General features: G+C 35.9%; 6 protein-coding genes, 4 long non-coding RNA genes, 1 other non-coding gene and 5 pseudogenes across 24 annotated transcripts; 7 read left to right on the top strand and 9 right to left on the bottom strand.

The window, feature by feature from the left end:
* Positions 1-3,589: 3,589 nt before the first annotated feature.
* On the top strand, positions 3,590-4,560 carry LOC138857430 (uncharacterized). The gene is made up of 3 exons (XM_070110113.1): positions 3,590-3,920; positions 4,053-4,376; positions 4,430-4,560. The coding sequence occupies exons 1-3, from the start codon at positions 3,590-3,592 to the stop codon at positions 4,558-4,560; spliced, it is 786 nt and encodes a 261-aa protein (XP_069966214.1).
* A 6,261-nt stretch (positions 4,561-10,821) lies between these two features.
* LOC118683455 (uncharacterized) lies at positions 10,822-11,581 on the bottom strand (annotated as a pseudogene).
* Positions 11,582-26,748: 15,167 nt separating this feature from the next.
* nAChRalpha4 (nicotinic acetylcholine receptor alpha4) lies at positions 26,749-972,992 on the bottom strand. 13 transcript variants are annotated; one of them, XR_011397945.1, is made up of 14 exons: positions 972,816-972,962; positions 858,561-858,778; positions 724,881-724,925; positions 545,179-545,288; positions 436,572-436,752; positions 341,108-341,223; positions 208,366-208,534; positions 154,162-154,298; positions 153,944-154,087; positions 64,980-65,220; positions 63,583-64,930; positions 63,383-63,520; positions 29,111-29,283; positions 26,749-29,029 (listed from the first exon to the last, which is right to left on the bottom strand). XR_011397945.1 is itself a non-coding variant. In XM_070112964.1 (11 exons), exons 2-11 carry the CDS (start codon positions 858,762-858,764, stop codon positions 64,733-64,735), a joined length of 1,545 nt encoding a protein of 514 aa, XP_069969065.1. In that variant the 5' UTR covers positions 858,765-858,778; positions 972,931-972,992; the 3' UTR covers positions 64,344-64,732. The 13 variants fall into 13 exon arrangements, 11 of the variants coding, with proteins under 11 accessions (XP_069969065.1, XP_069969067.1, XP_069969066.1 ...); XR_011397944.1 differs by having other exon boundaries at positions 26,749-29,283; XM_070112964.1 differs by lacking the exons at positions 26,749-29,029; positions 29,111-29,283; positions 63,383-63,520 and having other exon boundaries at positions 64,344-64,930; positions 972,931-972,992.
* Positions 168,933-178,184, bottom strand: LOC138858915 (uncharacterized). 2 transcript variants are annotated; one of them, XM_070112960.1, is made up of 2 exons: positions 177,630-178,184; positions 168,933-170,105 (listed from the first exon to the last, which is right to left on the bottom strand). In XM_070112960.1, the coding sequence occupies exon 2, from the start codon at positions 170,101-170,103 to the stop codon at positions 169,495-169,497; it is 609 nt and encodes a 202-aa protein (XP_069969061.1). In that variant the 5' UTR covers positions 170,104-170,105; positions 177,630-178,184; the 3' UTR covers positions 168,933-169,494. The 2 variants fall into 2 exon arrangements, with proteins under 2 accessions (XP_069969061.1, XP_069969062.1); XM_070112961.1 differs by lacking the exon at positions 177,630-178,184 and having other exon boundaries at positions 168,933-170,159.
* LOC138858924 (uncharacterized) lies at positions 204,856-213,898 on the top strand. Its single transcript, XR_011397948.1, has 2 exons — positions 204,856-205,117; positions 213,572-213,898. It is a non-coding gene; the product is annotated as an uncharacterized lncRNA (long non-coding RNA).
* LOC106623612 (uncharacterized) lies at positions 237,996-241,660 on the top strand. The gene has a single exon (XR_011397946.1). It is a non-coding gene; the product is annotated as an uncharacterized protein (transcript).
* LOC138855837 (uncharacterized) lies at positions 244,535-258,136 on the top strand (annotated as a pseudogene).
* LOC118680820 (uncharacterized) lies at positions 269,984-270,888 on the top strand. Its single transcript, XR_004976413.2, has 4 exons — positions 269,984-270,161; positions 270,308-270,431; positions 270,495-270,756; positions 270,813-270,888. It is a non-coding gene; the product is annotated as an uncharacterized lncRNA (long non-coding RNA).
* On the bottom strand, positions 400,305-402,037 carry LOC138858918 (uncharacterized; annotated as a pseudogene).
* LOC138858917 (uncharacterized) lies at positions 405,054-406,786 on the bottom strand (annotated as a pseudogene).
* LOC138858916 (uncharacterized) lies at positions 409,807-411,539 on the bottom strand (annotated as a pseudogene).
* On the bottom strand, positions 452,492-453,307 carry LOC138858922 (uncharacterized). Its single transcript, XR_011397947.1, has 3 exons — positions 453,233-453,307; positions 452,786-453,147; positions 452,492-452,721 (listed from the first exon to the last, which is right to left on the bottom strand). It is a non-coding gene; the product is annotated as an uncharacterized lncRNA (long non-coding RNA).
* On the bottom strand, positions 460,578-461,411 carry LOC106623709 (uncharacterized). Its single transcript, XR_001330995.3, has 3 exons — positions 461,183-461,411; positions 460,736-461,097; positions 460,578-460,671 (listed from the first exon to the last, which is right to left on the bottom strand). It is a non-coding gene; the product is annotated as an uncharacterized lncRNA (long non-coding RNA).
* LOC138858920 (uncharacterized) lies at positions 622,504-623,440 on the top strand. The gene has a single exon (XM_070112974.1). It carries the CDS (start codon positions 622,504-622,506, stop codon positions 623,104-623,106), a length of 603 nt encoding a protein of 200 aa, XP_069969075.1. The 3' UTR covers positions 623,107-623,440.
* LOC138858919 (uncharacterized) lies at positions 630,734-660,624 on the top strand. Its single transcript, XM_070112973.1, has 2 exons — positions 630,734-631,675; positions 660,030-660,624. Exon 1 carries the CDS (start codon positions 630,734-630,736, stop codon positions 631,334-631,336), a length of 603 nt encoding a protein of 200 aa, XP_069969074.1. The 3' UTR covers positions 631,337-631,675; positions 660,030-660,624.
* LOC138858921 (uncharacterized) lies at positions 825,850-826,758 on the bottom strand. The gene has a single exon (XM_070112975.1). It carries the CDS (start codon positions 826,712-826,714, stop codon positions 826,199-826,201), a length of 516 nt encoding a protein of 171 aa, XP_069969076.1. The 5' UTR covers positions 826,715-826,758; the 3' UTR covers positions 825,850-826,198.
* Positions 972,993-1,053,823: the final 80,831 nt, after the last annotated feature.

The following is a 1,053,823-nucleotide window of genomic DNA, read 5'->3' on the forward strand; positions in this document are numbered from 1 at the left end:
TGCTTCCTGCAATCTTTCTGCATCTTCTTAAGTATGGGAGACCACCAAGGGGGCCTAATTCTTCCCCTACTGTTGATTAATGGACAAGCCACCTCTAGTACTTGACGACAAGAATCTGTGAACTGTTTAACGAGGATGTCTTTTGTTCTCTGGTTGAAATGGTGGAATCATAGGAATACGCTTTTTTAGCTCCTTCATGTGCAGCTGCCAGTTCGTTTTCCTATTATACCTAAATTTCTCTTCCCTAACTACATTATTTTCAATTATACATTCAATGTAGCGGTGATCTGAGAAGGAATTTTCTTCCAGTACCCTCCAATGTGTTATTTTATCCACCAGTTCTTCCGATACAAGTGTTATATCTAATACTGCCTGTTGGTTTCTGGTTATAAATGTTGGCGTACTACCTTTGTTGCATAACAAAAGCTTTCTGGTGCCAGTCTTGGCCTCTGCACCTTTAGTGTTTGCCTTTGCTCCAGGACCAAGCTTCGCTCCTGTCCTCGCCTTGGCTTTTGTCGAGCTCGTGCCAAACGCTGCTCTCCTCTGGGAACAACTCGCTCCCTCCGGCTTTTATAAGGAGGGCCGGACTCCTTTATGTTTAAATTTTTATTATAATTATTGTACTTTGACTCGATCACGAGTGTAGGGGAAAGTATGTCCGCTTGCGCATAGCCCCCGCTACGCAAATTAGGATATCTTATTACGGAGGGCGCCAGGTATCCGTAAGCTCGGTGCGAGACTGGGCTATTTAGGGGCCCCAGCCAGGTTGATCTTCGGGTCGCATGACACCTCCTACCATAGTAACACCTCCTATATGGATGCTGCACTATTGCAGAGTACCGAACACTTAGATAGGAAGCCTGACCTTAGCTAGATACCTCACTACTGCAACAAGCGACCTATTATAATAATATCCTTGAAAATGTCTTCGGTAATTTCTTTCCGAAAATTTTTAAAGGAAGTCTTATTTAAGAAGTTTTCTGTGAAGCTTTTAGCCTTGAAAATGTCTTCGGTAATTTCTTTCCGAAAATTTTTAAAGGAAGTCTTATTTAAGAAGTTTTCTGTGAAGCTTTTAGCCAAAATGGCCCCCTGGCCATCCTTTGTGGGTGGAAGTCGGTTTGTTTCCGACAGTGCCAGTATTGAAAGAAGAAATCTAGCATTAACATTCATCGGAAAGATTTCTCGCACTTAAAAATCTTCCGGGTATTTGTACCATGAAGGTCAAATACCACGGGAATCTAAACCACAAAAAAAGGACAATATATGCACCTTTCCTGAATAATGTGTCAAATGAGGAAATCATTTGCGAAGTGAACTCTCAAGGGGTAGTTGGCGTTTACAAATTTCAGAGAAAAATTGATAATGATACCCTGTTATCGACTGGAGTAGTGTTGCTGACTTTCGATTTATACCACCTCCCCGAAAATATTAAAAATGTATATAAATAAATATTTTTAAACAAAATTGTATTAGTATACAAAAATTATAAAGTCTTGCGTATAATATACATGAACCCTTCAGCTTATTTTAAGACCTATTCATAAATCAAAATTGACATTATTTTGTAATGGAACCTTAATGGATATAGGAATAATTTCCATGAGTTACAACTACTTTTAAAAGACCATAATCCTAGAATTGTATCTTTGCCAGAAACTAATTTGCCTTTCAACAGCACTCCCACACCGCCCTACGCGAAATAAAATGGAATACGTGCTCTTAACGTCAAATTTCGTTGTCCTCAATGATGGCTCAGCTACCCATTTCTCGACTCACCAAAATGTTCATGGAAGATCCTAAAATATCTCCACGGAAGTGATCATTTTCCGATCTTAACCAATATTGGAGCTATCTTAAATAAAGAAAAACAAGTAAGGAAGGCCTAAGTTCGGATGTAACCGAACATTTTATACTCTCGCAAAGTCAAATGGTACACTCGTTTGAGATTTCTTTGTGGATTGACAGATATTTTCGGTAGAAGGTCAACTATAGGCACTGGGGTCCACATATTTAGTACTTAGGGGCTTGAACAGTTTCGGTTCGGTTAAGACAATTTTAGGTCACAAGGTGGCATACTTTAAACGTATTATTCACGCAAAGTTTTACCCCGATATAATCATTGTTGCTTGATATACATAGTGGGAAGTGAAACAAGCAGATGGAATTGAAAATGGTGTTATATGGGAAATAGGCGTGGTTGTAGTCCGATTTCGCCCATTTTCGCACTATAATATAAGAATATGAAAATAACGTTATGTACCGAATTTTGTTGAAATTGGTTAAGCAGATCTCAAGATATGGGTTTTCACCTAAAAGTGGGCTGAGCCACGCCCACTGTCTAATTTTGAACGCGGTTCCTATAAAGTCATCCCATACCATCCCAGAGATAAAATTTAATGTCTCCGGCGTGTTTAGTGCTTGATTTATCGCGCTTTTAGTAGTTTTTAACAGTACCGTTATATGGGGAGTGGGCGGAATTGCCACCCGATCTCAACTATTTTCACACCGTCAATAAAGTGCTAAAAACATTTGCTTCCAGTGAAGTTTGTTATTATAGCATTAGCGGTTTAGGAGATATGCACATTAAACCTATTAGACGCGGGACCACGCCCACTTTAAAAAAAAAATTTAACTGCAGATGCCCCTCCCTAAAGTGATCCTGTGTACCAAATAACAAACTTGCAACTTATTGCTTAGTTATGGAAATTTATTTGTTTTTGATTAATGGCGTTTTGTGGGCGTGGCAGTGGTCCGATTACGCCCATCTGCAATACCAACTGTCTCACGGTACCAAGAAACATGTCTATCAAGTTTCATAAAGATATCTCAATTTTTACTCAAGTTACAGCTTGCACGGACGGACGGACAGACAGTCACCCGGATTTCAACTCCTCTCTTCATCCTGATCATTTATATATATATAACCCTATATCTAACTCGATTAGTTTTATATGATACAAACAACCGATAGGTGAACAAAACTATTATACTCTGTAGCAACAGGTTGCGAGAGTATAAAAATGTGGGACGAGACACAATATAATATAATATACGATAATATAACATGGCAACACCATGTCAGCTGATCCTGGCTTATAAGGAACGCTGAAACGAATACGACACAAAACGGAACTGCGAATACATAGTCAACAGTTAGGCTCGAGGACGCCTGCTGTTATTATAAAAGTCTATACAATACGGTTAATGGCGCTTCTCCTGCTGGCAGCCACCGCGTGCGCATCGTTCCACCATTATAGCACTTTAACAACCACAACTGGTGACCCTGACGTGATTTAACAGTTTTTCCGTGATATAATAGTATTTTTCCGCGATTTTGTTTATATAATTTTAAAAATCGCTAACTAATTCGTCTACAGTGCATTTCGTTTACACGTTTCAACATTTGCGCATACATTTTCGGTTACAGAGCACTTTGTGTATTGGTTTTTGTGCATAATCGCACACGTGGCTGCCTACGCATACGACCGATTGGAGGACAGCTTGAGTTTTCGCGCATTCCTAATCATCATAGCTTGGAGCGCAACGCATAAAATTTTCTAAACGTCACCTTATCTTCTGAAAAACCGCTATGCCAGATATTGTGGACGTGCAAGTGCCCGACAGTATAACGTCGCTCCAACGTGTTTCTATACGGTGTCCGTTATTCAATTCCGAACGACCAGCCTTGTGGTTCGCCCAACTTGAGGGACAATTTCATCTCGCCGGAATTTCGGATGAAATTACGCAATACCACTATGCTTCTTTACATCTTGACGCCATGGCCGCCGCAGAAGTGGAAGATCTTCTTTTGAATGTTCCCACAGAAACGTCCTACACTCGCTTAAAAGGCACACTGGTCGAACGCCTTACACTCTTTCGAGAAGCACGACTGCAGCAGCTTCTCGAACGAGGGACCTTGGGTGAGGTAAAACCAGCGCAATTTTGCCGACGTATCAGAAGCCTTGACAACACTGTTCCTGACAATATTCTACACAATAAGTGGCTCAGCAGACTTCCGATGACAACGTAATCTATACTTGCGTCCCAAGCAGACATGGATATCGATAAGCTCGCATCTCTTGCAGACAAAATACACGATATCGCATTACCAGCAACACAAATCAATTCGGTCCAAGAACCAGCAGCAACATCAGCAGTCGAACCACGCATTTCTCGTCTCGAAGCTTCAATTAATGAGCTAGCTTCCAGTTTTAAGAGACAAGTCATATCTCGTTCCCGTTCTCGTCATCGCTTTCGTTTGCGCACATCTTCCCCAGCACCGAACAACAACACGTGCTGGTATCGTCAAAATTTCGGCAATAAAGCGAAACGTTGTCGGTCACCTTGCACATTTCAGGGAAACCTACCGTTGGACCGTTAGTGGCGGTTAACGGCTCCTCACTCTAATCAAACCGCCTCTTCGTAACAGATCGTGCCACCAAAATCCAATTTCTGGTGGATATTGGCGCTTATCTCTGCAAAGAGTCTCTCGCACCTTGGTCGCCGGAACAAGTCAACTTAATCTCACAGCAGCAAATGGGTCTACCATACGTTGCATAACTCTATCACTAAACCCTGGCCTCAGGCGAAATTTTACTTGGCGCTTCGTAGGGGCGAACATAACGAAACCTATTATTGGCGCAGATTTTGTGGCACATTTCGGCATCTTACCCGACCTCAAGAACCACTGCCTTATCGACTAACTGGACTAAAAGTCGCATGTAAGTTATCAGCATCCAACATCATTTCGGAAATTAAAATACTGCCCGTCGACCCCATATGGGCAGATACTCCAGCGGAGTTCCCTAATCTGACACAGCCGGAAGGAATCTGTCAACCAACAAAACATACGACGCAACACCACATATCTAGAACATCAGGACCTCCTGTTTCCTGTACGGCCCGAAGACTTGTTCCCGACAACCTCAAAAATGCTAAGACAGAGGCCGACAAAATGTTACAATTAGGAATCGCTCAACGTTCGAAGAGCTCCTGGTTATCTCCGCTCCACCTGGTTATAAAGAAGTCTGGTGAATGGCGACCTTGTGGAGATTATAAGATTATATAAGACTTTACTGTCAATCCAACCGCCGAAACAATATTTTCAACCACTGATCTCGTGCGCACTAATAATCAAATACCTGTCACCAAAGAAGATGAAAACTGCAATTATAACACCGGTCGGTCTTTTCGAATTTCCGTTCATGACGTTCGGACTTCGAAATGCTGCGCAAACATTCCAAAGATTTATCGACGAAGTAACACGGGGACTAGACGACTACATAGATTACATTCTAATCGCTTCCAAGGATGTTACGGAACACCGCAGTCACCTTCGCTCGCTTTTCCAACGGCTCACTAAGTATGGTGTCGTAACCGCTAAGTGCCGTTTTGGTCTGTCCGAAGGAGATTTTTTGGGACACCACATTTCAGCAACAGGAATCTTACCTCTTCCAGGTAACGTAGACGCGATCGTTGACTTTCCTCGTTCAACAACGATCCGAAAACTGCGTGAGTTCCTCGACATGATAAATTTCTATCGTAAATTTCTTAAAAACGCTGCCAAGTTTCAGGCACCCCTGCACGAGCACACTCAAGATGCTTCAATAAAAGGTTCTCATCCGGTCCCCTGGACACCGAAAGAAGAAGCAGCGTTCGTCCAATGCAAAGAAAAGCAACGCAAAGCAACGATATTAGCATATTCAGACACAACGCTTCCTTGGGCAATATTTACCGATGCCTCCGAGTATGCTATCGACGCAGTTCTCCAACATAGACGGGGACAACACTGGGAACCATTGGCTTTCTACATCCAGAAGTTTCAAACCGCTCTGAGGAAACACAGTTCATACGACCATGAGCTTCACGCTATCTACGCAGCTTTACGAAAATTTTACTATATTTTTGAAGCATGACATGTCACGACATTCACGGATCCAAACCTTTGCTACATGCTTTTGCTCAGGCCCCTGATCGAGCGACACCTTGGCAATTCCACCGCTTGTATTTCATCAGCCAGTTTACAACCGATGTCCAATATGTAGCCGGCGAAGACAACACCGTCTAAGATGCTCTTGCCTGCATCGAAGAAATATAAACAGCAGTATTCTCAAACGAAGTTTCTCCAGCACAAGCTGAAGACGAGAAACTTCAGCAACGTATATGAAGGGAACAGCACGATTCACTGAACTTACTACCAGTCAACGATCCAGGCTGCAATAAACCAATTTATTGCGACGTTTCTAGCGACCTTATTCGTCCCTACATTCCCGCAGCGCTTAGGAAGAGAATATTCGACGCTCTCCATAGCATTAGTCACCCAGGAGCACGAGCCTCCGCCAAATAGTTAAAGCAACGATACGTTTGGCCCAGCATTAACCGCGATTGCCGTTTGTGGGCCCGAACAAGCCTAGCTTGCCAACGAAATAAGGTATCTCGCAACGTTTTATCACTAATCCAATACTTTCCATGCCGCACAAGACGTTTCGAACATATTCACGTGGACATCATTGGACCATACGTACCATCAAGAGGATATCGTAACTGTTTGACAATCATCGACCGTTTCACCAGGTTTCCAGAGGCATTTCCTATTGATAATATCGGGGGCTGAAAGTGTTGCTCGCACGCTTTTCGCCGGATGGATGGTACTATCCATACCTTTACGAATCACGACCGCCAGGGTACACAGTTTGAGAGTCAACTTTTTAACGCTATCGCTCGTTTCCTCAACAGTAAACACATACACACCACCACTTTCCATCCGCAGTCGAATGGAATGGTGGAACGTCTTCACCGTCATTTGAAGGATGCGATTCGTTGTCACGAAAACAACTAATGGGTCGAGATTCTACCAATCGTCCTTCTTGGAATTCGCGCTACCTGGAAGAAAGATCTTGGCGCAACTCCTGCCGATCTCGTTAATGGTGAGCCATTTTGTTTACCAAGTGAATTCCTCGCTCTTTCGCCGAGATCTGGTTTACCACCATCCAATATGACAGAACGCTTGAGAAACTACTTCGCAAACCTCGCACCCCAACCCACCGTCCGACATGGCCACAGGAAAACTTTCATTTTTAAAGAACTGGCGACATGTTAACACGTTTTTGTTCGTTTTCATCGTAAACGTCAGAGGTGAAAACAGTACTGTTTCGATCGATCGACTAAAGCCTGTCTACCTCCTTCCCGACGATAAGCTCAACGATAGTGAGCAGAACAACGACGATGACAACAACACAACGCTTATCACATTAACTTCACCGGAGTCATCCGAATCTGGGACATCTCTATTTTCGTCGTCATCATACCGCCCATCAGAATCCGATTTCAGCTTACCTACACCGTTACCCAAGAGATGCGTCAGATTCCGCTAAAATTCTGATGACGTTCTTAAATTATCAATGATTTCGATAACGTTCTCCGAGAAAGGGAGTACTTATGTTAGTATACACTATATAATATACGACAATATAGCATGGCAACACCATGTCAGCAAGTCAGCTGATCCTGGCTTTCAAGGAACGCTGAAACGAATACGTAACAAAACGGAACAACGAATACATAGTCAACAGTTAGGCTCGAGGACGCCTGCTATTATTGTTAAAGACTATACAACACGGTTAACGGCCCTTCTCCTGCTGGCAGCGTGCGCATCGTTCCACCATTATAGCACTTTAACAACCACAAAAAAATATCTAAAGTTGAACTCAGACAAAGCGGATTGAACTCAGACAATTTCGAGCTTGCTTCGTCTTGTCTTGGCATACCCTCGTCTCTGAAAATATAACCAAAGAAGCAGCAAGTATAAAAAAGATTTTTCGTGCAAATGAAGTAGCAAAGTATTTTTCCTCCACTTGGTCAGACAATTCCAAATATGATAATTTTGGCATTCATCTCTGAAAGGAACACAATAAACAGAAAAGTATATAGCCCATATAATATCTAATCTGCTGCATCGGAGATTGAAAAGCCTATCACCTTCGTAGAGTTTAAAAAAGCCTTGTATAGCAATATAGGAAAAACACCTGGTTTTGACAGAACTTCCTACCAAATTATAAAAAATTGTGAGTGTTATTACACTTGAACTACTATTCGAAAGGGCTTCTGATCGTTCTTCACCAGCTAATAAAATAGAACGTCGGAAAATAAGATATTTAGAATTGTAAGAAGTTTTCAGTCAAATCAAACATTTACATTTAAAATTAATATTAACAAGAAAAAACGTTAACTTCGGTTACCGAAGCTATAATACCCTTCACAGTGATCCGTTCTGAACAATTTTTTCGGAGATTGCATTATTGCCTTAAGCAATAACCACGCCAAATTTTGTGAAGATATCACGTCAAATAAAAAAGTTTCAAATACAAGCATTTGATTCCGATCATTCAGTTTGTATGACAGCTACCTATATGCTATAGTGATCTGATTGTTGTCTTGGATAATAACTTATGCGTAATTTCATGAAGATACATCATCAATTGAAAGTTTTTAAGTTTTCCATGCAAACACTTTACTCCGATCGTTCAGTTAATATGAGCAGCTTTTTTTTGAGAGAAGGACGGGTGCAAAATTTCAGACCTATATCTAAAAAACATAGAGACTAGTTCGCGTATATACAAACGAACGGACAGGCATGGCTAAATATCGTGGCAAACTTAATACACCCTGTTCAGGGTATAAATATTCTGATTAAGTTCCTTTATTAAATGGTATTCCTCAAGGTTCCCCTATATCGGTAGTGTTTTATAGCTTTTTACGAAGTAATTATAGAGTAGAACATGCTATTCATATTCGATGGTCTACCCTTATACGGGAACGGGGCAAAAAAGTATCCTCGGAAACGGTTCCACAATTTACCACGCAGAGGTGCGGAAAAATCTTCGGAAAAGTCAAAAATCTTTTAGCTGAATCTTGACTCCTAGCACTTAAAGATCGCACCACCCATGGTACTGTCCGACTTCTTCCAAAGCTTTTTGTGTCTAATAACCCGATATTGAACAACGATATAAAAAGGGCACTGAACAGGAAATGAATCCTATGGCGGCCAATATGTAAAGTCGCTCAGTTATCCAAAGACGTCGAAATTCCGTTAAAACCAACTCTGGTCGGAGTAGCTCGATTTTCTCATTGAAACCTTCCAACATCATCATTTATAAATTCCTTACTATCTCATCCAAATCAGAGCACTTCACCTTTGATATACCAAAAAAAAACTTTTTACTAATCAGAGGTAACTTGACAGCACTCGGATGGAAATTTATTTTTACTGATGGTTCCAAATACAGTGACACTGTTTCATTTGCCATAGTATGCGAAGATGGTAACACAATTAGGGCTGAATTACTCTTTCCACACTGTGCTACATTCTACTGCCGAAGTCCTAGCTATAAGCCTCGCAACAGAATATGCTGCCACATCCAGAGGCAAATATGTTATTTGCTCGAATAGTAAATCGGCAGTAGACGTAAACTTAACAGAAAAACAGAACAATGCAAAATAATGTGGACCATTGGCCACTGTGGAATTTCTGACGCCAAACAGACGCCAAACAAACTTGCCATTCCCAAAGTGAAACTGTCGAAATCTATGCTAGATCAGACATTCGAAAAACTGTAGAAAGCTACATAAAAAGAATGTCAGCGGAAATTTGATCAACATATAAGCGCGCCTACACAGTTATTAACAAAACCGCATCGCAGCTTTCACTGTGTTACGTCTATGACACACATCAACACCTCCTAAGTGGCTACGCTGCTCCATCTTGCCAAGCATGCAATTGTCCTCTGACAATTAATCACATCCTTGATCAATGCGGAAATACTCAAATGCGAGGAACAGCATATTTGAGAACAAAACACCATCAGATCTGCTAACACAATTTGCTTTAGATAATTTAAGAGATTTGCATAAGTTTATATACCAAATTGGATTACTGTATCATATTTAGGTATTGACAGACAACTTGTGTCTCAAGGATTTTCCATTTAGATGTTTATTCTTTTTTTGCTTAGTTAATAACCGAATATACAATATATTGTAACGGATTTCTCGATAACTCGTCTACCTTGTAACTCACTCTTGATTTCGATCAATGGATTGATAAATAAAAGTCCCAATTTAATGGCTATACAGTTATCTTTAGTTCAGGTTCTAATTTCAAAAACTTAACACTTATTGCTCGTTATTCGTTGCTTATGTCTCAAGTGCTCTTAACACAACACTCTAAATAGAACTGTCTGTGTTGCACAATCTGGTAGCTCTAATATAGAAGATATTTAACAAAACTTCGTCTCTAGAACATTCTGGCAACTACGAACAAGTAGTCTCGTTGCTTTTGGCAATTTATCGTTAATTCGAATTTGGTCTATCATCCGTGTTCGTCACAATATTATGGTCAGGCCGATAGCTTTCGTTGCTAGTGCCCTTAAACTGTAATCTAATTTTTATACGCATAAGGTGATAAAAGTTTACACGGTACTGTATGTACATTGAGAAAATTTGATGGACGTTACAAAAGGTACATTTTTGATAGCATAAAAGGATATAAAAAGGTACCTACAACTATTGCACTTGACAAATTCAACATCGTGCTGATGTATCAAGATAGACCATCTTAGCAAGATCATTGATCAATCATCATTAATCAAAAATAATAAGCTATTTTCTTGATAAGTTGTCCAGATGTCAAATGCTGTTGACAGTACTCTTTTCAAGTTAAACATATGATTGTGCATAGTTGTGAAAATACTTGTATTACTTGTTTTTTTTTATTTAAATTTATTAATTCTGTAAAAGTCAAAACCAAGCAAAAAAAAACCCATGTAATAAATTTGTGAAATTCAAAGTTTTAAATTAAAAAGTAACCAAAATTATTTTTTTTTTTCATTTTATTCTGGGCAATTTTTTTCAGTTGAAATATTTATAAACTCCATCATGGTATTAGATAGGCCCTGGAAGGCCTGCATCATCTTCTGAGGTTCCTATCGCCTCTTTTCCTAAGCAGCATTCTTTTAGCTATATCCCCTATCAAGTTGCTGATAAGCTTGTTGCGATCACCTCGTGATAGCGATGTTGATCCATCCTCAAAAGATAAAACGTAATTACAAATTGCACAAAACTTATACATTTTGTAATAATAGAAAACTTACATGATTTGGAAGCTAAACGATGGGTGTGGTGGTGATGCCGATGGTTCCGACACACACGGGCTTGCCGGTGGCTCATAATTTGATTTAGAAGCTAAACGATGGGTGTGGTGGTGATGCCAATGGTTCCGACACACACGGGCTTGCCGGTGGCTCGTAATTTGATGGTAGCGGGCTACGAAATGGCTGGGGACTAACCGTGGATAATGCAGTTTGTGATATTGGGCACTCAACGGTCAAAGGTTCTATTGGCGTTAAACAAGGCTTTGAATTCCTTTCACCCCATCCACAGTAGCCGAACCAAATGTGGATTAAGCCTTTTTCTCTAAATCGGTCATGGGCTTCAAACTTGGTCCACCACCAGTGAGTCTTTGGCTAATTTTTAAGCACCTTGCCTGCGTACGCAAGTGGCTTTTCCATACACCGAACGTCTGAGTTTGTTAGCTGTTACCATAATTCCTTCATTTCTAGAAGCGACTTCGGAGAATTTTTCTCCGTTCACATTTTTGGGAGTGTCTGGCAAAATGCAACGTATGCCTCCAGCTGCTCGTGAGTAGCTCGATCGTGCTTTGACTTACTGTGAAATTAAAGTTAGATTTATGTGAATATTTACGTTGTGGAAGAATGAATTGTGTTATTATAGCATTAGCGGTTTAGGAGATATGCACATTAAACATATTAGAGGCGGGACCACGCCCACTTTTAAAAAGAAATTTTAACTGCAGATGCCGCTCCCTAATGTGATCCTGTGTACAAAATAACAGTCTTGTATCTTATTGCGGAGCTTAGTTATGGCAATTTATTTGTTTTTGATTAATGGCGATTTGTAGGCGTGTCAGTGGTCCGATTACGCCCATCTGCAATACAACCATCTCACGGTATCAAGAAATATGTCTACCAAGTTTTATAAAGATATTTCAATTTTCACTCAAGTTAGAGCTTGCAGGGACGGACGGACGGACAGACAGTCACCCGGATGTCAACTCGTCTCTTCATCCTGATCATTTATATAACCCTATATATAACTCGATTAGTTTTATGTTATACAAACAACTGTTAGGTGAACAAAACTATTATACTCTGTAGCAACAGGTTGCGAGAGTATAACAGCAATTCTCTCAAATAGCATGAGCAGCGTCAAAAATCAATATGGCAGCCAAATTGGCAAATCCTAAATTTGTAGTAAATCACACAACAATAACATTTTCATTCATGAACGCTGGCGCACATGCAATAAGCTAAGTCGTTTTATTCATAAAAGCAAACGCCTTACAAATCTCCCCGAGCTGCGCTTGCCCACAAGCTTCTTTTCGCGACGATGGCAAAAGCTAGAGATTATAAATTGAACAACTTTTTTAAGTTCAATCTAGAAGAGAAAAGTGACAACAATGCAAGCCCACAAAACACAGAAGAAGGTGAAAAAAGTGGCAACAAAGCTTTTGTCGATTTAAAATATTTTACAATTCTAAAATATTTTTCCGTGACTCGCAAAAATCTGGGTCAATATGTATGCATGCTCATATATAAACATACATATTTACAATGATTTGTGGGCAAAGCTGTTAGGGCGGCAAGGGAAGCGGTGACAATCGGCGAGCGTTCATTTATTTTAACATGTATCATGTTTTAGCGCTGGGTATGCGGTCAGATTTAATTGGCGCAGGAGACGTTATTTTTGAACATAATAGCATATATAATTTTGCGCTACGCGTGAAACTATGTTATTTTACATACTGTAGTATATATGAAAATTATGCACTGTGCGAGACGCATTAAATGTAATAATGAAAACAAAGTACGTTTTAACCGTTTATATCGTTTAAGAAAAAATAAAGATTTAAAAAAGAGGAAAAATCCCAATGGTATAAAACAAACGCAATGAATTGACCGATTGTATCGTTTGCGTACAATCAAAAAAGGGGCTGAAAGAGAGCAATTAGAAGCTTTTACTTCGACAGATAACGAATTTGTCGTTTTAGCTTCAATTGAACATGTTAATAGCAAATTCACAAATTTAGACATAGAATTTAAAAAACGTTTCTACGACAATCCGTTTGGTTTCGTATGTTCGGTTTGCGACCGTCTGTGGTTTCAAAATGACATTACAAAAAACCACCTTGAATGTTTTCGCACAGTTACGCATTTTAAGAGCAAGTTTTTTACTATGTTGATTTGGGAGTTAATATGGACCCTAAGCTTAAATGGTCTTGAAAGCAAAAGCTGTCCTCAGATTTATTAAACGTTGGTCTAAAGAATTTAGAGATCCGTATATTACTAAAACACTTTATACAACTTTGGTTAGACCTATATTGGAATATGGCTCTGTTGTATGGAACCCTAGCTACCAAATCCATTCTGACAAGTTAGAGTCTGTTCAAAAACATTTTTTACTTTTCGACTTAGCGCATTTCCGATGGGATTCTAGGGTAAGTCTACCCCATACACTAGTCGGTTAAAACATATTAATCTACCTACACTTTCTAGTCGTAGGGAAATGCTTGGCATAATATTCTAAGTGAAAATTTTGAATGGAACAGTTTGCAGTTCTTTTCTCCTGTCTGAAATTAAATTTAATATCCCGGTTCGCCTTTCGAGGCAGTTTAGACCTTTATTGCTAAAATCCTGTAGATCAAATTTTGAACTAAACGAGCCATTCCGCTGTATATGTCATGCTTTTAATTCTCATTCCAGCACATTTAACTTATCTGACTCACTTTTCAAAATTAAAAAGACTTTATTATTTTCTCTTAATAAATGAAAATGTAACAATTTATTATATTGTAACTTTAAATCTTGGCTGTTGAAATTTTTGTTTCTGTAGCTGAGCAGTTTTAGATCTCAACACTTAAAAAACTCTCGTGCCTTTTCTGACTCGGCTAATTACGCCCGTATGCGGATTGCGCCCCTCGCGTCGGTTGGGCGGGAGGAGGGTAATCGTTGGGTTATAAAAGATGCAAAGAGTTCGAGCTGGTGGTGTGGAAATTTACGAAAATATAGCTCAAGACGAATAGCTACGAGCAACGGAACACGAGTTGTATAAATATTGCAAAGACGGTAGCGTAAGGAAAATTGCTACTGCCGACAATGGCATCGGGGGTATTTGAGCGGCAAACATCATTTTAACGAACAAAACGCATTGCTAATTTCGGCCTATATAACTCCCGGTACAACGATCAAAGAATTAAAAGACTTTTTTGAATTTCATTTCATGGGTTACAGCGCCAAACGCCACGATCTTCAAAATGGTAAAAGATCGAAAATTATACGACGTACCCGTAATTTTAGCCGGTGATTTCAATATCGACTTAAATTCCCCAGTTGGTTCGGAATTTCAAGATTTTTTCTTTTTAAACTGGGGTTTAGTTTTAAGCAACAAGTTGACGGAATTTACGACGAGGAATCAAACTTTCATCGACGGCGTGCTCACGTGTCGATTGGATAAATTGACGACGCGAAGACTCGTCTCGTACTTCTCGCATCACAGGCCGCTGATAAGGGCTGAGATTGCTGGTCGCGATGCAAGCAACGACACCGTCAACGTTGAAGAAATTCTAGAGATTATAAATTGAACAACTTTTTTAAGTTCAATCTAGAAGAGAAAAGTGACAACAATGCAAGCCCACAAAACACAGAAGAAGGTGAAAAAAGTGGCAACAAAGCTTTTGTCGATTTAAAATATTTTACAATTCTAAAATATTTTTCCGTGACTCGCAAAAATCTGGGTCAATATGTATGCATGCTCATATATAAACATACATATTTACAATGATTTGTGGGCAAAGCTGTTAGGGCGGCAAGGGAAGCGGTGACAATCGGCGAGCGTTCATTTATTTTAACATGTATCATGTTTTAGCGCTGGGTATGCGGTCAGATTTAATTGGCGCAGGAGACGTTATTTTTGAACATAATAGCATATATAATTTTGCGCTACGCGTGAAACTATGTTATTTTACATACTGTAGTATATATGAAAATTATGCACTGTGCGAGACGCATTAAATGTAATAATGAAAACAAAGTACGTTTTAACCGTTTATATCGTTTAAGAAAAAATAAAGATTTAAAAAAGAGGAAAAATCCCAATGGTATAAAACAAACGCAATGAATTGACCGATTGTATCGTTTGCGTACAATCAAAAAAGGGGCTGAAAGAGAGCAATTAGAAGCTTTTACTTCGACAGATAACGAATTTGTCGTTTTAGCTTCAATTGAACATGTTAATAGCAAATTCACAAATTTAGACATAGAATTTAAAAAACGTTTCTACGACAATCCGTTTGGTTTCGTATGTTCGGTTTGCGACCGTCTGTGGTTTCAAAATGACATTACAAAAAACCACCTTGAATGTTTTCGCACAGTTACGCATTTTAAGAGCAAGTTTTTTACTATGTTGATTTGGGAGTTAATATGGACCCTAAGCTTAAATGGTCTTGAAAGCAAAAGCTGTCCTCAGATTTATTAAACGTTGGTCTAAAGAATTTAGAGATCCGTATATTACTAAAACACTTTATACAACTTTGGTTAGACCTATATTGGAATATGGCTCTGTTGTATGGAACCCTAGCTACCAAATCCATTCTGACAAGTTAGAGTCTGTTCAAAAACATTTTTTACTTTTCGACTTAGCGCATTTCCGATGGGATTCTAGGGTAAGTCTACCCCATACACTAGTCGGTTAAAACATATTAATCTACCTACACTTTCTAGTCGTAGGGAAATGCTTGGCATAATATTCTAAGTGAAAATTTTGAATGGAACAGTTTGCAGTTCTTTTCTCCTGTCTGAAATTAAATTTAATATCCCGGTTCGCCTTTCGAGGCAGTTTAGACCTTTATTGCTAAAATCCTGTAGATCAAATTTTGAACTAAACGAGCCATTCCGCTGTATATGTCATGCTTTTAATTCTCATTCCAGCACATTTAACTTATCTGACTCACTTTTCAAAATTAAAAAGACTTTATTATTTTCTCTTAATAAATGAAAATGTAACAATTTATTATATTGTAACTTTAAATCTTGGCTGTTGAAATTTTTGTTTCTGTAGCTGAGCAGTTTTAGATCTCAACACTTAAAAAACTCTCGTGCCTTTTCTGACTCGGCTAATTACGCCCGTATGCGGATTGCGCCCCTCGCGTCGGTTGGGCGGGAGGAGGGTAATCGTTGGGTTATAAAAGATGCAAAGAGTTCGAGCTGGTGGTGTGGAAATTTACGAAAATATAGCTCAAGACGAATAGCTACGAGCAACGGAACACGAGTTGTATAAATATTGCAAAGACGGTAGCGTAAGGAAAATTGCTACTGCCGACAATGGCATCGGGGGTATTTGAGCGGCAAACATCATTTTAACGAACAAAACGCATTGCTAATTTCGGCCTATATAACTCCCGGTACAACGATCAAAGAATTAAAAGACTTTTTTGAATTTCATTTCATGGGTTACAGCGCCAAACGCCACGATCTTCAAAATGGTAAAAGATCGAAAATTATACGACGTACCCGTAATTTTAGCCGGTGATTTCAATATCGACTTAAATTCCCCAGTTGGTTCGGAATTTCAAGATTTTTTCTTTTTAAACTGGGGTTTAGTTTTAAGCAACAAGTTGACGGAATTTACGACGAGGAATCAAACTTTCATCGACGGCGTGCTCACGTGTCGATTGGATAAATTGACGACGCGAAGACTCGTCTCGTACTTCTCGCATCACAGGCCGCTGATAAGGGCTGAGATTGCTGGTCGCGATGCAAGCAACGACACCGTCAACGTTGAAGAAATTGATAATTTACCATAATAAGTTCAGATAATTTTATTTTGTTGTATACTTTGTCAATGTTAGATGGCAATACGGCAGAGAATGAACGGTGTGGCAAAGCAGACAACGAGTAGTCAGTCGAAACGAGGCAACGAGATAGGACAGGTAACGTAGCGCGAGTTGCGAGTATTATTCAGTTAAATAAAATGTATACTTTGAATAAACAAACTTTGAATAAACAGACTTAAATAAACAAAAGCAATATTTATTTTGGTCATTTACATCTCAGAAATGGGATTAGTGTATCCAATAGTCTACAAAGGAGACAAATAAAACGTAGCAGTGGTGTAACGGCGTAAAAGAGAGGAACAAGTGTTTTTCAGCGATCCAAGGGTTGAGCAGTGCAAAACGGCCCGAATTGCAAAACGGCGCAACGGTAAAGTTCCTTGTTTTGCAGAATTTCAACGGCGCAGCAAATTCTGCGAAAGACACCACAGAGAAATATCAACGTCTTACGAAATAAGACAAACGAAGTATTTGCAACGCGTGCAAATCAACAAACAGTACATTGGTTGTCATACGTACAGCGTGCAAGTTCAGACACGCAACAATAAAGGACCGGCATTTTTACACAAAACGATTAAGCAGCAGAAAATTAGCAAGCTCGAACGTGCAACGGGCGTCATGAACTTCTCTGCTTAGAAAATATCAACTGCGCTGCTACGAAGTTGTGAACCGAAGCGGCGAAACGACGCCAATTCAACGTCACTACATCAGCGAGTTAACGGATAAAATTTTAAGAGAAATACACACACAACGTAATAGCGGGTGCAAGCATCTGGTAAGAAGAGAGAGCAAGGTACTGAAGAGTACAAACACAAGAAAGTGAAACGAAACATCAATATCGAGCACGAGTAAGGCGACGTTAGAAGAGCAACGAGTTAGAAGCTCAAAACAAAAGACGCAAGATGATCAAAATAAATACGCTAAAGGTCAGTCAGCTTAATACACTTCTACGAGCAAACGATTTACCACTGACGGGTACTAAGGCAATCAAGTTATCAAAACTGCAAGAGGTTCTAGGTGCCGACGAAGTAGAAGCAATCGACATTGAAGATGAAAGTTCCAGTCCTACAAGTGCAACTCAACAGTTTAAAAGAAGCAATCGCAGGTTTAACGTCAGCTATGGCAGCGATCACCCAAAATTCAACAGCGGTACCGAATAGGGAGGAAATTCAACAAGCGGCAATCAACAACGACTTAGAGTCACCAGGGTCAAGTGTATCAACTTGGGAATCAGCTCATGATTTAAGAGACCAATACAGCGAGAGATGTCGATTCAGGACATGATAGGGATTATGCCTGAATTCGACCCAATAAACGGTTCAACGTCAGCAACACAATTTATAACGCGAACTGAACAATTGCAACAATGCTACGGCTGGAAGGAAAACAGAGTTTTGATCGCAGTGCAACACAAAATGAAAGGCATGGCCAAACGTTGGCTGGATGCACAATCAGTTTTTCAGACCTAGTCAGAATTTGTGTACGCATTTTAAGCGGATTTTCCAACAACGCACAATGCAGCGGAGATTCATAAATTGCTTATGAAACGCAAACGTAAAAACGGCGAAGACTATGTAGAGTATTTTTACTCTATGCTAACCATAGGTAGGCAAGGAAGGGTGGATGACGTATCTATCAACATGCACATCATCAGCGGTCTCAATGATAGCGCAGTAACTAAGCCATTAGCAACGATGAATTTTACAACGTGTAGTGAATTATTGGTTGCATTAAAGAATTTATCAGTAATCAGTAGTGCATCGGTAACATCAATACCACCAAACCAGCCAACGAAGACCGAAATTAAATACAATGGGAAGTACACACAAATAAAGTGCTTCAATTACAACAAGTTGGGACAAATAGCAGCCAAGTGCCCGCAACCACAACGGAAACTACGATGCTCGATATATTCAAAAATGGGTCATGTAGCTAAAACATGCAGTAAAAAGGCATCAGTTGCAAACATTACCAATCACCAGGAAGACGACGGGGCTCCTCCAGTTATGAAAATAGTGGAGCTTAATGGGAATAAATTTGAAGCGTTCATCGATACAGGCAGCGTATGCTCGTTGATACGGGAAACGGCAGCCAACGGGATGCAGACTCAGGAAGCTAACAGATGCTTCATGGGTTTCGGCGGGTCCAAAGTAAAGGTGACACGTCAGGTCAACGTAGTTGCAACAATCGACAACGTCAAACATGAAGTGACACTATACCTAGTTCAGGACGAGTTATTACCCTACGATATTTTAGTGGGTCGAGACGTTCTACAAAGTAACGGTTATCAAATGGTAAATGAAAAGGGGGTGCTACATCTGCAAGAAGCTAAACTGCTAAAAGGGTAGACCTTAACGTATCTAGCGATTTATCGGAGCAGGAACGAGGCAAGGCAATGAATATTTTGTTGACTTATAAAAATTGTTTTGCAGAAAGTATCAACCAAATCGGTAGATGTAACAACGCGCATATGACGATAGAAGTTACTGTACCAGGGCCTATTCTGGGCAAACGTTATCAAGTTCCGTTCTCACAGCGACCAATGTTATCAAAGGTTTTAAAGGAACTGCTAGACAACGACATCTTCCGTCCGAGTAATTCACCACACGCAGCAACAGTTCTCTTAGTGAAGAAGTCCAACGGCGAAAGTCGAATGTGTATTGACTACCGAGCACTCAATGAAGTCACTGTTAAGAAAAACTATGTAATGCCGATAGTCGAAGAGCTATTTTCACGGTTATCGGGAAATAAGTTCTTTTCAACACTGGACATGACATCCGGTTACTATCAAGTACCAATGAACGAAGAATCAAAGAAATTCACAGCATTTTAAACACCTGAGGGATTGTTCGAGCATAACGTTATGCCTTTTGGGTTGGTAAACGCTCCCATGGTTTTCCAGAAAATTATTGTCAATTTAATCAAGACACTTAAGCATCGGGACAAAGTAGTCAACTATGTAGATGAGGTCATCATAGCCACAAAAACACTCGACGAAGGTATCGAGGTACTTAAAGAATTTCTTGAAGCCGTAAAAGCGTCAGGTCTTACGCTTAGACCATCCAAATGTACATTTTTAGCGCAGCATGTACGTTTCCTGGGGCATGATATAGACAGTAAAGGCATACGACCAGGGGAAATCAAAACCAAAGTAATTGAAGAGTTTCCGAAACCAACAACAACAAAAGCCGAACGACAATTTCTGGGTATAACTGGTTACTTCCGGAAGTTTGTTAAAGGGTACAGCATTTTGGCACAACCATTGACATTGTCACTAAAGAAGAACGCAGAGTTTGTTTGGAATGAAGAACAAAACCACGCATTTGAAAAGCTTAAAAGTCTAATAACAACCAAGCCAGTCTTAACTATATACGACGCAACAAAAGCCCACGAGGTGCACACGGATGCCAGTTTCGCAGGGTTATCCGGAGTGCTAATGCAGAACGACGAGGAGTCCGAGTGGAAACCGGTATTCTATTTCAGCAGACAGTGTAATGACGCAGAACGCAACTATGCTAGCCACGAATTAGAAGTTCTGATGATAGTTGAAACACTGCAACGTTACCGAATGTATTTGATTGGACATAGGTTTAAGGTAATCACAGACTGCAACGCCGTGGCGGTCACTAAAGCGACAACACCACTGCTACCGCGAGTGGCGAGGTGGTGGCTCAAAATACAGGAGTTTGACTTTCAATGCGTTCACCGCGCAGGTACAAAGAATACGTTAGCTGATGGGTTAAGCAGATGTCCAACGCTTCCACCAGTAGAACCAACAGCGATCGCCGAATCAATTTATCCCGTGGTGAAAATTGACAACGATTGGGTATCGGCGATGCAAAGACAAGACGAGACATTAAAAGAAATCATCGAAGTTTTAAACGGCAAAAAAACATTTAACGCACAGCAACTGAAAGATGACTATATATGGCAAGGTCAGCGGTTATATCGCAAAGTACAGGAAAACAAGAGGCTAGTGGTCCCGAGAGGCGTAAAATGGCGTTTAGTGAGAGCATGTCACGATGAGGCGGGACATTCTGGACTGGATAAGACATGCGAACGATTATCCAAAGACTTTTGGTTTGCTCGTATGCGACCGTATGTGAAATCCTATATTGCATCGTGTCCAGAATGTTGCATTAACAAAGCATCGGGTGGCAAGAAGGAAGCAAAGCTCCATGTTAGCAAAGTGGTGCCAATACCATTTAGATGCATACATATTGACCATCGAGGGCCTTTTATACGAAGTAAACATGGCAATGTATACATTTTGGTCATTGTGTGTGCTTTCACGAATTATGTTATACTAAAAGCATTACGTAATACGAAAACAACTCCCGTTGTCAGCACACTACGAGATTACATTACAATCTACGGGTGTCCGAGGCAAATAGTTTCCGACAGGGGCACAGCTTTCACATCAAAGGAGTTTCAGAGCTTCACCGACAGGTATGACATCAAGCATGTCAAAGTAGCAGTGCGCACGCCCCATGCCAACGGTCAAGCCGAGCGTGTCAATAAGCCAGTTTTGGCATCACTCAAATGCAGCATTAAAGCCGATAAAGAATGGGACGAAGCACTACCACAACTTCAATGGAACATAAACTCCCAAAGCAACGCAACTACGAAACAAAGCCCCAATAGCTTAGTTTTCAATTATAAGCCACGCGACGTCACAACGAATCGATTGATCCAAGCTATCACAGATGACGACGACGACGGAAAAACTCAACATGAAGACTTCCGACTGAAATCAGCGGCCGAACGAATTAACATAGAAAGGGCTAAATTAAAAAAACGTTTCGACATCAAACATCATAAGCCGAGACAGTATAACGAAGGAGATCTGGTAGTAATCGATTACGTACCTCCTCCAACTGGTACGTCTCATAAGCTTGATCCGTTATACAAAGCTCCGTATTTGGTAACAAAGATTTTACCCAACGATCGTTATGTGGTAGAAGATCTACCAGAAATAACGAACCAGCGAAAGCGCTATGCAGGAATATTTACGAATGACAACATGAAGCCCTGGTGCGCTTTGAGTATGACTGATGACGATTATGAAACAAAATGGAAAATCGTCCAGGAGAGACGATCCATCAGCAGTGGCCGAGCTGTCAACGTTAGATGGCAATACGGCAGAGGATGAACGGTGTGGCAAAGCAGACAACGAGTAGTCAGTCGAAACGAGGCAACGAGACAAGACAGGCAACGTAGCGCGAGTTGCGAGGATTATTCAGTTAAATAAAATGTATACTTTGAATATACAAACTTTGAATAAACAGACTTAAATAAACAAAAGCAATATTTATTTTGGTCATTTACAAATTTATTGATTATTTAGAATAAAAAAGTGTAAAAAAAGATTACAATTGTAAATTACAATCACTTCTGTTTTATATAATTTCGTAATAATAAATAAAATAACATTATATATTAAATATCTTTTAATTGTTTATTATTTTTTAATTCATTTTAACAATCTTAACCGTACAACGACAAAAAAAAAAATTAAGCATATTTTTATACTCTCGCAACCTGTTGCTACAGAGTATAATAGTTTTGTTCACCTAACGGTTGTTTGTATCACCTAAAATTAATCGAGTTAGATATAGGGTTATATATATATAAATGATCAGGATGAAGAGACGAGTTGAAATCCGGGTGACTGTCTGTCCGTCCGTCCGTCCGTCTGTCCGTCCGTCCGTGCAAGCTCTAACTTGAGTAAAAATTGAGATATTTTTATGAAACTTGGTAGACATGTTTCATGGTACCGTGAGACGGTTGGTATTGCAGATGGGCGTAATCGGACCACTGCCACGCCCACAAAACGCCATTAATCAAAAACAAATAACTTGCCATAACTAAGCTCCGCAATAAGATACAAGACTGTTTTTTGGTACACAGGATCACATTAGGGAGGGACATCTGCAGTTAAAATTTTTTTTTTAAAAGTGGGCGTGGTTGCCTCTAATAGGTTTAATATGCATATCTCCTAAACTGCTAATGCTATAATAACAAAATTCACTGGAAGGAAATGTTTTTAGCACTTCTATTGACGGTGTGAAAATAGTTGAAATCGGGTGGCAACTCCGCCCACTCCCCATATAACGGTACTGTTAAAAACTACTAAAATCGCGATAAATCACTAAACACGCCAGAGACATTAAATTTTATCTCTGAGATGGTATAAGATGACTTTATAGGAACCGCGTTCAAAATTAGACAGTGGGCGTGGCACAGCCCACTTTTAGGTGAAAACCCATATCTTGAGATCTGCTCAACCGATTTCAACCAAATTCGGTGCATAACGTTCTTTTCATGTTTCTATGTCATAGTGCGAAAATGGGCGAAATCGGACTACAACCACGCTTACTTCCCATGTAACACCATTTTCAATTCCATCTGATTCTTTCACTTTCCACTATGCAAATCAGGTAACAATGATTATATCGGGGTAAAACTTTGCGTGAATAATGCAATTAAAGTATGCCACCTTGTGGCCAAAAATTGTCTAAATCGAACCAAAACTGTTCAAACCCCTAAGTACTAAATATGTGGACCCCAGTGCCTATAGTTGACCTTCTACCGAAAATATCAGTCAATCCACAAAGAAATCTCAAACGAGTATACCATTTGACTTTGCGAGAGTATAAAATGTTCGGTTACATCCGAACTTAGCCCTTCCTTACTTGTTATAAATTATTATACTTAAACTTGCTACTACAAGTTCTGAATTTACCCGCGTACAACGCAAAACATGATATATGATTTTAATTTTTGGCTGTTAAACAGAAATAATTTTAAACGCAAAGGATTGAATTCGAATCTCATTTTATTTTCGGCACTTCTCGGATTTTCTACCAACCACGCAATGATGTGACGCTTTGTGGTCGATTCAGTCCTTCGACAGATTGACTCTTTAACCAGAGAACTTAGAACAACGAGAAGGTGCAGGTTTGGCAGCGAACTTTTGTAACATTTTATCAAGGAGTTCACCTCACACGCTGGAGAAACAAATAACATTTCTCGCTTTTATAACAGCGGTGAATCTATACACATGCGCTCTTTTAAAATAACCTATCGGCGAATATTGAAGAGAATATAATATGTATGCCAAACTGGGAATATTGGTATGCCATTTGAAATATATTCCCTTTTATTGAACTATTATTTATTATTTTTAAATTATTTTATGGTAATTCATTTTTACTTTATTATGAGAAATATATCAAAATACTTTTAAATTATTCCTAATAAAGTATTTTGATAAATTTCTTAAAATAATTCACGTATTGTACTTGACACTATTATGGAGTCATAAAAGTAGAGAGTTGTGTTTTGCCGTCGGCATTTTCATATCATGTGTGAAAATATTTGTAAATTTGTCTAAAAACAACATATGTATGTAGATATGAACACTTATTACTTCATGTGAAATCTCCGTTGACACGGTCAACCAATGATCGAAGCTCACGTTTTTTGCTTTTATGTCAAAGAGTCAAGACTGACGCGACGACAAAGCGTCACAACATTGTGTTGTTGGTAGAAAATCCGAGATGTGCCGAAAAATAAACGAACGCTCGCCGATTGTCAACGCTTCCCTTGCCGCTCTATGAGCATGCATACATATTGACACAGATTTTTGTGAGTCACGGAAAAATATTTCAGAATTGTAAAACATTTTAAATCGACAAAAGCTTTGTTGCCACTTTTTTCACTTTCTTCTGTGTTTTGTGAGCTTGCATTGTTGTCACTTTTCCCTTCTAGAGGGAACATAAAAAAGTTGTTCAATTTATGATTTCTAGCTTTTGTCATCGTCGCGAAAAGAAGCTTGTGGGCAAGCGCAGCTCGGGGAGATGTGTAAGGCGTTTGCTTTTATGAATGAAACGACTTAGCTTATTGCATGTGCGCCAGCGTTCATGAATGAAAATGTTATTGTTGTGAGATTTACTACAAATTTAGGATTTGCCAATTTGGCTGCCATATTGATTTTTGATGCTGCTCATGCTATTTGAGAGAATTGTTGTTTTTGTATAACTACGTTTGTATTTTTTCTATTGGCTCCCATACTAACATTTGTACGCATATATATGTATATATGAAGATTTGCGTATGCATTACTTATTTTGCAATGTCATACGCATATTTGTACATACATACTTACATATAAAGAAGTGCGCGCACATGTTTTTATTGATAAGTGATAATATATTATTATATTATATAATATAACATATTGATGTACATAAGTGCATACATAAATTATTAATTCTGCAACAATTGATATTAGAAAATTATTAAAAAAGTAAAATATATATTTTTTTTGCATAATCTTTCGCATTTTATTATGCCTCATTTGTGCAAAAAAAATCATATTTTATCAATTTTTATCATAAAAATCGTTTATATGACAAAAAATAATCATGCATATGTGAAGTGGCATTTGTATTTTTTATTTAAAGTATTTAATTTATCTCTTTATGTTGGGAGATACGTTTTTGTCAGAGAACGTTGTTATAATAATAACCTAACGATTACCCTCCTCCCGCCCAACCGATGCGGGGGGCGCAAGAGAGTTTTTCAAGTGTTGAGATCTAAAACTGCTCAGCAACAGAAACAAAAATTTCAACAGCCAAGATTTAAAGTTACAATATAATTAATTGTTACATTTTCATTTATTAAGAGAAAACAATAAAGTCTTTTTAATTTTGAAAAGTGAGTCAGATAAGTCAAATGTGCTGGAATGAGAATTAAAATCATGACATATACGGCGGAATGGCTCGTTTAGTTCAAAATTTGATCTACAGGATTTTAGCAGTAAAGGTCTAAACTGCCTCGAAAGGCGAACCGGGATATTAAATTTCATTTCAGACTGGAGAAAGAATTGCAAACTGTTCCATTCAAAATTTTCACTAAGAATATTATGCCAAGCATTTCCCTACGACTAGAAAGTGTAGGTAGATTAATAAGTTTTAACCGACTAGTGTATGGGGTAGACTTACCCTAGAATCCCATCGGAAATGCGCTAAGTCGAAAAGTAAAAAATGTTTTTGACCAGACTCTAACTTGTCAGAATGGATTTGGTAGCTAGAGTTCCATACGTAAGAGCCATATTCCAATATACTTAGGTCTAACCAAAGTTGTATAAAGTGTTTTAGTAATATACGGATCTCTAAATTCTTTAGACCAACGTTTTACAAAACTGAAAACAGTTTTTGCTTTCAAGACCATGTTAGACTAAAATTAAGCTTAGGGTCCATATTAACTCCCAAATCAACATCAAACTTGCTCTAGAATTAATACTCATTTCTGTTAAATAACAGCAAATACTATAGAAAATGGTGAGCTCCTTAATCGCAATTTTTCAGCTCTGTTAGCCGTCCAATCGAGCATCATACAAAATTCAATTTGCACCTTCTCGTTCTTCTAAGTTCTCTGATTATACAAATGTTCGCTGTCGAACCTGCACCTTCTCGTTCTTCTAAGTTTTTGGTCGAGTTTAAACAATTTCATTGGAGCTTTTAACGATGTCTTACATAAAAATATCTACCAAATTTTCTGAAGACACCTCGTCAAATAAAAAAATTTCCATACAAGCACTTGATTCCGATCGTTCAGTTTGTATGGCAGCTATGTGCTACAGTGGCCCGATAACGGCGGTTCCGACAGCTTTTTGATGAGGAAGGGACGTGTGCAAAATTTCAGATCAATATCTTAAAAATTGAAAGACTAGTTCGCGTATATAAGTTGTTATATTTTATGTTACGTTTTGTAAAAAAATATAATTTTTAGGCCGAAGCCGTCTTTATTGAATCATAGTGAAACTTAGACTAATTTTTACAATATTAACTTCTTAACATTAAACTTCTGCATCACCTTGCGAGCACAGGTGTCTTCTTGCTGACTTGGCGGAATCGATTCGCATGTAGCGGCTATTGTTACGTTGATCCGGCGAGGCAGACATGGCATCAGCATTTTATAAGTATTGTTGTTGTTGATGCCCTTCCGTATCGTGGGAAACGTATAGTTCAAGCTTTTGAGCGTTAACAGCGTTAACTTATACAGACGGACGGGCATGGCTAAATCGACTAAGCTCATCATTTATATACACATACCCAATAAAGTCTGTGTTCACCCGACACATTTTTTTAAGTGAAGTAAAAACACAATGTAAATAGGTAATTCAGTTCAAATTTTCTGCATGTGATTCTTCTTTATATTCTTAAGTTCACCCGACACATTTTTTTAAGTGAAGTAAAAACACAATGTAAATAGGTAATTCAGTTCAAATTTTCTGCATGTGATTCTTCTTTATATTCTTAAGTTCAAAATGCAAAAACAAAAATGTATATCCCTATTTTCATTTTTGTGATAACTGGATTTTAGTGTAAGCACAAGTAAACATAGGCACCATTAAGTCTGCGTTCAGTTAGCTTGAATTGGAAATACCGTTACTTCTCATGAATTTGTTTGTTCTTTTTGCGTAGATTCTATTGTGTTTTAAATAATTAGTCGTTTAAAGAGTTTGTGACGCGTTTTAATAATATTTAAAAAAATGGAAATCAAAGGAAAAGAAATTAGTCAGTCGGAAAGAAAAATTATCATTAAGTTGTGGATAAATTATTGAAAGAACGTATTCTTCTGTCCAGCGCGTCGTAAACAATTTAAAAAACCCGGAATTTTAACGTCAAAACCGCGATGTGGCCGTCCGAAAATATTATCAGCCCGGGAAGAACGGAAAATAATAAATATGGGGAAAGTTAAAACTCGAATTACGCCCACAAAGATTATTGAAAACGTAAATATAAACATTAAAATAACAATTTGTGCCGAAACTGCTAGAAAAATTTTACGAAAAGCTGAATATCATGGTAAAGTCGTTCGAAAGAAACCATATATTTCACTTGTAAACAGGCGAGAAAGCGCATTGAATTTGCTCATAGTAATATTTTCGAATGAAAGTAAATTTTGCATTTTTGGCATCAAAGGTCAACAAATTGTGTGGCGCAAGTCAGGAACTGCCCTTGAAAAGCAAAATCTTGTGGGTACAGTTAAACACGGAGGTGGCGGAATTATGGTGTGGGGTTCCATGGCGGCTGGTTGTGTGGGTCAGCTTGAATTTATTAAATCCACAATGGATAAATGGGATTATTTGAACATTTTTAAAAACAATTTGAAACAAAGTGTAGAGAATCTTGGATTATCTTCGACGTTTTGGTTCCAACAAAACAATGACCCGAAGCATACTGCGGAAATAGTTAAACTTTGGCTCTTGTAAAATACTCCTAGACAACTTAAAACGCCCCTTCAATCACCTGACCACAATCCTATTGAGCATCTATGGGATCTGTTGGAAAAACAGCATACAATTACAAGTAAAGAGGCCTTGCGAAGTGTTAAGAAAGCAGAATGGTCCCAGATTACAGCTGAGAAAACTGATAAGTTGGTAAGATCAATGCCAGATCGATTGAGCGAGGCTTTAAAACAACCCGGCTATCCAAAAAAATATTGAATTTAATTTTTCTTTATCATTTTTAATACTTTTGTAACTAATTTTAAAGCTGAACGCAGACTTAATGGTGCCTATGTTTACTTCCCCCTATACTAAAATCCCGTTATCACAAAAATGAAAATAGGAATATACATTTTTGTTTTTTGCATTTTGAACTTAAAAATATAAAAAAGAAATACATGTAGAGAATTTTAACTGAATTACCTATATACATTGTGTTTTTACTTCACTTACAAAATAGTGTCGGGTGAACGCAGACTTTATTGGCTTGTGCATATACTTAATAAGGTTTAATAAATCCAAACGTGGAGAAATCAAAACCTACAGTCTACTAAATGTCCAGTTTTACCCAATGAAAATGGGATGCTGAAAAATTTATGCCAAAGTCACTTTTTCAAAATGAACTCAGGGATTTTATACGTGATCAATTTAGAAATTATATAGCAATTTGCCAAAAATGTACTTGAAAGGGTATTGTTTTATTTACATATATTTGCGGAACATTTCCGAAGATTGGTATAGAAAAGTCAAAAGTGGACTATTTGCTGGTCCTGCAATACGGCGAATCATGAAAGATACAGATTTTATCAAGGTTACGACTGTTCCAGAAATTAAAGCTTGGAAAAGCTTACTTGTCTAAATTTTTCTAGGTAGTCATAAAGTACCAACTTATGAACAACTTGTGCTAAATATGCTGACAAATTTTACTAATCGAAGAAATATGAGTATCAAGTTAGACTATATCCACAATCACAATCGTCCCATTATGGCAGATTATTGCTGATCCTTACGACGACATTGTTAACTGGAAAATTATATAAGAAAACATAAAAGGCATTTAGTTGAGATATAACATATACTTCTGACATTTGTCGCTCTGTTTACTTCGATGTATCCTTATTTTTTCAAAATAAAACTGATATTATAAATATTATATCTGTTATCATGTGGTCTGGTTTTTGTAATGTAAAATGATAAATAAATAAATAATCATTTAACAATATACGAGAGCAAATCTTAATAAATTATTGATAGTGGCATAAATTGGGAGCACAAATATATCCAAGATCGATCTAGGCAACAAAGCCACCGCAGCGTATGAAGAAATGCTAAAAGAGCTTCTTCTCAGCAAGTTTAGTTAAGCTTCAGTGATTTGGAAGAAATGTATGTACATTATCAACTTCTTTAAAATTTTTAGACCAATGTCAATCGCTACAACGACCATCTGTACCAAATTACAGTTTTGTATCTCAATTTAGTGATTTATAGGTTTTCGGTCCATAATTGTTTGTGGGCGTATCACTAGTCCAATTGCGCTCATCTGCAATACCTTCAACCTTCCTTTGGTACCAAAGAACATATGTGCGCCTTATTTTCATCAAGATATCTCAATTTTTTCTCAAGCTATCGCTTACACGGACAGACAGTCATCGGGATTTCAACTTGTCTCGTCATCTTGGTCATTTATATATACATAACTCTATATCTATATCGATTAGTTTTAGATGATACAAGCAACCGTTTGGTGAATAAAACTATTTTACTCTGTAGCAACATGCTGCGAGAGTATAAAAAGCTTGGAAATGGTCAATAAGCCGTCGTGAATTTAAGACTTTTTTTGTAAGAAATAAATAAAGTTTTCAAATTTTATTGTATTTGTATTAATATACATGTTGGGTCACCCTAATGACGTTTACCTGTGCTCTGGATAAAATACTGCCATAGCTCTCATTTGATAGCGTTCGTAAATTCACTGCTTATATTTTATTAATACACACACACACACGTGCATGCATTGTACTCGTAAATCTCTTTTTATTATTTTCTCAAACTTTTTGAAGCGAACAATACAAGTATGTATATGAGAGTACATATGCTCAACTATTAAAATAAATCGTTCGCTAATGAATTGCTAACAGGAGCATATCGGAGTTCGTTATTCGGTCGGTCGGTTCCAGGACTTTTTAAACAACGTGGCTTCTAGTGGCGCCATCCTTTTGAAATTGTTATCCCTCAATTGTGTATTCGTCAGTGTTGTCGTATAAAATTTATATAACAGCTGACTTGTATAACAGCTGAGATATCGCGCTACATTTGACATTACATTTGTAGTGTCGGTCGGAAAATGAAAAATATACCTTGTATAGTACGATTTTTACACTTTGGTTCTTTTGGATGTCGTCGTTGATCCAATTATTATAATACAATACAATATTTAAAAAAGGAAAGAAAAACGCTTCTTGCTCCAACATGTGTGTAAAAGAACATACTAAATTTTTGTGCAAAAGAAAAATGTGGAAAACTTTGAAAAACTTAATTAAAACAAAACAGAGTGTTGTTTTAACCATTGTAGAACTAATTGCGAGTCAGTCCAAAAGAAAATAATTACGGCAACAGAGGTGAATATATCCTTTATCTTAGCATACAGGCGAGCGAGAAGGTGGGCACCGCAAAGTTCGAACTTTGGAAAAGACTGTCTTTATACTTGTGCGACCCTTGATTTCGACGTGAGTAAATGTACTGCAACTTGTCCTTTGGAATCTTCTGTGTGGTGTGTAAATCGCTGATCGGTATGCCCGAATTGATGTGTCGCAAAACCCATGTAACTGTATGTCGCGAGCATTTGGTAGTAGACAATAGCGGGGCAAATTGGGTGATGGAAACAAGTTAAGAGATGCTAAGCAACTATTCCAGGCTTGATGTAATTGTTAAGGCACCGACTCATCCCATCCTAGCAGCCATAACTCTTGCATAATTATTTTTCGGGTTATTACGAGTGGTGAGAGCACTCCGTGTGGATCGAACAGTGATGAAGCGATGAACAGTATTGTGTACTTTGTAACAGAATTGTGTACGTGTCGCTGCGTTGATTCCATGTCACGCCAAGTGCACTTGTTATAGAATCATCGGTAATATTTAGCTCTTTCATAGTATGACTTTCCATGAAATCTGGATGTTTGGAATGCCATTTGGATAGAGGAAATTGACCGCGTCGAAGTATCTCAATAACTTCAGCCTTTAATCTGAGTAAGGCATTGGTCCAACCAAAAGTAAGTCATATAGTTCGACAAGAGGCGTCGAACACTACGCGTAACTTTGTTGATGCGCTTGTAAGTTCGGCGTCTTTACTACAGACACCAAGCCGTTCGATTGCAAGGAATCGGCGACGGTCGATGTCGAATGAGGCTCCAAGTGCAGCGGGATTGTGCTTAAATGGCAGCCTCATAATTATGCGTCCACTAGTATCTTAATGTGTTGTGGCTATAAAATGACGTTCACAAACGTGATGATCAGGTTGAATAGGCTTGGGCGGCCAGTCCACAGTTTTGAGCTCCCAAAGGTGTTGCATATTTAGGTCGATAGAGTCGTCGCTAAACAGCAACCATGAATTTGAAGGTATAAAGTGCTTCGACTGATATTTTCCAGAAACCACCCAGCCAAATAATGTCTTTTGGAATGGAAAATGAGGTTTAAAAAGGTTCCGTAGACCAAAGTTGTGTTGGCTGTTAAACTCCAGTTTACTGTGACAATTTTAGCGTCAGGTTGGTATGCAATATGGGGTGTAATACCAAACTGGAGCGAAAGTTGAAATGCTGATGTGCGGGACTTAATTGTTGTGGTGGTTCGAGCTTTAATATTGGTAACTTAATCACCTATACTGCGAATGCCTATGTGATACTTTCCTCGACGAAGGTGAAACCTTTGTTCGAATTCATCATTCATGAAGTTCACTTGAGAACATGCGTCGAGAAGAGCTCTTCCAAGCTTGTACGAACCCATGGAATCTTTAACCAGAACTAAAGCTGTTGCTTAAATGACCTGCCCTTGGTCCGTTGTCTTTACGAAGTTTTTTTGAATATTAGGTTTTCAAACAATCTTCACCACTTTCTCCGTACATGTACGTATTCGTGTGAGCAGGCATCCTAGTCAGTATCATGGTAAAGCATATATAGCTGAACTGCTTTAATTTCCCTAATCGTCAGATTTTTAGTTTCCTATTCTTCAAAATTTTAAAAATTTTAAACAAATATATTTTAAGTTAAAAATAATTTTTTATTAAATTAATTAATAAATCTTGGCGGAAAGCAAGCAGGCCGATCATCAGTCAGTCAGCACAGGACTGTTACAGCGATCACAGGCGTGACAGTAGACTTAGCAGTGAGTCGATCCTCTGGAGAGTCGTAGTGTCCTGAGTTGTGAACGCCGTTCGTTAAGGGTGAGCTCGGTAGTGAGTTGATCTACTGACCGACTCAACCCTTAACTTTCGGTGTAATAGAAGAGTCATTACACAATGTATTCTCCGCAGAAATTATTTAGATTAGATCACTATATCATGTAACTGCAATACAAATTCAAAGATCGGAATCAAGTTCTGTGAAGGGTATTATAGCTTCGGTGCAACCGAAGTTAACGTTTTTTCTTGTTTTTATGCATTTTTGTATACACTTTAAATTATGTGTTTTCTTTGATAGGCAATAATTTTCGCATTTTTATTAGTAAAATGTCATATTACAATTATTTTGCTTATCATTGCAATTTACATTTAGGGGACTGAATTTAATTTATTGTTTACATATGTATATTTGTGTAATAATGTGCATGTCTCAGAAATATACATTTCTATATATAATTTTAACTTATGGCTACAATATTTTCATGTTAATATTTTTATGAACATTCTGCCAAGTGCAGTTGTTGTTTTAACATAACTATCCTATTATGTTTTTGTATATTATTAAGTATTATTTATTATTATTTTTTAATTATTTCTGATTGGAAGTTCAAATGGAACTGTCACAGTTCTTGTTATACATTTCGATCTTATACATAAAATAGGAATGAGTTCTATTATGAAAACTAAAGTAAGCGAAACGTGACCACTTACGTGATGAAAATTGATACCTTTCAATTTTATATTTCCTTTTTTGAGAAGTTGTATTTCTTGTATACTATATTACTATATTTTTGGTATTATTTATTTATGTTGAATCAAAAGGCTTTATTTTCAGTTCTGAAATATCTTCAATGTCTTTTAGCCAAGAAGGAGATACTAATTCTCCGATTGGAGATGATGAGATGCTGTTAGAGTTACTCCTTCATGTCGCGCTGCACATCCTTCGCTTATTGTAATAATGCCACGACTAGGGATTTTCATTCGCATTCGTTGATTGTTTTCACATTCGAGATGTTTCATTGATTTGCCAAATTAATTTGTAAACCCACCAATTTCGAGATGATAATTGTATCCAAATATTTTTATTGGTAGTAGGTTTGAATTCACATGCTTCATTTCCCAACTGTTTTAAAGCTGCTACTTCACATGAATTATCCATAGCTGATTTCCAAGCCCAATTTCCTGGACATTGATAATGATTCTTTGAGTTAGTTGAACATTTATCTAAATCTACTTGGCTTATTATAATAATAAATATTGATTCAAATAAATGGAACTTGTATACTTAGTGTTCTGCTTTTAGTTTTGGAATAATTATGTATATTCCCCTTGGGATATTTTGGAATTGGATTTACTTTGTATACGTTTGATGCTTTATACGATATTAAAGGAATTTCTATGTTTATGACCAGTCGTGAATCAATAATTAAGTCTTTAGCAGTCATCGATTTATAAATTTCTGCTAATTCATTATCCAATTGTTTCCAGGTAGTATTAATTTGTGTGGTAACTTGTTCCTAATAAATTTAATTTCTGTATTAAGTTGTGAAGTCTTTAATAGTTTTAGATTTATACGACCACGATTTATGTTAATTAGAAGATTGATTATCGAAGTTTTAATCTCTTCACATTCGTCTATAACTCTTTCTATGCTTAATATTTGAAATATCAAAGCCATCCGCTCAACATTTTGATCTTTTATAAGCTCGAGATAAATTGTTTTTAATTGTTCATTCATATTTTCGAAATTCTTGTTGACTTTTTTTGTTGTCTTTTTTAATATATTTATTGTAGAATCAACTATTGATGTTTGTTACTTAAAAATTTTTGCTTTATTGTTTTGGTTGTCAAACATATTGTTAATATTTGCTTCCATATTTACAACATCATCAGCATCCATAATTCCAAATAATATATGGTAAATTGTACTAACAAATTCGAATGGTGCTCGCCTTTTTCTATTATTTTCTTTCATGAACAATTCGATTAAAATCAATTAAATTCCATATTGAAGTTATTATATCTATTTTGCCAATCGGCTCCAAATATATTGCTGGATTATTTCTCAACTCAGCCACTGAAGCTCCTAGTTTAGCCGTCATAAATATATAACTTGGATTGTTAACCATTTTGTAGTTTTAGAGTTACAACTCTAGTATTTCCATCACTTCCGGGATGAATTTTTGTAATTTTAGCTAATGGCCACTTCGCTGGATTAGTCTCTTCATCTTTAATAATTACTATTTGAGCCTCTGCTACTATTTGGCCTCTTTGGTTTTCCATTTCATTCGTTGTTGTAACACTACAATAGATTCGCTTTTGAAATGTTTCCAAAAGTCTCTATTAATTTTCATCTATCTAACGAGCCTATTTGTATATCAGAAATTCCTTCAGGACAATCTATCATTGGACATTTCATTAAAAAAAGACCAAGTGTTATAACATTTATATTCCTTTCACTATCAATCGCACATAGAGGTCGTGAATTCAGCTCTGCTTCAATTTGTGATACTAAAGTAATCAACTCTTCAAATGTCAATTAACTTTCGCCTATTGTTCTTTTTTAAAGATATTTAGCTGACTTGACTTGACTCTTGCTTCTCGACGGCCCAAAATGCAATTAAATTTGGTCTGTTACAACTCCTGTTGAATTTTTCTCGATTCCTTTTTTGAAATCTTGGTCTAATTTTCAACAAGCACCTACAAAATTGATCCATTGTCTGAGTATATAGGTATGCTGACTTTTACCGCTTCTTGCGAGAAATCTTTTCAAAGCAGTTAGGAACGTTAAAATTGTTGTTAAATCACTTACTGTCTCTAAATGAATAGCTTTTGATACCGTACATACAAATACAGCTATATAGCCTTTAAATATTTTTTGTCCTCTTCTTGTTGAACATTTCATATGGATCGGTCCTGCATAGTCTATAACAACGTGTGTAAATGGAATTGACACAGATACTCGGAATTCTAGAAGATTTCACATTATTAGCTACTTTTTTTTGCGCTAACGTATGCATCGACTACAAGCTTGAATTGTCTATTTTATAAAGTTTTTCTATCCAATAATTCCTTTTAATTATTTCTTTCATTACTTTTTTCCTCCATGCAAGGTTCTTTTATCAACATTTTTAAATAATAATGATAACAAATGTGACTTATTTAATATTATTGGGTACTTTTGATCAAATTGAAGATTTGCATTTCTCAACCAATTCTCATCCTACACATAGGATTCCATTACTATCCTAAATTGGATTTAAGCTAGCAAGGTTACTTTTATTACCATATTATGTTTTTAATTTTAAATTCTGAATTCCCTCTCTAAATTGTAATCTTACTATCATCTCTTTAGCTTCTATAATTCCTGACTTTACTAAGTATGCAGGACATTTTTATACTCTCGCAACATGTTGCTACAGAGTATAATAGTTTAGTTCATCTAACGGTTTTTGTATCACGTAATACTAATCGAGTTAGATATAGGGTTATATACAATATATATAAATGATCAGGATAAAGAGACGAGCTGAAATCCGGTTGACTGTGTGTCCGTCCGTACGTCCGTCTGTGCAAGCTGTAAATTGAGTAAAAATTGAGATATCTCTATGAAATTTGATTTCTCCAGTAATCAAAAACGAATAAATTGCCATAACTAAGCTCCACAATAAGATACAAGACTGTTATTTGGTACACAGGATCACATTAGGGAGGGGCATCTGTAGGTTTAATGTGCATATCTCCTAATCCACTAAAGCTATAATAACAAAATTCACTGAGAACAAATTTTTTGGCACCTCTATTGATAGTGTGAAAATGGGTGAAATCGGGTGGCAACTTCGCCCACTCCCCATGTAACGGTACTGTTAAAAACTATTAAAAGCGCGATAGGTCAAGCACTAAACACGCCAGAGACATTAAATTGTGTCTGGGATGGTATGAGACGACATTATGGGAACCGCGCTCAAAATTAGGCAGTGAGCGTGGCACCGCCCATATCTTGGGATCTGCTCTACCGATTTCAACCGAATTCGGTACATAACATTTTTCTTATATTTCTATATTATAGTGCGAAAATGGGCGAAATCGAATGACAACTACGCCTATTTCCCAAATAACACAATTTTAAATTTCATCTGATTCTTTTACTGTCCGCTAGGCAAATCAAGCAAAATATATAAAATCTCAAACGAGTTGACCGTTTGACTTTGGGAGAGTATAAAATGTTCGGTTACATCTGAACTTAGCTCTTTCTTACTTGTCGTCATCTTATTTTGTTTACAAATCGCGAAATATAAGCTTCTTCTTTTATTAATTTAGTTAAATTAGAATATTTTAATATTATCTTATCCAAGAATTGTGATAATTTTGATGATGTGACATACAATGCATCTCCTCTCCACCATAGATCGTGATCTACCTGTTTGTGCGCGAATATCCTTCTGAGTGTTACATCGGCTTGATTGTCCTTTGTTCCATCCGGTATCTTCTATTTCCCAAAATTTGTCCAATGTTGTAGTAACCGCCGCTAAAATTTTATTGTTTTTTCTTGGTTGTTGTCAAATTCCCGTTAATACCCAGGAAATTTTGTAGCTTGACCAGTAGTCTATTTTTCTTAAATATGCCTTCTTCTAGTTAGTAAATTTGATGCTCAGCGGTAAAACTTGTAGGTGTTCGTTGTGTCTGCTTTTGGTTGTTTCATCTAGCTGTTTGACTGTCTCTTATGGCTTCTAGAGCTTGATACTGCTGTTCCAGAAAATCGAAAGCGTCATCTAAAGTTGGTATGTTCCTTTTTTTTACGTATACAAGGCATAATTCAAAAGTTCCAGGACTTTTTAAACAACGCGGCTTCTAGTGGCGCCATCTGTCTGAAATTGTTATCCCTCAATTGTGTATTCTTCAGTGTTGTCGTATAAAATTTATATAACAGCTGACTTGTATAACAGGTGAGATATCGCGCTACATGTGACATTACATTTGTTTCGGTCGGAAAATGAGCATCGAACAAAGAGCCAACATTAAGTTTTGTTTTAAACTTGGTAAAACTTTTACCAAAACTCATCAAATGATGAAACAAGTTTATGGCGATGATTGTCTATCCCGTAGCCGTATTCACGAGTGGTTTAAACGTTTTCAAGAGGGCCGGGAGGACTTGGAAGACGACGAACGTTCGGGCCGGCCAAAAGATATTGTGAACGAAAAAAACACGGAAATTGTGCGTGAATTCATTAAAAAAGAGCCGAACTCATCGCTTAAATATATGGAATCGGAATTATCAATATCCGCAGCATCGATTTATCGTATTTTGACAGAAAATTTGGGCCTCAGAAAGGTTTGTGCTCGATTTGTCCCGCACACTTTGAAACAACACGAAAAAGACCTGAGAATTCAACATTCAATTTGACCAAAAATCTCATTCATATCATCAACCATTCACCCTATTCGCCTGATATGGCACCCTGCGATTTTTATTTGTTCGGAAAACTACATTTGGCCATGAAAGGAAACTGCTATGCTGACGTTGATGCCATCCTCGACGCTATACCGACAAATGACCTAAAAAAGTCATTCGATAACCTTCTTGAAGGTGCAAAACGTTGTAGAGGAGGCTATTTTGAGGGCGACCTATAAATTTTTCAAAAAAAAAAACAAATAATATTCGTTTTTTAATAAAAGTCCTGAAACTTTTGAATTGCACCTTGTATGTGTAAATATTATTCTATTGTCATTGCATACTCCAGATGCCAATGTATGGGTCTACTTCTGTGCATGTTGGCTTGGAGAACTTTCATTTGTCTAAGAAGTCTTTAAATACCCTGCATTCACCTACTGGGCTCAAATAAATGTACGGTATTTAAAGACTTCGTGGACAAATAAAAGTTCTCCAAGCCAACATGCACAGAAGTAAAACTGCGGACGCACTCAAAAGACAAAGGGGGCGCCTTTATGACGTTGTCATTATAAGCGAGCAGTACAAAAGGAAACAGAGTGGAATATGGATAGAAGACAGCAGAGGCACTGTAGCAAAATAGCAACTACAGGTAGAGGAATCGGAAACGGTTTCGTCTGGACCAAATACGACCTCTGCACCATAATAAGTTGCTTCTTAACCCCTAGCGATAATATTCATGACTTCCAAGCCAAATTAGACAGCATAGAAGACACAGCCTGAGATATTGGAGGAGACTTTATAATAGTAGGAGATTTTAACTCAAAAGCTATTGAATGGGAAATGCAAAATACTGACTCCAGAGGTAAATGTATACTCGACATGGCCGCCAGGCTCGGCGTTATGGTACTCAACACGGGAGCAGCAACGACATTTAGGAAACCAGACTGCGAAGAAACTACACCAGGTAGCAAGCATAGTAAAGCGCTGGGAGGTTATGGAGGATTACACTGGCAGTGACCACCAGTACATAAGCTTCGAATTAGACCCCCTAAAGCAAGTCACCCAGAACAGATTACATGGTAACACGAGAAACTGGAACGTATCTAAACTTAATAGCGAGGCACTAAGAAATTGTTTGAAATTGAATAGGCACGGGAAATTGATAAAAATGAAACGACATAGAGGACGTAAGAGATAACGTAGAGAAGACAATGAGGCTAATCACCCAAGCATGTAGTAAAGGAAAGCCTCGAATCCAAAGCAGGAGACAAAAACGGTCTGCATACTGGTGGACAGAGAACATTGGTTAGTTAAGAAGAGCGTGCCTTCACTTAAGACGGGTCTACCCAAGAAACAGACGCAGAGGGAACGCAACAACATAAATGTATAATCATCATACCGCGAAGAAAGAACTACTTGTAAAGTGGGCTATCGAAATTAGCAAAAAAGCAAAATGATAAGAGCTTTTGTAAGCATACCTAAACCTGTAAGGTCTAGGGTAAAATAATCGCCGAAAGCCCCCCAAACGTGCTACTCGGTGGTCGGAAAAGGTGATCCAGATAGTCCATCAGCATACCGGCCTCTTTGCATGCTTGACACAGCCGGTGATGAAACCGCGGATAGAAGAAACAATCACGTCGGCAGCTTATCACCGAAATAATACGGTTTCAGACCGGGTAAATCAACACTAGGGGCTATTGAGAATGTCGTGGGGAGCGTAGATGAAGCGCACAGAGGATGCAATAAACTCTGATGAGTTGTTTTACTCGCCACCCTTGACGTTCGGAACGCTAATAATGATGAGGAGCTATTTGGAAGACAGAGTCTTGCTGTATAAAACCTCTGAAGGACCACAATACTTGAAGGTCACGTCAGGAGCTGCGCAGGGATCAATCCTCGGCCCAGACCTCTCGAATGTCAGTTACGACGGCATATTAAGCCTCGGTATGCTCGACGATACTTATCTAGTTGGCTACGCATACGACATCGCTGCGATAAGGAGGTGATGATCAGAGTACGAATGTGGCTTGATGCGAAAGGTCTCAAACTTACCACTGAAAAAACCCTATGCCCGACGATACTTATGTAGTTAGCTACGCGGACGACATCGCTGCGATAGTCACTGCGAGAGACACCGAAGATGCGCGCAGGAAGTGATGATCAGAGCACAAATGTGGCTTGATGCGAAAGATCTCAAACTTGCCACTGAAAAAACCGAGCTGGTGTAAAGAAGCATATTCCGACTATAAGAGACATGAGGGCAACAACAGAAACATTAAGTACACAGAAGGTTGTCAACTACCTGGGGGTAAGAATAGACTCCAGGCTTACCTACTGGGCACAAATTCAACACACTGCGGAAAAAGCGTCCATAATAACTAGCCAACTGATCAGGCTAATGTCTAATACCGGAGGACCGAGACAGGAAACACGGAAACTTTTGATGTCGACAACACTAAATGTCTTGCTCTACGGAGCAGAGTTATGGGCAGACACATTGGTTAGCATCAGCATATCGTACAGTCTCGGGCGAAGCTGTATATGTAATAAGCGGAAACACACCCATCGACTTATTAGCATTTGAACGAAAGAAAATGTGAACGTTGGAGAAACAAGGATCAGATGCTGCCGCTACAAAATAGGAAATAAAGAACGACACCTTGGAACAATGGCAAGCTCGCTGGGAGCAAGAGAGCCACGTCAGATGGATGGCCAGGCTAATCCGAAACATAAAAGAATGGTGTTTAAATGAGCTAAGCCTCAGTACCACCACTCTCTCCGGTAACAACTGGCGCACCCTAATGCAACACACCACACCAGAGAACAATCACAGGTTCTCACCACTCGATGAAAACACACCATAACACGGCACCTGTACATCTAACAAAAGGGACGGGATCATCGCTCTCACATCATTTTTCGCTTATCGTCTACGGGCCTGAGCGCCACACCACACATACCTTCGCTAAAATATTTCGTGCGGACACCAGTTCCTGCGCGCTACCGCATCAATTCAAGACGACCTCCACGACGTTCGATTCCATCAATTATTATATTATATATATTTAATTTCGTTTGTGTAAAATATATTGTCAGTAAATGCGGAATAAACTAAAATTATTGATTTACCAAGTCACTTGCGTTTGTTTTATATTGAATCAAGTGTTAGTGTTGAATTGTGTATAGATTTATTCATGATCCTTCGAGCCTTACCGAAAGGCACCTTCGGATTTTTACAAAACTGTGTTAAGAAACACAATTAATAATTATTACAAACAAGTAACAAAATTTGCAAACTAAGTCAAAAAATGTTAAAAATGGTGCAGTGGCAAAATAACAATTATTAAATTTTAAAATGTAGACACAAAACTCACCAAATATACAGTGCTAATAAATATAAGGTTGTTATATATATCCCTTCCGATTTTTTGCTCTTCATTCAATGCTTTATAAAAAGTGTTACAGTGATCGGATTTAGTTAAAATATACGCCGTTTTGTTCGATGATCTGTTTCCATCTAGACGGTAACTTCATAATACCTTCCTCGTAGAAGCCCCCCTCCTTATTTGCGAAGAATTCGGACAGCCACTTTTCACAAGCCTCTTTTGAGTTCAACTTCACACCACCAAGGGCATTCGCCATGGACAGGAACAGGTGGTAATCACTTGGCGCTACGTCCGGGCTATATGGTGGATGCGATAAAACCTCCCATCCGTGCTCCCGTAGCTTCTGACGAGTCATCAACGAAGTGTGTGGTCTGGCGTTGTCCTGGTGGAACACTACACTCTTCCTGTTGGCCAATTCTGGACGCTTCTGGTCGATCGCCTGCTTCAAGCGGTCCAGTTGTTCGCAGTAGATGGTAGAATTAAGGGTCTGGCCATATGGGAGCAGCTCATAGTGGATGATTCCCTTCCAATCCCACCAAACACACAGCAAAACCTTCCTGGCCGTCAATCCCGGCTTGGCCACTGTTTGGGACGATTCACCGGCCTTCGACCACGACCGTTTTCGCTTGATATTGTCGTATGTGATCCATTTTTCGTCGCCAGTCACCATCCGCTTCAAGAATGGGACGAGTTCGTTCCGTTTCAGCAGCATATCGCAGGCGTTGATTCGGTCCAGAAGGTTTTTTTGCGTCAAATTATGCGGCACCCAAACATCAAACTTTTTTTTGTATCCAGCCTTCTGCAGATGGTTCAAAATGGTTTGGTGACTAACTCCCATCTCCTGGGCGATGTCACGAGATGCCATATGCCGGTCTAACTCGATGTATTCCATGATTTGATCGGTATTTGTCGTCACAGGTCTTCCGCCGGCTGGCTTATCCATGGTGTCGTTTTCACCGGCTCCGAATCGTCGAAACCATTCCTCCGCGGTTCGAAGTGATAGAGTACCATCCCCCAAAACACCATTAATCTCACGGAACGTTTCTCTAGCGGATTTGCCTTTAACGAAGGAAAACTTTAAAATAGCGCGAATTTCGGCGTTAGTGAACTCCATGTTTACACGTCTATAACTGTTGAACGCAATATCCAAACTAATCATGCATAGCGTTGTTTTGTAGGTTTTGTCAAGACCTTTCAAATTATGTATAGTGTTGCCAGATACGAGCTCTGTAGCGCTTTGTACATAGCCGCGAAATTCAAAAGACAAAAAAGCGGAAGGGAGATATATGACAACCTTATATATATATGTATTTCAACAAACATATAAACATCTTAAACAAACAAAAATTCACACAACCGGCCGCGAAACCTTAGCACAAAACATAAATAGAACAAACGGGCGCGAATTTTTAAACAAAAAACAACAACAAAGCATACCTGTAAGCAGCTGGAGAATAAACACACGAATTGGCACAAAAGGAATATATATATGTAAAAACCTTATACCCTACAAAATGAGCGTATTTATTTCATTTACATATCTTATTTTATGCGTATATGTATGTACAAATTTCAGTTTTATATATTTTAATATAAAACCTGTAACAGAAAATCCGTTTTAACAGCATAAAAAAACGGTTACCAAACTGACACAGTTCCGAGTGTATTTCAAAATACATGCTTATATATTAAAAAAAAAATTTAAAAAAATGGATCTTAACTTATTGCCCAATTAATACCTTACCTTCGTGTGTTCAAACCCACCATCAAGAACCAAAAAAAAAAAAAAACCAATTCAAGTATACACTTGCACATTAATCCAGCAATACCCCTTATGCTTAATATAGCAATAAGCAGGATTGCATTCAATAAGTAAGCAAAGGCTAAATATCAAACATAAAACAAACAGAGAAAGAAATAAAAATACAACAGACAAACATACATATATGCATATTGAATTAACGTTTACATATTATATCTATATATGTCGTTATATATATTTACTAAACAAATATATATAGACAAAAATATATTAACAAAGTGCATAAGGGAAAATACCTGCACATTATTCACTTCGCTTTCGCGCTCTCTTCGCAGTGCGAACATAAATATTTATACACACATATACAATAAACACTACTAGATATTAAAAAATTAAAAATAATAAATAACATATTAAAACATATACAATTGTAGTTGTACATATTTTCAAAGTCCACATTGGCATACACCCCGCAATACCCCTTGTAACAAACAAGCAGGATTGCGTACATAAAAAACTAAAAGCACATTGATCTCTTCAACGAGCTCTCAATTTTACGAGCACATAAATATATACTAACAAGTCCGTTTATTAGGGTGTACCTAAATACATCAATATAAGGACATAAAAAGTATTATTGAATTAAAAGTGCGATTTTTAATAATTAAATAAATTAAAGCAATACATTCAAAATAAAACCACAACAAAATCATATTGCTAGCAAATACAGTTTACACTGAGAAAATTTTAATAAATTTTGACAAATATTTTAACATACAAAAAAAAAATGATGAATGTGGATAAAATTCAAATTACACCTGCAGAAGCTACACGCGCAAGACAGGTTACCACAAAGCAAACAAAAGGCAAAAATATTTGTGCCACCAAATTCATTTCTGAGAGTGACAGATTAACACGATACTGCACTCGATTTTCATCTTCACCGATTCAAGACATCTCTGAATCGTTATTGGAAATAAAAAAACAAAATATTGACAATTTTTGGACTCGTCTCCAAACGGCTCATGACGCCATAGTAGATTATGACAATTCAGATCTACCACATGATTTTAAATCATCGGCTTACGCACTATACGAAAACTGCTTAGACCAGTACGAAGAAACAAAAGCTATGATTTCTGATCAATTAAAGCTAATAAAAGCGATTGCACCTCCTCCACATCCGAGAGTAGAGCTGCCACAAATTCAAAGTCAAGAGGCAAGTTCGGGCATCCATCTCGAGGTGCCCGCATGTGACACAGAAATAATTTATGGAGGTTATGAAGAATGGCCGTCCTTCCGGGACATGTTCACTGCCGTATACATCAACCATCCAAAATTATCAAAAGCGCAAAAATTGTATCACCTCCGATACAAAACTAAAGGTCAAGCAGGCGCAATAGTAAAACAGTTCGCACTAAATGACGACAATTTTAATTTGGCTTGGGAAGCTCTAAAAGCAAGATATGAAAATGAAAGAATATTGGTCATAACCAAGTAACGACACTATTAAACTTTCCTAAGATTCAAAAAGAAACTAGTGAAGAGTTTATAAGACTACAATCAGCTGTTTCAAACTGTTTGTCGGTTTTATCGACACAAAATATTCCCACAGACAGCTTTTATGGGAGCAATCGCTCTCATTACGAAAGAAATGCCCCACGTGGCAACAAATGAAAGACTTTCTAACTACCCAGTACGAAATCGCTGAAAGGGTAGACAAAAAGCTAATTAAAACAAAAATTGTACAACACGACAATAGAAGCTTCAATAGACTCCAAGCTAGTAGCAAAAATAAATTAATCAGAAGCTTTTACAAATCTCAATCGTTCACATCCGAACTAAATAAATATACGTCATGCGAAATATGCACAAGAGGGCATAAACTACAATCTTGCGAGAAATTCAAAAAATTAAAAATTAAAGAAAGAAACTATTTCGTGAGATCAAAAAAATAATGTACAAATTGCTTGTCACATGCGCATACATGTAAAAATTGCAAAAGCAAATTCAATTGCTTATATTGTTACAAAAGACACCACTCAATGCTTCATTACAGCAAATTTCCCATATCACCCCAAAGAAACGCTTTTACAAAAAGAACCACAGGTTTAGTTTCAACTGCAAATCCCGAAGACCAAAATACCGAAAATTGCCAAATGACACCATGTTGCGCAAAGGCACAAAACACTCAAACGCTACACAGCGAAATACAAAATAGGGTATTACTACCCACAGCAGTCATCTCCATCGAACATCGAGGAGAACTCTACAAACTTAGAGGCCTAATAGACCAAGGATCGCAACGATCCTTCATAGCGTCTAGGGTACAAAATAGGCTACAACTGCCAGCAAAACTAGCCAATTTTGAAATCACGGGAATGGGCAGAAGAGTAGTCCAAAACTCAAACAAAATCTGTCCCATTACCCTAACTTCCCCCAAAGCGGATAAGCGCATTAAAGCAGAAGCTATTGTCTTACCGCAACTTACAAATATGCTTCCAAGCTATCATATAAATAGCAAGTATTGGCAAAAGGTTTCACACCTAAAGCTAGCAGATCCCAACTGCAACACCCCCGCTCAAATAGACATTCTATTAGGCAGCGACCTTATACCGCAAATAATGCTTGAAGGTGTTGAAAAAATTTCAACGACCCTTCTAGCCCAAGATACCATTTTCGGTTGGATCCTAAGTGGACTAGTTACGGAACCAGTTACCACTATGACAACTCAAGTTGAGGAAATCTAAAATGAATACCTCAATTCACAATTGAAAAAATTTCGGGAGTTGGAAAAACGCCCCCTCATATCAATTACAACCCCAGAAGATCAGTATTGTAAAGACTTCTACAAAGCCACAACTACTCGATCAAATAATGGCCGGTACGTCGTACGACTACCACCAAAGCCACAATCTTCCAACACTCTACAAATTGGCACAAAAAACCATGTCAGAGTTTCTTCTGACAACCCCAGTGTTAAAAACACAAATATCTATAATTCAACCAAATCATCGAGATATATTACTAAGTATTCGAAAAGAAAATTTGTTGTACACTAATTTCCTTAAATTTGAAAAGGGCAGTACAACATAAAAATACAGGGGATCCAATGGAATGCGATATCTGATCTGCTTTCATATCCTACTGAATCAATATCCGCATTATCCGCAATAACATTTTTGACCCCGCAGGATGGCTTTCGCCAATTATGATACAAGCGAAAATCCTAATTCTTCTTCACTTAGAAAAATAGTCACAATCCTCAAACAATCTTAACGATATCCGAATCTACCGATTCTTGGCCACAATCGCCCACTTCCATACATAGTATCGTCCGCAACATACCAGTAATTGTCATAGAAAGTCCAAAATCGACTTTTCTCTTACTATAGTGCCTCAATTCAAAATTAAAGTTAAGGAATCACCATACTTGCAATGTGATACAGGGACGCACCCAGACTTACAAAAGCAAAGGACGCACTTATCGCATCTATCTAAGCGCTCATCATACGGGTAGTTTATGGGAAACACTTGTAAAAGTTGTAAGTCTCAGTTCAAAAACGTGAGCCAAAATCACAAATCTCACTCTCGCAAGACCCCTCTTCAAAAGTTTGAAAGGAGCACCCATTCTGGCCATATCTGAGCCCGGCGGGGAGTCGCCTCATAAGCCGATAATAAAGAGATTGCAAATATTTGCTGATAATACAGAAAAGGCATATCATAAACAATCCGCATAAAAAATCGATACAAGAAAAAAATCGTAAATGGTCCTTATTGTATTGCCAACTATAAAACCAAAAAAATTGTCAGAATATAGTTGCGTATCATAAGTCTATACCACAATACAAATCGAAAGCAAAAACAACTTGTTCTTGATAAGTTGATTAAAACCAAAATTGCTTCTTACAGCTAATATTCGCGCCTCGGCTACTCCATCAACAGTACGCCGAAATACATTCAACAGCACATATGTGTAATACTAGGCAAAATATTCGCCTAGGGGGCCCAGGATGTTTGAATGAGCTAAGCCTCAGTACCACCACTCTCTCCGGTAACAACTGGCGCACCCTAATGCAACACACCACACCAGAGAACAATCACAGGTTCTCACCACTCGATGAAAACACACCATAACACGGCACCTGTACATCTAACAAAAGGGACGGGATCATCGCTCTCACATCATCTTTCGCTTATCGCACACATACCTTCGCTAAAATAATTCGTGCGGACACCACGATTATACTATATATATTTAATTTCGTTTGTGTAAAATATATTGTCAGTAAATGCGGAATAAACTAAAATTATTAATTTACCAAGTTACTTGCGTTTGTTTTATAATGAATCGAGTGTTAGTGTTGAATTGTGTATAGATTTATTCAAATGGTCTGACAGGAAAAAATGGATATTTTCGGAAGTATCTATATAAAATGGGAAAATTCGAAGTGCCGTCCTATATATATTATACAACGACGCGATCGAAGACGCCGCTGAACACACATTTTTCAAATGCACGCGCTGGCAAATAAAGCGAAATAGGCTCCACACTTTGGTCGGCCCCCTGAATGCGGATAACATCATACCTGTCATGCTTCAAAACGAGGAAAACTGGAAGAACGTAAAAAATTATAAAGAAAGCGTACTAAGGATTCAACGGGACCTGGACGCGGGTAATGACATGTAAGTCTTAAGACGAGAAATATGGAACGCCACCTTGAAGTAATGCGAAAGCGGTACCAGGGTGGGTGACGGTTCCCTAGAGGAGAGTTTTTAGTGACCTGCAAGTGACACATACCATTGCTGTGACGGCACAATGACGATGCGGAAGGCATTTTTCTCAACCTCCCCAAAAAAATAACAAGTAAGGAAGGGCTAAGTTCGGAAGTAACCGAACATTTTATACTCTCGCAAAGTCAAATGCCATACTGTTTTTAGATTTCTTTGTGGATCTTGCTTGCCTTGTTCTATGTTGACCGATATTTTCGGTAAAACGTCAATTATATGCACTGTAGCCCACATTTCCCAAGATATGGGATTTCACCTAAAAGTGGGCGCTGCCACGCTCACTGTCAAATTTTGAACGTGGTTGCTATAAAAATCATCCTATACTATCCCAGATATTAAATTAAATGTGTTAAATGCTTTTAGTAGTTTTTAACAGTACCGTTATGTGGGGAGTGAGCGGGGTTGTCACCTGATTTCACCCATTTTCACACCATCGATAGAGATGCTAAAAACATTTGTTCCCAGTGAATTTTTTTTATTATTATTTAGTGGTATAGGAGATATGCACATTAAACCTATTAGGGGGACCACGCCCACTTTAAAAGAAAAATTAAACTGCAGATGCCCCTCCCTAATGTGATCCTGTATATCAAATAAGAGTCGTGTATCTTGTTGTGGAGCTTAGCTATGGCAATTTACTTGTTTTTGATTAATGGAGTTTTGTGGGCGTGGCAGTGGTCTGATTGCGCCCATCTGCAACATCAGCCGTCTTACGGTACCAAGAAACATGTGTACCAAGTTTCATAAAGATATCTCACTTTTTACTCAAGTTACAGCTTGCACAGGCGGACGGACGGACGGACAGACAGACACCCGGATTCCAACTCGTCTCTTCCCCCTGATCATTTATATATACATAACCCTATATCTAACTCGATTAGTTTTAGGTGATACAAACAACCGTTAGGTGAACAAAACTATTATACCCTGTAGCAACAAGTTGCGAGAGTATAAAAATAATAATAAGTATAATAATTAAAGGAAAGTTAGTAAAAGACAAGGTAAGGAAGGGCTAAGTTCGGATTTAACCGAATATTTTATACTCTTGCAAAGTCAAATGCTATACTCGTTTTAGATTTCTTTGTGGATCTTGCCGCCTTGTTTTATGTTGACCGATATCTTCGGTAAAAAGTCAGCTATAGGCACTGAGGTCCACAATTTGGCATACTTTAAACGTATTATTCATGCAAAGTTTTACGCCGATATAATCATTTTTGCTTGATTTGCATAATAATAATAACCCAACGATTACCCTCCTCCCGCCCAACCGACGCGAGGGGCGCAATCCGCATACGTGCGGAATTAGCCGAGTCAGAAAAGGCAAGAGTACAGAAACAAAAATTTCAACAGCCAAGATTTAAAGTTACAATATAATAAATTGTTACATTTTCATTTATTAAGAGAAAACAATAAAGTCTTTTTAATTTTGAAAAGTGAGTCAGATAAGTCAAATGTGCTGGAATGAGAATTAAAATCATGACATATACGGCTAAATGGCTCGTTTAGTTCAAAATTTGATCTACAGGATTTTAGCAGTAAAGGTCTAAACTGCCTCGAAAGGCGAACCGGGATATTAAATTTAATTTCAGACAGGAGAAAAGAACTGCAAACTGTTCCATTCAAAATTTTCACAAAGAATATTATGCCAAGCATTTCCTTACGACTAGAAAGTGTAAGTAGATTAATAAGTTTTAAACGACTAGTGTATGGAGGTAGACTTACCCTAGAATCCCATCGGAAATGCGCTAAGGCGAATAGTAAAAATTGTTTTTGAACAGACTCTAACTTTCCGTTATAACAGAGCCATTTTCCAATATAGGTCTAACCAAAGTTGTATAAAGTGTTTTAGTAATATACGGATCTCTAAATTCTTTAGACCAACGTTTAACAAAACTGAGGACAGCTTTTGCTTTGAAGTCCATGGTATCAATATGAAAACTAAAATTAAGCTTAGGGTACATATTAACTCCCAAATCAACATAGTTAAAAACTTGCTCTAGAATATGTTGTTTTATTACATAAGAAGAGCGGTGCACAGATCTATGGCAAAAGCACATCATCTTACATTTATTGAGATTCAATGGCAAATGTTTGCAACAGACACCTTTCTTCAGTTGAAGTGTATGGTTTAAAAAGCTTTACGTCGTCAGCGTATAATAAAATTTTTGAGAATTCTATTACTGAAGAGATATCGTTAATAAACAACAAGAACAGAATCGGGCCAAGATGACTACCTTGCGGCACACCTCAAGAAACATTAATTGTATCTGAAGGTGTATCCTCAAATATCACTCGTTGTGTTCTATTATACAGATAGGAAGATACCCATTGAAGGAATCTTGGCTGAAAGCCCAGCAGATCAAGTTTATGTATGAGAATCGAGAGATTTACTTTATCGAGAGCTTTGCTAAAGTCTGTGTATATAACATCCGTATGCTTATGTTCCCTAAAACCCAATGATACATGGTTTACAAATTCAAGTAAGTTTGTTATAGTCGAATTCCCTTTACGAAATCCATGCTGATATGAGGAAAATAACGGAGAAATCGAAAAGGTTATATATGGTCAGTGATGATAGCTTCAAAAATTTTAGGTATAACTGATAGTTTTGCGATACCTCTATAGTTTTCAATGTTGGATCTAAATCCACTTTTATGCAAAGGAATTATAAATGACTGTTTCCATATTGAAGGAAATATACCGTGTTTAAGAGAGGAATTAAATATCCTTGTCAAAGGCAAGTAAATATATTTGGCACTATTTTTTAGGAAGCATGAGGGTATCATGTCTGGGCCATAACTAAAAGATGGTTTTAACTTATTTAAATTAAGTGGGACGTCTTCTTCAGGAATAATTGGAGCGTTAATTAAAGTATTCGAACACAGCACGTGCTGATAAGAAAAAGTTTTGGAAGAATTATTACAGTAGTTTGACTTGAAAAATTCAGCAAACATATTGGATATAATATCATTGTCACTTGAAATGATAGATTTGCATTTCATCGCGGATGGAAATTTGGAAATCCTGCGTTTGGAGTTGACGAAATCATAAAACGATTTCGGATTACTTACAATATTCTTTTTTACTTTATTTAAGTAATTATTATAACATTTTTTGTTTAGGTCAAAATATTGCCTAATACAATTATTGAATCTGCATTATTTGCCATCGAGGTAGCACTATTTATTAAAGAAGCATGCTGCATGTATACAGACAAGTCCGAATGGGGTGATATATAAGATAGGGTTAAATAAATAAAGCAACTATTAACGTAGACTCTAATACATTTAAATTCAAATGAGTCGGTCCCTGAAACAAGAACATTTTCAGATGGGATAGAGGAATGCACGGCAAATACAACACCTCCACCGACTCTGTTCAGTCGATCACATCTAAAAATTTGAAATTCGCTGTTTAAAATCTCATTATTAAAAATGCGAGGATCTAACCAAGTTTCTGTAAATCCAATTATATGGAAATTAAAATTGGAACTGTTCAAATACAAGTCGGTAAATTTTGTATTAAGACCTCTAACATTTTTATAATAAATGCTTAGCGAATTTCTACCAATCAGTTTTTTATATCGGTGGTTGCTTTTGGTAATTTAACAATGTTTTCGTCAGTTTGACTTCTAAGTTTAGGTTTAAATTCACGTACAAAAGTTCCAGGTGGCCAGATTGAACTATCTAAGATCTTTTTGCAGGTTTCTGGAGATACGTCTATTTAACGATGATATACTTCTATCATAATTGAAGTTAAATTTACGGATATTGATATCATCGATTTTTAAACGTGACGAAATGTAAGATTTAATGTCCTCCACCAAGGTATATTTGGCAAGTCTTGAAATAAATATAGACTTCTTAGGTGGAATAACTATTAAATTATTAACTTATGCTACTAAGTTATTAGGGGGGCCTCTGGAATTGTGAGACACTCATTACTATTAGATAGAGCTTTTGGGGAATTGAGCTCTATAGAAGTTGACGGCTTATCAAATTGAGGGCAAGGAGAAGAGAGATTTATTAGATCATTGGGAGGAGAAGATCTATTCTGTACAGAAGAACTAAGTGTTACTTCATCGCAAGGACGTTTACGCTTAGGAGCAGGTTTAAAGGATTCGTGAGAATCATTCAGGCACTTAAAAGATTTGAACAATTTGGGAAGTGAAAACATTAGATGGAATTTAAAATGCTGTTATATGGGAAATAGGAGTGGTTGTAGTCCGATTTTTGCAAATTTTCGTACCATAATATAGAAATATGATTATGTACCGAATTTGGTTGAAATCGGTTAAGCAGATCCCAAGATATGAGTTTTCCCTTATAAGTGAAGTCATCTCATACCATCTCAGAGATACAAATTAAAGTCTCTGGCTTGTTTAGTGCTTGATTTATCGCGCTTTTAGTAGTTTTTAACAGTACCGTTATATGGGGAGTGGGCAAGGTTATCACCCAATTTCACCCATTTTCACACCGTCAATAGAGATGCTAAAAGCATTTGTTCCCTCGCCCACTTTAAAAAACAATTAAACTGCAGATGCCCCTCACTAATGTGATCCTGTATACCAAATAAGAGTCGTGTATTTTGTTGTGAAGCTTAGTTATGGCAATTTACTTGTTTTTGATTAATGGCGTTTTGTGGGTGTGGCAGTGGTCCGATTACGCCCATCTGCAACATCAACCGTCTTACGGTATCAGGAAACATGTGTACCAAGTTTCATAAAGACATCTCAATTTTTACTCAAGTTACAGCTTGCACAGACGGACAGCGGACGGACAGACAGTCACCCGGATTTCAACTAGTCTCTTTATCCTGATCATTTATATATACCTATTTATATAACCCGATAGTCACCCGGATTTCAACTAGTCTCTTTATCCTGATCATTTATATATATATATATATAACCCTATATCCAACTTGATTAGTTTTAGGTGATACAAACAACCGTTAGGTGAACAAAACTATTATACTCTGTAGCAACAGGTTGCGAGAGTATAAAAAGTAAGGAAAGGCTAAGCTCGGATGCAACCGAACATTTTATACTCTCGCATAGTCAAATGGTATACTCGTTTGAGATTTTCTTATATATTTTAATAATTATAGCAATCGTTCTTGTGTTTTGTTGTATACGCTCATAATTTATTTTATATAGAATGAATTACAACTGTATTGAGGAGTATAAAAATAAATCGTTTTTTGACAATAAATAACAGTTTTTATTTATATTATTATTAACTTTGCGGCCATCTTTGCTATAATGTCACGTTTATTTCTGTTGCTTGTTTCCGTGCTATCTATCCTCAGCTCGTTAATTGGAGTAAATCCTGGTATATCAAATTTTCGCACGGATAACTCCAAGTTTCTACAAAACATAAAATATCTGAAGATAGCATCAAACAGTCGCTTTTTATATCATTAATGTGAGCATGAAGACTCTGAACATTATGGAATAAAATTTGATGTCCTGATGTTCGGAAATTCATTGTTGTCAGAGCTTTATTTGCGTTCAATTCCCTCAGTTCCTTAAATACAGGATCCAATTCAGAAAATTTGTTGTAAGGAATACAATTTCCTATGATGAATTAACCTTCTGCAGAAATAGCTCGACTACAAGCGACATATATTGAAGCTCTAGGCATTCTGGGTCGAGTATGAACTACAATTTTATTATATGTGACACCCTGGCATTTATGAATAGTTATTCCCTCAGCCAGAACAACTGGAAACTTATTTCTTTCAATTGAAGTTTGTTCATTTCTTTTATATTGAAAAGATTTTAGAACTTTTTCAATTGGTGTCCAAGAACTTTCTAGAGGATGAGGCTTTTTTGATCGTGCTATCAAACCAACAGAAGGTTCCAAAAATTTAATCCACAGAATTGTTGGAAAAGAACAATTGAAATCAATTTGCATAAGTTGTCCAGCTGCCCCATTAACCAAGCCATCACACGTGTTTATGTTCACTGTAATCATATATTTGGCGGAGGTTTTTAGTGTCAATTCATAGGGCAGTCCCTGCGTTTCAGAAGTTTTGAAAAGTTTAACTCTTTCCAAAATATTATCATTTTCATTTATACCAATTCCTTTAACTGAGTCTTTTGCAGTTGAAAGGAAAGCTTCTGTTGGGATTCGACTGAGCTTAAGGGCATTGCAATTATTTGTCTCTTCATTGGACCAAAATAAATGTATGGCATCATCGGGAACTTCTTCGAAATTAACTACTCGAGTTTCAATGAGTGATATGTCCTCATTTGTCATAGTACCAGATTCCATATGATTTAATGCAATTGCAAAGGCCTAATGCTCCCGTTGTCTCATTATTTCTGTTAATTCAAAGTATTTAAATAACCCCCACAAAGGGGAACCAACTAAAGTGCTGTAGGCATCATTGGGATTAGGAGAGAATATCCACCTATCTCAAACAGGTGAGAGTTGCTTCAAATCACCAAACACTATGATCGGTATACCACCGAAGAGGCTGTCTCTTTTGAAAATTTGTTTTAATCTCGCATCAACAGAGCTAAACATACGAGCACCTACCATCGATATTTCATCAATTACAATATGATTAATTTTAAATCGATAAGTCTAGAATACAATGAATTCACTGTGTCATTGCTAACTGACCCCAACTCTCTATTCAACTGATTAACAGGTAAAGAGAATATTGAATGAAGGGTCATTCCACCTATTCCGAATGCTGCTTTACCCGTAGGTGCGCAAAGAAGAACTTTTAAGGAACTTGGTTTGGATCCAGGTGTAGAATTGTAACGATGGTTAAGAGCTTGATATATTGCAGATATCAAATGACTCTTTCCTACACCTGCACCGCCGCCAATGAACTCATAAAATGGGAGATTTGTTTTTAGGTGGTGCATCAAATGTGTCAAATAGGTTCTTTGCTTAGTATTTAGACTTTGAACTAAAGAAAATAATTCCTCAACTGGAATTAAGGGGGGTAGTTTAATAAGTCTAATATTGCAATCAGATTCAGTGCCATTATCTGTTGAATCTTCGCCATGTAAGTCCAGCAAATTTATATTTGGGTTTATTTCTTTAAGTGCCAACACTCTGAACTAATTTTCCACGATAGGTAGTTCATTTTGAGCACCTTCGTCCAAATCTATTTCATTGTAAAGACTTTCTAGTACAGTTCTCTTTGCTCAAAAACATCATATTTTCTTTGATTTTCCTCAATTATAATACGATGTGTTATGCCAGTCTGCTCATTATCGTTTTCAATGAGATCTTGCTGTTCATTCCGCCAAGGATAGTAAAGCATTAACATTTCGTGGACTCAACTCTGGACAAATCTGGGTTAAACCTTCTATACCGAATAATACAAGGTTTGGTATGTTTTTTCACAAAACCGCTACCGTCTTTAAGAGGCATGACAACCCCGCTTTCTGGTAAATTATCGTCTTCCCTCTCTTCTTCTTCATGATCACTATCTTGTGCTCTTCTACTAGATTTAAAATATTTATACCTAGATGCAAAATCAGCTAAACAAAGAGTTTCTAACTGATCGGATCTTTGAACATAACGGTCTAAAATATCGGCTACGAATATTACAGTCGAACCTGAAGGATGGTTCTGAAGTTCCGCTCTAGGTTTTACCATTCGAACACGTTCCTCAGGTCGAGAGGTATTTATAAATATTTCTGCATTACTTGCTTCCGAAAGATGGAGCCCAATGCAGCAATACACTGCTTCTTGTGCAGATATTTATGTGCCTGATATAAATTTGTGACCTATATGTTTAAGTTTTTGCTTAATAGTATAATTTCCAGCATTTACCTCTGATATAGCTTCATTTAAGAGCCTAGAAATTCCCCTGTTAGACTTGTTAATATAATTAATTATATATGAACAGCAAGCATATGCATCCAGTATATATTGGATATCCATATTTGCTCTATGGAGTTCCAAAATCAGAGGATTATAAGCGTTAATAAAACGATCCTGGAATTTTCTTTTTCAAAAAATTTTGGGTTGTGTTAAACTTGATCGAAGGGCGAACAAATAGTCATCAAAAAATATATATATTTTACTATCAGAGAAAAATGTTCAAAATCTTTTAAATTAGAAATGTCTTCTTTAATCATATTTGAATTTAACAGGTTTTGAATTTTGAAAAAGTTTTGCTTGTGTCTTTCTGAATTTTGACTTGTTTCTGTAAGAGGTAACAGTATTTGCGTTTAAAACATTGGTGGATATGGTATACCAAAACGACAAAATTTTTGTTTTCTTATTTCTCTAGTACAAGACCGACTGTGGTTATGCTTTTGATAACCCAAATAATTTTCTAAGTGTAAGTAGAAATTTGTGACAAAATGCTTTACAAAAATGCCGGCGTTATCTTTAAAAAGCTTAAGAATTTGTCGATAGCGGTAGTCAAAATATCTAGCACAAGTAACCGCGTCCGACCGAATTAAGCGATATCTATCTTGGGTTGTTAAACTGTTGGCTACCTATTCCGAAATATCTTTAGAATCAACAGTTTTAGGGAGTATGACCAAAAGCTCAACCCACTGAGATTCTGCAGCCGATAAAGTGATAAAGAAGGTTGGAAGCCCAAATTGGCGAATCATAGCGATTGCCTTTTTCTTCTCAGCTTCCCAGTGCGCAGGTGAGGATCTAACGCCTTTCAAAACCTTGTAAACATCATCGTGTTGAATCAAGTTTTGAACAAAGTGTTCGTTTAATAGATTTTGGGCTGTAACTCGGTTGCTACCTGAAAACTAGCAGTTCTAATTTTTTGTAATCATACTTGTAGAACAACTTTGGAATGGTACACGCTCTTCTGTCAAAACGGCGAATTTCAGAACGTATTATCTTGCTATACGTTTCAGAGCATGTACGCTTTTGCCCAACGTATATTGTTCCAAATGACAACTCTTCTGAATTATTATCTTGAATTATGTCAATTGGTCTTTGTCCTTCACCTGGCGCTATAACTAAACGGTTATAGTCTAAGTTTTCTACAGGAATATTGTCCAAAAGAGTTTCTTGACCGCCTGGATTTAGCTCTGAAGGTAAAAGACCCGTGGGAATATTATTACCTGAGGGATTATCATGAGAAGTTTGTGCCGCATGAAAAGATTGAACCAATCGGGAATCCTCTGCAGATGCAACAAACGGAACTTCTTCTTGGTCATTAAATTCTGAAATCCAGTTTTCATTAATATGTATATTGTGCTCACGATACAGAGGGGTATTCACTAAGAACTGCAAAGCTTCCATAATGTTTGCGGGGCGTATGATATCGATCATGTAATCATGATTGTATTCCAAACGCCTTCTTAAGTGAATTTGTATCACATGAGGCTCATCAAAGGACCTTGGTAGAGATGTCACAATATTGTTAACAGAAATTGGTATATTAACAACAGCACCTTTGAGAGAACTCTGACCTTGATATCCTAACGGACGGATTGTCATAAAAGGCAATCAAGGCATCATGAGATGTTCTTCAATTGGGGTTAAATCTTTCAAACAATCCGGTATTTCAGGAAAGTCTAGACCGTTGGCTAACCATATTTTTGGAACGTTCTTTTTAACAATCGCATTTTTGCAAGTAGCACAAAAATTGTAATTTCCATCTTCTGAAGGAAATTTTTGCATTAAAAAGAAGGCGGATGATCTGTTAAATTTCCACTATTATCATTTTCTATAACATTATTTTCTCTCGTTAATCGGATTCGTTGGGACTGCCTTTGGTTTTCAATTTGTCTATTGAGTGGGTTGTCTTTACACAGGCGAACTTGACTTTGTCTAAGACGTCCCTGATTCAAAATTTCTTCCCTCATACCTCTCCTACTAAACTGTCGACGTTGTATACTCAGGATTTCTTGCGCGCAATTCTCTATGATGCCTAGTGTTCCTACTTTGCTCATCATAACGTACCTCTGGATTTTCTCGATGAGACCTACGACCTCGAGTATTTCTTATTTGCTCTTCAGAGCGAATTTGTGGATCTTGCCGTCTTGTCCTATGTTGAACAGTATTTAAATTTTGTTCAAAAAACTGTACCTCGATATTTTCCCGCCTGGTTCTATGTTGATTTGTATTGATAATTTGTTCGGACAGACGTACTTCGGAATCTAGAATCGATTAACGTGACTTACAGTATCTTGTGACTGCTCACTATCTTTATATAATATAAAGAGTTTGCACGAAGAACTCTCATACGTCTTCTATTCTGAAAACGTCTTAGTAATACGGATTTTCTAATTAATCTAGGCATAGTTAATAAATAATAAATGGCTTTATATATAAAATACTTATATATAATACGTATATAATTCCCTCCGTCCGGGTTTGAAAAGTTGGATCCTAGGTGCTGCTCTCTTTCACTGTAATTGAATCCTTGCTATGACTCCTTTCCTGTTCGGTGTATAGGTACTATGGTACACTGGTGCACATATGTATATGTGTTTGCTCGCCACTGTATATAATACGGTTTTGCTTGCCACTGTATATAACAATAGTTAAAACACTATAGGTATAACTAATCACTGAAATTAGTTTGAATACAGCACTTTGCTGGTCAAGAAATCTAGTGTAACTGAAACTACAAACACAGTGTACTGATATTTATTATACTCTTGCAACATGTTGCTACAGTGTATAATAGTTTTATTATGGTATATTGTTGTACACACAGCTTACGTCCTTTTGTATACCTATATAAAATAGAGATTATTTAGTTATATCTATATATTTCAGAAATTAGTAGTTTATTTCATTGTATTGAAATTAAGTGCTCGGAAAAGCCCTACGTAATTTGCTTTTGTCTAACGCTTTTTAAAACAGTGATCTATGGTACCTATTTTGAAGGGTCTGCTCATGAAGGCTAAATTAACAATAACTTACATATAATTAAGTATGGTACACACATATGTAGAGCAGGTATGTAGATTTTGTTCTTTCTGTCTTAATATCTAAACCTTTCATAAGCTGCCAACGGTGCTGGGTAAATCCCAAAAAGTACTTAAATGTAATTTTCTTGAGTTTACAATTCACCTCATGACCTCCATATTAAAATGTGTCGCAAAACTGAAATAATAGATAATAGAATTTTAACCGATTGGGTCGCAGCTTATCTATTACAACATAAAAAGGGTCTTTCGCCCTTTTGATACTACACTACTAATATTTATCTCACGCGATTTTTTCTAGAAAGATATTTTTGCTCTATGCAAAGTCCAGCACTCTAAGAAACTTTTTTACATTGTTGTCTGGTATATTTGGTTATAAGTACAAAATGATGGCTGAGAAAATATACTTATCCACTGAATATCACCAAATATTAGAAGAAATACTTGTATATAGAAATCTATATTTATCTCGATTAGTTTTAGGTGATGCAAACAACCGTTTGGTGAACAAAACTATACTCTGTTGCAACATGTTTGCAAAAGAATTCAACATTTATTATTCGATTATTATTTGGTATCTTATTAACTTATGTTATTGATCATAGATTTACTATTTTAGACCGATCCTATTTTTTCTCCGAAATGTTAACTTTAACAAAAAGAAGCTATTTAACTCAAACATGGTATATGTGATATAAACTGAACCAAAGGGGTGAGATTTAATATGTGGGGTATATAGGTTGCTGTTGTACGAAAGGAGCGGAAATCAGTATATTAGGGTTATAAGGTTTAAACAAAGGTCTAGACCAATTTCATTTATATGCAGCGATAAACCACATTATTTTTAAGAAAAACTGTCCATTTAATTTCATTAAATTATAAAATTAACGAAATAAATTTTACCATAAGTAGTACATGTATGCTGGGGAAATTCGTGGATTGATTTCACACATTTTCGGCATTAAACTGTTGTATATCTAATATTTTACGTTTATATAAAGCCAAACGGAAGTTTGAATTTTTTACATAAAGTATGTTGGATCTAGGGTCAATATATACCCGATAATGGGTACTAGGGCGGAACCAAGAATTTTATACTCTTGTAATTCGCAAGAATCAAAGGCCAGGAAATTCCTCAGGTGTGGCAAAGTTGAGAAAGAATTAAACATCCATTATTAAATGAAATCGTGAATCAATTGCAATCAAATTTGGTATCTTCTTGACTTATATTAAAGGCCATAAACTTAGTCTCAGTTTTATCGCTATATTTTAGTTTGCGTCAGCGAAAATTATATTAAAAAAAAAAACAAAAAACATCTTGAAGTAAGATATACATAAGTACGAATGTGATATTAACACGATCAAAGTGGCTAAATTTTATATTATAAGCTTGTGTGGAAAACGTCAACCAGAGAATCGGAATTCATTATATGAAGGTGTGAGGTTTAGATCAAGGTATATACTATTATCATTCTAATTCAGCGTGAAACCACATAATTTTTAAGAAAAATTCTCCACTTAATTACATTAAAATATCACATTTTGATCAACCGGAACGGTTTAAAGTCAAGAGGAAAGACGGAAATCATATATATATTGGGGATAGAGAAATATATTAATTTTTACATTGCTCAGCTATACTCGAGCATAGAGAACATATTTTGAAGCAATTTTATATATAAAAAATGTATTGATTCGATTGAACCCATTTTTTGACACAAACATACTATATAAGAGTTTTATTTATTTATTTTATTATATGAATTTCAATTAAATGTCTTACACATTGACCGATGTTTTCGGTAAAAGGGCAAACAAATTCAGTACCAAGGGACTTGAATAGTTTTGGTTCGATTTAGACAATTTTTGGTCACAAGGTAACATACTTCAAACGCATTATTCACGCAAAGGTTTACTCCGATACAATCCGATTTCACTCATTTTTGCACTATAGCATAGAAATATGAGAACAATATTATGTTCCGAATTTGGTTGAAATCGGTTAAGCATATCCTAAGATATGGGTTTTCACCTAAATGTAGACGGTGCCACGTCCATTGTCTAATTTTGAACGCGGATCCTATAGAGTCAGCTCATACGATCCCTGTGTTAAAATTTAATGACTCTGGCGTATTTAGTGCTTGATTTATCGCGCTTTTAGTAGTTTTTAACAGTACCGCTATATATGGAGTGGGCGGGGTATCACCCGATTTCACCTTTTTTCACACCGTAGATAGAGGTGGTCAAAACATTTGTTCTCAGTGAATTTTGTTATTATAGCTTTAGTGGCTTAGGAGAAATGCACATTAAACCTATTAGGGGCAGAACCACGCCCACAAAAAATTTAAACCGCAGATGCCCCTCCGTAATGCGATCCTGTGTGTCAAATACTAGCCTTGTATCTTATTGTGGAGTTTAGTTATGGCAATTTATTTGTTTTTGATTAATGGCGTTTTGTGGGCTTGGCAGTGATCCGATTACGCCTATCTGCAATACCAACCGTCTTACGGTATCAGCAAATATGTGTACCAAGTTTCATAAAGATATCTAAATTTTTACTCAAGTTACAGCTTGCACAGACAGACGGACAGACAGACAGTCACCCGGATTTCAACTCGTCTCTTGATCATTTATATATACATAACCCTATATTTTTGTATACACTGTAAATTATGTGTTTTCTTTGATGGGCAATGGTTTTCACATTTTTTATTTAATGGTTTTCACCTCTTATTACAGGCGACTAATTGGGAGGATTCTTTCAGTCTGATAGCTGACTTCGCTGCCACTTGCTTACAGAACAAGTCTGTTAGCAGTAAATTTAAAATGACGTTTAGTGCCTGACTTAGCGTTTTTATTTTTAATTATTGGCCACCATACCAATGAACCGTATGTCATCGGTCTGACAACTACTGTGTTGACGACCATTTAGGACCCAAAATCCTTTAGCAGGTTCAAAATGCTGTAGCTGCTTTCTTCACCCTATCGTCTAAGTATGGTTTCCATCTTCAAAGCTTCCTACCTAAAATTAGCCCAAATTAGCTTGCCTTATCGCCAATAGTTAACCTGGTACCTTATTATAATGGTTCCATTTTTCTAGCATTCAAGTTTAGATTTATATCATTTGCATAAGGTTAACGAGAGTGTTCGAGAATTTAACTCTAACCGAAACCGCCTCATCGTCATTATTTTTTAGATCTAGATCTAGCAGCAATTTATTCATTGTTAGGATCCAATGAAATGAGGATAACATGCCTCCTTGAGTTGTACCTCTTTGGACAGATTGGCACAACGTTTAAGCTCCCAGAGTTGAAATTATTGAACTCCTCAGGGGCATTTGTTCAATTAATTTTCTAATAGGTTCAGATATGTCCAAGTATGGTCCTAGGTCCTCCAGAATTTTTTCAATCTCTACCACCACTGAACTTAGTGCTATTTCTGTTGATTTTCCTTTAGAATACGCATGCTGAGAAACAGCCAGATTTTCTGGGATTAGTTAGTTTCTTATGTATATTTCTATAAGTATTTTCCACACTTTTAGGAGGAATAAGGAGAGACTAATTGGTCTAAGATTTTTTATGTGAGCTTTTGGCCGCCTTAGGTCTGTACGATGCGGTCGTACATTATGACTTTTCTCCATAACGAAGTAAGATAGTTTAGTTGCAGCGCCACTTAAGAATGGCGACTATTCAATATATTATGTAGTTCTGCGACTGCTGTAATTGAGCCGGAAATAAACAATCTGGTACCGGCGATTTGAAGGGCTTTAGGAATCTTATCGCCCAATATACATTGCTTTCTTACACTATATCTATAGAAGTGGAATCTATCCCGTCTTGTGTATGCTCCACTGTATGGCTTTCAGAGCTACCTGGGTAAATGGGTATCTACCAGTAGCCCTAAAGATTCTTCACTGGATATCGTCCAGTTATGGTCGGGCTTCTGAAGAGACGCTTCCGCCATATTCTCGATATCATTGCAAAAAGATTTCAAAGAATTTCTTTTCCTTTCCTAATCTCTTTTCTGTACGACCTTAAGAGGTTGTAATAACTATCCAAATCTTCCTCACCTTGGGATAGTGTTTCTAAACTAAACTGCCTCCTGCAGTCCTTCTGTAATTTTTTAATTTCGGGAGAGACCCCCATGGAGGGCCTTATTCTGCCCTAAAACGTGTTATTGGGCAAGCCACCTCAAATGCTTGCCGACAAGATTCCGTGAATCGTTTAACAAGGATGTCGAGGTCCCCTTGCTCTTAGGTTGAAATGGTAGAATCATAAGTATATGTTTTTTTCAGCTCTTGTATATTTACCTGCCAGTTTGTTTTCGTATGATTCATGAAATTGTTGACTCTGTCTGACCTTTTTTTAATTATGTGTATCGGTGCCCCGAAAAGGTGTGTTCTTCAAGAACCTTCCACTGGGTCACCCTATTTAACAGTTCTTAAGACACAAGTGTGTTATCTAATACTTTATAGATTTCTTGTGATAAACGTTGGCAATTAAAGAGACACTCACCTCATTGACGACTGTACTGCCCCAGATTGTGTGGTTGAGTCATATCCAAGTATAATCATGGAATTTTACTTGTAGCCTAACACCGACTGGTAACAACTTGCGTCCGTCTCCTAGCTTACTGCTGCTGTGTCATGGTTGCTATAACGGTGTAACATAAAAGTTAAGGCTTTTCTTTGCCATTATACATGCCCTGACCTTACCTTCGCAACTAGCCATATATAGCTTGTAGTTAGGAGTCCTCGGTCCGTAAATACGCCCACATCTATTAACCCATGGCTCCTGAATGAGGAAAAACTCAATATGTTCCATTACCACGCGGTTACTTAAGGCTTCTGAGGTTAAGGTGGAGATTAATTTGTAGAAAACGCATTAACAATTGTTTTTTCTGTGTCTTCCTGAGAGTGACTCAATATATCTCTCTCAGTATAAAGGTTAGAGAGTCTGTTTGCAAGCTCAAACCCCGAAGACCACTAACCCTGGTCTTAACTTTCAATATCACACGAGGACTCCATAGAATCTTCCTCGACTTCGCACATCTCGTTTTCCGATTGTAAGTCGTGGTTCTCACCTAGCACCTCCAGCGACACGTTTGTTAGTGCAGCTTGCACTTATTTCCATTGGGCTCTTTCGATTTTTCCTTCAGGGTCTCTCTCATTCAGCACACCAATGATAATGCTGTTCCGGGCCACATCAGCAAACGGGCGTTACACCTTTTGTCTTGGGGCCTTTGGCTAATGGATTGACCTCTTTAGATGACCTCTGTCGCTTAAAATTTGACAGGACGGCTCTCCCCCGCTACGCAAGTAAGGCTATCTTATTACGGAGGGCGCCAGGTATACGTAAGCTCCGTTCGAGACTGGGCTATTTAACGGCCCCCAGCCAGGTTGATTCTCGACCTCGTTGTATGACACCTTGATCCAGTACTTTTTGTACCCCTAAGCATAGTGAGACTCGCTATCTGTATGTTATGCTATTGAGGATCAACGATCAACCGCGTTAAATTGCCCTTTATTTTCGTACGAAACTATTGTCACTTTCATACCTGCTGTTAACATTATTGTGACGATATTTCTTACAGTTTTAGTATTGTCACTTTTATACCTGCTGTTACTATTATTGTGACGATAATTTTTACAGTTTTAGTATAGAAAATATTACTTATCAAATAATTCCATTTGTTTAGACTTGAAACATTTTAATGTATGCAACAATTATAGTTAATTATTAAGAGAACTTTTAACTTAATATTTTTTAAAATAATGGAAAATGATAATGGTTTTATGTACACAAATATGATTATACGAGTATGCTATGCTTTTTTTTTATTGCACTAATGGCTTATTTTGCAGCCTATTGAGAAGGACGACATCGTCCCGCTGAAATGCCGGAAAAATCAATTTTTTTGTTCTCAATTATTGGGATCCGATCATCATATAAAGTAGGCGCTTGAAGTATTATACCAGCAGTCCCTGCTAAAACGGCTAGTGTAAAAATCCATAAAAACAATCGATCTAATACCATAGCCACATACTTCCAGTCTTCTTTGACCTAAAACAAAAAACTTTATTTAGTTGTAATACTTAGAGCTCATTCCCACCTTGGTAGAGTCTTCTAGCAGCTTTGTATGTTCTGCTATAAATCGCACACAAAAACAGCTACGATGGACTTTCATTTGAGAGTTTGTATTGAGAAGACACTCATTTCTTAATGTTTGACCTTTAGCCTCAGTAGGACTTTCCATATAAAGAGTTGCGGACACTAAGTTTTCGGTAACTTGTTGCGAAAGAGGAGGAATACATCCATGAATTTGGCAGTTTCCACTAAATGCTCCGGTTCCACTTTACATAAAAAGATATAAAATATATATAAGTATAAATAAGATGCTTCATTCCTGTAAGTTAAAATTTTTCAAGAGATTAAAAGCTCGATCTGGAACTTATTTTTTCCAGTTCTAGGTGTCCAGGTAAAACTTGTGTAATCTTTAAGTAAATGGGAAAGTTTTGAAGTCCTACATTGAGCAAAACATTACTGCTTAATTGTAAATCAGTGTAAGGACGAAAATCTGAGAAAAAGGGCTTAGTTTACCGATAACAAAACGACAATTACTCTAGCAATAAATAAGAATTTTAATAATAACAAGAAAGGAAGGGGATTCGTAATAAAAATGTTGCTAAAGAATTTAACATTCATTATTCGACGAAAGATTACAGTCATGTCTGATATCTAATTAACTTAAATTATAGGTCGCATACTCACTTAAACTCATTAATATATTTTTATTTTCGAGATATAGGAATTAAAATTATCCAAAGAGTGTAATTTTAAGATATTGGGTAAATGAAAAAAATCAATCAGTGCAACGGAAAACTTTATAATGGGAATAAGTGGCTTTGACCACGGTTTTTGGTTTAATTAACCGATACTCGTTTATTTGAACAATTCGTTCTATTACAGGAATCCCGCTTAACTATTTATCTATAATACAATAAATAAAAATTGTTGTGCACTTTAAGTATGGTATTTACTTATTTTTAATTTTTAACGTAAAAAAATTATGAACAAAAACGAGACATTGCACTTACATATATAATTAGAGATCATGTTTATAAAAAAAAAATTTAAAGAACAAACACAATTCATATTATTGTCTATATGTTTGCCACATTTGCTATACAATTTTTTTTATACATTGTTCAATCTGCGATACATGCGATTCCATATTCCCTAATTCCCATAAAAACTTGTTTTCTGAATAAAAATATCTATGAAGTTCTTGTATATATTTTATAACTTCGAGAACAGCACTCGTATTGGCAGCTGCGGAATCGTTAATGCACAATTTTACCCATTTTCTGCCACCCATTTATACCCACTACAAGTATATACGTTGACTTAATTTTGCTAAGATATTTTACAAATTGACCGATATATACGATATAAAGGGAAACGGAAGTTTAAAGTCCTTATAATGGAAACTTGGAGATAGAGGTAGCATTGACCCGATTTTATTAATTTTAGGCTGACCGTATGCCCCTCACTGGGGGCTTGAAAAATTATGGGCCGATTTTGACAATACACTATTTGTTTAATCCCGATATATTAATTGGTGATTGATTTGTATACTGTAAGGTAAAACAACATATGGAGTTTAAATATGGGAAATATTCGTGGTTGCGGTTCTATTTCGCCAATTTTCATACCGTAATATAGGAATATCAGGATAACATGACCTATCGAATTCGGTTGAAATATCTTGATATAATATATGGGATTTTACCTAAAGTTGGTCTACAAAAATGCTCAGCAGCCCATAACAAATATTCAAAACCTTTTATTAAAGTTCTTTGAAAACAATTATAAAACTAATTTGCCACTTGACATCAAGAAAACTTTTATTGTTAAGACTCTAATACAATACTATGAAAAGTGCACATCGAAGTATCTTACTAAATAACTTCCTGATAATTTGAAGATTCTAACATGTAATAAAAAATGTCTTAACAAAAATCTAAAATCCTGGATAAATAACTTATCGATATAGTGAATTTTAGCTATCTATTAGAGTAAAAACACGTCAAGTGGACCCCCTATTTTCCACTTGATCATCGAATTTGAATGTGAGTATTTTTTCATAAAGTAGTCATCATAAGCAAGTAATCCCCTGCTCAGTTTTTTTAAATTTTAATTTTAACAACAATTTTTTTTTAATTGAAAATTTTTTCTACTTTTAGTTAAAAAATTAATAACTAGAAAACTATTGGTGATTTTTTAATGAAATTTTCAGGAGTTATAGTTCAAAACTTTTACTTTGAAAAAATATGTATGAATTTATATAATTTTTTTTTTCAAATTGTTAATTAACTTTTAAGCTAAGAAACGAAAATTTTAATTGTATGTTGGGATGATGGTCTCACATTTTGCTTGCAGTGAATTAGCATGAATGTGGTAGAACAATATGCATAATACCTACCCGCTTAATAGGTTCAAAGAAATACTTAAGACGGGAATTCCCTAATCCACCAGAATGTATTAAATACCCGCTATTAATATTTCAAGGCCAAATTTTTAACTGGAATTTCCTATTCTTTAAGTATTAAAAATCCATACTTTTTTTACCCCATATTTTTTTTTATTCATTATAAAACATCCAATTAACATTACAATACCTGTTTTGAATAAAATGATATTCGAACTAAATCCTTTGCGGCTAAAAGAAATAAATATGAAAGCATCTTAATATTTATGTCCCAGTATCTACAAGTATGTGAACAACAAAGGAATATCTCGAGCCATTCATAATTTCGTTGATAATTAATCATGAGCCTCGTTAAGAAATGCTGCAATCCATTTAACAAAAAAAGTCATAAAAAAGTCATTAAAAACTTACTTTTAATAAAACGCGCTCATGATTTTAAAGATTTTATTGGGAATTATATGTACAATTCACGGGAACGGACTATTTATTCAGGCCGAAAACCTGAAATTCTTGGTGAATTATCGGTGAATAAATGTCCTGAAGTCAACAAGCCTGAGAAGTCAAATGATGTTATCGAAGATGACGAAGAAAAAGACCCTACTTTTCATTGCAAACCGGAAGATAACAAATTAAAAATTGATAAGGTTAATAAGTTTTTAACGGAAATTGGTGAACCTTCAATCAAAATCAAGAGAGTCTCAAGTAATAAAGAATTTCAAAACATTTTAACAAATGTTGTGAGTAAATTTACAATGTAAATAGTGAAATTGATCCAAAAGAGCTTTTACTTAATAACTTTAAATCTGCTTTCAATGGTAAAACTAGTAGAGCTGATAAAATTCAGGTTTTGACTACGCTTCCTACAGATTGGTCGATTAAAATGATAAGGAAAGAGTTTAAAGTTTCCAAACGAATGGTGAGAACTGCAAAAAAAATACGACAAGAACGAGGATTCGCATCGCAACCTATGATTAAGAGAGTAAGATCTCTAAACATTGAAACCCTCGATCGTATTGAAGCTTTCTATCTATCCGATGATGTCAGCCGCGTAATGCCTGGTATGAAAGATTATGTTTCGGTGATTGAAAATGGGAAGAAAATCCAAAAACAAAAACGACTATTATTATATAATGTTCACGAAATACACAAAAAATTTAAAGAAGCTTATCCTGACGAAAAGATTGGACTATCCAAATTTCAAAAATTCCGACCTCGGGAATGTATATCTGCTGGCAAAAGTGGAACTCATAATGTGTGTGTGTGTAAAATCCATCAAAATTTCAAATTGCAATTAGCTGGATTTAAAAATGAATTAAAAAAAGAGGGGACAATTATTTCAGAAAGCTCAAATGATTTAATTAAAAGCTCTGTTTGCCAAGAGTCTGCATCATTGTGTTACTTTTCAAAGTGTACTAAGTGTCCAGAAAGTGATAGTATTATAAACAAATTGGAACTATTGCTTAATAACCATAAAATAAATGAAATTACATACAGCCAATGGAAAAGTACTGATAGGTAAAGAAATTTTCACTCAAATCTTCTCCTTTTCTTTTAAAATTTTTGTAATTATTGTCATCAAATAATTTTTATATTCACGCCACTGAGTAATTCTTTATATTTTGTTACGCAATCTACATATTAATAATGAAATTATTAGATTTTATATGTTTAAATTGTTAATTCTTTTGATTATCCATTTTTTTATTATTATTTTATTCAGTTAATTTATTTTGAATTTTTTAGAACTGAAATCATTGAAGAAACGAAGACAAAAGAAGATTTTCTTTATGATTTAAGACAAAAATGGCCTGAATTGTTGAGACATGATTTCCTTGCACGATCTCAAGCGTCATATTTTACTGACAAGAAAAAATCTGTTGAGGATGGAGAATTTATCGTTTGCCTTGATTTTTCTGAAAATTATACTTTTACTGTTCAAAATGCCATCCAATCTCATCATTGGAATACCAGTCAGGCTACAATTCATTCTTACGTTGTGTACTATAGAGAAAATGAAGAAATGAAACATATAAACTACGTGGTAATTTCGGAAAAAGTTTGTCACGACGCGAGCTCAGTTCACCTTTTTAATTTTAAATTGATAAAATTTCTAAAAAATAAGTTTGGAGCGGATAAAATAAAAAGGATTTATTATTTTTCGGACGGAGCTGCTTCTCAGTACAAAAATAAGTATAATTTTGTGAATTTAATAAATCATAAAAAAGATTTCAACGTGGACGCGGAATGGAATTTTTTTGCTACTTCTCATGGGAAAGGAGCATGTGATGGTTTGGCAGGAAGTTTTAAGAGGCAAGCTTTTCGTGCAAGTCTTCAAAGGGAAAGCGATAAGCACATAACCAATGCAACTTCATTATTTGAATGGGGTAAGAATGCATTTAAAAAAATTAACTTTGGTTTTTGCTCTCAATAAGATCATGACTCCCATGAGAAGATGTTTAAATTCGAGTGCAAAGATTACGCCAAAGACATTAAAATCGTTACCAATAAAGTTAAAAAAAAGAAATAAAGCAATACGTATAAGTTATAAGAATTAATTTAAGAATTATTTAACTTCTTTTTTTTATTTATGAAAAACTATTTAATTTATTATCTTTCATTTGTTGAAATAAAATTAATCATAAAATAACGATATTTTTAATTAATAAATGAAGTATTATATTATTGGATTAGGGAATTCCCGTCTTAAGTATTTCTTTGAAACTATTAAGCGGGTAGGTATTATGCATATTGTTCTACCATATTCATGCTAATTCACTGCAAGCAAAATGTGAGACCATCATCCCAACATACAAATGAAATATGCAACACACTCTAAGTGTTGCGTTGCCGAACCGCTATACCTGCAGCGCTATACCGGCAGCGCTACCGCCCGTCATAAAAATTTTTTTTTGCTTAATCTAATCGCGATCGGTCAAATTTTTTTGCGGATTTCGTTACTTTAATGTTTATTGCAAAATACTAAAAAAAATTTTTTTTAATTTTTGAGGGAGAAGTCATTAAAATTTTCATTTCTTAACTTAAAAGTGAATTAACAATTTGAACAAAAAAAAATTATTTAAATTCATACATATTTTTTTTAAAGTAAAAGTTTTGAACTATAACTCCTGAAAATTTCATTAAAAAATCACCAATAGTTTTCTAGTTATTAATTTTTTAACTAAAAGTAGAAAAAATTTTCAATTAAAAAAAAATTGTTGTTAAAATTTAAATTTAAAAAAACTGAGCAGGGGATTACTTGCTTATGATGACTACTTTATGAAAAAATACTCACATTCAAATTCGATGATCAAGTGGAAAATAGGGGGTCCACTTGACGTGTTTTTACTCGTTAAATGTTTCATTTTTGCTCTTACTTGGTATAATTTATAATTTTTATGTGTATAACTTTGTTACGCAATATTTAGTGTAATATACTATTATCTATACTAGGATATTAATAATATTATTTTAGAAAATAAGCTGTTAAATATATTGTTTTTGTAATGCTCTGGTTCTATGCACAGATGTTAAACATCTTTATAGACTTGTACCAGATGAAATAAATAAAAAAAAAACAAAAATAAAAATAAGGAGTGTTGCAATTTAAAAAAAATTTATTATGTAATAAATGAGTTATCACACTTTTATTAGTTTTCTACATAACCGATTCATTTCATCAATTCTCACACTGTCGGAGGGGTGTCGAAAAGATTTCCTTTGAACAACTTGGTTCGTTGATTCAGCTCAGGTGGTTTGCGATATACATACTTATGTACATTAAACCTATTAAGGGGCGGGACCAACCTTTTTTAAAACCACTGAAACCCCAATGGGAATCGTTGTACCAAATAAAAGTTTTGTATTTTATTGGGGAGTTTAGTTATGGCACGCTTTCGGTTAGAGGCGCCAGTATTAAATGGTAGCAGACTAACAATAGCGCGAACTACTTATGACTAATCTTGGACAGGAGGCTTTCATGGAAACCAAACGGCTACGGCACTCTACAGCTGCAAAAGGATGGTGGGCTCCTAATGGGGACTAACGCTTCGGATAGCTTATTGGCTCTACACAGTAGTTGTTAGACCGATCGTGTCATACGATATATTGGTACGGTGGCCAATAAAAAACGCGGTGAGGCGTATGGAAAGCATACAAAGAGCAGCCAGTATATGCATCAGTGGAGCTCTTAGAACAACGCCAAGTCAGGCACTAAACGTCATTTTACTTTCTGCCAACAGACTTGTTCTGTAAGCAAGTGGCAGCGAAGTCAGCTCTCAGACTGAGGGAATCCTCCCAATTAGTCGCCTGCAACAAGTGGAATTCTAAGATTCTTAGTAAGTTTCTGTTTCCACCCACTACAACGGGTTTTCGTAATCCAAATTCGTATATATAATCCAATAGAATTGAAACTAAATTCGGTCCCCAATATTGCGTTCCCTACCAGAGAAGAGTGGGAAAGTGACGAGGTTGACAGGAATGCAGGTATTAACATCTATACTGATCGGTCCAAACTAGATAATCGAGTGGGTCCTTTCAGAAGAATTAGATACCAAAATCGCCTTCCGGCTACCAGACCACTGCAGTGTCTTCCACGCGGAGATCGTAACAATCAAAGAAAGCTTTGTGGTTCTGACAAAACTTGTGCTAACAAACAAGAGCATATTTATATTTACGGATAAAAGCGGCTTTGAAATCACTGAAGTCTCCTAGGGTTTCATCAAAGATAGTGAAATAATGTTCTGATCTATTAGAAGATCTAACATCTTACTTCACAATAAACCTTCAATGGATTCAGAGAAGGCACCATCCAACAATTAGACTCTGAAAAATAAGGAATTTTTATGCTTCTGGCAACTTCTAAACATTTAACCAGCGAACATGTTATAAATCTAGCTGAGTCTCGGTGGAGTCAATGACTGCCTTGCTCAACTAGCAGGCAAACGTGGCAGGAATGGAACATGAGCCGCACAAACCGACTATTAAAAGTAATGACATAAGAGCTCTGGTAGAAGAACTAATAGGTCACTGTCTAATTAGTAAACATGCCAGCAGGCTAGGAGCACCTTACAATGCCTATTATGGAAGCTGTCGAGAGGTAGAAGAAGAGGAAACTGTAAAACATCTTCAATGCAAATGTAAGGCTCTATACAGGAAAATAATCGGAAGTATCGCTAGAGAGTTCCTAGATGACGTATCGGAATTTGCTCACATAAAACTATTTATTTTTATGTACTTCATCAGGAGCACAGGGTGGTTGACAGAGGAGACAATAGAGTGAGGGAACATTAGTCCCAGTGGTATCACAATGAGTCTCCTAAATAAAATATATAAATTCGTTTAAATAAAAATATATAAATTCGGGTGACTGTGTGTCCGTCCTTCCATCTGTCTATGCAAGCTGTAACTTGAGTAGAAACTGAGATATCGTAATGAAACTTGATAAACGAGGTCCTTGGCAAAGATAGGAGGAATGTATTGCAGATGTGCGTAATTGAGCGACGTCCACAAAACTCCATTAAACGGAAACCTATAAAGAGCCATAACTAAACGCCAAACAAATTGTAAACCTGTATTTTGGCACAGAATACCGCAGTGACAAGAAACCATCTAAAAGGTTTAATGTACAATTCTCCCAAACCACTAATGCTACAATAACCAAATCTGCTTAGGACAAATCCTTTAAGCACCCCTACCGACAGTGCAAAAATATATGAAATAGGATAATAACCCCGCCCCATATAACAGTTTTCTTAAAAACTACTAAAAGTGCTATAAACAATAAATACCATGAATGCGTCAGATAAATATAATTTTACACATGAGATTGTACGGAAGGGATTAGGAGCCACTATCAAAATAGTTCGGCGGGTGTGGCACCGCCCACCTTTAGTGAAATCACATATTTTACCCGACCGATTTCAACCAAACTCGGTGAATAATACTTCCCAAACATTTCTATTATACAGTTTTAAACTCCATCTGATTATTTCACTTTCCAGTATACAAATCATTGAATATGCATTTAAAGTATGCCATTTCGTGCCTTAAAATTGTCAAAAGCGCACCAAAACTGATTAAGCCCCCAGAAACCGAATGTTCCGACTTCAGTGCCTGGGTCTGACATTTTACCATATATACACATACATTGGTGATGTGCACCTCACGCTAAAGAAACTCAAATCTTGTGGTATTGCCAAACAAAAGCTTAAATCAGGTCAATACTTAAATACAGTCACTATAGTTTAGTGCCGAAAATGTGTGAATTTAGTGTACGAATTATTCTCCAATATACTACATACAACGTTTTTCGTTATTCTAACAAACCTTATGCCAAATATGTCGGTCAGTGTGTGAGATAGATATTTTTAAAATTGATATGTTCTCAAATATACCAGAGTATTGTCAAAAATTAATGCATTCAGCCATTTCAGCCATAGGAATACTCTTTGTAGGTACCTGTTGCTTGTATCACCTAAAACTATTCAAGATAGATATAGGGTTATACATATATAAATAAATGATCAGGATGACGAGACGAGTTGAAATCGAGGTGACTGTCTGTCCGTCCGTCTGTGCAAGCCGTAACTCGAGTAAATATTGAGATATCGTAATGAAATTTGCAACCTATGGGCACCTATGGGATACAAATTTTGAAACCATTTTGGACCACCTAAACGGTTTAAAGACAGATGGGAAGTGGGAAATCATTATATAGGGTATATTGGGGGCAGTAAAGATCTGAGCTGATTTCACTAACTTTTGACATTGCTCAGGTATACGAGTATTCAAGAACATATTTTCAAGCAATTTTATAAATGTATGACCGACATATTCAGTATAGGGTTTGTTAGAATAATAACAATTATTATATATAGTACATGGAAGTTTCAGGAATGTCACATATTTTCGGCATTAAGCTATAATAAGCCCAATATTATACATTCAGTTAATTTTGTTAAGATATCTTACATATTGTCCGATACCGGATGTTTGAAAATCTGATATTAAATATATGAGAGATAGGGGGAGTACTGAACCGCTTTTATCTATTTCCATTACCACAAGTTATTAACAGAAAAAAATGATATGTGAGTTTCATTAAGGTACCTCACATACCATCCCCAATATTAGAGGGATAAAGTCAACCGAATATTTCAAAATCCTGATATTAAGTATATGGCAGCTAGGGCAAGTTTTCATAATTTCGTTGATAATTAATCATGAGCCTCGTTAAGAAATGCTGCAATCCATTTAACAAAAAAAGTCATAAAAAAGTCATTAAAAACTTACTTTTAATAAAACGCGCTCATGATTTTAAAGATTTTATTGGGAATTATATGTACAATTCATGTGAACGGACTATTTATTCAGGCCGAAAACCTGAAATTCTTGGTGAATTATCGGTGAATAAATGTCCTGAAGTCAACAAGCCTGAGAAGTCAAATGATGTTATCGAAGATGACGAAGAAAAAGACCCTACTTTTCATTGCAAACCGGAAGATAACAAATTAAAAATTGATAAGGTTAATAAGTTTTTAACGGAAATTGGTGAACCTTCAATCAAAATCAAGAGAGTCTCAAGTAATAAAGAATTTCAAAACATTTTAACAAATGTTGTGAGTAAATTTACAATGTAAATAGTGAAATTGATCCAAAAGAGCTTTTACTTAATAACTTTAAATCTGCTTTCAATGGTAAAACTAGTAGAGCTGATAAAATTCAGGTTTTGACTACGCTTCCTACAGATTGGTCGATTAAAATGATAAGGAAAGAGTTTAAAGTTTCCAAACGAATGGTGAGAACTGCAAAAAAAATACGACAAGAACGAGGATTCGCATCGCAACCTATGATTAAGAGAGTAAGATCTCTAAACATTGAAACCCTCGATCGTATTGAAGCTTTCTATCTATCCGATGATGTCAGCCGCGTAATGCCTGGTATGAAAGATTATGTTTCGGTGATTGAAAATGGGAAGAAAATCCAAAAACAAAAACGACTATTATTATATAATGTTCACGAAATACACAAAAAATTTAAAGAAGCTTATCCTGACGAAAAGATTGGACTATCCAAATTTCAAAAATTCCGACCTCGGGAATGTATATCTGCTGGCAAAAGTGGAACTCATAATGTGTGTGTGTGTAAAATCCATCAAAATTTCAAATTGCAATTAGCTGGATTTAAAAATGAATTAAAAAAAGAGGGGACAATTATTTCAGAAAGCTCAAATGATTTAATTAAAAGCTCTGTTTGCCAAGAGTCTGCATCATTGTGTTACTTTTCAAAGTGTACTAAGTGTCCAGAAAGTGATAGTATTATAAACAAATTGGAACTATTGCTTAATAACCATAAAATAAATGAAATTACATACAGCCAATGGAAAAGTACTGATAGGTAAAGAAATTTTCACTCAAATCTTCTCCTTTTCTTTTAAAATTTTTGTAATTATTGTCATCAAATAATTTTTATATTCACGCCACTGATTAATTCTTTATATTTTGTTACGCAATCTACATATTAATAATGAAATTATTAGATTTTATATGTTTAAATTGTTAATTCTTTTGATTATCCATTTTTTTATTATTATTTTATTCAGTTAATTTATTTTGAATTTTTTAGAACTGAAATCATTGAAGAAACGAAGACAAAAGAAGATTTTCTTTATGATTTAAGACAAAAATGGCCTGAATTGTTGAGACATGATTTCCTTGCACGATCTCAAGCGTCATATTTTACTGACAAGAAAAAATCTGTTGAGGATGGAGAATTTATCGTTTGCCTTGATTTTTCTGAAAATTATACTTTTACTGTTCAAAATGCCATCCAATCTCATCATTGGAATACCAGTCAGGCTACAATTCATTCTTACGTTGTGTACTATAGAGAAAATGAAGAAATGAAACATATAAACTACGTGGTAATTTCGGAAAAAGTTTGTCACGACGCGAGCTCAGTTCACCTTTTTAATTTTAAATTGATAAAATTTCTAAAAAATAAGTTTGGAGCGGATAAAATAAAAAAGATTTCCTATTTTTCGGACGGAGCTGCTTCTCAGTACAAAAATAAGTATAATTTTGTGAATTTAATAAATCATAAAAAAGATTTCAACGTGGACGCGGAATGGAATTTTTTTGCTACTTCTCATGGGAAAGGAGCATGTGATGGTTTGGCAGGAAGTTTTAAGAGGCAAGCTTTTCGTGCAAGTCTTCAAAGGGAAAGCGATAGGCACATAACCAATGCAACTTCATTATTTGAATGGGGTAAGAATGCATTTAAAAAAATTAACTTTGGTTTTTGCTCTCAAGAAGATCATGACTCCCATGAGAAGATGTTTAAATTCGAGTGCAAAGTTTTCGCCAAAGACATTAAAATCGTTACCAATAAAGTTAAAAAAAAGAAATAAAGCAATACGTATAAGTTATAAGAATTAATTTAAGAATTATTTAACTTTTTTTTTTTATTTATGAAAAGCTATTTAATTTATTATCTTTCATTTGTTGAAATAAAATTAATCATAAAATAACGATATTTTTAATTAAAAAATGAAGTATTATATTATTGGATTAGGGAATTCCCGTCTTAAGTATTTCTTTGAAACTATTAAGCGGGTAGGTATTATGCATATTGTTCTACCATATTCATGCTAATTCACTGCAAGCAAAATGTGAGACCATCATCCCAACATACAAATGAAATATGCAACACACTCTAAGTGTTGCGTTGCCGAACCGCTATACCTGCAGCGCTATACCGGCAGCGCTACCGCCCGTCATAAAAATTTTTTTTTGCTTAATCTAATCGCGATCGGTCAAATTTTTTTGCGGATTTCGTTACTTTAATGTTTATTGCAAAATACTAAAAAAAATTTTTTTTAATTTTTGAGGGAGAAGTCATTAAAATTTTCATTTCTTAACTTAAAAGTTAATTAACAATTTGAACAAAAAAAAATTATTTAAATTCATACATATTTTTTTTAAAGTAAAAGTTTTGAACTATAACTCCTGAAAATTTCATTAAAAAATCACCAATAGTTTTCTAGTTATTAATTTTTTAACTAAAAGTAGAAAAAATTTTCAATTAAAAAAAAATTGTTGTTAAAATTTAAATTTAAAAAAACTGAGCAGGGGATTACTTGCTTATGATGACTACTTTATGAAAAAATACTCACATTCAAATTCGATGATCAAGTGGAAAATAGGGGGTCCACTTGACGTGTTTTTACTCGTTAAATGTTTCATTTTTGCTCTTACTTGGTATAATTTATAATTTTTATGTGTATAACTTTGTTACGCAATATTTAGTGTAATATACTATTATCTATACTAGGATATTAATAATATTATTTTAGAAAATAAGCTGTTAAATATATTGTTTTTGTAATGCTCTGGTTCTATGCACAGATGTTAAACATCTTTATAGACTTGTACCAGATGAAATAAATAAAAAAAAAAACAAAAATAAAAATAAGGAGTGTTGCAATTTAAAAAAAATTTATTATGTAATAAATGAGTTATCACACTTTTATTAGTTTTCTACATAACCGATTCATTTCATCAATTCTCACACTGTCGGAGGGGTGTCGAAAAGATTTCCTTTGAACAACTTGGTTCGTTGATTCAGCTCAGGTGGTTTGCGATATACATACTTATGTACATTAAACCTATTAAGGGGCGGGACCAACCTTTTTTAAAACCACTGAAACCCCAATGGGAATCGTTGTACCAAATAAAAGTTTTGTATTTTATAGGGGAGTTTAGTTATGGCACGCTTTCGGTTAGAGGCGCCAGTATTAAATGGTAGCAGACTAACAATAGCGCGAACTACTTATGACTAATCTTGGACAGGAGGCTTTCATGGAAACCAAACGGCTACGGCACTCTACAGCTGCAAAAGGATGGTGGGCTCCTAATGGGGACTAACGCTTCGGATAGCTTATTGGCTCTACACAGTAGTTGTTAGACCGATCGTGTCATACGATATATTGGTACGGTGGCCAATAAAAAACGCGGTGAGGCGTATGGAAAGCATACAAAGAGCAGCCAGTATATGCATCAGTGGAGCTCTTAGAACAACGCCAAGTCAGGCACTAAACGTCATTTTACTTTCTGCCAACAGACTTGTTCTGTAAGCAAGTGGCAGCGAAGTCAGCTCTCAGACTGAGGGAATCCTCCCAATTAGTCGCCTGCAACAAGTGGAATTCTAAGATTCTTAGTAAGTTTCTGTTTCCACCCACTACAACGGGTTTTCGTAATCCAAATTCGTATATATAATCCAATAGAATTGAAACTAAATTCGGTCCCCAATATTGCGTTCCCTACCAGAGAAGAGTGGGAAAGTGACGAGGTTGACAGGAATGCAGGTATTAACATCTATACTGATCGGTCCAAACTAGATAATCGAGTGGGTCCTTTCAGAAGAATTAGATACCAAAATCGCCTTCCGGCTACCAGACCACTGCAGTGTCTTCCACGCGGAGATCGTAACAATCAAAGAAAGCTTTGTGGTTCTGACAAAACTTGTGCTAACAAACAAGAGCATATTTATATTTACGGATAAAAGCGGCTTTGAAATCACTGAAGTCTCCTAGGGTTTCATCAAAGATAGTGAAATAATGTTCTGATCTATTAGAAGATCTAACATCTTACTTCACAATAAACCTTCAATGGATTCAGAGAAGGCACCATCCAACAATTAGACTCTGAAAAATAAGGAATTTTTATGCTTCTGGCAACTTCTAAACATTTAACCAGCGAACATGTTATAAATCTAGCTGAGTCTCGGTGGAGTCAATGACTGCCTTGCTCAACTAGCAGGCAAACGTGGCAGGAATGGAACATGAGCCGCACAAACCGACTATTAAAAGTAATGACATAAGAGCTCTGGTAGAAGAACTAATAGGTCACTGTCTAATTAGTAAACATGCCAGCAGGCTAGGAGCACCTTACAATGCCTATTATGGAAGCTGTCGAGAGGTAGAAGAAGAGGAAACTGTAAAACATCTTCAATGCAAATGTAAGGCTCTATACAGGAAAATAATCGGAAGTATCGCTAGAGAGTTCCTAGATGACGTATCGGAATTTGCTCACATAAAACTATTTATTTTTATGTACTTCATCAGGAGCACAGGGTGGTTGACAGAGGAGACAATAGAGTGAGGGAACATTAGTCCCAGTGGTATCACAATGAGTCTCCTAAATAAAATATATAAATTCGTTTAAATAAAAATATATAAATTCGGGTGACTGTGTGTCCGTCCTTCCATCTGTCTATGCAAGCTGTAACTTGAGTAGAAACTGAGATATCGTAATGAAACTTGATAAACGAGGTCCTTGGCAAAGATAGGAGGAATGTATTGCAGATGTGCGTAATTGAGCGACGCCCACAAAACTCCATTAAACGGAAACCTATAAAGAGCCATAACTAAACGCCAAACAAATTGTAAACCTGTATTTTGGCACAGAATACCGCAGTGACAAGAAACCATCTAAAAGGTTTAATGTACAATTCTCCCAAACCACTAATGCTACAATAACCAAATCTGCTTAGGACAAATCCTTTAAGCACCCCTACCGACAGTGCAAAAATATATGAAATAGGATAATAACCCCGCCCCATATAACAGTTTTCTTAAAAACTACTAAAAGTGCTATAAACAATAAATACCATGAATGCGTCAGATAAATATAATTTTACACATGAGATTGTACGGAAGGGATTAGGAGCCACTATCAAAATAGTTCGGCGGGTGTGGCACCGCCCACCTTTAGTGAAATCACATATTTTACCCGACCGATTTCAACCAAACTCGGTGAATAATACTTCCCAAACATTTCTATTATACAGTTTTAAACTCCATCTGATTATTTCACTTTCCAGTATACAAATCATTGAATATGCATTTAAAGTATGCCATTTCGTGCCTTAAAATTGTCAAAAGCGCACCAAAACTGATTAAGCCCCCAGAAACCGAATGTTCCGACTTCAGTGCCTGGGTCTGACATTTTACCATATATACACATACATTGGTGATGTGCACCTCACGCTAAAGAAACTCAAATCTTGTGGTATTGCCAAACAAAAGCTTAAATCAGGTCAATACTTAAATACAGTCACTATAGTTTAGTGCCGAAAATGTGTGAATTTAGTGTACGAATTATTCTCCAATATACTACATACAACGTTTTTCGTTATTCTAACAAACCTTATGCCAAATATGTCGGTCAGTGTGTGAGATAGATATTTTTAAAATTGATATGTTCTCAAATATACCAGAGTATTGTCAAAAATTAATGCATTCAGCCATTTCAGCCATAGGAATACTCCTTGTAGGTACCTGTTGCTTGTATCACCTAAAACTATTCAAGATAGATATAGGGTTATACATATATAAATAAATGATCAGGATGACGAGACGAGTTGAAATCGAGGTGACTGTCTGTCCGTCCGTCTGTGCAAGCCGTAACTCGAGTAAATATTGAGATATCGTAATGAAATTTGCAACCTATGGGCACCTATGGGATACAAATTTTGAAACCATTTTGGACCACCTAAACGGTTTAAAGACAGATGGGAAGTGGGAAATCATTATATAGGGTATATTGGGGGCAGTAAAGATCTGAGCTGATTTCACTAACTTTTGACATTGCTCAGGTATACGAGTATTCAAGAACATATTTTCAAGCAATTTTATAAATGTATGACCGACATATTCAGTATAGGGTTTGTTAGAATAATAACAATTATTATATATAGTACATGGAAGTTTCAGGAATGTCACATATTTTCGGCATTAAGCTATAATAAGCCCAATATTATACATTCAGTTAATTTTGTTAAGATATCTTACATATTGTCCGATACCGGATGTTTGAATATCTGATATTAAATATATGAGAGATAGGGGGAGTACTGAACCGCTTTTATCTATTTCCATTACCACAAGTTATTAACAGAAAAAAATGATATGTGAGTTTCATTAAGGTACCTCACATACCATCCCCAATATTAGAGGGATAAAGTCAACCGAATATTTCAAAATCCTGATATTAAGTATATGGCAGCTAGGGCAAGTTTTCACCCGAAAATACATTATTATTAGACCATATAGGCCAATATATGGGGTAGAAAGTCAGCCGGAAAGTCGAAAATCCTTCTATTAGGTGTATTGAACCCATGTTTGGCATACCATCATCAGAAAAGGATTCTCTCCCAATTTCTACAATATATTTCACAGCTTGACCGATATTTTCAACAAAATGTTTACGATAGGAACCGGGGTCCGTTTAGTTGGATTTGGGCAATTTTTGGTCATAAAATGGCACACTTCAAAAGCACTATTCGTGTAAAGTTTTGTCCTGGTACTGTTTATTCATTGGCACTTGATTTGTATACTCGAAATTGAAAGAATCAGACGGAATTAAAAATTATGTTATATGGGAAGTAGGCGTGGGTTTTGTCTAATTTCGCACCGTGACATAATAATTTTAGAATAGCACTACCTAGCGATTTTGTTGAAATCGGTCAAGCAGGAGCCGAGATATGGGGTTTTGCCTAAATGTGGGCGGTACCACGCCCATCGTCAAATTCGACAGCGGCTCCTATAAATCCCTCAGCTTTGATCTCGAGTGTAAGCATTTATGTTTCTGAAGCATTTATTTATTGATTCATCGCGTTTTTAGTTGTTGTTGTAGCGGCAGAATTCTACCGAGTTGACAGTCCTTGGCCGGAATAAATCCGGGTCCGTTCCGATTACGTAGACCCGACTGTCGTGGGAACGGATCGCGTTTTTAGTAGTTTTTAACACAACCATCATATGGAGTGTGGGCGAAAATTCATCTGATTTCATCCATTTTTACAGTGTCGATAGTGCTTAAGGGATTTTTTCTGAACGCTTTTGGTTCTAATAGCTTGAATGGTTTAGGAGATATGTACAGTAAACCTCTAAGAGGGCGGGACAACGCCTATTCTTTCTAAGTTTTTAGCCCACAGGGGCCCCTTGCTACTGCGATCTTCTGTTCCAAAATAGAGTTTTACACCTTTATTTAGTGTTTAGTTAGTTTAGGTACTAAATAGGTACATTCAAAATGCAACAAATTCAGCAAACCACAAAATTTCAGTAAAAGTATCAATCGACACGTGTTACATTTAATGCTAACAAGTAAGGAAGCACTAAGTTCGGGTGTAACCGGACACTTTAAACTTTTGCATCTTGCAAGGATTAATGCAGGCTAAATACCTTCAGATGTTATCAAACCTTTGTTTTAAAAAGTAAGGATTTTATACTCTTCCACCGTGCAAGGAAAACTCAAAAGCACTAATTGTGAAAAGTTTTATCTGATTATATTCATTCGTGTTTGATTTGTGTACTGAAAGTGAAAGAATTAAATGGAATTTTAAATAGTGCTATATGAGAAGTAGGCGTGGTTGTGGCCCGATTCCGTTCATTTTCACAATGTGACATAGGATCGTAAAGATTATGTTGTATACTATTTGATTTAAATTGGTCGAGTTGGTCCGGATATATGTGATTTCACCTAAATGTGGGCGGTGCCACGTCCATCGTCCAATTTTGACCCCGGCTCTTATAGAGCCCTCTTGTATCATCCTGGGTGGCGGGACCGTGCCCTTTTTTCCAAAAGTTTTAGCTCACAGGTGCCCCTTGCTACTGCAATTCTCTGTGCTAAATTACAGATACATATCTTAATTATTTGCATAAAACTGGCATTTTAAAAGTTTTCCATTAATGGCGTGTTTTGCAGACATTTGCGGAAGGTAAAGAGATAGATTTTGGGAATATTAATCAAAAGAATTTACGGAGGGGTTTTTCAGGTAAATTCTTTCAATAGTATTGAACAAATTACTAATTTCTTACAAATATTATATTGTGCTACTATATACGTAAGTATGAGTATACAGTGTTTATGGTGATCCATTTCGAGGTTCGCTACATTTTTAAAGAAAACAAGAAAAACGTTAACTTCGGTTGCGCCGAAGCTATAATACCCTTCACAAATACAAAGACCCCTTACAAGAACTTGATTCCGAACGTTCAATTTGTATGGCAGCTATATGATATAGTGATCTGATCTGACCAATTTCTGTGGAGAATAATTTGTTGCCTTAAGCAATAACTCGTGCCTAATTTCGTGAAGATACCTCGTCAAAAAAAAAATTTTTCCATGCAAGCACTTTACTCCGATCGTTCAGTTAATATGGCAGCTATATGCTATAGTCATCCGATCTATACAATTTCTTCGGAGATTAGATTAATGCTTTAAATAATAATACACGCCAAATTTTATGAAGATACCTCGTCAAATGAAAGAGTTTTCCATACAAACACTTTATTCCGATTGTTCAGTTTGTATGGCAGCTATATGCTATAGTGATCCGATATCGGCCGTTCCGACAAATAAGCAGCTTCTTAGTAAGAAAAATACTTGATCAAAATTTCAGATCGATGTCTCAAAAACTGAGGGACTAGTTCGCGTATACACAGACGGACGGACGGACGGACGGACATGGCTAAATCAACTCAGCTCGTCACGGTGATCATTTATATATATACTTTATATGGTCGCCGGCAAACTTAATATACCCTATTCAGGGTATAAAAATACAGAAAATTCAAATCTAATGGGAAATGTTTATTGTCATTCCAAAGAACATTCTTTGGCATTTATTTTTTGAAGATTATCTATTTCAAATGTTGGCCGCGGCTACGTCTCAGATGGTCTATCCGTTGACTCCAATTTTCGATAACCCGTTGGAGCATTTTCACTGGAAACTGGCGAATGACACGCGTGATGTTTTGCTCCAAGGCCTGAATTGAAGCGGGATTGCCTGCATAGACTTCAGATTTTACATATACCCACAGGAAAAAGTCTAACGGTATGTGTGTGATATAACACAATCTTGGTGGCCAGTCGACCGGCCCAAAATGTGAAATTATCTGCTCAACGAAGTGTTCTCTCAATAAATCCATTGATTGATGCGATGTATGGGAAGTGGCGCCGTCTTGTTGAAACCAAATCATGGAGCGATAACGGTCGCCATTGACTATTTTTTGCTCACTGTCATAATTTTTGAAGAAATATGTACCGATAATTTCAACGGCCCATAAAGAAGACGAAACTGCTGTTTTTTGTGGGTAAAATAACAGCTCTTGAATCTCCTCTGGTTCCTCTTCATCCCAAATGCGACAATTTTGCTTGTTTACATACCCATTTTGCCAGAAAAGTTTCTTATCGCTGAAAATGCGCCAAGTCCTTCCATACGTCAGTCCAAGTTGTTGCGAACGGAGCTGAATCGACTCTCCACGGTCTTCCGGTACACTCTTAGCTACGGTGCTGGGTCTCAAGATGGGTGATGGTGTTGTGAATAGTACGCTCAGTAGGCCGATTATGTTGACAATAAGTTGAGCGGAACGCGCAAAGCACATTCTTACAGAAGGTGAATTTTCGTAATGAAGTTGAACGATTTATAAACGTTTTTCATGCTGAACAAAAATAACCTGCCGACTCTCGCGTGATCTATCAAAAAAAGGCTAGTGAAAGAAGTACCTCTCATTGGATCACCCGTTACTTCCAGTTACGGTTCATTACTTCAGGAGTGAAGGGCTAATTTTATAGAAGGAAGTTTATTTTTTTATCTTAATATTTTATATACACAGTTAAGTACTACTATATTCTGTTTAAGATATCATTATATAATACATACAGACATACAACAGTATACATTATCAAGGAAGCTGAACACCGAAAAGATGAAAAGAACAGAATTTGGGATCACTATTATTAAACTTGGGCGGACGGACGCACAAAATTATAAATCGTATGAATAATTAATTAACCTGATTTGGTAAGCTCTTTATTAGTAACTAATTATGCCTAGACTGTGTAAAAGATCTATTGTACTAAGTCGTCTAGAAAATAGAAGACGTATGATGCAAAAACTTCAAGGAAATAATTTTTATCTAAATAATGAGCAAATACAAAAAAGTCACGCTAACTACAAATTAGATCCCGAAATATGTCCGAGCAAATGATCAGTACTCTTCAACGCTCAGAACAGCAAGGTAGAGATACTCATCTCTAGATCTCAGTTCCGCATTGGACAAGGCATAAGAACCCAAAAATTCGCTCAGAAAAGAAAAATAGGAATACTCATTTACATAGGTCTCGTCGAGAACACATCGACGTACGGTCTGCTGAACAAAGCATAAATATTGTTTAGCATAGGTCTAGACGCCAAATACCCAAAACACAGAAATTCACGCATAAGAGCTAGGTAGGAACACTCATTTAAGTAGGTCTTCGAGGGAAAACATCGACGTACGGTCTGTTGAACAAAGTGCTAATACTGTTTAGCATAGGACTAGGCGCGCGGAAATTTGTTCAGAAAAGCAAAGTAGAGAGTTAGAAGTAGAACTCGAAGATATGTAGAACTTTGCACAACAAATTCTGAACATAGGAATATAGAGCGCATGCGTGATCAAATATAATGGAAACATTCGAGAAGAAATCCTCAAAAAAGGAGAGAGGAACGTTACAGAGAAACACAACGTCGACAGCTTAGCAGAAGGGGTGCAAGGGAAGAAATTTTAAATCAGAGACTTCGTCGGCAGACTCAAATCCGAATCCGAATGCTGCATCAGCCTCATTTTTGATGTAAGGTTTTCCATCTGAAAATGGGCATTACAATTTTTGTGCAAAACGCAATTGCAAGAATATGTTTAACAAATAGTCTAGATTTTTTGAAATAGAATACCAAGATTGTTTGAAAGGTGGAACCCCAATTGTAGAACGGCTTATAATGACTAGATTGAATCTATTTACAATTCGTCCTTTGGGATATCTAGGGCAGAGATTATTATAGATGCTGTTGTTAATATTCCCATTCCTGTTAACAATATTGTGGGGTCCTTTGAGGTCCTTTGATGATGCTTATTTGATATAAATTCACTTAAAAAGGCGTTTGGGATAAGAAGGCGTTTGGGATATAATCATAATTAAATGACTGATACAATACGTCCCGCAAAGACCATAGAAGTTTTGCAATTCTTAGTGAATACCTCTCTGTATCGTGAGCACAATATACGCTTAAGATATAACTGGATTTCAGGATTAAATGACCAAGAACAAGTTCCTGTTGTTCCATCTGCCGAAGATACCCAATTGGTACAATCTCTTCATTCGGAACAAATTTCCCATGTTAATCTCTCAGATAATAATATTCCCTGTACATGCAGCGTTAAATCCAGGCGGTATTTTGAGATAGTACGTTCAGAAATTCGCTGCTTTGAGAGTAGACCGCGTAGCATTTCAAAGTTGTTCTACGATCACAAAAAATTAGAACTGCTACATTTTAAAAATAGCACATCCATTTACAACTCGGTTGAAAATATATTAAATGCAAACTTTATTCAAGACTTGATTCAACATGATGATGGTTACAAGGCCTTAAAAGGTGTTAGATCCTCTCCCGCCTACTGGGAAGCAGAGAAAAAAAAAACTAATATACATAGGTATCGTCTAATTCGAGCAGATTTTAAAGATAATGGCGGCATTTTTGGGGAGAATTTTGTAAAAACTTTTACTAGGTAGTAGAGGTTTAACAGAGAGATGCTCCGCATGTACGTGGCAGACATTCCGTGATGTCATTAATTTAATTGGCAATTATACTTCTACAGAGGGTACGAGGGAAATAAGAAGAAAATAGTTCTGTCGTTTTGGTATACCATATCCACCAATGCCTTCAACCCAAATATTACTACCACTTTCAGAAGCAATTCAAAATATGGAAAGGCATAAGGAAAACGATTCCAAAATTCAAAATGTTTTAAATTCAATTCTTACTACAAAAAGCATTTCGAATTTAAATGATTTTGAACATTTCCTGTCTGATAGTAGAGTAAATACTATGTATTTTGATGACTATTTTTTGAGTGGTCTGAGGTCAAGCTTATCAAAACCCAAATTTTTTCTAAAAAGAAAATTATAGGAGCGTTTCATAAATGCTTATTTTGGATTTTCATAGAGCAAATATGGATATCTAATACATCATAGATGCATATGCTTGCTCTTAATGTATAATTAATTATATTAACAAATCTAACAGAGGAATTTCTAGGCTCATCAATGAAGCTATATCAGTAGTAAATGCCGCAAATTATACAGTAAAGCACAAACTGATACACATAGGTCACAAATTTATATCTAACACAAAAATATCTGCGTAAGAAGCTGTCTATTGTGCATTGGGCTCCATCTTTCGGAAGCAAGCAATGCAGAAATACTTATTAATACCTCTCGAGATGAGGAATGTGTTCGAATGGTAAAAGTTAGAGCGAAACTTCAGAGCCTTTCTGCAGGTTCGACAGAAATAATCGTAACTGGTATTTAAGACCGGAATATTCAGCGACCCGATTAGTTAAGAACTCTTTGCTTAGCTGATTTTGTTCAGTGATCATGAGGAAGAAGAAGGGCAGATGATAATTTAATAGAAATTGGGGGTGTCATGTCCAGTGGAGATGGTAGAGGTTTTGCTAAAAAACGTACCAAACCATATGCTAGAGAGTTTTTCGCAAAATGCTTTAGTATCCATGTCGGAATGAATAGCTAGATGTAATTGAAAATAATACGGGCAGATATAAAAAATATGATGTTTTTAAGCAAAGAGAACTGGAAAATGTCCTAGAAATCCTAGAAGTAAGTGCACAAAATTAGCTACCTCTTGTGAAATATGAATTCAGTATGTTGGTACTTCCATCAAATAAACGCAATTATGAATGTGATTGCAATATTAAACTAATTAAACTACCCTCTATAATGTTGAGAAATTATTTTCTTTATGAGTTCATTGGCCGCGGAACAGTCATTTGATATCTGCAGTATATCAGGCTTTTATCCATCGTTTCAATTCTATACCTCCAATCTGCATCAATCAGTTACTTGAAAGTTCTTTTTTAAACACCTACTGGTAAAACATCATTAGGCATAAGTGGATTGATCATAATTGATGAAACATTGATGGTAGGTGGTCGTATGTTTACCTCTGTTAATGCGAGATTAAAACAAATTTGCAAAACAGATAGGCCTTTCGGTGCCATTTCGATTATAGTGTTTGATGATTTGAAACAACTCTCACCTGTAGGAGATAGATGGATATTCTCTTTAATTTCAATGATGCTGACAGATATTTAGTTGGTTTCCCTTTGTGTAAGTTATTAAAATACTTTGAATCAACAGAAATAATAAGGCAAAGCGAGGATCAAGCGTTTGCTTTAGCATTAAACCGTATGGTAAAATTTAATTCAAATTATATTTAACACATATTTTTAAAGAAGATAATATTTATTACTTTTAAGGTACACATGTATAATATAATAATATTAATAAAATAAATACAATTTGTTAAGTTGCAATAACTAATATTAGGTCAGTTCGTTCGGTTTTTTATTGATTTTTCAAAAGATGATAACTTCGTGTACATTTGTGCGATTTAAGTTAAATATGCGCCGTTTTGTTCGTAAACTTGTTGCCAACGAAATGCCGACTTCATTATACCCCTCTCGTAGAAGGCTGCGTCGCTATTGGCAAAAAAACTCGGAGAGCCAATTTTCACAGGCCTCTCTTGAGGCCAACTACTCACCATTAAGCGCATTCGCCATGGACAGGAAAATATGGTAATCACTTGGTGCCAGGTCCAGACTATAGGGTGGATGCATTAGGACCTCCCATCCGAGTTCCCGGAGCTTTTGGCGCGTCACCAAAAACGTGTGTGGCCTGACGTTGTCCTGATGGAACCCAATTCGACCTCTGTTGATCAAAGATGGCCTCTTCTGGATGAGTGCTGCCTTCAAACGGTCCAGTTGTTGGCAGTAGAGGGCCGAATTGAGCGTTTGGCCATAGGGTAGCAGCTCGCAGTAGATGATTCCTTGCCAATCCCACCAAACACATAACAAAACCTTCCTGGCCGTCAATCCGGTCTTGGCCACCGTCTGTGCACCGTCTTACCCGAGCTTTGACCACGACCGTTTGCGCTTGATGTTGTCTTAAGTGGCCCATTTTTCACCGCTAGTCACAATCCGCTCCAGAAACGGATCGATTTTGTTGCGATTCAGTAGCGATATGCAGATAAAAATTCGGTCCATCATGTTTTTTGCGTTTGTTCGTGTGGCACCCAAACATCGAGCTCCTTTTTGAATGCAAGGTTATGCAAATGGTTCCAAACGGTTTTCTGGCTTATCTTTAGTTCCTTAAAAATTAAATAAGTGCTCACGTGACGGTCTGTTTCCACTATTTCCATGATTTTATCGCAATTTTCGACGACAGGCCTCCCGACGCGTGGTGCATCTTTGACATCGAAATTACCGGAACGGAACCTAGCAAACCACTTTTGTGCACACGTTCGTTTACAGTATCGGGCCCATAAACTTAATTAATTTTTTCAGCCGCTTTGGCTGCTTTTTCGCTTTGATCGAAGAACAGTTGTAAAATATAGTAAATTTTCTCTTTGCTGGTGTCCATCTTTGACGAGCGCCCAACTGAGTCAGTCTGACGTACTGAGTCAATCAATGGAAAAACTGTCAAAGGCAAACTTTTAGCGAGAATAAACACGTTTTCAGCGCCGTATAGTATGACATGATGCGACATGTAACACTAGTACTATGGACAATAACGCCATCTCTTAGATAAAAACCGAACGAACTTTTTACTTGACCTAATATAAGGTTTTCAAACTGTCGGTTGACTTTATACTCTATAAATATATATATCTAAAATATCATAATGAAATTCACAGATAATATCTTTATAAAAAGCAGTGTACCATTGTATATGAGTGAGGTTCCCATATACCTATTATAAGAATTTTAAACTTCCAGTTGGCTTTATACCTTATGTAGATATCGGAAAACTAAACACAATTAACACTGGATATACTATACATAGTTTAATGCCGAAAGTGTGTGAAATTGGTCCAGGAATTACCCCAGCCTCTATATACACCTACAATGATTTCTGCTATTCCACCAGACTTTGTGCCGAACATATGCGTCAGAGCGTGAATGTTCAAGGTATTGTGATTATCTTTACAAAATTTAAACATGCTCTTTTGTGTACTTTTCTATAGTAATGGTAAAGGACAATGTAATCAGTCCAGATCTTACTTGACTTTCCATCTGACTTTAAACTGTTTATGTCGGTCAAAATGTGTGATATAATAAATTTATGACCACAATTTCCATTAGAAATATTATGTCTCCTAGCGCAGAATATGAATCAAATAAGTTCGGACACTGGCGCAAACCTGATATACCTAATAAGTTATCGGGTTGCGGTCCCGCGTTGTTAATGGATGCTTATCAACGCGTGATAGCTTTGATGTGGTCCAACGCAGTTGGTCGCTGTGCAAGTATCTCGCAGTCAATGCACGAGATGATTATACTTAACTTCTTTGGTCTATTACGTTGGGAGCTTTACTTCGCTCTCTTATCGCTGGCCTTGTGGCTCAGTGATCACAACAATAACAACAAGTTATATTATAACGGAAAAGCCGGAGCAAGTATATTTATTGAAAGTAAAATACTAACTAATTGATATTACAAAATTGGACGTAAAGCTAAACCTAAAAGTTGGACCCATAAGCTACAAAGCTACAGCCGGCAAACCGACACAGCATAAGCGATAACGTAGACATTTGCAGTATAGTCAAATATTAGGTTACCGCAGCTGACCTAGTTAGTCAGGCCACTGAACTCATGCGTCAACGGAATATGTCTCAGCATAAGCGATAACGTAGACATTTGCAGCATAGTCAAATATCAGGCCACTGAACTCATGCGTCAGCGGAATATGTCTCAGCATAAGAGATAACATAGATATTTGCAGCATAATCAAATATCAGGTTACCGCAGCTAACCTAGTAAACAGGCCACTGAACTCATGCGTCAGCGGAGCAAATGGGTAAAGGTAACTACAAGTTTCTTAATTCTTATGTGTTAACTACTCCCCCCTCAAGTCGATGACCGTCCTGGGTTATTTCATAGTAGTTGATGAACTTCTGTACTTCCCGCCAAGCTTGTCTTCTCTTTGAGATTTGCCATATGATAATAAAGCCACTTAAGATGACGCTGAAAGCAACACCGGCGATAATCCTTGTATTGAATGAGTCGGTGGACGCCAGCTCGTCTTTGACATCTTGGATGACACAAAGACTGATATTGTTCATTCTATGGAGTTGCGGCATACTTAAAATTGGGTCGTGACTAACATGTCAAGCAGCAGTGACCTCGCTATGACTGACTTCCTATTTAGTATCTCACGCTGGCTCACATATTTCGTTTTACTAATGATTGCGGAGAAACGGATTCGTTAACCGCTAGTACGTTATCGTTGCATTCGGCTACGGTGTCATATTGTAGCTGTAGTGTTACATGTTCATGTGATACCGGGAAAATGGTGACTCTGGTACAGATAAACTTAATTCTAGGGTAGGCTATGAGTATAAGTTTATATTCTCGGACTATAGGACTTTAATCTTGGATCAATTAACCTTTTCAAAATCGGCCGCATCTCGCGTGCCGGCTATTACCTTGAGTGCTGAGCCTAGGAAATCCAGACTTCTTGCCATTATATAATAATAAGTTCTATCCAAGTCTAATAACTTTCGTATATGCGATTAAGGGAATAACATGCTAGCAATTTCTGTCAGGTTACTCGACTGCCTTAAATAGTCCCTTTGTTCCTATACCAATACTTTCCCGTCTATCTCCAGAATATATATCGAATGAGAGTAGTCGATAATCCAACAATATACGACCCCTTCAATAAAAGGACTGCACATTTAATCCTGCAAAGATAGAAAAAGAGGGAATAAAGATCGTTGTGTGCTTAACTATTAACCTTAGCCAGTGCGATTTTCTCGTGACCACCCTCCCTTTAAAATGAACAGACGTTCCCAGGCCTGCTTGAATCGTTTCCTCTGTGCAAAGCGGTGTTAAGTTATTTCCTAACCTTTTGTTGTTTTTTTCGAACACTTTTACGCCAACTTCAAAAACTCTAATTTGCCTGACCGCCTGAGTTCGCTAGATGCTGCGTGAATCACATTGTCGGGGTTTGGCTTGTGACCGAGTGTATGGATCAATTGTAGGCTATTGTTGCCCTCAAAACTAACTCGGCTGTGTCATCAGACATTTTTTCTAATTTAAAAGATCTAGCTATGTCCGCAAGAGTGCCATGGAAGCGTTCCACTTGTCCATTTGAACAACTGTGAGGAGGTGGTGCATTCACAATGTCTATGTCATACGTTTTTTAACAGTGATATAATTGTCTCTGAATTGAAAACGGCTTCATTGTCGCAATAAATTGTTTTTGTTTGAGGAAACAAATTTAGAACTTGGGTAATGGACATTTTTACATTCATTATCGTGCGAGACGCCATCGGTTGTACAACGGCAAACTTCGAGAACTTGTCAACGCAAGTAAAGAACGATTTTTCGCATTCTCCAGCATATGATGGAATTGGCATTTGTTTCTTGGGGTGCCTGTCGTGTTTCGCTTTGGTACATGTTTTGCAACGAGTGGTTAATTATTTCGAATAGAGCGTTTTTATCTGAAAAATATAATATATTAGGTGGCGTATTTTCCTGCCGAAGAGTGTGATGTATCTTTTTAACGGAAATTTGGCTTCTTCGAGAACGAACTGGTTCTAGAAGCAATTTAAAGGCTTTTCTGTCGAATCGATCGTGTAGGATAATGATATTTCACTGTGAATTGTCGCAGCATCTGACTGCACTTCATTTTCCAGATTGTACACATTCTGTCGCGACAGAGCATCCGCCACAAAATTTTCTTTGCCGGGTTTGTACAACACTTTTGCATTGTGTTCATCAATGTATGATTTCCATCTTTTGATTTGTGTTGCTATCAGATACAGCGAAGGTGAGTGGTTGGTGGTTTGTAAAAATGTTGATTTCTTTTGACCCATATAGGTAATTTTGCAATTTACCCAAAGCCCAGACAATGGCTAACAACTCCCTTTTGTTTGTGGCATAGTGCGCTTCGCTTTGTTTTAGCGTTCGCGAAATCACGGTAATTGGTTTGCTTCCTTGAGGCAGAACCGCCCCGATGCCGTCCTTGGAGGCGTCAGTGGTTACGCAAAAGGCTGTTTGAAATCTGGGTACATGACAATAACATCCACGGATGCCAGGATATTTATCAAACTTTCAAATGCGCTTCGTTGAATTTCATTATACTCAATTTTTACCTTTTTGGACATACTTGTATGTTTGCTCACCGTGCCATTTTCTCATTTGAGAATGTTGGTCAAAAGCCTCGCTATTGACGCGAAGTCCTTACTGAATTCCCTGTAATAACTAGCTAGGCAAAGGTATGATCGTAAACTGAATACGTTTTTAGGCTCAACATATTCCCATATGGCTCTAACTTTTTCGGGGTCAATTTTTGCCACGTTTTTGGTTACTACTGGTGATTTCACTTATTTTTTCACCTTGGGTGCGGTGTTATACTCACTTGCACTATTGCACTACTTTTAGTTAAAAACTCTTTAATTAATTTCACGTTAATACAATATATATTTTGAAAACACTTTATAGTATAATTTTATAACAAGTTCACTTTCTTATATTTTTTTTTGTAAATATTGTAATTTAAAATATAATAAGTTCACTTTCACTTTTATTAAAATGCGACGAAAACCACACTTCGGGAACGTTTTAATGTAGAACCTTATAGGTCATGGATGAAATCGAAAAGAGAGCCCATCCCACCGTGCAACGTTTTTGGTTACTACTGGTGATTTCACTTATTTTTTCACCTTGGGTGCGGTGTTATACTCACTTGCACTGTTGCACTACTTTTAGTTAAAAACTCTTTAATTAATTTCACGTTAATACAATATATATTTTGAAAACACTTTATAGTATAATATTATAACAAGTTCACTTTCTTATATTTTTTTTTGTAAATATTGTAATTTAAAATATAATAAGTTCACTTTCACTTTTATTAAAATGCGACGAAAACCACACTGCGGGAACCTTTTAATGTAGAACCTTATAGGTCACAGATGAAATCGAAAAGAGAGCCCATCCCAATCTGACTGGTCCCTTTTGATCATTCGGGTGGTCTAAAAGACGGTGGTTCAAGTGTAGGTGTACACCTATAATAGTATAGTGTGGATGGTTAATTGTATATAGTAAGTGATATGGTGTGTTGTAGGTGGTGTACGATGTTGCATTGTATTCTGTCGTGTTGTATAATGTTGTACGGTGGGTTGTGCTTAGTCGCAAAATGCGGGATCAGAAGTCGCATGAACAACTACAAAGCCCAATAATTCAATGATCTCGTTAAAAAAATTCGTTTTCTCTTGTGATACCCTCATATTGGCATCGCATAAGCATTTTAAAATTGTGTCGATATGCTTCACGGGGTCGAACTCATTTTCAGGAAAAATTATGACGTCATCCACGTAAACGTCGCATATCTTTCCTATGCGTTCCCTCAAAATGTCGTCAATGGTTCTTTGAAAAATTCTCCCTGCATTTTTCAATCCAAAAGGTACACGGCAAAACTCGTATTTTCCACCGTTTACCGAGAACGACGTTTTTTCGCGGTCCTGTTCTGCTAAGTAAATTTGGTAGTACCCCGACTTTAATTCTAGGGCTGTGAAAAACCTTGCCTTTTCTAGATTCGCAAGAATCATGGAATGCTCGGCACCGGGTATCGATTGGCTATGGTTCGCTCATTTATCTTCCTAAAGTCGATTACAAACCGTTTACTTTTATTGCCATTGTTATCAGACCCTTCTTTGTCAACAACCCAAGCGGGGCTGTTATATGATGATTTGGAGGGTCTAATGATACCATCTTTGAGCAGTTGCTTGATTTCGCTGTTTACGAAATTAGAGACTCCGTTTGGATCCGGTATAGTTTGGCATAGATTGGTTCATTATCTATAGTGCGGATCGTGGCAATGACCGAAGTGTTAAAGGGTAATGCCTCTTTAGAGGTCCTTTGACCTTCTCAATATCATGCTTCTGAGCTCCTTTTTGACGGACATGGGCACTACGATATCAATAACATCTGTGAAGTTTACACTGTCACAGTAATGGAAGCTCAATCGCTCTGATTTGTTTTGGTATTTGATATTGCTTTTTTTTAAGTCCATGCCGCTCCTGATTGTGTTAACAAGTCAAAGCCTATAAAGGCATCAAAAGAACTTAGCGTGCCAAGTACAAAAAATGGTGAAATTTGGACTTTGAAATAAGGCATTTGTTTGTTATTCTGCTCGAACCGTGTACCGAACTCACAGTGAAGGGTTTTTCGACATTAATTACTTTTTTTAGCTCCTTTACGGGCTTAATGTAATTCTTTACCGCCCCTTTATCGATTAATATTTTTAAAATTATTTCACCCAACTGTCGTTTGATGTACGGCAGTCGGGATTGCTCCCTAAAAAATGCAGTGAGTCATTGTCAAACAGTGACTCAGCGTCCTCTTCAATTTCAATTATAGCAGCCTCTGCTGCGTTTTCATATCATAGTTTCTCGTCATTAGGGTCACTCTGAACAACATTGTTCAGCTTTCGGTTCTCTTTCCCCTGCTCTTTTTCTGCTATAGCTCTAGCGTATGAGACCGAAAACATGCTACGCTCGATGCTAGCTTCTGCTTCTTTAGCTAATGCTAAAGCAGATGCTGGATTCTTCGGCTGAGCCGGAAAAATAATAGCTTTGAGTGATTTTTTAAGACCTGAAATAAAAGCGTGGAGCGCGTCAGTCCTAAGCTCATTATTCAGAAGCGTTGCCTGTACCGCTTCATGTGTTATTACGATCTTGTTCGTAACCAGAGTTAGTTTTCTCTCAACTTATTCATAATATTCTATTAAGGTCAAGTCACCTTGTCTAACCATCTCGAGGCCTTGCCTCAGAAGTCGTAGGAAGGTTTCGTCAGCGTAAGTGCAATCTAGTCTGGCTATGATTGCATCAAAGTTCAGGACAGTTTTGTGTGATACTAATACCGCTCTGGTCAGCAGAAATCCTCCACTGAACCCTCCCCGAGGGTGCTGACTGGTAATAGATACCACAGTTTCACGACGTAAGCGAGGACGAGCTGGTAACAGTCCGCCCCTGCCGGAGACGTGAGGAATCTAGCTAAGGTCAGACTTCTTATCTGTGTGTTCGATGTTCCTCAATAGCACAGCATAGAGATAAGGGGCCTTACCATGGTCGGGGGTACTATAAAGGGCTGGATCAAGGTGTCATGCGACCCCTGCCCAGGATCAACCTGGCTGGGGCCTTTAAATAGCCCAGTCTCAAACGGAGCTTATGGATACCTGGCGCTACGCGCAAGCGGACACATTTTCCCCCACACTCGTGGAACCATTTATGAACAAAAATATAAGAAAAACATGAGTGTTCTACCGGGTGTGAGCTTGCTGCCAGACTCTCAAACTTGTCTACTGAGAGAGAGCTTTTAAGCCATTCTCAGGAAGACGCAGATACAACACTAGTTAATGCGTCTTCTACAAATTAACTTTCATCACAGCAAACTAGCTTCAGCAGCCCTAATTAACCGCGTGGCAATAGAACAGCCTGAGTTTGACCTCATTCAGGAGCCATGGGTTAATGGAGGGCGTATTTGCGGACTGAAGACACCGAGCTATAGGTTATTTATGGCTAATTGTCAAGGTAAAATCAGAGCCTGCATAATGGCAAATAAAAACCTTAACGTTTTTATATTACATCATTACAGCAACAGTAAGCTGGCAAACGAGCACATGCAGTTACCGGCTGGTGTCGTGTTACCTGCCATACGAGGATGAGCTGGTGCCACCTCTGATGGTAAAAGGGGTAATACGGGATAGCGAGGCATCCAAGTGCATGATTATACTTGGATGCGACTTAAACGCGCATCACACAGTCTGGGGCAGCACAGACGTCAACGACAGAGGTGAGTGTCTCTTCAATTACCTACAGGGCACTAAGCTACTGCTGTGTAATAAGGAAAGTACACCAACGTTTATCACAAGAAACCGACCAGAAGTACTGGATATCACTCCTGTGTCGGAAGTACGTTTTGACAGGGTAACCCAATGGAGAGTCCTCGAAGAACATTCCTTTTGGGATCACCGATATATTGAATGTATATTAGAAGAAAGGGCCGATAAAGTCACTGTCTTCAGGAATAATAGGAAAACGAACTGGCAAGTGCATATGCAAGATCTGGAAAAACGTCTTCCTATGATCCCGCCGTTTCAGTCTAATAGCAAGGAGGATCTTGACATCCTCGTTGTTTGATTCACTGAATCTTGTCGGCAAGCATTAGAAATGGCTTGTCCAATAACACGAAGTAGGGATAAAATTTGGCTCCCCTGGTAGTCTCCCAAACTTAAAAGGTTACAGAAAGAATGCAGAAAGTCGTTCAATCCAAGCAATCCCAAGGCGAGTCAGACTGAGATTATTATTACGACCTCCTTAGGTCATACAAAAAGGAAGTTAGGAGAGCAAAAAGAAATTCTTGGAAATCTTTTTGTAATAATATCGAGAACACAGCGGAAGCGTCTTGACTTAGGAAAATAATGGCACAATCGGTGCATAGTATCGGTTATCTCCAGAAGCCAGATGGCAGTTGAACGGTGTCCAGTGAAGAGTCGCTGGGATTACTAATGGATACCCACTTCCTAGGTAGTTCTGAGAGCCATACGATTGAATATACTCAAAACAGTGGAGCAGAAATATACTCCACTCTTATAAACACAGTGTCAGAAAGCAACGTTCACTCGGCAATAAATATCTTGAAGCCCTTCAAATCGCCGGGACCAGACGGTCTATTCCCGGCTCAATTACAGCAGTCGTAGAATTACATAATGGACTGGCTAGTTACCATTCTTAAAAGAACGCTGCAACTAAACTATATCCCTTCGCTGTGGAGGGAAGTCAAGGTAATATACATACCTAAGGCAGGTAAAAGCTCGCATACAAATCCAAACGACTTCAGACCAATTAGTCGTTCCTCATTCCTTCTAAAAACGATGGAAGGGTTAATAGAACTACATATAAGAAACAAACTAAAACAAGATAAGTTGGCTGGTTCACAGCATGCATGCATGGAAAACAGAAATAGCGCTGAGCTCTGTGATGGCGGAGATTGAAAAATCTCTGGAAATTAAAGAATACACTCTAATTGCCTTCTTAGATATAGAAGGAGCCTTCAATAATATCCAGCCTAGGGCCATACTGAGTTCGCTCAAGGATCTGGACATCTCTGAACCTCTCAGAAAATTAATTGAACAGATGCTCACGAGCAGGTCAATAATTTCAAAGCCGGGAGCGTCAACGATGTGCAAATCCGTCCAAAGAGGTACACCTCAAGGAGGCGTGTTATCTCCACTTCTCTGGATCCGGACAATGAGTAAGTTGCTGTGGGATCTAGAAAATAAGGGGGTACATGTTGTGGCCTACGCTGACAGTGTCGGTTAGAGGTAAATTCCCGAATACTCTCGCAAACCTTATGCAAACGATCTTGGACGATATAAACCGTTGGGCTGTATCGTGCGGATTAAACTTAAATGCTGGTAAGACAGAGCTAGTATTATTCACCAGAAAGCATAACACCCCAGTTGTTACGGCGCCATTATTAAATGGTTGCAGGCTAACAATTGGAGTTAAGGCAAGCTACCTATGACTAATCTTTGACAGGAAGCTTTCATGGAAACAAAACTTGACGGATAGCCAAATTATTTTTGGATTTGAATCAGTCCATAGGCGGAAATTTTGCTCATTTGCATTTCCATTTAGACCAAAATTGACCTCATCAGACATAAACAGGCAAATCTAGAGGATTTAACCGGCTTGCTATTTGAATTTTGTACGGAAACAGGCTTGAGTTTTTATGAATTACCCGTTGTAATGATCGTCTACTAACTCCAAGTTACGCTAATAAGTGGGGCGTCCGAACTCTTGGATTTTCCAGAATTGACGATGCAACAGCAGCTATTGTTTCTTGAACACGAGCATGCGCATCTCGCTGGTATAGTTTTCATGCAATACTTCCAGATTCGGCAAACATGTTTACCAACCTCAAAATGGTCCATCTACTTGGGAGAGTGCCGCCAAAATCCCGTCTGAAATACCTTTGGAGGAAATGACGGACTGCAAAACATGGTATCGCTGCACTATCCTAACCCTATTTTTGGTATCCCAAGCATTCAAGTTTAAAAAACTTAAATAATAACCTGCCTAATAAAAAAAAGTAAGTCCATTACTCACACTGAAAAAAAATTATTACGGTTTGTTTTTGTACAATAATACGATTCGTGAGCCACCCTGTACAACTATTTTGGACAAGCAAAATGTAGGGTTGAAACTGAGTGAGTGTACGGACTGTAATATAAGTACATACGATACCAAACATTGTTGTAATCCTTTCACTCTTCTTGTTGAATTCTTTCGTATCATTTTTATAATCTCGCAACATGTTGCTATAGAGTGTAAAATTTTGTTGACCTAACGGTTGTTTGTATAACGTAAAACTAATCGGATCAAGTTGACGAAACTGTCTGTCTTTGCGACTGCAAACGATTACTTGAGTGTACTTGAGTAGATACTTTGATGACTTACTCCGTGGCACCTAAGCAGGGTTGGTATTACAGACGAGCGGAATCGGACCATTATCACACGTCACTAATCGAAAACCTGAAAAAAGCCATTACTAAGCTCCACTCTAACATGCAAGGCTGTTAGTTAGCCTAACGAATTGTATCAGCGAGGGGCATCATATGTACATATCTATGTCCCTCGACGTTCATGGGAGTTCACAAAACGCCATTAAATGAATATCTATAAAGTGCCATAACTAAGCACATAATTAAAATAAACAAGTAAGGAAGGGCTAAGTTCGGATGTAACCGAACATTTTATACTCTCGCAAAGTCAAATAGTATACTCGTTTGAGATTTCTTTGTGGATTGGCTGATATTTTCGGTAGAAGGTCAACTATAGGCACTGGGGTCCACATATTTAGTACTTAGGGGCTTAAACAGTTCTGGTTCGATTTAGACAATTTTTGGCCACAAGGTGGCATACTTTAATCGCATTATTCACGCAAAGTTTTATCCCGATACAGTCATTGTTGCCTGATTTGCATAGTGGAAAGTGAAATAATCAGATGGAATTTAAAATGGTGTTATATGGAAAGTAGGCGTGGTTGTAGTCCGATTTCGCCCATTTTTGCACTGTGACATAGAAACATGAAAAGAACATTATGCACCGAATTTGGTTGAAATCGGTTAAGCAGATCTCAAGATATGGGTTTTCACCTAAAAGTGGGCTGTGCCACGCCCACTGTCTAATTTTGAAAGCGGTTCCTATAAAGTCATCTCATACCATCCCAGAGATAAAATTTAATGACTCTGGCGTGTTTAGTGCTTGATTTATCGCGCTTTTAGTAGTTTTTAACAGTACCGTTATATGGGGAGTGGGCGGAGTTGCCACCCGATTTCAACTATTTTCACACCGTCAATAGAAGTGCTAAAACCATTTGCTTCCAGTGAAGTTTGTTATTATAGCATTAGCGGTTTAGGAGATATGCACATTAAACCTATTAGAGGCGGGACCACGCCCACTTTTTTAAAAAAAATTTTAACTGCAGATGCCCCTCCCTAATGTGATCCTGTGTACCAAATAACAGTCTTGTATCTTATTGCGGAGCTTAGTTATGGCAAGTTATTTGTTTTTGAGTAATGGCGTTTTGTGGGCGTGGCAGTGGTCCGATTACGCCCATCTGCAATACCAACCGTCTCACGGTACCATGAAACATGTCTACCAAGTTTCATAAAGATATCTCAATTTTTACTCAAGTTAGAGCTTGCACGGACGGACGGACAGACGGACGGACAGACGGACGGACAGACAGTCACCCGGATTTCAACTCGTCTCTTCATCCTGATCATTTATATATATATAACCCTATATCTAACTCGATTAGTTTTAGGTGATACAAACAACCGTTAGGTGAACAAAACTATTATACTCTGTAGCAACAGGTTGCGAGAGTATACAAATAAAAAAAGGTAGAGGGGATTGCAGTACCGAGGGACAAAAGTGCGCTAACATTTTTTCAAATCTTTTAAGCCGCATACTCTGATTAATCAGAAAATTGGTAAAATCAGTTAATAATAATGATTTGGGAAAAGCATTGAATTTCACAACCGAGATTGTGGGGTAGGGCTTTACTGGTTCGGGTGTATAAATTAGACAAGTAGGGATACTTTGGGTGGAATCATACCTATATGTATGTGATTGCATTAATTTTTGACATTGTTCAGATATGATAGGAACATGATAACTTATTTTGAAGAGATTTTATAAATATATAAATGGAAACATATATGTGGAGCAAAGTTGGCCGAATGTTCCAAATCCTAAATATAAGTGACATGGGGGATAAGGCAAGTTTTCATCTAACTTTATGCATTATGGACAAAAAGATACATTGTTATAGGGAAAATACGCTCTTTCAATTTCATTAAGTTAACTCACATATTGACCGATAATTGCGGTATAAAGTTAACTGGAAGTTCAAAAGTTTTTATATTAGGTACATGGGGCAAGGGAACTATTGATCCGATTGAACCCATTTTTGACGCGGGGTATATTATTTATCATAGAAACGTTTTCCCTGAATTTTACGAATATTTCTCAAAGATTGACCGATATTTTTGGCAAAAATTCAACCATACGCACTGGGGTCCACGTATTCGGTATATGGGGCCTTGAACAGTTGTCTTCCGGTTTTTAAAAATTTAAACTCAAAGGCACTATTTGTACAAAGTTTGGTATCAATATACTTGATTTGTGTACTGGAAAGTGAAAGAATCATATGGAATTTATAATTGTGCTATATGGAAAGTAGACGTGGCTGTAGTTTGATTTCGCCCATTTTAACAATGTAAAATATAATTATCAGGGTAATATTGTGTACTGAATTTTGTTGAAATGGGTCTAGTAGGCCCGGAGATATGTGATTTCCCCAAAAAGTGGTTGGAGCCATGCCGATCGTCCAGTTTTGACCCCGGCTTCTATAAAACTCTCATGTATCACCCTGGGTGAAAAATTTATTATCTCTGGCGTATTTGGTTATTAATTTATCACGCTTTAAGTAGTTTTTAATAGTATTGTTATATAGGGAGTGGGCGGGCCTATTATCAGATATTATCCGTTTTACAGTGTCGGACTGCTTAAGGGGTTTGTTCTGAGCGAATTTACCTTGGATGGTTTGCTAGATATGTACATTAAACCCTTTAAAGGCGGGACCATGCTCTTTTTTTTAAAAGCTTACAGGTGCCCCTTGGTACTAAGACTTGGTTCCATGTTGTTTATTTGGTTTTATTTGTGTCTCGATCGTATCAGTAACTGTTATACGTATCACGTGCGTGCAGCTCTCAATTTAATTTTTTTTTTTATAGGGAATTTCAAAACCATTAATTGTTATTGCTAAAAATATCAATACTTGTACTTACATATACTAATATTGAGTTCTGGAGCTCAATGAAGAGCATCTAATATATTTAAAAGTATGTGAATAAAGGAAGTGAGTTTGGAATTGAAAATACTATTGCAGGTGCTCTGCAAATAAATGAAAATGATAAAATAACGTATGACCAAATTGGCTGGTTTATAACTTCCAATAAAGCTGCCTGGCGTATCTTCGGTTTCCAAATTCATAAACAAGATCCAGCAGTTATCACGACCGAAATCGTGCTATGATAATTGGGTCGTGTATATACAGTCAGTCCAAGGCAGACTGCTTTTATCCGCGACGGTTGTTGGTTAATGTCACCGGACCATTGTAATTTCAAGATATACCGAATGAAATGGACAGCAGTGCCCAACGTATAAAGAGACACGTCTTTCAGGCAGTATGCTTTCTGCAGCTGCTTTAAGTCGCAAAGGAACACAAATTTATCTGCTATTTAGTACTAATGGCATGTTTCCATTTCGGTATGAGTTCACCAAATCAGAGTGCATCTGATTTAATCAACACAGATATAAATCGTGCAACGCAGTATGATACTTTTGAATTGGCAGCGACTGTTACTCGGAATATTAAACTACTAAATGATGAACAAAGATTAACTTACAACGCCAAACATTTGGCATTTGGTTACTCCGTTCAGGTTTTTTCGAACACGTTCAATGTAATCTGATGATATCAACGCTTGCTTAAAGTCATCGTTGAAAAAGTGCAACAGACAGTCAACATGCGCATTCAAATATTATTGAATCCGTCAGTCGAAACTTTCTCAAAACGACTGTTAAATATTGGCAGTAAAAAAGTTGATGTACATGGAAATACTGCATGCAAATTACCGATTTATTTTTGCACCTTCATTAACTCTCAAAATACTCTCATCGACAGTGTATTTCCCAGTGTACATACAAAATATAAAAATCTTGAAAGAGAGCGATTCTGCCAGCAATAAGTGTGGACGTCAATGAATTAAATTCAATGATACAACAGTTGTTGCCAAGGGACTTGGTGTCATACAAATCTATCGACGCCAAGGAAACTGTGAATTATCCAATTGTCTTTATGAACTCATCGGATGTGGTGGGCATGGTTTGGATCTCCGGTTATTTAATATTATCCACATTTCCTAAAAATAACTTATGACTGTGAGGAATCATTGGAAGACCTAGTCAGTGTGCACTTTCCTAGCTGTAAGGATGCGGTAAGTCCTACCTATGAAGGAAAAGATGCTGTAAACTTCCCTGAAAGCATCATTACGGAGAATAAAAGGTAGGGTAGTTTTCATCCCATAAGCAGGTAGAAACAACCCAACCTATTTGAAAGAGTTTAGGCATATAATCTTAACTTCCTTCCTTCTGAAAACGTTGGAGAAAATCTTGGACGTGCACATCAGGGCCGCAGCGTCACCTGGAAGCTTGTCCAAAGAGCAACACGCATACACAAAAGGCAGATTGGTAGAGACTGCACTCCGCACGCTGGTATGTAATATCAAAAGAGCTCCTGAATATAACGCTTTTGAAGCATTCCTGGACATTTCTGGAGCATTCAACAACGTTTCTAGGAAATCTATTCTGAATAGTACACAGTAAAAAGGTTGAACATGCTACACGACAATGGATCTGAAGCCTCGTAATCTCTAGACCAAAGGAAGTATTTAGAGGTACTCCGTAAGGTGAGGTAGGCCTACACACCATTAGCAGTATTATGACCTCTACTTACCATTCAGTCCAGAATTGGGCATCGCAATCGGGTCTAGGGTTAAATGTGGAGAAAAGGAATATGCTTGTATTCACAAGAAAATACAAAGTCCCTCCATAGAGCTCCCTTCGGTAAATGGGACACAACTTTCTCTCAAGGACCGCACCAAGTACCTTGGGGTAGTCGTGGACAGCAAATTGTTGTGGAAGCCCAATGTGGAAGAAAGAGTGAGAAAGGCTAGCAATGCCTTACATGCGTGCAAGAAAATGCTCGGGGCTTACTCCCTCATCAGGTGCTGGTGCTACACAACTATTGTAACACCAATCCTGCTCTATGGTGCAGTAGTATGGTGGACAGGTACGATAATCAACCTACCTAAAGCCAATGGAAAGGGTTCAGAGGCTCGCTGCGCTTTTCATAACGGAAGCTTTAAGTACCACTCCAACGGCGGCTCTTGAACTAGTGCTAATCCTGCCACTTACAGACCTCTTCGCTGAAAATTGCGCAGTAAAATCAGCAGCGCGACTATTGTTTTGGGCTTAGCTCAGTAGGTTGCGGTTTGGCACACCGGCTATATGATCCCACTTTTCAACTGGGAAAGAAGAATTGCCGGACCAGTGCAGTATATTTTAAGCAGAGACCTTTGCTATTGAAACAGCCGTGGAGCTAGCCTCTAATGCACCAAAGTTTCGCCAGAAGTAAGCGACTCAACTTCTACTCGGTGCTAGGTCAGAAAGGCATCGAGGGCAATGAGATAGTGGACGAGATTGCCAAGAGTGGTTAACGGCTGGTAATCGAAGAAGTGATTTACATTGAAAAACCCATGCATTGTCTATACGACCATCTGTGCAAATACATGGAAAAGAAAATTAAAACGCGATGGAACGATCTACCTGGATGAAAACTGCAAAAGTCAGGTGTAATACGTTAGATAAAAAATATGGTTTGCATGCCTGTAGAATGGGGCTGACAGATCGACAAGACTGTAGAAAATGTTAAGAGAAAGGCACCAGGGAAAAAATGGAGTCCCTCTTGTGCACTTGTCCCGCATTGACAAGGCTACGCTTTAAGCATTCGGGGGTCCCACGATATTAGACAGGTAGAGGTATCGATTGTGATGCAACAGAGTCTCCTAAAGGATTACTACTACGCATGGACTTCCTAACCTTTGCTGGGGTCAGCTTGTTTATTTATAAAATTTCTTGAAAATGGGTTCTCGAGCATAACTGAGCAGTGTCAAAGGTTAATGCAGTAAGCCTAGATCTTTCGCTGTCCAAAATATACACTGCATAGTGAAATCCATTTTTCCAGCAGACTTTAAACCAGTTTGGTTTGTCAAAATGTCTAATATTTTAATGAAATTAAGTTGAAAAGCTTTCTTCTTTATAAAATTATAGTAATGGCTAAGCGCTGAGTATGAGTAAAGTTGTTCCAGACCTTGATCTAAACCTTATCCCTAATATAATGAATTCCGATCCTATGGTTGATGTTTTCACCACCCACTCAATATATTAAATTTAGTCTCTTCGGTTGAGCTTATGTCACATATATGCATTTTAACATAATTTTAGCTGACGCGTAGTATAATATGGCAATAAAACTAATTGAGTATATGACCTAAAATACTATAAGTTAATAAAATAACAAACTTTATTGTTTCCTTGGCTTTGATCCTTGCAAGTTGGAGGAATATCAAATTTTTGGTTACACCCGAACTTAGTCCTTCATTGCTTGGGCTTAATACAAGCCGGTGTAAAATTTTACGAAGGCCGTGGCACCGTCCACCTTTAAGCAAGTGATGAAATATCACCCGCGACGAATACACGTTTAATAATAAGCTCGGTGTAATCTAATTTAGTTTTCTGTGTTTTAGTGCGTAACACGTGCGTTTCATTTCATTAGCTTTGTTTCTCTAAAGCCGCGCGCATCGCTTTTAACGAATCTAATTCGTATCTATTCTTTGTGAAAAAATGGCACCAGGGCCTCCTAATCTGGACCAAAATATGTTGGCAATATTAGATATACCCCAAAAATGAAAAAAAGAAAAACATACGAAAAATTCGAATTCCCTGAATTGCCAGTGGTAAAAGTGCAAACCCCAAAATTCATAGTAGTGTCCGCAGCTGATCGAAACACGTCATTGTCTGATTACTTTTGCTTCATTGTGAATAGAGCACTGTACGCAATAAGCAAAGAGATTATAAAAATACAACCAATAAGAGACGGAAACCTCCTGCTGCTAGTAAAGTCAAAAGCAATATCCGACTGTTTTGTGCGTACAAAAGAATTGCCGGGAATATGCTCAATCTCATGCAAATTGCACACTAATCTAAATACAGTCCAGAGAACAATCCTTGCCTCCTGCTTAAACAATATCTCAGATGAAGAAATAATTAAAGAGTTAAGCGCCCAAAACGTAATAGATGTCTACAAATTAAAAAAAAATCATAAATGCTACTCTTTAACCTAGCGGAGTAATGCTGCTATCATTTGACCTTCACAAACTACCAAGTAAAATCGAAGCTTTATAGCACTCTCATAAGATAAGAGAATATATTCCGAATCCAATGAGATGCAAATCATTTCAGATTCTTGGCCATACATTTGGCATTTTACAGATAACACATACGCAACTAATAGCGACGCATCAAGCCCACCTAATTTATACAAAGATTTTTAACAACATATGTATTATATATAACAAAAAAAATAAAATTAAATAAAACAAAAAAGCATCATATATATCTTAATTTTCTCTTAAAAATTACATTGAAAATAATTCAGTGGAACATAAACTATTATATGAACAACTACGACGAACTAATACTCATAATAAAAAACAAAAACCCTGACATTATCTGCATTCAAGAAACACATTTACCTCTAAACACAAGTGATACAATAACTTCAAAACAATACATTGGCTTCTTCTTCAATTTAGATAACATTTCATCTGCAAAACAAGGCATTGAAAGTCTTCTGAAAAACCATATCCCTCACCAACGTATAATAATCAACGTACATTACGCAAAAAAAAGAAACAGCTGGCATAACTACAAAAAATGCCAAACAATTGAAAATCTTATATGCTATAAAAGAGACAGTGTTATTTTCAAGCGCAGTTAAGGAAGCAAAAAAAGCAAGCTTTGAAAAATTAACAGCCCCCATATCACCGGCATCAACACCAAAGAAAACATGGGCTTACATAACATTGTTAACAGGAGTCCCCTATAAACCAATTAGGTCAATCAACTACAATCAAAGCCTATCATACATTTTTCAGCCAACATCAAAAACTGCAATCGATCTAACATTTACAAAAACAACCTCTTATTAAACAACATCAGAAATTTTCTTCTCAGATACAGCAAAAAAACCAAACTGATTTGGACACCAAGTCATATATGTAGGTATTAGCGGAAATGAATTCGCCGACTCTGCCGCAGATTCGGCAGGCAAAGCAGCGTACTTAAAATTTTACACAACTGAACCAAAAGATTTGTCAAATTATATTGCTCACAGTTTAGCTGAAAATAGGAAATAGAGTGGCAACAAGACCCCCATTGATACGTCACATGAAATCGGGGCACAGGGGCAACATACCCAAAAACAACCCCAAAACAGCAGTATACAATAATGGTTCACCTACGAATAGGCCACTGTAAATTGACACACGAACACCTCTTGACAGGGACTCCCAAAAACCCATGTCACTTCTGCCAAGGATTATTATCCACAGACCACCTAATCCACGACTGCAAAAAACTAAAATCCACGCGAGAAAGAATCTTCGTTCAAGTTGCTCCAAGAGATTTACTAACAATCATCACAAAAACAAGCATAGAATTAATAAGCAAATTTTTCAAAAAACTAGACTTAAGCAAGAAAATCTAATAAAAAACTATACATAAATCAAAATAAATAAATTGTGCACGTGACAAACACCGTAATATAACAAAATAATAATAACAATACCATTTCGCAAAACTGAGCCGTAGGCCATGTAGCAACATGTTGCTACAGAGTATAATAGTTTTGTTCACCTAACGGTTGTTTGTATCACCTAAAACTAATTGAGTTAGATATAGGGTTATGTATATATAAATGATCAGGATGAAGAGACGAGTTGAAATCCGGGTGACTGTCTGTCCGTCCATCCGTCCGTCCGTCCGTCTGTACAAGCTGTAACTTGAGTAAAATTGAGATATATTTATAAAACTTGGTACACATTTTCTTGATATCGTAATGGACGGTTGGTATTGCAGATGGGCGTAATCGGATCACTGCCACGCCCACAAAACGCCATTAATCAAAAACAAATAAATTGTCATAACTGAGCTCCACAACAAGATACAAGGCTGGTATTTGGCACACAGGATTGCATTAGGAAGGGGCATCTGCGGTTTAAATTTTTTTTAAAGAGTGAGCGGGGTTCCGCCCCTAATAGGTTTAATGTGCATATCTCCTAAAGCTATGATAACAAAATTCACTGAGAACAAATGTTTTGACCACCTCTATGGACAGTGTGAAAATGGGTGAAATCAGGTGGCAACTTCGCCCACTCCCCATATAACGGTACTGTTAAAAACTACTAAAAGCGCGATAAATCAAGCACTAAATAAGGCAGAGTCACTCAAATTTAACAGAGAGATCGTCTGAGCCGACTTTATTGGAGCCAAGTTCGAAATTAGACAATGGGCGTGGTACCGCCCACATTTAGGTGAAAACCCATATCTTAGGATATGCTTAACCGATTGCAACCAATTTCGGTACATAATATTCTTCTCATATTTTTATGCTACAGTGCGAAAATGAGCGAAATCGGATTACAACCACGCCTATTTCCCATATAACACCATTTTAAATTCCATCTGATTTTTTCACTTTCCACTATGCAAACAACAATGATTATATCGGGGTACGACTTTGCGTGAATAATGCGTTTGAAGTATGCCACCTTGCGACCAAAAATTGTCTAAATTGAACCAAAACTGTTAAAGTCCCTAGGTACTGAATTTGTTGACCCCAGTGTCTATAGTTGCCTTTTTACCGATAATATCGGTCAATGTGTAAGACATTTAATTGAAATTCATATAATGAAATAAATAAATAAAACTCTCGATAATAGTATGTTTGTGTCAAAAAATCGGTTGAATCGAATCAATACTTCCTATAGCCCTCATATGCCAAATATAAAGATTTTTGAACTTCCGGATGACTTTATACCGCATATATCGGCCATTATGTGAGATGAGAGAGCGTGAAAATGAGAGAGCGTGTTTTATTCATAACAAGGTATTTTTGTGCCTAAAATGGATGAAATCGAGTGAAAATTTTACCTGGCCCCATGTAAACAGTGGGAGCATTTTATTAGTCTGTGGCATGTTAGTAGTATGTAGTATTGACAAAAATTGATCAAATTGGGTTAATGCTACCCTCTACTTCCATATACTACTTATAATACTTCTCGTATGTCGCTCAGTGAGTACTAAAATTTTTTTTATATATAAAATTGCTTCAAAATATGTTCTCTATTCTCGAGTATAGCTGAGCAATGTAAAAATTAATTTCTCTATCCCCAATATATATATGATTTCCGTCTTTCCTCTTGACTTTAAACCGTTCCGGTTGATCAAAATGTGATATTTTAATGTAATTAAGTGGAGAATTTTTCTTAAAACTTATGTGGTTTCACGCTGAATTAGAATGATAATAGTATATACCTTGATCTAAACCTCACACCTTCATATAATGAATTCCGATTCTCTGGTTGACGTTTTCCACACAAGCTTATAATATAAAATTTAGCCACTTTGATCGTGTTAATATCACATTCGTTCTTATGTATATCTTACTTCAAGATGTTTTTTGTTTTTTTTTTTAATATAATTTTCGCTGACGCAAACTAAAATATAGCAATAAAACTGAGACTAAGTTTATGGCCTTTAATATAAGTCAAGAAGATACAAAATTTGATTGTAATTGATTCACGATTTCATTTAATAATGGATGTTTAATTCTTTCTCAAATTTGCCGCACCTGAGGAATTTCCTGGCCTTTGATTCTTGCGAATTACAAGAGTATAAAATTCTTGGTTCCGACCTAGTACCCATTATCGGGTATATATTGACCCTAGCTCCAACATACTTTATGTAAAAAATTCAAACTTCAGTTTGGCTTTATAAAAACTTAAAATATTAGATATACAACAGTTTAATGCCGAAAATGTGTGAAATCGATCCACGAATTTCCCCAGCATACATGTCCTACTTATGGTATAATTTATTTCGTTAATTTTATAATTTAATGAAATTAAATGGACAGTTTTTCTTAAAAATAATGTGGTTTATCGCTGCATATAAATGAAATTGGTCTAGACCTTTGTTTAAACCTTATGACCCTAACCTATATACCCCACATATTAAATCTAACCCCTTTGGTTCAGTTTATATCACATATACTATGTTTGAGTTAAATAGCTTCTTTTTATTAAAGTTAACATTTCGGAGAAAAAATAGGATCTGTCTAAAATAGTAAATCTATGATCAATAACATAAGTTAATAAGATACCAAATAATAATCGAATAATAAATGTTGAATTCTTTTGCAAACATGTTGCAGAGTATAGTTTCGTTCACCAAACGGTTGTTTGCATCACCTAAACCTAATCGAGATAAATATAGATTTTTATATACAAGTATTTCTTCTAATATTTTGTGATATTCAGTGGATAAGTACATTTTCTCAGCCATCATGTTGTACTTATAACTAACTATACCAGACAACAATGTAAAAAAGTTTCTTAGAGTGCTGGACTTTGCATAGAGCAAAAATATCTTTCTAGAAAAAATCGCGTGAGATAAATATTAGTAGTGTAGTATCAAAAGGGCTAAAGACCCTTTTTATGTTGTAATAGATAAGCTGCGACCCCATCGGTTAAAATTATATTATCTATTATTTCAGTTTTGCGACACATTTTAATATGGAGGTCATGAGGTGAATTGTAAACTCAAGAAAATTACATTTAAGTACTTTTTGGGATTTACCCAGCACCGATGGCAGCTTATGAAAGGTTTAGATATTAAGACAGAAAGAAGAAAATCTACATACCTGCTCTACATATGTGTGTACCATACTTAATTATATGTAAGTTATTGTTAATTTAGCCTTCATGAGCAATAGGTACCATAGATCCCTGTTTTAAAAAGCGTTAGACAAAAGCAATTTACGTAGGGCTTTTCCGAGCACTTAATTTCAATACAATGAAATAAACTACGAATTTCTGAAATATATAGATATAACTAAATAATCTGTATTTTATATAGGTATACAAAAGGACGTAAGCTGTGTGTACAACAATATACCATAATAAAACTATTATACACTGTAGCAACATGTTGCAAGAGTATAATAAATATCAGTACACTGTGTTTGTAGTTTCAGTTACACTAGATTTCTTGACCAGCAAAGTGCTGTATTCAAACTAATTTCAGTGATTAGTTATACCTATAGTGTTTTAACTATTGTTATATACAGTGGCAAGCAAAACCGTATTATATACAGTGGCGAGCAAACACATATACATATGTGCACCAGTGTACCATAGTACCTATACACCGAACAGGAAAGGAGTCATAGCAAGGATTCAATTACAGTGAAAGAGAGCAGCACCTAGGATCCAACTTTTCAAACCCGGACGGAGGGAATTATATACGTATTATATATAAGTATTTTATATATAAAGCCATTTATTATTTATTAACTATGCCTAGATTAATTAGAAAATCCGTATTACTAAGACGTTTTCAGAATAGAAGACGTATGAGAGTTCTTCGTGCAAACTCTTTATATTATATAAAGATAGTGAGCAGTCACAAGATACTGTAAGTCACGCTAATCGATTCTAGATTCCGATGTACGTCTGTCCGAACAAATTATCAATACAAATCAACATAGAACCAGGCGGGAAAATATCGAGGTACAGTTTTTTGAACAAAATTTAAATACTGTTCAACATAGGACAAGACGGCAAGATCCACAAATTCGCTCTGAAGAGCAAATAAGAAATACTCGAGGTCGTAGGTCTCATCGAGAAAATCCAGAGGTACGTTATGATGAGCAAAGTAGGAACACTAGGCATCATAGAGAATTGCGCACAAGAAATCCTGAGTATAGGAATTTAGAGCGCATTCGTGATCAAATGCAAACCGAACATGCAAGAAGAAATCCTGAAATAAGGAGAGAGGAGCGTGATAGAGAAACACAACGTCGACAGCTTAGTAGGAGAGGTATGAAGGAAGAAATTTGCCAGGTGAAGGACAAAAACCAATTGACATAATTCAAGACAATTATTCAGAAGAGTTGTCATTTGGAACAATATACGCTGGGCAGAAACGTACATGCTCTAAAACATATAGCAAAATAATACGTTCTGAAATTTGCCGTTTTGACAAAAGAGCGTGTACCATTCCAAAGTTGTTCTATGATTACAAAAAATTTGAACTGCTACAAATTAAGAATAGTACATCCATTTGCCTTAGAAAGTTTTCAGGCCGCAAAAAAGTTACGGCTCAAAATCTATTAAACGAAAACTTTGTTCAAAACTTGATTCAACACGATGATGTTTACAAGGTTTTGAAAGGCGTTAGATCCTCACCTGCGCACTGGGAATCTGAGAAAAAAGAGGCAATCGCTATGATTCGCCAGTTTGGGCTTCCAACCTTCTTTATCACTTTATCGGCTGCAGAATCTCAGTGGGTTGAGCTTTTGGTCATCTGTTGATTCTTAAGATATTTCGGAAGAGGAAACCAACAGTTTAACAACCCAAGATAGATATCGCTTAATTCGGTCAGACGCGGTTACTAGTGCTAGATATTTTGACTACCACTATCGACAAATTCTTACGCTTTTTAAAGATAATACCGGGATTTTTGGAGAGCAATTTGTCACAAATTTCTACTGGAGAGTGGAGTTTCAACAGAGAGGTTCCCCCCATGTACATGGCATGTATTGGTTTAATAATGCTCCCAGGATCAACCTTCAAGATCCTCAGATATTCCCTGATGCCATTAGTTTTATTGACAATTATATTTCTACAGATGGTTCGGTTAGCCACTTAGAAAATTATTTAGGTTATCAAAAGCATAACCACAGTCGGTCTTGTACTAGGAAAATAAGAGGACAACAGTTTTGTCGTTTTGTTATACCATATACACCAATGCCTTCAACGCAAATACTGTTACCTCTTACAGAAACAAGTCAAAACTCAGAAAGACACAAGGAAAACTTTTTCAAAATTTAAAACTTTTAAAATTCAAATATGACTACAAACGACATTTCTAATTTAAGAGATTTTAAACATTTCCTGTCTGATCTATACTAATATTATAAAGCTGAAGAGTTTGTTTGTTTGAACGCGCTAATCTCCGAAACTACTGGTTGGAATTGAATAATTCTTTTTGTGTTGGATAGTCCAGTTATCGAGGAAGGCTATAGGCTATATAACATCACGCTACGAATAGGAGCAAAGATATAGTGGTAAATGTGTAAAAAACGGGAGAAATTATTTCATCTTTGAAGCCTTCCGTTGCGTGCGCCGTGAAAACGGTTCAAGATACACAAAAAATATGTATTAAAGAATAATAGCTCTTTTAATGATCTAAAAAACAGTCCCCGATAGTATATGTCTATCTTTTAAGATTAACTCACAAAAACCGTTTTTATGGTACCTAATTTGGTCGAAATAATTTGTTTAAGTTGTATCAACATAATAATATTAATCTTTATTCAAATAAATATGTTGTTGGTTAAGAGTACTTCATTGTGAATAAAATTGTCTTTGACATAACTTAATTTCAACAAAAAACTTTAAAGATTACAATGATAAATAACTTCGAATCGAAATCAACTCGCTCTCTGCGCTGGCCGGCGCGGCGGGAGAGAAGCGGTACTTGCGGGCAAGCCGGGAGGGGGGTGTAGCTCAACGAGATACCATGCCGCGCGACTCACTCGCGCGGTCGGCTCCCTACTGAACGGTTGAATGCAGCGCTAATTTGATTATCATCGTAATATTACTTTTTAAACACAGTTTCATTTTGTAGTTGTTTTCTATATAGTAGGTACTTTATTTGTTTTAGGATAGTATTTAGTTACACAATAATAACACTTTTTTGTTTTCATGTAGATTATTAATTTATAAGTATGTGTTTTTTATAAGTATAGTATTGTTTGTTTTAAAAATAGTATTTAGTTTCTAATATTTTTTTTTTTTTGTGGTACATAATACCTGTAGGTACCTAAATAGGTGTCGCCTACTTAATTATTCTTATTAGATTAGGGTTTAGTTTAACGTATTTAGTTTCTAATTTTTTTTTGCTTTAGATAAGACCTGTAAATAGGTGTGGTCTACCTATTTATTCTCATTAGATTAGGGTTAAGTTTAAGCATAAAGTTAGTTTACCTTATTTTCATTTTACGGTTGTTCCTAATTATTAATCTTCTTAATCTTACGTTTCTTTTTTTTTATTACGAGATATGCTTTAGTTAAGTTTTCATTTTCTACGTTTTTTCTTCATCACTATAATGCCGAGAAAAAGAACTCAGCTTTCTCGGCAGACTGCTACTGCAAAGCGGCTGCGAGTTTTGCGCAGCAATGAAACTGAGGATGAAAATATGCACAGGTTGGCTACACAACGAGCAATTACTGAACAAAACCGTGCAAGCGAATCAAGCGTTGAACGTTCGCTGCGTTTAGCCTCACAAAATTTCCGAACTTTGGCGAACCGGCAACGGGAATCGAGTGCTGATCGTTCTCAACGTTTGGCTTCACAGAATGCCCGAACATTGGCTAACCGCGATCGGAAATCGAGTGCTGAACATTCTCAACGTTTGGCCTCACAGAATGCCCGAACATTGGCTAACCGCGATCGAGAATCAAGCGCTGAACGATCCCATCGATTAGCACAGCAAAATGCCCGATCAACTAGGAATAGAACTCGCAGACAACATAATTTATTAAATGCTGCTTTTGCTTATGATTGTATCGTTGACTATTCTGAGCTAAATGATATTGATATTGGTAGAATGGATAAAATATGCAACTTATGCCAAGCAAAAAAATGGGCAGCTGAAACTCATAGACTGTGTTGTAGAGGTGACAAAGTAAATATACCTATAATTCCGGAACCAACATCCGTTTTAAAGGAACTGATATCAGGCTCACATCCATCATCTAAGCATTTCTTAAATCACTCAAAACAATATATTACATTATTGCAGATGACTTCATTTGGTGCCAAAGAAATTCGTGAGGGAAACTTTATGCCCACTTTTAAAGTCCAAGGGCAAGTTTATCATTTAATCGGTGACTTACTTCCAGCTGTAGGGGCACAACCCGAATTCCTGCAAATATATTTTGTTTCCCATGCAGATCAGGTATCCTTGCGCTCAAATTTAAACCCAAGCTTGCAAATCGATCTTATCGACGTTCTCTAAACATATTTTCATGATCATAATACGTATATTCAAAGTTTTAAGTACAATCTAGAAAATAGACCACCGAATGATTTAAAACTTATCATTCATGCTGATGTAAAACCTCCTAATGTGCATAGAGGTCGGTATAATGCGCCGGTAGTAGATGAAGTAGCTGTTCTTATGATAGATGAAGACAAAGGTCTCCGTGAATTGTATTGACTGCGAGAGATGGTCGACTTCAACGAGTTTCTGAAATTCATACATCTCATGACACGCTTCAATATCCCTTACTGTTTCCCTTTGGAAACGATGGATACTGTATTAATATTCCACAGCAGAATACTACGGCTACATCTAAAACTGTTTCATGTATGCAGTTTTATGCATTTAGATTCGTGGTGAGAATAAATGACTTTAACAGTATACATTATTTCAAAGGATTATTCAACCAATATTGTGTTGATATGGCGGCAAAAATGATCTCTGAGAGGCTAGACTTCATCAAAAGAAATCAAAAAAAATTGAGAGCAGAAGAGTACATTCATTTAAGAGATGCCGTCGTAAATGATGGACATATAAACGCTTCTAATATTGGCCAGCACGTTATATTGCCGTCGTCATTTACAGGATCCCCCAGATTCATGAATGAAAAAAGTCAAGATGCCATGACATATGTCAGGAAATTTGGAAGACCTGATCTCTTCATTACATTTACATGTTACCCCGAATGGCCAGAAATAAAAAGTGAGTTATTGCCCAATCAACATTCATATGATAGGCATGATTTAATTTCTAGGATATTTCATTTAAAACTCAAGAAAATGATAGACATATTAACGAAGAAAAATATTTTTGGCTCATCGAAAGCCTTTTTTACAGTGTAGAATGGCAAAAAAGAGGTTTGCCTCACGCCCACATTTTATTGTGGCTGGCTAACAAAGTTCAACCAGATTCTATAGATGCAATAATATCGGCTGAAATACCTGACATACAACAAGATCCGATTCTTCATAATATTGTCATAAAAAATATACCTTGCGAATTTCATAATCCTACATCACCATGTATGAAAGAAAACGTTTGTTCTAAAAAGTTTCCTAGGCATTTTATTTCGGAAACACAAACGGAGGATGACGGTTATCCAACCTACAGACGCAGGTCTCCAGATAATGATGGAAACACAGCTATAATTCGTGTAAAAGGTACAGAAATGAGCGTGGATAATCGTTGGGTGGTTCTGCTCCACTGCTATCACGAATTTTCAATGCACACAGAAAATTCGTGATAGCATTGGATTATAGGGAACCACCCAACGATTATCCACGCTCATTTCTGTACCTTTTAAACGAATTATAGCTGTGTTTCCACCATTAACGTAGAGTTTTGTCAATCGGTCAAAGCTATTAAAAACATCTGTAAGTATATTCATAAAGGTTCTGATCAAGCCACATTTTCGTTACAAAGTAATAACGATGAAGTAGAAAAATATCTAAATGGTCGCTATATAAGTTCCTCGGAGGTGTTTTGGAGAATTTTCCAATTTTCTATTCATGAACGTTTTCCGGCAGTAGTTCATTTAGCCGTTCATTTGGAAAATGGACAAAGAGTATATTTTTATAATAATGAAAATCTCCAAGATCGTGTGAACAATCCTTCATCAACGACACTTACAGTGTTCTTTGATCTCTGCAAAAGCGACGATTTTGCAAAAACCCTTTTATATCACGAAGTTCCCCAGTATTACGTTTGGCAAGGAATTTCATTTTCTAGAAGAAGACGTGGGCAAGATGTTGAGGGATATCCCGGTGTAAAAAAATACACAACTTTAGGCCGTGTTTATAACATTCATCCAACTCAAACTAAATGTTTTTATTTAAGAATGTTATTGCAATATGTTCGCGGTCCAATGTCATTTCAACATCTAAGAACCGTGAATGGTGTTATTTTCCAAACGTACCAAGGCGCTTGCAAGGAATTAGGTTTACTATAGGGAGATGAACATTGGCAAAATACCATGTCCGATTTTGCCAACCATCTGACCCCTTAGAGTTATGGAATAAATTTCGTAATGCTTTATGTGAAGATATATTAAACAGAATGCGTAATGAGAATCAGGATATGACATTAGCATATAATGATGATATATACAATGATGGACTAATCATAATTGAAGATAAAATTTATGAGATTTCAGATAAATCCCTAACCGACTTTGGGCTTCCTGCAGCAAAAAGAAATAATTCGCTTCTGGACCCGTTAGAAGTAGCGTTGCGAAAACCATATAACATAAATGAATTAAATGAGTATATCACACAAAATGAACCAAGATTAGTTAATGACCAGGTGACAACGTATAATTGTGTCTTAAAAAGTGTTCGTTTAAATGAAGGAAGAATTTTCTTTTTGGATGCTCCCGGTGGGACCGGCAAGACGTTTATCACTAATCTTATATTAGCAAAAGTAAGGTCTCTAGGAAAGCTAGCCTTGGCAGTAGCGTCGTCAGGTATTGCTGCAACCTTATTAGCAGGTGGACGCACAGCTCATTCCACTTTTAAACTGCCCCTAACTGTGTCTTTAGAGAAAGATAGCGTGTGCTCTACGCAAAAATGGCCCTTTGGGGAAAATTTGGCAAGACGTCAGTCTAATAATCTGGGACGAATGTACCATGATACATAGAGCTCACGTAGAAGCTCTAGACAGAACTCTTAGAGATCTTAGAAGCTGTGATAAAATCATGGGTGGGATTACTTTTATGTTTGCTGGGGACTTTGGCCAAACTTTACCGGTAATAGTAAGGGAAACTAGAGCAGACATTGTGAAGGCTTGCCTTAAAAGTTCTCCATTATGGAAATTTGTAAATATTTTAAAATTATCGACAAATATGAGAGCACATTTGGGGGAAGGTGGTATAACTTTCCCTTCAAAATTACTTTCTGTAGGAGACGGGAGAATACCTCATTCTAATAATAAAATTGAAATTGATTGCGATTTAGGAGTAAAAGTGGGTAACATCGAGGAATTAGTAACTAAGGTATACCCTGACATCAGCCAAATAGAAAACAAGGACCATCAATGGATGTGTCAAAGAGCAATATTGGCGGCAAGAAATAGTAGCGTTGACGAAATAAATGATATCATATTGAGTAAACTCCCAGGAGATATTGTAACCTACACATCCATTGATACCGTGATGGATCAAGAAGATGTAGTTCATTACCCACAGGAGTTCCTCAATTCCTTGAACCCAAGCGGCCTTCCCCCACATTCTCTTAAGTTAAAAATAGGAGCCCCAATAATTTAACTAAGAAATCTCAAACCACCAAATTTATGCAACGGGACCCTACTTCAAGTAAAATTTCTGCGCAATAACGTCATCGTTGCAATAGTTTTGACTGGTCCAGCAGTTGGTCAAACAGTCCTCATACCCCGCATCCCAATGATACCCAACGACTTACCTTTCAATTTTAAAAGAATACAATTTCCGCTTAAATTATCTTTCGCAGTCACAATAAATAAATCACAGGGGCAAACATTCAAACACGTGGGGATCGATTTACGCCAAGACTGTTTTTCGCACGGCCAGTTATATGTCGCGTTATCAAGATCGGGTTGTGGCGAAAATCAATATGTTCTTCTGCCACAAGATAATAAAACAAAAAATGTAGTATACGCAGAAGTTCTTTAAAATAATTAAATTTACTTTAAAATTGTACAGATATAGTTTGGAACTGAGTTTTCTGCGGGAACTCGACCATTCCGAAAATCCCGCAAGAACGGGAACTATGTGGGAAGAACCAAAAATCTGCCGGAAGTCACTATTCCACGCGGACGAAGTCGTGGGCAAAAGCTAGTTGTAGAATAAATATGTCTTTTGATGACTATTTGTTAGCCCTTAGATCAAGTTTACCAAAACCCAAAATTTTTCTAAAAAGAAAATTACAGGATCGTTTTATAAACATTTATAATCCTCTGATTTTGGAATTCCATAGAGCACATATGGATATCCAATATATACTGCATGCATATGCTTGCTGTTCATACAGAGAACTTAAAAGTTGTGTATTTAAGAGCCTAGGAACTCCCCTGTTAGACTTGTTAATATAATTAATTATATATGAACCAGAGAACTTAAAAGTCTAACAGGGGAGTTGCTAGGCTCTTAAATGGAGCTATATCAGAGGTAAATGCTGGATATACTGTTAAGCAAAAGCTTAAACATATAGGTCACAAATTTATATCAGGCACAGTAATATCGGCACAAGAAGCAGTATATTGCTGCATTAGGCTCCATCTTTCAGAAATATTTATAAATACCTCTCGACCTGAGGAACGTGTTCGAATGGTGAAACCTAGAGCAGAACATCAGAACCTTCCTTCAGGTTCGACTGAAAGATTCGTAGCCGGTCTGTTAGACCGTTATGTCCAAAGATCCGATCAGTTAAAAACTCTTTGCTTAGCTGATTTTGCATCTAGACGGTGATCATGAAGAAGAAGAGAAGGAAAACGATAATTTGCCAGAAAGCGTGGTTGTCATGCCTCTTAAAGACGGTAGCGGTTTTGTTAAGAAACGTACCAAACGTTGTATTATTCAGTATAGAAGGTTTAACCCAGATTTGGCCAGAGTTGAGTATTTCCGCGAAATGGTAATACTTTACTATTCATGGCGGAATCAACAGTAAGATCTCATTGTAAACGATAATGAGCAGACTTGCAAAACACATCGTATTCTAATTGAGAAAAATCAAAGAAAATATGATGTTTTTGAGCAAAGAGAACTTGAAAATGTTCTAAAAAGTCTTTATAATGAAATAGACTTAGAGGAAGGTGCTCAAAATGAACTACCTATAGTGGAAAATGAGTTCAGAGTGTTGGCACTTCCAAAAATAAACCCAAGTATAAATTTGCTGGACTGGCATGGTAAAGATTCTATAGATAATGGCACTGAATCTGATTGCAATATTAGACTTATTAAATTGCCCCCTTAAATTCCAGAGGTGGTATTTTCTTTAGTTCAAAGTATACTAAGCAAAGAACCTATTTGACACATTTGACGCACCAGCTAAAAACAAATCGCCCATTTTATGAGTTCATTGGCGGCGGTGCACGTGTAGGAAAGAGTCGTTTGATCTCTTAGCACTTAACCATCGTTACAATTCTACACTTAAACCGATCATCGTGTTTGGTGATTTGAAGCAACTCTCACCTGTTGCAGATAGGTGGATATTCTCTCCTAATCCCAATGATGTATACAGCACTTTAGTTGGTTCCCCTTTGTGGGAGTTATTTAAATACTTTGAATTAACAGAAATAATGAAACAACGGGAGGATTAGGCATTTGCAATTGCATTTAACCATATGGCATCTGGTACTATGACAAATGAGGACATATCACTCATTGAAACTCGAGTAGTTAATTTCGAAGAAGTTCCCGATGATGCCATACATTTATTTTGGTCCAATGAAGAGACAAATAATTTCAATGCCCTTAAGCTCAGTCGAATCTCAACTGAAGCTATCCTTTCAACTGCAAAAGACTCAGTTAAAGGAATTGGTATAAATGAAAATGATAATATTTTGGAAAGAGTTAAACTTTTCAAAACTTCTGAAACGCAGGGACTGCCCTATGATGACACTAAAAACCTCCGCCAAATATATGATTACAGTGAATATAAACACGTGTGATGGCTTGGTTAATGGGGCAGCTGGACAACTTATGCATATTGATTTCCAATGTTCCTTTCCAACAATTCTGTGGATTAAATTTTTGGAACCTTCTGTTGGTTTGATCAAAAAAGCCTCATCTTCTAGAAAGGTCTTGGACACCAATTGAAAAAGTTTTAAAATCTTTTCAATATAAAAGAAATGAACAAATTTCAATTGAATGAAATCAGTTTCCAGTTGTTTCGGCTGAGGGAATAACTATTCATAAAAGTCAGGGTGCCACATATAATAAAGTTGTAGTTCATACTCGACCCAGAATGCCAAGAGCTTCAACATGTGTCGCTTGCAGTCGAGCTACTACTGCAGAAGGTCTATTCATCATAGGAAATTTATTCCTCCTAACAAATTTTCTGAATCGGATCCTGTATTTAAGGAACTGAGGGAATTGAACGTAAATAAAGCTCTGACAACAAGTTTCAGTTTTATGAATTCCCGAACATCAGGACATCAAATTTTATTCCATAATGTTCAGAGTCTTCATGCTCACATTAGTGATATAAAAAGCGACTGTTTGATGCTATCTTCAGATATTTTATGTTTTGTAGAAACTTGGAGTTATCCGTGCGAAAATTTGATATACCAGGATTTACTCCAATTAACGAGCTGAGGATAGATAGCACGGAAACAAGCAACAGATATAAACGGGGCATTATAATATAATATATGCAAAGCATAGTATTGCTAGCTCTATAGAACTAAAGGCTGTAAAGAAAATTTATTCAGGCCGCAAAGTTTTAGAATCGGTTTTGTTTAAATGTTTCAGTATTAATATTCTGGTTCTATACAGAAATTCAGCTTTCTCTGTCAGACATTTTATTAATTTCAATTTATGTTTAATATTGTAAATATTATATACAAAATAATATAATGTTAAAGTTGTTAATATTTATTATTTTTAAGCTAAACATGTATAATAATATCGATAAAATAAATAAAAAATGTTATTCATTGTCAAAAAACGATTTATTAATAAAAAAAAAAGCAAGAAACAAGACTCTTATTTAGTATACAGGATCACATTAGGGAGGAGCATCTGCAGTTCATTTAAAGTGGGTGTGGTCCCGCCCCCTAATAGGTTTAATGTGCATATCTCCTATACCACTGAAGCCATAATAAATAAAATTCACTAGGAACAAATGTTTTTAGCATCTCTATCGACGGTGTGAAAATGGGTGAAATCGGGTTATCCATATAACGGTACTGTTAAAAACTACTAAAAGCTCGATAAATCAAGCACTAAACAAGCCAGAGACATTAAATGTTTATTTCTAGGATGGTATGAGATGACTTTATAGGAACCACGTTCAAAATTAGATAGTGGGCGTGGCACCGCCCACTGTAAGGTGAATACCCATACTCTGGGATCTGCCCAACCCATTTCAACCAAATTCGGTACATAATATTCTTCTTATATTTCTATGTTATAGTACGAAAATGGGCGAAATCGGTTTACAACCACGCCTAATCGAATCAAACCTGTTCAAGCCCCTAGGTACTGAATATGTGGACTCCAGTTCCTATAGATGACTTTTTACCAAAAATATCGGTCAACATAGAACAAGGCGGCAACATCCACAAAGAAATCTAAAACTAGTATACCATTTGACTTTCCGAGAGTATAAAATGTTCGGTTACATCCGAACTTAGCCCTTCCTTACATGTTAGTTCAGTGTTTTTTCCTGAAGATCCACAGTTACCATTCACAAATATAATATATAATTGGCGCAGTCGACGTCCCGAGTCCCAGTTCGGAAACAAAAAAATTAATTAATAAAAATAGTTGAAATAAAAGCAAAATCAAGTGGTGTGATTTCAAACTACAAAAAAATTTGATTTTTTAATTATTTTATATATCGGCATTGGAAGCTAAACACAAATTCTCCTAGGCAGCAGCAAATAATTAAACCAGAGAACTTAGAAGAACGAGAAGGTGCAAATTGAATTATGTATGATGCTCGATTGGTCGGCTAACAGAGCTGAAAAATTAAGATCAAGGAGCTCACCATTTTCTGTAGTATTTTCTGTTATTCAACAGAAATGAGAATTTATAACAACGTTCTCTGACAAAATACGTATCTTCTAACATAAAGAGACAAATTAAATACTTTGGACAAAATATACAAATGCCATTTCACATATGCATGACTACTTTTTACCATATAAACGATTTTTATGATGAAAAATTGATAAAATATGATTTTTTTGCACAAATGCTATATTGATAAAATGTGAAAGATTATGCAAAAAATTATATTTTACTATTTTCATACTTTTCTAATTTCAATTGTTACAGAATTAATAATTTATATATGTACATATGTACAACAATATAACATATAACATATTGTTGTACATATGTATAAATATTCTATCTATACATAAAAATCTGTGAAGACCCAATTGTTGCAACAAAACGCCCAACAATAAAATATTACATTTAGGCAAAGAGTCGAAAAGGACTTAAAATATCTAGTTCCTTTCGAAGGGAATGTAAAAAAGTTGCCATCCTTCATTGAGGCTATTGACAGAGTATGAAGGGACTATGTTGGACAGGAAGAAATAGTTTTTAGGGTGATTTATGTCTTAAAAATTGGTGGTTCAGCAAGCAAACCCACCTCAAGATTGGGCAACTTGTAAAGCTAAATTGAACAACACTTCAGGCCAACAAAAGACCAGATGACTTTGGGGAACGATATCAGCAATCTTAGCGTGGGAAGTATCAATGAACTTAGTAGAAAAGCTAAGGAAATAATTGCTAATGTTACGGAATATTGTGTTTAAAGTGAGTCAGGAAACATAATGAAAGAAATATTTACAGGAATACAAAAGATAAAGCAACTAGCAGCAGTTTTTAACAAAAAATAGAAATTCGGACTCATTTTCTCAAAATACTAGAAAGTTTAATAGTAAAAGAAACCAGAATAATCAAATAACAAACAACTATAGGAGACAAAAAAGTAGTGAGGAAAATATTGATCGTTTCCAAAGTAATTCCGGACAACATCCCTGTAATAATAATTATTATTATTCACAAAATAATTTGGACGATACTCTTAAGGAAATACCAAATTTTCAGGGCAAAATATAAATCATCCAAATAATCCCCACAGACAAACTAATTCAGGTCAAAATAATCAATATCGTAATATTAACGGTTACGGTAATTCTGCAAGGCAAGCAATGGTGTGCATTAGTAGACCCAGGCTCTACCATTAATATAATGAAAAGAGCCAGTTTCGAAAAGTATAATTTACCAGTTTTAGAAATTAATAAAACAATAATTAGTACACTGAATGGAGAAATAAGGGATATGAACGAAAAAGTTAAGACACCATGCCCACTAGAATTTAGATACTCTCAATTTGCAAAAATGCGATGGTTAAAAATGGATTTTAACAAGCCATACGATCTTATACTGGGGAATGATTGTATAATTAAAGATGTGAAAACTATAAACATTGAAAACAAAGAAATTGCATTGAGAAATGGTGTCAAGCTTCCATTCCATACGAAAATTATGCAGGAGCAAGTTTATTCAACACGACCATTTAAACCTAGAAGAGAAGATAAAAATAAGCAAATTATTAAAAAGTACGAAAAGCTAATTTATATAGAAGGAGATAATCTGACAAACACGAATACCCTTGTTCATGAAATTAGAACAACAACGGATCAGCAAATTAATTCCCGAATTTACAGATTGCTTTCAAACATGCGGACGAGGCTCACCAATAATAATTGTGCCAAAGAAATCAGATAGTTCCGGTATAAACAAATTTCGATTAGCGGTTGATTTCAGGAGGTTAAACCAAATTACTGCTGACGATATATGTATATCCCTTGTCAAATGTTAATGGAATTTTAGATAAATTGGACAAAGCACAGTACTTTAGCACCATAGATCTAGCTAAAGGTTACCATCGGATCCTAATGGCAGAAAAAGATATAGAGAATACAGCTTTTGTGACTCCAGCAGGCCTTTATGAATACATCAGGATAATTGAATCAGCCACTTTTCAGAGAACGACATCCTAAAGGAACATATAATAATATATGTGTAGTCTATCTAGATGACATATTAATATTTTCTACGTCACTAGAAGAACACATACATTCACTTGGAAACGGTTTTTCAAAGCTTCAGGAAAATAACCTAAAAATCCAGACAAATAAGTATAGTTTTTTAAAAACAGAAACTGAATTTTTGGGCCACGATTTGACAAAAGACGGCATAAAGCCCAACCCGGAAAAAATTTTAGCCATACAAAAATTACCAATTCCAAGAACAGAAACGCAATTAAAGGGGTTTTTAGGGACCATAGGCCCAGTGACTTATTTAAGACAATACATATACGAAGCAAAATTTAAGATATTAAATTATCACTGCCCGATTAAGTATCTAAATAACAAGTATAAAGGAAAAGAATTTGCACCACGCCATCAAAGGTGGCTTCAAAAACTCTAGGAGTACAATTATGAAATGGAATATGTAAAGGGTAAAGATAACATGGACTTCCTAAATCGAATTGAAAATTCGCCTAAAATAACAGATGGGAACGACGATGAATCAAATTTTGAAATGTCGGATACATTACATTCTGCAGAAGAAGAACTGCTAAAATACTTTGTAATCAAGGAAGAAATAGTGAATAAACATAAAGTTCAAATCATATTAACGTACAACCTAAAATTTGAAATGCAGACACTCCATGGGAGAAGGATGATAGAGATCAACCCAATGGAGGAACAATACATAATCAAAGAATAAACGAAACTTACAATACACTTAAGGACAAAATATACTATCCCAAATTCAAAGAGCACATACAGTTAATAATAAATAACTGTGAAAAGTGCCAATCAGTTAAGTATGATAGGAAACCGCTAAGACCAAAGTTTAAACTAACAGAAACACCAACAGATAAAAACGAAATAATACATGCAGACATTTTTCATTTCCAAAAGCAGTCTTTTGTCACAGTTATTGACAAACTGACAAAATTCGCGGCAGCATTCAACATAGCTGATATAAATTGGAGGGCAAAGAAGGCTATTATAACTGAACATTTCGCGAAATTTATAAAATCAAAACAAATCATAATGGACAATGAATTCAAGGCCGAACAAAACCAAATTTACACATAGGTAATGAAGACATTGAGAGGCTGCACTCAACCCTCTTAGAGAAACTAACAGGAATTGATGATCCAAGTCTCTCAACAGAAATGAGGATACAAATCGTTATAGGTAACTATAATGACAAACCCTTAGTGGTACATCCAATAACGCAAAAAATAGTATAGATCCAACCATTTTAACAAAAACAATAGACCAGCTAAAACAACAATAATACAAGAAAGAAATAGGTACAGAGAGGACTACGAAGAACTGAGATCGTCAGAGCTAATAAAAAACTTCTAACGAGTACGACACAAGGACGAACCGTATTTCCGAAATACCCCCCTGCAAAACATTCATATATCAAACATAAAGAGGCCACTTAAATTAGCTAAAGCAGAGAAGCTAGGCACCGAAGAGGAGGATGATAGGTAGAGCATAATAGTATATAATAGCGACATAAAAAAATTTGCTAATTCACGGGCCAATGTATTTTCAGACCATGTGGATAATAATAGCATTTCTGATGACCGTCATGACAGCGTTCCTACAAGTAGCACCGATAATTTAAGATGCGGGATACACCATGATTCAACTCAACGAAGTAGAAATCGTCAATGAAGTAAATACAATACTGCATATTATACATTCGAAGGAGCTAACAATTTTAATAGAAGAAATGGAGGAAAATATAAGACAGGGAGAAATAAGTAATGAGGCACTTCTTTTGAATGAAATTAAAACAAGAAAAAACGTTAACTTCGGTTGCACCGAAGCTATAATACCCTTCACAAATACAAAGGCCCCTTAGAAGAACTTGATTCCGAACGTTCAATTTGTATGGCAGCTATATGATATAGTGATCTGATCTGACCAATTTCTGTGGAGAATAATTTGTTGCCTTAAGCCATAACTCGTGCCTAATTTCTTGAAGATACCTCGTCAAATAAAAAAATTTTCCATGCAAGCACTTTACTTCGATCGTTCAGTTAATATGGCAACTATATGCTATAGTCATCCGATCTATACAATTTCTTCGCAGATTAGATTAATGCTTTAGATAATAATACATGCCAAATTTCGTGAAGATAACTCGTCAAATGAAAGAGTTTTTCATACAAGCACTTCATTCCGATTGTTCAGTTTGTATGGCAGCTATATGCTATAGTGGTCCCATATCGGCCGTTCCGAGAAATGAGCAGCTTCTTTGTTAGAAAAGGACAGGTGCAAAATTTCAGATCGATAGCATAAAAACTGAGGGACTAGTTTGTATATATACAGACAGACGGACAGACAGACAGACGTATATATAATATTTGAAATATGTATATATTTTATAGGGTCTCCGACGTTTCCTTCTGGGTGTTACAAACTTCGTGGCAAACTTAATATACCCTGTTCAGGGTATAATAATCAAAGCAAAAATTAGATCAATTACTCGTACACCCAAGGAGGAGGAAAGAAAGAAGAGGGGTTTAAGTAATCTAGGAGGCACAATGTACAAATGGTTGTTCTTGTCAATGGACGACGAAGACCGACAGGATATAATTAGTCATTTAGAAGTAATAGAGGCGAATACTCACAACGCAATAACAAATGTCAATAAAAAGATCATCATAAATGAGCATTTTATGGATTCAATTAACCTAATGAAAATAATAATAGAAAATGACAGGATTAAAATTTTAAAAGAATTAAATCGGATACAAAAGGCAAATTGAGAACTAACGAAATTGGTTCTGTACAACGATCAAATGAGCAAACTAAGGTATATTGAAAGGAAAATTTACGAAATTAAGGATAATATAGCTGCCGCTAAAAACCATTTGAATTATCCCGGAATGTGAACAAAAGAAGAAATAGATGGGTTCGATATTGATTTATATAAACTAAAATTAGCCAAAATAGGAGTTGTGGCAAAAAAACAGAAGCAATAATATTCGCTATACAAATCCCAAGAAGTTTTTTAAAGAAAATGAAAAATTAATTACGCCATTACCAAATAAACAAAACTTACAAATAAATAAAGAAGATGAATTAATTTTAATAATAAATAAAGAACACTATGTTTATAAGGAAAATACTGTATTTAAAAAACTAAAACTGAGCAAGAATTGTATCTTTTCTGATGATTGTGAATTTATGTATAATAATAGAACACTAATTCAAGAAATAATTGATAACACCTGAATAATAAAGAATGCACATAATGAAAGTCTCATTCAGACTTGTGAAGAAAGGGACTTCATACGCTGCACTGCACTACATCGCATGATCCGTCAATACGTGACTCAAACAGCAGAACATAGCAGCAAGCTCCAGTTGTCGATCTGATGCGAGAGGCAGTCTGATTTGCTAAAGAGAAGAACCCAGTTGTGTTTTTAGTTCAGTGTTTGTTCCTGAAGATCCACAGTTACCATTCACAAATATATAATTCGCGCGTAGTTGTCATCTGATTTTACCCCTTTTTACAGTGTATGAAGAGATTCTGACAAGACATTTTATCAGCAAGTTTGGTTGAGATAGCTTCAGTAGTTTGGAAAATATGTATATTTAACCATTTAGAGGGCGGGGTCAAGCATAGACCCAATAAATTTTAAATCTATATATTACTTACAGCGAAAATTATATTAAAACCATCCTCAAAATATATATATTGCAAAACGTCAACCAGAAGACCAAGGCCTAGACCAACTCTGCTCATATTCATCTTAAATCATCTGTATTATAATATAATTTCACTTTCGGCATTAAACTAAAGTAAGCCCAATATTATACCTTCAGTTAATTTTGTAATTTGTTAATGTACAATAAGATATCTTTTTACACATTAACCGAAAATCTTTTATTAGGTATATGGGAGATTGGTGTAGTATTCACCCAATTTTGCCTTTACTATATATAATATTATTAACAGTTTTGTTTCATTAAGGTACCTCACATAGCATCAAAAATATAACTATAAAGAGTAAAGTCAACAGGATGTTTGAAACTCCTTATATTAGTTACTTGGGGGCTAGGGCAAGTTTTCACCCGAATTTATCCATTAGGTTGGTTGAAAATTTTCTGCGCGAGAAATGAAAAAAATAGTATTTTTAGTACGAAATATAGTATTCAATACCATACACCCTTAACGTCAAGACACTTATTGCAATGATCCTCCAATAATTGTATGAAATATATGACTATAATGACTTTCCGGAAGCTCTACAATATACCCGTCTACGGATATAATAGCTTCTTTATCTGACGAAAAACGCTTTCCACGAGGGAATTGGGTCAGGTTTCTGAAGAAGTAGTAGTCGCTGGGAGCCAAATCTGGTGAATACGTAGGATGCTCAAGCAATTCGTACTTTAATTCGTTGAATTTTGTCAATGCTAAAACACCTTTGTGAGCAGGTGCATTGTCTTCTTTGTTAGAAAAGGACAGGTGCAAAATTTCAGATCGATAGCATAAAAACTGAGGGACTAGTTTGTATATATACAGACAGACGGACAGACAGACAGACGTATATATAATATTTGAAATATGTATATATTTTATAGGGTCTCCGACGTTTCCTTCTGGGTGTTACAAACTTCGTGGCAAACTTAATATACCCTGTTCGGGTATAATAATCAAAGCAAAAATTAGATCAATTACTCGTACACCCAAGGAGGAGGAAAGAAAGAAGAGGGGTTTAAGTAATCTAGGAGGCACAATGTACAAATGGTTGTTCTTGTCAATGGACGACGAAGACCGACAGGATATAATTAGTCATTTAGAAGTAATAGAGGCGAATACTCACAACGCAATAACAAATGTCAATAAAAAGATCATCATAAATGAGCATTTTATGGATTCAATTAACCTAATGAAAATAATAATAGAAAATGACAGGATTAAAATTTTAAAAGAATTAAATCGGATACAAAAGGCAAATTGAGAACTAACGAAATTGGTTCTGTACAACGATCAAATGAGCAAACTAAGGTATATTGAAAGGAAAATTTACGAAATTAAGGATAATATAGCTGCCGCTAAAAACCATTTGAATTATCCCGGAATGTTAACAAAAGAAGAAATAGATGGGTTCGATATTGATTTATATAAACTAAAATTAGCCAAAATAGGAGTTGTGGCAAAAAAACAGAAGCAATAATATTCGCTATACAAATCCCAAGAAGTTTTTTAAAGAAAATGAAAAATTAATTACGCCATTACCAAATAAACAAAACTTACAAATAAATAAAGAAGATGAATTAATTTTAATAATAAATAAAGAACACTATGTTTATAAGGAAAATACTGTATTTAAAAAACTAAAACTGAGCAAGAATTGTATCTTTTCTGATGATTGTGAATTTATGTATAATAATAGAACACTAATTCAAGAAATAATTGATAACACCTGAATAATAAAGAATGCACATAATGAAAGTCTCATTCAGACTTGTGAAGAAAGGGACTTCATACGCTGCACTGCACTACATCGCATGATCCGTCAATACGTGACTCAAACAGCAGAACATAGCAGCAAGCTCCAGTTGTCGATCTGATGCGAGAGGCAGTCTGATTTGCTAAAGAGAAGAACCCAGTTGTGTTTTTAGTTCAGTGTTTGTTCCTGAAGATCCACAGTTACCATTCACAAATATATAATTCGCGCGTAGTTGTCATCTGATTTTACCCCTTTTTACAGTGTATGAAGAGATTCTGACAAGACATTTTATCAGCAAGTTTGGTTGAGATAGCTTCAGTAGTTTGGAAAATATGTATATTTAACCATTTAGAGGGCGGGGTCAAGCATAGACCCAATAAATTTTAAACCTATATATTACTTACAGCGAAAATTATATTAAAACCATCCTCAAAATATATATATTGCAAAACGTCAACCAGAAGACCAAGGCCTAGACCAACTCTGCTCATATTCATCTTAAATCATCTGTATTATAATATAATTTCACTTTCGGCATTAAACTAAAGTAAGCCCAATATTATACCTTCAGTTAATTTTGTAATTTGTTAATGTACAATAAGATATCTTTTTACACATTAACCGAAAATCTTTTATTAGGTATATGGGAGATTGGTGTAGTATTCACCCAATTTTGCCTTTACTATATATAATATTATTAACAGTTTTGTTTCATTAAGGTACCTCACATAGCATCAAAAATATAACTATAAAGAGTAAAGTCAACAGGATGTTTGAAACTCCTTATATTAGTTACTTGGGGGCTAGGGCAAGTTTTCACCCGAATTTATCCATTAGGTTGGTTGAAAATTTTCTGCGCGAGAAATGAAAAAAATAGTATTTTTAGTACGAAATATAGTATTCAATACTATACACCCTTAACGTCAAGACACTTATTGCAATGATCCTCCAATAATTGTATGAAATATATGACTATAATGACTTTCCGGAAGCTCTGCAATATACCCGTCTACGGATATAATAGCTTCTTTATCTGACGAAAAACGCTTTCCACGAGGGAATTGGGTCAGGTTTCTGAAGAAGTAGTAGTCGCTGGGAGCCAAATCTGGTGAATACGTAGGATGCTCAAGCAATTCGTACTTTAATTCGTTGAATTTTGTCAATGCTAAAACACCTTTGTGAGCAGGTGCATTGTCTTAATGAAAAATTTTTTTTATGCTGCAGACCAAGTCTTTTCTCACCAATTTTTGCATCCAGGTGATCCAAATGCTGCAATAATATTTAAAATTGATTGGTTTACCTTTCAATCAACAAAATTCTATTTGCATCTCAAAAAACTGTTGTTATAACTTTCTTTGCTGATCCCCATATAAAATGTGAAGTACTCGTTCGTCTGAGATGCTTATGGCATTAGTAATTTCACACTTAGACAAACGTGGATCTTCACTAACAATATTATGAATCGGCTCAATAATTTCTGTCGCGTCGATCGTCTTCAAGCCTAGTATGATCACGTTTAAATTCACCAGCGTAAAATTCAACGGTGCGTTTTGAAGGGGAGGACTCCTTATAAACCTCTAACAATTGTTCATAAATTTCCGTTGCTTTTAGGCCTTTCAAAACAAAGAATCTAATCACTGCGGATATATTTCTATATTAAAAAAATACTCTGACACGTCAACTTCGAATAGCATGTAAACAAAGAATTAATTGGTAAAATGAGCTGTAACTTTGCATGTGTTCTCACGAAAGATGACCAAATTAAGAAAAAAATTGGATCTAGTAATGCTATTTCTTGGCGAGAGGAGAAACTTTTCAATCAACCTGTACGCTCACTCAATTTAATCAATATAACTTATATGTTATCCGATATATGAGGTATAAAGTCAACCGGAAGTTAGAAAATTTTTCCATTAGGTACATGGAGCCCAAGGGATAAATAATCCGATTCTATCCAATTTTAATACACAGGCATACTATTATCAGAAACTGATTCTCTCCAAATTTTTTTATCAATATATCTCACAGATTAAACGATATTTTCTATAAAACTTTCGCCATATGGACTGGGGTCCACATATTCAGTACCTAGGGGCTTGAATAGATCTAGTTCGATTTGGAGCATTTTCGAACTATAACATAAAAATATCAGAATAATTCTATCTAATCAATTTGGTTTAAATCAGTCCAGTAAGTCCCGAGATATGGGGTTTTACCTAAAAGTGTACCATCTAGGGTATAAGACTTTATGTCTCGTTTTCACACTGTAGAAAGGAGTACTAAACTAATGTTATTTGGCCTTTGCAGCTAATGAGGTGAGCGGTCTCAAAAAATTGCCACGTGACCATACCCATCATGGGTATCCAACCTATTTGAAAAAAATAAAAAAAATTATTAGTCTAGTATGATGTTGCAATGCCTGGTTCTACGGAAAAGTTGAAAAAAAAAAATGTTCACGAAATGACTACTGTCTTTTTCGTGTAAATTTTCGATGTCAGGGTATACTGCATCTATTAAAAATTCTAAACTGTGGACTATTTCGCCTAGAGACTAATCCAATGTCATCTTGTTACAATTTCTGCTTAAATTTGGAGTAGGGAAAATAACTTCCCCTATTTATTTAGATATTTTAATGTTGAAAATCTGGCAACCACGCATAGCACGTATCATATGATTATTCCCCTTTACAACAACAACATTTTTCAGTTACGTACATCTTTGAACTTTGTAACAAAAATCTGTAATTCATGTTTTTAGTTTATTAAAAACTGTTGAAGTGATCGAACTCGGGACTTTTATTTATTTCGGCTAACTGTGCAAAGTAAGCATATTCAACAGGTTATGGGCCCAGGGCCTATGTTGGAATAAATATAAACTGTACGAATTCGATTAAAATACAATATGAGTTCGCTGTACCAAATAGAAAAGTTGGATGATACCAACTATGATACGTGGTGCATACACATGCAATGTGTTCTAGTACACGCAGACATTTGGGCAGTGGTTAGTGGTGATCTTGCTAAGCCAGAGGATGCGTTGTTGTTGGCCAAGTGGAAAGTCGAAAACGAGAAGGCTTTGGCAACAATTATGTTAAGTGTAAAACCATCACAATTGGGGTACGTAAAGAACTGTACCAGTGCTTTAGAAGCATGGGAAAAACTAAAAAATGTGTATAAGCCCAGTGGTCCAATACGAAAAGTAAGCTTATACAAACGGCTGCTCAGCCTCAGTATGGCTGAAGGTGTGTCAATGGTTCAACATATACAGGAGTTTGTTAACGTTTCAGATAAGTTGGCAGAGCTAGATATCAAGTTAAGTGATGAAATGCTGGTCATCATTTTGTTATCCAGTTTGTCGAGAAATTTCGAGAATTTCGTGATTTCGATGGAGACGCGTGATTCATTTCCAACGTTAGAAATAATAAAGGTGAAGCTGTTGGAAGAGTTCGACAGGCAATCTCAAAAGGAGAAGGAAGGCGTCGGAGTGGTCAGTCAGCAAGCTTTTCTCGCAAATTCCAAAGGGGAAAAAAATACTTCGAAGAAACAGTTCAGTGGAAAGTGTTTTAACTGTGGCAAGCGTGGGCATATGGCATCTAAATGTAAAGCGCCGAAAAAGGACAAAAACATTGGTTCTAATGACCATTGTTCATTTGCAGTGTTAGCAGCAACAGACGTATCATGTTTCCGAAGATCTTCGTGGTGCATTGATAGTGGTGCGTCTACTCACATATGCAGTGAACGAAGTATGTTTGTTTCTCTCAGAGAAAATAAAGAGAGAGTGATGATAGCATCAGAAAAATACGTAAACGTTGTAGGTGTTGGAACGGTCCTAATTAATGCAAACTGTAAAATATATTTAAAAGATGTGTTATTTGTACCGACAATGGCGGGAAACTTTATATCTGTTGGAAAAGCAATAACTAATGGTAAGTTTTGAAAATGACTGTGCGATCATAAGAAATCAAAATTGTGATGTTGTGTTAAAAGCCTCAAAGAGAAATAATCTTTATATTTTTGACTGCAAGAGTAGTGTGCATTCGTGTTTTAGTGCAGCAGAAGAGAAGGTTATGATTTGGAATAAACGCTATGGACACTTAAATTTTTCAAGCCTAAGAGAACTATCCAATAAGAATATGGTGAATGGGTTAGATTTAAAAAGCGTACCACAAAACATTAACTGTGACGTTTGTATGAAAACAAAAATAAGTGCAAAGCCATTTCCAAAAAGTAGTGAGCATAGTTCTTTGAGTTTGTTAGACATAATTCACTCTGATGTATGTGGGCCTATGCCAAAAGTGTCTCTGGGTGATGCACGTTATTTTGCAACTTTCATAGATGACAAATCTAAACGCATGTTTGTTTATTTTACTTAAAAAATTCAAAATATTTAAAAGTCTAATGTCAAACAGAGAAACGAATTAAGGTACTGAGAAGTGATAATGTCACTGAGTATGTCAACCATGAATTCGATGGTTTTCTTAACCCAAGCGGTATACGAAGGCAATTGACAGTTCCCTATAAACCTCAACAGAACGGAGTAGCAGAACGTGCAAATCGTACGATCGTAGAGATGGCTCGCAGTATGCTTGTGCAAGCTGGACTTTGTGAGTCGTTATGGGCTAAAGCTGTTGCAACTGCGGTCTACATTCGTAATCGTTCAGTTACTAGACAACTTGGTGATAAAACACCATACGAGGTTTGGACGGGTTATAAGCCAAATGTACGTCATTTGAGAATATTTGGTTCAAAAGCAGTTGGTCTAGATAAAAGTCAGCACCATAAATTTCGTGAGAAGGGTAAAGAGTATACGTTTGTTGGTTACTCTTTGACAGCAAAAGCTTATCGTTTGTACGATAGCAGTGAGAAACGAATAGTTGAGAAGCGAGATGTCATCTTTGATGAATCTTCAACAGGCAGCATACGAGAAAAAGAAACAGAACGAGTATCTGTCGAAATAGATACATTATCAAACAAGTCGCGAAGTGAGCAAGAAAGTTCAAATGTCGAACAGGGAGCAGAAGTGCATCTTGAGGAGGAGAAATATGAAACAGCTTCAGAAGAAGCAGAAAGTGAAACAGCCGAAGAAACTGAAGTACCAAACGATAGCGAGAACACACATGATAGCACAAGTGAAAAAAATGTAAACGGAAAACGAGGAAGGGGTAGGCCGAAAATTTTTCGTACTGGCAAACCTGGCCGTCCTAAAAAACAGTTCCATATGGTAAACATAGCAAATAGCGATGACAAGATACCAAGCACTGTAAAGGCGAGAGGCGATGAACAAGGAGTACGATTCTCTTATTAGAAATCAAACATGGGTATTAGCTGATTTGCCAATTGGAAAACGAAAAATTGGTTGTAAATGGGTTTTTAATGAGAAAAGAGATCAAAATGGAAACATTGAGCGATACAAAGCGAGGTTAGTTGCTAAGGGATGTAACCAGCAGTATGGCGTTGACTACAAAGAAACATTTTCACCTGTTGTGCGTTATGCTACTATACGAATGCTGTTCGCATTGGCAGCTGAAAAGGAGCTACATATGCATCAACTGGATGTATCAACGGCGTATCTCAACAGCGAGCTAGACGATGAAGTGTATATGGAACAACCAGAAGGGTTCATCAACTCAAAATATCCCAATCGCGTACTACAATTGAAGAAAGCAATATATGGTTTAAAGCAGTCTGGCAGAGAGTGGAACCGTAGGTTGGATACCACTCTGAAATCCATTGGTTTTAAGCAGTGTCAGAATGAACCATGCCTTTATAAGAAGAATGTTGATAAAAAATACAACTTCATTGCTGTTTACGTTGACGATATTATCGTAGCATGTTCAAGCGAGACAGACCTTTTGGCGATAAAGAAGAAAATTGCTGAGAGCTTCAATATTGTAGATAAAGGAAGAGTTCAACATTTTCTTGTAATGGAAATTGAGCGTGTTGGCAGCATAGGTCCTATATCGGTTGGTCACTATCAATACGTTCAAAATTTGTTAAAGCAGTATGGCATGGAAAGAGTTTTTCATACAAGCACTTCATTCCGATTGTTCAGTTTGTATGGCAGCTATATGCTATAGTGGTCCCATATCGGCCGTTCCGACAAACGAGCAGCTTCTTTGTTAGAAAAGGACAGGTGCAAAATTTCAGATCGATAGCATAAAAACTGAGGGACTAGTTTGTATATATACAGACAGACGGACAGACAGACAGACGTATATATAATATTTGAAATATGTATATATTTTATAGGGTCTCCGACGTTTCCTTCTGGGTGTTACAAACTTCGTGGCAAACTTAATATACCCTGTTCGGGTATAATAATCAAAGCAAAAATTAGATCAATTACTCGTACACCCAAGGAGGAGGAAAGAAAGAAGAGGGGTTTAAGTAATCTAGGAGGCACAATGTACAAATGGTTGTTCTTGTCAATGGACGACGAAGACCGACAGGATATAATTAGTCATTTAGAAGTAATAGAGGCGAATACTCACAACGCAATAACAAATGTCAATAAAAAGATCATCATAAATGAGCATTTTATGGATTCAATTAACCTAATGAAAATAATAATAGAAAATGACAGGATTAAAATTTTAAAAGAATTAAATCGGATACAAAAGGCAAATTGAGAACTAACGAAATTGGTTCTGTACAACGATCAAATGAGCAAACTAAGGTATATTGAAAGGAAAATTTACGAAATTAAGGATAATATAGCTGCCGCTAAAAACCATTTGAATTATCCCGGAATGTTAACAAAAGAAGAAATAGATGGGTTCGATATTGATTTATATAAACTAAAATTAGCCAAAATAGGAGTTGTGGCAAAAAAACAGAAGCAATAATATTCGCTATACAAATCCCAAGAAGTTTTTTAAAGAAAATGAAAAATTAATTACGCCATTACCAAATAAACAAAACTTACAAATAAATAAAGAAGATGAATTAATTTTAATAATAAATAAAGAACACTATGTTTATAAGGAAAATACTGTATTTAAAAAACTAAAACTGAGCAAGAATTGTATCTTTTCTGATGATTGTGAATTTATGTATAATAATAGAACACTAATTCAAGAAATAATTGATAACACCTGAATAATAAAGAATGCACATAATGAAAGTCTCATTCAGACTTGTGAAGAAAGGGACTTCATACGCTGCACTGCACTACATCGCATGATCCGTCAATACGTGACTCAAACAGCAGAACATAGCAGCAAGCTCCAGTTGTCGATCTGATGCGAGAGGCAGTCTGATTTGCTAAAGAGAAGAACCCAGTTGTGTTTTTAGTTCAGTGTTTGTTCCTGAAGATCCACAGTTACCATTCACAAATATATAATTCGCGCGTAGTTGTCATCTGATTTTACCCCTTTTTACAGTGTATGAAGAGATTCTGACAAGACATTTTATCAGCAAGTTTGGTTGAGATAGCTTCAGTAGTTTGGAAAATATGTATATTTAACCATTTAGAGGGCGGGGTCAAGCATAGACCCAATAAATTTTAAACCTATATATTACTTACAGCGAAAATTATATTAAAACCATCCTCAAAATATATATATTGCAAAACGTCAACCAGAAGACCAAGGCCTAGACCAACTCTGCTCATATTCATCTTAAATCATCTGTATTATAATATAATTTCACTTTCGGCATTAAACTAAAGTAAGCCCAATATTATACCTTCAGTTAATTTTGTAATTTGTTAATGTACAATAAGATATCTTTTTACACATTAACCGAAAATCTTTTATTAGGTATATGGGAGATTGGTGTAGTATTCACCCAATTTTGCCTTTACTATATATAATATTATTAACAGTTTTGTTTCATTAAGGTACCTCACATAGCATCAAAAATATAACTATAAAGAGTAAAGTCAACAGGATGTTTGAAACTCCTTATATTAGTTACTTGGGGGCTAGGGCAAGTTTTCACCCGAATTTATCCATTAGGTTGGTTGAAAATTTTCTGCGCGAGAAATGAAAAAAATAGTATTTTTAGTACGAAATATAGTATTCAATACCATACACCCTTAACGTCAAGACACTTATTGCAATGATCCTCCAATAATTGTATGAAATATATGACTATAATGACTTTCCGGAAGCTCTGCAATATACCCGTCTACGGATATAATAGCTTCTTTATCTGACGAAAAACGCTTTCCACGAGGGAATTGGGTCAGGTTTCTGAAGAAGTAGTAGTCGCTGGGAGCCAAATCTGGTGAATACGTAGGATGCTCAAGCAATTCGTACTTTAATTCGTTGAATTTTGTCAATGCTAAAACACCTTTGTGAGCAGGTGCATTGTCTTAATGAAAAATTTTTTTTATGCTGCAGACCAAGTCTTTTCTCACCAATTTTTGCATCCAGGTGATCCAAATGCTGCAATAATATTTAAAATTGATTGGTTTACCTTTCAATCAACAAAATTCTATTTGCATCTCAAAAAACTGTTGTTATAACTTTCTTTGCTGATCCCCATATAAAATGTGAAGTACTCGTTCGTCTGAGATGCTTATGGCATTAGTAATTTCACACTTAGACAAACGTGGATCTTCACTAACAATATTATGAATCGGCTCAATAATTTCTGTCGCGTCGATCGTCTTCAAGCCTAGTATGATCACGTTTAAATTCACCAGCGTAAAATTCAACGGTGCGTTTTGAAGGGGAGGACTCCTTATAAACCTCTAACAATTGTTCATAAATTTCCGTTGCTTTTAGGCCTTTCAAAACAAAGAATCTAATCACTGCGGATATATTTCTATATTAAAAAAATACTCTGACACGTCAACTTCGAATAGCATGTAAACAAAGAATTAATTGGTAAAATGAGCTGTAACTTTGCATGTGTTCTCACGAAAGATGACCAAATTAAGAAAAAAATTGGATCTAGTAATGCTATTTCTTGGCGAGAGGAGAAACTTTTCAATCAACCTGTACGCTCACTCAATTTAATCAATATAACTTATATGTTATCCGATATATGAGGTATAAAGTCAACCGGAAGTTAGAAAATTTTTCCATTAGGTACATGGAGCCCAAGGGATAAATAATCCGATTCTATCCAATTTTAATACACAGGCATACTATTATCAGAAACTGATTCTCTCCAAATTTTTTTATCAATATATCTCACAGATTAAACGATATTTTCTATAAAACTTTCGCCATATGGACTGGGGTCCACATATTCAGTACCTAGGGGCTTGAATAGATCTAGTTCGATTTGGAGCATTTTCGAACTATAACATAAAAATATCAGAATAATTCTATCTAATCAATTTGGTTTAAATCAGTCCAGTAAGTCCCGAGATATGGGGTTTTACCTAAAAGTGTACCATCTAGGGTATAAGACTTTATGTCTCGTTTTCACACTGTAGAAAGGAGTACTAAACTAATGTTATTTGGCCTTTGCAGCTAATGAGGTGAGCGGTCTCAAAAAATTGCCACGTGACCATACCCATCATGGGTATCCAACCTATTTGAAAAAAATAAAAAAAATTATTAGTCTAGTATGATGTTGCAATGCCTGGTTCTACGGAAAAGTTGAAAAAAAAAAATGTTCACGAAATGACTACTGTCTTTTTCGTGTAAATTTTCGATGTCAGGGTATACTGCATCTATTAAAAATTCTAAACTGTGGACTATTTCGCCTAGAGACTAATCCAATGTCATCTTGTTACAATTTCTGCTTAAATTTGGAGTAGGGAAAATAACTTCCCCTATTTATTTAGATATTTTAATGTTGAAAATCTGGCAACCACGCATAGCACGTATCATATGATTATTCCCCTTTACAACAACAACATTTTTCAGTTACGTACATCTTTGAACTTTGTAACAAAAATCTGTAATTCATGTTTTTAGTTTATTAAAAACTGTTGAAGTGATCGAACTCGGGACTTTTATTTATTTCGGCTAACTGTGCAAAGTAAGCATATTCAACAGGTTATGGGCCCAGGGCCTATGTTGGAATAAATATAAACTGTACGAATTCGATTAAAATACAATATGAGTTCGCTGTACCAAATAGAAAAGTTGGATGATACCAACTATGATACGTGGTGCATACACATGCAATGTGTTCTAGTACACGCAGACATTTGGGCAGTGGTTAGTGGTGATCTTGCTAAGCCAGAGGATGCGTTGTTGTTGGCCAAGTGGAAAGTCGAAAACGAGAAGGCTTTGGCAACAATTATGTTAAGTGTAAAACCATCACAATTGGGGTACGTAAAGAACTGTACCAGTGCTTTAGAAGCATGGGAAAAACTAAAAAATGTGTATAAGCCCAGTGGTCCAATACGAAAAGTAAGCTTATACAAACGGCTGCTCAGCCTCAGTATGGCTGAAGGTGTGTCAATGGTTCAACATATACAGGAGTTTGTTAACGTTTCAGATAAGTTGGCAGAGCTAGATATCAAGTTAAGTGATGAAATGCTGGTCATCATTTTGTTATCCAGTTTGTCGAGAAATTTCGAGAATTTCGTGATTTCGATGGAGACGCGTGATTCATTTCCAACGTTAGAAATAATAAAGGTGAAGCTGTTGGAAGAGTTCGACAGGCAATCTCAAAAGGAGAAGGAAGGCGTCGGAGTGGTCAGTCAGCAAGCTTTTCTCGCAAATTCCAAAGGGGAAAAAAATACTTCGAAGAAACAGTTCAGTGGAAAGTGTTTTAACTGTGGCAAGCGTGGGCATATGGCATCTAAATGTAAAGCGCCGAAAAAGGACAAAAACATTGGTTCTAATGACCATTGTTCATTTGCAGTGTTAGCAGCAACAGACGTATCATGTTTCCGAAGATCTTCGTGGTGCATTGATAGTGGTGCGTCTACTCACATATGCAGTGAACGAAGTATGTTTGTTTCTCTCAGAGAAAATAAAGAGAGAGTGATGATAGCATCAGAAAAATACGTAAACGTTGTAGGTGTTGGAACGGTCCTAATTAATGCAAACTGTAAAATATATTTAAAAGATGTGTTATTTGTACCGACAATGGCGGGAAACTTTATATCTGTTGGAAAAGCAATAACTAATGGTAAGTTTTGAAAATGACTGTGCGATCATAAGAAATCAAAATTGTGATGTTGTGTTAAAAGCCTCAAAGAGAAATAATCTTTATATTTTTGACTGCAAGAGTAGTGTGCATTCGTGTTTTAGTGCAGCAGAAGAGAAGGTTATGATTTGGAATAAACGCTATGGACACTTAAATTTTTCAAGCCTAAGAGAACTATCCAATAAGAATATGGTGAATGGGTTAGATTTAAAAAGCGTACCACAAAACATTAACTGTGACGTTTGTATGAAAACAAAAATAAGTGCAAAGCCATTTCCAAAAAGTAGTGAGCATAGTTCTTTGAGTTTGTTAGACATAATTCACTCTGATGTATGTGGGCCTATGCCAAAAGTGTCTCTGGGTGATGCACGTTATTTTGCAACTTTCATAGATGACAAATCTAAACGCATGTTTGTTTATTTTACTTAAAAAATTCAAAATATTTAAAAGTCTAATGTCAAACAGAGAAACGAATTAAGGTACTGAGAAGTGATAATGTCACTGAGTATGTCAACCATGAATTCGATGGTTTTCTTAACCCAAGCGGTATACGAAGGCAATTGACAGTTCCCTATAAACCTCAACAGAACGGAGTAGCAGAACGTGCAAATCGTACGATCGTAGAGATGGCTCGCAGTATGCTTGTGCAAGCTGGACTTTGTGAGTCGTTATGGGCTAAAGCTGTTGCAACTGCGGTCTACATTCGTAATCGTTCAGTTACTAGACAACTTGGTGATAAAACACCATACGAGGTTTGGACGGGTTATAAGCCAAATGTACGTCATTTGAGAATATTTGGTTCAAAAGCAGTTGGTCTAGATAAAAGTCAGCACCATAAATTTCGTGAGAAGGGTAAAGAGTATACGTTTGTTGGTTACTCTTTGACAGCAAAAGCTTATCGTTTGTACGATAGCAGTGAGAAACGAATAGTTGAGAAGCGAGATGTCATCTTTGATGAATCTTCAACAGGCAGCATACGAGAAAAAGAAACAGAACGAGTATCTGTCGAAATAGATACATTATCAAACAAGTCGCGAAGTGAGCAAGAAAGTTCAAATGTCGAACAGGGAGCAGAAGTGCATCTTGAGGAGGAGAAATATGAAACAGCTTCAGAAGAAGCAGAAAGTGAAACAGCCGAAGAAACTGAAGTACCAAACGATAGCGAGAACACACATGATAGCACAAGTGAAAAAAATGTAAACGGAAAACGAGGAAGGGGTAGGCCGAAAATTTTTCGTACTGGCAAACCTGGCCGTCCTAAAAAACAGTTCCATATGGTAAACATAGCAAATAGCGATGACAAGATACCAAGCACTGTAAAGGCGAGAGGCGATGAACAAGGAGTACGATTCTCTTATTAGAAATCAAACATGGGTATTAGCTGATTTGCCAATTGGAAAACGAAAAATTGGTTGTAAATGGGTTTTTAATGAGAAAAGAGATCAAAATGGAAACATTGAGCGATACAAAGCGAGGTTAGTTGCTAAGGGATGTAACCAGCAGTATGGCGTTGACTACAAAGAAACATTTTCACCTGTTGTGCGTTATGCTACTATACGAATGCTGTTCGCATTGGCAGCTGAAAAGGAGCTACATATGCATCAACTGGATGTATCAACGGCGTATCTCAACAGCGAGCTAGACGATGAAGTGTATATGGAACAACCAGAAGGGTTCATCAACTCAAAATATCCCAATCGCGTACTACAATTGAAGAAAGCAATATATGGTTTAAAGCAGTCTGGCAGAGAGTGGAACCGTAGGTTGGATACCACTCTGAAATCCATTGGTTTTAAGCAGTGTCAGAATGAACCATGCCTTTATAAGAAGAATGTTGATAAAAAATACAACTTCATTGCTGTTTACGTTGACGATATTATCGTAGCATGTTCAAGCGAGACAGACCTTTTGGCGATAAAGAAGAAAATTGCTGAGAGCTTCAATATTGTAGATAAAGGAAGAGTTCAACATTTTCTTGTAATGGAAATTGAGCGTGTTGGCAGCATAGGTCCTATATCGGTTGGTCACTATCAATACGTTCAAAATTTGTTAAAGCAGTATGGCATGGAAAGAGTTTTTCATACAAGCACTTCATTCCGATTGTTCAGTTTGTATGGCAGCTATATGCTATAGTGGTCCCATATCGGCCGTTCCGACAAACGAGCAGCTTCTTTGTTAGAAAAGGACAGGTGCAAAATTTCAGATCGATAGCATAAAAACTGAGGGACTAGTTTGTATATATACAGACAGACGGACAGACAGACAGACGTATATATAATATTTGAAATATGTATATATTTTATAGGGTCTCCGACGTTTCCTTCTGGGTGTTACAAACTTCGTGGCAAACTTAATATACCCTGTTCGGGTATAATAATCAAAGCAAAAATTAGATCAATTACTCGTACACCCAAGGAGGAGGAAAGAAAGAAGAGGGGTTTAAGTAATCTAGGAGGCACAATGTACAAATGGTTGTTCTTGTCAATGGACGACGAAGACCGACAGGATATAATTAGTCATTTAGAAGTAATAGAGGCGAATACTCACAACGCAATAACAAATGTCAATAAAAAGATCATCATAAATGAGCATTTTATGGATTCAATTAACCTAATGAAAATAATAATAGAAAATGACAGGATTAAAATTTTAAAAGAATTAAATCGGATACAAAAGGCAAATTGAGAACTAACGAAATTGGTTCTGTACAACGATCAAATGAGCAAACTAAGGTATATTGAAAGGAAAATTTACGAAATTAAGGATAATATAGCTGCCGCTAAAAACCATTTGAATTATCCCGGAATGTTAACAAAAGAAGAAATAGATGGGTTCGATATTGATTTATATAAACTAAAATTAGCCAAAATAGGAGTTGTGGCAAAAAAACAGAAGCAATAATATTCGCTATACAAATCCCAAGAAGTTTTTTAAAGAAAATGAAAAATTAATTACGCCATTACCAAATAAACAAAACTTACAAATAAATAAAGAAGATGAATTAATTTTAATAATAAATAAAGAACACTATGTTTATAAGGAAAATACTGTATTTAAAAAACTAAAACTGAGCAAGAATTGTATCTTTTCTGATGATTGTGAATTTATGTATAATAATAGAACACTAATTCAAGAAATAATTGATAACACCTGAATAATAAAGAATGCACATAATGAAAGTCTCATTCAGACTTGTGAAGAAAGGGACTTCATACGCTGCACTGCACTACATCGCATGATCCGTCAATACGTGACTCAAACAGCAGAACATAGCAGCAAGCTCCAGTTGTCGATCTGATGCGAGAGGCAGTCTGATTTGCTAAAGAGAAGAACCCAGTTGTGTTTTTAGTTCAGTGTTTGTTCCTGAAGATCCACAGTTACCATTCACAAATATATAATTCGCGCGTAGTTGTCATCTGATTTTACCCCTTTTTACAGTGTATGAAGAGATTCTGACAAGACATTTTATCAGCAAGTTTGGTTGAGATAGCTTCAGTAGTTTGGAAAATATGTATATTTAACCATTTAGAGGGCGGGGTCAAGCATAGACCCAATAAATTTTAAACCTATATATTACTTACAGCGAAAATTATATTAAAACCATCCTCAAAATATATATATTGCAAAACGTCAACCAGAAGACCAAGGCCTAGACCAACTCTGCTCATATTCATCTTAAATCATCTGTATTATAATATAATTTCACTTTCGGCATTAAACTAAAGTAAGCCCAATATTATACCTTCAGTTAATTTTGTAATTTGTTAATGTACAATAAGATATCTTTTTACACATTAACCGAAAATCTTTTATTAGGTATATGGGAGATTGGTGTAGTATTCACCCAATTTTGCCTTTACTATATATAATATTATTAACAGTTTTGTTTCATTAAGGTACCTCACATAGCATCAAAAATATAACTATAAAGAGTAAAGTCAACAGGATGTTTGAAACTCCTTATATTAGTTACTTGGGGGCTAGGGCAAGTTTTCACCCGAATTTATCCATTAGGTTGGTTGAAAATTTTCTGCGCGAGAAATGAAAAAAATAGTATTTTTAGTACGAAATATAGTATTCAATACCATACACCCTTAACGTCAAGACACTTATTGCAATGATCCTCCAATAATTGTATGAAATATATGACTATAATGACTTTCCGGAAGCTCTGCAATATACCCGTCTACGGATATAATAGCTTCTTTATCTGACGAAAAACGCTTTCCACGAGGGAATTGGGTCAGGTTTCTGAAGAAGTAGTAGTCGCTGGGAGCCAAATCTGGTGAATACGTAGGATGCTCAAGCAATTCGTACTTTAATTCGTTGAATTTTGTCAATGCTAAAACACCTTTGTGAGCAGGTGCATTGTCTTAATGAAAAATTTTTTTTATGCTGCAGACCAAGTCTTTTCTCACCAATTTTTGCATCCAGGTGATCCAAATGCTGCAATAATATTTAAAATTGATTGGTTTACCTTTCAATCAACAAAATTCTATTTGCATCTCAAAAAACTGTTGTTATAACTTTCTTTGCTGATCCCCATATAAAATGTGAAGTACTCGTTCGTCTGAGATGCTTATGGCATTAGTAATTTCACACTTAGACAAACGTGGATCTTCACTAACAATATTATGAATCGGCTCAATAATTTCTGTCGCGTCGATCGTCTTCAAGCCTAGTATGATCACGTTTAAATTCACCAGCGTAAAATTCAACGGTGCGTTTTGAAGGGGAGGACTCCTTATAAACCTCTAACAATTGTTCATAAATTTCCGTTGCTTTTAGGCCTTTCAAAACAAAGAATCTAATCACTGCGGATATATTTCTATATTAAAAAAATACTCTGACACGTCAACTTCGAATAGCATGTAAACAAAGAATTAATTGGTAAAATGAGCTGTAACTTTGCATGTGTTCTCACGAAAGATGACCAAATTAAGAAAAAAATTGGATCTAGTAATGCTATTTCTTGGCGAGAGGAGAAACTTTTCAATCATCCTGTACGCTCACTCAATTTAATCAATATAACTTATATGTTATCCGATATATGAGGTATAAAGTCAACCGGAAGTTAGAAAATTTTTCCATTAGGTACATGGAGCCCAAGGGATAAATAATCCGATTCTATCCAATTTTAATACACAGGCATACTATTATCAGAAACTGATTCTCTCCAAATTTTTTTATCAATATATCTCACAGATTAAACGATATTTTCTATAAAACTTTCGCCATATGGACTGGGGTCCACATATTCAGTACCTAGGGGCTTGAATAGATCTAGTTCGATTTGGAGCATTTTCGAACTATAACATAAAAATATCAGAATAATTCTATCTAATCAATTTGGTTTAAATCAGTCCAGTAAGTCCCGAGATATGGGGTTTTACCTAAAAGTGGGCGTGTCACAACCATTGCCCCATTTTAACAGCGGCTCTCATAAAACCTCCCTGTACCATCTAGGGTATAAGACTTTATGTCTCGTTTTCACACTGTCGAAAGGAGTACTAAACTAATGTTATTTGGCCTTTGCAGCTAATGAGGTGAGCGGTCTCAAAAAATTGCCACGTGACCATACCCATCATGGGTATCCAACCTATTTGAAAAAAATAAAAAAAATTATTAGTCTAGTATGATGTTGCAATGCCTGGTTCTACGGAAAAGTTGAAAAAAAAAATGTTCACGAAATGGCTACTGTCTTTTTCGTGTAAATTTTCGATGTCAGGGTATACTGCATCTATTAAAAATTCTAAACTGTGGACTATTTCGCCTAGAGACTAATCCAATGTCATCTTGTTACAATTTCTGCTTAAATTTGGAGTAGGGAAAATAACTTCCCCTATTTATTTAGATATTTTAATGTTGAAAATCTGGCAACCACGCATAGCACGTATCATATGATTATTCCCCTTTACAACAACAACATTTTTCAGTTACGTACATCTTTGAACTTTGTAACAAAAATCTGTAATTCATGTTTTTAGTTTATTAAAAACTGTTGAAGTGATCGAACTCGGGACTTTTATTAATTCCGGCTAACTGTGCAAAGTAAGCATATTCAACATTTAAGATTCTGTCCGTGGCCTCTATATGTGCTTTTTGGCTCGTGGTGCATTCGTTTCATTTAATCTGTGAAGCTTAAGATTTTCGAATAGTGGAAGTTTAAAAGTTAAATGAGCAGGTTTTTAATCCAATAGAAAAGTTGCAGCAATTCCTGATGAAGCAACTGCTATCGCTCTTTTTCCTGATTGTCTTACCTTAGCAAGTATTAAATTTGAAAGGCGTTTCTTTCCAAAAAAAAAATTTTTTTGTTATTATTCCCGCTGACCATACCGTCAAAAACATATATTTGATTAGGGACTAAGTTTTGGCAAGTTATCATTAACATTTGCCTTCAAATTATTTGTGTTACAGTGCTGTGTCATTTGTAACATTGTTTTCTGTCCAAAATCACTTAGGCTTTTATCATTTAGTTGTAAAAGTTTTTTTGAAGTGAATACTTCTTTACCTGCATAAGAGTGATTTGTCAAGATAGATATCGCTTAATTCGGTCAGACGCGGTTACTTGTGCTTAATATTTTCACTACCGCTATCAACAAATTCTTAAGCTTTGGAGAGCATTTTGTCACAAATCTCTACTGAGGAGTGGAGTTTCACCAGAGACGTCCCCCGCATGTATTGTCTTATTCATGCTCCCAGGATCAGCCTTTAAGACCCTCAGACATTCCCTGATGTCATTAGTTTTATTGACAATTATATAATATTTCTACAGATGGATTATTCATTTACCTTCTCTGGTAGAAGCAGAGAACTTAAAACAACGAGAACGTGCAAATTGAATTTTGTATGATGCTCAATTGGTTGGCTGAAAAATTGAGATCAAGGAGTTCACCATTTTCTGTAGTATTTGCTGTTATTTAACAGAAATGAGAATTTATAACAACGTTCTCTGACAAATTACGTATCTCCCAACATAAAGAGAAAAATTAAATGAAATGAATGAGAAAACAAAAACTAAAAATGCCACTTCACATATGCATGATTATTTTTTGCTATATAAACGACTTTTATGATGAAAAATTGATAAAATATGATTTTTTTGCACAAATGCTACATTGATAAAATGTGAAAGATTATGCAAAAAATGATATTTTACTATTTTCATAATTTTCTAATATCAGTTGTAACAGAATTAATAATTTATGTATGTACATATGTACATCAATATGTTATATAAGGTTGTCAAATATCCGCTTTTTTGCTCTTCATTCAATGCAAATTCAAAGTGTTACAGTGATCGGATTTAGTTAAAATATGCGCCGTTGTGTTCGATGATCTGTTTCCATCTAGACGGCAACTTCAATATACCTTCCTCGTAGAAGCCCCCCTCCTTATTTGCGAAGAATTCGGACAGCCACTTTTCACAAGCCTCTTTTGAGTTCAACTTCACACCACCAAGGGCATTCGCCATGAACAGGAACAGGTGGTAATCACTTGGCGCTACGTCCGGGCTATATGGTGGATGCGATAAAACCTCCCATCCGATCTCCCGTAGCTTCTGACGAGTCGTCAACGAAGTGTGTGGTCTGGCGTTGTCCTGGTGGAACACTACACCCTTCCGGTTGGCCAATTCTGGACGCTTCTGGTCGATCGCCTGCTTCAAGCGGTCCAGTTGTTCGCAGTAGATGGTAGAATTAAGCGTCTGGCCATATGGGACACAGCAAAACCTTCCTGGCCGTCAATCCCGGCTTGACCACTGTTTGGGACGATTCACCGGCCTTCGACCACAACCGTTTTCGCTTGATATGGTCGTATGTGATCCATTTTTCGTCGCCAGTCACCATCCGCTTCAAGAATGGGGCGAGTTCTTTCCGTTTCAGCAGCATATCGCAGGCGTTGATTCGGTCCAGAAGGTTTTTTTGCATCAAATTATGCGGCACCCAAACATCAAACTTTTTTTTGTATCCAGCCTTCTGCAGATGGTTCAAAATGGTTTGGTGACTCCCATCTCCTGGGCGATGCCACGAGATGCCATATGCCGGTCTAACTCCATGTATTCCATGATTTGATCGGTATTTGTCGTCACAGGGCTTCCGCCGGCTGGCTTATCCATGGTGTCGTTTTCACCGGCTCCGAATCGTCGAAACCATTCCTCCGCGGTTCGAAGTGATAGAATACCATCCCCCAAAACACCATTAATCTCACGGAATGTTTCTCTAGCGGATTTGCCTTTAACGAAGGAAAACCTTAAAATAGCGCGAATTTCGGCGTTAGTGAACTCCATTTTTACACGTCTATAACTGTTGAACGCAATATCCAAACTAATTCAAAAAGACAAAAAAGCGGATATATAATAATATATTATCACTTATCAATAAATACATGTGCGCGCACTGCTCTATATGTAAGTATGTATGTACAAATATGCGTATGACATTGCAAAATAAGTAATGCATACGCAAATCTGCATACATTTAAGCGTACAAATGTAAGTACGTTAGCCAATAGGCAAAATACCAACGTTGTTGTACAAAAACAACAATTGTCTAAAATAGCATCAGCCCCAGAAATCAATTTTGCAGCCAAATTGACAAATCCTAAATTCGTAGTAAATCACACACCAACAACATTTTCATTCATGAACGCTGGTGCATAAGCAATAAGCTAAGTAGTTTCATGCATAAAAACATACGCCTTACACATCTCCCCGAGCATGCGTTTGCCTACAAGCGTCTTTTCGCGACGATGGCAAAAGCTAGAAATCATAAATTGAACATCTTTCTGATGTTCCTTCTAGAAGGAAAAAGTGACAACCCTGCAAACAGACAAAACAAGTAAGGAAGGGCTAAGTTCGGATGTAACCGAACATTTTATACTCTCGCAAAGTCAAATGGTATACTCGTTTGAGATTTCTTTGTGGATTGACTGATATTTTCGGTAGAATGTCAACTATAGGCACTAGGGTCCACATATTTAGTACTTAGGCGGTTCCTATAAAGTCATCTCATACCATCCCAGAGATAAAATTTAATGTCTCTGGCGTGTTTAGGGCTTGATTTATCGCGCTTTTAGTAGTTTTTAACAGTACCGTTATATTGGGAGTGGGCGGAGCTGCCACCCGATTTCAATTATTTTCAGTTTCGGTTTAGTGGATATGCACATTAAACCTATTAGGGGCGGGCCACGCCCACTTTAACAACAAATTTTAACTGCAGATGCCCCTCTCTATTGTGATCCTGTATACTAAATAAGAGTCTTGTATCTCGTTGTGGAGCTTAGTTATGGCAATTTATTTGTTTTTGAATAATGGCGTTTTGTGGGCGTGACAGTGGTCCGATTACGCCCATCTGCAATACCAACCGTCTCACGGTACCAAGAAACATGTCTACCAAGTTTCATATAGATATCTCAATTTTTACTCAAGTTAGAGCATGCACGGACGGACGGACAGACACTCACCCGGATTTCAACTCGTCTCTTCATCCTGATCATTTATATATATAATATATAACCCTATATCTAACTCGATTAGTTTAAGGTGATACAAACAACCGTTAGGTGAACAAAACTATTTTACTCTGTAGCAACAGGTTGCGAGAGTATAAAAATGACAAATGTGGCAACAAAGCTTGCGTCGATTTAAAATATTTCACAATTCTAAAATATTTTTCCGTGGCTCCCAAAAATCTTCGTCAATATGTATGCATGTTCATATAAAAGCATACATACCTACAATGATTTGTAGGCAAAGCTGTTAGAGCGGCAAGGGAAGCGATGACAATCGGCGAGCGTTCGTTTATTTTTCGGCACATCTCGGATTTTCTACCAACAACACAATGTTGTGACGCTTTGTCGTCGCGTCAGTCCTTCGACAGATTGACTCTTTGACATAAAAGCAAAGAACGTAAGCTTCGATCATTGGTTGACCGTGTCAACGGAGATTTCACATGAAGTAATGAGTGTTCATATCTACATACATATGATATTTGTAGATAAATTTACAAATATTTTTACACATGATATGAAAATGCCGACGGCAAAACACAATTCTGTACTTTTGTGACTCCATAATGGTGTCAAGTAAATGAATTATTTTAAGAAATATATCAAATTATGTTTAAATTACTATTAATAACTCACAATAAAGTGAAAATGAATTATAAAATAATTTAAAAATAATAGTTCAATGAAAGGAATATATTTCAAATGGCATATCAATATTCCCAGCTTTGCTTAAATATAATATTATATTCTCTTCAATATTCGTCGGTTGGTTATGTTAAGAGAGCGTATGTTTACAGATTCACCGCTGTGTTAAAAGCGAGAAATGTTATTTGTTTCTCGTGCATGTGAGGTGAACTCCTTGATAAAATCCTACAAATTGTTCGCTGTCGAACCTGCACCTTCTCTTCCATTTACTTTTTCTGGTAGAAGAGCACAAGACAGTGATCATGAAGAAAAAGAGAGGGAAAACGATAATTTACCACAAAGCGCGGTTGTCATGCCTCTTAAGGACGGTAGCGGTTTTGTTAAGAAACGTACCAAACCTTGTATTATTCGGTATAGAAGGTTTAACCCAGATTTGGCCAGAGTTGAGTATTTCCCCGAAATGGTAATACTTTACTATTCATGGCGGAATGAACAGCAAGATCTCATTGTAAACGATAATGAGCAGACTTGCATAACACATCGTATTCTAATTGAGGAAAATCAAAAAAAATATGCTGTTTTTGAGGAAAGAAAACTTGAAAATGTTCTAGAAAGACTTCATAAGTGAGTTAAGACCCTTCCAGAAATAAACCTAAATATAAATTTGCTGGACTTGCATTCTGAAGATTCAACAGATAATGGCACCGAATCTGATAATAATATTAGACGTATTAAACCAGAGAACTTAGAAGAACGATAAGGTGCAAATTGAATGGCGTAGTCAGTTTTATAAGCTTTCTTATTAATAATTTTATTAATTTATAAACAATTTTCATTAAATTCAGAGATTTTGGCAAAAACTGTAAATATGATGGAAAAAATATGTTATATTTTCCTTTATAATGGAATGAGGTTTGTGCTTCTATTTTCGTAGAAACTGAAGAAATTATCTATAATTAAGCTATTTAGTTTTAATTGTATCCTTATTTATCTTTATACGATCGCAAAAACAATGTATAAATACTGCACTCAAACTATATTCATACCATACTTTTGATTATTACGTTTTCGAAGTCAGCCTTTGTCAGATTTCTTTAATATTTAATTTATAACAATAGTGTTCTTTAGAGATATGAAAATGTTTGTATTGCCCAAGGGAAATAAGAGTTCCTATCTCTGAATGTCACAATCTCTTTCATAAGTCAAAACAGCTGACCTACGACTTTGGAGGATCTCTATAGTGATAAAGAATAGTTTGTAAGGTCTAAGTGACCTGATGCTTATGTTGTATGCAAGTTTCTTTTGCTCAATAGACTTGTTTAAATTTTCTAGGTCAATGCAGTAACATTTAAATTGTCGAGATTTTTATTCGTAATACATAATCACCTTGTTTCAATGTTGTATTTTGGTCTTTTTATAAATAAGAACTGTGGAAGTAAATTGACGAAAACCCTTTTCACCCATGGAGCCATTCGGTGAGTTTGTGGAGAACGAAAATGTACATTCAGAACGACGACAGTTACACAAATGCTGTAGATGAAAAATTAAAGTATATATAATTTTAGATATTTTATCGCTAAATTATAGCACTATATAGTACTTACCTAATTGATACTAATATCATTGCAAATATCAGATACTTTCCCAAAAGTGGTACAACAAGCGAAGTGGGAGGTATAATTTCGACTACTAAGAGGAAAAACACATGCAAGCTGATGAGTATAGAGATAGATAAGGTGACCTATAAGAAATAAAATATAACTTTGTATTAATATTTTCACTATAAACAAAACAATTATTCTTTCTTATATTGATATTTTTTAACAAATTATACTTACTAATGAGAAATATTACTTATATAATATGTTAACATTCGTGTTTCAAATGAACCTTACAATCTTATCTTATCTCGCATATTTACCATGATATTTCAAAGAAGCCAAACTAATTTATTTAATAATTTACTAAGTGACTCACACGTCTAACCGAATGCGTGCATTGCCAATTGAATAATTGGGTGCCCACTTTAATGGGAAGCACACAGCACCTATATAAGTTTTTTTGAGTCACTTACACTCGCGGTTAATGTTATAAGTGAAAATACATGATGTTTGTAATAGAAGATATGCGATTTATCTTTTACACAAAATATTGTTACACTTAATATAATATATTTATATATTGAAATAGTGAATCGGAACGGTGTGGAAGGGGTGGTCGAATGAAGTCCGAAGCGATGTCGATCAATGTTTTTAAGCCAAAGGGAATTATAATACAAGAAAAAGAAGAAAGACTTGTAGAATTAAATTGCGCTGTCGAATTGTATATAGCGAATGAGTGTAGAAGCGATGATCCAATCCTTTTTGTTGGTTGGTGGTGTGAGGCGTCCTCGTGTGTGGTGATATTCAGCGTGTGGTGACATCCTGTATGGGGTTCTCAGGAGTGGTGTGTATTATTAGGGTGTGCCAGTAATGTGCTCATTTAACCATCCTGGGCCTCTAGGCGAATATTTTGCCTAGTATTACACATATGGACTGTATTATGCATTTCAGCGTGCTGTTGATGGAGTAGCCGAGGGTGCGAAGCTGTAAGAAACACTTTTGGTTTTAATCGATTTATATTTTGGTATAGACTTGAGATACGCAACTATATTCTGACAATTTTTTGGTTTTATAGTTGGCAATACAATAGGTAGTGATTGTATTTACGATTTTTCCTTTTATCGATTTTTATGCGGATTGTTTCTGTATTGTCAGCAATTATTTGCAATCTCTTTATTATCGGCTTATGAGGATGGCGACTCCGCCTGGCTCAGATATGGCCAGAATGAATGCTCCTTTGAAAACATTTGAAGAGGGATCTTGCGAGTGTGAGATTTATGATTTTCACCCATTTTTTTGAAGTGAGATTTACAACTTTTACAAGTGTTTCCCATAAAATACCCGTTTGATGAGCGCTTAGATAGTTGCGATAAGTGCGACCTGTGCTTTTTGTAAGTCTGGGTGCGTCACTGTATCACATTGTAAGTATGGTGATCCCTTAACTTTATTTTTGAAGTTTTATACGTTATGAAAATGTTGACAACTATGAGGTACTCTGGTAAGAGAGGTGTTGATTTTTCGACTTTATTATCACAATTTTGTTATATGTTATGTTAAGTGCGATTTTGGCAAGTAGTAGCGCGCCACATAACTCAAGATTTTTGAAGCAGGATTTTGGTATCATTATTGGCAAGAGCCATCCTGCGGGGTCGAAAAGTAATATGTATTTATGTTTTTAAACCTGATTTTGTCAGAAGGGACTCTGACTTGGTTTTTTCTGCCAATTCGTGGAGTGTTGGAACATTGGGAATTTAGTGGTAGTCGTATGACGTACCGGCCATTATTTGATCGAGTAGTTGTGGCTTTGTGGAAGTCTTCACAATACTGATCTTTTGGGGTTGTAATTGATATGAGGGGGAGTTCTTCTAACTCCAAAAATTTTTTCAATTGTGAATTGAGGTATTCGTTTGAGATTTCCTCAACTTGAGTTGTCATTGTGGTAACTGGTTCCGTAACTAGTACACTTAGGATCCAACCGAAAATAGTATTTTGTGCCAATAGTGTGTTTGAAATTTTCCCAACATCCTCTAGTATTATCTGAGGTATGAGATCGCTGCCTAATAGAATGTCTATTTGAGCGGGAGTGTTGCAGTTGGGATCTGCTAGCTTCAGGTGTGAAACCTTTTGCCAATGCTTTCTATTTGTATGATAGCTTGGAAGCATATTTGTTAGCTGCGGTAAGACTATAGCTTCGTTTTAATTCTTTTATCCGCTTGGGGAGAAATTAGGGTAAAGGGGCAGATTTGATTAGAATTTTGAACTTTATTTTCAGTTCTCCTTAAACAGTTCTCCTCGGTATTCGATGGAGACGACTGCTGTGGGTTGTAGTACTCTACTTTGGTTTTCGCTGTGTAGCGTTTGAGTTTTTAATGCTTTTGAGCAGCATGGTGCTTCTTGGCAATTTTCGGGATTTCGGGAGTTGTTGTTACCACTAAACCTTTGGTTCTTTTTGTATAAACGCTTCTTTGGGGTGATAAGAGAAATTTGCTGTAATGAAGCATTGAGTGGTGTCTTTTGTGACAATATAAGCAATCGAATTTGCAGTTGCAATTTTTATATGTATGCGCATGTGACAAACAATTTGTTCGCATGACGTATGATTGTTCTGTTCGGATGTGAACGATTGCGTACAAAGCTTCTGTTTAATTTGTTTTTGCTACTAGCTTGGGGTCTATTGAAGCATCTTTTTAGGTCGTGTTGAACAATTTTTGTTTTAATTAGTTTTTTATCTACCCTTTCAGCGATTTCATACTGGATAGTTAGAAAATCTTTTATTTGTTGCCACGTTGGACATTTATTTCGTGATAAGAGCGATTGCTCCCACAAAAGTAACGATTTTTCTGGTAATGCTGCGGTGCATATATTTACCAGAATAGGGTCCCAGCTGTCTGTGGGAATGTTTTGTGTCGTTAGAACCGACAAACAATTGGAAACAGTGGATTGTAGTCTAACAAATTCTTGTTTCTTTTTGAATTTTAGGCAAGTTTTCTAGTGTCATTACTTGTTTATCGACCAATATTCTTTCATTTTCATATCGTGCTTTTAGAGCTTCCCAAGCCTAGTTGAAATTGTCGTCATTAAGTGCGAACTATTGCGCCTGCTTGACCTTTAGTTTTGTATCGGAGGTGATAAAATTTTTGCGCTTTTGATAATTTTGGATGTTTGATGTAAAAGGCTGTAAACATGTTCCGGAAGGACGGTCATTGTTCATAACCTCCATGAAATGTTTCTGTGTCACATGCGGGCACCTCGAGGTGGATGCCTGAACTTGCCTCTTGATTTTGTACTTGTGGCAGCTCTACTCTCGGATGTGGAGTAGGTGCAATAGATTTTATTATCTTTAACTGATCGGAGATCATAGCTTTTGTAGCTTCGTACTAAGCAGTTTTCATAATTGGCGAGAGCCGAGGTTTTAAAATTTTGTGGTAGATCTGATTACTCAGTTCCTACTATGGCATCATGAGCCGCTTGGAGACGAGTCCAAAAATTGTTAAGATTTTGCATTTTTATTTTTAATAACGATTCGGAGTTGTCTTGAATCGGTGAAGATGAAAACCTAGTGCAGTATCTAATTAACCTGTCACTTTCTGAAATAAACATAGCAACCTGTTTTGAGCGTGAAGCTCCAGGTGTATGTTGTTTATTATCAACATTTATCATTTTATTTATATGTTTAAATAAGTGTCAAAAGGAATTAAAATTTTCTCAGTGTATACTGATTTGAATAAAGCAATAAAGTTTATTACTTTTATCGGTAAATAAGTATTTGTTATTAATATTATATTGGTAAAACGTTTATTAATATGGACTTATTTGTACGTAGTTAGGTTCTTTTGCAATTGAGAGCTCGTTGAAGAGATCAATGCGCTTTGTACATAAGTATGCACGAATTGTTGTGCGTATGTATGTGCTTATTTTTTTTTTATGCAATTGAGAGCTCGTTGAAGAGATCAATGCGCTTTTTTTGTATGCAATCCTGCTTGTTTTGGTTGCCAAAGAACAAGGGGTATTGCCGGATAATTGCCTATGAGGACTTTGAATATATGCAAAATTGTGTATATTATGTAACATATGTATGTAAGTATGTTGTTGGAAAAAATGTTTTCATTTTAATTTTTAATAAATTCGTTTACCATATATATATTTGTTTTATCGCCGTTTGATAATATTCGAAATTTATGATAATTGTTTTTTTTTTGAAATGGATATTAAATAACTTTATTAGGTCCCAAAGTAGGGTATAAAGTTACAGAAATATTAATTATAGCGTTATTTCGATATGCATATATGTATGTTTGTTTGTTGTGTTTTTATTTGTTTTTCTGTCTTGTTTAAGGTTTGCTATTTTGCCTTTGCTTACTTATTATATGCTATCCTGCTTATTGCTTTATTAAACACAAGGGGTATTGCTAGAGAAATTTGCAAGTATATACTTGAATTTGATTTTGCCTTTTGTTTCTTGATGGTGTATTTGAATACACGAAGCTAAGCATAAATAGGCATTGAATTATTGTTGTTGTTAATAATACATCTATATGTTGGTATATATATATTTCGTTCGTATATATACAAATTTTAAAAAAAATTATACAAAATTCGCTCCACACAATTAACCGGAATTTTTAAAAAGCTAACGATGACTCATATTTCATAGCATATCCTTTTGGAAATGAAACCGCTTCTAGTCGCCTTGTTACAGAAGCGACAAACTTTTGACTAAATTCTTGTGGTATTGCGTTCCAAGCCTCCAAAATAGCCGTTTTGAGCTCAGCAGTATTGGAATAATGTCTTTGGTACACCAGGTGTACAGGTGTATCCAGTACAAGAGGGCAATTGTATATTGATCAAGTACGAGCAATTTCCGATTTTTGCTTCGGACCGTTGTCTTGGTAAAATATAAAACTGTCTTTAATTCCTAATGTGGCACATGAATGTTGTACATTTTCCTTTAATATGTCAACATATTGCAAACGATCCATAATACCTTGCATTAAATGGAGGTTGCCCGTCCTTTAGCCGATATACATCTCCAAACCATTAAAGATCCACCTTTGTGCTTAAGAGTTGCCCTAGTGCATTTAAGCGTTTCTATTTTTTTCGGATATGTACGGCTTTTTTACAAGTGCTCTACCATGCAAATCGAAGCTTTTAAGGATCCTCATAAGCAGGAGAAGCAAATAACATTTCTCGCTTTTATAACAGCGGTGAATCTGTACACATACGCTTTCTTAATACACCCAAACGGGTGTACAAACAACTTATGTATGTAGTGTAACGAAGCAGAGGATCGACTCACTGCGAGACAATCACTCCTTACCGCCGGAAACGTTGTCCGCCTTTCCGCGCTCCCGTTGAATAGCTTGTATACTACTCTGTAGCGCTCTGGGTGTGCTAAGCGTCCCAGGATGACTTACGTTCCGTGTCCTGCTGCGATGATGGCCTCGACAGCGACTCCACCGCTGCGTGAGTTGACGCTCGTGGGTGCTACGATGACGACGCCCAGATGTTTCTGCAAGCGCTCGTGTAGGCTTATCCCGATTCCACCGCCGCTCGCGTCTAGCCGTGAAAAAAGATACTCCCGGATCACAAGAGACTGTGCTGGCGACCGAAGGTTAAGGGTTGAGTCGGTCAGAGGATCGACTCACTACCGAGCTCACCCTTAACGTACGGCGGTCACAACTCAGGACACTACAACTAGCCAGAGGATCGACTCATTGCTAAAGGTAGCGTCAAGCGTTGTGCTCGCTGCTACAGTCCTGTGCTGACTGCCTGAGGATCGGTCTGCTTGCTTTTCACCAAGCCCTGTGTTGCTTGCTCGCCCGTTCGCAACATGTTGCTTTAGGATGGCGTGTGTTGTTAGAAGTGGCGTGATTTTCCCGTTGCAGCCCAATACTCGTTGTGTTGCTTGCGTGGCGTAATTTAACTGTTGTGTCGCAACATGTTGCTTTAGGATAGCGTGTGTTGCTAGAAGTGGCGTGATTTTCCCATTGCAGCCCAATACTTGTTGCGTTGATTTTATTTAACAGGGTGCGTCTTCATGTGTTGTGTGGGCTAAATTCCATCTGGACATTTAGTTCTCCCACTCCACCCCCACTTCGGTGAGTTTTGCATCAGATTAGATGCAAAATTTAATCTAAGTTACAATATTTCTTAAATTAAAGTCTTAAATTATATTACACATTTTCTTGGTTATATATACTTATTTTTTTTTTTTTGGCTTTAACCTTCTTTTAATTCTTGTATAATTTTCACTTTTCTAATACAATTATCTTTCTCCAATTTCATAGACTTATGAACTAGTTTTTTTTCTTTTTACTTTAAGTATAGACTCTAAAATTTTTTTTTTTTAATTCAATTAATTTAAGCTATAAATTTGTAATTTTCCTGGTCTTTAGTCGGGTTTTGCAGCTGTTTCCATAGTTGTTGGCTTCCTCCGAATGTGTACTCCCCACCGATACATGACCACTTGATATCTGGTGGTACTCCGCGGGTGGTTGTGATAAAGTTGGTGATTTTGTTGTGTGGTGCCAGAACTACACGCTGTCCGAAGATGTCGATGTTTCGGATCCAGCGGTGAATGCGGCGGAAATTTTCTTCTCGTCCCCCTGGTCGGTTCAACTGCCAGACAACAAAGGGCTGAGTATGGTGCCTTTCGCTCCAAATTCGGTCTCCAGGCGCTTCGCCCAGGCGGCGATCACGGTGTCTGTTAGCCAGGATCGATCTTCCAGGGAGAGTAAGTCCGCTCGGTACAGGGAGACTCAACCTTGTCCCGGTGGGAAGGTCAGTTCCACCCTATCTCTCTCTGGTTCGGTATTCTCTTGGTCTGAGGAGAGTTCGATCACCAGTGATTGTCGTGGTACCGTGGCATCGTCTGAGCTAGACGTATCGTTACTAGTCTTGCTGCTGTCGTTTGATGTCCTTCTACTCGTCGGACTCCTGTGGGTTTCTTCGTGATTTGGTTCACTTATTTCCTGAACAACCACTCGAACGACGATGCATGGCGTCGTGGCTACGTGGGCCGCGGTAGTGCGTCTCATGGCGGCTTGTGTTGTTCGTGCTTCAATTTCACTTGTAGTGGGTTTGTGGTCGGTTAGTTATGTAGTGGTGTTGACGGCCTTGGATACGTTGGTGGTGCTAGCGTTGGCTTCGAATGTCGCTATCGCGACATGTATCAGTTTTAGGTGTCGCGACGCCGCGTAAATAGCGTCTGCACGCGCTGAGCAAGCACTTCTAGTGCCTGTGGTGCTGGCTGCTTCCAGTGCCTGTGTCCTGGGGAGCTTTACCTTCTCCTCCTCCATCCGTTCACGGAACCGCTTCAAACTATTTTCCCACTTCTCGTCGTTATTCATATATTTTATTTTATTTTCACTTTCTTTTAAAACGTCCGGTACGTCTTGCCTTGCTGACAGCTCGCGGTTGAATGAATGTGACTGTCTCGGTTGGTCACCAAATTTGCTCATTTAAATAATTTTCTATTGCTAAATTTTTTTTTTTGTTTTTTAAACTGTTACGGCCGTGTGGTACGGTTTCAATTCGCTGATGTTCACCGTTTTCTCCTTTCCGCCGTCAATTTTTCGAAGTTCTACGATCACTGGTGAGGAATACCTGAGAATTTGATAAGGGCCATCGTACTTCGGGGCTAACTTTGCGGCAAAGCCCTCAGTGGCTTTAGAGAGGTGATGTTCTTTCGCGAGAACTAGTTCTCCGATCGCGGGGGTCCATTTTCTGCGCCTCAGGTAATAATGAGGGGCTTGCTCCGTTATCGCCCTCTCCATATTTTGCCGAACAATTTTGAAGGCCTCCTGCATCCTATTGGACTTTTCCTCAGCCGTCGTGGATGTCATGCCTGTGCCGATATTATCTTCGTCGAAAAGTGCCTTTGGCAGTCGCGGCTCTCGTCCTTGTACGAGGAATGCCGGGCTATATCCCGTGGATGCCGAAATGCTGGTATTCACTGCGAGCTCGATCTCTGGGAGAAAATCATCCCATCGCTGGTGTCGGATTGGCTCGTTCCGTGGGATTCTCTTGAGGGGTGTAAGGTGGGGTGAATTGCTGGCGTACCCCTAGTTCCTTAAGGTAGTGTTGCCACAGCGTACTAGTAAATTGCACGCCGTTGTCCGAAATAAGAATTTTCGGGACGCCAAATCTTGCGAGGATTCGTTCTCTAAATGCGCGACGAAGTCCTTCTGCTGTAGCGCGCCTCATGGGGACTAATTCTACCCACTTGCTGAAGCGGTCGAAGAATACTAGTAACATAGTATTACCATGCGTGGATCGCGGTAAGGGTCCAATGAAGTCTGGCGGAACATCCCTGGCCAGTAATATCGGTTAGCCACTCAGGCTACTGTCCGGCGTCTATCCATATGTCCGGCGCTAGGTATATCATGGATCTCTTGCAGGACTCTTAGGCGGAGGGGTTTAGGCACACATAGCTTCTAGGGTACAGCCTCGTCATCCTGTGATCGACAAGGAATAGGGCGATAGAGTTGGCCATCCTCTGCTCGTTTTAGCCACCAGTTGCATTATGGCGCCACCGTCGTCGCTTGTCGTATGGTCTCTAGCGGCTGACGGGACAGTGCGTCCGCTACTAGATTGAGTTTTCCTTTGCGATATTCCATGTCGAAAGTATGTTGTTGTAATTCTAAAGCCCATCGTGCTATACGAAGGAAGGGCTTTCTATGGAATTCAGCCACTTCAGCGACATGTGATCCGTTATCACCTTGAATTTATATTCCTCTAGGTAGAGTCTCATTTTACGGATTCCCCAAACTATGGCGAGGCACTCCTTTTCGGTTGCCGAATAGTTGGTCTCCGCCTTATTCAATTTGCGGCTAGCGTAAGCTATTACGCGTTCACCTCCTTTCAGCTTCTGTGTCAGCACTGCACCAAGGCCGATGTTACAAGCGTCCGTCTGCAAGGTAAATGTCTGGCGGAAATCCGGACATGCGAGGACAGGAGCCTCTGTTAGCTTACACTTGATGCTTTCAAACGCTTCTTGTTGTTCAGCTCCCCATTTCCAGTATCTCCCTTTCTTTAATAAAGCGGTGAGCGACTTGCTCATCGTCGCGAAGTCGGGTATAAAGCGGCGATACCAGGAGGCTATCCCAAGATATTGGGGTACTTCTTTTACGTTAATTGGCGGCTTCAGCTCCTGGATTGCTGCTACTTTCTCGGGGTCGGTGTGGATGCCTTTGTCACTGATCACGTGACCTAAATACCGAAGTTCCTTCTTAAAAAACTCGCATTTCTCAGGATTGATTCGAAGGTTGGCCTGCTGTAGTCTCTGCAGTACCTTTCGTAGATTCTGTATATCGAGGAACATATAGAAGCAGAACATGTAGAGCCTATCACGATTATGTAGGCGAAGGCGTGTGGTTCCATCTCAGGGCCTATGACCTTGTCGAGTACCCTCTGGATCGTCGCAGGTGCCGAATGTAAGCCGAATGGCATGACGCGCCATTGGAATAGGCCACGCCCAGGTAAGGTGAAGGCTGTGTATGTGCAGCTGCCTTGCTCTGCCAGTAGCCGTTCTTGAGGTTTAGACTACTAATATACCTTGCTCGTCGGAACTATTGGACAAGTTGTGTTGTATCCTAGGTAAGGGTACTGATCGGCCGTTGAGTTGCCGATAATCCACGCATAAACGCCACTTACCATTTTTCTTCCGGGCCAATACAATCGCCGCGCTGTGTGGGCTGTGAGACGGTTCGATGCATCCCTTCGATAGCAGCTCATCGATTTCATTGTTGATAATCGCTTGCATCGCTGGATGTCGTGGGAAATATCGTTGCTCGATGACGGCCTCCGCCGATTCTCCGCCAAGCTTGATTAAGGCGTATAACCGGCCGCGTTCCTGACGCATAATTACTGGCGGGCCGGTGCTGAGTTCTGTGGGTCCGCCGCGCCTTTCCCCTGGCGGAACCCTCGGCCGTTTCCCTGTCGTTGGCCGCAACATTCTGTGGTTAGCACACCCGCTCGACCACACTCCCAGCAAAATATCTTTCTGGAATTACGGCACCTCCCAGCGTAGTGTCCTTCCTGGCCACATCTCCTGCATGTGTTTCCAGGCATAAAAGTTTGGTTCGTGGGTGGTTGTTGGTGATGCGCGTTTACCGTCGTATCGTGTTGGGAAACCGTGTGACGCTGTTGTGAACGTGCTGATGCGGACTGGACGGGTGGATGGTCTGGCCGCGATGTACTTCTTACCTCGTGGTCACCTATGATGTGTCTCGTCATCTCGCGGCGCGTCGTCTCTACAGTTCTCCGATGTCCTTCATGGATGCCCTCGTACTCTTCTGCAAGCGTGATAAGTTGGGCTAGTGTCTCGAAGTCTCGACGCCGAATGTAGAGTAGATAATCGGTGTGGCTGTTTCGGAAGATCCTTGTCCTGCTGCGATGTTGGCCTCGACAGCAACTCCACCGCTGGGTGAGTTGACGCTCGTGGGTGCTACGATGACGACGCCCAGATGTTTCTGCAAGCGCTCGTGTAGGCTTATCCCGATTCCACCGCCGCTCGCGTCTAGCCGAGAAAAAAGATACTCCCGGATCACAGGAGACTGTGGCGACCGAAGGTTAAGGGTTGAGTCGGTCAGAGGATCGACTCACTACCGAGCTCACCCTTAACGTACGGAGGTCATAACTCAGGCCACTACAACTAGCTAGAGGATCGACTCACTGCTAAAGGTAGTGTCAAGCGTTGTGCTCGCTGCTACAGTCCTATGCTGACCGCCTCATGATCGGCCTGCTTGCTCGCCCGTTCGCAACATGTTGCTATAGGATGGCGTGTGTTGCTAGAAGTGGCGTGATTTTCCCGTTGCAGCCCAATACTTGTTGCGTTGATTTTATTTAACAGGGTGCGTCTTCATGTGTTGTGTAGGCTAAATTCCATCTGGACATTTAGTTCTCACAGTAGATATGAACACTCATTACTTCATGTGAAATCTCCGTTGACATGGTCAATCAATGATCGAATCTCACGTTTTTTGCTTTTATTTCAAAGAGTCTATCTGTCGAAGGACTGACGCGACGAGAAAGCGTCACAACATTGTGTTGTTGGTAGAAAATCCGAGATGTGCCGAAAAATAAACGAACGCTCGCCGATTGTCACCGCTTCCCTTGCCGCTCTAACAGTTTTGCCCACAAATCATTGTAAATATGTATTTTTATATATGAGCATGCATACATATTGACGCAGGTTTTTCGAGTCATGGAAAAGTATTATAGAATTGTAAAATATTTTAAATCGACAAAAACTTTGTTGCCACTTTTGTCACTTTTTTCTGTGTTTGCAGGGTTGTCACTTTTCCTTTCTAGAGGGAACATCAGAAAGATGTTCAATTTATGATTTCTAGCTTTTGCCATCGTCGCGAAAAGACGCTTGTGGGCAAACACATGCTCGGGGAGATGTGTAAGGCGTTCGCTTTTATGAATGAAACGACTTAGCTTATTACATGTGTGCCAGCGTTCGTAAATGAAAATGTTGTTGTTGTGTGATTTACTACAAATTTTAGATTTGTCAATTTAGCTGCCATATTGATTTCTGACGCTGCTCATGCTTTTTGAGAGAATTGTTGTTTTTGTATAACAACGTTTGTATTTTTGCTATTGGCTCACATACTTACATTTGTACGCATATATATGTATATATGTAGATTTGCGTATGCATTACTTATTTTGGAATGTCATACGCATATTTGTACACACAAGTTAACGGCAGGCTCCACACAGTAGCTTTACGCTCATTATAAACAAAACTGTATCTTTGCACTTAGCAATAATACAGCTTCTTAATAAGCATCTTTGCTTATTTAAGCAATCAATATTCTTTTCATTAAAGCTAAGACCACAGCTTCTTAATAAGCAAAGATGCTTATTTAAGCAACCAATATTCTTTTCATTAAGCTAAGGCCACCCATACAATGTAAACAATAAAACTAATTACTGAATAAGCGAATATTGTAACTGACACTTATTGTAAGAATTAAGCAAATAAGAAAATGGTATAAATAAGAGTAAATTGAAGTAAAGAGATTCAGTTATCCATCAGGATCACTCAAACCATCATATTTGATTTCTTCCGCACGTTTGCGGAACTATATATTTGTTTAATACTTCCATGAAGAAGGAAGTTAATTTACATACTTACATATAGAGCAGTGCGCGCACATGTATTTATTGATAAGTGATAATATAATATTACACATTTTCTTGGTTATATATACTTATTTTTTTTTTTTTTGGCTTTAACCTTCTTTTAATTCTTGTATAATTTTCACTTTTCTAATACAATTATCTTTCTCCAATTTCATAGACTTATGAACTAGTTTTTTTTCTTTTTACTTTAAGTATAGACTCTAAAATTTTTTTTTTTTAATTCAATTAATTTAAGCTATAAATTTGTAATTTTCCTGGTCTTTAGTCGGGTTTTGCAGCTGTTTCCATAGTTGTTGGCTTCCTCCGAATGTGTACTCCCCACCGATACATGACCACTTGATATCTGGTGGTACTCCGTGGGTGGTTGTGATAAAGTTGGTGATTTTGTTGTGTGGTGCCAGAACTACACGCTGTCCGAAGATGTCGATGTTTCGGATCCAGCGGTGAATGCGGCGGAAATTTTCATCTCGTCCCCCTGGTCGGTTCAACTGCCAGACAACAAAGGGCTGAGTATGGTGCCTTTCGCTCCAAATTCGGTCTCCAGGCGCTTCGCCCAGGCGGCGATCACGGTGTCTGTTAGCCAGGATCGATCTTCCAGGGAGAGTAAGTCCGCTCGGTACAGGGAGACTCAACCTTGTCCCGGTGGGAAGGTCAGTTCCACCCTATCTCTCTCTGGTTCGGTATTCTCTTGGTCTGAGGAGAGTTCGATCACCAGTGATTGTCGTGGTACCGTGGCATCGTCTGAGCTAGACGTATCGTTACTAGTCTTGCTGCTGTCGTTTGATGTCCTTCTACTCGTCGGACTCCTGTGGGTTTCTTCGTGATTTGGTTCACTTATTTCCTGAACAACCACTCGAACGACGATGCATGGCGTCGTGGCTACGTGGGCCGCGGTAGTGCGTCTCATGGCGGCTTGTGTTGTTCGTGCTTCAATTTCACTTGTAGTGGGTTTGTGGTCGGTTAGTTATGTAGTGGTGTTGACGGCCTTGGATACGTTGGTGGTGCTAGCGTTGGCTTCGAATGTCGCTATCGCGACATGTATCAGTTTTAGGTGTCGCGACGCCGCGTAAATAGCGTCTGCACGCGCTGAGCAAGCACTTCTAGTGCCTGTGGTGCTGGCTGCTTCCAGTGCCTGTGTCCTGGCGAGCTTTACCTTCTCCTCCTCCATCCGTTCACGGAACCGCTTCAAACTATTTTCCCACTTCTCGTCGTTATTCATATCTTTTATTGTATTTTCACTTTCTTTTAAAACGTCCGGTACGTCTTGCCTTGCTGACAGCTCGCGGTTGAATGAATGTGACTGTCTCGGTTGGTCACCAAATTTGCTCATTTAAATAATTTTCTATTGCTAAATTTTTTTTTTTGTTTTTTAAACTGTTACGGCCGTGTGGTACGGTTTCAATTCGCTGATGTTCACCGTTTTCTCCTTTCCGCCGTCAATTTTTCGAAGTTCTACGATCACTGGTGAGGAATACCTGAGAATTTGATAAGGGCCATCGTACTTCGGGGCTAACTTTGCGGCAAAGCCCTCAGTGGCTTTAGAGAGGTGATGTTCTTTCGCGAGAACTAGTTCTCCGATCGCGGGGGTCCATTTTCTGCGTCTCAGGTAATAATGAGGGGCTTGCTCCGTTATCGCCCTCTCCATATTTTGCCGAACAATTTTGAAGGCCTCCTGCATCCTATTGGACTTTTCCTCAGCCGTCGTGGATGTCATGCCTGTGCCGATATTATCTTCGTCGAAAAGTGCCTTTGGCAGTCGCGGCTCTCGTCCTTGTACGAGGAATGCCGGGCTATATCCCGTGGATGCCGAAATGCTGGTATTCACTGCGAGCTCGATCTCTGGGAGAAAATCATCCCATCGCTGGTGTCGGATTGGCTCGTTCCGTGGGATTCTCTTGAGGGGTGTAAGGTGGGGTGAATTGCTGGCGTACCCCTAGTTCCTTAAGGTAGTGTTGCCACAGCGTACTAGTAAATTGCACGCCGTTGTCCGAAATAAGAATTTTCGGGACGCCAAATCTTGCGAGGATTCGTTCTCTAAATGCGCGACGAAGTCCTTCTGCTGTAGCGCGCCTCATGGGGACTAATTCTACCCACTTGCTGAAGCGGTCGAAGAATACTAGTAACATAGTATTACCATGCGTGGATCGCGGTAAGGGTCCAATGAAGTCTGGCGGAACATCCCTGGCCAGTAATATCGGTTAGCCACTCAGGCTACTGTCCGGCGTCTATCCATATGTCCGGCGCTAGGTATATCATGGATCTCTTGCAGGACTCTTAGGCGGAGGGGTTTAGGCACACATAGCTTCTAGGGTACAGCCTCGTCATCCTGTGATCGACAAGGAATAGGGCGATAGAGTTGGCCATCCTCTGCTCGTTTTAGCCACCAGTTGCATTATGGCGCCACCGTCGTCGCTTGTCGTATGGTCTCTAGCGGCTGACGGGACAGTGCGTCCGCTACTAGATTGAGTTTTCCTTTGCGATATTCCATGTCGAAAGTATGTTGTTGTAATTCTAAAGCCCATCGTGCTATACGAAGGAAGGGCTTTCTATGGAATTCAGCCACTTCAGCGACATGTGATCCGTTATCACCTTGAATTTATATTCCTCTATGTTGACTTCACTTATTCTTTCACCTTGGGTGCGGTGTTATACTCACTTTTTGTCACAATTGTACTACTTTTAGTAAAAACCTCTTTATTTAATTTTTTTTAAACTTTATTATTGTAAAAATATATTTTTTTTCTTTTGACACTTTATAATATTAAAAAGTTCACGTTCTTAGCTTTAAGGTTTTAAATAACCTGTCATACACTTTCAGTTTTTGTTTAATTCACTTCTACTTTACTTCGATGATAATCACTCGGCCGGGAACGTTTTGATATAGAACCTTATAGGTCATGGACGAAAGCGAAAAGAGAGCGCATCCCGGTCTGACTGGCCCTTTTGTTCATTCGGGTGGTGGAAAAGACGGTGGTTGCAGTGTGGGTGTATAGTGTGGATGTATAGTGTGGTTGGTTAATTGTATATGGTTGTGTTGGTGAGTGATATGGTGTGTTGTAGGTGGTGTATGATGTTGCATTGTGTTATGTTGTATGGTATGATGTTGTACAGTGGTTGTGCGCTTAGTTGTACAAATGCCGCGGGATTAGAAGTCGCATGAACATCCCGGCCCCCCTAGGCGAATTAATTGCCTAGAAGTCTCTGCAACTGTTGCAGAGTGCTCACTACGGCGTTCAATCCGGTTGCCCGTTGCCGCTGGTTGCGATGACCATAGGGTGGTGGAGGTGGCCGCGAGCGTGCCCCTCTGGATGGCTTCGGGCGATGTATTCTTTGGCGCTGGACGGGATTCCCTTGTTGTCTGTGCCGGTGACTGGTCTGCGTGGTGGACGGATTTGCACGTCGAGGGAATCGATGGAACAGAGTATGATGCGGTCGTTGGCAATATTGGCACGATCCGTCGGTTATACACTCAAAGGTGGAGTGACTATCTGCCAAGCAAGTCATACAGTGTCCGTGGGCTCTGGCGATCTGTTGGCGTTGAGCGGGCTTCATGCTTTTGAAGATGGTGCACCTCTTCAGGACGTGAGGTCGATGGCATAGACTGCATCGTGGAGGCAGATGCTCATCAAACTGCTCCTCGTTTGCATCCCTGACTGCTGCTGCAGATGATTGGCTGTGTGGTGCCGTGGCGCTTTGCATCCTTGGTGCTGCGATGGGTGGACCAGATGCTCTAGGCGCAGCAATTACGGACCTCACAGTCTTGGGAGCGCTGTGTATATCTTCTACGTCCATTTCTATTGGAATAGGAATATATTAAAATATGGTTTGGCTCATAATTTTGAATTATGATATTTGTTACTTGGCTTAAATATATATATATATATATATATATATATATGTATATGTGACTGCATATGTTGTCGTTAATTTTTTAATCGCGCTTGTTAGTGTTAGATTTGCATGTACGGATTATAAAACGGTAGTATTTCGAGTTAAACGAATTAATTGTCGGTTTTGATTTTATTTATGCGCTTGTCTTGGCGGGGTTTGTGTAATCGCTTCTTCGGTGTTCGGAAGAAAACACAATTTTACTAATGGTCGAGTTAGTATACCAGTTTGCGTTCGTACGTCTACTATTCTTATGTGACCATCTCGTCCCCGATGGACCTTTTCAATGCGGCCTAGTCGCCATTCTGTTGGAGGAAGGCATTCATCATGTATGATGACGCATTCGCCCGTATTTGGTTCCTTCTGGATCGTTTTCCACCGATGTCTCTTATGGAGATCTTTAAGGTAATCTTCCTTCCATCTAAGGCTGAATTCATGATGAAGTATCTTAATTTTTTCCCATCGGTCTATTAAATTGAGTGAGTCTCCTTCTGCCTCAGGTATGGCGAGAAGTGGAGCTCCTCTGAGGAAATGTCCAGGTGTAAGAGCTGTGAAATCGGCTTCTATACGAGCGAGTAGTGTGGTAAATTCCTCATAATTGAATTTATGATTACCTGCCGTTTTCTTTAAATGGGACTTAAAGCTTTTTACAGCTGATTCCCAGAGTCCGCCCATGTGGGGAGAACAGGGGGGTATAAACTGCCAATCAATTCCTTGTGGTGCATATTTTTTAACAATTTCTGGGGAGACTTCTTTAGTAAATTTTACAAACTCTTTCTCTGTGGCTCTTTGAGCTCCGATAAAGTTTTTCCCATTGTCGCTCATCATTTTCGATGGAAATCCGCGTCGTCCGACAAAGCGTGCAAATGCTGCGAGAAAAGCCGCAGTAGACAGATCTGAACATAGCTCGAGGTGTACTGCCTTTGTCGTGAAACATACAAAGACAGCCACATACCCTTTTCTGAATGAGGAAGACCTTAACATAGAGGCCTTTATCTGGAAAGGTCCAGCAAAATCGACCCCAGTAATGGTAAAGGGAAGAGCAAAATTGCAGCGTTCAGGTGGCAAAGCTGCCATGATCTGCGTGCGTATTTTGTGCTTGTACAATGTGCATTGTTTACACATAAAAATCGTTCTTTTAATTTGTGGCTTTAGGCGCGGTATATAAAATTCTAGTCGGACCATTTGTTGCATCAAGCGATGCTCACCATGTAATGTAAGTTGGTGAAGATATATTAAAAATAAATAAGTAAAACGGGATTTCTCGGGAATTATAATGGGATGTCGTTCGTTATAACTAAGGCTGGAATTCACTAGTCTTCCATGTGCCCGGATTAATCCTTTAGTGTCCAAAAAAGGATTTAAAACGAGAAGTGAGCTTCCCTTATCGAGGGGTCGTCTTTCGACTAACTTTGATTTCTCCCGAATGAAATAGCGAGTTTGTGTATAGGTAATTAGGATGACCTTTGCATGTTGCATGTCGGAATGCGTTAGTTGTACGGAAGGATCATTGGTTATTCCTTTAACCTTTTGTTTGAGTCTTTGGATAAATTTAAACATGTAAGCGACTACTCTTAGTGCTTTTGGGAATGATGAAAATCGATGTAATATATCATCTTCATCAGGAGTGATATGAAAGTTTTCAATTCTCCGAGTTTCAGGAGCTATTATATTGCGAGCGGGAGACTTTGGCCAGACTTCTTGTGATTCTGTTAACCACGTAGGACCGTTCCACCAGAGTGTAGTGCTGGTGAGATGAAGTGGTTTGCAGCCTCTTGTCCCAAGATCCGCTGGATTATCTGCACTTGCAACATGTTGCCATTGTGCTGGGCCAACTAAGTCTAATATTTGGGATATACGGTTAGATACATAAGTCTTCCAGGTATATGGTGGTTTTTCTAACCATGCTAAAACTATTTCTGAATCTGACCAAAGGTACATTTTATGATTGGTTAATTTCAGATGGGTTTGGACAATTGAGACTAATTTTGCTAACAGAAGTGCACCATTCAGTTCGAGCCGTGGCAGGCTGAGTGTCTTCAGCGGAGCAACTTTGGCTTTGGCTACTAAAAGACGTGAAGATATTTTGTTATCATATTCAGTGCGTACGTAAACTGTTGCACAATAGGCCTTCTCAGAGGCATCACAGAAGCCATGTAATTCTACATTATAGTCAGGTGCGAAATTTACCCATCGAGGAATTCGAATTTCCGAGATGGTATGTAGATTGTTTGCAAATTGAACCCACTTTGTTAAACGTATGGGTTTTACTTGCTCATCCCATTCAGTGCCGTCTTGCCACAGTTCTTGAATGAGGATTTTTGCTTGAATCATTATTGGCGAAAGCCATCCTGCGGGGTCGAAAAGTTTTGCCACCGAGGAAAGTATTTGACGTTTGGTTATGGCGGATATTGCAGATATTGACTCAATTGTATATGAGAATTGATCTGTTATCGCATTCCATTGAATCCCGAGAGTTTTTGTAGTACTGGCCTTTTCAAATTTAAGGAAGTTAGTATCTAATAAGTCTTTCCCTTTTATGTTTTTTATTATCTCAGGATGATTTGATGTAATTTTCTTTAGGGGGAACCCGGCTGAATTTAGTGCTTTGATCACTTGAGATAGTGATTCGCAAGCTAATGAGAGGCTGTGACTACCTGATAGAATATCATCAACGTATGTTTGTTTTTGTAGCACAGAAGTTGCTAAAGGCAAATTTGTTTGACAGGTTTTTGCCACTTCATGTAATGTCCTAATCGCTAAATAGGGTGCACAATTGATGCCAAAGGTAACTGTTTTAAGTTTGTAGTCGCTGATTGGACTATTACTTGATTTTCGGAAGACTATCCGCTGGAAATCTTGGTCATCTTTATGTACTAAAATTTGTCTATACATTTTCTCTACATCTCCATTGAAAACATATTTAAACATGCGCCAATTTAGTATTAGCAGCATGAGATCAGGTTGTAATGTTGGCCCTGTGTATAGTACATCATTGAGTGATTTGCCTGAGCTCGTACACTTTGAGGCATTAAAAACAACTCGTACTTTTGTTGTGATTTTATCTGGTCTTATTACCCCGTGATGTGGAAGATAAAAAGATAGATATCTACCTTTAGATATTTTTTCATATGGTACAGCTTCTTCCATATGATTGAGGTCAAGATATTCATCCATCACGTCATCATATGCTGATTTAAGCTCGCTTTTCTTTATCAAGCTTTTTTCCAAGCTTAGGAATTGCTGGACTGCTGATATTCTCGAGTGGCCTAGAGCTATCGTTTCTGGAAAGGTGGGCTTGAATGGGAGTCGCACAACATAACGACCATGTTCGTTTCTTCTTGTTGTGGACTGGTAATAGGCTTCGCATGCCAGGTCTTCTTCTGAAGGTTTTGTGATTTGGGGTAGTTCTTCTACTTCCCAGAATTTTTTGAGTTGATTATTTAAATATTCGTTTGAAATATTTTCAACTTGAGTTGTGAAGGAGTTAATTTTTTCTGTGACTTGGCCACTTAATATCCATCCAAAGATTGTGTTTTGGGCTAACAATTTATTAGAGATTTTCTCTATACCTTCAAGAATTATTTGAGGTATTAAGTCGCTGCCCAATAATATGTCGATTTGTGATGGGGTATGGCAGTTGGGATCTGCTAATTTGAGATATGAGCATTTTTCCCACTGTTTTTTATTTACTTCATAGCTTGGAAGCAAATTAGTGAGCTGCGGTAGAACAATGGCTTGTGCATCTATTCGTATATCCGCGTTTGGAGAGACTATGGTGATTGGGCAAACTTTATTTGAATTTTGTATTATTCTTCCGCCCATTCCCGAAATTTGAAAACTAGAATTTTGGACTGGCAATTTTAGCCGATTCTGAGCTTTTGATGATATAAAGGATCTTTGAGAGCCTTGATCTATTAATGCTCTTAATTTGAATAAATCTCCTTTATGTTCTATAGAAATGACCGCTGTGGGTAAAAGAATTTTGCTTTCATTCTCAGAATGAAGCGCTTGAACTTTTGCTGCTTTTGAGCAACATGGGTGTTCCTCTTTATTTTCGGGATTCGGGATTTCGGGATTACCTGATTTGGTTGTCGCGACTAGGCCCGTGGTTTTATGTATATGATTTTGCTTCATATTTGTAAAATTGGTTATGTGAAGCAATGAGTGATGTCGTCGTTGACAGTACACACAACTGAATTTGCTTTCACAGTCTTTTGTCCCGTGAGAGTTGGACAGACAGTTGATGCAAAGTTTATGTTGTCGGACAAGATTGTTTCTATCTGAAACGGACATTTTTTTAAATTTCTCGCAAGATCTTATATTATGTCCTCCTTTACAGATTTCACATAATGATTGCAAATGGTTTGTTTGGTTTGACACGAATGTTTGGCTTCTATTAACGTGTCTATTATATTGTGTGTTATTACTGACTTGGGGTTTAAAAAAGTTTTTATTTGAGTCATTTTGATGACCTTTTGGCTTAACTACCTTTTTATCTACTCGCTCAGCTATTTCGTACTGAGTTGTTAAAAATTCTTTCATTTGATGCCATTTTGGCGATTTCTTTCTTGCCACTAGTGATTGCTCCCATCGTAGCAAAGCAGCATCAGGTAGTGTCGCTGCGCAAATATTTACTAGGATAGGGTCCCACGATTCTGTGGATACATTTTGTGTTTCTAACACAGATAAGCAATTAGTCACTGTCGAGTATAGTTTTTGAAATTCTTGGCTGGTTTCTTGTTGAATTTTTGGTAAATTCATTAAAATAGTTATTTGGTTATCTACCAATACTCTTTCGTTTTCGTATCTTTCGACCAGTGCATCCCAAGCCAGATTAAAATTTTCGTCATTCAAAGCGAAACGCTTGACAATACTGCCTGCTTCCCCTTTTGTTTTGTACCTGAGATGGTACAGCTTTTGTGCTCGTGAAAGTTTAGGATGGTTGATATACACGGCAGTGAACATGTCCCGGAAGGACGGCCATTGATCATAACCTCCATGAAAAACTTCAGTATCACAAGCTGGTACTTTTAAAAATATACCTGTATCTAGGTTTTCTTTTGAATTTGTAACTTCTCTCGGAGGAGGAGTAGTGGCTCTACATGGCCTTAATAAATTTATTTGGTCTAATATCATTGCCTTCGTAGTTTCGTATTGATCGAGGCAGTTTTCATATTTGGCTGACGCCGAAGCTTTAATGTTTTCTGGAAGTTCAGCGTCGTCAGTATCTAATATTGTATCGTACGCTGTCAGAACGCGTGCCCATATATTATCTATGCTTTGAATTTTTAAATTTAGGACTGATTCTGTATTGTCGTTAATAGGCGAAGCCGAAAACCGTGTGCAGTATCTAATAAAACTGTCACTTTCAGTTATGAACCTTGACAGTGAATTGTCTTTGGTTCTTTTTTGTTTTGCACCCTGCTTTGAGCGTGTAGCTTCTGCGGGTGTGCCTTGTGCTTTATCATCATCAGCCATTTTTGGAATTTCTAATGATAGAGGTGTTCGTTGTTTAACCTCTTTTGCTTTATCAGATTGCATTTATAAATCTTTGAATTAAATTAAAAGCTATTAGCTAGCTATTAAAATAGTTTTGTATTAAATATTTGCTATAATACGGTTGTAGCAAAAAATTTTAGTTTGCTACCCAAAGCTGTAGTTAAAAAAAAAATTTTTTTTTTTTTTGTTGAAAATAATTGTAAAATTAGTCTGTTGTAATTTTTTTTTTTTTTTATCGGACAAGTCAATTTATTTTATTAAAATTTATGTCCGTATTATTATTATCTTAAAAATTGCCGAAATTGCTTACTGGGTATTCGTTTCACTCGCGAATAATTTGTATATTTTGTATGTATGTATATTCGTTTTTATTATATGTATCTATATACATTTGTTTAAAAGGAACGCGAAAATAAAATTGTTCTTAACAACAAATGTATATATATCTGCATACCTATGTATGTTAATTTTAATTTTCATATGTTTGCATATGCTAATCCGTTTTGACCGTATACCTTTTAGTTATATTGACATGTGTACATATACATATATGTACATGCATACATGTAACGCGTTTTTGTAAAGTTTTGCTGAGAGCGCCTATATATATTTATATATATATAATTGTAAATATATTACTTTTTATGTATATTTTTTAAGAGAATATATAAGAGAAATGAAGAGCAAAAGGGTTGGGTTGCGGTATATATTTAGCGCGGGAAATGTGCCAATGCTTAAGAAAATATGTGTACATACATAAATGCCGATAATTGTATTGTTTTTTTTTTTTTTCTTTCTGCCTTTGCTTATATGTTCTGAGCGATCCTGCTTGTTGCTTTATGGGCCCAAGGGGTATCGCTGGAAAGTTTGCAAGTCGATGAACTTGACTTATAAAATTGTTTTTGTATTTTGTCTTGTGATGTGTTTGGAGACACGAATTAAGCAGGCAGGTATTTGAACAGTAATTTTTTTTTTTGAAACTTTTAGAATTAGCTAATTTATGTATGTACCATATGATTATGTAGGCAAATTAGAAAAGATGTTACTTGCGGTTAATATATAATATTTCGCGGCAAAGTTTTAAAGCCCAAAATTTTGTATTTAATTATAGGAATTTGCACATATGTATGTATGTATTTCTGTAATATATGTGAGTTTTTGTTAGCCTTTGCTTATGCGTTTTAAGCGATCCTGCTTGTTGCTTTATTAGCCCAAGGGGTACCGCTGAAAATATCGCAAGTAGGAATACTTGACTTTGAAAATTTTTTTTTTATTTTTTATTTTTATTTTTATTTTTTTTTAAAGAATATAACGGTGTGTTTGGAGGCACGAAATAAGCTGAGGCAGGTACCGTATAATATATATATATATATATATTTTTTTGTTCTTTTTCAGTTATATCGTTCGGTTATTTATTTCCACCGAAAACCGATAAAACTGTATCTAACATACATACATATGTACATATGCGCATAAAATCAAATCGGAATGGACTCACTTTTTTTTCCGCCAAGGGTTTATGGGTGGCAATACTTCCTTTCTCTTCTTTTTTTTATTTTTATTATGGGTTTTTTGTTGTTGTCTCCGGCGTTTTTCCTGTGCGTTACTGTCCTCCTCTCTGCTTGCTTGGTGGATTTAGTTCCCGTGCTTTATGTTGATTTTGTTTCTTAGTTTGTGTTAAATCGCGCCCGTTTTTAATTTTTTGGTCTTTTTTTTTTTTTTATATATATTTTAGTTGGTTTCGCGCCCGTTTGTTGTAATTTAATTTAACCACTTAGTATAGTATGTATATTAGTACTTATGTTTTGAAAAGATTTCACTTTTTTATTTTATTTTTTTTTTTTTTGATAGGTGCCTTTCAAGGAGGCTCGAAGGACCATTTGTTGACTTCACTTATTCTTTCACCTTGGGTGCGGTGTTATACTCACTTTTTGTCACAATTGTACTACTTTTAGTAAAAACCTCTTTATTTAATTTTTTTTAAACTTTATTATTGTAAAAATATATTTTTTTTCTTTTGCCATTTTATAATATTAAAAAGTTCACGTTCTTAGCTTTAAGGTTTTAAATAACCTGTCATACACTTTCAGTTTTTGTTTAATTCACTTCTACTTTACTTCGATGATAATCACTCGGCCGGGAACGTTTTGATATAGAACCTTATAGGTCATGGACGAAAGCGAAAAGAGAGCGCATCCCGGTCTGACTGGCCCTTTTGTTCATTCGGGTGGTGGAAAAGACGGTGGTTGCAGTGTGGGTGTATAGTGTGGATGTATAGTGTGGTTGGTTAATTGTATATGGTTGTGTTGGTGAGTGATATGGTGTGTTGTAGGTGGTGTATGATGTTGCATTGTGTTATGTTGTATGGTATGATGTTGTACAGTGGTTGTGCGCTTAGTTGTACAAATGCCGCGGGATTAGAAGTCGCATGAACACTCTAGGTAGAGTCTCATTTTACGGATTCCCCAAACTATGGCGAGGCACTCCTTTTCGGTTGCCGAATAGTTGGTCTCCGCCTTATTCAATTTGCGGCTAGCGTAAGCTATTACGCGTTCACCTCCTTTCAGCTTCTGTGTCAGCACTGCACCAAGGCCGATGTTACAAGCGTCCGTCTGCAAGGTAAATGTCTGGCGGAAATCAGGACATGCGAGGACAGGAGCCTCTGTTAGCTTACACTTGATGCTTTCAAACGCTTCTTGTTGTTCAGCTCCCCATTTCCAGTATCTCCCTTTCTTTAATAAAGCGGTGAGCGACTTGCTCATCGTCGCGAAGTCGGGTACAAAGCGGCGATACCAGGAGGCTATTCCAAGATATTGGGGTACTTCTTTTACGTTAATTGGCGGCTTCAGCTCCTGGATTGCTGCTACTTTCTCGGGGTCGGTGTGGATGCCTTTGTCACTGATCACGTGACCTAAATACCAAAGTTCCTTCTTAAAAAACTCGCATTTCTCAGGATTGATTCGAAGGTTGGCCTGCTGTAGTCTCTGCAGTACCTTTCGTAGATTCTGTATATCGAGGAACATATAGAAGCAGAACATGTAGAGCCTATCACGATTATGTAGGCGAAGGCGTGTGGTTCCATCTCAGGGCCTATGACCTTGTCGAGTACCCTCTGGATCGTCGCAGGTGCCGAATGTAAGCCGAATGGCATGACGCGCCATTGGAATAGGCCACGCCCAGGTAAGGTGAAGGCTGTGTATGTGCGGCTGCCTTGCTCTGCCAGTAGCCGTTCTTGAGGTTTAGACTACTAATATACCTTGCTCGTCGGAACTATTGGACAAGTTGTGTTGTATCCTAGGTAAGGGTACTGATCGGCCGTTGAGTTGCCGATAATCCACGCATAAACGCCACTTACCATTTTTCTTCCGGGCCAATACAATCGCCGCGCTGTGTGGGCTGTGAGACGGTTCGATGCATCCCTTCGATAGCAGCTCATCGATTTCATTGTTGATAATCGCTTGCATCGCTGGATGTCGTGGGAAATATCGTTGCTCGATGACGGCCTCCGCCGATTCTCCGCCAAGCTTGATTAAGGCGTATAACCGGCCGCGTTCCTGACGCATAATTACTGGCGGGCCGGTGCTGAGTTCTGTGGGTCCGCCGCGCCTTTCCCCTGGCGGAACCCTCGGCCGTTTCCCTGTCGTTGGCCGCAACATTCTGTGGTTAGCACACCCGCTCGACCACACTCCCAGCAAAATATCTTTCTGGAATTACGGCACCTCCCAGCGTAGTGTCCTTCCTGGCCACATCTCCTGCATGTGTTTCCAGGCATAAAAGTTTGGTTCGTGGGTGGTTGTTGGTGATGCGCGTTTACCGTCGTATCGTGTTGGGAAACCGTGTGACGCTGTTGTGAACGTGCTGATGCGGACTGGACGGGTGGATGGTCTGGCCGCGATGTACTTCTTACCTCGTGGTCACCTATGATGTGTCTCGTCATCTCGCGGCGCGTCGTCTCTACAGTTCTCCGATGTCCTTCATGGATGCCCTCGTACTCTTCTGCAAGCGTGATAAGTTGGGCTAGTGTCTCGAAGTCTCGACGCCGAATGTAGAGTAGATAATCGGTGTGGCTGTTTCGGAAGATCCTTGTCCTGCTGCGATGTTGGCCTCGACAGCAACTCCACCGCTGGGTGAGTTGACGCTCGTGGGTGCTACGATGACGACGCCCAGATGTTTCTGCAAGCGCTCGTGTAGGCTTATCCCGATTCCACCGCCGCTCGCGTCTAGCCGAGAAAAAAGATACTCCCGGATCACAGGAGACTGTGGCGACCGAAGGTTAAGGGTTGAGTCGGTCAGAGGATCGACTCACTACCGAGCTCACCCTTAACGTACGGAGGTCATAACTCAGGCCACTACAACTAGCTAGAGGATCGACTCACTGCTAAAGGTAGTGTCAAGCATTGTGCTCGCTGCTACAGTCCTATGCTGACCGCCTCATGATCGGCCTGCTTGCTCGCCCGTTCGCAACATGTTGCTATAGGATGGCGTGTGTTGCTAGAAGTGGCGTGATTTTCCCGTTGCAGCCCAATACTTGTTGCGTTGATTTTATTTAACAGGGTGCGTCTTCATGTGTTGTGTAGGCTAAATTCCATCTGGACATTTAGTTCTCACAGTAGATATGAACACTCATTACTTCATGTGAAATCTCCGTTGACATGGTCAATCAATGATCGAATCTCACGTTTTTTGCTTTTATTTCAAAGAGTCTATCTGTCGAAGGACTGACGCGACGAGAAAGCGTCACAACATTGTGTTGTTGGTAGAAAATCCGAGATGTGCCGAAAAATAAACGAACGCTCGCCGATTGTCACCGCTTCCCTTGCCGCTCTAACAGTTTTGCCCACAAATCATTGTAAATATGTATTTTTATATATGAGCATGCATACATATTGACGCAGGTTTTTCGAGTCATGGAAAAGTATTATAGAATTGTAAAATATTTTAAATCGACAAAAACTTTGTTGCCACTTTTGTCACTTTTTTCTGTGTTTGCAGGGTTGTCACTTTTCCTTTCTAGAGGGAACATCAGAAAGATGTTCAATTTATGATTTCTAGCTTTTGCCATCGTCGCGAAAAGACGCTTGTGGGCAAACACATGCTCGGGGAGATGTGTAAGGCGTTCGCTTTTATGAATGAAACGACTTAGCTTATTACATGTGTGCCAGCGTTCGTAAATGAAAATGTTGTTGTTGTGTGATTTACTACAAATTTTAGATTTGTCAATTTAGCTGCCATATTGATTTCTGACGCTGCTCATGCTTTTTGAGAGAATTGTTGTTTTTGTATAACAACGTTTGTATTTTTGCTATTGGCTCACATACTTACATTTGTACGCATATATATGTATATATGTAGATTTGCGTATGCATTACTTATTTTGGAATGTCATACGCATATTTGTACACACAAGTTAACGGCAGGCTCCACACAGTAGCTTTACGCTCATTATAAACAAAACTGTATCTTTGCACTTAGCAATAATACAGCTTCTTAATAAGCATCTTTGCTTATTTAAGCAATCAATATTCTTTTCATTAAAGCTAAGACCACAGCTTCTTAATAAGCAAAGATGCTTATTTAAGCAACCAATATTCTTTTCATTAAGCTAAGGCCACCCATACAATGTAAACAATAAAACTAATTACTGAATAAGCGAATATTGTAACTGACACTTATTGTAAGAATTAAGCAAATAAGAAAATGGTATAAATAAGAGTAAATTGAAGTAAAGAGATTCAGTTATCCATCAGGATCACTCAAACCATCATATTTGATTTCTTCCGCACGTTTGCGGAACTATATATTTGTTTAATACTTCCATGAAGAAGGAAGTTAATTTACATACTTACATATAGAGCAGTGCGCGCACATGTATTTATTGATAAGTGATAATATAATATTATATTATATAATATAACATATTGATGCACATATGTACATACATAAATTTTTAATTCTGTAACAATTGAAATTAGAAAATTATTAAAAAAGACACATATATTGTTTTTTGTATAATCTTTCGCATTTTATCATGTCTCATTTGTGCAAAAAAAAATCATATTTTATCAATTTTTATCATAAAAATCGTTTATATGCCAAAAAATCATGCATATGCGAAGTGGCATTTGTATTTTTTGTTTAAGATATTTAATTTTTCTCTTTACGTCGGGAGATACGTATTTTGTCAGAGAACGTTGTTATAAATTCTCATTTCTGTTAAATAGCAGCAAATATTACAGAAAATGGTGAACTCCTTGATTTCAATTATGCAGCTGTGTTAGCCGTCCAATCGAGCATCATACAAAATTCAATTTGCACCTTCTCGTTCTTCTAAGTACTCTGGTTGAAGCAGAGAACGTAAATGAACGAGAAGGTGCAAAGTGAATTTTGTATGATGCTCGATTGGTTGGCTGAAAATTTGAGTTCAAGGAGTTCACCATTTTCTGTAATATATTTGCTGTTATTTAACAGAAATGAGAATTTATAACAGCGTTCTCTGACAAATTACGTATCTCCCAACATAAAGAGAAAAATGAAATGAAATGAATGAGAAAACAAAAAATACAAATGCCACTTCACATATGCACGATTATGTTTTGCCATATAAACGATTTTTATGATGAAAAATTGATAAAATATGATTTTTTTGCACAAATGCTACATTGATAAATGTGAAAGATTATGCAAGAAATGATATTTTACTATTTTCATAATTTTCTTATTTTAATTGTTACAGAATTAATAATTTATATATGTACATATGTACATCAATATGTTATATTATATAATATACTTGTAATAATATATTATCAATTATCAATAAAAACATGTGAGCGCACTGCTCTATATGTAAGTATATTTATACAAATATGCGTATGACCGCGCAAAATAAGTAATGCATACACAAATCTACATACATTTAAGCGTACAAATGTAAGTACGTCAGCCAATAGGCAAAATACAAACATTGTTGTACAAAACAAAAAATAAACTCAAATAGCATCAGCACCAGAAATCAATATGGCAGCCAAATTGACAAATCCTAAATTTGTAGTAAATCACACACCAACAACATTTTCATTCCTGAACGCTGGCGCACAATCAATAAGCTAAGTCATTTCATTCATAAAAGCAAACGCCTTACACATCTCCCCGAGCATGCCTTTGCCTACAAGCGTCTTTTTGCGATGATGGCAAAAGCTAGAAATCATAAATTGAACATCTTTCTGATGTTCCCTCTAGAAGGGAAAAGTGACAACCCTGCAAACAAACAATTCTAAAATATTGTTCCGTGGCTCGCAAAAATCTTTGTCAATATGTATGCATGTTCATATAAAAACATACATACCTACAATGATTTGAGGGCAAAGCTGTTAGAGCGGCAAGGGAAGCGATGACAATCGGTGAGCGTTCGTTTGTTTTTCGGCACATCTCGGATTTTCTACCAACAACACAATGTTGTTACGCTTTGTCGTCGCGTCAGTCCTTCGACAGATTGACTCTTTGACATAAAAGCGAAGAACGTAAGCTTCGATCATTGGTTGACCGTGTCAACGGAGATTTCACATGAAGTAATGAGTGTTCATATCTACATACATATGATGTTTGTAGACAAATTTACAAATATTTTTACACATGATATGAAAATGCCGACGGCAAAACACAATTCTGTACTTTTATGACCCCATAATGGTGTCAAGCACTTGAATTATTTTAAGAAATATATCAAAATATGTATAAATTATTATTAATAACTCACAAGAAAGTAAAAATGAATTAACATAAAATAATATAAAAATAATAATAAATAATAGTTCAATAAAAGGGAATATGTTTCAAATAGCATATCAATATTCCCAGTTTGGCATACATATTATATTCTCTTCAATATTATCCGTTTGGTTATGTTAAGAGAGCGTATGTTTACAGATTCACCGCTGTTATAAAAGCGAGAAATGTTATTTGTTTCTCGTGCATGTGAGGTGAACTCCTTGATAAAATCCTACAAATTGTTCGCTGCCGAACCTGCACCTTCTCGTTGTTTTAAGTTCTCTGATTCAATGTCTGTTCAAGTGAAATTCCACAACGATCAGAAGAACCGCTACTTGTAGAAGCTTACTTCATGGAATTTACCGGATAGTTCCGTGGAACGGTTTTGTATGTTGCGTATTATTTTGCTACGTTTTGGGCGGTGAATTATTCCAAAAATTAAATAGATGATTTTTATTTTCATTAGATATATCATATGTAACATTTTTAAGATTTTGACTTTATGAATGGATGGATTGCCAATGATGGCGGCAATGCACGCATCCGGTTCGACGTGTAAGCCACTGTATATATGTATGTATAATTTGTACGCCGATGTAAGGGAAGTAGTTTTACGGCTTTATGAAAACTGTTTGATCCTGCTTTAAAAACATTAAGAAAACATAATCTCGACTATAACTAGACTGCACAAGTACTATTTGATCGCGTCCACCGCGCCATCTGCCGACAATGAGGATGGCTCGTATTAGCACTGTTGGAAGGTACTTATCGGTATTAAAAATGACAAACGTTAATATACCAGAGAACTTAAAACAATGAGAAGGAGCAAATTGAATTTTGTATGATGCTCGATTGGTTGGCTGAAAATTTGAGATCAAGGAGTTCACCACTTTCTGTATAGTTTTGCTGTTATTTAACAGAAATGAGAATTTTTAACAACGTTCTCTGACAAAATACGTATCTACCAATATAAAGAGAAAAATGAAATGAAATGAATGAGAAAACAAGAAATACAAATGCCACTTCACATATGCAGGATTATTTTTTGCCATATAAACGATTTTTATGATGAAAAATTGATAAATTATTATTATTTTGCACAAATGCTACATGGATAAAATGTGAAAGATTATGCAAAAAATGTTATTTTACTGTTTTCATAATTTTCTAATTTCAATATTTACAGAATTAATAATTTATGTATGTACATCAATATGTTATATTATATAATATAATAATATATTATCAATTATCAATAAATACATGTGAGCGCACTGCTTTATATGTAAGTATGTATGTACAAATATGCATATGACCGCGCAAAATAAGTAATGCATACACAAATCTACATACATTTAAGCGTACAAATGTAAGTACCTCAGCCAATAAGAAAAATACAAACATTGTTGTACAAAAACAACAATTGTCTCAAATAGCATCAGCACCAGAAATCAATATGGCAGCCAAATTGACAAATCCTAGAAGGGAAAAGTGACAACCCCTCAAATATGAGTACTAAAATATTTTAGAATAAAAGTGACAACATAGTAAATTTGTCGATTTACAATTTAAGAAACTTTTTAAAGAAAATATTCAATATTCCTCTGATTTATGTATACAGTAAACCCCGGTTAAGTATCACTCCTCCAATCCCTCTTATCTGCCGGTGTCTTGCTGCATCTCACTTTTTTTTTCTTAATTTTTTAAAGAAAACGGTAATTTTTTTTTAAATACATAGAAATAATTTTTTTTGGTACCTCTCGCTTAAGTACCACAATCGCTTATGTACTACAAAGCGCAAAAAATCTGCATCTTTGGTTTTGGCACTTAACCGGGATTGACTGTATTTGTCACACAGTAAGTACGTTCGAATTTTTTGTACACACATTGACTTTGCACTTGCCCATATGCGATGTATGTTTGTAAGAGTGTGTATGGCACATCTCGGATTTTCTACCAACAAAACAATGTTGTGACGCTTTGTCGTCGCGTCAGTTCTTCGACAGATTGACTCTTTGACATAAAAGCAAAAAATGTGTCAACGGAGATTTCACATGAAGTAATGAGTGTACATATCTACATAAAAATACATACAAATGTGTAAACGACATAATATTATATATGTATGTCCTGTTACATATGTTTACACATGCATTTGAAAAGAAAAATTGAAGCATGAATGTGAAATACCGACGGCAAAACACAATTCTGTACTTTTATGACTCCATAATGGTGTCAAGTACAATTAATGAATTATTTTAAGAAATATATCAAAATACTTTAATAGTAATAATTTAAAAGTATTTTGATATATTTCTCATAATAAAGTAAAAATGAATTAACATAAAATAATTTGAAAAATAATAAATAATAGTTCAATAAAAGGGAATATATTTCAAATGGCATATCAATATGCCCAGTTTTGCTCACATATTATATTCTCTTCAATATTCGTCGGTTGGTTATGTTAAGAGAGCGTATGTGTACAGATTCACCGCTGTTATAAAAGCGAAAAATGTTATTTGTTTCTCGTGCATCTGTGGTGAACTCCTTGGTAAATTCCTACAAATTGTTCGCTGTCGAACCTGCACCTTCTCATTGTTTTAAGTTCTCTGAATATACTAGGTATACTTTTTCATATACCGGCAAAATCACAAAATGGTCAAGAAAAAATTGTGTAAGCGGAAAACATTCAATTTAACAGGTTTCATACAATATACTTGTAATAGTATAGATCATCAATGTTGATTGGCGGATTTCATTGAACTATGTAATAACATATTTAATTAATTATGTATTTAATATTATACATGCATAATATATCCATCTTTGCTTTGAACAAAAAGAAAACCTTTTTTAGCGCCTCCGTTATTTTCGCGGGTTGTCGCAAGGTCATATCTTTTATTAATACCGTCGCTTATGTTCAATGAAATCAATACAATTTTACCTTTATGATTGCCAAATCCTTCTTTTTTTTAGTAAATTACGTATCATATGTAACGAGAATTATCTTCATCTGTTTCTTTTAAAAATTTATTGAAGGAAACGAAAATTAAGATTTTCGCGTTTTAGCGTAATGCAGATTAATTGATTCATAAGGTCGAGGGTTGGTACGAGCACATCTTATTTTGGCAGTTCACTCATTAAGACCCCTGACTGTTAGACCTCAAATAAATCATTCGATGGTGCTGTACACAAAATCATATACGCCCTGGCAACAAGTAAGTATGTTATATTTGGAGATTCAGTAATGTAGCTGATTTTATAAGGAGGGACATCATTTGTACTTTTTCTTTAGTCCACAATCTAGGTTTACATCTGTTCAGAAAATATTTCGGTAAAATGCAACTGGACAATGAACTAACCATATATTCATCTACAATGGACGTTCAACAAAATCATACTCATAACTTTTTCCGATTTTTATACTCTTGCAAATTGTTTTCAGAATAACAAGACGAGTTGAATTCCGAGTGACAGTACTTGTAACGAATCTCATATCCTTCGATACCGAATAATTAGACCTCAGTGCCTATGGCTGACTTTTTATCGGCAATATTGGTTAATTTGTGAGGTACCCTAATGAAAGCCAGACATTATCTTTTTCTAGAAATAATATGTCTTGATGCCATAAATGGATAACATTGGTTCAATACTTCCCCTAGCCCCCACATAAATACTTAATAGAAACGTTTTTGAACATTACTCGTATCTTGACTTTATACCCTATATGTCGGTAGACAAATAGACAAATTGAGGACCACACTCTAACAGTGTGTCCTTGTGCCTAAAATGGATAAAATGGTGGAGATAAAAACTCTAGCCTTCATATACTTCAAATACGAACTTCAAACTTCTGTTTCAACTTATCAAATATATAAAATTCTCGCGCCATGGTGTTTGTTGCCAATCTCCTCTGAAACGGCTGCACCGATTTTGACGAAATTTGGTGTGCTTATCTGGTCGGTTTGAGAATCGGTCTATATATATTTTTTATACCTTTAAATGTTTAAGGTGGTCCAACCCTAATTATTATTATTTTTTTATTTTTTGGACAAAACTTTTTTTTATGTATAGTTCTATCAATTAATCAGTTAACCCCGCCAGGTGTCTCCCGTGATCACTTCTGAACTTGCAAACTTTACGGAGTAGGGATGAAAACATAGTGTTGTTTATTTTGTCCCATTTGTGTCTCGATCGTAGCAGAGATTGCTGTACGTTTTGTTATGAGTTCTGGAGTTCGATAAAGAGCATTAAATATATTTACAATATATGCAAAAATATATGGGAATAAACCAAGTGAATTTAGAATTGAAAATACTATTATAAATGTTACTTCAATAAATGAAAATAATAAAATATATCGAATTACAAAAGTGGCTGATTTATAAGCTCTATGAAGCTGCCTGGCGTATCTTCGGTTTCAAAATTCATAAACAGGATCCAGCAGTTATCCATTCAGTTCTGCATCTCGAAAACGACCGTATTTTTCACGAACCAAATCGTGCTATAATAATTGGGTCGTGTATATACAGTAAATCCCAGGCAGACTAAGTGGTTTTATCTGCGACTGTTGTTGGTCAAAATGACTTAAAGATGCATGTCTTTCCCTGGGATTGCTATAAGATGCTTGCTGCAACTGCATTAAATTGCTCAGGAATACAAATAAATATTATATCGACATCGTACAAATATATCATCTAATGATATCACTCAGTGACGCAATACCATTGCGAATTTACCAATCAATCATTTTGGTATGAGGTCAACAATATAAATCGTGAAGCGCAGTGTGATAGTGTCGAATTGGCAGCGACTGTTACTCACATCTTTCACAACTAAATTATGAATAAAAATTAACTTACGACGGCATACTATTTTTCGGCACTCTGTAACTCCTTTCAGGTTATTTCAAACATGTTCAACGCAATTTAATGATATCAACGCTTGCTTAAAATCATCGCGACTGTAGCGTAATATTGAAAAAGTGCAACTGACAGCAAACATGCGCATTGGTATGATCTTGTATCCATCTCTCGAAACTTTCTCAAAACGACTGTTAAATAATGTCAATAGAAAAATTGCTTTACAATATTTCAATAAATTTCATGTATGGCAAAACAACGTTCGCCGTGTCAGCGTATTATACCATATATAAGTTAAAAAACTCTTATTTTGTATTTATGAAAGAAATAAACATATGTTGGGACCTTTGCTCTTTTATTGAATTTCGAATAAGAACTCAAAGTTACTATAAATTATATTTAACTCTAAACCTACGTTGGACGCTGTAACAGGGATGTAATTCGCTGACCTTGCCTTCCCGTAGTTTCGTACTGCACTTGTCGCAATTTCAGCGATCAGGCTGGTGTCAAATTGCACTACTTTGTATCATATGATACTTTTTGAATGTGTGGCGTTTTATCTAGTCCCTAAATAATTTGTATATTCAATTTAGAACTGTAGCCAAATTTATTTTATTAATTCTTCCATTAATTTTTATAGGATTAATGTTTATTGTTTTTCAGATTCGGATATCCAAGGTTGGAAGGCTTACAATATAAATTATAATTTTGCCATTAGTTGCAATTTTTATTTCAGAAAATTTCGAGAGCTTCACCTAAATTTTTATATGAAACATATTTGTTTAAGATAAACGAATTTCTTATATTGGTTTTTCCCAATGTATTGCGTATACGATATTTAAAACACCTTCCTTAATTCCAACTTATATTTTAACTGTACGAATGAATCTATTTCTATATACTTCTCGTTTTGTATAGTTTTAATTATATTATTTGTAATATTAGTTATTTTCCAAATTTTATCTATTGTGAGTTTATTAATTAGTACATGGTCTGGACTTCCAGTAATTAATTTCCATGCGCTACTTAGAAAATTCATTCAACTTTTTATTTTCTTTTCTCTTTTAAATTATTCAGTTGAGTTTTAAGCTGTGTTATTAGGTGAAATAAGGATAGAAGTTTTTGCGGGTTAGTTCGGTTTCAATAGTTGATTTTATATGGTCAAGGGGTTTCGTGTATCTTCCTATGTAAATTTCGTGTATTATTTTAAATTTTCCTGTTTGTAGTCTAGCTGTTCCTTTTTCTACTGCTATGAGTTGTGCGTTCGAATAATCGAGTATTTGTACTTCCGCCAGACATAGCGGTAGCAATAGTCTGGAAAAGAATGTCGGTATTTATTTAGTTACGTATCCTACTTTTGTGAATTATTTGTCCTCTCTCAGTGAACACGGTACTATTTCTGCTTTCTTTAACTATCTCCTTACTATTAGGTTTACTTAACTTAGTTCCTAATAGATATGACTATATTTCCTGTTCATTTTTGTTATGGTATTTGATATCCTTGTTTTGTTTGTGGGCTAGTTCCTGTAAGTTACTTTGTCTTGCTATTTCTACAGGGTGGCTCACGAATCGCGCTACAAAAACAAAGCGTAATAACTTTTTTTCTGGGTGAGTAATCGACAAACTTTTTTTATTCGGCAGGTTGTTATTTAAGTTTGTAAAAATTAATGTTTGGGTACCGAAAATAGGGTTAGGATAGTGCATGCTTTGTACTATGCTTTGCAGTTCGTCACTTTCGTTCAAAGGAAGTTCAGACGAAAATTTGGCAGCAATTGTCGTTGTAGATGGATCATTATGAATTTGGTAAACATGTTTGCCGAATCTGAGAATATCGCAAGAAGACCATACCATAGAGATCCGTATGTTCGTGTTCAAGAAACAATCGCGACTGTTGAATCGTCAATTTAGGCAAATCCAAAAGTTTCGACTCGCAACTTATCGGCTTATAACTTGGATCATACTGACTTAAACCTGTTTCCGTACAAAGTTCAAATAACAAGCCGGTTAAACCCTCTAGATTTGCCTATTCGCCTAGAATCGCCTGCTTATGTCTGATAAGGCCCATTTTGATTTAAACGGAAAGGTAAACAAGCAAAATTGCCATCTATAGAGTGGATCAAGTCCAGAAATAATCCAAGAGACGGAACTTCACCCAGAAAGAGTCACTGTGTGTTGGACAGTTTCGTCAAGGTGTATTTTCGGGCCATACTTCTTTGAAGAAAACGGTCCAACAATAACTGTTAATAGGTACCGTCATTTAAAGATCTTGAATTCGTTTTTTTACCCAGAACTGTGCCTAAGACGTATCCGTTATAATAGCGTTTGGTTCCAGCGAGAAGGAACTACTGAACACATAGCCACACTGGTTATTGCGGAGCTCCAACGAAAATTTGACAACAAGTTATCAAGAAACTCCATTTTCCACTGGCCCCCAAGGTCACCTGACCTGACTGCACCAGACTTTAGTAGTGTGAACTTCTATTCCTAATTCCTCTGCCATCATAAATTTTAGTGAGGCGGAATTTAAAGATGGCATTGTATACTAACTTTTTATTTTTGTACTCCGAAGAAATATATGGCTGATGGCATTATACTGCCGGAACTGCAGCGTACGGTCAAGGTGTCATGCAGCTGGCTAGCCGCCATCTACGCGAACTGTGTTAGATTGGGCCATGTGCCGAAGGCCTGGAGACAGGTTAAGATTACATTTATTGAAAACGTTGGAGAGACTGGATCTGCACATTAGGAGCAAAATACCGAGGGGTAAACTGTGACGGGCGCAGAATTCCTATATAAAAGGTAGGTCGGTCTACACTGCTTTTCACAAGGAATTTGCTGTGGCACCTCTCTAGATATAGATGGTTCTTAAACAACGTGCAGCCAGAGGCAGTGATTAAAGTCCTCGAAATGTTTGATGTTTGATGTTTGGAATCAAACCACAAGCACCTCATATTTAGTATTTTTGCGACAGAACTGTCTTAACGGATTGGGGTAGTGCGAAGACCACCAGCAAGGTTAATAGGGGAAGTGAGGTACTCTCCCCACTGCTCTGGATCTTGGTGAAAAACGACCTACTTATAGAACTCGATTAACTGAGCTGTAGGGCGATAACCTATGCTGATGATGTGGTTCTTATAGTTAAGGGAAAATTCCTAAATACAGTCTACGAGTTTACCGAAGGGTACCTAAACGTGGTATTCAACTGCGCGAATAGAGTCGGCCTAGCCGTTTTTTTACTAGGAGGTATAAGATCCAAAACGTGCCTCTCAACCTGTTTATAAGGTTAAAAAGCTAGTGCTTATCCTTGATAGAAAGCTTTCCTGGAGGCCAAATAGTGAGGAGAGAGTTAAAAAGCCATCGGTCGCCTTATAATGCTGCAGGGGAGCTATAGGGAAAAGGATGGGACTCTCACCAAAGGTGGTGTTCTGGCCCTACGAAACTGAAATCAAGTTAATATTGTTCTATGGTGTGTTCGTCTGGTGAAGGGCGCCCGAAAGGACACAAAAACTCGAGCGGAATCTCCGGTGCACTACGGACCACACAACGATAGCTATTAATGTTAATTTAGACATAGCACCTGAGGACATTGTCGCTCGGTGCATTCCTGCGAAGTGTGCTCTAAGGTTTAGAGAAGATGGGGTTATGAAAAGATCCAAACAAGGACACGCAGTAATTCTCTCCTCTTCTATGGGCACTACGGCTTAAAATACTACCCGATGCTAGTTGTCATATGGAGGAGGGTGAGGTGGAAACATTAAGGCACTTTCTCCTTCACTGTACGGCTTTTGTCAGGCTGGGACTGAAATATCTCAGTAATCACACATTCGGCGGATCAGAAGACTTAACCGAAATGGATATTGGCCATCTCAACAAATTTTTTATAGGCCCAAAGCACCTTGTCGACATGTTGGGGGGTAAGTTTTTAGGTGCCACAACGGACTGGCGTTTAAGCTGTTTAAGTGTTATCCTTCTTAAGATCGACCTCCTTACCTAACCTAGGGATCTTCTAGCGTCTTCTACTGCTCTGCTATTTAGGCTCTTTGTTAAATTAAGTTTGTCAAAAATATGTGCATATGAATGTCTCTCGTACTTATTTTCTTTACAAACGGTGCAGTTGGCTAAAATTCGTTTTATTTTTTTTTAACATACCGGGAAACTATTTTCCTTCTAGAATTTGTGTTTTATTTTTAGTCACATTCCTATGTTCTCTTAGGTGTTCCTTCAATTTTACGTTATCCTGTTCTGTTCCTTCGTTGCTAATATCTTCAACTAATTAGTGGGTGTATCGGCTGTTAATATTACTGAAGTGGTCGGTAGGTAGGATCATCAGAGTATTGACGATAACGATTTGGTTGGCAACCAAATGCCTTTTGGTCGAAGTTTTGTCTAGGCGAATAGGACTGCGTTAGTTGGGGGTAAAATACTCTGTTATTAATGTATTGAGGACTTTGTTCCTATATGAATTAGTCATAGTCCTTGTGAACTAGTCACTTAACATAGGTCAACCAAAGCAATTTTGTATAGGAAAGGTGTTGGTATACCTTTTGGTAAAATGTCGGAATATCTTCCTGGTGTTAGGCCAAAGTGGTTATATGGTATTCGAGGGTACCCATGTCCCTTTATCCAAATAGTGCAACATGAGGCATTTCCGAATTTGCGTCCATTCGAGTGGAGTATTTTCGGATACATTTTGTGAGTTGATTCGTTCAAGCACCTCTCTGACTATTTCGATTACTAACGTTAGATAAGGGGAAAGATTATTTTAGAGTTGCGGGGTTTGACTATAATCTATTCTCATCTGATTCAGTAACTTCAGCAGTGTCTGGCATATGGCTCATTTACTTATTTTTGTATTCTATAATATTATATATTATATATAAAGTATCTTTTTTTGTAATATTTTCCAAATAGTAGGGATTTTGAATTTATTCTTATAACATCTGTTTTTTTTTCTTATTTTTTATAGTAATTATCTTTTATTGCTTGCAATTATTTTTTCTTTAATATCTTTTAATTTCCTTTGTATTATAACAGTTAAATTTTTTTGTAATTTTTTGTAAATGTTAAACGCTTAAAATATTTCTTGCATTAATTGTGCCCAGCTTCCCATTAGATGGTGTTCCACGTTTCGGGTTCGTCCATTTTGGTTCTGGTACTGGGGTTAACATATAGATCCCTTGGTCCGTCTGTAACCGCTCGTGTCGTACAAATTTTGTCTTTTCGCCCCAGTAGCCTTGCTTTTATATTTTCAGGCTTTTAGCGTTTGTGTTTTTTGTGGTGGTTATTGTGGAACGTTATCGAAATCATTTATAACTTAAAAAGGTGATTAGTAGTTCAGCGGAACTGACACGTCTATGATGACGACGAAAATCATGATAAGTTGATAATTGTTAAATTAGAATTCCGTACCACTTCAACTTAAAATCTCTGTATCTCAAAGGGTACTAATATTATTGATTTGGTGCCAAAGACTTTTTTGTAGGAAATTAAATTTTACAATTTTTCTGTAGCTAGTGTTGTTTACGAGATAACTCCAAAAAAACGCGAATTTCATGGAAAAATTAGGGGCCCGTACTACCCCGCAGGTGCAAGTTATAACTTTACAATGGAGACTTTTGTAGAACGTTCAATTCTGAGGATTACCTAATGACGGGTGATATAATTCCATCAAAGGCCGCTGAGTTATAAAATTAATAAGAAAAAACATCAAGTTTTACGTGTATTTTAGAAGGAAATTTTTTGTAGGAAATTAAATTTTACAATTTTTCTGTATTTAGTGTTGTTTACGAGATAACTCCAAAAAAACGCGAATTTCATGGAAAAATTAGGGGCCCGTACTACCCCGCAGGTGCAAGTTATAACTTTACAATGGAGACTTTTGTAGAACGTTCAATTCTGAGGATCACCTAATGACGGGTGATATATTATAATTCCATCAAAGGCCGCTGAGTTATAAAATTAATAAGAAAAAACATCAAGTTTTACGTGTATTTTAGATGGAAAATTTTTACAGGCCTTGGTCTAGTACTTAATATTAATATTAATAGCTCAAATCAGGGCATTTTTTTTTTTTGGTATTTCCAACAAAATTCACCATGGGATTGAAAAAAAAGAAAAGGTAAAAAAAAGCGCCCTAATATATATATGTATGTATTTAGAAAATACAGCCAGCATAGCTCGGAAATGTTCAAATGAAGGAATAGAACTATATGATAGTGACGGTAATTTTTTAGATAGACAAATTGATCCACAAGGCAGTTATGAAAACTGTACCATTATCGAGTGTAGTGATAAGGAAATTCTTGATGGAGACAATATAGATCAGTCAAACAACACTGATTGCTTTAAATATTCCAAACAAACGTACAAGATGATGCATGCGATTCCCTTCCAGTAATAAAGAAGAAGGTGCACAAGAATATATTTGCACAAGAATTGAAGAGATGTGTATAGAAAACATTATGAACGGGAATCTAAGCAGTGCGTTCCTATTATTGATTGACAACCATATTTTGGAAAATATACGAATTTGTTCAGAGTTAGAAGCCTTGAAGGCAAAATTTCAGCCATTTCATGCAATATTACACGCACGTGGTGCTTATGGAGGAAATACTTTGAGGCTTCAACATTTAGGGAACAAAATGTGGGTACCATCATTTTTCTACAGCACTATGAGTAGACGCAATTTAACTGAGATTCCGCGATACATTCGTTCCGACAAAAGAAATCAGAGGAGTCAAAGCTACAGATAAATTCGCCTTAGTATCGGCAGTATGGAACCAATTTATTAAAAACAGTCAAAATTTATTCAAACCGGGAGCTTATATTACCGTGAATGAGATTCACCCAGTATATGCCAAACAAACCCATAAATTCGGCATGCAGTTTTGGCAGGCATCTGATGTAGAGACGAAATATTTGTTTATTTTTTTACAAGTGTTCTTTTGACGTTAAAATTAAGATCTAAAATTACTTCGTTGCTTGGAACAATACGCGAAACTAGAGGGAACTGCCGAAAACTTGCAAACTGAAAAAACCGCATGGTTTGCTTAACAATGTTGTTAATCCAGGGATGAACACTTACCGTTTATAAGTATGAGACTAAGTACAAAACATAAGCACATTAAAACTGATAAAACTGCAAAAAAAATTACCTGAAACTGTATTGTTTTATAATAGAACTAAGCTTTGGTACGGTCAATCATGTTCTAGAAGGTGGTCACTTTAAATGTTTTTCAAAAAGCACACGAAGCTAATAAACCTAATACAATTGACGGTTTACAAACCCTTATCACGCGCAGAACAGTACACCACGACAAACGAAAGCCCGTCTATTGGTGGAATGCAGCTAGATGCCGTCTACAGCGTAATCAAGGCGGGGGAAATTCAAACGGTCTCAGGGAAATTTTTAAAAGACAAAAGAAGCTTCTAAAGTCGGCCATTGCCCGCAGCAAAAGGAGCAGTTTTGAAAAGATCTGTGAGGAAGCAAACGTAGACCCCTGGGGTACGGCGTACAAAATATGCATGTCAAAATTCAAGAATAAGACACAACAACCCAAAAGCGCATCTTTTATGAAGAATATCGTGGAAACATTATTTCCGAAACATCATCCGATTACCTATGGTTAACCACGAACCGAAGTTGTAGCCATAGCGGGAAAAATTAAAATCAGCAAAGCGCCTGGTATAGATGGCATACCAAACAGAGCCTTAAAGGAAGCCATGAGTTTAAAACCAAATGTGTTCGCAAAAATGTACAATGCACGCTTAAAAGAAGAAATATTCCCCGACCCATGGAAAGTTCAGTGATTGGTTCTACTACCTAAACCAAATCAGCCTCCGGAGGAAGCCTCATCATATCGACCTCTGTGCATGCTTGACACGATTGGCAAAGTGTACGAAACCATAGTAAGAAATCGCTTGGAGTTAGCAATCCAGAAAGCCGGCGGATTATCAGAAAGACAATACGGCTTTACGAATATGAAAGAGGTCCACTATTGACGCACTAAACAATGTCATTGACACTGCGAAATGCGCAGTAAGTGGAAAAAGATGGAAAGGCGGGATTAAAAAATACTGCGCCCTGATCACCCTGGATGTGAAGAATGCCTTCAACTCAGCAAAATGGGCAAACATAATCAAGGCTCTGTATGAAATACGCGCTCCTCAATATCTTGTAAAGTCTTGTAGTCACATTCCTATGTTCTCTTAGGTGTTCCTTCAATTTTACGTTATCCTGTTCTGTTCCTTCGTTGCTAATATCTTCAACTAATTAGTGGGTGTATCGGCTGTTAATATTACTGAAGTGGACAGGATATATATTTTGGATCAACCATTATTCTTTCCTCTGTATGAATTCCATTTATAACAGATGCATTAAGGTACTAAGTGTATATGAACAGTTGGAAAAATTACCTTAAATTGATTTGAAGATATTTCATCATATTTCAAAAATATTTGATTCTTGAAAACGTTAATTAAAACTAATGTACAAGGCATTAAATTCGCTATGAATTGTAGGTGTGAGTGAATTGACTTGTATTGGTATTTTTATAAGTGCGTCTGCGACCACTTTTGCTATAGCAGGTTTGTAAATTAATTCATAATTACACTCTTCTAAAATGGATTTTAATTGCTTCATTTTACTGTTCGTGTTTGTATGGCTTAGGGCATAGGTAATAGGTTGATGGTCAGTAATAATTGTGATTTTTTTTGGAACCGTAGAGGTAACTCCTAAGTGAATTATTGTTAATAAAGGTAGTATTGGATTGTTTTCTAAATCCTAGCGGAGTATGGTGAATATTTACATGGAACCTTTATGTGAATCCCTGATTAATTTGAGTGTAATTATAGTTATTGCGTGGGACGGTAGGTAGGATCATCAGAGTATTGACGATAACGATTTGGTTGGCAACCAAATGCCTTTTGGTCGAAGTTTTGTCTAGGCGAATAGGACTACGTTAGTTGGGGGTAAAATACTCTGTTATTAATGTATTGAGGACTTTGTTCCTATATGAATTAGTCATAGTCCTTGTGAACTAGTCACTTAACATAGGTCAACCAAAGCAATTTTGTATAGGGAAGGTGTTGGTATACCTTTTGGTAAAATGTCGGAATATCTTCCTGGTGTTAGGCCAAAGGGGTTATATGGTATTCGAGGGTACCCATGTCCCTTTATCCAAATAGTGCAACATGAGGCATTTCCGAATTTGCGTCCATTCGAGTGGAGTATTTTCGGATACATTTTGTGAGTTGATTCGTTCAAGCACCTCTCTGACTATTTCGATTACTAACGTTAGATAAGGGGAAAGATTATTTTAGAGTTGCGGGGTTTGACTATAATCTATTCTCATCTGATTCAGTAACTTCAGCAGTGTCTGGCATATGGCTCATTTACTTATTTTTGTATTCTATAATATTATATATTATATATAAAGTATCTTTTTTTGTAATATTTTCCAAATAGTAGGGATTTTGAATTTATTCTTATAACATCTGTTTTTTTTCTTATTTTTTATAGTAATTATCTTTTATTGCTTGCAATTATTTTTTCTTTAATATCTTTCAATTTCCTTTGTATTATAACAGTTAAATTTTTTTGTAATTTATTGTAAATGTTAAACGCTTAAAATATTTCTTGCATTAATTGTGCCCAGCTTCCCATTAGATGGTGTTCCACGTTTCGGGTTCGTCCATTTTGGTTCTGGTACTGGGGTTAACATATAGATCCCTTGGTCCGTCTGTAACCGCTCGTGTCGTACAAATTTTGTCTTTTCGCCCCAGTAGCCTTGCTTTTATATTTTCAGGCTTTTAGCGTTTGTGTTTTTTGTGGTGGTTATTGTGGAACGTTATCGAAATCATTTATAACTTAAAAAGGTGATTAGTAGTTCAGCGGAACTGACACGTCTATGATGACGACGAAAATCGAGATAAGTTGATAATTGTTAAATTAGAATTCCGTACCACTTCAACTTAAAATCTCTGTATCTCAAAGGGTACTAATATTATTGATTTGGTGCCAAAGACTTTTTTGTAGGAAATTAAATTTTACAATTTTTCTGTATTTAGTGTTGTTTACGAGATAACTCCAAAAAAACGCGAATTTCATGGAAAAATTAGGGGCCCGTACTACCCCGCAGGTGCAAGTTATAACTTTACAATGGAGACTTTTGTAGAACGTTCAATTCTGAGGATTACCTAATGACGGGTGATATAATTCCATCAAAGGCCGCTGAGTTATAAAATTAATAAGAAAAAACATCAAGTTTTACGTGTATTTTAGATGGAAAATTTTTACAGGCCTTGGTCTAGTACTTAATATTAATATTAATAGCTCAAATCAGGGAATTTTTTTTTGGGTATTTCCAACAAAATTTCACCATGGGATTGAAAAAAAATAAAAGGTAAAAAAAAGCGCCCTAATATATGTATGTATGTATTTAGAAAATACAGCCAGCATAGCTCGGAAATGTTCAAATGAAGGAATAGAACTATATGATAGTGACGGTAATTTTTTAGATAGACAAATTGATCCACAAGGCAGTTATGAAAACTGTACCATTATCGAGTGTAGTATAAGGAAATTCTTGATGGAGACAATATAGATCAGTCAAACAACACTGATTGCTTTAAATATTCCAAACAAACGTACAAGATGATGCATGCGATTCCCTTCCAGTAATAAAGAGGAAGGTGCACAAGAATATATTTGCACAAGTATTGAAGAGATGTGTATAGAAAACATTATGAACGGGAATCTAAGCAGTGCGTTCCTATTATTGATTGACAACCATATTTTGGAAAATATACGAATTTGTTCAGAGTTAGAAGCCTTGAAAGCAAAATTTCAGCCATTTCATGCAATATTACACGCACGTGGTGCTTATGGAGGAAATACTTTGAGGCTTCAACATTTAGGGAACAAAATGTGGGTACCATCATTTTTCTACAGCACTATGAGTAGACGTAATTTAACTGAGATTCCGCGATACATTCGTTCCGACAAAAGAAATCAGAGGAGTCAAAGCTACAGATAAATTCGCTTTAGTATCGGCAGTATGGAACCAATTTATTGAAAACAGTCAAAATTTATTCAAACCGGGAGCTTATATTACCGTGAATGAGATTCACCCAGTATATGCCAAACAAACCCATAAATTCGGCATGCAGTTTTGGCAGGCATCTGATGTAGATACGAAATATTTGTTTATTTTTTTACAAGTGTTCTTTTGACGTTAAAATTAAGATCTAAAATTACTTCGTTGCTTGGAACAATACGCGAAACTAGAGGGAACTGCCGAAAACTTGCAAACTGAAAAAACCGCATGGCTTGCTTAACAATGTTGTTAATCCAGGGATGAACACTTACCGTTTATAAGTATGAGACTAAGTACAAAACATAAGCACATTAAAACTGATAAAACTGCAAAAAAAATTACCTGAAACTGTATTGTTTTACAATAGAACTAAGCTTTGGTACGGTCAATCATGTTCTAGAAGGTGGTCACTTTAAATGTTTTTCAAAAAGCACACGAAGCTAATAAACCTAATAAAATTGACGGTTTATAAACCCTTATCACGCGCAGAACAGTACACCACGACAAACGAAAGCTCGTCTATTGGTGGAATGCAGCTAGATGCCGTCTACAGCGTAATCAAGGCGGGGGAAATTCAAAAGGTTTCAGGGAAATTTTTAAAAGACAAAAGAAGCTTCTAAGGTCGGCCATTGCCCGCAGCAAAAGGAGCAGTTTTGAAAAGATCTGTGAGGAAGCAAACGTAGACCCCTGGGGTACGGCGTACAAAATATGCATGTCAAAATTCAAGAATAAGACACAACAACCCAAAAGCGCATCTTTTATGAAGAATATCGTGGAAACATTATTTCCGAAATATCATCCGATTACCTATGGTTAACCACGAACCGAAGTTGTAGAGCCACCGCTAGTAAAGAAGAAGTATTGGCCATAGCGGGAAAAATTAAAATCAGCAAAGCGCCTGGTATAGATGGCATACCAAACAGAGCCTTAAAGGAAGCCATGAGTTTAAAACCAAATGTGTTCGCAAAAATGTACAATGCACGCTTAAAAGAAGAAATATTCCCCGACCCATGGAAAGTTCAGTGATTGGTTCTACTACCTAAACCAAATCAGCCTCCGGAGGAAGCCTCATCATATCGACCTCTGTGCATGCTTGACACGATTGGCAAAGTGTACGAAACCATAGTAAAAAATCGCTTGGAGTTAGCAATCCAGAAAGCCGGCGGATTATCAGAAAGACAATACGGCTTTATGAAAAAGAGGTCCACTATTGACGCACTAAACAATGTCATTGACACTGCGAAATGCGCAGTAAGTGGAAAAAGATGGAAAGGCGGGACTAAAAAATACTGCGCCCTGATCACCCTGGATGTGAAGAATGCCTTCAACTCAGCAAAATGGGCAAACATAATCAAGGCTCTGTATGAAATACGCGCTCCTCAATATCTTGTAAACATTATTATAAGTTATTTTGTAAGCAGGCAACTAATATTTGACACTGATGAAAGCACCAAGAGCTACGCTATTGTACGAGTGTAGTACCGCAAGGCTCGGATTTAGGCCCCTTCAATGGAACGTGATGTATGATGGGGTGCTAAGGATAAACCAACCAGAAGCCGTAAAATTAATCGCATACGCGGATGATCTTATAGTGGCTAGCAGTGGCTAAACATCTTGATGGCTTCCGGAGCAAATGCAATGAATGCGTCAATAGTCTGCGGCAATGGTTCTCCTCAAAGCACCTAGCACCTAGAATACACCTCGAGTAAAGCATATAAAATCCTCAACGCCTTATCAAGAATGATGGCAAATAAGGGCTGCGTGCGTTCCAGCCGGCGAATTTTACTCGCAAAGGTAATGAGATCGGTTGTATTATATGCGACCCCAATATGGATCCAGGAGTTAAACGTTAAAGCATATGCCAAACAAATAAACACAGTGCACCGGATGTCGGCACTAAGAGTAATCAGTGCTTTCCGAACGATATCCAGCGAGGCTGCGGAAGTAATAGCCAGTATGATGCCCATTGACATCCAGGGTGACGAATTCGCGCAAGTATACAAGTTACCAGAGTCGTCTATAGGAGCCAAAAGAGCAGAGAGAGTCAAAAGCTTATCAATATGGCAGCAGTGGTGGCAAACCTCACTCAAAGGACGGTGGACCCACAGACTTATACCGGACATCCATCCGTGGATAGACAGACGACATGGGGACCTGGATTTCGTCTTTACCCAAATACTAAGTGGACATGCGTGCTTTAGAAGCTACCTGTATAGATTCTATCATGATTTTAGTCCGAACTGTCCGATGTGTACAGAGTGCATAGAAAACTCTGAGCATGTATTCTTTTATTGCCCTCGCTTTTCAAGTACAAGGGAAAAACTTAAAACTTTACTCGGTGGTAGTTTTATGGTGGAAAACTTGACGACACTTATGTGTCAGTCCAGTGAGAATTGGAAAGCTGTCAGCGAAGCGGCAGCCTCAATCATGACAAAACTAAGCCATATGGAACAGATCAGGCATCCGTCAGTCCGTACTATAGAGGAGACTTAAATGTCTTATCGCTCCCACGAAGTAATACTTAATCAGGTGGTTCCGTGGGAGAGTCTTGAGTTGGGAGTAGGTTATGTTTAGCGGATTAAAGTTCCGCACTTCGGCTTTCGATGCTTCCCCCTACTTAAAAAAAACAAAAAAAAAAAACTAGTAAGGAAGGCCTAAGTTCGGATGTAACCGAACATTTTATACTCTCGCAAAGTCAAAGGGTATACTCGTTTGAGATTTCTTTGTGGATTGACTAATATTTTCGGTAGAAGGTCAACTATAGGTACTGGGGTCCACATAGTTAGTACTTAGGGGTTTGAACAGTTTTGGTTCGATTTAGACAATTTTTGGCCGCAAGGTGGCATACTTTCATTGCATTATTCACGCAAAGTTTTACCCCGATAAAATCATTGTTACCTGATTTGCATAGTGGAAAGTGAAAGAATCAGATGGAATTGAAAATGGTGTTACATGGGAAGTAAGCGTGGTTGTAATCCGATTTCGCCCATTTTCGCACTATAGCATAGAAACATGAAAAGAACGTTACGCACCGAATTTGGTTGAAATCGGTTGAGCAGATCTCAAGATATGGGTTTTCACCTAAAAGTGGGCTGTGCCACGCCCACTGACTAATTTTGAACGCGGTTTCTATAAAGCCAATTTATACCATCTCAGAGATAAAACTTAATGTCTCTGGCGTGTTTAGTGCTTGATTTATCGCGCTTTTAGTAGTTTTTAACAGTACCGTTATATGGGGAGTGGGCGGAGTTGCCACCCGATTTCAACTATTTTCACACCGTCAATAGAAATGCTAAAAACATTTGCTTCTAGTGAATTTTGTTATTATAGCATAAGCGGTTTAGGAGATATGCACATTAAACCTATTAGAGGCGGGACCACGCCCACTTTTTAAAAAAAAATTTAACTGCAGATGCCCCTCCCTAATGTGATCCTGTGTACCAAATAACAGTCTTGTATCTTATTGCGGAGCTTAGTTATGGCAAGTTATTTGTTTTTGATTAATGGCGTTTTGTGGGCGTGGCAGTGGTCCAATTACGCCCATCTGCAATACCAACCGTCTCACGGTACCAAGAAACATGTCTACCAAGTTTCATAAAGATATCTCAATTTTTACTCAAGTTAGAGCTTGCACGGACGGACGGACGGACGGACGGACGGACAGACAGTCACCCGGATTTCAACTCGTCTCTTCATCCTGATCATTTATATATATATAACCCTATATCTAACTCGATTAGTTTTAGGTGATACAAACAACCGTTAGGTGAACAAAACTATTATACTCTGTAGCAACAGGTTGCGAGAGTATAAAAAAAACCCTTATCACGTAACATACATATTCACATATACACATACACATATATTTAGTTAGTTAAGATAGTTTTAAAAATTGTATATAAAGCCTTCAAAAATTAAATCAAAATCAGAATGCATTATTTCTCAATGAATGTAAGTCTATTATTTCCCCCCACCAGTGGTTAGTAATTTTAGAAATTATATGTAGCTATTAACACGTTCTGTTTTCCTCATAAAGCTGCAGCAGACCTTAATAAAAGTAAATCGTTTTCCGATGATGACATGGCAACCGAACGCTGTGAGTGCAAATATAAAATAATGTTTTACTTGTTTATTTGAACGCTTGCGCACTAGACTTCACTCACACATAAACAATGCTAAACGTAATTATTTGACCGTCTCCAGGATAATTAAGTAGTACAGACTACTCAGAAGAAGATCATTTTATATTATAAAGAACTACCATACTAGAGTTCAGTATTAGGATTTGATGACTTTTGAAGATAATTTTATATTATACTTATAAAGAACTACCATACTAGAGTTCAGTATTAGGATTTGATGACTTTTGTCTCAAAGATTTTAGGCATATATTGCTAGCACCTGCTTATGTAAACAATGAGAGAAAATTTTCGAGAACCTCCAGCAATTATACTTCACTTACTTTCACTTTTATCACGAAGTACAAACCTAATACACCGCCAGTAATAACGAAAGAGAAAAGAGTGTGTTAAGGGGTTAGGTACGTTAAAGAGGTTCAAAAAAGGGTATTTTTTCTATTTTTTGAATATATACAATCACATATTGCATTTAAACAATTCAGCATATCAAAGATACATATACGTATTTTGTTAAATTTTTAATTAAAAATTCCGAAAACTTAGCAGTTGGTATCTCAATCCCTTTGAAGTCTCTTTATTGGTTTATCTAAAATCAAAAACTCTAAAATATTTCGTTAGTTCATGGATAAGTCTCGTTATTGGACGAAGAAAAAAAATAAAATTTGTATTTTTGACAGACCTTGAACAAAAAAACAGAGCGGTATAGATCGATGATAATCAACTTTTTATGGCCGCAATTGAAAGAAGTTGATCTTGACAACATCTGATTCCAAGAAGACGGTGCTACATGCCACACGAATGCATGCATGTATGAATGGCCTCCAAGAAGTTGTGATTTAACACCATTAGACTATTTCTTGTGGGGTTATTTGAAGTCAATGGTCTTTAGCAATAAACAAGACTCTCTTCAAGCCTTAGAAGTCAATATTGGACGTGCTATACATGACATACGATTTGATTTAGTGGAAAAAGTACTCGAAAATTGGGTTCATCCAATTCGTTCCTGCAAAAGAAGTCGTGGAGGCCATTTGAAAGATGTTATATTCCGAACTTAATTGTATCGATTGTACTTCATATTAATAATATTTCTTTTCGCAAATAGTATCAAATAGGATATTGCAATAACAATAAGGTTACAAATATATGCAATACACGCCAAAAAAGTATGTGGAAAGTGTACACACAGCCTAATTTATCTACATTTATTGTATGTAGAAATTGTGACTGTAAACAATTCAGTGTTTTGTTATTTCGCAATGTCTATAAATTTATTTATATAATATATTACAATTATTATTTTAGAAACATGTAGGTATACGAGTATATAAATAGATGGTAAATCTAGTGTTAAGTGAAAAAACTATTATACTCACTAGCAACATATTGCAAGAGTATAAAAATACTCTACGTGGAAAGTGTACACACAGCCTAATTTATCTACATTTATTGTATGTAGAAATTGTGACTGTAAACAATTCAGTGTTTTGTTATTTCGCAATGTCTATAAATTTATTTATATAATATATTACAATTATTATTTTAGAAACATGTAGGTATACGAGTATATAAATAGATGGTAAATCTAGTGTTAAGTGAAAAAACTATTATACTCACTAGCAACATATTGCAAGAGTATAAAAATACTCTGTAGCAATATATTGCAAGAGTATAAAAATGGACGAAAATTGTATTTAGAGTGAGAAAACGGAAGCTGTTTTTTTTCCCCTACTCCGTGATGTTTGCTGGTAGAGAAGTAACAACGGGAAAAACCAGGACAACTGATTGATTGATAGAACTATACATAAAAATTATGTTACTACAACTACAATTATTATATACGAATTCAATCTTGTGGATGGAACAGAAATATAAAAATATCAATTAAAAATCAGGAGTTGGTCGTTTAAAGTTGAAAAACTATAATTGTATTATTTTTCAATGCTGAATCATGAAAAATTAAAAACAAAAAATTTGTCCAAAACACAAAAAAAAATTGGGTTGGCCACACTTAACATTCAGGGGTATGAAAAATAGAAGTTGGCCGATTCTCAGTTCTACACGATAAGCGCATTAAATTTTATAAAAATTTGTCCAGCCGTTTCAGAGAAGTTTGGCAACAAACATCGTGACACGAGAGTTTTATATATTGTAATATATTAGATAGACTTAAGGACTTTAATAACGAAAGGCTTGAAGTTGAGACAATAATTTTTACAAAATTTGAATTTACAAAATGTGAAAAATTATATTATATTTGCAGACAAAGTTTGGATCAACTATTTTGTTTAGTAAACATGCAGTAATACCGATAAATTCTAAACCAACCAAAAAAAAAAACGAAAATTTGAAAAAAATTGCTATTTTCTTTTGAACTTAGGCTATTCCGTAGACCGATGCTCTTCTAATTCGTCGCAAATTTCCACTCGGCAAGTAACTGTTTCATGTGTGGAAATTATTCCATATTTGACGAAATTATTGAATAATCATTTTAGAACATTATATTTATATTTATAAAAATAACTTCTTTCGTCGTCTCGGGCGTCCATGCGTATGGGTATGTGATTTAAAGCATTCACTTGTTTAAAACTTCTCGAAAACACACTGACTTTCTTAACATAATATGTGTTATTAGTTTTGACTTTGGCAATTTGATGTGGACCCAAATACTTTAGCTTCATTTGAGAGCACCACCAAACTGTGTCACGCCGACTAAATGGTTGACTAAATATTGGTTACTTTCTTTGCGTCTAAGGTTGTATGTCCTTTGATTTTCAGTTTGTGTCTTTAATATTTGTTCTTTTGCATGTTGTCGTATTTCGATTCTTCCTTCTTGGACTCGTAATCTTATTTCCTCGGAGATAAGTTTCTTGATATTATATTCTTTAGCTGTTCGCATTTTAACGCTCATTAGTAATTCAGAAGGTGCCATGTCAATACTTCTGTTGTATGTGGAATTTTTTACTTGCTTGACTGTGTCTCTGAGTTTGTACCACTTCATCGATTCATCCCTGTTCAGTTTCGTTTATAATAATAATAATAACCCAACGATTACCCTCCTCCCGCCCAACCGACGCGAGGGGCGCAATCCGCATACATGCGGAATTAGCCGAGTCAGAAAAGGCAAGAGAGCTTTTTAATTGTTGAGATCTAAAACTGCTCAGCTACAGAAACAAAAATTTCAACAGCTAATGTTTATAGTTACGATATAATACAATAAATTGTTACATTTTCATTTATTAAGAGAAAACAATAAAGTCTTTTTAATTTTGAAAAGGGAGTCAGATAAGTCAAATGTGTTGGAATGAGAATTAAAATCATGACATATATGGCGGAATGGTTCGTTTAGTTCAAAATTTGATCTACAAGATTTTAACAGTAAAGGTATAAACTGCCTCGAAAAGCGAACCGGGATATTAAATTTAACAGGAGAAAACAACTGCAAACTGTTCCATTCAAGATTTTCACTAAAAATATTTTAATAGGTAGATTAATAAGTTTGAAACGACTAGTGTACGGAGGTAGACTTACCCTAGAATCCCATCGGAAATGCGCTAAGGCGAAAAGACGCTTATAATAACCGTATTAAGTCGCTCTATTTCCCAATATTGAACTTTGTATCTCCAAACGCTACCAGCAGAGTAGCCATGCAAATTTCGAACGAATCACTACGAATATATATTTATAAAATTTGTTAGTTCACTCTAACACTTCGTTGCGTTCTTGTGCACGTCATAAGCAAACAAGAAAATGATCTTCGCTTACCATCATGACTGGGTAACGGCTGTCAATGAACCTCAAAAGATCATCAAAGAACATCGCGCCTCCCGTTTTTATCGCAAGCGTTTAATTTAAGAATTGCAATCAGCTATTAGTTTAATGTGTGAGCCCAGTTAATACAATCAAAACTTTTTCAGAGCTGCTATTTCAGCTAATGGGCCCTATGCCCGTTGTCCTTTCCAAGTTGTTGTCGTTGTTATCGTCGCTTCGTTCCTCAATTCGAAAATGGGGAATACGAATTTATTTTCAATAAATGTTGATAACGCTAAGAGGAATGCCACATAGCCATTCTTTTTTCGTTTTAAAACGACAAAAAAACGGGAATCGAACCGAATATTTCCATTACGTAACTAGATTACTTACGTTCAGCAACAGACGCATTTTAGCTCATGTAATATATGGGATGTAATTGGTTGTCGTGTGGAATATTTTGCAGTAACACGGCAACATAGCCCTCAACGGAAGCGTCGGTATGAACTCCAGTTTCATTCTTTTGACTGAATATACCTAACACCGGTTTTTCGCTCAGAATCTTCTTAAGTAGTTACAAGTAAATGCAGTTATTTCGTCGAGATTTATTTCGTTCTTTAGTCTTCGACTTTTGCTTTTTTTCTTTTGCTTGCCTCTAGCCCCAATCCCAAACAACGTACATACAAACCTTTTGAAAATTTTCCAGAACTACCTCAAATTAAAAAAGAATGCCCTCAGTTTGTTCTAATCTCTGCAGCAGATTTGAGCAAAACACTTTCCAAATACTCTTGTTTCGCTGTGCATAAAAGCTTATAAACAATAATCAAGAACATTTTATTCATCAGTGAATTACGTGCTTTTAATTGTTTTAAATCGAAAAATTGCTGACATTGTTCTAACAACAAAGAAATTATATGGAATTTGTTATACGAGTAATTATATACCCCGCAAATATAGTGAAAACTGTTTTTAAAACTATTTCTTAAAAATAACGTATGTGGTAAAATAATGTTTAGTATACGTATATACTTATTGTAAAAAAATATTTACCTTTTCGCCGCTGTCCGAGGGTAAGTAGAAAGTCAAGACTGTTAGAAATGAAATTCCCATACATGGGATGATTATGTTAACGGTATAAAACAATGTTTTTCTCCTCATGGTTATGTTAAACGTAATATCCAAGTATGGTTCGTCACAGCATGTATAGAATTTTTCATTTCTGTGAATAATATGAAATTATTTATTAAAACAAATAATATGGAGATGTTTAGTTAAGCACTGCTTTATTTTCCCCGCATATGTACCATATAACACCTTCGAAACAATTTTTAATTTCTTATTATACTTTTAATTTTTGGCTTCTTTATTTTAAAGCTCACACATATGTGTAATATTTTTATACTCTCGCAACATGTTGCTACGGAGTACGTATGTATAATAAATTTTGTTTACCTATCGGTTGTTTCTTAGACCTAAAACTAATCAAGATAGATATAGAGTTATATATATATGCATAAATTATCATGATGACTGTCTGTCTGTCCGTCGTGGTGAAACTTGGTACACATGTCCCTTGGCACCCAAGAGGGGGTTGGTATTGCAAATGGGTGGAATCGGCAATTGCTACGCCCACAATATGCGCAAACATATAAAAGGCTATAACTAGGCTTTAAAATATGATATAGAACTGTTATTTGGTATAGCGAAACGCATTAGTAAGGGAAATCTGAGAATTTAACAATAGGTTTAATATACATACATATTTCCCAAACCGTTAAAGCCAAATTAGCTCAGGAACAATATTTTTAGTATACCTTCCGACATTGTGATACAAAACAAAAAAAAAAATGTAAAATCAGATAAAAACCATGCACTTCCCCATATATTATATTAGTTATGTATAGAATTACTAAATGTGAGATAACTTACAAAATAAATGCGCCAGAAGCATTAAATTTGACACCGCGGACGGCATGAAGGGTTTCATGGGAGCTGGTATAAAAATTGCACAATGGGTGTGGTATAGGACCTGCTCGAATAATTTCAAATTTGGTGTTTAACACTATCGTGCTATTCCTATGTAACGGTGTGAAAATGGACAAAAGCGGACGACAACCAGGTCTCTTTCCCATATTACACAATTATTTATTTCGTATGATTCACTACCACTTTCCAGTTTACCGTACACAACTCAAACAACATGAAATATATTGGACTAAACTTTGCACGAACAGTGCCTTTATGAAATGCTATCTCAAGTTTAAAATTGGTCATAATCGGATCCTAATTGGCCAAGCCCCTAGATAACGAATATGTGGACCTCAGTGCCTACAAACACATGAAATTAATAATAATTTGTGTCAAAGTTGTTATGAAGTAAATTAAGTTTTTTCTCTGATAGAAATACGTATCTACCAACATAAAGAGAAAAATGAAATACTTTAAACAAAAAATACGAAAGCCATTTCATATATGCGTGATTATTATACTCTCGCAACTTGTTGCTACAGAGTATAATAGTTTTGTTCACCTAACGGTTAATTGTATCACCTAAAACTAATCGAGTTAGATATAGGGTTATGTATATATAAATGATCAGGATGAAGAGACGAGTTGAAATCAGGGTGACTGTCTGTCCGTCCGTCTGTACAAGCTGTTACTTGTGGTCCCGCCCCCTAATAAGTTTAATGTGCATATCTTCTATACCACTGAAGCTATAATAACAAAATTCATTAGGAACAAATTTTTTTAGCATCTCTATCGGCAGTGAGAAAATGGGTGAAATCGGGATGTCAACCCCGCCCACTCCACATATAACGGTACTGTTAAAAACTACTAAAAGTGCGATAAATCAAGCACTAAACAAGCCAGAAACATTTAATTTCATCTCTGGGATGGTATTAGATGATTTTATAGGAACCACGTTCAAAATTAGTCAGTGGGCGTGACACCGCCCACTTTGAGGTGAAAACCCATATCTTGGGATTTCTTTAACCGATTTCAACCAAATTAGGTACATAATATTCTTCTCATATTTCTATGTGATGATACGAAAGTGGGCGAAATTACAACTACGCCTATTTCCCATATAACATCACTTTAAATTGATCTAAATTGAACCAAAACTGTCCAAGCCCCTAGGTACTGAATATGTGGACCCCAGTGCCTAAAGTTGACTTTTTACCGAAAATATCGGTCAACAAAGAAGACGTGAATCACATACAATATCGCTATCCATTCGACAACTAAATATACTCCATATAAAACTTTTATGGAAGATGAAATTTATTTAACAAAGAGACGACTTTGAACAATGAACATGACTATGTTCAAATATTTAATGATTTTCAGAGTGTACTATATCCCAAAGCTAAAGATGAAATAGAAACAAGTAAGGAAGAGCTAAGTACGGATGTAACAATGAACATTTTATACTTTCGCAGAGTTAAATGGTATAGTCGTTTTAGATTTCTTTGTGGATCTTGCCGCCTTGTTCTATGTTGACCGCTATTTACGGTAAAAAGTCAATTATAGGCACTGGGGTCCACATATTCAGTATCTTGGGGCTCGAACAGTTTTGGTTCAATTTAGATAATTTTTGGTCACAATATGGTGGCATACATTAAACGTATTATTCACGCAAAGTTTTGCGCCGATATAATCATTGTTGCTTGACTTGCCTACTGGCAAGTGAAAAAATCAGATGGAATTTAAAATGATTCGCCCATTTTCGTACTATAACATAGAAATATAAGAAGAATATTATGTACCGAATTTGGTTGAAATCGGTTAAAAAGATCCCAAGATATGAGTTTTCACCTAAAAGTGGGCGGTGTCACGCCCACTGACTAATTTTGAACGTGGTTCCTATAAAATCATCTAATACCATCCCAGAGATGAAATTAAATGTTTCTGGCTTGTTTAGTGCTTGATTTATCGCACTTTTAGTAGTTTTTAACAGTACCGTTATATGGGGAATGGGGGGTTTTCACCCGATTTCACCCATTTTCACACTGCCGATAGAGATGCTAAAAACATTTGTTCCCAGTGAATTTTGTTATTATAGCTTCAGTGGTATAGAAGATATGCATATTAAACTTATTAGTTAAGAGTCTTGTATCTTGTTGTGGAGCTTAGTTATGGCAATTTATTTGTTTTTAGTTACAAGTTACAGCTTGCACGGACGGACAGACGGACGGACGGACAGACAGTCACCCTGATTTCAACTCGTCTCTTCATGCTGATCAGTTATATATATATAACCCTATATCTAACTCGATTAGTTTTAGGTGATACAAACAACCGTTAGGTGAACAAAACTATTATACTCTGTAGCAACAAGTTGCGAGAGTATCAATAAGATGAAGATTAGAATCGGTGAGTTGAATAAAATAGGTGGAATCGGATAGACAAGATCCGAAAAGGCTAGAAATAAATAATGTGATATTCAGAAAATCATAAAAAGGAGAGACAATCCTACACCAAGATTTACAAACATGAAGCCCAGCCAACCAAAACTCAGAAGATTCACAAATCGAAAATAAAAAGAGGAATAAAACCAGAAAAAACGTAGCTTCGGTGAAACCGATTTTTAATTTGTAAGGCAGCTATGATAAAGTGATCTGATCTGAACAATTTCGGAGATAATAGTATTGCTTTATACAATAACCCATGCCAAATTTCGTGAAGATACCTCGTCAAATGAAAAAGTTTTCCATATAAGCAGTTGATTCCGATTGTTCAGTTTGTACAGCAGCTATATATTCTAGTGAGGTGATCTGCAAAATTTATTCGGTGATTACATTTTTGCCTTAGACAATAAGTTATGCCTAATTTCGTGAAGATACCTCGTCAAATGAATAAGCTTTCATGCAAGCACTTTACTCCGATCATTTAGTTAAATGTAGCGATTTGCTATAGTCATCCGATCTATACAATTTCTTCGGAGATGGCATTGTTGTCTTTAATAATAATCCATGCCAAATTTCGTGAAGATACCTCGTTAAATGAAAGAGTTTTCAATACAAGCACATGATATCGATCGGTCAGTTTGTATGGCAGCTATATGCTATAGTGATCTGATTTAAACAATTTTTTCCGAGATTGGATCACTGCCTTAAATAATTATCCATGCTAAATTTCGTTATATATCTCGTCAAATGAAAAAGTTTTCGATGCAACCACTTTACCCAGAACGTTTATGGAAAACTCTCTCATTTGACGAGGTACCTTCACGAAATTTGGCACGTATCATTATTTAAGGCATTAATCCAATCTCCGAAGAAATTGTATAGATGGGATCACTATACCATACAGCTGCCATACAAACTGAACAATCGGAATCAAGTGCTTGTATGGAAAGCTCTTTCATTTGACGAGGAATCTGCACGAAATTTGGCATGTATTATTATTTAAAGCATTAATCTAATCGCCGAAGAAATTGTATAGATCGGAAGACTATGACATGTAGCTGCCATATTAACTGAACGATCGGAGTAAAGTGCTTGCATGGCACATTTTTTTATTTGACGAGGTATCTTCACGAAATTAGACACGAGTTCTTGCTTAAGGCAAAAAATTATTCTCCACAGGAATTGGTCAGATCAGATCACTATATCACATAGCTGCCATACAAATTGAAAGTTCGGAATCAAGTTCATGTAAGGGGCCTTTGTATTTGTGAAGGGTATTATAGCTTCGGTGTAACCGAAGTTAACGTTTTTTCTTGTTTTTGTATATATTTTACAGGGTCTCCGACGTTTCCTTCTGGGTGTTGCAAACTTCGTGGCAAACTTAATAAACCCTGTTCAGGGTACAAAAAATTAAGAAGCTCAGGCCACTTAATTTAGTGAGAATATGAAATTTAATAGTAAACAATAAAAAACACTTATGTTTTGAAGAATGAAAGTTAAGAAAGCTTCATATTTCAATTTTCTACAATCAACCTCTGACGAAAAATAATAATAAAAACAGTTATATCTATAAAATTCTGGTGTCACGGTATTTGTTGCGCAATTTCTCCGAATCGGCTGTACCGATTACCGGGTAGGTCTGAGAATCGGCCAACATCTAGTTTTGTACACCTAAATGTCAACACCACCAATATTATTATTTTTTCCTTTTGGACCACAATGTTTTGTTTTTATTTTTACATGATTAAGCATTAAAACATATAAGCTATTCTAAATTTTCACAGATATACGATCCACTCCTGATTTTTAATCGTAATTTATATATTATTCTATTTCATCCACAGATCCACAAGATGGCAATCGAATATAATATAATATTTGAAGTATACTATAATTTTAATGTATAGTTCTATCAATCAATCAGTTATCTCCGCCAGATGTCTCCCATTGTCACTTCTGAACCAGCAAACATTACGGAGTAGGGATGAAAACGAAGCCGGCTTCCTTTTTCTTACTCTCCATACAGTTTTCGTCCATGTTGTATATTTGGTCTTTTTTGTGCATTAAATATATTTGCAAGTATGTGAATAGAGGAAGTGAATTTAGAATAGAAAATCCTATTGTAAATGCTCCTCCAATAAATTAAAATGATGAAATAACGATTTACCAAATTGGCCTGTTTATCAGCTCCAATGAAGTAGCCTGGCATATCTCCGGTTTCCAATTTAGAGAGCATTTTGTGAGTTGATGATTGTGCAAAAATCAGTCACTAATTTTACACAAAACATAATAATCTTGAATGGCTGACAGAAAGAGCAATTTGGGCAGCAAACAATGAATTATCCAATTGACTTTTAGAATTCAACCATTCAATCTCCAATTATTTTCCCTCATATTTTAACCTACTGCGGCTTTCTAATGGCACAACATTGGTCATTAAAAATTTAAGAAATGGGCCAAGTTCGGTGAGACCGAACATTTTATATTCTTGTAACTTGCAAGAATCAAAGGCCTTCAGATGCTGGCATAACTTTATATTAAGCTAGAATAGGAAAAGTTAAGTTCGGGTGTAACTTGCAAAAATCAAAGACCCGGAAATTCCTTCAGGTGCTAACAAAACTTAGAATGTTGCGAAGGAATTAAACATATATTAGTCGATGAAATCGTGAAAAAATTACAAACAAATTTTGAATCTTATTCACTTATATTGAAGGCCATTGAATAGTTCGGTGCCCAATTTAGTGGAAAACATCCAACACTGGATTTAAATTGTTCATACTTTACTTAAACACGCGTTAAATATTATACATATGTATGTAGGTAAGTGAAAATGCGATTGATCTCGGATACGAATGAAAGGGAGACTTTATTTTTATAATAGTGTATTAATGTTAAAATAAAAAGTATTGTATGGTGAGTGAAGCAATGTGTAACTTTGAATTCCGGCAATGTCCGGATTCTCATTCAACTACGTGAACGCGTGAGGAGCAGTGTCGATTAGAGCTAGCTCGGAAGGTGGTTGCAACCCCAAAATTTCTTTAATTGTGAGTTGAGGTATTCATTTGAGATTTCCCCAACTTGAGCTGTCATGGTGGTAACTGGTTCCGCAACTAGGCCACTTAGGAGCCAACGGGGGTGTTGCAGTTGGGATCTGCTAGCTTTAGGTGTAAAACCTTTTACCAATGCTTGGTACTTATGTGATAGCTTGCAAGCATATTTGTTAGTTGCGGTAAGACAATAGCTGCTGCTTGAATGCGCTTATCCGCTTTGAGAAAAGTAAGGGTATTGGGGAAGATTTTGTTACTCTTCCGCCTATTCCCTTGATTTCGTAATTGGCTAGTTTTGTTGGCAGATGTAGCTTATTTTGTGCCCTAGCTGCTATGAAAGATCGTTGAGATCCTTGTACTATTAAGGCCCTAAGTTTAAACAGTAAACAGTTCTCCTCGGTGCTTAATGGAGACGACTGCTGTGGATTGTAATACCATACTTTGAAATTCGCTGCTTTTGCAATTAAACCCGTGCTTCTTTTCTTATAAGCGTTGCTTTGGGGAGAACTGGGATATGTGCTGCAATGAAGCATTGAGTGGGTCTTTTATGACAATAAAAGCAATTGAATTTGCTTTTACAATTTTTATAAGTATGCGCATGTGACAAGCAATTTGTACAAAGTATTTTTGAGTTGACAAAATTATTTCATTCGTTAACTTTTAAGTTTTTAAACTTCTCGCAAGATTGTAATATATGCCCTCTTGTGCATAGTTCGATGGGAATAATGTTTATTCTGTTCGGATGTGAACGATAGCGATTTGTAAAAGCTTCTGTTTAATGTGTTTTTGCTACTAGCTGGGGTCTATTGTAGCTTCTTTTTAGGCCGCGCTGAACAATTTTGATTTTTCTTAGTCTTTTAGACTTAGACTTTTCGGAAGAAAAAACGACTCCGCAAAGTTTGGTGTTTTCTATGGGTATATGTATGTTATCTCCTCCCGCCCAACCGACGCGAGGGGCGCAATCCGCATACGTGCGGAATTAGCCGAGTCAGAAAAGGCAAGAGAGTTTTAAGTGTTGAGATCTAAAACTGCTCAGCTACAGAAACAAAAATTTCAACAGCTAAGATCTAAAGTTACAATATAATAAATTGTTACATTTTCGTTTATTAAGAGAAAACAATAAAGTCTTTTTAATTTTGAAAAGGGAGTCAGATAAAACAAATGTGCTGGAATGAGAATTAAAATCATGACATATACGGCGGAATGGCTCGTTTAGTTCAAAATTTGATCTACAGGATTTTAGCAGTAAAGGTCTAAACTGTCTCGAAAGGCGAACCGGGATATTAAATTTAATTTCAGACAGGAGAAAAGAACTGCAAACAGTTCCATTCAAAAGTTTCACTAAGAATATTATGCCAAGCATTTCCCTACGACTAGAAAGTGTAGGTAGATTAATAAGTTTCAAACGACTAGTGTATGGAGGGAGACTTACCCTAGAATCCCATCGGAAATGCGCTAAGGCGAATAGTAAAAATTGTTTTTGAACAGACTCTAACTTGTCAGAATGGATTTGGTAGCTAGGGTTCCATACCACAGAGCCATATTCCAATATAGGTCTAACCAAAGTTTTATAAAGTGTTTTATTAATATACGGATCTCTAAATTCTTTAGACCAACGTTTAACAAAACTGAGGACAGCTTTTGCTTTCAAGACCATGGTATCAATATGAAGACTGAAATTAAGCTTAGGGTCAATATTAACTCCCAAATCAACATAGTTAAAAACTTGCTCTATAATATGGTGTTTTATTACATAAGAAGAGGGGTGCACAGATCTACGGGAAAAGCACATCGTCTTCCATTTATTGAGATTCAATGGCAAATCATTTCTATCACACCATGCAACCAAATTGTTTAAGTCTGTTTGCAACAGACACCTTCCCTCAGTTGAAGTGTATGATTTAAAAAGCTTTGCGTCGTCAGCGTATAATAAAATTTTTGAGAATTCTATTACTGAAGAGATATCGTTAATAAACAACAAGAACAGAATCGGGCCAAGATGACTACCTTGCGGAACACCTGAAGAAACATTAATTGTATCTGAAGGTGTATCCTCAAATATCACTCGTTGTGTTCTATTATAAAGATAGGAAGATACCCATTGAAGGAATCTTGGCTGAAAGCCCAGCAGATCAAGTTTATGTATGAGAATCGAGATATTCACTTTATCGAAAGCTTTGCTAAAGTCTGTGTATATAACATCCGTATGCTTATGTTCCCTAAAACCCAATGATACATGGTTTACAAATTCAAGTAAGTTTGTTATAGTCGAATTCCCTTTACGAAATCCATGCTGAGATGAGGAAATTAACGGAGAAATCGAAAAGGTTAAATGGTCAGTGATGATAGCTTCAAAAATTTTAGGTATAACTGATAGGTTTGCGATACCTCTATAGTTTTCAATGTTGGATCTAAATCCACTTTTATGCAAAGGGATCATAAATGACTGTTTCCATATTGCAGGAAATATACCGTGTTTAAGAGAGGAATTAAATATCCTTGTCAAAGGCAGGTAAATATATTTGGCACTATTTTTTAGGAAGCATGTGGGTATCATGTCTGGGCCATAACTAAAAGATGGTTTTAACTTATTTAAATTAAATAGGACGTCTTCTTTAGAAATAATTGGAGCGTTAATTAAAGTATTCGAACACAGCACTTTCTGATAAGAAAAAGTTTTGGAAGAATTATTACAGTAGTTTGACTTGAAAAATTCTGCAAATATATTGGATATAATATCATTGTCACTTGAAATGATAGATTTGTATTTCATTGCGGACGGAAATTTGGAAATCCTGCGTTTGGAGTTGACGAAATCATAAAACGATTTTGATTACTTTCAAATTTTTTTTTTTTTCTTTATTTAAATAATTATTATAACATTTTTTGTTTAGGTCAAAATATTGTCGACGCAATAGAGAATATTTAGAATAGTAGACAAGTGAACCGGTTTTTTTTAAATGTTTAAAGGCTCGAGTAAAGTGTAAAGTTGTATATATATACAGTGCCACATATACGTATAAACGCACTCTAAACTAACGGAAATTCGTATGGAGTGCAAACCCCCACTTTTGTTGTTGTTGTTATATTTAAATAGTTGCATTTTAAATCCGATAGCAAAAAAAGGCATATATTCGTTTAAACACATCAACTTAATTTTTAATAAGGCTACATTTATTTAATTTTTAACAATTTATTGGTCCTCCATTTTTATTTACAACCTCAAAAATACGGTTTGGCATCGAGTCCACTAAATTTTGCAGCAGCGTCCGGTCCAAATCTTCCCAAGCCTCCTTAATAGCCAATTTGAGCTCAAGTGTTGTTTTAAAGAGGTGTCTTAGAGCTTTTTGCGCGTAGATTTTTGCGACATGTGCCCCCAAAGGTTCTCCACTGGATTCAAATCAGGACTGCATGCAGGCCATTTCATAAGAGAGATGTTGTGCTCTTCATTTCAGAGACTCTTTAGAGACGTGGATGGCAGCGTTATCTTGTTGAAAAATGCAATCTTCATCCATTTTATCTTCCAAAAATGAAATGAGAGCGTCGTCCAACAATTCTGTGTATATTTTTGAGTTCATTTTGGGCGGCACAAAGCAAATTTTTGCTTTTCCTCTCGATGAGAAAGCAGCCCACACCATAACGCTGCCACCACCAAAGTTTCTCTTTGACATACGGATGTCATTGTTACGCAAGTCATGCCAGTAACAACTGTACGAGTCTGGACCATCCAGATTAAACTTTTTTTCATCGGAAAACACAACATTGTCCCACTCTATTGACCACTGCATGTGCTCTTTGGCGAAGTCTAACCGAGCTTGTTTGTGGTGCGGCTTCAATACAGGCTTGTACACCGGTTTTTTCCATTTTACGTTAGGTGACATGCGTAAAATGTTTGCAATGTGCCTTGTTGTCACCGGTAAATCCAACTTCTCCTTTATTTGAGTGGAGTTCAAAAAATGTTTTGTGGCTTCCGTTTTTATTTGGTTTATTTGGCGTGAATTTAGTTTATTATTGCCTTTCGTGGGCTTTTTTACGCCATAATTCTCACCTTTTTTTTAAAAAGGAGCGCACAACTGCCTCTGATCTTCCGATGCTTCGCCCAATCTCTCGATTTGAGTAACCTTCTTTGTGGTACAGGTTGATTTGGACCTTTTCACTGTCGTTTAAGTAACTGCCTTTTGGCATTTTAATAAAACCTTAAAAAAAAATATTATAACAACTTTTTTGAACTTTAATAAACGAAAACTTACCAATCTTCAATTTAATTGAAAAAATTTATTTTTTATTTTTAATCACAAACACGTTGTCGGCTTCTCTAATCAGATGCGTTTGAACGAATATGTGCCTGTTTTTGCTATTTGATTTAAAATGCAACGATTTAAATATAACAACAACAACAAAAGTGGGGGTTTGCACTCATACGAATTTCCGTTAATTTAACAAACAATATGAGAGAGAATTTGTTGTAATTAGTGCAATGCAAAGAAAGAGAGAAGTTAGCAAAATTAAAACTAAGAGTGCGTTTATACGTATATGTGGCACTGTATATGTTGTTTTTTTAACTTCCCGCTAAGAAAATGGAAAATTTTCTAAAAATCGGGAAGATATTGGTTTCACCCCATTTTGCAAAAATCGAGTTCTCAACAGATCTCGACGTTCTGAGGGTCGAGGAAGCTTCCCCGAACATTTCTACGATGATGTCCGTATGTCTGTATGTATGTGTGGATGTATGTGTGTGTGTGTGGATGTATGTGACCCTCTTATAACTATTAAACTGCTCAACCGATTTGAATAAACTAAACGGCATTCCAAAGGGTTTCATTGCACTTGAATTTCGTGTAAGTTTGGACCCAATCGGACTAGTAGATTTCGAGAAATCTCAAAAATAAAAATTTTGAAAAATCGTTTTTTTCGAATTTTTTCCAAACGACTTGACCGATCGACACCAAAAACTAATCAGTTCTAAACCTTGAAGAAACACATCGTTTGCCGCAAACCGGGTTGAAATCGGTTGATTTACTTGCTAGATATCGAAAACGAAAAATTTCGAAGAGCTCAAAAGCAGTGAAAAAAGCGAAATTTGAACGTTAGCGTATGAAATTAGAGGGAAGTTGCAGGGATGGCCCTTGAGGCCAACCGTTTTCCACATTTTTTTTTATGTGTAAATATGAACGCTAAGCCACTTCACAGCACTTTTATTCACTTAAGTTATATATACAATATATAATATATACAATATATATATTGTCTCCGTCTGGATGGATGGAGCTTCTGGCCTTCGGAGTTTATCCGGATGGCTGGTCTGCTGTGATCTGCTCGCGACATGGCGGCTTGGGGCTAGTTGTTACCCAGGCCGTCACCCGGACTTTGGGGTAATTGGCATAGGGTAACTGACGTAGACTCCGGAGTTATGTGCACCGTAGCCAAACATTAAGGCAGTGCCCATAAGCTTGGACAACCTGCTGACGTTGCATGGGCTGCATGCCTCAGAAAATGCTGTGTGTTGCAGCCAGTGTGTGCGTCGGCACGGTGGGCATCGGCCTCGCCGAGGTCCCCTAGTGAGTGTTGAAGAGGGTGATAGTGGTCGCGTGCCACTACGGGGAAACATAATTTCACGAGCGGTCTTGTTAGTGTTCCGCTTTGAGTACTGAGATAAACTACTCGTATATGATCGTCGGAACGGCCAAGCCGCCATTCTCTGGGATAGAAAATCATCGTGTATGATGACACAGTCGCCAAGGTTTGGCGCTTGTTTAGTGGTCTTCCGACGGTATCTTTTCATCAGCGATTTATTAAGGATAGCGACTCAACGCCTTGCTTAGGTATGGCCAGAATGGATGCTTCTTTGAGAAAATGCCCTAGGGTTAGGGCTGTGAAGTCAGAGGGATCTTGCGAGAGTGTTGTGAGTGGCCGTGAACTGAGAACGGCTTCAATTCGAATTAATAAGGTAGTGAATTCTTCATAATTGAATTTGCTATATCCAGCTACGTTTTTGAAGTGGTATTTGAAGCTTTTTACAGCTGATTCCCATAAACTACCCATATGAGGAGCGTTTGAGGCGCGCACTGCCACATAATTATTTCAGATATATTTTTATTAATCGAGTTTATTTTAAAAACATTGAAATAAGTATGAATTCATGTGTATTTATATTTTTACATATATTATTATTATATTACAAAAATAAGACATTAATACATCAGTATTTTTTAATACAAATTAAGACCACGCCATGGAAGTAAGCAAAAAATTGAGTTCTGACAAAACGTTGAAAAAAACCACATGACAACTTTGCCGATAAACATACATACAAACATACGAGCTCGCATACATATTGACGCCGAATTTTGCGTATCGTCGCGGAGTTGACAAAATTTGTTTGTTTTTGAAGTGCTTTGCTATTGAAAATTGACTTATGCTCTTTTGAAATACTACGACTACCGATTGGGCTGCATTTTCATGCCGTTGAATTTAGATAAAATGGGCTAAAACGAAAAACCATAAAATAATGATAATAAGTAAACATATAAAAGTACTATATATGCAGTGTGCCTAGAAAATATAGAAGTAGATAAAGATCTCATATGAATGGCAATTGTATATAAATTGTATAATCTAATGTCATATATAATGCATAACATGAAATAAATTAAAATAATATTTCAAATCGCTAAGAGGTCATGTTGCCAATTCCCCTTTTTGAAGGGAACATCAGACATATTCTTCAATTTCTGATTTTTAGCAAATGTTTTGAGGAAGCAGCTTGTAGGTCACATACAAATGCGAGGGGGATGGTAGGATTGTCAGTGATACAAATTGTAAAATTGAAGTTTTGGTGATTCTTCAATTTTACTGAAGACATTCAAACTAAATTTCATTCATTTTTATTTAAACTTTATTTTCGCGCATTTGCTGTAGGAACTCCATATGAAAACCAAACTTGGTTGACCAGGCGCACAGGAAAAAGAGCGCAGTGCAGAGTTATAAACGATCACACTTCGTTTTATAGCATACGCGGGTTTCTTATGAATGAATTTGTTGGCGTTGTAAAATGAAATATGTAGAAAATATAGCGCATGCTTGCTCGAATCTTATTGGTCGATGATGGTGCGTCTGCGATTTTTTTTGTCGCTTGCTCGAATGTTTAATTTTTTTACAAAAGGCATATTAAGGGACATACGTACATATGTACATACAAGTACATATATGTACATTATATATTTGCACATGCGATTGGAGGAAAGGCAATTTCAAGAATATTCACATACAAATTGATCATTTGAAACTAGTAAATAGCTGTTTGAGTTCACAGATTAGACATTACTTCTTAACTGTTGTCCGTGGTGCTGCTTGTAAAGCACAGCTCGGTTTTGCTTTGTTTGTTTAACATCAAATATTTGCCTGAGTTCACATCTTAGCACAGATGTAGTTTTACTTCTGTGTTAATTTTTATAAACCTTTTTTATTACATTTATTTTAATTTAATTGTCATTTTTTCCTTATTATATAAATGTTTTTTAAAATCTATTATTTCTTTATATTATTTTAATTTTCCTTAACACGCATGCCAAAGAATATCTGCGCATACATATATTAGTCGTTCCTTTATAAGGTGGTGAAAATTTGCTTGGTTCCTTGTTAAAGTGGTGTAGTTTGTTGAGTTCGATTATCATGAGGGGAAGGTACCTTTTTGACGTGGTGTAATTGAACTTTCGAATTTGTGCATTTTCGATGTTCCCTTAATAGTTTAGATTTTAGCACAGCTAATATTTGCGCCTTCTATATTCATTAACATTCTCTGCTAATATATTATGCTTCAATATGTTTTGTGCAATCCTGCTTGTTTTTGTTGGGCAAAGAACAAGGGTTGTTGAGGATATGTGCCAATGTGGACTTATAATATTATATGGTATATTATATATAGGCAATCCTACTTGTTTTTGCTTGACAAAGAACAAGGGATATTCGGGATATTTGCCAATGTGAACTTTGTAGCGATGTACTTATGTATGTGTTTAAATGAGTTTAAACTCCCTCCTCCAAGTGCACCACTCTACTCGGGAAAAACTGACACACCCTAATGAAAGACACCACACCTGTGAACACTCAAGGAATTTCACAACGACACCACCACACTCTGCCTCTGAGAACAAACTCTTGAGCTCGATCACTGGATTGTTAAATTAAAGTCCCAATTTAATGCTATGCACTTATCTTTATTTCCAGTTCTAACAACTTAACACTTATTTCTCGCTATTCAAACTTATAACTTATTGCTTATAGCTTAATTGCTCTTTACACGGCAACACTCTAATTAGAACTGTGTCTGCTGCACAATCCGGCAGCCCTTATATAGTAAATTTTTAACAAAAGTTCGCTACTAGAACATTCTGGCAACTACGAATTCGTTGTCTAGTTGCTTCTGGCAGTTTATCGTTAATTCTGATTTGTTCTGGTACTCGTGTTCGCCACACTGCCCTCTACCTAAGTCTGATCGTCCCGATTAGACATATTTGCGGTACCAAACGCTGCAAGGCGTTCCAGATGAACTACCTTCATTTTATTCCTTGGTCTTCCAATGGTCTGTATGCGATACACTACATCACTGAGTCGTTTAATAACCTGGTATGGTCCTTCCCAATTACACTGTAATTTGGGAGGCAGCCCTTTCTTTCGTTGTGGGTTATATAACAATACCCAGTCGCCTTCAATAAAACGCTCAGAGTTTATTGCCTTGTCGTATTTTGCTTTCATCTTATCGCTCATTATTTTGGTGCGCTGTCTCACCATAGCACGTATATCCCTCATCTCGTCTTCTAGGATGCTATTGAAATCCTTAGTATTCCTTCCTCCGGTGGCGTTAATTCCAAATTTTAAATCAATCGGTAGTCAAAGATCATTACCAAAAATTATCCTTGCTGGAGTCTGCCCCGTTGTTTCATGTACAGCAGACCGATAAGCCATCAGGAACAAGGATATATGGGTATCCCAATCTTTTTGATACTTGTCAACAACTTTCCTCAAATGTTCTTCCAAAGTTCGATTGAATCGTCCTACCATGCCTTAGGACTGCGGATGTAGTGCAGTTGTACGGGTTTTCCGGATACCCAGCTCCTGCATATCTCCTGTATTAGAGCTGATTCAAAATTTCTTCCTTGGTCAGAATATAATTCTATTGGAACACCATATCTCGATACCCAATTGTTGATGAATACATCCGCTACTGTTCCTGCCTCTTGGTTAGGAATTGCGTATACCTCTGGCCATTTGCTGAAATTGTCCATGACTACCAAAACATATCTGTTTCCTAATTTACTGATAGGAAATGGACCAGCTACATCCATGGCTACTCGCTCAAAAGGCGCACCTGAATTGTACTGCTTCATCTGACCATGACTCCTGCACCTCGGCCCTTTAGAAGCAATGCACTCGACACAATTGGCGATCCACTCTGTAACTGATTGACGACAACCAACCCAATAAAATCTTTGTTTTACTTTCTCCAAGGTTTTAGTGATACCCATGTGTCCTCCACTTGGACCGTTGTGCAGCACGTTGAGAACTTCAGGAATTCTTACTTTTGGTACAATCATTAGAGCTCGTGAACTTTGCCCATCTTCGCTTTCCCATACGCGATGCAAGCAGCCAGACACTAACTTCAAACTATTCCATTGTGCCCAATAAGCCTTTGCGACTGGGCTTTCTGCAGCTATTTCTTCTCTCGTTGGACGTTTATTCATCTTCAATCCGTGTATTACACTTTTCAAATCTGGATCCTTTTGCTGACATTTCCGTAGCTCCTCCGGATCCCAGTCTGATGTTATAGTCATTAATAGGACATCTATAATGTCTTCTTTGCCTTCAGCTTTTGAGCAATGTCTGCATTCCAGATTAAAGGGACGGCGGGACATGGCGTCAGCATTTCCATGACTACTACCTTTGCGATGTTCAATAGAGAAGTCGTAACTTTGGAGTCTCTCAATCCACCGTGCCAACTGTCCTTCAGGGTTCCTGAATTGTAGAAGCTATTTTAATGCTGCATGATCTGTCCTCACCCGAAATCGCTGGCCATAAAGGTACTTATGAAAATGTTTGATGCACTTCATCAACGCCAGTAATTCCCTCCGAGTAACACAATAATTTCTCTCTGGCTTGCTTATGGTCTGGCTGCAATACGCAACCACTTTCTCTGCCCATCAATGACTTGTGATAGAACGCCTCCTACTGCAAATCCACTAGCATCCGTATCCAAAATAAACGTTGATCCTGGGACCAGGTATGCCAACATTGGCGCAGTACTTAACCGTTTCTTCAGAGTTTGGAAAGCCACTTCCTGTTCTTTAGTCCATTCAAAAACTCTGTTCTTTTTCGTGAGTTCATGGAGGCTACTAGCTACGCTGGCAAAATTTGGAACGAATCGTCTATAATAAGCACATAGTCCAAGGAAACTCCGCAATTCATGTAAATTTTTAGGAGTGGGCCAATCTCTTACTGCCTCGATCTTTTCATTAACTGTGCAAATGCCCTCTGTTGTCACTTTGTGTCCTAAGTAGCTTACTTCCTTTTTGAAAAGGGAACACTTCTTTGGACTCAGCTTCAGACCAGCGCTAGCTATCCGTTGGAAAACCTCTTCCAAGTTCTTAAGGTGTTCATCGAAGCTTTTACCCAACAGGTAAAAGGTCCAGGTCTTCCAGTGTAATCCTTTTAATACCTGTTCCATCAGTCTCTCAAAAGTAGTAGGGGCGTTACATAATCCAAAGGGCATTACGGTAAATTGCCACAGACCATCACCAACGCTGAAAGCCGTCTTTTCTTTGTCTTCTTCGTTTACCTCCACTTGCCAATAACCACTTTTTAAATCAAGTGTTGAGAACCATTTTGTGCCTGACAACGAGTCAAGTGTGTCATCGATTCTAGGTAGTGAAGGTAGGTCATTCAACCTTCTATAGTCCACACAAAATCTCATGTTGCCATCTTTCTTCTTCACAAGTACTACAGGTGAGCTCCACGGACTCTCTGATGGTTCGAGTACGCCGCTTTCGCTCATTTCAACTGGCTTACAACTTCACGTTTTGCTAAGGGAATGCTCCGAGGAGCCTGGCGGATTGGTTCACATCTTAGCACAGATGCAGTTTTACTTCTGTGTTAATTTTTATAAACCTTTTTTATTACATTTATTTTAAATTAATTGTCATTTTTTCCTTATTATATAAATGTTTTTTAAAATCTATTATTTCTTTATATTATTTTAATTTTCCTTAACACGCATGCCAAAGAACATCTGCGCATACATATATTAGTCGTTCCTTTATAAGGTGGTGAAAATTTGCTTGGTTCCTTGTTAAAGTGGTGTAGTTTGTTGAGTTCGATTATCATGAGGGGAAGGTACCTTTTTGACGTGGTGTAATTGAACTTTCGAATTTGTGCATTTTCGATGTTCCCTTAATAGTTTAGATTTTAGCACAGCTAATATTTGCGCCTTCTATATTCATTAACATTCTCTGCTAATATATTATGCTTCAATATGTTTTGTGCAATCCTGCTTGTTTTTGTTGGGCAAAGAACAAGGGTTATTGAGGATATGTGCCAATGTGGACTTATAATATTATATGGTATATTATATATAGGCAATCCTACTTGTTTTTGCTTGACAAAGAACAAGGGATATTCGGGATATTTGCCAATGTGAACTTTGTAGCGATGTACTTATGTATGTGTTTAAATGAGTTTAAACTCCCTCCTCCAAGTGCACCATTCTACTCGGGAAAAACTGACACACCCTAATGAAAGACACCACACCTGTGAACACTCAAGGAATTTCACAACGACACCACCACACTCTGCCTCTGAGTACAAACTCTTGAGCTCGATCACTGGATTGTTAAATTAAAGTCCCAATTTAATGCTATGCACTTATCTTTATTTCCAGTTCTAACAACTTAACACTTATTTCTCGCTATTCAAACTTATAACTTATTGCTTATAGCTTAATTGCTCTTTACACGGCAACACTCTAATTAGAACTGTGTCTGCTGCACAATCCGGCAGCCCTTATATAGTAAATTTTTAACAAAAGTTCGCTACTAGAACATTCTGGCAACTACGAATTCGTTGTCTAGTTGCTTCTGGCAGTTTATCGTTAATTCTGATTTGTTCTGGTACTCGTGTTCGCCACACTGCCCTCTACCTAAGTCTGATCGTCCCGATTAGACATATTTGCGGTACCAAACGCTGCAAGGCGTTCCAGATGAACTACCTTCATTTTATTCCTTGGTCTTCCAATGGTCTGTATGCGATACACTACATCACTGAGTCGTTTAATAACCTGGTATGGTCCTTCCCAATTACACTGTAATTTGGGAGGCAGCCCTTTCTTTCGTTGTGGGTTATATAACAATACCCAGTCGCCTTCAATAAAACGCTCAGAGTTTATTGCCTTGTCGTATTTTGCTTTCATCTTATCGCTCATTATTTTGGTGCGCTGTCTCACCATAGCACGTATATCCCTCATCTCGTCTTCTAGGATGCTATTGAATTCCTTAGTATTCCTTCCTCCGGTGGCGTTAATTCCAAATTTTAAATCAATCGGTAGTCAAAGATCATTACCAAAAATTATCCTTGCTGGAGTCTGCCCCGTTGTTTCATGTACAGCAGACCGATAAGCCATCAGGAACAAGGATATATGGGTATCCCAATCTTTTTGATACTTGTCAACAACTTTCCTCAAATGTTCTTCCAAAGTTCGATTGAATCGTCCTACCATGCCATCGGACTGCGGATGTAGTGCAGTTGTACGGGTTTTCCGGATACCCAGCTCCTGCATATCTCCTGTATTAGAGCTGATTCAAAATTTCTTCCTTGGTCAGAATATAATTCTATTGGAACACCATATCTCGATACCCAATTGTTGATGAATACATCCGCTACTGTTCCTGCCTCTTGGTTAGGAATTGCGTATACCTCTGGCCATTTGCTGAAATTGTCCATGACTACCAAAACATATCTGTTTCCTAATTTACTGATAGGAAATGGACCAGCTACATCCATGGCTACTCGCTCAAAAGGCGCACCTGAATTGTACTGCTTCATCTGACCATGACTCCTGCACCTCGGCCCTTTAGAAGCAATGCACTCGACACAATTGGCGATCCACTCTGTAACTGATTGACGACAACCAACCCAATAAAATCTTTGTTTTACTTTCTCCAAGGTTTTAGTGATACCCATGTGTCCTCCACTTGGACCGTTGTGCAGCACGTTGAGAACTTCAGGAATTCTTACTTTTGGTACAATCATTAGAGCTCGTGAACTTTGCCCATCTTCGCTTTCCCATACGCGATGCAAGCAGCCAGACACTAACTTCAAACTATTTGGACGTTTATTCATCTTCAATCCGTGTATTACACTTTTCAAATCTGGATCCTTTTGCTGACATTTCCGTAGCTCCTCCGGATCCCAGTCTGATGTTATAGTCATTAATAGGACATCTATAATGTCTTCTTTGCCTTCAGCTTTTGAGCAATGTCTGCATTCCAGATTAAAGGGACGGCGGGACATGGCGTCAGCATTTCCATGACTACTACCTTTGCGATGTTCAATAGAGAAGTCGTAACTTTGGAGTCTCTCAATCCACCGTGCCAACTGTCCTTCAGGGTTCCTGAATTGTAGAAGCTATTTTAATGCTGCATGATCTGTCCTCACCCGAAATCGCTGGCCATAAAGGTACTTATGAAAATGTTTGATGCACTTCACCAACGCCAGTAATTCCCTCCGAGTAACACAATAATTTCTCTCTGGCTTGCTTATGGTCTGGCTGCAATACGCAACCACTTTCTCTGCCCATCAATGACTTGTGATAGAACGCCTCCTACTGCAAATCCACTAGCATCCGTATCCAAAATAAACGTTGATCCTGGGACCAGGTATGCCAACATTGGCGCAGTACTTAACCGTTTCTTCAGAGTTTGGAAAGCCACTTCCTGTTCTTTAGTCCATTCAAAAACTCTGTTCTTTTTCGTGAGTTCATGGAGGCTACTAGCTACGCTGGCAAAATTTGGAACGAATCGTCTATAATAAGCACATAGTCCAAGGAAACTCCGCAATTCATGTAAATTTTTAGGAGTGGGCCAATCTCTTACTGCCTCGATCTTTTCATTAGCTGTGCAAATGCCCTCCGTTGTCACTTTGTGTCCTAAGTAGCTTACTTCCTTTTTGAAAAGGGAACACTTCTTTGGACTCAGCTTCAGACCAGCGCTAGCTATCCGTTGGAAAACCTCTTCCAAGTTCTTAAGGTGTTCATCGAAGCTTTTACCCAACAGGTAAAAGGTCCAGGTCTTCCAGTGTAATCCTTTTAATACCTGGTCCATCAGTCAAAAGTAGCAGGGGCGTTACATAATCCAAAGGGCATTACGGTAAATTGCCATAGACCATCACCAACGCTGAAAGCCGTCTTTTCTTTGTCTTCTTCGTTTACCTCCACTTGCCAATAACCACTTTTTAAATCAAGTGTTGAGAACCATTTTGTGCCTGATAACGAGTCAAGTGTGTCATCGATTCTAGGTAGTGAAAGGTAGGTCATTCAACCTTCTATAGTCCACACAAAATCTCATGTTGCCATCTTTCTTCTTCACAAGTACTACAGGTGAGCTCCACGGACTCTCTGATGGTTCGATTACGCCGCTTTCGCTCATTTTAGCTGGCTTACAACTTCACGTTTTGCTAAAGGAATGCTCCGAGGAGCCTGGCGGATTGGTCTTGCATCCCCTGTGTTAATAAAATGTTTCACAACTTTGGTTCTTCCTGGCTTGGCATCGTCTTTATCAAATATGGATGAGTATCTGAGAAGAAGTTGTTTAGCCGAAGTTTGATAGTTTGCCTCTAGTTCCTCGGTCCATGCGCTAATTTCGCTCGATATATCGTTTTCGTCCATGGAATCTTCCTCAAGACCTATTTCGCAATTTATCACGGCCTCAATCTCTTGGCACTGCCCTAATACAGCTTCTTTGGAGAGTTTGATTGGTAACTTGCACTCATTAAGTACTCTTACTGGAACGCGTTTATCTTGTCTTGTCATAACCAGAGTTTTGCCTATGAGTAAGTTTGGTGTAGATTCTTTTGTGGCTTCAACAATCCACCACTTGTTTGACCCATAATCTCCATCTATTTCTGCCCAAATAACTGCTTCTGATGTTGGTGGAATCTGCTGGCTCTCTGTTGTTATCACTCGTCTAACGTTGTACTTATTATCGTAACCGAACATAAGTGGCACTTCCATATTTCTATAGAACATAATCCTGCCATGTCAATTTTGATTCCTTGATTCGCTAGAAAGTCTACTCCAATTATGACTTCGTCAACGATATCTGCCACTATAAAATTGTGTAACACGGCTGCCTTTCCAATTACGATCTCGCACGTTACCTTTCCGAGAGCTAGGGTATCTTCTCCAGTTGCAGTACGCAACTTTGCCCCAGCTAACGGTCTCACTTCTTTCACAACTAGATCAGATCGAATTATGGAATGTGATGCGCCTGTATCCATAGTCAGTATGCGCTTTTTATTGTCTACACATCCACTTACGGTAACGTTTCGTATTCCTGCTCATTTGTGAAATGGAGATTACAGGGCATTTGCTTGCGGGAGCCAGCCCGTGCCCTTTTCGGCTGGCTCGCTTTAGTTTAACGATTGGTTTGATTTGACATTTGCTTGATCTTCCTCAGCTTTGCGTTTTCGTCCAACTGGATTATTGGGCTGGCTGCCCACTTTTTCCGCAGTTGAAGCATTTAAACACACCATCATTTTTCTTATGCGCTTCCGTAAATTTTTCCAGTGCTTTCTGCATGTTGTTCATTTTTTCAAGTAATTGGTTCCCCCAAGTGTGTTCCTCTATTTCTACTTTGTGAGCTTTAAATGTTTGATTGCAAAGCAGAGATGCAGTTTCCTGTGTCAGAGCATACGAAACGGTTTCTGCAAACGTCAATTTTTGGACATGCTAATGCAGCGAATCGTGTAGTATTATCTCGTATTCCATTGACGAAAGTCTGAATTTTCGTGTCCTCGATGTACTCCATCGATTTATGTGCATAAGCTAAGTGAGCTAACCTCCCAATCTCTGTAGAAACACCTGCAGAGTTTCATTGGCTTTCTGGCGGCGATTTCGCAACTCGATTTGAAAGATCTGCTTCCTGTGCTCACTACCATACCGTCTTTCTAATGCACCCATCAACGTTTGATAACTACTCGCCTCGCAGTTTGGAATGGTCTGTAATATCTCCGCTGCAGATCCTTTTAATGCAACGAACAATGCAGCTACTTTTTCTTCAGCGTTCCAGTTATTTGAAGATGCCGTCTTTTCGAATTGAAGCTTAAAAACGTGGAACGGAACAGTGCCATCATAGGATGGAGGTTTTACCTTGGCAGAAGCTGACGACATAATTGGCCGATTTAATTGTAGCTCACGGAGACGATCTCTCAATTCATTCACTTCAGTTTTAATTTTATCCCGCTCTTCCGAAATCTGTGAGGACACTTCTGCTATTTGGGAGGTCACCTGCGATATCCGTGCATCCTGCTCTTTCAACTGTGAGGACACCTGTGCTGATATACGTGCATCTTGCGCTGCGAACTGCTCTTCCAAATGCGTTGACAATCGCGTTTCCATTTAAGACATCCTGCTCTTTGTGTCGATATTTGCGATATTGCGGCAAAAACCATGTTTATGTCCACAATCTTTGACGAGCATTGATCCTCTTCCTTTTCTTCTTCCTTTGTTGTGTCTTCTTCTAATTCCATGTGAAAGACATATTCCTCCACATTAATGTTTTCCGCCTCCATTGCCTCTCTCAACCGTGATTGTAATTCAATTTTTAATCCATTTGTCGCCAAACCACGTTGCTCCAGCTTATTTTTCAGTTGTGGAATCTTCAGATCGTTAAACTTGGCCATTTTCAAATAATTATCTCCTTGGGAATTTATTTGACAATCCCACTTCTGACACCAATTGTAACGGATTTCTGGATAAATCGTCTAACTATAACTCACTCTTGAGCTCGATCACTGGATTGTTAAATTAAAGTCCCAATTTAATGCTATACACTTATCTTTATTTCCAATTCTAACAACTTAACACTTATTGCTCGCTATTCAAACTTATAACTTATTGCTTATAGCTTAATTGCTCTTTACACGGCAACACTCTAATTAGAACTGTGTCTGCTGCACAATCCGGCAGCCCTTATATAGTAAATTTTTAACAAAAGTTCGCTAATAGAACATTCTGGCAAGTTGCTTCTGGCAGTTTATCGTTAATTCTGATTTGTTCTGGTACTCGTGTTCGCCCCAGTATGTATAATTTTTTTCTGTTTTAATAGATCAAAAATTGCCACTGCTTAATTTTTTTCTGAAGGTATAAGAACCGTAAAAGGTATTTTGTACCCAATGTCAATAAGGTATATATAATACATATTTATTTTCGATGCTATTACGCGCGTGTGTTTGTATAAACAAAAAAGGAAAATAAGTTACCGCAGGTAATTTTCGTAAAATTTATGTATATATGTATGTCACATTGTATAGTTGGGCGGAATATATGTATGTTTGAATGTTTTTATACATATTTACTTTAATGTGGCAAACGGAGGTTTTCTCCTAATATAATAAGTATATTTTTATATACATATGTTAAATATTCTATATAGGTATGTAATAAATTGGAGTTGCCTTTATGTATGTATGTTTAAATTTATCTTGCCAGTTTTCTCTCCCTTATTTTTTCTTTTTTGTTGTTTGAATTGCCTTAGCTCATTTTACGCAATCCTCCTTATACCTGATCAAGTATACGGGGTATTGCCGGAAATAGGTACAAGTAAGTACATGAATTGTTTTGTTGAGATATATTGTGTGTTTAAACACAACGGTAAGCAGTTAGACAATCAAGAGTTCGTTATATATTTGGATATATATTTTGTACCAAACTTTTTGATCTGTTAGCGGTATTTCGGTTTTATCGGAAAATAAACCGATTAAATTAATTCACGCCCGTTCTTTTTGGTTATGTATGTATTTTTGTTGAGATTCGCGCTATTATGTTATTTTGTGATTGTTTGCGCCCGTTGTTTTTTTTTTTGATAGTTGTTGTTCTATTCTGCTTCTGCTATGATATATGTTTGTGTAACTCCACATTACTCACTTTCGTGTTTGTTTTTGTTGAAATTAACTTTTTTAACCCTTTTTTTTTGTGTTTTCTATGTGTATATGTATGTTACTCCACTGCGTAGTACTCTTTAGTCACTTGTTATATATTTATATGTTCTTTTTTATGTGTATATAATATATGAACGCTAAGTCACTTCACAGCACTTTTATTCACTTAAGTTATATATATATATAATATTATATATATATATAATATTATATCTATATACAATATTATATATTTTTGTTTTCGTTTTTGTTTTTTTTCCACTCCGCGGTGATACTATGACGAACGTTGTGTTAAGGGTGATGCTACGACGAACGCTGCGGTCGGTTTGATGTCCAAAAGAAAAAAGGGGTCGAGCTCGCTCTTAGGCAGAGTTGATAGTTGGGTAGTGTAGAGTTGTGGTGTGATGTGATGTGTATGTGTGGGTGGTCTGCGTGGTGTGATGTCTGCAGTGGTAGTGTATGTTTGTATGTGTTAGTGGTTGGAGTCTTTTTGTGGATTGTGTTAATGTGGTGTGTTGGCGCTCAGTGGCGTGCGTGGAGAGGGAGACGTGACTCATCTAGCCACAGTGGATTGAAGTTTGATAATTTCTTTTTGAATTTTAGGCAAGTTTTTTAGCCTCATTACTTGTTGATCAACCAATATTTTTTTGTTTTCATTTCTAGATTTTACAGCTTGTCAAATTAAAATTATCGTCATTTAGTGCGAACTGTTTTACTAACGCGGCAGCTTGACCTTTAGTTTTGTATCGGAGGTGATACAATTTTTGCGCTTTTGAAAATGTTGGAAGTTTGATATATACGGCTGTAAGCATGTCCCGAAATGACGGCCAATCTTCATAACTTCCATTTAATATTCCTGTGTCACATGTGGACACCTCGAGATGGATGCCTGAACAGATGTGGAGTAGGTGTAATTGCTTAAATTGGTCGGAGATCAAATCCTTTGTTGCTTCATACTGGTCTAAGGCGAACTATTGGTGAATGCCCACGTTTTAAAATGTTGTAGTAGATCTGATGACTCAGTTTTTACTATGGCATAATGAGCCGCTTGGAGACGTGTACAAAAATTGTCGAGATTTTTAATTTTGATATCTAGTACCGATTCGGAGTAGTCTTGAACCGGGGAAGATGAAAATCAAGTGCAGTATATTATTGACCTGTCACTTTCTGAAATAAATTTAGCAACCTGTTTTGAGCGTGTAGCTCCTATTTTGATTTTTATTATCAGTCATTAATTGTTTTTTATATGATTTTTCAAATTTTCTTTTATGTAAACTGTTTTTACTTGCGATATGATTTTGTTATGGTTTTATTTTTTTTTTTGTATAATCATGCTTGTTGTACGCTGAACAGGTTATATCAAGTTTGCCACGAAGTTTGTAACCCAAAAGGAAACATCGGAGACCCTATAACATATATACGCAAATGATCAGCATGATGAGCTGAGTTGATTAAGCCATGTCCGTCCATCTGTCTGTATATATACGAACTACTCCGTCAATTTTTAAGCTATCGATCTGAAATTTTGCACCTGTCCATTTCTCTGTCCTGACTGAACAATCGGAATCAAGTTTTTGTATGGAAAACTCTTTTATGTGACGAGGTATCTCCACTAAGATTGGCATGGATTATTACTTTAGGCAATAATGCAACTTCCGGAGAAATTGTTTAGATCGGATCATTATAGCATATAGCTACCATATTAACTGAGCGGTTGGAATCAAGTGCTTGTATGGAAAACTCTTTCAGTTGTAGAGGAGAAATTTTTTTAGCACCCCTATCGACGGCCCCCGCCCATTCCGCATATAAAGGTACTGTTAAAATATTAAAAGCGCGATAAACCAAACTCTAAACACGCCAGAGACATTACATTTTATCTCTGGGATGGTTTAAGATGACTTTATAGGAACCGCGCTCAAAATTAGACCGTGAGCGTGGCACCGCCCATATCTTGGAATCTGCTAAACAGATTTCAATAAAATTCGGTACATAATATTGCTTTTATATTTGTATGTTATAGAGCGAAAATAGGTGAAATCAGATTACAACCACGCCTATTTTCCATATAACACCATTTTAAGTTCCACCTGATTCTTTCACTTTCCACTATGCAAATCCTTTGCGTGAATAGCCTTTGCATATTCCATCATTTGATGGCGCGTTGCATAATTATTGTAGTTGGCATTTAAGGACGCGTTCGAGATTTTAGTGCACAACCGAGAATTGCTCACCGCATATAAACTCGGTAAGTTGCGAGAAGTTGTTCCCTGCTCATCAGTGCCGTTAGTTGGTGATGTTTATCCTGTAGGTTAACTGGAACTATGCGCAGCTGTGAAAAAATGGCATTATACCCCCAGACAGTCGGCGGAAATTCATGCTGTGCGTTTCCTAAACTTTTGGCATCAGAGGAGTCAGCGCATTAACTGCTGAATATTGTGGATGTAGTAAGCAGCTCTCTGCATTCGTCAGCTCTTATGAATTTAACAGTTCAAAAGTGGGATGCATTAACTGTACCTATCATCGTATCGAAGCTCCCTCTTACAATAAAGTACGAACGGTACATGCACTGCTCTCTAACGGAATTGTCAAGCTTATCGAATTTATTGAAATTATTGGAGAAAAGGGCTCAAAGTCTGTCAACAACCTTGTTCGGGTCGCAAATAGCCCCAACACAGTATCCCGCCCTTCACATAAGCGCGTTTTAACCGCGCGTATCGTCAAATACAACCATTCATTGGAAATTGCAAAGTGTCAGTATTGTGAATACCTTCATAAGGTTAAGCGTTGTCCAACTTAAGTTGACTTACCACCTTACTTTAACTGCTTGAGGTCAGGGCATATGTTTAAACAGTGTCCCTCTAGAGGATGTCGCCAATGTGGCCGCAGGCACATCATCATTTTTTGTCGAAAACCACAGCACTCAGTTTCGCTTCCCGCCACGAGGAGAGTGGGAATTATGACAATTACTAAACCGCAGCCCGATCTACCGTTAGTACCGACTCAAGCAACGTTATAACACCACGATTCTGTAATTGAATGCCATGATTGGGGCAACCAGATCATACTTCTTGCTACAACGTGTGTATATGTTTCTAGGGACAATTCGGAGGAAATATACACTCAAGTTAACTGACTCGCAATATTCAGTGGTTTTCATGCTTTCGTCATAAAATCTATTACCTCAGTGCTTCCAACAGCTCAAACCTTTGGAAATCAGTATAAACACTTGGCTGGACTGTTCTCTAAAAGCTGACATCTAGGGTCTCATTTTGAAAGGAGACACTATCAAGAGTGATCTTAACGAACCACATGCACAACTTTCGAGTGAATGAGAGCGAATATTCTCAATTACTCACTCACGAACATATGGAGGGCGTTACATGGTGCGCTTACTAATGCAAGCTAACGCATCACCCCTAGGCGACTCTTATGGCAGTGCCTAAAGACAATTCGACCGTTTGGAGCATCGACTGGCCGACTCGGCCGATACACTATTACGTAAAAAATATATTGCTTTAATGAAAGAGTGTATCGACCTAAGGCAATGTTCGGGCATTCTGTGAAGCCAAATGTTGAGAACGATCAGCACTCGATTCCCGTTGCCGGTTCGCCAAAGTTCGGAAATTTTGTGAGGCTAAACGCTGCGAACGTTCAACGCTTGATTCCCTTACACGGTTTTGTTCAGTAATTGCTCGTCGTGTAGCCAACCTGTGCATATTTTCATCCTCAGTTTCATTGCTGCGCAAAACTCGCAGCCGCTTTGCAGTAGCAGTCTGCCGAGAAAGCTGAGTTCTTTTTCTCGGCATTATAGTGATGAAGAAAAAACGTAGAAAATGAAAACTTAACTAAAGCGTATCTCGTAATAAAAAAAAAGAAACGTAAGATTAAGAAGATTAATAATTAGGAACCTAATTACTTTTATTTTTAACGATTATGTCAAAAGAACAACCGTAAAATGAAAATAAGGTAAACTAACTTTATGCTTAAACTTAACCCTAATCTAATGAGAATAAATAGGTAGACCACTCCTATTTACAGGTTTTATCTAAAGCAAAAAAAAATTAGAAACTAAATACGTTAAACTAAACCCTAATCTAATAAGAATAATTAAGTAGGCGACACCTATTTAGGTACCTACAGGTATTATGTACCACAAAAAAAAAAAAATATTAGAAACTAAATACTATTTTTAAAACAAACAATACTATACTTATAAAAAAACACATACTTATAAATTAATAATCTACATGAAAACAAAAAAGTGTTATTATTGTGTAACTAAATACTATCCTAAAACAAATAAAGTACCTACTATATAGAAAACAACTACAAAATGAAACTGTGTTTAAAAAGTAATATTACGATGATAATTATATCGCATAAACAAATTAGCGCTGCATTCAACCGTTCAGTAGGGAGCCGACTCACTCGCGCGGCATGGTATCTCGTTGAGCTACACCCCCCTCCCGGCTTGCCCGCAAGTACCGCTTCTCTCCCGCCGCGCCGGCCAGCGCAGAGAGCGAGTTGGTTTCGATTCGAAGTTATTTATCATTGTAATCTTTAAAGTTTTTTGTTGAAATTAAGTTATGTCAAAGACAATTTTATTCACAATGAAGTACTCTTAACCAACAACATATTTATTTGAATAAAGATTAGTATTATTATGTTGATACAACTTAAACAAATTATTTCGACCAAATTAGGTACCATAAAAACGGTTTTTGTGAGTTAATCTTAAAAGATAGACATATACTATCGCGGACTGTTTTTTAGATCATTAAAAGAGCTATTATTCTTTAATACATATTTTTTGTGTATCTTGAACCGTTTTCACGGCGCACGCAACGGAAGGCTTCAAAGATGAAATAATTTCTCCAGTTTTTTACACATTTACCACTATATCTTTGCTCCTATTCGTAGCGTGATGTTATATAGCCTATAGCCTTCCTCGATAACTGGACTATCCAACACAAAAAGAATTATTCAATTCCAACCAGTAGTTTCGGAGATTAGCGCGTTCAAACAAACAAACTCTTTAGCTTTATAATATTAGTATAGATGAGTGTGCGCTTGGTCTCAGTAGATCAGAAACACTGCCATATACAACTCAGTCGTCTATCAGAAACCTTGAAACACAACTCTCAGTACAACTATATTTGCTGTAACCTCATCCTAACTATATCGGAAAATATTTGTAAAGTTTTAGAAGTATATCATTACGCAAACTGAAATTTCACGAAGCAGTAAATTATTGAAAGAAATAAATAATTTCGAAGAAAATTGTTCCGATACAGAGTATGATGAAAGTGATCTAGTTGAAAATGAAAATGAATACCTTCCATTAAACAACGAAAGTCCAAGCGAGTCATTCGATACCGACAGTGAAGAGGAAATACTTCGACGTTTGCGTAGAAAAGTAAAAGAGTCCAAGTTTTTTCTAATTCTGAAAGTGAAAGTGATCAGGATGTTGAAATGTCTGAAATCGATCAAGATACTGAAATATCTGTTGACGGCACTATGTGGAAAAAACTGAAAGAGGGCTCAACACCAGGAAGATTATCAGACATTTTCAAAGAAATGTCAGGACCGACGGCATACGCGAAAAGACATATTATGAAAGGTAGTGTAAGAACAGCATTTTCTTTGATACTCTGCAATAGTGTTGTTATGAGACTTATAAAAATTTGCACTGAAGCAGATGCTCATCGAATTCTGAATAACCATGACTGGACTGTATCGTTAGCAGAGTTGAATGCGTTTATATTAATTTTATATACTCGTGGTGCATACGAAGCAAAAAAAAAGTTTGATATAAAATTCTGGTTGGCGTCGGATGTAAAAAGTAAATATGTTGTAAATGCATTTTCCTACTTAGGAAAGGACGAAAAGAGATTATCCGTACCTTTAGGTGAATTTGTCGTCCTAAAATTTATAGATCCATATATTAGTTGCGGAAGAACAGTTACAAAAAAGGATAACATGTCTCGTTTCTCGACAGTACTTTATAAAACAGAAAAATATACTCTGATCATATATAAGAGTAACCCCAATAAAAAAGTATAAGTGCTCAGTTCAAAACATAAGTCAGCGAAAATTCAAAAAGATGATAAACGTTTACCTGGAACGATTACATCTTAGAACAGTAATAAATTTGGCGTAGATGTTACGAATCAAATGGCTCGGAAATATACTCGGAAATAGCTGGATCCCAAAGATGGCCATTACAAGTGTTTTACAATATTTTAGATTTTGCCGGAATAATTTCAAGAATAGACTTTTTATTCCATTTATCCGAAGAACTTGCAATTTACTACAAAGAATTGACCGGTTGATCCACAGATCAAGTAAAAGGCATATCATCATCTATATCGTCACAAAACTAGACACATATTTCGATGAAACGTAAAAGGTGTCAAAAAGCACAGTGCACTAATAATAAAACGAACAACATTCGTGGTATATGCCATAAACGAGCCTGTGGTAAATGTTCTGCTAAAATATCTGTAACTTGCAAAAAATGTTTTTGACTCTTATGCATAATTATTTAAAAAATTACTGCTATTATATTACTATTATTATTCAGATTATATTCAAGTTTTGTTCATAAAATTACAAAGTATATAATATAAAAACTTAAAAATTGCTGTATTTTCTTATATGTCTTTTAGTAATTTAAGAAACAAGTCATTTTGACCCCTCCTGTAGAAGTACGTATACGTCAATCGTCGCTAGTTCTAGTGTTAAGACTTATTTTCTATTTTTATTTCATATTATTTTCTACTTCAGTTATTTGCTTTAACTATTGTACTATTCCAATAGGAGCTCTCTTATTCTTTGATTCGCCGCAATAAACAGACGTGTTTTTAAGCTTAGTGCTGCCTTTTATTAAACAGTATGCATGCATGTATTTATTACATCTGCGAATAAAAAGATATTTATGCTTCAATAACTCAGTTATTTTATTATAACAGGTGATCCAAGTAGAGGTACTTTTTTCAATAGCCTTTTTTGGACAGATCACGTATGAGTCGTGTCAAGTTGTCATAATAATTTTCTTCGGTGTTCTTCGGCATCTCATTATAGAAAGACTTGCGCCTGAACGTTTACGTTACGTTCAACTTTATTACGAAAATTCACCTTCTGTAAAGAATGTGTTTCGCGCACTTCGCTAAACTAATGGGCAACATAATCGGCCTACGGAGCATACTATTCGCAGCACCACCACCCATCTTGAGACCCAGCTTTCATTATTGGATAATATTCGACCGAATAGACCACTTCATTCAGTAAGCAGTGAAGAAAATATAGCTGCCGTAGCTGAGAGTGTCCATGGAGACCGTGGAGAGTCGATACAAAATACAGCTTGTGAAGGAACTGAAACCGCTCAACCTTCCCAAGCGACATACTTTCGCTCTATGGGCTAAAAGTTCCAAGAAGATCCCACGTTTTCTAGCCAAATGTTGTTCAGCGATGAGGCCCATTTCTGGCTCAATGGGTACGTAAACAAGCAAAATTGCCACATTTTGGACGAAGAGCAACCTGAGGAGATTCAAGAGCTGCCAATTCATCCAGAAAAAACAACGGTTTGGTATGGTTTGTGGGCCGGTGAAATTATCGGTCCATATTTCTTCAAAACTGACGCCGATAAGAACGTGACCGTCATTGGCCACCTTTATTGCGCCATGATAACCGACTATTTGATGTCCGAAATGGAAGCTCGTGATCTCGGCGAAATTTGGTCTCAACAAGACGACTCCACTTCCCACACATAGCATCAATCAATGGATTTATTGAGAGAACACTTCGGTTAGGAGGTAGTTTCACATTTTTAGCCGGTCGATTGGTCGCCAAGATCGTGTGATATCACATCGTTAGACGTTTTCCTGTGGAGATATATAAAGTCAAAAGTCGATGCAGTCAATCCCGCTTCGATTAAGGCCTTGGAGCAAAACATCGCGTGTGTCATTCGCCAGTTACCAGTCTCAATGCTCGAACGAGTAATCGAAAATTGGACTCAACGGATGGACAATCTGAGACGTAGCCGCGGCCAACATTTGAAAGCGATAATCTTCAAAAAACAACTGCCAAAGAATGTTCTTTCGAATGATAGTAAGCATTCCCAATTAAATTTGAATTTGCTGTGTTTTTTTCTTAAAAAAAAGGAGGGAAGCTAGAAATGGATGAATGTATATATATAAATATACATATGTACAATATATGTAATATGTAATAATAGCATTCTTAAAGATTTACTAAATTCTTCACTCGAAAATATGTAATCCTGGCTATTACAATACCACATACAATGCGAGACAATATAAGACAAACACAAATGAAACGTATGCATGCAATACCCATGCATTCAACATTTAACAATACAAACATATTTAGCTAGTTTAAGACCTTTTTTATAGTATTAAGAAACATGCACATTCATTGAGTGATACATTTAAAACAATCGATATCATATAACACACACACATTTATGTAGATACGATAGATTTTTAAAATAGTGAAGAAGCGATGAATATAGTGAAATAAAACAACATTTTGTAAGCCTAAAAGTAAATAAAATTATTATACAGCTGTATTCCGAAATAACGAACACATTAATTGTCGGGCTGGTTCGCTTTATCGAATTTTTCATTAATTTGAGTACTTACTCAGCGAGGTATATTTTTCAATAAAAATGAGTAAAAAATCCGAGAATTTTTGTTTAATACATTATTTATTGAATTATGTGTAAAAGAATAAAAAACCAAAAAGGAACAATTCAAAGCGCTTATGCATGTTACCCTAAAGAACGTAATGTGCTTAAAAAGAAAATGAGATTAAAAAATGTTTATATCAGTAATATAAGTTTCTATACCTAATTAAAAATTGATTAATCGTCGTTTGTTTCGTTGGAATACTAAGATTACATTTGATGGCTTCTTCAGTCAATACAATCGACATTTTTCTGCTTTGACCATTGTGTACATTGTTCAACATTTTTCTGCACCTTTATGTTTAAGTTTTGGGTATTTATTATCAATTTCGCCATTCCTTTCAACTTTATAATTAACCCCATCGGAATCTTCTATGTAATTTTGTTCAACCCTGACTTAGAATTGAGTCCTCAAATGTTAAAAAAAAATATTTATTTAAAAAGGTCTAAGCATATAATTTATCGTTATTTACATTTGGAAAAGCCAAGTTGAACAATTTTACTCCATTCCTTATTGCCAATGTATTGTAGTGTGTATGTAGATTAACGATGAAATAGGAATATCATCCTCTTCAACGAAATTGCCCTGCTATAACACTTAATTGAAAAGGAAAAATACAAAACATTAATGTACAATAGTTAATATTTCTTTGAAAATTGTTGATGTCTTTTTCTTGTTGGTCGCTAAACCGAGTACCGACAAATCGACATTAAAATTATTAAATTTGCGAAATTACTTACTATTATTGACTATTCATTTCTTTATTTTGCATGGTTTATTTTTATGAAATAGCTGTTTGACAGCACAATGCTTTTCACATCATGTGATGACTTTTCCTTATGAGGTTCAAGCAAGAATAACCTCACAAAATAAACCTAACAAATAGTTGTGAGGTTTTCTTAGAATAGGGCTGATATTCGGGAACTGGAAGAAGAGAACGACAAAATTACGTTTCAGAACGCCGAAGCGGTGGATCGCGTACTCACTCGTGTTTCAGCATTTTTCTTATAAAAAACGCAGCAATAGAGAGAAGCTGTGACAAGTGAAATTCAATATATTAGTTTTAGGAAAAGCCGCTAAATAAAATACTGTGCAAGCATAAAAAGTGTCAATTTCAATTTATACAGTCTTAACAAAGCAAGCTTGAGAATAACTCATTCGGGACTTTTTCGATATTTCGCTCTACAGTAGCAATAGCGAATTCAGCAGAGACAGAGAAATGTCCAACTCATCTGTCAAGCCTTAGCAATTGCTAAACGTCAAAAACTCATGAAAATTTAGCAAAATTAATTCTCAATTGCAAATGAAAAAACAGCATTTATGAGCTTAGAGCTAAAACATTTATTCACTTTATTTAATATTAAAAGTTTAAAAATCAGTTGTGTTAATATATCGCAAAATCACAAAAAAAATTTAAATAGTTTCTCCATATGTTTAACGGATATACATGTGTATAATATTATATATCATAATAAATTTTGGATATTTTAATTTAAATGCCAAATTATTATTATTTTGTTTGATCCGGCTACAATGGAAAATCTTATAAAAAAATTAAATTTTGAGGCGCTTTCACACTGGAACAAGTTGGTTATCCCTTAATCCCTGGTATTCGGTGCGTATTGTACGGTATCTCTGAGGATCCGCATTATCCATGAGAGTAAACATGTTGCTAAACCGATCCAGGGTTGCTCGAATCACTAACTCTGCTAGGCGAATATGATGACCGAATATTGGAACGAGAGAGCGTTGCACGAACCGAACCGGTAAGAAATGTGTGCGATTTACAAACGTTGTTCCGGACTAAGTCTATACATTATGAAATGGCAAAGCAAACTGAGTATAAATCAAGTAACAGATGTCAAATATACAAACTCCGAAAAAGTTATTACTTCCTTTAAATACACACATATTTCTAAAATAACATTTGTTATAAAAGCTATCACTATGTTTATAGTAACATTTTACATACCATACGATTTTTCCACTTTTCAGTATATTACCGAAGCGCCAATAAATGTATTGGAATAAAACCTTACACGCATAGTGCCTCTAAGGCATAGGGTGGGGCCGAATCGTGCTACAGAAATAAACCTTAATTACTTTTTTTCTGTGCGAGTAATCGACTTACTTTTTTTCGTGGAAAGCGTTTTTCGTCGAATGAATAAGCTATTACAGCCGTAGACGGGTATTTTGCAGAGCAAGCGACATCTCTTTGCTCTATAGGGTCTTAAAAGTTCCAAGAATATCCGACGTTTTCGAGCCAAATTTTGTTCAGCGTTGAGGCCACTTTATGGCTCAATGGGTACGTAAACCAGCAAAACTGTGCCGGTGAGAACGTAATCGTCAATGGCGACCTTTATCGCGCCAGGATAACAGACTACTTGATGCCTGAAATGGAAGCTCGTGATCTCGGCGAAATTTGGTTTTAACAAGACAGTTCCACTTACCCCACATCGCATCAATCAATGGATTTATTGAGAGAACACTTCGTTCTAGGTGTGGTTGTAATCTGTTATGATATTTCCGTTTTCAAGTACTTGGAGTGGTGCGTTGTTTTCGTGTATCACTTCACATTTGGCAGGCTTATTTTTTAATATGTTAATAGGGAAATTGTCTGAGTTCTTAATTTATTGTAACATATATAGTTCCCAGCATAGTTTTATATTTTTCAATAGGTGCAAAGACATTGTTACATATTGCTATCTTAGAATCTAGTAATATCTCTCCATGTTTGTATGCAAGTGGGCATATATTGAACAAGTTACATTTTATTTTTAATATTGGATATTTCTATACAGTTACAATTGCGTGGTTAAAGTAGCAGACATGTATGTCAGAGTATTCTAATATGTTTATTAAAGGTGAGTATAAAGCTTCATTGGATACTATTTGTTGAATATCCTTTAAGTTTAGAGTTCCTGCGTAGAAGTTTCCATTTTTTACAAAATTAATTGTATTAGCGACAGAGGATAGTTTGTTGTATACTCGGTCATCACTAAATCATTTTTTATAGTTTTAGGATCGAGTGTTTCTAAATTTCTTTTAAACTGTAATTTATTTTCTATTGTTGGTTTCTGTTTTCTATCAGCATATTTAATCATGTCTTAATTTCGATTAAGTCGTCGTGATTAGGTGTACCTGTAATCATTTTAAGAGCTGGCCGTAGAAGGTTAAGTGAACGTCTAGCACTAAAGATATTAGAAAGTAAGTGTGATTTAAGTGTCTCTTTTTTGTTGACTATTATTTGATCTACCGAGTTCTGTTCGAGATTGTAAGTAGATCGTACTATTTTCTCATAGGGTGCTAATATATATTTTCGAAATTTTTGCTACATGATACACTTGGATTTCAAAAGGAAGTGCAATGGTACACGTATACTGGGTCGGTTTCTATCATTACGTATTTTTTGTCCTTTAAACCAACTATACTGTCGCAGACGGTGGTGGAGGTTAAAAATATTATTTTCCTTTGTCTATGTCTTCTTTTATTGTATATTTCGCGTATTTTTGTACGTTTTTGTTTCGACAGTGTGTTTTGGAGTATATAACGTCCCCTTTTTTGTAAGTGGTACTCTTACGATTTTTATTATGGTATGAAAACACTTTGTTTTGATTAGTTTCGAGTTTTTTTTTTAATGTCAGGATACCCAGGATCAGGATTCGCTTTCAATAGTTTTGAACAGAGGTTATCCACCGATTTCATTAATTTTTACAGTGTCGGCAGAATTGCTTAATAAATTTGTCGTGAGTTTATTTGTTATAATAGCTTAAATGGTTTAGGAGATATGTACGTACATTAAACCCCTTAGAGGGCGAGGCCACTCCCATTTTTTATAACTTTTGGGCCTCAGGTGCCCTTTACTACTGTGATTCCCTGTGTCAAATTACAGTTTTATATCTTTACTTATAGCTTAGTTATGACACTTTATTGCGCAGTGGTCCGATTTCACATCATTGCATCGCTCTCTCATTCTAAACTGATTCTTACTAACTAAATAAAGCGCTTGTCTACATTAAAAATCACTTGTTTAAATAATAATAATAAATAATAGTGCTGTTTGTGGTAACTATATGTGTAGAGAATGCCGTTTAATTGTATCTGATTCTATAAATCGATTCGGACTACCTTGGGAATAAAATACATAGAACATAACTGGCTGATATGCGTCGATCTTAAAATGGTAAATTTTCTTTTGGATGAACAAGAAGTACCAAATATTCTTGTTTCATGTGCTTATGGGATAGCCGAGCTAAGACAGAGCACTGGATTAAAAAAGTTTGGCATTTGAGAGTGAATTTGGTACCGGGTAGTATGAATGTGATGAACGCCCCTCTAGTAGCCCCCTCTTCATATAAAGTTAGGTCTGATAAAACAGGTTTTTAAAGCTCTAAACAAGGATAAGGAATGCTTTAAATATATCAGCAAAATATATCCGAATTTGAGCACAAAAAAATTAAAGAATCAGGGAACTAATAAAGGATCAACATTTTAATGATTATATGACAGATAAGCAGAAATCTGTAACATTTAGACCGCTTCCCAGAAAATTTAGGCGACTTAAGTGAATAACAAGGAGAAAGCTTTCATCATGATATTCGCATTTTGGAAGAGCGATACCAAGGTCATTGGATTGCAAATATTATGGCTGATTACTGTTGGAGCATTCAAAACAAATATTCTACTCATACAAGAAAAGCACATAAAAGGAAGTTTTTTTCATGTTAAGTAAGAGCTATACCCAGGATTAGGATTCGATTGAAGAACATGTCCTCAGGGTTTTCTCCTGTGACTGACTGAATTCTTTTGTTTTATTGTCGTACGGCGTTAAAAATTTCGTCTTGCGTGAGTGGTTATGTTCCTGTGCTAGGACTTTAGCGAGTTCGATTAGGGTACTATGAGTACGCTCAACTTGACCTTTGGTTGTCGAATGAAATGTTGGTGTATCTGTATGTACAATTTGTAGTTTTTCGTATACTTGTTTCGCACATATGCTCGTGAATGTTGATTTGTTCTCTGTCATTACATACTTGGCGTTTGGGTAAATCTGTGATAATATTTCGTCAATGTATTTGTATGTATTCTTGTTACGTGGAGTTTCCCGTATGTATAAGTACTTTGAGTATTTATCAGTTGTGCTGATGTATGTGTTCCCGTTTATGTGAAATAAGTCTAAATGTATGTGTTCACCTACGTGGTTTGGTATTGGTGCGGCTCCAATTGGTTGTTTGTTTGGGCTGCGTTCGTATTTGTTTGTTAAGCAGATTTTACAACCTTGTGTTTCTTTTTTACACATTTGGCGTAAAGTTGGCCAAAAATATGTAGTGAGTATTTCTTGTGCATTATTTTTATAATTTCTATGTGCACGTCTGTGTATTTGCATTATGATTTCTTTCTGTCTGTTTATGTCTTCTGTCATTTTATGGAATAGAGTTTGTTCATGTATTTTTATAGCGTTTGTTACCTTTGGGTTTATTAACCTTTTCAGTCTATCAATTTATTCTTCTTAAGTCGAATAAAAAAGTTTGTGTCGTGAATACGAAAAAATATTTTGCGAAGAGATTTCTAAATTAGTTGAACTGTAGTTTATGACTATTTGATTTCTATATGTACTTACTTTGAGCTGAATGTTGTGAGCAACTTGAAATGTTCTTAATTTGTTGGCGAGACAATAGGTACATCAGCGACAACGTTTTGATGCCTTGGTTTATACTTGTATACTAATTTAGCGCCGTAATCTTCTATGGAGTTTTTCCATCGTTTAAGTTTAGTGTTCGGATTTTTATCCGAAATCGAAAAGATGAGTGTCTGATGGTCTGTATAAATCGTTACTCTGAGTTGTCGAATCTGAGTCTGATTGGAATAATTCAACTTGTGCTTGTAGTGCGTCTTTTATTTTTATCAAAGCCTCAAGTACTGTTTCGTCTAGATTAATTGAGACGCTTGCGCTTTGATTTTTACTTACACCACAATTGTCTCCGCGTAGAAATGTTGTTAGATTTCTTTATTGCAGCGAATTTCTGTATAAATTTCCTGTAATAACTCACTAGGCCAATAAATGATAGTGATGAGAGATAATTCTTTAGAGTTTGGATTTTATTTGGATCTACAGTTATTTTATTATATTATTATATGAAAAAAATGCGATTTCTCGTTTCAAATCTTAATATTGGCATTGTGAAGTGCGTTTACTATTGTACGAATACGTTCCATGTGTGCTTGCGAACTTGCCAATATGTTTATCGTCTACGTATCGCTGAAATATAGAAGGCCCGTTCTTTAAACCAAACGGCACCCTAAGAAACTCATACTTTGCGCCATTCAAATTAAATGAAGTTTTTTCTCTGTCCGATTTTTTTATCAAGATTTTGTGAAAACCTCACTCTAAGTCTATCGTTGTGAAAACCTTTGCTTTACCTGTGAAAACCTTTGCTTTATCTGTGATAGGATATTTATCAGTGATAGCCTGAGCGTTAAGCTTCTGAAAATGTACTACTATTCGTCTCTTAGGTTTCCCTTCGTTATCGGTACCTTTTTTTGCGACGGTCCACATTGGAGAATTGTAAGGACTTTTACTAGGTTGAATAATTTTGTTATCTAACATTTTGTCTATTTCTTATATTAGTACCCAATATAATGGGGAGATAACAATATGTTATTTGAATCCCAATACGATTTTATCGAATTTTGATTTTATTGTTGATGGATACATAGCTCATAGCTGCCACATAGCTCAAGATTTTTGAAGCAGGATTTTTGTATCATTGGCAAGAGCCATCCTGCGGGGTCGAAAAGTTACATATTTGTGTTTTTAAAACTGATCTTGACAGAAGGGACTCTGACTTTATTTTTTCTGCCAATGGAAGTGGAATGTTGGAACATTGTGAAGTTAGTGGTAGTCTTAAGACTTACCGGCCATTATTTGGTCGAGTAGTTGCGGCTTTGTAGAAGTCTTCACAATACTAATCTTCGGGGCTGTAATTGATATGAGGGGCGTTTTTCTAACTCCCTAAATTTCTTTAATTGTGAATTTAGGTATTCTTTAGAGTTTTCGCCAACTTGAGTTTTTGATTTGAAAACTGGTTCTGTAACTAGACCACTTAGAATCCAACCAAGTATAGTGTTTTGGGCTAGAAGGGTGGTTGAAATTTTTCAACACCTTCAATTATTATTCGCTGTCTAATAGAATATCTATTTGAGCGGTGATGTTGCAGTTGGGACCTGCTAGCTTTAGGTGTGAAATCTTTTGCCAATGCTTGCTATTTATGTGATAGCTTGGAAGCATGTTAGTAAGTTGCGGTTGTGTTGCGCTTTTAATAATTTTTGACGGTTGATGTATACATACCTAAACTTGCCTCTTGAGTTTGTATTTGTAACAGCTCTATTCTCGGATGTGGAGTAGGTATAATTGCTTTTATGAGCTTTAATTGATCGGAGATAATAGCTTTTGTAGCTCCATACTGGTCTAAGCAGTTTACATACTTGGCGAAAGCCAAGGTTTTAAAATTTTCTGGTAGATCTGAGGCACCAGTTTTTATTATGGCGTCATCAGCAGCTTGGAGATGACTCCAAAAATTGTAAAGATTTTTATTTTTAATCTCTAAGAGCGATTCAGAATTTTCTTGAATTCGCGATGATAAAAATCTACAGCAGTATCTTAATAAACTGTCACTTTCTGAAATAAATTTGGAAACCTGTTTTGAGCGTGTACCTCCTGCGGGTGAAGTTTGATTTTTTTCGTCATTAACCATTTTTGTTATATTATGTATTATTAATTAATATATGTGTCAAAGTCGATTAAAATTTTGTCAGTGTAAATTGATTTAAATGTAGCGATAAATAATAATTTATACCGTTTTTTAATGTTTCTTTTGTTTTGCAATACTTAATTAATTAATTTCTCTGTAAGACATTTTATTAATTTTAATTTATGTTTAATATTGTAAATATTATTTACAAAATAATATAACAATATAATTTTAAAGTTGTTAATATTTATTATTTTTAAGCTAAACATGTATAATAATATCGATAAAATAAATAAAAAATGTTATTAATTGTCAAAAAACGATTTATTTTCATACTCCTCAATACAGTTGTAGCTTATTCTATATAAAATAAATTATAAGCGTATACAACAAAACACATGATTGGTTGCTCTAATTATTAAAATATATAAAGAAATCTCAAACGAGTATACCATTTGACTATGCGAGAGTATAAAATGTTCGGTTGCATCCGAACTTAGCCCTTCCTTCCTTTTTATACTCTCGCAACCTGTTGCTACAGAGTATAATAGTTTTGTTCACCTAACGGCTGTTTGTATCACCTAAAACTAATCGAGGTAGATATAGGGTTATATACATATAAATGATCAGGATGAAGAGACGAGTTGAAATCCGGGTGACTGCCTGTCCGTCTGTCCATCTGTGCAAGCTGTAACTTGAGTAAAAATTGAGATATATTTATGAAACTTGGTACACATGTTTCTTGATACCGTAAGTTGCAGATGGGCGTAATCAGACCACTGCCAGGCCCACAAAACGCCATTAATCAAAAACAAATAAATTGCCATAACTAAGCTCCACAACAAGAAACAAGATGTAACAGCAAATACTACAGAAAATGGTGAGCTCCTTGATCTTAATTTTTCAGCTCAGCCGACCAATCGAGCATCATACATAATTCAATTTGCACCTTCTCGTTCTTCTAAGTTCCCTGGTGGAATTGTTTGCTGCTGCCTAGGAGAATTTGTGTTTAGCTTCCAATGCCGATATATAAAATAATTAATAGATTAAATTTTTTTGTAGTTTGAAATCACAGCACTTGATTTTGCTTTTATTTTAGCTATTTTTATTTATTTATTTATTTTTTTGTTTCCGAACTGGGACGCGGGACGTCGACTGCGCCAATTGTATATGGTAACTGTGGATCTTCAGGAAAAAACACTGAACTAACATGTAAGGAAGGGCTAAGTTCGGATGTAACCGAACATTTTATACTCTCGGAAAGTCAAATGGCATACTAGTTTTTGATTTCTTTGTGGATCTTGCCGCCTTGTTCTATGTTCACCGATATTTTCGGTAAAAAGCCAGCTATAGGAGCTGGGGTCTACATATTCAGTACCTAGGGGCTTGAACAGTTTTGATTCGATTTAAACAGTTTTTGGTCACAAAGTGGCATATTTTAAACGTATTATTCACGCAAAGTTTTACGCCGATATAATCATTGTTGTTTGATTTGCATTCTAGGGAAATAGGCGTGGTTGTAAACCGCTTTCGCCCGTTTTCGGGGCATTACAGAAATGAGAGTTTATAACAACGTTCTCTGACAAAATACGTATCTCCCAAGATAAATAGAAAAATTAAATACTTTGAACAAAATATACAAATGCCATTTCACATATGCATGATTACTTTTTGCCATATAAACGATTTTTATGATGAAAATTTGATAAAATATGATTTTTTTGCACAAATTCTATATTGATAAAATGTGAAAGATTATGCAAAAAATGATATTTTAATATTTTCATAATTTTCTAATTTCAATTGTTACAGAATTAATAATTTATTTATGTACGCTCTATATGTAAGTATGTAAGTACAAATACGCGTATGATATTGCAAAATAAGTAATGCATACGCAAATCTACATACATATATACAAGGTTCGTTCCAAAGTAAACAGGACTTTAAAAACAAAAAAAACAGAACGTATGGTCTTATCGGCAAAATCAATTAATTTAAAAAATAGTCTTCTTCTGCTTTAATACAGCTTTTTGCACGGTCCAAAAGAATGTCGAATGAGTGTTTTAGCTCGTTGCCCTGTATGGTCGCCAGTATGCCGGTGCAAGCCTTTTGAATGACCTCCACGTCTGCATAACGCTTTCTTCGCACAGTGCCATATCATGTGAATACGGGGAGTGGTTGATTGTTAAAATGTGATTTTTGGTCAAATAAACGGCCACAAGCGTCGATCGATGAGACGGATTATCGCATTATCGTGCAACAAACGCCAACTTCCATCTTCGCGATATTCGGGCCGAACACGTCGAATACGGCGCAACAAACGCTTCAAAACTTCAAGGTAGAATACCGCATTAACGTCTTAGCTGGGTGGAACAAATTCTTTGTGGACAATACCCCTGGAATCATAAAAACAAATCAGCATTGTCTTCACTTTTACTTCTCTAGGCGCGATTTTTTGGGTTTCATGTATGTCCTCACGACCACTTTGAAAACATTGAAACCACTCATGCACTCTGCTACGGGATAGGCAATCATCGAAATAAACTTGTCTCATCAATTGAAACGTTTCGGTAAAAGTTTTACCAATTTTAAAACAAAATTTAATGTTGGCTCTTTGTTCGAAGCTCATTTTCGCACCGATGACAAAAACATACTGACACTTAAAATGCAATAACTTCACTTCCAATATGAAATGTCATGAAATTTTTACTATAAGTCTATAAAGGATAGCAGATTCTAAAGCACTAGTCGACATATAGATGGCGAAACTAGAGTATACTTTGTCACTTTTGTACTGTTTACTGTGGAACGCACCTTGTATGCGTACAAATGTAAGTATGTGAGCCAATAGAAAAAATACAAACATTGTTATACAAAAACAACAATTCTCTCAAATAGCATAATCAGCGTCAGAAATCAATATGGCAGCCAAATTGACAAATCCTAAAGTTTTAGTAAATCACACAACAACAACATTTTCATTCATGAACGCTGGCACACATGCGATAAGCTAAGTCGTTTCATTCATAAAAGCAAACGCCTTACACATCTCCCCGAGCATGCCTTTGCCTACAAGCGTCTTTTCGCGACGATGTCAAAAGCTAGAAATCATAAATTGAACAACTTTTTTATGTTCCCTCTAGAAGGGAAAAGTGACAACCCTGCAACAGCACAACACACAGAAAAAAGTGGCAACAAAGCTTTTGTCGATTTAAAATATTTTACAGTTCTAAAATATTTTTCCGTGACTCGCAGTCCTTCGACAGACTGACTCTTTGACCAGAGAACTTAAAACAACGAGAAGGTGCAGGTTCGACAGCGAACAATTTGTAGGATTTTATCAAGGAGTTCACCTCACATGCACGAGAAACAAATAACATTTCTCGCTTTTATAACAGCGGTGAATCTGTAAACATACGCTCTCTTAACATAACTAAACGGCGAATATTGAAGAGAATATAATATGTATGCCAAACTGGGAATATTGATATGCTATTTGAAACATATTCCCTTTTATTGAACTATTATTTTTAAATTATTTTATGTTAATTCATTTTTACTTTCTTGTGAGTTATTAATAATAATTTATACATATTTTGATATATTTCTTAAAATAATTCAAGTGCTTGACACCATTATGGGGTCATAAAAGTACAGAATTGTGTTTTGCCGTCGGCATTTTCATATCATGTGTAAAAATATTTGTAAATTTGTCTACAAACATCATATGTATGTAGATATGAACACTCATTACTTCATGTGAAATCTCCGTTGACACGGTCAACCAATGATCGAAGCTTACGTTCTTCGCTTTTATGTCAAAGAGTCAATCTGTCGAAGGACTGACGCGACGACAAAGCGTCACAACATTGTGTTGTTGGTAGAAAATCCGAGATGTGCCGAAAAACAAACGAACGCTCACCGATTGTCATCGCTTCCCTTGCCGCTCTAACAGCTTTGCCTTCAAATCATTGTAGGTATGTATGTTTTTATATGAACATGCATACATATTGACAAAGATTTTTGCGAGCCACGGAACAATATTTTAGAATTGTTTGTTTGCAGGGTTGTCACTTTTCCCTTCTAGAGGGAACATCAGAAAGATGTTCAATTTATGATTTCTAGCTTTTGCCATCATCGCAAAAAGACGCTTGTAGGCAAAGGCATGCTCGGGGAGATGTGTAAGGCGTTTGCTTTTATGAATGAAATGACTTAGCTTATTGATTGTGCGCTAGCGTTCAGGAATGAAAATGTTGTTGGTGTGTGATTTACTACAAATTTAGGATTTGTCAATTTGGCTGCCATATTGATTTCTGGTGCTGATGCTATTTGAGACAATTGTTGTTTTTGTACAACAATGTTTGTATTTTGCCTATTGGCTGACGTACTTACATTTGTACGCTTAAATGTATGTAGATTTGTGTATGCATTACTTATTTTCCGCGGTCATACGCATATTTGTATATATATACTTACATATAGAGCAGTGCGCTCACATGTTTTTATTGATAATTGATAATATATTATTACAAGTATATTATATAATATAACATATTGATGTACATATGTACATACATAAATTATTAATTCTGTAACAATTAAAATAAGAAAATTATGAAAATAGTAAAATATCATTTCTTACATAATCTTTCACATTTTATCAATGTAGCATTTGTGCAAAAAAATCATATTTTATCAATTTTTCATCATAAAAATCGTTTATATGGCAAAACATAATCATGCATATGTGAAGTGGCATTTGTATTTTTTGTTTTCTCATTCATTTCATTTCATTTTTCTCTTTATGTTGGGAGATACGTAATTTGTCAGAGAACGCTGTTATAAATTCTCATTTCTGTTAAATAACAGCAAATATTACAGAAAATTTTGAACTCCTTGATCTCAAATTTTCAGCTGTGTTAGCCGTCCAATCGAGCATCATACAAAATTCAATTTGCACCTTCTCGTTCTTCTAAGTTCTTTGGTTGAAGCAGAGAACGTAAATGAACGAGAAGGTGCAAAGTGAATTTCGTATGACGCTCGATAAGATTTATCTGACCTACATTTGTCTGAGTCAGTTGGTAAGGCGTCTGTCATTTTTGTCAAAGTTTTGGAAATACATTTTTATACTCTCGCAACCTGTTGCTACAGAGTATAATAGTTTTGTTCACCTAACGGTTGTTTGTATCACCTAAAACTAATCGAGGTAGATATAGGGTTATATATATATAAATGATCAGGATGAAGAGACGAGTTGAAATCCGGGTAACTGTCTGTCCGTCCGTGCAAGCTGTAACTTGAGTAAAAATTGAGATATCTTTATGAAACTTGGTAAACATGTTTCTTGGTACCGTAAGATGGTTGGTATTGCAGATGGGCGTAATCGGACCACTGCCACGCCCACAAAACGCCATTAATCAAAAACAAATAACTTGCCATAACTAAGCTCCGCAATAAGATACAAGACTTTTATTTGGTACACAGGATCACATTAGGGAGGGGCATCTGCAGTTAAAATTTTTTTTTTAAAAGTGGGCGTGGTCCCGCCTCTAATAGGTTTAATGTGCATATCTCCTAAATCGCTAATGCTATAATAACAAAATTCACTGGAAGCAAATGCTTTTAGCACTGCTATTGACGGTGTGAAAATAGTTGAAATCGGGTGGCAACTCCGCCCACTCCCCGTATAACGGTACTGTTAAAAACTACTAAAAGCGCGATAAATCAAGCACTAAACACGCCAGAGACATTAAATTTTATCTTTGGGATGGTATGAGATGACTTTATAGGAACTGCGTTCAAATTAGACAGTGGGCGTGGCACCGCCCACTTTTAGGTGAAAACCCATATCTTGAGATCTGGTTAACCGGTTTCAACCAAATTCGGTACATAACGTTCTTTTCATATTTGTATGTTATAGTGCGAAATCGGATTACAACCACGCCTATTTCCCATATCAAATCAAGCAACAATAATTGTATCTGGAAAAAACTTTGCGTGAATGATGCGTTTAAAGTATGCCACCTTTTGGCTTAAAATTATCTAAATCGAACCAAAACTGTTCAAGCTCTTAGGTATTGAATATGTGGACCCCAGTGCCTATAGTTGACTTTTTACCGAAAATATCGGTGAATGTGTAAGATATATAATTGAAATTCGTATAATAAAATAAATAAATGAAACTCTCGATAATAGTATGTCCTTGTGGCAAAAATGGGTTGAATCGGACCGGATAGTTCCTTTAATATAAAATTTTGCCATCACCTGAAGTAATTTCCCGAGCTTTGATCCTTGCGAGGGTATAAAATGTTCGAACTTTCTTACTTGTTTCAATGTATATATAAGCTATGCCAGGTAATCTCTAGTTCGAAAGATAGAGTGGTACGAGTGTGATAAGTACACACATCGTGACCAGGAATCGCAGATAAATCTGTAGAGGGTATTAGGTGGATACATGACAGCAAAAAATACTGCACCATGATAATTTTTGATGTTAAAAATACATTTAATTCAGCGTACTAGTTTCACATAATCTAGACGTTTAGAGAGATTAAAAACCCCGGCATATTTATTACGGTCCCACAGACTGCTGTTATATGAAAGTAATGAAGGAGTCTAAAGTTACATTACAACTGGTAGAGTGCCACAAGGACCCGTGTTGGGACCGCTGTTCTGGAATAGATTCTATGACATCCTTCTGTTGAAAATAACAGGAGATGTGGGTTGCGGGTCAAAAAATCGAAGCAGGTCGGACTGCGAGCTTAAAAGATGTTAAAACAATATATGATTTGAATAAAATTCGGCAGGATCATTGAAATGCAACAGCCAACGGACGATGAATATACCGGACCATTAAAAATTATCCATATACCTAGACCCATGTATTGTATATGACACAGTTTCCGACTGGACTTGGCTGCTTTAGAATATTGCTCTAAAAGTATGCCATGACATTGGAGTAACGTGTTCCTTACTTGTATGTGGTAATGGTAAAAGCATGCTCGGCATTGTTTCTTTTTTTGTCTAAGGTATAACGCGAAAAGAACGTATTAGATAACTTAATTGCACATTGTATATTATACCCTGTGTATCGCCTGATGATACAGTTGTAGCTCAACAAAAAAGAGTTGACCGGGAAATTTCTGATTGAAATGCGAAGATTAGAACGGACCGGGGGTGGTCTCGGGTGAGGGATACTGAGCGTGCGGTATGAATCGTACATACTGTTATTAAAGGTATCCTTTAGAATATTGCAGCTTGGATAACGAAACTAAAAACAACAAAAAAACTTTTGTTTAATGCTGAAAATGTGTGAAATCGGCCTGCTTGTATTTATTAGTTATATATGGACATATGTGCTCACATTTAGTTGAAATCTCATATCTGAGGAACTATTCAAATAATTTTAACCAAATTTTAAGCACGACTTTATCTCGACATTGGTACTTATATTACATTGAGACACCGCGTCCAGCGTAGACATTACAAATGCATTGCGGGCGGTGCGGTGCGTTCAATGCGGGCAGATCACAAATTCAAACATATGTTTGCAAATTTAAATGTCCAATGTAAGCACGTTTTGCAATAATTCGTGTATTTCGAGGCCGTACGCATTGTTTGGAAATCAAAATCGTTTTGTTTTGCTCGCAATTTTGTTTGAGAAAAATATCATAGTAAAATATCAATTGAAGTTCTAATTTCAAAAAATCAAAGGAGAAGTGTTTTGTGAAATAAAAGCCATTACCGTTACAAAGATAGGGGAAGTGCTGAAAAGAATGGAACGAAGTTGCTAAACATTTTGGAATTTCAAGTAAGTAAACAGTTGAATTGTTTTATGTTATTTGTTGTAAACAATGTTTATATGATTATAATTAAAAGATGTTGCATATTTATATTTTATTAACTGAAAAGTAGTTGCAAAAATATTACGTTAAATTTTCTGCTTCACGTGGTGGGTGGTTGTTATTTCCTGAAATTACTAAGTTGCTGATTGTATTTCTCAGTTTTATATTTTGTAAAAATTACTATGCAAAGCGTTTTCCATTTCCATATCAATTATAACTATTATCTATAGAAGCAGCAGAGAATAGGATGCTAAAAGAAGTGGCGATATTTACGAGACCAGTTGAATAAGGAATTGCAAAAAATACAAAAAGGTAAATCGGGGTCTTCACAAGAGCAACCAGAAATATGTTCTGGGAAGTTAAAGTATTTCAAAAGCTTGCTTTTTCTTAAGGGAATCCTGATCCCAAAAGAAATAGATGGAAATTTGTTGACGCTGTTTGAAGATTTAACTACTGCAACTGAAGCAGATAATGAAGTGTCAAAAGCCGAAGTAAACGATACTGGATTAACTTCCGTTGAAACACGATCTTTCACCAATGCTTCGCCTGTTCGTCCAAAGAGCGAGATGTAAATGACGTGGAGGGTAAGCTTTTAGATAATTAAACCAAAAAGCTGGCTTTGCTCGAAGCATCAGAAGATGAAAATTCACTTTTTTCGAGATCACTTGATCTATGCATGAAAAAAATAGATCCGATGCGACAGCTTCGTGTAAGGGCTAAATTTCAAGATATATAATATTATTACAGAAAATGAGATCAGATCAAAATCAACAAATTAACGCATCTTCCACAATTATCCCATTCACCTGTCTTCAGCGTTTATTAACAACCGGTTCCAAATTTATGTGTTATAAATAAATAAATAATAAAAATAATGTATTGCACTGGTCTACAGTGGGTTTGTTTTCTAAGGTATAAGAATGATTTTGGATATATCGGGTTTCCCAATAGAAATAATATAATTTCTGAGTGTCCTTTCGGCAATTTTTAATATGTCTAGATCTGTAAGTTTTTTTCATTTCAGTAATGTTTACAATTTCATCATGAAAAGATATACGCAAAAACGACGTTTACAAACTATTCAATTTTATTATCAAAATAACACGGATCAACACGAAATTTGACCTCGACTTGAAAGTGTAAAATTTCTTTAGTTTAGGTCACAAATACACGGAAAAAAATATATGACCTTCCAAAGTTTGCTTTTGTGGTCAGGAAACTAATTAAACGAATTTTCTCAAAATCTGTGGTTTTAATGTTTAATTTAAGATAGAACTACATAGATAAATGTATTTATCATTTTTATTAAGTTTCACTATTCAAATAACTCATCGGCGAAAATTTTTCTAATTTGTTGACCAACAAAAATCCCAGCTTTAACCTTTGATTCTGATAATTTCGGAAAAAATTTTCTTAAGTATTCAAAAGCTTCTGAAGTTTGATCGAGTTTTTTCACGAATTGTTTCATCAATCCCAACTTAATATGGAGAGGTGGCATTAACACTTTTTCTGCTTTCACAATAGAACTGAATTTTAAGTTTTGTTTCCCGATACAAAATTCGGTTCTTTCAGGCCAAGACCGTTGAATGTAGTGCTTAGCATCCGCTCTGCTGTCCCTTAGCACAGATAGCACGGAAACTTGGTATATCCACTCTGTAATCCTATTAAAAATCCGACCATTTTAAAATCACCAATCAACTGCCAATTGTCATACTTTACTGCGTCAAGCAAGATTTTTACACTATCATAATTTGCTTTCATATGTACCGAGTGAGCAATTGGAAGGGATGGAAATTTATTTCCGTAGTGTAATAAAACGGATTTCAAGCTTTTGGTAGAGCTGTAGATGAATAAGCGCCATTCGCTAGGAATACAAGATATGCCAATTTCTTCAAACATACCTTTGATGTCATTGCAAAAACAAAGTCCATCTTCTTTTGGAAAAACGTTGAAAATGTAATAAAATATCATCAAGCAAATTTCACTGTTTCAACAGAGAGCCTAAAAGTTCTGCTTTATTTTTGGGTAAATTTCTCTTATTAGGTCATCATAATCTTCTGTAGTAATGAGATGGTATTTTGGTTGCTCTGGGGTAGGTAAAAACTCTTTATCGGAATTACTTTTATATGAACTCCGAGATGAGTTACTTTTTTGAGATAGATTCTTTGGTGGCTCAGGCACTGGTCGAGTCAGGTCATGTGGAATTAGAGCAGAAGAAGATGGAAGGTCAGGATATTCGACAGGTTTTCCATTTTTACCTATACGTCGTTTACTCGGGTTAAAAATACAAAAGTAGGCTTCATGGACATGGTTTCTTTGTTCACGCCAAATTCTTGGTGTCGTAAACTTCATAGACCTTTTTTCACCTCGATACCAGTCTAAACTATAGAATTTAAATCAATTTCTATTACAGTAGATTCGCCGCTCAATTCAAAATCGCTCACCGTCCAAACATATTTTACAATAACCACAAGCAACATGTGGAGTCCATGATTTATCTTGATTTCGAACAGTACAGTCAAAATATGCTTCATAGGCATCGCAGAGAACTTGACATGACTTTAACTCATATTTAGTGTCTCTAACTGTCATAAATTCACCACATATAATGTATAACAAAATGTATCAGCATCGTATTTACACTTTCTCGTATTTACACTTTTAACGTTTTCTGGATATGTACGAAACACCTGATCGTTATTTATCACTTGAGTGCCATCTGGAGGAACTCTCTGAATATAAAAAATTAACTTTAATCTCGCGGTATTTTTGAATGCATTAAAACTAATTAAAATTTTTAAAAAATTGAATAAAGTGTATTATTATTATAACTATGGCAAAAGCAAACTTTATACCAAAAAAAAGTATTTTCTTTTCGTTTTTGTGTCTAAATACTCGAAAAATCATAGTATAAAGTTTAGGACAAACAACAATTATTTTTTTGTTGACCCGTTATAATTGTTCTCCAATTGCAAGTTTTCGTGCGCTTTTGCCCTTTTATGGTCGTAATAATCGTTTACCTGTGCTCGCTATTCGTCCAATAAATAAGCAACACCGTCGATTCTGGTGCGAAGAAAATTCACAAATTATTCATGAACAATCATTGCATTCACCTAAATTGACAGTTTGGTGTGGTTTTTGGTCTGGTGGAATCATCGGTCGTACTTCTTTTGAAATGAAACTGGTGACACCGCCTCATATGGTCGAAATTGGAAAAAGTTGATCTTGACAACATCTGGTGCCATACAGCACGTGCAACAACCCAATTATTGCGAGAAAAGTTTGGAGATTCGATAATTTCAAGAAATTGTGGCATTTAATGGCCTCCAAAAAGTTGTGATTTAACACCATTATACCACTTCTTGTGGGGTTATAAACAATAAACAAGACTCTTTTCAAGCTTTAGAAGTCAATATTGAACATGCTATACATGACATACGATTTGATTTAGTGGAAAAAGTACTCTAAAATTGGGTTCATCCAATTCGTTCCTGCAAAAGATGTCGTGGAGGCCATTTGAATGATGTTATATTAACTTAACTGTATCGATTGTACTTCATATTAAATATTCAACACTTCAATTTCCTTAACAATTACTGTGTTTTGTTTTGGAAAAAATTCATAACACTCTTATTGGAAAATCCTTTATTTGTGCCCACAGTTCATGAAACATGTCATGACATGACACATCATGTTTAGTTCTAAATCTTTATTTTTATTTTACCTTACAAGATGAAACAAAATAACTGAAATCTTTGTAATGTCAGTTTTGTTTTGAATAATATGGAATCGAGCTAGGCAAATGTCGATAACGTGTATATGTTATATTTCAACAAAGCTGAGCTGTCGACAAGCTTTCCAGTCGACAATCCTGTTTTAAGAACTAGCAGTAGTCTTTTAGATTCTAGTTGAACACCTCTCCCTGTTCCTTACTTTAAATTCGTAAATTATTTAAAATTTATCGAGATTATTACAGAGATAGTGCAACTTGATGCTTTAATTTGCTTCTATGGTAGAGATAGCTCCAGTTTGTCAGCATATTTTGCAAAATTTCTTCATAAATTAGTACTTAGTGGTTGCTTAGGAAATTTTTGACTATCAACAGAAAACTTTTCCTAGCTCCGATTTCCGGAACAGTCATAACCTTGATATAATCTATATCTTACCATTCAACTATGTTATACTAAATTCACATTTTTTTTTATAAATTCCTAACTTGATGACGTATTAAATCTCTGAGTTCTTTTTGAGAAAATAATTTGGATATAGATGTTTCACGTTCTTATTTATTTCCATTGGTAGACTATACCGATATCTGGGTATTTGGGGGCACCACTGTTTCTGAGTAGTCGATGCGAATTATTTTGATGCAAAAGCGAGATTTTCATTGAGCAAAACAGGACATTTTGTAGTCTGCTATTCTAGATATATCCACTTTTGATTTGAAGTAAGACCTTAAAACCGTTTACATGATTTTTCGCACATTTTCGGTAAGGAATCTGAAAATGGAGACCACGTGTTGTTTGTGCGCGCGGAAAAAGTGCGTAGAACCCAAATCATGTCAGGAAAACTAAATTTTTATTACTAACAAGCCGATAATTATCAAAATATTAGATATGCAATTATCATAACAAAAAGATAACATTCAATATTTTCTTGAATAAAGTCATAATCTAAACACTAGAAAGCATCAAAATAGCTAAGATATCCAGGCCAACAAAAAAAGGTGTTTTGTAGACCTGTGTTATTACTTAAAACAGTTTCATGTAACTGACTGTATGAAATCTGTATAAAGCACAGCAAAAATTAAATAAATGTTTCAAAAATTAAAATATTTCTTTATTTATTGGGTCGTTCACTTAGTAATTTCGTTCAATGACAACAGCTGATCATATTGAATTTTTTCACAGCCACTTAGCTACTTTAGCGCTGATATAGTAAGGCTTGTTTGTAAAAAAATATCTTTAATTTTTTGGAATAGTTTTTGTTTGGTGTCCTCTCAAATATGGGAGATCAAAAACATAATTTTCGGCATATTTTACGGTTTATTATCAAAAGGTTAAAAATGTAGTTCAAGCAAGGCAAAAAGTATGTGATGTGAACGAGAAGATGTGTTGGCCGAACGCCAATCCTAAAATTGGTTCGCAAAATTTTGGTCCGAAAATTTCGATTTTGAGGATGTGGCAGGATTTCGTCTAGGTTTAATTGCGAAGTTTGACATATGGACTCCTCATGTGCTTACAGAAATTTGCTTTGTCGTACTAACAACTGGGATTTGATTTGAGCGAAAGAATAAACCAGCTCAACCACTTTGAATGCCGATAGTCACCAAAAAAGGAGAATACCAGGATTAATTCTGAAGTGTAATGTGATCAGCTTGACAAATTGAGTGATTCACTCAAACGGAAGAAGCCAGAATTGGTAAATAGAAAAGGTGTTGTGTTCCACCAGGATAATGCGAGATCTCATACAAGTTTGATGACTCGCCAAGAGCTTTTGCAGCTTGAATGGAATGTGCTATCACACCCACCATTTTCTTCAGGCTTGGCACCTTCAGACTATTACTTGTTCCGGTCTCTGCAAAATTTTTGGGATTAGAAAACCTTCACCTCAAATCAGGACGTCAAAAACCACTTGGACCAGTTTTTGTCTGCAAGGTTTAAACATTTTAGGAGCGTGGAATCAATATCTTGTATTGGATCAAAATGAAGAATATATAATTTCATCAAACGTTTTACACAATAAAAAAATCAGGTTTAAATTGCACTAAAAAAATCGAATTTCTAAAATGTGAAAAAATAAATATTTTGATAAGGGTGTTTAAGACATAATAAGTTAAGCTTCCTCCAAATTTAGTGAAGGATAAAAATTATTGTTCAAGATAAAAATATAAAACCCAAAACGTTGGTTATTGAAATTTTTACATACATTTTAGGGCTAAGTGAAAAAAGTCTATACACAAAAGTTATGTACCTTTCCATTGACTTCAACATTGTCATACAACTTTTCTCGATAAGACTCGTAATTTTGCGAAATCGAGGTAAACCATTATTGACCGTTAAAAATGCAGCCCCACCCTTCCTTTTCACGACCTCAGATCGCCCGTAAATTATTTTTCTCTTAATGTTTGTCATTTTATCTATCGTTTCCGATGGGTTTCAATCTACTGTATTTTTTTTTTTTTTTTAATTTTCTAACGCTTCTGTACTAGTCTACATATTATTATGTTTATGCTTAATTTCTACGCGGTTATATTCTACACGGGTGAAGCCTTTAAGCATAAACGGCAAGTATTCTACTCGAGTTGAATTCTAGATGGAGTTAAAATGACGACTGCCAAGCGAAACTTTTTTCATTTCGAAATGTTTTTAATATTAACAAACAGTAGCTACATATAATAGAACACTTATTTAATATTTTTTCCATTCACTTTCATCACATCGACTTTCAATTAGCGAAAAAATTAAAGTATGGAGGAAAATTTTAAACATTTGGAGTAGATAATTATATTTTTGGCAAAAAAATTGCAATAATTTAATCAGCTTAAATGCGAAAAGTGGAAACTTGGTACACTACTTAGCCAAATCGGACCCCTGCCAGTCCCAAAACACGCCATTAATTGAAAACCAATAAATTGTCATAACTAAGCCCCACAGTAAAATACAAGACTATATTTGGTATAACAAATCACATTAGAGAGAGGCATATGCAGCTTAAAGTGTTTGAAGAGGTGGGAGTGGTCCTGGCTTCTAAAAGATTTAATGTGCACATGTTCTAATAACCAAATTCACTCAGAACAAATATTTTTAGCATCTCTATCGGCAGTGTGAAAATGGGAAAAATCTTGTTAAATACCAGTCAGAGTAGTTGAATTTTACACATAGGATAGTAAAATTAAGCTTTATAGGACTTTACAAAAATTGGACAACTAGCGTGGCACCTCCCACCTTTAGAGGAAAATCTATCTAGGTACTTGCTTGACCGATTTCAACCAAATTTGGTACGTAACGTTTCTGAAATTCCTATGTTACAGTACAAAAATGAGCGAAATCGGACTAAAAACACGCCTACTTTCAACATAACACAATTATATATTCCATCTGATTCTCTCACTTTCTCTCACCAACTCCCATATACTCCTTATAATGATTTTCGTAATTCTAACAAGTTTTATACCGAATTTGCCAGGCAGTGAGTGTTATTTATATATAAATTTGCTTCAAAATATATTCTCCAGTATTCCTAAGCAATGCCAAATTAATGCAATCCTTTTCTTTATCTCCAATACACCCGCCGCCAAGAACAGCACTCCAAACGAAAACCGGCATATTGAATTATGAAATCCAACACTTGCGAAGAGATTGTAATAAAGCTAGGCGATAGTACCACAGAGGTGTAGACACGGTAGGTCATGAGGGTCTTCGTGAAAACTTCAAGATTAAATGCAAGGAATTGAAGAAAGCTATAAAAAACATAAGAGCTACATGCTTCAAAGAGCTTTGTAACAAACTCGATGGAAATCCTTGGGGTGGGGCGTATAAGTTGGTCATATCCAAGGATCGAGGTCCTAAAATAAAAGCGCAGACATGCCCAGCACTTCTGAAAAATGTCGTGGAAACACGTTTTTCAACAGAGCACATGCGGTTCTTCCCGCAGAGTCAGAGCCTGTAGCTATACAAATATTAGGGCAAGTAAAAAGTTCGTTCGGTTTTTATCTAAGAGATGGCGTTATTGTCCATAGTACTAGTGTTACGTGTCGCATCATGTCATCATTTTTTCGATTGATTTACTCAGTTCGTTGTGAGCGCTCGTCAAAGATGGACACCAACAAAGAGAAAATTCGCTATATTTTATAATTTTTCTTCGATCAAAGCAAAAAAGCAGCCAAAGCGGCTGAAAACATTAATTTAGTTTATGGGTCTGATACTGTAAACGGACGTGTAGCACAAAAGTGGTTTGCTAGGTTCCGTTCCGGTAATTTCGATGTCAAAGATGCACCACGCGTCGGGAGGCCTGTCGTCGAAAATTCCAATAAAATCATGGAAATAGTGGAAACAGACCGTCACGTGAGCACTTATTTAATTGCTGAGGAACTAAAGATAAGCCAGAAAACCGTTTGGAACCATTTGCATAACCTTGGATTCAAAAAGGAGCTCGATGTTTGGGTGTCACACGAACTAACGCAAAAAACATAATGGACCGAATTTCCATCTGCAAATCGCTGCAGAATCGCAACAAAATCGACCGTTTTCTGAAGTGGACTGTGACTGGCGATGAAAAATGGGTCACTTATGACAACATCGAGTGCAAACGGTCATGGTCAAAGCTCAGGGAAGCGGCCCAGATGGTGGCCAAAACCTGATTGACGGCCAAGAAGGTTTTGCTGTGTGTTTGGTGGGATGGGCAAGGAATCATCTACTGCGAGCTGCTCCCCTATGGCCAAAGGCTTAATTCGGCCCTCTACTGCCAACAACTGGACCGCTTGAAGGCAGCACTCATCCAGAAGAGGCCATCCTTGATCAACAGAGGCCGAATTATGTTCCATCAGGACAACGCCAGGTCCCACAAGTTTTTGGGGACGCGCCAGAAGCTCCTGGAGCTCGGATGGGAGGTTCTAATGCACCAACCTTATAGTCCGGACCTGGCACCAAGTGATTACCATCTTTTCCTGCCCTCCGAGCTTTTTGGCAATAGGGACGCAGTCTTCTACGAGAGGGGTATAATGAAGTTGGCATCTCGTTGGCAACAAGTTTAGGAACAAAACGGCGCTTATTGGACTTAAATTGGACAAATGTACACAAAGTTATCATCTTTTAAAAAACCAATAAAAAACCAAACGAACTTTTTACTTTACCTAATATTTAGTTACCGATATGGAGGTTTTAAATGCTGCTACATGTTTCGACAATGCTAAAGCACCGTGGCTGGGTGGCATCCCAAATCGTGCTCTGAAGATTGCACGAAAGCAAAACCCAAAATACTTTACAAAGTTGTATACAAAGTGCTTAATCGATGGCATTTTCCTAAAAATATGGAAAAAGCAAGCTGGGTCCTATTACAAAAACCAAACAAAACAGTTGGGGCGCCTAGTGCGTATCGACCACTATGCATGATAGACACAATTGGAAAAATCCTGGAGCGACTGGTTTGTAAACGCTTGAAGCAATTTCTTTTGGGATTGTCTTATTGCCTCAAAAAATTACCCATGCCAAATTTCGTGAAGATACCTCGTCAAATGAAAGAGTTTTCCATACAAATACTTGATTCCGATCGTTCAGTTTTCATGGCAGCATTTGCTATAGTGGTCCTATATCGGCGTTTTGACAAATCTGCAGCTTCTTAGTGAGAAAAGGACAGGAGCAAATTTCAGTTCGATAGCTTAAAAACTGAGAGGCTTTGTATATATAATATAATATAGGTATACAGACAGACAGACATGGCTAAATCAACTAAGCTCATGCTGATATTTATTGTATATCTATATTTTATACGGTCTCCGACGCTTCCTTCTGGGTATTACAAACTTCGTGGCAAGCTGGCGAGCGAGTAATTAGTCATTGAATCTTTGTTATTATCACACAACATATTTGATCGAGCCGGGAAACATGTCGTCAGCACTATAGCATATAGTAGATGAATTTCTGTTTCTGTGCATTTTAATGCATCAACTGTTGTGTCTTGCTTGGTGAGCATTCATTTTTCGATTGAACACTCTCTCTCTGAATAGAGCAGTACTTGTGCAAAGGCGCCAAAAGCATCCACTCGATTACAAAATTCAAAAAGTAAAGTATACTACTTGTAGTACCTATATATAATAGTATAAGACTGAAAGTGTAAAATTTCATGTAATTTCAATGAATAATCATAAAAAAAAAAATTTTTTAAATGTGACCCGGTAAACATTGTTTTAACATATATTTTTAGGAATAGTGGTTTAAATAAATATATTTTTTGGAAAGATTTTTAAAAATAACTAAGTGTTTTGGAAGAAAGATGTCAGATGTAATTGTATTAAAACTGTGCATAAAGAGTTGTAGACAATTTAAGTATAATTTATCTAAGTTAATAAATTATTCTTTATTAAAGTAACAAATATATATTAAATTTCAATTATTGATACATAGTTATCTATACACCGAAAATAGGTTATTTTTCTACAACTAATTATCGCAATTAAAAATAAACAATGATTAATCTCTCAACGGAATGGAAAACACAATTTTTTTGGTCAGTAAGTATTTAGCGAGTACAAATAAACTGGATGTTTTGCTGAGCGAATTACGTCAAATTACACTCCTCCCACACAAGAATTTAGAGTAAGAAATAAAGCAAGCATATTCTTAAAATTCCAAATAATATATGCTTGCTTAGTAATAATAACATAGTAACATATATATTCACAAATATGCAATTGCATAAAAGAACAACAAGAAACAAGAAGAATGCTGAGACAAGTATAAATACAAAAGTAGTACAGGGTGGCTCACGCATCATTCTACAAAAACAAACCGTAATAACTTTTTTTTTAATCAATGCAATATATATATTAATTAATTATTTTTAAAAATTATGGATCGTAAATGACCTCCACTGAGCTCAACCACGCATATGCGACACCTAATTAGAAGATTATTTATTGCGGCCTGAAAGGTTGAAATCGGGAGAATTGATCATGAAAATTGATTAATTATAAAATTTAATAGACTTTTCCAATTCAGATGCAGATTTCTGGGTTTTGTTTTGTACACCTCTTGCTTGATATAACCCCATGAAAAAGTCTGGTGCAGTTAGGTCAGGTGACCGGAATTTCTTGATATTAATATGTTTTCAAATTTTCGTTGGAGCTCCGCAATGGCTGGCTATGTGTGCGGTTGGTTCATCTTACTGAAACCAAACGATATTGAAAGGGATACGTCTTCGGCGCAGTTTTGGGTAAAAAAATTCATTCAACATCTTTAATTAACCATTCCCATTGACAGTTACTATTACACCGTTTTCTTCAAACTATACACTTTGATGAAACTGCGCACCACACAGTGACTCGTTCTGGTTGAAGTTCCGTCTAGTGGATTATTTCTAGATTTAATTCACTCCATATACGTCAATTTTGCTTCTTTCTATTTCCGTTTAGATCAAACTAGGCCTCATCAGACATAAACAGGCAATTTATTAAGTTATTGTCGAAATTATGGTCGAGTCGTTGTGTTAGTTAGTTGCGAGTCAAAACTTTTGGATTTGCCTGAATTTGCGATGCAACCCCCGCTATTGTTTCTTGAACACGAACATACGAATCTCGATAGTAGGATCTTCTTGCGATACTTTCGGCAAACTTATTTACCAACCGGACGGAAATGACGGACTACAAAGCATGGTACCGCTGCACTATCCAAAACCCTCTTTTCGGTATTCCAAGTATTCAGTTTTAAAAAACTTAAATACAACTTGCTTGAAAAGTTTTTGAGCTCGAAAGGAAAAAATACTGTTTTTGGCACGAAATACATTTTTTTATTCAATATAATCTCCATTAACTTCAATACACTTACTCTAATAATCATCCCAGAAATGACTTTCAGGAAGCTCGGCAAGATACCCGTCTACGGCTGTAATAGCTTCTTCATTCGACGAAAAACGCTTTCCACGAAAAAAAGTAAGTCGATTACTCACACAGGAAAAAAGTAATTATGGTTTGTTTTTGTAGCACGATTCGTGCCCCACCCTATGCCTTAGAGGCACTATGCGTGTAAGGTTTTATTCCAATACCTTTATTGGCGCTTGGGTAATATAATGAAAAGTGGAAAAATCGTATGAAATGTAAAATGTTAATATAAACATAGTGTTAGTTTTTATAACAAATGTTATTTTAGACCTGTGTGTGTGTTTAAAGGAAGTAATATTGTAATTTTTTCGGAGTTGGTATACTTGACATCTGTTACTTGATTTATACTCAGTTTGCTTCGCCATTTCATAATGAATAGACTTAATCCGGAACAACGTTTGCAAATCGCACACGTTTCTTACCAGAATAATGGTTCGGTTCGTGCTACGCATCGCTCTCTCGTTCCAATATTCGGTCATCATATTCGCCTAGCAGAGTCGGTGATTCGGGCAACCATGGATCGGCTTAGCAACATGTTTACTTCAGTGGATAACGCGCATCCTCAGCGATACCGTGCAGGACGCACCGAATACCATTGATAAAGGGATAAATGTATTAGCTCTTAATTAATATATGTTTTTTCTTTTTTCAATTGAAAATTAATACTACGAAGCATTGCATTACAAAAGATTTCATAATTTTCTTTAATTTTTATTGTTTTCCAATTTTCTTTAGTGATATTCAACAGCGGTAACAAATCTGTTCACATATTTTTCAGGAGGTTTGCTCTCTCATTTCCAGTGACAGATGAGTTGGGCATTTCTTTGTCTCTGCTGAATTCCCTATTGCTACTGTAGAGCGAAATATCGAAAAAATCTCGAAAGTGTTATTCTCAAGCTTGTTTTTAAGACTGTATAAATTGAAATTGACACTTTTTATGTTTGCATAGTATTTTATATAGCGGTTTTTCCTAAAATTAATATATTGTATTTCACTTGTTACAGCTGCTGCGTTTTTTATAAGAAAAATGCTGAAACACGAGTGAGTACGCGATCCACCGCTTCGGCATTCAAAAACGTAATTTTGTCGTTCTCTTCTTCCAGTTCCCGAATATCAGCCCTATTGTAAGAAAACCTCACAACTATTAGTTAGGTTTATTTTGTGAAGTTATTCTTGCTTGAACCTCATAAGAAAAAGTCATCACATGAGGTGAAAAACATTCTGCTGTCAAACAGCTATTTCATAAAAATAAACCATGCAAAATAAAGAAATGAATAGTCAATAAAAGTAAGTAATTTCGCAAATTTAATAATTTTAATGTCGATTGTTCGGTACTCGGTTTAGCGAACAACAAGAAAAAGACATCAACAATTTTCAAAGAAACATTAACTTTTGTATATTAATGTTTTGTATTTCTTTCCTTTTCAATTAAGTGTAATAGCAGGGCAATTTCGTTGAAGAGGATGATATTCCTATTTCATCGTTAATCTACATACACACTACAATACATTGGCAATAAGCAATGGAGTAAAATTGTTCAACTTGGCTTTTCCAAATGTAAATAACGATAAATTATATGCTTAGACCTTTTTAAATAAATATTTTTTTTTAACATTTGAGGACTCAATTCTAAGTCAGGGTTGAACAAAATTACATAGAAGATTCCGATGGGGTTAATGATAAAGTTGAAAGGAATGGTGAAATTGATAATAAATACCCAAAACTTAAACATAAAGGTGCAGAAAAATGTTGAACAATGTATACAATGGTCAAAGCAGAAAAATGTCGATTTCATACAACGTATTGTATTGACTGAAGAAGCCATCAAATGTAATCTTAGTATTCCAACGAAACAAACGACGATTAATCAATTTTTAATTAGGTATAGAAACTTATATTACTGATATAAACATTTTTTAATCTCATTTTCTTTTTAAGCACATTACGTTCTTTAGGGTAACATGCATAAGCGCTTTGAATTGTTCCTTTTTGGTTTTTTATTCTTTTACACATAATTCAATAAATAATGTATTAAACAAAAATTCTCGGATTTTTTACTCATTTTTATTGAAAAATATACCTCGCTGAGTGAGTACTCAAATTAATGAAAAATTCGATAAAGCGAACCAGCCTGACAATTAATGTGTTCGTTATTTCGAAATACAGCTGTATAATAATTTTATTTACTTTTAGGCTTACAAAATGTTGTTTTATTTCACTATTTTCATCGCTTCTTTACTATTTTAAAAATCTATCGTATCTACATAAATGTGTGTGTTATATGATATCGGTTGTTTTAAATGTATCACTCAATGAATGTGCATGTTTCTTAATACTATAAAAAAGGTCTTAAACTAGCTAAATATGTTTGTATTGTTAAATGTTGAATGCATGGGTATTGCATGCATACGTTTCATTTGTGTTTGTCTTATATTGTCTCGCATTGTATGTGGTATTGTAATAGCCAGGATTACATATTTTCGAGTGAAGAATTTAGTAAATCTTTAAGAATGCTATTATTACATATTACATATATTGTACATATGTATATTTATATATATACATTCATCCATTTCTAGCTTCCCTCCTTTTTTTTAAGAAAAAAACACAGCAAATTCAAATTTAATTGGGAATGCTTACTATCATTCGAAAGAACATTCTTTGGCAGTTGTTTTTTGAAGATTATCGCTTTCAAATGTTGGCCGCGGCTACGTCTCAGATTGTCCATCCGTTGAGTCCAATTTTCGATTACTCGTTCGAGCATTGAGACTGGTAACTGGCGAATGACACACGCGATGTTTTGCTCCAAGGCCTTAATCGAAGCGGGATTGACTGCATCGATTTTTGACTTTATATATCTCCACAGGAAAACGTCTAACGATGTGATATCACACGATCTTGGCGACCAATCGACCGGCTAAAAATGTGAAACTACCTCCTAACCGAAGTGTTCTCTCAATAAATCCATTGATTGATGCTATGTGTGGGAAGTGGAGTCGTCTTGTTGAGACCAAATTTCGCCGAGATCACGAGCTTCCATTTCGGACATCAAATAGTCGGTTATCATGGCGCAATAAAGGTGGCCAATGACGGTCACGTTCTTATCGGCGTCAGTTTTGAAGAAATATGGACCGATAATTTCACCGGCCCACAAACCATACCAAACCGTTGTTTTTTCTGGATGAATTGGCAGCTCTTGAATCTCCTCAGGTTGCTCTTCGTCCAAAATGTGGCAATTTTGCTTGTTTACGTACCCATTGAGCCAGAAATGGGCCTCATCGCTGAACAACATTTGGCTAGAAAACGTGGGATCTTCTTGGAACTTTTAGCCCATAGAGCGAAAGTATGTCGCTTGGGAAGGTTGAGCGGTTTCAGTTCCTTCACAAGCTGTATTTTGTATCGACTCTCCACGGTCTCCATGGACACTCTCAGCTACGGCAGCTATATTTTCTTCACTGCTTACTGAATGAAGTGGTCTATTCGGTCGAATATTATCCAATAATGAAAGCTGGGTCTCAAGATGGGTGGTGGTGCTGCGAATAGTATGCTCTGTAGGCCGATTATGTTGCCCATTAGTTTAGCGAAGTGCGCGAAACACATTCTTTACAGAAGGTGAATTTTCGTAATAAAGTTGAACGTAACGTAAACGTTCAGGCGCAAGTCTTTCTATAATGAGATGCCGAAGAACACCGAAGAAAATTATTATGACAACTTGACACGACTCATACGTGATCTGTCCAAAAAAGGCTATTGAAAAAAGTACCTCTACTTGGATCACCTGTTATAATAAAATAACTGAGTTATTGAAGCATAAATATCTTTTTATTCGCAGATGTAATAAATACATGCATGCATACTGTTTAATAAAAGGCAGCACTAAGCTTAAAAACACGTCTGTTTATTGCGGCGAATCAAAGAATAAGAGAGCTCCTATTGGAATAGTACAATAGTTAAAGCAAATAACTGAAGTAGAAAATAATATGAAATAAAAATAGAAAATAAGTCTTAACACTAGAACTAGCGACGATTGACGTATACGTACTTCTACAGGAGGGGTCAAAATGACTTGTTTCTTAAATTACTAAAAGACATATAAGAAAATACAGCAATTTTTAAGTTTTTATATTATATACTTTGTAATTTTATGAACAAAACTTGAATATAATCTGAATAATAATAGTAATATAATAGCAGTAATTTTTTAAATAATTATGCATAAGAGTCAAAAACATTTTTTGCAAGTTACAGATATTATAGCAGAACATTTACCACAGGCTCGTTTATGGCATATACCACAAATGTTGTTCGTTTTATTATTAGTGCACTGTGCTTTTTGACACCTTTTACGTTTCATCGAAATATGTGTCTAGTTTTGTGACGATATAGATGATGATATGCCTTTTACTTGATCTGTGGATCAACCGGTCAATTCTTTGTAGTAAATTGCAAGTTCTTCGGATAAATGGAATAAAAAGTCTATTCTTGAAATTATTCCGGCAAAATCTAAAATATTGTAAAACACTTGTAATGGCCATCTTTGGGATCCAGCTATTTCCGAGTATATTTCCGAGCCATTTGATTCGTAACATCTACGCCAAATTTATTACTGTTCTAAGATGTAATCGTTCCAGGTAAACGTTTATCATCTTTTTGAATTTTCACTGACTTATGTTTTGAACTGAGCACTTATACTTTTTTATTGGGGTTACTCTTATATATGATCAGAGTATATTTTTCTGTTTTATAAAGTACTGTCGAGAAACGAGACATGTTATCCTTTTTTGTAACTGTTCTTCCGCAACTAATATATGGATCTATAAATTTTAGGACGACAAATTCACCTAAAGGTACGGATAATCTCTTTTCGTCCTTTCCTAAGTAGGAAAATGCATTTACAACATATTTACTTTTTACATCCGACGCCAACCAGAATTTTATATCAAACTTTTTTTTTGCTTCGTATGCACCACGAGTATATAAAATTAATATAAACGCATTCAACTCTGCTAACGATACAGTCCAGTCATGGTTATTCAGAATTCGATGAGCATCTGCTTCAGTGCAAATTTTTATAAGTCTCATAACAACACTATTGCAGAGTATCAAAGAAAATGCTGTTCTTACACTACCTTTCATAATATGTCTTTTCGCGTATGCCGTCGGTCCTGACATTTCTTTGAAAATGTTGAGTACTGATAATCTTCCTGGTGTTGAGCCCTCTTTCAGTTTTTTCCACATAGTGCCGTCAACAGATATTTCAGTATCTTGATCGATTTCAGACATTTCAACATCCTGATCACTTTTACTTTCAAAATTAGAAAAAACTTGGACTCTTTTACTTTTTCTACGCAAACGTCGAAGTATTTCCTCTTCACTGTCTGTATCGGATGACTCGCTTGGACTTTCGTTGTTTAATGGAAAGGTAAATATGTATTAAAGAATAATAGCTCTTTTAATGATCTAAAAAACAGTCCGCGATAGTATATGTCTATCTTTTAAGATTAACTCACAAAAACCGTTTTTATGGTACCTAATTTGGTCGAAATAATTTGTTTAAGTTGTATCAACATAATAATATTAATCTTTATTCAAATAAATATGTTGTTGGTTAAGAGTACTTCATTGTGAATAAAATTGTCTTTGACATAACTTAATTTCAACAAAAAACTTTAAAGATTACAATGATAAATAACTTCGAATCAAAACCAACTCGCTCTCTGCGCTGGCCGGCGCGGCGGGAGAGGAGCGGTACTTGCGGGCAAGCCGGGAGGGGGGTGTAGCTCAACGAGATACCATGCCGCGCGAGTGAGTCGGCTCCCTACTGAACGGTTGAATGCAGCGCTAATTTGTTTATGCGATATAATTATCATCGTAATATTACTTTTTAAACACAGTTTCATTTTGTAGTTGTTTTCTATATAGTAGGTACTTTATTTGTTTTAGGATAGTATTTAGTTACACAATAATAACACTTTTTTGTTTTCATGTAGATTATTAATTTATAAGTATGTGTTTTTTTAAAAGTATAGTATTGTTTGTTTTAAAAATAGTATTTAGTTTCTAATATTTTTTTTTTTTGTGGTACATAATACCTGTAGGTACCTAAATAGGTGTCGCCTACTTAATTATTCTTATTAGATTAGGGTTTAGTTTAACGTATTTAGTTTCTAATTTTTTTTTTGCTTTAGATAAAACCTGTAAATTGGAGTGGTCTACCTATTTATTCTCATTAGATTAGGGTTAAGTTTAAGCATAAAGTTAGTTTACCTTATTTTCATTTTACGGTTGTTCTTTTGACATAATCGTTAAAAATAAAAGTAATTAGGTTCCTAATTATTAATCTTCTTAATCTTACGTTTCTTTTTTTTTATTACGAGATACGCTTTAGTTAAGTTTTCATTTTCTACGTTTTTTCTTCATCACTATAATGCCGAGAAAAAGAACTCAGCTTTCTCGGCAGACTGCTACTGCAAAGCGGCTGCGAGTTTTGCGCAGCTATGAAACTGAGGATGAAAATATGCACAGGTTGGCTACACAACGAGCAATTACTGAACAAAACCGTGCAAGGGAAGCAAGCGTTGAACGTTCGCAGCGTTTAGCCTCACAAAATTTCCGAACTTTGGCGAACCGGCAACGGGAATCGAGTGCTGATCATTCTCAACATTTGGCTTCACAGAATGCCCGAACATTGGCTAACCGCGATCGAGAATCAAGCGCTGAACGATCCCATCGATTAGCACAGCAAAATGCCCGATCAACTAGGAATAGAACTCGCAGACAACATAATTTATTAAATGCTGCTTTTGCTTATGATTGTACCGTTGACTATTCTGAGCTAAATGATATTGATATTGGTAGAATGGATAAAATATGCAAGTTATGCCAAGCAAAAAAATGGGCAGCTGAAACTCATGGACTGTGTTGTAGTGGAACTGATATCAGGCTCACATCCATCATCTAAGCATTTCTTAAATCACTCAAGACAATATAATACATTATTTCAGATGACTTCATTTGGTGCCAAAGAAATTCGTGAGGGAAATTTTATGCCCACTTTTAAAGTCCAAGGGCAAGTTTATCATTTAATCGGTGACTTACTTCCAGCTGTAGGGGCACAACCCGAATTCCTGCAAATATATTTTGTTTCCCATGCAGATCAGGTATCCTTGCGCTCAAATTTAAACCCAAGCTTGCAAATCGATCTTATCGACGTTCTCTAAACATATCTTCATAATCATAATACGTATATTCAAAGTTTTAAGTACAATCTAGAAAATAGACCACCGAATGATTTAAAACTTATCATTCATGCTGATGTAAAACCTCCTAATGAGCATAGAGGTCGGTATAATGCGCCGGTAGTAGATGAAGTAGCTGTTCTTGACTGCGAGAGATGGTCGACTTCAACGAGTTTCTGAAATTCATAGATCTTATGACCCGCTTCAATATCCCTTACTGTTTCCCTTTGGAAACGACGGATACTGTATTAATATTCCACGGCTACATCTAAAACTATTTCATGTATGCAGTTTTATGCATTTAGATTCATGGTGAGAATAAATGACTTTAACAGTATACATTATTTCAAAGGATTATTCAACCAATATTGTGTTGATATGACGGCAAAAATGATCTCTGAGAGGCTAGACTTCATCAAAAGAAATCAAAAAAAAATTGAGAGCAAAAAAGTACATTCATTTAAGAGATGCCGTCGTAAATGATGGACATATAAACGCTTCTAATATTGGCCAGCACGTTATATTGCCGTCGTCATTTACAGGATCCCCCAGATTCATGAATGAAAAAAGTCAAGATGCCATGACATATGTCAGGAAATTTGGAAGACCTGATCTCTTCATTACATTTACATGTTACCCCGAATGGCCAGAAATAAAAAGTGAGCTATTGCCCAATCAACATTCTTATGATAGACATGATTTAATTTCTAGGGTATTTCATTTAAAACTCACGAAAATGATAGACCTATTAACGAAGAAAAATATTTTTGGCCCATCGAAAGCCTTTGTTTACAGTGTAGAATGGCAAAAAAGAGGTTTGTCTCACGCCCACATTTTATTGTGGCTGGCTAACAAAGTTCAACCAGATTCTTGCGGATTTCATAATCCTACATCACCATGTATGAAAGAAAACGTTTGTTCTAAAAAGTTTCCTAGGCATTTTATTTCGGAAACACAAACGGGGGATGACGGTTATCCAACCTACAGACGCAGGTCTCCAGATAATGGTGGAAACACAGCTATAATTCGTGTAAAAGGTACAGAAATGAGCGTGGATAATCGTTGGGTGGTTCCCTATAATCCACTGCTATCACGAATTTTCAATGCACACATTAACGTAGAGTTTTGTCAATCGGTCAAAGCTATTAAATACATCTGTAAGTATATTCATAAAGGTTCTGATCAAGCCACATTTTCGTTACAAAGTAATAACGATGAAGTAGAACAATATCTAAATGGTCGCTATATAAGTTCCTCGGAGGCGTTTTGGAGAATTTTCCAATTTTCTATTCATGAACGTTTTCCGGCAGTAGTTCATTTAGCCGTTCATTTGGAAAATGGACAAAGAGTATATTTTTATAATAATGAAAATCTCCAAGATCGTGTGAACAATCCTTCATCAACGACACTTACAGCGTTCTTTGATCTCTGCAAAAGCGACGATTTTGCAAAAACCCTTTTATATCACGAAGTTCCCCAGTATTACGTTTGGCAAAGAATTTCATTTTCTAGAAGAAGACACGGGCAAGATGTTGAGGGATATCCCGGTGTAAAAAAAGACACAACTTTAGGCCGTGTTTATACGATTCATCCAACTCAAACTGAATGTTTTTATTTAAGAATGTTATTGCAATATGTTCGCGGTCCAATGTCATTTCAACATCTAGGAACCGTGAATGGTGTTATTTTCCAAACGTACGCAAGGAATTAGGTTTACTGGAGGGAGATGAACATTGGCAAAATACCATGTCCGATTTTGCCAACCATCTGACCCCTTAGAGTTATGGAATAAATTTCGTGATGCTTTATGTGAAGATATATTAAACAGAATGCGTAATGAGAATCAGGATATGACATTAGCATATAATGATGATATATACAATGATGGACTAATCATAATTGAAGATAAAATTCATGAGATTTCAGATAAGTCCCTAACCGACTTTGGGCTTCCTGCAGCAAAAAGAAATAATTCACGTAGAAGCTCTAGACAGAACTCTTAGAGACCTTAGAAGCTGTGATAAAATCATGGGTGGGATTGCTTTTATGTTTGCTGGGGACTTTGGCCAAACTTTACCGGTAATAGTAAGGGAAACTAGAGCAGACATTGTGAAGGCTTGCCTTAAAAGTTCTCCATTATGGAAATTTGTAAATATTTTAAAATTATCGAAAAATATGAGAGCACATTTGGGGGAAGGTGGTATAACTTTCCCTTCAAAATTACTTTCTGTAGGAGACGGGAAAATACCTCATTCTAATAATAAAACTGAAATTGATTGCGATTTAGGAGTAAAAGTGGGTAACATCGAGGAATTAGTAACTAAGGTATACCCTGACATCAGCCAAATAGAAAACAAGGACCATCAATGGATGTGTCAAAGAGCAATATTGGCGGCAAGAAATAGTAGCGTTGACGAAATAAATGATATCATATTGAGTAAACTCCCAGGAGATATTGTAACCTACACATCCATTGATACCGTGATGGATCAAGAAGATGTAGTTCATTACCCACAGGAGTTCCTCAATTCCTTGAACCCAAGCGGCCTTCCCCCACATTCTCTTAAGTTAAAAATAGGTGCCCCAATAATTTTACTAAGAAATCTCAAACCACCAAATTTATGCAACAGGACCCGACTTCAAGTAAAATTTCTGCGCAATAACGTCATCGTTGCAATAGTTTTGACTGGTCCAGCAGTTGGTCAAACAGTCCTCATACCCCGCATCCCAATGATACCCAACGACTTACCTTTCAATTTTAAAATAATACAATTTCCGCTTAAATTATCTTTCGCGGTCACAATAAATAAATCACAGGGGCAAACATTCAAACACGTGGGGATCGATTTACGCCAAGACTGTTTTTCGCACGGCCAGTTATATGTCGCGTTATCAATATCGGGTTGTGGCGAAAATCAATATGTTCTTCTGCCACAAGATAATAAAACAAAAAATGTAGTATATGCAGAAGTTCTTTAAAATAATTAAATTTACTTTAAAAATTGTACATATATAGTTTGGAACTCGAAAAAAAACATAGGTTTTATCCTGAAAATTCTGCGGGAACTCGACCATTCCGAAAATCCCGCAAGAACGGGAACTATGTGGGAAGAACCAAGAATCTGCCGGTAGTCACTATTCCACGCGGACGAAGTCGCGGGCAAAAGCTAGTCGATAATAAAATTATAAACTTTTGATTTTGTATAGGTATTTTGAGAAAATAACGGTTTCACTGTGTATCTTTCAGGCTACGTTCCACAAATAGTTTCCATATACATACGACAGAACGGCACCGCAAACCTTGTTCCGTGGGGGGTCAAAATGACTCATCTCGGTATATGTAGGTATACCGCATACAATTTTATGTACTGTTTTACAGAATTAATTATTTGTATCTTTAAGAAAAAGTCGTACAAAATTTTCAGAAACAAAATGTACCTGAAATGAGTTATAATTATAAGAAATGTCAAACAAGTCATTTTGATCCCCTTTGACAGTTGCAGTGTTAAACACCAAGCTCGGTAAAAGCAACTGCTCCGAAGTCGTCGGGTTGTAAGAGTAATCACAGTTTCTGCACTGCGCGTGTGCACACTCCATAAGAGGTAATCAATGTTGTGTTTCGTACCAGGACGTCACTGCCAGGATATACCTCTGTTATGCGACCCATTTGCCAAAGAGTTGGAGGGAGGTTTTCATGTCTGACTAGAACAATGTCAGAATTGGTGATGTATTTGTCGTAACCACGCGTACAACTTGCCTTGCATGAAGAATCCAGTAGCGGTAGCGTAGAGTATGTAGAGTAAATTGGTTACCTTCGGAAGTACAGTTGGCTCACGATGTTCTTCTACCAATGCTGTTCCATTAATAGTTTTCCATTAATGGCGTGTTTGGGTTGTGGTAATGGCCCTTCGTCCTGACTTTTTTGCCTAGAAATTCGTGTACAAAGTGTTATTACGATATCTCCATTTTTACTCAAGTTACAGCTTGCACGGACAGACAGGCAGACATACATTTATATATACATATCTATATATAACCCTATATCTAATCCACTTTGGACATTCAGACATACCAGGAGTCAGGAAAACATTTTTGCCGAACTGCGATAATATATTATATGTATATGTATATCTCACAGGTTGACCGACATTTGCCATAAAAAGGTCGCAGTAGAAACTGGTGTCCACATATTCGATATCTGGGGGCTTGAACAGTTTTAGTCTGATTTTGACAAATTTTAGTCAAAAGATGGCACACCTTAATCAAAGTATTATCTGTATACATTCATTGGTGCTTATTTTTTTTTTGAAAAGTGAAATACTTAGATGGAATTTAAAATTGTGTTGTGGAAGTAGGCGAGTTTGTCGTCAAATTTCGCTTTGGAACATGGTTTTTGATAAGGTTAGTTAATGAAATAACGCAATTTTAGTAGTTTTATTGAAAACAGTTATATAAAGAGTGGGCGGGGTTATCATCCGATTTCACTTATTTTCACATTCTCAAAAGGAGTGTTCAAATGGTCTATCCGTTGCGTCCAATTATCGATGACCCGTTCGAGTATTTTCACTGGAAATTGGCGAATGACACGAGTTATGTATAACGACGGCATGCACTGCACCACATTGCATGATCCGTCAATACGTGACTCAAACAACAGACTCAGCATATTTTGAGCTGGAATGTGTGGTACAGCCGGACATAGCAGCAAGCTCGAGTTGCCGATCTGGTGTGAAGCCAGTCTGATTTGAGAAAGAAACGACTTGTGTTTTTTAGTTGTTGAGTGGTGATTACTAAATATATAAATAATAATGGGAAATAAATAAATAAAAATAATAAATGAAAAGCAGAATCAAGTGCTGTGATTTCAAACTACTAAAAAAAAGAAAATGTTTTAATTTAATAACTATTTTAAATATCGGCATTGAAAGCTAAAAACATATTTTCCAATGCAGCAGCAAGCAATTCAACAACTTAACAGTCAACGCAAATTCAGCGAATTGTAAGAAAGCGTAGGTGCAAGTAAAACAACTTTAGAAGAACTTTACAACTTTAGAAAGTACAACTTTTTCAAAAAGTCAATATATTTTTGGAAAAATTAAAGAACTGAAAACAATCGTTTAAAAAGTAATATACATATACATGTGTATATATATAACAAAAAAAAAAACAACCCAGTGTGATTTGCTACTAAAAATGTGACTTTCCTACTAAAAATCGTACGCCAATCGAAATAACTAAAAGAGAAGAGTTTTATAATAAACAGCAGTAGTAGCAAGCAACAGTAACAGTAAGGGCGACAACAATAACAACAGTAGCAGTAAGAGCAATACAAAAAACTAATTAAAATGATTTGAAGCATACTTTTACGAGAGGTAAAATACGAATTGTTAAATATACAAGATATTGTACATTTATTTATGGTATTCTATTCTATCTGTACATAAAAATCTGTGAAGATGGCTCAAAATATACAAGATTGTTTAGTCGCCATTACCCAATTGCTGCAACAAAACACCCAACAGCAAAATATAACGTTTAGGCAAAAAGTCGAAAGGGACTTAAAATATCTAGCTCCTTTCGAAGGAAATGTAAAAAAATTGCCATCCTTCATTGAGGCTATTGACAGAGTACGAAGGGACTATGTAGGACAGGAAGAAATAGTTTTTAGAGTGAACTATGAATTAAGAATTGGTGGTTCAGCAAAAAAAATTTTGCAAGCAAACCCACCTCAAGATTGGGCAACTTGTAAAGCTAAATTAAGACAGCACTTCAGGCCAACAAAAGACCAGATGACTTTGACCAACGGCCTCACCAATCTTAGGGTGGGTAGTATCATTGAACTTCGTAGAAAAGCTAAGGAAATAATTGATAATGTTACGGGATATTGTGCTTTAAGTGAGTCAGGAAATATAATGAAAGAAATATTTACAGGAATACTTATACAAAAGATAAAGCAATTAGCAGCAGGAACATTCGCCTATACGGTACGAAATATAACGGCATGGACAGACATGACAAATACAATCCACAATTTTATAGGGCTGGACGATGGAAATTTAAACCCTATGTGTTTCACAAAAAATAAAAATTCGGATTCATTTTCTCAATATAGTAGAAAGTTTAATAGTAACAGAAACCAGAAGAATCAAATAGCAAACAATTATAAGGTACAAAATGGTAGTGAGCAAAATATTGATCGTTTCCAAAGTAATTCAGGACAACATCCCCGTAATAGTAATAACTATTATTCACAAAATAAATCGAGACGATACTCCCAAAGAAATACCAACTTTTCAGGGCAAAATAATTATCACCCATATAATCCCCACAGACAAACTAGTTCAGAAAATTCAGGTCAAAATAGTCAATATCGTAGTAATAACGGTTACGGCAATTCTGCAAGGCAAGCTGTACAGAATGGCACTCGGCAATCAAGACGCTCAAATGGCCCAACACCCATGGAGGTTGACGTTATGAGCAGAACAGAGGAATCAAATAACAACGAGGATTTTTTTACCAATTAGCCTCGGAAAATCAAAATAAAATTTTAATATCACTCACTCTATTTAATAAGAAATGGTGTGCATTATTAGACCCAGGCTCTACCATAAGCATAATGAAAAAAGCGAGTTTCGAAAAGTATAATTTAATAGTTTTAGAAAATAATAAAGCAATAATTAGTACACTGAATGGAGACATAAGGGCGATGAACGAAAGAGTTAAGACATCATGCCCACTAGAATTTAGATACCCGCAAAATGCAAGAATGCGATGGTTAAAAATGGATTATAACAAGCCATACGACCTTATAATGGGGAATGATTTTATATTTAAAAATGTGAAAATGATAAACAATGAAAATAAAGAAATGGCATTGAGAAATGGTGTCAAGCTTTCATTCCATACGAAAATTATGCAGGAGCAAGTTTACTCGTTGGAAGAAAGTGAAGTTAGTAACATTCAACTCGACCATTTAAACCCAGAAGAAAAGATAAAAATAAGTAAACTTTTAAAAAAGTACGAAAAACTAATTTATAAAGCAGGAGATGATCTGAAATTAGAACAACAACGGATCAGCAAATTAATTCTCGTATTTAAAGATTGCCCACCAAACATGCGGACGAGGCGGAAAGACAAATTGAAGAAATAAAAAAGCAAGGAATAATAAGAAAAAGTCGAAGCAAATACAGCTCACCAATAATAATTGTGCCAAATAAATCAGATAGTTCCGGTATAAAAAAAATTTCGATTAGTGGTTGATTACAGGAGGTTAAACCAAATTACTGTTGACGATAAATATTCCCTGCCAAATCTTGATGGAATTTTAGATAAATTGGGCAAAGCACAGTACTTAAGCACCATAGATCTAGCTAAAGGTTACCATCAGATCCTAATGGCAGAGAAGGATATAGAGAAAACAGGTTTTGTGACTCCAGCAGGCCTGTATGAATACGTCAGGATGACGTTTGGGCTTAAAAATGCTCTAGCCACTTTTCAGATTATTGAACGACATCCTAAAGGAACATATTAATAATATATGTGTAGTCTATCTAGATGACATATTAATATTTTCTACGTCACTAGAAGAACACATAAATTTACTAGGAAACATTTTTTCAAAGCTTCAGGAAAATAACCTAAAAATCCAAGCATATAAGTGTAGTTTTTTAAAAAGAGAAACCGAAATTTTGGGCCACGTTTTGATAAAAGACGGCGTTAAGCCCAACCCAGAAAAAATTTTTGCCATTCAAAATTTACCAATTCCGAATCAGCAAAGCGAGTTTCGAAAAGTATAATTTAATAGTTTTAGAAAATATGGGTGTATGCATTAATTCGTGCGGTTTTTTTACGAAAATTAAGACTTTATTGTGAAAAAATTGTTATACATTTAATGTTCAAAGTATTGCCCATCGGAAGCTATGATGTTTGCCCATCTTACTGGCAGTTTGTGGATCCCATCCCAAAAGAACTTCTCCGGCTTGGAGGTCAAGAAAGAATCAATCCAATTTCTGATACCCTGTTCTGAAGAGAAGCGTACTCCGGTGAGGGCATTCTGCATTGATCTGAACAAGTGGTAATCGGAAGGTGCTATGTCTGGGCTATAAGGCGGGTGAGGTAGAACTTCCCACCCACAGTTTTCCAAATAGTTTTTAACTGGCCTTGCAACATGTGGCCGAGCGTTGTCATGGTGAAAAATTATTGATTCGTGTCTGGTCGCATATTCTGGTCGTTTTTCCGCGATGGCCTTTTTCAAACGAATCAATTGTTTTCGGTAGAGGTCCCCATTGATCGTTTGACCCGATTTCAATAGCTCATAATAGAGCACACCCTTGTGGTCCCACCAAATACATAGCATAACCTTAGCAGCATGGATATTCGGCTTTGCCGTGGATTTTGCTGGTTGGCCGGGCTTCACATACGATTTCTTGCGCTTTGGGATATCATAATGAATCCATTTTTCATCGCCAGTGACAATCCGATGCAAAAACGACTTCTTTTGGTGGCGTTGAAGCAACATTTCCGACATGCAGAATCGACGTTCGACGTCTCTTGGCTTTAATTCATAAGGCACCCAATTTCCAAGCTTCTGGATGAATCCTAATGATTTTAATCGTCTGGAAACGGTTGCTTGATCAACTCCTAATACTTTTGCAAGTTCTTTTTGCGTCTGGCATGCATCTGCGTCGAGCAATGTCTCCAATTCTTCGTTTTGAAGTTTGTTTGGCTGTCCGGGTCGTTCTCCGTCGTCTAAGTCGAAATTGCCACTTTTAAACCGTGCAAACCACTTTTGGCACGATCGTTCGGCTAAAGCATGGTCACCATAAACGTCCAGTAAAATACGATGGCTTTCGGCAGCACTTTTCTTCATGTTTAAATAATTAAGAAGAACTCCCCGCAAAAACACTTTATCTGGTACAAATTTCGACATTTTCAAATGAATGAAACAAATTGTTGTTCACGCTCAAACAATTTATATCTACTGAAAACGACGCGAAATGGCAGTACCTTTGAAATGAATATAGCCACAGATGAATACGACGCGAAATAATACTAGTAGAGCCCTCTCTTAGAAAACCGCACGAATTAATGCATACACCATGATAAAGCAATAATTAGTACACTGAATGGAGAAATAAGGGCGATGAACGAAAGAGTTAAGACATCATGCCCACTAGAATTTAGATACCCTCAAAATGCAAGAATGCGATGGTTAAAAATGGATTATAACAAGCCATACGACCTTATACTGGGGAATGATTTTATATTTAAAAATGTGAAACGATAAACATTGAAAATAAAGAAATGACATTGAGAAATGGTGTCAAGCTTTCATTCCATACGAAAATTATGCAGGAGCAAGTTTATTCGTTGGAAGAAAGTGAAGTTAGTAACATTCAACTCGACCATTTAAACCCAGAAGAAAAGATAAAAATAAGTAAACTTTTAAAAAAGTACGAAAAACTAATTTATAAAGCAGGAGATGATCTGAAATTAGAACAACAACGGATCAGCAAATTATCTCGTATTTAAAGATTGCCCACCAAACATGCGGACGAGGCGGAAAGGCAAATTGAAGAAATGGAAAAGCAAGGAATAATAAGAAAAAGTCGAAGCAAATACAGCTCACCAATAATAATTGTGCCAAAGAAATCAGATAGTTCCGGTATAAAAAAAATTTTGATTAGTGGTTGATTACAGGAGGTTAAACCAAATTACTGTTGACGATAAATATTCCCTGCCAAATATTGATGGAATTTTAGATAAATTGGGCAAAGCACAGTACTTTAGCACCATTGATCTACCTAAAGGTTACCATCAGATCCTAATGGCAGAGAAGAATATAGAGAAAACAGGTTTTGTGACTCCAGCAGGCCTGTATGAATACGTCAGGATGACGTTTGGGCTTAAAAATGCTCTAAACACTTTTCAGAAATTAATGAACGACATCCTAAAGGAACATATTAATAATATATGTGTAGTCTATCTAGATGACATATTAATATTTTCTACGTCACTAGAAGACCACATAAATTTACTAGGAAACATTTTTTCAAAGCTTCAGGAAAATAACCTAAAAATCCAAGCATATAAGTGTAGTTTTTTAAAAAGAGAAACCGAAAATTTGGACCACGTTTTGACAAAAGACGGCGTTAAGCCCAACCCAGAAAAAATTTTAGCCATTCAAAATTTACCAATTCCAAAAACAGAAAGGCAATTAAAAGGGTTTTTAAGGACCACAGGCTATTATAGAAAGTTTGTTAAAGATTACTCTAGAATAGCTTACTCAATGATAAAATATTTAAAGAAAGATACTACAATAAATCCGAGAGATCCTCAATATATAGCCAGCTTTGAAAATTTAAAAACCCTTATCTCATCACAGCCAATTTTAAAATTTCCTGAATCTGACAAAAAATTTACAATTACTACGGATGCAAGCGATTACGCTATTGGAGCTGTTCTTTCACAGCAAGGCCAACCAATAAGTTTCATCTCAAGAACACTAAACAATCATGAGGAGAAATATGCGACGACAGACAAAGAATTCCTTGCAATCATGTATGCATTGACTTATTTTAGACCATACATATACGGAGCAAAATGTAAGATAGTAACTGATCACTGTAGATTAAGTATCTAAATAACAAGTATAAAGGGAAAGAATTTGCACCACGACAACAAAGGTGGCTTCTAAAACTCAGGAGTACAATTACGAAATGGAGTATGTAAAGGGTAAAGATAACGTAGTAGCGGAATTCCTAAGTCGAATTGAAAATTCGCCTAAAATGACAGATAGGAACGACGATGAATCAAATTTAGAAATGTCGGATACAGTACATTCTGCGGAAGAAGAACTGCTAAAACACTTTGTAGTCAAGGAAGAAATAGTGAATAAACATAAAGTTCAAATCATATTATATTAAAGTACAGTCCAAAATTTGAAATGCAGAGACTCCATGGGAGAAAGATGATAGAGATCAACCCAATGGAGGAAGAGTACATAATAAAAGAGGTGTTAAGTCGGCATATTAAAGGAAAAGGATGTGTCGGCATATTCTCAGAAGTTACTGAATCTGATTATCATAAAATTCAGATATTAATTATTTCGATGTTTTCACATGATAATAATATTAAATTTGTCAAATGTACAAAAAGGGCAACAGAAATAGAAAAAGAAGAAGATTTACATAAGCAAATCTTACTTTACCATAGTAATGAGTCAATGCATAGCGGAATAAACGAAACTTACAATACACGTAAGGACAAAATATACTATCCCAAATTCAAAGAACACATACAGTTAATAATAAATAACTGTGAAAAGTGATAAAGAGTTAAGTAAGGGAGGAAACCGATAAGACCAAAGTTTAAACTACCCGACAGATAAAAACGAAATAATACATGCAGACATTTTTCATTTCCAAAAGCAGTCTTTTGTCACAGTTATTGACAAACTGACAAAATTCGCGGCAGCATTCAACATAGCTGATATAAATTGGAGGGCAAAGAAGGCTATTATAACTGAACATTTCGCGAAATTTATAAAATCAAAACAAATCATAATGGACAATGAATTCAAGGCCGAACAAAACCAAATTCCCACACAGGTAATACAGACATTGAGAGGCTGCACTCAACCCTGTTAGAGAAACTAACAGGAATTCATGTTCCAAGTCTCTCAACAGAAATGAGGATACAGATCGTTATAGGTAACTATAATGACCGATATCACTCAACCATTAAATGTACACCCAAAACCGCAAAAAATAGTATAGATCCAACCATTTAAAAAAAACAATAGACCAGGTGAAACAACACATAATACAAGAAGGAAATAGGTACAGAGAAGACTACGAAGAACTGAGATCGACAGGGCCAATAAAAAACTAAAAGTTGGTGGCCAGTCGACCGGCCCAAAATATGAAATTATCTGCTCATCGGAGTGTTCTCTCAATAAATCCATTGATTGATGCGATGTATAGGAAGTGGCGCCGTCTTTTTGAAATCAAATCATGGAGCGATAACGGTCGCAATTGACTATTTTTTGCTCACTGGTATAGTTTTTGAAGAAATATGTACCGATGATTTCAACGGCCCACAAACCACACCAAACTGCTGTTTTTTGTGGGTAAAATAACAGCTCTTGAATCTCTTCAGGTTCCTCTTCATCCCATGCTTGTTTATATACCCATTTTGCCAGAAATCTTCCTTGTCGCTGAAAATGCGCCAAGTCCTTCCATACGTCACTCCAAGTTGTTGCGAACGGCACCGAATCGACTCTCCACGGTCTTTGTGTACACTCTCAGCTACGGCAGCTATATTTTCTCCACTGTTTGTTGGGAAGTGGTCTATTCGGACGAATATTATCCACTAAAAGAGCTGGTTCTTAAGACGGGTGATGGTGTTGCGAATAGTAAGCTCAGGAGGTCGATTGGGCTGCCCATAAGTTGAGCGAAGCGCGCAAAACACATTCTTTACAGAACGTGAACTTTCGTTATGAAGTTGAACGTTTTGTAAAGGTTGTTCAGGCGTAATTCTTCCCACAATGAAATGCCAAACAATACTACACAAAAACAAGTAGGGAAGTTCTAAGTTCGGGTGTAACCGAACATTTTATACTCTCGCAACTTGCATGGATCAAAGCCCGGGAAATTATTTCAGGTGTTGGCAAATCTTTATATTAAAGAAGTATTGATCCGATTCAACCAAGTTTTGACACAACAACACACTATTATCGGGAGTTTCATTTATTTATTTTATTATATGAATTTCAATTATATTTCTTACACATTGACCGATATTTTCGGTAAAAAGTCAACTGTATTCACTGGGGTCCACATATTCAGTATCCTAGGGGCTTGATCAGTTTTGGTTCGATTTAGACAATTTTTAGTCACAAGGTGGCATACTTTAAACGAATTTTTCACGCAAAGTTTTACCCTGATAAAATCATTGTTGCTTGATTTGCATAGTGAAAAGTGAAAAAAATAAGATGGAAATTAAAAATGGTGTTATATATATGTGTTTTCACCTAAAGGAGGGCGCTGCCACGCCTACTGTTTAATTTTGAACGCGGCTCCTATAATGTCGCCTCATACCATGCCAGAGATGAAATTTAATGTCTTTGGCGTGATTAGGGTTTGGTTTATCGCGCTTTTAGTAGTTTTTAACAGTACCGTTATATGGGGAGTAGACGGGGTTGTCACCCGATTTGACCCATTTTCACACTGTGCGGCTAAAACCATTTGTTCGGAGTGAACAATTTTTACTTAAATTGCAGCTTGCACAGACGGACGGACAGTCACCCGGATTTCAGCTCGTCTGTTCATCCTGATCATTTATATATACATAACCCCATATTTAACTCGATTAGTTGTAGCTGATACAAACAACCGTTAGGTGAACACAACTATTATACTCTGTAGCAACAGGTTGCGAGGGTGTAATAACATGACAGCTTGACACGACTCATGCGTTATCTGTCTAAAGAAGGCTATTAAAATAAGTACCTCTATTTATATCACCCGTTATGTCTTTCTTGTTCTTATTATTTTTATCCCTATTCAAGAGGTCCATTCAAAATTTTTCCAACAGCAGAGGAAATTTTCATTTTGCAGCGTAAGCCTTGTTGTGAAATGTTTTTCTGCAGACAATTTGGTGGTCTGACTAGTTTTGGACGTTGAAGACCGTTCCGCTATCTGTCTAAGCTAGCCATAAGAAACTATAGTACAAGGTGCAATTCAAAAGTTTCAGGACTTTTATTAAAAAACGAATATTATTTGTTTTTTTTTTTTGAAAAATTTATTGGTCGCATTCAAAATAGTCTCCTTCCGCCTGAATACAACGTTTTGCACGTTCAAGAAGGTTATCGAATGACTTATTTAGGTTGGAAGGCATCAACGTCAGCATAGCGGTTTCCTTTCATGGCCAAATGTAGTTTCCCGAACAAATAAAAATCGCAGGGTGCCATATCAGGCGAATAGGGTGAATGGTTGATGATATGAATGCGATTTTTGGTCAAATTGAATGTTGAATTCTCTGGTCTTTTTCGTGTTGTTTCAAAGTGTGCGGGACAAATCGAGCACAAACCTTTCTGAAACCCAAATTTTCTGTCAAATTACGATAAATCGACGCTGCGGATATTGATAATTCCGATTCCATATATTTAGGCGATGATTTCGGCTTTTTTTTTAATGAATTCACGCACGGCCGGCCCGAACGTTCGTCGTCTTCCAAGTCCTCCCGTTCCTCTTGAAAACGTTTAAACCACTCGTGAATACGGCTACGGCGTAGACCATCATCGCCATAAACTTGTTTCATCATTTGATGAGTTTTGGTAAAAGTTTTACCAAGTTTAAAAGAAAACTTAATGTTGGCTCTTTGTTCGATGCTCATTTTCCGGCCGACACTACAAATGTAATGTCACATGTAGCGCGATATCTCAGCTGTTATACAAGTCAGCTGTTATATAAATTTTATACGAAAACACTGCAGAATACACAATTGAGGGATAACTTTAGACAGATGGCACCACTAGAAGCCGCGTTGTTTAAAAAGTCCTGGAACTTTTGAATTGTACCTTGTATATCCAATATTATACGTTCATTTAGTGTAATGATTTCTTGAATATTGATCGATATATTATATATAGTACAAAGCTAAGCGGAAATTCGTATTTCTTATATGTATGTATATGTAGTTTGAACCCAATTGTATCCACCTTAGGCACAAGGACACACTATTACTAGTGTTTATGGTAATTGTGTACAAAATTTATCAGGGAACGAACGAACTCATAGCACGCAAACTCCCACGAATGTTTAAAATACTATATCAAGTGAGGAAGACTATGTTCGGGTGTAACTGAACATATCATACTCTTGCAACTTGCAATGATCAAAGCAGGGGAAATACCTTCAGATCTTGGCGAAACTTCATTTTAAAAAAATTTTACGAAAGAATCCAACATTCATTGTTCGACGAAATCGTAAATGAATTATGATCAAATGTGGTATTGTTTTAAGTTATATTATATATACTCCATAAGTTTTAAAACTATATTTTACTTCCCGTCAGCGATATTATATTAATTATATTAAAAATCATCCTCATATTTGATGTGCAAAACGTCAACCAGGAGATCGGAATGGACGAAATTAGGGATATAAGATTAAAACCAAGGTCTAGACCAACTCCATTTATGTTCATCGCTAAACCATTAACATAATAAAGTTTGTTTGAATAAGGGAAATAAATTAGTTAATTTTGCCAAGATATCTTACATATTGAGCGATAAATACGGTATAATTCCAACCAGAATCTGTTATAAGTTATAGGAGATAGGTGTAGTATTGACCCGATTTTATCTGTTTTTGACAATCCTATATATAATATTATTAACATAAACAGATCATCTTTGAGTTTCATTAAGGTGCCTCACATACCATCAAAAATATATACGGAAAGAAGTCAAACCGATATTTTCTCCCGATTTTGTCCATTTTAGTCACCAGATGCACTGTTAGGAGAAAACACCTTCCCTCAAGTTAATTATGATAACCTACACGTTGGCCGATATATGGGGTATAAAGTCAGCTGGAAGTTCGAAAAATTTTCTATTACTCATATGGGGACTAAGGAAATTATTGATCCGATTCAATCCAATATTGATACACAAGCATACTATTATCAGATAAATAAATGATTCTCTATCTATTTCTATAATATCTTTCACAGATTGAGCGATATTTTCGATAAAACGTTCGCAATATGAACTGGGCTCCACATTTTCGGTACCTAGACGATTGAATAGTTTTGCTTCGACTTGAACAATTTTTGGTCATAAGGTGGCATACTTCAAGGGCATTATTAGAGCAAAGTTTTATCCCATTATATACATTGATGCTTGATTTGTATACTGTAAAGAAAAATAATGAAAAGAAATTTTTAATTGTGTTATATGGTAAGTAGGCGTGGTTTTTACCAGATTTCGTAAATTTTCCCACTATGAGATGGAAATGTCAAAATAATCCTATGCACCAAACTTGGTTGGTATAGTAGGTGAGAGGATATGTAATTTCGATAGGTTCTACCAAAATACAATTATATCATTATTTACGGCAAAGTTATGGCAATTTATAAGTTTTCTATTAATGGCGCTTTGTGGATGTGGTAGTGGTCAGATTACGCCCATCTACGAACTCCTCTTTCAAATTCGACCTAGGAACACGTTCACAAAGTTTCATGACTTTATCTCAATTTCTACTCAAGCTTCAGCTAGCATGGACTAATGAACAGACACCAGATTTCAACTCGTCTCTTCATCCTGATCATTTATAACCCACTAACTCGATTAGTTTTAGGTGATACAAACAATCGTTAGATGAGCAAAACTATTATACTCTGTAGCAACATGTTGAGTGGGTGTGTTTTCTAAAAACAGTACATCCTTCTTCCTTAAATAAAATCGGTTGAAAACGTGCCGTAGCCCCGTACACTTAGCTAATATTAGGATGTTCAAACATCCGGTTGACTTTACTCCTTATATGTTGGTGATGGTATGTGAGGTACCTTAATGAACCTCAGAGAACATCTTATTCTTATTATAATATGTAGTAAGGCCTAAAATAGGTAACATTTTATTTTAATGAAATTAAAGTATATGAACAGGGTTGGTCTAAACCTTGATTTAAACTTCATACTCCTAATATAATTAAATTCGATCTTCTGGTTGACGTTTTTCACATCCAATCAATGTGTTAAATTTAGCCTCTTTGGCTGAGTTTATATCATGTGTGTCTCATTTGAAGATGATTTTAATATAAGTTGTGATAAAAAGTAAAGTAAAATATGAGTACGTACGTATTCGTACGAGTGTACGTATAGTATTAAAACCTTAGTGAGTCTATTACCTATAATACAACTTAATAAAATACCTAATTTGATTGTATTCCATTCACGAGTTCCCGGTTTTGATCTTTGCACGTTGCGAGAGTATAAAATGTTCGGTTACACCCGAACTTAGCCCTTCTCTACTTGTTATTACTTTGTTTATGTAAGTAAAAATTATTAATATTAAATATAAATAGGCTGATGTCAATAGAATTGGATGCGAAAAAACTTGCCAGGATTGCTGAGTCGTGCGGAACGCTGTTACGAGAGTTGCTTTTTATATTTCGGGATTAGAGAACAAAAACAAATATTAATCATTGAAAATCGCTTTATTGTTTTTCCAAATATTTTCCATTAAGACCTAAACACTTTGGCATGAGTTCGAACCAATTTTCGTTGTACTTTTGCCACTCTGACTGAGGTATCTCCAAAACATGCGTTCTGAACGCTTCAACCGCCTATTCAGGTGGTCGAAAAACGTAGACCTCCTAGTTTATTTTTTACGTTCGGGAATAATAAGGAGTCACTCGGTGCCAGTCAGGACTTTATGGTGTCGATGTTTTGAGTGCTTAAAAATGCAGTTGTTTCTGTCGGTGGGTAAAAGATCGCACTGGTTTTCCTGATTTCTTGAAAGACAACTGGCAAACAAAAGTTAGTGCACCAATCAGAATTTACTGTTCTGCGTTGTTATAGTGGTAACCAACCATTTGCTTGGAAGTGCTTCGTGCGGAACAACATTTGTTGGATTTGGCTCATCTGCAAACACCCATGCAGTCGACTGCTGTTTACTTTTGGGTTCATATGCCTAAATCCACAATTCATCACCTGTCAAGATGTCATAGACGTGTTTCGAAGCACCGCTATCGTATGTTTTTTTAACATTTCTCTCGACCAATCGACATGAGGCTTTTTTGATTGACAAATTTTGTGGGATCCAATGTGAACACATTTTTTTTACAGGCAAATCTCAATGCAATACATAATTTTCGCAGGTCCCATCAATGCCTATAGTTGTTCCAATGTCACGATTGGTCACTTGGCGATCGGGCAATATCAGTTTACGCACAGCATCAATAGTTTCGGGAACAACAACTGATTTTGGACAACCTTCGCGAAATCCGTCTTGGAGTTATCTGCGACCTCGATTGAATTCACCATACCATCCATAAACACTGGTCTTTGATGGAACTTTATCGCCAAAAATTTAATAAAGTTCATTGATGAGTTAATCCACGACGAAAATTGTTATATATAATCGCTCGAAAATGTTTCGTTTTAATTCTATTTTTTTACCGAGTGGAATATTATAAGTTACTGTAAACAACACAAATAGCGCTCGTATGTCAAAACATTCTAAGTATGTATGTATAACATCAAAAATATCAAACTTTACGAGAAATTTCTGAGTTACCAGATTGCAAAACTAGGGTTGCCAAATCCCGAAATATAAAAGAAAATCAACATATGTATATCGAAGTAGATAAACGATTAAAGTAACGCGCAGGATCGCTTTCGTATCGAATGAGGTGTAGGAAAATATTCTACCTCAAAGATGTTCCGATATTTTCAGTGAATATGAACATTAGGCACTAAGGTCTATTCGCTATTTGGGGACTTGAAAAGCTATGGTTTGATTTCGACTAGTTTTTGTACGTGCCTCATATGTACTGGGTTGTGCACGAATCGTGGTACAAAAATAAACCGTAATAATTACTTTTTTTATTTTTTTAATGTAATGCATTGAACATTTTTTTTTTTTTGTATTATAATTTTATTTTTTTTTTATATAATTTATTATTTTTAAAAATTATGGACCGTAAATGAAAAAGTTTGAAGGTCCACTGAGCTCAGCCACGCATATGCGACACCTAATTAGAAGATTATTCATTACGGCCTAAAAGGTTGAAATCGGGATTGCTACAATTATCGATTTTATAGACTTTTTAAATTCAGTCATATTTCTGGGTTTTGTATTGTATATTTCTTGCTCGGCATAACCCCATAAAAAAGTCTGGTGCAGTTCAGGTCAGGTGACCTTGAGGGTCAGCGGAAAGTGGAGTTTCTTGATATTAATTTGTTTTCAAATTTTCGTTGGAGCTCCGCAATAACCGGTCTGGCTATGTGTGCAGTTGCTCCATCTTGCTGGAACCAAACGATATTGAAAGGGATACGTCTTCGGCGCAGTTTTGGGTAAAAATTCATTCAACATCTTTAACTAACGGTGCCCATTGACAGTTACTGTTACACCTTTTTCTTCAAAGAAGTATGCACTTTGATGAAACTGCGTACCACACAGTGACCCGCTCTTGGTGAAGTTCCATCTCGCTTGTTTACTTTTCCGTTTAGATCAAAATGGGCCTCCTCAGACATAAATAGCCGCGATTGTTTCTTGAACACGAACATTCAGATCGCGATGGTACGGTCTTCTTGCGATGCTTTCAGATTCGGCAAACATGTTAACCAACCTTCAAGTTTTCATTTTAAAAAAACTGAAATAATAATCTGCCAAATACAAAAAAAGGTCAATTTTTCACGCAGAAAAAAAGGAATTACGGTTTGTTTTTGTAGCACGATTCGTGAGCCACCCAGTATATCACATAATATAAAGAATGCTTGTACCTTAGACTTAAAAAGATAATGTAAAAAATCAGTTGTTGCCTGACCATTTTAGAGATTGGACTTCTTTATAAGTTCCGTTCATTAATAAATTTTTAATTAAGTTTTTTTATTTGTGAAAGTCGGGTCAAATGAACGTGACCTGCCCTGTTCTCTGTTAAGTCAGAGAAACACGGTGTTAATAACCTAATCGGTCGGTGTTAATAACCTAAAATACCTGAAAATACAGTAGTTGTTAATAACCTAAATACTTGAAAATACACTAAAATTTAATTTTTTTTTGTCAATACAAAGGAAAAAAAACATTAATACTCAATTGTTCAAGCGAAATTATTTTAAAGAACAGCCACCAATTCACGACGACAGCAACAACTGGAGAACAAGATACGGAATAACGTAAGAGTTTAAATAAAAGTTATTAAATTAAATATATTCACATATTCATGCATATGTATATGTTGGTATAAAATAAGTTTGTGTAAATTACCAGTGATCAGAACCTAGTTTATAAGTGAAAATAAATAAAGAGTGTTTAAAAAATACAATGTTTAAAAAAAGAAAAAAAAATTTGGGTGTAAGTGAGTTTTTGAAATTTAACACATCTTATTTTGTTTGTTGTGTCGTTATAAGGTTATTGATTGAAAATTTGTACATGTTATTGGCTCATGTTCTTAAAAAGTTTATTAAATTTGGTGAAAATAGTGGCTTAAGTGATAATGGAGAAGTTATGAAGGAAATATTCATAGGAATGCTTATTCAAAGAGTTAAGCAGTTAGCGGCAGGTACTCTTGTATTTTCAATACAAAAATGAGTTCAAATATTGACAATTTCATTGGATTAGATGACGGTATATTAAATCCAATGTATGTAATAAAAAGTCAAAATTTGGTGACAAATTTTAGACAGTTAAGACAGAACAATTATCGTCCACAAAACCAAAATGGTTATCGTAGTCTAAACAATTCTAATAATTTTTAACGTATTACAAATAACTTTGGGAAAAATAGACATTCGAACAATTTTGGGCAAAACAGCTACTCAAATAATACCGGTCAGAATAGATTCTCAAATAACTCATGGCAAAATCAATAATTCAAGGCAATACTCGTATAAACCATCGTATTCATCGCAAGAACAAATTGGGAATAGATTTAGGCAAAACGAGTTGAAAAGAATTCAACAGACAAAGAGGTCAAACAGTCCTGAGCCAATGGAAGTAGATACTATTAGTCGTACTCGTCAAAATGAAGAAACTAATGAAACCCTTTTTTTTTACAAACTAGCCTTGGAAAATTACGACAATAAAATAATATTAATATTTATACTTTTTGAAAAAAATGGTTTACTCTAGTAGACCCTGGCTCTACAATTAATATCATGAAAAAAGCAAGTTTTGAAAAATTCAATCTACCAGTTGTGGATCATGAAAGTGCTGTTATTAGTACATTGAATAGTAACATTTCCGTCCAAATGTTAAAGTAAAAAGTGACTTCCCTCAAAATTTAACTCTTCAGCAAACGCTAAAATAAAATGGTTTTTATTGGATTTTAATAAGCCATATTTATTTTTGAAAAATGAAAATACAGGAAGTAAGTGAAACAAAAGAAAAGGCAATTACATAGTTACAGTTCATGTTTGTTAATATAAGTTAGTTGCCAGATTTCATTTCAGAAAAGTGATTATATTGTCACTCCCTCTCATTTTCTGCAATTTAACCTACTAATGTACATAGATTTTAACCAAATACAGAATTACCAATGTAATCACTCTTTGATTATCCGAAAATATAGCAGTGGGTAGATGCTGCCCATGTCCATATTCAAACATAAGTCGCCTTATCCATTTGGCTGCTTTTGTCGCAGCAGAAAGGAAACAAATGCAGCACTGGGTTGTTAAAGTTGCAGTTACTGTTTGTTTTCGTGAGCTCCAAGCTATTGGACCACCATTTAAAAATGCGGTCCACCCGGTTAAAACGTTCTAAGATCTTTTCGGCATAAGCTTCAATCAAGGCAATATTACTCTCAATTAGGAAAAAGAATTTAACGTTGCTTTGAGTTATCTCAAATTCGATGATTTTTGTAGTAGGTTGCCGAATACGCTGGAACTGCTGCCGCATATAAGGCCGTCGTCTACGATACACATAATCGGCCCAAGACTGCTTAAAACCAAAATTGACAAGGAATTGTACAATGCGCTTATTCCATTGCCGCGCAGCTTGTTTCAGGTCATACATGCTTTTCTTGAGTAAGCATACCCGATCGCCCCTATCAAGCCCGTTTAGCTGCTCAATGTAGATTATTTCCTCCAAATCTCCATTGACCTGCGGCTATACCTAGTATCGTTCTTATTTATTCATATCTAACGATAGATGCGTATATATTATATAATATATTCGTAGTCAATGCCTTGAGTTTAGCAGCATCCTCTTACGACCAAACGTATCCGTACTTTGAATTTGTCAACTTCACCACTTGACTTTAATTTCTTTTTAAAAATCCAACGATTTGTAATTACATGCATACTGCTCGTTCGTGAAACCATAATTCAAGTATTGTTCCTTAAAATGGATTGCATTTCGTCATTTATCGCCTCTGTCCATTTGTCACGATCTCTACTGGACATTGCCTCTTCTAGAGTCGACGATTCAACACATGTTACACACAAATTTGCAACAATTTCATCAGCACATACTTGTAATTTTGAAGCGCATCTTAATGCATAAGGACAGCCAGATGACTGCGCACTAAACTGTTTCTGCGAATTTGAGGTTTTGTCGATAATTGATGATTGTGTAATATCTTCTGTTTCTTTACCGATGCGTTGATTGGTTTCGTAAACTTCGTTGACGGCAGTGTGATTTTCGTTAAATATAACGTCTCGTCAAATAAGTACTCTTTTATCAATTGAATCAAACACCTTGCACGCCTTACTTTCCTCATTTTACCCGACTAAAATACCTTTGATTAAATTTTTATCCCACTGCGCTCTTTGCTCCTTCGGAATATGTCCCACATATGGCTTTTTCCCGTTCTATGTTGATATACACTGCCACAATGTAATAACAGCTGCTTGTGATGAAGCATAGCTTTTGCACTTTCCTCAATACTTTTATTTTGCCGCTCTATGATTCCATTTTGCTCAGGTGCCCTAGGTGTCGTCACCTCATGCTTTACATTGTTTTTTAAAAATAGTTTATTTACCTACTCGTTACAGAATTCAGGGCCGCCATCTGTTCGTAGACGCTTTATTGTATGTCCATCAGCTTGAACGTCTGCCAAAAACTGCATCAATTTACTTAAAATATCAGTTTTATTCTTCAAAAAATACACGAAACAATATCGTGAGAAGTCGTCTTTCAGTAATAGAACGTAATTGGAGTCGCCGATGGATGAACTCCTAAGGTCCATGTCAGAAATTTCACCCGGGTTATTAGCACGCTTGACACCAGATTTTGGAAATGGTTTCCTATGTTGCTTGCCGTACGCACAATCCACACAGAATAGTTGCACCTCTTTCATGATCGAAATATGTAAATCTTTCACAACTTTGTTATCACTCATTGCACGAAGCGCTTTAAAATTACCGGTCCAAGTCGCTCGTGCCATAATTTTAAAGATTCTGTTGTCAAAACGTAAGTTGATAATGTTGGCACGGGCTTCAAATTTTTGCGGTATAGTCGATTTTCGTTTTTACTTTCAGCCATAATGTCGTAGTCTTTTATAAAACACACATGCAAATCATCTGATTAAAAAATGACCCTTGTGCCTAAGACAGGCTCTTGAAATGGAGATAAGATTTTTATCGAGTTGTGGTACTAGCAATACATTTTTCATAATAAAAACCACATTTAGCTTGCCTCAGACAATTTATCTTGAAAGTTTGTGAACAGCTCCCTCTGGAACGACATGTGATCAGAGGCGCCTGAATCTGCGAAAGTATTTTCTTTCGCGTTGCAATTCTTTGATTTGTTTACGTTGAATAAATATGAATTTTCAGTTGTGTTATCAGTTTGACGTTTATTGACAATTGCTTCATTCTGAAGTGTATGCGAATGATATTGACTTGTTCTTTCTTCTCTGCTTAGTTGATCTCTCTGACGTTTTCTGCATTATCTTGCCCAATGGCCTGATTTAAAGCAGTAATTACACTTGCCATTTCTTTTCTGATTCGGCACATTATTGCTACTTTTGACTTTGCTGCCACTTACTGTATAAACTGTATTCGGGGAATTGTTGTTGTTGTCCTTACCATTTATCCGTGAACTCTTTGTTGGTCACGAGGTACTGTGTACCATGCTGTACGTACGTAATCGAATTTAATTGGTAAACTGCTCAGTACTTTAGCAATCACCATTTAAAATCATTGATATTGAAGGATGCAAACTATTTTGAAAAACGGTAAAATCCTTCCATTCCATAGAAAACTGTACCGGAACAAGTTTATTCATTGGATACAAGTGGAGTGAAAAATATCGCGTTGAATTATTTGAAATCAGAAGAAAAGATTAAAATCGAAACACTTTTAAAAAAAGTCAAAATTTTTTTTTTTTACAAAGAGGGAGATAGGCTAACATATACTAAGTCAGATGGTACTAAAACCACTACATACCAACAAATACGTTCTAGAGTTTACAGATTACCTACAAAACCTGAGGATTAAGTGAGAAAACTAATTTTTTAACTGGAAAGGCAGGGAATAATACGAAAAAGTACAGCTCACCAATTTTAATAGTTTCCAAGAAGGTAGATGAATTAGGTATTCAAAAATAGATAAGCATGGCAAAGCAGAATACTTCAGCACCACTGACTTAGCCAAAGGATATCACCAAATATTAATGGTAGAAAAAGATATCAAAAAAACAGCATTTGTTACTCCGGCAGGACTTTATGAGTATGTCTGTATGCCTTTTGGGCTAAAAATGCTCCAACTACTTTCAAAAAAACGTTGAATGAGATTCTTAGAGAATTCATTAACAAAATTGTGTTCAGATCACTGAAAATTTTCAACACTATCAAAACACAATATAAAAACTCAAGCAGATATATGTAGTTTTCTGAGAAAGGAAACATAGGTTCTAGAGCATATATTAACGAAGGAAGGTATTAAATCCAACCCGGACAAAACAACAGTTTCGAAAAACTGAAAGACAGCTTTAAGGATTTTTAAAAGTTACAGGATGATACAGTCAATTTATTTAAGATTTCTGCAAAATAGCATATCCGATGATAAAATATTAAAAAACGGATATAAATCAAATCCAAAAGATCTGCAGTAAACAGTTAGTTTCGAAAACTTAAAGACAATAATCTCATCCAAATTTGAAATTCCCAGAATACGATAAAGTAGTCACGACTACCACAGATGCAAGTGACTATGCAATATGGGCTTTTTTATCGCAACAAGGCCAGCCAGTGTGTTACAATTCTAGAACGTTAAATAATAATGAAAAACAAGAAAAAACGCTAACTTCGGATGCACCAAAACTATAATACCCTTCATAAATACCAAGGCTCCTTACGAGATTTCCGATCGTTCAATATGTATGGCAGCTTTATGATATATTGATCTGATCTGAACAATTCCTGAGGAGAATACATTGTTGCCTTAAGCAATAACTTTAATTCCGTGAAGATACCTCGTCAAATAAAAAAATTTTCCATGCAAGCACTTCCTACCGATCCTTCAGTTAATATGGTAGCTATATGCTATAGTCATCCGATATATACAATTTCTTTGGAGATTGCATTATATAATAAAACATGCCTAGTTTCGTGAAGTAACTTGCCAAATAAAAGTGTTTCCATACAAACATTTGATTCCGATCGTTCAGTTGTTATGGCAGCTATACAGTTTCTTCGGAAATTGCATTATTGCCTCAGCTCATTATGCTGATTATTTATGTATATATTTTATAGACTTGTTGATTGTTATTGGGAATTCGAATCTAATTGGATATTGAGAGGATTTGAATTCAATTGGCATTTAAATTTTGCCATTCAATATTTTTCTTCGAAAATGTTTTTCAATAACTTTTTTAATTACTAATCAAGTGCGATTGCAAAACTGTAGTGGATTCAAATTATGAAGCAAAATAACCGGAGATCTAACCCATGACCATCATATACAATCCAATGAATATCCAATAAATTCAAAAAGTCAATTGGATAATTCACAGTTTCCATGGCAACATTTGTTGTATCATTGAATTTAATCCACTGATGTCCACATTTTTTTCTGCCAAAACGATCTTTTTGCCAGCTATTCGCGATTTATGTTTTTTATGTGTACATTGAGAAATATTTTGTCGATGATAGTATTTTGTGAGTTGATGATTGTGCAAAAAACAGTCTGCATCCAGTATTTCTATGTACAGCAACTTTTCTACTGCCAATATTTAACAGTTGTTTTGAGAAAGCTTCGACGGAGAGGTCTTGAAGCATATGAATGCGCATATTCACTGTTAGTTGTACTTTTTGAACACTACGCCACAATCGCGATGATTTTGAGCAAGCGTTGATATCATCAGACTACGTTGAACGTGGAGTGTCGCCAAATAACAAACAAATATGTTTATGTCAATGTCATTGTATGTTACCAGTAGATCGTTGCACCTTGTACGATGTCGATACAATGTATCATCAGCCTTCGAATCTTTATTATTATCCCCCAATATTTGTGATCGGATCGGGAAACAAAACATCAGTACTAAATAGTAGATAAATTTTTGTTCCTGTGCAATTTAAAGCAGGAGCACCTTCAACTAACACCAATACTTGATGGTGGTGGATACACAATGATAGATATATAATGGAACATTCAGAAATAATAAACGAAACCAACACAATCCACCAAATAATCCAACCATTAGAGATTTTATAATATTAAGTCATAATAGAGAAGACATAGAAAACAGTAACATGAAAAAGAAAGAATTTTTTCTAAACGAAATAGAAAATTTAGAGGCAAAAATTAGAACGATTCGACCAGAAAATTCACAAGGTGGCATAATTTGAACGCCTTATTTACGCAAAGTTTTACTCCGATACAATCATTGTTGCTTGATTTGCATATGGATGGAAAGTGAAAGAATTAGATGGAATTTAAAATGGTGTTATATGGGAAATAGGCGTGGTTGTAATCCGATCGCCCATTTTCGCGCTATAACATACAAATATAAAAGGAATATTATGTACCGAATTTGGTTGAAATCGGTTAAGCAGATCGCAAGATATGTGCTTTCACCCAAAAGTAGGCTGTCACGCGCCCACTGTCTAATTTTGAACGCGGTTCCTATAAAGTCATCTCATACCATCCCAGAGATAAAATTTAATGTCTCTGGCGTGTTTAGTGCTTGATTTATCGCGCTTTTAGTAGTTTTTAGCAGTGCTGTTGTATGGGGAGTGGGCGGGGTAGTCACCCGATTTGATCCCTCTTCACACTGTCGATACAGATGCTAAAAACATTTGTTCTCATGTGAATTTAGTTATTATAGCTTTAAACCTTTTAGAGGGGGAGACCACGCCCACTTTAAAAAAAAAGTTTAACTGCAGATGCCCTTCCCTAATGTGATCCTGTATAACAAATAACAGTCTTATGTCTTATTGTGAAGCTTAATTATGACAATTTATTTGTTTTTGATTAATGGCGTATTATCAATTTTTACTCAAGTTACAGCTTGCACAGACGGACGGACGTACTCGTCTCTTCATCCTGATCATTTATCTATATATGTAAGGATTGAGGAGGATGATGGATGTTAAAATATGTAACAAAGGTTCATATTTAAAATTACTTATAAACTGATTACTTAAGACTGCGAACACAACGCGCGGCACAGTTCACCAAAGTACCCCCTTCCTAGAGAGTCGTATAAGGCGCGATGAAGGCGGTCTTTAGACGATCGATGAAGACTTTAATTCTATTAGCGTTGGCCTCGATGACAAAATATTTCTTCGTACGATTGATAACCTTGAATGGTCCTTTGTAGGGTGCTGATAACGATGGTCGAACGGAATCGTCTTGAATGAAGACTTGATCGCATGACTTGAGACTGTTGTGAACGAATGTACTTTGGGAAGTGTGCCAAACGTTGCAAGAGCGATCGTTGCTAGTGAAAAAATCGGCCGGTAGACGAAGCACAGTTCTGTAAACTAGTTCTGCGGGTGAACAAGCAGGATAACTGGTATATAGGATGTCCATTTGTGTACATGACTATGCGTGCGATGCCACGTTTCAATCAGCCCATTATACTATGGATGATATGGTATAGTTTACAGGTGTGAAACACCAAGGCGTTGCAGGAGCTCGTGGAATAACGCGCTCTCAGACTGGCGACCGAGGTCGGACGTGATGTCGATGGGTACACCAAAACGGCATGGAAAGGGGCCAACTATGTGCAAGTGGCCAAAGCGTTGACTGGAGTTCTCCCTGCGTTGTAACAAACATCTATTGTGGCGAATTATTTTGCTGCGTTGGCACTGAGCTCAATTTTTAACAAACATTTTACTGTCGCGTTGAATCCCGGCCACACAAAACGTTCAACCACTACTTTAGCCGTCGCGCTCGATAGATTATGTGTGGCTTGAAAAAAAACTTGACGAAACCTCGCTGTTACAAAAGGGCGAATACGGCCTGTCGAAATGTCGCAAACAACTTTCTTCGAACTTGAAAGTAAAACAAAACTTCTTAATTTAAGAGAATGGGTAATCATTAACTTGGTCATCTCCAAGCCCATCATAGTTGATCGAAACAGCGGTGAGCGATTGTATTCACGAGAGCAGGTCAGCTGCAACATGGTCTTCGCCTTTAACATGCCGAATGTCAGTTGTAATCTGTGATATGAAGTCCACTTGTCTAACTTGTCTGTCTGAAGCTTTATGCAAGTGTTAGTGAATGTACACATGGCAAACATGATTTAAGCTGGTTTGCGACGGTTGGAAATTCAAAATTCGTCAAACGTTGAAAGCGACTGGGCAATGGACGGATGCCATCTTTCCTGATCGAATGGCCTAAAAATTCTAGTTCTGCTACTCCAAACTGCGATTTGACAACATTGATTGTTAGGTTGTTGATCGGAACGTTTGGGCCGTGTTCCTCAGGCCAAATGTCATATGGGTGAACTCAAACAACCCATAGGGAGTGTTTATGCTGGAAAGCTTTTTGCAGATCAATTTTTGAAAATACAATTTTACCTGCTAAAATTGTAGAAAAATCTTGCAGGAATGGCAGCAGATATCCGCCCAGGACGGTTACGGCGTTCAAAGCCCTGTAATCTCCACATGGCCTCCATAATCGGTCCGCCTTGTGTACTAAATGCAGCTGGCTGGCCCAATTGCTGTCGGAAAAACGACAAATTCCGAGTTTCATTAAGAGCTCAAATTCCGAACGAGCAGCTGCTAGCTTCTCTGGCGATAGACGTCGTGGTCGTGCGCAGGTAAGCTGGCCGGTCGTGGTTATGTGGTGGATAACGGATGCATTTGTTTGAGCGCCCAATGGTGTGGTACGGGTGATTTCGGCAAATGCTCTTAGGATGTCTGAAAATTTATGAGTTGTGTTGATTGTAGAAATTCCCGAAGATGCAAGTTTCGTCAATGAGCACGGTGCGTTGAGCAAAGTTGTGCTATCTCCGAGTCGCTTACCTTGTAAGTCGTTGATTAAGCTGTGAAGGCCAGGAAAGTCGGCACCCAAAATGGCTTGCGAAACGTCGGCTATGATAAAGCGCCATTGAAATTCGTGACGCAAATTAAGGTTGAGTTTGAGAATAACCTCTCCATAGCTGTAAACGGGTGAACCGTTCACAGCAAACAGATTTGGAACTTTCCCGACTTTGGAATGATGGACACATCTGCACCAGACTCGATCAAAAACTTCATGTTGGCCGACGAGTCAGAAATGCAAAGTCGGTAAGTGCTTTTTGTATCAGACAGTTTTGGTTCGATTTAGACAATTTTTTGTCACAAGGTGGCATTTTTTAAACGCATTATTCATGCAAAGATTTACCCCGATACAAGCATTGTTGTTTGATTTGCATAGTGAAAGTTAAAGAATCAGGTGGGGGTATGGGTCATCTCATACCATCCCAGAGATAAAATTTAATGTCTCTGGCGTGTTTAGTGCTTGATTAATCGCGCTTTTAGTTGTTTTTAACAGTACTGTTTTATGGGAAGGGGCGGGGTTGACACCCGATTTCACCCATCTTCACACTCTCGATAGAGGTGGTAAAAACATTTGTTCTCAGTGAATTTACTTTAAACATTTTAGAATGCGGGAATACGTTCACTTTTCACTTTTAAAAAATATTTAAACTGCGGATGTCGCTCCCTAGTGTGATCCTGTATACCAAATAACAATATTGTATCTTATTGTGGAGCTTAGTTATTGCAATTCATTTGTTTTTGTATAATGTCGTTTTTCGGCGTGGCAGTGGTCCGATTACACCCATCTGCAATACCAACCGTCTTACTTTATCAAGAAACATATGTACCAAGTTGCATAATGATATCTCAATTTTTATTTAAATTACAGCTTGCACAGATATTACACATATAATTTAAATTTTCTTAATTAGATTAGTTACATATATTTCTTAAAATTGTCTTAAAAACTACTGTCAAAATTGCTATACCATTTCTTAATATATATTTAAAAAAAAAAAATGAAAAACTATTGCCATAAGTCTGAAAACTTTAGTTGGAAATAGAGACACAAATACTGTCATGATAGCTGTGTACTGTCTCAAAAGTAATTGCATTAACATGGGAAGGATCTATGTTTGAAAATGCCCAATCAATTTGTGTACCGATAGGTGTAGTTGAATATTCTGCACCAAGCAGGGAACTAAAGTTGTTTTCTTGGAGCAGATTTCCTATTGAATTCCCTGTAGACATTAAACAAATGTTGAAATCTACAACAATTAGCACATTTTGATTGCATAACTCTGAAGTAAGGACTTTCTGAAGTTTTACAATTAAATGTCTGACAGAGAAAGCTGAATTTCTGTATAGAACTAGAATATTATTAATACTGAAACATTTAAACAAAACCGCTTCTAAAACTTTGCGGCCAGAATAAATTTTCTTAACAGCCTTTGTTTCTATAGAGCTAGCAATCTATGCTTTGCATATATTATAATGCCCCGTTTATTTCTGTTACTTGTTTCCGTGCTATCTATCCTCAGCTCATAGTTTGGAGTAGTTCCTGGTATATAAAAATTTTCGCACGGATAACTCCAAGTTTCTACAAAACATAAAATATTTGAAAATAGCATCAAACAGTCGCTTTTTATATCATTATTGTGAGCGTGAAGACTCTAAACATTATGGAATAAAATTTGATGTCCTAATGTTCGGGAATTCATAAAACTGAAACTTGTTGTCAGAGCTTTATTTGTGTTCAATTCCCTCAGTTCCTTAAATACAGGATCCGATTCAGAAAATTTGTTAGGAGGAATAAAATTTCCTATGATGAATAGACCTTCTGCTGTAGTAGCTCGACTGCAAGCGACATATGTATATTGAAGCTCTAGGCATTCTGGATCGAGTATGAACTACTACTTTATAATATGTGGCCACCTGACTTTAATGAATAGTTACTACCTCAGCCGGAACAACTGGAAACTGATTTCTTTCAATTGAAATTTGTTCATTTCTTTTATATTGAAAAGATTTTAAAACTTTTTTAATTGGTGTTCACAAACTTTCGGGAGGATGAGGCTTTTTTGATCGTGCTATCAAAAAAACAGAAGGTTCTAAAAATTTAATCCACAGAATTGTTGTAAAAGAGCAATGGAAATCAATTTTCATAAGATATCCAGCTGGCCCATTAACCATGCCATCACTCATGTTTATATTCACTGTAATCATATATTTGGCGGTGGTTTTTAGTGCCAATTCATAAGGCAGTCCCTGCGTTTCAGAAGTGTTGAAAAGTTTAACTCTTTCCAAAATATTCTCATTTTCACTTATACCAATCCCTTTAACGGAGTTTTTGGCAGTTGAAAGGATAGCTTCAGTCGCGATTCGACTGAGCTTAAGGGCATTGAAATTATTTGTCTCTACATTGAACAAAAATAAATGTATGGCATCATCGGGAACTTCTTCTAAATTAACTACAAGAGTTTGAATGAGTGATATGTCTTCATTTGTCATAGTACCAGATGACATATGGTTTAATGCAATTGCAAAGGCCTGATCCCCCCGTTGTTTCATTATTTCTGTCAATTCAAAGTATTTAAATAACTCCCACAAAGGGGAACTAACTAAAGTGCTCTATGCAGCATTGGGATTAGGAGAGTATATCCACCTATCTCCAACAGGTGAGAGTTGCTTCAAATCACCAAACACTATAATCGTTATAAACATATCAGCACCTACCATCGATATTTCATCAATTATGATTAATTTTAAATCGATAAGTCTGGAATACAATGAATTAACTGTGTCATTGCTTAGTGGCCTCAACTCTGTATTCAACTGATTAACAGGTAAAGAGAATATTGAATGAAGGGTCATTCCACCTATTGCGAATGCTGCTTTACCCGTAGGTGCGCATAGAAGACCTTTTAAGGAACTTGGATTAGATACAGGTTTAGAATTGTAACAATGGTTAAGAGCTTGATATGTATATTGCAGATATCAAACGACTCTTTCGATTTGTTTTTAGCTGGTGCATCAAATGTGTCAAATAGGTTCTTTGCTTAGTATTTAGACTTTGAACTAAAGAAAATAATTCCTAAACTGGATTTAAAGGGGGTAGTTCAATAAGTCTAATATTGCAATCAGATTCAGTGCTTTATCTGTTGAATCTTCACCATGAAAGTTCAGCAAATTTATATTTGGATTTCTTTCTGGAAGTGCCAACATTTTGAACTCATTTTCCACGATAGGTAGTTCACTTTAAGCACCTTCCTCTAAGTCTATTTCAATATAAACACTTTTTAGAACATTTTCAAGTTCTCTTTGCTCAAAAACATAATATTTTCTTTGATTTTCCTCAATTAGAATACGATGTGTTATGCAAGTTTGCTCATTATCGTTTTCAGTGAAATCTTGCTGTTCATTCCGCCAAGGATAGTAAAGCATTACCATTTCGCGGAAATATTCAACTCTGGCCAAATCTGGGTTAAACCTTCTATACCGAATTATACAAAGTTTTGTACGTTTTTTCACAAAACCGCTACCGTCTTTAAGAGGAATGACAACCCCGCTTTCTGGTAAATTATCGTCTTCCCTCTCGTTTTCTTCATGATCACTGACTTGTGCTCTTCTACTAGATTTAAAATATTTATATCTAGATGCGAAATCAGCTTACCAAAGAGTTTCTAACTGTTCGGATCTTTGAACATAACGGTCTAAATTACCGGCTACGATTATTGTAGTCGAACCAGAAGGAAGGTTTTTCCGCTCTAGGTTTTACCATTCGAACACGTTCCTCAGGTCGAGAGGTATTTATAAATATTTCTGCATTACTTGCTTCCGAAAGATGGAGCCCAATGCAGCAATACACTGCTTCTTGTGCAGATATTTATGTGCCTGATATAAATTTGTGACCTATATGTTTAAGTTTTTGCTTAATAGTATAATTTCCAGCATTTACCTCTGATATAGCTTCATTTAAGAGCCTAGAAATTCCCCTGTTAGACTTGTTAATATAATTAATTATATATGAACAGCAAGCATATGCATCCAGTATATATTGGATATCCATATTTGCTCTATGGAGTTCCCAAATCAGAGGATTATAAGCGTTTATAAAACGATCCTGGAATTTTCTTTTTCAAAAAATTTTGGGTTGTGTTAAACTTGATCGAAGGGCGAACAAATAGTCATCAAAAAATATATTTATTTTACTATCAGAGAAAAATGTTCAAAATCTTTTAAATTAGAAATGTCTTCTTTAATCATATTTGAATTTAACAGGTTTTGAATTTTGAAAAAGTTTTCCTTGTGTCTTTCTGAATTTTGACTTGTTTCTGTAAGAGGTAACAGTATTTGCGTTTAAAACATTGGTGGATATGGTATACCAAAACGACAAAATTTTTGTTTTCTTATTTCTCTAGTACAAGACCGACTGTGGTTATGCTTTTGATAACCCAAATAATTTTCTAAGTGTAAGTAGAAATTTGTGACAAAATGCTTTACAAAAATGCCGGCGTTATCTTTAAAAAGCTTAAGAATTTGTCGATAGCGGTAGTCAAAATATCTAGCACAAGTAACCGCGTCTGACCGTATTAAGCGATGTCTATCTTGGGTTGTTAAACTAGGGGCTTTCTCTTCCGAAATATCTTTAGAATCAACAGTTTTAGAGAGGATGACCAAAAGCTCAACCCACTGAGATTCTGCAGCCGATAAAAAGATAAAAAAGGTTGGAACCCCAAATCATAGCGATTGCCTTTTTCTTCTCAGCTTCCCAATGCGCAGGTGAGGATCTAACGCCTTCCAAAACCTTGTTACCATCATCGTGTTTAATCAAGTTTTCGTTTAATAGATTTTGGGCCGTAACTCGGTTGCGACCTAAAAACTTTTTTAGGCAAATGGATGTACTATTCTTAATTTGTAGTTCTAATTTTTTGTAATCATAGTACAACTTTGGACGCTCTTCTCTCAAAACGGATTTCAGAACGTATTATCTTGCTATATGTTTAAGAGCATGCACGGTTCTGCCCAACGTATATTGTTCCAAATGACAACTCTTCTGAATTATTGTCTTGAATTATGTCAATTGATATTTTTCGTTCACCTGTTGCTATAACTTAACGGTTATAGTCTAAGTTTTCTACAGGAATATTGTTTAAAAAAATTTCTTGACCGCCAAGACTTAGCTCTGAAGGTAAAAGACCCGTGGAAATATTATTACCTGAGGGATTACCAGGAGAAGTTTGTGCCGCATGAAAAGATTGAACCGATCGGTCTCTCCTTATTTCAGGATTTCTCCTTGCATGTTCCCTTTGAATTTGATCACGAATGCGTCCTAATTACCTACACTCAGTTCCTACTAGTGTTTCTACTTTGTTCATCATAACGTACCTCGGGATTTTCTCGACGAGATCTATGACCTCGAGTATTTCTTATTTGCTCTTCAGGGCGAATTCGGGGATCTTACCGCCTTGTTGTATGTTTAACAGTATTTAAAACTTTCGCAACATATCGTACCTCGGGATTTTCTCGATGAGATCTATGACCTCGAGTAGTTATTATTTGCTCTTCAGAGCGAATTTGTAGATCTTGCCTTGTTCTATGTTGAACAGTATTTGTAGCTTGCTCAACAGATCGAACCTCGGGAACTTCACGCCGAGACCTATGACCTTGAGTATCTCTTATTTGCTCTTCAGAGCGAATTTGGGGATCTTGCCGCCTTGTTTTATGTTGAACAATATTAAAATTTTGTTCAAAAGACCGTACCTCGAGATTTTCCCGCCTGGTTCTATGTTGATTTGTATTGATAATTTGTTCGGACAGACGTACATCGGAATCTTATCTACGATAAGCGTGACTTACAGTATATTGTGACTGCTCACTTTCTCTATATAAAGAGTTTGCACGAAGAACTCTCATACGTCTTCTATTCTGAAGACGACTTAGTAATACAGATTTTCTTCTTAATCTAGGCATAATTAATTAAAAATAAATGGATTAATATATATTATACTACTAGATAATACTTATATAATTCAGTCCGTCCGGGTGTTAAAAGTTGGATCCTTGGTGCTGCTCTCTTTCACTGTAATTAAATCCTTGCTATGACTCCTTTCCTGTTCGGTGTATAGGTACTATGGTATACTGGTGCACATATGTATATGTGCTTGCTCGCCCCTGTATATAATACGGTTTTGCTTGCCACTGTATATAACAATAGTTTAAACACTATATAACTAATACACTGAAATTAGTTTGAATACAGCACTTTGCTGGTCAAGAAATCTAGTGTAACTGAAACTACAAACACAGTGTACTGATATTTATTATACTCTTGCAACATGTTGCTACAGAGTATAATAGTTTTGTGATGGTATATTTTTGTACACACAGCTTACGTACTTTTGTATACCTATATATTACTTAGCTATTCACTAACATAATAATACATAATATTTAGTTATATTTATATTTAATAAATTAGTACTATATTTCATTGTATTGAAATTAAGTGCTCGGAAAACCCTCCGTAAATTGCTTTTGTTTACCGCTTTTTAAAACAGGGGGATCTATGGTACCTATTTTGAAGGGTCTGCCTATGAAGGCTAAATTAACAATAGCTTACATATAATTAAATATGGTACACACATATCTAGAGCAGGTATGTATATTTTCTTCTTTCTGTCTTAATATCTAAACCTTTCATAAGCTGCCAACGACGCTAGGTAAAAATGTAATTTTCTTGAGTTCATGACCTCCATATTAAAATGTATCGCAAAACTGAAATAATAGACAGTAGCATGTAAACCGATTGCGTCGCAGTTTATCTATAAACACATAGAAAGGGTATTTAGCCCTTTTGATACTCCATTACTAATATTATTTCATGCGAAAGATTTTTTTGGTCTATACAAAGTCCAGCACTCTAAGAAACTTTTTTACATTGTTGTCTGGTATAATTTGTTATAAGTTCAACATGATGGCTGAGAAAATATATCTAACCACTGATTATCACCTAATATTAGAAGAAATATATGTATATAGAAATCTATATCTATCTCTATTAGTTTTAGGTGATGCAAACCACCGTTTGGTGAACAAAACTATACTCTGTTGCAACATGTTGCGAAAGTATTAAAATGTCGCGAAAGAAATCAACATTCATTATTCGATTATTATATGGTATTTTTTTAACTTATGTTATTGATTATAGATTTATTTAGTGTCAATACTATTTTTTTCTCCGAAATGTTAACTTTTATAAAAAGAAGCTATTTAACTCAAACATGGTATATGTGATAGAAACTGAACCAAAGGGGTTAGATTTAATATGTGGGGTATATTGCTTGGGGTTGCTGTTGTACCAGAGTATCGGAAATCAGTATATTAGGGTTATAAGGTTTAAACAAAGTCTATACGAATTTCATTCGTATGCAGCGATACACATTATTTTTAAGAAAAACTGTCCATTTAATTTCATTAAATTATCAAATTGACGCAAAATATTATACCATAAGTAGTACATGTGAGCTGGGAAAATCAAAGACCAGAAAATTCCTCCAAACCGTATATTAAAAAATGTTGAATTAAACATCCATTATTAAATGATATCGTGATTAAATTACCATCAAATTTGGTATCTTCTTGACTTATATTAAATAAGTATGAATGTGATATTAACTCCACCAAAGTGCTTAAATTTTATATTATAAGCTTAGTGGCAAACGTCAACCAGAGAATCGGAATTCATTATATGAAGGTGTGAGGTTTAGACTTAGTATATACTAATTTCATTCTAATTCAGTGTCAAACCACATAATTTTTAAGAAATCTTTTCCACTTAATTTCGTTAAAATATCACGTTGATCAAACGGAACGGTGTAAAGTCAGGTGGAAAGACGGAAATCATATATATATTGGGGATATAGAAATATATTAATTTTGACATTGCTCAGCTATACTCGGCAACATATTTTGAAGCAATTTTATGTATAAAAAATATATTAATACTCACTGACCGACATATTCGGCATAAAACTTGTTAGAATAACGAAAAGCATTATAAGTAGTATATGGAATTTGAAAGTAGTATTAACCCGATTTTATCAATTTTTGTCAATACCACATACTACTACACTACTACACAGACTAATAAAATGATCCCACTGTTTCATTAAGGTACCTCACATATCATCACCAATCAAATGGTATAAAAACACGCGGAAGTTCAAAAATATTTATATTAGGTATATGAGGGCTCTAAGAACTATTGATCCGATTCCACCCATTTTTAACACAAAGACATTCTAATATCGATAGTTTCATTTTTTTTTTATTATATAAATTTCCTTTATATATCTTACACATTGACCGATATTTATGGTGGAAAGTCAACTATAGGTACTGGGGTCCCCATATTCAGTACCTAGGGACTTAAAGAGTTTTGGTTCGATTTAGACAATTTTTTGTCACAAGGTGGCATACTTAAAACGCATTATTCATGCAAAGATTTACCCCGATACAAGCATTGTTGTTTGATTTGCATAGTGGAAAGTGAAAGAATCAGGTGGAATTCAAAATAGGCGTGGTTGTAATGCAATTTTGCCTATTTTCGCACTATAACATACAAATATAAAAGGAATATTATGTACCGAATTTGGTTTAAATCGGTTAAGCAGACCACAAGATATGTATACAAAATTCCTATAAAGGCATTTCATACCATTTCAGAGAATAAATTTAATGTCTCTGGAAGTTCATTGCTCTCTTTGCCACTTTATAAAAAATATTTAACCTGTAGATGCCCCTCCCTAATCTGATACTTGGTATATTACAGTCTTGTATCTTATTGTGAAGCTTAGTTATGGCAAACTATTCGTTTTGGATTAAAGCGCTTTGTGGGCGTGGCAGTGATCCGATTACGTCCATCTGCAACACCAACTGTCTTACGGTACCAAAAACATGTGTACCAAGTTTCATAAAGATATCTTAATTTTTACCCAAGTTACAGCTTGCACAGAGGAACAGACAGTCACCCGGATTTCAGCTCGTCTGTTCATCCTGAACATTTATTTATATATAACCCTATATCTAACTCGATTAGTTTTAGGTGATACAAACAACTGTTAGGAGAACAAAACTATTATACTCTCTAGCAACATGTTGCGAGAGTATACAAATTGCGATTAAAAATCAGGTGTTGGTCGTATAAAAGTTTAGAACTGAATGTATTTTTCAACGAATATTGTATAAACGAATATTGTATGAATATTGTAAAATTAAAATAAAAAAATGTTGTCCAAAAAAAACGAAAGAGGATTTTGTGGTTTTATCAAACAAAATGAAACTGTTTTTCACATTATAGTCATTAAGTAATAATATTACATTAAGGGTATAAAAATCGGGAGAACTTTAGAATACTGTCGTTTTACAACCTTTTTGTTATTGTGTGAATTAAAAGGTTACATCTACTTACAAGACCGAAAAAATTCGTTTATGTGGGAATTTTTTCGAAGCGGCATTTTATTTCAGGACTTTAAAAATAAATGAACATAAAGAGAATTTAGTGTACTTTTAGAATCAGCGGTTAATGTTTCAAAATGTTGGATCCCCTTGTTCCTATAGCCAATCTCCAGAAGGACCTCCGGAAAAAGGTGTCTGGCGGTGAGAAAGATATTTCGGCGTCGAATTATTTAAATCTAAAAACCAATGAAATTTAGTATTATGATAGAGGAATGCAGCTAATGATCCGAGGACTAGTAAAAATTTTGATTTTTGAGAAAATGGTGCCTCCCCAAACAAAAAAATTTATTTTTTGTGAGATAATTTACAATTCAAAGTGGCTTTAAAAATATAAATAATTCTCAACAAGTAAGGAAGGGCTAAGTTCGGATGTAGCTGAACATTTTATACTCTCGCAACGTCAAATGATATACTCGTTTGAGATTTCTTTGTGGATTGGCTGATATTTTCGGTAGAAGGTCAACTATAGGCACTGGGGTCCACATATTTAGTACTTAGGGGTTTGAACAGTTTTGGTTCGATTTAGACAATTTTTGGTCACAAGGTGGCATACTTTAAACGTATTATTCACGCAAAGTTTTACTCCGATATAATTATTATTGATTGATATGCATAGTGGAAAGTGAAAGAATCAGCAGGAATTGAAAATGGTATTATATGGGAAATAGGCGTGGTTATAGTCCGATTTGGCCCATTTTCGTACTATAACAAAGAAATATGAAAAGAACGTTATACACCGAATTTAGTTGAAATCGGTTAAGCAGATCCCAAGATATGGTTTTTCACCTAAAAGTGGGCGGTGTCACGCCCACTGTTTAATTTTGAACGCGGTTCCCATAAAGCCATCTCATACCATCCCAGAGATAAAATTTAATGTCTCTGGCGTATTTAGTGCTTGGTTTATCGCGCTTTTAGTATTTTTTAACAGTACCGTTATATGGGGAGTGGGTGGGCTTGTCTCCGATTTCAATAATTTTCACGCCGTCAATAGAGGTGCTATAAACATTTGCTCCCAGTGAATTTGGTTATTATACCTTTAGCGGTTTGGGAGATATGCATATTAAACTTATTAGGGGCGGGACCACGCCCACTTTTTAAAAAGAAGTTTTAACTGCAGATGCCCCTCCCTAATGTGATCCTTTATACCAAATAACAGTCTTGTATCTTATTGCGGCGCTTAGTTATGGCAATTTATTTGTGTTTGATTAATGGCATTTTGTGGGCGTGGCAGTGGTCCGATTACGCCCATCTGCAATAGCAACCGTCTCACGGTACCAAAAAACATGTCTACCAAGTTTCATAAAGATATCTCAATTTTTACTCAAGTTAGAGCTTGCACGGACGGACGGACGGACAGACAGTCACCCGGATTTCAACTCGTCTCTTCACCGCTTTTTTGCTCTTCATTCAATGCTTTATAAAAAGTTTTACAGTGATCGGATTTAGTTAAAATATGCGCCGTTTTGTTCGATGATTTGTTTCCATCTAGACGGCAACTTCATAATACCATCCTCGTAGAAGCCCCCCTCCTTATTTGTGAAGAATTCGGACAGCCACTTTTCACAAGCCTCTTTTGAGTTCAACTTCACACCAACAAGGGCATTCGCCATGGACAGGAACAGGTGGTAATCACTTGGCGCTACGTCCGGGCTATATGGTGGATGCGATAAAACCTCCCATCCGAGCTCCCGTAGCTTCTGACGAGTCATCAACGAAGTGTGTGGTCTGGCGTTGTCCTGGTGGAACACTACATCCTTCCTGTTGGCCAATTCTGGACGCTTCTGGTCGATCGCCTGCTTCAAGCGGTCCAATAGTTCGCAGTAGATGGTAGAATTAAGCGTCTGGCCATATGGGAGCAGCTCATAGTGGATGATTCCCTTCCAATCCCACCAAACACACAGCAAAACCTTCCTGGCCGTCAATCCCGGCTTGGCCACTGTTTGGGACGATTCACCGGCCTTCGACCACGACCGTTTTCGCTTGATATGGTCGTATGTGATCCATTTTTCGTCGCCAGTCACCATCCGCTTCAAGAATGGGACGAGTTCGTTCCGTTTCAGCAGCATATCGCAGGCGTTGATTCGGTCCAGAAGGTTTTTTTGCGTCAAATTATGCGGCACCCAAACATCAAACTTTTTTTTGTATCCAGCCTTCTGCAGATGGTTCGAAATGGTTTGGTGACTAACTCCCATCTCCTGGGCGATGTCACGAGATGCCATATGCCGGTCTAACTCGATGTATTCCATGATTCGATCGGTATTTGTCGTCACAGGTTTTCCGCCGGCTGGCTTATCCATGGTGTCGTTTTCACCGGCTCTGAATTGTCGAAACCATTCCTCCGCGGTTCGAAGTGATAGAGTACCATCCCCTAAAACACCATTAATCTCACGGAACGTTTCTCTAGCGGATTTGCCTTTAACGAAGGAAAACTTTAAAATAGCGCGAATTTCGGCGTTAGTGAACTCCATGTTTACACGTCTATAACTGTTGAACGCAATATCCAAACTAATCATGCATAGCGTTGTTTTGTAGGTTATGTCAAGACCTTTCAAATTATGTATAGTGTTGCCAGATACGAGTTTTGTAGGGAGATATTTGACAACCTTATATATACCCCATATATCTAACTCGATTAGTTTTAGGTAATACAAACAACCGTTAGGTGAACAAAACTATTATATTCTGTAGCAACAAGTTGCGAGAGTATAAAAATCGTATTGCTTCATGCTTTACCTATATGTAAGAATGTCGTATGGAAATTTCAAGCCGATCGGTTCAGCCGTTTCTGAGAAATTTATCTCAACGTCTTTGAACACAGCGTTTCGAGAAAAACGCGTTTAAAGTTTTGGCAGCCGGTTACACTAAGCTGAAAAATTCCCACAAATACGCTTATATCTCCATATCTCCGAAACTATTTGTCGGATCAACTTTAAATTTCGCAAATACATGTGAAAAATTCAAGAAAATGTAAAAACAAGTAAGGAAGAGCTAAGTTCGGATGTAACCGAACATTTTATACTCTCGCAAAGTCAAATGGTATACTCAAGAAGGTCAACTATAGGTACTGGACTGAATGACATAGAAACATGAAAAGAACGTCACGCACCGAATTTGGTTGAAATCGGTTAAGCAGATCTCAAGATATGGGGTTTCACCTAAAAGTGGGCTGTGCCACGCCCACTGTTTAATTTTGAACGCGGTTCCTATAAAGTCATCTTATACCATCTCAGAGATAAAATTTAATGTCTCTGGCGTGTTTAGTGCTTGATTTATCGCGCTTTTAGTAGTTTTTAACAGTACCGTTATATGGGGAGTGGGCGGAGTTGCCACCCGATTTCAACTATTTTCACACCGTCAATAGAAGTGCTAAAAACATTTGCTTCCAGTGAATTTTGTTATTATAGCATTAGCGGTTTAGGAGATATGCACATTAAACCTATTAGAGGCGGGACCACGCCCACTTTTTAAAAAAAAATTTTAACTGCAGATGCCCCTCCCTAATGTGATCCTTTATACCAAATAACAGTTATGTATCTTATTGCGGAGCTTAGTTATGGCAAGTTATTTGTTTTTGATTAATGGCGTTTTGTGGGCGTGACAGTGGTCCGATTACGCCCATCTGCAATACCAACCGTATCACGGTACCATGAAACATGTCTACCAAGTTTCATAAAGATATCTCAATTTTTACTCAAGTTAGAGCTTGCACGGACGGACGGACGGACAGACAGTCACCCGGATTTCAACTCGTCTCTTCATCCTGATCATTTATATATATATAACCCTATATCTAACTCGATTAGTTTTAGGTGATACAAACAACCGTTAGGTGAACAAAACTATTACACTCTGTAGCAACAGGTTGCGAGAGTATAATTACAAGTGGATATAACCCCTTAATAGAATTGAAGAATAAGCTAAAAAACTATTGTGTGGTTTTATGAAACCACGGTAAAAGTGAAACTTATTTTCATATCGTAGACATTAAATTAATAATTTTTGGAATAATATTATATTAAGGGTATTGAAATGGCATGATCATTAAAAGCTTTGATAACATCTGAAAAGACCAAGCGGTCGCACATATGCTCATATATATATAAATATATGTATATAATTATGTGTGCATCTAAACAAATATGAAAGAACGCATACTTTATGTATATCTGTCTACCTACAACATATGTACATATGTATGTAAATATGTATACTAATTGCTTCATGCGAAATCTCACGTTTTTTTGGTTTCATTTCAAAGAATCAATGTGTCGAAGCCAAAGTTATAGTAAATCACACAACAACAACATTTTCATTCATGAACGCAGGCTTACTCTTAACAAGCGAAGTTGACTGATTCATAAAAGTAAACGTTATACACATCTTTCCGAGCATGTGTTTGCCCACAAGCGTTTTTTCGCGACGATGGCAAAAGCTAAAAATCATAAATTGAACAACTTTCTGATGTTCCTTCTTGAAAGGAAAAGTGTCAACCCGGCAAACGCAGGAAAAAGTGACAAAAATGGCAACATAGCTCTTGTCGATTTAAAATATTTTACAATTTTAATATGGCTCGCAAAAATCTGCGTCGATATACATATATGCATGCTCATACATAAACATACATATTTACGATGGTTTATTGGCAAAGCTGTTAGAGCGGCAAGGGAAGCGGTGACAATCGGCAATCGTTCGTTGGTTGTTTCCGACACAGCTCGGATTTTCTACCAACAACACAATGTTGTGACGCTTTGTCGTCGCGTGAGTCGCTATAGCAATTTGGCTGACATATTGACATGTGTGTGTGCTGCTTATGCTACTTGAGGCGATTGTTGTTTTTGTAGAACAATGTTTGTAATTTTTGCCGGTGACGTATTTACATGTGTACGCATATGTGTACGTAGGTTTGTGTATGCATTATTTGTTCGGCACATATGTATGTACATATACACATATGTATAGAGCATTACAAAAACGACATGCAAACGCAGCCCAAAAAATTTGAGACGATGTAATAAAAGTTTCACTTTAATAATAAAATAATGTTAGTGGATATAAAGGTAAAAAATATAAGTGTAAAACTAATTTTTAATCGAAAAAATACGTACTTTAAATAGTTGAAATTTTCAACCTTAAGCGCAAATATCTCGAAAACTATAAGTTTTCCGCGGCTATATTCTTGATCTGGAGGACCTCCTCTATCCGCCCATACCCATTTTGTGCCCAAAATCCTGAAACGGTATTCTAAAGCCGACCCTAAAAATCGCTTTATCAGTCTTAATTTTACACTTGGAAAATGGGAATGGTAATGAGAAATGATAAAAGTAGACTAGGTCTCCAAATAATATTTTTATTGAACTCTATGTCTTAGAGGACGACATAAGTACATAATACTTCACAATGATTCAGATGATAAACGCATATTAAAAAACTGAAAACCATATTTTGTAGTCGTCATTTTGATTATTAAATATATGGAATAGACCGAAAAACTTAATTAATTATTTATACGAAATAAGTAAAATAATAAATCCAAGCACTCAAAATAAAAATAATTCCATAAACAACAACATGCACCAGCACAAATTTTGAAAATTCTATATAAAAACTATGTTTATTCACGAAGATCAGACAAAAAAGTTTGAGACGATGTAATTAAAGTTTCAGTTTAATAATAATATTAGGGTTGGACCACTATTAACATTTAGGAGTATAAAAAATAAATGTTAAGCAATTTTCAGATCTACCCGATAAGAACACCAAATTTCATCAAAATCAATACAGCCGTTTCGAAGAAGTTTGGTAACAAACACCGCGACATGAGACTTTTATATATTTATTAGATATGCTACATGTATACATAATGCTTCTCGTTATTCTAGCACTACTTTGCTAGTGTAGTAGTACTTTACGCTGAATTTCTCGTTCAATGTGTGCATGAAGCATGTTGTTTATTTATAGACTCCATTTATTGGGGAACACACTATGTTTCTCACAATGGATAATTCAAATAAAATATTTGTTTGATTTTGTGGACGATTCTACTATTTTCAATTTATTTTCACAATTTAATTTGAACTGTCTAATCTATATTTAAATTATTATAAAAGAGAAATGGATGTCGACGAGCCGGGCGGCGAGCATCCGATTAAGAAACGGAATGAGATTGACGTGGCGCTCGGGATCGAGTTGGAAAAAGTGATTTACGGCGTAAGGATGTCGATCGGAATATTTTTGCGAATGTCGTGGAGCGATGATCCCGTCCTGTTTGTTAGCTGGTGATGTACAAGCGCGAAGTTGTGTTGTCCCGTGTGGTGATATAGTATGAGTGTGCTGTCTTCGGGTGTGGTGCATTATATTAGGACGGATAGAGTAGTGTGTATGTTTTAATGAAATTACATAAGTTTCTGTCTTTAATCTCCTATTTTATTCATGCAACTAAGTGAGTCTACGTCCTAGTATAATAAAATACCAAATTTGAATCGGCTTTTAGGGATAATGCATGTTGAATTCTTACACAATATTTCGATACACTTGCTACATGTTGCTACAGAGTATTCAACCAAATGGTACAAGGCATTAGTTCATCATTCGTTTGGACGAAATTGGACAATAAGCATGCCTACTTCCCTTAATAACCTAACGCGAGTACCGCGTGTACCAAGGTATCTCAATTTTTTCTCAAGTTATCGCTTGCAAGGAGTGACGGCAGTCTCATCCCTGATTTCAACCGGAATTCAACTCGAATGGTCATCTTGTTCGTTTTGATACACATATGTAACTATGTTTATACATATATGTACATCTAAATTGATTAGTTTTGGGTATTCAAACAAGCGTTAGGTGAACAAAAATATTAAATAAATAAATAAATTTATACATGCAAGTTAACGGCAGCCTCCACACAGTAGCTTTACGGCTTATTATAAACAAAACTGTATCTGTGCACTTAGCTTCTTAATAATCTTTGCTTATTTAAGTAATCAATATTCTTTTTCATTAAGCTAAGACCATAAAATGTAAACAATAAAACCAATTACTGAATAGGCGAATATTGTAATTGACACTTATTGTATGAATTAAACAAATAAGAAAATTGTATAAATAAGAGTAAATTGAAATAAAGAGATCAGTTATCCATCAGGATCACTCAAACTATCATATTTGATTTCTTCCGCGCGTTTGCGGAAAACTATATTTATTTAACACTTCCCAAACGAAGGAAGTTAATTTTCGCCCAGCAACGTGAGGCATGTGTTACATTTGTTAAGTAATATCCTAAGCAAAAAAAGAGAGAGAAAATAACAAGTATCCCTAGCCGAAGGACAATTATAGTGACGCGTGTCGGAACCGAAAATCTAACAATCAAGTGTCCTCTCGGGAGGAGATAAGTAAAAAAAAAAAAACAAGGACGAATTCTCCAACAACATTAAAATTACTAAATTCAACAAGTGAATAAATGCTTTACAAGAACATTAAAATTACTAAATTCCACAAGTGAATAAATGATTTACAATAACAAAAAAAACTAGAACAAATATAACAACACAAAAAAGGAGAATTAAGGCTATGCACGCTAATCCGAAGCGTTGCCAACGAGGGACACAATTAATTAAAAACAAAACGACCAAGGAAGCTAAACAGCTATCAACACTGGTAAAGAAATTCAAACAGCAATCAACAAACTCCTTAAAAAAGGACGAAACGTAGTAAGTTAATACTTTAATATATTTAATTTATAACAATAAAATTGTATACAAATTTTGTGAAATAATCCCAGTAAAATAAAATATTTTAACCCTAAGTACTGTGAGCATTGTAAATCTGAAACTTACAAGTACTCAAATTTATAAAAAAAAACATGTTATAAATGAAGGCTCGACCAGCCATATAACAAATATTATATTTTGAAACCGCGATTCATCATCCTCCGGTTTATACCATAAACTCAATTCTGCGATTCTGAACTCCAGACCCCCCAGAATAAAATAGTTTCCTTTCCTAGAAAGGATCAAAAAATTATCATAAAAAAAAACTAAATATATCTACATATTAAAAAAACTGTATGACCAAAACTTTGATAGTTTTAATAAATAAAATAAAAAAAACTATATGTCCAAAACCTTGACAAATGACAGATGCCTCAAGCAACCAAAAAGAAATAAAATTTTAAAAATCTTAACAGATGAAAACATAGAAGAAAATATTTTTTTTTAAATGCGAAATAATTCAAGTACACTAAAATACGAAAGGCTGTACTATTGTAATCATTGCAACGGCAACCATAGGACTGAGACTTGCCCATATTTAAAACACACAAAAACTAAAATAATAGAAAATGGCTCTAAATAGTGAGAACGAGAATCTTGTTGCTAGACTAATAACTGCAACAAATGCTTCTCTTAGATTGGAGGTAGAGGAGTTGCAAAGGCAACTACAGGATTTAACACATGCAACTACAGTCGTTGATTATAAAATAGAAGTGATCAATCCACATATCAATTGTGATGAGTCACTTGAGGTGGTCAAGTCACTACCAGAATTTAATGGAAAACAAACTAAATACGTTAGCTGGAGAGAATCAGCTAATAACGCAATGAGCTTATATGTAAGGGGAAGCCGTAGATATTTTGCTGCATTAACTATACTAAGAAATAAAATTACAACCGATGCTAACGACATTTTATCCAATCACGGAACGGTTCTTAATTTCAATGCCATTTTGGCACTACTCGATTTTGTTTACGCGGACAAGCGACCAGCTCATATTATCGAACAGGAGATGAGCATTTTGCGACAGGGCACTTATTCAATTATTGAATACTATAATAAAGTTAATGAAAAATTAACTTTACTAATTAATAAAACGATAATGACTTACGGATCGGATAGTGCCGTAACTAAAGAATTAAACGCAGAAAATAGACGGGATCCGTTGCGTACATTTATAACAGGTCTAAATGGAAATTTAGCCAATTTATTATTTTCACTATCGCCAAGTGATTTACCAAATGCGTTGGCAAAAGCACAAGAATTATAATCAAATAATATGCGAGCAACTTTTGCATCACAATTCGGGAAAAATCCGAATTATTGCAGACAACGTACTAACATCAATAACGGAAATTTCCACAAACCCAATTTCAAAGAGACTACAACCAAAGGCCTTTACAACAAAACATTCAGGCAAGATCTATCCCAATGGATGTCGATCCAAGTATTCGAATCCAAAATCGACCGCATTATAACTTAAATAATAATGTATATAATACAAGAATAAATACTACAGATAAACGACCATATGCCAGCGCACAACTGAGTAATCAACCACCAAATAAAACACAAAGGATAATAATATTAAAAAGGATAATTTTTTAGATCAAAACTAGGTTAGGTTAGAGGGTCGATCACCAAAAGTGTGAGATGTTTCATTCTCAGCCTAACAAAAGCCGGAGAGAAAAACCGCCTCGAGTGGCCGCTGTGACGCAGTGATCCAAATTTTCAGGAATGCAGCTGAAGGAGGAGAGAATTCTGGCGTGTCCTTGTTCGGACCTCTTCAAGAGCCCAACTCCCCTGAGTGGGGACCCAACAAAATGAATACGAACGAAATTACTAAGGACGAGGGGAGAAGCAGGTCGAAACCGACCCCTGCTATAGTGGACGGTTCCCTGGGATGGACACTTTCACCGAGGGGGACGAAATCGTCCCCGGTTAAGGGTGAGAAGGGAAATCCAGGTGGTGCCTGGCTTACCGTCACTGAGGGCGGCAAGGCAGGGGGGGTCGGCAGGAGTCGGCCGACGGTAGCCTTGGGTAGGGCGGAAGTGCGAGGCGGAATCGCCAGCACTAGCACAGGAGCCTCTGCTAAGTTCATGGGGGTCACGGGGTAATCGGCTAACGCTAAGGGTCCGGTGGGGAAGCGCGTGATTGCAGCTAAAAAGCTGAAGTCTGATCGTCGATTGGCTGCCAAGATTTTGGAGCCATTTCCCATAACGAGTGGAAGCAGGTATCGGCTGCTATCTCCGCTGTTTTCATGAAGGTGGTCAGGGGAAGCCCTGGACCACCCCCTAAATGTGAAAGTGCTGGGTGCAACCTCGGCATTCACAAATGAATTAGGTGTGCCGACGAACGGTCGGCTCTCCATTATAAGGAGGCGGTAGCCAGGGTAAGGGAGGTGTGGAAAGGAGCAAGGCTCGAGGCGGTGGCCAAATCGGATCTCCCGATGCGGCCTCGGGCTCTGGTCTGGCTTCCGGCCGAACCTTCTGCCCCGGCCGAAATTGAAGAGATGTTGCGGTACTGCAATCCATCTCTTCCCACCCAAGACTGGAGGGTGATTAGGCTGGAGAGGACCGAGGCACCATATCGGCAAGCGCTGATACTTCTAAACAAGGAGTTCCTCGCTCCTCTCAGTGTCACAAAGGGGGCCATAAGCAACAGAAGCCAGGGCCATAAGCAAGAGGATGGCCCGGTGCCTCCTGCTGGGGCGGAAGAGAGTGGGAAAGTTTCCCTCTCGAAAATGGATGTCGACCCTGTCCTCTCGGACGCGGTGAGCACGGGGGCGGATCGTCAGGTGATGATGGATTAGTCTTCAGTCTCGAGCGTCTTTTAGAGGAGGCTGGCGTCGACGATATGGACGATGGTGCGGAACTCGCACTGCTGGAGAGGAGTTTGGAGGATGAGGATCCTGACGTCTCGCGTCCGAAGCATAGAACCTACAGAAATTTCAGGAATACCAATTGGGTCCTCTATTGCAGGAAGCTTCGATCAGCTCTTCCAACCGCGCCTGACAGGGATTCGATCCTATCTGCGGACGCGATTGAGGAGCTCGTCGAGGTTTTCAGCTCTGTTAGTAGAACTACTCTTGAAGCTCCTGTCCTCTGAAAACTCAGAATACTAAAGGGAAACCCCCTAGGTGGACTTCGGAGCTAAAGGAGATTAGATCTTCGAGTATAAGACTCTTCAATAAAGCCCGTAAAAGTGGCTCTAGTGACGACTGGGCGTTTTACAAGGCCGGACTGGCCATTTACAAGTCCGAGTTGAAGAAAGCCAAGAGGGCTTCGTGGAGAACCTTCTGCAGCAGTGTAGAGGGTTGTCACGAGTTATCAAGGTTTAGACGCATTCTTGCGAAAAATCCTACTCCAGTGGAGTATCTAAGAAATGTAGATAACGGGTGGACTACGAGTAGTGAGGAGTCGCTGAAGCTAGTCCTAGATGCTCATTTTCCGCTGAATCGCTGTACTGAAGAAGTTTTCAGTCTTCTTTGCGACAGAGCTGTCGTAGTGGAGTGGGGTAGTGCCAAGTCAACCAGAAAGGTTAATAGGGGAACTGCGCAGCGAGGAGTACTCTCCCCACTACTCTGGATCTTGTTGGTAAACGACCTACTTAAAGAACTCGAGGAACAAGGCTGTCGAGTGATAGCCTATGCTGATGATGTGGTTCTTATGGTTAAAGGTAAATTCCTGAATACCGTCTATGAGCTCACCGAAGGATACCTAAACGTGGTATCCAACTGGGCAAATAGAAACGGCCTAGCCGTCAACCCAAGTAAAACCGAAATGGTTTTATTTACTAGGAGGTAAAAGGTCCCAAATGTGCCTCTCCCCTCTTTTGGGGGTTCACGTCTCCAATCTGTTGATAAGGTGAAATACCTAGGGTTCATCCTTGATATAAAGCTTTCTTGGAGGCCGAAAATCGAGGAGAGAGTCAAGAAGGCATCAGTCGCCTTATATTGCTGCAGGGGAGCTATAGGGAAAAGGTGGGGATTTTCACCAAAGGTGGTGTTCTGGCTCTACGAAACCGTAGTCAAGCCAATATTGTTCTATGGTGTGTTCGTCTGGTGGAGGGCGCTCGAAAAGACTAGATCAAAACTAACTCTGCCATATATTTTCTTACATGACAGGGTTAATGGCCAAAACTTTAAAATACTAGTAGATACGGGAGCAACAAGTTGCTATATGAAATCAAGAATTTTGGAGAATAAAAACGAATTAAATATATATAAAAGAGTAAAAACAATTAATGGATTTTCGATAATACGTTATTATCATTTTATTACTCTATTTGGTAAAAGACAAATTTTTTACGAAATCGAAAATTTAGAAACAGACTTTTTAATTGGATACAAATTTCTGAAAGAAATTAATGCCGTGATCAACTTGAAGGAAAGTTGACAACGCCAGTCGACATATTTAGCTTAGGAAATGACATTAAGGGAAATATAATTACTTTGTGAGCAGAGACTCCTAAAGCGCCAGCTAAAGATTTATACCAGCACAATGAATCTATTAAAAATAAAAAATGTAATGTGGAACAAAAAAGTTCTACAACGCCAGTCGATGCCCTTACCGATAATATAGAAAATTATCTAAACAAATTTACTTTGGAGAAAAAATTCTCTGAAGCAGCAGCCGAAGAAAATACCGGCATAAATAAAGAAAAAATCTAATATTTGAGGAAAAAAATAAGAAATATAATAAATGAAATACATTCTTCAATAAACATGAATTTACCGTTTCGAACGGATATTCGTGCGGAAATAAGAACCTCGGTAAATACTCCAATTTGGAATAAACAGTATTAGTATGCTTTAGCATCAAATGCTTTTGTGAATAAAGAAATCGATAATCTTTTAAAAAACGAAGTTTTACGAAAAGTAAAAGTCCTTATAATTCTCCAATCTGGTTGGTACCAAAAAAGGGTATCAACGATGACGGCACAGCAAAATTAAGAATGGTAGTAGATTTCAAAAAACTAAATAAAATTACTATTTCGGATACATATCCGATACCAGATACAAATGTTATACTTTCAAATCTAGAAGGATCACAGTATTTCTCCACAATCGATTTAGAATCAGGATTTCACCAAATTTTAATGAAGCCTGAGGACATCGAGAAAACTGAATTTTCAGTAAATAATGGAAAATACGAATTTTTAAGAATGCCATTTGGTTTAAAGAATGCACCAAGTATTTTCCAACGAGCTATGGATAATGTATTAAGAGAATTTATTGGAAAATTCTGTCACGTACATATTGATGATATAATTGTTTTTTCACGCAATTTAGTCGATCATATAAAACATTTGAATGAAGTAATCAACCTACTTAAAAAATCGAATATAAAAATATCATTAGAAAAGTCAAAATTTTTTTAAAATGAAGTTGAATTTTTGGGATATATAGTTGCAAAAGATGTAATCAAAAATGATCCACATAAAGTTGAAGCGATTTGTAATTTTCCATTACCAAAAACAGTACGACAACTTCGAAGTTTCATGGGGATGATTGGATATTATAGGAAATTTATCAAGGATTTCGCAGCAATAGATAAACCACTAAACAAATAAATATTTATCAGGAGAAAATGGACATGTATCTCAGCATATGTCAATGAAAATTGAAGTTCGATTAGAACAAGACGCAATTTTAGCATTTGAAAAATTAAAACAATTACTACCCAATCAAGTAGAATTAACGCAACCAGACTTTAATAAAAAAATTATATTAGCAACCGATGCTTCAAATGATGGATTAGGTGGTGTATTAAGCCAAGATGGAAAACCTATTACATTTATCTCTAAAGCATTGAATTCCACAGAAAAGAATTATGCAACGAATGAGAAAGAACGTTATGCCATAGTTTGGGCATTAAAAACTTTAAGAAACTACCTTTATGGAGTATCAGATTTAGAAATACATACAGATCACCAACCTTTGACTTTCGCGGCCACCGGGAAAAATTAATATAGTCGCGGATGCATTATCCCGACAAAACTTAAATAATATTAATGATGATTCATCAGAAATGGACACTCAGCAGAGAGCTCTGATAATACACAAATTCAAGAAACTAAAAAACCAATAAATCAATTCAAGCAACAAATACTTCTTAGTAAAGATCGCTTTACCATTCACGAATCTATTATTAATTTTAATAAAACTAGGCATTTTATTGAATATGATACACTTGAAAATTTAATGACTATTCTAAAAGAACTCTTACAACCAAATCTTGTAACTGTAATATATTGTACACCTGAAGACTTATATGAAATAAAGGTTAAATTAAAAGAAAAATTTGCTAATAAGTTTTTATTTACAAAAAAATTTCCCATGGATATACCAAACAAGGAAGACCAGGGAACAATAATAGAGCAAACTCAAAACAGAGCGCACAGCGGCTTTGACGAAAATATTAAACAAATCTCAAGTTTTTACTATTGGCCAGAAATGCATAAACAACTTCAAGAATACATTAGAAATTGTGAAATTTGTAATAAAAATAAATATGATAGACATCCCATAAAAATACCTATTTGAGAGGTTCCTATACCTAAAGAGGAGGAAATACAAAAACACATACATATATTTTATGCACAATCATTAAAACTCATTACATGTATCGATAGTTATTCAAAGTTTTTGAGATGTTATACATATATGAAAAAATAATAGGGGAGAGAAGTAAGCTAAAGCCTAGATACAAGAAACAAGTAATAAAAGAAGGTTTAAGGAATAAAGTAACAATTAACTACAGAAATAGAATAGTACATAAAGATAATATTAAATCTTGAATATATATTTTCAGAAAATTATACCATTAATATTTCAAATATAATTATAATATATTAATTGTTCAAACAATGACGGACATTGTGGACTATACAAGAGAGGATTACTTGTATCAGAGAACTTAAAACTTTTAAGTTCTCTGCTTATATGTCTTATTAGAGGACGGAGACGTAGCTTTATATAATATAATGACTATGGCGACATTTTTCACATTACTAATTTAACTTATTTTAGACAACTTATAAACTCAGTCAAAAGTTATAGTAATAAAAAATACAGATATAATAATTTACAAGGGAATAATGAAAATGAGGTAGCATATATTATATTAATGTTTTAGATGAAACTATCGAAACTTTATTAGATAAAATGCAAAATAAAGATACAAGATATAAAAGAGGGATAAATGAATTAGGGACACTATGGAAGTGGATAGCAGGAACACCAGATCATGACGATTTAGTGTTAATAAATAATAAGTTAAACGAACTATTTGAAAATAACAATAAACAATACACAACAAACTCTGAAATTTTTAAAATGATCAGTCAATTAACAGAAGCAATTAAAAATGTTAACGAAAATTCACATGTAAACTTTTAATGAAAAGGAAATATCAATTTTAATAACTGGAGTACAAAATATGGTTCATACGATAGCTATGGCAAAAATAGGAATTTTAAACCCTGCAATTTTACATTTAGATGAGATAAAAAATATAATACAAAATGAACACCACCCATAAAATGTAAACAATAAAACCAATTACTGGATAAGCGATCATGTAACTGACACTTATTGTAAGAATTAAGCAAATAAGAAAATTGTATAAATAAGAGTAAACTGAAATAAAGAGATCAGTTATCCACCAGGATCCCTCAAACTATCATATTTGATTTCTTCCGCGCGTTTGCGGAAAACTATATTTTTTTAACACTTCCCAAACGAAGAAAGTTAATTTTCATACATATGCATTTATGTATGAACATTAAGCTGGGTCAAAAAGTGGATTATATCTTTTCATTTTATAATATAGTAAATAAACTTGGAACCTCAAAAAAATTCTCCAAGCTGTTAATATTAATGGGAAGGACCCCCGCATATTTTTATCTTCCCGCAACATGTTACAACAGAGAGTATAATAGTGTAGTTCATCTAACGGTTGTTTGTATCACTTTCACCTAATTGAGATAGATATGGAGTTATATGTGTATATAAGATCAGGTTGACGAGACGAGTTGAATTCCTAGTGACTGTCTGTTCGTCCGTCTGTTCGTGCAAGCCATAACTTGTTAATGATTTAAGATACCGCGATGAAACTTGGTACATATGTATGTTCCTTGGCACCCAAAAGAGGTTCGTGTTGCAGATGGGCGTAATCGGAAGATTGCCGCGCAAACAAAATTCCATTAAGCGAACACTATAAAACTGTTGTTTGGAAAAAAAAAATAGAATTATAATTAGGTATATGGGGTTTCTGACATTTTTAGAAAGTGGCCGTGGCCCCGTTTCAAATCTCCCAGACTGTTAAAACTAAATCAACCCAAATCGTTCAGGGCAAATACTTTCGGTATACCCTCCGGCAGTGTATAAATGGGTCAAATCGGATCAAAAAGAAGCCACTTCCCATGTAGCAATTATGTTGAAAACTACTAAAAGCTCGATAACTCACTAAGTAAATGCGTCAGAAACAATTAAGTCAAATCCATTAATTTCATTCATATTCGATATTTACTAATATCCTCCCAGTCTTATCAAACGGTATGAAAATTGGCGGAATCGAACCACCTCCACACCTCCTTCCCACATAACACAATTTTCAATTCCATTGATTCTTCCACCTTACCGTACACAAATCAAGCACCAAAGAATATATTCGAATAAAACTATGCTTAAATAGTACTTTTATGACATGCTATCGCAAGTATAAAATTAATCATACTTGTTCAAGCCCCCAGATATCGAATATGTGAACCTCAGTGCCTATGGCTGATATTTTACCGAAAATATCTGTCAATCTGTGAAATTTCGATTAAAGTTCAGATACTATTGAAAACGTGTAAAATCGGGTTAACCTTCCTATATCCCCATATACCAGATACAAAGATTTTCGAATTTCCAGTTTACTTCCTATCGTATATATCGGTTAAGTTTTGAGGTATTTCAATGAAAATCAAGAAATATGATTTTATGGTAATAATGAATCGCAATGCCAAAAAAAGATGAAATCAGATCAATACTACCCATAGCCTCCATAAAACCCATGTAAGAATATCAAACTTCCGGTTGCTTTTATCCCGTATATATCGATCAACATGTGAGATAACATTAGGTGTGGTAAAGAGAAATACATGAAATTTAATGTTTTAATTATTACTTTTCGAATCCAGCCTTATTCAAATGGTTCCAATCGGTTTTTTGTACAATGTTTAGGTCCTGGACAATCGTTATCGATGTTTGGATGCGGCGATTTCCATTATTTGATCGATTTTTTTCGTAAATTGGTCTTCCAGAGCGTGGTGCATCTTTGACATCGAAATTACCGGAGCGTAATACACGAAACAAAAATTGCGCACGACTGGCTGTTACAGTATCAGGACCATAAACGCTATTTACATTTTCAGCCGCTTGGCTTGCATTTTCCCCCTTATCGAAGAAAAAATGTAAAATATTTTTTTTTTTTTTATTTATTTATTTCATCTGGTACAGGTCTATAGAGATGTTTAACATCTGTGCCTAGAACCAGGGCATTACAAAAACAATATATTTAACATCTTATTTTCTAATATTATAAATATTCTAGCATGGATAATAGTACATTACACTAAATATTGCGTGACAAAGTTATACATATAAATTATATATTATACCAAGTAAGAGCAAAAATTAATCACTTAATAGATAGCTAAAATTTACTATATTGATAAGTTATTTATCCAGGATTTTAGATTTTTGTTAAGAGATTTTTTATTACATGTTAGAATCTTCAAATTATTAGGAAGCATGTTAAAATACTTAATTGCTATATAATATGCATTTTTAATGCTAATTGACTTTTTAATTTTTGGTAATGTTAGAGTATTAGCTCTAGTTTGTACTTGTTTGGTAAAATATTTTGATTTACACTTTTCATAGTATTGTATTATAGCCTTAACAATAAAAGTTTTCTTGATGTCAAGTGGCAAATTAGTTTCATAATTGTTTTCAAAGAACTTTAATAAACGGTTTTGCATATTTGTTATAGGCTGCAGAGCATTTTTGTAGGCTCCACCCCAGGCAATTATTCCGTAATTGATTATACTTTCGAAAAGTCCATAGTATATAGTTTTTAAGATTTTTATGTCAACCCATTTACTCAATTTGAAAAAGAGGAAAGCAAAGTATCTGACTTTTTTGGCCAGCTCGTTCACATGAAAATTCCATTTCATATGTGTATCAAAGTACAGACCCAGATATTTGCTGTGATCTACTCTTGTGAGTTCTCTGTTGTTTATATTTAGTATATAATTGACGGGTATACTATCACAATAACTGCCAAAAGTGATGTATGTTGACTTGTCTATGTTAAGAGATAATTGATTACTTCGTAACCATTTATTTAGTATCTCCAACCATCTATTCAGTCGTGTTTTAACTTCATTCCAATTTTTACCAGAGCAAAGCACTGCAGTATCATCAGCATAGGCTACGAGAGCCATTTCCGGTAGAGTATTGAAGATGTCATTTATATACATGATAAACAGCCAAAGGACCCAATATTGTGCCTTGTGGCACACCAACTTTTACATTAGTTGTTGTACTAATACAATTGTTAATTTTTACACATTGTTCCCTTTCGTAAAGGTAGTTTTTAAGTAATTGGTGAGGTATTCCTCTAATCCCAAGCCTCCAGATCTTATCTAGTAGTATTTCGTGATTTACAGTATCGAACGCTTTTGCTAGGTCTAGAAAGACTAGGACAGATGGTAAATTTTTATCAATATTTTTATAAATAAAATCTGATGTAAGAGTTAAAGCATCACTGGTACCTCTACTTTTCATAAATCCAAATTGGTTCGGAGAAATTAAACTATTTTTCCTACAGAAATCATAAAATCGAATATATATTATTTTCTCGAATATTTTAGCAAGGTTTGAGATTAGAGAAATAGGCCGATAGTTATTTGCTAAGTGTTTGTCCCCGGATTTATGTATAGGTATAATATCAGCTTTTTTAAGTACAGAGGGCCAAATAGCTTTATATATACAAATATTGAAAATATGCTCTAAAGGTATACTAATATCTGTGGCTATAATTTTTAAAATCTTACTGCTAATGCCGTCTACACCTCCCGATTTATCTTTCATTTCTTTTATGATTTTTTCAATTTCAGTATAACTAGTTGGAGTAAGAAACATGCTATTAGGGTTATGCTTAACATTTTTATTTATGTCAATCGATATTTTATCAATTTTATTAGCTAATTCAACTCCAATATTACTAAAGAAAGTTATAAACTCATCAGCAATAACCTGGTTATCGGATATGATTTCATCATTACATACTAGATAATCCAGTACAGGCGTTGCTTTAGTTTTTTTTACCTATTTTCGTGTTAACGTATTGCCACATTTTTTTACTATCTTTGGATATTTTTTTAACATATTTACTTTCGTAGTTATTTTTGGCAAGTGTTATAACTCTCTTTAGTATTTTACAGTACGCGTTATATTCAGATTTTAATTTTACATTATTTCTATCCAAGTTCCATAGTCTGTATAAAGTTTCTTTTGTTTTACATGATTTTATAATACCTTTAGTTATCCATTTACTCCTCGGTTTGTTATTGTTCTTAGTTTTATTTACTTTGGATCTTGAAACATCAATAATATTCCTTATATTTTCAATCAGAAGCTTAAAAAAAACTTCTGGATCTTTTATATCAAGCATATGGGACCAATCATGTAAACTACTATTTACTTTTATAAGATTGTGGTTAATGAAATAGGTTTCTTTAAGCATAGACTTTATAGGGAACAAATCCAGAGCAACAAAAATAGGATAATGATCTGTAAAAACATTGGCATAAGTAAAGGATCTGATTTTCTCAATATTTGATTTAACAAAAATGTTATCGATACAAGTACCCCCTAAGTCATTAGGTCTGGTTACACCATTGAAATATGGTATATAGCCACGATCTAATAGATTATTTAAATATTCATTTGTAGCAATATCAGAATTTAATAAATTGATGTTAAAATCCCCAACTAGAAAATGATTGTTCCCATGCTTGTTTACGTCTAAAAATTTAGTTATTGCATCTATAAAGTTTTCTTTAGGAATGTCTTGACATCTATATATACCCGATATTTTAAGATTTTTATTACCCTTCAATTTTATTATCGTTGAGATAATTTTCACGTTATCAATTACATCTATCTCAACATCATGTTTTAAAGATTTTTTAATATATAATACAACGCCATCAGCTCTATTATTTTTGCTACTATTATAGAAAATATTATAGTCATTCATTTCAAAAAAAGTAAAACAAGAAAGGAGCCAAGTCTCCGTACAGACAATAATATCTGGTTTTATTACAAGATGTTCAATAAATAACTCTAATTTGTTGAAATTTGTATTTAGGCTTCTAACATTTAGGTGAACCATAAAGAAATTGTTATTAGGTAACGTATTATTTAAATTATATAAATCAGTAAAAATTTCTTCAATCTGCATTTCTTCTTTATCAATCATCGGTTGTTTGTAAAGACCAATTTCCAATTTTACCTAGTGACTTTGGTATCGATGGTTTCACCGGATAATCAGTATTGTTTATTATTTTATTTATACTATTAGAGATATATTCACAACATGTATCCATAGCACAATGATTAGTTGGGCGGTTTTTCCGATATTTTTCATTATAGTACACGCAATTGAGACAGTTTATGTTAGTACTTTTACAGGTGTTAGTTAAATGATCACCCGCACACCTAAGACATTTAACCTCATTCTTACAATTTTTGGGTTTGTGATTTTAAATTAAAATTAAAAAAATCATATACTTGGCAGCATTGATAACCAATGTACAATTTAAATCCGCAATTTTTTAGATGTAGGTATGACTCAGAGGTTAGCTCGAGTATCAATGACCGGATTCCAGCTTTGTTCCTGTAGTCCGCGATGATGTTGAAAGCGCCATCAATATCTTGGAAATTCCTATTACATATATCCTCGCATAATTCTTCTTTGTTTAATTCATTATCCACATTAGTAACTTTTATTTTAGGAAAATTAAGATGCTCCAAGTCAACACAATAATCACCACCCAGTTTTTCACTTAAGCCCAATTTAACTCTTTGTATATCATTTGTGTTTTTACATTTAACAGAAACAAGCCCATCATCTCTATCTTCTCTTTGCTAGTTTCCATCTTTGACGCGCGCTCAAACCAAACTGAATCAACCAATCGCAAAACTGTTAGAAAAACTTTAGTCATCTTTCTAACGCAATCTATCCAAACGCGATCGTACTTATACAACGCGAGATACAGATAAATAACGCCATTTATTGGAAAAATAATGGAATAAGTATCCACATATTATTACTTATAATTAACTACCTAAAAATTTAATGCCTACTTATTCTTAGTTTGGTGAATACAAACACACTCTACCCTTCTTCTCATGTTCGGGTGGTACGCTTTGTGTTCTTGTTCATAACAGCTCGCTGCTACCCATTTGAGCATTCCTTTTCACTTTTAACATCTTTGAATGGTTGCAAGAGAGCTCGGTTTCAAATGAATCTATACCATTCGTTCAGAAATTTGAATTCTGTTATCTATTTTTTGTACTTGTATAGTGATATGCAAATATGTATGCATAGAATAATAGAAATATTTTGAAAAATTGTAAATAAGGAGAAAATTAAGATACTCAAAAATATTCAATTTACATTTTTAATAACAATAAGCAGTATTAAATGTAATAATGTACCAGTATACATAAAAGAATTCTAATAAAAATGGTAACTTTACTTTTCTATATTAACGTAAAGTATTAAGATGCTTTCATATTTATTTCTTTTAACCGCAAAGGAGTTAGTTCGAATATTATTTTATTTAAAATGAGAATTGTAATTAATTCAAGGATATTTTATAATTAATAGGCAAAAATATGGAGTAAAGAAATTATGAATTTTTAATACCTAAAAATAAGGAAATTCCTGTTACAAATTTGTCCTTGAAAATATTAGTAGCGGGTATTCAATACATTCTGGTGGATTAGGGAATTCCCGTCTTAAGTATTTCTTTGAAACTATTAAGCGGGTAGGTGTTATGCATAATGTTTTACCGTATTCATGGTAATTCATTGCAAGCAAAATGTGAGACCATTATCCCAACATACAAATGAAATATGCAACACGCTCTAAGTGTAACGCAGTCGAACCGCACAAATATTTTCGAAAATTTTGTGAAAAGTAATGACAGAAAAACTCGATTTAAGTGCTGGACTCTTTTTACTCGTGTGAATGCACAGAGCGACACCAAAAGAGAATTTGCCAATGTAAAAGCACACTTATATGCAACGCGCATCGACCTCTCCAACGAGCTCTCTATTGCATTAGAACATAAATACATACATACAAGTTTAAGTGTTAGGGTGTACCTATATACATCAACATAAGGATCTAAAAAATGTAACTAAATATAAAGTGTGCTTTTTTAATAATTAAATTAACTCAAGTACTGAAAAACAAACAAAACATTGAAAAAACGGTATAAATTATCATTTAGCGCTACATATAAATCAGTTTACACTGAGAAAATTTTAATCGTATGACACGTATATTAATATATAATATAACACAAATGTTTAATGACGGCAAAAATCAAACTGCACCTGCAGGAGGTACACGCTCAAAACAGGTTGCTAAATTTATTTCAGAAAGTGACAGTTTATTTTATAACAGTTTTTATATATAATATAACTCTAGATTTTTATCATATCCAATTAAAAAAAATTTTTAATCGCTCTTAAAGATTAAAAAACAAAATCGTTAAAACTTTTGGACTCGTCACCAAGTGGCTCACCACGCCATAATAGAAACTGGTGACTCAGATCTACCGGAAAATTTCAAATCCTTGGCTTACGCCAAATACGAAAACTACTAAGATCAGTTTGAAGAAATTAAAACAATGATTTCTGATCAACTAAAAGCAATTTCACCTACTCCACATCCGAGAGTAGAGCTGTCACAACTACAAAGTCAAGAGGCATTCGAAATAGGCATCCATCTCAAAGTGCCCACATGTGACACAAAAATATTTCATGGCGGTTATGAACAATGGCCGTCCTTCTGGGACATGTTTACAGCCGTGTACATAAACCACCCAAAATTATTAAATGCACAAAAATTGTATCACCTCCGATACAAAACAAATGGCAAAGCAGGCGTAATAGTAAAACAGTTTGCACTAAATGATGATAATTTCAATTTGGCTTGAGAAGCTCTTAAATCAAGATATGAAATCAAAAGAATATTGGTCGATAAACTAGTAACGACACTAATAAACTTGCATAAAATTCAAAAAGAAACAAGTGAAGCATTTATCAAACTTCAATCCACTGCTTCAAATTGTTTGTCGGTTTTATCGACACAGAATTTTCCCACAGACAGCTATACTGGTAAACATACGCACCGCCGCATTACCAGAAAATCGTTACTTATATGAGAGCAATCGCTCTGCTCCACGTGGCAACAAATGAAAGACTTTCTAACTACCCAGTATGAAATCGCTGAAAGGGTAGATAAAATACTAATTAAAACAAAAATTTTTCAACACGATCTAAAAAGAAGCTTCAATAGACCCCAAGCTAGTAGCAAAAAAATAAACCGAACAAAATAAACATACGTTATGCGAACTATGCACAAGAGGGCATAAATTACATTCTTGTGAGAAGTTTAAAAACTTAAACTTTAAAATTGCCAAGAGGCACCATGCTGCTCAAAAATTATAAAAAACACAAACGCTACACAGCGAAATTCAAAGTAGGGTATTACTACCCACAGCAGTCGTCTTCATCTAACACCGAGGAGAACTGTTTAAACTTAGGGCCTTAATAGACCAAGGATCTCAACGATCTCTCATAGCATCTAGGGCACAAAATAGGCTACAACTGCCAACAAAACTAGCCAATACTTATAGTTGCAGAATTGCAACATAAGATCAATAGTACTACTTGTATTTGAATACAGCTGTACTTAAAAAGAATGAAAATTTCATTTTATACAATTATCTTGTTTATTATAGTAAAAACTCACTCCATATTTTTCACTAATTGTTTGTCTATAACCGTTGCAGCTCGAAAATTTGCACTTCATTCGTTTATCCTTCAAACCCTCCCAGTGTCCGTATTGGTACAACCGCACATCTTCATGGGGAACGTGCGAAGCCGGCTAGGCCTTCTTCCTTTTTTTCAATAAGACATTCAACATCACTTTTTCGCCTTAAAAATCTGACTGAATTCTGCAGAGTTTGGAACTTTAATAGTACTATCATTTTCAGCAAATATTCTCCGGTACAAAAGCAAGAGTTAGACATAACAACGTCCATGAAATGGCAAAAACTCGTATAGCTACTTATTATTGCTTACTACGTAGTTTAATTTTGTAGCGACCCATAACAGAGTCTAAAAGGTCGACATACCCGATATCTCTATTATAATGTGCTACGACATAGAAACGTTCAATAGATATGTTCTGATCTCTGATTATACCTAAAATATGTTTAGTAAACAGATACGAAAATATCTCAAATGGAGGTCAATCAAAGTATCTCAAGCGGTAGCTTATCAAAACTACGAAAATGTAGCTGGTCCTTGGCACTCGACTAGATGTCCTTTGGGGTAATTCAGATGTACAGGGTGGGTCACAAATCATGCAAAAACTTTCTTCGTAAGTAATCGATTTACTTTTTTTTTATTTGGCAGGTTATTTTTATAATAATTTTTTAAAAATAAATGCTTGGGGTACCGAAAAGAGGGTTTCGATAGCGCAACGGTACCATGCTTTGCAGTCCATCATTTCGGTCCAAAGGGAATTCAGAGGGCATTTTGGCGACACTCCCCCGAGTAGATCAAGTGTATACTTTGAAGAAAACGGTGTAGTAGTGACTGTCAATGGGCATGGTTAATTAAAGATGTTGAATGAATTTTTTTACTCAAAACTGCGCCGAAGACGTATCCCTTTCGATAGCGTGTGGCTCTAACGAACATTTGAAAACAAATTAATATCAAGAAACTCCACTTTTCGCTGACCCTCAAGGTCATCTGACCTAACTGCACCAGACTTTTTTATGGGGTTATGCCAAACAAGAGGTGTACAAAACAAAACCTAGAAATCTGACTGAATTGAAAAAGTCTATTAAATCGATAATTGAAGCAATCCCGATTTCAACCTTTCAGGCCGCAATGAATAATCTTCTAATTAGGTGTCGCATATGCGTGGCTGAGCTCAGTGGAGGTCATTTACGGTCCATAATTTTAAAAACAATTAATTATATAAAATAAAATTAAGTTGTGATTACGGTTTGTTTTTGTAGCACGATTCGTGAGCCGCCCTATATTACTAGGCACAATGGAGGTCGGATTTGGATCCTTTGCCATAGTAATTGTTTCGGCATAGGCGGACGTTAATGCTAGAGTGGTAGTATAGGGTCCTTAATTTTCCAAATCTTGTGGTAAGTTAGTTCCACGTCAGAACTGTCATCATCACTTGGTTCGATGTTATACGTCAGATCGGCAATAACGTCGTTATTAGAAAAATTACTCGGCTCATAGTGATGCAGAACAAAAAAACTTCGCAATTGAAAATAACATTAAAAAACTTAACTAAAACACGTGGGGTTGCATATATGGAATAAGTAAAAAAGAATATAAAAAATACTTATTCTCGAAAGGGGACTAATTTTAGTTTTTTTTGAATTTTTTGAAGAAAACTGAAAAAAATAAATTTCAATTACATTATGAAAACTAATACAAAGGACTTTTTCTCACTTTTGAAGGCAACTCGAAAGCTTGAATGGTTTAGGAGATAAGTCACTTTAACGTCAGACCATTTCCCTGTAAACGTTTTTTTTTGGTTCACAGTATACCTTTTACTCACACTATTTTAATAAATCACTTATCATAAACAACTTCTAAGAACTCGAAACTAGTATGTACATGTGCTTCACTTTAATACAATTTAAATAAAAACATAGCCAGTCGTTAAAATGCTATCTTGATGTACAACACCGAGTAAAGGCAGTCTATCGACAAGTGCTATATTTTTACTTGAACGGTATGTTGCAAAAGTGCAACAAGGCACCGAAAATGTTAATTTGGAAGCTTCAAATTATAGCTATTGATATGATTGCGTTTAATGGTATTTTGTGACCGTGGCAATTTGTCGTTTTAGACTAATTCCTACCTCCCCATTTTGCCAAGGAACACTTGTGCAAAGTTTCATCACCGTTCCCACAGCGTCGATAAATATATATATATATATAGTACATGTTAATATAATATCAGTTATCAGTTTAATACAATGGCGGTAACCTGACCTCTGTATATTATTTATTAGTATTTCAATTGGTACTTGTATAATGTCGCTTTCATCTGGATGTATATATGTGTATGTTCATAAAATGTTAAAGTATCAGTTAGTACCGCTTAATAGCTCTTCAAATGCAGTTAATTTATTTAGTAGTTTGGAACATGTTAATTACGTTAGCTTACCTGACTGCAGGAACTTCGAGAATATCCCACTCCACAGACATATAGAACTCAGATAGATCTACTCCGACATCTACAATGTTATTGCCCTGCTGTTCATCCATATGTCTTAGGTCAACCTTCACAAAAACGAAATCGTATTTAATTCATAATATATAATGAATATATATACATATATTCAATATATGTTTATAAATTATTTTTATTATATTTATTTCGAGAATAAGTATCTTCTTTTACATCATTATGAAAATAATTTAATAAGAACCATGATATCATTCGGTATTAGTTAATTTAATATTCTTTGATTTCCATATAAGGTAGCGATTTTAACAAATCATCCACCTCATATCTGCTAAATATAATATTATGATCATATTGCTACTATAGTACCAATAAAATCGTTAATCGAAAGCCTATAAAATGTAATAACAAAGGTCCAAATTATGTTACAAAGCTGTAATTTTCCAAAGGTTATTGCAATAATAAGGGACATCTACATATATACATACATGGCATAAGTCTGCTATGATAACGATAATCAATAAAATCAGTATATGGGAGCTGGGTTAATCATTGGAGCCGGTGTCAAAATTGGGCAATCAACTAATCCCATCCAAAATTGTTACTTGACATTCTTATGCCTTATTGTAAATACTCACACATTCATCTATGTACATAAAGTACATATTTGGCATAAAATCTGGTAGAATAAGGATAATCAATCCTACTTAAAGAACTCGAGGAGCAAGGCTGTCGGGTGATAGCCTATGCTGATGATGTGGTTCTTATGGTTAAAGGTAAATTCCTGAATACCGTCTATGAGCTCACCGAAGGGTACCTAAACGTGGTATCCAACTGGGCAAATAGAAGCGGCCTAGCCGTCAACCCAAGTAAAACCGAAATGGTTTTATTTACTAGGAGGTATAAGATCCCAAATGTGCCTCTCCCCTCTTTTGGAGGTTCACGTCTCCAATCTGTTGATAAGGTGAAATACCTAGACTTTCACCAAAGGTGATGTTCTGGCTCTACGAAACCGTAGTCAAGCCAATATTGTTCTGTGGTGTGTTTGTCTGGTGGAAGGTGCTCGAAAAGACTACCTTGGCTAAAAAGCTTGAGCGAGTCCAAAGAGCGGCGCTCATCGGAATCTCCGGTGCATTGCGAACCACACCAACGATAGCTCTCAACGCTATATTAAATATAGCACCTGGGGACATTGCCGGTAAGTGCATTGCTGCGAGGTGTGCTATTAGGGTCAGGGAAGCTGGGCTCTTGAAGAGATCCGAACAAGGACACGCCACAATTCTCTCCTCCTTCAGCTGCATTCCTGAAAATTTGGATCACTGCGTCACAGCGGCCACTCGAGGCGACTTTTTCTCTGCTCATATCCCGACTAGGGAGATGATCAAGGTGGCGGTAGAAGTACTGCTGCGTAGTACAGCCTCGTTTGTAGAAGTGAGCATTCACTCTGATAGTAGGGCAGCAATACTAGCTTTGAGCGCGCGTACCGTGCAATCAAAGCTAGTCAGGGAGTGTCTGTCCTCTTTAGAGGTAGCGTCTGGCTATTTCAACATCAGGCTCGTTTGGGTGCCTGGTACCACAGCGGAATCGCTGGGAATTGCAAGACCGATGAGCTGGCCAGGGAGGGCACCCTTGCCCCGCTCACATCGGAATGGGATCGAGTTGGTTCTCCGCTAACGTCTTGCATTCTGGCTCTGAACCAATGGACCTCGCATGCGCTCAGCAGACGCTGATCGACGACCAACTCCTGAGCGACTGCGCGATCCTTCTGGCCGAGAGTGGATCGCAGGAAGTCGGGGGATCTTCTCGCTTTGAACAAAGTTCACCTCGCCGCCATGGTAGGAGTTCTCACTGTAGTTGTCAAAGCTGTATGGAGGAGGGTGAAATGGAAACATCCCGACACTTTCTCCTCCACTGTCCGGCTTTTACTAGGCTGAGAATGAAACATCTCGGCAATCACACTTTTGGCGGACCAGAAGATTTGGCCGAGACGGATATTGGCCGTCTTAACAAGTTTGTCATAGGCACAAAGCGCTTTGTCGTCATGTAAGGGTCTATTGATCCGGCTCATAGGAGTTTTGGGTACCACAACGGACCGGCGTTTAAGCTGTCCAAGTGTGATCCTTCTTAGGATCGACCCTCTAACATAACCTAACCTAAGGATAATCAATATAATCAGTATATGGAAGCTGAGGTCATTCTTGAATTTATTTCGCCCATTTTCGCCATCAAGCTGTAGCATATCCACTATTAGATGTCAATTTATATTGCTAAAATATATTGACCGATAGTTATGGTACGTGTATTAAGGGCTAGGGAAAAAATTTAACCGATTTTAACCAGTTTTGCCACCAGGGCACACTAGGACAACAAAGCAGGCAGTGACAAACTTATATTTCGTTCCGCTTAAATGTTATGGTATGTTGCTATGCTACAACTTTGACAATTGCTGAAATTTACATGAAACTTTAACACTATATTCCTGATATATTATATTATGAATTCAATTAAAACAAGGGCTAAGTTCGGATGTAACCAAACGTTTTATACTCTCACAACTTGCAAGGATCAAACCCGGGTTAATTTACGCCTCTGGCGCATTATGTTATAGATCTATAGTACTTTTAGTAATTTTTAACAAAACCGTTATATGTGGAGTGGACGTGGTTGCAATCGAAATTCATCCTTTTTCATAGGCAGGAGTGCAAAAAAGATTTGTCCTGAGCAGGTTTAGTTATTATATTTGTTATTAGAGGGCGGGGCACGACCATTTTTAAAAGAGTTTTAGCCAAGGCGTGCCCTTTGCTACTATGGTCCCCATTAATTTACAATTTTTTATCTCTATTAAGTTTTTGGTTATGGCACTTTATATGTTTTCGATTAATTTCCTTTTGGGGGCGTGGTAATGGTCCGATTTCACCCATCTACAATACTAGTCCTCCTGGATGCCAGGGAGCATATGTTCAAAGTTTGATTAAGATATCTTAGTTTTTATTCAAGTTATCGCTTTCACAAACGGATAATCGTGAATGAATAACAATCCAATTTTGTATCTGATTAACTTGTATTGGAGGTCCATATCCTCATTTCGTTTTATGTATATCTTTTAATCCAGTCAACGAAAATTATATTAAACTTATCCTTAAATACGAAATATATGATATAAACTTAACCGAAGAGGGTAAATTTAATATTTTGAATAGGAAAACGTTAACCAGAGGATCGAAATACTTTATATTAGGGATATGAGGCTTAGACCACGTGATAAAATACATTATTTTCCGGCAAACATGTCCATATACAATAATTTCATTAAAATATGACACATTTTGATAAACTAGAGAGGATTCTTTGTTTTGAAAAGTTTAAAAGCAAAAGAAATTTATGAATAATTGTTAGAGTCCTCACCTTCAAAACGCTTTGTTGAATTTGGGCTGATGAATATTAACGTGATCGCACTAAGCTTGAAGGCGATCCACGCGAGGGACAACAAAAAATCGCAGCCACACCAGAAATCATTGAGTAAGTTCATAATATTGTTAGTGAAGACCCAAGTTAGCATATTTGGAGCGTTTTAAGCAGAATTAAGACGATTTCTTGCGTCGTTTTATAACTATGGATGAGACTTGGATCTACCACCATGATCCTATATTGAAACAAGAACGTTTACAGTGGACTGAAGCTGGTTGTTCAGCTCCAAACCAGGTGTAGTCACAATGATCAGTAAAGAAGGTTATGGCATCAGTTTTTTTGGATGCAAAAGGAATTTTCTTGATCGATTATCTGCAGAAAGGTAAAACAATCAACTTTGACAGTTTGACTTTGCAGTCTTTTGGAACAGCTGGATGAAAAAACTCGTGAGAAAAAACCTGGTTTGTAGCTCTAAGGATTCATTTTTCATCAAGACAATGCACATGCTCACAAAGGTGTTTTAACAATGACAAAATTAAACGAATTAAAGTTCGAATTGCTGGAGCACCCACCGTATTCACCAGATTTAGCTCCCAGCGGCTATTTACTCTTCAGAAACCTGAAACAATTTCTTCGTGGAAACCGTTTTTCGTCGAAGCAAGAAGCTAATACGGCCGTAGAGGGGTATTTTGCAGAGCTTCCGGAAAGTCATTACAGGGATGGCATAAAATTATTGGAGGTTCATTGGAATAAATGTATTGACGTTAAGAGAGATTATACTGATAAAACATATATATTTTGTACCAAAAGCAGTATTTTTTTCATTTGGAACGCAGAAACTTTTCAACCAACCTGTAATTGGAAATTGAGTGCTTTTAAATTTAATTGACACATCTGTAAGAATCATGGGTATTCGTGGCAGCAATTCAATTTCGACTCGAAACTTACCATTCGAAATGGTGGCTTCGATAATGATTGTCATTGATTTTAGCTAGACTATTATTGTGCCAATACCAAGCCGTATTATGTTCAAAGTACAAAGCTAAATAACCGTAAATTCCACTTTTAGTTGTAAATAGTGCAGGGTATGCCCAGCATATCCACAAAATTCATGAACTCTATTGGATAATTCACAGGCATCGCAAACAGAATCGATAGGTTTGTGTAACATCAAGTCTATTGGAAACAACTGTTGTGTCTTTGAATTTAATTCATTGACGTCCACATTTTTTGCTGCCAAAATCGCTCTTTCCGTCAGCCACTCCAGATTTTTATACTTTGTATGTACATCTAGAAATATGTATGTCGATGGGGGTATTTTGTTAGTTGATGATTGTGGCTATGGGCGATTGTTCTTTATGTTGCACACTGCATCTGGGTTATTTTTTAATGGCAGGCTTTATAATGACGTGTTCTGCCTCCATCTAATAAAGTTGCTGCAATGCCAGATAATGTAACGGTCAATGTGATGCCATTTTTTTGATCGTATTTCAGCAAGAAGTTGCGAAATAAGGAAAGTTTCACCTGTTGCTTCCACAAAAAAGATAATACCCTTTGCCATGCCGAAACTGCCAGCATAACGCGGTCGTAAATAAATTGTTGCTTGTTCATCATTTAGTAGTGAAACATTGCAAAAAATAGTCGCTGCCAATTCTACAGTATCTTACTGCAGTTTAAGATTTATATCTGTGTTGATTAAATCAGATGTACTTCGATTTGGAGAACTTATACCGAAGTGATGATTCTTAAATTCGCAATGACAATGCAATGATCCTCAATAGCAATCAATGCATCATTGTACATTACGTCATTTAATGATATCGTTGCACATTGTACGATGTTATCCTACAGCATTTGTGATCGGATCGGGAATTATATACAACGAATTTGTGTTCCTGTGCCGTTTAATTCTGCTTTAGCTGTTGTCCATTTACTTTACATGCATATACCTTGAAATGACAATAGTCCGGTGGTATTAACAACAAATAAAAGCACTTAGTCTGCCTTGGATTGATTGTATAGAGTGGCTCACAGCCAAAATTATCACGAAATTAAAAAGCGCTTAGTAAAAATCAGGTTTATATCGCAAAATAAAAAAAAATTTACTAATGCATTGATTTGGTCTATAAATCTTGCAAAAATAACAAAAAGGCCAAAAGTATTTCTTTTTAACAAACGTGAAGTAACAACATGTTCGTATACCGAATTGTAAGCTCACAGCTAAAATGATGCACAACGGTTTACCGTTAGCGGCGACAGCTTGGCGGCGATTTTCGAATGCAAAGTAAACACTGTTTAAAATGTGAGCAATCGTGAAAAAAATGGGATAGTTTTGACATTTTACTTTTGTCATTCGTAAAGTGTAGCTCAAAATGGGTCGTCCAACCAGTATTGAACTGCGCTAATTAATCTTAAAGGATTATAAACACGGCAAAAGTCTTCGCAAAGTCGCGGAAAACTGAGTCAACAAATTATTCAGCAAATTATTGAACGTTATGTTAGTGAAAACAGTGTCGCAAATAAAAATTAAAAATATATAAAAACCATACGTCAATGCTAAAAATCGAAGTGCAAGGTTCAAGTTTGCAAACGAACATTTATAAATGTAAGAGTAAAAGCTTCTGGAATACCGTAATTTTTGCAGATGAGAGTAAAATCAACCTGTTTAGGATCGGATGGAAAAGCTATGTATGGAGAAAAGCTAATGCTGAGCTACAACCTCAAACTCTACATAGCACTGTAAAATTAAATATTTGCGATAACTTCCGGTACTATTAAGATAATGATCCGATACACAAATCCGTAGTTGTGTAAAGTTAGCGTATGTCGAACTGTCCGCCCATAGTATGAACACCAGCGCAGTCTCCAGATTTAAATGCAATTGAAAATCTGTATTCAGTTTTGTAATGAGAGATTCAAAATAAAGCTGACTTGAAAAATGCCCCGCAAGCAAAATTCAGTAAAATTGCTCCTAGCTACACAAAAAAATTGTTGGAATCAATGTCGAAACGTATGAAAGCAGTTATAGATAGTAAGGGCATCACACAAAGTAACAAAAATTTTAATTGTGTCCTTCAAAAAATTACAAAGTAATTTGGTTTTGTTTCTGCATTTTCGATGTCAGGTGCAATTTCATACTAAAGTTGTTTTTTGTTGTTATTTAAATAAAATAACAAAAAAATCTGAACTTTTAAAGCACAAATTGAATATGTATGTCTGCCATCTGTTATCTCTATTACGTGGTATTTATATTTTTGGAAGATGTATTTAGTTTTTCGGTAATTTTTGTCTTTCTTAAGTAATTGCATCACTTTGACTGTGAACTACTTTATACACGACCCAAATTATTTTATTTGAATAAACCGGGCAATGCATCAACTGGTGTGATTGGCTTGCGGGGCATCCATTTTGAGCCCATGAAAAATAGCGTGGTACTTTTGAATAGAGCAGTGTTTGTGCAAAGGCACCAAAAGCATCCACACGTTTACACGATTGAAAAAATTCGGTAAACGTAGATTTTAGTGGATTTATGGCACGTTCAATTGCTTTTTCTTTCATAAAAAACTTCGGATTCAGTGAAGCTATAATACCCTGCACGGGTGCATTTGTTACAGCACATAAGGGTATAAAAAGATAATTATTTTGTTTTTGATAGGTCAATTTGGATTGTAGCTATAAGCTATAGTGGTCCGATCTGCGCAATATGTTCGGAAATGGTAACAATGTCTTGGATAATAATCTGTGCAAAACTACATGAAGATACCTTTAAAAATAAAAGAGTTTTCAGGCACGTACTTAATTCCGATCGTCCAGTTTGTATGACAGCTATTTGCTATAGTCATCCGATCTACACAATTTTTTCGGAGATTGCATTGCCTCAAATGATAGTCCATGCCAAATTTCGTGAAGATATCACGTCAAATAAAAAAGTTTTCCATATAAGTACTTGATTCCAATTGTTCAGTTTGCTTGGCAGCTATATGCTATAGTTGACTGATTTCGGCGGTTCCGACACATGCGCAGCTTTTTTTGAAAGAAGAACGGGTGCGAAATTTCAGACCTATATCTAAAAATCATAGGGACGAGTTCGCGTATATACAGACGGACTGACAGATGGAGAGACATAGCTAAATCGACTCCGCTCATCACGCTGATCATCTATATATATATACTTTATATTGTCTCCGATGTTTCCTCAAGGGTGTTACAAATATCTCGGTAAACTTAATATACCCTGTTTAAGGTATAAAATGCATCAATGCTGGGGAAATACCTTCAGGCGTTTGCTTAACTTTATTTTAACTAGTGAGAAAGGGCTATGTGCAGGTGTAACCGAACATTTCATACTGTTGGAACTTGCAATCGTCAAAGCCGGGGAAATACCTTGAGCTGTTGGCAATTTTATTTTAAAAATCTTGCGAAATAATTCAACATACATTGTTCCATGAAATCGTAAATGAATTACAATCAAATTTGTATCTTGTTAACTTATATTATAGATCATAGACTAAATCAATTTTATAACTATACTTTACTTCCGGTGAGCGAAAATTATATTTAAAATATTCATTACATTATCTATATGAGGTTTGGACCAGGATCTAAACCAATTCCATTCATATTAAGAGCCAAACCACATATACGTAATTTTGAAGAAAACTTGTCCATTTAAGTTCACTCAAATATCACACAATCTGACCAACCTAAACGGTTTAAAGACAGGTGGCGGACAAATCGGAAATACTTTTTACGAAAAAGGTTCTCAGTGCTACTCACTCCAGTGCGTTCAAAAAATAACGTTTTCGTCTTCTAAAGTATAGGCAGCCTACGTTTATTCAATACTTGTTCCAAACAGGCGCGTTGTCTATTGTAACCTGACGTCATTTATGGCAACTTAAACCGAATTTTATAAATGAAATATTTTGTTGACTTTAAATGTTTTAATGATATTTTGGCTTTTATTAAAGCCCAAATATTCTTTATTGGATTTTTGTCTTGTGACAGTAACAATGTGGTTTTCTAGTTTCCATTAAGTACAGAGTGTTCTCCTATGTTTCGGATCATTGTCTTCTTGCAGTATCCAATCATGGTTATTTCTGCAGTTCAGCTGACTTCAGTAAACTCTTTTTAACCCATAGGATCATTCTATCGGCGTTTAGGTGTGAAGCACCTCAAAAAACCAAATTCATGAGCGGAGAAGCATCCATAAACATACACCTTTGAATAAATATTTGTACTTTTCTTAGCCAAACACGTCTGAAGGGATTGGACAATACAAAAGTTGACTCATCTGTTCCAGTGCTCAATCCAGGACCTATTTACAGTTTTTTTTTTTGCATTTTCTGAGAAACATAAAAGCCTATAGACTTTTTTAAAAATCGGATATTTTGACGTGAGATTTTTGATTGAAAACTGGGGTTCTTTTTCGCTATTAGGACAACATATAAAAGAGAAAACATATATAATATATTAAACAAAAAAAAGTACAGTGGGTTTGGGACACAGAAGGTAAGTTTACACCAACTTGCGTGAAAGAAAAATATTTTTTGTACAAAATAAAAATAAAAGGCCCTAAGATCGCCCGAAAATTATTTTTCTCTTAATGGGGTTCTTTTTAGAAATTAGGAAATATAAGGAGAAAACAAATACATTGAACAAAAGAAAGTACAGTGAGGTTGGGACACAGAATGTATTGGCATTATTGTGATTTTATCGGTCACTTCCGATGGGTTTCATCCTGCTATGTTATTTTTTGTTTGCAAAAAGTGTCTACTCTGTTTTACAGTGGCATACTGTTATAAGCAATTTTTCCGGCAATTGCTTGCACTTCGTTAAATAAATCCGCTGCATCTATATCCGTCAATCCACCATAAGTTATTAACATTTCTAACTTTTTACAATGTTCAAAAATGGCTGTGTATGTAAAAGTTTGCAGCCGATCAATATTAAATAAAAATCCAAAATTTTTAGCAACTTGATTTAACTGACCGTATCCTTCATCAATTGAAGACAATGTCAATAACGTCAAATTATAAATTATTTTTAAAATTTTGCTTAGCATTAAAATTTGGCTTATCTACCCTCTCATACTTGAACTGTCTTTTTTATTTTCTCAAGCAAACTGGTGCTGTTTCTGATTCGAATCATCAACGCATAGCAACGTACACCATATAACAACAACTACTGATTGCTACTATTTATAATTAATACTGCGGCTGTTGTCTATAATTTGTATTACAATGCGGAAATGTGAAACTATGATTTTTTTTATATTTGACAATACAATTACAATATTTTATGGTAACTAAAACCAAAAAATAGCATAACTAAGCACTTTCACTGTTAAATGAGAAAAATAATGCTAATTCCATTTTTAAGAAATGTAAATTATTTTACCGGCGTTGACCGGAAAGTTTTGAAAAAAGACCAAAGCATGACGCTTTGAGTTCTGATAAGTAACTGAACTGATATCTCTTTATTCAACTTCCTGGTACACATTAACATTAACGTTAAGCGTTCTTCTTTGCTTATGATTGTTAATAAATTTTGTTTGCTTAATAGCTAAGTGGTTTGTGATATTGGTTTTGTCCCGTCTTCGTATATATATTTTCAAAATTATTAATTTGAATTGACATTAATTTTTAACATTTCATCTCTTTCCATTTCATTTTTTATTTCAATTTTAGTTTTAATATCATAGTAAGTGACCACCAAACAGGATTTTTCATTTCATTTTCTGTTTTATTGGGGTTAGTGTATCCAAATTTCCCAATCTTAAATCAATATGTGATGACTTAATATATTATACAATATATATACCTTTAAAAGTTATCAAATATACCCCTTCCATTGTATGATTAGTAATATTCTGAGTCTTTCAAAATATTTATTGATTTATTCGCTTCTTTAATTTTTGTGCAATTAGCGTGCTTATTATTTAACATATCTGTCAAGCATGATTGATTCCTTTTAATCATACAAAATTATTTTATTTTATTTTACAAAATTGAACTGAATAGAATTTGCTTTCGCATATTATTATTTCGTCTTCAATTATCAATTTTCCGTCAGTTTGTGGTGCTGCTATTGTTTTCAATAGCTTACAGGTTTTTTGTCCTTTTAAATATTTTGGATATTGAACGTCAATAAGATCTGATATTGTTACATTAATTTTTTCTTCGCTAATTATTTGTTTTATTTCTTCTATATCTAAAATAAGTGAATTTAAAATTCTAAGTTTTGATAGTGTATTAGTTTGTATTGTAGTTTCAAGTTCAGTGATTATTAGTTTGTTTCTTTGTTTTAAAATAGTCATTTTATTAGAGCTGCTTTGTAGTTGTTTTATAATTTGTGTTAATTCCGCAATTGTTTTAAATATTTGTGATCTAGTTTTTGAATTGCTTGTTATTGTCATCTATTAAGTCATTCACTCTGTTTGTTATTTCCATAAAGTCGTTATGGTCAGATGTGTCTGAAATCCATTTCCAAACCGTTCCTATTATATTAACCCTTTTTTATTCTATTATTGTTAATCATGAATTGTTTAAACAGTGTTTCTACTCATTCGTATTTCTTTCTAAATCCATACTTGAGTCATCAAATAGTACTATTTCGGTAACAATTTCAAATGATGATAAATTCGTCAAATGATATATTGCACTATATTCTTCAAACATTACTGCATCTTTTTTCCCAATAAGTATGTAATTATCCTGTGTATAGTCTATTATGTCCGGTGTAATAGAAGTGATATATAAAAATATCAATGAAGTTTTAATATATATCTTCATAGTGCCTATAAAATAGTAGATCTCAATTTTTATACTATCTTTATGGATTATTCTATTTCTATTTTGTATTTTAATTTTATTTCCTAAATCTTCTGTTACTATTTGTATTTTTTTATATTGAGAATTTTATTTATTCCTTTCTCCTTATATTTTTTCATATATGATTTCTCCTTTATGATAATTTTTTTGAAGTATTTTCGTGTTATGAGACTGTAACATCTTTTCCTAAGCATTATTTAATGAGTCTTTTGAATTTTCGTAGATAAAATATTATAAGGGAGTTTGCCCCTACTGAGTATATAGCTTTATTTTATTGTTGAAGCGCTCTAATGAGTGATTCAAAGTTACTTATTAAATTATATTCTTGCTTTAAGCATCTTGAAATTTCATACATGTTGAATGAACTCTTTGTTTTTGTTCATTACTAGTACTGAGAGGTTATGTACAATAATAAATTTGTATATTTAGCCGTTCTATTAAAGACTTGAACTGTATTGAACTTAAGCCTGGCTCATTATCTATAACTATACTTTTCACATTTGGAAATGTTTGTAAAAGTTCCAAAACTTTATCTTATAGATTTAATTTGTCTTCAATATGTCTCACAACTAGATATTTAGAGTAAGAATTTATACATGTAAGAAATTTTAGTTTTTGTGCGAAAAAAATATCGAATATGCAAGTATTATGATTTTGCTCAATTATGGCACCTTGAACTTCTCTAACAGTTATATCGTTTATAAATAGTTGTGTAGGTTAAATATTTATTGTAGGACATGCGTCTTTTAAAACGTCTTTTGTTTCATAAAGCACTTCAGCTGTTCAGTATATTCCCGTAACTACTTTTGGATTTATACAAGTTTATACAACTTGTATATTCTTTCAGAACACCTGTTATATTTTTTGGCGTGTCATATTCAGTTAGAAAGCGTTTATTCTTTCCGCAGAATGTTACGAGCTTATTAGTGAATCCTTTAAGTCGCTTGACTCTTCAGAGCAAGTTAAATTGTTTAACATTTTCCTATACAACGCGTCAGCAACTACATTTGTAGCCCCTGATTTGTAAATTATTTTTGAAGAAAATTCTTCAATAAATGCTCTCCATCTTTTGATTTTTATGTTTGGGTTTTTTTCAGAAATAGCAAGAGGGAAAGGTTGATGGTCGGTGTGTATTTCCGAACCACTAACACCGTATAATTAATTACTTAATGCTTTTGAAGCCCACAGTATGGCAAACAATTCTTTCTCATTAGTTGCATAGTTTAATTCAGTAGAATTTAATGTTTTGAAATACATTTTTTAATCATTTTTCTTTTTGAGAGATATTGTGAAATTTTTCCGTTTTCGCCCTGCAAATGTTTTGTTAATGATTTTGAAATAGCAGCATAGTTTTCAATAAATATCCTATAATAACCTGTTAATCATAAAAATCCTCCCAATTGACGCAATGTCTTGGGTATAGGATAATTTTGTATGGCTTCGATCTTTTTTGAATCCGTTAATAATATATTTGGCTATGACTGACTTGACTTTTCCGAAGAAATTCAACATAAACATGACAGAACTTTCCTATATAGTCCCTTATATATATGTTATCCATGGCTCGTTGAAAAATGCTTTAGCCCAAATGGCATTCGTAAAAATTCATATTTTCCGTTGTTTACCGAAAATGCCGTTTTTTTCCATTAATATTTGGTAAAACCCAGATTCGAAATCGATTGTGGAAAAATATTTTGATTTTCCTAAATTTGTAAGTTTTACCTCAGGGTTTGGCGTTGGATATCTATTCGATATGATTTTTTCGGTAATTTTTTTTAAATCGAATACTAATCTTAACTTCGGACTGCCGTCATCATTCATTCTTTTTTGGAAGAACCCATACTCGATAATTGTATGGACTTTTACTTTCCCTAATTATTTGTTATTATAATAAGTTCTGAATTCCGATATTAACAAAATTATTTACTGAAATTTGATAAGGATATTTTTTGACCAAATTGGCTTTCCCTCAGTTATTCTTATTTCCGCTTTAACATCGGTACGTAAAGGTAAATCTAAATGCACTTCACTTATTTCATCCCGTAAATTTTGTATTTATTCTTCCTTTTTACTTTCTCCGAAGGATATTTGTGAAGATTCTGACCTTAAGTTATTCAAAAAGTTTCCATTTTCAGAAACATCTTTATCTCTGTTTTGCTTTAATTTTTTTTGTTTTTTCGACATTTATATCAATTAACGCCTTAAAACTTTCTTGCCCCAAGGGGTTTAAATTTTGATGCTTAATAATATTTTTTGCTTTTTACTCTTTTTACTCTTTTTCTTTTTTTCTTTTGTTATGCCGGCAAAAACTTCGGTAGGCGCCTTATGACTTTCTTGTCCCAAGGGGTTTGTTATAGTAGAGCATTGACAAAATGTATTTACTCTTTTTTATTATTTTTGTAAATAAATTTTCTACCAATTAAGAAATGGCTCTCTAAATTATCAATTTCATAAAATTGTTCCTGAAGATCAAACAGATTAAGGTTAGGAAAATAATGAATGATGGTCGAACCATTAATGGTTCTTACCCTCTTCTAATTGCTAAAATATTTTTGTTTTTATAGTTTCCCGCGCGCATATATGAAGTACTTGCTCCAGTATCTATTAGTATTCTTAAGATTTGCCCAGTTTGTTTATATTTTTTTACAAGATAGGGCAAATCAGCATTTATCCTAAAAAATGGTTTTCATTTATATGGTTTATTTTTTGCAACTTTGGCTAGGTTGCATGCTTTTTAGTATGTTTTCGTGTAACCCCTGTGGTGAGTAATAAAACTAAGTGAGTCTATGACCTTCAAAATAACGCAAAACGCCATTAATCAAAAACAAATAGATTGTCATAACTAAACTCCACAATAAGATAAAGGACTGATAGTTGGTATGCAGGATCACATTAGGGAGGGACATCTTCAGTGTGAAATTTTTTTCAAAAGTGGGCGTGGGTCTGCGCTCTAATATGTTAGATATGCATGTCTCCTAAACCTAAATCCAGCAACCTATATCTTGGGATCTGCTAAGCCGATTTCATCCAAATAAATATCATTATTCTCATGTTTTTATGTTATAGTGCGAAAATGGGCGAAATCGGATTGCCACCACGACTACATCATTTTAAATTCCATTTGATTTTTTCACTTTTCACTATGTAAATCAAGCAACAATCATTGCATCAGGGTAAAACTTTGCGTGAATAATGCGCTTAAAGTATGCCACCTTGTGAGTTGACTTTTTACCGAAAATATCGGTCAATGATATACAATTGAAATTAATTAAATTAAATAAATAAATGGAACTCTCCATAGTAGTATATTTTTGTGTATATATAGCCAATATGTGAGTTATCTCAACGAAAATGAGAGAGCATGCTTTACTCATAACAAGGTATCTTTGTGCCGATAGCTAAACATGTATAACAATATCGATATACTAAATAAAAATTGTATTCATTGTCGAAAAACGATTTCTCTTCATACTCCTCAATACAGTTGTTTTGCATTCTATATAAAATCAATTATAAGCGTATACAACAAAACGCAAGAACGATTTCTCATAATTTGAGTAAACTTAGTTTACAAATTGCTCTTATTAATTTCACTGTGAATGTAAATAACTGAGGCAACAGTTCAATCTCAAACGAGTATACTTTGCGAGAGCATAAAATGTTCGGATACATCCGAACTTAGCTCTTTTTTACTTGTTTAATATGAAGCTTTTCCAATACCTGTCAGTATTTCGCCGGCTTTGATCCTTGCAAGTTGCGAGAGTATAAAATGTTCGGTTACACCCGAACTGAGCCCTTCCCTACTTGGTTAGATTGAATTGATGTCTCTTCAGGTGTTCCGTAGGATATCCACCTTCGTTCACTTCTGTTTGTTATTTATTAATAATAAATCTTCTGTAAGAATGTACTCAAAAATTTAATTATATGACGGTGATGTAAAAATGTTTAAATTATATACTACAATTGATGAAGGGTGTCAAACTGTAAATAATTTAATTGATGGGTACATTCAAAATTATACAAGTATGCAATGGTATCTTAAAAAGTCAAGAACGATGAGTTTTTCCCATGGAACTGTGTATTTATTTATTATGTATATAATGTAGAACAAGTATTGTTGCGTTGGGGAGTTATTGTAGACCAATTAATTAATTTTATTCTTCTTAGTTGGTTTGCCATAGAGAATTGATAGCTGCATATCAGAACTTGATTTCTTAGCTAATTTGATACTCACATCTCTATGCCTATGTTTTACCTGTATATGTATCAATAGTAATATCGAAATTACTGCCAATCATTGAGTGGAATTTGCAAACATGATGATACATCGGGAATCAGCCTTCAATCACTAAAAAATGTAAAACAAGTCTATTAAATAGCTAATTGTATTTATGTGCCCTAATCATTTGTTCGCGGAAATCGGTTTATATATGTTAATTTTTACATACTAGTCCAAATTTAACATATCTAGCTCGGATGCAGTTCTGTTTCTATCCTGGCTAATGTGGAATTGTCCACAAACACAAAATTTCCAACTATAATGAGTTGACGAAGGCGCAGCTGAGGCAACTGAAACTACAAGAACGATGCTTACTCTAATGCCAAAAGACTGCAATACTTTGTTAAACCGAATGGTTATCCTTTAAAGTATTTTTATATATTTCGTACTTTTTAATGAATATCAGTTTTAATTTTATCACAGATACTCGAAAGTTCTAAGAATTAAAAACAGATTTAACAAATTTTGGCAATAAATCACATTACTTCTAAGATAACAAGTTAACTTAATGCTCTAACATATCCCACATATTAAGCGATACTTAATGAATTGAGATAGATAAATAGCGCAGAATATAATAATCTACCGGTTGTTTGTAATACCTAAAACTAATGGAGGTAGATATAGAGTTATATATTTAAAAATTATTAGGATGAGTTATATAGTAAAAACGATAATTTGAATAACTTTGCACACGTGCTTTTTGCTGCTATGAGAAGGTTATTATTGAAGAGGAACTTTTGCTGCGCCCACAAAGTACCGCTAAGCAAAAACTATAAAGTAAACAAACTGAGCACAAGATTTTTCTAAATAATTTTCAGGTGAGTTAGGAGTAGTATACCCCTGCCACAATTAGAACATATTGCTTCGTATGGAACGACTCCGCGAATTTTACGTTGATATCTTAAATTGAAAGCGTATAAAATACAACTTGTGCAAGAACTGAAGCCGCTCGTCTTTCCCAAGCGACATCGCTTCGCTCTATGGGCTCTGGAAAAGTTCCAAGAATATCCGAGGTTTTCGAGCCTAATTTTGTTCAGCGATGAGACCCATTTCTATCTCAATGGGTATGTAAACATTCAAAATGGCTTTATTTGGGACGAAGAGCAACCTGAACAGATTCAAGAGCTGCCATTTCATCCATAAAAACAAACTGGTTTACCTTTCATTTACTGTGTCTGATTTCATTTATATTTAATTTATCAGCAGTATCCATAACTGAAACAGCAGTCTCTAGATTCGTGGAATTTCTTATGGCTTGTACATCCTCTGATCTTGATATATCAGATTCTTTATTTTCCCATCACTTTATACAGCCCGTAACTCAGGCATATTTACTTCATCCACCACAACAGCCCTAGCTGTCATAAACTATCTCAACACCGTATTCCACAAATTATAACCATTTTTCATCTTTTCTCCTGTCTGAAATTGTTCGCTTTTCGAGGCAGTTTAGACCTTTACTGCTAAAATCCTGTACATCAAATTTTGAACTAAACGAGCCATTCCGCCGTATATGTCATGATTTTAATTCTCATTCCAGCACATTTGACTAATCTGACTCACTTTTCAAAATTGAATAGACTTTATTGTTTTCTCTTAATGAATGAAAATGTAACAATTCATTATATTGTAACTATAAATCTTAGCTGTTGAAATTTTTGTTTCTGTAGTTGAGCAGTTTTAGATCTCAACACTTAAAAAACTCTCTTGCTTTTTCTGACTCGGCTAATTGCCGTATGCGGATTGCGCCCCTCGCGTCGTTTGATCGGGAGGAGGGTAATCGCTGGGTTATTATTATTGGCTCATATCCGACAAGTATTGTTTTGATTGATTTCTCATCAAATTTACGTTTTCGAACTTTATTGAGTGCATACACTATCGAACCAAGTATTTTTAAATATTTTAAAATTGGCTTTTTATAACTAAATACGTTGCTGTTAAAGCTTCACCTTCTCGGAGATAGTTCTAAACATCCGTTCTGATACACCATTTAATTGAGGAGTGTGAGGCACTATTAAATGATAACTGATGACTTTCTGAATACAAAAATCACGCAACTCATTTGAAAAGTACTCCCTGCCATTATTAATATATAGATATACAATATTTGAATTTAAGTGAGCTTCGCTTTTCGGAAACAAATCTTTGTTATTAAATATGTCACACAGTAATACGTGTATTAGTCAAAAAAGACAACATAGTAATTTTTGTTATCAAATAGTTGCTGGAGTGATTGGACCATACACATCGGAATTAACTATAAACCAATAAGGCCCAACCTTTCATGCTAAAAGCGATAATTTGCACAACTTGAATATTCTATCAATTAATTTATATTTTGATAATGGTACATTATACTCACACATTCCTTCAAAAACCAAGTTACCATTCATTGTAACCTTTATGCCATTTGCATCCTGCATCTTTTTGACAGACATCGGATTGTGGGAAATGTTCTTTCAAAACAGAACATTTTGCAGCGTTATTTCCCGTGGAGGTTTACCACTCCTTTAGCGTTAGCTTTTTTATATTTGCCACGCTTTCCAACTCTACCTCACTTGAGTTCATATACTCATCAGTTTGCCTCATCATGAAAGCGAAATCACATACTGACTGAGCTGTTATTGCTATCTGAGCCTGTTTTTCATTTTCATTATTTTCAGTAGTTTTCTCCTTTTCTACCTGCCTCTTTAAATTGAAACAATCCTTCAAATTTGGCCTTGTCTTAAGATTGGACTTAAATTGATTATTTCCTTGCTTGTTAACATATTTATTTTTATTGCTATTTAATTATTTATTTCCGATTGCCTGTAAAACTTTGGCCTTGTATCTTTGTTCGCACTTTTCAATTAGACCTCCTGGTCAAGTTGTCGTGTTTTTACAAAAGCTAAGGTTAAATTATTTTAAAAAAGGTTCGTTATTTTGCCGTTATAACCCCGTCAGAGGGTTTTTTATATTAACCACAAAACTTATGCATAATTTGTCTCTGAATATGAATTTGCTAACGGCGCCACTTTGAAATTCAAGCTGCGTCTATGTATTATGAAATTTAATTATCTATCAGCTACAGCCGTGTCTGGGCCCATAACCTATACAATCCATTTAAGTACTTTACCAGACAAGCTAAATCTACAATAAAACTCTTTTGATATTTAAGCTTTCATAGATTTCACTTTATGTATTGGTGTCGTCGGCTTTTGTCGGCACATGCACTTGATATTTCTATTTGACGGCCGCTAATTCATCGTCTCCACTCAGTTTTGACAAACAAAAGCTGCTTTGCATAGTGACAGTTGAAAGATGAACAAGTCGCTGACGAAAAACATATTATTATATTATATATTAGCCAAAAAGCTAAAATGTAAATAAAAGGCGAGAAGACCCAATAAATCTGTATGTTTTATATTATTTATTTATACTCTCGTTTGTGCCTTTGCTTACTTATTAAAGGCAATCCTGCTTACTGTTTTTGTTAAAAATAAGGGGTATTGCCGGAAAATATTTGCAAGTAAATACTTGAATTCTGTTTTTGTTTTTTGTGTTTGTGAAATATGTGTGTTTGAAAACACAAAGGTAAGCTTATAGGCATACAATAATTATTTACATAATATATATTTGGATATATATATTGTACCAAACTGGTTTTAATGTCAGCGGTATTTCGATTTGTACCGTGATCTATATCAGTTTGGTAATCTTATTTTATATTAGTGTATAAAATAATAAGTGAAATAAATACGCTCACTTTGGTTTTCCTCAAGGAGCTTTTGGAGGGCGTATATCTGTATATACAAGTTACGTGCTTGTGCGTTTGTCCCAGTGTCTGTCTTCTTCGGCATCCAGCTGGCTAGCTCCTTATGCGTGTTTGTTGTTTGTATTTTTGTGGATAAATTTGCTCGCGCCCGAATATGTGTTTTTGTTTAGATTTTGTTGTATGGTGCTTTAGTTTCGCGCTTAATTTATGTATGCTTTTAGTTTATTTTAGTTTTCGCGCTCGATTTGTGTTGTATTAGTTAGTTGAACCCTTTTTTGTTTGTGTTTTGACATTCACTTTATATAAATACGTTTGTTAATATTTTTTTTTTTTTGTATTCTACTGCACTTGTTAGACCTATATGTCAGGCTATTGGTGATTTTTTTTTTTTTTTTGAAGTTGGCTTTGTATATTTTAAAATATTTGTATATGTAGCCAAGCATGTACATATGTATGTACATATATTTTTGTTTTGCGTGTCACTGCACTTTTTGGCTTTTTAGCTCACTGCTCTCTTCCGATTTATATATTTCATATAATTTTTCTATATGTTTCTTAATAGTTTTTATTATTATTTTTTTTATAACAATCCGAAGGTGCCTTTCAGTAAGGCTCGAAGGACCATGAATAAATTGATACTAATTTGCACAAAGCCTTTAACACTTATTTCCGAATAAAGCAAGGAAAATGTGATGAAAAAAGTTTACAAATTTAAAATTTATTAAAATCTTTTAATACAAGTAAATTGAACTTTAACAAATTAAATTAAATATTCCGCAGAGAAAGAGTCGAAAAAAACGATGTTCACTTCGCAGGTTAACGATGACGGCGGACGATCGAAAAGTTGCACACAGGAGCTTTCGTATCAAAAATGTTGACTTGGCGCTCAGGCCTGTGGACGAAACGAATGATATATAGCGAATGAGAATGGGTTACATATTTGTGTTTTTAAACCTGATCTTGTCAGAAAGGACTCTAACTTGATTTTTCCTGCCAATTCGTGAAGTGTTGGAACATTGGGAATTTAGTGCTAGTCATATCACGTACCGGCCATCATTTGATCGAGTAGTTGTGGCTTTGTAGAAAACTTTACAATACTGATCTTCTGGGGTTGTAATTGATATCAGGTTCGTTTTTCTAACTCCCGAAGTTTCCTTAATTGTGAATGAAGTTATTCTTTAGAGTATTCGTCAACTTGAGTTGCTGTTGTGGAAACTGGTTCTGTAACTAGTCCACTTAGGAGCCAGCCGAAAATAGTATTTTGTGCCAATAGTTTGTTTGAAATTTTCTCAACACCCTCGAGTATTATCTGAGGTATGAGGTCGCTGCCTAATAGAATGTCTATTTGAGCGGGGGTGTTGCAGTTGGGATCTGCTAGCTTTAGGTGTGAAACCTTTTGCCAATGCTTGCTATTTATGTGATAGCTTGGAAGCATATTTGTAAGTTGCGGTAAGACTATAGCTTCTGCTTGTATGTGCTTATCCGCTTGGGGGGAAATTAAGGTAATGGGGCAGATTTTATTTGAATTTTGGACTACTCTTCCGCCCATTCCCGTGATTTCAAAATTGGCTAGTTTTGTTGGCAGTTGTAGCCTATTTTGAGCCCTAGACGCTATGAAAGATCGTTGTGATCCTTGGTCTATTAAGGCCCTAAGTTTAAACAGTTCTCCTCCGTGTTCGATGGAGATGACTGCTGTGGGTAGTAATACCCTATTTTGTATTTCGCTGTGTAGCGTTTGAGTTTTTTGTGCCTTTGAGTAACATGGTGTCTTTTGGCAATTTTTGGGATTTCGGTTTTTGGGGGTTGTTGTTACCACTAAACCTGTGGTTCTTTTTGTATAAGCGCTTCTTTGGGGTGGTATGGGAAATTTACTGTAATGAAGCATTGAGTGGTGTCTTTTGTGACAATATACGCAATCGAACTTGCTTTTGCAATTTTTATACTTATGCGCATGTGACAAGCAATTTGTACAAAGTCTTTTTGATCTGACCAAATTATTTCGTTCGTTAACTTTTAAGTTTTTAAACTTCTCGCAAGATTGTAGTTTATGCCCTCTCGTGCATAGTTCGCATGACGTATGATTATTTTGTTCGGATGTGAACGATTGAGATTTGTAAAAGCTTATGTTTAATTTATTTTTGCTACTAGCTTGGGGTCTATGAAGCTTCTTTTTTGGTCGTGTTGTACATTTTTTGTTTTAATTAGCTTTTTGTCTACCCTTTCAGCGATTTCGTACTGGGTAGTTAGAAAGTCTTTCATTTGTTGCCAAGTGGGGCATTTCTTTCGTGATGAGAGCGATTGCTCTCATAAAAGTAACGATTTTTCTGGTAAAGCGGCGGTGCATATATCTACCAGTATTGGGTCCCAGCTGTCTGTGGGAATATTTTGTGTCGATAGAACCGACAAGCAATTGGAAACAGTGGATTGCAGTTTTATAAACTCTTCACTGGTTTCTTTTTGAATCTTAGGCAAGGTTATTAGTGTCGTTACTTGGTTATCGACCAATATTCTTTCATTTTCACACTTGCTTTTAGAGCTTCCCAAGCCAAATTGAAATTGTCGTCATAAAGTGCGAACTGTTTGACTATTACGCCTGCTTGATCTTTTGTTTTGTATCGGAGGTGATACAATTTTTGCGCTTTTGATAATTTTGGATGGTTGATGTAAACGGCAGTGAACATGTCTCGAAAGGACGGCCATTCTTTATAACCTCCATAAAATATTTCTGTGTCTCATGCGGGCACCTCGAGATGGATGCCTGAACTTGCCTCTTGATTTTGTACTTGTGGCAGCTATACTCTCTGATGTGGAGTAGGTGCAATAGCTTTTATTAGCTTTAATTGATCAGAAATCATAGCTTTTGTTTCTTCGTACTGGTCTAAGCAGTTTTCGTATAGTGCGTAAGCCGATGATTTAAAATCGTGTGGTAAATCTGAATTGTCATAATCCAGACGAGTCCAAAAATTGTCAATATTTTGTTTTTTTATTTCCAATAACGATTCAGAGATGTCTTGAATCGGTGAAGATGAAAATTGAGTGCAGTATCGTGTTAATCTGTCACTCTCAGAAATGAATTTGGCAACCTGTTTTGGGCGTGTAGCTCTTACAGGTGTAGTTTGACTTTTGTCGCCATTAACCATTTTTGTTATGTTATTTATATAATGTTTCAATGAATTATTAATATATAACCTTTTATTTATTTTTTCAGTGTAAACTGAATTTACTTTTTGAATATATTGCTTTATTTAATTTAATTGATAAAAATCGCACTTTTAATTCAATAATATTTTTTATGTCCTTATGTTGATGTATTTAGGTACACCCTAATACACGGACTTGTTAGTATATATTTATGTGCTCGTTGAAGAGATCAATACACTTTGTACATAAGTATGCACGGATTGTTTGTGCGTATGTATGTATATTTTCTATTATATATTTTAAAATATACAAAGCCAACTTCAAAAAAAAAAAAATCACCAATAGCCTGACATATAGGTCTAACAAGTGCAGTAAAATACAAAAAAAAAAACACATATTAACAAACGAATTTATATAAAGTGAATGTCAAAACACAAACAAAAAAGGGTTCAACTAACTAATACAACACAAATCGAGCGCGAAAACTAAAATAAACTAAAAGCATACATAAATTGAGCGCGAAACTAAAGCACCATACAACAAAATCTAAACAAAAACACATATTCGGGCGCGAGCAAATTTATCCACAAAAATACAAACAACAAACACGCATAAGGAGCTAGCCAGCTGGATGCCGAAGAAGACAGACACTGGGCAAACGCACAAGCACGTAACTTGTATATACAGATATACGCCCTCCAAAAGCTCCTTGAGGAAAACCAAAGTGAGCGTATTTATTTCACTTATTATTTTATACACTAATATAAAATAAGATTACCAAACTGATATAGATCACGGTACAAATCGAAATACCGCTGACATTAAAACCAGTTTGGTACAATATATATATCCAAATATATATTATGTAAATAATTATTGTATGCCTATAAGCTTACCTTTGTGTTTTCAAACACACATATTTCACAAACACAAAAAACAAAAACAGAATTCAAGTATTTACTTGCAAATATTTTCCGGCAATACCACTTATTTTTAACAAAAACAGTAAGCAGGATTGCCTTAAATAAGTAAGAAAAGGCACAAACATATAACAAAAATTTAAAGACAAAGAAAGAGAAACAAAATAAATACAAACGACATATTTATATATTTTCAAAAACCAAGTACATATTTACAGCCATATATGTGCATACGGAGAATACCTGCACATTATCAATTCCTTTTTCGCGCTCTCTTTCTATTGCAAAATATAGAAGCCCAGTTTATACATACATACGGCATAAAATCTACCTATATTTTTATACCATACTCAACATTGGGTAATATTAAATTATTAAAATTTTAAACATTCACTAAAAAGTGATTTTCAAATTGCGAATGAATAAACAAAGTTAAATAAAATTTCCTTAATTTTATTTTTTATTAAAAAGCAAACAAAAAACAAACAAACTCTTAAAAAAAAAAAAATATATATATATATATATATAAATACATAAAATATTCTTTTAACAAGAACTAAAGTACATACGCATATGTACATCTATTCAAGCAAAACCTCTTGTTCTTGTTAACACACAAGCAAGCAGGATTGCGAATCAAACAAAAACGCATGGATCTCTCTAACGAGCTCTCAATTGCACACAAACAAAAATAATATTTAAATATATATACATATTAAAACATATACAATTATAATTGTACATATTTTCAAAGTCCACAATTGGCATACATCCCGCAATACCCCTTGTAACAAACAAGCAGGATTGCGTACACAAAAGTAAAAGCAAATTGATCTCTACAACGAGCTCTCAATTGCATTAGAAAAGTTGCACACAGGAGCTTTCGTATCAAAAATGTTGACTTGGCGCTCAGGCCTGTGGACGAAACGAATGATATATAGCGAATGAGAATGGTATGTTGTGTTGTCCTGTGTGGTGTCATCTGGTGTGGGGTGAAATTCCTTGAGTGTTCACAGGTGTGGTGAGTTTCATTAAGGTGTGTCAGTTTTTCCCGAGTAGAGCGGTGCACTTGGAGGAGGGAGTTAAAACTCATTTCAACAAATTAAATTAAATAAATAAACGAAACTCTCTATAGTAGTATGTTTTTGTGTATATATAGCCAATATGTGAGTTATCTCAACGAAAATGAGAGAGCATATTTTACTCATAACAAGGTATCTTTGTGCCGATAGCTAAACATGTATAACAATATCGATATACTAAATAAAAATTGTATTCATTGTCAAAAAACGATTTCTCTTCATACTCCTCAATACAGTTGTTTTGCATTCTATATAAAATCAATTATAAGCGTATACAACAAAACGCAAGAACGATTTCTCATAATTTGAGTAAACTTAGTTTACAAATTGCTCTTATTAATTTCACTGTGAATGTAAATAACTGAGGCAACAGTTCAATCTCAAACGAGTATACCATTTAACTTTGCGAGAGCATAAAATGTTCGGATACATCCGAACTTAGCTCTTCTTTACTTGTTTAATATGAAGCTTTTCCAATACCTGTCAGTATTTCGCCGGCTTTGATCCTTGCAAGTTGCGAGAGTATAAAATGTTCGGTTACACCCGAACTGAGCCCTTCCCTACTTGGTTAGATTGAATTGATGTCTCTTCAGGTGTTCCGTAGGATATCCACCTTCGTTCACTTCTGTTTGTTATTTATTAATAATAAATCTTCTGTAAGAATGTACTCAAAAATTTAATTATATGACGGTGATGTAAAAATGTTTAAATTATATACTACAATTGATGAAGGGTGTCAAACTGTAAATAATTTAATTGATGGGTACATTCAAAATTATACAAGTATGCAATGGTATCTTAAAAAGTCAAGAACGATGAGTTTTTCCCATGGAACTGTGTATTTATTTATTATGTATATAATGTAGAACAAGTATTGTTGCTTTGGGGAGTTATTATAGACCAATTAATTAATTTTATTCTTCACATTAATTCAAAGGTTTTGAAAGCTAAATCAAAAAATATTTGTGCTATCTATTATTAAATTTGGGAGCAACATGATTTTAAAAAATGTTTTAATAAGTGTTTTTTTATATAAACTGTTTTTAGGCAATTATTTGAATTCAATAAGTATTTTATATTAGCCAATAAAGTAAATAAAACAGAAAGGACTGTCTTATATATACGAGAAAAAGTTTATTGCAAATTCAAATTGTCTCCATTGTGTCTCATTATATTTATTTTCTAGTATAACAATCACTGATATACAAAGTACTGTTACCAAGTCCAAATATATCTATTTTCAACTTTAATAGTTATTGATATACGAAATACTGGTTCAATTTTAGTTTAAATCGGTGAGTAAGTTTATGAGATATGAAAATTAACGATGGTTAAGATCTCTCACATATTGCCATGTAAACAAGTATTGGACTGATTAGTTCCATATTTTGTACCACACAATTTGATTAAAAAGGCCAGGCTTGTTAAGGAAATATTACGAAGAATATGAGAATTTTCTTTAAACTATCTTAGTTGGTTCGCCATAGAGAATTGATAGCTGCATATCAGAACTTGATTTCTTAGCTAATTTGATACTCACATCTTTATGCCTATGTTTTACCTGTATATGTATCAATAGTAATATCGAAATTACTGCCAATCATTGAGTGGAATTTGCAAACATGATGATACATCGGGAATCAGCCTTCAATCACTAAAAAATGTAAAACAAGTCTATTAAATAGCTAATTGTATTTATGTGCCCTAATCATTTGTTCGCGGAAATCGGTTTATATATGTTAATTTTTACATACTAGTCCAAATTTAACATATCTAGCTCGGATGCAGTTCTGTTTCTATCCTGGCTAATGTGGAATTGTCCACAAACACAAAATTTCCAACTATAATGAGTTGACGAAGGCGCAGCTGAGGCAACTGAAACTACAAGAACGATGCTTACTCTAATGCCAAAAGACTGCAATACTTTGTTAAACCGAATGGTTATCCTTTAAAGTATTTTTATATATTTCGTACTTTTTAATGAATATCAGTTTTAATTTTATCACAGATACTCGAAAGTTCTAAGAATTAAAAACAGATTTAACAAATTTTGGCAATAAATCACATTACTTCTAAGATAACAAGTTAACTTAATGCTCTAACATATCCCACATATTAAGCGATACTTAATGAATTGAGATAGATAAATAGCGCAGAATATAATAATCTACCGGTTGTTTGTAATACCTAAAACTAATGGAGGTAGATATAGAGTTGTATATTTAAAAATTATTAGGATGAGTTATATAGTAAAAACGATAATTTGAATAACTTTGCACACGTGCTTTTTGCTGCTATGAGAAGGTTATTATTGAAGAGGAACTTTTGCTGCGCCCACAAAGTACCGCTAAGCAAAAACTATAAAGTAAACAAACTGAGCACAAGATTTTTCTAAATAATTTTCAGGTGAGTTAGGAGTAGTATACCCCTGCCACAATTAGAACATATTGCTTCGTATGGAACGACTCCGCGAATTTTACGTTGATATCTTAAATTGAAAGCGTATAAAATACAACTTGTGCAAGAACTGAAGCCGCTCGTCTTTCCCAAGCGACATCGCTTCGCTCTATGGGCTCTGAAAAAGTTCCAAGAATATCCGAGGTTTTCGAGCCTAATTTTGTTCAGCGATGAGACCCATTTCTATCTCAATGGGTATGTAAACATTCAAAATGGCTTTATTTGGGACGAAGAGCAACCTGAACAGATTCAAGAGCTGCCATTTCATCCATAAAAACAAACTGGTTTACCTTTCATTTACTGTGTCTGATTTCATTTATATTTAATTTATCAGCAGTATCCATAACTGAAACAGCAGTCTCTAGATTCGTGGAATTTCTTATGGCTTGTACATCCTCTGATCTTGATATATCAGATTCTTTATTTTCCCATCACTTTATACAGCCCGTAACTCAGGCATATTTACTTCATCCACCACAACAGCCCTAGCTGTCATAAACTATCTCAACACCGTATTCCACAAATTATAACCATTTTTCATCTTTTCTCCTGTCTGAAATTGTTCGCTTTTCGAGGCAGTTTAGACCTTTACTGCTAAAATCCTGTAGATCAAATTTTGAACTAAACGAGCCATTCCGCCGTATATGTCATGATTTTAATTCTCATTCCAGCACATTTGACTAATCTGACTCACTTTTCAAAATTGAATAGACTTTATTGTTTTCTCTTAATGAATGAAAATGTAACAATTCATTATATTGTAACTATAAATCTTAGCTGTTGAAATTTTTGTTTCTGTAGTTGAGCAGTTTTAGATCTCAACACTTAAAAAACTCTCTTGCTTTTTCTGACTCGGCTAATTGCCGTATGCGGATTGCGCCCCTCGCGTCGTTTGATCGGGAGGAGGGTAATCGCTGGGTTATTATTATTGGCTCATATCCGACAAGTATTATTTTGATTGATTTCTCATCAAATTTACGTTTTCGAACTTTATTGAGTGCATACACTATCGAACCAAGTATTTTTAAATATTTTAAAATTGGCTTTTTATAACTAAATACGTTGCTGTTAAAGCTTCACCTTCTCGGAGATAGTTCTAAACATCCGTACTGATACACCATTTAATTGATTAGTGTGAGGCACTATTAAATGATAACTGATGACTTTCTGAATACAAAAATCACGCAACTCATTTGAAAGGTACTCCCTGCCATTATTAATATATAGATTTACAATATTTGAATTAAAGTGAGCTTCGCTTTTCGGAAACAAATCTTTGTTATTAAATATGTCACACAGTAATACGTGTATTAGTCAAAAAAGACAACATAGTAATTTTTGTTATCAAATAGTTGCTAGAGCGATTGGACCATACACATCGGAATTAACTACAAACTAATAAGGCCCAACCTTTCATGCTAAAAGCGACAATTTGCACAACTTGAATATTCTATCAATTAATTTATATTTTGATAATGGTACATTATACTCACACATTCCTTCAAAAACCAAGTTACCATTCTTTGTAACCTTTATGCCATTTGCATCCTGCATCTTTTTGACAGACATCGGATTGTGGGAAATGTTCTTTCAAAACAGAACATTTTGCAGCGTTATATCCCGTGGAGGTTTACCACTCCTTTAGCGTTAGCTTTTTTATATTTGCCACGCTTTCCAACTCTACCTCACTTGAGTTCATATACTCATCAGTTTGCCTCATCATGAAAGCGAAATCACATACTGACTGAGCTGTTATTGCTATCTGAGCCTGTTTTTCATTTTCAGTTTTCTCCTTTTCTACGTGCCTCTTTAAATTGAAACAATCCTTCAAATTTGGCCTTGTCTTAAGATTAGACTTAAATTGATTATTTCCTTGCTTGTTAACATATTTATTTTTATTGCTATTTAATTATTTATTTCCGATTGCCTGTAAAACTTTGGCCTTGTATCTTTGTTCGCACTTTTCAATTAGACCTCCTGGTCAAGTTGTCGAGTTTTTACAAAAGCTAAGGTTAAATTATTTTCAAAAAGGTTCGTTATTTTGCCGTTATAACCCCGTCAGAGCTTGACGGAAGAGTTATTAGCAAATGGGAAACTTGATCCATTTCGTCTAACTTGGCTGAAGCAATGAGTTGTGTTACAACATTATCAAAGAAACGAAAGTGATTTACTAAAGAAGTGTCACCTTTCAATTTTAGATTCAGTAGTGGCTTTCGAAACGAAAGTTGAGATACTAGGCTTTTTCTTTCATAAATAGCATCTAGCTTTGCGAAAATTTGCTTTGAACTATCTTCTTTACTCACAAAGATAAGAAACTTTTTAGTACTTCTTTCAGCCTTTTTTATATCGTCTGTCAATTCCATATTGAATATTTTTCTCCATCAAATGGTTTAATATAATATTTCGATTTTATAAATCCATTTTTTTAATTTTTTTATATTAACCACAAAACTTATGCATAATTTGTCTCTGAATATGAATTTGCTAACGGCGTCACTTTGAAATTCAAGCGGCGTCTATGTATTATGAAATTTAATTATCTATAGCTACAGCCGTGTCTGGGCCCATAACCTATACAATCCATTTAAGTACTTGACCAGACAAGCTAAATCTAGAATAAAACTCTTTTGATATTTAAGCTTTCATAGATTTCACTTTATGTATTGGTGTCGTCGGCTTTTGTCGGCACATGCACTTGATATTTCTATTTGACGGCCGCTAATTCATCGTCTCCACTCATGTTTGACAAACAAAAGCTGCTTTGCATAGTGACAGTTGAAAGATGAACAAGTCGCTGACGAAAAACATATTATTATATATGAGCCAAAAAGCTAAAATGTGAATAAAAGGCGAGAAGACCCAATAAATCTGTATATTTTATATTATTTATTTATACTCTTGCAACATGTTGCCACAGAGTATAATACATAGTTCTGTTCAACTAACGATTGTATGTATCACCTAAAACTAATCAAGATAGATGTAGTGTTATATATGTATATATAGATGATCAGGATAAAGAGACGAGTTGAAATCTGGATGATTGTCTGTCCGTCCGTCTGTCTGTGAAAGCTGTAACTTAAGTAAAAATTGAGATATCTCTATGAAACTTGGTACACATGTTTCTTGATACCGTAAGACGGTTGGTGTTGTAGATGGCCGTAATCGGATCACTGCCACGCCTACAAAACGCCATTAATCAAAAACGTACAAATTGCCACAACTTAGCAGCAAATAAAAATATAAAACTGGAATTTTGAACAACAATTTATGGTTTAAAAATTTTTAAGAAGTGGTAGTGGTCTCTCCCCCTAGTAGGTTTAATGTATTATATATATATATCTCACAAACTATACGAGCTACATATATGACACAAATTTGAACAGAGCAAATCTATTTGAAAAAATAAGTAAAATCAGATGATAACCCCTCCCCATGTAACGGTTTTGTTAAAAACAACTAAAAGTGCAATAAATCAATACCTAAATTCGTCAGAGACATTAAATTTTATATCCACGATGGTAGAAGGGAACTTCATAGGATACGATGTATAAATTGGGCGATGGGCGTTGCACTGCCCACATTTAGAGAAAATCACATATGTATCTCTGGAACTGCTTGACCAATTTCAACCAAATTCGGTACATAATATTACTGTTACATTTCAATGGTTAAAATTCAATGATTTTTTAATGTTTCCAGTATACAAATCAAGAACCGAGTAATATATCGGTATAAAACCTTGCTCATATAGTGCCTTTGAAAAACACCACCTCAAGTCTAAAAAATGTCCAAATCGGATCATAACTGCCCAAGCCTCCAGCTACCGAATATGGGGACCTCGGTACCTGGTGCTAACTTTTTACCGGAAATAACGGCCACTCTGTAAGTTATATTATTGCAATTCGTATGTCAAAAATGGAGTCAATAGGGTGGAAGTATTAGCCCCCTTTTACTTAATCGAAATATTTTCGAACTTCCGGTAAATTTATACCGCATATATGGTTGTTTTTCTTGATTTTTTTAAAGTTAACTCCGCTACTTTTGTTAGATTCGGCTCATCTGCAAACAGCCGTACAGTCGACTGCTGTTTACTTTCGGGCTAATACGCGTAAATCCACGATTCATTACCCATCACGATGTCATATCGTGTTTCGAACACCGCTATCGGATTTTTTAAATATTTCTCTAGAGCAATCGACACCGCCATTTTTTGGAGCGACTGACAAATTGTGTGGAATCCAATGTGAACAAATTTTATTTACAGTCAAATGTTCATGCAATATTGAATGTATGCTGGTCCCATCAATTCCTATAGTTGTTTCAATGTCACTTGACGGTCTTGCAATATCAGTTTGCGCACAATAGCTTCCAGAATAACAACTACTTTTAGACGACCTTCACGAAATTCCTCTTGGAGTGATCTACGAGCCAAATTGTATTCACCATACCACTGATAAACACGTGCATCATCACCTAAAATTTAATTAAGTTCATCGATGCACTGTTGCTTAGTTAAATCACGTCGAAAGTTGTAAAAAATAATCGCGCGACAATGTTCATTCGTAGTCTATTTCATGAGCAAAGTCCAGTCATTTGGTGTTACCTATGATGAACCACTCGGAGTCGACATTTTATCGATTTTTAACACTGCACATCATTGTAAAAAGGTATGTCCATGTGGTTATGTGGTTAATTTTATTAAACTGTGGCATATATGAGTAGTGTATTTGTACGCTATAATAACAAGGAGTTAAAAGTCGATAATCAAAATATTTCATTGAGGGCGGCTAGGTAAAGTCTGAAATTACTAACTTGAGAAACGACAACTAGTAAATTAAGAGTCCTGGACTGGATTTTAACCGAAATAATAAAAATAAAAAAGTTAACTCATAGTCAGACACAAACTAAAGCTTGCCACGATAACTGACAAAAATCTTGAACTAGATGAAATTTAATCCAAAAAGCTTAAACCCTGGCTAGAATATACTAAAAGTAGAAGTTTAGTATATTTTTCTAGAAAAATCAATCTCAAGAGTTCACTGGAAAGAAGTGAAATGATATCCACATTTATAGCCGAATGCCCTTGTATGAATATAAAAGCAATGCGCTTTTGGGCCACAACTAGTAAAACTTGAATAACTTATATAAAAATATATATATTTTTCGAAATACATGCTAATATCTAAGCATAATTTTGCCTATTTTTTATTATTCGATTACTCACACAGAAAAAAATTTATTGCGGTTTGTTTTTGTAGCACGATTCGTGAGCCACCCTGTATTAGAAACAAATAAGACAATTAGGGTGCCATACAGCCAATTATTGCGAGAAAAGTTTGGAGATTCGATAATTTGAAGAAATTGTGGCATTAAATGGCCTTCAAGAAGTTGTGATTTAACACTATTAGACTACTTCTTGTGGGATTATTTGAAGTTAATGGTCTTTAACAATAAGCCCGACTCTCTTCAAGCTGTTAAAGGCAATATTGAACGTGCTATTCATGAAATACGACTTGATTTAGTGGAAAAAGTACTCTCAAATTGGGTTCATAAAATTCGTTGCTGCAAAAGAAGTGGAGGTCATTTGAATGATGTTATATTCAGAACTTCATTGTATCGATTGTACTTCATACTAAATAAAAAACATTTGAATTTTCTTAACAATTAGTGTGTGTGTTTTTTTTTTTAAGAATCATATCACTCTTATTGGAGTTTAAAAATTGTATGAAAAATTAATGATTATGAACTCAATTGCAAGGGCTAACTTCCTTTTTCAAAGTCCCACAAATCTCGTGGATCGTAGACAATCGAACAAACATGCCATCACTAAACGATGACTCACTACAACATAATGAGTATAATTTGGACCTAGCAGTTATAACAAACAACCCAGCTTAGGCATCTAGTTCATATGAATCATTAGCTTCCACAATTGTTCTATGAAATGCTGACCACTACTTTAAGCGCGCATTTTAATAAGGCAGCCAACTGAATTTTTCGACGACAGAGACAAACATCTTTAAGAGTCAACGAGGAAGTAACAGTCAAGCAGTTCAGAATGTACACTGCTGTTTGTATCACCTAAAACTATTGTATATGAGATAGATATTGAGTTATACAAGTATATACTATGTAGTAGGTAATGCATTTTATATAAAAACAAGTAAGGAAGGGCTAAGTTCGGATGTAACCGAACATTTTATACTCTCGCAAAGTCAAATGGTATACTCGTTTGAAGGTCAACTATAGGCACTGGGGTCCACATATTTAGTACTTAGGGGTTTGAACAGTTTTGGTTCGATTTAGATAATTTTTGGCCGCAGGGTGGCATACTTTAATTGCATTATTCACGCAAAGTTTTACCCCGATATAGTCATTGTTACCTGATTTGCATAGTGGAAAGTGAAAGAATCAGATGGCATTGAAAATGGTGTTACATGGGAAGTAAGCGGACTACAATCCGATTTCGCACTATGACATAGAAACATGAAAATAACGATATGCACCGAGTTTGGTTGAAATCGGTTGAGCAGATCTCAAGATATGGGTTTTCACCTAAAAGTGGGCTGTGCCACGCCCACTGACTAATTTTGAACGCGGTTCCTATAAAGCCAATTTATACCATCTCAGAGATAAGAATTAATGTCTCTGGCGTGTTTAGTGCTTGATTTATCGCGCTTTTAGTAGTTTTTAACAGTACCGTTATATGGGGAGTGGGCGGAGTTGCCACCCGATTTCAACTATTTTCACACCGTCAATAGAAGTGCTAAAAACATTTGCCTCTAGTGAATTTTGTTATTATAGCATTAGCGGTTTAGGAGATATGCACATTAAACCTATTAGAGGCGGGACCACGCCCACTTTTTAAAAAAAAGTTGATCCTGTGTACCAAATAACAGTCTTGTATCTTATTGCGGAGCTTAGTTATGGCAAGTTATTTGTTTTTGATTAATGGCGTTTTGTGGGCGTGGCAGTGGTCCGATTACGCCCATCTGCAATACCAACCGTCTCACGGTACCAAGAAACATGTCTACCAAGTTTCATAAAGATATCTCAATTTTTACTCAAGTTAGAGCTTGCACGGACGGACGGACGGACGGACGGACGGACAGACAGTCACCCGGATTTCAACTCGTCTCTTCATCCTGATCATTTATATATATATAACCCTATATCTAACTCGATTAGTTTTAGGTGATACAAACAACCGTTAGGTGAACAAAACTATTATACTCTGTAGCAACAGGTTGCGAGAGTATAAATATTATATTATAAGCATATACAAGAAAATTCAAGCACGATTTCTCATAATTCGATTCAACTTAGTATAAAATTGTTCTAATTAATTTCACTGTGAATGTAAATAACAGAGGCACCACTTCCTATTTCTAATTAATATATATGTATACGAATATCTCATGTACCACCTTACCTTGCGAAAGTATAAAATGTTTGGTTACACCTGAACTTAGCCCTTTCTTATTTGTTACTAATTTTGTTAGTTGGCCGTAGGCTACCAACAACTCAAAATCGTTATATACGAGAGGATGCAAAAAATGTCTTGCCGCCTTAACCATTTTACGCAATATAATAACTCAAGATACAAGAGATATCCTGACAAACAATGGCACTAAAGATAGATGCAATTTAAGTCGTTTAGATTTTGCATTCATAGATAACAGACCGTGTTACATAATTGAAGTGTTTTGGGGCAAGCCATTAATAGAATTTTGTAACGATACTAATGAGAAACTATCATTATTATCTAATAAAAAAATTACGACACGTGTTGTACAAATTCAATACAAAATAACTAAATACTCAGTCTAGAGCACCCGTTAGATCAGATACTCTTTACCTATGAAATGCTCTTGCCAAGGGACAACAGCTTTATTTAAACCTAATCCGAGCACAATTTTGATTGCATTTTTCTAAAAATAAGCAGGCAGCTAGTTCGCGAAATCATTCTCAATTTAATTGTAGAACTCCCAACTTTCAAAATATGGTGTGTGTGTATTTTAAAACATCCTCAAAGAATTAACTTATTAAGAATTAAATTCAAATCAAATGTATACACATCGACCAAAACCAAAAGTAAAGTTTAGAGTGCGATATTTTTAATTGGAAAAAAGTAAGTCAAACGAATATTACGAAAAATAACTACTGAAAACTCAAGCAAAATACAGGAAAAACAAAAAATGTAATACCAAAGACACATAATGATGTTTTTTGAAAATAGAAACTTTTTAAATTTTATGTATAAGATGGTACGGCTTCTTAGGCGCTGAAAACTAAATGAGTCAGTAACCCATAATATAACTTAATATAATACAAAATTTGATTGTAATCCATTCAGGATTTCGTCAAATAATGAATGTTGGATTATTTGGTACCATTTTTTCATATAACGTTCCGCCAACAACTGAAGATATTTCCCTGCCTTTGATGCTTACAAGTTGCAAGAGTATAATATTTTCGGTGTTTAAATGAGGAAATCCTCTGTAAATAAACACATGACTGGACCCGGTAAAAACTGGCGCACCCTAATGCAACCCCCTACTCCTGATAACTGTCATAGGACCTCAGCACACAGTGATGTCGTCACCACCCTCAACATTTGAGAGCACCACATATGATGGCACATTTTCACGTAGCAAAAGAAACGGGACATCGATTCGATTATAAACTTCGTCATAACACGGTTCCTGCCCTCTGCTTTTATTCGTTTTACATCCGACAAGTCAACGAACCCTATCGTCAAAACAACTCATTCAATAATCAAATTCGCTAAAGCACATCCCTTAAGCACCCCTACCGACACTGTAAAAATGGATGAAAGCTGATGATAAGACCGAATACTCCTCATATAACGGTATTGTTAAAAACTACTTAAAGCTATAAATCAATAACTAAGTACGCCAAAGCAAAGACAAAAGAACTTTATCATCTTTTAGCATTTTATCATCTTTTTATACCCTGAACAGGGTATATTAAGTTTGTAACGAAGTTTGTAACACCCAGAAGGAAACGTGGGAGAGCCTATAAGATTTATATATAAATGATCAGCATGATGAGCTGAGTTGATTTAGCCATGTCCGTCCATCTGTATATATGCAAACTAGTCCCTCAGTTTTTAAGCTATCGATCGGAAATTTTGTACCTGCCCTTTTCTCACTAAGAAGCTGCAACGAAATTTGGCATGAGTTATTTTCTAAGGTAAAAATGTAATTCCCGAAGAAATTGTTTTGATCGGATGACTATAGCATATAGCTGCCATACAAATTGAAACGATGGGAATCAAGTGCTTGTATGGAAAACTCTTTCATTTGACGAGGTATCTTAACGAAATTAGGCATAAGTTATTGTTCAAAGCAACAACGTAATCTCCAAAAACCTTTAACAGATCGGATGACTATAACATATAGCTGCCATACAAACTGAACGATCGGAATCAAGTGCTTGTATGGAAAACTCTTTCATTTGACGAGGTATCTTCACGAAATTTGGCGTAGAATATTATTTAAATCAATAGTGCAAGCTCCGGAGAAATTTTATTTATAATTTGGCATGAGTTATTTTCTAAGGCAAGAATACAATATCTGAAGAAATTGTTTAGATCGGATCACTATGTCATATAGCTACCATATAAACTGATCGATCGGATCGGATTTTTATTTTTTATTGCCGATTCACGAAATTAGATCTGAATCAAGTTATTGTAAGCAACATTTGTATCTGTGAAAGGTATTATAGCTTCGGTGCAACAAAAGTGAACGTTTTTTCTTGTTCTGGTAACAATATGCCCTCATTGTCAGTTCTATACTTCCTTTAGCCCATCTGACCTTAAAATATTGTGTTGGTCATAATGTGTAATATTTTATGAAATTATGTGGACAATAATTTTTTAATAATGTGGTTTAGCGCTGAATATGACTCAAATGGGTTTAAACCTTACACGCTGATTTCCCATCCTGTGGTTGATATTTTCCTCATATACTTTACATTAAGATAGATATGGAGTTATATATACTAGGGTCACCAGTAGACGAAATTCAACCAATAGAAAACACAATTTATTAACAATGTTAATAGTATTTAAATTTTATGGAATAATTTGAACAAAACGTGAACCAACTTCGAGAGACGATATCCCATTACTTTAACCTAAACGGGGTATATTAAGTTTGCCACGAAGTTTGTAAAACCAGGAAACGTCTGAGACCCTATAAAATATATACAACAAGTAAGGAAGTTGTAAGTTTGGGTGTAACCGACTCGCAACTTGCAAGAATCAAAGTCCGGGAACTTACTTCAGGTGTTGGCAAACTTCTATATTAAAGGAAGTATTAATCCGATTCAACCCATTTTTAACACAACACATACTATTATCGAGAGTTTCATTTATTTATTTTATTACAATATATGAATTTTAATTATTATTGGCACTGTAGTCCACATATTCAGTACCTAGAGGGTAAGGTGGCATAGTTTAAACGTATTATATGGGAAATAGGCGTGGTTGTAATCCGATTTCGCCCATTTTCGCACAATAACATAGAAATATGAGAAGAATGTTATGTACCGAAGTTCGTTGAAATCGGTTAAGCAGATCCCAAAATATGGGTTTTCACCTAAAAGTGGGCGGTGCCACGCGCACTGTCTAATTTTGAACGCGGTTGCTCTAAGTCATCCTATGCTATCCCAAAGATACAATTTAATATCTCTGACGTGTTTAGTGCTTGATTTATCGCGCTTTAAGTAGTTTTTATCAGTATCGTTATATTGGAAGAGGGCGGGGTTGTCACCTGGTTTGACCCATTTTCACACTGTCGATAGAGGTGCTAAAAGCATTTGTTCTCAGTGAATTTTGTTGTAATAACGGACGGGCAGAGAGACAGTCACCCGGATTTCAACTCATCTCTTCATCCTGATCATTTATATTGTGGTGAACACGAATACCAGAACAAATCAGAATCGACGATAAACTGCCAGAAGCAACTAGACAGCGAATTCGTATTTGTCAGAATTTTCTAGTAGCCAATTTTTGTTAAAAATTTACTATATAAGGGCTGCCGGATTGTGCAGTAGACACAGTTATAATTAGAGTGTTGCCGTGTAAAAAGCAATTAAGCTATAAGCAATAAGTTGTAAACTCGAATATCGAGCAATTAGTGTTAACTTGTTGGAATAAAGATAAGTGTATAGCCATTAAATTGGGACTTTAATTTAACAATCCAGTGATCGAACTCAACAGTGAGTTACAGTTAGACGATTTATTGAGAAATCCGTTACCTTTGGTGTCAGAAGTGGGATTGTCAAATAAATCCCCAAGGAGATAATTATTTGAAAATGGCCAAGTTCAACGATCTGAAGATTCCACAACTGGAGGCGGAAAACATTAATGTTGAGGAATATGTCTTTCACATGGAATTAGAGGAAGAGACAATAAAGATAGAAGAAAAGGGAGATGCTCGTCAAAGATGGTGGACATAAACATGATTTTTGCTGCAATATCACAGATGTCAACGCAATATCGACACAATTTAAAGAGCAGGATGCACATATAAACCAACAAATAGCAGAGGTGTCATCACAAATGTTGACACAACAATCCCAATTGTCCTGTTTAGAAGAGGAAGAGCTGTTAAAAGAGCAATTCGCAGCGCAAGATGTACGTATATCAGCACAGGTGACCTCACAAATAGCAGAAGCGTCCTCACAAATTTCGGAAGAGCGGGATAAAATTAAAACTGAAATGAATTAATTAAAAAATCGTCTCCGCGAGCTACAATTAAATCGGCTAATTGTGTCAACAGCTTCTGCCAAGGTAAAACCTCCATCCTTTGATGGCACTGTTCCGTTCCACGTTTTTAAGCTTCAATTCGAAAAGACGGCATCTTCAAATAATTGGAACGTTGAAGATAAAGTAGCTGCATTGTTCGTTGCATTAAAAGGATCTGCAGCGGAGATATTACAGACCATTCCAAACTGCGAGGCGAGTAGTTATGAAACGTTGATGGGTGCATTAGAAAGACGGTATGGTAGTGAGCACAGGAAGCAGATCTTTCAAATCGAGTTGCGAAATCGCTGCTAGAAAGCCAATGAGTCACTGCAGGAGTTTTCTACAGAGATTGAGAAGTTAGCTCACTTAGCTTATGCACATAAATCGATGGAGTACATCGAGGACACGAAAATTCAGACTTTCGTCAATGGAATACGAGATAACACTACACGCTTCGCTGCATTAGCATGTCCAAAATTGACGTTTGCAGAAACCGTTTCGTATGCTCTGACACAGGAAACTGCATCTCTGCTTTACAATCAAACATTTAAAGCTCACAAAGTAGAAATAGAGGAACACACTTGGGTGAAGCAATTACTTGAAAAAATTTACAACATGCAGAGGGCACTGGGAAAATCTACGGAAGCGCATAAGAAAAATTATGGTGTGCTTAAATGCTTCAACTGCGGAAAAAGTGGCCATATTGCACGCAACTGTAACCAGCCCAATGATCTAGTTAGACGTAAACGCAAAGCTGAGAAAAATCAAGCAAATGTCAAATCAAACCAATCGTTAAACTAAAGCGAGCCAGCCGAAAAGGGCACTGGCTAGCTTCCGCAAGCAAATGCCCAGTAATCTCCATTTCACAAATAAGCAGAAATACGGGTAACGTTACCGTTAGTGGATGTGTAGACGGTAAAAAGATCTGGTTGAGAAAGAAGTGAGACCGTTAGCTGGGGCAAAGTTGCGTACTGCAACTGGAGAAGATACCCTAGTTCTCAAAAAGGTAACGTGCGAGATCGTAATTGGAAAGGCAGCCGTGTTACACAATTTTATAGTAGCAGATATCGTTGACGAAGTCATAATTGGAGTAGAATTTCTAGCGAATCAAGCAATCAAAATTGACATGAAAAACAGGATTATGTCCTATAGAAATATGGAAGTACCACTTATGTTCCGTTACGATAATAAGTACAACGTTAGACGAGTGATAACAACAGAGAGCCAGCAGATTAAACCAACATCAGAAGCAGTTATTTGGGCAGAAATAGATGGAAACTATGAGCCAAACAAGTGATGGATTGTTGAGGATTGTTCCACTTGTACTTATAGGTAAAACCCTGGCTATGACAAGACAAGATAAACGTGTTCCAGTAAGAGTACTGAGGGCAAGTTACCAATCAAACTCTCCAAAGGAGCTGTATTAGCGCAGTGTCAAGAGATTGAGGCCGTGATAAATTGCGAAATAGGTCTTGAGGAAGATTCCATGGGCGAAAACGATATATCGAGCGAAATTAACGCATGAACCGAGAAACTAGAGGTAAACTATCAAACTTCGGCTAAACGACTTCTTCTCAGATACTCATCCATATTTGATAAAGACGATGCCAAGCCAGGAAGAACCAAAGTTGTGAAACATTTTATTAACACAGGGGATGCAAGACCAATCCGCCAGGCTCCTCGGAGCATTCCCTTAGCAAAACGTGAAGTTGTAAGCCAGTTAAAATGAGCGAAAGCGGCGTAATCGAACCATCAGAGATTTATTTAATAAGTGGTTATTGGCAAGTGGAGGTAAACGAAGAAGACAAAGAAAAGACGGATTTCAGCGTTGGATATGGTCTATGACAATTTACCGTAATTCCCTTAGGATTATGAAACGCTGCTGCTACTTTTGAGAGACTTATGGACCAGGTATTAAAAGGAATACACTGTAAGACCTGTTTGGTTTACCTCGACGATATCATCGTGTTGGGTAAAAACTTCGATGAACACCTTAAGAACTTGGAAGAGGTTTTCCAACGGATAGCTAGCGCTGGTCTGAAGCTGATCCCAAGGAGGTGTTCCCTCTTCAAACAGGAAGTGTGCTACTTAGGACACAAAGTGACAACGGAGGGCATTTGTAAATCTAATGAAAAGATCGAGGCAATAAGAGATTGGCCCGCTCCTAAAAATTTACATGAATTGCGAAGTTTCCTTGGACTGTGTACTTATTATAGACGATTCGTTCCAAATTTTGCCAGCGTAGCTAGTAGCCTCCATGAACTCACGAAAAATAACAGAGTTTTCGAATGGAATAAAGAACAGGAAGTGGCTTTCCAAACTCTGAAGAAACAGTTAAGTACTGCGCCAATGTTAGCATACCCGGTCCCAGGATCAACATTTATTTTGGATACGGATGCTAGTGGATTTGCAGTAGGAGGCGTTCTATCACAAGTCATTGATGGGCATGAGAAAGTGGTTGCGTATTACAGCCAGACCATAAGCAAGCCAGAGAGAAATTATTGTGTTACTCGGAGGGAATTACTGGCGTTGGTGAAGTGCATCAAACATTTTCATAAGTATGGACATTGCTCATAAGCTGAGGCCAAAGAAGACATTATAGATGTCGGATTAATGACTATAACATCATACTGGGACCCGGAGAAGCTATGGAAAAGTCAGCAAGAGGATCCAGATTTAAAAAGTGTAATTCACGGATTGGAGATGAATAAACGTCCAACGAGAGAAGAAATAGCTGCAGAAAGCCCAGTCGCAAAGGCTTATCGGGCACAATGGAATAGTTTGAAGTTAGTGTCTGGCTGCTTGTATCACGTATGGGAAAGCGAAGATGGACAAAGTTTACGAACTCTGATGACTGTTCCAAAAGTAAGAATTCCTGAATTTCTCAACGAGCTGCACAACGGTCCAAGTGAAGGACACATGGGTATCACTAAAACCTTGAAGAAATTAAAACAAAGATTTTATTGGATTGGTTGTCGTCAATCAGTTATGGAGGGGATCGCCAGTTCTGTCGAGTGCATTGCTGCTAAAGGGCCGAGGTCCAGGAGTCATGGTGTATCATGGTGGTCATGGCCATGGATGTAGCTGGTCCATTTCTCATCAGTAAATTAGGAAACAGATATGTTGTGGTAGTCTTGGACTATTTCAGCAAATGGCCAGAGGTATACGCAATTCCTAACCAAGAGGCAGGAACAGGAGCGGATGTATTCAGCAACAATTGGGTATCGAGATATGGTGTTCCAATAGAATTACATTCTTACCAAGAGAGAAATTTTGATTCAGCTCTAATACAGGAGATATGCCAGAAGCTGTGTATCCGGAAAACCCGTGCAACTGCACTACATCCGCAGTCCGATGGTATGGTAGAACGATTCAATCGAACTTTGGAAGAACATTTGAGGAAAGTTGTGGACAAGTATCAAAAGGATTGGGATACCCATATATCCTTGTTTCTGATTTCTTATCGGTCTGCTGTACATGAAACAACGGGGCAGACTCCAGCAAGGGTAATTTTTGGTAATGATCTTCGACTACCGGGATATACATGCTATGGTGAGACAGTGCACCAAAATTATGAGCGATAAGATGAAAGCAAAATACGACAAGGCAATAAACTTGGAGGGTTTATTGAAGGCGCTTGGGTCTATCTGTATAAGCTAGTACCTCAGTTTTTAAACTATCGATCTGAACTTTTGTACCTGTCATTTTCTGACTAACAAGCTGCTCATTTGTCGGAACTGCTAATATCGGACTATATTATTGTATATGCCATACAAACTGAACAATCGGGCCAAGTGCTTGTATGGAAAACTCTTTCATTTGACGAGGTACCTTCACAAAATTTGGCATTGATTATTATTTAAGGCAATAATGCTATCTCCGAAGAAATTGTATAGATCGGATGACTATAGCATATAGCTGCCATATTAACTTAACGAGTAGAATAAAGTGCTTGCATGCAAAACTTTTTTAATTGACGAGAAATAAATAAACATTACTTGAAATTTATGACAATGTGCGTTAAAAGTGTAATTGTAGCAAAATTCAGTGTTGCAACACGCAAAGTCCAAACACAGTTAAGAGTGGAAAAAACTCCACAACCACAAATCCGCCTTAAACGATACACAATTATCTGATGTATTTGCAACTTATACAGAACAGAATTAAATCCTTAATTATTCAAGCTATCATAACCAAATTCGCTCAGAAAAATATCTTTGGCATCCCTACCCACTCTGTCAAAATGGGTGCATTCGGGTTATAACCGCGCGCACACCCCATACAATGGTTTTGTTAAAAATTACTAATAGAGCGATAAATATTTAAAGAAATGCGCCAGAGACATACAATTTTACACCCGAGATGCTACTAGACGGCTTTAAAGGAGCCAATGTCAAGTGTAGACGATTGGCGCGGCACCGCTATCAATCTGTGAGTTATATGATAGAAATTCGGAAAGAGTCCTTTCCTCATAATAAATTTTCTGTAAGTCACAAATTAGTTGAATCGGAAGAATACTTCCTTGGCCAACTTCTCTTTCCAACTTTCGGTTGACTTTATACCGCATATATCGATCAATATGTGATTAATCTTAATAATTAAGTTAGGGTGTTTTTCACATGCATGTGCATGTTTCTGCCTAGAAAGTATAAAATCGTCTCTAACCACCATATAACTTATGTCGGGAATTTTAAACACTCTGTTGACTTTGCTCCTTATATATTGCTGATGGTCTGTGAGGTACCTTAATTAAGCTCAAAAAGCATATTTTTCTGTAAAAAATATGTAGAAATGCCAAACATGCTATTCCTAGCTCCCGTATACCTAATATAAGATTCTCAAACTTCCGGTTGACTTTATACCGAATATCTCGGTCATTATGTCAATTTAAAATTGTTATCCAACAATCCCAGACCTTTATCTGCCCTCAATATACGGTGCATAGATTTCCAGCTGACTTTAATTTTTCTAGGTTGGTCAACATAAGTGATATTTTAATGAAATTAAGTGGACAAGTTTCCTTAAATATTATAAAATTATATTAATCATTTAGAGCTAAATCTGAATGGAGTTGGTCTAGACCTTGATCTTAACCTCAATCCTAAATATAATGAATTCCGATCTCTTGGTTGTCAATATATATATTTAATTTTGCCTCTTCGTTTGAGTTTATGTAAGATATGTTCCATTTGAAGATGATTTAAATATGTATACGTTCAGCTAACGTGAAGTAAAATATAGCAATAAAGCTGAGTTTCTGACCTATAATATAACTTATTAAAATACCAAAATTCGATTGAAACCATTCACGATTTCGTCGATAGAGTAAAAAATGTTCGGTTACACCAGAACTTAGCCCTTACCTTCGATTTTATTTTAAAACTTTGTAACACCCGAAAGTATTTTTCCGTCTTTGTTTTTTACAAATTGTGTGAAATGTTTGGTTACGCCAGAACTTATCACTTTCGTAGATATTTTATGATTGGTTCTAATATGTTTAGTCAGATTTGAAGTTTTATTAAAAAAAAAATTATGGTAACACTTTACCCTTAAAATGGGTAAAGTGTTACCATATAACTGCTCATCCAATTTAATATATAATAGATAAATATACCCTGGAATAGGTGTGCAATTTTTTTGACATTGGGGGACATTATAAAAAACAAACTTAATTCTGCTTTCATATTACGGCTAACAATGCTAAACCAGTTCTGTTAATTTATAAATTTGGGTTGAAGCAATTTTTATTCTAATTTTTGTTATAATTTTCCTCCTTACAATTGCCAAAATGTTTACAAATTTTTTCTCATTATATTTAAGATATGATTTTTAAATATAGTAAACATTGATTTAGTATATTTTTATAGAAATATATTTTTGCAGAAATGTCGTAATGTTTAGTAAATTTTATATGTATTCTTCCACATGTAAGTTTATTGAGCTTAGCCCATTATTATGTTCTTATCAGGAATATCTATTAATATATGTACGTCTTAAAATTATACGAGCACCTTAAAACCATCATAAGTCCAACTTCCTATTTTTAGTATGCATGTTTGAACATCATATGGAAAATGTGCAACATCGATTAAACAAGATGATTTATAGACCACAGGCGGTTGCCACATAACAAGCCCACTACTATAGACAGTTGCTTTTGTCAAAAGGGTGATTTCATAATGACCATCAGCACTGAAAAATATACATATGCATATATATATAGATATGTAATTTTACCCTTTTATAAAGTTTATTTTCCTTCTATATCTAATCTTATATATAAGTATTTAATACGAGTGTCAGAATATTAAAAAAAATTACAGTCCACAAAAATGATAAGAACAGCGATCAATTCATTCATATAAAAAATTCATTGTACTAACAGAAAATTTCATCACATAAAAAATAATACGGTATATCTCTTATACGCTAATTTAAAACTAGTTTGCGGCAATGTTGAATTAAAAGCAAAGTTATCAACACTAGTTTTAATAAGAAGTCTGCTGAATCATTTTGTACAGTAAAGAGCTCTTAAAAATATGTTCGGATCTAAAGTTCAGCAAATTGGTATTTAATAAGTAAGGAACGGCTAAGTTCGGGTGTAACCGAACATTTTATACTCTCGCAATTTTCAAAGGTAAAAGGCAGGGAAATACACTCTGGTGTTGCAAAACTTTATATTAAACCTGTAAAAACGTTAACTTCGGTTGCACTGAATCTATAATACCCTTCACAAGTACAAAAGATTTCATACAAAATTTTGATCGGTCAGTCTGTATGTCAGCTATATTCTATAATAGTCTAGACAGACGGACATGGCTTAATCGACTCAGCTCGTCACGCTGATCATTTATATACCGTACATACATATGTATATACTTTATAGGGTCTCTGACATTTCCTGGTGGGTGTTACAAACATTATGGCATATATAATACTAGCTTTTGCCCGCGACTTCGTTCGCGTGGAATAGTGACTTCCGGCAGATTTTTGGTTCTTCCCATATAGTTCCCGTTCTTGCGGGATTTTTGGAATGGTCGAGTTCCCGCAGAATTTTCAGGATAAAATCTATGTTTTTTTTTTCGCGTTCCAAACTATATCTGTACAATTTTTAAAGTAAATTTAATTATTTTAAAGAACTTCTGCATATACTACACTTTTTGTTTTATTATCTTGTGGCAGAAGAACATATTGATTTTCGCCACAACCCGATCTTGAGAACGCGACATACCTATAACTGGCCGTGCGAAAAACAATCTTGGCGTAAATCGATCCCCACGTGTTTGAATGTTTGCCCCTGTGATTTATTTATTGTGACTGCGAAAGATAATTTAAGCGGAAATTGTATTCTTTTAAAATTGAAAGGTAAGTCGTTGGGTATCATTTGAATGCCGGGTATGAGGACTGTTTGACCAACTGCTGGACCAGTCAAAACTATTGCAACGATGACGTTATTGCGCAGAAATTTTACTTGAAGTCGGGTCCCGTTGCATAAATTTGGTGGTTTGAGATTTCTTAGTAAAATTATTGGGGCACCTATTTTTAACTTAAGAGAATGTGGGGGAAGGCCGCTTGGGTTCAAGGAATTAAGGAACTCCTGTGGGTAATGAACTACATCTTCTTGATCCATCACGGTATCAATGGATGTGTAGGTTACAATATCTCCTGGGAGTTTAATAAAAATTATATCATTTATTTCGTCAATGCTACTATTTCTTGTCGCCAATATTGCTCTTTGACACATCCATTGATGGTCCTTGTTTTCTATTTGGCTGATGTCAGGGTATACCTTAGTTACTAATTCCTCGATGTTACCCACTTTTACTCCTAAATCTCAATCAATTTCAATTTTATTATTAGAATGAGGTGTTTTCCCGTCTCCTACAGAAAGTAATTTTGAAGGGAAAGTTATTATATTTGTCGATAATTTAAAGCAAGGCCATTTTTGCGTATACAGCACACGCTATCTCTCTCTAAAGACACAGTTAGGGGCAGTTTAAAAGTGGAATGAGCTGTGCGTCCACCTGCTAATAAGGTTGCAGCAATATCTGACGACGCTACTGCCAAGGCTAGCTTTCCTAGAGACCTTACTTTTGCTAATATAAGATTAGTGATAAACGTCTTGGCGGTCCCACCGGGAGCATCCAAAAAGAAAATTCTTCCTTCATTAAAACGAACACTTTTCATGACACAATTATACGTTGTCACCTGGTCATTAACTAATCTTGGTTCATTTTGTGTGATATACTCATTTAATTCATTTATGTTATATGGTTTTCGCAACGCTACTTCTAACGGGTCCAGAAGCGAATTATTTCTTTTTGCTGCAGGAAGCCCAAAGTCGGTTAGGGATTTATAAGTTTGTCAAATATCCGCTTTTTTGTCTTTTGAATTTCGCGGCTATGTACAAAGCGCTACAGAGCTCGTATCTGGCAACACTATACATAATTTGAAAGGTCTTGACATAATCTACAAAACAACGCTATGCGTCGCTTTTGCAGAGATCAAAGAACGCTGTTAGTGTCGATTATGAAGGATTGTTCACACGATCTTGGAGATTTTCATTATTATAAAAATATACTCTTTGTCCATTTTCCAAAATAACGGCTAAATGAACTACTGCCGGAAAACGTTCATGAATAGAAAATTGGAAAATTCTCCAAAACGCCTCCGAGGAACTTATATACCGACCATTTAGATATTTTTCTACTTCATCGTTATTACTTTGTAACGAAAATGTGGCTTGATCAGAACCTTTATGAATATACTTACAGATGTATTTAATAGCTTTGACTGATTGACAAAATTCTACGTTAATGTGTGCATTGAAAATTCGTGATAGCAGTGGATTATAGGGAACCACCCAACGATTATCCACGCTCATTTCTGTACCTTTTACACGAATTATCGCTGTGTTTCCACCATTATCTGGAGATCTGCGTCTGTAGGTTGGATAACCGTCATCCCCCGTGTTTCCGAAATAAAATGCCTAGGGAACTTTTTAGAACAAACGTTTTCTTTCATACATGGTGATGTAGGATAATGAAATCCGCAAGGACCATGTATCATATTTTTTATGACAATATTATGAAGAATCGGATCATGTTGTATGTCAGGTATTTCAGCCGATATTATTGCATCTATAGAATCTGGTTGAACTTTGTTAGCCAGCCACAATGAAATGTGGGCGTGAGGTAAACCTCTTTTTTGCCATTCTACACTGTAAACAAAGGCTTTCGATGGGCCAAAAATATTTTTCTTCGTTAATAGGTCCATCATTTTCTTGAGTTTTAAATGAAATACCCTAGAAATTAAATCATGTCTATCATAAGAATGTTGATTGGGCAATAACTCACTTTTTATTTCTGGCCATTCGGGGTTACATGTAAATGTAATGAAGAGGTCAGGTCTTCCAAATTTCCTGACATATGTCATGGCATCTTGACTTTTTTATTCATGAATCTGGGGGATCCTGTAAATGACGACGGCAATATAACGTGCTGGCCAATATTAGAAGCGTTTACATGTCCATCATTTACGACGGCATCTCTTAAATGAATGTACTCTTCTGCTCTCAATTTTTTTTGATTTCTTTTGATGAAGTCTAGCCTCTCAGAGATCATTTTTGCCGTCATATCAACACAATATTGGTTGAATAATCCTTTGAAATAATGTATACTGTTAAAGTCATTTATTCTCACCATGAATCTAAATGCATAAAACTGCATACATGAAACAGTTTTAGATGTAGCCGTAGTATTCTACTGTGGAATATTAATACAGTATCCGTCGTTTCCAAAGGGAAACAGTAAGGCATATTGAAGCGGGTCATAAGATCTATGAATTTCAGAAACTCGTTGAAGTCGACCATCTCTCGCAGTCAATACAATATCACGGGGACCTTTGTCTTCATCTATCATAAGAACAGCTACTTCATCTACTACCGGCGCATTATACCGACCTCTATGCTCATTAGGAGGTTTTACATCAGCATGAATGATAAGTTTTAAATCATTCGGTGGTCTATTTTCTAGATTATACTTAAAACTTTGAATATACGTACTATGATCATGAAGATATGTTTGGAGAACGTCGATAAGATCGATTTGCAAGCTTGGGTTTAAATTTGAGCGCAAGGATACCTGATCTGCATGGGAAACAAAATATATTTGCAGGAATTCGGGTTGTGCCCCTACAGCTGGAAGTAAGTCACCGATTAAATGATAAACTTGCCCTTGGACTTTAAAAGTGGGCATAAAGTTTCCCTCACGAATTTCTTTGGCACCAAATGAAGTCATCTGAAATAATGTATTATATTGTCTTGAGTAATTTAAGATATGCTTAGATGATGGATGTGAGCCTGATATCAGTTCCTTTAAAACGGATGTTGGTTCCGGAATTATAGGTATATTTACTTTGCCACCACTACAACACAGTCCAGGAGTTTCAGCTGCCCATTTTTTTGCTTGGCATAAGTTGCATATTTTATCCATTCTACCAATATCAATATCATTTAGCTCAGAATAGTCAACGGTACAATCATAAGTAAAAGCAGCATTTAATAAATTATGTTGTCTGCGAGTTCTATTCCTAGTTGATCGGGCATTTTGCTGTGCTAATCGATGGGAGCGTTCAGCGCTTGATTCCCGATCACGGTTAGCCAATGTTCGGGCATTCTGTGAGGCCAAACGTTGAGAACGTTCAGCACTCGATTCCCGATCGCGGTTAGCCAATGTTTGGGCATTCTGTGAAGCCAAACGTTGAGAACGATCAGCACTCGATTCCTGTTGCCGGTTCGCCAAAGTTCGGAAATTTTGTGAGTCTAAACGCTGCGAACGTTCAACGCTTGATTCCCTTGCACGGTTTTGTTCAGTAATTGCTCGTTGTGTAGCCGACCTGTGCATATTTTCATCCTCAGTTTCATTGCTGCGCAAACCTCGCAGCCGCTTTGCAGTAGCAGTCCGCCGAGAAAGCTGAGTTCTTTTTCTCGGCATTATAGTGATGAAGAAAAAATATAGAAAATGAAAACTTAACTAAAGCGTATCTCGTAATAAAAAAAAGAAACGTAAGATTAAGAAAATTAATAATTAGGAACGTTATTACTTTTATTTTTAACGATTATGTCAAAAGAACAACCGTAAAATAAAAATAAGGTAAACTAACTTTATGCTTAACCTTAACCCTAATCTAATGAGAATAAATAGGTAGACCACTCCTATTTACAGGTTTTATCTAAAGCAAAAAAAAATTAGAAACTAAATACGTTAAACTAAACCCTAATCTAATAAGAATAATTAAGTAGGCGACACCTATTTAGGTACCTACAGGTATTATGTACCACAAAAAAAAAAATATTAGAAACTAAATACTATTTTGAAAACAAACAATACTATACTTATAGAAAACACATACTTATAAATTAATAATCTACATGAAAACAAAAGAGTGTTATTATTGTGTAACTAAATACTATCCTAAAACAAATAAAGTACCTACTATATAGAAAACAACTACAAAATGAAACTGTGTTTAAAAAGTAATATTACGATGATAATTATATCGCATAAACAAATTAGCGCTGCATTCAACCGTTCAGTAGGGAGCCGACTCACTCGCGCGGCATGGTATCTCGTTGAGCTACACCCCCCTCCCGGCTTGCCCGCAAGCACCGCTTCTCTCCCGCCGCGCCGGCCAGCGCAGAGAGCGAGTTGGTTTTGTTTCGGAGTTATTTATCATTGTAATCTTTAAAGTTTTTTGTTGAAATTAAGTTATGTCAAAGACAATTTTATTCACAATGAAGTACTCTTAACCAACAACATATTTATTTGAATAAAGATTAATATTATTATGTTGATACAACTTAAACAAATTATTTCGACCAAATTAGGTACCATAAAAACGGTTTTTGTGAGTTAATCTTAAAAGATAGACATATACTATCGCGGACTGTTTTTTAGATCATTAAAAGAGCTATTATTCTTTAATACATATTTTTTGAGTATCTTGAACCGTTTTCACGGCGCACGCAACGGAAGGCTTCAAAGATGAAATAATTTCTCCCGTTTTTTACACATTTACCACTATATCTTTGTTTCTATTGGATCCGTAGCGTGATGTTATATAGCCTATAGCCTTCCTCGATAACTGGACTATCCAACACAAAAAGAATTAATTAATTCGAACCAGTAGTTTCGGAGATTAGCGCGTTCAAACAAACAAACAAACAAACTTTTCAGCTTTATAATATTAGTATAGATTCATAATAATTCAAGATGCATTATTCGAAGAAGCCGAATGGATTACAATCAAATTTGATATCTTATTAACTTATGCATATTATGAGTCATAAACTCACTTAGTTTCATTACTACAGTTTGTATGTCCGAAATCTTAATATTAAGATTAACTAACTCAAATGATATAAAAAACACAGAACACAGAAAACACAGAAAAAGTGACAAAAGTGGCAACAAAGCTTTTGTCGATTTAAAATATTTCACAATTCTAAAATATTTTTCCTTGGCTCGCAAAAATCTTCGTCAATATGTATGCATGTTCATATAAAAACATACATACCTACAATGATTTGTTGGCAAAGCTGTTAGAGCGGCAAGGGAAGCGATGACAATCGGCGAGCGTTCGTTTATTTTTCGGCACATCTCGGATTTTCTACCAACAACACAATGTTGTGACGCTTTGTCGTCGCGTCAGTCCTTCAACATATTATGTTCTCTTCAATATTCGCCGGTTGGTTATGTTAAGACAGCGTATGTGTACAGATTCACCGCTGTTATAAAAGCGAGAAATGTTATTTGTTTCTCCTGCGTGTGAGGTGAACTCCTTGATAAAATTTTACAAATGTTCGCTATCGAACCTGCACCTTCTCGTTCTTCTAAGTTCTCTGGTTAAAGTACATACATCTCATATCATAAAGTATGTCACATATTATAAAGTACAAAAAAAAAAAAAATAAATTAATTTAACTTATATAAGATAAATAGAGTTGGTCAAGTGCATTGCATTAAAAAATACTCCAATGCTTTATACAATTACAAATTTAATATTGTTAAATGGTTTGTCATACCATAGGAATATCTGTTCTATCACGTGAAATATTGTACCATTGGCATTTTCATATCATGTGTACATGTAAACAAATATGAAAGAAAAATATTTTTAAATTTGTCTACAAACAACATATGTATGTAGATATGAACACTCATTACTTCATGTGAAATCACCGTTGACACGGTCAACCAACGATCGAAGCTCACATTTTTTGCTTTTATGTCAAAGAGTCAATCTGTCGAAGGACTGACGCGACGAAAATCGGAGATGTGCCGAAAAATTAACGAACGCTCGCCGATTGTCTCCGCTTCCTTGCCGCTCTAACAGCTTTGAACACAAATCATTGTAAATATGTATGTTTATATATGAGCATGCATACATATTGACGCAGATTTTTGCGAGTCACGGAAAAATATTTTAGAATTGTGAAATATTTTAAATCGACAAAAGCTTTGTTGCCACTTTTGTCACCTTTTTCTGTGTTTTGTGGGCTTGCAGGGTTGTAACTTTTCCCTCCCAGAGGGAACATAAAAAAGATGTGGGCAAGCGCATACTCGGGGAGATGTGTAAGGCATTTGCTTTTATGAATGAAACGACTTAGCTTATTGCTTGTGCGCCAGCGTTCATGAATGAAAATGTTGTTGTTGTGTGATTTACTACAAATTTAGGATTTGTCAATTTGGCAGCCATATTGATTTCTGACGCTGCTTATGCTATTGGAGAGAATTGTTGTTTTTGCATAACAACGTTTGTATTTTTTCTATTGGCTCATATACTTACATTTGTACGCGTATATATGTATATATTATATGTAGATTTGCGTATGCATTACTTATTTTGCAATGTCATACGCATATTTGTACATACATACTTACATATAAAGCTGTGCGCGCATGTACATATTTATTGATAAGTGATAATATATTTGGTTAAATGAGCAATTCACATCCACATCACCACACCTACATCCCACACACACATTCCACACCAACCCTATCATCACGATCACACCACACATGAAGACACACTACACACCACACCGAAGGAGGTAAAAAGGGGACGACGAGCGACCACCAACCTCTTTTGCGCACCGTCATCAGGAAAATCGCTATCTCCGCTACCAACCGTCAAGACTGTCTAATATTAAAATCGTTGTGTTAATTTTTATAAAAAAAGTTATACGCTATATTTGAATTTAGGTGTTAAGCCAATAAAAAGGTTGTGAACAATATCATTTAACAAAAAAAAATATAAAAAAAATAAAAAATGAAATCTTTTGAATTTAAACCTCAAACAAGAGGCGTTTTGTGAAGGAAAAAAAAAGGGAAGTAATAATGTCCTTGGTGAGTGCTAATCTGGTAATAAAGTAAACATTGGTCCTTCGAGCCTTAAGGAAAGGCACTATTGGAAAAAAAAAAAATATATATATATAGAATAATAATAATAAATAATTAAATTAAATAAAGTGCGGAGATCTTACTTACATATAAAATACATATACCTAAAACAAAACAGTGTACAGTGAAAAAAGCAAGCGCGGTACAAGTGAATACATATTATATACAAAAAAAATCAAAAGTGTTCAGTGAAACAAACAAGTGCGGTACAAGTGAATATACATCTTATATATATATCAAAAAAAAAAAAAAAAAAAAAAGTACCGAAGACAAAAATATACATATATATACATTCAGTGCCGTAAAAATAAATACATATATACAAATTGTGCGGAAAAATAGATAAAAAGATAAGATATAAATGCACAAAAAAAATATATATATAATAAAATACATAAAAAAGTGCAACAAACCTTTCACATACCGTCTGTGAACAAACATAAAAGGTTGTGAACAATATCATTTAACAAAAAAAAAAAAAAAATTTTTAATTTTACTTTAATATTTTTAAATGAACGCAGATTCTAAGGAATCTAAAGCAATTCAACATCTAAAAGTACCAAAACTGATTTCGGACGAAAAGAGTCCATGTACACCTGCAGAAGCTACACGCCCAAAGCAAGGTGCTACAAAACAAAAAAAGATAAAAGATATTTCATACACCAAATTTATCTCAGAGAGTGACAGTCTAATACGATACTGCACTCGATTTTCATCTTCGCCGATTCAGGACAATTCTGAATCGGTATTAGAAATTAAAAAAGACAATCTTGACAATTTTTGGACACGTCTCCAAGCTGCATATGACGCAATCGTAGAATCTGACGACTCAGATCTACCGGAAAATTTCAAATCTTCTGCTTACGCCAAATACGAATTCAATCCACTGTTTCAAATTGTTTGTCGGTTTTATCGACACAAAATATTCCCACAGACAGCTGGGACCCTATACTGGTAAACATATGCACTGCCGCATTACCAGAAAAATCATTACTTCTATGGGAGCAATCGCTCTCATCACGAAGAAAATGCCCCACGTGGCAACAAATGAAAGATTTCCTAACTACCCAGTACGAAATCGCAGAAAGGGTAGATAAAAAAATGGTCAGAACGAAAACTGTTCAACACGACCTAAATAGAAGCTTCCACAGGCCACAAGCCAGTAGCAACAACAATTTAAATAGAAGCTTCTTCAGAAATCAAACGTTCACATCCGAACAGTACAAACAAACGTCGTGCGAACTGTGTACAGGGGGGCATAAGCTCAAATCTTGCGAGAAATTCAAGAAAATGAATATTACCGATCGAAACAATTATGTACGAACAAAAAGGCTTTGTACAAATTGCCTATCACATGTACATACACTTAAAGAGTGCGAAAGCAAATTTAATTGCGTTTATTGTCATAAACGACATCATTCAATGCTGCATTACAGCACATTTTCCAGCTCACCTCCAAACAGCGCAAATACAAAAAGAGCCACGGGTTTAGTTGCAACAGCAAATCCCGAAGTGCGAAATCCCGATAATTGCCAAGAAGCACCATGCTGCTCAAAGGCATTAAAAACTCAAACGCTACACAGCGAAAACCAAAGTAGGGTACTACTACCCACAGCAGTCGTCTCCATCGAACACCGAGGAGAGCTGTTTAAACTTAGGGCCTTAATAGACCAAGGATCACAACGATCTTTCATAGCGTCTAGGCCACAAAATAGGCTACAACTGCCAACAAAACAAGCCAACTTTGAAATTACAGGAATGGGCGGAAGAGTAGTTCAAAACTCTAATAAAATCTGCCCCATTACCTTAATTTCCCCCCAAGCGGATAAGCACATACAAGCAGAAGCTATAGTCTTACCGCAACTTACAAATATGCTTCCAAGCTATCACATAAATAGCAAGCATTGGCAAAAGGTTTCACACCTAAAGCTAGCAGATCCCAACTGCAACACTCCCGCTCAAATAGACCTTCTATTAGGAAGCGATCTCATACCACAGATTATACTCGAAGGTATTGAGAAAATTTCAAATACACTTCTGGCACAAAATACTATTTTTGGGTGGATCCTAAGTGGACTAGTTTCGGAACCAGTTACCACCATGACCACTCAGGTTGAGGAAATCTCAAACGAATACCTCAATTCACAATTGAAAAAATTTTGGGAGTTAGAAGAACTCCCCCCCATATCAATCACAACCCCTGAAGATCAGTATTGTGAAGACTTTTACAAAGCCACAACTACTAGATCAGATAATGGTCGGTATGTCGTACGACTACCAGTAAAATAACAATTTCCCAACACAATCGCCTTAGGTCACTCTCGCACCTCTGCTATACAGCAGTTTTTAAGTATGGAAAAAAACTTACTTAAAAAAGATGAGCTTAAGCCAGAATACGATGGCGTGTTGGAAGAATACCTCCATTTAGACCACATGGAGGAAGTAAGCCCATGCGAAAAAATCATAAATGGCAAATATTACTCATTTCACTTGCCTCATCACGCAGTAGTAAAGCCAGACAAAAAAACAACTAAAGTAAGAGTTGTTTTTAATGCATCAAGATCTACTAGCTCGGGGAATTCCCTAAATGGTATTCTATTTACGGGACCCACGCTCCAACCAGATTTAATGCTACTAATTTTAAATTGGCGTATATTCAAATACGTATTTAACGGAGACGTCGAAAAAATGTATAGACAAATAGTCGTACATAAAGACGATCAAGATTTTCAGCGAATTATTTTCCGAAAATCTCCCAATAGTCCACTCCGCGACTACAAATTGAAAACAGTTACCTTTGGCATCAACTGTGCTCCATATTAAGCCATTCGAACACTGCACGAATTGGCAGAAAACACCAAGTCAGAATTTCCTCTGGCAACCCAGGTGTTAAAAACACAAACGTATGTAGACGATATCCTGTCCGGAAGTCACAGTCTTCCACAAGCATACGAGTCACTAGCACAAGTGACACAAGCCCTCAAAACCGCAGGGTTTCCGTTAAAAAAGATAACGGCGAACCACCCTAATATCTTAAAGGACATACCTAATGAAAATTTGTTAGATACTAATTTCCTAAAATTCGAAAAGGAAAGTACAACAAAAACTCTGGGGATCCAATGGAATGCGTTATCTGACCAGTTTTCATACACTACAGAGTCAATATCAGCATTATCCGCCATAACAAAACGCCAAATTTTATCCTCTGTGGCAAAACTTTTCGACCCCGCAGGATGGCTTTCGCCAATTATGATACAAGCCAAAATCCTAATACAAGAATTATGGTTAGATGGAACCGACTGGGACGAACAAGTAAAACCCCTTCGTTTAGAAAAGTGGTCCCAGTTTGCGAGCAATCTACATGATATCTCACAGATACAAATCCCACGTTGGGTAAATTATGCCCCAGAGCACAAAGTCGAACTACACGGCTTCTGTGACGCTTCTGAAAAGGCATATTGCGCAACTATATATGTTCGCACACAAAGCGACATTGTGACCACAAGCCACTTACTAGTAGCAAAAGCAAAAGTAGCTCCGTTAAAAACAATAAGTCTGCCACGACTTGAACTGTGTGGAGCGCTACTACTAGCCAAAACCACCACATGCATGGAAGACGTATATTTCCAATCGAACGTCTCAAATCCTTGACCTAGTAGGATCAGCCACGTGGCGACATGTAGCCAGTGCTGACAATCCTGCTGATCTAGGTACAAGAGGATGCAAACCCCTGCATCTTGCCACCACCACCCTCTGGTGGAATAGCCCCCGATGGTTAACAGAATCTCCCGATTCTTGGCCACAATCGCCCATGCGCAATATAATTGCCCCAGAAAGTCGAAAAATCGACTCCTTTTACACAACAGTGGATGATACTGACATTCTCGAACGATTTTCATCGTTCCCACGAGCACTCAGGGTAATCGCTTACATGCTCAAGTTCATAGAGCGACTCAAAATTAAACTTAAGGGAGTAACTTCATTACACTCCCAATGCGATACAGTGACGCACCTAGACTTACAAAAAGCAAAGGTCGCTCTTATCGCATCCACGCAAGCGCGCTACTTCAGCCGCGATATATCACTTTTGAGAGAATCAAAACCTATTGACAAGAGAAGTCCCCTCTTAGTTCTAAACCCATTCCTCGACACGAAAGGTCTTCTTCGTGTGAATGGTCGGCTTGCCAATTCAAGCCTAACGTATAACGAACGCCATCCCATAATTGTTCCAGAGAAGTCTCGACTTGCCACACTACTCATCAATTATATCCACATATTAATGCTTCATGCCGAACATCGTCTCATGCAGCAACATGTTGCAAGAGTATAAAGATTGCCTTCGAATTTCACAGATATATGGGAAGCAGTCGTTTACCGATACCGCCATTTTCACATTGTAGAATAAGAGTGTCGGGATAACGTTACACCTAAAGGTGAACAGTGTCACGCCCATTGTCAAATTTAATACTTATGACGTATTCATCTGTTTATATTATTTATTTATCGCAACTTAAGTAGCTTTCAACATTACCGTTACATGGGGGTGGGCCGCCTTGTTATCCAATTCACCCATGACATTATCTGAAGAGGTGCCGAAAAGATTTGTCCTGAGTAAATTTGGTTGATATAGTTTTAGTGATTTTTGAGATATATACTCGTACATTAAACCTAAAACGGTAACTTGCTTTGCATACCACCTAGAAAAGGTGTCCAAAGCATAACTCTAAGCTCGATGATTCCTAATAAAATTTGAGTTTTGAGCTTAACCTTCAATCAGGCGTGCGGTCGTTTGTAACGACAGCGGTCGCGCGTAACCTAAAAGACCTATTGGATATGTCAGAGATATAAAACATTACTCATTGTCTATGACATTAATTTGTCGAAAAAACCTAACTATAGGTAAAACCTAAGTTACAGAATCAAAAATACAGAACTGAATTTCTCTTCGGATTAAAATCCCAGTTTTAAGAACAAAAAACCATCATAGGTGCTAGACACTAGAAATAAATATCAAGTAACTAATAACAAAAATAATATTATAAAATCAGGTGCCTTCATGATCAAATAATTAAAATACAATAACAACCATCGCGGGCAGTACCCTTACTGTTTATTCGGTAAGTAGTGATACTAAGACAAACTACTTAGAATTATTATTATCAGCGAAAATGTATAGAATCAATCGGTCAATCGACGTCGCACGACCGCTTGAAGGCTAAGAGCTTAGAGCTCAAGAGCTTAGTAAAATAATTTAATTTAAAGAAGCACATTACTCCAAAAATGATATTTGCCCTACCAAATGTTTTTATGTTACTTTGTCCTTTAATGCAGGTATCAGTTTCGAAAATTATAAAAATTCATTGTAAAAGTCGCAGATTATTATGATGGCTAGAGATGTTAAATACTTAACGCTGTCGTGGATATATAGACCGAAATCCGAAAATTATGGAAGCATAGAGAGTATTGTACAATCAGAGAACTTAAAAGAACGAGAGGTGCAAATTGAATTTTGTATGATGCCCGATTGGATGGCTAACAGAGCTGAAAAATTAAGACTAAGGAGTTCACCATTTTCTGTAATATTTGCTGTTATTTAACAGAAATGAGAATTTATAACAACGTTCTCTGACAAAATACGTATCTCCCAACGTAAAGAGAAAAATTAAATAGCTTAAACAAAAAATACAAATGCCATTTCACATATGCATGATTACTTTTTGCCATATAAACGATTTTTATGATAAAAATTGATAAAATATGATTTTTTTTTGCACAAATGAGGCATGATAAAATGCGAAAGATTATGCAAAAAAAAGTATATTTTACTTTTTTAATAATTTTCTAATTTCAATTGTTACAGAATTAATAATTTATGTAAGTACATATGTACATCAATATGTTATATTATATAACATAATAATATTGTTTACTTTATTACCAGATTAGCACTCACCAAGGACATTATTACTTCCCTTTTTTTTCCTTCACAAAACGCCTCTTGTTTAAGGTTTAAATTCAAAAGATTTTATTTTTTATTTTTTTTTGTTAAATGATATTGTTCACAACCTTTTTATTGGCTTAACACCTAAATTCAAATATAGCGTATAACTTTTTTTATAAAAATTAACACAACGATTTTAATATTAGACAGTCTTGACGGTTGGTAGCGGAGATAGCGATTTTCCTGATGACGGTGCGCAAAAGAGGTTGGTCGCTCGTCGTCCCCTTTTTACCTCCTTCGGTGTGGTGTGTCTTCATGTGTGGTGTGATCGTGATGATAGGGTTGGTGTGGAATGTGTGTGTGGGATGTAGGTGTGGTGATGTGGATGTGAATTGCTCATTTAACCATCCCGGCCCACCTAGGCAAATATTTAGCCTAGCAAATTCTGCAGTTGTTGCAACGTTGCTACAACACTGCTGAGGCCAGTGGGGCGGCGGGATGATGGTCTGGGCCGACGGTGCCGTGCAGGTGTTTCGTTCCTTACATTCCTTGGACGATACTGTGGAGCGGCAGCTGGGCGTTGATGTTGTATCGGGTGGCTGGGCGGCGGTCGCCTGACAGCGCCGCGACTGCGTGGTGCGGGTGGTCGCCGAACGTCGCGCCTGGAGGTGCGGTGAAGGGACGTATGGTGTAGCCTTCCGCACAATTGACATGAACACTCCGAGTCGCACTCTTGCGTCGTATGGTGAGACTCAGGCAATTGAGGCAGTGTCCATGCGCCTGGGCTACCCGCTGACGTTGACTGGGTTGCATGGATTTGAAGATGCTACAGTGCTGTAGCCGGTGTGAGCGGCGACACAGCGGACATCGGGTGCGGTGCGGCTCCGGTTGCACCAATGGCGACGCTGGCGGTGGTTGTGCTGTGTTCCGCGCGACAGCTGCTACAGTTGTTGCAGCGGTGGCTCGAGGCGCTGGAATCGGCCCAGTGCGCGGCACGTTGATAGCCGATCGAATGGTTGGCGTTGGATTTGTCGGCATTTCCACGTCCATATTAATCTGTATGAAAAGATTAGATTTAGTATATGTTTGTGGCATATAATTGAATATGGGCAATTGTGCCACGTGATGTGGCACGCGTGGGTCGGCATATTGATCGACCATTTCTGTTTGGAATTGTTGTTAACGTTTTTTATTTTTATTTATTTGCGGGTTTATTGATTCGATTTATTTGAATTTAATACCATTTTAGTTTCGGTAGTACGGTCGGTGGGCAGGAAGCATAGTTTTACGAGCGGTCTGGTTAGCGTTCCCGATTGCGTGCGGAGATCTACAATTCGGATATGACCGTCGGACCCGGAATGAAGCTTTTCTATGCGGCCAAGCCGCCATTCGGTCGGGGGGAGACAATCATCATGGATTAGGACGCAATCTCCAAGCTTTGGCGCTTTTTCTGGAGTTTTCCAGCGGTACCTCTTGTGGAGGTCCTTTAAATATTCTTCTTTCCATCGACGGCTAAAGTCATGATGGAGAATTTTGACTCTTTCCCATCGATTTAATAAGGATAGCGACTCCACGCCTGGCTCAGGTATGGCCAGAATGGGTGTTCCTTTGAGAAAATGCCCTGGAGTTAGGGCTGTCAAATTTGAGGGATCTTGCGAGAGTGTCGTTAGTGGCCGTGAATTGAGAACGGCTTCGTTACGGATTAGTAATGTTGTAAATTCTTCGTAACTGTTTCTTGTGCAAAATCTGTACCACGCACAAGCAAAAGAAAATTTGTTAGATACTAATTTCCTAAAATTCGAAAAGGAAAGTACAACAAAAACTCTGGGGATCCAATGGAATGCGATATCTGACCAGTTTTCATACACTACAGAGTCAATATCAGCATTATCCGCCATAACAAAACGCCAAATTTTATCCTCTGTGGCAAAACTTTTCGACCCCGCAGGATGGCTTTCGCCAATTATGATACAAGCCAAAATCCTAATACAAGAATTATGGTTAGATGGAACCGACTGGGACGAACAAGTAAAACCCCTTCGTTTAGAAAAGTGGTCCCAGTTTGCGAGCAATCTACATGATATCTCACAGATACAAATCCTACGTTGGGTAAATTATGCCCCAGAGCACAAAGTCGAACTACACGGCTTCTGTGACGCTTCTGAAAAGGCATATTGCGCAACTATATATGTTCGCACACAAAGCGACATTGTGACCACAAGCCACTTACTAGTAGCAAAAGCAAAAGTAGCTCCGTTAAAAACAATAAGTCTGCCACGACTTGAACTGTGTGGAGCGCTACTACTAGCCAAACTAGTATCCATGGTGCGAATGCATTTAAATATGGCAAAATACAAACTATATCTGTGGTCCGATTCTGAAATCGTACTCGCCTGGTTAGAAAAACCACCACATGCATGGAAGACGTATATTTCCAATCGAACGTCTCAAATCCTTGACCTAGTAGGATCAGCCACGTGGCGACATGTAGCCAGTGCTGACAATCCTGCTGATCTAGGTACAAGAGGATGCAAACCCCTGCATCTTGCCACCACCACCCTCTGGTGGAATAGCCCCCGATGGTTAACAGAATCTCCCGATTCTTGGCCACAATCGCCCATGCGCAATATAATTGCCCCAGAAAGTCGAAAAATCGACTCCTTTTACACAACAGTGGATGATACTGACATTCTCGAACGATTTTCATCGTTCCCACGAGCACTCAGGGTAATCGCTTACATGCTCAAGTTCATAGAGCGACTCAAAATTAAACTTAAGGGAGTAACTTCATTACACTCCCAATGCGATACAGTGACGCACCTAGACTTACAAAAAGCAAAGGTCGCTCTTATCGCATCCACGCAAGCGCGCTACTTCAGCCGCGATATATCACTTTTGAGAGAATCAAAACCTATTGACAAGAGAAGTCCCCTCTTAGTTCTAAACCCATTCCTCGACACGAAAGGTCTTCTTCGTGTGAATGGTCGGCTTGCCAATTCAAGCCTAACGTATAACGAACGCCATCCCATAATTGTTCCAGAGAAGTCTCGACTTGCCACACTACTCATCAATTATATCCACATATTAATGCTTCATGCCGAACATCGTCTCATGCAGCAACATGTTGCAAGAGTATAAAGATTGCCTTCGAATTTCACAGATATATGGGAAGCAGTCGTTTACCGATACCGCCATTTTCACATTGTAGAATAAGAGTGTCGGGATAACGTTACACCTAAAGGTGAACAGTGTCACGCCCATTGTCAAATTTAATACTTATGACGTATTCATCTGTTTATATTATTTATTTATCGCAACTTAAGTAGCTTTCAACATTACCGTTACATGGGGGTGGGCCGCCTTGTTATCCAATTCACCCATGACATTATCTGAAGAGGTGCCGAAAAGATTTGTCCTGAGTAAATTTGGTTGATATAGTTTTAGTGATTTTTGAGATATATACTCGTACATTAAACCTAAAACGGTAACTTGCTTTGCATACCACCTAGAAAAGGTGTCCAAAGCATAACTCTAAGCTCGATGATTCCTAATAAAATTTGAGTTTTGAGCTTAACCTTCAATCAGGCGTGCGGTCGTTTGTAACGACAGCGGTCGCGCGTAACCTAAAAGACCTATTGGATATGTCAGAGATATAAAACATTACTCATTGTCTATGACATTAATTTGTCGAAAAAACCTAACTATAGGTAAAACCTAAGTTACAGAATCAAAAATACAGAACTGAATTTCTCTTCGGATTAAAATCCCAGTTTTAAGAACAAAAAACCATCATAGGTGCTAGACACTAGAAATAAATATCAAGTAACTAATAACAAAAATAATATTATAAAATCAGGTGCCTTCATGATCAAATAATTAAAATACAATAACAACCATCGCGGGCAGTACCCTTACTGTTTATTCGGTAAGTAGTGATACTAAGACAAACTACTTAGAATTATTATTATCAGCGAAAATGTATAGAATCAATCGGTCAATCGACGTCGCACGACCGCTTGAAGGCTAAGAGCTTAGAGCTCAAGAGCTTAGTAAAATAATTTAATTTAAAGAAGCACATTACTCCAAAAATGATATTTGCCCTACCAAATGTTTTTATGTTACTTTGTCCTTTAATGCAGGTATCAGTTTCGAAAATTATAAAAATTCATTGTAAAAGTCGCAGATTATTATGATGGCTAGAGATGTTAAATACTTAACGCTGTCGTGGATATATAGACCGAAATCCGAAAATTATGGAAGCATAGAGAGTATTGTACAATCAGAGAACTTAAAAGAACGAGAGGTGCAAATTGAATTTTGTATGATGCCCGATTGGATGGCTAACAGAGCTGAAAAATTAAGACTAAGGAGTTCACCATTTTCTGTAATATTTGCTGTTATTTAACAGAAATGAGAATTTATAACAACGTTCTCTGACAAAATACGTATCTCCCAACGTAAAGAGAAAAATTAAATAGCTTAAACAAAAAATACAAATGCCATTTCACATATGCATGATTACTTTTTGCCATATAAACGATTTTTATGATAAAAATTGATAAAATATGATTTTTTTTTGCACAAATGAGGCATGATAAAATGCGAAAGATTATGCAAAAAAAAGTATATTTTACTTTTTTAATAATTTTCTAATTTCAATTGTTACAGAATTAATAATTTATGTAAGTACATATGTACATCAATATGTTATATTATATAACATAATAATATTGTTTACTTTATTACCAGATTAGCACTCACCAAGGACATTATTACTTCCCTTTTTTTTCCTTCACAAAACGCCTCTTGTTTAAGGTTTAAATTCAAAAGATTTTATTTTTTATTTTTTTTTGTTAAATGATATTGTTCACAACCTTTTTATTGGCTTAACACCTAAATTCAAATATAGCGTATAACTTTTTTTATAAAAATTAACACAACGATTTTAATATTAGACAGTCTTGACGGTTGGTAGCGGAGATAGCGATTTTCCTGATGACGGTGCGCAAAAGAGGTTGGTCGCTCGTCGTCCCCTTTTTACCTCCTTCGGTGTGGTGTGTCTTCATGTGTGGTGTGATCGTGATGATAGGGTTGGTGTGGAATGTGTGTGTGGGATGTAGGTGTGGTGATGTGGATGTGAATTGCTCATTTAACCATCCCGGCCCACCTAGGCAAATATTTAGCCTAGCAAATTCTGCAGTTGTTGCAACGTTGCTACAACACTGCTGAGGCCAGTGGGGCGGCGGGATGATGGTCTGGGCCGACGGTGCCGTGCAGGTGTTTCGTTCCTTACATTCCTTGGACGATACTGTGGAGCGGCAGCTGGGCGTTGATGTTGTATCGGGTGGCTGGGCGGCGGTCGCCTGACAGCGCCGCGACTGCGTGGTGCGGGTGGTCGCCGAACGTCGCGCCTGGAGGTGCGGTGAAGGGACGTATGGTGTAGCCTTCCGCACAATTGACATGAACACTCCGAGTCGCACTCTTGCGTCGTATGGTGAGACTCAGGCAATTGAGGCAGTGTCCATGCGCCTGGGCTACCCGCTGACGTTGACTGGGTTGCATGGATTTGAAGATGCTACAGTGCTGTAGCCGGTGTGAGCGGCGACACAGCGGACATCGGGTGCGGTGCGGCTCCGGTTGCACCAATGGCGACGCTGGCGGTGGTTGTGCTGTGTTCCGCGCGACAGCTGCTACAGTTGTTGCAGCGGTGGCTCGAGGCGCTGGAATCGGCCCAGTGCGCGGCACGTTGATAGCCGATCGAATGGTTGGCGTTGGATTTGTCGGCATTTCCACGTCCATATTAATCTGTATGAAAAGATTAGATTTAGTATATGTTTGTGGCATATAATTGAATATGGGCAATTGTGCCACGTGATGTGGCACGCGTGGGTCGGCATATTGATCGACCATTTCTGTTTGGAATTGTTGTTAACGTTTTTTATTTTTATTTATTTGCGGGTTTATTGATTCGATTTATTTGAATTTAATACCATTTTAGTTTCGGTAGTACGGTCGGTGGGCAGGAAGCATAGTTTTACGAGCGGTCTGGTTAGCGTTCCCGATTGCGTGCGGAGATCTACAATTCGGATATGACCGTCGGACCCGGAATGAAGCTTTTCTATGCGGCCAAGCCGCCATTCGGTCGGGGGGAGACAATCATCATGGATTAGGACGCAATCTCCAAGCTTTGGCGCTTTTTCTGGAGTTTTCCAGCGGTACCTCTTGTGGAGGTCCTTTAAATATTCTTCTTTCCATCGACGGCTAAAGTCATGATGGAGAATTTTGACTCTTTCCCATCGATTTAATAAGGATAGCGACTCCACGCCTGGCTCAGGTATGGCCAGAATGGGTGTTCCTTTGAGAAAATGCCCTGGAGTTAGGGCTGTCAAATTTGAGGGATCTTGCGAGAGTGTCGTTAGTGGCCGTGAATTGAGAACGGCTTCGTTACGGATTAGTAATGTTGTAAATTCTTCGTAACTGTTTCTTGTGCAAAATCTGTACCACGCACAAGCAAAAGAAAATTTGTTAGATACTAATTTCCTAAAATTCGAAAAGGAAAGTACAACAAAAACTCTGGGGATCCAATGGAATGCGATATCTGACCAGTTTTCATACACTACAGAGTCAATATCAGCATTATCCGCCATAACAAAACGCCAAATTTTATCCTCTGTGGCAAAACTTTTCGACCCCGCAGGATGGCTTTCGCCAATTATGATACAAGCCAAAATCCTAATACAAGAATTATGGTTAGATGGAACCGACTGGGACGAACAAGTAAAACCCCTTCGTTTAGAAAAGTGGTCCCAGTTTGCGAGCAATCTACATGATATCTCACAGATACAAATCCTACGTTGGGTAAATTATGCCCCAGAGCACAAAGTCGAACTACACGGCTTCTGTGACGCTTCTGAAAAGGCATATTGCGCAACTATATATGTTCGCACACAAAGCGACATTGTGACCACAAGCCACTTACTAGTAGCAAAAGCAAAAGTAGCTCCGTTAAAAACAATAAGTCTGCCACGACTTGAACTGTGTGGAGCGCTACTACTAGCCAAACTAGTATCCATGGTGCGAATGCATTTAAATATGGCAAAATACAAACTATATCTGTGGTCCGATTCTGAAATCGTACTCGCCTGGTTAGAAAAACCACCACATGCATGGAAGACGTATATTTCCAATCGAACGTCTCAAATCCTTGACCTAGTAGGATCAGCCACGTGGCGACATGTAGCCAGTGCTGACAATCCTGCTGATCTAGGTACAAGAGGATGCAAACCCCTGCATCTTGCCACCACCACCCTCTGGTGGAATAGCCCCCGATGGTTAACAGAATCTCCCGATTCTTGGCCACAATCGCCCATGCGCAATATAATTGCCCCAGAAAGTCGAAAAATCGACTCCTTTCACACAACAGTGGATGATACTGACATTCTCGAACGATTTTCATCGTTCCCACGAGCACTCAGGGTAATCGCTTACATGCTCAAGTTCATAGAGCGACTCAAAATTAAACTTAAGGGAGTAACTTCATTACACTCCCAATGCGATACAGTGACGCACCTAGACTTACAAAAAGCAAAGGTCGCTCTTATCGCATCCACGCAAGCGCGCTACTTCAGCCGCGATATATCACTTTTGAGAGAATCAAAACCTATTGACAAGAGAAGTCTCCTCTTAGTTCTAAACCCATTCCTCGACACGAAAGGTCTTCTTCGTGTGAATGGTCGGCTTGCCAATTCAAGCCTAACGTATAACGAACGCCATCCCATAATTGTTCCAGAGAAGTCTCGACTTGCCACACTACTCATCAATTATATCCACATATTAATGCTTCATGCCGAACATAGTCTCATGCAGCAACATGTTGCAAGAGTATAAAGATTGCCTTCGAATTTCACAGATATATGGGAAGCAGTCGTTTACCGATACCGCCATTTTCACATTGTAGCATAAGAGTGTAGGGATAACGTTACACCTAAAGGTGAACAGTGTCACGCCCATTGTCAAATTTAATACTTATGACGTATTCATCTGTTTATATTATTTATTTATCGCAACTTAAGTAGCTTTCAACATTACCGTTACATGGGGGTGGGCCGCCTTGTTATCCAATTCACCCATGACATTATCTGAAGAGGTGCCGAAAAGATTTGTCCTGAGTAAATTTGGTTGATATAGTTTTAGTGATTTTTGAGATATATACTCGTACATTAAACCTAAAACGGTAACTTGCTTTGCATACCACCTAGAAAAGGTGTCCAAAGCATAACTCTAAGCTCGATGATTCCTAATAAAATTTGAGTTTTGAGCTTAACCTTCAATCAGGCGTGCGGTCGTTTGTAACGACAGCGGTCGCGCGTAACCTAAAAGACCTATTGGATATGTCAGAGATATAAAACATTACTCATTGTCTATGACATTAATTTGTCGAAAAAACCTAACTATAGGTAAAACCTAAGTTACAGAATCAAAAATACAGAACTGAATTTCTCTTCGGATTAAAATCCCAGTTTTAAGAACAAAAAACCATCATAGGTGCTAGACACTAGAAATAAATATCAAGTAACTAATAACAAAAATAATATTATAAAATCAGGTGCCTTCATGATCAAATAATTAAAATACAATAACAACCATCGCGGGCAGTACCCTTACTGTTTATTCGGTAAGTAGTGATACTAAGACAAACTACTTAGAATTATTATTATCAGCGAAAATGTATAGAATCAATCGGTCAATCGACGTCGCACGACCGCTTGAAGGCTAAGAGCTTAGAGCTCAAGAGCTTAGTAAAATAATTTAATTTAAAGAAGCACATTACTCCAAAAATGATATTTGCCCTACCAAATGTTTTTATGTTACTCCCTTTGTCCTTTAATGCAGGTATCAGTTTCGAAAATTATAAAAATTCATTGTAAAAGTCGCAGATTATTATGATGGCTAGAGATGTTAAATACTTAACGCTGTCGTGGATATATAGACCGAAATCCGAAAATTATGGAAGCATAGAGAGTATTGTACAATCAGAGAACTTAAAAGAACGAGAGGTGCAAATTGAATTTTGTATGATGCCCGATTGGATGGCTAACAGAGCTGAAAAATTAAGACTAAGGAGTTCACCATTTTCTGTAATATTTGCTGTTATTTAACAGAAATGAGAATTTATAACAACGTTCTCTGACAAAATACGTATCTCCCAACGTAAAGAGAAAAATTAAATAGCTTAAACAAAAAATACAAATGCCATTTCACATATGCATGATTACTTTTTGCCATATAAACGATTTTTATGATAAAAATTAATAAAATATGATTTTTTTTTGCACAAATGAGGCATGATAAAATGCGAAAGATTATGCAAAAAAAAGTATATTTTACTTTTTTAATAATTTTCTAATTTCAATTGTTACAGAATTAATAATTTATGTAAGTACACATGTACATCAATATGTTATATTATATAACATAATAATATTGTTTACTTTATTACCAGATTAGCACTCACCAAGGACATTATTACTTCCCTTTTTTTTCCTTCACAAAACGCCTCTTGTTTAAGGTTTAAATTCAAAAGATTTTATTTTTTATTTTTTTTTGTTAAATGATATTGTTCACAACCTTTTTATTGGCTTAACACCTAAATTCAAATATAGCGTATAACTTTTTTTATAAAAATTAACACAACGATTTTAATATTAGACAGTCTTGACGGTTGGTAGCGGAGATAGCGATTTTCCTGATGACGGTGCGCAAAAGAGGTTGGTCGCTCGTCGTCCCCTTTTTACCTCCTTCGGTGTGGTGTGTCTTCATGTGTGGTGTGATCGTGATGATAGGGTTGGTGTGGAATGTGTGTGTGGGATGTAGGTGTGGTGATGTGGATGTGAATTGCTCATTTAACCATCCCGGCCCACCTAGGCAAATATTTAGCCTAGCAAATTCTGCAGTTGTTGCAACGTTGCTACAACACTGCTGAGGCCAGTGGGGCGGCGGGATGATGGTCTGGGCCGTCGGTGCCGTGCAGGTGTTTCGTTCCTTACATTCCTTGGACGATACTGTGGAGCGGCAGCTGGGCGTTGATGTTGTATCGGGTGGCTGGGCGGCGGTCGCCTGACAGCGCCGCGACTGCGTGGTGCGGGTGGTCGCCGAACGTCGCGCCTGGAGGTGCGGTGAAGGGACGTATGGTGTAGCCTTCCGCACAATTGACATGAACACTCCGAGTCGCACTCTTGCGTCGTATGGTGAGACTCAGGCAATTGAGGCAGTGTCCATGCGCCTGGGCTACCCGCTGACGTTGACTGGGTTGCATGGATTTGAAGATGCTACAGTGCTGTAGCCGGTGTGAGCGGCGACACAGCGGACATCGGGTGCGGTGCGGCTCCGGTTGCACCAATGGCGACGCTGGCGGTGGTTGTGCTGTGTTCCGCGCGACAGCTGCTACAGTTGTTGCAGCGGTGGCTCGAGGCGCTGGAATCGGCCCAGTGCGCGGCACGTTGATAGCCGATCGAATGGTTGGCGTTGGATTTGTCGGCATTTCCACGTCCATATTAATCTGTATGAAAAGATTAGATTTAGTATATGTTTGTGGCATATAATTGAATATGGGCAATTGTGCCACGTGATGTGGCACGCGTGGGTCGGCATATTGATCGACCATTTCTGTTTGGAATTGTTGTTAACGTTTTTTATTTTTATTTATTTGCGGGTTTATTGATTCGATTTATTTGAATTTAATACCATTTTAGTTTCGGTAGTACGGTCGGTGGGCAGGAAGCATAGTTTTACGAGCGGTCTGGTTAGCGTTCCCGATTGCGTGCGGAGATCTACAATTCGGATATGACCGTCGGACCCGGAATGAAGCTTTTCTATGCGGCCAAGCCGCCATTCGGTCGGGGAGAGACAATCATCATGGATTAGGACGCAATCTCCAAGCTTTGGCGCTTTTTCTGGAGTTTTCCAGCGGTACCTCTTGTGGAGGTCCTTTAAATATTCTTCTTTCCATCGACGGCTAAAGTCATGATGGAGAATTTTGACTCTTTCCCATCGATTTAATAAGGATAGCGACTCCACGCCTGGCTCAGGTATGGCCAGAATGGGTGTTCCTTTGAGAAAATGCCCTGGAGTTAGGGCTGTCAAATTTGAGGGATCTTGCGAGAGTGTCGTTAGTGGCCGTGAATTGAGAACGGCTTCGTTACGGATTAGTAATGTTGTAAATTCTTCGTAACTGTTTCTTGTGCAAAATCTGTACCACGCACAAGCAAAAGAAAATTTGTTAGATACTAATTTCCTAAAATTCGAAAAGGAAAGTACAACAAAAACTCTGGGGATCCAATGGAATGCGATATCTGACCAGTTTTCATACACTACAGAGTCAATATCAGCATTATCCGCCATAACAAAACGCCAAATTTTATCCTCTGTGGCAAAACTTTTCGACCCCGCAGGATGGCTTTCGCCAATTATGATACAAGCCAAAATCCTAATACAAGAATTATGGTTAGATGGAACCGACTGGGACGAACAAGTAAAACCCCTTCGTTTAGAAAAGTGGTCCCAGTTTGCGAGCAATCTACATGATATCTCACAGATACAAATCCTACGTTGGGTAAATTATGCCCCAGAGCACAAAGTCGAACTACACGGCTTCTGTGACGCTTCTGAAAAGGCATATTGCGCAACTATATATGTTCGCACACAAAGCGACATTGTGACCACAAGCCACTTACTAGTAGCAAAAGCAAAAGTAGCTCCGTTAAAAACAATAAGTCTGCCACGACTTGAACTGTGTGGAGCGCTACTACTAGCCAAACTAGTATCCATGGTGCGAATGCATTTAAATATGGCAAAATACAAACTATATCTGTGGTCCGATTCTGAAATCGTACTCGCCTGGTTAGAAAAACCACCACATGCATGGAAGACGTATATTTCCAATCGAACGTCTCAAATCCTTGACCTAGTAGGATCAGCCACGTGGCGACATGTAGCCAGTGCTGACAATCCTGCTGATCTAGGTACAAGAGGATGCAAACCCCTGCATCTTGCCACCACCACCCTCTGGTGGAATAGCCCCCGATGGTTAACAGAATCTCCCGATTCTTGGCCACAATCGCCCATGCGCAATATAATTGCCCCAGAAAGTCGAAAAATCGACTCCTTTCACACAACAGTGGATGATACTGACATTCTCGAACGATTTTCATCGTTCCCACGAGCACTCAGGGTAATCGCTTACATGCTCAAGTTCATAGAGCGACTCAAAATTAAACTTAAGGGAGTAACTTCATTACACTCCCAATGCGATACAGTGACGCACCTAGACTTACAAAAAGCAAAGGTCGCTCTTATCGCATCCACGCAAGCGCGCTACTTCAGCCGCGATATATCACTTTTGAGAGAATCAAAACCTATTGACAAGAGAAGTCTCCTCTTAGTTCTAAACCCATTCCTCGACACGAAAGGTCTTCTTCGTGTGAATGGTCGGCTTGCCAATTCAAGCCTAACGTATAACGAACGCCATCCCATAATTGTTCCAGAGAAGTCTCGACTTGCCACACTACTCATCAATTATATCCACATATTAATGGTTCATGCCGAACATAGTCTCATGCAGCAACATGTTGCAAGAGTATAAAGATTGCCTTCGAATTTCACAGATATATGGGAAGCAGTCGTTTACCGATACCGCCATTTTCACATTGTAGCATAAGAGTGTCGGGATAACGTTACACCTAAAGGTGAACAGTGTCACGCCCATTGTCAAATTTAATACTTATGACGTATTCATCTGTTTATATTATTTATTTATCGCAACTTAAGTAGCTTTCAACATTACCGTTACATGGGGGTGGGCCGCCTTGTTATCCAATTCACCCATGACATTATCTGAAGAGGTGCCGAAAAGATTTGTCCTGAGTAAATTTGGTTGATATAGTTTTAGTGATTTTTGAGATATATACTCGTACATTAAACCTAAAACGGTAACTTGCTTTGCATACCACCTAGAAAAGGTGTCCAAAGCATAACTCTAAGCTCGATGATTCCTAATAAAATTTGAGTTTTGAGCTTAACCTTCAATCAGGCGTGCGGTCGTTTGTAACGACAGCGGTCGCGCGTAACCTAAAAGACCTATTGGATATGTCAGAGATATAAAACATTACTCATTGTCTATGACATTAATTTGTCGAAAAAACCTAACTATAGGTAAAACCTAAGTTACAGAATCAAAAATACAGAACTGAATTTCTCTTCGGATTAAAATCCCAGTTTTAAGAACAAAAAACCATCATAGGTGCTAGACACTAGAAATAAATATCAAGTAACTAATAACAAAAATAATATTATAAAATCAGGTGCCTTCATGATCAAATAATTAAAATACAATAACAACCATCGCGGGCAGTACCCTTACTGTTTATTCGGTAAGTAGTGATACTAAGACAAACTACTTAGAATTATTATTATCAGCGAAAATGTATAGAATCAATCGGTCAATCGACGTCGCACGACCGCTTGAAGGCTAAGAGCTTAGAGCTCAAGAGCTTAGTAAAATAATTTAATTTAAAGAAGCACATTACTCCAAAAATGATATTTGCCCTACCAAATGTTTTTATGTTACTCCCTTTGTCCTTTAATGCAGGTATCAGTTTCGAAAATTATAAAAATTCATTGTAAAAGTCGCAGATTATTATGATGGCTAGAGATGTTAAATACTTAACGCTGTCGTGGATATATAGACCGAAATCCGAAAATTATGGAAGCATAGAGAGTATTGTACAATCAGAGAACTTAAAAGAACGAGAGGTGCAAATTGAATTTTGTATGATGCCCGATTGGATGGCTAACAGAGCTGAAAAATTAAGACTAAGGAGTTCACCATTTTCTGTAATATTTGCTGTTATTTAACAGAAATGAGAATTTATAACAACGTTCTCTGACAAAATACGTATCTCCCAACGTAAAGAGAAAAATTAAATAGCTTAAACAAAAAATACAAATGCCATTTCACATATGCATGATTACTTTTTGCCATATAAACGATTTTTATGATAAAAATTGATAAAATATGATTTTTTTTTTGCACAAATGAGGCATGATAAAATGCGAAAGATTATGCAAAAAAAAGTATATTTTACTTTTTTAATAATTTTCTAATTTCAATTGTTACAGAATTAATAATTTATGTAAGTACATATGTACATCAATATGTTATATTATATAACATAATAATATTGTTTACTTTATTACCAGATTAGCACTCACCAAGGACATTATTACTTCCCTTTTTTTTCCTTCACAAAACGCCTCTTGTTTAAGGTTTAAATTCAAAAGATTTTATTTTTTATTTTTTTTTGTTAAATGATATTGTTCACAACCTTTTTATTGGCTTAACACCTAAATTCAAATATAGCGTGTAACTTTTTTTATAAAAATTAACACAACGATTTTAATATTAGACAGTCTTGACGGTTGGTAGCGGAGATAGCGATTTTCCTGATGACGGTGCGCAAAAGAGGTTGGTGGTCGCTCGTCGTCCCCTTTTTACCTCCTTCGGTGTGGTGTGTCTTCATGTGTGGTGTGATCGTGATGATAGGGTTGGTGTGGAATGTGTGTGTGGGATGTAGGTGTGGTGATGTGGATGTGAATTGCTCATTTAACCATCCCGGCCCACCTAGGCAAATATTTAGCCTAGCAAATTCTGCAGTTGTTGCAACGTTGCTACAACACTGCTGAGGCCAGTGGGGCGGCGGGATGATGGTCTGGGCCGTCGGTGCCGTGCAGGTGTTTCGTTCCTTACATTCCTTGGACGATACTGTGGAGCGGCAGCTGGGCGTTGATGTTGTATCGGGTGGCTGGGCGGCGGTCGCCTGACAGCGCCGCGACTGCGTGGTGCGGGTGGTCGCCGAACGTCGCGCCTGGAGGTGCGGTGAAGGGACGTATGGTGTAGCCTTCCGCACAATTGACATGAACACTCCGAGTCGCACTCTTGCGTCGTATGGTGAGACTCAGGCAATTGAGGCAGTGTCCATGCGCCTGGGCTACCCGCTGACGTTGACTGGGTTGCATGGATTTGAAGATGCTACAGTGCTGTAGCCGGTGTGAGCGGCGACACAGCGGACATCGGGTGCGGTGCGGCTCCGGTTGCACCAATGGCGACGCTGGCGGTGGTTGTGCTGTGTTCCGCGCGACAGCTGCTACAGTTGTTGCAGCGGTGGCTCGAGGCGCTGGAATCGGCCCAGTGCGCGGCACGTTGATAGCCGATCGAATGGTTGGCGTTGGATTTGTCGGCATTTCCACGTCCATATTAATCTGTATGAAAAGATTAGATTTAGTATATGTTTGTGGCATATAATTGAATATGGGCAATTGTGCCACGTGATGTGGCACGCGTGGGTCGGCATATTGATCGACCATTTCTGTTTGGAATTGTTGTTAACGTTTTTTATTTTTATTTATTTGCGGGTTTATTGATTCGATTTATTTGAATTTAATACCATTTTAGTTTCGGTAGTACGGTCGGTGGGCAGGAAGCATAGTTTTACGAGCGGTCTGGTTAGCGTTCCCGATTGCGTGCGGAGATCTACAATTCGGATATGACCGTCGGACCCGGAATGAAGCTTTTCTATGCGGCCAAGCCGCCATTCGGTCGGGGGGAGACAATCATCATGGATTAGGACGCAATCTCCAAGCTTTGGCGCTTTTTCTGGAGTTTTCCAGCGGTACCTCTTGTGGAGGTCCTTTAAATATTCTTCTTTCCATCGACGGCTAAAGTCATGATGGAGAATTTTGACTCTTTCCCATCGATTTAATAAGGATAGCGACTCCACGCCTGGCTCAGGTATGGCCAGAATGGGTGTTCCTTTGAGAAAATGCCCTGGAGTTAGGGCTGTCAAATCTGAGGGATCTTGCGAGAGTGTCGTTAGTGGCCGTGAATTGAGAACGGCTTCGATACGGATTAGTAATGTTAAGCCAATAAAAAGGTTGTGAACAATATCATTTAACAAAAAAAAATAAAAAATAAAATCTTTTGAATTTAAACCTTAAACAAGAGGCGTTTTGTGAAGGAAAAAAAAAGAGAAGTAATAATGTCCTTGGTGAGTGCTAATCTGGTAATAAAGTAAACAATATTATTATATTATATAATATAACATATTGATGTACATGTGTACTTACATAAATTATTAATTCTGTAACAATTGAAATTAGAAAATTATTAAAAAAGTAAAATATACTTTTTTTTTGCATAATCTTTCGCATTTTATCATGCCTCATTTGTACAAAAAAAAATCATATTTTATCAATTTTTATCATAAAAATCGTTTATATGGCAAAAAGTAATCATGCATATGTGAAATGGCATTTTTATTTTTTGTTTAAGCTATTTAATTTTTCTCTTTACGTTGGGAGATACGTATTTTGTCAGAGAACGTTGTTATAAATTCTCATTTCTGTTAAATGACAGCAAATATTACAGAAAATGGTGAACTCCTTAGTCTTAATTTTTCAGCTCTGTTAGCCATCCAATCGGGCATCATACAAAATTTAATTTGCACCTCTCGTTCTTTTAAGTTCTCTGATTGTACAATACTCTCTATGCTTCCATAATTTTCGGATTTCGGTCTATATATCCACGACAGCGTTTTAACATCTCTATCCATCATAATAATCTGCGACTTTTACAATGAATTTTTATAATTTTCGAAACTGATACCTGCATTAAAGGACAAAGGGAGTAACATAAAAACATTTGGTATGGCAAATATCATTTTTGGAGTAATGTGCTTCTTTAAATTAAATTATTTTACTAAGCTCTTGAGCTCTAAGCTCTTAGCCTTCAAGCGGTCGTGCGACGTCGATTGACCGATTGATTCTATACATTTTCGCTGATAATAATAATTCTAAGTAGTTTGTCTTAGTATCACTACTTACCGAATAAACAGTAAGGGTACTGCCCGCGATGGTTGTTATTGTATTTTAATTATTTTATCATGAAGGCACCTGATTTTATAATATTATTTTTTGTTATTAGTTACTTGATATTTATTTCTAGTGTCTAGCACCTATGATGGTTTTTTGTTCTTAAAACTGGGATTTTAATCCGAAGAGAAATTCAGTTCTGTATTTTTGATTCTGTAACTTAGGTTTTACCTATAGTTAAGTTTTTTCGACAAATTAATGTCATAGACAATGAGTAATGTTTTATATCTCTGACATATCCAATAGGTCTTTTAGGTTACGCGCGACCGCTGTCGTTACAAACGACCGCACGCCTGATTGAAGGTTAAGCTCAAAACTCAAATTTTATTAGGAATCATCGAGCTTAGAGTTATGCTTTGGACACCTTTTCTAGGTGGTATGCAAAGTAAGTTACCGTTTTAGGTTTAATGTACGAGTATATATCTCACAAATCACTAAAGCTATATCAACCAAATTTACTCAGGACAAATCTTTTCGGCACCTCTTCAGATAATGTCATGGGTGAATTGGATAACAAGGCGGCCCACCCCCATGTAACGGTAATGTTGAAAGCTACTTAAGTTGCGATAAATAAATAATATAAACAGATGAATACGTCATAAGTATTAAATTTGACAATGGGCGTGACACTGTTCACCTTTAGGTGTAACGTTATCCCGACACTCTTATGCTACATTGTGAAAATGGCGGAATCGGTAAACGACTGCTTCCCATATATCTGTGAAATTCGAAGGCAATCTTTATACTCTTGCAACATGTTGCTACAAAGCATAATCGTTTTATTCACCTAACCGTTGTTTGTATAACAAAAATCTAATCGAGATAGATCTAGATCTATGTATATAAAAAGTGTTTTTTTTTCGAGTTATAGAATATTAAGTTGGCTTTACTGTTCAAGATGGCGACCGATTTAACAGTTGTCAAGTTATTTATTCCCAGTTTGGTTTGGCAATTCATCATGAATGTACTCACGCCTGAACAACGCTTGAAAAACGTGCAGTTTTATTTCGAAAATAATGGTTCTGTGCGGAATACGTATCGCCCACTTCATTTTATCGCATGATGTGATGAAGCGCACTTTTGGTTGAATGCCTACGTCAGCAAACAAAACTGCCGCATTTGGAATGGAGCTTATCCTCAAGTGTATGTTGGTACAACGTTACATCCAGAAAAACTGACTGTTTGGTGCGCTTTTTGGGCTGGTGGAATCATTGGTCCGTACTTCTTCAAAAACGATGATGGCCAGAACGTTACAGTCAATGGTGATCGGTATAGAGCCATGATTACTAACTTTTTCATTCCTGAATTGAACAACCATGATGTCCATTAGCTATGGTTCCAACAAGACAGGAGATCCTTGGTAACCATGGAAGACTGGTATTGCAGATGGGCGGAATCGGACCACTGAACGCCTACCAAACGCTATTAATCGAAACCCTATTGAGTGCTATAACTTATCTCTAAATTAAGATGCAAATCTGTAATTTGGGGCAGAGGACTACAGTGGTGAGGGGAATCTCTGGTTTGAAAATTCAAATGGCGGGGAATCGCCCTCTAATAGGTTTAATGTACGCATCTCTCAAACCACTTAAGCTAAATCAACAAAACTTTCTCAGACCAAATTTTTTTGGCATCCCCTCCGATGGAGTAAAACTGGTTAACGGTTTTGATGAAAACTACTATACTAAAACCGCGATAACTCAATAAATATAACTGTCAGAGATATTAAATATTGAACTCTTGATAATACTAAAAAGCTTTTTAAGAGCTGATATCAAAATTGCATAATGGGCGTGGCACTGCCCATATTTAGGTGAAAACCCTTATCCCGGGACCTGCTCGAGTAATTTCAACCAAATATGGTAGGTGACATTGTCTTTACACTCGTATGTCCCACTGTCACAGGGCGAAGTCTCACTACGACCACGCCTACTTACCATATAACACATTTTTTAATTCTATCTGAACGAGGTAAAATTTTGCACGAATAGTGCAAAGAGATGCGCAAGCTAATGACCAAAAGTTGTCAAAATCGGATTACAACTATTCAAGACCCCAGATATCGAATATGTGGACCCGAGTTCCGAACTTATTATCGGAAATATCGTTCAATCTGTTAAACTGAAATTCGGAAAAAATCCTTTCCTGGAGCCCTACTCTCTCTTGCAATTCAAAAACTATGTTATTAGCAAGCAAAATGCCATACTACAAGTAAAATGAAACGAACCTCTGTATCGTATTCGCATTGTTGTTCGAATATTTTTGGTAAAAAAGAGCAACACTGACAACAAACGTCAAAAAAATATAAGCACCTGTCCGAAAATGAGAAATGAACACCGGCAAAAAATACAACAAATATACATATAACAAGTAAGGAAAGGCTAAGTTCGGATGTAACCGAACATTTTATACTCTCGCAAAGTCAAATGGTATACTCGTTTGAGATTTGTTTGTGGATTGACTGATATTTTCGGTAGAAGGTCAACTATAGGCACTGGGGTCCACATATTTAGTAGTTGAACATTTTTGGTACGATTTAGACAATTTTTGGTCACAAGGTGGCATACTTTAAACGTATTATTCACGCAAAGTTTTACCCTTAAATAATCATTGTTGCTTGATATGCATAGTGGAAAGTAAAAGAATCAGATGGAATTGAAAATGGTGTTATATGGGAAATAGGCGTGGTTGTACTCCGATTGCGCCCATTTTTGCACTATGACATAGAAATATAAAAAGAACGTTATACAGCGAGCTTGGTTGAAATCGGTTAAGCAGATCACAAGATATGGGGTTTCACCTAAAAGTGGGCGGTGCCACGCCCATTGTCTAATTTTGAAAGCGGTTCCTATAAAGTTATCTCAGAGATAAAATTTAATGTCTCTGGCGTGTTTCGTGCTTGATTTATCGCGCTTTTAGTAGTTTTTAACTGTACCGTTATATGGGGTGTGGGCGTAGTTGCCACCCGATTTCAACTGTTTTCACACTGTAGGTAGAGGTTCTAAAACCATTTGCTTCCAGTGAATTTGGTTATTATAGCTTTAGCGGTTTGGGAGATATGCATATTAAACTTATTAGGGGCGGGACCACGCCCACTTTAAAAAAAAAAAAATTTAGATTAAATTAGCTGCATATGCCCCTCCTTTATGTTATCCTGTGTACCAAATAACAGTCTTGTATCTTATTGCGGAGCTTAGTTATGGCCATTTATTTGTTTTTGATTAATGGCGTTTTGTGGGCGTGGCAGTGGTCCGATTACGCCCATCTGCAATACCAACCGTCTCCCGGTACTAAAAAAACTTGTCTACCAAGTTTCATAAAGATATCTCAAGTTAGAGCTTGCACGGACGGACGGACGGACGGGAAGACAGTCACCCGGATTTCAACTCATCTCTTCATCCTGATCATTTATATATGCATAACCCTATATCTACCTCGATTAGTTTTAGGTGATACAAACAACAGTTAGGTGAACAAAACTATTATACTCTGTAGCAACAGGTTGCGAGAGTATAAAAATAATAAAAAAGGAACCTAATAGGTATGAAATGATTGAGCGAAAAATTCTTCGAGATTATGTAATTAGAATATATTACTGTTAATTTGTAAAATTATAGCTTTGTTCAAAATTCCCGGCTCGCCAAACATGCCTTCATATTCACAACATACGTGTTAAACGAGATCTCGTCCGAACTTATGGAGAACAGACGGTGCGTTGAAATCTCGGCTATGTGTAAACCCTCAGCTACACTGAAATGTTTAGCTTAAGGGCGTTATCAGCACCAAATTCGCAGCGATCTTCATATAGGTTTGTCTCAACAATCTTTGTCGAGTTGTCTAAATAACACATAACAATTCAAATGGTTGTACAAGAAGAAAGGAATGCGAAAGGATACTTTTTTCAAAAGTTTGACATTCCTGCAACAATTGGAGCGATCGAGCGTATTCAATTAGTGCGTCAACAGTAAATGAGCATTTGTACTTCAATAGAAAATTGAACCACAGTGTAAATGACATGGTTGTAAGTAATTTAATAAAGCACTAACGCAATTGAGTGAGTTAACATACGACCAAATGATAATACTATTCCAGATATGTGACCATAAAATAGTTGTAAGAGCCTTGAATACTAGTTTTGGATGTGCATCCCACGATTCACACATGTGGAATGTGTCACTTAAGAGATGCAAACTTAAGCATCGCTTTAAAAATGGCGACAGAGCATCACGCTTCTTAGGTTTGTTTATTATTTATTTATACCAATTTCTTGATTGTTTATTTTATATGGATAATAAAGGAGGATCCGGATATCCTTTGAAGCCTATCTGCTAACACCGTATAGAAGCGTAAATGTGGACTTTGGGGAAGCAAAATTTAACAAAAAACAGTCTCAAGCAAGATCAATTGTTGAACGCATATTCAGTTTACTCAAGGGAAGGTTTTGGTGCCTGTTGGCTGCAAGAACTTTACATTATACACCGGAATACGTCACAAGAAATATGAACGTATGTTGCACCCTGCACAACATTTGCATTCTTTTTCATTAAACAACCCCATATGACGCAATATAAATATGAAGAACCATCTCCTTCAACTCCATCTACGTCCGCTGCCATCACTGCAAACCTCGCTTTATTTGCAGGGAGTATGAGAGAAGAATTATTTTACATTTAATTAAATTACATTTTATTTCAAAAATCCAATAAACACAAATGAAACTATTCACGGCATTTGGAATAATGAAAGGCACTTAAAATATAGTATTTTAAAATTTATGAATTAATACTAAATGTCGGAAAATTGTTATCAAAATTGCATTTATTAGGACATGGAGCGATGAAGTTGAAGCAATTCCTCTTTTATCTCTAACTTTGTTTTCTGCACTTTGAGATTTCCAATACTAAGTTTTTCATCGTGTTAAAATTTCCTCGTAAGTGTCGTTTAATATTTTATGAATTTCATTGAGTTCGCGCAATTAATTCTCTTGATGTATAATTTGATTTTCCAGCTGCTTTTTGAAGAGTTTGTCACGTCTGGCCAGATTGGTTGCAGATCGTGTAGGTGTTGCGGACTGGCGACGTGGTATCCTTGTGCTGAGATTTTCTTCGCATACCGGATCACCTTGATCTACTGCAGCAGTCTCAGCCACAGACATGCTGTTATCCGGAACACTATCGATGCAGCCAAACCTCTCGGAATTACTGCTTCCATTCACTGCCTAATCAATGGACAACAGTTGCACTAATCTTTCTTCCAATGAGGAAAAATGTTGGACGATGGATGGTCCGCCGCCCGTACTGGAGATGCTCTCCTTATATCTACACTTTTTTGGCTTTTGGGTGATCATTAGTCGACCATTATCTCAAACTGTTTGTAAAAATTTACTTCTTTATTATTTTTTCTTCAAAATAAGTAAATGAATTTTTGTTACTTACGGTTTTGTTTGCTTTCCGTTATGATTGAACAATGCCAAATGTTAGTGCAATCAGTTCAGACATTTATCTAGCCCCAATAACCTTAATTTCCGACTTTCCAGCATTTTTAAACCAATTATGTTGGTCAATATGTGTGATATTTTAATAAAATTAACAAGACGAGTTGTCTAGTGCAATCAGTCCAAACATTTATCTAGCAGTAATAACCCCTGATTTCCGACTTTCCAGCAGATTTAAACCAGTTGTCTTTAAAATGATATGGCTTAGCGGACCTTGGTCTGAACCTCATATCACACATATAATGATTTTCGATCCTGTGGTGGAAGTTATCCACATATATCCAATATAATAAATTTGTTTTAATTTATATAACTTATAAGTATATAATTTGAGTTAATTAGGTTGAATTTGATATATATAAATATCTCGGACACGAATTACTATCGAGTAATTAAACGAAATGAGTATATTATTAATAACATGCCAAATAAGATTGTAATCGATTTCACAGAATACTTATTTGGAATTCTTACGTAAAATTAAAAAAAAAAGTATTCCTTCGATTTGATCTTTGCAAATTACATCCATATTATATATTAAAGTAGCTTGTAATTTAGTTCTAGTATAATATTTTTACGGCTGGTGGTTTAGTTGATTTCTAAACAACACATGCTGTTCCACCATCTTCGAACCTTTAAAGTAACTATACACAACACTTGTGATTTCGATCGGTATGAAGCCTTTTCACCATACAAGACATACAGATCCATTTTACGTTCGTCCTTCTTACTCATTTCAAAAATTCAATATATTTTAATTTTGGTAATTTGCAAAAATTTTTTTTAAAACAATTTTTTTCCCATACTCCTAATTGTCCTATGAAAACGCTTCAGCGTTCTTTCTTAAAATAGAGTAGTTTCTGAAATATTAATAAAATAAACTCATAAAATCGAAAAACAGTGAAATTTTAAATTTTGCATAGCTGTTAAGAAAATTTTTTTACAATTTTTTTCCTTTGACAGATCTTTGTTTTATGATAAGACAACACTTTCCACCAAAATTCACTCGAATCGATGGAGGTCGCCTCCAACTATTTGTCGATTTGACATGGAATGACCCATATTAAATTTAGCCTCTTCGGTTGAGTTTATATCACATATATTTAATTCGTGGATGATTTAAGTATAATTTTCGCTGACGGAAAATAATATATAGTAATAAAACTAAGTGAGTCTAAGACCCAAAAATATACAAAAACAAGTAAGGAAGCGCTAAGTTCGGATGTAACCGAACATTTTATACTCTCGCAAAGTCAAATGGTATACTCGTTTGAGATTTCATTGTGGATTGACTGATATTTTCGGTAGAAGGTCAACTATAGGCACTGGGGTCCACATATTTAGTACTTAGGGGCTTGAACAGTTTTGGTTCGATTTAGACAATTTTTGGTCACAAGGTGGCATACTTTAAACGTATTATTCACGCAAAGTTTTACCCCGATATAATCATTGTTGCTTGATATGCATAGTGGAAAGTGAAAGAATCAGATGGAATTGAAAATGGTGTTTCATAGGAAGTAGGCGTGGTTGTAGTCTGATTTCGCCCATTTTCGCACTATGACATAGAAACATAAAAAGAACGTTATGCACCGAATTTGGTTGAAATCGGTTTGAGCAGATCTCAAGATATGGGGTTTCACCTAAAAGTGTGCTGTGCCACGCCCACTGACTAATTTTGAACGCGGTTCCTATAAAGTCATCTTATACCATCTCAGAGATAAAATTTAATGTCTCTGGCGTGTTTAGTGCTTGATTTATCGCGCTTTTAGTAGTTTTTAACAGTACCGTTATATGGGGAGTGGGCGGAGTTGCCACCCGATTTCAACTATTTTCACACCGTCAATAGAAGTGCTAAAAACATTTGCTTCCAGTGAATTTTGTTATTATAGCATTAGCGGTTTAGGAGATATGCACATTAAACCTATTAGAGGCGGGACCACGCCCACTTTTTAAAAAAAAATTTTAACTGCAGATGCCCCTCCCTAATGTGATCCTGTGTACCAAATAACAGTCTTGTATCTTATTGCGGAGCTTAGTTATGGCAAGTTATTTGTTTTTGATTAATGGCGTTTTGTGGGCGTGGCAGTGGTCCGATTACGTCCATCTGCAATACCAACCGTCTCACGGTACCATGAAACATGTCTACCAAGTTTCATAAAGATATCTCAATTTTTACTCAAGTTAGAGCTTGCACGGACGGACGGACAGACGGACGGACGGACAGACAGTCACCCGGATTTCAACTCGTCTCTTCATCCTGATCATTTATATATATATAACCCTATATCTAACTCGATTAATTTTAGGTGATACAAACAACCGTTAGGTGAACAAAACTATTATACTCTGTAGCAACAGGTTGCGAGAGTATAAAAAGAAAAAACAATAATAATCAAAGACGGGCACGGGATTAACAACCAAATATATATATAATATATAGAGCCAAAAACACAGGGAGAGAGCTACACAACAGGCAACAGCTGGCGTTAAGGAAAAAAGGGCAAACACAAAAAAAACTCAAACAAACAGAAAAAACACAAAAGCCCCCTTGAGGCGAGACAAAGTAAGTGTATCGTTTTCATTTATTTATTTATTAACACGCTTATATTAGTTTCACTTGTATGTCTGTTTGTAACTAAAAAACTAAACTCAACACGATTACAAAGTATGCGCAAAATGTTTGCATACTTTTTAACACTCTTTTATTAGCTTCATTTCTATGTGTGTCTGTCTGTTCGTAATCAAACTAAACCCAACACGACTACAAAGTATGCGCAAAATATTTGCATACTTTTAGGCATTTATAATAAAATATAAATAAATATAGTTTAAAAAAACTAAAAAAAAACGCTTTTAAAGAATATCGAACTAAAAAGTTGAAAATAAATATAGTTTAAAAAAACTAAAGACACACGCTTTTAAAGAATATCGAACGAAAAAGTTCAAAATAATTTTAAAAATTAACTTAAAAAAATAGTATATAAACAAGTAAGGAAGGGCTAAGTTCGGATGTAACCGAACATTTTATACTCTCGCAAAGTCAAATAGTATACTCGTTTGAGATTTCTTTGTGGATTGGCTGATATTTTCGGTAAAAGGTCAACTATAGGCACTGGGGTCCACATATTTAGTACTTAGGGGCTTAAACAGTTTTGGTTCGATTTAGACAATTTTTGGCCACAAGGTGGCATACTTTAATCGCATTATTCACGCAAAGTTTTATCCCGATACAGTCATTGTTGCCTGATTTGCATAGTGGAAAGTGAAATAATCAGATGGAATTTAAAATGGTGTTATATGGAAAGTAGGCGTGGTTGTAGTCCGATTTCGCCCATTTTTGCACTGTGACATAGAAACATGAAAAGAACGTTATGCACCGAATTTGGTTGAAATCGGTTAAGCAGATCTCAAGATATGGGTTTTCACCTAAAAGTGGGCTGTGCCACGCCCACTGTCTAATTTTGAACGCGGTTCCTATAAAGTCATCTCATACCATCCCAGAGATAAAATTTAATGACTCTGGCGTGTTTAGTGCTTGATTTATCGCGCTTTTAGTAGTTTTTAACAGTACCGTTATATGGGGAGTGGGCGGAGTTGCCACCCGATTTCAACTATTTTCACACCGTCAATAGAAGTGCTAAAAACATTTGCTTCCAGTGAATTTTGTTATTATAGCATAAGCGGTTTACGAGATATGCACATTAAACCTATTAGAGGCGGGACCACGCCCACTTTTTTAAAAAAAAATTTTACTGCAGATGCCCCTCCCTAATGTGATCCTGTGTACCAAATAACAGTCTTGTATCTTATTGCGGAGCTTAGTTATGGCAAGTTATTTGTTTTTGATTAATGGCGTTATGTGGGCGTGGCAGTGGTCCGATTACGCCCATCTGCAATACCAACCGTCTCACGGTACCATGAAACATGTCTACCAAGTTTCATAAAGATATCTCAATTTTTACTCAAGTTAGAGCTTGCACGGACGGACGGACAGACGGACAGACGGACAGACGGACGGACAGACGGACGGACGGACAGACAGTCACCCGGATTTCAACTCGTCTCTTCATCCTGATCATTTATATATATATAACCCTATATCTAACTCGATTAGTTTTAGGTGATACAAACAACCGTTAGGTGAACAAAACTATTATACTCTGTAGCAACAGGTTGCGAGAGTATAAAAATACTAGTATAATTGAGGAAAAAGCGTGGGGCGTTCGATATACGAAAATTATGGCAAAAAGCGCCCTAAGCCTTTTCCTCAATTATACTAGAATTTTTTTTTTTTATATTATTTTTTTAAGTTAATTTTTATACTCTCGCAACCTGTTGCTACAGAGTATAATAGTTTTGTTCACCTAACGGTTGTTTGTATCACCTAAAATTAATCGAGTTAGATATAGGGTTATATATATATAAATGATCAGGATGAAGAGACGAGTTGAAATCCGTGTGACTGTCTGTCCGTCCGTCCGTGCAAGCTCTAACTTGATTAAAAATTGAGATATCTTTATGAAACTTGGTAGACATGTTTCATGGTACCGTGAGACGGTTGGTATTGCAGATGGACGTAATCGGACCACTGCCACGCCCACAAAACGCCATTAATCAAAAACAAATAACTTGCCATAACTAAGCTCCGCAATAAGATACAAGACTGTTATTTGGTACACAGGATCACATTAGGGAGGGGCATCTGCAGTTAAAAAATTTTTTTAAAAAGTGGGCGTGGTCCCGCCTCTAATAGGTTTAATGTGCATATCTCCTAAACCGCTAATGCTATAATAACAAAATTCACTGGAAGCAAATGTTTTTAGCACTTCTATTGACGGTGTGAAAATAGTTGAAATCGGGTGGCAACTCCGCCCACTCCCCATATAACGGTACTGTTAAAAACTACTAAAAGCGCGATAAATCAAGCACTAAACACGCCAGAGACATTAAATTTTATCTCTGAGATGGTATAAGATGACTTTATAGGAACCGCGTTCAAAATTAGACAGTGGGCGTGGCACAGCCCACTTTTAGGTGAAAACCCATATCTTGAGATATGCTTAACCGATTTCAACCAAATTCGGTGCGTAACGTTCTTTTCATGTTTCTATGTCATAGTGCGAAAATGGGCGAAATCGGATTACAACCACGCCTATTTTCCATATGACACCATTTTGAATACCACTTGTTTCTTTCACTTTCCACTATGCAAATCAAGCAACAATGATTATATCGGCGTAAAACTTTGCGTGAATAATACGTTTAAAGTATGCCACCTTGCGGCCAAAAATTGTCTAAATCGAACCAAAACTGTTCAAACCCCTAAGTACTAAATATGTGGACCCCAGTGCCTATAGTTGACCTTCTACCGAAAATATCAGTCAATCCACAAAGAAATCTCAAACGAGTATACCATTTGACTTTGCGAGAGTATAAAATGTTCGGTTACATCCGAACTTAGCCCTTCCTTACTTGTTAAAATTATTTTCAACTTTTTCATTCGATATTCTTTAAAAGCGTGTGTCTTTAGTTTTTTAAACTATATTTATTATATATGTATGTTTGTAAATCCTGTATACTATTTAAACTAGAAAAATCCGTTTAAACATTTTGAAACCACGGGTACAGGAAACGTTAACGGATAATATATAAAAAAAATAAATAAACGGAACTAAAAATTTGAGTACTATATACTTATAATTTTTCCTAACGTTAAAAAAACGTTGAAAAAAAGGGTGAATATATTTATATACATGAATACTTATATTAACATATATATGTATATATTCTATATATATATTATATATGATTATATATATATGTATATATATATATCACACAACAACCACAAAGTAAACAATAAAAATTCAAGTATTTAATACAAACATACATATATAAACATTCAATCGGCAAACAATATGCAAATTGCATTTACCGATAAATCTTATATCAGAATATATTAATATAAGCGGAGTCGGTAAAATACCTGCGCATTACAATTTTTATTTTTTTTCTCCACACTCTTCTTTCACGCCGATAAATAATACGCATGCACAGTCATACATATACACACTTGTAAATACGGTATACGATCTGCCTATGCTCACATACCCCATATACAGTGGGTACAAATACATATTTTTATTTAATTTAATCATTTAAAAATCGGTTATTTTAAAACTAATTAAACGGTGCGGTTAAATTCCAAATTTATCTCTGAGAGTGACAGTCTAATACGATACTGTACTCGATTTTCATCTTCGCCGATTCATGACAATTTTGAATCGGTATTAGAAATCAAAAAGGAAAATCTTGATAATTTCTTGACACGTCTCCAAGCTGCATATGACGCAAGCCACACCTTTGGTCAGAAGGGACCATATTGAGGAAGATATATTAGTGTTCTGCCAACTTGGCGCGCAAATTGGAAACCTGGTAGCTATACTTGAGGATAGAAAAGACGATCTATCCACCAAGCCATGCGAGACACCATTGAACGGGTAACCACGCTATACGAACTAGCTGCCTATGAAAGAGCCAAACCAGAGGCCACCCAATGTTATCAAAAACCCAACAATAGAGCAACCAGAAGTTCAGGAACTTGAATGGGTACTGGTTAGTATCAAAAGTAAGTTAGAACTTAAAAACACAGAACCAAAAATCTTTGGTGATTTCAAAAACAAGCGACGAATGTTATGCAGATATGTTAAAAAAAAAAATAAATCGGACCGCAGATCTCCGCGACAGCTTGAGTAAGGCAAGGAGAACAGTGAAGAGTGAACTTTTGCTTAAACTGATAGCTAACCCGAGGTGGTCATCTAATAATCTTAAAGAGCACACTTTGGAGATCCTTAAAGATATGGAAGTAGTCAGAATCTTAAGGCACTCGGTCACACTAGAGATCAGAGATCTAGACGCGACAATGTCAGCCAAAGAAGTTTGTAAATCAATAAACGAAAAACTGCCTGATGAAGACAATATGGAAAGCAGTGCCATTAAATCTATGCGTCGCTTGAAAGACGAAACTCAAGTATCACCCATTAGTCTCCCCGTAACAGCTTCCAATAAACTCCTTAGTGCAAATAAAATAAGGATATGCTGTGTCGATTGTAAGATCCGTTGTAATGCCTCGAGTTTTGACATACATTACGCAACTGTAAAAACACCAAAGATCTTACTGGCTTTTGATTCCGATGCGGAGAGAAAGGTCACACCGCTAAAAGTTATAGTAATGTAATGTAGTGCTATGATCACAAGGTGGAAATAAGCATGCGACTAGTAGAAACATGCGGGGACAAGAATAAAGATAGGACAAGCACTTGGCCTGGACAGAATTCCCAATTAGGTTATTAAGCACGCCATAAAAAGGGAACCGGAATTGTTTCGTCAAGCGCATACAAGTTGTTTGAGGGAAGGGTTTTTTCCGCAATACTGGAAATGGCAATGGCGCGTTCTTCTCCCTAAGGGTGACAAACCTCCAAAAGAACCCTTATCGCATCGCCCTCTCTGTATGATCGATACAGCTGGAAAGGTTCTGGAAACTATCATAGGTAGGCGGCTTGAAAGATACACTGAAGGAGACTGGAAATTGGACCCAATAAAGTTTGGTTTCCGGATAGGGCGAAGCATCGTGGATGCTACAGATACCGTCACAAATATAGCCAAAATAGCATTGGACGGTAGTAGATGGGAATGGGGTAGTAAGCAATACTTCGTTGTCATAACCCTCGACATAAAGAACGCCTTTAACTCCGCAAAATGGAAGCTAATTATAAAGGCCTTGAAAGAGTTAAATGTCCCGAATTACCTTTTTTGATTGTGACAAGCTATTTCGAAAACAGAGTTCTAGCTTACGATACCGAACATGGTCCCGTAACATAGAAAGTTATTGGTGGTGTTCCACAGAGGTCAGTTCTCAGTCCTTTCCTATGGAATATAATGTACGACGGGGTTCTAAGAGTTGCGGTGCCGGACACGGTAAAAATAGTATGATACGCGGACAACATCGCGGTCGTAGTCGTTGCAAAAACCCTAAAGTAAGCGAAGAACAATTGCAATTGCTTTAACCCACGTCAAAAATTGGTTCGAGACTGCCGGCTTAGAACTAGCAACACACAAAACTGAAGTGGTGCTAATGAGTAGTCGAAAGAAATATCCATGCGGCGCGGTCTGTGTCGACAATCGCTAGGATAATTCTTAATACACGGGAACCTAGACAACAGGTGAGAAAGCTACTGACATGTGTCATGCGGCGCCAATTTGGCTACCAGCAACCAAATATAATTCTTATATAAGAGGATTGGTTTCAACACTCAGACTAGCTTCACTAAAAGCTAGCTGTGCTTTAAGAATTGTATCAGATGATGCAACAAGTGCATCGGGTAGACTACCACGACATTCGACACGTCAAAACATCCAACTATCATGCTCAAGAACTTGGAAAAATCGGCGAAAAGTGCATCGATCAATGGTAGAAAAGGTGGAATGTGTCCAGTAAGGAAAGGTGGACCCACACCTTGATACCCAATATTCAAGAGTGGATTCTGCGTAAACATGGCGAGGTGAATTATTACCTCACATTACTATGAAAATTATAGTGAAATGGCATATCACCTCGTGGTAAAATGTGTCCGTTTCCCGAGATACTGCAAGACAAAACTACGACGTTCATATAAGGGAATACAAATAGGGGAGGAGGATTATTAAATATAATATAATACCTGCGCTGGTCTGAGAGCAAGGGCGTGAATAGAACGTTTGCGCTGAACACTTTATATTGTACACTGAAAGATTTATACCCACTTTGACCCACTATTTGGTATCAATAAAAAAAATTACCAACATTCTTTCAAGTAAAGATGAAGTATTAGTACTTTGAGAGAACTTCACCTGAACCGCACATCTTTGATAAAAGATTTTTTAACGACTCTCAGTCAGATAAGCATAGTTGCGATAATTATTGCACTAAGAAATTTATTTGAAAGCAAGCCTGCTAAATCTTTGTAAGGTTGTAACAAATATGAAATAATTAATATAAAATAGTTATTTTCGGAAAAGTTCTTTAGAGTGATAAGTTATTATAGGACTAAGATTTGCTGTTAAAGAATTGTAAAAAGAAACTACACGAGCATTTATAACACACTTTTAACAAAATCAACCTATTAATTAATTTACAACAAACGAAGAAATATCTTAGTCTTTAAAGTACGTATATTTTATAAAGATAAACCATACGCATTTTAAATCTGCGAAAGGTATTTTTATTTATAAATGGTAGAAATAATGTAAACTAAAAAAATCCTTTATATTTATCGCTCGGTATTATATAAATAGCATTAAGTAGGGATTGTGAGCATATGCAATCGTTTTTTGACTAACGAAATATAAACCATTAGCTATCTGGTCATCATTTAATTTATCTGCTTTATCATAATAATCAAAAACCTTTAGATAGCTTGGACAGAACATGAAATACAGGCTATAGTCCCCAAAATCCCTTGACGGATATTCAAGTGAGTTGTATCGATTCCGTTTTGTACCTCATTACTGCAGGGTATATGTAAGTATATTTATTACGGTTTTCAAAAACGGTTGCCAAACTGTTGTATTTGCGGTATTTCGGGTTTTACCGCAAAAATTAGTACATATAATATACATATCTATATACTATATAATACGTAGCATAACCTTGGCACCATGGATATTCGGCTTTGCCGTGGATCTCGATGGTTGGCCGGGCTTCACATACGATCTCTTGCGCTTTGGGTTATCATAATGAATTCATTTTTCATCGCCAGTGACAATCCGATGCAAAAATTACTTCTTTTGGTGGCGTTGAAGCAACATTTAAGACATGCAGAATCGACGTTCGACGTCTCTTGGCTTTAATTCATAAGGCACCCAATTTTCAAGCTTCTGGATGAATCCTAATGATTTTAATCTCCTGGAAACGGTTGCTTGATCAACACCTAATACTTTTGCAAGTTCTTCTTGCGTCTGGCGTGCATATGCGTCGAGCAATGTCTCCAATTCTATGTCTTGAAATTTTGTTGGCTGTCCGGGTCATTCTCCGTCATCTAAGTCGAAATTGTCACTTTTAAACCGTGCAAACCACTTTTGGCACATTCGTTCGGCTAAAGCAGGGTCACCATAAACGTTCAGTAAAATACGATGGCTTTCGGTAGCACTTTTCTTCATGTTAAAGTAATGAAGACGAACTCCCCGCAAAAACACTTTATCTGGTACAAATTTCGAAATTTTCAAATGAATGAAACAAATTGTTGTTCACGATAAAACAAATGATTTCTACTGAAACGACGCGAAATGACAGTACCTTTGAAATGAATATAGCCACAGATGAACACGAAGCGAAATAATACTAGTAGAGCCCACTCTTAGAAAACCGCACGAATTAATGCATATACCCACATAGCAACATATAACGAATAAAAAGAGATAGAAAGGACAATATTGTCAAAAAACCAAAAAAAAAATTAAAGAATTTCTTACCTATACAAATCTCTCATTACATACATATTTACATATTTTGCACATAACACATACCAAAATTTTTAGCAACTCATAATTTTGAGCGCTAGCAAATATATATTCTTAATATTATTAACATATTCTATCTACAAAAAAAAAGAAAAAAGAGAAAGGTAAAGAAAATCAGAAATTTTAAACATATACAATATACGTACATTAACTTACTCTCATACATACGTACATATTTACATTCATATACCGAGAGTGCAAATTTACGAATCGTAGTGCACATACGATTACTTTGTTTCTAATTACGTTTATGCGCTCTTTCTTAACTGAGAAACAACGTCCGCTCGTTTACATACGTACTTCTACAAGTACGGCACATATTATTATACCCTAGTAGGGTACCACTAAAAGTTAAAGAACTTCAAAAAGCGCATTCGAAACAAAAAAAAAACATTTTAAACGGTTCGGTAAAGAAAAAACGAATTCTTAACAAAAAACGAAAAGAAAAATAATTATTTATATTTCTATAAATAAATAAATAACAATAACAAAATATTGTGAACAATATTATATACATTGCTTCTATACAATTTAATTTAATAAATTCTAAAGTCCAATTTGGCACATACTCGGCAATACCCTTGTTGTTTGGCAAACAAAAAACAAGTAGGATTGCATACATATGTATAAAGTACATTGATCTCTTATACGAGCTCTCATTGACACATACTAATTCGCTTATGGGTATATCCTATAACGCATACGAACACAAAAAGAAAATAACAAAATAGATATTGCAATTTTTGAATAATTATTGTAATAAACAATACAATCGAGAAATATAATAAATAAATACCGTAACAACGAAACACGCTATCTTATTTAATCCGATTTAAAAATAAAAATAAAAAAATGAAAATAATTTACTAATTCTCTTATTTATATAAAAGAGATTACGCATTACAATTACGAATTTCGCTTAAATTTAATTAGTTTACACTGAGGGAAACCATTTCATTAATTGAACTTTTTTAAATGAACGCAGATTCTGAAGATTCTAAATCTACACAACTATTAAAAGTACCAAAAATGATTTCGGACGAAAAAAGTCCATGTACACCTGCAGAAGCTACACGCTCAAAGCAAGGTGCTACAAAACAAAAAAGGGGGAAAGACATTACATTCAGTAAATTCATTGCTGAGAGTGACAGTCTAATAAGATACTGCACTCGATTTTCATCTGCTCCGATTCAAGATAATTCTGAATCGGCATTAGAAATCAAAAAAGAAAATCTCGACAATTTTTGGATACGTCTCCAAGCTTCATATGACGCCATAGTAGAATCTGACGAATCAGATCTACCAGAAAATTTTAAGTCCTCGGCTTACGCCAAATATGAAAACTGCTTCGACCAGTTCGAAAAAACTAAAGCAATGATTTCCGATCAACTAAAGTTAATAAAAGCAATTGCACCTACTCTACATCCGAGAGTAGAGCTGCCACAAGTACAATGTCAAGAGGCAAGTTCAGGCATCCATCTCAAGGTGCCCGCATGTGACACAGAAATATTTCATGGCTTGGGAAGCTCTTAAATCTAGATTTGAAAATGAGAGAATATTGGTCGATAAGCAAGTAACGATACTAATGAACTTACCTAAGATTCAAAAGGAAACAAGTGAAGAGTTTATAAAACTGCAATCCACTGTTTCCAATTGCTTGTCGGTTTTATCGACACAAAATATTCCCACAGACAGCTGGGACCCAATACTGGTAGATATATGCACCGCCGCTTTACCAGAAAAATCGTTACTTTTGTGGGAGCAATCAGCGTGGCAACAGATGAAAGATTTTTTAATGACCCAATACGAAATCGCAGAAATAGTAAAATAAATGGAAGCTTCCACAGACCCCAAGCCAGTAGCAACAACAATCTAAATAGAAGCTTCTTCAGAAATCGACCGTTCACATCTGAACAGTACAAACAAACGTCATGCGAACTGTGTACAGGAGTACATAAGCTAAAATCTTACGAGAAATTCAAAAAATTGAATATTATCAATCGAAGCAATTTTGTAAAAAAAAGGACTTTGTACAAATTGCCTGTCATATGTGCATCCACGTAAAGAGTGCGAACGCAAATTTAATTGCGTTTATTGTTATAACGACATCATTCAATGCTTCATTATAACAATTTTTCCAGCTCACCCCCAAACAGCGCAATATGAAAAGAGCCACGGGTTTAGTTGCAACAGCAAATCCCGAAGTGCGAAAGCACCATGCTGCTCAAAGGCAATAAAAGCCCCAACGCTACATAGCGAAAATCAAAGTAGAGTACCACTACATAGCAGATCCCAACTGCAACACTCCCGCTCAAAGAGACCTTCTATTAGGCAGCGATCTCATACCACAGATAATACTCGAAGGTATTGAGAAAATTTCACACACAACTCATCATACGGCCGCACACACACACCGACTAGGATCTCTACACAACACACAGTACAAAAATATTTGTCCTCGAAGCGGACAGACTCGTCTCTCAGCGTCTGTCGACTAAAAAACACCGAACTTTCCTTTGGTGCGCGAGTAACCTCATTTTCTTGGCTCGTGTTTATCATCGATAATTTTTATATTCTTTTATTACCTCTCCACTGGTATGCGACCAGGGAGTGATTGCGGGAAGATAATCTTTTTATAATTATTCATAAATAAACAAATTTTGTGAACATTTTCGAAACGGAAAAACATACAATTCTAATTTAATTTGCATACGCGGTATTTAAAGTGGCACGTAAGTAGTGGTTTTAACAATAGTGAATTCACATTTTGTTAAACAATGTCATTTAAGCAATATAAGTAACATTAACTATTTTTAATCATTGACATGTGATGCATCCATAGTCATAAGCAAGAATAAATAATTTCGTCGGTTTTCCGTCAGACAAAAGATCAACAAAGGTAGGATAGTTAAAATACTTCTAACCAGCAGATATGGGCTAAAATAATAAGAGCAAATAATAAAATATAAGAAACATTGACTTTAGAAACTACATATTTTTATCCAAAACGATACTACGTATGATGTTTTGAACACTCAACACGCGCATTGCACATGTTTCTATAACTTAATACTATTTATTCGCTTCATTTTATTATCGTATCTTTGTTCAGTTTTATTATTTTTCTAGCAAGCTTGTGATTACTATTACTGATTAAAATATTTAAATTAAATTTGTATTTACCTGTAACTAACGTACACTATATATCTTTTAATTTAATACAAATTAAATTTAAAAAAACTGCACATTCTAAATATTTGTAAGTATAGGAATGTGATTAATGCATTCAAAACTGTGTTACATTTATTCAAGACTTATAATATATAATACATTTGATTAACATACCTTGAACCCGTCATATGTCCAACTGCCAAATTTGAGAACACATGTTTGTTCGTCAAAAGGAAAATATTCTACATCTATTTCACAGGACGATTTGTAAATTGCTGGAGGTTTCCACTCGACTAATCCTTCTGAGTAAATTGTTGCTTTTGTTGCAAGCGTCACTTCGAAATTACCATCAGCACTGTGTTTATGATCACCAAATATATTTCGTTTATTGTACAAAAAATTCATTTATCTGTAGTGTCATTATATACTGTCTGCCGAAGCTCATATAAGGACAAATTTATTATATATTTAAGGTTACTATTTTATATGGTCATGAGGTCTGATCACGTATTTTCTTCGAGACTCACATATTATATTATAATGGCATGGTTATACAAAAGATTCATAGGAAATATACCATTAAATCAAGATTGATGGAGAAAAGGTTACGCAAATTTGGAAATCATATGTTTGATGCCGCAATTGATTCAAATTAGTTGGTTGCCATAGCCTTTTAAACCTTTTTTTTTATTATTTTATACTTAAAACAGCTAATTTTAAAAAGCCATAAACTGGTCATGTCTAATAACTTATTTTGGCCTTGAAAAATATTACTAATAAAATTTAAATCTCTAACAGAAAATGTATATACTCGTACATAACAAATCTAATGCCTGATGTCATTTCGGACAAATGAACATCAAATTTTGATGTTTTCAAGGGTCCAGATTACGAATTTGTTCATTTGTTAGTATAAAATTTATTTTTCAGTCATTATTGAGGTTCTGCGCACCTTTTTCGCGGAATTTTTCAAATTGGTGGAAGTGGAAGAATAGTGTTTTATTTAAATTTAGTGAATATTTCCTAAGCTTTCTATGGAATAATTGAAAGGTGGAATATTTGATGATGGTTCTCAAATTTAAAACAAAAAAATTTGTGAAAGTGATATGAATAAGTATTTGTAAAAAAAAATCAAATCTAAATATTTCGCACAACTTTGCCAAATGTAAAGAAAGCGAGTGGAATTGCAACAATGTAGCTAAAAGATATTGCTAATAACTCTCGAAATCATATCTAGTGATTATTAAACGAAGTAAGTTATTTGGTTTTATCAGGTTACATTTTGGGCATATGAATTTTTATTGATCGTAAAAAATGTATAAACTATAATAATACGAATTCGACATTGTTTTTATATTCTTGTATTCTTGTAGTTTCAAATTTAATCATCTAAACAGATAAAATACATAATGAATTGAATAAAAAACGCAAATAGAAAAACGGTACACATCAGCTAATGCATTTTTTTCTTCTCTCAAATTCGCCCCACTGTAAGTATGACGATCTTGATTCTATGACGTGACAGTTTTCGTAACCTGTAGTCTATAAACCTTGGCATTCAACAGAATTTCAGCCTCGTTATTTTCAGATAATCAATTTCGTTTAAAAATTTATCATACAAAATATTAATTATCTCATTTCAAACTATTACAAAACTACTTAAGATATAAGGATTGTAAAATAATTTGCAATGCTCGAAAACGGATTTAGCGATTTTTGATTAAAGATTTCTGATGGGGGCTTCTTACTTTATTGGAAAAAATTCTTAAACATTGAATAAGAAATGTTTGAAAGACCTATAACAGTTCCGTTGCTTCATAGAATGCGATGAAAAGCATTGTTGTTGTTTCCACATAACGATAACATCTCAAATTATGTAAAACTAGAAAGAAAACTTTGTTTGGACCGTTATATTAATTTAAGACACTATCATTGCAATTACCATCTTGATTTTTCTATATTGACGATCAAAACAGGCCTGATTAGACACTAGATATATGTTGTAAGAAGTCTCATTCTTTATTTTATACTTTTTAAATTAAATCTTTATAATTTTTAAAATAAATCTATTAACTATTCATACTGTTATTTGAACAACAAATATACTCAAACTTGTCTTCAAAAAAAGTGAAAACACCATGGGTGGCTAAATAATATATATGGTTTAAAAACTCGAAAATATGATTTTAAAGCATATTAAACTAAAAAGTGAAAAAAAATTTATTTTAAAAACTAAACTGACTATTGATCGAAAATTCTTGTATTATTGTGAGAAAAGCGTCGGATGCTTTGTGCCATATTTTTCGTATATCGACCATATCACACTTTTCTGACAATAATAAAAGTATTTTTTGGTCAATATTACAGTCAACTTACATTAAAAATTATTTTTCAGTTTGAAGGGCTTTAGAAGCATGTGTTTTCGTTTTTTTACATTACATTTATTATAAACATAAACTGTAAAAACTGAAATTGCCAAAAGGGCCACACGTGAGCATGTTAGAATACACTATATGTCTGGAATGATTTCATTTCCTTTCGTATTAAACTAACGTATAGTTGCGAAAATATTTCCATTTAGGATTAATTTTTTGGGTGCGACGTTGGCACAAGTGTACTATATCCGAGCGGGATTACTCTGAAGGGGACAAAATGAATATTGCTGAATAAATAAGAACTTTTCAAAAAATTTTCATATATCACTTTTTCCTTTGAACACATCTCGTATTGTCGATAATAGTATTTTGCGAGTTGATGATTGTACCATATATTGTCGATAATGGTATATTGTGAATATATGTAGTACAGTATTAATAGTCACAGCTTTTTCTATTGCCAATAACTAACAGTTGTTTGTAATAATGCAATATCCGAAGAAATTGTTCAGATCGGAACACTATAGTATATAGCTGCCATACAAATTGAACGAACGTAATCAAGTGCTTGCGTAGAAAATTTTTTCATTTGACGAGATATGTTTACAATGGGCATGGGTTATTGTCTAAGGTAATAATGCAATTTCCGAAAAAATTGTTCAAATCGGACACTATAGTGTATAGTTTGCCATACCAACTGACCGATCTAAATCAATTTTTGTATGGAGGTAAGTAGAAAATTATGTTAAGAATATATACATAAGAGTATGGAAAAAAAATTATTTAATTACCCATAAAATAAATAAATCCCTAATTTTCAAGATATATTCTTATTTATTAAGAATAATAGAGAACCCACTATGTAAACATAATTATCCATAATTAAAACCTTAATTAACTGCTAGGTAGGTACAAAACAAAACCTAGGTAGAAGAGTAGGCAGAAAATAAACATAGTTCAAACAGGTAGAAAGTAATCTAGGTTAAAAAAACCCTACAATACACCTTTTGTAATTAACGCCTTAATATTCCTTCGAAAATTGCTCAATCATACAAAAAAGGGCAAAAGAGTTTACAGATGTGAAGTCGGGCTCTAAAACATTCAATAAATAGTGCGCAACAAATCAGATCACTTCAGTTTACGCGAGTCGCTTAAACTTTCAACAAGGCAACCAACTTTCAAACAACGAAAATAATTATTTTTAAATAATAAGCATTATTATAATTATATTATTTTTTTTTCACTGTTTATTTTTAGTATATTTCTTATTTGTATAAATATTTTATTAATTTATAAAAATGCCAAGAATATCTAGGAAATCGCAGGAGCAAAGACGTCGCAATGACTCGAAGCCGACGACAATACAGTCAAAATTTGGAAATAAATCGACAAAGGAACGCTGACTATATTGCAGAATTACGCAGCTCAAATTTGGAGTACCGCAATGAGGAGAGAACCGTGACTATTCTGCACGTTCTACTAGACGACAGAACATACTTCACAGCCACAGACGTTTGATTTCGGAGCAGAAACGCAACACCGGTGCGAAAATATGGAACATTGTGTACGATGAACGAATTTTACTTTTCAAAGAAGAGTAACCCGCCAGCAAACCAGGCTGCAACTTGCAAATGAGCAGGAATCAACGTTGAAAAGAGTACAATTGCATAGATCGGATCACGCGAATCGTTAGAAAGCGAAAGGCAAATCAGAAGGAAAGTAAAAACACGTCGTGAGCTTTCTCCTGATGCACAGCTAGAAGATCTTTATCTATCTTTGATATGTACGCATTGGCTATAAAGAAAGGACCCACTGAAATATGCGTGTGTTGTCAGTCAGACTTCAATAAATTTTTTCAACAAAATTTGCGCGCTCAGAAGATGCTAGAACAGTGTTTTACCTGTCATCAAAATTTCCGTCTTCGAACCAAAAGTACAACTTTTGTAACACATACTATCGGGTTGGAAAGGCAAGCTAGCAAATATCTGTCTCTCGGAAAGATTGGAGTTTCCTGATATTCCGGAATGCCTTCAGGACTTAACGTGTCTGGAAGAAAGAGTGAGATCACCGAGGATCCCCTTTATGCACATCTTCTTCCTACATCATCTGCCCCGAAGATTTGACAACACTTGAAACGTCGATTGGAATATGACCCAAATTTCATGACGGAGACAGTGCAACCAGCAAAAATATTGGAGGCACTGAACTATCTGGGGTACAGAGCTCTACGTCAAACATAATATACAAATGTCAACTGCTTGGCTGGCAAGGTGATCAGGAGACTTTAATAGACAATTAACCCGTTGAAAATATATTCATTGAACGTATTGCAATGACACAAGGCCAAGGTAGATGCCCAAGGGACGTTACAACCGACGACGATACTCAGGAGTTGTCGTATCCTACGATTTACTGTGGAAAGAAGAGGACATCCACAACAATTTACAATAAAATTGCTTCTAAGATACGACGCTATGATCGGCGTTGTGTGTGTGGACTGTATATTTATAAGTTCTACGAGTTAGAGCGCAATTTCAATTTGCCTGCGTAAAAAATCTGGATCAATGAATATAACTGCTGCAAATGAGAGGGATGAAAATTTTGTCAGCAACCTTATCCAGCATGATGGCGGCTATCATGTACTCAAAGGACTTCCAACCTCTCCTTCACATTGGGAGGCTGAAGAGAAGAAAGTTTTAGCCATGATCCGCCAGTTTGGTTTGCCAACATTTTTTATCCCAATGTCTGCTACAGAAACAAAATGACCTGAGTTGTTAGTCATATTGAAGAAAGTGGTGGATAAAGTACACATTTCGGAAGGGGAAGCTACAGCTCTATCAAGCTCTAAAAAGGCGAGGCTGATAAGAACAGATCCGGTTACATATTCCATATTTCACACTCGATTTCGAACTGTTTGGAGAGCATTTGGTAGTCCATTACTATTACAGAATTGAATTCCAACATAGAGGATCACCACATTGTCATAGTATGTACTGGCTTAGTGACGCACCACAACTGGAAAGTTGTGGAATCATCAACACTAATGAAGTTGAAACATTCATCGACCGACACATCACAACCGATGGGGATGATGTGGACTTACTGGAAATCATTCAGTATCAAAAACACAGAAATGATCGGGCTTGCCTAAGAAATCTACATGGAATCCAAGTGTGCCGATTCAACACGGACAGAAATACCTTACCCCTTGGAGAATGAGGAAGCTATTGAGCAATACAAAGTTCAATTCTAAAAATACAGGAACTGTTAATGCTCTAGGAGGATGAAATAATACGGTTAAACTGCTAAAAACTGCTAAAACTGCTTTTGGTGGATGAGCGAATCGACACTGATTATGAAGGATACAAGCTTGCTTTTCGCTTATTTGTAAAAAAGCCACACATTTTCCTAAAAAGAAAATTTTCAGACAGACTTTTAAATGCTTTTAATAAAAATATCCTTAAATTGCATAGAGCAAATACGTATATTCAATTCATTCTGGACGCATACGCTAGCTGCAGCTATATCATTGATTATATAAATAAATCCAATAGAGAAATATCAACACTACTGAGACCACCGGAGGAAATAAATGCAGGGAATTTCTCCATTAAAAGAAAACTGCAGCACATCGGAAACAAATTTGTAAATGGATCGGAATTGTCGGCTCAAGAAGCAGCTTATAATATTTATATACACATAGCCAATAAAGTCTGCGTTCACCCGACACATTTTTTTAAGTGAAGTAAAAACACAATGTGAATAGGTAATTCAGTTCACATTTTAAACATGTACTTCTTCTTTATATGCTTAAGTTCGAAATGCAAAAACAAAAATGCACCATGTCTGCGTTCAGTTAGATTGAATTGGAAATACCGTTACTTCTCATGAATTTGTTCGTTCTTTTGCGTAAATTCTATTGTGTTTTAATATAATTAGTCATTTAAAGAGCTCGAGATGCGTTTTAATAATATTTAAAAAAATGGAAACCAAAGGAAAAGAAATAAGTCCGTCGGAAAGAAAAATTATCATTAAGTTGTGTAAAGATGGCGAAAGTTTCAGAAAAATTGGGCAAACTATTGGAAGAACGTATTCTTCTGTCCCACGTGTCGTAAACAATTTAAAAAAAAACGGAATTTCAACGTCAAAACCGCGGTCTGGCCGTCCGAAAATATTATCAGCCCGGGAAGAACGGAAAATAATAAATATGGGGAAAGTTAAACCTCGAATTACGCCCACAAAGATTATTGAAAACGTAAATATAAACATTACAATAACAATTTGTGCCGAAACTGCTAGAAAAATTTTACGAAAAGCTGAATATCATGGTAGAGTCGTTCGAAAGAAACCATATATTTCACTTGTAAACAGGCGAGAAAGCGCATTGAATTTGCTCATAGTAATATTTTCGAATGAAAGTAAATTTTGCATTTTTGGCATCAAAGGTCAACAAATTGTGTGGCGCAAGTCAGGAACTGCCCTTGAAAAGCAAAATCTTGTTGGTACAGTTAAACACGGAGGTGGCGGAATTATGGTGTGGGGTTCCATGGCGGCTGGTGGTGTGGGTCAGCTTGAATTTATTGAATCCACAATCGATAAATGGGGCTATTTGAACATTTTTAAAAACAATTTGAAACAAAGTGTAGAGAATCTTGGATTGTCTTCGACGTTTTGGTTCCAACAAAACAATGACCCGAAGCATACTGCGGAAATAGTTAGACTTTGGCTCTTGTAAAATACTCCTAGACAACTTAAAACGCCCCTTCAATCACCTGACCACAATCCTATTGAGCATCTATGGGATCTGTTGGAAAAATAGCATACAATTACAAGTAAAGAGGCTTTGCGAAGTGTTATGAAAGCAGAATGGTCCCAGATTACAGCTGAGGAAACAGATAAGTTGGTAAGATCAATGCAAAATCGATTGAGCGAGGTTTTAAAACAACGCGGCTATCCAACAAAATATTGAATTTAATTTTTCTTAATAATTTTTAAAACATTTGTAACTAATTTTAAAGCTTAACGCAGATGTAATGGTGCCTATGTTTACTTGTTTTTCACTTAAATCCCGTTATCACAAAAATGAAAATAGGAATATACATTTTTGCAGCATTTGGAGTTGGAGGCCTAACCCTTCATTCGGTGTTTTCACTCCCCGTCAACCAGTCTTCCGGCGATCTTCGGCCACTGAATAGTGACACATTAAACCCTATTCATACCGATCTCACAGATATCAGGCTAATTATAATTGACGAAATTTTAATGGTTGGAGCAAAGATGTTTGCATATTTAGATTCTAGGCTAAAGCAAATTTTCAGGAGGAATACCAATAATCGTGTTTGGTAACTTAAAACTGCTGCCGCCAGTAGGAGATCGATGGATATTTGCACCGAATAAGAATGATCAATTACAGGAACACCGCTAAATAATATATCGGAGGGAATTAATCAAAAGCAGGGAAAAGACCTCTAATGAGATACCAAATGAAGCCATCCATCTATTTTATTCAAATGCTGGAGCAAATGATTTCAATGTAACTAAACTGGCGAACACGATAACCGAGGAGTTCATTTCGACTGCGAAGGATACAAGTAATTCAAGCTCCCTAACAGAACGCAGCAGCATTTTGAAAGCTGTGAAGTATTTTAAGTAATCGGAAATACAAGGAATGTTTTATGAATTGCAGCTGAAGACTTCGATTAAATATATGGTGACAGTCAACAGGTTGATTCCGAATCACGTAGATCTGAAAGTTCAGTGATGCGACTATGGATAAAGTTCACAGAATCAAGAGTTGGAAGCATCCTCCCAGTCGCAATGCAGATTTGACGACATGCTACAGATTTTTAGCTTAAAAATCGGAACAACGTCTGGAAATTTATTATCAAAATGTAAGAAGCCTAACAAGCATATTGAAGATATCAGATCAGACAAGCTGATTTGTTCTGCTGATATTCTGTGCTTTGCCGAGACCTGGGCCTTACCTCAAGAAGGATTTCCAATAGAAGGCTACAATTTTATTGCACGCACTGATAAAGCAACAAGGTCATCCCGACGACGCCCTGCCAACGGCCTTATAATATACTACAAGCAAAACAAGTGCCCAGGTCTATCATAAGGATCATTTTCAAGGAACGACACCGGTTCAACAAACAGTTACCAACAGTTAGGCGTAAACAATTCAACAGTTTCCATATCACTTGTGTACAGCAACCCCCGCTATAGACTTCCGGAATTTAGAAACCAAGTGGACTGTCAGTGGTAGTTGGTGACATTAACATATGTCGACTAACAGCAACTGAAGATTTGGAGGCTCGATTACAACAGTTAAGATTTCAATCTTCATTGGCTAACGTCACCACAACAAAACAGGCAACAGCAATAGATTGGGTATGGACAAACATGGATCCTGCATGGACCTCATGCATCACATATGAAACACCATATAGTGATCATGACGGAATATTTTTAAGCTTTAGAAAATAGATATATTACATATATATATGTTAGATTCAATATTATTAAAAATATGTTTGTATTATAATATAAAGTGTAAGTCATGGATGCCATTATTGTAACTAAGTAAAAAAGTATTATAGAATAATAAATATTATTATATGTTATATATTTTCTATTTTCTTTAAATATAATATTCTAAATTCTATAAATATAATAAGAACTCAGCAGAGGTGAATATGGTACCTCCCGGCGATTGTCTGCAATATCGATATTTTTAGCACTAAGAAATAATGTTTAATTCACTATGAGACTAAAAAAACTTGAGGGTTGCACTGAAAAATTAAAATGATAAGTATAACAGCCACTGCTACGATCGAGACACAAATAAGACCAAAAAACAAAAGAGCCGAAACTGAATAGAGAGTGAGAAACAGGAAGTAGGCTTCGTTTTCATCTCTACTTTGTAATCACTGCTGGTTTAAAACTGACAACGGGAGACACCTGGCGGGGATAACTGATTGATTGATAGAACTATACAGTAAAATTATAGTACACCAAAATTATTATAATCGATTGCCAACTTGTGGACCTGTGGACCCTTCTGGGGTTGATTGTATAAGGGTGAGAATTTAGAATTGTATTAATAAAAACAAAACTGTGGACAAAAAATTAAAAAATAATAATATATGTATGTGGTGGATCACCATAAACATTTAGGGTTACCCGATATCACACCAAATTTCATCAAAATCGGTTCAGCCGTTTCAGAGGAGTTTGGCAACAAACACCGTGGCAAGAGAATTTTGTATATATATTAGATGTTGTAGGTGTGCATGATTGCAGTCCGATTTCGATTATTTTCAGACTATACATACAACATACCATTATGCTGTGTACAAGATGACGCAAAATTGTTCATTATTCGACGAAACTGTGAATGGATTACATTAATTTTTAATTTATATTATATACTTGTGCCTTTAATGTCCGAGATATAATATAATATTAGGAGGTATATAGAGATATGACTAACTTTTATTGCCAAATCACTAATACAGTCCAGAAGAATAGGCATTTTACTGGTTATAAGTAAGTGAGTTAAAGTATCGTATGGACTAATTGCTTCGGGGTTTACTTCAAAATCATATTTTGTCGATAAAAATCACGTTCACTTAATAATATTATATCTTATATATCCATGAAAGGGGTGAGTTGCTCTTTAATTTTTTACTTGGAACTAATAAGAGATAACACTCTTGTCGGAAGAACTGATAGATAAAATGACTCATTGAAGAGTTCTTGAGGAATCCTTATTTTCAAATCTCCGCCACATTTGAGTGCATAATTGAATAGAATGTAGACAGGGTAGAATATTTCAGAAATCATAGGAAAACGAACTGGCAGCTGCAACTGCAGGAGCTAAAAAAGCGTATTCTTATGATTTCGCCATTTAAATTAAGAAACAAAGAGGTCTTAGACATCCTTGTTAATTAGTCCACAGGCTCCTGTCGACAAGCACTAGAGATAGATTGTCCAATAACATGTAGTAGGGAAAGAATTAGGCCCCCCTAGTGGTCTTCCGTACTTAAACTCTTAGAAAGATTGCTGGAGGCAAAAGACAAACTATTCCAAGGAGAAGAGGAGTGGCATAACATTATAACTTCTTAAGATCATAAAAAAAAGAAGTAAGAAAAGCAAAAATAAATTCGTGGAAATCTTTTTGTAATGATATCGCCAATACGGCAGAAGCGTCTCGACCTAGAAAAATAATGGCACAAGTGGTACATAACATCGGATACATTCAGGAGTCATACAACAGCTGGAAGGTATCCATTAAAGAGTCTCCAGGCTTCCCAATGGATACTCACTTCACAGACAGTTCCGAGAACCACATAATGGGGCATATAATGGGCAGTAAACTGATAGCAAAGCCCCCTCCTGTAGACATAGGGTCAGATAGTAATGTTTATTGGGCGATAGGCAGCTTCAAACCCTATAAATTGAGTTACAGCAGCCCCAGTGCTACATAATACTGGTTAATAACCATGCTTAAAGCAGCACTGCAATTAAACTATATTCCGTCGTTATGGAGGAAAGTCAAGGTACCAAAGGCGGGCAGAAGCTCACACTCTAATCCAAAGGATTTCAGACCAATTAGTTTAAAACGTTGGAGAGGCTAGAAGAAATACACATAAGGAGCAAGCTACTGTAAGGTAAAAACCACATAAACGGAAGGAAGTTCCCGTTTTTTCCCTTAACCACCGATTTTTGAACTCCAATAGATATTGAGAATAAATTGAGTCAAAAATTCTGATTCTGTATGAATAAGTGGTGCTATGTGCAGCCGCCATATCTAAATATTAGAAATTACCTTATTGTAAATATTTCCGTAACATACCATCTACTAACTCCCCTAACAGCTAGTTAAAATGAAAAAAAAAAGTTCAATTTAATAACTTGTATACAACTTCAAAAACTAGAAACCATATGGGCGCAACCAAGCCAAGAATAAAAAAATGATTAAAGTGCTACTATTAACCCAAAATTAGACTTCACATTTGGTGTTACTAGACTACTTAGGAAGCTCCCGTTTTTCCCCTAACAAATTAAAAATTAGTAAAAAAATTCGGAGAAGAGGGTATATAATGCCTCTGGCTAATTCTAGATATTTGATCGACAAACATATTCAAACATATGTCAGTATACTTGGAACGCCATATAACGACTATTGCTGTCATGAGATAGAAGAGGAGGACTATTAAATATCTTCTATGCAATTGTGTCGAAGGTTTCTTGACGTTGTCTTGGAGGCACATATAAAGCATGTCCTACTGATGAAGTTCATCAAAAGTACAGGGAAGGTCAGAGAAGAGCCAATAGAGTGAGGGGACTTTGGTCCCGGTGGTATCACAATGGGCCTCCTAAAGGCCTAAGTGTGTCGTAATACAGCCACTCTACCTACCCACCTACCTATATCCCCATGGTATTATATTAGGTATATGGGACTAACCAAGGTGTATACCGATTTCATTATTTTTTATGCAAAGCCACATTGTGGTCAAGAAAACGTCTCTCTCACTTTCAGCAGTAAACGATCGATAAACAGTATATCCATTATAATATGTTCACTTAATATTGTTAACAAGAGTAACTTAATGATCGAAATATATAGGGAAAAGTTTGTCTGGTATCTGATGAAATATGATACAATATTTGACCTAAAAGTGGGTCGTGTCCATTGTCCAATTATTAGGCCGCTTATGATATATACATTCTAAACAGATAGATATGGCCGGATGGACAGACATACATCTGAAAATAAATTACTCATTATGTGAGTATATGTCTTGATTAGTTTTACGAACAACCGTCAATTGAGCTGACCTCTGAGCAACTTTTTTTGGGACTAAAAAATAAAAATATTTTTGTTTTTCGGCTTAAATTGAAAAACGATAGGATTGGATAATCCCAAATTAAATAAATAAGAATACATTTAGCTAATAATAGTTCTTTCTCGTAAAACATTCTGGCTAAATGAGCCTAAGCATCCCCTCTTAATGCTAAGCACCACATCAACACCCCACTCAGTCCGTACAGCACTTGCACATTCTAGTAAAATATACCACACAAGATAACACGACACACTCCACATTGACAACCATTAAGAGGGATTGGGTCACCGATCACCAGTTCAAGGCCAATCAAACAGTGGTCGACAACACATATTTCTTCATTCGAACGATTCATCATAATAATAATTTCATATCAAATAAATTGTATACACTTAAGTACACATACACTTGTGCGGGTTTGAGTATGTAGTATACTGAAATATAAGTACAGTAGTACCTAGGTACATATTATAGTTCAAATAATATGGTGAGCGAACCCATATAAATTACTTTAGTTTCAAATTTTTCATGGCCCTTCGAGCCTTACCGGTTTGTAAGAAAAAAAAATTTTAATCAGCAAGTCAGGAAGGGCTAAGTTCGGGTGTAACTGAACATTTTATACTCTTGCAACATGGAACGATCAAAGCCGGCTAAATACCTTCAGGTTCAAAACTTTAAGTTCGGGTGTAACCGATCATTTCATACTCTTGTAACTTGCCAGGATTAAAGCCGGGGAAATGCCTTCAGATGTATGTAAGGAGTAAAAACTCTAGATATTTGAAAATTCTGATATCACTTATGTTTATGGAGTTTTATCCATTTTAGGCACAAAGATGCACCGTTATGAGAAAAATACGTTCTTTCAATTTTATTAAGATAACTCACATAATCTACAATGATTGGTTCTTGATTTGTATACTGGAACGTGAAAGAAATAGATAGAATTTAAAATTGTTTCGGCGTGGTTTTTGTTTGATTTCGCCCATTTTCGCACTGATGTAAGAATGGCACGATAATATTACTTATTGAATTTCCTGAAATCGGTCGAGTAGGTCCAGAGATATGGGTTTTCACCTGAATATGGGCGCCACGTCCATCATCCAAATTTAACAGCCGCTCCTATAAAGTACTTTCGTACCATCTCGTTTGTAAAATTTAATGTCTCTGGCGCATTGAGTTACTGATTTATTGCGTGTTAGTAGTTTCTAACAAAGTCATTATATGGGGAGAAGACGGGGTTATAATCCGATTTCATTCATTTTCACACTATCGGTAGGGGTTCTTATAGGATTTTTCCTTAGCGAATTTGGTTATTGTAACTTATGTGGTTTAGGAGAAGTTAAACGTATTAGAGGGCGCGGCCACGCCCATTCTTATTTAATTTTTATACCACAGGTACCCCTTGCTCCTGCAATCTCCTGTATCAAATTACAGGTTTACATCTTAATGAAGTGCTTAATTATGGCATTTTATAAGTTTTCGATTAATGTGGTTTTGTGTACGTGGCATACGTCCGATTACGCCCATCTACGAACTCCTTCTCGCTTTTTTGACAAAGAACACGTGTACCAAGTTTTATAAAGATATCTCAAATTATCGCCTGCACAGGCGGATATTTAAGATAAGGATCAAGCTTAGACCGTGGTCATTTCTTTCGTATTCGTGCCTTCTAATCTTTAAATAATTAAATTTATTAGTTCTAAACATATCCGACACACTGGGAATGAGCGTGGTTATCATACGATTTCTCCGCTTAACGGTTTTCTATTATTTTTTTATTATCAGATAGAAAATTTCACATCTCTCTTCCACCTTCTTGAAAAAATATCCGGTTTCATACATTTTGTAGAAAATTGAATGCTCTACAAAATTTCTCGTAAAAATAACAGTTGCAAAGATATTAGGGATTGAAGTTTGATTTTTTTAAGGCAAATTTGTTTTTCTTTTGAATTTTATAACTCAAAACGACAATTAAACGTAATTTTAAATTCTATATAAAAAATTAGATATCTTAATGAAAATTAAATCATGTGTTCCTTGGCTAAAAAGAGTAGATGGGCGTAATCGGACCACTGCCACGCCAACAAACGCCAATAATCAAAAACCTATAAATTGCCATAACTAAGCTACAAAATCGTCATTTGGTACAATAAATCGCAAAATGAGAAGCACTTGTGGTTTGAAGATTTTTAAAAAGTAGGCGTGGCCTTTCACCTTAATAGGTTTATTGTATATAGCTCCCAATCTGTTCAAGCTATATTACCCAAATTTGAACAGGACAACCGCATGAAAATAAGTGAAATCGGATGATAACCACGCCCACTCTCCATACAATGGGTTTGTTAAAGTCTACTAAAACTACGATAAATCATTAACGAAACGCGCTAGAGACTTTCGAGGTGACACAAGAAAGGAGGTGTCAAAATTGGAAATCGGCGTGGCACCGAACATATTCAGGGGAAATCGCATATCTCCGAACCTACTACACCAATTTCAACCAAATTATGTTTTCACGATTAATTTGGCATGCCCATGTAATGGTGCGAAAATCGGCGAAATCGGAAATTTCAAAGTGACCACGTTTACTTGCCATATAACACAACCAGAAATTCCATCTGATTTTTTCACTTTCCAGCATACAGATCAAGCACTAAATAATATATCAAGATAAAAATTTGCTCGACCATTTCCTTTAAGGCATGCTATTCAAGCCCCCAGAGACTGGAAATGTAGACCCCAGAGGCTATGGCTGACTTTTTGCCGAAAATATTGGTCAATCTGTGAGATATATAATTTGAATTCAGGGAAAATGTATTTTTGATAACAATATATCCTTGTGTCAAAAATGAGTTGAATCAAATCCACAAATTATACATGAACAACCATTACATTGACCTAAATTAACAGTTTGGTGTGGTTTTTGGTTTGGTGGAATCATAGGTCCGTACTTTTTTCGAAATGAAGCTGGTTATATCCTTACTGTCAATGAAGAATGATAGATCGATGATAACCAACTTTTTAAGGTCGCTGTTGGTAGAAGTTGATCTTGACAACATTTTGTTCCTATAAGACGGGACCACGTGCCACACAGCACGTGCAACAACGAAATTATTGCGAGAAAAGTTTGGAGAATCGATAATTTCAAGAAAGTGCGACGTTGAATGGCCTCCAAGAAGTTGTGATTTATCACCATTTAACTACTTTTTCATTGACGTGAAAGGTTTTAATACGGCAACAACGAAATTGTGTACATCAGCGGTTTGTTATGTCGCAACCGTCTTCAAGATGTTCAAGAAGCTGGCTTCAAGACGACATTTGCCGACCAAGAAAATATCGCTGTGGTATCGGGCCGTCGTCTTTGTGTGCTGTCTAAATAACTGTGCCCGTAAAAACTTGTATGTTAATATTTGAAAGATGCTGCTTGTCGCTTGTCGTCGTTAAATATAATTAAAATGAGTGAAAAGGAAGCTACAGGGGGCGCAGTGGAGTCGAGGTTATGTGAAGGTACGTTACTGTTGAATCGGGGATTGTTTGTTACGCGTTTGAATTTAAAATTTCGCGAAAGACATATTTTCATGCTCCACAATGATAACAATAATTTGAAACCAATTTCATAGGGAGAGATGAGGTAGCGATCCCAATACTTCCACTGGTTTCAGAGGATCAAGAGGGAAACAGCTCAATATTATCGTGATTACAGAGCACGAAAACGAGCAGAGATGAAAAAAGAGTTATCAAATATGGAAACTAGTAACCTGTCTACAAGTTCTGAGCCTTCTACACATGTTGATTCCTGTAGAAGTAACGTTTCAATAGCAAAGCCCTTTGCGAAATGAGAGGATCAAATTTTAAGAAATCCAATTTGGGCATTAGTATTCGACTTTATAAACTCGAAAAAACACATTTCGATAATATTATATAACTTTCAAAGTTTTCGTCCACACGCCAATGATTTTACCGATCTAGTCTTCCAAAATACGAATATTTTCATGTTATCAGAAACGTTTACGAGCGATGAAGAACCTTCTGTTTAGTACCAAATTTTTAGTTTGTTGTGGGATTTCAACGTAATAAAATTCGAAAATCAGGTGTTGCCATCTATCGTAATGAAAAGGACAGATATTACGTTGTTATTCGTCATCTACGAATTCAAGCTCCTTACTCAAGTGAGACTGATGTCACGGTATCAACATCCGCAAGAATTGGGGATTTATGTGCAGTAGATAACAATAGTAAGAAATGAATTCTAATAGCTCTTTATTTATCTCCAAATGCTTCAATGAGGGATATCAAAATATTCATCGGAAAATCTTTATTGAAATTATCGAATTTAAGTTCATAAGCTCTGGACGATGTTATTGGAGAACGCGTAGAGTATTGAGAACAGCCGGTAATTTTTCCGAGTGATTTTGATGGAAATTTTTCAGTGCCAGAAGCTGCGCCATTACTCCAATTCATCAAAGATAAATCTTCTTTAGAAATAGAAGAATAGTAGGAATAATCCAACGACATAAGGGGGGACCACTATTGACGTAGTTTTCGCCAGAAAAATTAATAAAATAGAAATTAAACATTTCATATCTTATTTTAGCTATCATGATCCACTTACTTGTATATATATTATTAATATGAATACAGCGCCCGCTGAAAGTGAGAATTAAATTGAAAAAATTGTTGTCGAAAAATAAAAATTGTATTTCCCAAAAATGTTGCGTTATAATAACATTAATTTCAACACTTTCATGTCTAAAATTTTCCATCATGAAGTTTCACTTCTTACGTGCGAAGGACTGCATGCAACCTCTTTTTTTGTTTCCCGTTGATCAGCATTGATATTTGACAATGAATATCTCGAAAACGCTTAAATTAATCAAAAAATAATATAAATCAAAAGATTGCCAAATTCAAAATTAAAAAAATTGCTTTAAAATGTAAAATTTCAACCGTTAAAATCTTTTAGATGTTTAGGTTTATGAAAAACCCGTAAGATACCATTTTATAAAGCAATCAATTTCCTAAAAAACATATTTAAGGAGATATTTTTCGAAGCATTTGGAAGGGAAATATGAATTTTTATAATTTTACAACATGTTACTACAGAGTATGGTAGTTTTGTTCAACTACCGGTTGTTTGTATGACCTAAAAATATTCGGGTTAGCTATAGGGTTATGTATATAAAAATGAACAGGATGTAGGTCCGTCGGTCTCTGCAAACGATAACTTGAGTAAAAATTGAGATATCTTAATGAAAATCGGTACATGTATTACTTGGCAAAAAAGTGAGAACAAGTTTGTAGGTAGGCACAATCGGACCACTGCCATGCTCCCAAACGCCATAAGTCGAAAACATATACAAATAAATTGCCATAACTAAGCCCCACAAAAAGCTACTATTTGACATAACGAATCCCATTAGAAAGGGACATCTGCGGTTTAAAAGTTCGCCCTCTAACAGGTTTAACGTGTATATCTCCCAAGCCGCTAAAGCTATATAAACAAAATTCACTCAGACAAATATTTTTAGCACCCCTACCGGCAGTGTGAAAATGGGTAAAATCGGGTGATGACCTTGCCCACTCCCCATTAAACGCTTTTGATTAAAACTATTAAAAGTGCTACAATTGATTAAATAAAGAAGTTAAGTCAGAGACGTTGAATTTTACATATAGGATGGTACAATTGAGTTTTATATGAGACAAATCAAAAATTGGACCGCCAACCCTTAGGGGAAACCCACCCACCCCGGGACCTGCTCCGCCGATTTCAACAATCAATCGAACATATTCCATCTGATTCTTTCACTTTCCAGTACGCAAATCAAGCCTTAACTATTACAATATATCATAATAAGACTTTGCACGAATAATGCGCTTATAATAGGCAAGCTTATGACCAAATTTTTAAAAATCGGACTACAACTGTTCAATCCCCCAAATTCCAAATATGGGGACCCCAGTACCTATAATTGACTTTTTTTTAAAAATATCGGTCAATATGTGAGATATATAATTGGAACACATCGATTATACAATATTTTCCTGATGATAGTATATCTGAAAGTCAAAAAGGTGTTGAATCGGGTCAAAACTTCCTTAGCCCTTACATAACTAATATACAGTTTTTCGAGAGCGTATTTTACAGTGTATGTTTGTGCCTATAATGGATAAAGATGAAAAAAAAACAAAACTTGTCATAGATATATAACTAATATCAGGATTTTTAAATGATGGGGTTTGGTATGTGAGGTACCTTAATGATACCCTGGGACTAGAGCTGCAAAACTATCGATAGTCGGACCACTTGATAGTTTAGAAAATTTAAAAAATATTATCGATAGTTTTTTTTTCCTTGACATCCATTTAATTTTCGCTGGTTTGATTTAAGACTTTGACTTTTTTCACTTCAGTTTTATGAAATAAACTTTGGATTTATTTATAAAACAAAAACAATATATGAACAATAAGGAAAGACAAACAAATAATAAGGTATATACTACATATACAATCTTTCATGTTACTATTGTATATAAATTGCTCTGAGAGCTATATGGTAAGTCGTCAGCTCAAAAAGTACATTTTGTGATACACTTACTCCATGTAATATGCGATCAAGAAATTTATACTTTTAATACGTTTAGATTGAGTCAAAAACTCTGATTCTGTACGAATAAGTGGTGCTATGTGCAGCCGCCATTTCTAAACATTAAAAATTACCTTATTGTAAATATTTTCGTAACATTCCATCTACTAACTGATCTAACAGCTAGTTAAAGCGTAAAAATAAGTTAAATTTAATAATTTGTATATAACTTCAAAAATTAGAAACCATATGCGCGCAACCAAGCCAAGAATAAAATAATTATTTAAAGTGCTACCATTTTATCCAACATTAGACTTCACTTTTGGTGTTACTAGACTACTTAGGAAGTTCCCGTTTTTTCCCTTAACCACGGATTTCCGAACTTCTACAGAGCAGAATTTAAGTCCGGTGTCTTCTCAGCTAAACTAGATATCAAAATCGCCTTTCGTCTTCCAGACCACTGCAGTGTCTTCCAAGCGGAGGTCACAGCAATTAAAGAAATGCTTCTTCTACTGACAAGGAGTGCGATCACAATTAAAAATATATTTGTATATACAAACAGCCAGGCGGCTTTGAGATCACTAAAGTCTCCTAGGATTTCGTCTAAGTTAGTAAAAAAATTCCATGATCTCTTAGTGGATCTAACAACCTTTTTCACAATAAACCTCTAATGGATCCCAGGACATAGTGATATCCCCGGGATCTGTATAGCACCACTCTACAACTATATTTCGGGAAAGAGGGTATATCTATGCCTCTGGCTAATTGTAGATATTTGATCGACAAACATATTATAAATATAGCTGAATCTCAGTGGAATTAATCCCTGATTTGCTCAAACATGACATGAATGGAATATAGGAAGCACATGCCGACTGTTAAAATTCAAACGGAATGATATAAGAATCCTAGGACTACTAACAGACACATATGTCAGTAGACTTGGAACGCCATATAACGCCATATAAAGATAGAAGAGGAGGACTCTTAAATATCTTCTATGCGATTGTAAGGATCTCTATAAGAAATGAATCGCAGCCATCGGTCGAGATTTTCTTGACGACGTCTTGGAGGTTGCACAGATAAAGCATGTCGTACTGATGAAGTTCGTCAGAATTACGGGGAAGGTCAAAGAGGAGCCAAAAGAGTCAGGGGACTTCGGTCCTGGTGGTATCACAAAGAGCCTCCTAAAGGCCTAAGTTTGTCGAAAGATAGCCACTCTACCTACCTACCTACAAGTATATCCCCCTTGTTATACTCGGTAAAAGAATAATAATTAAATTAGGAAAATGGGGGTAAACCAAGGTGTATACCGATTTGATTATTTTTTATGTAAACCCACATTGTGGTCAAGAAAACGTCTTTCTCATTTTCAGCAGTAAACCATCGATAAACAGTATATCCATTATAATATGTTCACTTAATATTGTTAACAAGAGTAACTTAATGATCGAAATATATAGGGAAAAGTTTGTCTGGTATTTGATGAAATATGATACAATATTTGACCTAAAAGTGGGTCGTGTCCATTGTCCAATTATTAGGCCGCTTATGATATATACATTCTAAACAGATAGATATGGCCGGATGGACAGACATACATCTGAAAATAAATTACTAATTATGCGAGTATGTGTCTTGATTAGTTTTACGAACAACTGTCAATTGAGCTGACCTCTGAGCAACATTTTTTGGGACTAAAAAATAAAAATATTTTTGTTTTTCAGCTTAAATTGAAAGACGATAGGATTGGATAATCCCAAATTAAATAAATAAGTACACATTCTGCTAATAATAGTTCTTTCTCGTAAAACATTCTGGCTAAATGAGCCTAAGCATCCCCTCTTAGTGCTTAGCACCACATCAACACCCCACTCGGCCCGTACAACTTTTGCACATTCTAGTAAAATATACCACACAAGATAACACGATACACTCCACATTGACAACCATCAAAACGGATTGGGTCACCGGTCACCAGGTCAAAGCCAATCCAAAAGTTATGGTCGACAAAAACACATCTTTCTCCATTCGAACGATTCGTAAGCACATTTTTTGGCGACATAGGTACATGTATTTAACCTTATATTGTTTAGGCATCATAATAATTATTTCATATCAAATAAATTGTATACACTTACATACACATACACTTGTGCGGGTTTGAGTATGTAGTATACTGAAATATAAGTACAGTAATACCTACACTACTGAAATATGTGGTGAGCGAATTCACATAAATTACTTAAGATTCAAATTTTTCGTGGCCCTTTGAGCCTTACCGGTTTGAAAAAAAATATATATTTAAAATCAGCAAGTCAAGAAGGGCTAAGTTCGGGTGTAACTGAACATTTTATACTCTTGCAACATGGAAGGATCAAAGCTAAATACCTTCAGGTTCAAAACTTCATATTAAACAAGTAAGGAAGGGTTAAGTTCGGGTGTAACCGATCATTTCATACTCTTGTAACTTGCCAGGATTAAAGACGGGGAAACTCCTTCCGATGTATGAAAGGAGTAAAATCACTAGATGTTTGAAAAACCTGATATTAGTTATGTATATGGGGCTTTATCGATTTTAGGCACAAAGATGCACCGTTATTAGAAAAACATGTTTTCTCAATATTATTAAAATAACTCACAAAGTCGTTATATGGGGAGAAAACGGGGTTATAATTCAATTTCATTCATTTTCACACTGTCGGTAAGGGTTCTTATAGGATTTTTCCTTAGCGAATTTGGTTATTGTAGCTGATGTGGTTTAGGAGAAGTTAAACGTATTAGAGGGCGGGGCCACGCCCATTTTTCTATAATTTTTATACCAAAAATGCCCCTTTCTCCTGCAATCTACTGTATTAAATTACAGATTTACATCTTAATGAAGTGCTTAATTATGGCATTTTATAAGTTTTCGATTAATGTGGTTTTGTGTACGTGGCATACGTCCGATTACGCCCATCTACGAACTCCTTCTCGCTTTTTTGACAAAGAACACGTGTACCAAGTTTTATAAAGATATCTCAAATTATCGCCTGCACAGGCGGATATTTAAGATAAGGATCAAGCTTAGACCGTGGTCATTTCTTTCGTATTCGTGCCTTCTAATCTGTAAATAATTAAATTTATTAGTTCTAAACATATCCGACACACTGGGAATGGGCGTGGTTATCATACGATTTCTCTGCTTAACGGTTTTCTATTATTTTTTTATTATCAGATAGAAAATTTCACATCTCTCTTCCACCTTCTTGAAAAAATATCCGGTTTCATACATTTTGTAGAAAATTGAATGCTCTACAAAATTTCTCGCAAAAATAACAGTTGCAAAGATATTAGCGATTGAAGTTTGATTTTTTTAAGGCAAATTTGTTTTTTCTTTTGAATTTTATAACTCAAAACGTCAATTAAACGTAATTTTAAATTCTATATAAAAAATTAGATATCTTAATGAAAATTAAAACATGTGTTCCTTGGCTAAAAAGAGTAGATGGGCGTAATCGGACCACTGCCACGCCAACAAACGCCAATAATCAAAAACCTATAAATTGCCATAACTAAGCTACAAAATCGTCATTTGGTACAATAAATCGCAAAATGAGAAGCACTTGTGGTTTGAAGATTTTTAAAAAGTAGGCGTGGCCTTGCACCTTAATAGGTTTATTGTATATAGCTCCCAATCGGTTCAAGCTATATTACCCAAATTTGAACAGGACAACCGCATGAAAATAAGTGAAATCGGATGATAACCACGCCCACTCTCCATACAATGGGTTTGTTAAAATCTACTAAAACTACGATAAATCATTAACGAAACGCGCTAGAGACTTTCGAGGTGACACAATAAAGGAGGTGTCAAAATTGGAAATCGGCGTGGCACCGAACATATTCAGGGGAAATCGCATATCTCCGAACCTACTACACCAATTTCAACCAAATTATGTTCTCACGATTAATTTGGCATGCCCATGTAATGGTGCGAAAATCGGTGAAATCGGAAATTTCAAAGTGACCACGTTTACTTGCCATATAACACAACCAGAAATTCCATCTGATTTTTTCACTTTCCAGCATACAGATCAAGCACTAAATAATATATCAAGATAAAAATTTGCTCGACCATTTCCTTTAAGGCATGCTATTCAAGCCCCCAGAGACTGGAAATGTAGACCCCAGAGGCTATGGCTGACTTTTTGCCGAAAATATTGGTCAATCTGTGAGATATATAATTTGAATTCAGGGAAAATGTATTTTTGATAACAATATATCCTTGTGTCAAAAATGAGTTGAATCAAATCCACAAATTATACATGAACAACCATTACATTGACCTAAATTAACAGTTTGGTGTGGTTTTTGGTTTGGTGGAATCATAGGTCCGTACTTTTTTCGAAATGAAGCTGGTTATATCCTTACTGTCAATGAAGAATGATAGATCGATGATAACCAACTTTTTAAGGTCGCTGTTGGTAGAAGTTGATCTTGACAACATTTGGTTCCTATAAGACGGGACCACGTGCCACACAGCACGTGCAACAACGAAATTATTGCGAGAAAAGTTTGGAGAATCGATAATTTCAAGAAAGTGCGACGTTGAATGGCCTCCAAGAAGTTGTGATTTATCACCATTTAACTACTTTTTCATTGACGTGAAAGGTTTTAATACGGCAACAACGAAATTGTGTACATCAGCGGTTTGTTATGTCGCAACCGTCTTCAAGATGTTCAAGAAGCTGGCTTCAAGACGACATTTGCCGACCAAGAAAATATCGCTGTGGTATCGGGCCGTCGTCTTTGTGTGCTGTCTAAATAACTGTGCCCGTAAAAACTTGTATGTTAATATTTGAAAGATGCTGCTTGTCGCTTGTCGTCGTTAAATATAATTAAAATGAGTGAAAAGGAAGCTACAGGGGGCGCAGTGGAGTCGAGGTTATGTGAAGGTACGTTACTGTTGAATCGGGGATTGTTTGTTACGCGTTTGAATTTAAAATTTCGCGAAAGACATATTTTCATGCTCCACAATGATAACAATAATTTGAAACCAATTTCATAGGGAGAGATGAGGTAGCGATCCCAATACTTCCACTGGTTTCAGAGGATCAAGAGGGAAACAGCTCAATATTATCGTGATTACAGAGCACGAAAACGAGCAGAGATGAAAAAAGAGTTATCAAATATGGAAACTAGTAACCTGTCTACAAGTTCTGAGCCTTCTACACATGTTGATTCCTGTAGAAGTAACGTTTCAATAGCAAAGCCCTTTGCGAAATGAGAGGATCAAATTTTAAGAAATCCAATTTGGGCATTAGTATTCGACTTTATAAACTCGAAAAAACACATTTCGATAATATTATATAACTTTCAAAGTTCAGAAACGTTTACGAGCGATGAAGAACCTTCTGTTTAGTACCAAATTTTTAGTTTGTTGTGGGATTTCAACGTAATAAAATTCGAAAATCAGGTGTTGCCATCTATCGTAATGAAAAGGACAGATATTACGTTGTTATTCGTCATCTACGAATTCAAGCTCCTTACTCAAGTGAGACTGATGTCACGGTATCAACATCCGCAAGAATTGGGGATTTATGTGCAGTAGATAACAATAGTAAGAAATGAATTCTAATAGCTCTTTATTTATCTCCAAATGCTTCAATGAGGGATATCAAAATATTCATCGGAAAATCTTTATTGAAATTATCGAATTTAAGTTCATAAGCTCTGGACGATGTTATTGGAGAACGCGTAGAGTATTGAGAACAGCCGGTAATTTTTCCGAGTGATTTTGATGAAAATTTTTCAGTGCCAGAAGCTGCGCCATTACTCCAATTCATCAAAGATAAATCTTCTTTAGAAATAGAAGAATAGTAGGAATAATCCAACGACATAAGGGGGGACCACTATTGACGTAGTTTTCGCCAGAACAATTAATAAAATAGAAATTAAACATTTCATATCTTATTTTAGCTATCATGATCCACTTACTTGTATATATATTATTAATATGAATACAGCGCCCGCTGAAAATGAGAATTAAATTGAAACAATTGTTGTCGAAAACAATATAAAAATTGTATTTCCCAAAAATGTTGCGTTATAATAACATTAATTTCAACACTTTCATGTCTAAAATTTTCCATCATGAAGTTTCACTTCTTACGTGCGAAGGACTGCATGCAACCTCTTTTTTTGTTTCCCGTTGATCAGCATTGATATTTGACAATGAATATCTCGAAAACGCTTAAATTAATCAAAAAATAATATAAATCAAAAGATTGCCAAATTCAAAATTAAAAAAATTGCTTTAAAATGTAAAATTTCAACCGTTAAAATCTTTTAGATGTTTAGGTTTATGAAAAACCCGTAAGATACCATTTTATAAAGCAATCAATTTCCTAAAAAACATATTTAAGGAGATATTTTTCGAAGCATTTGGAAGGGAAATATGAATTTTTATAATTTTGCAACATGTTACTACAGAGTATGGTAGTTTTGTTCAACTACCGGTTGTTTGTATGACCTAAAAATATTCGGGTTAGCTATAGGGTTATGTATATAAAAATGAACAGGATGTAGGTCCGTCGGTCTCTGCAAACGATAACTTGAGTAAAAATTGAGATATCTTAATGAAAATCGGTACATGTATTACTTGGCAAAAAAGTGAGAACAAGTTTGTAGGTAGGCACAATCGGACCACTGCCATGCTCCCAAACGCCATAAGTCGAAAACATATACAAATAAATTGCCATAACTAAGCCCCACAAAAAGCTACTATTTGACATAACGAATCCCATTAGAAAGGGACATCTGCGGTTTAAAAGTTCGCCCTCTAACAGGTTTAACGTGTATATCTCCCAAGCCGCTAAAGCTATATAAACAAAATTCACTCAGACAAATATTTTTAGCACCCCTACCGGCAGTGTGAAAATGGGTAAAATCGGGTGATGACCTTGCCCACTCCCCATTAAACGCTTTTGATTAAAACTATTAAAAGTGCTACAATTGATTAAATAAAGAAGTTAAGTCAGAGACGTTGAATTTTACATATAGGATGGTACAATTGAGTTTTATATGAGACAAATCAAAAATTGGACCGCCAACCCTTAGGGGAAACCCACCCACCCCGGGACCTGCTCCGCCGATTTCAACAATCAATCGAACATATTCCATCTGATTCTTTCACTTTCCAGTACGCAAATCAAGCCTTAACTATTACAATATATCATAATAAGACTTTGCACGAATAATGCGCTTATAATAGGCAAGCTTATGACCAAATTTTTAAAAATCGGACTACAACTGTTCAATCCCCCAAATTCCAAATATGGGGACCCCAGTACCTATAATTGACTTTTTTTTAAAAATATCGGTCAATATGTGAGATATATAATTGGAACACATCGATTATACAATATTTTCCTGATGATAGTATATCTGAAAGTCAAAAAGGTGTTGAATCGGGTCAAAACTTCCTTAGCCCTTACATAACTAATATACAGTTTTTCGAGAGCGTATTTTACAGTGTATGTTTGTGCCTATAATGGATAAAGATGAAAAAAAAACAAAACTTGTCATAGATATATAACTAATATCAGGATTTTTAAATGATGGGGTTTGGTATGTGAGGTACCTTAATGATACCCTGGGACTAGAGCTGCAAAACTATCGATAGTCGGACCACTTGATAGTTTAGAAAATTTAAAAAATATTATCGATAGTTTTTTTTTCCTTGACATCCATTTAATTTTCGCTGGTTTGATTTAAGACTTTGACTTTTTTCACTTCAGTTTTATGAAATAAACTTTGGATTTATTTATAAAACAAAAACAATATATGAACAATAAGGAAAGACAAACAAATAATAAGGTATATACTACATATACAATCTTTCATGTTACTATTGTATATAAATTGCTCTGAGAGCTATATGGTAAGTCGTCAGCTCAAAAAGTACATTTTGTGATACACTTACTCCATGTAATATGCGATCAAGAAATTTATACTTTTAATACGTTTAGATTGAGTCAAAAACTCTGATTCTGTACGAATAAGTGGTGCTATGTGCAGCCGCCATTTCTAAACATTAAAAATTACCTTATTGTAAATATTTTCGTAACATTCCATCTACTAACTGATCTAACAGCTAGTTAAAGCGTAAAAATAAGTTAAATTTAATAATTTGTATATAACTTCAAAAATTAGAAACCATATGCGCGCAACCAAGCCAAGAATAAAATAATTATTTAAAGTGCTACCATTTTATCCAACATTAGACTTCACTTTTGGTGTTACTAGACTACTTAGGAAGTTCCCGTTTTTTCCCTTAACCACGGATTTCCGAACTTCTACAGAGCAGAATTTAAGTCCGGTGTCTTCTCAGCTAAACTAGATATCAAAATCGCCTTTCGTCTTCCAGACCACTGCAGTGTCTTCCAAGCGGAGGTCACAGCAATTAAAGAAATGCTTCTTCTACTGACAAGGAGTGCGATCACAATTAAAAATATATTTGTATATACAAACAGCCAGGCGGCTTTGAGATCACTAAAGTCTCCTAGGATTTCGTCTAAGTTAGTAAAAAAATTCCATGATCTCTTAGTGGATCTAACAACCTTTTTCACAATAAACCTCTAATGGATCCCAGGACATAGTGATATCCCCGGGATCTGTATAGCACCACTCTACAACTATATTTCGGGAAAGAGGGTATATCTATGCCTCTGGCTAATTGTAGATATTTGATCGACAAACATATTATAAATATAGCTGAATCTCAGTGGAATTAATCCCTGATTTGCTCAAACATGACATGAATGGAATATAGGAAGCACATGCCGACTGTTAAAATTCAAACGGAATGATATAAGAATCCTAGGACTACTAACAGACACATATGTCAGTAGACTTGGAACGCCATATAACGCCATATAAAGATAGAAGAGGAGGACTCTTAAATATCTTCTATGCGATTGTAAGGATCTCTATAAGAAATGAATCGCAGCCATCGGTCGAGATTTTCTTGACGACGTCTTGGAGGTTGCACAGATAAAGCATGTCGTACTGATGAAGTTCGTCAGAATTACGGGGAAGGTCAAAGAGGAGCCAAAAGAGTCAGGGGACTTCGGTCCTGGTGGTATCACAAAGAGCCTCCTAAAGGCCTAAGTTTGTCGAAAGATAGCCACTCTACCTACCTACCTACAAGTATATCCCCCTTGTTATACTCGGTAAAAGAATAATAATTAAATTAGGAAAATGGGGGTAAACCAAGGTGTATACCGATTTGATTATTTTTTATGTAAACCCACATTGTGGTCAAGAAAACGTCTTTCTCATTTTCAGCAGTAAACCATCGATAAACAGTATATCCATTATAATATGTTCACTTAATATTGTTAACAAGAGTAACTTAATGATCGAAATATATAGGGAAAAGTTTGTCTGGTATTTGATGAAATATGATACAATATTTGACCTAAAAGTGGGTCGTGTCCATTGTCCAATTATTAGGCCGCTTATGATATATACATTCTAAACAGATAGATATGGCCGGATGGACAGACATACATCTGAAAATAAATTACTAATTATGCGAGTATGTGTCTTGATTAGTTTTACGAACAACTGTCAATTGAGCTGACCTCTGAGCAACATTTTTTGGGACTAAAAAATAAAAATATTTTTGTTTTTCAGCTTAAATTGAAAGACGATAGGATTGGATAATCCCAAATTAAATAAATAAGTACACATTCTGCTAATAATAGTTCTTTCTCGTAAAACATTCTGGCTAAATGAGCCTAAGCATCCCCTCTTAGTGCTTAGCACCACATCAACACCCCACTCGGCCCGTACAACTTTTGCACATTCTAGTAAAATATACCACACAAGATAACACGATACACTCCACATTGACAACCATCAAAACGGATTGGGTCACCGGTCACCAGGTCAAAGCCAATCCAAAAGTTATGGTCGACAAAAACACATCTTTCTCCATTCGAACGATTCGTAAGCACATTTTTTGGCGACATAGGTACATGTATTTAACCTTATATTGTTTAGGCATCATAATAATTATTTCATATCAAATAAATTGTATACACTTACATACACATACACTTGTGCGGGTTTGAGTATGTAGTATACTGAAATATAAGTACAGTAATACCTACACTACTGAAATATGTGGTGAGCGAATTCACATAAATTACTTAAGATTCAAATTTTTCGTGGCCCTTTGAGCCTTACCGGTTTGAAAAAAAATATATATTTAAAATCAGCAAGTCAAGAAGGGCTAAGTTCGGGTGTAACTGAACATTTTATACTCTTGCAACATGGAAGGATCAAAGCTAAATACCTTCAGGTTCAAAACTTCATATTAAACAAGTAAGGAAGGGTTAAGTTCGGGTGTAACCGATCATTTCATACTCTTGTAACTTGCCAGGATTAAAGACGGGGAAACTCCTTCCGATGTATGAAAGGAGTAAAATCACTAGATGTTTGAAAAACCTGATATTAGTTATGTATATGGGGCTTTATCGATTTTAGGCACAAAGATGCACCGTTATTAGAAAAACATGTTTTCTCAATATTATTAAAATAACTCACAAAGTCGTTATATGGGGAGAAAACGGGGTTATAATTCAATTTCATTCATTTTCACACTGTCGGTAAGGGTTCTTATAGGATTTTTCCTTAGCGAATTTGGTTATTGTAGCTGATGTGGTTTAGGAGAAGTTAAACGTATTAGAGGGCGGGGCCACGCCCATTTTTCTATAATTTTTATACCAAAAATGCCCCTTTCTCCTGCAATCTACTGTATTAAATTACAGATTTACATCTTAATGAAGTGCTTAATTATGGCATTTTATAAGTTTTCGATTAATGTGGTTTTGTGTACGTGGCATACGTCCGATTACGCCCATCTACGAACTCCTTCTCGCTTTTTTGACAAAGAACACGTGTACCAAGTTTTATAAAGATATCTCAAATTATCGCCTGCACAGGCGGATATTTAAGATAAGGATCAAGCTTAGACCGTGGTCATTTCTTTCGTATTCGTGCCTTCTAATCTGTAAATAATTAAATTTATTAGTTCTAAACATATCCGACACACTGGGAATGGGCGTGGTTATCATACGATTTCTCTGCTTAACGGTTTTCTATTATTTTTTTATTATCAGATAGAAAATTTCACATCTCTCTTCCACCTTCTTGAAAAAATATCCGGTTTCATACATTTTGTAGAAAATTGAATGCTCTACAAAATTTCTCGCAAAAATAACAGTTGCAAAGATATTAGCGATTGAAGTTTGATTTTTTTAAGGCAAATTTGTTTTTTCTTTTGAATTTTATAACTCAAAACGTCAATTAAACGTAATTTTAAATTCTATATAAAAAATTAGATATCTTAATGAAAATTAAAACATGTGTTCCTTGGCTAAAAAGAGTAGATGGGCGTAATCGGACCACTGCCACGCCAACAAACGCCAATAATCAAAAACCTATAAATTGCCATAACTAAGCTACAAAATCGTCATTTGGTACAATAAATCGCAAAATGAGAAGCACTTGTGGTTTGAAGATTTTTAAAAAGTAGGCGTGGCCTTGCACCTTAATAGGTTTATTGTATATAGCTCCCAATCGGTTCAAGCTATATTACCCAAATTTGAACAGGACAACCGCATGAAAATAAGTGAAATCGGATGATAACCACGCCCACTCTCCATACAATGGGTTTGTTAAAATCTACTAAAACTACGATAAATCATTAACGAAACGCGCTAGAGACTTTCGAGGTGACACAATAAAGGAGGTGTCAAAATTGGAAATCGGCGTGGCACCGAACATATTCAGGGGAAATCGCATATCTCCGAACCTACTACACCAATTTCAACCAAATTATGTTCTCACGATTAATTTGGCATGCCCATGTAATGGTGCGAAAATCGGTGAAATCGGAAATTTCAAAGTGACCACGTTTACTTGCCATATAACACAACCAGAAATTCCATCTGATTTTTTCACTTTCCAGCATACAGATCAAGCACTAAATAATATATCAAGATAAAAATTTGCTCGACCATTTCCTTTAAGGCATGCTATTCAAGCCCCCAGAGACTGGAAATGTAGACCCCAGAGGCTATGGCTGACTTTTTGCCGAAAATATTGGTCAATCTGTGAGATATATAATTTGAATTCAGGGAAAATGTATTTTTGATAACAATATATCCTTGTGTCAAAAATGAGTTGAATCAAATCCACAAATTATACATGAACAACCATTACATTGACCTAAATTAACAGTTTGGTGTGGTTTTTGGTTTGGTGGAATCATAGGTCCGTACTTTTTTCGAAATGAAGCTGGTTATATCCTTACTGTCAATGAAGAATGATAGATCGATGATAACCAACTTTTTAAGGTCGCTGTTGGTAGAAGTTGATCTTGACAACATTTGGTTCCTATAAGACGGGACCACGTGCCACACAGCACGTGCAACAACGAAATTATTGCGAGAAAAGTTTGGAGAATCGATAATTTCAAGAAAGTGCGACGTTGAATGGCCTCCAAGAAGTTGTGATTTATCACCATTTAACTACTTTTTCATTGACGTGAAAGGTTTTAATACGGCAACAACGAAATTGTGTACATCAGCGGTTTGTTATGTCGCAACCGTCTTCAAGATGTTCAAGAAGCTGGCTTCAAGACGACATTTGCCGACCAAGAAAATATCGCTGTGGTATCGGGCCGTCGTCTTTGTGTGCTGTCTAAATAACTGTGCCCGTAAAAACTTGTATGTTAATATTTGAAAGATGCTGCTTGTCGCTTGTCGTCGTTAAATATAATTAAAATGAGTGAAAAGGAAGCTACAGGGGGCGCAGTGGAGTCGAGGTTATGTGAAGGTACGTTACTGTTGAATCGGGGATTGTTTGTTACGCGTTTGAATTTAAAATTTCGCGAAAGACATATTTTCATGCTCCACAATGATAACAATAATTTGAAACCAATTTCATAGGGAGAGATGAGGTAGCGATCCCAATACTTCCACTGGTTTCAGAGGATCAAGAGGGAAACAGCTCAATATTATCGTGATTACAGAGCACGAAAACGAGCAGAGATGAAAAAAGAGTTATCAAATATGGAAACTAGTAACCTGTCTACAAGTTCTGAGCCTTCTACACATGTTGATTCCTGTAGAAGTAACGTTTCAATAGCAAAGCCCTTTGCGAAATGAGAGGATCAAATTTTAAGAAATCCAATTTGGGCATTAGTATTCGACTTTATAAACTCGAAAAAACACATTTCGATAATATTATATAACTTTCAAAGTTCAGAAACGTTTACGAGCGATGAAGAACCTTCTGTTTAGTACCAAATTTTTAGTTTGTTGTGGGATTTCAACGTAATAAAATTCGAAAATCAGGTGTTGCCATCTATCGTAATGAAAAGGACAGATATTACGTTGTTATTCGTCATCTACGAATTCAAGCTCCTTACTCAAGTGAGACTGATGTCACGGTATCAACATCCGCAAGAATTGGGGATTTATGTGCAGTAGATAACAATAGTAAGAAATGAATTCTAATAGCTCTTTATTTATCTCCAAATGCTTCAATGAGGGATATCAAAATATTCATCGGAAAATCTTTATTGAAATTATCGAATTTAAGTTCATAAGCTCTGGACGATGTTATTGGAGAACGCGTAGAGTATTGAGAACAGCCGGTAATTTTTCCGAGTGATTTTGATGAAAATTTTTCAGTGCCAGAAGCTGCGCCATTACTCCAATTCATCAAAGATAAATCTTCTTTAGAAATAGAAGAATAGTAGGAATAATCCAACGACATAAGGGGGGACCACTATTGACGTAGTTTTCGCCAGAACAATTAATAAAATAGAAATTAAACATTTCATATCTTATTTTAGCTATCATGATCCACTTACTTGTATATATATTATTAATATGAATACAGCGCCCGCTGAAAATGAGAATTAAATTGAAACAATTGTTGTCGAAAACAATATAAAAATTGTATTTCCCAAAAATGTTGCGTTATAATAACATTAATTTCAACACTTTCATGTCTAAAATTTTCCATCATGAAGTTTCACTTCTTACGTGCGAAGGACTGCATGCAACCTCTTTTTTTGTTTCCCGTTGATCAGCATTGATATTTGACAATGAATATCTCGAAAACGCTTAAATTAATCAAAAAATAATATAAATCAAAAGATTGCCAAATTCAAAATTAAAAAAATTGCTTTAAAATGTAAAATTTCAACCGTTAAAATCTTTTAGATGTTTAGGTTTATGAAAAACCCGTAAGATACCATTTTATAAAGCAATCAATTTCCTAAAAAACATATTTAAGGAGATATTTTTCGAAGCATTTGGAAGGGAAATATGAATTTTTATAATTTTGCAACATGTTACTACAGAGTATGGTAGTTTTGTTCAACTACCGGTTGTTTGTATGACCTAAAAATATTCGGGTTAGCTATAGGGTTATGTATATAAAAATGAACAGGATGTAGGTCCGTCGGTCTCTGCAAACGATAACTTGAGTAAAAATTGAGATATCTTAATGAAAATCGGTACATGTATTACTTGGCAAAAAAGTGAGAACAAGTTTGTAGGTAGGCACAATCGGACCACTGCCACGCTCCCAAACGCCATAAGTCGAAAACATATACAAATAAATTGCCATAACTAAGCCCCACAAAAAGCTACTATTTGACATAACGAATCCCATTAGAAAGGGACATCTGCGGTTTAAAAGTTCGCCCTCTAACAGGTTTAACGTGTATATCTCCTAAGCCGCTAAAGCTATATAAACAAAATTCACTCAGACAAATATTTTTAGCACCCCTACCGACAGTGTGAAAATGGGTAAAATCGGGTGATGACCTTGCCCACTCCCCATTAAACGCTTTTGATTAAAACTATTAAAAGTGCTACAATTGATTAAATAAAGAAGTTAAGTCAGAGACGTTGAATTTTACATATAGGATGGTACAATTGAGTTTTATATGAGACAAATCAAAAATTGGACCGCCAACCTTTAGGGGAAACCCACCCACCCCGGGACCTGCTCCGCCGATTTCAACAATCAATCGAACATATTCCATCTGATTCTTTCACTTTCCAGTACGCAAATCAAGCCTTAACTATTACAAGCTTATGACCAAATTTTTAAAAATCGGACTACAACTGTTCAATCCCCCAAATTCCAAATATGGGGACCCCAGTACCTATAATTGACTTTTTTTTTAAAATATCGGTCAATATGTGAGATATATAATTGGAACACATCGATTATACAATATTTTCCTGATGATAGTATATCTGAAAGTCAAAAAGGTGTTGAATCGGGTCAAAACTTCCTTAGCCCTTACATAACTAATATACAGTTTTTCGAGAGCGTATTTTACAGTGTATGTTTGTGCCTATAATGGATAAAGATGAAAAAAAAACAAAACTTGTCATAGATATATAACTAATATCAGGATTTTTAAATGATGGGGTTTGGTATGTGAGGTACCTTAATGATACCCTGGGACTAGAGCTGCAAAACTATCGATAGTCGGACCACTTGATAGTTTAGAAAATTTAAAAAATATTATCGATAGTTTTTTTTTCCTTGACATCCATTTAATTTTCGCTGGTTTGATTTAAGACTTTGACTTTTTTCACTTCAGTTTTATGAAATAAACTTTGGATTTATTTATAAAACAAAAACAATATATGAACAATAAGGAAAGACAAACAAATAATAAGGTATATACTACATATACAATTTTTCATGTTACTATTGTATATAAATTGCTCTGAGAGCTATATGGTAAGTCGTCAGCTCAAAAAGTACATTTTGTGATACACTTACTCCATGTAATATGCGATCAAGAAATTTATACTTTTAATACGTTTAGATTGAGTCAAAAACTCTGATTCTGTACGAATAAGTGGTGCTATGTGCAGCCGCCATTTCTAAACATTAAAAATTACCTTATTGTAAATATTTCCGTAACATTCCATCTACTAACTGATCTAACAGCTAGTTAAAGCGTAAAAATAAGTTAAATTTAATAATTTGTATATAACTTCAAAAATTAGAAACCATATGCGCGCAACCAAGCCAAGAATAAAATAATTATTTAAAGTGCTACCATTTTATCCAACATTAGACTTCACTTTTGGTGTTACTAGACTACTTAGGAAGTTCCCGTTTTTTCCCTTAACCACGGATTTCCGAACTTCTACAGAGCAGAATTTAAGTCCGGTGTCTTCTCAGCTAAACTAGATATCAAAATCGCCTTTCGTCTTCCAGACCACTGCAGTGTCTTCCAAGCGGAGGTCACAGCAATTAAAGAAATGCTTCTTCTACTGACAAGAAGTGCGATCACAATTAAAAATATATTTGTATATACAAACAGCCAGGCGGCTTTGAGATCACTAAAGTCTCCTAGGATTTCGTCTAAGTTAGTAAAAAAAATTCCATGATCTCTTAGTGGATCTAACAACCTTTTTCACAATAAACCTCTAATGGATCCCAGGACATAGTGATATCCCCGGGATCTGTATAGCACCACTCTACAACTATATTTCGGGAAAGAGGGTATATCTATGCCTCTGGCTAATTGTAGATATTTGATCGACAAGCATATTATAAATATAGCTGAATCTCAGTGGAATTAATCCCTGATTTGCTCAAACATGACATGAATGGAATATAGGAAGCACATGCCGACTGTTAAAATTCAAACGGAATGATATAAGAATCCTAGGACTACTAACAGACACATATGTCAGTAGACTTGGAACGCCATATAACGCCATATAAAGATAGAAGAGGAGGACTCTTAAATATCTTCTATGCGATTGTAAGGATCTCTATAAGAAATGAATCGCAGCCATCGGTCGAGATTTTCTTGACGACGTCTTGGAGGTTGCACAGATAAAGCATGTCGTACTGATGAAGTTCGTCAGAAGTACGGGGAAGGTCAAAGAGGAGCCAAAAGAGTCAGGGGACTTCGGTCCTGGTGGTATCACAAAGAGCCTCCTAAAGGCCTAAGTTTGTCGAAAGATAGCCACTCTACCTACCTACCTACAAGTATATCCCCCTTGTTATACTCGGTAAAAGAATAATAATTAAATTAGGAAAATGGGGGTAAACCAAGGTGTATACCGATTTGATTATTTTTTATGTAAACCCACATTGTGGTCAAGAAAACGTCTTTCTCATTTTCAGCAGTAAACCATCGATAAACAGTATATCCATTATAATATGTTCACTTAATATTGTTAACAAGAGTAACTTAATGATCGAAATATATAGGGAAAAGTTTGTCTGGTATTTGATGAAATATGATACAATATTTGACCTAAAAGTGGGTCGTGTCCATTGTCCAATTATTAGGCCGCTTATGATATATACATTCTAAACAGATAGATATGGCCGGATGGACAGACATACATCTGAAAATAAATTACTAATTATGCGAGTATGTGTCTTGATTAGTTTTACGAACAACTGTCAATTGAGCTGACCTCTGAGCAACATTTTTTGGGACTAAAAAATAAAAATATTTCCCAAATTAAATAAATAAGTACACATTCTGCTAATAATAGTTCTTTCTCGTAAAACATTCTGGCTAAATGAGCCTAAGCATCCCCTCTTAGTGCTTAGCACCACATCAACACCCCACTCGGCCCGTACAACTTTTGCACATTCTAGTAAAATATACCACACAAGATAACACGATACACTCCACATTGACAACCATCAAAACGGATTGGGTCACCGGTCACCAGGTCAAAGCCAATCCAAAAGTTATGGTCGACAAAAACACATCTTTCTCCATTCGAACGATTCGTAAGCACATTTTTTGGCGACAAGGTACATGTATTTAACCTTATATTGTTTAGGCATCATAATAATTATTTCATATCAAATAAATTGTATACACTTACATACACATACACTTGTGCGGGTTTGAGTATGTAGTATACTGAAATATAAGTACAGTAATACCTACACTACTGAAATATAAGTACAGTAATACTAGCTACATGTTATAGTTCAAATAATATGGTGAGCGAATTCACATAAATTACTTAAGATTCAAATTTTTCGTGGCCCTTTGAGCCTTACCGGTTTGAAAAAAAATATATATTTAAAATCAGCAAGTCAAGAAGGGCTAAGTTCGGGTGTAACTGAACATTTTATACTCTTGCAACATGGAAGGATCAAAGCTAAATACCTTCAGGTTCAAAACTTCATATTAAACAAGTAAGGAAGGGTTAAGTTCGGGTGTAACCGATCATTTCATACTCTTGTAACTTGCCAGGATTAAAGACGGGGAAACTCCTTCCGATGTATGAAAGGAGTAAAATCACTAGATGTTTGAAAAACCTGATATTAGTTATGTATATGGGGCTTTATCGATTTTAGGCACAAAGATGCACCGTTATTAGAAAAACATGTTTTCTCAATATTATTAAAATAACTCACAAAGTCGTTATATGGGGAGAAAACGGGGTTATAATTCAATTTCATTCATTTTCACACTGTCGGTAAGGGTTCTTATAGGATTTTTCCTTAGCGAATTTGGTTATTGTAGCTGATGTGGTTTAGGAGAAGTTAAACGTATTAGAGGGCGGGGCCACGCCCATTTTTCTATAATTTTTATACCAAAAATGCCCCTTTCTCCTGCAATCTACTGTATTAAATTACCGATTTACATCTTAATGAAGTGCTTAATTATGGCATTTTATAAGTTTTCGATTAATGTGGTTTTGTGTACGTGGCATACGTCCGATTACGCCCATCTACGAACTCCTTCTCGCTTTTTTGACAAAGAACACGTGTACCAACAAAAGCTTTGTAGCAGCATGTTGCAAGGGTATAATAAAATTGCAAAAATCAAAAAGGTGAAGTTTGGAAAAACAACAAAAGTATATGGTATACATGTACATCCAATATTGATATAACAAGTAAAGACAGAGAAAACGTTATATTATATTTTGGATAAGGATCAAGCTTAGACCGGGGTCATTTCTGTCGTATTCGTGCCATCTAATCTGTAAATAATTAAATATATTAGTTCTAAACATATCCGACATATTCAGAATGGGCGTGCTTATCGTACGATTTCACCCATTTTAACACTGGATGAGTAGGTTTCAAAAGATTTTCTCCTCAGCGAGGTTAGATGAAACCTAATAAGATATTTAAATTTTTACTCACGTTATCGCGTGCACTCTGTGCAACATGTTTTGATAGACACCTCCAATAAAGTTTCTTCAAGTACGAGCTCTTGATTATAACGGAAAGGACCTCGGATTAACGGTTTTCTATTTTTTTTCTTAATATCAGATAGAAAAATTCACATCTCTTTTCGAACTTCTTGAAAAAATTTGTTCCTCTAAAAAAAGTATATAATTTTTATACCAGTTTATGTTTTGTTCACGTAATTTTCCAATTTACGCCACCTGCAACACCAACCTCGCTTGGGTGCTGTTCACTATTTAACTATGTTTTCACCTCACCTGTTTTCTCCACTAAAACACTCACTTTAAAAATTCCAAAAGGTTAAATAAGCAATTTTTCTTCAAAACGTTATAATCTCTTTTCTTTCTTATAAAAACATTATAATTAAATTTTATATACGAATTTTGAAATAATAGAACGAAATAGGCGGACGACCGTGGAAAAAAGGCGGTTCCAGTATCCGTTCCGTAGTTCCGTATCCTCTTCTATCGCTGTCGAGAAATAGAAGCCGGCGCGATCGCAGTCCCTCCTTTTGTTAATGTTGGTATGAAGAGTTACGGTGTGTTGGTATCCTACCCTTAAAAATGGCGAAGTGCTGCAGCTAATGTGAACGGCAACAGAGCGGACATCGGAGGCGGGGCGGCTCCAAAACTTAAGTCAGCCTGGGTGCATGGTACTTCGTGTAGCGGTCAGTGCACTTGTTGCTGTGGTTGTTCGAGGCGCTGCTACGGTGGCAGCCCCAGGGCGCGGCACAGTGACAGCTGAACGTATGGTTGGCGTTGGTGTAACCGGCATTTCAGCGTCCATACCTACCTGTATGGAGAAAAGGGCGAGTTTAGTTACGACTCAATGATATAGATTATGGATATCTTTTTATATGTAACCAATTTTATTTGGTTCGTGGGTTTCCCATTATTCTATTAGTATAGGCATATGGTTGTGATTTATCATATTTGCGATTTATTTCGGTTTTAGGTCATTAGACGGATGTTTCGATTTCTGCGTGAGATCTGAGGGTTCTTGCGAGAGAGTCGTTAGTGTCCGTGAATTGAGAACAGCTTCAATCCAAATCAATAATGTAGTAAACTCTTCATAATTACATTTGTAGTTTCCAGCTATTTTTTTAAAGTGGAATTTGAAGCTTTTTACAGCTGATTCTTATAAACCACCCATATGGAGAGTTTGAGTAGATGCGATAAGAGCGACCTGTGTAAGCATAGGTGCGTCACTGTATCGCATTGGGAGTATACTGAGTTAACTCTCTTAACTTTAATTTTGAGTCGCTCTATGAACTTGAGCATGTAAGCGATTACCCTGAGGCCTCGGGGGTACGAGGAAAATCGCCCAAGGATGTCATAATCCTGCAATGTTGGGTGAAAGAGTCGATTCTTCGCGTTAGATTGGAAATATACATACGTCTTCCATGCATGTGGTGGTTTTTCTAACCATGCTAGTACAATTTCAGAATCGTACCACAGATACAATTTGTATTTTTCAATGTTTACGCGCATTCGCACCATGGATACTAGCTTAGCTACTAGTAGCGCTCCACATAGTTCAAGTCGCCTTAGACTTATTGTTTTTAAAGGAGCCACTTTTGCGTTTCCTACTAGTAAGTGGCTTGTGGTCGTAGTGTCCGTTTGTTTGCGAACGTGTATAGTGGCGCAATATGCCTTTTTAGAGGCGTCACAGAAGCCGCGTAGTTCGACTTTGTGCTCTGGTTCATAGTTTACCCATCGTGTGATTTGCAACTGTGAGATATCATTTAGATCGCTAGCAAACTGGGACCACTTTTCTAAACGAAGTGGTTTTACTTGTTCGTCCCAGTCGGTTCCATCTAGCCTAATTCTTGTATTAGGATTTTGGCTTGTATCATATTTGGCGAAAGCCATCCTGCGGGGTCGAAAAGTTTTGTCACAGAGGATAGAATTTGTCGTCTTGTTATGGCGGATAATACAGATGATGACTTTGTAGAGATTTCAGAACTTCCCAAGCCAAATTTAAATTATCGTCATTTAGTGCGAACTGTTTTACAATTACGCCTGCTTGAAATTTTGTTTTGTATCGAAGGTGATACAATTTATGTGCATTTTATAATTTGGGTGGTTTATGTAAACGGCTGTAAACATGTCCCGAAAGGACGGCTATTGTTCATCATTGAGATGGATGCCTGAACTTGGCTCTTGATTTTGTACTTGTGGCAGCTCTACTCGCTGATGTGGAGTAGGTACAATTGCTTTTATTAGCTTTAGTTGATCGGAAATCATTGCTTTATTTTTTTCGAACTGGTGTAAGCAGGTTTCATATTTGGCGTCATACGAAGCTTGGAGACGTATCCAAAAATTGTCGAGATTTTGCTTTTTGATTTCTAATGCCGATTCAGAATTCTCTTGAATCGGAGAAAATGAAAATCGCGTGCAGTATTTTATGAAACATTACCTCTCAGCTATGAATTTACTGTATGTAATATCTTTCCCTCTTTTTGTTTTGTATCACCTTGCTTTGAGCGTGTAGCTTCTGCAGGTGTACATGGACTTTTTTTATCCGAAAGCATTTTTGGTACTTTTAATAGTTGTGAAGATTGAGATTCTTTTGAATCTGTGTTCATTTAGAAAAATGGAACATTAATTAAATAAATTTTCTCAGTGTATATTAAATAAAATAAGCGATACTTTGTAAATTATAACTGCAGCCGAAACTCTTTTACGTAAATACGAGTTTTTAATTCGGATACAATTAACAAAGGTGCGCGAATTAAAATTTTGTTTTCTGTATTAATATTGATTAATCTGAGATACCAAATAATAATTCATATTATATTATATTATTTGTATGGATTACAAATGTTTATATTAAGTTGTGTATTAATAACCGCAATTATTTATTTTTATTAATGTTTTTGTTTGTCCGCAAGTCCTATAGGGTATACCTATAAGCGGATTAGTTTATACATATTTGTAATTATTTTGCACTTAGGAATTAAATATGTATGTATATAATGAATGGGGATATACGTATAATGGATATGAGTATATTTTCTTTTATTATATTTAAATTTTTATTTTGCCTTTGCTTACTTTTATGCAGACCTGCTTATTGCTTTGTTAAGCCAAAGGGGTCTGCCAGAAATTTTTCGCAACACAATGGTAAGTTTATAGGCATTGATTTAATATATAAATATTAATATACATTATATGTATTGCACCAAACAGATTTGCATTGATTTGCGATATTTTTGATAGCGGTATTTCCAGTTCACTTGTTAAATAACCGTAAATTGAAACAGTTTAGTTTCCAGTTGTCTTGACCATTAGCGGATATATTCCCGATCTATATAAAATCGTATTTCAACACACTATATATGTATATACAATATGATATTTGGAAACGATACAACTCACCTTGGTTTCCTCCAGGGGTTTTGGGGTGTAAAATATATTTATGTAAGAAGTAAGTATCTTTGTCGGAGAGTCCTCTCCGCTGGCTGTTCCAGATTTCGGAGGTTCTGTCGCCTTTGAATTTTGTTGTAAATTCCGTGCCTGTTTGTTTGGATGTTATCCTTTTTTTTATACTTTCTGTTTTAATACGCGCCCGCTTAGCTATATTGTTAATTTTGTTTTTACTTTCGCGCCCGCTTATATGGGTTATTTGGATTTAGTTTCGCGTCTACTTTGTTTGTAACTATTTTTACCCTTAATATTTTATATAGTTACTTTTATTACTTTTGTTTTATTTACTTTATTTGTTTTTGTTAGTTATGTAAGTACGTCACCTTTGTTTCATATGCTTATTTGAATATAAACATATGTAGGTACATATGTTGCACAAAAAAAGGAATACAATTGTCATTTGTTTTTTTTTTCGTTTTTTCAGAAAGGTAAAGTGTTGCCGACCAAACGCACGAAACTTTATACCGGTGCATATGTATATTATAATTAGTTTTGCACTATAACTACACTTTTTCCTTTTGTTCACATAAGGAGCATTTATGTACACATATGTATATGTTTTCACATATGTTTTCACATATACATATGTCTATATGTATATAATATATCTTTCTTTTTATTTTTTGTGCTTCTTTGTTTTTTTTTTACTGTTTTACGGCACTTTGGTCATATATAGGCAATTTTTGTATTTTTTTTGTTTTTTAATCTACAGTGCCTTTCTTTTAGGCTCGAAGGACCATGTTCACTATTTAACTATGTTTTTACTTCACCTTTTCTCTCCACTAAAACACTCACTTTTAAAATTCCAGAAGATTAAATAAGGAAAAATGCAATTTTTTTCAAAACGTTATAAGCTCTTTAATTTATTTTCAAAGGCAAATGATAAATAAATTTTATATACGAATTTTAAAATTATAGAACGAAATAGGCGGACGGCCGTGGAAAAAAGGCCGAACTGGAACGTATCCTCTGCTATCGCTGTCGAGAAAAAGAGGCCGGCCCGATCGCCGTCCGTCCTTTTGATAATGTCGGCGTGTAGAGTTATGGCAGAGAATGTTAATGAATAGAGAAGGAGCAAATGTTAGCTGTACTAAAATGTTATTTACGATGAGGGAACATCGAAAACGCGCAAGTTCGAAAATAAAATGTCACCACACCTATCAGGGTACGCAACGAACTACACCACTCTATAAGCAAAATGTATACACATATATATGCACAGATGTTCTTTGATATGCGCATAAACAAAAATTGAAATAATAAAAACGAAAGTAATTGACTTCCGACAATTAAATATAAATAATGAAGGAAATAATATGAAAATATAATTAAAATATCTGGCTAGATGAGTTACGGCTCCCCCCTCCATACGCGCCACTGAGCGCCAACACACCACATCAACACGCTATACAAGAAGACTCCACCCACTAACACACACAAACACACACCACCCCTGCAGACATCACACCACACAGACCACCCACACATACACATCACATCATACCACAACTCTACACTACCCAACACTCAAAAGGGAGTAACCATAGACCAGAAGGCTTCTTTTTCGTTAGCGAATCGCATCGACGAGACGTCCGCAAGTTGCCCGTGTGAAAAAAAAAACATATATACACATAGAAAACAAAAAAAAAAAAAGACATAAGTGCTGTGCAGTGCAGTGAAAACAAAAACTATATATACACATACAAAAAAAAAAAAAAAAAAATCAAAAAAAAAAAAAAAGGTTCTACATAGATAGAAGTGCAGTGCAGTGAAGTGACATATACACATAGAAAACAAAAAAAAAAAAAAAAGAACAGAAGAAGGTGAGTGAAGTGAAGTGGCACAAGCATATATACATAACAAAAAAAAAAAAGCAAGAAAAACCAACAACGTGCGGGAAATAATCAAAAAGACAGAACAGGCGCGAATTTCAACAAAAAACAACAAAAATACATACATAAAAATACAGAACGGGCGCGAACTAAATAAATAAAAAACCGTACCAGCAAACAACAACAACCAAACCACTCCAGCTCACCAAAATCACCCACCGCAGCCAAGCAGCAAAGGACTGGGCAACAACGAAAGGCACACGCACAGGCACATAGTTAAAATATTGTCCCCAAAACCCCTTGGCGGAAACCCCAAAGTGAGTCGTATCGATTCCATTTAGTATATGTATATATCCTCTTATTGTATGTATGTTGAAATTTATGCCTTTGCGGTTTATTTTTTACAAAAATCCGTCTTAATAAAGGCAATAATAAAAAAAAGCGGTTACCAAACTGTTTCTATATTTCGGTTTCTTTTCCAGTAAAAACCAAAATACCGCTAAGATATAAAACAGTTTGGTAAAAAATATATATCCAACGAACTCTTGATTACCTAAATGCTTACCGTTGTGTTCAAATACACAAAAATAGTTCTAAAACTAAATAATTCAAGTATTTACTTGCACCAATTTCCAGCAATACCCCTTATACTTAATCAAGTATAAGCAGGATTGCGTAAAATAAGCAAAGGCAAATCAAAAGCAGAAACAAACAAAAGCGAAAACGTACAAAATAAATTTAAACATACATATACATATTATATTTAATACATATAAATATATACATACATACTATATTAGGAGAAAACCTCCGTTTAAAGCATTAAAATATGTATGAAAATATTCAAACATACATATTATACTAATAATTGCTATACATACATATATTACTAAACATTTACATATATACATAAATTTTACTCGAACAACTGCGGTAAATTATTCTACTTTTCGCGGTCTTTTCGCACTGCGTACATATATTCCGCACAAAAATATACTACGTGATATCCATACATACATATATACATACATTTAAAAGAATACCTGCGGTATATTTTTTCCTTTTCGCGGTCCTTTCGCACTGCGTACATATATACACGCTCAGGTATACATAAATACATTAGTACTTCGCTTCAAAGTCCACATTGGGAAATATTCCGCAATACCCCTTGTTCTTTGTTAAACAAAAACAAGTAGGATTGCATATATACATATAATATTCTAACTCCACATTGGCACATATTCGCAATACCCCTTGTTCTTTGACCAACAAAAACAAGCAGGATTGCGCAGAAATATTTAAACATAATATATTACATAAATACATATGTACATAGGTACAAAGTGCATTGATCTCTAAGACGAGCTCTCAATTGCGCATAACGTCAAGTACATATGTATCAGCTGATCCGCTTATAGGTATACCCTATAGGAATTACGGACACATAATACTTACAAATAAAAGTAAAAATAAAAAACATTTGCGTTTAATATTAATCAATTAAATAATATTAAAGGAAAAAAAAGCGATAAAACACGAAATACGCGTAATATATTCATTTCATAAAATAAAAACTCTTATTATCATAAAAGAGTTAAGTACTCATCCGAGTTTAAAAAAGTTATTAATTTGTTAATTTAAAAAAAAAAAAAAAAAATAAAACCAAAAACCCTTATTTTCTTAAAAGAGGTTTAAAATATTATACATATATTTCTTACATTGAAAATATTTTATTTTATTTCGGCGCATCTCTTAAATGAGCTCAGACTCGAAAGTTGCTAAAAATTCCAAAAATGATTTCTGACGAAAGAAGTCCATGTACACCTGCAGAAGCTACACGCTCAAAGCAAGGTGCTACAAAGCAAAAAAGGGGGAAAGACATCACATACAGTAAATTCATTGCTGAGAGTGACAGTCTAATACGATACTGCACTCGATTTTCATCTTCGCCGATTCAAGAAAATTCTGAATCGGTATTAGAAATTAAAAGAGACAATCTTGACAATTTTTGGTCACGTCTCCAAGCTGCATATGACGCAATTGTAGAATCTGACGACTCAGATCTACCAGAAAATTTCAAATCTTCGGCTTACGCAAAATACGAAAACTGCTTAGACCAATTCGAAGAAACTAAAGCAATGATTTTCGATCAACTTAAACTAATAAAAGCAATTGCACTTACTCCAAATCAGCGAGTAGAGCTGCCACAAGTACAAAGTCATGAGGCAAGTTCAGGCATCCATCTCAAGGTGCCCACATGTGATACACAAATATTTCATGGTGGTTATGAACAATGGCCGTCCTTCCGGGACATGTTTACAGCCGTTTACATAAACCACCCAAAATTAACAAATGCGCAAAAATTGTATCACCTCCGATACAAAACAAAAGGTCAAGCAGGCGTCATAGTAAAACAGTTCGCACTAAATGACGATAATTTCAATTTGGCTTGGGAAGCTCTTAAATCAAGATTCGAAAACGAAAGAATATTGGTAATAAAGAATATGGATAAACAAATATCGATATTAATGAACTTGCCAAAAATTCAAAGGGAAACTAGTGAAGAATTTATCAAACTTCAATCCACTGTTTCAAATTGTTTGTCGGTTTTATCGACACAAAATATTCCCACAGACAGCTGGGATCCAATACTGGTAAACATATGCACTGCCGCATTACCAGAAAAATCATAACTTCTATGGGAACAATCGCTCTCATCACGAAGAAAATGCCCCACGTGGCAACAAATGAAAGATTTTCTAACTACCCAATATGAAATAGCAGAAAGGGTAGACAAAAAACTAGTTAGAACTAAAAACGTTCAAAACGACCTCAATAGAAGCTTTAATAGACCCCAAACCAGTAGCAATAACCATTTAAATAGAAGTTTTTTTTTAAATAAATCGTTCACGTCAGAACCGTATAAACAAACGTCATGCGAAATGTGTACAGGAGGGCATAAACTTAAATCTTGCGATAAATTCAAAAAATTAAATATTGTCGATAGGAACAATTTTGTGAGAACAAAAAGACTTTGTACAAATTGCCTATCACATGCACATACACTTAAAGAGTACGAAAGCAAATTTAATTGCGTTTATTGTCATAAACGACATCATTCAATGCTGCATTACAACACATTTTCCAGCTCACCCCCTCCATCGAACACCGAGGAGAGCTGTTTAAACTTAGGGCCTTAATAGACCAAGGATCACAACGATCTTTCATAGCGTCTAGGGCTCAAAATAGGCTACAACTGCCAACAAAACTAGCCAATTTTGAAATTACGGGAATGGGCGGAAGAATAGTCCAAAACTCAAATAAAATCTGCCCCATTACCCTAATTTCCCCCCAAGCGGATAAGCATATACAAGCAGAAGCTATAGCCTTACCGCAACTAACAAATATGCTTCCAAGCTATTATATAAATAGCAAGCATTGGCAAAAGGTTTCACACCTAAAGCTAGCAGATCCCAACTGCAACACTCTCGCTCAAATAGACCTTCTATTAGGCAGCGATCTCATACCACAGATAATACTCTAAGGTATTGAGAAAATTTCGAATACACTATTGGCACAAAATACTATTTTTGGGTGGATCCTAAGTGGACTAGTTTCGGAACCAGTTACCACCATGACCACTCAGGTTGAGGAAATCTCAAACGAATACCTCAATTCACAATTGAAAAAATTTTGGGAGTTAGAAGAACTCCCCCCCATATCAATCACAACCCCTGAAGATCAGTATTGTGAAGACTTTTACAAAGCCACAACTACTAGATCAGATAATGGTCGGTACGTCGTACGACTACCACTAAAACAACAATTTCCCCACACCATCGCCTTAGGTCACTCTCGCACCTCTGCAATACAGCAGTTTCAAGGTATGGAAAAAAACCTACTTAAAAAAGGCGAACTCAAACCTGTATATGATGGTGTGTTGGAAGAATATCTCCATTTAGACCACATGGAGGAAGTATGTCCATGCGAAAAAATCATAAATGGCAAATATTACTCATTTTACTTGCCTCATCACGCAGTAGTAAAGCCAGACAAAAAAACAACTAAAGTAAGAGTTGTTTTTAATGCATCAAGATCTACTAGCTCGGGGAATTCCCTAAATGATATTCTATTTACGGGACCCACGCTCCAACCAGATTTAATGCTACTAATTTTAAATTGGCGTATATTCAAATACGTATTTAACGGAGACGTCGAAAAAATGTATAGACAAATAGTCGTACATAAAGACGATCAAGATTTTCAGCGAATTATTTTCCGAAAATCTCCCAATAGTCCACTCCGCGACTACAAATTGAAAACAGTTACCTTTGGCATCAACTGTGCTCCATATTAAGCCATTCGAACACTGCACGAATTGGCAGAAAACACCAAGTCAGAATTTCCTCTGGCAACCCAGGTGTTAAAAACACAAACGTATGTAGACGATATCCTGTCCGGAAGTCACAGTCGTCCACAAGCATACGAGTCACTAGCACAAGTGACACAAGCCCTCAAAACCGCAGGGTTTCCGTTAAAAAAGATAACGGCGGACCACCTTATATCCTAAAGGACATACCTAAAGAAAATCTGTTGGACACTAATTTCCTTAAATTCGAAAAGGAAAGTACAACAAAAACTCTGGGGATTCAATGGAATGCGATATCTGACCAGTTTTCATACACTACAGAGTCAATATCAGCATTATCCGCCATAACAAAACGCCAAATTTTATCCTCTGTGGCAAAACTTTTCGACCCCGCAGGATGGCTTTCGCCAATTATGATACAAGCGAAAATCTTGATACAAGAATTATGGCTAGACGGAACCGACTGGGACGAACAAGTGAAACTTTTCGACCCCGCAGGATGGCTTTCGCCAATTATGATACAAGCGAAAATCTTGATACAAGAATTATGGCTAGACGGAACCGACTGGGACGAACAAGTGAAACCTCTTCGCTTAGAAAAATGGTCCCAGTTCGCAAACAATCTGGAAGACATTTCCCAGATACAAATCCCACGATGGGTAAACTATTTCCCCGAACACAAAGTCGAAATTCACGGCTTCTGTGATGCCTCGGAGAAGGCATACTGTGCCACTATCTATGTGCGCACACAAAGCGATACTGCGACCACAAGCCACTTATTAGTAGCAAAAGCAAAGGTGGCTCCTTTAAAAACGCTAAGTTTACCTCGACTTGAGCTCTGTGGCGCGCTACTACTCGCAAAATTAGCTTCCATGGTGCAGACCCATTTAAACATGAAGAAACATAGATTGGATCTCTGGTCCGATTCTGAAATTGTTCTAGCCTGGTTGGAAAAACCACCACATGCATGGAAGACGTACATTGCTAATCGAACGTCTCAAATACTTGACCTAGTGGGGTCAGCCACTTGGCGACATGTAGCCAGTGCTGACAATCCTGCTGATCTAGGTACAAGAGGATGCAAACCCTTGCATCTCGCCACCACCACCCTATGGTGGAATGGCCCCCGATGGTTAACAGAATCTCCCGATTCTTGGCCACAATCGCCCATGCGCAATATAATAGCCCCAGAAAGTCGAAAAATCGACTCCTTTCACACAGCAGTGGAGGATACTGACATCCTTGAGCGATTTTCATCGTTCTCCCGAGCCCTCAGAGTAATCGCCTATATGTTAAAGTTCATAGAGCGACTTAAAATTAAAGTTAAGGGAGTTCCCTCAGAGTACCCCCAATGCGATACATTGACGCACCTGGAATTGCAAAAGGCAAAGGTCGCTCTAATCGCATCAACTCAAACGCGCTACTTCAGCCGCGATATAACACTATTAAGAGAATCAAAACCCATTGATAAAAGGAGTTCACTCTTAGTTCTTAACCCATTCCTAGACACGAAAGGTCTGCTTCGTGCGAATGGTCGGCTTGCCAATTCAAGCCTCACATATAATGAACGCCATCCTCTAATCATACCAGAGAAATCTCGACTTGCCACTTTACTCCTCAATTATATCCACTTACTTATGCTCCACGCAGAACATCGCCTAATGCAACATATAGTCCGCCAAGAGTTCTATATTCCCCGACTTAAGCCCCAAATCAAAAAATGCATTTTCATGTGCAAGATCTGCACTCTGCATAAGCAGAAGTTGCGAACGCAGATTATGGCAGTACTTCCACCGGAACGCTGTAACTTCGCTCTGCCTTTCACAGTCACAGGTGTCGATTTTGCTGAGCCTTTTCAAATAAAGGCGTCCATGCTAAGGTCGCCCACCATAATGAAAGGCTATGTGGCTGTCTTTGTCTGTTTTACGACAAAAACAGTGCACCTCGAGCTATGTACAAATCTGACTAAGGAGGCTTTTCTCGCGGCATTTGATCACTACGTCGGACGACGCGGCTTCCCCTCAAAACTAATGAGCGATAACGGCAAAACCTTCATTGGAGCCCAAAGAGCCACTGAAAAACAGTTTGTGGATTTTATTAAACAAGTATCACCTGAAATTGTTCAGAAGTATGCTCCCCAAGGCATTAATTGGCAGTTTATCCCCCCAAGCGCTCCTCATATGGGTGGTTTATGGGAATCAGCTGTAAAAAGCTTCAAATCCCACTTCAAGAAAGTAGCTGGAAATTATAAATTCAATTATGAAAAATTCACTACCTTATTAACCCGAATTGAAGCCGTTCTCAATTCTCGGCCACTCACAACACTCTTGCAAGATCCCTCCGACTTCACAGCCCTAACTCCAGGGCATTTTCTCAAAGGAGCACCCATTCTGGCCATACCTGAGCCAGGCGTGGGGTCGCTATCCCTTCAGCCGCCGATGGAAGGAAGAATACATCAAGGACCTTCATAAAAGGTACCGATGGAAAACTCCAGAAAAGGCACCAAAGCTTGGAGACTGTGTTATCATACACGATGATTGTCTACTTCCCACAGAATGGCGGCTTGGCCGCATAGAAAAACTATATTACGGTTCCGACGGTCATATACGAGTAGTTGATCTCCGTACTCAAAGCGGAACGCTGACAAGACCGCTCGTGAAATTATGTTTTCTGCCAACCGTATCTAATGAAAAAACCGCAAATAACAAACAATCCGCCGATATTACCGCGACGCAAATGAATTAGTCGTATAACTAACCAATAAACCCGCAAATAACAAAACTGTTATAAACCAACCATTCTAACCGCAATGATCGATCAAATTGACGATCCATTCCTGCCACATACCGTGGCACATTCGCCATAAATTTACATGCCACAAATGTATAATCATTTCAACTTCTTCATACAGATCAATATGGAAGTAGATATGGCAGCAACACCAACGCCAGCTGTGAGGTCCGCCATCAATGTGCCGCGCCCTGGGGCAACTCCAACACCACGAACCGCAGCAGCAACCGTTCCTGCAACCGCTCCCCGTAATGGAGCGCGACCACTACCACCTTCATCAGCACCGGCAACGGTGCCGCAACGCAGCCGATGCCCACTGTGTCGACGCACACACCGGCTGCAACACTGCAGCATTTTTCGAAGCATGCAGCCACCACAACGTCAGCAGGTTGCCCAAGCGCACGGGCACTGCCTCAACTGTTTGTCTACGGTCCACACGACTCCGGAGTGTACGTCGGTTACGCTCTGCCAACTGTGCCATAGACAGCACCATACTATGCTGCACCGCACCCCAAAGCGGGCCGTCGGGACAACTCGCCCCAAGCCGCAGATCGCAGCAGAGCAGCCATCCGGAGCACCACCGAAGACAGGCAGCACCACCTCCATCCAGACCGAGGCGACAGGAGGCATCAACGCGGCGTCGGCAGCCCAGGCCAACATACCGCCGCTCCACTGGCCTCAGCAGCGTTGTTGCCACGCTGCAGCAACTACAGCGGTTGCTAGGCTAAAATTCGCCTAGGGGGGCCGGGATGGCTAGATGAGTTACGCCTCCCGCTTCCATACGCGCCACTGAGCGCCAACACACCACATCAACACGATCCACAAGAAGACTCCACCCACTAACACACACAAACACACACCACCCCTGCAGACATCACACCACGCAGACATCACACCACACAGACCACCCACACATACACATCACATCATACCACAACTCTACACTACCCAACACTCAAAAGGGAGTAACCATAGACCAGAAGGCTTCTTTTTCGTTAGCGAATCGCATCGACGAGACGTCCGCAAGTTGCCCGTGTTTTTTCCGCAAGAGTACGAGCTGTATCCGTTTGCTTATTTTTAAATAAAATAGCCAACACAAGTGCAAAAGGTGAGTGCGCAAACGAAGTAACTAATAATATCTTTTAATAAAAAAGGGTTGTAAAAATAATAAAATAGTATATAAAAATATGATAGGATTTGAACTTAGGCAAAATATTTCACGTTGAAATAAATAAGACTGCTATACAAGCAGCACCACAGACAATATTCAAGCCGCTTAGTCTAATCTGTGAACTCAAACAGCTATTGTTGTTTACTTGCTTCAATGTTTATATGTCTATATGTGAATATTCTTGAAATTGCCTTCCTTCATTCGCATGTCCAAATATATTTGCATATATGTACATATATGTACATATGTATGTCCCTCAATATGTCTTTTGCTAAAAATCAAACATTCGCGCAAGTGACAAAAAACGTAGACGCCATCATCGGCCAATAATATTCAAGCGAACTCGCGGCATATTTTCTAAGTATTTCATATTACAACGACAACAAATTCATTCTTAAGGAACGCGCGTCTGCTTCAAAGCGAAGTGCTGAAGAGAATTGGCAACATGACCTATTAGCGAGTTAAAATAATATTTTAATTTTTTTCATATTATGCACTATATATGGCATTAAATTACAAAATTTATATAAAATTGACATTCATATGAAATCATTAACTACTTCTATATATTCTAAGCACACTGCATATATTACTTTTATATGTTTACTTATTATCATTGTTTCATAGTTTCTCAATTTAGCCCACTTTATCTACAGGCCAATCGGTAATCGCAATATTTCAAAAGAGCATAAGTCAACTTTCAATAGCAAACCACTGCAAAACGAACAAACGAGACAACATAGCCGACCGACATTGTCGTAAAATTGTCCATTGAAACAAATTTTGTCAACTCCGCCAGATGCGCAAAATTCGGCGTCAATATGTATGCGAGCTCATCAGTGCGCCCCCGACCCCTTCTTGCTTGCGATCGTTCAACTTGCTTCTCGCAAAGAGCAAAAAGTGTGGACAAAAGTCATTGCTTGTGCGGGGCAAGAAGAAGCAAGCATCAGCGTACGTGTATTTAAGAATGCATGTGTGATTATCACATTTGTGTAAATACGCATAACAAGGAAATATTCAATAAACCTAAACATATGAACATATTTTCTTGATATACCTATTATATTTTAATTATATCAGGAAGTAAAATATGCTATATATGCAAGATATCTCAATTTTTACTTAAGTTACAGCTTGCACGGACGGACAGACGGACGGACGGACAGACAGTCACCCGGATGATCATTTATATATACATAACCCTATATCTAACTCGATTAGTTTTAGGTGATACAAACAACCGTTAGGTGAACAAAACTATTATACTCTGTAGCAACAGGTTGCGAGAGTATAAAAATAGCCTACTAAAAGTTTATTTTATTATGAATTCTGGCGTTTTTACCGGTAATACAGCTTTTTAAATCAGAAGGCTTTTAATAATTATAAATTTTGTCATATCATAGAAATTGAAAACATAAATCTAAATAGGTATGCGCAGCGATTTTTCATTTAGGAACATTCGTTGTGTCTATTTATAGCATTTCGCATATTGTGTAGGGTATTTTTCTTTTTACACTCTCACAACCTGTTGCTACAGAGTATAATAGTTTTGTTCACCTAACGGTTGTTTGTATCACCTAAAACTAATTTAGTTAAATAAAGGGTTATATAGGTATATATAAATGATCTTGATGAAGAGACGAGTTGAAATCCGGGTGACTGTCTGTACGTCCGTCCGTCCGTCAGTGCAAGCTCTAACTTGAGTAAAAATTGAGATATCTTTATGAAAGACATGTTTCTTGGTACCAGGAGACGGTTGGTATTGCAGATGGGCGTAATCGGACCACTGCCACGCCCACAAAACGCCATTTATCAAAAACAAATAAATTACCATAACTAAGCTCCGCAATAAAATACAAGACTGTTATTTGGTACACCGGATTACATTTGGGAAGGGCATCTGCGGTTAAATTTTTTTTTAAAGTGGGCGTGGTCCCGCCCCTAATAGGTTTAATGTGCATATCTCCTAAACCACTAAAGCTATAATAACAAAATTCACTGAAAGCAAATGTTTTAAGAACTTCTACCTACAGTGTGAAAATAGTTGAATCGGGTGGCAACTCCGCCCACTCCCCATATAACGGTACTGTTAAAAACTACTAAAAGCGCGATAAATCAAGCACGAAACACGCCAGAGACATTAAGTTTTATCTCTGGGATGGTATGAGATAACTTTATAGGAACCGCGTTCAAAATTAGACAGTGGGCGTAGCACCCACTTGTAGGTGAAAACCCATATCTTGGGATTTGCATAACCGATTTCAACCAAATTCGGTGCATAACGTTCTTTTTATATTTCTATAACATAGCGCGAAAATGGGCGTAATCGGAGTACAACCACGGCTATTTCCTATATAACACCATTTTCAATTCCATCTGATTCCTTCACTTTCCACTATGCATATCAAGCAACAATGATTATATCGGGGTAAAACTTTGCGTTAATAATGCGATTAAAGTATGCCACCTTGTGCCCAAAAATTGTCTAAATCGAACCAAAACTGTTCAAGCCCCTAAGTACTAAATATGTGGACCCCAGTGCCTATAGTTGACCTTCTACCCCTCTGTATCGTGAGCACAATATAAATATTAATGAAAACTGGATTTCAGAATTTAATAACCAAAAAGAAGTTCCGTTTGCTGCATCTGCAGAGGATTCCCGATTGGTTCAATTTTTTCATGCGGCACAAACTTCTCATGATAATCCCTCAGGTAATAATATTTTCACGGGTCTTTTACCTTCAGTGATAAATCCAGGCGGTCAAGAAACTCTTTTGAAAAACTGTTGATTCTAAAGATATTTCGGAAGAGGAAGCCAACAGTTTAACAACCCAAGATAGATATGTCTTAATTCGGTCAGACGCGGTTACTTGTGCTTGATATTTTGACTACCGCTATCAACAATTTCTTAAGCTTTTTAAAGTTAACGCCAGCATTTTTGGAGAGCATATTGTTACAAATTTCTACTGGAGAGTGGAGTTTCAACAGAGAGGTTCCCCGCATGTACATGGCATGTATTGGCTTAATAATGCTCCCAGGATCAACCTTCAAGATTCTCAGACATTCCCTGATGTCATTAGTTTTATTGACAATTATATTTCTGCCGATGGTTCGATCAGCCACTTAGAAAATTATTTGGGTTATCAAAAGCATAACCACAGTCGGTCTTGTACTAGGGAAATAAGAGGACAACAGTTTTGTCGTTTTGGTATACCATATCCACCAATGCCTTCAACGCATATACTGTTACCTCTTACAGAAACAAGTCAAAATTCAGAAAGACACAAGGAAAACTTTTTCAGAATTTAAAACGTTTTAAATTCAAATATGACTACAGAAGACATTTCTAATTTAAACGATTTTGAACACTTCCTGTCTGATAGTAGAATAAATATATTTTTTGATGACTATTTGTTAGCCCTTAGGTCAAGTTTAACAAAACCCAAAATTTTTCTAAAAAGAAAATTACAGAATCGTTTTATAAACGCTTATGATCCTCTTATTTTGGAACTCCATAGAGCAAATATGGATATCCAATATATACTGGATGCATATGCTTGCTGTTCATATATAATTAATTATATTAACAAGTCTAACAGGGGAATTTCTAGGCTCTTAAATGAAGCTATATCAGAGGTAAATGCTGGAAATTATATTATTAAGCAAAAACTTAAACATATAGGTCACAAATTTATATCAGGCACAGAAATATCTGCACAAGAAGCAGTATATTGCTGCATTGGGCTCCATCTTTCGGAAGCAAGTAATGCAGAAATATTTATAAAAACCTCTCGACCTGAGGAACGTGTTCGAATGGTAAAACCTAGAGCGGAACTTCAGAACCTTCCTTCAGGTTCGACTGAAAAATTCGTAGCCGGTATTTTAGACCGTTATGTTCAAAGATCCGATCAGTTAGAAACTCTTTGTTTAGCTGATTTTGCATCTAGGTATAAATATTTTAAATCTAGTAGAAGAGCACAAGATAGTGATCATGGAGAAGAAGAGAGGGAAGACGATAATTTACCAGAAAGCGGGGTTGTCATGCCTCTTAAAGACGGTAGCGCTTTTGTGAAAAAACGTATCAAACCTTGTATTATTCGGTATAGAAGGTTTAACCCAGATTTGGCCAGAGTTAAGTATTTCCGCGAAATGTTAATGCTTTACTATCCTTGGCGGAATGAACAGCAAGATCTCTTTGAAAACGATAATGAGCAGACTTGCATAACACATCGTATTATAATTGAGGAAAATCAAAGAAAATATGATGTTTTTGAGTCTTTATAATGAAATAGACTTGGACGAAGGTGCTCAAAATGAACTACCTATCGTGGAAAATGAGTTCAAAGTGTTGGCACTTCCAGAAGTAAATCCAAATATAAATTTGCTGGGCTTGCATGGCGAAGATTTAACATATAATGGGACTGAATCTGATTGCACCTAAAAACAAATCTCCCATTTTATGAGTTCATTGGCGGCGGTGCAGGTGTAGAAAAGAGTCGCTTGATATCTGCAATATATCAAGCTCTTAACCATCGTTACAATTCTACACCTGGATCCAATCCAAGTTCCTTAAAATTTCTTCTTTTAGCACCTACGGGTAAAGCAGCATTCGGAATAGGTGGAATGACCCTTCAATCAATATTCTCTTTCCCTGTTAATCAGTTGAATAGAGAGTTGAGGCCACTTAGCAATGACACAGTGAATTCATTGTATTCCAGACTTATCGATTTAAAATTAATCATAATTGATGAAATATCGATGGTAGGTGCTCGTATGTTTAGCGCTGTTGATGCGAGATTAAAACAAATTTTTAAAACAGACAGCCCCTTCGGTGGTATACCGATCATCGTGTTTGGTGATTTGAAGGAACTCTCACCTGTTGGAGATCGGTGGATATTCTCTCCTAATCCCAATGATGCATACAGCACTTTAGTTTGTTCCCCTTTGTGGGAGTTATTTAAATACTTTGAATTAACAGAGATAATGAGACAACGGGAGGATCAAGCCTTTGCAATTGCATTAAATCATATGGCATCTGGTACTATGACAAATGAGGACATATCACTCATTGAAACTCGAGTAGTTAATTTCGAAGAAGTTCCCGATGGTGCCATACATTTATTTTGGTCCAATGAAGACACAAATAATTTCAATTTCCTTAAGCTCAGTCGAATCCCAACAGAAGCTTTTCTTTCAACTGCAAAAGACTCAGTTAAAGGAATTGGTATAAATAAAAATGATAATATTTTGGAAAGAGTTAAACTTTTCAACACTTCTGAAACGCAGGGACTGCCCTATGAATTGACACGAAAAACCTCCGCCAAATATATGATTACAGTGAACATAAACACGTGTGATGGCTTGGTTAATGGGGCAGCTGGACAACTTATGCAAATTGATTTCCATTGTTCTTTTCCAACAATTCTGTGGATTAAATTTTTGGAACCTTCTGTTGGTTTGATAGCACGTTCAAAAAAGCCTCATCTTTAGAAAGTTCTTGGACACCAATTGAAAAAGTTTTAAAATCTTTTCAATATAAAAATGAACAAATTTCAATTGAAAGAAATCAGTTTCCAGTTGTTCCGGCTGAGGGAATAACCATACTTCATAAAAGTCAGGGTGCCACATATAATAAAGTTGTAGTTCATACTCGACCCAGAATGCCTAGAGATTCAATGTATGTCGCTTATAGTCGAGCTACTTCTGCAGAAGGTCTATTCATCATAGGAAATTTTATTCCTCCTAACAAATTTTCTGAATTGGATCCCGTATTTAATTTGGAACTGAGGGAATTGAACACAAATAAAGCTTTGACAACAAGTTTCAATTTTATGATTTCCCGAACATCAGGACATCAAATTATATTCCATAATGTTCAGAGTCTTCAAGCTCACATTAATGATATAAAAAGCGACTGTTTGATGCTATCTTCAGATATTTTATGTTTTGTAGAAACTTGGAGTTATCATTGCGAAAGTTTTGATATACCAGGATTTACTCCAATTAACGAGCTGAGGATAGAGCACGGAAACAACCAACAGAAATAAACGTGGCCTTATAATATATGCAAAGCATATTATTGCTTGCTCTATAGAATCAAAGGCTGTAAAGAAAATTTATTCAGGCCGCAAAGTTTTAGAAGCGGTTTTGTTTAAATGTTTCAATATTTATATTCTGGTTCTATATAGAAATTCAGCTTTCTCTGTCAGACAATTAATTGTAGAACTTCAGGAAGTCCTTACTTCTCAGTTAGGCAATCAAAATGTGCTAATTGTTGGAGTTTTTAACATTTGTTTAATGTCTACAGGGACTGCAATAAGAAATCTGCTCCAAGAAAAAAACTTTAGTTCTGCTTGGTGCAGAATATTCAACTACACCTGCCGGTACACAAATTGATTGGGCTTTTTCAAACATTGATCCTTCCCGTCTAAATGCAATTACTTTTGAGACAGTACACAGCTATCATGACAGTATTTTTGTCTCTATTTCGAACTAAAGTTTTCAGACTTAGTGCAATAGTTCTTCATTTTTTTTTCAAATATAATCGAATTGGAATGGTATAGGAATTTTGACAGTAGTTTTGAAGACAATTTAAAGAAAAATATGTAAATAATCTAATTAAGAAAATTTAAATTATATATAATTTGTTATTATATATGACATTATTGTATAAATATATGATAGAAATTAAATAGTATAAGGAAAAAAGAAATATAATTTGGATATATGTATAAGAATCTCTATAAAAGTTTATGTTTAATATTGTAAATATTATATACAAATTAATATAATAATATTATATCATTTTTAAAGTTGTTAATATTTATTACTATACATGTTATAATATCGATAATAAATAAAAAATGTTATACATTGTTCAAAAACGATTTATTTTCCTACTTCTCAATACAGTTGTAATGCATTCTATATCAAATCAATTATAAGCGTATACAAAAAGCACAAGAACGATTTCTCATAATTTGAGTAAATTTAGTTTACAAATTGCTCTAATTATTTTCACTGTGAGTGAAAAGTAAATAACTAAGGCAACAGTTCCTACTTCTAATTAATAAAATATATAAACAAGTCTCAAACGAATATACCATTGAACTTTGCGAAAGTATAAAATGTTCGGGTACATCCGAACTTAGCCCTTCCTTACTTGTCTAATTTCACGTTCATGTTACAGAATTAATAATTTATGCATTTACATATGTACATCAATATGCAGCCAAATTGACAAATCCTATATTTGTAGTAAATCACACAACAACAACATTTTCATTCATGAACGCTGGCGCACATGCAATAAGCTAAGTCGTTTCATTCATAAAAGCAAACGCCTTACACATTTCCCCGAGCATGCGCTTGCCCACAAGCATCTTCTCGCGACGATGGTCAAAGCTAGAAATCATAAATTGAACATCTTTTTTATGTGCCCTCTGGGAGGGAAAAGTTACAACCCTGCAAGCCCACAAAACACAGAAAAAGGTGACAAAAGTGGCAATAAAGATTTTGTCGATTTAAAATATTTTACAATTCTAAAATATTTTTCCATGACTCGCAAAAATCTGCGTCAATATGTATGCATGCTCATATATAAATATACATATTTACAATGATTTGACGGCAAAGCTGTTAGAGCGGCAAGGGAAGCGGTGACAATCGGCGAGCGTTCGCTTATTTTTCGGCACATCTCGGATTTTCTACCAACAACACAATGTTGTGACGCTTTGTCCGCTATATAACCAGAGAATGTTAATAAATAGAGAAGGAGCAAATGTTAAATGAAATCTTTTTGAGAACTAATTTGTATTTCCAGATGAGGGAACATCGAAATATATAACTTGGAAAAAGAAAAATACACCACACAATATGCGAAAAGGATAACAATGAAACGGTGGCTGAGCGGCCGCGTTTCCACTTTTGTGGTGGCTGAGGTCGTAAGCGGGAAGGGGTTAAGCACAATCGGAATACGAGCCTATACGTTCGAATCCTAAAACTCATGTAAATTAAATTTTATTTAATTTTTTTATTATATTAATTGGAGTCTAAGCATATCATAATTCAATTTCTTTAATAGCATATTTTACTTCTTGATATAATTAAAATATATCAGGAAAATATGTTCATGTATTATGGTTTATTGAATAGTCCCTTATTATTTTGCCTATTTACACAAATGTGATAATCATACATGCATTCTTAAATACACGTACGCTGATGCTTGCTTCTTCTTACCCTGCACAAGCAATGACTCTTGTCAAGACTTTTTGCTTTTTGCGTTGAACGATCGCAAGCAAGAAGGGGTCAGGGGCGCACTGCCACATAATTATTTCAGATAAATTTTTATTAATCGAATTTATTTTAAAATATAAACATAAGTGTGAATTTATGTGTATTTACATTTTTACGTATATTATTATTGTATTACGAAAATTAGTCGTTATGCATCAGTATTTTTCAATACAAATTAAGCAACATAATAATACACTATGAGCCCTCAGTTAGAACGCCTCTGTGTATGGTGGCAATCCAACGAAATAACGGCGAGTTCGCGCAGACATTGTGTTGTTGAAAAAAAAAAGAAAACATACAAACAAACATACATAAGTATATACATACATACATACATATATGAGCTCGCATGCATACACAGACACCAAATTGGGTGAATCGTCGTGGAGTTGACAAAATTTGTTTGAATCGACAATTTTGCGTCAATGTCGGTCGGCGATGTTGTCTCGTTTGTCCTTTTTGTAGTGGTTTGCTATTGAAAGTTGACTTATGCTCTTTTGAAATATTGCGATTACCGATTGGGCTGCATTTTCATAGCGTCGTATTTTAATCAAATGAGCTAAATCGACAAACTATGAAATAATGATAATAAGTAAATATATATAAGTACTATATGCAGTGTGCTTCGAATATATAGAAGTAGTTAATGATTTCATATACATGTTTTATTAAAATTTTTAATTTAATGCCATATATAGTGCATAATATGCAAAAATATAAATATTATTTAAACTCGCTAATAGGTCATGTTGCCAATTCTCCTCTCTGAAGTTAACATCAGACAAATTATTCAATTTCTGATTTTTAGCAAATGTTGTGAGGAAGCAGCTTGTGGGCAACATACAAATGCGAGGGGAATGGTAGGATCAATTGTAAAATTGAAACTTCTTCAATTTTACTGAAGACATTCAAATTCCATTTCATTCATTTTTATTTTCGCGCATTTGCGGTAGGATATCTATATGAAAACCAAATGTGGTTTACCAGGCGCACAGAAAAAAAAGCGCGGCGCAGAGTTATGAACGAACGCACTTTGCTTTGAAGCAGACGCACGTTCCTTATGAATGAATTTGTTGTCGTTGTAATATGAAATACTTAGAAAATAAGCCGCGAGTTCGCTTGAATATTATTGGTCGATGATGGTGAGTCTACGTTTTTTTGTCACTTGCGCGAATGTTTGATTTTTTGCGAAAAACATATTGAGGGACATACATATGTACATATATGCAAATATATTTGGACATGCGAATGAAGGAAGTCAATTTCAAGAATACTCACATAAAGACATATGAACATTGAAGCAAGTAAACAACAATAGCTGTTTGAGTTCACAGATTAGACGAAGTGGTTTGGATATTGTTTGTGGTGCTGCTTGTATAGCAGACTTGTTCATTGCAACGTGAACAATTTGGCTAAGTTCAAATCCTATCATATTTTTATATAGTCTTTTTTTATTTTTATAACCCTTTTTTATGAAATGATATTTGAATTCTATTTTAATATTATTTCCCTCATTATTTATATTTTCTTGTCGGAAGTCAATTACTTTCGTTTTTATTATTTCAATTTTTGTTTATGCGCATACCAAAGAACATCTGTGCATATGTATGTATATACATTTTGCTTATAGAGTGGTGTAGTTCGTTGCGTACCCTGATAGGTGTGGTGACATTTTATTTTCGAACTTGCGCGTTTTCGATGTTCCCTCATCGTAATTAACATTTTAGTACAGCTAACATTTGCTCCTTCTCTATTCATTAACATTCTCTGATAATATGTATGCCAAACTGGGAATATTGATATGCCATTTAAAATATATTCCCTTTTGTTTATAATTTTTTTGAAATTATATTATATTAATTCATTTTTACTTTATTGTGAGTTATTAGTAATAATTTAAACATATTTTGATATATTTCTTAATCATGTACTTGTCACCATTATGGAGTCACAAATGTGCCGTCGGCATTTCACATTCATGCTTCAATTTTTCTTTTCAAATGCATGTGTAAAAGTAATTATGTACGTCTTTTTCGTTTTGGCCCATTTTACATATTTATTAAATCTATTGACACTTGATTTGCGCCAAAATCAAAGAAATACACATTTACATATCACATACATACCAGTAAGAGCTCGTAACAATTTTCTTGTTGTATATTCTTTGTTCTGCATAGATGAAATTGTCAAGTGTATATAGTTATATATTATATGTATATTATTGCTATATATTTTTATGTAAATAAATCATCTTTTTTAGATGAGGCCCCTATCCATTTATTCCAATCGGCACCTGTGTCAAAAAGTTGCTGTGTTCGCAATTGTGCCGGTTGGGAGAGCAGAAAGCTCTTCCGTTTCCTCAAACGGAAGTTGCTCGAAATAATTGGGCAAGGGCCTGTAATCTACAGTTGCCAATTGCAAAAAATTTATATATATGTGAAAGACACTTTGACAAAGATGACGTTTCATCAAATATAATACTAATTGAAGCTCTTCCGGTTTTGCATATAAAAACCGAAGATGACGGAGACAATGTGTCATCAGAGAATGTTAATGAATAGAGAAGGTGCAAATGTTAGCTGTTCTAAAATGTTAATTACGATGAAGGAACATCGAAAACGCGCAAGTTCGAAAATAAAATTTCACCACAACTATCAGGGTACGAAATGAACTACACCACTCTATAAGCAAAATGTATACACATGCATATGCACAGATGTTCTTTGATATGCGCATAAACAAAAATTGAAATAATAGAAACGAAAGTAATTGACTTCCTACAAGAAAATATAAATAATGAGGGAAATAATATGAAAATAGAATTCAAATATCATTTAATAAAAAAGGGTTATAAAAATAAAAAAAAAGTATATAAAAATATGTGATAGGATATGAACTTAGGCAAAATATTTTACATTGCCATAAAGAAGTGTGCTATACAAGCAGCACCACAGACAATATTCAAGCCGCTTTGTCTAATCTGTGAACTCAAACAGCTATTGCTGTTTACTTGCTTCAAATGTTCATATGTCTATATGTGAATATTCTTGAAATTGCTTTCCTTCATTCGCATGTCCAAATATATTTGCATATATGTACACATATGTACATATGTTTGTCCCTCAATATGTCTTTCGCAAAAAATCAAACATTGGCGCAAGTGACAAAAAAAACGTAGACGCACCTTCATCGGCCAATAATATTCAAGCGAACTCGCGGCTTATTTCCTAAGTATTTCATGTTACAACGACAACAAATTCATTCATAAAGAACGTGCTTCTGCTTCAAAGCAAAGTGCGTTCGTTCATAACTCTGCGCCGCGCTATTTTTTCTGTGCGCCTGGTAAACCACATTTGGTTTTCATATAGAACTCCGCAAATGCGGATTTGAATGTCTTCAGTAAAATTGAAGAATCAGCAAAATTTCAATTTTACAATTTGTATCACTGAAAATCCTACCACCCCATTTGTATGTTGCCCACAAGCTGCTTCCTCACAACATTTGCTAAAAATCAGAAATTGAAGAATTTGTCTGGTGTTCCCTTCAGAAAGGAGAATTGGCAACATGACCTCTTAGCGATTTGAAATATTATTTTAATTTTTGCATATTAGGCACTATTTATGGCATTAAATTATAAAATTTATATAAAATTGCCATTCATATGTAATCATTAACTACTTCTATATATTCGAAGCACACTGCATATAGTACTTTTATATATTTACTTATTATCATTATTTCATAGTTTGTCGATTTAGCTCATTTGATTAAAATACGACGCTATGAAAATGCAGCCCAATCGGTAATCGCAATATTTCAAAAGAGCATAAGTCAACTTTCAATAGCAAACCACTGCAAAAAGGACAAACGAGACAACATAGCCGAATTGTCGCAAAATTGTCGATTCAAACAAATTTTGTCAACTCCGCGCCGATGCGCAAAATTTGGCGTCAATATGTATGCGGGCTCGTTTGTATGCTGCGCGAACTCGCCGTTATTTCGTTGGCTTGCCATCATACACAGAGGCGTGTCAAGTGAGGGCCCATAATATATTAATATGTTGCTTAATGAGTATTGAAAAATACTGATGCATTTATGAATTATTTTCGTAATATAATATATATTATATATATATAAATACACATATATTCATACCTATAATCGTTTTTAAACTAAATTCGATAAATAAAATATATATCTGAAATAATTATGTGGCAGTGCGCCCCAATCCCTCCTTGCCTGCGATCGTTCAACTCGCAAAAAGAAAAAAGTGTGTACAAAAGTCATTGCTTGTGCGGGGCAAAAAGAAGCAAGCATCAGCGTACGTGTATTTAAGAATGTATGTGTGATTATCACATTTGTGTAAATACGCATAATAAGGAAATATTCAATAAACCTAAACATATGAACACATTTTCCTGAAATATTTTATTTATCTCTGAAAGTAAAATATGCTATTTAAGTAATTGAATTGAGATATGCTAATTAATTCCAATTAATAAAATAAAAAAATTAAATAAAATTTCAATTTTACGTATTTTACGATTTGAACGTATATGCTCGTATTCGGATTGAGCTTAACCAGAGAACTTAAAACAACGAGAAGGTGCAAATTGAATTTTGTATGATGCTCGATTGGTTAGCTGAAAAATTGAGATCAAGGAGTTCACCACTTTCTGTATAGTTTTGCTGTTATTTAACAGAAATGAGAATTTTAACAACGTTCTCTGACAAATTACGTATCTCCCAATATAAAGAGAAAAATGAAATGAAATGAATGAGAAATCAAGAAATACAAATGCCACTTCACATATGCATGATTATTTTTTGCCATATAAACGATTTTTATGATGAAAAATTATTATTTTTTTGCACAAATGCTACATTGATAAAATGTGAAAGATTATGCAAAAAATGATATTTTACTAATTTCATAATTTTCTAATTTCAATTTTTACAGAATTAATAATTTATGTATGTACATCAATATGTTATATTATATAATATAATAATATATTATCAATTATCAATAAATACATGTGAGCGCACTGCTCTATATGTAAGTATGTATGTACAAATATGCATATGACATTGCAAAATAAGTAATACATACGCAAATCCACATATATACATATATATGCGTACAAATGTAAGTATGTGAGCCAATAGAAAAAATACAAACATTGTTGTACAAAAACAACAATTGTCTCAAATAGCATCAGCACCAGAAATCAATATGGCAGCCAAATTGACAAATCCTAAATTTGTAGTAAATCACACACCAACAACATTTTCATTCATGAACGCTGGCGCACAAGCAATAAGCTAAGTCGTTTCATTCATAAAAGCAAACGCCTTACACATCTCCCCGAGCATGCGTTTGCCTACAAGCGTCTTTTCGCGACGATGGCAAAAGCTAAAAATCATAAATTGAACAAATTTCTGATATTCCGTCTAGAAAACACATGTAAATATGTCACCCGCAAAAACTACAAACATTGTTTTACAAAAACAACAATCGTCACAAGTCAATATGTCAGCCAAATAGGCGAAGCCCAAATTTATAGTAAATTACACAACAACAACATTTTCATTCATGAACGCAGGCGTACTTTTAACAAGCAACCTCGCTTCATTCATAAAAACAGATACCCTCACATCCCCCCGAGCATGCTTTTGACTACAAGCGTCTTTTCACGACGATGGCAAAAGCTAAAAATCATAAATTGAACAAATTTCTGATATTTCCTCTAGAAGGGAAAAGTGACAACCCCTCAAATATGAGTATTAAAATATTTTAGAATAAAAGTGACAAAATAGTATATTTGTCGATTTACAATTCAAGAAACTTTTTAAAGAAAATATTCAATATTCCTCTGATTTATGTATACAGTAAACCCCGGTTAAGTATCACTCCTCCAATCCCTCTTATCTGCCGGTGTCTTGCTGCATCTTAATTTTTTTTTTCTTAATTTTTTAAAGAAAACGGTAATTTTTTTTAAATAAATAGAAATAATTTTTTTTGGTACCACTCGCTTATGTACTACAAAGCACAAAAAATCTGCATCTTTGGTTTTGGCACTTAACCGGGATTGACTGTATTTGTCGAAGAATGTACGTAAGTACGTTCGAATTTTTTGTACACACATCTGCCCGTATATATGACATGACTTGTTGACTTTGTTTCCATTTACGCATGCCACGTTGTATATGAATAGGGGTTGATTTTGCACTTGCCCATATGCGATGTATGTTTGTAAGAGTGTGTATGGCACATCTCGGATTTTCTACCAACAAAACAATATGTGACGCTTTGTCGTCGCGTCAGTTCTTCGACAGATTGACTCTTTGACATAAAAGCAAAAAATGTGTCAACGGAGATTTCACATGAAGTAATGAGTGTACATATCTACATAAAAATACATACAAATGTGTAAACGACATAATATTATATATGTATGTCCTGTTACATATGTTTACACATGCATTTGAAAAGAAAAATTGAAGCATGAATGTGAAATACCGACGGCAAAACACAATTCTGTACTTTTATGACTCCATAATGGTGTCAAGTACAATTAATGAATTATTTTAAGAAATATATCAAAATACTTTAATAGTAATAATTTAAAAGTATTTTGATATATTTCTCATGATAAAGTAAAAATGAATTAACATAAAATATTTTGAAAAATAATAAATAATAGTTCAATAAAAGGGAATATATTTCAAATGGCATATCAATATGCCCAGTTTTGCTCACATATTATATTCTCTTCAATATTCGTCGGTTGGTTATGTTAAGAGAGCGTATGTGTACAGATTCACCGCTGTTATAAAAGCGAAAAATGTTATTTGTTTCTCGTGCATCTGTGGTGAACTCCTTGATAAATTCCTACAAATTGTTCGCTGTCGAACCTGCACCTTCTCATTGTTTTAAGTTCTCTGGCTTAACTCCTTCACGCCTACGACCTAAGCTACTATATAAATGCAAACGCGGCTGCTTAGCCACTGTTTTATTGTTATCTTTTGTTCAATAAGCAATTACTCACTCAACGCACATACATAAGTTGGAAAAATTGCCTATTAAATGTTTATTTTATTATGAATTCTGGGGTTTTTACCGATAATACAGATTTTTAATTCAGAAGGCTTTTCATAATTATAAATTTGTCATATCATAGAAATTGAAAACATAAATCTAAATAGGTATGCGCAACGATTTTTCATATAGGAATATTCGTTGTGTCTATTTATAGCATTTCGCATATTGTGTGGTGTATTTTTCTTTTTCGAAGTTATATTTTTCGATGTTCCCTCATCTGGAACTACAAATTAGTACTTAAAAGGATTTCTTTTAACGTTTGCTCCTTCTCTATTCATTAACATTCTCTGGTGTCATCGCAGTGGAGTTTGCTGGCGATTGAAAAAACTTATGGTGGGCAGATAGAAAATGCGCCACTTAATGATACCTCATTGGAAGAGTTTGAGAAATATTCACGCCTTCATCAGATAGAAATGAAGTACGAAAACAACAATTTACAAAAAATTGTTCAAGACATGAAAAACAAAGAACGCATATGCCAACTAGTTTTCGACGAAGTATCAATTAGAAAAGATCTCACATATAATAAAGTTCGAAATTTAATTGATGGCTTCGTCGATAATGGAGAAGGTCACCGAGAAAGCGTGATCGGCAATAACTGCTGCTTTTTTATGCTAAAAGGCTTAGTCGGAAAATGCAAATATGTACTTTCCAATTATGTGGCAAAAGATAGCGTGAAAAGTACGCAATTGATGCAATTGCTCAAGAGCAATATAAATGCCTCGGAGAAAATGGGGCTAAACTTCAGGACAATAGTTTGTGATCAAGGTGCTCAAAATCAAAAATTGACAACTATTGGACGCAACGCTAGAACATCCGTATTTTTTTCATAATGAAAAATATATATATTTTATGTTCGATTATTGCCATTTGATTAAATGCATACGCAATATGTTTATCAAACATGACTTACAAACACGTGATGGCATAACAACTTTTGAAGTTGTTAGAAAAATATATGCCATCGACCAAGCGAATGTTACCGGGATAAAATGTCTGTCTCAAAAGCTACCCAACTTTCCAGTAATTTGGTCGCCGCAGCAATCGGAATTAAAGAAAATATGTAGGGCTCCGATGAGCCTATTAATAAATGCGCCAAAGCCACCCAACTGCTTGTTAAAAAATGAATGGCCTTTCGACGAATTGGACTGTAAAACACTATACTCTTCTTGAATAATGCATGCAGAGTGGGTATAAAAACATTTATAATAACCCATATTACTGCAAAAAACAGGAAGAATACCCAGAGTGGTATAACGAAGCGGGTGATTGCATAGGGCACAGGCATCAATTTTTAGATTTTTTGATAACAGTTTTGTTATACAAAAATTCAAAGTGACTGGCTCAGTAAAATAAAAGTTTATTGAATACTATAATCTAATAACTAATATACCTTCCTTTTATTTTATTTCAGATACTTCAAAGACTAATAGCGCTTTCTTATTTCTTTTAGGGTAGAATTAAGTTGTAAATAATTAGTTTAATAGTTTGTAATAGTTTTAGTATTTGTTATTGTTAGTTAGTAATAGCAGAGAATGTTAATGAATAGAGAAGGAGCAAATGTTAGCTGTTCTAAAATGTTAATTACGATGAAGGAACATCGAAAACGCGCGAGTTCGAAAATAAAATTTCACCACAACTATCAGGGTACGAAATGAACTACCCCACTCTATAAGCAAAATGTATATACATACATATGCACAGATGTTCTTTGGTATGCGCATAAACAAAAATTGAAATAATAAAAAGGAAAATAATTGACTTCCTACAAGAAAATATAAATAATGAGGGAAATAATATTAAAATAGAATTCAAATATCATTTCATAAAAAAGGGTTATAAAAATAAAAAAAAAGTATATAAAAATATGTGATAGGATATGAACTTAGGCAAAATATTTTACATTGCCATAAAGAAGTGTGCTATACAAGAAGCACCACAGACGATATTCGAGCAACTTTGTCTAATCTGTGAACTCAAACAGCTATTGGTGTTTACTTGCTTCAAATGTTCATATGTCTATATGTGAATATTCTTGAAATTGCTTTCCTTCATTCGCATGTCCAAATATATTTGCATATATGTACACATATGTACATATGTTTGTCCCTCAATATGTCTTTCGCAAAAAATCAAACATTGGCGCAAGTGACAAAAAAAACGTAGACGCACCTTCATCGGCCAATAATATTCAAGCGAACTCGCGGCTTATTTCCTAAGTATTTCATGTTACAACGACAAAAAATTCATTCATAAAGAAGGTGCTTCTGCTTCAAAGCAAAGTGCGTTCGTTCATAACTCTGCGCCGCGCTATTTTTTCTGTGCGCCTGGTAAACCACATTTGGTTTTCATATAGAACTCCGCAAATGCGCGAAAATAAAAATGAATGATTTTGAATTTGAATGTCTTCAGTAAAATTGAAGAATCAGCAAAATTTCAATTTTACAATTTGTATCACTGAAAATCCTACCATCCCCCTCGCATTTGTATGTTGCCCACAAGCTGCTTCCTCACAACATTTGCTAAAAATCAGAAATTGAAGAATTTGTCTGGTGTTCCCTTCAGAAAGGAGAATTGGCAACATGACCTCTTAGCGATTTGAAATATTATTTTAATTTTTGCATATTATGCACTATTTATGGCATTAAATTATAAAATTTATATAAAATTGCCATTCATATGTAATCATTAACTACTTCTATATATTCGAAGCACACTGCATATAGTACTTTTATATATTTACTTATTATCATTATTTCATAGTTTGTCGATTTAGCTCATTTGATTAAAATACGACGCTATGAAAATGCAGCCCAATCGGTAATCGCAATATTTCAAAAGAGCATAAGTCAACTTTCAATAGCAAACTACTGCAAAAAGGACAAACGAGACAACATAGCCGAATTGTCGCAAAATTGTCGATTCAAACAAATTTTGTCAACTCCGCGCCGATGCGCAAAATTTGGCGTCAATATGTATGCGGGCTCGTTTGTATGCTGCGCGAACTCGCCGTTATTTCGTTGGCTTGCCACCATACACAGAGGCGTGTCAAGTGAGGGCCCATAATATATTAATATGTTGCTTAATGAGTATTGAAAAATACTGATGCATTTATGAATTATTTTCGTAATATAATATATATTATATATATATAAATACACATATATTCATACCTATAATCGTTTTTAAACTAAATTCGATAAATAAAATATATATCTGAAATAATTATGTGGCAGTGCGCCCCAATCCCTCCTTGCCTGCGATCGTTCAACTCGCAAAAAGAAAAAAGTGTGTACAAAAGTCATTGCTTGTGCGGGGCAAAAAGAAGCAAGCATCAGCGTACGTGTATTTAAGAATGTATGTGTGATTATCACATTTGTGTAAATACGCATAATAAGGAAATATTCAATAAACCTAAACATATGAACACATTTTCCTGAAATATTTTATTTATCTCTGAAAGTAAAATATGCTATTTAAGTAATTGAATTGAGATATGCTAATTAATTCCAATTAATAAAATAAAAAAATTAAATAAAATTTCAATTTTACGTATTTTACGATTTGAACGTATATGCTCGTATTCGGATTGAGCTTAACTCCTTCACGCCTACGACCTAAGCTACTATATAAATGCAAACGCGGCTGCTTAGCCACTGTTTTATTGTTATCTTTTGTTCAATAAGCAATTACTCACTCAACGCACATACATAAGTTGGAAAAATTGCCTATTAAATGTTTATTTTATTATGAATTCTGGGGTTTTTACCGATAATACAGATTTTTAATTCAGAAGGCTTTTCATAATTATAAATTTGTCATATCATAGAAATTGAAAACATAAATCTAAATAGGTATGCGCAACGATTTTTCATATAGGAATATTCGTTGTGTCTATTTATAGCATTTCGCATATTGTGTGGTGTATTTTTCTTTTTCGAAGTTATATTTTTCGATGTTCCCTCATCTGGAACTACAAATTAGTACTTAAAAAGATTTCTTTTAACATTTGCTCCTTCTCTATTCATTAACATTCTCTGGTGTCATCGCAGTGGAGTTTGCTGGCGATTGAAAAAACTTATGGTGGGCAGATAGAAAATGCGCCACTTAATGATACCTCATTGGAAGAGTTTGAGAAATATTCACGCCTTCATCAGATAGAAATGAAGTACGAAAACAACAATTTACAAAAAATTGTTCAAGACATGAAAAACAAAGAACGCATATGCCAACTAGTTTTCGACGAAGTATCACATATAATAAAGTTCGAAATTTAATTGATGGCTTCGTCGATAATGGAGAAGGTCACCGAGAAAGCGTGATCGGCAATAACTGCTGCTTTTTTATGCTAAAAGGCTTAGTCGGAAAATGCAAATATGTACTTTCCAATTATGTGGCAAAAGATAGCGTGAAAAGTACGCAATTGATGCAATTGCTCAAGAGCAATATAAATGCCTCGGAGAAAATGGGGCTAAACTTCAGGACAATAGTTTGTGATCAAGGTGCTCAAAATCAAAAATTGACAACTATTGGACGCAACGCTAGAACATCCGTATTTTTTTCATAATGAAAAATATATATATTTTATGTTCGATTATTGCCATTTGATTAAATGCATACGCAATATGTTTATCAAACATGACTTACAAACACGTGATGGCATAACAACTTTTGAAGTTGTTAGAAAAATATATGCCATCGACCAAGCGAATGTTACCGGGATAAAATGTCTGTCTCAAAAGCTACCCAACTTTCCAGTAATTCGGTCGCCGCAGCAATCGGAATTAAGGAAAATATGTAGGGCTCCGATGAGCCTATTAATAAATGCGCCAAAGCCACCCAACTGCTTGTTAAAAAATGAATGGCCTTTCGACGAATTGGACTGTAAAACACTATACTCTTCTTGAATAATGCATGCAGAGTGGGTATAAAAACATTTATAATAACCCATATTACTGCAAAAAACAGGAAGAATACCCAGAGTGGTATAACGAAGCGGGTAATTGCATAGGGCACAGGCATCAATTTTTAGATTTTTTGATAACAGTTTTGTTATACAAAAATTCAAAGTGACTGGCTCAGTAAAATAAAAGTTTATTGAATACTATAATCTAATAACTAATATACCTTCCTTTTATTTTATTTCAGATACTTCAAAGACTAATAGCGCTTTCTTATTTCTTTTAGGGTAGAATTAAGTTGTAAATAATTAGTTTAATAGTTTGTAATAGTTTTAGTATTTGTTATTGTTAGTTAGTAATAGCAGAGAATGTTAATGAATAGAGAAGGAGCAAATGTTAGCTGTTCTAAAATGTTAATTACGATGAAGGAACATCGAAAACGCGCGAGTTCGAAAATAAAATTTCACCACAACTATCAGGGTACGAAATGAACTACCCCACTCTATAAGCAAAATGTATATACATACATATGCACAGATGTTCTTTGGTATGCGCATAAACAAAAATTGAAATAATAAAAAGGAAAATAATTGACTTCCTACAAGAAAATATAAATAATGAGGGAAATAATATTAAAATAGAATTCAAATATCATTTCATAAAAAAGGGTTATAAAAATAAAAAAAAAGTATATAAAAATAAAAAAAAAGTATATAAAAATATGTGATAGGATATGAACTTAGGCAAAATATTTTACATTGCCATAAAGAAGTGTGCTATACAAGCCGCACCACAGACGATATTCGAGTAACTTTGTCTAATCTGTGAACTCAAACAGCTATTGGTGTTTACTTGCTTCAAGTGTTCATATGTCTATATGTGAATATTCTTGAAATGCTTTCCTTCATTCGCATGTCCAAATATATTTGCATATATGTACACATATGTACATATGTTTGTCCCTCAATATGTCTTTCGCAAAAAATCAAACATTGGCGCAAGTGACAAAAAAAACGTAGACGCACCTTCATCGGCCAATAATATTCAAGCGAACTCGCGGCTTATTTCCTAAGTATTTCATGTTACAACGACAAAAAATTCATTCATAAAGAAGGTGCTTCTGCTTCAAAGCAAAGTGCGTTCGTTCATAACTCTGCGCCGCGCTATTTTTTCTGTGCGCCTGGTAAACCACATTTGGTTTTCATATAGAATACAATTGAAGAATCAGCAAAATTTCAATTTTACAATTTGTATCACTGAAAATCCTACCACCCCATTTGTATGTTGCCCACAAGCTGCTTCCTCACAACATTTGCTAAAAATCAGAAATTGAAGAATTTGTCTGGTGTTCCCTTCAGAAAGGAGAATTGGCAACATGACCTCTTAGCGATTTGAAATATCATTTTAATTTTTGCATATTATGCACTATTTATGGCATTAAATTATAAAATTTATATAAAATTGCCATTCATATGTAATCATTAACTACTTCTATATATTCGAAGCACACTGCATATAGTACTTTTATATATTTACTTATTATCATTATTTCATAGTTTGTCGATTTAGCTCATTTGATTAAAATACGACGCTATGAAAATGCAGCCCAATCGGTAATCGCAATATTTCAAAAGAGCATAAGTCAACTTTCAATAGCAAACCACTGCAAAAAGGACAAACGAGACAACATAGCCGAATTGTCGCAAAATTGTCGATTCAAACAAATTTTGTCAACTCCGCGCCGATGCGCAAAATTTGGCGTCAATATGTATGCGGGCTCGTTTGTATGCTGCGCGAACTCGCCGTTATTTCGTTGGCTTGCCACCATACACAGAGGCGTGTCAAGTGAGGGCCCATAATATATTAATATGTTGCTTAATGAGTATTGAAAAATACTGATGCATTTATGAATTATTTTCGTAATATAATATATATTATATATATATAAATACACATATATTCATACCTATAATCGTTTTTAAACTAAATTCGATAAATAAAATATATATCTGAAATAATTATGTGGCAGTGCGCCCCAATCCCTCCTTGCCTGCGATCGTTCAACTCGCAAAAAGAAAAAAGTGTGTACAAAAGTCATTGCTTGTGCGGGGCAAAAAGAAGCAAGCATCAGCGTACGTGTATTTAAGAATGTATGTGTGATTATCACATTTGTGTAAATACGCATAATAAGGAAATATTCAATAAACCTAAACATATGAACACATTTTCCTGAAATATTTTATTTATCTCTGAAAGTAAAATATGCTATTTAAGTAATTGAATTGAGATATGCTAATTAATTCCAATTAATAAAATAAAAAAATTAAATAAAATTTCAATTTTACGTATTTTTCGATTTGAACGTATATGCTCGTATTCGGATTGAGCTTAACTCCTTCACGCCTACGACCTAAGCTACTATATAAATGCAAACGCGGCTGCTTAGCCACTGTTTTATTGTTATCTTTTGTTCAATAAGCAATTACTCACTCAACGCACATACTTAAGTTGGAAAGATTGCCTATTAAATGTTTATTTTATTATGAATTCTGGGGTTTTAACCGATAATACAGATTTTTAATTCAGAAGGCTTTTCATAATTATAAATTTGTCATATCATAGAAATTGAAAACATAAATCTAAATAGGTATGCGCAACAATTTTTCATATAGGAATATTCGTTGTGTCTATTTATAGCATTTCGCATATTGTGTGGTGTATTTTTCTTTTTCGAAGTTATATTTTTCGATGTTCCCTCATCTGGAACTACAAATTAGTACTTAAAAAGATTTCTTTTAACATTTGCTCCTTCTCTATTCATTAACATTCTCTGGTGTCATCGCAGTGGAGTTTGCTGGCGATTGAAAAAACTTATGGTGGGCAGATAGAAAATGCGCCACTTAATGATACCTCATTGGAAGAGTTTGAGAAATATTCACGCCTTCATCAGATAGAAATGAAGTACGAAAACAACAATTTACAAAAAATTGTTCAAGACATGAAAAACAAAGAACGCATATGCCAACTAATTTTCGACGAAGTATCAATTAGAAAAGATCTCACATATAATAAAGTTCGAAATTTAATTGATGGCTTCGTCGATAATGGAGAAGGTCACCGAGAAAGCGTGATCGGCAATAACTGCTGCTTTTTTATGCTAAAAGGCTTAGTCGGAAAATGCAAATATGTACTTTCCTATTATGTGGCAAAAGATAGCGTGAAAAGTACGCAATTGATGCAATTGCTCAAGAGCAATATAAATGCCTCGGAGAAAATGGGGCTAAACTTCAGGACAATAGTTTGTGATCAAGGTGCTCAAAATCAAAAATTGACAACTATTGGACGCAACGCTAGAACATCCGTATTTTTTTCATAATGAAAAATATATATATTTTATGTTCGATTATTGCCATTTGATTAAATGCATACGCAATATGTTTATCAAACATGACTTACAAACACGTGATGGCATAACAACTTTTGAAGTTGTTAGAAAAATATATGCCATCGACCAAGCGAATGTTACCGGGATAAAATGTCTGTCTCAAAAGCTACCCAACTTTCCAGTAATTCGGTCGCCGCAGCAATCGGAATTAAGGAAAATATGTAGGGCTCCGATGAGCCTATTAATAAATGCGCCAAAGCCACCCAACTGCTTGTTAAAAAATGAATGGCCTTTCGACGAATTGGACTGTAAAACACTATACTCTTCTTGAATAATGCATGCAGAGTGGGTATAAAAACATTTATAATAACCCATATTACTGCAAAAAACAGGAAGAATACCCAGAGTGGTATAACGAAGCGGGTAATTGCATAGGGCACAGGCATCAATTTTTAGATTTTTTAATAACAGTTTTGTTATACAAAAATTCAAAGTGACTGGCTCAGTAAAATAAAAGTTTATTGAATACTATAATCTAATAACTAATATACCTTCCTTTTATTTTATTTCAGATACTTCAAAGACTAATAGCGCTTTCTTATTTCTTTTAGGGTAGAATTAAGTTGTAAATAATTAGTTTAATAGTTTGTAATAGTTTTAGTATTTGTTATTGTTAGTTAGTAATAGCAGAGAATGTTAATGAATAGAGAAGGAGCAAATGTTAGCTGTTCTAAAATGTTAATTACGATGAAGGAACATCGAAAACGCGTGAGTTCGAAAATAAAATTTCACCACAACTATCAGGGTACGAAATGAACTACCCCACTCTATAAGCAAAATGTATATACATACATATGCACAGATGTTCTTTGGTATGCGCATAAACAAAAATTGAAATAATAAAAAGGAAAATAATTGACTTCCTACAAGAAAATATAAATAATGAGGGAAATAATATTAAAATAGAATTCAAATATCATTTCATAAAAAAGGGTTATAAAAATAAAAAAAAAGTATATAACAAGTAAGGAAGGGCTAAGTTCGGATGTAACCGAACATTTTATACTCTCGCAAAGTCAAATAGTATACTCGTTTGAGATTTCTTTGTGGATTGGCTGATATTTTCGGTAGAAGGTCAACTATAGGCACTGGGGTCCACATATTTAGTACTTAGGGGCTTAAACAGTTTTGGTTCGATTTAGACAATTTTTGGCCACAAGGTGGCATACTTTAATCGCATTATTCACGCAAAGTTTTATCCCGATACAGGCATTGTTGCCTGATTTGCATAGTGGAAAGTGAAATAATCAGATGGAATTTAAAATGGTGTTATATGGAAAGTAGGCGTGGTTGTAGTCCGATTTCGCCCATTTTTGCACTGTGACATAGAAACATGAAAAGAACGTTATGCACCGAATTTGGTTGAAATCGGTTGAGCAGATCTCAAGATATGGGTTTTCACCTAAAAGTGGGCTGTGCCACGCCCACTGTCTAATTTAGAACGCGGTTCCTATAAAGTCATCTCATACCATCCCAGGGATAAAATTTAATGACTCTGGCGTGTTTAGTGCTTGATTTATCGCGCTTTTAGTAGTTTTTAACAGTACCGTTATATGGGGAGTGGGCGGAGTTGCCACCCGATTTCAACTATTTTCACACCGTCAATAGAGGATCTAAAAACATTTGCTTCTAGTGAGTTTTGTTATTATAGCATTAGCGGTTTAGGAGATATGCACATTAAACCTATTAGAGGCGGGACCACGCCCACTTTTTTAAAAAAAATTTTAACTGCAGATGCCCCTCCCTAATGTGATCCTGTGTACCAAATAACAGTCTTGTATCTTATTGCGGAGCTTAGTTATGGCAAGTTATTTGTTTTTGATTAATGGCGTTTTGTGGGCGTGGCAGTGGTCCGATTACGCCCATCTGCAATACCAACCGTCTCACGGTACCATGAAACATGTCTACCAAGTTTCATAAAGATATCTCAATTTTTACTCAAGTTAGAGCTTGCACGGACGGACGGACAGACGGACAGACGGACGGACAGACAGTCACCCGGATTTCAACTCGTCTCTTCATCCTGATCATTTATATATATATAACCCTATATCTAACTCGATTAGTTTTAGGTGATACAAACAACCGTTAGGTGAACAAAACTATTATACTCTGTAGCAACAGGTTGCGAGAGTATAAAAATATGTGATAGGATATGAACTTAGGCAAAATATTTTACATTGCCATAAAGAAGTGTGCTATACAAGCAGCACCACAGACGATATTCGAGTAACTTTGTCTAATCTGTGAACTGAAACAGCTATTGGTGTTTACTTGCTTCAAATGTTCATATGTCTATATGTGAATATTCTTGAAATTGCTTTCCTTCATTCGCATGTCCAAATATATTTGCATATATGTACACATATGTACATATGTTTGTCCCTCAATATGTCTTTCGCAAAAAATCAAACATTGGCGCAAGTGACAAAAAAAACGTAGACGCACCTTCATCGGCCAATAATATTCAAGCGAACCCGCGGCTTATTTCCTAAGTATTTCATGTTACAACGACAAAAAATTCATTCATAAAGAAGGTGCTTCTGCTTCAAAGCAAAGTGCGTTCGTTCATAACTCTGCGCCGCGCTATTTTTTCTGTGCGCCTGGTAAACCACATTTGGTTTTCATATAGAACTCCGCAAATGCGCGAATATAAAAATGAATGATTTTGAATTTGAATGTCTTCAGTAAAATTGAAGAATCAGCAAAATTTCAATTTTACAATTTGTATCACTGAAAATCCTACCACCCCATTTGTATGTTGCCCACAAGCTGCTTCCTCACAACATTTGCTAAAAATCAGAAATTGAAGAATTTGTCTGGTGTTCCCTTCAGAAAGGAGAATTGGCAACATGACCTCTTAGCGATTTGAAATATTATTTTAATTTTTGCATATTATGCACTATTTATGGCATTAAATTATAAAATTTATATAAAATTGCCATTCATATGTAATCATTAACTACTTCTATATATTCGAAGCACACTGCATATAGTACTTTTATATATTTACTTATTATCATTATTTCATAGTTTGTCGATTTAGCTCATTTGATTAAAATACGACGCTATGAAAATGCAGCCCAATCGGTAATCGCAATATTTCAAAAGAGCATAAGTCAACTTTCAATAGCAAACCACTGCAAAAAGGACAAACGAGACAACATAGCCGAATTGTCGCAAAATTGTCGATTCAAACAAATTTTGTCAACTCCGCGCCGATGCGCAAAATTTGGCGTCAATATGTATGCGGGCTCGTTTGTATGCTGCGCGAACTCGCCGTTATTTCGTTGGCTTGCCACCATACACAGAGGCGTGTCAAGTGAGGGCCCATAATATATTAATATGTTGCTTAATGAGTATTGAAAAATACTGATGCATTTATGAATTATTTTCGTAATATAATATATATTATATATATATAAATACACATATATTCATACCTATAATCGTTTTTAAACTAAATTCGATAAATAAAATATATATCTGAAATAATTATGTGGCAGTGCGCCCCAATCCCTCCTTGCCTGCGATCGTTCAACTCGCAAAAAGAAAAAAGTGTGTACAAAAGTCATTGCTTGTGCGGGGCAAAAAGAAGCAAGCATCAGCGTACGTGTATTTAAGAATGTATGTGTGATTATCACATTTGTGTAAATACGCATAATAAGGAAATATTCAATAAACCAAACATATGAACACATTTTCCTGAAATATTTTATTTATCTCTGAAAGTAAAATATGCTATTTAAGTAATTGAATTGAGATATGCTAATTAATTCCAATTAATAAAATAAAAAAATTAAATAAAATTTCAATTTTACGTATTTTACGATTTGAACGTATATGCTCGTATTCGGATTGAGCTTAACTCCTTCACGCCTACGACCTAAGCTACTATATAAATGCAAACGCGGCTACTTAGCCACTGTTTTATTCTTATCTTTTGTTCAATAAGCAATTACTCACTCAACGCACATACATAAGTTGGAAAAATTGCCTATTAAATGTTTATTTTATTATGAATTCTGGGGTTTTTACCGATAATACAGATTTTTAATTCAGAAGGCTTTCCATAATTATAAATTTGTCATATCATAGAAATTGAAAACATAAATCTAAATAGGTATGCGCAACGATTTTTCATATAGGAATATTCGTTGTGTCTATTTATAGCATTTCGCATATTGTGTGGTGTATTTTTCTTTTTCGAAGTTATATTTTTCGATGTTCCCTCATCTGGAACTACAAATTAGTACTTAAAAAGATTTCTTTTAACATTTGCTCCTTCTCTATTCATTAACATTCTCTGGTGTCATCGCAGTGGAGTTTGCTGGCGATTGAAAAAACTTATGGTGGGCAGATAGAAAATGCGCCACTTAATGATACCTCATTGGAAGAGTTTGAGAAATATTCACGCCTTCATCAGATAGAAATGAAGTACGAAAACAACAATTTACAAAAAATTGTTCAAGACATGAAAAACAAAGAACGCATATGCCAACTAATTTTCGACGAAGTATCAATTAGAAAAGATCTCACATATAATAAAGTTCGAAATTTAATTGATGGCTTCGTCGATAATGGAGAAGGTCACCGAGAAAGCGTGATCGGCAATAACTGCTGCTTTTTTATGCTAAAAGGCTTAGTCGGAAAATGCAAATATGTACTTTCCTATTATGTGGCAAAAGATAGCGTGAAAAGTACGCAATTGATGCAATTGCTCAAGAGCAATATAAATGCCTCGGAGAAAATGGGGCTAAACTTCAGGACAATAGTTTGTGATCAAGGTGCTCAAAATCAAAAATTGACAACTATTGGACGCAACGCTAGAACATCCGTATTTTTTTCATAATGAAAAATATATATATTTTATGTTCGATTATTGCCATTTGATTAAATGCATACGCAATATGTTTATCAAACATGACTTACAAACACGTGATGGCATAACAACTTTTGAAGTTGTTAGAAAAATATATGCCATCGACCAAGCGAATGTTACCGGGATAAAATGTCTGTCTCAAAAGCTACCCAACTTTCCAGTAATTCGGTCGCCGCAGCAATCGGAATTAAGGAAAATATGTAGGGCTCCGATGAGCCTATTAATAAATGCGCCAAAGCCACCCAACTGCTTGTTTAAAAATGAATGGCCTTTCGACGAATTGGACTGTAAAACACTATACTCTTCTTGAATAATGCATGCAGAGTGGGTATAAAAACATTTATAATAACCCATATTACTGCAAAAAACAGGAAGAATACCCAGAGTGGTATAACGAAGCGGGTAATTGCATAGGGCACAGGCATCAATTTTTAGATTTTTTAATAACAGTTTTGTTATACAAAAATTCAAAGTGACTGGCTCAGTAAAATAAAAGTTTATTGAATACTATAATCTAATAACTAATATACCTTCCTTTTATTTTATTTCATACTTCAAAGACTAATAGCGCTTTCTTATTTCTTTTAGGGTAGAATTAAGTTGTAAATAATTAGTTTAATAGTTTGTAATAGTTTTAGTATTTGTTATTGTTAGTTAGTAATAGCAGAGAATGTTAATGAATAGAGAAGGAGCAAATGTTAGCTGTTCTAAAATGTTAATTACGATGAAGGAACATCGACAACGCGCGAGTTCGAAAATAAAATTTCACCACAACTATCAGGGTACGAAATGAACTACCCCACTCTATAAGCAAAATGTATATACATACATATGCACAGATGTTCTTTGGTATGCGCATAAACAAAAATTGAAATAATAAAAAGGAAAATAATTGACTTCCTACAAGAAAATATAAATAATGAGGGAAATAATATTAAAATAGAATTCAAATATCATTTCATAAAAAAGGGTTATAAAAATAAAAAAAAAGTATATAAAAATATGTGATAGGATATGAACTTAGGCAAAATATTTTACATTGCCATAAAGAAGTGTGCTATACAAGCAGCACCACAGACAATATTCAAGCCGCTTTGTCTAATCTGTGAACTCAAACAGCTATTGGTGTTTACTTGCTTCAAATGTTCATATGTCTATATGTGAATATTCTTGAAATTGCTTTCCTTCATTCGCATGTCCAAATATATTTGCATATATGTACACATATGTACATATGTTTGTCCCTCAATATGTCTTTCGCAAAAAATCAAACATTGGCGCAAGTGACAAAAAAAACGTAGACGCACCTTCATTGGCCAATAATATTCAAGCGAACCCGCGGCTTATTTCCTAAGTATTTCATGTTACAACGACAAAAAATTCATTCATAAAGAAGGTGCTTCTGCTTCAAAGCAAAGTGCGTTCGTTCATAACTCTGCGCCGCGCTATTTTTTCTGTGCGCCTGGTAAACCACATTTGGTTTTCATATAGAACTCCGCAAATGCGCGAAAATAAAAATGAATGATTTTGAATTTGAATGTCTTCAGTAAAATTGAAGAATCAGCAAAATTTCAATTTTACAATTTGTATTACTGAAAATCCTACCACCCCATTTGTATGTTGCCCACAAGCTGCTTCCTCACAACATTTGCTAAAAATCAGAAATTGAAGAATTTGTCTGGTGTTCCCTTCAGAAAGGAGAATTGGCAACATGACCTCTTAGCGATTTGAAATATTATTTTAATTTTTGCATATTATGCACTATTTATGGCATTAAATTATAAAATTTATATAAAATTGCCATTCATATGTAATCATTAACTACTTCTATATATTCGAAGCACACTGCATATAGTACTTTTATATATTTACTTATTATCATTATTTCATAGTTTGTCGATTTAGCTCATTTGATTAAAATACGACGCTATGAAAATGCAGCCCAATCGGTAATCGCAATATTTCAAAAGAGCATAAGTCAACTTTCAATAGCAAACCACTGCAAAAAGGACAAACGAGACAACATAGCCGAATTGTCGCAAAATTGTCGATTCAAACAAATTTTGTCAACTCCGCGCCGATGCGCAAAATTTGGCGTCAATATGTGTGCGGGCTCGTTTGTATGCTGCGCGAACTCGCCGTTATTTCGTTGGCTTGCCACCATACACAGAGGCGTGTCAAGTGAGGGCCCATAATATATTAATATGTTGCTTAATGAGTATTGAAAAATACTGATGCATTTATGAATTATTTTCGTAATATAATATATATTATATATATATAAATACACATATATTCATACCTATAATCGTTTTTAAACTAAATTCGATAAATAAAATATATATCTGAAATAATTATGTGGCAGTGCGCCCCAATCCCTCCTTGCCTGCGATCGTTCAACTCGCAAAAAGAAAAAAGTGTGTACAAAAGTCATTGCTTGTGCGGGGCAAAAAGAAGCAAGCATCAGCGTACGTGTATTTAAGAATGTATGTGTGATTATCACATTTGTGTAAATACGCATAATAAGGAAATATTCAATAAACCTAAACATATGAACACATTTTCCTGAAATATTTTATTTATCTCTGAAAGTAAAATATGCTATTTAAGTAATTGAATTGAGATATGCTAATTAATTCCAATTAATAAAATAAAAAAATTAAATAAAATTTCAATTTTACGTATTTTACGATTTGAACGTATATGCTCGTATTCGGATTGAGCTTAACTCCTTCACGCCTACGACCTAAGCTACTATATAAATGCAAACGCGGCTACTTAGCCACTGTTTTATTCTTATCTTTTGTTCAATAAGCAATTACTCACTCAACGCACATACATAAGTTGGAAAAATTGCCTATTAAATGTTTATTTTATTATGAATTCTGGGGTTTTTACCGATAATACAGATTTTTAATTCAGAAGGCTTTCCATAATTATAAATTTGTCATATCATAGAAATTGAAAACATAAATCTAAATAGGTATGCGCAACGATTTTTCATATAGGAATATTCGTTGTGTCTATTTATAGCATTTCGCATATTGTGTGGTGTATTTTTCTTTTTCGAAGTTATATTTTTCGATGTTCCCTCATCTGGAACTACAAATTAGTACTTAAAAAGATTTCTTTTAACATTTGCTCCTTCTCTATTCATTAACATTCTCTGGTGTCATCGCAGTGGAGTTTGCTGGCGATTGAAAAAACTTATGGTGGGCAGATAGAAAATGCGCCACTTAATGATACCTCATTGGAAGAGTTTGAGAAATATTCACGCCTTCATCAGATAGAAATGAAGTACGAAAACAACAATTTCCAAAAAATGGTTCAAGACATGAAAAACAAAGAACGCATATGCCAACTAATTTTCGACGAAGTATCAATTAGAAAAGATCTCACATATAATAAAGTTCGAAATTTAATTGATGGCTTCGTCGATAATGGAGAAGGTCACCGAGAAAGCGTGATCGGCAATAACTGCTGCTTTTTTATGCTAAAAGGCTTAGTCGGAAAATGCAAATATGTACTTTCCTATTATGTGGCAAAAGATAGCGTGAAAAGTACGCAATTGATGCAATTGCTCAAGAGCAATATAAATGCCTCGGAGAAAATGGGGCTAAACTTCAGGACAATAGTTTGTGATCAAGGTGCTCAAAATCAAAAATTGACAACTATTGGACGCAACGCTAGAACATCCGTATTTTTTTCATAATGAAAAATATATATATTTTATGTTCGATTATTGCCATTTGATTAAATGCATACGCAATATGTTTATCAAACATGACTTACAAACACGTGATGGCATAACAACTTTTGAAGTTGTTAGAAAAATATATGCCATCGACCAAGCGAATGTTACCGGGATAAAATGTCTGTCTCAAAAGCTACCCAACTTTCCAGTAATTCGGTCGCCGCAGCAATCGGAATTAAGGAAAATATGTAGGGCTCCGATGAGCCTATTAATAAATGCGCCAAAGCCACCCAACTGCTTGTTAAAAAATGAATGGCCTTTCGACGAATTGGACTGTAAAACACTATACTCTTCTTGAATAATGCATGCAGAGTGGGTATAAAAACATTTATAATAACCCATATTACTGCAAAAAACAGGAAGAATACCCAGAGTGGTATAACGAAGCGGGTAATTGCATAGGGCACAGGCATCAATTTTTAGATTTTTTAATAACAGTTTTGTTATACAAAAATTCAAAGTGACTGGCTCAGTAAAATAAAAGTTTATTGAATACTATAATCTAATAACTAATATACCTTCCTTTTATTTTATTTCAGATACTTCAAAGACTAATAGCGCTTTCTTATTTCTTTTAGGGTAGAATTAAGTTGTAAATAATTAGTTTAATAGTTTGTAATAGTTTTAGTATTTGTTATTGTTAGTTAGTAATAGCAGAGAATGTTAATGAATAGAGAAGGAGCAAATGTTAGCTGTTCTAAAATGTTAATTACTATGAAGGAACATCGAAAACGCGCGAGTTCGAAAATAAAATTTCACCACAACTATCAGGGTACGAAATGAACTACCCCACTCTATAAGCAAAATGTATATACATACATATGCACAGATGTTCTTTGGTATGCGCATAAACAAAAATTGAAATAATAAAAAGGAAAATAATTGACTTCCTACAAGAAAATATAAATAATGAGGGAAATAATATTAAAATAGAATTCAAATATCATTTCATAAAAAAGGGTTATAAAAATAAAAAAAAAGTATATAAAAATATGTGATAGGATATGAACTTAGGCAAAATATTTTACATTGCCATAAAGAAGTGTGCTATACAAGCAGCACCACAGACAATATTCAAGCCGCTTTGTCTAATCTGTGAACTCAAACAGCTATTGGTGTTTACTTGCTTCAAATGTTCATATGTCTATATGTGAATATTCTTGAAATTGCTTTCCTTCATTCGCATGTCCAAATATATTTGCATATATGTACACATATGTACATATGTTTGTCCCTCAATATGTCTTTCGCAAAAAATCAAACATTGGCGCAAGTGACAAAAAAAACGTAGACGCACCTTCATTGGCCAATAATATTCAAGCGAACCCGCGGCTTATTTCCTAAGTATTTCATGTTACAACGACAAAAAATTCATTCATAAAGAAGGTGCTTCTGCTTCAAAGCAAAGTGCGTTCGTTCATAACTCTGCGCCGCGCTATTTTTTCTGTGCGCCTGGTAAACCACATTTGGTTTTCATATAGAACTCCGCAAATGCGCGAAAATAAAAATGAATGATTTTGAATTTGAATGTCTTCAGTAAAATTGAAGAATCAGCAAAATTTCAATTTTACAATTTGTATCACTGAAAATCCTACCACCCCATTTGTATGTTGCCCACAAGCTGCTTCCTCACAACATTTGCTAAAAATCAGAAATTGAAGAATTTGTCTGGTGTTCCCTTCAGAAAGGAGAATTGGCAACATGACCTCTTAGCGATTTGAAATATTATTTTAATTTTTGCATATTATGCACTATTTATGGCATTAAATTATAAAATTTATATAAAATTGCCATTCATATGTAATCATTAACTACTTCTATATATTCGAAGCACACTGCATATAGTACTTTTATATATTTACTTATTATCATTATTTCATAGTTTGTCGATTTAGCTCATTTGATTAAAATACGACGCTGTGAAAATGCAGCCCAATCGGTAATCGCAATATTTCAAAAGAGCATAAGTCAACTTTCAATAGCAAACCACTGCAAAAAGGACAAACGAGACAACATAGCCGAATTGTCGCAAAATTGTCGATTCAAACAAATTTTGTCAACTCCGCGCCGATGCGCAAAATTTGGCGTCAATATGTATGCGGGCTCGTTTGTATGCTGCGCGAACTCGCCGTTATTTCGTTGGCTTGCCACCATACACAGAGGCGTGTCAAGTGAGGGCCCATAATATATTAATATGTTGCTTAATGAGTATTGAAAAATACTGATGCATTTATGAATTATTTTCGTAATATAATATATATTATATATATATAAATACACATATATTCATACCTATAATCGTTTTTAAACTAAATTCGATAAATAAAATATATATCTGAAATAATTATGTGGCAGTGCGCCCCAATCCCTCCTTGCCTGCGATCGTTCAACTCGCAAAAAGAAAAAAGTGTGTACAAAAGTCATTGCTTGTGCGGGGCAAAAAGAAGCAAGCATCAGCGTACGTGTATTTAAGAATGTATGTGTGATTATCACATTTGTGTAAATACGCATAATAAGGAAATATTCAATAAACCTAAACATATGAACACATTTTCCTGAAATATTTTATTTATCTCTGAAAGTAAAATATGCTATTTAAGTAATTGAATTGAGATATGCTAATTAATTCCAATTAATAAAATAAAAAAATTAAATAAAATTTCAATTTTACGTATTTTTCGATTTGAACGTATATGCTCGTATTCGGATTGAGCTTAACTCCTTCACGCCTACGACCTAAGCTACTATATAAATGCAAACGCGGCTGCTTAGCCACTGTTTTATTGTTATCTTTTGTTCAATAAGCAATTACTCACTCAACGCACATACTTAAGTTGGAAAGATTGCCTATTAAATGTTTATTTTATTATGAATTCTGGGGTTTTAACCGATAATACAGATTTTTAATTCAGAAGGCTTTTCATAATTATAAATTTGTCATATCATAGAAATTGAAAACATAAATCTAAATAGGTATGCGCAACAATTTTTCATATAGGAATATTCGTTGTGTCTATTTATAGCATTTCGCATATTGTGTGGTGTATTTTTCTTTTTCGAAGTTATATTTTTCGATGTTCCCTCATCTGGAACTACAAATTAGTACTTAAAAAGATTTCTTTTAACATTTGCTCCTTCTCTATTCATTAACATTCTCTGGTGTCATCGCAGTGGAGTTTGCTGGCGATTGAAAAAACTTATGGTGGGCAGATAGAAAATGCGCCACTTAATGATACCTCATTGGAAGAGTTTGAGAAATATTCACGCCTTCATCAGATAGAAATGAAGTACGAAAACAACAATTTACAAAAAATTGTTCAAGACATGAAAAACAAAGAACGCATATGCCAACTAATTTTCGACGAAGTATCAATTAGAAAAGATCTCACATATGATAAAGTTCGAAATTTAATTGATGGCTTCGTCGATAATGGAGAAGGTCACCGAGAAAGCGTGATCGGCAATAACTGCTGCTTTTTTATGCTAAAAGGCTTAGTCGGAAAATGCAAATATGTACTTTCCTATTATGTGGCAAAAGATAGCGTGAAAAGTACGCAATTGATGCAATTGCTCAAGAGCAATATAAATGCCTCGGAGAAAATGGGGCTAAACTTCAGGACAATAGTTTGTGATCAAGGTGCTCAAAATCAAAAATTGACAACTATTGGACGCAACGCTAGAACATCCGTATTTTTTTCATAATGAAAAATATATATATTTTATGTTCGATTATTGCCATTTGATTAAATGCATACGCAATATGTTTATCAAACATGACTTACAAACACGTGATGGCATAACAACTTTTGAAGTTGTTAGAAAAATATATGCCATCGACCAAGCGAATGTTACCGGGATAAAATGTCTGTCTCAAAAGCTACCCAACTTTCCAGTAATTCGGTCGCCGCAGCAATCGGAATTAAGGAAAATATGTAGGGCTCCGATGAGCCTATTAATAAATGCGCCAAAGCCACCCAACTGCTTGTTAAAAAATGAATGGCCTTTCGACGAATTGGACTGTAAAACACTATACTCTTCTTGAATAATGCATGCAGAGTGGGTATAAAAACATTTATAATAACCCATATTACTGCAAAAAACAGGAAGAATACCCAGAGTGGTATAACGAAGCGGGTAATTGCATAGGGCACAGGCATCAATTTTTAGATTTTTTAATAACAGTTTTGTTATACAAAAATTCAAAGTGACTGGCTCAGTAAAATAAAAGTTTATTGAATACTATAATCTAATAACTAATATACCTTCCTTTTATTTTATTTCAGATACTTCAAAGACTAATAGCGCTTTCTTATTTCTTTTAGGGTAGAATTAAGTTGTAAATAATTAGTTTAATAGTTTGTAATAGTTTTAGTATTTGTTATTGTTAGTTAGTAATAGCAGAGAATGTTAATGAATAGAGAAGGAGCAAATGTTAGCTGTTCTAAAATGTTAATTACGATGAAGGAACATCGAAAACGCGCGAGTTCGTAAATAAAATTTCACCACAACTATCAGGGTACGAAATGAACTACCCCACTCTATAAGCAAAATGTATATACATACATATGCACAGATGTTCTTTGGTATGCGCATAAACAAAAATTGAAATAATAAAAAGGAAAATAATTGACTTCCTACAAGAAAATATAAATAATGAGGGAAATAATATTAAAATAGAATTCAAATATCATTTCATAAAAAAGGGTTATAAAAATAAAAAAAAGTATATAACAAGTAAGGAAGGGCTAAGTTCGGATGTAACCGAACATTTTATACTCTCGCAAAGTCAAATAGTATACTCGTTTGAGATTTCTTTGTGGATTGGCTGATATTTTCGGTAGAAGGTCAACTATAGGCACTGGGGTCCACATATTTAGTACTTAGGGGCTTAAACAGTTTTGGTTCGATTTAGACAATTTTTGGCCACAAGGTGGCATACTTTAATCGCATTATTCACGCAAAGTTTTATCCCGATACAGGCATTGTTGCCTGATTTGCATATTGGAAAGTGAAATAATCAGATGGAATTTAAAATGGTGTTATATGGAAAGTAGGCGTGGTTGTAGTCCGATTTCGCCCATTTTTGCACTGTGACATAGAAACATGAAAAGAACGTTATGCACCGAATTTGGTTGAAATCGGTTAAGCAGATCTCAAGATATGGGTTTTCACCTAAAAGTGGGCTGTGCCACGCCCACTGTCTAATTTAAAACGCGGTTCCTATAAAGTCATCTCATACCATCCCAGAGATAAAATTTAATGACTCTGGCGTGTTTAGTGCTTGATTTATCGCGCTTTTAGTAGTTTTTAACAGTACCGTTATATGGGGAGTGGGCGGAGTTGCCACCTGATTTCAACTATTTTCACACCGTCAATAGAAGTGCTAAAAATATTTGCTTCCAGTGAATTTTGTTATTATAGCATTAGCGGTTTAGGAGATATGCACATTAAACCTATTAGAGGCGGGACCACGCCCACTTTTTTAAAAAAAATTTTAACTGCAGATGCCCCTCCCTAGTGTGATCCTGTGTACCAAATAACAGTCTTGTATCTTATTGCGGAGCTTAGTTATGGCAAGTTATTTGTTTTTGATTAATGGCGTTTTGTGGGCGTGGCAGTGGTCCGATTACGCCCATCTGCAATACCAACCGTCTCACGGTACCATGAAACATGTCTACCAAGTTTCATAAAGATATCTCAATTTTTACTCAAGTTAGAGCTTGCACGGACGGACGGACAGACGGACAGACGGACAGACGGACAGACGGACGGACAGACGGACGGACGGACAGACAGTCACCCGGATTTCAACTCGTCTCTTCATCCTGATCATTTATATATGTATAACCCTATATCTAACTCGATTAGTTTTAGGTGATACAAACAACCGTTAGGTGAACAAAACTATTATACTCTGTAGCAACAGGTTGCGAGAGTATAAAAATATGTGATAGGATATGAACTTAGGCAAAATATTTTACATTGCCATAAAGAAGTGTGCTATACAAGCAGCACCACAGACGATATTCGAGTAACTTTGTCTAATCTGTGAACTGAAACAGCTATTGGTGTTTACTTGCTTCAAATGTTCATATGTCTATATGTGAATATTCTTGAAATTGCTTTCCTTCATTCGCATGTCCAAATATATTTGCATATATGTACACATATGTACATATGTTTGTCCCTCAATATGTCTTTCGCAAAAAATCAAACATTGGCGCAAGTGACAAAAAAAACGTAGACGCACCTTCATCGGCCAATAATATTCAAGCGAACCCGCGGCTTATTTCCTAAGTATTTCATATTACAACGACAAAAAATTCATTCATAAAGAAGGTGCTTCTGCTTCAAAGCAAAGTGCGTTCGTTCATAACTCTGCGCCGCGCTATTTTTTCTGTGCGCCTGGTAAACCACATTTGGTTTTCATATAGAACTCCGCAAATGCGCGAAAATAAAAATGAATGATTTTGAATTTGAATGTCTTCAGTAAAATTGAAGAATCAGCAAAATTTCAATTTTACAATTTGTATCACTGAAAATCCTACCACCCCATTTGTATGTTGCCCACAAGCTGCTTCCTCACAACATTTGCTAAAAATCAGAAATTGAAGAATTTGTCTGATATTCACTTCAGAAAGGAGAATTGGCAACATGACCTATTAGCGAGTTTAAATAATATTTATATTTTTGCATATTATGCACTATATATGGCATTAAATTAAAAAATTTATATAAAATTGACATGTATATGAAATCATTAACTACTTCTATATACTCTAAGCACAGTCCATATAGTACTTTTATATGTTTACTTATTATCATTATTTCATAGTTTGGCGATTTAGCCCATTTTATCTAAATACGACGCTATGAAAATGCAGCCCAATCGGTAATCGCACTATTTCAAAAGAGCATAAGTCAATTTTCAACAGAAAAGCCCTGCAAAAAGGACAAACGAGACAACATAGCCGATCGACATTGTCGTAAAATTGTCGATTGAAACAAATTTTGTCAACTCCGCCAAATGCGCAAAATTCGGCGTCAATATGTATGCGAGCTCATATGTATATATGTATGTTTGTCGACAAAGTCGTCATTTGGTTTTTTTCAACAACACAATGTCCGCGCGAACTCGCCGTTATTTCGTTGGCTTGCCACAATGCACAGAGGCGTGTCAAGTGAGGGCTCACAATATATTAATATGTTGCTTAATTTGTATTGAAAAATACTAATGCATTATGACTTATTGACGTAATATAATTAATAGATATGTAAAACTATAAATACAAATAAATTCATACCTATAATCGTTTTCAAACTGAATTCGATAAATAAAATATATATCTGAAATAATTATGTGGCGGTGCGCCCCAATCCCTCCTTGCCTGCGATCGTTCAACTTGCTTCTCGCAAAAAGCAAAAAGTGTTGACAAAAGTCATTGCTTGTGCGGGGCAAGAAGAAGCAAGCATCAGCGTACGTGTATTTAAGAATGTATGTGTGATTATCACATTTGTGTAAATACGCATAATAAGGAAATATTCAATAAACTTAAACAGATGAACATATTTTCCTGACATATTTTAATTATCTCTGAAAGTTAAATATGCTATTAAAGTAATTGAATTATGATATGCTTAGATTCCAATTAATAAAATAAAAAATTAAATAAAATTTCAGTTTCATGAGTTTTAGGATTCGAACGTATAGGTTCGTATTCGGATTGTGCTTAATCCCTTCCCGCTTACGACCTCAGCCACCACAAAAGTGGAAACGCGGCCACTTAGCCACCGTTTTATTGTTATCCTTTGTTTAATAAGCAATTGCTCACATAACGCACATACATAAGTTGGAAAAATAGCCTATTAAATGTTTATTTTATTATGAATTCTGGGGTTTTTACCGATAATACAGATTTTTAATTCAGAAGGCTTTTCATAATTATAAATTTGTCATATCAAAGAAATTGAAAACATAAATCTAAATAGGTATGCGCAACAATTTTTCATATAGGAATATTCGTTGTGTCTATTTATAGCATTTCGCATATTGTGTGGTGTATTTTTCTTTTTCGAAGTTATATTTTTCGATGTTCCCTCATCTGGAACTACAATTTAGTACTCAAAAAGTTTTCAGTTAACATTTGCTCCTTCTCTATTCATATACGTTCTCTGGTATAATTATATAACTTCGAAAAAGAAAAATACACCACACAATATGCGAAATGCTATAAATAGACACAACGAATATTCCTATATGAAAAATCGTTGCGCATACCTATTTAGATTTATGTTTTCAATTTCTATGATATGACAAATTTATAATTATGAAAAACCTTTTGAACTAAAAATCTGTATTACCGGTAAAAACCCCAGAATTCATAATAAAATAAACATTTAATAAGCTAGTTTTCTAACTTATGTATGTGCGTTGCGTAAGCAATATACTTATTGAACAAATAATAATAATAAAAAGGTGGCCAAGCGGCCACGTTTCCACTTTTGTGGTGGCTTAGGTCGTAAGCGCGAAGGAGTTAAGCTCATTCCGAATACGAGCATATACGTTCGAATCGTAAAATACATAAAATTAAAATTGTATTTAATTTTTTTATTTTATTAATTGGAATCTAAGCATATCATAATTCAATTACTTTAATAGCATATTCTATTTCCTGAGATAATTAAAATATATCAGGAAAATATATTATGTTCATATTAAGCAACATATCAATATATTATGAGCCCTCACTTGACACGCCTATGTGCATGGTGGCAAGCCAACGAAATAACGGCGAGTTCGTGCGGACATTGTGTTGTTGAAAAAAACCAAATGACGACTTTGCCGACAAACATACATATTTATATACATACATACAAACGAGCTCGCATACATATTGACGCCAAATTTTGCGCATCGTCGCGGAGTTGACAAAATTTGTTTCAATCGACAATTTTGCGACAATGTCGATCGGCTATGTTGTCTCGTTTGTCCTTTTTGCAGTGGTTTGCTATTGAAAGTTGACTTATGTTTTTTTGAAATATTGCGATTACCAATTGGGCTGCATTTTCATAGCGTCGTATTTAGATAAAATGGGCTAAATCGAAAAACTATGAAACAATGATAATAAGTAAACATATAAAAGTACTATATGGACTGTGCTTAGAATATATAGAAGTAGTTAATGATTTCATATGAATGTCAATTTAATATAAATTTTGTAATTTAATGCCATAAATAGTGCATAATATGCAAAAATATAAATATTATTTAAACTCGCTAAGAGGTCATGTTGCCAATTCTCCTTTTTGAAGTGAACATCAGACAAATTCTTCAATTTCTGATTTTTAGCAAATGTTGTGAGGAAGCAGCTTGTGGGCAACATACAAACGCGAGGGGGATGATGAGTAGGATTTTCAGTGATACAAATTGTAAAATTGAAATTTTGTTGATTCTTCAATTTTACCGCAGACATTCAAATTCAAAATCATTCATTTTTATTTTCGCGCATTTGCGGAGTTCTATATGAAAACCAAATGTGGTTTACCAGGCGCACAGAAAAAATAGCGCGGCGCAGAGTTATGAACGAACGCACTTTGCTTTGAAGCAGAAGCACCTTCTTTATGAATGAATTTTTTGTCGTTGTAACATGAAATACTTAGAAAATATGCCGCGAGTTCGCTTGAATATTATTGGCCGATGATGGAATTCACATATAGACATATGAACATTGAAGCAAGTAAACAACAATAGCCGTTTGAGTTCACAGATTAGACATAACAGTTTGAATATTGTCTGTGGTGCTGCTTGTATAGCAGACTTCTTTATGGCAACGTGAAATATTTTGCCTAAGTTCAAATCCAATCATATATTATATAGTCCTATATTATTTTTATAACCCTTTTTTATGCATTGATATTTGAATTCTATTTTAATATTATTTCCCTGATTATTAAATTTTCCTGTCAGAAGTCAATTTCTTTCGTTTTTATTATTTCAATTTTTGTTTATGCGCATATCAAAGAACATCTGTGCATATGTATGTATATACATTTTGCTTATAGAGTGGTGTAGTTCGTTGCGTAAATTGACAGCTGTGGTGACATTTTATTTTCGAACTTGCGTGTTTTCGATGTTCCTTCTTAGCAATTAACATTTTAGTACTGCTAACATTTGCTCCTTCTCTACTCATCAACATTCTCTGTATATATACACTCATTGTTTCATGGGATATCAGAACCATACCAGAGAATGTAAATGAATAGAGAAGGAGCAAATGTTAAATGAAATCTTTTTGAGTACTAATTTGTAGTTCCAGATGAGGGAACATCGAAAAATATAACTTCGAAAAAGAAAAATACACCACACAATATGCGAAATGCTATAAATAGACACAACGAATATTCCTATATGAAAAATCGTTGCGCATACCTATTTAGATTTATGTTTTCAATTTCTTTGATATGACAAATTTATAATTATGAAAAGCCTTCTGAATTAAAAATCTGTATTATCGGTAAAAACCCCAGAATTCATAATAAAATAAACATTTAATAGGCTATTTTTCCAACTTATGTATGTGCGTTATGTGAGCAATTGCTTATTAAACAAAGGATAACAATAAAACGGTGGCTAAGTGGCCGCGTTTCCACTTTTGTGGTGGCTGAGGTCGTAAGCGGGAAGGGATTAAGCACAATCCGAATACGAACCTATACGTTCGAATCCTAAAACTCATGAAACTGAAATTTTATTTAATTTTTTATTTTATTAATTGGAATCTAAGCATATCATAATTCAATTACTTTAATAGCATATTTAACTTTCAGAGATAATTAAAATATGTCAGGAAAATATGTTCATCTGTTTAAGTTTATTGAATATTTCCTTATTATGCGTATTTACACAAATGTGATAATCACACATACATTCTTAAATACACGTACGCTGATGCTTGCTTCTTCTTGCCCCGCACAAGCAATGACTTTTGTCAACACTTTTTGCTTTTTGCGAGAAGCAAGTTGAACGATCGCAGGCAAGGAGGGATTGGGGCGCACCGCCACATAATTATTTCAGATATATATTTTATTTATCGAATTCAGTTTGAAAACGATTATAGGTATGAATTTATTTGTATTTATAGTTTTACATATCTATTAATTATATTACGTCAATAAGTCATAATGCATTAGTATTTTTCAATACAAATTAAGCAACATATTAATATATTGTGAGCCCTCACTTGACACGCCTCTGTGCATTGTGGCAAGCCAACGAAATAACGGCGAGCTCGCGCGGACATTGTGTTGTTGAAAAAAACCAAATGACGACTTTGTCGCCAAACATACATATATACATATGAGCTCGCATACATATTGACGCCGAATTTTGCGCATTTGGCGGAGTTGACAAAATTTGTTTCAATCGACAATTTTACGACAATGTCGATCGGCTATGTTGTCTCGTTTGTCCTTTTTGCAGGGCTTTGCTGTTGAAAATTGACTTATGCTCTTTTGAAATATTGCGATTACCGATTGGGCTGCATTTTCATAGCGTCGTATTTAGATAAAATGGGCTAAATCGACAAACTATGAAATAATGATAATAAGTAAACATATAAAAGTACTATATGGACTGTGCTTAGAATATATAGAAGTAGTTAATGATTTCATATGAATGTCAATTTAATATAAATTTTGTAATTTAATGCCATAAATAGTGCATAATATGCAAAAATATAAATATTATTTAAACTCGCTAATAGGTCATGTTGCCAATTCTCCTTTCTGAAGTGAACATCAGACAAATTCTTCAATTTTTGATTTTTAGCAAATGTTGTGTGGCAGCAGCTTGTGGGCAACATACAAATGCGAGGGGAATGGTAGGATCAGTTGTAAAATTGAAACTTCTTCAATTTTACCGCAGACATTCAAAATTCAATTTCATTCATTCATTTTTTATAAACTTTTGCGTAGGAATTCTATATGCAAACCAAATGTGGTTTACCAGGCGCACAGAAAAAATAGCGCGGCGCAGAGTTATGAACGAACGTACTTTGCTTTGAAGCAGACGCACGTTCCTTATGAATGAATTTGTTGTCGTTGTAATATGAAATACTCAGAAAATAAGCCGCGAGTTCGCTTGAATATTATTGGTCGATGATGGTGCGTCTACGTTTTTTTTGTCACTTGCGCGAATGTTTGTTTTTTTGCGAAAAACATATTGAGGTACATACATATGTACATATGTGTACATATATGCAAATATATTTGGACATGCGAATGAAGGAAGGCAATTTCAAGAATATTCACATATAGCCATATGTACATTGAAGCAAGTAAACAACAATAGCTGTTTGAGTTCACAGATTAGACAAATTAAGTTGTATATCATCTATGGTGCTGCTTGTATAGCACACTTCCTTATTGCAATGAAATGTTTTGCCTAAGTTCAAATCCTATCATATTTTCATATATTATACTATTTTTTATTTTTATAACTCTTTTTTATTAAATGATATTTGAATTCTATTTTAGTATTATTTCCCTCATTATTTATATTTTCTTGTCGGAGGTCAATTACTTTCGTTTTTATTATTTCAATTTTTGTTTATGCGCATACCAATGAACATCTGTGCATATGTATGTATATACATTTTGCTTATAGAGTGGTGTAGTTCGTTTCGTACCCTGATAGTTGTGGTGAAATTTTATTTTCCAATTTGCGCGTTTTCGATGTTCCTCCATCGTAATTAACATTTTAGTACTGCTAACATTTGCTCCTTCTCTATTCATTTACGTTCTCTGGTAGTACATAAGCGATTGTGGTACTTAAGCGACTGGTACCAAAAAAATAATTTCTATGTATTTAAATAAAAATTACCGTTTTCCTTAAAAAATTAAGAAAAAAACAAACGTGAGATGCAGCAAGACACAGGCAGATAAGAGGGATTGGAGGAGTGATACTTAACCGGGGCTTACTGTATACATAAATCAGAGGAATATTGAATATTTTCTTTAAAAAGTTTCTTGCATTGTAAACCGACAAATATACTATGTTGTCACTTTTATTCTAAAATATTTTAATACTCATATTTGAGGGGTTGTCACTTTTCCCTTCTAGAGGCAATATCAGACATTTGTTCAATTTATGATTTTTAGCTTTTGCCATCGTCGTGAAAAGACGCTTGTAGGCAAAAGCATGCTCGGGGGGATGTGAGGGTATCTATTTTTATGAATGAAGCGAGGTTGCTTGTTAAAAGTACGCCTGCGTTCATGAATGAAAATGTTGTTGTTGTGCAATTTACTATAAATTTGGGCTTCGCCTATTTGGCTGACATATTGACTTGTGACGATTGTTGTTTTTGTAGAACAATGTTTGTAGTTTTTGCAGGTATGTAGGTTGGTTTGTGTATGCATTATTTGTTGGCAATGTTATATATACATACATACATATATATGTTGACATATAAATCAATGTGCGCACATATAGCAGAGAATGTTAATATATGAATATTTATATATTTATTAACATTCTCTGCATATAGTGTATTGACAGAGAATGTTGATGAGTAGAGAAGGAGCAAATGTTAGCAGTACTAAAATGTTAATTGCTAAGAAGGAACATCGAAAACGCGCAAGTTCGAAAATAAAATGTCACCACAGCTGTCAATTTACGCAACGAACTACACCACTCTATAAGCAAAATGTATATACATACATATGCACAGATGTTCTTTGATATGCGCATAAACAAAAATTGAAATAATAAAAACGAAAGAAATAGACTTCTGACAGGAAAATTTAATAATCAGGGAAATAATATTAAAATAGAATTCAAATATCAATTCATAAAAAAGGGTTATAAAAATAAAAAAGGACTATATAATATATGATTGGATTTGAACTTAGGCAAAATATTTCACGTTGCAATAAAGAAGTCTGCTATACAAGCAGCACCACAGACAATATTCAAACTCTTATGTCTAATCTGTGAACTCAAACGGCTATTATTGTTTACTTGCTTCAATGTTCATATGTCTATATGTGAATATTCTTGAAATTGCCTTCCTTCATTCGCATGTCCAAATATATTTGCATATATGTACACATATGTACATATGTATGTCCCTCAATATGTCTTTCGCAAAAAATCAAACATTCGCGCAAGTGACAAAAAAACGTAGACGCACCATCATCGGCCAATAATATTCAAGCGAACTCGCGGCATATTTTCTAAGTATTTTATATTACAACGACAACAAATTCATTCATAAGGAACGTGCGCTGCTTCAAAGCAAAGTGCGTTCGTTCATAACTCTGCGCCGCGCTATTTTTTCTGTGCGCCTGGTAAACCACATTTGGTTTTCATATAGAATTCCTACCGCAAATGCGCGAAAATAAAAATGAATGAAATTGAATTTGAATGCTTCAGTAAAATTGAAGAATCAGCAAAATTTCAATTTTACAATTTGTATCACTGAAAATCCTACCATCCCCCTCGCATTTGTATGTCCACAAGCTGCTTCCTCACAACATTTGCTAAAAATCAGAAATTGAAGAATTTGTCTGATGTTCACTTCAGAAAGGAGAATTGGCAACATGACCTATTCGAGTTTAAATAATATTTATATTTTTGCATATTATGCACTATTTATGGCATTAAATTATAAAATTTATATCAAATTGACATTCATATGAAATCATTAACTACTTCTATATATTCTAAGCACAGTCCATATAGTACTTTTATATGTTTACTTATTATCATTATTTCATAATTTGTCGATTTAGCCCATTTTATCTAAATACGACGCTATGAAAATGCAGCCTAATCGGTAATCGCACTATTTCAAAAGAGCATAAGTCAATTTTCAACAGCAAAGCCCTGCAAAAAGGACAAACGAGACAACATAGCCGATCGACATTGTCGTAAAATTGTTGATTGAAACAAATTTTGTCAACTCCGCCACGATGCGCAAAATTCGGCGTCAATATGTATGCGAGCTCATATGTATATATGTATGTTTGTCGACAAAGTCGTCTTTTCGTTTTTTTCAACATAATGTCCGCGCGAACTCGCCGTTATTTTCTTGGCTTGCCACCATGCACAGAGGCGTGTCAAGTGAGGGCTCATAATATATTGATATGTTGCTTAATTTGTATTGAAAAATACTGATGCATTTATGAATTATTTTCGTAATATAATATATATTATATATATATATATAAATACACATATATTCATACCTATAATCGTTTTTAAACTGAATTCGATAAATAAAATATATATCTGAAATAATTATGTGGCGGTGCGCCCCAATCCCTCCTTGCCTGCGATCGTTTAACTCGCAAAAAGCAAAAAGCGTAGACAAAAGTCATTGCTTGTGCGGGGCAAGAAGAAGCAAGCATCAGCGTACGTGTATTTAAGAATGTATGTGTGATTATCACATTTGTGTAAAAACGTATAATAAGGAAATATTCAATAAACCTAAACATATGAACATATTATATTTTCCTGATATATTTTAATTATCTCAGGAAGTAAAATATGCTATTAAAGAAATTGAATTATGATATGCTTAGACTCCAATTAATAAAATAAAAAAATTAAATAAAATTCGTTTTAGGATTCGAACGTATAGGCTCGTATTCGGATTGTGCTTAACCCCTTCCCGCTTACGAACTCAGCCACCACAAAAGTGGAAATGTGGCCGCTTAGCCACCGTTTTATTGTTATCCTTTGTTTAATAAGCAATTGCTCACATAACGCACATACATAAGTTGGAAAAATAGCCTATTAAATGTTTATTTTATTATGAATTCTGGGGTTTTTACCGGTAATACAGATTTTTAATTCAGAAGGCTTTTCATAATTATAAATTTGTCATATCATAGAAATTGAAAACATAAATCTAAATAGGTATGCGCAACGATTTTTCATATAGGAATATTCGTTGTGTCTATTTATAGCATTTCGCATATTGTGTGGTGTATTTTTCTTTTTCGAAGTTATACTTTTCGATGTTCCCTCTTGTGGAATTACAAATTAGTACTCAAAAAGTTTTCATTTAACATTTGCTCCTTCTCTACTCATCAACATTCTCTGGTATTGATAAGTGATAAATTATGATTTGAATTTCTGAATGCGTACATTCAAATGCGCATGTTCAGATAAATGTACATATGACTATATAAGATTAATATGATAAAAGATATGAAATTATATAAGAAAGCATATTATGTAAAAACTATATAATATTATTAAATGCCCAAATTGACTATAAATATTATTTCGAAATTCCATAATTTATAGATCTTATCAGTTTTGCATGCATTCATAAAAATTCGCAAAATGATATTCATATCAATAAATATGATTCCATATAAACGTATAAAAATATAAGCCAAAAGGCTAACATGCAGCTGTAATTTCAAAGCAAGTCTCTGAGCATAATTTTCATTGAATTCTCAGCTCTGTTCACTCTCCACTGTTAAAATTTCTCCTTCCGAGCCAGATTTGGCGAAATTCACTAATAAAATCTTGTTAGGTTTTGACAATTCACACGCTGGTCCGCAATTGAACCTTCTCTATGATATACATTCTCTGTATACTCTAAGCACACTGCACATAGTACTTTTATATGTTTACTTATTATCATTTTTTCATAGTTTGTCGATTTAGCCCATAATATTATATAATATAAATATATATCTGAAATAATTATGTGGCAGTGCGCCCCTGACCCCTTCTTGCTTGCGATCGTTCAACTTGCTTCTCGCAAAAAGCAAAAAGTATTGACAAGAGTCATTGCTTGTGCGGGGTAAGAAGAAGCAAGCATCAGCGTACGTGTATTTAAGAATTTATGTGTGATTATCATATTTGTGGAAATACGCATAATAAGGAAATATTCAATAAACCTAAACATATGAACATATTTTCCTGATATATTTTAATTATATCAGGAAGTAAAATATCCTATTAAAAAAATTGAATTATGATATGCTTAGACTCCAATTAATAAAATAAAAAAATTAAATAAAATCTAATTTACATAGGTTTTAGATTAGAACTTATATGCTCGTATTCGGATTGAGCTTAACTCCTTCACGCCTACGACCTAAGCCACTATATAAACGGAAACGCAACCGCTTAGCCACAGTTTTATTATTATCATTTGTTTAATAAGTATATTGCTTACGCAACGCACATACAAAAGTTGGAAAAATTGCATATCAAAAGTTATTTTATTATGAATTCTGGGGTTTTTGCCAGTAATCCTCCTTTTTATTTCATAACTATAAATTTGTCATATCATAGAAATTGAAAACATAAATCTAAATAGGTATGCGCAACGATTTTTCATATAGGAATATTCGTTGTGTCTATTTATAGCATTTCGCATATTGTGTGGTGTATTTTTCTTTTTCGAAGTTATATTTTTCGATGTTCCCTCATGTGGAATTACAAATTAGTACTCAAAAAGATTTCATTTCACATTTGCTCCTTTACTATTACCAGAGAATGTTAATGAATAGAGAAGACGCACATGTTAGCTGTGTTAAAAAGTAAGCTATTAAAAGGGAACATCGAAAATGCGCAAATTGAGTTCAATTACACCACATCAAAAAAGTGCCTTCCCCTCCTGATAATCGAACTCAACAAACTACACCACTTTAACAAGGAACTAAGTAAATTGTCACCACCTTATAAAGAAACAACTAATATATGTATGCGCAGATGTTCTTTGGCATGCGTGTTACGGAAAAATTAGAATAACAAAAAGAAATAATAGATTTTGAAGAACATTTATATAATGATAAAAAACTGAAAATTAAATTAAATTAAGTTTAATACAAACGGTTAATAAAACTTAAAAAAGGAATAAAACTACATCTGCGCTAGGAAGTGAACTCAGGCAAATATTTGATGTGAATTTGCAAAAACGAGCTGTGCTAAACAGATGTACATATGTATGTATGTATGTCCCTCAATATGCCTTTTGTAAAAAAATCAAACTCGCGCAAGCGACAAAAAAAATTGCAGACGCACCATCATCGACCAATAAGATTCGAGCAAACTCGCACCATATTTTCTAAGTATTACTACAAAACGAAGTGCGATCGTTTATAAGTATGTACTGCGCTCTTTTTTCTTTGCGCCTGGTCAACCAAATTTGGTTTTCATATGGAATTCCTACCACAAATGCACGAATTTGAATGTCTTCAGTAAAATTGAAGAATCAGCAAAATTTCAATTTTACACTTTTTATCACTGAAAATTCTACTATCCACCTCGCCTTTGTATGTTGCCCACAAGCTGCTTCCTCACAACATTTGCTAAAAATCAGGAATTGAAGAATTTCCCTTCAAAAAGCGGAATTGGCAACATGACCTCTTAGCGATTTGAAATATTATTTTAATTTATTTCATATAATATTTTATATAAGACATATATTTAAAAATTTATATAAAATTGGCATTCATATGAAATCTTTGACTACTTCTATATATTCTAGGCACATTGCATATAGTACTTTTATATGTTTACTTATTAACATTATTTTATAGTTTTTCGGTTTAGCTTATTTTATCTAAATTCAACGGCATGAAAATGCAGCCCAATCGGTAGTCGTAGTATTTCAAAAGAGCATAAGTCAGTTTTCAATAGCAAAGCACTTCAAAACGGACAAACGCGACAACATAGCCGACTGACACTGTCGCAAAATTATCAATTCAAACAAATTTTGTTAACTCCGCGACGATGCGCAAAATTCGGCGTCAATATGTATGCGAGCTCATATGTATGTATGTATGTATATACTTATGTATGTTTGGGGACAAAGTCGTCATTTGGATTTTTCCACCAACACAATGTCCGCGCGAACTCGCCGTTATTTCGTTGGCTTACCACCATACACAAAGGCGTTTCAACTGAGGGCTCATAGTATATTATTATGTTGCTTAATTTGTATTGAAAAATACTGATGCATAACGACTAATTTTCGTAATACAATAATAATATACGTAAAAATATAAATACACATAAATTCACACTTATGTTCATATTTTAAAATAAATTCGATTAATAAAAATTCATCTGAAATAATTATGTGGCAGTGCGCCCCTGACCCCTTCTTGCTTGCGATCGTTCAACGCAAAAAGCAAAAAGTCTTTACAAGAGTCATTGCTTGTGCGGGGCAAGAAGAAGCAAGCATCAGCGTACGTGTATTTAAGAATGCATGTGTGATTATCAAATTTGTGTAAATACGCATAATAAGGAAATATTCAATAAACCTAAACATATGAACTTATTTTCCTGATATATTTTAATTATATCAGGAAGTAAAATATGCTATTAAAGAAATTGAATTATGATATGCTTAGACTCCAATTAATATAATAAAAAAATTAAATAAAATTTAATTTGCATGAGTTTTAGGATTCGAACGTATAGGCTCGTATTCGGATTGTGCTTAACCCCTTCCCGCTTACGACCTCAGCCACCACAAAAGTGGAAACGCGGCCGCTTAGCCACCGTTTCATTGCTATCCTTTTCGCATATTGTGTGGTGTATTTTTCTTCTTCGAAGTTATATATTTCGATGTTCCCTCATCTGGAATTACAAATTAGTACTCAAAAAGATTTCATTTAGCATTTGCTCCTTCTCAATTCATCAATCTGTATTACCGGTAAAAACCCCAGAATTCATAATAAAATAAACATTTAATAGGCTATTTTTCCAACTTATGTATGTGCGTTGTGTGAGCAATATACTTATTAAACAAATGATTATAATAAAACTGTGGCTAAGCGTTCTCGTTTCCACTAATATAGTGGCTTAGGTCGTAGGCGTGAAGGAGTTAAACTCAATCCGAATACGAGCATATACGTTCGAATCGTAAAATACATAAAATCAAAATTTTATTTAATTCTTTTATTTTATTAATTGGAATTAAATAGCATATCTCAATTCAACTACTTAAATAGCATATTTTACTTCCTGATATAATTAAAATATATCAAAAAATATGTTCATATGTTTGGGCTTATTGCATATTCCCTTATTATGCGAATTTACACAAATGTGATAATCACACATGCATTCTTAAATACACGTACGCTGATGCTTGCTTCTTCTTACCCCGCACAAGCAATGACTTTTGTCTACACTTTTTGCTTTTTGCGAGTTGAACGATCGCAAGCAAGGAAGGATTTGAGCGCACTGCCACATAATTATTTCAGATATATATTTTATTTATCGAATTTAGTTTAAAAACGATTATAGGTATGAATTATATATATATAATATATATTATATTACGAAAATAATTCATAAATGCATCAGTATTTTTCAATACAAATTAAGCAACATAATAATACACTATGAGCCCCTCTGTGTATGGTGGCAATCCAACGAAATAACGGCGAGTTCGCGCAGACATTGTGTTGTTGAAAAAAACAAAAAGAATACATACAAACAAACATACATAAGTATATACATACATACATACATATATGAGCTCACATGCATACACAGACACCAAATTGGGTAAGTCGTCGTGGAGTTGACAAAATTTGTTTGAATCGACAATTTTGCGACAATGTCGGTCGGCGATGTTGTCTCGTTTGTCCTTTTTGTAGTGGTTTGCTATTGAAAGTTCACTTATGCTCTTTTGAAATATTCCGATTACCGATTGGGCTGCATTTTCATAGCGTCGTATTTTAATCAAATGAGCTAAATCGACAAACTGTGAAATAATGATAATAAGTAAATATATAAAAGTACTATATGCAGTGTGCTTCGAATATATAGAAGTAGTTAATGATTACATATGAATGGCAAATTTATATAAATTTTATAATTTAATGCCATAAATAGTGCATAATATGCAAAAATTAAAATAATATTTCAAATCGCTAAGAGGTCATGTTGCCAATTCTTCTTTCTGAAGGGAACATCAGACAAATTCTTCGATTTCTGATTTTTAGCAAATGTTGTGAGGAAGCAGCTTGTGGGCAACATACAAATGCGAGGGGGATGGTAGGATTTTCAGTGATACAAATTGTAAAATTGAAATTTTGCTGATTCTTCAATTTTACCGAAGACATTCAAATTCAAAATCATTCATTTTTATTTTCGCGCATTTGCGGAATTCTATATGAAAACCAAATGTGGTTTACCAGGCGCACAGAAAAAATAGCGCGGCGCAGAGTTATGAACGAACGTACTTTGCTTTGAAGCAGACGCACGTTCCTTATGAATGAATTTGATGTCGTTGTAATATGAAATACTTAGAAAATAAGTCGCGAGTTCGCTTGAATATTATTGGCCGATGATGGTGAGTCTACGTTTTTTTGTCACTTGCGCGAATGTTTGATTTTTTCCGAAAGACATATTGAGGGACGTACATATGTACATACATATATGCAAATATATTTGGACATGCGAATGAAGGAAGGCAATTTCAAGAATATTCACATATAGACATATGAACATTGAAGCAAGTAAACAACAATAGCTGTTTGAGTTCACAGATTAGACGAAGTAGTTTGGATATTGTTTGTGGTGCTGCTTGTATAGCAGACTTGTTTATTGCAACGTGAAAAATTTGGCTAAGTTCAAATCCTATCATATTTTTATATAGTCTTTTTTTATTTTTATAACCCTTTTTTATGAAATGATATTTGAATTCTATTTTAATATTATTTCCCTCATTATTTATATTTTCTTGTCGGAAGTCAATTACTTTCGTTTTTATTATCTCAATCTCATTTTGCATATAGAGTGGTGTAGTTCGTTGCGTACCCTGATAGGTGTGGTGACATTTTATTTTTGAACATGCGCGTTTTCGATGTTCCCTCATCGTAATTAATATTTTAGTACAGCTAACATTTGCTCCTTCTCTATTCATTTACGTTCTCTGGTTATATATTCTCATTTCTGTTAAATAACCGCAAGTACTACAGAAATTGGTGAACTCCTTGATCTCAATTTTCAGCTCTGTTAGCTGTTAAATCGAGCATCATACAAAATTCAATTTGCACCTTCTCGTTTTTCTAAGTTCTTTGGTCATACAACATTTGTAATCGGGTCAGGAAACTTGTCATCAGTACAAGCCTAGTGCAAGGCATTCTTTATACTTGGGATGCTGTCGCCCATTTACTTTACGTATATCTTGAAACGGCAATGCTCCGATAACACTAACCAACAACAATACCAGATAAAATCCAAAAAATACTAATGAAAATTAGATGTGTATTGTACTTAACCTAACGGTTGTTTGTATCACCTAAAACTAATCGAGATAAATATGAAGCTATACAGGTATACATACAAGTATGTACATAATTAGGATGACGACACGAGTGAAGTCCGCAAGCGATAACTTGAATAAAAATTAATATATCTTAATGGAACTTGGTACGCGCGTTACTTGGCAAGAAAGTGAGGACGCCACGCCCTCAAAACGCCATTAATTTAAAACCTATAAATTGCCATAACTAAGCTGGAAATTAAGATACAAAACTGTAATTTTAACGAAATTCAAAGAGTTTCGGATCATTTTTCCATGTTTGGCAATACATTATGAATAGACTCACGCCTGAACAACGCTTGCAAATAGTGAAATTTTATTTCAAAAAAAATGGTTTTGTGCGGAATAAGTGTCGCGCACTACGTTCATTTTATCGTAGGATGCGGTGAAGCGCACTTTTGGTTGAATGCCTACGTCTACAATTAAAACTGCCGCATTTGGAGTGAAGCTAATCCTCAAGTGTATGCCGGAACACCGTTACATCCAGAAAAGCTGACTGTTTCAATAAATAATAGAAAAAAATTTAAATAAACAAATTTAATATTATACATATGTAAGCGTATTTATGTTTTTGAAATGTTATTTCAGTTTGTTTTAATTTTAATAAGCTTATATTTTGTTCCAAATTCGTTTTTAACTTGCAGCAAAGTTGGTTGATGTTTAATACATAATTAATGACTTCATTCATGTTTGATGTAGCTTCTTTTGCAGTAGGAAGATTGTAGTTTTCAGTGCACTTATTTTCACTTTCACTTGAAGAATTTCTAACGCTTTTTTCATATTTTCCACAACTAAAGGGATACTAATTCATTTCGAATTTGTTCAGGATAGTTGTGATTTAACAAAACTTCTATAATTCAGAAATTGCTGCGGTGGACATTCCAGTAAATTGTGGCAAGAAATCCAGCATGTTGAAAATCCAAAATAGAAATTATTTTTGACAATTCACTTGCATTGTTGCATTCATCAAGGTGTGTTATCAGAGAAAACATCATTTTTAATCTATATTTTGTTTTTACATTTTGACTGGTTGTAGTTGTTAGTCGCCTGGTTGTAATTCTGCCGTTCATCATTCATTCAGTTATACGTGTTATTCTTTTGAGTTTTGGATTGGGGTTGTTTTCTAATCCTTTTATATAATAATATGTTTCTTTTTATACTCTCGCAACTTGTTGCTACAGAGTATAATAGTTTTGTTCACCTAACCGTTGTTTGTATCACCTAAAATTAATCGAATTAAATTTGGGTTATATATATGGATATATAAATGATCAGGATGAAGAGACGAGTTGAAATCCGGGTGACTGTGTGTCCGTCCGTCCGTCTGTGCAAGCTGTAACTTAAGTAAAAACTGAAAAACGCCATTAATCAAAAACAAATAAATTGCCATAACTAAACTCCACAACAAGATACAAGAGTATTATTTGATATACAGCATCACATTAGGGAGGGGCATCTTCAGGTAATTTTTTTTTTTAATTGGGTAAAATCGGGTGACCGCCCCGCTCACTCCCCATATAACGGTACTGTTAAAAACTACTAAAAGCGCGATTAATCAAGCACTAAACACGCTAGAGACATTAAATTTTATCTCTGGGATGGCATAAGATGATTTGGCACCGCCCACTTTTAGGTTAAAACCAATATCTTGGGATCTGCCTAACCGATTTCAACCAAATTCGGTACATAATATTATTCTCATATTTCTATGTTATAGTTCAAAAATGGGCGAAATCGGATTACAACCACGCCTATTTCCCATATAACATCATTTTAAATTCCATTTTTTCACCTTCCAGTATGCAAATCAAGCAGCAATGATTATATCGGCGTAAAACTTTGCGTGAATAATATGTGTAAACTATGTCACCTTGTGACTAAAAATTATCTAAATTGAACCAAGGCGGCAAGATCCACAAAGAAATCTAAAACGAGTATACCATTTCACTTTGCGAGAGTATAAAATTTTCGGTTTCATCCGAACTTAGCCCTTCCTTATTTGTTTAATAGAAAGTTTTTCAACACCTGGTATTTCCTGGGCCTTGCGAGAGTATAAAATTTTGGTTACATCCGAATTTATCTCTTTCTTACTTGTTTTACTATTATTATATTTCTTTGTGGTATTATCTGAAAATTGTCAATTAAAGAATTTTAAGAAATTTATCTTACTATTTTATTATAGCAAGCTAGTTGAGTTGTTATACTCAAAGCGCTATTATTATTATATTTTGTGCTAAGCAAACATTGAAACAGTTATGTATTGGCCTACTTCGAATCAGGTCGGAACTCTCAGGCATGAACATATGAGTAAGCTAGTGTACTAGGCTATATGTCGTATATACGAGTATAATTTATTCAGCCTAACTAGCATATATCAAAATAGTATATATATATATATTAATTACTCACTTATTATATAGAACTATATCCGGACGCCAGATGTGATCCGAAGGGACGTGCAACATATGCACCCCTCCATATTCTTTAGGTTCCCAACGTAATTTGTAGTCGTACCAAGACTGAAAAAGTTTATTACATATTAAAATTAGTTATTCATTTTTATCACCTATTAATAATAGGGATATATATAGGGTTATATACAATATATAAAGGATCAGAATGACGAAACGAATGACTGTCTGTTCGATGAAATTTTGTACTGTATATGGCGAAATCGGTCTACTTCAACGCCCACAAAATTACGCTAATCAAAATCTACAAAGTGCTATAACTAAGCCACAAATTTAGATACAAAAAGGAGACTATCTGGCTCCCCATCAGATGATAACCCCGCCCATTTTCCTTACAATGTTAGGCCAGAGAATGTAACTGAATGGAGAAATATATGCACTATATATGGCATTAATTTATTTTATATAAATTTATAAAATTACAATTCATATGAAATCTTTAACTACTTCTATATCTTCTACGCACACTCCATATATGTAGTACTTTTGTATGTTTACTTGTAATCATTATTTCATAGTTTGTCGATTCAGAATATTTTATCTAAAAACGACGATGTATAATAAATAAGTAAATTTTCAAGTTAATTTCTTTCGATGTTCCCCCATCTAGAACTACAAATTAGTACTCAAAAAGATTTCATTCAACATTTTCGTCTTCTTTATTCATTTACGTTCTCTGGTTGTGCTTACGTCAATAGTGCGATAACTTACTAAATAAATACGTCATAACTATACAACTTTACATCCAACATGGTTCAAAAGGGTTGCACAGAACTTATTGTAAAAATTGACAGTGGGCGTGGAATTGCCCATTTTTAGGCGAAGGAACCATACAAGTATTTCATGCATGTCAGGTAAAGAGGTTAAACCGTCAGCCAAAAGGGTGTGACACCCGTAAAATCATTTCCTGATTTGGCCTGGAACCGTATTATTACTAGCGTACTGAATTTATTTTGATCCCGAATTAAAAATCCCCAGAGCCTAATGGAAATGGGTAAAAGCTGCGCTGACAAACGTGGCGTGTGCGATCCGTCTTCATAAAGTCATTATAACCAAAGTTCGAAAGGTATACCCCGGAACCAGGCTGGTAGCGGTCGACAAAAAGACACGCCATCCAGGCCAAGGACAAGGATTTGTATTCCGGCTATGCCATCGCAACCGGAGCAGATAATGCATCTCATTAGACTCCGTAATCCAAATTTGCCAAAGGGGGAGAAATTCTTAAATGCTTATCATCAGATAATGAGATGAGTGAAGTCAAAAAGAGGCGAAAGTTTATCAATATCCATCAAAACAAATTAGCTTCATTAGCTTTAATTAACAGCGTGGCAATAGAATAATAAAAAAAAAATGTAGTCAAGGTCAACAATTTCAGATATCATAGGATTACGGCTACATTGAATTTATACTTAAAAAAAATGTAGTCAAGGTCAACAATTTCAGATATCATAGGAAAACTCATACTCATTAGATTACCCTATTTCAACCTCAAAATTAGGACTAAACATTGATATACTCGATAAACAGCTTACGGTTTCTTTTGCCGACAATCATTAGAAGTGGCTTGTCCAGTAACACGAAGTAGGGAAATAGGTCCCATGGTCGTCCCCTGAGTTTAAAGAATTACAGATTTTAGGAAGAAATTTTATTAAAAAAGATGTCTGGGAAGATCCGACGTTTTCAAGCCAAGTTTTTTCAGCGATGAGGGAAGTTTTTGGCTCAATGGAAGAGATTCAAGATCTGTCGGAGATCGGTATGGACCGATTTCTTCAAACATAATGCCGATGAGAACGTAACCGTTAATGGTAACTGTGATAGCGCCGTGATAACTGAATATTGGATACCTGAAATTGAAGCTCCTGATATCAGACATTGGGAATACGCCCTAATAATTATCTGTATGGATATTATAATTGATACTCCCACATACTTAGCCCGTTTCTATCCAATACCACGGATGTTCGCAATTATTTGGAAATTAACTTAAATTTGGTCCCCAATATTGCTTTCCCTTCTAGAGAGAAGTGTTATAAGGTTGAGATAAACAAAGACACAAAGATAAGTATCTATTCGAACGGGACGAACTGGATAATTGAGTGTCAAGATCACTGCAGTAGCTTCCAAGCTGAGATCCCAGCTATTAAAGAAAGCTTTCATGTTCTTACAAAGACGGTGCTTACGACAAGAAATATATCATACATATATGTATTCACATATAGCCACACGTCTTTGAAATCACAAAAGTCTCTCATGGTTTTATCGACGATAATGAAGTAATGTCTTGATCTATTAGTGGATCTAGTGATCAGTTATATTACTGGGAACTAGTCAGAGCAGACACCATCCTACAATTAGACTCTAATAAATATGATACATATAATATGAATATAGATATTTACTCGACAAACATGTTTCAGATATAACTGAGTTTCGGTGGAAACAATCCCTGATGTGCTCAACAAGCAGACAAAAATGGCATATATAGAATATGGGCCACACATGCCGACTATTGAAATCAAAAGGATTGACATAAGAATTTTAGTAGAAGTGTCTCATTTACAGAAATGCCAGCAGACTGGGCATACCGTACCACGATATTGTAAGTAGAAGCAGCAGATATTGTAAAACAACTGATATGCGGATACAAAGCTTTGTATAGGAAAAAAATCGCAACCATTGGTCGAAGGTTTCTTGGCGAAGTCTCGGAAGTGTTTTCGTTTGGTAGAGGGCACTCGAAAGGCTACACTTGCCAAGAAGATTCTAAAGAGCGGCGGTCCAAGGAGAGACAACTCTGGTGCACGGCGGATTACCCAAAAATAGCACTTAATGCTATTTTACACATAGCACGCGTGGACATTGCCGGCAGGAGTATTGAGGTAAAGTGCACTCTAAGGCTCAGGGATGTTGACCATATGAAGGAGCCCAAGAAGGACACGCCGAAATTCTCGCCTCCGTCAACCGCATTCCGGAAAACTTAGATCACTGCGCCGCAGAAGCTACTCGTGGCGGCTTTTTTTCTGCTCACATACCAACGAGAAATATGCGAATAGGAAGGATTCGGTAGAGAAGAGGCGCAGTAAGCTTTTTGACGGATGGATCGAAGCTAGGAGGGAAGGTTGCAAGGGGAGTTTTCTGTACGGAGCTCTCTTCATCATGGCATCTGCAAAGTCGACGAACTTGCCAGAGGAGGCACCTTTGCTCCGCTCGCACTGGAATGGGACCGATTTGGATCTTCATTGGCATCTTTCGTTCAAGCACTGGACCAATGGACCTCGTATGTGCTTAGCAGACGCCTATCCATGACCCACTCCTGTGCGACTGCAAGATATTTTTGGATTAGAGTAGAACGCAGCAGAACTTCTGAACTACTTGCTCTTAGCAATAGGTATTCTTGCGGCAAAGGTAAAATCGTGACGGGCATAAGTTGTATGGAGGTGTGTGAGGCTGAAATATCCAAGCATTTTCTCCTCCTTTGTCCAACATTTGCAAGACTAAGCATGAAACATCTCAGCTGCTTTACCTTCGACGAACCAGGCCGATACTGACATTGGCCGATTCAACAAATTTGTAATAGACTCAAAGCGTTTTGTCGATTTGAAAGGGTCTTATGATCTATTATACAAGAGTTTTAGGTAACAGAACCCGGCGGTCTAAGTTGTTCAAGTAAGTTTCGTCTTTTTAATTGAATTTGTATCTCATATATCTCAATAGTAGATATCATAGTTAAATTAAACAAGAATATTTTAATTAGATTTATGCTATTCGCTAACAAAAACATGATTTTATGTACATACCTCCAGTACTAATAAAATGAAGATAGAGTGATTATATAGGGTGTTTTTTCGAAGTATAGAGCTTTAAGTTGGCATTACTGTTCAAGATGGCGCCCGATTTAACAGCTGTCAAATGATTTATTCTCAGTTTAGTATGGCAATTCATCATGAATAGACTCACGCTTGAACAACGCTTGCAAATATATAATATATATCTCATTGGAATGACGAGAACGATTGAATTCCTGTTGACTGTCTGCCCACTGTCCGTCCATCCGTCTGCTTAGGCAAGCAATAAGAAAAAATTAGGATATCGTAATTGTACAAAAGTTGTATTAATACTCGCCAGTGTTCTTTCCAATCCTCAAAGCACTTAAGCAGAGAATGTAATTGAATAGAAAAGGAGCAAATGTTAAATGAAATCATTTTTGACTACAAATTTGTAATTCCAGATGAGGGAACATCGAAAAATATAACTTCGCAAACGAAAAATACAACACACAATGTGCGAAATGCTATAATAGACACAACGAATATTTCTTAATGAAAAATCGTTGCACATACCTATTTACCGGTAAAACCCCAGAGTTTATAATAAAATAAACATTTAATAGGCTAGTTTTCCAACTTATGTATGTGCGCTGCGTGAGCAATTGCTTATTGAGCAACGGATAACAATAAAACGGTTGCTAAGCGGCTGCGTTTTCACTTTTGAGGTGGCTGAGGTCGTAAGCGTGAAAGAGTTAAGCTCAATTCGAATACGAGCCTATGCGTTCGAATCCTAAAACTCATGACACATAAATGTTATTGAATTTTTTTATTTATTAATTGGAGTCTAAGCATATCATAATTCAATTACATTAATAGCATATTTTACCTCCTGAGATCATCAAAATATTTTAGGAAATTATGTTCATGTATTATGGTTTATTGAATAGTTCCTTATTATTTTGCCTATTTACACAAATGTGATAATCATACATGCATTCTTAAATACACGTACGCTGATGCTTGCTTCTTCTTGCCCCGCACAAACAATGACTTCTTGCTTTTTGCGAGAAACAAGTTAAACGATCGCAAGCAAGAAGGGGTCAGGGGCGCACTGCCACATAATTATTTCAGATAAATTTTTATTAATCGAATTTATTTTAAAATATAAACATAAGTGTGAATTTATGTGTATTTATATTTTTACGTATATTATTATTGTATTACGAAAATTAGTCGTTATGCATCAGTATTTTTCAATACAAATTAAGTAACATAATAATATACTATGAGCCCTCAGTTGAAACGCCTTTGTGTATGGTAGCAAGCCAACGAAATAACGCCGAGTTCGCGCGGACATTGTGTTGTTGAATAAAACCAAATGACGACTTTGTCCCCAAAAATACATAAGTATATACATACATACATACATATATGAGCTCGCATGCATACCCAGACACCAAATTGGGTGAATCGTCGTGGAGTTGACAAAATTTGTTTGAATCGACAATTTTGCGACAATGTCGGTCGGCTATGTTGCCTCGTTTGTCTTTTTTGCAGTGGTTTGCTATTGAAAGTTGAGTTATGCTCTTTTGAAATATTGCGATTACCGATTGGGCTGCATTTTCATAGCGTCATATTTAGATAAAATGGGCTAAATCGACAAACTATGAAATAATGATAATAAGTAAACATATAAAAGTACTATATGCAGTGTGCTTCGAATATATAGAAATAGTTAATGATTTCATATGAATGGCAATTTTATATAAATTTTATAATTTAATGCCATAAATAGTGCATAATATGAAAAAAATTAAAATAATATTTCAAACCGCTATTAGGTCATGTTGCCAATTTCCCTTTCTGAAGGGAACATCAGACAAATTCTTCGATTTCTGATTTTTAGCAAATGTTGTGAGGAAGCAGCTTGTGGGCAACATATAAATGCGAGGGGGATGGTAGGATTTTCAGTGATACAAATTGTAACATTGAAATTTTGTTGATTCTTCAATTTTACTGAAGACATTCAAATTCAATTTCATTCAAAGTAGTTTGGATATTGTCTGTGGTGCTGCTTGTATAGCAGACTTGTTTATTGCAACGTGAAATATGTTGCCTAAGTTCAAATCCTATCATATTTTTATATAGTCTTTTTTTATTTTTATAACCCCTTTTTATGAAATGATATTTGAATTCTATTTTAATATTATTTCCCTCATTATTTATATTTTCTTGTCGGAAGTCAATTACTTTCGTTTTTATTATCTCAATTTTTGTTTATGCACATACCAAAGAACATCTGTGCATATGTATGCAACGAACTACACCACTCTATAAGCAAAATGTATGTATATACAATACATATGCACATATGTTCTTTGATATGCGCATAAACAAAAATTGAAATAATAAAAACGAAAGAAATTGACTTCCGACAAGAAAATATAAATAATGAGGGAAATAATATTAAAATAGAATTCAAATATCATTTAATAAAAAAGGGTTATAAAAATAAAAAAAGACTATATAAAAATATGATAGGATTTGAACTGAGGCAAAATACTTCACGTTGCAATAAACAAGTCTGCTATACAAGCAGCACCACAAACAATATCCAAAGTACTTCGTCTAATCTGTGAACTCAAACAGCTATTGTTGTTTACTTGCTTCAAATGTTCATATGTCTATATGTGAATATTCTTGAAATTGCCTTCCTTTATTCGCATGTCCAAATATATTTGCATATATGTACACATATGGACATATGTTTGTCCCTCAATATGTCTTTCGCAAAAAATCAAACATTCGCGCAAGTGACAAAAAACGTAGACACCATCATCGGCCAATAATATTCAAGCGAACTCGCGGCATATTTTCTAAGTATTTTATATTACAACGACAACAAATTCATTCATAAGGAACATGCGTCTGCTTCAAAGCAAAGTGCGTTCGTTCATAACTCTGTGCCGCGCTATTTTTTCTGTGCGCCTGGTAAACCACATTTGGCTTTCATATAGAATTCCGCAAATGCGCGAAAATAAAAATGAATGAAATTGAATTTGAATGTCTTCGGTAAAATTGAAGAATCAGCAAAATTTCAATTTTACAATTTGTATCACTGAAAATCCTACCATCCCCCTCGCATTTGTATGTTGCCCACAAGCTGCTTCCTCGCAACATTTGCTAAAAATCAGAAATCGAAGAATTTGTCTGATGTTCCCTTCAGAAAGGAGAATTGGCAACATGACCTATTAGCGGTTTGAAATATTATTTTAATTTTTTTCATATTATGCCCTATTTATGGCATTAAATTATAAAATTTATATGAAATTGCCATTCATATGAGATCTTTAACTACTTCTATATATTCTATGCACACTCCATATAGTACTTTTATATGTTTACTTATTATCATTATTTCATAGTTTGTCGATTTAGCCCATAATATAAATATATATCTGAAATAATTATGTGGCAGTGCGCCCCTGACCCCTTCTTGCTTGCGATCGTTCAACGTGCTTCTCGCAAAAAGCAAAAAGTATTGACAAGAGTCATTGCTTGTGCAGGGCAAGAAGAAGCAAGCATCAGCGTACGTGTATTTAAGAATGTATGTGTGATTATCATATTTGTGGAAATACGCATAATAAGGAAATATTCAATAAACCTAAACATATGAACATATTTTCCTGATATATTTTAATTATATCAGGAAGTAAAATATGCTATTAAATAAATTAAATTATGATATGCTTAGACTCTAATTAATAAAATAAAAAAATTAAATAAAATTTAATTTACATGAGTTTTAGGATACGAACGTATAGGTTCGTATTCGGATTGTGTTTAACCCCTTTCCGCTTACGACCTCAGCCACCACAAAAGTGAAAACGTGGCCGCTTAGCCACCGTTTTATTGTTATCTTTTGTTCAATAAGCAATTACTCACTCAACGCACATACATAAGTGGGAAAAATTTATTATTAAATGTTTATTTTATTATGAATTCTTGGGTTTTTACCGGTAATACAGATTTTTAATTCAGAAGGCTTTTCATAATTATAAATTTGTCATACCATAGAAATTGAAAACATAAATCTAAATAGGTATGCGCAACGATTTTTCATTTAGGAATATTCGTTATGTCTATTTATAGCATTGCGCACATTGTGTGGTGTATTTTTCTTTTTCGAAGTTATATTTTTCGATGTTCCCTCATCTGGAATTACAAATTAGTACTCAAAAAGATTTCATTTAACATTTGCTCCTTCTCTATTCATTAACATTCCCTGATATTATCATAGCTGTACTAAAATGTTAATTACGATGAGGGAACATCGGAAACGCGCAAGTTCGAAAATAAAATGTCACCACACCTATCAGGTAGAAAGTATAAATAACGAGGGAAATAATATTAAAATAGAATTCAAGTATCATTTCATAAAAAAGGGTTATAAAAATAAAAAAAACATATATAACAAGTAAGGAAGGGCTAAGTTCGGATGTAACCGAACATTTTATACTCTCGCAAAGTCAAATAGTATACTCGTTTGAGATTTCTTTGTGGATTGGCTGATATTTTCGGTAGAAGGTCAACTATAGGCACTGGGGTCCACATATTTAGTACTTAGGGGCTTAAACAGTTTTGGTTCGATTTAGACAATTTTTGGCCACAAGGTGGCATACTTTAATCGCATTATTCACGCAAAGTTTTATCCCGATACAGTCATTGTTGCCTGATTTGCATAGTGGAAAGTGAAATAATCAGATGGAATTTAAAATGGTGTTATATGGAAAGTAGGCGTGGTTGTAGTCCGATTTCGCCCATTTTTGCACTGTGACATAGAAACATGAAAAGAACGTTATGCACCGAATTTGGTTGAAATCGGTTAAGCAGATCTCAAGATATGGGTTTTCACCTAAAAGTGGGCTGTGCCACGCCCACTGTCTAATTTTGAACGCGGTTCCTATAAAGTCATCTCATACCATCCCAGAGATAAAATTTAATGACTCTGGCGTGTTTAGTGCTTGATTTATCGCGCTTTTAGTAGTTTTTAACAGTACCGTTATATGGGGAGTGGGCGGAGTTGCCACCCGATTTCAACTATTTTCACACCGTCAATAGAGGATCTAAAAACATTTGCTTCTAGTGAGTTTTGTTATTATAGCATTAGCGGTTTAGGAGATATGCACATTAAACCTATTAGAGGCGGGACCACGCCCACTTTTTTAAAAAAAATTTTAACTGCAGATGCCCCTCCCTAATGTGATCCTGTGTACCAAATAACAGTCTTGTATCTTATTGCGGAGCTTAGTTATGGCAAGTTATTTGTTTTTGATTAATGGCGTTTTGTGGGCGTGGCAGTGGTCCGATTACGCCCATCTGCAATACCAACCGTCTCACGGTACCATGAAACATGTCTACCAAGTTTCATAAAGATATCTCAATTTTTACTCAAGTTAGAGCTTGCACGGACGGACGGACAGACGGACAGACGGACGGACAGACGGACAGACAGTCACCCGGATTTCAACTCGTCTCTTCATCCTGATCATTTATATATATATAACCCTATATCTAACTCGATTAGTTTTAGGTGATACAAACAACCGTTAGGTGAACAAAACTATTATACTCTGTAGCAACAGGTTGCGAGAGTATAAAAATATTATAGGATTTGTACTTAGGCAAAATATTTCATGTGGCACTAAACAAGTCTGCTATACAAGCAGCACCACAGACAATATCCAAACTACTTTGAATGAAATTGAATTTGAATGCCGTCAGTAAAATTGAAGAATCAGCAAAATTTCAATGTACAATTTATATCACTGAAAATCCTACCATCCCCCTCGCATTTGTATGTTGCCCACAAGCTGCTTCCTCACAACATTTGCTAAAAATCAGAAATCGAAGAATTTGTCTGATGTTCCCTTCAGAAAGGAGAATTGGCAACATGACCTATTAGCGGTTTGAAATATTACATTATCTGGCAGTGCGCCCCTGACCCCTTCTTGCTTGCGATCGTTCAACGCAAAAAGCAAAAAGTCTTGACAAGAGTCATTGCTTGTGTGGGGCAAGAAGAAGCAAGCATCACCGTACGTGTATTTATGAATGTATGTGTGATTATCACATTTGTGGAAATACGCATAATATGGAAATATTCAATAAACCTAAACATATGAACATATTTTCCTGATATGTTTTAATTATATGTAGTAAATCAGAGAACTTACTTGTAGAAGTTCTTTGAGTAAATCACACAACAACAACATTTTCATTCATGAACGCTGGCGAACATGCAATAAGCTAAGTCGTTTCACATCTCCCCGAGCATGCGCTTGCCCACAAGCGTCTTTTCGCGACGATGGCAAAAGCTAGAAATCATAAATTGAACAACTTTCTTATGTTCCCTCTAGAAGGGAAAAGTTACAACCCTGCAAGTTCACAAAGCAGAAAAAAGTGGCAACAAAGCTTTTGTCGATTTAAAATATAATATTATATTTCACAATTCTAAAATATTTTTCCGTGGCTCGCAAAAATCTTCGTCAATATGTATGCATGTTCGTATAAAAACATACATACTTACAATTATTTGTTGGCAAAGCTGTTAAAACGGCAAGGGAAGCGATGACAATCGGCGAGCGTTCGTTTCTTTTTCGGCACATCTCGGATTTTCTACCAACAACACAATGTTGTGACGCTTAGTCGTCGCGTCAGTCCTTCGACAGATTGACTCTTTGACATAAAAGCAACGGAGATTTCACATGAAGTAATGAATGTTCATATCCACATACATATTGTAACGGATTTCTCGATAAATCGTCTACCTGTAACTCACTCTTGAGTTCGATCACTGGATTGTTAAATAAAAGTCCCAGTTTAATGGCTACACACTTATCTTTATTTCTAATTCCAACAACTTAACACTTATTGCTCGTTATTCGAGCTTACAACTTCTTGCTTATAGCTTAATTGCTCTTATCACGACAACACTCTAACTAGAACTGTGTTTGCTGCACAATCCGGCAGCCCTTATATAGTAAATCTGTAACAAACATTCTAGAACATTCTGGCCACTACGAATTCGCTAACTACTTTACTACTAGAACATTCAGGCAACTACGAATTCGCTGTCTAGTTGCTTCTGGCAATTTATCGTTGATTCGATTTTGTTCTATCATCCGTGTTCGTCACACTGCCCTCCACCTAAGTCTGATCGTCCCGATTAGACATATTTGCGATACCAAACACAAAGCTTTTATGTCCCCCATCTCGTCTTCTAGGCTGGTGCTGACATCGTTAGCCGTCCTTCTCTTCTTGAAGTTAATTTCATCCGTTTTCCGAATACTCAGTTTCTGGTACATCCCTTGACTTAAAGCTGACTCGAGATTCCATTCTTGATCAGAACGTAACTCCATTGGAACACCGAATCTCGTTACCCACTTTTTGATGAATGCCTCCGCCTCTGGTTCAGTCTCTTGGTTAGGAATTGTGTATACTTGTGGCCATTCATTGAAATTGTCCTTGACTACCAAAACATGACTATTTCCTAATTTATTGGTGGGGAATGGACCATCTTCATACACGCCTATTTTCTCAACTGGCGCACGCGAATTGTGCTGTTTCATCTGCCCATGACTCCTGGACCTTGATCCTTTAGCTACAATGTTCTCAGCATATTTCGCAATCCTTTCTATAGCTGATTGACAACCAGTCCAATAAAAACTTTGCTTCAAATGCTCCAAGGATTTCATGTCTCTCAAGTGCCCTCCTCTTGGACATTTGTACTGCACGTTAAGAACATCAGGAATTCCAACCCTTGGAACAACCATAAGTACTCGGAAGGTTTGCCCATTTTCGCTTTTCCATACTCGATGCAAGCAGCCATACACTAACTTTAAACTGCTCCGTTCTGCCCAATATGATTTTGTGACTGGCCTTCCTGTAGTTATTTCTCCAATCGTTGTACATTGGTTCAACTCCACCTTATGGAATGCACCTTCCAATTCTGGATTTTCTTGCACAGAGTCATCCATTTCAGGTTCAATTTTATGCAGATCTTCCACCTGTGATGGTATACACGCTTCCTGCTCTTCCAACTGTAAGGACACTTGTGCTGGTATCCAAGCTGTTTGCTCTTCTAACTGTGAGGAACCTTTTATTAGTTCACACGCTTCCTCCTCTTCCAACTGTGGGAACACCTGCCCTGACATACGCAGTTCCAGCTCTTTCGACTGTGAGGACCCTTGTACTGGTACACACACTTCCTCCTCTTCCGACTGTGAGGACACCTGCGCTGGCATACGCCCGTTCAGTTCTTCCGACTGCGAAGACACATTTGCTGGTATACAAGCTTCTTGCTCTTCATACTGTGAAGATCCTGGTTCACATGCTTCCTCCTCTTCCAACTGTGAGGATACCTGCGCTGACATATGCACGTCGAGCTCTTTCGGTGCTGACAACTGTGCTGAAAAACGTGCATGTTGCGCTGCGAACAGCTCTTTCAAATGCGTTGACAATCGTGTTTCTAACTGCGTTGACATCTGAGACATACGTGTATCCTGCTCTTTAAATTGTGTCGACATTTGCGTTCCCATCTGCGATATTGCAGAAAAAAGCATGTTCATGTCCACCATCTTTGACGAGCATTGAGCCTCTTACTTTTCTTCTATCTTTGTTGTCTCTTCTTCTAATTCCATGTGAAAGACATATTCCTCAACATTAATGTTTTCCGCCTCCATGGCCTCTCTCAACCGTGATTGTAATTCAGTTTTTAATCCATTTGTCGCCAAACCACGTTGTTCCGGCTCCTTTTACAGTTGTGGAATCTTCAGATCGTTAAACTTGGCCATTTTGAAATAATTATCTCCTTGGGAATTTATTTGACAATCCCACTTCTGACACCAATTGTAACGGATTTCTCGATAAATCGTCTACCTGTAACTCACTCTTGAGTTCGATCACTGGATTGTTAAATAAAAGTCCCAATTTAATGGCTACACACTTATCTTTATTTCTAATTCCAACAACTTAACACTTATTGCTCGTTATTCGAGCTTACAACTTCTTGCTTATAGCTTAATTGCTCTTATCACGACAACACTCTAACTAGAACTGTGTTTGCTGCACAATCCGGCAGCCCTTATATAGTAAATCTGTAACAAAACATTGCTTCTAGAACATTCTGGCCACTACGAATTCGCTAACTACTTTACTACTAGAACATTCAGGCAACTACGAATTCGCTGTCTAGATGCTTCTGGCAATTTATCGTTAATTCGATTTTGTTCTATCATCCGTGTTCGTCACAATATGTTGTTTGTAGACAAATTTACAAATATTTTTACACATGATATGAAAATGCCGACGGCAAAACACAATTCTGTACTTTTATGACTCCATAATGGTGTCAAGCACTTGAATTATTTTAAGAAATATATCAAAATATGTTTAAATTATTATTAATAACTCACAAGAAATTAAAAATGAATTAACATAAAATAATTTAAAAATAATAATAAATAATAGTTCAATAAAAGGGAATATGTTTCAAATACTATATCAATATTCCCAGTTTGGCATACATATTATATTCTCTTCAATATTCGCCGTTTGGTTATGTTAAGAGAGCGTTTGTTTACAGATTCACCGCTGTTATAAAAGCGAGAAATGTTCTTTGTTTCTTGTGCATGTGAGGTGAACTCCTTGATAAAATCCTACAAATTGTTCGCTGTCGAACCTACACCTCATTGTTGTTTTAAGTTCTCTGGTTGAACCAGATTCTTCAATTTCTGATTTTTAGCGAATGTTGCGAGGAAGCAGCTTGTGGGCAACATACAAAGGCGAGGGGGATGGTAGAATTTTCAGTGATAAAAATTGTAAAATTGAAATTTTGCTGGTTCTTCAATTTTGATTGACCAAGCGCACAGAGAAAAGAGCGCAGTGCAGAGTTATAAACGATCGCACTTCGTTTTGTAGCATACGCCCGTTCCTTATGAATGAATTTGTTGTCGTTGTAATATGAAATACTTAGAAAATATGGTGCGAGTTTGCTCGAATCTTATTGGTCGATGATGGCACCATCGTCTGCAATTTTTTTTGTCGCTTGCGCGAGTTTGATTTTTTTACAAAAGGCATATTGAGGAGCATACATACATACATATGTATATCTGTTTAGCACAGCTCGTTTTTGCAAATTCACATCAAATATTTGCCTGAATTCACTTCCTAGCACAGATGTAGTTTTATTCCTTTTTTAAGTTTTATAAACCTTTTGTATTAAATTAAATTTAATTTAATTTTCAGTTTTTCCTCATTATATAAATGTTCTTCAAAATTTATTAAGAATATCTGCGCATACATATATTAATTGTTTCTTTATAAGGTGGTGACAATTTACTTGGTTCCTTGTTAAAGTGGTGTAGTTTGTTGAGTTCGATTATCAGGAGGGGAGGGCACTTTTTTGATGTGGTGTAATTGAACTTTCGAATTTGCGCATTTTCGATGTTCCCTTTTAATAGTTTACATTTTAGCACAGCTAACATTTGCGCCTTCTCTATTTATTAACATTCTCTGGTAGTATTGCTATCTTCGTTTTCGCTGAAACAAGAACTGTGCATGACGTTCCACTGTTTTCGATGATTTGAACATAAGCGACTGCTACGGCAGCTCGGCTTGGTTCATAGATTACTTTATTAATGTCATTTGCACATTGACGCAGTGTGCGTATTAGCTTGAATGGGCTACAAACCAGTCCATAAGTTATCATCTTCAATTCATATACAGGATGGTTCACGAGGCGTGCTACAAAAACAAACCGTAATAACTTTTTTTCTGTTTGAGTAATCGACTTGATTCTTTATTTGGCAGGTGGTTTAAGTTTTTAAAAATTGATGCTTGGGATACCGAAAAGGGGGTTTGGATAGTGCAGTGCTTTGCAGTCCGTCATTTCCGTCCAAAGCGAATTCAGACAGGATTTTGGCGGCACTTCTCCGAGTAGATGGATCATTACGAGGTTGGTAAACATACTTGCCGAATCTGGAAGTATCACAAGAAGACCGCACCATCGAGATCCATATGTTTGTCTTCAAGAAAAAATCGTGCATGTTGCTTCGTCAATTCAGGCAAATCTAAGAGTTTCGTCTAGCAACTCTTTGACGCAACTTGGAATTAGAAGACGGTCATTACAACAGATAATTCATGATGAATTAAACCTGTTTCCGCACAAAGTTCAAATAGCAAGCCAGTTAAGGCCTCTAGATTTGCCTATACGCCTGGAATTTTATCAAAAAATTATTGAAATGGTCGAAAAAGACTATAACTTGATAAATTGCCTATTTATGTCTGACGAGGCACATTTGGATCTAAACGGAAATGTAAACAAGCAAACTTGTCTTATATGGAGTAAATTAAATCCAGAAACAATCCCCGGGACGGAACTTCACCCAGAACGAGTCACTGTGTGACCATACTGCTTTGAAGAAAACGGTGTAACAATAACTGTCAATGGGCACCGTTATATAAAGATGTTGAATGAGTTTTTTTTAACCAGAACTGTTTTAATAGAGCTTGGTTCCAGCAAGATGGAGCAACTCCATACATAGCCAGACCGGTTATTGCAGAGCTCCAACGAAACTTTGAAAACAAATTAATATAAGGAAACTCCACATTCCGCTGGCCCCCAAGGTCACCTGACCGACTGCACCAGACTTTTTGTTATGCGGTTATGTCAAGATAGAGGTGTACAAAACAAAACCCTGAAATCTGACTGAACTGAAGTAGTCCATTAAATCGATAATTGAGGCAATCCCGATTTCAGGCCGCAATGAATTATTGTCTAATTAGATGTCGCATATGCGTGGCTAAGTATGGAGGTCCTTTACGGTTCAAACTTTTAAAATAATCAATTATATAAAGTGAAATAAAATTATAATTATATTATAAAAAAAAATGTAATGCATTGATTAAACAAAAAGTTATTACGGTTTGTTTTTGTATCACGATTCGTGCGCCACCCTGTACTTGAAGAGGTTTCACGCAAAAGTGTTCGTTGCCGTTAACGATGTCGTCTGTCAATCAATATTTGTCGGATTATCTTTTTTACGTCTGCAGTAATTGCTACGCTGTGTTTGCGAAAACCGTGAAGAATGTCAACAAGATTAGCATGTAATGCATATAGCAGAAAACTATGTATCGTTTAAGGATGACCCAGTAGATTTCTTCGCGAAAGTGTTGAAAATCACGCCAAATTTTGTGGTTACCACAGGATAAGGTATGAAATATCCAGTTTCCTTTTTGGTGAAAGCTTATTTGCTAACCTCCACATGCTCCAGAACAATGTATTCTCGCATAAATGCGATATACTGCGCACAAATACATGGGTTGTTCATCACCTCCAATCGAATTGTAGAAACTGATGAACTGCCGATTTATGAGATTGGCCAAAGGCAGGAGCATCTGGTCGATATAAAATTTGCACCTGGTACCTGCCATCTGATATGAGTGAGACTGCGTCATTTCAGATCTTCTCACAGTCATCAACTTGGACTTCAAATGTTAGTATGAGCTCTTCAAGTTCGCAGAAGATCTTAAGTAAAGTGTCTGTTCATTGTTCGTTGACGCATTTCGCAGTTAGAGATGTGTGTGATGTGGTCCGAGCGGAACTTGGGACTGGTCCAAATACTAACCAACCAAGATGGGTGTTTAAAGTGCTAGGTTGCTCTGGAGGCGCCTGTATTAAATCCTCCTAAAAGAATTCCGTACATCAACACCAACTATCAGATCCACCTGACCCGGAGTGCTAAAGGTTGGGTCTATGCGAGTATCTGCCGTTAGTGAGGTTATTGTCGGTACGGCATAAGTGTGAAGTCACTTCTGCTGTGAAAGACTGCCTGCATCTGGCCGTTATATGGCATCAACTGTAGACTGTAGCGTTATAACAAATTATGTTATTTCGTATCTCCCCTAGACGCCTACGAAGACACACGTTTTGTAGTAGCATTTGTAAGAAGACTCTCTGAGAGCCCAGGTCGTAGAGAGCGAGGCACGCGAATTATCTTCCATTGGGATCAATAATAATGATCTTCGCTGTCGCTAGTAAAATTCTCCAGTATCCAATAATGAGAAATGACCGAACCTTCCTCAAATGTCACTGTTGCCGTGGGTATACCTGTGGCCCCTGTGTTGAAGTTATTGGTATGTTATTCGTCTAAAGACGTAGGCAATTTTGGACAACAGGAGTGGCACGAAGAGGGCCACCGGAAGACCCAGACACCTAAGGCTTGCATCACATTTTGGACGTTGTCAACTAGTAAGCACTTCTGGGACTCGATGTGTTGGATGGGAAAGCTGCGCGTGCGATTCCACTAACAAACGTGGATTATCAAACACCCGTTTCATTCCTGCCACATGTCCTCATAGCCGCCTGTGTAGAGTCCGCTCACCAATGGCTTGCATTGACATATTGACGTAACTTACTTAATTTGTAACTGGAATCCAGATAATTACGACTGTAAGCTAGTGCCGCAAACAAATCTTTGAACGGCAGCCAATTCGCTAGATCTGCAGTGTAAACCGGAATCTTAATTGAATCTAATCGCATGTCCAATTGATTCGCCACACGATTATTACCTTCACTTGCGCCCCATATGCCACGTAGTTGAATACATATTTGTGTGTACAACCACTCCGTAGCGGCTAAAAATTTGGCATGCATGGTCAATTCGCTGGTTTAGGCTGAGGAGACCAAGTCAGTATAATACTCCATAAACCCTTCGAAGGGTTTGTCCAACTACAAGCGAATCAGATCGCACTCAAAGTCCGGCTCGTAATTAGCTGCTTCTCTAATTTTGCCAATACGACAATTGCGGCATGCGCTGAGGTACATACAAGTAGATTCATATTATAATTAAATATCTTTGCGTTCAATCAGGATCGAAAAGGTCCTCACAGGAGGCACCAAATAGATGTACATAAATTTTATTAATTTCCTGTAAGTAAAAGAAGTCGTATTGGTTGTACACCAGTCTATCACGAAATAGGCCACTTCTTTATTGAATTCCTCCTTATATAAACATTTTGTTAACTGTATGCAGCATTACGCCACATGATACATATGCACATACATATATGTACATATATAATTTAAAATCGTTAAATTTACATTTACATTCCTTATGCTAAAGTGAAACTACTAGTTTTATGATTTCCCGAACATCAGGACATGAAATTTTATTTCATAATCTTCAGAATCTTCACGCTCACATTAATGATAAAAAGTGGCTGCTTGCTACTATCTTCAGATATTTCATGTTTTGTAGAAATTCAGGCCGCAAAGTTTTAGAAGCGGTTTGGTTTAAATGTTTCAATATTATTATTCTGGTTCTATTCAGAAATTCAGCTTTCTCGGTCAGATATTTAATTTTTAGAACTTCAGGAATTCTTTACTTCTAAGTTATGCAATCAAATGTGCTCAGTTTGGATGTAACCGAACATTTTATACTCTCGCAACGTCAAATGGTATACTTGTTTTAGATTTCTTTGTGGATCTTGCCGCCTTGTTCTATGTTGACCGATATTTTCGGTAAAAAGTCAACTATAAGCACTGGGGTGCACATATTCAGTACCTAAAGGCTTGAACAGTTTTGGTTCAATTAACATAATTTTTAATCACAAGGTGGCATACGTTAAACGTATTATTCACGCAAAGTTTTACGCCGATGTAATCATTGTTGCTTGATTTGCTTATTGGAAAGTGAAAAAATCAGATGGAATTTAAAATGATGTTATATGGGAAATAGGCGGGGTTGTAATTTGATTTCGCCCGTTTTCGTACTATAACATAGATATATGAGAAGATTATTATGTACCGAATTCGGTTGAAATTGGTTAAGCAGATCCCAAGGTATGGGTTTTCATCTAAAAGTGGGCGGTGCCACGCCAACTATCTAATTTTGAACGTGGTTCCTATAAAATCATCTTATGCCATCCCAGAGATAAAATTTAATGTCCCTAGCTTGTTTAGTGCTTGATTTATGGGGCTTTGACTAGTTTTTAACTGTACCGTTATATGGGGAGTGGGCGGGGTTGTCGCCCGATTTCACCCATTTTCACACCGTCGACAGAGACGCTAAAAGCATTTGTTCGCAGTGAATTTTGTTATTATAGCTTCAGTGGTATAGTAGATATGCACATTAAACTTATTAGGGAGGGGGGGAACACGCCCAATTAAAAAAAACTTAAACTGCAGATGCCCCTCCCTAATGTTATCCTGTGTACCAAATAAGAGTCTTGTATCTTGCTGTGGAGCTTAGTTATGGCAATTATTTGTTTTTGATTTGTTAACACCACCACTTACGTGCCACTTTAACTCCGCGTATGTAAATTAATTTAGAATTGTATGTTTTTCCGTTTCAAAAATGTTCACAAAATTTGTTTATTTATGAATAATTATAAAAAGATTATCTTCACGCAATCACTCCCTGTTCGCATACCAGTGGAGAGGTAATAAAAGTATATAAAAACAAGTAAGGAAGGGCTAAGTTCGGATGTAACCGAACATTTTATACTCTCGCAAAGTTAAATTGTACATCCGTTTGAGACTTATTTATATATTTTAATAATTAGAAGTAGGAACTGTTGCCTTAATTATTTACTTTTGACTCACAGTGAAAATAATTAGAGCAATTTGTAAACTAAATTTACTCAAATTATGAGAAATCGTTCTTGTGCTTTTTGTATACGCTTATAATTGATTTTATATAGAATGCAATACAACTGTATTGAGAAGTATGAAAAGAAATCGTTTTTGAACAATGAATAACATTTTTTATTTTTTATATCGATATTAATATACATGTTTAGCTTAAAAATAATAAATATTAACAACTTTAAAAATTATATAATATTATTATATTAATTTGTATATAATATTTACAATATTAAACATAAATTTTTGTAGAGATTCTTATACATACCTATATCCAAATTATATTTCTTTTTTCCTTATACAATTTAATTTCTATCATATATTTATACAATAATGTCATATATAGTAACACATTATATATATAATTTAAATTTTCTTAATTAGATTATTTACATATTTTTCTTAAATTGTCTTATAAACACTGTCAAAATTCCTATACCATTCCAATTCGATTATATTTGGAAAAAAAAAATGAAGAACTATTGCACTAAGTCTGAAAACTTTAGTTCGAAATATAGACACAAATACTGTCATGATAGCTGTGTACTGTCTCAAAAGTAATTGCATTTACATGGGAAGGATCCATGTTTGAAAATGCCCTATCAATTTGTGTGCCGGCAGGTGTAGTTGAATATTCTGCACCAAGCAGGGAACTAAAGTTTTTATCTTGGAGCAGATTTCTTATTGCAGTCCCTGTAGACAATAAACAAATATTAAAATCTCCAACAATTAGCACATTTTGATTGCCTAACTCAGAAGTAAGGACTTCCTGAAGTTCTACAATTAATTGTCTGACAGAGAAAGCTGAATTTCAATATAGAACCAGAATATTAATATTGAAACATTTAAACAAAACCGCTTTTAAAACCTTGCGTGAAGACTCTGAACATTATGGAATAAAATTTGATATCCTGATGTTCGGGAAATCATAAAATTGAAACTTGTTGTCAAAGCTTTATTTGTGTTCAATTCCCTCAGTTCCCTAAATACGGGATCCGATTCAGAAAGTTTGTTAGGAGGAATAAAATGTCCTATGATGAATAGACCTTCTGCAGAAGTAGCTCGACTACAAGCGACATATATTGAAGCTCTAGGCATTCTGGGTCGAGTATGAACTACAACTTTATTATATGTGGCATCCTGACTTTTACTAAGTATGGTTATTCCCTCAGCCGGAACAACTGGAAACTGATTTCTTTCAATTGAAATTTGTTCATTTCTTTAATATTGAAAAGATTTTAGAACTTTCTCAATTGGTGTCCAAGAACTTTCTAGAGAATGAGGCTTTTTTGATCGTGCTATCAAACCAACAGAAGGTTCCACAAATTTAATCCACAGAATTGTTGGAAAAGAGCAATGAAAATCAATTTGCATAAGTTGTCCAGCTGCCCCATTAACCAAGCCATCACACGTGTTTATGTTCACTGTAATCATATATTTGGCGGAGGTTTTTAGTGTCAATTCATGGGGCAGTCCCTGCATTTCAGAAGTTTTGAAAAGTTTAACTCTTTCCAAAATATTATCATTTTCATTTATACCAATTAATTTAACTGAGTCTTTTGCAGTTGAAAGGAAAGCTTCTGTTGGGATTCGACTGAGCTTAAGGGAATTGAAATTATTTGTCTCTTCATTGGACCAAAATAAATGTATGGCATCATCGGGAACTTCTTCAAAATTAACTACTCGAGTTTCAATGAGTGATATGTCCTCATTTGTCATAGAACCAGATGCCATATGATTTAATGCAATTGCAAAGGCCTGATCCTCCCGTTGCCTCATTATCTCTGTTAATTCAAAGTATTTAAATAACTCCCACAAAGGAAAACCAACTAAAGTGCTGTATGCATCATTGGGATTAGGAGAGAATATCCACCTATCTCCAACAGGTGAGAGTTGCTTCAAATCACCAAACACTATGATCGGTATACCACCGAAGGGGCTGTCTGTTTTGAAAATTTGTTTTAATCTCGCATCAACAGAGCTAAACATACGAGCACCTACCATCGATATTTCATCAATTATGATTATATTTAAATCGACAAGTCTGGAATACAATGAATTCACTGTGTCATTGCTAAGTGGCCTCAACTCTCTAGTCAACTGATTAACAGGTAAAGAGAATATTGAATGAAGGATCATTCCACCTATTCCGAATGCTGCTTTACCCGTAGGTGCGCAAAGAAGAACTTTTAAGGAACTTGGATTGGATCCAGGTGTAGAATTGTACCGATGGTTAAGAGCTTGATATATTGCAGATATCAAGCGACTCTTTCCTACACCTGCACCGCCGCCAATGAACTCATAAAATGGAAGATTTGTTTTTAGGTGGTGCATCAAATGTGTCAAATAGGTTTTTTGCTTAGTATTTAGATTTTGAACTAAAGAAAATAATTCCTAAACTGGAATTAAAGGGGGTAGTTTAATAAGTCTAATATTGCAATCAGATTCAGTGCCATTATCTGTTGAATCTTCGCCATGCAAGTCCAGCAAATTTATATTTGGATTTATTTCTGGAAGTGCCAACACTCTGAACTCATTTTCCACGGAGGTAGTTCATTTTGAGCACCTTCGTCCAAGTCTATTTCATTACAAAGACTTTCGAGAACATTTTCAAGTTCTCTTTGCTCAAAAACATCATATTTTCTTTGATTTTCCTCAATTATAATACGATGTGTTAAGCAAGTCTGCTTATTATCGTTTTCAATGAGCTATTCATTCCGCCAGGGATAGCAAAGCATTAACATTTCGCGGAAACTCTGGCCTAATCTGTGTTAAACCTTCTATACCGAATAATACAAGGTTTGATACGTTTTTTCACAAAACCGCTACTGTCTTTAAGAGGCATGACAACCCCGCTTTCTGGTAAATTATCGTCTTCCCTCTCTTCTTCTTCATGATCACTATCTTGTGCTCTTCTACTAGATTTAAAATATTTATACCTAGATGCAAAATCATCTAAACAAAGAGTTTCTAACTGATCGGATCTTTGAACATAACGGTCTAAAATACCGGCTACGAAAATTTCAGTCGAACCTGAAGGAAGGTTCTGTAGTTCCGCTCTAGGTTTTACCATTCGAACACGTTCCTCAGGTCGAGAGGTATTTATAAATATTTCTGCATTACTTGCTTCCGAAAGATGGAGTACAATGCAGCAATATACTACTTCTTGTGCAGATATTTCTGTGCCTGATAAAAATTTGTGACCTATATGTTTAAGTTTTTCCTTAATAGTATAATTTCCAGCATTTACCTCTGATATAGCTTCATTTAAGAGCCTAGAAATTCCCCTGTTAGACTTGTTAATACAATTAATTATATATGAACAGCAAGCATATGCATCCAGTATATATTGGATATCCATATTTGCTCTATGGAGTTCCAAAATCAGAGGATCATAAGCGTTTATAAAACGATCCTGTAATTTTCTTTTTAGAAAAATTTTGGGTTTTGTTAAACTTGACCTAAGGGCTAACAAATAGTCATCAAAAGACATATTTATTCTACTATCAGACAGGAAGTGTTCAAAATCGTTTAAATTAGAAATGTCTTCTGTAGTCATATTTGAATTTAAAACGTTTTGAATTTTGAAAAAGTTTTCCTTGTGTCTTTCTGAATTTTGACTTGTTTCTGTAAGAGGTAACAGTATTTGCGTTGAAGGCATTGGGGGATATGGTATACCAAAACGACAAAACTGTTGTCCTCTTATTTCCCTAGCACAAGACCGACTTTGGTTATGCTTTTGATAACTCAAATAATTTTCTAAGTGGCTGATCGAACCATCGGCAGAAATATAATTGTCAATAAAACTAATGACATCAGGAAATGTCTGAGGATCTTGAAGGTTGATCCTGGGAGCATTATTAAGCCAATACATGCCATGTACATGCGGGGAACCTCTCTGTTGAAACTCCACTCTCCAGTAAAAATTTGTAACAAAATGTTCTCCAAAAATGCCGGCGTTATCTTTAAAAAGCTTAAGAATTTGTTGATAGCGGTAGTCAAAATATCAAGCACAAGTAACCGCGTCTGACCGAATTAAGCGATATCTATCTTGGGTTGTTAAACTGTTGGCTTCCTCTTCCGAAATATCTTTAGAATCAACAGTTTTAGAGAGGATGACCAAAAGCTCAACCCACTGAGATTCTGCAGCCGATAAAGTGATAAAGATGGTTGTAAGCCCAAATTGGCGAATCATAGCGATTGCCTTTTTCTTCTCAGCTTCCCAGTGCGCAGGTGAGGATCTAACGCCTTTCAAAACCTTGTAACCATCATCGTGTTGAATCAAGTTTTGAACAATTTTTTGTAATCATAGAACAACTTTGGAATGGTACACGCTCTTCTGTCAAAACGGCGAATTTCAGAACGTATTATCTTGCTATACGTTTCAGAGCATGTACGCTTCTGCCCAACGTATATTGTTCCAAATGAGAACTCTTCTGAATTATTGTCTTGAATTATGTCAATTGGTCTTTGTCCTTCACCTGGCGCTATAACTAAACGGTTATAGTCTAAGTTTTCTACAGGAATATTGTCCAAAAGATTTCCTTGACCGCCTGGATTTAGCACTGAAGGTAAAAGACCCGTGGGAATATTATTACCTGAGGGATTATCAAGAGAAGTTTGTGTCGCATGAAAAGTTTGAACCAATCGGGAATCCCCTGCAGATGCAACAAACGGAACTTCTTCTTGGTCATTAAATTCTGAAATCCAGTTTTCATTAATATGTATATTGCGCTCACGATACAGAGTGGTATTCACTAAGAACTGCAAAGCTTCCATAATCTCTGCGGGGCGTATGGTATCGATCATGTAATCATGATTGTATTCCAAACGCCTTCTTAAGTGAATTTGTATAACATGAGCCTCATCAAAGGGCCTTGCTAGAGATGTCACAATATTGTTAACAGAAATTGGTATATTAACAACAGCACCTTTGAGCAATCTCTGATCTTGATATCCTAACGGACCGATTGTCAAAAAAGGCTATCTAAGCATTATGAGACGTTCTTCAATTGGGGTTAAACCTTTCAAACAATCCAGTATTTCAGGAAAGTCTAGACCGTTAGCTAAACATATTTTTGGAACGTTCTTTTTAACAATCGCATTTTTGCAAGTAGCACAAAATTGTTATTTCCATCTTCTGAAGGAAGTTTTTGCATTAAAAAGAAGGCGGATGCAGCATTCGGGTGACCTTGCGCAATAGTTTCGAAATTTAATTTGCGAACTTGGTGTGAAAACCATAAGCCGCCGCAGCAAATACATATTTCAGTAGGGCCCTTATTTTATTTTGGAAATAAATGTTTTTGAAATCTGTTAAATTGCCACTATTATCAGTTTCTATAACATTAGTTTCTCTCGTTAATCGGATTCGTTGGGACTGCCTTTGGTTTTCAATTTGTCTATTGAGTGGGTTATCTCTACGAAGGCGAACTTGACCTTGTCTAAGACGTCTCTGATTCAAAATTTCTTTCCTCATACCCCTCCTACTAGGCTGTCGACGTTGTGTTTCTCTCCTTATTTCAGGATTTCTTCTTGCATGTTCCCTTTGCATTTGATCACGAATGCGCCCTAAATTCCTATACTCAGGATTTCTTGCGCGAAGTTCTCTATGATCCCTAGTGTTCCTACTTTGTTCAACAGATCGAACCTCGGGGTCTTCACGCCGAGACCTATGACCTCGAGTATCTCTTATTTGCTATTCAGAGCGAATTTGCGGATCTTGTCGCCTTGTTCTATGTTGAACAGTATTTGCAACTTTCTCAACAGATCGAACCTTGTGGTCTTCACGCCGAGACCTATGACCACGAGTATCTCTTATTGGCTCTTCAGAGCGAATTTGCGGATCTTGCCGCCTTGTTCTATGTTGAACAGAATTTAAATTTTGTTCAAAAGACCGTACCTCGAGATTTTCCCGCCTGGTTCTATGTTGATTTGTATTGATAATTTGTTCGGACAGACGTACATCGGAATCTAATCTACGATTAGCGTGGCTAACAGTATTTTGTGACTGCTCACTATCTCTATATAAAGAGTTTGCATGAAGAACTCTCATACGTCTTCTATTCTGAAGACGACTTAGTAATATAGATTTTCTATTTAATCTAGGCATAATTAATTAATAATGAATGTATTAATATATAAAATACTTATAGATAATGCTTATATAATTCAGTCCGTCCGGGTGTTAAAAGTTGGATCCTAAGTGCTGCTCTCTTTCACTGTAATTCCTTGTAAGTCCTTGCTATGCTATTGCTCGTCACTGTACACTGTACTGTGTAATACACTAAAATTAGTTTGAATAAAGCACTTTGCTTGTAAAGACATCTAGTGAAACTGAAACTACAAACACAGTGTACTGATATTTATTATACTCTTGCAACATGTTGGTACAGCTTACGTACTTTTACATACCTATATATTACTTAGCTATTCACTAACATAATAATACATAATATTTAGTTATATTTATATTTTAGAAATTAGTAGTTTATTTCATTGTATTAAAATTAAGTTCTCGGAAAATCCCTCCGTAAATTGCTTTTGTTAAACGCTTTTTAAAACAGGGGGATCTATGGTACCTATTTTGAAGGGTCTACCCATGAAGGCTAAATTAACAATAACTTACATATAATTAAGTATGGTATACACATATGTAGAGCAGGTATGTAGATTTTCTTCTTTCTGTCTTAATATCTAAACCTTTCATAAGCTGCCAACGGCGCTAGGTAAAAATGTAATTTTCTTGAGTTTACAGTTCACCTCATGACCTTCATATTAAAATGTGTCGCAAAACTGAAATAATAGACAGTAGCATGTAAACCGATGGTCGCAGTTTATCTATAACCACATAAAAAGGGTCTTTAGCCCTTTTTATACTACATTACTAATATTTATTTCATGCAATTTTTTCTAGAAAGATTTTTTTGCTCTATACAAAGTCCAGCACTCTAAGAAACTTTTTTAGCATTGTTGAATGGTATATTTTATAATAACTTCAACATGATGGCTGAGAAAATATACCTAACCACTGAATATCACCAAATATTAGAAGAAATATGTTTATGTAGAAATCTATATCTATCACTTTAGGTGATGCAAACAACTCTTTGGTGAACAAAACTATACTCTGTTGCAACATGTTGCGAAAGTATAAAAATGCTGCGAAAGAATTCAACATTCATTACTCGATTATTATTTGGTATCTTATTAACTATGTTATTGATCATAGATTTATTTTGTGTCAATACTATTTTTTTCTCCGAAATGTTAACTTTTATAAAAAGAAGCTATTTAACTCAAACATGGTATATGTGATATAAACTGAACCAAAGGGGGTTAGATTTAATATGTGGGGTACATGAGGTTGCTGTTGTACCAGAGGAGCGGAAATCAGTATATTAGGGTTATAAGGTTTAAACAAAGTCTAGACCAATTTCATTCATATGCAGCGATATATTGCATTATTTTTAAGTAAAACTGTCCATTTAATTTCATTAAATTATCAAATTGACGAAAAAAATTATACCATAAGTAGTACATGTGAGCTGGAAAAATCAAAGACCAGAAAATTCCTCCAAACCGTATATTAAACAAGAAAAAACGTTAACTTCGGTTGCGCCGAAGCTATAATATCCTTCACAAAAACAAAGGCCCCTTACAAGAACTTGATTCCGAACGTTCAATTTGTATGGCAGCTATATGATATAGTGATCTGATATAACCAATTTCTGTGGAGAATAATTTGTTGCTTTAAGCAATAGCTCGTGCCTTATTTCGTGAAGATACGTCGTCAAATAAAAAAATGTTCCATGCAAGCACTTTACTCCGATCGTTCAGTTAATATGGCAGCTATATGCTATAGTCATCCGATCCATACAATTTCTTCGGAGATTAGATTAATGCTTTAAATAATAATACATGCCAAATTTCGTGAAGATACCTCGTCAAATGAAAGAGTTTTCCATACAAGCACTTCATTCCGATTGTTCAGTTTGTATGGCAGCTATATGCTATAGTCATCCGATCCATACAATTTCTTCGATTAGATTAATGCTCGATTAGATTAATGCTTTAAATAATAATACAGCCCAATTTTGTGAAGATACCTCGTCAAATGAAAGAGTTTCCCATACAAACACTTGATTCCGATTGTTCAGTTTGTATGGCAGCTATATGCTATAGTGGTCCGATATCGGCCGTTGCGACAAATGAGCAGCTTCTTGGGGAGAAAAAGAAGTGTTCAAAATTTCAGATCGATATCTCAAAAACTGAGGGACTAGTTCGCGTATATACAGACGGACAGACGGACGGACGGACAGGCAGACGGACATGGCTAAATCAACTCAGCTCGTCACGGTGATCATTTATATATATACTTTATATGGTCTCCGACGTTTCCTTCTGGGTGTTACAAACTTCGTGGCAAAATTAATATACCCTGTTCAGGGTATAAAAATGTTGAATTAAACATCCATTATTAAATGATATCGTGATTAAATTACAATCAAATTTGGTATCTTCTTGACTTATATTAAAGGCCATACTTAGTCTCAGTTTGATTGCTTGAAGTGAGATATACATACATACATAAGTATGCATGTGATATTAACTCCACCAAAGTTTCTTAATTTTATATTATAAGCTTAGGTGGCAAACGTCAACCAAAGAATCGGAATTCATTATATGAAAGTGTGAGGTTTAGACTTAGTATATACTAATTTCATTCTAATTCAGCGTCAAACCACATAATTTTTAAGAAATCTTTTCCACTTAATTTCGTTAAAATATCACGTTGATCAACCGAAACGGTGTAAAGTCAGGTGGAAAGACGGAAATCATATATATATTGGAGATAGAGAAATATATTAATTTTGACATTGCTCAGCTATACTCGAGAACATATTTTGAAGCAATTTTATATATAAAAAAATATTAATACTCACTGACCGACATATTCGGCATAAAACTGGTTAGAATAACGAAAAGCATTATAAGTAGTATATGGAATTTGAGGGCAGTATTAACCCGATTTTATTAATTTTTTCCAATACCACATACTACTAACATGCCACAGACTAATAAAATGCTCCTACTGTTTCATTAATGCACCTCACATACGGAAGTTCAAAAATATTTATATTAGATATATGAGGGCTACAAGAACTATTGATCCGATTCAACCCATTTTTGAAACAAAGACATACTTTTATCGATAGTTTCATTTATTTATTCTATTATAAGAATTCAATTCATATCAATTATATAATATATTGTACACAATGGCCGATATTTACGGTAAAAACTCAACTATAGGTACTGGGGTCCACATATTCAGTACCTAGGGGCTTGAACAGTTTTGGTTCGATTTAGATAATTTTTGGTCACAAGGTGGCATACTTTAAACGTATTATTCACGCAAAGTTTTACGCCGATATAATCATTGTTGCTTGATTTGCATAGTGGAAAGTGAAAGAATCAAGTGGAATTTAAAATGGTGTCATATGGAAAATAGGCGTGGTTGTAATCCTGTTTCGCCCATTTTCGCACCATAACATAAAAATATAAAAAGAATGTTATGTACCAAATTTGGTTGAAATCGGTGAAAAAGATCCTAAGATATGGGTTTTCACCTAAAAGTGGGCGGTGTCCCACCCACTATCTAATTTTGAACACGGTTCCTATAAAGTCATCTCATACCATCCCTGAGATAAAATTTAATGTCTCTGGCGTATTTAGTGCTTGATTTATCGCGCTTTTAGTAGTTTTTAACAGTACCGTTACATAGGGAGTAGGCGGGGTTGTCAGCCGATTTCACCCATTTTCACACCGTAGGTAGAGGTGCTGAAAACATTTGCTTCCAGTGAATTTTGTTATTATAGCTTTAGTAGTTTAGGAGATATGCACATTAAGCCTATTAGGGGCGGGACCACGCCCACTTAAAAAAATTTTTAACTGCAGATGCCCCTCCTTAATGTGATCTCGTGTACCAAATAACAGTCTTGTATCTTATTGCGGAGCTTAGTTATGACAATTTATTTGTTTTTGATTAATGGCGTTTTGTGGGCGTGGCAGTGGTCCGATTACGCCCATCTGCAATACCAACCGTCTTACTGTACCAAGAAACATGTGTACCAAGTTTCGTAAAGATATCTCAATTTTTACTCAAGTTACAGCTTGCACGGACGGACAGACGGACGGACGGACAGACAGTCACCCGGATTTCAACTCGTCTCTTCATCCTGATCATTTATATATTCATAACCCTATATTTAACTCGATTAGTTTTAGGTGATACAAACAACCGTTAGGTGAACAAAACTATTATACTCTGTAGCAACATGTTGCGAGAGTATAATTATCTATGATAAAAACGAGCCAAGAAAATGCGGTTACTCGCGCGCCAAAAGAAAGTTCGATGTTTTTTACTCGACAGGCGCTGAGAAAAAAGGGCTGTCCGCTTTGAGGAGAGATGTTTTGTACTGTGTGTTGTGTAGAGATCCTACTGTGTGTGTGTGTGTATGCGGCTGCTTCTGTTTTGTGTGGTGTATGTGTGTTCTCATGCTTCCAGGTGTGTGCCAGTGTTGTCTTGTGAGTGGTGTTTTTCGGGGCGGGAAGCTTAACTCATTTAGCCATCCTGCCCCCCCTAGGCGAATGTTCAGCCTAGCAGTCGCTGTAGCTGTTGCAACGTTGCTGAGTCCGGACGTGCGACGATAGTGCGGCCTAGGCCTAGTCGGTGTTGTGTTTTGTTGACGCTATGAACGGGACTCAGGACGGGGTGCCATTCTTCGGCGACGTGCCATACGGTTGGTTTGCTGCGGTCGGTTTTTGCCGCGGATGCGTTGGGAAGGCTGCCGATTGACCTCTCGTCTCGGGGTGCGGTGAAGCAGCTTGTGACGCTGCCTGCCACACATTTGACACAAAGCCCCGGAGTCGCATTCCTGCGTCGCATGGCTATGTGCCAGACAATTGTTTCAATGACCATCCGCCTGGGCAACCTGCTGTCGTTGTGTCGGCGACATGCCCTTGAAGAGCCCACAGTGCTGCAACTTGTGTGGACGGCAACAAAGGGGATTCAGTGGTATAGAGTATGGATATCTTTCTATATGTAACCAACTTTATTTGGTTGGTGATCGTATTAGTAATAATGGGTAGATATTTTATTAGTATACCTATATGATTGTAATTTGTCATATTATATTTGCGGTTTTTTCATTTCTGTTTTCGGTTATTTAGAAAGAGTCGCTTGATATCTGCAATATATCAAGCTCTTAACCAAGTTCCTTAAAAGTTCTTCTTTGCGCACCTACGGGTAAAGCAGCATTCGAAATAGGTGGAATGACCCTTCATTCAATATTCTCTTTACCTGTTAATCAGTTAAATAGAGAGTTGAGGCCACTTAGCAATGACACAGTGAATTCATTGTATTCCAGACTTATCGATTTAAAATAATTATAATTGATGAAATATTGATGGTAGGTGCTCGTATGTTTAGCTCTGTTGATGCGAGATTAAAACAAATTTTCAAAACAGACAGCCCCTTCGGTGGTATACCGATCATAGTGTTTGGTGATTTGAAGGAACTCTCAGCTGTTGGAGATAGGTGGATATTCTCTCCTAATCCCAATGATGCATACAGCACTTTAGTGGGTTCCCCTTTGTGGGAGTTATTTAAATACTTTGAATTAACAGAGATAATGAGACAACGGGAGGATCAGGCCTTTGCTATTGCATTAAATCATATGGCATCTGGTACTATGACAAATGAGGACATATCACTCATTGAAACTCGAGTAGTTAATTTCGAAGAAGTTCCCGATGATGCCATACATTTATTTTGGTCCAATGAAGAGACAAATAATTTCAATGCCCTTAAGCTCAGCCGAATCCCAACAGAAGCTTTCCTTTCAACTGCAAAAGACTCAGTTAAAGGAATTGGTATAAGTGAAAATGAGAATATTTTGGGAAGAATTAAACTTTTCAACTCTTCTGAAACGCAGGGACTGCCTTATGAATTGGCACTAAAAACCACCGCCAAATATATGATTACAGTGAATATAAACATGAGTGATGGCTTGGTTAATGGGGCAGCTGGGCAACTTATGCAAATTGATTTCCATTGTTCTTTTCAAACAATTCTCTGGATTAAATTTTTGGAACCTTCTGTTGGTTTGATAGCACGATCAAAAAAGCCTCATCTTTAGAAAGTTCTTGGACACCAATTGAAAAAGTTTTAAAATCTTTTCAATATAAAAATGAACAAATTTCAATTGAAAGAAATCAGTTTCCAGTTGTTTCGGCTGAGGGAATAACCATACTTCATAAAAGTCAGAGTGCCACATATCATAAAGTTTTAGTTCATTTTCGACCCGGAATGCCTAGAGCTTCAATATATCTCGCATGCAGTCCAGCTACTACTGCAGAAGGTCTATTCATCATCGGAAGTATTTTTCCTCCTAACAAATTTTCCGAATCGGATCCTGTACATCAGGATTTATACCAATTTTTCCAATTTTATACCATAATGTTCAGAGTCTTCATGCTCACATTAATGATATAAAAAGCGACTGTTTGATGCTATCTTCAGGTATTTGATGTTTTGTAGAAACTTGGAGTTATCCTTGCGAAAGTTTTGATATACCAGGATTTACTCCAATTAAAGAGCTGAGGATAGATAGCACGGAAGCAACCAACAGAAATAAACGGGGAATTATAATATATGCAAAGCATAGTATTGCTTGCTCTATAGATTCAAAGGCTGTAAGGAAAATTTATTCAGGCCGCAAAATTTTAGAAGCGGTTTTGTTTAAATGTTTCAATATTATTATTATGGTTCTATATAGAAATTCAGCTTTCTCTGTCAGACAATTAATTGTAGAACTTCAGGAAGTCCTTACTTCTCAGTTAGGCAATCAAAATGTGCTAATTTTTGGAGATTTTAACATTTGTTTAATGTCTACAGGGACTGCAATAAGAAATCTGCTCCAAGAAAAAAACTTTAGTTCCCTGCTTGGTGCAGAATATTCAACTACACCTGCCGGTACACAAATTGTTTGGGCATTTTCAAACATAGATCCTTCCCGCGTAAATGCAATTACTTTTGAGACAGTACACAGCTATCATGACAGTACTTGTGTCTCTATTTCCAACTAAAGTTTTCAGACTTATTGCAATAGTTCTTAAATTTGTTTGTTCAAATATATATTAAGAAATGGTATAGCAATTTTGATAGTAGTTTTTACGATAATTTTAAGAAAAATATGTAAATAATCCAATTAAGAAAATTTAAATTATATGTATAATTTGTTATTATATGAGACATTATTGTATAAATATATGATAGAAATTAAATAGTATAAGGAAAAAAGAAATATAATTAGGATATATGTATAAGAATCTCTACAAAAATTTATGTTTAATATTGTAAATATTATATACAAATTAATAAAATAATATTATATCATTTTTAAAGTTGTTAATATTTATTATTTTTAAGCTAAACATGTATAATAATATCGATATAATAAATAAAAAATGTTATTCATTGTTCAAAAACGATTTCTTTTCATACTTCTCAATACAGTTGTAGTGCATTCTATATAAAATCAATTATAAGCGTATACAAAAAGCACAAGAACGATTTCTCATAATTTGAGTAAATTTAGTTTACAAATTGCTCTAATTATTTACACTGTGAGTGAAAAGTAAATAACTAAGGCAACAATTCCAACTTCTAATTATTAAAATATATAAAGAAGTCTCAAACGAATATACCATTTAACTTTGCGAGAGTATAAAATGTTCGGTTACATCCGAACTTAGCCCTTCCTTACTTGTTTTTTTTTGTTTTTATTTGCCTTTGCTTACATGTTTTAGGCAATCCTGCTTATTACTTGATCAAGCATAAGGGGTATTGCCGGATATTTTTGCAAGTAGAGTACTTGAATTTCATATATATGTATATATCATATATTTGTGTTACATATACTTATATGTTTATATCATATACAGCAAATACAACAGTTTGGCAACCGTTTTTGAAAACCGTAATAAATATACATATACCCTGCAGTAATGAGGTACAAAACGGAATCGATACAACTCACTTAAATATCCGTCCAGGGTTTTGGGGACTATAGCTTGTATTTTGTATGTGGATGCCTGTAGATGTATCCAATCCTTTCCTGGGATGTTCCTAGAGGTTTTTGATTGGTTTTTGTTGTATTAATTTCGCGCCCGTTTTATATGTTAATATGTATATATACATATATATGGGTTTTAATTCGCGCCCGTTATCATTTGATTGTATTTTGTTTTTCCGCGCCCGTTTTTTTTATGCACCAAAAGCGTATATATATATTTTGTTGTTGTGGTCACTGCACGTTTTTATGCACCAAAAGCATATCTATATATATAAATATATTGTTGTTGTGGTTACTGCACTTTTTTATGCACCAAAAGCATACATATGTATATATATATTTTTTGTTGTTGTTGTTGTGGTCACTGCACTTTTTTTGTCTTCTGCCTTTTTTTTTGCAGTACACTTTGTTGTTGGCTTCTCCGTTTATATATATATACATATGTATGTATACACTGCTAAATCACTTTTGAGCACTTTTTATATACATATATATATATATATATATTTTTTTCTTATTTGTTTGTCACCACCAATTTTTAAGGTTTTCCACCCTTATTTTTATTAATTTTTTTTCACAATAGTGCCATTCTGAATGGCTCGAAGGACCAATGCTAACACCACCACTTACGTGCCACTTTAACTCCGCGTATGCAAATTAAATTAGAATTGTATGTTATTCCGTTTCAAAAATGTTCACAAAATTTGTTTATTTATGAATAATTATAAAAAGATTATCTTCACGCAATCACTCCCTGGTCGCATACCAGTGGAGAGGTAATAAAAGTATATAAAAATTATCGATGATAAAAACGAGCCAAGAAAATGCGGTACTCGCGCGCCAAAAGTTCGGTGTTTTTTACTCGACAGTCGCTGAGAAAAAAGGGCTGTCCGCTTCGAGGACAGTTGTTTTGTACTGTGTGTGTGTATATGCGGCTACTTCCAGTAGTGTGTGTTTTTCGGGGCGGGAAGCTTAACTTATTTAGCCATGATTAATGGCGTTTTGTGGGCAGTGTTCCGATTACGCACATCTGCAATACTAGCCGTATTACGGTACCACGAAACATGTGTACCAAGTTTCATAAAGATATCTCAATTTTTACTCAAGTTACAGCTTGCATAGACGGACAGACAGTCACCCGGATTTCAACTCGTCTCTTCATCCTTATCATTTATACAATACAGTATATTATATATATAACCCTATATCTAACTCGATTAGTTTTAGGTGATACAAACAATCGTTAAGTAAACAAAACTATTATACTCTGTAGCAACAAGTTGCGAGAGTATAAAAATTGTATTCATTGTCAAAAAACGATTTCTGTTCATACTCCACAATACAGTTGTAATGCATTCTGTATAAAATCAACTATAAGCGTATACAACAAAACACAAGAACGATTTCTCATAATTTTAGTAAATTTAGTTTACAAATTGCTTTAATTTATTTCAGTGTGAATGTAAATAACTAAGGCAACAGTTCCTACTTTTAATTATTAAAATATATAAAGAAATCTCAAACGAGTATATCATTTGACTTTGCGAGAGGATAAAATGTTCAGTAACATCCGAACTTAGCCCTTCCTTGCTTGTTTTTGTATAAATTACTACTCTTGATTTTAAGTCTAAATTTATAAAAATCCGAAATAAAAAGGGATTTTTATTGTCATTTGTAATTTGAATAATTCGCAATAGTAAAACTGATCTAAAATATGCAAAACAAAACTTCGAAACGAAGACAGCTTAAGGTTTTGGCTTTTTGTTTCTAGCCACAGTACAGCAGTGGAGGCCTTTTTCGTTGTTTAATTAACACCGAATAACTCACTACAATAATGTTTTGTTGAACTTTCGGTGTATATTTATTAGTTATGTATATATAAGACTTAAAATTTTATTTAATTTAAGAAATATTCCTCAAATCACCTTTTTTAGGAGAGGAAACACGACATGTATGATGACGATGATATACTATATCTTTGAAAATCATACCAATCAGACAAAGCTTTTGTATATTGGTGAAAATTCAATAAATAATTACCATATCATTACTTGCGAACAAATGTTTAACTGGTTTTATTCATATGAGATAAATTTTCCTAAGAACCCCTTAAGAATAGCAATGGTGCTAAAGTGAATTGCGTTACGAAGGGAAATCGGTACTCTGTAACATATTCGCATCGTAAAAAGTGTTGTACGGTTTTTGCGTTACACATTTCCTTTATACTTGACATTACTGGTTGAAACGAAAGAACATTAAAACAAAATCAACCAGAAAGAAGTGTAAAAAATACACTATTCAAGCTGCGTAGTGTTTTAAATTAGTTGTGAAAGTGTTAAATATAAAAGAAGAAAATATGGATTACACTGGTAAACAAAATTGTATTATTATTTTCTTTTGTTTTATTAAGTTTCTAGACTGTTTCTTACTAATTTGACGTCGCTGATTTAAAATCTACCATTAGTTTCTTTCTATAAGCTCAAATTTTAGTGATGCAGGTGCTTCTTGAAATATCGTTACACGGCTTACTTGAAATAATTTTAATATATCAGTAAAATATTTCCGAAATTTAGCACAGAAAAAATTAAAGTCCTCAAATCAGGGAACTAATAAAGGACAAACATTTTACTGATTGTTTGACATATAAGGAGAATTGAATTTATTTGGGTTGTACAAAATTTCTTAGAAAATAAAAAGTATTCAGACTACATTCAACACATTGAGCTCATGCTGCACTTCCAGAAACTAGGATGTAACATGAGCATCGAGATTTAGTTCTTCTTCAGCCATTTAGATCGCTTCCCAGAAAATTTAGGCGACTTAAGCGAAAAACAGAGAAAACTCTTTTATCAGGATATTCGCACTATCGAAGAGCGATACCAGAGTCGTTGGAATGCAAATATGATGGCTGATTACTGCTGGAGCATTCAAAATAAGACTGATGTTTCTACTCATGAAAGAAAAGCCCATAAAAGAAAGTTTTTCATGTTAAGTAAGAGCAATATATTTAATAATTCTAATATTGAAGTATTCTTGACTAAATTATATAATATGTTCATATTTCGAAAACTAGAGCTGCAAGAGAAGTGCTAACTACAGATTTGCAATCAGCGTGGCAAAATCATACAAAATTGGGTAATAAAACTAAACTACTGTTTCCCAGTGTTATAAATAATGTGGATTAAAGTAAATGTAAATATGATTATAAATAGGATATTAAAAAAATAACTATCAGACTTCAATGTCATTGAAATATAATAAATCCGCAATAATACACCATATAAAAATGTAATTAAAATTCAATATGTTTATTGGTTGGTAGCGTCGTTCAATTTCGGACACTTGCTTTTTATACTCTCGCAACACGTTGCTGCAAGATATAATAATTTTGTTCACCTAATGGTTGTTTGTATCACCTAAAACTAATTGAGTTAGATATAAGGTTATGTATATATAAATGATCAGGATGAAGAGACGAGTTGAAATTAGGGTGACTGTCTGTCCGTCCGCCTGTGCAAGCTGTAACTTGAGTAAAAATTGAGATATCTTTACGACGTAAGACGGTTGGTATTGCAGATGGGTGTAATCGGACCACTGCCACAGACACAAAACGCCATTAATCAAAAACAAATAAATTGTCATAACTAAGCTTCACAATAAGATGCAAGACTGCTATTTGGCGCACAGGATTGCAATAGGAAGCAGTATCTGCGGTTAAATCTTTTTTAAAAAGTGGGCGTGGTTCCTCCCCTAATAGGCTTAATGTGCATATCTCCTAAACTACTAAAGCTATAATAACAAAATTCACTGGAAGCGAATGTTTTTAGCACCTCTACCTACGGTGTGAAAATGGGTGAAATCGGCTGATAACCCCGCCCACTCCCCATGTAACGGTACTGTTAAAAACTACTAAAAGCGCGATAAATCAAGCACTAAACACGCCAGAGACATTAATATTTATCTCAGGGATGGTATGAGATGACTTTATAGGAACCGCGTTCAAAATTAGATAGTGGGCGTGACATCGCCCACTTTTAGGTGAAAACCCATATCTTGGGATCTTTCTAACCGATTTCAACCAAATTTGGCACATAACATTCTTTTTATATTTCTATGTTATGGCGCGAAAATGGGCGAAATAGGATTACAACCACGCCTATTTTCCATATGACACCATTTTAAATTCCACTTGATTCTTTCACTTTCCACTATGCAAATCAAGCAACAATGATTGTATCGGCGTAAAACTTTGGGTGAATAATACGTTTAAAGTATGCCACCTTGTAACCAAAAATTCTCTAAATCGAACCAAAACTGTTCAAGCCCCTAGGTACTGAATATGTGGACCTCAGTACCTATAGTTGACATTTTACCGTTAATATCGGCCATTGTGTAAGATATATTATATAATTGAAATTCATATAATAGAATAAATAAATGAAACTATCGATAATAGTATGTCTTTGTTTCAAAAATGGGTTGAATCGGATCAATAGTTCTTGTAGCCCTCATATATCTAATATAAATATTTTTGAACTTCCGCGTGACTTTATACCGCATATGTGAGTTATCTCAATGAAAATGAGAGAGCGTGTTTTACCCATAACAAGATCAAATCGGGTGAAAATTTTCCTCAGCCCCCATTTAACTAATATCAGGATTTTCGAACATTCGTCTGACTTTACTCCATTTGATTGGTGATGGTATGTGAGGTACCTTAATGAAACAGTAGGAGCATTTTATTAGTCTGTGACATGTTAGTAGTATGTGGTATTGGAAAAAATTAATAAAATCGGGTTAATACTGCCCTCAAATTCCATATACTACTTATAATGTTTTTCGTTATTCTAACCAGTTTTATGCCGAATATGTCGGTCAGTGAGTATTAATATTTTTTTTTATATATAAAATTGCTTCAAAATATGTTCTCGAGTATAGCTGAGCAATGTCAAATTAATAGATTTCTCTATCAGCAATATATATATGATTTCCGTCTTTCCACCAGACTTTACACCGTTCCGGTTGATCAACGTGATATTTTAACGAAATTAAGTGGAAAAGATTTCTTAAAAATTATGTGGTTTGACACTGAATTAGAATGAAATTAGTATATACTAAGTCTAAACCTCACACCTTCATATAATGAATTCCGATTCTCTGGTTGACGTTTGCCACCTAAGCTTATAATATAAAATTTAGCCACTTTGGTGGAGTTAATATCACATTCATACCTATGGTTTATGGCCTTTAATATAAGTCAAGAAGATACCAAATTTGATTGTAATTTAATCACGATATCATTTAATAATGGATGTTTAATTCAACATTTTTTAATATACGGTTTGGAGGAATTTTCTGGTCTTTGATTTTCCCAGCTCACATGTACTACTTATGGTATAATATTTTTCGTCAATTTGATAATTTAATGAAATTAAATGGACAGTTTTTCTTAAAAATAATGTACATCGCTGCATATGAATGAAATTGGTCTAGACTTTGTTTAAACCTTATAACCCTACAACCTCATATAACCCCTTTGGTTCAGTTTATATCACATATACCATGTTTGAGTTAAGTAGCTTCTTTTTATAAAAGTTAACATTTCGGAGAAAATTGACACAAAATAAATCTATGATCAATAACATTAGTTAATAAGATACCAAATAATAATCGAGTAGTGAATGTTGCATTCTTTCGAAACATTTTTATACTTTCGCAACATGTTGCAACAGAGTATAGTTTTGTACACCAAAGAGTTGTTTGCATCACCTAAAGTGATAGATATAGATTTCTATATACATATATTTCTTCTAATATTTGGTGATAATCAGTGGTTAGGTATATTTTCTCAGCCATCATGTTGAACTTGTTATAAAATATACCAGACAACAATGTAAAAAAGTTTGCTGGATTTTGTATAGAGCAAAAAAATCTTTCTAGAAAAAATTGCATGAAATAAATATTAGTAATGTAGTATCAAAAGGGCTAGAGACCCTTTTTATGTGGCTATAGATAAACTGCGATCCCATCGGTTTACATGCTACTGTCTACTATTTCAGTTTTGCGACACATTTTAATATGAAGGTCATGAGGTGAACTTTAAACTCAAGAAAATTACATTTAAGTACTTTTTGGGATTTACCCAGTGCCGTTGGCAGCTTATGAAAGTTTTAGATATTAAGACAGAAAGAAGAAAATCTACATACCTGCTCTACATATGTGTATACCATACTTAATTATATGTAAGTTATTGTTAATTTAGCCTAAAATATAAATATAACTAAATATTATGTATTATTATGTTAGTGAATAGCTAAGTAATATATAGGTATACAAAAGTACGTAAGCTGTACCAACATGTTGCAAGAGTATAATAAATATCAGTACACTGTGTTTGTAGTTTCAGTTTCACTAGATGTCTTTACCAGCAAAGTGCTTTATTCAAACTAATTTTAGTGTATTAGTGAATTAATACTAATTATATAGTGTTTAAAGTGTTATTATATACAGTGACGAGCAAAACCGTATTATATACAGTGGCGAGCAAACACATATACATATGTGCACCAGTATACCATAGTACCTATACACGGAACAGGAAAGGAATCATAGCAAGGACTTACAAGGAATTGCAGTAAAAGAGAGCAGCACCTAGGATCCAACTTTTAACAACCGGACGGACTGAATTATATAAGAATTATCTATAAGTATTTTATATATTAATCCATTTATTATTAATTAAGTAGAAAATCTATATTACTAAGTCGTCTTCAGAATAGAAGACGTATGAGAGTTCTTCGTGCAAACTCTTTATATAGAGATAGTGAGCAGTCACAAAATACTGTTAGTCACGCTAATAGTAGATTAGATTCCGATGTACGTCTGTCCGAACAAATTATCAATACAAATCAACATAGAACCAGGCGGGAAAATCTCGAGGTACGGTCGTTTGAACAAAATTTAAATACTGTTCAACATAGAACAAGGCGGCAAGATCCGCAAATTCGCTCTGAAGAGCAAATAAGAGATACTCGAGGTCATAGGTCTCGGCGTGAAGACCCCGAGGTTCGATCTGTTGAGCAAAGTGCAAATACTGTTCAACATAGAACAAGGCGGTAAGATCCCCAAATTCGCTCTGAAGAGCAAATAAGAAATACTCGAGGTCATAGATCTCGGCGTAAAGACGATAAGGAAAATTTCGAGGTACACTGTTCAACATAGAACAAGGCGGCAAGATCCGCAAATTCGCTCTGAAGAGCAAATACGAGATACTCGAGGTCATAGGTCTCGGCGTGAAGACCCCGAGGTTCGATCTGTTGAGCAGGCTGCAAATACTGTTTAACATAGAACAAGGCGGCAAGATCCCCAAATTCGCTCTGAAGAGCAAATAAGAAATACTCGAGGTCATAGATCTCGGCGTAAAGACCCCGAGGTACGATCTGTTGAGCAAATTTCAAATACTGTTCAACATAGAACAAGGCGGCAAGATCCGCAAATGCGCTCTGAACAGCAAATAAGAGATACTCGAGGTCATAGGTCTCGGCGTGAAGACCCCGAGGTTCGATATTTTGAGCAGGCTGCAAATACTGTTTAACATAGAACAAGGCGGCAAGATCCCCAAATTCGCTCTGAAGAGCAAATAAGAGATACTCGAGGTCATAGGTCTCGGCGTGAAGACCCCGAGGTTCGATCTGTTGAGCAAGTTGCAAATACTGTTCAACATAGAACAAGCCGGCAAGATCCGCAAATTCGCTCTGAAGAGCAAATAAGAGATATTCGAGGTCATATGTCTCGGCGTGAAGACCACGAGGTTCGATCTCTTGAGCAAGTTGCAAATACTGTTCACCATAGAACAAGGCGGCAAGATCCGCAAATTCGCTCTGAAGAGCAAATAAGAGATACTCGAGGTCATAGGTCTCGGCGTGAAGACCCCGAGGTTCGATCTGTTGAGCAAAGTGCAAATACTGTTCAACATAGAACAAGGCGGTAAGATCCGCAAATTCGCTCTGAAGAGCAAATAAGAGATACTCGAGGTCATAGGTCTCGTCGAGAAAATCCTGAGGTACGTTATGATGAACAAAGTAGGAACACTAGGGATCATAGAGAACTTCGCGCAAGAAATCCTGAGCATAGGAATTTAGAGCGCATTCGTGATCAAGTGCAAAGGGAACATGCAAGAAGAAATCCTGAAGTAAGGAGAGAGGAGCGTGATAGAGAAACACAACGTCGACAGCCTAGTAGGAGGGGTATGAGGGAAGAAATTTTGAATCAGAGACGTCTTAGACAAGGTCAAGTTCGCCTTCGTAGAGATAACCCACTCAATAGACAAATTGAAAACCAAAGGCAGTCCCAACGAATCCGATTAATGAGAGAAAATAATGTTATAGAAACTGATAATAGTGGCAATTTAACAGATTTCAAAAACATTTATTTCCAAAATTTAAAGAAGGGCCCTACTGAAATATGTATTTGCTGTGGCGGCTTATGGTTTTCACACCAAGTTCGCAAATTAAATTTCGAAACTATTGCGCAAGGTCACCCGAATGCTGCATCCGTCTTCTTTTTAATGCAAGAAATTCCTTCAGAAGATGGAAATTACAATTTTTGTGCTACTTGCAAAAATGCGATTGTTAAAAAGAACGTTCCAAAAATATGTTTAGCTAACGGTCTAGACTTTCCTATAATACTGGATTGTTTGAAAGGTTTAACCCCAATTGAATGACATCTCATAATGCCTAGATTGCCTTTTATGACAATTCGTCCGTAAGGATATCAAGGTCAGAGTTTGCACAAAGTTGCTGTTGTTAATATACCAATTTCTGTTAACAATATTGTGACATCTCTACCAAGGCCTTTTGATGAGGCTCATGTTATACAAATTTACTTAAGAAGGCGTTTGGAATACAATCATGATTACATGATCGATACCATACGCCCCGCAAAGATTATGGAAGCTTTGCAGTTCTTAGTGAATACCACTCTGTATCGTGAGCACAATATACATAATAATGAAAACTGGATTTCAGAATTTAATATTCAAGAAGAAGTTCAGTTTGTTGCATCTGCAGAGGATTCCCGATTTATTCAAACTTTTCATGCGGCACAAACTTCTCATTATAGTCCCTCAGGTAATAATATTCCCACGGGTCTTTTACCTTCAGTGCTAAGTCCAGGCGGTCAAGAAACTCTTTTGGACAATATTCCTGTAGAAAACTGAGACTATAACCGTTTAGTTATAGCGCCAGGTGAAGGACAAAAACCAATTGACATAATTCAAGACAATAATTCAGAAGAGTTGTCATTTGGAACAATATACGTTGGGCAGAAGCGTACATGCTCTGAAACGTATAGCAAGATAATACGTTCTGAAATTCGCCGTTTTGACAGAAGAGCGTGTACCATTCTAAAGTTTTTCTATGATTACAAAAAATTAGAACTGCTACAAATTAAGAATAGTACATCCATTTGCCTTAGAAAGTTTTCAGGTCGCAACCGAGTTATGGCCCAAAATCTATTAAACGAAAACTTTGTTCAAAGCTTGATTAAACACGATGATGGTTACAAGGTTTTGAAAGGCGTTAGATCCTCACCTGCGCACTGGGAAGCTGAGAAGAAAAAGGCAATCGCTATGATTCGCCAATTTGGGCTTCCAACCTTCTTTATCACTTTATCGGCTGCAGAATCTCAGTGGGTTGAGCTTTTGGTCATCCTCTCTAAAACTGTTGATTCTAAAGATATTTCGGAAGAGCAAGCCAACAGTTTAACAACCCAAGATAGATATCGCTTAATTCGGTCAGACGCGGTTACTTGTGCTAGATATTTTGACTACCGCTATCGACAAATTCTTAAGCTTTTTAAAGATAACGCCGGCATTTTTGGAGAGCATTTTGTTACAAATTTCTACTGAAGAGTGGAGTTTCAACAGAAAGGTTCCCCGCTTGTACATGGCATGTATTGGCTTAATAATGCTCCCAGGATCAACCTTCAGGATCCTCAGACATTCCCTGATGTCATTAGTTTTATTGACAATTATATTTCTACCGATGGTTCGATCAGCCACTTAGAAAATTATTTGGGTTATCAAAAGCATAACCACAGTCGGTCTTGTACTAGCGAAATAAGAGGACAACAGTTTTGTCGTTTTGGTATACCATATCCACCAATGCCTTCAGCGCAAATACTGTTACCTCTTACAGAAAAAAGTCAAAACTCAGAAAGACACAAAGAAAACTTTTTCAAAATTCAAAACGTTTTAAATTCAAATATGACTACAGAAGACATTTCTAATTTAAACGATTTTGAACACTTCCTGTCTGATAGTAGAATAAATATGTCTTTTGATGACTATTTGTTAGCCCTTAGGTCAAGTTTAACAAAACCCAAAATTTTTCTAAAAAGAAAATTACAGAATCGTTTTATAAACGCTTATAATCCTCTGATTTTGGAACTCCATAGAGAAAATATGGATATCCAATATATAGTCGATGCATATGCTTGCTGTTCATATATAATTAATTATATTAACAAGTCTAACAGGGGAATTTCTAGGCTCTTAAATGAAGCTATATCAGAGGTAAATGCTGGAAATTATACTATTAAGCAGAAACTTACACATATAAGTCACAAATTTAAATCAGGCACAGAAGTATCTGCACAAGAAGCAGTATATTGCTGCATTGGGCTCCATCTTTCGGAAGCAAGTAATGCAGAAATATTTATAAATACCTGTCGACCTGAGGAACGTGTTCGAATGGTAACACCTAGAGCGGAACTTCAGAACCTTCCTTCAGGTTCGACTGAAATATTCGTGGCCGGTATTTTAGACCGTTATGTTCAAAGATCCGATCAGTTAGAAAGTAGTAGAAGAGAACAAGACAGTGATCATGAAGAAGAAGAGAGGAAAAACGATAATTTACCAGAAAGCGGGGTTGTCATGCCTCTTAAAGGCGGTAGCGGTTTTGAGAAAAAACGTACCAAACCTTGTATTATTCGGTATAGAAGGTTTAACCCAGATTTGGCCAGAGTTGAGTGCTTTACTATCCTTGGCGGAATGAACAGCAAGATCTCATTGAAAACGATAATGAGCAGACTTGCATAACACATCGTATTATAATTGAGGAAAATCAAAGAAAATATGATGTTTTTGAGCAAAGAGAACTTGAAAATGTTCTAGAAAGTCTTTATAATGAAATAGACTTGGAAGAAGGTGCTTAAAATGAACTACCTATCGTCGAAAATGAGTTCAGAGTGTTGGCACTTCCAGAAATAAACCCAAATATAAATTATCTGGAGTTGCATGGCGAAGATTCAACAGATAATGGCACTGAATCTGATTGCAATAATAGACTTATTAAACTACCCCTTTAATTCCAGTTGAGGAATTATTTGCTTTAGTTCAAAGTCTAAATACTAAGCAAATAACCTATTTGACACATTTGATGTACCACCTAAAAACAAATCTCCCATTTTATGAGTTCATTGGCGGCGGTGCAGGTGTAGGAAAGAGTCGTTTGATATCTGCAATATATCAAGCTCTTAACCATCGGTACAATTCTACACCTGGATCCAATCCAAGTTCCTTAAAAGTTCTTCTTTGCGCACCTACGGGTAAAGCAGCATTCGGAATAGGTGGAATGACCCTTCATTCAATATTCTCTTTACCTGTTAATCAGTTGACTAGAGAGTTGGGGCCACTTAGCAATGACACAGTGAGTTCATTGTATTCCAGACTTGTCGATTTAAAATTAATCATAATTGATGAAATATCGATGGAAGGTGCTCGTATGTTTAGCTCTGTTAATGCGAGATTAAAACAAATTTTCAAAACAGACAGCCCTTTCGGTGGTATACCGATCATAGTGTTTGGTGATTTGAAGGAACTCTCACCTGTTGGAGATAGGTGGATATTCTCTCCTAATCCCAATGATGCATACAGCACTTTAGTTGGTTTTCCTTTGAGGGAGTTATTTAAATACTTTGAATTAACAGAGATAATGAGACAACGGGAGGATCAGGCCTTTGCAATTGCATTAAATCATAGTGTCCAACAAATATTCTTTTGGTATATTTTTTTTAAATATCTGGGTGATTTACAACAATTTTTTTTTAAGGAAACCGTGCGGTTTTGAGGGCTGATATAACCTGCGATAAGAATTCGTATGCTTGCCGAAGACTGTGATTTCCAGACAGGATATATTCTACATACGTTTGAGTTTTTAACACTTCGGTTGCCGCTCTTTCTTTTCTGCCAATTCGTGAAGTGTTCGAATAGCTAAATATGGCGCACAGTTGACGCCAAAGGTAACTGTTTTTATACTCTCGCAACCTGTTGCTACAGAGTATAATAGTTTTGTTCACCTAACGGTTGTTTGTATCACCTAAAACTAATCGAGTTAGATATAGGGTTATGTATATATAAATAATCAGGATGCAGAGACGAGTTGAGTTTTAACTTGAGTAAAAATTAAGATATCTTTATGAAACTTGGTAGACATGTTTCTTGGTACCGTGAGACGGTTGGTATTGCAGATGAGCGTAATCGGACCACTGCCACGCCCACAAAACGCCATTAATCAGAAACAAATAACTTGCCATAACTAAGCTCCGCAATAAAATACAAGACTGTTATTTGGTACACAGGATCACATTAGGGAGGGGCATCTGCAGTTAAAACTTTTTTTAAAAAGTGGGCGTGGTCCCGCCTCTAATAGGTTTAATGTGCATATCTGCTAAACCGCTAATGCTATAATAACAAAACTCACTAGAAGCAAATGTTTTTAGATCCTCTATTGACGGTGTGAAAATAGTTGAAATCGGGTGGCAACTTCGCCCACTCCCCATATAACGGTACTGCTAAAAACTACTAAAAGCGCGATAAATCAAGCACTAAACACGCCAGAGACATTAAATTTTATCTCTGAGATGGTATAAATTGGCTTTATAGGAACCGCGTTCAAAATTAGTCAGTGGGCGTGGCACAGCCCACTTTTAGGTGAAAACCCATATATTGAGATCTGCTCAACCGATTTCAACCAAATTCGGTTCATAACACTATTTTGATATTTCTATATTATAGTGCGAAAATTGGCGAAATTGGATTACAACCACGCCTAGTTCCCATATAACACCATTTTAAATTTCATCTGATTTTTTCACTTTCCAGTATGCAAATCAAGCAACAATGACTATATCGGGGTAAAACTTTGCGTGAATAATACGTTTAAAGTATGCCACCTTGTGACCAAAAATTGTCTAAATCGCACCAAAAATGTTCAACTACTAAATATGTGGACCCCAGTGCCTATAGTTGACCTTCTACCGAAAATATCAGTCAATCCACAAAGAAATCTCAAACGAGTATACCATTTGACTTTGCGAGAGTATAAAATGTTCGGTTACATCCGAACTTAGCCCTTCCTTACTTGTTAATTTATAATCACGTATTGGACTATTGGGAGATTTTCGGAAAATACTTACTGAAAATCTTGGTCGTCTTTATGTACGACTATTTGTCGATACATTTTCTCAACGTCCCCATTGAATACGGGTTTGAATATACACCAATTTAATATGAGGAGCATTAAATTTGGTTGGAGTGTGGGTCCCGTATATAAATTATCAGTTAGGAAATTTCCTGAGTTAGTGGATCTTGAGGCATTGAAGACCACTCTGCCTTTTGTTGTTTTTTTATCTGGCTTTACTGCTGCGTAATGAGACAAGTAAAATGAGTAGTATTTAACGTTTATAATTTTTTCGCCTGCTCTTGCTTCCTCCATGTAGTCTAAATGGAGGTATTCTTCTACACTATTATATAATGGTTTTAGCTCACCTTTTTATACTCTCGCAACTTGTTGCTACAGAGTATAATAGTTTTGTTCAGCTAACGGTTGTTTGCATCACCTAAAACTAATCGAGTTAGATATGGGGTTTTATATATAAATGATCAGGATGAAGAGTCGAGTTGATATCCGTCCGTCCGCCTGTGCAAGCTGTAACTTGAGTAAAAATGGAGATATCTATATAAAACTTTGTACATATGTTTCTTGATACCAGATGTTGCAGATGAGCGTAATCGGAACACTGCCACGCCCACAAAACGCCATTAATCAAAAACAAATAAATTGCCTTAACTAAGCTCCAAAACAAGATACAAGACTCTTATTTGGTATACAAGATCACATTAGGAAGAGGCATCTGCAATTTAAATTTGTTTTAAAGTGGGCGTGGTCCCGCCCCCAAATAGGTTTAATGTGCATACTTCTTATACCATTGAAGCTATAATAACAAAATTCACTTAAAACAAATGTTTTTAGCACTAAACACGCCAGAGACATTAAATTTTATTTAGGATGGTATGAAATCACTTTATAGGAACCACGTTCAAAATTAGGCAGTGGGGGTGGCACCGCCCACTTTTAGGTGAAAACCCATATCTTGGGATCTGCTTAACCGATTTCAACCAAATTCGGTTCATAACACTATTTTCATATTTCTATATTATAGTGCGAAAATTGGCGAAATTGGATTACAACCACGCCTAATTCCCATATAACACCATTTTAAATTTCATCTGATTTTTTCACTTTCCAGTATGCAAATCAAGCAACAATGACTATATCGGGGTAAAACTTTGCGTTTAAAGTATGCCACCTTGTGATCAAAAATTGTCAAATTCGAACCAAAACTGTTCAAGCCCCTAGGTACTGAATATGTGGACCCCAGTGTCTATAGTTGACCTTCTACCGAAAATATCGGTCAATCCAGAAAGAAATCTCAAACGAGTATGGCTTTGCGAGAGTATCAAATGTTCGGTTACATCCGAACTTAGCTTTTCCTTACTTGTTTAAGTAGGTTTTTTTTCCGTACTTAGAAACTGCTGTGTTGCAGAAGTGCGAGTGTTTTAGGATATTGTTGTTTTAGTGGTAGTCGTACGACGCACTGACCATTAGCTGATCTAGTAGTTGTGGCTTTGTAAAAGTCTTCACGATACTGATCTTCAGGGGTTGTGATTGATATGGGGGGGGCTCTTCTAACTCCAAAAATTTCTTTGGCTGTGAATTGAGGTATTTGTATGAGATTTCCTCAAATTGAGAGGTCATGGTGGTAACTGGTTCCGTAATTAGTCCACTTAGTATCCAGCCTAAAGTAGTATTATGTGCCAGAAGTGTGTTTGAAGTTTTCTCAATACCTTCGAGTATGATCTGTGGTATGAGATCGATGCTAAATAAAAAATCTATTTGAGCGGGGGTGTTGCAGTTGCTAACTTGAGGTGTAAAACCTTTTGACAGTGCTTGCTATTTATGTGGTAGCTTGGAAGCATATTTGTTAGTTTCGGGAAGACAATAGCGTCTGCTTGAATGCGCTTATCCGCTTTGAGGGAAGTAAGGGTAATGGGGCAGATTTTGTTTGAGTTTTTGGACCACTCTTCAGCCGATTCCCGTGATATCATAATTGGCTAGTTTTGTTCGCAATTGTAGCCTATTTTGAGTCATAGACGCTATAAATGATCGTTGTGATCCTTGGTTAATAAAGCCGTAAACCTAAGCCATTGTTCATAACCACCATGAAATATTTCTGTGTCACATGCGGGCACCTTGAGATGGATGCTTGAACTTGCCTATTGACTTTGTGCCTGTGGCAGCTCTACTCGCTGATGTGGAGTAGGTGCAATTGCTTTAATTAGTTTTAGTTTATCATTTTAATTTTATTATTTTAAGGTAAATCTGAGTCGTCAGATTCTACTATTGCGTCATATACAGCTTGGAGACGTGTCCAGAAATTATCAAGATTTTCCTTTTTGACTTCTAATACCGATTCAGAATTGTCCTTTTGTTGTTGAGATATTTTTGTGTTTTTAAACACAACGGCAAGCAGTTAGGCAGTTATTTTATGTATTTTTTAAATAAACAAAGCGGATACGCCGGGTAATCGAGATAAGATTTTGAATCTTATACTTTCACTTCGTTTTGTAAGAACTTTCTAACAATAAACACATATAAAGGACTCCGGTGTGTCTTCTTGATACAAGTGGTAAAAGTGCTAAAAAGTGAGTGTGTAACTGAAGAGATTATTCTTCTTTTTTTTCGTTATAACTTTTTAACAATTTTTTTTATGTATATGTATGTTACTCCACTGCACAGCACTCTTAAGTCACTTGTTACATATATATGTATATATATTTCTTATTTTTTTATTAGTATATATGAACGTTAAACCACTTTCCAGCACTTTTAAGTAATTGTTATTGTTGATTTGGCCACTGCACAAAAGGTATTGAGTTGTTTTTGTTTTCGGTTTTATAGTTCTATCACTCCATAGTGCCTCTCACTATGTTTCGAAGGACCATGATTATTCTTTTCACTTGCACTCACCGTTTAAATGCGTTTATTAAAAAATAATTGAAGGTGTAAGATTTATAATCTTATGTAGATTACCCGGCGGTATCCGCTCTATTTATTATATAAAATATATATTAAGTGTTAAAAATTCCAATTAATATATAGATACTCGGGCGAAAAGTTGCTGCGGCCGGCGTACGTCTTGACGGATCGAATGATGCAAACGAAAACGGGTCGATTTCGCTCTTGGGGAGTTCGTTCTGATAGTTGGGTAGGGTAGAGTTGTGGTGTTGTGTATGTGTGGATCGTCTGTGTGGTGTGATGTCTGCAGGGGTGGTGCATGTTTGTGTGTGTAAGTGGGTGGATTATTCTTGCGGTTTGTGTTGATGTGGTGTGTTGGCGTTCAGTGGCGAGCGTGGATGGGGAGGCGTAACTCATCTAGCCAAGCCCCAAGCTGCGTGAAGACCTTAAAACTACCAAGAAGACCCCGAACTCAGACATTACGGCATACAACTCTTGGCAGTTTCGCTAAATTATCCCCCCATCAGTGCCTGGCGAGGGCGCATTCACCAATGCCACAGTATATTGGGCTGACAACCGACATCATAAGATGCCCATTTAGTTTACCCTTAAATGCGCAATGGGGTGCCTTGACGCAACTGGCAGCTCTGTGGCCTTCTTGGCCATAATGATTCTACCGGCCTACAAACCACACCAAACCTTTGTTTTTCTGGACGAAATGGCAACGCTTGAATCTCAGCTGGTTGCTCTTCGTTCCAAGTGCGGTAATTTTGCTTGCTTACATGCCCATAGAGCCTCATCGCTGAACAAAATTTGGCTCGAAAACGTTGGATGTTCTTAGAACTTTTCAAGCCCATAGAACGAAGCGATGTCGCTTGGGACGGTCGAGCGGCTTCAGTTCTTGCACAATCTGTATTTTGTACGCTTTCAATTTAAGATCTCTATGTAAAATGCGCCAAGTTATTTCATAGTCAGTCCAAGTTTATGCGAACGGCGCCGAATCGACTCTTAACGGTTTTCGTGTACAATCTCAGCTACGGCCGCTACGACGTTGGCCCTGCGTTTCTATGCATCAGGGAGCTGTTTAATTAAGGTTGCCGATTCCTGTGGAGTTTGCGTAAGTTTAGCAAATAGTGCAGTTAAAAAGATGTCGTTTTCTATTGTTCGGCTTACCAAAGCGTTCACTAAAACTTTCTCGTCATGACAATGGAACGGAAGCACTAAAGCGTGCATTTCACGTAATAGCAAAGCTTCTAAAAGAAGTGGGTTGTATAGATTGCATGCATATCTAAATGATATGGATATTCCAAAAACGAAAAATATACTTTTCGTTTAACATTCAGGTAATCTGCAATGCAAATTTGGAAATAATGGATATTGTATACAGATGATCCGGATCATCCCCTGACAGCAACATTTTTACAACTTTTACATCCAGAAACTGCTGCAGAGCGGTTATAAGAATCATAAAGAAGTACCAAGAACTGCATAGAAAAGTGCTTTGATGTTTCGAAGCGGTCATTTTCACTACTGTTCATTAGATGAAGACTGAAGAAAGGAACGACAATGTCATTTATTGTAGCCTGTGGGATTTTACACAACATTGTACTTCAGAACCAAGATGCAGAGGAAGCAAATTATATTTGTGAAAAGGTTCCTTGAAATCGGAAGAATATTGAAATATATATTAATTAAATTATTAATAATTTAAAAGTACAACGATCGTAAATTGTTACTATTTTAATATACAAACAAGTAAGAAAGGACTTTTTCAACTTGCAAGAAACAAAGGCAGATGAACACCTTCAGGTTTTGGCAAAACTTTATATCAAATTAAGGAAAGTATCGCCGTGATTTCATTAATTTAAGGAAAGAGGATACACTGTTATTAGAAAAAGAGTCTTTCTGAATTTCCTTACAATTTTTTACATATTGACGGATAGATGCGATATTAAGTGACCCGAAGGTTTGAAATTATTTATGTCAGGTATATGGCGCTAAGGGAAGTGTTGACCTGCTTTTACCCATTTTTGACACAAGTTATAATGCGATTTCAATAAATTTGGGACGTAAGATGAAATACCTTGAGCGCACTATTTGTGCAAAGTTTTTTTCCCATAACTTTATTGATGTTTGATTTGTACATATACTGTAAAGTGAAAGAACCAGACGAAATTTAAAAGTTTGCTGTGCCTAATGGGAATGTCACACACCCTTTTCTATCCTCCTGGTTGTGCAGTTTAATGCTTGTGGCTCATTTATTCAGTGAGTTATAGTATTTGCAAAACGAACCTCCTTTAGTGCCAAGGAATATGTGTAATTCCATAAAGTTATCACAATTTTTACTCAAGTTATCGCTTGCATGGACAGACGGACAGACATTCACTCTGATTTCAACTCGTCTCGCCATCCTGATCATTAATATATATGTATATAACCCTATTCTATATCGATTAGTTTTAGGTGATACAAACAACTGTTATACTCTATAGCAACATGTTGCAGTAGTATAAAAATTAGTGTTATTTCTGCTGTTGCGTATTCTAGTGGCGCCATCTGTCTGAAATTGTTATCCCTCAATTGTGTATTCTTCAGTGTTGTCGTATAAAATTTATATAACAGCTGACTTGTATAACAGCTGAGATATCGCGCTACATGTGACATTACATTTGTAGTGTCGGTCGGAAAATGAGCATCGAAGAAAGAGCCAACATTAAGTTTTGTTTTAAGTAAAGCTTTGTAAAGGTTTTACCAAAACTCATCAAATGATGAAACAAGTTTATGGCGATGATTGTCTATCCCGTAGCCGTATTCACGAGTGGTTTAAGCGTTTTCAAGAGGGCGGGGAGGACTTGGAAGACGACGAACGTTCGGGCCGGCCAAAAGATGTTGTGAACGAAAAAAACACGGAAATTGTGCGTGAATTCATTAAAAAAGAGCCGAAATCATCGCTTAAATATATGGAATCGGAATTATCAATATCCGCAGCGTCGATTTATCGTATTTTGACAGAAAATTTGGGCCTCAGAAAGGTTTGTGCTCGATTTGTCCCGCATACATTGAAACAACACGAAAAAGACTTCAGAATTCAACATTCAATTTGACCAAAAATCGCATTCATATCATCAACCATTCACCCTATTCGCCTGATATGGCACCCTGCGATTTTTAGTTGTTCGGAAAACTACATTTGGCCATGAAAGGAAACCGCTATGCTGACGTTGATGCCATCCAAAAGGCGACGACCGCCATCATCAACGCTATACCGACAAATGACCTAAAAAAGTCATTCGATAACCTTCTTGAACGTGCAAGACGTTGTATTCAGGCGGAAGGAGACTATTTTGAAGGCGACCAATATTTTTTAATAAAAGTCCTGAAACTTTTGCACCTTGTAGATGCTTGGTATTTTATGTCATGCTCGTACTTTGCTACTTTAAATTTTTGGAAGTCGATCAGCTGCATTTCGATTTTCTCAATCTCAGCCATTCAAATTTATGCAAGTTGTATTTGTCGACGGAAGCTACATCAAGATACATAAAGAATATTAGTGTTTCTGTTAATTCTTGAAACTGACCAAATCTCGCTGAAATTCCTCGATTGATTAATGAATTACTGACTCTAACGCAGTTTACTTCAATTAACTTTTCTTCGTCTTGTTTTTCGTGTATTTTTAAGTCCCTGGTGATATGATATAGTTTGGAAAATATTTGTAGTTTTTAGTTGCAATATCATTACCAATATATTAATACTGTAAACTTTTAATTTAGCTTCGAAAATACAAATGAGATCTATCAGACCTATATTTGTTTTATTTGGTTCTTGAAGCGTTTTGTTCAGTTCGTTTAAATGTTGACACAAATCTGTAAAAAATATAACATCCATCAATTAAGGACAATGTTCAATTTTTCCCTCATTTTGTAAAAACAGCCTGATTTCTTCGAAACGCTCAAGAAATCTTTGCAATACGTTACCGTATACATCATAAATCCGTTGTACAATAAGTTGACTTCATCCTACAAAGCATCAAATTTCCATTTATTTAAAGCCTGCGACAATATGACATTTACTATTTTAAAGAGTTTGTTATTTCAATAGATGTACAACCACACTTAGCTCCCAAGACTTGTTGGTGAATGATGCAATATTTTCAAGAATTGGGTGACCGATATGTGTTAAAATGTTCTGATAAAACCAACTTTTTGCGCACTATATTTGGGGTACCATCAGTCGTTATCGAAACCACTTGGCCTAAATCAATTTCTTTCTCGTCAAGTGATTCTTTAACAGCCATACAAACATCTGTGCCCTTAGTAGTCGTTGACAACGATGTTAACGCTGCCAATTTTTCTTTGACGTCATAAGCAACGCAATATCCAGCGAAAATCGCTAAACGAGACGATTTAGTTACATCAATACTTTCGTCGAGACATGGCGAGATGTAAGAAGTTGATTTGATATCATTTTTAAGCTATTGCATAGCTTCTATCGCGCGCTTTGAGCGTGAGGACTGAATCAAGGAATAAACCTAACACGTTCACCAAGTATGCGCAAACTATTTGCGTACTTTTAGGCGTATTTTCGCAAATCTCAAGCGGAACAAAACAATTGAGGAAACAGCAGGGTAATTAAAAACTAATAATATTTATGATACAATTTTTTTAATGGCAAATAAAAATATGGAATTTAATAAAAATTATAAATATTTGGAGTCATAATATTAGTAACATTATAACAATTTATGATATATATTGTAATATATAATAATATTGCGGGTTTGCGGAGTTGACACTTTTCACTTTCCAGAAAGAACATCAGAAAGTTGTTCATTTTATGATTTTTAGCTTTTGCCATGGTCACGAAAAGACACTTGTAGGCAAACGCATGTTCGGAGAGTACGCGTAAAACTTGTGTATAAAATGTTTTAAATATAAATAAACGAAGTGAATTTATTAATGAAGAAAACGATGAAAAAATAGAGAAATCAAATGAGTGAGTACTATATATACATACAATTTATTAAGCTATTGCATAGCTTTTATCGCGGGCTTTGAGCGACTGAATAAAAAAATTCCGTAACGGAAATAAACTTAACATGATCACAAAGTATGCGTAAAATGTTTGCATACTTGTAGGCGTATTTTCGCATATTTCAAGCGGAACAAATCAATTGAAGAGCAAGGTGATTCAAAACAAATAGTATTTAAGGTACAATATTTTAATAGCAAATAAAATATAGAATTTAATAAAAGTTTAATTGATAAAAATTAAATTTTTCAATTTTCGGAGTCATAAAATTGTAACTATATTATTATTTTGGTATAAAGCTGCCCCACCCTTTGGAACAGTATCTCGTTTGACTTTAACAATACAATTGAAATTAGGTATTTCAATCGGATTATCATTGGTAATAAATTTCCACCTATCTTGGCTGGAGATTTCAACATCAAATTCGCTCATAAAATATCAGAACGGTTGACAATCTTTCTTTGGGAAAAGTTGAATTTGAAAATGAATTAAGATCCACAAGAATACACAACAAAATATGTCTCAAACTTATTATTCTTACTTCAGTTACCATAAACTTATAGTTTCAATCATGAAAATTCCTGAATAACCTACATGTAAGAAAAAAAAATATTTTAAACAATATTAACTTCTCATTTATTCAATAAAAGAAAATTTTGTTTTCTTATAAAAGAAAAAATAAATAATTATAATTGCTAGTATATATATAGTAATAAGTTAATAAAAAATGCTATACAATAGCTTTACCGCGGCAGTCCCTGAGTGCCACACTTACCTTTTTGTTGTTCGTTGATATTTTATGCCAGCTTAAGGATTCTGTCTTATGCTGGGCATTGACATTCGCAGCCAAAAAATGGCTGTCACTTTCATTAATAACATATTTAATCATATACGTCGACTGTTCGCTTCTCTCTCAAGGTTCTAACCACAGCCACGAATACCCTTTGCTCAAAGAGATTTGTGATTACTTTCATAGTGCCGCTTCACAGACGATGACCTACATACCACTGTTTCAAAACATAAAACACACACTACTTTATTGCTTTGATTTATCATGCCATATTTTTCAGTCCACCAAAATTGAACGTCTCTTTGAAACTTATTATGCAATTCTGTTTCTTTGGCAAACTAGCCATGTCGACCGATACAATCAAAAAACTTTAAAAACTTTTGCAAAATGTATTTTTTTGCAGTCGACACAATTCAATAACGAAAACACAACCAATTAGTTGAAGCTTGATTGTCAAAAGAAGCGCGCGAGTTGCGTCATCAGATGACTCCACCACTCACAAGCTGCCAAAAAGAAGTATTTTTATACTCTCGCAACCTGTCTACAGAGTATAATAGTCTTGTTCACCTAACCGTTGTTTGTATCACCTAAAACTAATCGAGTTAGGTATATCTTGAGTAAAAATGTATTTTCTTGGTACCGTAAGACGGTTGGTATTGCAAATGGACTACTGCTACGACCACAAAACGCCATTAATCAAAAACAAATAAATTGTCATAACTAAGCTCCACAACGTCCGGTGTATTTTACGTGAGTACCTGCCGGCGACGGCCTTGCCTCACGGTGCTCCAATGCACAACGTATCAAAACAATGCGTTGATAAGCGCCCCAAATACTAGCTACCGAGCTATTTGCAAGTATTAATTTGGTGACCAGTGGCCTTCCGTTGGATATGGTTGAAAACCCATATCTTGGGATCTGCTTAACCGATTTCAACCCAATTCGCGAAAATGGGTGAAATCGGATTACAACTACGCCTATTTTCCAAATTACACCATTTTAAATGCCATCATATTCTTTCACTTTGATTGAATAATGCTTAAACTATGCCTTGGGACCAAAAACTGTCCAAATCGAACCATAACTGTTCAAACCTCTAGGTACTGAACATGTGGAACCCAGTGCATATAGTTGTCTTTTTGCCGAAAATATCAGTCAATGTGTAAGATATATAATTGATATTCATATAATAAAATAAATAAATGAAACTCTCGATAATAGTATGTCTTTGTGTTAAAATTTGGTTGAATACTTCCTTTAATATCAAATTTGGTCAACACCTGAAGTAATTTCCCGGGCTTTGATCCTTGCAAGTTTCGAGAGTATAAAATGTTCGGTTACACCCGAACTTAAAACTTCCTTACATATTTAATATGTATCATACCAATTTGTATAGGCACTATTGCAATAGCATGATGATATTCGATGCCACTGTTGGGTATATACATATATATATATTTAATATTGATTATCATATACATTTAATATCATATTGCCACATAAGGAATATTTTTAAATTATGCCGAGTCGTCGATGATGAGAAACGTTGAGTCAGCACAACGGCTCCAAGTAAACTAAGCCAAGTAAATTAGAAAAATCATTAATAAACTAGACGGAAAGCCGCACAGTACGGTACTTTTCAGTCGTTTTTTAATCAAACAAAATAATTAAATACGTAATTCGCGCGCACCCCTGTTACCGCTCCGAAACCTATACCAAGTTCTGAAGGATTGTTGGTATTGCAGATGGGCGGAATCGGAGCATTGCCACGCCCACAAGGTGCCATTAATCGAAAACATATTAATTGCCATAACTAAGCTCCACAATGAGATACAAGACTATTATTTCGTACAATGAATTGCATTAGGGAGGGGCATCTATGGTTGAAAAACTTTAAAAAGTGCCCTCTACCAAGTCTAATGCGCATATCTACTAAACCACTCAAACTATTACAACTTAATTCGCTCTGGAAAAATAATTTTAGCGTCCCTACCTACCCTGTGAAAATGGATGAATTGGGATTAAAGCACCGCCCATTCCTCATATAACGGTTTTGTTAAAAACTATTAAAAATGTGATAAATCTATACATAAATGTGCCACACACATAAAATTTTATACTTGGGATGGTACAAAAGAGCTTCATAAGAGCCACCTTTATGTGAAAACCCATATTTCGGGACCTACCCGATCGATGTCAACCAAATGGTAGATAATATTACCCTTATATTCCTATATCACAGCGAAATCCGAAAAAAAATACGCCTACTTCCCATATAACACAATTTTAAATTCTTATTCTTTCAATAAAAATCAAGAAGCAATCAATGTGTCCGAATAAATTTTTGAACGAATAGGCTTTGAGGTGTACCATCTTATGACTAAAAACTGTCAAAATCAGCCTAAAACTGTTCAAGCCCTCAGATACCGAATATGGGGCCCCAACTTCTATTGCGAACTTTTTATATTATCATAATATTGGATATACAATAATTTCGGCATATGAAATTTGTCCACGAATTGCCCCAAATATATTGCACAGGAACACACATTTGTCTACTATTTAGTAGTGCACAAATGTTGTGGGATAATCATAATGATTCGATGACTGATGATATATTGTATCGACATCGATACAGGAACACACATTTGTCTACAATTTAGTAGAGCACAAATGTTGTGGGATAATCATTATGATTCGATGACTGATGATATATTGTATCGACATCGTACAAGGTGCAACGTTCTAATGATATCATTCAGGGACGCATTGTCATTGCGAATTTATCAATCAGCTATTTCGGTACGAATTCACCAAATCGGAGTGCATCTGATTTAATCAACACAGATAAAAATCGTCAAGCGCAGTATGATACTGTCGAATTGACAGCGACTGTTTCTCGCAATAATCCACTACTGAATGATAAACAAAAATTAATTTACGACCACATATTATTTGGAGTCACTTTGGTACTCCTTTCAGGTGGTTTCAAACACCTTCATCGTACGCTGATGATACCAACGCTTGCTTAAAATCCTAGCGACTGTGGCGTAATGTTAAAAAAGTACAACTGACAGTGAAAAAGTGCGTTTATATGTTTCAAGATCCATCTGTCGAAACTTTCTAAAAAAAATAGCTGTTAAATATTGGCAATAGAAAAGTTTCTGTACACGAAATTCTGGATTTCTTTGGCAGAAAAAAATTTTGACGTCAATGTATTAAATGTTAGCTATGCTAAAAAGTAAATTACTATGAGGGAACATCGCGCAAGTTCGAAAATAAAATTTAACCTCCCTAACAGGCAACGCAACGAACTACACCACTCTACAAGCAAAATGTACACACATATATATGCACAGATGTTATTTGCTATGCGCATGATTAAAGTAATAACAAGTAAGGAAGGGCTAAGTTCAGATGTAACCGAACATTTTATACTCTCGCTAAGTTAAATGGTATACTCGTTTGAGATTTTTTTATATATTTTAATAGTTAGAAGTAGTTATTTACATTCACAGTGATAATAATTAGAGCAATTTGTAAACTAAATTTACTCAAATTACGAGAAATCCTTCTTGTGTTTTTTGTATACGCTTATAATTGATTTTATATTGAATGCATTACAACTGTATTGAGAAGTATGAAAAGAAATTGTTTTTGGACAATGAATAACATATTTTATTTATTATATCGATATTATTATACATGTTTAGCTTAAAAAATATCAAATATTAACAACTTTAAAAATTATATAACATTATTATATTAATTTATATATAATATTTACAATATTAAAAATAAATTTTTATAAAGATTTTTATACATAGGTATATCCAAATTATATTTCTTTTCTCCTACTTCTATTTATTTTCTATCATATATAATATTTATACAATAATGTCATATATAATAACACATTATACTTGCATATAATTTAAATTTTCTTAATTAGATTATTTATATATTTTTCTTAAATTTGGCTTACAAACTACTGTCAAAATTGCTATACCATTCTAATTCGCTTATATTTGGAAAAAAAAAATTAAGAACTATTCCACTAAGTCTGAAAACTTAAGTTCGAAATAGAGACACAAATACTGTCATGATAGCTGTGTACTGTCTAAAAAGTAATTGCATTTACACGGGAAGGATCCATGTTTGAAAATGCCCAATCAATTTGTGTACCGGCAGGTGTAGTTGAATATTCTGCACCAAGCAGGGAACTAAAGTTTTCTTCTTAGAGCAGACTTCTTATTGCAGTCCCTGTAGACATTAAACAAATGTTAAAATCTCCAACAATTGGCACATTTTGATTGCATAACTCAGAAGTAAGGACTTCCTGAAGTTCTACAATTAAATGTCTGACAGAGAAAGCTGAATTTCTATATAGAACCAGAATATTAATATTGAAACATTTAAACAGACCGCTTCTAAAACTTTGCGGCCTGAATACATTTTCTTTAAATCCTTTGATTCTATAGAGCAAGCAATACTATGCTTTGCATATATAATATTATATTATAATGCCCCGTTTATTTTTGTTGCTTGTTTCCGTGCTATCTATCCTCAGCTCGTTAATTGCAGTAAATCCTGGTATATCAAAATTTTCGCATGGATAACTCCAGTTTCTACAAAACATAAAATATCTGAAGATAGCATCAAACAGTCGCTTTTTATATCATTAATGTGAGCATGAAGACTCTGAACATTATGGTATAAAATTTGATGTCCTGATGTACAGGATCCGATTCGGAAAATTTGTTAGGAGGAAAAATACTTCCTATGATGAATAGACCTTCTGCAGTAGCAGCTCGACTGCATGCGATATATATTGAAGCTCTAGGCATTCCGGGTCGAAAATGAACTACAACTTTATGATATGTGGCACCCTGACTTTTATGAAGTATGGTTATTCCCTCAGCCAGAACAACTGGAAACTGATTTCTTTCAATTGAAATTTGTTCATTTCTTTTATATTGAAAAGATTTTAGAACTTTTTCAATTGGTGTCCAAGAACATTCTAGAGGATGAGGCTTTTTTGATCGTGCTATCAAACCAACAGAAAATTTAATCCACAGAATTGCTTAAAAAGAACAATGGAAATCAATTTGCATAAGTTGTCCAGCTGCCCCATTAACCAAGCCATCACACGAGTTTATATTCACTGTAATCATATATTTGGCGGAGGTTTTTAGTGTCAATTCATAGGGCTGTCCCTGCGTTTCAGAAGTTTTGAAAAGTTTAACTCTTTCCAAAATATTCTCATTTTCACTTATACCAATTCCTTTAACTGAGTCCTTTGCAGTTATAAAGATAGATTGAAATTAATTGTCTCTTCATTGGACCAAAATAAATGTATGGCATCATCGGAAACTTCTTCGAAATTAACTACTCGAGTTTCAATGAGTGATATGTCCTCATTTAGAACCAGATGCCATATGATTTAATGCACTTGCAAAGGCCTGATCCTTCCGTTGTCATATTATCTCTGTTAATTCAAAGTATTTAAATAACTCCCACAAAGGAAAACCAACTAAAGTGCTGTATGCATCATTGGGATTAGGAGAGAATATCCACCTATCTCCAACAGGTGAGAGTTGCTTCAAATCACCAAACACTATGATCGGTATACCACCGAAGTGGCTGTCTGTTTTGAAAATTTGTTTTAATCTCGCATCAACAGAGCTAAACATACGAGCACCTACCATCGATATTTCATCAAGTATGATTAATTTTAAATCGATAAGTCTGGAATACAATGAATTCACTGTGTCATTGCTAAGCGCCCTCAACTCTCTATTCAACTGATTAACAGGTAAAGAGAATATTGAATGAAGGGTCATTCCACCTATTCCGAATGCTGCTTTACCCGTAGGTGCGCAAAGAAGAACTTTTAAGGAACTTGGATTGGATCCAGGTGTAGAATTGTAACGATGGTTAAGAGCTTGATAAATTTCAGATATCAAACGACTCTTTCCCACACCTGCACCGCCGCTCATAAAATGGGCGATTGGATTTTAGCGTGTGCATCAAATGTGTTCTTTGCTTAGTATTTAGACTTTGAACTAAAGAAAATAATTCCTCAACTGGAATTAAAGGGGGTAGTTTAATAAGTCTAATATTGCAATCAGATTCAGTGCCATTATATGTTGAATCCAGCAAATTTATATTTGGGTTTATTTCTGGAAGTGCCAACACTCTGAACTCATTTTCCACTATAGGTAGTTCATTTTGAGCACCTTCCTCTAAGTCTATTTCATTATAAAAACTTTCTAGAACATTGTCAAGTTCTCTTTGCTCAAAAACATCATATTTTCTTTGATTTTCCTGAATTAGAATACGATGTGTTATGCAAGTCTGCTCATTATCGTTTACAATGAGATCTTGCTGTTCATTCCGCCATGGATAGTAAAGCATTGCCATATCGCGGAAATACTCAACTCTAGCCAAATCTGGGTTAAACCTTCTATACCGAACAATTCAAGGTTTGGTACCGCGCTTTCTGGTAAATTATCGTCTTTCCTCTCTTCTTCTTCATGATCACTGTCTTGTGCTCTTCTACTAGATTTAATATCAGCTAAGCAAAGAGTTTCTAACTGATCGGATCTTTGAACATAACGGTCTAAAAAACCGGCTACGAATATTTCAGTCGAACCTGAAGGAAGGTTCTGAAGTTCTGCTCTAGGTTTTACCATTCGAACACGTTCCTCAGGTCGAGAGGTATTCATAAATATTTCTGCATTACTTCCTTCCGAAAGATGGAGCCCAATGCAGCAATATACTGCTTCTTGCGCAGATATTTCCGTGCCTGATATAAATTTGTGACCTATTTGTTTAAGTTTTTGCTTAATAGTATAATTTTCAGCATTTACCTATGATGTAGCTTCATTTAAGAGCCTAGAAATTCCTCTGTTAGACTTGTTAATATAATTAATTCTTTATGAACAGCAAGCATATGCATGCAGTATATATTGCATATCTATATTTTCTCTATAGAGTTCCAAAATCAGAGGATTATAAGCGTTTATAAAACAATCTTGTAATTTTCTTTTTAGAAAAATTTTGGGTTTTGTTAAACTTGACGTAAGGGCGAACAAATAGTCTTCAAAAGACATATTTATTCTACTATCAGACAGGAAGTGTTCAAAATCGTTTAAATTAGAAATTTCTTCTGTAGTCATATTTGAATTTAAAACGTTTTGAATTTTGAAAAAGTTTTCCTTGTGTCTTTCTGAATTTTGACTTGTTTCTGTAAGAGGTAACAGTATTTGCGTTGAAGGCATTGGTGGATATGGTATACCAAAACGACAAAACTGTTGTCCTCTTATTTCGCTAGTACAAGACCGACTGTGGTTATGCTTTTGATAACCCAAATAATTTTCTAAGTGGCTGATCGAACCATCGGTAGAAATATAATTGTCAATAAAACTAATGACATCAGGGAATGTCTGAGGATCTTGAAGATTGATTCTGTTAGCATTATTTAACCAATACGTGGCATGTAAATACATCCGGGAACCTCTCTGTTGAAACTCCACTCTCCAGTAGAAACTTGTAACAAAATGCTCTCCAAAATGCCGGCGTTATCTTTAAAAAGCTTAAGAATTTGTCGATAGCGGTAGTCAAAATGTCTAGCACAAGTAACCGCGTCCGACTGAATTAAGCGATATCTATCTTGGATTGTTAAACTATTGGCTTCCTCTTCCGAAATATCTTTAGAATCAACAGTTTTAGAGAGGATGACCAAACGCTCAACCCACTGAGATTCTGCAGCCGATAAAGTGATACAGAAGGTTGGAAGCCCAAATAGGCGAATCATAGCGATTGCCTTTTTCTTCTCAGCTTCCCAGTGCGCAGGTGAGGATCTAACGCCTTTCAAAACTTTGTAACCATTATCGTATTGAATCAAGCTTTAAACAAAGTTAATAGATTTTGGGCCGTAACTCGGTTGCGACCTGAAAACTTTCAAATGTAAATGAATGTACTATACTTAATTTGTAGGAATTCTAATTTGTTGTAATCATAGAACAACTTTGGAATGGTACACGCTCTTGTGTCAAAACGGCGAATTCCAGAACGTATTATCTTGCTATACGTTTCAGAGCATGTACGCTTCTGCCCAACGTATATTGTTCCAATTGACAACTCTTCTGAATTATTATCTTGAATTATGTCAATTGGTCTTTGTCCTTCACCTGGCGCTATAACTAAACGGTTATAGTCTAAGGTTTCTACAGGAATATTGTCCAAAAGAGTTCCTTGACCGCCTGGATTTAGCTGGGAAGGTAAAAGACCCGTGGGGATATTATTACATGAGGGATTATCATGAGCAGTTTGTGCCGCATGAAAAGATTGAACCAATCGGGAATCCTCTGCAGATGCAACAAACGGAACTTCTTCTTGGTTATTAAATTCTGAAATCCAGTTTTCATTAATATGTATATTGTGCTCACGATACAGAGGCGTATTCACTAAGAACTGCAAAGCTTCCATAATCTTTGCGGGGCGTATGGTATCGATCATGTAATCATGATTGTATTCCAAACGCCTTCTTAAGTGAATTTGTATTACATGAGCCTCATCAAAGGACCTTGGTAGAGATGTCAAAATATTGTTAATAGAAATTGGTATATTAACAACAGCACCTTTGAGAGAACTCTGACCTTAATATCCTAACGGACGAATTGTCATAAAAGGCCATCTAGGCATTATGAGTCGTTCTTCAATTGGGGTCAAACCTTTCAAACAATCCAGTATTTCATGAAAGTCTAGACCGTTAGCTAAACATATTTTTGGAACGTTCTTTTTAACAATCGCATTTTTGCAAGTAGCACAAAAATTGTAATTTACATCTTCTGAAGGAAATTTTTGCATTAAAAAGAAGGCGGATGCAGCATTCGGGTGACCTTGCGCAATAGTTTCGAAATTTAAATTACGAACTTGGTGTGAAAACCATAAGCCGCCACAGCAAATACATATTTCAGTAGGGCCCTCGGGATTTTCTCGACGAGATCTATGATCTCGAGTATTTCTTATTTGCTCTTCAGAGCGAATTTGAGGATTGTTTAAGTAACTAATAAGTTAATTTTACCTTCACTCACCGTTGGCAAAATTATTAAAAAAAGGGAGTCGATTTAGGCGGGTGCTCGGGAAGTTGATGTGGCGCTCAGGCCCGTAGACGATAAGCGAATTGGATGTAGCGCGCAGGATTGTGGTTGGCGGAAAAACGAATTAAAGACAGCAAGCAGGAACCGTGTTGACTGACGTGTATATTCGAATGAATTGTTTTCAGGTGTGGTGCGTTACATTAGGGTGCGCCAATTTTTTGCGGAGTGTGGTGTGTTTATTTACTGAGGCTTAGCTCATTTAAACATCCTGGGCCCCCTAGGCAAGTATTTTGCCTAGTATTACCCTTATTGGCTGTAAATGTTGGAAGTATATTGGCATGCTGCTGGTAGAGTAGCCGAGGGCGCAGAATATTAAGTGTAAGATTTTGGTTTAAATCGATTTTAAAGTACCATAGGTATTAATGCTTAATGTAAGCAAATTTATTTTGCGTGTTTATTGATTCACTATTTTGACGACTTGTTATTATAGTAATAATATATGAGTTTTTGTGTTTATAATTTTTATTGGCGGTTATTTACTATTTATTTATTATGACTAAGTAAGGATAGCGACTCCACCCCTGGCTCAGATATGGCTAGAATGGGTGCTCCTTTGAAAACATTTGAAGAGGGATCTTGCGAGAGTAAGATTTATGATTTTTACCCACTTTTTTGAAGTGTGATTTGCAACTTTTAAAAGTGTTTGCCATAAACTACCCATGTGATGAGCGCTTAGATAGAAGGGATAAGTGCGACCTTTGTTTTTTGTAAGATGAGGCACTGTATCGCATTGGGAGTATGGTAATCCCTAAACTTTATTGTTGAATTGTATTTGGGAATGTGGGTAATTATTCTGAGTGCTCGGGGGAACGGTCAATCGCTCAAGGATGTGAGTATCATCCAATTATGTGTATTGTGTCGCGCATGGACGAGTGTACGTGCAATTGGATACATGTTTTCTAAGCATAGAGTGTTTTTTCCAATCAGGCTAGAATAATTTCCTAATCGGAGTATCGAGATAATTTATATTTTGCCATGTTGAAATGCGTGTGGTAGTATACACAGTACTTTTTTGGCATTACCACATAGCTCAATTTGAATTGCAATCTGGTCTGCGTTGGTAATTTGGGAATAGTTCGCTCAACATGGTATTTGTAGCTGCAAAGTTGCGGTAAAATTGTGTGTAAAGGGGGATCAGTTTTCTAAGCGAATATGTTTCGCTAGTTCGTCCCAGTTGGTTCCGTCTAGCCATAATTTTTTAATCAGCACTTTTATCATTATTGGCGAAAGCCATCCTGCGGAGTCGAAATTTCGCCACAGAGGATAAAATTTGCCTCTTTGTTATTGGGGATAATGCAGGTATTGAATCAGTAGGATATTAAAACTAGACAGATTCATTGGATCCTCTGTATTTTTGTTGTACTGTCCTTTTTAAATTTAAGGAAATTGGTGTACAAAAAATTATCTTTTGGAATAGGTATTATTATATTTGGGTGATATGTTTGGATTACATATATTGGTGTTTCGAACATTGGCAGAGGAAACACTGAATTTGTTTTTTGTACCATTATGTAGAGTGTTGGAAAATTGTGGCTTTATTGGTAGTTGTATGACGTACCGGCCATTATTTGATCGAGTAGTTGTGGCTTTGTAGAAGTCTTCACAATACTGATCTTCTGGAGTCGTTATGAGAGGGCGTGTTTCTAACTCCCGAAATTTCCTTAATTGTGAATTAAGCGATTCTTTGGAATGTTTGTCAACTTGAGTTGTTGATGTGGAAACTGGTTCTGTAACTAGTCCACTTAGGATCCAACCGAAAATAGTATTTTGTGCCAATAGTGTGTTTGAAATTTTCTCAATACCTTCGAGTATTATCTGTGGTATGAGATCGCTGCCTAATAGAAGGTCTATTTGAGCGGGAGTGTAGCAGTTGGAATCTGCTAGCTTTTGGTGTGAAACCTTTTGCCAATGCTTGCTATTTATGTGATAGCTTGGAAGCATATTTGTAAGTTGCGGTAAGACTATAGCTTATGCTTGTATGTGCTTACCCGCTTGGGGGGAAATTAGGGTAATGGGGCAGATTTTATTTGAGTTTTGGACTACTCTTCCGCCCATTCCCGTGATTTCAAAATTGGCTAGTTTTGTTGGCAGTTGTAACCTATTTTGAGCCCTAGACGCTATGAAAGATCGTTGTGATCCTTGGTCTATTAAGGCTCTAAGTTTAAACAGCTCTCCTCGGTGTTCGATGGAGACGACTGCTGTGGGTAGTAGTACTCTACTTTGAATTTCGCTGTGTAGCGTTTGGGTTTTTAATGCCTTTGAGCAGCATGGTGCTTCTTGGCAATTTTCGGGATTTTGCACTTTGGGATTTGCTGTTGCAACTAAACCCGTGGCTCTTTTCATATTTGCGCTGTTGGGGGATGAGCTGGAAAATGTGCTGTAATGCAGCATTGAATGATGTCGTTTATGACAATATAAGCAATTGAATTTGCTTTTGCAATTTTTATACTTATGCGCATGTGACAAGCAATTTGTACAAAGTCTTTTTGATGTGACAAAATTATTTCCTTCGTCAACTTTTAAGTTTTTAAACTTCTCGCATGATTGTAGTTTATGCCCTCTTGTGCATAGTCCGCATGACGTATGATTGTTCTGTTCGGATGTGAACGATTGCGTTTTGTATAAGCTTCTGTTTAATTTGTTTTTGCTACTAGCTTGGGGTCTATTGACGCTTCTATTAAGGTCGTTTTGATAGTTTTGGGTTTTAATAATTTTTGTGTCTACCCTTTCAGCGATTTCATACTGGATAGTTAGAAAATCTTTCATTTGTTGCCACGTTGGGGATTTCTTTCGTGATGAGAGCGATTGCTCCCACAAAAGTAACGATTTGTCTGGTAAAGTGGCGGTGCATATATTTACCAGTATTGGGTCCCAGCTGTCTGTGGGAATATTTTGTGTCGATAGAACCGACAAACAATTTGAAACAGTGGATAGTAGTTTAACAAATTCTTCACTTGTTTCTTTTTTAATTTTAGGCAAGTTTATTAGTGTCGTTACTTGTTTATCGACCAATATTCTTTCATTTTCATATCTAGATGTTAGAGCTTCCCTAGCCAAATTAAAATTGTCGTCATTTAGTGCGAACTGTTTTACTATTGCGCCTGCTTGACCTTTAGTTTTGTATCGGAGGTGATACAATTTTTGCACTTTTGATAATTTTGGATGGTTGATGTAAACGGCAGTGAACATGTCCCGGAAGGACGGCCATTCTTCATAACCTCCATAAAATATTTCTATGTCTGAGATGGATGCCTGAACTTGCCTCTTGACTTAGAATTTGTGGCAGCTCTACTCTCGGATGTGGAGTAGGTGCAATCGCTTTTATTAGCTTTAATTGATCAGAAATCATAGCTTTTGTTTCTTCGTACTGGTCTAAGCAGTTTTCGTATAGTGCGTAAGCCGATGATTTAAAATCGTGTGGTAGATCTGAATTGTCATAATCTACAATGGCGTCATGAGCCGTTTGGAGACGAGTCCAAAAGTTGTCCATATTTTGTTTTTTTATTTCCAATAACGATTCAGAGATGTCTTGAATCGGTGAAGATGAAAATCGAGTGCAGTATCGTGTTAATCTGTCACTCTCGGAAATGAATTTGGCAACACAAATATTTTTGCTTTTTATGTGCTTTGTGGTAACCTGTCTTGCGCGTGTAGCTTCTGCAGGTGTAATTTGATTTTTATCGTCATTAACAATTTTTGTTTTGTTATTTATTACTATATGTGTCAAAGTTAATTAAAATTTTCTCAGTGTAAACTGATTTAAATGCAGCAATAAATGATAATTAATACCGAATACTATTTTACGTATATACGATTTTTTCGGACTAGATAAATATTTACTTGCGAAATAATTTTTTAATTTGTATTTTATTTTAAATATATATTTGTGAGCGTAATTTAAATTTTCTTAATTTAGTTATTAAGAATGGCACTTTTAATTTAATAATACTTATTATGTCCTTATGTTGATGTATTTAGGTACACCCTAATACACGGACTTGTTAGTATATATTTATGTGCTCGTGAAATTGAGAGCTCGTTGAAGAGATCAATACACTTTGTACATAAGTATGCACGGATTGTTTGAGCGTATGTATGTATATTCTCTAATGCAATTGAGAGCTCGTTGAAGAGATCAATGTGCTTTTAGTTTTTTATGTACGCAATCCTGCTTGTTTGTTACAAGGGGTATTGCGAGATGTATGCCAATGTGGACTTTGAAAATATGTTTATTTTTGTTTTTAATAAATTATTTATTATTTTAAAATTTTTAATATCTACAAGCAATTGTAGTAGTGTTAATTTTACCTCAACGTTTATTGTTTTATTTTTTATGTAATTTTACAACTTTTTATATTGTAAATTTTCAATATGTAATTGACCCAATTTATATAGGGTATATAATCATGGCTAGATGAGTTACGCCTCCCCCCTCCATCAACACGATCCACAACAGACATCACACCACTCAGACCACCCACATATACACATCACATCACACCACAACACTACACAACTCAACACTAAAAAGGGGCTAACAGAGGACAAAATCTTTCCTTTTTCGTTAGCATTTCAAGCGAAGAAGACGTGCCACTTTCCCGCCCTTTTTTTGCGCCCGTATATTTTCGACATCAGCCGTGACCGTGTCCGTTTGGTTTTTTTTGTTACGGAACAGTGCCAACAAGTGAAAAAAAAGGTGAGTGCGTAATCGAACTATTTATTGGTCCTTCGAGCCATAGTGAGCGGCACTATGGAGTGAAAAAAAAAAGAAAAAAAATCATAAATTCGAAAAAAAAAAACAAGACATAAGTGCTGTGTAGTGCAGTGGAAAAAAAAAAAGTGGGTAAACGTTTCTATACACACGATATATCAAAAAAAAAAAAGAAACTAACACATATAGTGCTGTGCAGTGCAGTGACACAAACATATATATATATACAGAAAACAAAAGAGTGACAAAAAATAAAAAAAAAACCATATCTATATATATACAGAAGAGAGAAGTGAGGTGAAGTGAAGGGACACAAACATACATATATACATAACAAAAAAAAAAAAAACCAGTAAAACCAACAACGTGCGCAAAATATTAACAAATTAAGTACGGGCGCGAGTTTCAACAAAAAACAACAAAAATACTTACATAAAAAGACAGAACGGGCGCGAACTAAATAAATAAAAAACCATACCAGCTAGCAACAACAACCACACCAGCTCACCAAAGTCACCCACCGCAGCTAAGCAGCAAAGGAGTGGGAAAAAACAACGAAAGGCACACACACAGGCACATATATAAAATATTGTCCCCAAAACCCTTGGCGGAAAACCCAAAGTGAGTCGTATCGATTCCATTTAGTATATGTATATATCCACTAATTGTATGTATGTTAAAATTTATGCCTTTGCGGTTTATTTTTTACAAAAATCCGTCTTAATAAAGGCAATAACAAAAAGAGCGGTTACCAAACTGTTTCTATATTTCGGTTTATTTTCCGGTAAAAACCGAAATACCGCTAACAGATAAAACAGTTTGGTAAAAAATATATATCCAACTTTTGATTGCCTAACGGCTTACCGTTGTGTTCAAATACACAAGAATATCTCTAAAACTAAACAATTCAAGTATTTACTTGCACCAATTTTCAGCAATACCCCTTATACTTAATCAAGTATAAGCAGGATTGCGTAAAATAAGCAAAGGCAAATCAAAAGCAAAAAAAAAAAAAACAACCAACAAAAGCGAAAACGTACCAAATAAATTTTAACATACATATACATATCATATTCAACATATATACATACATATATCACTAAAAATTTATATACATACATATATACATAAATTTTGTTTGAATAACTGCGGTAAATTATTCTACGTTTCGCGGTCTTTTCGCACTGCGTACATATATTCCGCACAAATATATTACGTGATATACATACAAATATACATACATTTACAAGAATACCTACGGTATATTTTTTCCTTTTCGCGGTCCTTTCGCACTGCGTACATATATACACGCTCAGGTATACAAAAATACGTTAATACTTCGCTTCAAAGTCCACATTGGCAAATATTCCGCAATACCCCTTGTTCTTGTTAAACAAAAACAAGTAGGATTGCATATATACATACATATAATATTCTAAGTCCACATTGGCACATATTCGCAATACCCCTTGTTCTTTGACCAACGAAACAAGCAGGAGTGCGCAAAAATATTTAAACATAATATATTATATTACATAAATACATATGTACATATGTACAAAGTGCATTGATCTCTAAGACGAGCTCTCAATTGCGCATAACGTGAAGTACATATGTATCAGCTGATCCGCTTATAGGTATACCCTATAGGAATTACGGACACATAATACTTACAAATAAAAGTAATAATAAAAAACATTTGCGTTTAATATTAATCAATTAAATAATATTAAAGGAAAAAAAAACGATAAACCACGAAATACGCGTAATATCTTCATTTCATTAAATAAAAACTCTTATTATCATAAAAGAGTTAGGTACTCATACAAGTTTAAAAAAGTTATTAATTTATTAATATTTAAAAAAAAAAAACAATAAACCTTATTTTCTTAAAAGAGGTTTCAAATACAAATATTTCTTACAGTGAAAATATTTTATTTTATTTCGGCACGTCTCTTAAATGAGCTCAGACTCGAAAGATTCTAAAACAACTCAGTTGCTAAAAGTTCCAAAAATTATTTCTGACGAAAGAAGTATATGTACACCTGCAGAAGCTACACGCTCAAAGCAAGGTGCTACAAAGCAAAAAAGGGGGAAAGACATAACATACAGTAAATTCATTGCTGAGAGTGACAGCTTAATAAGATACTGCACTCGATTTTCTTCTTATCCGATTCAAGACAATTCTGAATCGGTATTAGAAATCAAAAAAGACAATCTTGACAATTTTTGGTCACGTCTCCAAGCTGCATATGACGCAATTGTAGAATCTGACGACTCAGATCTACCAGAAAACTTCAAATCTTCGGCTTACGCAAAATACGAAAACTGCTTAGACCAATTCGAAGAAACTAAAGCAATGATTTTCGATCAACTTAAGCTAATAAAAGCAATTGCACTTACTCCAAATCAGCGAGTAGAGCTGCCACAAGTACAAAGTCATGAGGCAAGTTCAGGCATCCATCTCAAGGTGCACACATGTGATACAGAAATATTTCATGGTGGTTATGAACAATGGCCGTCCTTCCGGGACATGTTTACAGCCGTTTACATAAACCACCCAAAATTAACAAATGCGCAAAAATTGTATCACCTCCGATACAAAACAAAAGGTCAAGTAGGCGTCATAGTCAAACAGTTCGCACTAAATGACGATAATTTCAATTTGGCTTGGGAAGCTCTTAGATCTAGATATGAAAATGAGAGAATATTGGTCGATAAGCAAGTAACGATACTAATGAACTTGCCTAAGATTCAAAAGGAAACAAGTGAAGAGTTTATAAAGCTGCAATCCACTGTTTCTAATTGCTTGTCGGTTCTCTCGACACAAAATATTCCCACAGACAGCTGGGACCCAATACTGGTAAATATATGCACCGCCGCTTTACCAGAAAAATCGTTACTTTTGTGGGAGCAATCGCTCTCATCTCGAAAAAAATGCCCAACGTTGCAACAGATGAAAGACTTTTTAATAACCCAATACGAAATAGCAGAAAGGGTAGATAAAAAAATGGTCAGAACGAAAACCGTTCAACACGACCTAAATAGAAGCTTCCACAGACCCCAAGCCAGTAGCAGCAACAATTTAAACAGAAGCTTTTTCAGAAATCAAACGTTCACATCCGAACAATACAAACAAACGTCATGCGAACTGTGTACAGGAGGGCATAAACGTAAATCTTGCGATAAATTCAAAAAATTAAATATTGTCGATAGGAACAATTTTGTAAAAACAAAAAGACTTTGTACAAATTGCCTATCACATGCACATACACTTAAAGAGTGCGAAAGCAAATTTAATTGCGTTTATTGTCATAAACGACATCATTCAATGCTGCATTACAGCACATTTTCCGGCTCACCCCCAAACAGCGCAAATATGAAAAGAGCCACGGGTTTAGTTGCAACAGCAAATCCCGAAGTGCGAAATCCCGATAATTGCCAAGAAGCACCATGCTGCTCAAAGGCATTAAAAACCCAAACGCTACACAGCGAATACCAAAGTAGGGTACTACTACCCACAGCAGTCGTCTCCATCGAACATCGAGGAGAGCTGTTTAAACTTAGGGCCTTAATAGACCAAGGATCACAACGATCTTTCATAGCGTCTAGGGCTCAAAAAAGGCTACAACTGCCAACAAAGCTAGCCAATTTTGAAATCACGGGAATGGGCGGAAGAGTAGTCCAAAACTCAAATAAAATCTGCCCCATTACCCTAATTTCCCCCCAAGCGGATAAGCAAATACAAGCAGAAGCTATAGTCTTACCGCAACTTACAAATATGCTTCCAAGCTATCACATAAATAGCAAGCATTGGCAAAAGGTTTCACACCTAAAGCTAGCAGATCCCAACTGCAACACTCCCGCTCAAATAGACCTTCTATTAGGCAGCGATCTCATACCACAGATAATACTCGAAGGTATTGAGAAAATTTCAAATACACTTCTGGCACAAAACACTATTTTTGGGTGGATCCTAAGTGGACTAGTTTCGGAACCAGTTACCACCATGACCACTCAGGTTGAGGAAATCTCAAACGAATACCTCAATTCACAATTGAAAAAATTTTGGGAGTTAGAAGAACTCCCCCCCATATCAATCAGAACCCCTGAAGATCAGTATTGTGAAGACTTTTACAAAGCCACAACTACTAGATCAGATAATGGTCGGTATGTCGTACGACTACCACTAAAACAACAATTTCCCAACACAATCGCCTTAGGTCACTCTCGCACCTCTGCTATACAGCAGTTTTTAAGTATGGAAAAAAACTTACTTAAAAAAGGTGAGCTTAAGCCAGAATACGATGGCGTGTTGGAAGAATACCTCCATTTAGACCACATGGAGGAAGTAAGCCCATGCGAAAAAATCGTAAATGGCAAATATTACTCATTTTACTTGCCTCATCACGCAGTAGTAAAGCCAGACAAAAAAACAACTAAAGTAAGAGTTGTTTTTAATGCATCAAGATCTACCAGCTCGGGGAATTCCCTAAATGATATTCTATTTACGGGACCCACGCTCCAACCAGATTTAATGCTACTCATTTTAAATTGGCGTATATTCAAATACGTATTTAACGGAGACGTCGAAAAAATGTATAGACAAATAGTCGTACATAAAGACGATCAAGATTTTCAGCGAATTATTTTCCGAAAATCTCCCAATAGTCCACTCCGCGACTATAAATTGAAAACAGTTACCTTTGGCGTCAACTGTGCCCCATATTTAGCCATTCGAACACTGCACGAATTGGCAGAAAACACCAAGTCAGAATTTCCTCTGGCAACCCAGGTGTTAAAAACACAAACGTATGTAGACGATATTCTGTCTGGAAGTCACAGTCTTCCACAAGCATACGAGTCACTAGCACAAGTGACACAAGCCCTCAAAACCGCAGGGTTTCCGTTAAAAAAGATAACGGCGAACCACCCTAATATCTTAAAGAACATACCTAAAGAAAATCTGTTGGACACTAATTTCCTTAAATTCGAAAAGGAAAGTACAACAAAAACTCTGGGGATCCAATGGAACGCGATATCTGACCAGTTTTCATACACTACAGAGTCAATATCAGCATTATCCGCCATAACAAAACGCCAAATTTTAGCCTCTGTGGCAAAACTTTTCGACCCCGCAGGATGGCTTTCGCCAATTATGATACAAGCGAAAATCTTGATAATAGAATTATGGCTAGACGGAACCGACTGGGACGAACAAGTGAAACCTCTTCGCTTGGAAAAATGGTCCCAGTTTGCAAACAATCTGGAAGACATTTCCCAGATACAAATCCCTCGATGGGTAAACTATTTCCCCGAACACAAAGTCGAAATACACGGCTTCTGTGATGCCTCGGAGAAGGCATACTGTGCCACTATCTATGTGCGCACACAAAGCGATACCGCGACCACAAGCCACTTATTAGTAGCAAAAGCAAAGGTGGCTCCTTTAAAAACGCTAAGTCTACCTCGACTTGAGCTCTGTGGCGCGCTACTACTCGCAAAATTAGCTTCCATGGCGCAGACCCATTTAAGCATGAAGAAACATAGATTGTATCTCTGGTCCGATTCTGAAATTGTTCTAGCCTGGTTGGAAAAACCACCACATGCATGGAAGACGTACATTGCTAATCGAACGTCTCAAATACTTGACCTAGTGGGATCAGCCACTTGGCGACATGTAGCCAGTGCTGACAATCCTGCTGATCTAGGTAAAAGAGGATGCAAACCCCTGCATCTCGCCACCACCACCCTCTGGTGGAATGGCCCCCGATGGTTAACAGAATCTCCCGATTCTTGGCCACAATCGCCCATGCGCAATATAATAGCCCCCGAAAGTCGAAATATCGACTCCTTTCACACAGCAGTGGAGGATACTGACATCCTTGAGCGATTTTCATCGTTCTCCCGAGCCCTCAGAGTAATCGCCTATGTGTTAAAGTTCATAGAGCGATTTAAAATTAAAGTTAAGGGAGTTCCCTCAGAGTACCCCCAATGCGATACATTGACGCACCTGGAATTGCAAAAGGCAAAGGTCGCTCTAACCGCATCAACTCAAACGCGCTACTTCAGCCGCGCTATAACACTATTAAGAGAATCAAAACCCATTGACAAAAGGAGTTCACTCTTAGTTCTTAACCCATTCCTAGACACGAAAGGTCTGCTTCGTGCGAATGGTCGGCTTGCCAATTCAAGCCTCACGTATAATGAACGCCAACCTCTAATCATACCAGAGAAATCTCGACTTGCCACTTTACTCCTCAATTATATCCACTTACTTATGCTCCACGCAGAACATCGCCTAATGCAACATATAGTCCGCCAAGAGTTCTATATTCCCCGACTTAAGCCCCAAATCAAAAAATGCATTTTCATGTGCAAGATCTGCACTCTGCATAAGCAGAAGTTGCGAACGCAGATTATGGCAGCACTTCATCCGGAACGCTGTAACTTCGCTCTGCCTTTCACAGTCACAGGTGTCGATTTTGCTGAGCCTTTTCAAATAAAGGCGTCCATGCTAAGGTCGCCCACCATAATGAAAGGCTATGTGGCTGTCTTTGTCTGTTTCACGACAAAAGCAGTGCACCTCGAGCTATGTACAAATCTGACTAAGGAGGCTTTTCTCGCGGCATTTGCTCGCTTTGTCGGACGACGCGGCTTCCCCTCAAAACTAATGAGCGATAACGGCAAAACCTTCATTGGAGCTCAAAGAGCCACTGAAAAACAGTTTGTGGATTTTATTAAACAAGTATCACCTGAAATTGTTCAGAAGTATGCTCCCCAAGGCTTTAATTGGCAGTTTATCCCCCCAAGCGCTCCTCATATGGGTGGTTTATGGGAATCAGCTGTAAAAAGCTTCAAATCCCACTTCAAAAAAGTAGCTGGAAATTATAAATTCAATTATGAAGAATTCACTACCTTATTAACCCGAATTGAAGCCGTTCTCAATTCACGGCCACTCACAACACTCTCGCAAGATCCCTCCGACTTCACAGCCCTAACTCCAGGGCATTTTCTCAAAGGAGCACTCATTCTGGCCATACCTGAGCCAGGCGTGGGGTCGCTATCCCTATTAAATCGATGGGAAAGAATCAAAATTCTCCATCATGATTTCAGCCGCCGATGGAAGGAAGAGTACATCAAGGACCTTCATAAAAGGTACCGATGGAAAACTCCAGAAAAGGCACCAAAGCTTGGAGACTGTGTTATCATACACGATGATTGTCTACCCCCCACAGAATGGCGGCTTGGCCGCATAGAAAAACTATATTACGGTTCCGACGGTCATATACGAGTAGTTGATCTCCGTACTCAAAGCGGAACGCTGACAAGACCGCTCGTGAAATTATGTTTTCTGCCAACCGTATCTAATGACAAAATCGCAAATAACAACCAATCCGGCGATATTACCGCGACGCAAATGAATTAGTCGTATAAATAACCAATAGACCCGCAAATGACAAAACCGTTATAAACCAACCATTCTAACCGCAATGATCGATCACAGTGACGATCCATTCCTGCCACATACCGTGGCACATTCGCCATAAATTTACATGCAACAAATGTATAATCATTCCAACTTCTTTATACAGATCAATATGGAAGTAGATATGGCAGCAACACCAACGCCAGCTGTGAGGTCCGCCATCAATGTGCCACGCCCTGGGGCAACTCCAACACCACGAACCGCAGCGGCAATCGTTCCTGCAACCGCTCCCCGTAATGGCGCGCGACCACTGACACCTTCATCAGCACCGGCAACGGTGCCGCAACGCAGCCGATGCCCACTGTGTCGACGCACACACCGGCTGCAACACTGCAGCATTTTCCGAAGCATGCAGCCGCCACAACGTCAGCAGGTTGCCCAAGCGCACGGGCACTGCCTCAACTGTTTGTCTACGGTCCACACGACTCCGGAGTGTACGTCGGTTACGCTCTGCCAACTGTGCCATAGACAGCACCATACTATGCTGCATCGCACCCCAAAGCGGGCCGTCGGGCGACAACTCGCCCCAAGCCGCAGATCGCAGCAAAGCAGCCATCCGGAGCACAACCGAAGACAGGCAGCTCCACCTCCATCCAGACCGAGGCGACAGGAGGCATCAACGCGGCGTCGGCAGCCCAAGCCAACATACCGCCGCTCCACTGGCCTCAGCAGTGTTGTTGCTACGCTGCAGCAACTACAGCGATTGCTAGGCTAGAATTCGCCTAGGGGGCCGGGATGGCTAGATGAGTTACGCCTCCCCCCTCCATACACGCCACTGCGCGCCAACACACCACATCAACACGATCCACAACAGACATCACACCACTCAGACCACCCACACATACACATCACATCACACCACAACACTACACAACTCAACACTAAAAAGGGGCTAACAGAGGACAAAATCTTTCCTTTTTCGTTAGCATTTCAAGCGAACAAGACGTGCCACTTTCCCGCCCTTTTTTTGCGCCCGTATATTTTCGACATCAGCCGTGACCGTGTCCGTTTGGTTTTTTTTGTTACGGAACAGTGCCAACAAGTGAAAAAAAAGGTGAGTGCGTAATCGAACTATTTAAAGCATATGCATAGATTATATGTAGTATGTATAAATATGTATGTTCAAGGAGAGCGCGAAAGCGAAGTGAATAATGTGCAGGTATGTTCCCGTATGCACTTTGTATTTATGTACAATTATGTTTTGGTATGTAAATATGTATATCAAAAATATATATAGGTATAAGATGTAAGCAAATATGCATATACTTTTGTTTGTTTTCTTCTTTTTGTTTTTTATATTAGAATTTTGATTTATACTTGTGCCTTTGCTTACTTAGTTTATGCAATCCTGCTTATTGTTAATAAGGGGTATTGCGGGAGAAATGTGCAAGTATATACTTGAATTTGTTTTTTGTGTTTGTTAATTTGTGTGTTTAAATACACAAAGGTAAGCTTGTAGTTAGGCAATAAGGTAATATTAATTTTTGTTTTTGTTTTAATATATAAGTATGTTTTGTGAAATATATGTTATACCAGACTGTGTTCGGTTTTTCCCGCAAAAAAAAAACTCGAAACTAAGACAGTTTGGTAACCGTTTTTTTTTTTTGGTAAATGTATTTGTTATTACAGGTTCTATATATATACAACTGTAATTTTTACATACATATATGCACGATAAAATAAAATAATAGGAAACGATACGACTCACTTTATGCTCCCTCAAGGGTTTTTTGAGGGGATAATATATATGTATGTACGTGTGTGTATTCCTTTGTTGTCAATTCCTTTTTCTCCGCTTCCAGTTGAGCTTGGTTTTAGTGACTGTTGTTTTTGTTTATTATCGTTTGTTTTAAATTCGCGCCCGTTTAAGTTGTTTTTATTTATGTTGTTGTATTTAGGTGCTTTAGTATTTCGCGCCCGTTTGTGTGAACTTTTGTTTGTTTAAACCCTTTTGTATTTGTTATTGTCTTTATGTTTTGGGCTACACGCACTTTTTCTTTATATAATATGTATATGTTTGTGAGAATTTTTGTCTGTTTGAACCCTTTTGTATTTGTTATTGTCTTTATGTTTTGGGCTACACGCACTTTTTCTTTATATAATATGTATATAAATATGTATATATACGAGTATGGATATTTTTCCAGCACTGCACTGCGCTTTGGTTATTTATATATATATATATTTTTTTTTGAGTCACTGCACTCTTCCTTAGTAGTTTTGTAAATGTTTATGTATATTATTTTGTTTTCCACTACACTTCACTTCACTGTATCTTTGGTAGGTTTGTGTTTAAACTTTTTGTTTTTTGTCACCAAATTTTGTGTCTTGGACGTAAATTATAGTGCCTTTCGTTTAGGCTCGAAGGACCATGTTTAAGTAACTAATAAGTTAATTTTACCTTCACTCACCGTTGGCAAAATTATTAAAAAAAAGGGAGTCGATTTAGGCGGGTGCTCGGGAAGTTGATGTGGCGCTCAGGCCCGTAGACGATAAGCGAATTGGATGTAGCGCGCAGGATTGTGGTTGGCGGAAAAACGAATAAAAGACAGCAAGCAGGAACCGTGTTGACTGACGTGTATATTCGAATGAATTGTTTTCAGGTGTGGTGCGTTACATTAGGGTGCGCCAATTTTTTTCGGAGTGTGGTGTGTTTATTTACTGAGGCTTAGCTCATTTAAACAAGGATATTGCCGCCTTGCTCTATGTTGAACAGTATTTGAAACTTGCTCAACATATCGTACTTCGGTATTTTCTCAACGAGATTTATGACCTCGAGTATTTTTTATTTGCTCTTCAGGGCGAATTTGGGGAACTTGCCGCCTTGTTCTATGTTGAACAGTATTTACTACTTGCTCAACAGATCGATCCTCGGGGTGTTCACGCCGAGATCTATGACCTCGAGTATTTCTTATTTGCTCTTCAGAGCGAATTTGGGGATCTTGCCGCCTTGTTCTATGTTGAGCAGTATTTAAAACTTGATCAACATATCGTACCTCGGGATTTTCTCGACGAGTTCTATGACCTCGAGTATTTCTTATTTGCTCTTCAGAGCAAATTTGGGGATCTTGCCGCCTTGTTCTATGTAGAACGGTATTTACTACTTGCTTAATGGATCGAACCTCGTGGGCTTCACGCCGAGATCTATGATCTCGAGTATTTCTTATTTGCTCTTCAGAGCGAATTTGTGGATCTTGCCGCCTTGTTCTATGTTGAACAGTATTTACTACTTGTTCAACAGATTGAACCTCGTGGGCTTCACGCCGAGACCTATGACCTCGAGTATTTCTGCTTTGCTCTTCAGAGCGGATTTGGGGACTTAGACGTCTTGTTCTATGTTACAATAACAAAAGGTCAAGTAGGCGTCATAGTCAAACAGTTCGCACTAAATGACGATAATTTCAATTTGGCTTGGGAAGCTCTTAGATCTAGATATGAAAATGAGAGAATATTGGTCGATAAGCAAGTAACGATACTAATGAACTTGCCTAAGATTCAAAAGGAAACAAGTGAAGAGTTTATAAAGCTGCAATCCACTGTTTCTAATTGCTTGTCGGTTCTCTCGACACAAAATATTCCCACAGACAGCTGGGACCCAATACTGGTAAATATATGCACCGCCGCTTTACCAGAAAAATCGTTACTTTTGTGGGAGCAATCGCTCTCATCTCGAAAAAAATGCCCAACGTTGCAACAGATGAAAGACTTTTTAATAAGCCAATACGAAATAGCAGAAAGGGTAGATAAAAAAATGGTCAGAACGAAAACCGTTCAACACGACCTAAATAGAAGCTTCCACAGACCCCAAGCCAGTAGCAGCAACAATTTAAACAGAAGCTTTTTCAGAAATCAAACGTTCACATCCGAACAATACAAACAAACGTCATGCGAACTGTGTACAGGAGGGCATAAACGTAAATCTTGCGATAAATTCAAAAAATTAAATATTGTCGATAGGAACAATTTTGTAAAAACAAAAAGACTTTGTACAAATTGCCTATCACATGCACATACACTTAAAGAGTGCGAAAGCAAATTTAATTGCGTTTATTGTCATAAACGACATCATTCAATGCTGCATTACAGCACATTTTCCGGCTCACCCCCAAACAGCGCAAATATGAAAAGAGCCACGGGTTTAGTTGCAACAGCAAATCCCGAAGTGCGAAATCCCGATAATTGCCAAGAAGCACCATGCTGCTCAAAGGCATTAAAAACCCAAACGCTACACAGCGAATACCAAAGTAGGGTACTACTACCCACAGCAGTCGTCTCCATCGAACATCGAGGAGAGCTGTTTAAACTTAGGGCCTTAATAGACCAAGGATCACAACGATCTTTCATAGCGTCTAGGGCTCAAAAAAGGCTACAACTGCCAACAAAGCTAGCCAATTTTGAAATCACGGGAATGGGCGGAAGAGTAGTCCAAAACTCAAATAAAATCTGCCCCATTACCCTAATTTCCCCCCAAGCGGATAAGCAAATACAAGCAGAAGCTATAGTCTTACCGCAACTTACAAATATGCTTCCAAGCTATCACATAAATAGCAAGCATTGGCAAAAGGTTTCACACCTAAAGCTAGCAGATCCCAACTGCAACACTCCCGCTCAAATAGACCTTCTATTAGGCAGCGATCTCATACCACAGATAATACTCGAAGGTATTGAGAAAATTTCAAATACACTTCTGGCACAAAACACTATTTTTGGGTGGATCCTAAGTGGACTAGTTTCGGAACCAGTTACCACCATGACCACTCAGGTTGAGGAAATCTCAAACGAATACCTCAATTCACAATTGAAAAAATTTTGGGAGTTAGAAGAACTCCCCCCCATATCAATCAGAACCCCTGAAGATCAGTATTGTGAAGACTTTTACAAAGCCACAACTACTAGATCAGATAATGGTCGGTATGTCGTACGACTACCACTAAAACAACAATTTCCCAACACAATCGCCTTAGGTCACTCTCGCACCTCTGCTATACAGCAGTTTTTAAGTATGGAAAAAAACTTACTTAAAAAAGGTGAGCTTAAGCCAGAATACGATGGCGTGTTGGAAGAATACCTCCATTTAGACCACATGGAGGAAGTAAGCCCATGCGAAAAAATCGTAAATGGCAAATATTACTCATTTTACTTGCCTCATCACGCAGTAGTAAAGCCAGACAAAAAAACAACTAAAGTAAGAGTTGTTTTTAATGCATCAAGATCTACCAGCTCGGGGAATTCCCTAAATGATATTCTATTTACGGGACCCACGCTCCAACCAGATTTAATGCTACTCATTTTAAATTGGCGTATATTCAAATACGTATTTAACGGAGACGTCGAAAAAATGTATAGACAAATAGTCGTACATAAAGACGATCAAGATTTTCAGCGAATTATTTTCCGAAAATCTCCCAATAGTCCACTCCGCGACTATAAATTGAAAACAGTTACCTTTGGCGTCAACTGTGCCCCATATTTAGCCATTCGAACACTGCACGAATTGGCAGAAAACACCAAGTCAGAATTTCCTCTGGCAACCCAGGTGTTAAAAACACAAACGTATGTAGACGATATTCTGTCTGGAAGTCACAGTCTTCCACAAGCATACGAGTCACTAGCACAAGTGACACAAGCCCTCAAAACCGCAGGGTTTCCGTTAAAAAAGATAACGGCGAACCACCCTAATATCTTAAAGAACATACCTAAAGAAAATCTGTTGGACACTAATTTCCTTAAATTCGAAAAGGAAAGTACAACAAAAACTCTGGGGATCCAATGGAACGCGATATCTGACCAGTTTTCATACACTACAGAGTCAATATCAGCATTATCCGCCATAACAAAACGCCAAATTTTAGCCTCTGTGGCAAAACTTTTCGACCCCGCAGGATGGCTTTCGCCAATTATGATACAAGCGAAAATCTTGATAATAGAATTATGGCTAGACGGAACCGACTGGGACGAACAAGTGAAACCTCTTCGCTTGGAAAAATGGTCCCAGTTTGCAAACAATCTGGAAGACATTTCCCAGATACAAATCCCTCGATGGGTAAACTATTTCCCCGAACACAAAGTCGAAATACACGGCTTCTGTGATGCCTCGGAGAAGGCATACTGTGCCACTATCTATGTGCGCACACAAAGCGATACCGCGACCACAAGCCACTTATTAGTAGCAAAAGCAAAGGTGGCTCCTTTAAAAACGCTAAGTCTACCTCGACTTGAGCTCTGTGGCGCGCTACTACTCGCAAAATTAGCTTCCATGGCGCAGACCCATTTAAGCATGAAGAAACATAGATTGTATCTCTGGTCCGATTCTGAAATTGTTCTAGCCTGGTTGGAAAAACCACCACATGCATGGAAGACGTACATTGCTAATCGAACGTCTCAAATACTTGACCTAGTGGGATCAGCCACTTGGCGACATGTAGCCAGTGCTGACAATCCTGCTGATCTAGGTAAAAGAGGATGCAAACCCCTGCATCTCGCCACCACCACCCTCTGGTGGAATGGCCCCCGATGGTTAACAGAATCTCCCGATTCTTGGCCACAATCGCCCATGCGCAATATAATAGCCCCCGAAAGTCGAAATATCGACTCCTTTCACACAGCAGTGGAGGATACTGACATCCTTGAGCGATTTTCATCGTTCTCCCGAGCCCTCAGAGTAATCGCCTATGTGTTAAAGTTCATAGAGCGATTTAAAATTAAAGTTAAGGGAGTTCCCTCAGAGTACCCCCAATGCGATACATTGACGCACCTGGAATTGCAAAAGGCAAAGGTCGCTCTAACCGCATCAACTCAAACGCGCTACTTCAGCCGCGCTATAACACTATTAAGAGAATCAAAACCCATTGACAAAAGGAGTTCACTCTTAGTTCTTAACCCATTCCTAGACACGAAAGGTCTGCTTCGTGCGAATGGTCGGCTTGCCAATTCAAGCCTCACGTATAATGAACGCCAACCTCTAATCATACCAGAGAAATCTCGACTTGCCACTTTACTCCTCAATTATATCCACTTACTTATGCTCCACGCAGAACATCGCCTAATGCAACATATAGTCCGCCAAGAGTTCTATATTCCCCGACTTAAGCCCCAAATCAAAAAATGCATTTTCATGTGCAAGATCTGCACTCTGCATAAGCAGAAGTTGCGAACGCAGATTATGGCAGCACTTCATCCGGAACGCTGTAACTTCGCTCTGCCTTTCACAGTCACAGGTGTCGATTTTGCTGAGCCTTTTCAAATAAAGGCGTCCATGCTAAGGTCGCCCACCATAATGAAAGGCTATGTGGCTGTCTTTGTCTGTTTCACGACAAAAGCAGTGCACCTCGAGCTATGTACAAATCTGACTAAGGAGGCTTTTCTCGCGGCATTTGCTCGCTTTGTCGGACGACGCGGCTTCCCCTCAAAACTAATGAGCGATAACGGCAAAACCTTCATTGGAGCTCAAAGAGCCACTGAAAAACAGTTTGTGGATTTTATTAAACAAGTATCACCTGAAATTGTTCAGAAGTATGCTCCCCAAGGCTTTAATTGGCAGTTTATCCCCCCAAGCGCTCCTCATATGGGTGGTTTATGGGAATCAGCTGTAAAAAGCTTCAAATCCCACTTCAAAAAAGTAGCTGGAAATTATAAATTCAATTATGAAGAATTCACTACCTTATTAACCCGAATTGAAGCCGTTCTCAATTCACGGCCAATCACAACACTCTCGCAAGATCCCTCCGACTTCACAGCCCTAACTCCAGGGCATTTTCTCAAAGGAGCACTCATTCTGGCCATACCTGAGCCAGGCGTGGGGTCGCTATCCCTATTAAATCGATGGGAAAGAATCAAAATTCTCCATCATGATTTCAGCCGCCGATGGAAGGAAGAGTACATCAAGGACCTTCATAAAAGGTACCGATGGAAAACTCCAGAAAAGGCACCAAAGCTTGGAGACTGTGTTATCATACACGATGATTGTCTACCCCCCACAGAATGGCGGCTTGGCCGCATAGAAAAACTATATTACGGTTCCGACGGTCATATACGAGTAGTTGATCTCCGTACTCAAAGCGGAACGCTGACAAGACCGCTCGTGAAATTATGTTTTCTGCCAACCGTATCTAATGACAAAATCGCAAATAACAACCAATCCGGCGATATTACCGCGACGCAAATGAATTAGTCGTATAAATAACCAATAGACCCGCAAATGACAAAACCGTTATAAACCAACCATTCTAACCGCAATGATCGATCACAGTGACGATCCATTCCTGCCACATACCGTGGCACATTCGCCATAAATTTACATGCAACAAATGTATAATCATTCCAACTTCTTTATACAGATCAATATGGAAGTAGATATGGCAGCAACACCAACGCCAGCTGTGAGGTCCGCCATCAATGTGCCACGCCCTGGGGCAACTCCAACACCACGAACCGCAGCGGCAATCGTTCCTGCAACCGCTCCCCGTAATGGCGCGCGACCACTGACACCTTCATCAGCACCGGCAACGGTGCCGCAACGCAGCCGATGCCCACTGTGTCGACGCACACACCGGCTGCAACACTGCAGCATTTTCCGAAGCATGCAGCCGCCACAACGTCAGCAGGTTGCCCAAGCGCACGGGCACTGCCTCAACTGTTTGTCTACGGTCCACACGACTCCGGAGTGTACGTCGGTTACGCTCTGCCAACTGTGCCATAGACAGCACCATACTATGCTGCATCGCACCCCAAAGCGGGCCGTCGGGCGACAACTCGCCCCAAGCCGCAGATCGCAGCAAAGCAGCCATCCGGAGCACAACCGAAGACAGGCAGCTCCACCTCCATCCAGACCGAGGCGACAGGAGGCATCAACGCGGCGTCGGCAGCCCAAGCCAACATACCGCCGCTCCACTGGCCTCAGCAGTGTTGTTGCTACGCTGCAGCAACTACAGCGATTGCTAGGCTAGAATTCGCCTAGGGGGCCGGGATGGCTAGATGAGTTACGCCTCCCCCCTCCATACACGCCACTGCGCGCCAACACACCACATCAACACGATCCACAACAGACATCACACCACTCAGACCACCCACACATACACATCACATCACACCACAACACTACACAACTCAACACTAAAAAGGGGCTAACAGAGGACAAAATCTTTCCTTTTTCGTTAGCATTTCAAGCGAACAAGACGTGCCACTTTCCCGCCCTTTTTTTGCGCCCGTATATTTTCGACATCAGCCGTGACCGTGTCCGTTTGGTTTTTTTTGTTACGGAACAGTGCCAACAAGTGAAAAAAAAGGTGAGTGCGTAATCGAACTATTTAAAGCATATGCATAGATTATATGTAGTATGTATAAATATGTATGTTCAAGGAGAGCGCGAAAGCGAAGTGAATAATGTGCAGGTATGTTCCCGTATGCACTTTGTATTTATGTACAATTATGTTTTGGTATGTAAATATGTATATCAAAAATATATATAGGTATAAGATGTAAGCAAATATGCATATACTTTTGTTTGTTTTCTTCTTTTTGTTTTTTATATTAGAATTTTGATTTATACTTGTGCCTTTGCTTACTTAGTTTATGCAATCCTGCTTATTGTTAATAAGGGGTATTGCGGGAGAAATGTGCAAGTATATACTTGAATTTGTTTTTTGTGTTTGTTAATTTGTGTGTTTAAATACACAAAGGTAAGCTTGTAGTTAGGCAATAAGGTAATATTAATTTTTGTTTTTGTTTTAATATATAAGTATGTTTTGTGAAATATATGTTATACCAGACTGTGTTCGGTTTTTCCCGCAAAAAAAAAACTCGAAACTAAGACAGTTTGGTAACCGTTTTTTTTTTTTGGTAAATGTATTTGTTATTACAGGTTCTATATATATACAACTGTAATTTTTACATACATATATGCACGATAAAATAAAATAATAGGAAACGATACGACTCACTTTATGCTCCCTCAAGGGTTTTTTGAGGGGATAATATATATGTATGTACGTGTGTGTATTCCTTTGTTGTCAATTCCTTTTTCTCCGCTTCCAGTTGAGCTTGGTTTTAGTGACTGTTGTTTTTGTTTATTATCGTTTGTTTTAAATTCGCGCCCGTTTAAGTTGTTTTTATTTATGTTGTTGTATTTAGGTGCTTTAGTATTTCGCGCCCGTTTGTGTGAACTTTTGTTTGTTTAAACCCTTTTGTATTTGTTATTGTCTTTATGTTTTGGGCTACACGCACTTTTTCTTTATATAATATGTATATGTTTGTGAGAATTTTTGTCTGTTTGAACCCTTTTGTATTTGTTATTGTCTTTATGTTTTGGGCTACACGCACTTTTTCTTTATATAATATGTATATAAATATGTATATATACGAGTATGGATATTTTTCCAGCACTGCACTGCGCTTTGGTTATTTATATATATATATATTTTTTTTTGAGTCACTGCACTCTTCCTTAGTAGTTTTGTAAATGTTTATGTATATTATTTTGTTTTCCACTACACTTCACTTCACTGTATCTTTGGTAGGTTTGTGTTTAAACTTTTTGTTTTTTGTCACCAAATTTTGTGTCTTGGACGTAAATTATAGTGCCTTTCGTTTAGGCTCGAAGGACCATGTTTAAGTAACTAATAAGTTAATTTTACCTTCACTCACCGTTGGCAAAATTATTAAAAAAAAGGGAGTCGATTTAGGCGGGTGCTCGGGAAGTTGATGTGGCGCTCAGGCCCGTAGACGATAAGCGAATTGGATGTAGCGCGCAGGATTGTGGTTGGCGGAAAAACGAATAAAAGACAGCAAGCAGGAACCGTGTTGACTGACGTGTATATTCGAATGAATTGTTTTCAGGTGTGGTGCGTTACATTAGGGTGCGCCAATTTTTTTCGGAGTGTGGTGTGTTTATTTACTGAGGCTTAGCTCATTTAAACAAGGATATTGCCGCCTTGCTCTATGTTGAACAGTATTTGAAACTTGCTCAACATATCGTACTTCGGTATTTTCTCAACGAGATTTATGACCTCGAGTATTTTTTATTTGCTCTTCAGGGCGAATTTGGGGAACTTGCCGCCTTGTTCTATGTTGAACAGTATTTACTACTTGCTCAACAGATCGATCCTCGGGGTGTTCACGCCGAGATCTATGACCTCGAGTATTTCTTATTTGCTCTTCAGAGCGAATTTGGGGATCTTGCCGCCTTGTTCTATGTTGAGCAGTATTTAAAACTTGATCAACATATCGTACCTCGGGATTTTCTCGACGAGTTCTATGACCTCGAGTATTTCTTATTTGCTCTTCAGAGCAAATTTGGGGATCTTGCCGCCTTGTTCTATGTAGAACGGTATTTACTACTTGCTTAATGGATCGAACCTCGTGGGCTTCACGCCGAGATCTATGACCTCGAGTATTTCTTATTTGCTCTTCAGAGCGAATTTGTGGATCTTGCCGCCTTGTTCTATGTTGAACAGTATTTACTACTTGTTCAACAGATTGAACCTCGTGGGCTTCACGCCGAGACCTATGACCTCGAGTATTTCTGCTTTGCTCTTCAGAGCGGATTTGGGGACTTAGACGTCTTGTTCTATGTTGAACAGTTTTTAAATTTTGTTCAAAAGACCGTACCTCGAGATTTTCCCGCCTGGTTCTATTTTCATTTGTATTGATAATTTGTTCGGACAGACGAACATCGGAATCTAACCTACGATTAGCGTGACTTACAGTATTTTGTGACCGCTCACTATCTGAAGACGGCTTAGTAATACAGATTTTCTACTTAATCTAGGCATAATTAATTAATAATAAATGAATTAATGTATAAAATATTTATAGATAATACTCATATAATTCAGTCCGTCCTGGTGTGAAAAGTTGGATCCTAGGTGCTGCTCTCTTTCACTGTAATTCCTTGTAAGTCCTTGCTATGACTTCTTTCCTGTTCGGTGTATAGGTACTATGGTATACTGGTGCACATATGTATATGTGTTTGCTCGCCACTGTATATAATACGGTGTTGCTATTCCAAACGCCTTCTTAAGTGAAGTTGTATAACATGAGCCTCATCAAAAGGCCTTGGTGTAGATGTCACAATATTGTTAACAGAAATTGGTATATTAACAACAGCACCTTTGTGCAAACTCTGACCTTGATATCCTTACGGACGAATTGTCATAAAAGGCAATCTAGGCATTATGAGACGTCATTCAATTGGGGTTAAACCTTTCAAACAATCCAGTATTATAGGAAAGTCTAGACCGTTAGCTAAACATATTTTTGGAACGTTCTTTTTAACAATCGCATTTTTGCAAGTAGCACAAAAATTGTAATTTCCATCTTCTGAAGGAATTTTTTGCATTAAAAAGAAGGCGGATGCAGCATTCGGGTGACCTTGCGCAATAGTTTCGAAATTTAATTTGCGAACTTGGGGTGAAAACCATAAGCCGCCGCAGCAAATACATATTTCAGTAGGGCCCTTATTTATATTTTGGAAATAAATGTTTTTGAAATCTGTTAAATTGCCACTATTATCAGTTTCTATAACATTATTTTCTCTCATTAATCGGATTCGTTGGGACTGCCTTTGGTTTTCAATTTGTCTATTGAGTGGGTTATCTCTACGAAGGCGAACTTGACCTTGTCTAAGACGTCTCAGATTCAAAATTTCTTCCCTCATACCCCTCCTACTAAGCTCGTCGACGTTGTGTTTCTCTATCACGCTCCTCTCTCCTTATTTCAGGATTTCTTCTTGCATGTTCCCTTTGCATTTGATCACGAATGCGCTCTAAATTCCTATGCTCAGGATTTCTTGCGCGAAGTTCTCTATGATTCCTAGTGTTCCTACTTTGTTCATCATAACGTACCTCAGGATTTTCTCGACGAGACCTATGACCTCGAGTATCTCTTATTTGCTCTTCAGAGCGAATTTGCGGATCTTGCCGCCTTGTTCTAGGTTGAACAGTATTTGCAATTTGTTCATTATAACGTACCTCAGGATTTTCTCGACGAGACCTATGACCTCGAGTATCTCTTATTTGCTCTTCAGAGCGAATTTGCGGATCTTGCCGCCTTGTTCTATGGTGAACAGTATTTGCAATTTGCTCAACAGATCGAACCTCGGGGTCTTCACGCCGAGACCTATGACCTCGAGTATCTCTTATTTGCTCTTCAGAGCGAATTTGCGGATCTTGCCGCCTTGATCTAAGTTGAACAGTATTTGCAACTTGCTCAACAGATCGATCCTTGGGGGCTTCACGCCGAGACCTATGGCCACGAGTATCTCTTATTTGCTCTTCAGAGCGAATTTGCGGATCTTTCCGCCTTGTTCTATTTAGAACAGTATTTAAATTTTGTTCAAAAGACCGTACCTCGAGATTTTCCCGCCTGGTTCTATGTTGATTTGTATTGATAATTTGTTCGGACAGACGTACATCGGAATCTAATCTACGATTAGCGTGACTAACATTATTTTGTGACTGCTCACTATCTCTATATAAAGAGTTTGCACGAAGAACTCTCATACGTCTTCTATTCTGAAGACGACTTAGTACTATAGATTTTCTACTTAATCTAGGCATAATTAATTAATAATAATATATATAATGGATTAAAGGTACTATGGTATAATGGTGCACATATGTATATGTGTTTACTCGTCACTGTATATAATAATACTTTAAACACTATATAACTAATACACTAAAATTAGTTTGAATAAAGCACTTTGCTGGTAAAGAAATCTAGTGTAACTGAAACTACAAACACAGTGTACTGATATTTATTATACTCTTGCAACATATTGCTACAGAGTATAATAGTTTTGTGATGGTATATTTTTGTACACACAGCTTACGTTCTTTTGTATACATATATATTACTTTTATATACACTAACATAAAATACATAATATTTAGTTATATTTTTATTTTAGAAATTAGTAGTTTATTTCATTGTATTGAAATTAAGTACTCGGAAAACCCCTCCATAAATTGCTTTTGTCTAACACTTTTAAAACAGTAAAGGGTCTTTAGCCCTTTTGATACTACCACAATTATATTTTTCTAGAAAGATATTTTTGCTCTATACAAAGGCCAGCACTCTAAGAAACTTTTTATACCCTATAAAATATATACATAAATGATCAGCATGATGAGCTGAGTTGATTTAGCCATGTTCGTCTGTCTGTCTGTCCGTCTTTCTGTATATATACAAACTTGTCCCTCAGTTTTTATGCTATCGATCTGAAATTTTACACCTGTCCTTTTCTAACAAAGAAGCTGCTCATTTGTCGGAACGGCCGATATCGGACCACTATAGCATATAGCTGCCATACAAACTGAACAATCGGAATCAAGTGTTTGTATGGAAAACTCTTTCATTTGACGAGGTATCTTCATGATATTTGGCGAGTATTATTATTTAAGGCATTAATCCAATCGCCGAAGAAATTGTATAGATCGGATGACTATAGGATATAGCTGCTATACAAACTGAACGATCGGAGTAAAGTGCTTGCATGGAAAATTTTTTTATTTGACGAGGCATCTTCACGAAATTAGGTACGAGTTATTGCTTAAGGCAACAAATTATTCTCCACAGAAATTGGTCAGATCAGATCACTATAGCTGCCATACAAATTGAACGTTCGGAATCAAGTTCTTGTAAGGGGCCTTTGTATTTGTGAAGGGTATTATAGCTTCGGCGCAACCGAAGTTAACGTTTTTTCTTGTTTACATTGTTGTCTGGTATATTTTGTAATAAGTTCAACATGATCGCTGAGAAAATATACCTATCTACTGATTATCACAAAATATTAGAAGAAATATATGTATATAGAAATCTATATCTATCTCGAATAGTTTTAGGTGATGCAAACAACCGTTTGGTGAACAAAACTATACTCTGTTGCAACATGTTGCGAAAGTATAAAAATGTTGCCAAAGAATTCAACATTCATTATTCGATTATTATTTGGTTTCTAATTAACTTATATTATTGATCATAGATTTATTTAGTGTCAATATTAATTTTTTCTCCGAAATGTTAACTTTAATAAAAAGAAGCTATTTAACTCAAACATAATATATGTGATATAAACTGAACCAAACGGAAGCTTTAATTTTTTACATAAAATATGTTGAAGATAAATTCAAAGGCCATGAAATTCCTTCAAATCTTATATATATTATTACACACGAAACGGTGTAAAGTCAGGTGGAAAGACGGAAATCATATATATATTGGGGATAGAGAAATATATTAATTTTGACATTGCTCAGCTAACCTCGAGAACATATTTTGAAGCAATTTTATATATAAAAAAAATATTAATACTCACTGACCGACATATTCGGCATAAAACTGGTTAGAATAACGAAAAGCATTATAGGTAGTATAAGGAAGTTGAGGGTAGTATTATTACCGATTTTATCAATTTTTGCCAATACCACATACTACTAACATGCCACAGACTAAAAAAATGCAGCCACTGTTTCATTAATGCACCTCACATACCATCACTAATCATATGGAGTAATGACAGAGGAATGTTCGAAAATCCTGATATTAGTTACATGGGGCTAGGTAAAATTTTCACCCATTTTAGACACAAAGATACCTTGTTATGAGCAAAACACGCTCTCTCATTTTCATTGAGATAACTCACATATTAGCCGATATATGCGGTATAAAGTCACCCAGAAGTTCAAAAATATTTATATTAGGTATATGAGGGCTATAGGAAGTATTGATCCGATTCAACTCATATAACACATTGACCGATATTTTCGGTAAGTAGTCAACTATAGGCACTGGGGTCCACATATTCAGTACCTAGGGGCTTGAACAGTTAAGAGAATTTTTGGTCACAAGGTGGCATACTTTAAACGTATTATTCACGCAAAGTTTTACCCCGATATAATCATTGTTGTTTGATTTGCATACTGGAAAGTGCAAAAATCAGATGAAATTTAAAATGGTGTTATATGGGAATTAGGCGTGGTTGTAATCCAATTTCGCCAATTTTCGTACTATAATATAGAAATATCAAAATAGTGTTATGAACCGAATTTGGTTGAAATCGGTTGAGCAGATCTCAAGATATGGGTTTTCACCTAAAAGTGGGCTGTGCCACGCCCACTGACTAATTTTGAACGCGGTTCCTATAAAGCCAATTTATACCATCCCAGAGATAAAATTTAATGTCTCTGGCGTGTTTAGTGCTTGATTTATCGCGCTTTTAGTATTTTTTAACAGTACCGTTATATGGGAAGTGGGCGGAGTTGCCACCCGATTTCACCCATTTTCACACTGCAGGTAGAGGTTCTAAAAACATTTGCTTTCAGTTAATTTTGTTATTATAGCATTAGCGGTTTGGGAGATATGCACACTAAACCTATTAGGGGCGGGACCACGCCCACTTTAAAAAAAAAAACTTTTAACTGCAGATGCCCCTCCCTACTGTGATCCTTTATACCGAATAAGAGTCTTGTATCTTGTTGTGGAGCTTCGTTATGGCAATTTATTTGTTTTTGAATAATGGCGTTTTGTGGCCGCGGCAGTATTCCGATTACGCCCATCTGTAATACCAACCGTCTTACTGTACCAAGAAACATGTCTACTAAGTTTCATAAAGATATCTCAATTTTTACTCAAGTTACAACTTGCACAGATGGACGGACAGACAGTCACCCGGATTTAAACTCGTCTCTTCATCTAACTCGATTAGTTTTAGGTGATACAAACAACCGTTAGGTTAACAAAACTATTATGATCTGTAGCAGCAGGTTGCGAGGGTATAAAAATTATTTGTGATAGGATTTTAACTTAGGCAAAATACTACAATAAGGATTTCTTCTATACTAGCAACACCACAGCCAATATCAAATAAGCGGGTTTAATGTGTGTACTCAAACAGTTATCGTCGTGTACTTCATTCAAATAAACAATTTGTTTGCGAATATTCTCCAAATTTCCTTACCTTCGTTCCCATGCCCAACTATATTTTTATGTATGCATACATATGGATGTACATATGTATGTATGTCTGTGCGCCTGGGCAACAACATTTAGTGTTCAAATGCGCGAGCATTTTTGAATGGAAAAATTGAAGAAATCAATTTTGCAATGCCACTAATCCTACCATTTCCTTCTCAATTGCATATTGTCCACAAGCCGCTTCTTCACTACGATGCTAAAAATCAGAAATTGAAGAACTTGCCTTATGTTCCCTTCAGAAAGCAGAATTGGCAACACGACCTATTAGCGAGTTAAAAAATTATATTAATTTTTTTCATATTATGCACTATATATTGAAATCTTTATATTCTAAGCCTACTCCATATGTAGTACTTTTATATGTTTACTTGTTATCATTATTTCATAGTTTGTCGATTTAGCCCATTTTATCTAAAAACGACGTTATGAAAATGCAGCCCAATCGGTAATTGCAGTATAAGCGACTGACATTGTCGAAAGATTGTCGATTGAAACAAATTTTGTCAAGTCCGCGAAGCTTTGCACAATTTGGGGTCAATATGTATGCGAGCTCACATGTATGCATGTATATATATGTATATTTGTCGACAAAGTCGTCATTTGGTTTTTTTCAACAACACAATGTCCGCGTGAACTCGCCGTTATTTTGATGGCTTACACAAAGACGTTTCAACTGAGGGCCCATAGTAATTATTATGTTGCTTAATTTTTATTGAAAAATATTTATGCATTAATGACTTATTTTCGTAATATAATAATTATATGCGTAAAAATATAAATACACATGAATTCATACTTATAATCGTTTTTAAAATAAATTCGATGAATATCAAAATATCTGAAATAATTATGTGGCAGTGCGTCCCGGACCCCTTCTTGCTTGCGATCGTTCAACTTGTTTCTCGCAAAAAGCAAAAAGTGTGGACAAAAGTCATTGTTTGTGCGGGGCAAGAAGAAGCAAGCATCAACGTACGTGTATTTAAGAATGGATCGGACGGTCACATTTGTGTAAATACTTATAAATAAGGGAACATTCAATAAAAATAAATATATGAACATATTTCCTTGAAATATTTTTATTATCTCAAGAAGTAATATATGATATTAAAGTAATTGAATTGAGATATGCTAAGATCCCAACTAAAAAAATAAAATAATTTAAGCTTCATGAGTTTTAAGATTAGAACATATATGCTCGTATTCGGATTGAGCTAAACTTTTTCACGCTTACGACCTAAGACACCACAGAAGTTGAAACGCGGCCGCTTTAGCCATAGTTATTACCCTTTGTTAAATAAGCATATTGCTTCTGGAGTTTTTGTCAGTAATCCTCCTTTTTATTTCAAAAGGCTTTTCTTAATTATAAATTTTGCCATATCATTGAAATTGAAAACACAAATTTAAATAGGTATGCGTATCGATTTTTAATTCTTTGTGTCTATTTATAGTCTTTTCTCCGTTTCGCACATTTCGTGGTGTTTTTCTCTACAAATTAGTACTCAAAAAGAGCTCAGTTAACATTTCGCCTTCTTTATTCATTTACAATACATACTTTGGTTTAGATTTGGGTACACCATGCTTTTACCACGGACAACTTTATGTGGCATGTTCTTGCGGGGCAAAACATTCATATTGTTTTTATTCGTTAAAGCCGTACTGACGTAAAATATTGTACATTCTATTGCATTGAGAGATTAATCTTTGTTTATTATTAATTGCGATAATTAGTAGTAAAAAAATGAAATATTTTCGAGTATAGATATCTATCAATAAGTAAAACTTAATTAATATTCATTACTTTAATAAAGAATGATTTATTAACTTAGATAAAGTATACTTAAATTGTCTACACCACTTAGTTATTTTTAAAAATCGTTATTAAAAAAATAATTTTTAAACATTTTTTCATACAAATAACGTATATACGCATGTATATGGTAAAAGAACGTTTCCCGGGTCAGCTAGTAAGTTAATAAGATACAAATATAATTGTAATCCATTCATGATTTCGTCGAACAATGAATATTCTCCGTCGCAACAATTTTAAAATCAAGTTTTGCCTACACCTGAAGGTATTTCCCCGACTCTGATCCTTGCACGTTGGAAGAGCATAAAATGTTCGGTCACACCCGAACTTATCCCTCGCTTACTTGTTTTGTCAGCACCTAAAAGTATAACCCCGGCATTAAAATATTCGGTTACACCCGAAAGTAGCCGTGCTACTATTGATTTGAGGCGTGCTACTGCTTTTGTTTTAATATAACATCTTCGCCAATTGTCAATAACCTGATTTGCTGAATGATAAGTGAACTTACACATAATTTTTTGAAATCGGTTTTGAAAGGTTAGTAAGTTTGTGCTCTGGTGAGAACTGGTAGAACTACGTCATTCACTTACCTCTTCAATTGCTAACTAACATCATCGCCAATTGCCAATCACCTGAATTGCTGAATGATAAGTGAACTTATATATAATTTTTTGTAATCGGTTTTGAAAGGTTGGTAAGTTTGTGCTCTGGTGAGAATTGATAGAACTACGTCTTTCACTTACCTCTTCAATACAAAGTTCAAGTGGAAATTTCGTCAAGGTGAATTAACATATTTTCAACTTGAACTTTGTATTTCGATTCATCAAATAAAGCATCGAGCTATTGCAGCGTAACTTCTTTTTAAGTGGTTTTGTGGAAATCGATTTTTGCTCTCGTATAATTCTAGATTCAGGTTGTAGTTGTCATTGCTACTACAAGGTTTCCCCCATTTGTAATTCAGGCACTTGTAGCAGCCCTTTTTGTCTATTGCTTATTTAAGCCTATCATCAGTTGGTATGCTGATGAATTTTGTGCAATAAAATTTTGAAATAAGTACACATCTGCTTAAGTGATTGCGCTGCGTATTTAGATGTGTGGTTGGCCTTGATCATTTCATGTTTACAAGTTTTTATACTCTCGCAACATCTTGCTACAGAGTATAATAGTTTTGTTCACCTAACGGTTGTTTGTATCACCTAAAATTAATCAAGATTATATAAATGATCATGTCTGTGCAAGCTGTAAGTTGAGCAAAAATTGAGATATCGAAACTACTAAACGCGCGATAAAACAAGTCTAAACACGCCAGAGATATTAAATTCTATCTCTGAGATGGTATGCGAAGACTTGATATGAACCGCGTTCAAAATTAGACAGTAGGCGTGGCCCACTTTAGGAGAAAACCCATATCTTGAGATCTGCTTAACCGATTTGAACCCAATTCGGTACAGAAAATTCTTCTCTTATGTCTATGATATAGTGCAAAAATGGACGAAATCGGATTACAACCACGCATAGTTCCCATATAACAACATTTTATATTCCATTATGCAATTGCGTGAATAATGCGTTTAAAGTATGCCACCTTGTGACCAAAAACTGTCCAAATCGAACCAAAACCGTTCAAGCCCCTAGGTACTGAATATGTGGAACCCAGTGCCTATATTGTCTTTTTACCGAAAATATCGGTCGATGTGTAAGATATATAATTGAAATTCATATAATAAAATAAATAAATGAGCCTCTCTATAATACTATGTCTTTGTGTCAAAAATTGGTTGAATAGGGTCAATACTTCCTTTAGTATAAAATTTTTCCAACACCTGAAGTAATTTCCCGGGCTTTGATCCTTGCAAGTTGCGAGAGTAGAACTTCCGTATTTATTTAACTTTGTACTTTTTCATCTACTGCTTCCAATATCTTGTAAAAATTCAAAACGAGGATGAAGCGTACTGTGCCAAATTTAAGGCGGAGGAAACTAATAACATGTAATTATTTATAATATTAGGTCAAGTAAAAAGATGGCGTTATTGTCCATAGTACTAGTGTTACGTGTCGCATCATGTCATACTATACGGCGCTGAAAACGTGTTTATTCGCGCTAAAAGTTTGTCTTTGACAGTTTTTCGATTGATTCAGTTCGTCAGACTGACTCAGTCGAGCGCTCGTCAAAGATGGACACCAGCAAAGAGCAACTTTGCTATATTTTACAACTGTTTTTCGATGAAAGCGTAAAAACAGCTAAAGCGGCTGAAAACATTAATTTAGTTTATGGGCCCGATACTGTAATCGAACGTGTAGCACAAAATTTGTTTGCTAGGTTCCGTTCCGGTAATTTCGATGTCAAAGATGTACCACGCGTCGGGAGGCCTGTCGTCGAAAATTGCGATAAAATCATGGAAATAGTGGAAACAGCCCGTCACGTGAGCACTTATTTAATTGCTGAGGAACTAAAGATAAGCCAGAAAACCGTTTGGAACCATTTGCATAACCTTGGATTCAAAAAGAAGCTCGATGTTTGGGTGCCACACGAACAAACGCAAAAAAACATGATGCACCGAATTTTCATCTGCAAATCGCTACTGAATCGCAACAAAATCGACCCGTTTCTGAAGCGGATTGTGACTGGCGGTGAAAAATTGGCCACTTACGACAACATCGAGCGCAAACGGTCGTGGTCAAAGCTCAGGGAAGCGGCCCAGACGGTGGCCAAGACCTGATTGACGGCCAGGAAGGTTTTGCTGTGTGTTTGGTGGGATTGGCAAGGAATCATCTACTACGAGCTGCTCCCCTATGGCCAAACGCTCAATTCGGCCCTCTACTGTCAACAACTGGACCGCTTGAAGGCAGCACTCATCCAGAAGAGGCCATCTTTGATCAACAGAGGCCAAATTGTGTTCCATCAGGACAACGCCAGGCCACACACGTCTTTGGTGACACGCCAGAAGCTCCGGGAGCTCGGATGGGATTTCTTAATGCACCCACCTTATAGTCCGGACCTGGCACCAAGTAATTACCATCTTTCCCTGTCCATGGCGAACGTGCTTAATGGTGAGAAGTTGGCCACAAGAGAGGCCTGTTGAAATTGGCTCTCCGAGTTTTTTGCCAATAGGGACGCAGCCTTCTACGAGAGGGGTATAATCTCGTTGGTTTACGAACAAAACGGCGCATATTTGACTTAAATCGGACAAATTTACACAAAGTTATCATCTTTTGAAAAATCAATAAAAAAAAACCGAACGAACTTTTTACTAATGCATTACTACTACCACTATTTTTGTATCAGCATATCACAGAAATACTACTGTATACTCGTTTTCCTATTACATTTCTTAAGATTTCCCATAAATAAAGTTTAAAATAGCTTTGAGTTATCATTTGCGACGCAGAGGATAGTCTAAATTCAAGGCTCTGCTCCAAAAATTATAAAGTTAAAGATTAAAAAAGAATACATCCTATTCAAATTGAGTAGGGTTCATATACATAGTTGTGTTTAAGTCTATCTGAAAAATCTCAAGACTTTTTGGAGATGAAATAAAATGTTGGGATGCGCAACTTAAATAAAAAGTGCCAAATGCCTGTGCCTAAACGAAAGGAAAATCTCCGGTTAAGTTAAAAGACGTGCGTTCGCGAGTGTGGTTTTACTACAATTGAATTTTTTATTCCGTTTCTTAGAAACGCTTAGCCTAAACTTAAGCTAACGGCTTAAACTAGTGGTAATGTAAATATGTACAAAAAAGGGGTAAGTATCATATGATTACATTTCGAACTTCCATTAATTATTGAAATAGATTAAGGTGAGTATTTCACATAGGGTTGCCAAGTAAGAACTTTTTTTTTATAACAAAAAACTTGATAATTAAATTCCAATATTTTAATAATTCATTTTATATTTTAAATTAATTTAATATTTAAGTTAGTATTCATGAAGTCACTTGACGCAACACCGGCCACCTTGACAGGATCATGATCCTTCAACATGGATGGGTAGCAGGGCGAGCTTGTGAATAGGTCGCTTAATTATGCCTGCCTTGATTGCCACGTGTGCCACTCGTACCTTGCCGTCTTGCCCTTCTACGGTTCCGACGACTCGTCCTAGTACCCAATGCTGTGGTGGTATGTTGTCTTCGTGAACGAGGACGAGATTGTCGGGCTGAAGGTTCCGCTTCGGATACAACCATTTGTTGCGCTCCTGAAGGCTCGTAACGTACATTTTGGACCATTGTCGCCAAAACTGTTGCTTGAGACAGCAAACAAGTGGGCATCTCTCGCAGCAACGAATTGGGTCCGTTGCCACTTGTGCTGGTGGTAGTGCTCGGAGGGAGCACCCTATAAGTAGGTGTGCTGGAGTTAGCGCTTCGCCGTCGTTGGGGTCTTGACTCAACGGTGCGAGGGGTCACGAATTGAGGATGGCCTCCACTTCGGACAGCAGTGTTCCCAGCTCTTCGGCTGTGAGCAGCACGTTGCCCATTGCGCGTACGATGAGATGTTTGGCGGACTTCACTGCCGCCTCCCATAATCATGCGTTTTACGCTGTATATTGCTGTACTGCTTTTGAAGTGAAGCAAACGAAAACTGCGATCTACGTTTTCACGGGTGGTCGACCGCGTATTTTTATTGTAGTATATATTGGACCACAAAAATCTACACCACATATGAGAAAGGGTCGTAGCGCTCGAAGTCTTTCGACTGGCAAATTTCCGATTATTTGGATTTGCAACTTCGGCTTGTAATGAAAACAGTGTGTACAGTTTCTTATGGTTCTACTGCATGCTTCTCTGGCATTAATCAGCCATATGCGTTCTCGAAGAAGCGCAACCAACGCTTTTACCCCAGCGTGGTGGTTTCGAACCGTAAATAAGTGTTAACGAAATGCGAATTTTTATTTAGTAATAAGGGGAATTTGGCATCGTATGGGAGGGGTGCATTTAATAGGCGACCTCCTACTCGGATTAATTCGAATGAAAGCGACATGTCCGAGTACTCATGCAAAAACGGATTGAGTTTTTGCAAGTTTGCGGGTAGCGTGGTGCCTTTAGTCAGTTTTTGGATTTCATTCGCAAATTCTAAATGTTGAACCACCTGAACAATTTTCAAAAAACTCAAGTGTAATTCATCTGATGTCAGATCCCTTCCCACAGTAAGCAATTTTGGTCGTCTAATCCACTGTATTAAATATGCGACCACGCGAAGCAATTTTTGATGAGAAGAGATTTTTTCGATAAGGTCCATTATTGCATTGTTTTTCACATTTGCAGCTAATGTGAAAGTATTTTTCTTCTTCTCTAATGCTTCGTCTTCTGGAGAGAGCTGGAAGTGAGTGTTAATTGGCCACAAAGCGGGGTCTTCTAGGAGGAACTGTGGACCGCCAAACTATATCGAATTATTCAATTCGTCCACGTTGCAACCCCGAGACACTTAATCCGCAGGATTTTGTTTTGTTGGCACATGTCGCCAATATACTTTGTCAGTCAATTCTTGGTTTTCGGACACTCTATTTGCGACAAAGGTTTGTAATGTAGATGGATGTGTTTTAACCCAATGCAACACGATTTCAGAGTCTGTCCAAAATGTAATTTTCTCGAACCGTCGACTCAACATAGGCGCTACTCGTGACCATAATTTGGCAAGAAGATGTGCTGCTGAGAGTTCGAGACGCGGAAGAGACTTGGTCTTCAGCGGAGCCATTCTAGACTTTGCAGTAAGCAGCATACATTTGACACCACTAGCAGATTAGCTTCGTATGTATATGCAGCATCCATAAGCTCTTATTGAAGCATCGGAGAAGCCATGTATTTGGCAGATAGCATTCGACTCTAGGTTTACGTACCGAGGAATGCTAATAGATGAGAGCTGCAGTAAGTTGGCTTTGAAATTCTGCCAGCTAGTGTCAAGGCGCAATGGAATCGACTCATCCCAATCTAGTTTTTGGATCCATATCTCTTGCAATAAGATTTTTGCTTTGGTGACTAGTGGGGCTAATAATCCAAGAGGATCGCGAAGGCGAGCAGAGACTAACGATATGTTTCATTTAGTGGCTCGCAGATCATTAAAATTGACATCTAAAACAAATCGAAACAAGTCCTCTTTCGGCAACCAATGGATTCCTAGTGTTTTAGTTGAGTTTTTGTCATTGAAGCTTAATGACTTTTCAGTGCAGTCACTGTCGATAAATTTAGGGTGGTTCGAAAACCACTTCGTTAAGGTGAATCCGGCTGAGTTTAATATTTTAATTACCTCACTTCTTATAAGATCTAGAGACTCAAAATTTTCAGATCCTGTTAATAAGTCATCAACATAAAAGTCTCTTTTTATGGCCAATGAACCGAGTGGATACTTAGTTGTATTAGCATCGCTGAGCATTTGTAAACACCGTGTTGCGAGAAATGGTGCAGGCGCAGTGCCGTAAGTGACGGTGTTAAGTCGAAAAATCTGAATTTGCTCTGAGGGATGCTCTCTCCACACAATAAGCTGACAGTTTCTATCTTCTTCATGCATAATTATTTGGCGGTACATTTTTGTAATGTCTGCCGTTAAAGCGTACTTGTGTAAGCGAAAACGAAGAAGAGTTGAGTATAATTCTTCTTGGATGGTTGGACCTACCATCAAAAGTTCATTTAATGAAATTTGAGAAGAGACTCGACGCATCAAAGACAACTCGTAATTTTGTTGTTGTGCTCTCTGGCCTCAAAACGCACTGATGCGGAATGAAATAGTGTGGCTCACTCGGGATCTTATTATTTGTTGGGCTCATGTGACTCAGTGCTTTTTACTCATTCATGAAGTCCAGATACATTTTACGAAGTTCTGGATCTTTCAATGTTCTTCTCTCCAGGGCCTGAAACCGCCGAACTGCGGTTTCATAGGAGTGACCGAGTAACTTACGGTCAGCTTTAAAGGGCATTCTGACTTAAAGCCTTCCTGAAGGTAATACTTGAGTTGTATTAACGAAAAACTTTTCACACTCTTTTTGTTCTGGTGTGAATTTGCTGCCATGTGTTTCTGAACTAAGTTCCTCCAGAGCCCAAAACTTTTGGACTACTGAATTTATTGACGTTAAGTCTTCTTGAGCTTGGCATAATGTGCTATTTGCTTCCAGAGGAGGACTTACACTGCTGACGTATTTGCCAGACACAATCCATCCCAAAAGAGTTTTCTATAGCGTTGGTTGATTAGGACCACTTTTAATTTGGCCAACAGCTAACAAATCGAAAAAGGTTTCTGCTTCCAATAAATATCAATCCTTTGGGATTTTTGGAATTCTGGATCCGCGAATTTAATATTGTGCGGAATTTTCCAGCCATTAACATTGATGTTATGGTCTGGATGATTTGCCGAAATACATCGCATAATCCAGAATTCCGCCGAAAATTCGAAACTATTTACCCGGGACCTAACAAATGCGCTTAATTTTGCCCCGACTCTGGTGTTGGAATTTCCAATTCCTATAATATTTAACGTCCTGTTTTGACGTCGAATCCGCAATTTTTGAGCCAAATTCTCCGTCATAAAGTTGACTTGTGATCCTGAATCCAACAATGCTCTAGCGGGCAAGTATTCTCCACAGCTGGTTCTCACAAGAATAACTGCTGTTGCCAACATTACACGATCTGGTACGTTTGTCGTATGCATGGCATGTGTAGTTGTTGTTGGTTGCGGAGGAGGTGCAACAGCAAGTGAAACGGGATACTGGTGCAGTAACGTTTGGTGGGATCGATTGCACACACGACATCGATCCGCCCTGCACTTGGAGACCATATGTCCCTTACGTAAACAATTTATGCATAAGGGTACCGATTTGACAAACTCAAATCTCTGTTGCACAGAGAGAGTTTTGAAAGTGGGACAGGCGGTTAAATAATGGTCCTTTGATTTGCACTGCTGACAAGCCGGCTGCTTTGTATTTGCAGCAACTAGAGCTGACTTCGTTCTGTCCATTTGGGATTGCTTAATGTGACTTGCGCTTGCTGCGACTATGGGTCTCGTCTTCGAACACGATGCTCCTTCTGCTGATAGGTGCTGGTACCCTCTGTTCAAAGTATCTTCACAATCCTTCCACAATAGGAGCTTGTCGTAATCCAAATGTTCTTCCCACTTGGACCGGGTAATAGAGTCAACCTTTGCCATGACTATATGTATGATTATCGCATTTGTTATATGTTTCTCATCGCTCAACGATAGCAATGAGTCATAAACAGCTGACACTTCATCGATCAACGCGCGCAATGAAGGTGCTGATGGCTTTGAGATAGTTGGCAGCTCAAAAAGTTTTGAAATTGTATTGAAAAATATCAAACATTTATTATCGTATACTTTTTTGAGACTTGCCAATGCCTTCGGATAATTTTCATCCGACATTTGAAATGCCTTTACCGTTCCCAAAGCTTCTCCAGATAGACAATTAATCAAATGGTTAAATTTTTCAATATCTGGGATATTTGGATCATTATGAACCAAACTCTCAAACAAACTCATGAAATTTTTAAGTTCCGAAAATTCTCCCTTGAATTTCGGCAGATTCATTTTTGGGAGCCTTGAGCTGTGAGATGTTACAAAGGATGTTTCGGCAATAGACGTTCTATTTTTATGCCCTTCAACTCCCCTCGGGCCATGCCGTCTACATCAATTTCTTCAATCTTAGATTGGCATTTCATCAAATTTTCACTATGTGAATTTGATATATCGAGACGACATTCCAATTCGATTGGATCTAGAGACATAGTTTTCTCGAGAAGGGCCGTTTTTATGCGCAAAATGCTACTTTTCGCCACCGTCCTTTGACGTTCCTTACTTGGAGAGAGGTTGGCGAAAGTTGGCTTTGGCTTGCTCATTTTGGCTTTTTTGAATTGAAACGGTCTTACCACTGTTCAATAGTTAACGGCACTACGGAACGTTTTTTTTTTTGTAATGGCGGTAATGGTGAAAACAGCAATTTAGCGGGATTTTAAAAGTAATGTTTAATTTAATTTACCGCACTTTGTAAAAAATATATTTTCCTCATCAAAAACACTTCTGTGATTTTATTTGCGCACTCCACTGTAGCTGCCGTTTTTAAACGAATTGCCGAATGTATACATATGTATGTTGTTGCAGAAGCACTTTTGCTTTTCACTTCATTTTTTCCCTTTTTTTTTTGTTCTCGCACTAATAGGTAAGTATGTACTTTGTTATAGGATCTACCTAGGTAAGTACCTCTATATGCTGTACATATGTATATTCTGTATTAAATATTCTATTTATTTAGCACACACTGCACATAATTAGCTTTTAGTTTTTATTTTTGTGTTTTATTTAATTTATGATATTTTGTATTTTTTAATGTATTATTTCACCACTTTGCTCGTTTTTTCGCTGCACTAATACTTGTTGTTTGTATTATTTTCAAAAAAATTTTAATTTTTATTTTAGCACTCGAAAACTGAAAACTTTGTATATGTGTCGATACACTTTATTTATTTTTACTTAGGTTTGTTTTTAATCTTTGTTTTAATAAAAAATTTGGTTTTATTTTTGACACTTGTAGTCACTTGCACTCACTTAACCGAAACCCGAAAAAGAGATAATGCACAGGCAATTGCAAACGAAAAGTTAAATTAGTTTTGCGAAAAGTTAATATACACTTTAAATCTTCAGCACGCACTAAGTCCCTGCTCGGGCGCCATGAAAAATCTCAAGACTTTTTGAGATGAAATAAAATGTTGGGATGCGCAACTTAAATAAAAAGTGCCAAATGCCTGTGCCTAAACGAAAGGAAAATCTCCGGTTAAGTTAAAAGACGTGCGTTCGCAAGTGTGGTTTTACTACAATTGAATTTTTTATTCCGTTTCTTAGAAACGCTTAGCCTAAACTTAAGCTAACGGCTTAAACTAGTGGTAATGTAAATATGTACAAAAAAGGGGTAAGTATCATATGATTACATTTCGAACTTCCATTAATTATTGAAATAGATTAAGGTGAGTATTTCACATAGGGTTGCCAAGTAAGAACTTTTTTTTTTATAACAAAAAACTTTATAATTCAATTACAATATTTTAATAATTCATTTTATATTTTGAATTAATTTAATATTTAAGTTAGTATTCATGAAGTCGCTTGACGCAACACTATCTTAATGTGCAAATAAATAGAGATATAGCAGATCATGTTTTGAACAAAAAACAGAAAAATAAAAAACAGTCATATAACTAATGTTTTTGTTTTTTTTCAAGTTCGTCCCACGCTAGGTATGACGATGTCAGTTTTATGACGTCAATAGTTATTACCTTGTATTCTATGTAAATTAACTTCCTTCGATTAAGAAGTATTAAAAGCAAGAAAAAACGTTAACTTCGGTTGCGCCGAAGCTATAATACCCTTCACAAATATAAAGGCCCCTTACAAGAACTTGATTCAGAACGTTCAATTTGTATGGCAGCTATATGATATAGTGATCTGATCTGACCAATTTCTGTGGAGAATAATTTGTTGCCTTAACAATAACTCGTGCCCAATTTCATGAAGATACCTCGTCAAAAAAAAAAAAGTTTTTCATGCAAGCACTTTACTCCGATCGTTCAGTTAATATGGCAGCTATATCCTATAGTCATCCGATCTATACAATTTCTTCGGAGATTAGATTAATGCTTTAATTTAAATTCGTCAAATGAAAGAGTTTTCCATATTAACGTTCAGTTAATATGGCAGCTATATGCTATAGTCATCCGATCTATACAATTTCTTCGGAGATTAGATTAATGCTTTAATTTAAATTCGTCAAATGGAAGAGTTTTCCATACAAGCACTTCATTCCGATTGTTCAGTTTGTATGGCAGCTATATGCTGTAGTCATCCGATCTATACGTCTTCGGAGATTGGATAAATGCCTTAAATAATAACACATGTCAAATTTCGTGAAGATACCTCGTCAAATGAAAGAGTTTTCCATACAAACACTCGATTCCGATTGTTCAGTTTGTATGGCAGCTATATGCTATATGATCATTTATATATATACTTTATATGGTCTCCGCCGTTTCCTTCTGGGTGTTACAAACTTCGTGGCAAACTTAATATACCCTGTTCAGGGTATAAATATATGGTTTTCCGAGAACGCGCGGAGTGTGTTCCGATGGCTAAATGAGCTCTTTATTTCAATTTACTCTTATTTATACATTTTTCTTATTTGCTTAACTCTTACAATAAAGAGAGTGTCAATTACAATATAAGCTTATTCAGTAATTGGTTTTATATTTGCTATTGTTTACATTTTGTGTTCAGTAATTGGTTTTATTGTTTACATTCTGTGGGTGGTCTTAGCTGAACGAAAAAGAATATCAGTTACTTAAATAAGCAAATATGCTTATTAAGAAGCTGTGTTATTGCTAAGTGTAAGGATACAGTTTTGTTTATAATTAGCGTAAAGCTACTGTGTGGAGGCTGCCGTTAACTCCCCCCTCTCTACGAAAAATCGTCCCCGATTCAATATCTTTTTTCGATAGATTATTTATTTTATCTAAAATAGCGTTAAATGCTAATTTTTGAGATTCTAAATTTTTATTTATTTTGGAAGTTTTATAAGATTTTTTAAATTTTACAATCCTATAAATTATGTACATTATTAACAAAATTACAATTATGTGAAATAAAAATGAATGATGTTTAAAAACTTTCATTCGTTCAGCTAAAATATTTATGTTTTCAAATTTCAATTCTTTATTTTTTGTTTCAATATATTCTATAATTTCAAAGTTATTAATATGCTTGTTCTTTACATATTTCCAAATTTTGCAGTCGACATTTTGTATTGTTAATATTTGTATAATTCTCAAAAGTAACAAGCTAAACTCTATTTATGGCATAGCCATCAACTGTGTTATTTCGAGAGACTAATATTTCTCCTTCTTTAATTACATTTAATTCTTTATTTTTTATACTCTCGCAACTTGTTGCTACAGAGTATAATAATTTTGTTCACCTAACGGTTGTTTGTATCACCTAAAACTAATCGAGTTAGATATAGAGTTATATATATAAATAAATGATTAGGATGAAGAGACGAGTTGAAATCCGGGTGATTGTCTGTCCGTCCGTCTGTGCAAGCTGGAACTTGCGTAAAACTTGATATATCTTACTTGGTACACATGTTTCTTGATACCGTAAGACGGTTGGTGTTGCAGATGGGCGTAACCGGAACACTGCCACGCCCACAAAACGCCATTAATCAAAAACAAATAAATTGCCATAACTAAGCTCCACAACAAGATACAAGACTCTTATTTTGCTTAACCGATTTCAACCAAATTCGGTACATAATAATCTTCTCATATATCTATGTTATAGTACGAAAATGGATTACAACCACTTCTATTTCCCATATAACATCATTTTAAATTCCATCTGATTTTTTCATTTTTCAGTATGCAAATCGAGCAACAATGATTATAACGGGGTAAAACTTTGCGTGAATAATACGTTTAAATTATGCCACCTTGTGATTAAAAATTATCTAAATTGAACCAAAACTGTTCAAGCCCCTATGTACTAAATATGTGGACCCCAGTGCCTATAATTGACTTTTTACCGGAAATAGTGGTCAACATAGAACAAGCCGGTAAGATCCACAAAGAAATCTAAAACGAGTATACCATTTGACTTTGCGAGAATATAAAATGTACGGCTACATCCGAGCTTAGCCCTTCCTGACTTGTTTAAGGTAGTCGTACGACGCACCGACCATTATCTGATCTAATAGTTCTGGCTTTGTAAAAGTCTTCACAATACTATTCTTCTGAGGTTGTGATTGATATGGGAGAACTCTTCTAACTCCCAAAATTTCTTTAGTTGTGAATTGAGGTATTCATTTCTGATTTCCTCAAATTGAGTGGTCATGGTGGTAACTGGTTCCGTAACTAGTCCACTTAGGATCCAGCCAAATATAGTATTTTGTGCCAGAAGTGTGTTTGAAATTTTCTCAGTACCTTCGAGTATGATCTGTGGCATGAGCGCTGCCTAATAGAACATCTATTTGAGCGGGGGTGTTGCAGTTTGGATCTGCTGGCTTTAGGTGGAAATCTTTTGCCAATGCTTTGTACTTATGCGATAGCTTGAAGAATATTTGTTAGTTGCGGTTAGATTATAGCTTCTGCTTGAATGTGCTTATCCGCTTTGTGGGAAGTAAGGGTAATGGGGCAGATTTTGTTTGAGTGTTGGACTACTCTTCCGACCATTCGCTTGATTTCATAGTTGGCTAGTTTTGTTGCAGTTGTAGCCTATTATGAGCTCTAGACGCTATGAAAGATCGTTGTGATCCTTGGTCTATTAAGGCCCTAAGCTTAAACAGTTATCCTCGGTGTTCGATGGAGACGATTGTCGTTGGTAGTAGTACGCTACTTTTATTTTCAATGTGTAACGATTGGACACTCACTTCCCAGACAGTTCCGAGAACCTCACAGGGGAGCATATAATGGAGAGTGAAGTAAGCTCAGAGACCCCTTCACTAGACATAGTGTCAGATGACAATGTTTATTGGGCAATAGGCAGCTTCAAGCCTTATAAAACGCCGGGACCAGACGGTTTATTCCTGGCCCAGTTACAGCAATCCCTGAGCTACACAATAAACTGGATAACAACCATGTTTAGAGGGGCGCTGAAATTAAGCTATATTCGATCGACATGGAGGGAAGTTAAGGTAATATATATCCCAAAGGCGGGCAAAAGCTCACATATTAATCCAAAGGATTTTAGACCAATTAGTCTTTCATCATTTATTTTAAAAACTCTGGAAAGACTAATAGAAATACATATAAAGGACATACTAAACCCAAGAAAAATGGCAGTTTCGCAGCATGCGTACTCGAAGGGTAGATCCACAGAAACGGCATTAAGCTCAGTGGTAGCAGAGATTGAAAAATCTCTGGAAATAAAAGAATACACCCTCGTAGCCTTCCTAGACATAGAAGGTGCCTTTAACAACATCCAGCCGAAGGCCATATTGAGCGCGCTTAAAGATCTGGGCATATCTGAGCCTCTCCAGAAATTAATTGAACAGATGCTCTTGGGCAGGTCAATTATTTCAACGCTGGGAGCTTCAACGGTGTACAGATCCCCAAGGAGGCGTGTTATCCCCACTTCTCTGGGTCCTGACAATGAATAAAATGCTTGTGGATCTAGAAAAGAAGGGGGTACATGTTGTGGCCTACGCTGATGATGTGGTAGTCTCGGTTAGGGGCAAGTTCCCGAACACCCTCGCTAGTCCGATGCAGACAATACTAAACGAGATTAATCGATGGGCCGTATCATGCGGACTGAATTTAAATGCTAGCAAGACAGAACTAGATTTTTTTACTAAGAAACACAGTACTCCCGAAATCACGCCGCCATTTGTAAATGGCACCAGGCTAACGATAGGGGATAAAGCAAGCTACTTGGGACTAATTTTGGACAGGAAGCTTTCTTGGAAACAAAACCTGGAAGCGAGGGTAATGAAAGCTGCTACAGCGCTTTACACATGTAAAAGAATGGTGGGGCCCAGGTGGGGACTGACACCTCGGGTGGCTCACTGGCTGTACACAGCAATTGTAAGGCCGATCATGACCTACGGGATAGTAGTATGGTGGCCGATTACAGAAAAGAAATATGCGATTAGAAGCATGGAAAGTATACAAAGAGCAGCTGGTATTTGCATCAGTGGAGCTCTCAGAACTACGCCAAGCCAGGCACTCAACATAATTTTACACTTGCTGCCAACAGACTTATATTGCAAGCAAATGGCAGCGAAGTCAGCTCTGAGACTGAGGGAAGCCTCCCTACTAGTCGCCTGCAACAAGGGGCATTCTAGGATACTTAGGAAGTTCCCGTTTCTTCCCATAACTACTGATTTTCGCAATCCGGGGGAGCTGAACCTAAATCCGGTCCTCAATATTGCCTTTCCCTCCAGAGAAGAGTGGGAAAGGGATGTAGTGGACAAGGAAGAAGGGATTAGCTTCTATACGGATGGTTCCAAACTGGATAACCGAGTAGGCGGCGGTGTCTTCTCGGCCAAATTAGATACCAAAATCGCCTTCCGGTTACCAGACCACTGTAGTGTCTTCCAAGCAGAGGTCACTGCAATTAAAGAAAGCCTTCTTGTACTAACAAAAAGCGTAATCACAACAAGAAGTGTATTTATATATACAGACAGCCAAGCGGATTTGAAATCTCTGATGTCTCATAGGATTTCGTCGAAGACAGTGAAGGATTGCCATGATCTTCTAGCGGATCTGTCATCCTATTTCACTGTAAATCTGCAATGGGTTCCAGGACACAGTGACATCCCTGGTAACTGCGTAGCAGATGAACTAACCAGAACAGGCACCACCCTACAACTAGATCCTGGTAAGGTAGACATAAATATGCCTCTGGCTACGTGTAGATACCTAATCGACAAACATGTCATTAATATAGCCGAGTGTCAGTGGAATCAATCCCTGACCTGCTCAACCAGCAGGCAAACGTGGCAAGAATGGAATATGAGCCGCACATGCCGACTGTTAAAATTCAAGAGGAATGATATAAGAACTCTCGTAGGAGTACTAATAGGCCACTGTCTAATAGGCAGACATGCAAGTAGACTTGGCGCGCCATATAACGACTATTGTAGAAGCTGCCAGGAAGTAGAAGAGGAGGAGACCATTACACATCTTCTATGCGATTGCGCAGCACTATATAGGAAAAGAATCGCAACCATCGGTCGTGGGTTTCTTGACGACGTCTCGGAGGTTGCACAGATAAAACTTGTCTCACTGATGAAGTTCATCAGAAGTACGGGGTGGTTCAGAGAGGAGCCAATAGAGTGAGGGGATCACAGTCCCAGTGGTATCACAATGGGCCTCCTAAAGGCCTAAGTGTGTCGAATGACAGCCACATTACCTACCTAGCTACGATTGGATTTTTAATGCCTTTGACCAGCATGGTGCTTCATGGCAATTTTCGGGATTTGCTGTTGCAACTAAACCCGTGGCTCTTTTCACATTTGCGCTGTTTGAGGGTGAGCTGGAAAATGTGCTGTAATGCAGCATTGAATGATGTCGTTTATAACAATAAACGCAATTAAATTAGCTTTGGCATTCTTTAAGTGGATGCGCATGTGACAGGCAATTTGTACAAAGTCTATTTGTTTTTACAAAATTGTTTCGATAGATAATATTCAATTTTTTGAATCACTCGCAAGATTTGAGCTTATGCCCCCCTGTACATAGTTCGCATGACGTTTGTTTGTACTATTCAAATGTGAACGTTTGATTTTTGAAGAAGCTTCTATTTAAATTGTTGTTGCTACTGGCTTGAGGTCTATTGAAGCTTATTTTTAGGTCGTGTTGAACGCTTTTCGTTCTGACTATTTGTTTGTCTACACTTTCTGCGATTTCGTATTGGGTAGTTAGGAAATCTTTCATTTGTTGCCACGTGGGGCATTTTCTTCGAGATTAGAGCGATTGCTCCCATAGAGGTAATGATTTTTTTGGTAATGCAGCCGTACATATGTTTACCAGAATAGGGTCCCAGCTGTCTGTGGGAATATTTTGTGTCGATAGAACCGACAAACAATTAGAAACAGTGGATTGTAGTCTAATAAATTCTTCACTTGTTTTGATCAATATTCTTTCGTCTTCGTATCTTGCTTTTAGCTGCTGCTAGTGCGAACTGTTTTACTATTACGCCTGCTTGACCATTTGTTTTTTTATCGGAGGTGATACAATTTTTGTGCATTTGATAATTTTGGATGGTTGATGTATACGGCTGTAAACATGTCCCGGAAGGACGGCCAATCTTCATAACCTCCATTTAATATGTCTGTGTTACATTCGCACACATCGAGATGGATGCCTGAACTTGCCTCTTGACTTTAAATTTGTGGCAGCTCTACTCTCGGATGTGGAGTAGGTGCAATAGCTTTTATTAGCTTTAATTGATTGGAGATCAAAGCTTTTGTAGCTTCATACTGGTCTAAGCAGTTTTCATAATGGCGAAAGCCGAGGTTTTAAAATTTTGTTGTAGATCTGATGATTCAGTTTCTACTATGGCGTTTTCAGACGCTTGGAGACGAGTCCAAAAATTATTAAGATTTTCTTTTTCGATTTCTCATACCGATTCAGAATTGTCCTGAATCGGTGAAGATGAAAACCTAGTGCAGTATCTTATTAACCTGGCACTTTCTGAAATAAATAAATCAACCTGTTTTGAGCGTGTACCTCCAGGTGCATGTTATTTATTATCAACATTTATCATTTTATTTATAGGTATGTTTAAATAAGTGTCGAAAGGAATTAAAATTTTCTCAGTGTAAACTGATTTGAATAAAGCAATAAAGTTTATTACTCCTTTCGGTAAGTAAGTATTTGTTATTTCTTTAATATTGGTAAAACGTTTATTAATATATTATTTAGTAGTATTTATATAAATATATATTGGTTTTTTTTTGGGCCGCAGTTTTTATTAATTTGTATTTAATGTCCGATTGTTTTGTATAAATGTACACCCTAATATATGAACTTGTATGTATGTATTTATGTGCTTGTGCAATTGAGAGCTCGTTAAAGAGATCAATGCATTTTTTTATTTCGTACGCAATCCTGCTTGTTTTTGTTCGCCAAAAACAAGGGACATTGCTAGATAATTGCCAATTAGGACTGAGAATAAGTGTATATACATGTATGTATATATTTGCATTAATTTCTGTTAGCAGGTGTTTTATTTATTTTATGATTTGTTTTTTTTTTTGTATTTTGATACAAATATTTTTTAAAAATTTATATTTCCGTTTAACGCCGTGTTAATTTAAAAAAACCCAATGTCATAAGGCAGAGTCTTTACCGTATATTTTTGCAATATAGTTGTGCTTATATATTTTTGCAATAAAAAGGTAGCGCAAAAACGGAATTGGAAAGAAAGTATTTCCTGTTGCTCTCTTGTATACGTAAATATTAATATTTAAAGTGTAAATATGTGTAAATGATGCGTGTAGATATGTTATGAATATATATTATATATTGAATTGTTTGCATATATAGTAAGCCAATATGCATATATGTATGTATGTTGTTCTGCTTTTTTTTTTGTATTTTCTTTTATATATTATAATTTTTCTGGCCTTGCTTATTTTTTCTATGCAATCCTGCTTATTGCTTTGTTAAGCATAAGTGGTATTGCCGTGAAATTGTTACAAGTAAAGTACTTAAATTTATGTTTTGTTAGAAGAGCAAGTGTGTTCTGAGTACACAAAGCCAAGCAATAGGTATAGGTAAAATAAATTTTGACTTACAGATTTTATATTAGTATATAAAACCGTATTTTTATATACATATATGCATATTATAAATTTTGAAATAATTGATTGAATACGCTCACATTGGTTTTCCTCAAGGGGTTTTTGGAGGGTGTATATTTGTAAATACAAGTATATGTGCTTGTGCGTTTGTCCCGGTGTCTGTCCTCTTCGGCATTCAGCTGCCTAGCTCCTTATGCGTGTTTGTTTGGTTAAATTGTTTTTATGACCGCGCCCGCTTATTTCAGTTTCGCGACATTTTATTTTTTGTACAATATTTTGTTTTTGATGCACACACTTTTATGCATATATTTGTTTGAGGGATCGCGGCCGTTTATTTTTTTTTTTATTGTTTATTTTTGTATAATGCACTGTTTTATTTTCCAGCTTTTTTTTTTGTTCTTTTTAAGTTTTGTCACCCTAATTTGCACTGATTTTAATACATATTTGTTAATTTGTATGTTGTACTGAACTTTATAACACCGCACACATACCTATATGTAGGTGTATCTTTTTTTTTTTTTAAATTAAAAGGAGACTTTAATTTTATAAAAATATATTGTTACAATTAAAATTATTATAGATGAAGGAGGCCGGTGGTGAGCGAAGCGATGTGTCCATTGAATTCCGCCAATGTCCGGATTCTCCTTCGGCTGACCATGAAATTTAAAAGCGCGCGGAGCGGTGTCGATCAGAGCTAACTCGGATGGTGGTCGAAACAAATTAGCTTCAGCGAATGTGTGTGGGATGGTATGTTGAAATTCAGACTCATTTAACAAGACACAAGGAATGAAAAATCGATGCCATACTTATTTAAATTTGTGTTTCCAATTTCAATGATATGGCAAAATTTATAATTAAGAAAAGCCTTTTGAATTAAATAGGAGGATTACTGGAAAAAACTCCAGAATCATAATAAAATAAACATTTAAAATGCAATTTTTCCAACTTTTGTAAGTGCGTTCCGTAAGCAATATGCTTATTGAACAAGAGGTAATAATAAAACCATGACTGAAGTGGCCGCGTTTCCACTTTTGTGTTGGCTTAGGTCGTAAGCGTGAAGGAAGCGTAAAACTCATTGGCTAAATGAGCCTACGTCGTCCCGAAAACATACACGCCAACACACCTAACACAATCTACACATCAACTAACACAATCTACATCACACATCAGTAACATTCACCACATCACCTCTCGCAACATTCACCACCTCACCTCACGCAACATACACCTCACACAACGACACTACCACCCAGGATATCCAACACACCGGCGATCACCCCACCAACCATCAACAAAACCAAAACACGGGTAGCGGCTGGCCTCTTTTGTGTATCAAAATTCGAAGCGGACATCTCGTCATCGTTCTGATTCCCGTTGAAGTATCGGGCCTGAGCCGGACAATCAATCCTTTTTTCTATTTTTTTACATTTTTTGCGCTGCGTCGCAATTGACGTTGTATTAGGTGGGTGTTCAATATATTAGAATTCAGTTTATTCAATTGTTGCGAAAAATATTCAAGTTTATTCAATTAATGCGAAACGATATTGAAGAGTGAGTGGTGAGTTGGAATAAATACATGGTCCTTCGAGTCTAAAAGACAGGCACTACAGATATACTAGCAAGCAAACAAAAAAAAAAGCTAAAAATTATATATTATATATGTATATAAAGTGAACAAAACGCAAAGTGCAGTGGAACGTGGAACCGTGAAAACAAAAAGCTATCTAAAGGAAAAACAAAAAACATCAAAGTGCTGTAAAGTGTATTAAACACATATACAAAAAGTTTTTTATACATAGTGCATATGTGTTTTCCGAAAAAAAAAAATAATAAAAAATAAAACAAAACACCCTTATGTGCATATTGACAACAAAAAATAAGTGGCTAAAAAGTGGTGTGACAAAAACCAAAAAAAAAAAAAGAGATAAAAGCTTAAATTATATTTTAAATAACATTTAAATAACAACAATAAAAACAAAGCGGGCGCGAAAATAATCCCAAAATCAAACCGGGCGCGAGCTGAACAACAAATTTAATATCATATACAAATATACATTCGGGCGCGGAGTAACAAAAACCACCACAAAAAGCAACACCTAGCATACATACACGTAACTATTGTATACAAGTATACACGCAATACATATTCTCCAAAAGCCCTTGGAGGAAATCAAAGTGAGTCCATTCGATTCCTTTTCTTATATTTATGCACATACATATGTATATTCATTGCGAATTACAGATTATATTTTGTACAAAACTGTAATAAAACATCAAAAAACCGTTCAATATCTTGTTAACGGGTGCCAATTTGGTCTAACTTACCGGTTTAAATTGCGGGTTCAAATAACGAAAAACCGTTTATTGTATTATATATGTACATTCATACACATACATATACGACAGATATATATATGTATATAATATATAATAATTGACTACCTGTATCTGCTTACCTTCGTGTATTCAAACACAATATACACAAAAAAAAAACCCAAATTTAAGTATTTCAATACTTACAAATTTTTCCGGCAATACCCCTTACGCTTAATTAAGCAGTAAGCAGGATTGCGAAATATATGTGAACAAAGGAAAGTCAAACTTAAAGCATAAAAGGCAAAATAAATATACATAGATATATACAATAAATGAAGTTAAACGAAAAAAAAAAGAAAAAAAAAATATATATATACGTACAAAAAGGAGTACTAACATTTACTTCTAACGTATATAGGTATAATAATTACATATATAAAAATAATATACAGTGCATAATTACGTATACATACATATGTATTTTTAACATTAAATATTAAATATTAATATCGTATATCACATATCGTATTTTACATACATATGTATATATCCTATACATATACGTACATACAGTGCTTACTGAAAATTGCGCCAATACATGCGATTGCCACTTTCTCTTTCGCGCTCTTTTACGATTATACATAACTAGCTTTTGCCCGCGACTTCGTCTTTTCGGAATGGTCGAGTTCCCGCAGAATTTTCAGGATAAAACCTATGTTTTTTTTTCGAGTTCCAAACTATATCTGTACAATTTTTAAAGTAAATTTAATTATTTTAAAGAACTTCTGCATATACTACATTTTTTGTTTTATTATCTTGTGCCAGAAGAACATATTGATTTTCGCCACAACCCGATCTTGAGAACGCGACATACCTATAACTGGCCGTGCGAAAAACAGTCTTGGCGTAAATCGATCCCCACGTGTTTGAATGTTTGCCCCTGTGATTTATTTATTGTGACTGCGAAAGATAATTTAAGCGGAAATTGTATTCTTTTAAAATTGAAAGGTAAGTCGTTGGGTATCATTTGGATGCGGGGTATGAGGACTGTTTGACCAACTGCTGGACCAGTCAAAACTATTGCAACGATGACGTTATTGCGCAGAAATTTTACCTGAAGTCGGGTCCCGTTGCATAAATTTGGTGGTTTGAGATTTCTTAGTAAAATTATTGGGGCACCTATTTTTAACTTAAGAGAATGTGGGGGAAGGCCGCTTGGGTTCAAGGAATTGAGGAACTCCTGTGGGTAATGAACTACATCTTCTTGATCCATCACGGTATCAATGGATGTGTAGGTCACAATATCTCCTGGGAGTTTACTCAAAATTATATCATTTATTTCGTCAACGCTACTATTTCTTGCCGCCAATATTGCTATTTGACACATCCATTGATGGTCCTTGTTTTCTATTTGGCTGATGTCAGGGTATACCTTTGTTACTAATTCCTCGATGTTACCCACTTTTACTCCTAAATCTCAATCAATTTCAGTTTTATTATTAGAATGAGGTATTTTCCCGTCTCCTACAGAAAGTAATTTTGAAGGGAAAGTTATACCACCTTCCCCCAAATGTGCTCTCATATTTTTCGATAATTTTAAAATATTTACAAATTTCCATAATGGAGAACTTTTAAGGCAATCCTTCACAATGTCTGCTCTAGTTCCCCTTACTATTACCGGTAAAGTTTGGCGAAAGTCCCCAGCAAACATAACAGTAATCCCACCCATGATTTTATCACAGCTTCTAAGATCTCTAAGAGTTCTGTCTAGAGCTTCTACGTGAGCTCTATGTATCATGGTACATTCGTCCCAGATTATTAGACTGACGTCTTGTAAACTTTTCCCCAAAGGGCCATTTTTGCGTATAGAGCACACGCTATCTTTCTCTAAAGACACAGTTAGGGGCAGTTTAAAAGTGGAATGAGCTGTGCGTCCACCTGCTAATAAGGTTGCAGCAATACCTGACGACGCTACTGCCAAGGCTAGCTTTCCTAGAGACCTTACTTTTGCTAATATAAGATTAGTGATAAACGTCTTGGCGGTCCCACCGGGAGCATCCAAAAAGAAAATTCTTCCTTCATTAAAACGAACACTTTTCATGACACAATTATACGTTGTCACCTGGTCATTAACTAATCTTGGTTCATTTTGTGTGATATACTCATTTAATTCATTAATGTTAAATGGTTTTCGCAACGCTACTTCTAACGGGTCCAGAAGCGAGTTATTTCTTTTTGCTGCAGGAAGCCCAAAGTCGGTTAGGGATTTATCTGAAATCTCATAAATTTTATCTTCAATTATGATTAGTCCATCATTGTATGTATCATCATTATATGCTAATGTCATATCCTGATTCTCACTGTTTAATATATCTTCACATAAAGCATCACGAAATTTATTCCATAACTCTAAGGAGTCAGATGGTTGGCAAAATATAAGGATAGTGGTAAATAATTCTCTTAATTTTGTAGCTGGCTCGGATATGATAGCATCGGACATGGTATTTTGCCAATGTTCATCTCCCTCCAGTAAACCAAATTCCTTGCAAGCGCCTTGGTACGTTTGGAAAATAAAACCATTCACGGTTCTTAGATGTTGAAATGACATTGGACCGCGAACATATTGCAATAACATTTTTAAATAAAAACATTCAGTTTGAGTTGGATGAATATTATAAACACGGCCTAAAGTTGTGTCTTTTTTTACACCGGGATATCCCTCAACATCTTGCCCGCGTCTTCTTCTAGAAAATGAATTTTTTTGCCAAACGTAATACTGGGGAACTTCGTGATATAAAAGGGTTTTTGCAAAATCGTCGCTTTTGCAAAGATCAAAGAACGCTGTAAGTGCCGATGATGAAGGATTGTTCACACGATTTTGGAGATTTTCATTATTATAAAAATATACTCTTTGTCCATTTTCCAAATGAACGGCTAAATGAACTACTGCCGGAAAACGTTCATGAATAGAAAATTGGAAAATTCTCCAAATTCTCTGGAGACCTGCGTCTGTAGGTTGGATAACCGTCATCCCCCGTTTGTGTTTCCGAAATAAAATGCCTAGGGAACTTTTTAGAACAAACGTTTTCTTTCATACATGGCGATGTAGGATTATGAAGTCCGCAAGGACCATGTATCATATTTTTTATGACAATATTATGAAGAATCGGATCTTGTTGTATGTCAGGTATTTCAGCCGATATTATTGCATCTATAGAATCTGGTTGAACTTTGTTAGCCAGCCACAATAAAATGTGGGCGTGAGGTAAACCTCTTTTTTGCCATTCTACACTGTAAACAAAGGCTTTCGATGGGCCAAAAATATTTTTCTTCGTTAATAGGTCTATCATTTTCTTGAGTTTTAAATGAAATACCCTAGAAATTAAATCATGTCTATCATAAGAATGTTGATTGGGCAATAACTCACTTTTTATTTCTGGCCATTCGGGGTTACATGTAAATGTAATAAAGAGGTCAGGTCTTCCAAATTTCCTGACATATGTCATGGCATCTTGACTTTTTTCATTCATGAATCTGGGGAATCCTGTAAATGACGACTGCAATATAACGTGCTGGCCAATATTAGAAGCGTTTATATGTCCATCATTTACGACGGCATCTCTTAAATGAATGTACTCTTCTGCTCTCAATTTTTTTTGATTTCTTTTGATGAAGTCTAGCCTCTCAGAGATCATTTCAATATCCGCCATATCAACACAATATTGGTTGAATAATCCTTTGAAATAATGTATACTGTTAAAGTCATTTATTCTCACCATGAATCTAAATGCATAAAACTGCATACATGAAACAGTTTTAGATGTAGCCGTAGTATTCTGCTGTGGAATGCCCTTGGACTTGTGGGCATAAAGTTTCCCTCACGAATTTCTTTGGCACCAAATGAAGTCATCTGAAATAATGTATTATATTGTCTTGAGTGATTTAAGAAATGCTTAGATGATGGATGTGAGCCTGATATCAGTTCCTTTAAAACGGATGTTGGTTCCGGAATTATAGGTATATTTACTTTGCCACCACTACAATACAGTTCAGGAGTTTCAGCTGCCCAGTTTTTTGCTTGGCATAAGTTGCATATTTTATCCATTCTACCAATATCAATATCATTTAGCTCAGAATAGTCAACGGTACAATCATAAGCAAAATCAGCATTTAATAAATTATGTTGTCTGCGAGTTCTATTCCTAGTTGATCGGGCATTTTGCTGTGCTAATCGATGGGATCGTTCAGCGCTTGATTCCCGATCGCGGTTAGCCAATGTTCGGGCATTCTGTGAGGCCAAACGTTGAGAACGTTCAGCACTCGATTCCCGATCGCGGTTAGCCAATGTTCGGGCATTCTGTGAAGCCAAACGTTGAGAACGATCAGCACTCGATTCCCGTTGCCGGTTCGCCAAAGTTCGGAAATTTTGTGAGTCTAAACGCTGCGAACGTTCAACGCTTCATTCCCTTGCACGGTTTTGTTCAGTAATTGCTCGTTGTGTAGCCAACCTGTGCATATTTTCATCCTCAGTTTCATTGCTGCGCAAAACTCACAGCCGCTTTGCAGTAGCAGTCTGCCAAGAAAGCTGAGTTCTTTTTCTCGGCATTATAGTGATGAAGAAAAAACGTAGAAAATGAAAACTTAACTAAAGCGTATCTCGTAATAAAAAAAATAAACGTAAGATTAAGAAGATTAATAATTAGAAGATTAATTTAGGTAGACCACACCTATTTACAGGTTTTATCTAAAGCAAAAAAAAATTAGAAACTAAATACGTTAAACTAAACCCTAATCTAATAAGAATAAGTAAGTAGGCGACACCTATTTAGGTACCTACAGGTATTATGTACCACAAAAAAAAAATATTAGAAACTAAATACTATTTTTAAAACAAACAATAATATACTTATAGAAAACACATACTTATAAATTAATAATCTACATGAAAACAAAAGAGTGTTATTATTGTGTAACTAAATACTATCCTATAACAAATAAAGTACCTACTATATAGAAAACAACTACAAAATGAAACTGTGTTTAAAAAGTAATATTACGATGATAATTATATCGCATAAACAAATTAGCGCTGCATTCAACCGTTCAGTAGGCAGCCGACCGCGCGAGTGAGCCGCGCGGCATAGTATCTCGTTGAGCTACATCCCCCTCCCGGCTTGCCCGAAAGTACCTCCTCTCTCCCGCCGCGCCGGCCAGCGCAGAGAGCGAGTTGGTTTTGTTTCGGAGTTATTTATGATTGTAATCTTTAAAGTTTTTTGTTGAAATGAAGTTATGTCAAAGACAATTTTATTCACAATGAAGTACTCTTAACCAACAACATATTTATTTGTATAAAGATTAATATTATTATGTCGATACAACTTAAACAAATTATTTCGAGTTGTTAATCTTCGAGTGAGTTAATCTTAAAAGATAGACATATACTATCGCAGACTGTTTCTTAGATCATTAAAAGAGCTATTATTCTTTAATACATATTTTTTGTGTATCTTGAACCGTTTTCACGGCGCACGTAACGGAAGGTTTCAAAGATGAAATAATTTCTCCCGTTTTTTACACATTTACCACTATATCTTTGTTCCTATTGGATCCGTAGCGTGATGTTATATAGCCTATAGCCTTCCTAGATAACTGGACTATCCAACACAAAAAGAATTATTCAATTCGAACCTGTAGTTTCGGAGATTAGCGCGTTCAAACAAACAAACAAACAAACAAACTCTTTAGCTTTATAATATTAAGTATAGATTCGCTTTTTTACATTACTTACAATATACAATACGCTTATACTTATATACCCTATATATGTACATAGGGTAAATACGGTTCGGTAAATAAAACTCGGATTATTTAATAGAAATCATACTATATTATATAAATAATACAAAATTTTGAACAATATACATACATATTCGTTCAAACTAAATTTATATTTATATTCAAAGTCCACTTTGACATATATCCCGCAATACCCCTTGCAGCAAGCAAGCAGGATTGCGTACAAAATTTTTCAGCACAAATAATTCGTGCTTACTAGTACATAGATACAAAGTGCATTGATCTCTTCAACGAGCTCTCAATTGCACAAGTACATAATAACTACAAGTCCACGCATTAGGGTATACCTATATACCCCTAAATAAGGACATCAAAAAATAAAAAATAAAAAATTTATTCAATAAATTGGTAAATAAAATTAAACTAAAAATAAATACGAACCGGTATCTATAACAACTAAATCCGGGAATTTCAGTTATTTATTTGAAATTAAGAACGCTAATCAACAAAAAAAAATATTTTTTGCGGTTATACATACAAGTATATACGGAAATTAATATTAATTTGGTTCGAAGTGAAAGACTCTATTCACTAACAATAGCTTTCGTTCACACATTTATACGAGTATATACGAAGATATTTTTTGAATTATCCATCAGTCGACACTGAGGAATTTTTAATCTTGACAATTTTTGGTCACGTCTCCAAGCTGCATATGACGCAATTGTAGAATCTGACGACTCAGATCTACCAGAAAATTTCAAATCTTCGGCTTACGCAAAATACGAAAACTGCTAAGACCAATGCAAAGAAACTAAAGCAATGATTTTCGATCAACTTAAGCTAATAAAATCAATTGCACCTACTCCAAATCAGCGAGTAGAGCTGCCGCAAGTACAAAATCATGAGGCAAGTTCAGGCATCCATCTCAAGGTGCCCACATGTGATACAGAAATATTTCATGGTGGTTATGAACAATGGCCGTCCTTCCGGGACATGTTTACAGCCGTTTACATAAACCACCCAAAATTAACAAATGCGCAAAAATTGTATCACCTCCGATACAAAACAAAAGGTCAAGCAGGCGTCATAGTAAAACAGTTCGCACTAAATGACGATAATTTCAATTTGGCTTGGGAAGCTCTTAAATCAAGATTCGAAAACGAAAGAATATTGGTCGATAAACAAATATCTATATTAATGAACTTGCCAAAAATTCAAAAGGAAACAAGTGAAGAGTTTATCAAACTTCAATCCACTGTTTCAAATTGTTTGTCGGTTTTATCCACACAAAATATACCCACAGACAGCTGGGATCCAATACTGGTAAACATATGCACCGCCGCTTTACCAGAAAAATCGTTACTTTTGTGGGAGCAATCGCTCTCATCTCGCAAAAAATGCCCAACGTGGCAACAAATGAAAGACTTTTTAATAACCCAATACGAAATAGCAGAAAGGGTAACAATAACAATTTAAATACAAGCTTCTTCAGAAGTCAATGCCAAGAAGCACCATGCTGATCAAAGGCATTAAAAACCCAAACGCTACATAGCGAAAATCAAAGTAGAGTACTACTACCCACAGCAGTCGTCTCCATCGAACACCGAGAAGAACTGTTTAAACTTAGGGCCTTAATAGACCAAGGATCACAACGATCATTCATAGCGTCTAGGGCTCAAAAAAGGCTACAACTGCCAACAAAGCTAGCCAATTTTGAAATCACGGGAATGGGCGGAAGAGTAGTCCAAAACTCAAATAAAATCTGCCCCATTACCCTAATTTCCCCCCAAGCGGATAAGCAAATACAAGCAGAAGCTATACTTTTACCGCAACTTACAAATATGCTTCCAAGCTATCACATAAATAGCAAGCATTGGCAAAAGGTTTCACACCTAAAGCTAGCAATCCCAACTGCAACACTCCCGCTCAAATAGACCTTCTATTAGGCAGCGATCTCATACCACAGATAATACTCGAAGGTATTGAGAAAATTCCAAATACACTTCTGGCACAAAATACTATTTTTGGGTGGATCCTATGTGGACTAGTTTCGGAACCAGTTACCACCATGACCACTCAGGTTGAGGAAATCTCAAACGAATACCTCAATTCACAATTGAAATAATTTTGGGAGTTAGAAGAACTCCCCCCCATATCAATCACAACCCCCGAAGATCAGTATTGTGAAGACTTTTACAAAGCCACAACTACTAGATCAGATAATGATCGGTACGTCGTACGACTACCACTAAAACAACAATTTCCTAACACACTCGCCTTAGGTCACTCTCGCACCTCTGATATACAGCAGTTTTTAAGTATGGAAAAAAACTTACTTAAAAAAGGTGAGCTTAAGCCTGAATACGATGGCGTGTTAGAAGAATACCTCCATTTAGACTACATGGAGGAAGTAAGCCCATGCGAAAAAATCATAAATGGCAAATATTACTCATTTTACTTGCCTCATCACGCAGTAGTAAAGCCAGACAAAAAAACAACTAAAGTAAGAGTTGTATTTAATGCAACAAGATCCACCAGCTCGGGGAATTCCCTAAATGATATCCTATTTACGGGACCCACGCTCCAACCAGATTTAATGCTACTCATTTTAAATTGGCGTATATTCAAATACGTATTTAACGGAGACGTCGAAAAAATGTATAGACAAATAGCCGTACATAACGACTATCAAGATTTTCAGCGAATTATTTTCCGAAAATCTCCCAATAGTCCACTCCGCGACTATAAATTAAAAACAGTTACCTTTTTCGTCAACTGTGCTCCATATCTAGCCATTCGAACACTGCACGAATTGGCAGAAAACACCAAGTCAGAATTTCCTCTGGCAACCCAGGTGTTAAAAACACAAACGTATGCAGACGATATCTTGTCTGGAAGTCACAGTCTTCCACAAGCATACGAGTCACTATCACAAGTGATACAAGCCCTAAATAATGCAGGGTTTCCGTTGAAAAAGATAACGGCGAACCACCCTAATATTCTAAAAAATATACCACATGAAAATTTGTTAGATACTAATTTCCTTAAATTCGAAAAGGAAAGTACAACAAAAACTCTGGGGATCCAATGGAATGCGATATCTGACCAGTTTTCATACACTACAGAGTCAATATCTGCATTATCCGCCATAACGAAGCGGCAAATTCTATCCTCGGTGGCGAAACTTTTCGACACCGCAGGATGGCTTTCGCCAGTTATGATACAAGCCAAAATTCGAATACAAGAATTATGGTTAGATGGAACCGACTGGGACGAACAAGTAAAACCACTGCGTTTAGAAAAGTGGTCCCAGTTTGCGAGCAATCTACATGATATCTCACAGATACAAATTCCACGATGGGTAAATTATGCCCCAGAGCACAAAGTCGAACTACACGGCTTCTGTGACGCTTCTGAAAAGGCATATTGCGCAACTATATATGTTCGCACACAAAGCGATACTGCGACCACAAGCCACTTATTAGTAGCAAAAGCAAAAGTGGCTCCTTTAAAAACAATAAGTCTACCACGACTTGAACTATGTGGAGCGCTACCACTAGTCAAACTCGTGTCCATCGTACAAACGCATTTAAACATGGCACAATATAAATTATTTATATCTATGGTCCGATTCCGAAATCGTATTAGCATGGTTAGAAAAACCACCACATGCATGGAAGACGTATATTTCCAATCGAACGTCTCAAATCCTTGACCTAGTAGGATCAGCCACTTGGCGACATGTGGCCAGTGCTGATAATCCTGCTGATCTAGGTACAAGAGGGTGCAAACCCCTGCATCTTGCCACCACCACTCTCTGGTGGAGTGGCCCCAGCTGGTTAACAGAATCTCCCGATTCTTGGCCACAAGCGCCCATGCGCAATATAATTGCCCCAGAAATTCGAAAAAACTACTCCTTTCATGCAACATCGGATGATACTGACATCCTTGAGCGATTCTCATCGTTCCCCCGAGCCCTCAGAGTAGTTGCCTACATGATCTTTATAGAGCAGCTCAAAACTAAAGTTAACGGAACTCCTCCAATATACCCCCAATGCGATACATTAACGCACCTACACTTACAAAAAGCAAAAGGCGCTCTTATCAGATCTACTCAAACGCGCTACTTCAGCCGAGAAATATCATTGCTAAAGGATTCGAAGCCAATCGATAAAAAGAGCTCACTTTTAGTACTAAATCCATTTCTGGACACAAAGGGTTTGCTTCGTGCGAATGGTCGGCTTGTCAACTCCAGCCTGACATACAACGAACGACATCCCATAATCATACCAGAAAAAGCACGGCTTGCCACATTATATCTGCATTATGTCCACATACTGATGCTACACGCCGAGCACCGCCTCATGCAACAAATAGTCCGGCAAGAGTTTTATATTCCCCGTCTTAAGCCTCAAATAAAGAAGTGCATTTACATGTGCAAAATTTGCACAATGTACAAGCAAAAAATGCGAGCGCAGATAATGGCAGCACTTCCACCTGAACGCTGCAACTTTGCTCTGCCTTTCACAACAACAGGTGTAGATTTTGCTGGGCCTTTCCAGATAAAGGCTTCAATGTTAAGATCTCCCACTTTAATGAAAGGCTATGTGGCAGTTTTTGTTTGTTTTACGACAAAAGCTGTTCACCTTGAGCTATGTACAAATCTGACAACAGAGGCTTTTCTCGCGGCATTCGCTCGCTTCGTCGGACGGCGTGGTTTTCCTTCAAAAAAAATGAGTGACAACGGCAAAACGTTTATTGGAGCCAAAAGAGCCACTGAGAAACAGTTTGTGGACTTTATCCAAAAAGTCTCACCTGAGATTATACAGAAGTACGCACCCCAAGGCATTAATTGGCAGTTTATCCCCCCAAGCGCTCCTCATATGGGTGGTTTATGGGAATCAGCTGTAGAAAGCTTCAAATCCCACTTGAAAAAAGTAGCTGGAAACTACAAGTTTAATTATGAAGAATTCTCGACCTTATTAATTCGAATTGAAGCCGTACTCAATTCACGGCCAATCACAATCCTCTCGCAAGATCCCTCCGATTTCACCGCCCTAACTCCTGGGCATTTTCTCAAAGGAGCACCCATTCTGGCCATACCTGAGCCAGACATGGAGTCGCTATCCTTATTAAACCGATGGGAAAGAATCAAAATTCTCCATCACAATTTTAGTCGCCGATGGAAAGAAGATTATCTAATGGACCTCCACAAGAAGTACCGCTGGAAAGCTCCAGAAAAGGCGCCGAAGCGTGGAGATTGCGTGCTAGTACACGATGATTGTCTCCCCCCTACTGAATGGCGGCTTGGCCGCATAGAAAACCTTCACCATGGTTCCGACGGTCACATCCGAGTAGTCGATCTCCGTACGCAAACCGGAACACTAACTAGACCGCTCGTAAAGCTATGCTTTTTACCCACAGCCGATAATACCGCACAAACGTAAATAATAACCCGATAATAACCAAAAAATCGCTAAAATTAATAATAATAAACCCAACGATTACCCTCCTCCCGCCCAACCGACGCGAGGGGCGCAATCCGCATACGTGCGGAATTAGCCGAGTCAGAAAAGGCAAGAGAGTTTTTTAAGTGTTGAGATCTAAAACTGCTCAGCTACAGAAACAAAAATTTCAACAGCTAAGATCTAAAGTTACAATATAATAAATTGTTATATTTTCATTTATTAAGAGAAAACAATAAAGTCTTTTTAATTTTGAAAAGTGGGTCAGATAAGTCAAATGTGCTGGAATGAGAATTAAAATCATGACATATACGGCGGAATGGCTCGTTTAGTTCAAAATTTGATCTACAGGATTTTAGCAGTAAAGGTCTAAACTGCCTCGAAAGGCGAACCGGGATATTAAATTTAATTTCAGACAGGAGAAAAGAACTGCAAACAGTTCCATTCAAAAGTTTCACTAAAAATATTATGCCAAGCATTTCCCTACGACTAGAAAGTGTAGGTAGATTAATAAGTTTTAAACGACTAGTGTATGGAGGTAGACTTACCCTAGCATCCCATCGGAAATGCGCTAAGGCGAAAAGTAAATATTGTTTTTGAACCGACTCTAACTTGTCAGAATGGATTTGGTAGCTAGGGTTCCATACCACAGAGCCATATTCCAATATAGGTCTAACCAAAGTTGTATAAAGTGTTTTAGTAATATACGGATCTCTAAATTCTTTAGACCAACGTTTAACAAAACTGAGGATAGCGTTTTCTTTCAAGACCATGGTATCAATATGAAGACTGAAATTAAGCTTAGGGTCAATATTGACTCCCAAATCAACATAGTTAAAAACTTGCTCTAGAATATGGTGTTTTATTACATAAGAAGAGGGGTGCACAGATCTACGGGAAAAGCACATCGTCTTACATTTATTGAGATTCAATGGCAAATCATTTCGATCACACCATGCAACCAAATTGTTTAAGTCTGTTACAACAGACACCTTTCCTCAGTTGAAGTGTATGATTTAAAAAGCTTTACGTCGTCAGCGTATAATAAAATTTTTGAGAATTCTATTACTGAAGAGATATCGTTAATAAACAACAAGAACAGAATCGGGCCAAGATGACTACCTTGCGGAACACCTGAAGAAACATTAATTGTATCTGAAGGTGTATCCTCAAATATCACTCGTTGTGTTCTATTATAAAGATAGGAAGATAACCATTGAAGGAATCTTGGCTGAAAGCCCAGCAGATCAAGTTTATGTATGAGAATCGAGATATTTACTTTATCGAAAGCTTTGCTAATCCGTATGCTTATGTTCCCTAAAACCCAATGATACATGGTTTACAAATTCAAGTAAGTTTGTTATAGTCGAATTCCCTTTACGAAATCCATGCTGAGGTTATATGGTCAGTGATGATAGCTTCAAAAAGTTTAGGTATAACTGATAGTTTTGCGATACCTCTATAGTTTTCAATGTTGGATCTAAATCCACTTTTATGCAAAGGGATTATAAATGACTGTTTCCATATTGCAGGAAATATACCGTGTTTAAGAGAGGAATTAAATATCCTTGTCAAAGGCAGGTAAATATATTTGGCACTATTTTTTAGGAAGCATGAGGGTATCATGTCTGGGCCATAACTAAAAGATGGTTTTAACTTATTTAAATTAAATAGGACGTCTTCTTCAGAAATAATTGGAGCGTTAATTAAAGTATTCGAACACAGCACTTGCTGATAAGAAAAAGTTTTGGAAGAATTATTACAGTAGTTTGACTTGAAAAATTCTGCAAACATATTGGATATAATATCATTGTCACTTGAAATGATAGATTTGTATTTCATTGCGGACGGAAATTTGGAAATCCTGCGTTTGGAGTTGACGAAATCATAAAACGATTTTGGATTACTTACAAATTTTTTTTAACTTGTTTTAAGTAATTATTATAACATTTTTTGTTTAGGTCAAAATATTGTCGCCGCAATAGAGAATATTTAGAATAGTCGACAAGTGAACCGGTTTTTTTAAAATGTTTAAAGGCTCGAGTTTTTCTGTTTTTCAATTTATATAACTCTTTCGAAAACCACGGACTTATACTTTTGCTTTTATTAACAATTACTATTGGAACATACTTTTCAAATAATTTCATAATAATGTTATTAAAATGAGAGACACTCAATTCAATGTCACCATTATAATTAGGCCATGTTATTGTAGAAAGTTCTGTATTTAATTTTTTTAAAATTAGCTTTTGCAAAGTTAAACCGAGTACAGAAGCACGAAGTTTGATGATTATTATCCCGTACAATGCCTGAGATTTCGACAGATATTTCCAAAGCAGGATGATATGAGTCCTCTGGTAGAACAAGAGGATTACTCTGAATAACGGAACACTTTGCAGAGGTATCAACGTATACTAAATCTAAGCATTTACCATATTTATTCGGAATCAAATTAATTTGGTTCAGACCCAACTCGGACATTTTTTCGAAAAACTCATTAAAACATGACCGATTGCAAATCGGCACGATATAGTCGTCGAAAGGTTTCCACGAAGCACACGGTAAATTGAAATCACAATTATCGAATCTGCATTATTTGCCATCGAGGTAGCACTATTTATTAAAGAAGCATGCTGCATGTATACAGATAAGTCCGAATGGGGTGGTATATAAGATAGGGTTAAATAAATAAAGCAACTATTAACGTATACTCTAATACATTTAAATTCAAATGAGTCGGTCCCAGGAACAAGAATATTTTCAGATGGGATAGAGGAATGCACGGCAAATAGAACACCTCCACCGATTCTTTTCAGTCGATCACATCTAAAAATTTGAAATTCGCTGTTTAAAATCTCATTATCAAAAATGTGAGGTTTTAACCAAGTTTCTGTAAATCCAATTATATGGAAATTAAAATTGGAACTGTTCATATACAAGTCGGTTAATTTTGTATTAAGACCTCTAACATTTTGATAATAAATGCTTAGCGAATTTCTACCAATCAGTTTTTTATATCGGTGGTTGCTTTTGGTAATTTAACAATGTTTTCCTCAGTTTGACTTCTAAGTTTAGGTTTAAATTCGCGTACAAAAGCCCCAGGTGGCCAGAATGAACTATCTAAGATCTTTTTGAATGTTTCAAGAGATACGTCTATTTTAAACGATGATATACTTCTATCATAATTGAAGTTAAATTTACTAATATTGATATTATATCATCGATTTTTAAACGTGACGAAATGTAAGATTTAATGTCCTCCACCAAGGTATCTTTGGCAAGTCTCGAAATAAATATAGATTTTTTAGGTGGAATAACTATCAAATTATTAACTGATGCTACTATGTTATTAGGGGGAGCCTCTGGAATTGTGAGACACTTATTACTATTAGATAGAGCTTTAGGGGAATTGAGCTCTTTGGAAGTTGACGGCTTATCACCTTGAGGGCAAGGAGAAGAGAGATTTATTAGGTCATTGGGAGGAGACGTTCTTTTCTGTACAGAAGAACTAAGTGTTACTTCATCGGAAGGACGTTTACGCTTAGGAGCAGGTTTAGAGAATTCGTGAGAATCATTCAGGCACTTAAAAGATTTGGAACAATTTTTCATAGTGCTTAAATTTTTCAGTGAGGGTTACAAGATCACGACCGATCTCGTTAAAGCCATTTCGTGTCTCCCCATAAACTTTAAATAGATGGATTTCAATAGATCTACAATTTAAACAGGACCAACGCAATCCCTTACTGTCGAGAATAGAATCTAAGATTCTACCAGTCAGTCCAGCGCATTTAATATGCGCAAGCCCATCACAAAGCCAGCATGAAACGTAGCGATCTGACTCGCCTTTAATGTTACAATTGGGGAAGTTACAAGTCATAATAAATAACAAGAATAAAGATCAAATAAGAGAGTAAGTAAAACAAAATTTAATAGATATATAATAAATAAGTGTGTTAACAAAATATTAATAATAATAAATTCAATTAAGAATAAACGCAAAAATAATAGCATTTTTTTATTTTTTTTTTATCAAAGTTTAAAACCAGTTTGACAGTTTGAAAAAGCAATATAGCGAGCAGTTTTAGAAGCACTGTAACAAATAAAAAGCTAAACGCAACACAGCTGTGAATAAAGACGTAAATGAGATAAATAAAGAAAGACAATAGAATGAAATAAAACAAAATGCAGAAGCTGACTCGGCACCAAAAATTCGTAAGTTTAAACTTTTTAATGCTGCACAAAACTGAAAAACATTTAATACTTATCTTGCAGCTCCAAGTTAAAATCACTAAATATTGAACAAAATCACTAAAAAATCAGTTAAAGTTTAAGAAATTTTGTAAAATTACACACATAGTTCAGAGCAAAAAAAGTACAACTTTACAGCTTGAAATGTTGCCAATAGTTAATCAAAAAAACCTAAATCCTGTAAAAGGTCGATCGACCAAACGACCCATTTATGCCACTTAACGTGGCTCAAATTTCCAACTCAATCATGCGACAAACTTATAATCTAAATAACTTTTTCCCATTTATCATCATTATCGACGGAAATGTACCAACACCAACGCCAGCAATACGTTCGGCCGTTAATGTGCCACGCCCTGGGGCAAATCCTGCACCCCGAACTACGGCTACCACAGCCCCTCCAATCGCTCCTCGTAGTGGCACGCGGCCACTAATCCCGTCATCCTCGTTGTCTGCGGAGCAGCATCGCCTCCGATGCCCGCTATGTCGTCGCCCACACCGCTTGCAACATTGCGGCATATTTAAAGGTATGCCACCAGTCCAACGACAGCAAATCGCCCAGGCACATGTCCACTGCCTGAATTGTCTGGCGCACACCCATGCAACAACCGCATGTGAGTCAAGGGGCCATTGTCAGATGTGCGGTGAGCAACATCACACACTCCTTCACCGCACCGCGAGGCGCGACAGTGGTCGACTAACTTGTCTGGAAGTCACAGTCTTCCACAAGCATACGAGTCACTATCACAAGTGATACAAGCCCTAAATACTGCAGGGTTTCCGTTGAAAAAGATAACGGCGAACCACCCTAATATTCTAAAAAATATACCACATGAAAATTTGTTAGATACTAATTTCCTTAAATTCGAAAAGGAAAGTACAACAAAAACTCTGGGGATCCAATGGAATGCGATATCTGACCAGTTTTCATACACTACAGAGTCAATATCTGCATTATCCGCCATAACAAAGCGGCAAATTCACGCGACACCGCAGGATGGCTTTCGCCAGTTATGATACAAGCCAAAATTCTAATACAAGAATTATGGTTAGATGGAACCGACTGGGACGAACAAGTAAAACCACTGCGTTTAGAAAAGTGGTCCCAGTTTGCGAGCAATCTACATGATATCTCACAGATACAAATCCCACGATGGGTAAATTATGCCCCAGAGCACAAAGTCGAACTACACGGCTTCTGTGACGCTTCTGAAAAGGCATATTGCGCAACTATATATGTTCGCACACAAAGCGACACTGCGACCACAAGCCACTTATTAGTAGCAAAAGCAAAAGTGGCTCCTTTAAAAACAATAAGTCTACCACGACTTGAACTATGTGGAGCGCTACCACTAGTCAAACTCGTGTCCATCGTACAAACGCATTTAAACATGGCACAATATAAATTATTTATCTCTATGGTCCGATTCCGAAATCGTATTAGCATGGTTAGAAAAACAACCACATGCATGGAAGACGTATATTTCCAATCGAACGTCTCAAATCCTTGACCTAGTAGGATCAGCCACTTGGCGACATGTGGCCAGTGCTGATAATCCTGCTGATCTAGGTACAAGAGGGTGCAAACCCCTGCATCTTGCCGCCACCACTCTCTGGTGGAGTGGCCCCCGCTGGTTAACAGAATCTCCCGATTCTTGGCCACAAGCGCCCATGCGCAATATAATTGCCCCAGAAATTCGAAAAATCGACTCCTTTCATGCAACATCGGATGATACTGACATCCTTGAGCGATTCTCATCGTTCCCCCGAGCCCTCAGAGTAGTTGCCTACATCATCAAATTTATAGAGCAGCTCAAAACTAAAGTTAACGGAACACCTCCAATATACCCCTAATGCGATACATTAACGCACCTACACTTACAAAAAGCAAAAGGCGCTCTTATCAGATCCACTCAAACGCGCTACTTCAGCCGAGAAATATCATTGCTAAAAGATTCGAAGCCAATCGATAAAAAGAGCTCACTTTTAGTACTAAATCCATTTCTGGACACAAAGGGTTTGCTTCGTGCGAATGGTCGGCTTGTCAACTCCAGCCTGACATACAACGAACGACATCCCATAATCATACCAGAAAAAACACGGCTTGCCACATTATCTCTGCATTATGTCCACATACTGATGCTACACGCCGAGCACCGCCTCATGCAACAAATAGTCCGGCAAGAGTTTTATATTCCCCGTCTTAAGCCTCAAATAAAGAAGTGCATTTACATGTGCAAAGTTTGCACAACGTACAAGCAAAAAATGCGAGCGCAGATAATGGCAGCACTTCCACCTGAACGCTGCAACTTTGCTCTGCCTTTCACAACAACAGGTGTAGATTTTGCTGGGCCTTTCCAGATAAAGGCTTCAATGTTAAGATCTCCCACTTTAATGAAAGGCTATGTGGCAGTTTTTGTTTGTTTTACGACAAAAGCTGTTCACCTTGAGCTATGTACAAATCTGACAACAGAGGCTTTTCTCGCGGCATTCGCTCGCTTCGTCGGACGGCGTGGTTTTCCTTCAAAAATAATGAGTGACAACGGCAAAACGTTTATTGGAGCCAAAAGAGCCACTGAGAAACAGTTTGTGGACTTTATCCAAAAAGTCTCACCCGAGATTGTACAGAAGTACGCACCCCAAGGCATTAATTGGCAGTTTATCCCCCCAAGCGCTCCTCATATGGGTGGTTTATGGGAATCAGCTGTAGAAAGCTTCAAATCCCACTTAAAAAAAGTAGCTGGAAACTACAAGTTTAATTATGAAGAATTCTCGACCTTATTAATTCGAATTGAAGCCGTACTCAATTCACGGCCAACACAATCCTCTCGCAAGATCCCTCCGATTTCACCGCCCTAACTCCTGGGCATTTTCTCAAAGGAGCACCCATTCTGGCCATACCTGAGCCAGACGTGGAGTCGCTATCCTTATTAAACCGATGGGAAAGAATCAAAATTCTCCATCACAATTTTAGTCGCCGATGGAAAGAAGATTATCTAATGGACCTCCACAAGAAGTACCGCTGGAAAGCTCCAGAAAAGGCGCCGAAGCGTGGAGATTGCGTGCTAGTACACGATGATTGTCTCCCCCCTACTGAATGGCGGCTTGGCCGCATAGAAAACCTTCACCATGGTTCCGACGGTCACATCCGAGTAGTCGATCTCCGTACGCAAACCGGAACACTAACTAGACCGCTCGTAAAGCTATGCTTTTTACCCACAGCCGATAATACCGCACAAACGTAAATAATAACCCGATAATAACCAAAAATCGCTAAAATTAATAATAATAAACCCAACGATTACCCTCCTCCCGCCCAACCGACGCAAGGGGCGCAATCCGCATACGTGCGGAATTAGCCGAGTCAGAAAAGGCAAGAGAGTTTTTTAAGTGTTGAGATCCAAAACTGCTCAGCTACAGAAACAAAAATTTCAACAGCTAAGATCTAAAGTTACAATATAATAAATTGTTATATTTTCATTTATTAAGAGAAAACAATAAAGTCTTTTTAATTTTGAAAAGTGAGTCAGATAAGTCAAATGTGCTGGAATGAGAATTAAAATCATGACATATACGGCGGAATGGCTCGTTTAGTTCAAAATTTGATCTACAGGATTTTAGCAGTAAAGGTCTAAACTGCCTCGAAAGGCGAACCGGGATATTAAATTTAATTTCAGACAGGAGAAAAGAACTGCAAACAGTTCCATTCAAAAGTTTCACTAAGAATATTATGCCAAGCATTTCCCTACGACTAGAAAGTGTAGGTAGATTAATAAGTTTTAAACGACTAGTGTATGGAGGTAGACTTACCCTAGCATCCCATCGGAAATGCGCTAAGGCGAAAAGTAAATATTGTTTTTGAACCGACTCTAACTTGTCAGAATGGATTTGGTAGCTAGGGTTCCATACCACAGAGCCATATTCCAATATAGGTCTAACCAAAGTTGTATAAAGTGTTTTAGTAATATACGGATCTCTAAATTCTTTAGACCAACGTTTAACAAAACTGAGGATAGCTTTTGCTTTCAAGACCATGGTATCAATATGAAGACTGAAATTCAGCTTAGGGTCAATATTGACTCCCAAATCAACATAGTTAAAAACTTGCTCTAGAATATGGTGTTTTATTACATAAGAAGAGGGGTGCACAGATCTACGGGAAAAGCACATCGTCTTACATTTATTGAGATTCAATGGCAAATCATTTCGATCACACCATGCAACCAAATTGTTTAAGTCTGTTACAACAGACACCTTTCCTCAGTTGAAGTGTATGATTTAAAAAGCTTTACGTCGTCAGCGTATAATAAAATTTTTGAGAATTCTATTACTGAAGAGATATCGTTAATAAACAACAAGAACAGAATCGGGCCAAGATGACTACCTTGCGGAACACCTGAAGAAACATTAATTGTATCTGAAGGTGTATCCTCAAATATCACTCGTTGTGTTCTATTATAAAGATAGGAAGATAACCATTGAAGGAATCTTGGCTGAAAGCCCAGCAGATCAAGTTTATGTATGAGAATCGAGATATTTACTTTATCGAAAGCTTTGCTAATCCGTATGCTTATGTTCCCTAAAACCCAATGATACATGGTTTACAAATTCAAGTAAGTTTGTTATAGTCGAATTCCCTTTACGAAATCCATGCTGAGGTTATATGGTCAGTGATGATAGCTTCAAAAAGTTTAGGTATAACTGATAGTTTTGCGATACCTCTATAGTTTTCATTGTTGAATCTAAATCCACTTTTATGCAAAGGGATTATAAATGACTGTTTCCATATTGCAGGAAATATACCGTGTTTAAGAGAGGAATTAAATATCCTTGTCAAAGGCAGGTAAATATATTTGGCACTATTTTTTAGGAAGCATGAGGGTATCATGTCTGGACCATAACTAAAAGATGGTTTTAACTTATTTAAATTAAATAGGACGTCTTCTTCAGAAATAATTGGAGCGTTAATTAAAGTATTCGAACACAGCACTTGCTGATAAGAAAAAGTTTTGGAAGAATTATTACAGTAGTTTGACTTGAAAAATTCTGCAAACATATTGGATATAATATCATTGTCACTTGAAATGATAGATTTGTATTTCATTGCGGACGGAAATTTGGAAATCCTGCGTTTGGAGTTGACGAAATCATAAAACGATTTTGGATTACTTACAAATTTTTTTTTAACTTGTTTTAAGTAATTATTATAACATTTTTTGTTTAGGTCAAAATATTGTCGCCGCAATAGAGAATATTTAGAATAGTCGACAAGTGAACCGGTTTTTTTAAAATGTTTAAAGGCTCGAGTTTTTCTGTTTTTCAATTTATATAACTCTTTCGAAAACCACGGACTTATACTTTTGCTTTTATTAACAATTACTATTGGAACATACTTTTCAAATAATTTCATAATAATGTTATTAAAATGAGAGACACTCAATTCAATGTCACCATTATAATTAGGCCATGTTATTGTAGAAAGTTCTGTATTTAATTTTTTTAAAATTAGCTTTTGCAAAGTTAAACCGAGTACAGAAGCACGAAGTTTGATGATTATTATCCCGTACAATGCCTGAGATTTCGACAGATATTTCCAAAGCAGGATGATATGAGTCCTCTGGTAGAACAAGAGGATTACTCTGAATAACGGAACACTTTGCAGAGGTATCAACGTATACTAAATCTAAGCATTTACCAAATTTATTCGGAATCAAATTAATTTGGTTCAGACCCAACTCGGACATTTTTTCGAAAAACTCATTAAAACATGACCGATTGCAAATCGGCACGATATAGTCCTCGAAAGGTTTCCACGAAGCACACGGTAAATTGAAATCACCTAATACAATTATTGAATCTGCATTATTTGCCATCGAGGTAGCACTATTTATTAAAGAAGCATGCTGCATGTATACAGATAAGTCCGAATGGGGTGGTATATAAGATAGGGTTAAATAAATAAAGCAACTATTAACGTATACTCTAATACATTTAAATTCAAATGAGTCGGTCCCAGGAACAAGAATATTTTCAGATGGGATAGAGGAATGCACGGCAAATAGAACACCTCCACCGATTCTTTTCAGTCGATCACATCTAAAAATTTGAAATTCGCTGTTTAAAATCTCATTATCAAAAATGTGAGGTTTTAACCAAGTTCCAATTATATGGAAATTAAAATTGGAACTGTTCAAATACAAGTCGGTTAATTTTGTATTAAGACCTCTAACATTTTGATAATAAATGCTTAGCGAATTTCTACCAATCAGTTTTTTATATCGGTGGTTGCTTTTGGTAATTTAACAATGTTTTCCTCAGTTTGACTTCTAAGTTTAGGTTTAAATTCGCGTACAAAAGCCCCAGGTGGCCAGAATGAACTATCTAAGATCTTTTTGAATGTTTCAAGAGATACGTCTATTTTAAACGATGATATACTTCTATCATAATTGAAGTTAAATTTACTAATATTGATATTATATCATCGATTTTTAAACGTGACGAAATGTAAGATTTAATGTCCTCCACCAAGGTATCTTTGGCAAGTCTCGAAATAAATATAGATTTTTTAGGTGGAATAACTATCAAATTATTAACTGATGCTACTATGTTATTAGGGGGAGCCTCTGGAATTGTGAGACACTTATTACTATTAGATAGAGCTTTAGGGGAATTGAGCTCTTTGGAAGTTGACGGCTTATCACCTTGAGGGCAAGGAGAAGAGAGATTTATTAGGTCATTGGGAGGAGACGTTCTTTTCTGTACAGAAGAACTAAGTGTTACTTCATCGGAAGGACGTTTACGCTTAGGAGCAGGTTTAGAGAATTCGTGAGAATCATTCAGGCACTTAAAAGATTTGGAACAATTTTTCATAGTGCTTAAATTTTTCAGTGAGGGTTACAAGATCACGACCGATCTCGTTAAAGCCATTTCGTGTCTCCCCATAAACTTTAAATAGATCGATTTCAATAGATCTACAATTTAAACAGGACCAACGCAATCCCTTACTGTCGAGAATAGAATCTAAGATTCTACCAGTCAGTCCAGCGCATTTAATATGGGCAAGCCCATCACAAAGCCAGCATGAAACGTAGCGATCTGACTCGCCTTTAATGTTAAAATTGGGGAAGTTACAAGTCATAATAAATAACAAGAATAAAGATCAATTAAGAGAGTAAGTAGAACAAAATTTAATAGATATATAACAAATGAGTTTGTGACCAAAATATTAATAATAATAAATTCAATTAAGAATAAACGCAAAAATAATAGCATTTTTTTATTTTTTTTTTATCAAAGTTTAAAACCAGTTTGGCAGTTTGAAAAATCAATATAGCGAGCAGTTTTAGAAGCACTGTAACAAATAAAAAGCTAAACGCAACACAGCTGTGAATAAAGACGTAAATGAGATAAATAAAGAAAGACAATAGAATGAAATAAAACAAAATGAAACAAAAAGCTGACTCGGCACCAAAAATTCGTAAGTTTAAACTTTTTAATGCTGCACAAAACTGAAAAACATTTAATACTTATCTTGCAGCTCCAAGTTAAAATCACTAAATATTCAACAAAATCACTAAAAAATCAATTAAAGTTTAAGAAATTTTGCAAAATTACACACAATAGTTCAGAGCAAAAAAAGTGCAACTTTACAGCTTGAAATGTTGCCAATAGTTAATCAAAAAAACCTAAATCCTGTAAAAGGTCGATCGACCAAACGACCCATTTATGCCACTTAACGTGGCCCAAATTTCCAACTCAATCATTCGACAAACTTATAATCTAAATAACTTTTTCCCATATAGATCATTATCGACGGAAATGCACCAACACCAACGCCAGCAATACGTTCGGCCGTTAATGTGCCACGCCCTGGGGCAAATCCTGCACTCCGAACTACGGCTACCACAGCCCCTCCAATCGCTCCTCGTAGTGGCACGCGGCCACTAATCCCGTCATCCTCGTTGTCTGCGGAGCATCATCGCCTCCGATGCCCGCTATGTCGTCGCCCACACCGCTTGCAACATTGCGGCATATTTAAAGGTATGCCACCAGTCCAACGACAGCAAATCGCCCAGGCACATGTCCACTGCCTGAATTGTCTGGCGCACACCCATGCAACAACCGCATGTGAGTCAAGGGGCCATTGTCAGATGTGCGGTGAGCAACATCACACACTCCTTCACCGCACCGCGAGGCGCGACAGTGGTCGACTAACTTGTCTGGAAGTCACAGTCTTCCACAAGCATACGAGTCACTATCACAAGTGATACAAGCCCTAAATACTGCAGGGTTTCCGTTGAAAAAGATAACGGCGAACCACCCTAATATTCTAAAAAATATACCACATGAAAATTTGTTAGATACTAATTTCCTTAAATTCGAAAAGGAAAGTACAACAAAAACTCTGGGGATCCAATGGAATGCGATATCTGACCAGTTTTCATACACTACAGAGTCAATATCTTTATTATCCGCCATAACAAAGCGGCAAATTCTATCCTCGGTGGCGAAACTTTTCGACACCGCAGGATAGTTTTCGCCAGTTATGATACAAGCCAAAATTCTAATACAAGAATTATGGTAAGATGGAACCGACTGGGACGAACAAGTAAAACCATTGCGTTTAGAAAACTGGTCCCAGTTTGCGAGCAATCTACATGATATCTCACAGATACAAATCCCACGATGGGTAAATTATGCCCCAGAGCACAAAGTCGAACTACACGGCTTCTGTGACGCTTCTGAAAAGGCATATTGCGCAACTATATATGTTCGCACACAAAGCGACACTGCGACCACAAGCCACTTATTAGTAGCAAAAGCAAAAGTGGCTCCTTTAAAAACAATAAGTCTACCACGACTTGAACTATGTGGAGCGCTACCACTAGTCAAACTCGTGTCCATCGTACAAACGCATTTAAACATGGCACAATATAAATTATTTATATCTATGGTCCGATTCCGAAATCGTATTAGCATGGTTAGAAAAACCACCACATGCATGGAAGACGTATATTTCCAATCGAACGTCTCAAATCCTTGACCTAGTAGGATCAGCCACTTGGCGACATGTGGCCAGTGCTGATAATCCTGCTGATCTAGGTACAAGAGGGTGCAAACCCCTGCATCTTGCCGCCACCACTCTCTGGTGGAGTGGCCCCCGCTGGTTAACAGAATCTCCCGATTCTTGGCCACAAGCGCCCATGCGCAATATAATTGCCCCAGAAATTCGAAAAATCGACTCCTTTCATGCAACATCGGATGATACTGACATCCTTGAGCGATTCTCATCGTTCCCCCGAGCCCTCAGAGTAGTTGCCTACATGATCAAATTTATAGAGCAGCTCAAAACTAAAGTTAACGGAACTCCTCCAATATACCCCCAATGAGATACATTAACGCACCTACACTTACAAAAAGCAAAAGGCGCTCTTATCAGATCTACTCAAACGCGCTACTTCAGCCGAGAAATATCATTGCTAAAAGATTCGAAGCCAATCGATAAAAAGAGCTCACTTTTAGTACTAAATCCATTTCTGGACACAAAAGGTTTGCTTCGTGCGAATGGTCGGCTTGTCAACTCCAGCCTGACATACAACGAACGACATCCCATAATCATACCAGAAAAAGCACGGCTTGTCACATTATATCTGCATTATGTCCACATACTGATGCTACACGCCGAGCACCGCCTCATGCAACAAATAGTCCGGCAAGAGTTTTATATTCCCCGTCTTAAGCCTCAAATAAAGAAGTGCATTTACATGTGCAAAGTTTGCACAACGTACAAGCAAAAAATGCGAGCGCAGATAATGGCAGCACTTCCACCTGCAACTTTGCTCTGCCCTTCACAACAACAGGTGTAGATTTTGCTGGGCCTTTCCAGATAAAGGCTTCAATGTTAAGATCTCCCACTTTAATGAAAGGCTATGTGGCAGTTTTTGTTTGTTTTACGACAAAAACTGTTCACCTTGAGCTATGTACAAATCTGACAACAGAGGCTTTTCTCGCGGCATTCGCTCGCTTCGTCGGACGGCGTGGTTTTCCTCTCGCAAGATCCCTCCGATTTCACCGCCCTAACTCCTGGGCATTTTCTCAAAGGAGCACCCATTCTGGCCATACCTGAGCCAGACGTGGAGTCGCTATCCTTATTAAACCGATGGGAAAGAATCAAAATTCTCCATCCCAATTTTAGTCGCCGATGGAAAAAAGATTATCTAATGGACCTCCACAAGAAGTACCGCTGGAAAGCTCCAGAAAAGGCGCCGAAGCGTGGAGATTGCGTGCTAGTACACGATGATTGTCTCCCCCCTACTGGATGGCGGCTTGGCCGCATAGAAAACCTTCACCATGGTTCCGACGGTCACATCCGAGTAGTCGATCTCCGTACGCAAACCGGAACACTAACTATACCGCTCGTAAAGCTATGCTTTTTACCCACAGCCGATAATACCGCACAAACGTAAATAATAACCCGATAATAACCAAAAATCGCTAAAATTAATAATAATAAACCCAACGATTACCCTCCTCCCGCCCAACCGACGCGAGGGGCGCAATCCGCATACGTGCGGAATTAGCCGAGTCAGAAAAGGCAAGAGAGTTTTTTAAGTGTTGAGATCTAAAACTGCTCAGCTACAGAAACAAAAATTTCAACAGCTAAGATCTAAAGTTACAATATAATAAATTGTTATATTTTCATTTATTAAGAGAAAACAATAAAGTCTTTTTAATTTTGAAAAGTGAGTCAGATAAGTCAAATGTGCTGGAATGAGAATTAAAATCATGACATATACGGCGGAATGGCTCGTTTAGTTCAAAATTTGATCTACAGGATTTTAGCAGTAAAGGTCTAAACTGCCTCGAAACGCGAACCGGGATATTAAATTTAATTTCAGACAGGAGAAAAGAACTGCAAACAGTTCCATTCAAAAGTTTCACTAAGAATATTATGCCAAGCATTTCCCTACGACTAGAAAGTGTAGGTAGATTAATAAGTTTTAAACGACTAGTGTATGGAGGTAGACTTACCCTAGCATCCCATCGGAAATGCGCTAAGGCGAAAAGTAAATATTGTTTTTGAACCGACTCTAACTTGTCAGAATGGATTTGGTAGCTAGGGTTCCATACCACAGAGCCATATTCCAATATAGGTCTAACCAAAGTTGTATAAAGTGTTTTAGTAATATACGGATCTCTAAATTCTTTAGACCAACGTTTAACAAAACTGAGGATAGCGTTTTCTTTCAAGACCATGGTATCAATATGAAGACTGAAATTAAGCTTAGGGTCAATATTGACTCCCAAATCAACATAGTTAAAAACTTGCTCTAGAATATGGTGTTTTATTACATAAGAAGAGGGGTGCACAGATCTACGGGAAAAGCACATCGTCTTACATTTATTGAGATTCAATGGCAAATCATTTCGATCACACCATGCAACCAAATTGTTTAAGTCTGTTACAACAGACACCTTTCCTCAGTTGAAGTGTATGATTTAAAAAGCTTTACGTCGTCAGCGTATAATAAAATTTTTGAGAATTCTATTACTGAAGAGATATCGTTAATAAACAACAAGAACAGAATCGGGCCAAGATGACTACCTTGCGGAACACCTGAAGAAACATTAATTGTATCTGAAGGTGTATCCTCAAATATCACTCGTTGTGTTCTATTATAAAGATAGGAAGATAACCATTGAAGGAATCTTGGCTGAAAGCACAGCAGATCAAGTTTATGTATGAGAATCGAGATATTTACTTTATCGAAAGCTTTGCTAATCCGTATGCTTATGTTCCCTAAAACCCAATGATACATGGTTTACAAATTCAAGTAAGTTTGTTATAGTCGAATTCCCTTTACGAAATCCATGCTGAGGTTATATGGTCAGTGATGATAGCTTCAAAAAGTTTAGGTATAACTGATAGTTTTGCGATACCTCTATAGTTTTCAATGTTGGATCTAAATCCACTTTTATGCAAAGGGATTATAAATGACTGTTTCCATATTGCAGGAAATATACCGTGTTTAAGAGAGGAATTAAATATCCTTGTCAAAGGCAGGTAAATATATTTGGCACTATTTTTTAGGAAGCATGAGGGTATCATGTCTGGGCCATAACTAAAAGATGGTTTTAACTTATTTAAATTAAATAAGACGTCTTCTTCAGAAATAATTGGAGCGTTAATTAAAGTATTCGAACACAGCACTTGCTGATAAGAAAAAGTTTTGGAAGAATTATTACAGTAGTTTGACTTGAAAAATTCTGCAAACATATTGGATATAATATCATTGTCACTTGAAATGATAGATTTGTATTTCATTGCGGACGGAAATTTGGAAATCCTGCGTTTGGAGTTGACGAAATCATAAAACGATTTTGGATTACTTACAATATTTTTTTAACTTTATTTAAGTAATTATTATAACATTTTTTGTTTAGGTCAAAATATTGTCGCCGCAATAGAGAATATTTAGAATAGTCGACAAGTGAACCGGTTTTTTTAAAATGTTTAAAGGCTCGAGTTTTTCTGTTTTTCAATTTATATAACTCTTTCGAAAACCACGGACTTATACTTTTGCTTTTATTAACAATTACTATTGGAACATACTTTTCAAATAATTTCATAATAATGTTATTAAAATGAGAGACACTCAATTCAATGTCACCATTATAATTAGGCCATGTTATTGTAGAAAGTTCTGTATTTAATTTTTTTAAAATTAGCTTTTGCAAAGTTAAACCGAGTACAGAAGCACGAAGTTTGATGATTATTATCCCGTACAATGCCTGAGATTTCGACAGATATTTCCAAAGCTGGATGATATGAGTCCTCTGGTAGAACAAGAGGATTACTCTGAATAACGGAACACTTTGCAGAGGTATCAACGTATACTAAATCTAAGCATTTACCAAATTTATTCGGAATCAAATTAATTTGGTTCAGACCCAACTCGGACATTTTTTCGAAAAACTCATTAAAACATGACCGATTGCAAATCGGCACGATATAGTCCTCGAAAGGTTTCCACGAAGCACACGGTAAATTGAAATCACCTAATACAATTATTGAATCTGCATTATTTGCCATCGAGGTAGCACTATTTATTAAAGAAGCATGCTGCATGTATACAGATAAGTCCGAATGGGGTGGTATATAAGATAGGGTTAAATAAATAAAGCAACTATTAACGTATACTCTAATACATTTAAATTCAAATGAGTCGGTCCCAGGAACAAGAATATTTTCAGATGGGATAGAGGAATGCACGGCAAATAGAACACCTCCACCGATTCTTTTCAGTCGATCACATCTAAAAATTTGAAATTCGCTGTTTAAAATCTCATTATCAAAAATGTGAGGTTTTAACCAAGTTTCTGTAAATCCAATTATATGGAAATTAAAATTGGAACTGTTCAAATACAAGTCGGTTAATTTTGTATTAAGACCTCTAACATTTTGATAATAAATGCTTAGCGAATTTCTACCAATCAGTTTTTTATATCGGTGGTTGCTTTTGGTAATTTAACAATGTTTTCCTCAGTTTGACTTCTAAGTTTAGGTTTAAATTCGCGTACAAAAGCCCCAGGTGGCCAGAATGAACTATCTAAGATCTTTTTGAATGTTTCAAGAGATACGTCTATTTTAAACGATGATATACTTCTATCATAATTGAAGTTAAATTTACTAATATTGATATTATATCATCGATTTTTAAACGTGACGAAATGTAAGATTTAATGTCCTCCACCAAGGTATCTTTGGCAAGTCTCGAAATAAATATAGATTTTTTAGGTGGAATAACTATCAAATTATTAACTGATGCTACTATGTTATTAGGGGGAGCCTCTGGAATTGTGAGACACTTATTACTATTAGATAGAGCTTTAGGGGAATTGAGCTCTTTGGAAGTTGACGGCTTATCACCTTGAGGGCAAGGAGAAGAGAGATTTATTAGGTCATTGGGAGGAGACGTTCTTTTCTGTACAGAAGAACTAAGTGTTACTTCATCGGAAGGACGTTTACGCTTAGGAGCAGGTTTAGAGAATTCGTGAGAATCATTCAGGCACTTAAAAGATTTGGAACAATTTTTCATAGTGCTTAAATTTTTCAGTGAGGGTTACAAGATCACGACCGATCTCGTTAAAGCCATTTCGTGTCTCCCCATAAACTTTAAATAGATCGATTTCAATAGATCTACAATTTAAACAGGACCAATGCAATCCCTTACTGTCGAGAATAGAATCTAAGATTCTACCAGTCAGTCCAGCGCATTTAATATGGGCAAGCCCATCACAAAGCCAGCATGAAACGTAGCGATCTGACTCGCCTTTAATGTTAAAATTGGGGAAGTTACAAGTCATAATAAATAACAAGAATAAAGATCAATTAAGAGAGTAAGTAGAACAAAATTTAATAGATATATAACAAATGAGTGTGTTAACAAAATATTAATAATAATAAATTCAATTAAGAATAAACGCAAAAATAATAGCATTTTTTTATTTTTTTTTTATCAAAGTTTAAAACCAGTTTGACAGTTTGAAAAATCAATATAGCGAGCAGTTTTAGAAGCACTGTAACAAATAAAAAGCTAAACGCAACACAGCTGTGAATAAAGACGTAAATGAGATAAATAAAGAAAGACAATAGAATGAAATAAAACAAAATGAAACAAAAAGCTGACTCGGCACCAAAAATTCGTAAGTTTAAACTTTTTAATGCTGCACAAAACTGAAAAACATTTAATACTTATCTTGCAGCTCCAAGTTAAAATCACTAAATATTCAACAAAATCACTAAAAAATCAATTAAAGTTTAAGAAATTTTGCAAAATTACACACAATAGTTCAGAGCAAAAAAAGTGCAACTTTACAGCTTGAAATGTTGCCAATAGTTAATCAAAAAAACCTAAATCCTGTAAAAGGTCGATCGACCAAACGACCCATTTATGCCACTTAACGTGGCCCAAATTTCCAACTCAATCATTCGACAAACTTATAATCTAAATAACTTTTTCCCATATAGATCATTATCGACGGAAATGCACCAACACCAACGCCAGCAATACGTTCGGCCGTTAATGTGCCACGCCCTGGGGCAAATCCTGCACTCCGAACTACGGCTACCACAGCCCCTCCAATCGCTCCTCGTAGTGGCACGCGGCCACTAATCCCGTCATCCTCGCTGTCTGCGGAGCATCATCGCCTCCGATGCCCGCTATGTCGTCGCCCACACCGCTTGCAACATTGCGGCATATTTAAAGGTATGCCACCAGTCCAACGACAGCAAATCGCCCAGGCACATGTCCACTGCCTGAATTGTCTGGCGCACACCCATGCAACAACCGCATGTGAGTCAAGGGGCCATTGTCAGATGTGCGGTGAGCAACATCACACACTCCTTCACCGCACCGGTGAGGCGCGACAGTGGTCGACTAACTTGTCTGGAAGTCACAGTCTTCCACAAGCATACGAGTCACTATCACAAGTGATACAAGCCCTAAATACTGCAGGGTTTCCGTTGAAAAAGATAACGGCGAACCACCCTAATATTCTAAAAAATATACCACATGAAAATTTGTTAGATACTAATTTCCTTAAATTCGAAAAGGAAAGTACAACAAAAACTCTGGGGATCCAATGGAATGCGATATCTGACCAGTTTTCATACACTACAGAGTCAATATCTTTATTATCCGCCATAACAAAGCGGCAAATTCTATCCTCGGTGGCGAAACTTTTCGACACCGCAGGATAGTTTTCGCCAGTTATGATACAAGCCAAAATTCTAATACAAGAATTATGGTAAGATGGAACCGACTGGGACGAACAAGTAAAACCATTGCGTTTAGAAAACTGGTCCCAGTTTGCGAGCAATCTACATGATATCTCACAGATACAAATCCCACGATGGGTAAATTATGCCCCAGAGCACAAAGTCGAACTACACGGCTTCTGTGACGCTTCTGAAAAGGCATATTGCGCAACTATATATGTTCGCACACAAAGCGACACTGCGACCACAAGCCACTTATTAGTAGCAAAAGCAAAAGTGGCTCCTTTAAAAACAATAAGTCTACCACGACTTGAACTATGTGGAGCGCTACCACTAGTCAAACTCGTGTCCATCGTACAAACGCATTTAAACATGGCACAATATAAATTATTTATATCTATGGTCCGATTCCGAAATCGTATTAGCATGGTTAGAAAAACCACCACATGCATGGAAGACGTATATTTCCAATCGAACGTCTCAAATCCTTGACCTAGTAGGATCAGCCACTTGGCGACATGTGGCCAGTGCTGATAATCCTGCTGATCTAGGTACAAGAGGGTGCAAACCCCTGCATCTTGCCGCCACCACTCTCTGGTGGAGTGGCCCCCGCTGGTTAACAGAATCTCCCGATTCTTGGCCACAAGCGCCCATGCGCAATATAATTGCCCCAGAAATTCGAAAAATCGACTCCTTTCATGCAACATCGGATGATACTGACATCCTTGAGCGATTCTCATCGTTCCCCCGAGCCCTCAGAGTAGTTGCCTACATGATCAAATTTATAGAGCAGCTCAAAACTAAAGTTAACGGAACTCCTCCAATATACCCCCAATGAGATACATTAACGCACCTACACTTACAAAAAGCAAAAGGCGCTCTTATCAGATCTACTCAAACGCGCTACTTCAGCCGAGAAATATCATTGCTAAAAGATTCGAAGCCAATCGATAAAAAGAGCTCACTTTTAGTACTAAATCCATTTCTGGACACAAAAGGTTTGCTTCGTGCGAATGGTCGGCTTGTCAACTCCAGCCTGACATACAACGAACGACATCCCATAATCATACCAGAAAAAGCACGGCTTGTCACATTATATCTGCATTATGTCCACATACTGATGCTACACGCCGAGCACCGCCTCATGCAACAAATAGTCCGGCAAGAGTTTTATATTCCCCGTCTTAAGCCTCAAATAAAGAAGTGCATTTACATGTGCAAAGTTTGCACAACGTACAAGCAAAAAATGCGAGCGCAGATAATGGCAGCACTTCCACCTGCAACTTTGCTCTGCCCTTCACAACAACAGGTGTAGATTTTGCTGGGCCTTTCCAGATAAAGGCTTCAATGTTAAGATCTCCCACTTTAATGAAAGGCTATGTGGCAGTTTTTGTTTGTTTTACGACAAAAACTGTTCACCTTGAGCTATGTACAAATCTGACAACAGAGGCTTTTCTCGCGCATTCGCTCGCTTCGTCGGACGGCGTGGTTTTCCTCTCGCAAGATCCCTCCGATTTCACCGCCCTAACTCCTGGGCATTTTCTCAAAGGAGCACCCATTCTGGCCATACCTGAGCCAGACGTGGAGTCGCTATCCTTATTAAACCGATGGGAAAGAATCAAAATTCTCCATCCCAATTTTAGTCGCCGATGGAAAAAAGATTATCTAATGGACCTCCACAAGAAGTACCGCTGGAAAGCTCCAGAAAAGGCGCCGAAGCGTGGAGATTGCGTGCTAGTACACGATGATTGTCTCCCCCCTACTGGATGGCGGCTTGGCCGCATAGAAAACCTTCACCATGGTTCCGACGGTCACACCCGAGTAGTCGATCTCCGTACGCAAACCGGAACACTAACTATACCGCTCGTAAAGCTATGCTTTTTACCCACAGCCGATAATACCGCACAAACGTAAATAATAACCCGATAATAACCAAAAATCGCTAAAATTAATAATAATAAACCCAACGATTACCCTCCTCCCGCCCAACCGACGCGAGGGGCGCAATCCGCATACGTGCGGAATTAGCCGAGTCAGAAAAGGCAAGAGAGTTTTTTAAGTGTTGAGATCTAAAACTGCTCAGCTACAGAAACAAAAATTTCAACAGCTAAGATCTAAAGTTACAATATAATAAATTGTTATATTTTCATTTATTAAGAGAAAACAATAAAGTCTTTTTAATTTTGAAAAGTGAGTCAGATAAGTCAAATGTGCTGGAATGAGAATTAAAATCATGACATATACGGCGGAATGGCTCGTTTAGTTCAAAATTTGATCTACAGGATTTTAGCAGTAAAGGTCTAAACTGCCTCGAAAGGCGAACCGGGATATTAAATTTAATTTCAGACAGGAGAAAAGAACTGCAAACAGTTCCATTCAAAAGATTCACTAAGAATATTATGCCAAGCATTTCCCTACGACTAGAAAGTGTAGGTAGATTAATAAGTTTTAAACGACTAGTGTATGGAGGTAGACTTACCCTAGCATCCCATCGGAAATGCGCTAAGGCGAAAAGTAAATATTGTTTTTGAACCGACTCTAACTTGTCAGAATGGATTTGGTAGCTAGGGTTCCATACCACAGAGCCATATTCCAATATAGGTCTAACCAAAGTTGTATAAAGTGTTTTAGTAATATACGGATCTCTAAATTCTTTAGACCAACGTTTAACAAAACTGAGGATAGCGTTTTCTTTCAAGACCATGGTATCAATATGAAGACTGAAATTAAGCTTAGGGTCAATATTGACTCCCAAATCAACATAGTTAAAAACTTGCTCTAGAATATGGTGTTTTATTACATAAGAAGAGGGGTGCACAGATCTACGGGAAAAGCACATCGTCTTACATTTATTGAGATTCAATGGCAAATCATTTCGATCACACCATGCAACCAAATTGTTTAAGTCTGTTACAACAGACACCTTTCCTCAGTTGAAGTGTATGATTTAAAAAGCTTTACGTCGTCAGCGTATAATAAAATTTTTGAGAATTCTATTACTGAAGAGATATCGTTAATAAACAACAAGAACAGAATCGGGCCAAGATGACTACCTTGCGGAACACCTGAAGAAACATTAATTGTATCTGAAGGTGTATCCTCAAATATCACTCGTTGTGTTCTATTATAAAGATAGGAAGATAACCATTGAAGGAATCTTGGCTGAAAGCACAGCAGATCAAGTTTATGTATGAGAATCGAGATATTTACTTTATCGAAAGCTTTGCTAATCCGTATGCTTATGTTCCCTAAAACCCAATGATACATGGTTTACAAATTCAAGTAAGTTTGTTATAGTCGAATTCCCTTTACGAAATCCATGCTGAGGTTATATGGTCAGTGATGATAGCTTCAAAAAGTTTAGGTATAACTGATAGTTTTGCGATACCTCTATAGTTTTCAATGTTGGATCTAAATCCACTTTTATGCAAAGGGATTATAAATGACTGTTTCCATATTGCAGGAAATATACCGTGTTTAAGAGAGGAATTAAATATCCTTGTCAAAGGCAGGTAAATATATTTGGCACTATTTTTTAGGAAGCATGAGGGTATCATGTCTGGGCCATAACTAAAAGATGGTTTTAACTTATTTAAATTAAATAGGACGTCTTCTTCAGAAATAATTGGAGCGTTAATTAAAGTATTCGAACACAGCACTTGCTGATAAGAAAAAGTTTTGGAAGAATTATTACAGTAGTTTGACTTGAAAAATTCTGCAAACATATTGGATATAATATCATTGTCACTTGAAATGATAGATTTGTATTTCATTGCGGACGGAAATTTGGAAATCCTGCGTTTGGAGTTGACGAAATCATAAAACGATTTTGGATTACTTACAATATTTTTTTAACTTTATTTAAGTAATTATTATAACATTTTTTGTTTAGGTCAAAATATTGTCGCCGCAATAGAGAATATTTAGAATAGTCGACAAGTGAACCGGTTTTTTTAAAATGTTTAAAGGCTCGAGTTTTTCTGTTTTTCAATTTATATAACTCTTTCGAAAACCACGGACTTATACTTTTGCTTTTATTAACAATTACTATTGGAACATACTTTTCAAATAATTTCATAATAATGTTATTAAAATGAGAGACACTCAATTCAATGTCACCATTATAATTAGGCCATGTTATTGTAGAAAGTTCTGTATTTAATTTTTTTAAAATTAGCTTTTGCAAAGTTAAACCGAGTACAGAAGCACGAAGTTTGATGATTATTATCCCGTACAATGCCTGAGATTTCGACAGATATTTCCAAAGCTGGATGATATGAGTCCTCTGGTAGAACAAGAGGATTACTCTGAATAACGGAACACTTTGCAGAGGTATCAACGTATACTAAATCTAAGCATTTACCAAATTTATTCGGAATCAAATTAATTTGGTTCAGACCCAACTCGGACATTTTTTCGAAAAACTCATTAAAACATGACCGATTGCAAATCGGCACGATATAGTCCTCGAAAGGTTTCCACGAAGCACACGGTAAATTGAAATCACCTAATACAATTATTGAATCTGCATTATTTGCCATCGAGGTAGCACTATTTATTAAAGAAGCATGCTGCATGTATACAGATAAGTCCGAATGGGGTGGTATATAAGATAGGGTTAAATAAATAAAGCAACTATTAACGTATACTCTAATACATTTAAATTCAAATGAGTCGGTCCCAGGAACAAGAATATTTTCAGATGGGATAGAGGAATGCACGGCAAATAGAACACCTCCACCGATTCTTTTCAGTCGATCACATCTAAAAATTTGAAATTCGCTGTTTAAAATCTCATTATCAAAAATGTGAGGTTTTAACCAAGTTTCTGTAAATCCAATTATATGGAAATTAAAATTGGAACTGTTCAAATACAAGTCGGTTAATTTTGTATTAAGACCTCTAACATTTTGATAATAAATGCTTAGCGAATTTCTACCAATCAGTTTTTTATATCGGTGGTTGCTTTTGGTAATTTAACAATGTTTTCCTCAGTTTGACTTCTAAGTTTAGGTTTAAATTCGCGTACAAAAGCCCCAGGTGGCCAGAATGAACTATCTAAGATCTTTTTGAATGTTTCAAGAGATACGTCTATTTTAAACGATGATATACTTCTATCATAATTGAAGTTAAATTTACTAATATTGATATTATATCATCGATTTTTAAACGTGACGAAATGTAAGATTTAATGTCCTCCACCAAGGTATCTTTGGCAAGTCTCGAAATAAATATAGATTTTTTAGGTGGAATAACTATCAAATTATTAACTGATGCTACTATGTTATTAGGGGGAGCCTCTGGAATTGTGAGACACTTATTACTATTAGATAGAGCTTTAGGGGAATTGAGCTCTTTGGAAGTTGACGGCTTATCACCTTGAGGGCAAGGAGAAGAGAGATTTATTAGGTCATTGGGAGGAGACGTTCTTTTCTGTACAGAAGAACTAAGTGTTACTTCATCGGAAGGACGTTTACGCTTAGGAGCAGGTTTAGAGAATTCGTGAGAATCATTCAGGCACTTAAAAGATTTGGAACAATTTTTCATAGTGCTTAAATTTTTCAGTGAGGGTTACAAGATCACGACCGATCTCGTTAAAGCCATTTCGTGTCTCCCCATAAACTTTAAATAGATCGATTTCAATAGATCTACAATTTAAACAGGACCAACGCAATCCCTTACTGTCGAGAATAGAATCTAAGATTCTACCAGTCAGTCCAGCGCATTTAATATGGGCAAGCCCATCACAAAGCCAGCATGAAACGTAGCGATCTGACTCGCCTTTAATGTTAAAATTGGGGAAGTTACAAGTCATAATAAATAACAAGAATAAAGATCAAATAAAAGAGTAAGTAGAACAAAATTTAATAGATATATAATAAATGAGTGTGTTAACAAAATATTAATAATAATAAATTCAATTAAGAATAAACGCAAAAATAATAGCATTTTTTTATTTTTTTTTATCAAAGTTTAAAACCAGTTTGACAGTTTGAAAAAGCAATATAGCGAGCAGTTTTAGAAGCACTGTAACAAATAAAAAGCTAAACGCAACACAGCTGTGAATAAAGACGTAAATGAGATAAATAAAGAAAGACAATAGAATGAAATAAAACAAAATGAAACAAAAAGCTGACTCGGCACCAAAAATTCGTAAGTTTAAACTTTTTAATGCTGCACAAAACTGAAAAACATTTAATACTTATCTTGCAGCTCCAAGTTAAAATCACTAAATATTGAACAAAATCACTAAAAAATCAATTAAAGTTTAAGAAATTTTGCAAAATTACACACAATAGTTCAGAGCAAAAAAAGTGCAACTTTACAGCTTGAAATGTTGCTTGCAACATTGCGGCATATTTAAAGGTATGCCACCAGTCCAACGACAGCAAATCGCCCAGGCACATGGCCACTGCCTGAATTGTCTGGCGCACACCCATGCAACAACCGCATGTGAGTCAAGGGGCCATTGTCAGATGTGCGGTGAGCAACATCACACACTCCTTCACCGCACCGCGAGGCGCGACAGTGGTCGACTAACTGAATCCAACCGCCGCGGCGTAGTCAGGCGACTCCCCAGACACGCATCAACACGACCTCGCCGATTGGCCACCCCTCCGGAGCCGTGTTCCTGGCGCCCACGCAACGAAGCAATTACGCGCCGTAGCCAGCTTCGGCCACCACCCCGCCGTGCCACTGGGCTGAGCAGCGTCGTATACACGCTGCAACAACTTCAGCGTCTGCTAGGCTAATATTCGCCTAGGGGGGCCGGGATGGCTAAATGAGCCTACGTCGTCCCGAAAACATACACGCCAACACACCTAACACAATCTACACATCAACTAACACAATCTACATCACACATCAGCAACATTCACCACATCACCTCTCGCAACATTCACCACCTCACGCAACATACACCTCACACAACGACACTACCACCCAGGATATCCAACACACCAGCGATCACCCCACCAACCATCAACAAAACCAAAACACGGGTAGCGGCTGGCCTCTTCTGCGTATCAAAATTCGAAGCGGACATCTCGTCATCGTTCTGATTCCCGTTGAAGTATCGGGCCTGAGCCGAACAATCAATCCTTTTTTCTATTTTATATATTTCTAATTTAGAAATATTTGTTTCTACTGCGTGTGAGGTGAAATCAGAGAACTTAAAACAACGAGAAGGTGCAGGTTCCACAGCGAACAATTTGTAGGAATTTATCAAGGAGTTCACCACACATGCACGAGAAACAAATAACATTTCTCGTTTTTAGAACAGCGGTGAATCTGTAAACATACGCTCTCTTAACATAACCAACCGACGAAAATTGAAGAGAATATAATATGTAAGCAAAACTGGGAATATTGATATGCCATTTGAAATATATTCCCTTTTATTGAACTATTATTTATTATTATTTTTAAATTATTTTATGTTAATTAATTTTTACTTTATTGTGAGTTATTAATAATAATTTAAAAATATTTTGATATATTTCTTAAAATCATTCATTTACTTGACACCATTATGGATTCACAAAAGTACAGAATTGTGTTTTGCCGTCGGCATTTCACATTCATGCTTCAATTTTTCTTTTCAAATGCATGTGTAAAAGTAATTATGTATTTACATATATTATGTTGTTAGCACATTTGTATGTATTTGTATGTATATATGTACACTCAATTCTTCATGTGAAATCTCCGTTGACACGTTTTTTGCTTTTATGTCAAAGAGTCAATCTGTCGAAGGACTGACGCGACGACAAAGCGTCACAAAATTGTGTTGTTGGTAGAAAATCCGAGATGTGCCGACAAATAAACGAACGCTCGCCGATTGTCATCGCTTCCCTTGCCGCTCTAACAGCTTTGCGAACAAATCATTGTAGGCATTGTATAAGCCTACAAGTAGCCAAAGAATCAGCTGTTTTCCTATGTGTGTGAAACAGCCGTGATCACCTGATCGAATGTGCCTTTTTTTGACACAGAGTTTTAATATTCGTGATCTGGAGAATCTCCTCTATCCAACCATACCCCTCTTAACCCTGAAATCGTGGGATGCTAAACGAAAGTTTTCCCATTGCTTATCCTCACCACCTCTGAGGTTGCAATATAGGCGCATTACCGATCTTTTTTGGGTGTTCGTTTCCCCAGGACTAAACCGGTAAACTAAGAATTTAAATATTCAACAGACAAAGAATTTTCACTCACAAAAACATAAACATGTAAGTTAAAAAAGATAAAATCAGAAACATTTAATAATATTTCAATACAATAAATAATAATTTAAATAATACTATGTAAATTTAATCTTTAGGAATTAAAACAACCGAAAAATATTTGAATATGGAATAAAAACATTCTTAAAGTTATTAATTTTAAAACATAACACGACAGCACACTATAGCAGATTTCTGTCATTTGAACGTTTTAGTAGTAGAATATTGGTTGGCAACCCGTACTAAGTGTGACTATAGTAGCAGAATATTGGTTGGCAACCCGTACCAAGTGTGATTTTAGTAGTAGAATTTTCGAGGCAACCCGTACCAAGTGGGATATTTTTGCGTGTGTATTAGTGAAAATCTTAGGATTGGCTACTTGTAGATATATACAATGATTGTAGGTATGTATGTTTTTATATGAACATGCATACATATTGACGAAGATTTTTGCCAGCCACGGAAAAATATTTTAGAATTGTGAAATATTTTAAATCGACAAAAGCTTTGTTGCCACTTTTGCCATTTTTTTCTGTGTTTTCTGTGTTTGCAGGGTTGTCACTTTTCCCTTCTAAAGGGAAAATCAGAAAGATGTTCAATTTATGATTTTTAGCTTTTGCCATCGTCGCAAAAAGACGCTTGTTGGCAAACGCCTGCTCTGGGAGATGTGTAAGGCGTTTGCTTATATGAATGAAACGACTTAGCTTATTGCTTGGGCGCCAGCGTTCAGGAATGAAAATGTTGTTGGTGTGTGATTTACTACAAATTTAGGATTTGTAAATTTGGCTGCCATATTGATTTCTGGTGCTGATGCTATTTGAGACAATTGTTGTTTTTGTACTTTACATATTTTGTGCGGTCATACACATATTTGTACATACATACTTACATATAGAGCAGTGCGCTCACATGTATTTATTGATAATTGATAATATATTATTATATTATACTATGCGCCCTCCGCTGCGCTCCGGGACGCTCGCTTCGCTCGCTCGTCTACGTCCGCCCCCCGCCGAGCGCGAGCTAGCTCGCTCTTATGTTAGTTGATTCTCGACAGCAGCAGAAAACTTTTATATATAATAGAGAGATAATCTATACTAATATTATAAAGCTGAAGAGTTTGTTTGAACGCGCTAATCTCCGAAACTACTGGTTCGAATTGAGTAATTCTTTTTGTGTTGGATAGTCCAGTTATCTAGGAAGGCTATAGGCTATATAACATCACGCTACGGATCCAATAGGAACAAAGATATAGTGGTAAATGTGTAAAAAACGGGAGAAATTATTTCATCTTTGAAGCCTTCCGTTGCGTGCGCCGTGAAAACGGTTCAAGATACACAAAAAATATGTATTAAAGAATAATAGCTCTTTTAATGATCTAAAAAACAGTCTGCGATAGTATATGTCTATCTTTTAAGATTAACTCACTCGAAGATTAACAACTCGAAATAATTTGTTTAAGTTGTATCAACATAATAATATTAATCTTTATTCAAATAAATATGTTGTTGGTTAAGAGTACTTCATTGTGAATAAAATTGTCTTTGACATAACTTCATTTCAACAAAAAACTTTAAAGATTACAATCATAAATAACTCCGAAACAAAACCAACTCGCTCTCAGCGCTGGTCGGCGCGGCGCGAGAGAGGCGGTACTTGCGGGCAAGCCGGGAGGAAATGTAGCTCAACGAGATACCATGCCGCGCGGCTCACTCGCGCGGTCGGCTGCCTACTGAACGGTTGAATGCAGCGCTAATTTGTTTATGCGATATAATTATCATCGTAATATTACTTTTTAAACACAGTTTCATTTTGTAGTTGTTTTCTATATAGTAGGTACTTTATTTGTTATAGGATAGTATTTAGTTACACAATAATAACACTCTTTTGTTTTCATGTAGATTATTAATTTATAAGTATGTGTTTTCTATAAGTATAGTATTGTTTATTTTAAAAATAGTATTTAGTTTCTAATATTTTTTTTTTGTGGTACATAATACCTGTAGGTACCTAAATAGGTGTCGCCTACTTAATTATTCTTATTAGATTAGGGTTTAGTTTAACGTATTTAGTTTCTAATTTTTTTTAGATAAAACCTGTAAATAGGTGTGGTCTACCTATTTATTGTCATTAGATTAGGGTTAAGTTTAAGCATTAAGTTAGTTTACCTTATTTTCATTTTACGGTTGTTTTTTTGATATAATCGTTAAAAATAAAAGTAATTAGGTTCCTAATTATTAATCTTCTTAATCTTACGATTATTTGTTTTATTACGAGATACGCTTTAGTTAAGTTTTCATTTTCTACGTTTTTTCTTCATCACTATAATGCCGAGAAAAAGAACTCAGCTTTCTCGGCAGACTGCTACTGCAAAGCGGCTGCGAGTTTTGCGCAGCAATGAAACTGAGGATGAAAATATGCACAGGTTGGCTACACAACGAGCAATTACTGAACAAAACCGTGCAAGGGAATCAAGCATTGAACGTTCGCAGCGTTTAGACTCACAAAATTTCCGAACTTTGGCGAACCGGCAACGGGAATCGAGTGCTGATCGTTCTCAACGTTTGGCTTCACAGAATGCCCGAACATTGGCTAACCGCGATCGGGAATCGAGTGCTGAACGTTCTCAACGTTTGGCCTCACAGAATGCCCGAACATTGGCTAACCGCGATCGGGAATCAAGCGCTGAACGATCCCATCGATTAGCACAGCATAATGCCCGATCAACTAGGAATAGAACTCGCAGACAACATAATTTATTAAATGCTGCTTTTGCTTATGATTGTACCGTTGACTATTCTGAGCTAAATAATATTGATATTGGTAAAATATCAGCTGAAACTCCTGGACTGTGTTGTAGTGGTGGCAAAGTAAATATACCTATAATTCCGGAACCAACATCCGTTTTAAAGGAACTGATATCAGGCTCACATCCATCATCTACGCATTTCTTAAATCACTCAAGACAATATAATACATTATTTCAGATGACTTCATTTGGTGCCAAAGAAATTGGTGAGGGAAACTTTATGCCCACTTTTAAAGTCCAAGGGCAAGTTTATCATTTAATCGGTGACTTACTTCCAGCTGTAGGGGCACAACCCGAATTCCTGCAAATATATTTTGTTTCCCATGCAGACCAGGTATCCTTGCGCTCAAATTTAAACCCTAACTTGCAAGTCGATCTTATCGACGTTCTTCAAACATATCTTCATGATCATAATACGTATATTCAAAGTTTTAAGTATAATCTAGAAAATAGACCACCGAATGATTTAAAACTTATCATTCATGCTGATGTAAAACCTTCTAATGAGCATAGAGGTATAATGCGCCGGTAGTAGATGAAGTAGCTGTTCTTATGATAGATGAAGACAAAGGTCCCCGTGATATTTTATTGAATGGTATGTAGGAATGAATTTTTTCCTATTGTAATTATGAATAGAAGGCATATTGAAGAGCATATGACTTGTGTACATACAAACAGACCGTGGCAAATTCACGTAAATATGTATGTATTTCTATTGTTGGCTGCTTCGTGTAAACGAACTTAACACTTACTGGTGGTCAAATCATAAAATTGTTTAATGTTTTAACTACTTTATTACTATTTATATTTATTTATTAAAACATATATACGTCACATGTAAATATGTAGTATATACTTGGGTCATATGCCCATTTGATTGCAACGTTGAAATTCCATTTCTTCTCTCTTACTTCTCTCACATACAAATTGGCCAATTGAAACAACTTAATACTGATAGTTGTTTGAGTTAACACATTAGACTACTACGACTAAATGAAGATTGTGGTGCTGCTTGCATAGCGCAGTTCCTTATTGCAATTTACATCAAACATTTTGCCTGACTTCAAATCCGATAACAATTTTATTCCTTTCTTAATTTTTATAAACTTTGGTTTTAAATTTATTTTAATTTAATTTGAATTTTTTCCTTATTATATAAAAGTTTTTGAATTTATATTATTTCTTTTTATACTCTCGCAACCTGTTGCTACAGAGTATAATAGTTTTGTTCACCTAACGGTTGTTTGTATCACCTAAAACTAATCGAGTTAGATATAGGGTTATATATATATAAATGATCAGGATGAAGAGACGAGTTGAAATCCGGGTGACTGTCTGTCCGTCCGTCCGTCCGTGCAAGCTCTAACTTGAGTAAAAATTGAGATATCTTTATGAAACTTGGTAGACATGTTTCTTGGTACCGTGAGACGGTTGGTATTGCAGATGGGCGTAATCGGACCACTGCCACGCCCACAAAACGCCATTAATCAAAAACAAATAACTAAGCTCCGCAATAAGATACAAGACTGTTGTTTGGTACACAGAATCACATTAGGGAGGGGCATCTGCAGTTAAAACTTTTTTTAAAAAGTGGGCGTAGTCCCGCCTCTAATAGGTTTAATGTGCATATCTCCTAAACCGATAATGCTATAACAACAAAATTCACTAGATGCAACTTCTATTGACGGTGTGAAAATAGTTGAAATCGGGTGGCAACTCCGCCCACTCCCCATATAACGGTACTGTTAAAAACTACTAAAAGCGCGATAAACCAAGCACTAAACACGCCAGAGACATTAAATTTTATCTCTGAGATGGTATAAGATAACTTTATAGGAACCGCGTTCAAAATTAGACAGTGGGCGTGGCCCAGCCCACTTTTAGGTGAAAACCCATATCTTGAGATCAGCTTAACCGATTTCAACCAAATTCGGTGCGTAACGTTCTTTTCATGTTTTTATGTCATAGTGCGAAAATGGGCGAAATCGGATTACAACCACGCCTATTTTCCATATGACACCATTTTAAATTCCATCTGATTCTTTCACTTTCCACTATGCAAATCAGGCAACAATGACTGTATCGGGAGAAAACTTTGCGTGAATAATGCGATCAAAGTATGCCACTTTGTGGCCAAAAATTCTCTAAATCGAACCAAAACTGTTCAAGCCCCTAAGTACTAAATATGTGGACCCCAGTGCCTATAGTTGACCTTCTACCGAAAATATCAGCCAATCCACAAAGAAATCTCAAACGAGTATACCATTTAACTTTGCGAGAGTATAAAATGTTCGGTCACATCCGAACTTAGCCCTTCCTTACTTGTTATTATTGTAATTAATACGCATGTTAAGGTGGTGAAAATTTGCTTGGTTCCTTTTTAGAGTGGTGTAGTTTGTGACGATGAATTTGAGTCGGCTGAAGACGAGCAAGCTATCGATACTCCTTTAAGAAGGGGTCCTGGTAGGCCACGGTTAATTCGTAGTTGGGTGGCAGGTAGGCCCAGAAAGCAATACACATATTTAAAATTGTTAAATAGTGATGATATAAAGATTCCTGAAACAGTCGGTGAAGCGCTTTCAGAAGATCATGCTGAGATGTGTCATGACGCTATGCAAAAGAAGTACGATTCGCTACAAAAAAAATGAAACATGGCAACTTGTTGAGCTCCCCAAAGGGCAAAAAGCTGTACGCTGCAATTGGGTGTACGCAATTAAGAAAGATGTAAGCGGTAATGTGGAACGCTTTTAAGCAAGGTTAGTTGCGTAAACGGTATCCTAATCAATATTTGAAACTAAAAAAGGACCTGTGTGGACTTAAACAATCCGGTAGAAATTGGAACTTTAGATTAACTGAAACTTTAACAAAAGTGGGCAAATTAACATTATTGCAGTCTACATAGATGATTTATTAATAACTAGTTCATATAGTAAGCAATTACATGATATTAAAGCCAATTTATCAAGAAAGTAGAGGTGATTGACAAAGGACCAGTGAATATCTACGTAGCTGATTTATTGATAGCTAGTTCAAATAGTAAGCAATTACATGATATTAAAACCAATTTATCAAGAAAGTAGAGGAGGTTGACAAAGAACCAGTGAATATATCCACGAAACATATTTGAAAACTAGTAAACGATTTTGGTATGAACGAAAGCCGACTGATTGCTATTTCTTGAAAGGTAGGATATCAAGTAAATTGTAATGCTGTTCCATGAAAGAAAGTCGATCAAGTGCAGTATCAATCTTTGAGAGGGTGGTTAATGTACTTAGCTGTATGCACACGACCAGACATTTTGCACTCAGTTTGTAAATTAGCGCAATGAAACAATGATCCCGATTGGGGTGGAGATAGTATTGATCGTAAATCGTATACGGGTTATGTATTCATACTTTCTGGTGATGTTTTTTTATACGAATTAAAGAAACAATCGATAGCGCTTAGCAGCACCAAGGCCGAATATATAGCACTTACATCTGCTGAGAAAGAAGCAGTATTTTACAACAACTTTTGGGGGAAATGATACTCGAATCTTCTAAGACGATCATGGTAAATGGATAAAATCTCAGCGCCATGAATCCTGTGAGAGAAAATATCACTACATACGGGATATATATCGAGGAGGCAGCATCGATCTTAAATATTGTTGCACCAGTGACATGATTGCTGATATCTTGACGAAGAATTTGCCAAAGCCTAGCAACGAAAAGTTAACACAAATGCTAGGTTTAAATTAATTAAATAAATTGTATTGCATTTTTAATATACATGCATATGAACGTTGAGGAGGTTTGTTGGAATGCAATCATGCATACAAGTAAACAAAATACAAATACATGCAACTCGGAATTCGTATTTTATTGTGACTGAACATTTGAACAAAAAACATTCAAACGGCATAATTTTAACAATAATGTAAAATAAAAAAATAAAATTGAATTAATAACGTGACCGTATATTGATTTTGTTTATGGAAAAATATATTTTATTTTTTTCTGACACTACACACCGAACAACATACGCCCCCTCCAACTTCTCTCCTCCGATTCGAATTAGGTTAACCATTTTTAAACGATTTGGTGCACTTTTTGGTACAGAAAAACAAAAACGGTAACCGTGCTCATAACACTATTCATTCTTCAATGAATTAATCTGCTGACATTGAACTATGAACATTCGTTATTTCGCGTTACTGCTTCATATGTACATATGTATATACGTCAGTTCTCTTAGAACGAATTTTTGATTTTACATTTACGTTTCATTGTGTTTTTTTTCTTTTCATGAAAGTTGCCTTAAACGCAAAATATCACACATACATACGTGCATACGTTTTTTTTATAAATTGGTTGATCATTTTCTTTTCTTAGGGGTTACGCGTGTTAACGTTTATGCACAGAGGCTAAACTTAGCCAAACGGATCACACACTGGGCTCAAGAAAATGCACGGTATTTAAATACTTTGTAAATAAATAAAAGTTCTCCAAGCCAACATGCACAGAAGTAAAACTGCGGAGGCACTTCTAACTCAAATGACAACGGAGCGCAACAGCAACGACATTTAGGAGACCAGGCTGCAAAAAAACTACACCCGATATCACACTAGCGTCAGACCGCATAGCAAGTATAATAAGGCGCTGGGAGGTTATGGAGGATTATACTGGTAGAAATAGACCCCCTAGATTCAGTCACACTAAACAGATCAAAAGGTATTATGAGAAACTGTAACTTCTCTAAACTTAAAAGCGATACACTAATCTCACAAATTGATAATCATGGCTTCCCTAAAAATAATATAGGGGACGTAAGAGAAAACGTAAAGAAGACAATGAGGCTAATCACTCAAGCAGGCACTAAAAGGAATGGCTCGGACACAAAACGGGAAACAAAAACGCGCTGCATACTGGTGGACAAAGAACATTACAGAGATAAGAAGAACGAATCGACAACACTAAATGTCTTGCTCTACGGAGCAGAGTTATGAGACGCATTGAGGAAAAATAACCGATGCAAATCCCTTCAAAAAGTGTATCGCTTAGCTGCTCTAAGCGTAGTATCGGTAGTATCGTACAATCTCGGGCGAAGCTGTAATTAGCGGACTTATTAGCAGTTTAGCAAAAGAAAATGTGGACGTTGAAGAAACAAAGAACTGATACTGCTGCCACAAAAGAGGAAATAAAAAACCATGACAAGCTCGCTGGGAGCAAGGACGCTACGACAGATTGACGGTCAGGCTAATTCTAAACTTAAAAGAATGGTTCAACAGGAAACATGATGAGGTAGATTTTTATACTACTCAGATGCGATCCGGGCACGGATATTTTAGGAAATATCTACTTATATAAAATAGGAAAAGTCGAAGAGGCGTCTTGTATATACACATTTTTCAAATGTATACGCTAGCAAATGCTAGCTATGCGGACAACATCATAACTGTCATGCTTCAAAATGAAGAAAACTGGAAGAACGTGCAAAATTACATAGGGAACGTACTACGGATAAAAAAACGGCACCTAGACGCAGGTAATGGCATGTAAGTCTTAAGACGGTAAATATAGAACGCCACCGTGAAGTAATGCGTTAGCGGTCCCAGGGCCAACGATTCCCTAGAGGAGGGTTTTTGAATGACCAGCAAGTGACTCATACCATTGCTGTGACGACACAATGATGATGCGGAAGGTATCTCAACCTCCCCCGAATAAAAAGCAAAAGTGTGTGTATTATACCCAATATAAGTAAGCTTCGGGTTGACTTTATCATTACTGCTATACTATAGTTTATTGCCGATAATATATTAAATCGGAAGAATTGGATATTTTACAAACCGTCATGTGGTTTTATTAAGTTTAATTTTGAGGTGACTTGTTTTGAGTTTGTATCTTGTATATCTTAATAAAAGTAGTGGAGAACCTTAGATTGACACTACACCATTTGTACCTTCCCACAGCATTAATATGATGACTATAGTAAAATGTATAGGATTTATTTATTTTTATATATACAAGTATGACAATTTTTATTTGGCAATAATTTGAACCTGCGCCAGTGATCATTTGTTCAGGCAACTTATTACATACATACTTATGTATGTTTATTTCCTTTCTACGACATATATTGGATGACAAACATGAATAAACTCGAACCAACACATAAATCTAAAGATTTTAAAAATTCCAGCTGCTTTTGTACCGTATATAACGGTAAATATATAAGATATCTTAAGGAAATTAAGCAATTGTGTAATCTTGAATGTACTATAATTATCATAGACTTTTAATAATTACAATAAGCATTATGAATATATCGGTTAATGTGCATCTAGCTTAGTAAAATTCCTTCGAAATCTGCTTTAAATTTAAAAAATATTGTGAATTTCTGGTCAACTCTGTACTGTATAGCCGCAAAATCTCAGTATTGTGTCGTTTAACGATTTTTATATGTATTATCATTATCAATCAATTATACTCACTAAATGTGAAAAAGTTAAATAGTTCAGGATAAATCAGGTCATATTTATACCAAAGACAGACATATTGTTGTGCCTACAGAAACCATATTTTTGTTCCAAAGCAAATGGAGTATTCTGTAATGCACTACGATGGATTAACTGATTACCCAAAGCTTTAAGCTTTTCTGCCAAAATAAAATGTTTTCTGTCACTTTGACATGTAAAATTAATGAAATAAATTTTATTGCAAAACCCTTTTCTAGAAATCAACCTTTTATACTGCCTTGTCCTTTTTAATGCCCATACAAATAGAGTAAAATATTTCCTTTCCCTCCTCAGGTAATATTTTATGATTCTTTGCTCTTAGAAGCCTCTTGGAAAATGAAGCCTTTATTATACTTGTACTCTCGCAACCTGTTGCTACAGAGTATAATAGTTTTGTTCACCTAACGGTTGGTTTTATCACCTAAAACTAATCGAGTTACATATAGGGTTATATATATATAAATGATCAGGATGAAGAGACGAGTTGAAATCCGGGTCTCTCCGTCCGTCCGTGCAAGCTGTAACTTGAGTAAAAATTGAGATATCTTTATAAAACTTGGTAGACATGTTTCTTGGTACCAGATGTTGAAGATGGGCGTAATCGGAACACTGCCACGCCCACAAAACGCCATTAATCAAAAACAAATAAATTGCCATAACTAAGCTCCACAACAAGATACAAGACTCATATTTGCTATACAGGATCACGATAGGGAGGGGCATCTGCATTTAAATTTTTTTTTTTAAGTGGGCGTGGTCCCGCCTCTAATAGGTTTAATGTGCATATCTCCTAAACCGCTAACTCTATAATAACAAAATTCACTGGAAGCAAATGTTTTTAGCACTTCTATTGACGGTGTGAAAATAGTTGAAATCGGGTGGCAACTCCGCCTACTCCCCATATAACGGTACTGTTAAAAACTACTAAAAGCGCGATAAATCAAGCACTAAACACGCCAGAGACAATAAATTTTCTCTCTGGGATAGTATGAGATGACTTAATAGGAACCGCGTTCAAATTAAGTCAGTGGGCGTGGCACCCCCCACCTTTAGGTGAAAACCCATATCTTGGGATCTGCTTAACCGATTTCAACCAAATTTAATACATATCATTCTTTTTATAAAAATAAATGGGCGAAATCGGATTACAACCACGCCTTTTTTCTATATGACACCATTTTAAATTCCACTTGATTCTTTCACTTTCCACTATGCAAATCAAGCAACAATGATTATATCGGGGTAAAACTTTGCGTGAATAATACGTTTAAATATGCCACCTTGTGACCAAAAATTGTCTAAATCGAACTAAAACTGTTCAAGCCCCTAAGTACTAAATATGTGGACTCCAGTGCCTATAGTTGACCTTCTACCGAAAATATCGGTCAATCCACAAAGAAATCTCAAACGAGTATACCATTTGGCTTTGCGAGAGTATAAAATGTTCGGTTACATCCGAACTTAGCCCTTCCTTACTTGTTTTTGTTTTCTTTTAGTTGATTTTAATTTTTTTGCATCAGCTGATGAGTGCCAAACTCTGGGAATACCATATGTGTGTCACTATGTTAGGTACTGGTTTCCTGAGCTTTTATTGTAGTATACATTGTAGTACGGAAACCGTATGTTAGTCTTTAGCATTACCGAGTTTTCGTTTACAATACAATACGAATGTCACAACCGACGCCTACCATAGTTAATGAAAAATTTCATCTGGTTCAGACACAAATCGCTAATAAGAGGAATATTCGATTATATTTATATTAAATAAGTTATTCACTGATAAATTAAGGGTGTGTTTTTAGACATATAGTTTTCAAGAAGAAATAATACGCAGATAATTTAATGTTATGTCCAAGAATTTAGTTTTGTTATGAAAATAATTGTTTGCCATTGTGTTCCTAAACGATTTCGTGAAAGAGACGCGGCTAGCTAGAATAAATTTCAGCCGAGAAACCAAATTTTCGATCAATATGCGCCAAATATTCTCTTCCACGGCACGATTGACGCCGTGGCTTCGGGCTTAAATGTGTAGACGATCGACTTCACATAACCCCACAAAAAATAGTTCAGCGGTGTTAAACCTCAAGATCTTGGAGGCTATGCTACATGTCCATGACGCGCGATAATGCGTTTATCAAAAGTTTCCTTCAATAAACGGATTGTATCGTTGGCTGTATGGCATATAGCCTCGTTTCGTGGGATCCAAAGGTCGTCCATATCAACGTCCTCCAACTCAGGCTCGAAAAAGTAATTAATCATGGCTCTATAGCGTTCCTCATTGACTGTAACATTATGACCGGCTTATTTTTGAAGAAACATGGAACAATGATTCCCTTTGCCCATAGAGCACTCCAAACAGTAACTTTTTGAGGATGTTATGGTGCCTCTTCAATGGCTTGTGGATTATCATCTCTCCAAATTCAAAAATCTTTTTATTAACGTACCCAAAACCTTCCATAAAGTGGACGGGCAGAGCTCCGATGGTTGCGCGCGATGGTGTATGGACTCATTCGAGTCTTCTTCCAAACTCTGCTCAACAGTAGCAATAGCGTCTTCGGTGTGCATTGTACGGCGTCTCTGAGAATGCGTATTATCCAATAGAGTAAAAGTGGTACGAAACCAATCCATGGTTGCTCGAATTACTGACTGTGCTGGGCAATCATGTCGGCTGGAATTTTGACACAGTGCGCGATGCATGGCGCGAACCGAACCATTATTTTGGGTAATAAAATTGCACTGTTTATTATGAAATGGCAAACCAAACTAAGTATTACTCAAGTTTCAGCTGTCAAACAGACCAACTCCGAAAAAAGTATTGCCACATTGAAAACCACACATCGAAAAAAACCCCTTTAGTTCAAAACCCCTTTAGGGGGTATATTGGAGGTGTTCCGTTAACTTTAGTTTTGAGCTGCTCTATAAATTTGATCATGTAGGCAACTACTCTGAGGGCTCGGGGGAACGATGAGAATCGCTCAAGGATGTCAGTATCATCCGATGTTGCATGAAAGGAGTCGATTTTTCGAATTTCTGGGGTAATTATATTGCGCATGGGCGCTTGTGGCCAAGAATCGGGAGATTCTGTTAACCAGCGGGGGCCACTCCACCAGAGAGTGGTGGTGGCAAGATGCAGGGGTTTGCACCCTCTTGTACCTAGATCAGCAGGATTATCAGCACTGGCCACATGTCGCCAAGTGGCTGATCCTACTAGGTCAAGGATTTGAGACGTTCGATTGGAAATATACGTCTTCCATGCATGTGGTGGTTTTTCTAACCAAGCTAGTACAATTTCGGAATCGGACCATAGATATAATTTATATTGTGCCATGTTTAAATGCGTTTGTACGATGGACACGAGTTTGACTAGTGGTAGCGCTCCACATAGTTCAAGTCGTGGTAGACTTATTGTTTTTAAAGGAGCCACTTTTGCTTTTGCTACTAATAAGTGGCTTGTGGTCGCAGTGTCGCTTTGTGTGCGAACATATATAGTTGCGCAATATGCCTTTTCAGAAGCGTCACAGAAGCCGTGTAGTTCGACTTTGTGCTCTGGGGCATAATTTACCCATCGTGGGATTTGTATCTGTGAGATATCATGTAGATTGCTCGCAAACTGGGACCACTTTTCTAAACGCAGTGGTTTTACTTGTTCGTCCCAGTCGGTTCCATCTTACCATAATTCTTGTATTAGAATTTTGGCTTGTATCATAACTGGCGAAAACTATCCTGCGGTGTCGAAAAGTTTCGCCACCGAGGATAGAATTTGCCGCTTTGTTATGGCGGATAATAAAGATATTGACTCTGTAGTGTATGAAAACTGGTCAGATATCGCATTCCATTGGATCCCCAGAGTTTTTGTTGTACTTTCCTTTTCGAATTTAAGGAAATTAGTATTTAACAAATTTTTATGTGGTATATTTTTTAAAATATTAGGGTGGTTCGCCGTTATCTTTTTCAACGGAAACCCTGCAGTATTTAGGGCTTTTACCATTTGTGATAGTGACTCGTATGCTTGTGGAAGACTGTGACTTCCAGACAAGATATCGTCTACATATGTTTTTGTTTTTAACACTTGGGTTGCCAGAGGAAATTCTGACTTGGTGTTTTCTGCCAATTCGTGCAGTGTTCGAATGGCTAAATATGGAGCACAGTTGACGCCAAAGGTAACTGTTTTTAATTTATAGTCGCGGAGTGGACTACTGGGAGATTTTCGGAAAATAATTCGCTGAAAATCTTGATGGTCTTTATGTACGACTATTTGTCTATACATTTTTTCGACGTCTCCGTTAAATACGTATTTGAATATACGCCAATTTAATATGAGGAGCATTAAATCTGGTTGGAGCGTGGGTCCCGTAAACAGAATATTATTTAGGGAATTTCCCGAGGTAGTGGATTTTAATGCATTAAAGACAACTCTTACTTTAGTTGTTTTTTTGTTTGGCTTTACAAGTAAAATGAGTAGTATTTGCCGTTGATGATTTTTTCGCATGGGCTTATTTCCTCCATGTGGTCTAAATGGAAGTATTCTTCCAACACACCATCATATTCTGGTTTGAGTTCGCCTTTTTTAAGTAGGTTTTTTTTCCATACTTTGAAACTGCTGTATTGCAGAGGTGCGAGAGTGACCTAAGGCGATTGTGTTGGGAAATTGTTGTTTTAGTTGTAGTCGTACGACGTACCGATCATTATCTGATCTAGTTGTTGTGGCTTTGTAAAAGTCTTCACAATACTGATCTTCTGGGGCTGTAATTGAAATGGGGGGGGGAGTTCTTCTAACTCACAACATTTTTTAATTGTATATTGAGGTATTCTTTTAAGATTTCCTCAACTTGAGTGGTCATAGTGGTAACTGGTTCCGTAACTAGTCCACTTAGGATCCAACCGAAAATGGTATTTTGTGCCAATAGGGTATTCGAAATTTTCTTAATACCTTCGAGTATTATCTGGGGTATGAGATCGCTGCCTAATAGAATATCTATTTGAGCAGGAGTGTTGTAGTTGGGATCTGCTAGCTTTAGGTGTGAAACCTTTTGCCAATGCTTGCTATTTATGTGATTGCTTGGAAGCATATTTGTAAGTTGCGGTAAGACTATAGCTTCTGCTTGTATGTGCTTATCCGCTTAGGGGGAAATTAAGGTAATGGGGCAGATTTTATTTGAGTTTTGGACTACTCTTCCGCCCATTTCCGTGATTTCGAAATTGGCTAGTTTTGTTGGCAGTTGTAGCCTATTTTGAGTCCTAGACGCTATGAAAGATCGTTGTGATCCTTGGTCTATTAAGGCCCTAAGCTTAAACAGTTCTCCTCGGTGTTCGATGGAGACGACTGCTGTAGGTAGTAGTACGCTACTTTGATTTTCAATAACGATTGGATTTGAATGCCTTTGACCAGCATGGTGCTTCATGGCAATTTTCAGGATTTGCTGTTGCAACTAAACCCGTGGCTCTTTTCACATTTGCGCTGTTTGAGGGTGAGCTGGAAAATGTGCTGTAATGCAGCATTGACTGATGTCGTTTATGACAATAAACGCAATTAAATTCGCTTTCGCACTCTTTAAGTGTATGCGCATGTGACAAGTAGTTTGTACAAAGTCTTTTTGTTTTTACAAAATTGTTTCGGTCGATAATATTCAATTTTTTGAATCACTCGCAAGATTTGAGCTTATGCCCCCCTGTACATAGTTCGCATGACGTTTGTTTGTACTGTTCAGATCTGAACATTTTATTTTTGAAGAAGCTTCTATTTAAATTGTGGTTGCTACTGGCTTGGGGTCTATTGAAGCTTCTTTTTAGGTCGTGTTGAACGCTTTTCGTTCTGACTATTTGTTTGTCTACCCTTTCTGCGATTTCGTATTGGGTAGTTAGGAAATCTTTCATTTGTTGCCACGTGGGGCATTTTCTTCGCGATTAGAGCGATTGCTCCCATGGGGTAATGATTTTTCTGGTAATGCAGCCGTACATATGTTTACCAGAATAGGGTCCCAGCTGTCTGTGGGAATATTTTGCGTAGATAGAACCGACAAGCAATTAGAAAGAGTGGATTGCAGTTTTATAAACTCTTCACTTGTTTCCTTTTGAATCCTAGGCAAGCTCATTAGTATCGTTGCTTGCTTATCGACCAATATTATCTCATTTTCATATCTAGATTTAAGAGCTTCCCAAGCCAAATTGAAATTATCGTCGTTTAGTGCGAACTGTTTTACTATTACGCCTGCTTGACCTTTTGTTTTGTATCGAAGGTGATACAATTTTTGTGCATTTGATAATTTTGGATGGTTCATGTACACGGCTGTAAACATATCCCGGAAGGACGGCCATTGTTCATAACCACCATGAAATATTTCTGTGTCACGTGCGGGCACCTTAAAATGGATGCCTGAATTTGCCTCTTGACTTTGTACTTGTGGCAGCTCTACTCGCTGATGTGGAGTAGGTGCAATTGCTTTTATTAGCTTCAGCTGACCGGAAATCAGTGCTTTAGTGTCTTCGAACTGGTCTAAGCAGTTTCCATATTTGGCGTAAGCCGAGGACTTAAAATTTTCTGGTAGATCTGATTCGTCAGATTCTACTATGGCGTCATATGAAGCTTGGAGATGTATCCAAAAATCGGTCGAGATTTTCTTTTTTGATTTCTAATGCCGATTCAGAATTATCTTGAATCGGAGCAGATGAAAATCGAGTGCAGTATCTTATTAAACTGTCACTCTCAGCAATGAATTTACTGTATGTAATGTCTTTCCCCCTTTTTTGTTTTGTAGCATCTTGCTTTGAGCGTGTAGCTTCTTCAGGTGTACATGGACTTTTTTCGTCCGAAATCATTTTTGGTACTTTTAATAATTGTGTAGATTTAGAATCTTTAGAATCTGCGTTCATTTAAAAAAATTCATTTAATCAAATGATTTGATTAATAAATAAGAGAATTAGTAAATCGGTTTATTTTTTTTTTTATTATTTTTTTTTTAAATCGGATTAAATAAGATAGCGTGTTTCGTTATTACGGTATTTATTTATTATTTATCTCGATTTGTTTATTTCAACAATTATTCAAAAATTGCAGTATCTATTTTTTGTATATCTTTTTTGTGTTCGTATGCGTTATAGGGTATACCTATAAGCGAATTAGTATGTGTCAATGAGAGCTCGTATAAGAGATCAATGTACTTTATACATATGTATGCAATCCTATTTGTTTTTTGTTTGCCAAACAACAAGGGGTATTGCCGAGTATGTGCCAAATTGAACTTTGGAATATATAAAATTAAATTGTCTAGAAGCAATGTATATTGTTATTTTTTTATTTATAGGAATATAAATAATTATTATTTTTTTTTTGAATTCGTTTTTTCTTTACCGAACCGTTTAAATGTTTTTTTTTTCCGAATGCGCTTTTTGAAGTTCTTTAACTTTAAGTGGTACCCTAGTAGGGTATAATAATATGTCCCGTACTTATGTAAGTATGTATGTAAACGAGCGGACGTTGTTTCTCAGTTAAGAAAGAGCGCATAAACGTAATTAGCAACAAAGTAACCGTTTGTGCACTACGATTCGTAAATATGCACTCTCGGTATATGAATGTAAATATGTACGTACGTATAAGAGTAAAATAATGTACGTATATTATATATGTTTAAAAATTTTTTTATTTTCTTTACCTTTCCCTCTCTTCTCTTTTTTTTTTGTAGGTAAAATATGTTAATTATATTACATTTGCAAGCACTCAAAATTATAAGTTGCTAAAAATTTTGGTATATATTGTGCAAAATATGTAAATATGTATGTAATGAGAGATTTGGCATATAGGTAAGAAATTCTTAAATTTTTTTTTGTTTTTAGAGAATTTTGTTCTTATATCTCTTTTTATTCGTTATATGTTGCTATGTGGGTATATGTATATGTGTTTTTTTTATATTTTATCTGCCTTTGCTTACTTGTTTTAGGCAATCCTGCTTATTACTTGATCAAGCATAAGGGGTATTGCCGGATATTTTTGCAAGTAGAGTACTTGAATTTCATATACATGCATATATCATATATTTGTGTTTTGGATTTGGAATATTTGTGTTAAACACGAAGGTAAGCTTTCCTAGGCAATAAAAATATATATATATTTAGATATATGTATATATATATAAATTATAAATATATATATAATATATATATGTATATTATGTGTATAAATTTTTTCGGTAAAACCCGAAATACCGCAAATACAATAGTTTAGCAACCGTTTTTGAAAACCGTAATAAATATACATATATCCTGCAGTAATGAGGTAAAAAATGGAATCGATACAACTCAACCCGTTTTTTTTTTTTGTCACTGCACTGTTAATTATGCCCCAAAAGCATATGTATATATGTATGTATATTTTTTTGTTGTTGTGGTCACTGCACCAAAAGCATATGTATATACATTTTTTTTTGTTGTTGTGGTCACTGCACCAAAGCATGTATATATATATGTTTTTTCGTGTTGTTGTGGCCACTGCACTGTTTTATGCACCAAAGCATATGTACATATATATATATATATATTTCTTTTTTTTTTGTTGTACACTTTGTTGTTGACTTCTCCGTTTATATATACACTGCTAAATCACTTTTGACCACTTTTTATACTCTCGCATCCTGTTGCTACAGAGTATAATAGTTTTGTTCACCTAACGGGTGTTTGTATCACCTAAAACTAATCGAGTTAGATATAGGCTGATGTATATATAAATGATCAGGCTGAAGAGACGAGTTGAAATCCGGGTGACTGTCTGTCCGTCCGTCCGTCCGTGCAAGCTGTAACTTGAGTAAAAATTGAGATATCTTTATGAAACTTGGTACACATGTTTCTTGGTACAGTAAGACGGTTGGTATTACAGATGGGCGTAATCGGAATACTGCCGCGGCCACAAAACGCCATTAATCAAAAACAAATAAATTGTCATAACTAAGCTCCGCAATAAGATAAAAGACTGTTATTTGGTACACAGGATCACATTAGGGAGGGGCATCTGCAGTTAAATTTTTTTTTTAAGTGGGCGTGGTCCCGCCTCTAATAGGTTTAATGTGCATATCTCCTAAACCGCTAACTCTATAATAACAAAATTCACTGGAAGCAAATGTTTTTAGCACTTCTATTGACGGTGTGAAAATAGTTGAAATCGGGTGGCAACTCCGCCCACTCCCCATATAACGGTACTGTTAAAAACTACTAAAAGCGCGATAAATCAAGCACTAAACACGCCAGAGACAATAAATTTTCTCTCTGGGATAGTATGAGATGACTTAATAGGAACCGCGTTCAATATTAGACAGTGGGCGTGGCACAGCCCACTTTTAGGTGAAAACCCATATCTTGAGATCTGCTCAACCGATTTCAACAAAATTCGGTGCATAACGTTCTTTTCATGTTTCTATGTCATAGTGCGAAAACGGGCGAAATCGGACTACAAACACGTCTACTTCCCATATAACACCATTTTAAATTCCATCTGATTCTTTCACTTTCCACTATGCAAATCAGCCAACAATGCCTGTATCGGGATAAAACTTTGCGTAAATAATGCGATTAAAGTATGCCACCTTGTGGCCAAAAATTGTCTAAATCGAACCAAAACTGTTTAAGCCCCTAAGTACTAAATATGTGGACCCCAGTGCCTATAGTTGACCTTCTACCGAAAATATCAGTCAATCCACAAAGAAATCTCAAACGAGTATACTATTTGACTTTGCGAGAGTATAAAATGTTCGGTTACATCCGAACTTAGCCCTTCCTTACTTGTTATATATATATTTATTTATATATATTTTTTTTTTTTGTTCACAATAGTGCCATTCTAAATGGCGCGAAGGATTAATGTTTAGCCCACCACTTACTTGCCACTTTAAACTCCGCGTTTGCAAATTAAAGTAAAGTTGAATGTTTTTTTTTTTCGTTTCGAAAATGTTCACAAAATTGGTTTATTTGCATATGAATAATTATAAAAAGCTTATCTGGACGCAATCACTCCCTGGTCGCATACCAGTGGAGAGGTAATTAAAAGAAAATAAAAGTTATCGATGATAAAATAAAACGCGCCAAGAAAATGAGGTTACGCCAAAGGAAAGCTCGGTGTTTGCTGGTCGACAGTCGCTGAGAGAAGGGACATCCGCTTCTAGGACAGATATTTTTGTACTGTGTGTTGTGTAGAGATCTTAGTCGGTGTGTGTGTGTGTGCGGCTGTATGATGAGTTGTGTGTGGTGTGTGGGTGTTCTGCGGTTTCCAGGTGTGATGTGTGTGCCAGTGTTGCCTTGTGTGTGGTGTGTTTGAGTTCTTCGGGGCGGGAATCTTAACTCATTTGGCCATAGGGTTATGTATATGTAAATGATCAGGATGAAGAGACAAGTTGAACAAAATCGGATTACAACCACGCCTATTATCCATATAACACCATTTTAAATTCCATCTAGTTCTTTAACTTTCCACTATGCAAATCAAGTGAAAATGGTTGTATCGGGGTAAACCTTTGCTTGAATAATGCGTTTAAAGTATGCCACCTTGTGGCCAAAAATTGTCTAAATCGAACTAAAACTGCTCAAGTCCCTAGGTACTGAATATGTGCACCTCAGTGCCTATTGTTGACTTTTTACCGAAAATATCGGTCAATGTGTAAGATATACAAGGTGCAATTCAAAAGTTTCAGGACTTTTTAAACAACGTGGCTTCTAGTGGCGCCATCTGTCTGAAATTGTTATCCCTCAATTGTTATCCCTCAATAGTTATCCCTCAATTGTTATCCCTCAATTGTGTATTTTTCAGTGTTGCTGTATTAAATTTATATAACAGCTGACTTGTATAACAACTGAGATATCGCGCTACATGTGGCATTACATTTGTAGTGTCGGTCGGAAAATGAGGATCGAACAAAGAGCTAACATTAAGTTTTGTTTTAAACTTGGTAAAACTTTTACCAAAACTCATCAAATGATGAAACAAGTTTATGGCGATGATTGTCTATCCCGTAGCCCTATTCACGAGTGGCTTGAACGTTTTCAAGAGGGACGGGAGGACTTGGAAGACGACGAACGTTCGGGCCGGCCAAAAGATGTTGTGAACGAAAAAACCACAGAAATTGTGCGTGAATTCATTAAAAAAAGCCGAAATCATCGCATAAATATATGGAATCTGAATTATTCATATCCGCAGCGTCGATTTATCGTATTTTGACAGAAAATTTGGGCCTCAGAAAGGTTTGTGCTCGATTTGTCCCGCACACTTTGAAACAACACGAAAAAGACCTCAGAATTCAACATTCAAGAGACATCATTAAAGAGGCCAAAAGGGACCCAAACTTTTTGTATTCGATTGTGACTGGTGACGAAACATGGTGCTTCGAATAAGAGGCCGAAACCAAGCGTCCAAGTGCGAAGTGGCAGTCTTCAGAGGAGCCGAATCCCAAAAAATCGCGCCTGGAGATGTCAAAAGTGAAGACACTCACGACAGATTTTTTGACCAAAAATCGCATTCATATCATCAACCATTCACCCTATTCGCCTGATATGGCAACCTGCGAGATTTACTTGTTCGGAAAACTACATTTGAGTCAAAGTGCGAAGTGACAGTCTTCAGAGGAGCCGAATCCCAAAAAATCTCGCCTGGAGATGTCGAAAGTAAAGACAATGCTGATTTGTTTTTATGATTCCAAGGGCATTATTCATAAAGAATTCGTCCCAACTGGCTAAACGGTTGACGCGGTGTCATATATTGGTGTTTTGAAGCGTTTGGTAGCACGTATTTGTCGCATTCGGCCGGAATATCGTGAAGAAGGAAGCTGGCGATTATTGCATGATAATGCACCATCTCACCGTTCGACACTCACAAGAGATTTTTTGACCAAAAATCGCATTCATATCATCAACCATTCACCCTATTCGCCTGATATGGCACCCTGCGATTTTTATTTGTTCGGAAAACTAAATTTGGCCATGAAAGGAAACCGCTATGATGACGTTGATGCCATCCAAAAGGCGACGACCGCCATCCTCAACGCTATACCGACAAATGACCTAAAAAAGTCATTCGATAACCTTCTTGAACGTGCAAAACGTAGTATTCCGGCGGAAGGAGACTATTTTGAAGGCGACCAATAAATTTTTCAAAAAAAAAAAACAAATAATATTCGTTTTTTAATAAAAGTCCTGAAACTTTTGAATTGGACCTTGTATTATTTAAATTCATATAATAAAATAAATAAATGAAACTCGCGATAATAGTATGTTTTTGTGTCAAAAATGGGTTGAATCGGATCAATACTTCTTTTAATATAAAATTTGGTCAACACCTGAAGTAATTTGCCGGGCTATGATCCTTACAAGTTGCGAGAGTATAAAATGTTCGGTTACATCCGAACTTAGAACTTCCTTACTTATTAACTTTTGATTGCTGCTTTATTCAAAGTAAAACTAATGCCACAAAATTCATTGGAAGTGCTTTGCAGTATTGTGAGGGAGAAAGAATATGAAGATTGTCAATGAAAAGACCAAATATCCGATTTCTGTATTTTGTCGCAAGCAAAACTCAGTGTACCCTTCATACAGGAATGTTGTTAGACTGACGTTCGAGTATCGGAATCGCAAGATGTGCACTCTTATAACACAATCTTCATTGCTATCCACAACTTACAAAAATTTTTTTAAAAAATATGCCACATAGAAGGAGTTTACGTTGGTAATTTATATATATTGATATATTATATTTAAGATCAACGAATAAATAACTTTTTATAAATGTCGTTATTTTAACTTTTTTAGAATTCAAAATCATAACGAGGTCATTAATGGACGGAATAAGTTTCATTTTATAAGTTAATTTATCATATTCAAAAGTTTGATTGATATAAGTGTTTACGATGAACAGTTTTCAAATGAGTTCGACACGAAAGTGACGTGAATTTGATCTGATAGTTTTTCTGAAGCGTAATAAGTTGATAAACATCGGTTTGGAAGAATAACTTGATTTTGGTTAAATACTATTAATACTATAGAAAATAAAGTGGATAATGTGAACTTTGGGATATTATGTATTATATGGATTTAATAAGGTCTTATAATTATCAACTATGCCTACACTGATACGCCCACAAAGTGCCACTAAACGAAAACTTATAATGTGCCATTACTGTTAAGTGATTTAGTATCTAATTCCTTAATATATGGTCTTGCCAATAACTGAAGGTATTTCCCCGGCTTTGGTCCTTTCGGCAATATTAAATTTTCGGTTACAACCGAACTTCGCCCTTTCTCACTTTTTCTTTTAATTTTACACTCATAAAGCTTGGAGTTAAGTGGACATAATTTCATAACTGTAATGTGGTTTAGCGCTGAAAATGAATAGTACCGATATACGAGGCAGGATATTCAATTTAACTTCAGACAAGGGAAAAGAACTACAAACTGAATCCTAGAGTCTTACTAAAATTATTAATCGAAGCATTTTTATACGACTAGTGCGTGTAGGTAGTTTTAGAAGTTTTAAACGACTGGTGTATGGAGGAACACATAACCTACAATCCCACTGAAAATGCCCTAAAGCAATAAATATATAAAAATTGTTTTTGAACGTAATCTAACTTGTCAGAAAAGATTTTTAGTCCATTATAGGCCTAACCAAAGTTGTAAAGAAAGTTTTAGTAAAATACGGATATTTAAAGTCTTGGTGGTCTACGTTTAACAAAGGTAAGACATCCTGTTGAATTATCATGAAGACTAAAATTATGCTTAAGATCTATCGCAACTCCTAAACCAATAAAGTTAAATACTTTTTAAATTAATAGGTTATAGTTTTTTATAACATAAGAAGATGAATGCACAAATCTACGGGAAAAATGCATCGCCTTTCATTTCTTAGGATTCTTCCAAATTGTTTAAGTTTATTTGCGATAGCCACCTTTCATCAGTTTTATATTGTACTCCAACACATTTAAAAAGCTTAACATTGTCGGCATAATTATACTTGTATTTTGAGTACTCAATTACCGAAGTATTTCATAACAGAAATAGAATCGTATCAAGATTAGAATACCTGAAAGGAGTTAGTTGCATCTGAAAGATCATCACGAAATATCGCTCGTTGTGTTCTATTAAATTCATTGAAAAAACTTGGCAGACAACCAAGAAGATTAACTTTTTGTACGAGAGTCGAACGATCTAATAGAACTAAATCTGAAAATATTTCTCCGCTTTTAAAACATTGTAAATTCTGAAATTTTCGTTTTTTATGGCCTGTTATAATTGCCTAAAGATTAATCAAACTTTCAAAAGTGTACTTACTTGTTCGACCCACAAGTTTGTCGTCATTATTTGGTTTTTGAGATTCTGAAAAATAAATATTATTAAGTTACTATTATTTAAATCTAATTGCTAATTATCATTTTATTACTAAACAACATTATGCAGCATATCAAAAATATTATATCTCCAGAAAAAATTTAAACTTTGTTCATGATGGAAGAATGACATTGCTCTCTTTATTTCTAAAGGATATACTTATGTATATCCAGTTATCTATTTAAAAATGTTTTGTTTTCAGAAACCAGTTAAGCTTACGATACTTGCATGTTTCTGACTTAAAAATTACAATATTGCGGTCAAGGTCATGTTGTCGTCTTAGATTTTTAGAGTAACACATGTTTTCAATTTATGGGTGTATTAGAGACTTTTTTATTATACTAAAAAATTGTAAATAATGTTCCATACCAATATTGTGAATGATCTCTCATATTAAATATTCCAAAAGACTAATACTTTTTGTTAAAAATTTAACATTATATAAAACTCAAATTGTTAATGATTTCTTATATTAAATTTACAGTTGTAAATAATACCCCATACCAATATTGTGAATGGTCTCTTATATTAAATGTTCCAAAAGAGTAATACTTTTATATTGTAAATTTAACCTTATGTGTGTAAAACACATATTGTGAATGATCTCTTATATTAAACTTATATCGTGATAGCTTATACGAGATGAACATTGTGAATTACTAATATAAGACTAATATTGGAAATATATAAAAACCTTTTCTTTTTCTGGTAGACGCATGTCAGCAGCTTGCTCCTTTTTATACTCTTGTAACATGTTGCTACAGAGTATAATAGATTTGTTCACCTAACGGTTATTTGTATCACCTAAAACTAATCGAGATAGATATCGAATTATATGTTTATATAAATGATAAAGATGACGAGACGAGGTGATATCTGGATGTCTGTCTGTCTGTACGTCCGTCCGTCTGCGCAAGCTGTAACTTTAGTAAAGAATTAAGATAGCTTGCTGAAACTTGGTACCCATGTTTCCTGGCACCATAAGAAGTTTGGTATTTTAGATGGGCGTAATCGGAAAACTTACAAAACGCCATATCTAAGCACTTAATTAAGAAGAGGCCTCTGAGGTTGAAAATTTTTTAAAAAGGTGGTGTGGACCCGCCTAATAAGTTAAATGTATATTTCTCATAAACCATTCAAGCTGTATAACGCAAATTTGCACAGAATAAATATTTTGGACACTTCCTTTCGTTTTTATAGTAAATATTGGTCAATCTTGTGAGATAAATTATTGCAATTCTGACAGAGTATCTTTCTGATAATAGTATGTAAGTATGTCAAAAATTGATTTTATCACGGCAATACTTTCCTTAGCCCCCATATACTTTATCGAAATATTTTCGAACTTCCGGTTTACTTCATACACGTATGTGCGCTATTTCAATAAAATTAAGTGGATGTATTTTCCTTCATGCTTCAACTTTGTGCCTAAAATGAGTAAAATCTCCCTAGCCCTCATATAACAAATCACAACATTTTCAAACATTCGGTTGATTTTACTGTACATATGTTGGTGATGGTATGGGAGGTACCCTTATGAAACTCAGGGAGTGTGTAATTATGTTAATAGTATGTTGTATTGCGGTTAATAAATCAAATCGGTTCAATATTACCCCAATCTCTCGTATACCAAGTTTTCAAACTTCCGTTTGGCCTTATGCTATATATAATATAATATATCAGCCAATATGTAAGATATCTTAACATATAATATTGGATATACTATAGTTTAACGAATAATATTTATAATAAATATTATTATTATATATAACTATAGTTTATTGCGAAAGTATGCGAATTCAGTCTACGAATACCCCAACTCTCAAATACTATCAATATTGATATTTGTTATTTTAACAAACCTTATGCCGAACATGTCGTTCAATGTGTGTACTATATATTTATAAAACGACTTGAAAATATGATCTCAAGTATACCTCAGCTATGTCAAAATTAATTAAATCAGCCCATCCCTTTCTCTGTCACCAATATAGACTTTATAATAAATACCGGCTTTCCAAGAGACAAAATGTGATACTTTAATAAAATTAAATGAAGAAGTGTGGGAATATGATTGAAATTTGTCTCCACTTTTGTTCAACCCTTGTATTCCTAAAATAAGAAATTGCGATCCTCTGTTTGACGTTTTCACATCAACTCATTATATATATTTAATTTAGCTTCTTTAGTAGAGTTTGTATCTCATATATCTCATTTGAAGATGATTTTAATACAATTTTAGCTGGCTCGAAGTAAACTAAGGTAATAAAACTAAATGAGTATATGACCTAAAATATTACTTTAATAAAGTACAAATTGGATTGTAATCCATTGAGGATTTCGTCGAATAATGTATTTTTTAATATAAAGTTTTTCTAAAACCTGAGGGTATTTTCTTTGCTTTGAATTAAATTAAAAAAACCCAGATATTTATAAACCTTATTGTATAGGAACTTAGTAAATATATTTATTAAATGATATTATAAGAAAATAGTCTCAATTGCAAGAGCTATATATTTATAATATATAAAACTAATCGGCAAATACACTAGTTTCAACAAAAAGTACAACCAAAGCGATTTCAATAACTTTAAACAAGGAAACAAGGAAAGGAAAGGATAGGTGCAAAATTTCAGATCGATAGCTTAAAAACTGAGGGACTAGTTTGTATATATACAGACAGACGGACATGGCTAAATCAACTTAGCTCATCATGCTGATCATTTATGTATATATTTTATAGGGTCTCCGACGTTTCCTTCTGGGTGTTACAAACTTCGTGGCAAACTTAATATACTTTGTTCAGGGTATAAAAAGGTGCAGTGTCAAAATTGCGGTGCCAAAAAGTGAACAAAAAACAAAAAGTGCAGTGTACCATATAAAGACAAGTATATGTACATACATACATACATATGCATAAATTAATAAACATGAGAGTTGTATATGACATAAAAGTGAAAAAGCGGCAAAACATATTAAATGTGCCAAAACACATAAAATAAAAAATACTTAAACACAAAAACAAATGGGCGCGGAACCAAAAAACAAAAAATCAAAACGCTGCGCCAAACCTAAAAATATACAAACAAAACAATCATAATCAAAATCGGGCGCGAGATTAACAACAACAATATATCTACAGCAGCAAACACACGGGAAGAGAGCTGCACCACAGGCATCGGAACAGCTGGTGTTCTGGAAAAAAAAGGAAAAGCAAACAAGTAAGGAAGGGCTAAGTTCGGATGTAACCGAACATTTTATACTCTCGCAAATGGTATACTCGTTTGAGATTTCTTTGTGGATTGACTGATATTTTCGGTAGAAGGTCAACTATAGGCACTGGGGTCCACATATTTAGTACTTAGGGGCTTGAACAGTTTTGGTTCGATTTAGACAATTTTAAGCCACAAGGTGGCATACTTTAATTGCATTATTCACGCAAAGTTTTACCCCGATATAATCATTGTTACCTCATTTGCATAGTGGAAAGTGAAAGAATCAGATGGAATTGAAAATGGTGTTACATGGGAAGTAAGCGTGGTTGTAGTCCGATTTCGCCCATTTTCACACTATGACATAGGAACATGAAAAGAACGTTATGCACCGAATTTGGTTGAAATCGGTTGAGCAGATCTCAAGATATGGGTTTTCACCTAAAAGTGGGCTGTGCCACGCCCACTGACTAATTTTGAACGCGGTTCCTATAAAGCCAATTTATACCATCTCAGAAATAAAATTTAATGTCTCTGGCGTGTTTACTGCTTGATTTATCGCGCTTTTAGCAGTTTTTAACAGTACCGTTATATGGGGAGTGGGCGGAGTTGCCACCCGATTTCAACTCGCCAGAGACATTAAATTTTATCTCAGGGATGGTATGAGATGACTTTATAGGAACCGCGTTTAAGATTTAGGTGAAAACCCATATCTTATGATCTGCTTAATCAATTTCAACAAAATTCGGTACATACCATTCTTTTCACCATGTCATAGTGCGAAAATGGGCGAAATCGGACTACAACCGCGGCTATTTTCCATATAACACCATTTTCAATTCCATCTGATTCTTTCACTTTCCACTATGCATATCAAGCAACAATGATTATATCGGGGCAAAAATTTGCGTGAATAATACGTTTAAAGTATGCCACCTTGTTACCAAAAATTGTCTAAATCGAACCAAAACTGTTCAAGCCCCTAAGTACTAAATATGTGGACCCCAGTGCCCATAGTTGACCTTCTACCGAAAATATCAGTCAATCCACAAAGAAATCTCAAACGAGTATACCATTTGATTTTGCGAGAGTATAAAATGTTCGGTTACATCCGAACTTAGCCCTTCCTTACTTGTTATTAATTATATCCGTTTAAAAGGTTTAAAAATAAAATCCGTTTTAAAAGGCTGAAAAAACGGCTACAGGAAGCGTTAACGGAAAATATAAAAAAAAAAAAAAACGGAACTAAAAATTTGAGTACTATATACTTATATTTTTCCTAACGTTAACGGAAATTTCCAAAAACTGGAGATACAAAAAAAAAAAATCGGTGAATGTACTTATACAAGGACTTGTATACATATATACTTATATTCACATATATATGTATATATATATTATATTATATTAACAAATAATTGATTGCCTTAACTTATGCGCTTACATTTGTATATATATATAAAAAACACACAACAACCACAAAATAAACAATAAAAATTCAAGTATTTACTTGCAAAGAATTTCCGGCAGTACCCCTTAGGCTTAATAAAGCAATAAGCAGGACTGCGTAACAATAAGTAAGCTAAAGGCACAATAACAATTACAGCTAGAATCTACAGCAAAAAGACAAAAATACAAACATACATAAGTATATAAACATTCAATTGGCAAACAATTGCAAATTGCATTGATCGATAAATCTTATAACTAAACATTCACTTATATTTTTACATATATAACTATATCAGAATATATTAACATAAGCGCAGTCGGTGAAACACCTGCGCATTACAATTTTTATTTTTTTTCTCCACACTCTTCTTTCACGCCGATAAATATCACGCGTGCACAGTCATACATATACACACTTGTAAATACGGCATATGATCGGGCTATGCTTACATACCCCATATACAGTGGGTACAAATACATATTTTTATTTAATTTAATCATTTAAAAATCGGTTATTTTAAAACTAATTAAACGGTGCGGTTCAATCATAGCAACAAATAAATAAATAATTCCATAATACAAAAAAAAAAATGCTAAAAGAAAGCTTATATAAAGAAGCTAAAAGAAGCAATAATATAAAAAGTACTCAAATAAAATTTTCATCAAAGTTTATTTTGGCAAATATCCCGCAATACACCTTGTTCTTTGGCTAACAAACACAAGCAGGATTGTGCACAAACATTTCAGCACAATAATTCGTGTATTCCTAGGTACAAAGTGCATTGATCTCTTTAACGAGCTCTCAATTGCACAAGTCCACGCATTAGGGTGTACCTACATAAGGACATAAAAACGATAAATAAATACAAGTTCGATTGTTATTAAATTAAAAAATAAATTCGACCGGTAATTATAAAAACTAAATCCGCGTATTTAAGAAACTTAATGCGAATTAAAAACTCTTATTAACTAAAAGAGTTTGCGGTTATACACATATACGGAAGTTAAAATTAATTTTGTCGAAAAAAAAAACAACTTTGGTACAAAAAACCAAGTCAGAGCTCCTAAGTAATTGCGGATTTCACTAATAGATGGCTTCAGTTGAATTTGTTGGTTTGCTGGTGTAGTCCAAATGTAAAACACATTTTGTTTTTTGATAGTTGGCAATTCAGCTGTCAATCAGTAAAAAAAAGTTTTTGATCGGTTGCGTAGTTTTCGTTTGGCGTTCGTTGAAAAATGGAAGATCAAAAGGAACATTTTCGTCATATTTTGCTTTTTTTTTCGCAAAAGGAAAAACGCATCGCAAGCTCACAAAAAGTTACATATGTGCTATTTATGGCGACGAAGCCATAAAACAACGGCAGTGTCAAAATTGGATTGCCAAATTTCGTTCTTGGTGATGACGACCGAATTAAAGCAGTAATCGATTCGGATCGTCACAGTACAACACGTGAGATTGCAGAGAAGCTTCAATTATCACATACATGCATTGAAAATCACTTAAAACAACTTGGTTATGTTCAAAAACTCGATACATGGGTTCCTCACGAACTGAAAAAAACGCATTTAACGCAATGCATTAACAGCTGCGATTTGCTAAAGAAACGTAATGAAAATTATCCATTTTTAAAACGAATGATAACTGGCGATGAAAAATGAGTTGTTTACAACAATATCGAGCGGAAAAGATCGAGGAGCAGGCCAGGTGAACCAGCTCAAATAACATCAAAAGCTGGTATTCATCAAAAGAAGGTTTTGTTATCAGTTTGGTGGGATTATAAAGGAATTGTCTTCTTTTAACTTTTACCGAAAACTTCTAACGAAATTAAACAATGCAGTTGAAGAAAAGCGGCCCGAATTGATAAATCGAAAAGGTGTTGCATTCCATCATGACAATGCAAGACAACACACATCTTTGGTTATTCGGCAAAAGTTATTGGAGCTTGGTTGGGATGTTTTGCCACATCCACCATGTAGTCCTGACCTTCCACCATCGGATTACTTTTTATCTTGATCTTTACAAAACTCCTTGAATGGTAAAAATTTCAATAATGATGATGATGTCAAATCGTACCTGATTCAATTTTTTGCTAATAAAAACCAGAAGTTTTATGAACGTGGTATTATGATGCTGCCTGAAAGATGGCAAAAGGTCATTGATCAAAATGGGCAGTACATTACAGAATAAAGTTATTTAGTTCCATAAAAAAATTGTCTTTGACTAAAAAAAAAAAATCCGCAATTACTTAGTTGCCAACGCTATACTTGAAATTGACTAAAAATAAAAACCAAAGTAATATGAAAGTTGTCAATTAAATTTTCTTTAAAAGTTGCAAAAAACTAACAGCATGCAAAGAAAACGGGAAAAAATTCAATCACTTCCTATTTCGTTGTAGTTGTTGATATTGTCCATTCAACCAACTACATTAAATTGACCTTGGAAAAAGAACTTTTCAAAAAGTTAAGTATCACACAATAGACTTGAAATTAATCTTAAATTTCTAATTCACCAAAATAAAACGTATAAGGTTTGGCTAGATGAGTTACGCCTCCCCCCTCCATACACGCCACTGAGCGCCAACACACCACATCAACACGATCGACAAGAAGACTCTACCCACTAGCACACACCACCCCTGCAGACATCACACCACGCAGACATCACACCACTCAAACCACCCACACATACACATCACATCACACCACAACTCTACACAACCCAACACTCAAAAGGGAGTAACACTGGACCAGAGGACTTCTTTTTCGTTAGCAAATCGAGACGTCATAATTTTCCGCCCGTATTTTTTATAAGCCGTACCGACCGTACCCGTTTTGTTTTAATAAATTGGTGACTGAAAGTGCAAACAAGTGCAAGAAGGTGAGTACGCAAGCGAAACAAATATTTATTGGTCCTTCGAGCCATAGTGAGCGGCACTATGGAGTGAACAAAAAAAAAAAAGACCTATAAAAACGAAAAAAGAAAATAAGAATATATATATGACTTGAGTGAGAAACAAAAACAGTTCTGTGAAGTGGCTAAACGTTGATATACACACGAAAAAAAAAGAAACACATAAAAAAGAGTAACAAAACAAAAAAAAATATATATATGTATGTGCATAGATAGAAGTCCGGTGCAGTGGAGTGAGATACATATACACATACAAAACAAAAAAAAACAGAAGAAAGTGAGTGAAGTGAAGTGACACAAACAGAAATTACGTACGGGCGCGAATTTCAACATAAAACAACAAAAATACATACATAACAAGTAAGGAAGGGCTAAGTTCGGATGTAACCGAACATTTTATACTCTCGCAAAGTTAAATGGGATATTCGTTTGAGACTTCTTTATATATTTTAATAATTAGAAGTAGGAACTGTTGCCTTAGTTATTTACTTTTCACTCACAGTGAAAATAATTTGAGCAATTTGTAAACTAAATTTACTCAAATTTTGAGAAATAGTTCTTGTGCTTTTTGTATACGCTTATAATTGATTTTATATAGAATGCATTACAAGTGTATTGAGAAGTATGAAAAGAAATCGTTTTTGGACAATGAATAACATTTTTTATTTATTATATCGATATTATTATACATGTTTAGCTTTAAAAATAATAAATATTAACAACTTTAAAAATGATATAATATTATTATATTAATTTGTATATAATATTTACAATATTAAACATAAAGTTTTGTAGAGATTCCTATACATATATCCAAATTATATTTCTTTTTTCCTTATACTATTTAATTTCTATCATATATTTATACAATAATGTCATATATAATAACAAATTATACATATAATTTAAATTTTCTTAATTAGATTATTTACATATTTTTCTCAAAATTGTCTTAAAAATTACTGTAAAAATTCCTATACCATTCCAATTCGATTATATTTGGGAAAAAAATGAAGAACTATTGCACTAAGTCTGAAAACTTTAGTTCGAAATAGTGACACAAATACTGTCATGATAGCTGTGTACTGTCTCAAAAGTAATTGCATTTACACGGGAAGGATCCATGTTTGAAAATGCCCAATCAATTTGTGTACCGGCAGGTGTAGTTGAATATTCTGCACCAAGCAGGGAACAAAAGTTTTTTTCTTGGAGCAGATTTCCTATTGTAGTCCCTGTAGACATTAAACAAATATTAAAATCTGCAATAATTAGCGCATTCTGATTGCATAACTCAGAAGTAAGGACTTCCTAAAGTTCTACAATTAATTGTCTGACAGAGAAAGCTGAATTTCAATATAGAACCAGAATATTAATATTGAAACATTTAAACAAAACCGCTTCTAAAACTTTGCGGCCTGAATAAATTTTCTTTACAGCCTTTGATTCTATAGAGCAAGCAATACTATGCTTTGCATATATTATATTATAATGCCCCGTTTATTCCTGTTGTTTGTTTCCGTGCTATCTATCCTCAGCTCGTTAATTGGAGTAAATCCTGGTATATCAACACTTTCGCAAGGATAACTCCAAGTTTCTACAAAACATAAAATATCTGAAGATAGCATCAAACAGTCGCTTTTTATATCATTAATGTGAGCGTGAAGACTCTGAACATTATGGAATAAAATTTGATGTCCTGATGTTCGGGAAATCATAAAATTGAAACTTATTGTCAAAGCTGATGTGTTATGCAAGTCTGCTCATTATCGTTTTCAATGAGATCTTGCTGTTCATTCCACCAAGGATAGTAAAGCACTCAACTCTGGCCAAATCTGGGTTAAACCTTCTATACCGAATAATACAAGGTTTGGTACGTTTTTTCACAAAACCGCTACCGCCTTTAAGAGGCATGACAACCCCGCTTTCTGGTAAATTATCGTTTTTCCTCTCTTCTTCTTCATGGTCACTGTCTTGTGCTCTTCTACTAGATTTAATATCAGGTAAGCAAAGAGTTTCTAACTGATCGAATCTTTGAACATAACGGTCTAAAATAACGGTGAAGGAAGGTTCTGAAGTTCCGCTCTAGGTTTTACCATTCGAACACGTTCCTCAGGTCGAGAGGTATTTATAAATATTTCTGCATTGCTTGCTTCCGAAAGATGGAGCCCAATGCAGCAATATACTGCTTCTTGTGCAGATATTTCTGTGCCTGATATAAATTTGTGACCTATATGTTTAACAAATAGTCATCAAAAGACATATAAAGTGTTCAAAATCGCTTAAATTAGAAATGTCTTCTGTAGTCATATTTGAATTTAAAACGTTCTTTTCTTCTTATTTCCCTAGAACAAGGTCGACTGTGGTTATGCTTTTGATAACCCAAATAATTTTCTAAGTGGCTGATCGAACCATCGGTAGAAATATAATTGTCAATAAAACTAATGACATCAGGGAATGTCTGAGGATCTTGAAGGTTGATCCTGGGAGCATTATTAAGCCAAACCATGCCATGTACATGCGGGGGACCTCTCTGTTGAAACACCACTCTCCAGTAGAATTTGTGACAAAATGCTCTCCAAAAATGCCGGCAATCTTTAAAAAGCTTAAGAATTTGTCGATAGCGGTAGTCAAAATATCTAGCACAAGTAACCGCGTCTGATCGAATTAAGCGATATCTATCTTGGGTTGTTAAACTGTTGGCTTCCTCTTCCGAAATATCTTTAGAATCAACAGTTTTAGACAAGATGACCAAAAGCTCAACCCACTGAGATTCTGCAGCCGATAAAGTGATAAAGAAGGTTGGAAGCCCAAATAGGCGAATCATAGCGATTGCCTTTTTCTTCTTAGCTTCCCAGTTCGCAGGTGAGGATCCAACGCCTTTCAAAACCTTGTAACCATCATCGTGTTGAATCAAGTTTTGAACAAAGTTTTCGTTTAATAGATTTTGGGCCGTAACTCGGTTGCGACCTGAAAACTTTCTAAGGCAAATGGATGTACTATTCTTAATTTGTAGCAGTTCTAATTTTTTGGAATCATAGAACAACTTTGGAATGGTACACGCTCTTCTGTCAAAACGGCGAATTTCAGAACGTATGATCTTGCTATACGTTTCAGAGCATGTACGTTTGTGCCCAGCGTATATTGTTCCAAATGACAACTCTTCTGAATTATTATTTTGAGTTATGTCAATTGGTCTTTGTCCTTCACCTGGCGCTATAACTAAACGGTTATAGTCTAAGTTTTCTACAGGAATATTGTCCAAAAGAGTTTCTTGACCGCCTGGATTTAGCTCGGAAGGTAAAAGACCCGTGAAAATATTATTACCTGAGGGATTATCATGAGAAGTTTGTGCCGCAAGAAAAGATTGAACCAATCGGGAATCCCCTGCAGATGCAACAAACGGAACTTCTTCTTGGTTATTAAATTCTGAAATCCAGTTTTCATTAATATGTATATTGTGCTCACGATACAGAGGGGTATTCACTAAGAACTGCAAAGCTTCCATAATCTCTGCGGGGCGTATGGTATCGAATCATGTAATCATGATTGTATCCAAACGCCTTCTTAAGTGAATTTGTATAACATGAGCCTCATCAAAGGACCTTGGTAGAGATGTCACAATATTGTTAACAGAAATTGGTATATTAACAACAGCACCTTTGAGCAAACTCTGACCTTGATATCCTAACGGACGGATTGTCATAAAAAGCAATCTAGGCATTATGAGACGTTCTTCAATTGGGGTTAAACCTTTCAAACAATCCGGTATTTAAGGAAAGTCTAGACCGTTAGCTAAACATATTTTTGGAACGTTCTTTTTAACAATCGCATTTTTGCAAGTAGCACAAAAATTGTAATTTCCATCTTCTGAAGGAAATTTTTGCATTAAAAAGAAGGCGGATGCAGCATTCGGGGACCTTGCGCAATAATTTCGAAATTTTATTTGCCACAAGCCGCCGCAGCAAATACATATTGTAGTAGGGCCCTTATTTATATTTTGGAAATAAATGCTTTTGAAATTTGTTAAATTGCCACTATTATCAGTTTCTATAACATTATTTTCTCTCGTTAATCGGATTCGTTGGGACTGCCTTTGGTTTGCAATTTGTCTATTGAGTGGGTTATCTCTACGAAGGCGAACTTGACCTTGTCTAAGACGTGTCTGATTCAAAATTTCTTCCCTCATACCCCTCCTACTAGGCTGTCGACGTTGTGTTTCTCTATCACGCTCCTATCTCCTTATTTCAGGATTTCTTCTTGCATGTTCCCTTTGCATTTGATCACGAATGCGCTCTAAATTCCTATACTCAGGATTTCTTGCGCGAAGTTCTCTATGATCCCTAGTGTTCCTACTTTGTTCATCATAACGTACCTCAGGATTTTCTCGACGAGATCTATGACCTCGAATATTTATTATTTGCTCTTCAGAGCGAATTTGTGGATCTTGTCGCCTTGTTCTATGTTTAAGAGTATTTGCAACTTGCTCAACAGATCGAACCTCGGGGTCTTCACGCCGAGACCTATGACCTCGAGTATCTCTAATTTGCTCTTCAGAGCGAATTTGCGGATATTGCCGCCTTGTTCTAAGTTGAACAGTATTTGCAACTTGCTCAACATATCGAACCTTGGGGGCTTCACGCCGAGACCTATGGCCACGAGTATCTCTTATTTGCTCTTCAGAGCGAATTTGCGGATCTTGCCGCCTTGTTCTATGTTGAACAGTATTTAAATTTTGTTCAAAAGACCGTACCTCGAGATTTTCCCGCCTGGTTCTATGTTGATTTGTATTGATAATTTGTTCGGACAGACGTACATCGGAATCTAATCTACGATTAGCGTGACTAACAGTATTTTGTGACTGCTCACTATCTCTATATAAAGAGTTTGCACGAAGAACTCTCATACGTCTTCTATTCTGAAGACGACTTAGTACTATAGATTTTCTATTTAATCTAGGCATAATTAATTAATAATAATATATATAATGGATTAATATATAAAATACTTATAGATAATACTTATATAATTCAGTCCGTCCGGGTGTTAAAAGTTGGATCCTAGGTGCTGCTCTCTTTCACTGTAATTCCTTGTAAGTCCTTGCTATGTTTCCTTTCCAGTTCCGTGTATAGGTACTATGGTATAATGGTGCACATATGTATATGTGTTTGCTCGTCACTGTATATAATAATACTTTAAACACTATATAACTAATACACTAAAATTAGTTTAAATAAAGCACTTTGCTGGTAAAGACATCTAGTGAAACTGAAACTACAAACACAGTGTACTGATAGCTTACGTACTTTTGTATACCTATATATTACTTAGCTATTCACTAACATAATAATACATAATATTTAGTTATATTTATATTTTAGAAATTAGTAGTTTATTTCATTGTATTAAAATTAAGTTCTCGGAAAATCCCTCCGTAAATTACTTTTGTTAATCGCTTTCTAAAACAAGGGGATCTATGGTACCTATTTTTTTTTTCTACCCATGAAGGCTAAATTAACAATAACTTACATATAATGAAGTATGGTATACACATATGTAGAGCAGGTATGTAGATTTTCTTCTTTCTATCTTAATATCTAAACCTTTCATAAGCTGCCAACGGCGCTAGGTAAAAATGTAATTTTCTTGAGTTTACAGTTCTCCTCATGACCTTCATATTAAAATGTGTCGCAAAACTGAAATAATAGACAGTAGCATGTAAACCGATGGTCGCAGTTTATCTATAACCACATAAAAATGGTCTTTAGCCCTTTTGATACTACATTACTAATATTTATTTCATGCAATTTTTTCTAGAAAGATTTTTTTGCTCTATACAAAGTCCAGCACTCTAAGAAACTTTTTTATTAAAACATGATGGCTCAGAAAATATACCTAACCACTGATTATCACCAAATATTAGAAGAAGTATATGTATATAGAAATCTATATCTATCACTTTAGGTGATGCAAACAACTCTTTGGTGTACAAAACTATACTCTGTTGCAACATGTTGAGAAAGTATAAAAATGTTGCGAAAGAATTCAACATTCATTACTCGATTATTATTTGGTATCTTATTAACTTATGTTATTGATCAAAGATTTATTTTGTGTCAATACTATTTTTTTATCCGAAATGTTAACTTTTATAAAAAGAAGCTATTTAACTCAAATATGGTATATGTGATATAAACTGAACCAAAGGGGTTAGATTTAATATGTGGGGTATATGAGGTTGCTGTTATACCAGAGAAGCGGAAATCAGTATATTAGGGTTATAAGGTTTAAACAAAGTCTAGACCAATTTCATTCATATGCAGCGATATACATAATTTTTAAGAAAAACTGTCCATTTAATTTCATTAAATTATCAAATTGACGAAAAAAATTATACCATAAGTAGTAGATGTGAGCTGGGAAAATCAAAGACCAGAAAATTCCTCCAAACCGTATATTAAAAAAAAGTTTGAATTAAATATCCATTATTAAATGATATCGTGCTTAAATTACAATCAAATTTGGTATCTTCTTGACTTATATTAAAGGCCATAAACTTAGTCTCAGTTTTATTGCTTGAAGTGAGATATACATAAGTATGAATGTGATATTAACTCCACCAAAGTGGCTAAGTTTTATATTATAAGCTTAGGTGGCAAACGTCAACTAGAGAATCGGAATTCATTATATGAAGGTGTGAGGTTTAGACTTAGTATATACTAATTTCATTCTAATTCAGCGTCAAACCACATAATTTTAAGAAATCTTTTCCACTTAATTTCGTTAAAATATCACGTTGATCAACCGGAACGGTGTAAAGACAGGTGGAAAGACAGAAATCATATATATATTGGGGATAGAGAAATATATTAATTTTGACATTGCTCAGCTATACTCGGCAACATATTTTGAAGCAATTATATATATAAAAAATATATTAATACTCACTACCCACATATTCGGCATAAAACTGGTTAGAATAACGAAAAGCATTATAAGTAGTATATGGAATTTGAGGGCAGTATTAACCCGATTTTATTAATTTTTTCCAATACCACATACTACGAACATGCCACAGACTAATAAAATGCTCCCACTGTTTCATTAAGGTACCTCACATACCATCACCAATCAAATGGAGTAAAGTCAGACGAATGTTCGAAAATCCTGATATTAGTTACATGGGGGCTAAGGAAAATTTTCACCCGATTTAATCTTGTTATGATATCTCATTTTCATTGAGATAACTCACATATGCGGTATAAAGTCACGCGGAAGTTCAAAAATATTTATATTAGATATATGAGGGCTACAAGAACTATTGATCCGATTCAACCCATTTTTGAAACAAAGACATACTATTATCGATAGTTTCATTTATTTATTCTATTATATGAATTTCAATTATATACTTACACTATGGCCGATATTTACGGTAAAAAGTCAACTATAGGTACTGGGATCCACATATTCAGTACCTAGGGGCTTGAACAGTTTTGGTTCGATTTAGAGAATTTTTGGTTACAAGGTGGCATACTTTAAACGTATTATTCACGCAAAGTTTTACGCCGATATAATCATTGTTGCTTGATTTGCATAGTGGAAAGTGAAAGAATCAAGTGGAATTTAAAATGGTGTCATATGTAAAATAGGCGTGGTTGTAATCCGATTTCGCCCATTTTCGAACCATAACATAGAAATATAAAAAGAATGTTATGTACCAAATTTGGTTGAAATCGGTTAAAAAGATCCCAAGATATGGGTTTTCACCTAAAAGTGGGCGGTATCACCCACTGTCTAATTTTGAACGCGGTTATTATAAAGTCATCTCATACCATCCCTGAGATAAAATTTAATGTCTCTGGCGTATTTAGTGCTTGATTTATCGCGCTTTTAATAGTTTTTAACAGTACCGTTACATGGGAAGTGGGCGGGGTTATCACCCGATTTCACCCATTTTCACACCGTAGGTAGAAGTTCTAAAAACATTTGCTTCCAGTGAATTTTGTTATTATATCTTTAGTAGTTTAGGAGATATGCACATTAAACTTATTAGAGGCGGGACCACGCCCACTTAAAAAAAAAATTTAACTGCAGATGCCCCTCCCTAATGTGATCCTGTGTACCAAATAACAGTCTTGTATCTTATTGCGAAGCTTAGTTATGACAATTTATTTGTTTTTGATTAATGGCGTTTTGTGGCCGCGGCAGTATTCCGATTACGCCCATCTGTAATACCAACCGTCTTACTGTACCAAGAAACATTTGTACCAAGTTTCATAAAGATATCTGAATTTTTACTTAAGTTACAGCTTGCACGGACGGACGGACAGACAGTCACCCGGATTTCAACTCGTCTCTTCCTCCTGATCATTTATATATACATAACCCTATATCTAACTCTAACAACAAAGTCACCCACCGCAGCTAAGCAGTAAAGGACTGGGCAACATAACGAAAGGCACACGCACAAGCACATATACAATATTGTCCCCAAAACCCCTTGGCGGACCCCAAAGTGAGTCGTATCGATTCCATGTAGTATCTGTATAAATCCTATTATTATATGTATGTTAAAATGTATGCCTTTGCGGTTTATTTATTACATAAATCCGTTTTAATAAAGGCAATAACAAACAAGTAAGGAAGGACTAAGTTCGGATGTAAGCGAACATTTTATACTCTCGCAAAGTCAAATAGTATACTCGTTTGAAATTTCTTTGTGGATTGACTGATATTTTCGGTAGAAGGTCAACTATAGGCACTGGTGTCCACATATTTAGTACTTAGGGGCTTGAACAGTTTTGGTTCGATTTAGACAATTTTAAGCCACAAGGTGGCATACTTTAATCGCATTATTAACGCAAAGTTTTACCCCGATATAATCATTGTTGCCTGATTTGCATAGTGGAAAGTGAAAGAATCAAGTGGTATTTAAAATGGTGTCATATGGAAAATAGGCGTGGTTGTAATCCGATTTCGCCCATTTTCGCACTGTGACATAGAAACATGAAAAGAACGCTACGCACAGAATTTGGTTGAAATCGGTTAAGCAGATCTCAAGATATGGGTTTTCACCTAAAAGTGGGCTGTGCCACGCCCACTGTCTAATTTTGAACGCGGTTCCTCTAAAGTCATCTTATACTATCTCAAAGATAAAATTTAATGTCTCTGGCGTGTTTAGTGCTGGATTTATCGCGCTTTTAGTAGTTTTTAACAGTACCGTTATATGGAGAGTGGGCGGAGTTGCCACCCGATTTCAACTATTTTCACACCGTCAATAGAAATGCTAAAAACATTTGCTTCTAGTGAATTTTGTTATTATAGCATTAGCGGTTTAGGAGATATACACATTAAACCTATTAGAGGCGGGACCACGCCTACTTTTTAAAAAAAAATTTTAACTGCAGATGCCCCTCCCTAATGTGATCCTGTGTACCAAATAACAGTCTTGTATCTTATTGCGGAGCTTAGTTATGGCAAGTTATTTGTTTTTGATTAATGGCGTTTTGTGGGCGTGGCAGTGGTCCGATTACGCCCATCTGCAATACCAACCGTCTCACGGTACCGTGAAACATGTCTACCATGTTTCATAAAGATATCTCAATTTTTACTCAAGTTAGAGCTTGCACGGACGGACGGACAGACGGACGGACGGACAGACAGTCACCCGGATTTCAACTCGTCTCTTCATCCTGATCATTTATATATATATAACCCTATATCTAACTCGATTAATTTTAGGTGATACAAACAACCGTTAGGTGAACAAAACTATTATACTCTGTAGCAACAGGTTGCGAGAGTATAAAAAAGCGGTTACCAAACTGTTTATATATTTCGGTTTACTTTCCGGTAAAAACCGAAATACCGCTAACAGATAAAACAGTTTGGTTAAAAATATATATCTACCGAACTCTTGATTGCCTAACTGCTTATCGTTGTATTCAAACACACAAAAATATATCTACAACAAAATTATTAAAGTATTTACTTGCACCTAGTTCCAGCAATACCCCTTATACTTTATCAAGTATAAGCAGGATTGCGTAAAATAAGCAAAATAAATTTAAAGATACATACATAAAGGCCAATGCAATTTATGATACATACATATACATATTATATTTAGCATATATAAATATATACTACATACTATATTAGGGGAAAACCTCCGTTTAAAGCATTAACATATGTATGAAAACATCCAAACATACATATAATACTAATAATTGCTATACATACATAAATTACTAAAAATTGATATACATCCATATATACATACATTTTACAAGAATACCTGCGGTATATTTTTTCCTTTTCGCGGTCTTTTCGCACTGAGTACATACATATATACACACTCAGGTATCCAAACATATATTAGTACTTCGCTTCAAAGTCCACATTGGCAAATATTCCGCAATACCCCTTGTTCTTTATTAAACAAAAACAAGTAGGATTACATATATACATATAATATTCTAAGTTCACATTGGCACACACTCGCAATGCCCCTTGTTCTTTGACCAACAAAAACAAGCAGGATTGCGCAAAACATATTTAAACATATACCCTATAGGAATTACGGACGCATAATACATACAAATAAAATTACAAATAAAAAACATTTGCGTTTAATATTAATCAATTAAATAATATTAAATTTGAAAAAAAGCGATAAAACACGAAATACGCGTAATATATTCTTTTCATTAAATAAAAACTCTTATCATCTTAAAAGAGTTAGGTCTCATACGAGTTTAAAAACGTCATTAATTTGTTAATTTTTTCAAAAAAAAAAACTCTTATTTTCTTAAAAGAGGTTTCAAACCTATACATATATTTCTTACATTGCAAATATTTTATTTTTTTTCGGCACATCTTTTAAATGAGCTCAGACTCGAAAGATTCCAAAACAACCCCGTTGCTAAAAGTTCCAAAAATGATTTCTGACGAAAGAAGTCCATGCACACCTGCAGAAGCTACACGCTCGAAGCAAGGTGCTACAAAGCAAAAAAGGGGGAAAGACATTAAATACAGTAAACACATTGCTGAGAGTGATAGTTTAATAAGATACTGCACTCGATTTTCTTCTTCTCCGATTCAAGATAATTCTGATTCGGCATTAGAAATAAAAAAGGAAAGTCTCGACAATTTTTGGATACATCTTCAAGCTTCATATGACGCCATAGTAGAATCTGACGACTCAGATCTACCAGACAATTTTAAGTCCTACTTGGACCAGTTCGAATAAACTAAAGCAATGATTTCCGATCAACTAAATCTAATAAAAGCAATTGCACCTACTCCACATCCGAGAGTAGAGCTGCCACAAGTACAAAATCAAGAGGCAAGTTCAGGCATCCATCTTAAGGTGCCCGCATGTAACACAGAAATATTTCATGGTGGTTATGAACAGTGGCCGTTCTTCTGGGACATGTTTACAGCCGTTTACAAGAACCACCCAATATTATCAAATGCACAAAAATTGTATCACCTCCGATACAAAACAAAAGGTCAAGCAGGCGTAATAGTTAAACAGTTCGCACCAAATGACGATAATTTCAATTTGGCTTGGGAAGCTCTTAAATCTAGATTTGAAAATGAGAGAATATTGGTCGATAAGCAAGCAACGATACTAATGAGCTTGCCTAAGATTCAAAAGGAAACAAGTGAAGAGTTTATCAAACTTCAATCCACTGTTTCAAATTGTTTGTCGGTTTTATCGACACAAAATATTCCCACAGACAGCTGGGACCCTATACTGGTAAACATATGCACTGCCGCATTACCAGAAAAATTATTACTTCTATGGGAGCAATCGCTCTCATCTCGAAAAAAATGCCCAACGTGTCAACAGACGAAAGACTTTTTAATAACCCAATACGAAATCGCAGGAAGGGTAGATAAAAAAAAAGTCGGAACGAAAACCGTTCACCACGACCTAAATAGAACACAACAGCCTTCTGCGGTACCGGAATTGACCCGGATTTTATCCGGCCAAGGGCTGTTATTTCGGCGATCTAACCCTAGATTAAGTTTGTCGTCATTGGAGCAACGCCTAGCAGCAAGGTTGCTCCGTATCCTCCTGACCCGTGCTGGCATCGAGTCCAACCCGGGCCCTGAGGAATTTTACTGCTGCATTTGCGCTAAAAGGCTCCATCCAAACTTCACCTCTGTTAGGTGCAATACATGCAATGGATGGAGCCATTTTAAGACCTGTTCAGGCCTTAAGACACATAGGGAGTGGACCACAAGTTACGTGGCCCCATGCTGTCAACGCAATAATGCGACATCTGCCTCAACGGCTGTGCAACCTGCACCATGTTCGCGCACTGCGCTGCCACTCCAGTCGAGTGGCCAAGATAGGACCTCCATGGTCCTAAGGAGCTCACACAGACAGTATGACTCCCAGTCTGACCAACCTCCCCCCCCCTACCTTCATCCAGCTCCAATCCTCTTGCGAGAACCACCCAGCAACTCCTGGTTCCTCGCACAATCTGTTCCGTGTGTCAGACCACAATACGCCGGAATGTCACATCAGTCAAGTGCAATTCTTGCACTGGCTGGTGTCACTTTCTGTCGTGTTCTGGCCTGCGCACCACACGAGAGTGGAGTGCGTCGTACGTTGCCCCATGCTGTAGGAGTCTGCCCGCGCAATCACATACAGTGGCGTCGCCAATCAACATCACAGTGCGACAACCGCCCATGCGGATAGTACAGCCACAACAACCACCACCTACACGCACCCCACTCACCCCTAGGATCACGACTGGACACCCGCGACAAACGCGACTCTTACAATTCAACTGCAACGGACTCCAGAGTAAGATCGAGGAGATAGTTGCATTCATGAGCCGAGAGCGCGTAACGATAGCTGCGGTCCAAGAAACCAAGTTAAACAGCCGCTCAGATCTTCTGAGTTGTGCAGGTTTCAACGTTTTACGTAAGGATCGCGAGCGAGATAATGGTGGAGGCCTAGCCTTCATACTGCACAACACCGTGCAGTATCGTCTTATCGATGTTGACATCGACCGTAGGGACACTACCCTAGAATGTCAGGGTATAGCTGTCCGGTCAGGCGATGTCGAGCTCGAAATATTTAATATATACACTTTGACTTTGTACAAATTGCCTGTCATATGTGCATCCACGTAAAGAGTGCGAACGCAAATTTAATTGCGTTTATTGTCATAAACGACATCATTCAATGCTTCTAATAAATTCCAGTTCACCCCAAAACAGCGCAAATATTAAAAGAGCCACGGGTTTAGTTGCAACAGCAAATCCCGAAGTGCAAAATCCCGAAAATTGCCAAGAAGCACCATGCTGCTCAAAGGCATTAAAAACTCAAACGCTACACAGCGAAAACCATAGTAGCGTACTACTTCCCACAGCAGTCGTCTCAATCGAACACCGAGGAGAACTGTTTAAGCTTAGGGCCTTAATAGACCAAGGATCACAACGATCATTTATAGCGTCTAGGGCACAAAATGGGCTACAACTCCCAACAAAACAAGCTAACTTTGAATTTACAGGAATGGGCGGAAGAGTACTCCAAAACTCTAATAAAATCTGTCCCATCACCCTGATATATAAATACAAGTTTTGGTAAAAGGTTTCACACCTAAAGCTAGCAGCTTCCAACTGCAACACTCCCGCTCAAATAGATCTTCTATTATACAGCGATCTCATACCACAGATAATACTCGAAGGTATCGAGATCATTTCAAACACACTATTGGCACAAAATACTATTTTTGGTTGGATCTTAAGTGGATTAGTTACAGAACTAGTTACCACCATGACCACTCAAGTTAAGGAAATCTTAAATGAATACCTCAAATAACAATGAAAGAAATTTTGGGAGTTAGAAGAGCTCCCCCCCTTATCAATCACAATCTCAGAAGATTAGTATTGTGAAGACTTCCACAAAGCCACACCTACTCGATCAAATAATGGCCGGTACATCGTACGACTACCGCTGAAGCAACGTCTTTCCAACACTCCACAAATTGGTACGAAAAACCAAGTCAGAGCTCCGTCCGACAACCACAGTGTTAAAAACACAAATATATACAATTCAACCAAATCATCCAAATATATTACTAAATATTCCAAAAGAAAATGTGTTGCGCATTAATTTCCTTAAATTTGAAAAGGGCAGTACAGCATAAAAATACAGGGGATTCAATGGAATGCGATATCTGACCAGTTTTTATATCCTACTGAGTCAATATCCGCATTATCCGCAATAATAATTTCGACCCCGCAGGATGACTTTCTCCAATTATGATACAAGCGAAAATCCTGATTCTTCTTTACTTAGAAAAATGGTCACAATTCTCAAATAATCTAAACGACATCCGAATCTCCCGATTCTTGGCCACAATCGCCCACGTCCATAAATAATAACATTCGCATCATAATAGTTCTAGAAAGTCGAAAAATCGACACCTATCTTACTATAGTGCCTCATAGTTGCCTAAAATTTCATAATTATAAAGCAATTCAAAAAAAAAGTTAAGGGACTCCCAATGTGATACAGCGACGCACCTAGACTTACAAAAAGCAAAGGTCGCACTTATCACATCTATCTAAGCGCTGCTGATATGGGTGGTTTATGGAAATAAGTTGTAAAAGCTTCAAATTCCACGTCAAAAAAAAGTAGCTTACAAATCTAACAATGACGAATTTCCCATATTAGTAACTCGAAATGAAGCTCAATTCGGCCAAACATTGTAATCTCTCAAGATCCCTTCGATTTCACAGCCCTCATCCCAGAGTATGTTTTCAAAGAGCACCCATTATGGCCATATCTGAGCCAGGCGTGGAGTCGCTATCCTTACTAAGCCATTATAAATAAATTAAAAAAACCGCCTTTTAAAATAATAAACACACAAACGCATATACCTTCACTATAATAACCAGTCATCAAAATTGTAAATCAATAAACACGCAAAATAAAGTTGACTAAAACCAAAATCGCTTTTTACACTTAACATTCTGCGCCCTCGGCTACTCTACCACCAAGCCGAAATACTATCTAATACTCGAATAGACGAGACAAGTGACGATCACACATTACTCAAGTGTGCCTAGGACAAAAGACTATGATCCAGCATTAAGGACTAAGGACGAGGATCCAGCACCAACTTCCCTAATTCAATAAATATCTTTAACCACATCATAAAACTTATTCTTCCCTTGCAGCTCTTTAATAAACCGATTTATTTTCCCATAAAAATAAAATAGACTTGCAACGCAAAGTCTATTATTGGCGCAGTCGGTAAACCAAACCAAGCAAGGAAGTTCTTTTTTCAGTGAATTAAGACAACAATCCGGTAAAACAAGTATACAAATTTACTTGTGTATATCGAGAATTTTTTAAGAAACCTTATCGCATACCGAAAAAAGAGGAAACAAAAAGATACGGAGGAAGAAACGTTGACATCAGAGCAATCAGTAGAACAAGGACCTATAGGCAACACGATGGAAATTAAATTCACCCCGCTAAAATTAATCAATAGAATGGGTGAGTATAATGGTAAAAATACTGCAGAGTTATTACAGTTCGTGAATAAAGTAGAGTTATTACTATATAGTATGAGTAATTACTCTCTACAATCGCAAAAATTTATTGTGTTACACACTATTAAGATATAGCATTGATACGAAAAATTGGAGTGCGATTAAAAGAATATTAATCGAAAACTTCAGCGAACGAAATACTTTTTTACAATTACATGAGAAGGCAGAAAAAGAACATCAATATATTAATATTAAGAGGTTCCTCATTGATATTTTCGATTTCCCATATAAATAACACAGGAAATTTTGTTTTTTTTCTTTGCATTTATATTGTACACAAAGAAATAATTGTTAAGCGAGAATCAACACATATTCTTATAGGAAATTTACCGATCTACAAAAAAATCCTGAAACTTTTTTTGATTGAGTCAACTCATTTCAAGTTATTCGTAGTTAAAGTCTAACAGAAAATCCTAAAAAACTACGAATAACTTGAAATAAGTAAACACATATGTACGGCATACGATCTGCCTATGCCCATATATCCCATATACAGTTGGCACAATTACATATTTTGATTTAATTTAAGCATTTAAAAATCGGTTATTTTGAAACTAATTAAACAGTGCGGTTAAATTAACAACAAATAAAAAACTTATTCCATAAAAAGAAAAAAAATGCTAAAAGAAAGTTAAAAAAAAATAACTGGATTTATTATAAAAGTTAATTAAGTAAAAATACTTTCATATCTCTTCAAATTCCATTTTGGCATTTGGCGTACAAACATTTCGGCACAAATAATTCGTGCATACCTAGGTACAAAGTGCATACTTACAAGTCTACTAATTAGGGTGTACATACATGCCCTGCATAAGGACATAAAAACGATAAATACGTAAAAGTTCGATGGTTAAGAAATTAAAAAATACGACCGGTAACTATAAAAACACAAAATCTGCGTATTTAAGAAACTTAATTCGAATTAAAAGCTCTTATTAACTCAAAAGAGTTAATATTATTCGAGCATATAGCATATTCATATATTCGAGCATATAGCTTGAATTCTATCGGTCGACACTGAGGAATTTCAAATTAATATCAATCTTTTCTAAATGAGCTCAGATTCAAAAGAATCCAAAACAAAACAATCTCTAAAAGTACCGAAAATGATTTCTAAAGAAAAGAGTTCATGTACACCTGCAGAAGCTACACGTCCAAAGCAAGGTGCTACAAATCAAAATCGGGTGAAAGATATTTCATACACCAAATTTATCTCTGAAAGTGACAGTCTAATACGATACTGCACCCGATTCAGGACAATTCTGAATCGGTATTAGAAAACATAACGGAAAATCTTGATAATTTCTGGACACGTTTTCAAGCTGTATATGACGCAATAGTAGAATCTGACGACTCAGAACTACCTGAAAATTTTAAATCCTCGGCTTACGGCAAGTACGAAAACTGCTTAGAACAGTGTAAAAAACAAAAGCAATGAATTAATTAAAGCAATTGAACCTACACCACATCAGAGAGTAGAGCTGCTACAAATTCAATGTCAAGACTCAAATTCAGGCATCCATCTCAAGGTGCCCGCATGTTATACAGAAATGTTTCATGGTGGTTATGAACAATGGCCGTCCTTCCGGGACATGTTTACATAAACCACCCAAAATTATCAAATGCACAAAAATTGTATCACCTCCGATACAAAACGAAAGGTCAAGCAGGCGCCATAGTCAAACAGTTCACAGTAAATGACGATAATTTCAATCTGGCTTGGGAAACTCTAAAAGCAAGATACGAAAACGAAAGAAGATTGGTGGATAAGCAAGTAACGATACTAATTAACTTGCCTAAAACTCAGAAAGAAACAAGAGAAAAATTTATTAAACTACTATCCACTGTTTCTAATTGTTTGTCCGTTCTATCGACACAAAATATTCCCACAGACAGCTGGGACCCTATTCTGGTAAATATATGCACCGCAGCATTACCAGAAAAATCGTTACTTTTTTCCCCAACGTTTCAGCAAATGAAAGAATTTCTAACTACCCAATATGAAATAGCAGAAAGAGTAGAGAAAACACTAGTTAGAACCAAAAACGTTCCAAACGATCTCAATAGAAGCTTCAATATACCCCAAATCAGTAGCAACAATTTAAATAAAAGCTTTTTTAAAAATCAATTGTTCACCTCCGAACGGTATATACAAACGTCATGCGAACTGTGTACAGGAGTACATAAGCTCAAATCTTGCGAGAAATTCTAAAAAATTAAATATTGTCGATAAGAACAATTTTGAGAGAACAAAAAACTTTGCCCAAACTGCTTGCCACGTGCGCATACTCTAAAAGAGTATGAAAGCAAATTCAATTGCGTATATTGCCACAGAAGACATTATTCAATGTTACATATCATAAATTTTTCGAGCTCACCTCAAATTAATGTTAAAAGGGCTACGGGATTAATTGCCCAGGAAAATCCCGAAAATCGCCAAGAAGCACCATGCTGCTCAAAGGCATTAAAAACACAAACGCTACACAGCGAAAACCAAAGTAGGGTACTACTACCCACAGCAGTCGTCTTCATCGAACCAACGAGGAGAACTGTTTAAGCTTAGGGCCTTAATAGACCAAGGATCACAACGATCATTTATAGCGTCTGGGGTACAAAAAAGCATACAACCGCCAAAAAAAAAGAACCGATTTTGAAAGCACGGGAATGGGCGGAAGAGTAGTCTAAAACTCAAATAAAATCTGCCTCATTACGCTAACTCCCCCCAAAGCGGATAAGCGTATTAAAGCAGAAGCTTTTGTCTTACCGTAACTAAGAAACATGCTTCCAAGCTATCACATAATTTGCAAGCATTGGCAAAAGGTTTCACACCTAAAGCTAGCAGATCCCAACTGCAACACGTCCGCTCAAATAGATCTTCTATTAGGCAGCGATCTCTTGCCACAGGTAATACTCGAAGGTATTGAGAAAATTTCAAACACACTACTGGCACAAAATACCATTTTCGGTTAGATCCTAAGTGGACTAGTTACGGAACCACTTACCACTATGACTCAAGTTGAGGAAATCTCAAACGAGTACCTCAATTCACAATTAAAGAAATTTTGGGAGTTAGAAGAGCTCCTCCCCATATCAATCACAACCCCTGAAGATCAGTATTGTGAAGATTTTTACAAAAACAACAACTACTAGATCAGATACTGGTCGGTACGTCGTACGACTACCACTAAAACAACAATTTCCTAACACATTCGCCTTAGGTCACTCTCGCACCTCTGCAATACAGCAGTTTTTAAGTATGAGAAAAAACTTACTTTTAAAAAAGGTGAGCTCAAGCCAGAATACGATGGCGTGCTAGAAGAATACCTCCATTTAGACCACATGGAAGTAAGCGCAGGCGAAAAAATCATAAATGGCATATCTACTCATTATATCTGCATCATCACGCGGTAGTAAAGCCAGATAAAAAAAACAACAAAAGTCAGAGTAGTCTTCAATGCCTCAAAATCCACTAGCTCAGGAAATTCCCTAAATGATATTCTATTTACGGGACCCACACTACAACCATATATAATGCTCCTCATATTAAATTGGCGTATATTCAAACAAGTATTCAATGGAGACGTTAAGAAAATGTATCGAAAAATAGTCGTACATAAAGACGATTAAGATTTTCGGCGAATTATTTTCCACGAATTGGCAGAAAACTCAAAGTCAGAATTTCCTCTGGCAACCGATGTGTTAAAAACTCAAACGCATGTAGACGATATCCTGTATGGAAGTCACAGTATTTCACAAGCATACGAGTCACTAGCACAAGTGACACAAGCCCTCAAAACCGCAGTTAAAAAAGATAACGGCGAACCACCCTAATATCTTAAAGGAAATACCAAAAGAAAATCTGTTGGACATTAATTTCCTTAAATTCGAAAAGGAAAGTACAACAATAACTCTGGGGATTCAATGGAATGCGATATCTGACCAGTTTTCATACAGTACAGAGTCAATATCTGCATTATCCGCCTTAATAAAGCGACAAATTCTATCCTCTGTGAGAAAACTCGAATCCCTCACTTACTAGTAGCAAAAGAAAAAGTAGCTCCTTTAAAAACAATAAGTCTACCACGACTTGAACTGTGTGGAGCGCTACTACTAGCCAAACTTATATCCATGATGCGAATACATGTAAACATGGCAAAATACAAATTATATCTGTGGTCCGATTCGGAAATTTTACAAGCGTGGTTAGAAAAACCACCATATGCATGGAAGACGTACATTTCCATTCGAACGTCTCAAATACTTGACCTAGTAGGATCAGCCACTTGGCGACACGTAGCCAGTGCTGACAATCCAGCTGATTTTGGTACAAGAGGGTGCAAAGCCGTGCACCTTGCCACCACCACCATCTGGTGGAACCGCCCTCGATGGTTGATAGAATTCCCGATTTTTGGTCACAATCGCCCATGCGTAACATAATTGCCCCAGAGAGTCGAAAAATCAACACTTTTCATACAACACTGGATGATACCGACATTCTTGAACGATTTTCATAGTTCCCTCGATTCTTAAAAGTGCTTGCTTACATGTTCAAATTTATAGAGCAACTCAAAACCAAAGTCAAGGAATCAGCGAACTCCCAATGCGAAACAACCATGTTATGTATGAAAGTTTATGTAAGTGTCTTTTCATGTTTTACGACAAAAGCAGTGCACCTTGAGCTTTGTACTAATCTGACAAAGAAGGCTTTCCTTGCGGCATTTGCTCGCTTCGTCGGACGACGCGGCTTTCCATCAAAGATAATGAGCGACAATGGTGAAACATTTATCGGCGCTCAAAGAGCCACCATAACCAATTTGTGGAATTTATTAAACAACATTAATTGGCAATTTATCTCCCCAAGCGCTCTTCATATGGGTGGTTCATGGGAATCAGCTGTAAAAAGCTTCAAATTCCACTTCAAAAATGTAGCTGGAAATTACAAATTCAATTACGAAGAATTCACGACATCATTAATTCGCATTGAATCGCTCTCAATTCACGGCCTCTCACAATCCTCTCGCAAGATCCCTCAGATTTCACAGCCTTAATTTCAGGGCACTTTTTAAAAGGAACACCCATTCTGGCCATACCTGAGCCAGCCGTGGAGTCGCTGTTTTTAGCCGCCGAGGGAAAGAATACATAAAGGATCTCCATAAAAGATACAGTTAGAAGAATATCGAACAAGCGCCAAAACTTGAAGATTGTGTCATCATCCATGGTGATTGTCTGCCCCCAACCGAATGGCGACTTGGCCACATAGAAAAACTACATTACGGCTCCGACGGTCACATATGAATCGTTGATCTTCGTACGCAAAGCGGAACGCTAGCCAGACCGCTCGTGAAGCTGTGCTTTCTACCAACCGCCGATAATAGCAACACAGCAAATCGCAAACAATCAACCGATACTACCGCAATACAATAAAATAATCAAATCAAGAAACAAAAAACCGAAAAACTCGCTAACAAGCGTTAAAAATAACAAATAACTAATAAAAATGGTCGATCAATACGACGACCTATTCATGCCACATCGCGTGGCACGATTATCCAAATCGTTTTTATGACAGATCTGCATAATCAAACAACTCTTTTATACAGATTAACATGTATGTGGATACGCCAATAACGCCAACGCCAACTGTGCGATCGGCTACCAACGTGCCACGCACCGAGCCTTCCCAACGCCCCGAGCTGCAGCTGCAACTACCACTGAAACCGCACCTGCAACGACACCGATATCAGCACCAGCTCCTCGTGGTGGCACGCGACCACCACCGACGCTATCATCACTGCCTTCAGAGGCACTTCGCAAACGATGCACATCGCCCATATTTCGGCGTCCACACCGCCTGCAACATTGTGGGATTTTTAAAGGTATGCGACCGTTGCAACGACAGCAAATTGCCCAGGCACACGGGCATTGTCTAAACTGCCTATCGCAAACGCATGGGACTCAAGAGTGTGAGTCCATGGGTTTGTGCCAAATTTGCAGCAGGCCACATCACACGCTACTTCATCGCACCTCGAGGCGTGACGTCGGTTGGCCACCTACCGTTCGCAGCCGCGCAATACGACCTCAATCATTGCCTAGGGGGCCGGGATGGCTAAATGAGCCTCAGTCCCCCCTCACCATAATGCACTGTCACACCACATTCACCACATGAATTCACATCCACATCACCACACCTACTTACCATACATTCCACATCACTACACCATGCACCAACACGCACACAAATACAATATCACCACGATCACACCACCATGAAGACATCATAATAGATATAAAAGGGACTAACGAAGGATCCCGTACGCATTTTAGCATCGATTCGCTTACGACGGAGCAACAAATTCTATCCTCTGTGAGAAATGTCATTTCGAGTCATTTCGAGCACTCGCTTTCACTTAAATTCGATTCGTTTTCATCAACTTAGTGTATTATTAACGATGAGTGAAACCAAATTTAACAAATTCAGTGCTTATTTAATGATATTTGACAATTTCCAATTCATATTTTATAAGATTTAAGTTCAATCAGAATTCAAAAGAATCCTGTAACAAGAAGGGTTATTTACAACTAACTGTAAGGTTAATATAAGAAATCATTAACAATATGAGTTTTATATAAGGTTAAATTTACAACAAACTACTTGTTTATAGTAAACTTATATCGAAAATGATATCTTATTCTAGATGAACATTGTGAATTATTAATGTCATGTAAGATTAATATTGTGAATATATAAAAACATTTCCTTTCTGTGGAAGACTTGCGACTTCTAGTTTTTAATTTGGACTTGGAAGAATTAACTTCACTGCACAACGTTTTAAAAGAATTGGAAAAATATCTAATTGAAATAGCAATTTTTAGTGAAAGCAGTTTGAATCGTTCGGGTTTCAAATTTTACATACTTACTTAGCTCGGGCGCATATTTGATACCCGCTCCCTTATCACATTATATATGATTTCAAACTTATGTTATTTACTTCGGTGGCTGTGGTGAAGCCACCCATTTTTGTAAGTTCGTTATATCATACGCATCCCCATCAACCTACTTATGTATGTAGGACAATGTCCAAACTAAGCATCGTTAGCGTATCGTAACGCACCTAGTATATTTACTCTTGCCATTAAATTTGTTACAAAGTTTATTGTCGTTATTTTAGTTATTATAATTTGATGCTGTGTCCACTCATACAAAATAATTAGTTCATTGTTTGCATTATCTTATTAACAATGTAGTAAGGAGATAATTAAACTCGTATTGCGATGATTTCTTAATATAAGTGCGGAAAAGGCGCAATAGACATTTATGAGCAATCCAAAGAACTTAATATTGCGAATAGAATGTTTTTCTACGGCACTATTGGTCGTTTTTCTCAAATGTCTTGATGACAGATAATGGTCGTCCTCGCGTATTTCGAAACAATTCTGCCATAAAAACTATTCGCGAGTTCGTCATGAATATATCGATCACATGAATGTCGGTCAACTGGTCATCATTTGACAACGCGCTTAAAGTGAATTAGTGCGGTCAACGGCCATGAAAGTGTATGCTTTTTACAAATGACAAATATTTCACTCTAGAAAAGTTTTTAATAAGCAAAACCTAAACAAGTCGTAAAAAATGCTATTCCCAATGTTCAACATGGTCATCATCTGGTATAATGGTTTGGTGGGGAGCCTTCTGTAAAGTTGTTACACCTCTTTACTTCTGAGAAAAAGGGGTTAAAAGTGGGGCAAAATTTTACCAACTGAATGTTTTAGACGGCGTGAAAAAGCATTTAAGTAATCGATGGAGAGCATTTGATCTTCCAGCAAAATGCTGCTCTAGTACATATGTAAGTCAAAAACAATCCAGCAGAGAATTAAAACCAATATTCCTCGTTTCATAGCTGCAGATTATTGGCCGTCCAGATTTGAATGCATTGGCTTGTGGAATACTGCACAGAAATTTGAAAACTATCAAACATCTTTGGTTGGAGCAGTGTCATTAACACCAATAGAAATGTGTGTACTGTTACTGATCATTGGCCGAATCGTTTGAGTGCTTATGTGAAAGCAAAATGTGACCTTTATTAGAAAATGTATTTTTATTTGTATAACGGCCTGAACTTTTAACAGAACTCGTGGCAGGACTTTCTATTATCTTCTAAGATCAGTCCAATTCGTTTCACCCATTTGACGATTTCTCCCTTTTCCGCCATGGTCTTTACAGCGATGTTGCGAATTAAGCGTTTTACTATTTGACTTTCAGCAGATGCACTATGACCTTTTCACCATAACTGTAAGACAAATACTATTTGTGTGGACAACTACAAGAGAAATGTGATACGTTACCGCAGATAAAACACTTCTTGCTAAATGGACATGATTTCTGGAAAATCTTCTTTGGGGACAATGGCTTTGCATAGTACAAGTTCTTGGGTTGTGGTTGGTTGAAACGGTTGCTTTCGTTTGACTAGAAGTCCATGGTTCCTTGGATGAAATATTCGATAAAACTAAAGTAATCCAAACCTGCCGGGTTCCCTATCCATGAAATCTCCACTCCATCTAAACATACAACTAATCTCGGGCATCCTTCCCATGACGCTTCCGATGATTACGTTAGGTACGATGTGCTTCAATGGAGAACAACGCAGCACTAAACATTTGCCTCAGTGTCACTCGAGTTTCGACCAATCAATATCAGCAATAACTCGGCGAATATTATCTTCCAAAGCGGCAATCGCCTCGGGCTTACCTCTGTAGACAAAGGACATCGCTTAATCCCACAAAAACCCGCTATTTCTGGTATGTAATATGCAAATATTTACATATATGTAAATATACATAATTTAACAGAACTGTTTCCGAAAAGAGTGAATAAATATTGGGTTTAGTTAGTTTGGGAATGTCTTATTACAGAGAATGTAGAGAATTGTCCGACGCAAGTTGTCGCACTAGTGTTCACACGCAATGAGCGACACCAAAAAATAATTTTCCCATAGTGAGTAACAAAAATAATCTTTGTCTGAACGCTGTCTTAGCGGATCTGTAACTTCTGAGGCAGTTTTGCACATGTACGTAAAATAGTTATGCAACTTCCATCACCGTAAATTTCGCTGCAAACACATCCAAGCACGAGTTATGTATGTATGATCACTCCACCGTTGATATCACATCAACAGAAAGTGAGCAGCATGAAGGAATGTACCGACTCAGTGGCATTACACCTGAGTACAGCATTATACGACTTCCCTCTGCCATAGCTGAATAGATACTTATCTACTCGTATGTACACATAGCCAATAAAGTCTCCGTTCACACGATTTACAATGTTATTTTAAGTGATTTAAAAACACAATGTAAATAGGTAATTCAGTTCAAATTTTCTGCATGTATTTCTTCTTTATATTCTTAAGTTCAAAATGCAAAAACAACAAGTAAGGAAGGGCTAAGTTCGGATGTTACCGAACATTTTATACTCTCGCAACGTCAAATGGTATACTCGTTTTAGATTTCTTTGTGGATCTTGCCGCCTTGTTCTATGTTGACCGATATTTTCGGTAAAAAGTCAACTATAGGCACTGGGGTCCACATATTCAGTACCTAGGGGCTTGAATAGTTTTGGTTCAATTTAGAATATTTTTGGTCACAAGGTGGCATACTTTAAACGCATTATTCACGCAAAGTTTTACCCCGATACAATCATTGTTGCATGATTGGCATACTGGAAAGTGAAAGAATCAAGTGGAATTTAAAATGGTGTCATATAGAAAAAAGGCGTGGTTGTAATCCGATTTCGCCCATTTATTTTTATAAAAAGAATGATATGTATTAAATTTGGTTGAAATCGGTTAAGCAGATCCCAAGATATGGGTTTTCACCTAAAGGTGGGTGGTGCCACGCCCACTGACTTATTTTGAACGCGGTTTCTATAAAGTCATCTCATACCATCCCAAAGATAAAATTTAATGTCTCTGGCATGTTTAGTGCTTGATTTATGGCGCTTTTAGTAGTTTTTAACAGTACCGTTATATGGGGAGTGGGCGGAGTTGCCACCCGATTTCACCAATTTTCACACTGTAGGTAGAGGTTCTAAGAACATTTGCTTCCAGTGAATTTTGTTATTAAAGCTTCAGCGGTTTAGGAGATATGCACAATAAACTTATTAGGGGCGGGACCCCACAGAATTGGGAGGCATGCAAAACTCAATTAAAGCAACACATAAGGCCCTTAAACGACCAAATGACTTTAACAAATGAAATTCATAACCTCAGAATGTCAACGAATTCTGTAGAAAATCAAAACAAAGAGTAAACGGAATAACAGAGTTTAGTGCCTTAAGTGAATTGGGAAAAGTGATGAAGGATATATTCGCAGGATTGCTTATTCAAAGAATTAAACAGTTAGCGGCGGGAACATTTGCATTTTCAATACGAAACTCGACAAATTGGACAGAGATAATATCAAATATTTATAATTTCATCGGATTAGATGACGGTAATTTAAATCCAATATTTATAATAAAAAATAATAATTCAATGATAAGTTTTAGAAAGTCAGGACAGAAAAATTATTGTCCACAAAAACAAAATGGCAACAGTTCAAATAATTTTTGTTTACGTAATAGGAATAACTATGGGCAAAATAAACATTTAAACAATTTTGGGCATAACAGGTACTCAAATAATTCTAGACAGATTTGATTTTAATAATTCAGGTCAAAATAGATTCTCAAACTACTCAGGACGAAATCAAATTCATAATAATTCAAGGCAATATAGTCCAACGTATTTATCGCCACAAATCGGAAAAAATTTAAGGCAAAACGAGATGAATAGCACTCAACAGGCAAGAAGGTCAAATAGACCTGAGGCAAGGGAAGTAGATGCTAGGGGTCGTAATGGCCAAAATGAAGAAACCAATGAAACCCATAATTTTTTTTACAAACTAGCCTGGAAAAATTGTGACAGAAAATTAATAATAAGACTTACAAAAAGTGGTTTACTCAAGTAGATCCTGGCTCCAAAATTATTATCATGAAAAAAGATAGTCTTGAAAACCTCCATTTACCAGTTGTGGATCATGAAAGTACTGTTATTAGTACATTCAATGGTAACATTGAAAATGCAAATGTTAAAGTAAGAAGTGACTGTCCCTCAAAATTTAACTATTCAACTAACGGTAAGATAAAATGGCTTTTAATGGATTTCGACAAGCCATATGATTTGTTGTTGTAAAATGATTTCAATATATTAATATTTTAATGAAGAACGGTGGAATCCTTCTATTGAGTATGAAAACTGTACAGGAACAAGTTTATTCATTGGATGCAAGTGGAGTGAAAACAAGTAAGTAAGAGTTAAGTTCGGGTGTAACTGAACATTTCGTACTCTTGCCACTTGCAAGGATCAAAGCCGTTGAAATACCTTCAGGTTTTGGGTGATTAAGGGAAATATTGATCCGATTCAACTCATTTTCGACACAAGGATATATTATTATAAAAAAAAAACATTTTATCCGAATTTAAATTATATATTAGAGGCTCTGGGGTCCACATTTCTGGTATCTGCTGGTTCCTATTTTTAGAATTTTAGACCAAAGATAGCATACCTTAAACGAAATATTCGTGCAAATTTTCATCCCGATTTAAAGGGTGTTTTTTAGAGGTATATAAAAGGTATGATTTTTGGCATATGACCGCCACGGCGCTCGGATGTTGTCCAATCTGGACGTCCAATTTTCGATGACTTTTTCCAAAATGTGTGGCCGTATATCGGCAATAACGCGGCGAATGTTGTCTTCCAAATTGTTAAGCGTTTGTGGCTTATGCGCATAGACCAATGATTTTACGTAACCCCACAGAAGGGGGTGTTAAATCACAAGATCTTGGAGGCCAACTCACAGGTCCAAAACGTGAAATTAGGCGGTCACCAAGCGTGTCTTTCAATAAATCGATTGTGGCACGAGCGGTGGGACATGTTGCGTCGTCTTGTTGAAACCACAGCTCCTGGACATCATAGTTGTACAATTCAGGAATGAAAAAACTAGTAATCATGGCTCTATACCAGTCAGTTTTTCTGGATGTAACGGTGTTTCGACATACACTTGAGGATGAGCTTTACTCCAAATGCGGCAGCGTTGTTCAGGCGTGTATTCATGATGAATTGCCAAACCAAACTGAGAATAAATCACTTGACAGCTGTTAAATCAGTCGCCATCTTGAACAGTAATGCCAACTTAAAGTTCTATACCTCAAAAAAAACACCATATATTATCTAGTGTTTGACTTATATACTGGAAAGTGAAATATCTGATAGGATTTAAACCTTAGTTATATGGGAAGTAGTCTTATTAACGAAATGTGGTTGAAATTGCTGGAGTAGGTTCGGAGATATATGATTTCACCCAAATATGGACGGAGGTATAGCTTGATTAGTTTGGAAGATATATACATTAAACCTATTAGGAGGCGCGGCTACGCCCACTTTAACTCGCATTTCAACTTACCTAATCTTCCTGATCATTTATATATATATAACCCTATATCTAACTCCATTATTTTTAGGTGATACAAACCCCCGTTAGGTGAACAAATCTATTATTAATAGTATGGCATAACTATGATGTTAAAGCATTTCAAACAGAAGAAAAGATTAAAAAAGAATCGTTTTTAAAAAAATTAAAAAGTTATTTTACAAAGAACTAACAAACACTAGGTCAGTGCTATTGTACATGCGCTTTTAGTAGTTTTTAACATTACCGTTATATGGGGAGTGGGCGGGGCTGTTATCCGATTTCACCCATCTACACATTGTTGATAGAGGTGCTAAAAACATTTGTTCTCAATGAATTTTGTTATTGAGATATGCACATTAAACCTATAAGAGGGCGGGACCACGGCTACTTTAAAAAAAGTCTCGAAACTTATTGTGGAACTTAGTTATTGCAATTTATTTGTTTTTTATTAATGGCGTTTTGTGGGCGTGACAGTGATCCGATTACGCCCATCTGCAATACCAAATATCTGTACCAGGAAACATGCGTACCAAGTTTTATAAAGATATCTCAATTTTTACTCAAGTTACAGGCTGCACAGACGATAAGTTTTAGGTCATACAAACAACCGTCAGGTAAACACAACTATTATACTCTGTAGCAACCTGTTGCGAGAGTATAAAATTTCAAAGAGATAAGGGCACTTGTTGGAAACGCAGCATATATTAACGAAAGAAGGTATTAATCTAAGCTAGGTTAGGTTAGTTTAGGGGGTCGATCCCAAGAAGGATCTCACTTGGACAGTTTTAAACGCCGGTCCGTTGTGGTAACTAAAAACTCCTATAAGCAAGATCAAAAGACCCTTACAAGTCGACAAAATGCTTTGTTTCTACAACAAACTTGTTAAGACGGCCAATATCCATTTCGGCGAAGTGTTCAGGTCCGCCGAAAGTATGATTGCGTAGAGTACCCATTTGACAGTAAGGTTCATTGATCTAGAGCTAGAACACAAGACATTAATGGAGATCCAACTCGATCCCATTCCGATGTGAGCGGGGCAAGGGTGCCCCCCTGGCTAGCTCATCGCCTTTGCAGTTTCCAGCGATTCCGCACCCAAACGAGCCTGATGTTGAAGTAGTCAGATGCTATTTCTAGTGAGGACAGACACTTCTTGACTATCTTTCATTGCACGGTTCGCTCAGAGCTAGTATTTCCGCCCTACTGTTGGAGTGGATGCTCACTTCTCTAAACGAGGCTGCACTACGTAGCGGTACTTCTACCGCTACCTTGATAGCAGCCACTTTCGCCTAAAAAACACTACAGTAGTCCGGTAGCCTGAAGCTAAGATTGACGAAGAGCTCTTTGCGGAAAACCCCGCTCCAACTTTCCCTCCTAGCTTCGATCCGTCCATGAAAAAGATCACCGCGCCTCTTATCCAGCGGCTTCTTCCCATCCATATGTCCTTTGTCGGAATATGAGCAGAGAAAAAGTCGCCCCGAGTGATCTAAATTTTCCGGAATGCAGCTGAAGGAGGAAAGAATTTCGGTGTGTCCTTTTTCGGACCTCTTCATAAGCCCAACTTCACTGAGCCTTAGAGCACTACCGGCAATGTCCAAAGGTGCTATGTTTGAAATAGCATTAAGAGCTATCTGTGGTGTAGTCCGCAGTGCACCGGAGACTGCGTTGCGAGCCGCTCTTTAGACCTGCTATCATGGCGCGATAACGGGGAACGTGACCGGATGGATATGTTCTTACCGCACCACATCAAACCGTTGTTTATTTTGGATAAAATGGCAGTGTTTGTTTACATATCCATTGAGCAATTGAGCCAGAAATGGGCCTCGTCGCTGATCAAAATTTGGCTCGAAAACGTCGGATCTTGGAACTTTTCAGGAGCTCATAGAGCGAAGCGATGTTGCTTGAGAAGGTCAGTTCTTGCATAAACTGTATTTTGTACGCTTTCAATTTAAGATTTCGACATTAAATGCGCCAAGTCGTTTCATAGGTCAGTCCGAGTTGCTGCGAACGGAGCCGAATCGACTCTCCACGGTCTTCATGTACACTTTCAGCTACTGCCACTATATTTTCTACACTGCGTGCCGGATTCGGTCGAATATTAATCGTTAATGAATGCTGGGTCTCGATATGGATGGTGTGGTGAATAGTACGTTCACAGATCGTGAATTTTCGTAATAAAGTTGAACGATTTGTAAACCTTGTTCAGGCGTAACTGTTGGCATGATAAAATGTTAACAATACTGAACAAAAATAACATGACAAATTGACACGACTCCCGCGTGATCTGTCAAAACTGTCTACTTGGAAAGTACAAAACGTACCTCTTCTTGGATCACCCGTACAACATCCGTTTGTCAGCCCCTCGATTAAGGCATTATATAGAATTTGAAATGACACTACAGATGAAATAATATCAAACACATTTTGACAACAATAGAAGACATTTAAATGAACAATCCTTCAAAAACATTTAACATTTTGAAGGCTGTTTGTTTTATATTTCGTTGTTTTTAAATGAAAATCAGCGAATTCAGCATTCGGACGACTATTGGTTACTCGACGAAATTGTTAATACAGGAGAATGTAATATTGAAATTGTCACTGACGGAAAGAGAAACCGAAAAGTTAAATGAAGTACGCCCCAGGATACAGGGGCACAAATTTTTGGAAGTAATCTTGAAAACTGTTTTATAAAACAGAATCAAAGATAGTTGCAAACTACGGTAAAAGAACTTTTGAAAACTCAAGCATAAATAAATATGTGCAAGTATGTACACAAACGAATTTATTGTAACTGTGATACATCTCATAATAAAAATGAGATAAGTAAATTCAATTACCAAAATCATCCGGTTGTTTCACGTTTCACTGTATTATTACAGATATGGTAGCATAGACTTAATTATTATATTCGATCGCCATCTTGTGGAGAGAAGCGGGCTTAAAAATCAGGGGTGATCGTATAAGGATAAAATTCAATTTTAAACAAGTAAGGAAGGACTAAGTTCGGATGTAACCGACCATTTTATACTCTCGCAAAGCCAAATGGTATACTCGTTTGAGATTTCTTTGTGAATCTTGCCGACTTGTTCTATGTTGACCGATATTTTCGGTAAAAAGTCAACTAAAGTCACTGGGGTCCACATATTCAGTACCTGCTTGAACAGTTTTGGTTCAATTTATATAATTTTTGATGGCATACTTTAAACGTATTATTCACACAAAGTTTTAAACCGATATTATCATTGTTGCTAGATATGCATAGTGGAAAGTGAAAGAATCAAATAGAATTTAAAATGGTGTTATATGGGAAAGTGAAAGAATCAAATACAATTTTATCGGAAATAGGCGTGGTTGTAATCCGATTTCGCCCATTTTCGCACTATAACATAGAGATCTGAGAAGAATGTGCCACGTCCACTGTATAATTTTGAACGCGGTTCCTATAAAGTCATCCCATACCATCCCAGAGATACAATATAATGTCTCTGGCGTATTTAGTGCTTGATTTATCGCGCTTTTAGTAGTTGTTAACAGTACCGTTACATGGGAAGTGGGCAAAGTTGCCACCCGATTTCAACTATTTTCATACTGTAGATAGAGGTTCTAAAAACATTTGCTTCCAGTGAATTTTGTTATTATAGCGTTAGCGGTGTAGGAGAAAACCTTCCCCTGATTGACTTGGCACCACCCCACTACACTACGACAGCTCTGTTGCAAATAAGACTAAAAATTAGGTGCTTGAGGTTCGATTCCACCTCAAACTTTCGAGGGCCTTAACCACTGCCTCTGACCGCCCGTTATTGAAGGTCGAAAAAGGTGCCCACAGCAAATTCCTTGTGCTTGATAGCTATGTCCAGCCATGACACTACATCATGTAAAGCAATGTCGACCGCCCTACCTTTGATATAGGCATGCTGCGCCCGTAACAGTTTACCCCTCGGTATACTGCTCCTGATGTACAGATACATAAGTCTCTCCAACGTTTTCAACAGAAACGAGGATAGGCTGATAGGTCTGAAATCTTTTGCACCGACGTGAGAGCTTTTACCGGCCTTCGGAATAAACGTAACCTTAACCTGTGAGTTCGCGTAGATGGGGGTCAGCCAGCTGAATGACATCTTGACAGTACGCTGTAGTTGCGTCCGTATAATGCCATCAGACCCCAGGGACTTGAAGAATTTAAAAGATTTAAACGCCCTGGAAAGGTGACGAACATCCAGATGATCTAAGATGGCTGTACAGCCCACCTAAAGCTCCCCCAGTGGCATTTCTTCAGCTGAGCGATTTAGCGGAAAATGAGCATCCAGGAGTAGCTTCAACGACTCCCCGCAGCTCGTTGTCCAAGCTAAGCTAAGGTAAGCTCTCAATAAACTACAAATTCAACAACTGAAAGACAGCTTAAAGGATTTTTAGGAGCTACGGGATGATATAGGAAATGTATTAAAGATTTCTTCAAAATAGCATATCCGATGATAAATATATAAAATATTAGGTGTAGTAAAAAGAAATCAATTATTTTTACATGAAATGGAATGCTTTAAATTGGCGAGTTTGCAATCCGATTTCGCCCATTTTCATACTATGACATAAAATATGAGGAGAATGTTATGTACCGAATTTGGTTGAAACGGGTTAAGCAGGTCACAAGATATGGGGTTTCACCTAAAAGTGGGCGGTGCCACGCCTGTTGTCTAATTATGAACGCGGTTCCTATATAGTCGTCTCATAAGTTGCAGGTAATAAGCCTTTGAAGCTCCATCCAGGTCTTGTTGCAGTAAATAATCTTTGTATTTCTTCAAGAAATAGTGCATAAAGGCTCATTATCTTTTCGGGTCGAGACTTTCCAGTGCTATGATGAGTTCTAGGGTGATCAGCTTGATGAGCATAAATTCGGTAGTTAGCCCGTTTGAGCTTGTATTGTTATTTAGTACCTTTAGTCTTTTGAGCGGAATTAACGGATAGCGACCATTTCAATGGATATTTATTATAGAATCCACAGCCAAGTTACCTTAACAATTTGCAGCGCGAGAGGTAACTTACCGAGCTCAATCCTAATTATCGCACCTTCTGTGTTTCTTGGTAGTCCAAATATCCTCTTAAAGAAGTCAGTCTATACTTGCTCTATCAGCTCCATGTATTCCAACGCCCAGATTGGAGCAGCATAAAGTAAAATGGCTGCAATAGTGCTGTCGAATAACTTAGCGATACATTCGAATGAATCAGTTTTTGACCTTATAAGAGTGGATTGAGCAATATTAATTGTCATTTTTGTTTTTTGTATTGCCGTGTCAGCTGTCGTCCGACTGAATTCTGCCGAGGAGATTTTAAGGCCTAGGTAATCATATGTATTAACGATTTCCAGTTTCTTGCCACCGAAAAAAAGTGCGTGTTACCGGGTAGTTTACCACCACGTTTACAGACGAGAACTTTGGTTTTTCTGTATTTCCTTTGAAGGTTTGAAATTTTTCAGAAATTCATTGTGGACTTTATCAGGCCCTGGAGATATATTATTTTTAGCTCCAGCAAATACCTTGTTTACTTCTTCCATTGTAAACTCTGATCCATTACGGGATGATCAACTCCGAAGAATAATGTATCATTTGGAACCTCTGGAGCAGGTTTGTATTTAATAGAAACTGTTTCCAAGGCTCCATGGGATTAGCTTGTGGTTTCCATGCTCTAGACTCTCTTATGGCCTTCCAAATTCCCTGGAGTTTTTAGTGTTTGCTAATTTGTCTAGTTCTTTTTATTTGCTTAACGTTTCTTAAACTTCGTTAACTTCCTGAATTCTTGTTTTGCTTTTCTATATGCTTACAGGTCTGCTTTATTGAAGGCAGAAATTTTACACGTTTTAAACAACTGTTTGACCATTAACATACTCTCCTTGCATTTCAGATCAAACCAGTCGTTGGAACGCTTTATCGTGTGTTGACTGTGCTTTACTGTCATGTTTGCAGCTTTTGCAGCCTCCTTGATGGCTGACTACAATTTCTCACTAAGCTGCTCTGTATTTTCTTCTTAAAAGTAAGCAGTTACTTTGCCTGAGTATCTTAGCGAGTCTTTATAAGCTTCTTTATGTTCAGACTTCCAGCGGACAGGCGTATCTCTCGTGCAAATGGCGATTTGAGCTTGGAAGTTATTTGAAGAATAGCGTAGATTGATAATTATAGGAAAATGATCGGAGGGGTTTGCTTTTTGCACTACTTCTAAGTCGACGATATCAGCAATATTGGAAGAATTGATCCAGCCGAAATCAATGATACTACGCCCAATATGTGTATACGTAAATTGAGCTGGAGAATCACTAACTGTTCTTCCATTAAGAAGATTAAGGCGTTGTCCACCATGAAATTTGCTAAAATACGACCCCTAGGAGTGATAAGTTCATCCAAAGTATTTCTGTCATGGTTTGCACATTGCCAATACTTATCTCTTCCGGAATTGAATTAAGAACTCCCAGCCGGGCGTTGAAGTTGCCACAAGTAAGAATAGGTAGATACCCATAAGTATCAGCCAATTCATATAAAACAGGCTGAAGTAGCTCCAAAGATACATTCATGTCTCTCGAGAGTCTGAAATAAATACCTTCAAAACAGGTTGATTTAACATGTACAAAGATCCAATTGTCTGACACATATAAGATGTTTGCCTGGTATTCAGCTTTAAAATAATAGCAAGCCCACCACTGGCTCGGCCGGTACTTTTTCCCTTTATTGCATTTGCACATACTGCATAGTAGTTCTGCCAACCAGCTGGTAATTTGATTGTGTATGTTGTTTAGGTTTCACATATGCAGTAAAAATCAGCTTCTGGTGTTGTAACGTAGTTAAATAGATTGCTGCTTCCGCTGGAATTCCATGCGAAGATAATAAGTTTTTTGACATGTGAGTTACAGAAGAGCTAGAGTAATTATTGTTGCCGTTCCTGATGTGTTCAGGCCGCATTTGGATTGCTGCATTCGACTGGATTTCCCATAGAAAGCAGTCATCATTAATTTTAAGCTTATTACCTTTCAGAAATGTTTTCATTCCGAGTTTATTTTTTTCTTCGGCTAGTTTTATTAGATTGTTACTGTGTGTTAATTTTCGATTTGTAAGGTCATGGGAGATAGATAGTTTACTGGATTTGAGTATCGTTGCCTTAGTAGTCATGATCTTTTCTTTAGCTACCAGGGTTCTCAGTTTAACACGAATAACTTTCCCCAGCTTATCTAATGGATTAATGCATGCGAGTTCAGTTCGTGTACTGAAGTTATCCTAGAGATAGACCTGGATTTCTTTCTTTAGATTAGAGATTATATTAAATTCATACATTTAGCCTCTTTCTCTTGAGCGTCAATCAGATGATCAAGCTTTCTTATTTTTGCTTCCATCAGGGTGACATCAGAACTAAGACTTTGCGCTGAATTTACAGGATCAGTAGTTTTGCGTACCTTCAGATCATTCTTAATTGTTTTTAACTCAGTCTCAGGTTCTTGTTGTTTAGATTAAAGCTCCTGCCACTTACCATCCCAGGCTGGTTCAATACTTTTGCGTTCACCCCTTAGGCCAGAGATTGCAGATGTGTAACTCTTGTGGGCCTCTGTTATTCGATTTTCTAGCTTTGAGGTATTGGTAGCAGATTCAGTTCTTAATAATGTAATTTCCTAGGTAAGAACAGTAAGAATCGTCATTACATTTAAGTTAGGCTCTTCTGCCGAGATTAATACCGCAGCGGCTAGAGATTCAAAAGACATTAAGTCATGCAGAACTGTGGGAGTACAGGTAATCTCTGTCTGTGACTCAGTTGTATTGCTGGTCTTTTTTGTAGGTTGCTCATTTCTTGAGTCAGAATTAGACGAGTTCGAGTTCTCTGTCATGTTTCTTTTTCTTTTCAGTAGCTCCCTGATATCGCCATCTGAGCTTGCTTAATCTTTTGTGAAATTCAGAGGTTTGGTCTTCCTCCCTGGCTTATTTTTCTCAGCTTGCGATGCAAGTAGTGGGCTTCTTGGAGATTGGGTGACCCCAACCTCTGAAATAGTAATTATAGGTGGATTGGCAGCGATTATTTGCTTGATTTCCGCATTGCCAATCATTCTAACCTCTAAATCGTCAATTCAACACTGACACAGATTATAAACTGGATATCGCTTAGAATCAATAAGTTAATACACAAAACTGTTCAGTTATATCTTATAAGTCAAAAAACTTTGTGATATTAAATTTAAATGCACTTTTAGCACGATTTATTTACGTAAATATCTAGGTTCATGTTCAATCGTCGCCAGAGTTGCCAGGGATGAGTAATGAACTCTATATATCATAGCAATAGTAATATAATATCTAACAATGTTTTGAGACAATGTGGTTTATAATATTAATGATTATGGTAGCTTGGGAGAAGTCGATGACAGGGGTCGTACAGCGGCACCTTTAAGCAACACCCATACTTAATGATGCAGAATGCACAATGACACATATGCTACTGGCGAAAATAATATACGAAACCAGTACAATCCTGCAGATTACCCAACCATTAAAGATTTTAGAAATATTAAACCGTTAGAGAGGAGATATAGATGATACCAGAAAAAGATAAAATTTCTCCTGAATGAAATAGAAAATTTAGATAGGCAATATTAAAACGATTCGACCAGAAAATTAAAATTCTAATAGGTATAAAAGAGATCTAATAAATGTAATAGGAACCACTAAATACTGGTTATTTGGGTTAATGGACGACGAAGACAAGAAAAACATTTTTAACTCTTTAGAAGTTCAGCCAAAGAATAATCATAATCAGGGGTGTTGTGGAATTCAAGACAGATTTGCGTAGTTGTCAGAATTGCAAACCAATTCTGATTTTGAATTGTATCACAGAATCTGATTGGATTTGCGTCTTTTCGAACATATGCAAAACCAATATTCGAATCAGCTGCCTACTTATGGGACAAAATTTGCAAATGAATAAATTAGGATGCGTTTTATACATTTGAAATGCTGAATAAAGTCTACTAAAGTTTACAATGAGTTCCTCTATTTTAGCTTTTATTTTATTTGAAGAAAAAATGCAAAGAAAAAATAAAAGGAATATATTAAAAGAGCACAGTAATCCACTTGATGCACCAGGGGAGTCGCATGTGAAATTTGGCTTGCATTTAGTTCTATGTTCGTATACATGCTTACTTTACAGATTTATATCACATTATCGACTGAGTAAAGACGCATTTGGGTGTTAAATTATGTTTGTTACGTTTTGTAAATTCTCTTAAAATATATTGATTTTTTTCATAAACTCGATAGTTATGACATTTTTTGTTTTATTCTTATGTTTTCCCCTATAGAAATAAGATAAATTAAATAATAACAATAATATAAATTATTTTCTTAACTTACATTTCAAATCTGTCAGCAAAAATCCTCTTGCTTTGTTTCTGATAACAAAACCGATAAAATATGTTTCCGTGACACCCAAAACTGATACAATTTCATTTTCGAACGTCAAACCAATAATATCTGAATTCATGACACCTACTACATTTTTTTATCGGTTTCAATTCTGATTCCGGCAACTATCAGATTCTACAACACCTCTGAATATCATTAAAACATTGAATCAGCATTACATCAAATAGCACAAACATTTTAACAATTAAACTGATTTAACTGATTAAAAATACAATAAATGAAGATAGAGCATATGTTAAAAATGTTATATGTCAAACAATAAACAAAATGGAGAAGTAATAAATGAACTATTGTAAATCGATATGATGATAAATTGAAACACTTAGAAACTAAGATTAATGAAAGAATGAAAGAAAAATATTATTTTAAAATAGATTTTTACAAGTCAAAGCTATACAAAACAGGAGTTTTATCCTATGGAACTAATCAATTGTAACAGCAATAAAAATTTCAATAAATTATGTAGCAATGAATTATTGTAACAATCAATAAAGAAAACAAGTAAGGAAGGGCTAAGTTCGGATGCAACCGAACATTTTATACTCTCGCATAGTCAAATGGTATACTCGTTTAAGATTTCTTTATATATTTTAATAATTAGAGCAATCGTTCTTGTGTTTTGTTGTATACGCTTATAATTTATTTTATATAGAATGAATTACAACTGTATTGACGAGTATGAAAATAAATCGTTTTTTGACAATGAATAACATTTTTTATTTATTTTATCGATATTATTATACATGTTTAGCCTAAAAATAATAAATATTAACAACTTTAAAAATTATATTATTATTATAATTTGTATTAAATATTTACAATATTAAACATAAAATTTTATATAGATCCTTATACATATATCCAAAATATATTTCTTTTCTCCTTATACTATTTTATTTCTATCATATATTTATACAATAATGTCTTATATAATAACAAATTATACATATAATTTACATTTTCTTAATTAGATTATTTACATATTTTTCTTAAAATTGTCTTAAAAACTACTGTAAAAATTGCTATAGCATTTCTTCATATATATTTGAAAAAAAAAATGAAGAACTATTGCAATAAGTCTGAAAACTTTAGTTGGAAATAGAGACACAAGTACTGTCATGATAGCTGTGTACTGTCTCAAAAGTAATTGCATTTACACGGGAAGGATCCATGTTTGAAAAAGCCCAATCAATTTGTGTACTGGCAGGTGTAGTTGAATATTCTACACCAAGCAGGGAACTAAGGTTTTTTTCTTGGAGCAGATTTCCTATTGAATTCCCTGTTGACATTAAACAAATGTTGAAATCTCCAACAATTAGCACATTTTGATTGCATAACTCAGAAGTAAGGACTTCCTGAAGTTCTACAATTAAATGTCTGACAGATAAAGCTAAATTTCTGTATAGAACCATAATATTAATACTGAAACATTTAAACAAAACCGCTTCTAAAACTTTGCGGCCTGAATAAATTTTCCTTACAGCCTTTGATTCTATAGAGCTAACAATACTATGCTTTGCATATATTAGATTGCCCCGTTTATTTCTGTTGCTTGTTTCCGTGCTATCTATCCTCAGCTTGTTAATTGGAGTAAGTCCCGGTATATCAAAATTTTTGCACGGATAACTCCAAGCTTTTTATATCATTAATGTGAGCATGAAGACTCTGAACATTATGGAATAAAATTTGTTCATTATTCTGTTCATTCAAAGTATGTAAATAACTCCCACAAAGGGGAACCAACTAAAATGCTGTATGCATCATTGGGATTAGGAGAGAATATCCACCTATCTCCAGCAGGTGAGAGTTGCTTCAAATCACCAAACTGACAATTTGTTTTAATCTCGCATCAACAGAGCTAAACATACGAGCACCTACCATCGATATTTCATCAATTATGATTAATTTTAAATCGATAAGTCTGGAATACAATGAATTCACTGTGTCATTGCTAAGTGGCCTCAACTCTCTATTCAACTGATTAACAGGTAAAGAGAATATTGAGTGAAGGGTCATTTCACCTATTCCGAATGCTGCTTTACCCGTAGGTGCGCAAAGAAGAACTTTTAAGGAACTTGGATTGGATCCAGGTGTAGAATTGTAACGATGGTTAAGAGCTTGATATATTTCAGATATCAAACGACTCTTTCCCACACCTGCACCGCCGCCAATGAACTCATAAAATGGGCGATTTGATTTTAGCGTGTGCATCAAATGTGTTCTTTGCTTAGTATTTAAACTTTGAACTAAAGAAAATAATTCCTCAACTGGAATTAAAGGGGGTAGTTTAATAAGTCTAATATTGCAATCAGATTCAGTGCCATTATATGTTGAATCCAGCAAATTTATATTTGGGTTTATTTCTGGAAGTGCCAACACTCTGAACTCATTTTCCACTATAGGTAGTTCATTTTGAGCACCTTCCTCTAAGTCTATTTCATTATAAAAACTTTCTAGAACCTTGTCAAGTTCTCTTTGCTCAAAAACATCATATTTTCTTTGATTTTCCTCAATTATAATACGATGTGTTACGCAAATCTGCTCATTATCGTTTACAATGAGATCTTGCTGTTCATTCCGCCAAGGATAGTAAAGCATTAACATTTCGCGGAAATACTCAACTCTGGCCGAATCTGGGTTAAACCTTCTATACCGAATAACACAAGGTTCGGTACGTTTTTTCACAAAACCGCTACCGTCTTTAAGAGGCATGACAACCCCGCTTTCTGGTAAATTATCGTCTTGCCTCCCTTCTTCTTCATGATCACTATCTTGTGCCTTGATACCTAGATGCAAAATCAGCTAAACAAAGAGTTTCTAACTGATCGGATCTTTGAACATAACGGTCTAAAATACCGGCTACGAATATTTCAGTCGAACCTTAAGGAAGGTTCTGAAGTTCCGCTCTAGGTTTTACCATTCGAACACGTTCCTCAGGTCGAGAGGTATTTATAAATATTTCTGCATTACTTGCTTCCGAAAGATGGAGCCCAATGCAGCAATATACTGCTTCTTGTGCAGATATTTCTGCGCCTGATATAAATTTGTGACCTATATGTTTAAGTTTTTGCTTAATACTATAATTTCCCTCATTTACCTATGATATAGCTTCATTTAAGAGCCTAGAAATTCCCCTGTTAGACTTGTTAATATAATTAATTATATATGAACAGCAAGCATATGCATCCAGTATATATTGGATATCGATATTTACTCTATGTCGTTCCAAAATCAGAGGATTATAAGCGTTTATAAAAGGATCCTGTAATTTTCTTTTTAGAAAAGTTTTGGGTTTTGTTAAACTTGACCTAAGGGCTAACAAATAGTCTTCAAAAGACATATTTATTCTACTATCAGACAGGAAGTGTTCAAAATCGTTTAAATTAGAAATATCTTCTGTAGTCATAGTTGAATTTAAAACGTTTTGAATATTGAAAAAGTTTTCCTTGTGTCTTTCAGAATTTGGACTTGTTTCTGTAAGAGGTAACAGTATTTGCGTTGAAGGCATTGGTGGATATGGTAAACCAAAACGACAAAACTGTTGTCCTCTTATTTCCCTAGTACAGGACCGACTGTAGTTATGCTTTTGATAACCCAAATAATTTTCTAAGTAGCTGATCGAAACATATGTAGAAATATAATTGTCAATAAAACTAATGACATCAGGGAATGTCTGAGGATCTGATCTTGGGAGCATTATTAAGCCAATACATGCCATGTATATGCGGGAAACCTCGCTGTTGAAACTCCACTATCCAGTAGAAATTTGTGACAAAATGCTCTCCAAAAATGCCGGAAATCTTTAAAAAGCTTGAGAATTTGTCGATAGCGGTAGTCAAAATTCCTCGCACAAGTAACCGCGTCTGACCGAATTAAGCGATATCTATCTTGAGTTGTTAAACTGTTGGCTTCCTCTTCCGAAATATCTTTATAATCAACAGTTTTAGAGGGGATGACCAAAAGCTCAACCCACTGAGATTCTGCAGCCGATAAAGTGATAAAGAAGGTTGGAAGCCCAAATTGGCGAATCATAGCGATTGCCTGCTTCTTCTTAGCTTCCCAGTGCGCAGGTGAGGATCTAACGCCTTTCAAAACCTTGTAACCATCATCGTGTTGAATCAAGTTTTGAACAAAGTTTTCGTTTGATAAATTTTGGGCCGTAACTTGGTTTAATTTATGATAATTTGTTTGGACAGACGTACATCGGAATCTAATCTACGATAAGCGTGACTTTGTGACTGCTCACTATCTCTACATAAAGAGTTTGCACGAAGAACTCTCATACGTCTTCTATTCTGAAAACGACTTAGTAATCTAGGCATAATTAATAAAATATAAATGGCTTAATATAATTAATACTTATATATAATACTTATATAATTCCATCCGTCCGGGTCTGAAAAGTTGGATCTAGCTGCTGCTCTCTTTCACTGTAATTGAATCCTTGCTATGACTCCTTTCCTGTTCGGTGTATAGGTACTATGGTGCACATATGTATATGTGTTTGCTCGCCACTGTATATAATACAGTTTTGCATTGTATATAACAATAGTTTAAACACTATATAACTAATACACTGAAATTTGTTGGTCAAGAAATCTAGTGTAACTGAAACTACAAACACAGTGTACTGATATTAATTATACTCTTGCAACATGTTGCTACAGAGTATAAGTAATAGTTTTGTTATGGTATATTTTTGTACACACAGCTTACGTACTTTTGTATACCTATATATTACATAGATATTCACTAACATAATAATACAGATTATTTCATTATATTTATATTTTAGAAATTAGTAGTTTATTTAATTGTATTGAAATAAAGTGCTCGGGAATCTCCTCCGTAAATTGCTTTTTAAAACAGGGATCTATGGTACCTATTTTAAAAGGTTTGCTCATGAAGGCTAAAACAATAACTTACATATATTTAAGTATGGTACACACATATGTAGAGCAGGTACGTAGATTTTCTTCTTTCTGTGATAATATCTAAACCTTTTATAAGCTGCCAACGGCGCTGGGTAAATCCCAAAAAGTACTTAAATGTAATTTTAGTGAGTTTACAGTTCACCTCATGACCTTCATATTAAAATGTGTCGCAAAACTGAAATAATAGATAATAGCATTTGTAGGGCTACAAAGCTTTTTTTGTAGCCGCGCAAATATCGAAAAAGCGAAATATTTAAGCGAAGTTGTAACAGCAATAAAATACAAAGGACCGAGTAATGATGCTATGTGTGGTCAGTTATTAGACTAACTTTATTTACAAAATTCTTCTCCTTAAATAATATTCTAAGCAATATTGCAATACCGTTCAATACATAATTTCCGCTAAGTATATATAGTTTCGTTTTCTATTAGTGCATATATACATAAGTATGTAAGTTATATAAAAACAATTCATAAAAGGAGAATAACCCAAGTACATACTTTACTCTACTGCTCCTTCGTATATAATGTAGTTATTAACAAAAGAGAAATATAAAACAAGTAAGGAAGGGCTAAGTTCGGATGTAACCGAACATTTTATACTCTCGCAAAGTCAAATGGTATACTCATTTGAGATTTCTTTGTGAATTGACTGATATTTTCTGTAGAGGTCAACTATAGGCACTGGGGTCCACATTATTAGTACTTAGGGGTTTGAACAGTTTTGGTTCGATTTAGACAATTTTTGGCCGCAAGGTGGCATACTTTAATTGCATTATTCACGCAAAGTTTTACCCCAATATAATCATTGTTACTTGATTTGCATAGTGGAAAGTGAAAGCATCAGATGGAATTGAAAATGGTGTTACATGGGAAGTAAGCGTGGTTGTGGTCCGATTTCGCCCATTTTCGCACTATGACATAGAAACATGAAAAAAACGTTACGCACCGAATTTAATTGAAATCGGTTCAGCAGATCTCAAGATATGGGTTTTCACCTAAAAGTGGGCTGTGCCACGCCCACTGTCTAATTTTGAACGCGGTTCCTATAAAGTCATCTTATACCATCTCAGAGATAAAATTTAATGTCTCTGGCGTGTTTAGTGCTTGATTTATCGCGCTTTTAGTAGTTTTTAACAGTACCGTTATATGGGGAGTGGGCGGAGTTGCCACCCGATTTTAACTATTTTCACACCGTCAATAGAAGTGCTAAAAACATTTGCTTCCAGTGAATTTTGTTATTATAGCATTAGCGGTTTAGGAGATATGCACATTAAACCTATTAGAGGCGGGACCACGCCCACTTTTTAAAAAAAAATTTTAACTGCAGATGCCCCTCCCTAATGTGATCCTGTGTACCAAATAACAGTCTTGTATCTTATTGCGGAGCTTAGTTATGGCAAGTTATTTGTTTTTGATTAATGGCGTTTTGTGGGCGTGGCAGTGGTCCGATTACGCCCATCTGCAATACCAACCGTCTCACGGTACCATGAAATATGTCTACCAAGTTTCATAAAGATATCTCAATTTTTACTCAAGTTAGAGCTTGCACGGACGGACGGACAGACGGACAGACGGACGGACGGACAGACAGTCACCCGGATTTCAACTCGTCTCTTCATCCTGATCATTTATATATATATAACCCTATATCTAACTCGATTAATTTTAGGTGATACAAACAACCGTTAGGTGAACAAAACTATTATACTCTGTAGCAACAGGTTGCGAGAGTATAAAAATGGGAACGCAGCATTGCAAGAGGCTGCTTACATATTAAGCTTAGTAAATGTTAAATGGGACTAGCTAATGTGCACAAACAAATATTCATATAATTGTGTGGACGAAAACATAGCGGTAGCATAAGTGTACAAAGCAAGCGCAAGCAAGCAATAAATATGTAAGTATGTACACAATGCAAATACAATTATTAACCGCATTGAGGCGAATGACTTCTAATGCTTGCCTTGAATATTAGGCAAATAAGTAGAGAACAAGAAATAGCAAAAACTGTTTTAGAACATATGACCGTATAATGCATTGGTTCTCAGTCGGTGACCCAACATCCCGGCCCCGTTGAAAGGCATTTAAAACAGGTAGAAGGGCTAGCTTGTGAATTGGTCGCCGAATGATTCCTTTCGTTGTTCGAATGTCCACCACACGCACTTTTGAGTCCTTTCCTGGAATACAGTTTATAACTTTTGTGGTGGTAAATTCTCTGCATGGATGATAACCATTGAGTTATTGTTGATGTTTGGTCGCTCTGTAAACCACTTTGATCGTACCTGAAGTTCATTTATGTATTCATTTGACCACCTGTTACAAAACATCTGTTTAATGCTTGTGACCTGATTCCATCGTTGTACGTTGCTGATGTTAGCTGACAATCTCCGCTCTGGGAGTGCCCTAAGTAAACTACCAATAATAAAATGCCCCGGAGTTAATACTTCATAATAATTTGGATCCGATGACATTGGTGTTATTGGACGATAATTTAATACAGCTTCTATCTCAACCAGGACTGTTGTTAGTTCCTCCGCTGTGAGTATTGCAGTTTTGATGGTGCGGTTGAGGTGACCCTTAGCCGATTTGACTGCTGCCTCCCAAATACCGCCGAAATGAGGTGCTCTTTGTTTTTTAATTGCATCTTTGTTTTCGGTTTTAAATAAAAATGACTTTAATTCAGCTAGTTTGTTGCAAGCACCCACAAAATTTGTTGCGTTATCGCAAAAGATGTCAGAAGGTAGACCTCTTCTTCTAATCATGCGCTTCAATGACGCTAAGAATGCGTCCGTGGATAGATCCGAAACTAGTTCGATGTGAACCGCCTTTGTCGCTAGACAAACGAAGATCCCAATGTACGCTTTATAAGGTGTTTTGCCTCGAATACGCAAATATACGTTGACTGGTCCGCAGAAATCAATACCGCACCGCGCAAAAGGACGAGATGGAGTTAAACGCTCGACAGGTAACTGTCCCATTACTTGGTTCATCAACTTTGGCTTATAGCGTATACAATGTGTGCACGATCTGACGATACGTCTTGCTAAATCGCGCGCATTGACCATCTAAATCTGAAGTCTTATCAGTGCTACGAGTGCCTTTGGTCCTGCATGGTAGTGTTTCCGATGTAAATGACGAACGTAATGCACAACAAATTCGTATTTGTTTGGCAACAGCATTGGGTGTTTCCTTTCTTCTGGAATATCTGCTGATTCCAATCGACCTCCAACTTTGAGTATTTAAATCCCTTCGATATACTCGAGAAAAGGATTTAAATAACGTAACGGGCCATTTATCGTAAGCTCTTTCTGTAAAAGATGAATTTCATTAGTGTGTTGAATATTCCAAATTATGCAAAGAAAGGCGTGATGTAACTCTCGTGGGGAAAGTGTTAATGAGTCATTAAGACTGGCACCATGTCGAAATTTATTGAAAAAGCGGAACATCCAAGCTATTAATCGAAGGCTGCTGTTGTAAGTAATCCGCTGATTCACAATTTCCAAAACGTAATTGGTGCTAACAATTGTATTGAATACTGATTTTCGTTTCTCCCTATTGACAACTTCCATGTCGATATCGTCGCAGCTGTCCTTTGGCCATTCATCTGAGTTTTCGTATAGAAACTTTGGTCCGGTGTACCATATTGAATTAACAAGTTCGTTTACAGTACATCCTCTAGAGGCAGCATCCGCCGGGTTACAATGCGTTGGAACATGTCACTAGTGGGCGCCTTTGGTTAAATCTTGAATTTCTGAAATTCGATTTCCAACTAAATTCGAAAGTGTTGCATAATGCATCTTAAGCCAATGTAATACTATTTGTGAGTCTGTCCAAAGAAAAATGATTAAAGATTTGTTAGAAATTGTTGGTTTAATTTTTGCTAAAAGACGAGCAAGAAGAAGAGCGCCGCAAAGTTCAAATTTAGGTAACGATTGTTTTTTGGTGGGTGCCACTCTGGACTTCGCAGTGTGTAGGCGAATGGTAGTAGTAGTGCCACATTTGTTGAGAACGTGAGTATATATTGCGCAGCCATATGCACGAATCGATGCGTCACAAAATCCATGTATTTGAAGAGATTCCACATCTGTCGAAAAACAGTGCCTCGGCACTTTAATTTTTGAAAGATCCGATAAGCAGTTAAGAAATTTTTCCCAAGCAAATTCGATGTTCTGTGGCACAGATTCATCCCAATCCAACTTTAGTAGCCATATTTCTTGCAACAAAATTTTTGATGTTATAATAACAGGAACTAAAAGTCCAAGTGAGTCGTAAACTGATGATGCAACAGAAAGGATGGAACGGTTTGTAAGTCGACCAGTCAGTGCTAGGTTTGCTTCAAATGAAAAAATAAAACAATCAAGATTTTGGTTCCATTTTAGTCCAAGTGTACTAGTGATGGATGTATCTACGTTTAGATCCTTTATAGAGTCGTCTTCTCTGAATTGATGATAATTGGAGTGCCACTTTGTTGTATTACCTCTTGCTTTATCTGTTCAAGCTCGGTTAGAGTATCAGCACCACAGAGTAGGTCGTCTACGTAGAATGATGACTTCACGATTTTTGCGCCAATTGTAAATTGTTCTGAATGCTGTTCAGCTAGATAAAACAAACTCCGTATAGCAAGATTTGGGGCAGCAGCCATTCCATACGTTACAGTATTTAGTTGATACGTGCGAATATCTTCAGTTGGTGAACTCCTCCACAGAATATACTAGAAATTTCGATCATCTTCGTGCATTAATACTTGGCGATACATCTTGACTATGTCGGCAGTGAGTGCAAACATGTGGAATCGAAAAAGAAGAAAAAGTTCGCATTGAATTGTAGGGCAAACCATCTGAATATCGTTTAATTATTTTTGGGATGGGGTTCGACAGGAAGTGTCAAATACAACTCGAAGCTTTGTTGTTGTACTTGTTGGTTTTAGCACACAATGATGTGGTATATAATAATGCGGTTCGCTGAGATTTGGATTTTTTACAACCCCAAACTCTTTTTACCCAAACTTTCGTAGTCGCTCATAAATTCAACGTAGTGTGCTTTCAATTGTGGTGATTTGGCTAATCGACGCTATTGTGTATTAAATCGTCTCAATGCCGTAATATATGACTCGCCCAAACATGTCGCGAGATCATCCTTGAAAGGTAATTTGACAACTATTCTGCCGCAAGGTCTTCTTGACACAGTTGAATTGGCATCTAAAGATTCATTGGCTGAAAATAAACAAGATGGTTTGGATATGTTGTTACTGCCTATCTTATAACGTCCCGAAATAATCCAGCCTAAGAGTGTTTTTCGCAAGATTGGTAAATTAGATTCAAGATTGATTTGTCCTACAGATAGAAGACTGAAGAACGTTTCTATACCCAGCAACATGTCGATTTTCTTTGGTATATAAAATTCATCATCGGCGAGCGCTATATTGTGTGGAATATTCCATGTTGAAATATTGATTACAGGATCTGGTTGATAAGCAATGTGCGATGTAATACAAAAAGTCAATGGAAGTTCGAAACCAGTGACTTGCGACTTGATATTAGTTGAGGTTTTGAATTTAATATTTGTTGACGATGAACCGATGCTTTGAATCTGTATGTTTTGCTTACTTCTTGGCAGAAGCAACTTTTGCGAAAAATCATCTGTGATAAAATTTACCTGTGAACAGCAATTTAACAGTGCTGTACCCAATCTGTAGCTCCCCGATGCATCACGAACGAAAATTTTTGCTGTTGCAAGGATGACGTTATCCAACGATGAATTATTCCTGTGTGTATGCGCGACTGCCTCTTATGTTGTAAATACCTGAGTAGGTGTTTGTTGGACTGGAGTAGAAACGCGGTGGAGTAAACTGTGGTGTTGTCGTGCACAAACCTTGCACCTGTGTGATGATGGACAATTGGCTACTCGATGTCCCTTTGATAAGCAATTGATGCAAAGTCCAATTTTCTTTGCATGTTCGAAACGTTGAGTAATGGTTAGTGACTTAAAGCGTGCGCAATTAAAAACCTGATGGTTGTTACTGGAACAGAAAGTACAAGTTATGTTGGAGCAGGAAAATGTATAGCCTCGTGGTTGATTCCTTGATTTCGAAGAGGAGTATTTGTTAGAACCTTGAGTTGACGAGGTACTAACATGCGTGTTGTCCAGTGATTCCAGGTATTGGCAGTGCCTTTTCCAAACTGCGATGCAATTCTCCCATGACGGCAGCGTTCTTAAATCTAGCGACTCCTTCCACTTTTTGTTGGTCTGTTCATCAGACTTCTGCAAAATTAAATGCATAAGCATAGCTTGCGATATTTGGCTGTCGGTACCTATCGATGTCAAGGAACCACAAAAAAAACTGAAGCTTTATCAATTAAACATCTTAGCTGAATGCCACATTTGCCAGTGTTTTGTTATCATACCGTACCTTCAACTGTTCTAACGCCTTCGGATAATTTTCATTTGTCACTTGAAACGCATTTACAGTTTCTAAGGCTTGACTTTGGAGACAATTTCGCAAATGGTTGAATTTTTCAATATTAGTTAAATTGAATTCACTATCAATTATTTGCTTGAACGAGGTGATAAAATTTTGATAATTTGAATACTTGCCATCAAACGTAGAAAGCTTAAGTGGTGGAAGTTTTGAACTTGATTGTACCAAGCAAGTTGTGTCCGAAAGTAAAACGTTCTTATCTTCTGCCAGTTGCGATTGAATAACCAATTTAGTTCTGATGTAAAGTTCTTCCAGGTCAGCACGTCTACCATCATCAGCATCCAATCTTTCGATGTCAGTTTGAATTGAGAGAATCTGCTTAAAATAGGTCTCCAGGATGCCCAAACGGCATTTGTATTCGCAGCTGAAGCGCCTTTCCACCTGGTCGCAAGCTGACGTCGACGATATTTTTAATGCGCGTAATATGTTTCTTGGTGCTGGCGCGTTGTTGTCTTAGCTCGTCCAAAGACATTGCAGAACAGGATCTTGTATATGCTTATAGAGGCTTCAGAATTATTTTAAATAACAATACTTCTACTTCCAGTGAGTAGTTAAGCGTTAAGCAATAAGTTATTAGTTAGTTTTACCGCAAAATTTATAAAATCAAGTTATACTTATGTGTGGGTATGCAACGAACATGCGAATATGAGCTACAGGCAATGGTAACGACGAGGCTGAGCGGTGACAAACTGGTGTGCTGTGCTTTGTGCGAGCAATGCTGGTGACTCCAATGGTAAAGATTTCTAACGGTGACTAAGTTTAATGATGACAAAGTCCAATGTCGGTAATTTCCAATGACGATAATGTCCAACGATAATATCCAATGACGATAATGTCCAACGATGCAGTCTAATACTGACAACACTCCGAAATGATTTGCGAAAGAACAAAAAACTCACTCGTGCCCCACGTTGGGGGCCAAAAAATGTAGGTCTACAAAGCTATTTTTGTAGCCGCGCAAATATCGAAAAAGCGAAATATTTAAGCGAAGTTGTAACAGCGATAAAATACAAAGGACCGAGTAATGATGCTATGTGTGGTCAGTTATTAGACTAACTTTATTTACAAAATTCTTCTCCTTAAATAATATTCTAAGCAATATTGCAATACCGTTCAATACATAATTTCCGCTAAGTATATATAGTTTCGTTTTCTATTAGTGCATATATACATAAGTATGTAAGTTATATAAAAACAATTCATAAAAGGAGAATAACCCAAGTACATACTTTACTCTACTGCTCCTTCGTATATAATGTAGTTATTAACAAAAGAGAAATATAAAACAAGTAAGGAAGGGCTAAGTTCGGATGTAACCGAACATTTTATACTCTCGCAAAGTCAAATGGTATACTCATTTGAGATTTCTTTGTGAATTGACTGATATTTTCTGTAGAGGTCAACTATAGGCACTGGGGTCCACATTATTAGTACTTAGGGGTTTGAACAGTTTTGGTTCGATTTAGACAATTTTTGGCCGCAAGGTGGCATACTTTAATTGCATTATTCACGCAAAGTTTTACCCCAATATAATCATTGTTACTTGATTTGCATAGTGGAAAGTGAAAGCATCAGATGGAATTGAAAATGGTGTTACATGGGAAGTAAGCGTGGTTGTGGTCCGATTTCGCCCATTTTCGCACTATGACATAGAAACATGAAAAAAACGTTACGCACCGAATTTAATTGAAATCGGTTCAGCAGATCTCAAGATATGGGTTTTCACCTAAAAGTGGGCTGTGCCACGCCCACTGTCTAATTTTGAACGCGGTTCCTATAAAGTCATCTTATACCATCTCAGAGATAAAATTTAATGTCTCTGGCGTGTTTAGTGCTTGATTTATCGCGCTTTTAGTAGTTTTTAACAGTACCGTTATATGGGGAGTGGGCGGAGTTGCCACCCGATTTTAACTATTTTCACACCGTCAATAGAAGTGCTAAAAACATTTGCTTCCAGTGAATTTTGTTATTATAGCATTAGCGGTTTAGGAGATATGCACATTAAACCTATTAGAGGCGGGACCACGCCCACTTTTTAAAAAAAAATTTTAACTGCAGATGCCCCTCCCTAATGTGATCCTGTGTACCAAATAACAGTCTTGTATCTTATTGCGGAGCTTAGTTATGGCAAGTTATTTGTTTTTGATTAATGGCGTTTTGTGGGCGTGGCAGTGGTCCGATTACGCCCATCTGCAATACCAACCGTCTCACGGTACCATGAAATATGTCTACCAAGTTTCATAAAGATATCTCAATTTTTACTCAAGTTAGAGCTTGCACGGACGGACGGACAGACGGACAGACGGACGGACGGACAGACAGTCACCCGGATTTCAACTCGTCTCTTCATCCTGATCATTTATATATATATAACCCTATATCTAACTCGATTAATTTTAGGTGATACAAACAACCGTTAGGTGAACAAAACTATTATACTCTGTAGCAACAGGTTGCGAGAGTATAAAAATGGGAACGCAGCATTGCAAGAGGCTGCTTACATATTAAGCTTAGTAAATGTTAAATGGGACTAGCTAATGTGCACAAACAAATATTCATATAATTGTGTGGACGAAAACATAGCGGTAGCATAAGTGTACAAAGCAAGCGCAAGCAAGCAATAAATATGTAAGTATGTACACAATGCAAATACAATTATTAACTGCATTGAGGCGAATGACTTCTAATGCTTGCCTTGAATATTAGGCAAATAAGTAGAGAACAAGAAATAGCAAAAACTGTTTTAGAACATATGACCGTATAATGCATTGGTTCTCAGTCGGTGACCCAACATCCCGGCCCCGTTGAAAGGCATTTAAAACAGGTAGAAGGGCTAGCTTGTGAATTGGTCGCCGAATGATTCCTTTCGTTGTTCGAATGTCCACCACACGCACTTTTGAGTCCTTTCCTGGAATACAGTTTATAACTTTTGTGGTGGTAAATTCTCTGCATGGATGATAACCATTGAGTTATTGTTGATGTTTGGTCGCTCTGTAAACCACTTTGATCGTACCTGAAGTTCATTTATGTATTCATTTGACCACCTGTTACAAAACATCTGTTTAATGCTTGTGACCTGATTCCATCGTTGTACGTTGCTGATGTTAGCTGACAATCTCCGCTCTGGGAGTGCCCTAAGTGCACTACCAAAAATAAAATGCCGCGGAGTTATTACTTCATAATCGTTTGGATCCGATGACATTGGCGTTATTGGCCGAGAATTTAACACAGCGTCTATCTCAACCAGGACTGTTGTTAGTTCCTCCGCTGTGAGTATTGCAGTTTTGATGGTGCGGTTGAGGTGACCCTTAGCCGATTTGACTGCTGCCTCCCAAATACCGCCGAAATGAGGTGCTCTTTGTTTTTTAATTGCATCTTTGTTTTCGGTTTTAAATAAAAATGACTTTAATTCAGCTAGTTTGTTGCAAGCACCCACAAAATTTGTTGCGTTATCGCAAAAGATGTCAGAAGGTAGACCTCTTCTTCTAATCATGCGCTTCAATGACGCTAAGAATGCGTCCGTGGATAGATCCGAAACTAGTTCGATGTGAACCGCCTTTGTCGCTAGACAAACGAAGATCCCAATGTACGCTTTATAAGGTGTTTTGCCTCGAATACGCAAATATACGTTGACTGGTCCGCAGAAATCAATACCGCACCGCGCAAAAGGACGAGATGGAGTTAAACGCTCGACAGGTAACTGTCCCATTACTTGGTTCATCAACTTTGGCTTATAGCGTATACAATGTGTGCACGATCTGACGATACGTCTTGCTAAATCGCGCGCATTGACCATCTAAATCTGAAGTCTTATCAGTGCTACGAGTGCCTTTGGTCCTGCATGGTAGTGTTTCCGATGTAAATGACGAACGTAATGCACAACAAATTCGTATTTGTTTGGCAACAGCATTGGGTGTTTCCTTTCTTCTGGAATATCTGCTGATTCCAATCGACCTCCAACTTTGAGTATTTAAATCCCTTCGATATACTCGAGAAAAGGATTTAAATAACGTAACGGGCCATTTATCGTAAGCTCTTTCTGTAAAAGATGAATTTCATTAGTGTGTTGAATATTCCAAATTATGCAAAGAAAGGCGTGATGTAACTCTCGTGGGGAAAGTGTTAATGAGTCATTAAGACTGGCACCATGTCGAAATTTATTGAAAAAGCGGAACATCCAAGCTATTAATCGAAGGCTGCTGTTGTAAGTAATCCGCTGATTCACAATTTCCAAAACGTAATTGGTGCTAACAATTGTATTGAATACTGATTTTCGTTTCTCCCTATTGACAACTTCCATGTCGATATCGTCGCAGCTGTCCTTTGGCCATTCATCTGAGTTTTCGTATAGAAACTTTGGTCCGGTGTACCATATTGAATTAACAAGTTCGTTTACAGTACATCCTCTAGAGGCAGCATCCGCCGGGTTACAATGCGTTGGAACATGTCACTAGTGGGCGCCTTTGGTTAAATCTTGAATTTCTGAAATTCGATTTCCAACTAAATTCGAAAGTGTTGCATAATGCATCTTAAGCCAATGTAATACTATTTGTGAGTCTGTCCAAAGAAAAATGATTAAAGATTTGTTAGAAATTGTTGGTTTAATTTTTGCTAAAAGACGAGCAAGAAGAAGAGCGCCGCAAAGTTCAAATTTAGGTAACGATTGTTTTTTGGTGGGTGCCACTCTGGACTTCGCAGTGTGTAGGCGAATGGTAGTAGTAGTGCCACATTTGTTGAGAACGTGAGTATATATTGCGCAGCCATATGCACGAATCGATGCGTCACAAAATCCATGTATTTGAAGAGATTCCACATCTGTCGAAAAACAGTGCCTCGGCACTTTAATTTTTGAAAGATCCGATAAGCAGTTAAGAAATTTTTCCCAAGCAAATTCGATGTTCTGTGGCACAGATTCATCCCAATCCAACTTTAGTAGCCATATTTCTTGCAACAAAATTTTTGATGTTATAATAACAGGAACTAAAAGTCCAAGTGAGTCGTAAACTGATGATGCAACAGAAAGGATGGAACGGTTTGTAAGTCGACCAGTCAGTGCTAGGTTTGCTTCAAATGAAAAAATAAAACAATCAAGATTTTGGTTCCATTTTAGTCCAAGTGTACTAGTGATGGATGTATCTACGTTTAGATCCTTTATAGAGTCGTCTTCTCTGAATTGATGATAATTGGAGTGCCACTTTGTTGTATTACCTCTTGCTTTATCTGTTCAAGCTCGGTTAGAGTATCAGCACCACAGAGTAGGTCGTCTACGTAGAATGATGACTTCACGATTTTTGCGCCAATTGTAAATTGTTCTGAATGCTGTTCAGCTAGATAAAACAAACTCCGTATAGCAAGATTTGGGGCAGCAGCCATTCCATACGTTACAGTATTTAGTTGATACGTGCGAATATCTTCAGTTGGTGAACTCCTCCACAGAATATACTAGAAATTTCGATCATCTTCGTGCATTAATACTTGGCGATACATCTTGACTATGTCGGCAGTGAGTGCAAACATGTGGAATCGAAAAAGAAGAAAAAGTTCGCATTGAATTGTAGGGCAAACCATCTGAATATCGTTTAATTATTTTTGGGATGGGGTTCGACAGGAAGTGTCAAATACAACTCGAAGCTTTGTTGTTGTACTTGTTGGTTTTAGCACACAATGATGTGGTATATAATAATGCGGTTCGCTGAGATTTGGATTTTTTACAACCCCAAACTCTTTTTACCCAAACTTTCGTAGTCGCTCATAAATTCAACGTAGTGTGCTTTCAATTGTGGTGATTTGGCTAATCGACGCTATTGTGTATTAAATCGTCTCAATGCCGTAATATATGACTCGCCCAAACATGTCGCGAGATCATCCTTGAAAGGTAATTTGACAACTATTCTGCCGCAAGGTCTTCTTGACACAGTTGAATTGGCATCTAAAGATTCATTGGCTGAAAATAAACAAGATGGTTTGGATATGTTGATACTGCCCATCTTATAACGTCCCGAAATAATCCAGCCTAAGAGTGTTTTTTGCAAGATTGGTAAATTAGATTCAAGATTGATTTGTCCTACAGATAGAAGACTGAAGAACGTTTCTATACCCAGCAACATGTCGATTTTCTTTGGTATATAAAATTCATCATCGGCGAGCGCTATATTGTGTGGAATATTCCATGTTGAAATATTGATTACAGGATCTGGTTGATAAGCAATGTGCGATGTAATACAAAAAGTCAATGGAAGTTCGAAACCAGTGACTTGCGACTTGATATTAGTTGAGGTTTTGAATTTAATATTTGTTGACGATGAACCGATGCTTTGAATCTGTATGTTTTGCTTACTTCTTGGCAGAAGCAACTTTTGCGAAAAATCATCTGTGATAAAATTTACCTGTGAACAGCAATTTAACAGTGCTGTACCCAATCTGTAGCTCCCCGATGCATCACGAACGAAAATTTTTGCTGTTGCAAGGATGACGTTATCCAACGATGAATTATTCCTGTGTGTATGCGCGACTGCCTCTTATGTTGTAAATACCTGAGTAGGTGTTTGTTGGACTGGAGTAGAAACGCGGTGGAGTAAACTGTGGTGTTGTCGTGCACAAACCTTGCACCTGTGTGATGATGGACAATTGGCTACTCGATGTCCCTTTGATAAGCAATTGATGCAAAGTCCAATTTTCTTTGCATGTTCGAAACGTTGAGTAATGGTTAGTGACTTAAAGCGTGCGCAATTAAAAACCTGATGGTTGTTACTGGAACAGAAAGTACAAGTTATGTTGGAGCAGGAAAATGTATAGCCTCGTGGTTGATTCCTTGATTTCGAAGAGGAGTATTTGTTAGAACCTTGAGTTGACGAGGTACTAACATGCGTGTTGTCCAGTGATTCCAGGTATTGGCAGTGCCTTTTCCAAACTGCGATGCAATTCTCCCATGACGGCAGCGTTCTTAAATCTAGCGACTCCTTCCACTTTTTGTTGGTCTGTTCATCAGACTTCTGCAAAATTAAATGCATAAGCATAGCTTGCGATATTTGGCTGTCGGTACCTATCGATGTCAAGGAACCACAAAAAAAACTGAAGCTTTATCAATTAAACATCTTAGCTGAATGCCACATTTGCCAGTGTTTTGTTATCATACCGTACCTTCAACTGTTCTAACGCCTTCGGATAATTTTCATTTGTCACTTGAAACGCATTTACAGTTTCTAAGGCTTGACTTTGGAGACAATTTCGCAAATGGTTGAATTTTTCAATATTAGTTAAATTGAATTCACTATCAATTATTTGCTTGAACGAGGTGATAAAATTTTGATAATTTGAATACTTGCCATCAAACGTAGAAAGCTTAAGTGGTGGAAGTTTTGAACTTGATTGTACCAAGCAAGTTGTGTCCGAAAGTAAAACGTTCTTATCTTCTGCCAGTTGCGATTGAATAACCAATTTAGTTCTGATGTAAAGTTCTTCCAGGTCAGCACGTCTACCATCATCAGCATCCAATCTTTCGATGTCAGTTTGAATTGAGAGAATCTGCTTAAAATAGGTCTCCAGGATGCCCAAACGGCATTTGTATTCGCAGCTGAAGCGCCTTTCCACCTGGTCGCAAGCTGACGTCGACGATATTTTTAATGCGCGTAATATGTTTCTTGGTGCTGGCGCGTTGTTGTCTTAGCTCGTCCAAAGACATTGCAGAACAGGATCTTGTATATGCTTATAGAGGCTTCAGAATTATTTTAAATAACAATACTTCTACTTCCAGTGAGTAGTTAAGCGTTAAGCAATAAGTTATTAGTTAGTTTTACCGCAAAATTTATAAAATCAAGTTATACTTATGTGTGGGTATGCAACGAACATGCGAATATGAGCTACAGGCAATGGTAACGACGAGGCTGAGCGGTGACAAACTGGTGTGCTGTGCTTTGTGCGAGCAATGCTGGTGACTCCAATGGTAAAGATTTCTAACGGTGACTAAGTTTAATGATGACAAAGTCCAATGTCGGTAATTTCCAATGACGATAATGTCCAGCGACGATAATGTCCAACGATAATATCCAATGACGATAATGTCCAACGATGCAGTCTAATACTGACAACACTCCGAAATGATTTGCGAAAGAACAAAAAACTCACTCGTGCCCCACGTTGGGCGCCAAAAAATGTAGGTCTACAAAGCTATTTTTGTAGCCGCGCAAATATCGAAAAAGCGAAATATTTAAGCGAAGTTGTAACAGCGATAAAATACAAAGGACCGAGTAATGATGCTATGTGTGGTCAGTTATTAGACTAACTTTATTTACAAAATTCTTCTCCTTAAATAATATTCTAAGCAATATTGCAATACCGTTCAATACATAATTTCCGCTAAGTATATATAGTTTCGTTTTCTATTAGTGCATATATACATAAGTATGTAAGTTATATAAAAACAATTAATTAAAGGAGAATTACCCAAGTACATACTTTACTGTATTGCTCCTTCGTATATAATGTAGTTATTAACAAAAGAGAAATATAAAAAATGGGAACGCAGCATTGCAAGAGGCTGCTTACATATTAAGCTTAGTATATTTTAAATGGGACTAGCTAATGTGCACAAACAAATATTCATATAATTGCGTGGACGAAAACATAGCGGTAGCATAAGTGTACAAAGCAAGCGCAAGCAAGCAATAAATATGTAAGTATGTACACAATGCAAATACAATTATTAACTGCATTGAGGCGAATGACTTCTAATGCTTGCCCTTGAATATTAGGCAAAGAAGTAGAGAACAAGAAATAGCTAAAATATATAGAACATATGAGCGTATAATGCATTGGTTCTCAATCGGTGACCCAACAGCATTTTAACCGATGGGGACGCAGTTTATCTATTACCACAGAAAAACGATCTTTAGCCGTTTTGATACTACACTACTCATATTTATTTCACGCGATTTTTCTAGAAAGATATTTTTGCTCTATACAAAGTCCAGCACTCTAAGAAACCTTTTTACATTGTTGTCTATTTTGTTATAAGTTCAACATGATGGCTGAGAAAATATACTTATCCACTGATTATCACCAAATATTAGAAGAAATATTTGTATATAGAAATCTATATCTATGTCGATTAGTTTTAAATGATCCAAACAACCGTTTGGTGAACTAAACTATACTCGGTTGCGAAAGAATTCAACGTTTATTATTCGATTATTATTTGGTATCTTATTAACTTATGTTATTGATGATAGATTTATTTAGTGTGCTAGGGGGCTAGACTTAATATGCGGGATATAAGAAGTTGCTGTTGTAATAAGGATGAAACAAATGTCTAGACCAATTTCATTCATATGCAGCGATATACCACATTATTTTTAAGAAAAACTGTCCATTTAATTTCATTAAATTATAAAATTAGCGAAATAAATTATACTATAAGTAGTACATGTACTTGTATGCTGGGGAAATTCGTGGATCGATTTCACACATTTTCGGCATTAAACTGTTCTATATCTAATACTTTACGTTTATATAAAGCCAAGCGGTTTGTGTTTTTTACACATGTGTATGTTGGAGCTAGGGTATATACCCGATAATGGGTTCTAGGGCGGAACCAAGGATTTTATACTCTTGTATTTCGCAAGAATCAAAGACCAGGAAGTTCCTTCAGGTGCGGCAAAGTTGAGAAAGAATTAAAACTTAAAATCTCTGTATCTCAAAGAGTATTAATATTATCGATTTGGTGCCAAAGACTTTTTTGTAGGAAATTAAATTTCCTACAATTTTGTTATCAACAATTTTTCTGTAACTAGTGTTCTTTACGAGATAATTCCAAAAAAACGCGAATTTCATGGAAAAATTAGGTTTGGGATCCCGTACTACCCCGCAGGTGCAAGTTATAACTTTACCGCAATGGAGACTTTTGTAGAGCGTTATATTCTGAGGAATACCTAATGACGGGTGAGATAATCCCATCAACTGCCGCTGAGTTATAAAATTAAAAAGAAAAAAAATCAAGTTTTACGTGTATTTTATATGGGAAATCTTTACAGACCTAGGTCTAGTACTTAATATTAAAATTAAAGTCCCAAATTTTTAGGGAATTTTTTTTTTGGTATTTCCAACAAAATTTCACCATGGGATCGAAAAAAAAAATAGTTCAAAAAAAAAAAAGCAGTCTAATATATATATAATTCACGCAAAGTTTTACCGCGATACAATCATTGTTGTTTGATTTGCATAGTGGAAAGTGAAAAAATCAGATGGAAATTAAAATTGTGTTATATGGGAAAAAGGCGTGGTTGTAATCCGATTTCGCTCATTTTCGTACTATAGCATAGAAATATAAGAAGAATTAAATGTACCGGTTGAAATCGGTTAAGCAGATCTTAAGGTGTCACGCCCATTGTCTAATTTCGAACGCGGCTCCTATAAAGTCAGTTCATATGATTCCTGTGTTAAATTTTAATGACTCTGGCGTGTTTAGTGCTTGATTTATCGCGCTTTTAGTAGTTTTTAACAGTACTGTTATATGGGGAGTGGACGGGCTTGTCACCCGATTTCACCTATTTTCACACCGTCGATAGAGATGCCAAAAACAATTGTTCTCAGTGAATTTTTTTTATTATGGCTTCAGTGGCATAGGAGATATGCACATTAAACCTATTAAACTGCAGATGCCCTTCCATAATGTGATCCTGTATACCAAATAAGAGTCTTGTATCTTGTTGTGGAGCTTAGTTATGACATATTATTTGTTTTTCATTAATGGCGTTTTGTGGGCGTGCCAGTGGTCCGATTACGCCCATCTGCAATACAACCCGTCTTACGGTATCAAGAAACATGTGTACCAAGTTTCATAAAGATTTCTCAATTTTTACTCAAGTTACAACTTGCACAGATGGACGGACAGACAGTCACCCGGATTTAAACTCGTCTCTTCATCCTGATCATTTATTTATATATAACCCTATATGTAACTCAATTAGTTTTAGGTGATACAAACAACCGTTAGGTGAACAAAACTATTATACTCTGTACCAACATGTTGCGAGAGTATAATTACAAGTATGAAAACGACAGAGCTCTTAAAGACTTGAACCTAAGTAAAAACAAGTAAGGAAGGGCTAAGTTCGGATGTAACCGAACATTTTATACTCTCGCAAAGTCAAATGGTATACTCGTTTGAGATTTCTTTGTGGAATGACTGATATTTTCGGTAGAAGGTCAACTATAGGCACTGGGGTCCATATATATTTAGTACTTAGGGGTTTGAACAGTTTTGGTTCGATTACGACAATTTTTGGCCGCAAGGTGGCATACTTTAATTGCATTATTCACGCAAAGTTTTACCCCGATATAATCATTGTTACCTGATTTGCATAGTGGAAAGTGAAAGAATCAGATGGAATTGAAAATGGTGTTATATGGGAAGTTAGCGTGGTTGTAATCCGATTTCGCCCATTTTCGCACTATGACATAGAAACATGAAAAGAACCTTATGCACCGAATTTGGTTAAAATCGGTTAAGCAGATCTCAAGATATGGGTTTTCACCTAAAAGTGGGCTGTGCCACGCTCACTGACTAATTTTGAACGTGGTTCCTATAAAGTCATCCTATACCATCTCAGAGATAAAATTTAATGTCTCTGGCGTGTTTAGTGCTGGATTTATCGCGCTTTTAGTAGTTTTTAACAGTACCGTTATATGGGGAGTGGGCGGAGTTGCCACCCGATTTCAACTATTTTCACACCGTCAATAGAAGTGCTTAAAACATTTGCTTCTAGTGAATTTTGTTATTATAGCATTAGCGGTTTAGGAGATATGCACATTAAACCTATTAGAGGCGGGACCACGCCCACTTTTAAAAAAAGTTTTAACTGCAGATGCCCCTCCCTAATGTGATCCTGTGTACCCAATAACAGTCTTGTATCTTATTGCGGAGTTTAGTTATGGCAAGTTATTTGTTTTTGATTAATGGCGTTTTGTGGGCGTGGCAGTGGTCCGATTACGCCCATCTGCAATACCAACCGTCTCACGGTACCAAGAAACATGTCTACCAAGTTTCATAAAGATATCTCAATTTTTACTCAAGTTAGAGCTTGCACGGACGGACGGACAGACAGTCACCCGGATTTCAACTCGTCTCTTCATCCTGATCATTTATATATATATAACCCTATATCTTACTCGATTAGTTTTAGGTGATACAAACAACCGTTAGGTGAACAATACTCTGTAGCAACAGGTTGCGAGAGTATAATAAGTAAAGAAGGACAAAGCTCGGGTGTAACAAAACAGTTTATACTCTAGCAGGGTAAATTGATATATGTGATTTTCGTATATATTTTAATGAAAGTACTTCCTGTATTGCATTCAGTATTTACAAGATACACTACTATCATATTAGAAAAATATTCTTTCCAAATTTCATTAGTATTTCTTACATAATGAGCGTTAGATGCGGTATAAAGTCAATCGGAAGTTTGAAAATATTTATATAATATTAGGTATATGGGGATTAAGGGAAGTTTTAACCCGATTGCACTGGTGTCCACATATTTGGTGTATGCGACCTTGAAAAGTTATAGCCTGATTTTGACAGTTTTTGGCCGTAAGATTAAATACCTTGAGGATACTATTAGTGCAAATTTTACTCTAATAACTTCATTGATGTTTGATCTGTGTACTGTAAAGTAAAAGAATCATAAGGAATTTTAAAGTGTGTTATATGAGAAATGGGAGTGGTTGTCAACCAATTTTGCTCATTCCATACTGTACAATACTAATAATTGGATAAGCTCGCAGACCAAATTTGGTGCAAATTGGTCAAGTAATTGATGAGACATAGGATTTCACTTTAAAACAGCTCCCATAAATCCCTTCCCTACCATTCTGTCTGTGAAATTTAATGCTAGTAGCTCTTTTATTAAGTGAGTTATCGCACTTTTAGTAATTTTCAACATAACCCTAATATGGGGAGTGGGCGCGGTTATTATCTGATTTTGCCTATTTTCACAGTGTATAAAGAGATGTTGAGAAAACTTTTTAGAAAATTTGGCATTAAAGTTTAGAAGATATGTACATGTAATCATTTATAAGGCAAGGCCACAACCACTTTAACAAAAATGTTTAGCCTGCAAGTGTCTTCCAGCACTGCAATCCTTTGTCCGAAATCACAGTTTTATATCTTAATTTAATGCTCAGTTATGCCACTTTATAGGTTTTAGTTCAATGGAGCTTTGTGGGCGTGGCAGTGATTTAATTACGGCCATGTGCAATACCAACCTTTCTTGAGTAAAACGAAACATATGTACCATGTTTCATCAGATATCTCAATCCTTACTAAAGTTATCGCTTGTACGCATAGGGGGACGGACGATATGTACTACCTATGGTATATCTAACTCGAATATTTTTATGAGATACAAACAACTGTTACGTGAACAAAACTATTATACTCTGTGCAACATGTTGCGTAAGTAAATTGTAAAAGAAAAAATTATTTTCAGACGAGACGTAAATAATTAATTTAGATTACGATACACGAGTCATAGTAAATGCATACGCGGAGAAACTTGTTCAGAACTGCGACAATAGAGAACGAATACTAAACTAAAACTATTTGATTAGTTTATTAAACTGTAAAATTCAAATTTATGACAAAATGTTAAAAACACAAGAATAGAAAATTTAATTACCCAGCTTAAATGCTGAATCACAGATACAAACATGACGTAGCTTTTGAGAAATTAAAAAAGATACATTTAACAAATAAGGAAGGGTTAAATTCGGGTGTAACAGATCATTTTTTACTATTGCAACTTGAAAGAATCAAATGACTTCAGGCGCTGGCTTTATATTAAACAAGGAAAGGCTCGCAAGTCATATAGTATACTCGTTTGAGATTTCTTTATATATTTTAATAATTAGAAGTAGGAACTCTTGCCTCAGTTAGTTTCATTCACAGTGAAATTAATTAGAGCAATTTGTAAACTAAATTTACTCAAATTATGAGTTCTTGTGTTTTGAGGTATATGCTTACAATCGATTTTATATAGAAGGGATAACAATTGGATAGAGGAGTATTAAAAGAAATCGTTTTTGGCAACGAATAAAATTTGACACAAAAACATTCTATTATCGAGAGTTTCATTTATTTATTTTATTATATGAATTTCAATTATACAAGTATATTTTACACATTGATCGATATTTTCGGTAAAAAGTCAACTATAGGCTCTGGAGTCCACATATTCAGTATCTAGGGGCTTGAACAGTTTTGGTTCGAATTAGACAATTTTTGGTCACAAGGTAAGACAAGGCATACTTTAAACGCATTACTCTCGCAAAGTTTAACCCCGATACAATCATTGTTGTTTAATTTGCATAGGGGACAGTCAAAGAATATTATGGAATTTAAAATGGTGTTATTTGGAAAATAGGCATGGTTGTAATCCGATTTCGCCCATTTTCGCACATTGAGAAGAATGTTATCTACCGAATTTGGTTGAAATCGGTTAAGCAGATGCTCAGATTGTCTAAGACACAACAGATTGTCTAATTTTGAACGCGGTTCCTATAAAGTTATCTCATACCATCCCAGAGATAAGGTTTATTTTCTCTGGCATTTTTAGTGCTTGATTTATCGTGCTTTTAGTAGTTTTTAACAATAGTTGTCACCCGATTTCACCCATCTACACATTATCGATAGAGGTGCTAAAAACATTTGTTCTCGGTGAATTTTGTTATTGAGATATGCACATTAAACCTATTAGGGGGCGGGAGCTTAGTTATGGGAATTTATTTGTATTTCATTAACGGCGTTTTGTAGGCGTGGCAGGGATCCGATTACGCCCATCTGAAGTACCAACCGTTTTACGGTATCAAGAAACATGTGTACCACGTTTCATAAAGGTATCGGAATTTTTAGTTAAGTTACAGCTTGCACAGACGGATGGACCACTTCAACTCGTCTCTTCATCCTGATCATTTATATATACATAACTCCTTATCTTACTCGATAAGTTTTATTTAACTTGTTAGAATAACGAAAATCATTATTAGTAGTATATGGGAGTGGGAGGTAGTATTGAACGGATTTTATCCGTTTTTGCCAATGCCACATACATATCTCACACATTGACCGATATTTTCGGTAAAAAGTCAACTATAGATACAGAGGTCCACATATTCAGTACCTAGGTTCTTAAACCGTTTTGGTTCAATTTGAAAAATTTTTGGTCATAAGAAGGCAAAAGTTCTATCCCGATCTATTAATTGCTAAATTTCTATACTAGAATGTGAAATAATCGGATGGAATTTAAAATTGTATTATATCGGAAGTAGGCGTAGTTGTAGTCCGACTTCCTTCAAGAATGTTAGGCCCTGAATTTGGTTGAAATGGGGCCAGCAGATCCCGTGATATGTGATACAACCTAAAAGTGGGTGGTGCCACGCTCATCGTCGGCTCCTATGAAGCCCTCTTATGGCATCCTGGATGTAAAATCTAATGTCTCTGACACATTTAGTTATTGACTTATCACACTTTTAGTAATTTGAATCAAAACCGATATATGTGGAGTGGGTGGTTTTATCACCCGATTTCACCGATTGTCCCACTATCGTAAGAAGAGTTGAAAAATTTTGCCCCGTGCAAATTTAGATGATATACTTGTAGCTTTATTGGTTTGAAAGATATATACATTAAACTTATTAGTGGGCGGGCCACGCTCACTTTAAAAAAATTCCTTAGCCGCACGTGCCCGTTCTTAATGTGATTCGTTGTGCCAAATTTGAGTTCTGTATCTTCGGCTTATTTATGGCACTTTATACGTTTTCGATTAATGGCGTTTTGTGGGCGTGGCAGTGATTTTATTACGCCCATCTACGAACTCGTCCTCATCTTGTTGCCAAGGAATACATGTCATTAAGATGTCTTAGTTTTTTCAAGCTATCACTTATACAGACAGACAGACAGTGACTCGTATTTCAACACGTCTCATCATAATGATGGGATGTAGGCAGGGTCGCCTAAGCGGGGTGCATCCTGGGTAACGCTAAATGACCTAGTTGTAGTCCAAAAGCGCATTCCTTGTACAATGGCCATTCGTCTATAAATGTGGATTTCATTTCGCCTCTATTCGGTGAACTCATGAGACTGATTTTTCTAAAAAAATATCCTAAACTTCTACTTTTTAATTATCAGTATATTTGTGCCAGGCCTTAAGCTTTTTGGAAATATTTTCGTCTAGTTCAGGAATTTTGTCAGTTAGCTTTGCGTGCTTTGGTTTACTTTTTTTCGTGAATAAATTAGACACTCTCGCAAAGTATTGTAAATAAAAACGCCAGTGTAATCTGTATACATAAAGTTTAAGAAATTTGTAATTATTAACGCTTATGTTCAGATAAAATAAGTAACAAATATAAATTCGTTCGGAAAACGCTGTAAAAGCACGGATCGAAAACAGGAAGCGTTGAAGGTTTAAGCCGTTGAATCCGATCAGACGCAAAATGAACCGAACTGAGGTTGATATGGCACTCAGGCTCGTTGACGAAACGAATTAAATGTACCGCGCAGGAATATAGTTGCCGAAAAACGTATAAATTCAGCAACCAGGAACCATCTTGACTGACGAATGAGGTGAATCGGTGATCCAATCCCTTTTATTAGTTGGAGCGTAGAATTGTTGATAGGGGTGATGTCCTTATGTGTCGTGCATGGTGTAATTCTGTTAGTGTTCTCAGATGTGGTGTGTTTTATTCAGGTGAGCAGTGTGTATGGTACGCAGGCTTAAGCGGGGGCGTATATGTATAATGCATATGCACTGAGGCTTAGCTCATTTAAACATCCTGAGCGAATACTTTGCCAAGTAATACACATATTGGCTCTAAATATTCTATTTATTTCGGCGTGCTAGGGGCGCGATATTAGCTGTAAGAAGCGATTTTAGTTTTATATCTAAATTTGAATTTTGATGTTGGTACTAGTGCTTGAGATTGGCAACTTTATTGTTCATGAAGGGTCATATTGATATACCCTTAATATGAATGTTTCAGCTTGGCGACTTGTTATACTCGTATATGCGTTATTTTTATTGGCGGTTATTTATTATTTCTTCATTCTTGGCTTATTAAGGATAGCGACTCCACGCCTGGCTAAGATATGGGAAGAATGGGTGCACCTTAGAAAACATGACCTATGGTTAGGGCTGTGAAAATAGTGGGCTCTTGAGAGCGTATAGCGATTGGCTGTGAATTAAGAACGGCTTTCTTTTGAGATAGTACTTCATTTTATTTCTATTTGTAAAATCCTTTTTGTAAGTCTAGGTTCGTCACTGTATCGCATTGGTAGTATGTTAGTCCCTATACTTAGCTTAAGAATTTAGGTAACTACTCTGAGGGCTCGGGGGAACGATGCAAATCGCTCAAAGATGTGAGTATTATCCAATATTGTAAAATAAGTGCAGATTTTTCGACGTACTGGGCCGATTATATTACGCATGGACAGTTGTGGCCAGGAATCGGAAGATTCTTTTATAGTTTAGATTGTTTGTGAGGTAGGACCGTTTTTCTAAGCGAAGTGGTTTCAGTTCCTCGCGTCAGTCTGTTTAGTGCAGACATAATTATCGGATCGAAATTTTTTCTGTTTTCATAATTGGTGAAAGCCATCCTGCGGGGTCGAAAAGTTTTGCCACAGGGAATAAAATTTGGCTTTTGTTATTGTTATTGTGGATACTTGTGTAAAATTGTAGTCTAAGTGGTAGTACGTACCGATCATTGTCAGATCGAGTAGTTGTGGCTTTGTAGATGTCTTCACAATACTGTCTTCTGTGTTTGTAACTGATATGGGGGGAGTTCTTTTAACTCCTGAAATTTTCTTAATTGTGAATGAAGGTTTTTGTTTAAATTTTCCTCAACTTGCGTTGTTACTGTTTCAACTAACTGTTTCAGTATCTTGTCCACTTTGTATTCAACCGAAAGTTGTACTTTGTGCTATAAGGTTGTTTGAAATTTTTTCAACACCTTCAAGTAACATTTGCGGTATGAGGTCGCTGCTTATAAGAATGTCTATTTGAGCGGGGGTATTACAGTTGGGATCTGCTAGCTTTAGGTGTGAAACCTTTTGCCAATGCTTGCTATTTTTATGATAGCTTGGAAGCATATTTGTTAGTTGCGGAAGACTATAGCTTCTGCTTTAATGTGCTTATCCGCCTTACGGAAAATTATTGTAATGGGGCAGATTTTTGAGTTTTTGACTACTTTTCCTCCCGATCCCGTGATTTCAAAATTGGCTTTGGCGGTTGTAGCCTATAAATGATCGTTGTGATCCTTAGTCTATTGATAACTCACGTTGGGCATTTTTTTCGAGATAAGAGCAATTGCTCCCACAAAAGTAACGATTTTTCTGGTAATACGGTGGTGCATATGTTTACCAGTATAGGGTTCTAGCTGTCTGTGGGAATATTCTGTGTCGATAAAACCGACAAACGATTAGAAACAGTGGCTTGTAGTCTAATAAATTCTTCACTTGTTTCTTTTTGAATTTTAGGCAGGCTTATTAGTGTTGTTACTTGTTTATCGACCAATATTCTTTTGTTGCTTTTAGAGCTTCCCAAGCCAAATTAAAATTTTCGTCATTTAATGCGAACTGTTTTACTATTGCGCCGGCTTGACCTTTAGTTTTGTATTCGGGGGTGATACAATTTTTGTGCATTTTATAATTCTGTGTGGTTTATGTCCATTGTTTATAAACACCATAAAAAATGCCTGTGTCACATGCGAGGACCTCGAGATGGATGCCTAAACTTGTCTCTTGACTTTGTATTTGAGCTGCTCTACTCTCGCATATGGGTTAGGTGCAATTGTTTTTATTACCTTTAATTGGTCGGAGATCTTAGCTTTTGTAGCTTCACACTGCTCTAAGCAGGTTACATATTTTGCGTAAGCCGAGATTTTAAAATTTTCTGGTAGATCTGAGTCACCAGTTTCTATTATGGCGTCATGAGACGAGACCAAAAATTGTAGAAATTTAATCTCTAAGAGCGATTCAGAATTGGCGATGATAAAAATCAAGTGCAGTATCTTAATAAACTTTTACTTTCTGAAATAAATTTAGCACCCTGTTTTGAGCGTGTAGCTCCTGCAGGTGTATTTTGAATTTGGTCGTCGTTCATTATTTATGGTACATATTAAAATATTATATGTCTCAAATTTAAGTGTACTTTAAACTGAATACTCTTTTCGGTATATAAGAGTTTTTTTGTTTTGAAAAAACGAGTACTTTACTTTGTTTTTTTAATAATCTTATTTAGTTGTAAAATAATAATATTATATTTAAAAAAAAAATTTTATTTATATTATTATTATTTTTATTAAAAACGCACTTTTAATGTATGTATATAGGTACACCATAATAGATGGACTTGTATGTACGTATTTATGTTTGTGTGCAATTGAGAGCTCGTTCAGATCAGTGCGTTTTTTTGTACGCAATTCTGTTTGTTTGCTGCAAGGGGTATTGCGGGATATATGCCTATGTGGATTTTGAAAATTATATTAATATATTAGATGTAGTAAAAATAAATTTTTTTAATGAAATTGAATGCTTTAATTATTACTTTTCGTATCAAACCTTATTCAAATGGTTCCAAAAGGTTTTTTGTGCAATGTTAAGGTCCTGAACAATCGTAATCGATGTATGGACTCGGCGATTTTAATTATTTGATCGATTTTTCCGATAGTTGGTCTTCCAGAGAGTGGTGCATCTTTGACATCGAAATTACCGGAACGAAATCGACGAAACCAAAATTGCGCGTGATTGGCTTTTACAGTATCAGGACCATAAAGGCTTTTCACATTTTCAGCCGCCTGGCTTGCGTTTTAGCCCTTACCGAAGAAAAACTATAAAATATAGCTATTTTCTCTTTGCTAGTGTCCATCTTTGACGCGCGCTCAAACAAAACTGAATCAACCAATCACAAAATTGTCAGAAAAGCTTTTTTAGTACAAAATGTCATCTTTCTTACGCCATTTAGCCGAATCCGATCGACCACGGATTTCTTTTTACTACACCTAATATAAATATGTACGCATATGTATTGTAGATTACGCAATTATTAAGTACGGTTTGGGAGCTTTTTTTGGTTTTGTTTTTTAACAAATTAAATTTTGTGAATTCGTATTCATTTCACTGCCATTTAAAATAAATTTTTGGTAATATTTTTAGAAATTATATACAACTTTAATAATTCAATAATACTCAGTGTAGGGTAAGAAGCAATATTCAAAATTTTATGCCGTATGTTTGTATATATATATATATGTTCGCAATGCGAAGAGAGCGCAAAAGCGAAGTGAATAATATGCCGGTATTTTCCTGTATGCATTTTGTAAATATATTTCTGTATATATGGTTAGTTTAATGCCGAAAATGTGAGAAATTGGTCCACGAATTACCCAAACTCCTATATACTACTTATAGAGAATTTTGTTATTCTAACAAATTTCGCCGGCTTTGATCCTTGCAATTGACAAGAGTATAAAATCTTCGGTTACACAATAAAGTTTGCTGTACCGGAATTTTGGAGGGATTTTTTTTCAAATATTTTAGATGCGAAACTAAAAGCTGGAATCTTTGTAAGCACTCAAAGGAAAAAAATATGGATTGCGATATTTTGTCGAAGTTACTTAGCAATGTAGAGAAAAAAACCAGGAACAGTTTTAAGGCAGAAGTGCATAAGAGAAACTTCTACGGAACCAAAGAGGAAAAGTAAAACTGTTAATTTTTAAACATTTGGAGTCTATTTTAAAATGTTAAAATTTTGTAAAAATGAGCGCTAAATGGATGACGGTAATTTTTTATAAACTTTTTATGTGTAATGTCTTTTGTGTATTTGTGAAATCTTTCCATTTTTTATACCTAAAAGCAAAAGCAGAACTTTTCTTATTCCTATTTTTATTTTGAAGTACAATATAAAAACAGCAAAAATAATATATGTATGACCCGTACGCAAAAATGATGTTGACTGGTGTAATGAAGGTGAAGGAAAATGGTGAAGGAAAATAATGGGAGCGTTCGAGATGGCAATGACGGCAGCAATGTTGCAAATTTGTAAAAGCATCACGTTTTACGAGGTAGACGCAAATCAACGGCCGCAGCAACACCTACACTAAAAACTTTCTTCAAGTTACAAATTTTAAAACATAACACGTTAACACACTGTAGCCAGAGAACTTAAAACAATGAGAAGGTGCAGGTTCGACAGCGAACAATTTGTAGGAATTTATCAAGGAGTTCACCACAGATGCACGAGAAACAAATAACATTTTTCGCTTTTATAACAGCGGTGAATCTGTAAACATACGCTCTCTTAACATAACCAAACGGCGAATAATGAAGAGAATATAATATGTATGCCAAACTGGGAATGTTGATATGCTATTTGAAACATATTCCTTTTATTGAACTATTATTTATTATTTTTTAAATTATTTTATGTTTATTCATTTTTACTTTATTATGAGAAATATATCAAAATACTTTTAAATTATTACTAATAAAGTATTTTGATATATTTCTTAAAATAATTCATTAATTGTACTTGACACCATTATGGAGTCATAAAAGTACAGAATTGTGTTTTGCCGTCGGTATTTCACATTCATGCTTCAATTTTTCTTTTCAAATGCATGTGTAAACATATGTAACAGGACATACATATATTATGTCGTTTACACATTTGTATGTATTTTTATGTAGATATGTACACTCATTACTTCATGTGAAATCTCCGTTGACACATTTTTTGCTTTTATGTCAAAGAGTCAATCTGTCGAAGAACTGACGCGACGACAAAGCGTCACAACATTGTGTTGTTGGTAGAAAATCCGAGATGTGCCATACACACTCTTAGAAACATACATCGCATATGGGCAAGTGCAAAGTCAATGTGGGTACAAAAAATTCGAACGTACTTTCGTAAATTCTTTGACAAATACAGTCAATCCCGGTTAAGTGCCAAAACCAAAGATACAGATTTTTTGTGCTTTGTAGTACATAAGCGATTGTGGTACTTAAGCGAGTGGTACCAAAAAAAATTATTTCTATGTATTTAAAAAAAAATTACCGTTTTCTTTAAAAAATTAAGAAAAAAAAGTGAGATGCAGCAAGACACCGGCAGATAAGAGGGATTAGAGGAGTGATACTTAACCGGGGTTTACTGTATACATAAATCAGAGGAATATTGAATATTTTCTTTAAAAAGTTTCTTGAATTGTAAATCGAAAAATTTACTATGTTGTCACTTTTATTCTAAAATATTTTAATACTCATATTTGAGGGGTTGTCACTTTTCCCTTCTAGAGGGAATATCAGAAATTTGTTCAATTTATGATTTTTAGCTTTTGCCATCGTCGCGAAAAGACGCTTGTAGGCAAACGCATGCTCGGGGAGATGTGTAAGGCGTTTGCTTTTATGAATGAAACGACTTAGCTTATTGCTTGTGCGCCAGCGTTCATGAATGAAAATGTTGTTGGTGTGTGATTTACTACAAATTTAGGATTTGTCAATTTGGCTGCCATATTGATTTCTGGTGCTGATGCTATTTGAGACAATTGTTGTTTTTGTACAACAATGTTTGTATTTTTCTTATTGGCTGACGTACTTACATTTGTACGCTTAAATGTATGTAGATTTGTGTATGCATTACTTATTTTGCGCGGTCATATGCATATTTGTACATACATACTTACATATAGAGCAGTGCGCTCACATGTATTTATTGATAATTGATAATATATTATTATATTATATAATATAACATATTGATGTACATACATAAATTATTAATTCTGTAAATATTGAAATTAGAAAATTATCAAAACAGTAAAATAACATTTTTTGCATAATCTTTCACATTTTATCAATGTAGCATTTGTGCAAAATAATAATAATTTATCAATTTTTCATCATAAAAATCGTTTATATGGCAAAAAATAATCATGCATATGTGAAGTGGCATTTGTATTTCTTGTTTTCTCATTCATTTCATTTCATTTTTCTCTTTATATTGGTAGATACGTATTTTGTCAGAGAACGTTGTTAAAAATTCTCATTTCTGTTAAATAACAGCAAAACTATACAGAAAGTGGTGAACTCCTTGATCTCAAATTTTCAGCCAACCAATCGAGCATCATACAAAATTCAATTTGCACCTTCTCATTGTTTTAAGTTCTCTGCTGTAGCATATTTGAGGCATTTAGCCGTTTTAGCAGAGAACGTATATCCAGAGAACTTAAAACAATGAGAAGGTGCAGGTTCGACAGCGAACAATTTGTAGGAATTTATCAAGGAGTTCACCACAGATGCACGAGAAACAAATAACATTTTTCGCTTTTATAACAGCGGTGAATCTGTAAACATACGCTCTCTTAACATAACCAAACGGCGAATAATGAAGAGAATATAATATGTATGCCAAACTGGGAATATTGATATGCTATTTGAAACATATTCCTTTTATTGAACTATTATTTATTATTTTTTAAATTATTTTATGTTTATTCATTTTTACTTTATTATGAGAAATATATCAAAATACTTTTAAATTATTACTAATAAAGTATTTTGATATATTTCTTAAAATAATTCATTAATTGTACTTGACACCATTATGGAGTCATAAAAGTACAGAATTGTGTTTTGCCGTCGGTATTTCACATTCATGCTTCAATTTTTCTTTTCAAATGCATGTGTAAACATATGTAACAGGACATACATATATTATGTCGTTTACACATTTGTATGTATTTTTATGTAGATATGTACACTCATTACTTCATGTGAAATCTCCGTTGACACATTTTTTGCTTTTATGTCAAAGAGTCAATCTGTCGAAGAACTGACGCGACGACAAAGCGTCACAACATTGTGTTGTTGGTAGAAAATCCGAGATGTGCCATACACACTCTTAGAAACATACATCGCATATGAGCAAGTGCAAAGTCAATGTGTGTACAAAAAATTCGAACGTACTTTCGTAAATTCTTTGACAAATACAGTCAATCCCGGTTAAGTGCCAAAACCAAAGATACAGATTTTTTGTGCTTTGTAGTACATAAGCGATTGTGGTACTTAAGCGAGTGGTACCAAAAAAAATTATTTCTATGTATTTAAAAAAAAATTACCGTTTTCTTTAAAAAATTAAGAAAAAAAGTGAGATGCAGCAAGACACCGGCAGATAAGAGGGAGTAGAGGAGTGATACTTAACCGGGGTTTACTGTATACATAAATCAGAGGAATATTGAATATTTTCTTTAAAAAGTTTCTTGAATTGTAAATCGAAAAATTTACTATGTTGTCACTTTTATTCTAAAATATTTTAATACTCATATTTGAGGGGTTGTCACTTTTCCCTTCTAGAGGGAATATCAGAAATTTGTTCAATTTATGATTTTTAGCTTTTGCCATCGTCGCGAAAAGACGCTTGTAGGCAAACGCATGCTCGGGGAGATGTGTAAGGCGTTTGCTTTTATGAATGAAACGACTTAGCTTATTGCTTGTGCGCCAGCGTTCATGAATGAAAATGTTGTTGGTGTGTGATTTACTACAAATTTAGGATTTGTCAATTTGGCTGCCATATTGATTTCTGGTGCTGATGCTATTTGAGACAATTGTTGTTTTTGTACAACAATGTTTGTATTTTTCTTATTGGCTGACGTACTTACATTTGTACGCTTAAATGTATGTAGATTTGTGTATGCATTACTTATTTTGCGCGGTCATATGCATATTTGTACATACATACTTACATATAGAGCAGTGCGCTCACATGTATTTATTGATAATTGATAATATATTATTATATTATATAATATAACATATTGATGTACATACATAAATTATTAATTCTGTAAATATTGAAATTAGAAAATTATCAAAACAGTAAAATAACATTTTTTGCATAATCTTTCACATTTTATCAATGTAGCATTTGTGCAAAATAATAATAATTTATCAATTTTTCATCATAAAAATCGTTTATATGGCAAAAAATAATCATGCATATGTGAAGTGGCATTTGTATTTCTTGTTTTCTCATTCATTTCATTTCATTTTTCTCTTTATATTGGTAGATACGTATTTTGTCAGAGAACGTTGTTAAAAATTCTCATTTCTGTTAAATAACAGCAAAACTATACAGAAAGTGGTGAACTCCTTGATCTCAAATTTTCAGCCAACCAATCGAGCATCATACAAAATTCAATTTGCACCTTCTCATTGTTTTAAGTTCTCTGGTATATCATAGAGAAGGTTCATGCAGAGAACTTAAAACAACGAGAAGGTGCAGGTTCGACAGCGAACAATTTGTAGGAATTTATCAAGGAGTTTACCACACAAACACGAGAAACAAATAACATTTCTCGCTTTTATAACAGCGGTGAATCTGTAAACATACGCTCTCTTAACATAACCAAACGGCGAATAATGAAGAGAATATAATATGTATGCCAAACTGGGAATATTGATATGCCATTTGAAATATATTCCCTTTTATTGAACTATTATTTATTATTATTTTTAAATTATTTTATGTTAATTTATTTTTACTTTATTGTGAGTTATTAATAATAATTTAAAAATATTTTGATATATTTCTTAAAATCATTCATTTACTTGACACCATTATGGAGTCACAAAAGTACAGAATTGTGTTTTGCCGTCGGCATTTCACATTCATGCTTCAATTTTTCTTTTCAAATGCATGTGTAAAAGTAATTATGTACGTAAATATGTACTTAGATATATTATGTCGTTTGCACATTTGTATGTATTTGTATGTATATATGTACACTCAATTCTTCATGTGAAATCTCCGTTGACACGTTTTTTGCTTTTATGTCAAAGAGTCAATCTGTCGAAGGACTGACGCGACGACAAAGCGTCACAACATTGTGTTGTTAATAGAGAGTCCGAGATGTGCCGAAAAATAAACGAACGCTCGCCGATTGTCATCGCTTCCCTTGCCGCTCTAACAGCTTTGCCAACAAATCATTTTAGGTATGTATGTTTTTATATGAACATGCATACATATTGACGAAGATTTTTGCCAGTCACGGAAAAATATTTTAGAATTGTGAAATATTTTAAATCGACAAAAGCTTTGTTGCCACTTTTGTCATTGTTTTCTGTGTTGCAGGGTTGTCACTTTTCCTTTCTATAGCGAACATCAAAAATATGTTAAATTTATGATTTCTAGCTTATGCCATCGTCGCCAAAAGACGCTTGTTGGCAAACGCCTGCTCGGGGAGATATGTAAGGCGTTTGCTTTTATGAATGAAACGACTTAGCTTATTGCTTGGGCGCCAGCGTTCATGAATGAAAATGTTGTTGGTGTGTGATTTACTACAAATTTAGGATTTGTAACTTTCGCTGCCATATTGATTTCTGGTGCTGATGCTATTTGAGACAATTGTTGTTTTTGTACTTTACTTATTTTACGCGGTCATACACATATTTGTACATACATACTTACATATAGAGCAGTGCGCTCACATGTATTTATTGATAATTGATAATATAATATATTATTATATTATACTAGGCGCCCTCCGCTGCGCTCCGGGACGCTCGCTCGCCTACGTCCGCCCCCCGCCGAGCGCGAGCTAGCTCGCTCTTATGTTAGTTGATTCTCGACAGCAGCAGAAAACTTTTATATATAATAGAGCGATAATATAACATATTGATGTACATATGTACATATATAAATTATTAATTCTGTAACAATTGAAATTAGAAAATTATGAAATTAGTAAAATATAATTTTTTGCATAATCTTTCACATTTTATCAATGTAGCATTTGTGCAAAAAAATCATATTTTATCAATTTTTCATCATAAAAATCGTTTATATGGCAAAAAATAGTCATGCATATGTGAAGTGGCATTTGTATTTTTTGTTTGAGGTATTTAATTTTTCTCTTTACGTTGGGAGATACGTATTTTGTCAGAGAACGTTGTTATAAATTCTCATTTCTGTTAAATAACAGCAAATATTACAGAAAATGGTGAACTTCTTGATCTCAAATTTTCAGCCAACCAATCGAGCATCATACAAAATTCACTTTGCACCTTCTCGTTCATTTAAGTTCTCTGCTCTGACACTATTAACAGATTCTGCATGAACCAGAGAACTTAAAACAACGAGAAGGTGCAAATTGAATTTTGTATGATGCTCGATTGGTTAGCTGAAAAATTGAGATCAAGGAGTTCACCATTTTCTGTAATATTTGCTGTTATTTAACTGAAATGAGAATTTATAACAACGTTCTCTGACAAATTACGTATCTCTCAACATAAAGAGAAAAATGAAATGAAATGAATGAGAAAACAAAAAATACAAATGCCACTTCACATATGCATGATTATTTTTTGCCATATAAACGACTTTTATGATGAAAAATTGATAAAATATGATTTTTTTGCACAAATGCTACATTGATAAAATGTGAAAGATTATGCAAAAAATTATATTTTATTATTTTCATAATTTTTTTAGAAAATATAAATAATGAGGGAAATAATATGAAAATAGAATTCAAATATCACTTAAAAAAAAAAGGGTTATAAAAATAAAAAAAAAAGTATAAAAAAATATCTGATAGGATTTGAACTTAGGCAAAATATTTTACATTGCCATAAAGAAGTGTGCTATACAAGCAGCACCACAAACGATATTCGAGCAAAATTGTCTATATGTGAATATTCTTGAAATTTTATAAAATAATGAATGAATGAAATTGAATTTTGAATGTCTTTAGTAAATTGAAGAAGTTTCAATTTTACAACTGATCCTACCATTCCCCTCGCATTTGTATGTTGCCCACAAGCTGCTGCCTCACAACATTTGCTAAAAATCAGAAATTGAAGAATTTGTCTGGTGTTCCCTTCAGAAAGGAGAATTGGCAACATGACCTCTTAGCGATTTGAAATATTATTTTAATTTTTTTCATATTATGCACTATTTATGGCATTAAATTATAAAATTTATATAAAATTGCCATTCATATGAAATCATTAACTACTTCTATATATTCTAAGCACACTCCATATAGTACTTTTATATGTTTACTTATTATCATTATTTCATAGATTGTCGATTTAGCCCATTTTATCTAAATACGACGTTATAAAAATGCAGACCAATCGTTAATCGTAGCATTTCAAAAGAGCATAAGTCAATTTTCAACAGCAAAGCCCTGCAAAAAGGACAAACGAGACAACATAGCCGATCGACATTGTAGTAAAATTGTCGATTGAAACAAATTTTGTCAACTCCGCGACGATGCGCAAAATTTGGCGTCAATATGTATGCGGGCTTGTTTGTATGTATGTATGTTTGTCGACAAAGTCGTCTTTTCGTTTTTTTCAACAACACAATGTCTGCGCGAACTCGCCGTTATTTCGTTGGCTTGCCACCATACTCAGAGGCGTGTCAAGTGAGGGCTCATAATATATTAATATGTTGCTTAATGAGTATTGAAAAATACTGATGCATTTATAATACATACACATATATATAAATACACATATATTCATACCTATAATCGTTTTTAAACTAAATTCGATTAATAAAATATATATCCAAAATAATTATGTGGCAGTGCGCCCCAATCCCTCCTTGCCTGCGATCGTTCAACTCGCAAAAAGCAAAAAGTGTGGACAAAAGTCATTGCTTGTGCGGGGCAAGAAGAAGCAAGCATCTGCGTACGTGTATTTAAGAATGTATGTGTGATTATCACATTTGTGTAAATACGCATAATAAGGAAATATTCAATAAACCTAAACATATGACCATATTTTCCTGAAATATTATATTTATCTGTGAAAGTAAAATATGCTATTTAAGTAATTGAATTGAGATATGTTAATTAATTCCAATTAATAAAATAAAAAAATTAAATAAAATTTTAATTTATGTATTTTACCAATCGAACATATATGCTCGTATTCGGATTGAGCTTAATTCCTTCACACCTACGACCTAAGCCACTATATAAATGGGGTACGCGGCCGGTTAGCCACTGTTTTATTGTTATCTTTTGTTCAATAAGCAATTACTCACTCAACGCACATACATAAGTTGGAAAACTAGCCTATTAAATGTTTATTTTATTATGAATTCTGGGGTTTTTACCGATAATACAGATTTTTAATTCAGAAGGCTTTTCATGATTATAAATTTGTCATATCATAGATATTGAAAACATAAATCTAAATAGGTATGCGCAACGATTTTTCATATAGGAATATTCGTTGTGTCTATTTATAGCATTTCGCATATTGTGTGGTGTATTTTTCTTTTTCGAAGTTATATTTTTCGATGTTCCCTCATGTGGGATTACAAATTAGTACTCAAAAAGTTTTCATTTAACATTTGCTCCTTCTCTATCCTTTAACATTCTCTGGTAAAAGTAATTATGTTCGTAAATATGTACTTACATATATTATGTTGTTAGCACATTTGTATGTATATATGTACTACACCACTCTATAAGCAAAATGTATACACATACATATGCACAGATGTTCTTTGATATGCGCATAAACCAAAATTGAAATAATAAAAACGAAAGTAATTGACTTCCGACAAGAAAATATAAATAATGAGGGAAATAATATGTAAATAGAATTCAAATATCACTTAATAAAAAAGGGTTATAAAAATAAAAAAAGAGTATAAAAAAATATCTGATAGGATTTGAACTTAGGCAAAATATTTTACATTGCCATAAAGAAGTGTGCTATACAAGCAGCACTACAGACGATATTCGAGCAAAATTGTCTATATGTGAATATTCTTGAAATTGCCTTCCTTCATTCGCATGTCCAAATATATTTGCATATATGTACACATATGTACATATACATATGTATGTCCCTCAATATGTCTTTCGCAAAAAATCAAACATTCGCGCAAGTGACAAAAAAACGTAGACGCACCACCATCGGCCAATAATATTCAAGCGAACTCGCGGCTTATTTTCTAAGTATTTCATATTACAACGACAACAAATTCATTCATAAGGAACGTGCGTCTGCTTCAAAGCAAAGTGCGTTCGTTCATAACTCTGCGCCGCGCTATTTTTTCTGTGCGCCTGGTAAACCACATTTGGTTTGCATATAGAATTCCTACGCAAAAGTTTATAAAATAATGAATGAATGAAATTGAATTTTGAATGTCTTTAGTAAATTGAAGAAGTTTCAATTTTACAACTGATCCTACCATTCCCCTCGCATTTGTATGTTGCCCACAAGCTGCTGCCTCACAACATTTGCTAAAAATCAGAAATTGAAGAATTTGTCTGGTGTTCCCTTCAGAAAGGAGAATTGGCAACATGACCTCTTAGCGATTTGAAATATTATTTTAATTTTTTTCATATTATGCACTATTTATGGCATTAAATTATAAAATTTATATAAAATTGCCATTCATATGAAATCATTAACTACTTATATATTCTAAGCACACTCCATATAGTACTTTTATATGTTTACTTATTATCATTATTCCATAGTTTGTTGATTTAGCCCATCTAAATACGACGTTATAAAAATGCAGACCAATCGTTAATCGTAGCATTTCAAAAGAGCATAAGTCAATTTTCAACAGCAAAGCCCTGCAAAAAGGTCAAACGAGACAACATAGCCGATCGACATTGTAGTAAAATTGTCGATTGAAACAAATTTTGTCAACTCCGCGACGATGCGCAAAATTTGGCGTCAATATGTATGCGGGCTTGTTTGTATGTATGTATGTTTGTCGACAAAGTCGTCTTTTCGTTTTTTTCAACAACACAATGTCTGCGCGAATTCGCCGTTATTTCGTTGGATTGCCACCATACTCAGAGGCGTGTCAAGTGAGGGCTCATAATATATTAATTTGTTGCTTAATGAGTATTGAAAAATACTGATGCATTTATGAATTATTTTCGTAATATAATATATATTATATATATATATAAATACACATATATTCATACCTATAATCGTTTTTAAACTAAATTCGATAAACATATGAACATATTTTCCTGAAATATTATAATTATCTGTGAAAGTAAAATATGCTATTTAAGTAATTGAATTGAGATACGTTAACTAATTCCAATTAATAAAATAAAAAAATTAAATAAAATTTTAATTTATGTATTTTACCAATCGAACATATATGCTCGTATTCGGATTGAGCTTAATTCCTTCACACCTACGACCTAAGCCACTATATAAATGGGGTACGCGGCCGGTTAGCCACTGTTTTATTGTTATGTTCAATAAGCAATTACTCACTCAACGCACATACATAAGTTGGAAAACTAGCCTATTAAATGTTTATTTTATTATGAATTCTGGGGTTTTTACCGATAATACAGATTTTTAATTCAGAAGGCTTTTCATGATTATAAATTTGTCATATCATAGATATTGAAAACATAAATCTAAATAGGTATGCGCAACGATTTTTCATATAGGAATATTCGTTGTGTCTATTTATAGCATTTCGCATATTGTGTGGTGTATTTTTCTTTTTCGAAGTTATATTTTTCGATGTTTCCTCATGTGGAATTACAAATTAGTACTCAAAAAGTTTTCATTTAACATTTGCTCCTTCTCTATCCTTTAACATTCTCTGGTCGAACCTGCACCTTCTCGTTGTTTTAAGTTCTCTGGTTCATGGTGTGCCGATTGTCAAAATGTTCCTCTTGACGGAGGGTTACTCGCCAACATTAGTGCATTTCACCACAAACAAATTATAAGCTGATTTCACCAGAATTTTATAAATAATTATTATTATTATTCCTCCATGCACAGCCACGCATATGCGACACCTAATTAGAAAATTAATGCGGGCTGGAGGGTTCGTCGGGATTGCCTCAAATATCTATCTAATGGACTGCTTCAGTTCAGTCAGATTTCTGGGTTTGATTTTGTACTCCTCTTGCTTGACATAACCCCATAAGAAAAGACCAAGCGGTCGCAAATATTCTTATACATATATTATATATGTAAGTATATGTAAAATTATGTGTGCATGTAAACAAATATGACCCATTATAATTTTTAATTTGTCTATATGCAACGTATGTATGCAAATATGTACACTCATTGTTTCATGGGATATCAGAACCATACACACTCTTACAAACATACATCTCATATGGCAAGTGCAAAATCTACCCTTATTCATATACAACGTGGCATGCGTAAATGGAAACAAAGTCAACAAGCCATGTGCAGATGTGTGTACAAAAAATTCAAATATTTACATACGCACTTACGTACATTTTTTGACAAATACAGTCAATCCCGGTTAAGTGCCAAAACCAAAGTTGCAGATTTTTTGTGCTTTGTAGTACATAAGCGATTGTGGTACTTAAGCGAGTGGTACCAAAAAAATAATTTCTATGTATTTAAAAAAAAATTACCGTTTTCCTTAAAAAAATTAAGAAAAAAAACGTGAGATGCAGTAAGCCACAAGCAGATAAGAGGGATTGGAGGAGTGATACTTAACCGGGGTTTACTGTTTACATATTGTAAATCAGAGGAATATTGAATATTTTCTTTAAAAAGTTTCTTGAATTGTAAATCGACAAATATACTATGTTGTCACTTTTATTCTAAAATATTTTAATACTCATATTTGCGGGGTTGTCATTTTTCTCTTCTAGAGGGAATATCAGAAATTTGTTCAATTTATGATTTTTAGCCTTTGCCATCTTCGTGAAAAGACGCTTCTAGGTAAAAGCATGCTCGGGGGGATGTGAGGGTATCTGTTTTTATGAATGAAGCGAGGTTGCTTGTCGAAAGTACGCTTGCGTTCATGAATGAAAATGTTGTTGTTGTGTGATTTACTATATATTTTGGCTTCGGCTATTTGGCTGACATATTGACTTGTGACGATTGTTGTTTTTGTAGAACAATGTTTGTAGTTTTTGCAGGTGACATATTTACATGTGTACGGATATTCATATGTATGTAGGTTGGTTTGGGTATGCATTATTTGTTGGCAATGTTATATATATTACATACATACATATATATGTTGACATATAAATCAATGTGCGCACATATAGCAGAGAATGTTAATATATGAATATTTATATATTTATTAACATTCTCTGCATATAGTGTATTGATAAGTGATAAATTATGATTTGAATTTCTGAATGCGTACATTCAAATGCGCATGTTCAGATAAATGTACATATGACTATTTAAGATTAATATGATAAAAGATATAAAATCATATAAGAATGCATATTATGTAAAAACTATATAATATTTTTAAATGCCCAAATTGTCTATAAATATTATTTCGAAATTCCATAATTTAATAGATCTTATCAGTTTTGCATGCATTCATAAAAATTCGCAAAATGATATTCATATCAATAAATATGATTGCATATAAACGTATAAAAATATAATATAAGGCAAAAGGCTAAAATGCAGCTGTAATATCAAAGCAAGTCTCTGAGCATAATTTTCATTGAATGCTCAGCTCTGTTCACTCGCTACTGTTAAAATTTCTCCTTCCGAGCCAGATTTGGTGAAATTCACTAATAAAATCTTGTTAGGTTTTGACAATTCATACGCTGGTCCGCAATTGAACCTTCTCTATGATATACGTTCTCTGGTTTTAGTAGTAGAATATTAGTAGGCAACACGTACTGTTACTTTAGTAGTATAATATAAGTAGGCAACCTGTACTTAGTGGGACATTTTTGAGTGTGTATTAATGAAAATTTTAGGATTGGTTACTTGTAGATTTATACAATGCACTGAACAAGTTCTGTGGAGTAAAATGACCATCAAATCTATTTGTCAAAATTTTAAGTTAAATAAAAATTAAATGCATTTGTCAAATTAAACCTAAAATTTTTGTTTAAAATAAACAATACATCTATTTTTTAAATAAAATGTGAGACATTAAATAAAAAGAAACGCAAACCCACAAATTTGGAGGCTAGTCCGGGTGAAGGAAATCTTGAAGTGTGGGTTGCAGTGCGTGTGAAATTTGCGTCGTCAAGCGGTGTAAAAATTAAGCATTTAATCGACTGTTTTGTAATTGTCAGCTTCGTCAAATGCTATAAAATTTAATCTTCCGTTTTATAATTTTCAGCGTCATATTACGCTATAACAATTGAACATTTGATAGTTCATTTTGCGGTTGTCAGCGTCGTGCAACGCAGTGCAATACACAAATAAATTTCGAGATATGTATAGAGAAAGCGTCTTTAAACGTCCTACAAATTTTCTCGGAGCATTCTGGCAAGTTTAGTAAGCGTCAGCAGTGTGAAATTAAAGAAAGTTGAAAAAGCTGCACGAGGAACACAAAAGTTGAACAACGAAGCGAAGAAGTTAAACGGAGAAGCAGAGAAGTTAAACGAAGATGCAGGGAAGTAGAACAATGAAGGGGAGGAGTTAAATGGAGCGGAGGAATATTCAGCAATAGATAAATGAATTTGAGGACCCGCTGCTGAAAGAAGCTGCCAAATTGTTTATTAGAAGCCAACTAGGCTTGGTCAGTTGGGAACTACTAAAGCAAGAACTGGTTAGGGAATTTAGAAAAACATTATTGTCGTCAGAAGTGCATAATCAGTTAAGAAGTCGTAAGAAGAGGGAAACGAAACGTTTCGCGAGTATTTGTATGTTGTTACTGAAATTGGCAAGCCACTAGACATTGATACTAAAAGTTTAATATTGTATTTCATTGACGGTAGAACAGATAAACACAAAGCAATACAAAATACCGGAAATAGTACATCTTACTATTAAAAAGTCTCAAAGTCGTATTTTAGGTGTAGAAACTCTACGCATCTCATTCGCGACTGCAGCAGTCAACAAACGAAATGTTTCAAATGTATGTTAATGCTATACTACACAAGTCTTTCGAGTGTAAGAGTATTGAGGGTACAAAAGTAAAAAAGGAATCAGATAAAATTAACGTGTAAATCTTGATGAAGGAAAAATAAGTTTGTCAGTAAAAGTGGTGAAGGTAGGAGGCCTAAAAATTGATACACTGGTTGATACTGGGTGTTGTTTGTGCTTGATTCGGAGCAATATTTTGGTAGTTTTGCGGCAGAATTGGAAGTTCATGGTTTGAAAGCCTTACAGCAGTTTCACATCACCAGCGACGTCGCTATTCTATATTCAGTATTCATAGGCACATCTGTACTAGATAAAGACATTATTGATGTAAAGGCAGAAAGAGCGTAAAGAGAAGTAATTTTGAACAAGAGGTGAAAGAAAGACGTAAAGAAAAACGAATGAAGTTACTAGAAGAGTTTCAGGAGCTATGTTTGAGTGTAGGGGTATATGGCGATAGCGTATGTAATTTATTGAAAAATGTCAATCTACAATGAAGATCGTTTTATGCGATGAAGTACCGGTATTCCAACGTCCACGAAAATTGTCTTCAGAAGACGTAAACGTCGTAACCCAGCAGCCAAGTTTTTCAAATTACGCATCTCACATTGTTATTGTAAGCAAAAAAGATGGGTCAAAAAGGTTGTGTTGAGGCTAAAGGTTGTTAAATAGGAAAATCAGTCGGGATAACTTTCTCATGGCACAGATCGGTGACGTTTTAGACAGGTAGCAGGAAGCAAAATTTTTTAAAACATTGGACTTGGAAGATGGATTTTTTCATGTGCCATTAGCTGAAGATTCGATAAATATACAGCATTTTGCCACAGAGGATAGAATTTGTCGTTTTTTTATAGCTGTTAATGCAGATATTGACTGGTCAGATATCGCATTCCATTAAATACCCAGAGTTTTTGTTGTACTTTCCTTTTCGAATTTAAGGAAATTAGTATTTAACAAATTTTCATTTGGTATATTTTTTAAAATATTAGGGGGGTTCGCCGTTATCTTTTTCAACGGAAACCCTGCGGTTTTGAGGGCTTGTACCACTTGTGATAGTCAAGTAGTACAAGTAGTAAGATAGTAGTAGTATACTCGTATGCTTGTGGAAGACTGTGACTTCCAGACAGGATATCGTCTACATACGTTTGCATTTTTTAACACCTCGGATGCCAGAGGAAATTCTGACTTGGAGTTTTCTGCCATTTCGTGGAGTGTTCGAATGGTTACTGCTGGTGGATTTTCGGAAAATAATTCGCTGATTCTTGATCGTCTTTATGTACGAATATACGCCAATTTAAAATAAGTAGCATTAAATCTGGTTGGAGTATGGGTCCCGTAAATATGATAATTTAGGGAATTTCCTGAGCTAGTGGATATTGAGGCATTAAAGACCACTCTGACTTTTGTTGTTTTTTTATCTGGCTTTACTACTGTATGATTAGGCAGGTAGAATGAGTAGTATTTGCCATTTATGATTTTTTCGCCTGCGCTTACTTCCTCCAAGTGGTCTAAATGGAGGTATTCTTCTAACACACCATCGTATTCTGGCTTAAGCTAACCTTTTTTAAGTAAGTTTTTTTCATACTTAAAAACTGCTGTATTGCAGAGGTGCGAGAGTGACCTAAGGCGAGTGTGTAAGGAAATTGTTGTTTTAGTGGTAGTCGTACGACGATTCATTATCTGATCGCGTAGTTGTGGCTTTGTAAAAGTCTTCACAATACTAATCTTCAAGGGTTGAAATTGTAATGGGAGGAGTTCTTCTAACTCCCGAAATTTTCTCAATTGTTATTTGAGGTATTCGTTTGAAATTTCCTCAACTTGAGTTGTCATGGTGGTAACTGGTTCCGTAACTCATCTACTTAGGCTTATCACTTATCCTCTTGCGAATGGTTGCAATTTTTATGATAGCTTGGAAGCATGTTGTTAGTTGCGGTAAGACAATAAATAGCTTCTGCTTGAATTCGCCTATTCGCTGTGGGGAAATTGCGGTGATGGGGCAGATTTTGTTTGAATTTTTGACTATACTTCCGCCCATTCCCGTGATTACAAAATTGGCTAGTTTTGTGGGCAGTTATAGCCTACTTTGTACCCTAGACGCTATAAATGATCGTTGTGATCCTTGGTCTATTAAGGTCCTAAGCTTAAACAGTTCTAGACGGTGTTCGATGGACACGATTGTCGTAGGTAACAGTACTCTACTTTGGTTTGTTGAAACTTTAATGTTTTTGAGCAGCATAGTGCTTCTTGGCAATTTTCGGGATTTCGCACTTGGGGATTTTCTGTTGCAATTAAACCCGTGGTTCTTTTTATATAATATTTGTGCTGTTTGGGAGTGAAATGAAAAAATTATATATATGAGGCATTGAATGATGTAGTTTATGAGAGTAAACGCAATTGAACTTGCTTTCGCAATCTTTGAGTAAATGCGCATGTGACAAACAGTTTGTGCAAAGTATTTTAGTTTTTAAGACAAATAATTAGATCGGTAATATTCATTTTTTTTTGAATTTCTCGCAAGATTTAAGCTTATGCCCTCCTGTACACAGTTCGCATGACGTTTGTTTATACTATTCGAATGTTTTTGCGGAAGCTTCTATTTAAATTCTGGCTCGGGGTCTGTGGAAGCTTCAATATAGGTCGTGTTGAGCGCTTTTTATTCTAACTATGCTTTTATCTACCCTTTCTGCGAATTCGTACTGGGTAGTTAGGAAATCTTTCATTTGTTGCCACGTGAGGTATTTTCTTCGTGATGAGAGAAGTAATGATTTTGCTGGCAATGCGGAGGTGCATATGTTTACAAGTATAAGGTCCCAGCTGTCTGTGGGAATATTCTGCGTCGATAAAACCGACCAACAGTGAATTGTAGTCTAACAGTGAATTGTAGTCTAATAAAGTCTTCACTTGTTTCTTTTTGCATTTTAGACAAGTTTATTAGTGTTGTTATTTGTTTATCGACCAATATTATTTCGTTTTCATATCTTGCTTTTAGAGCTTCAAAAGCCAAATTAAAATGTTCGTCATTTAATGCGAACTATTTTACTATTGCGCCTGCTTGACCTTTCGTTTTGTATTCGGGGTGATACAAATTTTGTGCATTTTGTAATTCTGAGTGGTTTAATTGGTCGTAGATCTTAGCATTGTAGCTTCATACTGGTCTAAGCAGGTTTCATATTTTGCGTAAGCCGAGATTTTAAAATTTTCCGGTAGATCTGAGCTTGGACACAGCTTGGAGACGAGTCCAAAAATTGTCCTGATTTTTTTTTTTTGATTTCAAATACCGATTCCGAATTGTCGTGAATCGGCGAAGAAGAAAATCGAGTGCAGTACCATATTAAACTGTCTTTTATCTTTTTTATTATGTAGCTTTGAGGACATTTTCCGTCAGAAATCATTTTTGGTACCTTTAGATATTTGAGTTGTTTTAGATTCTTCAGAATCTGCGTTCATTTAAAAATATAAAATAAGTAAAATTTAAATTTGTTTTTCTCTCAGTGTATGCTGATAATATTAGATAAATAAAAGAGATTACCTTTTAGATAAATATGATTTTATTTTTTACAAAAACGGATAAAATCCGTTCAATACTACCCCCCACTCCCATATACTACTAATAATGATTTTCGTTATTCTAACAAGCTAACTAAAACTTATCGAGTAGGATAAGGAGTTATGTATATATAAATGATCAAGATAAAGAGACGAGTTGAACTCCGCGTGACTGTCTGTCCGTCCATCTGTGCAAGTTGTAACTTGAGTAAAAATTGAGAAATCTTTATGAAACTTGGTACACATGTTTCTTGATACCGTAAGACTGCCACGCCCACAAAACGCCATTAATGAAAAACAAATAAATTGTCATAACTAAGCTCCACAACAAGATACAAGACTCTTATTTGGTATACAGGATCACATTATGGAGGGGCATCTGCAGTTTAAATGTTTTTTAAAAGTGGGCGTGGTCCCGCGCCTAATAGCTTTAATGTGCATATCTCCTATACCACTGAAGCCATAATAAAAAAATTTAACTGAAAACAATTGTTTTTGGCATCTCTATCGACGGTATGAAAATGGGTGAAATCGGGTGACAACCCCGCCCACTCCCCATATAACGGTTCTGTTAAAAACTACTAAAAGGGCGATAAATCAAGCACTAAACACGTCAGAGACGTTAAATTTTATATCTGGGATGACATGAGATGACTTGAAAGAAATCGCGTTCAAAGTAAGACAGTCGGCGTGGCACCGCCCACTTTAAGGTGAAAACCCATATCTTGGGATCTGCTTAACTGATTTCAACCAAATTCGGTATATAGCATTCTTCTCATATTTCTATGTTATAGTGCGACAATCGGCGAAATCGGATTACATCCGCGCCTATTTCCCATATGACACCATTTTAAATTCCATCTGATTCTTTCACTTTCCATTATCAAATCGATCAACAATGATTGAATCGGGGTAAAACTTTGAGTGAATAATGCGTTTAAAGTATGTCATCTAAAATCAATTCAAAACTGTTCAAGCCCCTAAGTACTGAATATGTGGACCTCAGTGCCTATAGTTGACTACTTACCGAAAATATCGGTCAATGTGTTACATGAGTTGAATCGGATCAATACTTCCTATAGCCCTCATATACTTAATACAAATATTTTTGAACTTCTGGGTTACTTTATAGTGCATATATCGGCTAATATGTGAGTTATTTCAATGAAAATGAGAGAGCGTGTTTTTTTACCTAGCACGCATGTAACTAATGTCAGGATTTTCGAACATTCGTCTGACTTTACTCCATATGATTGGTGATGGAATGTGAGGTACCTGAATGAAACAGTAGGAGCATTTTATTAGTCTGTGGCCTGTTAGTAGTATGTAGTATTGAAAAAATTGATACAATCGGGTTATACTACCTTCACCTTTCATATACTACTTATAATACTTTTCGTTATTCTAACCAATTCTATGCCCAATATGTCGGTCAGTGAGTATTAACATTCTTTTTATACTCTCGCAAGCAGTTGCTACAGAGTATTATAGTTTTGTTCACCTAACGGTTGTTTTTATCACCTAAAACTAATCGAATTAGATTTAGGGTTATATATATACTTGTATAAATGATCAGGATGGAGAGACGAGTTGAAATTCGGGTGACTGTCTGTCGGTCCGACGGTCCGTCCGTTCGTGCAAGCTGTAACTTGATTAAAAATTTAGATAGTTTTATGAAAATTGGTGCACGTGTTTCTTGGTACCGTAAGACGGTTGATATTGTCCGACCGCCCGTCCGTCCGTGCAAGCTGTAACTTGAGTAAAAATTGAGATATCTTTATGAAACTTGGTAGACATGTTTCTTGGTACCGTGAGACGGTTGGTATTGCAGATAAGCGTAATCGGACCACTGCCACGCCCACAAAACGCCATAACTAAGCTCCGCAATAAGATACAAGACTGTTATTTGGTACACAGGATAACATTACGGAGGGGTATTTGCAGTTAAATTTTTTTTTTTTAAGAGGGCGTGGTTTTGCCTCTAATAGGTTTAATGTGCATATCTCCTAAACCGCTAATGCTATAATAACAAACTTCACTGGAAGCAAATGTTTTTAGCAGTTATATTGACGGTGTGAAGATAGGTGAAATCGGGTGGCAACTCCGCCCACTCCCCATATAACGGTACTGTTAAAAACTACTAAAAGCGCGATAAATCAAGCACTAAGCACGCCAGAGACATTAAATTTTATCTCTGGTATGGTATGAAATGACTCTATAGGAACCGCATTCAAAATTAGACAGTGGTTGGACTACAACCACGCCTATTTCCCACATAACACCATTTTCAATTCCATCTGATTCTTTCACCTTCCACTATGCATATCAAGCAACAATGATTATATCAGGGTAAAACTTTGCGTGAATAATACGTTTACAGTATGCCACCTTGTGACCAAAAATTGTCTAAATCGAACCAAAAATGTTCAAGCCCCTAAGTACTAAATATGTGGATCCCAGTGCCTATAGTTGACCTTCTACCGAAAATATCAGCCAATCCACAAAGAAATCTCAAACGAGTATACCATTTGACTTTGCGAGAGTATAAAATGTTCGGTTACAGCCGAACTTAGCTCTTCCTTACTTGTTTTTAATATAATTTTCGCTGACGCGAACTAAAATATAGCAATAAAACTGAGACTAAATTTCTGACCTTTAATATAAGTCAAGAAGATAGAAAATTTGATTGTAATTTAGTCACGATTTTATTTAATAAAGGATGTCTAATTTTTTCTCCAAATTTTTCTTATATAAGGTTTGAAGGAATTTCCTGGCATTATCGGGGATATATTGACCCCAGCTCCAACATACTTTATGTAAAAAGTTCGAACTTCCGTTTGGCTTTATATAAACGTAAAATATTTGGTCAAGTAAAAAGTTCGTTCGGGTTTTATCTAAGAGATGGCGTTATTGTCCATAGTACTAGTGTTACGCATCATGTCATACTATACGGCGCTGAAAACGAGTTTATTCGCGCTAAAAGTTTGTCTTTGACAGTTTTTCGATTGATTTGCTCAGTTCGTTGTGAGCGCTCGTCAAAAATGGACACCAACAAAGAGAAAATTCGCTATATTTTACAATTTTTCTTCGATTAAAGCGAAAAAACAGCCAAAGCGGCTGAAAACAATAATTTAGTTAATGGGACCGATACTGTAAACGAACGTGTAGCACAAAAGTGATTTGCTAGGTTCCGTTCCGGTAATTTCGATGTCAAAGATGCACCACGCGTCGGGAGGCCTGTCGTCGAAAATTGCGATAAAATCATGGAAATAGTGGAAACAGACCGTCACATGAGCACTTATTTAATTGCCGAGGAACTAAAGATAAACCAGAAGACCGTTTGGAACCATTTGCATAACCTTGGATTCAAAAAGAAGCTCGATGTTTGGGTGCCACTTGAACTAACGCAAAAAAACATGATGGTCCGAATTTCCATCTGCAAATCGCTGCTGAATCGCAACAAAATCGACTCGTTTCTGAAGCTGATTGTGACTGGCGATGAAAAATGGGTCACTTATGACAACATCGAGCGCAAACGGTCGTGGTCAAAGCTCGGGGAAGCGGCTCAGATGATGGCAAAGACCGGATTGAGGGCCAGAAAGGTTTTGCTGTGTGTTTGGTGGGATTGGCAAGGAATTATCTACTACGAGCTGCTCCCCTATTGCCAAACGCTCAACTCGGCCCTCTACTGTCAACAACTGGACCGCTTAAAGGCAGCACTCATCCAGAAGAGGCCATCTTTGATCAACAGAGGCCAAATTGTGTTCCATCAGGACAACGCCAGGCCACACACGTCTTTGGTGACACGCCAGAAGCTCCGGGAGCTCGGATGGGATTTCTTAATGCACCCACCTTATAGTCCGGACCTGGCACCAAGTGATTACCATCTTTTCCTGTCCATGGCGAACGCGCTTAATGGTGAGTTAGCCTCAAGAGAGGCCTGTTAAAATTGGCTCTCCGAGTTTTTTGGCCATAGGGACTCAGTCTTCTACGAGAGGGGTATAATGAAATTGGCATCTCGTTAGCAACAAGTTTACGAACGAAACGGCGCATATTTGACTTAAATCGGACAAATGTACACAAAGTTATCATATTTATAAAAATCAATAAAAAAACCGAACGAACTTTTTACCTTACCTAATATTATATTAGATATACAATAGTTTAATGCCGAAAAAGTGTGAAATCGGTCCACGCAGTATAATGTTTTTCGTTAATTTGATCATTTAATGAAATTAAATAACAGTTTTTCTTAAAAATAATGTGGTATATCGCTGCATATGAATGAAATTGGTCTAGACATTTGTTTAGTCCTTATTACCCTAATATACTGATTTCCGCTCCTTTGGTACAACAGCAACCTCATATACCCCACATATTAAATCTAGCCCCTTTGGGTCACTTTATATCACATATAGCATGCTTGAATTAAATAGCTTCGTTTTGTTAAAGTTAACATTTCGGAGAAAAAAAAGTATTGACACTAAATAAATCTATGATCAATAACATAAGTTAATAAGATACCAAATAATAATCGAATAATAAATGTTGAATTCTTTCGCAACAGAGTATAGTTTAGTTCACCAAACGGTTGTATGCATCATGCATATCAGTTTTGCGACACATTTTAATATGAAGGTCATGAGTTGAGCTGTAAACTCAAGAAAATTACATTTAAGTACTTTTTGGGATTTACCCAGCGCCGTTGGCAGCTTATGAAAAGTTTGGATATTAAGACAGAAAGAAGAAAATCTACATACCTGCTCTACATATGTGTATACCATACTTAATTATATGTAAGTTATTGTTAATTTAGCCTTCATGAGCAGACCTTTCAAAAGACAAACGCAATTTACGGAGGGGTTTTCCGAGCACTTATTTATTTATTTATTTCATCTGGTACAGGTCTATAGAGATGTTTAACATCTGTGCATAGAACCAGGGCATTACAAAAACAATATATTTAACATCTTATTTTCTAATATTATAAATATTCTAGCATGGATAATAGTACATTATACTAAATATTGCGTGACAAAGTTATACATATAAATTATATATTATACCAAGTAAGAGCAAAAATTAATCACTTAATAGATAGCTAAAATTTACTATATTGATAAGTTATTTATCCAGGATTTTAGATTTTTGTTAAGAGATTTTTTATTACATGTTAGAATCTTCAAATTATTAGGAAGCATGTTAAAGTACTTAATTGCTATATAATATGCATTTTTAATGCTAATTGACTTTTTAATTTTTGGTAATGTTAGAGTATTAGCTCTAGTTTGTACTTGTTTGGTAAGATATTTTGATTTACACTTTTCATAGTATTGTATTATAGCCTTAACAATAAAAGTTTTCTTGATGTCAAGTGGCAAATTAGTTTCATAATTGTTTTCAAAGAACTTTAATAAACGGTTTTGCATATTTGTTATAGGCTGCAGAGCATTTTTGTAGGCTCCACCCCAGGCAATTATTCCGTAATTGATTACACTTTCGAAAAGTCCATAGTATATAGTTTTTAAGATTTTTATGTCAACCCATTTACTCAATTTGAAAAAGAGGAAAGCAAAGTATCTGACTTTTTTGGCCAGCTCGTTCACATGAAAATTCCATTTCATATGTGTATCAAAGTACAGACCCAGATATTTGCTGTGATCTACTCTTGTGAGTTCTCTGTTGTTTATATTTAGTATATAATTGACGGTGTTGACTTCACTTATTCTTTCACCTTGGGTGCGGTGTTATACTCACTTTTTGTCACAATTGTACTACTTTTAGTAAAAACCTCTTTATTTAATTTTTTTTAAACTTTATTATTGTGAAAATATATTTTTTTTCTTTTGACACTTTATAATATTAAAAAGTTCACGTTCTTAGCTTTAAGGTTTTAAATAACCTGTCATACACTTTCAGGTTTTGTTTAATTCACTTCTACTTTACTTCGATGATAATCACTCGGCCGGGAACGTTTTGATATAGAACCTTATAGGTCATGGACGAAAGCGAAAAGAGAGCGCATCCCGGTCTGACTGGCCCTTTTGTTCATTCGGGTGGTGGAAAAGACGGTGGTTGCAGTGTGGGTGTATAGTGTGGATGTATAGTGTGGTTGGTTAATTGTATATGGTTGTGTTGGTGAGTGATATGGTGTGTTGTAGGTGGTGTATGATGTTGCATTGTGTTATGTTGTATGGTATGATGTTGTACAGTGGTTGTGCGCTTAGTTGTACAAATGCCGCGGGATTAGAAGTCGCATGAACATCCCGGCCCCCCTAGGCGAATTAATTGCCTAGAAGTCTCTGCAACTGTTGCAGAGTGCTCACTACGGCGTTCAATCCGGTTGCCCGTTGCCGCTGGTTGCGATGACCATAGGGTGGTGGAGGTGGCCGCGAGCGTGCCCCTCTGGATGGCTTCGGGCGATGTATTCTTTGGCGCTGGACGGGATTCCCTTGTTGTCTGTGCCGGTGACTGGTCTGCGTGGTGGACGGATTTGCACGTCGAGGGAATCGATGGAACAGAGTATGATGCGGTCGTTGGCAATATTGGCACGATCCGTCGGTTATACACTCAAAGGTGGAGTGACTATCTGCCAAGCAAGTCATACAGTGTCCGTGGGCTCTGGCGATCTGTTGGCGTTGAGCGGGCTTCATGCTTTTGAAGATGGTGCACCTCTTCAGGACGTGAGGTCGATGGCATAGACTGCATCGTGGAGGCAGATGCTCATCAAACTGCTCCTCGTTTGCATCCCTGACTGCTGCTGCAGATGATTGGCTGTGTGGTGCCGTGGCGCTTTGCATCCTTGGTGCTGCGATGGGTGGACCAGATGCTCTAGGCGCAGCAATTACGGCCCTCACAGTCTTGGGAGCGCTGTGTATATCTTCTACGTCCATTTCTATTGGAATAGGAATATATTAAAATATGGTTTGGCTCATAATTTTGAATTATGATATTTGTTACTTGGCTTAAATATATATATATATATATATATATATATATGTATATGTGACTACATATGTTGTCGTTAATTTTTAATCGCGCTTGTTAGTGTTAGATTTGCATGTACGGATTATAAAACGGTAGTATTTCGAGTTAAACGAATTAATTGTCGGTTTTGATTTTATTTATGCGCTTGTCTTGGCGGGGTTTGTGTAATCGCTTCTTCGGTGTTCGGAAGAAAACACAATTTTACTAATGGTCGAGTTAGTATACCAGTTTGCGTTCGTACGTCTACTATTCTTATGTGACCATCTCGTCCCCGATGGACCTTTTCAATGCGGCCTAGTCGCCATTCTGTTGGAGGAAGACATTCATCATGTATGATGACGCATTCGCCCGTATTTGGTTCCTTCTGGATCGTTTTCCACCGATGTCTCTTATGGAGATCTTTAAGGTAATCTTCCTTCCATCTAAGGCTGAATTCATGATGAAGTATCTTAATTTTTTCCCATCGGTCTATTAAATTGAGTGAGTCTCCTTCTGCCTCAGGTATGGCGAGAAGTGGAGCTCCTCTGAGGAAATGTCCAGGTGTAAGAGCTGTGAAATCGGAGGGATCTTGCGAGAGTGGTGAGATGGGTCTTGAATTTAGTACGGCTTCTATACGAGCGAGTAGTGTGGTAAATTCCTCATAATTGAATTTATGATTACCTGCCGTTTTCTTTAAATGGGACTTAAAGCTTTTTACAGCTGATTCCCAGAGTCCGCCCATGTGGGGAGAACAGGGGGGTATAAACTGCCAATCGATTCCTTGTGGTGCATATTTTTTAACAATTTCTGGGGAGACTTCTTTAGTAAATTTTACAAACTCTTTCTCTGTGGCTCTTTGAGCTCCGATAAAGTTTTTCCCATTGTCGCTCATAATTTTTGATGGAAATCCGCGTCGTCCGACAAAGCGTGCAAATGCTGCGAGAAAAGCCGCAGTAGACAGATCTGAACATAGCTCGAGGTGTACTGCCTTTGTCGTGAAACATACAAAGACAGCCACATACCCTTTCCTGAATGAGGAAGACCTTAACATAGAGGCCTTTATCTGGAAAGGTCCAGCAAAATCGACCCCAGTAATGGTAAAGGGAAGAGCAAAATTGCAGCGTTCAGGTGGCAAAGCTGCCATGATCTGCGTGCGTATTTTGTGCTTGTACAATGTGCATTGTTTACACATAAAAATCGTTCTTTTAATTTGTGGCTTTAGGCGCGGTATATAAAATTCTAGTCGGACCATTTGTTGCATCAAGCGATGCTCACCATGTAATGTAAGTTGGTGAAGATATATTAAAAATAAATAAGTAAAACGGGATTTCTCGGGAATTATAATGGGATGTCGTTCGTTATAACTAAGGCTGGAATTCACTAGTCTTCCATGTGCCCGGATTAATCCTTTAGTGTCCAAAAAAGGATTTAAAACGAGAAGTGAGCTTCCCTTATCGAGGGGTCGTCTTTCGACTAACTTTGATTTCTCCCGAATGAAATAGCGAGTTTGTGTATAGGTAATTAGGATGACCTTTGCATGTTGCATGTCGGAATGCGTTAGTTGTACGGAAGGATCATTGGTTATTCCTTTAACCTTTTGTTTGAGTCTTTGGATAAATTTAAACATGTAAGCGACTACTCTTAGTGCTTTTGGGAATGATGAAAATCGATGTAATATATCATCTTCATCAGGAGTGATATGAAAGTTTTCAATTCTCCGAGTTTCAGGAGCTATTATATTGCGAGCGGGAGACTTTGGCCAGACTTCTTGTGATTCTGTTAACCACGTAGGACCGTTCCACCAGAGTGTAGTGCTGGTGAGATGAAGTGGTTTGCAGCCTCTTGTCCCAAGATCCGCTGGATTATCTGCACTTGCAACATGTTGCCATTGTGCTGGGCCAACTAAGTCTAATATTTGAGATATACGGTTAGATACATAAGTCTTCCAGGTATATGGTGGTTTTTCTAACCATGCTAAAACTATTTCTGAATCTGACCAAAGGTACATTTTATGATTGGTTAATTTCAGATGGGTTTGGACAATTGAGACTAATTTTGCTAACAGAAGTGCACCATTCAGTTCGAGCCGTGGCAGGCTGAGTGTCTTCAGCGGAGCAACTTTGGCTTTGGCTACTAAAAGACGTGAAGATATTTTGTTATCATATTCAGTGCGTACGTAAACTGTTGCACAATAGGCCTTTTCAGAGGCATCACAGAAGCCATGTAATTCTACATTATAGTCAGGTGCGAAATTTACCCATCGAGGAATTCGAATTTCCGAGATGGTATGTAGATTGTTTGCAAATTGAACCCACTTTGTTAAACGTATGGGTTTTACTTGCTCATCCCATTCAGTGCCGTCTTGCCACAGTTCTTGAATGAGGATTTTTGCTTGAATCATTATTGGCGAAAGCCATCCTGCGGGGTCGAAAAGTTTTGCCACCGAGGAAAGTATTTGACGTTTGGTTATGGCGGATATTGCAGATATTGACTCAATTGTATATGAGAATTGATCTGTTATCGCATTCCATTGAATCCCGAGAGTTTTTGTAGTACTGGCCTTTTCAAATTTAAGGAAGTTAGTATCTAATAAGTCTTCCCCTTTTATGTTTTTTATTATCTCAGGATGATTTGATGTAATTTTCTTTAGGGGGAACCCGGCTGAATTTAGTGCTTTGATCACTTGAGATAGTGATTCGCAAGCTAATGAGAGGCTGTGACTACCTGATAGAATATCATCAACGTATGTTTGTTTTTGTAGCACAGAAGTTGCTAAAGGCAAATTTGTTTGACAGGTTTTTGCCACTTCATGTAATGTCCTAATGGCTAAATAGGGTGCACAATTGATGCCAAAGGTAACTGTTTTAAGTTTGTAGTCGCTGATTGGACTATTACTTGATTTTCGGAAGACTATCCGCTGGAAATCTTGGTCATCTTTATGTACTAAAATTTGTCTATACATTTTCTCTACATCTCCATTGAAAACATATTTAAACATGCGCCAATTTAGTATTAGCAGCATGAGATCAGGTTGTAATGTTGGCCCTGTGTATAGTACATCATTGAGTGATTTGCCTGAGCTCGTACACTTTGAGGCATTAAAAACAACTCGTACTTTTGTTGTGATTTTATCTGGTCTTATTACCCCGTGATGTGGAAGATAAAAAGATAGATATCTACCTTTAGATATTTTTTCATATGGTACAGCTTCTTCCATATGATTGAGGTCAAGATATTCATCCATCACGTCATCATATGCTGATTTAAGCTCGCTTTTCTTTATCAAGCTTTTTTCCAAGCTTAGGAATTGCTGGACTGCTGATATTCTCGAGTGGCCTAGAGCTATCGTTTCTGGAAAGGTGGGCTTGAATGGGAGTCGCACAACATAACGACCATGTTCGTTTCTTGTTGTTGTGGACTGGTAATAGGCTTCGCATGCCAGGTCTTCTTCTGAAGGTTTTGTGATTTGGGGTAGTTCTTCTACTTCCCAGAATTTTTTGAGTTGATTATTTAAATATTCGTTTGAAATATTTTCAACTTGAGTTGTGAAGGAGTTAATTTTTTCTGTGACTTGGCCACTTAATATCCATCCAAAGATTGTGTTTTGGGCTAACAATTTATTAGAGATTTTCTCTATACCTTCAAGAATTATTTGAGGTATTAAGTCGCTGCCCAATAATATGTCGATTTGTGATGGGGTATGGCAGTTGGGATCTGCTAATTTGAGATATGAGCATTTTTCCCACTGTTTTTTATTTACTTCATAGCTTGGAAGCAAATTAGTGAGCTGCGGTAGAACAATGGCTTGTGCATCTATTCGTATATCCGCGTTTGGAGAAACTATGGTGATTGGGCAAACTTTATTTGAATTTTGTATAATTCTTCCGCCCATTCCCGAAATTTGGAAACTAGAAGTTTTGACTGGCAATTTTAGCCGATTTTGAGCTTTTGATGATATAAAGGATCTTTGAGAGCCTTGATCTATTAATGCTCTTAATTTGAATAAATCTCCTTTATGTTCTATAGCAATGACCGCTGTGGGTAAAAGAATTTTGCTTTCATTCTCAGAATGAAGCGCTTGAACTTTTGCTGCTTTTGAGCAACATGGGTGTTCCTCTTTATTTTCGGGATTCGGGATTTCGGGATTACCTGATTTGGTTGTCGCGACTAGGCCCGTGGTTTTATGTATATGATTTTGCTTCATATTTGTAAAATTGGTTATGTGAAGCAATGAGTGATGTCGTCGTTGACAGTACACACAACTGAATTTGCTTTCACAGTCTTTTGTCCCGTGAGAGTTGGACAGACAGTTGATGCAAAGTTTATGTTGTCGGACAAGATTGTTTCTATCTGAAACGGACATTTTTTTAAATTTCTCGCAAGATCTTATATTATGTCCTCCTTTACAGATTTCACATAATGATTGCCAATGGTTTGTTTGGTTTGACACGAATGTTTGGCTTCTATTAACGTGTCTATTATATTGTGTGTTATTACTGACTTGGGGTTTAAAAAAGTTTTTATTTGAGTCATTTTGATGACCTTTTGGCTTAACTACCTTTTTATCTACTCGCTCAGCTATTTCGTACTGAGTTGTTAAAAATTCTTTCATTTGATGCCATTTTGGCGATTTCTTTCTTGCCACTAGTGATTGCTCCCATCGTAGCAAAGCAGCATCAGGTAGTGTCGCTGCGCAAATATTTACTAGGATAGGGTCCCACGATTCTGTGGATACATTTTGTGTTTCTAACACAGATAAGCAATTAGTCACTGTCGAGTATAGTTTTTGAAATTCTTGGCTGGTTTCTTGTTGAATTTTTGGTAAATTCATTAAAATAGTTATTTGGTTATCTACCAATACTCTTTCGTTTTCGTATCTTTCGACCAGTGCATCCCAAGCCAGATTAAAATTTTCGTCATTCAAAGCGAAACGCTTGACAATACTGCCTGCTTCCCCTTTTGTTTTGTACCTGAGATGGTACAGCTTTTGTGCTCGCGAAAGTTTAGGATGGTTGATATACACGGCAGTGAACATGTCCCGGAAGGACGGCCATTGATCATAACCTCCATGAAAAACTTCAGTATCACAAGCTGGTACTTTTAAAAATATACCTGTATCTAGGTTTTCTTTTGAATTTGTAACTTCTCTCGGAGGAGGAGTAGTGGCTCTACATGGCCTTAATAAATTTATTTGGTCTAATATCATTGCCTTCGTAGTTTCGTATTGATCGAGGCAGTTTTCATATTTGGCTGACGCCGAAGCTTTAATGTTTTCTGGAAGTTCAGCGTCGTCAGTATCTAATATTGTATCGTACGCTGTCAGAACGCGTGCCCATATATTATCTATGCTTTGAATTTTTAAATTTAGGACTGATTCTGTATTGTCGTTAATAGGCGAAGCCGAAAACCGTGTGCAGTATCTAATAAAACTGTCACTTTCAGTTATGAACCTTGACAGTGAATTGTCTTTGGTTCTTTTTTGTTTTGCACCCTGCTTTGAGCGTGTAGCTTCTGCGGGTGTGCCTTGTGCTTTATCATCATCAGCCATTTTTGGAATTTCTAATGATAGAGGTGTTCGTTGTTTAACCTCTTTTGCTTTATCAGATTGCATTTATAAATCTTTGAATTAAATTAAAAGCTATTAGCTAGCTATTAAAATAGTTTTGTATTAAATATTTGCTATAATACGGTTGTAGCAAAAAATTTTAGTTTGCTACCCAAAGCTGTAGTTAAAAAAAAATTAGTCTGTTGTAATTTTTTTTTCCTATCGGACAAGTCAATTTATTTTATTAAAATTTATGTCCGTATTATTATTATCTTAAAAATTGCCGAAATTGCTTACTGGGTATTCGTTTCACTCGCGAATAATTTGTATATTTTGTATGTATGTATATTCGTTTTTATTATATGTATCTATATACATTTGTTTAAAAGGAACGCGAAAATAAAATTGTTCTTAACAACAAATGTATATATATCTGCATACCTATGTATGTTAATTTTAATTTTCATATGTTTGCATATGCTAATCCGTTTTGACCGTATACCTTTTAGTTATATTGACATGTGTACATATACATATATGTACATGCATACATGTAACGCGTTTTTGTAAAGTTTTGCTGAGAGCGCCTATATATATTTATATATATATAATTGTAAATATATTACTTTTTATGTATATTTTTTAAGAGAATATATAAGAGAAATGAAGAGCAAAAGGGTTGGGTTGCGGTATATATTTAGCGCGGGAAATGTGCCAATGCTTAAGAAAATATGTGTACATACATAAATGCCGATAATTGTATTGTTGTTTTTTTTTTTTTTCTTTCTGCCTTTGCTTATATGTTCTGAGCGATCCTGCTTGTTGCTTTATGGGCCCAAGGGGTATCGCTGGAAAGTTTGCAAGTCGATGAACTTGACTTATAAAATTGTTTTTGTATTTTGTCTTGTGATGTGTTTGGAGACACGAATTAAGCAGGCAGGTATTTGAACAGGAATTTTTTTTTTTGAAACTTTTAGAATTAGCTAATTTATGTATGTACCATATGATTATGTAGGCAAATTAGAAAAGATGTTACTTGCGGTTAATATATAATATTTCGCGGCAAAGTTTTAAAGCCCAAAATTTTGTATTTAATTATAGGTATTTGCACATATGTATGTATGTATTTCTGTAATATATGTGAGTTTTTGTTAGCCTTTGCTTATGCGTTTTAAGCGATCCTGCTTGTTGCTTTTTTAGCCCAAGGGGTACCGCTGAAAATATCGCAAGTAGGAATACTTGACTTTGAAAAATTTTTATTTTTATTTTTTATTTTTATTTTTTTTTTTTAAAGAATATAACGGTGTGTTTGGAGGCACGAAATAAGCTGAGGCAGGTACCGTATAATATATATATATATATATTTTTTTTTGTTCTTTTTCAGTTATATCGTTCGGTTATTTATTTCCACCGAAAACCGATAAAACTGTATCTAACATACATACATATGTACATATGCGCATAAAATCAAATCGGAATGGACTCACTTTTTTTTCCGCCAAGGGTTTATGGGTGGCAATACTTCCTTTCTCTTCTTTTTTTTATTTTTATTATGGGTTTTTTGTTGTTGTCTCCGGCGTTTTTCCTGTGCGTTACTGTCCTCCTCTCTGCTTGCTTGGTGGATTTAGTTCCCGTGCTTTATGTTGATTTTGTTTCTTAGTTTGTGTTAAATCGCGCCCGTTTTTAATTTTTTGGTCTTTTTTTTTTTATATATATTTTAGTTGGTTTCGCGCCCGTTTGTTGTAATTTAATTTAACCACTTAGTATAGTATGTATATTAGTACTTATGTTTTGAAAAGATTTCACTTTTTTATTTTATTTTTTTTTTTTTGATAGGTGCCTTTCAAGGAGGCTCGAAGGACCATTTGTTGACTTCACTTATTCTTTCACCTTGGGTGCGGTGTTATACTCACTTTTTGTCACAATTGTACTACTTTTAGTAAAAACCTCTTTATTTAATTTTTTTTAAACTTTATTATTGTGAAAATATATTTTTTTTCTTTTGACACTTTATAATATTAAAAAGTTCACGTTCTTAGCTTTAAGGTTTTAAATAACCTGTCATACACTTTCAGGTTTTGTTTAATTCACTTCTACTTTACTTCGATGATAATCACTCGGCCGGGAACGTTTTGATATAGAACCTTATAGGTCATGGACGAAAGCGAAAAGAGAGCGCATCCCGGTCTGACTGGCCCTTTTGTTCATTCGGGTGGTGGAAAAGACGGTGGTTGCAGTGTGGGTGTATAGTGTGGATGTATAGTGTGGTTGGTTAATTGTATATGGTTGTGTTGGTGAGTGATATGGTGTGTTGTAGGTGGTGTATGATGTTGCATTGTGTTATGTTGTATGGTATGATGTTGTACAGTGGTTGTGCGCTTAGTTGTACAAATGCCGCGGGATTAGAAGTCGCATGAACAGACGGGTATACTATCACAATAACTGCCAAAAGTGATGTATGTAGACTTGTCTATGTTAAGAGATAATTGATTACTTCGTAACCATTTATTTAGTATCTCCAACCATCTATTCAGTCGTGTTTTAACTTCATTCCAATTTTTACCAGAGCAAAGCACTGCAGTATCATCAGCATAGGCTACGAGAGCCATTTCCGGTAGAGTATTGAAGATGTCATTTATATACATGATAAACAGCAAAGGACCCAATATTGTGCCTTGTGGCACACCAACTTTTACATTAATTGTTGTACTAATACAATTGTTAATTTTTACACATTGTTCCCTTTCGTAAAGGTAGTTTTTAAGTAATTGGTGAGGTATTCCTCTAATCCCAAGCCTCCAGATCTTATCTAGTAGTATTTCGTGATTTACAGTATCGAACGCTTTTGCTAGGTCTAGAAAGACTAGGACAGATGGTAAATTTTTATCAATATTTTTATAAATAAAATCTGATGTAAGAGTTAAAGCATCACTGGTACCTCTACTTTTCATAAATCCAAATTGGTTCGGAGAAATTAAACTATTTTTCCTACAGAAATCATAAAATCGAATATATATTATTTTCTCGAATATTTTAGCAAGGTTTGAGATTAGAGAAATAGGCCGATAGTTATTTGCTAAGTGCTTGTCCCCGGATTTATGTATAGGTATAATATCAGCTTTTTTAAGTACAGAGGGCCAAATAGCTTTATATATACAAATATTGAAAATATGCTCTAAAGGTATACTAATATCTTTGGCTATAATTTTTAAAATCTTACTGCTAATGCCGTCTACACCACCCGATTTATCTTTCATTTCTTTTATGATTTTTTCAATTTCAGTATAACTAGTTGGAGTAAGAAACATGCTATTAGGGTTATGCTTAACATTTTTATTTATATCAATCGATATTTTATCAATTTTATTAGCTAATTCAACTCCAATATTACTAAAGAAAGTTATAAACTCATCAGCAATAACCTGGTTATCGGATATGATTTCATCATTACATACTAGATAATCCAGTATAGGCCTTGCTTTAGTTTTTTTACCTATTTTCGTGTTAACGTATTGCCACATTTTTTTACTATCTTTGGATATTTTTTTAACATATTTACTTTCGTAGTTATTTTTGGCAAGTGTTATAACTCTCTTTAGTATTTTACAGTACGCGTTATATTCAGATTTTAATTTTACATTATTTCTATCCAAGTTCCATAGTCTGTATAAAGTTTCTTTTGTTTTACATGATTTTATAATACCTTTAGTTATCCATTTACTCCTCGGTCTGTTATTGTTCTTAGTTTTATTTACTTTGGATCTTGAAACATCAATAATATTCTTTATATTTTCAATCAGAAGCTTAAAAAAAACTTCTGGATCTTTTATATCAAGCATATGGGACCAATCATGTAAACTACTATTTACTTTTATAAGATTGTGGTTAATGAAATAGGTTTCTTTAAGCATAGACTTTATAGGGAACAAATCCAGAGCAACAAAAATAGGATAATGATCTGTAAAAACATTGGCATAAGTAAAGGATCTGATTTTCTCAATATTTGATTTAACAAAAATGTTATCGATACAAGTACCCCCTAAGTCATTAGGTCTGGTTACACCATTGAAATATGGTATATAGCCACGATCTAATAGATTATTTAAATATTCATTTGTAGCAATATCAGATCTTAATAAATTGATGTTAAAATCCCCAACTAGAAAATGATTGTTCCCATGCTTGTTTACGTCTAAAAATTTAGTTATTGCATCTATAAAGTTTTCTTTAGGAATGTCTTGACATCTATATATACCCGATATTTTAAGATTTTTATTACCCTTCAATTTTATTATCGTTGAGATAATTTTCACGTTATCAATTACATCTATCTTAACATCATGTTTTAAAGATTTTTTAATATATAATACAACGCCATCAGCTCTATTATTTTTGCTACTATTATAGAAAATATTATAGTCATTCATTTCAAAAAAAGTATAACAAGAAAGGAGCCAAGTCTCCGTGCAGACAATAATATCTGGTTTTATTACAAGATGTTCAATAAATAACTCTAATTTGTTGAAATTTGTATTTAGGCTTCTAACATTTAGGTGAACCATAAAGAAATTGTTATTAGGTAACGTATTATTTAAATTATATAAATCAGTAAAAATTTCTTCAATCTGCATTTCTTCTTTATCAATCATCGGTTGTTTGTAAAGACCAATTTCCAATTTTACCTAGTGACTTTGGTATCGTTGGTTTCACCGGATAATCAGTATTGTTTATTATTTTATATATACTATTAGAGATATATTCACAACATGTATCCATAGCACAATGATTAGTTGGGCGGTTTTTCCGATATTTTTCATTATAGTACACGCAATTGAGACAGTTTATGTTAGTACTTTTACAGGTGTTAGTTAAATGATCACCCGCACACCTAAGACATTTAACCTCATTCTTACAATTTTTGTGTTTGTGGTTTGATCTTCCGCATTTATAGCATAAATTAAAATTAAAAAAATCATATACTTGGCAGCATTGATAACCAATGTACAATTTAAATCCGCAATTTTTTAGATGTAGGTATGACTCAGAGGTTAGCTCGAGTATCAATGACCGGATTCCAGCTTTGTTCCTGTAGTCCGCGATGATGTTGAAAGCGCCATCAATATCTTGGAAATTCCTATTACATATATCCTCGCATAATTCTTCTTTGTTTAATTCATTTTCCACATTAGTAACTTTTATTTTAGGAAAATTAAGATGCTCCAAGTCAACACAATAATCACCACCCAGTTTTTCACTTAAGACCAATTTAACTCTTTGTATATCATTTGTGTTTTTACATTTAACATAAACAAGCCCATCATTATTTTTACGAACGTTGTTGATTGGTATTGTTAGATCACTTGTTAATTTAATTTTTACTATTTTCAGAGTTTCACCATTATCATTATTTTTAGCTTTAACTAATATTTTAGGTACTCTTTCATTAATATTAGTATGTCCTTTAGCAATGTCAGCATATGAAATTCTTACATCACTTAATAAATTCCCTTTTTCCACCAGGTTGTTCAGTAATTTATTTCGTTCCTGTAGTTCTGAATTTAACTGTCTTAATAGTTCATTTTCCATTTTTAGAGCTGATACTTCATCAATATCAATGTCAGATACATCAAGTGTCCTCTTCTTTCTGGATTTCGGCGCCATTATAGAGTAACGCCAATTCGCCGAGTTACGCACAGTTCAAATCCGAATTCGCACGCTTTATGTACTCTTCTTAACACCTCTTTATTGCGGTCTTTGCTTTGTGTACAATTTTCTACACATACGATTATACTCGTTCGAAACCGAAATTCACATACGTAGCACAGTTTCGAACCGAATGCAAAGTACGACGAAATTTGACAATTCGACAGCGAAGAATAATGTTATAAAGAGAGACGAACAAAAAAAAAAAAAAAAAAAAAAAAAAAAAAAAAAGTCTTTTTGCGTATTTGAATATTTCTTTTAATTGAGTTTACGTGCAAACTATTGCAAATGTCCACTTCAATTCAATTGTACAATGTCACTGTCAAGTTTATTCAGCACCTTATTATGATTTCACAGCACTTTTGTCCATAATTCAATGGTATTCGCGAAAAATCTCGTCTCACGAGCGAACATGTGGCCGACTCCGTTGATATTTTTTGCTTTTGACTTAAGTTCAATACAATGAAATAAACTACTAATTTCTAAAATATAACTAAATATTATGTATTATTATGTTAGTGAGTATCTATGTAATATATAGGTTTACAAAAGTACGTAAACTGTGTATACAAATATATACGATAACAAAAATATTATACTCTGTAGCAACATGTTGCAAGAGTATAATAAATATCAGTACACTGTGTTTATAGTTTCAGTTACACTAGATTTCTTGGCCAGCAAAGTGCTGTTTTCAAACTAATTTTAGTGTATTAGTTATAGGTATAGTGTTTAAACTATTGTTATATACAGTGGCGAGCAAACACATATACATAAGTGCACCAGTATACCATAGTACCTATACACCGAGAGGAAAGGAGTCATAGCAAGGACTCAATTACAGTATTATCTATAAGTATTTTATATATTAAGCCATTTATTATTAATTAATTATGCTTAGATTAAGTAGAAAATCTGTATTACTAAGTCGTCTTCAGAATAGAAGACGTATGAGAATTCTTCGTGCAAACTCTTTATATAGAGATAGTGAACAGTCACAAAATACTGTAAGTCACGCCAATCGTAGGTTCCGAACAAATTATCGATACAAATCAACATAGAACCAAGTGTGACCCAATCGAACATGAACACAACAAAAATCAAAACAAAAAAACGACAACAGCGAAGGGAAATCACAAGAAGAGGAACAGAACAACAGAGGAGATGAACACAACAATGCTTTTCGTAGAAGCACCAGGGTTCTGCGATCGTCAGTGTCACAACTAACACCAGTGACACCAAAGTGTGCGAATACCCGCCAAGAAAACCTGGTACCGACCGAGTTTACAACCACGATTTCAGCAGCAATCCTGGCAAGACCAATGACGGAACACAGCACTCCAACATCGGCTAAAATAACTTATACCCAATAATGGCTATAGTTGAAACTAACAATCAACCGATGACAACGCCCCAGGCTACCACATCCAAACGACGTGCCACCAGCCCTGCAGAAATACGCACCGTCACACGTCCCCGAAAGGGAGAAGCTGAACAGTGGAAAACAGTGATGCCGAAGAAGCCAAGGAAACTCAACAAGCGTCAAAAATCAACAAAGGCCTCTGGAAAGCCAATAGAAAAGGCCAACGCCAAAAAGACTATCGGAAGCTGTCATTATTAAGCCAACAAAAGGAAACAGCTGCGCAGATGTCCTCAGGGATATCAAAACGAACTTAAAGCTCGAAGAAACAGCAGTCAAAATAAAGGGAATACGAAAAACTAGAGCAGGAGCACTTTTACTGGAGCTAGAAAAGGGCCAGGTGGCAAGCGCGAAATTCTTCGAATCTCCAAAGAGTACATTAAAAAAGATCGCATCAGTAGCCGACCTTAAACCAAAGACCACAGTGGAGATTAGAGACCACGATTCTCTAACGACAAAGGAAGAAGTGATCGAAGCAATAGAGAGCGCTATTGGAGAACCAGTGCCTGACCCGAAAATAAACATATCTCCAACAGAAAAGAGCAGGTCAGAGCATACATTACATTGCCAAGTGCTAAAGCAGATACATTGCTAAGGCAGAGGAGAGCCAAAATTGGATGGATCTACTGCAGACTACGATTAAAGGAGACTATTAAAAGATGTTTCCGTTGCTTCGGACCAGGACACCTGGCCTGGGATTGCAAGAAACCAGACAGAAGAGGGCAAGGTAAATGTATAAAATGCGGCCAACCGGGACATAGGCTTAAGGAGCAACTAGCTTCCAACCTGCTGCATATGCACAGAGGTCAAACTTAGCCAAACGGATCATCTACCTGGACTGAAACGAATGCTCGGTATTTAAGGACTTCGTAGACAAATGAAAGTTCTCCAAGCTAACATGCACAGAAGTAAAACTGCGGACGTACTGCTGACTCAAATGATAACGGAGCGCCATTATGACATTGTCGTTATAAGCGAGAAGTACGAAAGGAAACAGAGTGGAATATACAAAGAAGACGGCAGTGGCACTGCCGCGACCTGGCTTCCCCAGTAGCAAAATAGCCACGCAAGGTAGAGGAATCGGGAACGGTTTCGTCTGGACCAAATGCGACCTCTGCACCATAATAACCTGCTACTTAACCCCTAGCGATAATATTCATGTCTTCCAAGCCAAATTAGACAACAGCTCGTGTTAATTTTAAAGAAAAAGTGATCCAGATAGTCCATCAGCATACCAGCCTCTTTGCATGCTTGACACAGCCGGTGAGCTTGTCGAGAGAATGCTGAAACCGCGGATAGAGGAAGAAATCACGACGGCAGGCGGTTTCAGACCTGGTAAATAAATACTGGGGACTATTGAGAATGTCGTGACGAGCGTAGAAGAAGCGCACAGAGGATGCAGTAAACTCAGACGAGTTGTTTTACTCGCCACCCTTGACGTTCGGAACGCCTTCAACAGCGTTTGATGGGAAAACATGATTGAAGCATTAGAGGAAAATTTTAAAATACCCACATATCTCAGCATAATGGTGAGGAGCTATTCGGAAGACAGAGTTTTGCTGTATAAATCCTCTGAAGGGCCACGACACTTGAAGGTCACGTCAGGAGCTGCGCAGGGATCAATCCTCGGCCCAGACCTCTGGAACGTCAGTTACGACGGCAAATTAAGCCTAATTATCCCCGACGATACCTATCTAGTTGGCTACGCAGACGACATCGCCGCGATAATCACTGCGAGAGACACCGAAGATGCGCGCAGGAAGTTAAACCAGGTGATGATCAGAGCTCAAATGTGGCTTGAAGGTCTCAAACTTGCCACTGAAAAAACCGAGCTGGTACTGCTAACAAAGAAACACATTCCGACTATAATAGACATGAGGACAACAACAGAAACATTAAGGACACAAAAGGTTGTCAACTACCTGGGGGTAAGAATAGACTCCAGGCTTACCTACTGGGCACAAATTCAATACGCTGCGGAAAAAGCGTCCATAATAACTAGTCAATTGAGCAGACTGATGTCTAATATCGGAGGGCCGAGACAGGAAAAACGGAAACTTTTGATGTCGACAACACTAAATGTCTTGCTTTACGGAGCAGAGTTATGGGCAGACACATTGAGGAAAAATAATCGACGCAAATCTCTCGAAAAAGTTTATCGCACTGCTGCTCTAATGGTAGCATCTGCATATCGCACAGTCTCGGGCGAAGCTGTATATGTAATAAGCGGAAACACATCGACTTATTAGAATTTGAACGAAAGAAAATGTGGACGTTGAATAAACAAGCAACAGATACTGCCGCTACAAAAGAGGAAATAAAGACACCTTGGAACAATGGCAAGCTCACTGGGAGCAAGGACGCTACGGCAGTTGGACGGTCAGGCTAATCCGAAACATAAAAGAATGGTCTAACAGGAAACATGGTGAGGTAGATTTTTACACTACTCAGATGCTATCCGGGTATGGATATTTTAGGAAGTATCTATATAAAATGGGAAAAGTCGAAGAGCCATCCTGTATATACACCGACGCGATCGAGGACGACGCTGAACACACATTTTTCAAATGCACACGCTGGCACACGCAGAGAAATGGGCTCCACACTTTGGTCGGCCCCCTGAATGTGGATAACATCATACCCGTCTGATTAAAAAACGGGACCTGGACGCAGGCAATGACATGTTAGTCTTAAGACGAGGAATATTGAACCCACCTGAAGTAAGGCGAAAGCGGTTCCAGGGTGGCGCCGGTTCCCTAGAGGAGAGTTTTTTAGTGACCTGCAAGTGGCACATATCATTGCTTTGACGACACAATGACGATGCGAAAGGCATTTTTCTCAACCTCCCATATGCCTTTTGATGCCTATTTGTTAGCTTAGGTCAACTTTACCAAAACATAAAATTTTTCTAAAAAGAAAATTACAGGATCGTTGTATAAACGCTTATAATCCTCTGATTTTGGAACTCCATAGAGCATATATGGATATCCAATATATACTGGATGCATATGCCTGCTGTTCATATATAATTAAATATATTAATAAGTCAAGTAGAGGAATTTCTAGGCTCTTAAATGAATCTATATCAGAGGTAAACGCTGGAAATTATACTGATAAGCAAAAACTTAAACATATATTGCTGCATTGTGCTCCATCTTTCGGAAGCAATATTTATAAATACCTCTCGACCTGAGGAACGGAAGGAACTTCAGAACCTATTTTAGACCGTTTTGTTCAAAGATCCGATCAGTTAGAGACTCTTTGTTTAGCTAGCATCTAGGTGTAATAATTTTAAGTCTGGTAGTGATCATGAAGAAGAAGAGAGAGAAGACAATAATTTACCAGAAACCGGGGATATCATTCCCCTTAAAGACGGTAGCGGTTTTGTTAAGAAACGTACCAAACCTTGTATTATTTGGTATAGAAGGTTTAACCCAGATTCGGCCAGAGTTGAGTATTTCCGCGAAATGTTAATGCTTTACTATCCATGGTGGAATGAACAGCAAGATCTCATTGAAAACGATAATAAGCAGACTTGCATAACTCATCGTATTCTAATTGAGGAAAATCAAAGAAAATATGGTGTTTTTGAGCAAAGGAAGTTTGAAAATGTTCTAGAAAGTCTTTATAATGAAATAGACTTGGACGAAGGTGCTCAAAATGAACTACCTATCGTGGAAAATGAATTCAGAGTGTTGGCACTTCCAGAAATAAACCCAAATATAAATTTGCTGGACTTGCATGGCGAAGATTCAACAGATAATGGCACTGAATCTGATTGCAATATCAGACTTATTAAACTACCTCCCTTAATTCCAGTTGAGGAATTATTTAATTTAGTTCAAAGTGTAATTATAAAGCAAATAACCTAGTTGACACAGCTGATGCACCAGCTAAAACCAAATTTTATGATTTCATTGGCGGCGGTGCAGGTGTAGGAAAGAGTCGTTTGATATCTGCAATACATCAAGCTTTAACCATCGTTACAATTCTACACCTGGATCCAATCCAAGTTCCTTAAAAGCTCTTCTTTGCGCACCTACGGGTAAAGCAGCATGCGGAATAGGTGGAATAACCCTTCATTCAATATTCTCTTTACATGTTAATCAGTTGAATAGAGAGTTGAGGCCACTTAGCAATGACACAGTTAATTTATTGTATTCCAAACTTATCGATTAAAAATTAATCATAATTGATGAAATATCGATGATAGGTGCTCGTGTGTTTAGCTCTGTTGATGCATCCTGATGAACACAAAAAACCTCCGCCAAATATATGATTACAGTGAATATAAACGCGTGTGATGGCTTGGTTAATGGGGCTGCTGGACAACTTATGCAAATTGATTTCCGTTGTTCTTTTCCAACAATTCTGTGGATTAAATTTTTGGAACCTTCTGTTGGTTTGATAGCACGATCAATGAAGGCTTGTCCTCAAGAGTGTTTTTGGACACCAATTGAAAAAGTTCTAAAATCTTTTTAATATAAAAGAAATGAACAAATTTCAATTGAAAGAAATCAGTTTCCAGTTGTCCAGGCTAAGGGAATAACTATTTATAAAAGTCAGGGTGCCACATATTGTTGTAGTTCATGCTCGACCCAGAATGCCTAGAGCTTCAATATATGTCGCTTGTAGGCGAGCTACTTCTGCAGAAGGTCTATTCATCATAGTTAATTTTATTCCTCCTAACAAATTTTCTGAATCGGATTCTGTATTTAAGGAACTGAGGGAATTGAACACAAATAAAGCTCTGATAAGAAGTTTCAGGACATCAAATTTTATTCCATAATGTTCACAGACTTCATGCTCACATTAATGATATCAAAAGCTACTGTTTGATGCTATCTTCAGATATTTTAAGTTTTGTAGAAACTTGGAGTTATCCTTGCGAAAATTTTGATGTACCAGCCAAGCAACAAAAATAAACGGGGCATTATAATATTTGAAAAGCATAGCATTGCTTGCTCTATAGAACCAAAGGCCTTAAAGAGAATTTATTCAGGCCGCAAAATTTTAGAAACGGTTTTGTTTAAATACTTTGTCAGACGTTTAATTGAAGAACCTCAGGAAGTCCTTATTTCTGAGTTATGCAATCAGAATGCGCTAATTATTGCATTTAATATTTGTTTAATGTCTACAGGGACTACAATAGGAAATCTGCTCCAAGAAAAAAATTTTGTTCCCTGCTTGGTGTAGAATATTCAACTACACCTGCCGATACACAAATTGATTGCGCATTTTCAAACATTGATCTTTCCCATGTTAATGCATTTACTTTTGAGACAGCTTACAGCTATCATGACAGTATTTGTGTCTCTATTTCGAACAAATATAATCGAATTACAATGGTTAGCAATTGTACCAATAGTTTTTAAGACAATTTTAAGAAAAATACGTAAATAATCTAATTAAGAAAATTTTAATTATATGTATAATTTGTTATTATATAAGACATTATTGTTTAAATATATGATAAAAATTAAATAGTATAAGGAGAAAAGAAAAAAAATTGGATATACTTGTACGTATAAGAATCTCTACAAAAATTTATGTTTAATATTGTAAGTATTATAACAAATTAATATAATAATATAATTTTTAAAGTTGTTAATATTTATTATTTTTAAGCTAAACATGTATAATAATATCGATAAGATAAATAAAAAATTTTATTCATTGTCAAAAAACGATTTATTTTCATACTCCACAATACAGTTGTAATTCATTATATTAAAAGACAAGAAGGATTTACAAATTGTTCTTATTTATTTCACTGTGAATGTAAATAACTGAGGCAACAGTTCCTACTTCTTATTATTAAAATATATAAAGAAATCTCAAACGAGTATGCCATTTGACTATGCGAGAGTATAAAATGTTCGGTTACACCCGAACACAGCCTTTCCTTACTTGTTTTTCTAATAGTTCCTTTCAGTAAATCTCGATGGACCGATGATTAATTCACGCGCACTTACCTTAGACATTTTTATCTTCACTAACAAACCGTTTTTTTTTTGTTCTTAAAATGGAGCTCACAACTTTATTTAGAAAAAGATTAGTGTAATTATTTAAATAAAAGAAAGTTGACAAGCGGAGGTTGTGTGTATCGTGCGATGACATTGCGCAAGAAGGCGCACCTTCGGTGTGGTGTGATCTGGTGGTTGATTGTTATGGCATTTTATAGGTTTTCGATTAATGGCTGTTTGTGGAGGTGGCAGGGGCCCGATTACGCCCATCTACAATACCCACCTTCTTATGAAGCCAAGAAACATGTGTACCAAGTTTCATCAAGATATCTCAATTTATACTCATGCTACAGCTTGCACAGACGGGCGGACGTACAGACAGTCACCCTTGATTTCAACTCGTCCCGTCACTCTTATCATTTATAGATGTTTAGTACAATAAATCTGATCTCGATTAGTTTTGGGTGATACAAAAAACCTTTAGGTGAACAAAACTATTATACTCTGTAGCAACATGTTGTTAGCTGTAAACAAAGATAGGGAATGTTTTTAATATTATATATCAGAAATTCACGACAGAAAAAATTAAAGCTGATATTTTTGACATTCCTTAAATCAGGGAACTAATAAGGGACCAACATTTTACTGATTGTTTGACAGATAAGGTGAAATCTGCAAGAATTGAATTTGTTTGGATTGTACAAAATTTCTTATGAAATAAAAAGTCTCTTGACTACATTCCATACATTGAGCAGCTCATGCTGCACTTCCAGAGGCTAGGATGTAACATGAGCATCAAGACACACTTCCTCTTCAGCCATTTAGACCGTTTCCCAGAAAATTTAGGCGACTTAAACGAAAAACAAGGAGAACTCTTTCATCAGGATATTCACACTATGGAAGAGCGATACCAGGGTCGTTGGAATGAAAATATGACGGCTGGTTACTGCTGGAGCATTCAAAACAAGACTGATGCAAGAAAAGCACATACAAGAAATATGTTTTTATTTTAAGTAAGAACAATATATTTCTTAATTCTGAATTTGTAGATTTTTAACTAAAAATGTAATATGTTCATAATTCGAAAATTAGAGTTGCTAGCGTGGCAAAATCGGGTAAGAAATGTCAAAAAACAAAACTACTGTTTCACAGTGTAATGCAAATGTTATATATTTTCTTCACAAAAACACAGTTGGTTAAAACCTGCCATAAAATAAGACAGTACATTCATTTCAAGAAAAAAGTGTGTGAAAAATATCTTATTTTCCATTTTATTTATAAATTTCACTAGTCATTTCGACAGAATATTTTGCGTTTAAGCATTTATCTAAGTTCGTTACCTTTTTATATTCCTGCAATATGATTATACAGAGTATAATTGTTTAGTATACCTAACGGTTGCAGCATCAGCTAAATCTAATGGAGATAGCTATAGGGTTATAAAGGGTTTTCCAATAAGAGTGATATAATTTTCTTTCAAAAACAAACACACTAATTGTTAAGGAAATTCAAATGTTTTTAATTTAATGTGAAGTACAATCGATAGAATTAAATTCTGAATATAATATTCAAATAGCTTCCACGATTTCTTTCTCCGGAACAAATTCGATAAACCAAATTGTCGAGTACCTTTTCCACTAAATCAAGTAGCATGTCATGAATAGTACATTTAATATGGGCTACTTAGGCTTGAAGAGAGAAAAATAACCCCACAAGAAGTATTGTCGGTACTGTCAGAGAATGTTAAAGAATAGAGAAGGAGCAAATGTTAAATGAAAACTTTTTGAGTACTAATTTGTAATTCCACATGAGGGAACATCGAAAAATATAACTTCGTAAAAGAAAAATACACTACACAATATGCGAAATGCTATAAATAGACACAACGAATATTCCTATATGAAAAATCGTTGCGCATACCTATTTAGATTTATGTTTTCAATTACTATGATATGACAAATTTATAATCATGAAAAGCCTTCTGAATTAAAAATCTGTATTATCGGTAAAAACCCCAGAATTCATAATAAAATAAACATTTAATAGGCTAGTTTTCCAACTTATGTATGTGCGTTGAGTGAGTAATTGCTTATTGAACAAAAGATAACAATAAAACAGTGGCTAAGCGGCCGCGTTTCCATTTATATAGTGGCTTAGGTCGTAGGCGTGAAGGAATTAAGCTCAATCCGAATACGAGCATATACGTTCGATTGGTAAATTACATAAATTAAAATTTTATTTAATTTTTTTATTTTATTAATTGGAATTAATTAACATATCTCAATTCAATTACTTAAATAGCATATTTTACTTTCACAGATAATTAAAATATTTCAGGAAAATATATTCATATGTTTAGGTTTATTGAATATTTCCTTATTATGCGTATTTACACAAATGTGATAATCACACATACATTCTTAAATACACGTACGCTGATGCTTGCTTCTTCTTGCCCCGCACAAGCAATGACTTTTGTCTACGCTTTTTGCTTTTTGGGAGTTGAACGATCGCAGGCAAGGAGGGATTGGGGCGCACTGCCACATAATTATTTCAGATGAATTTTTATTAATCGAATTTATTTTAAAAACGATTATAGGTATGAATTTATTTGTATTTATATATATATATAATATATATTAAATTACGAAAATAATTCATAAATGCATCAGTATTTTTCAATACAAATTAAGCAACATATTAATATATTAAGAGCCCTCACTTGACACACCTCTGTGCATGGTGGCAAGCCAACGAAATAACGGCGAGTTCGCGCAGACATTGTGTTGTTGAAAAAAACCAAATGACGACTTTGACCACAAACATACATACTTATATACATATGAGCTCGCATACATATTGACGCCGAATTTTGCGCATCGTCGCGCAATTGACAAAATTTGTTTCAATCTACAATTTTGCGACAATGTCGATCGGCTATGTTGTCTCGTTTGTCCTTTTTGCAGTGGTTTGCTATTGAAAGTTGACTTATGCTCTTTTGAAATATTGCGATTACCGATGCATTTTCATAGCGTCGTATTTAGATAAAATGGGCTAAATCGACAAACTATGAAACAATGATAATAAGTAAACACATAAAAGTACTATATGCAGTGTGCTTAGAATATATAGAAGAAGTTAATGATTTCATATGAATGGCAATTTTATATAAATATTATAATTTAATGCCATATATAGTGCATAATATGCAAAAATATATAGAGGTGTAGTTCGTTGCGTACCCTGATAGGTGTGGTGATATTTTAACTTGCGCGTTTTCGATGTTCCCTCATCGTAATTAACATTTTAGTACAGCTAACATTTGCTCCTTCTCTATTCATTTACGTTCTCTGGTATAAATAAATTTTCAATAGCAAAGAACTGCAAAAAGGACAAACGAGACAACATAGCCGCTCGACATTGTCGCAAAATGGTCGATTGAAACAAATTTTGTCAACTCCGCGACAATTCACACAATTCGGTGTCAATATGTATGCGAGCTCATATGTATGTATGGATGTACATATGTATGTTTGTCTTCAGAGTCGTTGGTTTTTTTCAACAACACAATGTCCGCGCGAACTCGCCATTATTTCGTTGGCTTGCCACCATACACAAAGGCGTTTCAACTGAGTATATTATTATGTTGCTTAATTTGAATTGAAAAATACTGATGCGTAAATGATTTTTATTTATTTTCGTAATATAATAATAATATACGTAAAAATATAAATACACCTAAATTTATACTTATAATCGTTTTTAAAATAAATTCGATCGTTCAGCTTGCTTCTCAAAAAAGCAAAAAGTGTAGACAAAAGTCATTGCTTGTGCGGGGCAAGAAGAAGCAAGCATCAGCGTACGTGTATTTAAGAATGTTGTGTGATTATCACATTTGTGTAAATACGCATAATAAGGGAATATGCAATAAACCCAAACATATGAACATATTTTCCTGATATGTTTAAATTATATTAGGAAGTAAAATATGCTATTTAAGTAATTGAATTGAGATATGCTAATTAATTCCAATTAATAAAATAAAATTCAATTTATATGAGTTTTAGGATTCGAACGTATAGGCTCGTATTCGGATTGTGCTTAACCCCTTCCCGCTTACGACCTCAGCCACCACAAAAGTGGAAACGCGGCCGCTTAGCCACCGTTTCATTGTTATCCTTTGCTCAATGAGCAATAGCTCACGCAACGCACATACATAAGTAGGAAAAACAGCCTATTAAATGTTTTTTTATTATGAATTCTGGGGTTTTTACTGGTAATACAGATTTTTAATTCAGAAGGTTTTTTATAATTATAAATTTTGTCATATCATTGAAATTGAAAACATAAATCTAAATAGATATGCGCAACGATTTTTCATTTCTAATATTCGTTGTCTATTTATAGCATTTCGCATATTGTGTGGTGTATTTTTCTTTTTCGAAGTTATATTTTTCGATGTTCCCTCATCTGGAATTACAAATTAGTACTCAAAAAGATTTCATTTACCATTTGCTCCTTCTCTATTCATTTACGTTCTCTGGTAATAGTGTCAGAGCAGAGAACTTAAATCAACGAGAAGGTGCAAAGTGAATTTTGTATGATGCTCGATTGGTTGGCTGAAAATTTGAGATCAAGAAGTTCACCATTTTCTGTAATATTTGCAGTTATTTAACAGAAATGAGAATTTATAACAGCGTTCTCTGACAAATTACGTATCTCCCAACATAAAAAGAAAAATGAAATGAAATAATTGAGAAAACAAAAAATACAAATGCCACTTCACATATGCATGATTATTTTTTGCCACATAAACGATTTTTATGATGAAAAATTGATAAAATATGATTTACTCAGTTCGTGGTGAGCGCTCGTCAAAGATGGACACCAACAAAGAGAAAATTCGTTATATTTTAAAATTTTTCTTCGATCAAAGCGCAAAAGCAGCCAAAGCGGCTGAAAACATTAATTTAGTTTATGGGCCTCATACTGTAAACGAACGTGTAGCACAAAAGTGATTTGCTAGGTTCCGTTCCGATAATTTCGATGTCGAAGATGCACCACGCGTCGGGAGGCCTGTCGTCGAAAATTGCGATAAAATCATGAAAATAGTGGAAACAGACCGTCACGTGAGCACTTATTTAATTGCTGAGGAACTAAAGATAAGCCAGAAAACCGTTTGGAACCATTTGCATAACCTTGGATTCAAAAAGGAGCTCGATGTTTGGGTGTCACACGAACTAACGCAAAAAACATGATGGACCGAATTTCCATCTGCAAATCACTGCAGAATCGCAACAAAATCAACCCGTTTCTGAAGCGGATTGTGACTGACGATGAAAAGTGGGCCATTTATGACAACATCGAGCGCAAACGGTCGTGGTCAAAGCTCGGGGAAGTGGCCCAGATGGTGGCCAAGACCTGATGGACGGCCAGGAAGGTTTTGCTGTGTGTTTGGCGGGATGGGCAAGGAATCATCCTCTGCGAGCTGCTCCCCTATGGCCAAACGCTCAGTTCGGCCCTCTACTGCCAACAACTGGACCGCTTAAAGGCAGCACTCATCCAGAAGAGGCCATCTTTGATCAACAGAGGCCGAATTGTGTTCCATCAGGACAACGCCAGGCCACACACGTCTTTGGTGACTCGCCAGAAGCTCCCGGAGCTCGGATGGGAGGTTCTAGTGCACCCACCTTATAGTCCGGACCTGGCACCAAGTAATAACCATCTTTTCCTGTCCATGCCAAACGCGCTTAATGGTGAGAAGTTGGCCTCAAGAGAGGCCTGTGAAAATTGGCTCTCCGAGTTTTTTGGCAATATGGACGCAGTCTTCTACGAGAGGGGTAAAATGAAGTTGGCATCTCGTTGGCAACAAGTTTACGAAAAAAACGGCGCATATTTGACTTAAATCGGAAAAATGTACACAAAGTTATCATCTTTTGAAAAATCAATAAAAAACCGAACGAACTTTTTACTTTACCTAATATTATATAATATAACATATTGATGTACATATGTACATACATAAATTATTAACTCTGTAACAATTGAAAATAGAAAATTATTAAAAAGTAAAATATATTTTTTTTGCACAATCTTTCGCATTTTATCATGCTTCATTTGTGCAAAAAAAAATCATATATTATAAATTTTTATCATAAAAATCGTTTATATGACCAAAAAAAATCATGCATATGTGAAGTGGAATTTGTATTTTTTGTTCAAAGAATTTAATTTTTCTATTTATGTTGTGAGATACGTATTTTGTCAGAGAACGCTGTTATAATAATTCTGTTAAATAATTATCATTTAAGTTCTCTGAAAAAACTAGACTCGAGTTGCTGGACTCTTTTTGCCCGTGAATGCACAGAGCGACACCAAAATAGAATTTGAAAAATATGAGGATCAAAAGAGTCCCAATGTAAAAGCCGTCTAAATTCTCTGATTCGAGTACAGAGAGTATTGTTCTGTTATTTAACAGAAATGAGAATATATTATGTAACAACGTTTTCTTACAAAATACGTAATTACCAACACAAACAGAAAAATGAAATACTTTAAACAAAAAATACAAATGCCACTTCACATATGCGGGATTATTTTTATACTCTCGCAACCTGTTGCTGCAGAGTATAATAGTTTTGTTCACCTAACGGTTGTTTGTATCACCTAAAACTAATCGAGTTAGATATAGGGTTATATAATAATAAATGATCTGGACGAAGAGACGAGTTAAAATCCGGGTGACTGTCTCTCCGTCCGTCCGTCCGTCCGTGCAAACTCTAACTTGAGTAAAAATTGAGATATGTTTATGAAACTTGGTAGATATGTTTCTTGGTACCGGTTGGTATTGCAGATGGGCGTAATCGGAATAATGCCACGCCTACAAAACGCCATTATTCAAAAACAAATAAATTGCCATAACTAAGCTCCACAACAAGATGCAACACTCTTATTTGGTGTACACGATCACATTAAGGAGGGGCATCTGCAGTTAAATTTTTTATTTTTAAAGTGGGCGTGGTCCCGCCCCTAATAGGTTTAATGTGCATATCTCTTAAACTGCTAATGCTATAATAACAAAATTCACTGGAGGCAAATGTTTTTAGAACCTTTATTGACGGTGTGAAAATGGGTGACAACCTTGCCCACTCTCCATATAACGGTACTGTTAAAAAATACTAACAGCGCGATAAACAAAGCGCTAAATCCGCCAGAGACAATAAATTTTATCTCTGGGATGGTATAGGATGACTTTATAGGAACCACGTTCAAAATTAGTCAGTGAGCGTGGCACCGCCCACTCTTAGGTGAAAACCTATATCTTAAGATCTGCTTAACCGATTTCAACTAAATTCGGCGCATAACGTTATGTTTATATTTCTATGTTATAATGCGAAAATTTTCAATTCCATCTGATTCTTTCACTTTCCACTATGCATATCAAGCGACAATGATTATATTATGATAAAACTTTGCGTTTAAAGTATGCCACCTTTTGGCCAAAAATTGTCTCAATCGAACCAAAACTGTTCAAGCCCCTAGGTACTGAATATGTGGACCACAGTGCCTATAGTTGACCTTCTACCAAAAATATCGGTCAATCCACAAAGAAATCTCAGACGCGTATACCATTTGACTTTGCGAGAGTATAAAATGTTCGGTTACATCCGAACTTAGCCCTTCCTTACTTGTTTGTCATTTAAACGATTTTTATGAATATGATTTTATGGCACAAATGCGGCATGATAATATGCGAAAGGTTAAGCAAAAAAGAATTTATTTTACTTTTTTAATAATTTTCTAATTTCAATTGTTACACAATTAATAATTTTTGAATGTACATATGTACATCAATATGTTATATTATATAATATAACAATGTATTATCACTTATCAATAAATACGTGTGCGCGCACTACTCTATATGTAAGTATGTATGTGGCAATATGCGTATGACCTTGCAAAATAAGTAATGCATACACAAATCTATATACAGATAAGCGTACAAATGTAAGTATGTCAGTAAATAAGAAAAATACAAACATTATTATACAAAAACAACAATTGTCTCAAATAGAATTAGCAGCGTCAGAAATCAATATGGCAGCCAAATTGACAAATCCTAAATTTGTAGTAAATCACACAACAACAACATTGTCATTCATGAACGCTGGCGCACATGCAATAAGCTAAGTCGTTTCATTCATCTCCCCGAGCATGCGTTTGCCTACAAGCGTCTATTCGCGACGATAGCAAAAGCTAGAAATCATAAATTGAACACCTTTTATTTGTTCCCTGTAGAAGGGAAAAGTGACAACCCTGCAAGCCCACAAAACACAGAAAAAAGTGACAAAAGTGGCAACAAAGCTTTTGTCAATTTAAAATATTTTACAATTCTAAAATATTTTTCCGTGACTGGAAAAAATCTGCGTCAATATGTATGCATGCTCATATATAAACATACATATTTACAGTGATTTGTGTGCAAAGCTGTTAAAGCGGCAAAGGAAGCGATGGCAATCGGCGAGCTTTCGTTTATTTTTCGGCACATCTCGGATTTTCTACCAACAACACGCTTCGTCGTCGCGTCAGTCCTTCGACAGATTGACTCTTTGAGATAAAAGTAAAAAACGTGAGCTTCGATCATTGGTTGACCGTGTCAACGGAGATTTCACATGAAGTAATGAGTGTTCATATCTACATACATATGTTGTTTGTAGACAAATTTACATATATTTTTCATATTTCTTTACATGTACACATGATATGAAAATGCCGACGACAAAACACAATTCTGTACTTTATTACTAATATCTTTACTTTATTACTAATAATTAAAAAGTATTTTGATATATTTCTCATAATAAAGTTAAAATTTCAATAATAATAAATAATAGTTCAATAAAAGGGAATATATTTCAAATGGCATATCAATATTCCCAGTTTGGCATACATAGTATATTCTCTTCAATATTCGCTGGTTGATCATGTTTAGAGAGCGTATGTGTACAGATTCACCGCTGTTATAAAAGCGAGAAATGTTATTTGTTTCTCCTGCGTGTGAGGTGAACTCCCCGATAAAATTTTACAAATGTTTGCTGTGGAACCTGCACCTTCTCATTGTTCGAATGCCCTTCTAATTTCTAGTGTGCCATGTTTTGCATGAAACCCGAATTGGTGCGTTGAAATTGTATTATTTTCATGGAGAAAAGGAGATCTCTTTGATAATAAAACTTTCTCAAATATTTTGGAAAGACAGGGTAGCCTCCTATTGATCCTTGATTTATAAGCAGAGATGATCTTGGACTTTTTCTATGAATTTTGATTATATCCGAAACGGAAAATTTAATTAAAAAGCAAGGGGAGCATTACTACAGCAACATTTGGTAACTCCATTAGCATTTTTGCAGTCATTTTATCGTGTCCTGATTACTTTTTTGGATTTATCTCTTTTATTATATTTTTAATTTCAAAAGTTGAATAATTCTGCTGAAAAAATAATAACAAAATTGGTCGAGAAGGATTAGAATGAAAGCGATTTGGAAGTATAGTGCTTTGATCGCTGTAGGAACACTTAAAAAAAATGTGGCTGTAGTAGCCAAACGAATTTACCAAATAAAATACGGGTTGTGCATTCCTTGTCTTTTGGATTTACCTAAGATGTGATATCAGTTAGCTATGTTTCAGTGGATCAGAAATGTGCAGTTTATTCGTGTAGTCGCTGAAAAATTAAGAAACACTAAATTTTTAAAAGCAATTGTCGAAAGTTTAAACGAAATGAATTTGAAAACACGATTGTATAACACCTTTATACCTACATGACGAGAGATTCGTGTGGCGATCTCTGGTATAATTAAAATTGATACCAGATGAGCTAAATTCATCCTAAATTGAAAAATTAGCCAGAGAATAGTGGAAAAATTTGGTATTCTAGCAATTATAAAAAATAAATTTAAAAAAATGATTATGTTTGCTCCTCCTGCAAAGCAACCGATTTGTCTCAGATGTGCTAAAAAATCTTCGAATTTTATGTTAAGAATTAAAATTCAATTGAATAAAATTCCTTTGATGCGGATACGCAGGGTGCCGGTGTATGAAACGTTTTAAGGGCTCTCTCGTCTCTCTCTAATAACGTCGTAGCCTTAAGACTAAAATCGGTTCAATACTACCCCTAGCCCCTATATACCTAATATACGAATTTTTAACTTTCGATTGAATTTATGGTTTAGCGTATATCAATGTGTAAGATGAAATATATTTATATTGTAAATATTTATATTGTAATGAAATAAACATAGTTTAAAAAACTAAAAATCACGGTTTCAGATCACAAGGCCTGGTATACTAAAAACTTGGTTCCTCTAAATTTATTTCATGGGCAGTTGTGAAAAACACATGAAAACTTGATGCCATTATGTTACCCCTGAGCAAGTTGGCTTTTTTTTGTACGCAACAAGTGGAATCGGTAAGACTTTTCTAAAATCGTTGATATTTGCCAAGATTCTGCTAACAGCAAGACGAATTGTCAGTTGCATAGATGATCGAACCAGAGAACGTAGAAGAACGAGAGGGTGCAAATTGATTTTTGTATGATGCTCGATTGGACGGCTAACAGAGCTTGAGATCAAGAAGTGCATTATTTTTTGTCATATAAACGATTTTTATGATAAAATATGATTTTTTTTGCACAAATGAGGCATGATAAAATGCGAAGAAAAAATATATATGTTACTTTTTAATAATTTTCTAATTTCAATTGTTACACAACTAATAATTTTTATATGTACATATATATGTTATATTATATTATATAATAATATATTATCACTTATCAATAAATACATGTGCGCGCACTGCTCTATATGTAAGTATGTATGTACAAATATGCATATGACCTTGCAAAATAAGTAATGCATACACAAATCTACATTAATTTAAGCCTACAAATGTAAGTACGTCAGCCAATAGGAAAAATACAAACATTGTTGTACAAAAACAACAATTGTCTCAAATAGCATGCGCACAATCCTAATTTTGTAGTAAATCACACACCAACAACATTGTCATTCATGAACGCTGGCGCACATGCAATAAGCTAAGTCGTTTCATTAATCTCCCCGAGCATGCGTTTGCCTACAAGCGTCTATTCGCGACGCTGGCAAAAGCTAGAAATCATAAATTGAACAACTTTTTTATGTTCCCTGTAGAAGGGAAAAGTGACAATCCTGCAAGCCCACAAAGCACAGCTTTTGTCAATTTAAAATATTTTACAATTCTAAAATATTTTTACGTGACTGGCAAAAATCTGCGTCAATATGTATGCATGCTTATAATAAACATACATATTTACAATGATTTGTTGGCAAAAATGTTAGAGCGGCAAGGGAAGCGGTGTTATTCGGGGAGCGTTCGTTATTTTTCGGCACATCTCGGTTTTCTACCAACAACACAATGTTATGACGCTTTGTCGTCGCGTCAGTCCTTCGACAGATTGACTCTTTGACATACCTAAATGCAAAAAACGTGAGCTTCGATCGTTGGTTGGCCGTGTCAACGGAGATTTCACATGAAGTAATGAGTTTTCATATCTACATACATATGTTGTTTGTAGACAATTTTACATATATTTTTCTTTCATATTTCTTTACATGTACATATCATATGTAAATGCCGACGGCAAAACACAATTTTGTTCTTTTTTGACTCTATACTTGACACCATTTACATGAATTATTTTATGAAATATATCAAAATACTTTATTAGTAATAATTTTAAAGTATTTTGATATATTTCTCATAATAAATTTAAAGTGAATTAACATAAAATAATTTAAAAAATAATAAATAATAGTTCAATAAAATGTTTCAAATGGCATATCAATATTCCTAGTTTGGCATACATAGTATATTCTCTTCAATATTCGCTGGTTGATCATGTTTAGAGAGCGTATGTGTACAGATTCACCGCTGTTATAAAAGCGATAACCTCCTGCGTGTGAGGTGAACTCCTTGATAAAATTTTACAAATGTTCGCTGTCGAACCTGCACCTTCTCGTTCTTCTAAGTTCTCTGAAGTCAGTACTCACATACACGGCAGGAAGCCGTAAATCCAAACATAGTGAAATTTGTTGTGCTTACTGAAATTAGCGAATAGTGCAGTGTGCATAGTGAAACAGACACAGTCTGGGCTGCCCTGGCAACACCACAATAAAGATGTAAATAATACGAATATCCGTTGTACTCGGCGACGCCGTCGGAAAATCGTCGCAGCTAGTGTGTATTCCGCGCTCAAAAATATCACAATAAATGACGAAACTTAACACAAACAGTCTTAATATTGCCAACGCAGACATTTTCCAAATTTTTTTTTTTGAAAATTCATAAGTTTTTTACTGAAAATAATCTTTTTTTGATATTGTGTAGCCGTTTTTGCCGCCGCGGCCGGCGATAAAATTAGAAGTTACTATCTCAAAAATCGTCATGGTGGTCGAAATTCGCCGCCGTCGCGTAATGTGTTCGTCTTCATATACAATCGTGTGTTCTAATCACCGTCGACGTCGCCGACTACGACGAATATTCGTCGTTGCCCGTATTGTCTTTAAGCTATAACTTTTCTTTTACACATACGTTTTTTTATAAAATCGCGATGCCTTGAATTTAATTTACTAAATAATAAGCACAAAAATAATTAAGAACCATTATATTTTTTTTATTTATTTATTAACAATGAGCCAAGCATATCACAATTGAATTTAAATTCTTTAACAATAATTTGGGTTATTTTGTTCAAAATCTTCAATTAAACTCAAATTCTATTAACATTGTTAATAAATTGTATTTTCCATTGGTCGAATTTCGATCACTGACGACCCTAGTATAATTTAATGTACTATACCTTAGCCATAGCAAAATAGCCGGGTCTTCTAGTATACAAATAAATATAACATTTCAAGTACCCAATGCGTTAAAAAGGGTGTGAGCCATAAATTATCTAAATACACTATAACATATCATAATCAAAAATTCCTGTTTTCCTTAATACTTACCACGTCAATGAGTTGTGACAACTTTAACTTTATGCATACTTTAAGAACATCTGTAGTATTTACCACAGGTCGAACTAGTTTATTGTAGTTACTTAGTAAATCATCATACAGTCTTTTTGCATCTGGGTTCCCAGCAACTGCGCTATGAACCATTAAAGTTGATAAGAGCCATAATTTAACTTGTTCTCCTCCTTGGAACCGCATTGCATTGAACAAATCTAAATAAAAGAAACTTATATTAACAGTAAGTTGAAGAAGATCGTAGAGGTTAATTTGACTATTTATAAAAATATTTGTATAACTTATTTCGTCAGATAGAAAGAACGCAGGTAAAGTGTTATCTTAAGCATTAATGTGACTAAACTTAAAAAACCTACAGTCCAAACACGAACTTGATTTAATTACAAATTTGGTCTGTCACCTTCTCGCGGGTGGATTTGGTTGGGGGTTTTTTGAGACACCCAGAAAGCGTTGGAAAGGCTTACTCTGGCTAAGCTGCTTCAATTTCTTCAGCGAGGGGGCTCATTTAAACCTTGTGGGGCACTACGGTACATATACATCTAAATACATAATTGTTTTTATTGCTCAAAAAGTTGATATCGGACTCTAAAGACTCTAAAATCATTGCAATCTTTGGTTACATTCAAAATTTAACTGTATCCTTACAGTAATATTATCAGTAAACTATGTACGATTTTTTTTTTAAACACATTTTTTTATAATGGATTAAGTATCTACTTTTTCAGTTAAAAATTTAGCCTTTTTAAAGTGAAACTTATTATTAATCGTCCAATTGTCGCTATTCGCATTACCGTTCTCAAAGTTCACATGCATACATACATATATACTTGTATGTGAGTACATTTGAATGTACGCATCACCATAGAAGCAGTTGACTAAAAGTTGTTTGAATGTATTTGCTTTGTTGGTGATACGCTGCCGGTTATAAATGGAAATGTTTTTGTAATATTTCATTACGAATATTATTTTTGTCGAAAAAAAATAATATCGTCACCTAAAATGCAAAATATAGTTTATAAGAGCTGTCAAAAACTATATGTGTAAAATAGAAACTACACATATATTGGATTCCATTCAAATTTAGTATCATAATAATTAGTTTGAAATTCTTATATTGGGTTAGTGGGGGCTACGGGTAGTATTACCCCATTTTACTCAATTTTCGCATTACCACACATCAGTAGATTAGTAATATTATATTACTCGAAGATTTACCAATATATGTGGTATAAAGTTAACCCGATATTTTATTAACCTTATTAGACGTATTCACCTGATTTTATTCATTTTCGGCACAAGGTTACTCTATTATTATGCAGAGGGTATCTCTGAATTCCATTATGATATCATATATTCTACTGTTACCCGAAAAAGATGTTCCTTGACACTAGTAGTGAGGTGTAAATTGAATTTTGTATGATGCTCGATTGGACGGCTAACAGAGTTGAAAAATTCCGATCAGGGAGTTCCCCATTTTCTAAAGTATTTGCTGTTATTTAACAGAAATAAGAATTTATAACAACGTTCTCTGACAAAATATGTATCTACCAACACAAACAGAAAAATTAACTACTTTAAACAAAAAATACAAATGCCATTACACATATGCGTGATTATTTTTTGTCATATAAACGATTTTTTTGATGAAAAATATGATTTTTTTACACAAATGCGGCATGATAAAATGCGAAAGATTATGCAAAAAAGGATTTATTTTACTTTTTTAATAATTTTCTAATTTCAATTGTTACACAATTAATAATTTGTGTATTTACATATGTACATCAATATGTGATATTATATAACATAATAATGTATTATCACTTATCAATAAACACGTGTGCGCGCACTACTCTATGTGTAAGTATGTATGTAGCAATAATACGCATATCTGCACCTTGCAAAATAAGTAATTCATACACAAATCTCTATATAGATAAGCGTAAAAATCTAAGTATGTCAGCCAGTAAGAAAAATACAAACATTGTTATACAAAAACAACAATTGTCTCAAATAGAGTTAGCAGAATTACGATGATTTGTTTGCAAAGCTGTTAGAGCAAAGAACTTAAATGAACGAGAAGGTGTTTTAAGTTCTCTGGTTAGAGCGGCAAGGGAAGCGGTGACAATCGGCGAGCGTTCGTTTATTTTTCGGCACATCTCGAATTTTCTACCAACAACACAATGTTGTGACGCTTTGTCGTTGCGTCAGTCCTTCGACAGAATGACTCTTTAAGATAAAAGCAAAAAACGTGAGCTTCGATCATTGGTTAACCGTGTGAACGGAGATTTCACATGAAGTAATGAGTGTTCATATCTACATACATAAGTTGTTTGTAGACAAATTTACAAATATTTTTCTTTCATATTCAAATGCCGACGGCAAAACACAATTTTGTTCTTTTTTGACTTTATAATGGTGTCAAGTACATGAATTATTTTAAGAAATATATCAAAATACTTTATTAGTAATAATTTAAAAGTATTTTGATATATTTATCATAAAAAAGTAAAAGGGAATTAACATAAAATAATAATAATAATAATATAAAACAAGTAAGGAAGGGCTAAGTTCGGATGTAACCGAGCATTTTATACTCTCGCAAAGTCAAATAGTATACTCGTTTGAGATTTCTTTGTGGATTGACTGATATTTTCGGTAGAAGGTCAACTATAGGCACTGGGGTTCACATATTTCGTACTTAGGGGCTTAAATAGTTTTGGTTCGATTTAGACAATTTTTGGCCACATGGTGGCATACTTTAATCGCATTATTCACGCAAAGTTTTATCCCGATACGTCATTGTTGCCTGATTTGCATAGTGGAAAGTGAAGGAATCAGATGGAATTTAAAATGGTGTTATATGGGAAGTAGGCGTGGTTGTAGTCCGGTTTCGCCCATTTTCGCACTATGACATAGAAACATAAAAAGAACGTCATGCACCGAATTTGGTTGAAATCGGTTAAGCAGATCTCAAGATATGGGTTTTCACCTAAAAGTGGGCTGTGCCACGCCCACTGTCTAATTTTGAACGCGGTTCCTATAAAGTCATCTCATACCATCTCAGAGATAAAATTTAATGTCTCTGGCGTGTTTAGTGCTTGATTTATCGCGCTTTTAGTAGTTTTTAACAGTACCGTTATATGGGGAGTGGGCGGAGTTGCCACCCGGATTCAACTATTTTAACACCGTCAATAGAAGTGCTAAAAACATTTGCTTCTAGTGAATTTTGTTATTATAGCATTAGCGGTTTAGGAGATATGCACATTAAACCTATTAGAGGCGGGACCACGCCCACTTTAAAAAAAAAAAGGTTTTAACTGCAGATGCCCCTCCCTAATGTGATCCTGTGTACCAAATAACAGTCTTGTATCTTATTGCGGAGCTTAGTTATGGCAATTTATTTGTTTTTGATTAATGGCGTTTTGTGGGCGTGGCAGTGGTCCGATTACGTCCATCTGCAATACCAACCGTCTCACGGTACCAAGAAACATGTCTACCAAGTTTCATAAAGATATCTAAATCTTTACTCAAGTTAGAGCTTGCACAGACGGACGGACGGGCAGACAGTCACCCGGATTTCAACTCGTCTCTTCATCCTGATCATTTATATATATATAGCCCTATATCTAACTCGATTAGTTTTAGGTGATACAAACAACCGTTAGGTGAACAAAACTATTATACTCTGTAGCAACAGGTTGCGAGAGTATAAAAATAATAAATAATAGTTCAATAAAAGATTTCAAATGGCATATCAATATTCCCAGTTTTGCATACATATTATATTGTCTTCAACAATCGCCGTTTGGTTATGTTAAGAGAGCGTATGTGTACAGATTCACCGCTGTTATAAAAGCGAGAAATGTTATTTTTTCTCCTGCGTGTGAGGTGAACTCCTTGATAAAATTTTACAAAAATTCGTTGTCGAACCTTCGCGTTCTTCTAAGTTCTCTGGTTCAATTGCGGACCAGCGTGTGAATTGTCAAAACCTAACAAAATACAATGAGTGTGTTTTAGCACAGAGCTGAGTATTGAATGTAAATTATGCTCAGAAGTTTGTATTGTCATTACAGCCGAATGTTAGCCTTTTATATTCCATCATATTCATTGATATGAATTTCATTATGCGCATTTTTATGAATGCATGCAAAACTGAAAAGATTCTTAAATTATGTAATTTTCAAAATAATATTTATATTCAGTTTGGGTATTTAATATTATTATATAGTTTTTACATAATATACATTCCTAATAAATATTTGATATTATAATTGTTAATAATAATGATTAAATTTATTAAAATGTGTACATACATATTTTATCATATTAATCTTATAAAGTTATATGTACTTACATATGTATATCTGAACATGTGCATTTAAATGTACGCATTCAGAAATTAAAATCATAATTTTATCACTTATCAAGACACTGTATGTGCGCGCACTGATTTATATTTCAACATATATATGTATGTACATATAACATTGCCGAACAAATAATGCATACACAAACCAACCTACATACATATGAATATCCGTACACATGTAAATTTGTCACCCGCAACAACTACAAAAATTGTTCTACAAAAACAACAATCGTCACAAGTCAATATGTCAGCCAAATAGCCCAAGCCCAAATTTATAGTAAATCACACAACAACAACATTTTCATTTACGAACGCAAGCGTACTTTCAACAATCAACGTCGGTTCATTCATAAAAACAGATACCCCACATCTCCCCGAGCATGCTTTTGCCAATAAGCGTCTTTTCGCGACGACAGCAAAAGTTAATAAGTAAGGAAAGGCTAAGTTCGGATGTAACCGAACATTTTATACTCTCGCAAAGTCAAATGGTATACTCGTTTTTTTTTTATAGGCACTGGTGTCCACATATTCAGAACCTAGGGGCTTGAGCAGTTTTGGTTCAATTTAGATAATTTTTGGTCACAAGGTGGCATACTTTATTGTTGCTTGATTTGCATACTGGAAAGTGAACAAATCAGATGGAATTTAAAATGATGTTATATGGGAATTAGGCGTGGTTGTAATCCGGTTTCGCCCATTTTCGTACTATAACATAGAAATATGAAAAGAATATTATGTACCGAAAATAGTTTTGAACGTGGTTCCTATAAAATTATCTTATACCATCCCATATATAAAATTTAATGTCTCTGGCTTGTTTAGTGCTTGATTTATCGCGCTTTTAGTAGTTTTTAACAGTACCTTTATATGGGGAGTGGGCGGGTTGTCACGTGATTTTACCAATTTTCACACCGTCTATAGAGGTGCTAAAAACATTTGTTCCCAGTAAATTTTGTTATTATAGCTTTAGTGGTATAGGAGACATGCACATTAAACTTATTAGGGAACGGGGCCACGGCCACTTAAAAAAAATTTTAACTGCAGATGCCCCTCCTAATGTGATATTGTGTACCAAATAAGAGTCTTGTATCTTGTTGTGGAGTTTTGTTATGACAATTTATTTGTTTTTGATCAATGGCGTTTTGTGGGCGTGGCAGTGGTCCGATTACGCCCATCTGCAACACCAACCGTCTTACGGTACCAAGAAACATGTGTACCAAGTTTCTTAAAAATATCTCAATTTTTACTCAAGTTAAAGCTTGCACAGACGGACGGACGGACGGGCAGACAGCCACCCGGATTTCAACTCGTCTCTTCATCCTGATCATTTATACATATATAACCTTATACCTAACTCGATAAGTTTTAGGTGATACAAACAACCGTTAGGTGAACAAAGCTATTATACTCTGTAGCAACAAGATGCGAGAGTTTAAAAATCATAAATTGCACAACTTTCGGATGTTCGTTCTAGAAGGGAAAAGTTGCAACCCCGCAAATATGAGTATTAAAGTATTTTAGAATAAAAGCGACAACATACTTGTAGTATATTTGTCGGTTTACAATTCAAGAAACTTTTTAAAGAAAATATTCATTATTCCTCTGATTTATGTATACAGTAAACCAAGGTTAAGTACCACTCCTCCAATCCCTCTTATCTGCCTTTGTCTTGCTGCATCTCACTTTTTTTGTTAAATATTAGGTAAAAAGTTCGTTCGGCTTTTTTTTATTGATTTTTCAAAAATTGGTAATTTTGTGTACATTTGTCCGATGTAAGTCAAATATGCGCCGTTTTGTTCGTAAGCTTGTTGCCAATGAGATGCGAACTTCATTATACCCCTATCGTAGAAGGCTGCGTCCCTATTAAAAATCTCGGATAGACAATTTTCACAGGTCTCTCTTGAGGCCAACTTCTCACCATTAAGCGCGTTCGCCATGGACAGGAAAAGATATTAATCACTTGGTGCCAGGTCCGGACTATAAGGTGGGTGCATTAGGACCTCCCATTCGAGCTTCCGGAGTTTCTGGCGCGTCACCAAAGACGTGTGTGGCCTGGCGTTGTTCTGATGAAACAAAATTCGGCCTCTATTAATCAAAAATGGCCTCTTCTGGATGAGTGCTGGTTATGTTATGGCGTTATGTCAAGCAAGAGGTGTACAAAATCAAACCCAGAAATCTGACTGAACTGAAACAGTCCATTAAATAGATATTTCAGGCAATCCCGACTTAAACCCTTCAGCCCGTGGCTGAGCATGGTGGAATAATTAATTGTATAAAATAAAATAAAATTTTCAATACAATAAAAAAAATGATTACAAATAAACTTATTACGGTATAGTTTTGTAGCACTTTTTGTGAGCCACCCTGTATATGCAGCATAACTTTAAAATTATATGCAAAGTCGTTTGCGCATTGTAAATATACGAATCTGTAAGCGTACATTTCTTAATATTGAAATTAGCTTTACTTTTCTCAATTAACACTGAAAATGCTCAATTCTGCTATTTCTCAGTCTCTTGATTTTAATTGTGGCCAATAATTTTCTGTGGTGAAACACAATCATCGTTTTCAGTACCGCTCTCAAAGGTGGTGAAACACGCTCATCGTTTTCGGTTCCCCTGTATAAAGTGAAATATTTTGATAATGACCGCACTGTGTACCTTCTCTATAATCTACATTCTCTGCGATTACTCACCACGTACATACATACCATATTATACAACATATACATATTTTCTATATAATCAATATACTTGATGGGTGTATGCATTAATTCGTGCGGTTAAATTGTTATACATTTAATGTTCAAAGTATTGCTCATCGGAAGCTACGATGTTTGCTCATCTTTCCGACAGTTTGTGGATCCCATCCCAAAAGAAGTTCTCCGGCTTGGAGGTCAAGAAAGAATCGATCCAATTTCAGATACCCTGTTCTGAAGTTAAGCGTACTCCGGTGAGGGCATTCTGCATTGATCTGAACAAGTGGTAATCGGAAGGTGCTATGTCTGGGCTATAAGGCGGGTGAGGTAGAACTTCCCACAGTTTTCCAAATAGTTTTTAACTGTCAATTGTTTTTGGCAGAGGTCGCTAATGATCGTCTGACCCGACTTCAATAGCTCATAATAGAGCACACCCTTGTGGTCCCATTAAATACATAGCATAATCTTGGCACCATGGATAATCGGCTTTGCCGTGGATGTCGATGGTTGGCCGGGCTTCACAAACGATCTCTTGCGCTTTGGGTTATCATAATGAATCCATTTTTCATCGCCAGTGACAATCCGATGCAAAAATGACTTCTTTTGGTGGCGTTGAAGCAACATTTCCGACATGCAGAATCAACGTTCAACGTCTCTTGGTTTAAATTCATAAGGCTCCCAATTTCCAAGCTTCTGGATGAATCCTAATGATTTTAATCGTCTGGAAACGGTTGCTTGATCAACTCCTAATACTTTTGCAAGTTCTTCTTACGTCTGGCATGCATCTGCGTTGAGCAATGTCTCCAATTCTTCGTCTTGAATTTTTTTTGGCTGTCCGGGTCGTCCTCCGTCGTCTAAGTCGAAATTGCCACTTTTAAACCACTTTTGGCACGTTCGTTCGGCTAAAGCATGGTCACCATAAACGTCGAATAAAATACGAAGGCTTTCGGTAGCACTTTTCTTCATGTTAAAGTAATAAAGAAGAAGAATTCTCCGCAAAAACACTTTATCTGGTACAAATTTCGACATTTTCAAATGAATGAAACAAATTTTTGTTTACGCTAAAACAAATGACATCTACGGAAACCGACGTGAAATGACAGTACCTTTGAAATGAATATAGCCACAGATGAACACGACGCGAAATAATACTAGCAGAGCCCTCTCTTAGAACACCGCACGAATTAATGCATACACCCATACATACATACGTAACTAATCAAAGTAACATATATACAGCTGTATAAATATTAACAACATTTTACAAATTTACATACGTACGAAAAAGTGCATTCCTGCACATTATTAATTTATTTGCCCGCTTTTTTCGTACCACGAGTATAATTGAGGTATTTATACATATGTACATACGGCCTACAATTCGCCTATGCGCATGTACCATATTTAACTAGGATGCAATAATTAAATTAATAATCATTATAACCAAATCTATAAGTTCATAGGAAAATATTAAAAAAAAATTTATACAAAAATAAAAATTGGATGAACAAAAAAAAAATTGGTAGAAAAATCACAAATAACAAAGAAATATGAAAGAAAAATATTTGTAAATTTGTCTAAAAACCACATACATATGTACATATGTAGATATGTACACGGTCAACCAATGACCGAAGCTCACATTTTTTGCTTTTAACAACTTTGCCTACAAATCATTGTAAATATGTACATATGTTTAAATATGAACATGCATACATATTGACGCAGATATTTCCGAGTCACATTTATGAATTGTAAAATATTTTAAATCGACAAAAGCTTTGCCACTTTTTTCTGTGTTTTGTGGGCTTGCCAGTTAACGGCAGCCTCCACACAGTAGCTTTACGCTAATTATAAACAAAACTGTATCTTTGCACTTAGCAATAACACAGCTTTTTAATAAGCTCTTTGCTTATTTAAGTAATCAATATTCTTTTTCATTAAGCTAAGACCACAGCTTCTTAATAAGCATCTTTGCTTATTTAAGGAATCAATATTCTTTTTCATTAAGCTAAGACCACCCATAAAATGTAAACAATAAAACCAATTATAAGATCTCTCATGATAATTTACCAGACAAGCTTTTATTAGCACAAACTAGGATACTAGAAAGACAAAATAAAACAAGTAAGGAAGGGCTAAGTTTTATTACATGGTTTGTTATTATACATGTTTAGCTTAAAAATAATAAATATTAACAACTTTAAAAATTATATAATATTATTATATTAATTTGTATATAATATTTAATATTAAACATACATTTTTATAAAGATTCTTATACATATATCCAAATTATATATCTTTTCTCCTTATACTATTTAATTTCTATCATATATTTATACAATAATGTCATATATAATAACAAATTATATATATAATTTAAATTTTCTTAATTAGATTATTTACATATTTTTCTTAAAATTGTCTTAAAAACTACTGTCAAAATTGCTATACCATTCTAATTCGCTTATATTTGGAAAAAAAATGAAGAACTATTGCACTAAGTCTGAAAACTTTAGTTCGAAATAGAGACACAAATACTGTCATGACAGCTGTGTACTCTCTCAAAAGTAATTGCATTTACACGGGAAGGATCCATGCTTGAAAATGCCCAATCAATTTGTGTACCGGCAGGTGTAGTTGAATATTCTGCACCAAGCAGGGAACTAAAGTTTTTTTCTTGGAGCAGATTTTTTATTGCAGTCCCTGTAGACATTAAACAAATGTTAAAATCTCCAACAATTAGCACATTTTGATTGCCTAACTCAGAAGTAAGGAATTCCTGAAGTTCTACAATTAAATGTCTGACAAAGAAAGCTGAATTTCTGTATAGAACCAGAATATTAATATTGAAACATTTAAACAAAACCGCTTCTAAGAATTTGCGGCCGGAATACATTTTCTTTACAGCCTTTGATTCTATAGAGCAAGCAATACTATGCTTTGCATATATAATATTATATTATAATGCCCCGTTTATTCCTGTTGCTTGTTTCCGTGCTATCTATCCTCAGCTCGTTAATTGGAGTAAATCCTGGTATATCAAAACTTTCGCAAGGATAACTCCAAGTTTCTACAAAACATAAAACATCTGAAGATAGCATCAAACAGTCGCTTTGTATATCATTAATGTGAGCGTGAAGACTCTGAACATTATGGAATAAAATTTGATGTCCTGCTGTTTGGGAAATCAAAAAATTGAAACTTGTTGTCAGAGCTTTATTTGTGTTCAATTCCCTCAGTTCCCTAAATACAGCATCCGATTTAGAAAATTTGTTAGGAAGAATAATATTTCCTATGATGAATAGACCTTCTGCAGAAGTAGCTCGACTACAAGCGACATACATTGAATCTCTAGGCATTCTGGGTCGAGTATGAACTACAACTTTATTATATGTGGCACCCTGACTTTTATGAAGTATGGTTATTCCCTCAGCCGGAACAACTGGAAACTGATTTCTTTCAATTGAAATTTGTTCATATTTATATTGAAAAGATTTTAAAACTTTTTCAATTGGTGTCCAAGAACTTTCTAAAGATGAGGCTTTTTTGATCGTGCTATCAAACCAACAGAAGGTTCCAAAAATTTAATCCACAGAATTGTTGGAAAAGAACAATGGAAATCAATTTGCATAAGTTGTCCAGCTGCCCCATTAACCAAGCCATCACACGTGTTAATGTTCACTGTAATCATATATTTGGCGGAGGTTTTTAGTGTCAATTGATAGGACAGTCCCTGCGTTTCAGAAGTTTTGACAAATTTAACTCTTTCCAAAATATTATCATTTTCACTTATACCAATTCCTTTAACTGAGTATTTTGCAGTTGAAAGGATAGCTTCAGTTGAGATTCGACTGAGCTTAAGGGCATTGATTGTCTCTTCATTGGACCAAAATAAATGTATGGCATCATCGGGAACTTCTTCGAAATTAACTACTTGAGTTTCAATGAGTGATATGTCCTCATTTGTCATAGTACCAGATGCCATATGATTTAATGCAATTGCAAAGGCCTGATCCTCCCGTTGTCTCATTATCTCTGTTAATTCAAAGTATTTAAATAACACCCACAAAGGGGAACCCACTAAAGTGCTGTATGCATCATTGGGATTAGGAGAGAATATCCACCTATCTCCAACAGGTGAGAGTTCCTTCAAATCACCAAACACTATGATCGGTATACCACCGAAGGGGCTGTCTGTTTTGAAATTTTGTTTTAATCTCGCATCAACAGAGCTAAACATACGAGCACCTACCATCGATATTTCATCAATTATGATTAATTTTAAATCGATAAGTCTGGAATACAATGAATTAACTGTGTCATTGCTAAGTGGCCTCAACTCTCTATTCAACTGATTAACAGGTAAAGAGAATATTGAATGAAGGGTCATTCCACCTATTCCGAATGCTGCTTTACCCGTAGGTGCGCAAAGAAGAACTTTTAAGGAACTTGGATTGCATCCAGGTGTAGAATTGTAACGATGGTTAAGAGTTTGATATATTGCAGATATCAAACGACTCTTTCCTACACCTGCACCGCCGCCAATGAACTCATAAAATGGGAGATTTGTTTTTAGGTGGTGCGTCAAATGTGTCAAATAGGTTCTTTGCTTAGTATTTAGACTTTGAACTAAAGAAAATAATTCCTCAACTGGAATTAAAGGGGGTAGTTTAATAAGTCTAATATTGCAATCAGATTCAGTGCCATTATCTGTTGAATCTTCGCCATGCAAGTCCAGCAAATTTATATTTGAATTTATTTCTGGAAGTGCCAACACTCTGAACTCATTTTTCACGGAGGTAGTTCATTTTGAGCACCTTCGTCCAAGTCTATTTCATTACAAAGACTTTCGAGAACATTTTCAAGTTCTCTTTGCTCAAGTACATCATATTTTCTTTGATTTTCCTGAATTATAATACGATGTGTTATGCAAGTCTGCTCATTATCATTTTCAATGAGATCTTGCTCTTCATTCCGCCAAGGGTAGTAAAGCATTAAAATTTCGCGGAAATACTCAACTCTGGCCAAATCTGGGTTAAACCTTCTATACCGAATAATACAAGGTTTGGTATGTTTTTTCATAAAACCGCTACCGTCTTTAAGAGGCATGACAACCCCGCTTTCTGGTAAATTATCGTCTTCCCTCTCTTCTTCTTCATGATCACTGTCTTGTGCTCTTCTACTAGATTTAAAATATTTATACCTAGATGCAAAATCAGCTAAACAAAGAGTTTCTAACTGATCGGATCTTTGAACATAACGGTCTAAAATACCGGCTATGAATATTTCAGTCGAACCTGAAGGAAGGTTCTGAAGTTCCGCTCTAGGTTTTACCATTCGAACACGTTCCTCAGGTCGAGAGGTATTTATAAATATTTCTGCATTACTTGCTTCCGAAAGATGGAGCCCAATGCAGCAATAAACAGCTTCTTGTGCAGGTATTTCTGTGCCTGATATAAATTTGTGACCTATATATTTAAGTTTTTGCTTAATACTATAATTTGCCGCATTAACCTCTGATATACATAGCTTCATTTAAGAGCCTAGAATCCCCTGTTAGACTTGTTAATATAATTAATTATATATGAACAGCAAGCATATGCATCCAGTATATATTGGATATCCATATATGCTCTATGGAGTTCCAAAATCAGAGGATTATAAGCGTTAATAAAATTATCCTGTAATTTTCTTTTTAGAAAAGTTTTGGGTTTTGTTAAACTTGACCTAAGGGCTAACAAATAGTCTTCAAAAGACATATTTATGCTACTATCAGACAGGAAGTGTTCAAAATCGTTTAAATTAGAAATGTCTTCTGTAGTCATAGTTGAATTTAAAACGTTTTGAATATTGAAAAAGTTTTCCATGTGTATTAAATGTTATATTATGTTAAATTATTCCTAACAAAGAAATATGAAAGAAAAATATTTGTAAATTTGTCTAAAAACCACATACATATGTACATATGTAGATATGTACACGGTCAACCAATGACCGAAGCTCACATTTTTTGCTTTTAACAACTTTGCCTACAAATCATTGTAAATATGTACATATGTTTAAATATGAACATGCATACATATTGACGCAGATATTTCCGAGTCACATTTACGAATTGTAAAATATTTTAAATCGACAAAAGCTTTGCCACTTTTTTCTGTGTTTTGTGGGCTTGCCAGTTAACGGCAGCCTCCACACAGTAGCTTTACGCTAATTATAAACAAAACTGTATCTTTGCACTTAGCAATAACACAGCTTTTTAATAAGCTCTTTGCTTATTTAAGTAATCAATATTCTTTTTCATTAAGCTAAGACCACAGCTTCTTAATAAGCATCTTTGCTTATTTAAGGAATCAATATTCTTTTTCATTAAGCTAAGACCACCCATAAAATGTAAACAATAAAACCAATTATAAGATCTCTCATGATAATTTACCAGACAAGCTTTTATTAGCACAAACTAGGATACTAGAAAGACAAAATAAAACAAGTAAGGAAGGGCTAAGTTTTATTACATGGTTTGTTATTATACATGTTTAGTTTAAAAATAATAAATATTAACAACTTTAAAAATTATATAATATTATTATATTAATTTGTATATAATATTTAATATTAAACATACTATTTTTATAAAGATTCTTATACATATATCCAAATTATATATATTTTCTCCTTATACTATTTAATTTCTATCATATATTTATACAATAATGTCATATATAATAACAAATTATATATATAATTTAAATTTTCTTAATTAGATTATTTACATATTTTTCTTAAAATTGTCTTAAAAACTACTGTCAAAATTGCTATACCATTCTAATTCGCTTATATTTGGAAAAAAAATGAAGAACTATTGCACTAAGTCTGAAAACTTTAGTTCGAAATAGAGACACAAATACTGTCATGACAGCTGTGTACTCTCTCAAAAGTAATTGCATTTACACGGGAAGGATCCATGTTTGAAAATGCCCAATCAATTTGTGTACCGGCAGGTGTAGTTGAATATTCTGCACCAAGCAGGGAACTAAAGTTTTTTTCTTGGAGCAGATTTTTTATTGCAGTCCCTGTAGACATTAAACAAATGTTAAAATCTCCAACAATTAGCACATTTTGATTGCCTAACTCAGAAGTAAGGACTTCCTGAAGTTCTACAATTAAATGTCTGACAGAGAAAGCTGAATTTCTGTATAGAACCAGAATATTAATATTGAAACATTTAAACAAAACCGCTTCTAAGAATTTGCGGCCGGAATACATTTTCTTTACAGCCTTTGATTCTATAGAGCAAGCAATACTATGCTTTGCATATATAATATTATATTATAATGCCCCGTTTATTCCTGTTGCTTGTTTCCGTGCTATCTATCCTCAGCTCGTTAATTGGAGTAAATCCTAGTATATCAAAACTTTCGCAAGGATAACTCCAAGTTTCTACAAAACATAAAATATCTGAAGATAGCATCAAACAGTCGCTTTTTATATCATTAATGTGAGCGTGAAGACTCTGAACATTATGGAATAAAATTTGATGTCCTGATGTTCGGGAAATCATAAAATTGAAACTTATTGTCAGAGCTTTATTTATGTTCAATTCCCTCAGTTCCCTAAATACAGCATCCGATTCAGAAAATTTGTTAGGAGGAATAAAATTTCCTATGATGAATAGACCTTCTGCAGAAGTAGCTCGACTACAAGCGACATACATTGAATCTCTAGGCATTCTGGGTCGAGTATGAACTACAACTTTATTATATGTGGCACCCTGACTTTTATGAAGTATGGTTATTCCCTCAGCCGGAACAACTGGAAACTGATTTCTTTCAATTGAAATTTGTTCATATTTATATTGAAAAGATTTTAAAACTTTTTCAATTGGTGTCCAAGAACTTTCTAAAGATGAGGCTTTTTTGATCGTGCTATCAAACCAACAGAAGGTTCCAAAAATTTAATCCACAGAATTGTTGGAAAAGAACAATGGAAATCAATTTGCATAAGTTGTCCAGCTGCCCCATTAACCAAGCCATCACACGTGTTAATGTTCACTGTAATCATATATTTGGCGGAGGTTTTTAGTGTCAATTGATAGGACAGTCCCTGCGTTTCAGAAGTTTTGACAAATTTAACTCTTTCCAAAATATTATCATTTTCACTTATACCAATTCCTTTAACTGAGTATTTTGCAGTTGAAAGGATAGCTTCAGTTGAGATTCGACTGAGCTTAAGGGCATTGATTGTCTCTTCATTGGACCAAAATAAATGTATGGCATCATCGGGAACTTCTTCGAAATTAACTACTTGAGTTTCAATGAGTGATATGTCCTCATTTGTCATAGTACCAGATGCCATATGATTTAATGCAATTGCAAAGGCCTGATCCTCCCGTTGTCTCATTATCTCTGTTAATTCAAAGTATTTAAATAACACCCACAAAGGGGAACCCACTAAAGTGCTGTATGCATCATTGGGATTAGGAGAGAATATCCACCTATCTCCAACAGGTGAGAGTTCCTTCAAATCACCAAACACTATGATCGGTATACCACCGAAGGGGCTGTCTGTTTTGAAATTTTGTTTTAATCTCGCATCAACAGAGCTAAACATACGAGCACCTACCATCGATATTTCATCAATTATGATTAATTTTAAATCGATAAGTCTGGAATACAATGAATTAACTGTGTCATTGCTAAGTGGCCTCAACTCTCTATTCAACTGATTAACAGGTAAAGAGAATATTGAATGAAGGGTCATTCCACCTATTCCGAATGCTGCTTTACCCGTAGGTGCGCAAAGAAGAACTTTTAAGGAACTTGGATTGCATCCAGGTGTAGAATTGTAACGATGGTTAAGAGCTTGATATATTGCAGATATCAAACGACTCTTTCCTACACCTGCACCGCCGCCAATGAACTCATAAAATGGGAGATTTGTTTTTAGGTGGTGCGTCAAATGTGTCAAATAGGTTCTTTGCTTAGTATTTAGACTTTGAACTAAAGAAAATAATTCCTCAACTGGAATTAAAGGGGGTAGTTTAATAAGTCTAATATTGCAATCAGATTCAGTGCCATTATCTGTTGAATCTTCGCCATGCAAGTCCAGCAAATTTATATTTGAATTTATTTCTGGAAGTGCCAACACTCTGAACTCATTTTCCACGGAGGTAGTTCATTTTGAGCACCTTCGTCCAAGTCTATTTCATTACAAAGACTTTCGAGAACATTTTCAAGTTCTCTTTGCTCAAGTACATCATATTTTCTTTGATTTTCCTGAATTATAATACGATGTGTTATGCAAGTCTGCTCATTATCATTTTCAATGAGATCTTGCTCTTCATTCCGCCAAGGGTAGTAAAGCATTAAAATTTCGCGGAAATACTCAACTCTGGCCAAATCTGGGTTAAACCTTCTATACCGAATAATACAAAGTTTGGTATGTTTTTTCATAAAACCGCTACCGTCTTTAAGAGGCATGACAACCCCGCTTTCTGGTAAATTATCGTCTTCCCTCTCTTCTTCTTCATGATCACTGTCTTGTGCTCTTCTACTAGATTTAAAATATTTATACCTAGATGCAAAATCAGCTAAACAAAGAGTTTCTAACTGATCGGATCTTTGAACATAACGGTCTAAAATACCGGCTATGAATATTTCAGTCGAACCTGAAGGAAGGTTCTGAAGTTCCGCTCTAGGTTTTACCATTCGAACACGTTCCTCAGGTCGAGAGGTATTTATAAATATTTCTGCATTACTTGCTTCCGAAAGATAGAGCCCAATGCAGCAATATACTGCTTCTTGTGCAGATATTTCTGCGCCTGATATAAATTTGTGACCTATATGTTTAAGTTTTTGCTTAATACTATAATTTCCCTCATTTACCTATGATATAGCTTCATTTAAGAGCCTAGAATCCCCTGTTAGACTTGTTAATATAATTAATTATATATGAACAGCAAGCATATGCATCCAGTATATATTGGATATCCATATTTGCTCTATGGAGTTCCAAAATCAGAGGATTATAAGCGTTAATAAAATTATCCTGTAATTTTCTTTTTAGAAAAGTTTTGGGTTTTGTTAAACTTGACCTAAGGTCTAACAAATAGTCTTCAAAAGACATATTTATGCTACTATCAGACAGGTAGTGTTCAAAATCTTTTAAATTAGAAATGTCTTCTGTAGTCATAGTTGAATTTAAAACGTTTTGAATATTGAAAAAGTTTTCCATGTGTCTTTCTGAATTTTGACTTGTTTCTGTAAGAGAAAACAGTATTTGCGTAAAAGGCATTGGTGGATATGGTATACCAAAACGACAAAACTGTTGTCCTCTTATTTCCCTAGTACAAGACCGACTGTGGTTATGCTTTTGATACCCCAAATATTTTTCTAAGTGGCTGATCGAACCATCTGTAGAAATATAATTATCAATAAAACTAATGACATCAGGGAATGTCTGAGGATCTTGAAGGTTGATTCTGGGAGCATTATTAAGCCAATACATGCCGTGTACATGCGGGGAGCCTCTCTGTTGAATTTCCACTCTTCAGTAGAAATTTGTAACAAAATGCTCTCCAAAAATGCCGGCGTTACCTTTAAAAAGCTTAAGAATTTGTCGATAGCGGTAGTCAAAATGTCTAGCACAACTTGCTAAGGCAAATGGATGTACTATACTTAATTTGTAGCAGTTCTAACTTTTTGTAATCATAGAACAACTTTGGAATGGTACACGCTCTTCTGTCAAAACGGCGAATTTCAGAACGTATTATCTTGCTATACGTTTCAGAGCATGTACGATTCTGCCCAACGTATATTGTACCAAATAACAACTCTTCTGAATTATTATCTTGAATTATGTCAATTGGTCTTTGGCCTTCACCTGGCGCTATAACTAAACGGTTATAGTCTAAGTTTTCTACAGGAATATTGTCCAAAAGAGTTTCTTGACCGCCTGGATTTAGCTCGGAAGGTAAAAGACCCGTGGGAATATTATTACCTGAGGGATTATCATGAGAAGTTTGTGCCGCATGAAAAGATTGAACCAATCGGGAATCCTCTGCAGATGCAACAAACGGAACTTCTTCTTGGTCATTAAATTCTGAAATCCAGTTTTCATTAATATGTATATTGTGCTCACGATACAGAGGGGTATTCACTAAAAACTTCAAAGCTTCCATAATATTTGCGGGGCGTATGATATCGATCATGTAATCATGATTGTACTCCAAATGCCTTCTTAAGTGAATTTGTATCACATGAGCCTCATCAAAGGACCTTGGTAGAGATGTCACAATATTGTTAACAGAAATTGGTATTTTAACAACAGCACCTTTGAGCAAACTCTGACCTTGATATCCTAACGGACGGATTAACAACAGCACCTTTGAGCAAACTCTGACCTTGATATCCTAACGGACGGATTGTCATAAAAGGCAATCCAGGCATTATGAGACGTTCTTCAATTGGGGTCAAACCTTTCAAACAATGCGGTATTTCAGGAAAGTCTAGACCGTTAGCTAGACATATTTTTCTTTTTAACAATTACATTTTTGCAAGTAGCACAAAAATTGTAATTTCCATCTTCGTGACCTTGCGCAATAGTTTCGAAATTTAATTTACAAACTTGGTGTGAAAACCATAAGCCGCCACAGCAAATACATATTTCAGTAGGGCCCTTATTTATATTTTGGAAATAAATGTTATAAATAATCTGTTAAATTGCAACTATTATCAGTTTCTATAACATTATTTTCTCTCGTTAATCGGATTCGTTGGGACTGCCTTTGGTTTTCAATTTGCCTATTGAGTGGGTTATCTCTACGAAGGCGAACTTGACCTTGTCTAAGACGTCTCTGATTCAAAATTTCTTGTCTCCTAGGCCTCCTACTAAGCTGTCGACGTTGTGTTTCTCTATCACGTTCCTCTCTCCTTACTTCAGGATTTCTTCTTGCATGTGCCCTTTGCATTTGATCACCAATGCGCTCTAAAGTCCTATACTCAGGATTTCTTGCGCTAAGTTCTCTATGATCCCTAGTGTTCCGCATTGGTGAACAAAACTATACTCTGTTGCAACATGTTGCGAAAGTATAAAAATGTTGCGAAAGAATTCAACATTCATTATTCGATTATTATTTGGTATCTAATTAATTTATATTATTGATCATAGATTTATTTAGAGTCAATATTATTTTTTTCTCCGAAATGTTAACTTTAATAAAAAGAAGCTTCTAACCTTAAACATAATATATGTGATATAAACTGAAACAAATGGGTAAGATTTAATATGTGGGGTATATGAGGTTGCTGTTGTACCAAAGGAGCGGAAATTAGTATATTAGGGTTATAAGGTTTAAACAAAGGTCTAGACCAATTTTATTCATATGCAGCGATATCCCACGTTATTTTTAAGAAAAACTGTCCATTTAAATTCATTTTCAAATTAACGAAAAAAAATATACCATAAGTAGTATATGTGAGCTGGAAAATTCGTGGACCAATTTCGCCAAACCGAAGTTATAATTTTTTACATAAAATATGTTAAAGATAAATTCAAAGGCCGGGAATTTCTTCATATCTTATATTAAAAAAATGTTGAGAAAGTATTAAACATGCATTACTAAATGAAATAGTGATTTAATTACAATCAAATTTGGTATCTTCTTGACTTATATAAAAGGCCATAAACTTAGTCTCAGGCTTATTGCTTGAAGTGAGATATACATAAGTATGAATGTGACATTAACTCCACCAAAGTGGCTAAATTGTATATTATAAGCTTATGTGGCGAACGTCTACCAGAGAATCGGAATTCATTATATGAAGGTATGAGGTTTAGACCAAGGTATAAACTAATTTCATTCTAATTCAGCGTCAAACCACATAATTTTTACGAAATCTTATCCACTTAATTTCGTTAAAATATCACATTTTGATCAACCGGAACGGTTTAAAGTCAGGTGGAAAGACGGAAATCATATATATTAATTTTGAAATTGCTCAGCTATACTCGAGAACATATTTTGAAGCAATTTTATATATAAAAAAAAATATTAATGCTCACTGACCGACATATTCGGCATAAAACTGGTTAGAATAACGAAAAGCATTATGAGTAGTATATGGAAGTTGAGGGTAGTATTAACCCGATTTTATCAAGTTTTGCCAATACCACATACTACAAACATGCCACAGACTAATAAAATGCTCCCACTGCTTCATTAAGGCACCTCACATACCATCACTAATCAATTGTTCAAAAATCCTGATATTAGTTACATGGGGGCTACGTAAAATTTTCACCCGATTTCTTCCATTTTAGACACAAAGTAACCTTGTTATGAGCAAAACACGCTCTCTCATTTTCATTGAGATAACTCACATATTGGCCGATATATGCGGTATAAAGTCAGTTTCCGGAAGTTCAAAAATCTTTATATTAGGTATATGAGGGCTATATTAAGTATTGATCCGATTGAACCCATTTTTGACACAAAAACATACCATTATCGAGAACTTTATTATATGAATTTCAATTATAGGTATATCTTATACATTGACCGATATTTTCAGTAAAAAGTCAACTATAGGCACTGGGGTCCACATATTCAGTACCTAGGGGCTTGAACAGTTGAGAGAATTATACCTTGTGATCGGTGGCATACTTTAAACGCATTATTCACGCAAAGTTTTACCCCGATACAATCATTGTTGCTTGATTTGCATAGTGGAAAGTGAAAGAATCAAATAGAATTTTAAATGGTGTTATATGGGAAATAGGCGTGGTTGTAATCCGATTTCGCCCATCCATTTTCGTACTATAACATAGAAATATGAAAAGAACGATATGCATCGAATTTGGTTGAAATCGGTTAAGCAGATCCCAAGATATGGGTTTTCACCTAAAAGTGAGCGGTGCCACGCCCACTGTCTAATTTTGAACGCGGTTCCTATAACGTCATCTTATACCATCCCAGAGATAGAATTTAATGTCTCTGGCGTGTTTAGTGCTTGATTTATCGCGCTTTTAGTAGTTTTTAACAGTACGCACATTAACCTATTAGGGGCGGGACCACGCCCACTTTAAAAAAACTGCAGATGCCCTTCCCTAATGTCATCCCGTGTACCAAATAACAGTCTTGTATCCTATTGCGGAGCTTAGTTATGGCAATTTATTTATTTTTGATTAGTGGCGTTTTGTGGGCGTGGCAGTGGTCCGATTACGCCCATCTGCCATACCAACCGTCTCACGGTACCAAAAAACATGTCTACCAAGTTTCATAAAGATATCTCAATTTTTACTCAAGTTAGTGCTTGCACGGACGGACCCTATATCTAACTCGATTAGTGTTAGGTGATACAAACAACCGTTAGGTTAACAAAACTATTATACTCTGTAGCAACAGGTTGCGAGAGTATAAAAATAATGAAATAGATGTAATTAAAGAAGAAGCAATATTAATCTCCGGAAATAACACAATTAATGGCTATGCCATAAATGAAGTACAACAAGGTAACTTTTGAGAATTATACAAATATTGACATTGTTATATATGAAAATGTCGAAAGTAAAATTTGGAAATATTTAAGAACAATCATATTAATAATTTTGAAAGTATAGAATACATTGAAACAAAAAATAAAGAAATGTAACTTGAAAATATAAATATTTTAGCTGAACGAATGAAAGGTTTTAAACATCATTAATTTTTATGGTACATACTTGTAATTTTGTTAATAATGTACATACTTTATAGGATTGTAAAATTTAAAAAAATCTTATAAAACTTTTAAAATAAACAGAAATTTAGAATTTAAAAAAATATAATATAACGCTATTTTGGATAAAATAAATAACCTATCGAAAAAAGATATTGAATCGAGAACGATGCATCGTAGAGAGGGGGGAGTTAACGGCAGCCACCACACAGTAGCTTTACGCTAATTATAAAAAAAACTGTATCTTTGCACTTAGCAATAACACAGCTTCTTAATAAGCATCTTTGCTTATTTAAGTAATCAATATTTTTTTTCATTAAGCTAAGACCACAGCTTCTTAATAATCATCTTTGTTTATTTAAGTAATCAATATTCTTTTTCATTAAGCTAAGACCACCCATAAAATGTAAACAATAAAACCAATTACTGAATAAGCGAATATAATAATATATATAATAATAACTTACAATTATTGTAAGAATTAAGCAAATAAGAAAATTGTATAAAGAAGAGTAAATTGAAATAAAGAGATCAGTTATCCATCAGGATCACTCAAACCATCATATTTGATTTCTTCCGCGCGTTTGCGGAAAACTATATTTTTTAACATTTCTCAAACGAAGGAAGTTAATTTGCAGGGTTGTCACTTTCCCCTTCTAGAGGGAACATCAGAAAGTTGTTCAATTTATGATTTCTAGCTTCTGCCATCGTCGCGAAAAGACGCTTGTAGGCAAACGCTTGCTCGGGAGATGCGTCAGGCTTTTGCTTTTTTGAATGAAACGACCTTGCTTATTGCATGTGCGCCAGCGTTGTTGAATGAAAATGTTGTTGTTGTGTGATTTACTACAAATTTAGGATTTGTTCAATTTCTGACGCTGCTTTTTGAGAAAATTGTTGTTTTTGTATAACAATGTTTGTATTTTTCTTATTGGCTTACATACTTACCTTTGTACGCTTATATGTATATATATTTGTGTATACATTACTTATTTTGCAAGGTCATACGCATATTTCTACATACATACTTACAAATAGAGTAGTGCGCTCACATGTATTGATTGATAAGTGATACTCGTAATATCAAAAATTCTATTGCTCCATGTGTACATACCAGAGAATGCGAATGAACTTTATATTGATGTACAATGAAATAGAAAATTATTATAAAAGTAAAAGATATTTTTTTTTCCCAATCGAAATTTAATTATTTACCTTTCTCACAATATTTACTTAAAGTTCTGACGACGTGTCTACATTGAAAAATTTAAATAGCTTACGTTGCATTTACTGTGATGATTGCTGTTCGATAGTTATCATATTAGATATTTAGTAAGTAAAAATTCAATTATTAATTAACAGTCCGAATAAGAAAACATAGTCTTCCAGCAAATTTATAATTCAGAATAAAAAGACATAGATGACATAGTCTTCTCCTTTAATAAAGATATAGAACACGTAGTCTTCTCTTTAAAAAAACCAAAATTAACAAGCATTTTATTAAGTGGCGCCCGAGCAGCTTGGTATAAAAAATTTACCACGGAACCTAAGCCTGTATGTGTCCGTCCGCAGGCACCTGTTTGTTTATAGAATTGTATTGAATCCTTAGTAACAAAAAGTAAAACGGAAAAAATTCGTACTATCGGAACGGTTCTAGTTATGTGTTATGTAATTTAGTTAGGCGAAACTGGTAATTAGTGTTACTAAACAAAAAAATTATAATAAAATCTACCACAATGAAATATTAAGACAAAAAACTTAAAATTAATAAAAACTTATAATAACTAACTAAACGATTTTACAAGTATAAAAAACTTTACAAACATTACAACAATTAAAAAATAATTAATCTGACATCCATTGGAAGATTGATCAGCTGTAACCCGTTGAAAATCATCTTTACTTGAAAACAAAATCAACACCAACACAACATTAATAGTTTCATCAGTAAAGCAATAGCTAAAACGCCTTCATGTTCTAATCATTTTGTAAGTTAAAATTATGTTAATTTATATCTGGGTTTTGAGAAATATTCTAAGCAAAATTCTCTTAAATATTCTTACTTTAGAAAAAACTAAAAACGTAAAAATTAAAAATATTTTTTAAACAAGTATATTAAATTAAAATATGTGTACATTTTTTTTATTAAAACCAATTTTAAATACTATTATGGCTAATCCCAACAACCTAATAAGACCACCTGTTCTTAACACTCCTAACTCCGACCCAATCCCAAATCCGTCAGTGGAGCCACAAAATTTTCAAATGAATGCCGAATTAGAGAATAGGATAGCTTTTATTTATGCACAACAGTGTAGGAGTATTGTGCAATCTATAATAAATCCCAACGCGGACAAAAATTACGGAAATGATCAAACCATAGAGGAAAGATACAGGGAAAATTTAAACGAGTTAGACAAAATACCGGACATAGTAAGAAGTTTGAGGTAGGTAGGGTACTACAAATCTACAATTAAATGAGGGGGACTTCAAAATACTATGGAATCCTAAGTAATAGGAAATGCAGGGTCTAATAAAAATTACATTCAATCTTCTCTCGTTAACAATCCTAAACAAAACGAAAAACCATTTTTTTTCCAACTCAGTTTCTGGCTACATTTAAATCACACATCATACATTTGCGAATCTATTTAATTTAACCGATCATCCTATTAAATTTTATATTTAGCCCTCTTTCATGGTTTTTAGGTCATTGCAGCTTACAGGAATTCAATGCAATAATTCATATTAAGAAAAAATACATGTTAAGAAATCGCAAAATCAAAAATAAAATTCACTAACAAATTTCCCAATCTGTAAACAAAATGGAATTTATAACTAGTCATATGGACGAGGTTCAAAAATGTCAATTAGAAAAAATTATCATCCCAATTTATTCAAATCAAAGGTGAGATTCGAACCACATCTGACTCATCGAGTCAATTGCAAATCATATCCTTATCCCTTGCAAATCATATCCTTATCCCATGGCGATCAAAAACGAAGTTGAAAAACAAATAAGTGAACTTTTGAGCGATGGTATAATCAGGCCTTCTAGATCACCTTATAATGCACCCGTCTGGATTGTCCCGAAAAAAATGGTCAGAGTGGTCATTGACTACAGGAAACTGAACGCGATCACTATACTATACCAAATAAATATGAATTTCGACTCTGAAAAATAATCCTAGCGTTATTAATGGATTATTTACTACACAGTACAAAAAAAAAATAATTGTTTGGGAATCTAAAATTCCACACACTAATAACGAGAAACATTGTGCTGACTCCCCTAAATCAGTAGCATTAGAAGCTCCCATCAAACCACCAAGACTGAACAATATTCCGTTTTTTTTAAATGATTGAGGACAATCACTTTGAGAAGGGAGGAGTTAATAATTAACATATTCAATCTCCCCTGTCGCAGTTCAGTTGCTGACACATTTCCGTGTGTTCCAAATGTAATTATTTACCTTTCTCACAATATTATGTATTATGACGACATGTCTGCATTCAATGTGATGATTGCTGTTCGATAGTTATAATATTAGGTATTTAGTAAGTAAAAATTCAATTATTAATTAACAGTCCGAGTAAGAAGACATAATCTTCGGCAATATTCTAATTCAGAATAAAAAGACATAGAAGACATAGTCTTTTCTTTTAATAAATTAAATAAATATAGAAATAAAGTTAATTAAGTTGTACAAAGGTTATTAACCTCTTTTTACAATCGTTTATATACACAAGTATATACAATAAATAATAAACCATAAAGAAAACAAAAACAACAAGTAAGGAAGGGCTAAGTTCGGTTGTAACCGAATATTTTATACTCTCACAAAGTAAAATGGTATACTATTATAAGTTTTCCGTTTATATTTCAATTAGAAGTAGGAAGTGTTTATTTCATTAATTATAGCCGTTTTTATACTAAATTTACTTAAATTATGAGAAACCGTACTTGAATTATGTTTCATTCGCTTATGATTTTATATAAAATGCATTACAACTATATTAAGGTATAGATATATAAAGAAATTGTTTTTTTGTTTAAGAATTAAAATTTTTTATTTATAACATTACAATACATGTTTAGCTTAAAAATAATAAATATTAACAACATTAAAAATTTTATTAGTATATTAATTTAAAGAAATTCTTATTAATAGGTATATACGTATATATATTTACTAAACAACATTTATGCAAATTACATTTGATTTGTCCTTATAATATTTAATTTCTATGTAATATTTTCACAATAATGTCAATTATTAGAACAAATAGCACTTATAATTTAAGTTTTCTTAATTAGATTATTTACATATTAATATATTTTCTTTTATTACATTTGTCTTAAAAACTATTCTTAGAATTGCCAAGACATCTTAATGCCTTTATGTTTGAGAAAGAGAAATAAATGTGCACTAAATCTGAAAACTTTAGCTCGAAATTAAGACACAAATACTATAGTGATAGCTATGAACTGTCGCATAAGTAACTGCAATAACATGGGAAGGATCCATTTTGAAAATTTAGTTATATTATATACTAAGCAGGAAAATAACGTTTTCCTATTATACTTGTAGTCCCTGTGGACTTTAGACAAATGCTAAACTCTCCAACAATTTGGACATTTGGATTGTACAAATCAGAAGAAGACTTCCTGAAATTCTGGAATTAAAAGTCTGATAGAAAAAACAGAATTTCTGTATAGAACCAAAATATTAATATTGAAACATTAAGACAAAACTGCTTTCGGCCTGAATAAATTTTCTTTACAATCTTTGGTTCTATAGAGCTAGCAATACTTATATACTTGTACAGTCTTCGACTAACTCTCGTGCCGATAAGACGTCTGTCTTGTATCGGAGTTCTCTTGATTAGTTAGTTTCTTCTCACCCCATTTCTAAGTGTGTTGAATATTTTCTTTAGTTATTTTTCTTTCTCGCCTACCACATACGCATAGTTGTTGTTAAAGTAAACGTGCAAAATGGGCCGTAGGCCACGAATTCGCGAAGCTAATCGTTTCGCAATACTCGATACCGGTTAAATAAAAAGAAAAAAGAAAAGTGATCTCGAAATAAGTGCACCCTTATCTGCATTCCCTTTGCTCCCTGAAACCAAAATCGTTGACCCAAAATTCATAGTAATTAGTACAACCGACCCATTATAACCCCTTTCATCCTACTCCTATTTCGCTATACACCGTGCCATCCAGCAGATCAGCAGCCAAGTGCACTCAATAACCTTCCTACGTGATGGAAAATTACTTCTCCTAGTAAAAAGCAGTGAAATCGCATACAAATTCCTCGGAGGTAAGACTCTTGGAGACATATGTGATGTGTCTGTCACATTCCATCAATCCCTAAACCACGTGAAAGGCACAATTTCTGCGCCGTTCCTTAATAATGTTCCTGAAGAGGAAATTATTAAAGAACTGAGCTCTCAAGGTGTCGTAGCAGCCAATCAATTCCAAAAAAAAAAAATAGAAGGAAAATAACGTCCTACGGGAGTGTTGTTGCTAACTTTTAATCTTTATAACCTACCCAGTAAAATTGATATTGCCTGGTGTACAGTTTTAGTTCGACAATACATACCCCTCCCCATGCGCTGCAAATCATGTCAGCTTCTAGCGCATACAACAAAACATTGTAACCGTTCTCTACTTTGTGTAAATTGCTCCCTTCCTCCCCATACCCCACGTACGGAATGCGTTCGCATTCTTTGCGCCAACTGTTCCCAACAACACCCATCCTCCTCCAGAAAATGCAGTAAGTTCCTCCAAGCAAAAGAAATCCTCAGAATAAAAACAATAAAAAAATGTTCTATGCGCGAAGCTGTCAAAACGCACAAAGAGTAACAAACCATTCAAAGCTCTCCTAGCAGCTCTTACGCTGCCATAGTATCCAACCAAAATGCAAACAAAAATGATTCTCTACCAACAACCAACAAAAACAACGAAGTAAAAAATTCAGATGAAACAAAAAATAACAAAGACAATAACCAAATTGTAAATCTTGATCATAAAGAAAACACCTCCTCCAATTATCCCCCTCCTATGGACTTTACCAACTCTCCCCACTCAACAGAAACAGAACCCACCTCATTTGTAAATCTTACTCATAACGAAAAAAACTCTTCCAATTGTTCCCCTTCTATGGACCTTACCAACACCCCTCACTCTTCAGCAACAGAACCCACCTCATTTGTAGAAACAAATAATCAGGAGTATGACTTCTCGTCTTATTCCTCATCTCTTAATATTTTATATAATTCTTCATATCTTAACCAACCCAACAATGATTTCACCACACATCAACATACTCTCACCAGCATATCCCCCTCCCACCCTGCTGGACACCAAACTCTTTACGACCCTCTCCCTTCGCTCTCACGAGTAATCTCCACTTCTCAAATGCATGTCACGTCAGACGATGACATGTGACTTACACAAAATTAAATACACCTTTATACATACATATGTATATTTACATCTGCTTCCCACTATATTTTTTTTTAATGACGTTTAAAGTTGTTCAATGGAACATGAACGGCTATATTAATAATTACCATGAGCTTGAATTGCTCATAAAAGAGAAAAATCCAGATGTTATCTGCATTCAAGAGACTCATATAGCTGTATCATCCAACAACAATTTTGTTTATCCCAAACAATACCTTGGGTATTTTGTTAATTTGCAAAATATACAAACAAACAAACAAGGTGTTGGAATAATCATAAAACGGGTAATTCCACACGAATTGATACACATAAACTCTACCCTGTCTACAATAGCTTTAAAAGTAAAACATAATTCTACACTCTGTATTGCAAATACATATATCCCTCCCTCACAAGATTTTAATGATGCTGAACTTATTAATTTATTCCTGCAACTACCTGAGCCTCTGTTGTGGAGCGGCGATTTTAATGCCTGGAACCGACTTTGGGGCTCGCGTAACTCCAACAGAAGAGGACTTTTAATTGAAAACTTTGTCTGAAACCATAATCTAACCATATTAAATAATGATTCCCCAACAAACATTTCAACACACTCATCTTTAACAAATGTTGACATAACTCTTTCGTCTTCACAAATCTCTCCCAGAATGAACTGGGAAGTCAGCTCCGACCTTCACGGTAGTGACCACTTCCCTATGTTAATCACTATTCGAGTCAACCTATGCTCAATAAAATATAACCATCTTCCTAAGTTCAAAACAGATCTAACTAGGAGCTGTTCCAAACAGAAATTAGAAACAATCTACCCAATTCACCAGCAAATAATATCCATCAAGAAACAGCAGTTCTTACGAAAATAATACGTTCGGCGGCAAATATGTCGATTCCCCAAAGCAAGCCAAAGTTTTCCAATTACTCACCTATTTGGTGGAATAAAGATCTTCTACAACTTCGCACTCACAAAAATGAGAGGTTGAAAATTTTCCGACGTGATATATCAAACGAAAGTCTTATGGCCTATAAAAGGGCCAACTCCATTTTCAAAAAAGCGGCTAAAACGGGAAAACTTTAGTTTAGCATCCCACGATTTCAGGGTTAAGAGGGGTATGGTTATATAGAGGAGATTCTCCAGATCTCGAATATATATAATTATTGCCGTCGGAAACTTATAGTTTTCGAGATATTTGCATTTCAAGTTGAAAATTTCACAAATTTCATTTTACAATTTCTCGATTTATGGTTATCTTTTCTTTCATATTATGCACTTATTACACACTAACACTTCACTACAATGTTTCTACATATTTATTTTATATTAAATATTTAAGTATTTGCTTTAAATAAGCATATAATTTTTACACAATTTTCGTAATATGAACAATAACAAATGGGTTCCATGTTGTCAGATAATAAGTGTTGCCATATCCAAACGGATGAAAGCAATCAAAATAAAGAAAAAACCCAATCACCCTCTACAAAATATTATGAACTTAATTTTCCATTTTAATAAAAGAAAAAGGTTTTATGGCTTAAACGTATGTTTTATTGCATCTGATAATTTCAAAAATGGATCATGATGCTGATTTACTATATTTTTACGCCATATGTATTCGTATATAAAATTTTCAAAATCTTCAGTTATTGTAATAATCCTCAATAAAAATTGAAGTTTATAGAGAATGATATATTCTCTTTAACATTACTTTTTTTTTTAAGATTTTTTAATTTGCACTGGCGGACTTCGGCCGCGCTTCAAAAAAATAACTCTGGTCGGTTCAACACCGGGGTGTTCATAATTTAATCGCGTCATACTTCTTTCCGCACTGGCGGCCTTCGGCCCCGCTTTAAAAAAATATCCCTGGCCAATCCAATACCATAATTTATCAATAGAAGGGAATGAATAAAATTATAGTTCATGTATTTGGGGTATAATCCTCTTTTATTGTTAATTTTAATTCGCTTTCAAAATATAATATATATTTTTATATAGATATATATATAATAGATATGGCAACACTTATTATCTGACAACATGGAACCCATTTGTTATTGTTCATATTACGAAAATTGTGTAAAAATTAAATGCTTATTTAAAGCAAATACTTAAATATTTAATATAAAATAAATATGTAGAAACATTGAAGTGAAAAATTAGTGTATAATAAGTGCATAATATGAAAGAAAAGATAACCATAAATCGAGAAATTGTAAAATGAAATTTGTGAAATTTTCAACTTGAAATGCAAATATCTCGAGAACTATAAGTTTCCAGCGGCAATAATTATATATATTCGTGATCTGGATAATCTCCCCTATCCAACCATACCTCTCTTAACCCTGAAATCGTGGGATGCTAAACTAAAGCCCACCCGCTAAAACAGCCAAAAGCAGAAGCCTCGAAATCTTCACCTCCAAAATTTCACCATCTTCCACTCCCAAAAAAATATGGCCGGATGTTAAACGGCTAACTGGAGTCCCTCCAACACCTATAACTGCCATTCAATGTAACAATACGTTACTGACGATTTTTGGCTTAACCTTTCAGATGACAAAAGTTTTTCCGTGGAGTACATCTCCGAAAAGCAGCACTGGCTCTCAACACCAAATAACCGATCGGATATCTTATCCTATGCTTTATAATCTACCGTTACTAGCCAAACATAGGCTACTTTCTCTCTATAACTCTATTTTCTCCAAGAGCACGTATCCGCATGTTTGGCGCACAGCCACAGTGATTCCAATAGCCAAACCAAATAAGCCCATCAATTTACCCTCGTCATTCCGTCCCATTTCTTTACTGTCTTGTCTCACCAAAACGTTTGAAAAAATTTTGTCTGAAAGGTTGATGTAATTTGTTACTAAAAACAATCTTATCAAACATAACCAAACCGCCTTTAAAAACAAGCACAGCACAATGGACTCACTTATTCAACTCCAGCACTTTATTTTTGACACTCTTTCAACAAAAAACCATGCCTAAATTTTAGCTATCGACTTCGAGAAAGCTTTCGACCGCGTGGGTGTTCATGCAGTTCTAAGCCAACTCACGTCCTGGAAAATTGGTCCAAAAGCTTTCCAAATAGTAAAAGCTTTCATGGCTCACCGACAATTTAGGGTACGCATCAATAACGTCTTTTCAGATACACTCCAACTCAAAAACGGTATACCTCAAGGCTCGCCCTTATCAGTAGTACTTTTTATTATTGCTTTCGACAAACTCACTAATATTTGTTTAAATATCAAGAGCGTCAAACTCACACTGTATGCCGATGATGCCATTGTTTATACTAACTTAAAAGATCCACAAGCGGTTAATGAGACCTTCCATAAAGTACTATCAGAATTAAAAAAATAGGGCCTTAAATCAGGAGCATCCATCTCTATACCCAAATGCAAACTTCTTCATATTTGAAAAAAGTTAAATGTAATTTTCCACAACTAGTGTTTGACAATACTATTATTCAGTCGGTATCCAATTTAAAAATTTTAGGTATGTGGTTTGATAATAAGTTTACTTTTAAGCATCAATGTATTAACCTCAGAAAAAATCTTTCTAAGAGACTCAATATTATTAAGTATATATCAAGCAAAAAATCATTCATACTCATCATCATATTACAAAAGCCATAATACTCTTCAAGATCGACTATGGCTTACCTATCTTTGGCTGGTGCGCCAACACAAACATCAAGCAACTTAAACCCATCTATCACGCCTCAATTCGTCGCAGTATTAACGCTTTCCCTACATCTCCTATAAAATGCATCCTAGGAGAGGCTGGGTTTCCACATTGCGACAAAGAGTATACGATACCACGACTCAACTTACATTCTCCTAACTATGAACTTCATAAGACTTTAATAGCTGCCTCTAGACACAAAAGAAATTTCCGGCTAAAGTCGACACTTCGTCGATGCGTCAGATATTGTCAACTTTTGAAAATCAATATACCACCGAATTTAAATAAAACCAATACGCAACCTGATTGGCTTATTAGCCAATCCATGATAGATACATCACTTCACACCTTGAAAAAGTCAAACACAAGTAACACAGCTTTTCAACAACGATTTCTGGAACTAGTTGACACTTACAAACAAAGAAACTTTACACCAATTTACACAGACGGCTCCAAAGCAACAAATACTGCCTTTGCAGGCACCTCATCCAATGGAACTATTATAACAGGGGGTATTCTTACACCTCACTGGTCTGTATTTACGGCCGAAACTTTTGCTATCTACAAAGCATTAGAGTACGCAATTCATCAAAAAGGTAAATACGTGATTTGCTCGGATAGCCTCTCCTGCTTGAACGCAGTAACAAACATACGTAACAGCTCAAACGTTATCCGAGATCTATGCATTAAACATAAGCAAAAAATTGCTTTGCTGTACCTGGCCACGTCGGAATTCCCGGTAATGAGCAAGCCGATAATGCAGCGAAATATTTCAAATCAGCGCCAACCTTTCAATATGAGCCCCAACATAGTCGCAATAAAAGTCTTATGGAGTGGAGACGCTTTGAACACCGATACACAAATCTCAATCCTGCTCGGAGCAAACTCAATTACCCCACCAGCATCAGTCGCCTACAATCAACCATCTTCACACGCCTAAGGATAGGTCATACTCAGTTAACACATCAACACATTCTCATCGGCAGGCAGCCACCAAATTGCTTTTTCTGCGGGAACAACTTGTCCATCGATCACATTTTCAACAATTGTCTGGCTTTAGAGAGTATTAGGAATAATCACTTTATCACTGATCAGTATCATAAATTATTAACTACACCATCTCATGATAATATTACAAAGATTTATAATTTTCTAGTAGAATGTAACTTGCAAATAGAATATAAGTTTTACCTTAGCTTTTTCTTTATATATTAACATTCGGAGCCGATGGCCACCGTTGCTTGTGTTCCTCTATGTAATTAGGTCTAATATTTGTATATTATTCCTAATAAACAATAATAATAATAATATATACTTGTAGTGTTATACCCCTTTTATTGCGGTTGCTTGTCTCCGTGATATCTATCTTCAGCTCGCTAATTGGAGTAAACCCTGGTATATCAAAATGTTCACAGGGATAACTCAAAATTTCTATAAAACATAAAATATCTGAAAATAGCATCAGTCAGTCGCCTTTGATAGATGGGCGTGGAGACTCGGAACATTATGAAACAAAATTTGATGTCCTGATGTTCGCGAATTCATAAAATTGAAACTCGTTGTCAGAGCCTTAGTTTTGTTCAATTCCATCGGTTCCCTAAATACAGGATCCGATTCTGAAAATTTTTTAGAAGGAATAAAATTTCCTATAATGAAGAGACCATTCCGGGTCGAGTATGAACTACAACTATATTATAAGTGGCACAACTGGAAATTGATTTCTTTCAATTGAAATTTGTAATGATGGTTAAGAGCTTGATATATTGCAGATATCAATCAACTCTTACCTACATAATAAAATGGGCGACTTGGTTTTAGCTGGCGCATCAAATGCGTCAAGTTAGTCCTCTGATTTATATTGTAATTTTGAACTAAAGAAAATAATTCCTCAACTGGAATTAAGGTAGTTTAACAAGTACAATATAATATTGCAATCAGATTCAGTGCCATTATCTGTTGAATGTTCACCATGAAAAATCAGCAAATTTATATTTAGGTTTATTTCTTGAAGTGCCAACACTCTGAACTCATTTTTCCCAAGAGGTAGTTCATTTTGTGCACCTTCTTCTAAGTTTATTTCATTATAGAGACTTTTTACTCTGTTTGTTAAAAAAAAATCGCTACCGTCTTTAAGAGGAATGCCAACCCCACTTTCTGGTAAATTAACATCTTCCCCTCTACTTCCTCATGATCACTGTCATGCCCTCTTCTACTGGATTTAAAATATTTATACATAGATGCAAAATCAGCTGAACAAAAAGTTCCAACTGATCGGGTCTTTGAACATAACGGTCTAAAATACCGGCTACGAATATTTTAGTCGAACCTGAAGGAAGGTTTTAAAGTTCCGTCCATGGTTTTACTATTCGAACACGTTCCTCAGGTCGGGAGGTATTTATAAATATTTCTGCATTACTTGCTTCTGAAAGATGGAGCCCAATGCAGCAATATACTGCTTCTTGTGCAGATATTTCTGTGCCTGATATAAATTTGTGACCTATATGTTTAAGTTTTTGCTTATTGGTATAATTTCCAGCATTTACTTCTGATATAGTTTCATTTAAGGGTTGATCCTGGGAGCATTATTAAGCCAATACATGCCATATACATGCGGGGCACCTCTCTGTTGAAACTCCACTCTCCATTAAAAGTTTTTAACAAAATGCTCTCCAAAAACGCTGGCATTATCTTTGAGAGGCTTAAGGAATTGTAATTAATGGTAGTCGAAATATTTCGCACAAGTAATCGAATCCGACTAAATCAGGCGATACCTATCTTGGGTTGTGAAACTGTTGGCTTTCTCTTTCGAAGTATCTTTTGAATCAACAGTTTTAGAGAGAATGAGAAAAAGCCGTAGCCACTGAGATTCAGCAGCCGATAAGGTAATGAAGAAGGTTGGAAGCTCAATTTGCCGAATCATAGCAATTGCCTTTTTCTCAGCTTCCCAGTGTGCAGGAGAGGATTTAATACCTTTCAAAACATAGAAACCATCATCGTGTTGATTATTGTTTTAAATGACAACTCTTCTGAATTATTATCTTGAATTATGTCAACTGGTCTTTGTCCTTTTCCTAGCGCTATAACTAAACGCTTATAGTCCAACTTTTCTACAGGAATATTGTCCAAAAGGGTCTCTTGACCTTCTGAATTTGGCTCTTCAAGTTAAAGAGCCGTGGGAATATTACTACCTGAGGGATTATCATAGGAGGTCTGTTCCGCATGAAGAGGTTGAATCAATCTGGCATCCTTGGCAGATGAACCAAACGGAACTTCTTCTTGGTCATTAAATTCTTCCAATCCAGTTCTCATTAATATGTATATTGTGTTCACGATTCCGAGGGGTATTCACTAAGAATTGAAAAGCTTCCATAACTTTTGAGGGACGATTTTTTAAGTGAATTCGTATCACGTGAGCCTCATCAAAGGACCTCGGTAGAAATGTCACAATATTGTTAACAGGAATAGGTTTATACACAGCATCTTTGAGAAAACTCTTACCTTGATGTCCTAAAGGACGGATTCTCATAAAAGGCAATCTAGGCTTTATTGACCGTTGTCAAACGGGATTAAATCTTTTAAATAATCTGGTATTTAGGAAAGTCAAGACCATTTTTTAAACATATCTTTGTGTTCATGCGACTTCTAATCCCGCGACAACTAAGCTCACAACCCACCGTACAACATCATACAACACAACATAACACAATGCAACATCATACACCACCTACAACACACCATATCACCCACCAACACAATCATATACTTGTACAACTAACCAACCACACTATACACCGACACTTCAATCATCATCTTTTCACCACCCAAATAAACAAAAAGGATTGTTCAGACCAGAATGGTTCTCTTTCGTTTCTCGACACCAGTTCGTAAAGGAAAAAACGTAGCAGCGAAGTTTCTCCGGAAGTGCCCCAAAATCAAGTGTATTTAAACTTAAAGAATTTAAAATATTATTATATATAAAAAGTGAAATTTTATATCAAATAAAAATCAAGTCAAGTGTGCCCCAAAATCAAGTGTATTTAAACTTAAAGAATTTAAAATATTATTATATATAAAAAGTGAAATTTTATATCAAATAAAAATCAAGTGTATTAAACATTAAATAATATAAAATATTATATTATATTTAAGTGAAATTGTATTTCGGAAAGAATAAAAGCAAAGTGAGTAACTAAATGGTCCTTCGAGCCTCCTTGAAAGGCACCTATCAAAAATAAAAATAAAATAAAAAAGTGAATTCTTTTCAAAACATAAGTACTAATATACATACTCTACTAAGTGGTTAAATTAAATTACAACAAACGGGCGCGAAACCAACTAAAATATATAAAAACAAAAGAACAAAAAGACATAAAAATTAAAAACGGGCGCGATTTAACACAAAGTAAGAAACAAAATCAACAGAAAGCACGGGAACTAAATCCACCAAGCACGCACAGAAAAAACGCCGGAGACAAGAGCAAAAAACCCATAATAAAAAAAGAAGAGAAAGGAAGTTTTGCTACCCATAAACCCTTGGCGGAAAAAAAAGTGAGTCCATTCCGATTTAATTTGCAATAGAGACATTTTATGCGCATATGTACATATGTATGTTAGTTGTAGTTTTATCGGTATTTCGGTGGAAATAAATAACCGAACGATATAACTGAAAAAGAACAAAATTATATATATATATATTATACGGTACCTGCCTCAGCTTATTTCGTGCCTCCAAACACACTGTTATATTCTTTAAAAAAACAAAAAAAATTTTCAAAGTCAAGTATTCCTACTTGCAATATTTTCAGCGGTACCCCTTGGGCTAATAAAGCAACAAGCAGGATCGCTTAGAACATATAAGCAAAGGCAGAAAGAAAAAAAAAAGAACAACAATAACATTATCGGCATTTATGTATGTACACATATTTTCTTAAACATTGGCATATTTTCCGCGCTACATATATACCGCAACCCAACCTTTTTACTCTTCTCATATCTCTTATATATTCTCTTAAAAAATATACATAAAAAGTAATATATTTACAAATATATACATATATATATAAATATAGGCACTCTCAGCAAAACTTTACAAAAACGCGTTACATGTATGCATGTACATATATGTATATGTACACATGTCAATATAACTAAAAAGTATACGGTCAAAACGGATTAGCATATACAAACATATGAAAATTAAAATTAACATACATAGGTATGCAGATATATATACATTTGTTGTTAAGAACAATTTTATTTTCGCGTTCATTTTAAACAAATGTATATAGATACATATAATAAAAACGAATATACATACAAATTATTTTTGGGCACTTGTGTGCTTTATTGAGTCTGTTCTTAAACTAACTATTCTACCCTAACTTATTTCTATCCTAAGCTACAGCCATCACCGTCGTCGCCGCTGTCGTTTGTTATTAGTATTCGCCTGTGGGTATGTTGACTCAGCGATTCCCACGGTTTGAATTGTTTATTGTGACTCGATTCCACAAGTGGAAGTATCGGGTATCGTCTTTTATATTTTGCTAAGTTGCGGAAATGACTGCAACAATGTAGTCTAAACAATTTACATTTACGGAACATTAGACTGTATTAACTCCTCCCCTCCTAAGTGAGGGTCGTCCGCGATCCTCTCAGTAATTTTTCGTATAGCACGATCCATCATCTTTTTTGCGGAACGTTTTCCTTGGATGCTTTGGATCAGCCAGATCACTAGGAAGGCAGCAATGGTTGTCACTGCAGCAACGAAAACCACTGTCTTTAAACTGACCTCTTGTCGCAAAGCGTCTATGTGATTGATGTTTTCAACGTTCATTTCCTGGAGGTAATTAAGATTCAGAGATCCCAAGTGTCCCACCAGGTTGATCTTTTGCGCAGTCGATTTTCCGGGAGTTCGTGTGGTGGCATTTTTCCGATTTCGGAACTCGGTACCATTTATCGTCACCTGCTGTTCGAAGGTTAGCAGATAGGTCCCTTTAACGATTCTTAAAGTACCGGTCTCGCCCTTTATTATGGCCGTATCATTATTGATAATAATTATTCCGTCATCGATCTCATTGATACCCCTCTCGTGATTTGCTGTGGTTGAGCAGTTTGCCGTTTCCCCCGCAATGAGTTGTTGCCCGCAAGTAATGGTTTTTAGCATTTTACAAAAGGTGGCAAGGGTTGATTTTTCGCATTTTACGGCATGTGTTTTGCTGCCGCATCAGCAACGGTGTTTGTGTCTCCAAAATGAAGTACCAGCCCCTGGTGTGGTACGGTGAATAGGCTAAGCTTTTTACAAACTATTTTAGGTATGGGATATTTTATTATGAAGTATAAATTGTCCTTATTTTGTAATACCTTAATTCTAGACATTCCTAATATTTCTATTATTGATACGTTAGTCGAGTGCTCGTTGATTATTTTGTTTATATCGCTACTGTCCAATATTACAGGACTAACTAAATTTAGTTTGGCTAATGTTATTGATATTGCGACAGCTTGCAGTTCTAGAGTTATTATCCTATTTCTTGCTAATATTGTTTCATATAGGTGGCCTGTATCTATTTCCTCTTTTTTAGTGGAAGTAATAATTTTGTTTATTTTATCTGTTATCTCTAAAATCTTTTGCTGAATGTGGGTATTGATCCTGTACTGTTTGTTGTTCGAGTCGACAAGTATGTCCTGTTTCATCTGAAGTCTCTGATAGTCGTCGAAGTCGGGGGTGCCGGCAATGACCTTGAGTGCTGTACCCAAAAAATTAAAGCTTCGTGCTTGCCGGTGGTGAGTATCGACGGTTCGCAGCAGTGTTTCGATGTGTTTAATATCTGCGTCGAGAAGCACTCTCATATGCGACTCAGGGAATAAATTAATTAGTTCCTTAGTCTCATCGTTCATTGTTTCGTATAGCGTCATGTTAGTGAAGTGTGTCAAGTATCCGTAATGTTCGTATACTATCGCCTCCCCGTCTATGATTGGGATGTAGTTGGCGCCAGTATAGTCTGTGAGTTTTTCAGTCAAAGTGTTTGTCGTCAGGAATGCCAATATTATTATCCTGTAATTAAAGAAAGATAGCAATCAGTGACTGGGTCTGTCAAGGGGGCCGAATGTTGTCCTTATGGACCCTCCTCCCCTTTATAAGAACGGTGGTGCCTAGGTCCTGTTCAACTACTTCCTCTACATATAGTGCTGAGAGCTTATTTCCTAGCCTTCGATTTACCTTCACTAGGACCCTGTCGCCAGCGTTATACGACATATCCTGACGGTTCCTATTATGATATTCGCGGTCAGCGGCCTGTGTTTTTTCAATACGGTCTCGGATTGATTCCACAGTATTGGTTGAACTTGAGTAAAGGACATCGATTGGTTTTCTGTTGATTACTGAGTGAATAGATTTATTATATTCTATAATAGCCAGCAAAATTAGGTCAACGGTGTCGCTAGGATTTCTCTCTAGTTTAAGGCACCTAGCTATCTCAGTCAAAGTACTGTGGAAACGTTCCACTTGCCCATTTGAAGTACTATGAAGCGGGGGTGCATTTGCGATTGTTACATTATTATAATCCAAAAGTATTGATTTTATGGTATGCGAGTTGAGCGACTTTTCATTGTCACAATAAATTGTTTTGACGTTTGGAAAAATGTTTATTAGCTGTAAAATTGGTGGTTTTATGTCAATGATCGTTCTCGATGAGATCTTCTGCACTATTGCAAACTTCGAAAGCTTGTCGATGCAAGTTAAAAAATATTTTTGATCAGTAGAAAAAATATCTATGTGTAATATTTGTCCAATGTGAGATGGTATCGGCGTTGCTGCAATGACATGTTTTTTTGGATGGCGGTCGTATTTGGACTTTGAACAGATTCGGCAGTTCGCCACCACCTCTCTTGCTTTTTTATCCATCTTTGGAAAAAAATAGTCGGCTAGAATCTGTTTCACATTTTCTTGAGCAGCTCTATGTGCTCGGTTGTGTTTAGCGACAACAATCTCATGTTGGTCACCTTCACTAAAGATATCAGTAACCATTTTTTCAGTGTGGCGGAACTTCACGTTGGGATGGAGCGCCACCAGTCGGTGCTGAATCTTCGCCAGAACTGGTAGGCTACAGTGTATTGCATTAACCACACCGTCATTAATCACTTCTTGTAGTGTGTCTATTAGCGAATCTGTGTCACGGAATGAAACAATATGTCTAGTCTTCGAACCGAACAGGATAAAGGTCTGTGTTGACGGACTTTCGCACTCCTGAAGCACAATCTGATTCCTAAAGCAATTAACAGGTTTATCCACCGTTTCGATGGTATACGTCAGGGACTCTTCGCTATGTATGGTGGCGCAGTCAGAGCTTGGTTCCATTCCAACCTCCACCATATTCATGTGTTGTCTCGACAATGCGTCGGCAACATGGTTCTCCTTCCCTGGCTTCAAAAAAATTTTTGCATTGAAGCTTTCCACTAAGGATTTCCATCGCTTGATCTTCGCGTTAGGGTTTTTATCTGAGACTGCAAATGTCAAAGGCTGGTGGTCAGTGAAAATGTTCAACTGGTTTACACCATACAAGTAGTTTCTCAAAGTATTGAGGGCCCACATGATTGCCAGGAGCTCTCTTTCATTTGTTGCCAAATGTTCTTCCCTATCTCTTAGAGTTCTTGAGATCATGGTAATGGGTTTTCTTTCTTGTGAGAGTACAGCTCCCAAACCTCTCGAAGATGCATCGGTCGTCAAGTCAAAGGGTTTTGTGAAATCTGGATATGTCAATGTGACGTCTTCTGATGCTAAAATTTCCCTTAGTTTGTTAAAGGCTTCTACACCTTCTGATGTTAACTGAATTTTAATGTTTTTAGACTGTGTGGCACTTACTTTGCCATTTTCCCCCTTAAGCATATCGGTCAGTGGTTTTGCTATGCTAGCAAAATCTTTAATAAAGCATCTATAATAGCTCGCTAATCCTAAAAAAGAGTGGAGCCCCCGAAGAGTGGTTGGCTGCTCATAGCATTTTATACTGTGGACCTTATTAGGGTTTGTTTTTACGCCCCCTCTTGATACAACGAAGCCCAAGTAATCTACCTCAGTTTTAAAAAACTTTGATTTTTCCACTGAGACTTTCATATTGGCCTCGCAAAGCCTACGTAAAACCCATTCAACGTCCTTTAAATGGTCTTCTGCAGTCTTTGAGTAGATGATTACATCGTCGACGTAAACATGACAGGTCCAATTTGCTCCCTCAAAACATCATCGATCGCTCTCTGAAATATGCTTGGAGCGTTTTTGAGTCCAAAGGGTAGGCGGCAGAATTCGTATTTGCCGTTGTTTACAGAGAAGGAAGTTTTTTCTCTGTCCCTCTCTATCAACTCAATCTGATGGAATCCAGATTTCAGATCAAGTGTGGTAAAGTATTGTGCTCCCTTTAGGTTTGACAATATCACCATTGGATTAGGCATCGGATACTTGTCCTCAACTGTGACTTCATTTAGTTTCCTAAAGTCGATAACTAACCGTTTTTTTTATTTCCTGCATCATCTATCCCTTTTTTGTCAACAACCCAAATCGGACTATTGTAAGGTGATCTGGAAGGGCGAATGATGCCATTAGCCAGCAAATCGGCTACCTTCCCGTTGACGAATTCGGCCACACTCATAGGGTATGGGTAGAGCCTAGAATATATCGGCTCTTCGTTTTTTGTTCTTATAGTAGCAACTATATTCGTATTGAAGGGGAGGGACTCATTTGGGTCTGTGAAGGCCCTCTTCCTACTCTCCATCATCTTAAAGAAATCATTTCGGACACCAGAAGGAATTTCCTCACTTCTCATATCAATGAAATTTACATTCACGCACTCGTGGCACAACAATTTTTCGTTTCCAAAATCGTGTCGTATTACTCCACTACTCAGATCTATTTGAGCATTTACCCGTTTTAATAGATCCAGTCCAATAATACCATCGAACGTTGCCATATTAGGCAATATGAAGAAATCCGCCCATACACCAAATAACTTGATTCTATACTTCTTATTCACATGACTATTTCCGTGCAGTGACTTAACCAGAAAAGGTGTGGATGCTGGGATAACATTTTTAAACTCGGGCAAAGGTTTAATATAGTTTTTAGACGCCCCTGTGTCCACTAATAGCTTTATTTTATTCCTTTGGTTTCCTACTCCTCGTTCGATACACGGAAGCAGGGACTTCTCCCTAAAAAATTTAGTTCTTCCTCTTCGAGATTTTCTATTTCTTCTTCTGCCTCTTGATTGTAGGCTGTGTCGTGGTTACCTTGGCTTAAATTATTTATTCTCTGGATTTTAGGTCCAGTATTCCTACCTGATTCTGCCTGTCGCTTTCCAAATTGTTGTTGTTGGTTAGGGCTCTGTTTGGAATTGTTTCGGTACACCTGTTGATTTACTTTTTGTGACTGACGCCAGTTTGAATTATGGCGAAACCGTGATTCTGATGGATCTATTTCCATTGGTACTAGTTGATCTTGTTGATCATTTTCGTTGCCGTTCCTTTTCGGCTGTCTATTGAAAAAATGTGGATTTTTTTGGGGGGTTCGCAATCTCTGTTCTAAGTTGTTATCACCGATCTTCTTAAATCTGTTTGGATCTTCAGCAGACGCAGCGAAGTTTGTAGCGAACACATATCGTTCTCTATTTGCTTCGACCTCCTGGGCCAGGGCCAGAGCACCCGGCATGTCACACAATGGTCTTTTTAGACCAGAAATGAATACCCTAAGCGCGTCTGCTCTATACATTGTGCAGATTGATTCCGCAATGGGACCCTCATGTGTCATTATGGTTTTATTTGTGAGAAGAGTTAGCTTCTTCTCCACTTCGTCGAAATATTTCAGGACTGACAGGTTGCCCTGTTGAAGCGTAGAAAGTTCCTGTTCTATGAGATATATTGGACGCTTGTCCGAATAGGTAAAATCTAATCTGGCAGTGATCGCCTCGAAATTCAGTACAGTATTAAAAGATGCTAAAACGGCATCAGCGGAGCCCTTTTGCTTATTTCTAATTATTCCTACGGCTTGATAATGCCTAGAGCTGCCCTGATGGCTTCGAAACACCTCGTAAGCCGTGTGGGCGGCCTGACGCCAGGAAACGTAGGTGCTGACTTGACCGATCTTTTCTAATAAACCCTCAAGATCACTATCGCTCATCAAATCGTTGCGAACACGAAACTACAAATTAGACCACCAGCAAAACTCTATACGTTTCTCTATTAGAGCGCAACACTGTCACTATTAATCAATTTTCCACGAATCACTTTGAAAAGAAAAAAAAATTGAGCACTCTACTTACGCAATTATTATTAAGCTATCCATTGAAATTGATCCAGTTGTTGGTAATTCCTTTTAGCCTCCTTCAAGTTATTCTGTTGTTGGTAATATTCTTTCAGCCTCCTTCAAGTGATTCAGTTGTTGGTAATATTCTTTCAATTATTCGGTCGTAGGTTCAAACCGCGGTTGGGCGCCAATTATTTTTGGGCACTTGTGTGCTTTATTGAGTCTGTTCTTAAACTAACTATTCTACCCTAACTTATTTCTATCCTAAGCTACAGCCATCACCGCCGTCGCCGCTGTCGTCGCCGCTGTCGTTTGTTATTAGTATTCGCCTGTGGGTATGTTGACTCAGCGATTCCCACGGTTTGAATTGTTTATTGTGACTCGATTCCACAAGTGGAAGTATCGGGTATCGTCTTTTATATTTTGCTAAGTTGCGGAAATGACTGCAACAATGTTGTCTAAACAATTTACATTTACGGAACATTAGACTGTGTTAACTTACATACAAAATATACAAATTATTCGCGAGTGAGTAGGCAATTTCGGCAATTTTTAAGATAATAATAATAACGACATAAATTTTAATAAAATAAATTGACTTGTCCGATAAATAAAAATTAAAAAATAAAAATTACAACAGAATAATTTTACAAATATTTTCAAAAAAAAAAAAAAAAAATTTTTTAACTACGGCTTTGGGCAGCAAACTAAAATTTTTTTTACTACAACCGTATTGTAGCAAATATTCAATACAAAAATATTTTAATAGCTAGCCAATAGCTTTCAATTTAATTCAAAGAGTTATAAATGCAATCTGATAAATCAAAAGAGGTTAAACCACGAACACCTCTATCATTAGAAATTCCAAAAATGGCTGATGATGATAAAGCACAAGGCACACCCGCAGAAGCTACACGCTCAAAGCAGGGTGCAAAACAAAAAAGAACCAAAGACAATTCACTGTCAAGGTTCATAACTGAAAGCGACAGTTTTATTAGATACAGCACACGGTTTTCGGCTTCGTCTATTAACGACAACACAGAATCAGTCCTAAATTTAAAAATTCAAAGCATAGATAATATATGGGCACGCGTTCTGACAGCGTACGATACAATATTAGATACTGACATTAAAGCTTCGGCGTCAGCCAAATATGAAAACTGCCTCGATCAGTACGAAACTACGAAGGCAATGATATTAGACCAAATAAATTTATTAAGGCCATGTAGAGCCACTACTCATCCTCCGATAGTAGTTAAAAATTCAAAAGAAAACCTAGATACAGGTATATTTTTAAAAGTACCAGCTTGTGATACTGAAGTTTTTTCATGGAGGTTATGATCAATGGCCGTCCTTCCGGGACATGTTCACTGCCGTGTATATCAACCATCCTAAACTTTCACGAGCACAAAAGCTGTACCATCTCAGGTACAAAACAAAAGGGGAAGCAGGCAGTATTGTCAAGCGTTTCGCTTTGATTGACGAAAATTTTAATCTGGCTTGGGATGCACTGGTCGAAAGATACGAAAACGAAAGAGTATTGGTAGATAACCAAATAACTATTTTAATGAATTTACCAAAAATTCAACAAGAAACCAGCCAAGAATTTCAAAAACTATACTCGACAGTGACTAATTGCTTATCTGTGTTAGAAACACAAAATGTATCCACAGAATCGTGGGACCCTATCCTAGTAAATATTTGCGCAGCGACACTACCTTATGCTGCTTTGCTACGATGGGGGCAATCACTAGTGGCAAGAAAGAAATCGCCAAAATGGCATCAAATGAAAGAATTTTTAACAACTCAGTACGAAATAGCTGAGCGAGTAGATAAAAAGGTAGTTAAGCCAAAAGGTCATCAAAATGACTCAAATAAAAACTTTTTTAAACCCCAAGTCAGTAATAACACACAATATAATAGACACGTTAATAGAAGCCAAACATTCGTGTCAAATCAAACAAACCATTGACAATCATTATGTGAAATCTGTAAAGGAGTACATAATATAAGATCTTGCGAGAAATTTAAAAAAATGTCCGTTTCAGATAGAAACAATCTTGTCCGACAACATAAACTTTGCATCAACTGTGAAAGCAAATTCAGTTGTGTGTACTGTCAACGACGACATCACTCATTGCTTCACATAACCAATTTTACAAATATGAAGCAAAATCATATACATAAAACCACGGGCCTAGTCGCGACAACCAATTCAGGTAATCCCGAAATCCCGAGTCTCGAAAATAAAGAGGAACACCCATGTTGCTCAAAAGCAGCAAAAGTTCAAGCGCTTCATTCAGAGAATGAAAGCAAAATTCTTTTACCCACAGCGGTCATTGCTATAGAACATAAAGGAGATTTATTCAAATTAAGAGCATTAATAGATCAAGGCTCTCAAAGATCCTTTATATCATCAAAAGCTCAGAATTGGCTAAAATTGCCAGTCAAAAATTCTAGTTTCCAAATTTCGGGAATGGGCGGAAGAATTATACAAAATTCAAATAAAGTTTGCCCAATCACCATAGTCTCTCCAAATGCGGATATACGAATAGATGCACAAGCCATTGTTCTACCGCAGCTCACTAATTTGCTTCCAAGCTATGAAGTAAATAAAAAACAGTGTGAAAAATGCTCATATCTCAAATTAGCAGATCCCAACTGCCATACCCCATCACAAATCAACATATTATTGGGCAGCGACTTAATACCTCAAATAATTCTTGAAGGTATAGAGAAAATCTCTAATAAATTGTTAGCCCAAAACACAATCTTTGGATGGATATTAAGTGGCCAAGTCACAGAAAAAAATAACTCCTTCACAACTCAAGTTGAAAATATTTCAAACGAATATTTAAATAATCAACTCAAAAAATTCTGGGAAGTAGAAGAACTACCCCAAATCACAAAACCTTCAGAAGAACACCTGGCATGCGAAGTCTATTACCAGACCACAACAACAAGAAACGAACATGGTCGTTATGTTGTGTGACTCCCATTCAAGAACACCTTTCCAGAAACGATAGCTCTAGGCCACTCGAGAATATCAGCAGTCCAGCAATTCCTAAGCTTGGAAAAAAGCTTGATAAAGAAAAGCGAGCTTAAATCAGCATATGATGACGTGATGGATGAATATCTTGACCTCAATCGTATGGAAGAAGCTGTACCATATGAAAAAATATCTAAAGGTAGATATTTATCTTTTTATCTTCCGCATCACGGGGTAATAAGACCAGATAAAATCACAACAAAAGTACGAGTTGTTTTTAATGCTTCAAAGTGTACGAACTCATTCAAATCACTCAATGATGTACTATACACAGGGCCAACATTACAACCTGATCTCATGCTGCTAATACTAAATTGGCGCATGTTTAAATATGTTTTCAATGGAGATGTAGAGAAAATGTATAGACAAATTTTAGTACATCAAGATGACCAAGATTTCCAGCGGATAGTCTTCCGAAAATCAAGTAATAGTCCAATCAGCGACTACAAACTTAAAACAGTTACCTTTGGCATCAATTGTGCATCCTATTTAGCCATTAGGACATTACATGAAGTGGCAAAAACCTGTCAAACAAATTTGCCTTTAGTAACTTCTGTGCTACAAAAACAAACATACGTTGATGATATTCTATCAGGTAGCCACAGTCTCTCATTAGCTTGCGAATCACTATCTCAAGTGATCAAAGCACTAAATTCAGCCGGGTTCCCCCTAAAGAAAATTACATCAAATCATCCGGAGATAATAAAAAACATAAAAGGGGAAAACTTATTAGATACTAACTTCCTTAAATTTGAAAAGGCCAGCACTACAAAAACTCTCGGGATTCAATGGAATGCGATAACAGATCAATTCTTATATACAATTGAGTCAATATCTGCAATATCCGCCATAACCAAACGTCAAATACTTTCCTCGGTTTCAAAACTTTTCGACCCCGCAGGATGGCTTTCGCCAATAATGATTCAAGCAAAAATCCTCATTCAAGAACTGTGGCAAGACGGCACTGAATGGGATGAGCAAGTAAAACCCATACGTTTAACAAAGTGGGTTCAATTTGCAAACAATCTACGTACCATCTCGGAAATTCGAATTCCTCGATGGGTAAATTTCGCACCTGACTATAATGTAGAATTACATGGCTTCTGTGATGCCTCTGAAAAGGCCTATTGTGCAACAGTTTACGTACGCACTGAATATGATAACAAAATATCTTCACGTCTTTTGGTAGCCAAAGCCAAAGTTGTTCCCCTGAAGACACTAAGCCTGCCACGGCTCGAACTGAATGGTGCACTTCTGTTAGCAAAACTAGTCTCAATTGTCCAAACCCATCTGAAATTAACCAATCACAAAATGTACCTTTGGTCAGATTCAGAAATAGTTTTAGCATGACTAGAAAAACCACCATATACCTGGAAGACTTATGTATCTAACCGTATATCTCAAATATTAGACTTAGTTGGCCCAGCACAATGGCAACATGTTGCAAGTGCAGATAATCCAGCGGATATTGGGACAAGAGGCTGCAAACCACTTCATCTCACCAGCACTACACTCTGGTGGAACGGTCCTACGTGGTTAACAGAATCACAAGAAGTCTGGCCAAAGTCTCCCGCTCGCAATATAATAGCTTCTGAAATTCGGAGAATTGAAAACTTTCATATCACTCCTGAAGAAGATGATATATTACATCGATTTTCATCATTCCCAAAAGCACTAAGAGTAGTCGCTTACATTTTTAAATTTATCCAAAGACTCAAACAAAAGGTTAAAGGAATAACAAATGATCCTTCCGTATACTAACGCATTCCGACATGCAACATGCCAAGGTCATCCTAATTACATATACACAAACTCGCTATTTCATTCGGGAGAAATCAAAGTTAGTCGAAAGACGACCCCTCGATAAGGGAAGCTCACTTCTCGTTTTAAATCCTTTTTTTGGGCACTAAAGGATTAATCCGGGCACATGGAAGACTAGTGAATTCCAGCCTTAGTTATAACGAACGACATCCCATTATAATTCCCGAGAAATCCCGTTTTACTTATTTACTTTTAATATATCTTCACCAACTTACATTACTTGGTGAGCATCGCTTGATGCAACAAATGGTCCGACTAGAATTTTATATACCGCGCCTAAAGCCACAAATTAAAAGAACGATTTTTATGTGTAAACAATGCACATTGTACAAGCACAAAATACGCACGCAGATCGCCACCTGAACGCTGCAATTTTGCTCTTCCCTTTACCATTACTGGGGTCGATTTTGCTGGACCTTTCCAGATAAAGGCCTCTATGTTAAGGTCTTCCTCATTCAGAAAAGGGTATGTGGCTGTCTTTGTATGTTTCACGACAAAGGCAGTACACCTCGAGCTATGTTCGGATCTGTCTACTGCGGCTTTTCTCGCAGCATTTGCACGCTTTGTCGGACGACGCGGATTTCCATCAAAAATTATGAGCGACAATGGGAAAAACTTTATCGGAGCTCAAAGAGCCACAGAGAAAGAGTTTGTAAAATTTACTAAAGAAGTCTCCCCAGAAATTGTTAAAAAATATGCACCACAAGGAATCGATTGGCAGTTTATACCCCCCTGTTCTCCCAACATGGGCGGACTCTGGGAATCAGCTGTAAAAAGCTTTATGTCCCATTTAAAGAAAACGGCAGGTAATCATAAATTCAATTATGAGGAATTTACCACACTACAGGCCCGTATAGAAGCCGTACTAAATTCAAGACCCATCTCACCACTCTCGCAAGATCCCTCCGATTTCACAGCTCTTACACCTGGACATTTCCTCAGAGGAGCTCCACTTCTCGCCATACCTGAGGCAGAAGACTCACTCAATTTAATAGACCGATGGGAAAAAATTAAGATACTTCATCATGAATTCAGCCATAGATGGAAGGAAGATTACCTTAAAGATCTCCATAAGAGACATCGGTGGAAAACGATCCAGAAGGAACCAAATACGGGCGAATGCGTCATCGTACATGATGAATGCCTTCCTCCAACAGAATGGCGACTAGGCCGCATTGAAAAGGTCCATCGGGGACGAGGTGGTCACATAAGAATAGTAGACGCACGAACCCAAACTGGTATACTAACTCGACCATTAGTAAAATTGTGTTTTCTTCCGAACACCGAAGAACCGATTACACAAACCCCGCCAAGACAAGCGCATAAATAAAATCAAAACCGACAATTAATTCGTTTAACTCGAAATACTACCGTTTTATAATCCGTACATGCAAATCTAACACTAACAAACGCGATTAAAAAATTAACCACAACATATATAGTCACATATACATATATATATATTTTTCAATCCAAGTAGCAAATATCATAATTGAAAATTATGAGCCAAACCATATTTTAATATATTCCTATTCCAATAGAAATGGACGTAGAAGATATACACAGCGCTCCCAAGACCGTGAGGTCCGTAATTGCTGCGCCTAGAGCATCTGGTCCACCCATCGCAGCACCAAGGATGCAAAGCGCCACGGCACCACACAGCCAATCATCTGCAGCAGCAGTCAGGGATGCAAACGAGGAGCAGTTTGATGAGCATCTGCCTCCACGATGTAGTCTATGCCATCGACCTCACGTCCTGAAGAGGTGCACCATCTTCAAAAGCATGAAGCCCGCTCAACGCCGCCAGAGCCCACGGACACTGTATGACTTGCTTGGCAGATAGTCACTCCACCTTTGAGTGTATAACCGACGGATCGTGTCAATATTGCCAACGACCGCATCATACTCTGTTCCATCGATTATCTCGACGAGCAAATCCGTCCACCACGCAGACCAGTCACCGGCACAGACAACAAGGTCCACCGCCAAAGAATACATCGCCCGAAGCCATCCAGAGGGGCACGCTCGCGCCCACCTCCACCACCCAATGGTCATCGCAACCAGCGGCAAAGGGCAACCGGATTGAACGCTGTAGTGAGCACTCTGCAACAGTTGCAGAGACTTCTAGGCAATTAACTCGCCTAGGGGGGCCGGGATGTTCATGCGACTTCTAATCCCGCGACAACTAAGCTCACAACCCACCGTACAACATCATACAACACAACATAACACAATGCAACATCATACACCACCTACAACACACCATATCACCCACCAACACAACCATATACTTGTACAACTAACCAACCACACTATACACCGACACTTCAATCATCATCTTTTCACCACCCAAATAAACAAAAAGGATTGTTCAGACCAGAATGGTTCTCTTTCGTTTCTCGACACCAGTTCGTAAAGGAAAAAACGTAGCAGCGAAGTTTGTCCAGAAGTGCCCCAAAATCAAGTGTATTTAAACTTAAAGAATTTAAAATATTATTATATATAAAAAGTGAAATTTTATATCAAATAAAAATCAAGTGTATTAAACATTAAATAATTTAAAATATTATATTATATTTAAGTGAAATTGTATTTCGGAAAGAATAAAAGCAAAGTGAGTAACTACTTTGGAATGATTTTTTTGGCAATTACATTTTTGCAACAAGTTTTCCATCTTTATAACGAAATATTTGCATTACTCAGTTTCACCCCAGAACATATTTCCAAGTAATTTTGTAGAGATACTCACTACAGATCGACATATGCGGCATAAAGTATGCTATAATAACGAAAATCCATGTGAGTGCTATGTGAAGATCGATTTTATACATTTTCTGCATTAAACTGATGTATATGCAATATTAGATGTTCACTTAATTTTGCTAAGATATCCTACATATCGACTTATATGTATTCAGCCGGAAGGCTGATTTTTATACCCTGAACAAGGGTAAGAACATTAAGTTTTCCCAAAACGAAATGTCGGAGACCCTATAAAATGTGTACATAAATGATCAGCTGATGAGTCGATTTAGCCATGTCCGTCTATCTGTCCGTCCGTCTGTATATACACGAACTAGTCTCTCAGTTTTCGAGATATCGATCTGAAAGTTAGTATATAACCGTTTCTCACAAAGAAGCTGCTCATTTGTCGGAATGGCCGATATCGGACCACTATATAGCATAAAGCTGCCATACAAACTGAACAATCGGAATCAAGCGTTGCATGGAAAACTTTCTCATTTTACGAGATATCTTCACAAAATTTGGAACGGATCATTATCTAAGGCAATAAAGGAATCTTCGAAGAAATTGTTCAGATCGGATCACTATAGCATATAGCGGCCATACAGAGTGAACGATAACTTTAGCATATTGCCTTTTGTATTTGTAGAGGGTATTATAGCTTCGGTGCAACCGAAGTTAACGTGTTTTCTTGTTATATTATGTATATGGGAGCTAGTATTGACCAGATTTTATCAATTTATGACATCACGACATACTATTACCAGAAAAAGATGCTCGAAAACTTTCAATGAGAGAGCACGCATTTTCACCATTATATATAATATAATAAGACATTTTTCATCACTAGACGTTTGAAAATCCTTATATTAAGTATATGGTGGCTAAGGGAACCATTTACCCGACTTGATCCATTTCAGGCACAAGGATACCCCGTTATTAGAAAAAAGGGCTCTCTGAGGTTTATTAAGACAACTCACCTATTGACCGATATCTAAGGTATAATTTCAACCTGAAGTTCGATAATCTTTATATGCGGTATATCGGGGATATGGGAAGTTTTGACCCGATTTCACTCCTTTTTGGCACAACAATTCACTCGTATCTGGAAAAGATTTTCACTGAAATTCAACAATATATCTCAGAAAATTACCAATAATATAACTAAACAAGTAAGGCAATGCTAAGTTCGGATGTAACCGAACATTTTATACTCTTGCAAAGTCAAATGGTATACTCGTCTTAGAATTCTTTCTGGATCTAGCCGCCTTGTTTTTGTTGACCGATATTTTCGGTAAAAAGTCAACTATAGGCACTGGGGTCCACAAATTCAGTACCTATTGGCTGAAACAGTTTTGGTTCCACTAAGACAATTTTTAGTCACAAGGTGGAATACTTTAAACGTATAAGTCACGGAAAGTTTTACGCCGATATAATCATTGTTGCTTGATTTGCATAATGGAAAGTGAAAACATTTAAAATGATGTTATATGCGAAATAGGCGTGGTTGTAATCCGATTTCGCACATTTTCGTACTATAACATAGAAATATGAAAAGAATATTATGTACCCAATTTGGTTGAAATCGGTTAAGCAGATTAAGAAGATATGGGATTTCACTTAAAAGTGCGCGGTGCCACGCCACGTTTGAACGTGGTTCCTATAAACTCATCTTATACCATCCCAGAGATAAAATTCAATACCTCTGGCTTGTTTAGTGCTTGATTTATCGCGCTTTTAGTAGTTTTTAACAGTATCGTTATATGGGGAGTGGGCGGGGTTGTCACCCGGGGTTGTCACCCATTTTCACACCGTCGATAGAGATGCTAAAAGCATTTGTTCCCAGTGAATTTTGTTATTATAGCTTCAGTGATATAGGAGATATGCACATTAAACTTATTAGGAGGCGGGACCACGACACTTAAAAAAAAAATTAAACTGAAGATACCCCTCCCTAATGTGATGCTGTATACCAAATAAAAGTCTTGTATCTTGTTGTGGAGCTTAGTTATGGCAATTTATTTGTTTTTGATTAATGGCGTTTTGTGGGCGTGACAGTGGTCCGATTACGCCCATATGCAATACCAACCGTCTCACGGTACCAAGAAACATGTCTACCAAGTTTCATAAAGATATCTCAACTTTTACTCAAGTTACAGCTTGTACAGACGGACAGACAGACAAACACCCGGATTTCAACTCGTCTGACGGCTTAGATTTACCGGAAACTCAAAAACGGTATACCTCCAGGCTCGCCCTTGTCAGTAGTACTTTTTATTATTGCTTTCGGCAAACTCACTGATATTTGTTTAAATATCAAGAGCGTCAAACTCACACTGTATGCCGATGATGCCATTGTTTATACTAACTTAAAAGATCCACAAGCGGTTAATGAGACTTCCATAAAGTAATATCAGAATTTAAAAAATGGGGCCTTAAATCAGGAGCATCCATCTCTATACCCAAATACAAACTTCTTCATATTTGCAAAAAAGTTAAATGTAATTTTCCACAACTAGCCTTTGACAATACTATTATTCAGTCGGTATCCAATTTAATAATTTTAGGTATATGGTTTGATAATAAGTTTACTTTTAAGCATCAATGTATTAACGTCAGAAAAAATCTTTCTAAGAGACTCAATATTATTAAGTATATATCAAGCAAAAAATCATTCATACACTCCAATACTCTCATCAATATTACAAAAGCCATAATACCCTCCAAGATCGACTATGGCTTACCTATCTTTGGCTGGTGCGCCAACACATACATCAAGCAACTTGAACCCATCTATCACGCCTCAATTCGTCGCAGTATTAACGCTTTCTCCACATCTCCTATAAAGTGCATCCTAGGAGACGCTGGGTTTCCGGCATTGCGATAAAGAGTATACGATACCACGATTCAACTCATTCCAAAAGTTTTACATTCTCCTAACTATGAACTTCATAAGACTTTAATAGCTGCCTCTAGACACAAAAGAAATTCCGGCTAAAGTCGACGGTTCGTCGATGCGTCAGATATTGTCAACTTTTGAAAATCAATATACCACCGAATTTAAATAAAACCAATACGCAACCTGATTGGCTTATTAGCCAATCCATGATAGATACATCACTTCACACCTTGAAAAAGTCAAACACAAGTAACACAACTTTTCAACAACGATTTCTGGAACTAGTTGACACTTACAAACAAAGAAACTTTACACCAATTTACACAGACGGCTCCAAAGCAACAAATACTGCCTTTGCAGGCACCTCATCCAATGGAACTATTATAACAGGGGGTATTCTTACGCCTCACTCGTCTGTATTTACGGCCGAAACTTTTGCTATCTACAAAGCATTAGAGTACGCAATTCATCAAAAAGGTAAATTCGTCATTTGCTCGGATAGCCTCTCCTGCTTGAACGCAGTAACAAACATACGTAACAGCTCTAACGTTATTGGAAAAATCCGAGATCTATGCATTAAACATAAGCAAAAAGTTGCTTTGCTCTGGGTACCTGGCCACGTCGGAATTCCCGGCAATGAGCAAGCCGATAATGCAGCAAAATATTTCGAATCAGCGCCAACCTTTCAATATGAGCCCCAGGACCAAAATGATGTTAAGAAAATGCTTCAAGAACATAGTCGCAATAAAAGTCTTATGGAGTGGAGACGCTTTGAACACCGATACACATATCTCAATCCTGCTCGGAACAAACTCATTTACCCCACCAGCATCAGTCGCCTACAATCAACCATCTTCACACGCCTAAGGATAGGTCATACTCAGTTAACACATCATCACATTCTCATCGGCAGGCAGCCACCAAATTGCCTTTTCTGCGGGAACAACTTGTCCATCGATCACATTTTCAACAATTGTTTGGCTTTAGAGAGTATTAGGAATAATCACTTTATCACTGATCAGTATCATAAATTATTAACTACACCATCTCATGATAATATTACAAAGATTTATAATTTTCTAGTAGAATGTAACTTGCAAATAGAATATAAGTTTTACCTTAGCTTTTTCTTTATATATTAACATTCGGAGCCGATGGCCACCGTTGCTTGTGCTCCTCTATGTAATTAGGTCTAATATTTGTATATTATTCCTAATAAACAATAATAATAATAATATATACTTGTAGTGTTATACCCCTTTTATTGCGGTTGCTTGTCTCCGTGATATCTATCTTCAGCTCGCTAATTGGAGTAAACCCTGGTATATCAAAATGTTCACAGGGATAACTCAAAATTTCTATAAAACATAAAATATCTGAAAATAGCATCAGTCAGTCGCCTTTGATAGATGGGCGTGGAGACTCGGAACATTATGAAACAAAATTTGATGTCCTGATGTTCGCGAATTCATAAAATTGAAACTCGTTGTCAGAGCCTTAGTTTTGTTCAATTCCATCGGTTCCCTAAATACAGGATCCGATTCTGAAAATTTTTTAGAAGGAATAAAATTTCCTATAATGAAGAGACCATTCCGGGTCGAGTATGAACTACAACTATATTATAAGTGGCACAACTGGAAATTGATTTCTTTCAATTGAAATTTGTAATGATGGTTAAGAGCTTGATATATTGCAGATATCAATCAACTCTTACCTACATAATAAAATGGGCGACTTGGTTTTAGCTGGCGCATCAAATGCGTCAAGTTAGTCCTCTGATTTATATTGTAATTTTGAACTAAAGAAAATAATTCCTCAACTGGAATTAAAGGGGGTAGTTTAACAAGTACAATATAATATTGCAATCAGATTCAGTGCCATTATCTGTTGAATGTTCACCATGAAAAATCAGCAAATTTATATTTAGGTTTATTTCTTGAAGTGCCAACACTCTGAACTCATTTTTCCCAAGAGGTAGTTCATTTTGTGCACCTTCTTCTAAGTTTATTTCATTATAGAGACTTTTTACTCTGTTTGTTAAAAAAAAATCGCTACCGTCTTTAAGAGGAATGCCAACCCCACTTTCTGGTAAATTAACATCTTCCCCTCTACTTCCTCATGATCACTGTCTTGCCCTCTTCTATTGGATTTAAAATATTTATACATAGATGCAAAATCAGCTGAACAAAAAGTTCCAACTGATCGGGTCTTTGAACATAACGGTCTAAAATACCGGCTACGAATATTTTAGTCGAACCTGAAGGAAGGTTTTAAAAAAACGAACACGTTCCTCAGGTCGGGAGGTATTTATAAATATTTCTGCATTACTTGCTTCTGAAAGATGGAGCCCAATGCAGCAATATACTGCTTCTTGTGCAGATATTTCTGTGCCTGATATAAATTTGTGACCTATATGTTTAAGTTTTTGCTTATTGGTATAATTTCCAGCATTTACTTCTGATATAGTTTCATTTAAGGGTTGATCCTGGGAGCATTATTAAGCCAATACATGCCATATACATGCGGGGCACCTCTCTGTTGAAACTCCACTCTCCATTAAAAGTTTTTAACAAAATCCTCTCCAAAAACGCTGGCATTATCTTTGAGAGGCTTAAGGAATTGTAATTAATGGTAGTCAAAATATTTCGCACAAGTAATCGAATCCGACCGAATCAGGCGATACCTATCTTGGGTTGTGAAACTGTTGGCTTTCTCTTTCGAAGTATTTTTTGAATCAACAGTTTTAGAGAGAATGACCAAAAGCCGTAGCCACTGAGATTCAGCAGCCGATAAGGTAATGAAGAAGGTTGGAAGCTCAATTTGCCGAATCATAGCAATTGCCTTTTTCTCAGCTTCCCAGTGTGCAGGAGAGAATCTAATACCTTTCAAAACATAGAAACCATCATCGTGTTGATTATTGTTTTAAATGACAACTCTTCTGAATTATTATCTTGAATTATGTCAACTGGTCTTTGTCCTTTTCCTAGCGCTATAACTAAACGCTTATAGTCCAACTTTTCTACAGGAATATTGTCCAAAAGGGTCTCTTGACCTTCTGAATTTGGCTCTTCAAGTTAAAGAGCCGTGGGAATATTACTACCTGAGGGATTATCATAGGAGGTCTGTTCCGCATGAAGAGGTTGAATCAATCTGGCATCCTTGGCAGATGAACCAAACGGAACTTCTTCTTGGTCATTAAATTCTTCCAATCCAGTTCTCATTAATATGCATATTGTGTTCACGATTCCGAGGGGTATTCACTTAGAATTGAAAAGCTTCCATAACTTTTGAGGGACGATTTTTTAAGTGAATTCGTATCACGTGAGCCTCATCAAAGGACCTCGCTAGAAATGTCACAATACTGTTAACAGGAATAGGTTTATACACAGCATCTTTGAGAAAACTCTTACCTTGATGTCCTAAAGGACGGATTCTCATAAAAGGCAATCTAGGCTTTATTGACCGTTGTCAAACGGGATTAAATCTTTTAAATAATCTGGTATTTGAGGAAAGTCAAGACCATTTTTTAAACATATCTTTGGAATGATTTTTTTGGCAATTACATTTTTGCAACAAGTTTTCCATCTTTATAAGGAAATATTTGCATTAAAAAGAAAGCGGATGCGGCATCCGGGTGATTTTGCGCAATAGTTTTTAAATTTAGCTTGTGCACTTGGTGTGAAAACCATAATCCCCCGCAGCAAATACAAATTTCAGTATGACCTTTCCTTATATTTCGAAAATAAATATTTTGGAAATCTGTTGAGTTGTCTGTAAAATCAATTTCTATAACAATATTTTCTCTTCTTTATCTTATTCGTTCGGACTGCGTTTCGTTTTCAGTTTGCCTATTGACTAGGTTATCCCTAAGAAGACGAATCTGACTTTGTTGACGACATCTCTCATAAGCTATGGCGTTGCGTTTCTCTTTGACGTTCCTCTACTCTTATTTCTGAATTTCTTCTTGCATATTCTCTTTGTGTTTGATCACACATGCGCTCTTAATTCGTATACTCAAAATTTCTTTCTCGAAGTTCTCTACGTTTTCGGGTATCTCTATTTTGCTCTACGTAGCGAAGTTGGGAATTTTCCCGTCTAGTCCTATGTTGAACCAGAGAACTTAAAACAATGAGAAGGTGCAGGTTCGACAGCGAACAATTTGTAGGAATTTATCAAGGAGTTCACCACAGATGCACGAGAAACAAATAACATTTTTCGCTTTTATAACAGCGGTGAATCTGTACACATACGCTCTCTTAACATAACCAACCGAAGAATATTGAAGAGAATATAATATGTGAGCAAACCTGGGCATATTGATATGCCATTTGAAATATATTCCCTTTTATTGAACTATTATTTATTATTTTTCAAATTATTTTATGTTAATTCATTTTTACTTTATTATGAGAAATATATCAAAATACTTTTAAATTATTACTATTAAAGTATTTTGATATATTTCTTAAAATAATTCATTAATTGTACTTGACACCATTATGGAGTCATAAAAGTACAGAATTGTGTTTTGCCGTCGGTATTTCACATTCATGTTTCAATTTTTATTTTCAAATGCATGTGTAAACATATGTAACAGGACATACATATATAATATTATGTCGTTTACACATTTGTATGTATTTTTATGTAGATATGTACACTCATTACTTCATGTGAAATCTCCGTTGACACATTTTTTGCTTTTATGTCAAAGAGTCAATCTGTCGAAGAACTGACGCGACGACAAAGCGTCACAACATTGTTTTGTTGGTAGAAAATCCGAGATGTGCCATACACACACTTACAAACATACATCGCATATGGGCAAGTGCAAAGTCAATGTGTGTACAAAAAATTCGAACGTACTTAATGTGTGACAAATACAGTCAATCCCGGTTAAGTGCCAAAACCAAAGATGAAGATTTTTTGCGCTTTGTAGTACATAAGCGATTGTGGTACTTAAGCGAGAGGTACCAAAAAAAATTATTTCTATGTATTTAAAAAAAAATTACCGTTTCTTTAAAAAATTAAGAAAAAACAAGTAAGGAAGGGCTAAGTTCGGATATAACCGAACATTTTATACTCTCGCAAAGTCAAATGGTATACTCGTTTGAGACTTCTTTGTGGATTGACTGATATTTTCGGTAGAAGGTCAACTATAGGCACTGGGGTCCACATATTCAGTACCTAGGGGCTTGAACAGTTTTGGTTCGATTCAGACAATTTTTGGCCGCAAGGTGGCATACTTTAATTGCATTATTCACGCAAAGTTTTACCCCGATATAATCATTTTTACCTGATTTGCATAGTGGAATGTGAAAGAATCAAGTGGTATTTAAAATGGTGTCATATGGAGAATAGGCGTGGTTGTAATCCGATTTCGCCCATTTTCGCACTATGACATAGAAACATGAAAAGAACGTTACGCACCGAATTTGGTTGAAATCGGTTAAGCAGATCTCAAGATATAGGTTTTCACCTAAAAGTGGGCTGTGCCACGCCCACTGTCTAATTTTGAACGCGGTTCCTATAAAGTCATCTTATACCATCTCAGAGATAAAATTTAATGTCTCTGGCGTGTTTAGTGCTTGATTTATCGCGCTTTTAGTAGTTTTTAACAGTACCGTTATATGGGGAGTGGGCGGAGTTGCCACCCGGATTCAACTATTTTAACACCGTCAATAGAAGTGCTAAAAAAATTTGCTTCCAGTGAATTTTGTTATTACAGCATTAGCGGTTTAGGAGATATGCTCATTAAACCTATTAGAGGTGGTCCCGCCCACTTTTTAACCCAAAATTTTAACTGCAGATGCCCTTCCCTAATGTGATCCTGTGTACCAAATAACAGTCTTGTATCTTATTGCGGAGCTTAGTTATGGCAAGTTATTTGGTTTTGATTAATGGCGTTTTGTGGGCGTGGCAGTTATCCGATTACGCCCATCTGCAATACCAACTGTCTCACGGTACCATGAAACATGTCTACCAAGTTTCATAAATATATCTCAATTTTTACTCAAGTTAGAGCTTGCACGGACGGACGGACAGACGGACGGACAGACGGATGGACCGACATACAGTCACCCGGATTTCAACTCGTCTCTTCATCCTGATCATTTATATATATATAACCCTATATCTAACTCGATTAATTTTAGGTGATACAAACAACCGTTAGGTGAACAAAACTATTATACTCTGTAGCAACAGGTTGCGAGAGTATAAAAAGTGAGATGCAGCAAGACACCGGCAGATAAGAGGGATTGGAGGAGTGATACTTAACCGGGGCTTACTGTATACATAAATCAGAGGAATATTGAATATTTTCTTTAAAAAGTTTCTTGAATTGTAAATCGACAAATTTACTATGTTGTCACTTTTATTCTAAAATATTTTAATACTCATATTTGAGGGGTTGTCACTTTTCCCTTCTAGAGGGAATATCAGAAATTTGTTCAATTTATGATTTTTAGCTTTTGCCATCGTCGCGAAAAGACGCTTGTAGGCAAACGCATGCTCGGGGAGATGTGTAAGGCGTTTGCTTTTATGAATGAAACGACTTAGCTTATTGCTTGTGCGCCAGCGTTCATGAATGAAAATGTTGTTGGTGTGTGATTTACTACAAATTTAGGATTTGTCAATTTGGCTGCCATATTGATTTCTGGTGCTGATGCTATTTGAGACAATTGTTGTTTTTGTACAACAATGTTTGTATTTTTCTTATTGGCTGACGTACTTACATTTGTACGCTTAAATGTATGTAGATTTGTGTATGCAAGTTAACGGCAGCCTCCACACAGTAACTTTACGATCTTTATAAACAAACTATTTCTGTCCACTCAGCAAAAATACAAATTCTTAATAAGCATCTTTGCTTATTTAAGTAATCAATACTCATTCCAATAAAGCTAAGACCACAGCTTCTTAAATAAGCATCTTTGCTTATTTAAGCAACAAATACTCTTTTATTAAGCTAAGACCACCCATATAATGTAAACAACAAAACTAATTGCTGAATAAGCACATATTGTAAATTGACACTTATTATAAGACTTAAGAATATAAGAAAAATGTATATATAAGATAAAGTAAATTGAAATAAAGATATTCAGTCTTCCATCAGGAGCACTCAAACCAAATCGTTGATTTCTTCCGTGCTTGCGCGGATAATATATTTTTTTAAAACTTCTACATAGGAGGAAGTTAATTGGCGCCCAACGCGTGGGGCATGTGTTAGATATCCTCGACAAAAAAAAGGGAGAAAAAAAAACAAGTATCCCTAGTCGAAAGGATAGTGACGCGTGTCGAAACAAAAAAAATTAATTAGCAATCAAGTATCCTCTCGGGAGGAGAAAAGAAAGAAAAAAAAAGCAAAAAAATACGGCTACGCGAGTGAGACGCGCCCGAAAAATCAAAAATACGCCTACGTGAGTACGACGCGAACAAAAGGCCCGAAAACCAAAAAGTACGGCTACGCGAGTACATAAAAAAAACCCATAAAAACTAATTTAAATACCAAAAAACAATAACTAATACTAAAGATTTTTAAAGTTTGAAAAAGCGATTGCAAGCAAACAAGTGTTAACGCTGTGAACAAACGAACCTTCAAAAAAATACAACGCTATGTAGTGAAATAACAATAATAGCAAGTGAACTATAACAAAAGTGTTGCTTTATAAATACGCCAATTTCGAAGCAATTCAAATTGAATAAAGTGTGTAAAAAAAATATATTAAACTTAACACCAAAAACAAGTAAGGAAGGGCTAAGTTCGGATGTAACCGAACATTTTATACTCTCGCAAAGTCAAATAGTATACTCGTTTGAGATTTCTTTGTGGATTGGCTGATATTTTCGGTAGAAGGTCAACTATAGGCACTGGGGTCCACATATTTAGTACTTAGGGGCTTAAACAGTTTTGGTTCGATTTAGACAATTTTTGGCCACAAGGTGGCATACTTTAATCGCATTATTCACGCAAAGTTTTATCCCGATACAGTCATTGTTGCCTGATTTGCATAGTGGAAAGTGAAATAATCAGATGGAATTTAAAATGGTGTTATATGGAAAGTAGGCGTGGTTGTAGTCCGATTTCGCCCATTTTTGCACTGTGACATAGAAACATGAAAAGAACGTTATGCACTGAATTTGGTTGAAATCGGTTAAGCAGATCTCAAGATATGGGTTTTCACCCAAAAGTGGGCTGTGCCACGCCCACTGTCTAATTTTGAACGCGGTTCCTATAAAGTCATCTCATACCATCCCAGAGATAAAATTTAATGACTCTGGCGTGTTTAGTGCTTGATTTATCGCGCTTTTAGTAGTTTTTAACAGTACCGTTATATGGGGAGTGGGCGGAGTTGCCACCCGATTTCAACTATTTTCACACCGTCAATAGAAGTGCTAAAAATATTTGCTTCCAGTGAATTTTGTTATTATGGCATTAGCGGTTTAGGAGATATGCACATTAAACCTATTAGAGGCGGGACCACGCCCACTTTTTTAAAAAAAATTTTAACTGCAGATGCCCCTCCCTAATGTGATCCTGTGTACCAAATAACAGTCTTGTATCTTATTGCGGAGCTTAGTTATGGCAAGTTATGTGTTTTTGATTAATGGCGTTTTGTGGGCGTGGCAGTGGTCCGATTACGCCCATCTGCAATACCAACCGTCTCACGGTACCATGAAACATGTCTACCAAGTTTCATAAAGATATCTCAATTTTTACTCAAGTTAGAGCTTGCACGGGCGGACGGACAGACGGACAGACGGACGGACAGACGGACGGACGGACAGACAGTCACCCGGATTTCAACTCGTCTCTTCATCCTGATCATTTATATATATATAACCCTATATCTAACTCGATTAGTTTTAGGTGATACAAACAACCGTTAGGTGAACAAAACTATTATACTCTGTAGCAACAGGTTGCGAGAGTATAACTAGACAGAGAAGAACTAAGGCATTGCACGCTAAGCCGAAGCGTTGCCAACGAGGGACACAATTAATTAAAATCAACACTGGCAAGGGAGCTAAACACCAATCAACAAACCCCTTTAGTGAAGGACGAAAAACGAGTAAGCCGATATTTTAATATATATTAAATTTATAACAATAAAATAATATTATTGTAATAATCCTAGTAACATAAAATATTTTAAGTATAAGTACTCAAATTTATAAAAAAACATGTTATAAATCAAGGCTCGACCAGCCATATAACAAAATATTTAAAAACCGCGATTCACCACCGCAAGGGGGACCCTCCGGTTTATAACATAAACTCAATTCTGCGATTCTGTACTCCAGACCCTCCAGAATAAAAGAGTCTCCTTTCCTAGAAAGGATCACAAAAATTATTGTTAAAAAAAGGAACAAAGAGATTCCACAAATCCAGCCGAAAGTAATAACGGCAAGAAAATAAAATATTTATATATATATAAGAAAATAAAATTAAAAAAATGTATTTCCAAAACTTTGACAAAAATGACAGACGCTTTACCAACTGACTCAGACAAATGTAGGTCAGATAAATCTTATTAAAAATAAAAAAAAGGATAAGGTAGAAACAAACAAGATAAAAGTAAAAGAACATTATTTATTATATAAATATACCAGAAATGGGGCATTACCAGTAGATTTGGATGTTGATAAACTAGAGAAAATAATTCGAAACTTAGGGAAAACTGAAAATTCTTCCAAAAATTATTTACCAAAGGATGACCCATCTAAAAAACATAAAATAAATTGTATGAGGGCAGTTTTTAAATACATAGGAAAAAACAAAGTAGCAACAATTGAGGACTATTACAATAGGGATACAATAGTATCTGAAACAATAGCTATGATTAGGGTATGCGAAAAGGAAAGACGTTAAAACAATATTAAAAATAAAAAGCATTCTTTCCTAGAAGAAAATATTTTTTTTTAATGGGAAACAATTCAAGTACACTGAAATACGAAAGGCTGTACTATTGTAATCATTGCAAGGGCAACCATAAATCTGAAACTTGCACATATTTAAAGCACACAAAAACTAAAATAATAAAAAATGGCTCTAAATAGTGAGAACGAGAATCTTGTTGCTAGACTAATAACTGCAACAAATGCTTCTCTTAGACTAGAGGTAGAGGAGTTGCGAAGGCAACTGCAGGACTTAACACAGTCAACTACAGTAGTTGATTATAAAATAGAAGTGATCGATCCACATATCAATTGTGATGAGTCACTTGAGGTGGTCAAGTCACTACCAGAATTTAATGGAAACCAAACCAAATACGTTAGCTGGAGGGAATCAGCCAATAACGCAATGAGCTTATATGTAAGGGGCAGCCGTAGATATTTTGCTGCATTAACTATATTAAGAAATAAAATTACAAACGACGCTAACGACATTTTATCCAATCACGGGACAGTTCTTAATTTCGATGCTATTTTAGCACGACTCGATTTTGCTTACGCGGATAAGCGACCAGCTCATATTATCGAACAGGAGATGAGTATTTTGCGACAGGGCACTTCTTCAATTATAGAATACTATAATAAGGTTAATGAAAAATTAACTTTACTTATTAATAAAACGATAATGACTTACGGATCGGATAATGCCGTAACTAAAGAATTAAACGCAAAAAATAGACGGGATGCGTTGCGTATATTTATAACAGGTCTAAATGGAAATTTAGCCAATATAATATTTTCATTATCACCAAGTGATTTGTCAAATGCGTTGGCAAAAGCACAAGAATTAGAATCGAATAATATGCGAGCAATTTTCGCATCACAATTCGGGAAAAATCCCAATTATTACAGACAACGTATTAACATCAATAATAATTTACGGTTTCCACAAACCCAACTTCAAAGAGGCTACAACCAAAGGCCCTTACAACAAAACATTCAGGCAAGACCTATCCCAATGGATGTCGATCCAAGTACTCGAATCCAAAATCGATCACATTATAATGCAAATAATACAAGTAATGTACAGAATACAAGAATACATACTACAGATAAACGACCATATGCCAGCGCACAAATAAGTATTCAACCACCAAATAAAACGCAAAGGATAAATAATATTAATGAGGATCATTTTTTAGATCAAAACTAACTCTGCCATATATTTTCCTACATGACAGGGTTAATGGCCAAAACTTTAAAATTTTAGTAGATACGGGAGCAACAAGTTGCTATACAAAATCAGGAATTTATAAGAATAAAAACGAATTAAATATATATAAAAGAGTAAAAACAATTAATGGATTTTCGATAATACGATATTATCATTTTATTACTATATTTGGTAAAAGACAAATTTTTTACGAAATCGAAAATTTAGAAGCAGATTTTTTAATTGGATACAAATTCCTGAAAGAAATTAATGCAGTGATCAACTTGAAAGAAAAAAAGTTGATAATAAATAATGAAAAGGAAGAAGACATATTTAGCTTAGGAGATGAATCTGAGCAATATGAGATAAAAGAAAATTTAAAAAATGAAAACACTAAAGAAAATATAATTACTTTGGGAGCAGAGACTCCTAAAGCGCCAGCTGAAGATTTATACCAGCACAATGAATATATTAAAAATAAAAAATATAATGTGGAACAAAAAAGTTCTACAACGCCAGCCGATGGTAATACCGGCAACAAAAGTAAAAAATTCAATTATATAAAAAATAATGTGGAAAAAAAAAGTTCTACAACGCCAGCCGATGGTAATACCGGCAACAAAAGTAAAAAATTCAATTATAAAAAATATAATGTGGAACAAAAAAGTTCTACAACGCCAGCCGAAGATAATACCGGCAATAAAAATAAAAAATTTATTGTGGAACAAAAAAGTTCTACAACGCCAGTCGATGTATTTACCGACAATAAAGATGATTGTATAAACAAAATAAATTTAGAGGAAGAATTCTCTGAAGCACCAGCCGAAGGAAATACCGGCATAAATGAAGAAAGAATTAAATATTTGAGGGAACAAATAAGAAATAAAATAAATGAAATACATTCTTCAATAAACATGAATTTACCGTTTCGAACGGATATTCGTGCGCAAATAAGAACCTCGGTAAATACTCCAATTTGGAGTAAACAGTATCAGTATCCTTTAGCATCAAATGCTTTTGTGAATAAAGAGATTGATAATCTTTTAAAAAACGAAGTTTTACGACCAAGTAAAAGTCCTTATAATTCTCCAATCTGGGTGGTACCAAAAAAGGGTATCAATGATGATGGCACAGCAAAATTAAGAATGGTAGTGGATTTCAAAAAACTAAATGAAATTACTATTTCGGATACATATCCGATACCAGATACAAACGTTATACTTTCAAATCTAGGAGGATCACAGTATTTCTCCACAATTGATTTAGAATCAGGATTTCACCAAATTTTAATGAAGCCTGAGGACATCGAGAAAACTGCATTTTCAGTAAATAATGGAAAATACGAATTTTTAAGAATGCCTTTTGGTTTAAAGAATGCACCAAGTATTTTCCAACGAGCTATGGATAATGTATTAAGAGAATTTATTGGAAAATTCTGCCACGTATATATTGATGATATAATTGTTTCTTCACGCAATTTAGTCGATCATATAAAACATTTGAATCAAGTAATCAACTTACTTAAAAAATCAAATATGAAAATATCATTAGAAAAGTCAAAATTTTTTGAAAATGAAGTTGAATTTTTGGGATATATAGTTGCAAAAGATGTAATTAAAACGGATCCGCATAAAGTCGAAGCGATTTGTAATTTTCCATTACCAAAAACAGTACGACAACTTCGAAGTTTCATGGGAATGATTGGATATTATAGGAAATTTATCAAAGATTTCGCAGCAATAGCTAAACCACTAAACAAACATTTATCTGGAGAAAATGGACATGTATCTCAGCATATGTCAAAGAAAATTGAAGTTCGATTAGAACAGGATGCAATTTTAACATTTGAAAAATTAAAACAATTATTAACCAATCAAGTAGAATTAACGCAACCAGACTTTAATAAAAAATTTATATTAGCAACCGATGCCTCAAATGATGCATTAGGTGGTGTGTTAAGCCAAGATGGAAAACCTATTACATTTATCTCTAAAACATTGAATTCCACAGAAAAGAATTATGCAACGAATGAAAAAGAACTTTATGCCATAGTTTGGGCATTAAAAACTTTAAGAAACTACCTTTATGGAGTATCAGATTTAGAAATACATACAGATCACCAACCTTTGACTTTTGCAGTCTCTTCAAGAAATCCTAATGTAAAAATGAAAAGATGGCATACCATTATTGAGGAATATGCTCCAAAAATGATTTATAAACCGGGAAAAATTAATATAGTCGCCGATGCCTTATCCCGACAAAACTTAAATAATATAACTGATGATTCATCAATGGACACACAACATTCAGCAGAGAGTTCTGATAACACACAAATTCAAGAAACTAAAAAACCATTGAATCAATTCAAGCAACAAATACTTCTTAGTAAAGGTCGCTTTACCATTCACGAATCTATTAATAATTTTAATAAAACTAGACATATTATTGAATATGATATATTCGAAAATTTAATGACTATTCTAAAAGAATTTTTACAACCAAATCTTGTAACTGCAATATATTGTACACCTGAAGACTTATATGAAATAAAGGTTAAATTAAAAGAAACAATTACTAACAAGTTTTTATTTACAAAAAATTTTCCCATGGATATACCAAACAAAGAAGACCAGGGAACAATAATAGAGCAAACTCATAACAGAGCGCACAGGGGCTTTGACGAAAATATTAAACAAATTTCAACTTTTTACTATTGGCCAGAAATGCATAAACAATTTAAAGAATACATCAGAAATTGTGAAATTTGTAATAAAAATAAATATGATAGACATCCCATAAAAATACCTATTGGTGAGGTCCCTATACCTAAAGAGGAGGGAATACAAATACACATAGATATATTTTATGCACAATCATTAAAATTCATTACGTGTATCGATAGTTATTCAAAGTTTTTGGTTATTAAACAAATTGAAGATAAGATTAATTTAGAAGATAAAGTGTTAGATATATTACAAAGTTTCCCTAATGTAAAGAGAATAACAATTGATAATGAACCAGGATTTACTACGGTACAATTTAAATCCCTGATGCAGAGACTTCAGATTGAAATTTATTTCTGCAACCCAAATCATAGCACCACAAATGGTCAGATAGAGAGGGTCCATTCAACAATAATTGAAATATCACGATGTATAAAACAACAATATAATTTAATCAGCTTTTCAGAATCAATATATAGAGCCGCTCACCAATACAATAAAACTATACATTCGGTTACTGATAAGAAACCATTTGAAGTCCTTTATAACAAGGTCTCTTATGATAATTTACCAGATAAACTTTTATTAGCACAAACTAGGATGCTAGAAAGACAAAATAAAAATAGATTTAACAAAACATATTTATGTGGAGATGTTATCTATGAAAAAATAATAGGGGAAAGAAATAAGCTAAAGCCTAGATACAAGAAACAAGTAATAAAAGAAGATTTAGGGAATAAGGTTAAAATTAACTATAGAAATAGAATAGTACATAAAGATAATATTAAATCTTGAATATATATTTTCAGAAAATGATACCCCTAATATTTCTAATATTAATTGTTCAAACAATGACGGACATTGTGGACTATACAAGAGAAGATTATGTCTTATTAGAGGACGGAGACGTAGCTTTATACAATGACTATGGCGACATTTTTCACATTACTAATTTAACTTATTTTAGAGAACTTATAAATTCAGACAAAAGTTATAGTAATAAAAAATACAGATATAATAATTTACATGGGAATAATGAAAATGAGGTAGCATATATTAATGATTTAGATACAGAACCAGAAATTGAAATTATCGAAACTTTATTAGAGCAAATACAAAATAAAGATACAAGAAATAAGAGAGGGATAAATGAATTAGGAACACTATGGAAGTGGATATAGATACAAGAAATAAGAGAGGGATAAATGAATAAGGAACACTATGGAAGTGGATAGCAGGAACACCAGATCATGACGATTTAGTGTTAATAAATAATAAGTTAAACGAACTAATTGAAAATAACAATAAACAATACACAACAAACTCTGAAATTTTTAAAATAATCAGTCAATTAACAGAAACAATTAAAAATGTAAATGAAAATTCACATGTTAAAATTTTAACGAAAAGGAAATATCAATTTTTAATAACTGAACTACAAAATATGGTTCATACGATAGCTATGGCAAAAATAGGAATTTTAAACCCTGCAATTTTGCATTTAGATGAAATAAAAAATATAATACAAAATGAACACGGACGATTAACGATAACTGATTTAATGGACATTTCTAACTTTAAGATATTACAAAATAAAGATGTAATTGTTATATATATTAAGTATCCTAAAATTATAAACGATTGCAAATATTATGAAGTAAGAGCAATCACACAAGAAGACGGTAAATTAGTAATTGACAAAGAAATTGCAAAATGCAAAAAAGAATATATTAATATAAAAAATTGTAAAAAAGAAATGATAAACACCTATTGTAAAATTAATAATACAAATACTTGCCTATCAGATATTTTGTCCAGAAAAAAATGTAAATGTAAAAAAATAAAAGAAAAAAATAAAGAAATAGATGTAATTAAAGAAGGAGCAATATTAGTCTCCGGAAACAATACAGTTGATGGCTATGCTATAAATGAAATTTACCTTGTTATTTTTGAGAATTATACAAATATTAATAATGTTATATATGAAAATATCGATTGTAAAATTTGGAAATATTTAAAAAACAATCACATAAATAATTTTGAAATTATAGAATATATTGAAACAAAAAATAAAGAAATGAACTTTGAAAACATAAATATTTTAGCTGAACGAATGAAAGTTTTTAAACATCATTCATTTTTATGGTACATACTTGTAATTTTGTTAATAATGTACATAATTTGTAGAATTGTAAAATTTAAAAAATCTCATAAAAGTTCTGAAATAAATAGAAATTTAGAATCTCAAAAAATTTCATATAACGCTATTTTGGATAAAATAAATAACTTATCAAAAAATGATATTGAATCCGGGACGATTCATCTTAGAGAGGGGGGAGTTAACGGCAGCCTCCTTACTAACTAAGTAATCGTAACTTTACGATCTTTATAAACAAACTATTTCTGTCCACTCAGCAAAAATACAAATTCTTAATAAGCATCTTTGCTTATTTAAGTAATCAATACTCATTCCAATAAAGCTAAGACCACAGCTTCTTAAATAAGCATCTTTGCTTATTTAAGCAACAAATACTCTTTTATTAAGCTAAGACCACCCATATAATGTAAACAACCAAACTAATTGCTGAATAAGCACATATTGTAAATTGACACTTATTATAAGACTTAAGAATATAAGAAAAATGTATATATAAGAGTAAATTGAAATAAAGAGATTCAGTCTTCCATCAGGAGCACTCAAACCAAATCGTTGATTTCTTCCGTGCTTGCGCGGATAATATATTTTTTTAAAACTTCTACATAGGAGGAAGTTAATTTGCATTACTTATTTTGCGCGGTCATATGCATATTTGTACATACGTACTTACATATAGAGCAGTGCGCTCACATGTATTTATTGATAATTGATAATATATTATTATATTATATAATATAACATATTGATGTACATACATAAATTATTAATTCTGTAAATATTGAAATTAGAAAATTATGAAAACAGTAAAATAACATTTTTTGCATAATCTTTCACATTTTAACAATGTAGCATTTGTGCAAAATAATAATAATTTATCAATTTTTCATCATAAAAATCGTTTATATGGCAAAAAATAATCATGCATATGTGAAGTGGCATTTGTATTTCTTGTTTTCTCATTCATTTCATTTCATTTTTCTCTTTATATTGGTAGATACGTATTTTGTCAGAGAACGTTGTTAAAAATTCTCATTTCTGTTAAATAACAGCAAAACTATACAGAAAGTGGTGAACTCCTTGATCTCAAATTTTCAGCCAACCAATCGAGCATCATACAAAATTCAATTTGCACCTTCTCATTGTTTTAAGTTCTCTGGTTGAACAGTATTTACACTTTCTTCAATAAACCTTACCTCGGGATTTTCGCACCGAGATCTGTGTTCACAAGTATTTCTAATTTGCTCTTCAGAGCGAACTTGCGTATTTTCCCGCCTAGTCTAATGTTGAACAGTATTTATACTTTGCTCAACGGACCTTTCGTCTTTTCACGTCGAAGGCTATGTCCTAGAGTATTTATACTTTCTATGGCTCTTCAGAGCGAAATTGAGAATGCCGCCTTGTCCTTTGTTGTACTGTTTTGACATTTTGCTCTGATAGGCGTACTTCGGGAACTAATCTGCGATTAGCATAGCTTTCAGTAATTTGTGATAGCTCACTAACTATACAGAGTTTAAGACATAAGTTTACCCGAAGAATTGCATACGTCTTTGATTTTTAAGACGACTTACTGCAATAGATCTTTTACTTACCTAGGTATTATTTATTATTAACAAATGGCTTACCAAAATATTTAAAATAATTATTTTCCGATTTACGGTTATGGTGTCAGGGTTATTAAATCGTTTTTATTGTTCTGAAGCTGTCCAGTTACAAGCCTTTCTAGCCGTAAATCTTATGACAAAAACACAATATATATGTATATATAATAGTATATAGTAAAACTGTTTAAATAAAGTCACATCTTCTCTGCTTAAGATATCTAGCGTAACTAAAAATTTTAAAACAGTGTACTCATAGTTATGGTATACTTTTCTATATATACAAGTATTATATATACGAGTATATATGTATAACATAGATATTCCTTACCATAATACAATATAGAATATTTAGTTACATACTTTTCTTAGAATTGTGTAATTTGTTTCATTGTATTGAAACTCGGAAATTATTAGCTCAGAAAACCCTTCCGTAAATCGCTTTCTAAAATACTCACAAATTGCCCGATATTTTCGGTATAAAGCCAGCTTTGGATACTGTGATCCATATATTGGATATCTGTGGGCGTGGAAAACTTTCTCATTTTACGAGATATCTTCACAAAATTTGGAACGGATCATTATCTAAGGCAATAAAGGAATCTTCGAAGAAATTGTTCAGATCGGATCACTATAGCATATAGCGGCCATACAGAGTGAACGATAACTTTAGCATATTGCCTTTTGTATTTGTAGAGGGTATTATAGCTTCGGTGCAACCGAAGTTAACGTGTTTTCTTGTTATATTATGTATATGGGAGCTAGTATTGACCCGATTTTATCAATTTATGACATCACGACATACTATTACCAGAAAAAGATGCTCGAAAACTTTCAATTAGAGAGCACGCATTTTCACCATTATATATAATATAATAAGACATTTTTCATCACTAGACGTTTGAAAATCCTTATATTAAGTATATGGTGGCTAAGGGAAGCATTTACCCGACTTGATCCATTTCAGTCACAAGGATACCCCGTTATTAGAAAAAAGGGCTCTCTGAGGTTTATTAAGACAACTCACCTATTGACCGATATCTAAGGTATAATTTCAACCTGAAGTTCGATAATCTTTATATGCGGTATATCGGGGATATGGGAAGTTTTGACCCGATTTCACTCCTTTTTGGCACAACAATTCACTCGTATCTGGAAAAGATTTTCACTGAAATTCAACAATATATCTCAGCAAATTACCAATAATATAACTAAACAAGTAAGGAAGTGCTAAGTTCGGATGTAACCGAACATTTTATACTCTTGCAAAGTCAAATGGTATACTCGTCTTAGAATTCTTTCTGGATCTAGCCGCCTTGTTTTTGTTGACCGATATTTTCGGTAAAAAGTCAACTATAGGCACTGGGGTCCACAAATTCAGTACCTATTGGCTTGAACAGTTTTGGTTCCACTAAGACAATTTTTAGTCACAAGGTTGAATACTTTAAACGTATAATTCACGGAAAGTTTTACGCCGATATAATCATTGTTGCTCCGATTTCCGATTTCGCCCATTTTCGTACTATAACATAGAAATATGAAAAGAATATTATGTACCCAATTTGGTTGAAATCGGTTAAGCAGATTAAGAAGATATGGGATTTCACCTAAAAGTGCGCGGTGCCACGCCACGTTTGAACGTGGTTCCTATAAAATCATCTTATACCATCCCAGAGATAAAATTCAATACCTCTGGCTTGTTTAGTGCTTGATTTATCGCGCTTTTAGTAGTTTTTAACAGTACCGTTATATGGGGAGTGGGCGGGGTTGTCACCCATTTTCACACCGTCGATAGAGATGCTAAAAGCATTTGTTCCCAGTGAATTTTGTTATTATAGCTTCAGTGATATAGGAGATATGCACATTAAACTTATTAGGAGGCGGGACCACGACACTTAAAAAAAAATTAAACTGAAGATACCCCTTCCTAATGTGATGCTGTATACCAAATAAAAGTCTTGTATCTTGTTGTGGAGCTTAGTTATGGCAATTTATTTGTTTTTGATTAATGGCGTTTTGTGGGCGTGACAGTGGTCCGATTACGCCCATATGCAATACCAACCGTCTCACGGTACCAAGAAACATGTCTACCAAGTTTCATAAAGATATCTCAACTTTTACTCAAGTTACAGCTTGTACAGACGGACAGACAGACAAACACCCGGATTTCAACTCGTCTGACGGCTTAGATTACCGGAAAGTTTATAATCCTAGGATTTTGCCAAATATGAAAATTCTTTAGACCAGTTTGAGGAAACAAAAGCAATGATTTAAAAATTAATTAAAGCAATTGCACCTACTCCACAAATTCAAAGTCAACAGGCATCCACCTCAAGGTGCCCGCATGTGACGCAGGAATTTTTCATGGTGCATATGAACCAGAGAACTTCGGAACATGTTCACAGCGGTTTACATAAACCATCCCCAATTATCAAGCGCGCAGAAATTGTATCACCTCCGATACAAAACTAAAAGTCAAGCAAGCGTAATAGTAAAACATTTTGCACTAAATGACCATAATTTCAATTTGGCTTGGAAAGCTCTTAAATCAAGATACGAAAACGAAAGAATATTAGTCGATAAGCAAATAACGAAATTAAAGAACTTACCAAAAATTCATAAGGAAACATGTGCAGAATTTACTAAGCTTCAATCCATTGTTTCAACACAGAATATTCTCACAAACAACTGAGACCCTATACTGGTAAACATATGCACCACCGCATTACCAGAAAAAGTATTACTTCTTTGGGAGCAATCGCTCTCATTACGAAAGAAGTGCCCAGCGTGGCAACAAATGAAAGACTTTCTAACTACCCAATACGAAATTGCAGAAAGGGTAGACAAAAAACAAGTCAGAAAAACGACCTCAATAAATGCTTTAATAGACCCCAAACCAGTAGCAACAACAATTTTAATAGAAGCTGTTTAAAAATCAATCGTCCACATCCTAACAGTATAAACAAATGTCTTGCGAACTGTGTAACTCAAGTCTTGAGAGAAATTGGAAAAACTTAATAAATGCGTTCGAAAAAATTTTGCAAAAACAAAAATACTTTGTATAAACTGCTTGTCACATGCGCATACGCTGAATGATTGCGAAAGGAAATTATTATCATAAACGACATATTTGAATGCTTCGTAATAATTTGTTCAGCTCACCTCGAATTAATGTTAAAAGGGCTACGGGCCTAATAGCAACAGCCAATCCCGAAATGCACAATTCCAAAAATTTCCAAGAAGCACCATGCTACTCAAAGGCATTAAAAACGCTTGCGCTACACAGCGAAAATCAAAGTAGGGCAACGATCATTCATAGCGTCTAAAGCACAACATAGGCTAAAACTGCCAACAAAACAAGCCAGTTTTGAAATTATGGGAATGCGCGGAAAAGTAGTTCAAAACTCTAATCAAATCTGCCGCATCACCCTAATTTCCCCCCAAGAGGCTATAAGAATCAACGCACAAGTTTTAGTCTTACTGTAACTTACAAACATGCTTCCAAGCTATCACATAGATAGCAAACATTGAAAAAAAGTTTCACACGTAAAAGTAGCAGATCTCAACTGCAACACCACCGCTAAAATAAATATACTAATAGGCAGCGACCTTATATCGAAAATAATACTTCAAGGTGTTGAAAAAATTTCAAACACGCTTAAAGCACAAAATACAATTTTCGGTTGGATAGTACGTCGACGAGATTCTGAAACAGTTACGTTGAGGAAATCCGTAACGAATACCTCAATTCAAAATTAAGAAAATTTGGGAGTTAGAAGAACTCGCCTCATATCAATCACAACACCTGAAGATCAGTATTGGGAAGACCTTTACAAAGCCACAACTACTAGATCAGATAATGATCGGTACGTAGGACGACTATCACTAAAGCCAGAATTTCCCCACACACTCGCCTTAGGTAATTCCCGCCCCACTGCAATACAACAGTTTTTAAGTATGGAAAAAATTACTAAAAACAAGTAAGCTAAAATCAGAATATGAGAGGGTCTTAGAAAAATATCTCCATTTAGACCACATTGACGAAGTCAGCCCTGGCGAAAAAATTATGCGAAGCAAATATTATACATATACTTGTATGAACGCAAATGCTGTCTATACAATAAAATGAATATTTAGATTAATTGATATGTAGGTATATGTAATAAAAACAAACAAAAACCCACACAAACTGGCGCGGAACACAAAACAAAACCTAAACAAAACAAGTAAGGAAGGGCTAAGTTCGGATGTAACCGAACATTTTATACTCTCGCAAAGTCAAATGGTATACTCGTTTGAGATTTCTTTGTGGATTGGCTGATATTTTCGGTAGAAGGTCAACTATATGCACTGGGGTCCACATATTTAGTACTTAGGGGCTTAAACAGTTTTGGTTCGATTTAGACAATTTTTGGTCACAAGGTGGCATACTTTAAAAGTATTATTCACGCAAAGTTTTACCCCGATATAATCATTGTTGCTTGATATGCATAGTGGAAAGTGAAAGAATCAGATGGAGTTGAAAATGGTGTTATATGGAAAATAGGCATGGTTGTAGTCCGATTTCGCCCATTTTCGCGCTATAACATAGAAATATGAAAATAACGTTATGTACCGAATTTTGTTGAAATTGGTTAAGCAGATTCCAAGATATGGGTTTTCACCTAAAAGTGGGCTGTGCCACGCCCACTGTATAATTTTGAACGCGGTTCCTATAAAGTCTTCTCATACCATCCCAGAGATAAAATTTAATGTCTCTGGCGTGTTTAGTGCTTGATTTATCGCGCTTTCAGTAGTTTTTAACAGTACCGTTATATGGGTCGTACCCCGATTTCACCCATTTTCAAACCGTCGATAGAGATGCTAAAAACATTGGTTCCCAGTGAATTTCCTTTTATTATTGCTTCAGTGGTATAGGAGATATGCACATTAATCCTATTAGGTCCTTTTTAAAAAAAATTTAAACTGCAGATGTCCCTTCCTAATGTGATCCTGTATACCAAATAAGAGTCTTGTTTCTTGTTGTGGAGCTTAGTTATGGCAATTTATTTGTTTTTGGTTATTGGCGTTTTGTGGGCGTGGAGTTGGTCCGATTACGCCCATATGCAACACCAACCATCGGTATCAAGAAACATGTGTACCAAGTTTCATGAAGATCAATTTTTACTCAGGTTACAGCTTGCACAGATGGACAGACGGACGTACGGACAGACAGTCACCCGGATTTCAACTCGTCTCTTCACTCTGATCATTTATATATACCTATAACCCTATATCTAACTCGATTAGTTTTAGGTGACACAAACAACCGTTAGGTGAACAAAACTATTATACTCTGTAGCAACAGGTTGCGAGAGTACAAAAACATATATGCAGGCGCGAACATATTTTGCCAGAAAAATACAAACAACAAATACTACAGGCATAATCAGCTGGAAGGAGAGAAGACATACATACATACATCCTCCAAAAACTAGCCTAGCCATTTATTTCTTAATTTATTAAAATACATGCACATATGTATGTATAAAATAAATTTTAATATACAATACGTAATTCAAAATCTGTCCAAATTCAAACACACGAATTTAACAAACATAAGAAACAAAAATTTCAAGAATTTACTTAACTACATTTTCTGGTAATACGCCTTATGTTTAAAAAACAATAAACAGGATTGCATAAAATACGTAAGCAAAAGGCCAAATCAAAATTATAAAACTTAAAACAAAAAACAAAGACAGAAAAAACAAAATAAACATACTTAAATGCATACATATTACATTAATACGTACTTTAATATTCATATAAACATATTTGCATAGGTACCTGCTAATTTCGTTTCGCGCTCTTTTCGTATTGCGAACATCTATACGCACATTATGGTATATGGTATAACTATAATCATACGGCATAGAATCTGCCTGTCTCTTATCTTACAAAAATTTAATTAAATTAAAAACAAATAAATGAAAATTTTGCTAACAAAAACATAAGTAGATACATACATATGTATGTACGTATATGTACATCTATTCAAAGTCCACATAGGCAAATATTCAGCAACACCCCTTGTTCTTTGGCAAACAAAAACAATCAGGATTGGGTAGAAATTATATTTTTTAAAAAACTACAACACACTCTTTTAAAGCACTTTAGACCAAAAAGTGATAAATAATTTCTTGCATAAACTGACATAAATATTGACCAAAAAATACTTGTATTATTGTGAGAAAAGTGTGGTATGAGAAATATATGCCACAAACTATCATGCTTTTAGCTGCATAGTTTTATAGCCGTTCTACGATTTCGCTTATTTTCATTCGTGTGATAGGAATGGCTGGGTGACCTCGCATACCAAATTTGATTGAAATTAGTTTGATAGTTCCTGAGGTATAGTGTATTTATTCCAACCCTTTGGAAGTATTACACTCACCACTCACTCTTCAATATCGTTTCGCATTAATTGAATAAACTTGAATATTTTTCGCAATAATTGAATAAACTGAATTCTGAAATATTTAACACCCACTTAATACAACGTCACTTGCGACGCAGCGCAAAAAATGTAAAGAAAATAGAAAAAAAGGATTGATTGTCCGGCTCAGGCCCGATACTTCAACGGGAATCAGAACGATGACGAGATGTCCGCTTCGAGTTTTGATACGCAAAAGAGGCCAGCCGCTACCCGTGTTTTGGTTTTGTTGATGGTTGGTGGTGTGATCGCCGGTGTGTTGGATATCCTGGGTGGTAGTGTCGTTGTGTGAGGTGTATGTTGCGTGAGGTGAGGTGGTGAATGTTGCGAGAGGTGATGTGGTGAATGTTGCTGATGTGTGATGTAGATTGTGTTAGTTGATGTGTAGATTGTGTTAGGTGTGTTGGCGTGTATGTTTTCAGTACGACGTAGGCTCATTTAGCCATCCCGGCCCCCCTAGGCGAATATTAGCCTAGTAGACGCTGAAGTTGTTGCAGCGTGTATACGACGCTGCTCAGCCCAGTGGCACGGCGGGGTGGTGGCCGAAGGTGGCTAAGGCGCGTAATTGCTTCGTTGCGTGGGCGCCAGGAACGCGGCTCCGGAGGGGGGGCCAATCGGCGAGGTCGTGCTGATGCGTGTCTGGGGAGTCGCCTGACTACGCCGCGGCGGTGGGATTCAGTTAGTCGACCACTGTCGCGCCTCGCGGTGCGGTGAAGGAGTGTGTGATGTTGCTCACCGCACATCTGACAATGGCCTCTTGACTCACATTCGGTTGTTGCATGGGTGTGCGCCAGACAATTCAGGCAGTGGCCATGTGCCTGGGCAATTTGCTGTCGTTGGACTGGTGGCATACCTTTAAATATGCCGCAATGTTGCAAGCGGTGTGGGCGACGACATAGCGAGCATCGGAGGCGATGCTGCTCCGCAGACAGCGAGGATGACGGCATTAGTGGCCGCGTGCCACTACGAAGAGCGATTGGAGGGGCTGTAGTAGCCGTAGTTCGGGGTGCAAAATTTGCCCCAAGGCGTGGCACATTAACGGCCGAACGTATTGCTGGCGTTGGTGTTGGTGCATTTCCGTCCATAATGATCTATATGGGAAAAAGTTATTTAGATTATAAGTTTGTCGCATGATTGAGTTGGAAATTTGGGCCACGTTAAGTGGCATAAATGGGTCGGTTGGTCGATCGACCTTTTACCGGACTTAGCTTTTTTTTTTATTTATTAATTTTAGCGATTTTTGGTTCTTATCGGGTTATTATTTACGTTTGTTCGGTATTATCGGCTGTGGGTAAAAAGTATAGCTTTACGAGCGGTCTAGTTAGTGTTCCGGTTTGCGTACGGAGATCGACTACTCGGATGTGACCGTCGGAACCATGGTGAAGGTTTTCTATGCGGCCAAGCCGCCATTCAGTAGGGGGGAGACAATCATCGTGTACTAGCACGCAATCTCCAAGCTTCGGCGCCTTTTCTGGAGCTTTCCAGCGGTACCTCTTGTGGAGCGAGAAAAGCCTCTGTTGTCAGATTTGTACATAGCTCAAGGTGAATAGCTTTTGTCGTAAAACAAACAAAAACTGCCACATAGCCTTTCATTAAAGTGGGAGATCTTAACATTGAAGCCTTTATCTGGAAAGGCCCAGCAAAATCGACACCTGTTGTTGTGAAGGGCAGAGCAAAGTTGCAGCGTTCAGGTGGAAGTGCTGCCATTATCTGCGTTCGCATTTTTTGCCTGTACGTTGTGCAAACTTTATACATGTAAATGCACTTCTTTATTTGAGGCTTAAGACGGGGAATATAAAACTCTTGGCGGACTATTTGTTGCATGAGGCGGTGCTCGGCGTGTAGCATCAGTATGTGGACATAATGCAGATATAATGTGGCAAGCCGTGATTTTTCTGGTATGATTATGGGATGTCGTTCGTTGTATGTCTAGTCCAGTCATTTAAGCTTAAATTAGGTAAGAATCTCGGAATTCAGATACCCATCTGTAAGTCTGAAAATACTTGTATATTGACACCCTAAAAGTTGTCTCAAAACCTACATATGGTAGGGTGTACGCAACTATTAAATTTCAAGGTCAAAGGTCACAAAAATCGGTTGTTTGCGCTTTTTTTTGTAAATATCTCATTTCCTATGGGTTTTTTGCTATTGGTATTTATTATCAATATTGTAGAATACAAAATTCTCTACAAATTTTATTTAAAAATTTTTTTCATACGGTGAACCGTTTTCGAGATAGAGGGCTTAGAGCGCGCGGTCACAGCATCACTTCAGGTCAACCGGTGCCTCCGATCAAAAACGCGCCATATATAGTTGATGAACTATCGATAAATCAATGATTATAAATATTTGTCAATTTTTATTAACTATTATGTTATATTTTATCATTTTCTTCATGCCTTAAATCTTTATCTATTCAATAATACTGATCACCGTTTCCTAGAATTAAAAAATAATGAAGGGAAAAACTTAAATTTTACTATAATTATATTCCCATTAACACTAATGACATTTTAATTAGAAAATAATTAAGTGCATTTTCTTTAAAATCTGTAAATTTGTAAATAATAGGACAAGATATTGATTTACTCATCATTTTAATTGGGCGTACACTGTCTTACGAACAAGAAATTTGCTTTAAAAAAGTTGGGAAAGGCAATGTAAAAACGGAGATATACTCGACTAAAAGTTTTGATAATTATCCTCATTCCAAAACACATATTTTATTTCTGCACGCATTCAGTGAATGTGACACAACTTCTGCGCTTTTTAAAAAGGGGAAAAAAAAAACATTTTTAAAAGTTTTTGAGAAACTGACCAATTTGGATGAACTAGCTGCAGCATTTGAGGAAGAAAATTGTTCGGCCCAGAGATTATTAGAGAGTGGAGCTCAAACCTCATTGGCAGTCTATAATGCTCCGAAATCTGTGAAAAGTCTCGATCATCTTCGTTATATGCATTACGTCAAGTCTACAAAACTTAATAAACCTGTGCAGCTTTCAAATATTCCACCAACAAGTGCAGCTGCTCATCAACATATCGAACGTGTATATTATCAAGTTCAAACTTGGTTAGGGCATGATTTGGAACCCCAGGTATGGGGTTGGGCAATGCGAAACGATTTTCTGGAGCCTATCATGACAATTTTACCACCTGCTCCAGAACATTTGCTAAATATAATACAATTTTCTGCAACTGCAAGAGTGGTTGTGGTTCGCGATGCGGATGCAGGAATGCGGGCTTGCAATGCTCTTTAGCTTGTGGCCAATGTAATGGGCAAGCTTGTCTCAATGCTCTACCATATCAGAGCGACATTAACGAAGATGGAACTTTTGACCCCGAAATCATGGAAGAACTTGAAACAAAAGACGATAATGAAGACCAGTTTGAAATTTACCAGCAGCCGGAAGACGACGATGAAGAGGAAGAAGATGATTAAAATTATAAATTGTAGTTTTTGTACCCTTTATTCCATTTTTTTACTTTTAATAAAAATAAATGTATTGAATGATATTTTTTAATATATTTTTTACATTTTTTTTTTATCATGTAAGAAGTTATAATTATTAATAAGGTTTAAATTCAAATATAATTCCTATATTTTCATTAACAATTCTGCAATTTCATGGGCAGGTAAGTGTTGTTAAATAAATTAATTCTGAATAAAAAGTGGATAGGTTAGGAAAAAATGATAAAATATAATATAATAGTTAATAAAAATTGACAAATATTTATAATCATTGATTTATCGATAGTTCATCAACTATATATGGCGCGTTTTTGATCGGAGGCACCGGTTGACCTGAAGTGATGCTGTGACCGCGCGCTCTAAGCCCTCTATCTCAAAAACGGTTCACCGTATGAAAAACATTTTTAAACAAAATTTGTAGAGAATTTTGTATTCTACAATAGCAAAAAACCCATAGGAAATGAGATATTGACAAAAAAAGCGCAAAAAACCGATTTTTGTGACCTTTGACCTTGAAATTTAATAGTTGCGTACACCCTACCATATGTAGATTTTGAGACAACTTTTAGGGTGTCAATATACAAGTATTTACAGACTTACAGCTGGGTATCTGAGTTCCGAGGTGATCTTACTATAATGACTGGACTATAACCGCGATCTGCGAAGAAATTGTTCAGATCGGATAACTAAAGCATATAGCTGCCATATAAGCTGAACGATCAGAATTAGGTGCTTGTATGGAAAACTTTTTCATTTGACGAGATATTTTCACGCATGGATTATTATGTGAGGTAATAATGCAATCTCCGAAGAAATTGTTCAGATCGAGTCAATATAGTATAATATATAGCTGCCTTACAAGCTAACCGATCAAAGTTCTTGTGAGGAATTGTTTGTATTTGTTATAGTTTCGGTGCAACCGAAGTTAAAGACTTTGCTTTATTTATACTCTCTCAACTTGTTGCACAGTGTATAATAATTGTGTTCACCTTATGAATGTTTGTTTGTTCACCCAAACCTAATCGAGATAGATTTGGTGTAATATACGTATATATTAATGAACAGGGTGACGAGACGACTTGAAATCAATATGTTAGTAATCTTAATGAAATTCCGAAAAAATCTCTTTCTAATAATAGTGTTTATTCTTGCCTATGATTACGCATAGCGTGCATCGCTGTCGCTGCACTTACTGTTCTTTCATTGATGTGTGCTCGCTCTTTGTTTGCGCAAACCTTCCCAATCGCTTACTCGCAGTTCGCTGCATCTCCCAACGTATTCGTGTATACCCAACGAAACATTGGAACTGGGATTCTGTCATTATACTCTCGCAACCTGTTGCTACAGAGTATAATAGTTTTGTTCACCTAACGGTTGTTTGTATCACCTAAAACTAATCGAGTTAGATATAGGGTTATATATATATAAATGATCACGATGAAGAGACGAGTTGAAATCCGGGTGACTGTCTGTCCGTCCGTCCGTCCATCCGTCCGTCCGTCCGTCTGTCCGTGCAAGCTCTAACTTGATTAAAAATTGAGATATCTTTATGAAACGTGAGACGGTTGGTATTGCAGATGCGCCTAATCGGACCACTGCCACGCCCACAAAACGCCATTATTCAAAAACAAATAATTTGCTATAACTAACCTCCACAACAAGATACAAGACTCTTATTTGGTATACAGGATCACAATAGGGAGGGGCATCTGCAGTTAAAATTTTTTTTTTAAAGTGGGCGTGGTCCCGCCTTTGATAGGTTTAATGTGCATATCTCCTAAACCGCTAATGCTATAATAACAAAATTCACTGGAAGCAAATGTTTTTAGAACTTCTACCTACAGTGTGAAAATAGTTAAAACCGGGTGGCAACTCCGCCCACTCCGGTACTGTTAAAGACTACTAAAAGCGCGACAAATCAAGCACCAAACACGCCAGAGACATTAAATTTTATCTCTGGGATGGTATGAGATGAGTTTATAGGAACCGCGTCCAAATTAGACTGTGGGCGTGGCACCGCCAACTTTTAGGTGAACACCCATATCTTGAGATCTGCTTAACCGATTTCAACCAAATTCGGTGCATAACGTTATTTTCATAATTCTATGTCATAGTGACAATGGGCGAAATCGGACTACAACCACGCCTATTTTCTATATAACACCATTTTTAATTCCATCTGTTCTTTCACTTTCCACTATGCATATCAAGCAAAAATGATTGTATCGGGGTAAAACTTTGCTTGAATAATGCGTTTGAAGTATGCCACCTTGTGACCAAAAATTGTCTAAATCGAGTCAAAAATGTTCAAGCCCCTAGGTAATGAATATGTGGACCCCACTGCCTATAGCTCACTTTTTACCGAAAATATCGGTCAACATAGAACAAGGCGGCAAGATCCACAAAGAAATCTAAAACGTCAAATGGTATAGACTTTGCGAGAGTATAAAATGTTCGGTTACATCCGAACTTAGCCCTTCCTTACTTGTTTTGTCATATCTTTGTTGTATCATATGAAATCTAATCGCAAATATTTAACTATTATATTTACATATTTTTATTACTAGTCCTTCTATCGCCAATCTGATATCGTCATCTAACAAACATTCAATTTATAGGTTGAAATTTTTCGTTATTTGGAGAACATTTTTAACGTGTCTTTGGGGCATAACTTAAACAACAACGAGCTACTATTAAAAAAATATTTCACGTATAAAAAATATTGTGGAGGCCAGTCTATGGCTAGCCCCTTTCAGCAGCCGAGTACTAATACCGACTTGGCATTCTTGAATCATACTTAAAACAGACGGAAATTAAAAGTATACATTCTGAGGACTGCAGCCGTGTGGATCTTGAGGAGCAGTCACAGGTTATCAAGGATTACAACACCACACTGTCAGACACCCCTCGTGTAATGCAAGCAGAATGGAAATTCTCTCATTCAACGGCAAGTACTCTGAATAACTAAATTTTATAACTGGCTTTCAGCAAATTATTCATGATAAATATAGCTTGTTCAACGTAGAGAAATTTAACCATTTACGCAACTGTCACAATGGTCCGAGATTTGAAACCATTGACGCTTTTCAAGTTGGCAATAAAAATTATATGAAGGCATTGGAGTGACTTAAAGCTCGGTATGATAACCCAGCTCTCATAGCTTTTGAAAATATTTCTTTGTTATTTGAAGTTTCGTCCATTTCTAAGCCTAATGGTGGTCAGTTGAGAAGTTCGATGGAGAAGGCATCAGCAATTTACGGCTCGTTGTTTTCATTTTGAAATGAAAGCCGAAATTCACATTTCACACCACATTACAAGGTAGATGAACAACCCAATCGCAAATGAAAGGAGTCTCTGGACTTCAAAACTTTGCCGAGCTGAAAGATTGCACGTTTTGGAGAGACATTGCCTGTACCTCGACTCAATTCATAAAGCTCATACCGTTGGATACGTACACCAAAGCACTACCAACGCGCATAAAGCAAAATGTTCACGTAAGGGTTATTCATTTTCTTGTTCTAACTCTTCTTGTTCGGTGTGTTCCAGCAACAATCATAAAATACACAAGACTGCCAATGAGGTTTGAGCTCCACTCTCTAATAATCTCTGGGCCGAACAATTTTCTTCCTCAAATGCTGCAGCTAGTTCATCCAAATTGGTCAGTTTCTCAAAAACTTTTAAAAATGTTTTTTTTTCCCCTTTTTAAAAAGCGCAGAAGTGGTGTCACATTCACTTAATGCGTGCAGAAATAAAATATGTGTTTTGGAATGAGGATAATTATCAAAACTTTTAGTCGAGTATATCTCCGTTTTTACATTGCCTTTCCCAACTTTTTTAAAGCAAATTTCTTGTTCGTAAGACAGTGTACGCCCAATTAAAATGATGAGTAAATCAATATCTTGTCCTATTATTTACAAATTTACAGATTTTAAAGAAGATGCACCTAATTATTTTCTAATTAAAATGTCATTAGTGTTAATGGGAATATAATTATAGTAAAATTTAAGTTTTTCCCTTCATTATTTTTCAATTTTAGGAAACGTTGATCAGTATTATTGAATAGATAAAGATTTAAGGCATGAAGAAAATGATAAAATATAACATAATAGTTAATAAAAATTGACAAATATTTATAATCATTGATTTATCGATAGTTCATCAACTATATATGGCGCGTTTTTGATCGGAGGCACCGGTTGACCTGAAGTGATGCTGTGACCGCGCGCTCTAAGCCCTCTATCTCGAAAACGGTTCACCGTATGAAAAAAAATTTTAAACAAAATTTGTAGAGAATTTTGTATTCTACAATATTGTTAATAAATACCAATAGCAAAAAACCCATAGGAAATGAGATATTTAAAAAAAAAGGGCAAAAAACCGATTTTTGTGACCTTTGACCTTGAAATTTAATAGTTGAGTACACTCTACCATATGTAGGTTTTGAGACAACTTTTAGGGTGTCAATATACAAGTATTTTCAGACTTACAGCTGGGTATCTGAATTCCGAGGTGAACTTACTATAATGACTGGACTATGTCAGGCTGGAGTTGACAAGCCGACCATTCGCACGAAGCAAACCCTTTGTGTCCAGAAATGGATTTAGTACTAAAAGTGAGCTCTTTTTTCGATTGGCTTCGAATCTTTTAGCAATGATATTTCTCGGCTGAAGTAGCGCGTTTGAGTAGACGCGGTAAGAGCGCCTTTTGCTTTTTGTAAGTGTAGGTGCGTTAATGTATCGCATTGGGGGTATATTGGAGGTGTTCCGTTAACTTTAGTTTTGAGCTGCTCTATAAATTTGATCATGTAGGCAACTACTCTGACGGCTCGGGGGAACGATGAGAATCGCTCAAGGATGTCAGTATCATCCGATGTTGCATGAAAGGAGTCGATTTTTCGACATTCTGGGGCAATTATATTGCGCATGGGCGCTTGTGGGCAAGAATCGGGAGATTCTGTTAACCCGCGGGGGCCACTCCACCAGAGAGTGGTGGTGGCAAGATGCAGGAGTTTGCACCCTCTTGTACCTAGCTCAGCAGGATTATCAGCACTGGCCACATGTCGCCAAGTGGCTAATCCTACTAGGTCAAGGATTTGAGACGTTCAATTGGAAATATACGTCTTCCATGCATGTGGTGGTTTTTCTAACCAAGCTAGTACAATTTCGGAATCGGACCATAGATATAATTTATATTGTGCCATGTACGATGGAGACGAGTTTGGCTAGTAGTAGCGCTCCATATAGTTCAAGTCGTGGTAGACTTATTGTTTTTAAATGAGCCACTTTTGCTTTTGCTACTAATAAGTGGCTTGTGGTCGCAGTGTCGCTTTGTGTGCGAACATATATAGTTCGCAATATGCCTTTTCAGAAGCGTCACAGAATCTGTGTGGTTCGACTTTGTGCTCTGGGGCATAATTTACCCATCGTGGGATTTGTATCTGTGAGATATCATGTAGATTGCTCGCAAACTGGGACCACTTTTCTAAACGCAGTGGTTTTACTGGTTCGTCCCAGTCGGTTCATCTAACCATAATTCTTGTATTAGAATTTTGGCTTGTATCATAATTGGCGAAAGCCCCCCATCCTGCAGAGTCGGAAAGTTTTGCCCCAGAGGATAAAATTTGGCGTTTTGTTATGGCGGATAATGCAGATATTGACTCTGTAGTGTATGAAAACTGGTCAGATATCGCACTCCATTGGATCCCCAGAGTTTTTTTTGTACTTTCCTTTTCGAATTTAAGGAAATTAGTATCTAACAAATTTTCATGTGGTATATTTTTTAGAATATTAGGGTGGTTCGCCGTTATCTTTTTCAACGGAAACCCTGCGGTATTTAGGGCTTGTATCACTTGTGTTAGTGACTCGTATGCTCGTGGAAGACTGTGACTTCCAGACAAGATAGGTCAAGACAAGATAGGGTTGCCAGAGGAAATTCTGACTTGGTGTTTTCTGCCAATTCGTGCAGTGTTCGAATGGCTAGATATGGAGCACCGTTGACGCCAAAGGTAACTGTTTTTAATTTATAGTCGCAGAGTGGACTATTGGGAGTTTTTCGGAAAATAATTCGCTGAAAATCTTGATCGTCGTTATGTACGGCTATTTTTCTATACATTTTTTTGACGTCTCCGTTAAATACGTGTTTGAATATACGCCAATTTAAAATGAGTAGCATTAAGTCTGGTTGGAGCGTGGGTCCCGTAAATAGGATATCATTTAGGGAATTCCCCGAGCTGGTGGATCTTGATGCATTAAAGACAACTCTTACTTTAGTTGTTTTTTTGTCTGGCTTTACTACTGCGTGATGAGGCAAGTAAAATGAGTAATATTTGCCACTTATGATTTTTTCGCATGGGCTTACTTCCTCCATGTGGTCTAAATGGAGGTATTATTCTAACACGCCATCGTATTCTGGCTTAAGCTCACCTTTTTTAAGTAAGTTTTTTTCCATACTTAAAAACTGCTGTATAGAAGAGGTGCGAGAGTGACCTAAGGCGAGTGTGTTAGGAAATTGTTGTTTTAGTGGTAGTCGTACGACGTACCGACCATTATCTGATCTAGTAGTTGTGGCTTTGTAAAAGTCTTCACAATACTGATCTTCGGGGGTTGTGATTGACATGGGGGGGAGTTCTTTTAACTCCCAAAATTTTTTCAATTGTGAATTGAGGTATTCGTTTGAGATGTCCTCAACCTGTGTGGTCATGGTGGTAACTGGTTCCGAAACTAGTCCACTTAGGATCCACCCAAAAATAGTATTTTGTGCCAGAAGTGTATTTGAAATTTTCTCAATACCTTCGAGTATTATCTGTGGTATGAGATCGCTGCCTAATAGAAGGTCTATTTGAGCGGGAGTGTTGCAGTTGGGATCTGCTAGCTTTAGGTGTGAAACCTTTTGCCAATGCTTGCTATTTATGTGATAGCTTGGAAGCATATTTGTAAGTTGCGGTAAGACTATAGCTTCTGCTTGTATGTGCTTATCCGCTTGGGGGGAAATTAGGGTAATGGGGCAGATTTTATTTGAGTTTTGGACTACTCTTCCGCCCATTCCCGTGATTTCAAAATTGGCTAGCTTTGTTGGCAGTTGTAGCCTTTTTTGAGCCCTAGACGCTATGAATGATCGTTGTGATCCTTGGTCTATTAAGGCCCTAAGTTTAAACAGTTCTCCTCGGTGTTCGATGGAGACGACTGCTGTGGGTAGTAGTACTCTACTTTGATTTTCGCTGTGTAGCGTTTGGGTTTTTAAAGCCTTTGAGCAGCATGGTGCTTTTTGGCAATTATCGGGATTTCGCACTTCGGGATTTGCTGTTGCAACTAAACCCGTGGCTCTTTTCATATTTGCGCTGTTTGGGGGTGAGCTGGAAAATGTGCTGTAATGCAGCATTGAATGATGTTGTTTATGACAATAATCGCAATTAAATTTGCTTTCGCACTCTTTAAGTGTATGTGTATGTGACAGGCAATTTGTACAAAGTCTTTTTGTTTTTACGAAATTATTTCGGTCGATAATATTCAATTTTTTGAATCTCTCGCAAGATTTGAGCTTATGCCCCCCTGTACATAGTTCGCATGACGTTTGTTTGTACTGTTCGGATGTGAACGTTTGATTTTTGAAGAAGCTTCTATTTAAATTGTTGTTGCTATCGGCTTGGGGTCTGTGGAAGCTTCTATTTAGGTCGTGTTGAACGGTTTTCGTTCTGACCATTTTTTTATCTACCCTTTCTGCGATTTCGTATTGGGTTATTAAAAAGTCTTTCATCTGTTGCCACGTTGGGCATTTTTTTCGAGATGAGAGCGATTGCTCCCATAGAAGTAATAATTTTTCTGGTAATGCGGCAGTGCATATGTTTACCAGTATAGGGTCCCAGCTGTCTGTGGGAATATTTTGTGTCGATAAAACCGACAAACAATTTGAAACAGTGGATTGAAGTTTGATAAACTCTTCACTTGTTTCCTTTTGAATTTTTGGCAAGTTCATTAATATCGATATTTGTTTATCGACCAATATTCTTTCGTTTTCGAATTTTGATTTAAGAGCTTCCCAAGCCAAATTGAAATTATCGTCATTTAGTGCGAACTGTTTTACTATGACGCCTGCTTGACCTTTTGTTTTGTATCGGAGGTGATACAATTTTCGCGCATTTGTTAATTTTGGGTGGTTTATGTAAACGGCTGTAAACATGTCCCGAAAGGACGGCCATTGTTCATAACCACCATGAAATATTTCTGTATCACATGTGGGCACCTTGAGATGGATGCCTGAACTTGCCTCATGACTTTGTACTTGTGGCAGCTCTACTCGCTGATTTGGAGTAAGTGCAATTGCTTTTATTAGCTTAAGTTGATCGAAAATCATTGCTTTAGTTTCTTCGAATTGGTCTAAGCAGTTTTCGTATTTTGCGTAAGCCGAAGATTTGAAGTTTTCTGGTAGATCTGAGTCGTCAGATTCTACAATTGCGTCATATGCAGCTTGGAGACGTGACCAAAAATTGTCAAGATTGTCTTTTTTGATTTCTAATACCGATTCAGAATTGTCCTGAATCGGCGAAGATGAGAATCTAGTGCAGTATCTTATTAAACTGTCACTTTCCGAAATGAATTTTGTGTAAGAAATGTCTCTACCCCTTTTTTGTTTTGTCGCACCTTGTTTGGAGCGTGTAGCTTCTGCTGGTGTGAATGGACTTTTTTCGTCCGAAATCATTTTTGGTACTTTTAGAGACTGTGTTGTTTTTGAATCTTTTGAGTCTGAGCTCATTTAGAAATTGTATGAAATATATTAAAAATTCCTCAGTGTCGACTGATGGATAATTCAGAAAATATCTTTGTATATACTCGTATAAATGTGTGAACGAAAGCTATTGTTAGTGAATAGAGTTTTTCACTTCGAACCAAATTAATATTAATTTCCGTATATACTTGTATGTATAACCGCAAAATTTTTTTTTTTGTTGATTAGCGTTCTTAATTTCAAATAACCACTTAGTTGTTATAGATACCGGTTCGTATTTATTTTTAATTTAATTTTATTGACCAATTTATTGAATACATTTTTGATCTTTTTTTTTTTTTTTTTTTTTTTTTGATGTCCTTATTTAGGGGTATATAGGTATTCCCTAATGCGTGGACTTGTAGTTATGTATATATGTACTTGTGCAATTGAGAGCTCGTTGAAGAGATCAATGCACTTTGTATCTATGTACTAGTAAGCACGATTTATTTGTGCTGAAAAATTTTGTACGCAATCCTGCTTGCTTGCTGCAAGGGGTATTGCGGGATATATGCCAAAGTGGACTTTGAATATAAATATAAATTTAGTTTGAGCCAATATGTATGTATATTGTTCAAAATTTTGTATTATTTACATAATATAGTATGATTTTTATTAAATAATCCGCGTTTTATTTACCGAACCGTATTTACCCTATGTACATATATAGGGTATATAAGTATAAGCGTATTGTATATTGTAAGTAATGTAAAAAAGAAAGAGAAATTGGCAATCGCATGTATTGGCGCAATTTTCCGTAAGCACTGTATGTACGTATGTAAGGTTTTAATTACATGTATAAACGATGTATAGGATATATACATATGTATGTAAAATACGATATGTGATATACGATATTAATATTTAATATTTAATGTTTAAAATACAGATGTATGTATACGTAATTATGCACTGTATATTATTTTTTATATATGTAATTGATATATATACGTTAGAAGTAAATGTAAGTACTCCTTTTTGTACGTATATATATGTTTTTTTTCTTTTTTTTTCGTTTAAAATCATTTATTGTATATATGTATGTATATTTATTTTGCCTTTTATGCTTTAAGTTTGACTTTTCCTTTGCTCACATATATTTCGCAATCCTGCTTACTGCTTAATTAAGCGTAAGGGGAATTGCCGGAAAAATTTTTAAGTATTGAAATACTTAAATTTGGGTTTTTTTTTTTGTATATTGTGTTTGAATACACGAAGGTAAGCAGATACAGGTAGTCAATTATTATATATTATATACATATATATATCTGTCGTATATGTATGTGTATGAATGTACATATATAATACAATAAACGGTTTTTCGTTATTTGAACCCGCAATTTAAACCGGTAAGTTAGACCAAATTGGCACCCGTTAACAAGATATTGAACGGTTTTTTGATGTTTTATTACAGTTTTGTACAAAATATAATCTGTAATTCGCAATGAATATACATATGTATGTGCATAAATATAAGAAAAGGAATCGAATGGACTCACTTTGATTTCCTCCAAGGGCTTTTGGAGAATATGTATTGCGTGTATACTTGTATACAATAGTTACGTGTATGTATGCTAGGTGTTGCTTTTTGTGGTGGTTTTTGTTACTCCGCGCCCGAATGTAATAAAGCGTTTTGTTCACTTTATATACATATATAATATATAATTTTTAGCTTTTTTTTTTTTTGCTTGCTAGTATATCTGTAGTGCCTGTCTTTTAGACTCGAAGGACCATGTATTTATTCCAACCCTTTGGAAGTATTACACTCACCACTCACTCTTCAATATCGTTTCGCATTAAATGAATAAACTTGAATATTTTTCGCAATAATTGAATAAACTGAATTCTAATATATTTAACACCCACTTAATACAACGTCACTTGCGACGCAGCGCAAAAAAGGTAAAGAAAATAGAAAAATAGGATTGATTGTCCGGCTCAGGCCCGATACTTCAACGGGAATCAGAACGATGACGAGATGTCCGCTTCGAATTTTGATACGCAAAAGAGGCCAGCCGCTACCCGTGTTTTGGTTTTGTTGATGGTTGGTTGTTGATGTTGTAGGTGTGTTGGCGTGTATGTTTTCGGGACGACGTAGGCTCATTTAGCCGGCAGTTTATCCCCCCAAGCGCTCCTCATATGGGTGGTTTATGGGAATCAGCTGTAAAAAGCTTCAAATCCGTCTTCAAAAAAGTAGCTGGAAACTACAAGTTTAATTATGAAGAATTCTCGACCTTATTATTTCGAATTGAAGTCGTACTCAATTCACGGCCAATCACAATCCTCTCGCAAGATCCCTCCGATTTCACCGCCCTAACTCATGGGCATTTTCTCAAAGGAGCACCCATTCTGGCCATACCTGAGCCAGACGTGGAGTCGCTATCCTTATTAAACCGATGGGAAAGAATCAAAATTCTCCATCACAATTTTAGTCGCCGATGGAAAGAAGATTATCTAAAGGACCTCCACAAGAGGTACCGCTGGAAAGCTCCAGAAAAGGCGCTGAAGCTTGGAGATTGCGTGCTAGTACACGATGATTGTCTCCCCCCTACTGAATGGCGGCTTGGCCGCATAGAAAACCTTCACCATGGTTCCGACGGTCACATCCGAGTAGTCGATCTCCGTACGCAAACCGGAACACTAACTAGACCGCTCGTAAAGCTATGCTTTTTACCCACAGCCGATAATACCGAACAAACGTAAATAATAACCCGATAAGAACCAAAAATCGCTAAAATTAATAAATAAAAAAAAAGCTAAATCCGGTAAAAGGTCGATCGACCAAACGACCCACTGGGGTGAGCAGCGTCGTATACACGCTGCAACAACTTCAGCGTCTGCTAGGCTAATATTCGCCTAGGGGGGCCGGGATGGCTGAATGAGCCTACGTCGTCCCGAAAACATACACGCCAACACACCTAACACAATCTACACATCAACTAACACAATCTACATCACACATCAGCAACATTCACCACATCACCTCTCGCAACATTGACCACCTCACCTCACACAACGACACTACCACCCAGGATATCCAACACATCGCCTAAAGGTTGGTAGTACCACATCCATTTTCCAATTTTCACACCTCCTCGCATAAAGCTCTTCAATAACATCTTGTTTGTGAAATTTAATGCTTATGGTGCATTTAATTAGTGAGCTATCGCACCTTCAGTAGTTTTCAACATAACCGTTATATGGAGAGAGGACTGATTTCTGATTTTACCTATTATCACAGTGTATAAAGAAATACTAAAAATACCTCTCTTGGGTGCCAATGACCATATGTAGCTAGTTTCATCAAGATATCTCAATTTATACCCAAGTTATCGCTTGCACAAAAAAAGTTATAAACATACAGACATACAGGAGAAGCTAACAAAAAAATATATACAAATCATCCGGACATAAGAAATATAAATTAATTAAAAGTGCGGATCTTAATAATTAAATAAAGAAATTAAACATTAGAATTTGGACAAGGAATAAAGACATAAAAAAATGTATATTGCAAATAAATACAAAACGGTATAAATATAATCCGTAATAACAAACTCTTATTTACCTAAGTAGTATTCGGTTTCAATTATAATTTATATCATATGTTTATTTAATATACAGCAAAAATTATTAATGATAATAAAAATTAATATACACCTGCACAAGCTAACGCTCAAAACAGGTTGCTAAACATTTTTCAGAACGTGGCAGTTTCATAAGATACTGTACTAGATTTTTGTCTTCACGGATTCAAGACAACTCTGAATCGTTATTAGTAATAAAAACACAAAATCTTGAAAATTTTTGGACTCGTCTTTAATCGGCTCATGGCGCCATAGTAGAGACGCCAAGTCCACAGGCAAGTTTAGGTATCCAAGGTGTCCGCATGTGACACAGAAACATTTTATGAAGGTTATGAAGAATGGCCGTTACTCCGATTACGAAAATATTCTAGCCTCGTCGCAAAAAATACCCTATGTTTGGAAAACATATGTATATATGATATATCGAACCGCACGTACCACCAATAGCACGTAAATACCAATAGCAAAAAACCCATAGGAAATGAGATATTTAAAAAAAAGGGCAAAAAACCGATTTTTGTGACCTTTGACCTTGAAATTTAATAGTTGAGTACACTCTACCATATGTAGGTTTTGAGACAACTTTTAGGGTGTTCAATATATTTTCAGACTTACAGCTGGGTATCTGAATTCCGAGGTGAACTTACTATAATGACTGGACTATGTCAGGCTGGAGTTGACAAGCCGACCATTCGCACGAAGCAAACCCTTTGTGTCCAGAAATGGATTTAGTACTAAAAGTGAGCTCTTTTTTCGATTGGCTTCGAATCTTTTAGCAATGATATTTCTCGGCTGAAGTAGCGCGTTTGAGTAGACGCGGTAAGAGCGCCTTTTGCTTTTTGTAAGTGTAGGTGCGTTAATGTATCGCATTGGGGGTATATTGGAGGTGTTCCGTTAACTTTAGTTTTGAGCTGCTCTATAAATTTGATCATGTAGGCAACTACTCTGACGGCTCGGGGGAACGATGAGAATCGCTCAAGGATGTCAGTATCATCCGATGTTGCATGAAAGGAGTCGATTTTTCGACATTCTGGGGCAATTATATTGCGCATGGGCGCTTGTGGGCAAGAATCGGGAGATTCTGTTAACCCGCGGGGGCCACTCCACCAGAGAGTGGTGGTGGCAAGATGCAGGAGTTTGCACCCTCTTGTACCTAGCTCAGCAGGATTATCAGCACTGGCCACATGTCGCCAAGTGGCTAATCCTACTAGGTCAAGGATTTGAGACGTTCGATTGGAAATATACGTCTTCCATGCATGTGGTGGTTTTTCTAACCAAGCTAGTACAATTTCGGAATCGGACCATAGATATAATTTATATTGTGCCATGTACGATGGAGACGAGTTTGGCTAGTAGTAGCGCTCCATATAGTTCAAGTCGTGGTAGACTTATTGTTTTTAAATGAGCCACTTTTGCTTTTGCTACTAATAAGTGGCTTGTGGTCGCAGTGTCGCTTTGTGTGCGAACATATATAGTTCGCAATATGCCTTTTCAGAAGCGTCACAGAATCTGTGTGGTTCGACTTTGTGCTCTGGGGCATAATTTACCCATCGTGGGATTTGTATCTGTGAGATATCATGTAGATTGCTCGCAAACTGGGACCATTTTTCTAAACGCAGTGGTTTTACTGGTTCGTCCCAGTCGGTTCATCTAACCATAATTCTTGTATTAGAATTTTGGCTTGTATCATAATTGGCGAAAGCCCCCCATCCTGCGGAGTCGGAAAGTTTTGCCCCAGAGGATAAAATTTGGCGTTTTGTTATGGCGGATAATGCAGATATTGACTCTGTAGTGTATGAAAACTGGTCAGATATCGCACTCCATTGGATCCCCAGAGTTTTTTTTGTACTTTCCTTTTCGAATTTAAGGAAATTAGTATCTAACAAATTTTCATGTGGTATATTTTTTAGAATATTAGGGTGGTTCGCCGTTATCTTTTTCAACGGAAACCCTGCGGTATTTAGGGCTTGTATCACTTGTGATAGTGACTCGTATGCTCGTGGAAGACTGTGACTTCCAGACAAGATAGGTCAAGACAAGATAGGGTTGCCAGAGGAAATTCTGACTTGGTGTTTTCTGCCAATTCGTGCAGTGTTCGAATGGCTAGATATGGAGCACCGTTGACGCCAAAGGTAACTGTTTTTAATTTATAGTCGCAGAGTGGACTATTGGGAGTTTTTCGGAAAATAATTCGCTGAAAATCTTGATCGTCGTTATGTACGGCTATTTTTCTATACATTTTTTTGACGTCTCCGTTAAATACGTGTTTGAATATACGCCAATTTAAAATGAGTACTTTAGTTGTTTTTTTGTCTGGCTTTACTACTGCGTGATGAGGCAAGTAAAATGAGTAATATTTGCCACTTATGATTTTTTCGCATGGGCTTACTTCCTCCATGTGGTCTAAATGGAGGTATTATTCTAACACGCCATCGTATTCTGGCTTAAGCTCACCTTTTTTAAGTAAGTTTTTTTCCATACTTAAAAACTGCTGTATAGAAGAGGTGCGAGAGTGACCTAAGGCGAGTGTGTTAGGAAATTGTTGTTTTAGTGGTAGTCGTACGACGTACCGACCATTATCTGATCTAGTAGTTGTGGCTTTGTAAAAGTCTTCACAATACTGATCTTCGGGGGTTGTGATTGACATGGGGGGGAGTTCTTTTAACTCCCAAAATTTTTTCAATTGTGAATTGAGGTATTCGTTTGAGATGTCCTCAACCTGTGTGGTCATGGTGGTAACTGGTTCCGAAACTAGTCCACTTAGGATCCACCCAAAAATAGTATTTTGTGCCAGAAGTGTATTTGAAATTTTCTCAATACCTTCGAGTATTATCTGTGGTATGAGATCGCTGCCTAATAGAAGGTCTATTTGAGCGGGAGTGTTGCAGTTGGGATCTGCTAGCTTTAGGTGTGAAACCTTTTGCCAATGCTTGCTATTTATGTGATAGCTTGGAAGCATATTTGTAAGTTGCGGTAAGACTATAGCTTCTGCTTGTATGTGCTTATCCGCTTGGGGGGAAATTAGGGTAATGGGGCAGATTTTATTTGAGTTTTGGACTACTCTTCCGCCCATTCCCGTGATTTCAAAATTGGCTAGCTTTGTTGGCAGTTGTAGCCTTTTTTGAGCCCTAGACGCTATGAATGATCGTTGTGATCCTTGGTCTATTAAGGCCCTAAGTTTAAACAGTTCTCCTCGGTGTTCGATGGAGACGACTGCTGTGGGTAGTAGTACTCTACTTTGATTTTCGCTGTGTAGCGTTTGGGTTTTTAAAGCCTTTGAGCAGCATGGTGCTTTTTGGCAATTATCGGGATTTCGCACTTCGGGATTTGCTGTTGCAACTAAACCCGTGGCTCTTTTCATATTTGCGCTGTTTGGGGGTGAGCTGGAAAATGTGCTGTAATGCAGCATTGAATGATGTTGTTTATGACAATAATCGCAATTAAATTTGCTTTCGCACTCTTTAAGTGTATGTGTATGTGACAGGCAATTTGTACAAAGTCTTTTTGTTTTTACGAAATTATTTCGGTCGATAATATTCAATTTTTTGAATCTCTCGCAAGATTTGAGCTTATGCCCCCCTGTACATAGTTCGCATGACGTTTGTTTGTACTGTTCGGATGTGAACGTTTGATTTTTGAAGAAGCTTCTATTTAAATTGTTGTTGCTATCGGCTTGGGGTCTGTGGAAGCTTCTATTTAGGTCGTGTTAAATGGTTTTCGTTCTGACCATTTTTTTATCTACCCTTTCTGCGATTTCGTATTGGGTTATTAAAAAGTCTTTCATCTGTTGCCACGTTGGGCATTTTTTTCGAGATGAGAGCGATTGCTCCCATAGAAGTAATAATTTTTCTGGTAATGCGGCAGTGCATATGTTTACCAGTATAGGGTCCCAGCTGTCTGTGGGAATATTTTGTGTCGATAAAACCGACAAACAATTTGAAACAGTGGATTGAAGTTTGATAAACTCTTCACTTGTTTCCTTTTGAATTTTTGGCAAGTTCATTAATATCGATATTTGTTTATCGACCAATATTCTTTCGTTTTCGAATTTTGATTTAAGAGCTTCCCAAGCCAAATTGAAATTATCGTCATTTAGTGCGAACTGTTTTACTATGACGCCTGCTTGACCTTTTGTTTTGTATCGGAGGTGATACAATTTTCGCGCATTTGTTAATTTTGGGTGGTTTATGTAAACGGCTGTAAACATGTCCCGAAAGGACGGCCATTGTTCATAACCACCATGAAATATTTCTGTATCACATGTGGGCACCTTGAGATGGATGAACTTGCCTCATGACTTTGTACTTGTGGCAGCTCTACTCGCTGATTTGGAGTAAGTGCAATTGCTTTTATTAGCTTAAGTTGATCGAAAATCATTGCTTTAGTTTCTTCGAATTGGTCTAAGCAGTTTTCGTATTTTGCGTAAGCCGAAGATTTGAAGTTTTCTGGTAGATCTGAGTCGTCAGATTCTACAATTGCGTCATATGCAGCTTGGAGACGTGACCAAAAATTGTCAAGATTGTCTTTTTTGATTTCTAATACCGATTCAGAATTGTCCTGAATCGGCGAAGATGAGAATCTAGTGCAGTATCTTATTAAACTGTCACTTTCCGAAATGAATTTTGTGTAAGAAATGTCTCTACCCCTTTTTTGTTTTGTCGCACCTTGTTTGGAGCGTGTAGCTTCTGCTGGTGTGAATGGACTTTTTTCGTCCGAAATCATTTTTGGTACTTTTAGAGACTGTGTTGTTTTTGAATCTTTTGAGTCTGAGCTCATTTAGAAATTGTATGAAATATATTAAAAATTCCTCAGTGTCGACTGATGGATAATTCAGAAAATATCTTTGTATATACTCGTATAAATGTGTGAACGAAAGCTATTGTTAGTGAATAGAGTTTTTCACTTCGAACCAAATTAATATTAATTTCCGTATATACTTGTATGTATAACCGCAAAATTTTTTTTTTTGTTGATTAGCGTTCTTAATTTCAAATAACCACTTAGTTGTTATAGATACCGGTTCGTATTTATTTCTAATTTAATTTTATTGACCAATTTATTGAATACATTTTTGATCTTTTTTTTTTTTTTTTTTGTTTTTTTTTTTTTTTTTTTTTGATGTCCTTATTTAGGGGTATATAGGTATTCCCTAATGCGTGGACTTGTAGTTATGTATATATGTACTTGTGCAATTGAGAGCTCGTTGAAGAGATCAATGCACTTTGTATCTATGTACTAGTAAGCACGATTTATTTGTGCTGAAAAATTTTGTACGCAATCCTGCTTGCTTGCTGCAAGGGGTATTGCGGGATATATGCCAAAGTGGACTTTGAATATAAATATAAATTTAGTTTGAGCCAATATGTATGTATATTGTTCAAAATTTTGTATTATTTACATAATATAGTATGATTTTTATTAAATAATCCGCGTTTTATTTACCGAACCGTATTTACCCTATGTACATATATAGGGTATATAAGTATAAGCGTATTGTATATTGTAAGTAATGTAAAAAAGAAAGAGAAATTGGCAATCGCATGTATTGGCGCAATTTTCCGTAAGCACTGTATGTACGTATGTAAGGTTTTAATTACATGTATAAACGATGTATAGGATATATACATATGTATGTAAAATACGATATGTGATATACGATATTAATATTTAATATTTAATGTTTAAAATACAGATGTATGTATACGTAATTATGCACTGTATATTATTTTTTATATATGTAATTGATATATATACGTTAGAAGTAAATGTAAGTACTCCTTTTTGTACGTATATATATGTTTTTTTTCTTTTTTTTTCGTTTAAAATCATTTATTGTATATATGTATGTATATTTATTTTGCCTTTTATGCTTTAAGTTTGACTTTTCCTTTGCTCACATATATTTCGCAATCCTGCTTACTGCTTAATTAAGCGTAAGGGGAATTGCCGGAAAAATTTTTAAGTATTGAAATACTTAAATTTGGGTTTTTTTTTTGTATATTGTGTTTGAATACACGAAGGTAAGCAGATACAGGTAGTCAATTATTATATATTATATACATATATATATCTGTCGTATATGTATGTGTATGAATGTACATATATAATACAATAAACGGTTTTTCGTTATTTGAACCCGCAATTTAAACCGGTAAGTTAGACCAAATTGGCACCCGTTAACAAGATATTGAACGGTTTTTTGATGTTTTATTACAGTTTTGTACAAAATATAATCTGTAATTCGCAATGAATATACATATGTATGTGCATAAATATAAGAAAAGGAATCGAATGGACTCACTTTGATTTCCTCCAAGGGCTTTTGGAGAATATGTATTGCGTGTATACTTGTATACAATAGTTACGTGTATGTATGCTAGGTGTTGCTTTTTGTGGTGGTTTTTGTTACTCCGCGCCCGAATGTATATTTGTATATGATATTAAATTTGTTGTTCAGCTCGCGCCCGGTTTGATTTTGGGATTATTTTCGCGCCCGCTTTGTTTTTATTGATGTTATTTAAATGTTATTTAAAATATAATTTAAGCTTTTATCTCTTTTTTTTTTTTTGGTTTTTGTCACACCACTTTTTAGCCACTTATTTTTTGTTGTCAATATGCACATAAGGGTGTTTTGTTTTATTTTTTATTATTTTTTTTTTTTTCGGAAAACACATATGCACTATGTATAAAAAACTTTTTGTATATGTGTTTAATACACTTTACAGCACTTTGATGTTTTTTGTTTTTCCTTTAGATAGCTTTTTGTTTTCACGGTTCCACGTTCCACTGCACTTTGCGTTTTGTTCACTTTATATACATATATAATATATAATTTTTAGCTTTTTTTTTTTTTTGCTTGCTAGTATATCTGTAGTGCCTGTCTTTTAGACTCGAAGGACCATGTATTTATTCCAACCCTTTGGAAGTATTACACTCACCACTCACTCTTCAATATCGTTTCGCATTAAATGAATAAACTTGAATATTTTTCGCAATAATTGAATAAACTGAATTCTAATATATTTAACACCCACTTAATACAACGTCACTTGCGACGCAGCGCAAAAAAGGTAAAGAAAATAGAAAAATAGGATTGATTGTCCGGCTCAGGCCCGATACTTCAACGGGAATCAGAACGATGACGAGATGTCCGCTTCGAATTTTGATACGCAAAAGAGGCCAGCCGCTACCCGTGTTTTGGTTTTGTTGATGGTTGGTTGTTGATGTTGTAGGTGTGTTGGCGTGTATGTTTTCGGGACGACGTAGGCTCATTTAGCCGGCAGTTTATCCCCCCAAGCGCTCCTCATATGGGTGGTTTATGGGAATCAGCTGTAAAAAGCTTCAAATCCGTCTTCAAAAAAGTAGCTGGAAACTACAAGTTTAATTATGAAGAATTCTCGACCTTATTATTTCGAATTGAAGTCGTACTCAATTCACGGCCAATCACAATCCTCTCGCAAGATCCCTCCGATTTCACCGCCCTAACTCATGGGCATTTTCTCAAAGGAGCACCCATTCTGGCCATACCTGAGCCAGACGTGGAGTCGCTATCCTTATTAAACCGATGGGAAAGAATCAAAATTCTCCATCACAATTTTAGTCGCCGATGGAAAGAAGATTATCTAAAGGACCTCCACAAGAGGTACCGCTGGAAAGCTCCAGAAAAGGCGCTGAAGCTTGGAGATTGCGTGCTAGTACACGATGATTGTCTCCCCCCTACTGAATGGCGGCTTGGCCGCATAGAAAACCTTCACCATGGTTCCGACGGTCACATCCGAGTAGTCGATCTCCGTACGCAAACCGGAACACTAACTAGACCGCTCGTAAAGCTATGCTTTTTACCCACAGCCGATAATACCGAACAAACGTAAATAATAACCCGATAAGAACCAAAAATCGCTAAAATTAATAAATAAAAAAAAAGCTAAATCCGGTAAAAGGTCGATCGACCAAACGACCCACTGGGGTAAGCAGCGTCGTATACACGCTGCAACAACTTCACCGTCTGCTAGGCTAATATTCGCCTAGGGGGGCCGGGATGGCTGAATGAGCCTACGTCGTCCCGAAAACATACACGCCAACACACCTAACACAATCTACACATCAACTAACACAATCTACATCACACATCAGCAACATTCACCACATCACCTCACACAACGACACTACCACCCAGGATATCCAACACATCGCCTAAAGGTTGGTAGTACCACATCCATTTTCCAATTTTCACACCTCCTCGCATAAAGCTCTTCAATAACATCTTGTTTGTGAAATTTAATGCTTATGGTGCATTTAATTAGTGAGCTATCGCACCTTCAGTAGTTTTCAACATAACCGTTATATGGAGAGAGGACTGATTTCTGATTTTACCTATTATCACAGTGTATAAAGAAATACTAAAAATACCTCTCTTGGGTGCCAATGACCATATGTAGCTAGTTTCATCAAGATATCTCAATTTATACCCAAGTTATCGCTTGCACAAAAAAAGTTATAAACATACAGACATACAGGAGAAGCTAACAAAAAAATATATACAAATCATCCGGACATAAGAAATATAAATTAATTAAAAGTGCGGATCTTAATAATTAAATTAAGAAATTAAACATTGGAATTTGGACAAGGAATAAAAACATAAAAAAATGTATATTGCAAATAAATACAAAACGGTATAAATATAATCCGTAATAACAAACTCTTATTTACCTAAGTAGTATTCGGTTTCAATTATAATTTATATCATATGTTTATTTAATATACAGCAAAAATTATTAATGATAATAAAAATTAATATACACCTGCACAAGCTAACGCTCAAAACAGGTTGCTAAACATTTTTCAGAACGTGGCAGTTTCATAAGATACTGTACTAGATTTTTGTCTTCACGGATTCAAGACAACTCTGAATCGTTATTAGTAATAAAAACACAAAATCTTGACAATTTTTGGACTCGTCTTTAATCGGCTCATGGCGCCATAGTAGAGACGCCAAGTCCACAGGCAAGTTTAGGTATCCAAGGTGTCCGCATGTGACACAAAAACATTTTATGAAGGTTATGAAGAATGGCCGTTACTCCGATTACGAAAATATTCTAGCCTCGTCGCAAAAAATACCCTATGTTTGGAAAACATATGTATATATGATATATCGAACCGCACGTATACTCGTCCATGCGCGACACAATTCATAATATTTAATGATACTCACATTCTTGAGCGATTGCTCGTTTCCCCAAGCACTTAGAGTCGTTACCTACATTGTTAAATACAAGTCAAAAATAAAGTTTAGGGATTACCATGCTCCCAATGCGATACACTGACGCACCTAGACTTTCAAAAAGCAAGGTCGCTCTTATCGCATCTATCTGAGCGCTCGTCATTTGGGTAGTTTATGGGAAACACTTGTAAAACCTGCAAATCCACTTCAATAAAGTAACCGTAAATCAAAAACCTCACTCTCGCAAGTTCTTTCAAATTTCACTATCCTAACCCCAAGGTATCTTATCAAAGGAGCATCTATTCTGGCCACATCTGAGCCAGGTGTGGAGTCGCTATCCTTACTAATGTCGATGGAAAGAATAATATTTAAAGGACCTCAACAAAGGTACGATGGAAAACACCAGCAAGAACTCCATAACTGGGAGATCGTGTCCTAATTCCCTAAAATAAAGAAGAAAAAAAACGCAAATACCATGAGTCGTAAAGCTAACCTCAAATTCATGAAGAGAGTAGATCAACATGACTACTCCTAAAAATCATATAAAATTGTTTACCGTAAGCACTTAAAACTACATTTAGATACATACCAAATATGTTTTAAAACCAAAGTCGTTTTCAACGCCGCGTCCTCGGCTGCTTTACCAGCAGTACGCCGAAATACATGCAACAGCATACTACGTGCAATACTAAGCGAAATATTCGCCTAGGGATGTTTTAATGAGTAAAAACCCCTCCTCCAAATACACCCCTCCGCCCGAGAAACTAATGGCACGCCCAAGTATAAGCCACCTTATACACCAGACTTGGGAGCAAACCTGAAAGCACTCATAGGATCTCACCACAAACGACGACACCGCCACACTCAACATTTGAGAACACCGCGTACGGTGACATCCGAACTCACCAAAATTTTCCTAAATATTCATTTGTAAAATCGATAGCGTCAAAACCGGTTAAGTTGATATCAGTAAGCGACTGTGTTCTTCCTAACACATGCTAACTTAGCACCTCGTGTTTTCTAAAGCTGCCGTGCATACTTTGGCCATTTTGGAATTGGCGAAATATTTTAAATTAACCTAGTGCTCCTAGTTTTTTGTGTTTCTACATATTGTAGGTTTTGTGACCTGTGTATTTGTATTGTATTATTAATTTGTGTTTGTACCTAATAACCTTCTCATAACCTATTTGTGAGAAAATTGCATATTTTGTAGAGAAAAACTTTATGAAGCAGGGATTAGCTGGTAAAAGGAGTATAATTGTCTAAAAGTATGATTCTATTTAAATTGTCAAAGATTAGCTGTCCTGGGCTGCCCATACTATTGATTTTTAATTTTTTTTTGCGACCATGTCTGTTTGCAAGCAAGAAATGTTTTCGGCTTGGCATGGGGAAAAAGCTGCGGCTAACAAATTAAAAGCTGTCAGCGATTTTGTTTTTTCAAGCGTTGTAGAAAAATCCAATTGTAGTTCATATACTTTGAATACAATTGTTGAACAATTGAAAATTTTCTGCAAAAGATTATCCGAAAACTGGAGAAAATCGAACAGGGATAAGATGCGTTTTGAGAAAAACAACGAAGCTTGGTTAAAGGAATATATTGTTTTCCCATCCCAAGAACACAAATGTCAGCAGAAAACAGAAAGCCTTCACAGATTGCCACCCTAAACATCAATGTACCAAAGTTGCGAATCTCGTCGAAAGCAATACCTGAAGTGAGCTTGTTTAAGCAACATGTATAAGTATGTACAAATCTGGAAAGCGTAGGAACATCCGAAATTGTTTCAATGTTTGCCACAGAGCCCGAATCAACTAAAAAAATTAAAAGAAGTCTTAGTCAAGAACTTCCTTTAAAATATACTGCTGAGAGTGCTTTGGCCCTTTTTATTGATGGCGATTATACCAAAGTACTTATAAAATTTTGCAAGCTGGAACAAAAGCACATAATTGCAATATCTTTCCAAGTTACGATGTTTTGCGTTCCGCCAATAGGATGGGCTATCCGGATTTGGTGAAAGTGGAAGAGGATTTTGCAAAAGTTCCTTTGCGAGAAAAGCTGGATCACACAATAGCCAGAATTGCTAAAGTCCATCCCGGCAATTTTAGCCAATTTGAAGAATATATAAATTTGTAGCTCTTCTTCAAATGGGGTTCGGGGCACCCTACATATCGCAAAAGTTTTAGGAACCCAGAACTAAAAGTGACTGATGAGCATTTATTTTATATATGTATTGTGCCACTTCAATTGGTTTATGGAACTTCCTTAGTTTGGGAAAATCCCTGGCCATCGTCAAAGCGATATTGTAGACCACTCAAAATTGTTTTTGCGAAAGAGTCTGCAGATTTGGCTAGAGACGAGATTGGGAATATGAAAACTAAGATTCTGAGAACTAAGCCCACACGATTTTCAGTTCATCACACAGTGCAGCTTACAATAATTGATGGAAAAGTATTCAGCGTAATTGCGGAAACGTCGACACAGACATGCGGCATCTGTAAGGCCACGCCAAAACAGATGAACAATTTGAATGCCATTATAAGTATGCCGAGAGATGAAAACTTATTTGAGTTCGGTCTATCTACTTTGCATAGCTGGATACAATGTTTTGAGTTCATTTTACACATAGGTTATCGACTGCCTATTAAAAATTGGCAGGCCCGTGGTTCAGATAAATTTTTACTGGAAGAAAGGAATGCATATACCCAAGAAAAATTCAGGTTAGAATGGCCATTATTGGTGGACATTCCAACGCAAGGCTCGGGTAATACCAATAGCGGAAATACAGCTCGTCGATTTTTTGAAAATTCTGTTGTATCTGCTATAGTTACTAGTGTGAGCCATGAATTATTGAAACGACTTGGAATCAGTTTGCGATGTATGGTCTCCGGATATTCCATAAACAACGAAAGTTTCTACGAATACGCATTAGGAACAAGCTCAGTACATAGAATTTTGATATATATTATAGAAAGTGTATCGATTGGCATGATGTCAGAAGAAGCATTGGAAGCTAGAAATAAAGATTTTAGAAACTTCCGGCTTAATCATATTCACAAGAACTCGCCCAAAAATTCGATGGAGGATCTAATGAATTCATTGTTAATCTTTTCGGATCCATGCCTAACAAGTTGGTGCCAAAGTGGATCACAAGTCCAGCAAAGCCTTATGATTCGATAGGGAAGCTCAAAATCTGCTTTTGGACTTTCATGAAGAGTCTGAAAACTCCATTTCGGACAAAGAAAATTAAATCAAAATTGTTGTTATTTTCTCCAATCAAACCACAAATTATTTTTTTTTAAATTTAATTAATTTAAAAAAAAATTATTAAAAAAAAATTGTTAAAAAGAAACTTTTTCATTTGGTACCTTTTGATGGTTGTTTACCATAAAAAATATAGAAATCGTTAAATCCATCAAATCTCCCACTGTGCATCGCCCTCCGAATATACAATATTTTTAAAATTTATCGTTCATACATCAATTCTATAAAAGTGAAAATACAAATTAAGTCAAATGAATTGCTTACGCCCCTGACGTGGGAGTTTTTATTTAATGTGTGCGACTTATTCTCTGAAATAAAGAAAGTGTTACTTTTATTTAAATAGTGTGTGCTCCCCAATATACTGGGGATTTTAAACAACCCTTCACGTCCCTTATAGGCATGTTGGAATCTACCGGCGGATTAATATGTTTTTGCGTTTTTCAAAGAAAGTTCTGTTTGTTTGTTGAATTTGGGCTCAGTTTCCTTATGCAATTTTCTGTGTTGCATCTTTCTCTTTTCTTAATTTATGTACCCTTCGATTGCAACTGATTTAGCTCGCCTCTTTCCAGTTACAAGATTTTCTTATTAATAATAATGAAATGAGGAGATATCTAGACTTACAGTCTACAAAATTTTTTGCTTTATTAAATAAAATTCTCCATTTGTGTTTGAAAGCACGCCCTCAGAAACAATGTTGTCGCCAAATTCCTTTAAATCGCTAAATTGTACTAGTGAAAGTGAATGGGGAAGGATACTGTTTTAATTAGAGTTGTAAAAATTTTCGAAACTTGGTATGGAAAAATTTGGGAAATTTTGAAAACTTTGCTGACAAAGGGTGCGTTTGAGATGGCAATCACGAAAACAGTGTTACAAATTTGTCAAAGTATTACATTCTGCGTGAATTGTTGGCAACACATGCAACAGCATCACGTTCTACTGTCACTTTTTGCACGCAATTTATGCAAATATTCGGCAACACTAAATTTTTGTCTGCACATCAGCAGAGTATCAGCAAATATGCAACACAGTAAATGTACTGCTGCAATTATTAGATAGCTCGAATGCACCCAAACTTTCAGACTCTAGGAGCAAATTTGAGTGTTAAGGTAAAAATGTACGGATAATTTGGGTAATTATAGTGATGGACAGAGAGAGGGAGCGGGTCCACCAGGATCTAAAAGTAAATGAAGAATGGTATAAGGTTGATCCTGATAAAAAAATTTTATTGAGATAAAATCGGATTACAACCACACCTTTTTCCTATATAACACCGATTTAAATTCCATCTGATTCTTTCACTTTCGACAATGAAAATCAAGCAATAATGATTGTATCGGGGTAAAACTTTGCGTAAATAATGCGTTTAAAGTTACACCTTGTGACTAAAAATTGTCTAAATCGAACCAAAACTGTTAAAGTCCCTATGTACTGATTATGTGTATATAATTGAAATTTAAATAATATATGGTGTTGTCAAAAAATAACTGAGGCAACAGTTCCTATATCTAATTATTAAAATATATAAAGAAATCTCAAACGAGTATACCATTAGACCTTCCGAGAGTATAAAATGATCGGTTACATCCGAACTTAGCCCTTCCTTACTTGTTTTCTTTGGTTTAAGTTGTGTTTCGATCGTAGTATCATTTTTATTTTTCAGTGCAACCCTAAAGTTAATTTTATTAGTTTTAGTGATTTGAACATTATTTCTTTGTGCATCTTGAAATCAACAGACGCTTTTCGTGCCTTTAAACAAATACTCTCCATTCAGAAGTACCACGCTGTTTTACTTAGGCTCAATCGATTTGGGTAAGTGCTTTTATCTGCGATTGTTGTTGGTTATTATCACCAGACATTGTACATACATAAAGTAAATGGACAACAGTATCCAATGGAACACTATTTACTTTAGTACTGATGACATGTTTCTTTATCCGATTACAAATGTTGTGAGGTAATCAGAAAAATTCGATGACTGATAGTATATTGTATCGACATCGTACAATGAAGCATTGATTGCTATTGAAGATCATTGCATTGTAATTGGGAATTTAGCAATCAGTCAATTCGGTATGTGTTCACCAAATCGAAGTGCATGTGAATGAGTTAACACAAATATAAATCGTGAACTGCGGTATGATATTGTTGAATTGGTACCTCATCCTAGAAATGTTACACTACTAAATGATGAAAAAAAAAGACTTTACGATAACATTATGCTTGCAGTTTTGGCAGGGCAAATGGGTTTCTCTTTTCTTTTGGAAGCACCAGGTGGAACTGACAAAATCTTCCTTATTTCGCTACATATTACGGAGATACGATAAAAATTGGCATTTGCATCATCTGGCAATGCGGCAACATTATAAGATGGAGTGTTATGCCTCATTCACCATTTCAGGTGACATTTAACATTCAAAATAACTCAGGTGCAGTGTGCAACATAAAAAAATTATCGTCCATGGCCACTGTGCAGAAACAGTGTAAAATTATCATTTGGGATGAATGCACTATGGCTCACAAACACTCTCTTGAGGCATTGGGTTGGATGTTGAAGTATATAAAAAACTACGACACACTACTTGAGGGCACCCCGTTCTACTCAGGTGATTTCAGACAGACGATTCCCGTTATTCCAATATATCGCCCACTAACTACAAAAGCCTCAATACTCAAAAATTATTAAAAAAAAATTTTTTTCAATATATCACTAATCTACCTACCCAAGAAGTTTCATTGTCATCACTATCTTGCTTAATAGAAAAATCACCGTTAGGTCTACTTTTGGTTAATTTAAAGAAAATATTCTACATTTTGGACGAAAATTTGACTTTAAAATTCTAATAATTTGTACAGGAACTGGTTTTTGCTCCTCCTGAACATTTTTTGTGTGGCGATATGTACGTTTATTTCTACTTTTGTTAAATGAAAACTGAAATGGAAACAAATAATTTCATTTAAAAAAATGTGTGCTGTTTTTTGTCGACGAATGCCTTTTTCCATGATTTGTTGCTTTTTGAAATTTAAAAGTTAGCAACTATGGTAGCGACACCGCGGAAATCATTTGTTGCCATTGCCCAATTTATATACTTAGTTTTGCACACATCTAGAAAAAAAATAAAATCCAACTATTTAAAATAATCTACTAATCTACCTATTTATAAATAATTGTATTCGACTGCGACTGTGGGTAAAATCTAATTTTAGTGGATATCCACGTTACGGTAGGTAGAAGCGGTGGTGAGTTTTCATTTACATTGCGTTTCATAAAATAGGTTGTGTCAGCTGATCTGTTATACGGATTAGCTTCGTTCACTAATCGAAGTATTAGAATTGAATACACCAGGCATGTTCTTGCTTGGGTAAACCATCCAGTTTGTTTGTATTCGTTAAAGACGGACGGAAAATAATATATAATATAATTAAACTCTTAGCTTTAATTCTATACACTTTTATCTTTATACGTTCTCTAGAAAATAAAACAAAATATTACGAGAGTTACTTTGGTATAAATACTACAAGTATATAATGTCATGACCCTATAAGAAACTGCTGATGAGTTCTCACTCACATTTATTATCATAACTTATTTTTATACTCTCGCAACCTGTTGCTACAGAGTATAATAGTTTTGTTCACCTAACGGTTGTTTGTATCACCTAAAATTAATCGAGTTAGATCAGAGAACTTAGAACAATGAGAAGGTGCAAATTGAATTTTGTATGATGCTCGATTGGTTGGCTGAAAATTTGAGATCAAGGAGTTCACCACTTTCTGTACAGTTTTGCTGTTATTTAACAGAAATGAGAATGTTAAAAACGTTCTCTGACAAAATACGTATCTACCAATATAAAGAGAAAAATGAAATGAAATGAATGAGAAAACAAGAAATACAAATGCCACTTCACATATGCATGATTATTTTTTGCCACATTAACGATTTTTATGATGAAAAATTGATAAATTATTATTATTTTGCACAAATGCTACATTGATAAAATGTGAAAGATTATGCAAAAAATGATATTTTACTATTTTCATAATTTTCTAATCTCAATTTTTACAGAATTAATAATTTATGTATGTACATCAATATGTTATATTATATAATATAATAATATATTATCAATTATCAATAAATACATGTGAGCGCACTGCTCTATATGTAAGTATGTATGTACAAATATGCATATGACCGCGCAAAAGAAATTATGCATACACAAATCTACATACATTTAAGCGTACAAATGTAAGTACGTCAGCCAATAAGAAAAATACAAACATTGTTGTACAAAAACAACAATTGTCTCAAATAGCATCAGCACCAGAAATCAATATGGCAGCCAAATTGACAAATCCTAAATTTGTAGTAAATCACACACCAACAACATTTTCATTCTTAACCGCTGGCGCACAAGCAATAAGCTAAGACGTTTCATTCATAAAAGCAAACGCCTTACACATCTCCCCGAGCATGCGTTTGCCTACAAGCGTCTTTTCGCGACGATGGCAAAAGCTAAAAATCATAAATTGAACAAATTTCTGATATTCCCTCTAGAAGGGAAAAGTGACAACCCCTCAAATATGAGTATTAAAATATTTTAGAATAAAAGTGACAACATAGCAAATTTGTCGATTTACAATTCAAGAAACTTTTTAGAAAATATTCAATATTCCTCTGATTTATGTATACAGTAAACCCCGGTTAAGTATCACTCCTCCAATCCCTCTTATCTGCCGGTGTCTTGCTGCATCTCACTTTTTTTTTTCTTAATTTTTTAAAGAAAACGGTAATTTTTTTTAAATACATAGAAATAATTTTTTTTGGTACCACTCGCTTAAGTACCACAATCGCTTATGTACTACAAAGCAAAAAAAATCTGCATCTTTGGTTTTGGCACTTAACCGGGATTGACTGTATTTGTCAAAGAATTTACGTAAGTACGTTCGAATTTTTTGTATGTTTGTAAGAGTGTGCATGGCACATCTCGGATTTTCTACCAATAACACAATGTTGTGACGCTTTGTCGTCGCGTCAGTTCTTCGACAGATTGACTCTTTGACATAAAAGCAAAAAATGTGTCAACGGAGATTTCACATGAAGTAATGAGTGTACATATCTACATAAAAATACATACAAATGTGTAAACGACATAATATATGTATGTCCTGTTACATATGTTTACACATGCATTTGAAAAGAAAAATTGAAGCATGAATGTGAAATACCGACGGCAAAACACAATAAACATAAAATAATTTAAAAAATAATAAATAATAGTTCAATAAAAGGAATATGTTTCAAATAGCATATCAATATTCCCAGTTTGGCATACATATTATATTCTCTTCAATATTCGCCGTTTGGTTATGTTAAGAGAGCGTATGTTTACAGATTCACCGCTGTTATAAAAGCGAAAAATGTTATTTGTTTCTCGTGCATCTGTGGTGAACTCCTTGATAAATTCCTACAAATTGTTCGCTGTCGAACCTGCACCTTCTCATTGTTCTAAGTTCTCTGGTTAGATATAGGGTTATATATATATAAATGATCAGGATGAAGAGACGAGTTGAAATCCGGGTGACTGTCTGTCCGTCCGTCCGTCCGTCTGTCCGTCCGTCCGTCTGTCCGTCCGTCCGTCCGTGCAAGCTCTAACTTGAGTAAAAATTGAGATATCTTTATGAAACTTGGTAGACATGTTTCATGGTACCGTGAGACGGTTGGTATTGCAGATGGGCGTAATCGGACCACTGCCACGCCCACAAAACGCCATTAATCAAAAACAAATAACTTGCCATAACTAAGCTCCGCAATAAGATACAAGACTGTTATTTGGTACACAGGATCACATAAGGGAAGGGCATCTGCAGTTAAAATTTTTTTTTTAAAAGTGGGCGTGGTCCCGCCTCTAATAGGTTTAATGCGCATATCTCCTAAACCGCTAATGCTATAATAACAAAATTCACTGGAAGCAAATGTTTTTAGCACTTCTATTGACGGTGTGAAAATAGTTGAAATCGGGTGGCAACTCCGCCCACTCCCCATATAACGGTACTGTTAAAAACTACTAAAAGCGCGATAAATCAAGCACTAAACACGCCAGAGACATTAAATTTTATCTCTGAGATGGTATAAGATGACTTTATAGGAACCGCGTTCAAAATTAGACAGTGGGCGTGGCACAGCCCACTTTTAGGTGAAAACCCATATCTTGAGATCTGCTCAACCGATTTCAACCAAATTCGGTGCATAACGTTCTTTTCATGTTTCTATGTCATAGTGCGAAAATGGGCAAAATCGGACTACAACCACGCTTACTTCCCATGTAACACCATTTTCAATTCCATCTGATTCTTTCACATTCCACTATGCAAATCAGGTAAAAATGATTATATCGGGGTAAATCTTTGCGTGAATAATGCAATTAAAGTATGCCACCTTGCGGCCAAAAATTGTCTAAATCGAACCAAAACTGTTCAAACCCCTAAGTACTAAATATGTGGACCCCAGTGCCTATAGTTGACTTTCTACCGAAAATATCAGTCAATCCACAAAGAAATCTCAAACGAGTATACCATTTGACCTTGCGAGAGTATAAAATGTTCGGTTACATCCGAACTTAGCCCTTCCTTACTTGTTTAATTATATTTTTGTTGCACTCCATTTTTATATATGTGTATGTATGTATATTATTATAAATTATTTTAATTACAAGTTTTGAATTTATTAAAAAAATAAAAATTATATTATCTACTGCGCAAAAGAATTTTTCACTTGTGATTTATGGTCAGCAATTCCACAGAAAAAGACATGAGAGTGAGCAGTATAGATATTTAGTGAATCAATTCCGAATACCCATGTGCTAAAGAGAGATGCAAACTCACACACATGCGTTTGTTTGCATCAGTTTTTGCACAAGGCTCTTAAGAAAATGATAGAAACTTTGTTCTGCGCGCTGATAAAGTTATTTAATGTCGATTTCCTCGTGGCTTTTTCAATTAATTGCACAGTGCTACAAAAAAGAATGAAGTCGAAATACCTAGGAAGTGATGTTTTTTTTATGTAGATCTTGTCGAGTGGAACGAGAATCCAATTTTGGAGTTCGCCAAATAAAGAAATTTTTGCCAATCTGTAATCGAGTTTATTTTTCGGTTGATCAACTAGGCGCTTAAATGGAAAGTCATCGCTGACTTAAAAGTTTTGCCAATCGAGATATTTTGATTTAATAATATTTATTGGTAAATTAAGTTCTTTGAAAATTTTTGCAAAAATTTCGTTTTTATAAAAACATGAATAACTTAGTTAATTTACCAATGATTGAAAATTCGTTAAACTCGTCATGAAAAGTACTCTTTGAATCAAATCAGAACTTGTTTAGATCTTTTATAAAATAGGTTGTGTAAATATCACCAAAGTCAAAAAAAAGAGAAAAAGGGTAACAAACTTTAAGCTTGTTATGAAAAAAGAAATAAACCTCTTAAGTTTTATTAAGATGTCTGTATATCATTCGAAAGCTCTGAGTTCCTTCTTTCTTAAACCGTTCTTAAATTAAAAATAATTAACTAAGATATGAGCTAAAAGTGCGCAAAAGTACGAAAAATCGGTTTTTGAAGCTTAAGTCGAGATTTTGGGAGACAAATTCCAAGAGTGGTTCTACTCAGCAAGACCTACAAGAAAAATAACGTCACGTTCCAGGAATTTGGAGTGTCACGCTATGTTATTATTATGTTCAAAAAATATATATGTCTTTTTATAAAATCCAATGATTATGCGGTAAGTATAACTTTTGTATTAAAATATATTAATAAATGTAAATGTAACAATGTGTTTAAGTTTTAATTAAAGATTTAGATTTTACTTTCATTATTTTTTTCGTGGTTCCAGAATTTGGAAAAAATAAATATATGTATGTTTTCATAAACAATTTACATGTCTATATGTTTATGCCAGGGCATCGTTACTCATTAACGAATTAATATTTATAAGTAATTGAGTTGATACCAATAGCTTAAACAAAGAAATAAGCTACTAAATTAAGTATCCATATTTTCTTTTATATTAATGAATAGAATGTTAGTTATTAACAAATGTGTTCACGTGTACTCATTTCAATTGGATATTTTGTTTTATTTTACCTTTGGCTTAGAAAATAGGGTTAAAAATAAATGATGTACTATCAAATTCAAGCATTATTATATTTTTCACAAAAAATAATAATAATTAGATTATCCAAACACAATCTTTCACTACCTTTACAATACTAATATTATATCCTTCTCTTCGACTTCTTTTAGCATGCGTACATGCCAATTATTTTTCACCTATGTAGTAGTTAAACCTTTCAGGACTATTCGTATAGGATCAAAAGGGTGAGTTCAAGCAAGTAAAATCTAAGTAATCAGGGTTTCATTTTGATGTATTAGTTAAAAAAACTACAAAAAAGCAAATCCCAACATAAAACCATTTCTATTAAAGTACATACAGCATATCAAAAACAAATTAACACACTAAAATAAACTAATTTGGTATTTTCTTTCAATTTAATGATTTCTTTTCATAGATAACGATTCATTAATAAGAGTCATTATACATTTTTCGCTGTGCCTTTGTACAAATTACCTTAAAAGTAGTAATAAAATAAATAAGGAAGCATTAATTTCGGGTGTAACCGAAGATTATATACTCTTGCAATTAGCGAATGTCAAAAGCGGGAAATACTTTCAGATGTTGCAAAATTTTATATTAAACAAGTCAGGAAAGGCTAAGTTCGAGTGAAACCGGACATTTTATACTCTTACAACTAGCAAGTAACATAGCAAAACAAGGGAAATATCATCGAGTGTTGGCAAAATTTTATTTTTAAAAATTCAACATTAATTTTTCGACGAAACCTTGAATGGATTGTAATCATATTTGGTATTTTATTAAGTTATATTATAGGTTATAGACTTGCTATATTTTACTTTGTGTCAGCTAATATAATATAATATTAAAATAATCTTCACATAAGATACGAGTATGTGTCACATAAACTCAACCGAAGAGGCTAAATTTAATATTTTGAGTTGATGTGGAAAACGTTAACAAGAGGATCGGAATTATTTTTATTAGGGATATAAGGTTTGGACCGAGGTCTAGTCCAATTCTATTCATATTCAGACCAAGCCATAGAATTTTTTGGAAAACTTGTCCACTTCATTTAATTAAACTACCAAAAATTTTGAGCAACCTAAGCGGTTTAAAGCCAGTTGGAAACCATTATATAGGGTATTGACTTTTGACATTGCTGAGGTATACTCGGTAACATATTTTCAACCCATTTTGTGAATTTACTAGCTGACCCGGCAAACGTTGTTTTGCCATATATTATATGTACGTTATTTTTAGAAAATGATTTTTAAAGAAATATTTGGTTTAGGGAATTTTTTTTTTTTTAAAGCATGCTTTATCTATGTTAATAAATTATTTTTAATTAAAGTAACAAATATATATTAATTTAAATTATTGCAGATATCTCTACATCGAAAATAGTTAGTTATTCTAATACTAATTATGGCTTTTAAAAATAAATTAAGATTAATCTTTCAACGCAAGGGAATGTGGAGAGAACATGTAACATACAGTTGAGTAAAAACACGTCAAGTGGACCCCCCATTTTCCACTTGATCATCGAATTTGAATGTGAGTATTTTTTCATAAAGTAGTCATCATAAGCAAGTAATCCCCTGCTCAGTGTTTTTAAATTTTAATTTTAACAACAATTTTTTTTTAATTGAAAATTTTTTCTACTTTTAGTTAAAAAATTAATAACTAGAAAACTATTGCTGATTTTTTAATGAAATTTTCAGGAGTTATAGTTCAAAACTTTTACTTTGAAAAAATATGTATGAATTTAAATAATTTTTTTTTGTTCAAATTGTTAATTAACTTTTAAGTTAAGAAATGAAAATTTTAATGACTTCTCCCTCAAACATTAAAATTTTTTTTTTTTTAGTATTTTGCAATAAACATTAAAGTAACGAAATCCGCAAAAAAATTTTGATGACGGGCGGTAGCGCTGCCGGTATAGCGCTCCAGGTATAGCGGTTCGGCAACGCAACACTTAGAGTGTGTTGCATATTTCATTTGTATGTTGGGATGATGGTCTCACATTTTGCTTGCAGTGAATTAGCATGAATGTGGTAGAACAATATGCATAATACCTACCCGCTTAATAGTTTCGATGAAATACTTAAGACGGGAATTCCCTAATCCACCAGAATGTATTGAATACCCGCTATTAATATTTCAAGGCCAAATTTTTAACTGGAATTTCCTATTCTTTAAGTATTAAAAATACATACTTTTTTTACCCCATATTTTTTTTATTCATTATAAAACATCCAATTAACATTACAATACTTGTTTTAAATAAAATGATATTCGAACTAAATCCTTTGCGGCTAAAAGAAATAAATATGAAAGCATCTTAATATTTATGTCCCAGTATCTGCAAGTATGTGAACAACAAAGGAATATCTCGAGCCATTCATAATTTCGTTGATAATTAATCATGAGCCTCGTTAAGAAATTAAGCCATTTAACAAAAAAAAATCATAAAAAAGTCATTAAAAACTTACTTTTAATAACAAAAAACCGCGCTCATGATTTTAAAGATTTTATTGGAAATTATATGTGCAATTCATGTGAACGGACTATTTATTCAGGCCGAAAACCTGAAATTCTTGGTGAATTATCGGTGAATAAATGTCCTGAAGTCAACAAGCCTGAGAAGTCAAATGATGTTATCGAAGATGACGAAGAAAAAGATCCTACTTTTCATTGCAAACCGGAAGATAACAAATTAAAAATTGATAAGGTTAATAAGTTTTAAACGGAAATTGGTGAACCTTCAATCAAAATCAAGAGAGTCTCAAGTAATAAAGAATTTCAAAACATTTTAACAAATGTTGTGAGTAAATTTACGGATAATATTAACAATGTAAATAGTGAAATTGATCCAAAAGAGCTTTTACTTAATAACTTTAAATCTGCTTTCAATGGTAAAACTAGTAGAGCTGATAAAATTCAGGTTTTGACTACGCTTCCTACAGATTGGTCGATTAAAATGATAAGGAAAGAGTTTAAAGTTTCCAAACGAATGGTGAGAACTGCAAAAAAAATACGACAAGAACGAGGATTCGCATCGCAACCTATGATTAAGAGAGTAAAATCTCTAAACATTGAAACCCTCGATCGTATTGAAGCTTTCTATCTATCCGATGATGTCAGCCGCGTAATGCCTGGTATGAAAGATTATGTTTCGGTGATAGAAAATGTGAAGAAAATCCATAAACAAAAACGACTATTATTATATAATATTCACAAAATACACAAAAAATGTAAAGAAGCTTATCCTGACGAAAAGATTGGACTATCCAAATTTCAAAAACTCCGACCTCGGGAATGTATATCTGCTGGCAAAAGTGGAACTCATAATGTGTGTGTGTGTAAAATCCATCAAAATTTCAAATTGCAATTAGCTGGATTTAAAAATGAATTAAAAAAAGAGGGGACAATTATTTCAGAAAGCTCAAATGATTTAATTAAAAGCTCTGTTTGCCAAGAGTCTGCATCATTGTGTTACTTTTCAAAGTGTACTAAGTGTCCAGGAAGTGATAGTATTATAAACAAATTGGAACTATTGCTTAATAACCATAAAATAAATGAAATTACATACAGCCAATGGAAAAGTACTGATAGGTAAAGAAATTTTCACTCAAATCTTCTACTTTTCTTTTAAAATTTTTGTAATTATTGTCATCAAATAATTTTTATATTCACGCCACTGAGTAATTCTTTATATTTTGTTACGCAATCTACATATTAATAATGAAATTATTAGATTTTATATGTTTAAATTGTTAATTCTTTTGATTATCCATTTTTTTATTATTATTTTATTCAGTTAATTTATTTTGAATTTTTTAGAACTGAAATCATTGAAGAAACGAAGACAAAAGAAGATTTTCTTTATGATTTAAGACAAAAATGGCCTGAATTGTTGAGACATGATTTCCTTGCACGATCTCAAGCGTCATATTTTACTGACAAGAAAAAATCTGTTGAGGATGGAGAATTTATCGTTTGCCTTGATTTTTCTGAAAATTATACTTTTACTGTTCAAAATGCCATCCAATCTCATCATTGGAATACCAGTCAAGCTACAATTCACCCTTACGTTGTGTACTATAGAGAAAATGAAGAAATGAAACATATAAACTACGTGGTAATTTCGGAAAAAGTTTGTCACGACGCGAGCTCTGTTCACCTTTTTAATTTTAAATTGATAAAATTTCTAAAAAATAAGTTTGGAGCGGATAAAATAAAAAAGATTTCCTATTTTTCGGACGGAGCTGCTTCTCAGTACAAAAATAAGTATAATTTTGTGAATTTAATAAATCATAAAAAAGATTTCAACGTGGACGCGGAATGGAATTTTTTTGCTACTTCTCATGGGAAAGGAGCATGTGATGGTTTGGCAGGAAGTTTTAAGAGGCAAGCTTTTCGTGCAAGTCTTCAAAGGGATAGCGATAAGCACATAACCAATGCAACTTCATTATTTGAATGGGGTAAGAATGCATTTAAAAAAATTAACTTTGGTTTTTGCTCTCAAGAAGATCATGACTCCCATGAGAAGATGTTTAAATTCGAGTGCAAAGTTTTCGCCAAAGACATTAAAATCGTTACCAATAAAGTTAAAAAAAAAGAAATAAAGCAATACGTATAAGTTATAAGAATTAATTTAAGAATTATTTAACTTCTTTTTTTTTATTTATGAAAAACTATTTAATTTATTATCTTTCATTTGTTGAAATAAAATTAATCATAAAATAACGATATTTTTAATTAAAAAATGAAGTATTATATTATTGGATTAGGGAATTCCCGTCTTAAGTATTTCTTTGAAACTATTAAGCGGGTAGGTATTATGCATATTGTTCTACCACATTCATGCTAATTCACTGCAAGCAAAATGTGAGACCATCATCCCAACATACAAATGAAATATGCAACACACTCTAAGTGTTGCGTTGCCGAACCGCTATACCTGGAGCGCTATACCGGCAGCGCTACCGCCCGTCATCAAAATTTTTTTGCGGATTTCGTTACTTTAATGTTTATTGCAAAATACTAAAAAAAAAAATTTTTAATTTTTGAGGGAGAAGTCATTAAAATTTTCATTTCTTAACTTAAAAGTTAATTAACAATTTGAACAAAAAAAATTATTTAAATTCATACATATTTTTTCAAAGTAAAAGTTTTGAACTATAACTCCTGAAAATTTCATTAAAAAATCACCAATAGTTTTCTAGTTATTAATTTTTTAACTAAAAGTAGAAAAAATTTTCAATTAAAAAAAAATTGTTGTTAAAATTAAAATTTAAAAACACTGAGCAGGGGATTACTTGCTTATGATGACTACTTTATGAAAAAATACTCACATTCAAATTCGATGATCAAGTGGAAAATGGGAGGTCCACTTGACGTGTTTTTACTCAGTTGTAAGTAGGAAAAGGATGGTATACCGGAGTCGAAGCCACAAACAGACAACGTTTGAACTTGTGAATTATTGATCGTCATTGCGAATGCCAATCTAATTGGAAATTGAGAGCATTTCAATTCAATTGGCATTCAAATTTTTCATTAAAAATTTTCGCTTCGATAATGTTATTATGTACCAAAATAACTGGAGATACATTCAAAAAATCAGTGGGATAATTCACAGCTTCCTTGGCGTCACGAGATTTCAATGACACCAAGTCTCCAGGTAACAACTGTTCTATCATTGAATTTAATAATTTTTTTGATGCCAAATTCGCTCTTTCGGTGTATAAATCAGTCGGTAATTTTATGCATCCAATATTTTGGACACTGTCAGTTAAACTTCTTCAACATTACGACGGCAGTCATGATGATTTCAAGCAAGCGTTGATATAATATTATCAGCACACGTTCAATTTGTTTGAAATCTCCTTAAAGAAGTAACAGTGTACCGCAAATGCCAATTTGTCGTGGGCTTTTTTATATCGTTCAATATCCTATCCAATGCCCCAAGAGAATGTCGGTACAATATATCATCAGTCGTCGAATCTTCATGATTTTCCCACAACATTTGTGCTCGGATCGGAAACATGTCATCAGTACTATAGCAAATAGTAGACGAATTTGTGTTTGTGTAAATTGTGTTAATGCAACTGAAGCAAGCATACTGTCCCAATGATTATCATCGATTTGTTTACATATATCTTGAAATGGCAATGGTCCGCTGCCATTAACCGAGAACAGTCGCAGATAAAAGCCCTCAGTCTACCTTGGATTGGATTCTGGATTCTGTTTATGAATTTTCAAACCGAATATACGCCAGGCAGCTTAGTTCGAGCTGATAAACAAACCAAATTTGGTGATTCGTAATTTTTTCAATCTCATTTATTGGAGGAGCATTTGCATTAGTATTTTTAATTCTAAATTCAGTTAGCAGAGGTGAATATGGTACCATTTCACGATTGTCAGTGTCAATGTCTGCGATATCGATATTTTTAGCACTAAGAAATAAGGTTAAATTCACCATGAGAATAAAATTAAATTGAGAGTTGCAATTCAAAATTAAAATATAAGGCCAATAAAAAATGAACGCAAACTGTATAGAGTGTTTTCATCGTTGCTCCGTATTGTTTGCTTGTTCAAAAGTGACAATGGGAGGCACCTAGCGGGGTAACTGCTTGATTGATAGATTTATACAGACAAATTATAGTATACTACAATATTACATTCGATTGCCATCTTGCGTGTCTGTAGATAGAACGGAATAATATAAAAATTGCGATTAAAAATCAGGGTTTCATTGTATAAGGGTGAAAATTTAGAATCTGTATTATATATATATATATATTGTATATGTGTATTTTACAATGCTTACTCTTGTAAAAATAAAACCAAAACATTTCTTCCAAAAAACAAAAAAACAACAACAATTTAATTGGAGTTTCGGAGGAGTTTGGCAACAAACACCGTTTTATATTATATATTAGATAATACGACTCGTACTCACTGATCGCTATATTCGGCATATAACATGTTAGAATAGGGAAAATCATTATGTTTAGTATATGAGAGTCGGGGTAACTCGTAAATCAATATTTTCGGCATTAAACTCGAATATTATACGTTTAGTAGATTTTGCTAAGATATCTTACATGAATAGCTCACATATTGGCCGATATTAGCGGTATAAAGTCAGCCGGAAGTTCGGAAATCTTTATATTAAGTATATGGAGGTTAAAGGAAGTATTGATCCGATTTAATCCATTTTCGACACATCGGTATATTATTATTAAAAAAAACATTTTTCCCGAATTTCAGTTATATGTCTCACAGATTGATCGATATTTTCGGCAAAAAAGTGGCAATAGGCTCTGTGGTCCACATTTCCGGTTTTATGGTTCGATTTTGAGAATTTTTAGACGCGAGATGTCATATCTTAGAGGCACTATTTTTGCAAAGTTTTATATACAATACCGCATATTTATATACAAAATCGCAAATAAAACAAAAAGTTTTTAATCTTCATCAATATTTATTTTGTCGCGATACACATATGCCACCTCGTTTTCCAATCATCGAAACATGCCTTGTAGGCGCTGTCTGAGATCGCCTTCAGTTCCCTCAGCGAATTTTCTTTTACGGCCTCAATCGAGTCGAAACGGGTTCCACGGAGTAGTAACTTCAGTTTTGGAAACAAAATAAAAAGTCGCATGGGGCCAAATCTGGTAAATACGGTGGTTGATCGATGGTATTGAACGATTGTTGGTCTTAAAATCTCATGGCTCTTGTGGACAAGCCGAGCATTGACGCGTCTTATGCTCAAATTATCGGTAAAATCAATATATCGCGGCTGATGTTTAGCTTTCGTGCTATCTCTCTAACACTCGCATGATGATTTTCGAGCGCGATTTTTTCTAACATTTGCAACGGCCGTCGTTCAATTTCGACACCGGGTCCTATAAAATCCTCATGTACCATGTGCAATAATTTAATTTAGTTATTGATTCATCCCACTTTCATTAGTTTTTAACATAACCGTTATATGGGTCGTGGGCGGGGCTATTTTCCGATTTCACTTATTTTCAAACTGCCATAAGAGTTGTTGAAAGGACTTACCCAGTGCAAATTTGTGTGTTATAGCTTGAATGATTTGGGGGATATATACATTAAACCTTTTAGGTGGCGGGGCACGGCCCAGTATTTCAAAATATTTAAAACCTCAGATGCCCTTCCTTAATGCGACTCTTACGGTTCAATACGGTTGATCGTTTACAAATATGTATATAACCTTATATCTACCTTGATTAGTTTTAGGTGATACAAGCAACCGTTGGGTGAAAAAACTATTATACTCTGTTGCAAGAGTATAAAAATGTTGTGAAACAATTCAACAATTTTTCGATGAAATGTGAATAGATTAGAATGGAACTCGATATCTTATTAACTTTGGGTACAGTCGTAGACCCACTTATGTATGTAGTTTCATTACAGTATTTTGCATATTAATATTATATTAAGATCAAACTAATTAACTCAAATGAGATATATGTATGTATGTAATTATAATGTAAACTTAATCAAAGCGGCTAAATTAATATGTGGGGTATAGAAGGTAAACATCACATTATGGGAAATGCCAATTTCATTCTGGACTAAAGAAAATTTTTATGTGTAGTATATGGTAGGTGTGGTAATTCGTGGACTGATATTACACATTTTTGGCATTTAACTATAGTATATTCAATGCTATATTACTCATTTTTGGCACAAGGGCATTCTGTCATCTTAAAAATATTTTCCCTGATTTTCAATACGGCAACGATACGTTATAGATTGACGGATACGTTGGTAGAAAAATCAGACATATGGACTAGGGCACACATATTTGATGTCTGCGTACTTGAGAAGTTATAGTGCTATTCTGAAAACTTCATTGATGTTTGATTTGTATACTGTAGAGAGAAAGAATCAGGTGAAATACAAAAGATAATTATATGAGAATTAGGCGTTTTTTTTTCTAAATTTCGCGTATTTTCACAACGTATAATAGGAATATTTGGATACATCACACACCAATAGGGTCGAAAATTAGGCACTACTTGCCCTGAGGTATAGGATTTCACCTAAAGGTGGACGCTGCCCAGCCCCTTGTCCACTTTTTACATCTGCACCTATAAAGCGCTTCCCTACCATTTAGTAAGTTTTGGCTCTTTTAGTAGTTTTCAACATAATCGTTATATGGGAAGTGAGCATGGCCATTATTTGATTTTAGCGATTTTCACAGTGTTCTTCACACATGCTAAAGGTATTTCTTGACCGCAAGCTTTTCATTTGGATTTAGAGCTTTGGATGAGTTGTACATTTAACCAATTTGGAGGTCAGACCACGCCCACTTTAACAAATGTTTGGTTCACAAGTGCCCCTTACCACTGCGATCCTTTGCATAAAAGTACAGTTTTGTGTCTTCATTCAGTGATATGCTATGACACTTTATATGTTTTCGTTTAATGGCGTTTTGTGGGCGTGGTAGTTGTCCGATCTGCAATATAGACTTGGGATTCCAAAGAATATATGAGGTAAGTTTCATCAAGACATCTTAATTTTTACTTAAGATATCGCTTTTACAAACAGACAGTCGGACAGACATTTATATACATATGTATATATACGTTAACTCTATGTGTATCTCGACAACAACCGTTAGATGAACAAAACTATTATACTCTATAGCAGCATATTGGGAGAGTGTAGAAAGTATAAAATGCTAAGTAAGCGTGCAGCCGACAGACCAATTCTCAATGATCGAAGCCGGAAACATATTTTCAGGTGTACTGTTCAACTCCTGTTGTAAATGAATACAACATTAATTATTCAAATTGTAAATGTATTACAATCATAATATAATATAGGTTATATACTCACTTAGGTTCGTTAGTACTTTTTGCTTTATGACCAAGATAATTATCCATAATGTTGGCGTCAATGTCGAAGAGTCAGTGTTGTACTAAATCGTCCACGATTTCGTCACCCGATTCCAGTTCAAGGCAATTTCTACACCACGTTTTTATTTGATCAGAAACGTTTGCTCACAAAATTTCTCAAGGTTTCTTGATACACCTATGGGACCTGGTTCGTTTTCAATAACAACAGCATATTTTTTGGATTTTAATGACGTTGATCGAATATCTGCTTCCATTTTTCGGTTTGATTGCGATTTTCTTCTGAAAATAGCGTGGAATAATCGTTGTCAATATCATCGTGGATTGTTGCTAGTAACTGATTGGTTACTATGTCTCGTACCGGAAAATCAAAAACAAATTCATTCGGACTGGAACCTGTAGTAGTAGTAATTTTAAATCCCCATATTTTGGGTTTGCGATTGTTGTTCTGATAAACGTTAAAATCCTTTGCTTTGCGCGCTCTACTTAATCATAAGCGCGTGTTGTTCGTAAGGCGGCTTACGCGTGTTGAATATTGAGGATATTGCAAAACTATTCAACATTATCAAAAACAGTATCGTTTAAACATGCAGCATGGCGCAAATGTAGTTCGCATCAATAAACAATTGACAAAAACGATCAGTCATCGTGGCGCGTGACGTTACATTTATAGAAGGGTCATGGTTCTTCAAAACAACACGACGACTTAACAACAAATATAATTCGCCTTGAGTCTAAAAAAGAGCAAATTTCAACGCAATCATCATTCGTGCCATCGTATAGGTTGAACAAGGGGTAATCTACGACACCAGCAATGAGGAGGAGGAGTTTGCTTCATCTGGCAGTTTAGAAGAAGAGAACACTGAGCAGAAAGAGAAACGTGAATCAGGTATAGGGCATTCCGAACACGCCATTGAATCGCGTGGTGAGTCAGGTAGGCCAAAACAACTACGTACAGGCTAACCAGGTTGGCATTATTAACGAGTAATGTTAATATCGAATGATACAAATCTAGACTGATAGTCAAGTGCACAGCAATTGAGCGTAAATTACTGGGAAACGTTTTCGCCAGTAACACGATATGCAACAATATTAATGTTGTTTGCAAGTGCTGCAAAAACAGCTACATTTGCATCAAGTGGACATTTCCAACGCATTGTATGGTTCCTAAGTGGACTGCCAAGATAAAGCATGTTCTAAGGTAAATACAACAAAATATCAATCACTAATCGGTTCTCTTATGTATTTAACAGTTTTCCATATTCTGCACGCTGTGATCACGCATTCTCAGGGTAATACCAATCCACATTTTAAGAATGAAACCGCAGCAAAACACGTTTTGAGATGCCGATTTGAGCATAGTATATCAAAAAATTGATGAAGCCGTGAAGGGACTTGCCGATGTAGTTTGGGTCAATGATATCAACGATAGAAATTCATATTCCGACTACGCATTCTTTTTGGGAAGCAGCGCCATCTCATGGACTTCAACAACACAGAGCGTAACAGCATTAAGCGGTTCCGACGCCTTGTCAAAGATGCAATATACTTAAGCAACCTTCCTTTAATTTGGCGTATTTTTTCAACGCGGTATTCACTGCTTTCGATCATTAGACGCATATTAACTAACACAGTACATCTTTCCCAAGAATAATATTTTTAGACATACCATTAGCATTGGACACCATCATATCTGCTTCGATAATTTGCGTGTAGGTATTCTTTCCACCAAAAAAACGTTGAATCGATATTTCTTTTTCAAGTTACCGTTTTTCTCACCGAGTTGTGATTTCCAATTGGAATACGTCCGTTAGATGTAATTAAGATATTTATTGTTTGTGTATGTATGTTTACCCGTCTCGCAAGCGTATTCTCAAGAACTGATAGACGTTTTACCATTGATTCATTACGGTCACACTCACTATCAGTATGGTTTACTACCCTGCTAGCCACCTATCCACCATATCACATAATATAATTAAAATGTCTAGTCCACCATTTAATTTTGATGTAAATGATGATGTTATTATTGTAAATTATGTTATCCCTGAAGGATTTGGAAAGGAGACAAAATCCTTAGGCAACATATGGAGAATTTGAAGTTAATGTATTAGCAACTAAGCCAGGTGAACATTGCGCTACATATGCCACACAATTTCTTGTTGCAGTCAATTTTGATGAATGGGGAATAATAAAGGAAACAGAATTGTTTAAACTATTTTTCTTCTGTATAAAGTTTTGTTATCAGTTTAGGATGATACTCTTGTATCGATCCTGGATGACTGATATTGGACTAAATGAAAGCAGAGAACGTATATTATAGAGAAGGTTCAATTGCGGACCAGCGTGTGAATTGTCAAAACCTAACAAGATTTTATTAGTGAATTTCACCACATCTGGCTCGGAAATTTTAACAGAAGTGAGTGAACAGAGCTGAGCATTCAATGAAAATTATGCAATCATATTTATTGATATGAATATCATTTTGCGAACTTTTATGAATGCATGCAAAACTGATAAGATCTATTAAATTATGGAACTTCGAAATAATATTTAAATTCAATTTGGGCATTTAATAATTTTATTCAGTTTTTACCTAATATACATTCCTAATAAATATTTTGTACTATAATATATACATAAGTATGTACATCTTTTATCATATTAATCTTATATAGTCATATGTATGTACGTATGTATTTGAATGTACGCATTCAGAAATTCATATCATGATTTTATCACTTATCATTACACTATATGTGCGCGCATTGATTTATATGTACACGCATATTCTATGTATACATAAAATCACCGAACAAATAATGCATACACAAACCAACATACATACATAAGTTTATGCGTACGCATGTAAATATGTCACCCGCAAACAACTACAAACATTGTTTTACAAAAACAACAATCGTCACAAATCAATATGTCAGTCAAATAGGCGAAGCCCTAATTTATAGTAAATTACACAACAACAACATTTTCATTCATTAACGCAGGCGTACTTTTAACAAGCAACCTCGCTTAATTCATAAAAACAGATACCCTCACATCCCTCCGAGCATGCTATTGCCCAAGCGTCTTTTCGCGACGAAGGCAAAAACTAAAAATCATAAATTGAACATTTCTGAATTTCCCTCTACAAGGGAAAAATGACAACCCCTCAAATATGAGTATTAAAATATTTTAGAATAAAAGTGACAACATAGTATATTTGTCGATATACAATTCAAGAAATTTTTTAAAGAAAATATTCACTATTCCTCTGATTTATGTATACAATAAACCCCGGTTAAGTATCACTCCTCCAATCCCTCTTATCTGCCTGTGTCTTGCTGCATCTTACGTTTTTTTTTCTTAATTTTTTAAGGAAAACTATAATTTTTTTTTTAAATACCTAGAAATTATTTTTTTGGTACCACTCGCTTAAGTACCACAATCGCTTATGTACTACAAAGCACAAAAAATCTGCATCTTTGGTTTTGGCACTTAACCGGGATTGACTGTATTTGTCAAAGAATGTGCGTATGTAAATAATCGAATTTTTTGTACACACATTTGCCCGTATATATACACATGACTTGTTGACTTTGTTTCCATTTACGCATGCCACGTTGTATATGAATAAGGGTTGATTTTGCACTTGCCATATGCGATGTATGTTTGTAAGAGTGTGTATGGTTCTGATTTCCCATGAAACAATGAGTGTACATATTTACATACATACGTTGCATATAGACAAATTAACAATTATAATGGGTACTTTCATATTTGTTTACATGCACACATAATTATACATATACTTATATATATATGTATAAGAATATTTGCGACCGCTTGGTCTTTTCTTATGGGGTTATGTCAAGCTGACTGTATGACTGAACTGAACTCAAGCAGTCCATTAAATAGATATTTGGGGCAATCCCGACGAACCCTCCAGCCCGCATTAATTTTCTAATTAGGTGGCGCACATGCGTGGCTGCGCATGGAGGTATAATTAATTGTATAAAATAAAATAAGATTTATTTTTTATTTTTGTAGCACGATTCGTGAGCCGCCCTGTATATGCAGAATATCTTAAAATTATATGTAAATTCGTTTGCGCATTGTAAATATACGAATCTGTAAGCGTACATTTCTTAACATTGAATTTAGCATTTTTTTTCTCATTTAACATTCAAAATGCTCAATTATGCTATTTTGCGCTCCGCAGGGGTGAAATTCTGGTGAAATTGGCTTTTAATTTGTTTGTGGTGAAATGCACTAATGTTGGCGAGTCAGAGAACTTAAAACAACGAGAAGGTGCAGGCTCGACAGCGAACAATTTGTAGGATTTTATCAAGGAGTTCACCTCACATGCACGAGAAACAAATAACATTTCTCGTTTTTATAACAGCGGTGAATCTGTAAACATACGCTCTCTTAACATAACCAAACGGCGAATATTGAAAAGAATATAATATGTATGCCAAACTGGGAATATTGATATGCTATCTGAAACATATTCCCTTTTATTGAACTATTATTTATTATTATTTTGAAATTATTTTATGTTAATTCATTTTTACTTTATTGTGAGTTATTAATAATAATTTAAACATATTTTGATATATTTCTTAAAATAATTCAAGTGCTTGACACCATTATGGAGTCATAAAAGTACAGAATTGTGTTTTGCCGTCGGCATTTTCATATCATGTGTAAAAATATTTGTAAATTTGTCTACAAACAACATATGTATGTAGATATGAACACTCATTACTTCATGTGAAATCTCCGTTGACACGGTCAACCAATGATCGAAGCTCACGTTCTTTGCTTTTATGTCAAAGAGTCAAGAGACAACAACGCGCCAGCACCAAGAAAAATATTACGCGCATTAAAAATATCGTCGACACCAGCTTGCGACCAGGTGGAAAGGCTCTTTCGGCTGCGGAATACAAATGCCGTTTGGGCATCCTGGAGTCCTATTTTAAGCAGATTCTCTCAATTCAAACTGACATCGAAAGATTGGATGCTGATGATGGTGGACGTGCTGACCTGGAAGAACTGTACATCACAACTAAATTGATTATTCAATCACAGCTGGCAGAAGATAACAACGTTTCACTGTCGGACACAACTTGCGCGGTACAAGCAAATTCAAAACTTCCACCACTTCAGCTTCCTACGTTTGATGGCAAGTACTCAAATTATCAAAATTTTATCACTTCGTTCAAACAAATAATTGATCGTCATTTCAATTAAACTAATATTGAAAAATTCAACCATTTGCGAAATTGTCTTTAAGGTCAGGCCTTAGAAACTGTAAATGCGTTTCAAGTGACAAATGAAAACTATCCGAAGGCGTTAGAACGGTTGAAGGTACGGTATGACAACAAAGCACAAATATTTTTGGAAGGAATAAATTCGTTATTTGATTTACCAGCAGTTATGAAACCAAATGGCATTCAGCTAAGAAGTTTATATTATACGTATACAAAGTTTTGTTATTTACATAAAGGAGTTTGACAATATATTGTAATTAAATTGAATCGTTGAAAGTCGGCGCGGAGGATCGGAAACGAAAGAGGTGAGGTGGCGCTCAGGCCCGTGGACGATAAGCGAGTCTTTTCGAATGTGGTTTTTCGAAAGATGATATGAGTTGCGCGCAGGATCGCTATTTTGTCGAATGAGGTGTATCTGCTGCGGAGACCATCTTTTTACTTAAATTCATTTAAGTTCTCTGGTATGAGTGTTTTGTATTGTAGTGTTTTATACTAGGGTGCGCCAGTTTTTAACGAGTAGAGTGGTGTGTATGTGTAGGGGAGGCTTATCTCATTTAAACACAGATCCTGAAATCAATATTTCAACATGGAATATTTCATTCAATATAGCGCTTGCTGATGTTGAATTTTATATACCAAAGAAAATCGACATGTTGCTGGGTACAGAAACGTTCCTCAGTCTTCTATCTGTAGGCCAAATCAATCTTGGATCTAATTTACCCATCTTTTAAAAAACACTCTTAGGCTGGATTGCTTCGGGGCGCTACAAGGCGGACAGTAAAAACATATCTTAACTATCTTGTTCATTTTCACGCAAAGAATCTTTAGATGCCAAATTCGAAAAGCTGTGGAAATTGGAAGAAATCACTACCATACCAGAGGCATGGACTCGTAAGCAACAGAGTTGCGATCACATATACAATTCAACTGTGTCAAGAAGACCTTGCGGCAGAATAGTTGTCAAATTACCTTTCAAGGATGATCCGACATGTTTGGGCGAGTCATATACTACGGCATTGAGACGATTCAATGCACAAGAACGTCGCTTAGCCAAATCACCCCAATTAACAGCACAATACGTTGAATTTATGAGCGACTACGAGAGTTTGGGTCATATGAGCGAAATCCACCGCATTATTATATACCACAACATTGTGTGCTAAAACCAACAAATACAACAACAAAGCTTCGAGTTGTATTTGACGCTTCCTGTCGAACCACATCCCAAAAATTATTAAACAATATTCAGATGGTTGGGTCTACAATTCAATGCGAACTTTTTCTTCGTCTTACTCTGTGGTGCTGATGCTCTATAATAGATAATAAGATAATACAACTGTTAGAATTAGGACAGTTTAAATTAACAAAGTAGCATTCCAATTATCATCACTTCAGAGAAGACGACTCTATAAAGGATCTAAACGTAGATACATCCATCACTAGTACACTTGGACTAAAATGGAACCAAAATCTTGATTGTTTTATTTTTTCATTTGAAGCAAAACTAGCACTAACTGGCCGATTTACTAAACGCTCGCTTAAGTACCACAATCGCTTATGTACTACAAAGCACAAAAAATCTGCATCTTTGGTTTTGGCACTTAACCGGGATTGACTGTATTTGTCAAAGAATGTGCGTATGTAAATAATCGAATTTTTTGTACACACATTTGCCCGTATATATACACATGACTTGTTGACTTTGTTTCCATTTACGCATGCCACGTTGTATATGAATAAGGGTTGATTTTGCACTTGCCATATGCGATGTATGTTTGTAAGAGTGTGTATGGTTCTGATTTCCCATGAAACAATGAGTGTACATATTTACATACATACGTTGCATATAGACAAATTAACAATTATAATGGGTACTTTCATATTTGTTTACATGCACACATAATTATACATATACTTATATATATATGTATAAGAATATTTGCGACCGCTTGGTCTTTTCTTATGGGGTTATGTCAAGCTGACTGTATGACTGAACTGAACTCAAGCAGTCCATTAAATAGATATTTGGGGCAATCCCGACGAACCCTCCAGCCCGCATTAATTTTCTAATTAGGTGGCGCACATGCGTGGCTGCGCATGGAGGTATAATTAATTGTATAAAATAAAATAAGATTTATTTTTTATTTTTGTAGCACGATTCGTGAGCCGCCCTGTATATGCAGAATATCTTAAAATTATATGTAAATTCGTTTGCGCATTGTAAATATACGAATCTGTAAGCGTACATTTCTTAACATTGAATTTAGCATTTTTTTTCTCATTTAACATTCAAAATGCTCAATTATGCTATTTTGCGCTCCGCAGGGGTGAAATTCTGGTGAAATTGGCTTTTAATTTGTTTGTGGTGAAATGCACTAATGTTGGCGAGTCAGAGAACTTAAAACAACGAGAAGGTGCAGGCTCGACAGCGAACAATTTGTAGGATTTTATCAAGGAGTTCACCTCACATGCACGAGAAACAAATAACATTTCTCGTTTTTATAACAGCGGTGAATCTGTAAACATACGCTCTCTTAACATAACCAAACGGCGAATATTGAAAAGAATATAATATGTATGCCAAACTGGGAATATTGATATGCTATCTGAAACATATTCCCTTTTATTGAACTATTATTTATTATTATTTTGAAATTATTTTATGTTAATTCATTTTTACTTTATTGTGAGTTATTAATAATAATTTAAACATATTTTGATATATTTCTTAAAATAATTCAAGTGCTTGACACCATTATGGAGTCATAAAAGTACAGAATTGTGTTTTGCCGTCGGCATTTTCATATCATGTGTAAAAATATTTGTAAATTTGTCTACAAACAACATATGTATGTAGATATGAACACTCATTACTTCATGTGAAATCTCCGTTGACACGGTCAACCAATGATCGAAGCTCACGTTCTTTGCTTTTATGTCAAAGAGTCAAGAGACAACAACGCGCCAGCACCAAGAAAAATATTACGCGCATTAAAAATATCGTCGACACCAGCTTGCGACCAGGTGGAAAGGCTCTTTCGGCTGCGGAATACAAATGCCGTTTGGGCATCCTGGAGTCCTATTTTAAGCAGATTCTCTCAATTCAAACTGACATCGAAAGATTGGATGCTGATGATGGTGGACGTGCTGACCTGGAAGAACTGTACATCACAACTAAATTGATTATTCAATCACAGCTGGCAGAAGATAACAACGTTTCACTGTCGGACACAACTTGCGCGGTACAATCAAATTCAAAACTTCCACCACTTAAGCTTCCTACGTTTAATGGCAAGTACTCAAATTATCAAAATTTTATCACTTCGTTCAAACAAATAATTGATCGTCATTTCAATTAAACTAATATTGAAAAATTCAACCATTTGCGAAATTGTCTTTAAGGTCAGGCCTTAGAAACTGTAAATGCGTTTCAAGTGACAAATGAAAACTATCCGAAGGCGTTAGAACGGTTGAAGGTACGGTATGACAACAAAGCACAAATATTTTTGGAAGGAATAAATTCGTTATTTGATTTACCAGAAGTTATGAAACCAAATGGCATTCAGCTAAGAAGTTTATATTATACGTATACAAAGTTTTGTTATTTACATAAAGGAGTTTGACAATATATTGTAATTAAATTGAATCGTTAAAAGTCGGCGCGGAGGATCGGAAACGAAAGAGGTGAGGTGGCGCTCAGGCCCGTGGACGATAAGCGAGTCTTTTCGAATGTGGTTTTTCGAAAGATGATATGAGTTGCGCGCAGGATCGCTATTTTGTCGAATGAGGTGTATCTGCTGCGGAGACCATCTTTTTACTTAAATTCATTTAAGTTCTCTGGTATGAGTGTTTTGTATTGTAGTGTTTTATACTAGGGTGCGCCAGTTTTTAACGAGTAGAGTGGTGTGTATGTGTAGGGGAGGCTTATCTCATTTAAACACAGATCCTGAAATCAATATTTCAACATGGAATATTCCATTCAATATAGCGCTTGCTGATGTTGAATTTTATATACCAAAGAAAATCGACATGTTGCTGGGTACAGAAACGTTCCTCAGTCTTCTATCTGTAGGCCAAATCAATCTTGGATCTAATTTACCCATCTTTTAAAAAACACTCTTAGGCTGGATTGCTTCGGGGCGCTACAAGGCGGACAGTAAAAACATATCTTAACTATCTTGTTCATTTTCACGCAAAGAATCTTTAGATGCCAAATTCGAAAAGCTGTGGAAATTGGAAGAAATCACTACCATACCAGAGGCATGGACTCGTAAGCAACAGAGTTGCGATCACATATACAATTCAACTGTGTCAAGAAGACCTTGCGGCAGAATAGTTGTCAAATTACCTTTCAAGGATGATCCGACATGTTTGGGCGAGTCATATACTACGGCATTGAGACGATTCAATGCACAAGAACGTCGCTTAGCCAAATCACCCCAATTAACAGCACAATACGTTGCATTTATGAGCGACTACGAGAGTTTGGGTCATATGAGCGAAATCCACCGCATTATTATATACCACAACATTGTGTGCTAAAACCAACAAATACAACAACAAAGCTTCGAGTTGTATTTGACGCTTCCTGTCGAACCACATCCCAAAAATTATTAAACAATATTCAGATGGTTGGGTCTACAATTCAATGCGAACTTTTTCTTCGTCTTACTCTGTGGTGCTGATGCTCTATAATAGATAATAAGATAATACAACTGTTAGAATTAGGACAGTTTAAATTAACAAAGTAGCATTCCAATTATCATCACTTCAGAGAAGACGACTCTATAAAGGATCTAAACGTAGATACATCCATCACTAGTACACTTGGACTAAAATGGAACCAAAATCTTGATTGTTTTATTTTTTCATTTGAAGCAAAACTAGCACTAACTGGCCGATTTACTAAACGCTCGCTTAAGTACCACAATCGCTTATGTACTACAAAGCACAAAAAATCTGCATCTTTGGTTTTGGCACTTAACCGGGATTGACTGTATTTGTCAAAGAATGTGCGTATGTAAATAATCGAATTTTTTGTACACACATTTGCCCGTATATATACACATGACTTGTTGACTTTGTTTCCATTTACGCATGCCACGTTGTATATGAATAAGGGTTGATTTTGCACTTGCCATATGCGATGTATGTTTGTAAGAGTGTGTATGGTTCTGATTTCCCATGAAACAATGAGTGTACATATTTACATACATACGTTGCATATAGACAAATTAACAATTATAATGGGTACTTTCATATTTGTTTACATGCACACATAATTATACATATACTTATATATATATGTATAAGAATATTTGCGACCGCTTGGTCTTTTCTTATGGGGTTATGTCAAGCTGACTGTATGACTGAACTGAACTCAAGCAGTCCATTAAATAGATATTTGGGGCAATCCCGACGAACCCTCCAGCCCGCATTAATTTTCTAATTAGGTGGCGCACATGCGTGGCTGCGCATGGAGGTATAATTAATTGTATAAAATAAAATAAGATTTATTTTTTATTTTTGTAGCACGATTCGTGAGCCGCCCTGTATATGCAGAATATCTTAAAATTATATGTAAATTCGTTTGCGCATTGTAAATATACGAATCTGTAAGCGTACATTTCTTAACATTGAATTTAGCATTTTTTTTCTCATTTAACATTCAAAATGCTCAATTATGCTATTTTGCGCTCCGCAGGGGTGAAATTCTGGTGAAATTGGCTTTTAATTTGTTTGTGGTGAAATGCACTAATGTTGGCGAGTCAGAGAACTTAAAACAACGAGAAGGTGCAGGCTCGACAGCGAACAATTTGTAGGATTTTATCAAGGAGTTCACCTCACATGCACGAGAAACAAATAGCATTTCTCGTTTTTATAACAGCGGTGAATCTGTAAACATACGCTCTCTTAACATAACCAAACGGCGAATATTGAAAAGAATATAATATGTATGCCAAACTGGGAATATTGATATGCTATCTGAAACATATTCCCTTTTATTGAACTATTATTTATTATTATTTTGAAATTATTTTATGTTAATTCATTTTTACTTTATTGTGAGTTATTAATAATAATTTAAACATATTTTGATATATTTGTTAAAATAATTCAAGTGCTTGACACCATTATGGAGTCATAAAAGTACAGAATTGTGTTTTGCCGTCGGCATTTTCATATCATGTGTAAAAATATTTGTAAATTTGTCTACAAACAACATATGTATGTAGATATGAACACTCATTACTTCATGTGAAATCTCCGTTGACACGGTCAACCAATGATCGAAGCTCACGTTCTTTGCTTTTATGTCAAAGAGTCAAGAGACAACAACGCGCCAGCACCAAGAAAAATATTACGCGCATTAAAAATATCGTCGACACCAGCTTGCGACCAGGTGGAAAGGCTCTTTCGGCTGCGGAATACAAATGCCGTTTGGGCATCCTGGAGTCCTATTTTAAGCAGATTCTCTCAATTCAAACTGACATCGAAAGATTGGATGCTGATGATGGTGGACGTGCTGACCTGGAAGAACTGTACATCACAACTAAATTGATTATTCAATCACAGCTGGCAGAAGATAACAACGTTTCACTGTCGGACACAACTTGCGCGGTACAATCAAATTCAAAACTTCCACCACTTAAGCTTCCTACGTTTAATGGCAAGTACTCAAATTATCAAAATTTTATCACTTCGTTCAAACAAATAATTGATCGTCATTTCAATTAAACTAATATTGAAAAATTCAACCATTTGCGAAATTGTCTTTAAGGTCAGGCCTTAGAAACTGTAAATGCGTTTCAAGTGACAAATGAAAACTATCCGAAGGCGTTAGAACGGTTGAAGGTACGGTATGACAACAAAGCACAAATATTTTTGGAAGGAATAAATTCGTTATTTGATTTACCAGCAGTTATGAAACCAAATGGCATTCAGCTAAGAAGTTTATATTATACGTATACAAAGTTTTGTTATTTACATAAAGGAGTTTGACAATATATTGTAATTAAATTGAATCGTTGAAAGTCGGCGCGGAGGATCGGAAACGAAAGAGGTGAGGTGGCGCTCAGGCCCGTGGACGATAAGCGAGTCTTTTCGAATGTGGTTTTTCGAAAGATGATATGAGTTGCGCGCAGGATCGCTATTTTGTCGAATGAGGTGTATCTGCTGCGGAGACCATCTTTTTACTTAAATTCATTTAAGTTCTCTGGTATGAGTGTTTTGTATTGTAGTGTTTTATACTAGGATGCGCCAGTTTTTAACGAGTAGAGTGGTGTGTATGTGTAGGGGAGGCTTATCTCATTTAAACACAGATCCTGAAATCAATATTTCAACATGGAGTATTCCATTCAATATAGCGCTTGCTGATGTTGAATTTTATATACCAAAGAAAATCGACATGTTGCTGGGTACAGAAACGTTCCTCAGTCTTCTATCTGTAGGCCAAATCAATCTTGGATCTAATTTACCCATCTTTTAAAAAACACTCTTGGCTGGATTGCTTCGGGGCGCTACAAGGCGGACAGTAAAAACATATCTTAACCATCTTGTTCATTTTCACGCAAAGAATCTTTAGATGCCAAATTCGAAAAGCTGTGGAAATTGGAAGAAATCACTACCATACCAGAGGCATGGACTCGTAAACAACAGAGTTGCGATCACATATACAATTCAACTGTGTCAAGAAGACCTTGCGGCAGAATAGTTGTCAAATTACCCTTCAAGGATGATCCGACATGTTTGGGCGAGTCATATACTACGGCATTGAGACGATTCAATGCACAAGAACGTCGCTTAGCCAAATCACCCCAATTAACAGCACAATACGTTGAATTTATGAGCGACTACGAGAGTTTGGGTCATATGAGCGAAATCCACCGCATTATTATATACCACAACATTGTGTGCTAAAAACAACAAATACAACAACAAAGCTTCGAGTTGTATTTGACGCTTCCTGTCGAACCACATCCCAAAAATTATTAAACAATATTCAGATGGTTGGGTCTACAATTCAATGCGAACTTTTTCTTCGTCTTACTCTGTGGTGCTGATGCTCTATAATAGATAATAAGATAATACAACGGTTAGAATTAGGACAGTTTAAATTAACAAAGTAGCATTCCAATTATCATCACTTCAGAGAAGACGACTCTATAAAGGATCTAAAAATCTGCATCTTTGGTTTTGGCACTTAACCGGGATTGACTGTATTTGTCAAAGAATGTGCGTATGTAAATAATCGAATTTTTTGTACACACATTTGCCCGTATATATACACATGACTTGTTGACTTTGTTTCCATTTACGCATGCCACGTTGTATATGAATAAGGGTTGATTTTGCACTTGCCATATGCGATGTATGTTTGTAAGAGTGTGTATGGTTCTGATTTCCCATGAAACAATGAGTGTACATATTTACATACATACGTTGCATATAGACAAATTAACAATTATAATGGGTACTTTCATATTTGTTTACATGCACACATAATTATACATATATTTATATATATATGTATAAGAATATTTGCGACCGCTTGGTCTTTTCTTATGGGGTTATGTCAAGCTGACTGTATGACTGAACTGAACTCAAGCAGTCCATTAAATAGATATTTGGGGCAATCCCGACGAACCCTCCAGCCCGCATTAATTTTCTAATTAGGTGGCGCACATGCGTGGCTGCGCATGGAGGTATAATTAATTGTATAAAATAAAATAAGATTTATTTTTTATTTTTGTAGCACGATTCGTGAGCCGCCCTGTATATGCAGAATATCTTAAAATTATATGTAAATTCGTTTGCGCATTGTAAATATACGAATCTGTAAGCGTACATTTCTTAACATTGAATTTAGCATTTTTTTTCTCATTTAACATTCAAAATGCTCAATTATGCTATTTTGCGCTCCGCAGGGGTGAAATTCTGGTGAAATTGGCTTTTAATTTGTTTGTGGTGAAATGCACTAATGTTGGCGAGTCAGAGAACTTAAAACAACGAGAAGGTGCAGGCTCGACAGCGAACAATTTGTAGGATTTTATCAAGGAGTTCACCTCACATGCACGAGAAACAAATAACATTTCTCGTTTTTATAACAGCGGTGAATCTGTAAACATACGCTCTCTTAACATAACCAAACGGCGAATATTGAAAAGAATATAATATGTATGCCAAACTGGGAATATTGATATGCTATCTGAAACATATTCCCTTTTATTGAACTATTATTTATTATTATTTTGAAATTATTTTATGTTAATTCATTTTTACTTTATTGTGAGTTATTAATAATAATTTAAACATATTTTGATATATTTCTTAAAATAATTCAAGTGCTTGACACCATTATGGAGTCATAAAAGTACAGAATTGTGTTTTGCCGTCGGCATTTTCATATCATGTGTAAAAATATTTGTAAATTTGTCTACAAACAACATATGTATGTAGATATGAACACTCATTACTTCATGTGAAATCTCCGTTGACACGGTCAACCAATGATCGAAGCTCACGTTCTTTGCTTTTATGTCAAAGAGTCAAGAGACAACAACGCGCCAGCACCAAGAAAAATATTACGCGCATTAAAAATATCGTCGACACCAGCTTGCGACCAGGTGGAAAGGCTCTTTCGGCTGCGGAATACAAATGCCGTTTGGGCATCCTGGAGTCCTATTTTAAGCAGATTCTCTCAATTCAAACTGACATCGAAAGATTGGATGCTGATGATGGTGGACGTGCTGACCTGGAAGAACTGTACATCACAACTAAATTGATTATTCAATCACAGCTGGCAGAAGATAACAACGTTTCACTGTCGGACACAACTTGCGCGGTACAATCAAATTCAAAACTTCCACCACTTAAGCTTCCTACGTTTGATGGCAAGTACTCAAATTATCAAAATTTTATCACTTCGTTCAAACAAATAATTGATCGTCATTTCAATTAAACTAATATTGAAAAATTCAACCATTTGCGAAATTGTCTTTAAGGTCAGGCCTTAGAAACTGTAAATGCGTTTCAAGTGACAAATGAAAACTATCCGAAGGCGTTAGAACGGTTGAAGGTACGGTATGACAACAAAGCACAAATATTTTTGGAAGGAATAAATTCGTTATTTGATTTACCAGCAGTTATGAAACCAAATGGCATTCAGCTAAGAAGTTTATATTATACGTATACAAAGTTTTGTTATTTACATAAAGGAGTTTGACAATATATTGTAATTAAATTGAATCGTTGAAAGTCGGCGCGGAGGATCGGAAACGAAAGAGGTGAGGTGGCGCTCAGGCCCGTGGACGATAAGCGAGTCTTTTCGAATGTGGTTTTTCGAAAGATGATATGAGTTGCGCGCAGGATCGCTATTTTGTCGAATGAGGTGTATCTGCTGCGGAGACCATCTTTTTACTTAAATTCATTTAAGTTCTCTGGTATGAGTGTTTTGTATTGTAGTGTTTTATACTAGGATGCGCCAGTTTTTAACGAGTAGAGTGGTGTGTATGTGTAGGGGAGGCTTATCTCATTTAAACACAGATCCTGAAATCAATATTTCAACATGGAGTATTCCATTCAATATAGCGCTTGCTGATGTTGAATTTTATATACCAAAGAAAATCGACATGTTGCTGGGTACAGAAACGTTCCTCAGTCTTCTATCTGTAGGCCAAATCAATCTTGGATCTAATTTACCCATCTTTTAAAAAACACTCTTGGCTGGATTGCTTCGGGGCGCTACAAGGCGGACAGTAAAAACATATCTTAACCATCTTGTTCATTTTCACGCAAAGAATCTTTAGATGCCAAATTCGAAAAGCTGTGGAAATTGGAAGAAATCACTACCATACCAGAGGCATGGACTCGTAAACAACAGAGTTGCGATCACATATACAATTCAACTGTGTCAAGAAGACCTTGCGGCAGAATAGTTGTCAAATTACCCTTCAAGGATGATCCGACATGTTTGGGCGAGTCATATACTACGGCATTGAGACGATTCAATGCACAAGAACGTCGCTTAGCCAAATCACCCCAATTAACAGCACAATACGTTGAATTTATGAGCGACTACGAGAGTTTGGGTCATATGAGCGAAATCCACCGCATTATTATATACCACAACATTGTGTGCTAAAACCAACAAATACAACAACAAAGCTTCGAGTTGTATTTGACGCTTCCTGTCGAACCACATCCCAAAAATTATTAAACAATATTCAGATGGTTGGGTCTACAATTCAATGCGAACTTTTTCTTCGTCTTACTCTGTGGTGCTGATGCTCTATAATAGATAATAAGATAATACAACTGTTAGAATTAGGACAGTTTAAATTAACAAAGTAGCATTCCAATTATCATCACTTCAGAGAAGACGACTCTATAAAGGATCTAAACGTAGATACATCCATCACTAGTACACTTGGACTAAAATGGAACCAAAATCTTGATTGTTTTATTTTTTCATTTGAAGCAAAACTAGCACTAACTGGCCGATTTACTAAACGTTCCACCCTTTCTGTTGCATCATCACTTTACGACCCACTTGGACTTTTAGTTCCTGTTATTATAACATCAAAAATTTTGTTGCAAGAAATATGGCTACTAAAGTTGGATTGGGATGAATCTGTTCCACAGAACATTGAATTTGCTTGGAAAAAGTTTCTTAACTGCTTATCGGATCTTTCACTAATTAAAGTGCCGAGGCACTGTTTTTCGACAGATGTGGAATCTCTTCAGATACATGGATTTTGTGACGCATCGATTCGTGCATATGGCTGCGCAATATATACTCGCGCTATCAGCAAATGTGGCACTACTACTACCATTCGCCTACACACTGCAAAGTCCAGAGTGGCACCCACCAAAAAACAATCGTTACCCAAATTAGAATTTTGCGGCGCTCTTCTTCTTGCTCGTCTTTTAGCAAAAACTAAACCAACAATTTCTAACAAATCTTTAAACATTTTTCTTTGGACAGACTCACAAATAGTATTACATTGGCTTAAGATGCATTATGCAACACTTTCGAATTTATTTGGAAATCGAATTTCGGAAATTCAAGATTTAACCAAAGGCGCCCATTAGTGACATGTTCCAACGCATTGTAACCCGGCGGATGCTGCCTCTAGAGGATGTACTGTAAACGAACTTGTTAATTCAATATGGTACACCGGACCAAAGTTTCTATACGAAAACTCAGATAAATGGCCAAAGGACAGCTGCGACGATAGTTGTCAATAGGGAGAAACGAAAATCAGCATTCAATACAATTGTTAGCACCAATTACGTTTTGGAAATTGTGAATCAGCGGAATAACCACAACAGCAGCCTTCGATTAATAGCTTGGATGTTCCGCTTCATCAATAAATTTCGACATGGTGCCAGTCTTAATGACTCATTAACACTTTCCCCACGAGAGTTACATCACGCCTTTCTTTGCATAATTTGGAATATTCAACACACTAATGAAATTCATCTTTTACAGAAAGAGCTTACGATAAATGGCCCGTTACGTTATTTAAATCCTTTTCTCGAGTATATCGAATGATTTCAAATACTCAAAGGAATTGGAATCAGCAGATATTCCAGAAGAAAGGAAACACCCAATGCTGTTGCCAAACAAATACGAATTTGTTGTGCATTACGTTCGTCATTTACATCGGAAACACTACCATGCAGGACCAAAGGCACTCGTAGCACTGATAAGACTTCAGATTTAGATGGTCAATGCGCGCGATTTAGCAAGACGTATCGTCAGATCGTGCACACATTGTATACGCTATAAGCCAAAGTTGATGAACCAAGTAATGGGACAGTTACCTGTCGAGCGTTTAACTCCATCTCGTCCTTTTGCGCGGTGCGGTATTGATTTCTGCGGACCAGTCAACGTATATTTGCGTATTCGAGGCAAAACACCTTATAAAGCGTACATTGGGATCTTCGTTTGTCTAGCGACAAAGGCGGTTCACATCGAACTAGTTTCGGATCTATCCACGGACGCATTCTTAGCGTCATTGAAGCGCATGATTAGAAGAAGAGGTCTACCTTCTGACCTTGCGATAACGCAACAAATTTTGTGGGTGCTTGCAACAAACTAGCTGAATTAAAGTCATTTTTATTTAAAACCGAAAACAAAGATGCAATTAAAAAACAAAGAGCACCTCATTTCGGCGGTATTTGGGAGGCAGCAGTCAAATCGGCTAAGGGTCACCTCAACCGCACCATCAAAACTGCAATACTCACAGCGGAGGAACTAACAACAGTCCTGGTTGAGATAGACGCTGTGTTAAATTCTCGGCCAATAACGCCAATGTCATCGGATCCAAACGATTATGAAGTAATAACTCCGCGGCATTTTATTTTTGGTAGTGCACTTAGGGCACTCCCAGAGCGGAGATTGTCAGCTAACATCAGCAACGTACAATGATGGAATCTGGTCACAAGAATTAAACAGATGTTTTGGAACAGATGGTCAAATGAATACATCAACGAACTTCAAGTACGATCTAAGTGGTTTTCCGAGCGACCAAACATCAACATCAACTTAATGATTATCATCCATGAAGACAACTTACCACCGCAAAAATGGAATATTGGAAGAGTTATAAACTGTATTCCAGGAAAGGACTCTAAAGTGCGTGTGGTGGACATTCGAACAACGATAGGAATCATTCAGCGACCAATTCACAAGCTAGCACTTCTACCTGTTTGAAATGCCTTTCAACCGGGCCGGGATGTTGGGTCACCGATTGAGAACCAATGCATTATACGGTCATATGTTCTAAAATACTTTTTGCTATTTCTTGTTCTCTATTTATTTGCTTAAAATATTCAAGGGCAAGCATTAGAAGTCCCATTTTTCACATTTCTTTTTTTCTTAATAACTACATTATATACGAAGGAGAAATAGCGTAAAGTATGTACTTAAGTTATTCTCCTTTTATGAACTGTAAAATTTATATAACTTACATACTTATGTATATATGCATTAATAGAAAACGAAACTATGTATTTAGCGGAAACTATGAATTGAACGGTTTTGAAATATTGCTTAGAATATTATTTAAGGAAAAGAATTTTGCAAATAAAATTAGTCTAATAGCTGACCACACATAGCATCATTACTCGGCCCTTTGTATTTTAAAGCTGTTACAACTTCGCTTAAACTTTTTGCTTTTTCGATATTTGCGCGGTTACAAAAAAAGCTTTGTATCCCTACATCTTTTGGCGCCCAACGTGGGGTACGAGTGAGTTTTTTGTTCTTTCGCACATCATTTCGGAGTGTGGCCAGTATTAGACTGCATCGTTGGACATTATCGTGATTGGAAATTACCGACATTGGACTTTGTCACCATTAAACTTAGTCACCGTTGGAAATCTTTACCATTGGAGTCACCACCATTGCTCGCACACAGCACAGCACTCCAGTTTTCCGCCGCTAAGTCTCGTCGTTACCACTGCCTGCATGATCGTTACATAAGTATTATATAACTAGGTTTAATACATTTTTTGCGGTAAAATTAACTAATCACCTATTGCTTAACTACTCACTAGAAGTAGAAGTATTGTTATTTAAAATCATTTTGAAGCCTCTATAAGGCACATACAAGATCCTGTTCTGCAATGTCTTTGGATGAGCTAAGACAACAACGCGCCAGCACCAAGAAAAATATTACGCGCATTAAAAATATCGTCGACGTCAGCTTGCGACCAGGTGGAAAGGCTCTTTAGCTGCGGAATACAAATGCCGTTTGGGCATCCTGGAGTCCTATTTTAAGCAGATTCTCTCAATTCAAACTGACATTGAAAGATTGGATGCTGATGATGGTAGACGTGCTGACCTGGAAGAACTTTACATCACAACTAAATTGATTATTCAATCACAGCTGGCAGAAGATAACAACGTTTCACTGTCGGACACAACTTTCGTGGTACAATCAAATTCAAAACTTCCACCACTTAAGCTTCCTACGTTTGATGGCAAGTACTCAAATTATCAAAATTTTATCACTTCGTTCAAACAAATAATTGATCGTCATTTCAATTAAACTAATATTGAAAAAATCAACCATTTGCGAAATTGTCTTTAAGGTCAGGCCTTAGAAACTGTAAATGCGTTTCAAGTGACAAATGAAAACTATCCGAAGGCGTTAGAACGGTTGAAGGTACGGTATGACAACAAAGCACAAATATTTTTGGAAGGAATAAATTCGTTATTTGATTTACCAGCAGTTATGAAACCAAATGGCATTCAGCTAAGAAGTTTATATTATACGTATACAAAGTTTTGTTATTTACATAAAGGAGTTTGACAATATATTGTAATTAAATTGAATCGTTGAAAGTCGGCGCGGAGGATCGGAAACGAAAGAGGTGAGGTGGCGCTCAGGCCTGTTGACGATAAGCGAGTCTTTTCGAATGTGGTTTTTCGAAAGATGATATGAGTTGCGCGCAGGATCGCTATTTTGTCGAATGAGGTGTATCTGCTGCGGAGACCATCTTTTTACTTAAATTCATTTAAGTTCTCTGGTATGAGTGTTTTGTATTGTAGTGGGTTATACTAGGGTGCGCCAGTTTTTAACGAGTAGAGTGGTGTGTATGTGTAGGGGAGGCTTATCTCATTTAAACACAGATCCTGAAATCAATATTTCAACATGGAGTATTCCATTCAATATAGCGCTTGCTGATGTTGAATTTTATATACCAAAGAAAATCGACATGTTGCTGGGTACAGAAACGTTCCTCAGTCTTCTATCTGTAGGCCAAATCAATCTTGGATCTAATTTACCCATCTTTTAAAAAACACTCTTGGCTGGATTGCTTCGGGGCGCTACAAGGCGGACAGTAAAAACATATCTTAACCATCTTGTTCATTTTCACGCAAAGAATCTTTAGATGCCAAATTCGAAAAGCTGTGGAAATTGGAAGAAATCACTACCATACCAGAGGCATGGACTCGTAAACAACAGAGTTGCGATCACATATACAATTCAACTGTGTCAAGAAGACCTTGCGGCAGAATAGTTGTCAAATTACCCTTCAAGGATGATCCGACATGTTTGGGCGAGTCATATACTACGGCATTGAGACGATTCAATGCACAAGAACGTCGCTTAGCCAAATCACCCCAATTAACAGCACAATACGTTGAATTTATGAGCGACTACGAGAGTTTGGGTCATATGAGCGAAATCCACCGCATTATTATATACCACAACATTGTGTGCTAAAACCAACAAATACAACAACAAAGCTTCGAGTTGTATTTGACGCTTCCTGTCGAACCACATCCCAAAAATTATTAAACAATATTCAGATGGTTGGGTCTACAATTCAATGCGAACTTTTTCTTCGTCTTACTCTGTGGTGCTGATGCTCTATAATAGATAATAAGATAATACAACGGTTAGAATTAGGACAGTTTAAATTAACAAAGTAGCATTCCAATTATCATCACTTCAGAGAAGACGACTCTATAAAGGATCTAAACGTAGATACATCCATCACTAGTACACTTGGACTAAAATGGAACCAAAATCTTGATTGTTTTATTTTTTCATTTGAAGCAAAACTAGCACTAACTGGCCGATTTACTAAACGCTCGCTTAAGTACCACAATCGCTTATGTACTACAAAGCACAAAAAATCTGCATCTTTGGTTTTGGCACTTAACCGGGATTGACTGTATTTGTCAAAGAATGTGCGTATGTAAATAATCGAATTTTTTGTACACACATTTGCCCGTATATATACACATGACTTGTTGACTTTGTTTCCATTTACGCATGCCACGTTGTATATGAATAAGGGTTGATTTTGCACTTGCCATATGCGATGTATGTTTGTAAGAGTGTGTATGGTTCTGATTTCCCATGAAACAATGAGTGTACATATTTACATACATACGTTGCATATAGACAAATTAACAATTATAATGGGTACTTTCATATTTGTTTACATGCACACATAATTATACATATATTTATATATATATGTATAAGAATATTTGCGACCGCTTGGTCTTTTCTTATGGGGTTATGTCAAGCTGACTGTATGACTGAACTGAACTCAAGCAGTCCATTAAATAGATATTTGGGGCAATCCCGACGAACCCTCCAGCCCGCATTAATTTTCTAATTAGGTGGCGCACATGCGTGGCTGCGCATGGAGGTATAATTAATTGTATAAAATAAAATAAGATTTATTTTTTATTTTTGTAGCACGATTCGTGAGCCGCCCTGTATATGCAGAATATCTTAAAATTATATGTAAATTCGTTTGCGCATTGTAAATATACGAATCTGTAAGCGTACATTTCTTAACATTGAATTTAGCATTTTTTTTCTCATTTAACATTCAAAATGCTCAATTATGCTATTTTGCGCTCCGCAGGGGTGAAATTCTGGTGAAATTGGCTTTTAATTTGTGTGGTGAAATGCACTAATGTTGGCGAGTCAGAGAACTTAAAACAACGAGAAGGTGCAGGCTCGACAGCGAACAATTTGTAGGATTTTATCAAGGAGTTCACCTCACATGCACGAGAAACAAATAACATTTCTCGTTTTTATAACAGCGGTGAATCTGTAAACATACGCTCTCTTAACATAACCAAACGGCGAATATTGAAAAGAATATAATATGTATGCCAAACTGGGAATATTGATATGCTATCTGAAACATATTCCCTTTTATTGAACTATTATTTATTATTATTTTGAAATTATTTTATGTTAATTCATTTTTACTTTATTGTGAGTTATTAATAATAATTTAAACATATTTTGATATATTTCTTAAAATAATTCAAGTGCTTGACACCATTATGGAGTCATAAAAGTACAGAATTGTGTTTTGCCGTCGGCATTTTCATATCATGTGTAAAAATATTTGTAAATTTGTCTACAAACAACATATGTATGTAGATATGAACACTCATTACTTCATGTGAAATCTCCGTTGACACGGTCAACCAATGATCGAAGCTCACGTTCTTTGCTTTTATGTCAAAGAGTCAAGAGACAACAACGCGCCAGCACCAAGAAAAATATTACGCGCATTAAAAATATCGTCGACACCAGCTTGCGACCAGGTGGAAAGGCTCTTTCGGCTGCGGAATACAAATGCCGTTTGGGCATCCTGGAGTCCTATTTTAAGCAGATTCTCTCAATTCAAACTGACATCGAAAGATTGGATGCTGATGATGGTGGACGTGCTGACCTGGAAGAACTGTACATCACAACTAAATTGATTATTCAATCACAGCTGGCAGAAGATAACAACGTTTCACTGTCGGACACAACTTGCGCGGTACAATCAAATTCAAAACTTCCACCACTTAAGCTTCCTACGTTTGATGGCAAGTACTCAAATTATCAAAATTTTATCACTTCGTTCAAACAAATAATTGATCGTCATTTCAATTAAACTAATATTGAAAAATTCAACCATTTGCGAAATTGTCTTTAAGGTCAGGCCTTAGAAACTGTAAATGCGTTTCAAGTGACAAATGAAAACTATCCGAAGGCGTTAGAACGGTTGAAGGTACGGTATGACAACAAAGCACAAATATTTTTGGAAGGAATAAATTCGTTATTTGATTTACCAGCAGTTATGAAACCAAATGGCATTCAGCTAAGAAGTTTATATTATACGTATACAAAGTTTTGTTATTTACATAAAGGAGTTTGACAATATATTGTAATTAAATTGAATCGTTGAAAGTCGGCGCGGAGGATCGGAAACGAAAGAGGTGAGGTGGCGCTCAGGCCCGTGGACGATAAGCGAGTCTTTTCGAATGTGGTTTTTCGAAAGATGATATGAGTTGCGCGCAGGATCGCTATTTTGTCGAATGAGGTGTATCTGCTGCGGAGACCATCTTTTTACTTAAATTCATTTAAGTTCTCTGGTATGAGTGTTTTGTATTGTAGTGTTTTATACTAGGATGCGCCAGTTTTTAACGAGTAGAGTGGTGTGTATGTGTAGGGGAGGCTTATCTCATTTAAACACAGATCCTGAAATCAATATTTCAACATGGAGTATTCCATTCAATATAGCGCTTGCTGATGTTGAATTTTATATACCAAAGAAAATCGACATGTTGCTGGGTACAGAAACGTTCCTCAGTCTTCTATCTGTAGGCCAAATCAATCTTGGATCTAATTTACCCATCTTTTAAAAAACACTCTTGGCTGGATTGCTTCGGGGCGCTACAAGGCGGACAGTAAAAACATATCTTAACCATCTTGTTCATTTTCACGCAAAGAATCTTTAGATGCCAAATTCGAAAAGCTGTGGAAATTGGAAGAAATCACTACCATACCAGAGGCATGGACTCGTAAACAACAGAGTTGCGATCACATATACAATTCAACTGTGTCAAGAAGACCTTGCGGCAGAATAGTTGTCAAATTACCCTTCAAGGATGATCCGACATGTTTGGGCGAGTCATATACTACGGCATTGAGACGATTCAATGCACAAGAACGTCGCTTAGCCAAATCACCCCAATTAACAGCACAATACGTTGAATTTATGAGCGACTACGAGAGTTTGGGTCATATGAGCGAAATCCACCGCATTATTATATACCACAACATTGTGTGCTAAAACCAACAAATACAACAACAAAGCTTCGAGTTGTATTTGACGCTTCCTGTCGAACCACATCCCAAAAATTATTAAACAATATTCAGATGGTTGGGTCTACAATTCAATGCGAACTTTTTCTTCGTCTTACTCTGTGGTGCTGATGCTCTATAATAGATAATAAGATAATACAACTGTTAGAATTAGGACAGTTTAAATTAACAAAGTAGCATTCCAATTATCATCACTTCAGAGAAGACGACTCTATAAAGGATCTAAACGTAGATACATCCATCACTAGTACACTTGGACTAAAATGGAACCAAAATCTTGATTGTTTTATTTTTTCATTTGAAGCAAAACTAGCACTAACTGGCCGATTTACTAAACGTTCCACCCTTTCTGTTGCATCATCACTTTACGACCCACTTGGACTTTTAGTTCCTGTTATTATAACATCAAAAATTTTGTTGCAAGAAATATGGCTACTAAAGTTGGATTGGGATGAATCTGTTCCACAGAACATTGAATTTGCTTGGAAAAAGTTTCTTAACTGCTTATCGGATCTTTCACTAATTAAAGTGCCGAGGCACTGTTTTTCGACAGATGTGGAATCTCTTCAGATACATGGATTTTGTGACGCATCGATTCGTGCATATGGCTGCGCAATATATACTCGCGCTATCAGCAAATGTGGCACTACTACTACCATTCGCCTACACACTGCAAAGTCCAGAGTGGCACCCACCAAAAAACAATCGTTACCCAAATTAGAATTTTGCGGCGCTCTTCTTCTTGCTCGTCTTTTAGCAAAAACTAAACCAACAATTTCTAACAAATCTTTAAACATTTTTCTTTGGACAGACTCACAAATAGTATTACATTGGCTTAAGATGCATTATGCAACACTTTCGAATTTATTTGGAAATCGAATTTCGGAAATTCAAGATTTAACCAAAGGCGCCCATTAGTGACATGTTCCAACGCATTGTAACCCGGCGGATGCTGCCTCTAGAGGATGTACTGTAAACGAACTTGTTAATTCAATATGGTACACCGGACCAAAGTTTCTATACGAAAACTCAGATAAATGGCCAAAGGACAGCTGCGACGATAGTTGTCAATAGGGAGAAACGAAAATCAGCATTCAATACAATTGTTAGCACCAATTACGTTTTGGAAATTGTGAATCAGCGGAATAACCACAACAGCAGCCTTCGATTAATAGCTTGGATGTTCCGCTTCATCAATAAATTTCGACATGGTGCCAGTCTTAATGACTCATTAACACTTTCCCCACGAGAGTTACATCACGCCTTTCTTTGCATAATTTGGAATATTCAACACACTAATGAAATTCATCTTTTACAGAAAGAGCTTACGATAAATGGCCCGTTACGTTATTTAAATCCTTTTCTCGAGTATATCGAATGATTTCAAATACTCAAAGGAATTGGAATCAGCAGATATTCCAGAAGAAAGGAAACACCCAATGCTGTTGCCAAACAAATACGAATTTGTTGTGCATTACGTTCGTCATTTACATCGGAAACACTACCATGCAGGACCAAAGGCACTCGTAGCACTGATAAGACTTCAGATTTAGATGGTCAATGCGCGCGATTTAGCAAGACGTATCGTCAGATCGTGCACACATTGTATACGCTATAAGCCAAAGTTGATGAACCAAGTAATGGGACAGTTACCTGTCGAGCGTTTAACTCCATCTCGTCCTTTTGCGCGGTGCGGTATTGATTTCTGCGGACCAGTCAACGTATATTTGCGTATTCGAGGCAAAACACCTTATAAAGCGTACATTGGGATCTTCGTTTGTCTAGCGACAAAGGCGGTTCACATCGAACTAGTTTCGGATCTATCCACGGACGCATTCTTAGCGTCATTGAAGCGCATGATAAGAAGAAGAGGTCTACCTTCTGACCTTGCGATAACGCAACAAATTTTGTGGGTGCTTGCAACAAACTAGCTGAATTAAAGTCATTTTTATTTAAAACCGAAAACAAAGATGCAATTAAAAAACAAAGAGCACCTCATTTCGGCGGTATTTGGGAGGCAGCAGTCAAATCGGCTAAGGGTCACCTCAACCGCACCATCAAAACTGCAATACTCACAGCGGAGGAACTAACAACAGTCCTGGTTGAGATAGACGCTGTGTTAAATTCTCGGCCAATAACGCCAATGTCATCGGATCCAAACGATTATGAAGTAATAACTCCGCGGCATTTTATTTTTGGTAGTGCACTTAGGGCACTCCCAGAGCGGAGATTGTCAGCTAACATCAGCAACGTACAATGATGGAATCTGGTCACAAGAATTAAACAGATGTTTTGGAACAGATGGTCAAATGAATACATCAACGAACTTCAAGTACGATCTAAGTGGTTTTCCGAGCGACCAAACATCAACATCAACTTAATGATTATCATCCATGAAGACAACTTACCACCGCAAAAATGGAATATTGGAAGAGTTATAAACTGTATTCCAGGAAAGGACTCTAAAGTGCGTGTGGTGGACATTCGAACAACGATAGGAATCATTCAGCGACCAATTCACAAGCTAGCACTTCTACCTGTTTGAAATGCCTTTCAACCGGGCCGGGATGTTGGGTCACCGATTGAGAACCAATGCATTATACGGTCATATGTTCTAAAATACTTTTTGCTATTTCTTGTTCTCTATTTATTTGCTTAAAATATTCAAGGGCAAGCATTAGAAGTCCCATTTTTCACATTTCTTTTTTTCTTAATAACTACATTATATACGAAGGAGAAATAGCGTAAAGTATGTACTTAAGTTATTCTCCTTTTATGAACTGTAAAATTTATATAACTTACATACTTATGTATATATGCATTAATAGAAAACGAAACTATGTATTTAGCGGAAACTATGAATTGAACGGTTTTGAAATATTGCTTAGAATATTATTTAAGGAAAAGAATTTTGCAAATAAAATTAGTCTAATAGCTGACCACACATAGCATCATTACTCGGCCCTTTGTATTTTAAAGCTGTTACAACTTCGCTTAAACTTTTTGCTTTTTCGATATTTGCGCGGTTACAAAAAAAGCTTTGTATCCCTACATCTTTTGGCGCCCAACGTGGGGTACGAGTGAGTTTTTTGTTCTTTCGCACATCATTTCGGAGTGTGGCCAGTATTAGACTGCATCGTTGGACATTATCGTGATTGGAAATTACCGACATTGGACTTTGTCACCATTAAACTTAGTCACCGTTGGAAATCTTTACCATTGGAGTCACCACCATTGCTCGCACACAGCACAGCACTCCAGTTTTCCGCCGCTAAGTCTCGTCGTTACCACTGCCTGCATGATCGTTACATAAGTATTATATAACTAGGTTTAATACATTTTTTGCGGTAAAATTAACTAATCACCTATTGCTTAACTACTCACTAGAAGTAGAAGTATTGTTATTTAAAATCATTTTGAAGCCTCTATAAGGCACATACAAGATCCTGTTCTGCAATGTCTTTGGATGAGCTAAGACAACAACGCGCCAGCACCAAGAAAAATATTACGCGCATTAAAAATATCGTCGACGTCAGCTTGCGACCAGGTGGAAAGGCTCTTTAGCTGCGGAATACAAATGCCGTTTGGGCATCCTGGAGTCCTATTTTAAGCAGATTCTCTCAATTCAAACTGACATTGAAAGATTGGATGCTGATGATGGTAGACGTGCTGACCTGGAAGAACTTTACATCACAACTAAATTGATTATTCAATCACAGCTGGCAGAAGATAACAACGTTTCACTGTCGGACACAACTTTCGTGGTACAATCAAATTCAAAACTTCCACCACTTAAGCTTCCTACGTTTGATGGCAAGTACTCAAATTATCAAAATTTTATCACTTCGTTCAAACAAATAATTGATCGTCATTTCAATTAAACTAATATTGAAAAATTCAACCATTTGCGAAATTGTCTTTAAGGTCAGGCCTTAGAAACTGTAAATGCGTTTCAAGTGACAAATGAAAACTATCCGAAGGCGTTAGAACGGTTGAAGGTACGGTATGACAACAAAGCACAAATATTTTTGGAAGGAATAAATTCGTTATTTGATTTACCAGCAGTTATGAAACCAAATGGCATTCAGCTAAGAAGTTTATATTATACGTATACAAAGTTTTGTTATTTACATAAAGGAGTTTGACAATATATTGTAATTAAATTGAATCGTTGAAAGTCGGCGCGGAGGATCGGAAACGAAAGAGGTGAGGTGGCGCTCAGGCCTGTTGACGATAAGCGAGTCTTTTCGAATGTGGTTTTTCGAAAGATGATATGAGTTGCGCGCAGGATCGCTATTTTGTCGAATGAGGTGTATCTGCTGCGGAGACCATCTTTTTACTTAAATTCATTTAAGTTCTCTGGTATGAGTGTTTTGTATTGTAGTGGGTTATACTAGGGTGCGCCAGTTTTTAACGAGTAGAGTGGTGTGTATGTGTAGGGGAGGCTTATCTCATTTAAACACAGATCCTGAAATCAATATTTCAACATGGAGTATTCCATTCAATATAGCGCTTGCTGATGTTGAATTTTATATACCAAAGAAAATCGACATGTTGCTGGGTACAGAAACGTTCCTCAGTCTTCTATCTGTAGGCCAAATCAATCTTGGATCTAATTTACCCATCTTTTAAAAAACACTCTTGGCTGGATTGCTTCGGGGCGCTACAAGGCGGACAGTAAAAACATATCTTAACCATCTTGTTCATTTTCACGCAAAGAATCTTTAGATGCCAAATTCGAAAAGCTGTGGAAATTGGAAGAAATCACTACCATACCAGAGGCATGGACTCGTAAACAACAGAGTTGCGATCACATATACAATTCAACTGTGTCAAGAAGACCTTGCGGCAGAATAGTTGTCAAATTACCCTTCAAGGATGATCCGACATGTTTGGGCGAGTCATATACTACGGCATTGAGACGATTCAATGCACAAGAACGTCGCTTAGCCAAATCACCCCAATTAACAGCACAATACGTTGAATTTATGAGCGACTACGAGAGTTTGGGTCATATGAGCGAAATCCACCGCATTATTATATACCACAACATTGTGTGCTAAAACCAACAAATACAACAACAAAGCTTCGAGTTGTATTTGACGCTTCCTGTCGAACCACATCCCAAAAATTATTAAACAATATTCAGATGGTTGGGTCTACAATTCAATGCGAACTTTTTCTTCGTCTTACTCTGTGGTGCTGATGCTCTATAATAGATAATAAGATAATACAACGGTTAGAATTAGGACAGTTTAAATTAACAAAGTAGCATTCCAATTATCATCACTTCAGAGAAGACGACTCTATAAAGGATCTAAACGTAGATACATCCATCACTAGTACACTTGGACTAAAATGGAACCAAAATCTTGATTGTTTTATTTTTTCATTTGAAGCAAAACTAGCACTAACTGGCCGATTTACTAAACGCTCGCTTAAGTACCACAATCGCTTATGTACTACAAAGCACAAAAAATCTGCATCTTTGGTTTTGGCACTTAACCGGGATTGACTGTATTTGTCAAAGAATGTGCGTATGTAAATAATCGAATTTTTTGTACACACATTTGCCCGTATATATACACATGACTTGTTGACTTTGTTTCCATTTACGCATGCCACGTTGTATATGAATAAGGGTTGATTTTGCACTTGCCATATGCGATGTATGTTTGTAAGAGTGTGTATGGTTCTGATTTCCCATGAAACAATGAGTGTACATATTTACATACATACGTTGCATATAGACAAATTAACAATTATAATGGGTACTTTCATATTTGTTTACATGCACACATAATTATACATATATTTATATATATATGTATAAGAATATTTGCGACCGCTTGGTCTTTTCTTATGGGGTTATGTCAAGCTGACTGTATGACTGAACTGAACTCAAGCAGTCCATTAAATAGATATTTGGGGCAATCCCGACGAACCCTCCAGCCCGCATTAATTTTCTAATTAGGTGGCGCACATGCGTGGCTGCGCATGGAGGTATAATTAATTGTATAAAATAAAATAAGATTTATTTTTTATTTTTGTAGCACGATTCGTGAGCCGCCCTGTATATGCAGAATATCTTAAAATTATATGTAAATTCGTTTGCGCATTGTAAATATACGAATCTGTAAGCGTACATTTCTTAACATTGAATTTAGCATTTTTTTTCTCATTTAACATTCAAAATGCTCAATTATGCTATTTTGCGCTCCGCAGGGGTGAAATTCTGGTGAAATTGGCTTTTAATTTGTTTGTGGTGAAATGCACTAATGTTGGCGAGTCAGAGAACTTAAAACAACGAGAAGGTGCAGGCTCGACAGCGAACAATTTGTAGGATTTTATCAAGGAGTTCACCTCACATGCACGAGAAACAAATAACATTTCTCGTTTTTATAACAGCGGTGAATCTGTAAACATACGCTCTCTTAACATAACCAAACGGCGAATATTGAAAAGAATATAATATGTATGCCAAACTGGGAATATTGATATGCTATCTGAAACATATTCCCTTTTATTGAACTATTATTTATTATTATTTTGAAATTATTTTATGTTAATTCATTTTTACTTTATTGTGAGTTATTAATAATAATTTAAACATATTTTGATATATTTCTTAAAATAATTCAAGTGCTTGACACCATTATGGAGTCATAAAAGTACAGAATTGTGTTTTGCCGTCGGCATTTTCATATCATGTGTAAAAATATTTGTAAATTTGTCTACAAACAACATATGTATGTAGATATGAACACTCATTACTTCATGTGAAATCTCCGTTGACACGGTCAACCAATGATCGAAGCTCACGTTCTTTGCTTTTATGTCAAAGAGTCAAGAGACAACAACGCGCCAGCACCAAGAAAAATATTACGCGCATTAAAAATATCGTCGACACCAGCTTGCGACCAGGTGGAAAGGCTCTTTCGGCTGCGGAATACAAATGCCGTTTGGGCATCCTGGAGTCCTATTTTAAGCAGATTCTCTCAATTCAAACTGACATCGAAAGATTGGATGCTGATGATGGTGGACGTGCTGACCTGGAAGAACTGTACATCACAACTAAATTGATTATTCAATCACAGCTGGCAGAAGATAACAACGTTTCACTGTCGGACACAACTTGCGCGGTACAATCAAATTCAAAACTTCCACCACTTAAGCTTCCTACGTTTGATGGCAAGTACTCAAATTATCAAAATTTTATCACTTCGTTCAAACAAATAATTGATCGTCATTTCAATTAAACTAATATTGAAAAATTCAACCATTTGCGAAATTGTCTTTAAGGTCAGGCCTTAGAAACTGTAAATGCGTTTCAAGTGACAAATGAAAACTATCCGAAGGCGTTAGAACGGTTGAAGGTACGGTATGACAACAAAGCACAAATATTTTTGGAAGGAATAAATTCGTTATTTGATTTACCAGCAGTTATGAAACCAAATGGCATTCAGCTAAGATGTTTATATTATACGTATACAAAGTTTTGTTATTTACATAAAGGAGTTTGACAATATATTGTAATTAAATTGAATCGTTGAAAGTCGGCGCGGAGGATCGGAAACGAAAGAGGTGAGGTGGCGCTCAGGCCCGTGGACGATAAGCGAGTCTTTTCGAATGTGGTTTTTCGAAAGATGATATGAGTTGCGCGCAGGATCGCTATTTTGTCGAATGAGGTGTATCTGCTGCGGAGACCATCTTTTTACTTAAATTCATTTAAGTTCTCTGGTATGAGTGCTTTGTATTGTAGTGGGTTATACTAGGGTGCGCCAGTTTTTAACGAGTAGAGTGGTGTGTATGTGTAGGGGAGGCTTATCTCATTTAAACACAGATCCTGAAATCAATATTTCAACATGGAGTATTCCATTCAATATAGCGCTTGCTGATGTTGAATTTTATATACCAAAGAAAATCGACATGTTGCTGGGTACAGAAACGTTCCTCAGTCTTCTATCTGTAGGCCAAATCAATCTTGGATCTAATTTACCCATCTTTTAAAAAACACTCTTGGCTGGATTGCTTCGGGGCGCTACAAGGCGGACAGTAAAAACATATCTTAACCATCTTGTTCATTTTCACGCAAAGAATCTTTAGATGCCAAATTCGAAAAGCTGTGGAAATTGGAAGAAATCACTACCATACCAGAGGCATGGACTCGTAAACAACAGAGTTGCGATCACATATACAATTCAACTGTGTCAAGAAGACCTTGCGGCAGAATAGTTGTCAAATTACCCTTCAAGGATGATCCGACATGTTTGGGCGAGTCATATACTACGGCATTGAGACGATTCAATGCACAAGAACGTCGCTTAGCCAAATCACCCCAATTAACAGCACAATACGTTGAATTTATGAGCGACTACGAGAGTTTGGGTCATATGAGCGAAATCCACCGCATTATTATATACCACAACATTGTGTGCTAAAACCAACAAATACAACAACAAAGCTTCGAGTTGTATTTGACGCTTCCTGTCGAACCACATCCCAAAAATTATTAAACAATATTCAGATGGTTGGGTCTACAATTCAATGCGAACTTTTTCTTCGTCTTACTCTGTGGTGCTGATGCTCTATAATAGATAATAAGATAATACAACTGTTAGAATTAGGACAGTTTAAATTAACAAAGTAGCATTCCAATTATCATCACTTCAGAGAAGACGACTCTATAAAGGATCTAAACGTAGATACATCCATCACTAGTACACTTGGACTAAAATGGAACCAAAATCTTGATTGTTTTATTTTTTCATTTGAAGCAAAACTAGCACTAACTGGCCGATTTACTAAACGTTCCACCCTTTCTGTTGCATCATCACTTTACGACCCACTTGGACTTTTAGTTCCTGTTATTATAACATCAAAAATTTTGTTGCAAGAAATATGGCTACTAAAGTTGGATTGGGATGAATCTGTTCCACAGAACATTGAATTTGCTTGGAAAAAGTTTCTTAACTGCTTATCGGATCTTTCACTAATTAAAGTGCCGAGGCACTGTTTTTCGACAGATGTGGAATCTCTTCAGATACATGGATTTTGTGACGCATCGATTCGTGCATATGGCTGCGCAATATATACTCGCGCTATCAGCAAATGTGGCACTACTACTACCATTCGCCTACACACTGCAAAGTCCAGAGTGGCACCCACCAAAAAACAATCGTTACCCAAATTAGAATTTTGCGGCGCTCTTCTTCTTGCTCGTCTTTTAGCAAAAACTAAACCAACAATTTCTAACAAATCTTTAAACATTTTTCTTTGGACAGACTCACAAATAGTATTACATTGGCTTAAGATGCATTATGCAACACTTTCGAATTTATTTGGAAATCGAATTTCGGAAATTCAAGATTTAACCAAAGGCGCCCATTAGTGACATGTTCCAACGCATTGTAACCCGGCGGATGCTGCCTCTAGAGGATGTACTGTAAACGAACTTGTTAATTCAATATGGTACACCGGACCAAAGTTTCTATACGAAAACTCAGATAAATGGCCAAAGGACAGCTGCGACGATAGTTGTCAATAGGGAGAAACGAAAATCAGCATTCAATACAATTGTTAGCACCAATTACGTTTTGGAAATTGTGAATCAGCGGAATAACCACAACAGCAGCCTTCGATTAATAGCTTGGATGTTCCGCTTCATCAATAAATTTCGACATGGTGCCAGTCTTAATGACTCATTAACACTTTCCCCACGAGAGTTACATCACGCCTTTCTTTGCATAATTTGGAATATTCAACACACTAATGAAATTCATCTTTTACAGAAAGAGCTTACGATAAATGGCCCGTTACGTTATTTAAATCCTTTTCTCGAGTATATCGAATGATTTCAAATACTCAAAGGAATTGGAATCAGCAGATATTCCAGAAGAAAGGAAACACCCAATGCTGTTGCCAAACAAATACGAATTTGTTGTGCATTACGTTCGTCATTTACATCGGAAACACTACCATGCAGGACCAAAGGCACTCGTAGCACTGATAAGACTTCAGATTTAGATGGTCAATGCGCGCGATTTAGCAAGACGTATCGTCAGATCGTGCACACATTGTATACGCTATAAGCCAAAGTTGATGAACCAAGTAATGGGACAGTTACCTGTCGAGCGTTTAACTCCATCTCGTCCTTTTGCGCGGTGCGGTATTGATTTCTGCGGACCAGTCAACGTATATTTGCGTATTCGAGGCAAAACACCTTATAAAGCGTACATTGGGATCTTCGTTTGTCTAGCGACAAAGGCGGTTCACATCGAACTAGTTTCGGATCTATCCACGGACGCATTCTTAGCGTCATTGAAGCGCATGATTAGAAGAAGAGGTCTACCTTCTGACATCTTTTGCGATAACGCAACAAATTTTGTGGGTGCTTGCAACAAACTAGCTGAATTAAAGTCATTTTTATTTAAAACCGAAAACAAAGATGCAATTAAAAAACAAAGAGCACCTCATTTCGGCGGTATTTGGGAGGCAGCAGTCAAATCGGCTAAGGGTCACCTCAACCGCACCATCAAAACTGCAATACTCACAGCGGAGGAACTAACAACAGTCCTGGTTGAGATAGACGCTGTGTTAAATTCTCGGCCAATAACGCCAATGTCATCGGATCCAAACGATTATGAAGTAATAACTCCGCGGCATTTTATTTTTGGTAGTGCACTTAGGGCACTCCCAGAGCGGAGATTGTCAGCTAACATCAGCAACGTACAATGATGGAATCTGGTCACAAGAATTAAACAGATGTTTTGGAACAGATGGTCAAATGAATACATCAACGAACTTCAAGTACGATCTAAGTGGTTTTCCGAGCGACCAAACATCAACATCAACTTAATGATTATCATCCATGAAGACAACTTACCACCGCAAAAATGGAATATTGGAAGAGTTATAAACTGTATTCCAGGAAAGGACTCTAAAGTGCGTGTGGTGGACATTCGAACAACGATAGGAATCATTCAGCGACCAATTCACAAGCTAGCACTTCTACCTGTTTGAAATGCCTTTCAACCGGGCCGGGATGTTGGGTCACCGATTGAGAACCAATGCATTATACGGTCATATGTTCTAAAATACTTTTTGCTATTTCTTGTTCTCTATTTATTTGCTTAAAATATTCAAGGGCAAGCATTAGAAGTCCCATTTTTCACATTTCTTTTTTTCTTAATAACTACATTATATACGAAGGAGAAATAGCGTAAAGTATGTACTTAAGTTATTCTCCTTTTATGAACTGTAAAATTTATATAACTTACATACTTATGTATATATGCATTAATAGAAAACGAAACTATGTATTTAGCGGAAACTATGAATTGAACGGTTTTGAAATATTGCTTAGAATATTATTTAAGGAAAAGAATTTTGCAAATAAAATTAGTCTAATAGCTGACCACACATAGCATCATTACTCGGCCCTTTGTATTTTAAAGCTGTTACAACTTCGCTTAAACTTTTTGCTTTTTCGATATTTGCGCGGTTACAAAAAAAGCTTTGTATCCCTACATCTTTTGGCGCCCAACGTGGGGTACGAGTGAGTTTTTTGTTCTTTCGCACATCATTTCGGAGTGTGGCCAGTATTAGACTGCATCGTTGGACATTATCGTGATTGGAAATTACCGACATTGGACTTTGTCACCATTAAACTTAGTCACCGTTGGAAATCTTTACCATTGGAGTCACCACCATTGCTCGCACACAGCACAGCACTCCAGTTTTCCGCCGCTAAGTCTCGTCGTTACCACTGCCTGCATGATCGTTACATAAGTATTATATAACTAGGTTTAATACATTTTTTGCGGTAAAATTAACTAATCACCTATTGCTTAACTACTCACTAGAAGTAGAAGTATTGTTATTTAAAATCATTTTGAAGCCTCTATAAGGCACATACAAGATCCTGTTCTGCAATGTCTTTGGATGAGCTAAGACAACAACGCGCCAGCACCAAGAAAAATATTACGCGCATTAAAAATATCGTCGACGTCAGCTTGCGACCAGGTGGAAAGGCTCTTTAGCTGCGGAATACAAATGCCGTTTGGGCATCCTGGAGTCCTATTTTAAGCAGATTCTCTCAATTCAAACTGACATTGAAAGATTGGATGCTGATGATGGTAGACGTGCTGACCTGGAAGAACTTTACATCACAACTAAATTGATTATTCAATCACAGCTGGCAGAAGATAACAACGTTTCACTGTCGGACACAACTTTCGTGGTACAATCAAATTCAAAACTTCCACCACTTAAGCTTCCTACGTTTGATGGCAAGTACTCAAATTATCAAAATTTTATCACTTCGTTCAAACAAATAATTGATCGTCATTTCAATTAAACTAATATTGAAAAATTCAACCATTTGCGAAATTGTCTTCAAGGTCAAGCCTTAGAAACTGTAAATGCGTTTCAAGTGACAAATGAAAACTATCCGAAGGCGTTAGAACGGTTGAAGGTACGGTATGACAACAAAGCACAAATATTTTTGGAAGGATTAATTCGTTATTTGATTTACCAGCAGTTATGAAAGAAAATGGCATTCAGCTAAGAAGTTTATATTATACGCATACAAAGTTTTATTATTTACATAAAGGAGTTTGACAATATATTGTAATTAAATTGGATCGTTGAAAGTCGGCGCGGAGAAACGAAAACGAAAGAGGTGAGGTGGCGCTCAGGCCCGTGGACGATAAGCGAGTCTTTTCGAATGTGGTTTTTCGAAAGATGATATGAGTTGCGCGCAGGATCGCTATTTTGTCGAATGAGGTGTATCTGCTGCGGAGACCATCTTTTTACTTAAATTCATTTAAGTTCTCTGGTATGAGTGTTTTGTATTGTAGTGGGTTATACTAGAGTGCGCCAGTTTTTAACGAGTAGAGTGGTGTGTATGTGTAGGGGAGGCTAATCTCATTTAAACACAGATCCTGAAATCAATATTTCAACATGGAATATTCCGTACAATATAGCGCTTGCTGATGTTGAATTTTATATACCAAAGAAAATGGACATGTTGCTGTTTATAGAAACGTTCTTCAGTCTTCTATCTGTAGGCCAAATCAATCTTGGATCTAATTTACCCATCTTTCAAAAAAGACTTTTAGGCTGGATTGCTTCGGGACGCTACAAGGCGGCCAGTAAAAACATATCTTAACCATCTTGTTCATTTTCACGCAAAGAATATTTGGGCCAATTGAATTGTTTCTTTTCTGCGTGTCGTTTTCATTTGAAGGAGATTGAATAACTTTTTCTTATTTTTATTATATATTATACCTATTATCAACATTCCTATTACTATTAATAGTATTGTTAGTGCGCTTATGCTATAACTTATATTTCTATGTAGTGTTAATTCTTCCAGTTTTTTTATATTTTTCTCTTTTTTTTATTATTATTTCTGAGAAATTTATTACTTATTCAAATTGTTACATCGGTTTCTTTTTCGGGGTAAAAATATTTTTCCTCTACATTAATTTTATTGTTTTGTAGTGTTTTACTTCGTATCCCAATTTTACAATTTTAAAAATTTATTAGTGAATTTCCTTCAAGTATAATTTCTCTATTGTCGCAGTTTTGTTTTTTTATTAGGATTGTATCGTCTTCGATTATTGTTTCGTTATTATATTGAAATTTTCATTGGTTGAACGGACAAATGTTAATTTCTTTCAGATTTTTGAGATGTGTCCCTTCTGTATATTTATATATTTTATTCTATTTCCTATTGTAATTATATATTTCTGTTCTCCTATCATTTCAAAATATTGCCTGTTAGGTATAGGAGTTTTCGCCATTATGATCCTGAAATTTAAATTTTCGTTTGATTTGAGTCTTGTATCCTTTTTTAAATTTTTAATCTGTAGATATTAAATGATTTCCCTCTTCTTTAAAATTGTCTATTCTCTTGTATCTTAATTGTGCTTTGCTAACTCTATGATTCTTTATATTATATATTTATTCTGAAAATCTTGTGTGTTTATTCTATTTTCTTTTTTATTAATAGTATTTATTACATTTTCTTGGCCAAGACGTGGAATACGGGACAGCCTTCCGTAGGAGTAGTAGGATTCTTAGATCCCCTATACTTTCCACCACTCCAAAACAACTGGATAAAACCCCGGCTACGCAAATAGGATCTGCAAAATAAGGAGAAGGGAAGCGCACCCCAGCTTAATAATCATAGAAGAACCTCGAGCCACTCAAAACTCACCGAAACAGGAGTATATCACCCAAATGAGACAGGCAGAAGAGGAATCCTTAGAAAAGTGCAAGAGCATCGTGCAAATAATGAAGATGGCGATGGCCAAACAGAAAAATGTCAGCATGGACGTTAAGGACGGAGCGGCTTAGCTAGACGAACTCTTTGACGTAATTAAGAGTTACCGTAGAAACTGGCTCATCGCTGAAACCGAGAAAAGACGGGAACATTCAAGCAGGCGCATCACGACCTCCGAGCCAATAACTTCGAAGCGGCGCGCGACAAGTCCTGTGGAGCCTCGAGAAACAGTGCGAAAAGGAGGGCCAGTGGCAGAAAGTTTTGCCCAAAAAGACGAAGAAGACCCACGCAGAAGGAGGCAAGGTGGTATAAGCACTCAAAACCACCGAAGAGAGGCAACAAGGGAAGAATATAGCTGCAAGTCAGAGAGCATATAATAGGGCCAAGCGACAATCAGAGGCCGTGATTATTAAGCGTAGCCAAGTAAATCTAAAAGAAGCAGATGTAAAGATTAAAGAGATCCGCAAAACAAGAGCTGGGGCGCTACTTTTAGAGCTGGAGAAGGAACAAACTGCAAAAGCCAACTTCTGTGAGGCACTCAGGCACACCCTTCAAAAATCCGCCACTGTGGCCGACCTTAAACCAAAGGCTACTATTGAGATTAGAGACCTCGATTCACTCACAACAAAAAACGAAGTCGCAGAGGCCGTAAAAGAAGAGGTACAGGACCCCATCGAAGACTTGACAATAAACATAACTGCACCTAACACAAGAGAGCAGGTAAGGGCGTATATAACGCTTCATCAGGATAAAGCTGACACACTGATGCGAAAGACACGCATTAAAATTGGCTGCTTAACCGCAGCTATATGGCTACCACCAGGTAGCAATGTCGGCACTATAGGTAAACGGAACGGCAACGGTTTCGTATGGGCCAAATGCGACCTTTTCACAGTAATTAGCTGCTACCTCACGCCAAGCGACAGCATACAAGAATTTTAAGAAAAGCTCGACAATATAGAGGATACAGCCAGGTCTATAGAAGGTCAAATAATTATCGCCGGTGACCTGAATTCGAAAGCCATAAAATGGGGTATGCCAAACACCTATTCGAGAGCGCATTCTAGAAAATGCTGCGCGACTTGATCTAATAGTGCTGAATAGGGGAAATGCAACCACGTTTAGAAGACCGGGTTCCCACACCAGCCATCACCCTATCAACAGAACGCATGGCTGGCTTAATAAAGAAATGGAGAGTGCTCGAAGATTACACTGGCAGCGATCATCAGTACATCTCTTTTGAGGTGGACACCGGAACAAACGCCCACCAGTACAAAAAAAATACTGGAGCCCGAAAATGGAACGTCTCGAAACTAAACACTTCGAAATTAATCTCCGCAATAGACGACCGTAACCCATCTAGCAGCTCCTCCAAAAATGCAAGAAAAGTTGTCGAGCACACAATGCTTAATATAACAAGAGCATGTCACAAATCGATGCCCAAGGCTTCCCACAGCAAACATAAAGCGGCAGTTTACTGGTGGACACAAAATATCGGCCAACTCAGACGCACATGCCTTCGCCTTCGTAGATCGTATACGAGATCCAGGCGAAGAGGAGCCGCATCTCAAGAAGGCGAGCAATATCAAGCGGCGAAAAAGGAGCTGATGTACGCCATCGATGATAGCAAAAAGAGAAAATGGGAGGAACTACGCGATGACGTTAACAAGAACACTTGGGGACTCGGGTACAAAATAGTAATGAAGAAACTCGGAGCTCGAGCAAAACCACCTGACTTAACCGCTGCCAAAATGGATCATATCGTAAGCGCACTCTTCCCCACACACGAAAAAAGGATTAGTGATCCAGAACAGACAACAAGACTTCGGCAAATCCCCCAGTTCACTCTCTAAGAGCTGCAACTGGCCACTGGCAAGCTCAAAACTAATAAATCGCCCGGCTCGCAACGGCTGCTGCTAATCAGTAAGGGAAAAGGTGACCCCAACTTACAATACCATCAGCATACCGTCCACTATGTATGCTTGACACAGCTCGAAGCGGCCATCAGCGAAGCCGGAGGACTCTCCCCTAGACAAAACGGCTTTAGACCCGACAAGTCAACTTTAGGAGCGACCCTAGACGTCCGAAACGCCTTCAACAGCGCTAGATGGGCGGACATGATCGACGCTCTTGAAAAAAGCTTTAAAATCCCCAACTACCTCAGAGCTGTCTTGCGGAGCTACCTCAGCAATAGATATATGCTGTACCAAACTAGAGAGGGATCACGACAGATAGCGGTTACGTCAGGAGCTGCACAAGGATCCATTTTAGGTCCTGATTTGTGGAACATCAACTACGACGGTATACTAAAACTCGAAATGCCAGACGAATCGTACCTAATTGGCTACGCAGACGACATTGCAGCAGTAATTACAGCCCGAGACACAGAAGATGCGCGAAGAAAGCTAGACCATGATACAAGCCCGGCTTGACTCACACAACCTCCAGCTCCCTACGGAGAAAACATAACTACTATTGCTAACAAATAAGCACATACCTCTCGAAATAAGTATGCAAACGATTACGGACACTCTAAGGACACAAAAAGCGGTGAACTACCTAGGCGTAAGACTGGACCCCAGATTAACTTTCTGGGTACAAATCCAGCACGCCGCAGGAAAGGCAGCGAAAATCACCTCCCAACTCAGCAGACTAATGTCCAACATAGGGGGGGCCCAGCCAAGAAAAGAGAAAGCTTCTAATGTCCACGACCATCAGCGTCCTATTATACGAAGCCGAAATTTGGGCAGATGTGTTAAAAAAGGAAAACTGGCGTAAGGTATTGGCTAGAGTACACCGCACCACAGCCCTCAGAGTTGCATCAGCTTACCGAACGGTGTCAGGTGATTCAATACTAGTTATAAGCGGAAATGCCCCAATTAACCTTCTGGCAAACGAAAGGAAAAAGCTGTGGGAGCTAAAGAAAATGTCTGAATACAACAAGAGCGCATTAGACCAAATAAATATATAAGCATGGCAACGAAGACGGGAAAATAAGAGTCGCGGTAGATGGACGGCCAGACTTATAAGAGACCTAAACTTATGAACAAGTCGTAAATTCGGAGAAGTCGACTTCTACATAACGCAGCTACTATCCGGTCATGGATACTTCAAAAAGTACCTCTATAGAATGGGAAAAGTCGAAGAGCCGGCATGCCTATATAACGATGCGACTGAAGACGACACTGAACACACATTCTTCTAATGTGAACGATGGAAAAGGGAACGTACCGTCGTAGAAGACCTGGTCGGTCCAATAAGCGCGAACAACTTAATCAGCGTCATGGTGGAGAGCGAAGCTAACTGGGTTATTATCCAGAAATTTGCAGAAACTTTGCTACGCAGCAAAAAGCGGGACCTGGACGCAGTGCGTAGATGTAAATCTCTCAATGAGGAAAATGGAACGGCACCCTGTGGTAATGCAAACGCGGTTCCAGGGTGGGCGACGGTTCCCTAGAGAGGGGGTTTTTAGTGACCTGCAAGTGGCACAAACCATTGCTGTGACGACAGCACTGATGATGCGGAAGGCATTTTCCACCCCCTCACCCGCCAGAAAAAAAATTACATTTTCTATCTGCTTTTGTAGGTTTTCCGCGAGTTTCATTAGTACTTGTTCGAAAAGTAGGTTATTTATGAGATCAATTGGTCTCTTTTTTATCGTAGAATGTATGTAAAAAGTATTGAGTGTTCATTCAAAGTGGAGTGCAATCTTTCAACATCTGCGTTTCCTGTTTTGTTATAAGTTTTCGTTAGTTGCAGGTTTATTTTATTGTCTTTTAAGAAATGTTTTATTGGTACTGTATCTAATTCGTTGTCTGTTACTAAAGTTTCCGGTTTGCCTAAATACTGAATTCTTTCTTTTATAGAATTTACAATTGATATCCAAGTTCTGTCCTTTAATGATTTAGCTGTTGCGTATTTTGTTAGTTTATCGATACTTGTAAGGTACATTACGCCTTTTTGTGGGTACCAAATATCAAAATGAACAATTTCGTTATGTTTTTTAGGAGTTTCCGTAATATTTCAATTATGTTTGATAGGGTTTCTATCGAACTTCGCTTTATGACATATTTCACAATTATTGATGTATTTCTGTATTTCTTTTTGTAATTTGGGGTAATAGTGTGTTTTCTTTATATCATCTGATATTTCATTTATTAACCTGTCATTATTTTCAAGGCGTTTCTCTTCTATCAATGTTAAAAGTTCTCCTTTGTCTGTTATATCTTTTAAAATTATGTTTGCTTTCATTATTTTTATACTCTCGCAACCTGTTGCTACAGAGTATAATAGTTTTGTTCACCTAACGGTTGTTTGTATCACCTAAAACTAATCGAGTTGAAATCCGGGTGACTGTCTGATGGGCGTAATCGGACCACTGCCACGCCCACAAAACGCCATTAATTAAAACCAAAAAAATTGCCATAACTAAGCTCCGCAATAAGATACAAGACTGTTATTTGGTACACAGGAACTGCAGTTAAAATTTTTTTTTAAAAAATGTGCGTGGTCTCGCCCCTAATAGGTTTAATGTGCATATCTCTTAAACCGCTAATGCTATAATAACAAAATTCACTGGAAGCAAATGTTTTTAGCACGGTGTGAAAATAGTTGAAATCGGTTGGCGACTCCGCCCACTCCCCATATAGCGATACTGTTAAATACTACTAAAAGCGCGATAAATCAAGCAGTAAACACGCCAGAGACATTACATTTTATCTTTGGGATGGTATGAGATGACTTTATAGGAACCGCGTTCAAAATTAGACAGTGGGCGTGGCACCGCTCACTTTTAGGTGAAAACCCATATCTTGAGATCTGCTTAACCAATTTCAACAAAATTCGGTACATAACGTTATTTTCACATTTCTATATTATAGTGCGAAAATGGGTGAAATCGGACTACAACCACGCCTATTTCCCATATAACACCATTTTCAATTCCATCTGATTCTTTCACTTCCCACTATGCATATCAAGCAACAATGATTATATCGGGGTAAAACTTTGCGTGAATAATACGTTTAAAGTATGCCACCTTGTGACCAAAAATTGTCTAAACCAAACCGAAACTGTTCAAGCCCCTAAGTACTAAATATGTGCCTATAGTTGACCTTCTACCGAAAATATCAGTCAATCCACAAAGAAATCTCAAACGAGTGTACCATTTGACTTTGCGAGAGTATAAAATGTTCGGTTACATCCGAACTTAGGCTTTCCTTACTTGTTAGGTTTGCATTATTTGCGAAAAATTGTATATACAATATAACTCTTGAAATTGTAGAAATAATTTGTCATCTGGGCAGTAAATTACGACTAATCTTTTTTCTGGTAGATTATCTTGCATTATTTTCAAAATATCGCTTTCGTTTGTTACGTTTATTATGTTTCTTATTTTCTTTCGATATATTATTTTCTATATTGTTGATTGTCTTTGCGCTCTTTGAATTCTAAGTTGATTTTTATATACAAGGTGCGTTCCAAAGTAAACAGTAAAAAAGTAACAAAGTAAACTCTAGTGGCGCCATCTATATTAAGACTAGTGCGTTAGAATCTGCTATCCTTTATCGACTTCCAGTAAAAATTTCATGACATATGATCTATTAGAAGTGAAGTTATTGTGTTTTAAGTGTCAGTATGTTTTTGTCATCGGTGCGAAAATGAGCTGCGAATAAAGAGCCAAATTAAATTTTGTTTTAAAATTGGTAAAACTTTTACCGAAACGTTTCAATTGATGAAACAAGTTTATGGCGATGATTGCCTATCCCGTAGCAGAGTGCACGAGTGGTTTCAACGTTTTCAAAGTGGTCGTGAGGACATACCTATATGAGAAATGAGCCAAAACCCAAAAAATTGCTCCTGGAGAAGTCAAAAGTGAAGACAATGCTGATTTGGTTTTATGATTCCAAGGGTATTGTCAACAAAGAATTGGTCCCACCCGGCCAAAACGTTAATGCGGTATTCTACCTTGGAGTTTTGAAGCATTTGGCGTCGAACACAGCGCGACGTGTTGGGCCCGAATATCGCGAAGATGGAACTTGGCGTTTGTTTCACGATAATGCGCGGTTTCATCGATCGACGCTTGTGGCCGACTATTTGACCAAAAATCACATTTTAACAATGAACCGCTCCCCGTATTCACCTGATATGGCACCGTGCGACTTCTACCTTTTCGGAAAAATGCATTTGCCGATAAAAGGATAGCGTTATGCAAACGTGGAGGCCATTCAAAAGGCTTGCAGCGGCATACTGGCCGCCATACCGGGCAATGAGCTAAAACACTCGGTAGAAGGAGACTATTTTGAAAAAAATAATTGATTTTGCCGATAAAACCATTTGTTCTGTCTTTTTTTTAAAGTCCTGTTTTCTTTGGAACGCGCCTTGTATTTTGATTGTATTTTCTGTTATTTTTATGAAGTATGTACTATCTGTTTCTGCACTGTGTACATCTTAGTCATTATACTATATTATTATTTTCATAATTTAGTCAGCTTAAACCATCTGCAATTACATTTTGTTTTCCTTTTATGTAGTTAATATCGAAATCGAACTCGTTCAGCTTTATTTTCCATCTTTGGAGTTTAGCGTTTGGTTCTTTTAGGTTGTTTAGCCAAACTAATGGTCTATGATCAGTTTAAATAGTAAAGTGTCGGCCAATTAAGAATTGACGGAAATATTTCGTTGCCCAAACTATTGCAAGTAACTCTTTTTCTATTGTACTATAATTTTTTTCATGCCCGATTAGGGATCTACTTGCATAACAAATAACTTTATCAGTTTGTAATAATGCTACGCCTAAAAAAAAGTTGCTGGCATTTGTCACTAGAGTGAAAGCTTTATTAAAATCTGGGTGAATTAAAATTGGAATTTATTAAATGCTTTTATATAATCTTTATCATTTTGATATATTTTCGTATTTTTCTTCAAATACTTAATCATGTGATATGCAACTTTCGAGTAGTCTTTGATAAACCTTCTATAATATCCTGTAATTCCTAAAAATGCTTTTATCTCTTTGACACTTCTTGAAAGTAGAATCTTTTCTATTGCTTCAATTTTTTCTGGGTTTGGTTTAATACCTTTTTTTGTAATCATATGGCCTAAGAATTGTGTCTCTTGTTTTAAATCGCATTTATTTATTTGTATCTTTTAGTTTTTCTCATTTAATCTGAGTAAAATTTTACTCAACGATTCCAGGTGCTCTTCTACGTTTGTAAAAAATACTAGGATATCATCCATGTATATAATGCAAATTTTTCCGATATGTTCTTTTAATATTTCGTTCATTAGCCTCTGGAACGTTGCTGGTGCATTTCACAATCCATAGGGCATTCTGAGAAATTCATAATGTCCGTTTGCAGTGGAGAACGCTGTTTTATGTATGTCTCGTTCATCCATTGTAATTTGATGAAAACATTTGGCTAAATCAAGTGTTGAAAAATATTGGCATCTTCCTAATTTGTCAAATATGTCGTCTATATTTGGAATTGGAAATCTGTCTTCCCTACTCTGTTCAATTTTCTGTAGTCGATGACAAGACGCCATCTTTGTTCATTGGTTGCGTCCAGGGCTTTTGTAAGAACTAGAGGAAGTTCTGATTATACCTTGGGTTAGCATTTGATCTATTTGTTTTTCTATTTCTGGTTTATGTATCTCAGGGTATCGGTAAATTTTAGAGTAAACCGGAATATCATTTTTGATTATTATTCTATGTTTTGTTGAACTTGTAAATGTTAGATTATCATCGTTGTTATAAAATACTTTTTGCTCTGCTTTTATATCTCTTTAGTATATTTGTAAGTCTATTTTTGTCTATACCGTTAAGATAATTAGTGTCAACGAATTCTGTGACGCACTTATTTTTTATGACATTATTGAAGATTTCCACTTCATTTTCTTTGTAGCTCTTTCTGTTATATATTTCTTCTTCTTTTGTTAGATAAAAATTAATTATTGCTTTATTTGTTTTTATAGTTCTGTTTGGGTAATCTATTATCGAATTTATCTTCGTTAAGATATTGTTACCAATGAGTCCATAAAAGTTTTTGTTGAAATTACATTCAAGAAATTCGCATATGACATCTTTTTCAATAAATTCTTTAAATATTGGGAATCTACAAAGTTTCTTAACTTGTGTTTCTCTTCCCATTGCTGTGACTCGTACATTTACTTCTCTTTACCATTTCGGGTTACAAATACTTCCATTGATTAGACTGAACTCTGCTCCAGTGTCAATGATGAAATATAACTTTATTATGTGTGTGTATATTATTATATAGGGTAATTGTTTTGTGGGTCCCAACGAAAATTTATATATGCATTGCCTATCTTTTAGTTATGGTTTATTGCGATTTTATATTGCGGATCAATTGTAATTTCCTGATTGGCTATAATTTCTTGTTTGATTTCCGCCTCTTTGTTGGTTAAGGTTTCTCTGAGTTAAAATTTCTCGGTTGATTAGATTTTGTGTTTGTTGTCTGGTATGACATTCTAGTTTGGTTTGATATGTTGCCATTGTTGTTATACTCTCGCAACCTGTTGCTACAGAGTATAATAGTTTTGTTCACCTAACGGTTGTTTGTATTAGCTAAAACTAATCGAGTTAGATATAGGGTTATGTATATATAAATGATCAGGATGAAGAGACGAGTTGAAATCCGGGTGACTGTCTGTCTGTCCGTCCGTCCATCCGTCCGTCCGTCTGTCCGTCCGTGCAAGCTGTAACTTGAGTAAAAATTGAGATATCTTTATGAAACTTGGTAGACATGTTTCTTGGTACCGTGAGACGGTTGGTATTGCAGATGGGCGTAATCGGACCATTACCACGCCCACAACACGTCATTAATCAAAAACAAATAACTTGCCATAACTAAGCTCCGCAATAAGATACAAGTTATTTGGTACACAGGATCACATTAGGGAGGGGCATCTGCAGTTAAAACTTTTTCTTAAAAAGTGGGCGTGGTCCCGCCTCTAATAATTTTAATGTGTATATCTCCTAAACCGCTAATGCTATAATAACAAAATTCACTTGAAGCAAATGCCTTTAGCACTTCTATTGATGGTGTGAAAACAGTCGAAATCGGGTGGCAACTCCGCCCACTTCCCTTATAATGGTACTCTTGAAAACTACTAAAAGCGCCAGAGACATTAAATTTTATCTCTGGGATGGTATGAGATGACTTTATAGGAACCGCATTCAAAATTAGTCAGTGGGAGTGGCACAGCCCACTTTTAGGTGAAAACCCATATCTTGAGATCTACTCAACCGATTTCAACCAAATTCGGTGCATAACGTTCTTTTCATGTTTCTATGTCATAGTGTGAAAATGGGCGAAATCGGACTACAACCACGCTTACTTCCCATGTAACACCATTTTTAATTCCATCTGATTCTTTCACTTTCCACTATGCAAATCAGGTAACAATGATTATATCGGGGTAAAACTTTGCGTGAATAATGCAATTAAAGTATGCCACCTTGCGGCCAAAAATTGTCTAAATCGAACCAAAACTGTTCAAACCCCTAAGTACTAAATATGTGGACCCCTGTGCCTATAGTTGACCTTCTACCGAAAATATCTGTCAATCCACAAAGAAATCTCAAACGAGTATACCATTTGACTTGGCGAGAGTATAAAATGTTTGGTTACATCCGAACTTAGCCCTTCCTTACTTGTTTAATATACGTTTGGAGGAATTTTCTGGTCTTTGATTTTCCCAGCTCACATTTACTACTTATGGTATAATTTTTTTCGTCAATTTGATAATTTAATGAAATTGTTTCAGGAAGCGGTTAACAAAAGTAATTTACGGAGGGATTTTCCGAGAACTTAATTTTAATACAATGAAATAAACTACTAATTTCTAAAATATAAATATAACTAAATATTATGTATTATTATGTTAGTGAATAGCTAAGTAATATATAGGTATACAAAAGTACGTAAGCTGTACCAACATGTTGCAAGAGTATAATAAATATCAGTACACTGTGTTTGTAGTTTCAGTTTCACTAGATGTCTTTACAAGCAAAGTGCTTTATTCAAACTAATTTTAGTGTATTACACAGTACAGTGTATAGTGACGAGCAATAGCATAGCAAGGACTCACAAGTGAAAGAGAGAAGCACCTAGGCTCCAACTTTTAACACCCGGACGGACTGAATTATATAAGTATTATCTATAAGTATTTTATATATTAGTCCATTTATTATTAATTAATTATGCCTAGATTAAGTAGAAAATCTATATTACTAAGTCTTCTTCAGAATAGAAGACGTATGAGAGTTCTTCGTGCAAACTCTTTATATAGGATAGTGAGCAGTCACAAAATACTGTTAGTCACGCTAATCGTAGATTAGATTCCGATGCACGTCTGTCAGAACAAATTATCAATACAAATCAACATAGAACCAGGCGGGAAAATCTCGAGGTACGGTCTTTTGAACAAAATTTAAATACTGTTCAACATAGAACAAGGCGACAAGATCCGCAAATTCGCTCTGAAGAGCAAATAAGAGATACTCGAGGTCATAGGTCTCGGCGTGAAGACCCCGAGTTTCGATCTGTTGAGCAAGTTGCAAATACTGTTCAACATAGAACAAGGCGGCAAGATCCCCAAATTCGCTCTGAAGAGCAAATAAGAGATACTCGAGGTCATAGATCTCGGCGTGAAGACCCCGAGGTTCGATCTGTTGAGCAAGTTGCAAATACTGTTCAACATAGAACAAGGCGGCAAGATCCGCAAATTCGCTCTGAAGAGCAAATAAGAGATACTCGAGGTCATAGATCTCGGCGTAAAGACCCCGAGGTTCGATCTGTTGAGCAAATTGCAAATACTGTTCAACATAGAACAAGGCGGCAAGATCCCCAAATTCGCTCTGAAGAGCAAATAAGAGATACTCGAGGTCATAGGTCTCGGCGTGAAGACCCCGAGGTTCGATCTGTTGAGCAAGTTGCAAATACTGTTCAACATAGAACAAGGCGGCAAGATCCCCAAATTCGCTCTGAAGAGCAAATAAGAAATACTCGAGGTCATAGATCTCGTCGAGAAAATCCTGAGGTACGTTATGATGAACAAAGTAGGAACACTAGGGATCATAGAGAACTTCGCGCAAGAAATCCTGAATATAGGAATTTAGAGCGCATTCGTGATCAAATGCAAAAGGAACATGCAAGAAGAAATCCTGAAATAAGGAGAGATTAGCGTGATAGAGAAACACAACGTCGACAGCTTAGTAGGAGGGGTATGAGGGAAGAAATTTTGAATCAGAGACGTCTTAGACAAGGTCAAGTTCGCCTTCGTAGAGATAACCCACTCAAAAGACAAATTGAAAACCAAAGGCAGTCCTAACGAATCCGATTAACGAGAGAAAATAATGTTATAGAAACTGATAATAGTGACAATTTAACAGATTTCAAAACATTTATTTCCAAAATTTAAATAAGGGCCCTACTGAAATATGTATTTGCTGCTGTGGCTTATGGTTTTCACACCAAGTTCGCAAATTAAATTTCGAAACTATTGCGCAAGATCACCCGAATGCTGCATCCGCCTTCTTTTTAATGCAAAAATTTCCTTCAGAAGATGGAAATTACAATTTTTGTGCTACTTGCAAAAATGCGATTGTTAAAAAGAACGTTCCAAAAATATGTTTAGCTAACGGTCTAGACTTTCCTGAAATACCGGATTGTTGGAAAGGTTTAACCCCAATTGAGGAACGTCTCATAATGCCTAGATTGCCTTTTATGACAATCCGTCCACTAGGATATCAAGGTCAGAGTTCGCTCAAAGGTGCTGTTGCTAATATATCAATTTCTGTTAACAATATTGTGACTTCTCTACCAAGGTCCTTTGATGAGGCTCATGTTATACAAATTCACTTAAGAAGGCGTTTGGAATACAATCATGATTACATGATCGATATCATACGCCCCGCAAAGATTATGGAAGCTATGAAGTTTTTAGTGAATACCCCTCTGTATCGTGAGCACAATATACATATTAATGAAAACTGGATTTCAGAATTTAATAACCAAGAAGAAGTTCCGTTTGTTGCATCTGCAGAGGATTCCCGATTGGATCAATCTTTTCATGCGGCACAAACTTCTCATGATAATCCCTCAGGTAATAATATTCCCACGGGTCTTTTACCTTCCGAGCTAAATCCAGGCGGTAAAGAAACTCTTTTGGACAATATTCCTGTAGAAAACTGAGACTATAACTGTTTAGTTATAGCGCCAGGTGAAGGCCAAAGACCAATTGCCATAATTCAAGATAATAATTCAGAAGAGTTGTCATTTGGAACAATATACGCTGGGCAGAAACGCACATGCTCTGAAACGCATAGCAAGATAATACGTTCTGAAACTCGCCGTTTTGACAGAAAAGCGTGTACCATTCCAAAGTTGTTCTATGATTACAAAATTTAGAACTGCTACAAATTAAAAATAGTACATCCATTTCCCTTAGAAAGTTTTCAGGTCGCAACCGAGTTACGGCCCAAAATCTATTAAACGAAAACTTTGTTCAAAACTTGATTCAACACGATGATGGTTACAAGGTTTTGAAAGGCGTTAGATCCTCACCTGCGCACTGGGAAGCTGAGAAGAAAAAGGCAATCGCTATGATTCGCCAATTTGGGCTTCCAACCTTCTTTATCACTTTATCGGCTGCAGAATCTCAGTGGGTTGAGCTTTTGGTCATCCTCTCTAAAACTGTTGATTCTAAAGATATTTCGGAAGAGGAAGCCAACAGTTTAACAACCCAAGATAGATATCGCTTAATTCGGTCAGACGCGGTTACTTGTGCTAGATATTTTGACTACCGCTATCGACAAATTCTTAAGCTTTTTAAAGATAACGCCGGCATTTTTGGAGAGCATTTTGTTACAAATTTCTACTGAAGAGTGGAGTTTCAACAGAGAGGTTCCCCGCATGTACACGGCAAGTATTGGCTTAATAATGCTCCCAGAATCAACCTTCAAGATCCTCAGACATTCCCTGATGTCATTAGTTTTATTGATAATTATATTTCTACAGATGGTTCGATCAGCCACTTAGAAAATTATTTGTATATTAATTTGTATAATTTGTATGTTAATATTTAGTTATCAAAAGCATGACCACAGTCGGTCTTGTACTAGGGAAATAAGAGGACAACAATTTTGTCGTTTTGGTATACCATATCCACCAATGCCTTCAACGCAAATACTGTTATCTCTTACAGAAACAAGTCAAAATTCAGAAAGACACAAGGAAAACTTTTTCAAAATTCAAAACGCTTTAAATTCAAATATGACTGCAGAAGACATTTCTAATTTAAGAGATTTTGAACACTTCCTGTCTGATAGTAGAATAAATATGTCTTTTGAAGACTATTTGTTAGCCCTTAGGTCAAGTTTAACGAAACCCAAAATTTTTCTAAAAAGAAAATTACAGGATCGTTTTATAAACGCTTATAATCCTCTGATTTTGGAACTCCATAGAGCAAATATGGAATATATATGCATATGCTTGCTGTTCATATATAATTAATTATATTAACAAGTCTAACAGCGGAATTTCTAGGCTCTTAAATGAAGCTATATCAGTGGTAATTGCTGGAAATTATACCATTAAGCAAAAACTTAAACATATAGGTCACAAATTTATATCAGGTACAGAAATATCTGCACAAGAAGCAGTATATTGCTGCATTGGGCTCCATCTTTCGGAAGCAAGTAATGCAGAAATATTTATAAATACCTCTCGACCTGAGGAACGTGTGCGAATGGTAAAACCTAGAGCGGAACTTCAGAACCTTCCTTCAGGTTCGACTGAAATATTCGTAGCCGGTATTTTAGACCGTTATGTTCAAAGATCCGATCAGTTAGAAACTCTTTGTTTAGATGATTTTGCATCTAGGTATAAATATTTTAAATCTAGTAGAAGAGCAGAAGATAGTGATCATGAAGAAGAAGAGAGGGAAGACGATAATTTACCAGAAAGCGGGGTTGTCATGCCTCTTAAAGACGGTAGCGGTTTTATGAAAAAACATACCAAACTTTGTATTATTCGGTATAGAAGGTTTAACCCAGATTTGGCCAGAGTTGAGTATTTCCGCGAAATGTTAATGCTTTACTATCCTTGGCGAAATGAACAGCATGATCTCATTGAAAACGATAATGAGCAGACTTGCATAACACATCGTATTATAATTGAGGAAAATCAAAGAAAATATGATGTTTTTGAGCAAAGAGAACTTGAAAATGTTCTAGAAAGTCTTTATAATGAAATAGACTTGGACGAAGGTGCTCAAAATGAACTACCTATCGTGGAAAATAAGTTCAGAGTGTTGGCAGTTCCAGAAATAAACCCAAATATATATTTGCTGGACTTGCATGGTGAAGATTCAACAGATAATGGCACTGAATCTGATTGCAATTTTAGACTTATTAAACTACCCCCTTCAATTCCAGTTGAGGAATTATTTTCTTTAGTTCAAAGTCTAAATACTAAGTAAAGAACCTATTTGACACATTTGATGCACCACCTAAAAACAAATCTAACATTTTATGAGTTCATTGGCGGCGGTGCAGGTGTAGGAAAGAGTCGTTTGATATCTGAAATATATCAAGCTCTTAACCATCGTTACAATTCTACACCTGGATCCAATCCAAGTTCCTTAAAAGTTCTTCTTTGCGCACCTACGGGTAAAGCAGCATTCGGAATAGGTGGAATGACCCTTCATTCAATATTCTCTTTACCTGTTAATCAGTTGAATAGAGAGTTTAGGCCACTTAGCAATGACACAGTGAATTCATTGTATTCCAGACTTATCGATTTAAAATTAATCATAATTGATGAAATATCGATGGTAGGTGCTCGTATGTTTAGCTCTGTTGATGCGAGATTAAAACAAATTTTCAAAACAGACAGCCCCTTCGGTAGTATAATGATCATAGTATTTGGTGATTTGAAGCAACTCTCACCTGTTGGAGATAGTTGGATAATTTCTCCTAATCCCAATCATGCATACAGCGCTTTAGTTGGTTCCCCTTTGTGGGAGTTATTTAAATACTTTGAATTAACAGAGATAATAAGACAACGGGAGGATCAGGCCTTTGCAATTGCATTAAATCATATGGCATCTGGTACTATGACAAATGAGGACATATCACTCATTGAAACTCAAGTAGTTAATTTCGAAGAAGTTCCCGATGATGCCATACATTTATTTTGGTCCAATGAAGAGACAAATAATTTCAATGCCCTTTAGCTCAGTCGAATCCCAACAGAAGATTTCTTTCAACTGCAAAAGACTCAGTTAAAGGAATTGGTATAAATGAAAATGATAATATTTTGGAAAGAGTTAAACTTTTCAAAACTTCTGAAACGCATGGACTGCCCTATGAATTGACACTAAAAGCCTCCGCCAAATATATGATTACAGTGAACATAAACATGTGTGATGGATTGGTTAATGGGGCAGCTGGACAACTTATGCAAATTGATTTCCATTGTTCTTTTTCAACAATTCTGCGGATTAAATTTTTGGAACCTTCTGTTGGTTTGATAGCACGATCAAAAAAGCCTCATCCTTTAGAAAGTTCGTGGACACCAATTGAAAAAGTTCTAAAATCTTTTCAATATAAAAGAAATGAACAAATTTCAATTGAAAGAAATCAGTTTCCAGTTGTTCCGGCTGAGGGAATAAGTATTCATAAAAGTCAGGGTGCCACATATAATAAAGTTGTAGTTCATACTAGGCCCAGAATGGCTAGAGCTTCAATATATGTCGCTTGCAGTATTTAGGGAACTGAGGGAATTGAACACAAATAAAGCTTTGACAACAAGTTTCAATTTTATGATTTCCCGAACATCAGGACATCAAATTTTATTCCATAATGTTCAGAGTCTTCACGCTCACATTAATGATATAAAAAGCGACTGTTTGATGCTATCTTCAGATATTTTATGTTTTGTAGAAACTTGGAGTTATCCTTGCGAAAGTTTTGATATACCAGGATTTACTCCAATTAACGAGCTGAGGATAGATATCACGGAAACAACCAACAGAAATAAACGGGGCATTATAATATATGCAAAACATAGTATTGCTTGCTCTATAGAATCAAAGGCTGTAAAGAAAATTCATTCAGGCCGCAAAGTTTTAGAAGCGGTTTTGTTTAAATGTTTCAATATTAATATTCTGGTTCTATATTGAAATTCAGCTTTCTCTGTCAGACAATTAATTATAGAACTTCAGGAAGTCCTTACTTCTGAGTTAGGCCATCAAAATGTGCTAATTGTTGGAGATTTTAACATTTGTTTAATGTCTACAGGGACTGCAATAAGAAATCTGCTCCAAGAAAAAAACTTTTGTTCCCTGCTTGGTGCAGAATATTCAACTACACCTGCCGGTACATAAATTGATTGGGCATTTTCAAACATGGATCCTTCCCGTGTAAATGCAATTACTTTTGAGACAGTACACAGCTATCATGACAGTATTTGTGTCTCTATTTCGAACTAAAGCATTCAGACTTAGTGCAATAGTTCTTCATTTTTTTTCCAAATATAATCGAATTGGAATGGTATAGGAATTTTGACAGTAATTTTTAAGACAATTTTAAGAAAAATATGTAAATAATCTAATTAAGAAAATTTAAATTATCTGTATAATTTGTTATTATATTTGACATTATTGTATAAATATATGATAGAAATTAAATAGTATAAGGAAAAAAGAAATATAATTTGGATATATGTATAAGAATCTCTACAAAACTTTAGGTTTAATATTGTAAATATTATATACAAATTAATATAATAATATTATATCATTTTTAAAGTTGTTAATAGTTATTATTTTTAAAACTAAACATGTATAATAATATCGATATAATAAATAAAAAATGTTATTCATTGTCAAAAACGATTTCTTTTCATACTTCTCAATACAGTTGTAATGCATTCTATATAAAATCAATTATAAGCGTATACAAAAAACACAAGAACGATTTCTCATAATTTGAGTAAATTTAGTTTACAAACTGCTCTAATTATTTACACTGTGAGTGAAAAGTAAATAACTAAGGCAACAGTTCCTACTTCTAATTATTAAAATATATAAAGAAGTCTCAAACGAATATACCATTTAACTTTGCGAGAGTACAAAATGTTCGGTTACATCCGAACTTAGCCCTTCCTTACTTGTTGTAGATATTTTCGTTTCTCGGGACATAGCCATCATCATATCCATAGTGTAGCATATTATTGTTATATCTATTATAACTTCTGTTATAATTGGGAATATTATTCATATGGGCTGAAAGATGTTCTATTGTTAGCATTATCGCTAAAATTAGTCCTACTATAGCTATTTGCTTAATCAAATGCTGTGAAGGATTGATGTCTAGCTTCTAAAATGATTTTATATGGTTTATCTAAAGTAGTGGGGTTTCTTGCTATGATCATGGTTTTTGTAGGTTCGGGAAGGTGTTCTTTAAATATTTGTAGCGCTATCCTATTAATTTCTGTAGTTGAAAAATTTAGATCATTATGTGCTAATATCCTATTGTGTAATTTATTCCTAATTTTATTTATTCTGAAATGATAATTTTCTATCGTTGAGTCAAGACTGATGGTTTTCAACTCATCCATAAATTCCGCTGAACTTCTCTTTTCCCCGCAGTTGTTAAGAAGTATTTGTTTCAATGTTTCCCAATCACTAACTTGTCCATATCTGTGAATTATCTCCCTTCTTTTTCCTACGCATCTTCCTTTCAGATAATTAAATAAAATTTTTGAATTATTTTCATCAAAAGTTGTGATTGTGGGTAAAATGTCTTCAATTTGTCTAATAAAATCTGTTAATTGGTTCGGGTCTCGTCCATCGAATTCCGTAATTCCATTAATGCAATTTAAAATGAGTTAAAAATATGATATGGTAGATGCTTCCATTTTGAGAATTTTGTTTCAATTTAAAATAAAAGATATTCCTATTTATTCTGGTTTAATTTTGATTTGTGTAGGAAATTTTTACTGAGTATTTTAGTTGATCGTGTTCAGTTTGAGGGGTTGTCTACTGTTGTAGTGAAGACACCTATCTAACAGTTTTGAGAACACTATTTTAGTCAAGATACATTAACAACTTTATCGTTAAATTTTGGAGCTATTGTGTTGTTGAAACTTATTATTAATTGTTTTTTTTAACACCCGTGTGTATCCAACGAATTATTTTGTTTTGCTATACACTAATGTCCGATAGTTTCCATATATATTTACTCTAAAATATTATTGATACAAATATATATTTTTTATTTTTTTTCATACTCTTATTGGGTTCTGTTGTTGTTGTTGTTGCTGATACTGTTGATGTTATTGTTGCTGTTATTGTTTCCACTCGTTATTGCTGTTTTTGTTGTCGTTTTTTATATTTTCGGTAAAAATTTACCTATAGGTATGGAGTCTACATACTCGGTAGCTAGGGTTTTGAAAAGTTATGGCCTGATTTCTACACTTTTTAGGTATGAGACCTTAAATATCTTAATGGCACATTCTGTTTAAAGTTTTATTCTAAAAACTTTATTCGATATATTTTTAAAGTGAGCATCGTGGTGGTTCAATTTCGCTCGTTTTAGCAGCGTAAAACGAGAATATCAAGATAACATTATGCTCCAAATAAGGTTGATACGCCACAGAGTATAATAGTTTTGTTCACCTAACGGTTGTTTGCATCACCTAAAACTAATCGTGTTAGATTTATATATATTATATATAACCCTATATATATATATATAAATGATCAGGATGAAGAGACAAGTAGAAATCCGGGTCCGTCCGTGCAAGCTCTAACTTGATTAAAAATTGAGTTATCTTTATGAAACCTGGTAGACATGTTTCTTGGAAAAGTGAGTCGGTTGGTATTGCAGATGGGCGTAATCGGAAGACTGCCACGCCCACAAAACGCCATTATTCAAAAACAAATAAATTGCCAAAACTAAGCTCCACAATAAGATACAAGACTCTTATTTGGTACATAGGATCAGCAAATGTTCTTAGAACCTCTACCTATAGTGTGAAAATAGTTTAAATCGGGTGGCAACTCCGCCCACTCCCCATATAACGGTACTGTTAAAAACTACTAAAAGCATGATAACTCAAGCACTAAACTCGCCAGAGACATTAAATTTTATCTCTGGGATGGTATGAGATGATGAGGAACCGCGTTCAAAATTAGACAGTGGGCGTGGCACCACCCACTTTTAGGTGAAACCCCATATCTTGGGATCTGCTTAACCAATTTCAACCAAATTCGGTACATAACGTTCTTTTCATATTTCCATGTCATAGTGCGGAAATGGGCGAAATCGGACTACAACCGCGGCTATTTCCCATATAACACCATTTTCAATTCCATCTGATTCTTTCACTTTCCACTATGCATATCAAGCAACAATGATTATATCGGGGTAAAACTTTGCGTGAATAATACGTTTAAAGTATTCCACCTTGTGATCAAAAATTGTCTAAATCGAACCAAAACTGTTCAAGCTCCTAAGTACTAAATATGTGGATCCCAGTGCCTATAGTTGACCTTCACCCGAAAATATCAGTCAATCCACAAAGAAATCTCAAACGAGTAAACCATCAGACTTTTCGAGAGTATAAAATGTTCGGTTACATCCGAACTTAGCACTTTCTTACTTGTTAAGATATGAAATTTCCCCCAAAAGTGGGCGTGCGGTGCCCACAAATACTTTCACTGCCTTGATGCCCTGTACTAAATTACAGTCGGGTATCTTAATTTATGGCTTAGTTATAGCCTTTTCTAGTTTTCTAACGGCATTTTGTGTCGGTAACAAAAAAATTTAAAAAAACACAAGTTAGAAAGGGCTACGTTCGGATGTAACCTAAGATTTTATACTCTCGCAATTTGCAAAGGTCAAAGCGGGGAAATACTTTCAGGTGTCGAATTAAAATTTAAAAAAAGTATAAAAAGTTAGTTATATGTATTTAATGTAGTAATTAGTTTAAATAAATATTTATATGTGTTTGAATTGTAGAACTAAGGTTATAAGCAACACAAGGCAGCTTGCTGGGTTGATGCAGCTAATGCGAATCCTCCAGAATTTATTGAAAGGAATTTGTGGAAAGACGCATGGTAAACCATAGCAACATAACTGAACAGTCTGGGATAACCTCTACGATCGTGGGATGTAGATGGCATACAAAAGTAGCAACATGAACGCAGAAATCTACATTGATTGATTAGAAAGTGAGCTGCTAGATATTGTTTGTGATTTACATGGCAATGAAAAGATTTTTCAGCAAGATAATGCCCCCATCCCAGACATACTGACAGTGGCCTGCCTCAGGATCTATCAAGGATTTATGGGGAATTCTTTCAGCCAAAGGCCTTAAGCAGCTTAAAAATGCCAGTGTAGATGAATTGACAAAGCTAATTTTTCTGTACTAAAAAAACGCGTCGTACTCAGTTGGTGAAGATAAATAAGGATGGCATCATCTCTTATTAACTTTTATAAAACTTTTATTTCACAAAACAAATAATGAGTATACTTGTATACATATAAATATTAAAAGAATGTACATATATTAAATAAGTCTATTTATATGGGCCATTAAAGTATCAATGTTTTTATGATGATAGGAAATAAATTTTAGTAAAGTTTAGTTATTCAATATTTGGTTATCTACAAAAAATCCTACAAAAACATAAAAGTTTTGATGTTTTTGATGTTTTTAATATAATAATTAAAGTTGAAGGCTGGCAGATATAATTATTTGGCTGGGGTATGTATGAGTATGTACATATGTTGGGAAATGCAGTCAGAAGAGTATGTTCACATAATATACAATATTTCAATTTCATAATTTTATTCTCCTAAGTCAGAAGTACTGAATAAAATGGAGGTTTGTTAACAATTTTAATTTTTCCACGGTTCTTTATGCTTATTAAAATACTGGTGTCAAAAATTCTGCGGCCGCATATATGAATAAGTGAAGTTCCTAGCTAATTGTAAATATTTCCGCAGCATTTCTTCTAACGCATCCAGCACCTAATTAAAGTGTAAAAAATAATTTGAAACCCGCCATTTCAACCAAGCCAAATATGAAAAGATGATTTTGAGGCTACCATGTCCAAAACTAGACTTCACTTTTGGTATTACCAGACTATATCCTTATGTAGCTTTATTAAGTGAAATGTTGCAATTTTATGAAATTTGTTGGTAAGTCTAATTAAAGGCAAAAACCAACGATAATGAAAAAAAAATGTCGATAGTGAGACGAAATTAAAACTATCGATAGTCCCATCGATTGTTTTGCAGCTCTTATGGACGGATTTAAAAAGGAATAACAAAAATAAATTAATGGAAAACAGAGCCAACAACACTGGAGAAAACTTCGATTAGGGATTTAATTAAAGTACCAACGGAAGATGGTGAAATGCGAGAAAACCAGGAGCATAAAAAATCTATAGCACAGTCCATTTTCAAAAATTCAAAATATATGCAGTCTTTACTTACGTGTTCTTCTAATGCTTTAAACAATGCGATATTATTATCGTTTCCTACGCTTAATTGATATGATCCTTGAGCATAGAGCATTAGAGCCGCAGTCACTTTAATATCATAGGAATCGATGTATTACTTACATTTGCTTGTAATATACTTTCTAGCCATGTAAGTAAATACGTGAAAGCAGCTTTGGGTAATCGAAAATTTTTCATAAATCTTTATTGATAAACCTACATACATTTGATCCTCCAACTCCAAAGGGTTAGACCCATCTCTCAACTTTCTTGTTAACAATGTAAAGTTAGCACTTTCATCTCCATTATTTTTATCAAACCACAGTTCAATGCAATCTATTTTCTTGTTCTACATTGTTATATTGTACAATAGGAAATTAACATATAATCACCTGGAGTCTATTTTACTGTCAGTCGACATTCACAATAAGGTGGATGATATTATGTACCGAATTTTGTTGAAATTAGTAGAGTAGCTTATATATTATATCAAAAGTATGTTTTCACCAAACGGCTTAACCGGCTGCAATGAAACCATACCGTAACATATAGGATATTAAATTTAATTGTTCTGACGTATTTATTTAGTGAGTTAGCACACTTTTAGTAGTTTTTAACATAACGGTTATATGGGGAGTTTGTGTGGTTATAATCCGATTTTATCCACATTCACACTGTCAAAGGAGGTACTAAGAAAGTTTGGTTGAAATAGCAGTAATGGTTTGTGAGATATGGTGATAAAACCTATGTGACCTAATTTTTAAAAATGTTTACGCCGCTGGTGATTTTTACTACTGTTTCCTTAAATTAACTCAATTTTTTTTTCAAGTTATCGCTTGCAAGGACAGACAGTCACTGCAAATTCAACTCGTCTTGTCATCTTTATCATTTATTTACAAATATATATAAAACTCCGGATCTATCTTGAATAGTTTTAGTACAAACAACCGTTAAGAGCACAAAACTATTGTACTCTTTAGTAATAATGTAGTGTTGCAAAACTATAATAAAAAAATTAAATAAAACAAATATAAGGACGTGAAAACTAAAACAAAACATTGCTCGAGCCATAAAAAAAATAAGAAAGGAATTAAGCTCAGTTGCACCAAAGCTAGAATACCCTTCACAAATAAAAAAGTTTCGAGCCAAGAACTTGATTAAAACTTAAACACAAACAAACAATATACCCCGTTCATGGTATAAAAATCGAAATGAAATGCGGTAATCTTCTGAACCAATTAATGATACTCACTCAAAATGTTAGATTTGCACAAAAAACAAGAAACAACATTAACTTCGATTGCCCAGAATGTATAATTCTTCACAAATACAAAAGATTTCTTACAGGAACTTTGATCGGTCGGTTGGTATAGCAGCTATATGCTATAGCACAATTTCTTCAGGGACTGCACCGTTGCCTTAGAATAATCGATGTCAAATCTGGTGAAAATATTGCGTCAAATGAAAAAGGTTTCCGTACGAGCACTTGATTACGATCGTTCAGTCCGACCTAAACAGTTTCTTCGGAGATTGCACCCTTGTCTTAAATAATAATTCATGCCAAATTTCTTGGAGATATCTCGTCAAATGAAAAAGTTTTCCACACAAGCATTTTATTCCGATCCTTCAATTTATATGGCAGCTATGGGGTAAAATAAACGTGCAAATTTTTAGATCGATATTTCAAAAACTGAGTCACTAGTTCGCATATATACAGACTGTCGGACGGACCGACAAACGGACATGGCTAAATCGACTATGCTCGTCATGTTGAACATTTATACACATATTTTATAGGGTCTTCAACGTGTCCTTCTGGGTGTTACAAACTTCGTGCCAAATTTAATATACCCTGTTCAGAGTATAAACATTAACAAATATTAGGTGAACAAACAACATTACCAACTATGACTATTTCAGTTTTGTCGATCCAGCTACAAAGTACACATAGGTCTGAAATTAAGACAAGACGCATAGTTAGAGCCAAACTTACAATACTAAGCTAAGAATAATTTTGAAAATGATTTCTTTAAATTGATGTATTTCGTAAACCGAAAATGTTAGAAACGGGTTATATGTTACACTAGTTAAAACTAAGAAAATTATGAGAAAACTAATAAATGAAGAACGTATTAAACTAAATTTTCATTAATGAGAATACATTTGTGGTATTGCTTAAAATCTCAGTCAAATATTTTATATACATATGTCAAAATTATTAATGTTCAAGATGTATGTACAATTAAATAAATATAGTTTAAAAACTAAAAAACACGCTTTTAAAGCACTTCAAACAAAAAAGTTATTATTATTATTATTATTGTTTATTAGGAATAATCTACAAATATTAGACCTAATTACATAGAGGAGCACAAGCAATGGTGGCCATCGGCTCCGAATGTTAATATATATAAAAAAAGCTAAAGTTAAACTTATATTCTATTTTGCAAGTTACATTCTACTAGAAAATTATAAATCTTTGTAATATTATCATGAGATGGTGTAGTTAATAATTTATGATACTGATCAGTGATGAAGTGATAATTCCTAATACTCTCTAAAGCCAAACAATTGTTGAAAATATGATCGATGGACAAGTTGTTCCCGCGGTAAGGGCAATTTGGTGGCTGCCTGCCGATGAGAATGTGTTGATGTGTTAACTGAGTATGACCTATCCTTAGGCGTGTGAAGATGGTTGATTGTAGGCGACTGATGCTGGTGGGGTAAATGACTTTGTTCCGAGCAGGATTGAGATTTGTGTATCGGTGTCCAAAGCGTCTCCACTCCATAATACTTTTATTGCGACTATGTTGGGGCTCATATTGAAAGGTTGGCGCTGATTCGAAATATTTCGCTGCATTATCGGCTTGCTCATTACCGGGAATTCCGACGTGGCCAGGTACCCAGAGCAAAGCAATTTTTTGCTTATGTTTAATGCATAGATCTCGCATTTTTCCAATAACGTTTGAGGTGTTACGTATGTTTGTTACTGCGTGCAAGCAGGAGAGGCTATCCGAGCAAATCACGTATTTACCTTTTTGATGAATTGCGTACTCTAATGCTTTGTAGATAGCAAAAGTTTCGGCCGTAAATACAGACGAGTGAGGTGTAAGAATACCCCCTGTTATAATACCTCCATTGGATGAGGTGCCTGCAAAGGCAGAATTTGTTGCTTTGGAGCCGTCTGTGTAAATTGGTGTAAAGTTTCTTTGTTTGTAAGTGTCAACTAGCTCCAGAAATCGTTGTTGAAAAGTTGTGTTACTTGTGTTTGATTTTTTTAAGGTGTGAAGTGATGTATCTATCATGGATTGGCTAATAAGCCAATCAGGTTGCGTATTGGTTTTATTTAAATTCGGTGGTATATTGATTTTCAAAAGTTGACAATATCTGACGCATCGACGAAGAGTCGACTTTAGCCGGAAATTTCTTTTGTGTCTGGAGGCAGCTATTAAAGTCTTATGAAGTTCATAGTTAGGAGAATGTAAAACTTTTGGAATGCGTTGAATCGTGGTATCGTATACTCGTTGTCACAATGCCGGAAACCCAGCCTCTCCTAGGATGCATTTTATAGGAGATGTAGGGAAAGCGTTAATACTGCGACGAATTGAGGCGTGATAGATGGGTTCAAGTTGCTTGATGTTTGTGTTGGCGCACCAGCCAAAGATAGGTAAGCCATTGTCGATCGTGGAGAGTATTATGGCTTTTGTAATATTGATGAGAGTATTGGAGTGTATGAATGATTTTTAATATTGAGTCGCTTAGAAAGATTTTTTCTGAGGTTAATGCATTGATGCTTAAAAGTAAACTTATTATCAAACCCATATACCTAAAATTTTTAAATTGGATACCGACTGAATAATAGTATTGTCAAACACTAGTTGTGGAAAATTACATTTAACTTTTTTCAAATATGAAGAAGTTTGCATTTGGGTATAGAGATGGATGCTCCTGATTTAAGGCCCTATTTTTTTAATTCTGATAGTACTTTATGGAAGGTCTCATTAACCGCTTGTGGATCTTTTAAGTTAGTATAAACAATGGCATCATCGGCATACAGTGTGAGTTTGACGCTCTTGATATTTAAACAAATATTAGTGAGTTTGTCGAAAGCAATAATAAAAAGTACTACTGATAAGGGCGAGCCTTGAGGTATACCGTTTTTGAGTTGGAGTGTATCTGAAAAGACGTTATTGATGCGTACCCTAAATTGTCGGTGAGCCATGAAAGCTTTTACTATTTGGAAAGCTTTTGGACCAATTTTCCAGGACGTGAGTTGGCTTAGAACTGCATGAACACCCACGCGGTCGAAAGCTTTCTCGAAGTCGATAGCTAAAATTGAGGCATGGTTTTTTGTAGAAAGAGAGTCAGAAATAAAGTGCTGGAGTCGAATAAGTGAGTCCATTGTGCTGTGCTTGTTTTTAGAGGCGGTTTGGTTATGTTTGATAAGATTGTAACAAACCACATCAACCTTTTAGCCAAAATTTTTTCAAACGTTTTGGTGAGACAAGACAGTAAAGAAATGGGACGGAATGACGAGGGTAAATTGATGGGCTTACTTGGTTTGGCTATTGGAATCACTGTGGCTGTGCGCCAAATATGCGGATACGTGCTCTTGGAGAAAATATAGTTATAGAGAGAAAGTAGCCTATGTTTGGCTAGTAACGGTAGATTAGAAAGCATAGGATAAGATATCCGATCGATACCAGGAGTTTTGCCTTTTGCATGCTTGAGTGCGGCTTCTAATTCGCAAAAGGTTATTTTGTCTTTTACATATTGTGCAGATCGCAAAAGATTGATCGGGTTATATGGTGTTGAGAGCCAGTGCTGCTTTTCGGAGATGTACTCCGCGGGAAAACTTTTGTCATCTGAAAGGTTAAGCCAAAAATTGGCGAATGTGGCTGCAATGTCTTCGGGGCTCGTCAGTAACGTATTGTTAGATTGAATGGCAGTTAAAGGTGTTGGAGGGACTCCAGTTAGCCGTTTAATATCCGACCATATTTTTTTGGGAGTGGAAGATGGTGAAATTTTGGAGGTGAAGATTTCGAGGCTTTCCCTTTTGGGTGTTTTAGCCGCTTTTTTGAAAATGGAGTTGGCCCTTTTATAGGCCATACATTTTTTACTTCGTTGTTTTTGTTGGTTGTTGGTAGAGAATCATTTTTGTTTGCATTTTGGTTGGATACTATGGCAGCGTAAGAGCTGCTAGGAGAGCTTTGAATGGTTTGTTGTTCTTTGTGCATTTTGATAGCTTCGCGCATAGAACATTTATTTATTGTTTTTATTTTGAGGATTTCTTTTGCTTGGAGGAACTTACTGCATTCTCTGGAGGAGGATGGGTGTTGTTGGGGACAGTTGGCACAAAGAATGCGTTCGCATTCTTGTGGCGTATGGGGAGGAAGGGAGCAATTTACACAAAGTGGAGAACGGTTACAATGTTTTGTTGTATGCCCTAGAAGCTGACATGATTTGCAGCGCATGGGAAGGGGTATGTATTGTCGAACTAAAACTGTACACCAGGCAATATCAATTTTACTGGGTAGGTTATAAAGATTAAAAGTTAGCAACAACACTCCCGTAGGACGTTCTTTTCCTTCTATTTTTTTTTTTGGAATTTATAGGCTGCTACGACACCTTGAGAGCTCAGTTCTTTAATAATTTCTTCTTCAGGAACATTATTAAGGAACGGCGCATAAATTGTGCCTTTCACGTGGTTTAGGGATTGATGGAATGTGACAGACACATCACATATGTCTCCAAGAGTCTTAACTCTGAGGAATTTGTATGAGATTTCACTGCTTTTTACTAGAAGAAGTAATTTTCCATCACGTAGGAAGGTTATTGAGTGCACTTGGCTGCTGATCTGCTGGATGGCACGGTGTATAGCGAAACAGGAGTAGAATGAAAGGGGTTTTAATGGGTCGGTTGTACTAATTATTATGAATTTTGGGTCAACGATTTTGGTTTCAGGGAGCAAAGGGAATGCAGATAAGGGTGCACTTATTTCGAGATCACTTTTCTTTTTTCTTTTTGTTTGACCGGTATCGAGTATTGCGAAACGATTAGCTTCGCGAATTCGTGGCCTACGGCCCATTTTGCACGTTTACTTTAACAACAACTATGCGTATGTGATAGGCGAGAAAGAAAAATAACTAAAGAAAATATTCAACACACTAAGAAGTGGGGTGAGAAGAAACTAACTAATCAAGAGAACTCCGATTCAAAACAGACGTCTTATCGGCACGAGATTTAGTCGAAGACTGAACTAAAAAGTTTAAAATAATTCCTTATATAAACTGGCAGAAATATTGACAAAAAAATACGTGTATTATTGTATTGTGTCTTTTAAGTATTTTAACCCATACTTATTATTTAGCCACTTGTGGTGTTTTCACTTTCTTTAAGGATGTGTTGGTAGTTTTATAGTCGTTGTACGATTTCGCTTATTTTCACAGTATGATGGGGCTTTGTGACCTCACATACCAAATTATGTAGAAATTTGTTCGATAGCTCCTGAAATCTAGGGTTTCACCTAAAGATTGGTGGTGCCACGTCCATTTTCCAATATTTACACATCCTCCTGTAAAGCTCTTCCCTAACATCTTGTTTGAAAAATTTAATACTTATGGCGCATTTATTTAGCGAGCTCTCGCACCTTCAACATAACCGTTATATGGGAATAGGACGTGGTTATTTACCCATTTTCACAGTGTATAAAGAAATACTAAAAATACTTCTTCTCAGCAAGTTTAGTTGTGATAGCTTCAGTGGATTGGAAGATATGCACCTTTGACTATTTAGGGGCGGGACTATCCCCAAGCCAAGCTGAAATATTGGTTGTTCAGCTCCAAAGCAGACGAAGTCACAACGATCAGAAAAAAGGTTATGGCATTAGTTTTTTGGGATGCAAAAAGATTATCTGCAGAAAGGTAAACCAATCACTTCTGAATATTATTGCAGCCTTTTGGATTACCTGGATGAAAAAATTCGTGATAAAATCCCTGGTTTGCACTACAAAAAAATAATTTTTCATCAAAACAATGCTCCTGCTCACAAAAGTGTTTTAACAATGATAAAATTCAACGAATGAAACTACGAATTGCTTGAGCACTCACCGTATTCACCAGTTTTAGTTCCTAGCGACTACTACCTCTTCAGAAACTTGAAACAAATTCTTCGTGGAAAGTGTTTTTCGTCGAATGAAGAAGCTATTACAGCCATAGACGGGTGTTTTGCAGAGCTTCCGGAAAGTCATTGTAGGGATGGCATAATATTATTGGAGAATTATTGGAATAAGTGTATTGAAGTTAAAGGTAATCTCCCTATTGAATAAAAAAATATATTTTGTACCAAAAACAGTATTTTTTTATTTCGATTGCAGAAACCCCCAAATATTTTGAGGTTGGGGACAGAGAAATTGTAGTACCACCGAATGTGAGGAGCTGAAATTGATGTATTTTGGTTTTATTCGTGAATACTATCAGTTCCATTTTACTGGTGTTTACATCTAGTCCGTAATTCGCGGCCCATAGGTGTAAGCCCTAAGGCACTTTCCATAATATCATTGATTGTGGAAGGAAACAGCCCTGATACCATTAACACTATATCGTCTGCATAAGCTACTGCTTTCACTCCTCCTCCGCTGAGTTGGAGTAGTAAACCTCCTTTAGGAGTCCCTCTCCTTACATAGCTTGTTCGCACTGAACCGTCTGATGCTATAATAATTCTGTTCATAAGCATCGATTGAAGGCATCTGCCCACCGTGTCGTCTATGCCGTTCGGTGTCAGAGACTAGGTGATTGTGCTTACTTCTGTGTTGTTAAAAGCTCCTTCTGTATCCAGAAAGGTAGCCATTGTAAATTGCTTGAGGTGAAATGACTTTTCAATTACATTTACTATCTCGTGTAGGGCAATTTCTGTTGATTGACCTTTCAGCCAATAGATGTTTCTTATACCCGTGATCCCCTGTGCCAAATTACAGTTCGGTATCTTTATTATGTTAGGTATGACACTCTATAGGTTTTCTTTTAATGATGTTTTTTGGGGGTGGAAGTAGTTTGATTACGCCCATCTGCAGTACTGATCCTTCTTGGGTGCCAAGGAACATATGTAGCAAGTTTCATCAAGATATCTCAATTTATACTCAAATTATCGCTTGCATAGAATAGAAAAACAAACATTCAAACATATAAAAAGGTGAAGATAATAAAAGTGTCACAAAATGAGAATGAACTGATTGTGCAAATGACTTCCTAGTTGAAGTATTAAAAAATGATATAAAAAAGTTGGCCACACTTCTTACAAAAAGTTTTTAATTAGCTTAAAATATGTATAAGATTAAAACTGTTCATAATATAAGATCACATGATATGATATTGTATACAACAAAAGATATATAAATTGATTGATTGAGAGTTTTGTTTTTATTTCATCATATCAAAAAACCCTAATTTTCAATCAAAAACTCTCACGTCAAAATATCTCTTTTTTAAAAAACAAAAAGATCGGTAAGTGTTTTCTTCGTTGCAATCTCTACTTTCTGATGGTATAAAAAATATATATAATATGTAGGTATAATATTATATTAAATGTAAATTGCTATGGTAAAATTTCTCAAAAAATGCAAACAAGAACTTACCAAACAAATGGGGCCATCGGTTACAGACAGAGGAAAAAGATAAAAAGCGAATACATTTTGTTAATAACTTATTGACCCATATATACCAATATTTCGGGTATAAGGGCTATATTAAAATCCTGATGGAAACCTAGTCTTGAGTGATCTTCCTCGGATTGCGCAGCCTTCACAGACCTATGGAATGAGGTCATCTGATTAGACCAACTAACTCGTTTTAATGCTTCAAGTCTCCTCGGCCGAATGGCATTATTTTAGCGCAATCAAAACTGGTAGTCAAGGTGTAAAGTAAAGCTGGCTGAACTCCATGTGTGGGAATTGCATCATACTGGGACACATTCTGGTCCAAGGAGTTTAAACGCATCAGACTCTTTTCTCCTTCTATTTGAACACGTTAAAGAGACTGATTGACCTTCATATAAGATCATTGCACGCTTATAGTAAAGACAGGTAAGTAGATACCACCTTACATATCGTTGTGGTTTGGTTGGAGAAGCTCCTCGGAATAAGGAATTTTCTGTAATGAACTTTCTTGAGCCAACAGTCGACGGAACTACCTCAAATTAATATTAGCGACGTAACTAACATAATTGAACAGGTGGAAGTGGCCGTTAACTTAAAAAAAACTAAACTGGTGCTGCTAGGTATTTTTCATACTGATTGCAACAGTGCGCTTGTGTATGATGATCAAGAGTTGCCAACTCCTATGCGACCGCCAATTACCGCAACTTCCGCAGTTAGTTTCTAGAGCAAGTTTTTAACTATGTTGACTTAGGAGTTAATATGGACACTAAGCTTAATTTTTGTCTTCATATTGACACCATGGTCTTGAAAGCAAAAGCTGTCCTCAGTTTTGTTAAACGTTGGTCTAAAGAATTTAGAGATCCGTATATTACTAAAACACTTTATACAACTTTGGTTAGATCTATATTGGAATATGGCTTGTATGGAACCCTAACTACTAAATCCATTCTGACAAGTTAGAGTCTGTTCAAAAACAATTTTTACTTTTCGCCTTAGCGCATTTCCGATGGGATTCTAGGGTAAGTCTACCTCCATACACTAGTCGTTTAAAACTTATTAATCTACCTACACTTTCTAGTCGTAGGGAAATGCTTGGCATAATATTCTTAGTGAAAATCTTGAATGGAACAGTTTGCAGTTCTTTTCTCCTGTCTGCAATTAAATTTAATATCCCGATTCGCTTTTCGAGGCAGTTTAGACATTTACTGCTAAAATCCTGTAGATCAAATTTTGAAGTAAACGAGTCATTCCGCCGTATATGTCATGATTTTAATTCTCATTCCAGCACATTTGCCTTATCTGAATCACTTTTCAAAATTAAAAATACTTTATTGTTTTCTCTTAATAAATGAAAATGTAACAATTTATTATATTGTAACATTAAATCTTGGCTGTTGAAATTTTTGTTTCTGTAGCTGAGCAGTTTTAGATCTCAACACTTAAAAAGCTCTCTTGCCTTTTCTGACTCGGCTAATTCCGCACGTATGCGGATTGCGCCCCGGTCGGGCGGGAGGAGGGTAATCGTTGGGTTATTATTATTAACAGGGAAGGTAGCAAGAGAAGGATGATTCAAACCGCAAAGACCATCTAAAACCACATATTTTGGGATATGAAATTTCTCAGCCCTTGTAAATAAATATTTAATAATTTTTCGACTTTTTCATTATTAACAATAAGAGTCTCATGCCAGAGCTACGGGGTTAAGACAGATTCAT

The sequence above is a fragment of the Bactrocera oleae genome, chromosome 2 (assembly GCF_042242935.1).
Source record: "Bactrocera oleae isolate idBacOlea1 chromosome 2, idBacOlea1, whole genome shotgun sequence".
NCBI classification, from domain to species: Eukaryota; Metazoa; Arthropoda; class Insecta; order Diptera; family Tephritidae; genus Bactrocera; species Bactrocera oleae.

Bases quoted from the DNA above. Each gene is read 5' to 3' on its own strand.
- LOC138857430 (XM_070110113.1), top strand. From the start codon at position 3,590: ATGCCAGATATTGTGGACGTGCAAGTGCCCGACAGTATAACGTCGCTC. The intron at 3,921-4,052 runs GTGAGGTAAAAC...CGTCCCAAGCAG, and splicing joins TCTCGAACGAGGGACCTTGG to ACATGGATATCGATAAGCTC. The intron at 4,377-4,429 runs GTTAGTGGCGGT...TCTTCGTAACAG, and splicing joins GGGAAACCTACCGTTGGACC to ATCGTGCCACCAAAATCCAA.
- LOC138858915 (XM_070112960.1), bottom strand. From the start codon at position 170,103: ATGGACGTAGAAGATATACACAGCGCTCCCAAGACTGTGAGGTCCGTA.
- LOC138858920 (XM_070112974.1), top strand. From the start codon at position 622,504: ATGGAAGTAGATATGGCAGCAACACCAACGCCAGCTGTGAGGTCCGCC.
- LOC138858919 (XM_070112973.1), top strand. From the start codon at position 630,734: ATGGAAGTAGATATGGCAGCAACACCAACGCCAGCTGTGAGGTCCGCC.
- LOC138858921 (XM_070112975.1), bottom strand. From the start codon at position 826,714: ATGCAAAGCGCCACGGCACCACACAGCCAATCATCTGCAGCAGCAGTC.
- nAChRalpha4 (XM_070112964.1), bottom strand. From the start codon at position 858,764: ATGCGGTTCCAAGGAGGAGAACAAGTTAAATTATGGCTCTTATCAACT. The intron at 436,753-545,178 runs GTGAGTAATTAA...TCATAAACACAG, and splicing joins GATATAGTTCTATATAATAA to TGCTGATGGTAATTTCGAAG. The intron at 64,931-64,979 runs GTGGGAATGAGC...TTTTTGTTTTAG, and splicing joins TGCTAGAAGACTCTACCAAG to GTCAAAGAAGACTGGAAGTA.